The sequence below is a fragment of the Apiospora hydei genome (genome assembly GCF_038363865.1).
Source record: "Apiospora hydei strain CBS 114990 chromosome Unknown utg000002l_segment0_segment0, whole genome shotgun sequence".
Lineage (NCBI taxonomy): Eukaryota > Fungi > Ascomycota > Sordariomycetes > Amphisphaeriales > Apiosporaceae > Apiospora > Apiospora hydei.
This window is the reverse complement of record NW_027117361.1, coordinates 3,773,606-4,646,247: the sequence shown is the minus strand read 5'-3', so window position 1 is coordinate 4,646,247 and position 872,642 is coordinate 3,773,606. Positions and strand designations below refer to the sequence as shown.

At 53.0% G+C, this 872,642-nt stretch overlaps 262 protein-coding genes across 262 annotated transcripts; 138 read left to right on the top strand and 124 right to left on the bottom strand.

Moving 5' to 3' along the window:
* Positions 1-1,582: 1,582 nt before the first annotated feature.
* On the bottom strand, positions 1,583-3,816 carry PG997_001441 (uncharacterized protein; the record flags this gene model as incomplete). The annotated part of the gene is made up of 3 exons (XM_066805756.1): positions 1,583-2,987; positions 3,033-3,094; positions 3,268-3,816. 3 exons carry the CDS (start codon positions 3,814-3,816, stop codon positions 1,583-1,585), a joined length of 2,016 nt encoding a protein of 671 aa, XP_066675529.1.
* Positions 3,817-6,961: 3,145 nt separating this feature from the next.
* PG997_001440 (uncharacterized protein) lies at positions 6,962-9,098 on the top strand (the record flags this gene model as incomplete). The annotated part of the gene is made up of 5 exons (XM_066805755.1): positions 6,962-7,013; positions 7,087-7,289; positions 7,313-7,708; positions 7,765-8,058; positions 8,121-9,098. 5 exons carry the CDS (start codon positions 6,962-6,964, stop codon positions 9,096-9,098), a joined length of 1,923 nt encoding a protein of 640 aa, XP_066675528.1.
* A 948-nt stretch (positions 9,099-10,046) lies between these two features.
* PG997_001439 (uncharacterized protein) lies at positions 10,047-11,680 on the top strand (the record flags this gene model as incomplete). The annotated part of the gene is made up of 5 exons (XM_066805754.1): positions 10,047-10,295; positions 10,518-10,680; positions 10,732-10,798; positions 10,855-10,922; positions 11,265-11,680. 5 exons carry the CDS (start codon positions 10,047-10,049, stop codon positions 11,678-11,680), a joined length of 963 nt encoding a protein of 320 aa, XP_066675527.1.
* A 2,058-nt stretch (positions 11,681-13,738) lies between these two features.
* Positions 13,739-14,493, bottom strand: PG997_001438 (uncharacterized protein; the record flags this gene model as incomplete). Its single annotated transcript, XM_066805753.1, has 2 exons — positions 13,739-14,092; positions 14,230-14,493. 2 exons carry the CDS (start codon positions 14,491-14,493, stop codon positions 13,739-13,741), a joined length of 618 nt encoding a protein of 205 aa, XP_066675526.1.
* Positions 14,494-15,691: 1,198 nt separating this feature from the next.
* Positions 15,692-16,075, bottom strand: PG997_001437 (uncharacterized protein; the record flags this gene model as incomplete). Its single annotated transcript, XM_066805752.1, has 1 exon — positions 15,692-16,075. The coding sequence occupies one exon, from the start codon at positions 16,073-16,075 to the stop codon at positions 15,692-15,694; it is 384 nt and encodes a 127-aa protein (XP_066675525.1).
* Positions 16,076-17,542: 1,467 nt separating this feature from the next.
* On the bottom strand, positions 17,543-18,075 carry PG997_001436 (uncharacterized protein; the record flags this gene model as incomplete). The annotated part of the gene is made up of 2 exons (XM_066805751.1): positions 17,543-17,672; positions 18,002-18,075. The coding sequence occupies 2 exons, from the start codon at positions 18,073-18,075 to the stop codon at positions 17,543-17,545; spliced, it is 204 nt and encodes a 67-aa protein (XP_066675524.1).
* A 5,744-nt stretch (positions 18,076-23,819) lies between these two features.
* On the bottom strand, positions 23,820-27,318 carry PG997_001435 (uncharacterized protein; the record flags this gene model as incomplete). The annotated part of the gene is made up of 5 exons (XM_066805750.1): positions 23,820-24,956; positions 24,998-26,180; positions 26,239-26,665; positions 26,749-26,815; positions 27,076-27,318. 5 exons carry the CDS (start codon positions 27,316-27,318, stop codon positions 23,820-23,822), a joined length of 3,057 nt encoding a protein of 1,018 aa, XP_066675523.1.
* A 531-nt stretch (positions 27,319-27,849) lies between these two features.
* PG997_001434 (uncharacterized protein) lies at positions 27,850-30,019 on the bottom strand (the record flags this gene model as incomplete). Its single annotated transcript, XM_066805749.1, has 5 exons — positions 27,850-28,663; positions 28,702-29,507; positions 29,572-29,732; positions 29,781-29,864; positions 29,917-30,019. 5 exons carry the CDS (start codon positions 30,017-30,019, stop codon positions 27,850-27,852), a joined length of 1,968 nt encoding a protein of 655 aa, XP_066675522.1.
* Positions 30,020-30,576: 557 nt separating this feature from the next.
* On the bottom strand, positions 30,577-37,375 carry PG997_001433 (uncharacterized protein; the record flags this gene model as incomplete). Its single annotated transcript, XM_066805748.1, has 9 exons — positions 30,577-31,637; positions 31,727-31,744; positions 31,800-31,946; positions 32,007-32,166; positions 32,221-32,391; positions 32,448-32,620; positions 32,674-35,443; positions 35,829-36,335; positions 36,449-37,375. The coding sequence occupies 9 exons, from the start codon at positions 37,373-37,375 to the stop codon at positions 30,577-30,579; spliced, it is 5,934 nt and encodes a 1,977-aa protein (XP_066675521.1).
* A 335-nt stretch (positions 37,376-37,710) lies between these two features.
* Positions 37,711-39,962, top strand: PG997_001432 (DNA glycosylase; the record flags this gene model as incomplete). Its single annotated transcript, XM_066805747.1, has 5 exons — positions 37,711-37,784; positions 37,839-37,885; positions 38,092-38,431; positions 38,500-39,197; positions 39,238-39,962. 5 exons carry the CDS (start codon positions 37,711-37,713, stop codon positions 39,960-39,962), a joined length of 1,884 nt encoding a protein of 627 aa, XP_066675520.1.
* Positions 39,963-40,409: 447 nt separating this feature from the next.
* PG997_001431 (uncharacterized protein) lies at positions 40,410-40,709 on the top strand (the record flags this gene model as incomplete). The annotated part of the gene is made up of 2 exons (XM_066805746.1): positions 40,410-40,594; positions 40,646-40,709. 2 exons carry the CDS (start codon positions 40,410-40,412, stop codon positions 40,707-40,709), a joined length of 249 nt encoding a protein of 82 aa, XP_066675519.1.
* A 1,601-nt stretch (positions 40,710-42,310) lies between these two features.
* Positions 42,311-44,541, top strand: PG997_001430 (uncharacterized protein; the record flags this gene model as incomplete). The annotated part of the gene is made up of 2 exons (XM_066805745.1): positions 42,311-42,973; positions 43,033-44,541. 2 exons carry the CDS (start codon positions 42,311-42,313, stop codon positions 44,539-44,541), a joined length of 2,172 nt encoding a protein of 723 aa, XP_066675518.1.
* Positions 44,542-45,440: 899 nt separating this feature from the next.
* On the bottom strand, positions 45,441-45,728 carry PG997_001429 (uncharacterized protein; the record flags this gene model as incomplete). The annotated part of the gene is made up of 1 exon (XM_066805744.1): positions 45,441-45,728. The coding sequence occupies one exon, from the start codon at positions 45,726-45,728 to the stop codon at positions 45,441-45,443; it is 288 nt and encodes a 95-aa protein (XP_066675517.1).
* Positions 45,729-45,893: 165 nt separating this feature from the next.
* On the bottom strand, positions 45,894-46,991 carry PG997_001428 (peroxisomal membrane anchor protein conserved region-domain-containing protein; the record flags this gene model as incomplete). The annotated part of the gene is made up of 1 exon (XM_066805743.1): positions 45,894-46,991. The coding sequence occupies one exon, from the start codon at positions 46,989-46,991 to the stop codon at positions 45,894-45,896; it is 1,098 nt and encodes a 365-aa protein (XP_066675516.1).
* Positions 46,992-48,832: 1,841 nt separating this feature from the next.
* On the top strand, positions 48,833-50,253 carry PG997_001427 (uncharacterized protein; the record flags this gene model as incomplete). The annotated part of the gene is made up of 3 exons (XM_066805742.1): positions 48,833-49,787; positions 49,846-49,952; positions 50,011-50,253. 3 exons carry the CDS (start codon positions 48,833-48,835, stop codon positions 50,251-50,253), a joined length of 1,305 nt encoding a protein of 434 aa, XP_066675515.1.
* A 1,692-nt stretch (positions 50,254-51,945) lies between these two features.
* Positions 51,946-52,295, bottom strand: PG997_001426 (uncharacterized protein; the record flags this gene model as incomplete). The annotated part of the gene is made up of 2 exons (XM_066805741.1): positions 51,946-52,213; positions 52,285-52,295. 2 exons carry the CDS (start codon positions 52,293-52,295, stop codon positions 51,946-51,948), a joined length of 279 nt encoding a protein of 92 aa, XP_066675514.1.
* A 2,792-nt stretch (positions 52,296-55,087) lies between these two features.
* On the top strand, positions 55,088-56,425 carry PG997_001425 (uncharacterized protein; the record flags this gene model as incomplete). The annotated part of the gene is made up of 1 exon (XM_066805740.1): positions 55,088-56,425. The coding sequence occupies one exon, from the start codon at positions 55,088-55,090 to the stop codon at positions 56,423-56,425; it is 1,338 nt and encodes a 445-aa protein (XP_066675513.1).
* A 1,017-nt stretch (positions 56,426-57,442) lies between these two features.
* Positions 57,443-59,922, bottom strand: PG997_001424 (serine/arginine repetitive matrix protein 1; the record flags this gene model as incomplete). Its single annotated transcript, XM_066805739.1, has 3 exons — positions 57,443-58,715; positions 58,903-59,841; positions 59,897-59,922. The coding sequence occupies 3 exons, from the start codon at positions 59,920-59,922 to the stop codon at positions 57,443-57,445; spliced, it is 2,238 nt and encodes a 745-aa protein (XP_066675512.1).
* Positions 59,923-60,644: 722 nt separating this feature from the next.
* Positions 60,645-63,063, bottom strand: PG997_001423 (histone deacetylase A; the record flags this gene model as incomplete). Its single annotated transcript, XM_066805738.1, has 6 exons — positions 60,645-60,979; positions 61,036-61,300; positions 61,356-61,419; positions 61,483-61,632; positions 61,830-62,435; positions 62,492-63,063. 6 exons carry the CDS (start codon positions 63,061-63,063, stop codon positions 60,645-60,647), a joined length of 1,992 nt encoding a protein of 663 aa, XP_066675511.1.
* Positions 63,064-64,332: 1,269 nt separating this feature from the next.
* Positions 64,333-65,542, bottom strand: PG997_001422 (uncharacterized protein; the record flags this gene model as incomplete). Its single annotated transcript, XM_066805737.1, has 3 exons — positions 64,333-64,749; positions 64,813-65,298; positions 65,357-65,542. 3 exons carry the CDS (start codon positions 65,540-65,542, stop codon positions 64,333-64,335), a joined length of 1,089 nt encoding a protein of 362 aa, XP_066675510.1.
* A 979-nt stretch (positions 65,543-66,521) lies between these two features.
* On the bottom strand, positions 66,522-67,839 carry PG997_001421 (ribosome biogenesis protein BRX1; the record flags this gene model as incomplete). The annotated part of the gene is made up of 6 exons (XM_066805736.1): positions 66,522-66,740; positions 66,862-67,164; positions 67,264-67,302; positions 67,358-67,432; positions 67,488-67,561; positions 67,632-67,839. 6 exons carry the CDS (start codon positions 67,837-67,839, stop codon positions 66,522-66,524), a joined length of 918 nt encoding a protein of 305 aa, XP_066675509.1.
* Positions 67,840-68,766: 927 nt separating this feature from the next.
* PG997_001420 (Rab GTPase ypt31) lies at positions 68,767-69,774 on the bottom strand (the record flags this gene model as incomplete). Its single annotated transcript, XM_066805735.1, has 5 exons — positions 68,767-68,900; positions 68,999-69,079; positions 69,154-69,543; positions 69,624-69,636; positions 69,754-69,774. 5 exons carry the CDS (start codon positions 69,772-69,774, stop codon positions 68,767-68,769), a joined length of 639 nt encoding a protein of 212 aa, XP_066675508.1.
* Positions 69,775-72,609: 2,835 nt separating this feature from the next.
* PG997_001419 (uncharacterized protein) lies at positions 72,610-76,750 on the top strand (the record flags this gene model as incomplete). The annotated part of the gene is made up of 6 exons (XM_066805734.1): positions 72,610-72,814; positions 72,981-74,517; positions 74,564-74,939; positions 75,059-75,419; positions 75,464-76,358; positions 76,444-76,750. The coding sequence occupies 6 exons, from the start codon at positions 72,610-72,612 to the stop codon at positions 76,748-76,750; spliced, it is 3,681 nt and encodes a 1,226-aa protein (XP_066675507.1).
* Positions 76,751-77,575: 825 nt separating this feature from the next.
* Positions 77,576-79,553, top strand: PG997_001418 (uncharacterized protein; the record flags this gene model as incomplete). Its single annotated transcript, XM_066805733.1, has 4 exons — positions 77,576-78,340; positions 78,417-79,110; positions 79,197-79,308; positions 79,376-79,553. The coding sequence occupies 4 exons, from the start codon at positions 77,576-77,578 to the stop codon at positions 79,551-79,553; spliced, it is 1,749 nt and encodes a 582-aa protein (XP_066675506.1).
* A 1,460-nt stretch (positions 79,554-81,013) lies between these two features.
* On the top strand, positions 81,014-82,001 carry PG997_001417 (cyclopropane-fatty-acyl-phospholipid synthase; the record flags this gene model as incomplete). Its single annotated transcript, XM_066805732.1, has 2 exons — positions 81,014-81,269; positions 81,382-82,001. The coding sequence occupies 2 exons, from the start codon at positions 81,014-81,016 to the stop codon at positions 81,999-82,001; spliced, it is 876 nt and encodes a 291-aa protein (XP_066675505.1).
* A 1,362-nt stretch (positions 82,002-83,363) lies between these two features.
* Positions 83,364-84,756, top strand: PG997_001416 (uncharacterized protein; the record flags this gene model as incomplete). The annotated part of the gene is made up of 2 exons (XM_066805731.1): positions 83,364-83,411; positions 83,446-84,756. 2 exons carry the CDS (start codon positions 83,364-83,366, stop codon positions 84,754-84,756), a joined length of 1,359 nt encoding a protein of 452 aa, XP_066675504.1.
* A 2,957-nt stretch (positions 84,757-87,713) lies between these two features.
* PG997_001415 (uncharacterized protein) lies at positions 87,714-88,091 on the bottom strand (the record flags this gene model as incomplete). The annotated part of the gene is made up of 1 exon (XM_066805730.1): positions 87,714-88,091. One exon carries the CDS (start codon positions 88,089-88,091, stop codon positions 87,714-87,716), a length of 378 nt encoding a protein of 125 aa, XP_066675503.1.
* A 563-nt stretch (positions 88,092-88,654) lies between these two features.
* PG997_001414 (uncharacterized protein) lies at positions 88,655-89,590 on the bottom strand (the record flags this gene model as incomplete). The annotated part of the gene is made up of 1 exon (XM_066805729.1): positions 88,655-89,590. One exon carries the CDS (start codon positions 89,588-89,590, stop codon positions 88,655-88,657), a length of 936 nt encoding a protein of 311 aa, XP_066675502.1.
* A 14,938-nt stretch (positions 89,591-104,528) lies between these two features.
* On the bottom strand, positions 104,529-104,957 carry PG997_001413 (uncharacterized protein; the record flags this gene model as incomplete). Its single annotated transcript, XM_066805728.1, has 1 exon — positions 104,529-104,957. One exon carries the CDS (start codon positions 104,955-104,957, stop codon positions 104,529-104,531), a length of 429 nt encoding a protein of 142 aa, XP_066675501.1.
* A 559-nt stretch (positions 104,958-105,516) lies between these two features.
* Positions 105,517-108,015, top strand: PG997_001412 (uncharacterized protein; the record flags this gene model as incomplete). The annotated part of the gene is made up of 2 exons (XM_066805727.1): positions 105,517-106,356; positions 106,432-108,015. 2 exons carry the CDS (start codon positions 105,517-105,519, stop codon positions 108,013-108,015), a joined length of 2,424 nt encoding a protein of 807 aa, XP_066675500.1.
* A 981-nt stretch (positions 108,016-108,996) lies between these two features.
* PG997_001411 (uncharacterized protein) lies at positions 108,997-110,388 on the bottom strand (the record flags this gene model as incomplete). The annotated part of the gene is made up of 2 exons (XM_066805726.1): positions 108,997-109,542; positions 109,603-110,388. 2 exons carry the CDS (start codon positions 110,386-110,388, stop codon positions 108,997-108,999), a joined length of 1,332 nt encoding a protein of 443 aa, XP_066675499.1.
* Positions 110,389-111,551: 1,163 nt separating this feature from the next.
* On the top strand, positions 111,552-112,549 carry PG997_001410 (uncharacterized protein; the record flags this gene model as incomplete). The annotated part of the gene is made up of 4 exons (XM_066805725.1): positions 111,552-111,598; positions 111,664-111,835; positions 111,918-112,188; positions 112,278-112,549. The coding sequence occupies 4 exons, from the start codon at positions 111,552-111,554 to the stop codon at positions 112,547-112,549; spliced, it is 762 nt and encodes a 253-aa protein (XP_066675498.1).
* Positions 112,550-112,873: 324 nt separating this feature from the next.
* Positions 112,874-115,204, bottom strand: PG997_001409 (uncharacterized protein; the record flags this gene model as incomplete). Its single annotated transcript, XM_066805724.1, has 4 exons — positions 112,874-112,909; positions 113,055-114,470; positions 114,512-115,002; positions 115,075-115,204. The coding sequence occupies 4 exons, from the start codon at positions 115,202-115,204 to the stop codon at positions 112,874-112,876; spliced, it is 2,073 nt and encodes a 690-aa protein (XP_066675497.1).
* Positions 115,205-115,694: 490 nt separating this feature from the next.
* Positions 115,695-116,585, top strand: PG997_001408 (mitochondrial carrier domain-containing protein; the record flags this gene model as incomplete). The annotated part of the gene is made up of 1 exon (XM_066805723.1): positions 115,695-116,585. One exon carries the CDS (start codon positions 115,695-115,697, stop codon positions 116,583-116,585), a length of 891 nt encoding a protein of 296 aa, XP_066675496.1.
* A 448-nt stretch (positions 116,586-117,033) lies between these two features.
* PG997_001407 (uncharacterized protein) lies at positions 117,034-119,963 on the top strand (the record flags this gene model as incomplete). Its single annotated transcript, XM_066805722.1, has 3 exons — positions 117,034-117,443; positions 117,917-118,394; positions 118,530-119,963. The coding sequence occupies 3 exons, from the start codon at positions 117,034-117,036 to the stop codon at positions 119,961-119,963; spliced, it is 2,322 nt and encodes a 773-aa protein (XP_066675495.1).
* A 1,057-nt stretch (positions 119,964-121,020) lies between these two features.
* On the top strand, positions 121,021-121,563 carry PG997_001406 (uncharacterized protein; the record flags this gene model as incomplete). Its single annotated transcript, XM_066805721.1, has 4 exons — positions 121,021-121,139; positions 121,236-121,285; positions 121,389-121,451; positions 121,529-121,563. 4 exons carry the CDS (start codon positions 121,021-121,023, stop codon positions 121,561-121,563), a joined length of 267 nt encoding a protein of 88 aa, XP_066675494.1.
* Positions 121,564-122,691: 1,128 nt separating this feature from the next.
* On the top strand, positions 122,692-123,585 carry PG997_001405 (uncharacterized protein; the record flags this gene model as incomplete). The annotated part of the gene is made up of 3 exons (XM_066805720.1): positions 122,692-122,725; positions 122,958-123,039; positions 123,108-123,585. The coding sequence occupies 3 exons, from the start codon at positions 122,692-122,694 to the stop codon at positions 123,583-123,585; spliced, it is 594 nt and encodes a 197-aa protein (XP_066675493.1).
* Positions 123,586-123,650: 65 nt separating this feature from the next.
* PG997_001404 (UBP9-binding protein) lies at positions 123,651-126,192 on the top strand (the record flags this gene model as incomplete). The annotated part of the gene is made up of 6 exons (XM_066805719.1): positions 123,651-124,250; positions 124,384-124,594; positions 124,651-125,142; positions 125,240-125,574; positions 125,634-125,867; positions 125,920-126,192. The coding sequence occupies 6 exons, from the start codon at positions 123,651-123,653 to the stop codon at positions 126,190-126,192; spliced, it is 2,145 nt and encodes a 714-aa protein (XP_066675492.1).
* Positions 126,193-127,215: 1,023 nt separating this feature from the next.
* On the top strand, positions 127,216-128,189 carry PG997_001403 (uncharacterized protein; the record flags this gene model as incomplete). The annotated part of the gene is made up of 2 exons (XM_066805718.1): positions 127,216-128,062; positions 128,107-128,189. 2 exons carry the CDS (start codon positions 127,216-127,218, stop codon positions 128,187-128,189), a joined length of 930 nt encoding a protein of 309 aa, XP_066675491.1.
* Positions 128,190-132,949: 4,760 nt separating this feature from the next.
* PG997_001402 (Low-affinity Fe(II) transporter of the plasma membrane) lies at positions 132,950-134,437 on the top strand (the record flags this gene model as incomplete). The annotated part of the gene is made up of 1 exon (XM_066805717.1): positions 132,950-134,437. One exon carries the CDS (start codon positions 132,950-132,952, stop codon positions 134,435-134,437), a length of 1,488 nt encoding a protein of 495 aa, XP_066675490.1.
* Positions 134,438-135,878: 1,441 nt separating this feature from the next.
* On the top strand, positions 135,879-137,870 carry PG997_001401 (uncharacterized protein; the record flags this gene model as incomplete). The annotated part of the gene is made up of 6 exons (XM_066805716.1): positions 135,879-136,130; positions 136,349-136,622; positions 136,759-136,884; positions 137,000-137,102; positions 137,189-137,246; positions 137,430-137,870. 6 exons carry the CDS (start codon positions 135,879-135,881, stop codon positions 137,868-137,870), a joined length of 1,254 nt encoding a protein of 417 aa, XP_066675489.1.
* Positions 137,871-140,699: 2,829 nt separating this feature from the next.
* PG997_001400 (uncharacterized protein) lies at positions 140,700-141,847 on the top strand (the record flags this gene model as incomplete). The annotated part of the gene is made up of 3 exons (XM_066805715.1): positions 140,700-140,715; positions 140,786-141,123; positions 141,185-141,847. 3 exons carry the CDS (start codon positions 140,700-140,702, stop codon positions 141,845-141,847), a joined length of 1,017 nt encoding a protein of 338 aa, XP_066675488.1.
* A 1,110-nt stretch (positions 141,848-142,957) lies between these two features.
* PG997_001399 (eukaryotic type KH-domain (KH-domain type I)) lies at positions 142,958-144,865 on the bottom strand (the record flags this gene model as incomplete). The annotated part of the gene is made up of 3 exons (XM_066805714.1): positions 142,958-143,272; positions 143,332-144,665; positions 144,820-144,865. 3 exons carry the CDS (start codon positions 144,863-144,865, stop codon positions 142,958-142,960), a joined length of 1,695 nt encoding a protein of 564 aa, XP_066675487.1.
* A 2,099-nt stretch (positions 144,866-146,964) lies between these two features.
* On the top strand, positions 146,965-147,624 carry PG997_001398 (uncharacterized protein; the record flags this gene model as incomplete). The annotated part of the gene is made up of 1 exon (XM_066805713.1): positions 146,965-147,624. The coding sequence occupies one exon, from the start codon at positions 146,965-146,967 to the stop codon at positions 147,622-147,624; it is 660 nt and encodes a 219-aa protein (XP_066675486.1).
* A 2,663-nt stretch (positions 147,625-150,287) lies between these two features.
* Positions 150,288-152,092, bottom strand: PG997_001397 (sterol uptake control protein 2; the record flags this gene model as incomplete). The annotated part of the gene is made up of 2 exons (XM_066805712.1): positions 150,288-151,784; positions 151,871-152,092. 2 exons carry the CDS (start codon positions 152,090-152,092, stop codon positions 150,288-150,290), a joined length of 1,719 nt encoding a protein of 572 aa, XP_066675485.1.
* A 988-nt stretch (positions 152,093-153,080) lies between these two features.
* Positions 153,081-154,687, top strand: PG997_001396 (uncharacterized protein; the record flags this gene model as incomplete). The annotated part of the gene is given in 4 exon segments (XM_066805711.1): positions 153,081-153,569; positions 153,643-154,028; positions 154,106-154,298; positions 154,316-154,687. The coding sequence occupies 4 exon segments, from the start codon at positions 153,081-153,083 to the stop codon at positions 154,685-154,687; spliced, it is 1,440 nt and encodes a 479-aa protein (XP_066675484.1).
* A 298-nt stretch (positions 154,688-154,985) lies between these two features.
* Positions 154,986-156,947, bottom strand: PG997_001395 (1-4-alpha-glucan-branching enzyme; the record flags this gene model as incomplete). Its single annotated transcript, XM_066805710.1, has 4 exons — positions 154,986-155,012; positions 155,086-156,052; positions 156,108-156,799; positions 156,861-156,947. 4 exons carry the CDS (start codon positions 156,945-156,947, stop codon positions 154,986-154,988), a joined length of 1,773 nt encoding a protein of 590 aa, XP_066675483.1.
* Positions 156,948-158,825: 1,878 nt separating this feature from the next.
* On the bottom strand, positions 158,826-159,065 carry PG997_001394 (uncharacterized protein; the record flags this gene model as incomplete). The annotated part of the gene is made up of 1 exon (XM_066805709.1): positions 158,826-159,065. One exon carries the CDS (start codon positions 159,063-159,065, stop codon positions 158,826-158,828), a length of 240 nt encoding a protein of 79 aa, XP_066675482.1.
* A 1-nt stretch (position 159,066) lies between these two features.
* Positions 159,067-160,993, top strand: PG997_001393 (ATP-dependent Clp protease ATP-binding subunit ClpX; the record flags this gene model as incomplete). The annotated part of the gene is made up of 3 exons (XM_066805708.1): positions 159,067-159,148; positions 159,268-159,736; positions 159,844-160,993. 3 exons carry the CDS (start codon positions 159,067-159,069, stop codon positions 160,991-160,993), a joined length of 1,701 nt encoding a protein of 566 aa, XP_066675481.1.
* Positions 160,994-162,274: 1,281 nt separating this feature from the next.
* On the bottom strand, positions 162,275-163,084 carry PG997_001392 (cytochrome c oxidase polypeptide 5; the record flags this gene model as incomplete). The annotated part of the gene is made up of 3 exons (XM_066805707.1): positions 162,275-162,361; positions 162,430-162,623; positions 162,856-163,084. The coding sequence occupies 3 exons, from the start codon at positions 163,082-163,084 to the stop codon at positions 162,275-162,277; spliced, it is 510 nt and encodes a 169-aa protein (XP_066675480.1).
* Positions 163,085-164,117: 1,033 nt separating this feature from the next.
* PG997_001391 (uncharacterized protein) lies at positions 164,118-165,750 on the bottom strand (the record flags this gene model as incomplete). The annotated part of the gene is made up of 2 exons (XM_066805706.1): positions 164,118-165,462; positions 165,629-165,750. The coding sequence occupies 2 exons, from the start codon at positions 165,748-165,750 to the stop codon at positions 164,118-164,120; spliced, it is 1,467 nt and encodes a 488-aa protein (XP_066675479.1).
* A 3,047-nt stretch (positions 165,751-168,797) lies between these two features.
* Positions 168,798-169,004, bottom strand: PG997_001390 (uncharacterized protein; the record flags this gene model as incomplete). Its single annotated transcript, XM_066805705.1, has 1 exon — positions 168,798-169,004. The coding sequence occupies one exon, from the start codon at positions 169,002-169,004 to the stop codon at positions 168,798-168,800; it is 207 nt and encodes a 68-aa protein (XP_066675478.1).
* A 627-nt stretch (positions 169,005-169,631) lies between these two features.
* Positions 169,632-170,876, top strand: PG997_001389 (uncharacterized protein; the record flags this gene model as incomplete). The annotated part of the gene is made up of 4 exons (XM_066805704.1): positions 169,632-169,743; positions 169,818-170,047; positions 170,125-170,206; positions 170,263-170,876. Coding segments are annotated over 4 exons (1,038 nt in total), but the record flags the coding sequence as incomplete, so codon positions are not given.
* A 1,860-nt stretch (positions 170,877-172,736) lies between these two features.
* Positions 172,737-174,908, bottom strand: PG997_001388 (ATP synthase subunit beta; the record flags this gene model as incomplete). The annotated part of the gene is made up of 8 exons (XM_066805703.1): positions 174,666-174,908; positions 174,431-174,575; positions 174,303-174,324; positions 174,145-174,230; positions 174,045-174,087; positions 173,864-173,986; positions 173,526-173,843; positions 172,737-173,503 (listed from the first exon to the last, which is right to left on the bottom strand). Exons 1-8 carry the CDS (start codon positions 174,674-174,676, stop codon positions 172,737-172,739), a joined length of 1,515 nt encoding a protein of 504 aa, XP_066675476.1. The 5' UTR covers positions 174,677-174,908.
* Positions 174,909-178,038: 3,130 nt separating this feature from the next.
* PG997_001387 (uncharacterized protein) lies at positions 178,039-180,336 on the top strand (the record flags this gene model as incomplete). The annotated part of the gene is made up of 1 exon (XM_066805702.1): positions 178,039-180,336. One exon carries the CDS (start codon positions 178,039-178,041, stop codon positions 180,334-180,336), a length of 2,298 nt encoding a protein of 765 aa, XP_066675475.1.
* A 1,541-nt stretch (positions 180,337-181,877) lies between these two features.
* On the top strand, positions 181,878-183,623 carry PG997_001386 (uncharacterized protein; the record flags this gene model as incomplete). Its single annotated transcript, XM_066805701.1, has 2 exons — positions 181,878-182,327; positions 182,388-183,623. The coding sequence occupies 2 exons, from the start codon at positions 181,878-181,880 to the stop codon at positions 183,621-183,623; spliced, it is 1,686 nt and encodes a 561-aa protein (XP_066675474.1).
* A 1,999-nt stretch (positions 183,624-185,622) lies between these two features.
* On the top strand, positions 185,623-187,487 carry PG997_001385 (Pre-mRNA-splicing factor; the record flags this gene model as incomplete). The annotated part of the gene is made up of 3 exons (XM_066805700.1): positions 185,623-185,694; positions 185,755-186,779; positions 186,839-187,487. 3 exons carry the CDS (start codon positions 185,623-185,625, stop codon positions 187,485-187,487), a joined length of 1,746 nt encoding a protein of 581 aa, XP_066675473.1.
* Positions 187,488-188,388: 901 nt separating this feature from the next.
* PG997_001384 (MFS transporter- SP family- general alpha glucoside:H+ symporter) lies at positions 188,389-190,942 on the top strand (the record flags this gene model as incomplete). Its single annotated transcript, XM_066805699.1, has 7 exons — positions 188,389-188,649; positions 188,813-188,966; positions 189,017-189,168; positions 189,264-189,406; positions 189,751-189,935; positions 190,025-190,672; positions 190,767-190,942. 7 exons carry the CDS (start codon positions 188,389-188,391, stop codon positions 190,940-190,942), a joined length of 1,719 nt encoding a protein of 572 aa, XP_066675472.1.
* A 583-nt stretch (positions 190,943-191,525) lies between these two features.
* PG997_001383 (uncharacterized protein) lies at positions 191,526-192,524 on the top strand (the record flags this gene model as incomplete). The annotated part of the gene is made up of 1 exon (XM_066805698.1): positions 191,526-192,524. One exon carries the CDS (start codon positions 191,526-191,528, stop codon positions 192,522-192,524), a length of 999 nt encoding a protein of 332 aa, XP_066675471.1.
* Positions 192,525-192,642: 118 nt separating this feature from the next.
* Positions 192,643-194,763, top strand: PG997_001382 (spastin; the record flags this gene model as incomplete). The annotated part of the gene is made up of 1 exon (XM_066805697.1): positions 192,643-194,763. The coding sequence occupies one exon, from the start codon at positions 192,643-192,645 to the stop codon at positions 194,761-194,763; it is 2,121 nt and encodes a 706-aa protein (XP_066675470.1).
* Positions 194,764-195,277: 514 nt separating this feature from the next.
* PG997_001381 (uncharacterized protein) lies at positions 195,278-195,847 on the top strand (the record flags this gene model as incomplete). Its single annotated transcript, XM_066805696.1, has 2 exons — positions 195,278-195,420; positions 195,523-195,847. The coding sequence occupies 2 exons, from the start codon at positions 195,278-195,280 to the stop codon at positions 195,845-195,847; spliced, it is 468 nt and encodes a 155-aa protein (XP_066675469.1).
* A 477-nt stretch (positions 195,848-196,324) lies between these two features.
* Positions 196,325-196,876, top strand: PG997_001380 (uncharacterized protein; the record flags this gene model as incomplete). The annotated part of the gene is made up of 1 exon (XM_066805695.1): positions 196,325-196,876. The coding sequence occupies one exon, from the start codon at positions 196,325-196,327 to the stop codon at positions 196,874-196,876; it is 552 nt and encodes a 183-aa protein (XP_066675468.1).
* A 3,555-nt stretch (positions 196,877-200,431) lies between these two features.
* On the bottom strand, positions 200,432-202,820 carry PG997_001379 (uncharacterized protein; the record flags this gene model as incomplete). Its single annotated transcript, XM_066805694.1, has 3 exons — positions 200,432-200,689; positions 200,759-201,310; positions 201,375-202,820. The coding sequence occupies 3 exons, from the start codon at positions 202,818-202,820 to the stop codon at positions 200,432-200,434; spliced, it is 2,256 nt and encodes a 751-aa protein (XP_066675467.1).
* A 2,899-nt stretch (positions 202,821-205,719) lies between these two features.
* PG997_001378 (uncharacterized protein) lies at positions 205,720-207,916 on the top strand (the record flags this gene model as incomplete). Its single annotated transcript, XM_066805693.1, has 2 exons — positions 205,720-207,634; positions 207,666-207,916. 2 exons carry the CDS (start codon positions 205,720-205,722, stop codon positions 207,914-207,916), a joined length of 2,166 nt encoding a protein of 721 aa, XP_066675466.1.
* Positions 207,917-211,060: 3,144 nt separating this feature from the next.
* On the top strand, positions 211,061-214,027 carry PG997_001377 (uncharacterized protein; the record flags this gene model as incomplete). Its single annotated transcript, XM_066805692.1, has 2 exons — positions 211,061-212,202; positions 213,160-214,027. The coding sequence occupies 2 exons, from the start codon at positions 211,061-211,063 to the stop codon at positions 214,025-214,027; spliced, it is 2,010 nt and encodes a 669-aa protein (XP_066675465.1).
* A 3,515-nt stretch (positions 214,028-217,542) lies between these two features.
* On the top strand, positions 217,543-219,163 carry PG997_001376 (uncharacterized protein; the record flags this gene model as incomplete). Its single annotated transcript, XM_066805691.1, has 5 exons — positions 217,543-217,645; positions 217,777-217,802; positions 217,881-218,067; positions 218,149-218,537; positions 218,651-219,163. The coding sequence occupies 5 exons, from the start codon at positions 217,543-217,545 to the stop codon at positions 219,161-219,163; spliced, it is 1,218 nt and encodes a 405-aa protein (XP_066675464.1).
* Positions 219,164-220,554: 1,391 nt separating this feature from the next.
* PG997_001375 (uncharacterized protein) lies at positions 220,555-221,976 on the bottom strand (the record flags this gene model as incomplete). Its single annotated transcript, XM_066805690.1, has 7 exons — positions 220,555-220,627; positions 220,690-220,882; positions 220,956-221,188; positions 221,271-221,583; positions 221,670-221,711; positions 221,764-221,852; positions 221,924-221,976. 7 exons carry the CDS (start codon positions 221,974-221,976, stop codon positions 220,555-220,557), a joined length of 996 nt encoding a protein of 331 aa, XP_066675463.1.
* Positions 221,977-223,089: 1,113 nt separating this feature from the next.
* Positions 223,090-224,565, bottom strand: PG997_001374 (uncharacterized protein; the record flags this gene model as incomplete). The annotated part of the gene is made up of 1 exon (XM_066805689.1): positions 223,090-224,565. One exon carries the CDS (start codon positions 224,563-224,565, stop codon positions 223,090-223,092), a length of 1,476 nt encoding a protein of 491 aa, XP_066675462.1.
* A 1,459-nt stretch (positions 224,566-226,024) lies between these two features.
* PG997_001373 (uncharacterized protein) lies at positions 226,025-228,580 on the bottom strand (the record flags this gene model as incomplete). Its single annotated transcript, XM_066805688.1, has 9 exons — positions 226,025-226,320; positions 226,418-226,531; positions 226,682-226,784; positions 226,892-226,988; positions 227,083-227,272; positions 227,337-228,081; positions 228,154-228,252; positions 228,373-228,401; positions 228,496-228,580. 9 exons carry the CDS (start codon positions 228,578-228,580, stop codon positions 226,025-226,027), a joined length of 1,758 nt encoding a protein of 585 aa, XP_066675461.1.
* A 1,127-nt stretch (positions 228,581-229,707) lies between these two features.
* Positions 229,708-232,390, bottom strand: PG997_001372 (BRO1-like domain-containing protein; the record flags this gene model as incomplete). Its single annotated transcript, XM_066805687.1, has 3 exons — positions 229,708-230,388; positions 230,412-231,376; positions 231,439-232,390. The coding sequence occupies 3 exons, from the start codon at positions 232,388-232,390 to the stop codon at positions 229,708-229,710; spliced, it is 2,598 nt and encodes an 865-aa protein (XP_066675460.1).
* A 1,677-nt stretch (positions 232,391-234,067) lies between these two features.
* On the bottom strand, positions 234,068-235,717 carry PG997_001371 (uncharacterized protein; the record flags this gene model as incomplete). The annotated part of the gene is made up of 1 exon (XM_066805686.1): positions 234,068-235,717. The coding sequence occupies one exon, from the start codon at positions 235,715-235,717 to the stop codon at positions 234,068-234,070; it is 1,650 nt and encodes a 549-aa protein (XP_066675459.1).
* Positions 235,718-242,610: 6,893 nt separating this feature from the next.
* On the top strand, positions 242,611-243,857 carry PG997_001370 (uncharacterized protein; the record flags this gene model as incomplete). The annotated part of the gene is given in 2 exon segments (XM_066805685.1): positions 242,611-243,389; positions 243,407-243,857. 2 exon segments carry the CDS (start codon positions 242,611-242,613, stop codon positions 243,855-243,857), a joined length of 1,230 nt encoding a protein of 409 aa, XP_066675458.1.
* Positions 243,858-246,180: 2,323 nt separating this feature from the next.
* Positions 246,181-247,652, bottom strand: PG997_001369 (pectate lyase-domain-containing protein; the record flags this gene model as incomplete). The annotated part of the gene is made up of 4 exons (XM_066805684.1): positions 246,181-246,501; positions 246,689-246,710; positions 247,233-247,356; positions 247,484-247,652. The coding sequence occupies 4 exons, from the start codon at positions 247,650-247,652 to the stop codon at positions 246,181-246,183; spliced, it is 636 nt and encodes a 211-aa protein (XP_066675457.1).
* A 2,133-nt stretch (positions 247,653-249,785) lies between these two features.
* On the bottom strand, positions 249,786-251,323 carry PG997_001368 (uncharacterized protein; the record flags this gene model as incomplete). Its single annotated transcript, XM_066805683.1, has 5 exons — positions 249,786-250,260; positions 250,322-250,417; positions 250,479-250,596; positions 250,677-251,052; positions 251,135-251,323. The coding sequence occupies 5 exons, from the start codon at positions 251,321-251,323 to the stop codon at positions 249,786-249,788; spliced, it is 1,254 nt and encodes a 417-aa protein (XP_066675456.1).
* Positions 251,324-253,716: 2,393 nt separating this feature from the next.
* On the top strand, positions 253,717-255,375 carry PG997_001367 (uncharacterized protein; the record flags this gene model as incomplete). The annotated part of the gene is made up of 5 exons (XM_066805682.1): positions 253,717-253,974; positions 254,049-254,178; positions 254,241-254,364; positions 254,435-254,886; positions 255,062-255,375. 5 exons carry the CDS (start codon positions 253,717-253,719, stop codon positions 255,373-255,375), a joined length of 1,278 nt encoding a protein of 425 aa, XP_066675455.1.
* An 877-nt stretch (positions 255,376-256,252) lies between these two features.
* On the top strand, positions 256,253-257,492 carry PG997_001366 (uncharacterized protein; the record flags this gene model as incomplete). Its single annotated transcript, XM_066805681.1, has 3 exons — positions 256,253-256,499; positions 256,790-257,135; positions 257,204-257,492. 3 exons carry the CDS (start codon positions 256,253-256,255, stop codon positions 257,490-257,492), a joined length of 882 nt encoding a protein of 293 aa, XP_066675454.1.
* Positions 257,493-257,947: 455 nt separating this feature from the next.
* Positions 257,948-260,409, bottom strand: PG997_001365 (DEAD/DEAH box helicase; the record flags this gene model as incomplete). Its single annotated transcript, XM_066805680.1, has 3 exons — positions 257,948-258,346; positions 258,396-259,434; positions 259,568-260,409. 3 exons carry the CDS (start codon positions 260,407-260,409, stop codon positions 257,948-257,950), a joined length of 2,280 nt encoding a protein of 759 aa, XP_066675453.1.
* An 836-nt stretch (positions 260,410-261,245) lies between these two features.
* PG997_001364 (PIGA (GPI anchor biosynthesis) domain-containing protein) lies at positions 261,246-262,703 on the top strand (the record flags this gene model as incomplete). The annotated part of the gene is made up of 1 exon (XM_066805679.1): positions 261,246-262,703. One exon carries the CDS (start codon positions 261,246-261,248, stop codon positions 262,701-262,703), a length of 1,458 nt encoding a protein of 485 aa, XP_066675452.1.
* Positions 262,704-263,774: 1,071 nt separating this feature from the next.
* Positions 263,775-265,196, bottom strand: PG997_001363 (uncharacterized protein; the record flags this gene model as incomplete). Its single annotated transcript, XM_066805678.1, has 1 exon — positions 263,775-265,196. One exon carries the CDS (start codon positions 265,194-265,196, stop codon positions 263,775-263,777), a length of 1,422 nt encoding a protein of 473 aa, XP_066675451.1.
* A 113-nt stretch (positions 265,197-265,309) lies between these two features.
* On the top strand, positions 265,310-266,881 carry PG997_001362 (uncharacterized protein; the record flags this gene model as incomplete). Its single annotated transcript, XM_066805677.1, has 2 exons — positions 265,310-265,344; positions 266,302-266,881. The coding sequence occupies 2 exons, from the start codon at positions 265,310-265,312 to the stop codon at positions 266,879-266,881; spliced, it is 615 nt and encodes a 204-aa protein (XP_066675450.1).
* Positions 266,882-266,884: 3 nt separating this feature from the next.
* Positions 266,885-267,385, bottom strand: PG997_001361 (uncharacterized protein; the record flags this gene model as incomplete). The annotated part of the gene is made up of 1 exon (XM_066805676.1): positions 266,885-267,385. The coding sequence occupies one exon, from the start codon at positions 267,383-267,385 to the stop codon at positions 266,885-266,887; it is 501 nt and encodes a 166-aa protein (XP_066675449.1).
* A 4,067-nt stretch (positions 267,386-271,452) lies between these two features.
* PG997_001360 (uncharacterized protein) lies at positions 271,453-272,860 on the top strand (the record flags this gene model as incomplete). Its single annotated transcript, XM_066805675.1, has 2 exons — positions 271,453-271,460; positions 271,606-272,860. The coding sequence occupies 2 exons, from the start codon at positions 271,453-271,455 to the stop codon at positions 272,858-272,860; spliced, it is 1,263 nt and encodes a 420-aa protein (XP_066675448.1).
* A 389-nt stretch (positions 272,861-273,249) lies between these two features.
* On the bottom strand, positions 273,250-273,938 carry PG997_001359 (uncharacterized protein; the record flags this gene model as incomplete). The annotated part of the gene is made up of 2 exons (XM_066805674.1): positions 273,250-273,372; positions 273,453-273,938. 2 exons carry the CDS (start codon positions 273,936-273,938, stop codon positions 273,250-273,252), a joined length of 609 nt encoding a protein of 202 aa, XP_066675447.1.
* A 1,793-nt stretch (positions 273,939-275,731) lies between these two features.
* Positions 275,732-276,462, top strand: PG997_001358 (uncharacterized protein; the record flags this gene model as incomplete). The annotated part of the gene is made up of 2 exons (XM_066805673.1): positions 275,732-276,126; positions 276,165-276,462. 2 exons carry the CDS (start codon positions 275,732-275,734, stop codon positions 276,460-276,462), a joined length of 693 nt encoding a protein of 230 aa, XP_066675446.1.
* A 1,383-nt stretch (positions 276,463-277,845) lies between these two features.
* On the bottom strand, positions 277,846-278,552 carry PG997_001357 (uncharacterized protein; the record flags this gene model as incomplete). Its single annotated transcript, XM_066805672.1, has 3 exons — positions 277,846-277,927; positions 278,018-278,170; positions 278,230-278,552. 3 exons carry the CDS (start codon positions 278,550-278,552, stop codon positions 277,846-277,848), a joined length of 558 nt encoding a protein of 185 aa, XP_066675445.1.
* Positions 278,553-283,285: 4,733 nt separating this feature from the next.
* PG997_001356 (phosphatidate cytidylyltransferase) lies at positions 283,286-284,563 on the bottom strand (the record flags this gene model as incomplete). Its single annotated transcript, XM_066805671.1, has 1 exon — positions 283,286-284,563. One exon carries the CDS (start codon positions 284,561-284,563, stop codon positions 283,286-283,288), a length of 1,278 nt encoding a protein of 425 aa, XP_066675444.1.
* Positions 284,564-285,985: 1,422 nt separating this feature from the next.
* Positions 285,986-287,387, bottom strand: PG997_001355 (subtilisin-like serine protease-like protein PR1A; the record flags this gene model as incomplete). Its single annotated transcript, XM_066805670.1, has 5 exons — positions 285,986-286,458; positions 286,518-286,639; positions 286,706-286,751; positions 286,805-287,057; positions 287,106-287,387. 5 exons carry the CDS (start codon positions 287,385-287,387, stop codon positions 285,986-285,988), a joined length of 1,176 nt encoding a protein of 391 aa, XP_066675443.1.
* Positions 287,388-289,780: 2,393 nt separating this feature from the next.
* Positions 289,781-292,345, top strand: PG997_001354 (uncharacterized protein; the record flags this gene model as incomplete). Its single annotated transcript, XM_066805669.1, has 3 exons — positions 289,781-290,172; positions 290,223-291,957; positions 292,010-292,345. The coding sequence occupies 3 exons, from the start codon at positions 289,781-289,783 to the stop codon at positions 292,343-292,345; spliced, it is 2,463 nt and encodes an 820-aa protein (XP_066675442.1).
* A 2,317-nt stretch (positions 292,346-294,662) lies between these two features.
* Positions 294,663-295,921, top strand: PG997_001353 (glycoside hydrolase family 43 protein; the record flags this gene model as incomplete). The annotated part of the gene is made up of 4 exons (XM_066805668.1): positions 294,663-294,692; positions 294,794-295,109; positions 295,177-295,575; positions 295,644-295,921. 4 exons carry the CDS (start codon positions 294,663-294,665, stop codon positions 295,919-295,921), a joined length of 1,023 nt encoding a protein of 340 aa, XP_066675441.1.
* A 535-nt stretch (positions 295,922-296,456) lies between these two features.
* On the top strand, positions 296,457-298,594 carry PG997_001352 (uncharacterized protein; the record flags this gene model as incomplete). The annotated part of the gene is made up of 5 exons (XM_066805667.1): positions 296,457-296,718; positions 296,982-297,244; positions 297,284-297,741; positions 297,826-298,163; positions 298,221-298,594. The coding sequence occupies 5 exons, from the start codon at positions 296,457-296,459 to the stop codon at positions 298,592-298,594; spliced, it is 1,695 nt and encodes a 564-aa protein (XP_066675440.1).
* A 20-nt stretch (positions 298,595-298,614) lies between these two features.
* PG997_001351 (uncharacterized protein) lies at positions 298,615-299,707 on the bottom strand (the record flags this gene model as incomplete). Its single annotated transcript, XM_066805666.1, has 3 exons — positions 298,615-298,815; positions 298,942-299,119; positions 299,217-299,707. The coding sequence occupies 3 exons, from the start codon at positions 299,705-299,707 to the stop codon at positions 298,615-298,617; spliced, it is 870 nt and encodes a 289-aa protein (XP_066675439.1).
* A 363-nt stretch (positions 299,708-300,070) lies between these two features.
* Positions 300,071-300,948, bottom strand: PG997_001350 (uncharacterized protein; the record flags this gene model as incomplete). Its single annotated transcript, XM_066805665.1, has 2 exons — positions 300,071-300,547; positions 300,586-300,948. The coding sequence occupies 2 exons, from the start codon at positions 300,946-300,948 to the stop codon at positions 300,071-300,073; spliced, it is 840 nt and encodes a 279-aa protein (XP_066675438.1).
* A 1,429-nt stretch (positions 300,949-302,377) lies between these two features.
* On the top strand, positions 302,378-303,984 carry PG997_001349 (uncharacterized protein; the record flags this gene model as incomplete). The annotated part of the gene is made up of 3 exons (XM_066805664.1): positions 302,378-302,532; positions 302,605-302,920; positions 302,980-303,984. The coding sequence occupies 3 exons, from the start codon at positions 302,378-302,380 to the stop codon at positions 303,982-303,984; spliced, it is 1,476 nt and encodes a 491-aa protein (XP_066675437.1).
* A 1,048-nt stretch (positions 303,985-305,032) lies between these two features.
* PG997_001348 (uncharacterized protein) lies at positions 305,033-306,432 on the top strand (the record flags this gene model as incomplete). The annotated part of the gene is made up of 3 exons (XM_066805663.1): positions 305,033-305,352; positions 305,420-305,688; positions 305,744-306,432. Coding segments are annotated over 3 exons (1,278 nt in total), but the record flags the coding sequence as incomplete, so codon positions are not given.
* PG997_001347 (uncharacterized protein) lies at positions 306,429-306,767 on the top strand (the record flags this gene model as incomplete). The annotated part of the gene is made up of 1 exon (XM_066805662.1): positions 306,429-306,767. One exon carries the CDS (start codon positions 306,429-306,431, stop codon positions 306,765-306,767), a length of 339 nt encoding a protein of 112 aa, XP_066675435.1.
* A 726-nt stretch (positions 306,768-307,493) lies between these two features.
* On the top strand, positions 307,494-309,307 carry PG997_001346 (uncharacterized protein; the record flags this gene model as incomplete). Its single annotated transcript, XM_066805661.1, has 2 exons — positions 307,494-308,478; positions 308,514-309,307. 2 exons carry the CDS (start codon positions 307,494-307,496, stop codon positions 309,305-309,307), a joined length of 1,779 nt encoding a protein of 592 aa, XP_066675434.1.
* A 523-nt stretch (positions 309,308-309,830) lies between these two features.
* On the bottom strand, positions 309,831-310,910 carry PG997_001345 (uncharacterized protein; the record flags this gene model as incomplete). Its single annotated transcript, XM_066805660.1, has 1 exon — positions 309,831-310,910. The coding sequence occupies one exon, from the start codon at positions 310,908-310,910 to the stop codon at positions 309,831-309,833; it is 1,080 nt and encodes a 359-aa protein (XP_066675433.1).
* Positions 310,911-313,723: 2,813 nt separating this feature from the next.
* On the bottom strand, positions 313,724-314,395 carry PG997_001344 (uncharacterized protein; the record flags this gene model as incomplete). The annotated part of the gene is made up of 1 exon (XM_066805659.1): positions 313,724-314,395. One exon carries the CDS (start codon positions 314,393-314,395, stop codon positions 313,724-313,726), a length of 672 nt encoding a protein of 223 aa, XP_066675432.1.
* A 250-nt stretch (positions 314,396-314,645) lies between these two features.
* On the top strand, positions 314,646-314,957 carry PG997_001343 (uncharacterized protein; the record flags this gene model as incomplete). Its single annotated transcript, XM_066805658.1, has 1 exon — positions 314,646-314,957. The coding sequence occupies one exon, from the start codon at positions 314,646-314,648 to the stop codon at positions 314,955-314,957; it is 312 nt and encodes a 103-aa protein (XP_066675431.1).
* A 1,191-nt stretch (positions 314,958-316,148) lies between these two features.
* Positions 316,149-316,881, top strand: PG997_001342 (uncharacterized protein; the record flags this gene model as incomplete). The annotated part of the gene is made up of 3 exons (XM_066805657.1): positions 316,149-316,172; positions 316,231-316,386; positions 316,561-316,881. The coding sequence occupies 3 exons, from the start codon at positions 316,149-316,151 to the stop codon at positions 316,879-316,881; spliced, it is 501 nt and encodes a 166-aa protein (XP_066675430.1).
* Positions 316,882-318,676: 1,795 nt separating this feature from the next.
* PG997_001341 (uncharacterized protein) lies at positions 318,677-319,555 on the top strand (the record flags this gene model as incomplete). The annotated part of the gene is made up of 1 exon (XM_066805656.1): positions 318,677-319,555. The coding sequence occupies one exon, from the start codon at positions 318,677-318,679 to the stop codon at positions 319,553-319,555; it is 879 nt and encodes a 292-aa protein (XP_066675429.1).
* Positions 319,556-320,737: 1,182 nt separating this feature from the next.
* PG997_001340 (uncharacterized protein) lies at positions 320,738-322,174 on the bottom strand (the record flags this gene model as incomplete). Its single annotated transcript, XM_066805655.1, has 2 exons — positions 320,738-321,272; positions 321,414-322,174. 2 exons carry the CDS (start codon positions 322,172-322,174, stop codon positions 320,738-320,740), a joined length of 1,296 nt encoding a protein of 431 aa, XP_066675428.1.
* A 982-nt stretch (positions 322,175-323,156) lies between these two features.
* PG997_001339 (uncharacterized protein) lies at positions 323,157-323,999 on the bottom strand (the record flags this gene model as incomplete). The annotated part of the gene is made up of 1 exon (XM_066805654.1): positions 323,157-323,999. The coding sequence occupies one exon, from the start codon at positions 323,997-323,999 to the stop codon at positions 323,157-323,159; it is 843 nt and encodes a 280-aa protein (XP_066675427.1).
* A 606-nt stretch (positions 324,000-324,605) lies between these two features.
* PG997_001338 (uncharacterized protein) lies at positions 324,606-325,298 on the bottom strand (the record flags this gene model as incomplete). The annotated part of the gene is made up of 1 exon (XM_066805653.1): positions 324,606-325,298. The coding sequence occupies one exon, from the start codon at positions 325,296-325,298 to the stop codon at positions 324,606-324,608; it is 693 nt and encodes a 230-aa protein (XP_066675426.1).
* Positions 325,299-326,466: 1,168 nt separating this feature from the next.
* Positions 326,467-326,823, top strand: PG997_001337 (uncharacterized protein; the record flags this gene model as incomplete). Its single annotated transcript, XM_066805652.1, has 1 exon — positions 326,467-326,823. The coding sequence occupies one exon, from the start codon at positions 326,467-326,469 to the stop codon at positions 326,821-326,823; it is 357 nt and encodes a 118-aa protein (XP_066675425.1).
* Positions 326,824-327,029: 206 nt separating this feature from the next.
* On the bottom strand, positions 327,030-328,122 carry PG997_001336 (pirin protein; the record flags this gene model as incomplete). The annotated part of the gene is made up of 2 exons (XM_066805651.1): positions 327,030-327,713; positions 327,745-328,122. 2 exons carry the CDS (start codon positions 328,120-328,122, stop codon positions 327,030-327,032), a joined length of 1,062 nt encoding a protein of 353 aa, XP_066675424.1.
* Positions 328,123-328,543: 421 nt separating this feature from the next.
* On the top strand, positions 328,544-328,901 carry PG997_001335 (uncharacterized protein; the record flags this gene model as incomplete). The annotated part of the gene is made up of 2 exons (XM_066805650.1): positions 328,544-328,555; positions 328,611-328,901. The coding sequence occupies 2 exons, from the start codon at positions 328,544-328,546 to the stop codon at positions 328,899-328,901; spliced, it is 303 nt and encodes a 100-aa protein (XP_066675423.1).
* Positions 328,902-329,382: 481 nt separating this feature from the next.
* PG997_001334 (serum paraoxonase/arylesterase family protein) lies at positions 329,383-330,927 on the bottom strand (the record flags this gene model as incomplete). The annotated part of the gene is made up of 3 exons (XM_066805649.1): positions 329,383-329,517; positions 329,544-330,491; positions 330,595-330,927. The coding sequence occupies 3 exons, from the start codon at positions 330,925-330,927 to the stop codon at positions 329,383-329,385; spliced, it is 1,416 nt and encodes a 471-aa protein (XP_066675422.1).
* Positions 330,928-331,793: 866 nt separating this feature from the next.
* Positions 331,794-333,935, bottom strand: PG997_001333 (putative nucleolar protein NOP58; the record flags this gene model as incomplete). The annotated part of the gene is made up of 5 exons (XM_066805648.1): positions 331,794-332,560; positions 332,629-332,959; positions 333,023-333,632; positions 333,704-333,793; positions 333,901-333,935. The coding sequence occupies 5 exons, from the start codon at positions 333,933-333,935 to the stop codon at positions 331,794-331,796; spliced, it is 1,833 nt and encodes a 610-aa protein (XP_066675421.1).
* Positions 333,936-334,585: 650 nt separating this feature from the next.
* PG997_001332 (V-type proton ATPase subunit D) lies at positions 334,586-335,890 on the top strand (the record flags this gene model as incomplete). Its single annotated transcript, XM_066805647.1, has 4 exons — positions 334,586-334,617; positions 334,686-334,774; positions 334,848-335,743; positions 335,807-335,890. 4 exons carry the CDS (start codon positions 334,586-334,588, stop codon positions 335,888-335,890), a joined length of 1,101 nt encoding a protein of 366 aa, XP_066675420.1.
* Positions 335,891-336,187: 297 nt separating this feature from the next.
* On the bottom strand, positions 336,188-337,214 carry PG997_001331 (mitochondrial 37S ribosomal protein uS15m; the record flags this gene model as incomplete). Its single annotated transcript, XM_066805646.1, has 3 exons — positions 336,188-336,412; positions 336,442-337,100; positions 337,169-337,214. 3 exons carry the CDS (start codon positions 337,212-337,214, stop codon positions 336,188-336,190), a joined length of 930 nt encoding a protein of 309 aa, XP_066675419.1.
* Positions 337,215-337,598: 384 nt separating this feature from the next.
* On the top strand, positions 337,599-338,694 carry PG997_001330 (40S ribosomal protein uS2; the record flags this gene model as incomplete). Its single annotated transcript, XM_066805645.1, has 3 exons — positions 337,599-337,752; positions 337,872-338,391; positions 338,447-338,694. Exons 1-3 carry the CDS (start codon positions 337,654-337,656, stop codon positions 338,692-338,694), a joined length of 867 nt encoding a protein of 288 aa, XP_066675418.1. The 5' UTR covers positions 337,599-337,653.
* A 1,979-nt stretch (positions 338,695-340,673) lies between these two features.
* Positions 340,674-344,165, bottom strand: PG997_001329 (Guanine nucleotide exchange factor lte1; the record flags this gene model as incomplete). Its single annotated transcript, XM_066805644.1, has 1 exon — positions 340,674-344,165. One exon carries the CDS (start codon positions 344,163-344,165, stop codon positions 340,674-340,676), a length of 3,492 nt encoding a protein of 1,163 aa, XP_066675417.1.
* Positions 344,166-344,265: 100 nt separating this feature from the next.
* PG997_001328 (RasGEF domain-containing protein) lies at positions 344,266-346,295 on the bottom strand (the record flags this gene model as incomplete). Its single annotated transcript, XM_066805643.1, has 3 exons — positions 344,266-345,473; positions 345,554-345,696; positions 345,892-346,295. 3 exons carry the CDS (start codon positions 346,293-346,295, stop codon positions 344,266-344,268), a joined length of 1,755 nt encoding a protein of 584 aa, XP_066675416.1.
* Positions 346,296-353,301: 7,006 nt separating this feature from the next.
* On the bottom strand, positions 353,302-354,922 carry PG997_001327 (uncharacterized protein; the record flags this gene model as incomplete). Its single annotated transcript, XM_066805642.1, has 4 exons — positions 353,302-353,979; positions 354,002-354,271; positions 354,331-354,671; positions 354,739-354,922. 4 exons carry the CDS (start codon positions 354,920-354,922, stop codon positions 353,302-353,304), a joined length of 1,473 nt encoding a protein of 490 aa, XP_066675415.1.
* Positions 354,923-355,856: 934 nt separating this feature from the next.
* Positions 355,857-357,999, bottom strand: PG997_001326 (uncharacterized protein; the record flags this gene model as incomplete). The annotated part of the gene is made up of 2 exons (XM_066805641.1): positions 355,857-357,566; positions 357,643-357,999. 2 exons carry the CDS (start codon positions 357,997-357,999, stop codon positions 355,857-355,859), a joined length of 2,067 nt encoding a protein of 688 aa, XP_066675414.1.
* Positions 358,000-359,737: 1,738 nt separating this feature from the next.
* On the bottom strand, positions 359,738-360,398 carry PG997_001325 (perilipin-like protein- Mpl1; the record flags this gene model as incomplete). Its single annotated transcript, XM_066805640.1, has 2 exons — positions 359,738-360,235; positions 360,348-360,398. 2 exons carry the CDS (start codon positions 360,396-360,398, stop codon positions 359,738-359,740), a joined length of 549 nt encoding a protein of 182 aa, XP_066675413.1.
* Positions 360,399-374,727: 14,329 nt separating this feature from the next.
* Positions 374,728-377,520, top strand: PG997_001324 (uncharacterized protein; the record flags this gene model as incomplete). Its single annotated transcript, XM_066805639.1, has 2 exons — positions 374,728-376,846; positions 376,910-377,520. 2 exons carry the CDS (start codon positions 374,728-374,730, stop codon positions 377,518-377,520), a joined length of 2,730 nt encoding a protein of 909 aa, XP_066675412.1.
* Positions 377,521-378,816: 1,296 nt separating this feature from the next.
* On the top strand, positions 378,817-379,548 carry PG997_001323 (ubiquitin-related domain-containing protein; the record flags this gene model as incomplete). Its single annotated transcript, XM_066805638.1, has 1 exon — positions 378,817-379,548. The coding sequence occupies one exon, from the start codon at positions 378,817-378,819 to the stop codon at positions 379,546-379,548; it is 732 nt and encodes a 243-aa protein (XP_066675411.1).
* A 650-nt stretch (positions 379,549-380,198) lies between these two features.
* PG997_001322 (uncharacterized protein) lies at positions 380,199-380,774 on the top strand (the record flags this gene model as incomplete). The annotated part of the gene is made up of 1 exon (XM_066805637.1): positions 380,199-380,774. The coding sequence occupies one exon, from the start codon at positions 380,199-380,201 to the stop codon at positions 380,772-380,774; it is 576 nt and encodes a 191-aa protein (XP_066675410.1).
* A 1,408-nt stretch (positions 380,775-382,182) lies between these two features.
* Positions 382,183-383,346, top strand: PG997_001321 (uncharacterized protein; the record flags this gene model as incomplete). Its single annotated transcript, XM_066805636.1, has 2 exons — positions 382,183-382,223; positions 383,064-383,346. 2 exons carry the CDS (start codon positions 382,183-382,185, stop codon positions 383,344-383,346), a joined length of 324 nt encoding a protein of 107 aa, XP_066675409.1.
* Positions 383,347-384,117: 771 nt separating this feature from the next.
* PG997_001320 (tRNA splicing endonuclease subunit) lies at positions 384,118-384,351 on the bottom strand (the record flags this gene model as incomplete). Its single annotated transcript, XM_066805635.1, has 1 exon — positions 384,118-384,351. The coding sequence occupies one exon, from the start codon at positions 384,349-384,351 to the stop codon at positions 384,118-384,120; it is 234 nt and encodes a 77-aa protein (XP_066675408.1).
* Positions 384,352-384,579: 228 nt separating this feature from the next.
* Positions 384,580-386,364, bottom strand: PG997_001319 (tRNA-splicing endonuclease subunit tsp-5; the record flags this gene model as incomplete). The annotated part of the gene is made up of 2 exons (XM_066805634.1): positions 384,580-384,596; positions 384,720-386,364. The coding sequence occupies 2 exons, from the start codon at positions 386,362-386,364 to the stop codon at positions 384,580-384,582; spliced, it is 1,662 nt and encodes a 553-aa protein (XP_066675407.1).
* A 741-nt stretch (positions 386,365-387,105) lies between these two features.
* Positions 387,106-387,809, bottom strand: PG997_001318 (uncharacterized protein; the record flags this gene model as incomplete). Its single annotated transcript, XM_066805633.1, has 2 exons — positions 387,106-387,412; positions 387,727-387,809. 2 exons carry the CDS (start codon positions 387,807-387,809, stop codon positions 387,106-387,108), a joined length of 390 nt encoding a protein of 129 aa, XP_066675406.1.
* Positions 387,810-391,887: 4,078 nt separating this feature from the next.
* On the bottom strand, positions 391,888-393,417 carry PG997_001317 (uncharacterized protein; the record flags this gene model as incomplete). The annotated part of the gene is made up of 1 exon (XM_066805632.1): positions 391,888-393,417. The coding sequence occupies one exon, from the start codon at positions 393,415-393,417 to the stop codon at positions 391,888-391,890; it is 1,530 nt and encodes a 509-aa protein (XP_066675405.1).
* A 1,882-nt stretch (positions 393,418-395,299) lies between these two features.
* Positions 395,300-396,801, bottom strand: PG997_001316 (uncharacterized protein; the record flags this gene model as incomplete). Its single annotated transcript, XM_066805631.1, has 3 exons — positions 395,300-395,542; positions 395,597-396,481; positions 396,712-396,801. 3 exons carry the CDS (start codon positions 396,799-396,801, stop codon positions 395,300-395,302), a joined length of 1,218 nt encoding a protein of 405 aa, XP_066675404.1.
* A 3,128-nt stretch (positions 396,802-399,929) lies between these two features.
* On the top strand, positions 399,930-400,499 carry PG997_001315 (peptidyl-prolyl cis-trans isomerase 10; the record flags this gene model as incomplete). The annotated part of the gene is made up of 1 exon (XM_066805630.1): positions 399,930-400,499. One exon carries the CDS (start codon positions 399,930-399,932, stop codon positions 400,497-400,499), a length of 570 nt encoding a protein of 189 aa, XP_066675403.1.
* Positions 400,500-402,120: 1,621 nt separating this feature from the next.
* On the top strand, positions 402,121-403,311 carry PG997_001314 (uncharacterized protein; the record flags this gene model as incomplete). Its single annotated transcript, XM_066805629.1, has 5 exons — positions 402,121-402,508; positions 402,571-402,760; positions 402,819-402,928; positions 402,980-403,098; positions 403,156-403,311. 5 exons carry the CDS (start codon positions 402,121-402,123, stop codon positions 403,309-403,311), a joined length of 963 nt encoding a protein of 320 aa, XP_066675402.1.
* A 325-nt stretch (positions 403,312-403,636) lies between these two features.
* On the top strand, positions 403,637-405,389 carry PG997_001313 (Arabinanase/levansucrase/invertase; the record flags this gene model as incomplete). The annotated part of the gene is made up of 5 exons (XM_066805628.1): positions 403,637-403,814; positions 403,871-404,019; positions 404,101-404,242; positions 404,305-404,329; positions 404,528-405,389. The coding sequence occupies 5 exons, from the start codon at positions 403,637-403,639 to the stop codon at positions 405,387-405,389; spliced, it is 1,356 nt and encodes a 451-aa protein (XP_066675401.1).
* A 409-nt stretch (positions 405,390-405,798) lies between these two features.
* PG997_001312 (ERCC4 domain-containing protein) lies at positions 405,799-407,963 on the bottom strand (the record flags this gene model as incomplete). The annotated part of the gene is made up of 2 exons (XM_066805627.1): positions 405,799-406,575; positions 406,629-407,963. The coding sequence occupies 2 exons, from the start codon at positions 407,961-407,963 to the stop codon at positions 405,799-405,801; spliced, it is 2,112 nt and encodes a 703-aa protein (XP_066675400.1).
* Positions 407,964-415,216: 7,253 nt separating this feature from the next.
* Positions 415,217-420,588, top strand: PG997_001311 (Kinesin-like protein; the record flags this gene model as incomplete). The annotated part of the gene is made up of 4 exons (XM_066805626.1): positions 415,217-415,367; positions 415,495-417,638; positions 417,688-419,997; positions 420,055-420,588. The coding sequence occupies 4 exons, from the start codon at positions 415,217-415,219 to the stop codon at positions 420,586-420,588; spliced, it is 5,139 nt and encodes a 1,712-aa protein (XP_066675399.1).
* A 1,659-nt stretch (positions 420,589-422,247) lies between these two features.
* Positions 422,248-423,273, bottom strand: PG997_001310 (uncharacterized protein; the record flags this gene model as incomplete). The annotated part of the gene is made up of 2 exons (XM_066805625.1): positions 422,248-422,894; positions 422,955-423,273. 2 exons carry the CDS (start codon positions 423,271-423,273, stop codon positions 422,248-422,250), a joined length of 966 nt encoding a protein of 321 aa, XP_066675398.1.
* Positions 423,274-424,687: 1,414 nt separating this feature from the next.
* Positions 424,688-425,217, top strand: PG997_001309 (uncharacterized protein; the record flags this gene model as incomplete). Its single annotated transcript, XM_066805624.1, has 2 exons — positions 424,688-424,926; positions 425,019-425,217. 2 exons carry the CDS (start codon positions 424,688-424,690, stop codon positions 425,215-425,217), a joined length of 438 nt encoding a protein of 145 aa, XP_066675397.1.
* A 1,385-nt stretch (positions 425,218-426,602) lies between these two features.
* Positions 426,603-427,534, bottom strand: PG997_001308 (uncharacterized protein; the record flags this gene model as incomplete). Its single annotated transcript, XM_066805623.1, has 2 exons — positions 426,603-427,431; positions 427,515-427,534. 2 exons carry the CDS (start codon positions 427,532-427,534, stop codon positions 426,603-426,605), a joined length of 849 nt encoding a protein of 282 aa, XP_066675396.1.
* A 2,183-nt stretch (positions 427,535-429,717) lies between these two features.
* PG997_001307 (uncharacterized protein) lies at positions 429,718-430,088 on the top strand (the record flags this gene model as incomplete). The annotated part of the gene is made up of 2 exons (XM_066805622.1): positions 429,718-429,780; positions 429,837-430,088. 2 exons carry the CDS (start codon positions 429,718-429,720, stop codon positions 430,086-430,088), a joined length of 315 nt encoding a protein of 104 aa, XP_066675395.1.
* A 3,860-nt stretch (positions 430,089-433,948) lies between these two features.
* Positions 433,949-435,488, top strand: PG997_001306 (uncharacterized protein; the record flags this gene model as incomplete). The annotated part of the gene is made up of 2 exons (XM_066805621.1): positions 433,949-434,719; positions 434,925-435,488. 2 exons carry the CDS (start codon positions 433,949-433,951, stop codon positions 435,486-435,488), a joined length of 1,335 nt encoding a protein of 444 aa, XP_066675394.1.
* Positions 435,489-436,305: 817 nt separating this feature from the next.
* On the bottom strand, positions 436,306-436,527 carry PG997_001305 (uncharacterized protein; the record flags this gene model as incomplete). Its single annotated transcript, XM_066805620.1, has 1 exon — positions 436,306-436,527. One exon carries the CDS (start codon positions 436,525-436,527, stop codon positions 436,306-436,308), a length of 222 nt encoding a protein of 73 aa, XP_066675393.1.
* An 858-nt stretch (positions 436,528-437,385) lies between these two features.
* Positions 437,386-440,228, bottom strand: PG997_001304 (pathway-specific nitrogen regulator; the record flags this gene model as incomplete). Its single annotated transcript, XM_066805619.1, has 2 exons — positions 437,386-437,846; positions 437,900-440,228. 2 exons carry the CDS (start codon positions 440,226-440,228, stop codon positions 437,386-437,388), a joined length of 2,790 nt encoding a protein of 929 aa, XP_066675392.1.
* A 1,603-nt stretch (positions 440,229-441,831) lies between these two features.
* PG997_001303 (alpha-amylase) lies at positions 441,832-443,622 on the top strand (the record flags this gene model as incomplete). The annotated part of the gene is made up of 5 exons (XM_066805618.1): positions 441,832-441,986; positions 442,046-442,504; positions 442,569-442,963; positions 443,035-443,542; positions 443,598-443,622. 5 exons carry the CDS (start codon positions 441,832-441,834, stop codon positions 443,620-443,622), a joined length of 1,542 nt encoding a protein of 513 aa, XP_066675391.1.
* A 676-nt stretch (positions 443,623-444,298) lies between these two features.
* PG997_001302 (glycosyl hydrolase family 61-domain-containing protein) lies at positions 444,299-445,244 on the top strand (the record flags this gene model as incomplete). The annotated part of the gene is made up of 2 exons (XM_066805617.1): positions 444,299-444,500; positions 444,544-445,244. 2 exons carry the CDS (start codon positions 444,299-444,301, stop codon positions 445,242-445,244), a joined length of 903 nt encoding a protein of 300 aa, XP_066675390.1.
* Positions 445,245-447,073: 1,829 nt separating this feature from the next.
* On the top strand, positions 447,074-448,991 carry PG997_001301 (uncharacterized protein; the record flags this gene model as incomplete). Its single annotated transcript, XM_066805616.1, has 7 exons — positions 447,074-447,172; positions 447,214-447,379; positions 447,432-447,610; positions 447,671-447,707; positions 447,763-447,830; positions 447,890-448,345; positions 448,425-448,991. 7 exons carry the CDS (start codon positions 447,074-447,076, stop codon positions 448,989-448,991), a joined length of 1,572 nt encoding a protein of 523 aa, XP_066675389.1.
* A 664-nt stretch (positions 448,992-449,655) lies between these two features.
* On the top strand, positions 449,656-450,439 carry PG997_001300 (uncharacterized protein; the record flags this gene model as incomplete). The annotated part of the gene is made up of 2 exons (XM_066805615.1): positions 449,656-449,710; positions 449,796-450,439. 2 exons carry the CDS (start codon positions 449,656-449,658, stop codon positions 450,437-450,439), a joined length of 699 nt encoding a protein of 232 aa, XP_066675388.1.
* A 617-nt stretch (positions 450,440-451,056) lies between these two features.
* On the top strand, positions 451,057-452,185 carry PG997_001299 (uncharacterized protein; the record flags this gene model as incomplete). Its single annotated transcript, XM_066805614.1, has 4 exons — positions 451,057-451,083; positions 451,145-451,173; positions 451,274-451,811; positions 451,892-452,185. The coding sequence occupies 4 exons, from the start codon at positions 451,057-451,059 to the stop codon at positions 452,183-452,185; spliced, it is 888 nt and encodes a 295-aa protein (XP_066675387.1).
* A 2,358-nt stretch (positions 452,186-454,543) lies between these two features.
* On the top strand, positions 454,544-455,389 carry PG997_001298 (uncharacterized protein; the record flags this gene model as incomplete). The annotated part of the gene is made up of 1 exon (XM_066805613.1): positions 454,544-455,389. The coding sequence occupies one exon, from the start codon at positions 454,544-454,546 to the stop codon at positions 455,387-455,389; it is 846 nt and encodes a 281-aa protein (XP_066675386.1).
* A 182-nt stretch (positions 455,390-455,571) lies between these two features.
* PG997_001297 (uncharacterized protein) lies at positions 455,572-457,140 on the top strand (the record flags this gene model as incomplete). Its single annotated transcript, XM_066805612.1, has 1 exon — positions 455,572-457,140. One exon carries the CDS (start codon positions 455,572-455,574, stop codon positions 457,138-457,140), a length of 1,569 nt encoding a protein of 522 aa, XP_066675385.1.
* A 910-nt stretch (positions 457,141-458,050) lies between these two features.
* PG997_001296 (glycoside hydrolase family 5 protein) lies at positions 458,051-459,594 on the top strand (the record flags this gene model as incomplete). Its single annotated transcript, XM_066805611.1, has 3 exons — positions 458,051-458,294; positions 458,347-458,437; positions 458,496-459,594. 3 exons carry the CDS (start codon positions 458,051-458,053, stop codon positions 459,592-459,594), a joined length of 1,434 nt encoding a protein of 477 aa, XP_066675384.1.
* Positions 459,595-460,254: 660 nt separating this feature from the next.
* On the bottom strand, positions 460,255-460,853 carry PG997_001295 (uncharacterized protein; the record flags this gene model as incomplete). Its single annotated transcript, XM_066805610.1, has 2 exons — positions 460,255-460,732; positions 460,837-460,853. The coding sequence occupies 2 exons, from the start codon at positions 460,851-460,853 to the stop codon at positions 460,255-460,257; spliced, it is 495 nt and encodes a 164-aa protein (XP_066675383.1).
* A 1,966-nt stretch (positions 460,854-462,819) lies between these two features.
* Positions 462,820-467,715, top strand: PG997_001294 (uncharacterized protein; the record flags this gene model as incomplete). Its single annotated transcript, XM_066805609.1, has 2 exons — positions 462,820-467,463; positions 467,524-467,715. The coding sequence occupies 2 exons, from the start codon at positions 462,820-462,822 to the stop codon at positions 467,713-467,715; spliced, it is 4,836 nt and encodes a 1,611-aa protein (XP_066675382.1).
* A 1,008-nt stretch (positions 467,716-468,723) lies between these two features.
* PG997_001293 (leucine aminopeptidase A) lies at positions 468,724-470,024 on the bottom strand (the record flags this gene model as incomplete). The annotated part of the gene is given in 4 exon segments (XM_066805608.1): positions 468,724-468,960; positions 469,064-469,396; positions 469,411-469,803; positions 469,869-470,024. The coding sequence occupies 4 exon segments, from the start codon at positions 470,022-470,024 to the stop codon at positions 468,724-468,726; spliced, it is 1,119 nt and encodes a 372-aa protein (XP_066675381.1).
* A 3,529-nt stretch (positions 470,025-473,553) lies between these two features.
* On the bottom strand, positions 473,554-474,684 carry PG997_001292 (uncharacterized protein; the record flags this gene model as incomplete). The annotated part of the gene is made up of 1 exon (XM_066805607.1): positions 473,554-474,684. One exon carries the CDS (start codon positions 474,682-474,684, stop codon positions 473,554-473,556), a length of 1,131 nt encoding a protein of 376 aa, XP_066675380.1.
* Positions 474,685-476,294: 1,610 nt separating this feature from the next.
* On the bottom strand, positions 476,295-476,655 carry PG997_001291 (uncharacterized protein; the record flags this gene model as incomplete). Its single annotated transcript, XM_066805606.1, has 2 exons — positions 476,295-476,330; positions 476,422-476,655. 2 exons carry the CDS (start codon positions 476,653-476,655, stop codon positions 476,295-476,297), a joined length of 270 nt encoding a protein of 89 aa, XP_066675379.1.
* Positions 476,656-477,144: 489 nt separating this feature from the next.
* PG997_001290 (uncharacterized protein) lies at positions 477,145-477,747 on the top strand (the record flags this gene model as incomplete). Its single annotated transcript, XM_066805605.1, has 1 exon — positions 477,145-477,747. The coding sequence occupies one exon, from the start codon at positions 477,145-477,147 to the stop codon at positions 477,745-477,747; it is 603 nt and encodes a 200-aa protein (XP_066675378.1).
* Positions 477,748-478,400: 653 nt separating this feature from the next.
* Positions 478,401-479,482, top strand: PG997_001289 (short-chain dehydrogenase; the record flags this gene model as incomplete). Its single annotated transcript, XM_066805604.1, has 2 exons — positions 478,401-479,183; positions 479,204-479,482. The coding sequence occupies 2 exons, from the start codon at positions 478,401-478,403 to the stop codon at positions 479,480-479,482; spliced, it is 1,062 nt and encodes a 353-aa protein (XP_066675377.1).
* A 2,018-nt stretch (positions 479,483-481,500) lies between these two features.
* Positions 481,501-483,351, top strand: PG997_001288 (Protein kinase; the record flags this gene model as incomplete). The annotated part of the gene is made up of 1 exon (XM_066805603.1): positions 481,501-483,351. One exon carries the CDS (start codon positions 481,501-481,503, stop codon positions 483,349-483,351), a length of 1,851 nt encoding a protein of 616 aa, XP_066675376.1.
* A 2,750-nt stretch (positions 483,352-486,101) lies between these two features.
* Positions 486,102-487,569, top strand: PG997_001287 (1-3-beta-glucanosyltransferase gas2; the record flags this gene model as incomplete). Its single annotated transcript, XM_066805602.1, has 3 exons — positions 486,102-486,228; positions 486,374-486,561; positions 486,616-487,569. The coding sequence occupies 3 exons, from the start codon at positions 486,102-486,104 to the stop codon at positions 487,567-487,569; spliced, it is 1,269 nt and encodes a 422-aa protein (XP_066675375.1).
* A 989-nt stretch (positions 487,570-488,558) lies between these two features.
* Positions 488,559-488,894, top strand: PG997_001286 (uncharacterized protein; the record flags this gene model as incomplete). The annotated part of the gene is made up of 1 exon (XM_066805601.1): positions 488,559-488,894. One exon carries the CDS (start codon positions 488,559-488,561, stop codon positions 488,892-488,894), a length of 336 nt encoding a protein of 111 aa, XP_066675374.1.
* A 2,171-nt stretch (positions 488,895-491,065) lies between these two features.
* PG997_001285 (uncharacterized protein) lies at positions 491,066-492,659 on the top strand (the record flags this gene model as incomplete). Its single annotated transcript, XM_066805600.1, has 5 exons — positions 491,066-491,227; positions 491,293-491,671; positions 491,729-491,994; positions 492,051-492,557; positions 492,612-492,659. Coding segments are annotated over 5 exons (1,362 nt in total), but the record flags the coding sequence as incomplete, so codon positions are not given.
* A 628-nt stretch (positions 492,660-493,287) lies between these two features.
* PG997_001284 (transporter C36.03c) lies at positions 493,288-495,116 on the top strand (the record flags this gene model as incomplete). Its single annotated transcript, XM_066805599.1, has 3 exons — positions 493,288-493,492; positions 493,605-494,269; positions 494,451-495,116. The coding sequence occupies 3 exons, from the start codon at positions 493,288-493,290 to the stop codon at positions 495,114-495,116; spliced, it is 1,536 nt and encodes a 511-aa protein (XP_066675372.1).
* Positions 495,117-497,950: 2,834 nt separating this feature from the next.
* Positions 497,951-499,994, top strand: PG997_001283 (transporter; the record flags this gene model as incomplete). Its single annotated transcript, XM_066805598.1, has 2 exons — positions 497,951-498,423; positions 498,503-499,994. The coding sequence occupies 2 exons, from the start codon at positions 497,951-497,953 to the stop codon at positions 499,992-499,994; spliced, it is 1,965 nt and encodes a 654-aa protein (XP_066675371.1).
* Positions 499,995-500,899: 905 nt separating this feature from the next.
* Positions 500,900-501,682, top strand: PG997_001282 (glutathione-dependent formaldehyde-activating enzyme; the record flags this gene model as incomplete). The annotated part of the gene is made up of 3 exons (XM_066805597.1): positions 500,900-501,077; positions 501,202-501,365; positions 501,554-501,682. 3 exons carry the CDS (start codon positions 500,900-500,902, stop codon positions 501,680-501,682), a joined length of 471 nt encoding a protein of 156 aa, XP_066675370.1.
* A 133-nt stretch (positions 501,683-501,815) lies between these two features.
* PG997_001281 (anthranilate synthase component I) lies at positions 501,816-503,533 on the bottom strand (the record flags this gene model as incomplete). The annotated part of the gene is made up of 3 exons (XM_066805596.1): positions 501,816-501,940; positions 502,027-503,434; positions 503,522-503,533. 3 exons carry the CDS (start codon positions 503,531-503,533, stop codon positions 501,816-501,818), a joined length of 1,545 nt encoding a protein of 514 aa, XP_066675369.1.
* An 845-nt stretch (positions 503,534-504,378) lies between these two features.
* On the bottom strand, positions 504,379-505,014 carry PG997_001280 (ribosomal protein L3; the record flags this gene model as incomplete). The annotated part of the gene is made up of 2 exons (XM_066805595.1): positions 504,379-504,635; positions 504,768-505,014. 2 exons carry the CDS (start codon positions 505,012-505,014, stop codon positions 504,379-504,381), a joined length of 504 nt encoding a protein of 167 aa, XP_066675368.1.
* A 703-nt stretch (positions 505,015-505,717) lies between these two features.
* PG997_001279 (60S ribosomal uL3 domain-containing protein) lies at positions 505,718-505,927 on the bottom strand (the record flags this gene model as incomplete). The annotated part of the gene is made up of 1 exon (XM_066805594.1): positions 505,718-505,927. One exon carries the CDS (start codon positions 505,925-505,927, stop codon positions 505,718-505,720), a length of 210 nt encoding a protein of 69 aa, XP_066675367.1.
* A 95-nt stretch (positions 505,928-506,022) lies between these two features.
* Positions 506,023-507,214, bottom strand: PG997_001278 (60S ribosomal protein uL3; the record flags this gene model as incomplete). The annotated part of the gene is made up of 3 exons (XM_066805593.1): positions 506,023-506,700; positions 506,760-506,916; positions 507,123-507,214. 3 exons carry the CDS (start codon positions 507,212-507,214, stop codon positions 506,023-506,025), a joined length of 927 nt encoding a protein of 308 aa, XP_066675366.1.
* Positions 507,215-508,091: 877 nt separating this feature from the next.
* On the bottom strand, positions 508,092-511,182 carry PG997_001277 (tetratricopeptide; the record flags this gene model as incomplete). The annotated part of the gene is made up of 9 exons (XM_066805592.1): positions 508,092-508,618; positions 508,677-509,391; positions 509,433-509,950; positions 510,008-510,164; positions 510,225-510,317; positions 510,376-510,555; positions 510,610-510,692; positions 510,761-510,964; positions 511,026-511,182. 9 exons carry the CDS (start codon positions 511,180-511,182, stop codon positions 508,092-508,094), a joined length of 2,634 nt encoding a protein of 877 aa, XP_066675365.1.
* Positions 511,183-518,505: 7,323 nt separating this feature from the next.
* Positions 518,506-519,570, bottom strand: PG997_001276 (uncharacterized protein; the record flags this gene model as incomplete). Its single annotated transcript, XM_066805591.1, has 2 exons — positions 518,506-519,214; positions 519,290-519,570. 2 exons carry the CDS (start codon positions 519,568-519,570, stop codon positions 518,506-518,508), a joined length of 990 nt encoding a protein of 329 aa, XP_066675364.1.
* Positions 519,571-523,419: 3,849 nt separating this feature from the next.
* Positions 523,420-525,067, top strand: PG997_001275 (uncharacterized protein; the record flags this gene model as incomplete). Its single annotated transcript, XM_066805590.1, has 4 exons — positions 523,420-523,442; positions 523,514-523,673; positions 523,831-524,241; positions 524,312-525,067. 4 exons carry the CDS (start codon positions 523,420-523,422, stop codon positions 525,065-525,067), a joined length of 1,350 nt encoding a protein of 449 aa, XP_066675363.1.
* A 1,190-nt stretch (positions 525,068-526,257) lies between these two features.
* PG997_001274 (uncharacterized protein) lies at positions 526,258-527,880 on the bottom strand (the record flags this gene model as incomplete). Its single annotated transcript, XM_066805589.1, has 3 exons — positions 526,258-526,815; positions 526,838-527,672; positions 527,774-527,880. The coding sequence occupies 3 exons, from the start codon at positions 527,878-527,880 to the stop codon at positions 526,258-526,260; spliced, it is 1,500 nt and encodes a 499-aa protein (XP_066675362.1).
* A 784-nt stretch (positions 527,881-528,664) lies between these two features.
* Positions 528,665-530,436, bottom strand: PG997_001273 (uncharacterized protein; the record flags this gene model as incomplete). The annotated part of the gene is made up of 7 exons (XM_066805588.1): positions 528,665-528,762; positions 528,858-529,092; positions 529,153-529,276; positions 529,333-529,737; positions 529,789-530,018; positions 530,075-530,235; positions 530,346-530,436. 7 exons carry the CDS (start codon positions 530,434-530,436, stop codon positions 528,665-528,667), a joined length of 1,344 nt encoding a protein of 447 aa, XP_066675361.1.
* Positions 530,437-533,915: 3,479 nt separating this feature from the next.
* PG997_001272 (replication factor C subunit 5) lies at positions 533,916-535,030 on the top strand (the record flags this gene model as incomplete). Its single annotated transcript, XM_066805587.1, has 2 exons — positions 533,916-534,625; positions 534,682-535,030. The coding sequence occupies 2 exons, from the start codon at positions 533,916-533,918 to the stop codon at positions 535,028-535,030; spliced, it is 1,059 nt and encodes a 352-aa protein (XP_066675360.1).
* Positions 535,031-539,902: 4,872 nt separating this feature from the next.
* On the top strand, positions 539,903-542,323 carry PG997_001271 (uncharacterized protein; the record flags this gene model as incomplete). Its single annotated transcript, XM_066805586.1, has 7 exons — positions 539,903-539,957; positions 540,058-540,081; positions 540,169-540,195; positions 540,254-541,416; positions 541,479-541,739; positions 541,796-542,200; positions 542,261-542,323. 7 exons carry the CDS (start codon positions 539,903-539,905, stop codon positions 542,321-542,323), a joined length of 1,998 nt encoding a protein of 665 aa, XP_066675359.1.
* A 2,536-nt stretch (positions 542,324-544,859) lies between these two features.
* PG997_001270 (uncharacterized protein) lies at positions 544,860-547,260 on the top strand (the record flags this gene model as incomplete). Its single annotated transcript, XM_066805585.1, has 2 exons — positions 544,860-545,853; positions 545,936-547,260. 2 exons carry the CDS (start codon positions 544,860-544,862, stop codon positions 547,258-547,260), a joined length of 2,319 nt encoding a protein of 772 aa, XP_066675358.1.
* Positions 547,261-548,529: 1,269 nt separating this feature from the next.
* PG997_001269 (uncharacterized protein) lies at positions 548,530-549,783 on the bottom strand (the record flags this gene model as incomplete). Its single annotated transcript, XM_066805584.1, has 4 exons — positions 548,530-548,720; positions 548,772-548,940; positions 549,350-549,446; positions 549,599-549,783. 4 exons carry the CDS (start codon positions 549,781-549,783, stop codon positions 548,530-548,532), a joined length of 642 nt encoding a protein of 213 aa, XP_066675357.1.
* A 6,004-nt stretch (positions 549,784-555,787) lies between these two features.
* Positions 555,788-557,603, bottom strand: PG997_001268 (RNA binding domain-containing protein; the record flags this gene model as incomplete). The annotated part of the gene is made up of 3 exons (XM_066805583.1): positions 555,788-556,342; positions 557,280-557,309; positions 557,367-557,603. The coding sequence occupies 3 exons, from the start codon at positions 557,601-557,603 to the stop codon at positions 555,788-555,790; spliced, it is 822 nt and encodes a 273-aa protein (XP_066675356.1).
* Positions 557,604-558,819: 1,216 nt separating this feature from the next.
* On the bottom strand, positions 558,820-559,008 carry PG997_001267 (uncharacterized protein; the record flags this gene model as incomplete). The annotated part of the gene is made up of 1 exon (XM_066805582.1): positions 558,820-559,008. One exon carries the CDS (start codon positions 559,006-559,008, stop codon positions 558,820-558,822), a length of 189 nt encoding a protein of 62 aa, XP_066675355.1.
* Positions 559,009-559,515: 507 nt separating this feature from the next.
* Positions 559,516-560,657, top strand: PG997_001266 (uncharacterized protein; the record flags this gene model as incomplete). The annotated part of the gene is made up of 2 exons (XM_066805581.1): positions 559,516-560,141; positions 560,201-560,657. 2 exons carry the CDS (start codon positions 559,516-559,518, stop codon positions 560,655-560,657), a joined length of 1,083 nt encoding a protein of 360 aa, XP_066675354.1.
* A 1,310-nt stretch (positions 560,658-561,967) lies between these two features.
* PG997_001265 (uncharacterized protein) lies at positions 561,968-562,747 on the top strand (the record flags this gene model as incomplete). The annotated part of the gene is made up of 1 exon (XM_066805580.1): positions 561,968-562,747. The coding sequence occupies one exon, from the start codon at positions 561,968-561,970 to the stop codon at positions 562,745-562,747; it is 780 nt and encodes a 259-aa protein (XP_066675353.1).
* A 5,271-nt stretch (positions 562,748-568,018) lies between these two features.
* On the top strand, positions 568,019-570,242 carry PG997_001264 (serine kinase ppk14; the record flags this gene model as incomplete). Its single annotated transcript, XM_066805579.1, has 5 exons — positions 568,019-568,735; positions 568,789-568,899; positions 568,944-569,064; positions 569,130-569,811; positions 569,867-570,242. The coding sequence occupies 5 exons, from the start codon at positions 568,019-568,021 to the stop codon at positions 570,240-570,242; spliced, it is 2,007 nt and encodes a 668-aa protein (XP_066675352.1).
* Positions 570,243-572,647: 2,405 nt separating this feature from the next.
* PG997_001263 (Saccharopine dehydrogenase) lies at positions 572,648-574,877 on the top strand (the record flags this gene model as incomplete). Its single annotated transcript, XM_066805578.1, has 13 exons — positions 572,648-572,661; positions 572,745-572,824; positions 572,907-573,188; positions 573,264-573,284; positions 573,347-573,470; positions 573,600-573,682; positions 573,747-573,785; positions 573,872-573,956; positions 574,017-574,263; positions 574,357-574,445; positions 574,494-574,609; positions 574,664-574,782; positions 574,839-574,877. 13 exons carry the CDS (start codon positions 572,648-572,650, stop codon positions 574,875-574,877), a joined length of 1,338 nt encoding a protein of 445 aa, XP_066675351.1.
* A 408-nt stretch (positions 574,878-575,285) lies between these two features.
* On the bottom strand, positions 575,286-578,617 carry PG997_001262 (f-box domain containing protein; the record flags this gene model as incomplete). The annotated part of the gene is made up of 2 exons (XM_066805577.1): positions 575,286-575,555; positions 575,627-578,617. The coding sequence occupies 2 exons, from the start codon at positions 578,615-578,617 to the stop codon at positions 575,286-575,288; spliced, it is 3,261 nt and encodes a 1,086-aa protein (XP_066675350.1).
* A 953-nt stretch (positions 578,618-579,570) lies between these two features.
* On the bottom strand, positions 579,571-581,250 carry PG997_001261 (Lipopolysaccharide-modifying protein; the record flags this gene model as incomplete). The annotated part of the gene is made up of 1 exon (XM_066805576.1): positions 579,571-581,250. One exon carries the CDS (start codon positions 581,248-581,250, stop codon positions 579,571-579,573), a length of 1,680 nt encoding a protein of 559 aa, XP_066675349.1.
* A 1,604-nt stretch (positions 581,251-582,854) lies between these two features.
* PG997_001260 (uncharacterized protein) lies at positions 582,855-584,693 on the top strand (the record flags this gene model as incomplete). Its single annotated transcript, XM_066805575.1, has 2 exons — positions 582,855-583,416; positions 583,471-584,693. 2 exons carry the CDS (start codon positions 582,855-582,857, stop codon positions 584,691-584,693), a joined length of 1,785 nt encoding a protein of 594 aa, XP_066675348.1.
* A 492-nt stretch (positions 584,694-585,185) lies between these two features.
* On the bottom strand, positions 585,186-585,982 carry PG997_001259 (GrpE protein-like protein; the record flags this gene model as incomplete). Its single annotated transcript, XM_066805574.1, has 2 exons — positions 585,186-585,629; positions 585,698-585,982. 2 exons carry the CDS (start codon positions 585,980-585,982, stop codon positions 585,186-585,188), a joined length of 729 nt encoding a protein of 242 aa, XP_066675347.1.
* An 870-nt stretch (positions 585,983-586,852) lies between these two features.
* PG997_001258 (DNA-directed RNA polymerase II subunit RPB3) lies at positions 586,853-587,977 on the top strand (the record flags this gene model as incomplete). Its single annotated transcript, XM_066805573.1, has 3 exons — positions 586,853-586,915; positions 586,989-587,554; positions 587,620-587,977. The coding sequence occupies 3 exons, from the start codon at positions 586,853-586,855 to the stop codon at positions 587,975-587,977; spliced, it is 987 nt and encodes a 328-aa protein (XP_066675346.1).
* Positions 587,978-588,712: 735 nt separating this feature from the next.
* Positions 588,713-589,703, bottom strand: PG997_001257 (uncharacterized protein; the record flags this gene model as incomplete). Its single annotated transcript, XM_066805572.1, has 2 exons — positions 588,713-589,422; positions 589,535-589,703. The coding sequence occupies 2 exons, from the start codon at positions 589,701-589,703 to the stop codon at positions 588,713-588,715; spliced, it is 879 nt and encodes a 292-aa protein (XP_066675345.1).
* A 990-nt stretch (positions 589,704-590,693) lies between these two features.
* Positions 590,694-592,252, top strand: PG997_001256 (phenylalanyl-tRNA synthetase mitochondrial precursor; the record flags this gene model as incomplete). Its single annotated transcript, XM_066805571.1, has 2 exons — positions 590,694-590,814; positions 590,889-592,252. The coding sequence occupies 2 exons, from the start codon at positions 590,694-590,696 to the stop codon at positions 592,250-592,252; spliced, it is 1,485 nt and encodes a 494-aa protein (XP_066675344.1).
* A 4,429-nt stretch (positions 592,253-596,681) lies between these two features.
* On the top strand, positions 596,682-597,457 carry PG997_001255 (Calcipressin-1; the record flags this gene model as incomplete). The annotated part of the gene is made up of 2 exons (XM_066805570.1): positions 596,682-597,017; positions 597,104-597,457. 2 exons carry the CDS (start codon positions 596,682-596,684, stop codon positions 597,455-597,457), a joined length of 690 nt encoding a protein of 229 aa, XP_066675343.1.
* A 636-nt stretch (positions 597,458-598,093) lies between these two features.
* PG997_001254 (uncharacterized protein) lies at positions 598,094-599,940 on the bottom strand (the record flags this gene model as incomplete). The annotated part of the gene is made up of 3 exons (XM_066805569.1): positions 598,094-598,408; positions 598,712-599,428; positions 599,542-599,940. The coding sequence occupies 3 exons, from the start codon at positions 599,938-599,940 to the stop codon at positions 598,094-598,096; spliced, it is 1,431 nt and encodes a 476-aa protein (XP_066675342.1).
* A 970-nt stretch (positions 599,941-600,910) lies between these two features.
* On the top strand, positions 600,911-601,789 carry PG997_001253 (Required for respiratory growth protein 9 mitochondrial; the record flags this gene model as incomplete). The annotated part of the gene is made up of 1 exon (XM_066805568.1): positions 600,911-601,789. One exon carries the CDS (start codon positions 600,911-600,913, stop codon positions 601,787-601,789), a length of 879 nt encoding a protein of 292 aa, XP_066675341.1.
* A 2,958-nt stretch (positions 601,790-604,747) lies between these two features.
* PG997_001252 (WD40-repeat-containing domain protein) lies at positions 604,748-607,797 on the top strand (the record flags this gene model as incomplete). Its single annotated transcript, XM_066805567.1, has 2 exons — positions 604,748-606,163; positions 606,256-607,797. The coding sequence occupies 2 exons, from the start codon at positions 604,748-604,750 to the stop codon at positions 607,795-607,797; spliced, it is 2,958 nt and encodes a 985-aa protein (XP_066675340.1).
* Positions 607,798-609,083: 1,286 nt separating this feature from the next.
* On the top strand, positions 609,084-611,566 carry PG997_001251 (uncharacterized protein; the record flags this gene model as incomplete). The annotated part of the gene is made up of 3 exons (XM_066805566.1): positions 609,084-609,555; positions 609,608-609,701; positions 609,754-611,566. The coding sequence occupies 3 exons, from the start codon at positions 609,084-609,086 to the stop codon at positions 611,564-611,566; spliced, it is 2,379 nt and encodes a 792-aa protein (XP_066675339.1).
* Positions 611,567-612,223: 657 nt separating this feature from the next.
* Positions 612,224-614,985, bottom strand: PG997_001250 (uncharacterized protein; the record flags this gene model as incomplete). The annotated part of the gene is made up of 5 exons (XM_066805565.1): positions 612,224-613,477; positions 613,610-613,903; positions 614,137-614,440; positions 614,562-614,822; positions 614,921-614,985. 5 exons carry the CDS (start codon positions 614,983-614,985, stop codon positions 612,224-612,226), a joined length of 2,178 nt encoding a protein of 725 aa, XP_066675338.1.
* An 856-nt stretch (positions 614,986-615,841) lies between these two features.
* PG997_001249 (mitochondrial 54S ribosomal protein uL16m) lies at positions 615,842-616,722 on the bottom strand (the record flags this gene model as incomplete). Its single annotated transcript, XM_066805564.1, has 4 exons — positions 615,842-616,017; positions 616,072-616,213; positions 616,277-616,381; positions 616,468-616,722. 4 exons carry the CDS (start codon positions 616,720-616,722, stop codon positions 615,842-615,844), a joined length of 678 nt encoding a protein of 225 aa, XP_066675337.1.
* Positions 616,723-617,185: 463 nt separating this feature from the next.
* Positions 617,186-620,513, top strand: PG997_001248 (replication factor RFC1 C terminal domain-containing protein; the record flags this gene model as incomplete). Its single annotated transcript, XM_066805563.1, has 6 exons — positions 617,186-617,294; positions 617,344-617,392; positions 617,448-617,492; positions 617,548-618,827; positions 618,878-620,132; positions 620,186-620,513. 6 exons carry the CDS (start codon positions 617,186-617,188, stop codon positions 620,511-620,513), a joined length of 3,066 nt encoding a protein of 1,021 aa, XP_066675336.1.
* Positions 620,514-621,029: 516 nt separating this feature from the next.
* On the top strand, positions 621,030-622,400 carry PG997_001247 (uncharacterized protein; the record flags this gene model as incomplete). Its single annotated transcript, XM_066805562.1, has 4 exons — positions 621,030-621,164; positions 621,213-621,305; positions 621,368-621,889; positions 621,942-622,400. The coding sequence occupies 4 exons, from the start codon at positions 621,030-621,032 to the stop codon at positions 622,398-622,400; spliced, it is 1,209 nt and encodes a 402-aa protein (XP_066675335.1).
* A 528-nt stretch (positions 622,401-622,928) lies between these two features.
* PG997_001246 (uncharacterized protein) lies at positions 622,929-623,147 on the bottom strand (the record flags this gene model as incomplete). The annotated part of the gene is made up of 1 exon (XM_066805561.1): positions 622,929-623,147. One exon carries the CDS (start codon positions 623,145-623,147, stop codon positions 622,929-622,931), a length of 219 nt encoding a protein of 72 aa, XP_066675334.1.
* Positions 623,148-624,185: 1,038 nt separating this feature from the next.
* On the top strand, positions 624,186-625,594 carry PG997_001245 (mitochondrial 37S ribosomal protein uS5m; the record flags this gene model as incomplete). Its single annotated transcript, XM_066805560.1, has 3 exons — positions 624,186-624,566; positions 624,614-625,313; positions 625,374-625,594. 3 exons carry the CDS (start codon positions 624,186-624,188, stop codon positions 625,592-625,594), a joined length of 1,302 nt encoding a protein of 433 aa, XP_066675333.1.
* A 402-nt stretch (positions 625,595-625,996) lies between these two features.
* Positions 625,997-626,362, bottom strand: PG997_001244 (dash complex subunit dad3; the record flags this gene model as incomplete). The annotated part of the gene is made up of 2 exons (XM_066805559.1): positions 625,997-626,176; positions 626,258-626,362. 2 exons carry the CDS (start codon positions 626,360-626,362, stop codon positions 625,997-625,999), a joined length of 285 nt encoding a protein of 94 aa, XP_066675332.1.
* A 728-nt stretch (positions 626,363-627,090) lies between these two features.
* PG997_001243 (uncharacterized protein) lies at positions 627,091-628,543 on the top strand (the record flags this gene model as incomplete). The annotated part of the gene is made up of 3 exons (XM_066805558.1): positions 627,091-628,089; positions 628,158-628,385; positions 628,409-628,543. 3 exons carry the CDS (start codon positions 627,091-627,093, stop codon positions 628,541-628,543), a joined length of 1,362 nt encoding a protein of 453 aa, XP_066675331.1.
* A 2,609-nt stretch (positions 628,544-631,152) lies between these two features.
* Positions 631,153-632,677, top strand: PG997_001242 (uncharacterized protein; the record flags this gene model as incomplete). Its single annotated transcript, XM_066805557.1, has 5 exons — positions 631,153-631,534; positions 631,755-631,962; positions 632,053-632,156; positions 632,220-632,425; positions 632,504-632,677. 5 exons carry the CDS (start codon positions 631,153-631,155, stop codon positions 632,675-632,677), a joined length of 1,074 nt encoding a protein of 357 aa, XP_066675330.1.
* Positions 632,678-633,310: 633 nt separating this feature from the next.
* On the bottom strand, positions 633,311-636,163 carry PG997_001241 (uncharacterized protein; the record flags this gene model as incomplete). The annotated part of the gene is made up of 7 exons (XM_066805556.1): positions 633,311-633,812; positions 633,915-634,190; positions 634,285-634,324; positions 634,395-634,841; positions 634,936-635,000; positions 635,083-635,242; positions 635,557-636,163. The coding sequence occupies 7 exons, from the start codon at positions 636,161-636,163 to the stop codon at positions 633,311-633,313; spliced, it is 2,097 nt and encodes a 698-aa protein (XP_066675329.1).
* Positions 636,164-638,151: 1,988 nt separating this feature from the next.
* On the bottom strand, positions 638,152-639,338 carry PG997_001240 (uncharacterized protein; the record flags this gene model as incomplete). Its single annotated transcript, XM_066805555.1, has 3 exons — positions 638,152-638,413; positions 638,474-638,553; positions 638,607-639,338. 3 exons carry the CDS (start codon positions 639,336-639,338, stop codon positions 638,152-638,154), a joined length of 1,074 nt encoding a protein of 357 aa, XP_066675328.1.
* Positions 639,339-654,785: 15,447 nt separating this feature from the next.
* PG997_001239 (kinase isozyme 4) lies at positions 654,786-656,598 on the top strand (the record flags this gene model as incomplete). Its single annotated transcript, XM_066805554.1, has 6 exons — positions 654,786-654,928; positions 655,046-655,187; positions 655,327-656,121; positions 656,187-656,288; positions 656,355-656,367; positions 656,419-656,598. Exons 1-6 carry the CDS (start codon positions 654,814-654,816, stop codon positions 656,596-656,598), a joined length of 1,347 nt encoding a protein of 448 aa, XP_066675327.1. The 5' UTR covers positions 654,786-654,813.
* Positions 656,599-657,489: 891 nt separating this feature from the next.
* PG997_001238 (sphingosine-1-phosphate lyase) lies at positions 657,490-659,359 on the bottom strand (the record flags this gene model as incomplete). Its single annotated transcript, XM_066805553.1, has 5 exons — positions 657,490-657,843; positions 657,867-658,277; positions 658,339-658,449; positions 658,546-659,152; positions 659,259-659,359. 5 exons carry the CDS (start codon positions 659,357-659,359, stop codon positions 657,490-657,492), a joined length of 1,584 nt encoding a protein of 527 aa, XP_066675326.1.
* A 1,399-nt stretch (positions 659,360-660,758) lies between these two features.
* Positions 660,759-661,810, bottom strand: PG997_001237 (alpha-1-2-galactosyltransferase; the record flags this gene model as incomplete). Its single annotated transcript, XM_066805552.1, has 3 exons — positions 660,759-660,977; positions 661,030-661,457; positions 661,519-661,810. 3 exons carry the CDS (start codon positions 661,808-661,810, stop codon positions 660,759-660,761), a joined length of 939 nt encoding a protein of 312 aa, XP_066675325.1.
* Positions 661,811-663,173: 1,363 nt separating this feature from the next.
* On the bottom strand, positions 663,174-664,128 carry PG997_001236 (uncharacterized protein; the record flags this gene model as incomplete). The annotated part of the gene is made up of 3 exons (XM_066805551.1): positions 663,174-663,311; positions 663,374-663,477; positions 663,537-664,128. The coding sequence occupies 3 exons, from the start codon at positions 664,126-664,128 to the stop codon at positions 663,174-663,176; spliced, it is 834 nt and encodes a 277-aa protein (XP_066675324.1).
* A 1,083-nt stretch (positions 664,129-665,211) lies between these two features.
* On the top strand, positions 665,212-666,345 carry PG997_001235 (uncharacterized protein; the record flags this gene model as incomplete). Its single annotated transcript, XM_066805550.1, has 6 exons — positions 665,212-665,255; positions 665,317-665,336; positions 665,430-665,480; positions 665,551-665,743; positions 665,804-666,165; positions 666,248-666,345. The coding sequence occupies 6 exons, from the start codon at positions 665,212-665,214 to the stop codon at positions 666,343-666,345; spliced, it is 768 nt and encodes a 255-aa protein (XP_066675323.1).
* An 84-nt stretch (positions 666,346-666,429) lies between these two features.
* Positions 666,430-667,565, bottom strand: PG997_001234 (regulator of chromosome condensation 1/beta-lactamase-inhibitor protein II; the record flags this gene model as incomplete). Its single annotated transcript, XM_066805549.1, has 4 exons — positions 666,430-666,859; positions 666,933-667,140; positions 667,210-667,329; positions 667,409-667,565. The coding sequence occupies 4 exons, from the start codon at positions 667,563-667,565 to the stop codon at positions 666,430-666,432; spliced, it is 915 nt and encodes a 304-aa protein (XP_066675322.1).
* Positions 667,566-668,065: 500 nt separating this feature from the next.
* On the top strand, positions 668,066-672,771 carry PG997_001233 (RNase3 domain-containing protein; the record flags this gene model as incomplete). The annotated part of the gene is made up of 5 exons (XM_066805548.1): positions 668,066-668,311; positions 668,586-668,750; positions 668,909-671,354; positions 671,466-671,768; positions 671,828-672,771. The coding sequence occupies 5 exons, from the start codon at positions 668,066-668,068 to the stop codon at positions 672,769-672,771; spliced, it is 4,104 nt and encodes a 1,367-aa protein (XP_066675321.1).
* Positions 672,772-673,597: 826 nt separating this feature from the next.
* PG997_001232 (uncharacterized protein) lies at positions 673,598-675,084 on the bottom strand (the record flags this gene model as incomplete). The annotated part of the gene is made up of 6 exons (XM_066805547.1): positions 673,598-673,693; positions 673,746-674,276; positions 674,341-674,640; positions 674,692-674,938; positions 674,997-675,017; positions 675,071-675,084. The coding sequence occupies 6 exons, from the start codon at positions 675,082-675,084 to the stop codon at positions 673,598-673,600; spliced, it is 1,209 nt and encodes a 402-aa protein (XP_066675320.1).
* Positions 675,085-678,564: 3,480 nt separating this feature from the next.
* Positions 678,565-679,005, top strand: PG997_001231 (uncharacterized protein; the record flags this gene model as incomplete). Its single annotated transcript, XM_066805546.1, has 1 exon — positions 678,565-679,005. One exon carries the CDS (start codon positions 678,565-678,567, stop codon positions 679,003-679,005), a length of 441 nt encoding a protein of 146 aa, XP_066675319.1.
* Positions 679,006-680,864: 1,859 nt separating this feature from the next.
* On the top strand, positions 680,865-681,432 carry PG997_001230 (uncharacterized protein; the record flags this gene model as incomplete). The annotated part of the gene is made up of 3 exons (XM_066805545.1): positions 680,865-680,905; positions 680,957-681,063; positions 681,224-681,432. The coding sequence occupies 3 exons, from the start codon at positions 680,865-680,867 to the stop codon at positions 681,430-681,432; spliced, it is 357 nt and encodes a 118-aa protein (XP_066675318.1).
* A 3,653-nt stretch (positions 681,433-685,085) lies between these two features.
* PG997_001229 (uncharacterized protein) lies at positions 685,086-687,523 on the top strand (the record flags this gene model as incomplete). Its single annotated transcript, XM_066805544.1, has 2 exons — positions 685,086-685,262; positions 685,322-687,523. 2 exons carry the CDS (start codon positions 685,086-685,088, stop codon positions 687,521-687,523), a joined length of 2,379 nt encoding a protein of 792 aa, XP_066675317.1.
* A 1,758-nt stretch (positions 687,524-689,281) lies between these two features.
* Positions 689,282-691,540, top strand: PG997_001228 (uncharacterized protein; the record flags this gene model as incomplete). Its single annotated transcript, XM_066805543.1, has 5 exons — positions 689,282-689,472; positions 689,539-690,138; positions 690,195-690,446; positions 690,498-691,026; positions 691,208-691,540. 5 exons carry the CDS (start codon positions 689,282-689,284, stop codon positions 691,538-691,540), a joined length of 1,905 nt encoding a protein of 634 aa, XP_066675316.1.
* A 524-nt stretch (positions 691,541-692,064) lies between these two features.
* On the top strand, positions 692,065-694,419 carry PG997_001227 (uncharacterized protein; the record flags this gene model as incomplete). Its single annotated transcript, XM_066805542.1, has 2 exons — positions 692,065-692,595; positions 692,674-694,419. 2 exons carry the CDS (start codon positions 692,065-692,067, stop codon positions 694,417-694,419), a joined length of 2,277 nt encoding a protein of 758 aa, XP_066675315.1.
* A 2,393-nt stretch (positions 694,420-696,812) lies between these two features.
* PG997_001226 (uncharacterized protein) lies at positions 696,813-697,759 on the bottom strand (the record flags this gene model as incomplete). The annotated part of the gene is made up of 2 exons (XM_066805541.1): positions 696,813-697,285; positions 697,354-697,759. The coding sequence occupies 2 exons, from the start codon at positions 697,757-697,759 to the stop codon at positions 696,813-696,815; spliced, it is 879 nt and encodes a 292-aa protein (XP_066675314.1).
* Positions 697,760-700,307: 2,548 nt separating this feature from the next.
* PG997_001225 (uncharacterized protein) lies at positions 700,308-701,965 on the bottom strand (the record flags this gene model as incomplete). Its single annotated transcript, XM_066805540.1, has 3 exons — positions 700,308-700,816; positions 700,888-701,097; positions 701,191-701,965. The coding sequence occupies 3 exons, from the start codon at positions 701,963-701,965 to the stop codon at positions 700,308-700,310; spliced, it is 1,494 nt and encodes a 497-aa protein (XP_066675313.1).
* Positions 701,966-702,651: 686 nt separating this feature from the next.
* Positions 702,652-703,954, bottom strand: PG997_001224 (uncharacterized protein; the record flags this gene model as incomplete). Its single annotated transcript, XM_066805539.1, has 3 exons — positions 702,652-703,089; positions 703,140-703,408; positions 703,864-703,954. The coding sequence occupies 3 exons, from the start codon at positions 703,952-703,954 to the stop codon at positions 702,652-702,654; spliced, it is 798 nt and encodes a 265-aa protein (XP_066675312.1).
* Positions 703,955-704,553: 599 nt separating this feature from the next.
* On the bottom strand, positions 704,554-705,231 carry PG997_001223 (hpt domain-containing protein; the record flags this gene model as incomplete). Its single annotated transcript, XM_066805538.1, has 3 exons — positions 704,554-704,812; positions 704,957-705,129; positions 705,217-705,231. 3 exons carry the CDS (start codon positions 705,229-705,231, stop codon positions 704,554-704,556), a joined length of 447 nt encoding a protein of 148 aa, XP_066675311.1.
* Positions 705,232-710,164: 4,933 nt separating this feature from the next.
* PG997_001222 (uncharacterized protein) lies at positions 710,165-711,190 on the bottom strand (the record flags this gene model as incomplete). The annotated part of the gene is made up of 1 exon (XM_066805537.1): positions 710,165-711,190. One exon carries the CDS (start codon positions 711,188-711,190, stop codon positions 710,165-710,167), a length of 1,026 nt encoding a protein of 341 aa, XP_066675310.1.
* Positions 711,191-711,990: 800 nt separating this feature from the next.
* PG997_001221 (elongator complex protein) lies at positions 711,991-715,932 on the top strand (the record flags this gene model as incomplete). The annotated part of the gene is made up of 2 exons (XM_066805536.1): positions 711,991-712,184; positions 712,308-715,932. 2 exons carry the CDS (start codon positions 711,991-711,993, stop codon positions 715,930-715,932), a joined length of 3,819 nt encoding a protein of 1,272 aa, XP_066675309.1.
* Positions 715,933-716,783: 851 nt separating this feature from the next.
* Positions 716,784-718,004, bottom strand: PG997_001220 (mitochondrial 54S ribosomal protein uL24m; the record flags this gene model as incomplete). The annotated part of the gene is made up of 2 exons (XM_066805535.1): positions 716,784-717,485; positions 717,558-718,004. 2 exons carry the CDS (start codon positions 718,002-718,004, stop codon positions 716,784-716,786), a joined length of 1,149 nt encoding a protein of 382 aa, XP_066675308.1.
* A 3,626-nt stretch (positions 718,005-721,630) lies between these two features.
* Positions 721,631-722,707, top strand: PG997_001219 (cell wall organization and biogenesis; the record flags this gene model as incomplete). Its single annotated transcript, XM_066805534.1, has 5 exons — positions 721,631-721,698; positions 721,800-721,827; positions 722,079-722,276; positions 722,344-722,478; positions 722,546-722,707. The coding sequence occupies 5 exons, from the start codon at positions 721,631-721,633 to the stop codon at positions 722,705-722,707; spliced, it is 591 nt and encodes a 196-aa protein (XP_066675307.1).
* A 3,244-nt stretch (positions 722,708-725,951) lies between these two features.
* PG997_001218 (transmembrane amino acid transporter) lies at positions 725,952-727,899 on the bottom strand (the record flags this gene model as incomplete). Its single annotated transcript, XM_066805533.1, has 3 exons — positions 725,952-726,589; positions 726,660-726,822; positions 726,901-727,899. The coding sequence occupies 3 exons, from the start codon at positions 727,897-727,899 to the stop codon at positions 725,952-725,954; spliced, it is 1,800 nt and encodes a 599-aa protein (XP_066675306.1).
* Positions 727,900-728,899: 1,000 nt separating this feature from the next.
* Positions 728,900-730,644, bottom strand: PG997_001217 (aspartic-type endopeptidase ctsD; the record flags this gene model as incomplete). Its single annotated transcript, XM_066805532.1, has 3 exons — positions 728,900-729,195; positions 729,269-730,376; positions 730,432-730,644. The coding sequence occupies 3 exons, from the start codon at positions 730,642-730,644 to the stop codon at positions 728,900-728,902; spliced, it is 1,617 nt and encodes a 538-aa protein (XP_066675305.1).
* Positions 730,645-733,348: 2,704 nt separating this feature from the next.
* On the bottom strand, positions 733,349-734,032 carry PG997_001216 (uncharacterized protein; the record flags this gene model as incomplete). The annotated part of the gene is made up of 1 exon (XM_066805531.1): positions 733,349-734,032. The coding sequence occupies one exon, from the start codon at positions 734,030-734,032 to the stop codon at positions 733,349-733,351; it is 684 nt and encodes a 227-aa protein (XP_066675304.1).
* A 389-nt stretch (positions 734,033-734,421) lies between these two features.
* PG997_001215 (uncharacterized protein) lies at positions 734,422-735,206 on the top strand (the record flags this gene model as incomplete). The annotated part of the gene is made up of 3 exons (XM_066805530.1): positions 734,422-734,508; positions 734,579-734,765; positions 734,836-735,206. The coding sequence occupies 3 exons, from the start codon at positions 734,422-734,424 to the stop codon at positions 735,204-735,206; spliced, it is 645 nt and encodes a 214-aa protein (XP_066675303.1).
* Positions 735,207-736,169: 963 nt separating this feature from the next.
* PG997_001214 (uncharacterized protein) lies at positions 736,170-737,321 on the top strand (the record flags this gene model as incomplete). Its single annotated transcript, XM_066805529.1, has 2 exons — positions 736,170-736,195; positions 736,259-737,321. 2 exons carry the CDS (start codon positions 736,170-736,172, stop codon positions 737,319-737,321), a joined length of 1,089 nt encoding a protein of 362 aa, XP_066675302.1.
* Positions 737,322-737,952: 631 nt separating this feature from the next.
* On the bottom strand, positions 737,953-739,406 carry PG997_001213 (golgi matrix protein; the record flags this gene model as incomplete). Its single annotated transcript, XM_066805528.1, has 2 exons — positions 737,953-738,294; positions 738,420-739,406. The coding sequence occupies 2 exons, from the start codon at positions 739,404-739,406 to the stop codon at positions 737,953-737,955; spliced, it is 1,329 nt and encodes a 442-aa protein (XP_066675301.1).
* Positions 739,407-741,262: 1,856 nt separating this feature from the next.
* On the bottom strand, positions 741,263-742,511 carry PG997_001212 (uncharacterized protein; the record flags this gene model as incomplete). The annotated part of the gene is made up of 6 exons (XM_066805527.1): positions 741,263-741,657; positions 741,719-741,833; positions 741,893-742,180; positions 742,207-742,310; positions 742,365-742,421; positions 742,478-742,511. 6 exons carry the CDS (start codon positions 742,509-742,511, stop codon positions 741,263-741,265), a joined length of 993 nt encoding a protein of 330 aa, XP_066675300.1.
* Positions 742,512-743,167: 656 nt separating this feature from the next.
* On the top strand, positions 743,168-743,945 carry PG997_001211 (uncharacterized protein; the record flags this gene model as incomplete). The annotated part of the gene is made up of 4 exons (XM_066805526.1): positions 743,168-743,260; positions 743,317-743,421; positions 743,508-743,742; positions 743,845-743,945. The coding sequence occupies 4 exons, from the start codon at positions 743,168-743,170 to the stop codon at positions 743,943-743,945; spliced, it is 534 nt and encodes a 177-aa protein (XP_066675299.1).
* A 2,276-nt stretch (positions 743,946-746,221) lies between these two features.
* On the top strand, positions 746,222-747,378 carry PG997_001210 (serine-threonine rich protein; the record flags this gene model as incomplete). Its single annotated transcript, XM_066805525.1, has 4 exons — positions 746,222-746,625; positions 746,651-746,889; positions 746,955-747,139; positions 747,175-747,378. The coding sequence occupies 4 exons, from the start codon at positions 746,222-746,224 to the stop codon at positions 747,376-747,378; spliced, it is 1,032 nt and encodes a 343-aa protein (XP_066675298.1).
* A 4,199-nt stretch (positions 747,379-751,577) lies between these two features.
* PG997_001209 (uncharacterized protein) lies at positions 751,578-752,453 on the top strand (the record flags this gene model as incomplete). Its single annotated transcript, XM_066805524.1, has 1 exon — positions 751,578-752,453. The coding sequence occupies one exon, from the start codon at positions 751,578-751,580 to the stop codon at positions 752,451-752,453; it is 876 nt and encodes a 291-aa protein (XP_066675297.1).
* Positions 752,454-754,721: 2,268 nt separating this feature from the next.
* PG997_001208 (uncharacterized protein) lies at positions 754,722-757,146 on the top strand (the record flags this gene model as incomplete). Its single annotated transcript, XM_066805523.1, has 4 exons — positions 754,722-754,889; positions 755,042-755,530; positions 755,584-756,356; positions 756,447-757,146. The coding sequence occupies 4 exons, from the start codon at positions 754,722-754,724 to the stop codon at positions 757,144-757,146; spliced, it is 2,130 nt and encodes a 709-aa protein (XP_066675296.1).
* Positions 757,147-757,731: 585 nt separating this feature from the next.
* Positions 757,732-758,847, bottom strand: PG997_001207 (uncharacterized protein; the record flags this gene model as incomplete). The annotated part of the gene is made up of 1 exon (XM_066805522.1): positions 757,732-758,847. The coding sequence occupies one exon, from the start codon at positions 758,845-758,847 to the stop codon at positions 757,732-757,734; it is 1,116 nt and encodes a 371-aa protein (XP_066675295.1).
* Positions 758,848-759,880: 1,033 nt separating this feature from the next.
* Positions 759,881-761,132, top strand: PG997_001206 (uncharacterized protein; the record flags this gene model as incomplete). The annotated part of the gene is made up of 2 exons (XM_066805521.1): positions 759,881-759,941; positions 760,012-761,132. 2 exons carry the CDS (start codon positions 759,881-759,883, stop codon positions 761,130-761,132), a joined length of 1,182 nt encoding a protein of 393 aa, XP_066675294.1.
* A 2,180-nt stretch (positions 761,133-763,312) lies between these two features.
* Positions 763,313-764,411, top strand: PG997_001205 (S-adenosyl-L-methionine-dependent methyltransferase; the record flags this gene model as incomplete). The annotated part of the gene is made up of 2 exons (XM_066805520.1): positions 763,313-763,882; positions 763,917-764,411. 2 exons carry the CDS (start codon positions 763,313-763,315, stop codon positions 764,409-764,411), a joined length of 1,065 nt encoding a protein of 354 aa, XP_066675293.1.
* Positions 764,412-765,466: 1,055 nt separating this feature from the next.
* Positions 765,467-766,478, bottom strand: PG997_001204 (uncharacterized protein; the record flags this gene model as incomplete). Its single annotated transcript, XM_066805519.1, has 3 exons — positions 765,467-765,871; positions 766,002-766,137; positions 766,249-766,478. The coding sequence occupies 3 exons, from the start codon at positions 766,476-766,478 to the stop codon at positions 765,467-765,469; spliced, it is 771 nt and encodes a 256-aa protein (XP_066675292.1).
* Positions 766,479-774,838: 8,360 nt separating this feature from the next.
* Positions 774,839-775,691, top strand: PG997_001203 (Cell polarity protein alp11; the record flags this gene model as incomplete). Its single annotated transcript, XM_066805518.1, has 2 exons — positions 774,839-775,075; positions 775,203-775,691. 2 exons carry the CDS (start codon positions 774,839-774,841, stop codon positions 775,689-775,691), a joined length of 726 nt encoding a protein of 241 aa, XP_066675291.1.
* A 2,972-nt stretch (positions 775,692-778,663) lies between these two features.
* Positions 778,664-780,278, top strand: PG997_001202 (uncharacterized protein; the record flags this gene model as incomplete). Its single annotated transcript, XM_066805517.1, has 3 exons — positions 778,664-778,912; positions 778,966-779,888; positions 779,948-780,278. 3 exons carry the CDS (start codon positions 778,664-778,666, stop codon positions 780,276-780,278), a joined length of 1,503 nt encoding a protein of 500 aa, XP_066675290.1.
* Positions 780,279-782,300: 2,022 nt separating this feature from the next.
* Positions 782,301-784,586, top strand: PG997_001201 (uncharacterized protein; the record flags this gene model as incomplete). The annotated part of the gene is made up of 7 exons (XM_066805516.1): positions 782,301-782,454; positions 782,548-782,813; positions 782,926-782,955; positions 783,022-783,094; positions 783,418-783,454; positions 783,521-783,629; positions 783,909-784,586. The coding sequence occupies 7 exons, from the start codon at positions 782,301-782,303 to the stop codon at positions 784,584-784,586; spliced, it is 1,347 nt and encodes a 448-aa protein (XP_066675289.1).
* Positions 784,587-785,385: 799 nt separating this feature from the next.
* On the bottom strand, positions 785,386-786,615 carry PG997_001200 (uncharacterized protein; the record flags this gene model as incomplete). The annotated part of the gene is made up of 1 exon (XM_066805515.1): positions 785,386-786,615. The coding sequence occupies one exon, from the start codon at positions 786,613-786,615 to the stop codon at positions 785,386-785,388; it is 1,230 nt and encodes a 409-aa protein (XP_066675288.1).
* A 4,994-nt stretch (positions 786,616-791,609) lies between these two features.
* On the top strand, positions 791,610-793,247 carry PG997_001199 (uncharacterized protein; the record flags this gene model as incomplete). Its single annotated transcript, XM_066805514.1, has 4 exons — positions 791,610-791,909; positions 791,968-792,054; positions 792,352-792,874; positions 792,970-793,247. Coding segments are annotated over 4 exons (1,188 nt in total), but the record flags the coding sequence as incomplete, so codon positions are not given.
* A 1,813-nt stretch (positions 793,248-795,060) lies between these two features.
* PG997_001198 (6-phosphofructo-2-kinase) lies at positions 795,061-797,239 on the bottom strand (the record flags this gene model as incomplete). The annotated part of the gene is made up of 3 exons (XM_066805513.1): positions 795,061-795,918; positions 795,983-796,144; positions 796,199-797,239. The coding sequence occupies 3 exons, from the start codon at positions 797,237-797,239 to the stop codon at positions 795,061-795,063; spliced, it is 2,061 nt and encodes a 686-aa protein (XP_066675286.1).
* A 5,337-nt stretch (positions 797,240-802,576) lies between these two features.
* Positions 802,577-804,155, top strand: PG997_001197 (Cytidine and deoxycytidylate deaminase zinc-binding region; the record flags this gene model as incomplete). The annotated part of the gene is made up of 4 exons (XM_066805512.1): positions 802,577-802,755; positions 802,854-803,416; positions 803,454-803,764; positions 803,808-804,155. 4 exons carry the CDS (start codon positions 802,577-802,579, stop codon positions 804,153-804,155), a joined length of 1,401 nt encoding a protein of 466 aa, XP_066675285.1.
* A 924-nt stretch (positions 804,156-805,079) lies between these two features.
* PG997_001196 (RNase H domain protein) lies at positions 805,080-806,113 on the top strand (the record flags this gene model as incomplete). Its single annotated transcript, XM_066805511.1, has 3 exons — positions 805,080-805,212; positions 805,283-805,703; positions 805,762-806,113. The coding sequence occupies 3 exons, from the start codon at positions 805,080-805,082 to the stop codon at positions 806,111-806,113; spliced, it is 906 nt and encodes a 301-aa protein (XP_066675284.1).
* Positions 806,114-807,444: 1,331 nt separating this feature from the next.
* On the top strand, positions 807,445-809,198 carry PG997_001195 (uncharacterized protein; the record flags this gene model as incomplete). Its single annotated transcript, XM_066805510.1, has 7 exons — positions 807,445-807,636; positions 807,699-807,819; positions 807,869-808,059; positions 808,104-808,330; positions 808,396-808,435; positions 808,519-808,957; positions 809,005-809,198. The coding sequence occupies 7 exons, from the start codon at positions 807,445-807,447 to the stop codon at positions 809,196-809,198; spliced, it is 1,404 nt and encodes a 467-aa protein (XP_066675283.1).
* Positions 809,199-809,675: 477 nt separating this feature from the next.
* PG997_001194 (eukaryotic cytochrome b561-domain-containing protein) lies at positions 809,676-810,299 on the bottom strand (the record flags this gene model as incomplete). The annotated part of the gene is made up of 1 exon (XM_066805509.1): positions 809,676-810,299. The coding sequence occupies one exon, from the start codon at positions 810,297-810,299 to the stop codon at positions 809,676-809,678; it is 624 nt and encodes a 207-aa protein (XP_066675282.1).
* Positions 810,300-811,739: 1,440 nt separating this feature from the next.
* PG997_001193 (allantoicase) lies at positions 811,740-812,880 on the top strand (the record flags this gene model as incomplete). Its single annotated transcript, XM_066805508.1, has 2 exons — positions 811,740-811,833; positions 811,907-812,880. The coding sequence occupies 2 exons, from the start codon at positions 811,740-811,742 to the stop codon at positions 812,878-812,880; spliced, it is 1,068 nt and encodes a 355-aa protein (XP_066675281.1).
* Positions 812,881-813,711: 831 nt separating this feature from the next.
* PG997_001192 (allantoicase) lies at positions 813,712-816,342 on the top strand (the record flags this gene model as incomplete). The annotated part of the gene is made up of 4 exons (XM_066805507.1): positions 813,712-813,859; positions 814,029-814,282; positions 814,397-814,798; positions 814,855-816,342. 4 exons carry the CDS (start codon positions 813,712-813,714, stop codon positions 816,340-816,342), a joined length of 2,292 nt encoding a protein of 763 aa, XP_066675280.1.
* Positions 816,343-820,324: 3,982 nt separating this feature from the next.
* PG997_001191 (TBC domain-containing protein) lies at positions 820,325-820,965 on the top strand (the record flags this gene model as incomplete). Its single annotated transcript, XM_066805506.1, has 2 exons — positions 820,325-820,843; positions 820,909-820,965. 2 exons carry the CDS (start codon positions 820,325-820,327, stop codon positions 820,963-820,965), a joined length of 576 nt encoding a protein of 191 aa, XP_066675279.1.
* A 135-nt stretch (positions 820,966-821,100) lies between these two features.
* Positions 821,101-823,622, top strand: PG997_001190 (TBC domain-containing protein; the record flags this gene model as incomplete). Its single annotated transcript, XM_066805505.1, has 3 exons — positions 821,101-822,017; positions 822,085-822,701; positions 822,826-823,622. 3 exons carry the CDS (start codon positions 821,101-821,103, stop codon positions 823,620-823,622), a joined length of 2,331 nt encoding a protein of 776 aa, XP_066675278.1.
* Positions 823,623-827,579: 3,957 nt separating this feature from the next.
* PG997_001189 (uncharacterized protein) lies at positions 827,580-828,986 on the bottom strand (the record flags this gene model as incomplete). The annotated part of the gene is made up of 2 exons (XM_066805504.1): positions 827,580-828,055; positions 828,119-828,986. 2 exons carry the CDS (start codon positions 828,984-828,986, stop codon positions 827,580-827,582), a joined length of 1,344 nt encoding a protein of 447 aa, XP_066675277.1.
* A 10,483-nt stretch (positions 828,987-839,469) lies between these two features.
* On the bottom strand, positions 839,470-847,102 carry PG997_001188 (serine/threonine protein kinase; the record flags this gene model as incomplete). Its single annotated transcript, XM_066805503.1, has 3 exons — positions 839,470-844,874; positions 844,931-845,766; positions 846,102-847,102. 3 exons carry the CDS (start codon positions 847,100-847,102, stop codon positions 839,470-839,472), a joined length of 7,242 nt encoding a protein of 2,413 aa, XP_066675276.1.
* A 2,100-nt stretch (positions 847,103-849,202) lies between these two features.
* On the bottom strand, positions 849,203-851,111 carry PG997_001187 (udp-galactopyranose mutase; the record flags this gene model as incomplete). Its single annotated transcript, XM_066805502.1, has 6 exons — positions 849,203-849,802; positions 849,858-850,283; positions 850,339-850,689; positions 850,754-850,860; positions 850,912-850,955; positions 851,101-851,111. 6 exons carry the CDS (start codon positions 851,109-851,111, stop codon positions 849,203-849,205), a joined length of 1,539 nt encoding a protein of 512 aa, XP_066675275.1.
* Positions 851,112-852,959: 1,848 nt separating this feature from the next.
* Positions 852,960-854,361, bottom strand: PG997_001186 (uncharacterized protein; the record flags this gene model as incomplete). Its single annotated transcript, XM_066805501.1, has 2 exons — positions 852,960-853,416; positions 853,973-854,361. The coding sequence occupies 2 exons, from the start codon at positions 854,359-854,361 to the stop codon at positions 852,960-852,962; spliced, it is 846 nt and encodes a 281-aa protein (XP_066675274.1).
* Positions 854,362-855,930: 1,569 nt separating this feature from the next.
* Positions 855,931-857,351, top strand: PG997_001185 (uncharacterized protein; the record flags this gene model as incomplete). The annotated part of the gene is made up of 4 exons (XM_066805500.1): positions 855,931-856,070; positions 856,155-856,222; positions 856,290-856,921; positions 856,980-857,351. 4 exons carry the CDS (start codon positions 855,931-855,933, stop codon positions 857,349-857,351), a joined length of 1,212 nt encoding a protein of 403 aa, XP_066675273.1.
* A 2,213-nt stretch (positions 857,352-859,564) lies between these two features.
* PG997_001184 (60S ribosomal protein eL27) lies at positions 859,565-860,401 on the bottom strand. Its single transcript, XM_066805499.1, has 3 exons — positions 860,249-860,401; positions 859,717-860,053; positions 859,565-859,654 (listed from the first exon to the last, which is right to left on the bottom strand). The coding sequence occupies exons 1-3, from the start codon at positions 860,309-860,311 to the stop codon at positions 859,647-859,649; spliced, it is 408 nt and encodes a 135-aa protein (XP_066675272.1). The 5' UTR covers positions 860,312-860,401; the 3' UTR covers positions 859,565-859,646.
* Positions 860,402-861,068: 667 nt separating this feature from the next.
* PG997_001183 (uncharacterized protein) lies at positions 861,069-861,788 on the bottom strand (the record flags this gene model as incomplete). Its single annotated transcript, XM_066805498.1, has 1 exon — positions 861,069-861,788. One exon carries the CDS (start codon positions 861,786-861,788, stop codon positions 861,069-861,071), a length of 720 nt encoding a protein of 239 aa, XP_066675271.1.
* Positions 861,789-862,576: 788 nt separating this feature from the next.
* Positions 862,577-864,058, top strand: PG997_001182 (uncharacterized protein; the record flags this gene model as incomplete). Its single annotated transcript, XM_066805497.1, has 3 exons — positions 862,577-862,646; positions 862,699-863,600; positions 863,648-864,058. The coding sequence occupies 3 exons, from the start codon at positions 862,577-862,579 to the stop codon at positions 864,056-864,058; spliced, it is 1,383 nt and encodes a 460-aa protein (XP_066675270.1).
* A 587-nt stretch (positions 864,059-864,645) lies between these two features.
* Positions 864,646-866,201, bottom strand: PG997_001181 (uncharacterized protein; the record flags this gene model as incomplete). Its single annotated transcript, XM_066805496.1, has 2 exons — positions 864,646-865,546; positions 865,636-866,201. 2 exons carry the CDS (start codon positions 866,199-866,201, stop codon positions 864,646-864,648), a joined length of 1,467 nt encoding a protein of 488 aa, XP_066675269.1.
* A 1,749-nt stretch (positions 866,202-867,950) lies between these two features.
* Positions 867,951-869,198, bottom strand: PG997_001180 (chitin synthase III catalytic subunit domain-containing protein; the record flags this gene model as incomplete). The annotated part of the gene is made up of 6 exons (XM_066805495.1): positions 867,951-868,508; positions 868,569-868,662; positions 868,725-868,812; positions 868,864-868,957; positions 869,029-869,064; positions 869,169-869,198. The coding sequence occupies 6 exons, from the start codon at positions 869,196-869,198 to the stop codon at positions 867,951-867,953; spliced, it is 900 nt and encodes a 299-aa protein (XP_066675268.1).
* Positions 869,199-872,642: the final 3,444 nt, after the last annotated feature.

Below are 872,642 nucleotides of genomic sequence, written 5' to 3'. Positions count from 1 at the left end.
GCAGAATTGCCTGCCCTCTTGAACGACGGGGATAAAAATGCCTCTTTCGGTTTCAGCCCACACGGGGTCCAATCAGTAGAGTAAGGCGGCTGACTCGATATGCTCTCTCATCACAGGAAGTCCAGTCATGTCTGCAGCGTGTCTCGCTCCCAGCCGGCCAGTCAGGTGCAGTGCTGAGGCGCCAGGCCAGCAAGCACATGGCTGTTGGCGGGCCGTGATTTGACGTCATGGGGGCCACTGGGTCGAGTGGGAAGCAAATCCCGATCTGCTGCTCTGCTGGTGCATGATTTGCCCGGATATTGGCAGCGTGCCGGTGCAAGCAAATCGCCCTCTACCTGGAGGATGGAGGTCTCTATATACCCTTCGAAACATCGTGAGAAATAGATTGATGGTTTTCATGCGTTAGGTAACTTAGGTTAGGCTGTAGGACTCTCTCGCACGTAACTACTGCTTTTGGGGGCGCGGCTGTTTGCAGCCATTTCTAGGCCAGAAGGCTAAGCTGCTAACCTCATGTGGCTGAACAGGGATCATGCTCGTTACACTTTCAGGTGATCATTTGCATCATGATCAAACCAATCTGGTTCCTGCTCACAACTTCAGCATACATTTTCGGAATGACATCCTTCGTAAAACAAACAAAGTCGAGTATTCACATATATCTGTAATTAAAGCATATCGTACTGAGGCATATCTCGGTTGGGAACTGTTAAATCGCGACAAAGGCTGGTCCGATGGTTTGGGAAATGCTGTACAGGAACCAGAACATGCAAAGGCTACTTACTCTCTGGATTGGTGTTTTAAGGATTTGAGGATCCATTCCTTTGCTTGACCCGACAGAGATTCCGACTATTGCCCTTTCGAGGTCGAGGTTGGATATAAGTTGAGACAATTCTTGGGGCCATCTGATTGATGAATTGCAATGCCTACCTATGAAGTCTCCTCCAAGCCTGCTGGTTGTGAGATCGGCCTTAGGGAGCAAGCAATACAGACCACTCGAGTTAATCGCTCCTTGCACGTTTGACATATCCCTTCCCACCCGCACCTCTTTCAACATTGATGGCAAGTAGGGGTAGGCAGCCACCCGTTACTATATGGTGTTACTGTATGGCGTTTCCAATATCAACGGAGGATGCTCCGTACCCATACACATAACACGATTTCCGTCCTCAGTACGAACTATTTCATACCTTAGCGCAAAGGATCGCAAAATGGCGTTAACCAGAGCGCGATTGTCGGACAACGTAGCCCGCGCGCCTCAATCATGCACTTGCTCCGCTGGTTTTCTTTCCTCGAGAGAACCTCGTCTAATCTGATGTACGGTTCGCACGGCTATAATCTCAAAGCAGGGAAGCACATGGCCCGCATGGATGGCGCATGGAACTATTTGATCACACAATCCTAAATAAAGGGTTGGATCAACATGTATATCAGCCATGCGCGACTTTGCCCCTCGCACACTTTCTCAAGGAGTGGCATGCTTTGAAACCAATGACCCCAAGATCCCAAAGTGTTAACTCACTCAGACCGTTTCCTCTCTAGATATCCTTCAACCATACTGACCTCAATAGTCTTGGCCGTTTCTTCAATTTGATCTCGTGAAGCGTGCAAACCCCCACTGCTGGTTGTGTTCGCCTCGCCCATCACATTGACCCGCTGGAACATTGCAGCCAGCGATGACGACCGCCACGCACCTTTCCATGTCTTCGTCTTGGCCGATCTTCCTAAAGTGCCCACCAGAGTTGTGACGGCCATTGCGTTCAGGGCCGCGGGGAAAGAGCAGCCAAGGCCACTGGACGTGGATGCAGGTCTTGACCGCAAGCTGCGTGCCCACAGCATAGCCTGAAGCAGGCGTGTCGCCGTGCTGCCTCATCAACCCGGTCAGGGTGCTGGCTATACCCTCGAAGTACTGTTTTGCCGAGTTCAAATCAACTGTGCCATTGCGATAGAATCGCTTCAGCCAGGTATCTCCTTGGACGGACATGGTGTTGTCCGTCACGGAGCCGAGGAGCGATGCGTCAAACATGTGCGACAGGATTTGGTTGACGGCTAGCCCCGAAGTGGTCCCCAGTACCCAGACACAGTCTGCTTCGTACCACTTTGTTGTCACGTCCGTTGGATCCTGGCCGATTTGCAGTGTCTGATTGCTGGAAATCGCGACAGTCGCATCCTTGCCTGGCTTGTCTGCTTTTAAACATGGTCGCCGTTGTCCACCACTTACGATTTCCTCCGTTGCTAGGGACCATGTCATGTTTTGAGAAACAGTTACCTCGACGGAGGATACATTCGTTTTTCGCAGCGGAACCGAAGAGAGCATAGTCTCGGACAGAATTGAGCCTTGTACTTTCGCGTTGTATGTTTTGAGGCATGGGTAAAGCGAACAGCCCACCGCCCAGGGATGTTTTGGGCAATGAGTCGTGTTGCTTATTTTGCACGTCCCTGGGTCATCGAGCACTTTCATAAGGAACTGAAGATTGATGACCTCGTCGAAGTTCGAATTGTTTGCTGGGACTTTGGAAGCTTCCGCCATCTGAAATGGCAGATTGTTCCATTTGAGTATCTCCCCAATCTGCAGCACTGGCTCAGACCACCACGAAGGGATATAAAATGACGGAGAACTTCCATTTACTTGGATCCTATGCAAGAGGTCCTCGCAGTGTGAGCACATGGCCAGTGAAGAAAACGACCCGACGTTGCCATCAAAACCCGAGAATGTACAATTTCCAGTTGGGCAATCGTACGCGACAACACCCGCTTCGGCGGACGGTGGTTCGAGTGCCCCTGAATATACAGCATTCGCCATGGCAGGATCAGGCTCAGCGAAAATAAGCTGGGTTTGATAGCCACCGACAGTATAGTTGTTTGTTCTTGATGTATACGCAGGCGCAGTGGTGGGCAGGAGGCAGCTGTCATAGTGGATGAGTTGTTGGAAGAAGGGATCGGCGGCCACCATTAAGACAGTGACAAGAGCACCTAGATTAGCTATGTGACTGGTCCCAGATCAGTATCGCGTACTTCAAGCAGTATCCATTTACATGCCAATATTGCTTACTGTGGTCGTCTTCTCGCCAGCAACTTCAAAGCGCCCAATGGGCCCCTGCTAGCGCTATCGAAATCCTCGAAATGTGACAAAGGCCAGTGGTCTCCAACGTACCAAAGCCATTTCATCTGGCTGATCCCTAAACCAAGCCATTAGTATTACTCGATTATACGAGACGCAGAGAGAAATGGGGGAAAGCGGTATTCAACAGGCGATCCGTATCTACTTACCCCCGAGACCCCCATCATCGAGCTTGCTTTGATGACGGCAGAGAATACTGATATCGAGGAGTTGATCGATATGGCCAGTGACCAATCCGACACCGGTCGATCCTTGTAGATGACAAGAAGCACCGAAATGGTTACAAGACCCAGAGTAGACAAGAAGCAGCAGTGAATCTCCCATACCCAGAAGGCAGTCAAAGGAGGTCGGTTATGGCCGGGTTTCTTGCCAAGTTTGGGGCTATTGCTTGTGGTAGCCCAAGTTTCCGTGTCCTGGATAGCTACGGTGCCACCCGTGCTGGATAGAGTATGAGTCTGGTCCAGTTGCGTCGTGATAGGAGGCTTGGGTTCTTGGCTGGGTTCGTCTATGTCCGCCGATCCGATCCCAACGTGGAAGTCTTCTTGATCACCAGTCTCTGGGTTAGGAACTGGCGCGTCTCGAAGATGACTCTCGTGAATGTCCTCATGGTTCATTGATTGTGCGTCACTTGGGGAACTGTTCGTGGTTGCCCGAGTTACGGGCTCCCTTCCGTCCGAAATGTTCTCGGTAGCATCCATGATGATAGGAGAATGAAGACTAGGTGATATCAAGTATACCTGGTCAGATGATGACAAGGCATAACTCATATATCATATGTTCTCAGAATGGCCCCTTTAGATACGAAAGTCACCTATTGGCATAAAATTCATCTTTGAACCGGCAAACCCATGCCAGTCCTGTAGTGAGAAGATTGACATCTTGGATGCTGGATCAACACAGACTGCGTATGCCTCTTTCATCTAATCAACAAGAGCACTACATCTGGACTTAGGTCCCTAAGAATAGCATCGGGCTCATGGTCGATCCCGTGAGTCCAGTGAATATCGGATATTGCATCTGGGTATCGGGAATGCTGGATGATTCCCAAGACAAAACCTCTGGTCCCTATCCGAATGTTCAGGTACCCAGACTCGTATTGCCAGTATACGTGATCAACGAACCCGAAGTAGTGCCCAGAATCTAGAATGTTTGCCGACATGCATGATGGTAAATTGCATGATCGCATGCAATTCAAATCACATTGTACTCCCCAACACACAACCTGGTCATCGCGGCAAGGCCCGCCATTGGCGATTTTGAGTTCACCGAGATGATGTACGTGAGGGCGGCAGTTCTGACAGCTCATATATCAATATTCCGGATTGAGTTCGGTGAAGTCGCTGGCGAGGAGGCTGTGCCTGTGTCTTGGGTCTATCGGATGCTGATCCATTGCCTGGTATTCCAATTGGCAATCGATATATGCTTGATGCAGTGTGGTTTGTATTGATTTGAAGCAGTTGCCCTGAGAAGTACTGGAGTCAACGGATGTCACCCTGTGGCTTGAAACCTGCATCAGGCAGATTCAAGGCAGACATATGCCTGCCGGAACCCTTCACCGGCTCAGGCCAGGATAACGAGGCCTGAGCCAAATGCGAAATTCAGCCTGGTGAACAGGCATAAGCGATACGAGTTTCCATGGCATATATAAAGACTTCGTTTGTCTTTAGCAAGGAAGAGAATTTCTAAGGACATGACAGTCACACCGAGGGATACCGGAGATATCCATCCATCAAGTTCTTCGATCCGTTTTCTGTTCCTCGATAGTTTCTCAATATGCGCTGGATTACGTTTGTTGCCATGTTACCGTTGGGCCATCTCGCCTTGACCTGCAACACCCGCAACGATTGCTCAGGCGCGCAAGTCTGTGATCGTAAGTCCGCCATCTTAATGCACACTAAAACGTTTCCAACCACGATCTTTGATAGGGGTGTATCGCAAATACATGAATGGCCCCGAATACAACTGCGTGGAGCCTACTTCTCCTTGCTGCCAGGGAACCTGCCTTGCCTGTGGGCAGGATGTTGTTAGCTCGGCATGTGATTTTCTAGGTGATGCCGGAGACTTCAATACGTATTGCTCGACATAAGTTACAGTTCCACCGTAAAAGGGGTCTTAGTCTGGGGAACGTCTTGCGCAATGGTTGATTTGGATGGATGGAGGCTTCCAGGCTGTTTGTTGCTGGTCCGAGTCTTCTGCTGATGTATCTCGCGAGTGGGCGGCAACGATAGTGATGGGCGTTTTGGATGGAACAGGTCGGTAGGGGAGTATCGATGAGATGTTTCTGAGGCTCGTAGCAATAGCACTAGGGTATGGACCGGGCGCCTTTCCGGAAGTCAATTTGCTTTTCGCACTGAATGAATCTTCTTTTCTTGGTCTGCGGGGTAGCACTAGTCATCGACATCTGTACTGTGGATGTCAGTCGCCTGGCTATGAAGTTGCCTGCTGACTACAAGCCAGAAGAAGTTCGCATTGGTTATTACATAACATTAAGGTACAGGTAAGCGGTGCCAGGTCGACTGGAATGGATCAATCTGCACCAGGGATGCGAAAAGCATCGTTCCTACCTTAAAACCACGGCGTGACAGATGGACCGATGATACGGTGATACCTAGATGAGGTAGAGATGTGGGGTCGGTTAGGCCCCCAGGTTCCTCGGATTCGGGATTTGCTACAAGTGCAGCAGAACACATTCAACGTCCTTTGCTCGTGCCTAGGAGAGAGCAGGTGGCAGGTGGCAGGTGGCAGGCAACCAATCTTTCCCAACCTCTCTTGTCTGGAAGCTCAAAGCCGAGATTCTCAGCCGTGAACACCCCGCTTCGGCCCCGCCTTTGTCGATTACCGTGTCTACCTCCCGGCTCCAGCAAAAAGTAAGGAAGGACGTTGTAGACGCGGGTCACGCCCCACGGGGATTTGCAGGGGAGCGAGGTTGGCGCCAATACCCAATCAGCCATTGTCCCTAGTTCGAGTTGCGGTCATCATTTCTCATCTCCCAACCCAAACCAAACAGTCCTCTCCATTCGGTCGGTGTCGGTGGCCACTCACCATGGCCGCGCAAGGCCTTACTTCCTTACTTGAGCTACAGTAGCAGTAGTTCAGGGAGGAAAGATCCACCACCTACCTAGAGACGACCATCGCCCACCCATGGATTGGAAGGCTTGTGGCAGCCTGGCTTGAACGCAAACAGCACTTGCACTGCTCTCCTTCTCCTTCTTCCGCACTCGCACTTGCCTGCCTTCCCACGTTGTGGAGCATCGGCCACACGAGTGGGTAAAGCACTCCCCAGCATGGAGTCGGAGTCTTGTCCCCCCAGCTCTGTACCCCATCTTTCCGCGCACTTGGAATGATGACTTCGGTTCAAAGAGAGCATGCCCCTTCCCGAAATCTATGCCGTGAGAAGGACCCGTAACAGCGTGTCCATCTTGCTTGGTGCGTCTGGCGTCTCGGATCTACCCTTCGGCCTGGGAATCCTCCAGCAACTCGGATTGACCGGCGAGGCCACCACCCGTGTGCCTCAAGTATATAGGACATAACATATCTCCTTCTTCATCATATCTCGCTCTCTGCTTATTTACTCTTAATTCTCTCTTGCTCTATAATTCGGCCAAACCGGTTCGGTAATAAAAAAACGAGACAGACAGGAGACGTTCTGGATCGCTTGTCATGTTGCATTGAGATACCCAATATAGACGTAGTTCCCTTTCGGCCCCCCTTCTGATTCGCTTCCGTTATCAGGCTGTTTGGCAGCCTATTGCCCGCCGCCCTGCCTGCCCTTTTCATCGATAGACCTTGCTTCTGCACCACCGGCCACCTGTTCGCCACCCCTTCACACCGCATATCGTCGCCATGATCGAAACTCAACCCGCGAAACGGCCCTCGTCGCCGTACTATGATATTGGTAAGTCGCCCGCCACCCTCGTCCGCCCGTCCGGTAGGAACACGGACAGCAAGAGGCTAACCCCTCTGGCTAGTCATCGTAGGAGCCGGCCCGGTGGGCTTGATGTTGGCTACCTGCTTAGCAAGATGGGGATACTCCATCAAGCACATCGACAACAGAGCCGAGCCGACCCCCACGGGGCGCGCGGACGGTATCCAGCCGAGGTCGCTGGACCTGCTCCGCAACATGGGCCTGAAGTCGGCCATCATGGCGCATAAGCCTGCCCGGGTCTTCGAGGTTGCATTCTGGGATCCCCCAAGAACGGCAACGGCCTCGTCCGGACCGGCACCTGGGCCAGCTGCCCGAGCTTCATCGACGCGCGGTACCCCTTCACGACGCTGCTGCACCAGGGCTTGATCGAGCGCGTCTTCATCGCCGATCTTGCCAAGTCCGGCAACAAGGTGCAGCGGCCGTGGACCATCACCGGCTTCAAGACGGACGAGGAGGCCAACCCGGAGTACCCCGTCGAGGTCCAGCTCAAACACATCGACGGCACCTTTGAAGAGACCGTACATGCCAAGTACCTCTTTAGTGGTGAAGGTGCCCGGTCTTTTGTGCGAGATGAGCTCAAAATCGGCATCAAGCACAAGGACCCTATCTCCAACGTCTGGGGTGTAATGGACGGTGTGGTCAGGACCGATTTCCCCGATATCAAGGTTCGCAGAGAAAGACGCACGGCATAGTCATTGGCGTTTCGCTAACATGGTTATAGATGAAATGCACAATCCACTCGGAACACGGTTCGATCATGGTCATCCCCCGCGAAGACAACATGGTCCGGCTGTACATCCAGATTGCCTCCTCCACAGATCCCGATTTCCACCCTCGGAAGACGGCGACCGAGGCGGAGGTTCAGGCAACAGCCAAGAAGATCCTGCAGCCTTACTTCATCGAGTGGGAACGTGTAGAGTGGTACTCCGTCTATCCTATCGGGCAGGGTATTTCCGAGAGGTATACCCTTGATCAGAGAGTCTTCTTGGGTGGTGATGCTTGCCATACTCATAGTGTAAGTCAATCGCCTAGCCCCAAATGATGTTATATTTAGTTGCTAACCCCTTCTTCGTATAGCCCAAAGCCGGACAGGGTATGAACACGGCCTTCTTGGACGCGCTCAACCTCGCGTGGAAGATACATGCAGTAGAAGCCGGCTTCGCAGACCGCGAGCTGCTCAAGACGTACGAGCCCGAGCGGAAAGAGGTTGCCGAGAACTTGCTGGACTTCGACAACAGGTACGCCAAGCTCTTCTCGACACGGCCGTCGGCCGCCACGGTGCAAGCCGCGTCGGAGCAGAAACCCGCGCTCCAAACTGGGGGCGCCGATGACGACAACGACTTCATCCGGACGTTCAAGGAGTCGTGCGAGTTCACCAGCGGCTACGGCGTGGCCTACAGCGCCAACTCGCTCAATTGGTCACCCAAGCACACGGCGCAGTCCCCGCTCATCCACCCCAAGGGCACGAACCTGCGAACAGGCCGGCTTATGATCAACGCCGACGTGACGCGTGTCGTCGACGCCAACGTCGTGCACCTCGAGCAGGAGATCCCGCTCAACGGCGCGTTCCGCCTGTACGTCTTCGGCGGTCACCCCGTGCGGAACCGGCAAGCGCTGGCCGACTTCGCGTCGCACTTGGCCAAGCCCGACTCCTTTTTCGGGTCGCACCTGCGTGCCGATATCGATCAGGTCTCGCACCACGACTCCCTGAACCCGCACAGCCACTTTTTCTCGATCTGCACGGTCCTCGCGGCCCGCCGCTCCGAAATCGAGATTTCCCGCGACGTCCCGGGTGTGCTGGCGCGCTACCGCGACCTCGTCTACGCCGACGACCTCTGGAGTCGCCGTGTTCCTGACGCGCGTGCCGCCGCCCACGCCAAGCTCGGCCTGGATGAGGATAAGGGCGGCATCGTCGTTGTGCGGCCTGATGGCTATGTCGGTGTCGTTGTCAGTCTTGTCGAGGGCGCCGGGACCGTTGACGCTCTTAATGAGTACTTCGCGGCCTTTACCGCCAACAAGAAGTTGGGGTCTTCTGAAGCCAGGTCTCAGTTGTAATGACGACAGCGAGTTAATAAGAGATGCGATCTTTAGATGGATGGGTAACCAGCCCCATTTGGAAGGTTGAAGATGAGGAGTAGAGAAGAAGCGCACTTGCGTAGGTGGGAATCAGATGGGGGAGAATCAGTACCAGTGTCGGTTAGATATTGAGGTGATGTGTGTACCTCACTCAGGGGCCCACTCGCAAGAGGAGGTATGAGGTACCGTTTGGACGATCGTTGGTCGAGTTGCATAGCATCGCGCTTTTGATGTTTTTGGATTCTCGCGTTGGCGATGGTGGGTGTTGGATTACTCATGTCTAGTTATTTACTTCTATACCTGGCATAGCTCTGTATATATCTTTGGGGTTTTGCTGCGATGTATCGAATGAATCGAAGACTTTCTACAATCAATGTCACGGGTCGCGGTCTCGTACGTGTAGTGGGCTCTGGTGCCTTCGATATGTTTATCCTCCCTAATTTAATGTATCAATCTGAGTAGACGAGTCATCAACACCTACCTGCCTTTCTACGTTGTTATCTCTCTATCCATGCATGTCCTGGCAGTCTTGCATCGGCGTTGCGTATGCCACGAGATACAGGGTTCCTCAGTGAGCATCCATGTCTCTTCCTTTCGCATTCGCCGGGTATTCTAATAATCAAGCATCATGTCAGCTTAACTCAGCATCCAATTATTACTTCCATCCATCCCTCCAGGAATGTTCCGATCGTGATGCTTACATGATAGTAAGTATCACGGATTATTATTCGCCGACGCCCGCTGACAGGATGTCTCTGGTCAGACGGCCACGGATGATGCTTATCTTGAGCATGTGGCAACAACCGTGTATGAGTAAATACATATATGCGAGTGATCATTAGTTCTTATCTACTTACACTTTCGTGGATGGTGGGTGGGTGCCGCGGCCCTCCCTTTCAGGGGTCGGGGGCACAGCTGCGATTCGCAATGGGAGGCAACCGGCTGTTGGTCATTCATCATCGCTTCCTGCACCGCCGGGGCGTCGTCTTCAGCCACGCAATCAAGCGCACACCCTTTCGCCTCTTCCTCGCGATAGAATGGGCGCCACCACACTATATGTCTGCCTTGTCTGATATGTGTGGTCCGAGCCGGACCCCTCCTGCCCATCACGATGGGATAAGGGTGCCTGGGAAACGTAGCCCTCCTTCGCACACGAACTTGAGTCATGACAAGAAGGTGATTTTACACTGCCACTGAAGGTCACCCCCCTTCCCACGCGACCTGCCGCTGGCTGCGTAGACGCGTACCCAGTGGCGCGAATAGGTCATGTCAGATCTTATCTCATGTTACATACTTAGAGATGGTATGGATGTAGTGGATGCCAAGTCAGCCGCATTACGCATGAGCCACATCGTCGCTATCATACCACAAACATACCAAATGAGATCCTTCCGATAGACGTGGCTGATCCAAAGACGAGCGTACAGGTCACCGTTATCGCCGTCTGACCAGCTCAACCTTGCCTTACGGTGGGTATTGTCGACATTCACACTCTTGTCCTCTCTGAGTGAGCTGCTGTTGAACCCGTCAGGAGCTGCTACTCACTTGCTCACATACGCAAGTAGGCTCTTTTGGTTTCTATTCGCTGTGTGATAACTGATATCAGATATAGTGCGTCTCGATGTGGTGAATTTACTAAGCGTCCACCGACTTATCTCCTCAGGCGGATATCCTTCCGTGTACGGGAAACCATTGAGCTAAAACGTACGCCTGGATTTAGATGTCATAGATGCAGGTATAGCCGAGGAAACACAAATCGTGCCGCCTACTTCCGCTCCACTCGATGCTATGGTTACGGAACAGGTATGTACTCAATCCACACAATGTTTCCGAGAAACCAGAAACGATCTGGACATTTAGTCAAGTCAGTACAGGAGGCAGGATTCTCACTTAAAAAACTCTGTTCAACACCCCTTGGGAGGACCATAGAAACGACAGAAAAGGCCTATCAAGGTTTCGATGTAGCCGTAGGACTCCAAGAGTGTATATCCCCTGGATTTGGATTCGGCATGAGTGCGGTACCGTTCAGGCATCTTCGATGGCCCGCCAGCAGGCTGCCTATATAGGACGTCGAACAGTCCACTTTTGACATATCTACATCATATATCCAGCATTGAAACTGTATCCACAATGTCATCCCTGAAGCGATTCGTCGCGGCCCTCGTCACGGCAAGCCCAGTCGCGCCAGCTACTACAACACCACAAGTAACTGCCGCGCAGCCCTCCTCCGCCTCCTCGTCGCCAACGACGACGCTGCCCCCGTCGCTAGACGAGCGGAGCGCAGCAGTACCACAACCTACCAAACCCCGCGACGAGTAGCCGGACCTCGGCAACTGGCCGTGGCCGTGGCCGTGGCCGCCGCCCGCCCAAGATCTCGCACTCCACCACCATGGTCTGGGGCGCGAGGCCCGGCCCCCGCTGTTGTTGCCGCTGCCGACGAAGCGGGGAGGAGCGGCGGCGATGCCTACCACCCAAGACGTTCACGACGACTACTACTACCCGACGACGACGATGACGCTGGCCACCACGGTACGGGGAGGGGTGGTGGTGGGAGATCATGAACCATAACCCACCCGATGACCAAAATATCGTGGAAGCACCACGCCCGCCGTCCGTTATCGAAGAAGAGACGAAGCACGTGTACGGAGGAGCGAGTTCTTCTGGAGCCGACAGGGCCGGGAACCATGCTATATGTACTAGGGTATCCCCTTGACGGCGACAACGCTGACTTTGGTGTAATAGGTAGCCATTTACCACTGGCCTCGTGTAAGATTTCCAGACGAATATTACTCATACACGAACCACCTCTCTCTCTCCCCTCTACCCCAGTCCCTCCCTATCTCCCTCAACCCTTACATAAAGTACTCACTCAGCTGGGCCCCCCAATCCAATCGCCTCGCCAGGCAGCCCCCACGTAACACAAAACGAGAGGCAAGACCAGACAAGACCAGACCAGACCAGACTGCTACTACCCGCCGAATACCTACCTACACAATACACATTATGTAAAAATATACAACACGTATCACCAAGAGACAAACAGACAGGTGGACAGGCAGACAGGTACCACAAGACAGAACACGGAAAGCCGCATGGAAACAAAAGAAAATGGGAGACAAACACACACGGCTGTAACAACCACCAATTCCCGCGTGGTCAGTTATGCGAGTTCCCGGCGACGGGTCGGTTTGGGTTTCCCCTGCCACACCTCATCGCCTTGTACGCTTCGGGTATGCGAAAGACCTATCTAGGAAGGAAGGAAGGAGTAACGTCCAGCAAATGATATTGGAGGAAACTTGCTGCCTCAAGTACACTCCGCGCCAGTAGGTACACAAGGATCCATGTTAGTGGGGGAGGAAGTGAAAAGTACCAGCCATACCTTCCTCGTCATGGTAAGCAAGTATCACTCTCTACATGTCACAATATCACAATGGCAGCAAGTGAGAGAAGTGAGGTTTGAAGTAAGGTCCAGGCTGGAAAGCCAAGTGATCGAATTGCTAAGAGGGGGTAAAACTCAAGACAGAGCAAGGTCTACCTCTTTTCCTCTATCCCATCCCCGATATCCTACGCTCGCTAGTGTTGCTCCGACCAAAAAGAGTATAGGATATGAAAGCGTGAAGTAGAAGAGGAGCAATTGGTATTCCTACGCAATGCTCACCCTCCGTGCAAGTGTTTGCAATTGATACAGGGAAATAGTAAACCAGGAAAAAAACAAGACAATAACGACATGTGCTTCAGCAGTGGTGAACAAAAAGATATCATCCCGTTTATTTGCATCGTCCAAAAAGATCGATGTCGTAGAACCAACTCCCTCTCCATGATGTTGAGCGCAAAAAAGCACCCTCGCCAGTTGATTTCCCCGCGCGCCGCCCAGCAAAAACCCAATTGCTTGCTCTGTGGTTGGAGATTATCTTCTCTTTGACCCGGATATTTCCCAATTGTAGCAAAACCCGACCCCGAAACAAGAAACACCCCTTCCTGATGTGTGGACGCAAAAAACCCCGGCCTGCCTGCTGTGCAATAGCAATATGTGACAAAAACGCGTCCGAAACCCCCCATCAAAACACTTGCTCTATATGTGGTATTTTCTTCTCGTCGTCAAGAAACCCATAATGACTTTATCGTAGCCGCTGCCGTATGATCCCAAATAAGACTCCGTGGTATGAACACCGATGCGATTAAGTTTTGTAAGAAAAGCAGAACCCCCGAGTTGGAACGCCCATTCGTGAGAAAACCAAAAACCGCCCCATCTTGCGGAGGGGTCGAAACACCCAAAATTTTCCGTGGTATTTTTTCCCGGTTCGAAAACCGAACGCGAACAAAGAGGTATCGAATATCTTCAGAAAAAAACATGCCGTATGTCCATCGTAAACGCTCTGCAAACAAAGTTTGCGATGAACACAATGTAATATGTCGTTTAAGAATGTTTGTACAAGTCGTGAGTGGTGAAGGTGGTATAAAGTGGAGAGTCGGCAGTTGCGGACCCCCATGCGCCCTATTTAGTGAAGATATATGATTGTCGTCGATGCCTGATGTCCGTTCAGGTGCCCGCGCCGAGATGAAAGACGATGTCGGTTAAACACGAATGAGCAATTACAGAGGAAGAACTCCGAAGAGTTCTATTCATACCAGTTGGAGACAGTACGGAAAAGCGGCCCTGGGGACTGCTTTACCACCGTCGACCAAGAGGCTGCTGCATCCGGCCGGGCGAAACCGAGGGCGGCGGGCTGGACATGGTCAGGCCATTGGCGGGGTTGATGATGGGGATGGCGTTGCGAGCCCGGGGTGGCGGCGGGCTGGTGAAGCTTCAGAGTGGCCTGCTGGCTCTGGTAGGTAGGCGGGATGAAGGCCGGCGAGGAGGAGTTGAGAGAGAAGGCCGAGGCGACCTGCTGAGGGTGTTGTGTCGGGGAGGAATTAGGAGAGTTGCTAGACAGAGATGAACGGTCCGACGATGCGCTGCTTATCGAAACCATCTGGATGCGGGACTCCTCATTAGCCAATGCTCTTTGACAACTGCATGTTTGTGTTGAGTCGGTAACCCTCAATGGGATCATGACTAGGGTGACATGGCGCCGGTGCAGGTGGCTCCGGGTGTATGCGGCAGACTTACATCGCTGTCAGTCAGTAGCTTGGGGCAGAACTCCATGTCGTCCTCGAGGTCGAAGGAGCGGCTGACTTCGAATTGGTTGCGGAAGGACGAGACCACGGCGGACTCGGTGAGCTCCTTCATGCTTCGTACACCTCGGAACTGCCTGTGGGAGTTTTGGGAGACGGAGAGGCGCGGCGCCCGTCGGTTGCGGCCGTGGTGGTTGTGGGAGGGAGCGGGCGCCGGGGCCGTCGGCTGGTGGTGAGTGTATTGGTAGTATTGAGACATGGCGGCTATGGTATACTCTGATCAAATAGCAAAAGACTAATGATAATGAATTGTTTGCAGCGCCGGCGGGATGGGATGTTGGATGTTGGTTGCGGGTGGTTGAGTTGTTCTTGAAAGATGGATGTATGTATGTATGTAGTAAGATCGTAAGATGGTTTGAGTTGCAGTGTGACAGTTGACAGAAGAAAGACAGTTTGGGGTGGCGGTGAGATTCCCTTTCCCAGTCGTCGGGGGTGGTGCGTGCGCTTTGCTGAGCTGTGGGTGGTCGGCTAAAGGGGGTCGGGGCACACACAGCTGGTGCGTGTGGATTCGCCGGTGCGGTATTAAAATTGAGCTCGGGGCTTTGAAACAATAACAACAACAATGAAGTCACTGCGTGTCGCAAAGAATGGGCAGCAGGCCAGAGTGAGCGAGTAGAGAAGAGAGAGGCAAGAGGAGAGAATAAAGCCGGGAAGACTGGATCAATCTCCTTTTTCTGTTTCTTTCAAAGTGGTAATATAAGATTTGTGTGTGTATGTACGCGAATTGATGGATGGACGGATTGAGAGGAAGGTTGCGTGGATAGTACGGTAGCTTAACAGATATTGATGGATGGATGGTTGGGTTTTGGGATCGGGCTGGGTTGGATTGGATGCGAGCGAGGGGGGAGGGAGGAGGTGGGCGAGAGAGGTTCTGGAAAGGCAAAGGATTTTGTTGGAAGGATGGGGGGCAGCCGGTCCAGCAATGCGAAGCAGCGGGATGGGGGAGAGAGTGAGAGTGCGAGCAGCAGAGCAGGGCTCGCTGTCTCTGGCGCGAGTCTGGTACGGTACGGTACGGTACTGGCAGAACTGGGATGGAATGGGAAGAGACGAGAGTGACCCATCCATTCCATTCCCCCCTGCCTCCCTACCCTCGCGCGCTCCACCTGCACTCTGCACACCCTGAAGTCCCAAGTCCTGAGGAGGGTACTGGAGGGGGCAAAAGAATTGGCCATGCCTGCTACTGGCCTGCCCATGGAGGGTGGCAGCGAATGCCCAAAGGAAAGTTGCAGTGGATCCCGCTAGTCCGGCTGCGCAGATGAACAGTGGAAGCAGATTGGCCCCCTGAGCCCTGGTTTGGGCCGGCAGGGGCCAGCATGCCACAGACCACAGACCATGGTCCGGTCTCTGAAATTATGGGGGAGGGCCGGATGCGCCAATCAACCCATCTTCGCCACACGCTAGGCCACGAAGCCTGAGCCAAGGGCTTGACGCCATTCCCAGCGCAGCCTAGCGCCCAATACCTTTTGGGGTGAACCGCCGGTCTCTCGCTCGGCTTTCCTTCGACCATTGGCTACGATCGGCCACTCGCGCTTTTTGTGCATGCACAGTGTGTTTGTGTGTGCGAGAGCGCGGCGGGTGGGTAATATGCAAGCCCGTCTGTCCAGTGTCCAGTGTCCAGTGTCCAGTGCTGCTGCAGTCCAGAACGATTTGCGGTGGCGAGACATTCCCATTGTACGTTGTGCGTTCATGTCGTCGTCGCTCTCTCCCGAATATGCAGCAGCAGTTGCAGCCAGCATTCGATCATGCCATGTATGTACTACTACGTACAGCAACACCGACATCGTGGAAGACTCACTTGATGTCTGTCAGAGGCAAGCCCCATATGGCACATGGTTCAACCAGGGTGAATCACTTCCGTGAACTGTGTCAGTGTATCGTGTCGAATGCATTGCATATCAAATGGCAATTACCTTCTGCCTTCCTTGAAGCTACGGTGATCCCAAAGAGACCAGTCATTCGGGTAACGGCCGTGTTGAACTCTCTCTCCCCTTTCCCATGTACATCACATACGGTCTAGTACTGTCTGTAGTCAGTCAGTCAGTGCCAACCTACACCACCACCACGCCGGAATAAGAAGTAAGGCTGTACATCCGTCGTGTCGCCTCCGAACCCTTGCATTCACATCGATGCAAAGCCTCTGGCGGCGGGTGCTGACCGCAGTTGACGCACCTTCACCCTCTTCAGCTCCCAGTGGCCCGTGTCTGAGATGGTAATCCAATCAATGCCAACCTAGCAGACCAGCAAGTAGCATCGTATGAAATCAGCAGACCCTCCCACGAACGGTGGTTGTGGGTCGATAATTCCCAAGGACTGGATGGGACTTGTCGGGGGTAGGGGAAAGGGCAAATCTATCGAATCTCGGGAACCTTGGCGATTACAGCATGGTAGCTTTGGGTAGCCCGGCAAAGCCTGGCAAAGCCTGGGTCGCATACCGTTTCCTCTTATTACCGGAAAATGAGATTCTATTTTGGTGGTGGGTGCAACTAATAATACTACATTGCCTACTGCACATCAACGATGCTTTTCATTTCCAGTTCTCGAGATTCCCGTCCCGCCCGCTAGAGCGGCGGCTTCCTGATGGCGAGCAGCGCGAGTGCTGCGCTGTAATTTGTTGGGGGATAAGTCGAAACGGAGTATTAGGCAGTATTAGGTAGTATTAGGGCTGCCTGCTGTATGTACTGTCGCTGTACATGGGGCGGACACAGTGTAGTAGTAGTGGTGTGCAGATGAGAACGGTCACAGACTCACTCTCCCACTCTATCCCTGGGACTCGCTCACAAACCACCACCACCAACCACACACTTTCGTGTGCAACACTGGTGCTGGAGGCAAGTACCTTCTGTGAGCCTCGTCGGTGTGCCACAGCAGCATGGGAGAGTGAAAAGAACATTGATCAAACCCCCTGCGCGTCTGTGCATCGCTTGCCCATCGTGACCCCAGGAAATTCACTCCCAATCCTTATTTCACGGTGGCACTTCCGTACCGAATCCTACCGGCGACTAGGGGTGCTTGCTGTCACGAGTGGATGAACCCTACCTAGGCAGGGAGAGTGTTGCGTGCGGAATTCGTTCCTTCCTGTCTGTCATTCTGTCAAAGAGTTAAGGCTATCTTGTCAGTCATTTTGTTCTCCGATGAACACCACCAAACGTGTCCGCCGTCGCAACGGTGTCTCGATTGGGCCAAGCCCATCGAATCTTGGGATGACTGCCAAAACAGTATTGCGTCGGTTCACGGCCATCGTCTGTTTGTTATTTGTTTAGGACTTTCCCGATCTTGACGAGCGACCGGCCGGTTCCCAGGTCGCGCGCGGCCTGCAGCAAGACCTGCCAACTGTATTGAGCCTGGAGTACTACATACGACTGCAGCACATCGAGAGATCTGCGGGCATACTTAGATGTTGCTTTTGATGTCAAAGGAAACTCTGTAAACTTTTGTGATCCAAGAGGAAACCAGACCGTCTTAGCCCTGGACAGGTTTCATCTCGTCTCGACTGACAAGATTCATCAGTCCTCTAGCACTGTGACGCAACCTCTTGTGTATGTGTATGCATGTATGTGTAGGTATGTAAGTAAATACTGTACGAGATTGTGTGTTTCTATCTAGGTAGTCTTTTGACGCGCCTACCCCGGTGACCGTGATATTGAATCATTTGCTGTTTTGTTTGGTGATATGGATATCCATCCATTTGTACGACTACCTACACGTACATTACCTTACCGCTTGCCGAGTGGGTGGGTGTCTGAGCGTGTAGGGTCCTCTGAATAGGTGGCAGGGTGGCCATCGTGGTGGATGGCCGCGCTGAGATGGCAATTGGCAATTCAGTAAACAGATCCATTACGGTGTTGATCTGATCCCATCGTGGGTAGGCCGGCTCACAACACACACACACCCAAACCCAAACCAGAGCAATTTCCAGTTTGGTCGGCTGGTCGAGTATGTAGGATCGTCCATCTGTCTCTTTGTTGTACAAATGCACCCTTGACTGGGTGGGATCTAATGCAAGCCACCTGCATCGGCGCCATAGGGACTGGCCATGGGGACTGGATTGGCCAGCCGGCGTGCCTGATACAAGGGCAGCATGTAAGCGAAGGGCCACTGAAGAACGAATGACTGGGTGCGCTGGAGATGCCTATGCAGGCAGTTTGAATACAACGTGGCAGGTGTGGGTGCATGCGTGTGGTGTCCAATATCCAGCGGCCAGCGCAAAATGAGGGTGGCTGCGGAGGACTGAGTTCGAATCAGAGGAGGGCGAGGCCTCACTACCGCCCGACTCCTTTCTTGGCTGCATACATCGATGAAGGGAGAGACTATACAGACTCTCTCTCTCTCTCTCTTCTTGTCATTCCGTAGTCGCGGTAGTCGCTGTAGTCGTCGGCATCCTGCCAGAACCTACTAGAGGCGCCGACTATACCGTTGCTAGTATATGTCCACCACAGCCTGACAGTTTCAGCGTGCCGTTTGGGCTGATGGTTTCATTAGCGATTCATGCGTTTCTGCCATTCGCGCCCACGGCCCCGAGCCCACAACATTCGGCGCAGAATGGCAGAAGCAGCAAAAGCGGTTTCATCTGATGACGAGGTCCCCAGTCCCCAGTCCCCAGTCCAGGTGCCGCCCGTACTTAGTACTATGCTGAGAGAGAGAGAGAGAGAGGTCCTCTCCACCAAAAGCCGCACAGCCACTCTCGGTACATCAAGACTACCGGTGGAATTATGCACAAGACGGAAAGCAGTACAGCAACAATCAGATCCTGTCATTTATTACGGCGCCAGAACGGGCTGCAGCAAGCCGTAGCTTCAGCCGCCTGACCCTTGCCTTGTCGTATGTCGAACCGGCGCAAACTGCTGGTCTTTGCATCGAGTCGGTTGATTTGGCATCGAGATGACTTATTTGCACACCCGGTAAATCAAATCAAATCAAAATCAGGCAGTAGATCAGGCATGCCAGCATGCCAGCAGCGCACCGTTCAACCGTTTGCGCGTTGACCAGTTGTTACCAGTCCTGGTGTCGATCTTGGGTCACTCTCATTGCTTGTGAACAATGCCATTCGTCGAATTGTTGACCCTTCTTCTTCGTCTTCGAGACACTTCTCGGCCATTATTGGAGAGAATATCCGGCGCCAGCAAGGTATCTCGCCGTCGCGTCGATCTTTTCCCGGTCCCGTTCCCTACCTGTGACGAATGAGGCAAATTGAGGCCGGGCGTCATCTACATGTACTTACGCATTTGCATATTCGGCGAGATGCGCAATTACTCCGATATCTATCTATCTCACGGTCACACCAGATGACGAGAGAGAGCTTGAAAGAGTGCTTACGTTGGATTGAGTGGTATCAAGTTTATCTGTGCCGTTGGGTTGTGTTCTTTTGCCCGGCCCCCGATGCCAATCAGCGGGGAAAGCTTCTCCGTCGCATATCATACAACGTGAATCCTACGAAAATCCTGCTGACGGAGAATTATATTGATGACAGCCTTTTCTTTCCCCATGATGATGATGATGATAATGATGATCTTATGTAGCATGCAAGTTACAAGTGTACATTACACTATGATTTGTCTCGGGTTCTTCTGTCGATCATTGAAAAGGTTCTTCTTCATGATCGTCCCCTCGGCAGCTCGGGGGCAGTGAAGAACTGCTGCTATTTTCGTCCCCCTTTTCACGTATGATACTAGTTGCGATCATAGCTGCCGCCTTGGCCGATTTGGTAGGCTTGGTAGGTCAGCAAAGACCCGACCTACATACACCTTGGCCTGCTAGCTAAGCATATTGTGTGTGAAGCTGTGGCCGGGTAGTAGTTGCGGTGGCCGCAGTTGTCTCAGCTCCCACTTCCCCAAGGCTGAGGCCGTCTGGACCAGAAGATCGGCAAGTCTGTTCCCCCGAAAGGGGGCATGTCGCTCAACCCGAGGGCTTCGTGCAGAAGTTCCCTTTCCATGAATTTCAGGGAAGGCAGACGATGTGCCAAGTGCCACATGTGCGACCAGAACGGTTGTGCCACCGTTATTGACTTTGACTCCCTACCAGTAGTTGGCCCCAGCCCTCCCCTGCCTTGCCCGTGCCCCCAGGTTAGATCAATAATACAGGCAGCGTAGCGCTACGGTACCATGGCAGGCGCTTGTGGGGGCTTCGTCAATGCACAACTTGCACGGTCTTTGTCGTTTCCATGCATAATCGTTCGCAGACCACCTCCGCACAGTCCAGCAGAAGCCGCTGTCGACACGGCCCTCACCGCCGGTCGTGTGCGCTTCTGGAAATCTTCCTTCTTTTTTGCCCACATTCCCGCCAACGTTTGTTATGCATTAGCCGCTAAGGTGAGGCTACAGCAGCGGGTTCACAATGTCTTAAATGTTTCAATCCGCTTACTGCGGCCAACCCAAATCAGATGTTCCCTTGACCGATCTGGTCCCGAGATGGGCATTCTCTCCCGCCTTCTCCGTCCCTCAACTCCCAACTTCCAACTTTCCTCTCTTGGTCTTGCCTCGCCTTACCGTTCCAGCTGTCTGTTGACCCCACTAGGGGGAGAGGGAAGTGGAGGATGGACCCTTTCTACATTCGATCCAAGTTCCAAGCCGCCAAGGCTCTGCCTGCCTGGCATTAAGCGGTGCGGCCCTGAGATGACACTTGAGCGTATCAGGCGCGCATGAGGAATTTTGATCGCTCATCTTGCTCACGGGGGAGAAGAAACAAACCACCTGACCGACTGGAACGGAAACCGACTGGATCCTGAGTAGCTAAGGTTAGGCGCCGCCGCCTGCAAGCGTGGCCGCCCGTCGGTAATACAAGCGGCAAAGAGAGAGAAAAAGGACCCTGCAGCGCCAGCCTAGGTAGCCTTAGCGAGCAGCCAAAAAGAAAAAGACAAGAAAAACCACTTGACCCCAAATGACTCTGATTTCTCGTGTCCTGTAAGTAATTCTCCGGGGACCCAGCCCCAGACAGGCACCTATGCTTGTTCCCAAACCCCAATTCGTATGCGCGCGCAATGCAACCGATTCAGGTTTTCCTTTGCTTCTTCTCCTTCTACTGCAAAGCAGCCAAGAATTGGGAAATTCTAAAAAGGGGGATTCCCTCGAATGAGCATACTCGACCGAGGAGGGGGAAAACGAACAACCGCACGGAACGCTGGTATTCCTGCCCCTGCCCCTAACCCCTCCCCCTCTACAGCAGTAGTCGAGGAAGTTCTCGGGGACCAGGGACTTGCGCTCCCACAGACAGATAGATTGACACAGATTGTCAATTCGCAGCTACTACAAGTACGCTACTCGTCACTAACCTGGCCCCATTTCCCACCTATCCGGTAAAGTCGGCGGCAAAGCAGATAGGGAACCTGGCTGGCTTCCCATGCCTTTAGCATCATCCATACCCTGGGTCCATCTTCGTTTAGGGGGCTTGTAGGGGCTTGTAGGGGGTCTCCCCGAAATTCTAGCGGGAGTACGTGCGGCGGGAACCCCGCCCGATATCGTCATTTTCGCCTCGCGGACTCCGGCGCGGTAGCGACTGACGTTTTCCTTCTCTGCCTTCCTTCCCTTCCGCCTTCCTGGCCTGGCTTTGCCGATGATGATGATGACTGCCCTGTCTATCTTGAGAAATGACATGATGCTATTTCGATGGGCTTTGCGTCAGGCCGTTCCATCCTTCGATTGAATAGGCGACAACCAAACGGTTGCCGGGTGGAACGATCAACATTCGACATACGTAGCGAGACTTTAGTAAACTCCCAACCAAGTCAATCAATCGATCTACTTGCACATAGAAACCAGCTTAGCCGTAACGGGCTTTTACCAACCTCCAACTGCAACACCACCACAGGGCTGAAAGACTGTGGGATGTCACCCGGCCAACCGACTCATGTTCGAATGACGAACATTAAGAGTATTTAAAAGAGTCGATTGACCATGATCACACGCACCCCGCAAAATAACGAACTTTGTATATGATCAGGTTTGCTTCGATCCGATCCCAATGAGTTTGGATGTTGTCCCCGGATCGGGGAGTTGTATACCGTCGGCTGAGGTTTTGGCTGCTCATTCGGCATCGGGCCACATCAGGAGACATTGACGACACAAAATCAGCAATCACCCTCCATACCTAGATTCTACCGATGCTTACCTGCCCACGAATTCAAAACTCTTCCTGGGAATCCCGTACTGCAGAAACACACTTTCCCGTGGGGTCATGCATGCATGTTTTGTTTGGTACAGATACGAAAAAGAAACGCCAGTAGATCAAGTAAGCCATGCGATCTTGATGTGGCAGTCTGCAGTCTCAGAATACAACCCGATGAAATGGGGATAGGGCAGTCGACATGTAGCGACCCGCCTCCGCGTGACTGGACTTGGCCCTTTTGAAATGACTGCCGGGGGTGTTTGCTACTGCAGCTGGATGAATCAGTTTGTGTATTAGCCCCCTCCTAAAGTCTAGACATGTACCCCTGAGTAGGTAGGTGGTAGTCGTAGTCTGTCAGTGTTGTAGCGTCTCGGCATGTTGAGCTGCCAACCCGCGCATATTCTTCCTCTACTTTAGAGCCCGGTCGGCTGGAACTTACTGCCATGGCAATAACATGGGTTTAATTCAATGCGCTTGGTATCATAAGTCTGGAATGAGATGCATTGCTAGATTAGGGAGGTGGACATGCCATGGGAAAGGGTTGCTTTGTGCATGTAACCGCTTGCTCATTAATATTACTACACGCTACATGATGATCAGAAAAGGAAAGGAGGATCACGATGAGAACACCTTCGATCCGGAGAGAGGGGGAGTAAAGAAAGAACCCCTTCTCAAGTACGTGTTCGTTCCCAATGCCTCCTTCCATAAAACCGAACTCAATGATGTCCCTGGGAATTGAAGAGACCCAGAAGACCAGCATCCAAGTCGTCAGTCAATCCGTACTCCTTTGTAGAACACACCCCTAAACACTAGCAGCATCTTCGCGACAAGGCCATGATGCTTACTTGCTCCCAAGGATCTGTACTCGGCCCAGTGGATGAGAGCTGGGTGAAGGAGATTCCACGTGGGACTTGAATTCAAGTCGCTTCACTGACCCGAGGTCCAGTGTCTCCTATCGAGAGACTGAAAGAAAGTTCCTTGCCATTAACCGACGAGCAGCTTGAGTAGATGCCTACAGAAGCAGGATGATTGATTATGAACGTAAAAGAGCAAACTAGTCAGCTCCTTTTTCCTGCTCGCCTTGCTCCATCCGTGTGAGAAGCAGCTGTGTCGGCAAAGCTGCATGCAGTTTGACGGGAAGAGAAGAGAAAACAAAAACAATCCGGGTGTGCCGAGCCAAGCAAGAAAAGGGGGAAAGGAATATTAAGGCAGAGGTGTACAATAGAGTAGGAAAGAACGAAGAAACAGAAACAGAAGGGCACGGGAATTCTTGCTTCAACACACTCAACGGGCAAAGATGGCTGGCTTCTTCTCTTGAAGATATGATGACGAGAGAGGGCAAGTCTCAAGTGACAGAATACCCTCAGAGTCCTATCGAGGCCAACTCGAAATATCCGATCGGTATTCCCAGGTGAGAAAGCAGTCCTTTCACAAGAAAGACCTCTCATGACTTGGGACACGATAAGTCTTGGACGGCAGTGTAACCAGACTAGCATCGCCCTGTTCCTGCTGATGACCGCTCAGCCTAGGAGGAGGAACGTACTGCAACATGCTCTGTTCCTCCTCACTCTGCTCAGCCATCGAAGTGTCCGCACCAATAGTCGCAGCCGAAGACGACTGGGGAACAGCAGCGAAGCTGACCTTCTGCTGCTGCTGTGGCTGCGAGGACTGTCGCTGAGTGGTGGTCGGCATAGTCTGCTGTTGGTATCGTAGAGGCACCTGCGATGGCCCCTCATACTTCTCGTCATCATTTCTTCCTTGTCCAGGTCGCTGCTGCGCCTTGTCTCGCTGCTGCTGCTGTTCTTGGAAAGATACATCCCCAGTCTGCGTGACACTCATGACGCTCGAATCGTGACCCATGGCGGCGGCAACCTCATGAGGGAGAGCGCGGATAGACGCCTCACGGGTGCGGCGGACGGCGCGTTCGCGCTCCACGACGACCTTGAAGAACTGGCTGACCTCGGCGAGGGCGCGGTGCATACCCTCGGCGGCACCCAACAGACTCAGCAGCGCCTGAGCGTCGAGGACGTGCTTGGCGATGACACTGTCGGGCTGGCAGAGGGTTCGGACGCGAATGACGCGAGCGTTGCACTTGACAGCGTAGAGGACGGCGTCGATTGCGGTGGTCGAGTCTTCGGTGCCGCCGCCGCCACCACTACGACCGGCACCACCCAACAACGTCTCATGGCTTTGGTGGTTATAGCTGCTGTAGTGGGAATGATAGAAGCGGAACTGGTACAAGTGCAAGCGCACGAGTTCGACCTGGGTCTCAAGGTCGTAGCGGAAGCCGACGACGCGGGGGCGGCCTTTGGCGGCCCAGCCATCGGACACCTTCTTCAGCTTGGCCGGGTCGAGCCGGCCGCCGTTGAGCTGGGTCTTGATGTAGATGTCCAGTACGTTGGAGAGGGTGAACTCGAGCTCGCAGTACAGGAGGGACTGCTCGCGCGGGTCCAGCGAGATGCTCAGGCGCTTGGTGATTGACTGGCGGCGAGGCGAAGTAGCAGCGGCGGCAACATTCTTGGAGCGAGGACGATTGCCAGCGGTTTTAAACTCTGCCTTCTCGGCCTAGAAAATGACATGTGCATATTAGCGTACATCGCATGTACTTGGTGCAAATTAAAGATGGGAGGGGATTGATGACCATTACTTGTCATGGTCCACGTTTTCACTTGGGCCTCGCTTACCAAATCGCGAGCAACCTTCTTGAGGCCATCAAAAATTCCAGACTTTCTTTGCATCTCAGGCTTGGGCTCGGCAGCTGAGGTGTCCTTGAGCCAGCCATGTTCACCAAAGAGATTTTTCTTGATGTGGACGCTACCAGCCAGCAGCCAGGGCGTCAGAGGGGTAAACGGCTCCGGCTGACCAGCATCCCGCTTGAGGTCATTGGTGGTTGCCGACTTCGGGATGCTGGGGCGCATGCTGCCCTGCTGAGAGTACGAGTGCCGAGGAGATGAAGGCGAGTTGATGGTAGTAGGCCTGGTAGAGGTGCCGGGGACCTCGGGTTCCTTCTGCTTCATATCGGAAGCAGTGGCGCTCTTGGAGCGGAAGGGTGTTTTGAGTAAAGCAGACTCGGGATTGGGCGTGGTACTTTCCATGTAGTCGTTGTAGGCTTTGAGAACATTCAATTTCCGTCCAATGTTGGCAGTGCGTTTTTTGATGTGCAGAGGACTGATGAATGGTGGCGTAGAAGTAGTGGGAGGGTCGCTTGTGTAAACAGACGATGAACCATCATTGTTGTTTTCGACAATGGTGCTGTTGTTGCCCTCCAGAGCCGGGGCCGGGGTAGTGGGGACCGGGTTGTGGACGACCTCAATGTTTTTACGATGGCTTACAATCTCGCCGTACCTGCGGGCGTCGGCGAGGTTGAGGGGCATGGGGCGTCTCTTGTCCTTTTGGGCAGGAGCGGGAATCTTGCTTCGGGATGAGGGCTTCGTGGGAGATAGCTTGTCCTGCGACGGTGATCTTGAGACTGTGCGTATAATCGCACTCCAGTCTGTTTCTACAGTAGTAGGCCGTTCACCTTTCTCTTCCTTACCCTCTGCCGACTTGACACCCGTGCCAGGGCCATACTGCAGGTCGAAATCATACTTGTTATGACCATGGTCTTCACCAGGCATTCTGCGTTGGGCGTGGATCCCCAGAGCAGAACTTCCCTCCTTGTGATGCAGGGTCTTGGGTGCGTTATTACGCGAACGTGACGGGGAGCGCTTGTAAGCAGAGTACTCCCGCACTCTTTCAGGAGAAGGGGAGTCAGGCTCCTTTACAGGGTGGCTCTGCGAAGACGCAAATCTGCCATGGTGTGAGTGATGAGTACATCTCCATATCAAGGGGTATGAGAAGAACTTACATTGAGGCCATCTTCTCCAATTGAGAATCCGTCAAGCTGAGATGGATATGCACGTCTCGCTTCTTTCGTCGTAACTTGGGTGTGGGCGAAATGACGCGACTTGGCTTTCTAACAAGAGCCAAATCGCTTTCCTTCAAGGGACTTGGGCAGCTCGACGCAATGCCACTTGATGACTCATAATCTGCTGGCTCAGAGAAGTGACTGTATTCCGACGATGATGCAACAGAGCCTTGTTGGGAAGTGGGCGATTCTATGGATTTGCCTTTGCCAAAGGTCCCGCCTGTTGATGGAAAGGGTGAAGGCAATTGACTGAAGTCGGGCCTTGGTGAACGTCCCTCGACAAAAGGGCTTGCGAGCTCTGGGTCGTCCAATTGATGAGACCCGACAATGTGAAGCCACTGGTCGATGTTTTGCGAAGAGGAAGTGTCTGATTATGGAAATCAGTAGTGAGCTCAACAAGAACACGCGTAGGCTGATTGTGTTGATTCGGAGTGCTCTAGAGCGGATTACTTGCCATAAGCCAACTGATCGGGTTGGAAACAATGCTGCCCTGGGGAACAGCTACACTTCTTATTGTCTGGCAAAGATAAGAGAGCACAATGGTCAGTGGGGATGTCCAGGCTTGGAGTGGGAGCTGGCTCTTACTGTGACCCAACTGTGCAAGTCCTTCACTGGATGCTGTCCTTGAAGACACCAATGATTTTGCCGATGCCGACAATGCCCCCGACTCTTCTGCTGCAAGGGCTTCGACAGCAGCTGAGGATGTCTCCTTGTTATCAACAGGAACTGTGACCGCCCTGTCGATAGACAATCGAGCTTCTTCTTCCCGTCCCATACATTGTTCCACAGGTTTGGCATCATCCAGACACGCAGACTGGTCTTTTCTCCAGCATTCGCTGGGAGCTCCGCATCCTCATCCTGTACAGAGCTACCGCACTTGGATTCATAATGGCTGACCAGCTCCTCGACTATCGGGCTCAGAGGGCGGCCTTGGATATCTGTCGTCAACATGTCCATCCTCTCAAGCTTGGTGTTTATCAGGTAAGACTTACTTCTTCTCTTGAGCGCGTTGCCTCCCATCGTGTAAGCTTCAGAGTGTTTATCCTGCATGGACGATCAGAGGTTACATCAAAGAGAGTTTACAAGGGGATGACCGTCCGTTTCCCAGCCAGTGACGGCTTGTATGAACTTATTCGACCCGGGTAAGCAACACATCGTCGCGCCCCTCATTCGCACCACGGTTAGCCCCGTTGCCATTGGTGAATTGCGATCTTTCTATTCATAGCAGTTAAACCATAGCAACCATATCAAGAAGATGTCCCGTTGAATCCGCACCTATGGACCATTCGCGCCTCACCAACTTAGCAAAAAGGTAATCGCAGGCCTACCGAGTCATGGCTCCCTGAGATATTTGGATCGACCTGCACCAAAACCACGTCTCATCTCTGGAGTTTATTGTACAGGGCGGAATACGACACCTTGACCACCAATTCTCAATCCTCCTCCGCAACTTCCAAAGAAGGCCATACAGATGGCCCCAATCAATGGCGAACCCCTTTGGAGCTAATACTTGAAGTCGAATTCTCGTGTAGCCCATTTCATAGTAACCTACTAAGGAACCTCAAGATCTAGTAACCGCTCCGCAGTGACGCCCTGCGATACACCACACAGCCGCGGCCTCGGATGCAACAATTCACACACGATGGGTGGTCGTGGCGCGAGAAGCTCTCCCTCGGCCTCCTTAGCGCACTCGTAACAGCCAACGTTATCGTCGCTACCACACTCCGATTCGCCACGTGTCGTTGAGCTGGAAAAAGAAAGATAAGATCGCTTGTGGACGGGACACATTCTTCGCGACCTGTGGAGTTCCGAAGTCGAGGTGTACTGCGAAGACAATGTGGGAGAGAGTTGGATGATAGTGGCTTTGCGGTTGGAAGAGGGGCCGTGGTTTTCTGACCTGTTCCCGGACATGACGAATGCGATGTTCTCAAATAATGGAAGCGACGACGGCGACTTGTCGGAACTGAGCTTAACTATCAGCCGCATATCCTCACTATCAGTTTGGATTACTGACCTTGGTTGCACTCGCACCTGAACGGCGAGCCGTAAACGTTCATTCAAAGGACGCTCGGAGAGAGGTGGAGGCGGAACTGGATGGGGTGCTGGAGGCCCTGCTTCAATGTTTTCCAGCCGCGAGCACGTTGAAGCTGGAGTTGGCTTTTCTGATATATGCTCGCTTGATGCTAGCCACTCAAGTACACCGTCGAGACCAAAGTGAGATACCCTTCGGTTCACTCCCATCGTCGGGAACACGCCGTGAGGAGTCGTACTATCACTTGCAACTCGAGGCTTATGCCCCTTACCCTGCTCCAGTTCTTTGCATCTCGCCTCTCTAGTCGTTGGTCGCTGCGAGTCCAAAGAGTGCCTGCGAAGCGTCCATTGATAGTCAAGCCCCCATCATACCCAAGCTGGGGTGTGAAAGGACCTCGAAATCTCCACAACTGTTCGTGGCCGATATGACTCGACTGTGCGGCCGCTTCGATTGCCGCGTCTGTGGCTTTAGTCTCCGCAACTGGCATTTGGCTGACAGCAGCGAATGATGGAAGGTTTTCTTCTTCGTCAACGAGCAAGTTCTTCCTGGCGAAGATGGCATGGGGTACGCCACAGCCATCCGGGAGCGGGACAGGAGCTGTGTTATGAGCTGCACGCCAATCTTTAAATGACAAACTACCCTCTCCCACCAAAGCACTTGGTAACCAGCTTCGCCGGTGTTCTTCCTGAACATGGTCCTTCCTCTTCCTAGAGAATCGTACCGCAAGTCTGTTCAGGAGACTAGATCGAGGAGCAGGCGTATCATCTTTTTGCGCAGTCGAGGTGCTTCTCGCTTCTGAGGCTCTTCTTGACGCTATATCCTCAGATCGTTTGTTGGAATTGAGTGGAATCTCTCTTTCCTTGATCAGACGGCCAGTCGTGTCCTGCGCCTTCCACTGTAGCTCGTGGAATTCTTTGGGATTCGGATTATTCAGCGGAAGAGTCCCACCGGTTTTGGAAGATACATAAAACGTGTTGTCGATCAGCCAAGCCCTGCGACTACGGATGCAACTGCGGTCGCCTGAGAACCTCTCGGCTGATGGAGGCCCAGAGTCCGAGAGAACAAAGGGGTACCGCTCTGGATGCTGGGATCGCCAATGAGCTAGTTTCTCGGTTGGTATGATACAGGGCGTGATCGTAGTCATATGAGGCACATGCGGGAGCTCAAGGTCGGTCTGCTGGCATATGTCAGTGAGAGATCAGCGGCCGTAGTAACAAGGCGCGGCGGTCGGGAAGGCGTACGTAGCGGCTCATGTGGTCGTGTCTCCATCTCTGGAATGCTGCACCAGGATCGTCGGTGTATTCGCAGTCAATCTCGATGAGCTCGTAAAGAACACCGCCAGCTAGATCCAAGTTTTCGTCTCCGAGGTGCTCACGAAGGATAAGGAAGACCTGTTGGGGCTCTGGGGTTAGAAGTAGTTGTTAGTTGGTTATGGTAACCCATCACTCACTTGCTGCACTCCATCTTTGTACTGGTAGTTCCGAGGGATATGTGCGCAGTATCTGACAAGAACATTCCTGCATTCTTGATGCATCTAATGTCAACAGCCAATATTCGGAAACACTCGAGCCAGAGTCATGACCTACTGTCTTCGTCGTAACCCTCGCGCGAAAGGTAGCCAGAGAGCTTGGGTATATAGTCCAGGGGCTGGAAAAGGTCACCTTCAGCGGCACCCACGCGATCTGCCATCGTGTTTTGTTGGCTTTGGTGGACTTGGCAACATTTTGGAGGAGTTGTTTGACCATTTTGAAGAGCGAAGATCGAGGGTTTCTTCAGACATAGAGTAACTGGTCGTTCCTTCCGTTATCTATCAACGAATATTGAAGAGGGAAGGTGGTGCCTTCCTTGAAGACCTCTACGGATTAATAATCTCGTACCCAACAGCCCAGGCCCTTTTTGTAGGCACTCCATCCACTTTCAATCCATCAATTGAAGCTGCCACCAAAAATATGTTGATTACATCAAGTCCGGTTTGCCATGATCACTAATATCATCCAAATTTGATGCACGTACCATATATCCAAAGTGTTCAATTGATGTAAATGCTACAAGTGTGCCGCGAGCAATGCTCCATCTAGCTTTGTCCCTGGAAGCGCCCTAACACCGTGCTACTCGAACACTGTTGCTCGCTCTCCTGCGCCCCCTCTCTACCTATATATGCTAAAACGGCATATTGTGAAACACATCTATATCGCAGCGACGACTTGACCCGTGATGCGCCTTGTCATGCACACTATTCCACTGCTTCAATTCTTCCAACAGCTCTGTCGCCAGCTTCCTGACATTCCACTGCGGGATCGGGGTCCCCTGTCCCGATTGCGTTGTAGTAGGACCGCCGGCCGGGCCCTGATGGTCAGACTGGATCCTGTGTTTTCCCAGTCCTTGGCGATATCCTCGATCATGTGCTTGGAAAAGTTGTTGATTTGTTCGTTTGAGCCCAGAGCCGAGCTCGAGGGATTAAACTGGACGCCCTCGAAGAAAAAGACCGGATCAATCTGTACCACCGCCGTGGTATCGGTATTACCCGGTGGTCCCCGGCCCTTCGCCTTCTTCAGAGTATTAGCGAGATACTGACCGGCAGCGCGCGTATATTCCGTGAACGCCTCAATGGCTTCACGCAGGTTGTTTGCCTTCCGCAGGTCGTCTGTCACCGATGACCGGCTATTGTTGAACAGGAACGCGGTCATCGAGGGGCTCAACAAGTTCAGCAGCTTGGTCATCTGCGTCAACGTGTGCAAACGCTCGGGCCCTAACGCGATCTCCATCCTCTGCAGGAGCTGAACGTCTGCGTAGACGAATCTCAATAAATCAAGCAGCCTGTCCATGTCTTCTTCGTCGAATTCTCGATGGACACAGTCGGCATCAAACCACTGCTCCAGAGCTCGGACGTAGACATCGAGGATGATCCACCCTTCGGCTTTCTTGACAGCAGTGCGGATGATGGCAGGTATCATATGACCCAGCATGAACGACATGATGTGCGTATTTCTCATCCCTTCCTGAATGACTTTGCTCTGTCCTTCAAGTTTGGCGTTGGCAAGGGCCGCCTTGAAGTTCGGGTAAAGGTAGTATGATAGGTTCGACACAGCTCCTGTGACGTTGTCTTCAAGGCCGAGTCCATGTGAAAGTATCTTAGCCGTCTGTAGACTCGGATCCTGGGCCGGAGGCGCGTACAGGCTGCTGAACTCGTGGAAGAAGGGATCCACTGGATAGTCTTGGCTTTTGATCAGGTGAATAATGGCCTGAACGAAGGAGATATAACGTGCATGTTCAGGGGTGTCCACAAGAGTTGCAAGATCTCGCTTCACTTGTCCCATTGTGTGTTGAACGGCTTTTATGAACTCCCCACGTAGCGTTTTCCTTTTTGCGTATTATCTGGACTCCGCAAGCTCTTACGCAGCGATGTCAAGATATCTGCATGAAAGTCAGTCGGATTGTACCCTTGCTTGGATCTGCGGGGGCAACATACGCTCAAATAAGTCCCGGTTGGAGTTGTAGTCTGGAATACTTCCGAGTTCCACCGGGACATCCTGGAGATGTTTGCTAGCATGTTGTTTCACTGCGTATGCAAGCCTGTTCTCGTATGCCAAAGCTTCGGATGGCTTGGCAATGGCGTCTATGAGGACCCAAAGGGGGTCGTGTCAAGGTCCTAGGGCCATGTTAGCGAGGTTCGGACATGGGAAGTTGAAAATGCTAACCTGGAAGTCGGCCACGCCGCATTCTATCAGCATGGCGAAGAAAAGAGACAGATACCGTCTCGATGACAGGTACAGCTTTGAAGGCAAGCAATCGAACAGTCTGAACTTATCACCGGTTTTGAAGAATCGGGACAAGCGCTGTGAGAGTCAGTAATAAGATCACAAATAGAACAAGAGAAGACTGGGACTCACCGTTCCAAGGTAACGGTTAGATATTGCTGCGAACTGGCCAGCAACCGACACAACCTTCTCGACAAGTGCCGGGCCTCCACGGATAGCGTGTGGTGCTTGATTTTCCCCAGTAGACGATACTATTGTCCGCGCCATTGAGAAGAACGTAACTGCCACACTGCGGTCGAGATGCTGGAAGTGTTGTCAGTGAAAGGACATCTTGGAAACCCGTATCTACTCGGACTTACCATAACAGCATCATCTCCAAAATTAGCCTGCTCAGCTGGCACGTTCTGTCTCCCAAGAAATCGTTGAATGCTAGAGAGGTGCGACTCGACGGTAGCTAGGGCTACCTGCAACGTAGCCCATTCCAGTTCAGGGGGTGTACGAGAGAAGCGTGTGAACACTTCATGCAGTTGGTCTGTTGATGGTCAGCCGATAGTCCTCCAAGAGAATTCAGATTATGTAACTTACAGGTATTGATCACCAGAGAAGCAATGTCTAGACGCGGCGCGTGTCGTACAACATCCAAAGTGGCTTGTAATGAACAGCGCAAAACGTCAGTAGCGGCTTGCTTGTTCGCATTGGCAACGCTCTTCATCAGTTCCGGACTGACGCCCTTGGACGCGTCTTTAGACAACCGCGAAAACTGCTGCTGGATGTCGGACTCGACGGAATTGTACTGGTCCAGTACCTGCTTGAATACATCATTTTGCCACTCGACGAACGGCTTATATGTAGTCCTGTCGACTCGGGAGGTGACGACGAATCGTGCCAGCTGGTTCCATGCCCGGATGTTGATCAAGCATGCTTCTTTGTGAGAACTGCCAGGAACCACGAGCTTCTGGATCGTCTGTACAGACGGCCGCAGCAGGGGAGGGGCGCTCCAGAAAAGCGTACATAGCAGATCGTGATGGTTTCGGAGAGCAGCCAGGTCGCTCTCATGCACATCGCTCTCCCGGAGATATTGCCGATCGTGATTTGGCAGGACGCGCGCAACCAGATTTTTCATATCTTTGATTAGGCCAAGGTTTCTCAAACGCCGGATGGCCAGAGCAAGGAGCTTCAGGAATATGTGAAAGCAGCGATCTTCGGGCTGGAGCTTCAGTGATGGGGTCCCCGCCAGTTCTTCGAGGAACTGCGGCGATCGGTAGACTTCTTCATTCCTCAGATGTGCGAGCTTCTGACCTGCAAAGAAGTCGAAAATGGCCCCAATCACTGCATGCGGCTTCCGCCATCCCCACTGCTCTACCAAGTAGTGGCACCGACCGACAACCCCTCTGCAGTAATCGTTGAAACTGGGCGACTGCTGCTGGTTGCTTTTGTAAGCATCGAAGACGCGGCCCAATAGCTTCTGAGGCATGATCCAGCCCTCAAGTGGCATCATGTGTCGAATACCCGAAACAGCAACACCTTGGTTGTCAAATTCGCCAAGCGGCAAGATGGTGAATAGATCGTGCCACAGCTTCTCAAATACTCGCGCATCCACGGATTGGTCAAAGTCAGGTTTCAACATGAGGGGTGTCACCACGTCCCAGAATCCTGCTCGAGGAATGCGTGCCTCTTGTAATACCCGTACAAGGACGACCCAAGCAATCACCCGGTATTCCTCATTTCGGATGCCGTGCTCTCGGAAGCGAGCATCCTGAAGGTTATCATACAAGTCCCTGATATCGCTGAGATCTGACTTCAAAAGCATTCTTACGAGCCGTTGAGCAACCTTCTTCAGCGCGTCCTCAACCTGAAGTGACTCGGGCAAGTTCAGTTTCCCGCAAATCCGAAGGATCTGTAATGATATAATCAACAGACGTGTGAGGACCTCGATCGACTGTCTCGTGCTGCTATCCAAGACCTCTGTCGACAAGCCAAGGTGCTCAGCAAAGCCGGATATGACCTCGATCATCCTCTTGGCAAACATCTTTGCGGCATCGTTGTCGTTGGTGGGGAAGCTGACATGTTGCTGAAAATATGTTAGGACGAAATCTGCAGCTTGCACAGGCATCCCGGAAGGAGTTCCAGTAGACTCGATACTTGGTTGTTGTATCTTTTCGACTATCGAATCAAACACCAACCCTACCTCGGAAGAGGTCTGGGCGTCCCATGGCCCCCATCGAAGAACGATGTCGCGCAGAGATATTGAACAATGGCCCCTTGGTTGTGTGAGGTCACCAAGACGACTCTCGTCGGATGCCATGATAACTCGCCCATCTCCAATAATGGTGCTCTCGTGGAAGAAAACACCATGATCCAGAGGGAAGAGCTCGAAATGCTGCGTATAGTGGGTGCCATAAGGACCAAGCTCCACCAACCTGCTTCCTTTCTCCGTCGACATGGATGGCTCAGGAGTGGTTTCGAAAACCTCTGGCAAGGGATCGTTTGCATGTACATATCGAGCTGCCGCTGTATCTAAGGGCCTTGGCCGAGTAGATTTGCGAGGTCTCCTACGTGTTTTGAGCGCCGCGTCCGGTTTGCTCGTATCAACACGCCTTTGGGGTTCAGCTGCGGGCACAGAGACGGCAGGGGCTGCAGATGAGACCGAGAAAACACGCTCAAGACGAGCATTGGCGGCAGAAGGCAAAGCCTTGCGACTTTTGCGATATAGCGCATCGAGAGCCTTTTTTCGAGCATCGAACGCGTACCGGCTTAGAGGTTCATCTTCTTCCATTTCGAGCTGTGCCGCCCGTGTAGCGACTTTAGAGTCCTGTCTGTGACTCAGACCTTTCCGTTTCGTAGGCTTTTGGGTGGTCAGTGGTAGGTTCTCCAGATTACTGGCTTGCTCGAGATATGCGTCGTGGTCGACAGCCACAAACTTGTCGATGCTTGTCTGCCTTGCTAACCTCTTTGGTTTGGAGAAGCGCGATATTGATGTTGCGGCCTGCGGGCGAGGCCTCGGCGGTCTTCTCGATGGCTCTGCTACCTTGTTCGCTGAAGCGGGTCGCAAAGGCTTTTCGCTCGGAAGCGGGTGATCTGGGGACTCGTGAACAGGCTCAGGAATACGCGCCTGTATCTTGCCCCTTTTCCAGCTACGCAGAACGTCGTTCACCTCAACGTTATCTCTGCGCGTACCAAGGCTGATATGCTTGTTTTTAGGGCTCGCCTTGCCTTTGCCTGGCCTTCGCTTAGCTGCACGCGCGGCAATACGTACAAATTGCGGCGCGTCGGATTGCATAACATCAAGGATGCTGAGTCGTGGAGGGGGAGTGTGTCTCAAGTTCCGTGCATTCGTTGTGGTTTTGCGAGACGGCTGGTGTTCGAGAGCCTCTTACTAGCACCATTGGTTGAACCACTCGCCGAGCGGTCCAACAGCCCTGTAATGCGCTGCTGGCGTTTTCGTGCAATTGGTTGACCGGAAACTGGATTTTGAACCTTTCTTCGCTTCCCGGCTCGCTGTTGATTTGAACTCAAGGTGTTCCGTTTTCTGCTTGGTAGCATGTGATCAATGTGATCGTCCTCGATTACGGAACCAGCATCATCCTCAAAAATGGACAAGCCTTCGCCATTTTGATGCGGTATGGGTACATGGTCATTATTTCGTAAATTCGTATTGTTCGTGCTATTATCATTATCTGACTCATCGTCGTCGAAGAAAAAAGGTGTATTTGTGCTGTTGGGCTTGGGGGAAACGATACGTCTTTGGGCGACTCCTTTCCTTTGTGGCCGTTCAGGGAAGCCTCGGGGCTGCGCCGCTGAGTAGGCTTGAAGGCGGGTGCCCGATGGAGTTGTTGATCCAGCCGGATCCAAGACGCAGGAAGAACGCCACGGATCTTTCGCCGGAAGTTCAGATCGGGTGCCCTTTCTGGGCTACTGCTGGCTTCCGCATTATCAGGGTCCTCGGCGTCAGATCCAGCCATGTATTGGACGCCATCTTGGCTACCAGGTATATCAGAATCGTCGTCGACGGTTAGGTCGATCGGTTGGCGCCCCTGGTCTGTAGGGACAGGCGTACGGTCTCTGGATATATCTGCGCTGCTGGGCTTGGGGGTTATCGAGGCTACTTCTTTTCTGCGTCGAGTATTGTTGATGCCATCAATGGGTGTCACGGAGAAAACATGTGGGCTTGTCTGTGGCGGCGACGGAGGGATGTCAAATATGTCTGTTCCACTAGCTGCTGGGGATGGATGCCGAAAAACTCGCGCCTGTTTTCGTTTAGATGATGCATTTGGTGATCCGCGACGTTTTGTATGTGCCCTTGGTCTGCCTAGAACCGATTTCCTCCTGATAAGTTCCTCAAGCGTTGGAAGCTCGTCACCATCGTTTTCGTTCTGCGAGCTTCTCTGGTTGTCGGGAAGAGGCGGACGTCCAGTCGGCGTTGGGAACGACTCGGTGCGGAAGATAGTGCCAATTCGTCGCGATCGTCCAAGCTGTTGTGTTGTAGACTTATTTGGCTGTCTTCGGCAGTATCCTGTAGCCCGCCACCCGTCGATTGGGTGTCCTCCTCGTAATCTTCCTCTTGCGAATCTTTCTGTTTTGCCTCGTTTGCCGCCGCCTCCTCGAGTGCCAGTCGAACAGGCCTGATTCCACGGGACTTGAAGAGACTGCTATAGTGCGCACTTTCTAGCAGATACGGGTGTTCCTGTATAGGCTTTCGGGGCCGGAATGACCGACCCTGGCGGACAGCCTCCTCTCGCGCAAAGATCTCGTCCTCAGCTATACGTATGGCCGTCGCATTATCGATGTTGGCGTTGCTGCCGAGTTCGATGACAAGTGAAGATCGTTCCGCAGATTGGTTGGCCTCGCCAGCTTCGACAGCTGCAGCAGCTGGGACTGAGGTTTGAGTAGGCGTCGTAAGTTCCGCAATTTCGCGAGATGGCTCAGCAAAGTCAACTTCAACACCCCTCGGAGTTGAAGCTTTCTCGAACCGGTGCTCTAGTACTGGGAAAGGGCTCGAGGGTGCCAAGTCGTCGGGGAACAGATGATCTAAGTCTTCCAAGCTTTGCGAGGAGGTCGGCACATCCCATACATCTTTGTCGTGGTCGGTGGTGTGGTCTTGTCCACTGACAACGGCCGGTGTTGGATCGTCAAGATGCTGGCTGTTCGGGGCATCGTCGGCGTCGGCATCGGCCGCGATTGGGAGTTGAGGCAGCTGTGGCAGCTCCGGTTGCTGAGAGTCTTCGCTGTCGAACAGACTTTCATCGTCTGAGTCGGGGACCTCTCCAAGCTCCTTCCATTTCGCCATCACTATCGTAATGCATTTCCTCCCGTGTGCGACTGGGTTACAAATGCAGCATTGCTAAATCTTTAAAGTGGTTGCCCCAAGCCAAAGCTCTAATCGAGCAAACACCTGTGGAGACGCGTCTGGGGCGCTGAAGACGCGTTTTAGTGGTTAAGTGCTATCCGGGGTGGCGCTGTAAGTGGTTTTTTGTGCGCTAATGGTACTACCCGCCTGCCGGGAAAAGTCGCCCCGATCTACACTAACGAGCGCATCACCACTTTGAAGTCCAGAAACGCGAATTGGATGCCTCTACTCTGCTTTGATTACAACACTTCGCGAAACGTGTGCTAGTAGTCAACATGTCATATCTGCGAAACTTCATTGGATTAGCAGTCGCTGTTGGTTTTGGAGTCTGGAACGGCAAGGCACCCTTGTAACGCGGTGTCGCGAAATGTGTTTTTCTTATACTAACATACTCTCAGCTCAGTACGCCTTCAAGCCTGCCCTTGAAGAAGCCGCAAGGAAGAAAGACCAGTAAGTCTCTAGTAGACTATATGTCTTATATGAACATGTTATAACTAACCCTTGTAATAGAAACGATTTAGCACAAGCTGCAGCTCGCGGCCGGGCTTCAGCTGGAGGGACTACAGGATCCCAACAGGAGGCCGCAAAGAAGAATTAAGCTGTATAGACTACTATTCAACTCGCACTCTTCTGTTTCGGTGGACTTCTGAAGCCAGCTCACAATGCGACGCTCAACGAGAAACACCGCGTCGCGGTTGCCAGTAGAAGAGTTAGCACCAGCCAAAGTCACTGGTCAGGGGAAATCAACTCAGGGAAGCCAATTGCCCAAGCCCAGAGCAGGGCCAGTAAAAAGCGACTTGTCGCTAGCGAGTCTAGTGACGAATTTGTCGAGGATGAAGAACCAGAAAAGCCGGCGCCAAAGAAACGGAAAGCGGCCGGGGCAGGCAACCGCTCTCGGGACAAGAACCCCCAACTTGCTCAGCAACTTTTCGGCCGTGACGCGGCGGCACCGCCAGACGCATTTACTATCACCTTCCCTGGGCGACAGCATCCTCTGTCTTACCACCGCCCCCTTCTCTAGACAATGCGAAGGGCCGCGCTTCTCTGCTTGCATGGTTTGACAGCGTGAGCGCATCGCGTGCTATGCCCTGGCGGAAACCCTGGATTGATCCGTCCTCAGTCCCCGATGCCGCGGTACTCCGCGAGCAGCTCGAACGTCGTGCCTACGAGGTCTGGATCAGCGAGATCATGTTGCAGCAAACGCGTGTCGCCACTGTGATTGACTACTGGAACAAATGGATGGCGAAATGGCCCACTATCCACGACTTGGCTGCGGCCGACGCCGACGAGGTACTTGCGGCTTGGCGCGGCCTCGGCTACTATAGTCGAGCTACTAGAATCCACGAGGCTTCGAAGATAGTCTGTGAATCCGATGAGATGCAAGGGCTTCTGCCGGCCGAGGTGGAAAAGCTACAAGCCCATATCCCAGGTGTGGGCAGGTATACAGCGGGCGCCATCTCAGCCATCTGCTTTGGACGACCAGCGCCTATGGTCGATGGCAACGTACTGCGTGTGCTCAGTCGGCAACTTGGTCTCTTGGGGGATGTCAAGACTGACAAAGCCGTCATTGATCTGCTATGGGGTGCAGCCACTGCCTTGGTCGAGGCTGTTGCGCAAGATGATGAGGCGCCCAGCACCGAAAACGATGGACATGCACTTAGCGACCGTCCAGGTCGATGGGGTCAGGGTCTGATGGAACTAGGGGCAACGATATGCACACCAAACCCCAATTGCTCGGACTGCCCGATTTCCTCGAGTTGTCGTGCGTACGACGAAGGCTTGAAAGCTTGCCACTGACTCAGACAAACCGACAACTCGGGCCATCATTCCCGATATAGAGGATGCGTGCACTTTATGCCAATCATATGAAGAGTTTGCCCTATTAGACGAGGCCGGCCAGAAGCCCAAGCCCACCGAAACCGCGAAGGCACCGTCGCAGAAGCAGACATCTCTACAGTCCTTCTTTTTCACCTCTGCTAAGGCAAAGAAGTCTGCATCATCCCCTCCCGACGACGCTGCTTGTATGCCAATTATAACAAATCATGCAAAAAAGTTTCCCCTCAAGGTCGCCAAGAAGGCAATCCGGGAAGAGCAGACGCTGGTCTGTGCCATTCGGCGCGATGATGGACACTATCTAATCCATAAACGCCCCGAGAAAGGACTCTTGGCTGGACTGTGGGAATTTCCGTCGAGTATTTTATCGGACCCCAGCGAGGCTCAACCAAAGTCACGAAAGCAGATCGCATCACGCTATGTGCATGATGTGCTGGGTCTCCCCGCAGGTGATAAAAGGCTGAAGCATGTCGGGGAGCTGGGGAGTGTCCCCTGGCTGTTCTCACATCTCAAACTGACCATGCATGTTCACCTCTTCAGCGTCAAGGGTATTGATTGCGAGAGTGCACCTAGTGTGACTGGCACAAATTCAGGTAGCCGGTGGAGCAACGACATCGAAGAAGAATCCATGGGCACTGGCATGAGGAAATGCTGGTCACTTGTCAACGAGGCCATGGACGCGGCGGCAGAGTAGGCGATTTATAGATCTTGGGTGTTCATGTACTTGTTGGACAAGACACTTGTACGAACCGGGCTCGGCGCATATAACTTAATCTTGCATTCCTAGATGTATGCCCTATGTGGCACCATATAGAACACCACGTATTGACTCCGCAGCGAGATTTCTTTGTTCTGTGATTTGCAAATGGGTAAGAAGACCACCTGCCTACATCTCCTGTAACCTCAGCTCAACCGAAGCGATGCGCCTGGCAACTTGCTTTTTCCGTACGACGTGAGCAGTAAGGGTGCCTCTCCAAAGTCTCAGAAAGAAAGAGATCTGTTTTTGGAGTCTTGGCTTCCGGCATTTTTGCACCATCCAGATCTATAAGTTAGGCGCCGAAGCATCAACTCAATGTATCGTGTGTATTGACGCTTAGAGTATCAAGTGGTTGATGAAACTCGGCGCTTAAACAGACCCGCAATGCCGGGCGCTCCCGTTGAAGCTCCCGCAGCCAATCATCCGCGGTTGACAGCAGAAGCTCAAACCCTCGAGTCCCTCAGCTACTGCAACCTCAGCAAAGCCAAGAAAGAGGCTGGGGTGCTACTCTACTCGAAAAATCCCGAAGACAAAACCCGCCAAAAAGCATTTCGCCGTCCCATCGTCCCGTCCGTCGTGGTTCTATCTCGTAACGCATTCAGCCTGACTCTATTCAGCAGGTGTACCGGTATTCGACCAGCCAACGCCGACTTGATCAAGCTCAACGACCGACATCATTTTTAATCTAGACTCTGATTATGCTACCCGAAAACAAGTTTTGGACAGTGGCAAAAAGGCCGGGACCCTTTAGAAAAGAAGAGCGGATCGGCCTGCCAAGAGGCTAGTTCTTCAAGTGACAAGTCAAGTCGAGATCGCTTGATTGGTTGCCAACTCACCATGTCTTGGTGGCCCACCGGGCATGCTTGAACGATGGTGAACCAAGATTCGACCCCAGCTTTTTTTTTCCTATCGTCCATATCCGTATGAGCCCTCACATTCCTCGTGCCCTGCATTAAACTCAGGAACACTCATGAGTGGCTGCAGTAGTCACCCAGTCACCCGTCATCCCTGCCGGTCGTTCTTCGCTTTCTGCTTAGCTTCTTCTCAAAAAGACACCGCCGCGAGACCGCCATGTTGACTTTACCTGCCACCTGCTTGCAGTATGTAGAGAGACACCGAGAGACCCTGGATTGCTTCGTGGCACAGCCCACCACCCACTTCCTCTTCAGGGCAGGTTCCCAGATCTGGCCAATGTCGTCACTGCATGGCTCGAGACACTATGGACACTACACATAAATGCCAGTCCAGGTGTTCCCACCGCGATGGCGAACTTCTGGAAAGACGGGCGCCATTTGGATACTAAAAGAGGCCTATCACTCCAGGCCCGGCGTCCCCTTGCACAGCCTGTTTATTTAACTCGTTCAATATATATGATATCAAGTCCAGCCCGTGCCCCCTCGGCCGAGATCTTGATATACATCCCAAATATACTACTGTGTAAGCACATGGCGGAGTGAACTATATCAATCAACCTATCAATCTTCAAGCCACCCTACGACACCACACCCGCTCTGAAGATTTAAGCGCGGCTCGAGGACAAGAATAAACCGCGCTGGAGACCGTTCGGCTTGCAGACCTGAGCCAAGACCAGAATTTGTACTGTTCGGCTGCCGGCCTGACAGAGGGAAACGACTGGCTGAGAGGCAGCGCTTAACTCGACCCCCGGACCCGCGCAGGGCACCTCGTAGCCGACAAAGAAAGCGTCTGCGTGCGAGCCCAAGTCGAAACAAAGGAAAAGGCTGCTGAGAAATTTCGACTCTTGAAACCCAGTCTGATTTGTCGGTCACAGTCAGCTGGTCCTTTTGGCTGGGCTATTGTGAGGTGCGTTGTGTTTGTCTTTTAACAGTCTCCTCCGGCTCTCTATTGTTCTCCCCCATTACTCAATATGTCTGTCCACGATTCCTTCACCTAACCTCGACTCCTCAATACATTCACCATTTTCCCTTTTGTCACTCTTGTTCTTTCTTTATGGAGTCACGGGGAACAATAGGTTGATCTGTTATTGGGGCATTTTCCTTGACCTTCATTGTTCTATTATAACAACCACCTTTTTCTTAAAACCACTTATTCAAAGGCTTGCCTTTCTACCTTTCAATTTCTACTTGGCCAATTTTCCGTTTTGGGTACATACTCGTTATACACACACACACACACACACGAATTTTGTTACTTCTCAGCATTTGCATTGCGCCTTGCATTACACGATCCAGCAAAAGAAGCTATACACACCAGCGACGAAACAGCACTAAATCTTGCTTGACAGGATACGCAAAGACCGCCTCACCATGGCGTCGACCCATGATCAATATGCCCTTCCGGCATCCTTGAAGGGCGAGAGCTTCGAAATGAAGAACCAAGGCCCACAAGACCCTCCCACTTATTCGACAAATCCCGGCGTCGTCAGGACCGACGGCCATGCACCCTACCTCGGACTCCAGGCCCGCCTGTCCCAGATCTGGCTCAACCGATGGACCATCCTGCTCATCCTGGTGCTTGTACGGGTGCTGCTCATGTTGGGAGGACTGAACGACAACCTCGGCGAGGCCAAGATTAAGGCTCTATCGGCCTGTACCAAGGTGGAGGATGTGGGCAGTGCCATGGCCTCCATGCCTCACTACCTGTCCGTCGGAGTCAACCGCTTGACTGCAAAGGGCATTACTGAGACCGTCCACGGCATGATGGTCATCCTCGACATGATCCTGACTGGTGTCAAGGAGCTCATCCTGTTCGTCATCAACATGATGACTTCGACTTACACCTGCCTCATCAGCGCCGCGGTCCATGGCGGCCTCAATGTCTCTGCCGCCGTGATCACGAAAACGACCGACGCGATGAACAAAGCTATTGGCCCCATCACCGACGACATCGCCAAGGTCGGCGACAGCGTCCAGAACGAGATGAACGACATCCTCGGCAAGATCAGCCAAGGAATCGGCAGCATCGGCAGCGTCTTTGGCAAGGATCCCCCAAAGCGCCGCAAATCAACATGGGACCCGACCTGGACAAGCTCAAGAACGTCAAGATCGACACCTCGGGATTCGTCTCCGACCTGAACAAGCTGAACAAGGAGCTGCCCGACTTCGACGATGTGCAGAACTTCACCCGCAGGGCCGTCTCGATCCCCTTCGACCTGGTGAAGAAAGCACTCAACGACACCTACGGCGCGTGGAAGTTCGACGACTCCGTCTTCCCCGTCGCCAAGAAGGAAGCCCTCTCCTTCTGCTCCAACAACTCCGGCATCGTCGACTTCTTCGAGAACCTGTTCAAGATCGCCCACACCGCCAAGATCGCCTTCATCGTGGTCATCTGCATCCTGGCCGTCCTCGTATGCATCCCCATGGCCTATTGGGAGATTTACCGCTGGCGCCGCACCGTCACCTACGCCCAGACCTTTAGCGAGAAGAAGCACGACGACGTCCACTTCATGATGCTGGGCGCGTCGCCCTTCACCTCCAAGGTGGGCATCCAAGTCGCCGAGAAGGTCAGCAAGGACGAGCAGCGCCGCAACCTGATCCAGTGGGCCGTGGCCTACGGCACCTCGATCCCGGCCATCTTCGTGCTCTCGCTGGCCATCGCCGGCTTCGTCTCCTGCCTGTGCCAGTACATGGTGCTCGCCGCGGTGGAGAAGGAGGTGCCCGCGCTCGCGAACCAGGTCGGCAACTTCGCCAACGAGGTCGTCACGAGCCTCGAGGGCGTGTCCGAGGGCTGGGCGCGCGACGCCAACAGCGTCGTCCTCTCCTTCCAGAACGAGATCAACAACGACGTCTTCGGGTACGTGACCAACGCGACGGGCGCCGTTAACGACACGCTCAACACCTTCACGCGCCTCATGGACAAGGGCCTGACGACCGTGTTCGGCAAGACCATCCTCGAGGACCCGATCAAGGAGGTGGTGCGCTGCCTCATCGGCCTGAAAGTCGAGGCGGTCCAGAAGGGTCTCACGTGGGTCCACGACCACTCCAAGGTTAGCTTCCCGCTCTTCGGCAACGACACCTTCTCCGCCGGCGCCCAGCGCTCCATCGACGGCGACTCGGACATGACGACCTTCCTGGCCTCGCCCTCGAGCGTCACGACCGACGAGGTCACCGGCGCCGTCACGCGCGTCACCAACCACCTCCGCAACGGCATCATCCAGGAGGCCCTCATCTCCACCGGCCTGCTGCTCGTCTACATCGTCGTCGTGCTCATCGGCATCATCCGCACCATGATCGCCTTCCCGGCCGCCAGCGGCTACGGTACGCACCAGAACCGCGGAGGCCCTCTGACCGGCGACGGCCGCCCTCCCATGTCACCGCGCACCGCCCAGTTCGTCCGCCGCTCGCAGAGCGAAGGCCCGCCCATGTTCATGACCAGCGCCCGGAACAACAACACCAACAGCGGCAGCGACCCCTTCGGCGACGACGTCGCGTACGCCACCGTCGGCCGGGCGCCGCGGTCGAATCCGACGACGCACTTCGGCCACGCACGGCAGAGCAGCTACGGCGAGACGGGCAACTACGGCAACGAGAAGTACTAGAAGGACTATTCTCGGCGCCAGAGTGCCGCCATTCTTCCCGGGCACCGGCGAGCCTCTTTCTCGGACCCAGCGTATTCGGAGAAACAGCAGGGTAACAACTGGACCCCACTGCCCTGAGTATTTTCCCTTAATCATGATCAAGGGTTGGTTGGCTGGTCACATGCACACATACCCTGGGGCTGGTTCCTTGGGGGATGGGCTCGCTCAACAGCAACAACAAAGCGGTTTGATTTTCAAGTTTTGCATTTCGGTCGGTTGGGTACGACGTCGTCTCCCTAGCGAAAAAGGACTTTCTTCTCCTACAGTTTTCTCTATATCTCTCTTGATACCACATCATCGTCATAGACGAAAGGCGTTCTTATTTGGCATTTGGTATTTGCTCTTTCTTATCACGGACTTCCTTCGTGGCAATGTCCTGAGCCTACCTACATACACGAAAAAAGGGAAGGGGAAAGAGCCAACAGTGGATATATTCGGTCATCCATACAGTATATACATAATCTAAAGAGGCGGAAAGTGTTTCACGACACACCATATGCGGAGGGCTATGATTGATAGGGTTAGTATTTCCCCTTGCGTTTACGGCAGATATTTTCTTCTCCAGATAAAACCACCAGAATGGAAATACACCGCATGGGCTACTACTACATGACTACACTTTTCTGCTGTGACTTGTGTGAACTGCTTGTGACTCTTGAAAGTTGGGTATCTGAAAAGCAGCTAGACATTACACTCATTCATACACATAATTAACTCTACCCTTTTCCTTGTCCGCTGGCTACAGATGTTCTTGGTGGTAGTTGCTTCTTCGCTAATAAAAAACATTATCATCACCCGCTGACCATCTTCCTTCCCCCTAAAAATAAATATCGAAAACTGTCCTTTCGCACGTTACCGTATTACAACTTGGCCTTGATGGGTTCAAAGACAGGCTTGGCTTCGATGACCAGTATAGGTACCGTATGGTGCTTGCATTCCCAGCGCGTCGTAACTTGCTCTACGGTGGTTGAAGAAGACACCAAAGATTCCAGGGCACCGAGATCTGGATAGGGCACGTAACGGACCCTACGCAGCTCGCTGTTGGTCCTGTCGTCCACGAAGATGCCGTACCGCGGCCTCGTGCTTGTACCAGGGTCTCCATGAAGATCGAGCGCCAACGAGGTATAGGTCCGTGGCTGATAGGTCATGACAGGCGTGTGTTGCAACGCCCAGCTTTGCGCAAATGTGGTCGTCAATCCGCCAACCACGCTTCGCTGGCACGGGAGGACAGGCTGATCTGCCCCAGCCGCCTAGGTAGATGTAGCTATATCGGCAACACCATCAACCCGTGCCAGGGCCGCAACAGTGGGTTCCTATCTCGCTGTTGTGGCGGGGAACATTCTAGACGAAAGAAACACGCCCTTGACGCTACGGATGGCGTCTTTCGTTTTCTTGTACTCGTCGTCTTCCTGTTGGGTAGTTCGACCCATTCTTGGAAGGCCGTACAAGGACGCAGACTCGGACCACTGGGGCTGCCTGTAAACTTTATCTACTTCCTCGCGTAACTCGCATACACCCGAATGGAGGTTTGACGTATCCTCGGCCCGCTTCGTGTACATGTCCGACAGCTCTTTCACAGCCGAGGACAGCCGCGCGAGACGCCGCGCCTGCGCATCGACCGTGGATTCAGTCGCGTCGGAGCCACCCCGAGAGGGGGTAACGGTAGGCGGCGGAGTGGAGGTCTGCGTGCCGATGTCGCGGTGGAACATCTCAGTCGGGTCGTCGTAGCTACTGCTCTTGTCGTCGTCAGCGTCGGTGTAGGCTTCGGATTGCTGCCGCAGGGGTTTGCCGTTCTTGTACGGCACCTCGCTCACGAGGCCCTCGAGCTTCTCCACCATGTGCGATACCTTCTCGTTCACGTGCGTGTAGTAGTCGGAGCGCGCCTCGGTCTGGGTCTCGACCATCGGGCTAACGATGAGTCGCGCGGCGCCGTATAACAGTGTCCATGCTGTGCCAGAAACGGCCACGATATCGAGAAGACGCGACGGGGTGATGAGAGGCGGTGGTCGAGGAGAGTGGGTGAGGAATTCGGGGTAGGTGATAATTGGCGGTGCGTCGCTCGTAGCAGGAGCTGCTGAAGTTGGTGATGTCGTCTGTGGTATTGTGGGTTCTCCAGCTGTGACTTTCTCTGGCACGGCTTCTGGTTCTCGTTCTGGGGGACCCGATGATGAGGCAGAAGGGGTTTCTGCCTCCGCCTCGTGCTCTTCTGAAAGAAGCTTCTCAATGTCTTCGGTTTGCAGGCCTTTGGTTTTGAGGAACTCGGCCTTTTTGGCGCGACTCTGTCCTTGGACGCTCTCGTCGGCTAAGAAGCGGCGCGCTTGGTCTAGGGTGGTTGGTTCAAAGCCTGCAGGCTGCGACTCGATCGATTCACCTTGTGCCGGAGCCTCGGCCTTCTGGTCTTCTTCAGCCATACTGGCAGCGTTGCGCAGGACTGTGGGCGATGCAGGCGTAACTTGAGCAGCGGCGAAGGATGGGAAAGAATGCATCAATAAATATGAACGACGGTGGATGGATAAGGTTGTCATATGCCTCGGCAGCTTCAGCTCAAGTTAGTAGGCTGGCTGGCTGGGGCCCCCACACTGCTGCTAGACGCCCCCGTTATTGCCGTGTACCGATCCGATGTCTAGGTCATGTACCTGCCTAGGCTAAGTACTGCCACGGGTAAATCCTGGAGGCAAGTACCTGATCAATGGCTGAATACCTTCTACATGCTATATCTCGAAATTCATACTCTAAATGAAATTCAATGATATGAACAGCTTGCAGGTTCGAGGAGCCAGCCCTATGCGTCCTTGTTACCTTCGGATTCTACTTTGTAGAAAGACGGTGTTTCTATTAGACGTGCGTACCAGGTTCTGGGCCTTCACCGAGCCTCACCGAAGATCCTGGCAGTCAATCTCACGTGACTTTGAATGTATTGAAGCGCCAGCCAGTATGATATGATACGCGACTTGACTCATCCTTAGGAATCCAGGTCATAATTGTTTTTGTCAAACCGGCAATTATTGTTTATCAATCCAATCATTCTTGTGATCAGGCCTTGCATCCTATCAAACGTAAAGCGTCCTCAATATCAGAGTCGCGCACGCTAATAAGGTTAGTTGATCGCCCAACCAGCTTAGCTGGACGGTGGATCGGAGGTGCCCAGATCTCGTCCCTTCAAACCTCCAAGACTCATTCAGCCTGTTCATTCAGCATCACTCATCGCTCGTAAGCAACCTGCCTGCCGCCACCCCGTTCCACCCCCGAATTCAAAGAAAAAGGCGAGTAAGCGCATATTTATACGACGCAGTACCTCATTCAGCTCACTAGACTGTTTCGGTGCGACGCAAAAAGGGGATCTGCGAGCCAATCGAGTGCAACTCCACGTCAGAAACCCATTTCACCCATTCCATCCAGTCCGTCCAGCAATCAGTCAATCAATCAATCCCGCACAGCCAGCTTCGCCCAAGACCAGGGGGCGGCGAAACGAAACCGCAGGAACCCAATCGACAGGTCCTCTGCAGCTTGGCCAGGTAAGCCACATTGGGACAGAAGTAAAAAGCGACATCAAGCATACCTGCATATTTAGACTTGTCGTAAGTGTGAGCCGCCGGCATCTCTTCTTCTTCTGTTTCTTCTTCATCCTGTCATATTCTCCCTGCCTCCCTCATTTGCTTTTAACCTGGCGACATATTCGTGCAATCTCCATTGGTTCAAGTGAATATATAAGAGAGAATACAATACGTCAAGTAGTATGTCGTAATAAGGGGGCGAGGAAGAGAAAAGAAACCATTTGGATAGCAAACAAACAACACATAGTTGTATCCGTCAAATGGGCAGGGGCATTCGATCGGGTCGGTTTCAGGGTACAGATACTTGAGCTCTACTTCCCACGTGCGGCTTGCCGTTGGGTCCAACAAGGGAACCTTAGACGAAGGCATCTGGTTGGCAGCACAAAGACTTTGGGAATTGGCATCTAGCCTGGGGGGCGCCTCGTCTGTACCCTGACCACAACCAGACTGGCCGAACGTGTGTCACGGCTATCTCTAAACGCCGCAAGCTTAATTCAACCTCTCAGCCCACTCCAAAGACACTCACGTCGAACCTCCAAAAAAAGCATTGCCCTTGCATCCCTCACTTCCCATCGCACCTCTGCCGCTCACCAGTCCGGCGCGACAACCACCCCATATCCCCCATCTTGTCCCCCGCCTCATCCATCTACAACCCCACAAACCCTCATTCGACACATACCCCTGGATTGTTTCTCATCATGGCGTCCCGCCCTCGCCGCGCTGCAGCCCAGAAGGCAAACTCGGCAATTACTGACATGGTCGACAGCGACAACATCACAAGTAGTCGAACCGGCAGGATCATGTCTTCCAGGACTTCATCGCGTCGGTCTGAGGGTAAGAGCGCCGTAGCAACTGTCACACGCGGCCCTCCGTCTTCTCCCTCGGATTCTAACCAGCATATGCATATTACAGTCAAGTTGCCCGCCAGCAAGCTCCGCCAGGCTACTACCAGTCGCCCCACCAGCTCGTCTTCTGCCAAGGCCTCCGTCATTGCCCGTGAGGGCTTTATCGGCGGCGAGATACTCTCGGGCAAGAGGACCCGAGTACAGAAGAAGAGCTACACGCTCGATTCCAGTGATGATGATGACGACGCTGAAGGCGAGGAGGAGGACGCCGAGGGTGAGGACGACGACATGATCGAGGTCGGCGAGGAGGATGCCGAAGGCGAGATAGTGGTGGACGACACCATGGACCTTGATGCCGATGGCGACGAGGACGATGCTCTCGGTGAGGAGGATGCCGAAGGTGAGGAAGACGATATGGACGTCGATATGACGCCGTCAGCGCCCACGATCAAAGTCTCGAGACCCACCAAGGCCACCAGCAACTCAAAGAACAAGACGCCGACCAAGGCGGCAAGTAAGCCCGTCATCCAAGCTAGGGACAGTGACGACGATGAGCTTAGTGAACTTGAGAGTGAAGACGAGATTCAGGACACCGTAAAGGTCGGCGGTGGCGATGACCCTGATGAGGATGCCGAAGGTGAAGAGGACGACGAGATTGAGGCAGCCGGCGCGCCGCAAGAGGATGATGACGATGATCTCGAGAGCGGCGATGACGACGGCGAAACCCCTGACCTCACGAAGATGACTAAACGACAAAGGGCACGTTTCGAGGATGACGCCGACGGCAGTCTCCTGAAGCTCTCTGACGGTAGGCATTCCCCTTTGCCCTTGGTACATTGATGGAATCCGCTGACACCCATATATAGAGGTCCAAGCCAAGAAGGTCTTCACTGCAGAAGAGATCTCCATGCGGCGCGCAGAAATGGCTCGTCGAAGACGCAACCTCAGCGAGAAGCGCAACGAGGAAGTCAAGGTACGTATCTCCTAACCAGCCATCTTTGTCGATACATAGCACTAAACAAGCCATATAGATGGAAACCATCAACAAGCTTCTCAAGAAGCAAGCCCCCAAGGCAAAGAGCAAGGCTCAGCTCGCCAATGACGAGTCTGAAGCTGCCGATGCAAACAAGGCAGACCCGATCTTTGTGCGATGGATCAGCAGCAAGGAGGGCAACCGCATCGCCGTCCCCGAGGAGATGCTCGGTGGTCCTATGGGCAAGGTATTCACTCCTGGCGGCCTGCGAAGTGGGAAGATGGTCGAGGAGGTATCCTAGGACGACATCACGTCTGCCCAAAGCCTTCCTAGGCAATAGGCTGCTGTATTGACAATGGGCTCCCGGGTGACAAAGTGTCTATACGAATACACTTGTCCCTTCACTGGGTAGCCCCTGAGCATTTGTTTTTCAAAGGGCGTATCGGTTTCATTTCCTTGTATTTTTTAATAAACGTAGCCACCTTGGGTAACTCACGAGTTATCTATCTGTCCCAAGAGCGCAGAGTATAGAGTGGAGGGCTTACAGAGTATCTGTATGTCTAGTGTCCTCCAGGCATGCCCGGAATATATATCATCCCAAAGTCTTTTGGTCGAAGCATTACACATTCATCTTAGTGACAAATTTAGATGTCTCCGAGCTGCTCTACGGTGTCCTACTGAACTAGGATTGTTCACAGAACTGAAGAGACAACCACACGATAGCCTATGCCATGTAACACTTTTGTTCCAACAATACCTTTATCAGATTTCTGTCGGCGAGGGTGAATGGAATGTGATCAAGTCCCTGACTTGACTGTCACTTGGTAGTGAAGTATGGTGTGTTGGATCTGTGCATATCCAATGGCCAAGATACCCTCCGTCAAATCCTTTATGAGAGAACCAAACATTCCTGTGCCTTTCTCGCGGCAGTGTGCCTGCTATGGTAACTGTCGGCTGAATTGAACGTGAGAAGGCCACTGACTTTGACTAGTCACTTACGGTGAATACTGTACCACTCCGGTTCTGTGTATATAAAGATCACCAGCAATCTCGTCGTCGATTCTTTTTTCGCAACAGAACCCAACCTTGCCCACACTCGCTACCTCATAACTCATGAGCCACGTAAGTCCTTATCCTCGTCGATATTGAATACGAGGAAGCCCTTGTGCCACTCTCTTGTTCTGTGTCTTTATAGATCACCAACATTCCCGTTGCCGACTTTTTCGCAACAAAACCCGACCTTCCTTGAAACCATCACCTCATTGCTTGTAAGTCCCCTAGCCCCCATCCTCGGCGACAATCGCCCATTGACTTCATACTTACAGTCGCATAGCATTACCTCGACGACGATAGCTCAATCGACGAGCTCCAGTACCCCCTTTGAACCGCATCATTCTTTGGGAATACTTCGCCAGAATAATGCAGCGCTACAACCCCGCCGAGCAGAGGGCTATCCGGGCCTACCGGAGGCAAAGCTGGCGGACAGGGGCCACAGAGAAGGATAAGACACACGCGCTGCGCGTGGCGCTGTCGAAACTTCCGAAGAGAAAGCGCAGAACGTTCCTTGATGAGGTAAGTCCCGTTCCCCCATGTCTTTCCCTTCTTTCTGTACCCGTAGTTCGTGATGGTCGCCGAATGCCTCTTTTTCCTGCGGTGGTCTATAAGTCTAACAGCGAAACAACTTACAGGTACACGAAGGATCGAGTCGTCGCCCTGCTGAGCATGCTGAGCATGCTGCCTCATTACCATCAGACCCTATCGTCATCTCTGATGATGAGAACGATGGGGGGAGAACATGGCGTCGGTGATGCCAACGCCACCATCGATGATGGCGAGAACGAGACTGCAAAGAAAGGAGGCAGCAACAGTAGTCACAGCACCAACACCGGCAAGCCCCAAGTCGGCTCGTCTCTCCTCGACGACGACGATGACGATCAAGGAGCGGACTTACGGGCTCCGAAGGCCCCCTGTCCCAGCTGCCGCCCCCATCGCCCTACCGGTTCCCAAGAGGACGAAGAAGAGGTACCCGCGGCGCAAGAAGACGCTCGCGGATGCGCTTGGGGTGGACTTCGTGGATGAGGAGAAGTTGCAAGCCGAGTTCGAGGCCCTGGCGGCGGAGAGCCGGATGCGCACGGGAATTGGCGTAGGTAGCACTTCCACGGCTGGTGCTCCTGCTACTTCTACGGCTTCTGCCCCTCAGCCAGGAGTTGGCGGCGAAGACAAATGATGGCAATGGATGGAGGTGGATGGTAGCACCAAGCCTGTCATAGTCTGAAACTAATACTACCTACTACCTGCAACGATGCCATAATGACTTCTTCTCACTACTTACCATGCATCCATGGTATTACGACGTACTAGCCCAAGACAGCAGTGTGCGTTGACATTAGTAGTACCCCAAGTACTTTGGCATACAATATAGTAGCGGAAAGCTCTGATGAAACTTCCCCTGACCGTTCCCCGAGATCTTTGGCGGAAATGCAACCATGAGTAGATGAGATAAGATCAGCAATGGCACATGGCATGCCACGAGGAATCCCAATCTGTCTGCCACTAGCACTTTACCATCTCATCTCTTCTGTCACTAGGCATTATAGAAAACTACTCGGAAATGTGCAGTGGAATTAACCAGATGCCAGAGGTGCTTGAGTAGATATCGTTCCGGTTTCGTTGTAAATACACCAAGATGTAGGTTGAAACGAGGAGTCCGCCCTTTCTTAACTCGGAGTCGTGCAATAAGAAGTAGGAGCGAACCACAAGCTTTCGGCGAGCCACACTATTCATATATATACTTCTGGAATTAACTCCTTTATATAGAAGAGCATTATTTGAGTACAATGACATGGATCAAAGTGTGTATGTGTGTGTAGGATTGTATGTAGGGAGGTATCAAGAATTAAGCATACAAAGCCAAGGTTCCAATGTGGAGCATCAAGGTAGCTGCCAACCTAATAAGCGCCTTGCATCCCAGGCCCGTCCGTCTGATCAAATTTGGGTGCAAGCAGGTGCTTTTTTTTCGCGCTCTCTCTCATTTTGGGTTGATACTTTCCGCCGGGGGTCGGTGCTCCCCGCTAAGCACAGGCTCAGCAAAGCAAAGCAGGAATTGAACACAAAGTCACACCACCACAAAATCATCCCGCCCATGTTGAATGGGAACAAACCGGTATTTGCCGTTTTCGTGCGAGGCTAATCTGACGCCTCTACAAGCTACAAGCCCACCTTCACCTTGTCTTGTGCCCTGCAGCAGCATCAGCTGTGCCCCGATTTCAATTTCGTTTCCACGCCCGTCGCCACGAGTACACACAAGGGCACTCATTGTATTGCCACTCTCTGTCTGTCGAAAGAGGTACCTTCATCTTTTTCAGTTGCGATTGTCCAAGCAAGGTTAGCCGGGGGCTCAGGAGATCTCATGTTACATGCCCTCGCCTTTTGTGACCCGAGAGAGCCACTGTTGAAAGGAACTGTGAGTACAATACCACCCGCGTCCCGATCCTTTGATGCGAGCGTTAGGGGGCGTTAATAAATGTCTCGTCGTATTGGGCTTGCGTACCTCCTGCATCTGCCCTGCGCCCTTTTTATTCCCTTCATGTATCCTTTATGCACGCAGAGGGACGACTAGCTACTCGGCAGTGTCGCTGCAGACTACTACCTACAGTCTACAGTACCTGGCGCTGCAATCAATCTGCCTACAGTTGCGTATGGGTGTGGCTGATGGGAATAAAGTGACCCTCCATAGTTCATCCAGAATCCGAATCCTCCACAATCAGAGTTGAAGGCTGCAGATCCTTTTGTCACACGACACGACTCATCAGCGGAAACGGTTGAAACCAAAACAGTCAGTTCCCGCTTGCAACCACCCGTTTCAATCGGCTTTTTTGTCATCTTCATCATTCTCTCGTCGCCGGCACCGTTGTCTCTCACCCCCCTCTCTTTAGCCTCTCGACTATACACACCGACTTCGCGAATCAGTCCCGTTCTGGTGCTTGTTCTTTTTGGCCCTTTGCTATCCCGCCCCGTGTGCGCCATAGCGAGGCGAGCCCTTGAGCCATCGAGCCCTAGGTTGCTTGGCCCCTAGGCATAGCATAGCCGAGAATTCCCTATCAATCTGCATAGACCTAGACTTACGAGTACAACTCAGCAGCTGCACCTTCCCATTTGGTTTAGACGGGCAATCCATTATGCAGGCTGAACTAGCACGGGAGCCGTCGATCCTTCCCCAAAGCTGCCAAAGGTCAGAAGAGAATGGCGCTGCCCATGTTGCAGTAGCAGCAGCAACAGCAGCATCAGCAGCAGTAGCAGTACCTCCCACCCAAGCTCCGTCAGACTCTGGTAAGTACAGTACCTCTCTCTCTTCGTTTGATTCTATTCAATTACCCGTCAACTCAAAATCCTACCTACTCCCTTACTCGTACCATGCTATCATCCATCTACAACGATGATGCGAACAAGGCATACACCACCTTGGAGCACAGTCAGCCCGTCGGCCTTGGTCTGCAGGGACCTGATTCTGCACCATTGCTTGTCCTTGGCCAGCCCCCTTAGCCTTTGGGGAGGAAAGAGAGCTCTCCTGCTCCCCCTGCTGCTGCTTGCCGCTAGAAGAAGTACTTTCTTTCGCTTCGTACGTTTACAGGCAGCTCAAGCGCTGAGCCTCTCTCAAGTGAGACCACTTCCTGCCTCTTACCCCGTTTTTTCCTCCTTGAGACTGAGGACAATGAGGGGACCCCGACATGGCCTGAGTCCAGGCCCCGATGCCCTCCCCCCAAGGTTGCCTCTAATCGTCAAAGCGTGACCGGATTTTATTGGACTCGCTCAATGGCGATTGGGAAGTTTACACTGGGCCGTCCCGTTCATCACCCACCCCCCTGGACTGCCTGGCCCCCCTGTTGCTGACCGGCTCTCTCCCAGCCCAGAAGCATCCACTCATGCCACCGTCAAACGATGTCACTGCCCCGCACTCCGCACTACCATCTGGAGATGCAGCTGGCCAAGCACGGGCTCAAGCTCAGGCGCATATAAATTGCCCGCCGTCTGCTCTTGCCACCACCGTCAGACCCGGCCCTGCTGCTGCTGAAAAACCACTGCCAAAGTCCCTTGAAAGTGCGACGGGGACGTTGCCGGCTTGGGCCCAATCCAAGATGATCTTCTCTGATTTATATAAATCTGGCAAATTGCCGTTGACCAAACTGCGCTCACCACCGCACCCGCTGCCTACCAATGGCCCGGAATACGACGCAGATCTCGTGAGCAGGGACAAGACGAAACAGAAAGAAGCCGTCAAGAAGTACTTGGCCGCCACGATACGGAGCGACTGGGCCTTTACGTGGCCACCGGCTGTGCAAAGCCCTGGGGTCGACCTTGTTCATGCTGACACCGGCGACAACCCTGTTACGGCACAGGACACGGTGGAGTCACGTGAGCATCCTTCAAGTGGTGACGAAGATTTGGAGGTGGACGAGATCGAATCGGCCGACGATACCGCTTCGGTTTACAGCACTGTCTCCGACGATCCGGCTCATTTCAAAGTCAGGGCTGAATGGACATCAGACCTGTCCGCCGACGACGACGGGCCTGTATCTCCTTCAGCCTACCGGTTCGACTCTCCCGATACTGTGGGATCGGTCATCAAATCGTCCGGTCTAGAGAAGCGTGCCAAAAGGCGCAAGGCGGTGCGGGAGGAAGAATCCTGGAATGCAGGTCTAGCTTGCTTCAACGCACGGCGGGATGCTTGGACTTCGGCTAAAACTGCCCGCGTGAAACCCAAGCCACCAGTCACCCCGATGTCACCGGCAACACGCCGATTGTCTTTCTGGCGCCTGTCCAGCTCTACACCGCCTGTATCACCTACTAATAATGGGGCACCAAACATATCACCGTTATCGCCCACCACTACTCACCATTCTGGAGATTCGACCGCGGTTGCTTCGTCGTCAGATGCTGACTCGAACAAGATTGTCGCAACGAGGTGTGACTCCTCTAGCTATCCCGTGGAAACGCTTCTGCCCATCCCACCACCTCTTCTGCCGCCAGCCAATCCTATGCGTGCCTCTATCACCCCGGCGACCTACCCATCTATATACGATCGCATTGTGGTCCACTCGATGACTCCGGCATGCCCCGTCAATCTCGGTGACGTCCTACGCGCCTGCGTCGCGGGGTGGAAGCGAGATGGTGAGTGGCCGCCTCGGTCAACGGAGGCCCCTACATCTGTGGTCGCCATCAAGAAAAAGAAACGAGAATCCAATGCGTCGCACGCCAGTGCAGGACGGCGAATGAGCTTAGGCTTCCTTGGGCGGAGGGAGAGTGCGACATCGGCCCAACAAAACGCAACGTCGGGAACACAGCACGACGCTAACGGAAACCATGAGGACGGCGCCGGCGCAGGAAAGGGTATTCGGAGGTCGATACAGAAAGTTCTTGGACTAGGCCATGAGAGGAGAAGCAGCGCTGTTGGTGCTAACGGCGTACCTGCTTGAACACCTGTTTGCCCTGTCGAACATGGCGGCGTATGGAAATGCGGAGTCTGTGGTGGTGTTAGGAAGGCGTATCGACTCTTTTGGACGGGTTTCCCCCTGGTTTGAAAATACTTGGATCGGATGCGATGATGATGACGAGGTGATGGTTGGTGCACATTGGTTGTACTTGATTGGACATTTGGGAATATACCCAGCATTTGCAAGGCGTTTTTATTCAACCCCATCAAGACGAGACTATGGTTGTTGGTTACGGGTCTCATCTTTTCCCACTTGTCAGAAATTGAACGGAGTCCAGGATAACGAGAGTGAAAAGGGGAGATGAGGTATATATCTGCTCGACTTTTTCCGTCCGCGCTTCTATTTTGAGCTTCACGATGAATTGGCTAATTGATGATCTGCCTCTGCTTGATGACCATGTTGCTTGATTTACCATGTGGTGATTTATTGTGTGCCTCCGTGAATTATGCTGGGAAGAAACTTTCTGAGGCCCGGTTTGTCAGTCCTGTACGAGTTCTGTGCTGTTCGCAAGCCACATCCTGCATATACTATCTTGGTAAGCGATATACTTGGTCATTTTCCCCATGTCACAAAGCGAAATCGTTCCTGGGCGGACGCGAAACAGGCCTTCACCAGTTAGGGTGTATTCATTATTATTTTACGATCCTGTACTTTCATTTCCCATCAGTTCTATGTATCAGTTTGCCGAGGTGTACGTAAGGAATGCAGGCCAGCTCTCTTTCCATGGCCGATGGGCTTCATTATACATATTTCGTTTCATACATAGGGGTGGGATGCCGAAGAGCTTATTACAGTTTCCACCACGCTTGCGCTCTCCATTCTCTCTCTCTGGCATCACACACTACCCCTTAGTAAACACATACATTGCTGGCCTTCTCACGTGCATTGTCGATCCTAGTATCTCGTGAGGAAACGGCAAAAGCAACTCTCGGCGCATTACCGTGTCAGTACCGAACAGCACAGCACGTCTATGGGACATCTCTTTTCGCCTGCCCTTGCTTAAAACGCCGCGCCACCGACGCCATCTCCCGAGACCTTCGCGAGGCTCTGCTCGCTCAACGTCGACCGGAGCTCCATGACCTTGGCCTCGCGCTCTAGCTTGTCCCAGTGGGCCAGGCTCTTACGGAGCTTCTCCTGCTTCGCGTAAGAATCGATGCGGATCTTCTCCTCCTCTTCCTTGAGCTGGTTGTAGTGCGTTTGCAGCTCCGGCAGTACGCCCGTGTGGAGCGGCAGCTGCGACGGGTCAACCTTGCCGCCGGGTATAATCGGGGGCAAGGAAGCGACAAGCTGCTCGGCGAAGGAGAGGCGCTTGGTAGACAGGTCGGCAGAAGGTCCCTTCGGTGGGTTGAACGGCTTGGGTTGCGATACCGGTGTACTGGGAACAGAAAGGGATGTCTGCGAAGCTCGTGGGCCGGTAGGAATGTTGCTGCTAGCGGCTGTGGCGGAAGCAGGACCGTTGGCCGGAGGTATATTACGACTTTGAATCGTCGTGCCCCAGTTACTACCACGTCCACCGCCTCGCCCAAAGCCACCACCGCGGGGTGCTGCAAAGCCTCGGGGCCCGGAAGGAGGGTTACTTGGACTTGGCATGCCGTGTCGTCCGGAAGGTCCGGCAGGGACTGGCGCTGGCCTAGACTGCGATGCCGAAACTGATTCGCGACGCTGATCCCTTGCATCGCGGCTGTCCCTCATATCACGGCCATTATCTCGGGGGCCAGTAGGAGGCGCCCGATAGCCTGCCGGCCCACGCGGCGGTGATCTCGCAGGAGTTGTGGTGGAATCCGCAGCAGGTGGTCCACGTACGGGGCTACGGTCTCTACCTGGCGCGTGATATGAAGATCGCGACAGCGGCCGAGATGGGAGCGGGGACTGTGGGCGTGAGCGATCATCCGATCGAGCTGAGATGGGATGAGGCGATGTGCGTCTCGAGATGTCTCTGGATTGTATAGCGGATGAAACAGCAGATTCACGAGGAGGCGACTGCCGCCGGCTCGGGGGACCAAATCGATCATCGCGCCGGTCCATGCTAGGGGAACGGCGCCTGAAGTTGTTTGTCCGCGGCCCGGGCGGAGAAGGTCGTCGGCCCGGGCTCCGGCGTTCACGATCTCTCAAGTCGCGGAAATCTCGTCCGCGATCTCTGTCAAGTGGAGAACGGGACCGGCCTCTATATGCCATGTTAGACACCGTATTACGTCCGGCATTTGCAGGAACGAAATCATTGCCGAAGTTAGAAGACTGATGAGCATGACGCTTGTCAGGCGAGTTCTGAGGCCTGCCCAAGGAACCATACTGAGGATCTCTTCGAGGCCCCAAACGATTGTTTGCAAGAGGGAGGTTGTTGGGGTTCACCGACTCTCCCCCACGTCTTCCAAACTGGCAGACGGATGGATGCGGCGAGAGGGCAATGGAATGGCATTGGGGTTTTCACCAGCTACAACCCCAACAGATGGCTCGCGCACCTGCGTAAAGCGAGGCACCGAGGCGGAAGGGGAGAGTTGTGGTATGGAACACGGGGCTGAGGAGAGTTGGGATGTGAACGAATGTTTGCAGGGAAAGAAGCAGGCGGACGTTGAAAGTAAGGATCAGGGTGTTGTGACCTTGCAGAATCATAGACCCGCCTAGGGGATCGTGGTCGATCCCTGTCATCCCTAATGTCCCGTCTGGGTGAGAAACGCCGCGGAGGTGGGCTGCTGCGTCGTAGGGGGCTGCGTCTCTGGGGAGGCGGTGATGGCCTCCTTGCAGGGCTTCTGGTCCTCTCCCTGGGTCGTCTCCAGCTGTCTCCCCCGGCAGCAGGTCTGTCGGCCTCCCGCTCGCGCGACCGATCTCTTCTGAAACGCCCGGGGCTCCTGGAACGTCGGCGTGGTGTTCGGTCCCGGTCCCGGTCCGGGATGTATCTGTCGTTGTCTAAAGCCGGAGGTGTTCTGGCTCGCTCTCGAGGCGGTGGGCTTCTGACGGGCCTGGGAGGTGACCGCGGTCGGCGATCGGGACGCTCGGGGCGCTCCGGGCGCTCTCGATCAGCGCGGTCGTTGAAGGGTCGGTAAGACTCGCCGGCGCCATATCTTGTGACTTCACCATCGTCGTATCTGAAAACAGCCACCCGGTCAGTATTTGGTAGGCAAGCATTGGCAGCAGCCACAAATTCACGTTTCGCGTCCCGACGACCAGTAACCACTGTCATAAGGTCCGTTCGGCAACCGAATGACTTGTTGCCACCGTACATGTATGCCACAATCATAAGAGAAAATGTCGCAGTACGAATTGGCGGCATGCATTCTTGCTTGCAGCATGCGGACTTTGTGACGCCTCTCTCGAATGGTGTAGACAAATTCGCGTCGTCGAAATGGGCAGGACCGCCTTTAATATCCCCATGGCTGGTCGCCATCTCCCGCGTTCCCTCTCTCCGGTTTGGTGTAGATCGCGTCTCGATTAATGGATTGGGATGCATGCGCTTACCTCCTGCTGCGCGAGTCGCGTTCCATGGTTGCTACCTGGCCCTTTTCGGGCTGATTGGGGGTTTTTCGCAGCTCTGGGGAAGCGATCCGGAAGCCTAATTGCAAGTAGAAGAAAAAGAAAAGAATCCACGGGTGTCTCTGGGTTCGGGGCCTGTGGGTGTTGCGTTCGGCAGGTAGGTGATGTTTTGGTGGTGATTGAGGATGCTCTGCTTAGCCGGTCGCCTTGCAGGTAGAATCAATCAATTGACGGATTGCCATCATCGCAACGGGTACATAATTTCTAGACCCACCTTATCGATAAGCTGCACCTGCAGCAACCCCTAACACTTAGGCAGGTACCTGCTGCATGTACCAGCCTGCCAGGGTCCAAGGAGCATACCTGCATGTACCTGGTTCTAAGATGCCTACCTGCTTTAAGTACCTAGGCATCTATCATAGAATTACTCTTCTCTAATGGATGTTTGTCTACATCTAAAGTCAAAGCCTCAGTGCAAACCATCGCACTGAACAAGGACAAGCCAGGGGTGGACCAGCATTTCTTTATAATACAGTGCTGGCTGGATATCTACCTATGTAGTAAACCAATGGCCGAGACCATCTCGGCACCGCAAGCAGCTTCGCCATAACCTGAGGTCATTCATGTAAGAGACGGCGCGCTCAGGCCGTCCGTCACATACTACTGCCCTGCTATAAACCAAAACACCCCTTCGATCTTCCCCGTGTCATCAGAAAAAGATATCCCATCCTCCTCATCCGGCCAAATGCGGATCCGTATCCTCATCCGTCGAGTCATCCCCGGCCTTGTCCGAGGTGACCCTCTCGACAATCCATTCGTGTACTTCGCCGGCATGGGCATGCATCATCTTGTTGAGCCCGGTTTGACTGCTTCTCTTAACACCGCCAAAACGCTTCTTGCTCACTTTCTTGGCCATGTCCGCATCGATCCAGCAGGCGTGGTCGTCGGCAACATAAACAAGCGAGTTGCGTTTGTACCAGCCCGAAAGGTCCTCGTCAACACTCGACTTCACGGGACGCAGGTTGCCCGTGACGAAGTTGATGACTCCGGAAATGCGGTCCTTGCAATCTGTGCCAATCGTTAGTGACTTCATCCTACTGAAAATGCCGCCAGAGGTGACTTACGTCGTTCTGTCAGAAGGAGCTTAACTCCCAGATACGCATTGCCAACACCAACGAGAAAGATGTCTTCCGCCTCCCAGAGTTGAAGGTAATTATCCCAGATGTAATTCATGAGCTCCTTCATCTGTATGCCAAGAGTTCTCTCATCGGCCCCCTGAATGTACGGGTCGGTATCCTCTGGATGTGTGATGTAATGAGGGATATTGGCATCAATGATGCCAAAGTCGTTTTGATGAGCCCATTCGATATAGGAAGTGACACCGTCCATCTATGCACCTGTCAGTTTCTTGCATTCTCGTGACACTCAATAGGACATTTCTTACAACAAACGCGTTGTGTGGGTCGACCTTGTTGTCAATGAGATCTGGCATGGCCACCAGCTCCGGACTATCCACGGTTAGCTTCAGGGAGACGACATTCTCTTGCACCTCGATGCATGAAAAGGCTTACGGATCGTGAATTATCAGGATGATCTTTCTCCTTTCCATTATCCCCGGGGAAATCAGAACCTGGTTTTCAAAAGACTTGAAGAGAGCCTCTCGCTGGATGAACAGCGGGATCAGCCCGCACTTTTCCGCGAGAACCTGTCTTTGATAGCCTCTAATCACATCGTGCAGGCGTGAAGAACCTGGGCCTACCGCAGGAACGTCGATCACACCTTTCCGCATACAATCCCAGTAGGGAGCTTGTGTCGCCTTCACTTTTTGAAGAACCTTATGGGCGTCTTTATCGATACGAGGGAGTGAAATCTTCGGCGGCGGCTCCCCATCAAAGTCCGGGCCACAGAAAGCGCTGACATGGAGATGGCCTTGAGATTATACCCGCCCTCCAAGCAGACGGCAACCTTGCCGCCCGCAAGGGACATGAGCATATGGGTCATGTGTGCGTAGCAGGGCGGAGATACAAAACACCCTCCAAGCTCATCGCCATCAGCGGCGTCAAAGCCAGCAGATATAATGACCATGTCAGGGTCGAATTCTTGCGCAATAGGCATGACAATCTCCTGGAATGCAGCAAGATACTCGCCATCGCCCATGCCTTGGTTGACCCAGCCAATATTCACATTCTTTCCTCGACCCACGCCTTCGCCAACTTGTTCTATGCCTCCGTCTGGTATCTCGGGATTATCGGGCTTTCCAGGGTAGAACTCGCCGTTGGCGTAGACGTGGAGGGATATGTAAAGTACATTGGGGTCGTCGTAGAACATGTTCTGGACGCCGTTGCCATGGTGAACATCCCAATCTAGGATAAGGATCTTGCGACAAGTCTCGGGGAACTCGACCTGGCAGATCCTCGCGGCGATGGGAACATTGTTGAATAGGCAAAATCCCATAGGAGCGTTGTACTCGGCGTGGTGACCCGGTGGCCTGATGATCGCGAGGCCGTTTTGATCTTCCCCGCGGCTACGTTTTTGCAAGTTTCGATGGCTCCGCCTGCTGCCAGTAAAGCGGCCTCAAACGACATGGCACCTACATAGAGGGAGTCTCGGCCCTGATCTAGCTCGCTGCTGATTTTCCGTAGTTCTTGCGTGTCTTTTTGAGACAGATCCTCCACCCAGTCATAGTGTTGAGGTGTATGCATAGTGCATATCTCCTGTCTGGTGGCGTAACGGGCAGGTATCCTCCACATGTACTTGGTTGGGGTATTTCTCAGAATGTCCTGCAGGTCAGTATCAGGACCATTGTACACGAGTCCTGCCTTCTTGAGCATCTTCATGATCTCTTCTATGCGTCTTGGGTCCTCGGGGTGATGAGGCGATGGTCCGAAATCGGCATTCGCATGGAGTTTCATGCGCGGATCGTAGCAACAGCCTGTTGGAAGAAGGGCCCTTCTAGTCATGTTGTTCCTCAAAAAGGCGTCTTCATCAATGCGCATTTCATATTCGTCAATCTCAAGATCCGACTCCCCATCAAAGGCTGCGCGGTTGCTCCCATTCTCGCCGCGCATGTAATTCTCATGATCACCCAGGCCGTTTGGGACGTCAAGCATGACATGGTCTGCGCCTTCGGAGGCGCCATGTCCTTGATCCATGATGCACTGGTATCAATACCATATGTGCACAAGTACCGAGAGGATGCCAGGGTGCACTCAGAGATGGGTTTTCCGTTGAAGAGGGTCTCTTGCTCCGGCGGGCAAAGACGTCCCAGTAGTGATTGTCCTAGCAGCCTTGCACACCGGGTGGGGTGAGAATTCCAAGTCAAAGACCAATAATCTGAATTCTTCAACAATGGTGTTCAGAGGCCTCCCCACGATAGATACTTCGTATGGATACGTTGGTATCTCTGTATGTTCAAATCAGCCAAGAGTTCGTGCCAGTGGTGTATGCTTTATATGTAGGCAGGGAGTTATGTGGGCAAGACTGGAGCAACCAGGTCTTCAGGTGAGCAGCCTTCGTCATGAGGTGGTACCAGTCTGCGAGCCTCGGCAGGATACGGAGGCAGGCATGATCAACCGGAATTCCCAAGGCACAAACTCGAGGAGGTGCGAGTTTGGGCTGGTAAGTAACCCTTCTTCTCAAGCGAGGAAGGAACAGAATTTGCAAACAAGGCCGAGTGACGGGTTAAGTACCCTTTTAACATACCTAAGTAGAACGCTGGCCTGGAACGGGGCTCTGGGTAGTGTGAGGTGTGTGGACAGCGGCTTTTGGGACAAGGAACGGCGGATGATCTCTTGACGAGTTAAAAGTCCATGCTGCCACCCGTAGCGGCCGTCGCGCGACTCAAGATGAGAGGGTGCTGGGTGGTCAAATCCCGTCACGTCAGATGGTACTGACTGTTTGGTTGCCAGAAGCGACGATTCTGGTCACGCCAGCGCTTGCGTTGCGTCGCAGGTGATTATTATCTGATGCGATATGTGTTGAAGGAGTTACAGCAGGGTGCATGGACGAGACGCGCAGGAGAAGGCCACTAGCTAGCCTTGTAGTTTAGGTACTTGAGCCGCCCCCGGAGGCCCTCGGGATTGGCTCAACCAAAGACCCGATTAAATTACAATGAGACTGTCTGTCTGTACACCATGGCACTCGAACCTCGCCAACTGCATCAGAAGAAAATAACAGGCTCAAATCCATTGAAAGAGCTTCTGATTGAGGAAGTTGGCATTCTATTTAAAATGTAGGTAATTGTGGCAAATGGCCAAGCTGGAACTCGACGATCTGATCGGCTACGTATTGCAAGGAAACTTTTGGTTGGATTGCACTAACACAGGTTTTAGATACTTCAGAATGGGAAGCCTAGCCCTATGCAACAATTCACGAGCCTACGCCTGCTAGAATGATGGCGGGCGTTTTGCATCTCGATGAACCTAGCATTCGTGCGCATCGTCGCCATAGGGAACCGGATGCGTAGATTCAGGCGGATACATCGCGATCTCCTGCTTGGACAGCGGCGGGTTCCCAGTCGGCCAAGCATCCGTCCTGAATGTGTCGTCCTCGCCCACGTAACTTTCTTCATCCAAGATGCCGCTGGAAGGGAGCTCATCGATGATGTAGCACTGGAGTAGCAGCCGCTCTTGTAGCACAGCATCAATGGTCGCAGACAACACCTCCTGGTCGGCGCTCAAGTGTTGCTGCAGGCATTGGGCCATCTGCATAATGCCCACCCTGTTGGTCCGGGGACGTTTCTCCAAGATGGTTTTGAGGCTCCCGGGATTCATCTTCATCAGTGTGCGGACAATGTTATTGCTCCGGCCCTCGTAGTATCCCCAGGGCATGTTGTATTCCTGCAAATTGTCAGCATATCTGACCAGAAATTAACACTCACGTGGAGTAGTACAGCCACTTACCTCTGGTCCCATGTCTGTGCAAATATCACGACGGACAGCACTCTCGATGATGGCCCAGAGGCTATCAAGTTCGCGAATCTCGATGGTGCTCAGGCGTCGGATATGGTGCAGACGGTCATCCGTCTGCCATAACTTGGGCATGTAAGGATAACGGGCCCACTGGTTATGGAAGCAGTCGGCAAATAGCCACCATGTCGAGATGGCTTTCCGCAGCCTTGTCTCCTCGCTGGCTTTGAGGCACCGGCTGTCCTCGGGGTTTTGATGCCACCGCAAGCGAGGAAACTCTTCCACCCACCAGTCGATGGCTTTGACTATATTCCAGACGGCTGACAGATCTCGAAGCCCAAACTCAATCTTTCGGGGACAGATGAGTTGTCCCTCGTGGAACGAAACAGGGAACCGGGTGAAATGGATGATCTTGCCATCCTCTCGATTTGGATTAAAATAAATGTTCCGGGGATACAGCATGGCATGAGTAAAGTCGATCTTGCCAAGAGTATGAGTGTAGAGAATCGCCTCAAACTCAGGTTGGCCGAGAAGCCACATTGGTCATGAGAGTGACTTGGTTCTCCTTGAAGATTTCGCAGTGACGTCTGTTCGTCATGGCAAAGTTGGTAAGATCTCGAACCCCCATCCGTTTCATGACATTCAGTAGTATCTCCGAGGGCATCCCCGTGAAGAGATAGAACGCTTGCCCAGCCATAGTTGCAGTCTCTCCGATATGGGACATTCTGGCTAGGTAGGTAAGTATTAGATCTCGGAACGCTGATGAGGACTGTGGAAATAAGATCTACCTACGATATATAGTGGTTGTAATTTGTTAATATATTAACTCTTGTCTCATGTACCTATGAGAATGACACCCGCTCGAAAGATATTGCAGATCACACTTGCTCAGCCAGTGGTGTCTCTGCCGGGTGTCACTCACTTCTCTCGGGCCCAAGTTTGAGCCTTAGCTGGCCACCCTTTGTGAGGACACGTCGGGAGTCCCAAGTGAACTGTGGGAGATGCCAAACTCCTTGGTCGAATGGATTGCAGTTTTAAAGCAGAGTTGAACACTGCCAAGACGTGCAAGCCACACACAATCGGCCAAGGGGCTTCAACACTTGAATAACTCAATCAATAATAACCCCTCCGTTGGGGCTATCCAAGTAAGTGTGGCCAGTGCACAAAGACATATCCGGCTCGGAAGTTATAGGTGCCACTGAAGCACTTGCGGAATCTCGTGTTGCCATGGTTTGGTGGTTGGGGGAAGAAGGAAGGCAAAGACCAGACGCGACCAAGTTGAGTCACGCACCTTGTAGCGGTCGGTGGAAGTGACGTTCGCCTGCCGGAACATTTTAGTACCCATTCGCCGGTGCCTTACAACTTGGCTTCTTGGGTGGTGGTATGGTCCAAGCGCCCCGGCTGCCATTCTTAGTAAGCTTGGTAAGTAACCTCATCAGTCGTTACTGGATACATCCTACCTACACGTTCTTCCAAACAATGTTCCCAGGAATTTGCCCAATGATTTGTTTGATTCTTGGTTCTCGTGAAAAGTACATAGACATGGACGGAGAACAAGTGACAAGTAACATATTCTTGGCACCAACTCAAAGCACTTACACAGTCCTGAGGTATCCATCTGCAGCCATTGAATATACATTTGTGACAGGGAACACGTGAATCCCCGTCTAAACGCCAAACGCCATTTCCATTTGTGTAATCGTTTAGGCAAACAATTCTCTGGAGTCCAGAGCATCGGTGGGCATCTTCTTGCCTCCGTGAGTCCGTAAACCCAGGTCACCCTTCTTAGCCAGTCTCTCCACAAACTGCTCGGACCTAGCATTGTGCTTGCCCGCTTGCTGCCTCCGCAGATCAGCTCGGACCTGGTTAGGGAGATGAACTCCCTTGTTCTCGTAGATAATAGGTCCGCCAAAGGAACCTTCCTGCCAGGTTTGTTAGTTCGGTTATCATGGGCTTGTAAGACCCGACTTACTTGGCTGTATAGATATTAGTTTAGCCAAATAAATAAATGATGGATTAGGGGAAGAGAGGAACTGACATTACCACCGGGGTGAGCGTTACTCTAGGTCCCACCTCTAGAAGGTTGATGTCCGTCTCTTTGGTTCGGTTCTTGGAAGATGTCTTCTCTGTCTCGCCGTCTTCTCCGGTCTGGGCCTTGGCTTCAGTTTCGTTTATCTGGTAAACCCTGATCCAGATCTTGCCATCCGCAATGCTGAACGCCATAACGTGATCAATGAAAGGCTTGCTCTTTCTGGCACCCTCGGGAACACCGAAAGTCTGCAGGAAAAGCTGCTTGATGACTTTGAGGTAGGGCTCCTTGTCGAATGCAGCATCGAAGGAAAGTACCTAATCGGGTAGTTTGGTCAATAAATTAGGTTGCCACAACAACACCAAACCCCAAAAACGCCACAACACCACAACAAAAAGAAGGAAGTTTTCACACACCGGACGGCTTCCCTTCAATGCATTTCCGACAAAATGGAGCTGTTTGGCATTGATTAGTAATAGAACAGCATCACAGGCTCGGGGATCAGCTCACCTCCTCCATCGTGTGCATGTTCTGGCAGTGGAACTTGACGGTCGGTCCGTTGGGGACTCGGGACAACCACATGTACTATGGTGACAGTCAGAGTCTGCTCACGGATAAGGTGTGATTTGTTTTGGCTCACAAGATCCTGGCCTTTTCGAGCTTCGAAGTAAAGCAGGTTGTTGCAGTTTGACATCTCAGCCAGCTCGCAAAGTTCTGTCGAGCCCAATGTCAGTTCCCAATATCATTCCATGCAGTCCAGCCGGAGCGTGTGGGCGAGTCGTACCGTAGAGCTTTCCCTTATTATCCCACTTCACATCACGCTTCGAGTGCGGCATCATGGAATGGAGGTCATTGATCAAATGACGGTGTCGATAGGTTACGCCGCGACTGGGCACGATGAGCACGCGGCTCTTCTGCTTGCGAGCAGGTCCATTGGCAGAGGCTGCGTCTCCCTTCTCGCTGCCGTTCAGTGACTTGTATGCTCCACCCATGATGTCCCTTTCGTGTTCGAGGAAAATCCCAATTTGGCGATCCAGTGGTTTGCAAAAGAGCCTTTCAATGCGACTAAATCTCAGTGTTGCCGCTGAGATCTTCTTGTGCAGAAAGAAATGAAGGTAGGTGGTGGTGCTGAAGTGAGAATAGCTATCGCAAGTCCGATGCGCGCGCCACCAAAAATTGCAGTACTACCTGAGAGGCTCCAATGCCGCCTGGAACTTTTTTTTGGCGATAAAGATAAGGATAAGGATAAGATTATCGAGAATTGTGGCTCCCCTGCTGCACAAGTACCTAAGTGGGTGGTAGTGGCGGTGTGGTGTAGCATGCGGGGCTACGATGCCCAAATATCCACTGCTTTGGAACATCCTCCTATCCGCAGGCAAGAAAGGGGACACAGCAAAATTGAACTCGTGTCGTCTCCGGCAGTTTGGTCTACAGGTCATGTTTACCTTGCCGTGGCGGGACAGGAGGGCCATGCCGTCCGAAGGTGCGCTGTGAAATACAGCGGTTTGCAGAGGTATGCGGACTTGGTCTGCTTTACTCACGTAGATTCATGTTTCCCGACTTCTATTACCTGGTATTGTTGGTCAAGAAAACTGTAAGCTTGTCAGATCAGAGCCTAGAAGCCTAGGGCGGTTTTGTAGGAACTACACTTGGTTCACTGGATAGTAGAGAGGCGATGTGCCGGTGCATAATGAACGTCTCTTCATGTCAGCTCGTGAACTCAGCAAGCAGATTAATTACTTAAGAAAACGGGAAAGCTCCAGCCTTGCTTCTACAGGAGGAAAGTAACAAAATCAATTCCTGGCCCATTTACTTCGTGCCATAAAGCCATCCCGGACATATGCGACGCCATTATCATCATACCATTCCTATGACCATAGCATCCCAGGGACATTACGAGATACGGTCCACACAGCATCTTAACAGCACTTTCCTGCATTTGCGCTATCGCCGTCGGCAGGCTTGCTGATTTCGAGTTTCTGGCCAGCGTTGATGGTAGGGCCGCCGGCGGAGTCGTTGTCGAGTGCCTTACTCGAGACGATACGGTAGATCTCTGTAGAAGCATTGCATTAGCTCAGCCCGTGGGTGGGATTGCGTGTTTCGCTCTCGCGCTGTACGAAACTTGGCAAAAGCTGGATGTGATGAACGTACCGGTCAGAATGTTCTGGAAAGCCAACTCGACATTGCTCGCATCCAAAGCAGAGGTCTCAATGAATGAGAGGTGGTTGTCGCCTGTTGGGCCGAAGTCAGCATGTGAGCGGGAAGCTCCCAGTAATCTGGGAGCCTGATGACGATTTAGTACATACTGGCAAATTGCTTGGCTTCTTCCGTGGGAACTGCGCGCAGGTGTCGCAAATCGCTCTTGTTTCCGACCAGCATGATGACAATGTTAGCATCGGCGTGGTCCCTCAGCTCCTTCAGCCATCGTGTGACATTCTCGTAGGTCTGGTGCTTGCTGATGTCGTATACAAGCAGCGCACCAACAGCACCCCGGTAGTAGGCTGAAGTGATGGCGCGGTATCGCTCTTGACCAGCAGTATCCCAGATTTGCGCCTTGATGGTCTTGGAATCGACCTGGATGGACCGCGTAGCGAATTCGACACCGATTGTCGACTTGGAGTCCAGGTTGAACTCGTTGCGGGTGAATCGACTAAGCAGGTTGGACTTTCCGACGCCCGAGTCTCCGATCAGGACCACTGTAAACAAGAATCAAAAGAGATCAGTAAGCTGCTGCATCAGAGGAGGCGAATCGCGGAGGCATGTCGAAGGGATGCACCTTTGAAGAGAAACTGCGAATGTCATTGTTAGCGACATGTGTCTACATGGTGGTGGGGGGATCTCGACAGCGGCGAGCAGAGGCGTATTGGGGGATGAGGGGTAATGGGACATGAGAGAAGGCGGCTCACATCATATTCGTCGTTGGCCATGATGGGCAATCAGCTGTCGATATCGTGCAGTTCTGGTACCGTTGTTGAAAAGAGGAAGTGGGAGCGGAAGTGGGAGTAGAATGCGGTGACGTTCTCAGGGGACCGGATATTGAATGAATATGCGGGTCGCGTTTGGTTTGGGGGTGTGGTGTCCGGAGCGGTAGTCGTCGTTTCAATCGACCAGTTTCAATCAACAAATGCGTGCCTAGACCAAGTTTGGTGTTTGTTTAGGCAGGTTGGGCCGAGCAGCAGTAGGTAGGGGAGCAGGGCAGACAGTAGAAGCAGCAGCAGCAGCAGTAGTGGTGGTAGTGCAGGTGGTATTAATGGAGGCAGAAGAAGCAGTGGGTGCCAATAGAAGTAAGGCAGCCGTTAGCTGGCTAGTGGTCAGGCAGGCAGGTAGGTGATAATAAAGAAACAAAACAGAACAGCCAGCCTCGGATCAAATGCAGTGCAGGAGCAGAGCTACAACCCTACATTATGTACCCGACCATGGCAACTAACGCAAAGGGGGTCATGGGCAGGATCAATCAATCCATCGGTTTGATTTGGCTGCAAGGAGCTGGCTGTCCCAAGCAACCAGATCAGTGTTATGTACATCAAATGTAGGTCAAGTTCCTGAATGCACATGCGTCCATGTAGCCAGCATGGGCACACCGAGCAGCACCATCTGGAGTCATATCCCATATCCCCCTCCCCTCCCCTCCCTACATGCCTATGTAGGCAGGTAGGCATGTACTATTTGATGATCTATTGTCAAATCGATTCATGACCGACATTGTAGGTCAACACCAACATTGTTTACCTACCTATCTAGGTAGCTATCACTCGTAACTGTGATTCACTTCAATGTTGTTGATTATAATTGTGACTATTTCTGAACCTAACTAACAACAAACCAGTGACGCAGCATTAACGATCACTACGTACATAACGAATGCACTTGGGTACTCGTCAACGGTCATGGACGCTTGCATGTACCTACTCCCTGGAAGGCATCTAATTGCATTGCGCATTGGCGACAGGTGAGGGGCACTTACAATCTGTTTTGCTTACACGTCAACCACTGAAGCAATATTTATTTGGGGCGGGCGGTCCACTATCTAACGTGCATCATACGCTAAAGTAAGTACCTGCTTCTGACGGGTGAGTAAACAGAGGCAGAAGCTAGACTTCAGCCCCTATATCAAGGACGACAACACATATGCGGTGAAGCTTAAATCAAAGACCCGGAAAATTACGAGGGCATGGATCGCCGCCTCGACTTCTACCTCCTCGGGGGGTGTTTCCGAAGCATGCAAGTGGTGCGGCTGCAAAGCAAATCATTGAGTGTGGATTCCATTGACCTCTCCCAACATCAGACATGGATGATTGAATGCAGTGGCTGAGGGAAAATAGGTAGACTACTGACTAATACCTGGTGATCTATCAGCTACTAAAAGGAGGTCATGTCCATATAAGTATCGAACATTGCCTCCAGCCTTGGGGGCTGAGGGTAGCAGCGACATATCTCGATGTTGATTCGGTAGTTGAGCAGAGCAGCTCGAGGTTTCGTGGGGACTTCACGGCCTCCGGACCAACAGCCTGCCAAACATGGAGAATTTGGCCGTGCACTTACCTTTTCCCCCACGGGCCATTGCAACCAACAGATCACGTGCACCTCTCTGTTTCATATGAAGATGCAAGGCAGCAGCCACTGGATGTGATCTTCCAAGAGTAAGGGTGCAATGACTTGGTCACTGGCAAGCAGTTCCAATCAATCTATTAGGTATACTGTACAAATTATCATAACGTTAGTAACAATGTATGCTAGAAAGCCTATATACCTAGGTAGGTTTGAATTTGTTTTAGAAAAAGAACGCGTCCAGTCACCTTAGGTAATGGAGTTGATGGGGGACTTATCTAGAAGGGGAGCAGGACTGTATGTAACACCTCCCGGGCTTATTATTGACATCCCCCCTCTCAACACATGCCCACCGGTGTCTGTACATACAGAATCACTGCCCATTCTCTGCACGTCTTGATCAATTGGCCATCTTTGTGAAAGGTCGGCGATTGCTCATCAATTGATACAAAACCTTGTCTATTTACCTCGGGAATCCGACACTTGTAGTTGTTTGGACGCGTCACGGTTCTGACCAAAGCTCTTTCCCTTTCATTGCTAGAAATCGTGGGCTTATCTGGAATAACCGACGCATGTTGGTGCCATCATCCAAAACGACACAGGACTGAACAATCGTCTTTAGGTGCTGGAAAACACTAGCGTGCAGCGGAGCCTCTCCAAAAAGTACTTGATCTTCACCACAACTGAACCATTTCGCACCAAGGTCAGTGAAGAGGGAACTTCGACAACTTCAGCATTCACGCCCCATGAGAGTGCCTCTTTCTCTCAACACTGGCTATCGCTCTTTTGCAGCGAGTTAATTGCCATTATCATACAGCATTGACGTATAAGCCTTACTGCAAGCAGGTGGGGGTGTTCTAAGGGCCTCTGTGTTACCGACACTGTCCTATGGCTTTGAAGTTCGTCAAGGTCGACTGGCCAAAGCGTTTTATGAAGGTCGCCAGTCTTGCGCTGCAGCTTCGAACAGGCGGAGGCCTGGTACGCTGGCTGTATTGACCAGCCAAGGTAGAGATAACTGCTACCTACTACTTGTACAAGCTGCTGGGACCTTTATTCTGCCCAAGGCCTACGAGCGTGGTGGCCGTTGGAGTCCTGCTGGCGCCACGCTTCCTTGAAGAACACAAATTGCCAAGAAACTTGTCACGTCTCTAGCCTGAAACGTTTTTTTCTTCATCGCTATTCATGATAGTCCATCTTTCGCTGCTTGGAGCATGATGGCGGCCCTACAGCACGGCGGTCCGTCGTCACTTTTTATGAACCAGAACGATCAAAGAGACGATGATGACATCTCCCTCACCTCGACCGTCGCGGAGGCCAACGATGATGACAAATTATGGACGGTCGATTGCATCCTCTACGAGCGCGAGACGGAGGGCTCCGACCATGAAGGCGAGATGGAGTATTTGATTAAATGGGAAGGTAAGCCAAATACAAACACCAGTACCTTGCGTATAGCGGCCAGAAGCTACTTACGTAGCTCGAGCACCTATGCTGCAGGTACCCGCGCAGTCAAAGCACATATGGCACCCCTGGCCCCCTTTCATCGGCGATTAAGGACACAGATACTAAGACTTCACATGCATAGGATACCCTCTGAATGACTGTACATGGGAGCCAGTCGAGAACTTATCCGAAGGGCTTCTTGAGCAATGGAAGGATCAGAAAGATGAGATCTCGCGTGGCGAACGCCTTCCATTTGATCTCAACGAATATGAAACTGCAATAACAGATGCCATCGAAGCTCATAACGCTAGGCATCTGCGACGGAACGCAAAGCGGCGAAGACTCGGCCAACAACTCACTGCACCGTTTGTCGAGGATTCCGTAGATGGCTCCTCTGCATCTATTTTCAGTAGGGATATCTCGGTATCGAGCGATGAGGCAATGGAGCTTGATGATATTGAGCCCGGACATGCTGAAAAGGTTGCAGTATCTAAACCCATAAAACAGAAGGTCTTCAAGGGAATACCAAATTCGACGGTCGCAGCTGGCAATTCAAGTAAAAGCTCGACACGCCGTCAACCCATTGGATCACTCGCAGACCCAGTCAGGCAAGCCTCAGGCGGCTCATCACAGATGGTGGGCTACCAAGGAACAGCCAGGAGAACGAGCATTGGCGACAAAGATCCCACTCAGTCAGGGGCAGCAAAGAAACCGAGTGCTGGCAACAAGGACTTTGCCCAGCCTGGAATATCCAGGAAACCAAGCATGATTGATAAAACTCAGGCCAAGCCTCGACAACCCATGGCCAAGACTACGAATGTAGCACCCTCCTCCTCAATACTAGCCAAAAAGTTCCAGGCAGTCCGGACGGCACGGCCGGTACCTATACCACCTGCAGACAAACTACCAAAGATACGAAAACGTCGCTCAAGTTTGAAAGAGTCTATGATGGACAGCACCAAGGAGCCTAAATTGTTTAACAGCCATCGCAGAAGGAATGTAGCAAGGAAAAGGGGGCAAGAACTTAACGACAGTGCTCCATTGAATGCCTCTGCCATTCCAGCAAACTTCTTTATAACGAACGACAAGCCCAAGCAGCCGGCTGCTGCCGCGGTAACGGCAGACCAGCCGCCCAGCAAGACGACGGTAGATGATCTGCAGACCAGCGACAAAATTCAATCCCCAACTGCGCCACCAAGTGAGACGAAAAAGCCTCGAAAGTCTGTTCGCTTTACGGAAGATCCGATTTCCGAGGAACCGGCAGAGATAGAAAGTCCATTGACAGCACCCGAATCTGCTATCCCAGTCAGTGACACCACCAAAGCGCCGAAGAAGAAACTGTCTCTAGCTGCGTATCAGGAGCGATCCGGCAAGCAGGCTGTGGCAAAGACGACTTTCTTCGGGCCTGAAGGATCTCGCTGCGTTCGGATTCTACTCAATGGCATCACAAGGGCCCGCCTTCCATGGCTGAAATCGTTCATGGATGACACAACACTACAGTTTCGTATGGTCTGTGTAGCGGAAGATTTACTCAATACGCCTGAGCCATTCTACGAAACACATAATAAACTGGCAAGTGGCACTGTGGATTGCCCGGAACCCGAGCACATGCCAGCACTAGAGGTGGTAGGCAACAACCTTCGTCGCACTCAATCAGCTTTCTATTTGGCGCGTCAGGAGTACTCCAATACTCATTTACCCAAGCCAATGCGATGCTTGGGCTAGTTTATCGGACCCAGCAAGCCCTTCACCTACATCTCTGAACCACGTCATATTCCAACCCACAGAGCCTATTGACCTGGGACTGTATCGTCCACTGGTCTCATCAGATGAATACCATGATGGTCCAGGATCTGCGGATGCCGATGTCTGTCTGAAGGTGATGAATGAACTCATCGATGTCGACCCTGAAGCTTTACGTTCCAAACCAGACTACTACCTTATCCACCATGAGTCGGAGCGGTTTCTCTTTCAGATGGTGGCACTCTGGCTCCGAAGCCTAGTGCCCGAGTGCCGCATCTTTACCACTAGCTGGGAAGGGAGTTGGACCAAGTTTACCCAAGAAGGGAATAAAGATAGCACCGTGATAATTCATGATCCTGTTATGAAAAGTCTAAGGAAAATCCCTAGGCTGTGGGACTCGCTTAGCTACGGCGGCCACAACCTTTGGCATCTGGCTTTATCCGGGCATGAATCTGCGTTGAGTGCCGGGGAGTCCAGGGCATGCTCGAAAAGAGCCCTTCTATGGCACTACCATATCTGAAGCTGACACCTCTCTTTCCCTACGGCTGTGCAATCTTAATCACCCCGAGCTTCGCCGTTTCCGAACCTGCAGAGCTTTGTAGGCTCTTGGCGTGGTTCAAGGAAAAGAGTAAAGTTGCGCCATACGTTCTTGTCGGCTGTGCGAATTTCCCCGACTATCTACGTGGGCTGGTCTTGGACAAAGCTCGTGAAGCCGATCAGCTCAAGCGTACCCAGTCGAGCGACGTGTTTCTCGACAAAGACCTCGCGGCAAAAGGTTTGTCACGAGACGATCTTAAAGATCGAATACACGCTTGGGAGTTCGTATGCGACCTTGTGAGTGTGTGGGCGAATTTAAAGAGTTCTCACTGGAAGAGGCTCCAGAGGACATTTGCAAGACAGTGTGGGCAAGTGAACACATCGACCCCAATGATGAACAGAGCCTTGTCAACTGGTTCGCGTGGTGGTCAACGACACGCCTTGCCAGGTACAGGAAATTCCACGTTATCGGGTCCAGGGCTAGAGGCATTGCGAAAGCCCGCAGGACCGTTCAAATCCCCAACTACGCCCCTCAAACAGTCGGCGATCCTGATGTAGCTTTTGCTCGCTTCCTTCGTGCACAGCAAGAGCTATCATCTGACACTGCAAGTGGGTTTGGCGAATTGACGACACCATATGTCTTCCAAAGCACGATGTTCCGCAACGACCAAGCCGCCGAGTTGAAGTCCTGGATCTCGCATATAAATAGCTACCAGAAGGCCTCTTGGGTCAAGCTTTATATGGACCCGGTCTCATGGATAGACGTGCGCATGGCAGATGCCTTCGAAGACCCGAGGTGCGAATATGCCACCTTTACGAACTGGTTCTGCTCGATACCCAAGTTTTGGAAAAGCGTCAATACTCTGATGGGCCTATTCTACACGATAGATACCGACTGGACTGGTGAGGCGAATGCTGCAAGTACTGGTCGACATCCGTGGATCGCGATATATCGCCCAGTCAACCCACATTATTTCGACAAGCCATACAAGGAGATGGAACTCTTCCTTTGGGATTGCGGATTTCCGGAACGATCGCGTGGGTCATCATCAAGTGGACCTCCTCTCCTGCCCATGCAAAGGCGGTTGATCGAGTTCATACGAGAGGAAGCATCCAAAAGATTCCCGGAGCACTTTCTCGGCAGAGTCTGGCTTGGTGATTTCCCTCTCCCAGACACGCCAGATCCACCTCATCCCATTGATGTCACTTGTCATGCAGTTGACCATCTAGTCAAGCACACGTATGACCTTCTACCCCCTTTCGACGCTAAGTTGTCTGAAAGGGGCTGGATACGGGTGCGGGAAGACGTGTATAACCCTGGGTAGGATCGGCAGACAGCAGAAAACAGGAGGCCGACCAATTTCCCAAGGCGGTGGGAGACTTGGATCAGCCGGAGCGGATGATTATCCACGCACCGCAGGAAATAAACAGGGACCGTCACGCTGTCGCAACGCACTCTACGACGAAGCGCTGCAGGCGCGCAGGGTGAACCCAAGGGCTGCGAACTTGGACTACCAATACCAGCCGACGCTGGAGTGGTACCATGCCCTCAAGGAGGAGGGTCGCAGCTACAACTACATCAGCGTTGATAGTTGGGACAAGACACTCGACGACCTCATGGGAAGGCCATGATTGCTGTTGAGTTGGCAGTCGGATCCGTCGTGGATTTCCTGGCGATTAGGGACGAGGCATTCTGGTCAAGTACGGATTTATGTGTTTACGAGTATAATATACTAGGTGGCTTCAGAGGAGGCCAAGTTCTAGGGCGGGAAAGCCCATGAGGCTGAGTAGCGTGCGTACGATACCCAAATAGGAGACAGCATGGTAGCGGACGCATATGATGTCCCTGCGAGTTTTAGTTCTCATTCTGGAGTGCAGCCAGCAGCCGCACTGAATGCATTGTTCAGCCGTGTTATTCGGGGCTGTGGAGATATAGCCAGTTCAGCTCACTTTGGCCATGAGAAATTGACGAGAAATAGATAATATGTCTTGGAAACCAAGGAGACTATCGATACGCCTTGTCTTGCTGTAGTGACACCGATGGTAAATTCCGGGCTCATCTCCGTGAAGGGTGCGGCAATTGGTGTCCTTGCTGCGTCCGGCCCCACTATCACTTCAATCACACCATCGAGTCTCACCTGGGCGATAGATAAGCAAGGGAACAAGGGCTCTCTTCTTTTCTTTTCCCCGTTTGATTCGACTGACGCAGTCTGACTACTTGCCTACCGTGGAGTATAGTGTCGGCGTAAATACGATGGATATCTAGAGCGGCTCGTTTTATCAAGGGTTTCTTATCAGAGGATTTGGCCGATTGCCCTCCTCCCAAAAGACTTGGCTTGGCTTAGTCCATCATCCAATCCAAGACCCTCGTCTAGCGATCCTCGCCGCGTCTGCTCGAAGAAGAAGAAGAAGAAACAAAGTTTGTTGCGCGGCCACGTGCGAAAGCTTACGTTCGCCATGGCGTCTTCTTCCCTTTCGCCGTCGTCGACCCCGTCCGGCAAGCCCGTGTACGGGACCTTCAGCGCGCCCACCGTGGCGGACCTCGGCGCCGCCGAAGACGGCGGTGAGAGTGGCCTCCTTCCGCGCGCTGCCGCTAGTACCGCTGCTGTTGCGGCCGCGACGGCGGACCACGACGGCGACCTCGTCACGGCGGCCGAGGACCAGGACCTGCGCCGCGGCCTGCAGCAGCGCCACCTGTCCATGCTGGGCATCGCGGGCGCCATCGGCACGGGCCTGTTCCTGGGCCTCGGGGGCGCCGTGCAGGGCGCGGGCCCGCTGGGCGCCCTGCTGGCCTACGCCACCGTCGGGCTCGTCGTGTGCGCGGTCCAGTTCGCGCTGGGCGAGGTCGCGGCCCTGCTGCCCGTCACGGGCGCCTTTGTGCGCCACGCCGAGTTCTTCGTCGACCCGGCCCTCGGGTTCGCCACCGGCTGGAACCTGGTGTACGGCAACATTCTTAGTATTCCCGCCGAGATCACGGCTATTTGTGTACTGTTCTCGTACTGGTTCGACCCGGTCGAGAATATCAGTCCCGCGGTCTGGATCGTGGTGTTCATTGTGCTGACCGCGGCGGTCGGGTTTGCGTTTATTCGCGTCTTTGGCGAGATTGAGTTCATATTTGCCCTCATCAAGATCGTGCTTGTGGTCTTTCTCATCATATTGGGGCTGGTGATAAATCTCGGTGGTATACCCGGAACCGAACGGATCGGGTTTAGGTACTGGAAGGTGAGATCACTCCTTCATAACATGCATATCTATGTATGTAGGCGCCTGTACTCGTGCTGACTGTAGTGTGCTTTAGGACCCCGGACCGTTCGTCGAGCTGATCCCCATCGCCTCGGGTGACTGGGGCCGGTTCTTGGCCTACTGGAGCGTCATGACGGGCGCCGTTTTCTCCTTCGCGGGCGTCGAGTCCATCGCCATGGCGGCCGCGGAGGCGCAGAACCCGCGCCGGGCGATCCCGCGGGCCTGCAAGCGCGTCTTCGCCCGCATCGTCATCTTCTACGTCCTCGCCGTGCTCATCGTGGGCATGCTGGTGGCCAGCGACGACGAGCGGCTGGGCAACGCGTCGGGCACCGCGGCGCAGAGCCCCTTCGTCATCGCCGCCTCGGCCGCGGGCATTAAGGCCATCCCGTCTGTCGTCAACGCCGTCGTAATCACGTCGGCTTGGTCCGCGTCGAACCAGAGCCTGCTCTCGGGCACGCGCGTGCTCTACGGGCTGGCGCTGAAGAAGCAGGCGCCGCGGATCTTCTTGCGCACGACGAGCTGGGGTACGCCTTACGTCTGTGTGGGGCTTTTCAGCTTCTTCATGCTCCTCAGCTTCATGTCGTTGTCTAATGGCGCCTTGACTGTCTTCTTTTGGCTCGTCGATCTCACCGCTGCGGGCGTCCTGGTCTCGTGGTGCACCATCTTACTGAACCACATCCGGCTCAAGCTCGGCATGCGGAGACAGAATATACCCGCGTCGCGGCTGCCGTGGAACAACTGGTGGACTTGTGAGTTATATAACCCTTTATGCACTCTGTGTGGGATCTTGGTTACTTGAGCTATTGCAGTTACTAACACGCACTCTCTCTCATAGTCTACAGTTCATGCGTGGCGCTTGTCATGTGTATTCTCATCCTCTTCACCAGCGGCTTCACCGTCTTTACCAAGGGTAACTGGGACGCAGCCAAGTTTGTCTCATCCTATTTGTGAGTCTGCCCAGCCATTCAATACCAACCGTAACCTCCCGTACTAACCGAGACCCCCCAACATCAGGGATATCCCATTGGTGCTCGGCGCCTACCTCATCTGGAAGTTCCTCAAGAAGACCGAGGTCGTGTCGCTGGACAGTATCCCGCTGCTGGCCGCGCTGGAACAGGTGGACCTGTATCCCGACATGCCGGAGCCCAAACAGACGGGTTGGCTACGGACTGTGAGCTGGATATGGAGTTAGACATACATAGAAAGTAGACTAGGTCAGTTGATCGGATGATTGGGTCAATGTCTCAGATGCCGTAATCACACAAGTACACGCATGCATTCGGGTCCAGCGGAGTGATTGCATGAAGGCAGGCAGCTTCAACACAAGCCGCTTCGGTGATCGTCCCGTTCCAGCCTAGGGCGAGCGAATGAGAATCCAGCGAGTGAGCCAACACCTCCAGGAACGCATCCCCGGTCAAATTCAACCCGCTCTCAGCTAATCATAGTGATTGATTACTTGGTCAACAGGTATACTACCGTACTAGGGCGCTCTCACTCAACTACGCCCGGGGCTAGCCCAATTCCCATATCTCGTATACTGTAAACAGCAGGCGTGCCGAGCCGCGTCTTTTCTTTTGCGGTGCCGAGGGACCCGAGACCAGCGGGACGAAGGATAGCCTTTTCTCCTCTTCAGAAAAGGAACTGGGCATGCCATCCATCGTCTTTCCCGCAACTGAGGCGTCGGCCTTCAGTTGGTTCCTTCCTTCCGCCTCTTGGCATGGGCCGCCCTCAGCACTAAGTCCAGTTGGATATGTGCCTGCAGATCTATCCGTATAACAACACTACGACGTTCCCCTCATATCCCGTATCCCGAGCGGCTGGGACACCGACTGTTTCTATTATCTGATTGGCCATCTCCCGTACGTAGACACGGCTGCCTCGATTTAGAGTTGCAGGTGCATACGTGTGTTGTCTCACGGGTAGCGTGGTCTGATACGACACTCGCCTGTCAGAACTGCATATGTCGACGATGTTTTACATGTTTGATCTTGTGGACAAGGCTCTCGTGGGTCTGAAGCTGTCACGCAGACCCACGCCTCCTTCTCAGTAGAGATGGCCAAGAGAGGAATATAAGGAGACAGAGCAGGGAGCATGACTGTATATCATTGCTGTGTTGGTAACCTTGTTGGTAGCGATAGCTTACGAAGGTAGACATGTTCAGCTGCTGTGCCGCGTTCATAGTGGTGTGAGATCTGGTCTCTTGGATGTGGTTGTAGATGTAATGTTTATAAATACCTCGCTCATTCCATTTCGATATTTACAGGTTAAGGTTATCCCTCTCCCTATTTAGTAACAGAAGAATGTTCGCTTTATTCAACATGGTATTGTCCTTGCTACAACAACTGCGGCAACATGTCGTAGCTCAGCTCGCAGTCTGGGCACGCTGGCTCGTGCTAAGCCAGCAGCAGGAGCTGAAGGTCGGCTACATCGAAATCGAAGAACCTGACGGCACCGTCATCACCCGAGGCACCAAGCCGCCGTCGAAGCATATGCACATGAGCGGGAACGGGACTGGGAACGGACACGCGGCAGCTACGAAGCCACCTTTGTTGAGACCCCTCGAGACTCTCGAGGGCAGACTCAAAAATCCACTCCAACACGGCCTGGCTCCGCCTGCTGCTCTCCGGCAGTCTCGGGTTAGCCGAAGCCTACATGGCCGGCGATGTCGACTCGCCCGACCTGACCACCTTCCTGGTCATCATGCTGCTGGCCGAGAACCGCGCCGCGACGGCCTGGACCAAGCAAACGGCGTACGCCGCCTTCTTCGGGTGGTCCGTAGTCGGGCCCGCAGCTCTGCTGCTGCGCAAGGCCCACGGCGTGGCCGGGGCGCGCCTCAATGCTGTGCGGCACTACTCGCTGTCCAACGCCCTCTTCGCCGCGTTCCTGGACGAGAGTATGACGTACTCGTGTCCGTTGTGGCGGGAGCCGGCGGAGGCCGGCAGCGCCAGAAAGCCAAGACAGGCCGGAAAAGACGGTGAATCATCACGACGCGGATGGTGATGGTGATGATGATGACGAAGATACGTTGGAGGAGGCGCAGAAACGCAAGCTGCGGCACATTGTCCGCGCTGCCCGTATCAAGACCACCGACCACGTCCTCGAGATCGGCGGCGGCTGGGGCAGTTTCGCCATCCTCGCGGCGCGCGAGACGGGCTGCCACGTGACCACCATCACGCCGAGCGAGGAGCAGGCATCGCTGATCCGGGAGCGCGTGACGGCGTCATCCCTCTCACCCGGCCAAGTCCAGGTGCTAGTGTGCGACTACCGCGAAGTCCTGTCAGCATTATCCGTCACTACCAAGGCAGCAGCAGCAGCCGCAGGAGGAGGCCGACGAGGGGAAGAAGCAGCAGCAACAACCAAGTTCGACAAAATCGTCAGCATCGAGATGCTCGAGCACGTGGGCCACGAGTGCCTCGAGACGTACTTCCGGTGCATGGACCGGTACCTGCAAGACGGGCCGGAGGGCATCGCCGTCTTCCAGTCCATCACCATGAGCGACGCGCACTACGAGGCCTACCTGCGCGGCGGCGACGACTTCATCCGCCGCTACGTGTTCCCCGGCGGCGAGCTGCCGAGCGTGGCGGCGCTCGTCGAGGGATCCGGCGCGGGGCCCGGGGCCGGCTCGTGGTCGAGGATGTGACCAGCGTGGGGGCGCACTACGCCCGCGCGTTGCGGTGCTGGTGCCGGAACTTTTTGAGAGGGTTTGAGGAGAAGATTTTGCCGGAGCTGCGGCGGTCTGGGAGGAGCTGGAGAGGAAAGAGCGGTGGCAGAGAGAAGAAGGAAGAGGTAGGCAGTCGCAAGGCGAGGGGAGGAGAGATGAGCAAGGCGGAAATCGAGGCCTTCCGCAGGAAGTGGGTGTATTACTTTGCCAGTTGCGAGGCAGCGTTTCGGACCAAGTCCATAGGGGATGTGATCATTACGGTTGGTCGTGATGGCTGTGTCGAGTTCTTGCAAGATCCTCTGTAGCATGCATCATCGTGATTCCCAGTAGCAACACGAATTTTCTGCAAAGCCGCCAGCCCTCGTTGCCTATTATCTGCCTAGGTGTTTAAAAGGTGACCAACTGGTTATTTTGCCCCGTTGGTTATTATGTTGTCGCCTCGACGATGTCTGAGGCCTCCACATTCGACAGTGACAAGCAGCTTTGCACATCGTCGAGGCAATGACCTGACTTACATGATCATGGACCAGTCATCTGTTCACAGTCTGAATACCATGCTTTGTCCGTATACGCAGGCATCATTCAATTTGCAGAGAGTCGTTGCAGGGTGTCTTACCCAGTGAGTTAGCATATACGTTGCCCCCTTTACCCATGCTTAGATGCATTTGATCGCTACAAACACACCGCAGTACAAATTACCAGTCTCGAGAACTTTCAGTTACTGTTGCCAAACATTAACTTCATACATTACCAAGCAACATATCAAGCGACAGACAAAACCCACAATGGGCAAATTCTTCTCAAAGCCAACCACGGAGAAGCCGAGGGGTGATCCTCACTCGGCTCGTAACTATTCGGGCGAGGAGCATGCTCGGGATTTGCCAGACACATGGACTGCTCCTACCAGCGCCTCCTTCAACAGAGCCCAAGGGTATCGATGGATGGAGAGATAGGAATATGCAAATAAATTGACAATAAATTCTGTACGTTGGGTGGTTTGCCCTTTTGATTTATGCGAGCTGTAAGGTTCCTGCGACTTCCCCATGGAGATGGAGGGTAATAGTTCGGAGCCAGACCCCTCAATACGTCAGTCCGGGTGCGGGCAGATAAGCGCAGAAAAAGAGCTTATCAAAAAAACTGCCAGTAAAGCTGGCGATGCGCTATCGGGGCCTCCTGCAACTTGTGACATGCAAACTGCTGAAAATCGCTTGTCCTTTTCTCTTAATCTCAAGAAGGCTTCCATAACAGTTGTTGTGCCCATTGCTGCAGCCCAAGCAACTAGCCACATCCCAGCCGAATAGGGCAGTGCGACGCCCGCACCCAGCAACTACAGCCCTCAAAATGCCTCGTGCCGATACCGAGCCCCCAAGCACCGGCGCAACCTCCGCCGTGAAGCTGACTGCCCTTACACCATTCAAACCAGAGCTGTACGACCGCGCCTGGCAATCGATACCGCATCCGACCCTCCCCCCTCATCGCGACTGCCCACGAAAAGTCCACAACCGTCTTTTCGCTCTCCACCCTTACCTCGCACAGCACCCTCAGCGGAGGCCACACGCGCTCGGTGCGGTCCGTCGCCTGGAAGCCCAACCTAAGCCCACACAAGCTATGCCTGGTATCTGGCTCCTTCGACTCGACCGCGGGGCTGTGGCGCTGGGAAGAGGAGAAAAAGGCGACGGGCGATGACCTCGAGGTGGAGATAACAAGCAACCATGACGACTCCTCAGATAAAGACGACGCCGAGAAGGACTGGGAGTTCGCCCTGGTGCTCGAGGGCCACGACTCGGAGATCAAGTCGGTCGCCTTCTCGCCCTCGGGCCAGTACCTCGCCACCTGCTCGCGCGACAAGTCGGTCTGGATCTGGGAGGACGTGGGCGTCAACGAGGACGACGACGAGTGGGAGACGGTCGCGGTGCTCAACGAGCACGACGGCGACGTGAAAGCGGTCGCCTGGTGCCCCGACGGCGCCCGCAGCGGCCGCGGTCGCTACAGCAGCGACGTCCTGGCCAGCGCCAGCTACGACGACACGGTGCGCATCTGGCGCGAGGACGGCGACGGCGAGTGGGTCTGCGTCGCCGTCCTCGAGGGCCACGCGGGCACAGTCTGGGGTCTCCAGTGGGAGCCCAAGCCCGAGGGCACCCGGTTCCCGCGCCTGCTGACGTGGAGTGCGGACCAGACGCTGCGCCTGTGGTCGCTAAAGGAAGAGGACGACGAGGAGGAGAATCCGCCGCCACAGCACGCTTGGGGCAGCTTGGGCGGTATACCGAATACGATGCGGAGGTCCCTCAAGGAGGAGTGGGAATGCACCGCCACTCTGCCCAAGGCGCACACGAGGGACGTCTACTCGGCGTCGTGGAGCGCGGACTCGGCAAGGATAGCGAGTACAGGCAGCGACGGCGTCGTCGTTGTATATGGTGAAGAGCCAGCAGCTGCAGACAGCGAAACGTCACATGACGAGGCTGCGGTAGAGCTTGACGGCGATGTACACATGGGCAACAGGAACGACAGCAAAGCAAAAGGACCGCCCCCTACGACATGGAAGGTTTTGGGTACTACAGATTACGGCCATGGTCCTTTCGAGATAAATCATGTCACCTGGTGCAAGCGCTACGACTTGGAGTGCCCCCTGAGCGGCGAGGCGTCGAGGAGATGCTCGTCACCACAGGTGATGACGGTGTGGTCCGTCCCTGGCAGGTCTCGTGAGAATCGAGAATTACGCGGCGTACTTGCATAACAGAGACTCTACTTTGGAGATGATGGTTATCTAGCAACGCTTCAATGAAACAACTAGTAAAACGCCCTCCTATTGTGCCCAGACCTGTGAGAAGGAGGCTATCGCATCCATCTGGCATCAAGCTTCGTTGCTCTGCTGCTGCTCCTACATTTAGCTACTGATCTAGATCTGCCTACATACCCGAAACACAAGGGCAGAAACAAGCAATGAAACATTGTTTACAGCTTCGGCCATAGTACACACTCATGTCAGAAATCAGGTAATGACGTCTTTGGGATGACCGAACCGGACTGACTCGGTACGAAAAACCAAGCTTCTTTTTTAGATAAAAGACAGACCCCAACCGACCCTCCCCGATCCTCTCTCGATCCTCCCAAGTCCCAACCCATCCCCTCGATCGTCCCTTCCTTGCATTGCACCACCAGATCATGATGGGCAGGCCATCCACTGCCGCTGTCCATCGGATCAGCCAGATCTCGCCCCCATCCCGTTAGTTTCGTCTTCGTCTCTTCTCCAAGCTCCCCCTGCGACCGTCACTCTCCGCCAGCGCCAAGCCGGGGATCTCCCCTTTCGTCCCATCTTCTTTGGTCTCTTTCCCGCCACCGCCACCCGCCAAGCACCCCGAATCAACCGATCATGGACGGCGGCGGCGGACGGGCACGGCGCGCGGGGGGTTGAGTAGCTAGCCGCCATCGAGGTGTAACGATCGACGCTAACCAAGTCACGAGTAGGCCCAAAGGGGGCCGTGGAAGGAGGGAGGGAGGCGAAATTTCGGTTTTTCTTCGGATCTCGTTTCGTCCCGTATGGATGTTTGTTTCCCCGAACGACGAACGAACGAACGGACGCTGCAAGCTGCAGCTGCAAGCAGGCTGCGATAACATACTTGCAGGTGGCGGCGATCTCCTTTTTCCTGCTCCTTCTCATCCCTTCTCCGCGGAGATAGCCGCGGGACGGGGTACCGCTGCGGCGGCGGCGGCGGCGGCAGCCTCCCCGAAAAAGGAGAGATGGACAGATAGGAAGAGAAAGGGGAGGAAATCATCCCAACATGATGTTTGTTTCGTTTTATCCTAGCTGGAATAACAGACGTAGTAACTCTGTTTACACTAGCATCAAAGATATCGGGCGAGAGGATATCGAAACGCATGTTACGCATCGTCAGAAACGCAGCACTGCCACCACTGCGCATACTACTTGACACGATCAGACAAGAAACAACGGCGAATTGGAAACGACTGGAAACGACTACAGCAGTGCATACATTAGATGCACCGGAAGTTGAACCGAAACCGATTGACTGATAGTGTAACTGGTGACCCCGAGTCCGCAATAGACGGGTTGACATTCCCCTGAGCGGCAGCAGTGGCGATAATTGACAGTACGCAAGTGCTGGAGTCAACCACAGCTCTTATCTGCCCACGACTAGGCAAGTTCCAAAGCACGGACAGAGTCAGGAGATAGATTCACGACTACACATATATAGCAAAGATATATGGTTCGAATCGGCACTGCCGAAGCGAAAGGGAGGATATGGATAGAGGAAGGAAAAGTGAGGGCCTGGAAAGGGGATGCCATGATCACTCGTAGATCATCACGTCGTTCACGATTAGTCCATCCCTCACCACATACAGCCAATCTATCCATCTATCCATCCATCTATCCATCCCAACATGCCGCACCGGTCCAGGTATTTTCGGGACCCGACCAATCTCCTGGGGCCGCGGGCAGGCGGAGTCGTCCGGCGAAACAACCGTACCGCTGCGGCCCGGGTTAGGGGGTTAGGGGTTTATTGGAGTTCCCGCGGAGAAGGAGCCAGGAGGCGAATATATCAGCTGAATCTTAATAAAACCGACCGATCTCCTGTCTGTCCGCCTTTCTTCTTTCGTTGGTTCACCGCTCACTGCCTCGATCTCGTTCTAACAAGTTGGCTAGAGACGCAGCAGGTAAGCTAGAAAATAACTCTAAAGGGGCTGCTGCTGCTGCTTAATGGCAAAGCCGTCGTAAAAGCAGAAGGCCCTCTAATGCACCCATTTCGTCATCATTGATATTGAGGAGAATTGGCAATAGCCGATCATACAATACAAATATGCATTTCCGTCTATAGGTCTGGATGACGTCTCCAGCTAGAGAAGTCAGTGCCTGATTATAATAAGGCATTCAGCCATCCACACTCCTGTCGTTACTAAATGGGTGGAAAGTGGTCAACCGCACTTAGAATGTAAAATATCACAAGATAACACAGCATGTTTTAGTTCCATCACGGTTCTTGGTACGAGTGAAGTCATGGCGTGAGTTGTTCGAGTGTTTTGTCATTTGAGGTTCTGTACATAAACCCTTCCCTCTGAAAAAGGATTTGTATGTGCCATATAAACATTATAAATCAACCCAAAGTAGCAGCAGCTAGTCTTTCCATATAAACGCGCTCGCTCCCATGATACAGTCGTCACACACTGATGTCTCTTCGTGTGGGTCGGCTCGAAACCTCCTTCTCTTGTCTAGTTCGAAGGGTGCGAAGCCGTGTGTGAAGGATCCAGAAGGGCACATGGCTCTAATTGCGTAATCGGCAGACCCTTTCTCTCTCCCTCTTTGTCTCTCTCTCCAATGACTCGTTGCTTCGTGATACTCTCAAGTAATCAATGCTGCTCCCGTGCATGTAGCGGGAGCGTGGGATATCCATCGCCAAAATCAAATGATTCGAATCATTCATGGAGGTTGTCCTTTCCATGTGTCGTGAACGCCTCGCCATAAACATGACCCAAAAATGCTGCCAGAATGCCCCGTCTATGTTATTCCCTAATGGCTCTGAATCGAAACCGCCCAGGCCTGTCCATTTTCCAGAACAGGCCTGGGTTCCAAACGCCGTTCAATAATGTGCGATATTTTCCTGTACTTTTGTGTGTCCTTGGTATAATGCAGTTTCTTTTGTACTTCTCTCTTCCTACGCCAACCATGCGTAGTCTTCAACTCAGGCTGCCTCTGCGGCTCGTGGGAAGGTTGAAAACACGATGCAGAAGGCTGCGCTTGGCGCCGTCTGCACGGCGGTATTCGAAGTGGTTGCATCTGCAAACCTGGACGGGGTTTGACATGCCGCAACCCAATTTGCGGTCCAGCTCGGCCTCCCAGCCATAGAGATCCTCCATGGAGCTCGTACGGCTGTACGCGTCAGAATCAACAACTGTGACAGATGTATCGTCTTCTTCGAGCTGGGAATGGACGCTCAGGTAGTTTGATACGTCTGTGAGGAGACACGACGGAGACTCGGGCACTTTGGCCTCATCCAAGTCCGATGGGTCGGTTGAAGTGCCCACATCCGTTTCAGTGTCGGTGTCAATCTCCATCGTCTTTGTTTGGCCTAAGGCCTGAGCCCCGGTTGCTGACAGTCGCGGTGTTGTCGTGAGGAACTCGATTGGACGTGAGGAGACCAAGGGCGCGCTTTTAGATTCCGGCTCCTCTGGAACCTTTGCTGGGATCTTCAAGGGCTTGGGCATCGTATTGCGGTGTCGAAGCCGAGTGGTACGGCGCACCATATGGGGGCCGCATTCTGAGGGTGGGCCATCGCCTTTTGCGGCCACACCACCCACTAAACTACTAGGAGCAGTCTGAGCATGTTCAGGAGCACTGTCGGATTTCGCGGGTATAGGGATTCGCTGACCCGGATGGGGATCCTCCCAGGACGACCGGGGGGATACCTGAATATCGTCCCTATCGATTGGCTCAAGGAACGTAGTCGTAGTGCTCGTAGTGATTTCGTGTGATGGTGTGACCTGTAACCCTCATAACGGGGATTCCGAACTGGTGGTCGGTAGTGGGGGCGGCATATCGGCGCTGGTGGCCGAAGGCATATTCGTCGGCTGTGAGCGACGCATCGATCGACTTTTTCTGTTCAATCCCAGCTTGGCGCTCATCTTCTTCCCCAACTGTTGCCCGTGATGGCCCGTTGCAGCCCGTTGGGTGACGTGCTGAATGCAAAGTCCGACGTTGGAGGTGTGGTCGGTGGTGTCACCGGCTCGGCTCCAGGTGTTGAGTTGGGACTGCTGCTGTCGTCCGTGATCAAATCCGCATCTGCGGTCTCGGCAGCAATAATCGATGAAGAACGGTTATGCATGCTGTTGCGGGCAAGGGTAAGCAAAGGGAGGAACGTGTTCTTGGGAGAGTGCGAGCTCTCGTCCGGTGAGAATGATTCCTTGGGAACTCTCAACCGCGACCTGCTGTGTCGTCCCTCGCGACTCTCGTCAGCAGACTGTTGCTGTTGCTCAGCGACTGCCATCGTTACGGACTGGCAGAAGGGAACAAGAACCGAGTCGCTCATCAATTCCTCGACGATCGAAACGGCTTCGTTGAGCTCGGACGGTGTTGGCGGTTTTGGCAGAGATTGGCTCAGGGCCAATAAGCGATCGCGGACCGGTGCCGGTAGGTTGACTTCTCGCGAGCCGTAGGGTGTGATATAGGTCTGCATCATTCTATCCCATGCAGAGCATAGCGTGTCTATTTGCTCCTGAGACATGTGCTGCTGTGAATCCACCAAATGCACATATGTGGCGGAGTATCTTTCGGCCTCTATTAAGAACTCGAGTGTTTCGAGGCAGTGGTTTTGTGACAGGTAGGCAGTGAATGCACTTAACGTCCACGGCGGGGCAGCTGTGTTGTTAAGAATTTCGGATAAGGAGGGCAGCCTGGCGGCCGGTGATCCGGTACGAGGGATAGCCAAGCTGGCAGGGCGGGATGTAGACATGGCGGTTTCGGTGTCCCAGTCCTCGTAGACTGAAGACGGTGATGTTGCCCTCGGAGACGGGGTCAGGTATGTCGGAGAGCTTCCACGCAGTCTGGATTTTCCCATTATTTCAGTCGGTGGGTTTCTGAAATAGCGAGAGGGCGGTTCTCTTCGCTTCGGATCGGATTACAAAACTGCAAACGGGATGTTTGCAGACAAATCCACTTCAACTAATGTTATCGGCCCATGCGGTTGCAAACTCGGTGTTGCTGTGCGTTTGGGCAAGCGGTACCCTGTAAAAAGAAGAGACAAGTTGTTTCAGAGCCACAAAGAACTCGTCGGACCCATTACTTGCAGGATATCCTCAAGAGGTTGTTGAAGAAGTGATGTGTTGCTATAGCAAACGACGGGTGGCTGCTGCATACGCTGTGCGGGTATCAACAGAACGATGTCTCCAAACGAAACGAAATCTGAGTTACGCCGGCATATGCTTGTCTCAAAAAAGGTAACTGTCTGCAAAAGTAACCCAGGCGGTGGTGCAAGCCGGTATAGGGTGAGATGCTTGCTTGGGTGGTTTTGCTGAAAGAAGTAACACCACTGAGGAAGAAGTGACGTGATTAAGACTTGGGTCGAATGTGAACTGGGCCTTCACGACAGTCTATGGCGTTCCGGAAATGTCCAAATTTCGAAATAACAAGGAGGCGGCAGTTGGAGGGATCTGAGGTAAGTTCCGCTGGCACGTCGAGCTTATGTGGGTGGTAATAGCCCCGAGGTAGACAGGTACACTGCCGTGGGTTGGACGACAGGTGTTTGGGGGTGGACTGGACCGATAATAGAGTTTCGAAAGGAGCGGCGAGGTTAACCTGAATAGATGGACAGGCAGATATGCTTTGGTCTAGTGATGCTCTCGAGCACTCTCTCTGGGCGAAAGCTTATCGGGTAGCGGAACGAGGGACGATGAAAGAATGGGCTTCTAGCACTTTTCTATGCCGTGCACGCTGCAGAGCGGTAGGGCGAGTGAAAGGAGAGAAGAGCGGGCGGCCACTGATTTACGGCGCACAGCAAGAACTAGAACCGTCGTGGAATGGGGATGGGTAGGGAGCCAAGTGCCAAGACTCTCTCTCAAGACTCAAGAACCGGGAAGCAGCAGCGATACACCACACACACAATTGGGGCTGCGCATACGTTGCACGGCCGGCCCTAGAGAATTCGCAACAAGTACAGCCCGCCAAAGGAAGTTGAGGGGATCCGCTTTCTGGCAAATCTCCTATGACGGGTGTGGAGCGTCGTCAGACGAGGCAAGCGTTGGTGAGATCGGATGTGGGCGTTGGGCCGGTGTTCGAGACGATCTAGTGGAAATGTCGGCGGGTTGCGCTTCAGGGAGGGTTGGTATTATCTAAGGGCGGTAATAGGTCTGTAGTAACAGTTTAGACGGCGCGCTTTCTACTCGCTCGTTCGTTCGCTGGTTTCTCTCGCGGTTTGGTGCAAAGGTACGTATGCAGTGCGTGTGTCGTGCGGTGGACGGATTAGTCGTACCAAGTCGGACTGACTGTGTTGAGTAATGAATGACGAAAGCCTAGGCAGTGCAGGTAACCAGAGCAAGCAACAACGTCTCGTGGTCTCTCTCTCTCTCTCACACACACACACACACTCTTCTTGGTATCCAAGTAAGTGTCAATGGTAGCAGTAGTAGCAGAAGTATGGAATAGTAATTGCAGTGGTTGAAGCCGCGGACAAGCCCGATGAAGATGGCAAGTGGGAATAAAAGAGGACGCTCCGAACAAAGGTCAGGGTACTCGATGAAGGCGATACAGTGGCTTTACACACACACAACTCGTGATTTCTGAACAGTTGATGCAGAATAGCTGGGCAGAGTTCAAGAATAGATCGTTGAACTAGCAGAACCACCATACAGACTTGATGGAGGGACTGGGAGCGAGGTTGCGCGGGAACGCCTGATAGATTAATGGGAACGGGAGATGACCACCGAAAGCTGAGCAGCCCCCCGGCGTGGTGGTGGTACTTGGGTACAAGACGGGCGATCGAAGCAAACGTCTCTCCTTTCTCAATGGATTTGGGTGTTCAATGGGCCGGCATGGGTGGTAATGGAGGGTGGGGGGAGGAGGCAGGACAAGGGGGGGTCCATTGCAGGGGGCACCCAGGATCGCTCCAATGACTCCATTGACCCAGAACTGGGTCTCTTGCCTTCGGCCTTCTAGTGCTGTCCAAATGGTACAATCAATCAATACCTCCTGCATACAGTGTCAAGAGTGTCTACCTTCTCCCCGTCCACCCCCTACCTAGGTAAAAGCAGCCCATTCTTTCTGCAACACAGTAGAGAGACCCGAGACTCCCAGACTCCTCCCTTCTCACATAGGAAGGTCGCCCATTCCAGGGACCCAATTGGAGGCGCTGTCCAGTGCCCCCGTACAGCCATTCGGCTGCACCACGATCAATTCTTATTATTCTGAAGCAGAGATGGCCACTAGCAGGCCCGGCTTCGTTTTCATTGGGAAGAACGCTGGCCTCTAGTGTCTGCACAAGCCCATCGTACTCGCAATGATCTTCAATAATCTTCTCTGTTACCATGGCTTGGTCTTGCGTCAAACAACGTGCTCTGCTGCCCCTCCTCCTACGATTAATAATATGTTACGTATGTTATGTATGCATCTAGTTTCCAGTAAACACCAAATCCGTCATTTACATGTTGCGTGCCACCAAGCCGAACCAGACTTTCGCCCCCCACCTGACTTCTTTTCGTTCTTTGACTTGTCTTGCTGCCCCCTTCTCACTCCGCCAAGACAGAAGACGACGCAATCCTGGCAGGGGTCTCGCATAGAGCACAAGTAAGTGTACCGTATGTAGGTGGAGGGCGCAGCGAATGGCAGACGAGCAGGACGACGACGACTTCGCTGCACGGACAAAGAAGAGAGACTCTCAGAGAACAGTGGACGGACAAGAGAAAGGGTGGCAACCGGTGGCGTGACGCTAGAAGAGCGCTAGAAGGGGGCGTCAGCGAATCAGAATCGTTGGTTTTGATCCATCCCTGAAAGATGTGCGCGGCTGAATACCGTGAAGAGTCTAGTGTCTCGTGAGATCCCTGTTTCCAAGAGATAAAGCAGCGACGGAGAATGGAACCTCAAGACCTGTGGAAGAATGCTTGGAAGCAACTTCCAAGCGGTCGGCCAATCAGCTGGCTTAGAAGTACGCGGAAACAAAGACAAGACAGGCCAGCGTTCTCCTCTTCGCACAGTCCGCTACAGAGAGACAGGTCGGGACAGAACCACCTCTCTGGGTTGCTGCTTGCACGTACATAACTTGCGACATGTCAAAAATCATTGGCCGAACGGGAGCGTTACAAGAAGCATTCTGCGCGACTGAAGAAACAATTCCACGAATGTAGCGACTGCTGATAGTGCAGTATGATATGCAGTAGTTGGCGATGGAAGTGGGTTGATGTCACTTGAGGTTCTCGAATGATCCTACTTCACTGTAGACTCCTCTGTGTGTGTGTGCGTTTTCGACCTAGCAAGGCGTCAAGGAAAGAAAGAGGCTCGTTTCATCGCGCAATGTCATGATTAGCACCTATCCTGATGCCAGGCCACTGCAACGCCGATTTGGCGATTGGCCGCTCGCTAAGTTGGTGGCTGCATGCGGTATTCCTTCAGGGTTGTTGTTGTTCAGGAGTTCCTGGCCTGTCTGCATCTCGAGCAGCCAATCACCAAGAGACTGGCCATGCTCATGTCATGTGCAGGTATTGTTGTTTTGGTGCTTACGCCTTAGCAGGGCTACATAGCAGAGTGAGGGTTTGTACAACGCTGGGTTGTTGCTTTTTCGCATTCTGCTTCCACTGGCCACGGTCTCCCTGCGGTATCGGGACTCGTTATCGCGTGGGCAAAGATCTGATGCTCGGATTGGTCGCAGCAGCTCAGATTAAGATGCCAAGTTGCCAACTACACCATTACTAACGACGATCCGGCCGGCACATAGACGGGAGAGAAGGGGAGATATTGTTACCTTCCTATCTGTCTTGAGCCTCCGCGTTTGCGGCCCTTTCGATACCCACCCAGGCGGGATATACAACTTCACTCCGCCGGCGCTCCTGAATGGTCGGTTATAAATTGTCTTTAGATTGAAGTCGTCAATGCTCCCCCAGCAGCATAGCCGTTAGCCAAGCCCACAGCCAGCCAGTGAGTGAGTGCATGGGCTCCTGGTCTCGGCAGAGCGACAAGCACTTCATTAACCCGCCCGTGCCAATCATGTGCGACTTACCCCCAAATCGCTAATACCGGTTCGGCGGTGGTCGGTGGTGGTGCGATAACCTCGCTGAAGAGAGTAATGGCCGCAAACCAAACAAGAAAATAGTGAGACATGCGGTTTGGTGTGCTGCATCGTGTTGGACCTTGTCGACCAGGTAAGCCATTTCGATTGAGGAATCCCAGATCGATGATCAGACATTTGGCTGAAGATGGGCCGAGTCTTCCATGTCGGTGGGTCGGAGGGGGATGGCCACAGCACAGTAGTGACAGTACTGTACATGCAGCAAGCAGCAGTTGACAAGTCTGCCCACCCCGGCAGTTGGCCCAGGATTGGGGTGTGCAGAATGGTGTGGGAGAGACAACGCCAGTAAGAATAGTATTATCGCGTGTGCACTCTATCAGGGCGCGCATCTCTTCCTCACTCTGACAACCCCTAGAATGGCTCGGGAATGCTTCGAGAAGCCACGCTAAATTGCATCATTGGACATGATGTGATGGTTGCTTTCGTGTGTGTGATGGATGTACGCATGTATTCGGCTAAAGCCAACGACCAAAGTCGTTCGCGACAAGAGCAGCAGCCCGGGAAGCAGCCCAACCAGACCACACACACCCAAGTCTCTTTAGTAGGTATGTATCTACATGGACCATGCCCAAACTGTCGACTTCGAGAAGTCATATGAATGAATGGCCTTGCGACTAACCTCAAATACGGGGTTCTGGAGGAGGAGATCGTCAGCCCTGCATGCACGCCATACAGCTTTACGCCCACGCTTCCATGCCATGATGCTCCTTCTGCTCGGCTTCGATGGCTCTTCTTTTCGAGACATGATCGAAGCCCCCAAGCTATGATCAGCGTCTCAGGGCCCAATGCTTCAACTACTGTCGATGCATCATTGGCTCTTCCCATCCCCTCAGTGAATCAACGTGCAGTAGTGTAATATACTGAATCCATTTATTGCTGTTCTCGGGCAATGTAATCTTCTCATTAGTGGATAGCATCATGAAAAGCAACTGCCAAGAACGGAATATGCAGGAGCAAGGCAATTCGAGTCAACCGGAGTATCAAGGGGTGCTTGTTTGAACGTATTGCGCATTTTCCACTACCGACGAACACACGCACAGCAGCCTCCATACCTAAAATGATACCAACATTGCACACATGCGCAATACATAAGGCAGAAGACGTTCAATGGCTAGCTGAAGATCAATTGACTTTCCACACAGCTGAAGCCCCAGGCACTACCTAGGCCCCTGGTAGCCGACCCCAGAATGATAGCACCCGGCCGATTGCGACTTTGGCACTTGGGGGCCTGAGCGGGGAGCGGGACAGGTGAGCTTGGTGAGCAAGCGGTCACTCTCCGGTAAATTGTCTTGCGGACTGCTGCTTTGGGTATTCAATTAATATTTTCTGCATGGTGGTTCTTTGTTTCTTTTTCCGAAAGAGAAGGCGTGACGTCAATTCGTAGACCGACTCGGAATCACCATTTTGATCGCACGACTTTGGACCCACGAATGTCGCTTTCCGTACATAACAATAGTGCAAGTGGGCTGACAAAAAGCGAGCCTGCCCACGTGCTGCTCAAGACGAATTAAGACGCCCCATTTCCCAAGAAATGCAGGAATCCTGCCCAGTGCCTGCCTGGCAGCATCGTGTCCTGTTTTTCCTGGTGGAGAGGAGATCCATCTGCCACTATCCGCTCTCTTACCTGTGCCGTATAGTCATCAATCAGCAAAGGCCGATCTTAGCCACCGATCAGAACCTCTTGAACCCGTTGTACACATCATGGACGGGGCACTGCATACGTATGTATGCACTGCACGGCTGTAAAGGGGGCCGGGTAGCTGCGACAGGTAGCTATCTGGGCAATGTACCTGACAGCGATGGAGGCTTACAATTAACTCGGTTCTGCTGAAAATCCCACCACATCCACCGCCCAGAAGTCGGACCGCTGACCCGCGTATCAAATGCCTGTCAAAGAGGGATCATGAAGTCAAAGGCCGGCGCTCAGTCACCATTGTGGCAAGAAGCTCGGTCCGGGATTTGGAAGTGAGAAAGTGCAATACGGAGCTTACGATGTCTTTTTGTTTGAAAAGCCTACTAGTGGCTGTTTCGTGATCCTGGCAAAAGCCGTTTTGATTGTTCGGACCTGGATTCCGCAACCAGCGACAAGATAGCGGCATCAACCTCCTTCTAGTGCCTCACCATGGACAATCGAGATCCAGCAGGTATCCCCATCGAAACTTAGCCGCCTAAGTTTCTTAGCTTAGGCGCGCTGGCATGGATGACAAGGGGGAATCAATCAATAGTCGCTGGATTGGGACGATTTGAAGGGCCAGTCTGGTGATGAAGAGGCATTCCTCCCTTCTAGAATCTGACCACCTGAAAGTCTGACCACGTCCTGCCACCCGTACCTCGGAAAGCCTGTCTGTGCCCGGTTGCGGAAACGCCGTGGAAGATTTCTAGAACGATTCTGGAAGTTTGCGCGGCTTCTAGAAGCTTGCAGGCTTCCATTCTTTGTGGGCCGCCAGTCGATCATCAGCTTTTTGGCGCGTGTCGCTGTCCGCCGGGCATGCCGAGTCGCAAGGGATCCCCGGTAATATTTTTTCTTTCTCTATTTTATTTTTACATATTCTTTCAACGCGATACCGCGATCTTGCTTTTTGGCTCACAATATCTTGGATGAGCCCTTTCCCCCTTGCCCTAATCTTCGTCGTCAGCTCGAGCTAACGCCAGTCATCCCTGGCCCTGCCCGTTTCCCCCAGCTGAGCGATGAGAAATCGTCGGGGGTCGGGGTAGTGAATCTCGCCGATCCAGAATGTCACACGTGCGCAGGTGAAGTGATACACGCTCTCCGCCTCCTTGGCCTCGTCTCCCTCATGACGCGAAGCACGGACGGGCGTGCGCTGGCCGAAGTCTTTGAAACTATCGGTATGGCATTTGCGGTGACTGCTTTTGTTTCTACTTTTTTCGTTTGCAGGCAGGTAGGCTCGGTAGTTTCAACCACTGCAGTCCGACCCAGGGTTCCCAAGCAGAAGCCTTATCGGAAATCCACCGCAGAACCATTGGCAATTGGGTCTCGCTGTCAACTGGATCGGCCGATCACGTAAAAATGTCTCTGCTGCCAGCATCTTCGCGGGTCCATCGTGAGCTCGGCGGTCCCATGACTACTTCTAGGCGGGCAAACGGCTGTTGAGTAAGACACCGACAACCAGGCAATCCCCGCGCATACCGGTGGTAAACCCTTCATCGTCACTTTTTGACTTGATGACACAGGCCCTTCTTGCCACTTCTCATCCCATTCTTATCTGCCTGCCCAGCGCTGGACTCCAGTCAGCGGGCGGGTTTTGACCCAGGGCTGCGACATCGGGTCCATCTCACTCTGTTTGATTTGACAGCACTATGTACAACAAACAACACTCCAGCAACGAAGATTTGGGGGCTGGCCTGGCTGAGTCGTTGCTTCGTGGAAGACCCGTCTTTTATTAGTCACACACTCCGGATGAGACAGCAGGGCCCGATGGCAAGGCCAGAAACAGGACCAGAACGATCTGCTATTGGGACAAGTGATCGTTCGTGATGGTCTGATATAAGACGCGTCTGAAGATTGCCCCAGACTACTGCCAGTAAGCACAGTGCCGCCTCAGCGTTTAACCTTATTGCCTCTGTCAGGCTTAGAGCCGAGTGCTGAGAGTTCTGCTGAGAGATGCTAATTTGTACTACACGAGGTTCTGCACGAGGATAGGCAGAGTCTGACTGACATTCCAGCAAACCCTATTGGGTGATTGGCCAGCTTCGTTTGCCTGATTTTATCAGAGCGTAAGCGCTATACAGGTTGAACGTCGTCAACTCGGTTACAGCTCTACAGGTACATACTGCATGGATATTTTCCGATGCTCACTCAGTTAGCTGGTTGGTTGGTCGCTTGCGTCTCTCTCCGACATGGTTCTTCTGCGACCGTCAATAAGTCAATAAGCAATTGAAAGTCGCAGTGCAGAGCCAACAACCGATGGGAACCGGCCGCTTCCTTCTTGGCAAATGCCTTGTTGCCTCGCCTCTGCCAGTCCGCCCTGCCCGGGGCCTGCTGCTTGTTATCAATACAGCGCACAGTACCTACAGTCAATAGGCTTTGGTGAGTGGGTGGCTTGGTGGGTTGTGTGATTGATCCCCGTAGACTGGACAGCAACGGTATGCAGTGCAAAAGGAGGGATCCATGGCCATTCTCCCTCTGGCTCTGGGCATATGCACGAGTATGGGGTTGGGAGGGAAAAGAAGCAGAAAAATGTTTCGCGGTCCATCTTTTCCACGTCGAATCTTCAGACTTTCGGCCGCCCGCCGATCCACTCTGGCATCCGTTGTCTGCCTTGGCTGCACGCCCAAAGGGTCGAGACCTCTCCATTCCGGCGCAGGCTGGCAGGCTTGCAGCCTCATGGAGCTGCTGTGCTGCTGTGGCCTGACTGCCCTTGCTGGCGCTAGCCCGCCGCCCCAGCTACGGATCTCTGCCCATTTGGTGTTACAGTCGCCCTTTTCTCCACCGGGCCCTGTCGACCCTAACGTAACGGGCGTTGGTGTCTTTTGTTTTCCCCTCTCTCTCGCCATGCCTCCCTCGTCACTGCTCGTCGCCTGCATTGCTGCTCAACCTGAGTGCCACCTTACCCTTTGAGAGGGCTCGAGGGAAGGATAGGACCATATATTCCCATAATATAGAATATTATTACCTAAACCGCTCAGGCACAGTCGTACATACGTAACCCATCAGTCATAGAAATATAGAGTCTCCAGCCTGTTAGTGCACCACATATTGCAGTACTTGGTAAGTAGCACGCATACAGTAACGCTGCAGCGGCTGTCCTTTCCGTGTTGCAGCTCTTCTCCATCCTCTGGACCACAGAAAGGATAGATTAAACATGCGTTTCAACTGTTGGTCGTCCGACCTGCAGCAGGGCGCCAAAGATGTGGACTTGAGTATCGTAGTATGTAGCAGCATAAGCAGCACAAGCAGCAATCAGCCTAAGAAAATAGGGTCGCTCGCGCGCGCGGGGGGGGGGATCATCCCGATCGATCAACTCCTTCTCCATCTGTAGCCTTAACTACCTTCTCGATGCGATGCAGCAGCAGCAGCCGCAGCAGCAGAAAGTACCCGGATGCTACATGACATTACCTACTTACTGTGTGCTCAATTCTCGATTCTAGTAGTATGTATGTATCTTTGTCTCGCCCTCTTTTCCCCGGCGGAGAGAGATAGCCCCATTATCGATCGATCCTTTTGCTTCTTGAGACCTCGTTCGTTCATTGTGCATGGGGTCGACGAAAGGCATGCCTAATCCGTTTCGCGCCAAGTATGCAGAGCTTTAGCATGAGCCGGACGACGGACACACCCATATCGGTGTTATAGGAGTAGTAGTATGTAGGTGGTTAGTTTCCTAGTTTAGCAAAGCAGGCGATTACGTCGCTTTCGTTCACGTGTGCTTCACGTGCTGGTGGCAGCTGATGAAGAAACATGGTGATGATGATGAAGCAGATTCGACAGGTGGAAGTGACGGGCTTGGCATAGATGCGAGTGCTGATGGTGTGCGAGTGTGGGTTTCGTCATCGTCATACAGACACAACATGTTAGAAGAAAAAGGTGCTTCGATATGCGGACTGTCAGACAGACACATACACACATACACCATCAGTGGTGTGCGGGTAGACGGGTATGTCTGACCTGCCTGTCTACCTTAATTCATTTCTTTCATCCTTCCATTGGCTGGCTTTCCTTTCCTGCGCGTTCCCATCCAATGAAGCCTGTAGGGATAGACACGCATGATATGCTAATACCCTGTAGACCCGAACTATGCATATGCCACGACGGCGAGTATAGACTGCTGCTGTGCTGCCCAACAGGGCTACAGGGCAACCCGGCATTATGTTGGGCTCTTGATGCTCGAGTCGTCGTCGTCGTCGTCGCCAATCGCATTTGTAAGCTGTCGTGGTTCCTATCGGAGGCGGCATACGGACGAATAGAACGCTTTGCCCAGCCAAGCCGAAGGGAAACGGTCAGAACCAGTGGTAGTCGTGTTGCCGGCCGACCCGGGACAAGACTTGGGATGATGTGATGTCGTCCGTTCGGTTCATACCAACCGATGGGTAGGTATGTGTAAGTGCCATCTCAAGACACTGGAGGCCGGGTTCCTCAAGTCATGTCAGGTCGTTCCCCATCGGATAGCTCAGTCAATGCCTTGCTATCCCCGGGACCGAATTGGTCGCTTAGTATGAGTTAACCATAACATGATCGAACCACCGCCCACACACCCACTCCCACCTCCGGCCTCCACCATTGCCGCCCGTTGAAGCTACTTGCTACCCCGGTTGAGCCCTATACCGTGGGGAATGATACGAAACTCCTCCTTCGCTTCGCTGTCCGGGTCCGATAAGCCAATCAATGCGCTCCAGCCCACTGCAGTGTCTGGAGACTATGTCAGGATAAACAAGTAAACACATCCCGGGATCCAGACGGCGTGTCTTGGCTACTCTGCCAGCGAGCATCGCATGGTGTAGTACTCCGTACTCTGCTGCTGTTGTGTGAGAGCGGGTATTCAGATATGACAGATCATATCCGTCTTGTGTCCGCCCTCCGTGTCTTCCATGGCAGCTTGGCGGCTCTCTGTATCTCTCTCAGGGGGTGGTACTTCCTGTTGATAGTGTGGTTTTCCTAGTCACATACCGTGCAGATCCGGGTCGGGTCGCGGCATAAGTTGGTTATCGACTTGGAGTCGAGGTCACGACGACGCCAGCAACGGGAGGACATGCACGCATGATCCTTTCGGTCTCCCGACGACCTGGCGGCATGTCTCAAAGCTTCTCACCAACCACGGCCGCCGACCGTCTCGGTCTGGGCCCTTGGGAGGATGTCAACATAAACTCTCCATGTCTTGCTTCAAACTCTACCTACCCCTGACGGCTATCGTGGGACTGTGTTGGGCGACACGGCTGTTCCAAAGCATCATGGCAATAGTTCTGCGCCCAGACAGACGTCACCTGGTAATTGCTGTCTCATACCGCCGCCCCCATTGTTTGGCCAGTAACGGCGAACCCAGTTGTGATGCGTTAAGAGCCAGCGCCGCTGTATCCCCCCGGGGCCGGACCAAACCTTATCGGCACACCAGCCCCGACCGGTCTCACACTACGCCCTTTGACACATGAGTAATCGTCTGGGGAGCAAGGTGGATGACTCCAGGATGGCTATTCGGTTCCACCTCCTTCCACGAGTTGAGGGTGGTATGGTCGTTCACTATATCATCATCGTGGGCGGACCCTCGATTCGAGAGGGAGAGGGCCAATGGCAAGTTGGCTCCCAGACGAATTCAGGGTTCACCAACCAGTTTATACTTTCTGCTAGACCCTTCATTTCCCCATACCACCCTCATTACAAACTCCCCTTTCACACGCTGTTCCGAGACACCCGCGCCCGCTCGGTCATCCGGGCGAAGCCTAATGCTGCAGAACCCAGTTGGCAAGGCTGAGGCTAGGGCTAGGCTACGCAGCCCCGTTTTCGAGTTGGCACCCCCCTCGCCTCGGTATGGACTGCCGAACAACGTCGTCCCAACTTAGAGTTTGCCTAGACGTAATTAGTCCGGCATTGAACTACACCGAGGACACCCTCCCATCAATGGCAGCCTTCTAATTGTGGGAGCTGCCAAGGAGCCAGCAGCTTGCCCACTCCGGAGCCGCCGTTGCCCACTTCGCTCTTTCGGGGCATCTGGGACCCCGGAACTGATAGGGCTGGCTGACTGTTGATTGCTCTTGTTGTTGTCGTTGTTGTTGTTGATTGTTCAGCCGGCCCGCGGATATCACTCACGAGCTCCATAGAAGAGGCTTTTGACTACAGGCCCCGAGCCAGCTCAAGGACCCCTGAATCTTGTAAGGTCTGCCTGCTCGCCAGTCCGGCGAAGGTTACCGAGCCAAGAACACAGCAACGTTACCTACCCCTAATGAGTAAAGAACACCGAAGGAGCCGCTACTCCCGAACCTCGGCCGGCCTTGGAGAGCTGGGCGGACGCTGGGGTGATGTCAGAGTACGATGACTGTCCCACCACCTTCCCAATCCTTAACCCAACGATACGGCACCGAATAGTGGAGGGCGTGCCATTGGGTTACTGTAACACTACCTGCCATACCAGTAGGAGATGGGCGAACTCCGGGGGGTACCATAGACCAGAAGGTGGAATGCAAGAACTGCCACTACCTACCCGTCACCCCCACAGAGCTTACTGAAGGGCAGAGTGGACAGGATACAGTAAGCTCGGGTCGCGTCATCTTGGCAAACCCTGTGGAGTTGAAGGGGGATGAGGGGGCATATGAAGTCGTATGATTGAGGCTCTGCATTTCTCTGCCCCTATCCCTACTCTTACAGGTGATCGGCAAGGCTTGCAGCGCCTTGTCGGGCGGGCCCCCTTCCTCGTTTCCCCGCAGAGCAGCACGGACTTGGTGATGGAGCGGAGAATCGACTCGCCCCGTAGATGCCGTCAGGTATTCCCCGCGGCGGCCGGTAGGGGGAGCCCTAGAGACCCGGGGATTCTTGGCGCGCGGGGCGCCGTATTCTCCAGTTCGGCAGCTACTCTGCCGGCGGCGGGCTTTTCTCCACCGGGCCCCATGAGCCCAAGCGAGTATCTCGACTCATGAAGACAACCTTGAATTGCTTCTAAACCCTTTAGGTGACTCATATTTTCCAGCATGGCCTTTTCCCATCAAGAGATCACGATCCCGACCTCGTATATTGTCCAATGACGGAGGTCCCGCCAAGACCCGGTGCCTTGCGGCCAGGAGTCATGTCAATAGAGAATCCTGTCTGTGCCACAGTCTATACTATTAAGGTGACGGGCGGCCGCCTAGCTAGCCACGCGAGAAATATTACCCGGGCCATGTTTTCCCCAAGAGTGATCCGGGGGGCTTTAGCATCAACGCGATGACGACAAGGTGGTACGACCTCCTCGTGGACTGACTCCTGTGGACAGTCAAACGGGCAAAGGCAGAGTCTAGCCAGCTACTAGCTAACCTCCACGGACAATGTTGATGGTTCTTGAAGACTCACACGGGGCCCCAGAGCCGGGCGGGCGGGTTGGTCTAGCCTATTCGGAGCTGCTGGATGAGGCATGACCCTTACCGGGGAAGAATACGGCCGGAGAAGCATACTAATAAATCTTGGTTTTCCCTTTTCCTTGGTTTCTAGGGCCCGTAGGTCAACTTACTAAACCCTAGGTTTTCTAGAGGCCATGGGCTAACTGTAAGTTTCCTCCCCGCACCCGCTCCCTAGAGGATATAATCTTATCCATTAGCAATGTCCCCTGATATGATGACAATATGGCATTAATAAGCCGTTTACTAATTATCTCGACAGCAACGTGACCATAGCGAGTATCAACACACTTTGGATTATTATGTGAGTAGACGGCGATGATGTGAGTCGCATCACGATCTCTCGATGTCGTGGTCTAGACTCCGATATTTTACCCCAGCTGGACCGAGCGAAATGGATGATACGCCAATGTGTCTTAGGACACTCGGTATCTGTTGAGTAATCGAACCCGATACCTTCGGATTCGACTGAGGATCAGGATCATGGCCGCCCTGCGTGGAGGCAGGCAGGGGACATACGGGCTAGCCTATGGAGGCTCTCGGCGCCCCTCGCAAAATAGCCATGACAGAGGAGGGGATCGTGGCAACTCCACGTGTCCAGAATACACATCAACGCTCACGGGTTAGTACGTACGGTGCTCTAGATGCCTCGTCAGACGTGGAAGCTGGAAAGAACTGACTCGATACACATCAGGACCTTGGCAACAAGCCCCGTTCCAGCACATAGCTCGGTGCCGCTTGGCTACCTCTCAGCTACAGCTCAGCTCGGAGCTCTATCCCAGAAGTGGGATTGGCTTTTGGTGTGCTTGGCTTGACTGATGGGGTCGAGAAGTACGATGATACCCAGGACCAGGGAAGGACCGAGACCCTGTACCAAAAGGAACGGTAAACTGGTGCGGTCTAAGGGTGAAGTCAGGAGCCTCGGCCTGCACCTAGAGGTTCACGAGCATCTCCACCAATGCCCTGTCTCTGGGTAGCATTTCTTGACCGTGTAATCGGCTGATGCCAAAGGTATGTTTGGGGCGTATATTCGGCTTTGCTAGTAAATTGAGAAATAGTTAACTCTGTACAATAGATGCCATAGGCATCTGGTAACTTGAATACAAACAAGGAATATATTTTATGTTCAAGCTGCACGATATCGTTGTGTCTCGGTGCTGCTGGCTGGTTGTTCCCCTATAGCTATCGACGTTATGGACGGCACCCCCGTTTATGTGAGTTGTGTACTGTTAGTCGCTATGCAGCTGTAAGCAAATCGGCAATGATCCCAGCCAGAGCCTCCACGATGTCACAATTGGTGATTTCAAATTGACGTACCGAAGAGTACCAATGCGTCTTGCTCATAGCCATGGCCTGCATGACTGTCAACGAGGCATACCGAGTTTCCCGAGTCACCTACGACACGTACACCCTCTTTCATCTCCTGATTCTGTGAGTGCCTGTTGACCCTTAGCATATCTTCCAAATCGCCTGGCGTCGGATGTTTGTAATGTCGTAATGCACAAGAAGCAGCTGGGTAAAAGATAGAGAAGCGGAAAGGCGACTTGGAACCAGATGGGTAGTTCAGACGATAATGTCAGGAGAGTGGCCAGTGAAATTCGGCCTTGGCTCAGGATGCGGTAGTTCTACAGGAGGTCAACCACATGCAGTGCCAAGGAAGTATACCTAATCTCGATCTTGGCCGAAAAAGCTATCCTAATGCGATATTCAATGTGGCATACGCTGGACTGATTGGAAACGAGAATATAACAAATCTCAGCCTTGGCTTCTTCACACAGAAAACAGGCGTCGTCGTGGCCTGGAGTCCTGTACTCTTGGCAATCACGGGAAAAAGACCAACCACCAAGTCGTCGTCACTTGCACACGACATCCATGCACCCGAGCTGCAGACCTCGGAGGGGTATCGGCTCTCACCGCTGACATGGCGACGCCCAATCTTGCGATAGGGCACAGGAATGGAGGATGCCTGGAATGCGGGGAAGGAAGTAAGCTCAACAGGCCAAGCAGATTGGCCCAATATCGATGGACGGCTGGTGGGTTCCGTCATCACGGCTCGACGTTGAGCCATCTCGGGCCAATCGCTTGCAAGCCGGGTATCATCGAGCTTCCTCTTTCGCATGGTGAGATGTGCGATTGACACACGCATCCCCATGTTCTCGACTGAAGATACATCCGTTCGGGCCTCTGCTTCAGTGGCCAATCAAGTACTTCTGGCGCCATTGGATGTTTCTAACGCCTTGCCGAGTTCAGACACAGGATTACGAATGCTTCGTCTCTATCTTGATGATGACTACATTAGCTTCGCAGCATTATATCGGAATGGCTCTAGATCGGGCGGTACGCCGATGTCTGTGGCAATGGCGCCCCGAGCTGATGTCTGTATTTGTATATTCCATCGGAATTGTTGGACGGCCTGACTGACGGACTTTCGCCTCATCTCTTGCCTGCCTACCCACCACCGACAACTCGAATCCATCTCGAATCTCTCTCATCTCTTTTTTACCCCATGAAACGTGAAACAAACAGTTGAAGAGTCTGATTTGAATTGGCTATCTATTGAGTTGTATCGTCTCGTTGCGATCAGACGGGCAATTGTTTCACGCCTCGCTTGGCGATAGTTTCAGCCCCGGGAGACCCCCGCCAAGCCCCGTTTCACGCAACGCAAAACGGCCAGAGCCATGCCTTATTCCGACCACCTCTACTCGTCTGGCCACGCCGCCGCCTACGACTCTGACAGCGATGATGGCTACGGGGACGAGCACTCGCCCTCCGACGGCTACTTCACAGCGTCTGCCTCGTCCCCAGGCGTCCCTAGTGTGCCCAACGTCCCCAATGTCATGGTCCCTGACCCCACACTGCGGCAGCAACCAGAGACAGCCGCCGAGTCGAAGGCGCGCGAGGTCGAGCAGGACCGCCTGGCCGCTTTAAATACAAGACGGCATGGGCGTCCCCTTGGCAATGCTTCTTTGCCCGGAGCCCATTCTTATTCTCACCTCGAGCACGCGACCGCGCCATCGACATCGACACGTACTCAGTCTACGTATCCCATCTTCACGCCGCGCACACCCTTGTCCTCCACGTCGGCGTACACTCCGTCGTCATCCTCCGCTTCAGCTTTGGTAGCAGCAGCACCAGCAGCATCTTCACGACTGCCATTACGAGGCCTACCCTCCTCTCGAGGACGTTCGGCATCTGTCTATTCAGACGCCCCGCCGGCTTATACTCCGTCGCCGACATCTCCTCTCTCACCAGCAAGCCCGACTAATCAGGCAAGAAACTACAGCACATTCTCATCCGCCAACATGGGCATCGAGGATGAGCGGTTACTCGGCAGGGACCCCGAGAGCATGGGGTCACCCAATGACGAGGAGAGCGGCAGACCTGCTTGGAGGCAACGGGTGAGAAGGCGGCTACCCGCGTGGGTCAGCTGGCGTACGACGCTACTCGCGTCAGTGTTACTCATTGCGAGCGTGGGCTTTTTGGCAAGCTCATATCGAGTGGTGAAGGACGACAGGGGCGTAAGTTCAACCTAACCTAAACCAATACTCAATCAATCAACATCCTTACAGCAGATATCTAACAGAATGGCACAGAACACAATCAGACCATCACCTGCGGTACCGATCAAGCAGCCGGCAGATCATGCACCGCTCGATCCGCCGCCGCCAGGAGCCCCGCATCCCGATCTCCCGGCTTTACAACCCCTGGAGTCAACTCACTGCAGAAATGCCACGTTCCGGTTCCCCGAACAGATCATGGCCGTCAACTTCAACAAGGAGAAGTACTTCTCCTTCGTCGAGGAAATGGCGTTCCACAAGGGTCACGACGACGTCAGCATCGCAGGCCAGGTCAACATACGGAAAGTGGACGCCACCGGCAACCCTCGCGTCATTCTGGAGATCGTCACCAATGACCCTGACCTGCGGGTGGACGTGAACGCGGACGAGGCGGACCAGATGATGAAGGTGACGGTACCCAAGCACACCGAAGCCTCGGACCCGAATATTCGCCCCTGCATGGAGATGCGTGCCACCATTTACATTCCGGAGAATGCCGAGCTCAAGGAGATGGGCATCAAGACGGTGCACCTGGACATTCTCACGCTCGACGATCTCTCTCTGAAAGTCGCCGAGTATACCAGATTCGTCAGCGATCTCGGAGACATCGTATCCGCGGCCGGCAACGCCCGCACCTACACGACCGCCGAAAAGACCCCGATGACGGGCGTCCAGGACTACATCTTCGTCCCGGCCAAGAGCACGTACAGGTTCGACTCGCGCCTGATCGAGGTCCAGACCGTGGCCGGCAACATCGGCGGCACGTGGCCGCTGTACGACCTGCTGGGCCTGCACGCGACGGCGGGCAACGTCCAGGCCAGCATCGCGCCCAAGCCGGTGCTCGAGTCGGACCCCAAGCCCGCCGTCCTGTCGCTCAGCACCGTCTCGGGCTTCCTCAGCGCCGCCGAGCCCATCCACGAGCTCGACCAGATGCCCATCCGCGAGTACCTGGTCGACCTCAAGTCGACCTCGGGCCGCATCCACGGCGCCCTGGCCTTCAGCACCGGCATCGACCTCAAGAGCACCGCGAGCGACATCGCCGTCGACCTCCTCCCCGTCCTCGACTCGAGCCGCGTCAACGCCACCTCGCCCGCCCAGCTCGAGACGGGCACCACGAGCGGCACCACCGCCGTGCGCGTCCTGGACCCCATCTGGTTCGCCGGCTGGTCAGCGTCGCCCCCACCAGCACCAGCATCCAACAACAACAGCCCTCCTCCCCTGCCGCACGCCGCCGCCGGCAAGCGGGACAACAACGCCAACGCCAACACCAAGCCCGCGGCGCCCATCACGCTCACCGCGATGGCGACGCTGGAGCAGGTCCGCGACACCGCGTCCGCCGCGGGCCTGGGCAGCCAGCCCCTCAACTGCCTGCAGGGCGTGCACAAGTCGACGAGCGGCGACATCGGGCTCAAGTACCCGGCCTCGTGGGTCGGGACCCTGGTCGGCGACTCGACGGCCGGCAAGCTGGGCGCCTCGGGCAAGGACGTGCGCATCGTCAAGTCGACCTCGGGCCTCGGCCGCAGCGAGCTCATCGCCTACGTCGGCCAGAACGGCGGCGCTTCGTTGATCCGGACGCACAGCATGATCGGCAACCTGGCCTGCCAGATTGGTCGGCAGTAAAAGGGGAGGTTGGTTGGTTGGGAAGACAACCAGTCTAGTGGGAAACGGAATGGAAACGGGCGATGATTTTTGAGAGTTTTATCAAGTCAACAGGGATACCCAAACGATCGCTACGGACACTCGTAGGTCTAGTTAGTTACTTGGCTTTTGCTGTTATTTATTGGAAAACAGAAAGGCCAAATGGCGTTGCGGCGGTACGGATTTACCAGTGGCGCATATAGGAATAGGACACACACACAATCTGGGGTTTTAATACAAATAAGTTACCTACATAACACACTTTCGCAAAAGACAAACGTGTGAGGTTAGGGTGGTTTATGGCTAACATGAGCCAACACTGCCACAATACACCAAGTCGAAGCTTGCTGTCCGAGGGGTCCAGCAGCAGGTCCACCGTGATGGATGTGGACGCGGCGTTATCGAGGTGCCTACCATTATGGTCTTCATCTGTAAGTTTCCCATCGCAATCGACGTCATCTTCGCCGGCGTGGAGCCCGCAAATAGGTCTGGCATTTTATGGCGACCTCTTGTATCGTGCGTGTTTGTCAGAGGGGCGGCTCCGAGGAGCGCTATTCTGGATGATGGCTCGGACTCTGAACGTCTCTTCAGGGCTATGACTAGCCTGACACAGACGAACTTGATGGATTAGGAGAATATGACCAAAATGTGACAACTGTAGGAGGTGGTGAGAAAGCTCGCTCCCTTACGGAGGGTGCAGTTGTTATTTAGTCATCGTCGATGAAATACCACTGGCTAGACTACCTGAACTAGAATGATTTAATCTATACTAATGAACCGCTATAAGCCAAATATGTCGGGCTACGATGCTTCGCTTATGTTTCTATCCCAAGGTGCGACTTGAGTACTCCTTCCGCGCCAGCAAGACCTTGTATAGTCCCGTCAAACAGCCGCTTGATCTCTATTCGACTTTGTGCTATGCCGCAACCACCGAAATGATTGTCTTCAGGTACTTCCCTGCCTTCAATCGGAGTCTGAGCCGGGCAGGTTGAGCCATTGGTCAAACTGCACATCCTCCTCCACATCCTCCGGCACATCCTCCGGCACATCCTCTTGTACATCCTCTTGTACATTCTCTGAGACTGGAACAGCTGGTACGCTTTCATCGGATGACTGCAATTCAATGCCATGACCATCGGCGACCTGATTCCCAACATCTGGGTTTCCAGTATCTAGGTCTCGGGTGTCACGCTCCTCCGCTTGCTGGCCTCCAGTGTTCTGCTCGGCAGTGGCACTGTCCCGGCCTCCGGGAATTCCTTTTGGTCCAGCTTGTTCGCCCGGGTCATTTTGCCAACCGTGTTCCTCCCGTGCATAATGGCGGTCGCCGGTGGCGTGCACAGCATAGTCAACCATCAACCTCAGACAACGGTAACAGTTGGTAATCTCGCGTACAACCAGCCTACCGCGAGAAATCATTTTGTCTTGGACGCCGTCTTGAATCTGGGCGTCCCATGGTACTGACCGGTAAAATCGTAGGTCCTCAGCGCCACAATCCAAGCACAGTGTCACCTAAACGAATAATGTACACCGCTTCTGTACTGGGCCCTCTCTACACCGTATGAAGGGTACAGTCTGAAAGCCGCGTAGGAATAGCTCCGGGATCAGACGTTCTAAAATGCCGGGCCTGTTGTTGGTGTTTCTTCTCTCGTCGTCCCTGTCGGTGTCGGTGTCGGTGTCGGTGTCGGTGTCGGTGTCAGTGTCGGTGTAGTTGTCTCCCTCGGGCCGTGGATTTGTAACGAATCGGGCTCTACCACAGCCCGTGGCAACCCGACTTTTGTCGCCGATGTCGCCGCCGTTGCCGCTGTTCTCGTCACTGCTGTCGCCGCCGTCTTGGCCGGAATCACTGCTTATCTCGCCGATCCTGATCTCCATTTCAGCAGGAGGCGGGCGCCGTGGTGGGAGTGTGTGTGTTGGCCGAGCTCGGGCTTCGTATCTAGGACGGTAGACAGGTGATGGTGGCCAATGTTCCAGCGTCTCTTGGGAGCGAGTTGCGAGAAGCTCTATCACACTGCTGAGAAGTGGCTGTGGAGGACCAGAAACCATCATCCTGGGCAGATAAGAACCGGGGAGAAGCTCGACGAGACGAGGTGGAAGAGTGTCGACTGGACGTGTATGCTGTACGAGCCACCAGTCTTCAGGATGAGTTGGGGAAGGCCCTCGTTGTGCTTCAGTTCGGGGCGGACTTGCATAACGATCGATTTCGGCGGGGTTAATATGAGTCGGCCCGGCATGTCGTGGAATAGCGAGCAGTCCTCGAGATGCTAGATTCCGATTGAAATTATCTAAGAATTCTTCTCTAGTTATCCCTAAGGCCTCAAGAGTAACGGGGTCGATATTTACGTTATCGGCCGCCATTTCTGCTATTAGATTGTATCTGCTTGTCTGGATGGGAATCTTGAGTCATGTGGACCTCGGAAGCCGTGGTCAGATCTGGGGTTTGGTGACGGTGGGCGGCTAACGTTTCGTTGACTGCCCGCGATGCAAAACTGCCTATACAGTACAACTGTGAACCAGCAACAGCTTGCTAGTAAATAGAGGAATGATAGGAAAACAGTTGGTGAGAGTAAGCTACAATGTGAAGAAAGACATGTAAGTGGCGGCGGTACCAGGAAAGGTAAGAATGACGCTTGGCTTACCGTGAGCGTTGGCTGACGAGAATTGGATTGGGATGGAGAAAACGATGGACGACTGTGTAAGGTACCTAAAGTTAGAGAGGTATACAGGTATCTAGTTACTGACCAGTTATCATATCGATTGCTGGATCTTGTTCCTGATGATTTCACCTCTAGACTGATAGCGAAACAACGTCAGGCAGGTAGGTATTCTTCAGGGAACAGGAAAGAGCGACATGCAGCAGAGATTGGTGCGTACTTGCCAGCTGACCACCCAACTTCCAAGGTCCTTGGGATAACTTGCAGAAGTGCCTAGATCATAAATACATATGGTGGTCTTCGCAGAGTATCTATGAGAAGAATAGAAGCCTCCTCCATGTTGTCCCCATGTTTGCTTATAGGATTGTCAAGATCGAGATGGACAGTCAACCCTATTCAATGACCACGATGCCTCGATTATGGATTACGGCTGGGAACTGGGAAGTCATTATGAGTTGGACCTTTTGTAAAACGGATCCCGTACACATATGTGTTGTCGGGTAGGAACGCATCTCTTCTTTTCACACTCGGCCCACGATCAGGATACTGCATGAACCACGCCTCGGTGACAAATGAGAGAACCTCCCTACACATCAACACCAAGCCAAGACAGATAAATTTCAGATCAGAGTGACTGGACACCGGGGATTCTCAAATGAGACAGACGCCTTCTAGCTCTTTGACGAAAATCACCATCCTCGTCGTCGACCCGCCTAGAAAACCTGGCTGATGAACTTCCCAGTTGCCCTTAACCACACCAAGAACGAAAGTCGTTCTCTTTCCCCCACAACCCAAAGCAGGTCGGTCCTACTTCCAGAAACCAACTGCTACAGAGGGTTTCTGTAACCATCGTCAGCTACCAACAAAATGTGTACGACGATCAAGACCAAGCATCACAGCTGCGGTCATACCCAGTACCAAAACACAAGCTACTGCCACGTCGTCCGGCGTCTACAATCATCCTCGCACTCGCCCCCAGCAGCCAGCCGAGTGTCAGCCCGAGTCCGAGCCCGATCCCTGCTCCCGGCTCCCGACTGAGATCCCGAGACGACCACCGCCTCCTGCTGCAGTCCACCAAATGGCTCCCGGATCCCCAACCTCGAGTGCCCCCAGGTATGTTCCAGTGCGCCCAGAACGTCGCCACCCGGCCCGTGGACGGGCTGTGTAAATCGTGTCAGCAACAACAGGCTCGCAATTCGACCCCGAAACCACGGACAACCACGCCTGTGACAGCCGGCACACCGCCCCAGCACTCCTTGCCACAAGTCCAGAGCAAAAAGGGAGGGCAAAGCCAAGCTCCACAAGAAAAACAAGAAAAGCGAGCCACCACCCAGCTCTCTACTGGCCCCTACCACTACCAACAACCTCTCACCCTCCGCCGCCGCCGCCACTCCTGGACCTAGCAACCGGGTCAGAAGCACCAGCACAGCTACTACTACCAACCTCCCAGTAAACGAGCGGAGCCCGAGCCGATCTTTGACCCCGGCAAGCATGTTTCGCCGTGGTAAGTCCTGCCTACCTAACTACCCACTTCCCGATCCCATACCCCTTTTGTCACCTTTCGTCAACAACAGCACTGACACGTTAATCTAGCCATGCACCGGGATAGAGCCGCAAGCGAAGCCCCATCGCTGGACGTGGACTTGACGCGCGCCGTGCGCGACAGCTTTCAGAAGCTCTCCATCATGTACGGCAGCGGCACCCCTGAGCCCGGCCGAAGCCGTTCCGTCTCTGCGGTATCGGGAATACCTGAGGAGGGCAAGGATGGTCACAGCGCGGATGCAGTCACGGATACTGCTCCCCGTGGTAAGCGGACGGAGGTGGTCGGAAACAAGGGCAAGGAAAACGCAGCAGTTGGGTCCTGAGGAGGGGAGTTACGTTTTCGCCATGCCTATCTCTCGAATGTCGTCCCGGGTTTTTCGAGCCTCACTGTCCCCCGTCTTGATATGGGCCCCTCGGAGTGCTAGGGGTTTTTCGGGCTGCGACAGACATGTTAGAGTATGATGATTGGCTGAGTAGATGAAATCTCACAGCTATTTACGTATAATCGATATGAATTCAGATGGTCATCCCAACAGCTCGGTAAACCACACCGGTAATATGAATAATCAAAGAGTTAAAAAATCAGACTGATGTTTACTTATGATATATAAAATCGTTTTTATGAGTTGGGAGTAAGTCAACCGGTTCTATTCGGGCGGTTGGAGACTCTTGTGGACGGTGACCTACTCAATTTTTACGCCCGGGCACCATGTCCCCCCTTTTTGTCCCACGGGTAGCTGTTACTGCCACCCTCTTCCTAAGCCGCACAGGCGCAACAAACGACCCCCGCGAGAAAGTTCCTGCATTACGCAGGGTATCTCTATCTACTCTCTTGTATCTCGTTTCGTAACTAAGCCACTTCTCAAGGCCGGGTATCTGGACATCCAGCGTCGGCAGCGCCAAAAGCCTCATCTTGGAGGGCACAATGGGCAGCAGCGGCCCAGAGTTGCGCCGCTTTGCAGCGCATGGTTCTGGGGTATCTTCGGATGTCTCCTCCACGCTCACTTCCTCCCGCTCCGGGTAGTTCGCGAGGGGGTTGACGTCGTCGAGGTCCAGGTATTCCTCGGCGTAGATGGCGGGTAGTGTGTACCGGACTTTGCCGGGGGCCATACTCTTCAGGACCGTGTTCAGCCGCCTGGCCTTGTCGCGACCTATCGACTTTTTGAAGTCCTTGGCGTGTTCGGCGAGGAACGGCATGACGACGACGCGGTACGGCAGGCGGTGGGTCAACCGGATCCAGTACCGTCCGTCATAGAAATGCCAAGGTAGCCACAGCGACCACTTATATTTCTTGGGCACGCCATATTGGTCCAGCTTCTTGCGGCGGTCGTCTGCGGAGGACCAGTAGGGAATCCGCCAGTGTGGGAGGGGCGCGGTGGAGGAATAGGGCAAACGCGATACGTACCAAGCTCTTTCGTTGGCGGGTACACTTGGAGCTACGGATGCTGGAGTTGCTTCGAGTGGCGTGAAGTGCACAGAAGCGATGGGAAATGGTTTCGGAGGGGTCCCTGGCTGGCACTCGGAAGGGCTAGCAAGCGACGGGAACAGGCGCGATATGACGTTCTGCAGATTTGCCAAAGGTGGAAGCTGTATATCCGGGCTGATAAGGGCCAAAATTCTCTGTACCAATGAGCCCGCAATGGCGCGCTTCTGTGCAACGCGGCTACGATGCCGTCTTGAAGATTGACGCCGAAGCTGTTCAGTGGGTTTTATGTCCGGAAATTGGACGACGACGGTTCCCACATGGGGCTCAAATTCATGTAAGATGGTTCGCTTCAGCCATCTATCAACTTCGGCATCTCGTGCACGAGCCTTGGCCTCCCACTTTGCTGAAAGGGCAAGGACAGCCGGTTTCCGAAGAGCAATTGGGAGCTTCTCTGTCGCAGCCAGGTGCCGCAGCGTGTTCCTCGTCGTGAGTGTAGGGTCCGCATTTGTGCTGTCCTCCCACCAAGGAATATTGTGGGCGAGACATGTCGCGAGCAGTCTATCTTTACCAAAATCCAGCATTGGACGGTAGATATTGACACCGGCATCCTCAATGGGCAGGGGCGGGAGCCCGAGATCCAACGGTAAGCTGACTTGTTCCACGTCCTCGGCCAAGTACCCATATTCATCGACATGGTCAATGTCGTCACCAACCCACGGGTTAGTCAGGGACTCGTCTCCATTGTCATCCTCTAGCAACTGCGTATGGATATTATCGACAAGCTCGTGCTTCAGATGCTTTCGTGTAACTTTATCGGGCTTGTAGTTGATGAAGGGGTGTCCGAATTTTGGTCGTCTACCCAGCCACTGTTGTAAGCGCCATGGATGCCGTCGCATTCCGGGATTTCGCTTCCTCTCCGCATACCACGCAAGGCATGGTTGCGATGTCCATTGAGAAGGCGCATGAGGACGGTCTCGTACTGGTCATCCTGGTGGTGACCAAGCAGCAGCGTCGCTATCCGCTGATGAGCACAGCACCTGCCTAGCCGCCTATATCTCGCCCTGCGCGCGGCGCTTTCAAAGTTGGGCAGGGCCTTGGGATCTGTGCCCACACCGAATTCCTTGCTCCAGTTGATGGCGAAGGAATTGGCGACAAATCCCATTTGCCGGAGGGCTTGGCAAACTTGTTCCGCCTCTTGTGCAGATTCCTGGCGCAGACCGTGGTCGACCACGAAACCTCGAAACGACCCGACTGGGTTGTCGCAAACCATGAACGAGGGATCGCGTTCTCGCACTTTGGAGCATAGGTAGGCCAGAGCCATGGAATCGACGCCGCCGCTTATTGCCATGCCTGCGAAGTGGGATATTAGCTACATGTTGTAACGAGACGCCGAGCATGCTTCCCGGCGCAAGAGCAACTTACCAACGAGCCTGTGGTTACGGCTTTTGGCCTCTGGGAAGCGAGGCTTGCATGTAGCCCGAAGAGCATCAGTGAACTCGGCCAGGCCAATTGGCCTTGCCAATCCGTGCAAGACATGCGGAATCGCGCGCATTCCATTATATGGCAACCTTCATCCTCAATATATTCCGGGGTTTGGTGGGGGTTTCACAATTTGTATTGTCATTTTTTCTTGAGAGCTGCCCGTAGCTCGGCTCTTCCAGGTACAAGGGGAGCTTGGGCCAGTGGGCCAGTGGTTGGCTCCTTATGACTTCACTAAAACGCGGGACCCCTGTTGTGCACTAGAACCAGCACTTCCTGCAAGCACCAACGGCTGGGCGGTATCGGTTTTAAGCGGCGCTAGCTCCACTGAAGAAAGTCGAGCTCGGCGCAAAAGCTCATGCGATCACCACCATTTGCACTTGGAGTTGCACCGGCATTGTCCAGCAACTGGGAACCCCACGCTCCCTTCTCACGCATCCCGATGATCGCAGAGACTCGATAAAAGTCAGGAGGCCCTCGCCTCGAAGCTGCTCCAGGAATAGCCCAACCCCGAAACGAACGACCCCAACATCTGGGAACCACACATCCAACTCAGGAAAATCATGTCGACATCGTCACAACCTCCGTTCACAACGGCCCTGCTGGCCGGCGGTCTCGCTGGTACCACTGTCGACCTGAGCCTCTTCCCCCTCGATACCCTCAAGACCCGCCTACAATCCGCCGCCGGCTTCTTCCCCTCGGGAGGCTTCCGCGGGATCTATCGAGGCGTGGGGTCCGCCGTCGTCGGCTCTGCGCCGGGCGCCGCCTTTTTCTTCTGCACGTACGAAGGGGTCAAGAGCACACTCGCAGCCCGGCGTCACGAGAAGCAGCTCCTCGCGACACTGCACGGAGGGATACCCGAAAAAGACGGCTGGGCCGCGCCGCTCGAGCACATGGCCGCGGCGAGCATGGGCGAGGTCGCCGCGTGCGCCGTGCGGGTCCCGACCGAGGTGGTCAAACAGCGGGCACAGGCCGGCCTGCATGGGGGGTCTAGTTCCGCGGCTCTCGGCGCGATCTTGGGCCAGTACCGCACCATCGGCCTCGAGGGCGTGTGGCGCGAGCTGTACCGGGGGTGGGGCATCACCGTCATGCGCGAGGTGCCCTTTACGGTGATCCAGTTCCCGCTGTGGGAGGCGCTGAAGGCGTGGAGCCGGCGCCGGAAGGGAGGAGACGGGTTCGAGAACACTGCGGCCGAGAGTGCGGTTTTCGGTAGCATATCCGGCGCCATCGCGGCCGGTATCACGACGCCGCTGGATGTGCTCAAGACGCGCGTGATGTTGTCCAAGGAAAGGGAGCGCGTGATACCGGTGCTCAGGGGCATATTGAAGACGCATGGCATCCGCCCCTTTTTCGCCGGTATTGGACCCCGAGTCATGTGGATCAGTGCCGGAGGAGCCATTTTCCTCGGAAGTTATCAGTGGGCTGTCAACGCTCTACAGGGCAATGTATTATGACACTAGACGGTGGTGGGCTATAGATAATTCTAGAAAGCGACATGAAAGCTACCTGTACAGTTACTGTATACTATCTCAATAATGCCGACTACCTACAGAACGACCGGGCAGCAACTTGTGCTCATGCAATTCCATAAAAAGAAAAGCAAGCCCAGCATCTACTCGTTCTCGAATGCGAGAGTGGAGCAGCTTGTATACCCTGGCTCGGCTCACCCAGTAAGGAAATCCTGCTCTGATTGGGAGGCGTTGAACGGCTGAACAGAAAACGTTGGGCAGAGATTGGCAGCCACCCAAGGCGGGGGTTGATGCATACAGTAACCACATGGATTGGGAGCTCTCAGTTACAAGGAAGTACGACTGATGATGTGTATCGTGACGATACTTTTATCTTCAAGCTAAGAGCAAAGGTACCTACTTAGTCAAGTTCGGTTAGTAGCCACAGTTCAAGATGGCCGACCCCTTGTCTATGGGAGCCAGCATTATTGCTTTCATCGAAATCACGAACCGCATAGTCAGCACATGCAAGTATTGCATCGAGACTGTCAAGGACGCGCCCAAAGATTTCCAGATGATCCTGGGCGAGACCACATCGCTGGAAGCCATCATCGAAACCCTGAAAGGGTTGTTTACGAGCCCATTGGGGCTGTCCGGGACGCTCGAATCATGTCGCCGGTGCCTGGTAGCGCTTGAGAGTCTTCTGCCCAAGCCCTGGGAGAATGACGCTTCAAATAAGAAACGTCATAAGATAACGTTCGCCGAGTTAGCATGGCCGCTGAAAGAGTCGAAGGCCCGGAAGCTGCTCTCAGAGGTCTCCCAGCATAAGGCAACGCTCTTGCTTGCTATAAGCGGCGATATGGCGTAAGTACCACGTCCTAGGCAGCACATCAAGAGAGGTTTATTATTACCAAGTATCCGTGCTGATCACATCTTGAAGGCATGATGTCAAAGCCATCCGAGCTAGCATCAATAACGTGAAAGAATCCGTGACAGGTACGGCCATTTCATTACCATGGTGCTGCAAGCAACTAATCAAAGTTTATAAAAGATGCCGAACGCTTTCAGATTCTACGTTGGCTAGAGACGACAAATCCGTCGACTCTTCATAATCAAGCATGGAATAAACACCATGAAGAAACCACCTCGTGGCTTCTTCGATGTTCAGAATGTAATGGCTGGCTTTCATGGAAGGCCAGTAAAGACCGTTTTCTATGGTGTTCTGGCATACCAGGCTGTGGCAAGACGGTAATGGCCTCGTTCATCAACGAACAACGGAAACGACATTGCGCTGGTCAAGAAGGGACAGCCCATGCATACTACTATTGCCATTATAGCCACAACCAGGACGAGTCAGCACCTTTCCTTAGATGGACCATCAGCCAAGCCTGCCGACAGGCAAGATGGATCCCGCCGCAACTCAAGGAACTCCATGACAGAGGTTGCGAGCCAAGCCTCGCCGAGCTCAACAACATACTGGGAATGGTGGTCTCGAATCTTGCGGCTTTATACGTTGTTGTCGATGCCGTCGATGAAAGTTCGCCAAGAAGTGATCTGATAGCCCTGCTGGCAACAATTGGGCTGGACCAGCGGTTTGGGAACGTCAGGCTACTGGTGACCAGCAGACAATACTCCGATATTGAAAACGTCTTTTCTGGCATCTCGGTACCACTTTCGATGTCTAATGCCTTGGTTTCTGGAGATATCAGGAAGTTCATCCGGAACCGCCTTGCTCGAAGCCGGCAAATACAAAGATGGCCAAACCTGGCTGGGCGTATTGAGGACTCCTTAGTTTCTGGTGCTCAAGGAATGTTGGTATCCCCCTGGAAATGAGAAAAATACCCACGAGTTTGTTGTCATGAAAAGTATTGATGCTAAGAAGCATGCTGCAGGTTTCGGTGAGCAGAGTGCCAAATCTATACAATCGAACGTCTTCGCACCGAGTCACAGATATTAGAGGCTCTCCAGAACCTGCCTCGAGATCTAGCTGAAACCTACGTTCGTATCTTCCAGGCAATACCGGAGGAGGACCGGCCATTTGTACGACGCGCTCTCATTTGGCTGGGTGGACACGCAAGGGCCCCATGGCATACAAAGAATGGCATTAAGGGAGAAATTCTGGCCTCCGCCGCATCGCACGATCTCGATCCGGATGGACCAAAGCTTGGGGCGTCATTCTACGATATTGACTATCTTGGAGAGCTCATCGGTTGCTTGATCACAGTATCAAACGACTTGAGTGAATCGGACATTATGCTCGATATGGACATGTCAGAAACCTTGGACAACACGCAAACGCCCCTGCGACCAACAGGCACTTATAAAACACCTGCACTTTGCAGTCTTCCTCTAGTCACTCTTGCCCATTACACTGTCATGGAGTTTCTGGACTCTCCTTTCATACATGAAACGGATGTCTCTTACTTCGCATTATCGGGGACAACTATCTTGGCCGAGTTCACAGAGAGCGTCCTGCGGCAAGCTGTAAGTGCCGATCCCCACGGAGCTGGAGTAAGCTGGTTACACGACCGTGAGGCGTACTGCCTGACGCTAGCTCCTGCATTGATCATACACGAGGACTGGCGAGACCACGTTCATCTGTCGCTACAGTACTCCGACCCGCGCAGCCCACACTACTCTCGGATTCCCAGAGTGCAGAAATTCCTGAACGAAATCGTCGGAGGATGGTCTTTCTACTACATATATAATCTACCAGAGTACCACCTTCAAGGCCACCCCACTCCCGATACAGCTGGCGAGGCCTGCGTATTGTTAAACATACTCCTGATCAACCCTACATCTTCCATCATAATCAGCATGCTTCAAGCCCTCCTCTACCGAACTCCTGATCTGACCGAGCTCCTCACCGCACGCCTAACTGTGACTCTCGGCTACCGTTACGGCAGACCAACATTCACTGGGTCCGTCATGACAATTCTCTACTGCTACGAGCAGAGCCTGGCTCTTGGAAAGTTGCAATGGCTGGTGGAGCGGTGCGGCTCACACCTCGACCCTACTACAATTCTGATGGAGCTTGCCATCAGTCGATTGAATCACCAGTTTCTGGATGGGAGTTCCCTCATAGATCTGCTGATCAAGCACGGAGCTGATCCGAACGGCAATGGCTGTTTCCTCACCCCGCTCAAGGCTTCGGTGTACCATGGCTATGCGTCATTTTCTCAGTTGCTTCTAGAGGCTGGCGCAAACCCGAACTTCACGGGGAACTTTCCCCGAGAGGCCAATCGACACGACCTGCCAGAATGGGTCGAATATACAAACGCGACGCCACTGGCGCTTCTGCGGCGTTTGAGCTCGGAATGTGTGTCTCGTGGTCAACTGCCACAGATTGAGCGCCTACTTCTCGATTACGGAGCCGTGATGTGAGGAGTCCTACGATAGAAGCGCAAAATGCGTTTCGTCGAGAACAATATAGGAAACGGATTTTGTCGAGCCTTCCTACCTCGTTCTAAGAGGACATGAGCACCTTCCCAGTGCGAACAAAGCAGTTGAAGACCATAAGATCAAGTGACAGTGCTTGGGCAGACGACTCACTGCTGCTGAACTATACCTGCCTCCCGCGGCCCATCGTGGGGTTCGCGGCACTGGAAAAGGGGCACGCCAAAGCCGGTATTCTTATGCTCGTGGCCATCCATCAGGGACTGTTGCTCATTTTGGTGGGGCCCAGTATGTCGGTCTTCGGTGGCGATGACGGGGCTGGCTCTGGAGCTCTCGCTACCTTATTCGGTCGTGGTTGTCGTATGCCGTTGGTCCACTTTGGCCTGATCCTCCGGCTTCCGGCAATGGAAGCATATCAAGCACCTGCAGCGCACCTACATCCCCATTACGGACCTGCTATCAGTCGTTGCCGATGAACAAATATCGAAGTCTCGGCGACGATGGGCACTATCAATTTAAAGAGGGCGACATAAGCTTGACCCAATCAAAAGCTGGGCAGGTAGGCCCTGTTGGCGATGATGACGACTGGCTCAGAACTGGACGAGTAGTTGTAGGCTTGTTGTTAACAATGGCTGCACAAGCGATATCTTCCTTAGGATCCTCTCTACCCATCTATCTTTGTGTTATTCAGTATTACCCATAGTGCTCTATTTCCCATGGCTGGAACGTCAATGCGAACGAGTTTCGTGTTCAACGGAGTCATGGTTTATAATGCATTCATCAGCACATCAAGACTTGCCAGTATGAGTAACATCGCATTATGGTGACATGGGGAATTCCACCAGTTGAGTGAAATCATCACACGGCAACATACCTATATAAAGTGTGCAATACCCCCAGGAGGTTACGGACACTTGTAAAAGCCCAAATTCCCGCCGCTCCCCGAAACTTACTACATCCCCGTTGCCGGTGACATCCACGCTACAGACAGATATATTCCAGCAAATACACTACAACTCGCATTTCTCGCTCGATAGCCGCAGCCATGAAGCTCGTCATCCTCTCCACCATCTTCGGTACTCTCCTCGCCACTGCTGTCGACATCCAAACTGCTTCCATCGGCCCCAACGGTCCTCCTGACGGCGTACCTGCCTGCAGCGTTTTGTAAGTGGTCGTCAATACGCTGGCTTGAGGACACCTCAGCTTCGGCACGTGTGGCTTGTATTCGATTCAAAACTGACCTCGACACTACCTATACAGCCAGGACACAAAGTGCTGCATCACCCAATTGGTGTGCCAGTGCTACAACGGTAAGCTAAGTCACCACGTACCTGGAGAGGCTAAGAGAGCCAGTCGTTCTCCTCTTCTGAAAGTGGCAGTTTCCATATTGACACATGAACGTCCGTCATATAGGCAAATTCTACTACGCCAACAGCGACAACAAGTGTGCCCCCACCGTCGGCGGAAATATGGCAGGTGAGTGTTTCCTCACTTCTTCGTACTTGCGATACAGTTGGAAAATATTCTGCTAACCCACGTACGCGGTAACGCAGATACCGAGTCTCAGCTGCCTGGTTATTGCTGTTAGAGAAAGGACACCCCCGAAGCGGAAGATTCTTGTGATCTTCCTCAATCCTACTAGGGGCTCTTGATGCCAGCCAAGAAGAAAGAAGAGATGATGCAATGAGTGCTTGCCGTGCGCAGAGTCAATGTCCTTAGGGACTTGACTTCCTTGTTGTTGATACACCTGCCGGTAGATTACCTACCTAGACAGTTTAATTGAATCCGGCTTACTGTTGAACCACCCGGGCTTGCCTATATGCAGTGACCGGGCTTCTTGTTGCCAATCTATCATGCAACTGCAACCTAAATTCCAGCACATGCAGAAAATGCGGTTGCTGTGTCTTCAAACCGACTGGCGTTGAAACAAAGCGGGAAGCATTTCAATTGGAGGCTTGGAAGCTGCAACGGAGCCAATCAATCTAGAAACATCCCCAGAATACTTGATCTACTGCTACCCCGTGCCTGCAGAAGTTGGAGTGCAGGCCAAAATGCTGGGGGCTCCTTCTTCAGAGCCTGGGCGGCTGGGCATTTTTGGAGCGGAGAAGATGACGCTACAGCCTGATGGCGTTAGACGTGAGGCCGTTTGGCCGGGATTACACGCACTAGGGGTCCTTTCAGTTACCTAACAGTCTCCGGGCCAGCGTCACCGTTGGACGCACATACCAAAACACAGGTGAAGTAGCGTGGCAGGCGAACCAGCGTCAGCAGTCGGAAGAGGCAGGAGCTGCATGAATGCAAGGTGATGCTCTTCCGCATTAAATGTCATCCAATTTCAATTGATGGAAGCTATCGATGGCCTTCACAGCAAGTCGCGCAAGCTTGGAAGGCAAGGAGGTCGTAGCCTCCCAGTGTCAAGGAGCGTTGCACTTGGGCTCGCTCGCTGTAGCCGGGAGGACCGAGGACCCGACTCTATCCACCATCCAGTCCACTGGGGACCTTGTTGACACACGAGACACACCACACCCCAAGCATCATCCAGCCAACCATCCTCTCTTAGCTACATCATACCCAGGAGCATACAGCTACTAGTGACATATCTAGCCCCACGAGCTGCTTGTTATTATATATTGTTTTCTTGCTGCTTCTTTTGCTCTGGAGTGCTTTGTCGTACGAGCCCGAATTGCATGATTGTCGCCCTTCTCCCAAGCCCACAATGGCGAAGAAGGCGCGCCAGAGGATCAGCTATGGTTCGTTCGTCCCATTCTTCACGGCAACCCGTCCCTGTTGATCGCTCCCCTAAGCCCCGCATCACATCACTCTGCGTTCTTGTCCGTCTGTGTGTGGCCTCGTTGTCGCATAGCCAGCTGCCACAACACGATTGGCCTAGAAACCCTGCTATAGCTCCCCTGGCACTACACTACATACACAACCGCAATGTTTTAGGCCTATACTTCTGACACAAACCTTGCCAAAATTCAGTTCTAGAGCTCGATCATTCTTCGTCTGGCGGACATCGCCTGGGTGTCAATGGCCTGGCCGTGGATCCGGACAATGCAGTTCTGTAAGCCTCCGAGGCAATCCTGCAAGCCCCAACTCGACACCCGACGCGCTTTGCTAATTGTGAACAAGCTATTCTGGAGGGAGGGACGGCATAGTATGCGCATGGAACTTGGAGGCGCCTGGCTCCGCCTCCTCGGAATCGAGAACCAAGTTTCTTTCATCCACCCAAGCCCACACCCACTGGATTAACGACATCGTCCTCGCGTCCGACAAATCCGCCCTTGTTTCCGCTTCGTCCGACCTGACCGTCAAAGTCTGGCGGCCGCTTGCCGATGAACCGGCGCACACCATCGGCCAACATAGCGACTATGTCAAGTGCGTAGCCACAACAAACGGCGTCAATTGGGTGGCTTCGGGAGGACTCGACCGCAAAATCAAACTCTGGGATCTCAATGGCGCCGGTGAGACCCTCGAGATTGACACGCGAGGGAAGAAATACCAGAAAAAGGCTCTGTATACGCCCTCAGCGTTGGCCGGAGCATCATCGCCAATGGCGGGCCTGAATCCAGTGTCCGCTTATGGGATCCTCGGTCTGGGAAGAGCGTAACCAAGTTTGTGGGACACACGGACATGGTCAGATCCATTCTGGTGAACGAGTCCTGCGATACCATCATGACTGCCAGCTCCGATCAAACGATCAAAGTGTGGAGTGTAACAGCTGGGCGATGCATGGACACATTAACCATGCATAACGATAGTGTTTGGTCGCTGTCCTCTGATCACCCGAAGCTGAGCGTCTTCTACAGTAGTGACCGGTCAGGCCTGGTGGTCAAGACTGACATCAGAGGCACTTCCGAGACGGACCAAGGGTTATCTGTCGCTCTGGCGCAGGAGCATGGCGGCGTTAGCAAGATTGTTACTACTGATGACTATGTCTGGACTGCCAGCGCCAGCTCCTCCATCAACCGATGGGCCAACGTTGACACTGGCCCTGGCGCACTCATGCCGGATGAATACAGGGCTGCTCGAGCCAGCATGCTCTCCTCCATGTCGGAGCAAGCAAGAGAAGTGCCCGCAACTGGGGAGAGTAAAATACCGGCAAACTCAATACTGCGAATCTCACACACAGCAACTTTCCCGCCTCAAACACTCAACTCATCCGAGTCTAATTTGGCAGCGCAACCAATTGAGCTCGTGGACCCTATTGTGGCTAATGCGATTGAGCCGATATACCGCTTGCCCAAAGAAACCATCGAAGGGCAAAATGGCCTAGTTAAGCACAGGCTCCTGAATGATCGACGACGAGTTCTCACGCTCGACACGGCTGGTGACGTGCTGTTGTGGGACTTGATTCAGGCAAGTCATCCTCGTGGTTCAAGGACCGTTTACATCTAACACTTGGCAGTGCAAAGTCATTCGTAGGTTTGGCAAGAGACATTTGGAAGACGTGGAGCCCGAAGTCAACACGACTGAAGCCGTCGCGCCATGGTGTTCGATTGATACCAGTTCGGGTAACCTGGCTGTCGTACTGGAGCCTTTCAACTGTTTTGATGCGGAAATGTATGCCGATGAGCTTGTCACGAGCGAGCCGATCGAATTCAGGGACGATCAACGAAGTGAGTTATGCACAGCAATAACCGAATGAAATCCAGAGGAACTAATCGAGGGACAGTCAACCTTGGGAAATGGGTACTTCGCTACCTGTTTGCAAATCTCATTGACGAGGAAATCAAAAGAGACGAAGTCCATCGGAGCAAGCTGAACGAGGGCGTTGCCAAACGCCAAGCGGCCGCCCGAGCTAACCCGCCCAGCTCGATACAAATACCAACCTCGCCTGGATGGGAGGAGAACGAATCTGCCGTGATTACCCCCAAAGGCAATGATAACTATCCCATGACTCCGAGCATGGCGATATCGGTCACCACTCCTGGTCTTGGAGCACACCTACCCGGCGTGCCTGAGAATGCCGCCGCGCCGACCAGCCCCCAGGAGAAGAAATCATCTCAGATTGCGCGAGCTTCAAACGATGACTATTTTTCATCAAATGGCATCACGTCTGCCGAAGCTCCATCCAAGGCCCCGGCGACGCCAGCGACGCCAGCGACGGCCGAGAAAGAGTCAGAGACTCCAAAATCTCCGACAGAGGCCAAAGATAACGGCAAAGGTACCTTCGGCAAGAGATTTAAGATGGGCATGTCGTTTGGGTCTAAGAAGCTTGGACGGTCTGCTTCAAGCAACATCGAAAAAGCCGGTCATTGTAGAGGAGAAGAAAGACGAGGAAAATAAGTCTGAATCGTCCTCTAACCATGAGAAGGAGGTCGACGATAGTTTCCTTGGCGTCCTTCAAAGATTGCATAATGCGTACGACAAGGACCTTCAAGACACTCCCGACAAGTTCGTCGAGACCAAGATCACACCAAGCCTACCCTCTGATACCCCGGTGCTCAAACTTCCTGCAGGCACTAGAGTGATCATTCAGGAGGAGACATCGGGCGGGAGTGCCGACCTGTACAGGGGAACAGTGGAGACGGTGGGCCATGATGCAGATATGATTGAGCAAAAGGCTCCCATGTGGCTCGGCGACGTGCTGCTCACGGTATGACATGCAAATTGCCTGGATGCGTCACAGAGTTGGTTGTACTAATGCCGCGCCAGAACACGATTCCGTCCAAAGAGCCTGTCAAAGTCTCGTTCATTCTCCACCCTTGGCAGGATACGTTGCCAAGCATCGCGACGACTGACGGAAACAACCGGTTGAACGCTAACCGCATGCTACGGGTGAAGAAGATTCTCTCTTATGTGGCTGAGCGAATTGATCCGTCATTCCATGAGGCGGACGAGAACGCACTCAAACCAGAGGAGTATCTGGAACTTTACTGCAATGAACAGGTACGTGCGAAGACATGCGGAAGACTCGAAACATTGCTGACAAAGATGCTAGCTTTTGCCTATCAACATGAGCCTCGCAACTCTACGGGCACATATATGGAAGGGTGGCAGCGATGTCGTGTTGCACTACAAAGCAAACGGCCGCAAAGAGCTACCGAGAGAGCTATCGCAGCCGATGGAACAACCACCACAGTCACAGTCACAGCCACAGCCGATGGAGCAACCACAATCACAGCCAGAGGCACAGCCACAGCCACAGCCACAGCCAGGAGAACAATCTTCCTCCTCCAACACGGTTGTAGAGACTGAGCCGGCTTCAGGTTAGAGAGCTTGGCTAGCAAAGGTGAAGGCTTGGCCAGCAAAGGTAAAGACCTGGCCTGCGAAGGTGAAGAGCTGGCCACAAAAGGCGAAGGATTACTTGCAAGAAGACCCTAACAACTCCTTCTATACCAGAGGGTTGTGAGGATAGCGTTTGACATATATACATACACACCATAGGCCATGGTGGGGGCCATGGCGACTGTTCAGTAAATAGAGCATCAGCGATTGTTTGAATTGAGGGCGAGCGAGCGTTGTGTCGGCCGCTGCATAAGTACATAGGGTTAGGCGAATTCATCGTTTAACCTTAAAGTCATGATGAGATCAGTCTTGATCATGGTGAGCTGGAAGATCCGTCCCGTGTTGAAGCCCCGCGCCCCGCGGGCTGAAATGTGGTGGAAGTCGAGCAAGGTTTGCACGACTGACTAGGATATAGCCTGGCCGTCTTCCCGCACCATTTGGCTCCTTCTAGCCCCGACAGACTCAGCGGTATTGGCTCTGGTCAACCCATCAACTGCCGACTATATCACAGGGTCCTGCTATACGTAAGGAAACATCATGTTGGAACGTACAATTCTGTCACGGCTCGTCCGGACGCCCGGACGAACAAACTTCAGTCCACAATGCCTACATGTTTCCGTGCCGCGCGTTCTAGGATAACATCATCACACTAGAGTTCCATCATCTCGGGTGATTGCTGTAATACTGTAACAACAATCTCATTGAGCCGTCATGGTGGTTTCCCCTCGCTAACTGGGCGGGACGGGCCATGGATACTTAGATGGGAGCTGGCCCCGGCGTCAAGTCTCTTGTTGCTCCCCTCTTATCAGGAAAACAACAGCGTCAGCTACAGCAGTCTCGCAAAGCCAAGAAACATATAAGTAAGTTGTGCACTTCCTTGAACTTACCTTCCCTGACTACCACATGGGTTGTCATTATGTGCGTTGCTTGCCTATACTGACCTTACCTGAGCTCTCATCAGCCTTGAAGCAAAGGGAGAAACAAAAAGGAGGATATAGAAGTAGCCATCATGCATCCTCTTAAGGACGCCGTCCTTCTCCGGCTCTTATGCCTTTCCGTCACGGTCCTGGCTCAGGAGTCGAGCCCAGCATCAACGACCGTGATGACGACGACGACGCCTGCTTCGTCTCCTCCGGCCGGGTCGAGCCCGTCAGGTTACCCTGTCAACCCGCCACCGCCGCCACCGGCTAGCAGTAGCAGTGCTCCTCCTGCCGAGTCGAGCCCGTCGTCGGGTTACCCTGTTAACCCGCCGCCGCCTCCGCCTGCTAGCAGCACTACGGTGTCGACCACTGTCACCCAGACCTCGGCCAGCTCGTCTGCGGCGCCACCGCCGCCTCCTCCAAGTGGCAGCACTAGCACGGTATCTACTACCGTCACTCAGACCTCAGCCAGCTCCTCTGCGCCGCCCCCGCCCCCTCCCGGCAGCAGCAGCAGCGCAGCCAGTGGCAGCACCAGCACGGTATCGACTACCGTCACTCAAACCTCGTTGGCCCCGTCACCTCCTCCTACCAGCAGCGGAGGCGGAGGAGGCGGCAGCATGTACACCCTGACCTCGCTCATCACAACATCCGGCACACCTCCCGCCCCGCCCGCGCCGGGCAACAACACGGCACCCCCTGCCCCTCCCAGGAACACGACTACTACCGTACCTCCTCCGACAGGAGGAGGCGGCGGCGGCGGTGGTCAGAACAACACGGCTCCTCCTACTCCTCGTCCTGGCAACGGCACGGCCACGGTCACTTCGACCGCTTCCAGACCCCCTGGAGGCGGCTCGAACAGCACGGCTCCTCCTCCCGCCGGTGGCGGCGGCGGTGCCGGTGGAAGCAGTGCACCTCCTCCCACCGGTGGTGCTGGTGGTGGAACTGGTCCTTCTCCTACTGGAGGTGCCGGTGGTGGCCAGCCTCAACCCACGCAAGGTGGCGGCGGCGGAGGTGGTGGAGCTCCTGTTCCCGTTCCGGTACCTGGTGGTGGTGGAGGTGGTAGCTCTGGTGGCTCGGCTCCTCCCGCAACGGGTGGGCAACCTCAGCCCACGCAAGGTGGTGGTGGCGGCGGCGGCGGCTCTGCTCCTCCTGCGACTGGCGGACAACCGCAACCTACAGCTGGCGGCGGCGGCGGCGGTGGTGGCTCGGCTCCTCCCGCAACTGGTGGACAGCCTCGGCCTACAGCTGGCGGCAGTGGATCTTCGTATCCTGCGACTGGCGGACAGCCTCAACCCACGCAAGGTGGAGGCGGCGGCGGCGGTGGAGCTCCTGTTCCCGTTCCGGTACCTGGTGGTGGTGGAGGTGGTGGCTCTGCTCCTCCCGCAACTGGTGGACAAGCTCAACCTACACCTGGCAGTGGCGGCGGCGGCGGTGGACAGCCTCAGCCTAGTCAAGGTGGTGGTGGTGGTGGTGGAAGCTCTCCCTCAGGCTCGCAAGGAGGGGGTGCCGGTGGTGGTGGTCCCTCGGCCACTGCCTCGGCAAGTCAGCCTGGTGGTTCCGGTGGCTCTTCCCCCGTGCCTGTCGCGGGTCTCGGCCCTCGAGCCCTGGCCATGCCTTGTGTCGGCCTGGGTGTTGCTGCTCTCATGCTTGCCCTGTGATCCAACCAAGTCCTTATCGCCACAAGTCGCGGCAAAGGCGGTACGACAGAGAGACCGTCACCGTTTCTTTCCTTTTCCTCGCGGTACCTGCGGGAAAGCAGGTAGGATCCAGCAATGATCGATCTGATGTCGGGAGCTTTGCAGATTGGAGACTGAGGGGTTTAGACGAAGCGCCGACGACGGAGAGAGATGCCTTGATAGTAATGAGTGTATCGAAAGGCATGTTTACGAGAGCCACCCTCGTAATGGCAGTTGTTAGTTTCCTTGGCAGCTTGGCGTCGAGATATAGGAACAGCCAGGTGGGGAGAAAAGGCAAGGGGGTGGTTAGGGAAGGACCGAGATCTCGTCCGCTCGAAGCATGCATGAGGATTTCATGCGAGCAAGGGGCGAAGGAGGGGGTTCTTGTCGTTGCAGGATGTACGTTCGCTAAAAGTCACTCCTTCAACGTATCCACGAGGTAGTTCTCCAAATGTAATGTATATCAACTTCTTCTTGAGGAAAGAGGATAGAGAGTGTGTGGGCATCAAGGTTCGTCTGAGCAGTACGATGATGGATACAATGCCATGTAGAGCAGGATGAAGCGAGACAGAGAGAGAGAGAGACGGTGTATGCAAACAGGTAGTTGGTGTGGAATCTTTGATCGCATCGCAGGTGTGCACTCGCGATGGGCCAGCAGTATGTGGCAAGAGTCATGAACCGGGTTGTAACGGCAGTTCACGATCCCCTCAGTAGCCTCCTCTCGTCGAACCCCATCTGATAACGGGGACTCGTTCTAGCGAGTGGCTGGCACCCCTGTTGCGAGAGCCGCAAGGTCGGCAGCTGCGATCAGACAGGCGTGGGGCTATGCGAGGTCGTTGAAGTTAAGGTTGATCATGTCCGTTTTCGGCCATTTCTCCGTTCTCCAGAGGCTTCTATACTCGTCTCCTACCCAACGGGGCCGATGGCATTCTCGGCTATACCTCGCACCCTCCATTGGCTTCACATACCCATTGTTGACTTAGACCGGAGCCTTGGCCAATGGGAGGCTTTGGCGCCGACATTTCCCGAAATAGACCGTCTCTAGTAGAGAAGACGGATGGTGTCCTGTAGTTTTCCACTTTGCTTGCAATGGCGAGGCATGCAAACGCCAGCAAGTGTCCCTAGGGTCAAACGATAGTCGTAACTCATGATCAGATACCCTTTGCCAGACTCCACAGACGCCAGTGAGGAAGATACCCAAAAGAAGACAGCAAGTGGTTCAGTCCAACGTTGGAGATCCAGTGAGTGACTGGTCGTATGAGCATTTTGGAGACGTATTGGCCTTCGATAATATTGTCAGCGTGCCTGCTGCCAGCAACATCGTCGGGAAGGTATCCGATGGTGTGTGATTGCCATCGGCACGAAGGTGCCGCTTTGGTGATCTGAGATCTCGAGAAGATCAAGAAGAGCGAGCGACAGGAACGTTGCCTCATACTGAAGAGCCGGAGCCAGTATTTGCAGCGGCCCCTGCTATCCGGCGTCCGGGTTAGATCCATGGTTGAGGGATATATCTACAACAGTAACAGCAACAGCAAGCCGTCGCGAGGTGACCCAGTGTGGTTCACGCGAATCCCCTCTAGTGAAGAAGGGTTAGCCGCAGCGATCGAACGTTTTCGAAGTATGCCAAGGGGAAACCGTCGTCAAAACTTACCTTTCCTCGGCGAGATCATTGCTCTCTTCAGACGCTGCAGGCAGGCCGCAAGCCCAGATGCAGTTCCAAATGGGCAAATGACATGGATCAGTCAAAGATATTTGGAAAACCTCCATGTCTCACATGGTGCGGACCCAGACTAGGGTTAGGGATCGGCGCGAAGGAGGATGTTGTACGTTGTAGCACGCCTGCAGAGGTTACGCGATAATGCGCTCCAGGGCTCCAAAGGGCTCCAGCGACGTCACGACGCCTCGGGACGCAGAGGCCCGCGAAACTCCGAGGCGACGACAGATGCAACCTCACTCCCACTTTTCGGTCCTCTTGTGATATCTGATAGATGTCGTTTTGGAGAAGATGGCAAATTGGGCTCGACTTGCCATTTCGCAAGTTGTGTGGCCGTCTGCGGTTCATGTACGTCGGTGGAAACGGTTACATAAAATTGCAAATCGAAAGCAGCAGCAGCAGCAGCGGCAGCAGCATTTGTCGAGCGATGCTCCAGACGGGCCCCAGGGTCTGAGGGTATCGATCGCTTGGCTGGCCAGGCTCATTCGTGCTTTTGGCGCATCTGGCGCGTATGCATTGTTTTTGACTCGAGGGCAGGATGAGACGAAGCTATCCATCCTATCTTCTCCAGTGCGCTGCAGTCTGCATCCTGCATTATGGGCGCCGCCACGCCGCCAAGCCGCCTGCGATGGGGGGAAGGGAATCGAGGGAAGGCCGAGACGAGGGTTTGCCCATCATCGGCAAAAATATTGTGGCCGTCCACGAGTCAATCCTCTACGCATCTTGGACGCGTGCTCCATCTGGCTGCAGGATGCATGCCGGGAAGTCAGATAGCCGTCTGACACCCGCCACGATGCGTTAGCAATTGGTACTGTATTTTGTCAATTTTGTCATGAAAGAGAGAAATTGGGGGTCTAGGGTTGCAAAGGGGCATGCAGTGCAACATTTGCCTGGTCGGATACGCAACCGTCGAGATATAATATGGAGCGGGTAATCTACTGGTGCTGCATGTCGTCGTAGGCATCGGGTAGCAGTAGGTTGCTTCAGAGACCCAGAGAGACATTGCAGAGTGACTCCCAGGGCCCCCAAGACCCCCAAAGACCCCTACCACGGTGGTTATTTAGAGCAGAGACTACGACCAGCGAGTTCCACGCGGCCCGCAGCGCCCCTCCTTGCGCTCCCATGAGCTTAATTACTACTACCGCAGATCGGCCCAACGACGATCACACCACCCGCGCAGGGGTCGCGGCAACGACGGCGTTTTGCCATTGGACACGCTTGGATGGCTTGCCATTTTTGGAAGCACTGCTGCAATTGGACACGACCCCATTGGCTGCGCTTGCTGGCGGGCGAAGGCTGCGAAAGCCTCCGAAAGGGCCGACCCTGTGAGCCTCCAGAGCCTGAGCCTGCTGTAGTATCGCAATTGGGGGGCGCGATCGGCAGTTTCAGCCTCGGAAGCCCTGACCGGATCTTCTACTGGTTGAAACGAAAGAAGCCTCGAGCTGCCGAGCGCAACAGCAGCAATTCGAGGCTGTCAGCCCAACTTTCTCGACAATTTGGCAGCGCTGGCTTGACTGCGCCGACTTGCCTGTCCGGGTCTACCTGGCGACGTCCGCGTTGTGTGGGCATGCACGCATATTTCGTCAGTAGCTGCCGCATCCTGGTATACAGGCATCCTGGCATCCTGGCCAGCTGCAACTGCGAGCAAAAATACTACACACACATTCACGCACGCGCGCACACACATACACACAGTCGACTATCCACCTGTGGGACTCATGAACGGGTAAACCAACATGGGGCAACGCTTGTCGAGGTAAGACGCTGCTACAACTCAACTCCACCACGATACATTTCCCAAATAGCCTCCACGTCCTGCAAGGTGAGACGGTGGAAGAGCCGCTTGATGCACGCAGCCTCCCACATTTCCCAAGAGATGCCACACCAGATGCCACCAGGATGAGGGGGAGTCCATCTCCGACGATGGAGCTGATCTGCCTGGACCGAGTTGAGCAGAGCCGGCCAAGAGCATTGCCACCGAACCCGGGGCTCGGCAGGATGTCTATAAAACATCCATTATCCATATTTTGATTCCTAGACAATGCCATCAATGCTCATTCTTCTTGGCAGGTTAGCTTCATCACACTTGGCTCTACTTGGCGTTTACTTGGCCGTCGATCTCTTGCTGGGCAACTGACACCAATCACACCTCCCCTTATGACAACGCTGAGCGTTACTTCTCTACAGCAGGCTGAGGACTGCCCCCTTGTTTGAAACAAGTACCACTGGAGAAGTTCTGATCATACACCTAATCACTCTTGCCGTTGATCGAGCCGCAGAGTCGCCGGAAATCTAGTCCCTAGCCAGCACCATGGGTTTCTCACCAATTCAGGGAGTGAAGACTTTCTTCCACAACCTCAAGAATGCCCCTGACAACCAATACACCACCGAGGCCGCTGCCCCCTTAAGCCTGCCTCACCCTGGCTTGACGCGATGGGATACCACATCCTCCTTCATCAAGAAGGAGATGACAGTGGAGTTGACCGCGGTCGAAAGCCAGCCTCAGGGGGTGCGCCCAAGAAGAAGACCAATGTTCTTGATGCCATCGTCCGGGCTGCCGGATCCCGCTGGGCTCTCGGCATCACTTTCCTCCTGCTGATCGCCTGGGGCGTTTGGGGAATTGTGGGCGGGCCTACCGACACCTGGCAGGTCATTCTCCAGGATGTCTCTTCCATCCAGGCCTACTTCTCGGCCACCCTCCTGCTTCGTCAGCAACAGGGCTCATGCAAGGATATCCTGGGTCGTATTTGCTCTCTGATCTCCCGCGGCCAGTCCAACGAGCGCATGCTTTCTTCCTTGCCCTCGGCTGACCGCGAGCGGCTCCGAACCAAGAAGCAAGTCCGCATGCGCAATGAGATTTTCGATTCCATGCAGACCAAGGAGGATATCCTGGACCGCGTGGCCAACGCAGTCTCCGCCGCCGTCGGGTCTCTGTACTTCCTCGCCATCTACTGGGCTGGCATCATCACCTGGGTGGTCTGGGGTGTCCCTCTGCAGTTTTCCAACACCTGGCAGCTGTACGTCAACACTGCCACGGCCCTGCAGATCACCGTCACGACCATGTTCCTGCAGAACATCCGCAAGCAGCACGACAAGCACCTGGAAAAGTGCATCGAGAACATCGACACCCTCGATACGGAGATTGAGATGGAGCTGCGCCTCCTGACCGGCGACACCACGCCTAACCCCGTCGTCGCCAGCACGCCCCCGACCCTGAACCGCATGCAGAAGGGCATCGACATCTACGCCTTCATCGTGGGCGGCTCCATTGGCCTCACCATCTCCGCCGCTGTCTTCACCCTCTGGGCCGCCATCGGCCATCAGCTCGAGTTCGATGACAACTGGTGGCTCATCATCGGCACCTACACTGGTCTCATCGGCTTCATCGACAGCTTCATCATGAAGAATGTCGACTACCGTGAGACGGAGCTGGCCAAGCAACACTTCCAGCGTCTCATGGAGCAGGACTACCAGCTCTTCAAGCTGCTCGACGCCGAGATGCCGCCCGCCGAGGGCGCCGACGAGAACGTCAAGCTCTCGCTGGGTCTGCGACTGAGCAACGCCGTGGGAGACTTCTGCGCCTCCACCGGCGCCAGCTACGCCGCGGTCGGAACCGTCGTTGCTCTGCTGATTGTCGCCTCGGCCATGCAGTGGACCGAGACGGGCCAGCTGCTGTGCAACACACCTACCATGATCGTCGAGGGCTTCCTCTTGATTATGCTGTTGCAGGCCCACAACTTCGCCGACGGCCGCCGCCGAGTCGTGCACGACGATATTCTGCGCCGCCGCATCGCTATGCAAGGCTACCTCACCTCTTCGGGCGAGACCCCGTCAGTGACTGCGCCGGAGCCGGTCTACGTCGTCTCCACGGATGAGGAGAAGAGGGCAAGCGCGCAGGCCGCATCGGGATACAATGTTTGAGACAGGAATTTCAACATTTTCAAAAATTAACGGGATGGGATGGATGATAATGAGGGAAAAAAGGGAACGGGGGTGGCGCTTGACTGGTTCACGTCCTCAAAAAACAAACGTCTGGCATCCTAGATGGAGGAAAGGCTACCGTTGCTCATGATTATGATGGATCATAACTACCGCAAGCATGCTTGGCTTTAGAAAGCTTTCAACACTGCATAGCGTGGTAGTTCGTGGAGTACGGGGTGGCATCATTTGCGTATTAATTATTCGTATTGTCTATACGTACTTGGCCGATTGGTTGTTCGTTTTGGACAGGTGTTGGAGGAGGGGATTTTTATGAAGTACGAGTTCAATAAACGATAAAAAGCTCTACAACTCATCTCCATCTGTGTTCCTTGTGCTTGAACTGGCTACGGTTTCTGAATGCAAGAATCCGCATGGTCGGTATCGAAGTTACAATGTTGCCAATTATTTGTTGGCCGAATTAGATGCTGTCCCCCTGCCCCCTGTAGCGCTGATTGCACTAGAGTATTCACTACTGTATGCGCGTTGTAAACCCTCTGGGCCGTTGTATGCCCTAGGCGCAACATCTGGCTATGAAAAATATCCAAGTCTGCACTGTACAGCCTGGCGATCACTCTTGACGGTAATGTGCGAAACATTTTGACTTGGCAGCCTCAAGCCAAGTAACAATTGGCAATGTTGACTTAGAAAGATGCCCAATCGGCGCCCGAAGAGAGAAAAAAAATTGTTACCCTTGATGGTCCATTCGGAATTCGGCATCTCGAAACAAATCGGTGCAAGTGCCGTACGATGTGGTCCCCGGGAGGTTTCTTTTAAAGATGACAGCGTTGCAATCCAGGGTCGCCCCCTTTTTCGACCCTAAAACAAGATCATCGTGCAGATCCTGTGTCAAAAAGCTTAGCACCCTTTTTTGATATAATAGACCAACTCGTCGTTTCACATGCAACCTGCACAGCCTTTTGTGTTACCTAGAGTATTATCAATGCTTTCCGTGAAACTGAGTTTTGTTTTATTTTCGACTTAGACAGAAGCAGCCCTCTATTGCTGCAACTGCATCGGGCGATGAGGTTATCGTCAAACAAGATGCCGATGAATTGGGCTGCGACCCGAATCCATTTCGATAGGGACAGCAATGGAAATAACAATACTGACAGAGACTTGTTTCATTGTTCATGGTTGGCCTCGTGTGCTTTGAGGATGAACACAAAGAACAGGAAATATCTTCCGCATGCGGCTGAAATTGAAAAGGCAAAGGTCAGAAAATGGCTTTGTCAAAATCGACATGGCTCACTCTAGCCAGTTCCTTGATGCAATTTCTTTTTTGATCATAACTTGTTTTGTTGTGAGAATGCAAATCCTGCATGCCGTCATGACAGACAGGCGGAAACGAAAGTGCGGCGCAATCAACCACACCTAATAAGCCATGGCTGTTGATTTCTACGCAGTCCCACGCCCGGACGCACAGCTGGAAGCGCTGAAGGCGTACTTCCCGAAGTTCCCGCCCGTCGACCGCCGCTTCAAGTATGTCGACTTCCTGGGCTCGGGCGCGTACGGCGCCTGCGTGCGGCTGCGGGAGCTTTCGATGAACGAGAAGACGAGTCGGGATATCGTGATCAAGCAGGCCGGCACCGAGGAACACAGGAGGGAGCTGCGGTGGGAGATTGATAGGTTGAAGGTGAGTAGGGGAAATAACAAAAGGCAAAAACAGAAAAACGTCGGAGAGAGAATCATGCCAGCAATCGCAACGTTGTTGGCCAACAAATATTATCTGGAGATGGTGTTAGGGAAGGGGAAGAGACGCCTGCGGATGGTTGGGCAAATTTCGTGTTATAATTTTGAACTTTTGGACTTGGGAGCAGCGAGCTAACTACGGCAAACCCCAACATCTCGCAGCGCATCGCGGGTAGCCTTCACATTGTGCAACTGCTAGACATCCAGAGCAGCCCCTTTTTCGACTTCGACGTGGAGAAGGCAGCATTAATACAAGAAAACCCGGATGTGGCGCGGGATCTTAAGGCCGATTACGAGAAGGCGGGCTACCTACTAGGTCCCATGCTGGTCATCGAGCTGCTCGAGAACGGGTCGGTGAAAGACTTCATCAACAAGGCTCAGGCTCACAAGGTGACTCGCTTGCCGAACCGGCTGATCTGGAGGTTCTTCCTTTGCCGTACGTTCTCTCTGCCCCCCTTTTCTGTCTCTGTCTCTGTCTGTCTCTCTCTCTCTCTCATCTTGTGGGGGAGTATTAGACATGCAACCTGAGAGACAACCTTGAACTAACGAATGTAATGCTGATTCGGTTACAGTTGTCAGAGCATGCATTGCCTTGGCATATCCACGGCGCGCGGGGAACGGACAATTTTTCGAGGTGATCCCACCCGGCGATCAAGCACCATCCGACTTCACGCAGACAGACTGGCAAACGGGCAATGGTGAGTAATAGCAAGATGGGCATTCCGGCGTTGTTGCGTTCGGCTATCCATATATTGCTGCTATGACAATCTTGGTTTATACCCAAATCTGCGGTGCTGACACATGACTCATCAGTGATGATGGGGGGAATCTACACCGACCAATTTGAGCACCAAATCAGCCCTATCTTGAAGCTGATAAACTTTGGTGTGTGGGAGGACGCAGTAAAATTCGATCTGTAAGTCGCCTTTTCCTCTTGTTGGGGCTTGCTCCTGCTTGTCCGATTCGGATTCACTGGTAATTGGCTAATCCCGACTATTCCAGACTATACAATGATCCGAATGAGAAAGGAGTTGCACATAATATCTTCGGAGCAGCATCGGTAGGCCCAAGTTGATTACTTCCCCTTCCTTTTCTTGGCCAGACAACACGAAACACGCCAAAAGGATCCCAGACTATCGCATACTTGTAAACAAAAGAAACTTTCAAAGAGAGATTTGGAAAAAAAAGAAGAAAAAAAAGGAAAGATCGAAACACGAATACAGGCTGACAGTGACTGTCACAGGTCATATTTAACACCATAGCCCTCGACCCCTTCCTCTTCAGCCCCTGGGACACCCCGGGACAGTACCAGATCCAGCGCTCCGGCCAGACGCGAGAGATCGCGACACTCGCGGTCGGGATTACGCGGAACCTCGACAATGCCAAGTACGCGCACCTGGACCGCGAGCTCGTGTCCCTGCTGGCCCAGTGCCTGGCGTCCGGCCCGGCGGACCGGCCGCCGCTGCGCGACCTGTTCGACCGGCTGATGAAGGGCGTGGAGCGGCCGCCGGAGGAGTACGGTGTCGGGGTGTCGGGCGGCAACCGGCCAGAGACGGGCCCTGGGGTGTCGGGCGGCAACCCGCAAGAGACGGATCTTGGCGTGTCGGGCGGCAATCCGCTGGAGACGGGTCTTGGCGTGTTGGAGTTGTTGCAGAAGATTCTTTATGAGGCGCCGCCGCCGTGATACAAATCCAACAACAAATTTTGTTGGGACAAAAGAGCGAGGGGAGGGGGATAAGTGCTGATAACGGGGAAAGAGGCTTGACATTGACCTGGAGGCCAATCACGACCTGTCGGATCAGTGACCTTGAGTGACAGGAAGTTTGTTCAAGTGTGTATACCAATATGTAACTTACCTATAGATGTGGCTCGTATAAAATAGTACCTTAGCTTTTCGTTGCATGATATAACGACTTCTGTCAACTAGGGGGAAAGGGGTTAGCCTCAAGAGCCCCCGAACACCATCTCCGATGGGCCAGTGTCCCATGCCAGATTCGTACGAACATTGTGTTCTTGTTGTTCTCGGCAGTCTTAAGGTTTCAACCTAGGAATAGTGAGCGGCATTAACAGGCGACTAGCTGTCATGAATGGCACCACTCCTTCGTTCAGTCAAAGGATTTAAAAACGTTCTTCAGTTTTCTAATAACAATGCACATTCATACAAATCGTACAATAAAACACTTAACTATATTTAACACAGCTAGTCCATTAAATGGAGTCACTAATAATAGCAAAGCGTACTAGTATAGGACATTCGAAAGTGCAATATAGATATATAAACGAGAAAGAAGAAGGTGAAAGAGAGATAGCATGCCTCGAGCGTGTAGCTATGGGAATTCACACTACTGCAAGCAACTGATCTAGAACTGACTTCAAGATGAATATTCTTACCAAACGCTTACTCCTACTTTGATAGGAATAGCAAATGCCAGGAGCACAAGTCATCAAACATTATTTCTGGCTGCTCCTGATTTTTCAAACCTCTAGTAACAAACATCTACATCTTGAGTCGTGACCGTCATCGTTTCCCAGCCGTAGACCTGGTTTGATCTTTGGAGTCGCCCGTCTGTAACACTTTACATGACATTTCCGTAGTTCTATATAATCAGATGGACTCATAGGCAGTATGCGCAGAATCCTTAAGACCTGCCTCTATGCGACTTGAAGTATAAAAGCCGGGCCTTACCCTCAGGTCTAGACAGCCAATCTATCTCTCAGATCAGATCCAGTTTCTACTTATATCCTATCCTTTCGTTGGAGCAGACCCAATACCCCGACCAACACCACGGCGGAGAAAAGGAAACACACCAACAGAGACGGCCTCACGCAGCAGGACATCAATATGGCCGGAACCAAGGGCTCCAAGCGGGTTTGGAAGTGTTGCAAGTGCAGCCGTCATAGTATAGATATCGGTACCGAGGTGTGCACGAACGAACACATTCACCCGGATGGCCCTTATATCACAACCCCGCATTGGAGATGCAAGACCTGTCCGATAGCTATGGCGAATTTTTCTGACGATTCAAAGACCACGACATTAGGGAAACGAAGGCGAGACACGCAAGCTTAGGAGTACTGCCTATATTAGGGGTTAGAATCGAGAAGGGACGGGACAGGGACGCTGTTATATTGCAGAGAATAGGAACATACGTAATGACAGCCTAGATAGTCGTCAGTGGGATAGAATATTCAAATGTGTGGCTTCTCTTGCTTCACGTTTCTTGAGTGTTGGGCGGACTAGGTGCAGAAGAACGCACCGGCATGCCCCTGAATGACTTGGACCTAGTAGACGTAAACACATCAAATCAAACACCTGCTCTGCCCAGTTGCGACAACCTTTTGCCCTGTATCTCTTAAGGAAACTGCAAGTGGCTGTATCAACTGAGCCGAAGTTTGCTATAGAGCATTTGTCACGGCACATTGAGTGAGTCATCAAGCAGTTTTGATACCCATCTCGCTCGACATTGATTCCCCTCCTTAACAGCAGCCCCTTTATCGGAGGGATCGGGTTTAAGGAGGTTAGGTAGTGTGAGAACCCCACCTTGGAATAGAATAGCCAGCCACACAGCACAAGTACGCCCGTGGCTTGGCATCAATTCATTATCGGGGTCAACCATGACATGAACCGATCACAGGTTGAATCTGGCAGGCGCGAATGGGCTAGAATCATCCTGGAACTTCCTCGTGCATGCCCGCCTGCAGGCGCCTCCCAATCCTCTCCAATTCAGCAGGCAGCTCCCAATATTCAGATCAGATCCCGCCTCACCAACTTGCCTGGACTCACCGACCAAACAAACAGCCAGCCTCCTTTCGCCTCTCTCCGCCTCCGCCTCTCCGCCACTTGCACACCCACCACGTGCATCCATATATTCTCCTCTCTCCGGTGGGTGGACAAACCAGCTCAACGGCGGTTCGTCTCTTTTCTATCATTCTATCGCCCAGGTAACTGGTGTCTAGGCCAGTTTAGTGAGTGACTGAAGTGGGCGCTTTTAGCCGCGGGTCATCCTATTTGGCTTACGGTGGAGACAGCACGGCAAATGTTGGAAAAGGACGGCAGGTGGGGTAAAAGTATTCACGATGGCCACCGCAGAAATCGCAGCGTCAACACCCGTGGCCCCGTCCAATGCCACGGTCCCATGTCGGGCCTCCCCTAGAAAGCAGCAGGCCGGGGGACGGAAGACCCCTCTTTCTCGTCACCACAGTGGAGGGGAAAGCATTGCAAAAGAGAGTATTATTGCTAGGCCAATGAGTCGTGTTCGGATAGACAGACCTAGGTAAAGAAAGGTAGGTCAATAGGTATCAGTAGTTGGACCCTTCTTCTACTACCCGACTACAAGTACATATTCTCTCTCTCTCTTACTTGACTGCTCCCTCCCCCATCTTATTACGCACCTTGAATCCTACCTAATCATTACGTACCTACATATTCGGGATTACCAGTAGTAGCCTGAATCCAACACTGCCACCCACCTTCCTTCATATCAACCAGCCACTTAGACCACCGCTTGCAAACATGACTCTGCCCACCGGTGTCTACCGCGCCGACCAGGTCGGCTCCCTCCTGCGGCCCAAGGAGGTACTGGCCCTGCGCCAAAAAAGTCAAGGAGGGCGGCGCCTCCGCCGCCGAGCTGCGGGAACTTGAGGACAAGCACATCGCCTCGGTGGTGAAGAAGCAGATCGACGCCGGCCTGCGCGCCGTGACCGACGGCGAGTTCCGCCGCGAGTGGTTCCACGTCGACTACCTGGTGAACCTCGGCGGCGTCGAGGAGCGCGGCGCCATGCAGTCGACCAACCAGTCCAAGGGCGGCGTCATGCCGCCCCGCCTCGTCGTCACCGAGAAGGTGACGCACCCGCAGCCCATCCAGGTCGCCGACTTCCAGTACCTCGAGTCGCAGATCGCCGCCGCCGGCGCCGCCAATGGCCAGGTCACCACCAAGGTCTGCATACCGTCGCCGACGATGCTGCACTTCCCGCGGCGGCCGCGACACCATTGACGAGGCAGCCTACCCGACGCTGGAGCCCTTCTTCGCCGACATTGCGCGCGTCTACCAGGAGGAGCTCGCGGACCTGTACGCCGCCGGCTGCCGCTTCGTCCAGCTCGACGACACCAACCTCGCCTACCTGTGCGACCAGGGCATGCGGGCCGAGGCCGAGAAGCGCCACGGCGACGCCAACCAGCTGGCCAAGCAGTACGCCTCCCTCATCAACGCGGCCATCAGCCAGCGGCCCAAGGACATGGCCATCGGCATCCACCTGTGCCGCGGAAACCACCGGTCGCAGTGGTTCGCCCAGGGCGGCTACGAGCCCGTCGCCGAGGTGCTCTTCAAGGACCTCGACGTCGACGTCTACTTCCTCGAGTACGACGACGCGCGCTCCGGCGACTTCAGCCCGCTGCGCCACCTGCCCGCCCACAAGATCGTCGTCCTCGGCGTCATGTCCTCCAAGGTGCCCCAGCTCGACGACAAGGAGGAGATCGTCAAGCGCCTCAACGAGGCCGCCGCCTTCTGCCCCAACGGCCTGAAGCAGCTCTGCCTCAGCCACCAGTGCGGCTTCTCCTCCACCATGGAGGGCAACGACCTCAGCGACGAGGAGCAGTGGGCCAAGATCCGCCTCAACGTCGAGATCGCCAAGCAGGTCTGGGGCGATGACCTCTCCGTCTAAGCCTGTTACTTGTTGTCCAGCAAACTAGCAAAGAGGAGGAATCAACTGTACATAGGGGAGAGAAAAGAAAGGACTGGTGTTTTATTGGTTTGTGTTTGTGATCTTACAAGCTGCTTCAACAGTGGCGTATCTCTAGCATTGCGGCGGGGTTTTCTATGGCATCGGCACGGCATGATATGGGATGACGGGTTTTTCACGAACAACACTATGGTATTTAACTACTGGGAACGAATAGGCGGGAAGGTGAAGCTGTGACTGGCAGCGGATTGTCAAACACCTTCACACATGCTGCCAATGGGTACATTCTGTACATAGGTGCGCATCATTAGAACATAGCTAAGTACATACGGGACCTCAAGATCTCAATGACTAGCAGTTTCAAACAAATACTGGAAATCTTACGGTGCAATTACGAGCGTGTGCAATCACTTGTGTACGGAACGAAATGTCATCAGAAAACAACCAAATTCAATTAGCTTTTTTTGTTTATCCCCAAACCTCCTCGTCCCTTCCCTAGGAACCAAGGCCTCATTATACAGTAGAGTAAGGCGATTTTGTTCGCAAACCCCATGCTCACGCCCTTCTGAACACCGTTCCCGAGGACGTGGCCCTTCGTTTCGACTGCCTCGTTAAAGAGGAACAGACTTGGCAAAATTCGTTTTCGTCAAAAGTTATAGAGCGGCCATGACCATGATACCGCATGATAGATATTCAATGAAGTATCCGAGCCACAAGCTCAAGATGCCCCAGTCAACTGCAGAGAATGAGAAGAAATAAGAATCAGCGACCAACTCAAAATCGAGTTCACATGACCACGACTCCTCCCTCTTCAGCAATCAATCATATAAAGAGCGTGGCAGATGCGACGGCATCCTGCCCAAACACTAGCTCTTGGGGGTATCTGTAGAAGCGTAGATGTAGTGTACAGAGACACCCGTATAAACCAAACGCTCCCTGATATAGCGTCCATTCGTCGATAGATATCGTTTTTTTACAACCGTGAGAAAAATTAAGGCTCAGCTGAGCTGCGGCGGTTAGAGCAGCATCATGCTAAGCAGGGGCGACTTCCTGTGGGATAGCCGGGATCGGATGAATGCCAGGTTGACAGCTTTACGGCTTTGGTGCCTCACCTTGCCCATTCTGTTGTTGCTGGGCAAGTGCTTGGTACCAAAGGGCAAGATAAGCTTGGTAACCACCATCTTTTAATGAATTAGTCAAGTTCCAAGGTGCAATATAAGAAGTAGGAGACTTACAGGCAGCATATGGGTCGGCACCATTGGCAGCAGCAGGAGGCTGACCAGCAGAAGCACCACCAGATGGGCCAGGAGCGCTGTTGGATCCCGACTGGGAGTAGTTAGGGTTATCATAATCGCGACGAGGACCACGGCCTCCACCGCGACCACCGCCACCACTGTTCTTCTGTCGCTGTCATCAGAGGTTAGAAGGGAGTCCGATGCTTAATGGATGGGGGATATGTTACTCACCACTGCTTCCACCTTGTCTTCGATAGCCAACTTGGCTCTGCTGATAGCATCGCGGGATCCCACGAGACCAATCTCACGCTCGACCTCGCCAGGACCAGAGGACTGGGAGACGTTTATCTTACAGCCCGTCTGGGACTGCATCTCACGGATAGTCTCACCACCCTTGCCAATGATCATACCCACAGCTTCGGAGGGGACGTAAATTGAGTCATTGATCTTATCACCGCCGCCGCCGCCACCCATGCCGCCGCCCATACCACCGCCCATGGAGGGGGGACCACTATCGCGACCGTGATCATTACGAGGGGGTCGGTCCTGCTTGCCGCCTCCATTGACATTCCTGCTGTCACTGTCGACAATCTCCATGATGTGCTCCTTAGCTTGAGCAGCAGCTTCACGAGAACCAATCAGGTTGACAGGTCGCAGGCCGTTGACACTCTTGTTCTCACCCACAATGTTAATGTGGCACCCACTTCGTTCTTGCAGGTCTCTAATAGTTTCGCCACCACGACCAATGATCAGGCCAACAGTACGGTCAGGCACCATGATTTGCATGCAGTCCTCACCCTCACGCAGCGTACCAGGCACGGGGGCGTGGGCAGCGGCAGCACCACCGCCACGGCCCTTGTCGAGTCCAGCTCGAGCAATGGCACCCATACCCGAGTCTTCAATGATTCTATCAATGGCCGCCTTGGCTTCGGCACGCCTGGGTTGAGGACCGCTGATTCTGCACTGGCGATAAGGGCCTTGGTTATCAGGGCCAGTAATGAATTGTACGCGGCATCCAGTCTCGGACTCGACACGTCGCAGGTTCTCGCCTTGTCTGCCAATGATGAGGCCAACTAAACTAGACTCAATCTGAATAGTTTCGGTGTCATCATCACCACCACCCCGGTCACGGCTATTGTTGCCACGGGGCGAGAAGTGGCCTCTAGGACCAGGAGACATGGAGCGATCGCGACCATATTCACGAGAGGCGCCACGGTGTTCATCACGACGTTCATCTCTGTACGGGTTGAGGTTGTCACGATAGGCATCACGACGTGCAGGCGGCGAGCGAGAGCGCGATCTATAATGTGCACGAGGGTCATGCGACTGATATGAGGCGGAAGGAGCCCGCGAGTGGTCATACGAGATGCCCTTCTCTGTCGCAAAAGCTTTGGCCTGGGCGATAGCATCCGCAATACTGACAGTCCCCGAATTGACGGGTTTGATAGCACTCAAGTCAAAGCTTCCACTGGCCGAGGGTTGGGGGAGAGGGTATGCTCCTCCGGCATAAGGAGGGGCCTGAACACCAGGCGGCATCGAAGGGGGTAGGCATTGGGTGTCGGCGCCTGTTGGTACGGGGCGTTCGGATGGGGCATTTGGACCGGGTTCGGATTCGGTGTTGTCGCAGGGCGTTGCTGGGCTGTACAGGGCGAGGAACATGGTCAGTCATTGATTGGGCTTACATTACTTGGGAGATAGGGAGATAGGGGGATTGCGAACCTAGAGCAGCCAGAATCGACTCGATGTTCTTGGATGGATCGGCCATTATTGCAGTATTTTCGAGCAAGAGAGCAGTTGCGCAGAGATGATCGAGGGAACAAAGTGCCGAGATTGACAATGGGGTGTCAAGTGCGTCAAGTACGTCAAGCAGCAGACAAAGAGACAGCAGACCAAGTTCAAACTCTGGTTTCCTTTCAACAGTGGAGAGTATGCAAGTCGCAGCGCGGCAGCTTAAGACAGATGCGGGTGGTGCAGAACAAAGGCTTTTTGCAAGTTGCACAGGAGCAGGCAGTCAAGGACAGCAGTCAACCGGTCAACTTATGCGACAGAATTGGTGGGTGGAGGATGAGTAAACCGAGATGAGTGTGAAGGGTTGCTTTGCGAGTGTATGGAATCAGAAATTAGATTGACTGGCTTTTCTCTCTTGTGTTGTTCGATTGTTTGATCAAGGATGAATCAGCGATCAAGAAATCAGAGGCGGGCGTGTCTGTCAGTCCTGTCTGTCTGAGTCTGTCTTTCCCTCTTTCCCGCTCGTGTCTGTATAATGCCAGACAAGAAGGCAGCGGCGATGTTTGGTTTTTACGGGATGCACAAACGCGTCAGAGATTATGGCAGAGTTTGAATGGATGGGTGGGAAGGGAAAGTGGCTGGGCTGGGAGGATGGACGGAAGGTGAACGATTTGATGGATGCCAAAAAATGGGTTTTTTTCGTTTTCAGGATGGGATGGTCAACCGGCCAAAATCCCCAACTTCCTGTTATCTGTTCAAGGCAGGTGCGCAATCTCCCCGGCTGCGATTACGTCCTTGTGTCTTGCCGTGGTCTGTCAAAACCACTAGAGGAACTCACAGAGTCGGCAGATGGTGTCACTGGTGATGTCGCGTCGCTGAGCTGGCAAAAGAAAGCAATTACTTGGTTGCGACAGATGGCAGAAATACCATCGGTTCTGGTCGAGTCCCTCGAGAATGCGATTCATCTGAGATCACTCCACTTTTAAGCTTAAGCTGTCTCCCTAGGGCGGTCGCGACCGGGACCTGCGACAATTTTGCTGCCAGCTGAGAGCAGCTGGCCAAAACTTTGATGTATCCAGTAAATTCACTGCGAACATAGTGGATGCTTCCCTCCTACCTGAACACCCCCCTTTTCTTAACCAACGTTGAGCCTGTAGGGTTTTGCATTGTACATGTAGTTTTTCTGAGAACGCAACTGTTGGATATCAAGTGTGCATTTGAGAGGCCTGGTTACCTCACAGCGCTGTCAGTACCTGCATTTCGGAGGTCATTATCTCACCCTACCTGAGGCAGGTCCAAGATCGTGATATCTTGCCCCTTGGCTATTATTTTATCCTATATCAAGTATCCCTATGCTACATTGATCACGATGATGTGAACTCGCACCGAACACATATCAAACCATTTGGGCAAGGTCCAAGGCTGGTACGTTTACACCAGCAAGATATCGCAGTCGAGTTCACGATGGCAAGCTCTGAATGCTTTGAAACGACCTGGGGTTGCCGCTGTGATTGCCAATGGCTGCTAGCTATCCCATCAATATATTAAACAATCCATTGCAAGTTTTAAAGAAGCATGTCATTTATATTTCCGGTCAAGAGACGGTAAAAACGACTGGGTAAGTACCTGTCTATATTCAATATTTTGGGAGTAACCCGTCAATCCCTAAGAACTCCGTAGAGGGGAAGCCTACCATTACAACCATGTAAATCATATTGCAAAGACGAATTTGATAAATTGCACATGGAATTCTTTAGATACTCCTCCTTGGCACAAATCACTACACGTTTTCATCACTCGGTGGATCACCAAAGCTTACAACCACCACCTCAACCCAACTCCCCATCCATCTCTCACCAAACAGCATGCTCCCAACTACTTGCCTACTTGGATCAGATTAACCCAAAATATTGACTGCATCTTCTTGAGACATGAATTAAAGATTCTTGATCTCTTTTCGGCATACTCCTTGAGAAAAATACGGCATCAATCGAGTTGACTGGGTACGTCCGACAGCACGAGTCCACCACAGTCATGGCCCAGAATATTAGGGATGTCGTTAACGAACCAAGTTCCGATCCAAGGTAGTCGCATCTGAACATATAATTTGGGCTTTTTGGCTAATACTCTGCCAGCATGCTGACGTTGGGGACGTGCAAGTTTCTCATCGGTCCCAGCCGCGTAGAATACGTCGTCCACAGATCAGCGTTTACAGACTTGTCGCCCATGCTCGGCGCTATGATGAGCACCGCCGAGGCTACGGGAGCTTGCGTACTCGACGATGTAGAGGAATGTATATTCGCCAGTCTCTGCGAGTTTGCATACACGGGCGATTACTTCATGCCCAAGTATCAAGCGGACACAAGCCCAGAAGAGGAACACCACCCCAACCCGGCTCGAGATGGGCCGCAGACTCTGGAAATCCATGGCAAAGATGCCAAAAGTACCTGTTTCGAGGACCAGCGTATGTCCGCACACCGCTTTTGCGACTACAGTCCCACGGTGTGTCCCTTCTGCGGCTGTGAAAACTGCAAAGCTGACCACTGCCATAAGTATGTCGCCTTCGAACACGTTGTGTGCGATTATGTTGAAGACATGTGGGGATACTTGAAGGATAGCGAGATGGCGGCATTCTTTACTAGCGACCCTCTTATAAAGGAGAACGACGACACTGCTCAAGTCTTGTTGCACCACGCCAAGCTCCACGTTCTGGGCGATCGCTTCAAAGTCGATGCCTTGAGAGCCATCAGCATTAACAGGATTCATAAAATACTCACCAGGTTTCCGGTGGTCTAGCGACGGATTCCCGACCTCGTGCCTATGGTTCAGTTCGTATACTGTAACACGGCCGAAGGCCACATACTCAGATCTGTGGTCTCTCGCATGGTCGCCGTTTTCGCTGAACAGTTTGCCCTACACCCGAAGTTCAAAGCGCTTCTTGAAGAACAGTCTGGGTTTTCTTACGACGTCCTCCAGCGTACTGCGGGGAGTTCGAGAGTTGCGGAGGAATGGCTTATGAAGCATAAACGACCACCCCGATGATGCTTACCTACTACAGATGAGTCTTGCATTAGAGTCTGATGTATGAGAAGATCATGCGGAGTGGATTCTTGGAAGTCAAGATGTCAAAAGGACGGAAGAAATCGTTCGTCGAGTAGTTGGAGAAATGTAGCAAAACCAAGCAATGATAAGTAACACGTCCTTGCTGTCACTATGTACGCGGACTTATCAACCTAATGATACTTATACCTCTATCCCGATTGAAAGATCACGGCGTATCTTTGTCCAGGTCGATCCCCGTAGCTCCTCATGGATTCCACCGAGCACCGGATGGTTCCAAACCGAACAAATCCTGGTCACCGCTTCCGCATTCCTGATTATTACAGCAAACACCCACTTGCAATCATGTTTGATATCCTGCAAGCAGGTTTTATGCGCGGACGACGAGGGTTAGAGGGTGATATGTTAGGAATGTGTCGGGAAAACACGAATCATTCAGCCAACATGTGTCGACCAACAGCTGACTCTCAACCGGAGGCAATCCCTAGGTATATGATGCCACCGAGAACATGTCGGACAAGGAGTCGATCCAGCTGGAACAGAGCTATCAGGAAGTGCATGATGGGGGATATAGCGTAGCGTCACCGTTTGATTCAGCCCCGGGTCTACACACAATCATACAATCCATAAAGTTGTGCATACCTGAACTCGAAGAGGGCTTGCAGTCGTTCACCCGGGCCAGCGATGGGATCGCCTCTCCGGACCATACCAAGGTTTCGCCTGGTGAAGAAAACGATAACCCCGGGACACCCGGGCTGACCAGAGCAGAACCTCAACCCATAGAAAATGAGAACCTTTTGGACGACATTGGAACTGATCCGGGAACTCCGAGGCTATACGATGCTTCGGCGGCAGTGAGACACACCCATGAGAGCGGCGAGGGCCCATCGAGGCTCTCTAGATGCGCGACAAACGCCAGTCCTCCTCGGGCTGGTCCACCTTTCGAAACGCCGTGCGGGAAGAGAGTGCCGTCTGTCAGACTGAGAAAGGAGCATCAGAGGATGAAATACCGATTCTGATTAATATCCCAGGAGGAAGTGCTTATCATGAGCAGGTGGGCCAGGAGTTGGCATCTGTAGACTCAGCGAGAACCGAGCTTGGGCAAGAGGCGCATCAAACCTCAACCTCGCCAGCGCCTCCCCGGACGAGGTACAAGCAAGGCGAAAGATGCACCTGAAGGCTATGGATTGTATCGTGTGAATGTAGAGCATTTCTAAAGAGTGCGTCTCACATCCCCTACCCGGTGCCCGATGCCAGACGGTATAGTCGAGGCAGTTTGAGCATATAAGCCATTTGAGTTCAACTACACCCACAAAGAACACCACCACGACCCGAGCAAGCACCACTTTCCCCCCTTCTCAAGCGTTAAATATCGTAATGATACCTTATTCCATTGCCCGGACCGGTGTAGCCTAGCGGTTAGTATCATTATTCTATTATACTTAAAGGCAAGAGGGTTCAACTCCCTCTGCGGGCACTTTTTTTGTAGCTTTTCCCCAAGGGTCGTCCTTATAGACCACCACCACCACGGGCCAACAACCCCTTTTCTCTGGACTGGGTGACCTTTTATAATTCAAGCCCTATTAAATTTTATTTCACCTTCCTGCAATTTCGATAAACCTCAGTAGCTTCGCGTCCAGGCCCTGTTTAGATACTCAGTGTCCACCAGATGTGGGATGTTGCAATCCAGCCATGGCCGTCACGACATTACCCAGGACATCTTACAAGGCCAAATATGCTTGAGTGATTTGTGCTTCATGTGGTAATTGTAAAGTCATCAACACAGAAACGAATTGTATTTATTTTACAGCTAAAGCCAAGTCACTTGGCTGACTGACCAGACACTACACAGTCGGCCATACTCGTGAAGACGTATACGAGTGTTAAAGTGGTTAAAACCTATGCGCCGTAGAGATGCCCCGTCCGAACAGTGATTTCACGACCTTTGACGGAAATATGCCCCTTTACTCGACCCAGTCCTTTTGTACCCCGCCATCCTTCTCTGGTAATGTATTCCTCTGAGCTTCTAGCGTTCCTGGAATGTATTGTCGATGTCCCATTTGGATACCCACCCGGGTAGTTCAGCTGCCCAGATTATATAAGTTTCCGTATATCAACCCATATAGATGGGGTAGACTCCCATAAGCACTCTCAGTCGGCTTTCGACTTTGCCTGCTCGGCAAGTTGCGCCAAATGTAGCTCACATCGGCGCCCCCACATCCAAGCCCGGTCACTTGGTTTCAAGCGTACTATACACCACTGGGGTGGCTTCTGCTACATGGCGCTTGACGTATAGCTGAAGCTGAAGCCTCTAGCACGTCATCGCGGCCTATGTTGCTCCGGGTTTGGACGTTTGCCGAGGCCCTCGGTAACATCGGGTTAGGTGATGCTATGCCCGATCAACTCTGTGCAGAATTCGAAGAATTTGCAGGAGATTCGGTAGAGGACGTCGCCGGTGAGATGGGCACGGACGAAGGCCTGCTGCTCGGGTTGAGAGGGTGCCCTATCCCGAACGTCTCCTCGCCAATGAGCTCGCGGATCCGCTCAGAATCTGGTGTCCCGACAGCTTCTTCCCCGGAAGCGTCGGTATCTCCCGGGAAAGTCCATGTCGGCGACGGCCTTTCGGCCTTGATTTTGAACTGGCCATCGACGATCGTCGCTTCACGCCCCTGCCTGTCGCGGAATTTAAGATCCTTCGTCCTAGGGTCTCGGTGCTCGTCATACAGGTCGATTTCTGGCGGCGTCCAGTTGTCGTTGTTCAATAGAACTCTCGCGATGTCGAGCTTCTCAGCTAACCCCATGACCTTGTGTGGCACTCGGAGCAGATGGGACCACGACTCGCCAACGAAATCGCAAATCTCCTTGAGCTGTGGGTCCGCGATGCCTTGCATCCACCAGACGTTGGTGTTTAGCTTGGCAAAGCATAGATAATGGGCCAGAATGACGAGTACTCGCGGTCGATGTTCTTGGGCCAGTGGGATCAAGGGCCTCGGCATGAAAGTAAGGAATGTGATTACACGCAGATCAAGAACGGGGCCGAACCCATTCTCGAGCTCCATGTAGAGGGACCCAAGGTAGCGGAGGACTTCGTAGTATATCTGCTGGTGTTCGTAGTCATCGTCTCCTGGCTTGATGGAGCTCACCATGAAGAGAAGATTATTGGGGATATGCCTGAAACTCTTCTCGAGGTCCATCGGAGGCCGGTAGAAGAGTATCGCGAGGCCAGACTCTTCGATGGATTTCGGGCTGATGATCTCGACTATCAGTCCGATGCCGCGCCATAATTGCATCCAGTCCACAATGTAAAGGAACTTGGGGTTGGCCTCCCGAAACATTTGCGTGCTCAAGGCGCACATCATAAGAGAACTGGCCAACAGCGCAGGGAAGTCCTTGGGATTGGCGGCCTCTATCGCCGCGCGGTAACCCTCGAAAGCCCTCGCCCGGTACCCAACCGCCTTTGACGGATCGATCTCTTCCCCGAGCCCCTTGAGCTGCAACGCCGAGAGGCCCATCAGGCATTGCATAAGGAATGGAGATGCGAAGGCATGCTCGACGACCTTGACGCGCAAGCAATGATCCACGGCGGCGGAGCGGCCGCCCTCGGTAGCGAACGATGCGTATGTCTCTAACGTATAGAACCAGAGCATTTTCATATCGGTTTCGTCTGCCATGGCCTGCGGCCGGAACATCGGCTCCGACACGATGGTAGTGTTTGCTAGGTCCTTCCTGATGGTCGTGGCAGGTGAGGACCCCCGCGAAGACCTGGCCGAGGAGACTGTGCGTGCCCTACTCCGCGGCACTACTGCCGTGGAGGGCGGTGGGTTGCAGGTGGCAGGATAGACACACGTCTCCCGCCGCAAGGTGCAAGAGCGACATGAGGGCCTCGCTTCATCGCACTGGAGGTCTGGTGTAAGCTCCTTCCTCGCACTCGCAACCGGTGTCGACCTCGGATGGATGGGGGGTTTGCTAGAGGCTGGCTTACCTTTACTTTTCTTGTTTTACATTGCTTGCAGCCGGCGCGGGATTTCTTATGGGGCCGTTTAGGGTGATACGGGCGATCGAGGAGCGTGCCATTCCCGTCGGACGGGATCTCGGAGATGGCCCGCTCAGGACGATGATCGAGCGATAAGAGATCAACATCATCTGCAGGAATGGCCTCGAAATCTAAGCTAAAGTCCAGATCTAGATGCATATTGGCCGACATGCTGGCAATGGGACGCCGTTCCACAAAATCAAGGCGGTAATAATAAGAATAAGATGAGTCAGCGCAGGACTATAAGTGAATGTCCATAGCAACTCCGCATTCGCATCCGCTTAAGTTAAGAGGGAAGGGAATGAAGCCAAAAGACGATCGATCTCAGCTCGCGATCAGGGTCGGGTCGTTGGGAGCGGTCGGGTTCCCGGGATGGACTGGACTGGGACCCTGAAAGTCGCAAGCAGAGAGGCACATGAGGAGATGGAGGTGGTGGTGGCCGTGGAAATGAGGCGTAGATAAGGTAATAATAAGGTATTGCACAGCCCACAGCCCGCGCAGCCTTCGTAACGAACAGATGTAACAAAACATGCGATCCAGGGATCCAACGAGTCGGCGACGTCAGCACTTGGTTCTTTTGCAGGTCCTTCCAGTTGCCCGGGTCAGCCATTGGACGCTTGTCGCGGGCGTCGCAGGCAGGCTGTCTTGGCGAGTCTGACTGTCGCTGAAAGCACCGAAATAGACCCGCTTTAGTTATTTTGGGCTGCTTGGGGCAGCAAATGGTGCACTCTGGAGGGCGTCTGGAGGAGTTCAAGAAGTTGGCCGTGCGACGTGAGACGCTGTACCTTCCTAAGCTAGCCTGCTAAACTGACCCCAGCGGCTCGGCTAGGGGCCAGATTTTGGGGCTTCTGGGGCGCCATCAGTCAGCTCGGCTTAGAACATCCTAATCGAATATATTGTTGACTGGAAGGATGACAACCGTGTTGATCGTCAATCCATTGACACTCACTCCGGGCAACCTACATTACATAATATAGTCCCCGAGAAACGGTTGCTCACTGTATTCTGAGGTCTACTGCGGATGACTACAGCACACGTGTAGTAAGCAAGTGAGCCGAGGTGGACTTTACGTGTGTTCGTATTTTTGTTACAACCAGCGGCGACGGCCGATGTAAATAATAACCTCCGCCACATCTGCACACACACCCACACGCTCACGATGGGCTCTCTCTTCCAGCTCCCCGACGAGCTGCTCGCCACGCTCCTCTCGACCTACCCGTGCCGCGAGCCCCAGATCCGCACCCTCGCGACCCTCGTCTACCCGCTCGCCGCGCCCTGCCGCAACCTCATCATCCACGGCACCGAGGCGACCGGCAAGAGCGCCATCACCGCGTCGCTCCTGGCCGCGCTCGGCAGCGACGACGAGGTCGAGACCAACCTCGGCTACGCCATCGTCAAGTCGCCCGAGTGCGTCACCGCCCGCCACCTCTTCGAGCGCACCACCGCCGCCGTCGCCCACGCGCTACAATGGCCCAACCCGGCGGGGCGCTGCGAGACGCTGGCCGCGCTGACGGTCGAGCTGAGCAAGATGCTCAAGTATGTCGAGCGAGGCAAGGGTTGGCGGTTCGTGCTGGTCTTCGACGCCATTGACCGCCAGAAGGAGGCGCCGCCTACGCTGCTGCCGGCTTTGGCGCGTCTGTCTGAAATCGTACGTCTCCCAGAATGCCCGTCACTTTCCTCGTCTTCAAGCATTGCCCTAACCACCATACACTCGACTATAGATACCAAACCTAACCACAATCTTCATCCTCACCGCCCCCTTCCCAGCCCTGCTGCGGACGCCCTCGACCCCGAACCTCTACTTCCCGTCCTACACGAAAGCGCAGTACACGACGATCCTGTCGACGACCTCGACGCCCCCGTCTCTCCCCAACACCATCGACCAGGAGGCCCTCGATCTCTACGCCCGCTTCGTCGCCGCCGTCTACGACTCCCTCGCCAAGCCCGCCTCGCGGACCCTCCCGCGCCTCCAACAAGCCTGCCAAGCCCTCTGGCCGCGCTTCACCGCGCCCATCGCCGCCGGCACACACAAAGCCCGCGAATTCTCCAAGCTCCTGATCGCCGCGCGCGCCTACCTCCAAGACGAATCCATCCTCGCGCCCCCATCGTAACCGCCGCCACCGCCGCCGACCAACAACAACCACCACCACCTCTATCCAACGGCCTCCAGTCCCAACCCGGCAGCGCCGCCACCACGCCCACGAAACCCAAACCGTCCAAACCCTTGACCAAAACAACGACCGACCTCTCCAACCTCCTCCCCTCGACCGCCAAGCTCCTCCTGCTGGCCGCCTACCTCGCCTCCCACAACGCCCCCCGCCACGACCAGACCGTCTTCAGCACCTGGCACCACGGCCGCCGCCGCCGCCGCGGCGGCGTCACCTCGACTCTCAGCGGCGGTCGCCGGGGCCGCGGCCCAAGCACCGCAAGATCGCGCGCAAGCTGCTGGGCCCCGGCGTCTTCGTGCTCGAGCGCATGGTCGCCATCTACGCCGCCGTGCGGCGGGAGTGGATCGCGGACCACCAGAAGGGCAGCGAGGGGCTGGTTAATAAAAATAACAGCGTCGTCGATGGCGACGTGGGTATGGCGATCGCGACCTTGGCCAGTCTGCGGCTCCTGCTGCGTGTCGGCGGCGGCGGTGCCGCGGCGTCGGGGAGCGACATGATGGATCGGGGTGGCAGATGGAGGGTCGGTGTTGGTTGGGAGGTGATTAGGGGTGTAGGACGGAGCTTGGGCATCGAGGTGGAGGATTGGCTCGTGGAATAGATATGATAGTGGCTATAAGTCAGTCACTGTGTATGCTTGAGTATAATGAATAATAGCTGAGATCATTTCAATTTGATTCTGATCAGATACTTCTGTCGTACAAATCCAGCAATTTGCTTGCAAAAGGCTATCACCTTCCACCGTCCATCTCTCTCTTGCGCTAATGCTTCTCTGTTTTCATATATAATCTCTGCTACTCTATCCCATAGTCTTTCGTTTCTGCAAGCCATCCATTAAAATCTGTTGCACTACCCCCCATCCCATCTGGCACCTCTCACCAGTCTCGAACGAGTACCGTTTACATAGTAGACTCGAGAGCAAGGACCTAGTAAATTGTTAGTTACTGTGATCGGATAGAAGCCATGCATGTGCATATAAAAGGATGAAGGGAAACGTACAATAGCAGTCCGGGTGGGGATGTAGATATGCGTCCAGTTCTTGCGGCCATTCCACTCCATGGGCGTAGTGAAGAAGCGCGTAGACTCCTCAAGACGTCCATGTCCGCCGACCTCCTTGCGATCCGTGTTGAGCACGATACGGTAGGTGCCGGCGACGTCAACTCCGATGCGGTAGTCCGAGTAGCTGTTGGTGGGGTGGAAGTTGAAGATGAAGACGACGCCCGCGCGCTCGAAGACAATGACCTTGTCACTCTCGTTCTTGAGGCTGATGTAGGCCTGGGGCGCGTGCAGCCAGCCGTAGCGGTCCTCGGTCGTGTTCATCTGACGGTCGAACTCGTTGAGGTCTTTGTAGCGCAGAAGGTCGTCGTCCGTCAGGTTGAGCTGCCGGCGCGCGTACCAGAACGAGTTCTGGTTGCCCTCGCGTGGGAAGTCGAGCCATTCGGGGTGTCCGAACTCGTTGCCCTCGAAGTTGAGGTAGCCCTCGCCGCCCAGGCCGTGCGTTAACAGGCGGATCATCTTGTGTAGAGAGATTCCCCGGTCGATGACGGGCGTCAGGGGCGACAACTTTGACATGTTGGTGTACATTTCGGCATCGCACAGGTGGAACAAGATGGTCTTGTCGCCGACAAGAGCCTGGTCGTGGCTCTCGCAGTACGCAATGGTCTTTTCGGCATGGCGGCGGTTGGTGAGTGTCCAGCAGATATTGGACATATCCCACTGCTCGTCCTTCAACTCCTTCAGGATCTTGATCCACATATCGGGTACTGCCATGGCCAAACGGTAGTCGAAACCAACACCACCAAGGGAGAGGGGCAGGCATAATGCCGGCATGCCTGACACATCCTCAGCGACGGTGATACACTCTGGGTACAAAGTGTGAAGGAGTTCATTGGCAATCATGAGATATACCACAGCCTCCTCGTCAACTCCAGCACCGAAGTACTCATGATAACCGCCGGAAAAGCCGCTGGGATTTGTTAGCCTTTGCTGTGATGATCAGCCAAACAGTGGTGTCCACTTACGTTCCAATACCATGGTGGTTGTAGAGCATGCTGGTTACACCGTCGAAGCGGAATCCGTCAAACATGTACTCATCCATCCAGAATCTCAGGTTACTAAGCAGGAAGCGCAGAACCTCGTGACTGCCGTAGTTGAAGAGACGGCTGTCCCACAGTTCGTGTCTTCCCTTCGCTCCCTCGTGGAAGTACAAATGATCGGTGCCATCAAACTCGTTCAGGCCGTCTAATACGTTCTTGGAAGCGTGACTGTGAACAACATCCAGCAAGACGACAAGGCCCATGCCGTGGGCCGTGTCGATAAGCTCCTTCAGATCCTCAGGCGTACCATACCGACTGCTAGCGGCAAAGAAGTTGTTCACCTGGTAGCCGAAGCTGGCGTAGTAGGCGTGTTCCATGATGGCCATCAGCTGGATCACGTTGTATCCTAGGTTCTTTATCCGCGGCAACATGTTCTGCGTGAACTCCTTGAAACTTGTGACCTTCTGGTCGGGCGACGAGATTCCAACGTGAGCCTCGTATACTCGAGCACTGGCGGGCTTCTGCGGCCGTTGGTTTTTGAAGGTGTACCGCTCATTTGCCGGAGGGTTCCAGAAGCGCGCATCGTAGGCTGGCGATACAGACAAGTCTTGGGTGACATATTTTATCCAGGCCGGTAGCCGGTCGATTCGCTCGTTGGATTTGGAAGTCATCGAGATCTACAACGTATTGTGTCAGCTGCACGAAAGTGGGTATAGCATCAGTAGCAGCTGTCCGTACCTTGATTTTGGAGTTGTGCGGAATGGCAGGCTGTCCATTGACGGCCGGGAGCGTGATCTCCCAGACGCCAAAGTCATCCCTCTTCATGGGGTGGGAGCCTCTGTTCCAGTCATCTGCCAGGCATTAGTGACGATAATACTGCGTGTCTCGGGGGCTGAACGCACTGAAATCACCGATCAAGAAGGCATCAAGAGCACCCGGTGCCCATTCCCGGTAGAGAATGTTGTTGTCCTTGTCCACATTCAATCCGAACTTCTCTGTGCCCTAGACGCGATGAGAATGGCAATTAGTAGTTGGTCGAGTATGAGCCTGGAGCATTGGCACTTACTCGGGAGAACTTCTCCATGCCTCCCTCGGTCTCGTCGATTATCTTGATCCAGTCCTGGGCTTTGGCATATCTATGCCTCAGAGCATCGGCGAAAGGCTCCAGCCAGGGATCGATCTGAAGGACGCCTAAAACCCTGTCAGTTCTCATGCGCAATGGGGGAACGCGGGGGATGGAGCTATACCGGTGCCATCGTTGGGGACGCCGCCGGCTGAGCCATTGGGAGCCAGCGAATTGGTCGAGTTCTCTGCCACTGAGTCTGACATTTCCCTGGATTATTCTGCTATTTCGTCTGTTGTTGTTTTGCTCCCCGTCGCGGGAAAGTCCTTCAGGAACCCAAGCTGTGTGGGAGGGATATGACGATAGGTAGGATGGAGCTCCCCGCTAGACAAGGTATAGGTTTGGAGCTATGGGCAGAAGTTGGGCTGGGATATCGAGAAAAGAACAGCAGCTAGGAACCAAAGACAGTCGGATGGATATCACAAGAAACTTGAGAGCAGGATAGGTTGGACTGATAAGTAAATCAAAAGTCAATTGAGACAGAAGAAGAACAAGAAACAAGAAAACTTCTCAACAGTTCGACCTAGGCTGCATAGAGATAGATCTCCATTTGTACTGTACCTGTAGGGGCAGCTATCAATCAATCAATGGCACGCAGGTAGCTCAGGCATATGTATGAGCTGCATGTCTCCATGTGAGGGGAGCCGGGAGCTAGCTAGGCCATTGGGAGATGACGTCGAGGGGCAACTGAGCAGAAGCGACATTTGGCAAATTGGCATTGGCACCGACAAATCCAGCGAGCGAGTGCAACCCTGTACGTGTACCAACCAGTGCCAGCCAGCAGAAAGAAAAAAGCAAACAGCCGCCGCCATGGCCTGTCTCCCGAATCCGCGTCAATCCCCTCCAACCTCCAACAAGGTGGGGGACTTATCCTACCTATGGCCTCGCCTGTTGGCGGTTTTGTCATATTGCAGTCATCCTACAGGTTGCTTGCTTTGCAGATGTCTCGACCAGCCGCGGGCTAAGCTGATGCTGTCTCTGTTGCTTTGATACGAGCCAGCAGATCGACTGATGGGACTCGGTTCCCCTCCCACAATGTCCGTCTCTGGGGTGGAATATGGAGACGGAGTGGATGGAGCAGATGTCTCCAACCGGGGAAAATGGCCAGACACACTGCGACAATAGCTCGAAAAGTGGGAGAGCTGGAGCTCTGGCACCACCGTCAAACTCAACACTCTGGCATCCCTGTCCATGCCCATGCCATGCTAGCCATGCCCCCATCCCATCACCTGTGAGCTACTGGTAGGTGCTTCTGCTAGCGGTTTAGGTGCTTTGGCCGCTGGCTTATTAGCGGCTTAAATCCCACTTCGGGTCCCGAAGCTCTGCAGTTGCCAGTGACGAGCCCCCCCCAACGCCCACGCCCGGGTACTGAGAGCCACCACCCGCGAAAATGCGACCACCGCAGCTCAGCACCTACGCAGCACCCAGCGTGCTGACACACTATCATGATAAACCTCCGATCCAGGACCACCAACCATCCCGGGAGTTGCGGACTATCACCAAGCTGGGAACAAAGCAGTTGGCACAACTCACTAGTTTTCAGACATCTATCAGGTTGATCTTTGTCTGTTTGTCATAACCTAACAGGCGAGCCATCGTAGCCGATTTAAACCAACTCGTTTGACCATCTTCTCTTGACCCTGACCCTGACCTTGACCCACCTGCACGTTATCCCCATCCCGCCCGCTCTCGAAGCCGAACGCCGCATCGAACCGGACCAACATCATATGTTCACCGTCGAGGATCGGTCGTAGTTCGTAGATTGTGGGCTCCAGGCTGCTGCGAAGCTCAGGAGCGGGCACGCCCAAAGCTCTTGCCATGATGATGTTATCCGTCGTCAGGCGGCCTGGCGCCATCGTCTCGACCTCGGCAGTTTCCATCCCCCGCCATCGTCACCGTCCGCGTCCCTTCTCGACCTCCTTTGCCCCCAAGACCGCGCCGCGCCGGACCCGAGACTTCTCCAACAGCTTCTCCAACACCTACGACCCGGACGAGGAAGGGCGGGGGCCCATGTTCAATAAGAGCACGTTCGGGGTCCCCAGTTCTACCCGCGCGACCTGAAGAAGCGCGTAGACGAGTACGTAGTCGGCCAGGAGCGCGCCAAGAAGACCATCTCCTCCGTCATCTTCAACCACTACCAGGGCTTGCGGCGGCGCAACCACCAGGAAGAGGTGGAGCGGAAGCGGCAGGAGAAGATACTGCGACGGAACGAAGCTCGGGACAGGCAGGCGCGCGAGAAGGACTCGCCGTCGACGCATCCCGTCGAAGGTTCGCTGTACAATGACTCTGCGCGGCATGGCTTTGCCACTGATGACTTTGCCGAAGACGAGTTTCCCGGGCACAACGATTCGGTACGACATACACATCCGGAATCAGCATGGCAGCAGCAGCAGCAGCAACAACAACAACACCGAGAGCAAGAGGCGGATTTCTATATACTCGAGGACACAAGTCGGCCGCAGCCCGTCAAGATAGATAAGAGCAACCTGCTGTTAGTAGGCCCAACAGGAGTTGGTAAGACGTATATACTTGAGTGAGTTCTGGTCCCGACATAGAAAGGCAACACTGTAAGTTTTGACTAACAACCCGGCCATGCAGGACTTTGAGCAAGAAGATAAACGTACCTTTCACGATATGCGACTGTAATTCCTTTACACAAGCTGGCTATATCGGCCAGGATGTGGAAACATGTATTGAACGACTACTAATCGAGGCCAACTACGACATCAAAGCCTGCGAGCACGGCATCGTCGTGCTCGACGAGTTCGACAAGATCGCGAAGAGGGAAACGATGAACGGCCGGGACGTGGGCGGGGAAGGCGTGCAACAAGCCCTGCTCAAGCTGGTCGAGGGAACCAAGGTCTCCGTCAACGTCAAGGACAACCGGTCCTCGACCTCCCGCAGCGCGAGTCCCATAACTACGAATTACTCAGGGCCTGGCTCGACGTCGTCCTCTTCGGGGCCCCAGTCGTCGCCCCCGCAGCCCGGCAAGGTGGACCAGTACACCATCGACACGAGCAACATCCTCTTCGTCTTCTGCGGCGCCTTCGTCGGCCTCGACAAGGTCATCCTCAACCGCGTCGCGAAACCGTCCATGGGCTTCGGCTCCGAGCTGCGCGGCCGGAGCAGCAACTCGACCTCGAACGAGAACCAGCCCGACCTGGCCCCGGAGCTGTTCAAGCACCTCCCGCACCGCCCCGCCAATGCCGCCGACGCCTCGATCCTCACAGCGCTGGACCTGACCACGCCCGAGGACCTCCAGGGCTTCGGCTTCATCCCCGAGCTCATCGGCCGCCTGCACAACATCGTCGCGCTCTCCCCCTTATCGCGGGACGACCTGCTGCGCATCCTGACGGAGCCCCGCAACTCCCTCGTGGCGCAGTACACCGCCCTCTTCGAGACGTACCCGTCGCACCTGACCTTCACCCGCAAGTCCCTCAAAGCCATCGCGGCGCGCGCCGAGCGGGCCCGCACCGGCGCCCGCGGCCTCAAGATGGAGATGGAGCGCGTCCTCGCCGAGGCCATGTTCGACGCGCCCATGCCCTACGTTTTGGTGACCGAGGCCGCCGTCCAGGGGCGCGACAAGGTCGGCTACTGGGGCAAGGACGGCCGCTTCGAGGTCGAGCGGCGCGTCCGCGACGAGGATGGGCCGGAGGACGCCCCTGGTGGTGGCGGCAATGATGGGAGGCGGGTGGTCAGCTCGCATACGTTTGAGGAGTATCGCGAGGCGGGGCAGAGCGGCGCTTGAACGGGAGCAGAGATATAGGTACAGGCTTTCCCGATGTCCTGACGTGCTTTGGACAAACAAATGCGGTTCATGGAGAAACAGGTACATGTCCAGAGGTGGAAAGAGGAGAAAGGAATGCATATAGCAGTGTCCAGTGATTTTTTCGGGTTTGGTCTCCTTGGCGTTTACGAGTTCAGGGGCATTGGGAGAATATCATCTACATCCATGACAGTCGAGATATAGGTTTGCATACGATCTGCATACTTGTTGTAGCGATAAGCAGCACAGGGTTTACATACTTACTGGGGTCGAATCGAACATTATTCAGCTAGCTATATCTGCATGTTACATCATACACTAATCCTCGAGTCGTGGAAGATGGGATTTCTGGCACCACTGCTGATCGAACCATATTTCTGGATGCTGGGATTCTGATTTACATAGCTTCAAACACTGACCCGCACGTAAGGCAAAGAATTTGGGGTATGGGGAAGTGTTGCGGCATAAAGGCCCGATTCCTGGACTCTTGATCGTTCGATGCTGTCTGTGTGACATATGCAATGCTACCTGGTCGACCCTTCGCAAGAACTACGGGTGCGTACGTTACAATAGCTATATATAAGCCAGGTCTCTCTCCTATGACGCTGTCTTGTTACAGTCGTACCCGTACGTCAGAGACTAGGCTCGGCCCGGCGTATATATATAACCTTGCTGGTTCATTGGCAGAGTTCTGAGTGATAACCTCCCATGCCAGCATCGTTAGCTATCAAGACGGCTAGAGCGAATACTCTTCGGCTTGGTCGATCGGATAGAAGCGAGCACATGAATCTGATGGGAAACAAAAGCATGGGGAATATTCCTTGTGTACATATTTACAACGTCTTCCGCACCACCGTCTCTGCCTGTTTTCGCCTTGCTCTCTCTCTCTCTCTCAGGGCATCTCCCCTTACACGCCCAGAAGAGATATCTGCCGCCGCCTCACTAGAAAAAAATCACATTGCCTACCACGACCGGAAAGCTAGGCAACCAATGTAGCCCCCGCCCCCAGGTTCTAGCAATTCATGCTTCGCAGTTGTTGGTACATGGGGGTGCCGAGCCACCCGCGCCTTGCTTTCCGAGCTTTCTTCTTTTTCTAATGACAAAAGGAATGAGTTTGGGTGGATCTCTTCTTTATTATTCTTTGGACGAGGTTTGTAGGTTTGTTGGTTTGGTATATCATTAGTAGCAAAGTGCTAGCTAGCAGCGGCAACCGCAGCAGCAGCAGCAGAGGCCATGACACACGCGAGGACACGAGTGACGGGCTTAGTGCTGAGCCGGAGGCGACTGAACCATACCCTTGCCCTTGTAGCCGGCCGCGGAGACACCGGTAAGGGGCTCGGCGTTTTGACCCTGTCGTAATATGTCAGTTGGAAGTTCCCAAGATGGAGTAGATTCGGGAGCTGTTTGCTGCTACGCACCCTGAGGTACTCGTTGGAAGCCTCCTGGTACTCCTTGGTCATCGTGCTGGGAGCGGGCTTGGCGAACATGCGCATGGTAGCGAAGATGGCGAAAGAAGTGGCAACACCAATGACGGTGTAGAGAACGACCTTGCGGCCCTCATCGGCAGGGGGCATGGCACGAGGGCCGTGGGCACCGAAAGCGATCCAGTAAGCTGTAGAAAAGGTTTTATCGTGTCAGCCTGTCGCTCCTTTGAAAATTGTGGAGATGGTGTCATGTCCTCCGGAGTCAATTGCATGCAGTCTTTCACTCGGGCAATTGCCAATTGGGTCACCCGGCACACGCCAATCGGTCCTGAACTGCCGTCCACGGCTTTTCTGAATCTGCAATGACTGTCCGGGCACTCGTGTGTCGACATAGACGACGCAGGGAATCTCTCGACATACCGGCCTTCTTCTCCTGGACAGTGAGCTCGGCCCAGTTGCCCTTCATGCGGTCGCGCAGGGCCATCCAGAGCTCGGCCTGCTCGGTCTGGGGCATACCCTCCCATCGCTTCTCGATGTTGGCCAGAGTCGGGTTGGAGATGGCGTGTGTGGAGGCGGCCGCCCGCTGGACTCGGAGGGGAGAAGCTCGGGCGCCAGCGCGCAAGAGCGAGGAAGCAGACGTTCGCATCATCTTGTCGGGAGGTGAAGAGAGAGGGCTGAAGAGGGGAGATTGGTCCAATTGAGTCGAGTTCTCGAGGGGCTCGGTGGGAATTGGCGGGATGTGGCCTTCGACGTGGGCAGGACGTTGAATATTCGGATGGATGGAACAATAAGACTGGAGAAGGCACTTCGATGAGCACTTTTGGTGTTGCCGGCCTGCTCGTTCGATTTCAGATTCCTTCGACCGCACGAGCCAATGGCCAGCAGCACCAAAGCAGCAATTAGTGGGCCAGGCTGTCAATTCGGCTAATCCGAGCTTTCAAGCTGCTGGGTGGAGTGCAAGGGCCCGGATCAACTAACCACCGGGGCTGGCCAATTCACCAATTGGGCGGCACCAATTACGTCGTTACGTCTGATTTCCAGTGCAATGGCGCGATGTGATGCAAGGGGCGTCATTATTACAGCCAAGTGCTATATTTGTTTGCTACAGGCTGTTTAGCATTTGCAAATTGGCGGCCCAATGAACTCTGTTACAGTTGCAAGCTGAATAGATTAACCTGGCCCTCTGGGCATGCCAAACTTGCAGCGTTGCTTTTCCTCCCAAAATGGCACATCAGCCAGTCTTGGGACAACTGTGGTTCCATACTTGACCATTGGATCAGCTCACCGTCCCTCCCCTTTCCGGATACCGCCAACCTGTGTATGGAAGAGAGAGAAAACTGTAAGTAATTGAAAAAAGTCGAATTGATAAACACCGTCCGCAATGTTCAAACTTGCTCGGCCTTCAAATTGGTATCTGTGTCGCCACGGACCAGCATGGCTATGACAGAACGAAGATGGTAAGGTATATATATATGGCGATCGGCCGGATAACATGGTGTAAGACGAACTCGTCAGATGATTCTTCGGCTTCGAAAGTAATTATTTCCCGCTCAATACGTAATTTCATGTGGTCATTATCATCCTATACATTCGGTAGCCCGCCATCAAAGCTGCGATTGCAATTCGTTCATAATATTATCGGTTTCCCGCCCCCTCCCCCTTTCTCGTTCTCAGCCCTTCTCTCAAGACGGATCATAACCATGACTTCTCCAAGTTCCTCCTCGTACCTGCGGCCGTTCCCGAAACGAGTGTATCTGCGCAGAACCGCCGGGTCCTTCCGATAGCGGCCACTCCTGCTCCAATGGATAGTCCCCGTGCCTCTGCTGCCGTTGATGCTGCTGTGGCGGCGTTGGTGATGCCCACCGGCCCATCCCTCCATTATTGCTACCACCACCGCTGCTGGCATAGAGCGTGGACACTTCCGAATAAGCTGAGAACGGCGAATGGGCGGTGGCGGCACTGCTCGGATGCGGACTGGGATACGGACTCAGACCACCGCCGCTACCAGACGTTCCATGATGCGCTCCGCTGCTACCTTGACTAGTTTCTCCTCTTGCTCCTCCTGTCCTTGATTCTCGCTCATTAGCTCCGCCATTGCCGTCATGTCCGTCACTGCTTCCAATCTCGTTCGGCGGCATCGTCGTTTCATCCGCCGCCAGCTCGGACTTGAACCCGGTCTGCTGGTCCCAAGGCCTCCTCTGCTGCGCTTCGTCGGCCGACAACTCGGCCTTGTACCCCACGTAAGGCTGACTGTCCAGGGAGCTCAAAGTAGGTCTTACGGTAGTCGTTGCAGGCGGTGGCGTCTTGTTGATGTTGTAATTGTAGTACATAACCTGTCCCTGTTGCTGCTCATTGGACGGTTCGTCGTATTGGTGAGGATGGGGGCGGGACGACGAGGTATCCTCGAGGTGGGCTTGGTTATTCCTTCTTTGCTTCCGCCGCCGTACCAACAATCCCAACAGCACCACGGCCATAATGAGCAGCGCTGCCCCCGCCGCACCGACGCCGATTCCCGCCTTCGCCCCTACCGTCAATGCGCTGTTTTCCGGTGATGCCGTGGCGGCAGGAGGCGGCGATGTTTCTGTAGCGGTAGGCGGCGCAGTAACGGAGGATCCAGGCGATGATGACGCGGTAGATGTGAGCGAGCTCTTGGACGTGGCCGTGGCATTCGCCGACTTCACCCCCGCCGCGGTCGCCGTAGGGTCGAAGCCGCTGGTCCACTTGATGGAACCGCCCGCGGAGCTCGGCAGGCTGGCAAAGGCAGGCAGCACCGAGGCATCCACCAGGACGGAGGACGAGCAGTAAGGGTCACAACTGGCGTGTGGTAACTTCTCTAGCGTCGTCTGGTTCGCGTCCACCTTGCACCCGCCCCAGACCGTATCTTCGCCGCCCGTCCCCGGGTGGCACTGCTGGATCGCCACCCACTCCTGCTCGTGGAAGAGGGGCGACTTCCAGGGGCATGCCCGCGCGTTAAATCCGGCGTCGGTGCAGCCGGCTAGGTATGTATTACCGGCTGTTTGGCCATAGCTGTAGTCAGTGAAAGATACGTTTGCTTGAGGATGAAACGTTTCGTACTATTTTGTTGGGACGAGGAAAAGAAAAAAGATGTGTATAAGAGAGAGACTGACTATCAGAATCCCAGCATCCATTCGCGTTTCCTAGGCTTAGACACATGTCTCCCGCCTGGCAGCACGGCCAGTGTCCGAAGGCGACGTTACCGCATGGTATAAAGTTCCCTTTCGTTTTCTCATGCTCCGTGTAATAGCATGTGCCGTTGGACACATTGATGTCTGGTGGAGAGCTCGGGTCGCCCATCTCGAAAATCTGGATCCCACGATCCTTGCTAATGCTTATATTTATTATGTTTTTGATCTCTGAGTTGTGTGCCCGTGAGTCGAGACGTAGTACTACGCTGCAGGATGGTTCCAGATTTCTCACGATCGCCCATCCAAAGATCCAGAAGGAGAGACAAGCGAGTATAATGTGTGTGGGTGGAAGTGTAAGCTTGGGGGTGGCACTCGGGCGAAGGAATCGACTCAACTGCCCTATGTATGGGATGGCAGCCTGCAGGATTCACCGGATTGCCAGGGGACATGAGGCCTTTGAGTGGTCGAAAGGGGATAGACCGGGTCAGAGGCAGCCCTATCGGTGGGGAGAGGAGGAAGTGGTCGCCGTTCAGTCATTCTGTAATACCGGTCTACCTGACCTCTAGTCCCTGACCCTTACTACGGGGTGTTATGTGTTTTCAAGGTAAAGTGTCCAATAACTGGCACCTCTGACGAGTGCCGATTGGCGAAAAGGCCTGGACCTGGCGATCGTTAAGAGTTGCATATAATACCTAAGCTAACGTGCTGCACACTCAGTACCCGGGGTTCAGGTGCGGCTGTGTGTGATGGTGATGTGTTAGGGTGACCGACGGAAATCTCCATGTTTGACTGTTACGAGGCGCATGCATCAACGCCATGCTGCAGAACTCGGGGTCCTCGTATTGGAGGATTTAGTTACGGAGAGGACCGCCCTGCAGCCAAGGTCGCACACAACACAAATGCGTACGACCATACGGGGAAAAGGCATCATCCGTAGAGTCGGTCTATTTTTTGTCCTAACCCTGCGACTTCGCATTTGACTCGTTGGTACAGAACACCTGCCGGCAATAGAAAGCTTCGAGAAAACGTCGCTGCTGAACGACGCCCCCTAAATATCCGAGACCCCTGAATGTATGTCTTAGATCTTGTATCTCGACGTGGATGGTCATCAGATTGGAAAGATGACAGCATACCTCTGTCAATCAATCAGTTCCCCCCCTTACCAACCTCCTCCGAAGTGAAGTCGCAAGATGTCACACGCTGGCGCTGACGGATGATGGTCTGAGGGCCCGGTGAGATCACTATCGTTGGGGTTGTCATTTGCTTGGCTCGTGTAAGATGGCGCTGACGGGCTGAAAGCCACCAACCGCCAATAGGACGCCTGGGATGCCCTAAGCGCCCGCCATGCAGATTCATTAGCCCCGTTGCCTGCGTGGCATGATCACTCCGAACGAAGCATTCTTATAGGAAGAAGAATCTTTTCCCGCCTTTACTGTGACTGGATCGACGGTTTTATAGAGCTGGGCGAATGGAATTAGCGGTGTTCCTCGAGATAGGGAAACAGAAACGGAACATGTTGGTTGTGCCGGAGGGGTCCCTGGAAAGGACCTTCATGCATATCGCTCTGGTGCCAATTATCTATTCAGGTCAGGCTACATAGGTTACACAACTTCCTGACATCCCCGGACCATAACTGTGTGACTCAAGCCGGGTCCTTGAATGCTGACCTATTGTGTCATCTCTAAGTACAGATGCATGCTTATACATTGAAAACATAAGTTATGAAAGAAGCAAGTCCAGACGTACCCATCCTGGTATACATATAGATCATTATGATCCTGTTGTGAATATTCAGGATCATGTGTATTCTAATTTGCTCATCCATTCTCAAAAAATTCCCAGTTGCGATATAGGAGTGGACGGACTTTCGCTCTGAAGACTACAATATCCAAGACCCTCCCCATGTCAGTCTCGGTCCTGATCAGGGGGAACAGTTCTTCAAGTCTGCTTCGGATTTTGTATGTTGTCGTTAAGCCCAGGAGTGATGGCTGCGGCATTGCTGGTCGCGGGAGAGGTAACATTGCTGTGAACCGGCTCCCTCTTAGCATGCAGCATACATAAGGGGGAACCCTCCCTTAGGGCATAGATCCGGTCGCCGATCTCACTGTCGGAGCTGACTCTCGAGGGCCGGCGCTGACAGTCCCAGAAGCTGGTTCGCAGGACACCCGTTAATAAACAAATGATGTAGAAAGTAGAAGTTACATCAGGGTTGGATAACGCTGAATTCACATGGTACGTTTCACCAAGACAGTCATGCCAGTTGCTTTTGGTATTGCGCTTATGTCGCCGTCTTCTACCAAGCCCGACTTGCTGGTTCTTTGACGACGTAGCTGTACATGTGGTAGAAACACCAGAAGAGGGTGCGCTACACGGTTTCCGTGGCTATCCCTGCCCCTGTGTAAGTCGGGAGGCTGCTCGGGCCAGTATTTAGCCATACCCCTATACACCGCAATCCATGGCGCTTCTGGAGAGATACCCGTGTCCAGCCCAATATCTTGAATGCTTCTATCTTGCGGTTTTGGGCGCGTCGGCATATTTAACCTGACCCCCTTCTTTTCTGCAAGAGCTCAAGAGCTCGTGCGGTGTTGTACAGCAAGATCTTCTGGCACCTTACACCCAATTCCCCAAACACGGCATCGAGAATTCGGACGGGGACTGAGATCAATTGGCTGACTCGCTCTGGAAATTTTCGACTAGGCATAGGGTTAAATGTCGTAGGATGTTCCACAGCAAACGGTGCCAGAGTCAACGCTTGAGTCTATACAACCTATTGTCACCTCCCTCCACTGACTTTCGTCATCCATCTGGGAGGCCTTGTCTGGGACTGGCAACCTCGGACACGAGAGTTTGATGTAAGCCGGAAAAGTCGCTTCCGCATGCGTGCCGAGTGAAGCTTAAGATGATCTTGGAATGACCACGGAGACACTGTCGACAGATCCTTCGGCGTCTGGTACCGTCTATTAAGACACGAGGGTCCTTCGATCTGTGCCACGTTCAGCATGTTTATGGTTTCAAGAATAGTCTCAGAGCGGTCGACCTTTTGGCTCATAGCAGTTCATCCTAGCTGCATTATGATCCCGACCTCAGTGCCTGTTCAGATGCTGAGTATGCCGGAGTCGTAGATGTGCCCCGCGGGCGTCTCACGCACGGGAAGGACGAGGACGGGCGTGCTAGTGGGCGTGATCACAGCCCCCGAGGCCAGGCAAGACTCCACCACTACATCTTCGCGAAGTCGGACAGACTGCCGCCTACCACCCTGCCCAAACTGGCGCTCGGAGCCCTATCTAGACCGGTGCCAGTCGAATAGGTGCGGCTCTCGTGCCGGTGGTACGGGCGGGGCGGAGGGGGGTCGCGTGGACTTCCGCGGCAGAGTCCATTGCCGCTGGCGTCGGCGAACATGCGACCCAGCATCAGGGGCTCCATATGAAAGCCATCACCGCAAAGGGTTGGAACCAACTTGCTCCGACCGTTGCGAAACTCCTGGTGGGTTTGACGATTCATGATACACTTGAAGTGCTCCTAGGTGTTACGATAGAACCCAATCCGCTACAATTTAACGTTGTAATGAACCACCATTGTTCTTATCAGTATACCCGAGTGTGTTCTCGTCAATGTAGCCCGCGTCCTTCCAACCCGACGAAAAGTGGGCTTGGCGAATAGGGGCAGCCCCTACCGGTCAAGGTCGGTCAACATCGGGTCAAAACGCCGGCGACCTTTGGCGCGGGCCAACCGAATCGATACGTCCTTGTGATCCGTATCGGACCAATCTAACAAATCTGCCCGCTTTCTCTGGTACTGGTACGATCCTATGGTAAAGGAGGTTTGGAACCGGATGCCCCATAATGTGTAACAGGCCATGGATGCTTCCCCGCATTCTCAACTCAACAAAACTCCACCGTCAAAATCCGGGGCGCCCACGTCCCTCCGGAAGTGTATCTTCAATGTTTAAAACAGATTGAGATCCGAAGATAGAGTAACTATAAAGAATCGGCCCGTGTCATTGTTTTGACGGCTTTTCCTTTCCTGTTTTAAAGTGTATTGGTTACAGCAGTCATGAGCTTCAATTTCCCCGACTTCGACGACCTCCCAGCAGTGCCCGGCACACCCCAGGGATGTCTCTGGGGATTCTACGATAAAGATGGCGTGAAAGATGAGGTCGGCTGTAAGTCAAAATAGCATGCGCAGGTCATGTGTTAGTATTGAGAACCTTCATTCTAACTTCTAGTCTCCCCACAGCCGTGAACCTCCTAACGCCAGGTGTCGTCAAGGAAGCAAGCCGCGAAATCCAGACCGGCCGGCACGTCCAGCTAGATTGGCCACTGGAGTCCATCAAGCACCCTGGGTTCGCGCGCGTGCCCTTGAAGCACCGCCTCCTGGACAACTACGTGTCGCTGAAGGAGTACGCCCTCGACGACGAGCTCGAGTTCAACACCCAAGGCGGCTCGCAGTGGGACAGTCTCAAACATGTAAGCAAAGCAAACTCCCTTCACAAAACCCTGAATTCTTGAGGGGTGGTCGTGTCTAATAAGTCGTATGTATATAGTATGCGTACCAGAAGAAGCAAGTCTATTATAACGGTTTGACGTTTGAGGAGGCTAAGAAATCAACAACAAATGGGTTGCACAGTACGCGTCATATCCTGGATTTTCTCAAGAGGTAGTGTAACTGACCTGTCCGCCAGACTTCTGTGATCGCGGTGGCATCGTGGGCCGCGGAGTCCTCATCGATATGGTAGGTCGCTTCCGAGCAGACCTTGGCCAGCCAACAGACCAACGAGCTAATGATACAATCCAGGTCCGCTACTGGACCAAGATCGGCCAAGAGCTACCGAACCCCTGGTCAACCTACAGCATCACCGTGCCCGAGCTCGAAGCCGCCCTATCCGACCAAGGCACCACCATAAAACAAGGCGACATCCTGCTCGTCCGCTCCGGCTACGTGAAGCGCCACAACGAGTCCACCGAAGCCGAGTGCAAAGCCGGCACGCAGGGCGCCAACTCCATCGGGGTCGCGCCCTGCGAGGAGTCGGTCCGCTGGCTCTACGGGCACCACCTCGCCGCCGTCGGGGGCGACACCATCGGCTTCGAGGCCCTGCCGCGCGACCCCGAGAACGTGTGGGCGCTGCACGAGTGGCTGCTGGTCTTCTGGGGCACGCCCATCGGCGAGCTCTGGGACCTCGAGCAGCTCGGCGAGATATGCAGCGACTTGAACCGCTGGACGTTCTTTGTTACGAGTGCGCCTCTGAATGTGCGGGGTGGCGTGGGTAGCCCTCCGGGGGCGATTGCCGTCTTCTGATCGCACTGATAAGCTCAGTCATTACTAATGCTGACAAGGTACTTTATAGATGACTAGAGAGCTCGTATCAACAGGGTTGGATACGCACTGCTTCAGGGTGATGACCATGACTCGGAGTTAGAGGGAAATTGATGAGGTCAGATCATTAGGGAGACTCAGATTTATCTTAGGTGATATTCATAGCTGAATAGTTATTCTAATAAGACTCATTTTCTGCCGTCTAGACAGACTTATACACCCGTCGTGTCCAGATTAAGCTCGGGTATGATGAGTTTGGTGCCCATGGATAATGGGGATGTATCTTGAGATTTCGTACAGATACGTAAATTATCTACGACAAGCTGCTCCAACGTGAAGTATCAAGAACCAAGGTTGGAGAATATAAATAGGTCATCCTGAGAATAACTCAGTATAAGGGGCAGGGAAGCAGATTTATACACACGCGTACTAGGTAAAGACGAGCAGGAGAAGAACCGCAACTTCCTCATGTAATGACTTCCTGTGGGCCACTTTTCATCCGTTTCCTAGCTAGCGAGTGATATAGTTGTGGACAAATATTACATTTTCATAGTAATGGCAACGGAAACGGGACTCAAGCGTCTATACTCGTCCATACTTCTCTACACAGATTTGCTTTCTGGTGACTAAGTCATGAGCCAGGAAACAGAGGATAGAACTAAGCTGAGAATGGCTAACGATTTCCTGTTGTGAACCACTTTATAACATCGTTATGGTCTAAACGTTGGCGGCTGTCTGCCGGTTACGGCACGGCAAATTCCAACTTTATCGAACCCCTAGTGTTGAGAATCTTATTGGATAGCTCTTGTAATACCATCATGCGACTCAAAGCAAGATTCTGCTCATAGTCAGTCTCATATCATCTGAAGAAGGGAAAATTAATGAAATTGAATTGACACTTCCGGAGCTTTGCCATAATAAGGGGATTGCAGGAGCACACTGGTCTAAACTAACCGGAGCTGCTGTCAACTACCCAGAAGAGAGTAGAGAAGGGCAGACGGAAGGATAGAAGAACGTATTTGCAACGTAAAAAAGCATCGTATATGAGGCATCAGACAGGAGTTAGGCTCAAAATTGAGATGGCTGTAAAGGGGGCAGAGACCATCGGCTCTACCCTATGCAAGAAGATGATAGTACTGCACAGCACGACGTAGACCCAATTCTTCAAAGATCTGTCTGCATATTGACTCCTCAGGTAAAGCATGAATGGAACGAAACTGTGTTGCAATTCCTGGCTGTGTGCTTGCGTGAAGAAGACGTCGAGCGCCCCTAAGCAAGTCGGGCAAAAGCAAAACATTGAGCCAATGATGGATATAACAGTATATGAAATAACGGTCCATTCCGTTTCGCATTTCGGGAAGAAAAGGGACTCAAGGTACAGCAATACATGCGACTTTCTGGCGAACGTTCAACCCAAGAGAGCGGTTCATCTTGAGCAACCAACAGAACCAGCTTCAGCTACGTCAGGAAGCCAACCGGGAGGATAGCCAGCCCATCACCGTTACCGATGCCATCTTTCAGTCTCTAGGCTGAGGCAGTGGAAGACGGGACAGCCATAACCATGATGGTTCTCATCCACATAGAAGAATACGCAACTTATTGCACTCACATCAAGACAGTCACATGAAAATCGGAGTTTGTGCTCAACCAGAATTTTATCAACGCGGGAATTATGGTGGATTCATGGTATACAGCTTACAAAAGGAACTCGATTGAGCTAGGTATCACGCCCAACCACACAACTCTCCTTGTCTAGATATACACAGGCCACCACCTTTTTCGCCTCCCTAGTAGCGACGCTCTATTTAACAGCCTGCACCTCGCTCGACCTTAAAGAACCGATTACGAAGACTTCTCCAGCTCAGCCAGGATCTTCTCACCCTTCTCGCGGGCAGAAGCGAAGTCGCCAACCATGTAGAAGGCACCTTCGGGCATGTCATCACCCTCACCGCTCAGGATAGCCTTGAACGAGGTGATGGTGTCCTTGAGGTCGACGAGCTTACCCTCGATACCAGTGAAAACCTGGGCGACGGTGAAGGGCTGCGACAGGAAACGCTGGATCTTACGGGCGCGCTCGACGGTAAGCTTGTCAGCTTCCGACAACTCGTCCATACCCAGAATGGCAATGATATCCTGGAGGGACTTGTACTCCTGGAGGATCTGCTGGACACGGGTGGCGGTGTCGTAGTGGTCCTGACCGACGATACGGGGGTCCAGCATACGGGACTTGGAGTCAAGAGGATCGACAGCGGGGTAGATACCCAACTCGGAGATACCACGGGACAAGACAGTGGTGGCATCCAAATGGGCGAAGGTGGTAGCGGGAGCGGGATCAGTCAAATCGTCAGCAGGGACGTAGACGGCCTGGACGGAAGTAATGGAACCCTTGTTGGTGGTGGTAATACGCTCCTGCATTTGACCCATGTCAATGGCGAGAGTGGGTTGGTAACCGACGGCAGAGGGGATACGACCCAGCAGGGCAGACACCTCGGAACCGGCCTGAGTGAAACGGAAAATGTTGTCAATGAAGAGCAGCACATCCTGGCCTTCCTGGTCACGGAAGTACTCAGCGATGGTCAGACCAGTCAGGGCAACACGGGCACGGGCTCCTGGGGGGCTCGTTCATCTGACCGAACACCAGGGCGACCTTGGACTCGCCATCCAGCTGAATGACGGAAGTCTCCTGCATTTCGTGGTACAGATCGTTACCCTCACGGGTACGCTCGCCGACACCGGTGAAGACGGAGTAACCACCGTGGGCCTTGGCGATGTTGTTGATAAGCTCCTGAATGAAGACAGTCTTGCCGACACCGGCACCACCGAACAGACCAATCTTTCCACCACGAGCGTAGGGAGCGAGCAGATCGACGACCTTGATACCGGTAACGAGAATCTCGGCAGTGGTAGACTGCTCAATGAACTCGGGGGATCGGCGTGAATGGGCAAGAACTTGTCGGACTTGATGGGACCACGCTCGTCAATGGGGTCACCAGTGACGTTGATGATACGGCCTAGCGTGGCCGGGCCGACGGGGATTGTGATGGGAGCACCAGTATCGGAGGCCTTGGCGCCTCGGACGAGACCCTCGGTACCTGTGTATGGAGTGAGCAACTACGGCGGAGCAGATTTTGATATCCGGAGAAAACTTACCGTCCATGGCAATGCAACGGACGACATTCTCACCCAGATGTTGCTAGAAACCCAGTTAGAATATAGCCATTGACAATTGCTGCAGCTGGTGGAAGCTTACAGAGACTTCCAGCACAAGCTTGTTGCCCTGGTTGTCGGTCTGGAGGGCGTTCAGAATCGGGGGCAGCTTCGCTCCGTCGAACTTGACTATAATGGAGGTTAGAGAGGTTCGATTGGCATTTCGATAGCTCCATTGAGCTTCGTTTCGATGTTACTGACCATCAACGACGGCACCGATAACCTGTGAGGACGAATTGGTTAGCTCGGGTCAATTCCCCCATTGGGCGGACCAAGGCTGATTTTTCAGCCCGGCCATAGCTTCCCCAAAAAGTTCCCCAAAAACATACCTGGTAGATCTTGCCATCGCCGACACCGCTGGATGTGCTTGCGAACCGGCTGGTGATGGGGAATCTGAGGCTGGCAGGTCTGGCGACGCGGCGGGCACCGGCTGTGAAGGTCGGGCGAGCTGCCCGAGCGAAGGAAGAAATGCCGCTGATCCGAGAAAAGGCAGCGGTTAGCTCAATTGCGAGGTCAATTGGCGGCGAGGGCGGCCCGAAAGAATTGAAAACGAGTCGAACTTACCTCTTGAACATCTTGAGAGATGACAAGACGCGAATTGAGAGGATGGGAGTGGAGGTGGTGATGAAGCTTGGGAGGAGGGAAGGGAAAATCGGGAGAAAGTGAGGTCTGGTTGCTATGAAAAACCTCAACAGCACCAGAGAAGTTGCCGAAGCAGAGGGAGCTCCACTTCCTCTTCACCCAGCTTGCCTCAAAAACGCTCTAGTGCCTGCACGTGATCGGATTAAACAGGGTGGCCCGAACTGCCACCTCCAAACATGAAGGCCTCTGCCAAGGCCTCTCTTGTTTTGCTGCATACGTCGCTTAAACCGATCCAAGGCCAATGCTCAATGCTCAATGGCGGCAATTGGCCCGCCCAGCTCAGCACCACCCAGCACCCAGCCAGGTCAGAACCTGAACAGGCCAGTGCGCAGTGAGTGCGGTGCGCCCCGGCCAAAATCGGAACGGAAGAAGCACAGCTTGGGGAAGGAACCTTTTCTTTGCGCCGGCCCACTTTCTTTTTGTCTGCACTGCAAGTGGGCTTGCCTTTTCTTTTTTTCAACAAAATTTGGCCCGAGGGATGGACGCGAATGACATAATCATCCTGGGAACTTCAATGTTCACTTAAGATTCAATGCTTTGGCATGCTACTCTCCGGATACCCCAGCACATCAGCCCTACCACGAGCATTTGCATGGACAATTCCAACACCAGTTTAATCATCCTTTTGTGCACTATCTTCACAGATTTCTTTTTTCATGCAATTCATCCAGAGTAATTCGCAATTGGAAGATCTTTAAGTAGGGGATGGCTGTGTTGCCTTTGCAGAATTGCATGCATGCGGTTCTGCTCTTTAGCGCCGACGACCCCTCCAAATGACACACCACGAAATATGAATATCTCGTAGGAGCTCTTGTATCTGACTTCCATACAGACTCACCTACTTCTAATTAACATTTGCAAGAACATCGGTCTTGATCGGATGCTGTGTCTGTGTCTGTTGATCAAGCTGGTACCTTCATCATCGCAAGATGGACTTGATGGGCAAGTTTGAGGCTGTCCAGCACGGCAATCTCTGCCGGTTCGTCTCAAGACGCGAGCGTGTCAATCCGTATATGATGCTATCATCTCATGATGCTCTTGTTCTTATGATTGCTCAAGATGTCTCGAGGGATATCTCATCAGCAAAGTGTCTTCCCCAGATGGCAGTTATATGGCATTTATGATTAATGTGACAGGACCAACATTGAAGAATCTGCTCCTGGTAATATATCAGATCATCCACCGCTTTATTTCCCTAGGTGATCCCCGACTTTGGCCATGCACGTCACATTTTCCATAGTGGAAAGCAACCGGCGAATTGGTGTAGACGTCCACTCATGCAATTATCTCTTAGTAAGTACTTGAGCAGCATGGACATATCGATGCCAGAGCCAGACCACGACTTTCTCCTGCTCTCAGTACAATAACCTTTTGCAAAAATATCCAGTAGATGCGTGAATTCATTCTCCTTACTTTGCCACACACGACCACTGCATGTGGTTAGCAGTGTACAGTGCTGTTACACCTACATAGCTGTATGCCTACGCAACTCGATGCAGTCTCAGTTTCAGGGATGGACTATACAGGGGCAATTATCAAGCATAAGGGTTTCCTTGGTTAGGTTTTGGATTAGATATAATGGATTAAAGCAACTGTCCCGGAACCTCCTCTGTAAGTGATTACCATCCACATTTATCCCGATCTAACCTTTCAGGGGTTTTCTTGAAGGTCTGCCCAACTCTGAAGTTATCTTCCTGACAGAAACAACGAAAAGCACTCGACGGATAACAGGTGGCTTGGGTATCATAACTACTAGGACCATAATAATTCGAATTAATATCCCTGAGGCCTAAGGGGCAAAAGCACACTGGCAACAAATAGAGAAAACATACAGCTATCGCGAGAAAATTATTCTATCAGACTGGACAGGGTCATTCGGGTGTGCTTTGTCACCTGTCATAGACCAGCATGGGCTTGTAGTGATCTACCAGCGCTAGCCCCTTGGTTTCCAATGCACTATCTCATGGATTGTCTCTGCCACATCAGGCACATGGATGCTTGGGTCCTTTTCTTTCCATTTTGCTATGAACATAAGTGCCACTGCGAATAATATTTCACGAAATCACATCTTTTGTGTTTACAAATCTGCACTGGTCAAGGTGAGGTGATCGTGAGTCTCTCTTGTCCCCTTCTGCCGGTCGCAGCACTCGAAGATCTTTTAGGGTTGCTCAGTAAATCACTGACTCATTTGGGCCCGTCTTGTGTGTAATCGAGGCACAAGTAGTATTACCATTCTCAATAGAGGATCTCCTGTAAACATGGATAACAAGTTTGCTGGACAGAGTGTGATTAAGTGAACGGGGTCGTAACGAGATGATGCAAAGGAACGTGGACAAACTGGCAGTTTTCATGGAACACATTCCTTTCAGCACCAGGACAGTGAGTTGAAGGGAAAGCTAACATGAGCGAGCATGATTGATGATTGTTCTGGGGATACAGCCTTTGAACCATCTAAGCCAAACGAGAAAACAGGGAGACACCTAGGTACATTTTGTCGATTGATAAGAGAGATCGACCTCTGGTTTTGATGCTGCGTTTTGGTTATCTGCTGCTTGAGTCCGCATCCAGTGGTCGCCCACTTTGGACACCTCCCAAGGAGCTGCAATTCACGATCTCCTATAAGGCTATATGCCTGAAACCTCGCGATCTTTTTTTCTTCTTTCTTTTTCTTTTCTTGTTTTGGCAGGAGAACATTCTCATAACTGCAATAAAAGCAAGAGTACCGCCTTGTAGAGGGCTCCTCTCTACATACAGGAGGTATGAAAATGGACGCAGTAAATACAGCCATGAAACTTGTATTGTTCATAAGAGTGTCTAATCATTAATGAAGAATTATTTTGGGTTGATCAAAGCGTGATAAATGTTTCGAATTGTACAATCTTGGTGCCAGAACTGGGTAATCTGGGGTTTTATGGTAGATGCTTCTGGCCTCCAAAGGTGGCATGCTGTGCTTCAGGCCTGGGGAACAAACCATTGACGTCTACTGCAACTGGTTGACAGTACCCGCTTTGGACATTGAAGCTGTATTCAATGTTGGTTTCCGAGCAAAAAGCCCGGACGTTGCAAGGCCACTGAAAGCCACTACAACCCTCCTCTCCGGGCACCCGGCCAGCAACTTTTCAGCAAGCAATGCCACCACTTGCATTTGCTCATCAGCTCAATAATTTGGAAAAGCCCCCAGCAAATTGGCTGTTGACCTATTTCACGACAGTCCTGAAACACTTGCGTCTGTTTTCTTCTTCTTTTTGGGCTTCGAAACCACATCACAATTCTTGGGAATGACATTCTAGCCACCATGAACTCATCACTCCCTGGCGAGCTTCTTGCTACGCACCGCGAATACAAGCTAGATACAGAGTTCATTGCTGGATGGCTTGTCAAAAATGCGACGAAATGCGGCTTCAAGCTCCCAGACACCGCAACACCCACGCCCTCGGGCCCACGACTGAAGGGCAAAGCCCGAAAGCAAGCTCGAGAAGCGATGAAGGATGGTACCCATTCCGCAAACCCGAACTGCAAAATCAAAGTTTCGGATATCATTATGATGGCAAAAACGATTGCCAACTTCAAATCAAGGCCAAGCATTCCTCCCGCGCTGGGCCGGCTCTTTGGCCGCGCTATCAACGCACGGCGTGGTTGTACAGAGTGGTATGAGAAATTTGGCCATGGTGACATTGAGAGCAACAAGCGTCACAAACATTTCACCAATGTTCTCGCTGAGGCTTGGGACACACTTCGTCCTTTCCAGACATCGAACAAGAAGCGGACTGGGCCCGAGCCAAAACCCGATGCAGATACACGCAAAGACGCATCATTACCTTTACGGAATCGGTTCTCCGAGCTTCATGTGCAAGAGACAAGCACAGATCGCGATGATGTGGACGAACCCAGCCAAGCAGACACATCTCCCGAGTCGAAGCAGGACGCCTCGTTCAAGCTCCCAGGCATTACTCCGGTAGCCATCGAGAAGGATGAAGGAGACATCGAGGCTGATTTCTTCTTTGCCATCTATGCATTTCTTGGCGATATAGATAAGCTTCGTGGATTTGTTGAGCAGCTTTGGTTGGATTACACGTCCGGGAAGATGGAGCTTGGTGTGGTATCAGTGCTCACAAACATTGCCATTCATCTGGTACGACGCGCGGAACAGGCCTTCGACTTGTGTATCCAGCGGCCCAAGAAATACCCTGCCTCAAAATTTCCAGTCTGGTCACTTCCGGCGCTATTCTTGTATAAGCAGCACCAGGATGACCCCCTGTTCCCGAAGATGGACATCCATGACTTCGTCTTGCCATCCTCACGGATAACCTCGATCGAATGTGAACATACCAATTTCTGCATGTGGCCGGTCTACAATGCAGCAAAATATACAGTCTGGCGCCTTGAAAAGGATGTCAAAACAGTGTATAATGCCAAAGACGCTTTTTCTGGAGCCCCATGGCTTCTATACCACTACGAATGTAACAAACAAGGCGGCGAAACGTTCAAGCGTGTACGAGAGATGTTGCCCGGATTTCAGGCTACTTCCGTCGCGTTCGAGAACTCATTTGCCCAGGATGAGATCACTCGCGGAATTTTCGAGATCTTTCGGACCGGGACCTTGCCCGTATGGGCGGTGTTTGGGATACGAATACTTCTCAACATCCAAGACATACTCCAAGGTACGCCAGCGAAGCAGCCACTGGAGGAGCTGCAATTGCACACACAGAACATGCTGGAAACTGCGGATTTATACAAGCGTGAGAGTAATCCTTTTGGCAAGGCTGCTAAAGACCACACTTGTACTAAAGGTTGGGCCGAGCTCTGTCTAGAGGACATGAGAGGGCTCATACTGGAGGATGGTTTCCGGTACCGTGTTCGCGTGATGTTGGCTACTTACGGAGTTTCCAGGGAAACCATCACGAAGCGGAATTACGCGCAGGAGGAGTACTACTTCCTAAAAAGAAATCCGCTTCGCTGTGGCATACTCAAGTATTGCCTGTACTTTCGGTCTCACTGCACAGGCCCTTGCTTCGAGAGATCCTGGTCAGGGTTGACTTCTCTGATTCATGTTTATGCAGCCTGTCGACGACTCCATCCGGATGATCCGGTTTGGCCCGACATGGAGCTCTTCCTCCACAACCAAGATGTAGAACATCTCTTCGTTGGAGGGCTTCCCAGATCGACGGGAGAAGCCGTCCGAAAAAACGTACTCGCGTTTGGTTGTCGGGGTACAGCCAGACCTGCCAAAGGCGCCCCGAAGGTGCGCAAGGTGTCAGACCCAAATCGTATGCATGATGTTCTGAAAGACTGGCTTGGCGGCGGCGAGGAGGCTAAAGACTTTCTGTTGAGGGTGATGGCCATTGCGTATGATCCGAAGTGCTTCAAAGAGAGAGCTCAACGAACTGATCTGTCCGCCGCCGAAGCAGATTCCTTGATCGCGCAGTGGTTCCATGCCCGGGCGGATCCAGTCCAATTCCTTCAAGTCCTGTCATTCTATCTCAATTCGGACACCGACCTTTATTTTGACTGGCACCAGCTGCATGCTTTTGCCGAGGAGATCTGGAGGGACATCACGGCCGTCACCGAGCAGAGCTTTGAATGTGCCCCCTAGCAGTGTTCAAGGCCCTGCTTGAAGCTGAGGATGCCGAGAAGCTTGCAAAGCGTCGGGGAGTTCATCCTGACGAGTTTCAAAGGACCAATGCTCCTTTACTGAATGCAGCATGGAAAAGTATCCAGAAGATGTGTGCGGAAGGTCAGGGGGACAAATGCATCGCAGGCATCATTGAGAGAACCAAGGAAACGCGGCATCCATGTGTCTTCGTGGCTAAGCAGCTCGACAAGCTCTATAAGAACTGGCCTAATGAGCGACGGGTAGAGAGCTCTTCTTATATATATCTATTGCTTGCAAACATGCTGGCCGGCGATGAAGCCGCCAGTAACAAAGACACTGGCAATACAGCTACCGACGAAGACGCCGGTAATGAAGACGCCAGTTAAACAGAGACAGAGGAATTCGCGGCTTAGTGCGTTGTAAGAGGTTGGGTTATCAGTCCAATAAGCGGACCGATCGAGCAGTCAAGTCTGGGATAACTGGCTATATACGAAATAGTTAGTGGCATGGTAGAAACCATCTACCTACATACAAGTAGATACGTCGTTGCTAGCTACCCTAATAGCAACTGGTTCAACCCTAAATATTTCACTGCCAGTCCGACTACAATAAAAACTTGCACTTTGAGGCTTTCTATTCGGAGTACGGATAGCGAAGCGGTATCTAGGTGCAGTTGGTACTATGACATCATGATATCACTATCACGTTGGGATAAACCCTCAAAAATACACAGTTGCTTTACCAGCCTCCCAACCTTAATTCCATGTCTTTGTCCTTGAACGCGCTTGAACGCATCCTGTCTGTAGCGGAATGTCTCCTAATCTCTGGGCAGGTGGGGGTCCAAAACCACTGGGCAAACCACCAAACCAGGGAGCTGTCAGGGCGCATCAGGGGCATTTTTGGGATTGTGCAGGGGCTGATATGGGGGTAGCGGCGCTAAAAGTTGAGGCTAAAGCGAAGCAGGGCGATGCGAGATTTCCATTGCAACCATTTCCTGGCGAATCAGGCGGCGAGACTGGCAGGCAGTGGAACGTGGGACGGCTGTGCGGGCTGCTAGGGGAGTTTTACGCGGCAGGAGGACGTCCGCTAAAAGCTTGAAGCTTCGAGGGTGCGTTCGTGCCGGAAGGAAGCGAGCCACCATTGGGCCATTTGATCGTCGATTGGACGTGGTAGCAATTATTAGTCGTCCTTTTTTGCCGGATACGCTCCTCTACCTTATCTGCACCACCTCGCCTTACGCCATCTCCACCAACAACAAATCAACCCGTGCCTAACCCAAAGACAAACTCCCATCCGCCGCCGTCCCAGTGTTTGCGACGAAGTCGATCCCGGCAGCATTTCCCACCACCTGGTGCATCATCTTCAATATATCTGCTCTTTTCGGGAAAATGGCGCAGTAAACGAAGTGCAAAGCGCCCCCCTTTGGAAGGCTTGTCGCAATCGCCATCCAATCATCCGTCCATCCGTTGCGAACTTCCTTGCGAAGTTCTGTCGCTCGTTACCACCAACAACCATAGTCTCGCCAGACTACCACCACCGTGATGCCTCACTCTACCACCTCCGGCTCCTTTTCTCGGGATCAATCCGTGTCGCGCGCTAGTGCCAAGTCGGCCGGCCCCGACAGCAATAATGACTCCGGACTCGAGAAGTTCCCCGACCATATCGACTCGCCCATGTACAACGGCTCTGGGACATCAGTTAGCCCCATCCCCGGCCTGAACATCTACTCGAACGGTATTAACGGTACAACAACACAGCCGCCCTCCGGCGACCGGTGGCTGCCCAAGCGGGAGCCTCGCAAATCGATACAATGGGGCCAGCTGGGGCAGCCAGCTCCCAGCGCCGCGTACGGCCTGGGCCAAACACGACAGACGAGACAGAAGAGCATCAGCGAGGCTTTCCGCGGTATCCGAGATAGGAACGGCAGCGTCAGCCAGAATGCTCAAGACCTCGCCGGCGCTCTGCGCGCGCCGCTCTCCTACAAACTCATCGTACGTCATCACGCCAGCTTTGTAGTCACAAGACACGCCCACTAACGTCGAGTGTCGCAGATCCTATGCGTAATGTGGTATACATCTTCCGCCTTGACGAACACTTCCTCCAAGTCGATATTGAACGCTTTCGACAAGCCGGCGACCCTGACGCTCATCCAATTCTTCCTGGTGGCATTCTACTGCCTCACCTCGTCATACCTGGCCTCTGTCTTTCCGTCGCTGCGCACCTCGATACCGGCCTTGAAGTATCCGATCCGCAAGCCCTCACGCGATGTGGTTATGACTACACTTCCCTTGGCTGCTTTCCAGATCGGTGGCCATCTGTTGAGCGCGGCGGCCACATCCAAGATCCCTGTGTCTCTGGTACATACTGTCAAGGGCCTCTCACCCTTGTTTACGGTTTTCGCGTACCGATTCATTTTTGACATCCGGTACCCCAGGGCAACATACTACTCGCTCATTCCGTTGACAATGGGAGTCATGCTTGCCTGCTCTGGAAAACATAAGTTTGGCGGCGAATTACTTGGTCTCATATATGCGTTTCTGGCCACGATTATTTTCGTAACACAGAACATCTTTTCGAAGAGGCTTTTTAACGAGGCCTCGAAAGCTGAAGCTGATGGACAGTCGGCGAAATCTCGAAAGCTGGATAAGCTTAACCTGCTTTGCTACTCATCTGGCATGGCTTTTGTGCTTACGACACCGATTTGGTTCTGGAGCGAAGGCACTGGCTTGATTGGCGACTTCTTCACTGATGGTGCCTTGGACTTGACGGACAAGCCTAATGCCATGGATCATGGTCGGTTGTTCTTAGAGTTTTTGTTCAACGGGACCTTCCATTTTGGACAGAACATCTTGGCATTTGTTTTACTGTCGCTGGTGTCACCTGTGACCTACTCCGTGGCTTCACTACTTAAGCGAGTCTTTGTCATTGTTGTAGCCATTATCTGGTTCCGCAACTCGACCACCAACCTACAGGCTGTTGGCATTGGCTTGACTTTCCTTGGCCTGTATTTGTACGACCGCTCCAGTGAGAGCAACAAGGCCGACCGCCGGGCTCGTATGCTGAGCCAGAGTGGAGAGAAGGACCGGCCTCTTCTGCCCCTCAACACTAAGGGGGCATCCACAACCCAGGGGATGAACCCCATGTATGAGAGTCCTGCGGCTATCGCCAACGGACACAGCCCGTATCCCTACACCAATGGACATACTGCGCTGAATAACGGCGTGGGCGACGATACAAAAGAAGAGCGATGGCCCGCCGCAGGGAAGCCGCCAACGAGGAAGCAGTAATGCTGCTTGGCTGCCGCGCGGGACTCGGCAGGAAGACACGTGGAGGTTTGGAGACAGCATGCAACAGCAGCAGATGAAGGTGAATTAACGTTTGTACGCATATTGTGCGTGTGTGATACTGTTTTGATATTTGATGGTCTTTTCTTTGCCATACCTTTCGATGAATGGCCTTCATTACCATCGCCAGGCGAGATAAAAAAAAAAGAGAGGGCAAACCTATAAATACATAGAGAAACCATCTTTGCTTTGAAAAGCTTCTCCCAACAACATCAGGAAAGGGGAGAAGTCGATTATTGGTGTGCACCATTATGCACTTGAAACAATAGGAAACATTTAGACATGGGATCATGAGATGAGCATTTTTCGGGGAGTTTACTTCAATGACGAAAATTCGCTTTGAAAGAACAACACAAACTTGTGTCTACATTAGGCTACATTAGACTCGGCACGAATACCATTGGGAAGAATAAATGCGATTGGTGTATCACTACATATACTACTATCAACCAGTTACTTACTGGCTGGCTGGTTCTCAGGTGCTGGGGTAAGATACTGGCAGGAATAAATACTCTTAGATGCTGTCCCTGCTTATCGAGCTTGTCTTAGCTCCCGCTTGTGTTGCCTCTTCTGACCTGCCCCCTTTCCCTGACTAACATCTTTGACGAGAACACAAGGGTAGATGAATGTGGTAGACTTTTGCGCTTCTCTTGCGGCAACAGAAGGCGGGGGAGCATTTCCCATATCTATGGTGTGCGTGTAAAGTCAATGGCTCATATTTTGGTACATATGACTCCTTACTCCGAACCAGCTGTCTTTAGTGTTTCTCCCAAGGGAATGATCAGAGTCGAAACACAACAATACAGTCTTTTGTTCAAAAAGAGCAGCAGTTGTGTTCGAACGAGACAAAACTGAGATTAACATTGTAGTGCTGTTATTGACTACTATGTGGTCCATTCAGCGCTGCATCTGTCGAATTCTGGCTGCCTGGTCCTGGCCAGAGAACCGAATAGCAGGCCGGAGCTGGTGACATGCTCGGGGCCAACTGTGCTATTGCATGCCGTAGTTGACTTTTCAGAATCGGCTATGGGGTTTGGGTTCCTGTGGGAGCTTGTATTGAGTGGTGCTGCTGGGCTCGAAGAAGTGGTCTTACCAGTGCTGGACTTTTTGTCACTGTCATGGTGGTGGGTGGCAGCTCCTTCGCTGGAGCGCTTTCGGCATAGATAATTCTCTTGTTCACTCATGTTTTCGGGACTTGTGTTTATTGAATTGGGACAGGCAAATGGAAATGGCGAGTTGTAGGGCGATACGTTTATATTTATATAGGCTGGACGGTACTTTGACACAGAATCATGGCAGCAGGAGTTGGCTGTAGTCGGCATATATCAAATCTTCTAAAAATGTAACAAAGTTGACTACGAGTGAGTGATGCATCATCCTCTTTACTTACATCGAAGTACTCAATGGGGGGACGGGGCAAGTCAGAGGCCTTCGATCGGTGCACTGCGTCGCCTGATAATTGGCCATTGACAAAATCCTTGCTGAATTTGAATAACCAAAAGTACTTGCAACGACGGTAATAGACTGGAAACTCCCAATTGCAATGGATTAATCAGTGATGAGAGTGAGTTGAAGTCTTTCAGGTGTTGACATCAGTGATGTAGTTGGCCATCCTAGCACTATTTGATTCTCTGCGTACTGCCTAGGGGCTAGCACAGACCCACCAAGCGCCCCATGGCCAAGGCAGGTTCCACTGATTGCAGTTCAATCGTGGCGTGAGCTGCCGAGCTTTCAGCCTCAATAGCCTGGAAACTTTACTGTAACTTCACTTTTTCCCGAGCGCGTGCCACTGTGATCAGCCTCGCCAACGAACAACGCGCATCAACGTCGCGATAATTGCGCTCCTCTTCTCTACGCTCTTTTGATTGTCGCATCATCGCGTCGGCTACCGTACCTGCATCCTTGGTTGTGTTTCGGGTGGTGAGCACTGCAAATCGCAAAGATGGCGCCTCAGATGACCAAGAACCAAAAGCGACGAGCCAAGAAGAAGGCTGAGAAGGCTTCCAAGCCCGAGGTAAGCCGCTCTTTCAATGCAGCATCTCCTACTGTGCCATGCAACTCTAACTTGAACCAGGAGACCGCGCAAGTCGAAGATTCCCCCGAAGTTCAGCAAGATGGCGCCGCTCCCGAGTCCGAGAAGCCGGCAGAGAACGGCGAGACGACGAACGGCACGTCCGAGTTGGAAGTTAAGAAAGACGACGCGACCGCTGCGAAGTCTCAACAAACTGATGGCCCAGTAGTGGAAGAGTTTGATTTCGACAACGAGGACCCGGCCTTCGCCATGTACAAGCATGTCTTCACCAAGTTCGGCGTATCCGAGGACAACGACATTGCCAAGGAGGCTAATGCCGGCAACACGGGCGAGGTGTTCTTCGACGACGATGACGATATCCCCGACGAAGAGGAGGAGGGCGCCAACGCGAACAAGATGTCCAAGAAAAAGCGCAAGATGCTGAACAAGCTCTCGATTGCCGAGCTCAAGGCGCTTGTGAAGAAGCCCGAAGTGGTGGAATGGCACGATACATCATCGACAGACCCTCGACTGCTGGTCCAGATCAAGGCGCAACGGAATGTCGTTCCTGTCCCGCCACACTGGTCACTCAAGCGCGAGTACTTGTCATCTAAGAGAGGTATCGAGAAGGCCGCCTTCAAGCTACCCAAGTTCATTGCCGATACGGGAATCACCGAAATGCGAGATGCGGTGCTGGAGAAGCAAGCGGAGCAGACTCTCAAGCAGAAGCAACGAGAGCGTGTGCAGCCCAAAATGGGCAAACTTGATATCGACTACCAGAAGCTCTACGATGCCTTCTTCAGGTTTCAGGAGAAGCCCAACCTGACACGATTCGGAGAGGTGTACTACGAGGGTAAGGAATACGAAACCAAAGGAAGCCACGCCCGGCCGGGTGAGTTGACGGATACCCTTAAGGAGGCCCTCAGTATACCCCCCGGTGCCCCGCCGCCATGGTTGATTAACCAACAACGTTTCGGCCCGCCTCCGTCATATCCGTCGCTACGCATTCCTGGTCTCAACGCCCCCATCCCTGCAGGCGCGCAATGGGGCTTCCAGCCTGGATGTTATGGCAAGCCTCCAGTGGATGAGTACAACCGACCTCTATTTGGTGGTGATATCTTTGGAATTATGCAACCTACACAAGCAGCTCCCCATCGGGCGAACCTGTAGAACGCACCCTATGGGGCGAGCTTCAGCCTCCAGAGGAGGAGTCTGAGGAAGAGGAAGACGAGGACGAGGAGGATGAAGACGAAGACGAAGATGACGGTGGAGCGGGTCTTCAGACACCTTCTGGAATCGAAACCTCTGCTGGTCTTGCCAGCAGTGTGCCTACCGAATACGGCACGCAAACTGAGTCAGTGGCGGGTGAGATGGACCTCAGGAAGAACAGGCGCGGCTATGAGACCGAGGAGAGCACACATCCCCGCTCTGCCTACACGGTCATCCCCGAGCGCCAAGCTCGTGCGGAAGGCTTCTTCGGCAGCGACCGTGCCTACGACCTCAGCAAGAGCAACGCATACGGCGACATGCGTGTGCTTGGCCAGGATGACGACCGGGGCCACAAGAGGAAGAAGCCTGGTGATATCGATGTCGCTCTGGACCCCGAGGCCCTGGCCGAAGGTGGCCTTGGTAAAGATGAGCTTAAGCGACGCTACGAAGAGGGTCGGCGTGACGAGGGTCCTGGCGCGCAGTGGAGGCGAGAGGAGGGTCTCGACGAGATGATTGCCAATGAGAGCCGGAAGCGGCTCAAGAGGGACGAGGAGAAACGGGACGAGCGAAAGAAGTACAAGTTCTAGATTGGGCCCCCTGTCCTGTGTTTGAGGTGGCGACGGCGTTGCTGTACAATTGTATTACCAGGCGAGCATTTCAGGTGTATAAAATTATTATCATAATCGCGATACAGCAGATGTTTTCCCCTATATATGATGATCTTATCCGTGGTACCAGCTTTTGGTACCAGCCCAGTGTGCTCAGGGGTATGATGACCGGCGCTGATCTATGACTGCGAATAGTCTGTCTGGATTGTTTAGTGTGCGTGTGGCTAATATGGATTATGCAAGGAGGTGAAGCTTACCTCTCTCGATAACAATTGGCTTGAAGCTCCAACAGACAGCCGGGAAGTCTTCCTTGTCACGACTCACATCTGTGAGCATACCCCGCATTCCACGATTCCGTAAAGTACTAGGTTGCATGCATCTATCTCCGCACCAATTATCCTGCCGATTGAGTGATCTGACTGTCTCGGTACTTCGATTTCGCTGTCATGGGTGTTGCTCACTGACGCTGGTCACGAGTCGTATCCCGTGATGAAGTGGTCTGAAGTTCTTATGTTGCACCCTGGACCCTACATACATAAGTCCTTGAGCTACCTGGTATTAGCTTTCGCTCTCAGTACCGTTTTGATATGTAGGCTATCTCGTGCACACCAGTACAGTTTGCATCTGCATTAATATTTCACTTAGTGATTCCTTGACCCAGACCATTGGGTTTCCCTGATATTACGAAGAAATCGTCAGCTCCCCATAGGGGAGGGCAGGATCGCTTCAAGCATCTTCCCCAATACTGTGATCAGTGATATCTCACCAACGGCTGAAATTCATCTGGGAGACTGATCGTTGGCCCACTCTCTTATCATCTGCCCCTTGTCTGTTTCCGGTATTGTTCATCATCGATTGCAAGGAGGAATTGATCCAAGACATGACAGACAGGAACCAGTCCTCCGAGAACACGCAGGATGGAAGCGGAGACGACGCCGGTGCGGGGCGCAATGTGAGGCTCGGGGATGAGGCCGAGGAGATCAGCCAAGCTCCTCCCACATACTCGACTACGGCACGCCAGAAAGTTGTAGACGCGGAGAAGCACCCCGAAAGACCCCCAGGTCGGACAGGACCTCAACAATCCGTTCAGATTGACCCGGCTGTGGCGAGGAAGATCGCGGCGAACGTGGATGATTTCATGGTACGAGATCTCATTCCTACCCCCTATTTACTTGTTTCCCTCGTATTCCAGCCATGAAAAGCCGGCATTGAGGTTTCTTCCTCTCTTGTATTACACCTTGGAGCCAGGATGGCAGGACATTGGTGCTGACTCTAGCCACCCACCCATGGCGCGGGCTCCATAGACACTGGTCCACGAAGCCGACGCTGCCAACGAGCGGGAGCGCGACATGAAGCTCTCGACGGCCTTCAAGATCTATCCCAAGGCCATTGGCTGGAGCGCCGTCTTGTCGAGCTGCCTGGTCATGGAGGGGTACGACACCTCGATAGTTGGCTCATGTGAGTGGCTCTAGGCTGTAGGTAATCTCGAGTTGACTGTGCGCATGAAGCTGACGCTGCAGAATACCCAAAAGACTTCGCATACCCGGTCTTCAAGAACAAGTTCGGGGAGCCGGCGCCCAATGGCGACATGGTCATCAGCGCGGCTTGGCAGAACGGGATTCAGGGGGCGACGAATGTGGGCGAGATTATTGGGCTTCAGGTATGTAGCTTCTTCTATAGGTGATGGGTAGTGTTTCTATACTCTTCTGGTTTGGTTTTCGAGATTCCAAACTGATATGCTTGCTCATCCTGCAGATCGCAGGGTGGGTTTCTGAGCGCTACGGCTACAGATGGACCATCATATCTGCCCTCATTGCCATTACGGGATTCATTTTCTTTCCGTTCTTCGCGGAGAGCTTGGTCGTGTTCTTGGTGGGAGAGTTCTTTCAGGGGTTGTCGTAAGCTTTTCTTATACCCCATGACTACTTCTATAGTGGTTCTTGGCGAGCAATAAAGCGTATCCGGTAACAGGAAAGAGTAGCTAATCTCGGGTGCGCAGCTGGGGGTTTTCCAAACAATGACGACGGCTTATGCGGCGGAAGTGTGCCCGGTTCCTCTCCGGCACTATCTCACTGCCTACGTCAATCTATGCTGGATAATGGGCGGCTTCATATCGTCCGGGGTCCTAGTTGGGCTTGTGGATCGTCAAGATGAATGGGGGTAAGCACCTAGTGTTTGTTCACCATCACGCAAGCATCTCTCTCCAACGGGTGTTATGCTGATACAGGTATAAATCATGCAGGTATAAGATCCCGTTCGCGCTACAGTGGATATGGCCGATACCCATTGCCATTGGTTGCTATCTAGCTCCAGAGTCCCCATGGTGGTGCGTCCGGCGTGGTCATAAGGATAGGGCGGAGCGTAGTCTGAAGAGACTTGCGAGGAGGGAGGGCTTCTCCCAGAGAGACGCTGATGCGGCAATGGCTTGTAAGTGCCGTCCCACGACTAAAACTCGGGGCCCTTAGTTCCAGGTCCTCGCCAAGACCTAGCTTATGCCTTACACACTTTACATACAGTGATGATCTACACGGACGAGATGGAGAAGCAGGTCGCCACGGGCACGACGTACTGGGACTGCTTCCGCGGTCTCGACCTGCGACGAACCGAGATCGTTTGCATGACGTGGATGGCGCAGACCATGGCGGGCGGCGCCATCTCGGGCCTGTCGGCCTTCTTCTTCCAGCAGGCGGGCATCTCGGCGGCCGACTCGTTCAAGCTCGGCTGGGGCCAGAACGCGCTGGGCGCCGTGGGCACCACGGCCTCGTGGCTGATCCTCACCAAGGTCGGGCGCAAAACCCTCATGTTCTGGGGCATGGTCGGCATGTTCGTCCTGCTGCTCATCACGGGGTTCATGGGAATACATACGCCGCCCTCGACCGCGGAGGCGTGGACTGCGGGGACCATGGTCGTGCTCCTGACGGCTGTCTCCAACTTCAGCGTGGGGCCTGTCGTCTATACCATAGTGTCTGAGATCCCGTCGACTCGCCTGCGGGCCAAGAGCATCATCCTCGCCCGTAACGCTTATAATGCCATCAACATTGCCTTTGTTAATGTGATTTCCTACCGTCAAGTCACACCGGCGGAGTGGAACTGGGGGCCTAAGGCGGCATTCTTCTGGGCGGGCATGAACGCCATCTTCACAACCTATATCTTCTTCAGGCTACGTATGCTCATCTCGCTTTTCGTTCATGGAGTTGAATTTACTCTTGGGCATACTAGATGAACCAAGCTAACATAGGAGCCTGCTATCCATCACAGCCGAGACTCAGGGCCGCACTTATGCTGAGCTGGATATCTTGTTTGAGAATAAGATTCCAGCGCGTAAGTTTGCGTCCACCAAGATTGACACGCTGGCTAAGGGCACGGAAGGGGCACAGAAGGAGCAGGCAGATCGCCTTGCAGCACCTGCGAGGAGTATGCAAGAGTATACTTGAAGTAAGCAGCTTACAGTTTAGTAGCGGGGTAGTAGTTGCAGAGTGATATGGAACAGAGCAGTTGACTTCAAGTGGCTGAACACGAACAAAGCATCTGCCATGTTCTAAAGAGAAATGTATCTGTAGTATTCTCCATTGGAAAGGTGAAAGATGGGACACCCTTTGAATCAAAATGTGAATAGTTCGGAAGTCCTGTTAGCTCGGGTTTCCAACGTCATCCAGCATGGATATCCCAGCCCCACTCCCATATACGCAACTGTATATATAATCTAGACAAGGTAAGTTCGATGTTGATGGCAACAATCTTTGATGGGAGAATTTGGCTGAAAGTCTCATACAATGACTCCTATCAAAAGCAGTCTCTTATCATGACCAACTGAAAATTTTATTCAGTGTCCTTGGTTTGTAATCATGAGTTGATCGGCCAAGTAAGTCAGTCACAACGGCAGCGGCGCACGGGCCACAATTGAGACGACCGCCACTGCAGTCCATTTTCTTGGGCTTTTCGGGGGCACACTTCCAGTCTTTCCTCCAGCAAAGCAATGCATTCGCCTGCTCGGTTCGAGCGTCAATCAACCTGCGAATGTATGCTCCGTGGATACGCGCCTTACGGTCGGTGGCACGTTCCGCACCCATCAAGACGCGCATAGCTGCTGCCGCCGCCCCCGCCGCCCGGCAGCTTGCTGCTCTCCAACACCAGCGCCGATGCCTGCACGCGTCGACACCCTTGCGGGCTGCCGCCGCTCCTCCTCCCGCAGCGCCGCCGGCCGGTAACCCGAACGACGACAAGCCCGACAACAACAACAAGGACGATACCGAGGCGAACCAAGACGAGAACAACCTCTTTGGCGAGAATGGCCTCAATGGCAACGGCAACGGCAACGGCGAGACCCAGGGCCGGCAGAGGCGGCGCATTAACGGCCCCGCCGTGAGGGCGCGCAGGCGTGCGCCGGAAGACCTTCCGGTCGTCCAGCTCCCCGAGTCCTTCCAGAAAACCCACGTCTACCGCAGCGGCGATGCGCACCAGTCCCCCTTTGTCAGCGTCCAGCAGCAACAGCAGGAGCAGCAAGATCCGCGGGAGCTTGCCCTGTCCGTCGTCCGGAACTTGATCAAAGACACGTTTGCAAAGGACCCGGCCAAGAGTAGGACACAGGCCGTCGCCGCGCATGTATCCGAACTGGTGGAGTTCATGCTGGATCTTAAGAAGGACTCCAAGATAGTTTCGAAGTCTATGCTGGGCGAGACAGCTGTGACGTCAGAACAGGAAAACCCAAGTTCGACATCGTCGCCAGATGAACAGCAGAATACTCAGGCCGGCGATGAAGACCACACTGCGCAGGCCGAGGCCCTGGCGTCAGCGAACCGCATTTGCTTGTTCGCGCTCGGAACCGTGAAAGAGGTTCTCGAGCCTGAAATTCCAAAACGTCCCGACACTACAGAGGAACCCAACGACACCACGGAGGAGGCGCCGTCCCCCAAGACTGATTTCTCCGCAGACTTGACCGAAGCAGAGATATACAAGGCCGGCGCATTGATAGAGGTGCTTTGCCATACCCCCGGGGAGCACCAAGTCGACACTTAAGAGCACGGCATTACGCAGCCTTCTTACCTCGAATATACCTTACAAGCCATATTTGAAGCTCGGCGGACTACATCACCAGGCACTTCAGGAGGTTGTTTCGTCCGTTCGCTCAGACCTTATGGTGGAATGCCCCAAGACTATCAAGACCGAAGTCAAACGCCCCGTCACCATCTTGGATTTCCCCTATTACCGTGGCTCGTCGTGGCCGCGGCACGTCATCAATGACGTCGCCAACGAAGTCGATGCGAACGTTTTGCACCTTACGGCCCAGGACCTAGGGCATATCGTTGGCCCCTATTTGGGACAGGACATTTCACGGGCAGCGGGGCCATGTTCGCTACTCGGCTACAACGCAGCGTCGCATAGCGGAAGGCTGCGGTTACATAGCCAGGAGAACGATGAGAAGGACCCTGAGACCCCATCCTCCATGGGCTTCTTGATCTTCGATAACCTTGACCGGTCCAAACAAAACACGAAGAAATCCCAGACATTACTAGAAGGGCTTCTCGGTGGCGGCTCGAACCGAGACAAGTCGGACAACATGTGGGAAGACCTGAAGATCAACACCGCCCTTGAGCAACTGATCAGCGCCGCCGAGTCTGATGCGGCCGAGCAGAAGCCCCTAATCGTTCATATTCACGACTTCAACGCGTTGGGTCTTGCTTCCAGCGCCATGCTCAACAAGCTTCGAAAATCCGTCGATACCCTCTGGGCTGACGGCCGGAAGATTGTCTTGGTTGGGAGCTGCTCTAGCCCGAATGCGCCAAGGCCCTACCTCGAGGCGCTTCAATACAGCACTGTTGTGGAGCATGTCATGATCCTTCACGCGTCACAATCCGAGGAGCTGAGCTTCCTGGAACACGAGCAGAATGACTTCCTGGAAGAAAACACCAACAATATCAAGGCTACGTTACACTCGCTTTTGAAACCGAGCTACAATGGCGATGTGCCGGAAATTCAGTTCAACATGCAGCTGATAGAAGATGCCGATCTCCGCGCATCGTTTTGCAGTGCAGTGCTACCATTCTCGGAGGTGTACCGGATATGCAAATCCATGATAGGTTCTCGAAAGCAACAACTGGCGGCCTTCGACCAAAACGTATTGGAGGAAGCTCTCCGTCTTGTCCATAGCATAGATGAGGGGCTGGCCGGATTGATCAAGACCAAGCGCCTTTCTAATCGCGAAGACCGCTCGCCCAAGGACCCGTTCTTTGCCAGCCCGCGCAGTGCTGGGGATCCTCGCCAGGAAAACCACGAGGAGCGGCTGCTGTCAGGGCTCGTAGATGCCAAGGATATCAGGACGACCTTCAAGGACGTCCATGCTCCCAAGGAGACCATCGAGTCTGTCCGGATGCTTACCCAGCTGTCTCTTCAGAGGCCTGAGGCCTTCTCCTACGGTGTGTTGGCGACCGACAGAATCCCTGGGTGTCTACTCTACGGTCCTCCGGGAACAGGCAAGACGCTCCTCGCCAAGGCCGTTGCCAAGGAAAGCGGTGCCAACATGATCGAGGTCAGTGCGGCTAGCATTAATAATATGTTTGTTGGCGAGAGTGAGAAGAATGTTCGTGCACTCTTTTCATTGGCCAAGAAAAAGGAGCCCATGGTCATCTTTATCGATGAGGCCGATGCCCTTCTTGGAGCACGAGGGCCGCGCAATGGCGGTAACCAAAGAGAGGTCATGAACCAGTTCCTCCGTGAATGGGACGGTATGGACACCATGAAGGCATTCATCATGGTGGCCACTAACCGGCCATTCGACCTGGACGACGCAGTGCTGAGACGCTTACCCAGGAAGCTGCTCGTAGACCTACCTCTGGAGAAAGACCGGGCCGCGATCCTGCGGATCCACCTCAAGGGCGAGGTGCTCGACGAGAACGTGTCGATCGAGGAGCTGGCCAAGAAGACGCCGCTGTACTCGGGGTCGGACCTGAAGAACGTGTGCGTGGCCGCGGCCATGACGGCGGTCAAGGAGGAGCTCGAGGCGTCGGATAAGCACACGGGGCCGGAGCCGTACCAGTGGGCGCAGAAGCGGGTGCTGAACCGGCGGCACTTCGACAAGGGCCTGGCGGAGATCAGCGCCAGCGTCAGCGAGGACATGTCGACGATGAACGCGATCCGCAAGTTCGACGAGCGGTACGGCGACGGCAAGGCGCGCAAGAGGCGGAAGGGGATGGGGTTCGAGGTTGTGCCGGAGGCGACTGATTCTCATGAGGTGCGGGTCCGAGGCACCAACCGGTAGTCTCAAACTTACGTGTAAACAATTGGTGTTAAGCAGCGCTTGAAGATATTTACTGTACAATATAACGGCTTGTACAACAGTCAGACATGGTGTGTGTGCGGTTTTTCGAACAAACAAGCGGTCAGACTCAGATGGTGTTGGGTATATTGGAAGTAGACAGGGGTTTACATAGAAATAGGGCGTTGCATCCGGCAGCTAGAGCGCCACGCCATACAAATAGGGCGTCAGTGAAAGCGCTGCGTATAGCCAATCAAACTGTACTGCTTTTGCATGAAATCACACCCACCTTGACGAGGACTTGTACCTCTTGGTAGCTACGTTGCTGGTTTGATGCGGCTGGGACATAGTAGAATGTGAAATACGTGATGTCCCCCTAGCTCTTTCCCATACTCTCCACGGCTTTCGATCCTGCCAAACCACCCCCAAACTTTCGACTTCAGCCAATCACATCTTCCCTGATTTCAACCCATTTTTCTTTCCCTTACCAGCAAGTACATCTCTTCCCTCACTGACCATGTCTGACAACTTCGACTACCTCGATTTCAACACCCTACTCAACCAGGCTGCCTACCTTGGCACCCATGCCACCGAGCCCGACCCCGGCCAAGCCAGCCTAACAGACAGCCCCTTCCTGGGCGACGATTCACTTCTCGACTAGTCTTACTACGCTGATACCCAGGGTGCCTACTCGGGCTCCAGCCAGACCGCCAACGCTCATACCGAGGGGCTCGACTTGTACGGGACTGGTGCCGGTGTCAGTAACCAGTCGTTCGGCTGGGCTGCCAACGCTGGATTCAACCAATTCACCGCTCCCGGTTCCCTTTACGAAGACTTCGACATCGACAACACTGCCTTCGATACTGACGGCTTCTTGCTGCCCAACAACACTCAGCCCTTCGTCACGGGAACCGAGCTTGGTGCACTTTCCGTGCCTCCCTTGCCCGCCAACAGCGCTGGGCAAGGGTTCGCTACCGGCGACATCCTGGACACCACCACGGCTCCTGTCATTGGCCAGCAGCGGGCGCGTGACGAGTTTGCCTTGTGGCAGCCTGATGCAGGCTGCGACGCCACCGCCGATCAGTGAGACTTTTTTTTTACATGTTGCTAACAAAAAGGGTGTCAGGGGGACAGTCAATCAACAAGACTCACCTCCAATGAAAGCCAGCCAAGCTTTCAGCGACCAATTGCAGGGACAGGAAGCAGCTGAAGAACCCTTGCCGACTGTATTGCCTCCCCCGGAGTGCATCGGTGCAGCAAATGCGGTTTTTCTACCGATCGTGATTGGAAGTTGGAGATTCATGCACATCGAATGAAACATGCCATTTATGTTTGCAAGGCACCAGATTGTACAGCCTCTTTTGTTGTCGAATCACATTTGAGAGCTCACGAGGCCCATCCCCACGTCCCTGGCCATTCCCAGGTTGAACCCAATGGAGTGTTAACTTGCGCCCAATGTGGCCAGGCTTTCAAGTCCCGATATCAGCAACAGTTGCATGCCAATGACAGTCGGCACAGTCCCTTCTTGTGTGCGTGCGGTGCCACATTCGCCAGAGTAGATGTTATGCAACGCCACATAGATGGTTATGCCACGGATGTCCCCAAGTTCCCATGCAAATTCTGCAAGTTCCATCATGGCAAGCATGGATTCCGGCGCCGGGACCATCTGGTTCAACATCTCCGCGGCTATCATAAGTTCGACGATGAGGAAGTCAGGGAAGCCTGCCCAGCTACTAAGAAGCTTAGGATCCTCCAGCTTCCGACTTGCCCACATCGCGGATGCGAGTTCTTCCGTGACGACTCCTTCCATAAACTGAAATTGTCGGAACAGATGTCACAAAAGCCGTTTTCGACCCAATCAGCTCTCAGCAAGCACTTGAAGGAGATCCACAAGCAGACTCCTTTCCCTTGCGACGTCGAGGACTGCGAGAAGGTTGGGGCCAAAGGCTATATCAGGGAAAAAGACTTGATGAAGCACCGTACTGCGAAGCACCCCGAAGCCACTGAATACAACCCGAAGCCACGCCAATCCGTGTACCCCTGTGGGATTGAAGGCTGCGTTAAGACCTATTCGTCTGCCTCTCAGCGTCACCATCACCGGCTCGTCAAGCATTAGACTGAGGAGCAAAATGGAGCATATAACACATAGAGGCAGTGAGGAGTCTCATAGCCTGTTTCGCTGGATCATTGAAGTACTCAGCATGCACCTGGTAGCAGCAGTTCAGATCATGGTGGTTCAAGTGCCGGTTGCTTCCTGGTGGATGGAAGATGTTTGGTTCTGAAGATGATTTCGGTGCCTGGTTTTGACTTATTCATGGAGGGGGTCAGGATTTACTGGGCACTCATTTCATGTTCAATTTTCTTTCCCATTTCGCTTGCTATTTCTGCAACAAAATTCACTTTAGGTATAGATGTTGATTATCTGCCGCAACCCTCTCGAATCACACTCATTTAGCTTAGATTAATTTGCATTCTGAACCTCACAATCAATTCAAGATACTTACACACAATGTTTGAGAGTATGCAACCAAAAAAAGTCCTTCAGTCTAGCAGTCATAAATGGCCAATGCTCTCTATCATGAAGAGAGGCCCGAGTTATACAATCTCAACTGTTGACTTAGCGGAAATTATGTTATACGGGATGTTGCCACCGAGATATATGCAACCTATCTACTCATATGTGCCAACATCTAGCCCTGGGCCTATGTGGGAACACTACAGTGGCGCCCGTCACAGTTTAGCACGTCGTGTCAGCTTGATATACTGTTGAGCTGGTCTATGCTCTTGGGCGGTCATTTATCACTCGGGTAGTTTCAAACAGTCCTGAGCTTCCTCGCCAGTCATGAGACTACCACATACAGTGGAGAGCCGCAGAGGAAAGCCATGGGTAATTTTGTAACTCAAGATAAGGGACATATCAACAGGCGCTGGGCAGATTTGAGCATACAATATAAAGTCAATAGAATAAAGAATCTCACCAAAACCCCTAGGCAAATGCCAACTTGCTTCAGTTTAAAATATTGAATTTACATGAAGCACTCCAAGATAGTGTACACGTCGCTCTATATAAATGATCATATCACGTATATATGACTGCCGCAGATTGCAATGGCCAGGTCTCTGCCGGTAAGTCTAATATTAGACAAATATGAATCGAAAAAAGCTAGATGTGAAGAACACGATTACTGAGCCAAGATTGTAAAAAGCCCAAGCAGGATTTTGGATTAACTAGATTCACTGACCTTTCTTGTGCCCGACAATGAGGGTATCGTTCGAGATGAGTTGAATGTAAATCCCTTCGAGTACGTCAACAACCAGCACAGAGTTACCAGAACTAGGTAAATACTAGATTCCAATATGCCAAGCGCCAAACGATAAAAAGCCTGTCTCGCAGTCCAATAATTACACGTATTCCCGTGTATCCGTGTCCTTCGAGACTTGACCATTGCTGATATCTTGCTTCCTGGCCCGTAAACAGTAAATCCTTATTTTCTAGGATGGAAATAATGTATTAAAAAACGACGCTTCATACATGTGCACATATGCCCTGTTACAGAGTAAACTTGAATATCAATACTGTGTGCGTATGAAGTAGATACAGAGACTGATTTCGCCTTGAACTCATACCCTGATCTACTCAACAACTCACCTGCACGGAGAACATATCAACTCCATCGGTGTCATGTCTTCTTACTCACTAGACAGTTGAGAGGTTGTGTGCTACGTTTTTTCTCGGACGGCTCATGCCATGTGTTATGAAGATGATCTGCCCGCCGTTGTGCATAGCCTCTTCCAAGCTATGGTAGACTCATCCTCGTATTATTTATTGTCTTGGCCATTTCCCGGGCTGGGACTACGATACGATTTGACCACATATTTCCTCTGCTTCAACTCGATGAACCTCATCTAAGCAAAGGAAGATAAAGACAAATTACGTATCTACCTACGTAAGGACATCGCACAAAAGACTGGAAGCAAGAATCCTCTTTGTAACCTTTCCGGCGTGGAATTCCTTAGATTCGTGATCCTCCATGGGTCGATTAGCGGTTATACTTTTCTCGGTTCTCCAGGCATATATCACTCCAGTAGCGAACCAAAACCACACGAGATGTCAATGCCGGAGCCCTCGACCATACCGATATAATGTTTTCCTGAAACTACACATCAAGCACTCTGCGACTTACTCCATTCCAGTGATACCATGCAGTAGGTGGGGAGTGGATGATAATTAGGTAAGCATTCAAAACCAGGGTTACCGATTCCAGGACCGCAAAGTCCTCAGCTGTACGGTGGCTCATTCCAGAGGATGGCATCCAAGTATGAAAGGTGGCAATGCCGACCAAGTTCCGGAGAAGAGAAGTGAGGACCGTACTTGAAGACAAGTGTATTTGCCCATGCGAAAGAAGGAAAGATGATGTCGCTTCCAGAACGCTCTCAATATTGACTCCTACGTTCTCTGACTAACTTCCAAAAGTTCCCGTGACTTCAGATGCCGACATCTCCGAAACCGCGCACATGTCGATCTAGTGCCATCTGCCGGTCCCGGAGGGTGGCAAAGCGGAAGACCCGCCACGGCCATTTTTCAAAGTCGTTGGCTCAGTCGGGGCTCCGGCAGGGGCAGTCGCACCATGTCCACCTCGGTGCTCAAGTTTACCAGGAGATCCGTCAATATACCAGGCCCATCTCGAGACCTAAACGGAGTCCAATTATCACCTCAAGTTGAACGATTCGCTGGTAGATTTCTTTCTGCTGTCTTCGACTCGGCCGACTGTACCAACCCATAGCCACCAGTGGGTGCCGGATTTAATACCTCTCATAATGAGATCGCTTAAACCTTGGGATTCGCAGATCTTCTCGAACCCTGCCCTTGAGCTCTGCCTCTCTACCTGCCCTACCGGAAGCCCTTGGCTTGCTGATCGCATTCTCTAATATAACAAATCCACGTAGTTGTAACCTTGCATGGAGATGCCCTCATGTCCGCATTCTGGGTTCTCTGTTAACTTCACCCGATCTCTTGCCTTTGTTCCCTCCTCGCACGCGAGAAAACCTGTCTTGCCAGGCACAGAACCGCCCACTTCGGAACACTACCTCCGAGTGGAAATGTCCCATCTCCGAGACGGAACTCACTCGTCATGGGGTTCATTACCGGAAACCGCCGCGTGCAACAAAAATGACTATGGTGTCAAGATCGTCCTTTTCTTTGGCTATTTCCATTCTCTTCCATATTTGGAACCCACTTAGTCCCATTCTGCCACTCAGTCCTTGGGAAAAGTTACTCACACATCACTCGTGATCACTTACACACACTTAACCTCACAACAGCCCCTTCTGAGCTTCATCGCGTATTCTTTCGTTGAATATTTTCATGTTCTTAGTATTACATAATCACGGGAGTGAATAGTGCCGATCTTGGCCTCTTCCGAATTCATTTTTCTGTCTTTGACTGACAGACCTCTTCTCACCAGAATCTCGAGGGTTAGCCTCCCAAAATAGAGAGCCGACCCCGCATTCGAACCGGAATTCAATGCATTTCAATTCGCTGCCTATATGCCTAGGGTATGCTGCGACGAAATAATCGTAGGCGGCTTCGATTCAAGCACGCACACTATTAGGAGATTGTTTAACTCGGTGTGCTTTCTTGAACGCACGCACACAGAAACACATGCCCCATCTACACGGGCGCGGTCGCTGTAGTCGTCGTAGCTGCGGTACTCGTAGTCGCGGTAGCGGTATCTGCAGCAGCAGCTGCAACAGTTGCAGAACTATCTGTTGCTGCCGGAGCGGGAGCTTCTATGGCCGCCGCCACCGCCTCCTTCGTCTCCTTCTCCTTATCGTAACACTCATTGCAGCGCCAATGGAGACCCCTTTCTACAGGAATCTTGGCATCGTCTCGGATGCAGTCATGATGGTACATGGGTTGGTCGCAGTCCTGTAAACACGGCTCGTTAGCTCTACTTCAGCCCCCATAGCGTTAAATCCTCATGCTGGTGGTACCCACCAAATTGCTGCAGATCAATGTGCTCGGTCCTGAAATGGACAATCCGCAAACATTGCAACCCGACCGCGACTTGATCTTGGGTGAAGTCGCTGGTGATCTCAGCTCCGACGACTCGACCCGAGCCGTTGACCTGGCCTGCCGTGCAAGCGCGAGTGCCTGAACGACTGTGTCCTCCGAGAGGGCATCCCTGGCCTTCAGGTAGGCCAGGTGTTTCATCGCCTCATTCATGCGGTTTTGCGTAGATGCGATCCACGTCGCCTTCTCGCGCACAAAATCAAGATACACATCTTGTAGGTGCGGTGCCATTGTCGCCTTCTCCCTTGACGCAAACGCATCCCATTCTGCCGCATATTCCTTCTCATCGGGGTGAACATCGCTGTAATCCTTAATTATGTCACGATGCTTCTGCAAAAGCCACGAATTGTCGATCTGCGGCTCATCTACCCGCGAACCGGGCTCGAGTCTGCACTTGCTCAAGCGATCATATAGGTCTTGGCTGGTCTGAGGAATCCATTGCTTGGTTTCCCGTGGTTTCACCTGCTTAGGTAGTTGCTACAGCTTGGTCAGCGCACACTTCGAAATGAGATATTGGGCCACGCCGTTCCGGGCCACTTACCGAGATTGACTTGGGTCGTGAACGGCTTCTGGCCTTCTGAGGCGATTCGTCTTCATCTTCATCGCTCTCCCCTTCGTCTGCGCTGATCGGCTCAAAGAGGTCATAAGACCTGATAGACTTGGGCGTCTGTTGGCCGTGGTTTGTGATAGCGATGCGCCAGCCAGTTCGTGTACTATGATCAAAAGCATATTTGAACTCGCGATGAACATGCATGTGCATCTTCAGCTGGTCAATCGACAGATGCGTAGCAAAGCAGTGGATGCAGGTCCAGCTATCCAGCGTACATAGCGCGCCGCTGGGCAAGTGCCACGTCACCACAGCAGCGTCGGCACTCAGTTCCCCGAGCTTTCGCTTCTTCCGCTCCTTGGGCTCCTTGCCCCGGGCTTTGTCGCTCAGCTTCTTCAGGTTGTACGTTTGTGGTTTTCCACGATTGCGCAGGGGCCTGCTCGGAGTCGTCGCCTCGCCCTCAAGCTCTTCGTCGTCCACCAAGCCGTCTGCGTCATCGCCCAATTGTCCGTTGACCAGAGTTTCAGCCCTGCCGTTCACGTGACCATTGGTAAGAGGCTCTAGAGCACCGTTCAAGCTCGAGTCCTTGATATCGGGCGGACTGGCGCTCTCTGTCGACGGAAGCGGTCCAACAATAGTAGAAGAGGTCCAGCGCAGATCCATATCCATCCAGAACGGATCCAGAATCCGAGCCGTATCCCCAGATCCCCTCCTGAGCCGGACTTGCGACGCCACGCGACCTTTGCTGTATGCATACTTGATTTGCGATTGTAGCGACCATTTCCGCGGAGAGCTTGAAGGCGTGTGCATGCTCTCTTGGCCATGAAGCAAGTATCTCGGGGGCCAATTGGGGTCTCCGAATGACTCCAGCTCTGCAAGGATGAAGTAACAGTCGTCCAGATCAAACCCCTGGTTGTCGTTGCGTTCGACATAGAGCTTCTCTGCGGCGACCTCGAATGGCTGCGGCAAATGGATCCTCACAGCCTCACAGACACCAGTGACGCCACAAAACTCTTTGATTGTGCACATCTGACTGTCACAATAAAGAGGGCGCATTTCCACGCCGGCCAACCACTTGAAGATGGTGATCTTGCAGCGCGCGCGGATGCTGGGGGTGTCCTTCTTCACGGGAGAACCCCCGTTGACCATGCCGTTGGTGGCCGGCTTGGGCCCGTCGTTGCGCCATATCCGGAGGACCTCGATGCGAAGAACCCTCTGGGAATCGGCTGGCGGGGGTTGCTGAAATAGAGCCGGGACGGACGCAAAACCATTCATTCCGAGGCTGTCGTCGGTAACGCGACGTCTTTTGGCTGGCCTGGGACTTTGGTCACCGGTCGCCGGCTTCTCCCCATTGGTGGAGGATGAGACAAAATCTATAGTTGTCTTCCAGATACGATGAAGAAATGGCGAATCGCGTTTGTACGGTGTGGTTGCTGCCATCTCTGGGCGGAGACATCAGTGCAAGTAGCCCCCTCGAGTAGCGGCTGCCGTGGTCTATGCAAAGCAAGATGTAAGTCAGTGGGAACGGCCAAGAATGAGCCTTTTCCACACACACGAGCAAAGGTAGGCCTATTAGTGGATAACCATTATCATGTATGTTACGCCGAAGTTTCAAAAAGGATGACGGATTTAGAGAGGCGAGTAACAATCGCTCAGGAAGGCGATTGTAGCCTTCTGTGCAGTGGGCAACCGAAAGAAAGAATGAAGGGGGAAAAGAGGGCAGGATAAAACTGCTCGCGTAACTTGATGGATGGATGGATGTGAGGGATTGGAAGGGATTGAGACGGGACGTGATGGATGAGATGAGATGAGATGAGAATGCGACTAGGTTTAGAAGGACAGAGAGAAAAGGCAGCAGCACCGGGGGCCGGCAACAGCAAATCTGAGTTTAGAGGCGTGGAAGTAGTAGAGGACCATTCATCGAATCGATCAACCGAGAACCAACTCAATGCCCAGTCTACTACTGCTACGACACATCAACAACAATTAAGCTTAACTTGCAGCAAGTACAGACAGCACGGAGGCAGGACTGTCGCAACCCGGCCGTATGTAAACAAGGCAGGCAATGCAGGAAGGGAGTGTAGAGAAAAGAGAGAAAGAGAAAGAGAAAAGGGGGCAAGGCAACAATACACCCAGGCGCACACACTCACACACTATGGGACGTGGTGTGTCGTGTGCGTGGTGGTGAGCGTGTAGTGTCGAGTGGTCGGGATGGATGGGTATGGGTATTTGATGTAATGTATGCAATGGATGCGCAGTTCACGGTTGCGAAAGGGAAAGAGAAGTAAAAGAGACGCGTACCGTGCCAAAATCAGACCCAGCTCGCCGCACACCCATCGACAGGGGGTTTCGGGTCTGGCTGTTGTGTCCTTGTCGCCTGCTGTCCACAAAAACTCGCACTGGCCTTTTTCTTTCTTCTTCCTTCTCAGGGACGGCGGAAGATCGCGTCACGTGCCGACGCCGACTATTTCTCGGGGGAGAGTAGAGACAGGCGCTCCGTGAAACTTGGGGAAAATAAAAAGGTGACTTTAGAAGGAGGAAGGGAAGCGCCGGGCGCGTGAAAGTAAAGAATCGGCCAAGGGAACCGTGCCGATTGAATGTGGATGCCAATCAAATGGAACTAGTGATGCCAAGCAAGCAATTCAATGCGACTCTGGTCATCTACTGGCTGCTGCTATTCGAGGCTCTTCTGTAGCGACAACCAGCCCGGAACTCTATGCGAGACGTAGCTATTCGGGAAAATGTTGCAGTGCCCAGGCGAGAATGTGTGTTCGGTTGGGCGCGTGAGCAGGACCAGGAAGGGTAGAGGATTATGTGATGTGAGTGAGCAGCCAACACCGATTATTCTCTTCGCCTAAGGCGAAAACAGGAATAGCATGAGGTTGCACCTTGCTCCCAAGCCATTCCTGACAAAACCCGGACCCCACTACGGACCTGCATCTAATTATATTCCCAAGTCTCACTCCCAGAATCTTCTTTCTCGATTTTTCCCACGTCGACGATATACTTGGACAACTCCAAACCCTAGTGTACCCTGTATTCCATGTCGGCTCTAGCATCCCATCTACTCAGAGAAGGCTGAAATGTAAGTCTGACCCCTCTTACGGCCCTTGCAAGAGAACCTGCTAACATGCGAAGAGTCCAAGGCCACCAGCCTTCTCCCCGAACATGGAGATTTTGCAAGCCATGTTGTAGGCTCAGAGGTTTTCTGGAGTCTTTGCTTGTACTATTATGTCTCGGTTGTATAAGGGAGAGAAAGTCCAGACCGACTTCGTTGCAAACGAAACTCTGGACAGCCTGTCGTCGACGTGGTCGTTTTTACCTGCCAAAGACGCCAGCAGCCACTGTATGCCACCCCTACTCTCACAGGACGGACAACCAGCAAAGTTCTACTTCCCAATAAGTAGCGACTTTCTAAATCGGAATTACAAAGACGAGTCATTTGACTACACGCCCTGCAAGCTTCTATCCAGAGAGCCATGTTGATGGAAATTGGCTTGGGAAGGGCATCATATGGGGGAGCTTCGTGTTGTAGCACAAAGAGTGATGCTGAATCGGCCAGGATGACAGACTACTGCTGCCCGTGACTTATTTCACGATTGCAGAAAGTTACCACACTTTCATCCACGACCATCATCGGAGCGCGACAGGGCACATGCAACATTGGAGCGAGCAACGATGCAGGCCGGCCATGGCCCAGTCAGCTGTCCTGACGGTGATAGTCGGAGTTTACTGGGCCAGAACGCAGCAGCAGATGGGGCGTCTTCAGCATCCCGACTTACAGCACAAGTTGGCCGTGTTCTTGGCAGAAGCTTCTGATCGGTACCTTGTTTACTTCAGGGGACCACTTGAGGCCGGCGACGTCGCTGATTGGCGGGTGCTCCTTGACAGGGCGCACAGACTGTTCCACCGCCGCTTATCGCAGAGGGCGGAAGTGGGTCGCTGTTGAACGATAAGCCCATTTCACGCTAACGTTGGAGCGATGATCAATTGAGTGACTGCACCTTCCGTCGTCATCGCATTCATTCGATTGTTTCCTACCTTGACCATTTCGCGAAAAGGCCAGCTCTTGCAGTCGCAGTCGCCTCCCTTCTTTACTGTTCAAAATGGTCATGATTCTATAGGGGACTCGCTCAAACCTACTCCAGCGTCCGGGCTTGCAACTTGAGCCACAAAGAACACCGCGTTCGACTTGGCCACTGCCCTGGGAACCTCTTTGGCCCAGAACGTGAATCTGCGCGGTTCTGCTTCAGCCCTCCCCACTACGCTCACCTCACCTCACCTCACCTCACCACGCACCTGTTGAACGCCCTTTCACGCTACATCGCTGCGATCCAAGATGGCGAGTAGCTCGGACGAGGATTTCGGCGCCGACTCCGACTACAAACGACCTCGAACCCCTACCCGCCGATTGCCAGCCCGAACCGCGAAACAGAAGATACCTGTGCGCACCACTCGTGCTAGCGCTTGCAACTATCGCGAATCTTCTGATGATGACTCAGATGGTTCTGCCTCTGACGCCGATTCATCTGCAGATCAGACGCTCAGTGTCGAGGCCAACGGTGGAAAGCGCAAAAGAGCCGCCAGTAGCAGTCAGGATGTTCGCCGCTCGAAACGCACCCTTCGCAGTGCTGGCTCGCCCAGAACACCCCAGCGACCACGCAAGCGAAACAGCCCTGTCAAGAAGAAAACACCCACGAACAATAGTGCAACCAGGACTGCGGCCATTCAGTCACGGGATGTGTGCAGCTTGGCTGGCGATTGGGCAACACTCCCATACCTAGTGTGGCGCACCATCTTTGATGAAATCGCCGCGCCTCTGCGCGATCTATCAGCCCGCGAGGAGGTTAAATCCGAGGCTTCACGCACGCTCCTAGCATCTGCCCGGGCGTCGAAGATCTTGGCCGAACCTGCCTTGACCGCGCTGTATCAGACACCACCTCTGACACCGCTCTCGACACACCAACTACTTCACACACTTATGACGCCTCCAGAGTCGACCATGTTCAACTACCGACCGAAGATTGAGGTGCTGCGTATCGAGGTTGAACAAACGCTTAGCAGGAAGAACATGGGCACATACCTCAATCTTAAGGAGCTACTTCAGTATCTGCCCCGTCTCAAGCACATCGACTTGTATACAGCCCTTGATGCGAAACCTTGGCGTCAACTAGACCAGTCGGTTCGTTGGAAATATTCGCCGGAGCTGTTCAACGCTTTGCAGTCCATGCCCCCTATGGGCAATCCCGAGTTAACCGATGAGGGCCTGACGTACCTGCCTCTGGAGAGTTGGAGCTGGAGTGCTCGTCTTATACCCTCTGCCTGGTCCATGGACGAGATCCGCTCAATACATTCAGCGCCAAGCTTCCAGTTCCTTCGCAAGATCACCTTCGTCAACTTCCAAGTCCCGTCAGTAACAAGCAAGATTAAGGATCCAATTGCCATTGCTGCCATGGACAACCCCGTCATCCAAGATTTCGCCTCTACCATTACACTGTTGCCGAAGCTGGAGCATTTGGTATTGGAAGCTTCGACCGTGGCGAACGGATCTCTACTGGAGCAGTTGCCGAGAAATCTGAAACATTTTGAGCTCATCAACTGTTGGGACGTCGAGGCCGAGCATATGGTCGATTTCTTGCGAGATCGCGGCCATTCCCTCAAAAGCATCGTGCTCAACCATTGCCAGTCTCTCAGTCTTCAGTTCTTACCTATATTGGGCACAGCTTGTCCAGATCTGGAGGAGATTCATGTGAACACAAAATACTTCCGCCACCATGAGTTCTACAACGATGATCAGCCGTTCTGGGATGTTTTCCTAGAGCCCGAGCAGATCCCGACCTGGCCGACCAAGCTACGGTGCATCGATATGCAGCATCTCCAGTTCAACGAGGCTTATCGGGCCGCGCACATCTTTTGTAAGAGCTTGGAGACCAGCGCTCATCGTCTGCCTCATCTTCGCAAATTGGCAATTGACATCAAGCTCAAATGCAATCTCAACGTGCGAACGAAACTGCGGAATTACTGGACCCCGCGATTGCAAACTATCTTCAAGCGGCCCCTGGTTGTACCCACTTCGGTGGCAGATGCTTCTCGTTTGGCTAAGCAACTTGAGCAGCAGGCGGTGTTAGAACCTGGACGTCGCAAGAGCCTCAAAGCTTGCTCGACGCCCATGCGACGGAGTGTTCGCATTGCTGAAATCATATCCAGTCCCGATGTGACACAAGACGAGGCATCAGCTACAAGTGGCAGAGAGGGTCAGTCGAAGGGGGCAGGTCCGAAAAGAAGCCCGACGACTTGGCAACGAGAGCTATGATGCCGATGGAGAGAGCGATGACGAGCTTTCCGCAGAAGTCTACACCGACCCAACCAAGAACTCGCCCGTGCAACGTTTGTGCAATATCGTCGAGATCCAACTCGACAACTCACGAGTCGTTGAGGAGCAGTTTGCCATGGTCGACTTCCGTGGCGGCCCAGAGTCCGAGGAGGAAGAGGAAGATCCTGACTGGAACGGCCGTGACGAAGATTTCGATGATTGACGAACGCCCTCCTGTCCGAATCTCTGCGCCGTGCACAACAATTGCTGCTTGGGCCATCTCTGCTGTACGACTACTCATTTTGCTTGGCGTTGCGAGGAGTCGATTTTGTTTTTTCTGCAATTATTACGACCCTGAATCGCCACCAAGCTCACCCACTTCTGACGGATTGTATGGATGAACTTGCGTGGCCATGTTTGGCATTATAGGAGCCTGTGAAAGGAGCCTGGCTAGGATGACCTGATACCCCAAAACAAACATACGAAGGCACGTCAACATGTGCCCGTTTGCATCATGAAATATTATTGTAATGACATAGAAACCAAAGATACTGCATATAGTTGCGATGAATGCACAAAACGTTATGCATCCTGGTTTTCTTTTGGCCCATGTCTGCCTGGATACATGTACGAATTTGATGGGATGAATGGCAATAAGATGAGAGCCAATACTTCTAACCCTTGACAGTCTTTCACAAGTGGGGCTTACCTTCGTGGACACCATAATGAGACTGTCATGTCTGGTCTCACTGGGCACCATGGTGAGTTAAGTATGCCAGTGAACCCTTCGATTGATAAGCAACCTTGTACAGAAATTGGTCTTCGTTTGGTGGGCCTGAAGCGGCTGTTCATGATGATCCTTGTTCATGATCGACTACACGCAATACTAAAGATTTACATGTGAACTGTTGTAACTATAAGGGATATTTGATCCTCGAGTTTGAAGCGCCTCTCGGTTCTTTCATGAGTGGGATGTTGGTCTGAAGGCGGATAGGCAGGTACACGTAAGTGAGTCGTCAGGATCATGAGAATGACTGAAGGCAAAACGGCACGAAGCATGTAGCCTGCTGCTCATTTATTATTTACTTCATCTGTGACGCTCCGTTTTTCGCGGCCAGTCTGCCGCTTCCCACAGAAAGGGTGTACTCTGGGGCTCAACAAAACCTTCTTTCAGAGACCCGACCGAGAGGACATTCGACCCTGTGTAGGACCTTCATGTGATCTTTCGGTGACAACGCGCTGGAGGCTCAGAGTTGACAGCGGGTAATGCTGCTCCAATACACGAATGATCTTCTCTTATTGCGTGTGTAGTCACGTAAATGTCTCCCTGCGGCTGACACCCACGCATCTACTTGTCTGCGGACCACCACATAGGCTGGTAGGTTGATATTGATCAGACCGTCATCCGTTACTCCTTCGGAGTGACAGTGGTTGTTATCATCGTGCCACGAGCATGGATCTACGGCTCTGCCAACATTTTCTCGGTGCCTCATAAGGTGCTTGATCTGATTTCTCATATCCTGGCCGAGTACGGACGGGGTAGCTTCCGCCGGATAGGAGGTTGGACTGGGGATATGACACAAATTCTTTGGCCCAGTGCTCACCATGGCTCATTCTCCAAGTTTCTTTCTGGAATTTCTGAACCTTCAGTTAGGTAGAGAGGTTTGACCAGAGGAGAGGCCTTCTGGTTTTCACCTATTGGGAACATGACACCATAGTAGCAATCAGCTTTGGATTACTCATCGTTTTTGATACTACAGCTGCCCCAAATCATCGTGTTTTATCATACCATCTCGTGTAGACTTCTTGAATATCCCCTTCCATGCACCATTATACCCATGGCTACTTTATTTTTCCATTCATATCGGAGTTGTTAAGCTGGGCTGCTACAGGAGAGTTATGATACGTCCGGGACTATATAGCGGTTGCTCTGGTCCGCAATAGAAAAACGGTCGTGGGTGACAAATATTTTGATCGTTTGTTTCCCGGCCCCTGAGATGTGCCCTTGTACCAAGATGATTTGCTATCATGATGTTAGCCATGGAGAGTATCATCCAACCTTGTAAGTAAGTTAACTATTATTTGCATTCTCAAAGCTTCCGCATTTGTAATAACCTCACCAGGAGCCCTTTACAAAGTTCTTCAGAGCCTCACAGTAACTTGCAGTGCTGGATATGTGTATACAATACACCGGTTTGAGAGCCAGAATACAAATAGGCAGGTGAGAGAACTTCGAGCAACTTCCGTGTCTCGGGAATAGCTGGCACATACTTGTTTTTTTTTTTGTCCTATTGCTTTTCGACTCATACAGGCAGGCCAGCGGAAACAAGTGACTCAAAACCGAGCAAACTCAACACACACATTGGCTCAAAAAGAAGGTATTAGCTGGCACATACATGTGGTGCATGGGTGGTCTCGAAATCCATATCACGTCTCAACCCCCCTTCATACATCTAGCAAAGACTCGTATATTGAACAGGCAATTTATTCTTAACGTTGATGCAGGTTCACTCTTACTCTGCTAGTTGCGTGTCTATTCCACCTGTTGGCTTGTTGGATTGTCATTGAACGGTAGCTGCGTAGCTGAATCAATTGTTGAATTTTACCAAACCCAAGGCCGGTTCAGCACTCGGAAACCCTATGAAGCCGGGTCAAAGTTGAAGACGACAACGAAGCAGATCGAGTGACTCGCTACTGTCAAGGCATCCAGGCAGTAAAGAGTCGCTCGGGTCAGCGGCATCGATCTCAGCTCTTACAGCTGATTGGTTGAAGCAGCGCAATCTCATCATCACCAGCGTCATCATGTCAAGAGATATTCAAACTCAGAATTTGAGGTGATACTTTTGATTTATATTATTAATATCTATATTCATTTCCATTTTATTCAATCGCGTACAGTTTTAAACGCTTGGAGACACGGACAACTTCCAGTACTTCTCCGGTTCCTTTTTCTGATGATCGACTGACAATTCTTACGTACCACCACAATGAGTAAAGAGCCACTTCAATTCAACACAGGTGTGCTTGTAATAATAAACCCATTCTCATAATTGCTATTGCCATTGGTTAGAATCAAAGGTGAGGTACGTAGCAGATGATGATGAGTCAGTGGACGCAGGTGCCTGGCAAGAATGCCCCTCACTGGAACAAGATAAGCGAATTCAACACTGGAAGAATTGTACAATTGCAACCAGGCCTGATCATCAGGCGCCTCAAAGGTGTGAAATCAAAACTGGGATGCCCAGCTGGTGAACCACACTTCCTTCATTCGGTTTCCATCATCATCATCATCACGTTCATCATCACCTTCACACTCAACTTCATCGCTTTCATCACGCCACAAGCATCCAGCTCTACTCCTCTCAAGATGCCGGGCTTGCCGCTGGAGGTTTGGAGCAACATTGCATCCAATTTCCAATTGCAACCCTTGGATTTGGGCGACTACGCCCCCAACTCGACCTTCTTGGCCACACAAGCTTGTCTTCGCAACATCTGTTTGACAAGCCACACGCTTGCCGCGGCAGCTCAACCTTGGCTATATAGATCCATCATTCTCTATCCCGACCCTGAATATCCATCCAAAGGCCCCAAAAGCTTTGTGCAACTGCTGCGCACTCTAGCTACCTCTCCGTCACTGCGATTGCACATTCGACACTTCGCTTGTGCGCTGAAGCTGTGGCCCACCGAGCGCGATGGGTGCCAGGACGAGCGTAAATTAGTGCATCAAGAGTGGCAGGCTGTGCGCGACGTCTTTGAGGATTTGCCGCCTGCCGAGAAAAGACTCTTCGTCCAAGCCGCACTCCTCGAGCCTTCATCCCAAGTTCCGGCACCACAGATCTGGCCCTACGCAAGACATCTCGAGACAGGGGTAGTAGTAGGTGGGATCAAGGGTTGGAACAGCGACCCGCAAGCACCCCAGAAGCTACTGGCCATCCTACTCTGTTTCACCCCCAGACTGCAAACCCTATTGCTACAGGTCAGCCCGCTTGCGGACTCACCCATGCGACCTTTCTCCGACCTATTGCAATACTTCCCAACTCAAGGCAGTGGTGACCAGAGTCCTGTCCTGCCACTCTTGTCAACGATTCGTCTGCAGCCAGATCGTATCACCACCACGAGAGAGCCATGGACCGGCGTCCAGTTCTGCCAGGATTTCCTCGAGCACCTCCCCAGTCTGCGGCGGCTAGACCTGTGGAAGTCATGGTGCACTAGAAATACGGATCAACAACCCGATCCCAAATGGGCCAGTAACTTGGAGGATATCAACATTGCCTTGAAGGCTCCTTTGGGGGATATAGCTTGCTTCGTGGAGCAGGCAACCGCTTTGAGAACCCTCAGAGTTGACTGCATGACCCTGCCGTTGGCCTTCAGCGTCCAACGTCCGCGGCGGGACCTGAACAAAGCCTTACAGCAGCGCGCGGGCACGCTAGAGCGGTTGCGATTGACGGGCATGGCGGGTGCCTTTCGAGGGCAAGGGCAAGCCTCTGGTGCCTCCCACACCTTCCCCACGTCGAGCACCTCGAAATCGAGTACCATCAACTCAGAACACGAGGTATCGCCGAAGAGGTACGAGTCCCGGACATGCTTCCTCCCAATCTCCGAAGCCTCAAGCTCTTGTTCCTTCAGGTTGACGACTTCGACACCTTCATGCTCATGTTTCCTCTGGACTTGGAGTTTGCGCGCGGCCAAAAACGCCTCAAGCGCCTGGAGACGATCCACCTGGAAGTCTTCTCCGCCACCAACAAGGATGACCCGAGACAGAGAGCGGATATCGATGCCAGGGTGGTGGCTATTCTGGAACAGGACTGTATCTGCACGTATACCTTGAACGGCCACCAGAGAGACGCTGCCAATATCCAGCCCTGGCCACTTGACGGCATCTGGTGAGAGAGAGCGTTCAGTGCTACTTAATCTGGACTCTGTGGTACGTTGCTAGCTTACTGCAGGCAGAAAGGGCAGAACTGGGAGTCACGAGGAGGATGGGTCATGGCGTATGAGGAGTGCATAACGTTCATGGATGAACTAGGGGGACTTTGGTTAATCTTTATCTCTAGCTGCGATGGCGGAGCCCCAACTAGCTATATAAATGTAAATGCCATGGTTCAATGATAATCCTTTGACGACCCGGATGTATGTTTTATCATCATGATGAAAGGCAGCCCAATGACGCCGCTGACTAATAATGGCTGAACGGAAAACCAACTGCATTGATGCTGAGTTATAGGGAGCCAAATCACCCCATTCTCCAAGACCTGCAATCGTCATTATCCACCAAGCACCGAGTCGCCATCAAAAGACCTTTCTTATGATTATCTACATTGCCAAGCCCCTTTTAACTTGAGAAGACTACTGTTCACTAGACTGATCGATTAAGTGAATCAGCGTGTTTTTGGTCTTGGTACAAGGCGAAGAATCAAGATGGCGTCCCAAAAGGACCAGCCGCCGCAAGCCGGGGGCAAAGTGCAGCTGTCCCTCAGCCTGCGCACGAGTCCGCCGCACACCCCTTTCCGTCCACGACCCATACCCCTCGGAGCCGCTCCAGCTCGTGGCCGCCGTCGAGCAGACCGCGTCCCCGTTCCCCGCGCGCGCCGTCACGGTCCTGGCCAAGTACTCGTGTCTGGACCACTCGCCCTCGGGCGACGCTTTCGCCCTCCTCCACATGAACTCGCCCCGGATCGTCGTCGACGACGTCGCGCAGTGCCCGGCGCCCGAGCTGCCGCTGCGGCCGACCAAGCGCGTCACGCATATTCGGGTCTCGGGCGATCCGGACCTGTTGAAGCGGCGAGAGGAGGAGGACGGGTTCGACTTTGTGACGGTGCCGCCGGTGGGACGGGGGCGTGCGGAGGTGGTGTGGGAGCTGAGTCCCGCGAGGCTGGCCCGGAAGTTGGGGAGGGCGGACGAGGCTGTGCAGGAAAAGTTGCTGCGGTTCTTGCGGCCTGGCGATGTGTACAGGATCACGCCAAGCTCTCACTTAAGGATTTGCTGGTGGACATTTGGCAGTCTCGAGGGTGGTGATGAAGAAGGGCCGGGCGAGAAGGGCGAGAAGAGGAAGAAGAAGAATAGAAAGGTGGCGCGGTGGACGTTACCGGACGACCTTCCGCTTGTGCGGGCGCCGGGTATGGATGAGACGGAAGACGTGGCCCGCAGGCTGAGGGACTTGGTGGATTTGCATGACGTGAATCACTTGAGTTCTCGAAGCGCCGTCGAGGGCGAGGAGAGGCCGGTTGTAAGAGACATGCGGGCAGAAGGATGGGTATTTGGTGAGCCGGAGGCTGGCTTAACGATGGTCGCTGCAGAGGATCAAGGAGCGGCAGTATTCACGATCACTGAATAGGTAAGAGCCAGAAAGGCTCTTCGATATTTTATATAGTAACCATGCTCATATCACAACCATCTACTTAGGGAGATCTTTCATCTGGTACACTGTTATAGTAGTAACTAAACAAGTGCTGCCATTGTCTTCAACACACGTCCTTCGCGCTTACAAACCCGCGTGGATAACTACTTGAAGACTTAACTAACCCAAACAAAGGCTCATCAGGCCAGCCATACCCCGTTGTTTAGGAGCGGCAAGCAGATCCAGTAAGTATTTGGCTGAGCTGACAGACAGACAGTGGTGCATGGCACCACAGCCGACCGGAAAGATGGACTAAACTTGAGATATGTGACAGCGAGCCCTCAGTTACAGATAAGTTTTATCCCACTCAAACTATGCTACCATAGTTTAAAGAGAAAACGGTCAAATATAGAAACACAATCCGAGTGGAACTGTGCGGTGGATAGTTTGCAACCGAGTGTATACTGTTAGTAATAAGGTTTCGCCAACTGTGGTCTTGGCTATACTCAAACTCTAATGTATCCAAACTCGATATCCATCTGGATCTTTGTGTATATACAGACGGTAATATCCGTCGTCTCGTGTGGTCTAGATTGGCATAACTCGGACGCTCAGACAGGGCGATTTTCACAGCGTTGGATTGTTCCGTTATTATGTTGACTTTGTAAAGTTCATTGCAATAAAAATAACAAGTACCTGGGTAAGGTGGGAGACAACCTGAATAGCTTGAGCTTGGCCCGGGGTTTTTCTTTTCCTCGGCCGTGTGAGCCCCTGCTCAGTGACCCCTGTATCAAGCACCTTGAGAGTCGACGGCTTGCTCGTGGTTCGGGTATTTACCAGTAACAGGTTCCTGAGCTTCGGCTCCGTTGTACGTAATAGACATACTTGACAGAAACAGGAGACACACAATGTGCTCCGAATACTATCAGCTAAGTGATAATCAAATCGTACTTGTCCATGGGATCTTGACTTCCACTCCCGGGTTTCTCACAGCTGAAAGACAAAAACAGCTGGGGCATCGGGGACCCCAAGGGTTAGATTTCCGGTCAAATCAAGACTGCGGCGTGCCGTCCAAGTGCGAGAGCAGACTATGGGCCGACACCACCAACCTGCAAACCCCCTTGCGCCGCTGCCCTGCTCGACATCATCAGCGGATGCCAAGACGACGACCACCAGCTAGCCCTCCCTCCCGCTCCCGCGGCGAGCCTTGACCCTTTCCAGGAACATACATACCCTCAGCGCGCCAAGTGAGGGTTGACTACTCAACGGTGTGAACTGACTCGCACTCGGCCTTGAGCAAACTCTAAAAGACGGAATGACTACTGGTTATAGTAAAGACGAGTGAGAGGAGAGATCGCCTTTTGCTAGTTAGGTAAGAAGAACTGGGAATCCAAATCCTTGACCAGCAGCCTGATGAGGTCTGAGTGGTGCGCCTGTGTATCTAGATTGATTAGATATGGAGCAAGGTCGAGATGTCAACCCACCAGATATGGATCAGGGAGGTCCCTTTTGTCCTGACGAGCGGTCCAATGCGGCCTTGGCTGCGGTATACAAGTCTTGAGAAAATGGTAAGGCGACAGACTTAATGCAAGGAGACCAAAGCGCAGTGTCCATACCCGGTCCAACAGAGCCACTGGGTGGATGACAATCTGGATCTAATAGGTCCAAGATCTGGCCAAAACCGTTTCACATAAGGGGGCTTGTTGGTGCATATAATATACCAAGCTGATATGGTTCCCGGTTGTCCAGCAATTGCATCCCTTCGGAACTTCCCGCCAGGGAGCTCGATGCTACCTGTCACATACAAGTGGACGGGCAATTCGGCGGCCGCCACTCGGCTCGGCATGTCGTGCGCGCTCAGCGAAAATCTCGGATCCTGCTCCGGGTGGATCAAAGACTTGACAGGGAGCCGCTAGTAGACAGGCCGGATCCCTGCCCGTCAAGAAGCATGCCTCGTATGGTATGGGATGGCTAAGCCCCGTCTGATTGTCGGATTTATCATTTGCGACGTGGTATGGAAAAACCTCAGCCGTTGACAGCTCTCTTTCCAGGCGTTGGGGAACTTCCTTCTGGTGTTCTGTGATCTTGGGACTGGGGTTGGGGATCTGGATCGATCTCTGGCTTTGATTAAGGATTACGAGACCACGTTGGGTGTTATGGGGCGCCAGCATCGCAGCTAATCGCGCGCATCTGCATCTTCACCAACACAGAAGAGGGAAGAGCAGATTGAATACGCCGATCCGCACTCATTATAGCACGACGCTCAAGCACTATGCGACATTCTCCATCGCGGCGCGTGAACTGCTGAAGATCCTTCCTGATGCTAAACTCATAAGCTTAAAATTTTACTGATCGCCGGTCACTCGGACCCCGAGAAGGCACTTTCTGGCCCATTTATCGACACTGCCGGACGGGGGTGTCTAGGATGCGTACATGTCTGCATGTAGCACTGACGGCCAACGACTCAAGACGACAGCAGACTCCGGAACAATTCTCCCTCTCCCCTAGGATGTTGCGTTTCAGGTTGATACAGTTTACTGCCATTGTAGGCAATGGGTCTCGTGTGGTGGCAAGACACACAACACAGACGGACGAGGGTCAGCCACACAGACACCTTCATTGCAGCTTTTGCTAGAGCGGGACCCACCCCACAGGGCTAAGCAATAGGTACTTCCAAGTGCTAAGTCCGAACCCGTATTCCGCACTTGCGCCAGCATCACGAGCGCCGGAGAAGGGTGCTAGAGCTAGTAGCCGTTGGATTTTTGGTTTCGGGAGCACTGGCATACTAAATGAACATTCTGCAACGGTCGAAGCAAGCCACTCGTCGCTTCTCGGCAGGATCTTCGCGGCATCTTGCCATCTTGCGACAACCACGTCGCGGGGACTCCACGAGCGCCAATTGACATGGACCAGCGAAGCCAGTTCACAGACTGCACCTCGGCAGAAGGACGACTCGACGAGGTGGAAGCTGTCTTGAGGTTAGCTCATGGCATCTTCCGTTATCCTGACGTCTATCCGTCTCCTCCAAAAGGTGGACGCCGGAGTTGGCTCGAGTATAACGTCCATGGGCAGTGGACTCCGGCCGAGGGAGATTATTTTTGCACATGGCTGGCAGATGGGCAAATGGGTGAGGCCCCATCTCCCAGATCCGCAATGCAACGTCTAATCGCGATCCTAGCAGGGAACATCCCTCGACCTTCGCCCTCACTCAGCCAATCCCGAACGGCCCTCCCCTGGGGAAGGGCCAGTCTTGATCCCAGATCGATGCAGGGCTTGTTAGATTCCGTGTACCCACCAACCGTCTTGTTCGTGTTCCGCGAACTCGTCCTCCCTTTTCCACCATGGCCGTGTCGGCCGATATAATGGACAGAGAGACCCGGCTCTCCTCTAGAGGGATCTCCGTAAATTGCCCTCCAATGCTCAAGTTCTTCGTCGGTTAACAAACAGCATCTCGGAAGCAACATACTGGATCTCGTTGTAAGCGAGCGGTGATCACGATCCTTCCCGTCAAGATGGCTTCGATGGACGGCACGATGGACTTGTCGAAGCTGCCGGACAAGTTCGACCAGACACTGGCCTTGATCACACTCTCGTCGGTATTGACGTCTATGTCAAGTAAGTGCTGCCTCTTCTTCCGCTGCCATATCGTGTCAAGTGAGATTTCTGACCGAAGGCCGGCCTCCAAGCTTTTCTTGTCGTTATTCGGGCCATTATTCGAACTGGTATAATCAAGAAAACCGGAATAGACGATATTTTGATATTCATTTCGACTGTACGTCACATAGAGCAAAACCCAGGATCATTGGCATAGGTGCCTTAAACACATCCACTTACTTCATGGAAATTCTAGCTCTTCACCATCGGTTACCTCATCTGCCTCGTTCTTGCACGGGACGCCGGCTTGGGCCACTCGATCCTCACCCTCACGATAGCGCAGATGGAAACGCTTCTCAAGCTCACATACGCCATCGAGATCATGTACTACGTGATTATCATAGCAACCAAGTGTTCCATCGTGGCCATGTACTACAACATTGGTGAGTAACAGCAACTCCCAAGCTATCGTCCACCACAACTCAGTCCTCTCTCTCTAACTCTCAACTCAACAACAACCACAGCCCTGAGCCAATCCTTCCGCATCACCTGTCACGCCACCCACGCCCTCCTGGCCGTCTTCTTCGTCGTCTGCATCTCCGTCACCTTCGGCCAGTGCCAGCCCCTGTCGCGGCAGTGGGACCCGACCCTCGCGCCCGCCGCCCGGGCCGCCTCGTGCATCAACACGACCGCCTTCTTCTATTTTACGTCCGCCTTCAACATCCTCATGGACCTCTGGATCCTCGCCATGCCCCTCCGCACCCTGCGCGCCCTCCAGATCCGCCGCGGCCACCGCCTCGTCCTCTACGGCGTCTTCGGCGCCTTCGTCTTCGCGACGGCCATGTCGTGCGTGCGGCTCTACTCGATCTACACGTATACCCTGGCGGAGGATCCGTTTTTGGACGGAAACTTTGTGAGTTTCCCCTCCCCTCCCCAAAGCTCATCATAATGTGAAAGCTGTATGGTTTTCTTTCTTTTTCTTTTCCAGCCCGCTAATATGATGACCCCTTTTTTCTACACGTACAGATCAACGTCTGGTCCATGGTCGAGATCAACGTCGGCATCATCTGCGCGAGCGTGCCGGCCCTGAAGCCGCTCTTCACGCCGAAGCGGCTTCTGGCGCACATGCGCGGCGAGGACCCCAACGCCGGCCCCATCGGCGTCCGCAGCGGCAGCAGCGACGACCGGTTCCAGAAGAAGGCGGGCGTGATCCAGCACCACCACGCCGGCGGCGCCAGCGACGTCGACCTGTCTGCGCTGGAGGGGGGCGCGGCGGACAAGGTGAAGCGGCCGTCGACCTCGACGATCGCGATCCGGCTCGACACGGCGACGTCGCGGAAGCACCTCGTCGCCGAGTCCATCGGCGACGGCGAGGGAGACAGCGGTGACGAGAACACGAGCAGTCCGAGAGGTAGCGGCGGCTGCAGTGATCGCGAGTACCCGGGCCGGACGAAAGTGTCCGCCACGCGTGCCAGCAGTGGAGATGATGACGAGTATGACAATTATGAGCTCCAGAAGCAGTCGCCAAGACGTGTGTAAGAATACCACCTTGGCCATGAGAAAAGAACAAAACAAAATGGGGTGGGAAATGACTTTATGAAAGCTGGGTCATCAAGACCGGCTACGAGGGATGAGAAAGAAAAAGGAGTATGCACGGGACGTAACCAGACGGGTATTTGGTAATGAGTAGTATAAAGTGAAGTAAATACGGGCGTCACGGGACTGCCACCTACAAGCATATAATACTCAACACAACCAACAATTCTCATATTCATCCTTGTTTTGGAGTTTGGAACGGATTGGGGGTTACATGTAATCACCCTCCAGGCACTTGATCAACAACTGTATAAAGCAAAACTAGACAGCTGAGGCTACATGTATTACTCATATTCTGCTTCAGTGGGAGCCCCGGCAAACTTCTTTTTGGCAACACAGTCGTATCACTGGCCATATAATCCAAATTAGAGTAGTCACTTGCAGTTAGTAAGAAGCGTAGTGCGTAGCCCCTGAAGCCATGCACCACTTTCACCCCTATTATTTCGCCACTACTATCACAGCCCTCTTTCTCGCTAGTTTGCACCGCGTGCTTTCACAGACACACCAGACGCCGAATGTAAACTACTGGGATCTGTTCGTTGCGCTAGAGGTTACTACTATGACGTTAAGGGAAAATGCTATAGTGTAGGGAGACGGAAGGAAATTATAGGAACAATGGACGAGAACAGGAAGTCTGCCCGCCGACATCATAGTGGCCAATGGGCTGGTATTGGCTATGCCTCATGGTTGTATAAGTAACTTCGGAGGAGTCTAGACAACTGTTCAACCCTCAACCCGAGTAGTAAGTGGACGGTATAAGTGCCTCAAACAAGTAGCCAAATATAGATCCCAAAGCAGGGTTTGGTACACTACCAGCTACCACTTGAGACCGTCTGTAAGATATTCTCACACCAGAACATTAATTCAATATCAAGGTAAGATTACTTTTACCAACCAGGTCTATCTAGAGTTCATCACTACCCTGGCGTAGGCTTGTAGTATTTATCTGCCCCTGGCAGAAAAGTGGCAGAAGCGTTCCGATGTAACAAAGGTTTTAATCCACCATCTTCGCTCTTATTTTTTTACCAGACCACTCATGTGTGTGCGTGTGTGTACCGCAAACCGTATATCAAAAGACCAAATATGCCGCTATCATCCAAACCTTCGCGCTTTTCGCTCCGCTCGTCATCCCGTTTGATTCTTGCGTCGTTGTTTCATGGGCAATATCCATTGGTGGACGTGTAAAGGGCTGCCCAGGTGTGAGCATAACACAGCCTTGTCGGGTCCCCTCGATTCTTGATTTCAATACTTTGTTCCTTGATCTCTAGGAAGCCTCAATCTCGTAAAGGTGCTCAGCATTTCCATTATGAACATGGATCACAGAGCCACCTTCATTAACGGTGAGGCTCAGCAGCGCCGCACCGGGTCATCTCTTCGCGGGATGGTTTCTGCGCATACACAACATGGCTAAAAGTAATGTTAGTGTAGAGCACTACTTACATTGGTGGGTCGAGTCGTCAAGGACTTACAAGGGAAGGTAGCCGTGGATGTTGGTATTGCGGATATCATTTCTGGCCAGCGACATCAACTCATCGATTTGAGATTCCCGGAGTCCGGCCGCAGTGAGTAGGCGACGTGACATACCATCAAGTCCCATGCATAGATCTTCTTCCACGTATCTTCCGATCAGGTTCCATTTCGGCTCCCGAGGCCACCCATTCACTGTCTTCGTTGTTAGAACAAGAGCGCTCCCCTTAATCTTAGCCATTACGAAGACGTAGTATAAGTGACTTACATGGCAACAATATTTGTTTGTGAACTATGTTGACAAAGCCATATTCCTTGAGCCAATCTTTGACGTACAGGATCCAGTGCAGGTCTCGTCCCATGGCCTGGGCACCTGCCGATAGCAGCTGTCTGTTCCGCTCCAGGTAGGTGCCTTCAGTTGTGCCGTCGTCCGAGAAAAGGTGCCAAGACACATCCTGGAATTCGATCCAGGCGTCAGGGTTCATGTTTAAGAACGCTTGCCTTTTGACGACATGTTAGCTTCGTCTATTTATCTACCTTTGAGTGGTGGCGGCCCATGGATGGGACAAGCTGAGAAACTGACCTGAGGACTCCTCTGGGGTTATCGAAACAGGAGCTCATGCCGCGTAGATGGACAAAGTCGAATTTGAGTGGGTAGTACATCCACTCCTCCTCAGCGTCGACTCGGCTGAACGTGCAGTTGGGAAGACGCGAGGGCTGGATCCTAGACAGATCAATGCCCAGAACTTGGGTCTGAGGATTCTCTTCAGCGAATTGGTTGGCCCAGATGCCGGTCCCGGTGCCAACGTCCAAGACATGTTTGGTACGATCGAGTCTGATGGGAGACAAGTATAGCCTGTCATCCAATGTGATCCTTATCAGGGTATGCTCGAAATCTGGCAGGCATGTTAAGCTTCAGGCTTCAATCTGACAAGTCACAATTCGTGGGTACTGCGCGAAGGTTGAAAAGGAGTGGACCTACCCAATCGATCCTGCTCGGCATCGTCGTTAGGTAGTGGGTAGCCTGTAGTAGATTAGGAAATGCATCGACATAGGTTTCAAAGCGTATGACTTACGACCGGGCTTGAAGTTCTGATACGTCCTTCCGCTGCTCGGCTCAGTTACAGACCCATAATACGGATCGTTGTCGTAGATGGAGAATGGTCTATGCGAACGGGTTAATTGGAAACGGTCAAGCGATTGAGAGCCATCATGGGGTTCTCGGGGGCCACTGACGTTGGGATGCGGCCATATGTATCCGTATCATAACCAGCCATAGGAGGAGGCATGACAGCGAGACGATGAAGGCGGCGGAGAGCTGCTGACGTAAGAATGCTGGACTGTGCGATAGCGGGCACGAGGACAGGGGTCTTTGGCAGTTCACAATGGAGGTCCTCAGGTATTGAGCGTAATTTCAACTGTGACTTCCAATGATACCAAGTCTAGGTCAAAGCAAAGCAGTGAGTGAGATTTGATAGAAGCATGCGCGGCCAGGGCTGGAAGATCGAGGCGGAACATAAGTAAAGTAAGCAAGTAAGCAAAGCACGAGCAGGGAAACGTCCAGACCTCTCCATCCGTGCATGAGATCGATCAGTTGATGTGCCTGTTTTGCTTGTGCAACTGGACCCGGCAATCTGGTTCGCTCCTTCTTTTTGCTGCACCCCTAGCCCTCCAATCCCGATCCTGCGCTGTTCTTCCCCCCCAACCACAACCCCATCCCCCGTTTGTACGGCTTGTAGATTATGTACGCGCAGGACATTTGATCATCCCATTAACTTCCGCAACTGTGGTGGTACCCAATTAGTTCTGCAATCGGTGCGGGGTTTCGTTTACGGATGCGACTGAAAGGTACTTGACATCGAATCACCTGCATCATGCTGCTTCTATATTCTCTCCTCAGCTCAAGTAGAATGCCGTCGGCACTGCCTATGTGCTATTTACAACCCGAGGAACAGGGCCAGCGTTACATATGACATTATTTTTACCCAGCAGCTCGGATGTGGTGCACTGTGATCATGCACGCCCCTGCCGACGGCCCTCGTCGCGATCCGCGAATTGAGATGCCTTCTGCCTTCCTCCCTATCACATTTCGCTAGTCGGTAAACCAACGACTCGAAAACGTAATCCAACCTGCCAACTGACCATCCTCCTCCGGCACAGAAGGCAAGTTTTACCGTATCACCTGCAGATAGATGTCCGAACATGGGTTCAATGTAGTGCAAATTTCTATTTCGAATGGGATATCCCCCTTGGTGACTTCAAGGCATCTCAGTACTTTCAGGCTATATGCTCCGTCAGTTAATGCACTGTGGTCTAATATTTACATACGACCATTTCCCTTGTTCATTTCGCATCAAACCAACAACATGTAGCGAGGTCGGCAAGGGCTCAATATAGCCACCTCAAGAGTCAAAGATAGCACCATAGGCCGCCACACCCCTCACCAGCATGCCCATCACCACCTTTTCCGTGACCTTGGGATTCGAGATGATAAACACCGCCTCTGCATCCGACTCCCTCACTAGCTGGTACGTCTCGGAGACGATATCCGGATAACCCTGCTCCGTTGTGTTCCAGATGACTGCGTTCGGGTCCGCCCTGCGCACCGTGGCGACCACGGTCTCGCCGTACGTCCTCAGAGGGTCCCGCGTGCTCCATAGCACGCGCATCGGGGTCTGATTCGCGAACATGAGCGATAGGCAGGGTCCGATACCAGAGCCCGTCGCCACGACCACGATGCGTCGGAATAGGCGGCTCGTGTAGAGTACGCCGTGGAGCGGGGCGCCACGGATCCAGAGCTTCCGGCCCCCCTCCGTTGACGCGATCTGCTTACTGGTCCAATCGCCTGCATTACTCACCACGATGCTGAAGCCCGTAATCTTGCTGTTGCCGCTCTCCGCCATTTCATCGGTGACGGATGTGTCCGGAATGGTGGCGAAGGCATGCCACTCGGTCAGCGGTGCGTCGCTCAGCTTGACACCGTAGAAAGGCTGCATGGGGCGGTAGCGGAAGTGAAGGCGCGTGGCGTGGTCGCTGAGCTTCTCGGGGTAGACGGCGTGGCGTCGCAGGCGCGACCACGAGAGCAGGCTGCACGAGGTAGAAACCCAGAAGAACCAAAAGTTGGGTGACGTGATGAGGACCATGCCGACATGCCGGCCCTGTTGTCTCGCCCGCACTTGAACTGCGAACGCCACCTGGACCCAGAAGCTCACGAGTGCCGTCCAGCCCGCGAACCGATGAAACATCTCGAAGTAGTCGTGATACCGCTGGCGTAAGCTTGGGTGCGCTGCGGTCAGGATCAACAGGAACATCACCACTACGATCCAGCTGGTCACCATGTTGACCAAGACGTCTGTCTGCGGATCTTTGACGAAGTCCCTCGTAGCCAGCGCCGTGTACAGGAAGTACCATGCCACCGCGGCGGTACCCGCACCACTATGGCAGCCGCCATAGTGATAGACCTTGGCGAGGCGCTTGCGGAGACCGAGAGGCCATGAAAGAGGGGCACAGGTGAAGAGCTCATACATGAGGTTGACGAAATTCTCCTGGCGGAACAGGAGGCAGCACATCAGGTTGGCTGATGCGACAGAAACGACGATCCACGAAGCCGGGTTCGCCTTGGTTACGACCAAGACGGTGACCAATACGGCGAGGTTGATGGTGAATATCCCACAGAATATCTTGCGGTACGTCGAGGCATACTTGTAGCGCGCCGTTTGGATCAGGTCCGGCGGATCTCTGTGCAAACTTGCATTCGGCAGGGTCTCCTTCGCCAAATCGCTGACAGAAGAGTCGAGTCTGGTGGTTACAGTATCTGGCCGTACTGGAACTGCATTATCGAAGTCATTGTGGTGATCGTATATTTGCTGAGTAGCCATCCTTGGTTGCATGAGAACAAGTCTATGACGATGCCCTCGGTGGGGTTTATGTCCTCCAGCTCGCCTCTCACCATTTGCTGAGTGAGTGGAAGAGTGAGGAAACAAGTTGATGCAAATGAGGAATGCCAACTCCAGAAGACAGCTATGTAAAAGGCTGGGGAAGGTTGACACTTTGTGCAGTCACGACGTTGCTCGGCCCAGAGAATATACTTTGGGGTAATCAGTGGAAAGTTGTTGTGTTCCTTCCTTCCTCCGTTTGTACAAGACCACATTACGAAGAAGCCGCGGATTCTCGTGTCTGCGAGTGGGAAGTTACACAAATGGCGGGATAGCTCAGGAGGGAAGCCTCATGACACGATGGGGCTGATGGCATAATGGGCCGCATTTGGAGTAACCATTTGACCTCCCTTAATGGCCACTCTTATAGACGAGAGGGAGGTTATGCCGTTGGTTTGTTGGTATGTTGCAATGCCACGCTGCTGCGTGGAAGGTGCAAACATGCAGGGTGATTCAGAGAGGCCACAAGCGCTTTGCCCCGGGAATATGGTGTCATCGGCGGCATCCACTGAGATTCGTTTCCGAGTCTGTCTCACGCACAGAACCAGGGACGGAGATGGGAGAGGCGGCTCTAGAACCAATGGAATGGATGCACGACATGACGCCCTACCCGCCGTGCGCTACGATGCTCGACTCCTTTCTCAGCTTTGGCCAATCTCGTGGGCCCGACAAACAAGTTCGAGGCCCGAGATGTGCTGAGAGGCCCATTCCATACACACGCGCGCGCGGACACACACGCACATAGACGCATTTCAAGCGTTGGAGTTGGATCATGGTGTTACGTATGAACCTATTAATGCGTGGAAATAACGAACAAGGAAAAGTCTTCTTGCCCCACCCCCAGTTGGTTGACCGGTTGGTTCGACGTTGGTCGTGCCACTCGGCCGGGTCGATCGGTGGATGGCTGTCTTAACTGGCAAACCGTCCCGGATCCTCCTTGCAGCTGAACATCTCGAAACCCTCAGGCTTTCAGATAATGGCAGAGAGCATCGACACTTCCGAAGTATTGCTTTAATTAGAAAAATAAGACCGAGGAGAGCCGATAGATCAGAATAGGATTGCTTTGCTTTCGGCCACCACGACAAAGTAAGTAAGTTTGAAGGCAGCTGCTTGGCACCGATTATCATGTCTTACACCATGTTTCGCGAGCCTGGACAAGAAAAACCGTTTCACCCGCCTCAAATCAAGATCGCACGGTTTTCGTCCGTAAAAGTAAGCTTACAATCAGTATGCCAGCCATTGACAAGACTATGACCCCGTCAAACCCCCTTCTGTCTCCGTACCAATCTCAAGCTCTCTTGAATTAATCTTATCGTTACGTAGTCTCAAGAGATCTGTGCCTACCTGTCCCACGTACTTCAGAGTATGTAGCAATATCAGCAAGTGTTATGTTGTTACCTTTCTACTTCGTGGGCCCGGCCTTCACCGCCACCACCGTCGTCGGACCCGGACCCGAGTTTGAGTCCTCGCCGCCGCCCCCACTGGTATCATCACCAGCAGCGGAAGAAGAAATCCTCTCGGTTTCCGCGTCGACGAGCGCCTGGGGCCGCGCCCGCTGCGTCATCTCGTCGTTGCCGCAGACCAGGACGGACGGGTTCCGGATGAAGATCTGGTCCATGTCCTCGAGCGTGCGGTTCGAGGTCTCGGGGTAGAAGCAGAAGACGATGGGCGCGAAGCATATGCAGAAAGCGGCAAAGACTAACATTGGGTAGGGGGTCAGTTAGTCGGCCAGAAATAGTGTGTGGGTGGAAGGCAAAGCAAGGGGCAGGGTGGTTAGGGGGAAGCTCCAACGTACTCAGATAGAAAGCCCAGCGTAGGTTATCCACGCCGGCCTTGGTGAACTGGACCACGACAAACGCCATGAGCCAATTCGTCCCCGTAGCCGCCGCCGCGCCGCGTGAGCGCCAACCTGTCGTTGGGTGTTAGAACGGAAATTCGACATAACACAGGTTACCCAGGAGGCATTGGTCAGTATTCACATGACTTGACCTATAAAAAGCAGAAGCAAGGGGTTGGCCATGGTGGGAAGAAGCCCTCCTGGGAGGTGTTGGTTGCTTACCGAGAGAGTTGATCTCAGCTGAGTAGACCCAGGGGACACCGCCCCAGGTCGGCGAGAAAAAGACATGATATAAGACGAACATGGCGACTGTCACGTTGCCCATCTGCAACCATACGGCTCGAATGTCAGCATCAGTTCTCTCCGGAGTTTCTTAGTGCTCCCGGCAAAGGGACGCCCCAAATATCCTCAAAGCGTAGATTGGGTACTCACCGTCTTAGTCTTCGATGGATCGTCCTCGCCCACTTTCAAGCAGATGGCCGCGATGAGATGGCAGACCGCCATGCCCACGGCTCCATTCAGCATCAGCCTAGACGAAAAGCGCACACCGAGGTCAGTCTCAATAGTATCCGTATGGTCCGAACAGCTCAGCTCGAGGGGGTGGGTATCAGATGAAAACATACTTTCGGCGTCCAATGCGGTCGATGACGAACAGACTGCAGAAGGCGGCGACCAGGTAGATGGTACCGCTGACGGCGGTGAGCAGTCGGCTCATCTGTTCGTCAAATCCGACATTCTCATGCAGCAGCGTCGGGAAATAGAAGCCTTTTGAGTGATATATTCTGTCAGCACAAGGATCGGCTCGAACTTGGTCTGTTGGCGACATCCGCAGCGCCACACGAAGTTTCCGCGAAATTTAAGGGGGTTTCAAACTCACCTAATGCGTTAATTCCAGAAAACTGCTGCATAAACTGCGTCCCACAAGCCAGCAAGAGGCGCCGGAAATTCTGCGTCTTGTCACGATGGCACAGCACATCGATAAGGGGCACGCGGCTCTCGCGCTCCAGCCGGATGGCCGTCTTGATGGAACGGTACTCGGCAACCACCAGGGGATCTTCTTGTTGCGGTTGGTTCCGCCCCTCCTCGGTCTCATCACTCCCGCTGCTCTCGTCGGAAGACGAACCGCCGCTGCCACCACTACCACCGCTGATCTGCGCAATAACGCGCAACGCCTCCTCATCCCGGTCCACGAGCAGCAACCACCGCGGCGACTCCGGCACCCACGCCAACAACGCCAGCACCGCAGCAAAGACCAACTGGAACGCGAGCGGGAACCGCCACTGCATCGCGCCGCCCGCCCCATGGTCGTGAAAATACATCCCATAGCTGATCCAGTTGGCCAGGCAGAAGCACGACACGTTGGAGCTGGCGCCGACGACCAGCAGCCGGCCCCGCAGGTGCGAGCGCGCGCACTCGGCCAGGTAGACGGGGCTGATGGTTGAGGTCATGCCCATGCCGACGCCGTTGACGACGCGGCCCACGAGCAGCTGCGGCAGGTGCCAGCTCGTGAACTGCAGGACCGCGCCCACGAGGTTCAGGGAGTGGCCGAGCGCGATGGTGCGCTTGCGGCCGAGTTTGTCGCCGAGGATGAAGGCGGCGATGGCGCCGAAGAAGGCGCCGAGCTGCGATCGTTGGGGTTCCGGTTAGGAATGGGTTCGTATGGTTTTAGCGAAGAGGTTTGGGAATCTACGTACCAGGAAGCAGCTCGTAACGATACCGGATATAGCCGCATCATTTGTTTGAGGGAACAGCCTCTGGAAGTCCTCGGAAACCAGAACACCGGCGAAGACACCCTGTTCGCCATGGTCAGCTCGAATCGCTTTTCCCCTTTGTCCCTCCTATCACGTTGCGACAGCACATCATGGATTGGTCGATAACCAGGTACACAGAAAGAAAGGTTACGTCTTATTTACCTGACAGTATCCAAACCAGCACGAAGAGACTAACACAATATCTCATCAGCATATCCCCTCCCCTCTCAAACGAAGGCATCAGGCCTCTCCGGTATGGGGATCATGCAAGAGATCACTGCTTACCAGCATCAACAAGGGTAATGACACCAATGAGCGCCCCGCCGCTCAGGCGCGCCCTTTTCCGGGGCGGCGGTACGGCGACTGCCATCACGCCGGCTGGTAGGTATCTAGAGGACTGTAATGTGGAAAAATCGCCGTAAAAGGGACAATAAAATCAACACAAAACCGCTTCCATACGCCTTTTTATGGAGAGAGATGTCTATGAGGATCTTCTATATATGCCAGAGAAAAATCAAAATCAAAATCGGGCTCGACGCGGTTGGGCAACTACCGATAAAGAGGGTGCAGCATCGGCGCCACTCGAGTTCGTCGGGGATCTAGGGGTCCAGCGGTCGGTCCACCACAAGACACAAGCAAAAAGCCCGCCGCGCCGCCTTCGCGGATCTAAGCGAAGAATGCCGGTTGTTGGGAGCAGCACACTATCGCACATCGGTGTGCAGCAGCAGGGATTTGTTTGCCCCTCCATCTCTCACGAAAGCAGGTTGGTGGGTGGGTTCCATCGCAACTTTTGTTCGAGACTATCGAGCCAACAAACAGGGTAAACAGCACGACAACTAACAAACATCAACATATGTTAGATGCGGTGTGCCTGGAAGGGGTAGTCCGTCGGCTTTGCTGCGCTCTCTACGGCGCGGCCGCCTTTTCCTTCCCCTTCCCACTCATTCTCACCGAAGCCGGCCGGCTGTGGTGTGATGGATACCACATATTTTACCCACACCCATCCCGGGGGTTAAACATACAACTTTCGATTGTGTGTGGATGGCTCATTGTTCGAGGTGGAGTATAAATGCATGCCACTTTTTCTTAGTGTCCCATATTCTCAACCCAATCGGCCAAGGAAAAGATGTCGGAGCAGCCAATTCGAGCATAGTCCATCCTGCAGGCCGCACGTCGAGGCTCGTTGGTGCTGGATTGGTGCTTGGCGGCAGTTTCTTGCTACCTCCAACTTCGTACCCTTCATGTGATCTTCTTATTCTTCTATCTACCAGACAACCCGTGAAGAAGGGTATATCCCAGATTGCAGCGTGGATGTATGGATAAGGTGTGCGACACCGTGATACATAAAGTGTGTATACCACACAGGAACTGTCTATCCTGTAAGCCTTATCGCAGCGTATGAGGCTTCTGTATCGTGCTTTGCGACATCGCGGATTTGGTCTATATCGTCGCTCATTCGCATAGTACAATGCAGTCTTTCCCGTCTAAGCCCATAAATCAACCAAAGCGAATCCCGCCTTTAGGGTCCCACGTATTCTGGCCGCCTTTGGGCGTACCCTGTCCAGCAGCTCCAGAGGGCGCCGGCCCGCCCCCGAACTTGATCCCCATCTCCGGATTCCACATGGCCTGCATCGGATTCGCCCTCGGCTGCTGGGGTTGCGGCGCCACAGTCTCTGCCGGAGGTGCCCAGGACTGTATGCGGGCCTCAACCGGACTGTGAACCGACTGTCGGGATGGCTGCTGCTGCTGCTGTTGTGCTTGCTGTTGCTGCAATTGTTGCTGCTGCTGATGCAAGAACGACTGAGCCTGGCTTTGCTGCTGCGGAGACGCCTGCTGACTCTGCACGGGTGTGTAGTTCTGGGCAGCCTGCTGCTGGTGATCGAGGGAAAGTCCGTGCAGGGGCGGCATGCTGATCTCGTCCTCGATCATGCGCGCCTCTCGGCGGCGTTCCGTGACGAACGTCCGGGCCCCGTCGCGGAAGCCGCCCACGATCCGACTAAGATCGTTGTAGAACTTGCGCCCGACCTCGACGTTGCTGACGAGCTCCTTGTACTTGTAGTAGGCATTCTCCAGCTTCTGCAGGGCCTGCTCGCGCTCGCGGTTGCCCTTGTCGCCCACAATCTTCTTCTGGCTCTCGAACTCGCGGTTGACGCGGATCAGGTCGTTGATGAGCTTCTCCTGCTCGGTCCCTTCTTTTGTACCAGCTCCAAGTCAGGTTCGTAGAGCAAGTCCAAGCGCTTCTCGAAGAAATCTTCAAAATGAGCAGGCACAATCGCCGTTGCGACAGCCTGGGAGCGCTCTAGTCTCCCCGCTTCAACTAATATGTCTGACTTGATGTCGTCGCTCTTGGCTTTCTCTCGAAGTGCCTCGGCCTTGCGCCGCCTCCGACTCTCCAGGCGTGTCACGTCGTTATATGCACTTCGTAAACGACCGATGGCAGGCTTGAGGGATTCGGGGATCTCGGTACGCCGGGAGGATGGCACAAAGTCCATAATACCCCGATCGGACCCAGCGAGTACTGCAAGAATGGGCTCGATGGCGCGGAACTTGTCACGAACCACCCCATCGCTGCTGGCACTATTGCCAAACCAACCCTCCGCTTCCGCAACCTGGTTCCAAAGCTTTGCCCCCTGGGTTGGCTCAGCCCGGCTTTCGGGACGAGCCCAGCGGTCAGTGCCATACCGGCGTTGAAGCCGGTTATCCTCTTCCTCCTCAGCCTGCAGTAGCTCCTTTCCTTCCTCGAACACTGCTATATCGGCAGCTCTCAACTTGTCAATGTCGGCAAAGCTGCGCTGCAATCGGCTGATCGCATCAGCTTGCCTAATTTCCTCGGCATGCTGTACCAGAGTTCCAGGCAACCCAAGAGGTTTCTCGAAAGCCTGTATGGACCCAGGTAGGTTAAGCGAAGACAGTATTTCGTGTATCCTTTCGTTGAGAACTTCCAACTCGGCAATAATATTTTGGTTGACCATCCGGTCTCGCCGCTCCTCGTAGATAGAGACAGCAATATGCACCGAGTACGGGACCAGCTTTGTAAACAGTGCTGGTCCAAACTCGAACTTTTCTCCCAGATGGTCTAGCGGTGATGCCACTTCCGGTGGTATGCGTGCGAGAGCCATATTTGCGCGATCGAGGATCTTGAGTTCGGATTTTGGCGGTACGATATCTGAGTAAAGTTAGATCTGGTGCGTGACCCTGAAACATTTTTTTATTGTAAGTCACACTTACGCAGGAAAATCATGTCGTTGTCCTTCTCGGCCCTCTTCAAGTCTTCCTCCACACGCTTCTTGAGCCCATTGAGATCGTCCACGACAATTTTGCTCAAGTATCCGCCTCTTGTCTCCTTTAAGCCTTCGTTGACGCATGCCACTGCGTCTTGTAACCTCGCGACCTCTTCTCCATATTTCCTCTTCTCTAGACAATCGCATGCTACCCGGTACTGCGCCGCCGCCGCAAAGTGGTGATGTTTCGCGCTCATGTGGTGTATCCAGCTACTGCTGATGGCCTCGGACCGCATAGCCGCCTCGCCCGCCGTATTGTATAAGTCACTAACTCGTGCAGCCAGCTTGGCGATCGATGCATCCTTGTAGCCGTCCATAACGGCCTTTTGCCAGAAGCACTCCTGGCTCTGCGCCAGCTGCAGCTGCATCAGCGACTCGAGGGTGTGCTCGTCCATGTCCTCGGGCGGCGTCGTGCGCAGCTCGGTGACGACCTCGTCCTTGAGGTGCTTGAGCACGCCGGCCGACATGCTAAAGTAGCTCGCGGCCGTCTTGAGGCCCTCGGTCGCGGACCGGTTGCTCGCGATGGCGAGCTGCGAGTAGAGCGCCGCGAGGTTGTAGAGGATGTTGGCGAGCTCGAACTTGAGGTTGTTGTGCACGATGGGCCGCTCAGTGTTGTAGCCCAGCGAGGGGTACCAGGTGAAGTCGGCGCCGATGTCGATGGGGAACTTGCCGCCCATCCAGACGAGCTGGGCGGCGTAGGCCTGCAGCTTCTTGACGCCGCTCTGGTGCGCCTCCCGGACGTTGACGGCGTCCCGCTGCAGCGCGTCGATGACCTCGAGGTCCTGGCGGAACATGTCCGGGTGCTGGTCATACTTGGTCGAGATGTACTGCCGCACCGCGGTCGACAGCGACAGCGCGGTCCCCTTGCGGAAGGGGACAGCGAGGATGTTGTTTTGCATCTGGTCGGATTTCTATGTGGCCCGATGGAAGGTTCTTGGACGGCGGGTAGAGTAGGAAGTGAAATCGCAAGGGCTTGCTAGAATTAGGTATCTAAAAACCAAAGGGACCCGTCAAATGCATGAGGCAGAATTGGGCAGCGAGTAACGGAGTGAACCGGTCGGTGATGGAGCACAGGCCGAAGTTCGCGACAGCAGCAATGACTTCATCCCGCCATGCTGGAAACGGCCTTTTTTAGTCATTCAATATGGCGGGGTCTTCCTGGCCGAGCGACAAAGCCAGCGCGGGTACCTTGGGCTTTGTTTGGGTGGCTTTTGAGGGGGGAGGGGTGGCTGACGCCCGAAAGTGGCTGAAGGTTCTGTCCGATCGCTTCCAATCTTCCAAGTGTGGTCTCCACAAGTTAGGCAGTTATCGGGGTTACAAACAGTGTAGCCATCCAACTTCTGATCCTACCGTCCAACCCTCTTGCTGGTATTGACTTCTATGGGCCTCGTCAGATCATCTGTACTTATTACTTAACATATCCTATTTTTAACACAGCTGGTGGAAGCTCCATGTGCAAAGGAAGGTGTTTCTGGTCACGAATACTGCCCGATTCTCATACCAGGAAAGAATGTGAGCCGGACCACATGAGGGCAGGTAAGTTTCAGGTTTTACTCGCCCTGTGGTCACCTCACCCACTTCACTCGTCTCATCATGAATCCCCTGCAACCGTAGTATTTTAATACATTTCGTATTTTCTGCATTGCCTATGTACTGTGCTTCGCTTCGAGGACTTCACAGACCCTGTTCCGAGCACTTCGATATCCAGGGATGGTGCGGAAACCCCCATCCAGCAGAGCAGCTAGCTGCAAGACCGCCCGCCCTCGCTTTCGCCTTGAAAAAGATCCCCAAAACCTTGCCATATCGCCGGGCCAAGTCTGAATGTGCATCGCGCGACAACCGAAAACATCTGTTCGTAATCCAAGGACCTTCCCAAGAACATCTATACACCAAGGGACTCCCTACTTCAAACGACTTCTATCGCGTACAAGATTCGAATTTTTTGGGGTAACAGAAACAGAAAAAGATAAAAATGGGTGGTTGGTAAGATAACAAGAATTTGATTTGTTGGCACGTAGATGGCCGTCCGTACTCCGTTACATATGCGCAAAATGGTTGCTCAAGGGTCGTCATTGCTGAACGCCGGGCTTGCCGTAGCTCGATTTAAAACGGTGTGCTAATGAATATAGTGGTTGAGAAGGACTGTGGTGAAGTTGAAAGTCGACCGACCCATCAAAAACGATGAGCGAGTTATGCCAAGTATTAGGAATTATCGTTGATACGCGAAGGGTCCTGAGGAAGCGAGGGCGACGCTGCGAGTCCTGAAGCAGGGCAACATGTATCCTCGCTAGGCCTAGCGAGTAGAAGCAATGACGTGTCGGCTCGATCTTGAAGCAGCAGAGCTCCAATCAATCATCGCCGTCGTTGCTCCTAATGAGGACCCGGAGCGGCGGCGGGTGGTCTTACGACCAAAGTCAGAAAAGGAGATCAACCGATCTCGGTGGGTGTAAAACCTGCATACAGCCGTCTCAAGAAGACCAGCTGGGGGAATATGTGAAAAAAGGGCGAAGAGAGCTTTTGCCAATTAAGGCTGTCATCCAAAGGGTCGTATCTCATATCGTCTAGTATGCAGGTTTTCAGGGCACCCACACGAGCTCGATGATGCCATCATTTTGAGACAAGGGGTTGTTCTCCGGGTCGACCCATCTCCAGTCGTTGGCTTTGCGCACATAGATCTGACTGACGGTGTTGTCGTCGTTCAGTGTGGCCTCCTGCAGATCCCAGCTGATCTTCCTGCCCGTCTTGAGGAGACTGGGTCGTTGGGGGTCAAAAACGTAGTCCAAGTTCCAGCCCTTGTCCTGGGGTGCGGCGGCGAATGTTCTCTCCATCTGGTTCATGTTGAAGTCGATACCCTTGGGGTACTTGACCACGCTGAAGCTTGTCGAGAGGACGAAGTCATCCTTGGTGCGGAATCGCTGGAAAGTGCAGTCCTCGCCACAGATGTGGGCGATCTTGGTGTATTGCCAAGGAAGGGCAGAGTGCCAACCGCCGCCCTTGAAGTGGTGCAGAGAGATGGGCTGGATGCCGGCCTCGTAGAATCCGGACGGGTCGCCGTAGAGGTCCAGCTGGTACAGCCCGTGCAGGACGCTCAGGCGCACATCGCTGTTCTCGTAGATGCACTTGCGGAGAAGGATATCACCTTGGGGACCCCAGCCAGAGTTGGACTCCCGAATCTTCTCCTCGGACTTGCAGCTGTCGTAGTTGGTATTCACTTGAGCAGCCAATGGGACGGAGAGGAAAACACCAGCGCCGCCAAAAGCTTGAGATCCATGGCGGTCGACGTTGTTGACATCCTCCGACAAGGTACCAATGTAAAGCGGCTCGGTCGGGTCGTATTCCTCAAACTTCTGAGTAAGCTTGTGGACGCTGGGGAAGAAGGTGTCGTCGTCGCAAGTGACGAGCCACTTCTTGTTTGGTCGTTCGGGGTGGTTATACAGAGTCGGGACGAGAGTAAGGTAGCGGACGGCCATTTCCATGCGCGAGTCGGAGTGGTACACATCAACATCCACGCCACGCTCGGTCAAGATCGTCTTGGCCTCGAGAATCTGTTCCTCCGATGCATCCAGGAGCAGAAGCACAAGCTTGCCACCGTTTGACTTGCCCTTGCCGTCAGTCAACCAGTACGTCCATTCGTTCACGGGGCTCGTCTTGCTCGAGCTGAATCTCTTGAATGTGGTCGAGACACCAAACATGAAATCGCTGAGGTTGCCCGAGGTAGGGTAGGGCGATTCCGGTACGGAGACTTCCAACGGCGGGGTACACTTCTCCTCGCCGTAGCTGTCGGCGTAGTCCAAGTCGATGATCTTGAAAGCAGTAGGCAGGAAGTCCTGCTGCAGCTTCGTCATGGTCTTTCGGGCGATGGGTTCGCGGTTGATCTTGACGTAGCGCTTGAAGTATTCGAATCCCTTTTTAAGCTCGTACTTGGTTTGCAATGCGGCCATGTCGGTAGTGTTGATGCGACAGTCCATAACGGCATTAGAGACTGGCACAGCATCCACGACGGATGCTGCTCCTGTGGGCTCCTTGCCAAGCGGTTGCTGCGTGCTCGCATCTTTGGGCTTAGGCGTAGTCGCCTTGATAATATGTGTGGTCACATCGTCTATCCTGTCCGTCCTCCATGTGAGGGCTAGCAGGAACAAGAGCGCCACTGCGAACAGGACGCATCTTGAGAACGGGTTTCTCATACTGAAAAACCGTTGGTGTGGTGCGGGCATCTTAGCTCCCATGGTAAGTAGTGGTCACAGAGTTGCCGAGATCACTGTATGGGGTGTGCTCAGGGGGTATGTATATGGGTGTGGTATGGTATTTCTTCTTTCGCAATCAGCGCCGGGGCGTCATATAAGAACGTCACACGTCCTGGTGCGGTCCAAGCAATTCGGTCGTCGTGGCTTGGTGTAGCAGATGACGGGAGCCGTTGACTTGACAGCTGCGACAAGGCGAGTGGAAAGTGGTATGGTTAGGGGGCGGGATGAGCTGGCGATTGGAGAGCTCGGATCGGTTGTCTTACACAACTATTGCGTTAAAAGAACGACTTACACCTCAGTACCCTGATGGCAGAAATGAGACAAGCATAAAGAAGAAAGAGGGAAAGCGACCTTCCGACAGGCGAATGTCAGATGGTGTAGTAGCTATCGAGTCCCTGCTGTCGTAGAGAAACAGACAGAGAGGAAATAAGAGGCGAAAGAGAAGAAATAGCGATCCAAGAAGAAGGAGTCCCGAGCGAGTGTAGGGGAGAGAGAGAACTTGGCCTCGAAAAGGGTGGGAGGGCATGTGGATAATTACATTAGATGTACTCGACGGAAAAGGGTCCCTCTCCTGGTCCCCTTCTTCCACTTCTACCTTAGTTCTAGCCCCCCAGCACTGCTGCACCTACAAGCAGCCAGGGAGATTGACGGTATGAAGATAGGCGCATAAGGAAAGCCGGCCGTAGGTACTGGTCTCAATGCACGCAACACAGTAAGTTGCTGGCGAGGGGACGACGGAGCTGGCACGGGTGGACCTGGATGGGAAGGGTGTGGAGTCCGCTGTATCCTGCTTCGTTCGGATGTTCAGGGGGTTGGTTAATGAGACTAAAGCAGAAAATGGAGGTTCGGCCACCCCCTGTCGCCCTGCCCGGGCCCCTGTGCAGCGTGTACTGTGCCTAGCTTGCAGCCTGTCGTGCATGCTTGCATACAACTCTCGCCTCCGGGCGATGCGCAATCAGCAGTTCGGCCATGTACCTGTTTACCTGTTTCTGGCCGCTTGTTGGAGGCAGGAAAATGATAAAAGAATACCAGCTTAACGAAAAGGAGAAGGCTGCCAGGGTGTGGCCTGAGTTCTGCTAGGTGCTAGAGTCCAAAAGTCCCTATCACACACACCCGAGATTCGTCGTTAATTGGTGACCGCTCGTTCAACCATCTGGCCTTCCTGTTTCCTGTGCCTGTGTGCCGCTCGAGAGTCGAGACAGGCACATCCCGTCTTTTTGGATGTCTGACTTAAGTACGGTTCTTATCGTCCGTTTCGTGCTGGGCCAACTCCGACTCCCACTATGGGCGCGCCGTCCCTTTCAGCTGAACTGTATTCACAGCTAGATAGACTCACGCAATTATCCGAACTTCTTCAGGCCAGCACTAATGTGCCTTACAGCCCTCTGACTGCCATTGGTTTTTTGGCTATTGAAGAAATCGTGTGCTGGCTAACCTCAGAGAGTTACATCCGCCGCCCAGTTGCCAAGGAACGTGGAAAGCTGAGTCCACCGCGCGTGGCGCTTTGAGCCTTGAAAACGAGTGGTTGGTCCCCACAAGTCTAGATTGAGCAAGATTGAGCTACGCGTAATCACAGATGATGGCAACTCATTGGCCATGTATCCCTCCCGCCTACACAGTATACTTCTCCCACACAAGCACATCTCGAGCATGAGCATGCGGTGGCGGTGCCTGCTATACTACTACTACTACGCCTTACGCTTCCGTGTTGTGCGTACAGCACAGCACGCCTGACGACTGTCTGTCGGTGATTAAGAGCATCGGCAACACTATCCTCGTTCGCATGAAGCGGGTGTGGAGCCAGGGAAGTTTATCGAGTAATTGGGTGTGTACATGTGTTTGTATGTAAACGAGATGTGTGCGGCACGGTACAGGAGAACGAGGGAGGATTGGCAATCGAAATTCCATGTTGTTTACCCCGGTCAGCGCAAAATGAGTCTCGGTGACCTTGCTGCAGCAATCCTGATTAGGGACATGACAGTTACGTATATATATGTGTATGCAAGGACAGAGTCTCAATCCGATACGACACTTGCCTACATTTGCAGTCATGAGATTCTGGCATGAGCCCTCTTCTCCCCGCCTCTGCCATCCTATGTTTATAGTGTGCAAACTAACGCCTTAAATACGATGAGCTAAGAAAACACGAGGGTCCTGGACTCCTGGTCTTCGGAGCTACTTGATTGACCAGGACAGACTTCAGGTATTGGTGTTCGTATATGTACAGGAGAAAAGCGTAGCACGCGAACCAACTAACCATTAGCAAAACCTATGACTGAATCAGTCAATCTGTCTACGATACAGTAAATAATAGCATCGAATGATACTCTCAGTGCCCGGCGCACGATTCTTACTTATGACCGCCACTACTACATCTGTAACTCACTAATAAGACCAGTCGTTTCTTTTTGGATGTTTCTGTGGTGTTAGTTGCAGTAGGTTGGTGGTGAGATGGAAGCTTGATCACACCGTGCCATAACACTGTCTCGAGACTGCTCCCACCCAGCGATCTACCAGACAAGCCCCAGATTGACTCGTGGAGGAATTTCCACAGCGACATCAGACCAATTTTCCATATTACTGGTTACTAGCCGGTGCAGTATAGCACAGTAGATATGCAGCTTGCCTATCATTGATTGTTGAAAGCGAAGGATCGGTGTGGTGCCCAAGCAGCAGCAGCGGTATCGCAACCGGAGATTTAATCATCAACCACTCGCCGACGTCTCTGCGCATTCTGGCATCGAGATACCGTCCACGGGGAACAAGAATCGCCAAGAAAGGCAAAATAGAGTAAACAGAAGTGAAACAATTCATCCGATCTGCGAACGTGTCGTCCAGCCTTTTGCAGCAGTGATGCCAGCGTTCCTGAACCGAACTCAGTTATCTAGTCGTCCCGAAACTTTCTACTGCCTGCTTGCTTGGCTGGTGTTTTCGGTGGTGTGTGGTGAAGAACTTGAAGAAAGGTTACGCGTCAACCCCCTCCCCTGACAAGGGCCCTTACCTTCCCTTTCCGCTACTGCTACCTATCATGCACAACCCGCCAGCCCGCCCTGTCAACTGAAAGAAAGAGCCCACAAAAGCTAGCATCCAACTGAGCGTAGGAGGCTAGGGCTTTCCGGTTCTTGTCCAGGGCCTGAAATAGAGTTTATTAGCAGCAATCAGACATCCTCCAGCCCTGATTAATGCGAGCTACCCGCATCGTTGTATGCACTGAAAATAGCGACAACAATACGTCAGGAACCAAGCTGTTGTTGATTCGTCATTGACCACCATACGCACATTCCCGGCCTCAACACCGCTTTTCGTTCCAAGGTGTCGTCAACAGTCAACAACGGACGGGGGTAAGAAGTATGGGGCCCCTTGGATGGTTGAACCAGCTACCGAAAGCAGCCCGCGGGCAAGCAACCCCTCTCGGTCGGTACATTTGCGCAGTCGGAATGGGGTAGACGACGATCAACCCGCCTAAGCCTTTCTCTTGCCTTTTCTCCATGTGCAATGTACATACCCACAGCGTTTCAGAAGACCCAGCCGTGAATTGACCACTCAGTCCAATCCCATCAGCCTGACAATGGCCCGATGACGTCGCTGAGGTGATCTGGGACGCGTTACCAGGAAGACAAACTTGCTCCTTGCTGGTTCCCGGCGGCTGGGTTCTCTTCATTACTGGCCCAGTGGCCTGTATCATATTCCACCAACCAACGGTATGGGAACGAACTATTTCTTTTACTCGGTCCATTTCGGTTCGGTTCACGATGTTGAACTGGGATTGCGGGTTATTATCCAATGTAACCTGCGAACCCTCAACGACACAGCTGGTCGGATGACGACAACATGATCGCCCTTGTCCGTATTTCGGTTGTTACCCGTCATCGATACAGGTCTTTTGCTTTTCAGGGTCACCACGTCTTGAGTACGTACGTACGCGGTACATGCCTTGGAGCTTAGCACACAATGATCAGGGCCAAAAAAAAAAAAAAAAAACTGATCGGCCACCACGGCCCTTCCGCCTAAATTGGTTTGCTACTTGGCAGGGGCCCCTGACTAGCGAGCAATTCTGCGCGAGAAGCAGACACCAACCGCCGCCCATCTCCAAATGCCGCAGAGCAGGTGTGCTTAGCCGATGGGATAGCGCGGTCGAATTGCCGAACAGCATATCTTGGCCGCTTCGACCACCAGATCAATTCCATAGAACACCAGCCAGTTGCCAGCCCGAGAACTTCAGGGCCACCACCTCCCGTTAGAGGGAACGTCAAAATGGCCAGACAGGGTTACTCCGCGCGGCAGTGTCTCACATACACTCGCAGGCGTACAGTTTTTGGTTCAACTACATACAATACCCAACGCTCGTCTGATGTAGAGTTTCGGGTTTCACACCTCTCATGACACCGCGGTCCATCACCTGCCCTGAATAAACACCTAACACCCGTCACAAAACGTTCTTGGCCGCAGGTGACATGACACCTGTCCAGAATCTGTCGCATCCGCACATTCACGACGACACACTGTAGTGTACGTTCGGCTGCCGTGCAGTCCACATCCATGGCAAACTTTTTGCGGTGCAAGAATCCCAAGTCACTATTCTTAGCCCCAAAGGAACATTGGATTGGAGGGGGCCAGGGGGCGTTGGAGCCTCAGTGTTTCTCTTTTTAGCTCCCAGCCATGCTTTTGGCCAACCCAGTCATGTCCAGCGAATGGTTTGCTGTCGGTTCCTTGAGACAGATAGCCGCAGATTTGATACCCTTCACCCTTGCCGAACAGGCCATTCATGTGTTGAGGTTGTCTGCCATTCGTCCTGCTACCTCAGCTCTGGGAGGGCTGTGTAGGTTTCACGATCCCTCTGCAGCGTGCAGACTTTATGTCCGGAAGAAGCTATGGCCGCCTATGAGCTGCAAGTACATGCAATCGGAATTCCCACTTGACGACGCGTGGCCGGCCTAACAAAATCCCTATTCAACGGGTCCTCATCAGAGTCGTGCAAATGCGATCTGCCCTAATCTTTACCCATTCCATCATCCATCAGGTCTACATGGAGTATCGATCGCCCAGATCGCCCGGCGCTAGGGGTCCGCATCCTCAAGACGGCCGCTCGTGGCGCGACGAATCATAGGCACGGTACTCCGAAGCTTCCATTACCAAGACGCCGGGAGTATTCTGCACTGTACGTGGGATTCGCGGAGAGCAGCTGGACGGAGAGCAAGACAGATATTCACGTGGGAGGCTGAGGGAAACGGCTCTTCAACATGAAACATTCGGCTGACTTACTTTTTACAGTAGTTGTGCTTGTATACCAACCAACCTTGCCACTAGCTAGCAGATCTTCCGACCCGTAAGCCACTTGGATTTCCCGCCTCCCGTCCCCCGTTGGCTGGCATCATCTGGTAAAACAGATAGCCAAGCCTATGCACGCTGCCGCTCCCGTCGAGCTCGTTTGGGACGTTTGCCCGCTCGAAGCCTTCCAGAATGGGGAATCTGGTTCGACTTGACTGCGGATGGATCTTGCATGCCAAGTTGATCACTGCTTCATCCCAGGATGTGAGGGAAGGGGCATGCGTGCTTACATACATACTCTCCCACCGCACTCCTGATGATAACAAACGGTTAAACCTCCTTTTTGTTCTTGCTCTGCCCTACTGCTACCTCCCTCCCTGCCGGCCGACTTGGCATCGGTTACGCCGTGGATCCCTTTGATCACAACGACCTATCCGTGGCTGGTGAGTTACTTACAACCTGAAGTCTGACGCGTGATACACTCTTGCTTGGATTCCCATGTTCTATTCGCTCAAGTAGCGACAACATTCTGATGCCATGTAAACGGCCACGGGACAGCACAGCTAGCTACGCTTGCATTTTTGAAGGATGCCGCTCCTATCTGTACGGGCCCGTTGGCCAAATGACTCGACTGTCGCTGCGTACATGGTGATCTTGATTGCCATGCGGACCTTCGTGTGTACCTTCCTCATGGGCAAGCAAGCAAACGGTTGTGTCGTATATTCTTCTAGGCTCTTGCAAGGAAGAACATTCTAGGCACACGGCAAGCAATATGATTGCAATCGCAGTGGCTCCCGCAACACGCCACCACATAACGAACTCACATATACTTAAAACCACACCGTCATCATCTTGTGGCCGATGAGGTTCACCTCGACCTCACGCTTGTACTTGAGTGCTACAAATTCCGGTTGACAGAGTACATTATCGCATGCCTTGACTCATAGAAGGCAGGTGTCAAAGGTAAATCTGAGAATGTCTTGTGCTTGCTGTGGTGGAATGTCGGATACTTACCCGGTGCGTCCGTCTCACAACCAAATGCGGGCAAGGAGGTCACCTTGGTGCTCATGTAGCAAACCAAAAGAGTCGGACCTCCGCAAAGGCCTGACATGCGGATTTGCTACCAAGCGCTCCAAGCAACCCCGTCAGTCCCCCGTGCGGTTACGAGCAGGACGGCGTCCAAGGTTTGTGCAGGCGATACTCGTCTCGCTTACGGGATGGCACGCCCGACAGAGTGCATGGCAAGCAAAGACCAGAGGAGTAGGCCACAACGAGAAGAGATATCCCCAGAACCGGGCTTCGAAAGTTCTCTGCCAAATCTTGAGTGAGACCTCTCAACGCGTGCTTGACACGAGCTTGGGAAGTATGCAGGTATGCGTTTAAGTGGTGCCCCACTAAGTCGCGCTTTCTCTTTTAGCCACTACGCGTCTGTGGTGGCCTTCTGGACTCGACAGTCCTGACGGCCAGGTAATTTAGGCATGTACCAGAACAAATGCCTCAATCAATCCTGGTGGTAGCAAGGCGGCCAATTGCTTTTTCTTTTACCAGGGCTCAACTCTTTGCCTAATTTTCTCTGAGGAAACCATGATTGTCGCGCCACACAACCCATGCCGGCACCTGCATTCAGCGACTCCCCCGCGCCGGTCCCCGATATAACCTGCATCGCGGCCGAGCCCTTTGCGCCCAAGCCACTGGTCGCCGACATACTGCGCACCAAATACTGCATCCCCGGCTCCGTCTTCCTCGTCGAGGACGTCGAGGTGTGCACCGCCTCAAGGTCAAAGAGATGGCGCGCCATCCGATTGATGCTCGGCGACGGCGAGCTCTGCCTCCAGGCCCTGCTGGCGGCTGAAATGCACCGCTACGTGGACGGTGGCGAAGTCTCCATTGGGTCATATATCAAGCTCGAAGCGTTCCGGTTGGAGTGGCTCAATTCGGCCGCGGAGCCGGCGGGCAAGGGACAAAAGACGGAAGATGCAATGGCTTCGGGGACTGGCACGATGCCGTACCTTGTTGTCAGCCGCCTGACCATGGTGGGCTGGAATAACCGACTTCTAGAGATGGCAGGCGCCGCAGGGATAACACAATTGACAGAGGAGCCCGAACATGCATCGGCTGTCGGGGAAGAAGCACATGTTGCATTCGCCCAGACTTCAAAAAAGCATGGGACACCCCAGGCAGAAGTCGTTGTGGCCGAGCCCTTGGTCACAGATGCACACTTATTGGAGGAATTAGCCGACGCGACAGATGACGACTTCGAGACAGTAATGGTGTCGCCACAGCAGACGGCGCAGAAACGCGCCGAGCTCGCCACTCAGCAACTGCAATCACAATCTGCATCGCAGGCCGCAGCCATGGCAGCTGTCGCCGCCGCTACAGACAGCGGGTATGCCGACGAGCCAGCCTTGGAAGAGAAACAGCGCCGCCCTCTGCCCCCTGGCTAGACACTGACCCGACGAAACCGTTGAAGCTGACGCCACTGCGCGGCATCCCCACCCTGCCCTACAAGCAGAACTGGTCGACCAACGTGCTGGCCGTGGTCGCGACCATCTCGGAGCTGCAGCCGTCGAACCTGCCGCCGTTCCGCCAGCGCCAGGCCCGGCTCGCGCACCCGTCAACCCCGAAGCAGGTCCACCTGACGGTGTTCCTGGACCCGGCCGAGTTCACGCCGCAGGTGGGCAGCGTGGTGCTACTCCTGGCAGTCAAGAACCACCGCTTCGACGGCGGCAGCCTGAAGAAGTACGCGAGCGACCGGCCCAAGCACGGCGGGCGCTGGTGGTACGAGAACCCGACGCAGTTTGCGTGGTGCGATGTTGAGGGGTTGCAGAGGTGGTGGGACTTGAGGCTGTCGTGAAAAGGGGAAGAGAAGGGGTTATTACTGTTATGTTGTTGGTGGTGGAGCGAGTGAGTGAGTTGGATGGGTCGAGTTCAGGATGAGAAATGAAATTATCGATTGCCTTGAAGGGCCGTTTGGTTTATATGCTCGTCCCTGTCACGTTATATCTACGAGAGCCCTTGAGGATGTTCACCTGTCCCGGAGTCAAACCCAGCGATGAGACGACTCATGCCGTGGACATCACCCGGATTTCGCTCTCAGATTTTGCAATGAATCATTCAGCACTCTACTGACTTATTTACAGTCTGCTGATTTACTCTTGCTTGTTGTGGGCTGATCGCCTAAGCGGTCAAACATGCATGACCTGGCAGCAATACAGCTTTGCGTCTGTGGTAGCTAGGCCCGTAGAGCCGACATGGTGTTATTTGATGATTTCTGGCTGGGTAAGCTCTTTTTTTATATCGGAACCTGCCTCCCCTGGTGTTGCAATCGTCTCGAATGCCGACTGATTAGACACGCATTACGGGCTGTTGAGAACGGCATTGGTCAACAGGAAGTCGGCGAAGGCATTTTTCGGGACGTTGTTCTAGAAACAGACCTTATTATTTCGGTGCTGACCAATCTGGAGAAAGCACAACACTGGGACACATTGGCGACCAAGATTATCAAACGGCTGCAAGTTCAACGGCCCCATCTGGTCGATGCTATTCGTTGACCAGGTAGCCTGTGCCGAGGAGACAGTCGCTAGTCCTCGTTGTTGCTAGTCTTCTCGGCAACGCTCCGTCTCTAGCCCATCTAGTCAGTTGGCAACGCATCTGTGCTGAAAACGCAGAGGGCCGTCACGGGGCATATGCCAGATGCATCTCAATGGTTCGATGCACGGGTGCGCTATAGGTGAGAAAGGACTGCCCGTCTTCACTCAGCTCACTTCCCCCGGACTTGGGACCCCTTTTGCGTTAGGTACTGCGGCGCCCTTCTCGGAAGGCCTCCTCCTAACTTTTTCTCGAGCCCTAAATAGCGTGTCCAAGTCTCGGTCGATTAGCACCTGGCATTTGCCCGGAGCTGAAAGTCCTAGGATAACTAACCTTCTGGGGTTGGTCTGGACTGCAAACGCTTTCTCGGAAAGAAAAGAAAAACCGCTGTGTCTCCACCAGGTCTCTGAGGATTTCTTATTTGTTGGAATGCGAGTCTGGGTTGCCTTTTCCAGCATGCCAGATCGTTCAAGGGTCCAGATCGTGAAGCGTCCGACGGACGTTCATGCTAGGGTGGGACTAGCCGGCGCTTGGGTCGAGGAAGCGCGGCAGCGTGAGATCAAGACGCTGTTGGACAGCGGAACGCCCCGCACCAGCAGGGATTTGTTTCTGTGTTAGCAGTCGTATGCAGGTCCCCTTGTAAGCGTGTGGCCAAGTGACCACTATCTCGAGACCAAACTGCACATGAATCAACAGCGAGCCTCTGCAGTAGAAGCAGAGTCATTTCTCGCGCTTCGACTGCTGGAAAAAGAAGGGCCAAGCAAGAACAGTATGACTCTCAATCGGAAGTGCGGGTAATTGGCCATCTTGTGATGGCTTGACTGACAGTTCGACGGTTTGGCGGTGAGATTTTAACCTTTGGTTCGCAGTAAGGAGAAAAGCGTTGGTAGTTCGGTTTGTCGGTCTATATTTCTGCGGCCGAAACCGACCTAGCATCTGACATGGCCACGACGATTTCCCAAAAGTCAAGGCGTGCTCATTAGTACGGAGCTGAAATGACAGGCGCTGTAGGCCGGGATAGAGTTGGGTGCCGCAACGGTCTAATGGACGTGCAATATATTAAGCCGGTGCCTATCGCAGCACTGATCACGGCTGTTTCTGCTGTCAAGTTTGACCCTACGGCGCCGGCTGGGCATTTCAATCTAACTTACACGCCCTCTTCCGAAGCTTCCTCCCCCCGCGGCACACTTTAACCGCCTCCTCGACGACCAAGGCCGCCCGATACAAAAAGGGCTATAGTGTCAAAGCGACACAACAATGTCCTTGGAAGTAAAGCCATTGTACACGGAACGTTTCACCACAATTGGCTCATCTCGGTCCTTTCATCTGAACCGACGCAAAGGGGGTGAGATTTCCCCAAGATAAAACCCCTCCTCGGGCTGGCTGCTATTCCTAGAGAGAGAGAGCGAAAGAAGTCGTCCCATCCCATCCATTCGTTTTCGTCTGTCTGCTGGCTCAGTCTTTACAAGGAGAAAAGAGAAAAGAAAAAAAACCCCAAACAAAGTCATTGGTTCTTCAAGCTGATCTTTTCTCTCTTCTTCTCTCTCCTTTTTCCAGAACAAATCGGCACGCTTTCCCTCTTTTTCCATTTACCCTTCAACAGTATCGCCACGATGTCGGCCAGCAGCCAGGTCATGGTCCAGTGGACGGCCCTCCACGGCGGAAACCATCACAGCAGCCACGGCAGCAGCAGCGTCTCGTCGCTCCACGCCCGGAAGCAGAGCATCGCCGTCTCGAAGCAGCTGCTGCACGAGCTCGCGCCGCCCTCGCTGTCCGAGTTCCTCTGGCTCACGGTCCTGTTCTTCTGGGCCGTCTTCTGCTGCCCCGTCACGCGCCTGGCGTTCGAGGTCATCGGCTGGGTCCTGGACGACCTGATCCCCGAGGCGTCCGATATTGCGCTGTCGACCGATCTGTAGAGGACGGAGATGGGGTCTTCACTTCCTGGCTGGTCCAGGCGGCTGTTGATCGGCATTTGGACTGTTCACGTTTTTCCTAAAAGGTATGTCGCTTATTATTATTTCTCCATCCTGATTTGAGCCAGATCCAGCATCCCATATTCGAAAAGATTTAATGTATAATCACCTTATCACTATGTACCTTCTTTTCCTGTCTAATCCAACTATGTCGTGAGATGTTTATGTGTGACAGTACAAGCCCTGACCGAGAACACTTACAGCAAGCGTTACTTCTTTCCTCTCTCTTTTCCTTCTCCAGCAGCTCGTGGAAACGCCATTCGGTGCCGCTTGCGTTGCCTGTGTAGCGTTGCCTGTGTAGCGGGTTGGGGTACTTACCGGCGCGCACACGTTGTCCATGACGAAGTTCCGGGGGCCGCCGTTCTACTTGCAGCTGCCGCAGCTCCGGGCCACTTTCCCATCATCCAACGCGACGAAGTTCTTGGCCGACACCGTGCCCCGCCCGTTGATGTACGACGTCCCGCTCGTCTGCTCAAAGTTACGGCGTCCTTGCACATGTCGGCTCACCATACGTTATTGGGTGCTGTTTTTTGTTTTATTGGGTTTTCATGGTCGGAAATGGTGTTCATGGTGGGATGACGAGTTATGATCCAAAGGGGAGCAAAGGAAAAAAGGGACCCGGGGGAAGGGGTATGGGGGGGAAAAAGGACAGGCGCGACGGCACTCACCATATTTCCTGGCCATGAACGACTTCAGCCTGTGAAGCGATTACGTTGGGGAGGATGGCTCCGTTCTTCAGGATGAACATGGATTCTCTTTCGTCGGTCTCGGTCTTGCCTTGGCATGCGGCCGCTGTTCCGGTGTTAGCCCCCAATTCATAGGGATGTGTGAACATACGGAGGTTGGGACCCCAGAAGTCACTCTACTACTTGTTTACGAGGTCTCTCAAATCGCTTTATCACTCCGTCATGGGTCGCACCAATAACGATGGGGGTGCTGGTGGAAACAGCACCGCTGGACTTGGAAAGCGTCGTCGTCAGACCAGTTTGGGTAGCGCCGCCACCGTTGGCCGCCGCGACGGCATGGCTGACACTGGGAGTATTACGGAGAAAAGTCTGTTTGTTAGTTACATCCCGGGCTTGGAGCATTTTGTGTGTCTGTGTGTATGTCAGGAAACCCATCTGGTTTACCCTGTTGTTCGAGACGGCGCATCAAGCTCCAGACACACACGTCGTTGCTCCGCTCCATACCTGCCTGATTTAGATTTTCTTATGTTAGCATTGGGAGCGATACATTGATAGAAGATGAAGCAATTCAGTTATTGGGATATCCCCCTCCGCATTGTCCATGTAGGGGTGCCTGGGCTAGGGCGGCACCAGCCCATACGGCCTGGAATAACGTATCGAAGTTTCAAGTCCGATGCGACGTTGTAGTTTAGCTTCTACGACTCTAGCCCTCATCACATATAAGCCAACAATTCCCACTGGAGCCGCCCCCTCAAGGATTAACTCCTTGTTACACCTCTCCCAAGAGCAAAGACACTGTATCTTCTCTGGAGAAGTTTAACCTATATTGTAAATACATTTTATAGTAGTCATTGGTTTTGGTTTTAATTAGCAGCGAGTTGCTATTCATCACGAGTGACCAGCCTGTATAGTTGAACTGGGAAATCTCAGTCGTTGGGAATGATTCTAACTGCACCATTTATCATATTTCTGCCTATACTGTATTGATACGGACGGAGAGCAAGAAAAAGGGGCAAGGAAGTTGAATGCTTGTGTGGTTTTTTTCACGGGGTTACTGTCTTCCGAAAGATTTGCAACTTGCACTGGACTTAAACATGATATGTAGAAAAGGGGGTGGGGTTCGAGACAGGTTCAGCCGTCGAATCTGAAGGCATATGTAGGAGAGCTTATCGTCTTGTACATGATATGATGTCACTACAATCGGTTGCGAGGTCGACCAAATAGTGAAAGAAAAATAAAGATAAAGGGGTTAGGCTCATGTTCTGTCGCATTGTTCCACATGATTCTAGTTTAGTCTTCTTCGCGATACGAGATAAACATCTTCATTCAACTTATTACCCGAGACATACGTTTCTCGGAAGCTGGATCCTTGGTGCAGATATTCGTTCCGGGGTGATGAAAAGTCATTAACGCCGACAACACCATTTGCAGAGTAAGACCCGGGCATATCAAAAGAACAGACGGTGTCTACATGTTTGCCACGCAGCACTTGTGTATCGAGAAGAATGTATCCGTTTATCATTCCTTCTCTTTACTGGACACAAGCGGGAGTGACTTGCATAGGCAATTGCTGTACCCGGCGCAGAAGCAATGAATATTTGCTGCACAAGCAATTTGAGTTCTGAGAAGTCTCGCGGAAAGAATATGCGAGACATACGGCGGCCTTCCGAGAACCCCCGTTTTGAGGTCTCACTGCATGGCTGGTTAAGGTTGAGACATGTCGGTGCTTGGGCCTCTGAGACAGCCTGTATGACACTTGACATCACCAGCCCGGGGCTGACTGCCGTGCGATTCGAATCATAACAATTCTCCGGCAAGACAACGGCACCCGTCCGGCAAAAAAACAATGAAAAAGAAGCATCCTGGCAGTTACACAGCAGGTTGGCCAGCCACTCACGTAGTCACCCCTGGATCTGTGGCTGGCCTGGGTCTCAGATACGTCGTTCGCAACACTGCATCAGAGAAACATAGGTGGTCAGTATCAACGAAAGCGTCTGGAATGGTTGTTATGCAGCTATTCGGCAGCAGGTGGAAAGGAGGTGACGCTTGGTGTCGTCCGCGGGTTTGGGGATTAGCTATGCGATTGCAGTAAATTGATCTTCAGGCGTTTCAACAATCAATCAAGTAGGAGGAATTGGTCCAAACCATGAGTACTGACATGTGCCGATATGCGACAACGTGATCATGAGTATCTGCCTGGAGGCAATTGCATGGCTTCCCCTGATATTTGAAGCCAAAGGTTTCGGCTTCAACATTACAACAATTGAACTCATGCGAATTGTAGAGATAAAGTATAAATGCCTTGAATATTCGTTCGAGTAAAACTAATAACACTTTTCCGATTCTCTGCGCCTCTAAGATATACACCGTGTCTGGATGGATTATATCCAGAGAGCCCTAAAATAATACACCGTGTCCTTGATTTATTTTCCAAACTCATGTAACCCCAAAGTAGACGCCGGGCATATGCTCCTGGCAGCTTGCACCTAATCGACCAAAGCCCGCCGAGAGGGTATACTGGCCGCTCACGCTGCCTCAGACAGGCCCCCACCGCTCACTCGCCGCCGTGTTATTCGTCGTCGAATTATTCCTACTCGCATCCCCATTCTCCCTATACGTGACCGTGACGACGCGTGTCTTGACAATGGCGTCACTGAGCCGCGGCGCATCGCTATCGTCGACGGCGACGGCCGTGGGCATGTCGGTGCTGCCGAGGTGGCGCGGTTTCAGGATGTCCTCCTCGCTCGAGGGGAAACCGGTGCCGCTGGCGGTCATCTCGAGGTCGTCGTTGAGCGAGTTCTGGGGCCGCGAGCTCTTCCGGCCGATCGTCACCAGCCCGGGCTGGGAGCTGCCGTCGCTGCCGCCGCCGTGCTTGCCGCCGGCTCCGGCGTGGTAGTATCGGCGGCCTTTCGAGCCGCTGGTTCCGAAGATGCTACGGCCGAAGACGATTTCGGCGAGGGGCTGCATCACGGGGATTGATGAGGCAATTATGATGGTGCTTCCTTCGATGCTGGGGTTCGTCTTCGTTAGTATAGCGTCGATGGTCGAGGGGCGATTTGAACACAACTTACACTGTCCAGATGACCAGGTCAGATGTATCGTAAGAGAAGTCGGGACTGCCGAGAGACGGGATTCTTGTCGACTTGTAGATGGCCACGATCCCGGAGCTGATACACCCGTCAGTATTGATGTGTACACTTTGGTCACCAAAGTCCCACAGTCACTTACACGGAACCGATGCCAAGCGCGGCGCAAAGTGCGAGCTTCTTCTTGATCGGCATCTGCAGCTTAAAGAGCACGAGCGAGGGGTAAATAGCCAAGTAAAGGTCGACGAATGCTGATATCGCTGTCGTCATGTGGTGTTAACAAGTGCTAGGCCGGATACGTGCGCCAGTGACGCAAGTATGCGGGGAACATGGAACTCACAACCAGCATAGATGCAATACCCGACCAAAATTTTCTTGTCGAAGCACGTCTTCTCCGTAATGGAGAAGGTCCAGAGCGACCGCGCGGGCGTGCACTGGCCGAGCAGAACGCCCACGGTGGCGAGCAGCGACGCGAAGCAGACGAGACCCATGGTCCAGAGGTACCACCAGTGCGCTCGGCTCGGGTTCAAGATGCGGGTGAGCAGGGCGATGACGGCGAGCTTGGGCAGGCCGAAGGACAGGATGCCCGGACAGAAGGCCGCCGTCGTCCAGAGGATGGCCCCTTCCTTCTGTTCCAGATTGAGGAGGTCGAAGTGCTTGCCGTTGCCGTAGCTCGTGGCGACGGTGGAGAAGGTCGTGGAGATGTAGCCGCAGAGCTTTCGGGGTTGACGAAAGTGGTCAGCTCGTATAATCCAGGGAGGGAAGAGTTGCCATGGAGCCTGCCGATTACAAACTTACCAATGATAGAAGGATGAAGTAGTCATCACTCCGTAGCTTCCTCTGGAGGACACCGCGCACGTAGAGTCTGCCGGCGACGAAAAGGGTGCTAACGGCGGTTACGGTCCAACAGGCAATCAACACGGTCAGGCCCTTATTCTGGGCGGCCCAAGCATCGTACTCAGGAGTACCCTTCGGTGGTGAAGACATAGCGCCTGGCTGTGTAGTATGTTCGGTCGGGTAGAAGGCAAACAGTCGACGAGTTGCAAAGAAGTGACCAAGTCACAGAGATCAAGAGCGATAGACTAGACCGGGAGGGAGACTGGCGCATTTAAGAGGTTGTCGAATCTGTCAACGGCTATAGTGTCCCAGACCCCCAGATACCCAGACACCCGCAACGGTAACCTCTCTGTGCTGATGAACACTGCTTTTTGCTGCTTCTACATTGATTATAGTTGAAATATGGATACTTTTGACTATATTATCAGTCCTTGGGGGTCAATAAAGAAGCTGTAACTTCAGCGAATGTGATAAGCAAACCTCTTGTCTCACGAACGATGCGCCAGTAGTTTCCTCACCACAGAGCAGTTTGGTGGCGTAACCGTTGCCAACTCATATTTCTTTCTTCTATTCGAAAACGAAGGCGTCGAGACTAAGACTCGGTCGCTGTACGGGGGTCTGAGACCCTTGGCTGGCGACTGGCCAACCACGTCGATGGTCCGTACTTATTCTCTAAGCTGAAGAGAGCGCTGGAGTATGAAACAGCCTCGCAGTTCAAGGTAGGCGGGAAAAAAGAACTTGGTTAAAGGCATAGTTATTGGGCTCATTGGAGCAGTAAGCAATGCGAAGAGGCAAGAAGGACCCTCACCTGCAGGTTCATGTGTGGAAGAAGCACTCACTGAACCACGACCAACCTAGATAGACTCGATCTATTCAGTGTTCTCCTGCGGTTCCCAGAGTAAAGTTCGCGGACGGTGAATGTCTAGGACATAGTAGTATGCGCCCATCAAAATACCAGAGGCTGTCGATTCGGTTCCAAGCGATCCGGCGCGGTTTTGCTTTCTTATTCTGCATGCACGTCGAAACCAATGGTGGACCCAGGCAGTGGAAGCTGGCAGGCGGGAGCAGGTATTACCATTTCACACGTAGTGGCCGGCCAATCAGTGGTCGAGGAGCAGTCTCCCGTGCCGATGATGTATTTAGTGTCTTTAGCGTACCGGCCCGCCTCTGCCAAAGTGTGAGTGGGTGCCACTAAAAAACGACAAGAGCGACAAGAGCGACAAGAGCGAGTCAGAGTCCTTCCTGCTTCTTTCCCTCATCGTCAACATCGCCTTCCTTCCTTTCATCTATATGCAACATCCAGAAGAATCCAGACTGGAGCAGTCAATGCCGATTCGGCCGATTGGAAGAAACCTCATGCTGTTCCGAGGGACAGAGGGGGAAAATAAGTCCCTTGCACGAAACAAAGCAAAGCAAGCAGGATCGTCGTGGCCCGCGCTGTCGGTCTTCTTGCGTCCCGTTTTCTTCTCCAGGTCCACGGGTCTTAGACAGACATCCAGCATAGCATCCCCGCCGCCGAATCCTCCCAAGTCTTACCCGCAGCACGCTTCGCCTCAACGAGGAAAGGCACGACGCACCCTCAAGACATCTGACCCGTACCTGCGTACTTTCTTCAGCACATCACATCCCATCACATCCCTCATGTCTTATCATGCCAATTACATGAACGATGCCTGCGTGTAGGTAGGTATCGAAAATTTGCGTTCAATGATAAGCGCGACTATTGGTCCGCCTCGGTACCTAAGGAGCAGGCGCCCAGAAACACGTTCGTGATATCTGGCCTTGGAAGCGGTCGCCGAGCCGTGCTGCGTTCAGTTGAAGCCATCCGATTTACCTGGACTCAGCCTCAGTCTCGGTACCAGTATCGCTATCAGGGACCTGCCTACCGGTGGACCCGAATCGGTGGCGATCGATCTTCTGGATCGGGTCAAACATCCGCTCACAAAATCTATCATATGGAACCCCGGTATATCTTGCTGGTTGAGATCGAGACTACGCTGTCCTATATTACCTTGGAGGGCCAGTCCAACTCTTTCGTATGGCAGAGAATATTCTTGGGAAGGATAGCCAAATATTACACATCAGGCAGGGCTGTACACCATCTATTCCACCATCGCCCAATCGCTGGCTTGCCGAGCCTGTCGAACTGGATAAATCCAGCGCCTGCCGTTCCATGCAGTATCTTATCCCCTTCCAAGCCAATCATCCGCTTGCCCACCCCGTCTTCACGGTTTTAGGGGGGTTCCATGGCTCTCAAAGGTATGATGACGAAGGAAATTGGGGCCGTATCACATTTCAATACTTGAGTTATGCATCCTCGTGAGAAAAAAGCAAAGTTGATTTCCCGTCTCTCTCCCTCCACGCGCATGCCGGAATCGCAAGCGGCAAGATCAGACAGACAGTCTACTCAGGATCGTGTTCTATTTCTCTTGCGCACCCCCTCTTTCTAGATTGAACCTTCGCTTGCACAAGTTCAAGACCTGCAGAAAGAAAACCAAAAAAGAAGAAGACAGCAGTAAGCAGAAGACCAAGAAGAGGAAAACATGGGATTAGACATCACCAACGGGACCAACGGCACCAATGGCGCCAACGGAGGGGGAGCCGTCGTCGACAAGTCAGTGGCCACTAACCCCAACAACATGGACGCTGTCCCCGGCCTGGTGAAGCAGATCAATGCCGGGGTCGACGCCCTTGGCACCGGCGGTGACGAGGCTCGCCATGCCCTGCTGGTCAAGGCCCGGAACCTGATGCAGGCTCTCGAGACGCCCCGAGAGACCATGATCAAGCATTGTTGGGCTCAGGTCAGTACTCCATTCGATATTTATACCTGGGGAGGTGAATAGTCCAGTAGGCTGACCGAAATGGGGAATAATAGACCGGTGCAATGGCTGGCTTGACCACCGGCGTTGACTCTGGCCTGTGGGATCTGATGGCCAAGAACGGCGATAAGCCACAGAAGGTCGGCGAGCTGGCCTCGACCCTCAAGATGGACACGGTGCTTTTGGGTAGGTCGACGACATCAACAATACACCCCGTGTCTCTCTTTTCTAACGAACTGCAACAATAGGTCGTCTAATGCGTCACCTGGGGGCCATGGGGTACATCGTCGAGACTGGCGAGGATGAGTACAAGCCGACAAACTTCACCAACTCATTGACTATACCTATCATCAATGGTGGTTACTACGCCATGTACGTACTATTTTTGCTTCTGTCGTTTTGTGACAAGTCAAAACTGACTCAGACATGCCGTTTCTCGCAGGTTGGCGGCGAGTGCCGGAGTCATCTCCTTCCACGAGTTCGCCCGCAAGACGGACTGGCAGAACCCAACCGACGCTGGCCGCACCTCGTTCCACCAGGCCTACAATACAGACAAGAACTTCTTCGAGTACTTGCAGGCTGTCGGCTATGGCACCCAGTTCAACGACCATATGGGCGGCTACCGCCAGGGTCGCCTGCCCTGGATGCACCCGTCCTTCTACCCGGTCCAAGAGAACCTGATCGATGGCGCTGAGACCGCGGCGGACGCGCCGTTGTTGGTCGACATTGGCGGCAGCGTGGGGCATGACCTTGCCGAGTTCCAGCGCTTCTTCCCCGTGCACCCGGGCAAGCTGATCCTTCAAGATCTCCCCGTCGTCATTGGTCAGATTACCGACCTGGACTCCCGCATTGTGCGCATGGAGCACGACTTCTTGACCGAGCAACCGGTTAAAGGTATGACAAAAAGAAAACCCTTCTACCAACCCTTATCCTACCTAACCCGCCTACTTCCTCTCCTGCGGTATCTTGCACCACATACATAGCTGTGGCTGTGTTTTGGCGACAGGACAGCATAACAGACCACCAAAAATATACCTGAAGAGCAAAACGGGAGCTGACTTTTCAACAGGTGCCCGGGCCTACTACATGCACTCGGTCTTGCACGACTGGCCGGACAGCCTGTGTCAGAAGATCCTGGCGCCGCTGACGGCAGCCATGCGCCCTGGGTATAGCAAGCTGCTGATCAACGAGAACGTGATCCCGCGCACGGGCGCGTACTGGGAGACGACGGCGCTCGACATGATCATGTTGACCGAGTTCTCGTCGCGCGAGCGCACCCTCGACGACTGGCAGAACCTGTTGGGGTCCTCGGGCCTCCGCATCGTCAAGATCTGGTCCGGCGGCAAGGGCGTCGAGAGCTTGATTGAGTGTGAGCTGGCTTGAGTCCCGAAGCAGCACAAGAGAGGAAAAACAAGAGTGTCTTGGGTTCGATTGGGCCGAGGCTTTGTGAGAATATAGGGCTGACAATAGTAGAGTACTCTAACTTTTCACGTGTTATGTAAACTAGAAACAGTAACTCTGCTTTACTAGAGGCTAGTTTGACCTTCTATTCGTTCCTGTTCATGTTGGCGCTTGTCGCTTAATTCTTCTCTGGTCTATATAATGGCATGTTATGGACAAGGATGCGCCTATGTAGTAGGGTCGCAATAGTTCACCGTTGCCTTTGTCGCAGATGCAAACTCCCGTTGGAGATAACCTCGAAGCAAGCCTGGCCGGCTACAAGACAAACCGGAGGAACTGCGTGTTGGAGTCGGCCAAGCCCATTCGCCTAGTCTTCTGGTATTGCCCTTGGGGGAAAGGTGAAGGGAGGAGAGTGGCTGGAGTGGTGACGACATTGAAGTGTTCCAAGTTAGCCCGGAGGAACTGGACACGCCTGACTCGCAACTTCGAAACCAGTAATAATTGAATCCGAATCCGAACTAAACTAATGGTTAACTACCAGAACCTGGACGCCAAACGGTGCAATTAGTGCTCCGAAGATATGGCTTTCGTATAGAAAATGTATAGGGGAATGGGCATGGACAGAACTACGGCTGAATAGCCTGTATACATAGGTATATCGTAGGTAGATTATTACCATGGTCCGATACGACTTCTACAAAAAGCCGTCGCTCTCCTATGATCTCCCAAATCCGTCTTTGTTGCATTTCTGACTTAAATTCTCACCCACAATAGGAGGTAGAGTTCAAATAAGAACATAACAGACTCTATCACTCCGCCCCTGACCAAGAACGACAGCGACAGAAAGCAAGACCCCATCATGGTGAAACTCAGCGAAGTCCAGACCCTCAACGCCGCGCTAGCGGCCGACAGCCCTAAACCGCTCGTCGCCGTCTTCCTGGGCGGCACATCGGGCATCGGCCACATGACGGCGCGGGCGCTGGCGTCTTCGGTGCAGCAGGCGGGAGCGGGCGGCGCCGCGCATCTATCTCGTGGGCCGCAGCGAGCGGCGCGGGGAGGAGATCGTCGCGTAGCTGCGAGGGCTGTGTCCGGGGGGGCAAGTACCGGTTCGTGAGGGCTGCGGACTTGTCGCTCATGGCGTGCGTAGATGAGGTGTGTGCTGAGATCACGCGGCTTGAGGAGGAGGAGGAAGAGGAGGGGGAAGGGCAAGGGGCGCGGGTTGATTATCTTATGACGTCGCAGGGGGGAGCTAAATTCCAGCCGCGGAAAGGTTCGTGAAACTCGTTATTATCCTTTTCTCACTTTTTCATCTTCATCTCTTATAGCTTCCCCAGTCTCCCTTTCTGCTTTCCCTATGTTTGATCGCCGACAACTAACTTGGAAACAGACACCACAGAAGGCCTGGACGAGACCATGGCCATCTTGTACTACTCCCGCATGCGCGCCATCCAGCAACTAACCCCACTCCTGCTCAAATCCACGCTGCCCGCGACCGTCGTCTCCGTCTTCGCAGCCGGGTTCGAGGACGAAAAGAAGCTGTGCCGCGAGGACCTGTCGCTGCGGGACCTGCAGCGGTACGGCTACCTGCAGGTGCGGTCGCACCTCTGCTACATGCACTCCATGTGCATGTCCCAGCTGGCCGAGCTGCATCATGCCGAGAAGCAGCTTAGGCTGATCCATATCTTCCCCGGCTTGGTCCTGACCGCGGCGTTCCACAACCCGGCGTACCCGGCCTGGTTCCGGTTCCTGTTCAACCGGATCTTGGCACGCTGTTCCTGGCGCCCTTCGTTGCCGTCGATCCCGTCGAGAGTGGGGAGCGCATGTTGTTTCTGGCTTCGCCTGTGCTCTATCCGGCGGCGGCGGGTGATGATAGTAGTAGGAGGGGTACCGAGAATGAGAAGGGTGGGACCGTCAGGGGTATGGATGGGCGGCCGGGTAGCGGTGCGTACTCGCTGGACTGGAAGGGCGATGACACCCATAATCAGAAGGTGTATGCCAAGCTTGGCGATGAGGGTATCGAGGCGCTGAAGGCGCAAGTGTGGGAGCACACGAATAAGGCTTTCGAGGTTATCGCTTCGGGGGAGCCTTTTACGGAGTGAAAGCAGACTTGCTGGTTAAACCAGTTAGCAAATCTACATAACGCATCCGGACCACTACCTCACCGTTCCGGACGCCACGTCGCCCGAGTGGAGAGTCATGTTCGGCCGCACATTCTTTGGACAGGTCCAGTCGGTCGAACGCTTCGTCCAGTCTAACAGAATTGCTCGCCGGTTTACTATCAACTACGTGGGATGGCAAATCGCAACGGTATAACCGTTTACGGGACATATAGCCGTTGGGATACTAACATTGGGGACAACAAGAATAGAAAACCGGCCACGAAATAGCTGGCGAAAGCTAGAGAATTTGTAATAAGCATCTGGGGTAAACAACCTATGTGTACGGTCACACGTTTTCAGATGTACTCGACTACTAGAACAACCCTGGAACCAACAATGGATTTCACCTTCCATAGAGAAGTTCCGATCACGTAGTAACTGGAGCAAGCTAGTTATTATTCAGGTAGAAATTGCATTTTTGAATTGTCTAGGGTATTAGGCTCCCCTTCCTTAGCAAGTTGGGCAACTGCCGCCTCGAATCGTGCCTTCTTTCCATCAAAGATAGCCTCATCCTTTTCCTCCGTAATTCGCACCCTTTCCACCTCCTTGGACCGTCGGACCTCTGCGTCCTTGCCGGCAACGTCGCTCCAGAACCATCGAGCCTCCTGGTACGTAAACAAGGTCCAAGCATGGCCGCTTCGGTGGGCACGAGCTGTACGGCCGACTCTGTGGACGTACGACGTGACGGAGTTCGGCATATCGTAGTTGATGACGTGCTTAACGTCAGGCAAGTCGATACCGCGCGCGATCAGGTCGGAAGCGATGATGATGCGGAGCTTGCCTGCTCTGAAAGCCTTCAGCGTCCGAGTCTGCTTCTTATCCGCGCTGTCCGAAGTAATGCACCCGATAAGAGGTTCCAACTTGGGGGCCATGATGGACAGAAGTCGCGTAAGCCGGATGGCGTTCTCTCTTGTCCGGGTGAAGATGACGATCTTGGGGGGGCAAGGGAGATTCAGCGTCAGTTGAAGAATCACTGTCTGAGCTATCATCCGCATCACCCGACCTGATACGATCGCTCTCGAGCAGATCAAGGAGGAATAGGGGCTTGAGTCCCAGGTCGACCTTGATTGCGGATTCCTGCAGGGTCGCGGGCAGATTGAGCATGGTCTCACGGCCGCTTGCCTCATCACCATCTTCAGACGCCATTTCCACCAGCTTGGGCCTCCGGAGCTTCAAGGGCCCGAGCTTATCCAGATCCGTCGTCATCGAGGCACTCAGGATGACCTTACGGACACCGGTGAGTCTCGACTGCATGTGGCTCCGTTGGAATCGTTTGCTGTTGCTGTGGACTCTTGGTATCACAACATCGAGGAACTGCTGGTAGTTCTGTCCGAAGAACTTGTCGGCTTCATCAAGAACCAGCCAGCGAACATCGTCCAAACTGAAGCCAGGTGTTAGGTTGATATGTTCCACAAGTCGACCTGGTGTGCAGATAAGAATGTCGACCTTGGATACGTATTCGATGACGTGGTTTGGTAAGGTCTTGATGCGGTCTTCCCGTCTGAAAATCTCATTTCTCTCCTCGTCCTCGCTGTCGTCCTCATACCGAGCCCGTCGGCTCTGAGTCTTGACCCTCTCAAGGCGTTTTTGATAGCCCTCGGGGTCATATCGTTCCCTCCTCTCGACCAAAGCAGACTTTTCTTCCTCCAGAAGACGCCGTCCTGTGGCGATACCTACCCTAACGCGTTTCGTACCTTCATAGAAGATATCTGCGCACTCCTCGCAGACCTTCTGGGCCTGCTGTGCCAGGTTCTTCGATGGGACCACCACTATGGCTCGAAGGAAGGTACAGGGGCTGCCTGAGTGACTCAGGTCGCGTATGATAGGCAGAGCATACGCCAATGTCTTTCCGGAACCAGTTTCGGCTGAAACTAGGATATCGCTATGCATGGTTATGCAGTGGTGAGGCAGGAGCTGGGGTATAACAGCCGTCTGCACAGCATGCGCCTCCTTATATCCCTTTGCTTCCAGCTTTTTTTGAGTTCTCGGCAGTAATACCGTATTCTGGCTTCAACCCGAAGCTGGTGAACGGTGCTGTCGCATCTCTCGAAACCTTGACGTGGTCGTAGAGCCAAGAGGGTAGCTCTGTTTGGGGTGCCATCGGGGGCTCGGGGGCTCTAGGTTCTGGCTGCGGCAGGGGTTGCAGACCATGTACTTCTGGTTCAGGGGCGTCTACCATTGGTACATCCTGATCGTCATCTTGAGGGTTCGCCGCGTTGTCGGTATCAGGAGCCTTCATAGACTTTGCGATCTTTTCGAATACACCTTTATGCCGGGATTTCACTGGCTCGTCGATGTCGGCGCTTGTCTCGGTCTCGGGCTTAGACTTCTTCTTCTTCTCCCTCTTCGGCTTCTTTTTCTTGGCAGGAGACTCTGCCAATACAGGGCTCTTCTCCTTCACAGGAGACGCTGCCACCTCGTCGACAACAGCGTCTTCCACGGCCGTTGTGGTGGGGTCTTCTGGTACTGGTGATTCCTTACTTTCCTTCTTGCTCTTCTTCTTCTTCTTCTTCTTTTTGTCCTTCTTTTCCTTCTTGCCGTCCGTTGCTTCCTTTTCGGGCTCGGGCGCTTCTTCCGATTTGGTGTTGTCCGACTCCGCGGCAGCTACTTTGGCCTTCTTCACAGGGGGCTCGTCGTCGTCGTCGTCACCGAAAACGATCTTCTTATTAAGCTTCGCCGCTTCATCCAGCTTTGGGGGAGGGATATATCGACCATAGGCGCCAACAGCTGGTGCCATTGGCATTGTAGAAATTGTGCCTGCCGGACGAGGGCTTTCCGTGGCTACAACAGGTTTCCGTTCTGCGACCGGAGCCGGCGCAGGCGCCGGCTTAGTCGGTGGGATATAGCGCGCGTACATTGTGCTAATCGATGGCGCAGTGTCTCAATGTTGTGGGTTAAGCAGTGCAGACAGTAGATGTAGAGAGAATGGCTTGGATCTGCGAGTGGGATGGGATAGTCACTCGGAATCAAGGGCACTGGGATAGCTGCGGCTGCCCTTGGGGTAATTGATGTTTATGACAGCAGACTTGTTACCGTCTGTTGAATGATCAAATGGGTCTTGAGCTTATGTCAATCTAAGCTGTTGCGACACCATTCCTGACTGTCGTTTGACCAGTCTCGTGGTTTTATTTTTTTCGCAGCTACCTTCAAGACTGCAAACCAGCATCGCGGAATATTTCCCCGTCGCAATTGCATCAAGGTACGATAAAGAATTTATTATGGGTATCGCATCTTATCTCTGGAAATCTAGGAGCTAGTGCACTGGCTATCGCTATCGGACCCCTGTGTGGATCCAAGCTCCAGGTGGCTTCAGGTACCTTGTACTGCTGGAGGTGGGAGGGACTGAGTGCTAATGCCCGTTTCCACATGTCGACGTCGCGCAACCAACCCACCAGAGAGTGAACTATTCCCAGTCGCAAGCTCCTTTACCTGCCCACCCCTTGATCATTGGCATTTGATGGAATGATGATATCCCCAGAATGCTCTTGAGAACACAGCCCTTCAAGAATGGACAGACGTGAGCCGGAATCGTTGCTTCAATTACGTCCTGCTTTGCTGTCAGTTGCGCGATACCGACGTTCATTACCGGCTTGCGAAGTCGACGTCACCGACATACACAAATAAAGCTACAGTTGTCCGCAGCGCGATCCGGGCCTGGCGCTTTCGGATTCGCTGCCTCTTCCGCCCCTCAAGATGCCGCGCCTCACGTACAACATCGCTATGGTCAGCGACTTCTTCTTTCCGCAACCAGGAGGAGTCGAAAGCCACATATACCAGCTTGCCACGAAACTGGTCGATCGCGGCCACAAGGTCGTCGTCATAACGCATGCCTACGCAGACCGGAAAGGGATACGATATCTTACGAACGGCATCAAAGTCTACCACGTCCCCTTCGCCATCATCTACCGCTCCGCCACCTTTCCGACCGTCTTCTCCTTCTTCCCCGTGTTTCGAAATATCATGATCCGCGAGCAGATCGACATAGTCCACGGCCACGCCAGTCTAAGCAGTCTTTGCCATGAGGCCTTATTACACGGTAGAACAATGGGATTGCGTACGGTGTTCACCGACCACTCGCTGTTCGGCTTCGCGGATGCGGCCAGTATCCTGACGAACAAGCTGCTGAAGTTCATCTTGAGTGACGTCGACCATGTCATTTGCGTCAGCCACACAAGCAAAGAAAATACGGTTCTCCGAGCAGCGCTCGATCCGGTCATGGTCTCTGTGATTCCAAATGCCGTCGTGTCCGAAAACTTTCGCCCGCGGAAATACCCTCCTGAGCCACCCGCGCCCAATAACGGGTTTGGCAATGCAACCCCCGCGGTCCATCATCTTGGTCCCAACGACCCGGTTGTTATTGTGGTCATCTCTCGACTATTCTACAACAAAGGCACAGACTTGCTTACTGCGTCGATTCCGAGAATCCTAGAGAACCATCCCAACACGCGATTCATCATTGCTGGGTCTGGTCCGAAAAGTATCGACCTGGAGCAAATGATTGAGCAAAATGTGTTGCAAGACAAAGTCGAGATGCTGGGCTCGGTACGCCATGAGCAGGTTCGGGACGTTATGATTCGCGGCCACATCTATTTGCACCCAAGTTTGACCGAGGCCTTCGGCACAGTCCTGGTAGAGGCTGCGAGCTGCGGTCTCTACGTTGTATGTACTGCAGTCGGCGGCATTCCGGAGGTCCTACCCGGTCACATGACGGTCTTCGCAAAGCCCGAGGAAGACGACCTCGTGGTTGCCACTGGCAAAGCGATATCTGCCCTGCGTGCAAATAAGGTCCGCACGGAGAAGTTTCATGATCAGGTGAAAGCGATGTACTCGTGGGACAACATCGCCAAGCGAACTGAGCGAGTCTACAAGGGCATCATGGGTGACATACCAGAGGCCGACTTCTACGGTTACGACGTGGGCAATACGGCGGCGTGGAACGGCGAGAGTCACTCCGGTGTGCGCAGCTTCGCTTTGATCGACCGCTTGAAGCGATACTACGGCTGCGGTGTCTGGGCAGGCAAACTGTTCTGTCTTTGCGCCGTCATTGATTATCTGCTATTCGTCTTTTGCGAGTGGGTTTTCCCGAGGGACCATATTGATATTGCAGCCGATTGGCCCCGAAAAATATATCATTCCGACGATGACGACTGAACGACTTATACGGGTCTGCGGCATGAGCTACAGACGGAACTGTTTTTCAATAAGATACCCATTAAATCGAACTATTTGCTTCAAGCACTTGACTATGGAGAAGATACACGCAGATTGATGAATTTGGGTCCGGTTCACCACAATAACCGGGTACCAATACACAGAAGCCCGAGTTACTTACACAACTTCACTCAACATCGGCTTGGCACTTGTCCTATTACATGTCACTATCCTCAGCACCATACGTCTTGAGATTATTCCTCGACGACCACACAGTTCGCGATATTCCTGAACAAGTGAATGGCAAGTTGGAGGTTATTATGGATCAGAGCAACCCTCATGATTTTATCGGTACCGAATGTGAGGATATTCGCAATTTTGAGTTTGGCCTCGGCCTGATCGGTCCCTACGACTTTTCTAGCTGGTAATTGGCGATAAGCGAGCTTGCATCCATGGTCAGGGGAGTCCCGAAAGTCACGCCGAGAGTCACGAGTTAACATTCCCGTTTGGTTGGAGCATTGAAAGGAGTTGCTTCATGGGGAAGCCTAAAAGCGGTAAACATTCGCCATGACCATTTATCTTTGAGGACATGTATTACGTGCACCAGATACAAGCGACGAGGCATGCATAGTAGCCATTGCAGGTTGGCAGTTTCCCCGTGCCATACATATGGGTATCAAATGGAAAGCCGTCCAACTAAGCTCCCATTTGCTTTGATCGATGGGAGCTTAGTTGGACGGCTTTCCATTTGATACCCATTTGTATGGCGTGAGCAGATTGCCAATTTGCGATGCCTATCGTGAAGATGTCAGGTCACCTTTGTATGTAATAACACTCGAGCAGGTATGTCATTCCTTAGTTGGCATCATTGTCATGGATGGGTGCTTCAGAGCGCCTGGCATGATTTCAAATTTAAAATATCTAGCTTCAATGTATATGTTGTGATAGTCAAAACGTGTTTGTGCTTTTACCATGTCTCGAGGCAAGCAATCATGTGAACATCATCTCATCACTACTGTTCCCGTGAAGCATTATTCGGCCCCCCTTCTCTCGGCCAATGCCGGGTCTCTATTACACTGCTTCCTCGTCCCGCATGCGACTATAAGAGTCGTCGATATCCTCGGACCAAACAAACTTCATGCGCTCCCGCAAGCTCTCGGCCAGCACCGGCAGCGAGTCCTCGTAACTGAGCCGGCTCATTTCCTCGGTCTGTAGCTCGTACAGGTTGCCCGAGACGCGGCTCGCGGCCTGGACCTTCTGGGCGCGCTGCAGCCGGAGGTCCTGGTAGAACTGCATCGTGGACTCGAGCGACTGGAATTTTTCGTTGCTGCTCCCACTAAGATGCTCGGACAACGCCCGCCCGAGAATCCATCCGTCTTCGACCGATTGGCCCGCCCCGGCCCCCATGTGCGGCAGCATGGCGTGCGCCGCGTCGCCGACCAGGACGACCCGACCGCCGGCAAAGTGCCACCGCGCCAGAGGCTCGTGGTCGTTGATGCGCCAGCGGCCCGGCCGCTCGTCCATGAGGCCGATGATGCGCTGCACGGGCTCGTCGAACCCCTCGAAATCCGCGACGACCTCGTCGCGGTCGCAGAGGGAGGACCAGCTCTCGCGGATATTCTTGTACTTGTTCGCCTCGTCCTCGCTGTCCCCGATCAACCGGCCGCCGCCGAGCCGCTTCGTGACGAACGCCACGATGTTGAGCTTCGTGTTGCCCGTGATGGGGTACGACAGGAAGTGCCGGTGCTTGCCGATCCAGATGTTGGACCAGTGCGCGAACGGCCAGTCCGGCGCGAGGGCCGCGGTGGGCACGATGCCGCGGTACGCGATCATGCCGCTCTCGACGGACTTGTTGTTGGCGTCCGTGACGAACTGGTCGCGCACGACCGAGTGCACGCCGTCGCAGCCGACGACGAGGTCGGCGGTCGCGGTGGTGCCGTCGCGGAACTGCAGGTGCACTCTCCCTCCTCCTCCTCCTCCTCTCTCCTCACCATCAGCATTGAGAACCGAGACCCCCGCACACGCCTTCTCCGTATGCAGCGTCGCCGCGCCCCTCTCGCGTATAGCCGCGAGGAACAGCTCCAGCAGATCGGAGCGCGCACACGGCGACTGCCGTATGTCGCCCGGCTCCGCCTCGGCGTCGGGGACGCTGACGATCTCCGCCGAGTCCTCGTGGCGCCGGAACGCGAACCAGGTGCCCTGGCGCCGGCCCGCGATCTGGACGAGCCCGGGGCCCAGGCCGAGCCGGTGCAGCAGGCGGGCCGCGTTGATGCCGATGCCCACGCCGGCGCCGATCTCGCGGTACTGGGGCGCCTGCTCGTAGACGTCGATCTGGATGGTTCTCTTGCTTTTACCATGGTCATCTTGACTTGAGGAGATGTTAGGGTGGTGGTGGTGGTGGTGGATGGAGAGGGCACAGAATAACCCTCCTATCCCGCCTCCGATGATGGCGATGCGGAAAGGTTCACTTCTCTCTTCTTGTGGGTTTGACATCGTCTCTGGAGGAAAACGTTATTTACTTTCTCGAGATGGCTAATCTATTCTGATCTGATCGACTGTATTCGCCAAGAATGCTCCAGATTCCAAGGAAGATTCAAATAAGAGCCATGGATCATGAAGGTTACACGATATTCCAACGACAGTGGGGTACAATATTACACACAGGTAGCACATAAACCGGTGACAGAATGCGGAAAGTCGGGGAGAGACCCCCAAAGGATCGATCTTTCGAATGGCCTGGACATGTACCTATCGGCAGTTTCGATATCCCCTTTCATAATAAAACCGTCCCGACTCTGAGCTACCTACCCCAAAGTAAGTACCCAAGTAGGCAACTCGGAATGCGTGCTGTGTGACCAGTACATGTGCAAGCGACAAGCGAATCAATCGACAACAACCTTTTTACGAAACCTGCATATGGGCTGTTATCCCCTCTTTCCCCTGATTCGCTTATTAGCATTTAGCCCGGGATTTGACAGCATGGTTTGCTCTATGGAATTGGGTTTCTAGCGGCGATCAAATCAGGAACACGACTTGTGGAAAGATCCGATTGACTCCCGCATCTTGTACGACGTTCTCGGGTATTGTTTAACTCCCCTTACCAAATACAATCTTCTGGAGGCAACAGAGTTAAACTATCCCGTTCAGGGTAGTAGTATTACGTACACAGGAAATGCCTACTGAAAATACAGATTATAATACCGTAAGAAGCTTCAGATAGAACACTGATTGATATTCACAACACATACTCTAGATAGATTGCACACACGCAGCAGCTCCGTGACATTTGGTACTTTGTTTTTGATTGTTTCCTCTCCTATCTCAGCAATATACCATAAAGGTCGTTATATTCACACATCAGACAATTCCTTTTCCTTCTCCCGACGAAAACAATAAAAATGAGTGACTTCTATGGTATCAATATTTGGCTAACAATCCGACCCCCTTATTCCGATAGGCTCCACACTGTAAACCAATCTCCTTAATCATAAATACAGTCAACCCTAACAAATAAGAGTCGTAATTCCACATGCCTTTCGGCCTTCCTTCCCTCATCCCGTGAGTAAGGGACCCACGATCGTCCCGAACGATCGCTTAGTACTCCCGGCGAAGCACAACGCGGAAGCCGTGGCTGTCCACCGCCGGCGATCGCTTGGCAGTGGCGTTGCCAGCACCAGCGGCAGGAGGAGGAGCGGCGCCGGAAGCAGCGGGAGGAGGGGGAGGAGGAGCAGCACCAGAGGCGGCAGGAGGAGGAGGAGGAGGAGCAGCACCAGAGGCGGCAGGAGGGGGAGGAGGGGGAGCAGCGCCAGCCGGAGGAGGCGGCGGGGCAGCAGCACCAGCGGGAGGTGGCGGGGGAGCGCCTGCGAATTCAAATGTCAGCTGAAAGCCTTTATGTTAAGAAGCTTGAGGATCAACTTACCAGATCCCTTAGGGGGAGGCGGGGAGCACCAGAGGCACCAGCGGGAGGTGGTGGCGGGGGAGCAGCGGCAGCAGCCTCAGATCCCTTAGGGGGAGGTGGCGGGGGAGCGCCGGAAGCACCAGGAGGTGGGGGAGGAGCAGCAGCGGCCGCGTCGGATCCCTTAGGAGGAGGAGGCGGGGAGCACCGGAACCAGCAGGAGGGGGCGGCGGGGGAGCAGCAGCACCAGCGGGAGGTGGCGGGGGAGCGCCTGCGAATTTAAATGTCAGCCCAAAATCTCTATGGTACCACGGAGCTTGAGGATGGACTTACCAGATCCCTTAGGGGGAGGAGGCGGCGGTGCGCCAGATCCAGCAGGGGGCGGCGGCGGGGGAGCAGCGCCCGAGGCAGCCGGGGGGAGGTGGCGGGGAGCGCCAGAGGCCGCGGGTGGGGGAGGTGCGGCAGCAGAGCCGGAGGCAGCAGCCTTGGCCTTGACAGGAGTAGCGGCCTTAGCAGCCGGGACTGAAGCGGCGCCGACGGCCCCAGCAGCAGCAGCGTTCTTGCCGGCACCAGCAGCGGTGCTCTTGCCGGCGCCCTTTCCAGCGGGAGCAGCAGGGGTGGCTTGACGGCCCACGTTAACGAAAGGAACGGCTGCGGCAGGGCCGGACAGAGCGACGAGGGCTCCGGCAGTGCGGCGGTTGGGGAAGGCGCCCAATTGGAAGCCGGTGACGGCGGTCGAGGTGACCAGGCCCGTGGCCAGGACCTGTACCAAAGCTGAGTAATGCATGGTTGGAAAGAAGGTAAAATGCTCAGGACAAGCCGAGACGGTTCGAAAAGGTGGTCTGGAGTATTGTAATCTTCAAAACGTAGAAAAGTTTATAAAGATGAAAGAAGGTCAACTCCAGAGCAAAGAAAGGAAGAAAGAAGGATATTCGACTAGCGAATGGTAGAATTGAACAGTGTGTTGAGGATGAGGAGAGAGAGTTTTTCCAGATGGAGCGATGAGATCTGAAATATATAACAACAGGAGCTCAACCGAGATACCCATAACTTCCTAGATCCCAAGTCCACAATATCCTCGTCAGCCTATAGAACTCTGACTATCGGACTGCGGGACTATGGGACGCACTCTCCAGCATCCAGTACTGGGTCGGCGTGTTAGTCCCGTCCAGGCCAGAGCCCAGCATCGAGAGTCCACCCCTGGACAACAGCATGGACGGCATGGACAGCATGGGAGGCGAGGCTGTGCGTGCGGGTTTGTCGTAGATCATCGACGAGACAAGACTTTGGCAGTCTGAGCACCCTAGGTTTCATGGGCTTTCGTTTGTTTTTTGGCCGGGTGATTGGGCGAGCTCTCGTCGTGGCCGGTACCTGGCAGAGCGATGTGATGGGATCATGGAACGATCTTTCGGCGGGACCGGGGGGCCCTCAAGCATGTGGAGAACCAGGCACAGGCATGTTTGCGAATTGCTCGCTCGAATCAGATGGCCCAATACCACAGGAGGCCGGGATGATGCGACGGTGACGATATGTCCATTCCTGATGGCAGGCCCTTGGCGGGTGTGTTGCTGGTGGTGAGTGCCTAGGCCGTTTCAAAATCCACCCCGTTTCGTCTTGGGTGCTTCGAGAAGACGGGGCTCTGCCTGTTTGAGATGTTGCGATGCGTCCAAGTTGAGCAGCGGCACGCCGGCGATTGATTTCTCGGGGAATTATCGACTTTCAATCGCCGGGGTGCCTAATTGAGAGCCGATATTGAGACATGGCTCATACCACATCATCGCTCTGTTCGGATCTCATCGGATCGGCCAGTCGTCCAGCCAGTCAGCAAAGATGGTTATGTTGTGTTGTGTTCAGCGTTAGGTTAGTGCGGATCAGCCGTTGCAGTGGGTTTTCTTTTAGTTACCGGCCGACCGTTAGGGAACACAAGGCGCGGGTACAACCCGACTTGGCAGGGGCAGCTGGCTCTAGATGACGGAGGGATGAATCTATAGACGAGCGCCGAGGGCATTGTTCGTCTAGGCGTTTGCTTTCACACACCTGACACTGATTGATTGATTGACCAATCTGCCAGCTACCCAACATGTATCTACCTGAATCTGCAGATTCCAAATCAACAATCAGACTCTCGTAGCAGGGAAACAAAGTGGCGCCGACGCTCCTGGAGGTTTGGTCTCAGAAAACTAGGCGAAACCGTTCTGAGTGCTATGTCAATTCCAGCCGGCAACTGTTTGCCATATCAGAGTTGCGGGTACGGGGCCGATGTTTTGTACTACGAACACCACCACCAGCCTAAACTTTTCAGTCCGAACACTTCACACACAATTAGACAGGCGCCTTGTTGTAAACCCACACAAACACTGAGTTACGTGCCATCCGTTACCTGTACACACAGCACTGCAAGGTAACATTCAAAAGGATATCGGAATACGAGTACAATGTAGCCTTTGTAGCGGATAATCCGCAAACACGTCAAATGTATCCATCACGCTCAAACTTGGGCCTGGACTTCAGTTGAGGCCACTGAATTAGGTTGGGTATGCCGTGCAGCGGGTGACAGCTACAGTAAGTACATGTCCGTGAAGGCGAAGGGAAACAGTGGCAGTGAAGCATCACTGTATCAGCCGTCAACTCAATTAGATGGGCGCTGAACGAGCCCAGCCTGGAGTTCGCTGTTGTCAGAAAAAAGAAAAACCAAATCTTCCCAAAAGAGTCGCAACGGCCGAGGCACAGCCACTTACAGTAACCGAGCAAATAACAAGGTCTCTGATCTGATTCAGCAATTCAAACACTGCTCGTCTTAACCTACTTCAGGTGGAATCCTTGGCACGTTGGTTCTGGTGGCAACGGGCCCAAGGCCGGTGGGGGCATCTAGATCGGACCAAAATCCCGTGAGTCCAGGTTGTGTCCTGGTCGTGTTGTCCAGGTAGTGCCCAGTCCGCCAACGGTTTCGGGTTTGGAGTTTGGAGTTTTGGGACACTAAAAGCCCACTTTCTCAAAAGTCTCCCTTGCCACCGGTATCTGATGCGATGCACACCCTACCACCTACCACTGGATCTTTTCAACCAACGCTGCCAATTGCCTTGCTGGCTGCGTGCGGCTTGGTCGGGGTCTGGCCCGCTCTCGGTTGGGACGGCCGTTCCCTAACATAACACTATGGGAGAGGCTGGGGGTGCCCCATACTATCTTCATCGATTCCTCTCCCCTGGCCCCGTGCCCACTCGGTAGTCCATCTCTCGGCCAGACCCTGGTTCAGCCTAGGCTGCTAGTGGTTGCTTGTGTGAAGTTCAGTATAGCATCACCTTCCAAAGCTGGCTCACGAAGGGATGGGCATCGACGCCATGGTTCTCGTCGATTAAGTTGATCCCCTATAGCGCATGGATCGACCGAATAAACTCGTATTTGCATGACAATCGCCGCGGCACCCCTTGCAAGCCCACCCATTTCTCTGCCTTCCCTGTTTATTCCCCGACCCCTTCTCTTGGAGGAGCAAGGGAGGGAACAACCTTAGAACGGGCGCATATGTGAAGACGGCTCCGGTCACAGAGGAGAAACGCGTCCTGGTTGGGTGGGCTCAGCTCACGTTAGTGTCTACCTCCTAACAACAATCTCGAGACTGATATTGCCAATATCGTAGGTTAAATCGTCGCAAACTCGTTCGAGTTTATGCGTCAGCCGTTGCGGGAAGAGCGCGCTGCCGTTGTTAGTCCACCCCACAGCCCGGCTGAATATCAGGCATACTGATATTGAATGATGCCCATCATCTTTCAGGGAGGCTTCGGATGTTCCGTGTATGTCATCTGATAATACTCAGGAGGAACGTCCGATCCGGCTCTGGCTCTGGCTCTGGCTCTGGCTCTGGCTCTGGCTCTGGCTCTGGCTCTGGCTCTGGGAGTCTGGGGCAGCAAAGAACATCCACGAGGCAGTGCTTCCCCTGCTTTTTCGGGCCAGCCGTACAACAGGATACCCTCACGTCCCAGCAAACAGGACAATGAGTTACCCACAGCAAAACCTTAGAAACCGGGCCTTGGAGCCCCGTCTGTCTGTACATACGGCATACCGGCAAGTCTACTCCAGATATATTGATTGCGCAGTCAAAGGAAAGGGTTAAGCTTGACTTGTTCCACCAAGATATGTCATGTCTCACCGATTGGTGACGTCGGCTCGTTTCTCTCTCATTTACTTGAAAGCAGCAGTGGTAGGGTAGTCTAATGATGCCCCTATTCCATCTGGAAGGGTTGACATTCGAACTACACTCTTGGTGCTCGACTCGACTTCCGGCGTTTCTCCTATCAGCATGGCCCCTGATCGGGAGGTCGAGGATTTGTCAACATCGGGCGGGACAAGGAGCATGACTGCGGATGAACGCCAAGATCTAAGCAGGGTCGAGTCAGGTGCATTGCTGGCTTGGTAAGGGATAGACAGAGCCTTATTAATCGAGACCCAGTAAATTGTGTGGTGACGACGATCCATCCTACTTGCCCCTTGAGGTGATGATCATAGCATCTGGGCAGCGGCCAGACAGCATGGATGAGAAAGGTAAAAAAGTATTGTGTAAGACCTTGGATGGTTCTGGATGGTGGGCGATCTCGTGCAGTGGCCCACCTTACGGCCTCGGGTTGCACAGCTGCTGCAGCAACCCCCGCCAGCGCTAACAATTAACCTTAATGCCCCTCCAAAGCTCCAAAGTTCCAGGCCCCAGGGTATCTGCCGTCTCTGCCGACCCAGCCTAACCATAGCTCCCATGCAGAATCCTACCTGCCTACCTACCTATCTACACTGACGACAGCACTCAGCCCGCTGCCGCACTCATGCCAAGGTAGCTAGCCACTCTACGTGTGCTTGACCCATCCCACAATGCCTCTGTAAGTTCTCTTGCACTCCCCCAATCCGCAGCGCGCCCTGTCCGGTTTGACGCTACGGCCCTACCGTTACGCTGCATCTCGGAACGGAAAAAGCCAAACAAATTCACCCCCGGAAGCTGACGAACCCGCGTCCACCAAACCACAGCCACCTCCTGGGCAAGAAGTCATGGAACGTCTACAACACCGCCAACATCGCCCGCGTGCGCGCCGACGAGGAAGCCGCGCGGGCGCGCGAAGAGGCCGAGGAGCAGAAGCAGCAAGAGCAGGACGCCGAGCGCCGCCTCGCCATCCTCCGCGGCGAGGAGCCCCCTCCGCTACCGCCCACGCCCGACCAGCCTTCCTCCTCGGGCCGACGTAGAAGAGATGATGACGAGCCATGGCGCGGTATGGGCGGCGGTGAGAAGCGCAAGCGCAAGCGCGCCGGCGAAGACGACACGGACTTTGAGATGCGCCTCGCGCGCTCCCGGACCGAAGGGAGTGGCGGCAGCGCTTCCTCCTCAGCAGTGGCAGCAATAGCAACCGAGCACCCGTACTCTGAGTCGAGCTCTCTCGTCGTCAAGCACAAAAGCAGCGACGCGCCCCTCACCGACGCCGCCGGCCACATCGACCTCTTCGCCCCGGACCCGCGGCAGCAGAAAGAAGAAAAGAAACACCAGCACAAGGAGAAGAACCCCGAAGCCGAGGCCGAAGCGGCGCGCAAACAGCGCTCCTTCGAGGACCAGTACACGATGCGCTTCAGCAACGCGGCCGGGTTCCGGACGGAGCTGTCCAAGACGGCGTCGGGGCCCTGGTATGCCACCGCCTCTTCTGCCGGCGCCACAACAAACGACAAGCGAGGAGAAGAGCCGACGCCGCCGGTGGGAAAGGACGTATGGGGCAACGAGGAACCGCGGCGGCACGAGCGCGAGGCGGCGCGCATCGTGTCAAGCGACCCGCTGGCCATGATGAAGCGCGGCGCGGCCCAGGTGCGCCAGGTGGAGCAGGAGCGGCGGGCGGCGAACGCGGAGCGCGACAAGGCGTCGCGGCAGCTGCGGCGCGAAGAAGAGGAGAGACGGCGGGAGAGGAAGAGGCGGCATCGCCGGCATCGCGAAGAGGGTGGCGACGATGAGGCTAACCCGAATACTAGTACACGAACAGAGTCGCGCCATTCTGAGCATAGGCACAGACACAGGCACAGAGACACTGCGGCTGACTCGGAAAGGAGTCGGGACCGGCATGGCAGCAGACGTGGCGATGATCGTGACACAGAGAGGAGCAGTAGCAGGCGACAACACCGTCACGAATCTGGCGAGGGTAGCGAGAGGCGGCGCCACAGGTCATCACTCCGTGATGAGAAGCGGTCAAGTCGCGCAGATGATGAACGCCCAAAGAAGAGGCAACATCGCGAGTCAAGGCGGTGATGAAATTATGATTAACTATATACACTTACGAGGCATACCTCTTGCATAATGCATTTCTGGCGAGATAGATACCCGACACTACAGATAGGCCTTATTGATATCAAGCGTTCGTTCACCCATACGATGCAGACCTGGCCCTGGTCACGATATAATACCCCCCTCTGCTTATGGCTAGATTCTGGGCCATCGACTCTGATGAAGTCTATCAAAGAACCGACGTGCCATTTTGTTTATGGTCACGGTCGACTTCACTGAGCAAGGTGGCGTAGCTCCTGTTTGCGTGTAAACGAGCATTGATCTCGAACGGTACAGGCGAGACAATGCGCATTCGTCTCAACCGTTCAAACACCGGGTATAATAGCAACGGACCGAAAAACTCATCCGTTCGTTCAGGACTTCCCCTGCTTCCAGGGCAGTTGGATCTGGATCTCGCGCAGGTCCTTCTCGACATACTGGACCACTTTGGGCGCACTCTGCAGACTGTTCAGCGCGGCCGTAACGCCCGCCAGCGTCTCGGGGATATGCCCTCCCGCCGGTCGGTGTAGATATCGATCCCTTCGGGCGTGAACAGGGTCGCGGCGAACCAAGTCACAACCCAGCGCTCTATCGTCGCGGGCGGTTGCTGCTGCTGCTCCCCTCCCGCCGCCGCTGCCGCCATTGATGAAGAAGACAGCGGCCTCTCACCCCATCCCAGAACTTCCCAGTGACTGCTCGCGATCCTCAGCCAGCCTTTGCCGCGCCAGTTCCACGACGCGGGCACAGTGGGGTCGGGCTTGTCGATGCCGGCGACGGTCTTGTACGCGCCGCTCTTGTTGGCCTTTTCGTACTCGACCAGGTCGTCGATGTGGACTACGGAGGTTGCCGTCAGCAGCGGCTTGTAGGTGATGCGGACGTTGCGGGCGGAGCGCCACATGGGCAGGGTCGAGTGCGTCACGGACCAGGTCCGGTAGAGCCATTCGAGCGGCGGCGATACGAAGGCGGCGCCGTCGGTGGTGGAGGGCTGCGACTGGTCCGTCAGGTAGGCGGATGGGGCCCGGAGGCTGATGGTGGACGGGGGTTTTGTGGAATCGGAAGCCATCGTGGGTGAATCGCTGATTGGTGATAGGGCGCGCAAAGCTGTCGATGGATAGTGTCGCGTATATGCCAGAATCAAAAGCCCAACGTAATACAAGAGCAATTGCGATTACCTGGGAACTCAAAAAGAAGAATCGAATGTTGCGCATAACCTAACTGATATATAAAATTAAACAGGAGCTCTATCAAGTCGCCTACCGTTGACTAATGACGATGGTCGCAAGGTGCAGCTGAGAGCTCGAAGTGAAGCGAGTTGCTCATTTCGGTAACGGTACTATCCGGCACTTGCTCGTGATAGGGCTCCAGATGAAACAGCACTAACACCAAGGCATGCTATGGCCCCTACGACGAAGCATCAGTAGCGCAGCCTTTTGGGCAACAATCATACCTCTTCATAAGTATCCGGCGATTCGCGCATGCTTTCCATGTGCTCAAGCCGGACGCGCTGTCGACGCCTCAGAAGGAGAGAGGAAAGATGGGTAGGTTCTGGCGCGAACACCAGGAGACGCACAGCTTGGCCAGCAGCCCCACACCAGCTTCCAACAGACCGTGGTGGATTCTAGCTTCGATTCCCAGCACCGCGATCAACCTGAGGCTTCGCGTAGACCCTCAATGCTGTCGATGCGCGCATGTGAGGCTCCAGGCTTCAAGCAGATGGCTACCTCGTCATACATCGGGCAGTCGCGGCTGATTGATATACATGCAGCGAGTCTGAGAGCGTGAGACAACACTTTGCACGCCCTCATAGGCGCAAGGGGAATGATATCAGCACCGCACTAGCTGCTGATAGGTGATGTTCGGGGAGGACAAGTGAGGAAAAGATGGTGGGATGGGCTTCCGCTAGGAAAGATGGCTCGGGCCCGTAGGTCGTAGGAGGGTGTTACACAGCTGTCCTTCGTGGTTTAGAAGCTTCTGATGTTCGACGGCTGGGCGGACAGGCCCTTCCTTCCCGTCGGGTGCCGACCACACGTTGACCCCAGTGACACCACACCTTCATTTATTTGAATCTTCCACTTGGACGACTGCCCGCAACAGGAGGCGACTGAGATGACTGGACGGGGACCGGCGCTCGCTTACTTGCAGGGGATAACGATCTTGTGATCTGGGGGGGTTGTGCCTTCCCCGTTGGTCAATCTGTCTTGGAAAGAAGAGCGACAAGGCAGCTAGAACGTTGCTCCAAACCCTAAATATCGATGGTCCCCCATGGATGCAACCATCAGCAACGATACCTGTAGTGTAGTGAAAGTGAAGGGGTGGTTCATGACGGACGAACAACACGACACAACTTCCCCAAGAACCAAATCCTCGGGTAGATCCAAGCACCAAGCGAGCGAATCCTTGCCACCCACATGTCTGTCGAATGTCACCTCTCTCTTCGGGAGATCAATCCAATCTGGAACGAATCTGATCTGACGTATGTATCTGCCCAATTCAATTCGATTCCCGTTTTGGCCCATTGGTGCCCAGACCAAACCCCGTTCTCCTTCTAGAAACCCCCTCCGAGATTTTTCCACCTCCGAACATCGATTCCCTTTTCCAGCACCGACTTCCACTAATCCCTTCCCACCCCCGGAACGGCGCGCGCGCACGACCCTCCAACGGACCGTCCCCAGCAACCAACTTTTTGATTTCCGCTTAGCCCAACAACCGCAAACACCACCACAACTTTTCTTCATCTTCTTCTTCCCCATTTTGCTTTCTTCCCCTCCCTCGCCGGCGCGATCGCATCGTCCCCCCAGATTAAACCCAAAACCAAAACACAATCCGATCGAGCGTACCGACTGTTAGCAGCAAATCATGGACCTAATGGACCCCGACGAGTGGGACGAAGATACCGCCGCCATGGCCGAAGCTATGGGCTTCGCCAGCTTCGGCGGCCAGGCCCACGGCTCCAAGCGGCGCAAGTACAACGCGCGCGCCGACGACGCCTATGTCGCCGGCGCCGGCGGTGACAAGTCCACGCTCCCCTTCCACGACGCCGGCTCGGGATCGAACAATACGCCGCTGGGCGAGCGGCGGCAACCGACGAAGAAGCAGAAGACCAAGGCCAACGAAGATGAGATCGACCTCGACGACGACGACGATGACGATCCAAACAAAGCCGCCGATACCAACGATGCGCAAGACCCGGCGCCGCAATATATCGATACATCACTACCCCCGATCTGGCCCAATCAGAACTCGACGCCATCGTCGGCGCCTGCCCCGGCGCCCCCGGCCTCCCTACAAGACCCGAATGGGCTGCCGCTGCCAGCCGAAGGGGCGGAGCGTATTCTCAGCAGGGTGCCGGTAACCGTCGCTCCGGAAGGGACAGAGCCTCGGGGCCGCCGTGGTGGAACGACTACTACGATCCGGCCTTCAACACGAACCCGTGGGAGAAGATCGAGAAGGCGCGGGGCCTGCAGCCGCGGGGCCCCTGGCTGTCCTACGACGAGTCCAAGACGACATGGGCGTCGATCAAGGACCAGGCAACGTCCTCGTCAGCCGCAGCTGCTGCCACCGAGGCCGCCGTCGCTCAAGCCGCATAAACCACGAGTGTGCTTGGCTGACATGACCACTTGATCTATGCGGGATATCAGGTCGATGGTGAAGCTTCGGCTTGTTATGGGAAGAAGAAAACGAGGAGAAGGGGCCCAACCAGACATGAGCCCAGCGCGAAGGTCGCCATGACCCTCACTCAACATTGGCTATTCCTGCGCGCCTTGTTTATGCGAGATACGTCTTGTCTCGGCACCACCAACTGACCTATCGCACTCGTACTTATCTTGGGCAGCGAGGCATCACGTGACTACCCTACGCAGTACCAACTACCAAGCCTACCTACTACGTCTATTGGCGGGACAGCTACGCCCTTTAGGCACGACGCCCCCGGGGTCTACGAAGCAGCTACCTGTACACAGTATCAACATCACTGTCACAGGCGTTGGCGAGGGGTCATCAAGAGGAGAAGCATATGTATTAATACGCAAGGAAAGGTAGCTGTGGTCTATGATACCCGGCCCAAGGGAGCAGCTGGGACGGCAGGCGGGGACAATGTCCAGCACGTCCAGCTCCATGCTCGAGGGCACGATGACCTACACTCTATCCTGGAATAGGCAATATCAACCTGCCTAAACCCCCGAAACGGCATGGTGCTTTTGTCGACAGTGTGTGTGTGATCTATCTACTTTTTCCCGTCTCCCACCCCCCAAGTGTGGCCCTAAGGGCGCTCTACTGTCTCCATCGTACCCGATTACGCCTCCGCTGTGGACTTGTGTGTGGACTCGGTACTGTGCCTCCCCAGAACACCCCTCCGTCCGCGTCTGTTGACAGCGGGTACAAAGGGCGTCTTCTGCAGGTTCTGCACAGAATCTGCAGCCCTGCCAGTCCTGTCAACGCACCAGTGACCGTTGCTACATTCCCCCGCTCCCCGGGATGCCAAAAAGGATGGTACCTTTGACCCCAGGCTTGCTCGCCCTCGTCCAATCATTAATCATAACGTCGTGAAACGCCAGCAGTTCGCCTGCTGCTCCCGTCCGCGCCAACACTGCGCGTCAGCGCCCCGGCCACTGCGTGGGGAAGAAGCTAATGCTTGCTTTGACGCAGGTACGCCCGTTGTCTGTGCCCACACCTCCCTCCCTTGGCCTCGAGGGCGCCGGTAAAAGCGGCGAGGAGATGGCGTTTAAAAGCAGGACAGGCATTTTGCCGCGCGCTCCTCCAACGCCCACACCATGGTACATGCAATGCATCAATTGTGCAGAAATCCCAAAATAGAAGGGGTGTGTGCATATGTGAAAGTGACAGATCTGAGATCCATTACCAGGAACGCCAAAAACCGTGAACCCCCAAAACTCCGCTAGTAAAACGACAAGGGTTGAAATCTGGGTAAGGTGAGTTCGTAGAACCCTGGCCTTTTCGATGAGGCTGAGGATCTAGTACTCGGGAGAAGGGTATCGCTGGCGAGCCTTCTGGTACTCTTTGGCGTGCTTCTTTGACGCCTTCGTCTTCATAGATCTAGATTCAATATGTTAGCAAATACAATTGAATGCAAGCTTCAAGACACCGTTCGATGAACCCTTTTGATATTGCGGCTCTGCTACTTACGAGACTTTCTTTGACGTCCACTCCAGGTTGGCGCGGACTTCCTGCGCATCCTGAACTCCCTCCTGGAAGCGAGCTCTAGATTTCGCAAGTCGGGCCTGTGCCTTGGCTTGCAGTTCTAGAAGCTCGCGGTGCTTGTTGTTGAGCTGGCCAGACCTGTGGATTCTCGTTAGTATGGGTTTCCGGGCCCCGATAAATATGGTCAAATCACTCACGTTTGCGCTTGTGTGGCCAAGCTGCGATCGAGGGGAATGGGGTCAAACGACTCGGCAAAGCGGTCTTGGATGTACTCGTTAAAGTCAATGCCGCTCGCCGAGGCGGAGCTGTCCCAGTCACTGCCGGAGCTAGCATCGTAGCCAGAGCCATTGACTGAGAAGCTGTTGCCGTAAGAGGGTACGCCAGATGTCACTGACGCATCGTGCTCCTCAGGCGGGGATACTGAGTAGTTGCTGTCAGCGTTGTAGTAGGCTGGGTACTGGTCCCCCTTGGTGGGGATGGCCATGGCGTTGGCGTAGTACTGGTCTGCGTAGGCCGACATGTTGGCGAAGATGGGGCAGCGGTGGTGTGTAGTGCAAGGGTGCGTGTAAGTGGATAGATATGCAGATATTGCAAGGCTAGACGCCGGGTAGGTATGGGGCAGTTCTTAGAAGTTTGGATAGGGTGGATGTGTTGAGATCGGTTCAAGTGGTCAGGGACACGTGTGATCAAGATCGTGCTATGATGATTCAGATATTGTAGTAGACCAGTGTTGAGTGCTTGGGAGAGTGATGATGAGGAAGGAAGAATGAAACTACTCAACTCTGTCAACTTCACCCCTATTTATACCCGTTCAGGACAAACCTAGTCAAGGAGGAAAACGACATCTTCCTCTTCCGAGGATAAGTCCCCATGAGACGATTCGTCAAACGACGAGTGACCCCGCTCGATGGCGATGTTGTGGGCAAGCAAGCAGACAAAGAGTCCGAGATGTGCTAAGTGGATGACGATGTTTACCCCCATGCCGAACTCTCGGTCTGCTACGTACTGGCTTAGCCGTGTCCCTCGCTGCGCGAGCGGGTGATATGTGAGCCGACAAACGCCAGGGGGAGTCTAGCCCATGAGACTAGACCTTGGAAATACATTGTGTGTATGCATCGGGCGACCCGGAGTGGTTCCCTTGTATGGGGGTAGCCTTCTAGTTTGCTAAGATGAGGATATCCAAAATTCTCTGGTGCATATGCCGAGTGGCGATGATCTTCTACCCACGGTACGACGGCCCCAGCAGAGGAGCATATGGATTGGAGGGGCGTGTAGCAAGTAACCAAAGGGAGGAGAGAAGCAGAGTGAGATTTCTGCATAGGTCAAGTTCCATATGCTGCGTGTAGTAATTCTGAGCCGAGCAGAGAGAAGACCACGATTCTTTGGTGGAATGCCGGTGTACAGGTTTGACTAGGCTTTCGTAGCCTTCCCGGTCCTGGTAAAGCAACGGACCCATAGGTACAACTAACGGCGTGGCCAAGGATGGATACTGGAGCCAGGGCCGAGCAGTCCATGGTTTGCGGCGGGTCCATCAGATGCAGATGGGACATGTACAGTAGTGGTGGTGTAGAGCCATGTATAAGTACACGTTTTTCTATCAAGACGCCGGCGTTTGCCTAGGCATGTGAGTCGACCTGGACGGCGTGGCGTGTGTACAACGAACGGGGCATATCTCAGGTCGATTGTCGCAGCATGGGGGGCCAGGCCATTTCATAGGCTTTCCCGGTGTCTACGTGTAAGTGACCCTCCTCGATGCATATCAACGAGAAGTCAATCCGGTGGATGGATTGTCCAACAAGCGCGCTCACGCTAAGAGAGAGGGAAAATAAGGGGAGAAAACGACTGGCAAAAGCAGCGAGGGATTTCCGGAAACCCTGGCCACGCACACCAAGGTGCTTGGTGCTTGCTGCAAGGTGCGAGAGCATGTTCATCCAAGCAAGGCCGGCGGGCCAGCAAAGAAGTGGAAAAAGGGTGGGAGGCATTGCATTCATCCATCGGCCGTTTGATGCAGACAGGCAGAAGACGGAAGGGACAAGAAACAGTGTGCAATAATGCTCAAATCAACGTCAGCCAGGTCAGGCAGAAGTGCAGCAGGTCGGGCATTTTGTGAGATGATGTGTTGTCAGTCTCCCGGGATGCGCAGCGAATGGTTGAATTTCTTCAAAATCCAGAATGATCCGTTTAGGAAAGTTCCCCCAATCCCCTCCTTCCCCCGATGCATGGAAGGCAGCACTTGCTTTGTTGGAATGGAATTGATCAATTGATTGAGGGACCAGACCCAAGTGTCTGGGCATGTGCGTATGTAAGTACCTACTTCTGCTCTTTTTGCCTAAAAGGCAGGTTCTCTTGACCTCCTGGCCAGAATATTGAAAGCCGACTCTGCACCTTTGAATTATTCATAATTCAATGTAGCGCAGATAGGAGTACATCATCGATGCTCTTGTAGTTCAAATTGACAAGTCCAATTAGGGTAAGTACATGGGTCACCAAACGGCACCTTTCTAGGTCAATCACTTGCCCGCCTAGGTACATGTAGGAATCTACCGTTCAAGGCATAGGGGGATACACCGCGAGAACTTTGTTTTTATTCTTTCCATGGCACTCTTACTTCTCTCTTTTTCCATTGGCTGCAAATGCAGAAAAATTCGCTTCCACGGCTCAATCCATTGGAGGACATTGATGGAAATTCAATAAAGAATGGAGGATCAATGGACAGGGGTGGGTTCCGCATTCTTTTACCCATGTTCAAGCCCAAGCCCAAGCGTGCCCATCCATGTCCAGGACGTGCCCCTCTATGAGAGGAGTGTGCCAACGTCAAGCGTCTTTTGCCCCGCTGTGAGACTTGGAATTGGTGTTGGAGATTGGACAGTATAACCTCCAGGTCAGGATAGTAACGAGCTGTATCATCGTCCATGATTGAAGTGGATTGTATTTGCGCTGGGAAACGGGCTGCGTTTCGTGCTGAGCCAAGCTAAGTACCTACATATCTCGTCTGAGACTTGATGTGCCCACGAATGGGTCATCGGAGAGGCAGCGTCCTGCAGGTGATTTTAGATGCATCCCGTGGTACATACATATACATGAGCAGGCTTCTGCTGCATGCGCTGGCTGCCTCTGAACGTCTACATGTAGGTAAGGTAAGATAGCACATAGGATGTAGACAACGTAGCCTAAACCCCCTAGGCATCACCATGTCCTGGGTCAAGTCAAGGATATTTTGGCAACGTTTGGTAGCGAGTTCTTCCTTTGCCGGGTAGGTACGCAATCTGGATTTACCATCTGGGATTACTGGTGTAAGTATGCGAAGGGAATGGCAGATTTCCAACAGAGATATGAGTCTACGACTGATCTATTTGTTCTTTTCTCATGAGGATGTATCCATCAAAGATCAATTGACAGTCAAGAGAAGTTTCAAGCGTCGGCTTGTGAGTGAGGTTAAGTCCAGTCATGGTTCATCTATCGTTCTTGTGCAACGGCCGGGAGTCACCGAAGCGCCGTGCGAGAACCACGGGATGTTTGAGACGAGACGTCATTCGGTGAAAGACATGGGGTCCAATGGGGTGGACGGGCTGGCTGGCTCTTGACAGGCTGTTCCTTTCAAACGTGTGTCTACTAGTAGTAGTAGTAGCCCAGGCCGGCCAAGGCCGGAGCCGATGTTCACCTACCCAGCAACCTCGTGCATGCTCAACCCCATACTGTGACATACATACATACCTAAAGGCGGTATAGCACTTATTATGCCTGGGATGTATCCATTCCCCCCAAGGGCCTATCCATTTCCAGTAGAGCCCAGTGGGGCCCCTTAACAAAAGCTACCCCCATATATGCATATACCAGAAACCGAACTACTGCATGATCCAGTGAGAAGCTTGAGATGGAAAGGAATATTCAAGTGTGTGTTCAGAGACCCGGGATCGAGGCAACGATGGCCCGGGTGAGGGGGTGCTTAGCCTCGCTGCCGGTAGAATGTATGCAGATGGGCTGAGATGGCTCAATGGAAACTCCATTCTTCACAGAACATATAGATCAAATACTTACATTTAATGTGTGTGACTTCCTCATGGTAGACACGTGAGAGGGAGGTACAAGACCAGGGATGATATTGCATGCTATACCTTGCGCAGGTGGTAACGGGCAACGTAGACTTTCTATAATGTAGCTCCATGTACCAGCAAGGGGTTTGAGGTGATAGAAGTTGCATGCCGGACTTCGGTGCCGCAGTCGACAGAGGTATCTGTAACTACGGCAGCAGAAGAGAATGCGACTTCAGCCGGGGGTAAGAGGACAACTCATCATGTTCCACTCCGGGCATCTGGCCGAGGGGACCAAACAGGACGTAGAAGGGAAAAACTCAGATACACCATACCATAACCAGGGCCTTTTCTCTCTGCCTTAATCTGTCTGCAAAAGGCAGAAGAAGTAGTAAGTGGCGGTAGGAATGTGGATACTGCTTATTGGGAGATCATGTGTAGAAAGATGCAGGACTTTGGGGGTGTGGTAGATATACATGCCTACATATGCAGTACCATGGGGCACGATCTAATAGGACGAAAATTTGCAACCAAGACGGGAGTCGCTTCGTTCTAAGAGGTCAATTGCTTGCGGCACTGCGGAAAGGATGAAGAACATGGCGATATCCCCCCTCCTGACACACGCAAATCCTCGAAAGTTTTCTGTTGCCGAGGCCTCCCCTCCATCATAGATGTAGAAAAGCCACCTTGTCGACGATCCTATTCTGAGGATCCCGATATACATGTGTTCGTCCATCAAAACCGCCCGGCTACAGAGATGCGACCAGCCAAGCGGCCGGTTTCCGAGGCCCATGGAACGGTTCCTAGCTTGTACTTCGCAGGAGGTCATGTCTCCGTCACCTGAGGCAGATCTTGGTACAGCTCGCGACTAGCTTGCATGAAACGAAAATTCTAGAAGGCGAAAATGATAAAAAGCCAACGAATCCCATGATAAGTACGTTGTTATGTCAGGCTCCAGGTAAGTGGTAACGGGCTAGCATAACAACAGAGCCTGTTAGGATAATTAAAGATGGAAATTCGTAAGTGGACATTGATTGAGTAGTTGTTCCCTATATAGGTATCATGCATATCGTGGTGCGCCGTTAATCGTCTCGTCTATCCTATCAAAAGGGGGTAGTACCGCAGAAATGCTGATGACTCTAGCCTTGAACACATTCCAAATACGCCGCCCATATGCAACCAATCTAGAATATATGCCAGTGGCGACCCGCCCCTTTTGGACCTAACCGAACACTTTGAGGAAACCCCACATGCCAATACCGCTCAACACCGGGATAGTGAGGTTGTCGTCCCAGCCAAACAGATCGATCACCTCGCTCCCCGCCGCCACCAGACCAGACCATAAGCTCATGATTCCGAGAGCAACGCCACCACTAACGGTAGCCTGCTGCTCATCCAGACCAACGTGTTCCGCAATGTAAGACGGAAGCTTCAAGATACCGCGGAACATGAACGGATGCTGCTCATCTCCGGGGAATGAGGGCGTCTTGGGTGCCACCCAGCCCCAAAACCACGCCGCAGTGGCGACACCGATCAGGAAGGCGGCGAACGACCCGGCGAAGGACTTGCCGCGGCGGATGCGCGGAGTATATCTGCCGTACAGTCTACCGAATGTACTTGCGGCAGTGTCACACCAACTGAGCAACATGACCGAAACAACCGCAACGTCCTTGGGGAAGAAGTACAGCACGATCCAGGCTCCCAGAAGATAGTATACGACGCCGTTGACGCCCGCGTATTCCGTCTCGCGCATGAAGGCGCCGAGGCACTTGACGTAAAAGCTGTTCAAGGACGGGTAGGTGAGGCGCAAATAGTCCGTCGTCGCTATTGGAATTAAGGCTGCCATCAACCAGGGCGTAACGGCCGATGTCTGAGTGCCTGATACGTATAACCAGTAAACAAAGAAGCCAATGGACACATGGAGCACCTTCCTCGGGACTTCGTGCTTGTGTATAAAGTTTCTGAAATGCCGGTGTATTGGGATAAGGCCAAGCGGACTCGGGCTGCGACTGAAGTCTCGCCAACTCCAGCCTGGGGTGGCCGGGGGCTTGGGCGGTGCCAGATGTCCGTTTGCTACGAGAGCCGTAGCTCCGTTCGAAAGCTCCCCCGTTTCTTCTGAACTCGCAGCCGCAGCACCATTTGAAAGCTCCTCTTCCTGTTCTGCAGGCACCACTGCCGGCGCCTTCTTGCTTGCTCTTGTGGATTTTGCCCTGGCAGTCGGAGTTTTCGCCGGCGTTAGGGCCGGTACCTTCCTCGGCTTTTTCGGGCTTCGTGATCGCGTGCGGGCTCGTCGTAGCTCTGGATCCGAGTCCTCGTCGATGGTCTCTTGAAAGGACATGGAAGGAGAAGCGGTCCCACTGGCGGCTTGCCGCCTTCGGGCAGCCGAGCGAGTGACGGGGCCGTTGTGGTAGGCGGCATCGCCCTGAAGTTCCGAGGGCGTCGGACTCGGTGATATCACGCGCGGTGTGGCCGGGATGGCCGGCTTGCCACGGATGGACATGTTGTATGGGAAGGGTGGCAGGCTTTGGAGCGAGACCGTGCCGGAGAACAGCCTGTGTAGGTCGTAAAAGCGTAAAGGCCAGAAGGTGCAGTGTAGATAATCGTGTTGTTGGTCCCTCCGAGATTCACGCGTGTTTAAATGTGCGGCGCTGCTGAAAATGGAGGTGACGAAACTTAACAACGGATCCACGGTGAAGAAGATTGCAGCGAAGTCGAGCTCCGCCGCATTGTTGCTGACAACGGGGTCTGAGATGACAGCGGATTTCCAACCTAGTCGGTACGGTACAAGCACCACTCAAGCCACGCGCAAGCAACAAGGTAGGATGCCGGTCACGCGAATCGACGAAGTTGGGTTGGGCGCACAGGCGGGCTGGTACTTGCTGGGTGCTGGTACTGTATTGGTAAGTTACATGCAACCACAAATCATCTGCCAATCAATGGGCGGGATGTGGGCGTGACCCTGGAGAGAGACACGTTCGATATTCCAGGCGCCGGTGGTGGTTCTTTGGAATTTTCACAAGCCAGCGAGAACAGCACTGAGAGAACCGAGAACCACAAGACAAGCACAAGCGAGAGCGACAAACAGGGCTCGGGCGCGGATGGATATGACATGGGCGGAACGCATTGGCAGGATCTGGCATGGATGATGACATAAAATAACGCGAGCAGCCAAGGAAAGGGCTAAACAAGGACCTGCCGCCTTCCGCCGTTCCCGCTACAGCGAACCAACACCACTACATTGTATCCACTAGGTAAGTACATAACTGAACACCCATACTGTAGGTGTGCTGGCTACTGCTACTACTGTGGTCTGTGCAACGTCAAATATTCATACTTCACAAGAAGTTGAATTACACACACACACATTGGTAGAGATGCGCTGCCTCGGGTTGGGGGGCCAAGGAGGCTTACATACGTCGCGGGATTCGGACCCGTCATTCAATCCGACACACCGACTCAATAATGCCGCGACTCGAGAAGCCATGATTCTGGCCAATTTATCGCCTGTGAACTCTACAGGCTGATTTCCTGGGGGCAGGGGGTCATGTGTGCTGAGTCGCTGACACTAACAATTGCTTGAATGCTCCTGTAAGTGGCCCAAGTGAAGTTTAAAAGGTCGAGAGTACCGAGGCAGGAAATCGCTGATAAACAGTGGCTCGAAGTACGGGCGCGCATAGTTATCAAAACAATTTAATCTTTATTCGTGGATTTCAAGGCACGAATAAATGAATGGCTGCCTAATCAAAAACTCCAATTTCCCCTATTATACAGTATTCTCTCAAGGCTATATGTTACTGACGGATTATAGACTAAAGTATGTCTTGGCTAAGATATCATGAGCCCACCGTATATATCATCAATGCAAAACCCCAAGCCTCTCCACAGGACACACCCACCGCAGAACTCCGCTTTCTCAAGCGCCTTATCTAGTGGCGCCGTTGAAAGCCAACCGGTTGTTGCTTGACATCGCGTTCTGTACAACTCCAACAGTCGCAAGGCTCTGGATCCGACTGCAGAGCGCACTGGGGGTACGAGCGCCCTCCAGCGTCAGGAGATAAGCGCCGAGCCCGGTGACATGGGGCGTGGCCATCGAGGTGCCCGAGAGAACCCTCGTAGTGCCGTCGTTCCAGGTCGAGACGATGCTGACGCCGGGGGCAAAGACGTCGACCAACGAGCCGTAGTTGGAGAACGAGCCGCGGCGGTCCGAGCTGTCCGTCGCGGCAACGGTGCACACGCTGGGCTCCGAGGCCGGCGAGCTCGTCGAGGCGTCGGCGTTTTCGTTTCCGGCCGCGACGGACATGAACAGGCCGGCCCGGACCGCGGCGGCGGCGGCGGCGTTGAGGGATTGAGACATGCCCCCTCCCAGCGACAGATTGGCAACCGCTCTGCCCGTGCCTTCGAACCGTGTCGTCATTAGTTGCCTGACAGATATATGGGTTCAGAGGGGCACTCACGTTGCTTGTTCTGCATATCATTCACAGCCCACTGTATACCAGAAATGACTTGGCTCAGTGTGCCCGAACCCGAAGAATCCAGCACCTTCACGGCAATCAGGTTCGTCCTCTTCGCAATGCCGCTGTGGAACAATGGGTCAGTATTACCACTCGTGGCGGTGATTCAGCAAAGGTCTCCTGGAACTTACTATGTCCTGGATCCAGTCGTTCCAGCAACGTGAGTTCCGTGGCCATCTGTGTTGTCTCAGTAAGTCATTGCTCAGAATCGCGGGCTCAGCTATGCATACTTCCGTCGGTCTGGCTGCTATCTCCGGACACGAAAGTGGCTCCGAAACTAGCGCGGCCCTCGAAATCCGGGTGCTGCAGGTAGATACCGGTGTCGATGATGTACGCATATGTGCCTGCGCCTGCTGAATTATCGTACGTATAGGATGTCGTGCCGCGCCTTCTGCTGGAGATGCGCGCCAGGCCCCAAGGAGCGTTGGTTTGTGTCACGAGAGCATTGGTGCTGACCGTGATATCGGGCTCAACGTAGTCGACCTGCGAAAATGTTAGTCACCATGCCAGGTTTCCCAAAAGAAGGCCAACCAAAGTCACCTCGTCAAGGGCGGCGATCGACCGGATCAAGTCTTCGGATGCGGAAACGTGGTATCCCTTGAATGACCCGAAATAATAGGAAGACTTGGGCTTGCAGCCGCCGAGAATGGTGCTGGCTGAATCAAGGTTCGATTCCATTTGGCCCTGTGTCGAGTCCGACTTGAGGACCACGATGAACTGTCCAGGGATGACCGAAGCCCCCGCCCTGGCCTCCAGGATGGGGGCTGCCAGGGCCGCCAGCGGCAGAGTGAACAGAACTACAAAGGACTTCATGTTGTACCAGGAGTTTCTGGAGTGTAGTTGAGTGAATTGGGAGCCTGTGCTGTGATGATGAATAGGAACATATTCCAAAGCTAGGGGGCGTGAAATCCATCTTATATAGGTAGGCAATCAGACACCAGCTACAAGAATTTTGAGCTAGTTTGGTCAGGCACTGGCATACCTGGTGTCTGAGCCAAGCCGAACTTCTGATAGCTTCACTGGCTCTCATGACTGAGTACCAGGACTGTGGATGAACAGCCAATGGGTCGGTTGCTGTGGGAGGAGTTGGCTGTTCGCGAGACGCCAAGGCTGCGAGTCACCCTGAACGGCGTATACGGGCCGTCGATCTGTCTGATAGTGCTCTCCATTCCGCTGGGTGGAGATGGGGAAGGTTAATCAATGCTTTATTGATCCAGATCTATCTTCCCAAGGAGATTGATCGTGCCCATGCGTTTCTGCTTTCCGGGGAAGTTTTAACATGTCTTTGCTTGTTACCTTCATCGACAGTCTGTTCCGCTATGACCCCAGCTCTGTCAGAATATGGCGTCTACAGATGGTCCCTTTTACTGGAAGTACATCCTCATTGAGACCCAGACTGCCTGTTTATCATCGATAGTTCTGTATCTTGGTCAAGGGCCGGGTTTCCAGGTCTGCGGAAGCGCTCGATGGTCGCATGCTGAGATGGCTACCAGACGGCATCGGCATTGCAGTCATTTCCGGTAAAGAGTCACCGTCGGTGAAATTGATAGATGCCATGACACCTGTTCGTCAGCTTTTACACATAGGTCACATTATCAGTCATTTGAAACACATCTGGTAGTTGACAGGATGCGGCCACAAAGGGTGCCACAAGCTTGCCCTCCTGCAGGAAGGATGGTGGGCTCTGCCTCTGGCCAATCAGGGACACCTAGGAGCTGAGGAAGCCTACCGAAATACGATGGGCCTGAACCAGAATCTCTGAATACCTCCAAACGAGAGTGTGGGCGATAGGACATGGGACGTTCGCTGCAGATCTCTGCAAGTTCGTCGTAACGGCTGAACAACCCAGCCTGCAAAGCTGCTTGTTCGATGGCTGTCTTGTTCCAAGTCTTAGGAGGCAGACCACTCATCAATTTTCGTACATATTGTCTCTTGTCACGCAACATTCTGGATGCAATGTTCACAGACGTTTTCTTCATTTAAAACGAAAACCGGGAACCGGGAGCTTTGAATTAACCACCTGAGCTAAAGTAGATATGCGACTATGTTGCGCCCCTTTCAGCTCTATGCAGCCAATATGCCCTATCATCGCGGCTGAGCATATGACCTGTCTTGGCTTCACGCCGAAAGTAAGCTATCTAGGGAGAATCACGTTTCGCGGATGATATAGATGACCAAAAAGCCGCACCCTTATTGTATTACTACTTGTCACACTTACGATCAAGCCGCTGCGGCCCCAAGATTTGATTCTTTCATGTCTGAGACAGGTAACTTGGATGCAGACTCGGCCGCAGAGTCGCACAAGCACGTTGAGAGGTTGTCTTACGATGCTCTCCGGCCATCTACAGAGTTTCCCGACGGCAACCAGTGCGGCATGCCAGAGACAGGCAGACATGGCGAAGCTTGTTCCTTCCACGTTGGGCAACACATTAGTCGGCAGTCATCGGAACGTCATCCACGATATGCCTTCCTTCCCGCTGCTAGACGCACGAACGAATCTGGCCCAGGACTTCTTCGAGTGCTTGAGCGGGTTTCAAACGCTGCCGCGCGCTTCAGCCACCCATAACAGCTTTGACCGTAGTCTAATTTCCGAATCAAAGCGAGCAACGATGAAGGGGTGTTTGGATGCGGCAATAACGTCGGTGACTTCTGCCAGCCTGTCAACTTTACCTACTGCGCAGATAAATACACGTGTAGGTAACCACTGAATTCATGTCACCGGCACCGACTGTCCAGTTGCGCCCTTGTGTGACTTCAAAGGTTGTGAAATGTGTGTGTTCCGTTGGTGCGTCCCGTCGGATAGTACTTTGGATCTCCTCCAGTGGAAGTGCCATCAGTTGTCCTCTGTTGTCCATCCGAAACGTCAGTTGCGACTTGCGACAAAGCTGCCGCATGCGCTAATGCCTGCCAGACCCCTTTTGGGCTTTAGGCAGGTGGGGTAAACGTGGCTGGTACAGGTGATTATGCCACTTATGCATCTGTTATGCACCACTTGTGCAATCCTGACCGATACATGTGTGGCGCTGTGGTGGGGTGGGCTATTATTCCTGGTTACCTATTCCAGTGCCAGGTTAGGCGGTCATTCAAGCCACAGCGTCGGGTAGTCAGACCAACGTGTACTCTGTACTCTCTACACGTCCCTTATTTATAATTCCTCTATTTCCAACGTCACATCATTATTCCTCCATTTCGCAAACTGACATAATATGGATTTGCGCAACAACTTATTCGGAAAGAGCAGACCGCCAGTTGGCTTACCTGGACGGCAGGTGGGCGGTGGTGCCGGTGGCCCTCCCCCACCGCGCCCTGGAGCTCCCGGCGGCGGCTATGGCGATAGACCTGGCTCGTACAACACCCCGACATCTCCCGGCATGATGCGACAGCAGCCACCGCCGCCATCCCAGGGCATGCCACAGCAAGGCGGCTCTACCATGCCTCCAGCTCAGCCGGTCCAGCTGCGCGTGGAGAAGCTGCCACCGGGCAGCATGGCTGACCGGTACATCTTCGGTAACCTCGTGGCCGTCTCTCCCGAGGACTTCCAGAGCCGGGACGGCGGTGATATCTACGTCATGTTGAAAGGCGGCAACATCCGTGGAGAGTACGTCGTGACGGCGCGGCCAACTCCGGGCTTTCCCCGGGTGGAATCAGCTTGTCAGATCCCCAGCGAAGATGGTGCGGTATAGGCACGCAGGACACCTTCATGGGAGTGCAGTACGACCCATTCTCTCGCGGAAGTAAGGCTTATCTTGGCACTATCGACCTCGAGATCGCTTTTGCTTCGCCAAAGGCCGTCACCGACAAGCCTTACGACCAGGACGAGCTGGCCAAAGTCGTGGAATCCGTTTACCAGAACCAGATATTGGCCCCCGGTCAGCGGTTCTTGATGGACTACCAGGGTGTCAAATTCACCATGTCTGTTAAGACCATCTCGCTCATCGATCTCAGCGAGAAGGGCCAAGGCGCTGAGGCAGCACCCACGACCAGTGATCCAAATGCCAGAGGTATCTTGTTCAACGCCTCAACCATCAACTTCTTCAAGGATGCCGCTTCCACCGTCAACCTGAAGGCCTCGACGCGGAGACCAGTGGCCAATGCAATTCTGCGCCCGGATTTCAAATTCGCCGATATGGGTATTGGAGGTTTGGACGACGAGTTCTCCACCATTTTCCGACGAGCTTTCCAGTCCCGGCTGATGCCTCCGTTCATCGTAGAGCAGATGGGGTTGCCACACGTGAAGGGTCTGTTGCTTTTCGGTCCCCCAGGTACCGGAAAGACGCTCATTGCTAGACAAATCGGCAAAATGCTGAATGCACGTGAGCCCAAGATCATCAACGGCCCCGAGATCTTGAACAAGTTCGTGGGTCAGTCAGAAGAGAACGTCCGTAAGATGTTTGCAGATGCGGAGAAGGAGTATAAGGAAAAGGGTGATGAGAGTGGCCTTCACATCATCATCTTTGACGAGCTGGATGCTGTGTGCAAACAGAGAGGAAGCGGCGGTGGCGGTGGCACAGGTGTTGGCGACAGTGTTGTGAACCAGCTTCTAACCAAGCTGGATGGTGTGGAACAGCTGAACAACATCCTTCTTATTGGCATGACGAATCGGAAGGATATGATCGATGAGGCTTTGCTCCGTCCAGGACGTCTGGAAGTACACGTGGAAATCGCACTTCCCGATGAGCACGGCCGTCAGCAGATTCTCAACATCCACACAGGAAAGATGCGTGACAACAACCGTTTGGCAGACGATGTCAATATTGCAGAGCTTGCTGCGCTGACAAAGAACTTCTCGGGTGCCGAGATCAACGGTCTGTGCAAGGCTTCGGTGTCGTATGCTTTCAGTCGACACGTCAAGATCGGAGAAGGCAGCGCGGGCATCAAGTCGGAAGACGTTGAAAAGATCAAGCTGGAACAAGCTGATTTCTTGAGAGCTCTTGACGATGTCAAGCCTGCCTTTGGTGTTGCTGAGGACGAGCTCGAGCGCGCTAGAGAGCAGGGCATTATACCGTTCAGCCCTCACATCCGAAGAATCCAAGCCAACGGCAGCATCTTTGCGGAGCAGGTTGCTACCGGTAAGGGCAGCCTATTCAGCATCCTTCTATACGGACCGAATGGTTCTGGCAAGACGGCTCTGGCAGCCGATATTGCACTTAACTCTGGATTCCCGTTCGTGAAGTTGGTGACGGCCAGGAACATGATCGGCATGAGCGAAGCGAGCAAGATCGACTACATCAAAAAGGCATTCACCGATGCTTACAAGTCAACACAAAGTATCCTGATTCTCGACGAGATCGAGACCATGATCTCTTACAGCCCCGTGGGACCCAGATTCCAGAGCGAGATAGCCACGTCAATCAGCGTCTTGATGCGAGCTGAGCCGCCAAAGGTGTGTTTTCTACGTCATCCATGATATAATGTTCTTTTGCTAACGTCTACAGGGTCGACGACTGCTGGTGATCGGCACAACATCGCAGCACCAAGTCCTCGAGCAACTGGACATGCGAGGCTTCAACCGGAAGCTGGCTGTGCCCTGTGTGTCAGATCTTGGTGAGCTCCAGGCTCTGCTTGCTGCGACTGGCGTATTCCAGGACGCAGACATCAACGAGGCTCTGCATGAGCTCCAGAACGCCACTGGAACCCAGAGGGTCGATGTGGGAGTCAAGGAGGTGCTTTCGGTTGTGGAGTCGGCCCTCACCTCGGCCAAGAAGGACAGCAGCCGGTCCCTCGGCATGATCTTCGCTGCCGACTTGTCTGACGTCATTTCCTCTTTGTAATACCTAGATTGCTAGACAGTAGAGCCCTTGACAACGTGGAACAACGAGCGAATAGAGCCACTTCAACTGCATTTCGTTTTGGATACTATCTTGCGAAAATCAATCTGGTTCTGCATCTCGTCGGATTTATCCGAATTGCTTTGGTACGGACTAGCTACGGGCTGTACGTTTGCATATTCCGCCTGAGAGGATCGGCGTAGCCTCACTGCAGCTTGGTGGGTTAATGGGATACCTACCAGCAAGCCAGCAACGGAGTACTTGGTATTGCTGCGTTGGTACTGGAGGAGTTGGCCAGTAGACGAAAAAGAAAGAGCAATGAGGTCATTTTCGGCACAAGAACAAGACATTATTGGGCTCCGATTGTGATGCTAGCCAGTCGGCCAGTGATCAATCTACCAGTCAGTTATCTCATTTACCAGTCGGCTGCCCCATTACCAGCAAGATATCCTGTTACTACTGCTGCACTACCTATGTTAGTGGTAAGAAGGAGGTTGTCCCACCTCCAGTGACGTGAACGAATTCTTTCGGGGGTTATACTAGAATGCAGTATTATTGCCCTCGACTTCCTTGCTAGCATACTAAGAAGTCGGATCCAATGAGAATCTGGCACTGAAGATTTTGGGTGCTGACCACTATTATAGACTGCGAACAACAAACCGCTCTACGGTCAGATGGTCGGAATCCGGGCCAATAGATTCCTTGCCGCTCGTCATCGATGACAGCGCTCACCCTGCCTGCTCGGGATGGAATCTGGGGAAAGTGGATAGTGTCAAGATGGAGGATCTACACAGGCAGCAGACAACCGCTCGCTCGCCCGCGACCAATCTCTAACCCCAAGCCGAGTAAGTTTGATCAGGTCACATGTGGCTATGACTCTCGTGCCAAGCAAATACCGCCACCGAAAGCAAAATAACCGAGTCGTTGGGGGCAATCAGGAACCGAGATGGGCTGGGCACTTGTCCCGATCGCTGTTCGTAGAGAGCACCGAAAAGAAAGCCTTTTTTTCTTCTTTCTTCGGGTATCACTTGCACGAGGAACCTTGGCCATTACCCACATCCATGTTTTTGGGCTGGGCTTCCATGCAGTGTCGTCTCGTGTCTGGGTCGGAAGGAATTCCGGTGTGGGGTGCATCATGTTCCAGTCGACGGGACGGCGCCACGCCTAGTCTCGGCGGTCAGTCAACCAGCCAGTCAGTCAGTCAGCCAGCCAGACTTGCTACGCTGACATCCCCCAATTCTCATTGCACTTCACCAAGACATGACATCACCCGAGAAAAGCGTCGTCCAGTAGAAGAGGTGCTTTTCAGCTCTGGTGAGATGTGATGGCAATCGACCCGACTCGGAAAGATCTTCGGGTCTGTTTTTCTTCTTCACTTGTCACGATGCGTATGTCGTGTAAACATGGAAGAAGCAATGCCAACAAATAATACTCTCGTTTGAGCGTTCCGTGTTACCGAGTTGCAGCTCGCACCCAACTGCCCTGCATACTAATCAAAATCAACATGCCTCCCAAGATGCGCCAGCCTCGGTGCCACAATCTCGCAAAAACCCACGTTTCGCAAGCCCCGAATCCTCCGAGCCCTACTCTTTTTTATAGCGCCCTGGCTAATTAGTAAGTAGGTATCTAGGGAACAAGGCTAGGCTATAACATGTCGATATGTTTCCAGAAGCTCCCAATACCACCTGCGCTAAAATGCTACTCACAGCCGGGGGGTCATGTGGATGCAAGGGATCTTCGATAGATGGATGGGACGGAACAGAGACGGAAGTCGGTAAGGAGCGCATGGCGCAGCGGGGGGGGCCTCCTATGCAGCCATGCCGCAATCTTACAGGCTGACAGACTTGCCATGCATCCCGAGCCGTGGGAATGAAAATGCGAGTGCCCGGAAAACGACATCACTGCCGATCTTAGGTCGCGAGGCTAGCTAAGATGCTAGGAGGGGAGCAGGGGGTAACGTGGATTCACGCGAGGAAGCCACACCCTGGCTGCCTGGGTCGAAGGGGGCACTAGGCGTCCGCCCGCGAGGAGCGCCGTTGGGCCAACCATCACCGTCACTTGACGACATGGTGAATGGGCTCAACTGACCGCCAGGGTATCTTCGGTCTCGCCTTGTCAGTCGCCAGGCGCTTGGCGCTGCCCGGCAGTTGTTGCCCGTAGGGGCCCATAGGGATGTAACGTCATGGGTTATGGCTCACGATGAGACTCACGCATCAGTATATAACTACTGTGGTGCGACCGCACGACTATACTGAAGGATCATGTCTCAAAGCAGTCAGTCTTACACACATCTTGTAGACGGAACACTACTACCGCGACTATGAAGAACCTGTTACTGATCCTCCCTGGCGTCAGCCTTGCTGCCGTACTCCCCTCCTCATACACTGCCCGAGACACCCCATCGTCCCTAGAAGACAGGGCCCCGACCCTCAGTCTCACCAATGTGTCGAGGGCGACGGCACGTGGCGACGGGACTTCGTCCCTGGGCAGACGTGCCGCCGCCGGCCCTTTGTCGGCGATTTCCCGGACCCGTCCATCATCGGCGACGGAAAGGGTCTGTGGTTCGCCTACGGCACCAGCGCCGGCGGTCACAATGTTCCCGTGGTGGTGTCCAATGACGTCCGGTCCTGGTCGTCGCCTCAGGAGTCGCTGCCCAACGTCGGCGGCTGGGTCGACATGAACGTCCCCGCCCCGAGAATATGGGCGCCAGATCTAGTAAGAAATGTAAGATATTTCCCCGACTCGTACACTGAAGCAGCCAAGAGCAGTCTTTGTTGACCGTAACCTACCAGGATAATCTTGACTATGTCATGTACTACACCGCGCCCCAAAAGGGGGCAGGCACTGCATCGGCGTCGCCACCTCGCGCAGCCCCACGGGTCCCTTCTCCGCGCATGACTCGCCCCTCGCCTGCAACGACGCGGGCGGCGGCCTGATCGACGCGGCGGGGTACGACGACGGGACGAACCGCTGGGTCGTCTGGAAGGTGGACGGTAGCGCCCTGGGCGGCGCGACCAACTGCATCGGCGGCGGCACGTCCGACGTGTACATCTCCACGGCCATCCAGATCCAGCGGATGCAGCGCGACGGCGTGACGCCCGCGGGCGCGCCCAAGACCATCTTTGATAACAATGGCGCCGGCGACGACGGGATCGTCGAGGCGCCGTCGTTGGCGCGGGCTGGGGATGGGTTTGTGCTGTTTTACTCGTCGAATTGCTATGCGAGTGACAACTGTAAGTTACCAATAGAAACTACCGACGCTTTAAGATCACTTAAGATTTGAGCTAATTGTCATGTCCAGACGACATTAAGTACGCCTGGTCCAGCACCGTCGATGGTGACTACCAGCGCAAGGGCACGCTGCTCACGACGACTATGACCAACAACGGCATCTACGGGCCGGGCGGCCTGGACGTCGACTGGAACGGCAGGACGGCCGTGTTCCATGGACGTACTGCCCCGAGGGGGGCTCGACCGGTGAGAGGTCATTGTTTACGGCGGAGCTCGCCGTCAATGGACAGAACGTCGGGATGCAGTGATGATTATTACTGGGAACATATTGTTCGTGGCTGGCTGTAATGTACGAAGTTTATGAATGTTATAAATAAAGACTTATTAACCAACTTATGTTTCGCGTATTCTCAAACGTGTCTACAATGAATATGAATCTCGTGTTAAGCGTTTGTGGCAAACTGAACTGCCAGTTTGGCGCCCCTTTTTCCAACGCCGGATATGCACATTTATGTACATAAACTTACCAGGCTCTACTTGCACTTTACTGGGACATCAAAGTGACTTAATAGAAATTGTCCCCAGCTCTGCGGCCCCCTGAGATATAAAGCCGATCGGTTTGGTGTTTCATAGGTATTTTCCCAGCCAACGTCCATTCCTACGGTGTAGGGGTGAAGCGATTCGAAGAACCAACTGCATTCTTCGATCTCATAATCGACTAAAGGCACGTACGAACGTATTCAAGTGATCGCCTATTTTAGGATCGGCTGTTCCGTCTAATTATTTATCTTCCATCTAGTTTCTCATCCATAATTACACATTGTATGCGTCGTTATTCCAATATATCCATTTATATAAACTTGACAAGCGCAACGAAGACATAATGGCTTCTTTTAGCATTCTCCCAACCGAGCTGATCCTCGCGCTCGCACGGTACCTAAACTCATTTGAGGATATTACTGCAGTGTCCGCGACATGCCGAAGCGCAGGACATGTAGTGGGAGAAACGATCATGCCCAGTCTCTTGGCCATGGACTTGGGCCGTGCCTACCTTCAGTGGTCGATAGTAAATTCCTGCCCGCAGGCTGTTAAACGAGCTCTTGAGAACGGCGTCAATCCCAATGATCCACTAGAGCTCTGCCCAGGTGAGTAAGAGGCTTTGTATGGAAGAAAGAGAGAGAGAGAGAAAAGAAAAAGGACAGGAGGGGGCAAAGTACTACATCACAACAATAAGTCATTGAACTTGTAGAGCTTGGCTCCAGATGATCAACAGCATATTCAGATCTTATCATGGCGCAACTGACGTAATATCAATCAGTATGGAAGGCCGAAAGACGCTTCGTTAGCAACAGGCAAAGGATTGGGTGTTTCGAGTACCCAAGACTCGCCAGGTATGACTGCGTCACAGGGATTAGGATACCCGAGGAACTGGAGTCGATCTACCGCGGCATATGGAGAGTCATTCCCGCACTGCATACAGCTGCTTGGGAGGGTAATCCTACGGTGGTTCGCCTCCTCATCGACTACGGAGCCGAGATTGAAGCGCAGCATGCCATAGATAAGAAATGGGCGCGGTGGGAATCTTATGATTATAACTATCACATCCGGCCTAGGCTTAAAGACACAGCGCTCGAACTCGCCATCGAATACAATCAAATCGAAGCCGTTAAGGTGCTCACCTGAGCGGGCGCCTCACACCACATATTCAAGCTTAACACACATTCAGAGGATAATAAGGTAGTACCCGGAACAGCACTCCATTTCGCTTCTTTTATCCAGAACTTGGAACTTGTCAAGTGGTTCGTAGAAAGTGGGTACCAGATGGACGTCAATGCCCTCGACGATTCCCAGATGTGCCCGTTGGCTTACTGGAGCTATTTCGGGACCCAACCCTCCATCGGGGACTATTTGATTAGCAAAGGTGCCGACCCAAACGCTATGGTCTCCGGGTGCTGCAACTTGTTGCTTGAGGCATGCTGGCACGGGCGATTTGAATGTGTCCTGATGTTGCTTGATCATGGGGCCGAGGTCAACAGTCCGCACCTCTTCACTACGGCTCTACACGCAAGCTGTTCCGAGCACAACGACCGGCCAGCAGTCCACCGAAGCGTCCGCTATAACGACAGAGACATACCTGAAGAACACCTGAGGGTCGCCGTCGTGCAGAGGTTAGTGGATGCCGGGGCTGATTTAGAAAGCGTGCACTCATTCAATTTATTGAGGGGACGGAGGCTCCCAAAAAACAACTTAAGCGCCACTCCTTTATTAATAGCATCACGCGAATGCCTTGCCCCTATTGTCTCTGTATTGCTTGCAGCTGGCGCCTCAGTCAACGCTCGAGATAAGTTCGGTTACAACGCTCTGTTTGCCGCACTGAAAGGGTGGCATTATGCACCAAAGAAGAAGGTAGAGACTGTCACCTTATTGGTTGACACAGGCTTTGACATGGGGATGACAACGGAGCGCGGGAGTTCGGTGCTCCATCTGTTGGGATCCGGTGGCGTTCCGTTGCGCAGTCGCTCCCGAGATGACCATGAAGACAGCCTACTTCTACAACTGCTACTCGAAAGGGGCGCCGATGCAAAGGCACGTATGCATTGCGGGATTTCTGTATTCCAGGTATTCTGCTCTTTGGGAAACTATCCAGCTTGCAGGATGCTGGTAGACTACGGAGCAGGCCAAAACCTGACAAGGGAAGAACTTTGTGCAATGTTCGATTACTGGCACTATAGGGGCCATGCCGAGAGCGAAGCAAGGAAAGAAATGGTATTGCCCCTGCAGGAGCTGCTCTTGGAGGTGTATACCACGAACTTTTTTCCGCACACATCAAATTATCTACAGTCGAAGCTTCTCCTCGATGATATTGACCTGGTTCGACTGCTCTGCAGCGGAGATTGCGAAGAGGGTTTCCCACTCTTCTCGCGGAGAAGAGCAGACTTAAGCAAGCCGCTGAAGGGGTACAGTAACATGGTGCGCGAGGACTGCAAGATCCTTGATGAGAGTCCGAGTTCCTCCGACTGAGCTAGAAGAAAAACGATGCCTCATTGAAACCTCCGTAGCCGAAAGGCCAGCAAGGCCGGGAGCTGGGTGAAGTTGGAGTGCGCCTCGACCCGCTCCTTGACCCCGTCAGCCTCAGTGAACGCTGGCTCCTCGATCGCATCCATGACCAAGCCCTCGCGGAAGAACGTCGTGAAAATCTCATGGATGGGGCGATGGAAGATGATCTGTGCCCCAGTTGACCCCTTTGTCAGCCTCGTGCACCTATGCAATCTATACCATTTACCACACGCAGACATCGGCTCAGCGAGGAAAGGCAGTAGAGGGAGGCCGGCTATGAAGTGACAACGAAAACACGGGACAATACCTACCTGAAGCGTCGGTTGGCCCCACTCCGCCACACCGTGAATAGGGGGTACGTCGAGATACTCCCGAATGACCTTGGCACGAGTGATCTCGGGCTTGTCGAGGCCGGTCCCATCCTTGAGCTCGATGGAGCGCGTGAAGCCCGAGGTGAAGAAGACGGGGTGAAGCATCGTGGCTACAAATCTGTTGCGAGGCGGAAGAAAGGGGAAATCCCCTCCTCTCAGGTTATCACGGCGCACTCACTATGAGAGAAAGCTTTGCAGGAAATACTTGGACTCACGCCCCATCCGGCTTCAGGAGCTTAGGCAGCGCCTTGGCCAAGGGTTTAAGGTCGGCAATATCCATGATAGCCATGTTAAGCAAGACGGCATCAAACCCGACCCCATCGGGTTCGCCCGCCAGCAACTCGTCGAAGGCGGCGGCATCCGTCACGTCGACCTGTCGGTACCGGGTCTTGGCGGAAGCTGCCTCGTCGGACTGGCGCCGCTGTGCGTGTTTCAGCATCTCGGCGCTGCCGTCCGTCGCCAGGACTGACCCGAAGCCGCCTCCTTCCGCGGACGCGAGCCAGCGGGCGCCGAGGCCATTGCCCGTCGCGAGCTCAAGGGCCTTGCTGGAGCCGCTGCCGTCGGGGCGTTCACCGCAGGGGATGAGGCGCTCCAGGGTCGGGCGCTGCAGCACCTTCCAGTACTTGTTGCCCTCCTGTCCGATAGTGGTGTCCCAGTAGGCCGCGTTGGCTTCCCAGCTGGACTGCGATTCTTGGTGGAACTCCATATTCTCCAGGTTGGTTTAATAGAGGCTAAGTAATGTGTTTTAGTAACAAGTTGGGAGGGTGTAGTTTGCAGAAAAAAAGTTGGAATTCGCTGTACTGTCTTGACGACGCTATATTATACCTGTGTCTTCAGGTAGAAAGGGGTATCTTCTGGGTACATTGATGACTCAGCATTATAGGCCGCGTGAGTCACGCTGAGATGATCGCCTACGATTGGCCGGCTACACATGCGGGTGCAAACCATACGATCTCACCAATGGCTGCCAGTTTCCTTTGTACTTACTGCAAGTGGCACGGTCCCTTTCAATGGTCCCTATCTCCTAACTCTCAGGCTTACGCCGCTCCATAGAGAACCCTTAAGCCAATCACCAAAAGTCCGGTTCGGTCATGTAGTGCGGGCAAGTGTCAAGCTGGACTACAATACCATACTTATTCATTGCTTGCCGCAAGGCCTGGTAGACCTCGTCGGGGCCAACCTCGCCCGACGGGCGCACCTCTGGCGAAAGACACCACCACATGACTCGAAAACGTGTCATGGCAAACTTCAACCCCTGCGGCAGCGGCTGCAGGACGCCATTTGCCGCCGTATAAACCTCTGAGCCATCGCCGGGCCTGGTGGCAGGTCCTGCAGGGACAAGCATGTTGGTTATTTCGAACAGCTCTGACATGGTGACGGGCCTGTCAACCGCCAGCGCGCCGCCGCAGATATCGCCGAGGACGGCGTGCGAGAGCGCGTCTCTCATCACAGCGCGCGCACAACGCGTCATGACGAAGCCGAGTCCGTTCCGCGGGGGCTGCTGCAGCAGCATGCGCCGCCAGCTCGCTTGGGGATGGGCGTAGGCCTCGAGGCGTCGGGTGATCCAGGGGAGCGGGGAAACACCCGGTCCCTATCGAATCCCCGGGTGCCGGGCTCGGTGGTGCGGACGAATGGGAGCCGCTGGCCAACTGACCATGTCTCGCCATGCTCGAACCACTCTGGGAAATGCCTGGCCAGCAGCGGGTTCTGCCTCGGGGCAGGGAGGGCGCCGGCGTTGGTGGTGGTCGCGGCGGTATTACTGCGGGGTTCCGGGAGGAGGAACAGGTGTTGCTGGATCGAGGGCGTCTCCGCGATGCATTGATGCCACTGGCGGCAGATGCGCTGAGCGTTCACGAGGAGGTCTCTTTGGTCGAGGTTGAGCAGGATTGCCTCTAGGAGCTCTGGGATACCCAGAAGAACCATATGTTGGGCTTGTTCATTGGCCATTTTCTTTTCGTTTCTCGGTTGGTTCACCTAGACGATTAATGTCAAGTGTCAAAGAAGGAAATAAAGATGTGTTCCTCGCAATTTATGGGAGAAGCAGCATATATATCTCTGCGCATGCTGGCTCTTCTCGTGCTGCGATGCGATGCGTCCGGTAGCATCATTGTCGGCCATAACAATAAAATGCCAGGTGGTCTGGAGTAAATCAGTCCTTCGCAGATTGATGTTGTTCTTAATGATGATCATCGTTTACTCACATTTTGAGATGGAAAATGTAAATAGTTGAGTGTAGTGCTTGAGAGGACCCGTGCAAGCTATATGCTTTGGCCCCCTCATGACAACTACCGGCCGGTAAAGTTACGTCTGCCGGCATGGCCTCATGCAGGTATTCAAAAGCCCCAAAAGCCGCTTCAAGCCGTTCCAATCATAGATTTGATCTCGACTACACACATCGTGGGGTAAGTTGAAAAGTGAAGAGTGGCAGAAAGACGTTGTGGCTATCAGGGGTTGGTGGAAGGTCCCTAACCCACAGCGGGGAATGACCCTGTCCACGGCCGTTTTAGAGCAGTACCACTGGATACTGGCCAATCGGGCAGCCAAGTCCAGGCGATTCGGGATCCGCAACAGGGCTGTGAGCCAAACTACAGTACATACCCCTGTAACTGCAAGTGACTCCGGCTCGCATTTTATATGCAGTTTCTGCCACATAAGCACTTAAGGGCTAACACGTAACCGTATATAGGTCACCGGTCTGCCACCAAAACTTTACCTTTTAACCTCCGATCCGACCGACCGGTTCCACTTTTCTTTTACCCAGCTAAAACCTGGGCGAACTTAACCCCTTAACGATAGATTTAGCAGGAAAATACGTATTAAATTATCGAAATATAGGCCTTTAACCCTTACTAACGATACCGAGACCCCCAATTCTAGCCCTTATAACTATAATTTTTTAAAAGTCGTATATAATATACATTTTATACAATAAGCCACTAAAATCGAGTCGGGCTCGAAAAGTTTATACAGTTACTACCACATATACAGTATCTACCACTTGCAGTTACAGGGGTATTTACTGTACCTAAACAAAACCAGCACCTTCCCTGTTGTCTTCTTTCTGTCGTGGGGGGACCTTTGAAAGGATTCTAGCTGGGTCAACCTGCGCCTCCATTTCAATCATCAATAAATTTGCCTGACCGCGATATTTGCTGGACCTGAATAAGCTATCCCTCCATCTTTTCTCTTAGTCTCGAGAGCTATCGTTTTCTCCTATGCTCCTAACTTGGGCAAGCGCTTACTGGTCCGATAGCCGGGGAATCTCGCCATAGCTAGAATCGCACCTGGCAGGACGCTCTTATGTCATCAGCAAGTCGCATCGCGCATCGCTTCTCGTCAAACATGCCCCATACTAGCTGAGGATCGTACTGTAGATATGTCTGCACCTACCACTCAGATTCGATGGGCTAGGCCCCGCGTCGACTGGACGGACGAGGTCCGTGAGCTCATCACGGAGCTCTATCAGCGACAGAACCGTCCCCTGAAAGAAGTCGTGCGGATCATGCAGGTTGAGCATGGTTTCAGCGCCACGTAAGATCAATACCCCAACAAAGTCTGGGGCCACCGACATAAGGCTGGCCGTCCGCTAACGGTTTCTGATAGGGAGACCATGTACAAGAAACGCATTAAGCAGTGGGGCCTCTGGAAGAATCTGCGGCACAGCGATACCACTACCACCACTTCCCGCGACCAAGTTGCTATAGTTGAAGCGGATAGTGGACGGCGTGATGTTGTCATCCGAGCACGCAACCCGCATGACACTCGGGTTCGCGGTCATTCTACAGATCGTCGAAAGATCCAAGCCAGCAAGGCCGTTGAAATATCACATTTCGCGCAACCGCGGCATGGCCCTGCATCATCCGCGGACAGGCGGCCTACATCCTGGGCCGAACCGACTACACTGAAGGCGCCAGATGATGTACGATTGCCAGAGGAAGTATGCACATACTACGTGAGTATGTCGCCAGAGGATTCCAGACCGGTGCCTGGAAGATAGAGGAGGAGGGGCTTCGGGACGAAGAGTGGCGGTTTGATGGTGCAGGGTCTCAAACCCAGGTTGGCAACTGGGCAGGTTTGGCGGAAGCAGGGATCCAACTACTCGACCAACACCGAACCAAGGAAGCGTTTCGTGTTTTCGACGTTCTGTTCAACAAATACCGGCTGCTATTACGCGACAAGCGCCTGTTCGCGAACCTTTTCCCGTTGACCCTCACGGTCATCGTAAACTTGACCCGCCATCACCCCGAACTCGGCAGATCACTAGCAAGGCATATTCACCAGTTATGCACCATCATCAAGCCGTCGCATTTCCCTCTGCACGACCGTCTTATGAAGCAGCTCTGCCTGATGGATTCCGAGGCTACGTGCCTCGCAGCAAGACGCCTCAGCGATTTCTACATGGACGAGCTAGAAAGCTACTCCGGTCTCAGCCAGCCCATGATCACCAATATGGGCAGCATGGCTCCCAACCTCGCCGTCCACGACTTGAGAAATTCGCAGATCTTCATCGACAGAGCGGAATATCTTCTTGCTCGACTCAAGTCGCGCGGAGAAGAACATAGCTATGCCGCCAGGTATGTAAAGGGCATCTTCGCTTGGCTGCACTTCCACACGGGCGAAGTGGAGCGGGCCTGGAAAATGACCGCCGAAGTCCTGTCACAGCCGTTCACGGCCGAAGAGACGGAGGCCGCCCGCGACGGAGATCATATACGGCTGGAGGCCGCAAGCTTCCATCTCCGCATATATATTGCCACTAAGCGAGGCGACCGGGAGGAGTGTCTCAGGCTGATACCGCTGGCCGCCCGCCACTTTATTGATAACTTCGGCTGGGCCAGTGTCTTGACGGTACAGTCTCATGCGCTGCTTGTGAGCCGGCTAGAAGAGATCGACGGCGGAGAACTTATGGCTCAGCAGATGAGAGACGAGATGCAAGCTGGTATCGAGGCCTACTGCCGTGCAGAGATGCGCGAGAATGGCCTCTGAGCGGCTGAGCACATCGCGAGCTAAACAATGAACAATCCACTTCGCATCTGCCCACAGGGCGACGCTGCAGAACTGGGATCATAATCAGGGTATGTGAGCAAAAGCCCTCGGGTTCAACCAGAGAGGTGGGGGCTATGGTCTTACCGATAGCACCAACGGACATAACGGAAGTGGCAATAATAAAAGCGGCCACTACACTGGTAGAAGGAATGCCCTAGGTCTTCGCGACTGTCCGACGCTTTCGACCTGACCGTTGTCAGCCCTTGATCCGGAAACCGCATGACTCGATACCACGCATTGTGTCGGGGAGATGACCCACCCGTCATTTGGTCTCTTTGATGAAGACGGGGTGCTTACGGAACAATTGTTGTGCCGTATACAGATAATGTGTACTCGGAGACGCGGAGCTCAAGGCCGGTAGATATGCGGCAGCGACCATAGATGGATGACTCGAGTGGGCTAGTCTCATGTCAGTGACTGAGATTCGATTAAGGGTCGACGAGCGCAGCCACTGCTTTGCATGTATTCAAGTGCAAGAACACCATTGGGACTTCCTGTGGACCTTTTACGGTATGCGGTGCAAAAGCAGCGTCCTATCGCCAATTACCCATCATCTTCGGTTCTGACTGAAAACTTCCAGCTACGAAATGAGCAATCATCCCAAAACAACAGACAGGTCGATGTTGGTTTTGGGGGCAAGACATTGGAGGCATGTACGAGGGCCGTCTAGGACGGGTCAGATAAGTTTGACTGATTGATTGAGAACCGACCCCAGACGCAGCGAAGGTTATAGTCATTATCATAGGCTAGTTATTCCTGTAGCCCCCAAGCCCCCAAACATGATGTGGGCGGCTTTGGTTAAAGTGGCACGCATCCGTGCTTGAGCTATAATTGTTTTTCACCCAAGAAGAAGCAAAATGGCCTCAGCTGACGGAGCAAAACAAAAGGCAGCAATCGTACAGCTTTAGAACGCAGAATGTCGAACCGCGGCATGTATCCTCGCCATTGAACACCACGACGTTGACCACGATGGAACCCTTAATAAAGAGAACACCTCGACGCCCAATCCGGGGCAACCCCAGAGAAGACCTCGGCTAGCACTCGAAGCTGCTTCAATTTCCATTCCAAGACCGATTGGTTTCTGGAGATTGGGAACGCTCTTCTTTCTTTGCTGTGCCTGGTGGGGATGATCATTCTACTGGCACGCACTGAAGGTCAGCCGTTATCATCGTGGTCATTAGTTATCTCGCCTAATGCCGTTCTCTCAATCTTGTCTACGGCTTCCAAGGCATGTCTCATTCAACCAGTATCTGAGTGTCTCAGTCAGCTCAAATGGCTACATCTACTTCAATCCCCCAAATCGGATAAGTACTCACTCAAGGGTGTATAACCTAATAATAGCTACTTGATCAGCATGAACTGACAAGACATCCAGGTTAACGGACCTTCAAAAGTACGACGATGCTAGCAGAGGCCCAATGGGTTCATCGAAATTCTTCTATAAAAGACCTACCAATTCCATATTGCCGTACTTGGGGTGTTTAATGACTCTGGTGGCACTGGCACTGGACCCTTTCACACAGCAGATCCTCCGCTTCGATACGAGGCTGGCCGAGGCAGATGGGGAATATTCCGAGCTCAGATATTCCCACATATATGATTTCGGAGCGACAGGCGGCCCTGATATGGGAGGGAGTGCTTTTCGTAAGTGATACCCGTGTGACTTCATGTGCTGTAACTGACTGGAGCTGCCTGGCAGAGACCCCCAGAGATAACCCAATGATAAACGCGGTGAATTTAGCACTCTACGGTGAGCTCCAGCTACCAGATCTTGTCTGTCCCGGATCTGTTTGCCAGTACCCTGCATTCGCATCCATGGGAATCACGAGCAGTTGCCAGGACGTTACTAGACTCGCTCAAACAAATTGCAGCCAAGAAAAGCAAAGTTTCAGGGAGATGTGCGCAGTTACCACGCCGGATGGATCCCGCCTCTATGGAAATACCGGCTTTTCTGCCCACTGGGGATTCACTTACACACGAGTCAATACATCCTTGACCATTGTCTCGCGCGCGCCGGATGATCTACTTCATTTTGGGGTCATTCGATTTGCGCCTGGTAATGCCGATTCCACAACTTGGAAGGATGGAATGAAGGTTTACGATTGCAGTTTCTCACTATCTGTGTTAGAGTATACAGGCTGGACTATCGCCAACGGCACGATAAATCCGGGACTCATAGAGGCGTACTCCCTGAATCTCACAGAACCAGGCCCCCAAATCGGATACACCGTTCTGGACCCAGCATTCCCCTACAACAGCACGTTCAGCATCAATTATTTGGATATGAACAACATGAAGAACATCTTGGAAGACGTTTTGGCGCCCATTCCATTTGGCACCGTTCGACTGAACGCCCCCTCTACAATAGTCCGGATATACTGGAGATGATGGCCAACATCTCGGCCGCTATGTCGTACCGCATGCTCAGCGGACCCAACTCGACCGCCACCCGCGTCCCCGTCCTGAACCAACAGGTCATGATCACGGTGCGCTGGGCCTGGATCTCGCTCCCGGCGCTTTTGGTGTTTACCATGTGCCTGTTCCTCGCCGTTATTATATACCAGACGCATCGCGCCGAGCACCTGATCTGGAAATCCTCCTTGACGCCGCTTTTGCTATCGCAGGACTCTTACCCCATGTCCATGGCGAGCCAGAAACCGATCTGGATTCAGTCGTACTTAAAGGCGCGGACGGCGGTGATCACGAATCACCTGGTGGAATGAAGGGCTGCGCTTGTTGCTGAATGTAGATTGGATCCCACCAGTATAAGGATTGCCGTTAAAATCTAGCACATGATGAAGAGCGCTACATTCAAGTTTCAATATTCTTGCGATACGGTTGTATCTCCAGGGCTTTATATGGCACGATACTTGACTGGGCACCAGCTCCGTACAATATCTCGCGGGTCAACGGCCGACGACCCACCCCCTATACGTGAAAGTGGTGATGAGCATTATGTGTTCATCGGGTAGCCAGCAGGACCCCAGGTTTTCACAAAATAACAATAATAGAACAATTGCTCCTCATTTCACTCAGCATCCACCTTGTACTTGAACAATGTTACTCATGCCCATTGCGCACATGTAGTTGTCGGCGACTCGAGCTACAAAGTCGCGGGGTTAGACTACGGCAGGCCCCAAGTAATAGTGGAGTGTAACCGTACGCCCCACCTAAACGATCGATAACGTCTTATCGCCAAAAAAAGTTCAGAACTCCAAAGGCCGACCGAACTGGCAGTCTGAATCCATCGTCGCAAAGTGCAGCGCATCCAAACCCACGTCGAAATGGCACCGGAAGCAAAGACACCAGCGAAAAAGGATGTCAGAGCCTGGGATGCTCTGACACCCCCCTCGCAGATTGGATCCTGGAATATGTGTCGAGCAGTGGCTTTTCGCGAATGACACCCGTGCAGGCTGCTGTCCGTAAGTGCTGCCCTCTACTACCACCAAATGCGGGAGTTGCTGACCTTATATGCGCCAGTGCCATTGTTCTTGACCAACAAGGATGTCGTCGTCGAGGCTGTGACGGGATCCGGAAAGACACTAGCATTCTTGATCCCATTGATACAGAGACTGCTTCGCATCGAAGACCCCACGAAACGCCATCATGTCGCCGCCATTATCGTCACCCCGACCCGCGAGTTGGCGAGCCAGATTCACAAGGTTCTTCTCGACCTCATAGCCTTCCACACGACCTCCGCCGAGCTCCTGCCCTTCCTCTCGGACGATTTCGAGAAGAGGCCCACGACCACGACGCCATTCATCCTGCCGCAGCTCGTTGTCGGAGGCACCACTACGCCCGCCCAAGATTTGTCCTTCTTCCTCCGCCACAGCCCGAACATACTGATAGCCACCCCCGGTCGCCTGGTCGAACTCCTCTCGAGCCCCCATGTACATTGCCCCCAGTCTTCCTTCGAGTGCCTCGTGCTAGATGAGGGTGATCGCCTGCTCGACTTGGGATTCAAGCCCGACATCCAGAAGATTTTGGCACGACTGCCCAAGCAAAGAAGAACCGGGTTGTTCAGTGCTAGTATTAGCGAAGCTGTCTCGGAAATCATCCGCGTGGGACTGCGCAACCCCGTGCGCGTGTCCGTCACAGTCAAGAGTTTGAAAACCGGCGGCATCATCGAAGACAGGCGAACACCAGCGTCGTTACAGATGACGTACCTGGTTACTCCCGCCAGCCGGAAACTACCAGCGCTTGTCCAGATCCTGGACAAGTTAGAACAGCGGCCGCAAAAGACTATCATATTCCTATCAACATGCGCTGCAGTTGACTACTTCCAGCACGTGCTGCCGCCGTTGCTCCCCGAGGGCTACCAACTCGTGCCTTTGCATGGAAAGCACCAGCCCCAGGTACGCCAGCGGAATTTCGACAAGTTCCAGACTTCGTCCCAGCCCATCATTCTTCTTACCACGGATGTTGCGGCGCGAGGTATTGATATCCCTCAAGTCGACCTCAGCGTACAGTTGGATCCCCGTCGGATGTGAAGGTTTTCATCCATCGCGCTGGACGTGCGGGTCGTGCGGGAAGACGAGGTCTCGCCGTGGTTTTCCTTCACCCCGGCAAGGAGGAGGACTATGTGCAGTTCCTGGACATTCGAAAGACGCCGATCACGCCGTTGTTGCACCCGGAAATTGATGTCAGCGATGCGGAAGCGTCTGCAGTCACGGAGAAGATCAGGGATCTGGTCAAGGAAGACCGCGCACTCCACGAAAAGGCCCAGCGTGCCTTCCCCTCTTTCATCCGCAGTTACGGGAAGCACCAAGCCAGCTCCATCTTCCGCATAGACGACCTGGACTGGACGCAGCTGGGCCGCGGGTGGGGTCTGCTGAAGCTTCCCAAGATGCCCGAGCTCAAGTCGTTCAAGGGCGACAAGAAGCTGGGCGTCGCGATGGACTGGGACGCGTACGAGTACAAGGACAAGGCGCGCGAGAAGGCGCGGCGGGCGGCGCTCGAGGCCGAGGACCCGGCGGCCGATGCCGAAAAGGCCGAGGCGTTCAAGTCGAAGCGCAAGCGCAACGCCCAGGCCTGGAGCGGCAAGCACGAGCAGGAAGGGGTCCGGACCGTGCGCCGCGAGAAGCGCCGCAAGAAGAAGGACGCCGAGTCTTGGAATAACATGACGGAGGAGGAGAAGCTCAAGGCGCGCGAGCTCGACGAGCTGCTGGCCGAGGTCCGGCGCCAGAACCAGGCCAAGTTCGCGGCTGAGGCGGCGGCTGGTGGGGATGGACAGGGTGATGGGGAGTTTAAGGGGTTCGATTAGAGGCATTATATAAATGAGTACATGCATCGATTTGATAGACCAATTTTGGTACTTTACAAGTGTGTAAGATGCAGAACCGCTTTTTAGATACCACACACACAAAGTACACGGATATTTCTTAATATCCCTTGTGGTGCGTGCTGTTGTCGATGTAAATGCTGTGCAGGTCTGGTCAGGAGTCCAAATGATAAGCAATAAATCATACACTGCATGGGTTTTCGTGTACAAAACGAAATGGAGAGGGGGATATCACCCGTGAGATCAACAAGAATAACAATTATTCACCCTATTGTATGTATTACACCAAATTGTTTTAGTCACAGAGTAAAGAGTTGGGTATTGAAAACGGCAATGTCATTAGGGCCTATGTACGTAAGTCAAAACAGTAAACGATTGGGTATCCTCTGGTCCGCCCTCCAGTATGTCCGGTCCGCATGTCCTCGTCAGTCAATTCATCCACCACCAAGGGTATTCATCAAAAATCAGGTATCACCTCCTTTCGTTTCTGGTTTCTCTTTTTCTCTTATATGTTCTCAACCACGCGGGCGTTCATGGCCTGCTGGAACCCTTTATCCCCGGAGCTGCTGAAGGGGTTGTCGCCCGTGCTCGACTCGCCAAAGTCCTGCTGGCCCTCGTTACTAGCGAGCGCGGCGTTTAGGGCATTGGCCGGGATGTTCTGGGAGGCGCCGGGCAGGAAGATGACCTTGGAGTTGGCGCTCTTTGCCATGGCTTGCATGGCCTCAAGGTAGCGGATCTGCATGGCCGGGGCACTGCTCAGGATGTCGGCGGCCTGGCGCATCAGCTTGGCCGACTCGACCTCGGCCTTGGCGGCGATGATCTTGGATTCACCGATACGCTTGCTCTGGGCGGCCATGGACAGCGACTCCTGCAGCTCCTGGGAGAAGATGATGTCCTTGATCAGCATGCTCTCGACCTGCACACCCCAGCCGCCGGCGACGTCCTCGATGATCTCGCTGATGCTTTGGGCGATCTCCTCGCGGCGCTCAATGACGTCCTGCAGGATGCGGGCGCCGACGACATGGCGCAACGTGGTCTGGGTACGCTCTATGAGGGCCTGCTTCACGTTGGCGATGCCGAAGGCGGCCTTGTGAGGGGAGATGATGTGGTAGTAGATGACCGAGGTCAGGTGGACGGTGACGTTGTCCTTGGTCATGCAGGTCTGGCGGGGGACCTCGACGATCTGGATCTTGACGTCGACCTGGAGCAGGCGCTCCGAGAGCGGGTTGATCTTGGTGAGGCCCGGGTCGACGGCCTTGTAGAACTTGCCGAACTTGGTGACGAGGCCGACGTTGCCCTGGTGGACCTGCTTGTAGGGGTTGGGGCAGCAGACGCAGCAGGGGATGGCGCCGAGGGTGCCGACGCAGGCGCCGAAGGCGTTGACCATGGACCCGTACCAGCCCTCCGGGTTGGCGTCGTCGCCGACAATGGAGGCGTAGCTGGCCTGCAGGTCCCGCGGGCGTGGGGGCTCGACCACGGTGGTCATGTTCTGGTGTGGGCGGAAACCCTCGGCTGCTGCCGCCGAGCTGCCCCCATTGGTGGCACGACCCTTGGACGGGGTGGTGGATGTGGGTTGGTGTTCCATGGTGGAGGCTGTCGAGGTGTCACTCATGAAGATGGAGTGTAATGAGGGAATAACGAAATCGATTCCTGGTAGAAGCGATGATGGACTTAATTGATGGATGTTTGATCAGTAATATGCCAGATGTTCAATGTCTGGAGACGGGGCCTCGGGTGTTTTAAGTATCAATCCCAGTGAGTTGAGTAAGTCGAGGAGGAGGACGGAAGCTACAGTGGACCCCGAAGTGGGACCATACCAGCGCAAGGTTATTGCGGGGAAACAGCAGGGGGCTGTGTTTTGTTTAGTACTTGTAGAGCTTTCCACATGCAGGTGCACTTTTCTGTTTTGGTACAAACATGAGGTCCATTTCTTCAATTGATGTCACGGTAGACAAAAAGTACACGATGAGTCGCTGCTTGTCTCCTTCGCCCTTGCGCCATCGGTCTTGGGAGCAATCATCTCTCAGTTGGCGACGATGGAATACCTTGCAGTTTGGTGTAATCTCTAACGAACGGGAGGTAGCATGATATGATACTCTTGTGTATCACGGAGATTTCATTCAACATGAATCCTTCCGACTAATTCCAGAGCTCACCTACGTTGCGCTCCTTCGAGGCGTTTTGATCTGGCACTACCAGTTCCGTGTAAGTCTGTCGACCTGGTATCCTAGGCGATTAGCAATTGGGATTGAGCCAAGTGGGACGGACGTTCTTTGGATTGATGTCAGCCTAATGAGGCGCGGTTCTTCGTGCCTCAGTGCAGTCCGCATTTGGAACTTCCTCCCTGGTGGTCCTTTCAAATACGACGTACGCGAGATGACGAGAGGTCACTCTCAGGAATGTCGTTGTCATGGATATTGGCTCGGGAACAGCTTGACGGATGTTGCATGGTCAACGATGGGCAGCTCCGACCAATCAGGCCCCTCGAATGCTCAAGCGGCTGCACCTGCAGGGTTAAGCTGACATTTTCCAGGAAAGCTTGGCGTGGAACATTTTCACTCGGATCTTGACAACGGCTGAATCGGCAAGCTCCCAAGCCTTCTAGCTACGGTCGGCTGACAATGGCTCCTCTAGGCGAGACAAATATTGCCAATTCCGCGCCCGACCGGTATGGTATGGGCTGATCCGGTTTCACGAATAACACCTCGTTGTTTTCAGCAATGACGCCACCCATACGCGGGCCCTGCCACTACAGAGAGCAGAATGCCACACAGCATTTCCAGATAGACGATGGCATCAGATGACTCCAATGTGCGAATGAGCGATTATTTTGGCAGCCCGGGCAGCAGACCGCCTGGAGGTGGCCATGCACCAGCGATAAACTGCTGCCTGGATGGAAGCTTTCCAGAAGCCTTCCGTTTTTAGTACAGGTAAGATGAGCTAATAGACAGCCCGCCAGACGAGGTGAGTTCCCCCAGCGGCACAGATTCCAACTTCACCACCAATCCCTTCGCCACCCGAGGAGGTTCATGTTCTGTATCTTCTGGAAAATGCGAAGATCAATAGGCTGACAGGCTGGCAGGTGAGCTACTTCCAGCCCAATCGATTTGCCAGGGCGAGGTGGGAGTAAGGAATTGTGGCAGATGATAGATGCTAGTATGTATGATGGATCTGTTCAGCATTGCTCCGCCACCTTCGGCACAATTCTCTTACTACACGTCGGCCTTGACTAGTGGCTAGTGTCTACTAGATCCCTTCCACATCGTCGGCTGAGATCCACTTCCGCCCTTTCAGGAAGAGGCGAAGGGGAAAAAAGGGCAGATTGAGCTGGTTGCGCCAGTTAGAGTCGCCGACTCGGCGATCCAATACGGCGTCGCCCGCCCCGCCCTGCACCGCCGGCCCGTATTTTGCTGACTGGTCCCCACCTCGGCACTGCCCCGGCCGGTCCAATGACCTCGGAGGCTGCAACTCGGAGCTCCCCTGTGTGCTTCTAGCTTCCACTCCGTAAGTGAACAGCGGCCAGCCAATATGCTTAGTGTGAAGGACAACGCATAGCCTCAGGCGCTGGATCACGGGACCGAACTCAGGCTGAGTGACATCACTTCAAGAAGGGTTCTGGCTTGGCAGGCAGAACGTTCCAATTCTTCTCCGGTCCCGAAGTGTATGTGGGTGCCAAGGTCAGCGGTATATCACCACACAGAACTGAAGTCGGAATGGCCAACAGGATTTGTGCGAACAAGGTTATGCTCAAATCACCAAATGCCAAGGAAAGACCAGCTCTGCATTGCTTGTGCATGAGTTAGATGCTGAGAATTTTGATTTTTTTTGCCGTTTATTTCTGATCTAACGCCCCTTTTTCGTGGCTGGAGGATCCTTATCCTTGGGTCGCCCTCTCTGCCAATTCTGTCCCGCAATTCGCCGACTATACACACCGACCATGGTGCTTAGATGTTATCTCAGGATTGGAGCTGCAGAAAAGGGCTTATGCAGCACTTCTCGTCCCTTTCGAAGCGGTCTCCGAGCGCAACATGGGTATTGAAGATGCCACGCAGGGACCCGCACACTAACATTCCATGGCTTATATAGTCTTTGCCTGCTGTATTTGCAGCATGACTCGGGTGATGGACATGTTCCCATTGCCATGAGAAGAGTATACCCAGTTGCCTGTACCTAAGGCCATTCTAAAAGAGACAAACTATCTTTTGATGATGTAGTGGATCTGAAGCAAGGGTTACATGATTTTCCGCGATAAGTTATCATCACATCTGATTCCCGCGAAAAGCCTAGGTTGCTGACTTTTCATCAATATCGCATAATATATCGGTCAAAAAATGGGCCGTTCGTTGCTGAACTTCTTCTTCGGGGCGGCAATGGTCTTCTTCTTCTTCTCTTGTCCTGTCACCGGACCAGCAGGCGCGGAGCGCACGGAGCGCACGGAGCAGGCCTGGGATGAGGCAGAAAAAGGTGACGTGCAAGTGCGGGGGAGGGACGATATGGAGGGGAAGAAAATGCTGCGGGTGAGTCGAAGAGAGGCTGAGGTCTATTGGAGGGGAGGACCCGAGGAGGGATCTCCTGGCTGGAGGGGGGTAGCTGTGTGCGGCAGACGGTACAAACACCTGGCGGGTCTTGGTTCCTGTTCTGGACTTCGCGACCACCTTGGCCACCGCCACAGCCGTCGCCGCCGCTCTTGGCCACCCAGCCGCCAAGCCGTTTGGCTGCCCTGAAAAGACGATAGCCGTAATGCTTGAATAGGCGAGCACCATGGTGGAGAACCCGGGCTGCTAGGGCGAGAAGAACTAGGTATCTGAACCAGCGGGACCAGAATCCTGAGGTCGCGGTGAAGGCCTTGATAAGCTCCAGTTGAGATCCTACGCCCTGGCTTAGCAACTTCCGTCCTTCTACCCAAGCAAACGAGCTGGTGATAGAGCTGTTCCTGGGGCTGGGACTAGGACCGGGGTTGGGGTTGGGGTTGGGATCGGGGTCGGGCCGGGTTGGCGCAGTTGGGTCAGCCTTTTCGCTCTGGACCGTAGCAGTCGAGTTGGGCATCTTTTCTTCACTCTTCTTGTTCATCTTCTCCTGCTCCGGCGGAGGAGCAGGCCCGCAAGGGGGAAGAGATGGATATGGGGGTTGGGGGTTGGGAAGAGGGAGAAAGCAGGACGAGTAGGAGGAAAAAGAGGAAAGGGAGCGCGTAGGATTGCATCTCGCCGTGACCGTCGCCGCGGGAATGACCCCATTGTTTCTTCACCGCCGATCACCTGGCCCACCTCGTACCAAAAGTACACTCGCGAGGAAAACCCCATGGGCCCAATCACAGCCCCTGATGTCGATCACGACTTCTTTCTCTTCTTCCTCCAGGTTCTTCTTGTTCGTGTTCGTCCTTACCATGATTTTGATCTTCTTTATCGTCTCTCTCTTCTGTTCTGCTGGTCGGGGAAGCGCGGAGGGCGGGGGAGGAAGGGGAGGAGAAGATGGAGGGAGGCATACCGTCCTCGCCGCCGCCGCCGCGACGGTGCACATCCCCGACCCCACAGCCGGTCCCGGAGCCAGCTCCATGGAGGCAATACGAAAGGCGAAGCTGCCGACTCTTTGGTCCACTGAGGACTGGCAGTTCGCCCACAGGAAGCAAGGGTGATGTCTAATCTTCTAATCTGAAGGACTGAGATCCGGAAATGCATGGCCTCGCTCTTCTAGAACACTTAAACGGAGCCTCACCGTGTCGCTGGCACGTGCGACACCAAACCGTCGGGTACCGTTCGCCGGGCGTGAGCAATTACGAACCAAGAACGGCCCATGATCAGGGGCATGGGGCACGGGGCATACACGGCTTCCAAGCGCAGAAGGCGACTACAGTCATTACGAACAACAAGAATGACATCAGGAAAAGATCACATAGCCCAATGTGTCTTCCAATCAGTTCGTAGGTCTTCACGGTAAGAATGGCGATTTAACAGCATCATCACCCCTGCGTAGAGCTGTACTTGGGGTTTCCAAGGACAAAAGGAGGGACTGTGGCCGGGAATTCTCAATTGTGCCGAAGGGATACCAATCAATATTCATGCCACTAGCGAGATATTAATCAAAACATTTACGGTTAACCAGGGTCAAATGTTCGCCATATCATGAATTGAAATGGTGAAGCAATGAAATGATGTCAATTCATACAAATCCTGCTGATGACTCTAATCACGAGAGTAAAATGAGACTTGCGACACTACGCCCTCCCATATCCCCATTGGCAGCGAAAACGTTGATCCCGACAAATTAAGACGTGCTTTACGGATTGGAAATACTTTCATGTCAGTGGCGTAACGTTCAGCCTATTTGTCCCGCTGGATAGTTTGTCAAATTGGATAGACTGGCTCGTCCGCCACAAACGGAAAGCATTGTAAGAAGAGCGGCATTTCGGCAGGACAGAGCCGGGTTGATGCCTATCGATTCTTCATGTAGGACTTGGTCAAACTTTGAGTTCTTTCCACTCAGTCGCTAGGTAACATTGACAATAGGTAATCGCCAGCGCAACTCCCGTCAATTTGGTTGTTAAGCTATCGCAGCCCGAGATGCTACCGATGACGACGAAAAGTGTCAATTGCTGCAGCAAGTTCACGACGAATTGCGAAGACTGGAGATTGACCCTCCTGAGTTACCCAATTAGATCGTTGATCTTTTGACCAAGGCGCATTACCAAATCAAAGGCCTTCGATTCGATCCGCCGGGGAGAGCGCGAGATCGATAGGGCCTACTTCCTTCCCTATCTACTAGATTAGAGCTGGGCCTGCCACCAAAGGGAGGCGCTCCTTCTCCCACTTGGTAATGCAACATCATAATGGCAGGAGCAATTCAATGTGCCGTAAGGAACTGTCGTGCATGAGCGCCGCGTCATCGACCTCTCGCGTCCCGTTTGGAAGTTTGGCGATGACTGGGACGAGGTAGTCGTGAATGTCTTCGAACACGACACCGACTTCGAACTCGGCAAGCCCAGCCATGAGGATCGCATCCAGAACTGCGAGTTCGAGAATAGCACCCTGGCTCACAAGGTCGACAACTGGATGAATCTGCTGTCTGTTAGTGCGGAGTCTGAATTCGGGAACGCTCTACTACGTCTTCCCCCCCATGTGCATGAGAGACAAGGCCCACCACCGAAGACGACTAAGACGACCACATGGTCCCTACTCCTTCTCATACTGTCTTTCTTCTTTTCTTTTTTCATCATTTCCTCCTTACCTCTCCGCTTCTAGTCCCGGTCGGAGCAGGAGAACACGACAACGACAAGGGCGACCAGGGCCGAGCCGGCGACAGAGGTCCCCCGGCCCCCAGGGCCCCCCGGAATTTGCGTGGTCTGCGAGGGCCAGCGCTACCTGGAGTTCTTCGGCCTCCCCCGGCCTCCCGCTCCTCCTCCCCTCCTCCTCCTCCTACTCGTCCTCCTCCCTCCCTCGTCCTTCTCCCCGCTCTCCCTCGCAGGAGAAGGAGGCGGCGGCGGCGACGACGACGATGAAGAAGAGGAGAAGGCGGCTCCGGCTCCGGCTCCGGCTCCGGCCAAGCGGGCCTCCTCGTTTTAAGAAGAAGAAGGACCGAATATAATTATCCGAGTGTACGATACGACGACGAGGACGAAGAAGAAGAAGAAGTATGAATAGCGCATCGCCACCCCTCACCTCTTAAGACATGCTTAGGGGGGGTGGGGGCCTGAACCATGGAGACTGTGGGTCAGACGCTTCATCCATCAACAGCGTACCCGTTCAGGTCTAGTAGGCATCCTCCAAGCCGAAGCCAAAGCAGCTCCCTCGTCTCGCTACAATCACAACGCAGGCGTAAAGGCGATATCCAATCCAAGCGCGTTCATCCACACCACAACACCATACCACCATTCACTCTTCAACAACCTTCTCGTCCGTCAACACCACCAACTCATCGTCAGTCACCTCGGATAGCAACCAGATAACACACTCAACCATTCGGTCCAATCAACCTTAGTCTTCTATCTTCCAGAGTCACTCTTCTCTAGCCACTCAGGGGTTCTGTCTACATTCAGAGGAGTCATCACCTCGAATTCACACATGGAGAAACCCACTACAAACACGGGAGGAATCAATCTTACGCCACGTCGAACATGGGAGAAACCACATTTCAACATGGGAGAAACCGCATTTCAACACGGGAGGAAATCCATTCAGTCCTGTTCAAGTACATCAAACACGACTTTCCAGAGAGGGTAACTTCCGACACAGGGACCATCACTCATCTGCAAACCTTGGAGGCAATATTCACACATGGAGGCAACACTCATGGATAAAGGAGACACCTGCCATCACTCAAGCGTGGAGACACACTCGAACGTGAAGCATCACTCAAGTAGGGGGCACGCTCACACCCAGGAGGTTCCGTAACAAGCATCGTCCAGGCATAGGATGCAACGCTTGGGCAAGGAGAGCGTCAGTCAAACACGGGAGGCATTGGCACCTCACACTCCAAGGCCCAAGATACAGGGTCTTACTTGCGCAGCAAGAGACACGTGGTTCACCTCAAGGTGGCCGTGGGGCAAGAACCTTGCTGGCTCCATGGAACGAATTGCCCACGGACAGATCATAGACGGCCAGATCACTCTTGCGTTCGGCTAACTAACACCTGCTCACTTGCTCTTCTTCTAGATCAGTCTTCTTCCGGCTTCTTCTTCCGGCTTCTTCTTCCAGCTTCTTCTTCCAGCTTCTTCTTCCGTCTGCTCGCTCTATCGACCTTTTCTACCGTCCTGTCGCGTCTGGTCCTCGTCTCTCTCCTTGTACGTATCCTCACATACTGCGCTGTTCTCTGACCACAAGTTTACAGCGTCAAACTTTCGGCGAACCTTGGTTCTGTCACACTCATGGGCTGTCGTTTAAGCACAGGGAATTACCTCACAAAAAGCTCAATCTAAAAATTACACACCGCAACACCTACCCCTCGCCATCTTTCCCAATTTATACAGTCTACCACAGAGGACCATCAATCCACGCTCTGGAAGCAGGCATGAAGTTTCCAAACCAGATGGCCTCGGGTTGTGGCTCGATGGATACTACAAGCCAATGCGATGACCAAAATCACGGTCGCTGGTACGGTCAGCTACCGTGTATCTGCTATTCTCACCAGGGCTGTGATCACCATAATCCAGCGAGAAAACTCATCTATCGCAACCCAAGTCTCTTCCCGCAACCGCCACTAGGACAGACAAGCAAGAAGATGGGCTTCTTTCGCGCCTGATGGGCTTGCATTCCGTACTATGGTCTACTTCGGAGGCGTATTGAATGGCACAAGTCACAAATTGCTGGGCCTATCGAAAACCTGCAAGAGGAAGCTACTAGGCGCGCCGGGGAGGATATGATGAGCGACGTACGAGCGAGAGTCGCCGAATTCGCACCTTTTCCAGTAGTACCCTTTGCTAGCGACTATGCTCCATTTACGTCAACCCTGCCGTTCGACACTGGCTCCATCGCCACTCTGGAACCAATCCACGAGGCCATTCCTTACCACCTCGCGTTCTACCATCTACATCACGCGCGTCACCGCTATCCACTGGATTCGAGTTCCAAGACCTGCTTTATTGGCGACTTGTCATGTCATGGCACGTCCACCATATACCAGAATGTGCCCTGCACCTGGTCGAGCGAGATCTACTACAGCTGCGGCACGTTCTTGCAAAAGCAGGAGCTTCTATACACCGTCGACGCGCGGCGCACAATATGGCCCCAAATCAAAATCCGTGTCTGTCACCACAAGAACGTACGGCTGCAGTACTTCAGAGTCGGCGCGGAGGATACCCACGGGCTGATTACAGTGTCCTTGTTCCTCACGTTCCCGCCAGAGGGTCGATGGCGAGGCGATACAGGCGCCGACTGGAGCAGTGCTTGGGGCGGCAACCTCCGGGACCTCCATGTCTGCGACAAGTGCCACAGCGACCTGGAATACCACGTCGAGGTAGTCGGCCACAAGGCGCACGTCCGGTTCACCTGCAGCCGGGACCTCGGCGCGGCCACGGATCGGTTCCTGCCCAAGTGGCACATCCTGCAGACGGGGGCCGGGTCCTACTGCTCCCGAAACATGCAGTACCACTATAATACCATCGAGGGAAGATGTGACAATCCCTCTACTTACGATGTGTACAAGCGGGTTCTGAGGACGGCCACGAAGCTGCGCCGGCCAAATCTGCATCCAGCCACTTTCGGGACAAGCAAGGGAGACTTTTCTGCACTTTCGGATTGAAAGCATTGCCTCGTACAAAGTGTCATTCTCACACAGGGTCTGGGTCGACGGTATGCTGCATTACCTACAGCGCGACTACATTCAGCCGAACCTGGGACCTAAAGCGAGGTCGAACACTTGCGAAGAAGAGGTTCGGCATGCTTCACATTACCACCGGACACTTGGAAGGGAAGAGGAACCGTTGGTGCCGTGCCTTTTGTCCGTTCGAGAAGCTCGATTCCTGTTGTCACCCCACCTACTCCATTAACACGAGCCCTACTAGAGTGAAGTTCGGGCTGGGTATTATATTACAATGGTGGTAATGGCTATAGCACATGTCTACGACTACATGAAACAGATAATAGACAGTGGAATAATGACCATCTCGCCAATGATCTGTTTTTTTGCCTGGCATTCTTTATCGTTGCTTAAGCCGAGATAGAAGCTCCTCCCAGTGCTCTCTTAACAACTTACTTAATTTAAATATTCAATCATGTCATTACGTCGCGCTCATCCCCAAAAAGGACGCGAATAGACTGCCCGTAGATTGTTCGCAGACACAAAAGAAGGGCTTCACATAAGACAGCTCACCTTTTGCCCAGGAGTCACCGTTATCGGAGTTAAGGATCCCGCCCCAAGACCTTTCACTCAACATCAACACGGCATATAAATGCAAGGGAACTGGTTCCTGAGGTGCACGTAAGCGACGCCCCCATTTTCCGTCTCTGGTCCACTCTGAAGACACAGCCCCTTCCCAAGATGACTTCCGCAGCTCCAGGATATCTTTGCGCTTTCCAGGTAAAATCAATGTCAAGAACGATAAATACCAAAGTAGCATCACTTGGCTCCTGAACCGTAGTTGCTGGTCCGGGTATTGACCATTCCGAATCCTCGTCCCTCTTTGCACTAGGGGCGTCCCGTCCCGCCTTCCGCGAGATACCAATTATTAGCGCACTCGGCAAGCTATCCTACTCCCCGGACAGAGACAACGCGTAAACTTGGCGGTTCGAATAGCAGAAGCTGGCCTCGGGTGACTGCGATGAACATTCCGCAACCCTCCACAGTCGGGTCTCTGCGAGTCACTTCGTGTGAAAAAAAATTGAAAAAAGGAAAAAAAAGAAGCCACTGGTAGCTCGATACAATGGTTTCGCGAACGGACTCACGCAGGAAAAGGATATCTATTTCTCGTATAGAGACTGTATATTAAATGCTATAACGGACAGTGGCGAGCGCTCCCTCCCGAGCCCCTGGTCCCGGAACTCCCCCTTTTCGAAGACCGCGAGAGCGACGCCATTTCCCAGAACGTGGACAGCGAAGCCGAGGGGCGGTAAAGCCTGCCCCTGCCCGCCCTGCCTCCGCCCCTGATACTGTACGTATTCCCTTTCGAAGAAGAAGGTTCCCCCCTCCTCCTCCTCCTCCGGCCCCCATGGTATCCGACGACGAGGATCGCAGCCTGGCCTTCTCGAGCGCCAGCGCGGCTTTCGGGGGCGGCGAGGCCGTCTCGAAGAGCATGGACTCGCCCATGTCGGCGGGCCGCTGGTCGTCGCGGCAGGACGTCAGCGCTTCCTGGTGCTGTTGGTGGCCTCGCTCGAGGTTGGAGTCCAGCATCTGCGTCCACTCCCGCTCGATCTGCTGTCGCGTCCGGGCCCGGATCTCAACTAGTTTCTTTTCCCGGACCAAGTTCCCGAGACTGCTTAGGATACTGAACTCGACCTTGAGCTTGATAGAATACACGAACCTGTCAAGTGAATCGCTTTTAGCAGAAGTCTCGTAGAGGTGATCTAGCAACGTAGGCGATACATGATAGGAGCGTGTCTTAAAAGCAGCTTCGACTTAAAGCAGCAACGGGGGTTAGGCGGAAGGAGGCTCTGGAGCTTACGCTTTGTAGCTTGTTTGGATCAAGTAGTTTCCGGACCATTCAAAGTAAATGATACTGACATCCAGACACAAGACCAGCACATGAACAAAGAATAGGTGGATGAGCATGTTGCGTATCTTGGCGCGCGCCCGCAGTTGGTCCTCGTTCCAGAACCGGTAGCACTTCCATATATAAATGGCGGACAGGCAGGATTCCTCGAGGAAGTAGAGGAGGACCTGTATCTTCTCGTAGATGCTGTAGGGCAGCAGAAACCGGTGGGCGATCGGCGAGGGCGCGTTGGAGGCGATCACGAGGATCCAAGCGGGCACGCTAGTGACAATGGCGACGGTGATGATCATGGCGAGGACGAGGCGGAGCTGGAAAACCGTCAAGTACATCAAGTGCAGGCGCGAGTACAGGACGAAGGCTTGACCGACGACCATAGGCATCCACCCCAACAAGATCAGAAAGGCCACGAGTATGCGGTCGTTGGTCAGGCCCAGGTTGTTGAGGATGTTGGCGGTGGCCAGGATGGGGATGCCGCCCGTGGCGACGAGCAGGCTCCAGAAGTAGGACCCGCGCTTCCTCCTCAGGGTGAAGAATATCATGAAGAAAAGCTCGATGCAGTTCCATATGGCGATGGCTTCGAGCACCACCACGGGGATCCGCTGACGCGGCGTCAATAGCTCGGGGTTGATGCTGTTGCCGATCCCCACGTCGACATGTTTGATTCGAGGTACGAGTCTGGTCAAGGCAGTGAGGATAAACGGGTTCCCTTCCATCTCGCTAAGTACCCAGCCGCTGCCCTAGAAGGCGGCTTCCTTCCAGTCTGTCCAGTCTGTGATTCCAAGCCCTCTCATACACAGCTAGAAGACGTGAAGCCGCCTCGGCAGCGTGATCTGCATTTTTTCTTTTTCACACAATGTGTAAAATGATCAGCACCATGCCCAGGCTCGAACCTAAGAATCGGACGCGGATAAGGGCTAGTAGTTAAGTGCAACTCGGGTAGCGCCCGCTCGCTGCGAGTCATGATAGCTGCAAGCACAGTTCCCTCTTGGTCGGCGTGTCAACCTAGAGGGGTGGGCCTGAGTCGACATCTCCGCATTCCGCTGCAGAGGCAATGGATGAAGAACAAGCCACTTTCCCAGCGAGAAACGAGCCGAGGCGATATGCCGGCTATTATTAAGAATCGTCCGTGTCGAGATCATCAGGCACTCGGTCGTCCAGTGCTTCGTAAAAGCTTATCGCTGCCCCTGAATCAGGGCTCGCTAGCGAACCCGAATAGGGATATAATACAGCAGCAACATCCGGGAAGGTCTCTCCTATGACATCCAACGGTTGCTTCATAATATGTGCGTTATTTGCTTCATTGGGCCCTGGAACATTCGTTCTATTTGAGGGTTTCGTATCTGCTGCCCCCCGTTTTGGCGAGTTGCGATTTTATCATCGGAACGAGGATGAAGCTGCACATAGGTCCTTACCATCCTAGACCTTGTTCAACACTTAATGTTATTCAGTCTGAAGAGCCATACAGGCGGCCCGATATGGGAAGTTCGGGCAAGATCCAGCCATCGAGATTACTTTCTCCGAGTAATCCAGGCTTCCTGACCAGTCTGCTTCCTCTTCGGGATACTACGTATATCTGGCAATGCCTTTAGATGACGTATGGCCGCATCGCCTTGTTCGTCTTGAAAGCGCATTTCCGACTCGGGCTAGTCCGCGGCATGACGCAACCGGTAGACACGATATCCTGGTCGACCATCGTCATTCACGGTCCACTGCGGATATGCCCAGACCCAGCAGTTTCCTGTGGACCATCTCGGCGACTGCCACCATGCCCTCTGCGTTCGGATGATACGCGCCCCCGGCAAAGAGCAAGCGCCAGCTCCACCCGGACACCCAGGGCTGTCCCGCCCCTATGCCGTGCCCGGCGCTGGGCTCCGCAACGGGCACTCGTACGCACCACCCTTCCGCCTCCCTCCTACCTTGCACAGCCTTCACCGTCGCGACCCGCACCTGCTCGGCGACTTCCCGGTGGTGCGCGAGCCGCCGGCGTGGCGGATCATTGTCAAAAGGCACGTGAACACCAGGCGTGACGTGCTCCCCAACCACCGTCAGGTACTCGACGACCAACACACGGGCGCCGGGCGCGCGAGCATGGACCGCGTCGAGGACCTCGCCGTAGCGCGCGGCCAGGGCGTCGGTGTCGAGCTGCTCCTTCTCCGGCTCTGGCGGACAAAACCAGCGGTAGACGCGGGTGGCGAGGCGGAAAACCCAGTATGCGTCGAAGCTGTCCATGAACAGACCCCCAATGTATCCAATATCGTTACCGCCGCCAAGGATCAAGACGACATCAGCGTCTGAGGGCAGCCCTTCAATCTGCGGCGCAAAGATCGTATGTTTATCCACGACCTGCGGCTCGTCGAGGATGTTGCGCAGCGTCGCGCCCGAGACTGCAAAATCTGTGAGACTGGCGCCGCCCAGACGCGCGGAGAGCAGGCGCGCGTAGTTGGCGCCGGACCGAACTGCTTTGGCATCGCTGACCGGAGGGATGTCCGGTCCGGCCGCGAAGGAGCTCCCCAAGCTGGCGATGCGGAGAGGCGGCATTGGGTAGGCAATGCTGTTGGCCACGGATGCCGCAATTGATATTGGGCATTGGCTGACACACAAAGATGAACTTATACTCTCTTGATCTCCAGATCAATAGCCTGCCTGTATTGCGAGGCGACGAGAGGGCCAATCAAATGCAAAGAAGATGTGACAATTACGTTTGCAGATTGGTGTCACTGCTGTACGATCAGGATGGTCAAGCCTTGGCCATCGAGGTTCAATGCGGGGAGTTTTCAAGATAGCCCAAAAAGCAACCCCCACGCACACTGCTCCTTCCCCGATTGAACCCATCTGGTGTCTGGGTGCAGACCCTATTATCCGGACTTTTGATGCCAAGCTGTTGTCAACAAGATACCCAAGGTAACGATCCCGAGCTTGACTCGTTCACTGCCAAGTCGCCGCTTACGCCAATGAGTTGATGGTGTACGCAGGCATCACATGCAGCGTAACGCGAGTGCAGGGAGACAGCGGCACATACGGAAACATACATTATCACTAGGAACCATGCAAAATCTGAGAGGTTTTGTTTGTTCAGTTGTCAATTAGATGGTATATAGTATATGTCGTTTCAAGCTATGATTTCCCAACTTCGTTCTCTGTCATCTACAGAGCCGCCGCCAGACCCATAGCAACACCCGCCGCCAGGCCCGCGACCACTCTGCCCGTCACCGCGGGCGCGCCGTTCGCGCTGGTGCTCGAGGCCGCGGCCTTATCGTCCTTGGACGTCTGCGACGGGCCGTTGGGCCCCGGCGTCTGCGAGGGCCCCGCGGAGCCGCCGGTGCTGGAGGGGGCCGCCTTGGCCGTGCCTGTCGGGTCGGCCGCCTTGCCGCCGAGGACCGAGGTCTCGATGGCGCGGTAGGCGTGCATGTAGCTCTCGATGGCCTTCTGGTCGCTCTCGGGCACGCCCTTCTGGTACCAGCTGGCGGTGGTGAAGGGCAGGTCGAAGCCGTCGCCGACGCCGAAGTCGGTGGCCGAGGCCGAGTACGCGGCCATGTAGACCTCGTTGGCGATGCTGCGGTACTTGGTGTCGGTCATCAGCTCCTTCTCGTAGCTGTAGATGGCGCTCGCCAGGCTCGTCGCCACGGCGCCCGTCACCTGCGGCGGGATGTTGTCGTTGTAGTAGCCCGACAGGATGCCCTCGGCCGGCATCGAGGACGGCATCGGGTACATGGACGCGGTGGGGTCGGGGGCGAGCGCGCGGCCGGGTCGTCCGTCTCCATATTCTCGATGTCCTGCTGGGGCAGGGGCCATGGCGGCCAGAGGCGCCAGGGACAGGAGAAGCGTGCGGCTGTGCATCGTGGATGATATTATGTGTGTATTGTAAAAAACGAATGTGGTTGCGATGTTGGATGATGAACAACAAACAGGTCGATCGAGAAAACGAGTGAATGGATTAAGTAGGTGGTGACAAGAGAGCGAAGCGACGGCAAGGAGGTCATTGACCACCGACTTACACCAGCTGCTATTTATTAGTCGATCGCCCGCACCCTGGTGGGGCGGTTGTATATGACCTGATGGCAATTTCCCGGCTTACTTACTACCCACGATGATACGGAGATTAGGGGCCCCGATCGGTTTAGTGAACGCGATCGCGGGTTGTGATTCGCCCGGGGCAGGATGGAGCAGAGGGCCTAGACCAGAAAGCTTAGCCTATACGGGCCACATTTCTAGGCATCCTTTGTTCGGGTAGCGAGTGCCCAGAGGTGCTTTTCTGCAATAGGTAAGAACCTCGTCCAAGCGGCAAGACACACTGTTTGAGACTACGCCGTAGCGAGGCGGTAACGAGACCTGTCATACGGGGATGGGGTGGATGGGCTAGATTGGGTCGTTTTCGGAGCCGGTATGCATTGATTAGTACCCTACAGATCATGGGACTTTTCGCAAGTGCCGAGCAAGGGCGATGTAAATTGCAATTGCATGTCATGTCATGGTGACGAGGGCCTCCCTCAGCCGTCAGACCCGACTTGCAGCGTTCAAGCCAGGACCAACAACGCTCCGCCTCGTACATGAAGCTTACCCTGCTTGTTGACTGGTTTGCGCCGCTGCAGGTTGTGTGTTACCGGTTCCGGTGCTTCCAAGCGGTCAGACACGATCTAATTGGCCGGACCATGTCTCGCAGCAAGCCTGGGCGAGGCATGGCACACAAGATGACAAGCCACTTAGCTATGCAGACGGCCGTCTTTTCCCCAAGTTTTCGGGATGGATGTGGAGTCAACCATCATAAGAGGGCTGTAGCCTGATCAATGAATATCGGTGAGACTAACAGGCCGGTAATAGGTAAATGTAAGTGAAGTAAGGCTGCATTTTGTAAGCAACAGATGCCAATAGAAGACATGGCGCGACGCATACATAAAGCATGGGAGAGTGAGGTCTGTCAGGCTGGGGTGAGAAAAGTGACTGGTTTCACTTGTGTGTACCTACCTATCCATCATATCAGTCAACACATATAATTCGTATTCTAATCATGAAGAAATCAACGCAATTGCCAGGCCCCAACGTCAAGGTACCCTCCAGTAGTCGAGGTACGGCTTCGACAACCTCCGGAGGCCATGCCAAGATGAAGGGCGGCTCGGGCCTCAGCTCGGCTGTGAAAGGATCCTCGCCAGCAGCGTCCTCGTCGCAAATTGATCAAGTCATCTCACAGCAGGTGAAGGAGGCGGTGCATTCGCGAAATACAATGCCGGGCAGGACGGAGTACAACCCGCATGTTACTGTTCCATGGGAAAGGTTCGCGCCCCCGCGAGAAGGCCAGAGTGTGGCTGATTGGTATCACAACCTGCCCGACCCTTGGACTGCGAAAAGACCCAATGGAAATCACTAATCGTGACTGGCAAACACGGAAACTCGATATGGCCAAACTCAACTCAATACTTCTATTTTCTTCCCGATATATTCACCCATACGCCGGTCCGGTTCTAACCGAAGTGGTATCAAAAACAATAATGCAAAACCTCATCTCCCAGCTACATATATACAACAAAAACCATAATATAGGCAAGAAAACCAAAAGGATAGTCGGATCCTATCTTAGTGGGCCATGGTCTTTCCGATCTCGCTCTGGAAACCGTCAGCCCTTTCGAAGCCGTTGGAGTGTGTCTGGTAATCCATGAGGGCCTGGTAGACCTCCTCCTTGGAGCTCAAGACGAAGGGTCCGTATTGGACGACCTGCTGGTCGAGGACCTGGCCCGCGATGAGGGCGAACCGGGCCGGGCCGGCGGCGTCGGCGGGCACCTCGACATTCATCATGTCGCCGGCGCGGTCGAACACGACGTTGTGGTACTGGCCCGCGGACTGCTGGGTGCGGCCGAGGCCGAACGTGGCGGACCCCTCGAGCACGTAGGCAAAGGCGTTCCAGCCCGCGGGGATGGGCTGGGCCAGCTTGCCGCCCGGCTGGACCTCGATGTCGAGGATCCAGACGGGGGTGTAGGCGAGGTCCTTGACGCTGTCGACGCCGACCGACTGGCCCGAGATGACCTTGACGTGGACGCGGCCCTCGTCGGCGGTGGCGCGGGGGATCTCGGCGGCGCGCAGGTCGCGGTAGCGGGGCTCGCACATCTTGAGGTCCTTGGGCAGGTCGACCCAGAGCTGCAGGCCGACGTTGGCGCTGCCGTCGGGGTTCTGGCGCGGCATCTCGGCGTGGACGATGCCGCGGCCGGCCGTCATGAACTGCAGGTCGCCCGTCTCGATGGTGCCCTTGTTGCCGGCAAAGTCCTCGTGGTCGACGGCGCCGTGCAGCAGGTACGTGATGGTCTCCCTGGCCGCGGTGGGGGTGGTCGGGGAAGCCGGCGCCCGGCTTGATGCTGAAGTGGTCGAGCATGAGGAAGGGCGAGAAGTTGCGCAGCTGCGGTGTGCCGATGGAGCGGCGGACCTTGGCGCCGGCGCCCTCGGACGTCTCGACGGCGAGGAAGACCTTCTGGATGGCTCGGGAGACGGACATGTTGGCGATGTGGTCAGAGGAATCGTCGGGTGACTGTGGTTGTGTGGTTGGTGTCGTGATATCGCTGTAGTAAGTGTTCAGGGCCTTGAGGCTGGTAGAAGCAAACTCGAACAAGTGTTGTCTGAAAATCACGATGGACAAGATTGCAACGGCGATGGAAATGGAAAGCGACACGAACTTCATTGAGATGGAGTCTTGGGTCTTTTTTTATACAAGATTAGAATCTGATTGGAAAGCAAAGCTCGCAGCCATTCGATGCCGGTTTATAAGGATGTGGAAATGCCAGGAATGTTCGCCTCTTGCTTGACCTCTCCATTTTCCCCATCGTGGAATCCTGGCCTTGGTGGACTTGTCAGCGGTTGGTGAGCATGCAGAGTGCGGACAATGGGCGACGGCTTGTGTGTAATCCCTGACAAAGATTTACCTCAGCCGGGGGTTTTAGCCCACCAACCCGCCTAACCCCAATTCGGTCCTAGCTCTTCAGCACCTGGGCGGCCTGACTAAGCTGCACATAATGCAGATGAATGCACTAAAACGAAGCCCTGGACCCGGTGCAGTTGGGAGCACACAGTGACACTGGCTGAGGTAATAGGGGGCTGTAATTATGGTGGTACTGGTCTGTAAGTCCACCAGAGGGGCATTGAAATTCATAATCACTTTACATTGAATAGAAGAATCTGCTGTTCCTCATCAGTCCTGCCGACTCCGAAGATCTAGAGGCCAGCAACCTCTTGTTACGGGCCCCCATGCCCATCGTCCCATACTTCAAAACCGAGAGCGAGGTCCCGTCGCTCTGCTTTGCTCGGGACCAAGGCATTCCCGATCCCGAGGTCATCTGGTACGATTCCTCGGGAGAACATGCCCTTGGTCTGAATTGGATGGTTTTGGGACCGAATCACCAACTGCTGCGACTTCATAATGCTTCAGACCAAGCTGTTTGGCCCGGAAAAGCACTGCGATGATAAGGCATGTCGTGACGTAAGTCGGTCGCCGCCCCTCGAGGCTTGGGTAGTTATTGTGCGAGCGCTGAACCAGATGCTGGGCATGCACTGCTGACAACGGCCGATGGACATGGAGGACAGTATCGGTATCTCCCTCGTGTCACTGGGGGATGAGTTTCGCGAGCTTGAGCCGGTTTGATGGGCTCGCAACATGAAGAAAAACGCGAGTTGATATTTTCGATAGATCTATACTTGGCAAATCAAAAATTCGATCTTCTTGATACACATATTGAGATACTCGCAGACCCAGGAGGGCAATATCATTGACTTTCACGAAACCGCGCGTTCCGTAATCGCGGGGAGTGCGAGTGCCAATATTACATTTATAGAGAATATTCATACAGGTATATGAAATCGAGCTAGACTTGTACCTGCATAACCAATAACAACTATACCCCATAACAGGTTCCAAGGCAGGTGCAGATACATATATACCAGCCCCCTAGTTCTTCTCCTGAGCCAAACCGAACCGCCCAGAATCCCCAGCCGGCTTCGGGATATCGACCTTGACAGCAATCATATTCTCAGCCCAAAATCCCGTCACGTACAACCACCCTTGTCGCTTCCCCCATCCGCCCTAAGCGGCGGCGAGGAGGGACCAACGGTGACCAAGACCGCAGTACTCGCAGTGCGGATCCGAGACCCGTCGTCCTGGAACAGTAACGTCTTCTCCCAGACGCGCTTCTGCAGCCCCGGGTCGAATCGGGGCTGCGCGAACCACACTATCGCGTCGTTCCGGGGCGGCACACCGCCGGCGCCTTGCGTTGTTGTGTCATTGTGGTGCCGGGGGATGCTGAAGATATCGCCCACGCCCGCGAGCACGACACCACTGGACGCAGGGTCCGCCTCGTCGTAGAAGAAGCTCGGGTTATCCACGAGGGAATCGAACTCGATCACGTCCGTGATATTGATACGGGGCGAGCGCGAAGCTCCTGCTCCTGCCCCGACCTCTTCGGGCTTTCCGACGTAGAGCGTGGCGCCCATGGCGCTGGTCAGGAGCAGCTTGCCGGTGGTTCTCGCGTAGCCCAGCCCATTGTTGTTCCACATGCCGGAGAGCGCCGTCGAGGCGTGGACGCCAGAGGAAGCCGCATCCTTGCCGGCGGCCTCGAGCGAGTCGAGCTTCACGTGCACCGTGTCCGTCCAGCGGGCTCCCGGGTAGACGTCCTCGATCTGCCGCCAGCGGCCGTGCTGGTAGCGATGGTCGTTGGTGACGAAGAACTGGAGAGGCTGCTTCGCCGTGCTAACGACTTGGATATCGTTGGGCGTCCTGATCAGATCGTGCTTCACGCTGCGCAGGTGGCGCGCCGAAGACGAGCCCACGACGTGGTGGAAGATCTCGATCTGGGACGCAGCCCGGGGAAGGTCCCAAGTGTCGGGCCTCGCCGGACCGTATGGGTAGTCCCCGTACACGGCCGGGTTGGGAAGGTGGTTGATGGCGAAGATGTAGACCCCCTTCCCATGAGGGGCCTCCAGGTCCGATGTGACGTCGATTCCGTGCGTTACAAAGGGGCCGCTGAAGTTCTCAAGACGAAGTTCCGTGGACTTTTGCGTCTGTAGCTCGTGCGTTAGATAAGGAGTAAGGAAGTAAGTGGGTAGAGAAATGGAAGAAACATCAAGTGGCAGTTTAGCCAGTCTGTCGTCTTCGAATTCTTACCTTGGGATCGACAACGACGAGCAAACCACGAGCATCTTTCAGTGCAGTGGGATCCTCATGATTTGTGAGAGGCGGCCACCACGAGAAGCGTGTTGTCTGGGGGCCCTCGCAGGCAGTGAAAAGCCGCTGGCTTGGCTCATGCCAGTGCAGGTCCTCGCAGTGCTTGGTCCCCTCAATGACCACTATAGTATCATCGGTCGAGATATGAGTGCTGGAAGGCGTCCGGAACAGGCCAAAGATGGTCAATTGCCGATATACTTGAGTGCCACAGAGGTACGCAAGGACCACCGAGAGTATACCCACGGCAACCGAAGGCGTGCGTAGTCCGGCCATTGCTGCAAGTTACTACAATCAAGTTGAATATACGAAGACCATGGCAAAAGCTCGCAACATCACGAGGATACAAACACGTATTTATATGGGTAAGTATGTATTGATATATAAGCAGAGCCACCTACCAGACGAAGGATCCCCGAGGTACATTTCCTATTTGGTTAGCTGTTGAGGAGAAGCTTGCTGATATAAGTTAGATGATATAATCCAACCAGGATAAGTGTGCGCCAAGCGGCGTTCCCCGCCCCTCGGGATCAAGGATGAACTGCATAGGCATATGTGTATGATGGTAGCGATGGCCAAAGTATATTCCGTTGGCTGACAACTCATAGCTCTCCGTATTGGCCCATAGTGAGGTGCGAGGTACCGCGGATTAGCTTGTGAGAGGTCGGCACATGGGGCCGTCTCCTCATTGAAATACTAGTAGCACTCGAAGAGAGATGCACGCCTACTCCTCAAGACGAGTCCGAATCTACCTGCTTTGTTCAAGGCAGAAGACAGTATAGATTGTAGGCACCCGCTTGGAACCCATAAACTGCATTCATGTTCATATTGTTGCAAGTGCAGATGACAATGTCAAAATGGAAGAGAGATATGCAATTATTTTTCAACAGAAAAGTCGCAGCTCGCTTTGCATTAAGCTATAGACCGTTTGAAGGCAATGCATACCAGTAAAACGCAACCCACAAACAAGCAACAAGAAACCATGGTATGACCAACCAATCCAGAACGCCACCCTTATGTCGAGCAAAGAAAACCATGCAAAAAAAGATCGCGGAGGCATTCCATCGTATAGACCGAGAGACTAGGACTCTTTTTTTCCATGATACAGATCACGCAATAAGAACAAACGAAGGACGACGCAGTTACGCCTTCTCCTTCTTGGACTTCTTCTTGCTCTTCTTCGGTGTCTCCTCCTCATCGTCGTGCTTCCGCTTCTTCTTGCTGCTGGCATCCTCGTCAACAGAGTCGGTCTGCATGACCTCGGATTTGCGTTGCTTCTTGAGCTCCTTCTTGCTCAGAACCATTGGCGAGCCATCGGCATTCAGCTTGACATCGCCGCGCTCAAACTTGCGCTTGAACTTGGAAACAGAGATACCGGCATCCTTGGCCAGGCGCTCGTAGTCAGCCTCAGACAGAGCCGAGGCCGCCTTTGGTGTGTCAGCCTCGGAAACGCCAGACTTGCGCTTCTCCTTCTTGGCCTTCTTCGCTTCCTTGGCGGCCTTCTTGGCCTTCTCGGCCTCGTCTTCCGACTCATCTTCGGACTCGTCGTCATCATCACCCATCGGGGTGTCCTCAACCTCTTGGATCAGAGACACCTTGGCGGTCTTCTCTGTGATAGCATCGGCATCGGTGTTGTAGCTTCTGGAGGGGTTGACCTCGAACTTGTTGGGGTTGATGCTTCCGTTGGGGCCGACCTGGACGCTCTTGGCCAACAGAGGCTTGCCTTCCATGCGTCGGAGAGCGTTCTCGAGCTTGGCACGTGCCTTGATACCAAGATCAGCTCTCTCCTCGTCATCGATGGCGATATCCTCTCCATCGATACCCTCGGTGCTGAGATCCGAGAAGGCATCTTGGCGCAGACCAAGAGCAGCCTTCGCGGCCAGCATACGGGCCATTTTACCCTTGTTCTCTTTAAGGTGGGCGGCAGGTTAGCAAGGAATATCTTGTAGTGAACTGGACACTAAGGGGTGTACTCACTTCCAGTAGCCTGACCAACCAACGAGGCGTGGTAGATAAGACCATACTTGGGTGTGTCGTGCTTCGTCTTCAAAGCACGGAACAGAGCCTTCTCAGCACCGAGAATCTGGATGGTGGAACTGGGGCTCTTGGCAAGCTTCGTGAGAGAACCGGCGTGCGCAATCAGACGAGCACCGACGAGCTCACCAACCAACTCAGTCAGGTTGGGAGCGATGGCCTTCATTCGCGAAGCCAGGTACAGAGAAAGCTGCTGGCGCTGGTCCGAGAACGACAGGGCCTGCTCTGCAAGCAGACGGATGTTCTCAAGATCGAATTCACCGATCTCAGTACCCTAAAAACCGCAACATTAGTTCGTCAACTTTTGCAACGAAACGCGCCTGTGTAGGGAACTAACCATGCTGATCTCGGCAGCGGCCTTGACGCGCTCAACCAGATCCTCGGGGAGGATCTCGGTCAAGTCGGTGTTGGCGGCGTTTGTACGCATACCCATAGCCATAATAATGCGAGCGTAGGCCACATTATCGTTAATAATGCGGTCCAGCTCGGGGAAGTGCCAACCGTACCACTCCTTCACGCGCATGAAAAAGTTGTTCAGCTCCTTATCCAAGTTGTCCATAAGAGAGATGGCGTTGACAATCATGACATCGACCTTATCAGGGGAGAACTTGAGCTTATGGCGGGAAATGGAGTGAGACAGGGCGAGAGCCATGTTTCCGAGGTAGTCGCCTTGCAGGTCGGGGAAGAGCTCAGGCAGGTAGGTCTTGATGGCACGGAAGAGTTCGTTCGTGGACGAGTCGGAAACAGGCGTGAGGTTGAGCTCGGGGAGGACGTTAATCGCGGCTCCGAGCTTGGGGTCACAGACAGCGAGCGACGACTTGCGCTCGTCCTTGATCTCGTCCAAGAGTTTTTGCAGCATCGGTGTGACCTTGCCCTCGGTAAGGGAGGTGTATTCGCCCAGAGCCTCGCCAGCATCCTCGAACTTGATCATCTTCTTGAGGGACAACCTGAATAGAAAAGTCAACAAGACACGTCCAAAGGTCACGCACGACCAGTGTCACGGTTCGAGTGTACTTACATGGAGTTGATCGCCTCGGCGCTGTCCAGCGCACTCGCGACATCGTCCCGCGAAAGGAGCTTCTTGTCCTTGGCCTTGAAGAGACCATAGCTGTGAGGTTGTCAGCATCTACTGTCTCGGTGTTGCAAGCAAGAAGAGCATCTGGTCCCAAGGTAGGCAGGTAGGTAGGTAGGACCAGGATGCCGGAAGGAACTCACCCCGCGGGCGTCTCTGCAAGCACGAAGAGACCCATTTTTGCAGGCGATTGCACTCTGTTGACTCTTGATCAAGATGCACCTGCTCTCCTGTAGTCGACGGAGTGGCTCGGCGTGTAGGAAGGTGCTGAGTGTTTGGGGGAGGAAAGGTCGATTTCGGCTTTCTACCTTCTACAAAAAGTTCCAATTGAAAAGCTCTTTGCAGCTTCCAGTGGAAATTTTCTAAAATTTCTCGCTGAGCCAATGAATTGAGGGTGGATCCATAGGGGCAGAAGAAGGTGGGTTCCAGCAGTCGCGCCTATCGATAGGAGCGGCAGGCGGTGAAGGTTTCCGTGTCTTTGGGAGCCTCTATCAGGACTCTATCAGGATGCATTAACCGATAGTGGCTATCGTGCTGTTTATGCAGCTTATGCAACCGGAGGGTCGTGCGACTCGTGCCTGAGCTTGCTGGGTCACAAGCCTCCGGAGCCACTCAAGGCTGGTCTTTACCGTCTTAGTCCTGGCCTAGGCCCATCAGGTTGCGACGGGGGATTGACACTGACTGACTGCGCAGCTTTCAGCCAGAGCTCCGACAAACAGTTCGATCCATCCCAGGCGTCCAACTATTGGTGCTGTCTGATACACTACGTAACCTCGAGCAACCGTCCTTCTTTTCAATCCCAACACGCAACGTCCAGCTTTCGCCAAAATGGAGGGCCTCTTCTTCAACGTCAACAATGGGTAAATAACCCTGACGCGCACAGTAAATGCTGATGGATGGATGGCATGCTAATCTGGTGCAACTCTAGCTACACCGAGGGCATTGTTCGCGGTTATCGCAATGGCTTATTGACGAGCGCCAATTACTCCAACTTGACACAATGCGAGACCATCGATGGTATGTCCTTGCATCCGTCCACTTGATACTGTAGTCTGCATCGTAGCCTATTTCTCACACATTTTCCCTCCAGATCTCAAGCTGCAACTTGGCCCTGCATATGGCGACTTTCTGGGGTCCCTCGCACCCAACCCTTCCACATCAGCCCTCGCCGCGAAGACGACAGACAAGCTGGTCTCGGAGTTCCGTTATGTTCGTGCGAATGCGACAGGATCGCTGGGCAAGTTCATGGACTACGTCACCTACGGCTACATGATCGATAACGTTGCCCTCCTCATCACGGGTACTCTGCACGAGAGAGACACCAGAGAGCTGCTGGAGCGCTGCCATCCTCTGGGCTGGTTCGAGACGATGCCGGTACTCTGCGTTGCTACCAACATCGAGGAGCTTTACAACAGCGTGTTGATTGAGACACCACTCGCGCCGTACTTCAAGGGGTCTTTGTCGCACCAGGACCTTGACGAACTCAACATCGAGATCGTACGGAACACCCTCTACAAGAACTACCTGGAGGATTTCTACCAGTTCGTCAACTCGCATCCCGAGATGGCCGGTACACCCACGGCAGAGGTCATGAGCGAGATCCTGGAGTTCGAGGCGGACCGACGAGCCATCAACATCACCCTCAACTCCCTAGGAACCGAGCTGAACAAGGGCGACCGTAAGAAGCTTTACCCCAGCTTCGGCAAACTCTACCCCGAGGGTACTCTGATGCTGTCCCGGGCCGATGATTTCGAGGGTGTTCGTCTGGCCGTCGACGGAGTCTCAGATTACAAGAGCTTCTTCGATGCTGCCGGTCTCGGCGGTGGCCCATCGGGCCCTGGCAACATGGCTGGTGGCTCGGGTGGCAACGACAGCCGGAGTTTGGAGGATATGTTCTACGAGAAGGAGATGCAAATCTCCAAGAACGCCTTCACCAGACAGTTCACATTTGCCATCGTGTATGCGTGGGTAAAGCTTAGAGAGCAGGTACGCTTGTCAAAATCCCTCAAGTCAACTCCCTGGACGTAGAGAAAACTAACATGAACATAGGAAATTCGTAACATTACGTGGATCGCTGAGTGTATAGCTCAGAACCAAAAGGAGCGCATCGGAAACTACATCAGTGTATTCTGAGAGTTAAGTTCCCTTGATGCTTTCCTGTTCTGAACTCTCATACCCACCTTCTCTTTGTAGTCTTGGTTTGTAGCATTATTCGGTCGAAACACGAAAGAAGTCTTCGAGCCGGAGAACATGGTCGTTTTTGAAATTGGGCGCTTGAAATTTGATGATCCAGATAGAGCTTTAAGGCTACTGGCCGCCTCGAGTTGCAATCATGCCACCGCGCTGATGCAACTCCCCTGTATTTGTACATAGCAAATGGTATTACAGTTTGTCCGTCTCCTTATGATACAATGTATGATCAAAGCACCTTTACAGAGTAATTTCCCGCTGGTACGTTGCCGGACTCAGGCCAAGAGTCTGGATCATGTGTGTCCATCGCTCGCTTCCCCTCTCCTTCCTTGCCATGTACTTCAGGAGCTTCGCCCTCTTATGCACCATCAGGCGCAGATCTCGCTTACCGACTTTGTCCTTGTAGCCACGACCCTTCTCCAATTCGTTGGCCAGCGCCCGGATCTTGGCCGTCAAGATGGCAATCTGCACCTCACTGCTGCCCGTGTCCGCACCTGCGCGGACCGGCTTCTCGACATCCTCAACGCCGCGCGCCAGGGCTTGGGCGTGAAGGTCTTGTCGGTGTTGTGGCGGCCGAAGGTCTCGACGCAGCGGCGGATGTTGGCGTGGCGCTTGTCCTTGGAGGAGCCGTTGTCGATGTGCACGATGCGCTGCAGGGCCTCGGCGGCTTTAGCGTGGTTCGCGGCGTGCTGCTCGGCCTTCTGCTGCTCGAGGACGGGGTCCGCAGCCTCGGCGGTGACGGGCGCCAGCGGCTGCGTCAGGGCGCGGGCGTGCTGCAGCGCCTCGTCCAGCTCCGGCTGCGATACCAGGTTGTTGAGCACGTGCGGGGAGGTGGGCAGCGGGTGCGGCTGCTCGAGCGGGTTGCCGTCCTCGTCCAGCGGGGGGCGCGAGAAGGCGGCCTGCCCCGCCGAGTCGAAGGACTCCACGAAGGGCGTCGTCAGGCCGCGCACCGGATCGCCGAACTCGGCCGCCTTCTGGGCCCCGATCCGCTCCTTGATAACGTTGTGCGCGGCTTTGCGCTGCTGCATCTGTTGCCAGCGGTAGGGGTCCTGCTTGGCCAGGCGCTTCTTCTCTTTCGTCGTAAGCGAGGCGGTCTGCGTTAACGGGAGGAGCAGCGAGGGCGACGCCGGCTTAGGTGCGGGCCGAAGGCATACTGGAAAGACTGTTAGCGATGCAAACTATGGCTGACCATCTACTCGTCCAACTAGGCATAGCACGAACAATTGAGAGCGCCGAAGCGCGGGACAGTCGGTATCCGTGGCGGCATGGCTGCTGTGGTCTGGCAATATCACACAACGATATCTTGTCTGAGGCGCCTCAGATGCCCTCAACTTTTTCCAGTAGCCAGCAGCTATCAAATTGAATTGAATGATCGGCCACGGGCAGCCGGCCGCTTTGCCCCACAGACATCCAAGCCTCAACCGGCTGGATGTTGCAGCCACATTTCCACCTCCTCGAGCCACATCTCTGATAAACGATAAGAAAAGCGCTTTACCCCAATTTGGATTAGTACGATTAGGGCAGCACCCACCAAACGAGCCTGGATTTTGAAGCTGGGTTTCTGCCAATTGGAACTTTTTCGCAAGAAGCGCCAGGCATTTTCTCGATCGCGGGCACTCTGTTCATTCCACCACCACTTTGACCTCATCCCCTCCCTCCAGCCCAAAGGAACAGAAAGGTCCTCGTCACCACCACAACTGTTCAAGATGGCTCCCGCAAACCTCCCCGCCCTCTTCAATGCCACCAGCCAGGACATCGAGATGCTCCTGGCGGCCCAGTGCCACCTTGGTTCCAAGAACTTGCAGGTACGAAACACTCACCTGGGAAGAAAATATCACGACTCGCTGCGCGCGAGAGGAATGGATTGGGGAACATAGAGGGAAAAAATGAAGACGACGTACTGATTTGTTTTTTGCGCGCACAGGTGCACATGGAGCCTTACCTGTGGAAGACCCGTGCCGATGGTGTCAACGTCCTGAACATTGGCAAGACCTGGGAGAAGATCGTTCTGGCTGCCCGCATCATCGCTGCCGTCGACAACCCGGCCGACATCTGTGTCATCTCTGCCCGTCCCTACGGTCAGCGTGCCGTCCTGAAGTTCGCCTCGCACACCGGCTCCGTCGCCATTGCCGGCCGCTTCACCCCCGGTTCTTTCACCAACTACATCACCCGTTCTTTCAAGGAGCCCCGCCTGATCATTGTCACCGATCCCCGAACTGATGCCCAGGCCATCAAGGAGGCTTCCTACGTCAACATCCCCGTCATCGCTCTCTGCGACACCGACTCTCCCACCGAGTACGTCGACTGCGCTATCCCCACCAACAACAAGGGTCGCCACGCCATTGGTACCGTCTGGTGGATGCTCGCCCGTGAGGTCCTCCGCCTCCGTGGTACCATCTACAACCGCGAGACCCCCTGGGACGTCATGGTCGATCTGTACTTCTGTATGTTAAACCCCTTGGACTTTGCGCTGTGACTTTCTGCTAACCTAGACACCAGACCGTGACCCCGAGGCTGAGGCCGAGGAGAAGGGTGAGGAGGAGAAGCTTGCCGGTGTTGACGAGGTCGGCCCCGCCGCCGTCGCTACTGGTCTCCTTACCTCCGGTGGTGACTGGGAGGCTGCTGCCCCCGGCTTCGCTGGTACTCAAGGTGGTGACTGGAGCGGTGCTGCTCCTGATGAGTGGGGCAACGCTACTGCTCCTGCTGGTGAGTGGGGTGCTACTGATGCCAAGGAGAGCCAATGGTAGAGCCCTGGCGCTGCTGAAGGCAACCAAGAGCAGCCTGCCGCCGCTGTCCAGCCGGAGATTGAGTGGTAAATGGAATTTGCTGCTTCCTCGTGTGTTGTGAGCAGTTGCTGCACCATACACAACGAACAAAAGTTTACATGGATACAATTTGAGGGCACTGTTCTCGGAGTCTAGGGCAAACTGGCCGGACTTATGAGGGAAAGATACCCGCAACCAGTCGTAACATGGTTTTTTCTATTTTTTCACTGCTCTGATCAGTGTTCTTCATTGCGGACTGGGGAGGGGGAATGCCCTGTGTGGCCAGCGGAATGGACTTAATCGTTATTCCACCTAGCTCTGAAAAGAGGCTGTCAATTGCAGTAATCGTTCTTTGTGATATGTGATGCGGCAAGTCGTGTCCAAACTCAAGCTTTGCTGTTGGCATGTAAGTCGGTAGTGACCATGTAATGTAAATCTTGAATGGTGCCTCATTGTAATACGTCTTGTCTTCTTTGACAATGTAGCATCTTCCTAACCTCGAACATTATCACTCTCGAGGCATTGAAGCAACGTCTTCTAAAGTTGAACGTACTGGCTGTCCTGAAGTAAGCATCCTTTGGATGCGTGGTTGAGACGGACATCTTGTTGCTTAGGAGTTGAGTAGCTAAGCATCTCCATGCTTGCCCCTTGTATAGCTACTCCGAATTCATGACGGAGGTCACTGCCCTCTCGTAACGACTGGCCAGTCCCATTACGTCCGGCATTTCATCACTCGTACGGTTCAGGTCACTCACTCTTTCATATAATGCACAAGTTACAGGTCCTATGACTGAACGGCACGGTCATGATAGCATGGGTTTGGATACTGGAATCTCTGTGTCGCATTTCATTCCTCCGAATACTATTACCTCGCTCTCTCCCCAACTGCTACGAACGGCTCCCTCGTCCTGCGATGCATCATCATCCAGCAAACACTACAAAGACAGAAATGGTATGGTCCCGTGGCCTAGAAGCTAAACGGACACACAAGCATTCCAATTCCACAACCATGCGTGCTACTCCAACCTCCTCCTCTTCAACTCGATATAAACAAAAGCGCGTGTGGGGGGGTATCTTGGTCATCCACACAATCCCACAAATCCTCTCTCTCTCCTCCATAATTTCACAAAAAAAAGCTTCTTCTACAACAGCCGCTTTACACACCTAGACCCCTCCTTCCGGTCTCTGTCTCGCTTCCTTCCCTTTCTCTCTCAGTGTCTCTCGCATCATTCCCTCGTCAAGTTCAGACATCAGGAACAGGCAAGGACACAAGACACATGCTATGCTGTAAGAGGGGTACCACCTCCAAATCGAGAATGAAAAAAACTCCGACGCTTTGCTAATTCTCGTTTAACAACAACGGGGCTCGTAAGCCGCCGAAAAAGCAACAGAACAGTTACTGATGTGTGTGTATGAGAGAAAACGGTCAAGTCTATACTTCCCGAATAGCGACCCAAATAATAAATATGCAAAATACCAAAACAAGGACAATGTTAAATGAAACAAAAAGAAAATGTCGACATCCAAGGGAAAAGGGGTAATCGCGTTGTGATGTCGTAGTCGTAAGATGCAATATGGCGTGCATTAAGACATGATGAGTCAGGCCACCCAGTGGCGCTTTGTTTCGACAAGGAAATAGGGATGGAGTTGCCGTATAAGGTCGGTATGTGTGAACATGTGTCTGCGCGCGTACATATGGGCGTGATTAAGATCCGGATGATTATGGGCCGAGTAAGCAGAGCCGCGTACAAGTACAAGTGGTCGTAAAAACGGATATGGTGCTGCGCGTGGGCGACAGGTGTATGTCTATCGGGGCGTCGATTCGTAAATTGCTTTGCCAGTCGATTCAAGGAAATAATGCGAACGCCGTTCGCTAGGCAGTGCGTAACTTTGGTCAAGTACATTGATAGGCTCGTTTGCCATAAGTCGTGACGGGCTACCCGATAGGTAGCGCTTTTTTATTAAGCGAGTGACGGCTCGATACTCTGCGAATGCTTCCGAATCTCGTCGTCGTTGAGCGCGCTCATCCAGAGACAACGCTCCGTGATGCCTTCTATGGGCTGGAACTCGTAGAGCGTGCTAGCCTCAAGGAGGCGAAGTAGGGTCTTGACAACGGACGCGGCGATACGACAGCGCTCAAAGTTGACCAGTGGCGCGGTGGTAGGTGAGCTCGCGATTTCTGAAGGGCGCTGCGAGTTGAAAAGAAGGTCGTGCGTATAAATACCCACGAACGGGATGCAGCCCGTCTCAGCAGTCGTGGCTCCGCCTTCCATCTCGGCACGTAGGTTGTAGAAGTTCTTGGTCGGGGATATAAGGCTCTCTAGATCCTGCATGGTCTTCATATCGGATGCCGGTACCAGAGCCCAGGTCTTTGACAGTCTCGCCACCTCGTTGGATGTCAGGGCAACGGCGATCTGGCTCATGGTTGCGAAGTTTCGATACTTCCGGCAATGCGCAGCGATGTGGATATACTTGATGAGGCATCGCGCACGCTCCTCCAGGTCTTGTGTAAGAACGGTCTCGGACACAACCCACTTGACCATAATGTTGAAACGAGCGACGACTACCTCGACGCCACGGGCATCGCTGTTGCGCAGGAAGTCAACCCATGAGCGGGAATCGGTATGGGTGTTCTTCCAGCGCATATCGACAAGCTCCTTCCAGTCAACTTCGTTCAGTGCGTCTTTCTCGATCAGCGTGAATTGCTGGGCGAGAATATCGGAACTGAACGCCAGGATAAATGGCAGGTGTGCCACATACTTGCCCGACGCTCGGTTCTCCAATGTGGAAAGATTGCGCCTTGGGATATATTTGCCACCAGCGGCATCATCAAACGAGTCTTGGTGTGGCTGATGCTTAGCAGTAGTTGGTGTAGTATCTGGCGTCGGTGGCATCTGCTTGGATGGCCAGAGCTGGTGTTCGTGAAGCTCTGGCACATTGGACGCTTCGGGTGAGATTTGGTGATGTAGGTCATTGACATAAAGAGATCGCTGGCCTCCCTCTGAAGTTGCCAATGAATGAGTAGCGGAATGAGAATCTGTGTTATCAACGTCCTCATGTTGTGCGCTCTGCTGGGTGGGCTGCACTCCGAACTCATCGGTTTCGCTGTTTTCTAAGGACAACTCCGAAGACAGATCAGAGTCTCCATCGTCCCCGACATTCAAGAATGATAGTTCTCGTGTAGCATCATCCTGCTGTTTAATCTCCTCCATGCTCTTGGTTTTCTCCACCATTTCGTATGACAAGTTCTCAGGGAAGCCTCCCCGCGGCTTCTCCTCTCGAGGTGTGAGATCATCCGATGAATCTTGTAATATCGAGTGATTGGCCCATTCCTGAGTAGTTGTTTTACTGTGACCATCGTCTGTCAGGCCACGGTGGAGCAAAGGAACAGAGTTATACGACTCCCTTGACCCGTCAGAAAGGAAGGACCTGACTTCAGATCGCGGTACTTCGAGTGTCGTGCGCGCTTCGTCGTGTCCTTTATCCATGGCCTCGGACAACATCGAGACCACGTCATCGCCCACGACATCCACATGCTGGCGTCGGTTTCTGCGCTTTTCGGGCGTAAAGTGGTCAACTTGAGACTCGTTGCTGACGGGCGACTCAGGGCTGACCTCCCCGACAGCGGAGGCAACAAATTTCCGAGGCTTGATGATGAGCCTGGAGGGTCTCTTCTCATATTTCCCTTCTAGCTTAGCCAGAGCAGACTCCACGCCACAATCTCCGTCGTCATCCGGTATTTCGGCCAGCTTTTTAGCCTCAGCTTCGAAAGAAGGGCGCATAACAGGTTTAGACGAGTGGGTGCTGGACGTAGACACCTGGCGCTTGTGTGGTTTCTCAGCCATGGCGCCCAATGAGAATACTTCAACGCGGCGCTGAGAGAAATCGCTGCTGACAACCTCGAAGAAATCACCCGACTCGCTCACAGGGCTGCGGAGATACGAGCTCCTCATGGACTCGGAATACGTTGTCAAAGAGCCCACCGAACGAGATCTGTGAATGGGCGCATCTAAGTCGGCAACATTCTGTACGCCTCTCAAATCTCCACCAGGCCGCCTGCGAAGAACTCGCAGCGGAGGAGGTAATGAGGGCACCGATTCTGGCGGGCCAGACTCCTCTGTGTATACAGTGGTGGCATCAAAGCTCTTCACCGTTGACTGTGGGAACACGCTGTGGATCGAAGCCCATCTTCGATGTACAATTGAGCCCCTGGATCGATAACTGCGACTGGACTGTTGTCTTTTATGCCCCCGGAAGCTTGAAAGTGGAGGGAGTAGAGACGAAGTTGCAGACTGAGTGGCTGCATCCATGTCCATGGACCGTCGCTCGTGAGCCCGAGACTCCGTATCTGTGCCTATAGTGCTTCGCCGCCCAGCTCCCAGTGTTGCGAGATCCGGCACAAATGGAGGCAACGGGCCCTCCGAAAACGAAAATCGCAGAGCCTGAGGGCTTAGAATTGTTGAAGACCTCCGAGGATTACCTTCTGCAGCCTTGTCCGGTGGCGTAGTCGGGGGTGTAGGATCTGCGCCTGGGTGCAAATAGTGTTCTGAAAAGCCGTCGACAGATTCGCTGTGCGGTAACCCCAAAGCACCCGTCATGGCATGATAGTCTTCAGGCACTGTGCCGTCAACAATAACAATTGATTTGCTCCCTTGCGTGATGGCAGTATCACTGAGTATTCGCGATCTCGAGGCAGGCTGCAGCTCAAAGGAAGAGTCCAGATGGGCTGCCGAGTACTCGATTCCATCTGCTGAGAGCTTGGTAGGGAAGTCATTCGGGAGGAACTCATTCGAAATGCCAGCAGCACTATCCTCGCGCACGGCTTTCTTGAAGTCTTCGGCAATCTCGGCTCCAAGCATGTCAATCCTGACAGCCGGCCGGAAGCCCCCGATGCGTGTCAAACGGGACTGTGGGACTACAGCCGTTCCGGGGATACGGTTTTCGGTCACTCCTCTGGGCCCCATGGTTGCGAGGCTGACAAAGCTACCCTGGGCTGGAGATGTTTCGGGGATCTTGTGGCTCAACGCCCGTCTAACGCTCGTCAGAAGTTTTCGCATACCAGCGCCTGACATTGCTGAAGCTGCCCCCTTATCTCCGGCCGGTTGCTGTGGTTGCGGCGGATCAAAAACGGTTGTCTCTCGGCTTGCAGCAGACTTGGCCGGGTGAATATCGACAAAAGCTTGCCCTGGGGGCATCAGATTTCCCCTTACAAGGCTGCCGGCATATGGAAGAGTAAGCAAAAACTCGGCATTCTTGTAAAGTACCTTTTCGGTAGTTGTCGCGTCATGGTCCCGCAACGAATCGGTCAAACTGTTGTTGCGTTTATGCTGAGGTCGCACGCGCTTCCCAGTCAGGGCGCGAGGTGTCGCTGCAATCGGATCCGGGGTGTTGTATATCGAACTGGGCTCTACGGGATGAGCCGCCAGGGCGTAGCTTGAAGAGGAGTCTGGCATCTTGAAGCCCTTGGTAGGGAACGAACAGGATACAACATCAAGGCTAGCAATGCTCATAGGAGAAGTAGCCTGCCTTTCCAAAGTCGTTGACGGCCGCTGATCAGGGGGTACATGGTCGTTCCCCGGGATGGATGCCACCATGCAAGACAGCATCAATGTGACCAGCGTGAACCGCCTCATTGTAGAAATTCGTATCAGTCCCCGCTTCAGGGTGTGTAAAGTCCATGGCCGATAATTGAGGGGGCATGCTCGTGTCCATCATCCAGAAGCTCGGATCCAAATCCGGATTTCGATGACCCGCAATACCACCGGGGACGATAGGACTGTCGGCGTCGAGGTTTGAGTCAAAATCTGGCCCGTCCCAGTATTGCGCGCAGACTCGCCGCCAGCATTTCTTCAACTCGGCAAGAATCTTAAGCTGGACCTTCCGGCTGGCTGCTTCATGTGACAGTTCGTCCACGAAATCATTCAGCAAGTTGCAAAATACGATGCGCAGATGATAGTCAACCACGAAGTCGTCCACGAAGTAGTTCAGAATCCAATGTCTGATGGCGACGAAGGTTCTCACCCTCACAACCATTCCTATCTCATCGGCCCGGACGAGCGCCCATTTCAGTCTGGCGATCAGCATACGCAAAAGATCGGCCGGTTCCATAAAGGAGCGGAATGTGAGAAAGAAGTCGGACAGTAGTTCGTAGTCAAGGAAACAAGGCGAGGTAATCTCAGATACAAGCCTTGGAGGAGTTGCCGCCGTCACGGCACCCGTGGCTGACGAGTAGCGCACAATAGCTCGATCGTCGCAGTCTGGCTTAAAAGTCAAACTATCAAACATCTCCGGCTCTATCACCAGATGCGTGGAGAGATACGTAGCTCGCGTAGGCTGTGGAAATCGTGGTGAGGATGGAGTCAGTAAAGTCGGCGAGGGGATTTTGTAGTGCGACATCCTGATCGGGCCCGGGCTTGGTCTCCTACTTCCTAGCGGATCGGGATACAGAGAGTTGACATCGCCATGGTGCGACTTGTTTACATGCGAATGGTTGCTAGACCGGCCTTCCTCCGTGGGTGCGTAGGAGGACCCCCGGATTAAGGGAGTGCCTCGAAGGGTGAATCTAGGCGTCCCCAGTTTCCAGGAAGGGATGGAAATCTGCAGCATCGGCGAAGGCGCGGGGTCATCGATATCCTCCATGGTCCTGGCCCTTTGTTCGTCTTGGGGTTTCGTTATGACAACCTTGAAGCCCCCGGCTTCATCCTCGTGGCCTAGGCTCGCGTCCGGTATCGTCGTATCCGACACAGCGCGTCTATGGCGAGCTTGTTTGTCCAGGTTCCTTAGCCCCATAGGATGCCGTGTCATCGGGGAGATGGAGGCCCAGAGAGAGGTGTGGGCTGACCACTCAGATCGCTTGATTGTCTACTGAGCTCTGGGGCAACAGTAAGAGTATTGTCCAGGCCTGCAGCAGTGCTAGGAGGCGTCAAAGGGGGAAACACAAATGTCGGCTGCGGGTAACGCTGATTTGCTGGCCGGACAGTAGGCCTATATTCATACTTGTAAGCACGTTTCAAGGTGAATAGACGATCCCAAGTAAAAGCACCATGGCATGCATCGACATGCGATAGTTGGCTGTCAAGGCCCACGTATGGAGACTTTTAATGACGCGACCTCTAGTCACAGGCGATGCAAACCAACCGGCATGTATGCATGTTGCTCGAATCGCACTCGAGTACTCACCTCAAAAAAATTTTTCCATTATTTCCCACGTTTGCGACTGTGAACTGTCTCCCCTCGCGACCAGCCGATCCACCGTCTGGCGCAATATCCCATTTTCCCTGGTCGGCTTCCCTCTTCGTCATCGGTCTCGCCTCGTCGCCTCCTGACCTCCGCTCAGCAGCCGGCAGTATGGGTTTCGATTTATTGATGGGCGACAGTCGCGCCACGGTTTTCGCTCCTTTCTCCGCCACTCTATCCATGGGCCGCGACGGCGAGCGCTTGTCCCTGACATCTCGCAGCATTCCGGTCTTGGGGTTCCTCTCGGCTCTTGTCGACAGGTTCCGGCGTGGTGGTCGTTGCGATTTGACGCTTGTCTCTCTCGTCACTATCGGCGATAGCGACAGCCGGGGTCCAACAACCTCCATATCGTCGTATATCCGTCACCTTTCCCTCGTACACACATACACACACACGAGCACAGTCTCTTTCTCTTATTGCGCAACAGAGCGCTGTCTGCTGTTTAGAATCCCACCGAATCGATGCATTGAAGGAAAGTATTGGTATTCAGAATGAATGAGTGGCAATTCCCGTTCTCCAAGAACCTCAGTGTTGGGTTGTTGGCATCTGGCGCAGGGCGGGCGCTGCTGCTTGTTTGTTTGTTTGCTTGCCGTGGACAGTATGTGCGACTTAGCAAGGACGCGCACAAAACGCCATGCGAGAGAGAGAGAGAGAGGTAAAAGCGAAAGGTTGTTTTCCCCCTGGGTGTCTTCTATTGTTCGTTCGAATCGTGATGCGGAAATTTGGGGTCTGTGTGTAGCGACCGACCCAGAGGCTGTACAGCGCGCGAGGGTGTGCGTGGTGGGTATGTAACCTTGAGGTTGTGGTGTTGTCTCTCTTGTCAGTCGTCGCGTGGCCGTTTCTCCATGCAAGCCTTCGCGCCAGCCAAATCTAATGAAGCAGGCTTGCTTCACTGCGCGGCGAGACTCAAATTAGGAGGAGACAGGATGGGATCGCAAGTAAGGCGAACTGAGGCTCCAGTCCGGTCCAGAAGAAGGGAGGGAGGGACGGCCACCAGGATAAACCAAAGTGTGTACACGGACCGGCAATTTGCTAGTGCTAGTAGGTAGCAGGCAAGCAGGGCAGTTGAGCAGGGGAAGTGCAGACAGGACAGGACAAGACAGAACAGGGGGGATCCTCCGAGCAAGCGAACATGCAAAAGCAAGCAGGGTTGGGGCTGCTGCGACTGCTGCAGCTGCTGCAGTTCACTAAGTACGTACGGCGGCCAGAATTAATAAACGAACATAAGCAGGTACATTGATCATTGAGGTGTGTAGGTGTGCTTTTTTAGTACGTCGGATTCGGTTGTCATCAATCGCCCTGTGTTCTATTCTTTTGAACGCGCAGTTCTCTCAATACCTAGGTACTTCATGGAATGCAGACGCCAGTCAAGTCAATCCTACAAAAGGGGCATCAAGGGGACGGGCACCCCGTGACTTCTGTTGGATGTTCGAACATGCGGATTCGCATACACACGCACACACAAGTACATCAAATTGTACGACTCAATCACCTTCAGAAGAAACGAAAATAACTGGGAGGGAAGGCTTCCGGAAGTAGCTTCGTGGGGCTGGCTAATGGGCAAGTACTTGTCAAGTGACGACCGGCCCTTGAATTTGAAGTTCCAGCCTCTCACTCCTCCAGCTCAATTGTCTGCCTACTCGGCCAGAAGCTCGGGCTCGTCCTGCTTCTTCCAGTCCCATGAGGGGGGAACACCTGCATTAACTACTGTACTACTTAACGCACCTTAGCTAAGAACCGATTTGATAGGTGAGAAAGAAAGAGTCAGCACGGAGGTGTGCTTCCCGTTGAAGTACCAAAGAAGAGTTGGAGTTTTGACTATATCAAGTACCGGTGGCATAGTGATTAACGTGCAATTGCACATACTCTGAGTAGGTACCCCAAGGGCCAGTCGAGGGGTACCTTATGTACTACTTACGCAGAGTGTTCCGGCATGTCGTTCCAGTCTCGTGGCTGGCCTAGCGTAGGTACACAGGTAGCTTTGGCATCGCGTGTTGCAAGGGGTGTCCCTGGAGCCCTCAGTACCCACCCCAATACATCTGTAATTCCATGCTATACACGCCATCTCTGCGATCTCTCCTGCGCTCCCCGAGATACGCAAGCCGTAGGAACTCGTTTGAGAAATTCACATAGGAAAATAGGATGAACATGAACGCGCAAGTCGCTTCTACTGGGTTGAAAATGATCTGCCGCCAATTCCCGAGAATATACAGAGAGCATAAGGAGAGGCATGTACATAGCTCCCGGCCACCCAGGCTCATCAATGACCCTTCCAATCAATGCTTGCCTGTCAACACGCGCACGGGTGGATGGGTAAAATGACCGTTAAGGCACAAGGGTCATCTAATAACGCCAGAGCGAAACATCAAGGACGCCCCAAGCTCACCCGCATCATTCCAATCCCATGTTGCATCCCCAAATGAAAATCGTCATGTACATAGAAGCTGGGCTGGTATAGCATTTCATTCTCACCTCGCTCTCGCTACTGCTGCGCCCAACGTGCTCCTTTCATTAACTTATTGCGGCGCAAGTCCCCATAGTACCTACACCAAAGAACGATGTTCGTCTGCTCCAACGGGACGGGTAGAGCACTCGGGGCACTTTGTGACCAAGCAGTGGCAGGAAAAAACCATAAAAAGTACGGATGACACACCCACACCCCTGCCTGAAGTTGACGTTGACCTCCACAAGAGATTGCTTTTCCACATGCCGAGTGATTGGTCGTGAGGAGGTAATCCTCTGTCTCGTCTCAAAGAAGTTTCCCGCGCCGACGAGACACACAGATGGTCTCGTCTCAGTACAACGGTTTGACAAAGCTTAAAATAAAAACTTTTCGTCACGAACGCTGGCTCTTGAGGGTGTTGTCTTTCCCTTGGTGCATTGGACGGGAGAAAGGGGAGGTACAGTAAAAGGACCATCACCGACGGATCGGGTCAGCCACCAACTTGGCGACTACACCCAATGCAATGTTCAGATCAAAATCAAGCCACCGATGTCTATTGTTGGTCAAGTGTGGCATCCACAGGCCAAACCAGCGCCTCGGAATTCGAGATTGGTGTGAAAGAAAGAAAAAAGTCTATCAATAGTTCCAATAGTAGTGTGGGGAGAAAAATGGGATATATTTTCTGGTGGCCGTTCAATTAACCATTACATCAGACGTTTTTACATCATCGCATGCATGCTTCTCGACTGTACATAATGGATGTTTGGTGTCAGTGTTGGTCCCAGCCGGATACCTGCTGCTGCTGTTCCTGTTGGTTCCAAGTTTACCAGGTTTCGTTTGTCTGCAATGTGAAAAGGCAAGAGCCCCATCCCCCTCCCCCTCCCCTGGAAATGCTTGTGCGACGACATGTCGTCAATCCGTTGCGTCTTGCTGCGTCATTTGTCTGGTGCCCCGAATCCTCCCTCCTTTCTTTCCCGCCGCCCGTCTGGGGCTAGACCAGTAGCTGAAATGACCAAATGTGCCTCGGATAGCGTCAATAGCCCAGCAGTCAGGAACGGCCCAGCCAACCCAGGCCGTCTTAGCACCATGTTTAGCTCAGAGATCTCCAGGGGCATCGCACAAGTCTCATCAAATGGGGGAAGTCCCGGCTAGGCTAGAATCTTGGTCATGATACTATTGTAACCTACTGGCAACGTGCAATTCTTTGTTTACCGACGGCCCTCCTGCATGTGTCGTGACCATGGCCCATGGGGAGGGGGAAACAATGAGACAGGCCTTCTCTCCTATCAGCGCGTTCTGACTCAGATTGCAATTTACAGCCATGACAAACAGATGGAGATTTATGTATGTATGTAGTCGAACTAACAACGGACGAGAACAAAATAGATTTCGGATCGCCTACATGCTTGTTGCTTGGCTTGGCCCGAACCACCTTGCCGCGACTCAAATGCAAGAATCGTACGAAGACACTCTACTTTAGACAGAAGCAAAACAGGAAAGGGAGACTTGATCTGTCAATCCAAAATCATTCTAGCTGCAAGTCGAAGCCGTACTAGTCCTAGCAGCTGCAGAAGAGTGTGCTCTAATTCTTTCCCCGAGAGCAGAGTCTCAAAAAGTGCAGAACACCCTCCAATCACGATGCAGCCCCGGCTGCATACTGCTACTGCCCACAAGCTACTGCCAGAGCATACTAGTCGTTGTAGCATCGGCCGTGACGAGGAGTGCGTACAACAGGTAGAGCTAGAGGTTTATCGGTGTATATTCTGCAATGCAGGCAGGTAGTGGCACACCGCCAACCGGCGTTATCCCAGCAATTGTATATTCACCTGATAAGATTCCCTCGACTGCAACATCATGTCTACTATAGCTGAAGCTCCTGACGGCATACATGCTCAGAGTCAAATGAAACAATATTTTGGCGAAATCAACAACAATAATAAGAACAACAACAACAAAAACAAACACGATCAAAGTTAATTGACATGGCATGGTTCTGCCATCGAGCGTTTGACAGCGCACGTGGCTACTGCATCCCGGCCCGCCCGAGCGGACAATAGATAATCTGAAGGTCCTAGGAGATCTCGAAGATCGTCTCTTGCCTTGTCTTGTCTTGATGCTGATATGTGTGTAGCATTCCTTATCAGAGGAGTTCATATCATTCCCCACCTGCCCTCCTCCCTGTCACCACCCTTCATGCTAGGGTAAAATGAAAAAAATACTTCCCGAGATTCCCACACACCAGATGCCTGCCACTCCACTGTCCGTAGAGGAGGTATTGATGCATTGGATGCCCTTCTTCGTGTTTGGTGTTTGCTGCGAAATGTTTTTAGGTTAAACCTTAACGGCTTTTGTGTGTGACATGAGACATGCTTATCCCGTCCATTCGCAAACCCCTGCTGTTGACACGGGATAGCATCAGCACGAGATTGTTGCCGTCTTGGGGGCTTGCCATGAGTCAATCACCCACATGGGTACCCAGAGAGCATCGTGTGTAACGGGTTCCTTTCGTATACAAAGACCTATATAGGTGGGGGCGGCGGCGGTGGGATTCGCCCACGTGAGTTCTCCGATGGTCACCACGGCATGGCGCCGGCGGCATCGAAATAATTAGAGGGCTGAACTGCCGACGAGTTTTCGCTACAGCTGCTCTGACTCGAATACATACGTAAATATATGCATTCTACAGAGACTGGTTCTTCGCTTTGACCAGCATTGTGATTATCATTATCATATATCAGTACATCGCTCAGGTGGCGGGATAGGACCCTCTTGCGCAACGGATAGGTAATTTGCATACTGCCGTCTCTGAAACCGGCAATCTTACTGATCAACCAGAGATCGGAGAAATGGCTGCTTGCAACATCTGGCCACACACATAACTCGCGGGATCTTGCAGTCCACTCCCCAGGAAACAAGAAACAAGGTATATAGGAAGACGCTAGTGTAGAGCGCAATTGCGGCCGCCCGTCAACAAGGCCACAAGCAGCAGCAGATATCCGGACCGAGCCAGACCCGTCGGAAGAGGTCGCATGCTCTCTCTCTTGCTCGGATCCCACACCACCTAAATGCACATCGACTACAATCTAGATAAGATACCTACCCAGTAACATGCATTTTCGCAAAGTCTGCCGAAAACAGGCGGCGACCGTCTTCCCAATGCGCCGGGTCGGCTGACCCGTGTTGGTCTTGATGGTGGTGGCGGCCATGCTGCAAGCCGTGTGTGTGTGTGTGTGTGTGTGGCCTACTTGTGGGTGGTGGTGGTGATGATAATATTAGTACACGCAAATTCTCACTATAACGGCCTGGCTCGGTGGCCACTGGCCTCTGGCCGCACCTACATGGTCAACGAGACATGTCTTTTCTAAAGTACGTACATGGAGTTGTATGTACTACCATTGGCCCGGGAAACAGTCAGGTCCCCGACGACCTACCTAATGCGGGCATTGCAAGGACCTGACGAACCCGTCAGCAAAACGAAAGAAAAGGCCATGATGGCTTGGCCAAGGAAGATGGGAAAGAAGAGATGACAGAATGACAGCTGTCATTTGCGCTCCCTTTACTTACACACAACCAACAACAGCAACCACCATATTCCGCGGCTTTATGCACATTACATACTACGCATGTTGCATATATACCTGCCCTATATGAAACTCGTATGTAGACAGAGTCATGCCACCACCACCACCATCTTTGGCCTCCCGACTCCTAGCCCCCAGGTTCTCCCAATGCGCCCACATCAAGTCAAGACCAGACGAACGGTCCAGTAGTAGTGAGAGAAAATCGGAAAAAGAAACGAGAAAAGGGGGTACGTGTGTATGTGTATGTGGACATCCACTTACCTTCTTCCCCCATTCCAAGCAAAAGTGCGTGCATTGCACACAGGAAAGACGAAGGAGTTGGAAATCGAATGTGATAGCATAGCGACCAATCTCGAGATCACTTCCTCATTGGGCTGTGTGCCGTAACGCGGCACGGCATGCGGGGTACCTACCCAGGGGGTGGTATGCGAAGGCGGGCGAGGTTGGATGATGAGGAGGTTAACGAAATGCAAAATGTCCTGGCCCCTAGTCCTGGGCAGTGAGAAGAATCCTGCGGGACGTGCCGCATACCTCAGTACATCGCCGAGGTCAACGAGAAGAAGAAAAGCGAGAGAAGGTCTTTCGCCAAGGCAAGGGCTTCTAGATCCCGTCTTACGGGCAGACGGGCTTGCTTATTGTGTTGTTGTTGTTGTTGTTGTTGTTATTTTTTGCTTTTCCTGCCGCTACTCACCCTGTACGCAGATAGATCGGTCGGTTGGTTTTGTGTGTGGTTGGGGCGGATGTACCAAGGAGGTGTAAGATGATATGAGCGAAGAAGAGTTGCATTGAAGATAGGTTGATATACAGACGCGCTTAAACCCGTTCCGGCAGGTGCGCAACAAGAAACAGCCTCCGCGGGGGGTTCAAACGGTTGATGCAAGTTTGTCCCCGGGTCTCGTTTATGGGCGAATGGCGGTGGCTGGAGGAAGTGCATACAGTAGTAGATACGACTGAGAGGGTTGGTTCTAGATGAAAGACCAGGTCGGTTCTATCACACCTGACAAGCTCTATTGACCAATCCGAGCACACGGAAACAGTATACCATAAGGGGTAACCGCCACATAAAGTCCGAACAATAGGGAGTACGGCACAGTCATATCTAGTATCTTACATTATGGCTTCAAAATCGTAGACGCGGCCCTGAAGGCATTCGGTACGAATACACGCTCGTTCGATTCAAAGTTCTATACATGTAAATAGGTAGTTCCTATATCAAATACAAAATTACAGTGAGAAAATTATAAGGTCAACCAGACCAAAGGTTGAACCTCCCGAGGCAACGAGTGGGCTACATATATGTATAGCCCTCAATCAATCATCTCGTTTTGTTCAGAGGAAGCCCCGTGACGCGTTTCGCCCGTACTCGGCACTGTAAGCGTCCAGCTTGACTGCCACCAGCACGCACTCGGCCGCGCTCTTCCCGCTCCTCGAGCTCTGGATCCGGAGCCGCCACTGTCCCTTCCGCACGACCCACTCCTCCGCGGCGGGATGGCCGGTGCTGGGATCGATGCGCCGCCTCTTCCTCGACGGCGGGAAGAAGCCGCTGCCTACCGCCGAAACGGGCGACTCTTGCTCCCCGCCGCCGCCGCCGCCATTTGCCACTGACGAGGTGGTCGAGAAGGCGGTTGTTGCCGAGATGGGCGCCGGGGTCTCTTCATTCTCCGTGTGTGCCTGATATACTTTGCCATCTAGCATGATATGCGCGTCCGTGTCGATGACCACGCGGACCAGGTCTTCGCTCAGGGGCGTGTTGCCCGGCGTCGGCGGTTGGCTACCCGCACCGCCCGTAGCCATCAGGAGACCCAATGGCTGCGTCTCGGGAAGTCCAAGTTTCCCGGCGATAACCTCGAGTAACTTGGCCAGCCTCATTTTCATCTGACCAAAGAACTCGGCGCGCATGATGTGGATGTTCACCTTGCTGTTCTCGCCGCCCACCTCCAAAATCATCTCGTAGGGGCGCTCGTCTACAAAAGGCCGCGCGTAGTTGACCCAGCCAGAGATGTGCTGCTCCCCCGCCGTACGAAGGTACGGGGTCGGTGGTGACCGAGATGCCAGACTTCAGGACATCTTCCAGCCTTATGACGATCTCGCTGCGCCGCCGGGCCTGGTTATAGCTTATACTGTGGGGGATCAGCTTCTGCTCCAGGCCTTTGAAGTTGAAGTAGCGGCAGTCGCGCAGCAGGCTCTGCCGGTGCTCGTCGCTGCGGATCTCTATAGGATAGCCTCGAAGCAGATGCAGAAGCTCCGCGAAGATGTCGGCAGAGCGATTCGGCACAGCTGGGGGAGGATAGACGGAGGCCTGATGAGCCCTTCGCGGTCTAGGCCAGGAAATATCTCCTCGGGTGTCCGAAAGAAGACGGCGAATCCAAGCGAGAAATAATTCGGGGTGTTTCCTGGGCCCCCGAATAAGTCGCGTGGGATCTGGAACTCCCGGTGTCCGATCGATATGAAGATGGACTCTTCGTAAAGCTGAGACATCAACTTTGGTAAGGTGTAGAATTGCGCATCGGCAAAGAGGCGCACGAAATGCTGTCCATCTCGGGGCTGTACATGATAGCCTTGCAGATGAAGGGCGATGTCCTTGAAAGTGAGAGGATCTCTGTCTATGTACAGTGTACGAATGGCAGTATTAAGACTTTCGCCGCTCTCTTCAGCCTGCTTTATCTGGCAGATGAAGTACTGAGAGAAATAGGAAGGGGCTGGACATAAGAAATTAGCATCACATAAGTCGCGAGGCTGATATAATCATCCTTATGCACAACGTACCGTCGGAGGAGATGGAAGCGCCAGACAATTTGAACAGCTCGGTGCCTATTTGAATGGGGAAGACGCGCTCGTGAGGTAGGATCTTGGGGATCTTGGAGATGAGCTGTGGTGTGGACGGTGGCAAGTGGAATGTTGTGTGTTGAGCGCCCCCTTTAGGAGTATCGCCCGAGTTGGATTTACTCATCGCTGTTGTTACTTTTATGGCCGCTTACTTAAAGATCGATATGAGTGGGACATGCTAGAAAGGACGGGAAAGGAAGAGTAGACGAGAGAGAGAGAGAGAACAATTCGGGGCTGTTTTACATGATGGATAGAGATGTTATCATGGCAGTTAATACGTGGAATAGCAGTGAAGTTGGGTTGTTGTTACTCGTCTTCTCCGATTCTCCCTTGGCCCCCGAATGAATGGCCTTTGAAGATTGCGGTTGTGGTTTGTTGGAAACATTCAAGCTGAGCGCGTGAGAGGCTGGTCTCGACAGACACTGTCCATTTTTGCGACTGGCCGTTGATTGGCCACAGTCTCCAGACCCGCCACTACACTCGATTGGTTTAGTGGGTATCACTGGGTTCAGGTGCAGCCAGCCAAGCAGCACCAGCACCAGCATCAGCATCAGCCGCCCTGCCAAACCATCCTGACCTCGACCCCAGGAGATTGCGTGGTTGATGCATGTAAGCTGACGACTGATATATAAAAAGAATAGGGAGCATCCATGTTCTATTCAACGGCTGCCCGGCAATGGGTTTCTATATCTGGCACTGAACATGACCGACTCATGGTCATGTCGTCTTCTTATGTTTGAAATACAAATGGTATCTTTCTTCTCTCTACTACATACATACGTACTCGCTCACTTCTAATGCCCAAGAGAAGAGGAAAAGAGAAGTACTTGTAGCACGTCATCCTTCAGATTAAAGATATAGCTCACCAATCCAACACAAAAAAACTCCGTCATAATCGTAACCTTACAGCCGTGGGTATGTCCAGATCCTGAACACCGATGAAAATGCATCATTCGCTCAGGCCTTCCGAACTCGCCGTATCAGCCCCCCAAAAGACAAAATCCTCCGTAAACAAAGACCAATTCCAGCCAGTCGTATATTTTCCCATCAAGGAGAGCTCAGCTTCTGCCCTTGACGGCTCTGCCGGCCGGGGCGCTGACATCCCTACGCTCGCCAGACACCATCTGCTTTCGTGGCGTTACGGCGCCCTGGGCTGCACTACGAGCCCTGCCGCGTCGTTCCCTAATTTGGGCCAGCGCCTCTTCGCGCGTCATGGTTGGTGTCAGGGCCGGGTTGTGAACATCAAACGACGGTGCTCGCTCGCGTGAGTTCATGGCTCTGTTCATATACTCGCGGGGGTTCTTATCCCCTTCACGGATGGGAACCGATGTAGTGGTCGTCGTGGTGTGGAAAGCGCTAGACGCTTGCTGCGCCCTCAGCCTCGATTCCGCATGGGCTTGTTCCACAGCACGCGCGTGCTCTCTAGAACGCTTAGTATCTGAGAGACGCGCATTCTCCGAAGAACGTTTATGCTCCGAAGAACGCTTATACTCTGACGAACGCTTGTATTCGGAAGGGCGCGCTTGCTCTGAAGAAGAAGACGCATGATATGAAGAATTTCCGGTTGATTGCCCATATGCTGGCTGTTGGGGGTCCTCGTAAGCGTCCGGGGTATAGCCACGCGCTGTGGGAATGTTCATGGCTCTAGAATGCGGATCGCTCTGTCTAGGAGCGTTGAGCAGAGAGAGCAGCGATGTACGCTCCTTGCGCTCCTGGGCCAGTAAGGCGAATGCCGGGGGTTCGACAGATGGCGTTCGGGAATAATACACTGGGTTTCGGTTTGCTTCCTCCGGAGCGGGAGCGGGAACGGGAGCTGGAGGAGGCTCCGCAGTATTCTCCCTGACTGCTTCCATCTCTTCGATCTCGTGTTGGGAGAGTGTGCGGAATATTCCCTCGGATGGCACAAATATCGTGCTACGTCTTGGTTCTTTCGATGTTCGCGGTTTCGTGGGTCTCTCGGATTCTTCGCGTGCTTGAGATACGCGAGCATCCTCAACTTCGTCGTCGTCCTGCACCTCGTGAATGACCGTGTCGTCTTCAGTCGGTGTCGGTGTCGGTAGACGCTCTTGGCCTTTGGGTTTCTGGCCCAGGATCACCAAATCAGCTGCATCGACAATAGGCATCGGCTCCGGGCGTGGCTTACGGGCTGAACTTGTCAAGCTCCGACGGAAACTTGAGCGGGAGCTCTTTGAGGCACAAGGACAGCACCGGAACTGACATTCGGTTTGCAGGAACTCCAGATGATCTTGTGTTCGATCGGCTCTCTGTTTCTCCCATTGCCACAAGCGCGTCAGATCTTCAATCTCGGCCTCACTCGCAGCGGAGGAGACAATGTCCGCTGTGTTCAGAGACGGCCGCGCCTTCTTAGGCGAAGAGAACTCGTCGTCGGCGGCTTCTGGCGGCGGTAGTGGCAGACGCCCCTCGGCCGCGATGCGCGCAACCTCCTCGTTCTTGGCGAGCGTCTTGAACGCATCTCGTTCCTGCTCAACCGCCTTGATCTGCTGGAGAGCTTGCTCGAGCTGCTCCTGGACCCCCACAATCTGGTACCTCGCCTCGAAGGCTTCTTGCTCTCGGGCTTGGCTGCGCTCTCGTTCGCGCTGCAGAACCTCCTCGGTGGACTTGGCGGCGGATTTCGCCGATTTCAGTTCTTCTTGCAATTTGACGATGTTCGATTGGGATTTGAAAGTCTCCTTGCGGGCTTTCCGTATCTCCTTTTCCCACAGGGCCTGTGTGTGCGCATAAGTCTCTTTTGCGCGACCGTAGTTTTCCTAATGATCAAACCAAAACAATTCTTGTCAGTTTTTCAAGTGCCGACAGTGAGGAAACAATGATGATCCGGCCTACCATGACGGTCTCTAGTCTCTCGCCCACTCTGCGCTCCCGCTCGCGCCCCTCTTCGACGTGTCGTCGCAGCGCGCGCGCCTCGTCCCGATACCGTCGCATCTCGGACTCGGCCTCCTCGCGGCCCAGCATGGCGCGCTTCAGGGCGGCGTCGGCTGTCTTGCGCTCGAGTTGTTTGGAGTAGGAGGCGCTGGACATTTGCTGCGACATACTGTTGAACTGCTGGATCTTATCGTGGATGCTGCTGTCGCGATGGTGACTGGATCGCGTGGGGGATGTTTGCTGATTGACACGATCCGGAGACATGAGTTGCAGAGGCGCCACGCCAGGCGAGCCTGGCTGGCTTGACGACGGCTCCATTGGCGAAATCAGGTGGGAAATTGGGTGTCTTGTAAGCCCGGTGGGTTCGGGTTCGGGTCTGTGTGATGCCTGCTGTACTGGGGGAGTTGTGAAGTTGTGGTTCTAGATATGCCTCGTGTCGGTACTTTGTTGCTTGATTGCTGAAGATTGTCTGCTTCTGCTGGGAGCTCGGGATGGGATGGGGATTTAGTGGGCAGTTTACCGGGCATGTTTCTCTCAGCGGTGAAGTGGTCCTCCTCAATTTGGGCCCTTGTGTTTATTGTATTCGCGTTGCCACGTCGACCCGCGTGACCAACTCCTCCTGATTGGCCAATCACACGCTGGCCGAGCTTTCCATGGTGGGGGTGATCAGACCATCGCTACCAAACCTTTTCATTGCATCTGCGCGCTATTAGCTAATAGTTCATTAACTGGATAGAGGGTTGATGGGTTTCTACACTGATGTACGATAGATGCGCCCTGCATACCTACCTAGGTAGACTTCTGCCCTCAGGACAGCACGAGCTACATATCCAAACAATCGCATACCAGCCCTAACTAATTGTACATACATCTTCATAATGTCAATGCACGCAAGGCTAAATAAAGAGTATGCATGTACATCAATGTATGTTGGTCATAGGGCTGGCTGTTATGGCACGTTAGAGTGAGCATCACTGAAATACTGGGCCGCCTGAGGCATCTTGATCCAATGTTGCCGTCTCCTCCCCTCAGAGATCCGTGGGTGTATGCGCAAACCTCAGGTACTCCATGCTCGCGCTGAGCGCTGCCAGAAACACGATGCATGAGGACTTCTGGCTTACCTCGACGATGACTGAACAATTATTCAGCATGAGAGACTCGATATGACACGAACTCTTTTCATGTAAAGAACCATTCAACATCATCTGCATTGCTCCGTATTGATACGGTATTTTGACACATGCCATCCCCGCGATATCTTCAACGACGTGTGCTCACAATTGCTGGCAGTGGGGGTGTCGAGATCAGGTCAATACAATGGAGTAGCCTACTCTGGGTTACCTATTAGATCAAGGGACTGGGCAATTTATGACCATCTTGGCAGCAGGGTTGGTCAGGTATATGTTTTCGGTGTCAGAAACTGTTCAACACCATTGATTTATTGTTGTTCATGTTGCTGTAAGTGAATGCCATTGATACTAACCGATTGAACTTACAACGATGGAGAGCTATGAGTAATGGGAAACATGACTTTTGGCGACTAGTTCAATAGATAAATCCTTGCCATACAGCACCGCAGGCTTTCATCGCGCCTGCTCACTCAAGGGACGTCATGACAGGCGATTGAGGACAGAGACAAATATATTAGCATCTCTCAGAAATACAAGTTCCATTCAGCTAGCACACCAAGTAATCAGCTAGTGTGCCTCAGCAACCCGTCTCGATGCGCCCAAGAGTCCGCTCTACGCCCACGAGCTCCGACACATCGAAGACCCAGGCATATCGCGTCAATTCATCCACCCAGCGCCTGTGAGCTCCAGAAAGAAAGAAGACCATTCGAGAATATATGAACAAGAAAGAAAATTAATGGGAGGTCGAGCGTATGACGATGGCAAGTGGCCTTGCGGCTGAGATCAACTAGTCGTTAGACTGATCCGTATCGTCTGGTTTCAACTTGTGGAGAAGGCGGCTGCCACCCTAGCAGAGAACGACCGTGGTATCACAATGCACTTAAACATGCTAATCACCGCCCGTCGTCGTCGATCGCATGCTGCTTTTAGTGAGCAGCCTGGTTTGCTTGCTCGCCGGCCTCTTTCGCCTTGGCCTTGCCGGCTCGGAGAATGTCACCGATCCAGTCCAGCGTCTCGCTGGTGATGACCAAGCCAGTAGAGATAAGGGCCTTGCCGTATGTCACGACACCTTCGCCCCCGACCTTCTTACACTCCGAGTTGTAGATGCTGAAGACATGATCGGTGGTCTCCTTACCCTTGACGACGGGGTAGAAAACGACCTGCTTGCCCTCGGCGTAGAGCTCGTTGGTGGGCTTCTTGAGCACGGGCAGGCGTTCGTCAATCTTGTTCAGAGCTCCGGCGCCGAGATGATCGGCCTTCTTGACATAGGGCGAAACATATTCGTACGGCTTGGCGAAGATGGACAGCAGGGGTTTGGCAAAAGTCTGGTAGGCCGAATCTCCAATCTCTATCGATTTCTGGCCGTAATGGTTTTTCTTGATGGTAGCCAAGGCATCATTGACCAGTGGGTAGCCGGCTATGTGCTAAAAGGCAACTTCGTCAATTGGTGTCTTGAAAAAAGCTATAACAATAATGACTGGCTCCAGCTTGAACGGGCTATAACGTATTGGAAACCATGTAGAGGCGGCGGCTTACCTGCAGAGTAGCCGAGGATGGGTGCACCTCGCCATTAACTTGGGCAGCCATTGTTCAGACGTGAGAGCAAGCAAGATAACTTGGACTAGTGTGAACTGGAATGCAGCAGCATGTCAGCACATTACATCAACGGCATGCCCCCGTCCGTGGCCATACATTGTACGGCCGTAGACTCATGAACATATATAGCAGGGGACGGCTTACAGGTCGAAATGCAAAGACAGCTTCGGGGGAGCTGTACCTGATACTCTTCTAGGGCGGGCCAGAGAAGAGGAGTAGATACTGAGCAAGAGTTGAGGAGGTGGTTGGGTAGATGGGATGGTAGTTGGTGACGAGAGAAAGGAATGTGTAGGAGAGGAGGAGGGGACGGGCGGATGGGAAAGATGGAAAGGATGGGAATGGGTACCAAAAATCAAGGTTAGGTTTGGAAGTTCACGAGCAGATGGAAGCTTCCTCTTGACGGTCCAGACAAGCAACCACACCAAAGGGGGGAAGGCGCTTTTTGTTGGATTGATATCGAGGGCAGGCAGAGAGCTCCGGTCCAGAGTGGGTAGGCATGCGACTAATAAAATGCAAAGTCTCGATACATGTGCGGCTGGCGGTACATGTACCTGCAGGCAAGCATACCAGACCGATGGATCGAAAACAGCATATGAAAACACCAGCACTGAGGCCTCATGCTTGCTACCTTGGCCTACCTAGGTTCTAGGTTAACCAGATGCTTTGGGCCACATCTGGAGATTCCCCATGCCACACACGGTACAAGAGCGAGCCACGACATGATTCGAGCGAGCAAGTCTAGCAGCTAGGGAGCTAGCTGCCCAGGAGAAATTGATCAAATGAAGGTGGACGAGCTATACCTGGGTACCTATCGTACGGCCTACCTCGCTACTCGACTCTCTTACAGTACCTGCCAGTCCGCTTGCTCTGTCTCCCACATGCTAGTGCATGTTGTGCTAGTGATTCCATTTGATTGAAATGGGATCTACCTGAGGTCTCGAGGAAATTCCCTCCAGGTTGTTGCGCCACTATTATTTTCTCCCGTACCTTCGCGCAAACATGCGTTGGTCCTGCCTTACATCATGAAGGCGTGATTTGCATGTGCTTGCTTTCGTAATGGCAATGTACCGCCTGCTTTTTTGTCTGTGTGCTTGGTTCTCAATGCAGTCAATGTCCACTGTCCAGGCCTTAATTCGGTGGGCCGCTCCTGCTTACCTAGGTAGGTACGTAGGAGAATGGAGCACGGAGCACTGAAAATCCAATTGATGGGCCTACACATGATTGATGTAGTTCTGTACGGTTGGTTGTACAACACTCCGGTTCGTTTGCTCAAACGGTCGGCTATCAGTCAACTGGTGAGGAGGGAAGCACATGAAACCAAAACAAATAAATAAGATACGGCATAGTCTGACGTATCTGTTGCCCCCGAGCGCGCCTCCAAGTGTATTGGCCAATTCGGAACTGATTATCTGTTATATTCTTGTGTACAGGTGTTTTACCTCTACCATTGATACGTGTAGACGTACTGGAGAGGCACAGTCGTTGATGGACACCAGACTCGAGATACACAGATCAATGGTGGTGGGTCATCCCTGTCTGTCCGACAGACACAGCCGGGCCAGGCAGCTCGTGCTGGCAGTCTGGGCAAGACTGGACTCTTTTAGACGTCTGAGTGGGGCCTATGATGAGGTACTACCAGCCTAGTAGTACCTGTACGGGCAGAGAATCAGAAATGCACCCACCAGACTGCAGTGACTGCGCTTGCTGCACATGCCGATACCCACGATGGGTAGCTGTTCATGTTGGGAGACTCCTCAGACTGCTAGACTCCGGTCTTGATTTGCTATCCAATGCTGGTTGGTCGGTGGGGAGGAAGCTGTCCGGCCTTTCCAGCTACGAGCATCACTAGCCCAGTTGCCCAGCTAGCCCCGGCGCTTTCTGACATGTGAAAGCTGTCACCTCGATCAATCGGGTCCACCCTCTCGCTCTTCCGTCCCTTATTCCCTGCTGTTTCCAACGACGACCTAATCCTCCTCGTATGTACTTACTTGTTGCCTATCACATCGCAGGCATCGCTAAACCATTGCAACATCCCAAGATGCGACGGAAATAGAACCCATCGACGAGCCACTCTCGCGCTTTCACCGCTTCCTTTCCTCGGAGATTGATGTCGAACGCAGGCTCCCTACCTGGCAGCCGCCTGGCTTCAGCCTCCAGTCCCTGGTCTTGGTGGAGGCATCATCGGGCGTTCGAGTCAATTTGTCACTATGCTCGCTCGCTCGCATTGCGACTGAACGTTGATGAGAAGTTGCAACGCCTCGAGTCGGCTGTTTGGTAATCTCCATCTCATTATATGTTGCCTGAACTTCAAGATTTGGTCCGGCGGTTCATTAGGTCCAATGTTATCAAACCACCCAAACCATGTGCCAACCGGGGCTAGCTCGGAGGGCTATCTTCGCCGAGTGCGCGCAAGCAGTGCTCTGCATCGCATCACCCTGCCGTCATGCGTATCATGCCGCCGCTTATCTAACAGGTCGGCATAGGCACGTCACCTACGGCGCCCAGGTTCGACCTTATCAGTTCATGGGTTTCTGCAATGTCACCATATGAACCATACCAGTCCGCCCAAGAAAAACTGCAACCTCCAATGCATATTATTGCATGGGGTTCAGTACACTCCCAGCAGCGAGGAAATGATATTCAACATCAAACACACTCAACCTATTGGAAACCAACTCCAAGCTTGCATTTCCCTTGGCCCACTCGTACAAGCCGTTGATGGGCACTGTCAAGCCCCCTGCCATTTCACCCTTGTCGAGTCCATTGCCTGTGGGCACATTCACCTTTGAAGCCGACTATCCAGCCCGAAAGAAAATGGATGGAAGGGGAAAAAAAGAGTCATGCCGGCCCTGGCCTCAATTCCCACAAGCGTGGGTGTTGGCTCTCCATGTCCTAAGTCCTCGGTCTCTTCCGCAGAGGACGGATTTCAGGAGATCTGTCGCCACCTGTTGTGTCCTTCTTGGCAAATATGCGAAGGGTATGCTCCCGAGGCTTTATCAGCATGCTAATCGAAGCTGTAGGCGATCCACCGAGCCACATAACCCGATCGGCAAGGGTCGTTGGCTAGTATTCGCGTTTTCCTGTGCGACCTTAGGTACAGTCCGAACCCCACTATAGCCTCATGTACTTTGGGCCGGGTAATTTTCACATGTCAACGGTAGGCAGCGTTTTACATATGCAACGACAGCCATGAACATTTAGCATTACGCAACAGTATCACATCAATTGATTCTCGTATGTTCAACATGCGCTCCACGGCACTTCTCGTGGCAATCGACGAGACCTGGAAGAGGCTATCTCCAGCCAACATTATGGCGACTTTTTCATCCTCGAAATATTCGCGTCTGACGATCTACGTGACACTACGGGCCATAAGTGAGTGACAGGCGGTCAATGTGAACTTCGCAAAAGACCCTGATGCGTCCGGAATGGTAGGATTGGGATACGACAGATTATTGAGGAATGACTCTGCACGCTAGTTCCCACAGCGGGAGGGAAGTCGTTGGCTGCAGATCAGAAGCTACCAGCAATCAACTTGCAAGTCCTCTCGACCACGACTCCCCAACCGGTGAGAGCAAGGCCAGGATACTGGCCAGGACACCAGGGAAGAAGCGGCTGCTGTTGTGGTTCTTCATGTGGCCTCCAATCATGCAGAATCCTGCATAAATTGCAACACGCGAGTTTCGATCAAACCGAGCCTTCCCCGCACTGATACCCCAGACACGGCGGCAAACTGTTTTCTATCACCTATTGAGCCTTCTATGTGATGTGAGAAATGCATGAGAATTGCCGGAGTGAGATGATGCCCCTGTGGCCAAGGCGAACATCTACTATATGAAATTGCGATATGTTGTCACTCACATGACATTATCGTGGGGTTTCGCAGTTGCTTCCTTGTGATACATGACTAATGTATTGTGGCAGGTAACTTTTGGTCCGTATAGAAGCTAGAAATGTTCATAAATTTGACGTTTCACGTGCCTTTGGCTCGGAATTGGACGCCAGAGCAAAAACAGATGGGATAAGCACACATCGATATGCGCCTAATTTGACGACATCTCGAGGCGACTCGCGTAACATTGTCACAATGTCTATGCGGCTTTTCACAGTTCTCGCCGTAGTTGATGATGCAGCACGGTTAGGCAGGGGACAAGGGTACGAGAGCTCTTTTCAAAGGATATACATGCAATACACGGCGACACTAGTTTTGCAAGTAAGGAATGGCCTTTTAAAGCACTTGGAACGGTATATCAAATGAAAACCGCAGAAAAGGGCTATGCATATCCCGGCACGGTACGTCGCATGCATCCGTAACCCGTGGTTCAAGTTGTTGTTGGTACAGTGTAGGTAGGTAGATAGCTCCATGAATGCTGATGGGCATTTGATAACGATTACAGTCGATACTCGATCTGTTAACACGGATGATACCCTCCGGGGCCGGTATACAAATATGTCCGGAGTCCGTGTACGAAGTCGCTTTCCATAACTTTGCAATGGAAGAATCTAATGCAGGAGAAGGCAATCGAGACGGATGGCCATGATGGCTGGTTTCACAACATGGCGACCTCGCTTCGCCTGGCTGCCGCCTTGTCGTCGCTTGCATGCGGGTGTGTGAAGATGGCTTAGCGGTAGCATCTCTTGCTCGATACAGCTGCGACACACGACGACGATGACGACAGTAACAACACACCTACCAGCAAATAAAGAGTTGTTTTCGAGGCATTTACAGGGCGGGTGGTTATACGGCTCATTACCACAAGCGACTGTTGTTGCTCTTCGTTTCTGCCAGTTGTTTGTTAGAAGTTGGGTCTCAGTGTCTCGCGCGTTCTTGCCCCCTCCATTCTCTGGTTCTTGTGGTACGTTGTGCGCCGAATGGCAGACATTTTACTTATCTTAAAAAGGGTACCATCCCTGCCGTGGGATCTTCTCCAAGAGAAGGATTGCCGTGGAAGTTCTCGCTGTTGCTCAGGGTGGGTGGAGTGTGTGTACCGATGCTTCTTCGGATTGTGTCTCATCCTGGGGCTATGACACCAGTCGGTTAAACAGGCTCTCTCAACCGAGTGTAAGCCTCAAAGAGGGTTTTATTTTACTATGGCGTGAGTCCGCGAGTCCTCGAGACGGCGGCAGTGGCGATTGTGATTGGCGGAAACGACATTGCGTTACATAGAATTCAACAACGGTCATCTTCTTTCATCGAATACGCTCCTTCATACTCGTTATAATAGTCTCCGCACTACCATCCGTGGCATTGCTCACCCCGGTGTATTACCTGGTGGATCTTTTGCGGGCTTGAAGGAACGGGCCGGCCCTTGTCGGGGCTTGCACTTGGTAGAAGCGTGGGAGAGCCGGTGAGTGAGTGCCTTGATGATAGAAGATACCTAACCCAAGCTGGTACAGACGTGACGGTTACGCGTCCATACAGTCTACCACATGTGCTTCCCGGACAACCATCGCGAATGCGTGGGGTATCGTAACCTTGTTGACGTCAGTCACTCCTCACAACCAGCCTTGCGTATAAGCCCTTGCTGTTGATTAGGTATACGTACGTAGTGGGAGATATTCAATCGTCTATATACTTGCACGTTTTCCCATGAACTGCTTCTTCGTCTGGGATTATTTCGCCTGAAAGGAAAACGAAGCAATACGTACGGCTTGGATGATGGACCCAGGGGGACCATCACGGTTGCTTTGCCTTCTCAAACGTGTTCGGCAGGTAAGAACTATCTCTTCGGTTAGGAAAGAAGCCCTCGCTTGTTGCAGTTCGTCGTTCGACTTACCGTCTCGACGATGGGATAGCTGCACTGGTTTCGTGGCCCTCTCCAATGGCGTGAGAATTCACTACCTGTTTCAGGGAAAATTCGCATATGAGATATCTTGTGGGTGGTGAGAGAAAGGACGCAGGCTGGTCAGTCAGCCAGAGCCCCTGAGACCTCCGTTAGTGAAATCCATCGGGTAAGGGTGGTTCGTCTGCGAGAGACGACATGCTGGAAGTGATATTAGGAGATAACAGAAATATGTACTAATGAGAAGGCAATCATAGTCGGAGACTTGCAGAAGCAACTAAATTTTCTCCTATTCCTCCCCTCCCTTGTATGCCTATTCCAGATGGTATCTATGTCGCAGAAGCTGGTGGCTGATCCATACCTAGCCGCAACGTCCATCTTGTCTCTCTCTTCCAGGGAAGCGAAGGTGCACGCACACGGTAGGTCTTATCAAATTGAGATAATAACCACATATACTCGCAATTGACGCTTTCCGATTCGCTACACAAAAATCTGACTGGCTCGTCCGGCCTAGCTGGCAACATGTATTATTGATGCATACAAGCCGCCGTTTAACCAATTGATAGGAGCAACGCCAGTCATAGGTAATATAAACGATGGTGGCCTTATCAAAGAGCCACATGAGAGATATATTATGCTCCGAGTCGTTATTTGAATGTTGATTTTACATTGCTGAAAGAAAACAAAGGGGCACTAAACAGTTCAATGCCATCGTATCTGGGCTGAGGCCCTTCTATTCCCAAAGCTCCTCTTGCATCAGGGGGAAACCAGAGAGAAATCACACACGCGAATAAATGCATAATCGTATTTAGCACGGAAGAACGAGTCTGCAAGACTGAGGGGATGGCCGGGTCCACGGTTAAGGCCAATCGACGAGCTTCGAGTCTTGACTGTATGGCAGCTACCTCCGTAGTATACGAGGGATGGGATGGGATGGAACAGAGATCCCAGGGCGTCAGTCTTCCAATCCATGCCGATCACATCTCTTCCAATGCCGTATTCAGCTACGAGACCTGTACGTCACCTCCACTGGATAGTTATCCCCTGTCTCCATCACGGGGTCGCCTTGACCAAGAGGAGTACATGTTGGCCTACAAGGACAGGCCCCGTCTCCTTCCGTCCTTCCCCGATCACGGAGTGGACAAGACATCTCACAGAAGGGAAAGAATGACGGCCCGTGATGAAGAACAGAAGGCCAAGCTAGACCCCCGTCTATTCTTCTTCTTCCCCTTCTGCGGGATATCTCGTCCACTTCACAGGACGATACTTTCCCAAACCAGCAGCAACATACATCATGCCCACACCAGAAACTATAATGCAATATCGAAATACATTGTCTTGTATTACATACTGGAAGGTTGTAGGGAGTGGGAGGTATTGTAAATGTAGGCGACGGGTACCAGAACAGTTGGCTACCTAGGCTGGACATACACCAGGAACCAGGTTCACCACCACTACCAAACTACCACTAAGCGAGAAATCACGGTGGCGCTTCAACGAAAAGAAACTCCCTTCCAAACATCGCCATGGGATTTCTTTGGGAACCTAGATGCTCATGCCCCGCGAGAAGATATGGTTTCGCAAAGCGTTGGTAGGATGCATAGATGGGATCGCAGGATCCCTCTCACCAGTTGGGAAACATACCCTAGAGCTTAGACGTGTGTAGGCACCATTGCTCGTGTTATTCGTCCCGCCTTTTCGCAGCGGCTTGAACTCGACTGATGCCAGGCATTATCACGTCCTTTTCATCATTGCATCACCCTACTTTAGGTCCTAGTACAGTTCGGCCGATGATGGGTGACGCCCGAAAGGTTGTTAGTGGAAGGATATACTCCGTGGACTTCGGCAGGGCTAGGACTCTAATTTAGAGTATGTACAGCTGGAGCCAAATCTAGCGTCGGTCTACCAGAGTTCGGTCGGTTAAGGTTCCAACGGTTCTGGATATCAGCCTGGCTAGTTCGGAGAAAAAGGGGCGAGCACATTGAGGGCCACCGAGAAATCTGTATAGCCGCCAGCGTTAACTTCCACGCTGAGCCCATAATCTGACAGGCGCCCGAGTCCTGCGAGTTGAGCCTGAAATCTGTTGGATGGCTGGATCTACGCCCATAATGGAAGGGTCTGAGTGAGCGCTTGCCTGTCGTTGCCCTGACCGTTTTGTTGTTGTTGTAAGGCGGCAATGGCGAGTCAGTTCGGATTTGCTATAGTAACATCAGCAGTCCGAGCAGATCGCAGCTATAGTAGCTGTACTCATAAGTTCGGAGATTGGAGGAACGGGCCTTCGTTGGAGAACTATCAACTTAGGCCAGATCTGATCCGCGCGACCGATATCGACGGAGAAACTTGCTTCCCATACTCGGCCTGGATGGTTGCTATTGTTAGAACAGCTCGAGATTCGGTGCTCTCCCTGTAATTTGGGCTGCTCGTCGTCCTGCTCGTATGTACGCAAGTACAGTCAGCAGGTGGCGAAAACGGTAAGGGGTTGCGGCACTCAAGCGAACACACAGACCGGTCACCTCTACCGAGATTTTCGTCCAGCTCCGCCAGGCGGAGCGTGATAATGACCGAGAGGTGGAGCGAAGATCGGATCTGAGCGGCCCCGAATATGTGGATGCTGGGCTATAGGTGCTCAGATAACGGGGCATCAGACCTGGTTAACCATGTGTTGCGGAGCCTCCTAGTTGCTTGGTTGCCCTCACCAGCAGATGCATGAAATTCTGGCGCGAATGATTATCATTCCTTCTTCCTTCCGAGGCTTGCAAATCGTGTCGGAGTCCACTAGCCCAGGCCTGCTCAATGGGGGTCGTTCAGCAAACAACAACAGCCGTTACGGCCGGGCTATAGCTGCTGGAGATATATGCCACCAATAAGCAAAGGCCGACTGACGTCAAACAGTTGCTCGTGTCATCCAGCGACTTGGCTTGACATGTTTCTGCTTCGAACACTTCTTGAAGCCGCCATCGTGTCAGAGAGCACACGACTTGAAGCCGTCGGTCGGTATTCATTCGGCAAACAGTGCCATCTGAACGGCGCGAGCGTCCGATGCGTTTGATGCACGTTCATCCCGACGATCCGATCCGACACACCGGATGCCTCCTGGTTGGCAGCATCGGCATGCAGTTGGCCGCCATCATCCAGACATTTTGGCTCGCCGTTTCAACCTGAGTGTTGTTGTTTGGTGTAGCACAGACGGCCATCCGCTGCACGTCGAGCGATTGGCTAATCATTGGTGGATTATCAGCGTAATCCCGACCAGGATCCGGCAATCAATCCCGCCACTCATACCGAAGAAGCCTTGATCAAGGGACGAGCTTGGCAGTCTCGAAACGGCTTAAGGCCAGGGGCATGGAAATATTGGCTGGGATCATGTCCACCCCCGGTCTAGCGCAGGCAGAGTGAAAGCTTCGTGCACCGCCATCGTGCATGAGGACCACTGCTTCGCTTTCAGTCTCAGAACTGCAGATGGCAATTACATGGAACGAGCAAATACCAACGTTTGCTCAGCAATTGCTGTCTTTCAACATGGCCAATCTCAAAATATAAGGGGAGAGAGAAGAGGGATTGATAATCAACATACCTGATACCATCCAGCGAAATGAGAACCGGAAGACAGCAAACGTCGGGCAGCCGGGGGTTCGGGTCTTCACGCCATTTCGGGTCGAGAAGTGCTTCAGACGAATGCAATGTTACCCATTGCATCACGAAGTTGCCATGTTCTGGACTGGCCAACACGGCTCGCCAGCGTCATTATTCTATGTGCACGAAAAAGTGATAAGTGAGGAGACCAATTTGCATGTTTTATGAGATATCGACTTCTCCTTTGCCCCAGAGCAACCCCTTTATTTTCCGCATAGACATTACTGTCTGAGTGGGTGGTAACGGCGTTTGGACCGCGATCGAATGGCGTTCGTCGATCGCCCGGCGTGACGGTGCGAGTGCTGCAGGCTCATCACATCAACACCCTGCCGCCCAAGTATCTGGAAGGGACCCAAGCACCGCTGGCTGGCTGCCTGGCCGGCCGCCCAAGTGTCTTGCGACCTTGGTTTGCGTGTTGAGTGCTTGTCAAGATGTAACAGCAATAAATAAGAATTATGACTCTGTTACCGTACCTTAGTTACCCCTCCTGCCCAGATGCGACCTGTTTCAAACAAGCGCAACACGAGCTTGTTGGCCGACCTGAAAGCGCACCGTTTGCCCGGTCCGTTTGGTTCTCGGGTCACTCGATGTTAGTGCTGCCTGACGCACATCGTGCAATAAGTACATCATTAATGTAGATTGTAGTGCAGTCGGACCTGCCATGTCCCGTCCTGCTCTGGCTCGCTCGGCGGACGACCGCGGCTGCTCGCAGAATGAAGCGGACAGGCGGGGCTCTCCAGCTGCAAACGAGTGGGATACTTTTCCATGCATGGCGCGGCAGGTAAAATCAGGGTTGAAGCAACCGTGCAGCAGCAGCAGTCTCCAGAGTAGGTACTCGATGTTTGATTCGGGCGTGTCACACACTTTATTTAGACGCCAGGAACCTCTTATACTGTTCCAAGGATGAGGGTGAGTGTGTCTAGTAGGCCACTGGAGCACAGCTGGGCAAGGACTGGATTGGATGAGAGGAGAGTTTCGTGAGGCTCTGTAGGAAGCAACGCTTCTCGTATCGTAGTAGACTGGCCTCTCAGATCCCCACCACAAGGACTCTTGCTTGCCGTTTTGCGAACGAACGAAAGACTAGCTGGAGCCGAGGTGCTGAGAGAACGCCGTCGGTCGTTTTTTGACATGTCGCTCTAGTAAATCCAGTCGCCCAATAAACACACACAGGCTTCGTAACCCCGCGGACGGCGCAGAGGCGAGAGGCGTCAATGTACTATTATGGTGAGCTGCTAGAGCATGGTCCGATGATGCCCACTTACACTTGCCCAGACTTGCCCTTGCAAGCCTTGCTGGGTGCCGGGGACCAAGGACTTCAGCTGGGTGCGACCCAGCCGACTGTCATAGCGTGCAGACGGACAGCTCCTCCGATGGGGGGCTGGCAACGGCTTGGGGGTGATTAATCACTCACTGCCACCCAAGACTATAGTTAGTTTTGTTTATGTGAACATGGAAACATGCAGAATGTCTCGGGGTTCAACGTTGCTTTGTTTGATGGCGCTGTATGTAGAACACTCGACAGCCGTCGTGACCCGACGACATGTCGAAACAGGCAATTATGAGAGACGGGAAAAATAAAGATAAAATCTCATGAAAAGACTGATAAAGCGATACCTAACCTTACCCTACCCCTGACATTTGGTGCCTTGTGAGTCGCCAACCACAAATTGTCCGATGCCCGTCTAGTGTTGCATCGAGGGAAAAGAGTTGCCATGTGCACCCTAGGCTAGGTTAGCCCCGATACAAAGAGAAGTAGTGCTCTGGTCGCTATCAATTGGCTAAAGTCGTGGCCCCCAACCCGACCGAAAAAGGTTCGACGCGAGAGCCGTTGCTGGTTGGCTCAGAAGTTGGCTATACAGCTCGGGACCTACAGTAAGTAGACTCTGCACGCAGGCTACGGGGGTAACGCCTTGCATTATGGTTTTTTTATGTGGCTATGTCAGCGGGTAAACGGACTGGGCGACTCATAATTTTTCCAAGACATGAATTATGACGAAGTGCTGAACACGTCAGACATTTGAAGCAATCGCTGTGAGGTGCCAGCTCTGGAGTGATGTAGAACTCCAGTGAGAACAGACAAACCTGGGCGAGGATCACTCCTCACTCCGCCACTCAATCCCATACCCCTCAACGCTTCAAGTTGAGACACGAAAGGCGGGCGACAGGAAGAGAGGGGAAAGAAGCAAAACAAGGCCTTCGTCCCTCTAATCTGTAGAGTCAAAAGTAATGTTGCTGGTGAACAACACACAGCAACGTTGGTTGAGATCGGTGTTTTGTCAACATCGTGTGGTTTTAGCTGATCTACTCACTCAGCGTCTAGGTCTTGAGTGGTGTGCCAACGTTGAACCTCCTACCGAAGCGTATAAGCTAAGGATTCCTAAGGATTCTTCTTGATTAGCACCCGTACTTGTGCGGTGCGGTTCGTCGTCTGGTGATCAAAGACCGGCCCAAGCCGTTTGATCCCGCCGAGCCGTGCCCTACATGCTTTTTCTCCTCCATCCTTCCTTTCGTGGACAGAAAAGGAAAATAAACGTCGGCAGGGCTTGGCTGGTCTGCTTTCCCCAAACTCGGAACCTGGATGGATTTCATTCAAGCGCTTGCAGTGGCCTCTTCCGGGGACCTGGACTGGACTGGACTGGACTGGCCAACGTTCGATCGCGACCAGCATCTGACCTCCCTCGCTCTCCTGACCGCGCCCTGCAGAGTTTAAATAGATGACGACTACTACTGCGCCCGCAAGCTTTAGCTGCTTGCTGCTTGCTTACCTACCTCTTGTGCCTTCGTGGGCGGATGTGCATCTCCTGTACGACATGATAGACTTTTAGTGTACGGGCTCTTGGCCCGAAACTAAGCAACAAAGTGTATGTAGGCCAATGGAGACGATACTGGGTCGAGGGGCGTCGTCTACCGGTAGTTGGCCTCAGCCGTAAGCCTGTGCCTGTCAGCTCCGGTCAATCGTGGCGCCCGCCGGCACGAGGCAATCTCTTCCCATGGTGCTGGCGATGTAGCTACACTATCTGCGAGCAATCTAGGTAGGGCACGCGTTGTGTGTGTGTGGTGGTATTGTAAGATAGCCGGCTTCGAATGAAACCTCAGTTTTTGTTATCCGCGATGCCTCTGTTTTCTTTTTTTCCCTCTTTCCTCTTTCATGTCGCTCATCTCCAGGCCGTCCCACTCGAATGGCGTAAACTTGGACAAGCTTGGGTCAAGGCCGGACCCTCAGTCCCACACTAGCTTCAAGCCCCGGGCAGCGCCTCTGGCCGGGATTGGCTGTACCTGGAATGGGTGGAGTAGGCCGAAAATTGAATCTACAGGGACCCCGTCCTGGATGCAGCAATGGCACAGCAAGGGGTTAGCCATTCTGGGGGTTGTGCAGGTGGTGGTGCAGGTGGGGGAGCGCGCTGCTGCATGCTACTCGCTTGCTCGGTTGGGATGCCCGTTCAAGTCAAAACCAATCTGCCAACACCAAGCAAGCATTTGGAAGAAGGCAGGTAGGTACCTTGACCGTGAGCAAGGTACACAGAAAGAGAGAGAGAGGGACGAAAAGAAGGAAGATCAGCCCGCTCTCTTCGATGATCTCCTTGCTACAGTGTCATGTCATGTCTCCCTGTGCTATTTTGTGTAGTGGATACAGCCCTTTGCGGTTTCGAGCTCTCTGGGTAGGTATCGTATTGGAAATACAGTTATTATGCAGGTAATGTCCCCCTGGCGTATGTAATCGACACGGGAGTGGGGGAGGAGAGGCCATCCTGCCATCCTGCCATCCTGCCATCCTGCCATCTTCCCACCCGCGGGATGATTCAGTAGAATCAATGTCTGGTCCTCCGAAAAGAAAAGAAGAAACTCAAATTCAGTTGCGGGCACGAAAGCATTCTGCTTTTCTCCCGATCGTAGCTTTTTTCGACTCTACAGGGGTCGCATAACGTAGTACTGGCCCGGCGGAGGAAGCTAGGTACTTATCTCTACCAACTCGGTGCTAGTCTTTGTGACGGTAGGTACCACAACCAAATCCTGTAGGAGATAGGATGGATGACTGAGGGTGAGGCGTGTAGATGTCTATGTGTGCGAGGTGATGTGATCACCAGGCCCGTCCTCCGAGTAACTGTGGCGGCAGGTGAGGTAGGTACATGCATACCTACTTACTTGCAAATGCGTTCCAAAATAACAAATGTTGGCGAGCAATGTCGACTGAGATCATGGCGATTGTGAAGAGTTTTGGTCTCGGACGGCGAGAGCAGAGTCAGTCAGTACATGGTCCCAAGTCCCAAGTCCCAAGTCCTGTCTGCCTCCCCTTCTCGAAGGTCGTTCGGCGCGCTAGGTCCTCCTCCCTGTCCACCACCCCATCCCCCCATCCCAACCCTTCCAATGCTCCCATGCTACTGTACATATGCCCGTCGCCTACCTAAACCTGCTAACCTACTAGTATTACTTGCCTAAATTGCATGCCTACCCTTTTCTTCTTCTCCCTCTTCCTCTCCTCCCTTCCTGGATGCACCATATCCTCACCTTCTTCCGTTCTTTTCCCTCCCCCCCACTCAAGGCGGGTTGCTGCAGGTTCGTGTCGCCTGCTCAATTAATCGCAAGATTGATTGAACAGTCCCGAACGACTTTGGTTCATCTCAAACCAGTGCCAGCTGCTTGCAGTGCGACCTATCCCGGTATCAGGAAGTTCGGATTGACCAGATCCCAGGCCCTCCCTGCACTCGACTCTTTCTCGTCGGGCCTTCGATCCCGACTGCCTTTTCTTCCGTGCGAACGCCAATTCCTAGCCAGCTTAGTTGCTGTTTCGTCGAGGCCTAGATCCGTTCGTTTCCATTCCGGACTGGCCAACATTATCTACCGCGCGCCGTAGGCCTTGGACTTACACCAAACCCCTAATACCTTCACACAACCACATCTTCGACATGGCGCCGTCACTCAACACCCAGTCGTCCTTTATGCGTCCGCGCACCAGCGACCGCGATGCTCGTCCGAGTACGCGGGACCAGAACGACACCAACCTGGTCATCCCCAGCCGAACCTCGTCGCTGCACTCGCGCATCACGCAGCCGATCCCCTCGACTCTGAACGCCAAGCCCCAGCAGAGGACGCCGAAGACTTTGACTCATGCCTACATGGTATGCGGTGTTGGACGAGAGCCATCGCAATGGGTCAAGGCTCCCGCCCCCGCCCAGGGCAAGATTGGACACATGAAGGGCGCCGTTGGGCAGTTCTGGCTCCCCGAGATCCTCGGTAGCAGTCCCAGGCTCGAGCAAGACAACGACATTGCTCGTGCGTTGCATGCCGCCATGAGGGCCTGCTTCCCTCACGATGTCGAAATCTGCACCGGCCGCAGCCAACCTCACTGTGTCCACCACGCATTCGTGCTCCAGCAAGACTCCTCCCATACTCTTTACGGTATCTGCCTTCGTGTCTGGTCTCGGGCAGACGAGAAGAGAGCCGAGACCATTCGTGACCTGAGGAAGCGCACCGAACCCGACTTCTACGACAACGCGGACGAGACGTACTGGATCCCATACTGCTTGTCCTTCCTTTCGCGCTATCCGCTTTACAACCTTTTGGGTGACTACCTTCGCGGTATGTGGATTCACTGGAACAAGGCTACCAACCTGTTCCACGCCGAGGAGGTATCGCGGATTCTGAGCTTTCCCGCCCCGCGCCTCAACGACCTCGTCCGCATCGATATGAAGGATTACGCCCTGTGCTATCAGTTCCCATCCTCGCCCACTGGCTTCCAGAACTTCGCCATGTGGCCACTCTGGACCTGTCTCTCGGTTCCTAACATCGTTGGTGTTGTCGAGGCAGCAATCTCCCCGACTCGCCGCATCATTTTTGTCAGCCACTATCCCGCCATGTTGACAATGGCTGCCGAGACGATCAGATATTGTGTTAGAGTTTATGAATGGAGTGGTTTGTACGTTCCTGTGGTTCATGCGCGACACGCCAAGGAGCTCGTCCAGGAACCTGGGCCGTACATTCTGGGTATCACGGCTGAGTGCCGTTCGCTCTTCACTGCGCCTACGGACGCATTGGTCGTGGATCTCGACCGCAATTTTGTACTTACCTCGAGCCCTCCCACGGCTCTCACACCTGGGCAGCGTAACAAGTTTGTTAGCCGCCTTACTCAGGCCTTGAAGACCGATGTCACGCCATCCGGTGTGCCTGCGCACCTTCGCTCGGCTTATGGCGGAGGTAAGCTAGTGCCTGCCGGCCAGATCATCGTCATGCGCGGTGAAGTCGAATCGATCGAGGATCCCGATTGGTGGAACCAAGATGCCGTTATGTCGGTTATGGATCACGTCTGTGAGAAGATGGGCCGAAACTCCGGATTGAAGGCGGTATTCGGAGGTGCCGTCAAGAAGCCCTTGATGACCAAGGTTTCGATGAGACATTTGAATGAGATTGTTCGAGAGCGCAACCAGTACTCACGTGATGCTATGGAGGCATGGCAAGACTTTATCAACCTCAAGGGACGCATGGATACCGAGCTCAACAAGGTTACGAAGCGCAACAACTACTTGGTCGAGGAATTGGAGAGCTTCAAGACCCAGTTCCTCAAGTTCCAGGCATTCGCCGAGCAGCTTAACAAGGAGACCTCGGATCTTAAGGTTAAGATTGAGAACCACAAGCGTGAGAACCGACGACTTGGTGGTCTCATTGACCAACAGAAGGACGACAACGCCAGACTCTCTGTTCGCCTTACTGGAACCGAGAAGCAACGAGATGATGCTCTCGAGGCTCTTGTTCTGCAGCAAGAGATTGCCGAGGAGCTTGAGCGCGAACGCAAGAGAAACAAGAAGGAGCTGTCGGCCCTGCAGCACACCAACACCACCCTCTCGCGCCAACGTGACGAGGCTCGTCGCGTTGTGCTGCACCTGCGCAGCTTGATTGGCGGCCAATCGCACCATATGGAGCACCTTGTCCACTCCCTCACTAAGCCCGACGAGCTGGCTGATGAAGTCGCTGCCGGCTACGAGGAGGACAACGTCGCCGAGACCACCGCTGAGGATGCGGAAACCGCAGGTAAGTCCCCACCATTGATCGATAGTTTGACAGATTCGTTCGTTTTGCTAATGCAGATCCTAGCGAAAGATGAGCGCCTTGGAAAGACGCTTGCCCGCGCACAAAGCGCTAACAACCGCCTTGGCAACGCTAGCTTCAATGACGTTGCCGATCGCCATCTCAAGGACAAGACGGATGCTATCGCACACATCATCCGCAACATTGCCGAGCAGTGCCAGGCCGCTGTCGAGAGTCTGCAGCTGGCTCACGACCACGAGTACGAGCCTCGCTCGCCTCGCACCCACTCCCGCGCCTCCCGCCGGGCTAGCAATCTGTCGGCCGCCCAGAGCGATGATGGCCACTCCGCTGCCACTTCCGAAGCTGGCGACGAGAGCCTTCTCCACCCATCCGGGCGCACATCCAGCATCCCTCCTACTCCGGATCTGATCCCCAACAGGAGCAGCACATCGATGTCCTTCGCATCGACCATGACTACCCCTGAGCGATCAAGCCAGCAGTACACGATGCACAACGAGATCCCCACCAAGATCGTCGAGGATGACGAGGAGAGCCTTGCCGGCCGCAGTGACAACGAGACCATCTCCCAGGAGCCAGGTATCGTTGGCAAGCATGCCAGCAACCTGCTCCACCGCCCCTCGGGTGCTAGAATCAGCGCTCTCGGCGGCACTCGCTAGAGAGCCACCGGCTGCACCTTGACTGCGGAGACATGCTGTCTGACGATCTCGAATGATGACGTCCATTGGATGTCTAATGAATGCCATGGTGGAATCATGGATCTACACTAACTATACCTCTGTCACATGAAATTTCCTTTTCTGTCTTGTTTTGTCTATGGGATGTTTTGCGTACCAATCGGCGTTTCTGGTACTACCACTACTGCTGGCCTTTGTTGCCATATTTGTCTTTTTATTTGATTCGCCGCCAGCGGATGTCCCCTGAGCCCGAGGCGCGGGGCACTAATTTTCTTATTTTCATTTTACTTCTACTTTCTTGAAGATGAATAGCGAAAGCGGAAGCCTGTAGCCATCACACCGTTTGGGGAGGGAGGAAGCAAGCGACGCTTCCTGTTGGATGTATGTGTAAAAAGGAGCCTGTACGGTGACGAGACGAGCGAAAGGCGGGTGGTGTCCCCTGCCTTTCATAGGCATTGGTTTCTGGGGAGGATTTGTAACTTGACTCTTTGAGCGATCTTCAATTTTGAAGTTTTTCCCTCGAATACAAAGGTTGGAGCCAACCGTGAGATAGGAGAGAGATCTCGATTCCATTAAAAAAGATTACTTAATCATATCCTGCTCCTGTTGGTACTAGGTATGCAATTTACCTGACCGTGCCTCTTGATTGCTCTCTACAAAAGCCAACCCCAATCTACATGAGAGAAGGTATGGCATGATATATTTTCTACACCTTACAGCTACTTGATGCCCGTATTACCCCGTGGTACGTCGTGGGTGGTGCCTTGAGAAGGGGTGTAGTGTCTCAACGCACTCAGCACGACAGTTTTGGTCTCGTTTTATTTCCCCACGTGAGACAGACCCGTCAGGTTTATTTGGCCTTGCTGATTTAACCCATGTATCTACTTTGTGTATTGTTATATCCTATACCGTCCAGCTCTGCTGTTATTCACGTATTTCTATTCGTATGCTGTAACGTTCCACGGAAGATTTGGAGACTGTGATCAGGAAACAACACCTTTTGGAGTGTATGGGTCAAGTATGGCAAGAGGGAAATCCGAATAGCCCATTAGAACACCAACAGTTCACTTTATCAATTTTAGGTATTCGATATCGCGGGGCGGATTGTCGATACCAGAGCTTCGTTCGAGCTGTTCCCAAGAAGTGATGTCAAAACGCACGGACCCACTTAATCCAATCTGCTACCATCTCAAACAGCTGGAGACCTGGATTTCCATCTCTGCTTTCCTACTAACCTACAACTTACCAACAAACCCCCAGGAAAAGTCGCCAGCAAACATGTCGGACCGCGCGCGCAGCCGTTCGCCTCGCCGCGACCGAGGCAAGTCGAGCACGAGCGATCGCGGGGACCGCGACAGCCACTACGACCGGCGAGACGGCGGACGACGAGATGATCGGGACCGCAGGGACGACAACGGCGGCAACACAGACAGCAGCAGCAGGCGCGACTACCGCGACCGGGAACAACGAGGAGGAGACGACGACCGCCCGCGGCCCAGGAAGAAGAAGACGGGCGGGTTCAACTTCAAGGACAAGCGACGCGACGACGACGACGACGACCGTCGCGGCGGTGGTAGTTCGTACCGAGGCTATCGGAACCGGTCGCCGTCCCCGCGACGCAGCAAGCCCAACAGCGACGCGGCCCCCGCGACGAGCGGCGGCTCCTCCAAGGAAGACACCACGAAGCCGCCGAGACGAGCAGCACCGGCGGCGGACATGACCAAGCCGCCGAAGCGGGCGCCCGCAGCAGCTGTGAGCGGCGGGCCGGGCATGGAGATGATCATTGTGCACGTCAACGACCGGCTGGGGACCAAGGCGGCGATCCCGTGCCTGCCGTCCGACACGATCCGGCAGTTCAAGATCATTGTGGCGGCGCGCATCGGGCGCGAGCCGCACGAGATCCTGCTCAAGCGGCAGGGGCAGCGGCCATTCAAGGACATGCTCACGCTGGCCGACTACGAGATCAGCAACGGGGTGCAGCTCGACCTCGAGGTGGACACGGGCGATTAAGAGAGGAAGAGAGAGAACACGAATGGATAGGGTTACAGGATAGATCTGGGGATGCGGACTCTCGTCACTTTCGCCGTGGTCTACTACATCTTGGCGTGTAACAGAGGATACCTAGTCTCTCTAGAGAGCGCTACTTCGCTCCTGGGGGATGGATGAGGTGTATTCATTCAAGCTGCCGACGTGAGTATGCACCCAATACGGCTCTATCAACCTTGCAGTGGTTAACCCCAAGTCACGGTAGAGACATGCCATCCGGGATACATGTGCAGAGACGGACCATGAGCTTGTTGGTGCAGCTAGGCAGCAATTTACGTAATAAGAAGAACACGCAAACTCCATCATGTGCGTTACCAAAGCCTGTCGTCTGGTGGTCTGCTTGCTGATGTGTATGAAAGGAAGCCTTGGGTACTACTAAGTGAAGTCACGTGCTTTCGTGGCGCGAAACTCGGGATGTGTCACGCACTAAGCGTGGGGCAGACGCGCCTTTCGAATGACATCGCTGCCACCGATGACTCAAGAATCAATCATTTCAGACATCTTCGAGTATTAATATCAACCTTGCGTCTCCTTCGCATTCAACATATCTTCTAAGCTTGCCGCCAACATTCTCGCACAACACCAACTCCATCTCATTCCTTCAACAACACATCATGGCCATTAGCCAGAAGCGCAAGCGTAACAACAACGCCACTGCAGATGATGGCGACAGCACCGAAGTGGCGCTACCCATCAAGAAGGTACCCCGAGCCTCGCTAGACACAACCCGCGACATCCTCGCCATGAGGGCGGCGGCCATCACCAAGAAGGACCCCACCAGCAAAACAGTAGCGGAAGGAGAAGAAGAAGAAGACATGGCGCCCCAGCTCGCCCGCATCGCGGCCTCGGACCGCACCCCCTTCGAGAAGCGCGTGCTGTCGGCGCTGTGCCAGATCCCCGCGGGCCGCGTCTCGACGTACGGACTGCTGTCGGCGCACCTGGAGTCGAGCCCGCGCGCCGTGGGCGGGGCGCTGCGGCGCAACCCGTTCGCGCCCGAGGTGCCGTGCCACCGCGTCGTGGCGACGGGCGGGGCGCTGGGCGGGTTCAAGGGACACTGGGCTACGTCTACGAAAGATGGCGTGGAAGGGATCACGATTGTTGAGAAGAAGAAGTTGTTGCGCGCCGAGGGGGTTAGGATTGATGAGGGTAAGGGGCGTGTGGTGGGGTCGCCTTGGTCGGGGTTTGTTTGATTTGGATAAAGGGGATATGAGAGGTTTGGTATGGCATGGCCCCTAAGGGGATGATGGCGGACTCGTCGCGTGAGGTTCGTTTGCGATTGTGTTGGAGTCGGGTTCTTTGCGTTACTGGCTTGGCTTGGGATCTGGCGTTTTCTCTGGAAAGGGGAACTCTATGGTATCACGAGTCTGTTTTCATTGGTGATTGTATCGTTGCATTCGGTCGGGCCGGTCCGCCTGGACGTGATCATTATGACGGCGGTGACTGGTACTTTGATACTATGGCGTGTCTATATTTCATGGCGATCATACTCGATGTGCTACCATACAGAAGGGGCCAGTTTCTGTGTACAGGCATGAGAAGAGATATCAAAGTCCATCATAGGGAAGAAGGCGATGTCAACTCGAGGCCGAAGGGCTTCCATGCACAGAGATCCCTTTGTCTCATGTTACGTCCAGATAGTAATCAATGTCTGGCTCTATCTCCAGCCCCTTCGGTACTTGTCTCACCCCGGAAGCACTGGTTCCTGTGTGGGTTGGGGGCCAAGTACTATTTCTGTGACAGAATGGGCCGGATACCTGCGTAGGCATCGCATTGCCGCGCGGGAGAAGCCGCATACTCACTCTTCACTATAACACAGCTAGGCCGATACGTTCTCAATTATATTAACGTCGCGATTCAACTCCTGCATGCTCCCAGGTTGGTTTGCTTGAGGAATAGCCTCGCTGTTTTCCCAAAAACAACTGCCATTTTCTTTCTTTTCTTTCCGCTGCTACTAAGTATTATAAACGGAGAGATGCATATACTATCGAACCAGCTCATACACTTTGTAACACACCACCAGCCTCCCCCAATAGGTATGTACAGCTAAGTAAGTAGGCGATGCAGCGAACTTGCGCGTGCCTGGTGTTACCCAACCACCAACCAACGGACCAATCGAACGGTTGACTGGCTGACTGGCTGGCTGGCCCCCCTTCACACCTTACCCTCTACCCCAATTTTTGCCCCCCAGTTGGGCACGATGCAGATCTATCTGCTTTGCCGCGGGGCCAATATGTTGGTTCGGCACTTTCTCTTTCTCCTTCTCTTTTCCCTGACTGCATTCCATTCACTACCTACCAGTTCGGTCGAATGGAATGCTGTGTGCCTGGACCCATCGAACAGACAGACCCCCATCAAACCAACCAATGAACAAAGACAAGTAGTAACGAGGAGTAGTCGAGACTGCAAGCTGAGAGAGAAAACGCCGCCCCATTAATATGTAAGTAGACGCGAGGGAGGATCGGGCATCGAAGGAGAGAGACAACTGGCGCTTACGTGCGCGGTACCGGTCCCCGTAAGCGAACGGGCCAGGATCGTCGTCGTTCGGCCTGCGCCAGTCAATATGTATGTATGTATGTTCCTACACACAACCTTCTCATAATGGCTCCCCCTCTCTCGGCTACCCAAAAGAGAAACGGGACGTATGTTAACACACATACGCGTACGTAAGAGGTAGGTATGTAGACAAGAACAGCCCCAGCCCCAGCCCCCCGCCCGCTCCCAATCCAACCCGAGCGTAAGCAAAGAGGCTCAGCAGCAGCAGCAGCAGCAGCGATCGAATATATGTAAGAGAGTCCGGTCAGTCATGTGCATGTTCTGTATGTCGCCAGCCGTGGATTCTTATAGGATGGGGCGCGGGCGGTCAGCTTTGTAGGTGCCTAGTCGTCGTAATAAGTCAATAATTCGGAGTTTTGCTGACGGAAGTGTTATGATGATCGCCTCCCTTCTCTTTTCCTCTTCTTTCTCTCCATCCCTCCCACCGCTTCGTTAGCGACTGTCAGCGTATGTTCTTGCTAAGAATAACCGACGGGTAAATCGACACTTCTGGCTCTCTGTCTGCCTTTTCTTTTCCTCTCGTAACTCATCGTTTGCCCTGTTAAAGACATCGCGGATACCACCGTCACCACCAAAGAGCTCTTGGCATTGCAGTTCCCATACAGGAAAAAGAAGAAGAATATAAAAAAAGGCCACCATGCGCTTCTCACTCCACCACGCCCTGCTCGCGGCCCCGGCCCTCGCCGCCACCGGTGCCGCAGCCGCCGCTACCGCCATCAACGATAGCATGGTCTTCAGCAACAGCAGCAGCACCGCCACCGATACCACCGCCGTATCTTCCTCCTCTACTTCCTCCCCCACCACCACCATCATCTCATCGAGCTCAGCCGCAACCATAACCAGCCCAAGCACCACACCGACATCAGCATCAGCATCAGCCTCAACATCCGCCCCATCTTCTGATTCTTCTGCCTCTTCTTCGGAAGGAAACAGCACCCCAGCAACAGTAACCACCACCACCACCGAAGAAGGCCAAAGCAGCAGCAGCACCACGCCGCCCTCCGCGCCCACCACGGTCCAGACCCTCCCGGGCTCCCCGACGCCACCAGCACGGCCGTCGTCGTGGTGACCCCGACCGGCGACACCGCGCCCGGCCAGACGAGCTCCAATCCCGCGCCGCTCCAGTCCAGCGGCACCGCGGACGGGGCCAAGTCGGTCGCCTTCGCCGGGCTGGCGTATGTGGTCATGGCCGCGGCTTTTGCCATATGAGGCAGCAAAGGCAAAAGCAAGCATACTCCGAGGCAGGCAGGCAGGCAAGCAGGCGGAGGTGGGTTGGATTGGCCGTGGCTTTTCGTCAAAAAGTTGGGTTCCTCGGTCTAAAACTAGGTCTGTAGGAGAGCAAAGTGGATAACGAGAGTACGAGAGTCGATAGCCACCAATCTGATGAATAACGAATACATGAGTTTTGACGCATTCATTCGATTTCTCCTAATCCGTTGCGAATCTTATTAGGGAGATGCCCTACCAAGTATTCGCCACCTCTACGTTATTGCAGACAACGGTAAAAAAGCGTTTGTTAGACGAAAGTCGGCAATCAGGGAATCAAACATGCACCGGATACGTTAACGTCAAATATAATGCCGCATCACAAAATGCCGACAACACCGTATCAAGTATGTAGCGTGACGGTTATAGAACTTTTCTGTATTCGTAACTAAACTATGTAGTTACTGCTTGCTTGCTGGCTTGCTTCTGCTCGCAACGCTGAAGTGACCGAAGGAAAACAGTCGCATGAAAAAAGAAATGGGTATCAGTATCGCGATCCATCCCTGACGAAAGTGAGAGAAACTAAACAGGCAAGCCCTCCTATAAAAAGTACATGGTATTCCATACAGACCGTGCAGCACTCCCCATCAAGGTGGCGAGAACCCACCAACGTTGCGCTTAACTCAACTCAGTTGCTCCTCGTCAAATAACAAGACGAGGAGCCCGGTCGCTCTTCGCTTAGATGTGGCGATGAACAACAATCAATCCTTCCTCCTAAAAGAACTGGACCTTCGTGAGGACGCGGTACTCGACGTAGTCCTCGCCATCGATGCTGATAATGGTGCCATTACTCGCCAGCTTGCCAGCAAAGGGCCCAGTCTGCTTCCGCTCGTACTTGGTGCCGTTGTAGATCTTGCTAGAATCGTCGTTCGGGCCTTGTACAGGACCAGGCATCGGCTGCTGCATCTGCATAGGCGGGGGAGCCACCTGCTGAGGAGGAGGCTGCATGCGCTGAGCCTCTTGCGACTGCCACACCTTTGCAACCGGCCCATGTTGTCGTTGAAGATGGTACGGTTGTCATGATGAGGATGGCCGCCGCCGCCGCCACCCATATTGCCGGGTACGTTCTGCATCTGACGGCCGGGACCTCCAGGACCATACTGCCTCATCTGTGCGTGTTCCATCTTACTGATCTCGCGACGGGCAAGGCTGTTAGTTCGCTCCATAGCATCTGCGCTATGGTTGCGACCGTTCTGGCGCATCTCGGTCTCTGTAAGTCCACGAGGGGCTGTAATATTGTTAGTACCACGCAGGAAGATCAATGTGAGATGCCAATGGGGTAGGACGACAAGGGCACGATGTGGAACGTAACTTACCTCGCATGTCATTCGGCATCATCTCACGCCTGCTATGGCGGAGATCGTGATGGATCGGCTGCTCCGATTTGGGGCTCGGAGGCAACTCCTCCACGAGATTGGGGCGACTAGCAGGTGTGGGAGGAACCTTGGGATTCATTGCTGCACGTCGCTGTGCCTCATAGACCGCCTTGGTTTCATTCGCCACCCGCTCGTCTTCATTCTCGCCATTATCAATCTGAAACTGTCGGATGCGGCAATACTCCTTCATCTCAGAGCGGGTGAGGTCTTGTAGGTGAGGCAACATCGTAACGTCCTCATACGGAATCCACAAAGCTCCGGCTCCGGTAGGGAAGTTGCCGTTAATGAACCGCCCGTCCATCGTTTCCCGTACGAGCTTCACACGGAACATGTCGTTCGCGCCGAGGATACCGTAGACAGCATGCTTCTCCGAGTTTTTAGGAGCCGAAGACTTGGTCCAGCAGCCCACCATAATACGAGTCGGTCTAGACCCCGGAAGATTGTCGGGGATCTGTTGCTGGATTGGCATGTGCTGTGGCTGTTGGCGAATGGGGGCCATGTGAGGGTGAGCCATCGGCGACGGCTGAGATATCTGAGCCGGCTCGGGCTGAGGACGAGAGGTGGGCTGAGCCTGAGGCTGCATACGAGGAACCATGGGTTCACCACCTGCGATTGTACCTACGGCACTGCCAGTGCGGCGGCGCTTGCCATCAGGGCGGGCGTTGATCTGGGCATCCTGGGGAATCTCAAGGCCGTATGCGACAGGAGGAGCCTGGGCGGTCTCCGGAGGGGGGTTTCTCTCAACTCGGCGGATCGCCTCTTTCACAGCGGCCAGGTCATTCTTCCTCCTCGTCTCCTCATCTTCGATATGCACTTCATCGGCAGTTCGGATCTTGACAAATTCCTTGACCTGGTTGTGGTCCATACCGATGAGGTGGTCTTGGAAGACAACACGCTCGAACGTCACCCAACTACCACCTGGGCCCGGGGGTACGGGAAACAGACGGGTGTTGATGGCATCTCCATTCCGGGTGGTGTTCTGGATGCGTGTACGCAGGCGGTCTCTAACATCCATGAAACCCACGACCGCGTGCTTGCCTACCGGCTTGGGAACAGGCGAGTCTCTCCAGTATCCCAGAAGGACGGACATGTTACTACCAAGACCGTGTCTTCGGACAGAGGTAGCGCGGCTCGCCGGTCTCTCTTCGCCATCGTCAGCACCACTAGGCAAGCTTCCCTCGAGCTTGTCCTCGCTGAGATCGTTGTAGATGGACGAGCGCTTCCGCTTCGGGTAATGGGCAGCAGGCTCGTCGTCATGGGCCATCTCCGTGTCTTCAGGTTCCGACGTGAAGCGAGAAGGCGACTTCTGTCCGTTGAGCGCGGGTGCATGAGTGTTAGTGCCCACTATGATCTCATCACCTGGCACATCTGGGCTGGGACTATCAGCCATACTGGACGGCGGTGGGCTCAGAGCTGTCTCATCAGCACTGTCGACTTCTTCTGGCTTGTATGAGCCATTGGTGGCGGCGGCACGGCTGGTACGACTGCGAGTCAGCATAACGATGTTCAAACTGTCATGACGAGATATGGTTGTCAAGGCTGCATCGTCGAAGCCGAGAGGCTTGAGTGAAGGAAAGAAACACATGGTTGCGCAGAATTCCAAGACCGGAAGGCAGTCCCCACCACTCGGCCTGGACAGGAGGAAAGAGCAAGGATCCGGTGGGTTCAACGTAGTAGAAATCAGGCAAGGGTGGCCGGCGTGGCTTCACTACTCGGCTGTCGAGGGGCACGTTGTCCGATCTGATTACCAGATAGACGTTACGCCAAGACGCAGCTGAAAGTAGCTGAAGGAAGGGAGGACCAAGGTTGAAGGGTGGGAGAAGCGGAAGAGAAAAGAAAATAGCTTCAAAAGCCAGGTTTGAGTTGTCAATGCACCTTGACAGCTTGGTGTAAAAAAAGGCCCAGGTAGTAGGTGCAATGGATGGATGCCAATTGAGAGTTGCGATCCTTTGACTTGGCTTGGGATGAAATAATGGGTGAAAGGTATGTGCATATGACGGGGCAAGAGTGAAGAAAAGTTCAGGTACAAAAGGATTGATTGTTGTGAAGGGTTTGTGAGTGACCGGTCAACTTCTTGGTGAAAGAAGAGTGTCAGAGTCGGCGATGACTGAACTGTTGCTAAGCAAAAGTGACACTTCGGCGAGATAGTGGTATCCTATACTCGGAATAGTCGCCGACAAAAGGGTATAGAGAGATGTGGGGACAGGGAAGGGACTGTAAGAACTAGTCGAGTATAATTCTCGCCAGTGTTGGTCTGGGTATGGCACTGGCTGGGAACCGCGTATAGCCAGTCACATAACAAAGCGCAATGCAGGACAAGGAAACCTCACCTTCGAAAGCGGTATCTTCCCATGCTCAGTGACAGGAACGGGGATGTGGCGTGGTTGTAGAAGAAAAGGGCAAGTCTTGTCGTGAAGCAGGCGAGGATGGATAGTAGACAGGAGAAAGTTGTGGCATAGCAAGAGGACGGGGTTGACGGTGATTGGTGGCGTAGAGAGTATGGAGCTTGGAAAATGGGGATTCGCCAGAATTGTCGGCACCCAACCCGAACTTCTTCAACTCGCCAGGTGTAGGGTGCTGGAGGAGGAATGGCAGGATGGAGGAAGAACAATTTAGTTTCGAAAATGTCAATCCTGGTTGAGCCCAGTAGACTATCGTTTCACCCATTCTTGTCCAAGACCCCATTTAATCATCGTCATATAGTCCCCACCATTGGGATGGAAGAGCCTCAAAGAGCGGAGGAAGAGTCTGGGACTGGAGCTCGGCGCCGGGAGCAATATGCGCGGCGATAGGGGAACCCAGCTTGGGCTTGATATCAAGAAGGAGAGAATGGGGAAAAGAGAGACTCGGACAGCGGGCTTCACTCATCATGACGCAAAGGATGGAACCAACTCAGGTCCGGAGGTGAGAGAAGAAGAAGAAGGAAAAAAGGAACTGTAGCACATACCTATCGCCGACAACAGATTCACTGGTACTGCGCTCTTGGCCGTTGGGTGTGGCGGATGGCTTGCGCTCTGATCCGTTGTCCATCGTGATATGATAGATGGGGTGAGTGAGTAGGCTGGATTGGGTGTTGAGCAGAACAGACCAGACCGGGTCAGCTTGTCGATGTTGTATGTAGGCGGATTTCGGGGGAAGCCCAGGGTCGACCACCGACGACCAGGCAGGTATGAAGGTGTGGTGTTTGTTGCGTGTCGTAGGAATTTGGCGCTCAAACTACCGGGAGAGCAACTCCGTGTGAAAATAAGTGAAAAGGCGCAACAACTTGAATAGGTCCAAATGTTAGGTGGTTTCTCGAGGTTGCGGGTTTGGTTTCCAGAGCGGAAGGTGAATCAAATGCAATAGACTTACTTGTGCCCGGGTTGACGCGTATCGGCCGGGTTTTATTTAGTCAACTGAGCCTGCAAAGTTGTCGCGCAAGCAGAGAAAATAGGCTTGTTGACCAGCTCCACAACTGAGTAAGTCAAGTAGGTAGAGAGAGAGGTATAGGTTATGCAGCTTGGGGCCCGTGTCTCCCTTGCTCTTGTACGTACTTGTCAAGTAGCAGGATGTATTGAGAGCGAGCAAGATTAAATGGAGAAACGCGCTGTAAGCTGCAAGGCCAGTTACTGAAACGCCCTCGGAAAAGTCCAAACGTCGGGTCTCGTGAAGCGAAAACAGTATACGAATGGCGCGCTGCAGCAAAGTCGGGTGAAAATGCGGTTGTCGCCGAAAACCAAAGGAAGAAAAGAGTTGGGTGCGATGAGTGAGGGACGGGTGATGATGGGTTGAGCTGGGGACAAGTTGAAACTTTAGGGAAAAAATGGAGCCAGGTAATAACAAGCAGCGAGAGAGCGCCCAAAGAGTAATCAATCAATCAATCAACCGTGGTGTGGCCCGAGTTCCAAGTTCCTACAGTACCTAGGTTAAGGCAATGCCTTCTTGTGAGAGGTGGAGGGGGACGGGGCGGCCAAGAAGTAAGAATCCAAGTTGGCAACTCACTCCAACTGGACGTCGGCCTGTTAGTCAGAGGTAGTCACAAATTTGAGTTGCAATAAGGAGACAACTAGCCTAGCAGGAAAAGCCTTTGCCATCTATCTCGGTTAAACTCGAGTCTCGCCGTGCGTGAATACACGCACGCAGCAGCAGCATGCCATGCTCCCAATGATGCCATCCATCTACCCATCTTATTGATCCCGATAATCAGCTCCTAGGAAGAAGACCAACCTGGCAGCCTGGGCCCCATTGGAAACTGGGAGAGGGAGGGACAAGAAAGGGCCGCGATGCAACCAAGTGCCAAGTAGTGTACATAGTCGTCCCGATGCGCTGAAGCTGATTGGGCACATCCGCAACCCAATATATGTGGAAACACTAAGGAGAAAGCAACGAGAGTCCCGACGAGTTAGTTGCACATCTTCTCGGGCAGAGCAAGAGGGGGCGCAGGCGCGTGGTGTACTACAAGACCATCCCCATTGGCAACGTGCAATCTCTCTTGGCCCCGGAGTAACTTGCGGCAGAGCCTACTTTTAGTTACTTAGGTATTGGTTGACTATCGAAACAGCAGTGAGTGAGACAAGGAAAAGAACAAGAGACGCCGCGGTCTGCTTTGCTCGTCTATTTGTGGCCACCTGACCTTTCACTGCCGAGGCCATGTCCCCTTCTTGTGCGCGCATGTAAGTTAGATAAGATGTAAGGTAAGTAAGCAAGCAATCAAGCAGCTTGTGCCACTGACAAGGCCAGACCACCCCCAAAGCTGTTTGCAATTAAAAGGTAGAGTAAAGTAGGCGGGATGTTCGCCGATCACGTTCAATAGTAACGCTTGCACTTGGTTGCCAGGTCCCGGGCCGACCGGCATCCCACTGTATCGTATCGCTTCCGTAGGACAAGGTTATATAAGATGACTGGCTGGCCCCATGGTTTGGACACCCTCGCCCTCACCCACCCAATCCGTGACTCAGAGCCGACTTACAGTAAGTAAGGCAAGTCGCCCGGATGAAACAGAGCTGCACATTTGCGGTGGCCTCTTGCTGAACGCAAACGCAACAGAGCGATGACCGGAAGGATATGTAGGTATGTAGGTAGTGCCATCTCTCATCGTAAGAGGGACGAAGAAGCAGAATAGGCAAATCCGGTAGTTGATGGTGGTGCTGGCATCCATGTTAGTGTTGGCCGCCCCAGAGTGTAACAGCAGGAGCGCAACCAAGCATGGCGGAGCCCGTGTTGGTGTAGCGAGCCAACCAAACACGCACAATCCTACCGGCACCAATGGGCCAGGGTTTTGTTTGGTGCTTTTAGTTGCCATTGTCGCACCGTGTCTCTGGACGGCTATTGCATGTTGCGCCTCTGAAGCAGCCGGTGACGAGAGACAGAATTAGACAATTTGATAGACAGATTCCGTCATCTCCTGCTGGCAACTCAAGGCCCTTTTCCTTTCCCTTTTGTTACCTGCGACTTACTGACTGACTGAATGACAGCCAGGTCACTCTTATTAGCGCCTCCACTGCCATTCGTGAGAAACTCGCGCTCCCTTTTCTTCTTTCCCCGCGGAGCTGAGGTATATTGAATCTGGAATTGTTGGTGCAGCTGCTAGCGCCAGACCCCGGTAACTGTAGAGCAACTGCTCACTCACCCCCCTGCAGATGACTGGATTGCATCTGGCCAGTTGGTGTCCTCTGTCCATTTCCCAGAACAACAAAAAGACGCAAAGCCCACCCACGACCAACCCTGGTCTATACACGTACCCAAGCATGGGTTGCTAGAACCGAATCGATGATACGTTGATGTTGACACATTCAAACATTCCTGCCCACTGCCAAAAATATCTACCCCCACGGACATACATGTGCACACAGACAGACAGACAGACAGACCATTGAAGTTGCTCGCACGTACGGCAGGCGCATGTCAGTCGGTCGGTGGCTTAGCACCGAAACAAGAATAATGATACCAAATCGGAACAAAACTACGTAAATAGAGGTGGCACTAACACTAAGGAACTTCCAGATGCCATTAGAGGATGCGCCGATGATCGCTCGGTCTGTCCTGATCAGCCTATGGCCCCATGCAGGTTTGGGGTGTGGCCCTTGCCGTATATACTTCACGATTGGTGCATGAGGCTTACAATGTAATCTTGCTGCTGCTGTAAGTCACAAGCCTCCCTCAGATAAGAAGAGAATCAGCCGCCTCTGTAAGATGCTGACGGCTGTGGCAAAACCTCGCAAGAAAACACAAGCTGGCACATGTTTTGAGATAACATAGCCTACCTTAAGTACCTAGCATCACTTTTTCTTACTGTTTAGATACTGTCGTGCTATCGTGACAGAAACCGTGACTTGCAATAGGATTGATCTTGAGAGAGCCTTGGCGAACATGCATCATGCTGTATTAATAATAACTGTAGAAACTACGCTAGTGGGTTGCAGGATTTGTGGAACCCCAACAGCCCAACCAGCGCCTTCCTACATTCCTCCAGTGGTTAACCTAGAGTCCTTGGCGAGGACTCGCCCATCACCATTGGCCGGATGATGTAACGAACCCAGGCAGAATCGTCATGTGACGCGAAACAAACTGGTCCCTTGTTGCGCACTTGCATTGGGGATCCAATAGTATTACTAGCACTTACAAATTCAAGGTGCGTGTAGGGTTACACGTAACAAAGGTATCACCCCCGGTTGAAGAACTCCTCCGGCGCTGGGGAGTCTCGCCCGGCACTGCAGTATAACAGGTCTTGGTATCCATTAAGGCCATGGCCACTTTCAGAGTCCCACCGTCAACAGTCCAAGTAGCCAATACAAGTCAACATCGTGTCTTGAAGAGATAGGAGCATTTCCTATGCGCACTCCCTAGATATATTGACCATGGTATCAGATATCCAGAGCGCAAGAGTCTCGGAAACGTTTTCATCCAGACCAATGGCGTGGTGATCATATTTGGCCCTCTGTGTCCAACATCAGATGTCCTCTGTAATCATATCTCCTGATTTGGTTCCAAGGTGATAGCAGGATTGCTGATGTTTAAATTCTGGGCACCATCACCATGTGCCCGCTTCTTTGTTATATTTCTTTCTGCCGACCCAGGGTATCTCTGTTGCTAGGTTGAAACTATACATAACGTAGCATTCTGGCCACGATCACCGAGGGTGTCGAAGATGTACTAGTAAAAGGTGTGGGTGCAAAAAACCACCCTTACCTCCTACCGCCTCGACCGCCCCGGCCGCCTCGACCACCACCACGCCCGCCCTTTGGTTCCGGCCCGAGGACTTCTTCCCACCTTGCCTCGGCTTGGCGTCGAAGCGCTCAAAGAGCTTCTCCTCGCCAAACGCCGTCTCCATGAACTCCAAGTAGCTGACCATGCCGTTGTCGTTGACCGCCACAATCACGTTCCTCCAGCCGTGCTTGAGCCGCTGATACATGTGGCCGATGCCCGGTCCGCCCGCGCCACTCCTGGCGTTGGGCGGGTCCCACGGCGTCGAGTCGAGAAGGGCCTCCATCTCGGCGAGGTCGGGCACGTCGGTCGTGCGCGCGTTGACGACGGCGATCCGGAAGTCGGGCGCCGGGAGGTTGGTCTTGGTGAAGCCGGGACGGGACTTGAACACGTGATATGCGACGGTGAAGGGTCCTTCTGGAGCAGGTGTATTCGGGTTTGGCGTCGGCTTGTGCCTGGGGATCAGGCTGAGCTGATGGTAAACCGACTCGTAGGAACGATGTAATCCTGGCTTGACCAAAGGGCCCATGGCTGGATGGGATTTGGGCGTGTCTGATTTCGGCGATGATATCAGGGAGAAAAGCCTCTGCCAGAGAGTCTGGGTGTCGGAAGGCGGCGGCGGATCAAGGAGCGGGCTAGCCCTTGAAACTAGATAACCGGCACGTCGTAATTGCGAATACACTTGGAACTTTTCCAACGTGACCTTGCCTCTATCGCCTTCGTGGCCGATGAAGAGTGAATATGCAGCCTGGAGACTGAGCGGCAGACCCAGTTCGTAGTCCCCATCCTCGCCGCGGGCTACCTCCCGCTTCAGCCCGTCAACCTCCTCGGGAGGAGGGAATATGTCCTCGATGGACCCCCTTGGCCAGCGCAGCAGCAGGTCTCCACGCTCGACCAGGTAAAGCGCCTCCTCGGGCAGCAGCCACGCCTTATCCCAGCCCGGCATATTTTTCGGCGCACCCCGGAGCACGCGCCCCATGCTCTTGGTCATCTGTCCCTTCTCGGCCTCGAGCGCGACCACACGATCCCGCCTCCAGAGGCCCTCGGGCTTCTCGTCCTCGCCCGCTTCCTGCGCCCAATGGTCCGGAAAATACCAGCCCGTCATGTAGTTGTCGGGAACCCGCGTGCGCGTGTAGCTGAGGACGTCGTGCATGGCGGTGCGGCTCGTCTCCAGTGCGTTCTCCTGCAGGCGCGTGCCGTGCGATTCGAAGTCCTTCTCGCCGCGGCGGACCGTCTTGCCCGAGACGTGGGGCGCCGCCTTCTTGTTCTTCAGCGCGCCGCCGCCGCCGCCGCCGCCATTGGCAGCGCCGGGGAGCGACGAGGCGAACTTGCGGAAGTCGGAGACGGCCTCGTCGGCCTCTGCGTCTTCGACGTCTTCGATCTCGACTGTGGACGAGTCGTCTCGGGCAATGGCTGGCGGCGGGGTGGCCGTGGGGTCTTCGTCGTCGTACGCCATGGATGCGACAGACACGATAGCCGAGTTCGTTTCGTGACACAAAAGGGCTCTGACTGGGAGTCAAAAGTACGATATGAGTGATCTCAAAAGTTGTTTGAGCGAAACAAACTTAGGTGACCAAAGGAATCGAAACCGGCGACAACGGCCAATCGGAGCTATCTACTAAGTCGAGAGCAAACCATTGCGCATGGTGCTGGAGATACCTGGGTTTTGAACCCCACCATACTAGATTTACTGGGAATACTACCGGCGCTCTGACCTTGGACTATCCTGCCCTCCATAATTGATATTAGGTACTTTGCATCAATGATCAACAAGCCCATGGGGGACGAGACCAGTGCTATTTCTCTAATCAAAAGCTACATTTAGTGCATTGAACGCTTGAAACATTACACCGACTATAGTAAAGTATCGCCATTTCATATTGTACGGGAAATTATACTGAAGGGCAGCAATTCGTTATTAAGAGGGTACCCATAGGTATTTAATTAAGAAGCCGCTCTAATATGAAGAGGCAAGATGGCCGAGCGGTCTAAGGCGCTACGTTTAGGAAGATTCTCCTGAAACCGTAGTCAGAAATGGCGTGGGTTCGAATCCCACTCTTGTCACACTTTTTTTTATGAAGAAAATGTCTTTTTGTCTTTTTGTATTTTCTATCTCTTTACTATGTGCTATCAACGCATCCCCATGTGTCGCATTTAGGTGAAGTGCACGCGTTGGACTTGGTGGGATTTCATAGTCTTTAACATGACCTTCGAGTCTTTAGATTTGGCCCCTGCGCGAGCAATCTTTTGCTACACATGGTGAAGCGCACTATTTGCATGTATATATATATACATTTGAGATCTGTGTCCAATAATTTCAGCACTGATTGCTCGACTTGCGCCCACCATAGAGTTTCATGTCTCAGGTCCGCCGTAGAAGCCCCCTTCACTCGTGGATCCAATGAGGTCCCTATAGACAGACTGAAAGACTACCCTAGGGAGGTCATGCTGCCTCCCCCGGGACGCAGCTGGGAGCGTCGCCATTATATGCCCAAGGCATCGCAAAGAATAGATGGCCAGTCCGAGCCCCGTCAGCACCTCCTTCCAGCTGCTTGTCTCGGCTATCGTGGACCCTGCCCATATCTAGGGAAAGAAATTAGTGAAGAAGAAGAAACAGTCCCTATAAAACTCCGCATATCACCAAGCGGCTTGGGTATCCTCCCATTTCAGAAAGTGCTTGCCGTAATGTCAGATCTCGTGACGCCGTTTTCCCCCTTTGGCCCCAGGCCCGTCCGATTCGAGTTTCATCCCAGAAACGCCAGTCGTAATTCCGTATGCTCGTACCCACCAAGGGACATCCCACTTGGTGCCTCTCTGGCCCGGTTCATCCCTCAAATGCCGACGACTTTCTTCTGCTGAATGCCTACGTTCTCTGGCCATACGTGCTGGTCGGATGAAGAGCACAAGTGACGGCCACAAGGCCAAGGCCAATATTGGACATCGCCCAGCTATATATTCGTATTGATGGCGGCCGCTACAGGGTACGCTACAGGGTAGCGCGCTCCCAGCTCTCGAAGGTCGACGGATGATACTTAATCGCGTACATTCGGAAATGCCCCTATCTCGTCCCCATTGCTCGGGAGATTGGGGCGTTGGCAGGCGACTCGGGCATCCAGTTAAACAAACGACAACAAGCCGCCGTTGAACTGTGCCCAGAGTGAAAACCAGCATCTGTGTTTGCCCCAACCAGATGCGTCGGCACAGGTATAGAATGACGCAATGTCACTTCGATATATTAGCAATCGCAGTATATAGGCACCGAAGCGGCGCCATCCTCCATCAACTCCTGCTGCAAGCGATTGCAGCGTGCCATTCTTTTGCAGCATCAGATAATCCGCTCAGTCGATCAGCGGTTTCTTTTGGCCGCCAACCATGCAAAGACCGAGTGTTCTGAGGGCATTGTGGTCATTTGCCAAAATGATTGTCGGCGCGGGCAGCATGGGGTTATTTTGATCGACAAAGGAGGCTTCCTTAGCCGCTTGCTCAATGGCGTCCATTTCCTCCTTGCAGGCCTGATGATCCATTGGGCAGATGACAATGGGCTGGCGCAATGTGATGTCTCGAGCCGAAGTCAGGTGGGCCTGCGATGCGAGGTGAGCATTCTATAAGGCAAATGGTGTCACATCGATACTTACTTTGATTGTGAGGAAGAACTCGATTTTGTAGAGAGTTGATGTAGTTGTAAATGAGGGTACTTCGTAATTAGGAAAGGCTGGCTGGCCTCGACGTATAATCCCCTGCGAGTCCCTTAGGTCCTTATGAGGAAAGATGAGGCCCATGTTAGTGACATATCCGGCCTCCGGAAGTTTGGTGCCGACTGCCTGCACGTGTTTCTGTAACCGGTTGACCTTCTTCTGCGGCTCGTCGCCCTCGGGATTGAACGTTATCTCTTCCTCGATGGCAAGTGTGAGCTTCTGCACCGTCACTTTCCGCGCCTTTGCCATCCAGTCGAGGTTTGGCGCAAGTTTGATGTAGACAGTAATAGGATCCATTGGACCGTAACTCCACCTGGGTAGGGAGATACCCAGAGTGACGACGTTGTCGACCGTCGCAATCTTCGTTTCAGGCCGGTTGTACATCCCAAAAGTCGACAGAGTATCATATCTCTGCAGCGGCACGGGGAATGCGTATTTGTTCTGTATGCTCTGCCCTTGCTGCACGGTGACCACCAGCTCGTAGTACGTTTCCAGCACTCTATTGGGAAGCTGCAACGACGCTGGCGGTATTCTTCTGTTCGTTTCTTCGCCTCCCCGTCCGAAGGGTATGAATAACACAAAGGGCAAGTCCATCGCGATGACGTTCTCGGCCTCCTTCCCCGACGCGCACCGGAACAACAGTAGTTCTTTCCCGACAACATCGGTCGTATCTCGTCGCGGGGTCCCCAGGTGGCGCTTTGCAACATTTTCGGCGGCGGGATGGATGGTCTCTCTGCGTTGAAGACATATTCGAACTAGGGATATAGCGACAGGCGCCGAATAGCCGGCAGCGGGCCGGATCTCAACCTTTCCTTCGATGCGCGGCTGTTTGTAAAAGTCAACAATCGAATTCCCAATAGTGACAGTGCAGCAGCGACTCAATGCTGGGCATCTTGCAAATGTTGTCGTCGGGCTTTTGGGTTTCACGGGCTGCGAACCCCGCGTGGTGTGTGTGTGTGTGGGTGCGCTACGGAGCCCAAGGCAGCGAAGGAAGGGCGGAAGAGAGCAACATGCCCCAAGTCACACGAGTCTGCGGGAAAGCAAGTTGGACCTACCAGTGTCGCGGATATTCCAGGATAGCCCACGAGAAAACTGCTATTCGGGGGGCCAGAAACCCGTACGAAGGCGGGTATCCGGTCTGTCATTATTGCCGTCGCTCAAGGCTGACGCCGGGCAATGGGGGAGATGCTGATGCCGGGCGACGAATGCAGCAGCCGCGAACAGGTCGAGCACTGGATCGGAACCTACGTCGGGGAGGTGGCATGTATTCTCCTCGTCGTCCGCCCTTGCAGGCGCTGTCGTGGGAAGGTGGTTTGGGGATTGGTTCGGGCGACGGAGTCGGTGTTCGTAGGCGCGGGCCGTGGACCAAGATGGAATTGTGTTTTGGGCGGTCTCCTCAGGTGCAGGTGCAGGTGCAATAGAGTAGTGATGATGATGCTGGTCGCCTGTGCTTTGGAGGGGCTGCTCCCAGTCTAAAGGCCAGCCTAGGCTCCGTGCCGTCAATCGCAAGGGTACACCCAGGCTCAGACGTGCTTCCAGGAACAATTTCCACTGGGTCATCTAAACCGGCCTTGTTTGCCTGTTTGTTTGTTCGCCGGGCACTCCTTAGAGGCAGATGAGCTCGATTCGGCGTGAAAGGATCCTCCTGTGCACGTTGTCTTTGTGGTATTTCTATGTTGCAGGCGCCGGGGAGAGGTAAAGAAAGAGGATGGGCCCCCAAGGATGGATGTATGTTATTGACCGACCGACCTACTTTTAGGTAGGTACGCAAGTACGTTAGGTGAAGTAAGTACACAGCCCATCCCATGCTGATGGGTTGAGTAATGGAACTAACCACACAAAGGGCCCACTACAGCTGTACCGTGTACGCAGCACCCAGCAAGCAGCAAGAGCACCACCGCAAGGGCAGAAGGAAAAAAAGCTGTCGTATCCGAGCCTTCGGCTTCGTCACTCTCTGGTCTCTGGTCACTCACTGGCTGGATATGTACATGGAGGCAATAGGCAAGCAGCAGGATTGGTTGGATGCGACCTTTGGCCCTTTGCTGTTGGCTTGCATTGTAACCTTTGGAATTACAAAAACCGGCATTGGTTTTACAACCACCTCGCAATAAAGTGGGAAATAGCAAGAACACTCCCTTACTAGGATAAAGCTAGCCTGGCGTCGCTTTCTTGCGAAGAAGTTGCTGGGTAATGCTGGGGCTCGGGGCTGGGGCTTGGGGCTCCCTCTCCTTTCTCTCTCCCCCCATTGTCTTCCTCGATGACAACAAAACAAACATTCAGCCGTTTCTCAGGTACGGTAGGCTAGTCGCTTTCAGCAGAGCTCGGTGCTCAACTAAGAAAAGTAAGCATGTAACCTTGGGCGTCTGGGTGCCCGTGAATGGATGAATGGGCGATCAAATGGTCATTAGTCCAGCCGTGGACTGGACCGGGAGTCACTGAACAGCTCCAGCATCGTTCAGCCGCCCCTACGCCCCTACTGGGTGCCCGATACCAGACCTGTCTGCCCAATATTCACCCTGGCAGTTGGTCCGATGTATCTGTTTGAGTGCTTTATTCGGTCGAGTCTTGTTTGTGGAGGGCTGCTTTGTCGGATCTTCCTGTGACAGCGACTAATACCTTGACGCAGAAAACCCTTTAACGCAACCTAGCTAAGATCAGCCGCGCTCCCCCAGCACTACGCATGCAAGGCAGTCCGTCCCTACATACTTCCACTCTTCCACAGATGCAGCCCACGTCTCCATGGTGACCGCCAAGGGGAGCTCCGGTGCAGCGTTCATATTACATCGATTCGGAAGAAGAAGCAAAAAGCAACTTAGTATACCTCGTACTGTGCGATGGTGGAAGCATACTTGTACCTATTATAATGCAATGACAGAGAAGAAAGGGACGGCCTAGATATGAGATATAATCCTAAATGGTAAAATGCCCGATACCACTGTGACTAGAGGCCGATCTTGCCCCAGAAGAGCAACGTTGAGAGAGGAGTAGCCTGCGCACCGAAGCGGTGGTTTGGCATGCCATGTCGGAATTAAGCAACGGACACACACCCTCACTCGCAATGGATACACACACGTGGGGTACTCAAATTGGGGGTCGCTGCTCTTCTTGTCCTTGACTTATATAAATACCTACCTACCTACATCTCGTTTAGTACTGGCCTTTTTGATGTTTATCGGACACCGGGCAAGAGAAAGCACAGTAGAATGCTCCGAATGGATGGGCAAGCATGGCGAAAAGGACTTGTCCTTCCCCGATCTGTTGTGCGACCAACTGGGCCTTTGGAGCGATCCGCCCACATGTTCCTGTTGATCAGCCAAGCTTCCCTAGGTAAGTATGTACGTGTGTGTGAAGTACTACCAAAATCTAGGACTCTGGAGGGGCGGAAGGACTGGAAGGGACATTGGCTGACGTTGCGGGGTGGTTCGTCCAAAGAAGACTTTGGATAACGTGAGTGAGGGCGTTAGCTGCGTAACCACCAGCGCTGTCTGCCATGGGGATTTGTATCCCCAATCCAGCTTGTGTGTGGATGAGAGGCAGCCTGTCGCCGAGATACACATCATGTTTTGTCGAGTTGAACGAGGCGAGGCGGTCTAGTCTAGGTATTGTACTTGCCCGTTCCGCTGTGAAGCCAGAAGCCCCACATCAGGTTGCAAGAGTATACAGTCACACTCTCTCCTTCTTGATCTTACAAATGTTCTACTGCATTTGTAAGAAACGTTTTCGGTTCTCGTCACTGCAGGTATGTGACATGACACATTCCAATGGCTGACTACAACATCGATCAATCGCAGATCCAGACAGAAGAGGAGAAATAAAGAAATGACCTTTCAAACTATACTTCAGCTGTTGACTATACATACTTGATACTCTCCACTTTCCAACAAGTCCCAAAAATCAATACATTACACAGTAAAGCACTCCCTACATAGTTACCCTGTGCCTACATACCTGTCTTACTGTCTACAAGTACCTTACACTGAGATCAATGTAGAGTGGAGCCGCGCAATTGATGTGCGGAACGGAGCCCGTATCTTCTCCAATGTCTTGGCTTTGTTTGGCGGGGGTCCATTGATTTAACTCGCCAAGGAATGGGCCTGCGAAATGGCAGATGTTGTTGATGGTTGGTGACTGGCAACTGGAGTCCCTTTGAACATGAGCTCTGTCCAAATCTCACACACATTAGCTCAGCAAAAACTGCCACCAACAAGTCACCACCTAACTCCCGAGAACTCCCGGCGACTATCTCATTCCAGAGTTCCCACACCCAGCCAGCATGTCGGTCACATTACATACCAACTTTGGCGATCTGAAAATAGAGGTGTTCTGTGAAAGTGTACCGAAAACTGCCGAGGTGCGTTTCCAGATGATGGATTTCTCCAAAGAAACCCCTTTCCCCCTGACAGCCGTGCTGACAGCATCACAGAATTTCTTGGCACTCTGCGCATCTGGATACTATGATCAGTCACCTTTCCATCGCCTGATCCCGAATTTCATGATCCAGACGGGGGTCCTGGCAACCCGACCCCGGAGAATCCAAAGGCCGGCCAGAGCATCTGGGGTGCTCCCCTTTGAGGATGAGATCCGGCCAACCCTGAAGCACAACGCCCGCGGTATAGTTTCCATGGCAAACAAGGGCCCGGCAACCAACGGATCTCAATTCTTCATCTTGTTCGACAAGGCCGCTCATCTGGATGGGCTGAACACGGTGTTCGGCAAGCTCATTGGCGACGACAGTCTCGTGACCCTCTCCAAATTGGAAGCCCTCGAAATCGACAAGAAGAGCCGGCCTAAAGAGAAGGCCTTCATTGAGAAAATCACCGTCCATGCCAACCCATTGGCATAAGTTGCTTCGACTGCAATATAGAGTCTTGCACGTCGAGGTGTTGCCGCTATCTCGGGCTTTGCGCCGTCAATAGTCGCTGGTACTTGCTGTTGTCTCTTCGAGGCTCCAGCAGTGTCGAGCGAAGAGGCTCAAATGACACTTGAGTAGCGCTATAGACGATACTCCTTCAGGCTGCATCGATCAAGCTGTTCTTCTCGTCGCTGCTCCGATATGCCATGGATCCACCAGGAGCCCTGGGAAGTTGTCACGAGAGTACTAGAGTACTCTGCTCCCATTTGAGAAAGTTTGAGGCAAGAGGGGCTTTGGACCGATACGACCAAATTGATTCCTAGGAGATACAAAGCACTTGTATTGGTACCAACGTCAACCAAACCCTAGCTCATTTGTAGCTAACCAAGCTTGAGCTCTATTCTATCTAGGTCATCTGGAGTCGATGTTGGTGACCTCTCTCCACGGCATACATACATATGTATCTGACTTACTGAAGATCAACAGTAGATGAGCAAGAGTCAAGGGTTAGTGTGTATGCCTTCCTATCCTGCACTTTCGTCTGTGCATAGAATTCTTTACTACGGGTTGTTGATATACATATTCCACACACACAGCATGAATACATACCCGACCTAGGTGGTGTTCAGAGCCGCGGATTACTAGAGTACTTGACCACCGCACGCAAAGATAGAGAGGTCTGACAACTCGTATGCTTGTGTTTTCCTGATAAGTGTGCTGCGTGTGTGCCTTGCCCTGAAGACCGCCATCATCCAAAAAATAGTGATTGGTCAATGGATCAGTTGCTTGCAGTTTAACTTTCTAATCTCGTTTCCTCCAGGCTTGTCCACCAGAGTTTACTTGCGCATGTACTTTGAAGTAGGAATACAGCACCAGCAGGTATTAATCAGTACTTCGTCAGCCTCGTAGACAAAGAACAGTGTAACATGGCAGCTCACATGATACATCTGATCTCATACCATCCTGTGTCTTGTATTCGCGATGGTCCGTGCGCCACACCTCCTCCTCCTTAACCGCGCTGGCTATCCTCAATTGAAGATATTTATTTGATCTGATCCCAATGCAGCATTTCAAACCTGCAAGTATCTCTTCTCAAATACGTTCTCACTAGATCGTTTGGGATAAAGAAATCATCGGGGCCGCAATCAAGCACATCGTCTATCGCTATTTCGACTCGCCCAAGGAACCTTGAGAGAGCTTGTTGTCGCGGCTGCAGGGAGAGCTGGTGCTGGTTTATTGGAGGGACAGCTGAATGAACTACAAATACGTACAGGTTCACCGAAATAGGCTCCCATTGATCGTACCTTCCAAATCGGACAGAAAACCAGACAAAAGCAACTGCACCTTATCGGCAAGAAAGATATGCATAACATCTCTCGTCGATACAATGTATGTCCGACATTAAATGGGCATTGAATGTGCATTTACTCGACGTCGTCTGTGGGATAACCACTTTGGGCATTCATCTGCCTTTTTTTTCTTTTGTTGCATCGGATTGCCCCATCGCCCCAAGGTTCAGCCTCATCGTACGTCAACCCAACCAGAGTCCATATTCTGTGAGCATTCATTTGTGGTCTTTGGTCCACACGGCCTGTGGCCGAACATCGCAAAGATGACGATCAACGAAGACGTCCCCGGCATCCATGCCGCGGTTCAGATCAACGGTGTAGAAGTCGCCGAGTACGAAGCACCGGATGCTGGTGACGAGGATGCGCCTGTCCCGACCGTCACCAAATATGTCGAGTGTATCGACAACGCCAACTTCACCATCCGCATGGGCGTCAATAGGGCATATGAGTGGGGTTATCGCAACCATGCTCTATCCCTACAAGTCTACGTCGATGGCCATTGGGTCATAGGTAAACTCTTCAAGAGCCCGATGGCCCCGGACGCAGGTTTCTTCCCGCCGGCTGAGACTGTCATCCGTGGCCGAGAAGAGATCAACCCCTCTACTAATGAGTGGGTTTTACGGAACTTCAAGTTCGCTTCGGTCACCACAGGTATGACATACTGCTTGCCTCGAGGTAGCACGGGTGGAGTGCAGCTAACAAGCCATCTGTAGTCGACGAAGCTCAGCAAGAACGAGTGAAGGATGATCTGAAGATTGCGAGCAAACTTGGCGTTATTGAGGTCCAAGTCCTGCGTGGCATCGTCGGAGGCGAAGTCGTATCTCGTCCGGGCAACATCAAGAACAACAAATTTGAGCTGAGCGAAAAGTCGCTGAAAGGAAAGGCAGTTTCCCACGGAACAAAGTCAGTCAACAACCACCTCTCTTACGCTTTTTTATGCCTTGTAGCTGACCGCGAGAAGCTTCGAAAGTGGTACACGACTCGACAGGGTCCCGAGGTACTCAGACTTCGAGCCTCTTCCAGAAGACCGTGGCCCCATTGCCATCTTTCGGCTCATTTACAGATCAAGAGGTTCGTCAGTCCCGCGCACCCGTTCTTAACCAACCTAATCACACTACATAGAGGCACTTAAGCGAGAGATGATTATTCCGCGTACCCCGCCTCCTCGTTCTCCAAGACTTGCGGCCTTGACAGACGCCGAAAGGGATCGTTTGGCGAGAGAGCGGCTGGAACAGCTCAAGGTAAATCGATTTTCCTGGGGTCGAAGTGTGGTCCGGGCTAATAATGTTTGCTGAAAGGGAACGAAGGTCAAGCGTGAAGGCGATGCTCCAGTCAAACGAGAGCATGGCGATCACTACGACCTGATACAGGACTCAGCTCCTGGAAGACCATCCAAGAGGACAAGACTGAATTCCGGAGAAGAGGTCGAACTCATTGATCTAACGGATGATTAATAAATTGGCCACAGAGGAAAATGTAACCTGAATATGCGTTGCATTGACGGAAGTTTATGATTCCCCGCGGTAGCGCTCCCACTTTCGGAGTCTCGATGCCGTCTCCTCATCTGAGCATGGCTCTGAGGATTTTGCCGCCCAACACAGAAAGTGGGCGACATACAGTAGGTATGGATACTAGCGAAGCATGAGAGTGCAGATATGATTTGATGAGTAAATGCGATGTCCTCACAACCCTCTTCCCTTCTCTTCACCCGACGCAAGTCGTAGTCTTTACAGTAAACCAACTTTTCACTTGGCGATCCCATCGCCATTCATCAGTAAAATGAAGACAATATTACTTCTTTCAACCTTCCTAATATCTCGCACAGTCTGGGGCGCGTCGTGGATCGTCCCTGGTGCCGTCTGGTATGATACAGCAGGCAAGAAAATCGATGCCCACGGAGGAGGCGTCGTCCAGCGCGGTTCGACATGGTATTGGATTGGCTATAGTGCCAGCGACAGTGAGTGTGCTTTCTTGTTCAAGCCAGGGGAAACATCCAAGAAAAAGGAAGCGTAGGGACTGACGATTGGAGTATTGAAGATCAGACACCTTTGATGTACCAGTCGACCGACCTCGTCAATTGGGAGAATCTCGGCGAACAAGCTCCCAGCGTCACGGGGATGTGGCGGCCCAAGTTCGCGAGTCCCAATGGCTCATCATTTTGGGTGAGCAGCGGCAGTAACACTCTTTAAAGAGGAGGGGAATAGATAGCATTGCTGATGATGTGCCTCGTGGTGTTTATCTAGCTTTACGGCCAACAAGATCGAAACGTCCTGTCGTTGTCCTCCTCGCAGTTTGTCGGGGGCTATAGCCAGAAAGCCAAGGGATTGCTACCGCCCAATAAATATTCGTACTCGGACACTGGGATGTTCTTTGACAAAGCTACTAGTGAGTCTATCGCAACCGTTCGTCGGGTTTTTAATGCTTTTCCTGAAAATGAGAGGGCTTAGGCTATCTGATGGGACTGGCTGACTGGTATGTCATTAGATGTTTGGTATCTCTTGACGAGCGCCGACCATAATACTGTACAAATCAACAAGATCAACAGCGACGGCTCTATCGGAAGCCTCGCTAGTACACTGAGTATGCTTTCCCCATTTCGACAAGACTCAATAGTATACAGAAGTTCACTACACACGTCGTGCTGATGAGACTAACCACCCAATCTACTAGCCAAGGGCGCCTACGAAGCCCCCGGCATCCTCGAATCCGACGGCATCTACTTCCTCCTCGTCTCGGGCAAGACGGGCTACCGCGCCAATGCGAACCAGGCCTTCTGGGCGACGTCCCCCGCGCGGGGCCCTGGACGGGGCCGTCCGACATCGCGCCCCCGACCGAGAAGACGTACGGCTCGCAGAACACGTACGCGTTCGCGGTCGAGGGCAGCCGGGCCACGACGCACGTCTACATGGGCGACGCCTGGGACAGCAAGGGCTCCGCGGCCTCCAACTACGTCTGGCTGCCCGTCGCGATCGATGCCGGGGCCAGGACGGTCGCGCTGCAGTACCATGCCATGTGGAAGGTCGATCCGGGCACGGGGGTCGTGTCGTTCCCGGCGACGAGGAAGCGGTATGCGGCGGCGGAGGCCGAGAAGGTGGCTGGAAGAGACGGAGCGGTAGTGCCATTGGCGGCGAAGCGGTGTTTGAGTGACGACAACGTTTGCGCTGCTGCTGTTCCTGCTACCAACGGCGACAACAACAACGCCAACCAACAACGAACCAAGACCCACCGCCTCCGCACGGGAGACGAAGTGACGTTCCGGAACGTCACCGGCCGCCCTGGGACGCCTCACGAGTGGGTATCGGTTCGGTACACAGTCAACGACCCGGACGCGGGCGAGGCGTACGTCAAGGTCAACGACCAGACGGCGCCGGTCAACCTCTCCGAGTACAACTCACGCGCGGGGTACCACCACACGGTACCCGTGCGGCTGCGGCTCGACGAGGGCGACGTGAACACCATCACGTTAGGGGCGGTGGGCGCGGCGGGGTTCGAGATGGAGGTCGAGGGGCTCGAGCTGCACGAAGACGATTGAGTATAATTGAGCTGCTATGAATAATAGGAAAGAATGGGTCGGGTCCGAACAATAGTGTTTGACTGGGGTTACTGCTACGTTTATAGTTGAGGTATCATGATTTCTCGCTGGCGGTCACGTTATTTCCTGGACTTAGGGGTACTGTATCGTATGCTTTTTTTTGGTGTATGTTCTCAACTTTTGCCTATTCTTCATTTTAGTAAAACAGGAGTGAATAGTATATACATTTACTTTCCGACTTGTAGACCAAACAAACCGTTGGTCATTCTCCTGGGTATCAATGATGTTCCAAAAGCTCATAAACCGTACATGCCTTGCCGGTACCCTCTGCCAGAATACATGAAAAACACTTGGGCACATAATGACGTGATGCCAAAACAGCAGTCAACTAACGCATGCCTCCAATATCTCAGATATCAGTACTACCTTCATCGCGCCCGGTGAATATCTTATACAGCCGCCTACTCGCAGCCTGGCCGAGAGTGCGGTCGGTCAGAGCGCCGTCCTTGTTTGCGCTCTTTTTGCAGTCCTCCAAAGCCAGGGGACCCTCTGCTTCGAACCCCCTCACCAGCTCCGACACGGACTTGTACTTGTTGACGATGCCGTACGCCATCGGGGCCGTGATGCGCGCATTCTCTTGCAACATGCGGACAAAGATCTCGTTGGGACTGTCGCCCGTCCGGACCTGCCCCGATTCCATGCAGAAACCAGCCGAGGCCGCCGTCAGGTCCTTAACCTTGCGGTACGGAATCGTGGAGATGTGCTGCGTGAAGACCGCGATCCACTGCGCCGTCTCGACGGCAATAGGCGTGTGGTGGACGAGCACACCCGGATGGAGCTGCAGGGCCACCAGCGCATCTTCGATGGTGTCCTCGTCCACAATCTCGTGCGCTGCTGCCGCGGTCCTTCGCCGGGATTGACCCGACGGCGGCGGCGCATCCTCACCATTGCCACGAACTGCGTTGGTGAATTGGCGGTTGCGAGCGTTTCGGTTCTTTTTCTTCCAGAGCTCGACACCTTCAAGCAGATAAATAATAGTCTCGTTGGCAAAATGCGTTCGCATCTTCAATACATGCGAATCGAGGTCGTGGCCCTCGCTTCCGAGTGCGAGCTTAACGAACTCGGGTGCTTCAATAACCACCAGGACATGATTTTCAGGGGCGATACGCAGCGGGACGGGCTCCCACTATGTCGATGGGTAAGCAGGAAAGTCACTAAAAGGCAGCAAGCGTTACTCACATATCCTAGGTCCTCGTTGTAACGCGACTGGACTTTTCTTCGCCACTTCACTATGTGGTCGACGGGGTGGCTATGCCAACTACCTCGCTGCACTTCGAGGTCTTCTAAAATCTTATTGACTTGCAAATTAATGGCGGGTGCGAAGCTTTGCGGCAGATCAACTATCATTTCGGAGGTGGAGGCTTTCTTGTCGGTTCTCAGCTTGTTGACTTCATCCAGGGCCTTTTGGGTCGCTTTCTCCTGAGCCCGTTGTTCCTTGGCACGCTCTTTTTCGATACGCTTACGCTCCTTTTCCGCTTCTCGGGCCTGCTCCTTACGTCTCTTCTCCCATTCTTTCTGCTCCGAAGTCATTGCTACCGCCTTCTTGGGTGCTTGTGCCTGCGCCTTTGTAGCCTTTCGGGGAGATTCGCTCAAAGATCGGGCTGTATGCTTCAGCTTGGAGAAGTCGACGGCACTGAGATCCGGCAATTCATCCTCTGAGTCATCGTCATCATCATCAATTACGAGAACCTCCGCTTTGCGCTTCAATGGTTGGTGGTTTTTGGCCTTCTCTGGACTGGACCCGAGCTTCGTGTTGGTTTCTGGCATGGAACTGGATATAGGGTCCCAAGCTGCGTTCTTCTTCGATTTAACGGGCGAAACGAAGGACAGGTCGCTGGGGATGTCTAAATCAACGTCCACAGTTGGCTTTGGTCGAATTGGAGAATCATCTGCAAAGGGATCGCTGGAGATAGGGGCATTTTCTGTCGATTCCCGTGTTGGTTTGCTGGTTGCCACTGCGCTGGTTAATTTCGTCGATGACTTTCCCACGCGCGTGGGCTCTGGCAACCGTGAAGTCTCGCGGGCATCGTCTCTCGTCAGATCAAAAGCAACAGGGGAGCTACTGTTTTCGATAGGGTCGGCGATCGAATTCCATCTACCAAAGCTTGTTGGGCGCATGGGACCCGAGGTTCCGGCGGCTCTGGCGCCTGTTGCTGCAGCCCACGTTGAGGACCTGTTGTAGCTGCTACGGGCTTTAGCATCGTTCGAGGACCGCTCCCTGTTACTAGCTGAGTCAAACCCATCCAGGTCGCCCGTTACATCGAACTCATCCTCCAGGAAGAGGAAATCATTGTCGTGTTTTTCTGTGGGCTGCACAGGCGTCGCTTCGGCTCGCTTCGCAAGGGTTTCAACGGAAACGACGTCCTTCGAATCGAGTATGTCATTGACATGATGTTTATCGTGCGCCGAGTCGCGTCGAAGTGGTGGTGGTGAAGATGCAAACGCCACCCGCTGTGGTTGCAGAGACGGAGGTGGTGGGCTGCTCGAGATGAGGTCGATGACTTCGGCGGGCATTTTGAGTGGTTTGGAGCGAGAATTGGCTCCGACACCGGTTGGATTCGACTGGTATTCTTCAAAAGGTCATCATATCATTGAAGCTAGTAGCCCTCTTATGGATGCCGTTGACATCCAGCCAGTCGGTTGAATGACGCAAGGTTACCTGCTTACGTAGGCAGGTTGCAAGTTGACGATGGTGGTGACGCGTTGAAGCGCGCTTTGCTTCGCGGTAATTGCCCCACGAGAGCACGTGAGGCCACTTACAACTGGCTTACCTAATCTGGTCGTTTCTTAGAAACTGACCCAGAAGCATCATCAATGCGACCGAATCGATGCATTTCAAGAATTTATAATCATTTTACAAGTGATCAGATTAGGCTCTTCGCGGCTTCCTTTGGTCGTTTCACTGGGCAAGCGACCAAGCTATGTGGCAGGAATAGGATGCGTGCCCAGCCCTCGAGAAAGGTGAACCTTGATGCAAAGAAAAGAAAAAAAAGACCATCTTTGGCGAGCCTATTGGTGCTAGCAATCTGTAATTCCAGGGTCTCCATGCACAAATGGAAGATGAGTTTGAATCTGTCAGCGGATGGCTAATACTCCCAGCTCCATTACTTGGAGGGGTTGGCAGGCCTATGTCGTTGCTGGGTGAGCACCAGCAAATGCCAGCCAAAGTTGCCTTGGGCCTCAGTCATTCCAATCTCAAATTCGTTTCAAAGGCGAAGCTATCTTCGTGTGCACTTCCTTCGTTTCGGCCTCGGAGTACTATCCTCAATGTTCGTCCCAACATGACAAATATATAAGTTGCAACTGACGGGCTCGTCCGTTTCAGGATGCTTATGAGAGCTGCGGCTGTTGAATGCCTTCTCAATATTGACATCGTTCATCCAAAGTATGCCTTTTGCATGTGGGACAGCAACAAACAAATGACCACGGCCAAGAAGAAAACAAGAGTACCAACCTGCAAAAGGGGAAGAGGACCCGAGGCAAGATTCACGTCGGGCTGAAAACATCGCTGGAGTTATGGATGTCACCTCAGATGAGACACTGGCCCAACTTGGCTGATCTGAGGCTGAGAGTATCTACTTATTGGTCTCATGGGGACACAGAGGACTGCGAACTCATATCACGGGGTCTATTGACACCATGACCATGGCGGTCTTATTGCGTTGCCCGGGGTATTCCAAGCCCGTCTGAGGTATCTGCTGCCTAAATAAGTAGGTATTGACCAAATATACCTGTTGCACAAACAATCCACCATGCTCCCGGCTGGCTTTTTCTACCTCGTCAATATATGGTGACAAAAGGGCTGAATGTCTCATTTCACTTCCTAAGCACTCCAGCTGGGATGTCTGAAGATTCCCCTTGACAGGAACATCCGCCTTCGGATCGCCCAGGTGGGATGAACTCACCCGTCTTCTAGGAGGAGCACTAAGCTCTTCCGGTTGCCCTTTGCGATTTGTCCTGCATGACTGTCATCTAAATATCTACCGGGACATGGACCTTGCGAATTACAAGTATACCCGAGTTTCAGCGGGGTGATCCTCAACTCACCCCGCGCGTGAATTCAGGGGGTCCTCGTCGGAACGAGCGCTGTGGCCCATTGATACTATAATGAGAGGTCAACCTTGCTTAACGTGTCTCCGACTCCGATCCCGGCACTCGGAGCCCGTATGCAACGCCAACCGCTTGCTTTGTCATGCCCAAGGCAGGCACAGCGCAACTGCCGGGGAGGGGAAGGTGGGCGCACGGGGAACCGTTAGAAGCCCTCACCTGATACCTGCAGCAGCCAGCAATCTGAGATGACGCCTTAGCCCACGTCAAGGTAACATCGGCCTGGCCCTGAGCGCCGGCCTGTGGTCCCGCCATAGTCAGATGTACGTAGGGGGAAGGCAGGTCCAGGCCAGACAATGAAGCAGCTCAAAGGGGCGAGAACGGTCTTATCTCCACAAGAAGATCACGACAAAATACGACGTCGCCTCATCTCGACAGCTTTATTACAAAATTGGAAGGGCCGCTTCTGACGAGGGATCAACGCTGTATCACATGTAGAGCCACCCGCAGATCGAGGGTCACGAGATGGAACCCCCAGAGGCGCCTCAGTAGCCGTATAACAAAACTGAAAATCAAATGTGGAAATGGGTATCATAGAAGAAGGTTGCAATATTCTTTCTGCTTTTAGTACATATTTCCGGCACTCTAGAGGATCGCCATACGGTTAGGCAGGGCGGGGGCGGGCTTATTTTAGGTTGTAACGGCTTGGAAAGGCTTGGAAGGCACACATAAACACCCACGAAGATAAGAAGGCCGCTTAGATAATATTCCTCGGAGTAAACAGACAGAATGGTAAAGAACCAACGAAGCCTCGCGTCGGGGAACCACTTAGCATCCCGTCTAGGTTTGCAGCTGTATGAGAGGGACCAACCATGCTCCCTAGTGGGATATCTCACATCTCATCTATCGCGTGAGAAGGGGCGCTGAAGTGAGGTTACATAGTCGATGAGTAGTAGCCCAGGGGCCCCCCAAAAAAACTTTAACCACCATCGGACCAATCGTATTGCAAATATTCCACGTCTCGTCGCTTGCTATCGAGTCCACTTACTGTGGTATCGTATCAGCCAAGCTAGGGGGACATACGGCGTGGTTGCCAGGATGATGTGAATCTCAAGACTCAAGAGCCGCTATTCCCGATCGCACGCCAGTCCTCTTTGAAGAAAAGACCAGCAGGGTAGGGGGCAAACCATTCAATACGAGATTTAAGAAGTCCCGGCTTCATATAGGCTCTGCTGGAAGGCACCAATTTCAGCGGCGGCTTATATTGATGATGCGTACGTTTGACGCGGATCTCTATTAGCAGGGGTAGTTGATCACTGTAGGCGAGACATTTGACGTTCACGTCTACACGCATCCATGTATGTTGCCGTCCCATCGTTACTCAGTGCCGTGCAGCGGGATGGACCTGGCAGCGGGTTGGATTTAATCGGGAATGCGGGGTGCAGGCTGGATGCCCCAGCAGGCATCGTGATACGATGTTGTATTTTCTTACAATAGTAAGGTAGTAATTATATAAAAATTAGAGGGTCTCTCGATGCTGAAAAGCGACTCTGCTTTGTAATATCACAGCCAGCTAAGCTGAACAGATAAGTACGAAGTAACTAATACTTAAACTTGGCGACGCACACTGACCGTAGCTTCACTTCACGATGCTGCCCCACTATCGGCGGTGCCACACGGATACACTTCCGCGGGAGTATTTAGAAACTCACTTATCATCCGCAGTATGTATGTTTCAACACGAGATTTGACATCGGCCAACACCGATGTCAAGATGGACTGCCACGTTCGCGACCAGGGAAGTCATGGCGCGTTGCGACTTCATCACGGCGATCAACGTCCGACCCCAACTTCCAAGTAACCTACTCAGGCCCCTCAAAATGAAATCCATTCCATCCCTGACCCTTCTTCCTCATGCCTGAGTGATTGCATCACCATTTTCAACCTGGAGAAATCGAATGCAGGCTCGCAAGGATAACAAAAGAACATGCTCCATTTTACGAGTATTAAAAAGAAAATACCGAAGATAAGGTAGTTAATATAGGATTCTTGGAGATTTCTAGGCAGCGCATTTGTTTTGGAGGAGCCTATATCAGTGCCGAGATATAGACGTGCGATCGTCCCAAATTACCGGCATTGGTGGAAAAGACGAGCAACCAGGATTCTGAGTGACCCATCACTTTACAACCAGTCGCATTTGGTCTCTGGGTGGCCCTAAGACCGAATTTCCTCCCGCTCCAGGACCGAGCACACCCAAGAGTTGGGTCATTGTCGCTGAGTGGACATTGTCGCATTGCAAGTGTATGAAACGGACTCCGAAGGGTGACGCAAGATCCTACGTATACGAACGGCACTGCTATCTTTTGTTCCTTCGATCCCGGAACTGACCCCGGGCACATCACACAAGGCTTCGGGCGCAGACTCTAAGCAGCATGTCTCGGGAACCGGGAGCCTTCTCGTAACACCGCATCCAATAATGACGTCTCCTGGAGTGGCTCACCTCCTGTAGGTTAAATGATCCAGTCGGAGGCTATGCATTGCAGAATTTCCAGGAAGCGCGTCCTTGCGTTGCGTCGCGATGAAGCAATCGCTCATTCTCACCCACTTGCACCGTCGTGGTTTAATATGGAAATCCAGGTCATGGCGCAAACAGAGACCCCCCTTTTTTCCTGCCTGCCATCTGCATATCAGCCAAATCGGAAATCGGGCTATCCTCATTCGGTAAGAAGAATTGGCACCATCGTGCCATCTCGTGCTGCCTCCACGATGCAAACGACTGTACGTCAAGTGGACCGATAAGTCATGCAAGCAATGGATAATGCAATTACCGTACATGATTCAGTATTGGATGCCTCGAGCAGATAGAAGAATCGCGAGCTTCCCCCAAAGATTCCATCGATTGATAGTTCTACAACTAGACTGGAGGTCTGCGGTGACTGACAGACACATTTTTTCTTCTCCATCCCATCTACTATTTGCTCGCGCCGTTGCACGCTTAATGTTCCGCAAGATTCCAAGTTTCCCGCTTCTGCATGCGCTACGGCGCAACCAGGCCACGTTCCCTTCGCGATTGATAACACTTCATGCCACTTCTAATCATGTGTAATCTTTCACGATGGCATTAGTGAGTCAGTAACACCCTGAATTATTGGCATCCGAAGAACTTGGACCACTTTCCTCGAGCCTGCTACTACTATACAATGTATATCTCTCTATAGATATATATGACACCGGTAGCTAGGTAGTCCTGACCTTTCCACCGCCATTATTGCATCCGGAGGAGGGGACATGGACTCGGAGATCGGTTGGAATCCGACTGCGGGTAGGCGGTTCCGCACAAGAGACGAGCCAGGTGCAAAGACCTTCTGCTATCGTGTAGCGCGTGTGCGTACGTTGACTGTGGCTGGCCGGGGGTAGTAGCTGGGGAGCTCGCCTCCAATTGGCTTCCCCCTTTGCTGATGCGATGCTTCTTTTTCTGCTTGCTTACTTACTGCCGGTACCTTGCTTTTTCTCTGCACTCCTGGTCCCTGGCATGGCGAGCTGCAAGCTTGGTTGGTTCCTGCGCGAACTAGGAAGATGGACCCCACCACATGCACATACGCTCTGCACCAAAAGCGTCCATAGCGCGCCGTCCACCACCACGCACTTGGTCAAATTGGTTCGGTCGCCGGCTGATCGTCTCCCTCGTTACCCGTCGATTTCGATTTGGGCGGTTTCTTCTCATTTACGCGGCACACTATCTGTCCGCCCGGCACCTATGCACAAACTCCAACTGAGCCGCCTGCTTGTAGTTGTGCGATTTCTAGGCTAACCTACTACCCAGTAGTGGAAGTTGGTTAGGCCCGTGGCTTGGAAGGAAAGGGGATTTATGCGTCGCGTGCGTTGTCTTCCAAAACCTATCGTGATTCAAGTGTTCCACATCGAACCTCTTGTCTCTTATATGCTCGTCTGAAATATAGGCTCCTCTGGTAAGGTTATCTCCTAACAGATGGCGGGATTCGTCTGAAGCATTCCGGGCACTGCCACTGGATTTTGCGATGGCGGTTTGGTGTATGTGGGTGGTTCGGTGGCTAGGTGGTTGAACAGCATGGCAGTTTGATGCGTTGCGTTCCGGGTCTCAGATTCTCTCGTCATTGACAGGACGACTTGAACGAGTCTTCTGCTTCTGTCTCTCTTGACATGGAACCTTACCAGAACCGTTTCAGACGTTTCTTCGCCGCCGCCACCAATCAGCACAGCGGCTGCTAGTGACCTCTCTTTATAGATAGCCACAAGAATGTGGTATGCGCTACACAGCCGACCCAACCTACCTGAATCTGTCGTGATGATTCCCCCCTCGTGCCACCTTGGGCGTTGCTGGAAGACGTAACTCGAAAGGCTAATAGAATGTGGCATATGCATGTATGTACACGCTATCACGCGCATCTCATGCTGACGAACGGACGTTTGTGTGTGTGTGTGTGTGTACATCCCACCACCTCTACCACTTACAAAACGTGACGGGTGGTGGTGGTGGTGGTGATGATCTTGGGCCTAATCCGCCATCCCAATCAAAAGGCTGACAGCGCTTGGGACCCTCGTCCTTCCCACCTCCCAGCTGGCGCGGGTCTAATTTGGGCTATGCCGGATTGAGCCAGCGACCCTGCATCTTGCATTGCTGGTCCGCTTGTTTGGGCATGGCGGGCAGGGACTGGCAAAAGGTGGATATGGCCATTCGCAGTGCCAGCAATGGCCCTACCCCGAATATGTTTCATCAATTGACCCCCAAATTTATCATCTCGGCGCCTCTTAGCCTCTGGCCATCTGCGAGTTGCTTGCCTTTGAAGTACCTACAGTACCAGCCTGCACCCTCCCGTCTCCCACTCACTGCCCCCCCTGATTCAGATACCTACTACTTACTTACTACCTTAGATAATAATCATTATACCCCTTGTGTCGTCTGTGACTACCAGCTTTTCGCTGCCCGCGACAATCTTACACATACGGTACATACATATCACAAGCAGTCACTTGTTTGCGTGGTGTATGCGAAAGTAGGCCTGATGAAAAAAACAAGTCCAGGCAACACGTGCAGCGCTGCCCATCCAATTCATTCATTCACTGATTCCTACCTACATACATACATCATCCATACCAACAGGCAGACCTGTCTGTCTGGAATAGGAAGTACTGTGCCGCTGCTGCAGTAAGCGCAAGTCTACATAGGCCTGTCCCTGTTTGCTAATGATCTGGGGGTTTGGGAAATTTAACCAACATCCCCCCCGTTGTTGCACATCCTTCTGCAACCGCTCTACAATCTTTTTTCTCCCTCTCCTCCCGTTGCGACGAGACACACCCACATGTCGACTTGAAGGAAACCGCGGCAATCTAGTTCAGCGCGGCCGCAAAGAAAGCCCTCATGCAAAGGGGTTTAGACACCTTCGAGGCCAGACCGACTGCGCATTCCTCTCCCGGCCGGAACTCTGGGATCTGGGGTTCACTTCGCTTTTAGGATTTCCCACGACAACCGCCCGGCGGCAATTCGCATGAATTGACCTGGCCTTGCATTCCAACGCAAGCAAAAAATAACACTCGGCATAAGGCATAGCCAATTCGCCCGTTTCACTGCCTAAGGTTACCAACCGACCCCCGCGGTTTCCGCGCGCCCTCACGAAATTTTGTTGCGTTTCGAGCCTTTTGTCCCGGGTGTCTCTTCGTAGACAGAGACAGCCCTCGCCATCATGGCCTCTTCACCCCCGGCATCACCTAGCATGATGTCGCGACCTGCAAGCGCCATGATACGGCCCTCGCCACGAAGCAACAGTCGCATGAGCTTAAATAGCAAAAGCAGAGCATCTGACGAAGATGGCGGACGGACAGCGGTTAAAGTTGGTAAGTGAACATATAGCCCATTGATTCTCTCTCGCTGGATATCTGGAGCGCCGGGCCCCGGGATAGAGCAGGATGCGCCGAGCACCACTGCACCGAGAATATGGCTAACCTATACACTCACATGCAGTCATCCGAGTGCGCCCGCCTCTAAACCCTAACGATCCCGGTTTCGATCTGATACCCCAACGTTTTCAGCGTGCTATGGTCCAGGCGACTTCACCTACGAGTCTTTCGATAGATGCGCCGCAGGGCAAGAAGCTCTTTGTATTCGATCGCGTATTCTCCCCCGATACCAACCAGGAAGGTATATGGGATTACCTCAGTGACAGCGTAAATGCCTTTCTGCAAGGCTACAACGTCTCCCTGTTGGCCTATGGTCAGTCTGGAGCTGGAAAGTCATTCACCATGGGTACTTCCGGCCCGGTAGAACAAACGGATCTCGACAGGATGGGAGTTATCCCCCGCGCCGCGACTGAGCTATTCGAGAAGCTTGAAGGGCCCTCCAAGAAATCCAATCGCAACTCGATGTCCGGGCTTCGCGCACCCCAGCGATACTCCATAGGGCAGACTTCGCCCTCGGGCAGTGCTACCCCGGCCGAGAAGAACTGGCAGCTGAAAGCGACGTACGTCGAAATCTACAACGAGCAGCTTCGCGACTTGCTTGTTCCCGGAGAAACGCCACAGCATGAACGTGGCACGGTTACCATCCGCGAGGATACCAAGGGCAACATCATCCTCACCGGCCTCCGTCAGATGGACATACACTCGATGGAAGACTTGATGAACGCTCTGAACTTCGGCTCTACGATCCGTCAGACCGACGCCACAGCCATCAACGCGAAGTCGTCTCGTTCTCATGCCGTCTTCAGTCTCAACCTGGTCCAGAAAAAAGCCAAGTCGCAGGGCACCGAGGGAGTCAACAAACGACATTCGGTACCCGTGGAAGCCATGACTGGGGGCGAAACGTGGGTGACGACAGACAGCAAGCTGCATTTCGTCGATTTGGCCGGTAGCGAACGCCTGAAAAACACCGGCGCGCAAGGCGACCGGGCGAAAGAAGGAATCTCGATCAATGCCGGCCTGGCTGCACTGGGCAAGGTCATCTCGCAACTTTCTTCGCGATCTCACGGCGCACACGTATCGTACCGCGATTCCAGACTCACGCGCCTACTGCAAGACTCTCTTGGTGGCAATGCCATTACGTACATGATTGCTTGTGTCACGCCGGCCGAATTCCATCTCAGTGAAACTCTAAATACGGTCCAGTACGCCCAGCGCGCCCGTGCCATCCAGAGCAAGCCTAGGATTCAATCTGTGGAGGAGGGCGATAAGCAGGCAATCATTGAGCGGCTCAAGGCCGAAGTGGCCTTTTTGCGTGAGCAAATTCGTAGTGCTGAGCGTGGCGGAAATGAGCGCCGCAATTTGGCGACCACCGAGAGGTCCGAGCGACTCAACAACGAGCGCGAGGCGGAACTCCAAAACCAGCTGCTTGACGTTCAGGAGAACTACACTACTCTCAGCCAACGTCACGCTAAGTTGATTGCCGAGATGGCGAAGGCACGAGACAACGAGGAGGCCGAGAATCAGCAAATGGAGGAGAGCGCCGGAGACACCGCCACCGAGCGTCTTAACCGCTCCAACTCCTTTGCCCAGGCCGTGGAGCAGGTGGTTCTCGAGTACGAAAAGACGATTCAGTCGCTCGAGCAGTCCCTTTCCAGCACCCGCACTACTCTGTCCAATACCGAGACGAACCTTCTGGAGAAAGAAACCAAATGCGCCTATACTGAGACAATCAACACACAACTGCAAGCCCGTTTGCAGAAGCTGATGGATCGCGAAGCCAATACGGAAAACTATCTGCATGATCTCGAAACCAAGCTTGACGGACACACCTCGGGCGAGGAAAAGAACGCAACGATTATACTCGAATTGCGAAAGGAAATCGCACGTATTCGGGAGAATGAGGCTGCCGCAGAGGACTACATTTCGACACTGGAAGAAAGACTGGCCGAGGCCGATCAAGATACTGAGCTGATGCAGCGTGAGATTGACCGCCTCGAACAGGTTATTGAGCGGCAACGAAGTCTTGGCAAGCTTGACAACCTGCTGCACGAACTCGACAGCATCCAACCGGACGGAAAGCAGCCCGATGGCCAGTCTGAATCCAACACGAATGGACTCGGGCAGCGCCGTAACTTCTCCGATCGATCGGCCCGGAGCCACTCGAGCCGACCACCTACTGTTCAAGGCCGACGTTCTACTCTTGCGGAGGTTGGTGAGGAGGAAACTGACGAAGACTCGTCTAGGGGAAGCTGTCCAGAATGAGGCATTCTCGGAAGATGAAGAGGTCACCCATCACAACGGCGAGAAGATCGACGCCGACGAACACGAGCTGCCGCCCCCTAGTCCCGCGCAAAGCAAGTTCGTCGCCGATAAACTGGAAAACGTGACCGAAGAACTTGTTCACCTTCGTATGGAACACGAGAGCACCCTGCACGAGTTCGATGCACTTCATAGCAAATATGAAGAGGCCCTTAAGACACTGGCCGAGCTCCAGGACGCCGTGGACGAGGCTAAACACCCTAGCCGAAAACGTGACTCTCTCCTCTCGGCCGCATCACCAGGAGATACCCGACCGCCCTCTTTTTTATCAGACGCGCAGTCCAGCGACGTCAAGGATGGGACCCGCTTATCATCGCGATCGCTTTCCTCGGAGCTATCCTCAGCTATGGACTCCCCAGCTACTATCGATTCTACTGAAATTCCGGATGCGACAACGCCCAAGCCTTCTGAGTCGAGGGAGACTCTGATTCCCGAGACGGCAAACAATGATGCTGCATTGGCATCGGAGTTGGAAAAGCTCAAGCTGCTTGCTCTTGAGAAGGAGTCCGCAGAAAAGAAGCTGGCTAAGAAGTACGCCCAGCTCGAGGAACAGCACCAGGAAGCCTTGAATATGGTCGAAGACCTGAAGACCGAAGTCATAAAGGCCAGGCACGCCGAGCCCACATCCCCACGGACTGCCACCCCGGTCATTCGCCGCAAGTCTAGTCAAAATGTTATGATCATTGACCGGGCGCATCGGTCCTTCGCATCACTACGAAACATCGCCGCAGATAACTTTGAGGAACAGCCGGACGTTATGCAAAATTTCGAGCTCAATCTCAACACCGCCATGCACGAGTTGCATGCTCGGTCTGAGCGCATTCAGGAGCTTGAGGCAGATGTTAACAACACCAGGAAGGAAATGGAGACAAAGATGACAATTATCAACGGTTTGACGCGCGAGCGGTCAAGTTTGAAGTCCAGTCCCATGGATATGTCCATGATTGCGACATTAAAGAATCAGCTGGAACAGAACGAGAGCCAACTACGCCAGATGCAAGAGGTACATGCCGCGCGCGAAACCGAACTCATGAACGAACTCGAGTCTCTCCGAGCTTCTATGCAAGAGATCTCTGCTGCTCGGTCAGCCCCAACGGAGTCTTCGACTGCCAAGGACGAGCTGCTCTCTACCCACGAGAAGAAGATTGCGGAGTTGCAATCGGAACTTGCCGGCTGGGAAGGCAAGCATCAGACTACCCTCGACAATATGCAGGCCACCGAGCAAACTATGCAACAGACTATCAAGGAGCTTGAGTCGCGAGTTGCCGATGTTAATGCCAAGTACAGCCAGGTCCGTGAGAACTCGCAGGGTGAGGAGCAAAGCAAGGAGGCAGATGCTAAGCATCAAGACCTGGTTACGGCCCTAACCAAGGAGATTGGCGATTACAAGGCCATCATCGCCAGCAACGCTGCGAAGGTTGCTGAGCTTGAAAGTGCCCACTCTGCCGCAAAGAGCCAGCTTGAGGAGGCCACACGTGCCCGAGACCTGGCCGCTGCCGAGTCAGATAAGCACAAGAATCTCCTCGAAAAGCTGGAGGCACAGATTGCCCAACACGAGGAGACAATCAAGAGCCACCAAGAGAGCTTCGAAGAGCTTGAAACTGAGCATGCGAAGGACATTGACGAGATCCAGGCCGAGTCCAAGGAGGAGTATGAGTCCCAGATCTCCATTCTTATGACGGAGCATGCCGAGAACATCCGTATTCTGGAGAGCGATCTCTCTGAGGCTCGTGATGAGTTGATGAAGGTAGCTACGGAAGTCGCGTACGCTATGGGTCTCGAGGTCAGCGTCGAAAAGATCTCAGAGCGTGTGGAGCTCCTTATCGCAGACCAGAAGGCGCTTGGTACCGAGAAGCGAAAGAATGCCGAGCTCGAAGGTCACGTTTCTGAACTTGCCTCTATCAACAACACCATCATGCGCGACCTGGAGACGGTCAAGTCGACATTGAGCGAGTTGCTGCAAGTGGATGGCGAAAAGGCGAAGAGCCCGCACTCATCCGTCTCGGAACAGGTTGCGGCTTTGAAGAAGCGGATGGCGGATCTCGAAGTTAAGAACAAGAAGCACTCTCGCTTGGTAGAGGAGCTCGAGGATCAGTTACAGACAAACTTCGACCAAGCCCAGATTACAAACAACCGTTTGTCAACACTGCAGACTGAACGCCAATCTCAACTCGAGGAAGCCACTACCGCAAGGATCAAGGCCCAGAGCGAGCTGGAGGCCATCAAGGAAGAATATGCCGCCCTTCAGGTACGCTCCCAAACTATTGACATCCTCTCGGGATCCAAATTGCTGACTTTACTCCAGGCCAAATTCGATGAGCAAGGCGCAAACTCGCAAGTTCGCAAGACAGCCTCGCATACATCCTTGCCATCGCCTCCGCCGGCGATCCCTCTTCCTCCTCTACCTGGCATTGGTGGAGCTACGTCGCCTACCTCGGCAGGAGCACCTGGCGGCGGACGTCCTCAGAGCAACGATATGGCAAACCTGCAGATCCGGGAAGACCAAGAAGCCCGCATTCGCTCCATTGAGCGACACCTCAATGCTGAGAAGCAACTGACTTCGACCTTGGAAGAGGCCCTCACTGACCTTGAGAAGCAGTCCAACAAGGTCAAGACCGACTGTGAGGCTTGGCGCAAACGCGCTGTGGAACTCGAGAACGAAGTCAAGCAGCTCAAGGAGAAGCCTCAGCAGGACAGCCGCTGGCGCGACAGCCTTCACCAGGTCGAAGAAGAACGCAAGAAGCGCCAAGATGCCGAGAGAGCTCGCGCCCACCTGGAAGAGCGGATGAACGCCATCAACAACAAGAAAAAGAAGAAGGGCAGCCTCAACTGCTTCTAGGCGTGGCCGCTTTTGGCCGTCCTCCTGGTCGGCTTGGCGTTTTTGGCTATATACCTCCTGTACTCGGATGGATACCATATCACCGTGCGGTCTCATTTTGAGCTGGCCCTACCGTCTTGGAACCAGCTGATCCGGACGCCTAGGGTGGCTTGATTGTATTGCCTCACCCTGCGACCACTCCTTGTACTCTACCCCACCTTACTGTATCCGGGAACGAAGTGCTCCTCGTTCTGGGTCATCCCTTCGGGCATTTACGTTTCTTGCCCTCCCCCTTATGATCTTCACTTTACTTTCAACCATGACCCAAACTACACCACATCTTCTTCTGTAGTCAGCCTTTGATTGTTGACCTACAATTTGCGACGACCTTGGACGGGAAACGAACAAAACCCACGCAAGCATAGCAACGTGTCCATGGATGGAATGAAACCTGAGTCCTTCACCACATCTAATGGCAGCGCTTCTTGCCCGCGCCTTCTATACTTAATCTCTCCGCGCCTCTGACATGACGCCCACCCTCCCCTTGGCCAAGGGGAGATGGGAGGCTGGGAGAAAACAGAAGGCGGGAAACCGACCTACTACATACGAATAAAGAATGCTGCTTGAGAGGCCCAAGCCGAATTGTCCATTCTGAGATACCACTTTTGCACCCATTTCCTGAATTTTGTCTTGTACCCGTTTTCTAATGTCGTTGCTCCACGTTTATTTTACTTTGTCTTCCCTTCACTACAGGTGGCAGCGTGTTGTCTACTTCTGCGCGCGTTTTTGATAAACTGCTTTTTTACTGCTGCGACTACTACTACTACCCCCTTTGATGTTCCTCTCTTACTTGTTTTGGTTTCTCGAGCGGGGTGGAATGGCTGGGAGGAGGTTATGCGGATGAGAGGGTTGAATACGTGGAAAGAGACAAAGAAAGAGAAGAAGAGAAAGAAGAGGGAGAGAGAGAGGAAGAGGAAGATAGAGAGCTGGGTGTTGTGCCCTCCCCATAGGCAAACATGGCATATGAAGATGGTGGTTTAACGTTATGAATGAGGGCGTCGTTGATGATGGTGGACATGAGCGCACAAACCAGCCAGCCTTCTGTTGCTATATAGTTGTCGGAATGTAGAACGTCTCTTTCCACCCTGCTGCATACCATGCTCCATGACATATAACAGGTGATACATGTGATATTGATGAAGTGTTGTATAATTTACCGAAAGGGGGCATAACCCAGGGTAGACGATACTGCTATTTAAAGTAAAGACTATGGAGGATGGGCCGCCGGAATGGGAGACAACACTCAACTCAGGACTATATGTGTGGTGCATACTCCAAACGCACAAGGTCGCTTAGTATCCTTTTTTCTCAATAGACGCTCGTACTGTGAGATGGGCATGGGGCACAATCTGGCCAACATCAGGAAGATAGGTCATGGTTTCACTTGCTTGGTTCGATTTATTCAACTTATACTCCAAGAGTAGGAACGTTGTGACGAATGAGCGACTCTGCAAGACGAGATTGTTTGCCGTGCTTGCTACAAATGAAACATCCTTCGTCCCCTATACAGTCTCTTCCACACTTTCCCTCGAATGAAATTCACTGCTCCCGATCTGAAACACAGGAACAGAGGTCAGAGGTGTGACATGTGTGTGTGTGTGTACGTGTCTCCCCTTCCTCTTAAGCAGCATTCTGCTTCTTGCGCTCCTCAAAGACGGCCAGGACCTCCTCGGCCGCCTTGACGCCCGACAGCGCCATGGCGCCGAAGGTGGGACCCATGCGGTTGGCCCCGTCGACCTCGCTGAGCTCCATGCCGCCGCAGACGAGGCCGGGGACGATCTCGCGGGTGCCCTTGACGATGGCGTCCTCGGCCGTGTTCATGTCGAGGCCGCGCATGCCGCCGAGGCGGTCGAGGGCGCCCATGCCGACGAGGCGCTTGGCGCTGAAGGCGCCAAAGGGTCCGTCGTGGCCCGTCGTGCTGACGATCATGGGGGCGTTGATGGTGCTCGGGTCCATGCAGGACTGGTCGTCGTGGTGCATGGCGACGAGGGTCCAGTTGGTGACGACGCCGGCGATGCGGAGGCCGCCCGGGGCGGCGTCGTCGCGGCGCGTGATCAGGTCCTCGACCGTGGTGGCGTTGAAGAGTTTCACGTTGGGGAAGGAGAGGACCTTGGACAGCAGGGTCGAGGTGAAGAGGGCGGCGTGCTTGACCACGACGTAGGCGCCCTCGTCCTCGAAGGGGATGCCGAGGTCCGTCAGGAACTTGTCGGCGGGCTTGCGCATGACCATGGCGCTGAACAGCTGGCCACCGAGCCAGGCACCGCCACCTATACCGCGTTAATTACATTGCAAATAAAAAGGTAAGTGATTTGGAGGGTCTAACTCACCAGGCGAGACGCTAGCCTCGATGATGGCAATCTTGAGGTCGGGTCGGGCCTTGGCCAGGGTGTAGGCGGTGCTCAGGCCGCAGGAGCCGGCGCCGACGATGACGACGTCGGACTCGGCGTAGGTGTCCAAGTCGTTGAAGTAGCGGCGGGCCATGGTGCGCGCGACCTGCGACTCGCGGATGGTCTCGAAGGCGAAGTCCTTCCACTTGCCATCGGCGACGTCGACAGCGGTCTGGGCCTTGCCGGTTCCGACCGGAACGCCTCCCTTGTGGGGGAGGGTGGCGGGCTCAACGCAGTCAAGAGTCACGGCAGGGGCCATTGTTGCGGTGGTGGTGGTGTATGGTTTCTAATCAGAGGGTTAGCAATTGTGTCGGAGGATGTTGGGGGTTGGACAATGAAGAGCATGATCCTTTCGCTGGTATTATCCAGATCAAGTTTACGCCGTATAATCTCAGAACGAGCTCTGTTTTTCTTTTCTTCCTTTTTCGAGGAAAGAAAGAAAGAAAGAAAGAAGAGCCTCCCTTCATCTCACCACTTCTGGCCCCCCATCTCCCAACTGCAACACGAATAGTGCCGAGTGGGTTGGATGAGGGGGAGAGGAGTGATGGTACGAATGGGAGGCACAGAGACACGAACACCGGCTCAGCTCGCCTCAAGCCATTACCTGACAGTGATGATTTGTGAGGGTTTGGTTTTCATGATCATGACTTCTTTTCTCTAGTCATACGCGGTCACCTATAGTGACTTCTGGATAAACCGTTCGAGGCCATGGCTTCCATTGTCGCCATAATGACGACCCGTACCGATCAAGTGTACAAGTCTGCCATTTGTGTTAGTGGATGTTGTGGGGAACAAGGGGGCGTAGATATCCGTGATGATGAGTCACGGTGCGTACTACTTGTGTGTGTGTGTGTTCGAGTTTGAATCTGGAGACAGATTCGAGTGCGAGTGCAGTTTTGATGATGGAACAGAGGAAGATAAGGGATGAGGAGAGGGTAAGAAAGAAAAATCCAAAAGGGCATGCTCAGTGAGAGATATATATACCCTGATGCCCATGACTTCAGAGAGGTGGGTGGGATGAGGGGTAAGGAAACCGTTACTCACGCGATGTGCAACAGCATATCTGCATGTACACATCGGGTCGTCATGGCCTAGTCGGCGTCGAAAACGAATGGCCGAGTTTGATAACCGGGTGGGTTCCCATTGGAATCACCTCGCCATGAGCGGGATGCTGGTTGGATGGACGAGAAATAGGCGAACTGTATTTCCTCGCGACTAGTCCCGTTCGAATATGCAATCCTGAACTAACCTAATAATAAGAAAATGGACAACAACCGCCCGAGACTAAGTGTCTGCTGTATTTTGGCCAACACTGATTTGATGTAATTGCTCGGTACCTACTCCGTACGCTACTGGCTAGAACCTTCCGTTTGCTAGCACTCCCGGCGTCCAACCTCCATCGAGAACTACCGCGACAGTACCAGGAGGAGTACTGCCCGCCGTTGACGAACCTGGGACGATCTTCCCTCGAAATCTGGGTCCCTTGCCATCTTGTCCGCAACACAACAGTCCGAGATCAACAACGACCTCCCTCCCACCTCCGATACTCTGCAGCGCATATCGCGCATCTGGATGCCCACAAAGCGTACTACGTTCCTCGAACCAGCAGGGTAGCTTGCGTGGTCTAGAGCATCATCATCGTCCCTACAGATCAGCAAAACACCGGTGACAAAATGGCGCGTTCGGATGAGGCGGCCGCTTTCTTCCTGGCCGTGTACAGCGCCGTGCGAGAGATCCCGCCGGGCAAGGTAACGACTTATGGGCATATCGCCAAGCTGGTGGGCACCCCTCAGAGGCCTCGCCAAGTAGGCGTCTGCTTGAAGCACCTCTCGCAAGACCCGGATTCGCGGCACAACCACAACAATGTGCCGTGGCAAAGGGTCATCAACTCCAAGGGACTCATCTCCCCCAGGTATGTGAACGTCAGATCAGGAGAAGACAGGCGAGAGCGAGCCTCTTTTCTTGAGAGGACAACACCAGGTTCCAGAGCTCATGGATGTCCAGGTCACAGCCCTCCGGTGCTCGGAATCAGGCAGCGGCTCTCGAGGCCGAGGGAGTCGAGGTATCCACCGGTTCGCTAGGCGAGCTCTCGGTGGACTTCAGTCAATATGGATGGTTTCCACGCTCGTTACCGTCCGAAGCCGACGAGGATGACGAGGAAGTGGACGACGAAGAGGACGAGGAGGATGGAAGTGAACAATAGTAATTTCGTCAATATAAATTATGTCACACATTGAATCACTAAGCGTCACGTTCAATACGAATTCTAAGTATGCTTTTATGCCTCTTGGATCGGGTTGTATTATGAATTTCATCTAGAGAAGCTAGAGATAACGTGCAACTTCAACCAAACGGTTGTCTGTCAAACGTCGCCATGCCACACAATGGTTTCCCATCAGAGAATCATAGATATGGAACCTAGTAAAACTAAATTTCTCGTAAGCGCATGCCTCAAAAAAGGGTTGGCAGAGAAAAAATGGTAGGATAGGAATGTCAGATAGCGGTTGGACGAAATCGTTTCCACATTAAAATTCGGAACAGGTCTGTGAATTACGCTTTTTCATCATGAAAAGGGAAGGGTGTAAGAAGTGACAAAGAGCTCGAGAGTAGACATACCATTGTGATTGCCATTGGTGATTGGGTTGTCGGACCGAGAAAGCATTTTGCTTGGTGTTGTAGTTGGTCGGCCAGACTTACCTTGGCGTGATGGAGCTGCAATCGCGACAAAGGCCCATTACAGCGAATGGTCCTGTTGTTGCACAGCGATCTGTACGCAGTCGCCTGCTAGAGAGGCACTGGTAGCGTGATCTAGCCTGCCTGGCCTGCAGACAGTTCTTGATGTTGAAGAAAGATGAGAACCGTAGAAATTTGGTAGGAGGAAAGAATTATATAGCACCGAAGTGGACAGTGGGATTTTTTTTCTTCGTAGTGGGGGAAACAACCGGCCCAACAATTGACCGAAATGCTTGACGGTACCTAAGGTTCCAACCTAGAACCTCCCGCTCTGAGCCCCACTAATAACATTTCCATACCTATCGATCCCCTCACCAGACTACTTCCTCATGTATAATCCAAGGTCTCGTTTCATTTGGTGCGACCAATTGCCCTTAAACAACATCTTGGATGCACACACTGATATTTGAAAATGCGGTTCGTCTTGAGATCCAGAGTGCGGATACTCTAGTTGCCCATATGCAAGCAAATCCAACCGCTTGAATACCAAGTGCCTTTTTACTTGAGGACATCACCCAAGTAGTTTGTGTCCCGGAAGGAAACTGAGGCCGTATTTCCTGCTCGCCCTCGTGGATGCAGTGCAATGACTGTAGCAATCCATTCCATGATTGGGTCCCATATCAGTGTGGTTGGCGACACTGGTGTTGCTGGCGGTGCCGCACGATGCCCGGAGAACAATATACGAGCTACCCCTATTTGCCATTCTGCTGCGCCAGGTCGGATAGGGGGTAGCTCGTATATGTTTTATCGACCCTCTCCAAATCATCTGTAACAACCTATGAGCCTTGGTAGGCACTAGTACAATTGTTCCCTAAAATCGCAGAACTGCGTGTCGCCCCGTTCGGACGCAGTGTCTCAATTCCTATCCGCTTCGGATTCAGCTTTGCGCTTCCTCGACGCCGAAGTGAAGAATGTGTCCATAGTACGCTGCCGAGAGTCGAATTGAGCACTACCTATACCACCTCGTGTTTTCTTGAGGCCGTTGAGATGGTCTACATTGTTGGTGAATTGCACTGACACGGTGAATTTTGTTGTCGAGGCACTCGGCCGAGACCCCGGAGAGCCAAGAGAATTCCGAGAACCCTCGGTGGTGGTTTCTGCCAACGTTTTGCCGGTATTTGCCCTGATTTTCACGGCTTGTACCTTTGCCTGCAGCACACCAGTGTTGCTCCACGCCGCGTGGCTGTCGCCCGGGGCCTCGTTGGTGGCGGATGGGAATCTGGTGGCCAAGGCCCTGAGAAGCGAGTTCAAGATGATGCCATGGGCTACAATCAGTACCGTGACGTCCTTGGTGGCGCCGGCCTCAAATACGGGGAGTAGGTGAACATCGACAAAGCGATTGACGCGGACCATCATGGCCTCGCGCGTTTCCGCGTCCGAATCGGCTGCGCGCAGGGCGGCATCGTTGGCCTTGGAGCCGAATTTCTTGCCCTCGGATGAGCCGAAATCCTTCTCGCGAAGCTCCGTGAGCTGCGTGACGTCTGCAATGACGAGTTCGGCGTCGTCGCCGGAACGAGCCTGAGCATTGGCGACGGCTTCTGCTGTTTTGTAGGCTCGTTGGAGATTGGACGTGAAGATGTGCGTGATGCGGCCAATTTTAGGGGCGCGGGAGACCAAATGATCTCCTAGCCGTTTTGCTTGGAGAACCCCGTGATTGGTCAGGGGAGCATCGCGAGATCCAGCGCTGTTAACCATAAATATTAGATAAGATGAACTAGGTGAATTTCTATTGCTGATTGCAGCGTCAACTTACTAGAGGTTTGCTACGTTATCTGTTGATTCGCCATGGCGAACAAGCAGTAGATGCATTTTCTTGCAACATCCTCCCCAGGACGCTCGTTGAAGGGTCTCGCAGATCAGGCATCGGCGTTAGTGAAGATGGATTGAACAAGGAGGTAAGTGGCTTCTCACGTGACACCACACGCTAACAAGCACCTGGAGCCAGCCCACAGTTGAACCCGGTTGACTCCCAGCAACGATGGCACGATGTAGGAACCGCACCACATCGTATCGCAAATTGTATGATCGAGGGAATCCATCCAGTCGTAAGGATATTGAGAAAGTAATCGCGATTATTAAATAAAGATATCTCGTTTAATACTCCACCATTGTTTGCAAAACAACTGCGGCATACATTCATTTGAAACATGCAGGTGGCAATTTCAAACAAACAAGAACCTGCCCATCTATTTCACAGACTATTGAAGCGGCCTGCGGCAAGTCCACGTCAACAGCGTTCCTCGGCGACTTCCTCAAGATGCTTCGGAGGATTGCTAAGTGACTAACAGTCGTGCCGAACTTGTGTAAGGCAAAGTCTATCATGCGAAGTTTCGCTTCGAATCTCGACAATAATTGTCGTATACTTACTTCTCTCAACTTCCAGGTGGTCGCTCTTGTGGTCCGCTGATTCCGGGTATGATGCCCGAAATGCCACGACGTTTTGGGCTGTAGGCGCCGAGAATCCAAGATTGCATATGAACCTTGATTCAGTGGTCAATCAGAAGCGATGTGTATCGAATGAAAAAGTAGGGGTTCCTTGCTCCAACACACACAACCATCCTACCACATCTTTATCGTGTCTGTATTCCAGATGCGAAGGAGAAGGAGCAGGAGTATGAAATAGTGACTCTCCGATACATGCATTTGTAGTCGCTGCCAGCACCTCTTCGTCCATCGCAATGATTCTGCTTCTGTCGTCCACGGTGGATTGCTTACCTACAAATACTGACGCTGACACGCTCATGATGACAACGAAGGATTGATTGAGCGCTTGCCCTCCCCCAAAACGAGTTGGACAATGCACCGGGATCTGCCCCCGGAAATTCAGTGGAGTGGCCAACTGACGCTGATCCACTGGCCGTCTGGGGAAGCGGGGTTAGCGCTACCCTTGAGATGCCTAATCTGGATCCGGCACCACGTGAGGTGTCTCTCACGAAACAACAAAGTGGACAACACCACCGACTTGTAGAAAAATCGTATAGTCGGATCCATATCTCGAACTTCTTAGGAAGACTGCGCTCGAATCTGTGTGGTTCAATTCGGCATTCCGCAGAGCCTCAGCGAGCAGTCGTTGAGTGACAGCACAGCAGAACACTCAGAGGCAGACTACAGTTGGAGTACCTGCGACTGAGTCGTACGTAATCCTAGATATTTGTGTGTGTGTCGCATTGATCCTTGTCGCTGCTGCATCTCACAGCAAAGCGCAACCCCAATCGGACCATGTATATACTTTGTCACATTCATGCTGGCTGGGTGTCTCCCTGCCAGCCAAAGGGTACTCTGCGCCTACATGGTCTGTAATATAGGCCCCGCGATCGAACGACTTCCTTTTCCTGATGGATGGTGGCTCATTTATTGTTCAGGCAAACATAGGCTGAGGCATCCTTGACTTCCCTTCCGGCACATGATTGGCAACGCGAAGGGAGGCATTGCGACCTTGTTGCCCTTCTCTCATTGATTGGTCTCTTACCCCGCTTCCCATGGCATATCCCAAACAGAGGGAGGATTGGACGGCATGCTAGCTGGCAGGTCAGGTAGGTAGGACGAATACAACACGCACAAAGAGCGAGTATTATTGATGTCAGCGGGCGGCGGCAGCAGCAGCTAAGGCGATAGGGTGGGAGTCTGTGTGTGTTTGTTGCGTGTGTCCGTCCCCCCTTTATTAATGAATTCCACCCCCAACCCATATTCGTCTTACTACACTGCTTCTCCCGTCTCTTCACTTACACGTTTGTTTGTGAGACGTACACAAAGCACAGCTTCCACAAGCCATCACGTTCAACCAACCAGTTCCTGCTCAGATCTTGACAACAACTACGTTCTCTAAGGCGAAAGCATAAGAGAATTGCACTCCCCCTGAAGAAACACCATAGGCGGCTTTACCTCCTCCTTTAGTCGTTTACTTCATCACCATCATCATCACCACCTCTTCTTCCTCTTCTCCCCCATATCACCAGCCAATACCACCACCATGCCCGTCCGCATCCCCGCCGCCCGACCCTCCGAGTACGCCGCCTTCGGCTTCGCGGGCGTCGTGAGCTTCGCGCCCTTCTACATGATGCTCCCGGGCGCCGAGGAGCGCCTCGCGAGCCAGACGATCAAGTGGGCGCCCGCTGGGAGCGCAACGTCTCCTACTTCGCCTCTCCGGCCGCCAAGGTCGCCCAGCGCGTCGAGCCCCGCGTCGGCAGGACCGTCCAGCGCCTCGACGACCGCCTCCCGCTCGAGCGCGTCGCCAAGGGCGTCAACCGCCAGATCCGCTTCGGCATCGTCAAAGCTAACAAGTACACGAGGACGACTCCCGTCGCTGCTGCTGACAGCACTACTCCTGTTGCTCAACTATAGGGGACGTAAGAAGAAGAAACACTAAGGCAAGAAAGGACACACAAGCCGCACGGAAAGGAGGGGTACGCAACATAAGCATCATCAAATCGTTATCACATCAGAGATCCAAAGCATCTAGATGGGTAGAGGCGGAAGAGGCATCAGTATCAAGGCTCTAGACCTAGAGTTGCATTGCAGTCCTTTGATCAGTGTCGAAGAGCACGACGATGACCTGCTCTCGATGATCTTCGCATCATATTTCATAAGTGGCTCTCCGGCCTACTTCAATACAGTAAAATCGTTCAAATTTCATCCAAGATACCTTGAGTCTCTCTGTGATTAGCCTCTGTTCACACACAAGGTGTCGTTTTACCTCAAGAATACACACCAACAGTCGATAAACACCCCGTAATTGAAACCCTCTCAACATTGCCGTCCTTCTCACTGCCATCCCAAGCCAAGGCAAGTTGCAACCGCGTCCTCAATTGCCATTTGGGGGCCATCCTCGCGAGGGAAAACATGCCACCGCCGCTACTCGAATTCGATACGGAGGGTGTGTGAGAAGTTGCATCTGGCATGCAGGTCCCCGCATAATATAGGCCCAACATCAGCCCACCGATCGCAACACGCCACGATTAACATCAACGCCAAGGGTAGATGGATGGCGCCAGATCTGGAGATTTGGTGCGCAACGGCCCATCCCCATCGGCATATGCTTTTGCTATCCAATAGGTAGATTAGACCCTGGAAATAATATTCGCGAACCAGCTTCTCGATTTGGCAGTCGGTGTTGCCATCACCCGTCCATCAAATCGTATATGCAGCAAGACCGCTACTGTTTATTGGGCATGCCCTCACCTACCGTAACTCCCATTGGTACCCAGCAGCCTCTACCAGTTTAACTCAGTAGTCGAGGTCAATGCTCTTGTGGAGGCTGATAGGAAAGCCCGGGTCTTCTTTGGTAAGCCTCTCAGCATGTTGCAAACATGGCCCTGTCACTCGTAGATCTCATTTCTCCGTGGTCCAGGGCTCTGTGAAGAGTATTCTCTTGTCCAACACCCACTTGTTCAGTCATGAAAGTGTCAGCGCTGCAGACCGGCAGCGAGTCATGGACCTCATACCATCATTAAACAGTGCAGAATCTGTTCTGCACGCTACAGCAGTAGCTGCATTAGACCCGTGTCTATGGTATTGCTTAGTTGGCATAGAGAGCGTTAGGTAACATACCTCGCAGATCTTGGGTATGTTTGGTCGTGTCATATGCCCTCTAGCAGGGCAAATACACGAGTGAGCATCAAGATGTTGTCGAAAGCAATAGCTGCTGCATCGTATTAATGACCAGCCCCCACTTTGAGCCCCGGTCTCGTCTGTATTCTCCAAGGGCCCTAATGTGAATCGGTAAAAGAAACACAAGCCAGAGTCACCGTAATCAGGCTAACATAACCTCCCAAAGAGTTTTGAGCCACATACCGACTCACTCTCATGGTGGCCATATCAGCTGCCACAATATGAAGCCCCTTTGCTTCCCATTGCCATGATTTGGCCGCCGTAGAGCTGAATATTGATGGGAGTCATGCCAGGCCCACCCACAGTGCCAACCGCCGCCAAGTCAGCCGACAGTCGTCTCGACGGAGGGAGTTCGCCCCATGACGGAATACCAAACGGAGCCGTATAAGGGGACTCGACTCGGCCCGGCAGCGGCTGGATCGACGGACCCGTCTGTCAGGTGCGATAAGGTTGTTACCACGGCCCTTTGCCTTGGGTATCGAGTCTCAGCTACCCCATATCCAACACGACTACCCCAGAATTGATCTGACTTCGCATCGATGCGAGTTTGAGAACGCTGTGGGTATCCCTCAACCCACACGTGATCAGACCACAACTTCCAATGTATAGACCCGGTTAGACATAATCGCTGTCCGCTGAGCCAAGAGGCCCCAGAGAGAAGCAAGCATTGCTTTAAGGAAGTCTCCTCTTCATGCCTACGTCGGAAAACGCTTGTCTCGTATGCAAGCCAGTCACGTGAGCAGGTGTCTGCTTGTCAGTGCTGCTCACACCAATTAGGCCTACCTACTTTTCAAACTGGATACCCTCATATCTTGGCGTATGATACCTTCAGGCTAAGCAGCAGACACAACTTCCGGTTAAAAGTCCCACGAGCGTGCGGCTTACTCACTCGTGATCAGTGGAGTGAAGCCAACAACAAGCTCGTGCATGTTGGCTGGAAGTTGCCCAATTGAGAAACACCCGAAGAGAGGACCGTAAGTAGCGGAGTCAAGAGCAAATCGAACATGTTTTACCACCGATCAGGAGACGAGGTAGGTATCGAGGGCCAGCACGGCGAAAATCAGTGGCATCCTCGGACCTTAAAGCGTCGCACTCGAAAGAGGAGATCCACCAGGTTTGTTAGTCAGAATCCTGGTCGGCGGGAGTTGAAAGGCAGAGCCCCGAAAGTACAGCAGTACCCGTGCTCCCTTGCTTGCCTCCTGTCTACACCGATTGGACTTTTCGGCCTGCAGGTGGTGGTTCGAGGCAGGATAGTGGATCGTGAGATGAATACTTATGCAGAAGAGTGTGACCACCGAGACCACTCTTTCGAAAGCTTGGACCACGACGAAAAAAGTCGCCTATTAAAACGTCGACCGACTTTGAGCCTTTGAAGGATGCTGTGATCCACGTCCCGGAACAGGACGCCTGATTCGTCTCAGGTGTCTGCAGAGCGGGAAATGGACCAGAATGCCCATTCGAGGCGTTGCAATGTCAATCCAATCCAATGTAGGTACGTGACCAAGGGATGGATGGAATGCCAGGAATGGGATGTACTTCCGGTAGCATTGCAGCACTGCAGCAGCAGCCGCAGTAGCAGCAGCAGGAAGTACAGCATTGCAGCTGTGAGGAAAAAGAAGGGGAGAAGGCAGAAAAGGCCAGGCCGGGCCGATATAAAATCCCATGCTACATATGCCGACAAAAGCCCTGCTGCGCTGGGGAGGTGACGAAGCTTGCATTGAAGGGCGAGGATTCCCAGTCCACTGCATTTGAGAGAGCGTAGATGTGGATTTGGGAAAAACCGCCCCTCTATTTGCCAAGTAAGTTGTTGCTTGGGGCCTTGGGCCTTAGGCCGTAAGGGGGGCGGCGGCGGCGGAATGGACTTTTGACAGGAAGGCAGGCAAGGGACTAACTGCCCGCGGTCGTGACTTAGTACTTTAGGTCAGTAGCACTGGCATCACCGCGAACAAACGAACAGTTGAATAGCCTGACCTAAGTACATTTGATGTAAATAACAAGCCCCCAAGCCCCCTAACGACCACACCACACTACACAACCCTTAACTGACCTAGAGAGCGGGAGGGGAGTTTAGTAGTGGGATTGGCAGGAAAAGGAGCAGGGGGGTTTGCACACTCGCTCGCTGAATTGGCGGGGCTCAACCGATAGGCGCTCTGGATCTATGTACCAATTCTGCAGCGTATCGTCCATTTGGGGGCTGGCCGATCAGTCAAATTGTGATAACTTATTTTTTTTCTCTCCCTTATCCCTTCTGCCTCTTTTGGTCCTTTCTCTTGTCTCTACTTTCTATCGGACTGGGGGAGAGGTTGAACGACGTGCACTCTCAATTGGCGGAACCCAACTGGCAGCAAGAATACCAATCCCATCCATCCAATTCCCAGCATCGAACGATCCCAATGCGTCAATTCGTCTCGCCCAGCAGTAGCAGACGGTAGCGCGAGGGAACTTCCCTCTCTCCGTGTCTGCCTCCCGATTTTGATTTTGATTTTATTTTGATTTTTTTGTTTGGATTCTCCCATCCCCCTCCGACAGGCCAACTGCCACCTGCCTCCCGCGCACCCCGTCTGTGTGAGAGCAGTACAGTGTGTGTGTGTGCCATGGGCATGGGCATGGCACAACCGCCACACTCGGGCAAGCGCATTCGCTCCAACACGTCCGAGTTCATCAGTGCGACCCCGCAGACCACGGCGCCCGCTCTCCGGCACTCGCCCAGCATCAACAACGCCAGCGTCTCCAACCTCAGCCTCTACAACCCTACCGTCTACAACAATGCCAGCTACGCCGCCCTGGCCGTCGCCTCCGGCCGTCAGACCCCGACCGCTGGCGTTCCCGACTATACCGCCTATTCGACACTAGATGCCGCCTCCAACGGCTACCCTGGCGAGCCCTTCACCGGCGCCCCTTCTCCCGTCTACCAGCAGTCCTACGACCCACGCGCCCTCTCGGCCTACAACGTCGCATATGGCCAAGCACACGCCCACAATGGCGGTCTCCGGAGCCCCTACGGCCAGCCGAGGAGCAACAGCATGCAGAACGGCTCGTATGCTCAGATGAAGGTTTCCCATTCGGGCTCCGGCGTGCCTGGCGCCTACTCTCCCCCGCAGGAGCAGCACCCTTCGACGCCGATACTGCAGCACACCCTGCCTCATCACTTTGGCGGCGAGTCGTATAGCTCTCAACCCGCGGCACATGCCGCCATGTTCCAAGGCCATGCCGTGTCATACCCGGAGCCCACCGTGAACCCACAGTATAGCCCGCCTCCGAGCCAGACGCCCGAACATGGCACGCGCCAACTTCCCCAGACCCCGCTTCAGGAGGATATTGGCATCGAAGACGCTCAGGGCGAACTAGAGCAGGAGATATCCGAGGTAAGTAGCCCTTGGCACGGGGCAGGCGTTATTTTGTTTGAATCTCTCTTTTTAACCCATCACTCAGCACATGCAAATGGAATCCCACCTACCGGACGAATCCTCGAACCCGCCAGAATCCAAGTGCGCGTGTAAAAAAGGGCGGGGAAAGAAAAAGGCCTGCACATCGTGCGCCTGTAGTAAATATGGACGCAGGTGTGGTAAGCACTGCTCCTGCGGGACGGCTTGCGGAAACCCTTTCCAGGACTTGACGGCCTTCTTCGGACCCGCCGCCAGATTTCCCAAGCCCTGCGATGCGAACGCCTGTTTCGCGACGTGGCTCTCGAACCAGCCGAATGTAGAAGAACTCGACGTCGACCTCATGGTAGACATGCTGCTGTATGATGACAAGTCGTGGGCCAACATCAAGGCCAACACAAAAGCCTTCAAGGACTGGGAAGACCGGTGGATCAAGGCGAAGAACTCAAAGGCAAAAAAGCTCAAGGAAGACCGGGAAAAATTGGAATACGAGCTCCTCCGCGGCGCGCTGGGGAACTGCAACGCCAACGATTTTCATGGCTACAACTACAGCTTCTGCCGCGGACAGTGGGTGCCCATGGACGCCTGGGAGCACTGCCGCGAGTGCCGCATGTGCTCCCCAGCAGCGAGTGGCACTGCGAGCAGCACGGTCGTTGCACCTCGAATCGCGCCTGTCCGGGATGCATGGGCGATGTCCTGCCGTATTCCGGCATGGCCGACTATCCCGTCCAGGCCTGAAGAAATGACCTGAAATGAGAATCATGAAACTGAGGGGAGTTTTTTCCGGCGGCTGCTGATTTGTTTTTACTATATATATTTTCGTGGCTTTTTTTACGAACCAAATCTCGGTGCTTCATATAGCATAGACATATATACCTAGCATTGGTCGGAGTCAGGGGCATCTAAGCGAGTTATACTAATTCGAAGCATTTACTCATGGCTCGGCAGCTTTTTGTCTTGTCCTTTAGACGTCGAAGCCTCCCTGCCGATCACAGCTGCTGCTATGTTCTTTGACTACGATGCTTGCTCTCAACCGCCTCCCGTCATGTACAGTTTTCTGCTTGCTAAGCAGACTTGCATCATCAATGAAAGGACTTTCCCCATCTCCCACGACGTTTCTGTACCAGCCCCTGGAGCTCACCACCCAAGTGATTATCTTGTTGTTTTGTTGCCATTTCGCAGGCTGCTTTAAGTATCTATCTACCTGTCACAACATAGCGGCCTCGATCTCTACTTTCCCCCAGCCTCTGACTTCTGGTCAATAGCCCCTTTCGCCAGTTGCTAATATACAGGCCATTCAGGCCGCCTGTTGCCGCCACTCCACATATCACCAATGGATAGGGGTTATCAATTTCAATGGTTTGAGAAGGAAACAATAATGATTGCTAATCACCTTTCTTGTGAAACCGAGTCTTTGCTGTTCCCAGACTACGTATTCAACCCTAAGATGCTATCAGCATTATATGCAAATATTAATAAGCGGCAAGAAAAGGGGGTCGCTGCCGTGCTACTACCGGGGAAATCCCAAGCCAAAGATACGTGGCCTCTCTATTGAACACATCCTCTGCTTAGTCGTCATCGTCGTAGTGGCAGCCACAGCAAAGCCAGCAGCGCAGGCAGATGACCATGGTCGAGCAGCACCCTTCGCAGCAGTCATAATAGTCGCCATAGACATCCTCGCTGCCACCTCGAAGTGCTGCGGTGGTAGTAGTGTTGGTGCCCTGAGGCTGAGGCTCCTGGCCTGTGACTTCTGTCACGGTTACGCTGGGGATCTCCATCCAGACCTCCATCGGTCCTCGGACTGGGGGCGGCGTGTTGGGGGTCGTGGTGGGATCTTGATGTTCTGTGTTTGGGGGTCCATGGCAGATGTGTATAGGTGGGTTGTCTGTGCTTGAGTTGCTATTGTTGTTTCAGTATGTTGTGTTCTTTATGTCTGATAGGAAAAGGGGAACACAATGTGGCCACGAGGTTTGTGTGCGTTTATATACAGTCCAAATGAGAAAGTGAATACAGGAACATTCATGTCCAGGAATGGGTAGTATATTATATTCACAACAAATAGCTGAGATATGTTAAGAGGTGACAATAATGCAGTTGGCAAACGTCGTGTGATCGAGCACATCGATGGACGGAATCGAGTTGGTCATTGCATTCACGTTATACACATTGCTCTTGCTAGAAGTAACATCTAAATGACAAGAGCAATTGGAAATCATCAAGATTGCCAAACGCAACTTGGAAGGCAAACGATTGCTTACATTACCACGGGCAGTAGAAGCAGAAGGCAATGCCACATCACAGGGGAAAAGGAGAGAGATCGAAAGTTGTTGTTGTTGTTACATTTCAATTTGGCTATCTACTTGGTCTCAATATGCAAACCAGAGGTGGTATCCTGAGCTCGTGATAGAAAGAGAAACAAAGTTTATCGTCGTGTTTTCTTCATTGCATCTTTGTCCCGTACCTGTATCCCTCAATAATCAAGTAGTCCATCATATCCCGTATACCGACATACCCATCCATAGGCTGCCAACTTGTTACTTTATTCGGCATCAATCTCAGAGGCTGCGGGCATGTTCTCCACAGCAGGCTCAGCTTGCTGGGCGGGCTCTTCTGTGTTGGCCTCTTCATTTGTCTTTTCATTCACCGACTCAACGATGGGTGTCTCGAGCGGCTCGGCCTCCTGAGTTGGCTCGGCTTCCCTGAGTTGGTTCGGCCTCCTGAGTTGGTTCGGCCTCCTGAGTCGGCTCGCCCTCCTTGGTGGCATCCTCGCTCGGCTCGCCAGCTGCAGCCTCAACAGTAGCGGTCGACATCTCTTCCGAATCCGTGGATGTTGTCATTGGCGTCTCCTCCGAATCTGTATAAGTTGCCGTCGCCGTGACCTTGACGGTCTCTGTCTCCGTTACAGTCTCAACCACTCGTACCACCTTCTTCTCCTTTACAACTTCGATCCCCGCCTCCTTCTCGGACTTCTCGGACTCCTCAGTCTGAACCTCAGCCGCTTCTTGGGTAGCTTGTGGTTGCTCGGTAGAATGTTCAAGAGTTGCTTGAGACTCCTGATCCGCCGCGGCTCCACTGGAAGATGCCGCTGCCTCAGGAACCTCAGGGTATTCTGGGGCACCTCCTGAGCAGCGGTTGCTTGCACCGAAGGGGTGTGAGTAGTACCTTGAGCCTGCTGTGAAGCTATCGGTTGCGGGAGTTCGGCATGTTGCACCTCGGGGACATAGGCCCGAACCTGTACTGGGTGGATAGGAACTTCAGGGACGTGCACCCTAGGAACACTGCTAAAATCAAACCAATCATCCTCAGAGCGTTGCATTTCAGGCGCATGGCGCATTGCAAGCAGAACAGCGATGACACCAAGTGCAAGAATAATGATGTTCTTGGAGTCTCGCAACACCACGCGAACAGACTGTAGCAGGAGCTCTGGCAGAGAGTCGGTCTGGCCAGGTTGACGCCGAGGTCCTTTGCGCTCGTATGACGGGTCTCTAGCAGGCGCGGACGAAGAGGGCTTGGTGGCGAAGGAGTCGTGATGGGCTTCGGAGGCAGCATAATCAGGCTCAGGTGTCGAGCCGTAGACCTCGCGCATACGTGCTTCCTCGCGGAGCCTGCGTTCTTCGCTCAACGATTTGCGAGAATGTACGGATTGGTGACGCTCGTCGGCCAACGGGCTGCGAGAATATGCAGACCCGGGACGCTCCTCGGCGAACGGCTTGCGGGAATACGCTGACTCGGGACGCGCTCCACCTAACGACCTGCCGCGAGAATATACGGACTCGGGACGGTCTCCGGCAAACGACCTGCGAGTATCCACAGACCCGCGACGAGAAGCAGCTGTGTCTATGTGGGCATGAAGGCCGGATGGTTGGTCTCGCTGCTCTTCCTCCATCTGATGCACAATGTTCGACACGACGTCGAACTCCCGTTGCTTCGCAGCCACCCGTTCTTCGCGGGCCGCTGCAAGACGCACAAGCTCGTCCTGAACGGCCGGCAGGACGACCGGCTCGAGCTCGATGTCCACGCGCTCCATCTCCTTCCAGCAAGCGGCCCAGGCGCCGGCCTTCATGAGGCCATTACTCGCGTAGACCTTGACCCGGAAGATCTTACCGGGGCCAAGGGATTCGTAACGGATATCATGTTTGCATGTGTTGCACCAGTGGTGCCTGACTTGTGAACGAACCATATCGTAATCGTCCTCACTGTCTTCGTCTTCGCCAATCGTCTTCTCGTTGGCAGGGCCGAGGTAGTGTCCACATTCCAGAATCCTTGCCCGGCGACGCATGGGGAGTTCTAGAGCCTCGAGTAGGCGCTCCTCCAAAACCTCATAGTCATTCTGGGGATGGCCCAGCAAGATACCTCTCTCCACTACTGTATCCCCCACGCAATCTTGGAGCAGGCGCCACGAGTCACGTAGCAACTTGGCATCCTCACTCATATCTGAGCTATCCAAGTCGTCGATGATGTCAGCCCACATCCACCTCAGCGGTAGCAGAGTGGCATGGAGAAGAATTAAGGGGGCTTCTTGCTTCACCTTGAAACGAGAAGGTGTCCTGTTCTTGGGCGAATATTGTACTGATCCGGCCGGGCTGCCGAGGCGTGAAACTGTAGGGAATTTTTTGTTGGTTGAGCGAGGGGAGGCAACAGGTATTGATCCAGATCCATAGACAGACGGAGGAGGTGATGCCATCTGCATGGCTCGGATATCGGAGGGAGTCCTGAAAGCAGGGCGAGATTTGCCGCGCGTGGTCGGGACATAGTCGTCCTTGTCGTCCTTGTCGTAGTGGGAGGAGTATTGCGAGATATCTGATACGCGAGGGGTCCTGGTAGCGACTGTGATATTGTCAGGAACATCGGTCCCCTTTGCGGATCCGGAGCCGCCATCGTAGGACCCCAGAGAGCTTCGAGGACTTCTCTCACTGAAAACATCTTCATCTACACCTTGCTGGGAACTGCTGTCAGCACCTTCGTCGTCGGCTCGAGCGGCCTCGCCTTCATCGTGATATGCGTCGGAGTCGTCCGCATGGTCATGCTCGTGGTCGATGGTATCCCTAGCAGCAGCTTGAATCAGCTCTTCTGTTCGCATGGAGGATCGCCGAGACGAGGTTGGACTATACCCGTTTGTGTCTTCGGCAACAAGATCATCGTCCTCAATGCTGGGCAAGATGGTGGACGTCTCGTCGCCCTCCGTGTCGTGACCAGGTGTGTCGTCCTCCATCGGCTCACTCGTTTCCTCGGGTGGCGCGGTGGTATCGCCAGTTGAGGTGGCCTCGTCTGCCTCGTCCGGTATTATACTGGCATCAGCGTCGTCGTGGGGAATGTTGTCCGTCTCGTCGGCGGTGGTCTCTGTCGGTGGAACTTCTTCCGGCGCAATTTGTGCAGCTTCAGCTTCAGCGGGCTGGGGAGATTTGGTCTCGTCTTCCATTGAATCGCAATCGCTCTGGCAAGAAGGGTCGACGTAGATATCAAAGTCGAGATCGGGTCTGCGTTTTGGCATATGAGGGCAGCGAGCGAGTGGGAGTGGTAGCGAAACTCAGTTTAGGTTACCTATGTACTTAATGTCCATCAACCTGGGGGATTGACTTTAAGCGGCAACTCGGGCAACGGGGTTCGACTGCAAGCCCGTGTGTCCCAATGGTTCAAGACAAGTGAAATTGTGCAAGGTGGTGCCGGGATATGATGAGCTGGCGTGTCCTGATTGAGTGGAATGTCTCTGCCCACAAGCGAGCGCTGCTTCTTGGTTGGTGGGAGGGAGGGTCGACTTGCAGGTTTGTTTACCCCGACCTCCTCTAGCGGTTGTCAGATCAACCCAACCCACCTGCACCCAACCACCACCAAAAAACCACCAAAAACCACCACACCGACTCCATTGGGCACACACCTGAACCCGAGCCACCCAATTGCTACCTACTTTGCCTAACCTGCCAATTGTGTGTTATTTTCCGTATCGCAGAATCAACATGGGCATGCTCTTATAGAATAATTCATTGACACGGCCGATTGGTTTCGTACGACCTCCTTTCTCACTTTCGAGGTTTGCATGCCGGCCCGTCGCTGTCTCTTAGCTCCGGCCACGGATCCCTAGCATCAGTACTCTGACGTCATACCAGTGATAGTTCCCTTGCTTTTTTGAGACCAGAAGACGTCGACTTCAGGGGCAATCAATCACTCACATGCTCAGCTGTCTCAGTCGTATTGTTCAATGTTGTTGAAGACAGGATTCATTTCTGATTACCTACTTAGACAGCTGCCCACTGTAGGTGTCATTCCTAATGCGTGGCATGTACTCTCTCACTCGCCACATCTTGCGTCTTCTTACCTTGACCGTCTGATTTTCCCATGTCAAGAAAGGGAAGTGTCGTCATTGCAATAACCCCCAATGCCCCTGCTTCTTCTGGGCCTCTGGCAATTTCGTTTCGATGGTCGCACCACTTCCGATCAAAAAGCTGCCGTCGTACAGGCGGCGTTCCTGACTTGGATGGTCTAGACTCGTTCAGGGTGCAAGCAAGCTGCATAAGCGACGTAGGCGCAAGGAGGCTAGGGCAGCTGGTTGGCCGAGAGTTTGGCTGGATCTGTCCAAGCCTGCGGTAATTCTTACATCCCACATCCTGTCCAGCCAGGTGGTAATCGCGTGGCTTTCCTCCTGTCACTCTACCGAAGCCGCCTGCCGCCTGCCGCAGGTAGGCAGTGATGATCTCTGGCATGTGCAATTGGGAGCTTATCAAGTGCGGGAGTGATAGCTGACATCCATCAAGGATGGATGGATGCAGCTTGCCTTAGGTACTTAGCTGCATATGTACGACTAGGTAAAACTTGGAATAAACAGGTTGCTCTATGTTCTAATCAGGGCATACGTAATAATTAAGTTGACAGACTTGAGACGAGTAAGAGGATCATCAGATAGATCCGTCTGCCTACATAAAGTCACCGCCCTGTCGGTTTGCTACCACTTCATCCCACATGTTGCTGATTCGCTTCTCAGTTCTCTTTATCACATTCTTTTTGGCTCTGCAAAATAATAGTCGCCTTGAGATCCCTAATATAATTATATCTATCTCCTCATTACCACGTAATATCGGTGTCCTGCGAAATTACTCAACATGGCGGAGGAACAGAAGCCCACGCCCGAGAACATGACGATGCTTCAGGGCTTCGAGTGGTATGTGCCTGCCGACCAGAAGCACTGGGTTCGACTCGATAAGCATATTCCGCAACTGAAACACTTCGGTGTGGACAATATCTGGATCCCCCCTGCGTAAGAGCCCCCGCAACTCCTTGCTAGACAACGCTCGCGTTTCTGACGGTGAATTATAGATGCAAAGGATCGTCCTCTAAGGGAAATGGTTACGATATCTATGACTTGTACGATCTGGGCGAGTTCGACCAGAAAGGCGGCGTTGCTACCAAATGGGGCACCAAGGATGAGCTGATGAAGATGTGTCAGACGGCTAAGGACAACGATGTTGGCATCTACTTCGATGCGGTCTTGAACCACCGCTTCGCCGCAGACCGCAAGGAGAAGTGCGAGGCCATAGAAGTCGACCCGGATGACCGCAACCAGGAGATCAGCGACAAATACGAGATCGAAGCCTGGGTTGGCTTCGATTTCCCCGGCAGAGGAGAGAAGTACAGCAATCTGAAATACCATTGGTATCATTTCAGCGGTGTGGACTATAATGCCATCAATAAGAAGACTGGCATTTACAAGATTGCGGGTGACAAATCCCACGGCTGGGCCAAAGCTGGTGATGTTGACGACGAAAATGGAAATTAGTACGACAAGCACCAATCTCATCCCTGCCTATGCACAAGTTTGTGGGCTAATATATCTTTCTAGCGACTTCCTCATGGGCTCTGACTTGGACTACGCCCATCCTGAGGTCGAAAGTGACGTCCTCAACTGGGGTAGATGGCTGGCCCAGACACTGCCTCTCAAGGGCATCCGCTTCGACGCCATCAAGCACTACAGCCAAGACTTCCTTCGCAAGTTCATCACAATGATGGACGAAAAGTACGGCGAAGGCTGGTTCTTCGTCGGCGAGTTCTGGAAGGACTCTCTGGATGACATGACGCGGTATCTGGAGAGCATGCATAAGAAGTTCTCTCTATTCGACGCGCCGCTCGTCTACAACTTCAGCGAGATCAGCAAGACTAGTGGCGCAGACTTGCGAAAGGTCTTTGACGACACGTTGGTATCTGTGATGCCAGTCAACGCTGTGACTCTTGTCATGAGTAAGTTGCCGTCTCGTCTACGAAGGGTTCGTTTACCTTACAGCAACTAACCATTCCCCCATTGCTTGCAGATCACGACACCCAGCCTTACCAAGCACTTGAAGCCCCTATTGAAGGCTGGTTCAAGCCGCTGGCCTACGCTCTCATTCTGCTCCGAGACCAGGGCTACCCCTGTCTGTGGTATGGCGATCTCTACGGTATCGATCCCCAAGGAGAGCACCCTTTCCCGCCTTCATGTGGCGGCGCCCTGCCCAAGCTCGCCCTGGCTCGCAAACTCTATTCGTACGGCAAGCAGCAGGACTACTTCGATTACGCCACCTGTCTCGGCTGGGTCCGTTACGGCACCTGGGATCGGAAATACGGCTGCGCTGTCGTCATAAGCAACGCTGGTCCCGGCGAGAAGAGGATGCATGTGGGCGAAATACATGCCGGTGAGGTGTGGACTGATGTCCTCGGCTGGTCTGATCGCGAGGTGACAATCGGCGATGATGGCTTTGGTGACTTTGTATGCGGCGGTACCAGCGTCAGCATATTCGTGAACAAGGAAGCCGAGGGGCGGGAGAAGTTCAACGAGACCTTGTAAGTCGCTCGCTCTATGGCACTTTACTGTTCGCTATACTGACAATTACAACAGCAATGAAAAGATATACGACGAGTAGATGGGGATAATGAAGATGAGCTGGAGGCTTGGAAAATGGCTTGTCTGACTCATAATAGGCTGCGGTGGTGCCCCTATTCGTACTTACAAATTGTAATAGACAGCATATTATCAACGGTTCAATATTCGGCCCATGCAGTGAAAGTAAAAAATCCATGTACTGCCTACTAAGACAGGAACCCTAGGAGCTCACACCTTGTGCGAAGTAATACCCAAACACTCTGCCATACATGCTTACCGACGAGCAGCAGGTGGTATATTGGCAGCCACACCAGCTGAGACCAGAATTAGGATCCAGTAATCTCGAGATCTGACCTCAATGGACAACAATCTAGACCGAGTCACTTTGACCTGCCAGAATAGGCAAATCTTCCTAATGCCGGCATATGAACTTGCATGATTGGCTTCCAGGGGGATCTGGGGTATTAGCCGGCAGGGTTGTGCGTACCGCCCACCCAATCCCATCACTTTGGCTTATTGCAACAATCAACGACATGATAAACGGGACCTGGAAGTTACCTGAATTGTATAATTCTAGCTGGGTGTGGCCTGTGTTCCAACGTGGTCAAGTGAGATATATATATAGCCACTCTCTGGACAGCATGTCCATCTTGGAAGTAGGTATACACGTCCAACGTCAACTTCCCAACTTGTAGTGAAGATCGCTATTCACCAACATGAAGCTAGGATTCTACATGCTGGGGGCTTTTTCCAGCCAGGCTACAGCACACGCCATCTTCCAGCAACTATGGGTTGATGGAAAAGATCAGATAAGTTTTTCCTCCCCCACCTCCCTCCCTCCTTCTAATAGGTTACTCCTATTATCATCCATCACTGCCGCCGCGTATGCCTCGGATATTTCCAAACTAACTGCTAACTGTTTGTGTGTCGTTCCACGGGTCGACCTGCGTGCGCATGCCAGGCTCCAACAACCCCGTCACCAGCGTCGGCAGCGCCGACATGCGGTGCAACGCCGGCGGGTCCCGCGGCGTGTCGGGCAAGTGCGCGGCGGCGCCCGGGTCGACGGTGACGGTCGAGATGCACCAGCAGCCCGGGGACCGCAACTGCCGCAACGAGGCCATCGGCGGCGCCCACTACGGGCCCGTCAACGTCTACCTCAGCAAGGTCGACGACGCGAGCCGGGCCGACGGGTCCGCGGCCTGGTACAAGATCTTCGCCGACGCCTGGGCGCCCGCCGCGGGCGGTGGTGGTGGTGGCGGGTACAGCGCGGGCGATAATGACCAGTGGGGTGTCAAGGACCTCAATGCTTGCTGCGGCCGCATGGACGTCACGATCCCGCCCGATACGCCGGCGGGCGATTACCTCCTGCGCGCCGAGGTCATTGCGCTGCATACCGCGGGCCAGGGTGGCGGGGCCCAGTTCTACATCTCGTGTTATCAGTTGACGATCGCGGGCGGTGGTGGCAGCAGCAGCGGTGGAGGGTCGGTCCCGGCGGGGGTCAAGTTCCCGGGGGCTATCAAGGCGAACGACCCGGGCGTCATGATCAATATCCACGCCAAGGTCAACTCCTATGTCAACCCGGGCCCGGCTGTCGTGGCGGGCGGCGAGACGAGGACGCCTGGGAAGGGGTGTACGGGTTGCGAGAAGACGTGTAAAGCCTAGCAGTTGGTTGTGGTTCCAAGTTGTGCTTTTCTTGCCTCAAGCTGGCTGGGAGGTAGTGAGCATTGTTCTGGATGATCGTTGCGCTCGGGACAGTTTCATTTTTCCTATCTTGTTTGTCACGTGCATTGCTTGTAAACAGGGCGATACAATGGCAAGAAGTTCGCAGTCGTCCTGGATATGGGTCTCAATCCATACCGTTAGAGTAGGAACCAGACTGTGGAGTGAACGGGTCTCCTTTGAAATTTTGTTTTCCAGATAGCGTTGTTGTTGCAGAGTTTGTGATTGCTTCGTCGTGAATTCCCGAACGGGATCGCAAATACAACAATTTCGATACCAGCGCTATAGTGATGATTCGGTCTGTTCGCCGTTTCGGGATGTATACTTGAGTCATCACAGACCCGCGGCGCATATCCTATCATCATAAGCTTGAAAATCTAACATATATTGTACAACAGACCCTGAAAAAATATTACGTCCCAAGGCTGGCCCATTTCTAGAGAATGTGGTGATTGAGAAGGGGTCGAGTTTCGCACGCCTAACTGAACCCCGTTCCTATTAAACTTCTCGCGGCAGCTACGTTCTGTCCCAATGATCTTTCCCTGTTACACTGGCCCCAGATTGCGTGGAATAATCGCTCATTCCACCTGGGACCATTCAAACAGACGTACATGTAGGTATGTATGCCTCAGGCTCGCGCCTCTGCTGAACTAATGTGCATCCCGCATTCGACCTCAGACAAGCCCCTGCCCTTCCATCCTTCCAGAGAACCCCTTGTCGAGCCGCCAAGCAATTCTCTACTACGCCACCGTCCAATGCGGCGAGAAAGAGGGAGAGGCTGCGAGGACCCCTTCATTTCCCTGAACTTTGTCGATGGGAATCACTCTTAGCCTGGCCCCGTCTTGGCCTATCAAATGAAGGCTGCAAGCACTTGGCGTTGTCTCGCCGCTGCCCTGAACCATAGGGCCTCCTGGCCGTTGCCTCGCTGATTTCGTAACCCCCAAGAATCATCCGACCCCCAGCGCCGCTGGAGTTCGTGTCCCCTGATTCCGTCTCCTTAGGACGAAACTCTGTCGCGATGGGCTGCATTAGCGTGATCGGTGTTTGGATGAGAAACGACACACACACACAGCAGTCGTGCCGACGGCCCCTTGTGGCCTGTGAGGACTGTAACGTCTTTCAATGGATACCTCTTTTAGACTTTCCCGTCTGCGCTGTGGCTGGCATTTCTCTTGGCCGCAACTCGCCCGTACTAGTCCAACACCAAATATGCCGGAAGAGATCATAGCGAGATACCATCGTAATGACTAACCAACTGCGCCGACACCCATCATGGTCGCGTTCAGGTCAGTCTCACCTGGTGGGTAAGGATAGCGAGAGAGAGGAACTAAATCATCACCTACGAGCAGTCCAAAGACTGAACGGACATCGGGAAGGATAATTGACATCGTCGCGGTGAATTCACCGTCAATCCAGCTGAGGTTCATGGAGTGTGCGCCATGGCTTCGTGCTACCGCGGCTGGATGACTTCGAGATTAAAACTTCAAATCGGGTCCTTCGATACCAATCAACGACCAGCCGCTCCGAGGCTAGGCAAGGTCAGTTAAGGCTACGTCCGAAATCATCGAGATGGCTTCAAGGTTTCATGGCGTTCTGCCATACCCGTCTGTGCGCTCAACAGGTAATGTGTCGACCTATCTAAGGTAGCCTACATCTCCTGTTCGAGCAGAACGATCCAACTGGCTTTCTTCGTGAAGTTCTCACTTAACAGACCTCACTCCTCTTCTCTACTCCGTTTCTTCTGGAATGCCTCCGTGTCGGGAAAGAACAAAATGCTGGTCGTTAAGCGATTCCTGATCCTCTGGGCCCTTTTCTCCACGGTGTGTCGAGCGACCCTCTTGGAGGATGCGCAACAGTTGCCTGCCTGTGCTGTAAGTTGCCTATTTCCTTCAGACTTCTCACAGTGCTATAGAGCCGTTTGCTGACCTTTCTCTGCAAGACTACCTGCCTAGTGCAATCCATACCTGGGTCGGCCTGCCTAAAGTCCCTCGACACGACATGTTTCTGCACTGATCCTGAATCACAAAATGTATTGCAAACCTGTCTGCTAAACAGTTGCACAACCGATGAGTCCTTGAGTACGTTGCCCTCCACGCGATGAACTTCAGTGTGTTCTGACCGCGGCTGTAGCCGTTGCCAGGATACAGGATGAAGCATGTGGCAAACCACAACGCTCTAGGAAGCCAGACTTATTGGGGATCATACCAATCGAACTGTTCACCCTTATATGCGCTCTGATCCGGATGTACGCAAGATGGAAGACTTTGCACACATACGAAGCAGACGACTATATCATGATTATAATCATAGTAAGTCCCTTGGCCTGCACCATCTACATGAAAAATCACGACTTGCTAACAAGTTGGCAGATGCTATTCCTGATTTTCACAATACTCAGCCAGTACGGTATGTTAGGTGCTACCAACCATAGCTGCCAAATACATGGCTAACGCCAAGATAGCAAGGCTCATAGGGTTTGGCGTCGATATGTGGACGCTAAAAAGTGATACTATCACAACAGCGCTCAAGGTATAAATCGACCCAGAACTGAAGAAGAAAAGAAACAGTCGTACTGACAAGACACCTAGGTGCTGTATGTGGACGGAGTATTCTACTTCGCCGTCCTAGGACTTTGCAGAATAGTGATGATGTGCTTCTTACTGCGCGAGTTTCCGTACGAATGGTTCAGAAAGACAGCCTTCGGTATAATGATTTTCACGGGAATCACGACCGTACTCTGCGTGTTCTTGCAGATCTTCCAATGCCTCCCCGTATCATACATATGGCTAGGATGGAAAGATGCGTCCATGAGTCATACTTGTCTCGATATCAGCAGTCTCAGCTACGCAGCAACCTTGCTTGCCATTAGCCAGGATATCATGATCATCGCTTTACCCCTCCCCCTTGATAAGGAGTCTGAATGCCGGTCTGCGCAAGAAGATCGCCATATCGGTGGTGTTGTTCCTGGGCATCTTCATCTTGACCTCGGCCTGTTTGAGGCTGCACTACTTGGTCCTGTCGGCGAAGTCTACCAACCCCACATGGTAAGTAATTCGATCTATCTGGAATGCTTGGTATCACTCCTAAGAATACAAGGACGCATTTGATCTGTGTTTGAAGTAGCTAACTCGAAGATGTAGGGACTACACAGATGCTTTGATCTGGACAACCCTTGAGGTGGATGTGTCAGTCATTGTGGTCTCGCTGCCGGCAATCCGCGCATTCGCGACCCAGATCCTCCCCGATGCATATGCCTCTTTCAGGCGGGCCTCGGAGACGTCAGATGCGGACGAGCGCAGAATGACGGCCATGACCAAGATCTCGAAGCAGTCGTCGTGTCACCGGCGTAAACTGACGGGGTTCTTTACCCCCAAAGAGCCGCATACCGATGACACGGGCGAGGGTGAGCTCGAGCTGGGAGACCGACTCCACGGCACCACGCATACAGAGATTGGGACCGCCGACAGGACGAGCACGGTGTGCGCGGACGGCATCCGGGTCAAGAGGACGATGACCACAACGACAACTAGGTCCGGGGGACGGGCCGCGGTACGGACGCGCGCGTGGGACGAAAAGTCATTTGTTAGCCTGAGGATTGCCGAGCATGTCCGGCAAGAAGGCATCATCGAGGCGTTGAATTATGATTTTGATTTTACGGCAGTCCCGAAACAGTTGGGCCACAATGTATAAGCGTTATTGCCTTTCTCGGGCGAGGAAATTGAAAAGCTCCGCCCATGTGTATTACACAAACGCGTTTATTTGTACATAGTTGAAGCATACTTTGTCAACTTTGAGGCACTTCGTTTCAGATCACGATGTGAATATGTGAGCATGGGCAGCCTGCCCAATTGATGAGTATTCCTGATGCCCTGACCAAACTTCTTCCAGGGAATTATGCTTGAGGCAGTAATTGCTAGATGACTTGCGACATGTATGGTACTAACTACCACTCCTGCCAATGGTGCTGAATGTGTACCTAAGGTGGTAATTGTTGTTTAGATGACAGACGTAGTTGGCAGTTGGGCTTAATACTCGGGTTACTTAATAAACGGTTAACCCCTAAATCTACAGGCTCTAACCCAAAGAAAGCGCTTGGCCCCGGTCCTCTCGTCGGTGTTTCAGTGGGGATGAGCCCGAACCCCCGCTGTGATTGGCATTTATTTGACTGATCCATCTCTCAAAATGTTCGTTTTGCTGTGAAGTTTGACCGTTTCCCCATAAAATCATACGATACATACCGATTCCACAGGTCTTTATTTTCCCTTACTCAAAGGCATCTGAGAGAATCCGAGAGAGGAAAGAGGGAACGAAGGACAAGACGCGTAGTCCACGACATCCTGAGAATACGCACAGGATGGGAGGTCCTTCTAAGGGTGACGCGGCCACCAAGGCACGCATCATAAACCATAGTACGTCTTTGATCTAATCCCAGCCCCTTAATTCACCTACTACTTGTTATGTATCCGTGTCGTACTTACCTCGAAACAACAACAGTGAACGCCGACCACACGGCAGACCTGGAGCACTACCTCCGGGCCTTCAACGGCCTGTCTGCCTCGGCCGCCGCCAAGGCCCAGCTCGTGGACATGGCGAAGGACAAGCTGGTGATCCAGACGCCGCCGTCGGGCGACGAGACACACACCGTGGCCATCGACCCGCCCATGTCCAGCCTGAGCGAGTCTCGCGCGCGGCTCGTCGATATGTCGCGCGACGCCCTGCAGCGCCTGGGCCTGAGCGACATCCGCGTCGAGCGGTACGCGCCGCCGGCGGGCTTCGACTGCGTCGTCTTCTTCGGCGTCGCGTTCTACTTCTTCTGCGCCGCGACCGTCTCGCTCGTCGACCGTGGCGCCGGCACGCCCATCTGGGACGCGCTCGACGCCGCCATCCCGCCCGCGCTCGGCGGCGTCGCGGGCTACGTCTGGCTCGTCAGGGCCATCTTCGTGCCCGTGCTCGCGATCCACGTCACCGAGGCCTGGTGGATGGCCAAGACGCGGCTCGCGAAGCACCGGGTGCCGGCGTTCGGCGGGGTGTGGTGCCTCTGGGTCGCCAGCGTCTTCTTCGAGGGGCTCCCGGCCTTTCGGCGGTTGGATCGGTTGGTCGCGACGGAGAGGGCGAAGAAGGAGGCGCAGAAGCACTAGATTGGGGCCGGATTTGCCTGATCGAGGTGCCGTGGGCAAGGAGGCGTACTTTGAAAGCTCGAGGACTTCACGACATGGATTTCAGGGCTTTGGCTGCGTCTTCTGCCAGTGTTGAAGGAGAAAGCTACCATGGAAAGCTACATTCAGTTGAGCCAGTGAAATCGAACGATGCGATGTCGATGGCCAATCACATGGATTTGTATATTGCTATCAGCTACAGCAATGCAATGGCTCTTGCAATCTCATGGCAAGGCACATGGCCCAGGCCACTCTAGGAGGTCATGTGTGACTGCCTCAGAAATAAACTCCATAAGTCAAGGATCCTCTTGTTACGTGTCCAGTCATCCGATGATGGTGATGGGCCTCCCGCATGGCTTAGTCGATTGTCTTTGCATCATCCATGCGAGCCCCTCCTCCGCCCGTTCGTTGTAGCACAGGATGAGCCTTGACACGCTGGACTTGGTATTTAATGGGAATACCGAATCTGCAAACACTAACTTCTCTCACCAATTCTCCTCTTATCACTGCATTTTCTCCTACCTTTGAACTGTTTTTAGTAATTGCCTTTCTCGGTACCTACTTTTTACCTGGCCTCAAGCAGGAAGCCATCCGCCAAAATGATGACTTTCGTTGCCGTTTCAATTGTAAGTAACGAGTTACATCCGTTATCACTTGAATTGATACTAATAGCTGTCGTTCTTCTAGTTCTTATTGGCACTAGCCGCTATTTCTATGTGAGTGACACCATCCCGGCCCTTTGTCACGATTTGATACTGGCTTGTATCAGCTGGTGCCGCTTGAGGTATCTTCGCGTAGTTAACATCGAATTCGCAGTTATGCACTAGTCGAAGCCAGTAGGCTGTCTCTTCCCGTCTCGTTGAGCCTGGCCGTCCTCACCTTGCTGCTCCCCTTTACAGCATGGGCCAGCCTCTTCGGCGCCCCAATGTTCCGCCGTCTCTCTTCCTTCAAGAACGGTGGCGGCGGCGCTGGTGGTATCGGGGACCTCATGCGGCATCCACTTGTCCCGTTTGCCCTGCAGGTGCTCCAGGGCATTGCGAGCGTCGTGATGGCGACCCTGTGGTCCCAGGGCTTGATGGGATCCGGGCAAGCAGTGGACTGCAATATGCAGTCCACGTGGAAGAGGCTCTGGATGGCCCATGACGGCCGGTCCATTGAGACCATCCAGAACGCGTTCGGCTGCTGCGGGTTCAATAGCGTCCGGGATATGGCGTGGCCGTCCCCCGGGGGCAACGTTGGGCTCTGCAGAGAGCTGACCCATCGGGAGACGTCGTGTGCTGTTCCCTGGCGGGGCACGTTGCGGCGTCTTTCGGGCTTCGAGTTTGGGGTTGCGCTGGGGTGTGCGGCGATTCAGGTAAGGCCATAATCCAATGAAACTGCCACCAAACTTGGAAGACTCGCCACCACTCACATGCTATGATTACACACACCTAGTTCTTCTATCTCGCGCGGACCCTGCTTCGCATCTTCCAGGCGGCGAGAGAGACCATGTCTCGTCGGAGCAGTCGCCACAACACCGCGGCCCTGGAGCAGGGTCCTGACGCTTCTCTGGTGCCCAGGTCGACGGGAAGCGGCCACAACAACAATAATAACAACACCAATTCGTACCGTACCATGGGACACACGTACGAAGCCCGTGACGCTGATCCAGAAGTGTTGGATGATGACGCCGAAGAAGATGTGCATCGGGATACTACGAGACTTCTGCGCAATAACAACACTGATTGAAAGAATCTCTGGCTGCATCGGTCCTCAGGGTGGAATGGATGACTGGCTGGCTACTCGACTCTCGGGCGACTTATGATGAACCGGATGTCGACATTGAAGCCACTTACCTCTAGGGCTGAAGTGTTCTTCGCCGTGAGGATATATACCCTCTCAGCATCGCTGTCTTCTGCGTGTTTACTGAAGTCACCTCGATATAATTGGACGGGAGCAGCAGGGATTTTGTATTGACCATGTTCGTGGGACTGGTTTCGAACCTGCTGTATATGTCAGGTCTTGTCATGTCTAGAAGAAAACATGTTTCTGGGCCTTCCTGATCACAATACATTGCATACGGCAAATATGAATCATTACTCGTCGATTAAAGATGGGCCGTTCAGCTAATCAGGGCTGTATGTGCATATGCTGGATCTCAGCTGGCGGTTCTCGCCGTCCACGCAACAAACACCCTGAGAAATCATGGACACCTACAGTAGCCACCCCCTCCTCTTCCTCCAAATTCTCCCACTGAGGCTGGAAATTCACGAATAATCCCATAAATTTTGACTTGAACGGGCCAAGACTGGTGTGCGCAGATTTGTGGCACAGTGGCTAAGGTTTCTTTTTCCTTTCTTTTTCCTTTCTTTTTCTTCATGTGTCTGCCTGTCTGTAGGCAGCTCTACCAAGCTGGATATAGACTGAAATGATGGGCGTATGTTCTGGACTCATTCGATTTGGCAAATGTGACTCTCTACTATCGGAGATGGCCCGAAGATTCAGGGGGATATGTTTTTATTTTTTGCACTTTTCTGGCTGACCCGAGTACCCGAAAACTCAAAGGGTATGCTGTGCCACACCATCCCTGGCTGTGCACAATTACTGCTCGCAGTCAAGATTGCCGTCTTCGTGAGGGGGAAAATGGTATAATGAGATGGGGGGAGGGGGCATTTTGAACGGGAACAATTGGTCCTGTCGTGTTGAGGATCAAGCAAGACAGGCCGTTGAAATGAATCTTAGGGCCTGTTGCGAATTACCCCGGGTTCTATTTCAGCCCTACAGCGATCAAACGGTGGACCCAGACCCAGCTGGTCGGGACAGGGGGTGGCTCCACTGAATTGGCTTTAACTGCTCAAACCCCCTGCCAACCAGTGTGTAAATAAATCAGACGACACCCTCCCGACAAGGCAAGAATGATTGAGTGATCCTCAGTTAAACGACTGTCATTCTTGGCTGCATGCTAATCTGATAGCATCGTACTGTTCACCCATGTAGCCTCGGTTCATCGTCTGTTTGGCTGCTGTGCCCCTATCTCGCTGGCGAGTTCCTCTGCTCTGCTGAACATGAAAGCAAAGAGAGGTCAGATCAAGGTGATCAGGGCCTTCACCACACTCCCTCATACGGTCTTTCCACGCACGCCTTACCGCCCCTGTAGTGCCCACTATTCGTTGTGAGGTTCCATAGCTTGATTCAACTTAAATAACGCTTCTGTGTGCCTAGGCTTGAGGCACCCGAGCATGCCTCGGGTGGTCGACCCAGCTTTGCCTGCCCTTACTTGCCAGTTACAGCAATATATAACGACATTTCATGGCAATTGGCTCCAATACAGCAATTACCGTTTCATGAGTAGTTGAATTGGTCGTGACAAGAACAATGGTCTTCATACGTCCTTCAGGAATCTCCAAGCATCTTGGTCCCCTATCTTGACCCCCTGCTCTGTACGAGAATCTTAAAGCCTAGAAAGGCGAGTTGATGCTCTTTTAGTTCGGTACTGTTCTAGCCTAGATGCATTCTCCGTTGCCTATATCAAGCGTACCAGACTTTGGCCCGAGTTACTACAGCAAAGTCTTTCCTAGCAGTCATCAGTCCTTCAATACAGTTCACGAGGCCACTACCCGAGATCTCGTTACCAGAATATAGGAAAAGCTTCCCTCTCAGTCGATTAACCGATCTATTTTCCCCAGGGTATAAAAGAGATCCCTCTTCCGGTTTTTTTTTTTTTTTTTTTATTCTCGATTCTATCCATCCAATGCATTCAAACCACATCTTCTGAGCCCATTCAGACATTCCCACTTGACCAACTGCTACTTCAGCCATTACTCTATACTATTACTCTGTACTACCTTGTACAATCACTTCTATTCTTCTTCTTTGAGAGACCTCTATTCCTGAGAACGCTTTACTGAGACATTCTATCGAGACCTATCTTCGAGACACTATCGAGATACTATCGTGACTTGTCATCAACCCTCTCTCCTGTACAACACTCTTTTCGAGGCTCAACTCGTATCAACTGTCTACCAAGACGTTTTATATACCCTGAAGTCATCAATTCAAACATAACTCATAGATCCCTACGGTCAAAACACCTGGACCTCTGACAACATGGACTCTATCGACAAGTTCTTTGACTTCAACGCCGCCTCCATGTTTGACGACAACCAGAACAACGGCACTGACAACATGGACTCCTTCTTCCATGACAACAACATGATCACTATGGAAAATGTGCCCAACAACCCCATGTCCAACCACAACATTGGCAACCTGCCCGAGGGCTCTCGGCCCGAAACCTACATGGGTCACCAGTACCCAAACCCCTTGAACTCGCAGCCCATGGCAGTTCAAGCGGGCAATGGATCCTCAGATCTATCCATGATGAGCAACGCAGGCAATACCACCAACTATGGGCTCATCAACCAGGACACAATGCAAGGCTTCAGGCAGCAGCCTAATGTGGACCAGAACCAATTCAACTTCATGAATCTGGATTTCTCCCAGAATGACAACTCTCTAGACGTGCCACTTCCCCTCATGAACTATCCATCACCAGAGAGCTTGGGAAACTCTCTTCCTGCGTCTCAAGAGCAAGCCACTGCCAACATCAACACCAGCAATGAACCCATTACCACCTCCAAGCCGGCCACTACACAGCCCGCCAACACCTTAGGGGTGACCTCAGCACCCTGCCAGGTTACCAACTCTTCTGCCGTTCCCGCACCGGCACCCGCTGGCCCAGCCAAGAGGGGCCGCAAGCGGAAGGCCACCGCCGATCCCGAGGCCCAGGCCCAAGCAAAGGGCCCGGCTCCAAAGAAGCTCAAGCTGAACTCTTGCAACCAATGCCGCAAGTCCAAGGTCAAGTGCGACGGCGACTTTGGCAAGGCCTGCTCCAATTGCACCAAAAGGGCATCGAATGCGTCATTGACGGCCAGGACCACCGGACCAAGCTGACCAACTTCGAGGAGATTATCGACAAGATTGAGAAAAATCACTTCCTTCTCATGGAGTGCTGGGCTGTGTTCTTGCGAGCTATTGAATCCAGGGAGCATTTTTACACGTTCAAACGCTGCTGGAAGGAGCATTCAACCGCGTCCAACGTCGTCGACACTCTTGGGTCATTTTTCCAGGGCAAAATGTGGGCAGATGATGAGTATGTCATTCAACTAGTCCAAGAGTGGCAGAATGAAGCTTTCGAGGGTATCCTTAGAGAGCTCCGGTCCATTATGGAACAGAAGGTCAAGGTGAAGGATCTGCGACCTCTAAAGATCCAGCTGAAGAAAGCCGCTCGCTGGGTTCTCGCCGAGGGCTATCGTGGACTCGATATACTTGCACAGAAGGACGCCGATGACGTCGTTGGTGATGGCGATAAACCATGGGAAGAACGATTCGGAGACTACTTACAATTTATGGCAGTTCCTCTCGAGCAGTTGGATCTCAGCGACCAAGCCGACGCCGACAACAAGAGTTTCCTGAGGCCGCGAGGCAAGCTCGTCCCCACATTCCTCAAGGGAAAGTGTGGTCGCTGGCAGAGGGCGGAGGAATACATGTCACTGATCCGGCAGCAACTCACGCCTCCCCACAGCAACTCTGCCTCCCCTACTGTCCCTTCTGCTCCAGTGGCTCCAGCCAACTATGTGCAGCCCCAAGTACTCCAGCCTATGATGCCACCGGTTCAGGAGCACCAACCCATCCTCATGGGCCAGGCAAATGCACCAATCACCACCATTCCCGAACAGCCTGCCTTCCAAGCCACGGGAGTTCAGAATGAAGCAGTCAACGAAGTCCAGCTCGTCCAAACCCTCTCAGCGGCAACTTATGGACAGCCGGCACCACCCATCATCGACCTGGCCCTCCTATCGGCCGGGGGCGAGCCAACCCTTCCTATAACCATTGACGACCCAATGGACCTGGGAGATGGAACAAACAACCAGGGCTCTTGGCCTCAGAACCCTGCTCCAGAGTTTACCAGCAGCGGCTCTGGAGAGCCATCTTTCCCTTGCAACGAAGGCCCTCAATCCGCGGGCATCGACGAAGAACTCCTGAGTCAGGCCGACTTGCTTGCTGAGTTTACGACTCTTCAGGATCCCGCAGAGCCAATGGACGATGATAGCGATTCCGCGTCCCGTTTTGGTGACAATGAGCTAGCCGAAGGCGATCAACCCGTCCATGATGAAACCAACGACACAGTCATGACAGACAACTTTTCAGTGCCATCCATCCCTCCCGAAGAGCCAACGGAAGCTGTCAGTGATTGCGACTCTCTCTCTGGTGGTGAGAATGAGGGGCCCGATGCTGAGTTCACGGCTCCTCAGGATCCCGAAGACCCCATGGACGTTGTTAGCGATTGTGAATCCGACAATGAGGAAACCAACGACACGATCATGGAGGACAACGCTTCGGAGCAGCTAACGCCCGAGGAGCTACAGCTCACCGCTGACTTCCATGCAATGATAGGTGGTGAGGGTGAGTCTTCAGGAGAGGACGAGAGCTCAGAGGAGGATGAGAGCTCAGAGGAGAACGAGGTCCCTGAGCTGGAGGAGGACGAGGAGGACGAGGAGGTGGACGACGATGATTATTTGTCTGGCGGGGAATTGGCTAAGAGGATTGCTTGTCTTCAGGAAGAGCAAGCAATGCTTACAGGCCGCATGGAGGCAAGGGCCAAGGCCTCAGTGGAGGAGGAGGAGATCTCGGAGGCGGAATAAGCCCGAAAAAAAAAAAGAAAAAAAAAAAAGAACGATTGCTATGTGTGTTGATGGAATTTGGAGTTAGGGATATACCCTTTGGCAAGCCTTGGTTGGCTTTTGAGCGTGTGATTTCGGGTTTGGGATATATATACCATTTGACAAGCCGCAATGGCTGTTACAGCGTGGAGTTTGGGAGAAACATGTTGGAGATTTTACAGAGAGTTTGGATTTGGCAAACATCACACACATACCAGAACCAGCAATATAAAAGGTTCACAGCATGTAGTCGTATTATTCCCATTGACGTGAAGCATGAAGTGCATAGACATCCATGCTAAGAGGTACCTCGATTGCTGCTCTTCGTAAATTACTGTTGTAAATCACTCTCGAGACCGCTTGGCATAGGGTGACATTATGGCACGACTCGAGAATACATTGCACACGTATGCAAGAAGTCAAGTAGGTACGTCGTCAGGTGCTCGGTAAGGCACATTAAGATGCCCTCGGCCATCGTGACGAGGTTTGCCGAAAGCCCTCGACTGCCCTGAAGGATAATAGGCCAGCAAGCCAGGCACCCCGCGTAGGTGGAGTAGCAACCCCATGTTTTCCCCAACCGCCCCTACTGACCCCAACGTCACTTTCCCCATTCGGGACATCGACACCGGTTCTCTCCACTCTTGGCCGCTTTCTACTGACTAAAGAAAGCACCAGGTTTGCACAACGGGGAAGACGGAGCCGGTTGCGAAGGCAGGTATATAAGGCGAGGCCGAGGTGACACCTCGAAGCTCAGAGAATGGGTTCCTTCACCGCGCTCCGAATCCAGATAGTAGGCTTTTTGTCCGAGAACTGCTATCGGTATCGGATCTTCCCTCCTGGCCTCGATCGTCTTGGCCTCTTCCAGCCTCCCCGGGGATAGAGGCAGCCCGCAATGGCGCCACTTGCTCTCTGGTCCATTGTGCCGCTTTTTGCGGCCTTGGCCCAGTCGTCCTGGGTACCACCGATGCCGATGCTTCCACGAAATACTGAACCGCGATGGCAGAAGGAGATAGCACCGCGGCTAACCAACACAACTGATCAATGGCCATATGGGCCATTCAGGACCCAAGGCCGTGATATTGTAAATAACCGCGGCGCCGTCCTGTCCTGGGCTGGCATCAATTGGCCTATGAGCGGTTTGTTAGCATCTGGCTTCCATTCTTAGCTGTTTCTGACTTCTTGCCCCAGGAGAGACTATGGTCCCGGAGGGCCTCGAGTGGAAATCAGTTGATGAGATCCTCGACGATGTCCAATCTGTCGGATGGAACGTCCTTCGCATGTAAGACCTTCCCAAATAGCTTGCTGCCACTCAAACAAAGTGCTAACTGACGGTCCAGGGGCTATGCCACCCAGATGATCGATGAGATCTACGAGCGGGATGGAAACGACGTCTCATTGGAGGTGGCCATGATCATAGGACTCGGCTACGAGAACGGCACCAAAGTGACGAACCAGATCGTCAGCAAGAACCCGGGCTGGACTGCGCAGACGACGCGCTTCGAGATCTGGTCCGACATCGCCGACAAGGCCCTCGAGAAGGGCATATTCATCCACCCGGACGTGCACGTCCACCAGGCCAAGTGGTGCTGCAGCCACACGGACGGCAACGCCTGGTTCGACGACGTCCACTTCAACACGTCCAACTGGCGGCGCGGGCTGGCGTACGTGGCCGACTGGGCCAAGCGGCACCCCAACGTCGTGTCCATGTCGCTGCGCAACGAGCTGCGGTCCTCGTGGAACCGCACCGACCTGTACTACAACTGGCAGACGCTCGTGGGCAACATGAGCGCCGGGTCGGACGCCATCCACGAGGCGAACCCGGACCTGCTCATCAGCTGGTCCGGCATGCAGTACGACGAGGACCTGTCGGCGCTGACGGCCCGCAAGAACATCCTGACCGCCCCCTGCTACAAGTGCGACGCCATCCGGGACGCGCACCGACGGGACCCCGTCTACTTCGACCTCGACAGCTACCCCTGGGCCGACAAGGTCTTCTGGGAGCTGCACATCTACCCGATGAGCGAGGACGTGGACACGGGCACGTGCGAGGCCGTGGAGGCGGCCCTGTACCGGGCCGGCTTCCACGCGCTGGGCATGGAGCCGCCCCCGGGCTGCGGCCAGAACCTCACGGGCGGCGACTGCCCGCCGCCGCAGCGCCTGACGCCCGTGATGCTGACCGAGTTCGGCCACGCCCAGGACGCGACGCTGTACGACGACACGCTCCAGAACTGCCTCGTCGAGTACACCAAGAAGCACCGCGTCGGCTGGATGGTCTGGAGCCTCGCGGGCAGCTACCGCACCCGCGAGGGCGTCCAGGGCCTGGGCGATACCTGGGGCCTTACCAACTTCGAGTGGGACGGCTGGAACGACGCCGAGACGGTCGAGAACTACTGGAAGCCTTGGGTCAAGGCGATGAACGCTACGACCAAGTCGTAGTGTCATTGCCGATATACAATTTGGATATATGCAGCAATCGATGGAGAGTAAGTATATATACTTGTGTATATGTATAGTTATACTTGGGTTGTCACATATGGCCCTACTTAATAGAACTAGTAAGTGGTATAATTATAGTGGTATTGTCTATGGATGAAGCGCTGTGTAACCCTTCTCCTGGTAGTACCGACTGAAGATGCTTTATTCCATCTGCGGGAATCATCCTGCCGGTGTTCTTGTGATATACATTGTGAGTGGCCTTTCAGGCGCTGTCACGGTGGTGGTTCTGCATTGTGCCCCAGCATTCTGTATCGGCCAGAAGTATCTGGCGCTCCGTAATGCGTCGTCGAGACCAACAATATGCTGTCGACATGCTCGCAGCCCAGAAGCTGCGTGTGAATGAATACATCAAACGCCCATGCCATGCTGTACCATGCAACCCATTCTCGCCGCGTAACTCATGACACAACTTCCTGCGCCTCGAGTGATCAGGCATAAAGCGTGGTATGCCGCTGGGTATATATGCTCATAAGCCCGCTGCGCCAAAGAAATAGGACTCGCACCGGGCGTATGTATGTAGGTATGTAAATGGTCGTTATCTTGTTGTTATTGTTGTTGTTGTTTTTCTTCTTCTTTTCCCCCGAAGCCAAAGGTGACGGTTTACAGGCGGATGGACAGATCCATGCACTCGATCCTCCACTCCCTCCTCCCCAGGAGACTCCGCAGCCACTCGATGCCCAGGCCCGTCCACTCGGTCCTCCTGCGATCTATCTCGCCGGCCGCGGCGCCGGCCAGGGCGCCCACTGTGGTGTTCAGCATCTCGAGTGCGGTCGCGTTGAAGTTGTCGCCGGTCACGTTCACAGCCCCGGCGTTGCCGGTCGAGCCCGACCCCGCGGCCGCGGCCGCCGTCGCTATCGTGTCATTCTTTGGATAGTAGTACGTCGAGGGCCTGGGCGCGAACCAGTTGCTGTTGAAGTCGAAGAAGCAGCGGTCGGACCAGTGGCACGAGGTGACGAAGAGGATCAGGAGCAGCACGGAGCAGTAGACGCAGGGCCGGTTCAGGAAGTATGTGCACACGAAGAAGAGAAAGATGAAGGCCGGCGAGGCGTTCGTCGGGATGAAGAGCAGGGGAAGCCAGCTGTTTTCGAAAAAGGAGAAGGTTAGCTAGTCAGTTCCAACGCTGTTGCTTTGCGACGGCACATGCAATGGAAGGGGCATAGTATATGATGGGCAGGAACTCACCTCCGTAAGCAGAACATGGCGCCGTTGAAATCTTCAGAGGAATCCTCAGGGAGCAAGCGAGAACCAGGAGAATAGGTAGGTAGCCGAATGCAAGGGATTTTGGGGCTACTTTTTTTTTCTTTCTTCCTGCTCTTTTGCTGAGATGCCGTATGCACAGGTTTGGGTGGCGTCGATCCGCAGAACTTTGGTCTAGGGCCCGACTGTATGGTGATGATGGGGGCGCAAAGGAGTGACCACACACACACACGTCGAGGTCGAGCGCACACAGCAGCAACGAACGGGTTATGCGTAATCGATCGTGGGGCTGATGAGGGGGCGTGGTTTTGGATGCTGATGCCACAAGGCCAGATAACCAACAGATCGTCAACAGAAGCCTCGAATTGTATACTCAGCAAGGGGAGAGGAGGATGTTGCAATTCAACCACACGGCAATCTGCAGCCCGCTGAGGGAGGATTCCATGGGTTGGCGGAGGCGGCTGACATGACTGGATCTGAGGAACCAAGGAACCCCACTAGTAAATTGTATGCAGACCACATATTAGGTGGGAGCGGGCAGTGTGCCTGGCCTGGCTGTGAGCTTGGATGGTTCCAAGAGCAGGAGCAGCCAGCTCTCGGCCAATTTATACGACGACGTCCATTGTCACGAAGGTCATTGATGCGCTGGAATCGTGGCATTCTTTTTCTACATGCTAAGATAGGTAAGTAGGTAGGTAGGCGGAATTGGACTCAGCTCTACCTATCTACCTACATTACATTATCGATATGGTGTCAGTAGGGGACGGACGCGCAAACAGCCATGATCTTCATTTTGCACCAAAATGATCCGGAGGGGGTGTTGCTATATCTATGGGCGTGTGCATGTACCGGCATGCAAGTATGTAGGCAAGGTAGGGTAGGTAGAGAGATACAGCGGTCATCACAGTTGCACAGTTGCCGCTTTGGAAAATGGTTCAGGCGAGGATCCATCATCAGCCACAGACCAGGCCGTACCACCATCGACAGCGCACACTTGCATGGATCGTACCCAATGAAGTGGGATGGGGAACTGACTTGACGGGAACGATCTTATTTGCTTGTTCGGTCAACTCAAACCTGCGTTTGTCATTGAATTAATCCCGGGCACGGGCGCGCTTGATTGCCCACACCCATCCTATCTTTTTGTTCCACGCCCAGACTTGCTGGACGTTGGACGTTGGACGTTGGGCGCGTGCCGTGTGTTCGTCGCAATCGACCGTAGATTTTCCATTCCGTCGCATCAATCATTAGATGTGGACAGACGGACGGACGGACAAGATAGATCGAATCGTACTCGGCTCGAGTCGTTCGTTGTTGGTTGTGATTTTATTAGTCGAGGACCCCAGCCCAGCCACTCGTCCAGTTGCGTTACCATCCCGTCCAAAATAAACTGGACCTTAGAGGGCCTACCGAGGGGCCTCTCACTGCTCTACTTGCTCTGCCCTGTGGGCTGTGCCGTACTCTCAACCGCAAAGCGTTGAAAAGCAAAAGCCCGTGCTGAAGATACTGCCGGGGGGTCGAGGTAGCAAGCAAACAGGGCCCTCAACATTGCTTTGCATCCTTACAGCTAGCTACTTTACGTTGTACCCTAAAGTACCTGGATTTCCAGCACTGGAGGTGAGTGACCGGAGTGATGGACGGATCGGCTGGAGAGGGAGCTTGGGCGATTTGACTGAAACAACCATCGGATTGGGCAGCTTTGCTAATCCAGAAACTTTTCAGCCATCCATCCCATCCCATCGCATCAAAAACGTCAACCACCATTTGGGGAGATATCTCTGATCTCTCTCATCTTTTTTCCCACACCCCCATCCAACACCATACATTCCACCTTCTGACGGGCTTCAGACCAAGCAAAAGCTCTGTCGCCTGTTCAGACCCTTTCGCGCCATCACAATCAGCCCGCTGTTCATCCCTTCGCGACCACACGGGACGGTAGCTCGCTGTCCGGACTTCGCTACAGGAGTCATGGCGAGCTACAACCAGTCGGGCGGCGGCGGCCCCGACGACCACCTCAATGCAATGCTCGCCCGTCTCAGAGCCAACCACCAGCAACAGCAGGGCCAGGGCCAGGGCGAGAGAAGTTACAAGGACACCGAGGATCTGTCTCGTTTGGCGCTCTCTCTTAACCAAGATTACCTCGTCTCTCCCGCCTCGGAGCATCAGGATGCTTCAGCCTCCGACGTCTTTCCTCCGCCCGCCCCTACACCGCCGGCAAGCCACTTTTCCCATTCTCACGGCCCTCCCGGCATGTCGAATCTGGGCCCAATTGGTTCTCTACCTGGTTCGCTCGCCAACAACAATTCTGGCAAACAAGCGAACCAGTCCGTCAATCTGCTGGGTCTTCTGAAGTTTAACCCCGCTGGCAACAAGAGTACACTGGCCCCGGCCAACCAAACCCTTTCACAGCCCTCACCATTGTCCCACCATCAGTCTGCGTCGTCTCTTGAGCAGTCCATGAACTTCTCTCACGGTGGCCTTCAGCCCACCCTGCATGCCCCCGTTCCGATCCAAGGCGACCCGCAAGGCTATCTGGCCTCGCTGATGAAGGGTGACTCGCAAATGGAATCCGCGCGAACTGATGAGCAGGCGCACGCTTCTGCGCCTGCCCCGCCGGAGTGGAACACCGGCAACCCAGCCGATGAGACACAGGCCTATCTGCTCAGTCTCCTGCAAAAGAAGAAGCCATCGCAGACCGACGAACCTTACCTTGCCGAATCTTCTTCGCACCCCGATCTGAGTGCACACTCGAACATGTTAAAAGAGAACAACAATGGAGACCTGAGTGAGCTGTTGAGCCGGGAACAACCTCAGATGGCACCTCAAGATCCGCATTATTCTTTGCAGGCGGAACTGCAGCAGCAGCAGCAGCCTTACAGCCCTTCCGCATCCATAAAAAACGAGTATGCGTCGCAGTCCTCCCAGAATGGTGCAACCCGGAAGTCCACTATGTTCGACTATAATAATCCATTTGAGGACCTAGCTTCATATTCTCCCCAGAATAAAGCTTCCAAGTCTTCAACCCCGGGACAACAGACAGCACCTAGCATCCAGATTCTGAAGAAAGCACCCAGCACCGCGTCTTCTCCCGGTGCTAACGATAACAAACGCCACAGCTTCCAGCGGAGCCACGTCACAAGCCCAGAGCATAGTCGCCAATCACCCTCATCTCTGCGCGTTCAGCACCAGCCTGACGCACCCGAGGTGAGCCACAAGGAGACTGTTTCTGAGGCCATTGATGGTCTTGCAGAGACGGCAGACAGAGAGGCGCAAGAAGCGATAGCGCAGATGGAGCACGAGGAGGCCCAGGCCCAGATTGTGCAGGATCTGGATGAAATGATCCGGGCCAAGTCAAATTCCGAGTTCGACGAGAAGTCGGAACTTGCAGCGCGAGACATCCAGAGAGAGCTTGAGAAGGAGGGGAACTCGGGACTTCTTGAACGGTCAATGTCTCCTACCACGGCTCAGGCTGTCCGCGACATTGTTGACGAGGCGGCCAACGGTCACGGTCCTGTAGCAGACAGCTGGGAAAGTGCCGATGCCGATGAGATTGTCGTGATCGAAGAGGAGCCAACCCCTGTGAAGGTTTACAACTTCCCCATGAAGCCTTGGATCTCCATCTCATTGCAGGAGAATGAAGAATCTCGCCCCCAATTCCGGGAAGAGGTCATTCTTGATATTGCTAGAGTCAAGAAGGAGTTTGATCAGATTGACCGGAACCTGGTTTCCAGCACCAAATCCTTCATTGTTTACGGCATGTCCAAGGCTGGCGGCATTCGAGTCATCCGACAGGATGATGGACGTGATGCCAAACTATTCACCGAGACCAAGGACCGCATCTTCAACATTGCTGTTTCATCCACCCCTGCCGACATCCACACTGCGCAGAAGGAAGCCATCATTGGCACTGGTATTAGTGGCACTGTCTACCATATTCTACTGAGAAACGGAGATAAGGACTACATTGACGATGCGCATCCAGAGCAGTACGGTTTTGCTCTGCCGCCCATCAGCACTCACGAAGGCGATGCTCCCGGAGGAGTCCTCAAGACGCGAGCTAGAACCTCGTGTGCTCATCCAGAATACTTCGCCGTAGGCCGTGGTAAGACGATCAGTATCATCTGGCCTTCCTACATCATGAAGCACAAGCTCTTCAAGCCTGGCCACGACCGCGTCGTCGATACCGAGAAATTGTCGAAGCAATGCTCGTTGCGAATCAACACTGGTAAGGCCGGCAAAGATTTCACCTTCAGCCAAGACGACAGTACGATTGTGTCTCTGGACAAGTCTGGCCGCGTCAAGTTCTGGGACGTGCGAGATCTTACGGCTGTCGACGAAGGCTCTGATCCCCGATTCCCAATGCCAGCGCAGACTTCACTAGAGGTCAGGGAGCCATTGATGACTCTCACCACCACACCGGAGGGAGAGAAGGCTTGGCCAACCTCTGTCCTACTGCTGGATAAGCAACGGCCGTACCAGAAGCGTTGCGCCTTACGCTACATGATTGTAGGTATGAAGCAAAACCACACGCTTCAGCTATGGGATCTAGCCCTCGGCAAACCTGTTCAGGAATTCAATCTCCCTCACTCCAAGGAGTCGGATGCCGTCTGCAGCGTCATGTATCATCCGCCTACGGGAATGATCGTGGTAGGACACCCCACTCGCAACTCAGTCTACTTCCTACATCTGTCGGCGCCCAAGTATACCATCAAGGGTCTGTCCCAGGTTGACTACGTCCAGAAGTTGGTGGCGAAGGACGCGTCCATTCCCGAGCCCGATAGTACCGCGGTCATTAGTGGTGTGCGCGAGTATTCTTTCGCCAACAAGGGTGTGATTCGAAGCCTGGATATGCTAGCAACCCCTGCGGCAGAGTTAGAGAAGGACGAGCAGACCCTCTTCGAGCTTTACGTGATGCATTCGAAGGGTGTCTCCAACATCTGTATCAAGCAGAGTGAACTGGGGTGGACTCGGGATAACAAGGTTATTGCACCGGTGGATGCCATTGAGACTGGCATTGTGAAAATTACCAAACTCAAAGAGTTGCCCAGCACACAACCTACCGAGACACAGCCTGTGGAAGACCCCACCACGTTGCCTATCCGCATCGCAGCACGACCAAACCTGAAGGAGAACATCTCGCCTCAGCCTCAGCTTGGGTCTGGTCAAGAAGACACAAACCGAAAATCTGCAGACGATCTTACCACTGCTACTCGACAACAGCCCGAGCGAAAAGCTTCCGAAGCACCTGTTACGCCTAACAATCAAACAGAGAAATCGGATCGCCGATCAAGAAAGAAGCGAGAAAAGGCTGCTGCTGCCGCCGCTGCCGCGGAGAAACAATCAAACTCTCAAGATCCCATTCAATCTACCAGCAGTGCGCATTCCCCACGCGTGGGTCCGACCATGGCAAAGAACGAGGCCAAGACTTCAGCATCTTCCCAATCCAACGCTCTGCCAGATTCGCTCCAGTCTGCCGTCAAGCAGATCGAGATGACACTCAGTGGTGTAGTAGAGTCTGCGCTTGTGGAGAATCGCCAAAAGATGGACGATGATCTACGCAGCCGCGACCAGGCCTTCAACAAGAGCCAACTCGATCTTCTCGACAGCGTATCCGCCACATTGGATGACAATGTCTCGCGTCTATTGACGAGAACCATCAGTGACAAGGTTGAGGAGTACGTCGTACCTGAAGTGAACGAGCTCATCACTCGAACCATCACCGAACAATTGGCTCGCACCGTCACGGAGCAGATCGACTCTAAGGTCAGCGGTCGCATCTCGCATGCCGTGCAGAACCAAATGCAGAAGCTACTGCCTGCCGCCGTCAGTCAAGCGATACAGAAACCAGAACTGGCCAAGGTCGTTACTGAGAAGATCGGACAGAGCTTGTCAGTCAATATTGAGAAGGCATTTATGGATGCTCTTCACAAGACCGTCACACCCAACTTCACACGAATGGCAGCTACCGCAGCTGGCCAGGCTGTGGAGAATGTACGTCGACAAGCAGCGGAGCAGATTGGAGAGCTGGAGCTCAAGAGTCGCTCCGATAGCAACAAGATCGACCAGCTTACGGCATTGGTTACGCGACTCTCTGACACTGTCTCCTCCATGGCTGCGACCCAGGCTCAATTCCATGAAGCGTTCCTCAAGATGCAGCAACCGGCCGCCTCGCGCGAGCGCCCGTCTCGTGAGGTGTCTCACTCACAGTACTCTCAGGCCTCTCAAGGGCCCTCGTACTCGAACATGCAAGCTCAGAACTACCCCAGCCCCTCGGCACACTCGAATAATCAGATGATGCTGCGTAACACTGCTGGCTCCAACAGCAGCAAGGATCACGACCTTGACCGTAAGGTTGTCGATATCGCAAACCTGGTCGAGCGAGGCGAGCTGGAGGCTGCTCTGGTCAAGTGGCTGCAGTCCGATCGTAAAGATGACATCTTCAAGACTTATCTGATCAAGCTTGACGCCACTACTCTTAACGAATTGTCGCCCCTCGTGTCTCTGGCCGCGATTGCTGAATTGGCACGCGAGCTTGGCGGACAGTGTCTCCGAGAGAAGGTTGCTTGGATGGAGATTATCATCCGTAGCATGCACGACACCTTGCCACACATTGTAAGTTCACACAAGGCTGACCACTTTCAAGCTCCGTGGCTGACCATATTTGAACTACAGGAATCCCAAGTCCGCGAGGTGGTCCCGAACATTCTCGGTGGCTGTGTGTCCCAAATTGAGCAGCTGTTCATGCGCATCAATCACCTCTCGCCTCAGGAGCCGATTCTCAGACACCTTTCGCAGATGATGAACATGGCAAACACCATCGTGGAGTTCGCAAGCAAGCCCAACATGAATCTCGGCGGGTACTGAGTACATACCATGGTCACGGATATGTACATAGACCGGTTACCTACCTGATATATTCTCAGTTGCCCACGTTGTTCATCCCGCCCGCATAGCGGTTTTATCGAGGGAGTTAAGATTGGTTTTGTTTTGGTTTTCTGCTGCACACAATTCCTGTGCAGCATTATGGTTTGCAGTTCTCATCGGCGAGACGGAAAAGAAAATCAACGAGGTTCATGATGTCGACGACGGATGGATGAAACTCGAGTCCTTTTTTTCTTCTATTCCTGCCTTCTTTATACCCCATACCGGCATAATGGCATCACTTGGTGTTCAGGGTCGCAATGCTGTTGTTTGCACGCTCTCTATGATTCTTTTCACAATGATTTTCATGACTCTTATTGTCTCATGGCCAGCAGGGAAGGAGGAAAGGGGGTAATATTTGGGGGATGGCGAGAGAAGGATCTCTCACCATTTGTTTCTATGCAGGGATGACGAAGAAACTGAGATGAGGCATTCATGAGGCTGGGGATCATAATACTTTGCATGTCAGACCCCGTCTGGAAGGGTCCCTCAGGCTTGAGTTGGGGCATATTCATCTTCTCTTACTAGTGCTCATATTTTATTGCGGATGAGCCATCTCCATTTCGAGTGGCAGTTGTTGTAGAGTTGTTGTAAAGTACATAAACCGAGCATTTGGCCCATCATTTTTTGGCTTTGGTTACTGCTATCGCTGTTGCATAATCACGTGAGCTACGAACAATATATGGCGAATTGTCACGGCATTGTCACGGCGTCAGGTCGTGCTCTAGCCAATTGCACCAGACCACCGTCCCCAACCGGGCAAAAGGACGATTTTGTCAAGCCAGTGCCTTGACTGTCTACTAGAGCTTATCACCAACCCTTACACGAATAGCATCATTTGTGACAGGTTTAATGAACTTGGCCATATAATTTAGGTTGTCTCTATTTTCTTATGTGTATGTTCCTTATTGCGATCTTTCACTACTCCTCGTCAATCGAACTGCCACCACTCTACAACGAAGAAGCCAAGGCTAGCTCGTAAGCGAAGCCAACAGTCATCTTGGCGTGCTGTAGGACGTGGTCGAAGTTGACCGTATCCATGGTATCGCGGTCGGTGTGGATAAGCTGGCTTGTGTCTTCAAAGGCAGATTCAATGACGAATGCCGAAGGGTATCCAGCACGTGATGCGGAAGCATGGTCACTACAAGCGTACCCACACTTTGTTTCGACATAGGGGATATCGCAGTACTATTATCAACTTCATTAGTTTCACGGCACGCTAGAGTTTTGGGGTCATAGATGGCATCTTTTGCAAGGGGGGCGATGTGGTGGTGGTGGTGGGAAAACTTACGGCGGTGATGACCTTCTTGATGAAGTTGGTCAGGCCTGTGTCGACATAGTCGGTGATGACACCGACAGACTCCTTGCTGCCCGACTTGACGTATCCGGTCATGTCCTGCTGAAGCATAGCCTTGACATCGCGCTTCTGCTGCGAGTATTGGGTGAAGATAGCCTGGCTACCGAGCAGGCCACCCTCTTCGGCGCTGTACCAGTGGAACTCGAGCGTGTTGGCGGCCTGGCCGGCGGCGATGGTGGGGTCCTGGAGGAGGACACGCAGGGCCTCGAGGGTGGTCATAGAACCGGAGCCATCATCGTCAGCGCCGGGGAGCGGCCCTCCATCGGACTGCGCTGGTTGACCGAGTCCTGGTGGGCGCCAACGACGATGGTCTCGGCGCTCTTGCCCGGGACGGTGGCGATGACGCTGTTCTGGCCCCATGAGTGCGTGAAGGCCTTGGCGGTGACGCCCTTAACACCGCTGGCCGAGATGACCGAGTTGACCTGGGCCAGGAGCCACTCGGACGACTGCGCGCCATATTTGGACTTATAGTACCGATTCTGGAATTCGGAGAAGGTCTGCAGCTTCGTGCGCATGACCGACTTGTCCAGCTTGCCCAGGAGGGCCTTGACCTTGGTGGTTTGCGCCATGGACGTGGGGAAGGTGACCGCTGCGGTTTCGACGAGCGCCTTGGGCCGGGCCGCGAGTTCTGCGAGCTCCGGGTACTCGGTGATGTCGAAGAACTTCTTGCCATCCTGTCGCAAAGTTAGTCCACGGTTACATCTTGGACAAGACGATGGTTTCGGTCCCCATTACATACAGCCTTCAATTCCCACTTCTCGGCTTCTGTGACGACCCTGGTCTTACCTGGCGCGAGTTCGATGGTGTACTGTTCCTGGGCAACCTCTCGTCGGCCTACGGAGAGAGCAGTAGTGGCTGAGGCGGCCAGAGCCGCGACTAGGAGACTGCGAACCATCTTGATAAGAAAGATATGCTTGAGGGGGAGCAGATGAATGTCGAGCACAAGCTACCGAGCGAAAGACCACAATCTGGAACCAGTCGACACAGGGCGATAGACGGGCTTTTATGAGCAATCGGGCGCAGTGTCCCACGAGATCTCACTTGTGATGCATGAGAAAAAAGTGGAGGGCCGGTCGTGGCTACCTACCTACCTATACCGGGTATAGTACAGCGAATGGCTCACGACTGCCGATTCGGGAAGTTGGGAGCTGGTGATGGAGGCCGACCAAGCTTTGGTGTGGGCGCATCGCGTGCTGGTCTGCCCTCAGCTGCCTATCGCAATTAAGGCCGTTCATGCACTGCAACCGGATCAATGGACCGGACGGATATCGCGCATGGACAGGCCATCTGTTTCGACAGCTCGAGCGCCGTCTCCGGCCTCCCAGCCAGCCCTAGGCGCTATCTTTGGCAGTCTTGTGGTCCAGGCAATCAGTGTCCTCTACCAGTGTCGTGTCCCATCTGTACCTATGTGAGCACAGCGGATCAGGGGCCATGGTCACGATTTCGCAAGTTGTCTCTCTCTTGCACACTTGCGTGGCCAAGCCGGACGATCCCTCAGCTTTAGAGCGGTGTGGCCAATCAGAAGGCCCATCGTGACAGGAGCCGAGCCCAAACCGGTAGGTAGTCACACAAGCGCAACAGGCTGGCTCTGTTTGCCGAGATGCTCACCAGGGTGAATGCGGGGTGGCTACACGGGTGGCACGTTATCTGACAAGCTGGCTGCACCTACCCTACAGAGAGACCTGCCTTGGAGACAGGGAGTGGACAGGGACTGGCTGTGTGTTTGCATGGAGGTGTGCGGCGAGATTGCAGGGGCGTCTCCACGGACTCTAGCTCGGCCGGCCTATAACGTCCTTCCATATGCAAGCATCAAGGGCCGGCCCAAGTCGCATTGGCCAAGACGGGGAGTTAGTAGGTAGAGGGAAATCATTGAATTGCCTGGTGCCTGGTGATTACCCGTATGTATTTGCGGTGTTGTGTTTTTCAGATATTACAGAAAAGCCCGCTCGCTCTTGCTGAGATAGGAAGGTTGTTGAGTTTTTTGGGCGGTTGCCAAGACGTTGTATTACACGTCGTGACTGCCGCTGCATTCATGCATTGGCAAGTGGGCTTTTGAGCAGCAAGATAAGACCGAACACGGCCACTGGCTTCTGCCATCAATACAATCCGTACGTACCTGTACTTACTTTAGGTATGCTGCTGGTGATAATTCAAATCAAGTAATTTTGAACTGCAAATTGCCTAGATTTGCGTACACTGCTCAATTGCTGCCAATAGCTAACTCAACTGCCGATCTTCTGTTCTTCGTCGGTAGTGAAGGTGTCGTTCGCACCCAGCATCCTTCTTGTGGATCGGCAGCAGATCTCTTATTTCTATCCAATTGATGTGCATCTCGATGGGGCCAACCGCAAACGTGCTGTAGCATTCCGAAGAAGCTTAAAAATGTTTCATCTTCAGATCTGGCATCGTGACGGCTAAGGCGGTGGCACCCGCAGTTCCTTGTCTGAGACACCCTCACGAATGACGCCATCGTAGCTTCAGTGTCTCGGACGACTCTGGCAATGATCTGCCACGTCAAGTTACGATGCAGTTTGAGGAATTCCATTCCGAGCTATACACGAAATGGTTTGGATATTGCCAAGACAACAGTTTGCCGTTCTCAGCATAACGGCACGGAAAGCAGTTATGCTCAAAACGCTGAAGGCCCTCTATCCAACATGCGGACGAGCAAGCTCGTGGCTACTTGCTCGTACCAGACTCTCAGTTCTTAGTCAACTCCATGGCTCGACACAATGGTATGGGACATTCTAGTAGTCAGCTCATTGCTATGGTCAGCTTGCAGCGCAACGACCATAGCAGACTCAGGACTGGAGTCGCGTCTCCCATATGCCCGGGAACGGGCCGAACTTCGGCCTCGATCAATATGTTACACTTATGTCACGACGATGCTGGTTACGGTAATACCGGGTGCCAATTTTACAACAACCGGGACCGCACCAGGTGGCAAAGGGACCAGATCCCACTTGGAGACCGTATCAAAATTATCAACTACGAACGACACGACCGCGGGGTGGAGAAATCCTCGGTCGTCCAAGAACCTCACCACCAATATCTATATCAGTAGATGAGTCGAAAGGTGTCTCTTCTGGCGTGTCAGGAGTTACACCCGGCACTGGTGGCTCTGGAGGTTCTGCTGGTCAAGTCTCTGGGCAGACAGGCCAGGAACTTTCTTCCAAAATTTCACGGCCTGTTTCGTTCGATCCGTCCACCGGAATTCTACAGTCTGTTTCGTCCATCCTGTCCACCAGAATCTCACAGCCTGTTTCGTCCACTCTATCCACCGGTATATCACAGCCTGTTTCATCCATTTTGTCCACCGGTATATCAGTCTGTTTCGTCCATACTATCCACCAGGATCTCGGACCTAGGTGTCTCTACGGCAGATGGCGGCTCTGATACAACAGCCACTCGGCCTACTTCATCTAGTACACTCCCGCCCCTAACAATAACTAAAGGCTCTAATACAACGTCCATTCGGCCTACTTCATCTGGTGCGCTCCCGCCCCTGACAACAATTAGCGGAAGCATCAAGGGCTCTTCACTGGCGCCATCTTTATCTTCACAGCCGAGTCTGCCTGGCTCGGCTACCGCGATACAGAATTCTGGGTCAACCTCGCTGTCCCAAAGTCCCACTGTAGAGTCCGAAGGTGCAGAAACGAGTAATGACCCTAGACTATCTGCCTCTTCAACGAGCATCGCTGTGGTTCAGTCCACTGAGTCAAGTGATCAAGCGCAAATATCGTTCAGTGGGTCCGTCGATATCGATACAAAAACGAGTTCAGTATCGGCTACGACTAGCATGGTGACTGGCTCGCGTTCAACTATTACTTCAGCGCCGTCGACTCAGGCTGGTATGGAGATTGGAAGCAGTCTAACAACATCAAGCACTGCATCCAGCTCGACTATATCGACAGTCTTGTTGAGTGTAGAAGTCAGTGCAGAAGTAGCCAACAACGATACGCTGAGCAAGAGATCTCTGCACTGGAAACGTGACGAAACCTCTGGTTTCGTTGGGGATGGGACCTACCAGAATCCCGATACTTGCAGCAATGCTACACTATTCAGACAGGGTGGCGGTCAACTGGTGAGCCGCCAAAGACCGTTATCTGTTGATCCTGGTGTGGACTACATCAACCTCTCGGACTACCCGGGCGGGTCGATCTCGACTACTTTCTCAGTTGTAGGTCGCACCCTGTTCTGGAACAACACTGCATTCTCCGGAGGTACAGCAAGGTTCTGCCAGCTACAGAGCGGGGCAGTATATGGACTGTTTACGGAGAATCCGGGTCCCGAGAACTGTACCCTGATTAACTTGGTTGTCTTCACAGGTGGGTTGTACCCCTTACCCATTCAGACGGTATATACTGACTACATCCAGCCAATGAATGCCAGAATGGCACCATAGTCGCACCAGACGTCACTTCTCAGCCCGCTTCATCTCCCAGCCCAACAGGGAATGGGGCTTCAAGCGCCGCGGAAAGTAATTTAGATGGCCAGTCTACTGTAGATGGAGGTCCCGATAGCTCCAGTACGGACGAAGTTTCGGATCCCATCAGTACATCAAGCTCGGTTGATGCGCGTACAGACACACCCATCACCTCAATGAGCTCTTCATTACCTGTTGCGACCTCGACTCTCAGCTCCCTGGGAGATATATCAGGATCAGACACTGAGTCCGCGAGTGGGGCAGCTGATGATACAGTGAGCTCAAAGCCTTCGTCTATCATAGTCTTGGCGGGGTCTTCGTCAGGATCTCCGGTGACAGAAGGGCCAACTGAAAGTCCTGTTTCGGTAAACGAGTCTCCGAGTGGCACGTTATCAACAGCCATTGCCTCTTCTACAAATGAAGCTGTAACAAGTACAAAGGAACTCAGTGCAGGCGGCAACTCTGCCGATTTCACGGCATCAAGCTCTTTGCAAGACGCTGGTACATTCACCAGTGACGAGCCACCTCCTCGGCTATCTATTGGGAGTAGTTCATCAACCTTCGCAAGTGTAAGCTCCGATGACGACAGGTCTGAACCAATTCCCACATCACCGGCAGCTACATCTACATCGTCAACTATACAATATATCGATACCCTGTCTTTCACATCGACCTCAGCCGGTAACGTTGAGCCACTGTCTAGCACTATACCAACTGCAGGTGCGTCCATCAATACAAGTCCGGAATCTACTTCCCCGGGCACGGAAGATAGCACGGTATTTACGACGGGAGCCTCCACGCAGTACTTGTCTGAGAGATCTGGCTCGACGACGGTAGATGCTAATGTAACTCCGTCCGGCGTAATTCCATCGTCTTCGGATTCTTCAGCAACCGCGACAGGGGGCACAGATAGTATTTCCACGCCGTTCCAGCCGAGTTCATATTCGGACACAATAACGACATCGACCATAGGATCGATTATTTCGGACGTAATCACACCCAGCTCCAGTCCCACCGCAGGAGAACCGAGTCTTGACTCCATCACAGGCTCGTATCTTTCAAGCTTAAGCTCAGACGTGGGCAATATCCTTTCGTCTACTCCAAGGCCAGCATCGGAGGCCACAGACATTGCTTTCAGTACTATAGACACAGAATCATTAAGAGAAGCCTCGACTAGCAGGCAAGAAGAACCCAGCAGTGAAACCCTTGGCTCGCTCATTTATATGACCAGCTCAGGCACATCATTATCAGACGCCGCGAGTGCTTCAGGTTTAGATTCCTCAGTATTCCTATCCACAAATGCTGAAGTTTCTTCTACAATAGACACAAACTCGTCTGATACAATCATAACAGCCGTGATTACGTCAACCGTGTCATATACAACTTCGGATGTAGCCTCCACTACCGACCCTGGTACCACAGATCTTATCGGCTCTTCAGGCTCTGCCACGTCCACGAAGGACTATTCGAATACCGATAGTCCTGCTACGATGACAAGTAATGGAGACACCACAGCTAACAGTAACACCTTACCAAGTGAGATTACATCAGTTATCGAGACTAGCAATCTGGAGTCGTCTGAAGTCTCCGCTTTGCCGACAACTGCAACAAACTCATTGGTGGACAGTACGCTGTCTGGGACGGATTCGTCATCAACTGTGACAGTCACACGGTCTTCGATAGACACTTTTTCCGCGAGCGAGTTTACGGCAAGCGAGATTAGGACAGTTGAGTCTATGTCAACCGAGCCTGCGTCAGCCGAACCTACAGCTGAGTCTACAACAAGTAGCTTGTCCAGCAGTCCAGAACTGCCCGATGTTTCAATTACGTCTAGTACAGTCACAGGCTCGCTCCTGGAAACTGGGACACCATCTACTTCAATCGAACCAACAGCGACCACTGATGACACGCCGGTAGAAAGTACCGTCAGTAGTGTTATCACCACGGGTACACCCACTTCTGAACCCCCTCTAGCTTCTTCGCTGGCTACCACCACCACGACCCAAGGGGGTCTGTCGATCAGCATTTCATCATCGTTCATTAGTGTTACTTCTAACCTACCGGCATCTGTAACTGAAGACAGTATGAGCTTTAGTCCTAGCGACACGGAGACCATAGTTGCTTCAAGTACCACCTCGGCAAGTAACGTGCAAAGCAGTAGCACAGCCCCCTCGGCGACTACAGATACCGCAAACAGTACCAGCTTAGCAACCATCACGACTTCAACTGGAAACAGCATTAGTGGTACCAGCACAGCCACGGGTACAGAAGATGCCACGACCACAGAAGATGCCACGACCATAGAAGATGCTACGACTAGCAGCACAGCCACGGGCACAGAATATGCGACGGCCAGCAGTATAGCTAGCAGTACGACCAGCAGTAGTACTACCAGCAGTACAGCTATAAGCACAGAAGATGCGACGACTAGCAGCATAGCCAGCAGCACGACCAGCAGTACGATTAGCAGTACGATTAGCAGCACAGCCACGGGTATAGAAGATACGACGACCATAGAAGATGCTACGACTAGCAGTATAGCCAGCTGCATAGCCAGCAGCATAGCCAGCAGCACGACCAGCAGCACAGCCATAGGTACAGAAGATGTAACGACCAGCAGCTCATTTGATCAGGGAAGCTCTGCCACTATCACAGCTACAACCTTCTCCTCAAACACCGACCAGGATGTGTCTAGCCTTTCGATTACGAGTACTACAGTATCTATACCGACGATTATAGCTAGCTCGCCAGCTGTAACAACGTCGAGTTCAGCGACTGTTGGCAGTACTAGCTCAGTCGTCGGTATCAGTAGTACCTTCAGCACTAGCTCCTCTGGTGTCGCTGGTATTACCAGCACAACCCTTACTGCGTCACCGTCATCTTCGGTCGGGGGCGTCACAACTTCATCAACTTCCAGAAGCCTACCATCTTCAACTGCTTCCTCACCGGCTTCTTGGTCGGCTTCCATGTCAGCTTCCTCGTCGGCTAGCTCGACGGTCTTGAGTCGTAGTAGTACAGCTTCGACGACAGGCGCTATATCAACTTCGTCGCCCACAACTTCAGCTAATTCCGCATCTACGTCTTCAAGTGTTTCGAACATATCTTCAAGCAGAAGCTCAGCAACACTTTCACAAGGTTATACTACCGTGATCAGGTAAGTAATACCCCTACCCTTTTGCACAGTTGGTTCGGATGTAACACAGATTGGCATACTTCGGTAACTACCACGACAGTCCCCCTAGCGGAACAGTGGCTGGCACAGGTAAGTCTATTAAGTGGAAAACAACTAGGATTCGGAAGTGCTAATGTTGGATGCCATACAGTGATCGTGCAGGAACCAACAGGATATGTTACCACGACAGTACAATATACAGGGACTGGGAAGATCGGCTCGGCCACCACGACGACCGTACCGCCCAGTGGAACAGCGCCAGGGACAGTGATTGTGCAAACCCCGCTTCCCACACTGGATTGCGATCCTTCAGGCTACCTCATACAAAACATAGCTCTCTATCGAGTCAACATTACCACGGGGGCTTCGACTCTGATCAAGAACCCTGTTGGCGATGGAACGCGTGGCATCAATGCCATGGGGTACAACGTGGGCGACAATTTCCTCTACGGCGCGATAGGACAGGGGGCAAACACTGACCTGATCCGCATCGCGGCCTCGGGCGACAGCATAATCCTGGGGTCGCTGAACGGGACAGCCGGCGTTAACTTGAACGCGGGCGACGTGGATGAGAACAACCACTACTGGGCGACGGCGAGCGGCAAGCAGTGGATCCAGGTGGACCTGAAGCCCGGGTCTCCTACTTTCTTGCGGACGTTGGCAAGCGGGACGGCGAACCCAACATATTCGCAGATCGACTGGGCGTACGTCCCCGGCGGGGGCAACTACCTCTGGGGCCTCGCTTTTAACACCGGCTATACCAGCACTTACCTGCAGCGGTTCGATCGGACCACGCGCACATGGTCTGTCTTCACAAATTTCGGCAATGTCGCGGGCAACAACCAGTGGGGCGCTGTCTACGCCTCGGACGACGGCTTCCTCTACGGTTCGGAGAACACCAGCGGCCAGATCTGGAAGTTCCCGCTCCCCGTCAACGGCACGGCGGCCGTCAAGATCTCCAACGGGCCGGCGGCTAGTAGTAACGACGGCGCGAGGTTTATCAAGGCGGCCAACGTATGAGGCAGGAGGAGGGGAGGTAGGAGTAAAATATATACGTAGTTATACGTCGTATAATTTATATATATATATATATATAACATAGTATTCATTGATTAGTTAGTATTAATTATTAGCCGTGAACATTTCCACGTGGATGGATTTATTAAGTTTATGCATATTTTAAGGGTGGTCGTTCAGTAGCAGTTTAGGGAGCTGAAAGGCCCCTGGCTTTCTGCTGGCTGGGCGGCAGGGCCCGCCATTGGCAGGTTGGCGGGGGTGCTGAAACATTCCAGGGGTCGTCTCGCTCAGGCCACACGTTTCACAACGCCCCGAATGCCACCGGCGTAGATTGGCGAACGACTGCTGGCCCGACAGCTTTTCACAAAAAGTATCGGACAACACGACACATATGGTCTCATCATCGTCCCTCCTTCCAGTTCACTTACTAGATTTCGCTGGCGACGTACGGAGACTGTCTTTACCTTCTTCTTCTTCTTCTTTTCGTCGTTACTTCGAAAACTCAATTGCCTGCTGGTCGGCAATCCATCGTTGCCTGTCTACTGCATATACTTTACATACTCCCGCCCGATCTTCGTAATCAAAGTTAAATATTCGCCTGTAATTGTCTATATCTAGTACAAAGCCGCCGACGTCCCAAGCAGCCACCCGACAACATGGACCACCACCCGAGACCACCGCAGATGCGCGACTCGTGGTTCGCCCCGATCACCATCGACCTCCTCCTCAAAGTCCTCAATGTCACCATCTTCCACCCCTTCATCGCCTGGCTGATCCCGCTGTGCTTCCGCGCCGAGCACATGGACTACGATGCCATGCCCATGCGCCTCACCATCGCCTGGGCCTTCGCCGTCACCATGGTGTGGATGGGCAACCAATTGAGCCACAAGATTGCCTACGGCATGCCCCGCGAGGTCGACCTAAGCGAGGACGTCATCGTTGTCACGGGCGGCGCCAGCGGCCTGGGCCTGCTCATCGCCGAGGTCTACGGCATGCGCGGCGCCACCGTCGCCGTTCTCGACACGGCCGACCTCGAGGCCACCGACGCCCGCGGCATTACCTACTACAAGTGCGACGTCTCGGACAAGGCCCAGATCGCCAAGGTCGCGGCCGACATCGAGCGCGACCTGGGCCTGCCCACAATTCTCATCAACAACGCAGCCGAGGTCGTCGGCAAGAAGCTGCTGGACATGGAGGCCGAGGAGGTCGAACGCAGCATCTCGACCAACCTGCTCAGCCACTTCTACACCATCAAGCAGTTCCTCCCCGGCATGCTGCGCAACGAGACGGGTGGCACCATTGTCACCGTATCGAGCGTTATCGGCCACCTCGGCTCGGCGCAGCTGTCCGACTATGCCGCGGCTAAGGCGGGCGTGACGGCGCTGCACAAGTCGCTGGCGGCGGAGCTCTACGAAATGCCCGAGATTAAGACGATTCTCGTAACGCCCGGCCAGCTTAGCACCCCGCTGTTCCGCGGCGTCAAGACCCCCATCCGTTCATCGCGCCCGTCGTCGAGCCCGTCGACGTGGCCAAGGAGATCATTGCGGCCATCGACATGGGCCTCAGCGACCACATCGCCATGCCCCTGTACGCCCGCTGGGTCGATTGGTACAATGTGCTCCCCGTGGGCGTGCAGAGGCTCGCGAGGCGGTTCAGCGGCGTCGACCAGGGCATGAAGACCTTTGTCGGGCGCAAGGGCGACAACGTGGCGAGTGAGAAGAAGGCGACGCTAATCTAAAAAAATGGTGTTGCTGGGGGAACATAAGCATGTATGATAGACAGCCAGCAAGTCTCGATAGGATTCAATATCGAGTGGCTTGACAAAACATCTTTGCATTGCGTGTGTAGCTTATAGAGCAAGCATTAGATGATAATTGAATTTACGGCCGCTTTTTCGAATCAGAAGGACTATGAATGCATACATGTACTTGTGTATGACTTTGATATACCCATTTGTCGACGGCTTACATACGATTAACCAATCACCTGACACTGCCTTTCTGTGAGCTATTGTCAAGATCTCCGTCTCCCGAGTTGACATCATGTTCGTTGTCACCTCCCGATTTACGCAAGATATGATATGATGCGGTGGCATGGATGGGGGTTCTCCTTCTGGGAGAAGCACACATGCCCGTATTTGACAATGCGGCGGGTGTGCTTGCAGCAGAAGGAGCATGATGTTGGTTCTAAATTCAGTGGACATGTCTTCGGGTTGTCTCCCATCCAATCAGAGATTTGGTTGTCATCTATTGATCCGCTTATTCATTCTATATATGGCACATACTATAACACTACTAGTATGTTGCTATATCAGATACAGGCGGTCAGGATATCGCTCTGGAGCAGTTTACGAATCCAGTGGACTCGCAAGCACGTAGACTGTTTAAGTAGCTCTATAAATTGGCGAGAGAGCTTCTGTAGGACGTTACGAGAATTCGTGTAACATACGGCTGTGGTGGCCAACTGTTTCAACAAGATGCAGTATTGCACAGCACGGCAACTAGAAGGAAGCCAAGAAGGGAATTTCGGTCATTTTAGTCCCACCGTGATACAAGTGCGCCTCCAGGAAACAATACGGCTGGCATTGGGATGACAAGATGTGTTGTCTGTTCGTCGACATACATAGCTCTCCCAGGACCAGGGCTGCCCAGCTGCCATTGCCCTTTCCCGCATGGTGCTACTGACAGATAGGGTGGCTGCATTGATCTGTGAGTCTTGGGAACGCTCCATCTTCCACGCTCATGGATGCCTGCCTAAGATTGAGAGTAAGTACCCCCTGGTCTGGGATGTTCAAGACTATTTCGGGCCGGGCATCATTTCGGTTTGGAGGGGGGCCGACGTAATCTTAAAATATTGCAGAAGTGAGCTGGTAGTTTGACGTTCTTCGGAGGTACCTCACTGATCGTCTATGGTTGCGAGCAGGTGTGGTGGCCACATGTATCGTCGAATCGAAAGGTTCTTGATACGTGGGGGTCTGTCTCGACCATCAAGACGGCAGCTCTGCCGGCGGCCGTGCCTATTTGACTGGCTGCCATTGTCCACTGAAGTCCCAGCTTGCCAATGCCTGGCAATTCCTCTTGTGTGAACTATCACAGAAACGATGAAGTTCGATAAGGAAAAAAAACAACAGAAGGGGATTCTCTTGCGATCAATGCTCCATCCATCCCGCACATGTGGCGTGGCACGATGGATCTGGGCGCCGGGGGTGGTGATCCAGACAAATGCGCCCCCAACTTTGCCCAGAGATCCTTATCTATAGCCTCCCACAGCCAATCATATCCTCGGTGCAATCTTCGACGGTTCAATAGACTCAATGCAAACCCTCCCGCTTCCTGCGCCTCCGACGGGGGCAGTCGATCAGTAAGACGATAGATCACTCAATAAAATAGACGGCCCTCTGCTCAAGCCCGAGACGCCCCCAAGATGCTTGGGCCAAGGACTAACACAGGTCACAGGTTTGTTTTCTTCCCCAGCCTGCCGCCAGCAACTCGACCCACAAAGCCTTGCTTTTTACCTCCTCGTGTCCGTTGCTTGCAGGAGATATTGGCAAGCAACTGCCATACTCAGCTGATGTGATATCAGTCCACATACTTTGAAGCACAAGCCATTGTATGCCGCAGCCTGCTTGACATGCCTTCATAACTAACCCCCTGGTTCACGGCTTTTGGCATCGGCCTGTATTTGATCTTTGGCAGCTATACTTACACATCATCCTAACTATTTCATGACCATCTTTTGTTCTACTTGGTGTTAGTGATGTGGTGGGACACCGCGCGGATCGAAGCGACTGTCACTCGGCAGTTTGCCTGCGACCAGCTCCTCCCCGATGAAACCCAAAAGCTGGACCAGGCGCTGGGGTTCGGCGGCGGCCTGACCGACGGCACCTATTGGGAATGGATCCGCGAGAAGGCCCCGCGCATCTTCCTGATCATGGTCGACCTCGGCATCCCGGATCAGATATTCAACATCGTGGACGATTCCTGGGACGATGGCGACTTGCCCATACCCCTAGACCAGATTGAACACCTGGCCTTGAGGGCCACACGAAACGGCAAAGTGGACAGAAGGTTTTACTACCGGCAATTCCACTATCTGGTTAGAACTTTAGAGAAGGGAGGTCATACTGTGTATAGTGACGACGAAGTCATCCCACTTGAGGTCGTGGACAGGCGGCCAGTTGCTGGTCTGAGCCAAAACCATTCAGTCGATAAAGTCGAGCTGCCCAACTATCCGGGTGAGGTTTTCTCGAGACGCCGTATACCCGTAGGGACAGCTCCAGGAACGCTGTCAGAAAGCGACTTTCTGTGGGAAATCAACTGCACCAAGAACGTGCAAAACGGGCATCTTGTCTCCTATTTTGCGTCTTATACCCACCAGGCCTTTGGATATGTGCTGTTCATCCCGGCTAGCGACTATAACCTGAAAACGATATTGGGAGCCCTGCCAGCCCCTTTGAAGGCCTTGTCGAAGCAGGACAGGCGAGTACACATCATGAACTGGATCCACTGCCTCGTCGACACATTATGCTATCTTCATAGCCGCGGCTGGGCACATGGTCAAATCAAGCCATCGACGGTGCTGTTCAACTCAAAACACGATGTGTTCTTTACGGACCTTTCACGCCTCAGTGCCGAGACGTTAGCCAATTCGTCCGACAAGGCGGCATTCGATAAGGAGTCCTACATATATGCTGCTCCGGAACAGTGGTTCCGCCCGTCCGCTGGCGCCATGAATCTGCAGAGGAGACCACCGTTGAGCTCGCCGCCTTCGAGCCCTCCGGGCGATTATGCCTTCTCTATACAGAGACACGGCTCCGAGCCAGCTAGCAATTCCACCCCGGCAGTCCATACCACCACCCCGAACTTGAACCCCCAGGCCGCTGATATCTTCTCCCTGGGCTGTGTCATATTAGAGCTGCTCAGTCTGCAGATGAAGCGGCAAACCCGTTCCTTTGCCTCGCACCGAGCCGCGAAGCACAAGACGCCCGGACGAGGAGGCGCCGTTCCGGATTCGTCCTTCCACAAGAACCTCGGCCAGGTCGAGTCCTGGATGGCGGGTCTCGCCAAGGACGCGAGCAAGAAGAGCGATGCCGTCTTTCGCGGCGTGGCACCCTTGTGCAGGGTGGTAGCGCGCATGCTCTCGGTCGCGCCCCAAGACCGTCCGACGGCCCAGGAGGTCGAGCAAGAGACGTACAAGGTCCTGCGCGAGTCCGGGATCAACGAGCCGCATTGTGTTCACCAATACGGCGGCGGCGGGTTGGATTATGGCATGAGCGGCCTGCACATTAGCAAGGAGACCAACAAGAAAACCGCCACCACCGCCGAGAACTCAGCAGCAGTTGTCGATGTCGAAGACGATGAGTTTCAGTACAACCCGCCCGTCATCATTGGCAAACGTCCGAGCATGGTCGGGCGCCCTACTGGTGCTTCCACCTCCTCCAAAGCCGACTATTATGCAACGCAAGAATACAAGCGTACCAGCAGCAGCAACAGCAGCGGTGGCGCCAAGGATCGTGATAGTCCTACCCTTAGCGGGTTCGACGCCATCCAGAACATCCGGCTCAACAAGGTGAGGCATTGGCAGGCTCCAGCCTATACAGGTATTTGAGCCTCCTCCTCCGTCTTCTTCTGTCGTTTGGCAGATAGCACCAAACAGAAGGGAGCACTGACGGCGTGGTGTGCTTTTGCAGAGACCTACTAGTTCTACTAGCTGAGAGCTATGCGTATCCAGTGCCAGATTTGGCTTTAATTGGCGATTTACCAATTGGTCACTGTTGACGAGATGTTTACCGGCTTGGAAGATAAGAGTCAAGGCAGACTGGAAGAGCGATGAAACAACCTACCAACCCAACCAGCCAGACCACTTTGCACTTTGAGATACCTCATACCAACATACTCGGTGCAAACCAGAGTTGAGAAACCGGGCATAGTTTCATAAGAATGGGTGTTTCCGCATCTGGAATATTGGGTTTGACGCCGTTGGGACATGCACATGTAGACTTGCTATCAGACACAAGCTAGGGCAAGTAAGACAGACAACTGGACCAGTCAGGTTGTGTGTTTTTTTCTTCTTTCCCCTTTGCGTAACCTCTTGTTTTAGTTCACTTGGATGATGGTGTAGTCTCGGCTCTTTCGGAAACCGGGTGCATGTTCTAGCTCACAAACGGTTGACGACGGACAAACGTAGCTCAACTCGGCCTGTGGTGCCTGGGCCAATGAAAAGGGCGGACACACGTACTGTTAATCCCCGCGGGAGGGTGTTTCATTGAAAATTAACCTAGGGCTGGAAAGCAGGAGAGCTGTTTGCATCAATCTGAAACCTGCCAGAAAATCAGGACTTGCGCACCCGACACGCGCTTTGAGAGTTTTAATACACACTTCTCTAGACCACCAAACCACGCATTGCAACGCACCTATTTCTCGACCACTGAAGGTAGTAAAAAATCTAGAAAAAATACTAGTAAATACAATAAGTCATTATTAATATAATACCTATTTTTTCTATTTTTTAAAAACTCGTCGTGGCTTCGTAAATGCTCGTTGAAAGTAGAAAGGTCTCAATGTGGTTAGATGTGTGTATTTAAACTGTCAAAGCGCGTGCCGAGCGGGATGCTGCTTTGTGGATGGCTGGATAAGCTACCTGCAGTGCCGAATGTAGTCGTGGTCGTGGTAATCTGTGGCGTTGCCTCCCGTCCTGCCAATGAGACAAGACTTGAGCTAAAGACCAAGATTTTTGTGGGAAATAGCAGACGAACTATGGGTTAGCCCCCGTGGGGTTCGAGAGCTAGGCTGGATAGACGCCAAACGCTGGCTACAGATACTGCATGTATCCCTGCCCTGTGAATACGAAGAAGAAGGTCGAGACAGAGATTTCCTTCGGCAACCTACAATACCAGGTCGCCTTATTACATCATGCGGCCAAATGAGAGGATGAGAGGATGTGAAACAAACATCTAGCGGGTAGGTCATCCGTTGGACAGAATGTCGAAAACAAAACAGCTGTTCATCCACTGTTTGCTAAATAAAGGCTGTCGTACGTCGGATTACCTGCCTAGGGCTGCTTAACCTGAACGTCAAGGCCGACTCGGTAGGTTCCATCCCGCATCTGCCATTACATCCGTCTTCCGTAATTCAATGTCTGGTGAAGCTGTCATGATGCACCCGCCAGACGCAGATGTAGGCGCACTGAGCTGCGACCGAAAGCAGCCATGTTTCGAGGTGGTGCACATGTGTCACCTGCATAATCCGGCTATCAAGGCACGGGCTGTCGACGATGGCTTGCTTACCACTCCTTACATGTACCTATAAGCAGGGAAAGCCTCGCTTAGCGAATGGCACCGCAAAACAGCCAGCGCATTTGGGAAAATCCCATACCGCGCCCCCCCTGTTCATGGAGGATCGATGATCACCATGCAATTGCAAGCTAGCTAACCCAGGCTAACCCAATGGCTTGCGGGTGGTCCCACAGCACACACAGGGGGATGGGACAGAGGTCCGGAGCTACCAGTCCTTCGAAGCCATTGGACCTATCACCGTTGATACCTAGCCATGCAGCTCGATCTTTTCGAGTCGAAAAGCAGGGCAGCTTGCCTGCCCATAGCTAGTTGATAGCTACTGCTAGCATGTTGCCATTTATTAGCCAGGATGAGATGGGATCCTTTCCATTAGTCTGTGTCTGGAAGGCGGCAAAGCAAAAGCGACCTACAGTAGCCCGAGGTTCACCATGCATCTGGAGCTTGGCAACACACGCGAACCTGACACCAAACGGAGAAGAATGAGATGATGGTGCTACTATGTGCACCAGGCCACTTGAATCTATACCGTCCCTTCCCTAGTCCTCGTTGCCCCTTCATACATATGTAATCTTTTCCCACTCTTGGGACTTTGCTGCTTTTCTATTTCTTCTCTTTCACTCCCCACCCGTCGGTCCAGCTTTAGCAACTTGCCTGCTACTACCCTTCGTTTACTCCAGCTCCCATCGTCAGTTTGCTGCGTTGCTACCGTCCGACCACCTCTATCGGTCCGACCCACGATCGTTTGGTTGTGAGAAGTAAACATTGGCAACTACAACAACAAGGGCAAACCACGACAGCAAATCCTTGTCCCGTATCTTGGGATAATTGGAGCCTGAGCGACGTTTGGTGGATGACCGACCCCCCTCCGAAGCTCTACTCTTAGCAGAAGCTTGTATTTCTTAGCTTCGAGCCCTTGGCAAGCACCAAGCTTCGCTTTCAACCGGGGAAAGGGAAAGATTGAGCGCAATTGCATTCTTTTGAAGCATTGGCACAGCTTGGAAACAAGTGGAAATATCGGATACGCAACGCTCTCCCTCGATTCGCAGATCCCCCGTCCGTCGATATGCGCTCTTCGGTTCTGGCAGCCGCTGCCGCTCTGAGTAGCGCAGCTGTCGGTGCAAACCTCCCCACCATCGAAGCTGTCGGCAACAAGTTCTTCGACAAGAATGGCAAGCAATTCTTCATGAAGGGTGTGTGTTTCCATTCAATATCGAAACATTGCGTATGCTAACTTGTCTCGTAGGAATTGCATACCAGCTGACCCCAGGTTCGTTTCTCTTACAAGCCTTCTTGGCAATCACCCACCAAAACTCTAACCCTTATTTCCACTTATAGACGACCCATTGGTCGATACGGATCAGTGCAAGCTTGATGCTGCCCTGATGAAGACGCTCGGCGCCAACACGATTCGCGTCTATCATGTAGACTCCAGTTCTGACCACGATGGCTGCATGGCTGCCTTTGCTGACGCCGGTATCTACGTCACGGTCGACATGGATACCTTCCACACCTATATCTTGCCCGTGGGTTTCCTATTTATGGCTTGGCCCGTCATGTGACTAACAATGATGCTATAGGAAAACACCTTTTGGAACAAGTCCCAGTTGGATGAGTACAACAAAGTTATGGACGCCTTCCACAGCTACGACAACCTGCTGGGTCTATACGTTGGAAATGAGATCATTGCTCAGGCCAACCAATCCCTCGCTGCCCCCTTCATCAAGGCTGCGGCTCGAGACACCAAGGCCTACCGAGACGCCAAGGGCTACCGCAAAATTCCTATAGGCTATTCCGCAGCCGATATTGCCGAGCTGCGGCCTATGCTCCAGGACTACCTTACTTGCGGAGGAAACGCGTCGGAGAACGTCGACTTCTTTGGATTGAACTCGTACGAGTGGTGTGACCCGGCGACCTACCAGACCTCTGGGTACCAGACTCTCCAGGTGAATGCGAGCGACTTCCCCGTCCCCATCTTCTTCTCCGAGACTGGGTGCAACGTCCCCGGCCCCCGCCTCTTTGCAGACCAAGCTGCGATTTTCGGGCCTGATATGGTTAAGAGCTGGTCAGGTGCCATCATCTACGAGTGGATCCAGGAGGCCAACCACTACGGACTGATCTCGTACGGCCCCAAGGTCGACCCCACCGTTGCCGGTCCCAACATCGATGGCGGATTCACCCGGAAGGGATCGCCGACTCCCGTGTCGCCTGACTTCGACAACCTGAAGACGCAGTGGAAGGCCATAAACCCTACAGGAGTCGCTCGGTCCGATTACGATGCCAAGAGTGCGTCCACTCGCGAGTGCCCCAAGTCTACTTCCGGTGGGTGGCTCGTAGACGGCAACGTCGCCGTGCCCACCCTCGGTGCCACCCTAACGGGAAGCTCCTACTCCAAGGTACCGTCCGCCACCGGTGCTTCGGACGCAGCGCAGCCTACGGAAAGCAAGAAGAACGCTGTCTCGGGTTCTAATGAAATCGCGGGAATGGCAGCAGGTCTTGTTGGCGTAATGATGATTTTCACCTTCTGGCTCTGAGCCCTTTAGAGTGGCATGGAACTGCAAGTCAGATCGCACCGGGCTAGAAGCTTTGCTGTGCTGCTGGATTCATTCTCTTCTCTTCTCCCTCTTTTACCTTGATACCCCACGCTCAATTGCGTGGCTGGCGTTTTGCTGAAAAAGACGACGACACCTTTCGCCCCCTATCTGCTGGCGCTGGAAACATGGTTACGATAAAAGAACATGTAGTATACGACTAGGATTAATGTGCATTGTACACGGCGTTTGTAAGATGGATGCCTCGCTTCTCTCGCGACGATGTCTTCTTTAACATGAAGTTTGGAACCTTGTAAAACGGTTGTTGTTGACCTTGGGTGCATCGTAGAAGGGTTCGTGTCTTGCGACTGCTTCCCCTCTTTTGATAGAAACAAGGATAATAGAGTACCTACGTAATAGAGAATCCCGCCCTATGCAATGCCTGCGTTAGCTGCAGATGCGCCTCGAGTATTTTTCAATGTCACACAGCCCATGACCTTCCATTGTCAAACTCGTATAAGTACATTCGGGAAGGCTCGTTTATCGAATATGTGGAGGAAGGAGCCCCTAACGCGACTTCCCCAAAACACTGTTTTCCTTGAAAGCAGACCAAGTCTGGCAATTTTCAATACTGCTACTAACGGTTGGATTTTCTTTTTTTCATGGTATATTCTATCATATCCCTAAGCTTCCTATCACCTATATATCCGTGCGCATTGCTCCGAGAACTGGTCTTGACGCTTACGACAATTCCTGGACACCGATCTATCCTTATAAATACATGCGCCGGAGTGTACTACACGATCCTCCATACACTGTACCGGTCTGTTCGCAAAGTCGGCATGTCACGCAAGAAGCCTGATGACTTTCAATGCGCCTACCACAATCGCAAAGTTTGGAACATTGACAGGTCCTAGTTGGACTGGCACCGCTTCTACTGTGTCTTCGAAGACCGACCCCGGCTGCGACGGCCGCTGCTCGCCTGCCTCGTGATGGTCGTCCTTGGGGTCATGATCATTGGCATCGTGTCCACGGCTCGGTACACGGCGACGGGCTACGATCTAACCCGCACGGTGGAGCTTAAGGAAGGGGCGAACGAGACGCAGAACCCGGCCGGTGTTGTCGCCATGAATGATTCTATCAAGCACGACATTAGCAACCAGAATGCGAAGAGTTTTGCAACCTCTCAGAACCCCGCGGATATAACCATGTGCGACGACGAGCTGCATGGATGCCAGAGCTTCAACGTACTTGTGAGTACCAATTATGATCTTGCGCCCTTCCGCGTCTATTATTCGACGACTTTACTAATGATGGCTTGCCAATAGAATGTTTGTTGCTCGAGCCCTATGTCTTGTTATAGGACGGAGTTCAGCGATTCCGGTGTATACTGCTGCGACAACTCGACAACAGCATGCGAACCGGGGCCGACCGAGTCGGTTGTATGCACGCCGGGCCTGACCAAATGCAGCTTGGAACAGGGCGGGGGCTGTTGTCCCAGCCAGACGGATTGTTCGTTTTACGGATGTCTGGAGTACGACGTGCCCTCGGGGACGCAGAGCGGGCTCTTGCCAGAAGACACAGCGGTAGCTGCGGCCACTCCCAATGCTACGACGTACAAATTTGGAGAAATCGCTTCGAGTGGCAGCAACAGGTCTACCCTACATCCATTGATTTGTACCACCAAACTTCAGATTGCCCACATCTCGACGTTCGTCGCAGTCTTCGTCATGATCCGGCGATTGTTTCTGGGCTAAGCACGAACCCGATGACGAGGCCTGGGGTCAGCCATCCAGACCTGATCGTGCCTCGTATATGACTCCCGCGAGAGCCGGAGCAGCTGGATCTTGCTGCGATACAAGAGTGAGGGGGTGTCGTGCCAAGTCTGGTAGTCAGTATCAGAAATCCGACACATCCATGCAGGCACCATGCTGATCCTTCCCTGCACCTCGAAACATGCGGAGAGAAAAACAACATCGCGTAGGCTATCTCCGCCGAGACTAAGAATCAGATCTTTCCCCAAGCACTATGCAGAAAGCCTTTGAGCACCCTCCCCAACCACAGCGGAGCTCACAATGGAAGGCACGACGGCTCGATACTCCGGCTGAGCAAAGGCTGTTGGGCGTTATGGCTCGTGTTATATGTGCGGGAACCTTCTTGTTATAAAGATGCGGTTGGCTGGCTTGAAACCAGCACGCACATAGGCGCCCAGATATCTTGCCGTGAAGAGGCGGCCGGCGGCCTCGTCTCCAGCTGAGCTGTCTCAGATCTCGAGCGGGAAGTGGGTCACGGAGTCGGTATTCAATGCGACCCCCAAGCCATGGAATATCGTTGGGCATATCAGATGACGTGCAGAGCCAAACCCAGAGGGTGAAGGTTCGGGCTTTGCTATGTGTTCGGCTGATGTCTGAATAAGATGCATCGTGTATCCCAGCTCTTACACGATAACTTACCGTTATACTACGTTGCAGAGCGTCGCCTTGGGCCCGCAGACCAAGGCAGTAGAGTGGATGCACGGCGCTTGTCTACTGCAGGTATTGACGATACGGATTCAATGTTCACGTATATGCCACTTGAAGATGATCCCGACATGGTTGTGACTGTGATATTCGTTTTGAGATCAGCTGCGTTCGTTTATGAGTCTGCGCGTCCAAACAACGACAAACTCGGGACAACGGAGCTTCCACTAGTCTTCTAGATGCTGATCAAGGACGGAGTAGGATGTTACAGAATTTCAGCTTGGTCCAGCTTGGTGCGTGCTGGGTTGATCCATGGGAAATGCGTTGGGCTTCACATGTCGTTGATACTCCGTACTGTTAACCTAACCCCCACGAACCAATCAGGGAAAAGCTCTGGTCGTGGCTCAGCTTGTATGATCGCCCGGGGTCTTCAAGAATCGGTCTTTGCTCTGGCGCAACGCCCCCAGTATTCAAGGGTTCCATTGTGAGCGGCGGAAACCACCACCTTGACAGATCATGCCGCAAATACATTGCTCCCCACGGCTGCAATGTGCGACAAACGAATGCTTGTTCCTGGCGGCTCAACCTGCACTCGAGATCAGACGCATCGTGCGCCAAGCTACGAAAGGCTTGGTACATGTTCCAGCTACCAAACTTTCTTGATCTGGATGAGACAGCAATACTTCCACTGATAATTGCCGGCTTGATTCCATCAGGCTGGGTCCGTACAGCAAGGCAAAGGCTCCTCTCCTGTGCCTCATGTGCATCAGCCCAGGCCAAGTACGGGGACCCCTTATCAGGACAGGGACTACGTCGTATGAATCTGTCGGAGCCGATGGACCCCAGTTGTGGCAGTCCATCGGTTGGCACATTCTTGTAGGATTTACCTTTCTTGTGAACATGTTCAACTTATTTAGACGAAAGCGCACCCGGCAACGTAGGGTACTCTGTCTCCAACGAGTCTCGTCCGAACAATGATTATAGAATTACCACTTGGATAGACTGCAAATGACTGGCAGAGTACAACCCACCACCACCTGATGCCTCTCCTCTTCTACCGACGCCCGGACTACCTGAGGCGTGACAAGGCGGCCTTTACGGACGCGGACTTCGCCGACTGCTTGGAAAGGGCGGAGTCGTGTAAATCCCATATACCAGAAAGTCTGTCGTTTGAAGAAATTGTGAGGAACCGGACGCTCCCAGTAAGACACAAGCCCTGAATCCCTATAGCAAGTTGGTTGTGTACGGATACTAAGCCCTAGTTTAGCCATGTTCCCTCGACGACTTCATGGACTATCTGATGTACGTCGAGTACGATGCCGAGTGTCTCCAATTCTTCCTCTGGTATTGCGACTACGTTGAGCGATGGAGTCTTTTGCCACAGGAACAGAAGGATTCCTCGCCCATGTGGGATCCGAGCAAGATCATTACCCGGCCGGGCACGGCGCGTCCGAGGGCGAACAGCTCCAACGAGAGCGCCGGCCGGATGACCCACATCCTCGAGATCCTGGAGAAAAGCCCTCGGCGGGATGAGAGCAGCATCACGTCCCCGAGCAGCGCCACCTCGACCAAGAACTTCTCCTGGCCTAAATCGACCTTCACGGATGAATATCAAATCAACAAAGCACAGCGCGATGGCCGGCCCTGTCAGTTGACCAAGAGAAACCCCCACCTCGTTGCACTGACTGACTGACCTCACTCAGTTTCCGTCCAGCCTTTTCGCGAAGAACTGACGCGGATCGTGCGCCATTACATCTCGACTAGTGGACCGAGGCAACTAAACCTGACTCACACTGACCGGATTGCTTGTATCCAGGCGGTAGAGCAAACCACGCACCCGTCCGCCCTCCTACCTGCCTTTATAGCGGCCGAGACGCTCCTCAAAGGGCAGTGCCACCCCAACTTCGTCCAGTGGAGCGTCTCCAACAGCAGCCGGCCCCGTGTCGTGTTCGCGCGGTGGTTGGCGGCCGTGTGCATCCTTCTCGGCCTCGGATCGAACGCTGCCCTGATCCTGTCGAGCCTTAGCCGGTTCCTGAGGCTGATACCGTCGACATTCTTGTTCATGGGCTTCATCTTCCTCTTCGCATCGCGGCACGGCGTCTGCGTCATCTTGCACTGGAACTACAAGCGGAACCTGCGGCCGTGGGAGCAGTTCTCGGACGAGGACTTTACCTCCTCCCCTCCTACGGCGATGAGGACGACAAGCCGCTGACGGACACGAGCGATGACGAGAAGAGGCCGTCTTCGTCGTCCAGTAGCAGTTTCTTCCCGGCTACCAGGACGGGTAGCATCGACCCGCTGCGCAAGCCCGGCGTGCAGGATCAGAGCCTCGGCCCGGCCAACGACGTGTTCGGCTCGGAGCCGTGGGTCGACCGGTACCAGCAGAAGTCGACGTGGCGCAAGATCTTCGACGTCTCCATCACGGTACAGAACCGGCACGTCCGGGCCATGCAGGACCGCATCGTGCGCCGGGCCGTGCTTTGGAGCGGCTTGCTCTCGCTGGCGGTGACGGCGGGGGCTGTCAGTGCCCCGGTGCTGGGGCTTTTTTAAAAGGTATATATTTACTACTTACTTATATATATATAGAAACAAAGTTATATAGATGACGAGGAGGAGGAGAAGGGGAGGAGGAGAGGTCTTGCTTGGTTTCATTGGGTATAATTTTTGTTTTTCTCAGCCGATGATTTATCAATACCCTATAGTTGCTTGCTTTAGTATACCAAACGTCCTGGGCGCGTTCAATACACTGTACATGATATACACACATACAGACGGGAATATTCATTGTTGTTGCGTGTATACAAGCCACTCTTCCTTCTCATCACGGGCTACGGGTCAGCTGCCAATGGCTTGGTGATTTACGGTTGCATGCAAGCCCCAGAGATATATAAGAATGGATTCCAAAAAGCTCTGACGTGCCGAGAGCCTGGAATGTAGTATCGACATACATCAAGTACTTGCAAGGGACGGATGAGACTCGGATCAGATAGCGAACGTAATAACCAATCAGATGCACGGGCCAGGGGTCATCCCACCTTTTGCCTGCACTTGCACCCTGCATTAACTCAACTTTAGTGCGTCACGGTTCCGCTAAGCCGCCGCGAGTCCGACATACAATTCCCCAGCATCATCACAGGGAGATGATTGCTCTAGTACTACTGTCGCAATCTTTCATTGTTGAATGTTCCTTTTCTCTGTTTTCGATTGCACATATGAGGGACTGAGCTGCCACCAGTTGTTTCCCTACCGGCTTCGGAAGAGTATGACAACCTCGGCGGAGGCGCCGCTGATAGCGCATCGAGAAGATTATGACGGGCCCGACAACGACGAACAGCGCCATCGCGATGACAGCTATGCGGACGGAACAGCACAGGAAGAAGAGCCTCGGGGAGGTGGGGATCGGAAGATAGGGCTATTCATGTGGCTATTGGCTATCTCAGCGGGCATCAGCGGGCTGCTGTTTGGCTGTGAGTTTCCTTTCCCTCCATCTCGACTCCTTTCCTGTCAACGGGAAGCCCCTCGTTACCCCCATAACCGGGCTTACGTTACTGACTTTGCCTCTCTCTTTGCGACACACAGACGACACCGGCGTCATCTCCGCGACCCTGGTATCCCTGGGCACGTCCCTGTCCGGCCGCGAACTGACCCTCGCCGACAAATCCATCGTGACGTCGTGCACGTCGCTCCTCGCCCTCGTCGCGTCGCCCCTCTCGTCGGTCCTCGCCGACCGCTTCGGCCGCCGGCCCGTCATCCTGCTGGCGGACGTGCTCTTCGCGGCGGGCGCGCTGGGCCAGGCGTACGCCGGCACCGTCGGGCAGATGGTGGCGGGCCGGTCCGTCGTGGGCGCGGCCGTCGGCGCCGCCAGCTTCGTCACGCCGCTGTACATTGCCGAGCTGGCCCCCGCGGCCCACCGGGGGATGCTCGTCACGCTGAATGTCCTCGCCATCACGCTGGGCCAGGTCGTCGCTTACGTCGTCGGCTGGGCTTTTGCGGGCCACGACCAGGGGTGGCGGTACATGGTCGGGCTCGGCGCGCTGCCGGCCGTGCTCCAGGCCGCGCTGCTGCTGGGCATGCCCGAGACGCCGCGGTGGCTCGTCAAGGTCGGGAGGGCGGCGGCGGCGCGGCAGATCATTGGCAAGACGCTGGGCGCGGGATCTGGGCCGGCCGCCGAGCGGGTCTTGCAGGATATACGGCGCGAGGTGCGGGAGGAGGAGGAGGAAGGGGGTGTCCGGGCCAAGGGGGCCGTGCTTGGACGGAGGGCTGGCGGGAATTGGTTACGGTCCCTAAGAATCGGCGGGCTTTGACTATTGCTTGTCTCCTTCAGGGGCTGCAACAGCTGTGCGGATTTGTAAGTCAAAGCTCCCGTCTGTATCACTGCACAACTCGACCTACAAGGAGCCCGCTACTAACAAATAGCACATGCAGAATTCGCTGATGTACTTCTCGGCTACGATCTTCACACTCCTGGGCTTTTCAATACCGACACTCACCTCCTTGAGTGTTGCGGTCTCCAATTTTGTGTTTACGGTTGCGGCGTTACTGCTGATAGATCGTATTGGCCGCCGCCGAATCCTGCTGTACTCCATACCTTTTATGGCTTTAGGCTTACTCCTGTCTGCCGGCGGCTTCCGGTTCATCAAACTGCCAGATCACGGCCTCGGCGGCATCCCCGATTCGCCCGGCGATGCGGACAAGGGCGGTGGCGGTGGTGCCGCCGCCGTCACCATTCTCATCAGCATGATCATCTTCGTGGCCGCCTACGCGCTGGGGCTCGGCAACGTGCCCTGGATGCAGAGCGAGCTGTTCCCGCTGAACGTGCGGTCGCTCGGCAGCGGCCTGTCGACGGCGACCAACTGGTCGGCCAACTTCGTGGTGGGGCTCACGTTCCTGCCGCTCATGGACGCGCTCACGCCCGCCTGGACGTTTGTGCTGTACGCGGCCGTGTGCGTCGTCGGCTGGGCCGCGGTCTGGCGCATCTACCCCGAGACGACGGGGCTGAGTCTGGAGGAGGTCGCGGGGTTGCTGGAGAACGATTGGGGGTCAGGAGAGTCCGGGGCTAGAGCCAGACTTGGGGCTAGATCCGGGAGGTAGAAGGAGCGTGTGTGTAGATGTAGAGCAAGAAATTATAAATGCATGCTACGATTGAAAGTAAGGTTATGGGACATGGAGTACTATCTAGAACTACAGCTCCTTGCGAGGGAGGAGGCGCCCTGCTTGTACATCTCCAGTCTCGATCACAAGTACTGTGCATTCGCGAGCCCACTGTTCATCCATGATGCACCGAATAAGTTCTCCTAATTGCTGACTATACTTTTACAGCAATCGCATAATGTATTTCAAATAGGAATGCATATATCTGGGAAGTTTCGCGGTAGCATAGGTTAAGCTTAAATCAGAGATCCGAACCGATGTACTCCGTACCAGTCATACCTTCGTTCGGCTATGGTGGAACAATGGACTTCATTGGTAAGTGCAGATCCTCGCAACATTTATATCACTCCTAGTAGTATATACGGAGTATTCTCTGACGTATGCGGATATATGGATTTATTACCGGCAACACCTTGCCCGTAACCGGGCAACGGGCAACTCCGGTACTGTGCTCTGGCTACATATGTTTAGCGCCGAGCCTCGAGCAGCTAGAGAGCTTAGCCAGACTGACGCAGCAGGGAGAACGACACGACTCGACTTCCGCACCAGGGACCGCCCCTCGGCAGATGTGCTGCGCCCGGGTCAATGTTTCTGTTTCAGGGCGCTAGGCAGCTTCTAGCGCTGCCTATCTAGATTCTGTGCTAGATCTGTCAGGGCGGTAGTGGCGCGCCACGGTCCGGAGTCAAAAGAAAAGGGGAAGTGGGAAGATCTGTTCCGGGTCAGTGAGCTGCGTGCGGTGCGGTACATAGCTGTGTAATTTTCTTCTGCCTTTCTTGCCTTCCATCAATCAGCATGATCGGTGACTGACTGCTTCATTATACCATTGGATGACGGAATCCATTGTCCACTTGCGGGTCGAGATATTCGTCTGTCGAAAGAACATGGCTGATCAACATTCGGCTTCTGTGACCATCTTGCCAGAGTCGTTCCGAGTGGTTCGGGTTGGGGACCCGCGGACCCGTTCGTAGCCGATGATGGCCGCCTAGTGAAAGCCATTATTGATGTTGTGTATCACTATTCGCAGGTTGACCGACACTCCTTGCCCTTTACCGCTTTACGACGACAAGTACGAGAAGGCAGGGAGGGTCTGAATACTCGGAGGGTGGATACTGCTCATCAATAGAAGACGGAGATAAAACTCGCTTCTTAGCCCGACCGACGCGACGTACCTTTTTTCTTTTTCTCCTCTTGTCCAGTCACGACTCGCCCCGCCATTGGGCCAATTGGGCCGCGGAGCAAGCTTGGTATCGAATCAGATTACACGACTTCTCGTAGCCGTTTCTGGAAGGATACCGTCAGTTCGAAATTAGACAAACGGGGCTCAGGACTTCTGGACGTCTGAGCGGACGAACTTGAGATCCCTCCTCGCCCTCCCTGCAATTCTTCTGCTGTCTGGCAGTGTCTTTCACCTCACGACCCTCACGACCCTCACCCCCTGGTTCCTGAGATCTCCGAGCGGCAATGTCAAGCCGCATCAGGTTGCGCTCCCTCCACTAAAAAGTCGAGGGAAAAAAGCCCAGTCTGCCAGCCTGACGAGGCCAATCCCATGCATGCATGTACGCCTAATTTCAATATCAAAACGAGCAGTCGGACTCTCGTCGTGCCGGCTTTATACTCTGCAGAATACCATGTACATCGAGCGGCGCGCGTAATGCGCAACATATATCGCCTGCATACTTCACTTGCTATGTAGCTGTGTGTGGTGTGTAAGCAATTGTCATGAGTCATGGTCGTGGAAAATGAAACCCGGAAACGAATCACGCACAAATGCGTCTCATCGCGCCGGAAGGACCAGCTGCAAGCATTTGTCTGCAAGTAGATCCTTGCAGCCCTGACGGACAAGCCTTTCTGCTTAGTCGCGAACGCCGAAACGGTGTCGGGTCATAGCCGCTTGGCCGTGGCGAAAGGGAATAAAAAAGACCAATGGGAAATAAACACAGGTAAGGATTGGAAGTTTTTGGCGGTGGCAGCAGCCGCAGCCCGGGAAAGGGCCCCATCTTTCTTTCCTGCACCTGCACTTGCGCCTGCACGCACTGCTCGGGTCGCGGATTGCTCCTGCCTCGGGTAACAACATGTTGTTGTTATCTCCAGCTCCAGTGCAGGCTCCAAGTTCTGGCCAGGCAGTTTTGGGGGGAGTTGGGGAGGCACTCGGGCACTGGAGCTGGTTTTTTTCCCCAACGACCCGCATTTGAAGTATTAGCATGCATTTGTATATGCAACCAGAGCCCAGGAACCGGACTGGACGACCGCCATCCCCAATCTGCCCTGATGGACCCCCCAATACGCAATATGGAAAGCTGAGCATCCACTGTCGTAGTGGCACAGGTGGGCATCGCTGGGAAGATTTTCTGCCGGGAAGCTATGGGTCGGCTTATAAACTAGCAGGCGCAATGGATGGGGACCAGAAAGGTAACATTTCATGTGAACAGCAAAGTAATAGCAGCCTACCTGCTCGCCTATTGCTGCTGCTACCACTGCTGCGACTCCATTCCCTCCGTCTTTGCGAACTTTCTCTGGGCCGTTGGGACTTCACCGTTACTCCCCATCCTTCTTCTTGCTCTCGTTTCTGGTGCCCCGTGTTGTATAACAATAGCTTCATCCTCCCCGTGGTGACTGTATAATAGGATCCTTACACCCGCTAAACCATCATCTACTGGCGCCAGAGTGACGTACTTATTATATACCACAGCCGCCTGAACAGAGAGCCCCCGGTCTACGGCAGCAACAACATACCCCAACAGTGCTTCGGCAACCAGCCGTGAGCTCAGCTCAAGATGAATATGGACGAGGTTGATCGAGAGCTGGTGCGCGCTCAGGAGGATGCACGCCTAGGAGCCCACGCGACACACCAGCAACAAGAGAAACCACATGGGCATGAACAACAGCCTCACAGAGCTAGCAATGAGATCGAGCGTGTCGTGACGGCGTCGTCCGCGTCAACTTCATCTAGTAGCGAAGATGGCAACATGGCGCGGCAACGCACCGGCGGCATGAGCCGCGTTTCGACCCAGGGAGACCTCGAGAGGCATCCCACCGAGCTGAGTCGCATATACACGGCCCGGAGTCAGCACAGCGAGACGATAGGTCGCAGTCTGCGGAGCCGCCACTCGACAGCCACCAAGCCCTTGCCGGCCTTCGGCGCCGGCAAGCCCTTCCCGCCGCCTTTGCCGGAACGGGAGGAATACGTGGTGGAATTCGATGGCGAGAACGACCCCTACCACGCCCAGAACTGGCCGCTTAAGAAGAAGTGAGTCTCAGCCCCCTACTTGCTGCCAGTTTGAATTGCCTATAAACAATGGTTGATATGCTGACCCGTACTTCTCCAGATTGCTTACAGCTGCTATGCTTGGCTATACGACAATGACTGCTGCTTTCGCTTCTAGTATCTTCTCCGCCGCCACAAAACCCATCGCCGCGATTTTCGGTGTTAGCACCGAAGTCGGTATTCTTGGTGTCTCCCTGTACGTGCTTGGATTCGCGACGGGCCCGACGTTGTGGGCGCCTTTATCCGAACTGAAGGGTCGAAGACTTCCTATCGTGACTGCCATGTTCGGTTTCTCGATATTTTCCCTCGCCTGCGCAACGGCCAAGGACCTGCAGACCGTGCTCATCTGCCGTTTCTTTGCCGGTTTCTTCGGAGCCTGTCCGCTGGCAGTTGTCGCTGCTGTCTTCTCGGATATGTTCGACAATGCCACGCGTGGTGTGGCCATCACCATCTTCTCCATGGCCGTCTTCACCGGCCCCCTGTTGGCGCCATTTGTTGGTGGATTCATTGTCGAGTCCTATCTTGGATGGCGATGGACTATGTACGTTGCTGCCATCATGGGTTTTGTGGCCTTTACTCTCGACCTCTTCTTCCTCGAGGAGACGTACCCACCCGTGATCCTCGTCCAGAAGGCGGCCGAGTTGCGGCGCCGGACTAAGAACTGGGGCATCCACGCCAAGCAGGAGGAGATCGAGGTCGACTTCAAGGAGCTCATCCAGAAGAACTTCACCCGTCCGATGCGACTGCTGTTTTTCGAGCCCATTGTGACTCTCATCTCTATCTATATGGCCTTCATTTACGGTATTCTGTATCTCTTCCTGACCGCATACCCCTTCGTCTTCCAAGGTATCCACGGTTTCAGCGCGGGCAAATCTGGTCTTTGCTTCTTCGGCATGATTGTTGGTCAGCTTATTGCCGGTACCAACGTGTTGCTCATGCAGCCTGCGTACCAGAGGAAGTTGGCCGCCAACAATGGCGTTCCCGTTCCCGAATGGCGTCTCCCCGTTGTCATTGCGGGTGGTGTCGCATTCGCCGCTGGCATCTTTTGGTTTGGATGGTCTGGATACCGTGAGGATATCCACTGGATTGTCCCGACGCTCTCTGGTCTTTTGACCGGCTACGGCTTGATGGCTATCTTCCTGCAAGCTTTGAACTACCTTGTGGATGCCTACTTGATGTTCGCCGCGTCGGCCATTGCCGGTAACACTTTCTTGCGATCGCTTTGTGGCGCTGGTTTCCCATTGTTCGCGAGCTACATGTTCAACGGTTTGGGCATCAACTACGCTGCTACCCTACTTGGATGCGTCGCCGCGCTTCTTTGCCCTATCCCCGTCATCTTCTACATGTACGGCCACAGGATCCGCGCCAAGAGCAGGTTCGCGCCTACTCCTCCCCCGAACAGTGGCGCAACAGCCGACAGCAGCATCGAGACGGCAGTCGACGGTCCAGCTGATAACGTCCCGGCTGAGAAGCACAACGGCACCGACACCGCTGACCATGCCACGTTGTCGAACGTCCCTCGCACCACCGAGCAGGAAAGGCACCAAGTTTGAGCGTTTCTTCTTTGCTAAATAACATATCCGACTATTATATTGCTTTATCGCACGCTTTGACTTGCACGATGACGATTGGCCATGAGGGACAGAACAAAGGGGGGCCTGAAAACTTGGAGGGGCGGTAGCGGCACAGAATCATGTTTGATGTTGTTCAAGATACCACTTTGCTCGCGGTCGGTTGCATTATAGACGCATACCCACGGGCGTTTCTGGGAAAAAAGGGAGGGGGATTTTGCCTGCTTCTACACACCAAAAGTTTGGGTTGTTGGTTTTCTTGAGATTGGATTTTCTGCGACATAACAAGCGATGAGACAGACGAGCTTCGCACGTTTTCTGTTCTGGATGAGCGGCTTGCTTACACAAACGACTGACTAAACTAACTATTTACCTAGTCTAGCGACCTTAATTACTATACATAATGAGAATGATACCTGCCACATGACGCGAACACCGTTGATGCTTGTGATGTGCCTCGTCTATTCTTTGGACGGCTACTCACCCCGTCTGCCCTTTACCGCTCTTTGGCTGCTGTGCCGTATGCAGGTAGCTCGGCCTAACGTAGGTGATATGTCTTACCTCAGATTACTAAATCCCGGGATTTCGATCCTCCTGCCGCCTGAGAGAGTACGCTGACAAGACTTTCTGCCACTGTTCTTGATTACCAATGAGTGAGGGGTATGCAACTAACATACATAGCTTCTCCCCTATACCCTCCACAATCAGTTGGTTGCCTAAAGGCCAGGCACAGAGGAAACAGTATACCAACAAGGCCGGCGGATAGTTATTCCACGAAGAAAGACTCAAGTTGACATAAAGTCAAGTCAATTCCTGAGTTCTATACTATATGGGTATATACACACAACAGCAAACAAGCAAGCCAGCAAGCAGCCAAGTAGCCCACCATGTCCACCAGCGCCACCACGGAAGGGACGGAGGAGAAGAAGCCCAGCGGCACCTACGAATGCGGCTGCCACTGCGGCTACATCAAGTTCGCCGTCACGCTCTCGCCGCCGCTGCCCGAATACCAGGTTCTGCAGTGCAACTGTTCCGCGTGCACACGGTTCGGGTATCTGCTGATCTGTAAGTAGTAATTTTCCTTTCTCTTTTCCCTTACTCCCTCTAGCTGCATGCTGGAATCTTCGGTTTCTTGAAGGTCAAATGCACCATCAAGAAGCAGGAGACGCTGACAGAGTCTACCTACTAGACCCCGACGCCGCCAATGTCAAGTGGCATAACGACGGCCGTTCTCGCTGTGCGGCCTACCAGTTCAATACCAAGGCCAAGGACCAGCTCTTCTGCCCCAAGTGCGGAGCCAGCCTGGCCATCGACTTCCGGGACGTCTTGAAGCCGCACAGATACGGCATCAGCGTAAGTTCTCCCTCCCCCCCTTCGTGTGTCTTCTTTCCTTTCCGTTCCTATATTCGACAATATACGAGGAAAGAATAAGAATAGTCAAGACTGGGATATACGGCTCCGAGCCAAAGTGTCGCGTATATGGAAGTCACGAGAATCAAGCAAGCCCCGGCCCTCCTCACTAATTCGCTCCCCTTTTACAGGCTCGCACAATCTACGGTGTCAATCTGGACGAACTGAAGTACAAGAAGCTGGACGGTATCAACAAAGTCCAACCGGCAGGTGACTTGTCGGGACACTATTGGGATGAGGAGAAGGGGGAGATGAAGTAGTAGCAGACCAAGCAAACGTTGCTTTTGTGAATTCCGGAAACGCCATGCTATTATTTTACCTTGATCCACACGCAGAATGGATGCCACCATTCGTCTAGCAAACCGATGAACCCGTCCATGATGGTGAAACGACTCATGACTTCTGTCGCTTGACATATAGCTTTTCCGCCGATGTGATGCACTGTATGTTGGCCGCCAGCTTATTCATCGTCTCCATCCACTCATCATACTCGTCCGAGTCGAATACAATGCCTCCTCCTATTCCCATCGTCAGTAAGTGGAGCGACACCGGAATGTACCGAACAGGCCATGCAAAAGTGGCCAAGCAGGAGGGAATTACTTACCGGCCTGGAGATATGCAGTACCATCCTTCACCAGCATGGTGCGAAGGGCAATGCAGGTGTCCATCTCGCCCTCGCGCTCCTTGCCGTTCATGTCTACGCTATTGTAGCCAAAGTAACCGACGGCACCAGCGTAGACGCCTCTCTTCTCCTTCTCCAACTCGGCGATGAGTTCCATGGCCTTGACCTTGGGTGCACCCGACACTGTCCCGGCCGGGAAGATCGAGCGCAAGGCGTCGAACCTTGTTTGGCCTGGCCTGAGGACGCCAGAAACCTGGGACACCAAATGCTGGACGTGGCTGAACTTCTCCACTACCATCAACCGGTCCACGCGCGTCGTCAGGGGGTCGCAGATACGGTTCACGTCGTTGCGCGCCAGATCTACCAACATGACGTGCTCAGCTCGGTCCTTCAGCGAGTTCCTCAGCTCCAAACCAAGCTCCTCGTCCTCTTCGGGTGTCTTTCCGCGCTTGACGGTACCTGCAATGGGGTGCGTGATGACACGTCCAGCCTCGCTCTTCACAAGAAGCTCAGGCGATGCGCCTACGATTTGGAAATCCTTGCAGTTGATATAAAACAGGTATGGCGACGGGTTGACGGTACGGAGATGGCGGTAAATGTTGAACGGGTGCAGCGTCGTGGGTCGGGCAAAGCGCTGTGAAGGCACCGCTTGGATAATGTCGCCTGCTACGATGTGCTTCTTCAAGGTCGTAACATGGCCTTCGTAGCCCTTTTGGCCAATGTTGGACGTATATTCCTGATCGAGTTTGATCGGCCCTTGCTCGGGCAGGGGAATTTCGGGCGCATTGAGCACCTCGATCAGCTCGGTGATGGTGGCTGTGGCTTTCTCGTACCCCGCCTCGAGGTTTCCGAGGTCTTCCGGCACTGGGATGTACGTAATGACCTTGGCGATGCCGTAGAAGCGGTCGAATGCGACAATGGTGTCGAAGAGCATGAAGACGGACTCGGGGATCTTGAGCACGTCGTTCATAGGCCGGGCCGTCTTGGGCTCGAAGTAGCGCACACAGTCGTAACCGACGTAGCCCACCGCGCCACCCGTCAGCGGCGGCAGGGTGACTCCCGGCACATCGAGCACGACGAAGCGATCGAGCTCGGCCTCGAGCCCGGGCAACGGGTCGCAAGCTTCGCCATGTCCCTCTCCTGTCGTGATGACCTTGCGGGGGTTCGCGGCGACAAAGCTGTAGCGGCCCAGGCGCTCGGTAGCAGCGCTCTCGAAGAGGAAGGAATATTCGGACTTGGAGTGAGCTGAGATCTTGAGGTATGCGGCGGAGGGCGTTATGAGGTCGGCGGAGATCTGGCCGTAGACGGGAACGAGGTTGGCCTTCTTAGGACCCGGCTGAGGCTTCGAGAGGAGGTCCTTTATGGTCTCGCAAGACGGCAGTATCACATCCTGCAAGGTGAAGCATCATCTCGTGTTAGTTTTCCAACACACACCAAGGTTGGCGGGGTACAGGGATGTGTGCGCGAACAATCTTACCGCTTGATCCATGGTGAGCGAGAGTCTGCTTGTTGTTTTTCTAGGCACTCAAGAGGCAGAATGGCAGAGCGAGCTCACTTTGCGAGAGATCCCGAGTCTTAATTGCACCAGGACCGGCGGGAGTAGCAGCTGGTGACTCAGTCTTCCTGGTCGGGAGTGACAGTAGTAAGCTACGCCTTGCTTTGTTATCCCCGAAATTTTGGCAGAACTTCCTGTTATCGGACCGCGGGGCAGTTACTAGTAGTTACACAGAGCTAAAAGCCCACTCTCCATCCCACCAATTTGCGCCGGGTATTATGGTTAAGTGCTGGCTGGTATGATGTCTGCAGAGCCTCAGTCAAAGTACCTAGGCAGCAGTAGGTCAATAGAAATCTAAAATATTTCCATCAGATGGATGATTGGTAGAAGTAGGGAGTGTGTTCCTCTGTTGGTTGTGAGGAGTGTCATCTCAACCCGAAGGCGATTGCGTCTCCTCCACGAAAGCCCAAGCTTTGTTTCTCGTCACACAACCAGGTGAGCGAGCGACTCTTTTCTGATGTGGTCTATGCAGTTCGAGATTCACACCCAGAAAGGACTGTAATGGTGTAATGGAAATATCTCGAGATATACGCCCAGAGACACTGTCGATTAGCTGTCTCCTCAGAATCCTCATGTAGCAGGCCATAGAGTTAGGCACTGCCTGATTACATCCGGCGGTACTTATAGCTCTGTGGCAGATGGACATGGTGTATATCATCCCTAAGTAGGTAGTACCTGTCGCTGCCCCCCAAAAACGCCAAACCTCACTCGCAATGAAGAAAACACCGTATCGCCCTTCAAATCGTCCCCATGCCCTGCAATACCATTCAAGGACCAAACTAGCTCTCGATAGCCAGCGCCTTGACACCCACCAATTTCGCATCCTTGCCCTTGCCTTCGGTTGTGACGACCCAGTACTCGACCCTCGAGCTGTCCTTGGGCACCTTGTAGACCCGGACGTCATTGCCCTTGCCAGCCTTGCGCACAGCCTCCAGGATCTTGTTATACTGGCCCTGAGGGTCCCAGTCCGCCGGGTCTTGAAGCTCGACGTTGGCCGATGACGGGTTCGGGTGGCCTATCAGTGTCGCAAACTCCTCTGGTAGCACATTTGTGTTAGCCTGCAAGGTCCCTCTCATGCTACAGTTGTAGACCCAAAGCCGCCCATCCTGGTAAGGACAGACGGAGAGTAGTGTTCTGAAATGCGTTCGTCATGTGGGTGTCAGCGTACCTTCGTTCGGCAAGCCCTTTCCGCCTTCGTCCCACTTCAGCGAGACCGGGACAAACGGCTCGTCCGCATCGCTGACATAGAACGCATCTTGCGTCGCCTCCTTTAAGGCAGCCGGTACTTGGGCTCCGTGGCCTGTGGCCTTGAACTCGAGCTTCGCGCCGCCGCTGCTGGCCGGCTTCGCATAGCCCTCGTTCGGGTCCTTGTTGGCCTTGTCGAGGAAAGCCATGTAGTCTTCGTCTGACGCCATGTTGAGTCTCCGGCTAGTCGTGAAGACGCGGAGGCTTTCGCGAGTGCTTGCTGGTCGAGAAACGGACCTCGGAAAGGTGCCTACGGATGATAAGTTGCGGAGCGTAGAGTCGCCGCGTGTTGTATAGATCTTCGCACACTCTATTCCTGACCGAATTCGATCTTTCGTAGAAGTCACGATCACGTAAGGTCTCTTCGACGACAATGCACGCAAACGACAGATGGAATGTCTAAGTGACTGGGAAATAGGTGCAATTAGCATTGGCAATGACATGCAGCTGTAGGAGGGTTGATCAGGGTGGGCAGTTCGGTTTGATTGATTGGTATGACGTATTAAGCTTGCTGGGTTTCTGGCAACGCAAACTCCCGTAAAAATGGCAGAATGCCACTAACAAAGTACGTGTATCACCAGCTACGTACACACCAAACCACAGAGCCAGCCTTGCGACTGATAGCAAATCGAGATTTTTTGGCATAGGTACAGCCTCAAAAGGTAACTACAACAGTCACAAGATATTCACTACGTGCCTTGCAAGATAATACTGGGTAGTTTGGGCTTTTGTTCATTGCAACTTGTCATTAGCTGCAGTATCAGATTCCTATTTTCATACCACCATGCCCGTCACGAAAAGCCGCGAGAAAAGCAACCCAGAAACTCCGATACATGGACCAGAACCAGAACGAGGAAAGACGTGACCAACTCTCTAAGAGCTGGGGGCAAGGTCCTTCTTGAGGGTACCCTGGTACTGCTTCTTCTCCGCGGGGGTCTGGAAAGCACCGTGTCCGAACTCGGACGAGGTGTCGATCCACTTGAGCTCGACCTTCTCCAGAGCCTTGCGCGAGGTGTGCGTGAACATGGACTTGCGGAGAGTCATGACTCGCTTCTTGACACCAGGGACGGAACCCTTAACCATGACGAAGTCGTTCTTGACCTCACCATAACGGACGAAGCCACCCAGACTGGAACAATGTTAATAGCGATACTTTGGTTCATCATCAACAGGGAAACTTACGGAGTGATGGACTTCTTAGTGACGTCCTGCTCGGTGGAAGCGTTGGACTCGTTGTCACCCTTGCCAATACGGTAAACCTTGTGGTTGACCGAGGTACGGTGATGGTAACCCATCTGACCGGCACGGGCAACAGTCCACTGGACGTGGGACGGATGCCAAGCACCGATACAAGCGACCTTACGGAGACCCTTGTGAGTCTTACGCGGAAGCTTCTTGGTGCCCCAACGGGCGGTGACACCGTTGTAACCGTGACCCTTGGTGACGGCAATGACATCGATCATCTCATCCTGCTCGAAGATGGTGTCGACCTCGAAGGGCTTCTCGAAGAGACCGTGGCCGAACTCGACCTTGTCGGCAACGGAGCCACCGTTGACCTGGATCTCCATAAGATGGGCCTTCTTCTGCTTAAGAGGCGTCTTGCGGATCTGAGTGTGGGCGAGGACACGGATGACGGTGCAGTACTTCTTCATGCGCTCGAGCTCGCGGGTGATGGTGGAGCCCTTGGTCTCGGAGTGCTTCTTGGCGTACTTGGTGAAGGCCTTCTTCTTGGACTTGTACCAGTTCTTGTAGAAGCGACGCTTGACCTCGTCGCTCAGATGCTCGGCCCAGACGGTGGTGAGCGATCGCAGACCGCGGGGAGTCTCGATGTAGCCCACAAGACCAACAACGATCATCTAGAATAAAGATGTTAGCCATAGGCACAAATGAGCCAAGCGGGCTGCGTTGTTCGTACAGGTGGAGTATCAATAATGGTAACGGCCTCAACAACCTCCTTCTTGTGCGACTTGGCACCAGGACGGTCGACGTCGCGGACGATAGTGGTCATACCGGCCTTGTAGCCCATAGTAGCCGTCAGGTGGACGGGCTTCTTGGGGTCATCCTTGGGGAAGCTGGAAGAAAAGAGTCGTGTTGATTAGCAAATATTCTTGAACGAGCACATCCGAAAGCAGACAGATCCGTCGCTGGGACATTTGTTGTGCCATCCACTGCCGACTCGACACACACATGAATGCCCAATTGCAGTCCCAACGATTGTCGTCTTCGATTTCCCAGTTGCGCAAACCGCCATGCAAAAAAACGGACGGGAGGTACTCACGACTTGACCTTACCCCGATGGCGGGCAGCTCGCTTACGGGGCAAGTATGCCAGCGAACCGTGACGGGGAGCCTCGAACTTTCGGTGAGACATCTTGAAGACTGTTCCTGTCGTAAAGGAGTGCAGTCTTTTTCGTTTGGCGATGGGTGGTTGAGGGGGAGAAGAGAGGAATAACTACACAAGTTTTCGACTCTTTTCTGGATGGATGCGCAAAAGAGTGCTACCCACAAATTTCCCGGGCTTGGGCTTTCTGCAGTTGGCTGCTGTATTGGTGCGCCCTTGCCCCAATAATTGTTGGTGCGGTAGGCGCTGCTGGGGAAAAACCACGGAAAAACCGAAAATGCCGTTAGGGTTGGGGAAAAAAAATAGAGAGAGATAAGATAAGTACATGTACTAACAAACGATAGGAGATCTAGGGACCATCCCCCACCAGATAGGCAATCCGAAGTGATCCGTGCACATTTGGTCCCAGTTGTTCACACTCAACACATGTTTACAGGTATTCACCACTAAGACTGCTACACTTGACTCGTATCGTTGTCTTGTATAAAAATACTGCGAGCCATGGACCTACAAATCCCAAAGGTGCAATTTACGTCGAATATAGTGCAGGTCTTCGATCACGAGTAGGAACCTCACAGTACACGAGACAAGCTGCAGCTTTTCGTAATGCGTAATATGTGATTCATTTTCACTGCAAAAATGTGCTGGATAAAGTGAATGCTAGCGACTGTCTTTCGATCTCCATCAACCAACTCCAAGCTCAAGCTCGTCATCCTAACAAGTGGCCTCCCTGATGATTTACACGCAGTGAGAAGTTCGAATTCAACAATAGAACGATTTAAGGAAATTGGGTATGATCATGACTGTGCTTCCAACAAAACAACCGCCACCGCCACCGCCATCACCTTGCGGTGCACTGATAGCATCAATCAAATATGTACCTCCTGGCTTTATTATCATTCAAATCCTACGCAGTGCCCTCCGTCTTGGGGGTGGGCACAGGTACTATGCCGTTCATCGTCGCGCTGGTCGGTGTCGTGGTCTTCATGTCACCAGCAGCCGAGGGCGGGCCAGAGGTTGGGCCACCGATGGGGACCTTCTTTTCTTCCTCACCACTGTCGTCATAATCTTCATCGACGTCCATTTTCCTGGCGGCACGCTCGGGCTCGTTGAGCGGAGGTGGAGCTGGTGTAGGGTTGTGTTCCACCCTGGCGCGCTCGTCTTGGGGGTACTCCTTGGGAGCGGCGCTGGGCGGTGGGGCCTCATGGATGATGCCCTGCATGGGTGAAGGACCCTGCTGCATTGGTGGAAGGTGATTTGGGGGCATTGAGTGTGCTGGGGGGTGATGGGCTGCATCTGAGGGGTGGTATTGCTCGTTGCCGTGGCGTTGTTGTTCCTCGGCGCGGCGCTGCATATCCTCGGTACGACGCTGGTCTTCTGCTGCCGCACGGCGCTGGTCGTCCAATCTACGCTGCTCATCCGCAAAGCGATGGGCTTCGGGGAGAGTTGCGGCGGTAAGGCTCGGCACCACCGCGTAGCGGAGTTGAAGGACGTCGGTGACGCATGTCGTGGAGAATAGCTCTGTTCTCTTCAGAAGCAGGCTTCTTCATCGAGGTGTCCTCCTCCCACTCTCGCATTCTCTTGGGGCCGACGGAAGATGGGCGATCATCACGGTGCATGGGTCCTTCCGGGCCCATCGGGCCTTTTGGGGTATGGACGGTAGTATCCATACTGCTTGGGCCAGCCTCGGGATGGTGAGCGTATGGTGGTGGGTGTTGCGGGTATGCCGACTTGGGCGAAGGCATTCGGTTGTCATGCATAGGAGGACGCGACTCCGGGCGTGGAGATCCCTGTCGGTAATTCATGAGCGAATGAGGCGGAGGACCTCCGTTCGGAGGTTGCACATTGGCGGGCGTCATACTGGCAGGGATAGTTGGCCCAGTATAGTTGGGGTTGGCAATTCTACCCGGTGCATGCTGCGATCCCGGAGGCGGTTGGGATTGACCGGGTTGAGGCCCATAAGGAGGACCGGGAGAAGGACCCCGTCTAATAGGGCCGGCATTAGGTGCCGGGCCGGGTCCTTGTACTGGCCCAGGCCCCGGTGCTGGCCCTTGAGCAGGCCCGGGTACCGGTCCAGGACCAAGGGGGCCAGGACGGTTTGGTTCGCCATACGGCCTCATCTGCTGCTCTTGGCGGGGACTTGGCTGGCGCGGCATAGGCGGGGCTGGGCCACGGAAAGGCTCTCGTTGGTCATAGGGGTTGGGAGGCTGAGGAGGGTTGATCTCGGAGAGTCTGTAACCATTGGCACCGGCAGGTCCTCCTCCGAGGGGACGGCCGGGCTGTGGCTGTTGCGGCGCACTCGATGCCCCCGTCCATTGAGGGCCTGTGGGCCCTGAGCTTGGTAAGACTGAGGATGCACATCCGTAGGGGCAGGAGCAGGCCCGCCGGGTACAACGCCATTCGACTGCCCAGCCCTAAGGAGTTGCAGTCTGGCCTTGATGTGAGGGTTCTGGGGATCCAGCTCGGCAGCTCGTTGATAGGCATCGAGCGCATCTGCGATTTGGTTGTTGCAGCTCTCGTACAGAGTACCGAGATCATACCATACTTCCGAGATGTAAGGGTTCAGGCGAATGGCGCGAGAATACGCGTCCAGAGCATCGCGGTACTGGTTAATCTGATAGTACAGCACACCAATGGAGCACCAGAAAGTAGGGTTTCGCCCGTCGCGGTAAACAGCTTGCTGATAGGCCTCATAAGCCTTAGGATACTTCTGCTGCGACATGTAGCATCGCCCAAGCAAATACCAGCTCTGCGCATCGCTGTTATCTACATTGCAATGTTAGCGCCATGTCATGAGTCGACTTTTTGTTTTCATTCACTTACCGGCAGCTACAGATTTCTCGAGAAATTCAATGGCGCGCTCCTGGTTCTGGTAACTGCTGCTCTGGTTGTGATGCAGCCAGCCGAGCTGCTGCAAAACCTTGGCGTGATGCGGATCACGATCCAGTACGCGGTTATAGGCAGACTTGGCATTGTCATACTGGAGAGAAGTGGACATTAGCTATGTGTGCTCAACACTATAGCGTTGATGATTACTTACGTCTTTCTGCTGCTCGTGGACATGTCCAATTTGGAACCAAATGTCCTCCTCGGTTAATGGCGGTGGAGGAGAAGATACAATGTATTTGAAGCACTAGAAGAGGTAAGCATGACTGGGCCGCTTTAAGAGATGGCGGATGGGTGAGACAAACCTCTAGACTTTGACCGAACTTGGATTGTTGCTTGTATATTATGCCAAGTCGGAAGTAAATCTCATTGGCCTTTTCGAAGTCTGGCTGCATTTGCATAACTTGCGAGAAAGCTTCCTCGGCATGCTCGAGAGAACCATATCGGTCGTAAAGAATGCCTATTCCATACCACAACTTAGGTTCCTACAAAAGTGGTCAGTGATAAGCCAGTGTAATCATGGGTACTGGACGACGAACCTTGGGGTTAGGCAAGTTTACGAGAGCCGATTGATACGCGGCATACGCTTGCTGCAGATCGTCCATCATGAGATAGCAGTGGCCTACGAAAAGAAAAACAAGGTCAGTCAGTCACGATCGGCAACTCTAAGAGAGGTAAGCAGGCGCGTACCAAGACTTCCCCACACTTCACCGTTTCTATCATCAATCTTTAGAATAGCCTGCAAGAACTCGACGGCCTTATGAAATTCCTCTCGCGTCCTGAGGATCAGGCTGATGGCGTTCATCGCTGGGATGGATTGTGGGTTCGCGCGCAATGCGTGTTCATATGCGCTCATTGCATCGTCGAGGCTGCCAAGCAGTTCGGAGAAACTGCCTGTATACGCGACGGGGTTAGCAATCTGTTTCGCGTAGAACGCAGGGCCGGGCGAGCTTACCTATTTGCATCCACAGATGCTCGTTGACGGTGCTGATGTGGCGAGAAGGGGCCGCGGCGGCAGCGCCATAGTGAACCGCGGCATTGGGCGGGGGCCCCTGCGGACCACCGTGATGCATCTGCATCGGCATCTGAGGCGACGGGTTGTGGTTTGCCATGATGCCCTACCAGACTCAAGTTTGGAACGAGATGGCCGGGTATCTACGATGAGGGGGGAGGATGGAGAAGAAGAGCAGGGGAGGTCGAGTCGAGAGCCGACCGATCCAGCTAGGCCCGAGTCGGTTCGCGACTGTACGCGAGAAAGCTATGCGCCGGTGATATTAGATCTGAGGCCCGGCCGGGGAACCGAGGCGACAATGGCGACACGGGACAGAGACGTCGTCGTGGTCGCGGTGTATAGTCGGGGCAGGAGGCAGGAGTCTGGGTTGCCAATGCAGCCGGACTTTGCTTGTCCGAACCGGCTGGGCTGCTGACAGAGGAAGCGGAAATGTGCTCGCTCGCCAACAAGTCTGTGCCAGGCGAGGCAAGTAAGGAGAGTGATAAGGGTGTAAGCTAAAAGCTTAAAGGGAGCGACAGAGGTGTCGCGAAGACCAAGGCTGGATCTTTGGGTGGAAGCTCCAGCCTGTGGATTGTAAGGTGTGGGAGTGAAGGGGGTGAAGGTTAAGAGATGGGTGATAGGTTTGGGTGGTGAACGAGTTCAGAAGGAGAAGGACGGGCGGAGCAAGCAGACAATAATTCTGCTCTCTTCAGTCTTCCCTCCTCGCTGCAAACTACCCTTACCCACGGGACGCTCGTAAGAACAACTTTCGTAATGTGGAGCATGCAGATGGGAAGCGGTCCCCTGGAGCAGGCGACATGAAAAAGACCGGGCCATTGTGTACTTGGTTGTGTCTCCAATGTACCCATGCTTACTTCGGCTGATTGTGGGGTCGGCGCTTGTCGTACTCTCACGGGCCTCACCCACACATAAGATGGCACATCCACCTTTTTTCTTTTTCGCTTCCCTGCCCTGCTCTGTGCTGCGCGCTCCCCTTCGTCCACTCGTGCTCCCCCGTTATTCTTAGGCATCAAGTATCCATCCCTATATATTATTGTTTTCTCATTATCGCCCGCCCCGTCACCAGTAGCGACAGGTCACAGGTAACATGGTGTTTTGAACATGCGTTGCGCCGTGTGTTCGCCTTGCTGCTGCTGCATTGCTGGCCAATACTGTAGATGCAAATGCCCCATTGGGCTCCGGGTGGAGGAGTTGACGGTATGGTAGGGGTAGGGAGGTAGGTTAGGTACTGTAGGTATGGAACATCCATGACATGACGAGCAAGTCTATCTCATCTCATCTCGGCATTGGCATCAGCTATGGCCAACCGGGTGATGGAGGTTGCGAAGAAAGAAGGAGGATAGCCTCGACGAAAAGGAGCGATATGCTTGTTTCGCCCGGTACCTGATCTGTTCCTGCCATTACACATGGAAACTCTAACGAGCGTCTGTGTCTGCCTGCATTGGAGGGAAACTGGCCGGCTGCTTCGCTCGTCTGCGCGCTCTAGGCCTAAGATGAGATGCATTACATGCTACCGGTCCAGCGAACTGTAACAGTTACCAGTGCGGCCATTTCCGCCGGCTTCCAAACCACGGTACCCTCTGAGCGTGCGAGTACGTACTTCAGCCCCAGGAACCCCGAACGAATGAGTTTGGAACAGGTCAAGGTTAATGTAACGAACGTGGAGACACTGTACTCGCCAGGTACAAAGGGGCGACTTTTAGCCCGCACCAGCCAGAGGTTGCTCCAAATTTGGCCCATCGCCGTGGTGGCGGCAAGGAACATTTGGGAAAAGCGGTACCCTCCCATAGTTTGGTACGGCGGAAGGAGACTAAAAAAACAAGGTGTGCTATCCAACAGCATCCATGGACCATGGCCGCCCAGACTAAAGTAGAATGCCAGCTGCTAGTATGATGATGACACGCCCTGGGCTCGACGGCCTAATCCCTCCTCGTCCCCCAAAAGTGTCCTTGTCTCCGTTCAGCCGCCCACACACCACACGCCATCCGCCAGGGGGCTATCTACACGCCCAGGCCCCACCCGCACCACACAGCACCCGGTTACACAAACACACACACACACACACACCCTCACGCTCACGCTCACACTCACGGCCGCGGCCACACTCCCTCGCCCACTAATCCACCCGTCAGGGAGCCAAGAGGAGGCCATTTAAATTGAGGGACGCTTATCGCAGCTCGGAGTATTTATCCTCGCCAACTGGCCCCGTCAGCGCACCGAATTAAAACAGAAAAAACGCGCAGGGTGCATTACTCAAGATGGTTAATCTGTCCCCAGCCTTCTAGAAAATCCTTTACTCTCACACGCTGGCTTACATACGGGACCCCCATAATAACAGCTCCCTGAAGCTTACCTAGGTAGGTTCCTGTAGGTACTTCACACGCGGCGCGCTGTCCGTAGGATTTAGTTAGTAATCGCACACTCCGTCATCGTTCGGCTACCCATTTCGGCGCACGTACACACGCCCTTACTACCGATTTAGCCCAATCCCAACCCGCGCTCTGCCTACAGCACACTACGACTACGGCGACATATGCATCATCAGAGTAGCCGGATTGTGGGCGATGGGCAATCTTGACACAACACCCACACACCGAAAAGCAAACACATACCAGTACACATACACATTCGCGGTTGACGTGATCATGCTAAAAGAGGCTTTGCCCGCCCTCTCGGTAGTCGCTGACCTACCTACCTACCTACCTACCTACCTGCCCGCCCTCTCGGTAGTCGCTGACCTACCTACCTACCTACCTACCTACCTACCTACCTACCTGCCCGCCCTCTTCCTCCCTTCCTTCCGGGACAGTGTGGAGTGTGGAAGAAGGCAGACTGTGTTGGAAGCTAACGACCGAGAAGAGATTTGGTCTTTTTGCTTCATCTCGGTGGTTAGCGAAATGTTGCTGGCGATGTGACTGTATATGTATGCCAAGAGCGCAGACTATTCCTCTGTTCGGTGCTTTCTTGGGTGGGCCAAATCGTGTCAGGTGAGCCGCTATTGCCGGGCTTTCTTGGGCTTGGCCGCTGGTGTCGAGCATGCAGATCGTCCCATCGGCTGCGGAGACGCTACCGAGCAAGCGCTGGCCAGCCAATATTACCGTGAAGCGTGAGAGATACTTGCCGTGACAGAGTGTCTTAATAATCGGTTCTATTGCGTACGTGCCCCCTGCCTGCCGGCTGTCGATACGCTGTGTCACATCCATCTATCTGGCCCGGCTTTTTTTTCGACTATGCACCGACAACGATAGATAAGTAGGCATTACACATGGATGGCTAGACAAAATCTATCTATGCGTCTGGAGTAGTGTAGTATATCGATCTGGGTCGGGACTATCTCCTCCCCTCTCCATTGCGATGTCGTGGTTGGCAAGGGCCAAGCAGGCAAGCAAGATTGGGCGAAACAGCCCTCCCCCCAGTCGTTTCCAGCACACTTGTTTCGGTCTTATGAGATGGCACTGGCGCATGAACGTGTGAGAGAGGCTGAAAACGGCACCATTGTGAGCAGAGCCGCTGTCCCAGCGAGGGCCCCCCTAGAGTTCGGGCGGCACTGCTAGCCGAGGCGAGATAAGGTATGCTCTAAAGAAAGTTTTCCCGAAATACATATATAACCACGCGTCTAATACTGTCGTGTGTGTGTCGCATGTGGGTGTGTGCATGCATCATCATGTTTCTCTGTTGTGGTGAAAGGTGGGATTGGCTTTGAAACATTATACTTTGTTGCGGAAAAATAAACCTGAAGGGGATCCTTCCTGACTCTTTAGTTGGGAGGAAAGGAGAGACTATTGCGAAGGCCGGAAACGAGAGCAAAATGCTGCCGCCAAACTGTGACGTGGTAGTGCCCGTTCAAGAGGGTGAGACTCGGAAAAAGAATGGCTGCTGCTGCTTCTCCAGCATTTCATCCCATTGGAGGGTACTACGAGATAGCAGCCGCTAGACCTGTTTCTGATTCCACCCACGTGTCGAGTGGGAATCGTTTCCGCCCAACTTGAGATTGATTTCCCTTTTACCGCGTACGCAAGACAGGCTGACTGACTGACTGACTCCTGGCGCACGCGCGCGGGTTCCATGACTTATATCTTGTCTTGGGAGCTTTCAGTGTGAACCGGCCTGTCTTGACACGGGTGCTTTGTCCCCTTCCAAGACGAACTTTCCAGGCGCCATACACTCCCGCACTGCAGCAAACACGGACAATCGCGGGATCTCAAGCGCCACATTCATCGTATAGCATCTGCAAACACATAGTATAAAGTATCCACGAATAGAGATAAAGAATAATTCAAATGCCGGGATATGGGTGTGTTCCATTTAACTCCCCAGCATATTACTACTCGTACACTCCCAGATACAAGAAAATCACGAACCAGTAGGCGTGGCTATGCGATGCGGGTGATACACATATGTATGCAGGCATGGCATTGTGGGAGAGTCAGGCAAGCATTCGCCTGCGCATCGTATGTACTGTGGTCCAAGGTAGTAATAGGCAGGCTCTGTCGTCAAGGTTAGGCCGTTGACTAGTTATTACCAACTTCATATGTAAGTGGCTGGTGATGCTCGGCTTTTGTAACGAGAGCGGCATTCAATATCTGCGGGCGGTATGCCAGGGTATTTATGTGACGAAGTGGTATGTGGTTGCCCGGAACGGTGAGGGGGTGCATGTACGGGCGTATATAAGCAGGGGGGATACTGTGAGTAGGTATCATGAGCATATCAGAAGATAGATACAACGGAAGAAACTCCGTTCGACGAGGCGAGAGGACGCATCCTTTCTTTAGGCTTAAAACGCCCGCAGCGTCAAGAGAAACAACTGATAAAACCTTAGCTGGGATGTTTACAGAGCTCCAGGAACGACAACAGGGAGGCCATGATGGACGCGGTGCCAATTTACGAGTGGTAGGTAGAGTCAGTCGTTCGCCGTCCAGACTTTGGGCGGCGGCATGGCTAGGGCGCGGGCTAGATGGGGGGAGAATTCCTGGGGCTTAAGGGCTTAACTCTCGGCCCCAAGCCCTAGCCTAATCAGAACATCTAGATCGAGCCTGCCCCTTGTAGGAGGCTATACTTGCTTATGTATTATGTCTGTACGTACATACATACACGTACATACATGCATACATTACATGTGCTGTGCTGCATATGCAGACCAGGCCACTCTCCTCATTCGCCATGCTGGGGGTTGATTCGGTACAGCGGTACGTAGGTCGGTTTGTTTCCCCTGTGCTTCCACCGATGGATGTGTGTGTGAGAGAGTGAGTGAGTGTGTGCGTATGTGTGAGGGGTGTGTTGTTGTCGCCTGTACGAGTGAGTTCCCCCTCGGCGGCGGCAGCTCCACTCACACACTCTCGCACCTGTGGGCAATACATATATATCCTGTATGTAGGCATATAGCAATACGCGCATAGATACCACCCATCCATGAACAAGAACAGCGCCGCGCGCGCGAGAGATGCAGTAACCAGATTGCCTTGCCCTTCTTTCTTTGCCTGGCTGCATGACTTGGCGTTCAGGGTGGGTTGACCGGCTCCGTCACCCATGCGTTCGACCCCACCCCACTCTCACCCTTGCAACCGCCTTTCATCATCATCGGCCGTCAGTTTGCCCGCACGAGACAGCCGAGAGATGGCAGAGGCTTGTTGGCTTGGCTAGCTGGGGTCGAACCGCACCGGCGCGCCGCCCCTGCTTTCTTCTCAACTCGGGGGAGCAAGCCACACACACACAGGGCGATAAGAGAGGGAGGGCGAGAGGCCAGCCACTGGCTGGGGGCCCTCCCCATCCCACCGCTGTTTGTTGCATCCATCTGCCTGCCTGTCTTCTCTGCGTGCCCCTAAGCCAGCCCAGGCATGTACATACAAGAAAAACCACTTACGCTATGCACGCCCACGCCCGCGCCCACACACACACACACACCAGACCAGATGAGACTCAGAACTGTGCCTCAGATGTTGAGCTGGTTCTAGTTCCCTGCAGTCCCTTATTAGTCCCACGAATCAGTCCCCTTACCGGTCGTCTTGGCGTTCATGGCCACAGGCGAAGGTCCGGACGGTACTGATGATTGATTGATGTCTGTTTCTCGTGGCCTCTTTTTAGGCATTGATGGATACAAATCTATCTACTGTATGGAGAAAGAGCCTGCACCCACCCAGGCTGCCCTTTGTTTCCTGCTGCGCCATTTCGGAATCCCCATCTTAAGGGTACTGTTGCAGGGATTGGCCGTAGATTAGGTAGGTAGTTACGTAGTCACCTTCCCCGGCGCGGAAGCCGAGTTATCAATTCGGGAAACGGTATGGTACGGTAACTATGTAACTAAATATGCAATGCGTGATGAGATAGATATGTCTCCATTCCTAACCTACCCCCTTCCTCCCCCAGGGTGGTTGGTTTGCTGGTTTGCTGCAAGCCTAGCCTGCCCTCGCTCGCTTATTTACAACGGGCGAGAAAGATGCCTGCCTACCTAGCCTAGGTTATGAGAAGATACGATACGGGAGGGAGGGGGGTGTGCAGTTGAAACACGGCCATCTTATTTTAGGCAGGCCTGCAGAACAATTCTGCGGGATCGGGACGCATGAAGCGACAAGGAAGACGCTGCTGGGAACGATGGGCGTATGTAGATCGGATCATCGAACCTCCATCAAGGAGCATCTAAAACACGCCTGCCCCATCCGTTTGTCCCCGAAAATAACGAAAGCAAAAAAAAAGTCTTATCTTAGAACCACCGACGAGCCGAGTTTTTTTCTTCCCGCTTCATGGGCATTGACGGTTGTCAAAAGCCAGGAAAGTCAGTCAGAGGTCGTCACTTGTGTGCCTGTGCTGCTGGTGTATCGTCTTGTCTTCCGTAGCACTCGCTCGAAGAGATGTCTGTCTGCACGTACATACATATGCATCCGTTCGCCCCCGTACACAGCCGATCCATCTGTGGTGGAACAGGTAGATTATGATGCTGAGACAATCTGTGCCTGTCTGAAGTTTCCCAGAGCAGGTGCCACTTGGCTTGTCAAGGTCGCAGCCGTCTTTCTCCACGCCAGCCACAACAGTCAGGCTCATCTCGGATGCCCGTATATTATTAGCTAATGCCCGCCGTGCTCAACCAGCGCTTGCGGCGCCACGACGTAGCACGTTGCCGAGATGGCTCAAGTGTCCGACGAAACGGCATGTCTGCATCACATGAGTGTTTGAACGATGATGCAGGCTGGATATTATATAACACATGTATACTTTACGACGTATCGTCTTTGCCTGGGAGCTCATTCGAAGGAACGCTTTCGTAATCGTCAAGGGTCAAGACGAGAGAGGGTCGCATCAAGAATACAATTGACTATCCGCAACACCAGCCGATTCGAATTCTAAGTCCTACTACTCCATGCCGCATGCTTGACTAGAATACAATAGAATAACCAGACTCCGGTAGGCCCTAATAAAATACAACAATCTCCTATGACCCTTCCTTTTCGTGGTCATGATCCGGGTTGTAGTTCGTCTCTCCCAACATTGCCGTAGGCTGAGATGTCATGGCCGTCTGCGTGCTAGACTGTGGCTGGGTGCTTATGGTTGGGCCACTGGTTTGGTTAGGCGGTTGAGATGAGCTTCGTGTAGACGTCGCTGCATGTAGTCTTTGGTCCAAAGCCTTGAGCGCAAGAGCTCGTCTCCTTTCTGCCTCAGCTCTCACACCACCAGGGGCACCTCGCGGCAGATAGCTGCCACCCTGGCCGGTCGAAACATCTCCTGGCGAGAATGGTGTGCAGACCCTCATCGCCACCAAGGCATTGAATATCTGGTCCGAGAAAGCGGCGACAAATGGCTTTACGGGTCCCGGGAAGAACTCGGCAAAGGCGAAAGTCTCGCTGGCATCCCCCCGCATCGAAGTCGGTTGCGAGGAGTCGAGGTCAGGGAACACAGTCTTGTAGAAGCGCAGGTACGTCCAGCTCGTCAGGAAGGCGAACAAGGACAGAAACAGGGAGGCGCTCGTGAGGAGTGGCGTTAGCGAAAGGATCGTCACGACGCCAATGTATATTAGAGGGAACTTGGGCACCCTCATCGACAAGATACCACGGAACAGGGTGACAGTATGCGCGGGAACGAGCTGGCTGAACGCGACGAGGAAGGATATCTGCAAAGGAATGGTTCCGGCAATCGTGGTCAGGCTATTCCGCGAACAGCGTCAGTCTATGTTGCTAGGCAGCGATAATCGCATTTAGGATCGGGGGTTTGTCACTTACGTCCACCTTTCGTTGCGTGTAAGCGTAAACAGCATCACCAACACCAGGAAGCAGAGCATGTTGGGTATCAGAGACACCACTAATAGAAACTTTGCAAACTCTCTGGATGACCAAGCACGTTCGAGGTAGCGCCCGCCATGGAACAGCGTCAAACCAGCAATGGACAGTGTGAAGATGTTACTCTCCACCAACGTAGTCGTGACGAAGGTCCAGGGTAGAACAGCGACAACTGAGGCACAAGAGTGAGCCACTCGACGACGATTTCCGACTGCGCAGACCATTGTCGGTATCGCACTGCGGCACTCAAGACCGACTGGAGGAGCAGAGCAACCAGCAGGATCCGGGTGACTGGGGGATATTGAGTCGCGGGGGCATGGCTGTATGCTGACAATGGCGTCCTGCGTCAAGCGAAGTCGGAGATATCCATACACAACAGTCCCGGTGGGTTTTCGAACAGGTTCCTGCCGTCAATCGATTCTTGGGGAATCCCGCTTGCCGGCGTGGTCGAAGTGTGGATGAAGAAATGGATGCTCTGGACGTTGAGATATGCCTAGCTGCTATGCACATCACACCCCCAAAAAGACACGTTCGGGACAGTGTCGCATCACGGCCTAGAGGCAGGATCGATAGTCGCGCCGCAGGTGGCCCAAGCGTCTCAGCCTTCCTCCCTGGATTCCTTTTGGCTGCTGCTAACCTACTTGGAAGGTTTTCCCAGCTCGCCGGTGACAGAAACGCTCACCTTGAAGAAATAGGCTTGGCACCCAAAATGTGGGGCCTGACGGGACTTGACGAGCGACCCGCAGCCAGGGGCGCAGATTCAAAATCGGTAGTGCAACCAACCGCCTCCGAGTCATGTCATGGATGCTCTACCACGCAAGCGAAACAATCAGTTGAAGTCTTGATCCCTTCCAAACAAACATGCACCGGGTCGGTGGAGGAACACAGCAGGTGTGCAAATTCGGGTTTTGATCTTGAAATCGTGTATGCACTGCACTGCCTACACAGAGATGGGGAGGGCGGGCTGCAGATGGGCCAAGCCAAGCGATCATGGTGTCCCGTACGGATTCCAAGTATCGGCTTGGGCCCCCTTCATGTTGTAAGGTGTCCATTTTTGGGCCATCTCTAATCATAATAAGGACGGAATTATCACCAACCGTTACGCTTGAAGAGGACCTCACTCACATCTATGACATGATCAGCTAGCCGTTAATGACGGAGGTCTCCTTTACTGTTACTGTTCATACTCAGGTGGTCTTGCGCCCCTACCCAGCCGTCCGTCCGGCTCCCGACAACAAACCTCTGCACTTATCCCCCGCTACATCTCAACGCACCTGCAGTCTCGGCAACATTCGACTGCTACCCGGGAGACCCTAGTCTAGTTAGCATCTTACCCGGCCTACTGCCAACACAACACACCTGGCCAGAAACCTGGCTTCCAGGCCGGAGCCCATTGCCGCAGAGGGACACCATTGAACGCCGAGTATTGACCGCCTTGGACATCATTTTTAACACCGTCCGACAGTTGCACGCTCAAGCAGCAGTGGCTTGTGGTATTTTTCTTCCTCTTCGTAGACAGGTATTCTACCCGCGCAGCGACTCCTTCCTTCATTGCGGAAGCGAGATCGCTACCGACGACTAGTCAGTCCACTGCCTGCCCAGTCGGCCACTCATCATTGTGGCATCTCAAATTGCATCATGCGCGTGAGCTGCTAGCTGTGCGTGAGAGAAGCATGGAAGGCTAACCGTGTTGGGATAGTAGTCGGGACACAACGATCATCTGTGACCAAGCGATTGTGTCTGCCGATCATCCACTTGGAATGTTTCTGTTTTTACTCCGTACTCTGCTCCTCTGCTTCATCGGGGCAGCTCCCCACGGCCCAGGGCATGGCAATGATCTCGAAAGCCCCAGCCGAGCTGCAGCAATACTTTCAAATCCTGAAATGACTGCTTTCAACCTCGTCGCGCCAGCCAGCCAGCCAGCCAGCACAGCTGCTTTGAGTGGATGGATTTGTTCATTTCACCAGTGGTCGGTCGAGCGAGCTGATGGGTGAACCCAGTGCCAATCGAGAAACCCAGCCCAACATATTGAATGCTCCTTCGACTAGGCAGGCTTGTCTGGCCTTGGCGGCCCATCCTAGCCCCCCTGGCTCTTTTCGGGGCTGCCAAGGTTGTGTCGACAAGGAGATTGAATCAAGCATACATACTGTGACTGGGCTGACTGACCATTCGAGATTTGATGTTCCAGCATACCTACCTTGCTACTTTTGGTCCTTCCAGCCTGTAGGTACCCCTAGCAGCTTCAGGGTAAACCCCACGGTTCGGTCAGCATGCCCGCCCGTCTTACCAAAATGCAAACTTGCCAGGGCATAAGGAGCAGCTCTGGCTTATCATTTGACGCTCCGATATGTAGGTTGAGCGGCAAAAGACATGTATCTACATGTAACCTGCATCCCGTTATCGCGTCCAGAAGGACGCGCGCACCGAGGAGGTGAGAACCATAAAATGCTGAAACAAACAAGGCCTCTCTGATGTGCTGGCCGCTTTCTCTCACCTCCACACATGAGCGAACAGCCTGCATCTGCAAGAGCCAAGACCCGGACCTCTCCCCCTTCAATGTATCGATCAAGCGACCGTAATCGCATGGTTACGCACCGCGCTGCAAAGCGAGATCCCGATGCCTCGTGTTCTGGGGGATATTACAGACCAAAGCAAAGCAGCGACTCCCAGAACATGATTCCTTTCATGATACGGTACGGTACTCAAGTCTGGGCCGATTGACGAAGGGCCAAATGGGAGGTACATAGCCTGACAGGCAGGGAAGGGTTACATTCATGATGATTGTACATGCGCATGGGATGATACATGCATGGAAGACCATTTGTGCACCCGACATGAAGTACATCGAAACCGTGCGCTACCATACCGGCCCAGCCGTTCACTACAGAGCACACTAGGCAGAGAGACCCTTGGAGATGTGTCGTGTCGGAATGGAGCAACGGTCCAGCTTTTTCCCAGAGATCCAATGCTTTCATCTGTTCCCATGGATGATCAATATTGCATGCACAGCGGTTTATTGTACATACTCCTAGGTCACTTTTACTCCTGTACGCTTTCTCGATTCCTTTGATCAATTTGCAGAGGACACGGAACTACATACATCTCTCTCTGCATCAATACTTGGACAGGCAGACAGGCAGCAGCGCTCTCTCACACACTCTCTCTCTCCTCTCTCGGGTACTCAGCTTATCTTGTGCGTATTACCGCCTGAACAAACTAGCCGCCAGTCAGAAATCTGCAGTCGGGCAAACCAGGACGGTTTGGGATGAAGCTTCTTTTGCTGGCAGCGCAGCCCCAGACAGCAGAGACCGAAAAAGAACGAAGTACCAGGCACACGCAGGCACCGGCAGCAAATCGCCAGAGAGACAACAGGCCCCAAGTTTGACTGGACTGGACTTGACTCTACGTACCGTTTTAAAGGTCCTCCAAGCAGCTAAACCCATCCCGGCCCACTTTAGCACCATCTAGGTTCGGCTTGGCTTCCATGGGAGAAGCCCGCTTTCCACCTTTGAGAGACTGCGCTTCTTGCCATTCTTCAATTTGATTTCCACAGCAAGAAAATCTCACGATACAGACTGACGACGAGAAAAAAGACTTCCTGGACTGCGTCTCTCCTTCTGCTCCCTCCTACTGCCAGGCCATCGCCTGATCCAGCATCTCAGCACTTTGAGACAGACGAGAGCGTCTCTTGCCTCCCACGGCCCGGGTCAGGTTCCCCAGCAACCTTAGCTCATCTGTTTCTTTCCCGCTCTATTCTCGGGCACACACACACACACGCACTCGCGCTCTCTCCCTTTCTCTCTCTCTCTACTCTCTCTCTCTTTTCGCAGTCCCTACGACATTACAAACGAGCAGGGGATCTCGAACTCGCCTCGCCTCGACATTTCACCAGGCCGGCCAGTCTCATCTCAAGGGACGCCTTTTCAAAGCAAAGCCAAGGGTAGACGCCTAGTTTGCTCGCAACCATGAAGGAAATTCTAAATTCAGAGAGGCTGAATTATCTAATGCATGTCTCTCAACCTCCATCGCGGATGCTGTTTTCGTGAGATAATTGCTAACCTCAGAAACTATAGATGGCGATATCTTATAGAAGGAAGTATGTAATATGCAGATTGCTTCGTGTTGATGGCATGCATCGTTGCGCGATACTAACAGTGGCGTGTCTAGATTACCGAGAAACGGCACTCAAGTTCCAAAAGAGTGGCACGTTGCAGAACCGCATCGGCAGCTGGACTTCGCACGCTACGTCAAAAGTCATGCACTGGTTAATGTAGTAAACAAAGGTCTCCTGTACAGCTCAGTTGAGCGAAAATGGACACAATCAAAGGTATGTCGGTTTTCCCCAGAATGCACGTTTTCGTTGGAATGCGTTGGTGCGCCGGTGTGATGCGAGACGGCCGATTGGAGACGGGGTGGCATCTCAAAAAACCAAAACGTTGCGCGGATCCAGCCCAGGGGCAAGGCCACTGACATCTGTTGTGCAGGTGCCTCAAAACGCAGCGGCTGAGGCCGAGGCAGTCGAGCTAGGGGTGTTTGGCCCATTGGATCAAGACGGATCTCCTCATCAGTACGCCGACGAGGAGGACGCAGACGCAGACCATGAAGAAGACATTCCGGAGCACCCAGAAGAACCTTCGCCAACTTCTGGCGACGTCGAAAATGCTCGGAAACGCCCAGGTGACAGACCACAGCAGCCGCAGCTCAATGGCAGTTCCCCGGCCAAGCGCCCTCGTCTGAGCAATGGGTACGAAAATGGTGTCAATGCAGCCACGGACCCCATGGAACTTGACAATGCCACTGACAACCACGCTTACCCGTCACCCCTGGAAGGCGAGCAAGCGCCGACGCCGACGCCGCGAACCGACGGTACGGATCAGGGCACGCAAGTCGAAAAAGTCCAGGAATTGACCACGGGAAACCACCTTCATTCCTTTGGGCGCTGGCGAGGCAGTTTCCTCACCGCAGGCTACTTTCAAGGTCAACAGCGCAAACGCACCCGTCCTGCTGCATTGCCAGTGGAACCCACAAGATCCATCCATCTTGGCGGCTGCTGGAACCGATGCGCTAGCGCGAGTTTGGACCGTCTCGCGTGCAACAACCACTTTGCCCGAACAGGACCCTGCATCTGACGGTCACGTGACCAACGGGGATGTGTCGCCCCCCTTCCACAGCCTCATCGAGGACGACATGACGGCCTCCTCCATGGTCACAGCCATGGCATGGAACGGGGATGGAACCGTCATCGCGATCGCCACGGACTCGGCAGAAAAGGGCCGCATCAGCCTCTGGAGCGCCGACGGCACGCACATTCAGCACTTCGAGGTTCCCGAGTCCCCCATCATCAAACTCAAGTGGAATCCGAACAACACTGCCATTCTTGCCGTGGTTCCTGAAAAGGGCGGGACTCTTATAACTATTTACGGTGCCACGACATCGAACACCATCTCGTACTCGCTGCCGAACCACGACCTTAACGCCGATCCATTGGACGTGGCATGGACAAGCGAGGTCGAATTCCTACTCTGCGGAGGCAGTCTGATGGCTTCGTTCAAGTGTACCGAAGATAAAATCACCGAGGAGAAGAGGTTCGACACGCGCGAGGGCGACAATCTGCTCCAAGTGCAGTTTGATTGGCGATCCTCTTTGGCGGCTACGTGTGGGGAGAAAGGCTTTGTTGACGTGAGTACCAACACTACGATTTGCCAGGCTCATGATTACTGACTGCTATCAGATATGGGATGCTTCGGGCAAGCGGCGTGAAATCAAAGCTCATGATGGCATGACTTCGGCATTGGCCTGGCAGCCTTTGGCAGGTAGCCCACCGGATGACGAAAGGCTACTTGCCTCGGGTGGCGTCGATGGAGCGATCTTCGTCTGGAACGCTCTTTCTGGTGATGGGAAGCCTAAATGTCAGATGACTATGGATTCGCCCATTGTCGCTCTGGCGTTCACTCCAGATGGGGCTTTCATCGCTGGCGCCACGAATGAGAGGATTCTCATATGGAAGGTGGGGAGACCACAGTATTCCACGGGCAAGCTGGAGCAGGTCGCCACACCCAGGCTGGCTGAGCCCTCGAATAAATGTCGACTCCGAGGACGAGGATGAGCATTGTCTCTGCTGGGACGCAACGGGTCAAAAACTTGCTTACGGCGTAAATCATAGAGTGGGTTTTCCTGATGTTCTCTCGCGTTCACTGGTTTACTAACACAATCCCAGCTCGCCGTTATCAACTTTCGATGACTGATCTAGGTCTCCTTTCCTTTGTATTTGTCAGGAAATCCAGCGTCAAAAGCATGAATGCGGAGGCTTACTCATCGAATTTAACTCCTTTCCGGATAAGGAGCCAATATACCAGGAGGTATATGAGACCAGACCGCTGGATGGTGTTGAGTATATCACTGGTCTACAAAGATGTTCGTGGTCTGGGATGGCGTTCGAATGTAAACTATCTAGCGTGTGCGCTTTCTTGCCCTAGATATGGCATATATGGGAATCGTCTCGCGTGGGACAAACACGGAATTATTTTGTCTGGTCGGCCGACAGAACCCAAGAATACGCGGGGTCGAGGCACTGCTGGCCCGGGCCCTGTTTGGGAACTTGTGGCCTTGAGTCACGACCTGCTCTGGCCATGATGCTTGTGCTCCATCGTTCGAGCATCAGGTCGACGAGATGTTCAGCGACTAATGGGGTTTTCCTCAGGTCGTTGGATACCTACCTACCTCTGTTTGGAGCTGATTGGTTTTGTATTATCAAAAGCGTGTTAAACACTGAAATACTTATTGGGCACACATAGCAGATATTGACATTTTACAGCGTATTTATTTACAATATTCCAAAGTACACTTATCACTAGTAGTAGTACCTAGGCATATATCTCGAATATTTTCCCATGCACACTTCTTGGCCAACATCAAGCCCCAGCCCACCTTAACATAGTGATGGAGTGTTTCGAGAATGTGTACTTGCCCTTTCCGTCCCATTTCTCCTCTGTCAGCTTGACTTTCTCCTCTCCAGCTACATTTGTGGCCTTGACGTTATCACCAGTGACCTTGAAGGCCGTTACCTCTTGGCCAACCCCCTTGAGGTCAACCACGCAGTCATCAGTCTCACTGATGTTCACGACAACCAGGTTGACCATGCCCTCCTCATCAACCGAAGCGCTCACATCGAGCCAGGGAGCGCCATGCTCCAAAGTACCCTGCAGCCATTCCGGGTTCGTCGGGCCATCATACGCGCCAGCCGTGACGTGGCAGGCCACAGTCCAGCCGCGCATGTACCGGCTGAAGAGCAGCAGCGGCCACCAGGTCGCCTGCTTCGTGATGCCGTCCGGGGAGGTCATGAGCGGACTGATGACGTTGACCGTCTGGGCGATGTTGGCCATGCCGATGTAGCGCGACTGCCGCACGAAGACGTTGAGCCACACGGCCACGGCCAGCGCATCAGATAGGGTGTAGGCCTCCTCTGCGCCCTGCTCCCCGGGGGGCGCGCACGGGGTCCCAGACGTTCCACTCGTCGAAGCAGATCTTGGTCGGCGGCTTCGAGGCGGGGACCTTGTTGCGGACCCGCGCCAGGTCGATGAGCGCGCCCGTCATCTCGATGGCCCGCTCGGCGCTGAGGGGCGCCGTCGCGTTCTTGACGTGGTCCCCGCCGTCGGCCGTGTAGATGTGGATCGAGTGCATGTCGACGACGCCGACGCACCGGTCCAGCACGTGGTGGTCCCACGACGACGTGCCCGTGCCGTCCTCGCCGCACAGAATCAGCACCAGGTCCGGATCCAGCAGCCGCAGCGCCTTGGCCCACTGCGCCGCCTTCTTGGCGTAGTCCTCCTGCGTCATCTGCTCGACCTGCCAGGGACCCCAGATCTCGTTGCCAAGCGCCCAGTACTTGACCCGGTACGGCTCCGGGTGCCCGTTCTCCCGGCGCTTGTTGGCCCAGTACGTGTCGCGCGTGCCGTTGCAGTACTCGACCCACGCCAGCGCCTCGTCGAGCGTGCCCGTGCCCATGTTGAGGCACAGGTACGGCTCGACCCGGGTGCCGTCCTTGCGGCCGGCCGAGAGCACGTCCAGCCACGCCATGAACTCGTCCGTGCCGAACTGGTTGCTCTCGACGCCCAGCCACGCCAGCTCGGGCCGCTTCGGCCGCTGGTCCCGCGGGCCCACGCCCTCGGCCCAGTGGTACGTCGCCACGAAGTTGCCGCCTGGGTACCGCACCACGGGGATCTCGAGCTCCTGCAGCGCCGAGACGACGTCCTTGCGGAACCCTTGCTCGTCCGAGAGCAGGTTGCCCGGGTCGTAGATGCCGCCGTATATGCAGCGGCCCATGTGCCTGTTTTCTTCAATGTTAGTCCTCTCCCTCAAGGTAGGTTGGGAAGCATGTGAAATGTATATAGAGATATATATGAATAGTGAACTTGGGGACTGTCGTACTCTGTGAATCCGCCATAGGTCATGGGATCGATCTTGGAGAGCTTCTTGCGAGCGTCGACCTCTATGAGCGGGGTCTCCCCGGCGCCAAGCTTCGTGAAGGTCGTCATCGTACGCTGTCTGTCAGTTGTCTTCGACGATGGGTGCTGAGCTGCGAGTAGTCAAGAACAGGATAAATTGTAGAACGTAGTATAATTGTAAAGAAAAGGACAATAAAGGGAATCGATAGAATTTTGAAGTTATACTACTGCTAATTTATACCATACAACAATCAATCCACAGGCAGCGCCGTCTCAACCTCTCATCCTTTCCCCGTCGTAACTTTCCTCGGTACGGGTGGGGGGCGGTCAACTTCGGGTCTTTCCCCGGGGAAGTGCCTGTTTGGAGAAGCTTTGCCCCCGCCGCTGGCGGCCCGGATTGGTGCGCATAACCAGACGAACGCGGAGGGCTCCTCTCTGCTTGGCACTCTGGCTACAGCAGTTTTAGAAAGTGGACTTCTGGGGCACCGATCCGATCACTTGACATATTGAAGGTTAACGACCCCGTGTCTTGACCATCCCCCGCTGCCATCGTTCGTTTCTACGTGGAGTTACTCTGCCAAGGCGAGGCACAGCGGCTACTAATCCCGATCGTACTTCAGCAGTATACATCACACACGTCGCGTACTAGTTGAGGGAATATTCTTTGTATATATTCATTCATATTCGGACGGTTCCTTAGTGAGAGTGGTACCACTTGCGTGTGCTCATTAAACCCTCGATTTCCCACTTGGTGTATTCCAAATCTGACAATAGATCCGAACATGTCATCAGAGTTGTCTAGTTCCGCAACGCAATGTCGAAGCGTCTATTTCTTGTTGATATACCGAATCGCCATATCCATGGAAGACAGCACCTAGTTCTGGAACTTCTTGAACTTCTGGACAACGCGCTCAATACCGTCACAGCCCAGCTTCAAGGTTTCCATCCTGGGTCCGTATGAGAATCGGATGACTGTAAGGATGATTAGTAAGTATAACTAGTCCAGGCGAGACGAGGAAAAAAAAGGGAGGGTTAAAAGGATTTTTTTAAAAAAAAAAGCAACTCACAGTGATGGCAAGGGCTGTCAAACAGATCTCGTCGTCGTGAAGGGTTAAGATCGAAGAAGATACCGGGGACAACGATGACCTTTTCCTCGAGACAGGCCTGGAAGAAGTTCAGACCGTCGGAGATGGGGCCGGGCAGACCCTCCAGGTTCAGCCATAGATAGAAAGTGCTATCTGGGACGTACTTGATAACGAAGCCCATATCCCGTAATCTGCGTAAGACGTAGTCGCGTTTCGCCTGTGTCCCACGAGGTTAGGAACTGGGGTTTCCAATGAGGTTATTCAGGGGTGAGCTTACTCGAAAGTGGTGTTGCAGCGCCACCATCTCGGTCTGTACCAGCGATGGCTCAAGCATAGGAACAGCTGCCTCCTGGAAAGGCGCGTTGGCTCCACCGTCAAGGTAAGAACCGCAAGATCCAATACTTTGAGATGATTAGTACTCTGGTCAGGATTTGAGGAATCGCATGCAGCTACTTACGCCTTGATGAACTCCTTAGGGCCCAAGATCCACGCAATTCGCCAGCCTGGCAACCGGAAACGCTTGGTAAGCCCATCAATGATAAGCACGTCATCTTCATCTACGTCCTCTACGTTCTCAGCAGCAGAAATGGTAGTGCCATCGCAGTCGCTGGTGTAGTTGTAGCCCGAGTAGAACTCGTCGCTGATCAGGGTAGCCCTGCCTCGGCAGATGTCCTGGATCTCGGCCAGCTCAGGGTTGGCAACCACACGGCCCGTGGGGTTTCGGGGGTTGGAGGTGAGAATGACCGAGGTACCACGGGCGATCTCGTTGGCGATCTTGTCGGGGTGTATGTGGTAACCATCACTCTCGTCAAGAGGTGTGGGAATGGCCGCGAAATTTTTAAAAACTGACAAAAGCTCGTTGCTGCCGTTTTAATTAGCATAAATGTGTCTGTTTTGATGTGAGGAGTCATACTAGGCTGTATAGTCGGGGATGAAGAAGGCGACATAGGCGTTGTTCAGAACGGCCGCGATTCGGATCAGCCCAGCGCGACCACCGGGAACAATTGCAACGTTCTCCCAGGTGTATTTCGACTCCTTGCCTTGACGGTGATGCTCGTTGTAAAGGTGCGCGACGGCCTCTCTCAATGGCTTGATACCGGCGGTTGGACCGTACTCTCGGGCGGCGGAGGAGACATCGATGGTCTGAGGTCGCGGGAAGCAACCCTCAATGTCATCCTCGACCTCGGGAGCACCCTGACCCAGGTTTGCCCATTCATGGGGGCTTCGAGGAATCCGTACTCGCTGGCTCGTTCGGTACACCAGACTACACCCGTCGAAGCACGGCTGGCATCGAGACCAGCGTGGGGCAGATGTCCCTCGTGGGCGGCACGGAACTGACGATGGATTTTGGAACTGGTCTCTGTGCGTCATTGTATTCGTCAGTCTCGATCTGCAGCGCCGTGCATATGCCAAGGTACACCATAACGTCCCCGTTGGCGCCAAGACGCTGTATAGGGAATTAAGACATACCGCTGGTGTTGGGCTCGCCAACACTGAACCGGCGAGACATACGGGGTACACCCGTGTTCCGGTTCATGGAGAATTTGCGGTTGCCGAACATTTTGGCTGATGCTGTGGTGACGATTGCTTCTATTCAAGATGCTTGGCTCTGGCGACTGACTATACGATCAGCCACTATACACTGTGGGGCTTTGGCGATGTAGCGCGATATTGCAGTCTTGCAATCAGTCCTGGCCACAACAACAGGTCGCGATAATTTGGGAAGAGGAGGTAGGTCCTAGAGGAAAGAAAAAGAAAAAGACACAGAAATAACCAGCTTCAATTCGGTTCTCCTGTTGCCAGACCCCCCATAAAGAGTGCTGGGAGCGCCTTTTTTCCCTGCCAGGGTGGGGTCGCTCGCTCGCTCTCAGTACAGTAGTGGCGAGTACGTAAGGTAATACCGCCAACTATGAGCTACGCCTGACCAGCCCGATCCCCATGAGCCATCTGGGGTCACCTACTCATGCGTTGTGGGACTGAATTGGTGCACGTTTCAATCACCGACTTTTCGGACTGGGCCAATGATGCCGCAGTTCCGCAGCCTGGTTACCAATGCAAAGGGGGAGGAGACGGGAGGAATCCCCGAAAAATGAGACACGAGGAAAGCAAGGATCTAGTGAAAGCTTGACGTGTCACGACAAATGCGACACAAGTGAGGTCAGCTATATAGATCCAATATATGCCAGACTGACGAAGTGGCCCATGAGAGCCGTGCTCTCATGGATAACCAGAAATGGACACAGTACCTCAGCTCGCGCTCCTTAAAATAAAATGCACATATGTATAAGGTATATAGGTACTCCCCTCTACATGTCTTCCTAAGAAGCCTCATAGTGCAGGTTATTATCTTCGGTATTCTTGTTCGACTAAGCTAAAAAACCGGTTTTAAGTTATTAAGAATCACGATAAAATATAACGTGGTTTATTATTAAACGAATTATATTACTTTTCGTATTATTTTTTAATTAATTATATTAATTAAATTTTAACGCGTTTTATTTTTATAATAATAATACTTAACGAGTTATTAAAATATCGAATCGTTTTAACGATTTAAATAATACGAGACCTTTTAAAACCTATTAGTTAAAAAGTTACTGCGAAAGCCTTTCGAGTTTTATAATCCTTTATAAATTACCGACTCCGCGGCCGAACTCTACGACGCGAAATCGTATATAATTAACGTCGATTAAACTTGATTAAAAAAAGGTGCTCCGCGAGTATATAATTAATTTAAATACTCGAGGGATGCCCTTTAATCTCGCTAGTGTAAAAGATATAGTTAATCTACTTACCACGGCGCGTGGCGACGACCGCGTTAATAAGCATTAAATTAAGCGCTTTATTAACTGTGACTCGAATTTAAAGATTAAAATAAATCGTCGGTATAATTATTAAAAAGCTTTTTATAAAGATTTTAAAGTTATTTTTACTTAGTTTACATTAATCGCGAATATAAAGGCGAAATATAGGATCGTCGATAAAAATATCTATAATTTCGACGAGACCGGCTTTATAATAAGTATAATCGGGTTAATATTCGTCGTAATACGCGCCGAGCGGCATAGAAAAACGAAGTCGGTCTAGCTTAATAATTAAGAATAGGTAACGGCGATTAAATATATTAATTCGTAAAGCTAATATATTTCGCCGTTTTTAATCGTTTAAAGCTAATATTACCTCGTGAATTAATCCCGCGAAACCGATTTACTAAGCGACTAAGTAATTAAGCCGACTTTTAATAATTAAATTAATAACGAAATAAGCTTAAACTAGATTAAATACTTCGATAAGTATATTAAAACGTATACGAAAGGTCCCTACCGCCTCTTAATTCTCGATAGCTACGAAAACTATATTTCGGTTAATTTCGAGATATACTATTAAAATAATAATATTATTACACTCGGTATACCTCCTTATTTATTTCACTTATTTTAATTACTTAATATAACACTTTATTCGCTTTTAAAACGTGTTTATTTAAAAAAAAATCGAGTTATTTATTAAGGCTTCGATAAATTATATTACGAAGCTCGAGTTTTTTATCGCGTTTAAAGCTATATATTTCGCTATTTTTACGAAAGTTAATATTAAATTTAAATTTAACGTATTCGGCTTAATACTTTATAACTTAAACGAGGTAATTAATAAACTAAATATACGTCTTTAAACGCTTATATTTAACTTATCCCGTTTAAAAACGACTAGTACTTATAACCTTTAAACGCCGTTTAACTTTTAATAAATAACTAAGCACTTTATTTATATTAAAAAAGAGTGTTTACTTATTAAAAAAGCTCTCCGACGCCGATTTTAAATACGATAAACTAAATAGCGAAAAGTATAATTAAAATAGCTTATAAAATAACCTTTATATATAATCGAATGCGTATTTTAAAAGAGGCTAATTTAATTTTTTTAAAACGCCGAAAAGCTAAAAAGTCGCGAGTCTAGCTTAGAGGAGGCCTTACGATTAAGGAATCTCGAAGGCTATAAAACGAAAAGGCAAAAGGGAAACGGCTAGCGATTAATAAAGGCGAAAATAATAGTTTATCAAAGAGGCGCGCGATAAACGGCAAGCGTTATAATATCTACGGCGAGATAGGTTATAATACGCGAATATATATAAAGGATATAAAATCGAGTAACGAATCGAATAGCGAGTAATTTTAATTAATTTAAAGCGTTATAATTAAATTAATTTATATAAAAGTGTTAAAATATGGAAAGAGTAATGCGGGAGGTGATATGATCCGCTCAGTGGTAAACCACGTTATTTCATTTTTAGAGTATCGGTCATCGATCCAGGTACCAATAATACGATCGAAGCCCGGTCAATGTATATGTGCAATTTATCTCGAGGAGCGCGAGCTCACGTAATCTGGTATTATGCGGTCAGCACAGCACACCTGATGTTTTGGGGGTAAAGGACTATCAACAACCAACGAGACAAGCCACTCCTTCATGTTTGGCCAAGTAGAGTACGAGCTGAATCGGAATGTTCTGCAAGTAAGGCAAGATCGATTTTGAGGGGTTCGCTCTGCCCCGCACCATTGAGCGTCAGCGCTATCTGGCTCCTGGTCGTAGAAATGAACTAGGCAGGTACGCCGTCATCCCCAATAGTTGCACCAGAATCATGCCACCTACTCTGGAGTACATATTGATGATACCAAAGTCCTTTAATTCACAGACAAATGTGAGACTGACCTGAATTGGTTATTCCATTCAATTATTCTATTATTCCATGGTTTCCTGTCCGTATTACTGGAATAATTGGCGGAATGGTGACTCAGTTCATCCAGCCATATTGGAGGGGTGACAGGTACCTAGCTGTTTATTCGTCAACTGCGCTATCCGGATAGCAGATAGCCTACCAGTGGTCACTGTGGATCAAAAGTCGCCTAGCCACTTAACGCGTCTCCAAAAGCCAACCGCGTCACGGAAAGTAAGCCAACAGACACACCACACGCGTATATTGGCACCGACTGATCATTCCGGACCGCAACAGCAACGAAACCTACAACGACCGTCAAAAAAATGGCTTTGATTGTAGACAAACACCGACCGCGGTCACTCGACCAGCTCACATACCACGATGAGCTGTCTGACCGGTTGCGCTCGCTGGCCCAAAGCGGCGACTTCCCCCATCTTCTAGTCTACGGCCCTTCGGGTGCTGGCAAGAAAACCCGAATCGTTGCGACCCTCAAAGAGCTATACGGTCCCGGTGTCGAGAAAATCAAGATCGACGCCCGCGTCTTCCAGACAAGCAGCAGCCGCAAGCTAGAATTCAACATCGTCACTTCTGTCTATCACCTCGAGATCACACCTTCGGATGTGGGCAACTATGACCGCGTCGTTGTGCAAGACCTGCTCAAGGAGGTAGCCCAGACACAGCAGGTCGATCAGTCGGCCAGGCAGAAGTTCAAGGTCGTGGTCATCAATGAGGCCGACCACCTGACGCGCGATGCCCAAGCAGCGCTCCGACGAACCATGGAGAAGTACAGCCCAAACTTACGACTCATCCTGCTGGCCAACAGCACCGCAAATATCATCGCCCCTATTCGCAGTAGAACGCTGCTGGTTCGAGTTGCCGCGCCATCGATCCAAGATATTACCACAGCCTTGGCTGACTCGGCTAAAAAGGAGGGTTGGCCTGCAGCTGCAGGACTTCATAAGCGAATCGCGCTGGAAAGCGGCAGGAATCTACGAAGGGCACTGTTGATGTACGAGGCAGTGCACGCACAGAAGTAAGTCCACGCCAACCTGGCGGCATCATGAATGATGTGCTGACTCTTTGTCATAGCGAGAAAATTACAGATGATACCCCGATACCACCGCCTGACTGGGAGGCCCTGATCGGCCAGATCGCCAAGGAGATCATGGAGGAGCACTCGCCAAACCGTATCCTACAAGTCCGAGCCAAACTTTACGATCTTCTGACCCACTGCATACCGCCCACCACCATCCTCAAGACCCTTACATTCAAACTCATTGCGTTGATTGACGACGACCTGAAGTACGACGTTATCAAGTGGTCAGCCTTCTACGAACACCGCGTCAGGACAGGCACCAAGGTCATATTCCACCTCGAGGCTTTTGTTGCCAAGTTCATGCGTATCTTCGAGATGTATCTGATGCAAATGGATATGTAATTGGGTTGCGTTGTAATATTCTGGCGTTCTTTTCGGTCAGGGAACTAGGGCGTTGGGCATGATCAATGGTTTACTGAGCCAAAAATAGATAGTTGTTTGACGACGAAAGACGAACTTAGCTTCGATAGCCCGCTGCGGTTTCATGGGAATAGTGCGAGCAACGAGTTGCCAGTATACCCTCTAGAAACTAATGAGAATAATTCACATAACACGTCTGGCCATTTCAGTATTGGTTACACAGGCACAATCTTGCATTTTCCCTATATTCGATAATTCCTCCTGTGACCCCTGACCAAAACCACAATACTACTTATGCATCCCAGATATTACTATTGGAGGTCTGCAATGAGTCGCCAACCCCAGAGACCGTGTTTGCGTACTGTCTCGCTGAGCACTCCGCTTCATAGACTATCACATATTTATATCAGACATACCAAAATTCGCCAGAAGTGGTTTTGAATGAACAGACCAGTGAAACAGACCACCAAGATCCTCAGTACCATATCTATCTGATATAAGAAGCAAAAAGCGAGTTTGGACCGATCATCCGTATACAGTCCAAAGCCGGGGTGAGCTATGCCTCCACCACACCACTCAGGGATAGAAGTGCGAGCTTGCGCCGATGAACCAAAATCAAACGACAATACTCCTTTCCGAAAAGCGAAGCGCGCTGCGGTTGCCAGACCACTGGTTGAACATTTCACTCGCCAAGTGTCACATGGCGTGTGCCCGCTTGGTCGATAGTCGTAATAACATTCACCAGGGTAATAATCACACTTACAACGTTTATTCCACTGGGCGTCCGTATCACCTGCCTATGCCAGACATCGACTGCTTACTCACTGAAGTATGCCTGGCCGTGAAAAGAAGTCCGCTTTCTGAGCGCAAAGATCTCCAGTGGATGACATGTAGCCTTCCCTTGGTATACAAGGCGGAGATGGCAAAGCACTGACGTCCAATAGGCCAGCTACACGGGACGGAGTACGCCTTGTGGGCGGGCGTCACACATTTTAGGATGTCGTGACAGCATGTCCGCAAATATGCCGGGGTGGCGAAATCAACGGAGCCGTACATGTAACAGGGGTATACTAATACTAGCCGACAACTTTTCGTCGGGCTCCTTCCTAACCCCCAAACCATCCACTACCTACCAGCCACATATCATCCCCTCACCGCACATCGTACCATGACTCTTATTGAGAACGGAGGTGAACCCGATATCGCATATGTAGACGAAAACCACGATGCTGTAGGCGAGTCCGGTGGTAAGTCGGGAGGGAGGGAGTCGCCGAGTATCGGAGCCACATCCTGGGTAGACGTAGCAGCATACGGGGCTCGGAGGCCGACTTTGGGGAGGTCACGTGAGCGCATTTGGGCCAGGGTGGCTTTCTGTTGGGATCAAAAGACGACCCCGGCTTCTGTATGTATGTACAACATCGTGTAAGGTAATGGTGGGCCTCAAAAGAGGACGCCGATGGATGGATGGTCCGTCTTCAGGAGGGACTACGCGACAAGACCTGGATGAAGATAATGGAATTGGGTAAGAGATCTCGGTATGTAGTTGTAGGTTGAGGTTCTTTCGGAGGTGGGAACAAAACCAGGGGGAGGGTAGGTATTGGGCCGATGAGTGGGACAAAACATGTATAGAGTGGTCCCATCGGACTTGTGAAGGATATATTTCGGAGAGAATGCAGACTGCTGAGGGTCAATTTCCCGAGATATCTCACGGGATACGATAGTATGAAGACGGACAGCAGTCGGCGTTCGGTCGAGGGTCACAATGTATGCAATGTAGGTTGATATAGTAGTATATTTGCTGCTGGCCGAAGGGGTATGTAAGCATCTACGTTACGTAGTCAAGGGTGTATATAAGGGAGCCCACCCACCCTTTCTCCTCCCCCGTCGGAGCGAGGAGCGAGGAGGCCACCCTATCATCACACCCAACCCGACATGATGCATACCTACCCAGCGATCCGGGACCGGGCCACTCTCCCACGTTTCTTTATCATCCGTGCGCCATGTCTGCCTACTGTACATATCGCAAAGCGTAAATTCGGGTACAGACGCGACGCACTGGTCGTTGGACCTCGGGCCTGAAGGGTCGGTGGAGCACCGGGCTTGCGGCAGGCTTCACACAGCAGTGCCAGAGTGCCACTACTGCGAGTTTAAATCCAGTTCTAGTGTTCTTACAACGAGACCCTACCCTACCTACAGCGCAGCAGGGCCTGCAAGCATGTCAGGTGGGAACACTTTGTGCAGTGCATCAACATATGTACGCATTTCTCCATCTGCTTGCATAGGAAACGATTCTCAGTATCTCTGGCTGCGTGTCGCCCGTAGAGAGACTTGATAGCCTCGGTCAGGTTTCGGCTACTAGACTCAGGCACATTAGACTTTATACCAGCATCCAAGTTGCTCCGTTTCGTGGTCGTACAACCAGAGGGCGAGGGCGAGGGCGAGGGCGAGCGTGCTGGGATCCGTCGCACCACCCTCGCTTGCATGCAGTTTACATTGTTGGTATGCTGCATGCACTCTCGGCGTTCTGGACCTGGGTCATCAGATTTGCCCATACTCTTGGCTACAATGCCTTATCGATCGTAAAGTGAAACTATTACTCATAAACCTGCCGCCCATTGGCGTGTATGGTCTGGTTGGTTGTCACATATAGGCCAGGGCAATCTTCCCCTGCTGCTGACTGTAGAGAGACTTGTACCTACGATGTGGTGGTACATGCGGGAGGTGCATGTCCAAGAAGAGCATGGCCACTGGCAACTGGAGGTCTTACCCCGCGGGGTCATGAAAAGGCCAAGCAGCCAGACCTGGCTAGTATATGCAGTAGGGTTACTACACATACCCAGCTAGCTTCTAGGGATGAAGTAATGGTACGTGAGGCTGTACCCATCATCTGTGCGGTATATACGGCAAATGTGCTCCGAACTCGTCTCCTTGGACCGGCCAGGCGACCAATACCCCGGACCCTTAGGGAGACCCAAGACCCGATGGTCGCCGCGGCGTCGTCACATCATACCTCATGCGTACTACGGCCAGCTACAGCTTCCAGTCAAGACTGTCCACATCTGAACCAGCCGGGATGGAACTTCTGGGGGATGTTTGGAGAAATGACCAAAGCCCAGCCCGGTAAGCATGCGGGGTCGAGCCGCTGAAGGGGGAAAGACAGGGCTTGGCTTTGCAACTTGATATACGAAAGCGGCAACTGAACTGGCCGTGAGACATGGCATCCAGTGATCGATCCATCCGTCCAATCCAGTCGGCAGGCGCAGAGCCGGCGTCTTGTATCACGCAGAGAAACGCGCCGTATCTTCCTAAGGCCCTGTTGTAATGCAACATTGTAACGGCGGGGAGTTGTCGAGAGAAAAGCAAGACGACCACTCGGCGTGTACATTATAACCACGAAAGCCCGAGAAGCTGTTTCGGTGGAGAAGATCCAATGATGACAATTTGGCGACTTCCGGTTGAGAGATTATGATGGAGAAGTGCTAGGGCCTATGGGGACTGGACGCTGGTAAAACCACGTAAACAACGGCAGGTAGACCCTCTATAGAATTCGTCCAGAAACAATCTCGCCGGAGCGGTCCGGTTATTGTTTACGACTAGGCTGCTCCGGCCAATCTGAGCCGAAATTGGTGATGGGCCGCGGGTAGGAATTATTGGATGGACGACAAGAATATGAGCGAGCCGACCTGCCTGCAGCGCTGCATTGGGGTCGCGACTCGGTCTTGTCCTTGCTTGTTGGGGAGAGAAGGCAAGACAGGACAGATGTTATGTAACAATGATATATGCCAATTCACCGGAGCGACCACAGCAGTGGGAGCAAAATGGGATGGAAAAGACTACCAGTACATGTGCCTACATCATACGTAGCTCGAGTCCGATACTCCGTTCTCTGGCTTCGATAAAGCCAAGAGCCCGGCCAAGGAATAACACTATGAGAAGTGTATGTACTTTCGGCAAAGGGGAAGTAGAGGTACAGTACTGATTGCCTGCATCCAATTGATCAATCATGGTCTCGCTGGTGTCGCTGGTCTCGGGGGTACTAAAATCGTTGGGGAGTAGTCCAATTATCGCCTGTCCTTTTGCGTCCCACTTCGGTCATCCGTTCACTCGGGCAGGCGGAAGGAACAGCGATCAATGAGACGAATGGGCTGGACTCTCTACCCCGCGGACGAACTCGTCTCCTAGATAGCCAGAGGTCGCAGTAGCGGTACCTATCTAGGTAGGGCCAAGGGTCCAGATAGCTGCGGCATGGCCATGGCCATGGCCCCAAGTACCCGAGGGTGTGCTGACGGGCGGGCGAGCGAGGGCGAGGGAGCGTGTGTGCGTGTGTGCGGCCGAGAGAGAAAGTGTGCCGTGTCTGGTCTGGCGTGCTGCGTTTGCTGGTGAGCGTTGCGGTTGTTGGCCCGCCTTAGCGCAGCTGCAGGGTCGAATGGAACCTGACAATTGATGGGAACGGGGATCAATGGATGGATCAGGTCCCTTTCGCTCAACTGTCGTCTATCAGCTCATTTTTGCCGTAATACAAATAAAGGTGCTTCCACACCCCACGGCTAACGCTACGCCGAGAGTTTGATCCCTTTTCTATTTCATAACCATTACCTCCTTTCCCGCTTCTTCGACCTTAAGAGTGACTCTTCTGCCTTGAAGACTCACCTTTGACTCCGAGTGTGTGCCAGCGTGTGTGTGTGTTTGTGTATTTGCCGTGTGCACGACCAGCTAGAATACCACCCACCCCGACCTTTGCAATACTCTCTTGGCTGCCCCTTCTGCTTGCTTGCATTGGATCAAGCTCCTCCGACCCCGCTGCAACGCATCGTCAGCTACACAAACACCCCCGCCCTATCTGTGTCGCCGACCATGGCTGAAGGCAAGGTTCCCGTGGTCGCGGAGGCCCATGAGGTCGATACATTTCGTAAGAATCCCCAGCCGTCACTCAAGAGCATCTCCTCACTCTTTGAGGAACGCCCGCCCCGAGAAGCCGGCAAGGAAACGAAGCTGACAATGTGTTGCAGATCCTCCGCAGAAGATGCTGGACAGTACGTGATTCGCCAATTCCCCCCTTCCCCAGTGGCACTCCGCGTGTGTCGCGTGCTATGAGAGTGCAAGCTGACCAAGTCTCACAGAGCATCCCAGCAAACCACATATCGGCAGTAAGTTGCACAAGCAGCCCTATCTTTGAGTAACGCCGGCAAGCTAAAAATGTCTCAGGCATGGAGGAGTACCAACAGTTGTACAAGGAATCCATCACCCAGCCCAACCAGTTCTGGGGCAGAATGGCCAGAGAGCTCCTTACATGGCAAACAGACTTCAAGACCGTGCACTCTGGCTCGTTAGAAGGCGGCGACAATGCCTGGTTCCTCGAGGGCCAGCTGAACGCTTCTTATAACTGCGTGGACCGGCACGCCATCAAGGACCCCAACAAGGTCGCCATCATCTACGAAGCTGACGAGCCCAGTGATGGCCGCACACTCACCTACGGCGAACTCCTGCGAGAGGTCTCCAAGACTGCCTGGGCCCTGAAGCAGATGGGCGTGCGCAAGGGTGACACTGTCGCTATCTACCTGCCCATGATTCCTGAGGCTGTCATTGCATTCCTCGCTATCTCGCGTATCGGCGCGATCCACTCCGTGGTGTTTGCCGGCTTCTCGGCCGATTCCCTCCGTGATAGAGTCATCGACGCCAAGTCGAAAGTGGTCATCACCACAGACGAGGGCAAGCGTGGCGGCAAATTGATCGGCACCAAGAAGATTGTCGACGACGCCTTGAAGCAGTGCCCGGATGTGTCCCATGTCCTTGTTTACAAGCGAACGGGTGCTGATGTGCCCTGGACAGCCGGCCGAGACTACTGGTGGCATGAGGAGGTCGAGAAGTGGCCTTCTTACATCGCGCCCGAGCCCATGAACTCGGAAGATCCCCTTTTCCTTTTGTACACTTCGGGCTCTACCGGCAAGCCCAAGGGTGTCATGCACACAACCGGAGGCTACCTGCTTGGTGCTGCTATGACGGGCAAATATGTTTTCGACATTCACGACGGCGACAGGTACTTCTGCGGTGGAGATGTGGGTTGGATTACCGGACACACCTATGTCGTCTATGCGCCCCTTCTCCTCGGCGTGTCCACCGTTGTCTTTGAGGGTACTCCTGCGTACCCCAACTTTGCCCGCTACTGGGAGATCTGCGAGAAGCATGAGGTTACTCAATTCTACGTGGCACCGACAGCGCTGAGGTTGCTGAAGCGTGCGGGTGACGACTTTGTCAAGTCCAAAATGCCAAAGCTAAGAGTCCTGGGTTCTGTGGGAGAGCCCATTGCTGCGGAAGTTTGGAAATGGTACTTTGAGGTCGTTGGCCGGGAGGAGTGTCACATTGTCGATGTAAGTGCTTACAAACCTCGCGTGCAATCTGTTTTGGCGTAACACCTGCTAATATTTGACAGACATACTGGCAAACTGAGACGGGATCCAACGTGATCACGCCGCTTGCGGGCGTAACACCCACAAAGCCAGGCAGTGCCTCGCTGCCATTCTTTGGCATCGAGCCTGCTATCATTGACCCCGTCTCGGGTGACGAGATCCACGGCAACGATGTCGAGGGCGTCTTAGCTTTCAAGCAGGCATGGCCTAGCATGGCCCGCACTGTCTACGGTGCTCACAAGAGATACATGGACACTTACCTGAATGTCTATAAGGGTTATTACGTAAGTGATCTGATGACTTGGCGCTAGGCTTGACGTGAAGCTGATCATTATTGCAGTTTACTGGTGATGGTGCCGGTCGTGACCACGAGGGTTTCTACTGGATCCGGGGTAGAGTTGATGATGTGGTGAACGTCAGTGGTCACCGTCTGTCAACAGCGGAGATCGAAGCAGCTTTGATTGAACACCACGCTGTGGGCGAGGCTGCTGTTGTTGGTGTGACAGATGAGCTCACCGGCCAGGCTGTCAACGCCTTTGTCGCCCTGAGGGACGCAAACGAGAACATCGATGCTCTGCGCAAAGAACTTATTCTTCAAGTTCGAAAGAGCATCGGCCCATTCGCTGCGCCCAAGGCTGTCTTCATCGTCCCCGACCTGCCCAAGACCAGAAGTGGCAAGATCATGCGCCGCATCTTGAGAAAGATCCTTGCCGGCGAGGAAGATCAACTTGGCGACACGAGTACAGTAAGTCTCTACCAACTCTATAAAGCCCACCTGAGCAACATTTACTGACTATATCGATAGCTCTCGGATCCCAGCGTGGTCCAGAAGATCATTGGGACTGTCCAGGAATCGCGGAAGAAGTGATTGCTAGGAGCATCGGAGTAGAGTGATACCACGGGAATTCTTGCGTTTTGCATTCAGAACTTACGACACATTGTAGCTAGTATTCTTTTTAAGTATGAATTGTGCCATAGAGCCTCGAAGCTCGGCTATGCCAAATGAAAGAGATATATTCACGAAGTCACAGCAACGTCTCACCCAAACCAGACAGGTGAACATGTTACGCCTCGTACAGGACCCAGGTATGCGCTCTTCGCTTGCAGTGCCTCCGAATACCTCGTGGACGTCGCAACAAACTGCTTGCTAGCCTCAGTTATGGGCCTTGGCTGAGCGAATCCCATCGACTCAATCTTGTTGACGCGGCCATTGTGGCTACACGAGGCTGTGTTTTCAGCTGCAGAAGGATCAGTCGGATAGCGTCGTCTAACATACGTAACTGTAGGTACCCTATGCATGGCGTTGGACCGCAGCGGCGCCTTACACGATGGCTAAGGAGAACTAGCAGAGCGAAGTCATGGGTCGTGAGGTCAACCGGCCGGCGACAGCATCGGACATTAAATGAATAACAGGCAAAAACGGCATCTTACGGATGCCGAAGGGGACCTAAGAGAAAGCCAAGGGACCTAGCTGCACAGAAGAACGCGTCATGGCCCAAATCTGGGTTGTATTGGCAGCCTTGGCATACTCGGACTTAAGAGAATTGGAGGACATCGAAGTGCCGCGAGACTTCCACCCCGAGGGATGGCTAACAAGCGGCCATCGTATAAAACTGGAAGCCATCGATGGCCTTGGATCACTTGGGATGCTTATGAAGCAAAGACCGTTGAGGGGTTTTTCCATTCTTTCTAGAACAAGTCACCGTCCGAACTATTGCTGAGGAACTCTGATTGATTCAACCAGACCGAAGGGGCGCTCCACGTACCAGCAGCATACCAGTGCACACACACTGCACTGTCCCTATTGTTCCATACCAAGGAAACTTGGCAGCGCTTCCCAAGGCCGTCCAGGCCGCCTTTACGGACTTTTTAAATAAAAAGAAATCCAGGCGGTACATTACGTACAGAGAGTGCTCTCGGAAGAGTGCGCAACGCGAATGGTCTAGATCTCACCACACCACGAGATCTGCGATTGATGCGAGTGGAATACATACCTAATAAGAAGATCGCCTGTTTTACAACCAATCCGATCGGTTTATGCGACTGGAGAAATCGAATTGGCGTTCTCTCGAAGAGCTAGCCCGGGCGAAACTCGACATCGACAATCTTGAAACAGGCATAGCATTACCCGTACCTGGTAAATAGCTGGTTAGGTATGCATTTCCCGTCTCCAGTCTGTCTCTGGCTCAATCCCAATACCCTGGGTCCGAACGAAAAAGAAAAGAAAAGTCTTAGCACTGCCCTACCAGTCGCTGCCATCCTATCCAGCGCCGAACGACCTGCACAGCGTGCAAGCACCTACACGCGCAGCACAGCCTCGAGAAGATAGATGGTCTGCGTATATACTTACTATACATGAAATAGCTAGAGGAGAGCCGTATCGTTTGGCCTGCCGCTGTTCAAAGACCCCCCAAATCTATTTCTGTTACTGCTACTGCCGCCTGTTGGCCTGTTAGAAGCAGCGCCCCCCGCAGAATCCGCAGTGCTAAGGGTCCGACCAGCGTCCTCAAACAGGGAAGCTGTCCAGGATCATCCCCGCCAAGCCATCATCTCGCCGGAACACCCTGGCCAATCCATCGCCCGACAAGCGCTGTAGGCTCCCAGAAAGAAGAAAAAAAGGAGGCTTGGTACGGAGTACCTCGCCTACGGAGTACGGAGTTGTCAGCTACCTAAGCTGTCGTGGGTGTCTGTTAAGCGGGTGCAATAGTGGCAATCGCAGCACAGCGCAGCGCAGTAGGTACTGTACTACGGCACACACAAGGTTGGGTAAGGGTAGGCCTAGCAATCCATCCGCCTTTGCGCAGCCACTTGCACAAACCATCTTCCTTCCTTCGGGACGAACACCTTTCTTACGAGCGCGACCGTCATCATCTTCACTCACTTTCGATTATATTGATTGCTTGGATTGGTTTTTGCTTATTCGCCATTCTCCCCATCCTCGCCTGCACCCTCTCTCTGTCTTCCTCTCGTTTTTGTTCGATACCGTACTCTTCTCACCCATCGCCCACGCGCTTCCTCTCTCTTCTCCTTGCGTTAGTTACTCGCTGTCTGCTGGCCAAGCCGGCTCCACGGCTGGTTACGAATCTAAGCCCCCGAGAACACTGCCGAGCCTCGCCAATCCACCACGACAAACAGCGTCGCCCGTCTCACTGGTCGCTACGGTCCCTCTCCCACAATCCGCCCAGGTCAGATTCCATCAATCGCCCGATCATCTCCATTGACCAATTCAGTCCATCTCGGCGACACAAAAGACGAACCTGGCCACTGTTTAATCGTACTGTTTGATATCGGGATATTGAACACACACCGCTTTGCTTTGCATATACAATAGGCCCGACTTGGATGGGAGTTTGAGACAAGAAATCCGTCCCCTCCCAACAAAGGGACTCGCCTCTTTTTTCAGCATGCGCGGCATTCTCAGCACGGCCATCGCCTTCATTTTAGCTTTGGCTCCCTCCTCCGAGGCGCACTCGACGAAACGAAATGCCTTGAACTATCTCAGTCGCCTGGATGATCCCACGTTGCACACGCCGTCGCACCGCGTACATGCACACTCGTCCTTCGAGCTCACGTTCCTATTGCACGATAAGAGCGACAAGATCCGTTTGACATTAGAACCTAATCACGACGTAATCGCAGACACCGCGTCGGTGCAGTATCTGGCTTCGGATGGCACTATACGGCACGAAGAGCCCATTGCGCGTTCCGACCACCGGGTCTTCAAGGGTCACGCTTACGTGCAGCACCCAGGCCACCAGGAATGGATTAATGAAGGCTGGGCTCGCATCACAGTGCATCGCGATGGACCGAAGCCCATATTCGAGGGCGCTTTCCGTGTGAATGGCGACAACCATCACGTACACACTAGCACCAACTACCGGAAAACTCAGCACCACGAGGACCCTGTTGTCGAATTCGCCGAGGACGAGTATATGATTGTTTGGAGGGATTCCGATGTCAAACTTGACCCCTTTGAGGAGGATATGCCAGGAGAGCTGAAGCGCAGTCTCCGTGCTCCTTCTTGCTCGTCGGACAGTCTCGAGTTCAACAACGAGAACACTCATCCCATCTTTACCGGTCTCGATCTTCGCGATACTTCGGTTGTCGACTCGGCGCGCCTCTTTGCTCGCGAAGGCATTGACGGATACAAGGGCGGTAATGGCGCCGGTGTCAACCTGGCCAGCACTATCGGCTCGACTGCGGGCTGCCCTAGCACGCGAAAGGTTGCTCTCGTCGGCATCGCCACCGACTGCACATATACCGCCATGTTCAACTCTACGTCGTCCGTCAAGGCCCACATCATTCAACAAGTCAGCGCCGCATCGCAGGTATACGAAAGCACTTTCAACATTTCTATCGGCATTCAGAACTTGACTATCAGCGAGGCTGATTGCCCTGGTACTCCCCCTCTCTACTGCGCCATGGAATAAGCCTTGTAGCTCCGATACGAGCATTACGGATCGTCTTAACCTGTTTTCAGCCTGGAGAGGTCAATTCAAAGACCGTAATGCGTATTGGACATTGTTGAGTACGTGCAACACTGGTGCCGCTGTCGGTCTAGCTTGGCTTGGTCAGCTCTGTGCTGAGGGCGCCAGTCCTTCCGGCGAAGGAAACGAGACCACTGCTGGTGCCAATGTTGTTGTGCGTACCGATACCGAGTGGCAAGTATTTGCCCACGAGAGTGGACACACATTCGGAGCCGTCCACGACTGTATGAGCCAAACTTGTTCCGACGGAACAGTGACCCAAAACCAGTGCTGTCCTCTAAGCTCAAACACATGCGATGCGAAGCAGCAATTCATTATGAATCCCTCGACCGGAAACAATATCGATCGCTTCTCGGCCTGCAGTATAGGCAACATATGCTCTGCGATGAACCGCAACAGCGTCAAGTCTTCATGTTTGAGCAACAACAAGGATGTTGTGACAATCACAGGCCAGCAATGCGGCAATGGTATCGTCGAAGCGGGCGAAGACTGCGACTGCGGCGGTGAACAGGGATGCGGTTCCAACAGCTGTTGTGATGCCAAGACGTGCAAGTTCAAGGGGAACTCGGTTTGCGACCCATCGAACGAAGACTGCTGCACACAGCAGTGCCAGTTCGCATCCAGCGGGACAGTCTGCAGAGAGAGCACCGGATCGTGTGATCCCGCAGAAACCTGCAGCGGCAACGCACCGACATGTCCGAAAGACGTCAAGGCGGAGGACGGCCAAAAGTGTGGTTCCGATGGCGCGGGACTTACCTGTGCGTCTGGTCAGTGTACGTCTCGTGACCTTCAGTGTAAGACTATCGTGAGCAACCTCAACGGAGATAACAGTACCAAGTCGTGCGGCTCGGGCGGCTGCACCTTGTCCTGCGCATCCGCCCAGCTGGGTCCAAACGCTTGCTACACACTGAAGCAATATTTCCTGGATGGTACTCCTTGCGATGGCGGTGGCAAATGCAACAACGGAAAGTGTGAGGGATCCAACTTCATCAATCAAGCGCAAGCCTGGATCAACGACAACAAGCAAATCTTCATCCCGGTGGTTGCGGTAGTTGGTGGGCTGGTATTGATTGCACTCCTGAGCTGTCTCTGCAGCTGTTGCCGACGACGACCGAGGCGTGTAATGAAGCCGACACAACCAAACCCCAGCTGGCAAGGCGGCGGCTATGGCGGAGGCGGCGCATGGCAAGCTGCGAACGTGGCACGCCCACCGCCGGCTTATGGTCAACCGCCAGACTGGTCGCCGTACCAACAACAACAGCAGCAACAGCAATACGGCGGCGGCATGAGGCGTGTTGCGAGCACGCGGTATGCATAGTCATTGTTCGTTGTTTCTTGTATACGTGTGCTGTTTTGTGATGGGCCGTATCGCGTCGCATAAAATAAGATTCGAAGAGGGAGAACACTGGGCTGGAATCTGGTAACCCCCTGGAGACATTAGAAAGGCATTTGGACGGGGTTTTTCCTTTTTTTTTCGGGCAACGGCGCTATCGGGGAGATATCTATCACTTGGCTATTATTTCTTTTCGGTCGAAATCAAGGAGATATCTCGGCTGGTTTGGTCTGGGGGGGGCACATTCGACACCCCTAGAAACGCGACGACACGAACATACTATCATCGTCATTATCGTTTATTGTCTTCATCTCATTGGGAGGAGTTCTAGGAGTTTTCTATATATACCGACGACACCCCCTCTCCTGGGGGATCGGCCCTCTTATCTTCTCCATCGAGCTCACTCGCTCATCTCTCTATTGTTGTATCGGCCTTGAAAGGCAGACAGGATCGGGGAGGCTAAACAAGTAGTGTAAGGGAGCAAAAAGGTGGAAGAAACAGGCCGGCCGGCCAACTGAATGATTATTGGGCGGCTACTTTGCACCGGGTATACAGCATAACCGCAGCATTCCGCACATATACTTACAGCGTACGGGACTCCCGTGTCTAGTTTTATAGCTCTTTCCTTGCATATATACCTGTAGCCTTATTGATACATGACCAGACTCTGTACTTGGACCGTGTCTATATTGAAGTGAAATTGTCATTGCTAGCAGCGGACTTCCTCAGTAGAGTATACGCGACTTGACAGACCGACTTGGACAAAAAGGAGTCACGATGCGAAAGGTGAAGGGACAGAGATGTTTGCAAAACTATCTGCTTGAAGCTAAGCTGCTCTAAAACCGTACAGCGAGGATGCCGGATCCAATAGGAAGCAGCATAGAGCCTCCCGGCTTGTTTTTCTCAAAAGGGGTATATCACCTCGCGGCTTGAGGACGGAAAACCCCAAGGAAGACAATCTTTTCCACCATCGCCATTGACAAAAAGCATGGCATAGCCGGCCTCTCCGGGACTTCGGGAAGAACAACCACCAATTCAATAACGCCTGCGCAGCACACCAGTATATGCCCACATACCCAAGTTGGAAAGCTGCAGTCATTACCACATCAGATGTATTTCAACCCCGCGCCGAAGAAATAGCTTCATGCCCATTATTCCGTAAATTCGCTTCATCCTAACGTTCGTTTTTCTAAGCCCCGTTGGTGCAAGTTAAGCCAAAAAGAAAAATCACCGCGGTTTGGGGGTGGCGTCCACTCAGCCATTGCTCAGGCTGCAGCGCTGCTCTTGCCCGTCTGACGCTTCCAAGGAGCGAGCCTTGTCTGCAGTTCTGTCGTTCGCTACTCGGCCGTGGTTGGCTCCGTTGGTGTAGATAGGATCCGATCGAGTGCTGCTGTTGCCCTGCGGACCACTTTCCTCCTCCGTCCGAACCCCTTTCTGGGTTGTTGCTGTCCTCTAGAGAGCTCAATAGGTTCTCGAGGAGCGGTCACTGTGACTACTACGCTTCTTGGGAGTGCTGCTCGAGCTCTTCTGCCCACCGCTACTGCTGTGGCGGGACGACTTGGACTTCTTCTTCTTGTCCCCCGACTGCTTCGACGCTGAAGGCGCAGTCTCCTCCACTACGCCACACAACATGCGAGTGTAGCGCAAACGCGTGGCCGGTATACTCTGTTGGCAATCATTTGGTAAGCAGGGGTGATAAAACTGGTGATCATGGTGAAATTCGGGGTGTAATATGAAAAACGATCGGAATTATGGATGGTAGCATCCTTCTTGGCAGGGTCCAAGGGATAGGAAGGAAGTGACAGGGGCCGAGGTGGGTTGATAATTATGGAAACTACCCTTGTCGTCCCCAAGGTATGAAGTACCGCACAGTTATGACATCAGAGGATGAAATTTGTCCAGTTCATCGTGTAGATGGCCACACCAAAACAGACTGGGTGAGTAGTTTACAGTTTGGCAGGCGGAAGGAGGAGTTTCCCGGGCCATTGCCGCCACTGCTGGGGTTGAGGGTTAAGGGTTGAGGGATGGGGGGCTCGTGGGGGTCAAGACTCGAAGAACGGGGTCCAGAACTTACATCGCCCTCGCGTTGGGCATTGGTCATAAGCAACTCTGGGTTGTCCAGAATTTGAGCAGCATGTCGTCGTTGCTCCGTGTAGGCGTAGGACTCGTCCCTGAAGGAGGGGCAAAGAGCACAAGTTAGTTGGCCAATTTGCAATGTTTTCTTTTTTACTCTTTCTTAGACGTACAAGTGCAAATGCACAGAGTCGGCGGCACGTTGGTGTTAAGTTCCAATGAGTAAGATGAGGAAACCGACTATACGTACCTGGAGCCTCGGTTCCGGCCACCCCAATCGCCGCTCGCGCCCTCGGAGTCTTCCCCCGAATCATGGTAAGGGTCCTTGCCCCGCGCCTGTCGATCCCGCATCTCGGGAGTGAAGCCGTCGGCGGCGACGGATTGCTGGTAAGGGTACTGGGCGGCGGCGGCATGCCGATAGTCGGTGTTGCTCATGGTGGTGCTGTGAAGGTGACTATGAGGATGGTATGTCTGGTGGTACGGTCCTCCCCCATAATAGTGGCTTGTCGCCATTGGAGAGTGGACGGCGGGTTTTTATAAGTCTTGGGAGGGAGCAAGAGCAAGAGCAAGAGCAGAGCAGAGCAGAGCAGAGCAGATGTGTTCTACCTACTTGCTGGGGGATTATGTAAGGAGGGTATGGGAGGCGGCTGAAGGATATCAGATCAAAAAAGAGCTGGATCGGTGCAAGACTAGGTAGAATATGGAAGCTAGCAGAAGCACGAAAGGTATAAGTCGATTAATCATCCATCCATGAACGACCGGTCAGAAACGTGGACAGTCGGTATGTATTCTTCTCCCCTCTTGCTAAGGCTCCTATACTCGAGTTGGAATGGGAAAGGGAAAGAGTGTGCAAAAGTAGCGACAGGATCGGGAAGGAAGGAAGGAGGCAGGTAGGTAGGTAGGTAGCCTAGCAGGTAGCTACATAAGTAGGTAGGTAGGTAGGTAGGGACATCAAAAAGTAGGACCAGGCAAGGTAGGTAGGCACTCAATAGACAGCCCTGTCTGGGTGAGGAAGGCCCGTCGTGACTGTGACTTGACCGAGACTTTTCCTTCCAATTGCCAGGCCAGATCCAATTGATTAATCAATCGTGGGCTCTGGCTTTTGGTCGGGTTTGGTCAAGCAAGCAAGCTGCAGCAGCATGGACTGACTTGACTACCTGAGGTGCAGGCGGTGCAGGCGGTGCAGGCGGTGCAGGCGTCCCAAGTCCGTCCGGGCATTTTTATGGCCAACCTTGGAACCATCGGTCATATTGCATGTCCAGGAGTGGGGAGTGATCGGCAGCACCACCAATAGCCGCCGCGACTCTGGCCGTTAAGCTTGTTCCACGCTCGTTGCACGCCCAGTCGTTTCTTTTGCCCACTGGAGGCTGACTCGGCAAGTATCGAGCCCTACACTGCTCTATACCTATCTTGCACCCTCTCCATACACACTACATGCCATGCCATACTAGGCATCCAGCTCACCGAATCGTTGTTGAGGCGTGCAACCGAGCAACCAGCCTTTTCTTCCTCATCCTTTGCCTATACATACTTGCCTACCTACCGTCCTACGGTCACACATACCACAAAACCAAAGTGCCATTGGCCTCTCCCCTTGGCTGATGGAATGCTGATGTGGTTATGATCGTGCCGAACGACGGCTCGGTTACAAATCCCGAGTATGCCTCCTCCTCTTATAATCCTCAACCCTCTCTGATCTGTCACATTTTTCACCAACCCGGCTGCTGGGCCGCCGACGCTGGTTCGCCCAACGAATCCCCCGGATGTACCACCCGCCCACCAATGCCAGGATCTGGGTGCAATGCGACGGCGCCATCGAATGTTTCCTGAGATGATAGATTAACGGCCGCCCTTCCGCCCGTCGTGCCCTGCATCCTGAGCGCCGAGCTCAACACCCTCACGAAATAACGGATAACGGTTCGTGGGTCCCATGCATACCACGTTCGCCCTGGCCTTTGATTGAACCACTATCGCCTCTCCTGCAGCAACGCTAGTTCCGCGAAGGCTGCGGCGACTGCCATTTGACATGGCCATGGTCTGCTTTTCTGGAGAATCCCGCTGCCATGCCTCGTGCCCAATGGCTATCCTGTCCCGTTTCCCGGCCATTGTAACGCTTATGGCGCATAATATAGGCTACCTAGGTGGCCAGCCATGTACATGGCGTATGGTCTCGGAACCGGGGCACCTTTCTACCAACTGCCATATTGCGTTTACCGCAATCTCCAAAGCTGCTAGCTACAAACGTAGCAACGACAATCACGATGTCCTCGCCAATCCTTCTTATCTGCAGGCGGCATCGCACCTTCCAGTATAGCCACCTTCATTGCTTTCCTTTTTCCTTTTTTCTTCTTTTTTTTGGCCCCTACGTTCTTTCAACCAAGGTTGGTCTTGGCTCTTGGAAGCCCTTGCCCAGGCGCCATGGTCCGGGTTTCACGTCAGTTGGGGAGAAGCTGCGGTCTTCCTATCCGTTTGTGGAGCGGCAGCTGTCAAAAGTGCGCTTTGTTTTAGCTGATGCAACCTCCCGTCAGCCACCATGCTTCCACAAGGAGATGACAGCCCATTTGGGGCCTGGCATATGCGGTTCCTCTACATCTGGTGAGTTTGGAAGCATGTAATAGTTGCTGTTTTATATATACCTGCGGTGGCTATCCGAACGATCGCATCAAGGTGGCATCCCGATATATTCAGAGGCGTTCCGCCCTGGTGGGGTTGTGGCTGACAGCATATCTATCTGCACAGTGTAATGGACACTGATGGGAGTCTTCACCATGGCCGCTGATGATACAGTTTCCACCATCTGGGGCGGAAGATGGAGGCTGGAATCCTGTGCCATTGGCTGCGTAGATGTTGACAGACATACAGTCTTTCCAAGTATGTACTGGTATATCCATACCTTCGACCCCTCGACCCCCGACCCCTGAAACTTTCCGGTTACTCCTCGCCAAAAGTTCCACAGCCTGCTGTCAAAACACGCACCGTTCTGCCAAAAATGCCAGTCCAGACCGAGTCATGCTTGTCATGTAACGTCTGGGTTACCATTGATCGCCTGCGAAAGGCTTAGGGGTCCGACTATTCGCGTCGCCACCAAAATATGTGGTCGTATGAGGTGATCCGGACGGGCAGCAAAACCGGGCCCAATTGGAACTGCTCCCGTCGTGATTCGTGGCGGTCTCTCTTCCGCCGCAGGTCGGCTGTGACTCCTTTCCCTGCCGCAGGGTATGATAGGCTTGCCTACCCTACCCAGATTACTGATTCCCTGGTTCCGGGGTTCGACGTACTTACTACTTACTAGCCCCCCGCTGTTGACGGTGCTGGGGAGACCCACTGGCACTGGCACCCCTATGAGATGAGGTCAACAGAGGAATATGTGATATGATACAAGCAAGTGAGACGTCGCTGATCTGAACCGGTGCCTTTGAATGGATCAGGGGCAACGATTTGCTCCCGGAGCACCAAGTTGTAAGGGCGGAGAGTACCTGCAGATTACCCGTCATCATCAAGTCATGAACGAGCCAGCCAGGGTCTCTCCTGGCGCCGTAATGCAATATTACGAGGCCTTGGCGGGTCGAGAACCGCTCTGACATCGAGTGTCTACAGATGTTACTGTGAATGATGCCATCGCCCAGTATGATTGGACACAGACCCTTTGGCATTTGTGCGGACGACGCTAGCATGCCTGATGAGCCATGGCTCTTGCTCGGGGCTCGGGGCTCGGCCGGGCTTCTGTATCATCCAACGTCGAGTAAACCCAGTCGAGGCTCCTGCAAAGCTTTGACTAGTCAAGCCACTATGAGATGGGTGCTGGCTGGTTCTTCTTCGTCACTCTAACATCATCACCATTATCATCATCGTCTGGCCAGAAGCCCAACTGCAGCCGGAAGCGAGGTCCAGGGAAATGGCTGCAGAAACCGTTGAAGAATCTGTGTAGTCAGGCCGGTGAGTGCATATGCCGGCGAATTATGGCCTGGTCACCGACCTACGGATGCAGAGTGAGTCTGGCCCCCTCCCCTTTTGGTCGGCTCGTGGCTGCTGAAGCTGCCAGCGCATTCTTCGACGAGCTCTTCTGCTTCCTGCATCCAACCTCGCCAAATGACAAAGGAGTAAATCTGCAAGAGACGAGTGACTGACCAAGTATGCACCGGTAAATCTCGGGTTCCACACACGCGCATCAATGCTGAAATTTTTCTTGCTCGAAGCATCATATCCACCACCGAGGTATTATAGTCCTATACAAATGTCCCATCATGTGGGTCAGTATGACACATCACAAAGACTGGGGGAAGAAGACACTTTTCTCGAGGGCCGGCTAAAATACAGACACCCATTTCCGAGACTTATCACCCTCTCATTCTGCCTCAGTCTCCTTACACAAGGCTCAGTCTCCTTACACAAGGCATAGTGGACGCCGGAATCAAACCTACGAGGGCAGTCAGCAACCACAACGATGGTCACCTCGTATGGTTATCCAGCTTTCGATCCATGACCAACTACCCCCTATATTGTGAAAGGGGCTACCGTCCCGGTGACCAGACCGCATTTCCACAGAGAGCCAAAAGCAGGGTTCACGAGCAATGATGCGTTTGGCGCATCCATGCCCTGGCGCTGTTCAGTACGATACCCAGCATCAAATCCCAAATTCATTGCCTACCCGCAACAAGCACCCAGAGTTAGTCCAGCCAGGAAATGTCAAAGACGAGAAAGGAGATGGCGATTCGGGAAGAGCAGAACCTGCTTGGAACGACGCGTGTATAATTCTAGCAGGAACAAGACCACCGTATCATTCATATCTACCTACCTACCCGCCTTTAAACCCGGCCTCACCCCCTCTCATTCGTACAGGGTTGATTGCTCTTGAAACCATCACGAAGTCTGCATGTACCGTCGCACAAGGGGCTGGCTGGCTAGCCTCTTTGACCAAGTTTTCTCCGCGTCCATATTGCCCCGGCTGTAGAGTGAGCGGAACCGTATCCCAGCTGTTCCTGGCGCGATCGGGTTTCGATAACAGGGTGCTTGGCACAGATAAACCTTCCGAGGACCTGTTGGATGCGTGTACGTCCGTCGGATCTCAAATGACCTAATGGCACGCCTTCTGGGACGGATTAATAAACACTGTCTAGTTTTTGATAACAGCAACATTATCCTCATCGTTATCAATATAGACGGACCGAGACGTAACGAGCCAGCCTCGCCTCGAACATCATATGTGATGATATAGACTTCCACACTCCACCCACAACTACACGTGGATTTTCCCGCCGGCTCGGGTCCTTCGGACCTTATCCTGGCTTAGGATATCTTCGTACTACTCAAGATACCCTGCTAGCTGGAAGGAGGACGAGCCATTCCCACCCACTATCCTCTACCCGCCCCCTCCCCTCATTTCCATACGAGTGGCAACAACAAACCACATTCCTCGGTTGACATCCGTTCACCTTTTAGCCGACTCAAAAGGGGGGCCGGTGTGCGGGTGAGCAGGTCAAAGATTCGTATCACGTAACATAGGAGGTAGACAAGTTCTACAAGGGGGCTGGCTGGCTGGCCTGATAAAACCATAGTATTATATGCATGCCGTATTCACACCGAGCACGATTAATCAAAAACTGCACACAGGCCTCCGGCTGACGTGTATCATATGATCCATGTATATATGTATGGTCATGATAATAACCAAGACGAGCCGGTCGTCGAGGTAATTTGGTACCACACATTACTCCAATGGGGAACTGTCACGTCGAAGGAAAGGTAGGAGGAATTATTGCTCAACTGTGCCAATCCTTTGTGGTCGATGTATCCATCCTTCGCTCATAACAGCAGAATCGTCTCGAAGCTGGCCAACAAAGGTGCTTGTATTCGTTTGATACACAGACCCGAGTCAATAGTCGGATGCGATCTTGTACTTCCCAGACCATGGCGGCCGGACATGTTTAAAACTACATACCTAGTCAAGCACAAAGAATCAACGTATACATCGAATGGGCATACATAACTTTCCTTCAGAAACCAGCAAGGCAACATATTACAGAGCTGTTCACAATCTAGTATCGCGAGGACAGGGTAGGCTCTGCGAGTTACAGAGTTATCAGCACCAGGTACACACCTCTGGGAGGCTGAAGGTCGTGGTCTATCGCTCGATCTTCATTATTCGCTATAACCACTGGAAAAAAAAACCTGTTCAGACTGGCGTACCAAATGAAGCCAGTGTGAAAAATGATAGAGCAACGCAAAACCAGTCCATCCTTCCCCTAAAACCCGGTTTGCATTTCGTAGGTGACAATTTGTGCGCAAGCAAAGACGACATAATGCCAACCATGGCAAGCAACTGACAACCCAACCAAAGGCCGCTCCTTGGGCCAAGCAGCCTTTCCCTCCAATGTGAATTTCATAAAACTTCGTCCGAGAGTGGTTCACTCGTCATGAAACCGTTTACTGTTCATGGTTGTTAGCGTACTGCAATAACTTTCTGTACTGTGTCATAACGTACTGAGATCTCGTCTTCCATAGCAGCGTCGTCGTTTCCAGCAGCCGGAGCACTGCCGTTGGTGTTCTCGTTCGGGTTACCCGAGCCCCAATAGTCCGCCATCTCGGAGTCAAGCTCCTCGGCCGTCTTCTTCGCAGGGCGAGCGCTTTTACCGCGGCGAGCAGCACGGCCGCCCCGGCCTCGTGCACCAGCGGCTCCGGCTCCGGCATCCTTGGTTGCCGCGTCCTTCTTGGTGGAGGCAGCTGACTTGGGCTGGGCCTTAGGCTGTGACTTGGGCTGCGTAATACGGTCCGTAAGCGTCTTGGGCGCAGGGAGCATGGCGGCGTTAGCAGCGCTGACGACGATTTCGATCTTGATGGGTCTGTTGTCAACCAAAAGGCCGTTCAGAGCCTTGAAAGCCCTTTGCGCGCCATCAGCGGTACCGAAGGTGACGGTGGCGATGCCGCGGCTCATGCTGTTGGGGCCATATGAGAGCTCAACTCTCTTGACGTGACCGACAGACGAGATGAAGTACTCCTATCGAAGGACATGCCATGTTAGTGATCAATAAATCCACGGGTGGTAAGCGTTTCGTATCATATCGCCCACGCATCGCTACTCGGCTAGCGAAAGTATGTGAGCCAAGCACCTTTGGTGGCACACCATGCGAGTACCATGAACGAGCAAGCAGTGAGCGTCAATACAGCGCTGGAGTGGGCCATCCCGACACGCAGCATATTTGGTAAGCCGGCAACATCTCAGCCCCCGCGCCCACTAGATGCCATCTTCCAGTAGCCACTTCCTTGGCGCCTCGCCTAAGATTACACCCGACACATGATGACCGACATAATCTCTCCCGCCCAATGTTAACTTCACTTAAGTAAAGTTCAGAAACCACTGAGGCTCTGTTTCTGCGCAGGATGTCAACCACGGCATGAGAAAGTGTAGCCCCGATTGCCCAAATTGACGGAAGTATCGCATCCCACTGTACTTCACTGGAGATGTACCGGTAGTCTCTTAGGTGTTGCTGTAGCTCACTGCTTTGCTCGTTGCAGGTTGAAGGAAGCACTTGTACGTGCTTGGACTTCACTATGATCGTCCTCAGGGAGAGAGCCATTCCAGCCTCGGAGTTGCATGTCATCAGTAGCGCCATAGTCGACTTGTCTACACTGATGGAACTCGCAAGTAAGGGTTGCCAAGCCTTCTGCGGTTGACGCCAGAGCGTACAGTGATTGTTTGACAAGGACCTGCTCAACTTCGGATCCAGGGTGTTGCAACGCAAGGTGCGTGCACATTTCGATCGTGAAGGAGACTGGGCAGCTGACAGCTCCACTGCGACCACATCCGTACACCCCTTGACCGAATGGATCAAGTCAAGGCAATGTAGATCGTAGGTTCGAGATGCACGCGCGCGCGATAAAAATGGATAGTCGATGAAATTCCACCGGCAGGGTAAGCCTTAGTGGAAACATACCTTGATCTGTGCCTCGTTTACGTCCTTAGGCTGCGTGGTTTGTTAGTGATTGTGAGGCGAAGAGTGACGGACTGCGCGAGGACTTACCAGGTTGCTCACAACAACCTTGCTGTCGCCAGCCACAGCGCCCTTGGCGGGTGTTTGCTTGGCTGCGGCAGCTCCCTTCTGCTTTGATGTCTTGGTCACACCACCGACGGGGGCGACGGTGGCTGCGGCTCTGCCGACCGAACGGCGGCCTCCTCGAGCTCCTCCACGGCGACCGCCAACAGAGCGGCGTTGGGTGGAGAGAATCTCGTCAAGAGACTGATCAAGCTTTCCAGACATGTTGATGTATTGAATAGCGTCCAAGTGTTTGGTATGGATGGTGTGGAGGGTAGAGACGCGTCCTTGTGTGAAGTTGCGACTCGGTGAGATGGGAAATTGGCTTGGAGATGCGCGCAAGGGCTCGCGTGCGTCGATTAAGGGATTAGAGTCGAGTGAAATCGCGACTGAAACTGAATAGTATCTCAGAGGCGATGGTATTGGCAATATGAGTAATTCCGCGCGTCGGAGATGACTTTGGGCAGAGTAGGAATGTTTGGCAGCGGGAAAAGTAGTTGAGTAGAAGGGAAAAAAGCTGTCAGACCACGGGCGGGAAAGGTGCTGAGAGCGTGTAGGCGAGGCGTTACAAGTTGGATGCAGCCGGATACAAGAAATGGAAAATAGGACAGGTCGAATCTTCCTCTTGTTGACACAGAAGAGTTTCGAGACGAAAGATGGGGGGTGCAGATGTTGATGGATGGATGGCGAGGAAAGATTGATTGAACGGGAGCCTGAGAAGATTGGGTTTGGGGGCTTGGCCTGGCCGCAGTTCTGGGGCTGGTGGATGCTACCGAATACAATCAATGCAGGCAGCAGGGGGCGAGACAGCGAGACTGGACAGTGGAGGGAGGAGCTGAGATGCGCTAAGCCTAATCCAGTTCGCCCAATCAGAGAGCTCCAGCCTAGCACCAGCCCAGCAGCACCGGGCATATGGAGGGGACTAGGTACGACTACCTGCTTGCTTGTATGCTTCAACTCACTCCTTACAAATTCCACATGTTCCTCTACTTACCTACTTCGAATATTCACTTGGGAATGGGTGCAAGAGACACCAGGACCAGAAAGCAATCGTCAGTTTGTTTGGAGCGCAGAGGCGACATGACAGGTAGGTGTCAACGGAAGGCTTGTTGATTCTCAGTTGATATCGATATTAGATCTGCTTGCTGCCGCAGAGGCGCGTGTGCCTCAGTATGATTTAGCACTGCTCTGTGGCTTTGTAGCTCGGTAGGCCCGCATCACCAGAGGGCTCATATAGGAACATCGCTTCCGTGTCGCCAAAATGATGGGTCGTGCCTCAATTGATGCTTGCATTTGGCCAGTTGTGTACGCAGGCTTTCCTGCCTTTCGCACCCACGTTTGCAATCCCCTGCTGGCCACCGGCAGGCAAATGCACCCCCAAAGTCTGGTCGAAGTACCCATTGAACCCGAAATATGTTGGTATTGCGCCATATCTTTCCCTTCACTTGGTAGCACTCGCCGGCTTTCCGACTGCGGCAGGCTGTTGCGCAGGTCGAGCCTTGGCCGCCTTCTCGGCAAGTCCGCCCTCCTCTGCCGAGTTGACCTCGAAGAAATGGTAGACGACAATGAGGACCATGGAAACGGAGCCGAGGAAGATGGCCAGTCGGTACAAGTCGTCGTCGGAAATCATGGTTGCGATTGTCTGTCGTTCAGTCCGCTGTAGTCGATATCGATAAGGAAGCTGGATCTCTCAAGCTAATTCTGGTGCGTCACGTCAGTCCAGTTGCGCAGCAAAACGGGTAGCTGGTTCTTGTAAGGTATTCATACCAAATACGAATCGATTCTTGCATGCCTTGACTGTGGTTGTCTCGGATGGCTTCCTGGATTCGAGGTAGATCTAGCTGTTAGCTGTTGTGGTTGCGAGCCAGCGAGGCCACGCAGCAGCAGCAGCTTAGATGAAAGTGGCTGATGTGTGTGGCTGAAGTGGCTAAGCGTCTGCGCTCGGGCCCATTGGAGTTCCAACAATCTGCGGTCATCATTGCCCCACGTCAACCCACCAACTTAAAGAGGCCGAAGTGGTTTATCCTGAAGAGAAGGCAATCGACTTTGCCGACGAATCGTGTTGACACCGGAACGACCGTTTAATCGAACGCCCAACGAATTTGGCCAGATTTTTCGTGCCCTTCAACCTGCCACAATGCCTCCGAAGAAGAAGGAAGACCCCAAGGCCAAGAAGCCCGCGGCTTCGAAGGTTATTGCTGACAAGACGTTTGGCATGAAGAACAAGAAGGGTTCCGCGGCACAGAAACAGATCAAGCAAATCAATGCCACCGCCACCGGCACTGCCGAGGAGAAGCGCAAGGCCGCCGAGAAGGAAGCCAAGGCCCGTGAGAAGAAGGCCGCCGAGGATGCCCGCCGGGAGAACGCCGAACTGCTGAACAGGCCTGCGCAAATCCAGAAGGTTCCTTTCGGCGTCGACCCTAAGACTGTTGTCTGCATATTCTACAAGAAGGGAGACTGCGAGAAGGGCAAGAAGTGCAAGTTCTCCCACGATCTCTCAGTCGAGCGCAAGACCGAGAAGATCAATCTGTACACGGATGGCAGAGCGGAAGAGGAAGAGCAGAAGAAGAAGGAGACTTCCGATGACTGGGACGAGGAGAAACTCCGGAGTGTTGTCCTGTCTAAGAAGGGCAACCAGCAGACCACGACCGACAAGGTGTGCAAATACTTCATTGAAGCCATCGAAGACGGAAAATACGGATGGTTCTGGGTATGTCCGAATGGCGGCAATAATTGCAAGTACAAGCACGCCCTGCCACCTGGGTTAGTATTACCTTTTTTAAACAATGGTTTGCATGCTATCAGCCACTGACACCCCACAGCTTCGTCCTGAAGACCAAGGAACAGCGAGCCGCCGAGAAGGCATTGCTGGATAAATCTCCTCTCAAGACTTTGACCCTGGAGGAGTTCTTGGAGTCCGAGAGGCACAAGCTTACCGGAACTCTTACACCCGTCACACCCGAGTCTTTCGCTAAGTGGAAGCAAGAACGCATGAGCAAGAAGGCCGCTGAAGAGCAAGCCAAACTTGCCAAGGAGGCGACTGGTCGTGCTCTGTTCGAGAGCGGTAACTGGCGTTTCAATGCGGACAATGAGTCTGAGGGTGAAGATGAGGACGAGGATGGTGCTTTCAGCCTAGAAAAGCTGCGCAAAGAGACGGAAGCTCTGCGTGAACAGAAGGAAGCCGCCCGACTGGCCGCTGCCAATGGATTCTCAGCGGCGGAAACAGTAGCCGAGCCTCCTGACTCTGGTGATGGCGAAGGCGAGGCCTCGGGCTCTTGAGGGAATTCCCTCACGTCAACTCCAAGCGATGAGGCTTTGGAGGAGCACATCACCAATAAGAGACAGGCCAAGGGACTGGTTGATCGGAGGCACCTTGAGGAAAAAATGGAGTTGTTGCACCGAGGCGTACACATTGTACACGAATCTGGAATAGCTTCCCACTGCCCCTCCAATATGATGAGAGCTGGGCAGGATTGTGGGCAAGCTATAGCAGTCGTATCCCAACAGAGATTGTCAACAGGTTAACAGCTTTCACATTACGTGGAAGAGCTATCTTCTTACGATACATGCTTGATGATGCTAGTAATGCTGGTCCATTGCTTTGTATTGTGCCTGGACTAGAGAGCTCCAAGGTCAAAAACATGCATGCACAGAAGTGCCTGGGAAAAGCACAGTAGACTCAGACCGGGCAGTAGCCGGTTTGTCATCCATGCCCTGCCAATACTCGAGTATGCTTGCATTTATCTACAGCGACTCAGGGAGGGCTCATGTCTATTAATAGGCACATGCACAGAGCTTTAAGGCGGTGGTGAATACTGGATGTCTCTGTGCAGTGATACTGTCTGGGTAGGTCCCTTTGCGGGCTGGGCAAGACGGCTGACGGGCAAAACTGGGGCTCTGGCACTAATCCAATGTGCCCCTGCAGGCATGCTTTCTCTGTACCTTGAATGCCTGGGAGCGCGGCGCGTCGTGTGTTCACTCCAGCCCATTTCTACTCGATCTCTATCCATGTATCTCATCTTAAGATGACCTAAAACAACCATTTGAAAATATTATTATTTGAATTTATTTATTTATTTGTACTTATAACCCTTTTTAAACCGTTCCCACTCCCTTGTCACTCACTCTTATCCAGCGAGTTGGGACCGAAAATATTCCCTTCTAATTAATCATTGGCCAAACTCGACATCATGCCTCTCCAAGAGGGTCTTCAACCTGACGAGGACTTAGTAGAAGGCGGATTGGGTGTGAGTGGGCATATCAATGGGCAACAATATGAAAATGGCTACCCTGGAGAGGACAATCGCCGAGAAAACTCGATTGTGCCAGTCGTTTCAGACATAACTCCATCGTTACTTCCAAATGGACAGCAAAGTGCAAACCACCTTTCCCATCCGTCGCCCATAGGGTCGCGCTTATCCGTCGTTATCAAATCATCACCTACGCCATCAGGCAAAAGCCAAAACCTCTTCTCGAGTCCAGCTTCTCGGAGAGACAGGGATGACTTGTCACTAGAGATAGCGCTGCCTACAAGGTTGCAACCGAGGAAAGCCGGGGGAAGCCTACCTGCCGAAGCAGCCATCTTCAACATGAGCGAAAAGGTAGAAGTCGCACCGCAACAACCGCGTAAAAGAGGCCGCCCCAAGGGATGGAAGCCGGGCACTCCTTACAGCTCCCATAACGTAGGAGGTGCAACGCCAGCCAACAAGCCGATACGCAAAGCAAAATCATCAGCAGCAGCCCCAGGCCAGGAACCCAGGAGAAGAGGACGCCCGCCTAAGCCACCGGAATTGACGATTAGAGAGTGGTATCTACGGTCAGACCCCAAATACTTGCCTTTCGGCTGCGAGTGGCACCAGGAAAACCCGAAGGGGCAGCTTACACAGTGCCCGGCTGAGCTTCAGAACATGGACACGTTGCGGAAACACGTGTTTCTCATACATTGTAACGCGGACGAGCCGCTGGTTTGTCGCTGGGGCAAATGTGGCAGCAAGCTGGCGCAGACAGCGGTGGGCGAGGAGGCTACTACGGGCAAGACAGTACACCAGCAGCCTGAGGAGTTTGAGGACGAGGACGCCTTCTGCGCCCATATTGAGAAGGATCACTTGGAGCCGTATGTATGGCACATGGGGGACGGACCGCAGAACAAGGGAATTTGGACTCTCAGGCAAGAGCCAAAAGAGCTGCCGCGATATCTGTTTGACCAGGACGGAAACCAGGTCACACCCTCGATCAAGGACCAGCAATTTGAGGATGCCCAAGGAACGCTAGAGCGCAAGCGTAGACTGCGGGCAATTCGGCGGCAAGCACTTGAAAACGCGCCAGACGAATCGGAGTTCTTTCTTCAGCCAGAGGATACCGATACATGATCCCCTCATCTCCGATTAGCCACGGCGATCATGAAGGAACCAATGATACCTCGGGCTACTAGATGTTAAGCATCTTTTCGGCAGGAAATAGAGTGGTAGACACACTATACGGGCTCGCGGCTCTATCAATGTGTCTAGTCGAACCTATAGACAGCCTGCCCATCAGAAGATAGTGGGTAGAGGCAAATACCAGCGAAATACGATGCAGCATTTTGTTGAATACCTCACTGACAAAGCCATTGGGTGGCGCTAGTATTCCCCATATGTAGACATCGCAAGTTGGCAGGTTGCGCCCTATCATCGTACTGACGTAAAACCAGGTTCCGTCGGATGATGGACACGGGGGTTACGAAGTTGGGCTATCGACATGTGGCAGCGTGTATTCGTGACCGTACCTCAGCCAAGCACAAGTGCCAAGTTTTGGTTGCTCACCATCCTGCGTATCAATTTGAGTGACTTGCCAAGTATGTTTAGCTGCAGTTCAAGAAGTAGAATCAGGAAACAACTTCTGGTATATATACAGATATACGAGGACATATAGACTGCCTCCGTCAGTTACAATTATATATCCTGCGTTTTCTCGGGGTGGAGAGACGACCATCAAGAATTTCCCACGAGGCTGGAGAAAGTGGATGGTAAAACTCAACAAAGCCCAGACAACTACAGAGAACTAGAAGACTGAATTCGGATACTATGGCTGGAGCAGATGGAACCCCCTGACCCCTCTTATCGTAGGTACGGTACGCGGGAGTCCAAGTAGTGCCAGCCGCAGCACCGGGACTGGGAGACGCCAGCAACGTCAAGTTTCAAGGATGTTGTTACCTGCCCGGCCCGACAAGGGAAACGAGTATCTATACGTACATGTATATAGCATAGGAGGTCAGGAACCATTGTCTCTTTTCAACATCTGGATCAGCACACTGAACTTAACATTCGCGACATAAACCGCGATGATAAGGATATTCAATATGTATATATCTAGTAGCTCTTTCTTACCCCTTTACAATGTACTGGCGGGGACTATCAACGTATGGTCGGTCACATAAGGCACTAATGGAAACTGTGTGGTGTCCCTGTGCGAGTGGGAAATATAAACAGTAGCCTTCCTGGTACGACGTTACCTGTTTAGCAAACCCCCGTTTCCTGGAGTCCATGTTGGACGCAGGTATCGGAGATGAAGCGTGTAACGAGAAGGGACTTTCGATATCTGGCGATAGTTTCTGCAAAGCATCAGTGGTAGTATGGCCGAACGTCATTCAGAAGTATGAGTGACAACCCTACTCAATAAGCCACACGCTGTATGGGTCGCTTCCCCTCGGTTCGGCCTCTGCGATGTTGTATGAGCAGCAAGAGCTGCCCAAGGCCATAATTGTTATTCTCTTCTAGGTGGCAAAATACACTACATGGCCATATATTGACCAGAGAATTGGCGATAACAACTGCTTGTCCGTTCACCTGCAGCATGTCAATTCCCATCCGAACATGGCGTTTGGAATGACTCGCCACGTGAGCACATGACCGTTGCAGTGGTCGTTCTAAGGCGGAACAGGGCTAATGAATATGGGATTTGTATCAAGATCTGGAGAACTCGATTCCTCTCCTCGTAGCTAGCCTGGGCGCCTACGACTTACGATCACTCCAGCACAGCATATACTCGCGAGCCATTCTGAACGGGCACATATGGACTTAATTCCCATGAACCTGCCCCCACAGAACTGTTATAATGATGCGTGTCTATCTTTCGAGTTCGTCGTGCTCACTGGGGGCCGGGCTGTCGACAACTTTATTCCCGTATCTGCCGGCATTAGGGATGCATACTTACTATGTCATACCATGTCAAGCTTTGAGGCTCCCGTGCCTTACGCCTCGCACGGAATTCTATTTTTGAGCATACTCTAGTTCGGTTGGGTTGCATACGGACGAGGAATCAGCTTGCAGCGGCCGAGATCCGTACTAGGAGCACGGGATATCGCTCGTGGGTATGTAGTGGTAGTCGCAGCTATGTCTGGGTTTCATCTGATTTGACGTGGTTTATCCCCACGTTGCGATGATTAGGATGCAGTTTGGTAGCAAATCTCCACAGGTAGGTAGCAGTGAGCTTGCATTCAAGCACATACACACACATGTAACGAATGACAAGACGAGAGCAGAAGGAGGATGTTGACTGACGAGTCAAAAGGGTTCATGTGTATGTATGATCGTGGGGTTTGATATTGAACCTCGACGGTTCCGTCCGAGATGCATTGTACCAGTCCAGCCCTGAGGCTGAAATGCCGGCATCAGGGCACTTGATTTTGACTATATCGGAAACGCAGAATCCCTGTATAACACGCACGCCCTAAATTGCCGCGACAATGCTTTCCTAACACGTCACTGCCGCCTCGTTCATCTTGTCAAGACGATAGGACGCTACCGGTCACTGCAATACCAATGGTGTGTCGCTGAGGTGTGAGTGAATCCTGCGACGGCACCAGAAGAGAAACTTCTACCTGGCCCATCCAGCTGAAGATAACGAAACACCAAAATCGCTGCCAGGAACCAAACCAACTTCGCATATTGAGATGCCCAAGTGGTGAGTGTGTTGAGAAGCCGTCTCACAACAGACTTTCATGCTGCGTGGCCACTGAAGACAGAGAAACTCTATGTAGCTTCCATTCGCAAATAATGCGCAACTCAAACCTACCTCTGGTAGGAAGGTAAGTAAGTAGTCAGACATTTAGGTACCTAGAGAGTTTCCCCAAGAATGCCATCTACGCAGCTACGTTTGCAACTAGGCGAAATGCCGATGCTTCGAGAGCTCTCATTTAGACGGACGACGTCGCCAGCCTCACAATTCCATTTCATCTTACTTCGAAGGGCGAACGTCGGAAAGACAGAGGCGATATCCACCGAGAGCCCTGCGCGCCATTGAGACCTGTCGCGAAGGCGCGAATATGATGGTGCCATGCGCCAGGATAGAAGGTAGGGAAACCCTGGAGCGGGCCCCCAGAAGGCAACGGGCTTGGCTCCATTCGGCAGGCCATGTCGCTCTGACGTGCAGGCTTGCTCTGACAGAGGCTTGTGTGTGTCACCACCAAGCCCCCCTAAGACTTACGCGGCGGGCTCCTAATAATGGCTACTGGTTTCATGCTCAATTACCTACATGTACTTGGCTAGAAAGTAAAAATAGGTATCGGTACGTATACACGTGTGTAGAAGGGGCATCTTGTCATGTCAGATCTGGTGATGTGGTAGGTGCACTTGATCGTGACTCTTGCAAACAAAATTGGCAGGTGTTCAACACGGGATTTGGGGACTGGGGAGGGTCTAGAGGGGCGGCGCGTATACGGGCCGACAAAGGATGCCATTCACGAAAAGCAGCGTGAGGAGGGCCAGATGTGATGTCAGGTATCCCCACGTACAGAATCAGTACCAGGATGTCAACGGTTGAGCAAATGGGGCATTCGCTCTGCTTGGCATGGTATCACAAGTACTGATTGGTAGAGGAGCAACAGAGGTATGTAGGCCGGTCAGCAACGAATGAGAAAGCCCAAAGGGCCTCCGTCACAGCAGTTCAGTTCATATCGTGTTGTTCCCTCGTCGGACGCCGCCCTCGTGCACGACAGTTGCCAGTTCATTTCCATGCGGCTCTCGAAACAACGGACCGGATGATGCGGGTGACAAGTCACCAGATTGTGGATGCCAATGCCCGAGGGAGCATTACCGAATCGATTCATGCTTGGGTATACACGGAAACAAATAGCAAATACGCTTCAATGATCAAAGTGTATATGATCCTTATGATCCTTGGTGTCATTCGTTATATTCCGCCAGAGCAACAGAACATTGAACGGGTCAATCGATATATGGTGCCTGCTTGTACGTTCGGTGGTATATACGATATGTGACTTCTGCAGCTTGGTAAGTAACAAGGAAAGTCGCCAGATCTGGCACTTGTTCTGACTACCTTGTATCAACCCATTGCGCTGGACGATATCAATGGGGTTGTAAATGCTTAATGCAACACAGTCCCGATGTCCCCGAAACCTGCTTGTTCACACCCACTTCCTAGGTAGGTAGGTAGGTAGGTATACTGAGGTGTTGGGTATTGGACGACGTATTCACGGCATCTCAAAAGACACCCCCAAGCATTGATCTGCTATTACCTCGATCCCAAACTTTGTCCTCTCATCTCGCTGCATGTACGCACTTTACACATGACTGTGGCTTTCTTGCGAGCTGGGCCTGGCCCGGCCGTCTCTGCTTGGCTTTCGCCTGTCTTTCTCGTCAAAGGCCTGTAGTGCAGCTTTTAGATAGATCTAGGCGTTCAATCAACTGTAAGCCCCCCTCAAAGGCGCTTTGGGGCCCTTGGGGCTTGGGGGAGGTACACGCGGAATACGTACCTGCAACTTAGGGATACATACATTTGAATGTTCCCATCAATCAATCAATTTGGTCAATGCATTCGCAGTGCTGAGGCTGGGGACTCTCAAAATATGCCCTGCAGAGGGAGGGAGAGACAGAGAGACAGAGACAGCGAGAGCCCCTCCCCCGACTGAGCCGCGCCTCGATAAACAGCCTCCCCCTCTGTTCCATTCAATTGCTTCGAGAAAGTCAAATGGAAAGTCAATAAACAGGTCGGTTCCTTGACTGAAGAACAGAAGGTTGCAACTTGGCCCAGCTTTTCTCCCATCGGAATCAATCATCCATCGCTACTGTAGATTGGCAGCCCTGGATTCTTCGCTCCCGTCCGGATTTCCCTTCCAGATCTGATGACTTGCCCATCCACTCCCAACCCATACGACTGGATGTACTTTTAGTGCAAGTTCATGGTTCAACAGTGCCCCGTCAATCAAAAAGCCCCCCTCCTGAGGACCGCCAGGGACGATCGACAAGGAACACCTTTATTGGATTACCAAGCACGGGCACCAGTCCAGCACAGCACAGGACAGAAAACAAGCAAGGCGACGCAACGGGCTCAATGGACTGGACAGGAGAAGACACACCAGCATCACACACAGCCTGAACAGAACAGAACTGAACACCACACTGACCGAACCCGACCCCGAATTGCCCTCGAGCGAACTGGGAGCGAACGAACACAGCCCACTGGCACTCCCACTGGCACTCCTCCAAACTAATCCGTCCCGACAAAGTGGATCGACCTTACCAGGCCTGGGCCTATCACCGACTGACCGACTGGACTAGAGTGTCTGCTTCCTCCCTCCACCCTTGGCCTCTCTCTGCCACACTCCAGTACCTACTGGGCAGAGGCACTTGACTTGATCGACCATGGGGTCCACTGCTACATCGACAGCCGCCAACTCCAGTCCCCCATCGCCTACACAATTGCAGCCAGAGCCTGCACGTTTTCCTCCGGATCATCATCAATCACAATCTCGTCGGGGCAGCACTTTCCGTATCAGACAGAGACTGGCATCATGGCATTCGTCGCATGATCTACACCGATTAACCCAGTCCCATCACTTCAACGACTCCAGCGACCCCAACGACACTGACCCCAATCCCAACAACAATAAGATGCCTTCATTGAAGTCGCCGAATGGCAACCTCAACCAGAAGATCAAGAACTTCTTCCGTATCGACCTCAAGTCCAACCACGGTTCCGAGAAGGAGAAGGGTCTCGAAGGGTCCCTGAAGAGCAACGAGAGCAAGTCCAATGTGTTTCGCAATACAAAGTTCTTCTCCACCGTTGGTCGCCTCAGGTCAACCACAACCGCCAGCGAGGGCAACCCCCTCGACGAGGCCATGAGCCCGACGGCCCATGCGAATCCGTATTACGCCCTCCAAGGCCATCCCGGCCTCCGACACCACAACGGCTCTGTGCCGCCGAGCCCGCCTGATACGCCCACTTTGAAAATCAGTGGTCCTGCCGGTCCTGCGAAACCTCAACCCACGAACGCTACCAAGGAAGAGCTGGCGCGGAAACTCCGCCGCGTAGCCAGTGCTCCCAACGCCCACGGCCTCTTCTCCTCCAAGGGGGCAAAGGTAGCAACGAGAGACCCGCCACGGCAGAGTTGGGCAAAGAGCCTCTAATGCAGCATCCCGACTCGTCCACCTTGGGCTTCGTGGAGAAGCACGCCGCTTCCGATACCGCAAGCCTTTCCGTGCCCGATGGCGACGCGCTGGGCGCCCTACCGCCCCCGGCCGAAGTCCCTTGGCTTTCCGCAGGACATACAGCTCAAATTCCATCAAGGTCCGCACCGTCGAAGTTGGGCCAGCCAGCTTCGACAAGATCAAGCTGATTGGAAAGGGAGATGTTGGTAAAGTATACCTCGTGAGGGAGAAGAAGAGCTCCAGGTTATATGCCATGAAAGGTAAAGAAACACATCATCACTTTGAAGTGCGCCATTGCTTGGATCGTGTTCTGACTGTGAAATAGTTCTAAGCAAAAAGGAGATGATCAAGCGCAACAAGATTAAGAGGGCTCTCGCCGAGCAGGAAATCCTCGCGACGAGTAATCATCCTTTTATCGTTACTTTGTATCATTCATTCCAGTCCGAAGATCATCTTTACCTCTGTATGGAATACTGCAGCGGAGGAGAGTTCTTCAGAGCGCTCCAAACACGCCCCGGCAAATGCATTCCGGAAGATGATGCGCGATTCTATGCCGCCGAGGTCACAGCCGCCCTTGAGTATTTGCATCTCATGGGCTTCATCTACCGAGACTTGAAGCCCGAGAACATTCTGCTTCACCAATCAGGGCACATCATGCTGTCAGACTTCGACTTGTCGAAGCAGTCTGGCCCCGGCGGCAAACCGACCATGATCATGGGCAAGAATGGCGCGAGTACATCCTCGTTGCCTACGATAGACACCAAGTCCTGCATCGCCGATTTCCGGACCAATTCTTTCGTCGGCACCGAGGAATACATTGCGCCCGAAGTTATCAAGGGCAGTGGGCACACGAGTGCCGTTGATTGGTGGACTTTAGGCATCTTGATCTACGAGATGCTCTACGGGACGACGCCTTTCAAGGGAAAGAACCGCAATGCTACATTTGCGAACATTCTGCGAGAAGACATTCCCTTCCCAGAACACTCTGGGGCGCCGCAAATCTCCAAGTAAGTCTCAGATGTCGCGTATCGCTATAGGGGCAACCAATACTGACTGAATTAGCTTGTGCAAATCTTTAATTCGCAAACTTCTCATCAAAGACGAAACTCGACGACTCGGAGCCCGCGCTGGTGCTTCGGATATCAAGGTCCATCCTTTCTTCCGAACCACCCAGTGGGCCTTGATCCGTCATATGAAGCCTCCGATTGTACCCCACACGAGTAAAGACATAGACACCGTCAACTTCAGAAACGTCAAGGAAAGCGAAAGTGTCGACATCAGCGGTGCCAGGAACCTCAAGGGCGTGCCTCTTGACAGCGGATTGGCGACCCCCGGGGCGGATATCGTGGATCCCTTTGAGGAATTTAACAGTGTTACGTTACATCATGAAGGCGACGATCACTACGATAACCAAGGTTCATCGTCAACAAGGCGTTAATCTTGAGTCGCAGCTGGTTTTGCTTTACATGCCGGCATTTCCCAGAAGGAGACGCGTCCCAGGCGCTGTTGTCGTCCCTCTGCAGCGTTGTCGCATTTTCATGTTATTCCAAAAGCGAAAGACTGCTCGTTGCTGTTATCAAAAGACGGTATCGATCGACTGTATCGGGCGGATGCCTGTGATATAGCTAGAGCGGCTATATCTTGTTATTATTACTAAACCAGGGCTAGCCTACGCCGCGAAGCCAATGTTCAGACAACGATGTCATTCTTATCACTCATTCTCAAGGCCAGGCCCAGGCCTGGCGGGGGTCGATTCCGACGATAAAATGGACGGTCATGGCAGAGCATCCCAGCATCAAGTAACATATTGTGGCGTTGTGGAAGTATATGGAGTTTTTGGCGTCGCATTACTGTTGATTAGGATCTCAATTTGGGCCAACTTACCGGCTCTATAGAAAGTCGCAGATATCGAGAATAAAAAGAAAATCCAATTCACATGAGCAATATCTCCGGCGGCTGTGGTAATGACATGTTCATGCGTGTCTCGCCCAGCCGCGAGGGATCAGTGTCTTCCCGCCGATCGAGAGGGGATTTCCTAGGCACAATGCACGATACTGATTTGCTATACACCTGCGAAAGCACATAGAGAGTATTTTACTCGATTTGATTGCACTGGCCTACATGGGCAATCTCTTTCTACCCTTGGCCACTTTCCACTTTCCCATCTTGCTGCTGCCTCACAACACGACCAGTACACTATCATCAGGCTGGATACCAAGAATATCGTCGTGGTCGTATTGCTTCCACTGTACTTGTACGCTTGTAATCCCCTCCCCTTGTCGTGTCTCTGGGAGGCAGTCTGATGGCCGGCCCGCCGGTCGAGACAAAAAACACCAGCGCGGCCAGCTTTAGAGCTACTAGCTTCTGCAGAGGCCGCACGTGGAGCTTGGCAGTGAAAAATAGAAGCCCGCAGAGCAGCCTGCCAAAGTACATCTTCTGGCTGGGAAGGGCGGGAAGGTGGTGGTGTGTCCCTGGAGCCGCCGTGGGTTCCCGTGAAATCCAACAGCAGCAACAACAAGAAGACGAGCAATGCAAGATAGGGAGGAGGACAGAGCAAGGGGTAGAGGTTACACACACCCTTTAATGACCCCGGGGGACAAAGAGGTTGTATATCATCGTGCGGGTGCTCATATGTGCTGCTGTTGTGTCCTTTGTGCATGGTGCTCCTTCTTCTTCTCCTGCTTCTTTAATTCTTTTGTCGTGGTTGGGGGTCTGTGGCGGGTCATCATCATAGCCATTTGGAAGGATTCGGACATCCGCCCTCTTATAACGCTTTGTCGCGATAAGGAGGAAGAAAGAAAGAAAGAAAGAAGGAGAATACAGGATTGATTGGAGCTTGGACTTCAAAGCTGCTTGGGTTCGAGCCGAGCACTGTTACGTTACGAAGATGGTCAAGTCGGGGTGCCCGTGTTAATCGACCTCGAAATGTCGTCGGGGTTGACATTGTTTTTTAATATCGGAGCTGGGCTAGCTTACCAAGGGTATTGGTTGTATGGGCGTGATGAAAATGATACGAGTTACCCCTATCTCTTGCTACCTGGGAGGCCATGACAATAGGGGTCGCTCGTGTTATATTTCGCTTCTGCTTGTACTTATTTTCACGGGTGTCATCGCAGCAACTGCACAGCTTTCGTTCTCATCGCAGTGCTATGTTCTTTCTCGATGTTGATGCACAATCACGGATCGCTCCTGTGAGCTCCATCGAGGAGCCCCGGCTTTGGTGAGTTCACGGGCGCCGTTGCTGAACAATGAAAAGGTGTAGAAAGTCATAGCTTCGATAAGAGTCGGGGTTGTCAGGAATGATATAGATCTCCCCCGAGCCAAGGAAAATCAATCAATTGCAACTATAATAGCTGATTGATTTGGGTTGCATATTTGCTGTGATCGGAGACATCAGCAAAAGTTCAGTTGTTACTTGTAATCTGTTACGCAACTGGCTTGCTTGGTGGGCCGGGCAGGAAGGGGTTACTGAGTCACGTCGCTTCCAACGAAGCCGGTCTCTTGTTCGCTGCCTGGTTTGCATAGGTGGAGGAGACATGCCAGCTGCCGCATGAAGAAAATTCTTCCTCCAGCAAGCAAACGAGTGCAGCGAATTCCAGGTATTGACGTATGTAATGGTTAGGTAGGTAGGGATTGGAATCGCAGGGACGGGCGGGACGATTGTGTGTAGATAATGTAGTAGCAGTGCCGTCATCGGACGTGGCCCCACCCCCACCTCGACTTTCTGTAGACTTTTGATCGTGGGCCAGCTTCAAGAATCTCAACTGACAAGCTACCAAGACCCTGATCGCCATTCCCTTTTCCCAGCCATTGAGAAAAGACCGCATAGTCGAACTACCCAAGATGGCTCCCCAAAAGTGAGTGGCAGCGCCTGCATCCCCCAAACAAAAACATACCGAGGGAAATACTGACCGGGTGTTTTCTCTGTGCTATCGTGTAGGGTGTTGATGCTCGGCGCCGGCTTCGTCACCCGCCCGACCCTCGATATCCTCTCCGAGCAAGGTGTTGCTGTGACTGTTGGTACGACTCTCCCTCCCTCCTGCTATCCGATGCAGTGCACATATAGATCCAGCAACACGTCGTTGACCACCGCACAACACAGCTTGCCGAACCCTGGAGTCCGCCAAGGCTCTCTCGGCCGGCGTCAAGACTGCCACTCCCATCTCGCTCGATGTCACCGACGACAGCGCCCTCGATGCCGAGGTTGGCAAGCATGACCTCGTCATCAGCTTGATCCCCTACACCTTCCACGCCACCGTCATCAAGTCGGCCATCCGCCAGAAGAAGCACGTCGTCACCACCAGCTACGTCTCCCCCGCCATGATGGAGCTCGACCAGCAGTGCAAGGATGCCGGTATCACTGTCATGAACGAGATTGGCCTGGGTATGTCTTTTGCTCTCCTCCTCGCCACAGAACTACTTTTGTTCTCGAATACTGACTAGCTCCACTATGAAACAGACCCCGGTATTGATCACTTGTGTAAGAGCATTTCCATGGTCCCGAGTGCCAGCAACATGCCGCAGTACTGACCCTCCCTTCAGATGCCGTCAAGACCATCGACGAGGTCCACCAGGAGGGCGGAAAGATCCTGTCGTTCCTTTCTTACTGTGGTGGCCTTCCGTCGCCGGAAAGCTCTGGAAACCCTCTGGGTTACAAGTTCTCCTGGTAAGATTGCCCCTATACCTTCCCAGGAACACGATTCTTTGCCAATGGCTCGGAACGATCCCACTCGTCTCTCACGTGTTCAGGACCGAGAGACTTTAATGCAATACATGCTAACACAGATGATTTTAGGTCGCCTCGTGGTGTCCTGCTGGCCTTGAGAAACCCTGCTAGCTTCTACCAAGATGGAAAGGTGGCCAATGTGGCTGGTCCTGGTAAGATAATCCTGGAGTATTAGCCTCTATCTTGGATAGCAGTACTAACAGCGCAATGCCAAAGACCTGATGGCCACTGCCAAGCCATACCACATCTACCCTGGTAAGCAGCATCTGTCGCATGATCTGGGCGAGGCCATGAACTTGTGCCCTTTTGTTTATAGCAGTGACGACTAACACCGCTTGAAGGATTCGCTACTGTTGCGTACCCCAACAGAGACTCTACTCCTTACAAGGAGCGCTACAACATCCCCGAGGCCCAGACTATTGTCAGGTGAGTCGACTAAACCATTCTTTAATTCAAAATTGACACGATTATAGGGGGTACTCTGAGATACACAGGTTTCCCCGAGTTCGTCAAGGTCCTTGTCGACATTGGTTTCCTGAAGGATGAGGAGCAAAGCTGCTGCAAGGAGTCTACCGCTTGGAAGGAGGCCACCAAGACTATTGTCGGTGCCTCTTCTTCGGACGAGAAGACCCTCATCGACACCATTTCCTCCAAGACAAACTTCAAGGACAACCAGCAACGCGACCACATCCTGGGTGGCCTTCGATGGCTTGGTCTCTTCTCTGACGAGAAGGTGAGTTTTGTGCCCGGCGTTTCGGTTTTCTCCAAATTCAAGTTACTACGAGAAGTAAATTGCTGGCGCTTTTCACTAACACTGATTTCGAAGACCATCCCAAGAGGAAACCCGCTGGATACCCTCTGTGCCACCCTTGAGAAGAAGATGCAGTATGGCGAGGGAGAGCGTGACATTGTCATGTAAGTGAACCGGTTCCAACGCACATGATGCATTCTAATGCTACGTAGTCTGCAACACAAGTTCGAGGTTGAGTTGAAGGATGGAACCAAACAGACCAGAACCTCGACTCTTGTCGAATACGGCAGCACCGACCCCAGCGGCTACTCGGCCATGGCCAAGCTCGGTAAGCATCCGTGTTCATTTGAGCACTACTTGGAAGTTAACTGATTGTTTGTAGTCGGCGTTCCTTGCGCAGTTGCCGTTCAGCAAGTCCTGAACGGAACCCTCTCCGAAAAGGGTGTTCTCGCTCCCATGAACAGCAAGATCAACGATCCCTTGATCAAGGAGCTCAAGGAGGTAAGTAAATATCCCCGAATGGTGTTATTACATAGACTGACTTTTGCTCGATATAGAAGTACGGCATCTTCTGCAAGGAGGAAATCGTTGCATAGATATATAGAAGTCCATGGAAAAAGGGGCGCCGTAGAACAAAATGAAGTTAAAATACCAGATATGAAATCTATTCGATGACATGCGTTCCATCTCTGCATCTTCGTCATTTATCCAGGGAGGATAATGCGCACGCTGTTGTCAACAACGCGTTGTAGATGACTGGGCCTACGCAGAACAGTGATATATTGCCACACCACGATCCTTTTAGACTGGGGACTTTCTGTCTTCTCCTGGGCTGACGTAGGTTTATAGACACAATAGGATTCCCATTGTAGGCCCATCCATACACTCAATTGTCTGCATTAGAATGAAAATAACACCTACGTGAAATATTGTCATAAATCCCGTGCCCCCTGTTACGGCGGTATCACCAAATCCCACGTGTTTATCTGGCCAATCTTCCATTCTTACGACTCCCGTATGGTCAGATTATCAGTGAGCTGTTCAAATATAGGCCCAAAAGAGGGGAACTGGAGTGTTCTATCGAGTCTTCTCGGGATAGCCCAGAATCCAACCGCGCGGCTCGCTGTGTCGGGCATCTTGTGGACGACCTCGAGCTCTTCATGGTCTGTACCATCACTGTCGATGCCGTGTTGTAGGATATGCACCTCCCAGCGCTGGACCTTGAGGCGGTGGCTGCTCGGGTAGGTGAACATCAAAGTTCTCTCCTGGTCCGTCTTGAACTAGAGGGGTATCATATGGGTTAGGGTGAATAAACAGGCGCGTATGGTAGCATGCCTCGACTTACCTGGATAGACGCGACCCGGTTGTTCCGTAGAATACCAATGGCCATTCGCGACAGCTGCTCGCCCTCGTTCAGGGTCTCGGTTATAGGTTTCTCCCCAGGGGTCCCGAGGGATAATATTCGACCGGAACGGAAAGTGAACGACAAAGCCGCGGGCTCGCTAGTCATCCACTTGAAGGTCATTTGGATAGCCTCCAGCGAATCGCTACCGCCCTCGATGGTTTTCTCCTGCAGGAAAACCTGCTCACGCACAGCCCACTCGGGTACTTGTCGATTCAAAGGACCGAAAAGGAGTTCCCGATGAGCCACGTCGTCGTGATGACGAGACATCACTCGGACATGATCCCACTGATAGTTGCAGCCCCATGATATGGCATCAAGTCTCTCGTAAGGGGTTTCCCTAAAGCAGAGGCGGACGTCTCCTTCGGCCGGCCGACGCATGACTTTCATGGTCGCTCCCTTCGAGGTGGTGATCCAAATTCCACTTAAGGGGCCGAACTTGACTCGGTTGAAGCGATTGGCGGCATGGTGAAAGGTTACAATTTCTACAACGCGCTCGTCCCCGCTGATCTCCAGCGACCTGTGCTCCGAGATCCATTGCCCGACCACAACTGGTAAAGCCGAGCTCTCATATTCCAGCCTGAGCCCCGATATATGGTGCGATTCACGCGAAAAATCAACATCTCCGACAGAAACCCGGATCCTGCGGAGGCCTGATAGACCCACGGATGTGAATGCAAATCCTCCATTGTGAGCCAGAAGCTCCTTCGCAGAGTAAAGCATCGAGGTTATAATGGCATCCCATGGGTTCTTGCAAGGTGATATGTCGCCTGTAGACGAATCGTTAAGCGCCTGGCCCGCAGGAATGTCAAGGACAGAAAAATCGCGAAAATGACCCGAAGGTGAGCTATGCAAACTGAAAAAGGAGGTGAAGACTTTGCCGGCGGGAGCCTTCCGGTTAGTGTGGAAAAGTGTACCCTGTGGTAGATTTTCTCCATGTAGACCAAACGCAATCGACCTGTTCGCAGTAGTTGAGAAAGAAAGTCGTTGGATGGTATCATGAGACGGCGAGTATGCAGTGTCCACCTGACAGATCCTCTCGCCTCTCTGTCCAGCAAGGGAGAATGACTGCACGATACAATGGTATTTCGTACCATTTCGCATCGTATAGAACTTGCGACCAAATGTTTTCTTACTTCCATCAGCGTAGGTGAAGTACATGCCAAGGAAAACTTGAGGAAACATGCCCATGTAGACGTTGACTTGCGTCAACAGATTCAGTAGTCGACCATCCTGGCCACCAAAGTCCATGGCAGTACATAGGTTGAAACTTTGTTGAGTGGCAGGGTAATCGTGCTTCCACTCAACTCGACATTCTGGCGAGGCCGGGGTCCATACCTGAACAAAACTGGTATTCTCTGTCAATGAGAGTGATTCTGTGGCCGGCTGCGATCCAAACAGCTCCAAAGAAACGATCTTGCAAGCATCAAGCCCAACCACGAGACCAATATCGTGAAGCTTTTTGCCAACCTTCAGTTCGGAAAACCCGCTATCCACATCAGTACAGTCATCGAATTGACCTACGATGTAAGACTTAGGAGACTCCGTGGTCCGCGTCTGGAAACAAAGCCCAATAATCCCGGAGATCGTTACGTGAAACGAAATAGCGTCCACATCTTCCAGAGAGTCCAGTGCCAATGTTTGTTCGTTCAAGGGGTTGATGAAACCAGTTCTCGAGTATTCAAAAAACTCTTCGGATTCTCTTATCGCGAGCACTCGTAGGCCACAGATGTAGTTTTTGTTCGCTAGTGGTACGAATGAAACTCCCAACTTGAGTATCTGGCTTTGAGCTGATCTGGGGAGACCAATATACTGCTTCTCAAATAGGCGAGACCCTGCGGCCAATGGGGGAGTCGTGGACTGCGCAAACTCTAGGGTTACATTCGAAGACACGCTACCCAAGGAGGAGAATTCTTCAGGTATACGAGGCGGTCTTCCTAGATATGGCGATCTAGCGACTGCGTCCATATTCTGGAGGCGCAAAGTCAAGGCTGGGGTGATGTGCCACAAGACTTTCCATATACGCCGTCGATTCATGAAACCGGGGTGCGTCTGAAAGCTTTTGAGCATGCTTTGGGCTTTCTGATACAGTTGACGCCAATTTATGGGTTCTGGTGGCAGATGGTCGTCCCTCAGGGCGAAAGCAAAGGCCATCTCTGCGTCATCGTTGAACCGTGATGCCCAAAACCTCTGTGATAGAAGGGATGGTGCTGTGTATGCGGCGACATGTTTGGAAGCAAGTCGTAGGTTGCAGACAGTCCTTGAAGGCAGGCTCGAAAGGATCAACATTATGATCTCGCTCGGAAGTCGACTGAACATATCTGTTTCTCCACCTTCCGTACCCTCGATGCCCATAGATGAGGTGCTGGGCAGCGAGTCTATCATGTTTTCCGCCTCAAAGTCGAACTCATCGTCCGGATCCTGCAATATGTAAAATAGATCGGAGCCAAAAATCGTCGAGACAGGGTCCTGTGCCCATGTATCATTGGAGCGGAATTTCAATGCGCCCCCATAGTCGTGCCCTGGCAGTAACCCCCCTGAAAGAGTGGCAGGGGTATTGTATAAAATAGCGAACAGGTGACGAACAATAGTCTTTGATGGGAATGATCCCTCTGGGTCGACGGTATGGCTCAAAAGTTTCCAGCAGAAGTCATGAACCGCATAACACCAGTACTGCTGGAACCCTGTATTATGAAGATCGTTGACGACCAGCTGTGCTGCAGGATCCTTGCAGGACGTGCTCTCATCCGCATCAGCGCAGATCTGCCGGTGGCCATTAAGATAGCCAACGCCTGTAGCATAGGGCTCATGGACGTATGCTCGTGCTCGGATCGCCCGGACAGCAGCATTCCAGCGTAGTTCGCTATCGTCAGCGGTGTCACCATCGTGAACCTCGACCTGAACACCGCAAAGGGCACAGTATATGTCGTTCATTGCGACTGTATAGGTTGTGCTGGCTGCTTCGAATACAGTTGTAGCGAGATTTATCGAGTAGCGTTCAGGTGAACCTCCTATTTATATGCTGCCCACTTAAGAAGGGAAGATCTTGAATTATTGTATCCAGACACAGCTGTTGTCTTGTCCCATCGCATATGCCAGTCAAGGACCGGCTGATGTTATTACTCGATTTTGTCTGCACCTTACTGTCGAGCAATAGCACTGACTGGCGGTCTGGCTTGTAGGCACCGTTGGCAAGCAGAAGGCCACCAGTGCTATGGGAAGTGAATAAGATCTGGCACCCACTAGCTGAGCATCCGTCGGTGGCGGTCGGTGAAGTAAAGACGTTAGGTGGCGACCTCGAGAACCGAGAAACAACAGAACGAGAAGCCCAAGGAAGGGAAACGGATGAACAACTGAGCAGACAATCGAAGAAGTTTGACAGCGAGATGGGAGACTTGCTTCTATTGAGAACCTCACCTCAAACTGGGAACATGTTAACAATATGAAAAGGCGAATCTCGAGGAGAAGGAGCACAAGCAGCCTTAGCAAGCGATGGTGGTTGCCTGTGGTCCCACTTTATTACATCCTGCTTACATGCAAATCCAATACCATTTACATCTGGCCTGCAGCTTCCCCTTGAGCGAGCAAACGGCGTTGTTGCGCCGTCTCGGCAATTGCTGTTTTAGGTGTTTTCGACCTGACCGTCCTGAAGCCGGCTTTCGGTTGGATCCCGAATCCCGTACGTCTAAGTTCGACCGGATTCTAAGCGGTACAACAATCTTCATCCCGCCTTTGCTACTACAACCATACCATACATTTTACTTACTAATTTATCGTGTTGCGATTTTCCTTGTCCGAAATACAGAGCGCTTGCATACATAGCCATATATATGAATTGCATCCGAGGTCGTTGCTCGTCAGTCTACCAACGACTATGTCGACCGGGTCTATGTCTTTTCTTGAACCAAATCCCCGACGAATGCTAGCCTATTCCTCTGGGGATCGACGACTCTTGCGTACTCCAGAAGCAACCGCCACACGTATAGCAACATATCGTCTTTCCGCAAGGCTTGGCTCGCCCATCTGCTGCCCTCCTCCGCTATCCGTCTGCCCTGCGCGTCGTGGCCCTCTAGGAAGAACTCCATGATCGCGTAGATTTCCATGAAGGTGTTGTCGAAGGGCACGAAGTGCACCCACGGGACCAGCCGGTCGTCGTGCCATTCGGTGTAGACCGTCGCCTTCAGGGGGCAGCTCGTGCTCCGCAGAAAGCCGCGCCAGCGGCCGCTGAACGAGTTCCCGTCGATGTCGGGCAGGTACTTGTAGGCGTACTGCTCCCTCATCGGCTTCTCCTTGACCACGTCCAGGAAGGGGCTCGAGTAGCTGCAGGTGTGCACACGTTTCTTCCTGCTGTCTACTTCTCCGGGACAACACATGAGGTCTATGACCCCGACGTCGGCATGCATTGCTAGCCAGCTTCCCATGAACCCGTTTCTTCGTGCACTAATGTTGTACACGCTGGGCGGGAGAAGCGTAAACGTGGGAGCCGCGGCTTCGTCGGCGACTATGACTTTTTGCAGAGTCGTCCCGTTCATCATCTGGGCCCAGCGATGGCGTTGAAAGTGCCACCAGTTGTCTACTTTGTTGCGGCCGCCGCTGGCCACCCCACGCCACATGAACCCTTCCATCTTGCCTTCCCACGACCCACCGATCCCCTTGCCACCCGAATATCGTTTATCGTCAGCAAGATACACGGCACCCGGGATTAGTATCTCATTGTTCTGTGGCAACTTGGAACCTCCAAAGATTGGTAGAAGCTCGCGGGTAGTCGACATACTGACGCTCTCGACGAATGTTCCGTGTAGGCCGCGGAGATGAGGCTGCAAACATGCATCCTGGGAGGCTGTGAAGTTTCGAACGAAACCCTTGTATGTATACGCATCGACAGGTCCCGTAGGGTAGATGTCCTTGACTGGGCCGCTGAACGAAGGCAGGCTCGGGATATTGCGGGAGTCACTGTCAGGCGGGCATGTGGCGCGTACATGATCCCAGTATTTGTGTGCTTCGCCGCCGATCCAATGAGGGTCATATGGTTCCGTTTGCGTGTCGACGTCAGCATACCCGGTATAAGTCGAAACCGCTTCTGATGCAGGGAATATATCCCGCGTCCTTCGCTCCTTTTTCACATATTCGTCGATCTTCTCCCAAGGCACTAACACTCGGGTTTCATCCATAACGTTGATGGCCATGTCGAGATCCGGTAGGTGCCCTATCTCCTTCACCAGCTTAGCCCAAATCTGCATCCATTGGTTACCTCGCTCGGGGTCTTCTGAGACCAGGGTGACTTTGCCATTGCGGATTCGAATCACCTCGGGTTGCGAGTGGGCGCGGCGGCGGAGCTCCGGTTGATCGAGGGCCCAGAAGGGGTTGATGTCGTGATATATGCGGTCGAAAAAGTCCTCGACGATGACAGCATCTCTCTTTTGCGCGGCCTTGAACCAGTCGTCAAACCCGGGAGGCGGGTGGCGGCCTCGGCGCTCCCTGTAACGACCTGCAGCTTCTTCGATGGTGTTAGAACGTGCTGCCTGAAGCCTTGCGAACTTCTCGTGGCCTTCTTTGATCAGGTCCATAATCGGATGGAGAGAGTATGCATTCGGACCATCCGCCTCCGCCTCCGTCTCCGTTGCTCGGTTAGGTTGCCCATTGTTGGTCCATGTAAACGCCGGCGTCGTAGGTGTCGTTGTTTGACTGGTTCTTCTCCAAGGGACGATCGTGTATAGGGTAAGTGTAGCAACGCCCAGAATGATCACATTCTTCAAGAGCTGGCTGTTTGAGCAACGAACCATGGCGGCACTCTTGGTGCACAATGTGGAGTGCAAGAAAGTGGTATTGCTCTCTGAACCCGAAAGCTGCCTCGCTGCAAATTAACAGCAAGTAATTCGAGCAACTTGCCTCAATGTACAACCTTTAGGAAAAACCCAAAGTTGAGCGAGATAATTCCAGTTGACCAAGAAAAGGAAGACACGAACGGATATGCCTCACATTGCTACACAAGCACAACATGGCCGGATGACAAGCGAGTCACCTCAAGTTTGGCCATTGTACGTACTCCTTCCCACAACGAACACTGCAAAATCCGCAGGACAAGCATAAGTACATTTCTTCAGGCTCTCTCAGTCAATGCCAGTGCTTGCAAGTCCAAGCTGCACTCTGTAGTCGGCCAGCTTACCAGAGACCAGGATAAATGCCGTGTAATTCGAAGACAGTCTGAGCCGCACCGAAGCTCCATCATTGTAGGTATTCGTAGCATACACGAGTCTTATAGGATAGGGATAGTACGGAGACGAAGGTGGTTATTATATACGGACCGGGAATTCAGCAACCTGCCTTTTCTCCTTGCAAAATCGTCTTCTTTACTGCTTTTATATTGCCGCCTGAATGTGCCACCACAATAGGTAAACTGTTCAATTGCCAAGTGTGAAACCAAATGCGTTGTTGTGTTGCCGTACTTTGACGGGACTAATATGTAGCAATCCCACCTCTGCCAAACGTCAAAGAGAACCGGCCAGGGATGTATTCAACACCGAAGCGCATATATAACCAGCCTGGGTGCTAACTTAAATTTGAAGGGGTGGCTGACACTAAGTTAGGCCAAATTTTAATGAAGTCACCTAACCCAGCTGCATCAGATGTACAGGATGCATCTATCCATATCATGTTTCCCGAGCACATCTGTTGTAAGTCGAGCCGATAAGTTGTATTCTACCTTACCCCGTAGAGAAGCAATGCATAGACAGTTTCCCGCCCGTATCGGTTCCATTACTGCAGCAACCCGAGGGCCACGATCGTCATTTCACGGGCATTAGCATCGCACGCTAGATGGCGCTATGCGATCAAACTATCCATTCATGGCGCCTAGAAGCCCTGAAGCGGAAGATTATTGTTGATCCCTCACCCAGCCGCCTGGGACGGCTCGCCAGAATGCGTTGGCCTGTCGCTTCCCTTCAGCTGAGCTCCGATCTGGTTGGAAGTGGAAACCTCAATTTGACTTACTCGAGTTGGTTGCCCAGTCGGTAGAAATTTCAGACGACATGCCAGGCCAGCCAAGGAGCTGCCACCGAAAAAAACACGCATGACAGGGCAGTGTAGCTTTCTCAGTTTCTGGAGGCGGAACTTTCTACTTGGAATATTAGTTGAACATTCACATCACATACCCCGAAAAGTACTGTAACCTATGGCGTCTCCATCATCTTCTGGCTCGCAGAGCCCTGGGGTACAGGTACAGTCCGTTGAGGTCAACGTAGGCCTCGACGGGTCTGAATATGCCATGAGCGAAAGAGCTCAAGCCGAGAGCTCCAGGGCATACCTGATGGATTTACGAGGTGATGGCTCCTCGCGTCGCATTATACAAGGACCTGAACATTTGGAAGCGGAAATGCGCAAAAGCGTCATCAATGGCAACGCGCGCCTCCTGGTAGTCCACGGCTTGCCTGTGGACTATATTGAGTTACTAAGGGATATTTCATGGGTTGAAGCGGACGTAGTTGACTCTATGTCCAGAAGGCGACCATCCCGAAATCCTTGGAAAGATGATTACGTCCTTTGTTACGAGTACCCCGAACAACTGGTGGACAAAAGATGCGATACCCAAATGTCATCACTCGACTTAAGCTTGCCAAAAGGTTCACCTTCCTTGGACTTGTTGGATGATCCGCCACGGTACTCTATCTCACAGTCGAATGGCCAAGTAGCGATCTGCCGTGCTACGCTACGGGCGTGTCAGGAAGAAAGACACGGTAAGTGGTTTGGTGGTAGGCAGTGTGGAAATGCGTCCATACTAACGTCTGTAGTTCTATTCCTGGACCGCTGCCTGTGGCGAGATGCGTCACATCTCGGGAAGGGTGTAAACGGGAGCTTCGTGACGAAGCCGTGTGCTTGTAACAACAATTCCGCTCACGGCTGGGACTTGGACGGCGCCACACGTTCTGAGGAAGAAGCAAGCCTTGAACACAGAATCTGGGAATACCTGAATAAGACCCGCATTTGGGAAACGCCCATAAGTGCTGGCCACATACCGAGGGCGGCTGGGCTAAAGGCATGTTTTGCGCAATGCGTATATGCTTCCTGGGCGGAACTACTCGACTCGTTGACGCTAGGAGGCGACATGCGGAAATATATGAATTTCCTTCAGCATATTCAGCGGTCACTGGAGCGGAACATAGACGCAGAGAAAGCCATTCCAGGACAGAAGTTTACGGGACCAGACTGGCGAGAACTTCTGGAAAGAGTGGAACGCAAAGTACGACTGGCTGCTCAGCTGAGCCCGGCGGCAGTCATCCAGATGCCGGCCGCCGCCCCAGAACAGCCAGCAGCAGAAGTGGTCGGTAGTAAGCCAAAGGAGGAACCCACGAGCCCCGAAGCAGAAGAGAACAAGCGAAGCCTGGACCGCGTGGCGTATCTCGGTGGTGTCCTCCTGCCCATGACCATCGTATCAGGCATTCTCGCCATGGGCGACACGTTCGGCCCCACCGGCGACATGTTCTACGTCTTCTGGGCCACGGCGGTCCCTCTGACCCTGCTGACGCTGGCCATCATCTACGCCGACTCCATCCGCCGCGTTGAGGTCTGGATCGAAGAAGCGCAGAGTACCTATGACGCCCAGGCGGCGGCGGCGGCGGCGGCAGCGGCAGCATCGGGCGGATTACTGGGCAGGATGAAAAAGAAGCCGCTGCTGCAACAAGGGGCCGCGGCGACCCCCGATCTGGAGCAGGCGGTCCCCTACAGCGAAACGGTCACCGTCGACTATGGCGTGGCCGGCGTGGCCGAGGCGGCAACGATCAGAATCGGCGAGCCCGTCACGTACATGGCTGAAGAACCGGTCATAATGGGACAAGCGGGGGAGCAAAGTGGTGTTGATGGCAGCGAGCCGCGCGTGTGGAAGAAAGAGGAGTTGGGCTGGCTCGGTGCCTGGAAGACGATTCTGGGGATCTACAAACTGCAAGATATGAAGAAACATCCTTGGCATATTCATACTCATGCGAAGACTACTACGACAACGACGACGTTGGAGTAATGTCATAGTGAGATGTAGAAGTGCACAACGTAGACAGGCCCAGGGGTTTCGACTCCATTAGACATATATATACATCATACATATGTCCATAAGAGAGTAACGATTGCCATTTGTTCATGGCCCGCCCGGGAACGATATCCTGATATCATACCCAGAAGAATGAACACCGCAAGTCTTCACGTTCCGAAGCCAGCAACTTAGATATCAGGTACATTAGGTTGCTATATTGATCGTCGCATGGTCTTCATAAGGTTCCACAACCTGGTGGTGTATATACATAAGCCGTATTTTTGACTCTATACCTGGGTCGCTTGCTTATTTCCAAGCTATAATGCAATGCGGTGGCACCCCGCCACCGGCCGTCATGAGAGGGAGATTTTTTTGTACACCGACGTGACCCAACGCCAACCGCCAAACAGGCCATCGTAATAATAGTACAGAGCTGTTCGCACATGATGATGATATGATGATATCCGCAGTTTATCGTCGCAATTACTGGTTCTTGACCACGCCAACCTTGGCAGCTCGTAACACGCGGCCGTTGAGCTTGAAGCCCTTCTGCTGCACGTGGAAGACGGTGTTGTCCTCCTTGTCGGGCATGGGCGTCATGAAGGTGGCCTCGTGCTCGTTGGGGTTGAACTTGTCGCCCTCGGGGTCAAAGCGCTCCAGGCCGTGCTTCGCCAGGGTCGACATTATGATGCCGTCGGTCATCTTGACGCCCTCGTAGAAGCTCTGGAGATCCTCGTTCACGGCCTCGCCCTCCTTCAAGGCCTTGAGCTTCTCCTCGCCCATGGTCAGGGCGCGGTCCAGGTTGTCCACGCTATCGACGAGGTCTTTCGCGAACTTTTGAATGGCGAAGTCTCGTGCAGACTTCATGTCCCTTGTTGTTCGGTCCTGAAGATTGCGGAAGTCGGCGACGGAGCGCAGGCATTTGTCCTGGAGCAAAGATTAGTCGTTTTGGTCAATCACTCACGACTTGATGGGTGGGGTTATGTCGCTCTTACCTTCCACTCGGTAGCCTCCTTGTCCTTAGCTTCTAACTTCTTCTTGAGCTCGGCTTCAGCGCTCGATGGTGCTTCGGCCTCTTTGGCCTCGGAAGACTGAGATGGCTCTTCCTCTTTCTTTGTCGCTGACTCTGCTTGGTCGCTATACCATCTTGACCTCGGTGCCAGAGTAACAGCCCTTAGCGGCGCCGGGGCAAACTGGGATCTGAAAATGGGCGTTTGCGCGGAGAATCTCGAGCTGGAGCGCAGAGCTCTTGTGGATGTAGAAATTGCTTGCTTGAACATGGTGGTTGCTGCGGTGTGGAGGCTTTTCGGGTCTTGGAAAAGTGAGTAGGCTTAGGACGACGTTGTCGTGGGGGTGGAAGTTGAGGCCGGCTGGTGGTAGTACTTAGGTTAAGTTGGTGGTACTGCAAGCTTGATGATGAGCTATCACTCCAGCTTCTGAAATTTTTGGCAGGACAAGCTGGATCGGCGGCAGTCGGGACGGTCCACTAGAGCTTGTGCCATTGGAGGTATCCCGGTACCTCGCCAAAAGGCAGAAGGCCTGCGGCGGATGGTTTATAGGGCGATAATCCACAATTTATTGCCGCTTCATGTTATCAAACCATCTCCGCTCCAAACCGACGTGCGATCATCGTGGGCTTCGCGGAACATCGATGCTATTCTATCTCGTCTATATCCATACCTACCATGTCACCCTAGCAGTACCTCGAAGGCCGAGTCTCAATTCCGACATCGGGTTGGGATCGGCAACACCATCCGCTTGGACTAACTGCCGCAAACCACCACCACCACCACAACCACAGCAGCCTCCGACCAAGCCACACGCCATTCTGACAGCCTTGCAGCAGTCGACGCGCTAAGCTGCTGGAGGGCCCACCGCGAGTCTGTACTGGCTGGTCGACTTGCATTCAGAACTTCTTGTTATTCAGCCTCGACGATTTTAGTAGCTGGCAGCATTCCATTCCTGCCTTCATTGTCTGTCGCCTTCGACCTCAGCACCTTTCCGATACCACGGTCATCTACATTCGAGCGACCAAACCTGCAACTATCCTCATAGAACAGCACCTCAATACAGCATTTCAATCACATATCATCCGCGTCTCCTACTGCTAAATCAGACCGCCACGCGCGTCGCGCCGCCCGACCGCCACCATGGAGTACGACACCATGATGATGGACAATGAGTCCTTGGGCCCATCGGTCAAGATCTCTGAAGTATGTTATCGCATGACAGAGGCATCGCGCTTCAACTTGCAGTGAAGCTTACCAGCATCTCTATTGTCTACAGGCCGATTCTATCCATGTGAATTTCGAGCTGAATAACGTCGACCTCTCCTTCGCCAACTCGCTACGACGCATTATCCAAGCCGAGGTCGCCACCGTCGCTATCGACCTAGTCAACTTTGCTGCCAATTCCTCTGTCCTCGCCGACGAGTTCATTGCGCACCGCCTCGGTCTCATCCCTCTCGACTCCCGCGGCGCTGATCAGATGCTGTACTCGCGTGACTGCGACTGCGACCAGTCCTGCGGCAAATGCAGCATAACCCTGACGCTTCACGCGAGCTGCACGTCCGACGAAGTCATGAAAGTCTACGCACGCGATCTGCTGGTGGGAGCAGACCGACCCAACGTCCACGTCGGCAACCCCGTCATCACAGATCCCGATGGCCTGGGCCCTCTAATCTGCAAGTTGCGCAAAGGGCAAGAACTGAATATCCAGTGCGTGGCAAAGAAGGGCATTGCTAAGGAGCACGCAAAATGGTCGCCTTGTTCTGCGGTGGGCTTTGAGTATGACCCGCACAACAAGTTGCATCACTTGGATCTTTGGTACGAGAAAGATGCTCTGAAGGAATGGTATGTGCACGACTCTTTTTCTTGGTTCTAAACGTCCCACCCCGACCCAACTAACAAACGCAAAGGCCCAAGAGCAAGTATGCCGACGAGGAAGAGCCTGCACAAGAGGGTGAGCCCTTCGACTACGATGCTGTGCCGGCAAGATTCTACTATGAGGTGGAGGGCGTGGGCAGTATCGATCCGGATGCCATCGTACAATCGGGCATCAAGGAGATACAGACAAAACTGGCATCCCTGATCCATGGCCTGACAGGCAATGACGGCATGAACGACATTTACGATGGTCCTCGGAGTCCCGACGCCGACATGGACGGGGGTGCAGGATGGCAAACATCGTATGGCAACGCACCCGATCAAGGTTGGGGTGGAGGTACTACGTACGGTGGTCAGACTTCATACGGTGCTGATCAGAACGGTTGGTGATCGAAGTCGGTTGACAAAGGAGAGACACTATATGCATTGGACAGGAGTAAATCGAGTTAGCAGCCAAAGGGTCCAACCAGTCCAGCTGGATCCGCTGCTGTGTAAAACATGACAAGGGGCTCACAAGTCCCTGGAGGTAAGACAAAAAAAGCCTCTTATGAGTGGGGCGCATGCAACAGAACCAAGAGACACAAAGCTGTCAAGCTGAAGCATAATCTACCTGTTGCATGCAGACCTATTCGATTGCTTGCTATGGCGATTTTCCTACGGATGGCGTGGTGGAGCGCATGATAGGAGGTCGACCCCGAAAAAGAAACTTGGTCTAGAGCAGCAAGCGGGATATAATAAAATAAATATCGGATCATGAACCGGCTCGATGTGATTCCTGAACTTGACGCCTATGATGCAAAATCAAACAACCAACCACCAATCAACGCCGTCATCTATCTCGTGCGGAGAGGAGTAAATCAACGGGCAAAGCAGCCTCCCAGGTATATCCTCCGCTCGTCTATAAAAACCGTCTAATCGAAGTTGCTTTTAAGTCTACAATGCATGCAGGAAAACAGCGAGCACGACTACGCAGGGTCTGGGATTCCCATAAGCCGCCTGTAGGCTTTGCGGTGTGCTTCTAGAAACAGGAATGTACATATGGTTTGCCTATGGAGTCGAATTAGTACCATGCAGGGCGAAAAGTAAAAGGGGCGGATGGGTGGAGCAAAAGAAAGAGGCAGCAACTTACGGTCCCAACCGCAGGAAACTCGGGACCCAGCCCTTGAACATCCAGCTCACGCCCTCCTTGGCGTAGATCTCGGACAGCAGGCTGACCAGCCCCTGCTTGCCCGTGGCGCTCATGACCCGGCTCTTGACGACGTCGACGGGGGAGCAGACGGTGGTGGCGACGAAGCCGGCCAGCAGACTCGAGGCGAAGTGCGTGGTGGTGGTGTCGCCCATGGGGGTGTTCTGGATGAGGAGGCTCTTGAAGGTGTCGTAGCTGGCGAGCTGGCTCGCGTTCATGAGGGCGGCGCGCACGCTGTTGGGCCAGACGCCGCGGAACCAGGACTTGGGCCCCTCGTCGCGCAGCATGCGGAACATGCCGTCGAGGCCGTGCTTGTAGTGGCGGCGCTGCTCCGGGGCCAGGGCCCGGTCCTGCTGCATGCGGACGTTGGTCACGTCCGCGGCGTTGCCGGAGATGCCGCCCAGGAAGCCCGAGAAGGTCGAGAGGCCGATGAGCAGCGGCAGCGAGGGCTTCTTGTCCTGGGGCGCGTAGCGCCGCTTCAGTTCCTCGTACACGCCGAAGCGCACCGTCGAGTAGGTGATCTGGCGCAGGAGCGAGGCCGAGAGGCCGCTGTAGAGACCGAGCACGCTCTCATTACGTATTATATAGCCAATGGTGCCGGTCATGTTCTTGGGCGCATCGCCGGAGCGCAACTGTAAGCGTACCTTGACTGTTTGGGGGTGGAACAACGTCGTATGTTAGCCCATGCGCGCGTGTCTTGGGCCTTTCGCAACAGCGGCCGCCCGAAGGCCTTGGCTTGGGGGAGCAAGAAGAGGACTCACCGAGATCAAGAGGATGTGTGACGCAGGCCGCCATAGCACTGGCACTGCCGCCGAACCAGAAGGGGTAGTACACGGGCGGGGGCAGGGGCTTCTTCTGCCTCTTGGGCTTGTCTATGGTCAAGGCTCGTCCCGAAGCCTCGGGGACGGCCACGGCATCTTGCGAGACCATTTTCTGTGTCGTGCAAACGTTCGGTTGCATTCAACTTTTTTATACGCAAAGTTCTGGCGAGAAACGGTCTTGGATGTGATCGGGTGCCGTTCGGTCGGTCGTTGGTGTTACCGGTCGCTCGATTGGCACATGTCTCTCAATGGATGTCAAGTGTAAGGGTCCTCCGAAACGATCGCCAAAGCAAGTAGAAGTATGCCGTGCGGCTGCAGGTCTCTGGAGAGAACAAACCTGAAAGTCGAAGACGGAGAGGGCAGCCGCGAGAGCTGGGTACGAAGTTTTCTAGGTCTTTAGGGGGAGCCGAGGGAAACGAATTACAGGGCCGCGCATAAGGAACATTCGTCAGTAGTAGACCGACCCACGATGATGAATGATTCCGATAAACCGGGCGTAATTTTTTGAGCGGCCGCCCGAGGATGCGGTAAGGCGGGACGCGATCTGACAGGGGTGGGGGGCAGAGTCGAAGTTCGATCCACTAATAAAGGTACTTGAGGTCGTGGACAGGCCGAGAAAGCCTGGAAGTTGGCCAAGCACGGGCGAGCACGGGCAACCACAGGCGACCACAGGCAGGCAAGCTTCAACTGTTCGGGTGCCGCTGACCTCATCATGCAGTCCATCCGGTGTTGCTATCAATTCGAACGCCGCTGCGGCTGATATCGACGACTGAATCAAGAGGTTGGCATCTTGGGGTCTTGATTGGTTCTAGGTCTATTACCTGAAGTAGGCAGGTAGGTTCAGTGTTGGCTAGGACCGATAACGCCGAACCTCAATTGAAAGGCACGGGATCGTTACATGCATAAGGTACATGTACGTAGTGATGCACGTACCTGACGGAGGTAGCTGGCACATGCACTTCAGGGCTCAATTCACTGGGCTCGCCGTTTAATCGTGGGACGATCCACCCAAAGCTTTTGAGCTTCAGAGCTTCGGGGCCGCGACAATTTTCCATGCGACAACGCCGTATGTCGAGGTAGACCCCAACCCCAGCCTAACATGTGGACAACCAGGTTCACCGCAGTCCATGCCTGCATTGGGAGGAGGGCTCTCAGGAGCGTAGGCGGTCTTGGAACGCCTTCAGCCCTGCGAATAGGCCAACGGAGCTGGTATTCTTCTGGTGCGTTGGGCTCAATTGCTGCTCCTTGAAATCAAAACCAGCGATAGTTCTCAGCTCTGACAAGCAAACACAAGCCCCGAGTCCAGCAACCCCCCAGCCGTCAACGGCGGAAGCGAAGGTCGAGATCAATGGCAACAAGTACAAGACAGACTCGTGGTTCAACACACCACCAAACATAATATCAAATATTCCTCGGCGCCTTCATCTGCAAAAGGACCACCCTGTGTACATAACCCGCCAGATCATCGAATCCGTCTTCCCGGGTCCTACGTACAGATACCACAATACCTTCGACCCTGTCGTCTCAACACACCAGAACTTTGACTCGTTAGGTTTCCCCAAGGACCATCCGGGTCGAGCAAAGACGGACACCTACTACATCAACGAGTCGACCCTGCTGCGCACCCACACATCCGCCCACCAGGCCGATACGTTTCGCGCGAACCTCTCGCCCGGCTATCTCATCAGCGCCGACGTCTACCGCCGCGATGAAGTCGACAGGAGCCACTACCCCGTATTCCATCAGATGGAAGGCGCCCATAGCTGGGATCGGGATAGCGTCCCCAATGGAGATGTTGCGGCCGCGGTCTGGTCGGATGTAGAAAAACTACCGACGCACGATACCAAGGTTGAGGACCCTAATCCCCCTTTCCACGCGGAGCGAAACCCGCTCCAGTCAGACCACCACTCAGCGGCCGAGGCCGAGGCCATTGGTGCCCATCTGAAGCGCAGCCTGGAGCTCATGGTCGTAGAGATCTTCACGCGCGCAAAGGTCGCCGCTAAGAAGGCTGATCCGAACTTTGTGGACGAGCCGCTGAAGGTGCGCTGGGTCGAGGCATACTTCCCTTTCACGAGTCCCTCGTGGGAGCTCGAGGTCTACTACGCCGGGGACTGGCTAGAGGTTCTGGGGTGTGGTGTTGTGCAGCAGAGCCTATACATCAATGCGGGTGTGCCCAATCAACTGGGCTGGGCCTTTGGGATCGGCTTGGAGCGCATTGCCATGTTGCTCTTCAACATACCCGACATCCGCCTGTTCTGGTCGCGGGACGAGCGCTTCCTGAACCAGTTTGCCGGGGTCTCGGATAACCTGGACCTGCTGAAGCGCTTCGTCCCCTTTTCCAAGTACCCGGGGTGCCCCAAGGACGTCTCGTTCTGGCTCAAGGCCACGTCGTCTGCCGGCGGCAACGCCAAGCAAGCGAACAAGCACGACTTCCACGAAAACGACGTCATGGAGATTGTCCGCGGGATTGCGGGCGATGTCGTCGAGGACGTGAAGCTCGTCGACCAGTTTACTCATCCCAAGAGCGGCCGCAAGAGCATGTGCTACCGCATCAACTACCGCAGCCTGGAGCGTACACTCACGAATGCCGAGACGAACGACATGCACGACCGAGTCACCAAGGCCTTGGTAGACGAGCTTGGCGTTGAAATTCGGTAAGAGACAGGTACCGTAGGTGTTGTATGATATCTACAAACCCAAGCACAGCCAAGGCGGCAGCGGCTGCAATAAGGGTGGGAACTGGGGAACAACGCTCTTGGCCGCATACGCCGGTTTTGAAGGCCCCTGAAAGAGGCTACGCATATTTCGAAAGTATATGTTAGATCTCATGTGGTTATGTCTGTAGACTTGTACATGATCCAAATGCATGCGATATATTCTAAAAGGGGTTATGTGTTCACGAACAATGGATTCAGCTGTTTCTCACCTCATCGGACAACATCACTCAAATACTAGATATGAAAAGGGGAATGTCGCAATGCGAGAAAATTAATACGTATCGTACACAAATCACCTCATTGCTATCATCGCGACACCAGGTAGAAAGGCACGCCACGATCGTATATGCCTCAGGCGGAATAACAGCAGGCATCTATCTTGTGGAGGGACTCAGCCGCCCTTGCTCACTCGTCGCGACCCGACTTAGCCTCTCCAGACTCACTATTATGGCGCCTTGGTATTTGCCTCGTAGACCATGGTCATCTGTTGCTGCGGCTGCTGGGATTGACATGTAATGAGAATGCGAGGTATTGGTCTTCGGGGCTGGCGATGCACCTTACTATCGTCGAACTTGACTTGCCATGTTAGTTTACATGGTCATCCCCCACAACAGTCAGGCAGCTGGAGGAAGGCTGATTGTGTCTGGACCACGATAGTCATCCGGGCTTCTTCACTAAGGCTGTTGGGTCATCTGCTCCGCCCGAAAAGAATCCTCGTCCCAGTATCCCGCTGAGCGGCTTATGGACATATCTCCAGCTGGCAACAATGTCGCGCAGCTCACAAGGACGCTCCCCTTTTCAGCGCTGGACGCGACAGCGTGCGTTATCATGGCGTAGCGCGTAGCTTGATTACGTTGACTCGTTCGTCACGGGGAATCCTGCGCCCAGCATGACAGCCGAAGTTGGTGGTGCTTTGTCTTCTCCGTCTTCTCCGATGGCTGTTCATCCAGAAAACGGCCCCCATCCCATCCATCACCAGATCAATCTTAAGATGAGATGTTCAACTATTGCCGGATGTGCGGGAATCAAAGTTAGCCCCAAGAGGCGGAGGGCGGCTGGGCACGGTCGTCGGCGATGCTAACCGCGCCAAGTATTTGATTGCATTGTTTCCGTGCAACTTCCGATGGCGATGCAAAAACCAAATAAGTAAAGTGAGGGAGAATTGAGAAGATGGTCAGTTGGAAAGATGACTTGGCATCTGGACTTGCTTACTTGAGCATCGACGCTAGTCATGCAATCTTAACTTTCTCTTCTGAAAGGTAGTGAAGCGATTATGCGGAGAGGTCACGATGTGTGTTGTGCTTGAACGAGTCTTGGAAAGGTGGCTCATCAACTTCAGCTAAAGCCAAGCCCTCGACACGAAATGCCTCAATGGCCAGATGGGAGTTTCAGACGGTTCGATCCTGCCGCAGTGACAGTCTCCGCCTATCGTGTCAAACAAAATAACCTTGCAGGCGACCAAGGAGACTAAGCAAGGCTACCGGGGGGAGATGCGACTTCACACGCCTTGGAGGAGAGAGGGAGGCTGTAGATTACCGGAATAGGAAGGCGAAGAAGGCTAATAGGGACTGGGGGCCTATCATCTACGACGACTAGGGTCCGGACGGGAGGGACCCATTCCAACCCGGCGTCGACCAAACCATCAAGGGCAGGCCGTGTCCTCTTGCCGAGCAGAACATCCAATGTGTCGATTCAGGGAGGCAGAGTCACAGGAGCGAAACAAGGGATGATATGATAGCCGAGAGAGAAGAGAGAGAGAGGAAGGATGAAGTCGGACGGGTGCAATGCATTACTCGTAAGATTGGGGATGCCTTACACTGCCAGAGTCGAAGAGGCAATACTGCGGAGGCCAAGCAACGGTCGGTAAAATGGCTTTACGCGTGTTTGCTTGCGGCTTTGCGGTGAACAAACCCCATGCCTGTCCCGGTGGAGTGTCTCCGAGTGGGATTCCACGTCTGGGCACCTGGAGCTGGAGCTGGAGCTGGAGCTGGAGCTGGAGGAGGAGCAGGAGGAGACGGTATGTTGTAAGCCAAGCGTAGCACAATTGGAGCTGTCTCTGTTTTGTTGTTGAGGGCTGTGTGCGAAGGAAGGAGGCCAATTCAACCCATCGTATTTGAAATTTGTTAGCAGGGCGGGCAGCAAGCAGCAGCGCCGTTTTGCTTTGTAACTGGCTAACGAGCACTGCCATGCTTGCTAGCTTGGAGGAGGAGATAGCAGGCACAGTTACAGTTGGCTGCACAGCTGTTGATTGTCGTTCTAGATTGCGCAAGCAGAGGAGACGCCAGCCAGGTGGCCAGCCAGGTGTCGCCGAGACACACACAAACACACGTTTTCCTTGCGCGTGTTGTGTTGGTGGTGCAACTCACTGGTGCTGGCTGGCCCTGCTGGGTGCTGAGGTAGAGCGGCCGTGGTCTCGGTGGATATCCGAAAGTCCAGTTCCATGGCAATCGCGCCAAGACATGATTGGTGAGCGAGTGATTGAGGCTGTGCAAGGAAAATAGAGGCCTCACCCGACTGCCAATCCCGCCTGCCCGCCTGCCCGCGAGGTCCAAACATTGACCGATCCTACCCTGGAATGTTTCAATGTTTCTCCAATCGTTTTAGTAAGGCCATCCGGCTTCGAAACGGATGCGTCTGGGATGAGTGTCGATGCTAAGCTTAACTGGACTCATGAAATTGGAGCAATATGCTGCGCCCACGCTGGGCCAATCTTAATGCTGCGCGCAGCTGACTCTACCTAAGTCACTATTCACTTTGGTATACACTTGTTGGCCTTGGAGCTAATAAGTGGATCGATCGAGAGGTCTGAACCGTCTGATGGCGACTTGGTATCCGACGTGCATACTTACCTAAACCATGAAATACGGGATGAGAAAAAAAGAAGAGAAGAGGAAAAGGCAGACGAGAACTGCGCCTCTCGGTGGCAAGATCCGTCCTGGCTAGCAAACATTACCAATACGAGACCATGCTGTCAGACGAGCGGAAGTTATGAGAGCCGTAACATCCTGACTGGAGTCATGGTCTCCATGACTTGGGACGGAGGAGGTTGGAGGCTTTTTCAGACTGGCGGCAGTTGGGAACTTGGACAACGATCGCAGCCCCGGAGGCCGCAAAATGATTGGGTCATTCCGACTATCTTCAAAGTCGAAGACGATCTTCCGTTTGAAGCCAACCTTGGCGGTGCAGCGCATGGGAGAGCAATATTTTCATGCTGATCATGCATGCATGCAGGTCTGCACACGGCTTACGGGAAACCGCCAACCCAACTGCTCTGCTGACTGCTTCATCCTCCCCCACGGCATGATCGGAAGATTTCTCATCTATTGGGCCGGGCAAAGCGGGCTGCCGTGCAAACATCAAGGAAAGCCCGCACCCGCAACCCAGCAGTAGCAGCAGCATGCATTAGGTACCGATCGATCCTGGACAAAGTTACTAGCCCCCAAGAAACGTTGGCATGGACATTACTGTATGTTTTGATGAAACTCTGAGTGGCCATGGCCGGTAATTAACGTACAACCTCATAACATTGGATAATACGTAGTCATAGTAGACGTGGTATTGGGGATCTATTGATCAATTGATTGACTGCCCCAATTTGGCTCGATACGCGTACAGGACTCAGCCTCGCTCTAGCCACCGCGCAGCATACCTAATGTCTTCCCATCTCTGGTGTTTTGCCTTCGAAGCTGCATCCATGCCATCATATCGCCTGCGGTGTTTTGGTCAGATAACCAACGGGCACTGCGGGAATGCGCTTGCGCAGTGTGTTGGAGGGGGCCTTGAACCCTTCTAGCCGCGGAAGGCTCTCCAGAACCGTCCAGGGGCCCAAGCACATCGCCAAGCCCCGGCATCCAGTGGGTTTTGCTTTAGGCGTTAGGTGCCTGCTTCTTAGGTGGTGTGCCCAGAAGGCTCAAGCCTGTCCAGTGCCAGGGTGATTTGCAGCGCCTACATCTGTGGACCCCCTAGTAGGAACATGCAGCCACTGGCCACTGATTCCCTCCCCCCGCCTGAACAGTACCGCTGGCCAGGTTCCAGAACTGACGGGGGTTCCACTGGCTCGTCAACCACTTCCCATCTTCGTTTCCAACGCAGCCACCATCGCGAAAGTACATATTTGCGATTCTGTCCGCTTCCCTTTCACACCTTCTTCCCATCTTCTACAACTCACTCACACAGACACAGACAATACAGTCATATCTTCCTGTTCGGTCAACCCAAAGATTGTTGATACTTGCCACCTCGACGCGAGCACTTCTTGGCCATCCCCGAACCTACCTCATACAACTTCGCCAAGTCAGACCAGAACTGGCTTGAAGAACGTTCCTCTTTCGCCACCAAACGAATCAACTCAACACACACCACACACAACCATGTCTGGATCGCCGACTTCTCTGCCTGCGCGGCCTGAATTCTCCAGGATGAGGAGAGCCTCTTCCCTCAAGCTCGACCTTTCCAGTTTACCGCCGCTGACGCAACCCACACCGCCGACAAACACGCTGTTGCTCACCAACCTTGGCGATCTTGACATCTTCCGCCCAGACAACCTACAGACGATCCGAGAGCTCATCTCCACAACAGCACCGGTATACACATGGGCGCCGCTCAAATCCTTCCGCCGTATCGTGGTGTCCTTCTTCGACGAAGAGTCGGCCATCAAAGTGCGACAGGTGTGGGATGGTGAGGCCATCATGGGCCAGCGCTGCCGCGTCTACTTCGGCCAGCACACCCCGCTGAACCTGGACCAAGACAAGCACCTGGCGCTTCCCGATGCGGGCAAGCTTTTCTTCATCAGCCCTCCCCGTCCCCGCCGCACGGCTGGGAACAGACGCTCGAGGACGCCCCCAACAAGCTCGTCCACGCCGATGACCTGGCCGCTGCTCTGGCCAAGCTGCACCACCGAGCCCCCGACGCCGCCATGGCGTCACCCGTCTCGCCGACTGATGGCAACTCCGCCACGACTCGCAGCCGTAGCAGCACGCTCATCTTCCAGCCCAAGGAGAGCACCGGCAACAGCCCTACCCTGCCCTCCATCGCTGTGGACGATATGACGGACTCCCCAATGGAGCTTAATAGCCCGAGTCCTCTTTCGAGCCCGAAACCCATCATGGCACATACTTCTCGGCCGCCGGTGGAGCTTATGGAGTAAAACCACATTATTGGGTGGCTATGAATCATTACTTCTTGTTCTCCTGTAAATGGGATATCAAAGGCGTTTAGGGAGGGGGACCTGACGGGGGACCAGGCAGCGCAGGTCAGGAGTTACACGGTTTGGTTAAGAGGCGTTTTCGCATTTCGCATTGGCGACAGAATCTGTACATTATTGCTGAAACTTGCGATGTGTCTCGGGCGGCACAGAGAAAGTTTATACCGCCTTACAGAGGATAGGAAGCGAAACGAAGCTCAGTACGCAACCTTCACATAGGAAAACAGACAGCACATAATAATAGACTAGAGGAAAATATCTGACTCCAAATTATGTTCAAACCAGTAGTCCAATTCTTGCTCATTGTCAGTGAACTTATGCAACTGCATATTGTTTGATGCAATGCTTATAACTGGTTCTCAACTTGTATTGGTGGTGGAGTTCATTAAGCAGCAAGTAAATGTTTGCGTATTTGATCAATATATATATATATATCCCGTACGGACAACTACTTGGGCTTGATCTTTCTCAAAGGCCAAACATACCCAGAACCTAATATCTCGAACTGCGCAGCCGAAGAGAAATTACTGTGCACTGTATCCACCACCTTATATCCAAGTAAGCAAGTACCTAAACTACCTAAACATAGGAAATCCGACGGACATACTCCAAGCCTCTGGCGAGCACGTCCGTCCCAGCAACAGCCCGGACCCCGAGCCACGCGACCGAGCCGAGCAAAGCGCCCACGAACAAGAGCGTGAGCAGCGCCGTGCGCTCGACGCCGGCGTGCCGCAGCGCGCCCGACGTCTTGGGCCGGCCCGGGATGGGCGCGCCCTGCGGCGTCTCGACGTTGACGAGGTCGGGGATCCACTTGAAGGCGAACTTGGACGTGTAGCCGAGGCCGCCTTTGGACTTGTTGTGTACCAGGAGTTCGTAGAGACCGTGGCGGGCAAGCTGGGAAAGAGGGTTGGCTGGTTAGCATAAAGACGCTGGAATTCACTCGCCGGAGTAAAAAAGGGGGTTCAGAATCGCCTGAGGCCAAGATCGCCCAGATGCGTCATGTTTGTATCGGAACCTGCCAGGGAAAGGTTGGAGAAGGGGAAGAATGGAGGTTGTCAGAAATCAGCTGCTGAAGCCCGCTCTAAATGTTTCGAGCTAACCTAGGGTATCCCGGTGTAGAAAGACCCGGCATAATGGGTAATGCTCGTCATGACAAGCCGTGAGAATATGAAACATCGGAAAACCCATTCAACTTACTTTGATGTGCCGCGAATCGAGCGCGGGGATGCACCGGCAGAGGTAGCCCGAGATCATGAAGAAGAGGCACTGGCCAACGATGAGCGCGGTGTGGTAGACGCTCGGCCGGTGGATGTTCAACTCGCCCGCGAGCTGGGACCCGTTGAGCCAGTAGGCCTCGGCTTCCATGAAGCCGCGGGAGGCGTAGGCGGGGCCGAGCCCCTCGAAGCCGGTGATGATGTTGTTGGCGAGGACGCCCGACTTGGGCGAGGGCGCGATCTCGCTGACGAGCAGCGACTCCATCATGGCCTTGGCCTTGCCGGGGTCCGCCAGCCAGTCGTGCGGCGTGCCCATGACGTACGCCACCCAGCGCCAGAGCGCGAGGTAGTCGACGATCTCCTGGGCGCGCGGGCGGATCCCCTGCCGTGGCAGCCCGAGCCAGAGGAGCGTCGCCGAGAAGGTGTTGATGGTGCCGATGCAGTCGAGATCGTTGACGGGCACGCCGTGGGCCGCGACGTCGTAGTACCCCGGCTGCTCGCGAGCCAGCTGCACGATGCGCTTGCGCACTGAGGCGTGCAGGAGCCGCACCCGCACCGAGGACTCCCAGCCGTGGCCCCCGGGCTGGATGGCCCCGAGGCCGTCGTGGACGCCGAGCGTGTGCTGGGTCGTCTCGAGGAGCCGGCGGTTCACCACGTTGGCGCCGAACCCCCGGTGCGGGTGAGGGTTTCGACCGGCCGCCTTGCGCCCATACCCCCGAGTAACGATAGAAACATCAACTGGATAAACGTCAGTATGCTTGCCCCCTACTCCCTCTTTGGAATCAACCAAATGCATGTAGAGAAAAAGCCTACGGTTGTGACAGAAGGCCCGCCGTACCGCCAGAACACATTTTGGCCCCTTTCTATCTGGTCCCAGTCAACCCAGTCGGGCACAGTGTTGACTTCTGTCCATAGTTTCCGAAGTTTTTCGTCGCTGTTTCCGTGCTCCTTGACCAGCTTGAAGAGGTCTCGGTGCCTCTTCTCCTGAGGCTCGGTCTTCTTGGGCTCGTAGGCTTCCTCAATATCTTTCCGAGTGAAACTCAGGGCCACAGGGGGCACGATCTCGTCCAGACTGTCTAGCGCATCCGCTCCGACTTTGTCGTACGTATAGACCAAGGGATGGAGGTCTTCGACAGGAGTGTGCTCGCTTGTCCACTTGAAGGTATGGCCGTATACAGTTCTCACACTTGGATCTCTGGTGAATATGCCCATCTTGACAGCGGGCTCACGTATGGCGATACGCAGCGTTAAATCACACAAGGGGTATCAACAGAGCACAGAATCTATGTCGACAAGATGAGGAAATGCAAGGTGCCAGCCACTTGCTGAAAGAGAAAGCTAGCGGGTGTTATATACCACCTTTCGCATATGACAGACACCGACGACGTGGAAGTGAGGCCCAACTACCCCATGGAAACAAGCGAAAACGGTACTCTACTGTTGGTCACAACCAGTCTCGTCGGGGTGATGTGTCGTTGGTAGCAGTGATCATCTTGGGTCGCTGAAATAGGAAAGCGATTCGCAAACCGAGATTCTGAGGATACCGAGGCACCATTGCCCCCCCGACGTCAGAGCATCAAGATCACTGGGCGTGTGGGGTTCACACCATATCCCCCAAACTACTACTCCATGAATCATGGGTGCGCTCAGGTACGGGCAGTTTGAGGTTTCCCGGGAAGCTCGACGAATCCTGTGACGCGAGTCAAACCGAGTTCATGGCGACTGCCTGTTTGACGGTCTAGATCTTTCAGCTCTGATGGGCGCCATGGATATGCTTCTGTCATAACATCACCGTGCTGAAGGCCGAAGTCTCTTGCCATGCAGTTGGAGTCGAGATGGGACGAGATTGGGGTGGCAATATCCGTTGGCGATAGAGACCTGTCAGAGTCGGTCCTGCGGTAACCGGACTCCGTATTCTGAAATTCGGCTTTTGACCCGCCAAACAAAGTGCCTTAGCAGAGGTCTGATTGGACCAAACCCGTCTTTTCCAGATTTTAGCGGACAGATTCCGTCCCCAATGCGTTGAACCAATCAGAGCTCTGCTCCCGGAGTGGGTCGGAAGACGAATTTATCTGATTTCCAAAACTTCGAGGTCTGGTATCTTCTTCGAGCTGATCAGTCAGTTCTCTGCAGTTGAAACAGTCTTCCACGACGCTTCGTGGTAGCATCTTTCCAAACTGAAATGATTTGCTCTTGTCGCTCCGCATCATTGCGCATATTCGTACAGAGCCTGACCCCGCTCCAACTGCCCGCAGCCACATATCGTCTCAACCACTCTTCATTGGCCACTTCCCCTTCCCGGCAGGGTGATCTCGTGAGGAGGTCCTTCAGCACTGCCTCGGCACTTTGTTATCCTAGGAAACCACCACACCACGTTCCTCGGCACGACGACCTCCAAGACTTCCCCAGCTCTTCCGACGGTTACGGTGCGCATTCCGTCTCGTATGCGGACCCCGAGGTCCCTGTTGTGGAACTTGACGATGCGCACAATGGCGGCGCCGTTTTCGAGTTCTCGCAAGACTCAATAGATGCGCTCTCCGCAGAGTCTGAGCGCTTGTCTGTCACCTCGGGTCGTGGCCCCAAGACTCGAAAGAACCGAGCAGACTCGCCCAGATCGAAGTCGAGAGCTCCTCCGGAGAGAGCCTCGGAAAGACCCTACAAAACAAAGCACATCGACATCCAGCCGAGGGATCGCGAGGCGGAACGTAGCCCAGACGACAGACCACGGCAGAAGAAGGAGGCTTGGAGGGTACAAAAGGAAGCACTTGACGAGAAGTTCCCAGAAGGATGGGCCCCGCGAAAACGGCTGTCGCCCGACGCGCTGGACGGTATCAAGGCACTGCATGCTCAGTTCCCTGAAGAATACACCACCCCGGTACTGGCGGCCAAGTTCCAGGTTTCTCCCGAGGTCATCCGGCGTATACTGAAAGCCAAATGGCAGCCGTCTCCCGAGGAAGAGGAGCGACGCCAGGGCCGCTGGTTCAACCGCGGCAAGAATATCTGGGCTCAAATGGCCGAACTCGGCAAGAAGCCCCCAAGAGGTGGAGGGAGGAGGGCGTGACCCGTGATCCCAAATGGAATATGAAAAGGGGCCCTCGGACTGAATACCCATATGTTCCCAAGTGGAAAGAGGACCAGGCCAAAAAGGAGAAAGAGAGTGCCCAGCGGAAACTGGGCGGCAGATTACTATGATATATGACTGTCATGGCTGGAGATGAACGCACATGATGCTTGTAATATGTACCATTATACTGTATAAGCACACCACTAAACCTACGATGAATGAATAGCAACGTATGCCATGTATATACTCAGACATCGCTCTCTGCGAGGGCTTGTGCGTATTTTGGTGATGATGATGCGTTGAGTTGAAGCTCTATTTCCTATGCAGATACTGGGGCATGTAAATCCCGTCATGGCTCGGTGGCGTCGAAGCCATGTTCAGCCTTACCAGCCATCCACAAACCAAGTTGTAAGATACATGTATGTAAGCACGACGCATTTTGGGACGATATACATGTTCACGCTACTAGTCACATAAACCCGATGAGGCTGACGTTAGAATCCCTCCAGTTACCGAGCCCGGTAAGGGAGAGGCCGTGGCCCATGGTCTGCGAATCTTCGGGGGAGATCCGATGCAAGTACACACTCTCAGGGATACTGCAATGAAGCGAAGCGGAAGTGCGCTCTGGACAGGGCTTACAGCCAGCAGCCTCGCTCGGGCGCAGCATTGCATGGCCTGTCCCCCAACATACGGGCTTCATTATTAATGCATTGATTGTGCAACTCCTCCCTCGGTGCTCGGAGCCTTTCGGATATCATGGTGGAATTTTTGAACAGACCAAAAGGCGTATGGCACGACAGTGTGTGCATATCATAGCTTTTCTCATTGCTCGCGCACTCGATGGATGGATACCCCAGAAAGGGCCATTGTCGATCTGCAAGTAGTCCCAGATGCCGTAGCTGCAGCTTGATACTTCATGTTATATGCTGCCATTACTCGCATAACACCGAAATGACATAATCAGTCACATACATACATAAGTCGACAGTCAATTTTATCTCATTACCATCCGTTGACGACTGGTCGGAGGTTGGCTGCTTTGCTGGTGAAATTGGCCAGTCCCGAGTCTCAGAGGTGTCTGCAACAACCCGCCCAGCCGCCCGCCCGCTGCCACCACACCACCTGCACACCCACCACCCACCAGCCCACATTAAGCTAGGTGGACTATTGAGAGCCATCTCCAGGGACCCTTGTAGCTCATTATTTCCAAAGTCCCTTTTCCCGCTTTCCGCTCGATGCGGTTCATGCAGGCAGGTGGTGCTTGGTCTGTGTCAACCAAGTATAGAGATATGCCCCCAATGCATCTCGGCCGGCCGGGCTGTGTAGGTAACTGTGTAGAAGGAGCTCAAGGTCCTTCGCATGAATTGAGCATCGTAACGACTACTACATGCCTACTGGGCGCAGCTAGGGATGAGGCCGTTGAAAGGATTTCCGAGGCGGACGTGCGCGGAACGGGCTTGACGGTTCAAATGCAACAATGTTCAGGGACTGAAACTTGACAGCCTGCACATGGGGACGGGGCCCTTTGTTCAATGGCAAGACTCTGGACCAACCAGATCTAAGCACCAAAAGCCACACGTAAGGATGTATGCACCTATACGTGTATAGAAATGTGTAGGATGTATCCGTATATACTCCCAGTATGCTACCAAATGAACGCTCGCATCCCGTAACACTCGAATAAACAATACACGTGTAATAACTCGGTTTGGTGGCCGATATTGCATCTGTGGACGACGATTGGATAAGGCCGGTGTCTTGTCCAGCTGCCCCTACTAATACTGGGGAAGGCATCTTCTGGGGGAATGATGGTGTCTTTGTGACGACCCCCGAACCAGGAAAATGCTGTCGGGCAAGGATTGTGATGGACGGTTTGGGAAGAGCCGTCACACTGCAACGGGCAAAGATTTCCAACGGCCAGGGTGATGAGGATAGCGACTCGGCCCTCGAGCTGATCAGGGCTTCTGCTAGACCCAATCAACTTCCCAGTCGGGCGGTAACTCTCCCTGTCCCCCTTGGTGTGCCATTAAGCTCGCAGCTGCTGGGAGGGGCCGAGGGGGGCTTGACGGGGGGCTTGACGGACAACAAACACAAAGGGAAGCTAAGCTGTGTTGGTCTTTTGCTCTACCGTCCCTGCACATTTTATTATTAGTGGTGGCAGGAGAGCGAGTACCAACTTAGGCATGTACCGGTAGTGGCCGAGAGAAGAATGAATTTCGTGGTGCACAGCATCCGGGGTAGCATATGTTGTGAACGTCGAATGTCGAATGTCGTGCGTGCATGCGTGCGTGCGTGGGAGGGAGGTCACTCACTTCCCAACCCTCACTTCACTCTCCTCTGGGTCTCTGTCTCTCCTTCTAGAATCTATTTTCAGCCTCCTTCCTTGCTTCTACCGCTTCGCCTGGCCGTGTTGGATGCAGGGAGCCGATGCCGCCGCCATTACCTGCAGCAAACGGTAACTCCAGACCGCTTTAGTCCCACTGGGGGTCACATACCCATATCCTATACATGCCCGACTAATACTACCTAAGATAAAGGCTTCTTTCACCCAGAGAATTTCTCCTTCGCGTCATTGTGAGTAGGAACAAAAAAGAGAGGACCACCCGACGCAGCTGCCGACTGACAAGGACGAAAGCGTTCAGCCGCTCTCTTGTGCCCTTCCCTGCCTCCTGCCTTCCTCGACTGCGATCAGACCCTTCGATTGAGTCTGTTCGTTCCGGCATTCCAAACTCTCTTCCACCTCTCCCTCTGCCCGTCCCTCGTCCACAGCTGCCCCGACCTGCCTGTCCGGATGCCGGTTGACTTAACAACTACGACGCCCAGCCACTCAATGCCTTGGGTAATCGTTGTGCTCCCTATAACTTACCCATTCTCAGCTTCGATTGGGTCTGCTGCACTCTTCTCGCGCCTTTCTTCATATTCTAAAGCATTACTTGGTTCTTCCATGGCGAGAAGATGTCCTCCACTCCGACGAATCGACTCCGATTAACGCCCTCCAATTCGCCTTTTCTGCCGCGACCCCCAAGATCCCCCGGTCGTGGGCGACCTTCCCCACCAGAGACCCGCCTGTCCTTGAAGAGGGTGGTCGGCACCACTTGCGCACATCCTACCGGCTTTGATACTGCCCAGTCATCCTTTGCCTACATTGCCGGAGGGGCCGTCGTGGTGGCCGATATTGGCAGCCAGGACTATACCCAGCGCTTCTTCAGGGCTCGCCCAAATGCTTCTCCCATATACAATACGCCCGCCTTGCCTTACTCGCCATCTACTCCTAATGCAAATACCCCGAAAGCCAATGATAGCAGGAACAGACTTCCTATACCGCAAAGGGATTCTTCGTTTGGTGCCGTGGACTGGTCAGAATCGGCATCATCAAAGTCATGGACAAGCAGAGAGCGGGTCAAGGCCGCGACATGTTTGGCCCTTAGTCGCGAAGGCAGGTTCCTGGCGGTGGGCGAGACGGGCTATGCTCCCCGGGTTCTTATCTTTAGCCTCGAAGACAGTTCCTCGGATACGCCTCTAGTCTCCATAAGTGAGCATATGTTTGGCGTAACGGCCGTGGCTTGGTCACCCGATTCGAAATTCTTGGCTTCTTTGGGAGCTGTGAACGATGGGTTTCTCTTCTTATGGCGCATTGACCCGAAGACCGGAGCTGCGAAGCTGTTTCAGCAAAACAGATGCACCTCCTCCATCAGAGGCATGATTTGGATGGGCAACAACCTGATCACTTTGGGGATCCGGCACGTGAAAGTGTGGCGGGTGGAGGATGGGGCACCAGCCTCTCCTGCGAAGCAGCGACTCCCAGGCGAAGCCAGTTCACCTTCATCTTCACAGTCTACCAAGTCGTTGCCCGGCAGGAACATTCTTCTGGGCGGACTATTGGAAGCTACATTCTCTTGCGCAGCGGCTATTGATGAGACGCGCGCCATTATCTGCACCGAAACCGGAGAAATCTGCTTGTTCGACGACACCGCTAAGCAGATGAAACTATCCAAAGTCCTAGAAATAGGGTTTGTTACCACCTGCGTCACGGTTAGGGACCAGGTTGCCTACATTGGTGGGAAGTCGGGCAACTTCGCAACACTCGACTTGGAGCTATTTCTGCAGTACAGCATAAACTGCATCCTAAAGACGTCCCATTCATCTACAGGGCTGTTGGCGATGGGCTTTCTCAAGGACAACCTCGTAACGCTCGATTCGAAGCGTTCAATTGATATTTGGAATGTCTCCTATATTCCAGGAGAGCCAGACACCACTATCACACGCATGCAGATCCCAGGCCAAGGTGACTCTATCCTCGGAGTCGATGTGCTTTCCCAGCCCAACGAAATAGAAGCAGCCTTCTACACATGGTCGGCTTCGGGAGATATAGTTCTTTGGGACATGGAAGGAAAGAAAAAAATATCAATAGAGGGGGCCCCGATGATGCATATTCTGAGAACGAGTGTGACCCGGGGAATCAGCTGATGGTTGTCAAAGCAACGAAAGACGCCAAGTTCTTGATAACTGGAAACAAACTTGGGGTGCTGAAAGTCATCGAGTTGACCACAAAGAAATGCGTATTCGAGACGAAGGCGCATACTTCCAACTGCCAATCCATTGCCACCTACGAGGACGAGGCCAACTTCCTGATTGCCTCGTGTGCGCGGGACCGCACAGCACAGCTCTTCCACAAGACCACTAGTGGAGACTTCGAGCTCTTCCAAACTCTTGAGTTTCCCGCAAAGGTCGTCGAAGTCCTCATACCTTCTCATGACAAGCTCATAACCTGCGCATTGGACAGGTCGCTTCATATCTACGACTTGGTATCGAGGGACGAAGACCCGGACGTGAAGGCAGCGATCACCTCGCGATCGCTTTCCCTCAAAGCGTCGCCGTCGTCTGTGGCGGTGTGTGCAGGAGGCAAATCGCTTTTCGTATCCCTCCTCGATCGGACGGTATGCCTTTACGATATGGAATCTGGCAAGCTTTCCAACGTGTTCAAATGCGGTGATGGTGCAGGTGGCGACTCGGTCGTTCTCGACTCGCTCATCCACCGCGGCGCAACGGAGCAGGAAGCAGCTTTCCTCCTGGGTCTCTCGAATACGGATAAATCGATCAGGATATACGACGGCCAGACAGGAACGTTTGTAGACCGCGAATGGGGCCACACCGAAGCTATCAACGGAGTAGCTTTGGTAGAGGATGGTGACGGCGGAAGAAAGGTGATCAGTGCCGGGTCAGATGGAACCATTATGATCTGGGGATTGGATCTTCAAGAGCAGGCGTTTGGGTCAACTAGTCGTGATCCATCACCCCTGAAGGATTCCTTCTCCGCGGCCCGGCCACCACTGCGGCGTGTTCTCTCCAAAGCCGAGCTTGCTGAATTTCAGCGGCCAGCATCCGCTGCTGGCAGACGTTCACCTCCACGAACGCTAACCAAACGACGTTCTCAATACAATCTTGCGTCGTCTGCTTCGGTCAGGACGCCACTTGCGCTCCAGTCCAGTCCCACGTCGGCCGCTGCTGAAGATACGCCAAGTAGGAGGCCTTCAGCTGACAGCCGGTCAGCGGGGAGCCCGCCTGCTAGTCCCCAGGCGCGTTCCGTGGCTAGACGCCCGTCCTCGTCTGCGCTGAATGGGGCCAAAAACAAGAGCTCCTCTCCAAGTCTCCGAGGGTTTAGTTCCCTCAACACGGCAACCGAGCAAGCCGTCCGGACGTTGCGAATATATCGGAAGAAGCTCGCTGGATCCGACTCGGTGGCAACCGACTTGCTCGCCGAGCTGGACCAGGAGCTACGTCTCACCTCGCTTGCTTTGGGGGATAGAGCAAAGCAGAGCAAAACCATGAGCGATGCAATGCTAGATGGCATCCTCGAGCAATACTCAGCAAGGCTAATATCCATGCTTGATGAGAAGCTGGGATTGAGCAACCGTCCATCATTATTAGAGCGGAGAGACTCCGACTCGTCCAAACGACCGACATCGTCGGGCACCGGCTCTACGACAGCCAGTGACTCGACGTGAGCCGGCAACATTCATTCCATATGTGTATCATGCCAACCAAAAATCTCATTGTTCTTGGGGAATCTTTTACGGAGCGAGACAGGGGTCGATAGACGGCCAGTGGGCTATGCAGCGCAAGCAGTAGTTTGGCGTACAGGATACCTCCTTTGGTCTCGAGGCAGGATAAAAGTCTCTGGAGAGCAGACATGGGAATTGGCGTTGTAGGCTCTTTTGTTTGTTTTGTTTAGGATATTTTTTCAGGGGATTCTTATCACGGTTTAGATACCGACAATAACATGATACCACGGGGGTTGAGGAGTTGGAGTTGCTATCCATCACAATGCGTGCCATACATAGCGTTGGCATAGCTTAGCTGCCTAGATTAAGAGTCAGTTGCTTTGTTCTATCTGCAATCAATATGCCTTTTTGTGGTGAGACTTATACACCACGAATGAAACTATATTATTACATACCTAGGTACATATACTTGCATGTGGTGTTTATTGGTGACTGACTCAGTGGCTTCTCGTTTTTGGTATTCAGTGAATCGTCATTGCCATCGTTACAGGTACACGAGGGGCATACTATCAGCCCCAAGATGATGTAAATGCGAATAGTTCTCCAAGGTCAACCAAGAAGAAGAAGAAAGAAGAAGAATTGAGTCCACCGCCCCGAAAGGAGGGACGGACGGGGCATTCATTGATTAGAATAAGGTGAGAGCTGTCAGATACAGCATTAAGAAAGGCCCGAACTGGGGTAGCCGGCACTAAGCCAAAGTAATGTAGCTACGATGCAGTAGCAGGCTGGCAGGGCCAGTAGCAGGGCCAGTAACAGCAGCTGAGGCCAGTAATTAACCGGGCCTTTGACTCCACAGGTGCTCTCTGGTGCTTTTTGGTGCTCTCGGCCGCTCTATCCAATCCCTGCTCCCCAGCCCAGTCCCACGGGCACGGGCACCAGCCAAAGCGACGCAACGCGCATCCGCCGCCATTGATTTGATGGAGCGATTGAATCACTTACTTCTAGCTTGCACAGACAGCCAAACCGCAAGCTCTCTCGACCGACGCAGCTTGCTCTCTCTCTTCCCATCTCGGCCCCGACTCGGATTGATTCGCACGTCAATGCTTCAACAAGGGAATCTTCGGCACCTCAAGGTCCGATTAACATGAGGAGGGCACGTCTGTGACTGATAGCGTCGACCTCCACGGGATCCTACTTTATGTAATCCCCAGCCCATCCATCCCTACCTACCGACGCACTTACACCGAGCACAGTAGAGTAGCAAGTAGGAAGCAGCAAGCGGTTACATCATGTCGCCCGACAGCTCCAGCAACATCCGCGTCTTCATACACTGGAACGACCAGACCGTTTTCGCTGGCGAGGACATCAAATGCAACATCACCTTCAAGAACGTGGCCAGACCCATCCAAACCTCGCACAACACCCCGCTCGATCGGTCTCGACAGCCTTCTCCCTTACTCGGCACCCCGAGGAAGCCCAGTTCCAACAGCATTGGCCTCGCCCCTCCTGCCGCAACCCGGGGACGCGGCCATCGATCAACCCTTTCCTTGAATGTCCCGGCCAGTAGTGTCCGCTCCAGAAATGCCACCACCCAGTGGATCCCTCCGCAGCCACCCCCGACGACTCGACCTGGCCACGCCCATAAGCGCTCGCTGTCTATCGTGTCCATAGGGTCCAACGCGACAGTCGAGGAACAATCCCAGACCAATGGTGTCAAACTCTCGCCCCAAAGGCCGGCGCGCGGGCATGGCCGCTCCGCCAGTCTGCAAATATCACCACGAGGGGTGGAGGGCCACTTATGAACGGCCCGCAGTCGGCTATGTTGCCCTCTCGGCCATTTACTGGCTCGCAGGCTTCTCCCATGTTCAATACCCAATCATTGCCGCCCTCAAGACAAGGCCTGGGGAGTAGGTCTTCGACATCACCGAATACACCGACTCTGGGACAACCGTCGCCTAGACGTGGACCGGGCCAGATGCCCGAGTTTAAATTCCCAATGATCAGCTCCCCATTGTCAGGCCCAGGAGAAACGTCACCTGGTACGCAAGAGGAGGAATATAACCTCACGCCTGTGTCTACAGCAGGGACGTCCGTGACTCTTCCCGTTCGTTCGAGGGACTCGATCCCCATCATCACGGAAAACTCGGTAGCCCCAGCAGCACGCATACTGTCCACGACGAGTATGGCAGGCGGCACACCTAGGAGCAGTGGCGAGTTCTACTCCATGAGCAACAACTCCAGCGAAACACTGGCGTCTGAATACGTCACACAGCCTCTTCGCAACGGCGCGCGGCCGCCTCATTTTCGGCGGAGTTCGAATATGTCCATGTTGGGCCAAGCGAAACTGCCCGAGGCTCTCATGATGGGATACGCGCAAGTCCAGGGCTCTTTCACACTTGACGGATCGCTGATCGAGCTTGCACCCTTCGAGCAGGTGAAACGGAAGGCAGTATTAGGTGGGCAAGGCGGTGGAGTCATTGGTATTGACACTCCAAAGAGAGACAGCGGTTTACTAAAAAGTTTTGGTTGGGGCTCATGGAGTAGCTCGATTGGTGAGCTACTCGGCGCAGGTGAACTCAGCAGCATGAAGGATATGCGCGGAGCAGCCAGCTCCAAGTCCATACCGCTACTATCAACACCGCAAACAATACTTTTTGTTGACTTGAATCTGGCCCCCGGTGAGAGCAGGACTTATGAGTACACCTTCAGGTTACCAAAGGGCTTGCCCCCTACGCACCGCGGCAAGGCCATCAAAATCTCCTACTCTGTGGTAATAGGCACTCAGCGGCCAGGTGGTACCAGGGAGCAGCAAGTCAAGTCCGTCGAGATACCTTTCCGTGTTCTCGGCAGTGTTAATAGCCACGGCGAGATACTCGGCCACGACTTAATGTCGCCTTATATCCTCCTTCGAGACGCGGGGAAATCGCGCTTGCTGGATAAGATGGCCAATGGCTTCGACTTCCCCAAAGCCGAAAAGGCGCCGCGACCCAATTCGACCATGAACGGATTTCTTGATTATGTGAATGAACTTTTGGACCAGCCTCGGAACGGCATGGGCTTACTTTCTCCGACGGCCGGTGGGCCATCCTCCAGGCGTCCTTCCATATTTGAGGAGGCGTCAAGCGCAAAAGAAGCCATTGACATGGCCATCATGCGATCAAACCTCGCCTCGGAAAGTGGGCAAAGCAACAACCGCTTTGAAATCGCGCGCAATGGTCAACGTGTGGCCGTGGTCATGTTGGCGCGGCCTGCCTACAGACTAGGCGAGTCGGTCACCATGGCCATCGATTTCACAGGTGCCGAGACACCATGTTACGCTATCCATGCGGCTCTCGAGACATCAGAGCGTATCGATCCCAGTTTGGCGATTCGCAGTGAGGCCAGTGTCCATCGCGTGACCCGGAAGACCTTCGGGAGCGCAAGCGAGGCCACCTTGTTTGCCCGGCGGATCGTGTTTAATCCCACGATACCCATAAACGCCACCCCCGAGTTCGTTACCAGTGGCCTAAGCTTGGAGTGGAAGATCCGAATCGAGTTTGTCGTGCCCTCCTCGTCGGTTGAGGATGCCGAGGGCGACAGACGGGCACAGGGCCCCCATCCCCTATTAGAGGAAATCGCCAGAGATGATCGGGGCGGTCTGGTTCTTGTAGCGGCGGAGAATCTAGAGTGCGAGAGTTTCGAGGTTGCGGTTCCCCTGAAGGTGTACGGTGCCATTTGCGATGGGCTCGAAAGATTAGAACGGGACGAGGCCGAGGAAGGCCTCGCTGTTTGATGATGATATGCGTGAGGTGAGGGGGTAAAACGGAAAAATTAACTGCTGAATTGGCCAGGGATAGATGGGCGGGCTGACTTACGATACTTGTAGGTAGGTGTGATGGACACACATGCCATATATATTTGGATAACCTGAAAAAGCGATGCTGTGGTTAGACAGCTTGTACCAACGAGATTTAGATATCACGAGCGCCTATCAATGCGATGGATAGGTATATCGTATACATAACATGTACTCGATATCGCAAGGTTGTATATTTACACTACGTAATCTACGTATTAAACGTCCATCATGTTCTGCTATGCAAAACTTGTACAAAGTCCTCTGTCCTTTGAACTGTTGCTCGTTACGGCAGGAGCGAAAAGAGAGAGGCCGCGAGATTCCAGGTCAACCCGATGACATCGTAATCCCACATAACCCAACATCAAAACCAACAACCAGAGAGAACCTCATCTCCTCTATCCATACAGGGCCCGGATTCCCTGTTGCTTCCCGGCAAAAGAAAAACGTACAATAGAATTAATAAACCCACCCAAACACTCGTCTGGCTCCCCTTTTGTGGCAATTCTAAGAGGGTGTACACCTGGCCCAATCTTGGTCGACTTATCAAAGCGAGAGACAAGAGAGAAAGAACCCATGATCACCACCCCATCTCTAGCGCTGCTGCAAACGCTCAATGAATGCCTCGGCGTTCTCCAGCACCTTCTCGGTGGCCTGGTATTCGGCCTCGTCGTAGTACTCGTCTTCCGACCCGGCTTCGGCCTCGTAGAGGCTAGGAGGTGCTCCACCGCCACCGCTGATCCCGAGACGGTTGTTCTTCATCGGAGATGCGTCCATGGCGTAGCCGCTACTATTATTATCGTTATGAAGGGTTTTATCGCCAAGACCGACAGGACCATGGCTACGGCCGATGGTGCTGGGGCGGCTTTGGTCGTTGTTGCGGTTTTTAGGCGTCATCATCTCGAGGTATTGCGCCTTTAGGCGCGGCAGCGGGTCGTCTTCGAGCTCGCCGACCTGGTGATGATGATGATTGGGGTTCAAAGGAGAAAGGGCACCGGCTTGGACAAGTGGCGGGGGTGTGGGCGAAGGACGTGAGCGCCGCGTCTGGGCGGTCTTGCTGCGAGGAGTGATGGTGGTTACGATTGGCTGACGGTGGGCGTGAGTCTTAGTTACCAGAAGCGGTGACATGGGAGGATAGATGCCGCCTTCAGTGTTGAGTCTGCGAGTACCGGCAGCACCACCCGCAACGCGACGGCCTCCTCCTTCGTGGTCGTTACCAGACTGGGCCTTGCTGTTGTTGTCGTCGTTGTGCTGGTGGCGCCCGGCAGTAGCCGGATGTTCCCCAGCGTCGCCGCTGCCGCCGTCGTCATCAGGACTTCTGCCTGTCAGCTCATCGTACACCTCGGCAGGGCTACCCAGGCCGGCCTCGCGGCAGAGCTCGGCAATGTCCGTCTCCAGTCTCGCGATGGCGGCCTCATTGGCCTCCTTGCGCACGCGATCGTGTCCCAGCGTTTCCACGGCCCGGGTGAACTTGAACTGTATGTCATTGAGGTGTCCAGCCAGATGTTTGCGGATTTGTTTCTGCCTCTTTTCCTCCGGGCTTCTTTTCCTCGAGAGGTTTTGCTGCTGAATTTGCCTCTGCTCTTCTTCTTGTTGCTGCCGGCGACGCCGGTTCTGGACTATGTACACGGCGGCCGAGAGGTGCTCCCGCTCCTCCTGCAGACATCGGATCTGCGTGGTCTGGTGACGTAGGAGCTGCGTGACGCCGTCGCCTTGTGCCTCGTTGGCGGCGATGGCGGCGTAGGCTTGGCCGAGGTGTTGGTCTAATTGGGAGGGCGTGACGGGGATGCCTGGATAGGGGGCGTGGTGCCGCGCGCTCGGCGAGTTCAGAATCGCCTCTATCTCAGACTGTTGGTAATGATTAGACGATATATCCAAATTAAACGACGACAATGCTCGGGATCTTGGTGTTGGGGCTGGATGAGAAGAAAAGGGGCCGGCAGCAAGGGGCTCAGGGGGTTTACTACTACTGCTACTCACATGACCATACTCCTCGACACCGACATCGGCTGCCGTAGGGCTCGCCGTGGGCGTACTGCCACTACCGCTATCGCTAGGCGCGTTGGGGCGGTAGAAGAACATGAGCTTGCGCAGCTGCTTGCCGGCCAGGGGGTCCATGCGCGAGTAGCGGCCCTCGAAGGCGGTCGGCTCCCGGGCGCGGACGGCGTCGACGCCCTCGGGCAGGTACAGCAGGGACGGGCTCGTGGGCACGGCGTAGCAGGGGGACAGCTCGCAGCCCGTCTCCTCGTCGACTTGCCGCTCGACGTCCCAGCCCTGGTAGCGGAAGGGCCGCGGCGGCAGGGGGGCGTGTCGACGACTTCGGGGGTCGGGGGGCGGCGGCGGGGTTGGTTCTGTGGAGGGGAGGGGAAGTCAGTAACTATTGGCCACTCTGCGTATGAGAGATGTCTTCGTCTTTAAGCGGAAAGATCACGCAGCTATGGTGTTGTCCGTGAAAAGAAATAAGGAAGAGAAAGGGGTGAGAAAGCACTCAGCTCGTTCGTACATACCTGGTCAATATCCACTTTGATATTGTCTCCGCTCCAGAGCTGGCAGCCTTTGGACCAGGCGAGGAAAGTGCAAGGGGAGATGCGGCCGTGGGGGACCAAAGACTCCTCGTCGTCGCTGTCGTCGCTCTCGAACTCGAAGTCGGCGCAGCAGGCCGTCAGGAGATGGGTCGAAAAGTCGTGGCGGGGCGGGGCGGGGATGTGGTGGTCTGCCTGGGCAGGGCGGTTGATCTCGAACACGGCCTCGCGGGGGGAATCGCCGGCTGCGTTTCCATGGGAGAGCGTCTCGTCGACTTTGTGGAGCATGCTGGTGGTTTGCGTAAGTACGTGTGTTCAAGTCAGTAGGGGGAGGGTGGTTGGTGGTGAGAGGGGTGAAGGGGACACATGACGATAAAATGACGATGGAGATGCTTTCAAAGAAGACTTACCGGAAAATATCTCGCTTGCTGCGAGTCGGGGCTGGATTGTTGTCGTCCCGGGAGCTGATGTCTTCGCGAAGGTGGATCCATTCGAATAGGGGGTCTTCCTGGGAGTCCTTGGCTGCTGGGCCTCGCATCATGTTGTAGGCCTGGAGCATCGTGTTGGATATCAGGAGAGGGCCTCCTTTGCCGTGTTCGGCAGCAGAGCAGCCGGGGATTATTTTCCGGGACACATCTGGGCAGTTAGTCTCGCGGTTCTGGAACATGGGTCTGTTTTGATGAACAGGTAGATAGACACTCTGCCAGTCGAGGGGCAAAGATAAAGATAAACATGGCTTTGGAAGATTTCTTCAAGCCCAGGGACGTACGTACCTTGTAGAATATGGCGCGCAATAGGACTTGAATTAGCGCCAACATGTGTTGGTGTCGCCATCTTTTTTGGTTGTTGCTTTCTCTCTGAGAACAGTAAGGTTGGTCGCTCTTGGCGATCGACAGCGTCGATGACCCTGGCGACAGCAGGTTGGAATGTAGACGAACAAGAAGAAGAACCAGAACAGCAGCGAGAGTTGCGAAACTCCCGCCTGGAGGCGGTGGGCAAGAAGCAAATGCGAAATCCCGTAGGCCTACACCTAACAGTTGTTGTAACAGCCTCAACAGTAATCGAAAACGAGAGCTGATGAAATTCGTCTGCAGTCCGTGGACAATCTGTGAAGTGTTGATTTTGGTAGGCTTCTGAGACTCGCCGAGGCTGGAAAGAAGAAATGTGTTGGGGGTTTTTGTTAGGGAAAAGCACAAAAAGAGAAAACACCACGCGGCGGGTCGACGATAGGATTGACGATGGGTGGTTGCGTGGGGCGATTTTGGGAAGAAACCAACAGCACAGCTTATTGGGTGCTACCAGCCACTGACCTCTAGCTACCTAGGCTTGCAAACGAATAGGCGAGTGCTGGGCCTCGAGGCCGAGTCTTCGGGTAGGCACTTGACGCCATCCATCGAGGCCCTTCCTTGTAGCCCACCGTTGTGGAAAGATGCCATCCACTCTGTGTTTTTCCACACAATCTTCACTTCAGGACCACTTGCCCTTGAGAAATGTTTACTGCCACAGCTCAATAGAATCATCCAACAGTACTAGAACAAGACATTACCCACGCAGAACCCTACATAGGACTTGTCGTCGTTGACGAAAGGGGCGGGCTGAAGCTTGAAATTGTGTGCCGAAGATGAGCGTCTGCTCTGTATTTGTGAATGTACATACGATATTTGATACATATACTACACAGCCCTTCTGCTCAAGGGTTATCGAGCGGCTGCTGAGCAGCCTCGGCTGCGGGAGCTGGTGTCGCAGGCAGGATCGTCTCTGCTGCCACCTTCCTCCGTGGTCTCTTCAACTCCTCCAAAGTCACTCCGTCCAGTTTGGTGATGCCGACCACCGGCGGCTCGCCCTTCTTAACAAACTCCCATTGACCTTGGAGGACAAATTAGCTTCATACACATGCACCAATGAGAGCGCATTACTTACCAGGGAGCTTGTTGCCGGCCAATCTGAAAGCATCCCGAGCAACCTGTTCGTGAAGCATTCCCTTCAGCTCCAACACAATCTGGTTAACTGCAACCCTCGCAGCCCAGTGGTCAAAGCCACCCTTTCCTTTACCCATACGCATCTACCGCCGCAGTTAGCGAACCAGTCCGCTGTCCCTCTTCGAGTCCTGCCAGGGGGAACATACCTCGTTACCGCTGGTGAAAACACCAATATTGCAGCACACTCTCTTGTACAGACGGTATTTCTCTCCACGCAAGCGCAGCTTGATCGCATCCTCGGCAATCTTGAGCTGTTTCGCGCTTATCCTCCGTTGGTGGTCGACCATGCGCAGGCCGTAATCGCCCCAAGCAACCGTGGTTCCCTTGACAGATCCACCCGTGGCCACGCGGGCCCGCCCTTCATCATCTTCTGCGTCCGCTTGATGTTCGGCTCGAGCCAGTTGCCGGCGCGGGAGGCCGTGACGGAGAACAGCCTGACATTGCTGGGGGTCTTTCGCTGGGTCTGGGGTTGGGACGACGCAATTGCCAGGGCGGCGGCCGGGCCCAGGGAGGGCCTCACTGTGGAGGAGGATGCCGATATGGAAAGGCCCTTCAATGCGCCTGCGAGGCTCAGGGTGTTGTTGGGCCTCATCTTGGCGAAGTCTGCGTCGTGGGCTGACAGTGGAAGTTCCAATGTTCGTGGTCGCAATTCCACGAGATTTTGAGCATCAAATCGCCGTTGAAATCTGATTGATTGCAGATGGTTAGGTACGTACCTATTCGCTCAATCGGCTTCCTGGCCCCGCTTCCAAAGCTCGGTCACATCAATTGGAAGCTTGCCAGGTCTGGGCCAGGGGCCGTGCGACGTGCCTGCCTGCCTGCCTGCCTGCCTACGCCTGCCTAGGCGATTTATGGGCCAACACGCTTGGATGGAATTCCATTAAAGAGACGCGCCTTCATGACGCGCTCGGTGGCTTTGTACCTTAAATCCAGCGTCAAGAATTAACGACCCGCGTGCACATTTGCTGACCATTCGGTCTACACCACTTCATTTTCGTTCTTTTCTCCGTCATCGCCAGGATTGCTGCACACAAGAGCTTGAAAGACAGGCGAGAATGTCTGACATTCGCTCTTTCTTCGGCCCCAAGGGTGGCGCTGCTCCGAAGCCTGCCGCAAAACCTGCCCCAAAGAAGGCCGAGGAGGATACCTCGAAACGACGAGGCAGTGAGTTTGCTCAAGTCTTTGCGAAAACACATTTCTAATTGTTTCACAGAGGCCCGCAAGGTAGTTGACGAAGACAGTGACGATGAAGTGGCCCCAGAGTAAGCCTACTCAACTGGCCTACGCATCATAGCAAAGCTGATATATGTACAACAGGCCCAAGAAGCCCGTCACTCGGTCTACACCGAAGAAGAAGACAGCGTGAGTCCTCAACCCGTCTTGTCCCGGCGGAAGAACATATCTGATATCATTACAGCGAAAAGGTAGTCAAGGGGACCGAGACCACAGCCAGCGAGTACTTTGCCTCTAGCAAGTCCAAACCCAAGCCTGCCGCCAAGGCCGAGGCAAAACCCGTCCCCGAGGTGAAAACAGAGGTTCGAGCGAGCCCAAGGAACAAGAAGCCGGCTGTCAAGGAGGAGCCTGCACCGGCCAAAAAGACACGCGGTGCAACCTTCAAGCGATATGACATGAATGACGAAGAGGACGCTTTCATGGACGACGGTGAAGGTGGAGACGACATCTTCGCAGCTGACGCCAAGAGCCGGAACAAGAGGAAGAACGACGACTATGTTGAGGAAGAGAGCGAGGAAGAGTTCCTTCCTAAATCAAAACGACTTGCATCTCGTACCAAGCGTGAAGCAGACGACGAAGATGACAAACCTATCGTCACCAAATCTACAAAGGCAGCCATCACCAGCAAGAAGAGAAAGACGCCCGAGGCAGAATCCGACGAGGAAGATGAAGAGCCTGCTTCCAAGAAGAAGCCGGCCCCGAAGAAACCGAGAGCGCCCAGAGCTAAGAAGGAAGCCGAACCCGAAGACTCAAGCATACAAGCCATCCTTGATGATATTCCCACCGTCCGGGCACCGACACCACCCCCACAGGATCTGAATGTCAAATACGATTGGAGAAAAGGTCAAGCCGCTTCAGGCCCTCCCCCTAATCCCACTGACGATGTACCCGAGGGAGAAGAAGATTGCCTCACCGGGTTGAATTTCGTATTCACTGGCCAATTGACTGGCATCGCTCGCGAGGAAGCTCAAGAGTTAGTGAAGCGTTACGGCGGCAAGGTCACAGGCCAACCAAGCAGCAAGACCAGCTACGTCGTGCTTGGTGTCGACGCAGGTCCAAGCAAGCTTGCCAAGATCAAGGCCAACAACATCAAGACGATTGATGAGAATGGTCTTTTCGAGTTGATCCGTCGCTTGCCCGCTGGTGGTGGCACGGGCAAGGGCGCAGAAAAAGTGCGAGAGAAGCGTCAGAAAGAGGAAGAAAAAGTCAAGCAACAGGCAGCCGAGATGGAACGTGAGGAGAAGGCGCGTAAGCTCGAGGCAGAGAAGGCCCGCAAACTGGCTGCTGCTCGTGGTGTGACAGGCCCAGCTCCTGCAGCAGCTCCCCCAGCCGCTCAGCTCTGGACTTCGAAATATGCGCCGACACAGCCTCAACACATCTGCGGAAACAAAGCAGCCGTAGAAAAGATTCAGAAGTGGCTGCGAGATTGGGCCAAGTCACGCAAGTACGACTTCCAGAAACGAGGTGCAGATGGCCTGGGAGGATATCGTGCTGTGATTCTGTCTGGCCCCCAGGCATCGGCAAAACCACGGCAGCCCACCTTGCAGCCAAGTTAGAAGGCTTCGATGTTCTGGAACAGAACGCGAGTGACACCAGAAGCAAGAAGCTCGTCGAGTCAGGGGTCAGCGAGGTCATGAACAACACTTCACTGTCGGGATATTTCGCTGGCGATGGCAAGAAGGTCGACAAACAAAAGAAGAATATCGTGTTGGTCATGGATGAGGTCGATGGTATGTCGGCTGGTGACCGTGGTGGCGTTGGTGCTCTCGCCAAATTCTGCAAGAAGACCGAGGTGCCGATGATTCTGATCTGCAATGAGCGAAGACTGCCCAAGATGAAGCCATTCGACTTCGTTGCCCTCGACATCCCGTTCCGTAGACCTACGATTGAACAGATTCGGTCGCGGATGATGACCGTCAGCCACCGGGAAGGCTTGAAATTGACACCACAAGTCCTGGACGCACTCATTGAAGGCAGTAACAGGGATATTCGACAGATCATCAACATGATGTCTACGATCAAGCTGGATCAAACTTCGATGGATTTCGACCAGAGCAAAGACATGTCGAAGGCTTGGGAGAAATCCGTCATCCTGAAGCCCTGGGACATCTGCCAGAAGATGCTTGGAGGGGGGCTCTTCTCGCCAGCAAGCAAAGCAACCCTCAATGACAAGATCCAGCTTTACTTCAACGACCATGAGTTTAGCTATTTGATGATCCAAGAGAACTACCTCCGCGCGAAGCCTGCTGCGCTGGGCGGCGGTCACAAGCGAGAGCAGGATCTGAAGGCCTTGGAGCTCATGGATAAAGCTGCCGAAAGTATCAGCGACGGTGACTTGGTCGATCGCATGATCCATGGGCCACAACAGCACTGGAGTCTGATGCCCACCCACGCCGTTTTCAGTACAGTGCGCCCTGCGAGCTTCATCGCTGGGTCACTCATGGGCTCTACATTCACCTCGTGGCTTGGAAACAATAGCAAGTACGGAAAGCTCGGCCGATACACTCGTGAAATTCATTCGCACATGCGTCTTAGATCCTCGGGAGATGCCAACGAGGTCCGGCAACAATATCTTCCCGTCCTGTGGACGCAGCTTGTCAACCGCCTTCAAGTCGAAGGAAAGGAGGCCGCTGATGAGGTAATTGACCTTATGGACAGCTACTTCCTCACTAGGGAAGACTTCGATTCCATCAAGGAGCTCGGTGTTGGTCCTCAGGATGAAAAGGATGTTAACATCGACACACAGGCCAAGTCTGCGTTCACCCGACTGTAAGTGATATCTCGAACGATTTATACGAACTTTGCACTGACTCGTATTCCAGGTACAACTCAAGGTCGCATCCAGTCCCCTTCATGAAAGCCAGTAGTGTGGCTGAACCGAAGAAGGTGGCCAAGGAAGTACCAGACCTGGAAGAAGCTATCGAAGAGGAAGATGAAGGAGATGCAGCCGAACCGGCTGAAGCTAACGATGATGATGGTGACATCACGAAGGACAAATATATCAAACAACCCAAGGCGAAGCCCAAGCGCGCTCCCAAGAAAGCAGCCAAAGCAGCAAAGGACGACGAGGATGACGACGAGGATGTGAAGCCAGCAAAGGGGAAGGGTAGAGCCAAGGCTGGTGTCTCCAAAAGCAAGGCGAAGAAATAAGACGTCATTATGCGACGGTTTGGCATTTAGCTTTGTACGATCAAGATGTCGCGCTGTATTCCTAGTTCAAGCGCCAATACGGGCCATGTTGCTGTGAGATAGCATGAGAAAGGGGCAAAGACCCCCGAGTCTGGCCAGACTCCATAATGAATTGCCGACTACAGCATCTATCTATTAGAGAATTGAAACCAAGTTACACTGTTATCAGTATGTGTTCTCATACAATATGTTTCTTCGCATTTGCGAGATCTTGAGCAATTTTTGCAAGGGAAGTCACAATGGAACAGGCCCACTCTCCGAGTGTACCTGCTGTGCAGGGATAGGAAGGAGCGTGCCTTCCTTCCTGCTTGACAGTTGCGAGGGAAGAACAACAGCTTGAGTCTAAATTGACTTCCGAGACTCTGAAGCATGTCAAAAGTCATCCTACTGTTTGTCTCCTGGACTTGCAGAATATCGTCAACACCTAGGCGCCGGCGCCGACGCAGAAAAACTGCTAGTGCCTGACCCCTATCTGTCATGGCTGAGCCCCTGGATTTCGATGAATTCGTGCTGTCTGCTCCACCCGACGGATTGTCGCTGTCTGTGTCCTCTCACATCTTCCTTGCTGACCAATTCGATCCCCAACTCGACCTAACGGGCCTTTATGATAATGTAGAGTCAGGGCAGTTACGGATTCTTCCTTCTACGGTACACTTACAGATGGGCATTCGTGTGGATGGTGCAGTACTGGTCGCGTCTGATGCAAGCGATGGGTTCCTCGAGTTTCTTATCGAGTCAATATGCCAATCCCCTGTTAGCTGATCCCAGCGTCCCTCTTTGTTTCTGTGCGGTCCCTTTTCACTGACCAAATGCAGTTGTGGCCGTCTCTTGGGCTGTCGGTAGTGTGTACAGAGATCACCTATGAGACCAACGACGGCGATGAACCAAACATTTGTCTTGAAGTGGACCATCCTGACAAGGCGGCCTCGCTGATTTCACCCCCTGAAGCAGTTACCACTTCCATTGAGGGGCTTTTCTGCCGATTTGACTACCGTACCATCGTTCGTGGGCGTCGGCATCATCAACCCCATATACAATCTCAGCAGAGTCCGGAAAGGGTTGGGGAAAACAGAGCTGTCGGCCTACCACAGTCCATGTCTGATCAGTCAAACGATTCTGACGACGACAGAATGCAAACCGATGACATGCTTGACACTCGGGATGAAATCGATGAAACATGCTGCCGCCGCCGTACATGTACTGCCCAGTTGACGGTTGCAGCACTGTACAGAATGATAGGGATCAAACCCAGATTCTCGGGCATACAAGGAATTACCCCAATACCGCCAACTCTCCTCGATATAGCCCCAGCAATGTGGAACGCACATTATATGGAGGTCAGTCAACTGCTGTCAATATCAGGCAATTACATACTCACCTGTGATATAGTTGACCCGGCATCATGCCCGGCAATTGCCTCTGATTGCCAATATCATTGAAAACGCCGGCACTTGGCGGCGAACCCTACAAGACAAGATTTCAAACCTTCTCAACGAGCATGATGGAGAGCCTCCTATCGCCGATTATGAGCAAGATCCAAACCGACAACATAACCCGTTGCACCAACACCTCTGGACACTGTTAAGATCGAACCTGATGAACAAGATCAATATCCAATCGGCTGCGAAAAAGGCCCACGGCATCCTAGGAGCTACTTCAGACGATGCAGAAACCCGGCACTTTTCAAGTGATGCGTTTCCCATGTCGCCAGGGGACGAAGGGGGTGAACTGTTCGGTTATGAATATGATGATTGGGAGCAAGACGAAAGCCAGCTACCCGCGTACTGTGCTATGCAACATGAAGACGACATGAGCGATTACGAAATCACGGATCAAAAGAACACATGAATGCGAATTTACCCAAGAGGACGACATTGTTCATGCGGTGGAAAATGAAGCCATGTTTCCAGTTTCACATGGTCCCCGCGACGATTGGGCCTACGATGGTATCAATCCGGAGCACACCTCTGCAAGGAAAAGTTCTACACTTAAGACCTTTTCAACTGAGGCCAGGAAGTATATAAGTAGGGTTATACTGGTTCATATTGAGAATCTCATATATACGAGAATTTTTGTGACGTATTATAAGTACCAGAAGCGGCCCGCCAGCAAAGCCACTTCGAAACGGCCAGGAAACCCGTTTGACAAGCCAAATCTCCAACTTCCGCGGCTCAGACAATGAGCCTCGTCATCCACCACATCGGCCAAATATAGTGAAAAGCCCAACTGTCTGAAATGCGTTGGCCATGGCGTGTAATTGAGAGGCATCCCCCGGAGGAATGCTCGAACGGCTCGCTGGGTTGAGAGAAGTCCAAATCGCACCGCGCTACGATCCCGTCTAGCGCTGAGAGAAGCAAAACCAAAGTTGAGAAGCTTCTATTTCTTGGCCGGGGCCTTCTTTTTGTCGGTCTTCTTCTTCAACTGTTCTGGCTTCAGTGTCGCATGGTGAATGTACCAGAGGAGAGTGCATTCGAGAATGATGGCAACGAGCGCGACCAACAGGATGGTGAACAGGATGGGTTGATCGTTTAAGACAGCAACGGCTTCTGGCGTGGCGCCGATCTTGAGGAACCAGTCGAATTGTCCGGGAGCCATGGTTGGTGATGGTATATTAGGTGCGGGTGCGGATGGGTGCGACGTTCCTGACGTTTGCCTAGCGAGTGGAAAGAAATGGGTATCAAGGCGACGAAGGCTCGAACAGGTTGAAGAGAAAGGATGGTAACTCGAGAATGAACGAATATAGTGCACCAGTCACAAGCGGAAAGAAGATAAGTAGGTTTACGGGCGAAGAAACAATATGAGAGGGAGGAAGGCGGGAAAAAGTATGGCACTTGCAGGCCCTTGAATACCTCGAAAGCCAGCGGGAACATCAGACTTGAGGCTCCCGCATCAGAAACGGCAAGCCAGGGAACAACTAAGCCTGGTTCGGTATCAGGGCGACAAATCGTGGGCCACGATCCCGGCGGAACTCCTGTTTCAAGACTGCAGCAGAGTTGAGTGCAACTGCGCAGTGCTGCTGATTGGCTGGGCCTGTCCAAGCCATGGTTCGACGAACCGGCGCATAGTGGGCTCGCACACAGACACAGACAGACAGACAAGATGAGCCGCCAGCCATCCCGGGTGGAGGCAACGCCATGGATGACGCCTCAGAAGATTGCAGATGATTGCAATGGACGAATTGATGTCTGTTAGATAGGATGCGAAGGTCCAACTGCCCAATTGGCGCATTGGTCTCCGTACCTACTGACATGCACTCCAAATGCTTAAAGTGAAGGTCGGTCGGGGATGGATGGATGGCCCTTGTCGAAGAACCTCTGTTCAATTGAGTTAGGCTTTTAGCGGCATCAACTGATTGCCCAGCCAATACGGTAACAGCAGCTATCCTAGAACGGCCCAAGCCCAAAAAGAGAGGCCGTTAGTGATTAGGTACCTCCTCGATCCTGGCCGTCTCAATTGAAGACACCTTTTTCGGCGGAACAGTATATCCGCTAGCTACTGTTACTCCAAAAAATTGTCGAGGCCCGTTTAATGGAGCTGCCATCACCCACGCGAGCGACGCACGCTGCCACACCCCTCCGATAAGCTATTGAAACGCATCCGGGGCGTCTTGTATTGCTTCACACAGACGATGCGATGAGTGTGGCACGCCCAGCAAGATGTCTGCTTTCGAAGCGCTTTGCCGCTGCGCTCAAGCCGGCAACCCCCACATGCAATGCCGCTTTCCACAGCTCGGCGCATTTAGAGGCCCGGAAAAAGCAGAGGTTCAAGAGCATACGAGCTGGAGAGATGGGCTTGACGTCGCCCGAGAAGGTCCAAAAATACACCGAGGAAAACTTCCAGCCGTACACCCCCGAGGAGATCGAGGTCCTGAAGAAGCACTACTCTTCCGAGCAGATGGAAGCGCTCCAGGCCGGTGAGGCTGCCATTGATCCCAAGGATCTGACGATACAAGGCCGTCTCCGAAGAGACCCCTACCAAATACCCTACCTCGACGATTTCAGCCGCTTGGCCCCCGTAGTCGACAAGCGCCCCAAAAGCACAGCCCGCCAGATTTCTCCAAGATACGGTGGCTGACCGAGGATGAGTTTGTGAACGACATCGCCAAGTTCGCCAAGGAAGTCGATGCCCCTCAGGCGAAGATTTGGATGGAACAAAAGCTGAACGACCCGACTCTCAGCGAAGAACAGAAGGACTGGGTCAAGGGTCAGTTGGCTAAAGTGACGGCTCAGGCTGATAGGGCGAAGAGCCTTGATGGGAAAGGTGGTGACGCCGAAGGCCTCGACTTGATGTTCGAGCGCTCCATGCTGAACGACGACAATGCGCCTTCGGACACCTCCGTCGCGCCCAGCTTGGGCAAGGACATTCCCGGCATATCGGGCATCTACCAGAACCCCATTGATCCCGAGGACCAGGGTCTTGACGATGAGGGTATCTATCAGGATCTGAAGAGGCGAACTGGTCTATCAGTCAGGGAGATGATGGATCTTACTGTCAAGATCCTGGTAGTACGTCTGGTTCACAACCAGACCCGTTTGGGAAAGATCCGAAGCGTTTGGGTCCTGGCCATTGCCGGTAACGGAAACGGACGTCTGGGTATTGGTGAAGCCAAGTCGGTAGAGAACGGCGCTGCGGTGCAGAAGGCGAAACTGCTCGCCATCCGGAACATGAAGCCGGTCCCCAGGTACGAGGAACGTACGATATATGGTTCCGTATCGGCCAAGTTCGGAGGCACCATCGTCAAGCTGGATGCCCGTCCTCCTGGTAAGACTCAGCACCTCACTTTATCTTTATCCATGTGTGCCTACTGACATTTCTTGCAAGGATTCGGTCTTCGCGCCTCCGCTCGATTCTTCGAGATGTTCCGCGCCTGCGGCATTCATGATATCGCCGCCAAGATGCCCCGGTCGAGAAGGCCGATGAACGCGGTCAAGGCTTGCTTCGAGGCTCTGACAAACCAAAAAGACCCCAACGAGATTGCCATTGGACGTGGCAAGAAGCTGGTCGATGTACGCAAAGTGTACTTTGGTGGCAATGTGTTATAAGCAATCTAGACATAGTCGGTGTCGAGATGTACAATTGTATCAATACTGTAGACAAAGACCACACATACACAACCTGCCCCACAGCCTCAAGATGCCTGGGCGGGCTAAATTTGTTAACACCATCATTGCCGGGCATAGCCCTGGCTATACGTGCTCTCCTTCCATGACTGACATGCTTTTGTATTTTTTATAAGAGCATCATCCTATGGGGTATCTTACGCCATCCAGGCGCATTTCATTGTATTCATGATCTCGTGCCCATTCCATCGTGATTTCTACCTGTATAGGTTTCGTACATCTATCGAACGCGGATAGAGTGCTCGAGAGTCCCCCTCGTACCTGACAGCAGGCGAGAATAAATCTTGTTGGCCTTGCGTGTTGAGTATAGTAGTAGTGTTGACATCAGTGCTGGCCGGCGTTGCCCTGCTGCTGGTCCCAGCCGATCTCCTGCTGCAGTACGATGCTGTAGACGCTGGCCTTGAGCAGGGTGAACACCAGACTGGTCTTGCGCTCGAGCTCGCGGAGCCCGTCGAGGATCTCGGTCGTAGGCTGCGAGGCCATGGTGTCAAGAACGGTCGCGAGCTGGTTGCGGGTGTGGAGTTAGCTATTTGCAGAAATAAAATGGTTGCCGGCAGGTTGCAGGGTAGGTAGGTGGTAACACACGTTCTTCATGTTCTCGGCCAGGCGCTCGTACTCCTCCAGCACCTCCTGCTCGAGGGGCGAGAGCTCCGGCGGCGCAAGGAGCGGGTTCGTGGTCGACGCGTCCATTCTTTTCGGGGTTTAGGACCGGCTCGCTGATGGCATGGGGTTGGATAGCAAGCAGTCGTCAATTTGCTGAAATTCGCGATCTGCCGGTACTGGCTGGTAGTGGGGGACGCGCATCAGAGGTGCAGGTTAATGGCTGATTTAACCTTGGGAGGTGGCATCCCGCATCCCCACTTTGGCGACAGGTACTGAGGTACATCCAATGTATAAGTGATGGACACTGCCTGTTTGCGGTGAACATATCTTTATGATATTCGTTTGTTATTATCAAATTGAACTGGATTAAATGGACTTTGTACGTCCAAGTGCTCGAGGATCAGCAGAATTCATAATAATGTGCAAATTCTTAAAGCAATAGGCAGGTTTGGAAGCGGGCGTCCCACCACCTCCTTGACAGCCACCATCCAATGTTTGCTCACAACTCCTACCAATGAAGCTCACACGAAGCTTCCCTACACCAGGCAAAGCTTGATAGGGTTTCCTTTCCCTCATTATTTTTTATTTCCATAAAACAAAACTCAATCTACTTTCTCAACTGGGGTGCAGTTACCTGGGTGTCAAGGCGCATTCGGAATCTTGACCAACCCAGGTACGCCAGTCCAAGACCAGACCGCTGTTTGAGTCGCTCGGTCTTGGTGTACACTTTGCCCTCATACATCTTGTTTTCTGCATTCACTTCTACCGTAACTAATCACGTGTAGTTAGTTACTACGCACAACCTCAACACCATCATGGCCTCGGCAGCCCCCGTGTCGAGAGATGGCTTCGCCTTCGCCAACGGCGACCTGTACGCTGAGGCATCGGGCCACAACCGCCACCGCCGCGCCACCGTGACCGAGCTGAAAACTCACTTCAAGTCGGGCAGCGAGAAGGACCACCCGGCGCACTGGTTCGAGGCCCAGCTCCTCCACTACGGCCTGCCGCCCTCCAAGATCAAGGCCGTGGCCCGCATGCGGCTGTTTGACGCCGTCAACGGCGGCGGCATGAGAGTGCCGGCTCACGTGTCCAAGCTGGAGGGTGAGCTCAAGAAGGAATGGACCAAGCTCGACCGCGAGGCTAAGAAGACGCTCACCAAGGGCAGTGGTGCTACTGCTACCGCCACTTCTGGCAACACAACCGGAAAGAAGACGGGGACGAAGAGGAAGGCGGAGGAGAACGTGGATGTTACGGTCAATGTCGCCGGTATCAACATCACCGTCTCCAAGGGTACTACTACGACCTCGACAACTGCTCAGAATGCAGCCAAGAAGGCCAAGACCACCGCTACCGCTCCAAAGTCTGTTACCCCCTCAAAGCCTGCCAAGGGGAAGGCATCATCATCCAAACCCAAGACTGCCGCGCCAAAGCCGAAGCCGGCTCCGAAGCCCAGATCTACTCAGGCGCCCAAGCAAGACCCAGCACCTACGGGCCGTACGAAGCAGACTGCCCGCAAGGTTGCTTATCATCCTGTCAGCGCATTGATTGGTGGTGTGAGCAATAACCATCGCAACGAACCTGTGCGTCGTAGACAGACTGCTACCAAAAGAGCTTATCAGCCTGTCAGCGCTCTGGGTCACGACTACCACAACGGCCATGCGGGTGGATATGATGAGCCGCCTCCGCCTTACTCAGAGTATGCCGGCCCCGATTATTCGAGCCCTCGAAACAATAGATCTGGATACTCCAGCTCTGATCAATCCAGTTCTCGATACCGCAGCCCTGAGCGCTCAAGCGCCGACAGCAGCAGTCCAGTACGCCTGGAGTCTCTAGGTTTACTCAATGGCCGCTATGACATCTCTTCCCCTATGTCTCCGGAGAGTGGCCGTTCCATGGTGAAGAGTTCGATCTCGTGCTCACCCTTGCTGGCAGCAACCTCTGGGGCCACTTCGACCTTGGCGTTGTCGAGGGTGTGTTCTTCCTCGACCAACGCCCCTGGCAGTCTTCGCATGATGAGTTGTCATTCATTTGGCGCGGCCGGGAGCATGAGGGCCCCATCATCTATGGGAACTCGAATCGTGGCTGGATCAAGTTCTTGGGTGGTGGCCGTGTCGAGGATACCTCGACTGGCAGGGTATCGAGTTCTACGGCGACCGCCTACCGGGCCAGTCGACCACGAGCGAGATCAGCCCTCGAGAGATGGAGCGCGAGTTTGAGGGCTACAGTGAAGCCGAGTACGATAGGGAGAACCGGGCTCGATGGCACTAATGTGTATTTGGTTTGCCTGTTGTCCAACGAGGCACTATTGGCTTGCACAGAGGAGAGTTGGTATGAATTGGGCCATCTCCTTGCAGATGCGTTGAGGATAACAACACACACTGATATGAGGGAGATTTGGCTTGTACACTGAAGACCACATGAATGACCCTCGTGGAATGTATTGAGATATGGTTTTTATACACGTAGATACCTAGTTAAGTATGTGGTTGTATTCTAGCAATGAGCATGGAAGCCTAGGGCTTTGCCTCCCCTTTTGGGGGCCATAGAACCTACCTTTCTCTATTATGCCAACAACAGGTGACCCAGCATATTGCAGTAGACGCTGAGCATAACCTGGAACGTTTTCTCTCATGAACTGAGCTGTGATGTTCAAGTCCCGTTCTACTGGGGACTGATACTTGGGGGTGTTATGTGCGTTTTCATGGCGGCAATGACAAGCTATATAGGAACCTAAGCTGGCTTACATGCATGTTCTATTCCTTTCATTATGCTTTATAGTTCCGAGCTGGTTAGAAGTATTCAACTAAGTCGTGTTCGGGGTGTTCGGGGCGTTCAGGGCGTTCGGGGCGTTCGGGGTGGTTACGGAGGCTGTGCTGGACTTCCGGGAGCGGCGCGGCGGCCCCGTAAAGGGCCTGGATCAAGATGGATTTCGTTCTCGTTTCGTTTCTCTGTGAGTCCCGGATTTCAATATCATTCTCGCCCCGTTCTCGTCTTATTCTCGTCTCGTTCCCGTCCCGTTCTCTATCCCTCTTTGTATTCAGTAACGGCAAGGTAATGCTTCTTAGGCGAGACACCCGGGGGTTGGGAATGTGACATGCTAACTTTTGCTTTCAAAGCTAGAATATTCGTCCACGCTGGCTCGCTGTTACAACAATGAGGCCTTCCTGATATCTTAGTATCTATTCCGTCCTTAGGCTGCCAGCGAATAAATTGCAATATCCGCTGCCTACAGGCATGCTCGCTGTCGGACGAGAGGATATTGCCCCAAAATGTGAATGCAGTGCTGTATCATGCCCGGCTGCCCTGGCCTCCTTTGCTCTTTCGTCCCTTTAATATAATGAAGAATAATTTTCTAGCCTAGAGATTGTGAATAAAGGCCAAGTGATAAGGATGTATCGTCCAATAAAATTTGTGCGGCCAGGTTCAGGTTATATTCACTGCAAGGACGTCCGTCGACGACATCAGGCACCGTCAAATCCGTGACTGGGTGACTTACAAGTAGGGCATTGCCTATCACTTCTCAGGGGAACAATCGGCGCCTGCCTCAGGCATATCAAAATATTTTCCTTATACGCCGGTCCTGCCTTTTTGGTTATTACCCAAGCTACGGCTCGGCGACAGAAGAAAAAAGGCGCGCCTGACCGACCGCTCACCATCGGCGAGTTCACATTCAAGTGCATTGCCAAACTTGGTGGCCATAACTTGGAACCTCTTCGCCTTGGACTCTGCTTTCGCCCTTCTATTCAGTTTTTGTCATTGAGCCATATACGACATTACTACACATTCAACGGACGGCAAACGGTAACATTTGCCTACTGTTCCCCGTCGCGCGCGCAAACACAGGCTTGCTGCCGACTCGAACCAAGCCCGATCTTCCTCACCTCTTCTCCCCTTCCTCATTCCAGAAAATTTTCTCGTGTCCTGCACAAACTTCATAAGGATTTCTACAGTCTGGAAGAACATCAAGCATCCCAATCGCGCACTTCGAGGCATCAGAACCGTGCAGTACACAGGATTTGTTGGCAACCACGGTCGCGCTTGCCTTCCCCATTCGCGACTTCCTCTTTCTGTCAACTCGTTATCGCCACGTAGAAGAGGAATTGCTTCACTGCTCTCTTGACGCACTATCTCTTCTATTGGTAACCTCAGCCCTCCTCGTCGACGTCTGCCACTTTGCAACGTCGTCGCCAACTCTGCATCGCCCGGATCCGTGTGACACCCCTCCCTTAGCGACCCGTACCTAATCGTCGCTTTGGCGACCCCTTACAGCACTTGATCTTTCGCGACAGTCAATTCGACCCAAAGGTCCAGCTCAGTGCGACAATTCCTTCTTGGAAGAAACAGCCCCGCTCGCTTGTCGCGGTATACTCCGTCGCAACACCAGCAACATATCTCCAGCACTCCGCGACACCGACTCTTCTTGGCTCTTTGGCGTCGATATACGTCGATAACACTTATACCGAGATAGCACTCGGCTAGAGCCAAGTTTCCACGTCCTCTGTGCGGTCGGATTTGCGTTGTTGAAGTCGGTTCGATACAGGCCGGCAATAGAAACCCTTGGGCTAGCTTTTGGCAACATTATACGCATACCAACGCTGAGAGCATTTACTCGTCCGTGGCTACCAGCGCTATACGACGTCTCTACCTTTGCCGAATCAGCACTCCACTGACGTTGGTTTTGGCTGTCTACTGTGGTACCTGACATCTAACTCCTGAAATCGTCGACTCCTACCTTCTGAAATCGCCGACATCTGACTCCTGAAATCGTCGACGGCTACAAGATTCTTGACATTGACGACAACCCTAACCCTTGAGATCGCCGACGCCTATAATTCTTGAAATCGACAACCCTAACCCTTGTGTCAACCTTCTCCACAATGGCTGTCATTGACGGGGTTCCGGGCATTGAGGTCACGATCTGGATCGGCGGTAGACCTGCTTTCGAGTATGGCGATCCTGATCACAGCCATAAGCCTGATGACGCTGGCGCCAAGGTTTCCAGCAAATACATTGAGAGTCGCAGAGGCGAAGGTTTCTCCATCCATGTCCGAGTCAACCCGACTTATCACCATCAGCAGCCCTCTCCACACACATTGAACCTCGCCGCATACATCGATGGACAATGGGTCCGTGGTGAGCTGTGCCGGGAGAACAGTCTCAGCAATGGCCCGTTCGTGGCCATCATTAAGGAGAGGTTGACCAAATCCCGCAACGGCACTACCGTCAAGCAACCTTTCAAGTTTGCTGGACTTGCAACCGGTAAGTTTTGATCTTTAACAAGTTGAAATACTTCACTTCCGATACTGTTCTATTTTGCTCGTTCCTCCCTTTCACCCCTACGCACATGATTCTACACTCCTATTGCATCTTTACAGACCGATGTCACATGAAGGACTACAACCCTTGATCCCTTTCTGTCGATAGGTTTTCATACCGCCACTGTGAAAATTTTTACATGAAGTTTCTAACAAATACCCAGTTGATGACACCAGCAGCTGGCGCGTGGAGAATGAGCGAGAGCAGGTCCGTGAATTGGGTACCATTGAGCTTCGAGTGATTCGGGTTCAGGAGCTAGGAGGCAGCACCTTCAATCCCAGCACCAAGACCTCAGGACTTGTTGAGGTTGCCGAGAAGTCACTGAAAGGTCGAGCCATTTCACATGGAACTCAATTCGGTGATGATGCGCAGTAAGTCCCATTGCCGATTCCTTCACCAAAATTTTCACATGCAAAATATCATGGGAACTTCCAAGTCCCAACATACTGACAATCTAGAAGGTCGTCTGCTGAGGCCAACATCTTGCCCTCTTACCGCGACGTCAGGCGCCTGGCCGGTGACACCGACGCCCTGGCCATCTACCGGTTCACATACCGTTCGAGAGGTCCGTACAGTACTTCCTTAGACAGATATCCTGTGTGCAATTTGCTGACATTTTACCTACCAGAGGGCCTGTGCCAGGAGGCCATCATCACAAGAGAGCAAAATGAGGCTCTCAGCCAAGCCGAGCCCCCTCACCGGGGCGAGGCCCCCAACCAGGCGCCTCCCGCTGCCGCTGCCGCTGCCGCTGCCGCTCGCAGCCGATCTGAGAGGCTTCAGGAGGAAATGCGGCGGCAGGCTGTTCAACGCCTGAGAAGTCTCGGGGTCGAGGCCGTAAGTAGAACTGTACACTTGCAAGTCTCTAGGCACATAACTAACTTAATATAGGATAGATTCAGAGGCCATCGGGAGCGTGCCCGCACCCGGGCCAACCACGGCCATCACGGCCAAGGTGGCCAGGGGCAGCAACGTCGCCCCAAGGAGGAGCCCATCAAGAAGGAGCCTCCTAAGAAGGAGGAGGGCTCGCCCATCTCGGGTGAGTCCAAGAAGCGCAAGGTCGAAGAGGTCGATTTGACCTCTGACTAAGGTTTTTACAGTTCTTTTTCGAATAATTAAAAGAAGAATTGCAACCGATTTGGTCCCTGGGGGAGGGGCGGGGGCTTGGTACCAGCCTCTAGATCGACGATGGATTGTTAATGAAAAATCATGAGATAAACTCGGTCGTGCTTTACTTATTATTATCAATGTGCTATCGCCAATCAAATGCCAATTTACCAAAACGGAACTTGAGCTTTACTAGAGGCTTCCGTGGCATCATCAAGAATTATACTATGCTATAAGCCGTATGCCGCATGGGAGGTAATTGTCAGCAGAATCTGCTTAATCAAGGGCAAAGAACAGATGTCTACCAAGGAAGCTTCGTACAAATTAGAGCAGTACCATTCTTGATTTCGGCAAGTTTATAATAGCGCCCTACTAGAATATCCGAAACTCATGACCTAGGGGTTGATCATTATAATAGCGACAGACGTCGTTCCAAGAGAAAACATGACCCCCCTTTATCACTCCTGGCCCCATTCACCCTTCCCTCCTTTGCTTTATATACGCTATCAGATATTTGGCATACAAAGTCCCATCCCATAGTTGACAAATAACCTTATACCCCTTTGGCCAATGTATGTATGTATAAATAGGCTTTCTACTACAAGCAAGCTCTACCTACAGCTTTCCAGACTCCTCTAGACGCGGGCAGTAGGATCGTGATGCTCCACCTCCTGCTTCTCCCCTCCCATCTGCGCCGCTGAGCCGCTCCATCTCGGCGAACTGCAGGACGTCGCCGGACGAGGGCGGCTTAGGGGCCGCGAGGTCGCGGCGCAGGAGATAGTGGCCCCAGAAGTAGAGGGCCTGGTCGACGCCGTAGCGGGCGATGCGGCGGAGGGGCACGTTGAAGACGGCGTCGAGCTCCTCGAGCGTCTTCTCCTTGGTCTCGGGCACGAAGAGGAGGACGAGGACCCAGCCGACGAGGTTCCAGGCCGCGTACCACGAGAAGGCGCCCTGCGCGGTCCAGGACTGCACGATGGACGGCCAGGTGAGGGAGAGCACGGCGTTGAAGAACCAGGTCGTCGCGGTCGCCAGGGACATGCCGATGGGGCGGATGTAGAGGGGGTAGGCTTCGGCGGAGTAGGTGAAGGGGACGGGCTGGTAAGATTCACTTGTTAGCCTTTCGTCTGGAGCAAGGAACAATGGAAATAAAGGAGCAGTAGGACGACGAGCGGTTAGGACGTGTGAACCTCCTTGGAAAGAAAAATCGTGGTGAACTTACCCCTTCACCGGGAGAATAGACGGCGCCGAACAGGTAAATACCGAGCGCAATACAACCAAGGTGCGCTGGGCTCTCCTGGGGATCCAGAAGCTGAATCCCGTGAAGAAGAGGAAGATGGACATGAGCGGGAACGTGGTCAACAGCAAGTTCCGGCGACCAAACGTGTCGATGGTGTAGAAGGCCGGGATGGCGAAGAGCCAGTTGATGACACCGAAACCTAGAGAAGCACTCAGGGCGGTGATGTCGCTCCCTGTGACGTCCTTGAAGATCTCGGTGCTGGAAAGGGATGGAGAGTCAGTGAACTGCTTGGAATAGACCGCACGCGATCGAAAAGCGCATGCGGGTCAGTGTTATTTAGTAGCAGACTTACGAGTAATATGCGATGGCGTTGACACCGCAGAATTGTTGCACTGTAAGACGACATTAGCACGTGAATTCCAGGGTATTCCTCAATATACCGATAACAGGGGAATGACTCACTGAACATGACAATCTCCGAGGCGATCATAGCATTCCGGTTGCGGCGGACAGAGACCAGCTCCTTAATCTTGCTCTGCCCAATCGTCATGGCCTCGCGCTCGACCTGGAGCAGGGTGTCCATGTAAAACAAATCGCGGGCGGCCTGGACCTTCTCGAAGCGCAGCTGGCAGATGGCGCGGAAGGCCTCGGCCTGGCGGTTCTTGGTGAGGTACCAGCGCGGGGACTCGGGGGTGAAGTAGACGATGGCGCAGACGACAACGGCCGGGATCATGGCGGAGCCCATCATGAGGCGCCAGTTGAGGCCCGCGATGGCGGACCGGTCCGGCACGAAGTAGAAGGCCAGGTCCGCGACGTAGCCGATCATGATGCCGAAGGCGGTCCACATCTGCCACTGCATCACCAGGGCGCCGCGCAGCTTCGGCGGGGAACACTCGGCGGCGAAGATGGCTGTCGTGGGAGAAGAGGCAGACTCAGTAAATGGGGCCGTCGTTTTATAGGGGAGATGATGTGGACGGAGCGTCTGAGATGTGTTTGAACTTACGGGTGGTAGCCGACTTTGGGCCAATACCCAATCCGAGCGCGAATCGAGCAATGAACATGTGCCACCTATTGTTATCGAGCAGAAGAAACCATCAGCTACGTGCTCAATCCGCTGCCACTTGTCAAAGGGGAAAGGGGATGCTCCTACCAGGTGTTTGTGAATGCCTGCCAGAAGCACGCAGCAGCAGAGATGCCACAAGACACGAATACTGTCCCTCGGCGACCAAACAGTTTGTTCATGGGCTCCGTGAGCCAGCATCCCAGGAAGGCGCAGCATATGTAGGGCGCAGCTATACAGAACCTATCAGCTTGAAGGTATAGAAGTAGGGGAGAGTATATAGCGTATACTCATCGTGGGTTTACTGACAGTTGACAAGTCCCACAAGCCAAGAGTCTGAGACAAGATATCACTTCGCGTTAGCTCCGAGTTCTTTTATAGAAGTGGAGAAATGGTATATGTAACATGGACGATGCGGAAGTATTATCCAAACAAGGTCGGGAAAGGGGGTTGGTTGGGCATGTTTGATTCTCGAGTTTTCTTCCATTCCTCATATTCAGTTCTTCATTTTCATTTTGTATTCATATCTCGCCGCCACTGGTATAATGTGATGTATAATAATACCAAAAAAGAAAAAGAAAAAGAAAAAGCAATACATGCCTCTCTGTGAGTTCGGATCACCGATGCCAAACTGGTGCTTGTAGAAGCCCTGGGCCCCGTTCACGACAGTCTCGTCCATACCCTGGACGGCGGCGCAGAGGGAGCAGATGACGATGACGGCGTAGAGCATAGTGGGCTGCGACCACTTATGCGTGACCTCGCGGTCGAGCACGTCGCGCTCGCGGTCCATCAGCTGCAGCCCCTCAGGCATGGCGACGGCGTCGTACTGGTTCATGTTGCCGGCGATGACGGCGCCGAGCCGGAACGCCCGCACGTCGTCCTCGGCCGTGAGCCCGTGCCGCGCGCAGAACTCCTCGCCGCGCCGCGCCAGCTCCGTCGCGGAGAGGCCGCGCAGCGGGTTCTCGAGCTTGGCCGACGCCTCGAGCCGCTTGCGCTGCTCCTCGTCCAGCTCCAGCTCGGGCTCGGGCTCGAGGTGTTTGGCGTGGGTGTGGGTGTTGTCGCGGCTCATGGTGTTCTCGATCTCGGAACGCGAGGCGTCCGAATGGTTCGAGGAGTTCCTCCGCGGAGACAGTTTCTTCTCTCCATTATCGGACCCGTGAGACGACACCATACTTGCGACCGGTGTGGGAGGGGAATAAGTGATCTCTTGCTGACCTACGTGGGTTCCTTGCTTGTGTGTTTACCTACCCTTCTGCCGAGGAAGGGGAAAGGGGAGGAGGATGGGACAATATTATATGGTGAAGGAATGCGGAACTCGTAATAAGAGACCTAGAGAAGCAACAAATGCTCACCCAACATCATCTGGAGAGGAGGGCTAGTCGTATTTATTTCTACCACCCTTCATCTCATTTGTGCCTCATAGACCCTTCTGGATGCCCCCCCGGTGTGCTACCCCAGGTTTCGCACGGTCCTGCTCAAGGAAAGTTGATTCATCTCTTCCAGCCTTGGGTCCGCTGGTCGCTGGACTAATGCAGGCTCGAGCAGCATTGGTATTGTTGTGTGGGCCGACTCCCATATACCGACGGATTGGCAAGGCTGTCTGTCTCCAAGTCTCACATTGCCGGTGTCGAATAGCAGTCGCAATATCTCTCGAAGGATTCACCTCTAACGTCATAAGCAGCATTACGGCTGTGACAAGCAAGGGTGCCTCGGCCGCCCTCTTCATTGCCTGGCGAATCAGAACCCGTCGGGAGAATGATATGTTGGCTGATGGCGTGTTGCTCGTATGACGTAGCACCGAGTGCCATTCCAAGGGCGACGACGACGGTTGGTTGCAAGATGCCTAGGATGCCTTGAAGAGGCTTAGCCTACATGGCTCGAGTACAGGCAAACAGGGCGTTGCGAGGAGGGTGTTTGGCATATCTTGCGCACGAGGCATATTATTGTCTAGTATTGTAGCCATTGCGTTAGGCAGATTTGAAATCTGACATTGCCCCTTCTGATTGCCCAACCGTCTGCCAATCTTTTCCAAGACGGCTGGGGCTTGGACAAGCTCAGTCAAGAGAAGATATTGCTGCTGATCATGCTCACCGAAGCTTTATTACAAGCTCGCGGCCAAGCTTGCCAAACCCCGCGCTCCAAGGCGGACGGAAGCGACTGGGCGCTGTCGCCAAGAACCCGAAGGACTAGACGCGATGCACTATGACATACAACATAGCCATGAAACCACCGCCTGAACCTTGCTTCCTATCATGGCAGGTCGTTATGCAGATTACCAAGTGCTTGCCGTAGTAATGGCACACCACGCATTAGTACAGCCTCGCGGCCTGCAAGCTTGATGTCCCGAGTTTGCACTTTCTCCGTAGGCGGTGTATATAGGGACATGTAGTTGCAAATAGACTATTTGTGATACAGTCGCATGGTTCATCTTATCGGGTGTGCAAATCTGACATATCCTTTCTGATGGTGCCAGATGACCGAGGCATACCTGTGATACATAAGTCCTCGTGCTGTACAAGCACTATGCATGCATCCCATATCCCAAAGGAAGGTGTACAACAAGGTGAAGCTTGTTGAAGGCGGTTAGCCAGCTCGCAATGGTTGCAAGATCGCCGATCAAAGGACCTGTTGATCATATCATCGAGCGTAAAAGTCCATCTCCTATTGGACCGCATGTCTTGTTTGTCAGTTCCTGGACGCCTATCTGATAGAACCCTAATAGCAGGCAGACAGGTGTACTGCTGGACTAACAAGGCTGCAGTGACAATTGGATCTTACTCCGTACCGGGTAGTGTTGCAGCAGTGCATCCCTATTGGGAGCAAAATACGACGCGCAAATTGCAAAACGCCAGCCGGGTGTAATTGCGACTTCACACCATGTTGAGGTGTTCTTGTCCTAAGAATAATAACCCTGGTCTGTTGTACTGGACTTGCCGCACGTGGTTTGTTGTTCGGGGGTTTCCACCAGGAATCTCTACGAGACCTGCCAAATGGCGATGCGGTGTCGCTCAAAGATCTCGGATCTACGCTTGACTGTCGATGATGCATTCCAGCAAGTCATACAATACTAAAATCCGACGAGGAACTTGTTGGTCGACAGTCTCTTCCCGACTTCCGTGGAGTGTATTTCACCCAAGATGATTGTGACAAAGGTTCATGTTAGTTTGATGATGTCCCGCTTGTCATCGCAGAGTCTCGAAAATGCTGCTCCGCTGGTGGCTCGAACGCATGAGCAGCATCTCCTCTTCTGAGAGCTCGCTTGCGTTTCACAGCATCCCATTCGGCTTTCCAGAGGTTGATGCTCTCCATTAGCTCTGGGTCTGCATCTTCGGGTACATAGCCCAGGCATTGAACCTCGATTGCGCTCAACTGGATTTGCAGGTTGAGTATGTCCATCTCACCTTCGCTTTGTTCTTGTTCCCTGAGCCGGAATCAGTATGGCGAAACGAAACATACTACCATAATCACGAGGTGCACTCACAGTTCCTGCACACGTTCTTCCAAGTAAATAATCCTCTGAGCCGCCCGCTCGGCCCTGGTGATCAATAGGCTGTGAATGTGCTAAAGGGGGAGGTTAGCTATGCAACAAAAGGGAAACGGGGACACCGAATTACATCTTGTTCTTCTTGCCGGGCTTTCAGGTTTGTAACAACTCCTAATAATGCTTCGTGCAGCTGTTCTGCATCGCGCAGCACTTTCCGTGCATGATCCGAGGGATCTCCGAAATGACTTCTCCGCCTTTGGCTCGTTTCCTCGGGCTCGCCTTGGTGCGGCGACTGCGGTGGCACGGCTGCCTTACGAGCATCTGACGAAGGATCTGACGAAGGTGCTCCGGCCGAGGGTGGCTTTTGCTGAACTGGCGAAGGTAGGCCCGACAACATGGACGCACCTCCGTGGGAGCTACTGTCCACTGACGATGGGTTACGCCGATGTCCCTTCTGCGCTGTAGAACTAGAGCTTTGGCGTAGAATGTGCTCCATTTCGTCCACCCTCGCGTGCAGGTTGGTGATGCCGTTTCCTAGCAGCTCTCCGGCGCCCGACAACCTGGAGACCAAGTCGCCAAGCCTTTGCACAAGGACATCTCGGCTGTCCTGGCTCAAGTCCTCTTGGGTGTCTTGATCGACTGCTGCAAGATGATGATTTGGTTTTGCAGAACGATGTAAAACCGGGGAATGTCGCAAGGGGGAGAGCGGAGACATGCCCAAAGAATGAAGGCTCATTGAGGGAGAGGGCGGCGGTGATAGACTGATGACTCCATCTTCAGCATAGTACTCCTGGCTTTTGTCGCCATCGAGCGACGGCGTTCGCGGCTCAGAGAATGCCTCGTCTTCTGAATCCTCCGACATCAGGCGCGACTGGCGTGTGCACAGCTGTGTGCGATGTAAGGATGCCGATAGGTGACAACTGGACTGATGTCAATGGTGCAAGTTGTTAAGATGATCAGTGTGCGCGAATCAGAATTTCCCGTCTTGCTGCTGCCGCATCTCCTTTGTTAATGACATGCCATCGCTGCATTTCCTTACGTTAGGCCCAAGATGGCTTCAATTCTTCTGGGGTGGTTGAGTCGGACCCCGAAGAAGTTTTGGCCTAAGGAGCCATACACCATAAGCAGCATAGCGAGTGGATTGGCCAATGCACACCGCCGGAGCCCCCAACCCCAGCGTACAGGCGTTCGATAGGCGACATTTTGGTATACTTACCTACGCTGTATGATAGATATACTTTGCAATTTGCAAGCACTTGATTAACTGTCGCGGCAAGTTCAGAAAGTCGATTCTTGGAGTATGTAGATGCGAACAGTCGACAGTTGCCTGTACTAATAAGCACAGGCCAGTTTACGTGTTTACTAAATTAAAATTTAATAAGCGTTAAAACCCTGAGATACGTTAAAAATCCTAGGATAGTTTTTACTTTAGTTTTTATATAAATCTTATTAAAATTAAATAGTTTAACTTAATATTAAATTAATAACGTATTAAATATTAAATAATAAATAAAATAATAAATAAAATTATATATAACGTAGTTTATTATTAAGTCGCTTATATTATTAAGTCGCTCACTTTTCTACTCGACTTATTTTATTAAACTTTAATACGTAATAACTTTATAATTATAATGCTTAATTTATTTTAAAAAGAGCGAATTATTTTAGTAATTTAAGTAACGCGAAACCCTTTAAACCGTTTAAATTAAAAGCACGCTACCGCTACGTATAACGTTTTATACGAAACTTTACGCGACCGAATATACGGTTAAACTTTACGACGTAATACTCGAAATTTATAATATAAATTAAATTTAATTAAAAAAGAGGTGTTTCGTAATTATATAATCGATTTAAATACCCGAGGGATGCCTTTTAATTTTAGTGTTATAAGAGATATAGCTAATCTTTTTACCGCGTCGCGCGGCGGCGACCGCGTCGGTAAGCACTAGGTTAAGCGCTTTATTAATCGGAACCCGAACTTTAAAACCCGAATAAACCGTTAATACGATTATTAAAAGGCTTTTTATAAAAATATAAATATTATTTCCGGCTAGTTTAAACTAATCGCGAATATTAAGGTTAAATACGGTATTTTAAATAAAAATATATAAAATTTCGACGAAACCGGCTTTATAATAAGTATAATCGGGTTAACCCTCGTCGTAATACGCGCCGATCGGCGTGGGAAAGCGAAGTCGATTTAGCTTAATAATCGGGAATAGTTAATAGCGATTAAATATATTAATTCGTAAAGCTAATACATTTCGCCGTTTTTAATTATTTAAAGCTAATATTACTTAATGAACTAAGCTATTAAATACGACTTACCGAGTAATTAAGTAATTAAACCGATTTTAAATAATTAAATAAATAATAAAACAGGCTTAAATTAAATTAAATACTTCGATAAGTATATTAAGTCGCGAACGAAAGGTTTATATCGCCTTTTAATTCTCGACGGCTATAAGAGCTATATTTCGGCCGAATTCGAGGTATACTATAAAAATAACGGCATTATTACGCTTAATATACCTCCTTACTTTTTTTATTTACTTTAACTATTAAATATAATACTTTATTTACTTTTAAAGCGCGCGTATTCGAAAGAAATCGAGCTATTTATTAAGGCCTCGATAAATTATATTACGAAGCTCGAGATTTTTATCGCGTTTAAAGCTATATATTTCGCTATTTTTACGAAAATTAATATTAAATTTAAATTTAACGTATCCGGCTTAGTATTTTATAACCCGAACGAGGTAATTAATAAATTAAATATATGTCTTCGAACGCTTATACTTAGCTCGTCGCGTTCGGGAATAACTAGTATTTATAACCTTTAAACGCTATTTAACTCGTAATAAACGATTAAATACTTTATTTATATTAAAAAAAGGTTTTTATTTATTAAAAAAAGCTTTCCGACGCCGATTTTAAATATAATAAACTAAATAACGAAAAATATATATATAGTCGTATATAAAATAACCTTTATAAAGGATCGAATGCGTACTTTAAAAGAGGCTAATTTAGCCCTTTCGAAGCGCCGGAGAGCTAAAAAGTCGCGAGTCCAGCTTGGAGGAGCCCTTACTATTTAAGAATTTTAAGCGCTGCAGGACGAAAAGGCAAAAGGGAAGCGTTCAGCGACCGGCGAAGGCGAAAATAGGGGTTCGTCGAAGCGGCGCGCGACGGGCGGCAGGCGCTGTGGCATTTGCGGCGAAACAGGTCATAATGCGCGAATATGTGAAAAGGATATAGAATTAAGTAGCGATTTCGATAGCGAGTAGTTTTAATTAATTTAATATATTATAATTAAATTAATTTATATAAAAATATTAAAAAGTAATAAAAGTAGGCGACTTAATAATATAGGCGACTCGGTAGTAAACCACGTTAAAGTTTTTAAAATATCGATTTTAAATATTTTAAAAAGGATTTTAATATTATTAACGTATTATTACCGATCGATTAATTTTACCGTACTTTAACCGGCGCGAAAAGCTTAAATTAAACTTATCCTTTATATTTTTTTTAACTTATAATCCTTATTACTTAAATTAATACTAATTTTAATACATTTATTATTAATTTTAATATTAACTCGAAATAATAATATTAAAATATTAAAGATATTATTAAAATTAAAAGTAAGGTTATATTTTAATTATTCACTATTTATTAATTATAATAATAAAAATTTAAAAGTAATTTCTACTATTTTTTAATTAAAAAAATAATTCTTAATACGTATTATCGATTTAAAATTTATCGTTATTAATATTAGATTTTTTTATTAATAAAAGGTGGTTTATATTATTAAAAGAAATAATTAGGGTTATTTTTTTAAAATTAATTAGTTAATAAATTTACGATAACGTGGTTTACTATTAAGTGGTCCGTATTATTAAGTGGTTTACCCTCACTATTTCTCGACCCTTATTAAACTTTAACGCGTAATAACTTTATAACTATAATGTTTAATTTAATTTAAAAAGACCGGATCGGTTTAGTTATTTAAGCGACACGAAAGCCCTTAAATTTATTAAGTGAAAGAGATGCTGCAAAAGTATACGACGTTTTTAAAACTATTTTACGTTATCGAATTTACGGCCGAACCTTATAACGCGATATTCGACACCCACGGTATAAATTAGATACGAATAAAGAAAAAGGTGTTTCGTAAATATATAATTAATTTAGATACCCGCGGGATGTTTCCTAAGATCGCTAGTGTGGAAAATATGGCTAATTTTTTTACCGCGTTGCGCGGCGGCGAACGCGTCGGCAAGCACTGGGTTAGGCGATTTATTAACCGTAACCTAGACTTTAAAATTAGAATAAATCGTCGATACGATTATTAAAGGGCTTTTTACGAAAATTTAAACGTTATTTCCGGCTAGTTTAGGCTAGTTGCGAATATAAAGGCTAAATACGGCATTTTAAACGAAGATATATAGAATTTCGACGAGACCGGCTTTATAATAAGCATAATTAAATTAACCCTCGTCGTAATACGCGCCGATCGGCGTAAAAAAACGAAATCGGTCTAGCTTAATAATCGGGAATAGTCGACGGCGATTAAATGTATTAATTCGTAAAGTTAATATATTCCGCCTTTTTAATTATTTAAAACTAATATTACTTCGCGAACTAGTCGCGCGAGAGTAGTTTACCGGGCGATTAGGTAATTAAACCGATTTTTAATAGATAAATCGATAATAAAATAAGCTTAAACTAGATTAAGCATTTCGATAAATATATTAAATCGTAAACGAAGGGTCGCTACCGCTTCTTAATTCTCGACGGCCACGAGAGCCACATTTCGGCCGAATTCGAGGTATATTACTAAGATAACGACATTATTATTATTAGTATATCTTTTTATTTATCGCACTTACTTTAACCTCTCGATATAATACTTTATTCGCCTTTAAAGCGTGTTTATTCGAAAGAAATCGAGCTATTTATTAAAGCCTCGATAAATTATATTACGAAGTTTAAGTTTTTTATCGCGTTTAAAGCTATATATTTCGCTATTTTTACGAAAATTAATATTAAATTTAAATTTAGCGTATCCGGTTTAATACCTTATAACTTAAACGAGGTAATTAATAAATTAAATGTGCGTCTCCGGACGTTTATACTTAGCTTATCCCGTCTAGGAACGGCTAGTATTTACGACTTTTAAACGCCGTTTAACCTTTAATAAATAACTAAACACTCTATTTATATTAAAAAAGGGTGTCTACCTATTAAAAAAGCTCTCCGACGCCGATTTTAAATACGGTAAACTAAATAACGAAAAATATAATTAAAATAGTTTATAAAATAACCTTTATATATAATCGGATATGTATTTTAAAAGAGGCCAATTTAGCCTTTTCGAAACGCCGGAGAGTTAAAAAGTCGCGAGTTTAGCTTAGAGGAGCCTTTACAATTAAAGAATTTCGAAGGCTGCAGGACGAAAAGGTAAAAGGGAAGCGTTTAGCGACCGACGAAGGCGAAAATAGTGGTTTATTAAAGCGGCGCGCGACGGGCGGCAGGCGTTATAACATTTGCGGCCAAATAAGTTATAATGCGCGAATATGTAAAAAAATATAAAATTAAGTAACGATTCGAATAACGAGTAGTTTTAATTAATTTAAAATATCGTGGTTAAAATAACTTTTATAAAAGTGTCGAGAAGTAATAAAAGTAGACTATTTAATAATACGGGCTATTTAATAATAAACCACGTTATTTAGTTTTATTAATAAATATATTCTTTTATTTTATTTTTAATTAAGCGTTATATTTATAATTATTAATTTACGAGTTTATAATAACGTGGCTAAATAAATATTAAAATAGTAAAGTAAGTTAAAAGAAATAAAAAGATGGGGTAATACGGTTAGCCCGTGCGCACCACTTATTTTAATGCGATTTTTAAGATGCGGAATTTTTTCGATTTCTTTTCCTTTTCGTCTTTTTTTAATTAAGCTAAATCGATTTATATAACGTGGTTTACTATTAAGTGGTCCGTATTATTAAGTGGTTCACCCTTACTATTTTTCGACCTTTATTAAACTTTAACGCGTAATAACTTTATAACTATAATGCTTAATTTAATTTAAAAAAACCGGATCGGTTTAGCTATTTAAGCAATACGAAAGCCCTTAAATCCATTAAGTAAAAAAGATACTATAAAAGTATACGACGTTCTTAAAACCACTTTACGTTACCGAATTCACAGCCGAACCTTATAACGCGATATTCGATATTTACGATATAAATTAAATACGAATAAAAGGAGGTACTTCGTAAATATATAATTAATTTAAATACCCGCGGGATATCTCTTAAAATCGCTAATATAAAAAATATAGCTAATTTTTTTACCGCGTCGCGCGGCGGCGAACGCGTCGGTAAGCACTAGGTTAGGCGATTTATTAACCGTAACCTAGACTTTAAAACTAGAATAAATCGTTAATACGATTATTAAAGGGCCCTTTACGAGGATTTAAACGTTATTTCCGGCTGGTTTAAATTAATCGCGAATATAAAGGCTAAATACGGTATTTTAAACGAAGATATATAAAATTTCAACGAGACCGGTTTTATAATAAGTATAATTAAATTAATCCTTATCGTAATACGCGCCGATCGGCGTAAGAAAACGAAATCGGTTTAGTTTAATAATCGAGAATAATCGACGGCGATTAAATATATTAATTTATAAAACTAATATATTCCGTTTTTTTAATCGTTTAAAGCTAATATTACTTCGCGAACTAGTCGCGCGAAAATAGTTTATTAAGCGATTAAATAATTAAACCGACTTTTAATAAATAAACCGATAATAAAATAAGCCTAAACTAAATTAAGTATTTCGATAAACATATTAAATCGTAAACGAAAAATCGCTACCGCCTCTTAATTCTCGACGGCTACGAGAGCCACATTTCGGCCGAATTCGAAATATATTACTAAAATAACGATATTATTATTATTAATATACCTCTTTATTTATCGTATTTATTTTAACTTTTTAATATAGTACTTTATTCGCCTTTAAAACGTACTTATTCGAAAAAAATCGAGTTATTTATTAAAGCCTTAATAAACTACATTACGAAGCTCGAGTTTTTTATCGCGTTTAAAGCTATATATTTCGTTATTTTTATAAAAATTAATATTAAATTTAAATTTAACGTATCTAGTTTAATACCTTATAACCCGAACGAAGTAATTAATAAATTAAATATACGTCTCCGAACGCCTATATTTAGCTTATCCCGTCCGGGGACGGCTAGTATTTACGACCTTTAAACGCCGTCTAACCTTTAATAAATAACTAAACACTTTATTTATATTAAAAAAAGGTGTTTATTTATTAAAAAAGCTCTTTAACGCCGATTTTAAATACGATAGACTAAATAACGAAAAGTATAATTAAAATAGCTTATAAAATAACCTTTATATATAATTAGATACGTATTTTAAAAAAGGCTAATTTAGCCTTTTCGAAGCGCCGGAGAGCTAAAAAATCGCGAGTCCAGCTTAAAAAAACCTTTACGATTAAGGAATCTCGAAGGCTGCAAGACGAAAAGGTAAAAGGAAAGCGTCCAGCGACCGACGAAGGCGAAAATAGTGGTTTATTAAAGCGGCGCGCGACGGGCGGCAGGCGCTGTGGTATTTGCGGCTAAATAGGTTATAATGCGCGAATATATAAAAAGAATATAAAATTAAATAGCGATTCGAATAACGAATAGTTTTAATTAATTTAAAATATTATGGTTAAAATAACTTTTATAAAAGTATCGAGAAGTAATAAAGGTGGATCACTTAATAATACGGGCCACTTAATAGTAAACCACGTTAATTAATTATTTTTTAATTTTAATAATTTACTTAACGTAATTTATTATTACACGACGTATATTATTTAACGACGCATTTTTTTAATTTTTTAATTTTTTTATATAAATTAATTTAATTATAACGCTTAAAATTAATTAAAACTATTCGCTATTCGATTCTTCGCTTAATTCTATATCTTTTTTATATATTTGCGCATTGTAACCTGTTTCGCCGTAAACATCACAGCGCCTTTTACCGGTCGCCCTCCGTTTCGATAAACCTTTATTTTTACCTTTATCGGGCGCTAAACGCTTCCTTTTTATCTTTTCGTTTTATAGTTATTAAAATTCCTTAATAATAAAAGTTTTTTTAAATTAAACTCGCGACTTTTTAACTCTTCGGCGCTTAAAAATATTAAATTAACCTCTTTTAATATATATATCTTATCGCGTATAAAGGTTATTTTATAAGCTATTTTAATTATACCTTTCGCTATTTAATTTATTATATTTAAAATCGGCGTTAAAAAGCTTTTTTAATAAGTAAACACCCTTTTTTAATATAAATAAAGTGCTTAATTATTTATTAAAAGTTAAACAACGTTTAAAAGTCGTAAATACTAGCCGTCCTCGAGCGAGATAAATTAAATATAAACGTTTAAAAACGTATATTTAATTTATTAATTACCTCGTTAAAATTATAAAGGATTAAATTAAAAGCGTTAAATCCGGATTTAATATTATTTTCCGTAAAAATAGCGAAATACGCGGCCTTAAAAGCGATAAAAAACTCGAGCTTTATAATATAATTTATCGAGGCCTTAATAAATAGCTCGATTTTCTTTAAATAAATACGTTTTAAAGCCGAATAAAATACTATATTAAGTAGTTAAAATAAGTAAAATAAATAGAGAGGCATACCGAGTATAATAATATTATTATCTTAGTAATATACCTCGAATTCGGCCGAAATATAGCTCTCGTAGCTATCGATAATTAAGAGGCGGTGGGAACTTTTCGTTTACGCTTTAGTGTATTTATCGAAGTGTTTAATTTAATTTAAGCTTATTTTATTATTAGTTTAATTATTAAAAGTCGGTTTAATTATTTAATCGCTCGGTAAATCGGTTTCGCGAGATTAATTCGCGAAGTAATATTAGCTTTAAATAATTAAAAACGGTGAAATATATTAACTTTATAAATTAATATATTTAATCGCCGTTACCTATTCTCGATTATTAAATTAACCCGACTTTATTTTTTTACGCCGCTCGGCGTGTATTACGACGAGTATTAACCCGATTATACTTATTATAAAACCGGTCTCGTCGAAATTCTAAATATTTTCGTTAACGATCTCGTATTTCGCTTTTATATTCGCGATTAATGTAAACTAAATAGAAATAACTTTAAAATCTTTATAAAAAACTTTTTTAATAATCGTATTAACGATTTATTTTAATTTTTAAGTTTAAGTTACGGTCGATAAAGCGTTTAATTTAATACTTATCAATATAGTCGCCGCTACGCGCCGTGGTAAATAAATTAGCTATATTTTCTATACTAGCGAAATTAAAAGGTATCCCTCGGGTATTTAAATTAATTATATACTCGCGAAGTACCTTTTTTTAATCGGGTTTAATCGATGTTAATTATATACGATTTCGCGTCGTAGAGTTCAGCCGCGGAGTCGGTAATTTATAAAGGATTATAAGACTCGGAAAGCCTTCGTAGTAGCCTTTTAATTAATGGGTTTTAAAGGGTTTCGTGTCGCTTAAATCGTTAAAACGATTCGATATTTTAATAACTCGTTAAAGTTTAATTAATATAATTAATTAAAAAGTAATACGAAAAATAATATAATCCGCTTAATAGTAAACCACGTTATTATTTTTATATAAATTAATTTAATTATAATATTTTAAATTAATTAAAATTACTCGTTATTCGATTTATTACTCGATTTTATATCTTTTTTATAAGTTTCGCATTATAACCTATTTCGCCGCAGGTGTTATAACGCCTTTCACCGGTCGCCCTCCGTTTCGACGAACCCCCGTTTCGCCTTTATCAGTCGCTGAACGCTTCCCTTTTACCTTTTCGTCCTGTAGTTTTCGAAATTCCTTAATAGTAAAGGCTTTTTAAGCTAGACTCGCGACTTTTTAACTCTCCGGCGCTTTAAAAAGGCTAAATTAACCTTTTTAAAATATATATTCGATTATATATAAAAATTATTTTATAAACTATTTTAATTATATTTTTCGTTATTTAATTTATTATATTTAAAATCGATATTAAAGAGCTTTTATAATAAGTAAAGACTTTATTTTTAATAAAAATAAAATATTTAATCGTTTATTATAAGTTAAATAACGTTTAAAAGTTATAAGTACTAATCGTCCTCGAACGCGACGAGCTAAGTATAAGCGTTTAAAGATATATATTTAATTTATTAATTAATATAATTTACTATTACGCGACGTATATTACTTAACGACGCACTTTTTTTATTTTTCGATTTTTTTATATAAATTAATTTAAATATAACGCTTAAAATTAATTAAAACTATTCGTTATTTAATTCTTTATTTAATTTTATATTCTTTTTATATATTCGCGTATTATAACCTGTTTCGCCGTAAATACTATAACGTTTTCCACCGGTCGCCCTCCGCTTTAATAAACCCCTATTTTTATTTTTATCGGGCGCTAAACGCTTCCCTTTTTACCTTCTCGTTTTATAGCTGCTGAGATTCCTTAATAATAAAGGCTTCTCTAAGTTAAACTCGCGATTTTTTAACTCTTCGACGCTTAAAAAGTACTAAATTAACTTTTTTTAATATATATATTTTATTACGTATAACGTAGTTTATTACTACGTAACGTATATTACTTAGCGACGTATTTAAATTTAATTTTAATATAATTAAACTTTAACGCGTAATACTTTTATAATTATAATACTTAATTAATTTTAAAAAAATCGGATAGTTTTAATAATTTAAGTAATACGAAACGAACCGAATTAAATAAGCTAAAAAATAATAATAAAAGCTTATAATATACCCGAATTAATTTTATATTATCGAATTTACGGCCGAATTTTAAAACGCGAAATCCGACCGAAACGACGTAAATTAAATTTAATTAAAAGGAAATACTTCGTAAATATATAATTAATTTAGATATCCGAGGGATGCCTCCCGATTTCGCTAGTGTAAAAAATATAGCTAATTTTTTTACCGCGTCGCGCGGCGGCGACCGCGTCGGTAAATACTAAGTTAAGCGCTTTATTAATCGTAACCCGGATTTAAAGATTAAAATAAATCGTCGATACGATTATTAAAAAGCTTTTTACGAAAATTTTAAAATTATTTCCGGCTAATTTATATTAATTATAAATATAAAGGCGAAATACGAGATCGTTAACGAAAATATTTAAAATTTTAATAAGACCGGCTTTATAATAAGTATAATCGGGTTAATACTCGTCGTAATACGCGCTAAGCGGCGTAAAAAAACGAAATCGGTTTAGCTTAATAATCGGGAATAAATAACGGCGATTAAATACATTAATTCGTAAAGCTAATATATTTCGCCGTTTTTAATCATTTAAAGCTAATATTACTTTATAAACTAATCTCGCGAAACCGATTTACCGGGCGACTAAGTAATTAAGCCGATTTTTAATAATTAAATTAATAACGAAATAAGCTTAAACTAGATTAAGTATTTCGATAAATATATTAAAACGTAAACGAAAAGTTTTTACTGTTTTTTAATTATCGATAACTACGAAAGTTATATTTCGGCCGAATTCGAAGTATATTACTAAAATAATAATATTATTATACTTAATATACTTTTTTATTTATTTCATTTATTTTAATTACTTAATATAATACTTTATTCGGCTTTAAAACGTATTTATTTAAAAAAAAATCGAACTGTTTATTAAGGCCTTAATAAATTATATTATAAAGCTCGAGTTTTTTATCGCTTTTAAGGCCGCGTATTTCGCTATTTTTACGGAAAATAATATTAAATCCGGATTTAACGCTTTTAATTTAATACCTTATAATCTCGACGAGGTAATTAATAAATTAAATATATATCTCTAACGTGGTTTATTACTACGCGACGTATATTACTTAGCGACGCACTTTTTCCATTTTTCGATCTTTTTATATAAATTAATTTAATTATAACGCTTAAAATTAATTAAAATTACTCGTTATTCGATTCTTCGCTTAATTTTATATCTTTTTATATGTTTACGCATTATAACCTGTCTCGCCGTAAATATTACAACGCCTTTTACCGGTCGCCCTTTGTTTCGACGAACCCTTATTTTTACTTTTATCGGGCGCTAAACGCTTCCCTTTTACCTTCTCGTCTTATAGCTACTGAGATTCCTTAATAGTAAAGGCTTTTTTAAACTAGACTCGCGATTTTTTAGCTCTCCGGCGTTTAAAAAGTGTTAAATTAATCTCCTTTAATATATATATCTTATCGCGTATAAAGGTTATTTTATAAGCTATTTTAATTATATTCTTCGTTATTTAGTTTACCGTATTTAAAATCGGTGTCGGAGAGCTTTTTTAATAAATAAACATTTTTTTTTAATATAAATAAAGTACTTAATTATTTATTAAAGGTTAAACGGCGTTTAAGGGTCGTAAGTACTAGCCGTCCCCGGACGGGATAGGTTAAATATAGGCGTTTAGAAACATATATTTAATTTATTAATTACTTTGTCGAGATTATAAAAAACTAAACTAGAAACGCTAAATCCGGATTTAATGTTATTTTTTATAAAAATAACGAAATACGCGGCCTTAAAGGCGATAAAAACTCGAGCTTCGTAATATAATTTATTAAAGCTTTAATAAATAGCTCGATTTCCTTTAAATAAGCACGCTTTAAAGCCGAATAAAATACTATATCGAGTAATTAAAGCAGGTGAAATAAATAGGGAGGCATACCGAGTGTAATAATATTATTATTTTAGTAGTATACCTCGAATTCGGCCGAAATATAGCTCTCGTGGCTATCGATAATCAGGAGGCGGTGGGAACCTTTTATTTGCGTTTTAGTGTATTTATCGAAGTGTTTAATCTAGTTTAAACCTGTTTCGTTATTAATTTAGCTATTAGAAATCGGCTTAATTACCTAGTCGCCCGGTAAATCGGTTTCGCGGGATTAGTTCGCGAGGTAATATTAGTTTTAAACGATTAAAAACGGCGGAATATATTAGCTTTACGAATTAATATATTTAATCGCCGTTGCTTATTCCTAATTATTAAGCTAAACCGACTTCGCTTTTTTACGCCGCTCGGCGCGTATTACAACGAGTATTAATTTAATTATGTTTATTATAAAGCCGGTTTCGTTGAAATTTTAAATATTTTCGTTAACGATCCCGTATTTCGCTTTTATATTCGCGATTAGCGTAAACTAACCGGAAATAATTTTAAAATTTTCGTAAAAAGCTTTTTAATAATCGTATCGACGATTTATTTTAGTCTTTAAGTCCGGGTTACAATCGATAAAACGCCTAACCTAATGCTTACCGACGCGGTCGCCGCCGCGCGACGCGGTAAAAAATTAGCCATATTTTTACACTAGCGAGATCGGGAGGCATCCCTCGGATATCTAAATTAATTATATATTTACGAAGTACTTTTTTTAATTAAATTTAATTTACGTCGTTTCGGTCGGATTTCGCGTTTTAAAATTCGGCCGTAAATTTAATAACGTAAAATTAATTCGAGTATATTATAAACTTTTATTATTATTCTTTAATTTATTTAATTCGATTCGTTTCGTATCGTTTAAATTATTAAAACTATTCGATCTTTTAAAATTAATTAAGCATTATAATTATAAAGATATTACGCGTTAAAGTTTAATTATATTAAAATTAAATTTAAATGCGTCGCTAAGTAATATGCGTCGCGTAGTGATAAACTACGTTACCTCGTTTAAATAATAAAATATTAAACCGGATACGTTAAATTTAAATTTAATATTACTTTTTATAAAAATAATAAAATACGCGGCCTTAAAGGCGATAAAAAACTTTAACTTAATAATATAATTTATTAACGCTTTAATAAATAGCTCGATTTTTTTAAATATATACGTTTTAACGGCGAATAAAGTATTATATTTAATAGTTAAAGTAAGTAAAAAAAGTAAGGAGGTATATTAAGCGTAATAATGCCGTTATCTTTATAGTATACCTCGAATTCGGCCGAAATATAGCTCTCGTAATCGTTTAAGATTAGGAAACGATAAGAGTTTTTCGTTCGCGACTTAGTATATTTATCGAAGTGCCGGATTTAGTTTAAGCCCGTTTCGTTATCGATTTAACCCTTAATAATCGGTTTAATTATTTAATCGCCCGGTAAATCCTATTTACGCGATTAGTTTACGAAGTAATATTAATTTTAAACGATTAAAAACAGCGAAATATATTAGTTTTATAAATTAATATATTTAATAATTATCGATTATTTTTAATTATTAAACTAAACCGATTTCGTTTTCTTATATTAATCGGCGCGTATTACGACGAGTATTAACCCGATTATACTTATTATAAAACCGGTCTCGTCGAAATTCTATATATTTTTATTAATAATACCGTATTTAACTTTTATATTCGCGACTAGCGTAAATTAGCCGGAAATAATACCCGGATTTTTATAAAAGGCCCTTTAATAATCGTATCGACGGTTTATTTAGGTTTTAAAGTTCGGGTTACGGTTAATAAAGCGTTTAACTTAGTGTTTACTAACACGGTCGCCCTCTCGCGACGCGGTAAAAAAATTAACTATATCTCTTATAACACTAAGATTAAAAAGCATCCCTAAAGTATTTAAGTTAAATATATAATTATAAAACACCTCTTTTTTATTAAATTTAATTTATACTGTCGCTATCGGATTTCGCGTCGTAAGTTTCGGCTATTAATTCGATCGCTTAACGTAGATAAAAAAATATCGTACGCTTTTATAATAGCTCTTTAATTACTTTTATTCGATCCTTTTCGTGTCGTTTAAATTACTAGAAAATACGATTTTCTTTAAATTTAATCGGCATTATAATTATTAAATTATTACGTGTTAAAGTTTAATTAAGTAAATTAATAGAAAAAGTGTTTAACGAGGTAATATATTCGGTGAGGTGTTAAACCACGTTAAGTTAATTTATTATAATTAATAATTAAATATAATATAAATATATACGACGCGTTAAATTACGATTTTACGTATTTTAATAATATTTTACTATTAAAATTAAATTAACGCGGTGATTAATTATTTTAAGATTTTTAGCGTATTTTAAAGTTTTAACGCCTATTAAATTTTAATTTAATAAGTACGTAATATAGCCTATGCCTACTAGTAGTTATTTTAGGTACTTTAGATAATTAACGATAAGGGTGGCGTTTTTTCTTTTTACGTCATGCAGCGTCGTATGAGTATGTATGCACCCTTCCCCGTCGCTGTCTCTTATTTCGCACAGGTAGGCGGAAGACAGCCTGTGAACACTAGATCTGAGACTCACAGTTGCAGCTGCACACCACGTGGGGGCAAGCTTCAGGCTCTATACAAGACTTCTATACAAGACCCAGCAGCCAGCCTCCTATTTTCTCTTTGGTGAGCAAGCCCCCATGCCGAGGACGAGTAGTCAGTAAGTAGGGTAGTAATAGGCATTGTTCACTCGAGCGGTAAGTGTCGGTAGTCGAGTTAGTGTGATGTTGTCCCTCTCATAATGCCGCATAGCATACCTGCTAAGTAGGTAGGTAGTAGGTAGCATTGATGAACGAGACGTATGTGTGGGCGAATCTCACCGACTCGACGGGCAGCGCCTGCATCGTAGGCGTAGGCGTATGCGTAGGCGCAGGCGGAATCAGTCTGTTGAACGAAGTCTCACATGTTTGGACCGGAGAGTTCTGTAGCAGAGTATATCCCGACCCAACACCGTCTTGATTTACTGTCACACGTAGTCGCCTGTCGCCGAGTCCACCGGCCATTTGATAGAGTCGAACGCGGCCCACCAACCGTAGGCCTATGAAATGCCCTGTAAAGAGAACCTCGGTAGAGTGTACGCCCGTGTTCCGTCATAGCAGAATCGCGGGGTCCAGCGCCTAGAGAGCCTAGAGAGCCTAGAGAGCGTGGGCTTGGGGCTTTTTGGAGACCTGTGGACAGGGGTGACGTTAGCTCGTCTGGACTCGGCATAGAGTTCCCATTATCCTTTTAAGCTGCTATTCAACTTTCCTTGTTGCCGAAGCAAAGCCGCCAGTCACTTCAGCAAAGTACGTATCACACGACCTCTGGACCTTGGCCTGGCAGCATCCATTCGAACTCCAACTCTCTCCATGGAACCTCAATGCCCCTTTTCGCGCTTTTCCTGAGCATCCTCCAGACTCGGCCGGTCTTCAGCAGCACTGGCGGCTCCCTCCCAGAGCCATAATCCCCCATCATGTCTTGGAAAGCTTCCACCCAGCTGATGGATACCATCCGTCACTATGCAAACTTCCCGGCCACTGGGGTGAGCTTGAGGCAGATGGTCCAGTTCGGCGAGAAGCCATCGATTGGTGAGTCCCAAAGGAAAAGTGCATTGTGTTACTGCTCTCAATTCGGGGACTGTTTGCGCCCTTTGATTCGATTTTGTTGCCGGATTGTGTAGGAGCTGTTGCATGCTAACCCACCAGCCTCTCCCACAGGAACTCTATTCCGAGCCTCGCAATTCCTCGCTGAAGAACTCCCAATCCGTCTCGCACACCGAGTCGAAGAGCTCAACACCCTCCCCGATGGCCTCAGCGACATGCCCTCGGTCAAAAGGGTGGCTGACTGGTATGCACAATCTTTGAGGTGAGCAACACACGCACACAACACTCCGCCCCGCGCGGTTGCGGTCGCAACTTCTCAAATCTTAGCTCACGGGCCCTGACATGTGACAACTGTAGGAAATCACCACACTTCCGCGACCAAGCCTCGACAAACAAGTAAAGGAGCGGTTATTGAAACCCGGTCGCTTCAACGGCAAGACCTCGGCCATGCTGTCCGAGGCCACGCCCAACCCCAGCCTGGAACAGGGCCAGTACGCCTCCATGAACGAGAGCATCAGCAGTAGCAGCGGGGCCAAGAAGCAGCACGCGGCCCGGCGGTACTTCGCCATGGTCGATGACAATGGGGACTGGCCCCCGGACCTGCAGGCCTACAACCAGAAGTTCTCGCAGACGCTCAACAAGATCAAGCGGCGGCACGACGGGGTGGTGACGACGATGGCGCAGGGCATCCTCGAGTACAAGCGCAAGCGCCAGCGAATGCAGATCGACAACAACATCCAGTCCTTCCTCGACCGCTTCTACATGTCCCGGATAGGCATCCGCATGCTCATTGGGCAGCACATCGCCCTGACGGACCAGAGCCACCACCGCGACCCCACCTATGTCGGTATTATTTGCACCAAGACCAACGTGCGGGACCTCGCGCAGGAGGCCATCGAGAACGCCCGCTTCGTGTGCGAGGACCACTACGGTCTCTTCGAGGCGCCCAAGATCCAGCTCGTCTGCAACCCCAACCTGAACTTCATGTACGTGCCCGGCCACCTGTCACACATGCTCTTCGAGACGTTGAAGAACTCCCTGCGCGCCGTCGTCGAGACGCACGGCCAAGACAAGCAGGAGTTCCCCGTCACCAAGGTAATAGTAGCCGAAGGCAGGGAAGACATCACCATTAAGATATCGGACGAAGGAGGCGGCATCCCCGTAGCGCCATACCGTTGGTGTGGACTTATATGTATACAACCGTCGACCGCACCCCGAATCTGGACCCGGACTTCGATAAGAGCGATTTCAAGGCACCAATGGCAGGATTTGGCTACGGCTTGCCCATCTCGCGACTTTATGCTCGCTACTTCGGCGGCGATTTGAAGTTGATCAGCATGGAAGGGTAAGGTGTTACGAAACAAGCACACAGCTATAGATACACACTATGCTAACTCCGATACCTGTCTAGGTACGGTACTGATGTCTATCTACATCTGAACCGCCTTTCCAGCTCGTCAGAACCTCTGCAATAGCAATCAACAGTCATGAGGGAGTGGTTATCCCAAGGATTGGCGTCGAAGCAGAACATTAAGCGGCTCAAAGCGTTCGCCACCGAAATCTCCGAACGTAAGCAGGTCGGCGACATTGCCTCCATGGTGAACGAACGCTCTTCTCAGCATACCCAGGACAAGATCAGTACTGGCCAGCATTAGCAGAGCCCAGCACACACACACCTTGTCGTGTAAAGTATGGTCTCCCAGGAACGAACAAAGATATGAGACGACAATGTTCAAAAACGACTTGACCCCAAAGGAAAGTTCTTTTTCATAAACCGGAGATGTTTCAGGGGCTTCAAGGAAAGAGGGGAGGTGAGGAGAGAGAAGAGATAAGTGGAAGCTTTTATCATTGGGCTTTATATAGAGGGAGAAGAGAACGGGGCTTATTCGAAACCAGCTGAGAGGGAAGTTCGAAAATCACAAATCGTTTGATTATTCGGGGGTGGTCAGATTCCACCATTGGCGGGTTGTAGGATCAACGGGGCCGGCAGGAGGTATGACTGATTGATTACATTAGCTTTGCTTTGACAATATGGGACGATACTCATGTTCGGGCAAAGGCACACACACGGGTGGCTGGATTCAGGATTCAGAATAGGAGAAACCGTCATGTTTGCACACACATACACTTTATCACACCCACACACGGCGTTCTCGGGGCGGCCGTCGAAGGATCCAGGAAAGGAGGGGAATGCCCCCTTTTATATCTCTGGCTTCTAGTTTCCACATCATTTGCTATCACCTATACCTCTAGGGCATTTGTAGAATTGGGCATGCGTTCAAAACATTGATGTTGAAAGTATTATGTTTGTTTCTGTTGATTGAATATGAATAATACCTACATGCGCCTGTTTTGCCACAAACTTTCAAACCACCACGACTAACAATGAGTGATACAAATATACGGTTCGAGAGGATAAGAGAGAGAGAGAGGGCTGTCTACACGTATAAACATATTCCTAGCCAGCACCGTCCAAAATTCAGTTTGCATGCCCCCGCCCTTTGAACTCCAGCATACAAATTGATGCTCCATCAAAAAAAGATTATTTAAGCTTTGTACAAGAGATCCAAGAAGCCAGTCGCCAGATCGACGACGACAGTCTTGTTAGGCAAGCTGCCGGCAACGCCGTATAACGCCGCGCTATCGCCAGTGGCTGCGCCCTTGGCCTTGCCCTCGACGGCGCGGACGCGCTCCTTCTCACGCTCGGCCTCGATGACGGCCTCGAGGTCGGCCACGAGCTTCTCCCAGACCTTGACCATGGGCCGGGTGACGGCGATGTGCATGGCAGGCGGGTTCTGGAGGGCATTAAGGTGCCACCCCTTAGCGGACATGGCGTCGGCGATGTCGTAGATGTTGAGGTTGCGGGCGGTGAAGGCGACGACGGACACGAGGGGGGCGGCCTATGATCTGGAGCTCGGCCGACAGGGGGTGGTGAAGTCGTCGTGATGTGCTCGGCGATCTTCTTGGCGCAGCCGACGATTTGCACGCAGGCGTCTATGTAGCCCGGCTCGCCCACGCGCATCATTGACGTCCAGCAGCCGGCGATGAGGGCGCCCGGCCGCGACCCAGCGATACCGGGCGACGCGTAGACACCACCACTCCAGTCAGGTGACACGAAGTACTGGTATGTGCGCAGCTCTTGTGTACGGTACAGGACCGTCGAGTTGCCCTTGGGAGCGAAGCCATACTTGTGCGTGTCGCAGCTGATGGACGTCACACCCTTGAGGCGGAAATCAAAGGGCTCGGTCTCGAAGCCGGCCTTCTCGAGGAAGGGAACCAGGAAAGACCCCAGGCAGCAGTCGACATGCAGGGGGATGCGGCGCTTTACAGCAAGCTTGGACAGAGCCGAGATGTCGTCGATGATACCGTGAGGGGAAATTGGGGGCGGAGCCCACAAGGAGAACGGTGTTGCTGTTGATGAGACGGGATACACGGTGGACATCGACCTGGTGGGAGGGTGCGGGGCATGCGACAAGATGGATCTTGATCTTGAAGTACTCGCCGGCCTTGTGGAAGGCCGTGTGGGCCGTTTCGGGCAGGATCCTAGTTCTTTTATCAGTAACACAAACGGTGACGATTCAGCTCGCGGGTCCGCAACTTACATCTCGGGCTCGGTAACGCCCCCTCTCCACGTATGCCTTCTGCCTGGCGCTCAGGCAAGCCATGAGAATACTCTCCGTGCCACCGCTCGTCGAGACACCGGCTGCATTAGGCGGCGCATTGAACAAGGACAGCACCATGGCCACGACCTCTGCCTCCATCTTCCTTACACCGGGGAACACGTCCGGATGGATCGGGTTGGCGACGGTGAACTTGCCGTACGCCTCGGTCTGGAGCTTCAGCAGGTCGTCCTCGCCGTGGTAGACGGCGCCCGACACGAAACCGTCCTCCCAGCGCGTGTGGTCCATGTTGGCGAGGGTCTCGAGCTCGGTGCGCAGGGCATCATCGGTCCAGGGCTCTTTCGGCAGGCTCAGGTATCGGGTCTGGCCGGCCGGGATCATCTTGCCCTGCATCTTGGAGAGGGCCTCGTTGACCTGCTTCTTAACTTGGGTGCGCACACCCGGGGCGCGCAGGAAGTAGCCATAGAGAATCCGCCGGAGGTCCGTGTAAAGCTCTGCGATTGCGCCAAAGAGCCCGCGGCCCTTCAGCTTCCAGAAAGTGCGTCGAACGATGCGCCAGATGAAGAAGAAGAAGACGACATTGCGTACCCTGTAGAAAGGTGGGAGGGTCGGGTTAGCAGGGCGGGCGATTCGTTTTGGCTCCGACCGAGAAAGAGAGAGAAAGGCACAGGAGCAGACGGGATGCTTCGACTTACAGATCAAGGTTGATCAAAGCCAGCGAGTTAGCCGGCCGGTTCCGCTTCACTCTCTCGAAGCTTTCCCTCAGGCTGATGGGCATGCGCGTAGAGCCAGGCATGGTTACGACACTTCTCCCCAGAAGGGGTGCTTGTCTGGAGTATGGCCCTCACTGACGTGAGTTGGTGTGTGTATACCACGTACGAGCAGGATGAGGGATGGATTGTATATGCGTTTTAGAATGGCACAGATGGAACCGAGTGTGGATGGTGGTTGTTGATTTGGTTTACTCGACTGGAACGGAGCTGGGCAAGTTCGGGATGGATGTGTCTGTACATTTATCTCGGGGGTCTGCGAAGCCGCTAACCCGCACGGCACCCCTGTCCTGGTCCCCTCTACTGGTTCCTCCCCCAATTCGTCTCCTTGTACGCTATCGAAAAGCAACCTAGCCCGGCAAATCGTCACATGCAGACCAGCGAGAACAAAAGGCATGGATGGGTGGCAGTTGCCAGCCAATGAGTCGGCAGACGTGTCTTCAGGTCCAACGGACAGAGTGTCCCAGTTTGGGCTGCAGTCCCACGTTGAACGGGGGCAGCGGGTTATGACCTGCTTGATCAACATTGGATACATAGTTTTAATAGCGCCCAGCATGGCAAGTCATTGGAAGCGCTCTCGGGCGGCAGGCCACAGCTTCCCAGCGACCCAGCTCCAGACTCCAGGCTCCAGTAGGCTAAGCTCGGCTCTGCGAGTGCGAGTTATCTGATCTTATCAGATCCGAGGTTCAGTCGAGTCGCACAGCTGACATTTCTCGGCAATCTGACTGGCTGCTGGCGACCGCAAGCCTCACACCCTTGCATCGCATTTCATCGCAATCCAGATATCGTGGGTCGCATGGAAACTTGCCATTGTCCACACTTCTCGGACGACTCAATGGTAATTTAAAGTTCCCAGAGTTCCCACAACGCCCTGTCCTCGCAGTTTTTGCTGTCACAGCAACAACGAATCTCCGGCGCTGCCGAAGACGGCGGCATTCTCGCTCTGCAGTGGACAGTGTCGTACCACCTCGAGACCAGTGACCCGCAACCACAAAAACCCGAGGCTTAAGAATCACGTACTCTGATCTCATGTTGCTCACCTTGTTTGGTATTTCTTTATCCGGCCATGTGGTTTGGGCCTCGCAAACAACCATGTTGTGCGAGGTTATAAGCCCATGGGCCGGCCATGCCAAACAGTTACAACTGCACGTTCTCAAGATTGCCCCTTAGTTTGCCGGTAACATTGAAGCGAGAAGCCAATATTCAGTATACTTATACTTCCGACACTCTAGTCGCCGTGTAAATGCTACAATCCGCATGCCAAACACATTGCGGCCCCCAATAAGCGCCATATCTAAGTGTGTAGATCCCAACAGATGCCCCAAACGCATCAAACGCCAAGTGGCCGCGTTGCCTCGTCCATGGTCTTCGTGAGAGTCAATGTCCCGTCAGCCGCCCATTACTCGTCCCCAGTCCAACCAACGCTTAAGAAAGTCCAAACGCCTTCTGCCACTGGGGCAGGAATCGTTTCGCCTCTTCCTCACACTCACTTGGTGATCCAGTGATGCAACCAGGAAAGCGCACAACGATGTCTTCCTCCTTGTACTGTTCGCCTTGGCTGCTCTTGCTATAGGCGTTGATCAACCGCTGAGGCACGATAGCAAGCTTGGACAATATAGTGGGGTGCCACTGGACGATATGTTCCTGTTTTCACGTAAGCGACAGGACCTTGCGATACTGAGACTAGGGGGCTTACCAAGGCATGGGTCTCGGCTTTCTGGAAGTTATAGCTTCGATATAATGGGTCAAACCAAGTATCCAAGAAGAACTCGGCCCAGTCACCATTGCGTATTATGAAGCTACCAGCAGACAGTCCTTCCTTGTCCTGGGTGAGCACAAATGAAACGTCATCTCCCTTCAAGTGAGAGAAGGTCTTGATGATGCTGTCCGGAGGTACGACCGGCAGGTCCTTGATCATGCTAGTCTCCAGCTTGCGGGCACCCATCACGTAGTCCTCGACCTTGAGAGAAGGGTTCATGATCAACGAGTTCTGGTCCAAGTACCAGAAGAACCTTGCGTTGGGGTACTTGGCCATGGCGTGCCTCATAGCCGGCACTTTTGCCCAAGAGAGAGGCGAGCCGTTCAGGTCGTAGTCGCCCGACGATACAAGGTGAGTCTTGTAGCCTGTAGTGCCGTGTCAGTAATCTTTTGTGTCACGAATGTTGCGATTCTTCTTGCTCCGTACCGTGCATCTTTGCATATTCCCTCCTGTTTGATTTGGCGTTTCTTATGAATTCGGACCCGACCGCCTTCTCCTCAAATGCGGTGACGATTACCACTGGAGGGGTTCCCGTGATGATGCGCTTAGGGCTGGCTTTTGTTTTACTGCCGGAAAAGAGCCAAAGTAAGAATATGATGCTCAAGCCTGCGATCGCCACGAGCTTTAATCTGTTCCTCCGCAATGTCGATATTCGTGAGGATCGTGGCAGGAACGGGGGCGGATTCGAGCTTTTCCTCGGAGGGTATGCGAAGTGCATTGCGATTCGTGGGGGAGACCGAAGGCCTCGAGGAAAACGAGCGGACGAGTCGAATAACGAGGGGTCGAGTTTGTGCTGGTCAAATAGGTAGGCAACTTGCCAACTGGGCTATTTGATCTTGTGCGAGACTTTGCGCCAAGCTACCATGCAATTTCCCGTATCAGGCGGTAACCCGCAATTGAAAGCTGTCTGCAACTATGCGCGGCTGCTGTAACCTATGTCGGAGCGCGATTTAGTCGGGTCGACTGTCTTGGTTGAAGATGGAATGCGACGATAGTGTCCCCTCTGACTTTCGTCGGCGACGAGGACTGGCTGGGCGAGGCTGCTTGCTTCGGGGTGGTGGTAGTGGCCAGCCAGACAGATGGTGGGAGAGGCTCGGCGCAACTGTAGGCGCAAATCCGACAAAGGGGTTGAAGCGACCACCAAGAAAAACAAAGCTGCTATCGCGGCCACGGACGTTGTAACAGACTGTCTGACAAGGCCATTCAGCGAACCTCCATTACTTTATGCCTATGCTCGGTTTATCTTTGCAGCCGTGATGACAACAGGGTGGGTGATATTATTACTGCAGATCAGATCACAAATGTTGCCCGCCAGACTCCAGCGGATGATCAGCCCGGGCGTTGTGAATAATTTAATTAACAGCCTGTTAGTTTGGGATCTGGACCCTCCACTGTCCCAGGTCATTAACTCCTGCCAATCACGACTGACAGCGGCAGGAGTGCCCGACCCGCTTTCGAGTTGGATCCTGATCGCGCTCTAGCCCCTTCTAGCGAGATGACCCCCCTAGCCCCCTTGACCCCGGAAAGTTATTTGATGCAGTCAGTGAATGCGGCGCATTGCCTTCGATCATTTTACATATAATTGCTGGAGATGATGCCATTCAAAAGTCGTTAGAATAATGTAATTTTATTCTTGAATTTATGGATAGGTGATTTGGGATAGTCCCAGGCTCTTTTTCCAAGAGTCATTTGAGCTGTATAAGGTAAGCCCTCCGTATTACGTGCAAGGTATACATCAATATACATGTATGTCTCGATCTGGCCAGGCTTCAGCTTGTATCGTTCCCGTAAGGGGTAAGCTGAAGTCATGACAGCGAAAACTCCAAGGAGTTGCTGGCAGTAAGGCTACATCAACCGATGGCCAAGGACCGAGTCTGGAGAAGCATAGACAAGACGCCTAGCTAAAAGACAGTCACAAGGCACTCAATATCTGCACACAGACTAGTTGACACGATATGGAAGAGCAGCTTCGTGGCAACTTAAGAGTGTGCATGAATCAGAGACAGTCACGCCAATCACCAAAGAACGCGGCCCACGATGTAATGACTGCGAAGTTATCGGACAGGAAGTATACCCAGGAGCTATTGGTCTCTCCTTGGTTCTGGGGTTTCAGCCTGGGGCTCTTCCTCATCTTCCTCGTCCTTCTGCACATTCAGAACTCTTTGACTCGCCATGTCTAATGTGCGTTGGGTCCACTTTCGAGTTCCTGTCCAGACAGCCTAGAGATCGACAGTTAGTAAAAAGCTCCAAAGCAGGGGGGTACTGAAGAGTTGATGCTTACCCAGAAAAATGTGAAGACTCCGATCATGACGAGATACAGATTGATGTTCTCCATCCGATCACGCCCAGTACCTCCACGACGTCGAGCACCACCGCCGATAACGCCTGAGGTCCGCAAATTCCACCATTGCCAAGGGCCCATGGCGAAGAACGCCTTCACAAACCCAAGCAAGCCGAGGGAGAACATCCCTTGACGAAGTGGACCGACCATCCTTCCTCATCCAGGTCTCCCAGTGGAAATTCATCCTCAGCTTCCGAGTCGAAAAAGCCGATGCCTTCTCCTACCGTGGCTACAGGATCCAACCATAGACTGATGATAGGGTCCGCAACGAAGCCAAGCAGAAAGATACTGAGCATGACTATGAAGACGGCAAGCCCGAATGCCAAAATAGGACTTCGAAGCCTCTTCGCCCACGTCATTCTTTCTAGTTGATACTGGTATTTGCAGGTCGGACAATGAAACTGGCTGTCCGAGCCAGCGCTGGTGTATCTCCATTGCTGTAGGCAGCCTTCGTGGACATATCGCTGGCCGCCTTTGCACAAGCAGGGCGATATCAAATATCCGTTGTCTTCGCTGTGGTAGACTCTCTTCGCCGGGCGGTTCCCAAATACCTGACCGATGCCTCGCTCATACCTCGGCGATACATAGTCAAGACAAAAGCGGCACTGGCGAGCGTTAGGGTCATCTTCTGTGTCGATGTGATCTCCCCGCGTTTGTGTGCCAGGGCCGCTGGCCTCTGCTGTATACGAGTCCATTGCCCACAATACTACCTTCAGGAGCTGTGTAAGCTAGAATATTTTGTGGTTTTCGGGCTCGGCAGAGTAGAACAGGTCTGCAACTTCAGTCCCTACTTATATATGCGTGAAAAGAAAGATAAAAGACCAGATCCTTGCGGGTCCGTGTCCGTAGGGATGTTTGGAAATGCACACAAAGAGAAACAGGAATAAAGCGGCTTTGTGAGAAGACCTATAAGGAATTCATCATACTATTGTGATGACTCAGCTTTGAGAGCATGCAAGGCGAATGCAAGCCTGATGGGCAGCCAGACAGTCGTTGGGCTAGGGAATCTCGGTGTCCAGATCTCGTGTATGGTGGGATGATGGAATAGGTGGCAGGAAGTCAAAAGAGTTGTCGGTGCCAGGTACCGACAAGCGACAAGCGACAAGCAACAAGCGGAGGTGGACGGGAATTGGTCATCAGCCTAGGATGCCTGCCTCTCATTGGCCACACGACACAGCAATGCCGTAACTCCGGCTGTCTGTGGTTGCCGGTGTTGAACCCATTCGCGGTTCTCTATAACTCACGAGGCGAGCTGGTGAGTCCAGGCTCAAGGGATCATTCTGGCACTACCTTCTGGATGAAACGAGATCGCATGCTGAGGAAGAAATTTCGAGTGTTGCCAGGATGAAAAGAATCAGTCCCACCGTCAATTTGGCACTTGGCACCTCACCGAGTCTCACTTATGTCGGCACGGAACTTAGCAAGCACCGGGGTGGGGGACGAAGGGGGTGGGAGCTTGGACCCCTCCATCATCCATCAAGCGCCCTCGGTGGTGCTCCAGGCTCCTCAGCTCCCACCTAGTCCGCACCCAGGTACCCTGTACAGTACCCTGTAGCGTAGCTGGCCAGGCTGAAGGTCCAGGTGTACCTAAAGGAAGCTCTCGAACGCGCAAACTCCACGGTGCCTGGTTGGTGAAGCTCCCTCCCCAAACAACCCACCGCCCGCCAGCCTTGCCTTGCCTTGCCTTCTTAATCCCCCACAACCAAACGACGTCAACATCTGTCTTCAAGATTGCTCATTACCTACGACGTCGCCAACACCAGTAGTCTGTCGCAGCCATGGCGGATCGATACTCCTTCTCTCTGACCACCTTTTCCCCAAGGTAAGCTGCCCGGATAGCTAGCTCCACTTGGGAATCATCGCTGACTTACTTTGGTTGATAGTGGAAAGCTGGTCCAGATCGGTACGTCACCATCATAACGACACCTCGAGCTCGAGCTCGAGCTGTCCGAGGAAGAGAATCGGGAAAGTAGTTGCTGACCAACACGATCTTCAGAGTACGCCCTCAATGCCGTTAACCAAGGTGTCACTGCTCTTGGCATCAAAGGTAGGATTGCGTCCACTGGTTTATAGGACCAGGTCCAGACAACCATGGCCTTTTGCTTACAACACGGTAGCCACGAACGGTATCGTCTTAGCGACCGAGAAGAAGTCGTCTTCGCCCCTCGCCGACCCGGCATCACTGTCCAAGATCAGTCTCATCACACCCAACATCGGTATGGTCTATTCCGGCATGGGTCCGGATTACAGAGTCCTGGTCGACAAAGCCCGGAAGGTTTCCCATTCAAACTACAAGCAAGTCTACAACGAGTACCCCCTACCCGGATATTAGTCCAGGATGTCGCCCGAGTGATGCAAGAGGCTACCCAGTCTGGTGGTGTCCGCCCCTACGGGTGTCAGTCTGCTCATTGCTGGCTGGGACGAGGGTATCCTGCCGGACGAGCAGAAGGAGGTTGAGGGTGAATCTGAAGACATGGAGGGCGAGAAGAAGAAGTCCACAGGAAAGACTGGTGGAACCCTTAAGGGCGGTCCTATGCTGTACCAGGTCGATCCCTCTGGAAGCTATTTCCCTTGGAAGGCAACAGCCATCGGCAAGAGCGCGACTTCGGCCAAGACATTCCTGGAGAAGCGATACACAGAAGGCCTGGAGCTCGAGGATGCTGTGCACATCGCCCTGCTTACTCTGAAAGAGACCATTGAGGGAGAGATGAACGGCGAGACCATTGAGATTGGTAAGTTGAGCCCGAACGGATTGATGTGGCCGCCTAAGCGTCTGTATACTAACTGCTATCAGGTATTGTCGGCCCCCGGCAGACCATCTGCTCGGTGTTGAGGGCGTTGAGGGTGCGACCGGCCCTCGATTCCGGAAGCTGACACCCCAGGAGATCGAGGATTACTTGACGAATCTGTAATCTTAAGCCCTCCTTCAGCTTTCGGATAACGACGACACTCGCATGTATAATAGAACAACATAGAGGGTCAAGAAATGAATGTTACTATGTGTGACGAGATGGTTTCTGCACGATCATGAACGAATTGCGTGGGCCGCAGGCTACAGATAAAATGGTTGCGTCGGACCCGGGCGAGAAGGGCACTCTTGACCATGGGCTATCTGTTTCTGTAGTAATACCCAGCTGGCCATTTCCATTTGCTCCAGCAGTGTAAACCTCGCCACTCATCGTAAGGACTACGGCATGAGATTGCCCAATCGCACAATCGGCGACATCATGATCCTCGATGACAACCGGTGACGGGCTAGCAGAGATGTCATCCAAAAAGCCAGGCAAGCCAGGACGGCCACCCCAAGCGTATAGGTCGTTGCCCTCCGTCAATGCCATCAAGAGATAACCAGCGGCTGCCAGCTTCTTGACCTTTCCTGTGGGCAAGCCTTCGAGCTCTGCTACAGTGCCTGGTTCCTCCGCCAAACTAGGGATAAGTAACCCGGTTAGTTCCTGAGATCTTGTAACTCATGGTAATAATATGTGGTTTTACACCTTACCTGACATCTGACACATCTCTACAGAGGCAAGCCTCATAACGCTCGTCGCCCCACGTCCACACCTGGCCTGTGGTAGACAATGCTGCAAAGCCGGTCTCGTATGCTACTATCTGGGAGACATTGCGCATAGATGTGAATACTCGTTGGGCTGTCCCGTGTTGAAAATGGGATACTGATTGGTATTGTCTCACGGCCTGGCCGTCGTATACTGGGCGCATTCGGTGTTAGTCTTGGTTACGTGAAGTTGCTGTAAGGTGGTGCGATGTGGTGTGCCCACCTGCAATAGTGCCGTTGCCAGCAATGGCGGCCAAGGACTGAAGTACTCGGTCCTTTAGGCTTTGCGACTGCATCCAATCCTCGGGGAATCCAGCTGTCTGGATCCCATTGGATGTGTTTACTTATATCAAGTCAGTTAGTTGACACGTTCGGGCTGTTTTTTCGACATTCGCTGCAGCGTCATGTTGCGGGAGGCCTACCGCATGTACAGGCTAACGATGCATGAGGCCGCTCTATGACAGGGTCCCTCAAGACGAGCTGGAAACTGGCGAAATCGGTGGGTTCGTTCGAAGCAGACTCGACCCCTCCGAAAACCAACTGATTCCAGGCATTGTTGCCTGATGCATACAGTTCCATGATGTTCTTGGGGTCGGTTGACTTGAGAGATGGAGACGGGGGTGATGTTGTGTGTAAGTACTTAGGCACGAGCAGACTGGCCAATGATCGTGGCTCGTTACCAACCTTGCCAAGTTGCTTCTGACAATAGACGAACCTCTCGCATTGCTTTGATTGGCAACTGCTAACGGTTAATACTCAGGCCCATCGTGAAGGCCACCAACTGCTTGGCTGCCCATTTCTTCTGTTCGCAGCCCAATTGCAACGGCCTGTATATGGCTGCGAAGAGATCCTTGTTCTACAACCTTCGAACCCGCTGTCAGGTGGCAGGCCTCTTGCAGCGCTCAGCCAGTTGACCTTGGAATCCCAGCAAGTGAGGAGCCAGGCTAGCCTATAAGAAGATCCGTCCTCGCTGCGTTTCGTTCGCGTGGTATTGATGGTGTCCCGAATACTATAACCTCTACGCCTACCGGCCCCAAATTGGACTCTGCTCGCATTCGCGATCTGCTTAGCTTCTCACGATGGTCAGCGATCCAGATTACTTCTCCGATTCGAGCTCGGAGGAGTACTTCGACGTGGGGGAACTGGAGGACATGCTTCCACCCCAGACCGAGATCGAAGTGGGTTCTCAAGTCACAGAAGAAATCGATGTTCCACCCTCGTCTCAGCCCGAGAAGACCGAGGCAAACAGGGCTACCAGCCTACATGCTAGGGCTTACCAGCTGGAGATGCTACAGGAGAGTCTGAAAAGGAACATCATTGTTGCTGTGAGTACACCTGGAACGCCAGTGGTCATTCTGGCTTTACTCACCAGCAACATATAGATGGATACAGGAAGTGGGAAAACACAGGTGTAAGAGCATACATCTCAGAGCGGACAGGTAGCTACTTGTCGTACGAGAGCACGCCTGATGATGACTATCCAGGGCTGTACTTCGAATTCAAGCAGAGCTGGAACGCACGCCACCTGGCAAGGTAATATTAGCAAATGCGTCCCCTATTGAACATATCATGAGCAACTGACTCTTATTGTACATACAGGTCATATGGTTCTTGGCCCCAACCATCACCCTCTGTCAGCAGCAGTATGAAACGATCAAATCTCAGATCCCCAGCGCCCAAGTCAGGGTGCTTACTGGCAATGACAATGTCGATGCTTGGTCGGATCCCTCGATCTGGAATACCTTTTTACAGAACGTCAATGTGGTAGTCTCTACTTATCAAGTCCTGACTGATGCCGTTTATCACGCATTTGTCCAACTCAGCAATCTAACCCTTCTGGTTTTTGACGAAGGCAAGTGCTATCACTTCTACGAATACAATCGTGCGGCTAATGGAATCTAGCACATAACTGCACAGGAAAGAATGCGGGGGCGAGACTCATGGCTCGATACCGAGACTACAAAACCAGCGGCCGCCCTGTACCATTCGTTCTCGGGCTCACAGCCAGCCCCGCTATTGGATCCAACCCAGGTGCCCTCGAGGATCTCGAAAAGACTCTAGATGCTGTTTGCAAGACTCCATTGCGGCATAGAGCGGAGCTTCTATCAATGGTCAACCGTCCGGTTCTCTCCATCCTGCCTTTCGACGTACAGTTGCCTTCAGGTCGTATCACCCCCACGCCTCTCATGTCTAACCTTCACCGGGTATACCATGGGCTCGACATCCGGCAAGATCCCTTCGTTGTGCGCAAAAGGGCAGAGAACACCGAGCGCAGCCGCATTGAGCTGTGCAACGCGCTGGACAAAAACGATACCTATGTCTTTAGGCAGATGAAGTCGTTCTGCCGAAGGAGCGAAGAAATCTGTCGTGAACTTGGGCATTATGCCGCCGACTATTTCATCAAAACATCTCTTGCTCAATTCGTCGGCTCCGTCCAGACCAACAAGGTGCTCTATTCGTCATGGGAATTCAATGAGAAGCATTATCTCTCTACGATTTTTGGGCAAGTCGATACGCAGCTGTCATCTACGGAAAACACAAACGTGTCCCTAAAGCTGCAGGCACTCATCGATTTGCTACTGGAGTGTGACGCGGATACGCTGGGCATCATCTTCGTCAAAGAGACCGGAACAGTCAGTGTTCTCATGCACATGATCTCAAAACATCCGGTATTGGGCGGTCAGTTTCGGGTTGGCACCATGGTTGGCACATCGCGGTATGCTGGCAGACGGAGAGATATCGGCGAACTGAACCATGAAGCCTCCCTCGCATTGGACAGATTCCGTTCCGGGGAGCTAGACTTGCTAATAGCTACCAATGTTCTCGAGGAGGGTATTGACGTGCCAGCGTGTAATCTTGTCATCTGCTTTGATCAGCCCACCGACTTGAAGTCCTTCATACAAAGACGCGGCAGGGCCAGGATGAGGGAGTCCAGACTTATCATTCTCATCGAAGGTGGCTCGGCCAGACACCTGGAATGGCAGCAGCTCGAGGAGGATATGAAGAAGAAGTATGAAGACGATCAACGCAACTTGCAAGATCTCGATGATCTAGAGCATGCCGAACATGAAGAGGCATATGTTGCTCCGTTTTGCATTCCAACAACGGGCGCACAACTCGACTTCGACCAAGGCAAATCACATCTCGAGCACTTCTGCGCAGTTCTTGGGTCTCGCCAATATGTTGATACACGGCCATACTACGTCCTCGAAGAGATAGATCTGCCAAAGGGGCCCCAGATAAGAGCCACGGTTGTACTGCCACCGATACTTCCTCCCGGGCTGCGTCGGATTCAGAGTGCGAATGCATGGGTCTCAGAGAGCAATGCTATCAAAGATGCTGCCTTCCAGGCTTTTGTCGCTCTTTACGAGGCTAAACTCGTCAATGACTATTTGATGCCGCTCAAGGATCATGAACTTCTCCGGGGAGTTGATTCGCGCGCATCCATCATCGAAGTCAACAATCAATGGAGTCCTTGGCCTGAAATTGCAGGTTTATGGTCAAACCCACAAGCATACTGTCACCCCCTTAGTATTAGGGGACCGGATGGCGAAGTATTGAATGAATTCGACGTCATACTTCCTGTAGACATCCCCGATCTTCAGGAGTTTGATATTTACTGGGATACAACACCATGGAAGGCAAAGTTTGGCCATCCCTATCCGATTGAAAGAAGCGGCATCGACTGTGGTCAAACGACAGCTTTGATCAAGTTGGCATACGGGCATCGCCTCAAGAACAAAGAATTTGGACAACATGTCGTTCAGTTCGATTCAAAGCGGGGAAGTGTCTCTATCGACGACGTCGGCCAGCATCAATTCACTCAGGAGATGTCCCTTTCCTTCGATGGCGAGTTTCCTTACCTCGTGAGAATCAGCGTAAACGATGTCCCCTACTTCTATGACAGGTTTTTGCCATCTAGGCCATGCGATGACCTGGTCAAAGAACGGAACAGTTACCAACTGAAAGATTTCACGGGCGAGGAACCTTGGTTGGCTCTGAGGAAATGGCCCAGGCGCCGCGACTTCCTCCATGTCATGCCCGCCAATCCTGTCCCCGGCGATGCTGCCTCGGTCAAGCCTTACGGGTCAGCCTGGCCTCTGTCATTCTGCAAAGTCGATGCAACTCCCATCTCAAATGTGCGATTTGGCTCGCTGATCCCATCGATCACGCACATACTAGAGATTAATCTGGTTGCTCGGAGGCTTTGCGAGACTCGTTTGAAGTCTCTCCATATTTCGGACCACTCCTTGGTCGTCACGGCGATTAGCTCACCAGAAGCCAGGGAGGCCACTCGGTATGAGCGATATGAGTTCATGGGCGACTCTCTGCTCAAGCTTCTGACTGCTGTCAATGTGATGGCACACCGTGGGTCATTCCTTATTGTTGTTTTCTACCCTCCCTCCTCCTTACCACATGCTTCATATTCGCCCTGTGGGCACGATGTCTTATGTGGGATGTTCTCTAACTATCAAGTAGATCCGTATTATCCCGAGGGCTATTTGTCAAAGAAGAAGGACTTGATTGTTTCCAACTCACGCCTATATCGGTCGGCCATTGAAAACGAGTTGGACAAGTACATCCTCGCCAAGCCTTTCACAGGCAAAAAGTGGCAGCCTCAATGCGTAGAGGACTTTGCCTCCAATACTGTAGTGGTTGACAAACGCCAGATGTCCACAAAGACACTGGCAGATGTCGTAGAAGCCCTCATATGGGCCTCCTACCTGGATAATGGCTGCCGGGGCCCCTCCCTGGATGGCGATCTGCCAAAGGCTCTCGATTGTATCCGCCTCTTCATACCAGAGATAGGCTGGTTGGATCTCGAGGCTAGTCGCCTCGAGATCCGCAAGCAAATCCCTGTCAACCCGGCGCTCCCCCGTTCCTCGAGCCTCTGGAGAAGCTCATTGGCCACACGTTTGCGAACAGGAGCCTCTTGATCGCCGCCGTGACCCACGCCTCGTACTGCGTCGGCGCCTCGACCGAGACGAGCATGGAGCGCCTTGAATTCCTTGGGGACGCCATCCTGGACTACATCATCGTCACGGAGCTCTGGAAGCACGACCTGCCAGAGCAGGCCATGCACCTCCTCCGCACGGGATCCGTCAACGCGGACCTCCTAGGCTTCGTGGCCATGGAGTGGACGGTCGACCGCAAGGAGAGCAGGCTCGACGACGACGTCCCAGTCGAGGTGACGGCCCAGGAGCCGTTCTGGAAGTTCATGCGGTTCGACTCGCGCGAGATCGCGCTGCAGCAAAACGCCGTCGAGGAGCGGTACAGCGAGCAGCGCGACGCCATCCGCGACGCCCTCGACCGGGCCCCGACGTACCCCTGGACCCTCCTCGCCCGCCTCGGCACGCCCAAGTTCTTCTCCGACATGTTCGAGAGCGTCATGGGCGCCGTCTGGCTCGACACGGGCGACATGGAGGTCTGCCGCCGTCTCGCCGAGCGCGCGGGCATCATGCCCTATCTCCAGCGGCTCCTCCGCGACAAGGTCGACGTGCTGCACCCCAAGAACCAGCTCGGCGAGATCGCCGGCGACAAGAGGGTCCGGTATAAAGTCCGCGTGGACCCGGACGCCGCGGGCCCGCTCCCGTACTCGTGCAAGGTCTATGTCGGGGACAGGCTGCTCGTGGACGTGGCGGGTGGGTTCAAGAGGGAGGAGGTCCAGACCAAGGCTGCGGAGATGGCCTACATGCTGCTGAAGGAACACGGTTTGGAGTACCTAGAGGGATGTCCGGTCCAAAATGATTGTGAGGACACCGATGCTATCATGAAGGATGTGTAATGTGGGATGTTGTTACGGTGTTTACGATCCTTGCAAGCATAATGTATGGTGATGGTTTCACTGTTTCAAGGTCCAGTATGCAAGCAGAGCATTGTTGTTGCACAAACCAAACTATATCCTTTCCATAAATATACGTGTCTCACTCCCTTTTCTTTGCGAGAGTAACGAGAGTAACGATGACCATCTCTACCTTAAGGCCTGTCTAGTTCCATTGATCCAGTTCCCAATATTGGCCCAAACGTTATATTCAATGAACCCAATGTAAACAAATACTACAAGTATCCTTTCGCAACCAGCTAATACGTCTCTAACTTACAAGGTGACTTTGAGACTGCCATTATTTTTATCTCCCTGTTTATTCAGGGACGCCCTACTGTTTGTCTACTTTGACGACTGTTAGGGTTGATGAAAGCAAGTCACGTAACGTAAAGAACTGGATAGACGCATAGAGGAAACAGTCGAGATCTATTAGTGAACTACTCTGAAGCAACGGCGGTGGTGCCGAGGTGAAACCCTTTACAACGGGTTTTTTATGTCCAGTAACGGACGGATGTGAGAAGTACCGAATTTTCGGGACTCCAACCATAACATCGATGAGCCGTTCGTATGGACCATCTAGGGTGTATAAGACAATGGACACTGAGTGCCTTGGCTCAAACCTCGGGTCTCTTCGCTGTCTTGTCGCCATATCATCATGGCAGATCGGTGGCGATTATTTCCACTCCAGCTGCAAATTCGCAGAAATAGTAGTTGACACAACAATCGTACAAATAACGCGGCTCCATATCCCGTTGTTCGTCTCTGGGGGTCGATGGACGCTCCAGCCTCAGATCTCATCCTCACTTCCGCTTTCGTGAGCCTCGATGTAGTCGGCAGCAGAAGTGGAAAAATGAGTCTGTTTATCGAAATTGCGTCGCTGGTCCTGTTTGTAGTTAGCGTAAATGTTCATAGCAATTACCAAGTACTGTTCCTACCGGGCGAGCCCAACCATTACGATCCGGTCGACGTCTTATGTTGGTCGCGGTGTTGCCTGTTTGCGTCGTGGCAAGTGTACTGGATGGCCGTCCCGAAGATGCTCTACCAGCATTTCCACTTCTCGAGGCCTCTGTTGTTGAATACATTGAGGCATTTGTGATGCCTGCACGTGAATCGCTCGATACCACAGACGCACTTCCAGCGGCACTGCTGTAGCCGCCATTGCCTGCACGAGCTGCTTGCAAATGAGGCGGTACGAATCCAGGGGTACAGCCAGCGAACGCAGGTGCACTTGCTTGTGAAGATTGACTGCTACCAACCATCGGTGTGGTTCTCTTCGAGGATGTACCGTTTCCCATGGTTGTGACACTTGGCGATACCTGTCTTCCTGTCGCAGACGCCTGACCACTTTGCTTGACGGTGGAAGCAGCCTTTGAGCTGGCGCCGAGGCTCATGTTGCTCAAGCTCTGACTAATGTCGGCTCGACTCGATTGGCCATGGCTGTCACTTTTGGCCGGCAAGATCTGGGTCTAAACTTGTATCAGTTGGATGGCCTCACAGAAACAGTATATGGGTAGATGGTATTTGACGAACCTCGTAGTCCTCGTCATCATCGTCGCTATCATCAGACCACCCATTGAATCGCTGTGCCGTACTTGGGTAATTGTCATCCTCGGAATCGGAGTCCATGTCATCAGCACCGCCAAGGTCGTCATCCTGGATACTTTCGTCCAGTGCGTAACCATAAGGGTACTGGTCCAGCATAGCTCTGTCGTCTTGCGCGCTTGAAGAATCTCCAGGAATCTCGGTTTGGGACAGGTCCTCGTTTGGATGAGCAACGGGGACATCGCCAATATCGAACTGGCTTCTCCATGTGCAGCACTCCATACACCACTGTGCCAAAGTATTAGTCTTTGCTGAGTAAATCAAGGGTATCAGACTTACGCGAAGTTTGTTGCGACGCTGGTTCTTGCTGAACTTATCTCTGTGCTTGTACAGAGAACAGGGACCATGGCACTTGAATTCAGTGACTGGTTGGCCAGAATGCACTTGACAAACCATGTTCAATGCCTTGATGGCAGAGTTGTTCATTGGCAAGCGCGAACGTCTTTGAGCGTTCTGGTACTTGGCCTTCTGGTTGTTCGAGAACTTCTCTCGGACCTCCCAGTGGCCCGCCATGTAACACCATAGCCTGTGATATCAGTACATTCAACATCAACATGGAACTTTCTCAAGAGTGAAGGACTTACTTCTTGGGAATTGCGTTGTCGCTGATGGACATAGTTAGCTAATGTAATGTTGCACTTGGGGATACCATACTTACCGAGCTGAAGACATATTGTTCAGGGTGTCCTTGTTGAGTTATTCAATCAAAAGGATGGAGGGTACGAGCTGGAGATGGGAATTAATTGTCAGCGGGAGATGATCTTTGGCAAGAACGTCGGGGCCAGCGCCCAGTGATGTTGCGTAGGAAAACGGTTGTGTAAGTGAAGGTGAATTCAGGCCTGTCCCATCAGAGTGACTTGTTGAAGCGGGCTTGATTGAAGGTCATGGAAAGCATGCTGTGGCACAACTGGCATGCCAGAAGACGAGACCAGTAGGTACGTATGCAGAACTGGGAGAAGGTGTGTTCATGAAGGTAGCGGGGTGATGTTTTGTTTTTCGAGATAGCAGAGATTCAATGAAGGAAAACATAGGCATACATACCTGCGAGAATAGAAACAGTGGACCGATTTACTGGAAGCAGCTCTTTCCCTTCTGGATTTTTTTTTCGGGCGAGAAGGGGAGTGAAAGAGGTGAGTGCTGGTTCTTTCTGGACTGAGGCCTGCTAGGATGATCAGCTGGATGGCGAGGGTACACTCATGTGTTCGAGGGAAGGTTGTGTGTGTGTGTTTGTTGATTTCCACCTGTCACGGCTGGAAACAGAGTTCGTTGTGTAGGATGGGTAGAGAAGAAGGAATAGGGTCATCCGACCTCGTGGAGTAGGACTTGATTACGGCACTAGGTAGGTGAGAAAGTTGCAATGAGGCCAAAAATCAAATGTGTATGTCGAGGATAGAGCAGTGGTCAAGAGTAAGAAGGATCTTGTTGGCTTGCACTTACGAGATTTGCTTCTTGCTTCAGCCAGTTCCTCGTTGCAAAGCCGACCCCGAGCGAGGACTAGCAGAGGATTCTGAGGGAGAATAGTCAGAAAAAAATGAATCAGCACCTACCAGCAATGGTATCGTTACCTCTTGGTTTGCCTGGTGGGAGCCTTGAGAAGTATGCAAGTGCTTGAAGCAGACGAGATCCGGTAGTGGGGGTTGAGAAGTAGGAGAGAGGAAACGAGCTGGGATGATGAATGTTGTAGGTAGGATTTAATGTCCCATGGGATGGTTTGTTCGGTGAGAGAATTGCAAGAATTTGCCCATCGGCTTGTTTTCGTCACTGGTGACCGTTTCTACTGGAATATTGAAGAAATGAAAGGGAAGTGGGCGTGCGGAAGGTTAAAGGCTGGATGTGGGAGGGTTTGTTCCGTGTTGGCAACGAGGTGTTTGTGATGATACGCGTGCCTGCCTTTCCGGTGTTGCTGTAGGAGCGCCTGCAGTGATTGACGTGCCTGGCCGCCTAAGGTACAAACGAGCACGATTGACTGATGCCACCACTATTGACGCAGGATACCTAAGTTGTCTGCTTGGTGGAAACTGTGAAAGAGGCCTCAAACAGTTTGGATCCATCACATGTTAACGAGGCATCAAAGCAGGCATTAGAAGTTATTGAATGGAAGGGGTGATGACAACGGCGATTGTCTACTAGCAGTATCTCTGATGGGTTTCACTTTCATTTACATCAATGTCTACATCCACATCCGTGAATGCTTCAAAATGTTCAATGCTGTTTTGCTTGGAACAGCCGTTTAGGAACAGAGGTGGAAGTCGTGACCCAAGGTTGTGCTCTTATTCTCATGGGCAACGGCGAATGTAGTAGTTGGTGAGAAATACCCGACACCAGGAATAACACACATGGGAACTCGCACGACATGCCTGGTATAAACAACGTTGAAGTTCCATGTGCTTTGTAGGTAGCAAGCAAAGTTCTTCCCCTATCTCCTGACCCAAGGGCCAAGTACGCTCGCTAGCCTCCATGTAGAGTCACTTCCACAAGTATCAGAATTTGGTCTTTGCTACATGTAGGTATACATGTACCTACCTACGCAGTTGAGAAACATGACCAAAATATGTGACATGCAAGTCCAACACAACCCGACTTGTCCTCCCTAGAATGAAGCTAAGTTTATCCTCTGAGGATAACTTAGGATGCGTGTAGTTGGACCAGCCTCGCAAACACATCTCGGAACCCAAACGCGAACACGTAAATAGCAAGTGCTATCAAGAAGCCAGGCAGATGTCTCGAGATATGGAGGCGTCGACCACATCAGCCTGGCCCCCTAGTGGTATTGGCTGGCAATGGCCTAGAGTCATCCCGAGCTTCGATGCCCTTTTATCAAGTCAATGGTTGTCGCAATAGAGGGATTGGTAACTGACTGTTTGGGATGACTTCGATAATTGATGTATATGATCACAATTGCCCACCAAGATGCTCATTTTGACTTGTTTATTGCAACTGCTCCTGACACTTTGGTTCTTTGCATACCTAACGTCAAAGTCTGCCCAGAGCGGACCAGTCAGCAACTCGCACTCGAGCCCACCGAGACCATGCTTCCGCTGGCTCCGTGTTTTGTCAACCACAGCCGTTTGCACAGCAGTGGACATTCGATTTCGCCCGTTCCTTCCAGCGGCGCTCACGATACTCAACACATCATAGTATGCATATGCACTTTTTGCGGTCCAGCGTGCCACAGAGAACCCGCAAAAAGGACGAAATGGGACAGTATATGGCAAAATCTGGCCAGTCCAGCTTCTTCCTCGTGTTGGCCTCGACAACCGCTCAGATGGCAACCCCCGAAGGCAGCCGCTGGCAGCGAATCCGCAACCGAGGGGTACAGGGTTGTTCATAGCACACGGCACGGCTTCGGGCTTCATCCACGCTGGCTCATGCGACAGAGAAGTCGTATCTAGCGGCACGCTAGTCTCCGCGGGGGCCGTATCCATCCTTCCTTCGATCCGACCGTCGCCAGGGATCCGCAGACGGTGGCATCTCGCGATTGCTTCGCCAACACGGGCACATCTTGTTGTCCCTCTATGCTGCCTGGGTCAGATGGCAACCACCACCCGTTCGTCCCAACGAAAACATGAATGTTTACCGGAGAAATCATCCAACGCAAGTCTGCTAACTAGCAGGCATCGGACGAGATCAATGCGTTCGCCTCGACTATGGCGGTCAAGGAACACCGCCTTGCCTAGAGAACTGGAGTAGTATGGGGTTAGCTAGTATAACGCGTATAAGCCTCCCCAACAGAAAAAAAAGATATCGACACCACGTGACAGGAGCAGAGGTTTGCCCATATAGCAGAGCACGCCCAGCTACAATATACCCTGGTGACACCCGGGGAACCGGCTAATCCAAAGCTAAACAAATACGAGGCTAAAGACGCCGAGGTAGGCTTCGGAAGACATGTTTCACCGGTGGAGTCGTGCTTAGGAAGCTCTCTGTAGTAATGGATAACTGCGGATGAGCGATGAGTTGACACTCCGTTTGGAAGATACTCTGTGGCTGGCAGGCTGGCAACCGAAACACTAACTCTTGCCGGGGCAGATATGCACCATGATCCCCAGGGTAGACCTGTCACGCTATATCCGGCAAGGTTGAAAGGCAAGCCTATGTAGCAAAAGATGAGCAAACTTTCAGGGTCCATCTGAAAAGCACTGGACTCTCTCAATGCGCATGTCGCTCGGCCCAGCTGACCATGACATGGCGCTCTTTGGGAGTCTTATGATCTGCATTCAATATTGTGAGGGGTCAGAAGGAGTTCCTGGTCCGGCACGGCCTTCTGCGCATGGTTCTGCGCATGGCAAATTCTGGCAAACAGATGGATGCCTTCGGCGTATCCCACACCGGAATTCCAAAAGAGCGAGACGGCCCAGTGACGGCCCACCCAGTGCCCAGCCTGCCAGCTTCAATGCTCATGCTATTGGATCCATCCGTTCAATGGGTGGCGAACTAGGGGGTATAAAATCGTGGATTATGGCCTTCTGGAAGGAAACCACCGTGCTGTTGCTCTGGCACCCCGAATCAGCCCCCCCTCCGGGTTTCTGGTTGCTACGCGATGCCAGAGGCCCAAAGGCCCTGCTCGCCTGCCCGCCCCGAAACCAGGACTGATGTGCAGCAGCAAGTATCAACAATGCCGAGAAGTGTTGTCGACAACTTGCCAATCAATCCGTGCGTGCCCTACAGACCGAAAACGCATAAACACCCAGTCTCAGTGGCCCGAGTGGTGCCCCACCCCAATGCCGCAAGACGCGCCAGCACCCAATACAAGCCTTGCTGCCACCATCATGCCATCCGACTTCAACAAATCAATGCGGATAGCTCAGGTGCATGGATGAAATTATTTACAGGACACAACCAACACCGGCCAGCTGCTGGTACCGAATCCAACCCTGGATCGATAAACACGGGACTTTAGCCCACCTGCGCCGATACAGGTGAGATCCGGGCAACCACGAAGTTGGTAACAAACCACGAGCGACACCCACATTATACTACATGGACACACACGCATTGGGCGTGCTCAGCTTAAGGTTGTCAAAGCTTCACGGCTTGCACTTCTTCTCAGCTTGTCAGACAGAATTATGCTTTGCATACGGAGTATGATGAGCTGAGATCAAGCCCGCGCCCTCATTTAATCTGGGTTCGTCGAGAGGCTTTCAAGTTACAGTGCATGGGAATTGAGTCAGATTCATCAAGTGGTGAGTCCGTCCACGTACGCGTTCCTGCAAACAAGCTGGAACGCGATGTGCTTAGCAGGCTAATTTTGGAGAACATGAATCAGACCAAATAGGATGCACCCGTTGAAGCTGAGAAATACGTACCGCTGTAGATTACCTAATCTCTCTTCTCCAGTTCTTCTGACCACGAGATACCAACCGCCAGCCTATGTAGTCACCGGGATGGATGATTGAGTCTCGTCACGAGGATATACTCTCATTCATCAATACGATTAACCAAAAGTTCTTGCCCGGCCATCATGAACCGAAATCGTAACCTCATCTTCGTCATGGCTGAACAACAAAAAAACCTTGTAATTGCACAGGGCCAAAGTCAATGGAAGTTGTCATTTGAAGGCTAAGAGCCTGGCTTTTCAGTAGCTCACATGGAGAATAAGGACGTTGATGCTGGGATCTAGACCGTCAGAGCCGCGAGAGCCACCATGATGGTGAAGACGAGCGATATATGATGAAATCAGAGAGGAGTTGCGTCTTCTCGGAGACGTGGACCGAGATAGAGACGCTATATCCAGCCAACGCTTGAACGGTCTTGTTGAATCTCCCAGCTTTACAACGTCACAGTAACTACATCTATACTGTTGCACGCCCATAATCAAGCAAGCAGGATAGGCGTACCGTAGACCTGGGTCCCTAACCAAACTGAGGCACGATGCGGCTCATCGGCATGCCCGTGTTGGAGACATCTCTAATATCTCAAGACAAAAATTGGGTATCCCATGGACACTCCGACATACTCCCTTCCTTACTGCGAGAGTTGTCCTGCCGTAAGCTTCGTACTCAAGCCCATCAGGTTTGGCATGTGCAACGGTCGAGGTGCCGGAAGCCACTCCTACGCACTTGCTTCCTGGTCTTGGCCGCAAATGTAACGGGTTGGTGGAACAGAGTGAAAATTCCGACCAGGGAAAACCCGTCGGTGGCAGTATCGCATACTGCGCATAGCCAAAAAGAACAAGGCCCATCTTCGGGAGCCAGCCAGCTTGTCTCGAACGTGACATTTAATGATCGTCTCGGCAGCGATAGTCGTTACCGGCGAATAGACCATGTCAGCCAGCATCAGGTAGTCCACCTTGAGGAGGAGTTGTTTAAGGTTCTGAGTCAAGAACAATCGTGTAAGCGCCAAACTCACCCCAGAGTAGCCAATACCTACATGCCGGGTAGGCCAGGCCATGTTTAGCAGCTCGACCATCTTAGAGCGAACGAACGGGTGGACAGGGCGACGCGCTGTTCACCATGAACACCCTTCTCCGTCTCGCCCGCCTTTTGGCTGGCTAGTTAGTTAGTTGGGCACCGGGAGGACATTGACCTCTCGCTCCCACGACCAGTCACTTCGATGAGGGGTGCTCCAAGATCATATGTGAGGACGGCACGGCACCTCAAGCGTGTGATGTCCACGTTCACAAGTATGCTGTGCGACAACGGCAAGAAACTGGTAGCATGTCCCGTGGGCTGTGAATTATTAGTGAACCGCGCAAAGCTGTCACTGAGTGTTGCATCTGATCGGCACAGAAATGGGCAGCTTAGATAGGCGTGCACACTCACGAAGCCACCATGGAAGATCTGAGATGAACTGCAGACGGTTGATGGTATAGTGCGTGCAGATTTCCAGGTTCGGAGGGACCCAAATTGGGGTGCCAATCTCAACTGGTCTGCTCTACCAGTGCAGACTGGGCAAAGTCGCGAGTACAAGCGGCACGCTATCATGGAGGAGAGGTTGGGCAATGGAGACGCAATTCTGCGATGTCGCCGGTACTCTTTCGGCGGCACGGTTTCCTATACGGGACGTTACCCCTGTGCCTAATCTTGGCTAGCCCCGCTATTTCGGTTTGCTTGCTGGAGCTATGTCCGTTTTTGTATCTGCAAAGCTTGCGAAAGGGGCAAGACTGTTCAGAATCCGTCCGTAGGTAATGTTGGGTCTCCTGCCTCGGGAGATACATTGCTGGTTGTACAGCCAGCAAGTGCAGCCAGTACAATCGAAGAAGCCTGTCCAGCGTACTGTCATGCCCAATATCTCCCATCGCCCAGTCACAACAAACAAACAAACATCTCCAGACGCCGGGCCCATTGATGTCACAACCCATGAAGAAATTTGCCTCTCTCCCTCTCTGCCTCTCTCCCTCACCATCCATCCACCAATGCCAATCGTTCAGGATGGCGTCGACGGATTTGGCTTTCCGGTGGCCTGGTGGCCTTTGCTCGGGCCACGGACCCTCCCCCTATTCTGCCATCCTATCTGCCTGTATCAGTATGTGGCAGAATTATGTGGTATGCATCATGTACTGATCAAGGGCCCATAGTTACCGACTTATGTAGCCCGTTGCGACGAGCTCTGTACTATTGAAACACCATGTAACCCGTGCGCGCTTTCGCATTAAGAGTCAGTCTTCCCTCCGGGGAAGCTTGCCGTGCAACGATGCATCAAGAAAAGCGCTTATGAACTCTGTACTATTACTGAGGCTAAAAGCATCATCTGGCACCCTAACCGTTAATGAGACTCGCCCGCCATCTACAGCCTGCCACCGGGCGGGCAAGACACTGGGCTAGCCATGTCAATCGTCAATCACGAACTTGGCGGGTTTTCACCAGTGGCATCAAAAACTGGACGGAGACGAAATAGTCGTAGAGGTAGCCGAGGCGTCATGTCTCTGTGCGCTGAAGCCCCTCGTCGGAGCTATCAAACGCCTATTCGTCCCAAACTCGAGGTGATGGGCTCTTGGTGCTCTGTGCTCTTGCGCTGTTTGGCCTGGTGCCTGGCCTGCCGGGGGTGGGTTGGTTCGCCCATACTTTATCTACTTTACACAAGTGCAGAAGATCTTATGCGCTGGCATTGATCAAGAAACAAGATGCATACGGATCCATCATGCCGAACAACGGTTCGACTGGGAAGTCCCTCGTTGGTTGCGCTGTGTTTTTCTTTTGCCGTTATGGATGCGACAAGCCTGCCTAGGCCATATGTATTAAAGGGCTGCCGGTGGCTTACATACATACTTATGTAGGCACTCGCAAGCTGGACGGCCGCGCTTGGGGGCGATGACGATGTTTTCTCACAAGGCCTCACCACTCACCACGTCCTGTATGCACGCACACTGATACACCTGTATTACAGACATCAGCATAAGAGGAGGGGGTCCGTGTTTTATGTTGCATGCTTCTCTGCTGCAGCTTGCGCCCAGGCAGTCCCAGGTGCTCCCACCCCTGGCGCCCTGGCGCCCTGGCAGCTGGCTTTCTTCTAGCTGACTAGCAAGCTAACCTAGCCCTGTCAGCCAATGTCAGGTACGTTAGAGGCCGTACCTTGATCGACTAGAAACGTGGGCGCGCGGTGCCTGAAGACAGTGCGAATGGCTCGAATTTCTTTCTAGTCTTCCTTCACATCAGTTATCGTATCGGTATACTCCACTGCCAATCAAATCAGAGTTCGATTGGAGGAAACCAGACTTTGGACCCCCTTCTTCTCTTTGTCATGGGCAGTCCATTGTGCCGTCAGCGTGCCGAGCCTTTCGAAATGCTTTGGGTTTGTTCGACCAGGACGCTTGACGGGAGTTAATGAGTTAATAAAGCCAACAGCCAGGCATCAGGCCAGGAACACTTCAATGTTGCTTCCTGCGCACCTGGCGACGTTAGGGCGGTAGCTAAGGTTAGGCATTGGGTAGGTATGTACATGCACATATGTAGGCACTTTAAGCAAGTGGCATATTTCGACATCTGCGAGTTTGTCCATCACCACCATCATCACCTTGAGCATCATCATTGTCATCCTTGTCATCATCGTCTTGTTCATCATCGCCATTCCTGTCGCGATTACTTGATCAGTCGGCAGTCCAGCAGCACAGTAGATACGACACAGTATTCCACGAGGCAGCAAGAGGAACATGGCCATGTACCTTCTATCCAGCCCACAGAAGAAAAAGTCCCATAGTTCCAGACATGCAGGCACCCCACCACCAACAGTATGTACAGAAGAAGAAGAAAACAGGCACAGGCACAGCCAGCAGCAGAGGCAGAAGCAGACCTGAGAGTACATGCCGCCGGTACCTTGTCTACAAGACGGTTAATTAAACTAATAAAAGTAATAATTGACAAGCAAAAAAACTCCATCCGCTCGAGTGGTAACGACACCAAGTCCAGTCACAGTGGGAGTTCGTTTCTGGCCATCCCTCTCGCCTCTCGCCCATCAGATACCAATCCCAACCCTGCCGCCATCCCTTGATCCCCTGGTCGCCGGTTCTCAGACGCCCAAATTGGAATTGGGGCCTCTTTTAGACCAAGCAAGAGCAAGACCTTTTTTTTCTGCCCCGAAGCACTAGCGAGATTGTCCCCTATCCCACCCCAGGAACTCTGTTCATGCTGAGGTACTCTGCTGAGGTACTCGGGCTCCCCCCCCAAACATTTCTGAAATCAATCTAGCAACGCAGCTAAATCTGATGACTGCAACTGCTGGATGCCCCGATGCCCCCCCTTCGCTGGCAGGCATTGCTCATCTCATCACACTCTCTCCTCTCATTACACCTATTTTCTTTAGTTCCAACTCGAAACAAAAGAGGACAAGAAGTGCTCTTCCGAGGGTATTGGCTCTCGAGTAATTGGCAATATCGTCCTTCGTTGTGGTACCTGCTGATGCTTGTGCTTTTTCCTCGTTTTCGCTCTCCCTTTTATTCCTGCTGCCACTCTCCCTTCAGCTGCAGCTGCTGCACGAAAACCACCACTGTCGCGTATCCATCCTCTCGCATTTGAAGCGCGATCTCCAGGTTTGGATCGCAATCCACCGCCATTACGGAGAAGGGCTATATACCAGAGAAACATTAAGAGAAAGAGAAGAAAAAAACGGATAACCTACCACTCACCTCAATTCACTCATTTTCCCAATAATTTACTGTCGAACATCTATGCTCCGATTTCCGCGTGGTCGAGTATCGTATCACCCAGGATCTTTCTCCCGGACCAGCGTCTGGTGCGCTAAGCAGGGACCGCAATATTTCCAGAAGCTCTGCTGCCCAGCATAGCATCACAGACCAAGACCCGCACCCCGACAATCCGGTCCCATCCTCTCTCCTCCCCTGGTCCCCTAATTCACCGTCTTAATCAAAAGAGATCCTGCTCGTTTCCTCTCCTTACCTTGCCTACTGTCATTATTTCGGGTTTCTTTACTTTAGTCACCTTGTCCTGGCTGCCATCGTTCGAAGACATACGCACCACACCGTTACATCTATACCGGACGACTCCTGGCCCATTCTGGTTTGCTGTGAACCATAATACTGACGTCTCGATCTCGAAACTGAATGCACCGATTCGTATCCAAAGCTCTGTCATAGAGCTACTCGAGAAATCGAAAGCGTGGGGAAGGACAGCCGCTGCCCTTCTACCTCGCCCGCCGCTATTCAGAACCGCGTTGTCGGCCCTCGTCTCAACACCGCCCTCCGCGGCACACAGCTATAGAATTCACCCCCGGTTCCTACAATGACGGTGGCACACGATTTGACCCATCGGGGGTCTCATACATCCCAGAGCTCAGCAGGAATGGCCCTGGAGGACCGGTTCGAGGTGCTGAAGGAGATTGGCGATGGTAGTTTCGGAAGCGTTGTCTTGGCCAGGGTGCGAACCGCTGGCGCCAGTGTGGCTCGACGGGGAACAGTGGTATGCTACTCTCGACACTACGTGTGTACTGATGTTTCACAACTAACTCGGTAAAACAGATTGCCATCAAGACGATGAAGAAGACTTTCGAGTCTTTCAGCCCCTGCCTCGAGCTTCGTGAAGTAGTGTTCCTGCGAACGCTGCCGCCTCACGTTCATCTTGTTCCGGCGCTGGACATTTTCCTGGACCCCTTCAGCAAGAAACTCCATATCGCCATGGAGTATATGGAAGGCAACCTGTACCAGCTGATGAAGGCACGGGATCACAAGGCCCTCGACAATTCCAGCGTCAAAAGCGTTCTGTTCCAAATTATGCAAGGTTTGGAGCACATTCACGCCCACCACTTCTTCCACCGTGACATCAAGCCCGAAAACATCCTGGTTTCGACATCAGCTCACCAAGACTCGAGCAACTCCTTCCGACGTTACTCAGCCTTGGTAACACCGCCATCGACACCTCCGACTTACACAGTGAAGATCGCAGATTTCGGCCTGGCTCGGGAGACACACTCGAAATTGCCTTACACAACATACGTTTCAACAAGATGGTACCGTGCTCCCGAGGTTCTCCTTCGGGCAGGCGAGTACTCCGCACCAGTCGACATCTGGGCGGTGGGCGCCATGGCTGTGGAAGTGGCGACATTAAAGCCTTTATTCCCCGGAGGTAACGAAGTCGATCAGGTATGGCGTGTATGTGAAATCATGGGAAGCCCCGGGAACTGGTACAACAAGGCCGGAGCTCGGGTGGGCGGTGGAGATTGGAGAGAAGGAACACGCCTCGCCGGCAAGCTTGGTTTCTCCTTCCCAAAGATGGCACCTCACTCGATGGACACGATACTTCAGCAACCCCAATGGCCAGCATCCCTCGCTCATTTCGTAACCTGGTGCCTGATGTGGGACCCAAAGAGCCGGCCGACTTCTACCCAGGCTCTCGCGCACGAATATTTTGCTGATGCAGTAGATCCGCTGCGGCCAAAATCCTCCGCATCGAAGATACTCGGTCGGAAGCAATCAGACATAGGGCGCGGAAAGGAATCGACGGCTTCGACGCCTACGTCATCCAAGCCTTCGTGGTTCAGGAAGTCGCTCATCGGTCGTTCTGAAAGCACCGAACCTACACCAGTGCAGGCCAGTCCGAAGGAGCCGGCGCCCATCGCATCAAGGCCACCACCTGTGCACTCCAACACTGCCAGCGAGATACCCGCGAACAAGACTAGACCACCAAATGGTAAGCGAACTACATGGACCAACGGCCCTTCAAACGTCGCTCCGATGCCAATTCTGCCGACTATCAAACCCATCTCACCATTATCAGATACTGTGACAGCCCAGGCCTCCAACCGAAACCCATCATACAATGACTCGCAAGCACAAAGGCAGGCCCATTTGGAGGAGAAGGCTGCCAAGAAGATTGGGCGCCAACTGTCCGTCGCATCCAGCACAAACAACTATGCTGAGATCCATCGCCAACAGGCAGAACGGGCTCTGAATGGGAACTCGGGCCTTGCCTCGCCTCCCAGTGGCCACAAGGAAAGCTTTTTCTCGCATTTAAGGAAGCGCGCGCGGCGGTTTTCCGGTAGGCACCAAACGCCCGTGTCCCCAAACTACGACGACATCGAGGCCCAGGCTGGCTGCGGACCGTGGGCTAGCAATCGGTCATCGATGGTAATTGACCAACAACCACCTGTCCCAGCCAAGATTGACAATTATGACTCCTTGGACAGAGCCTTGCGAGACGGACAACACCCCGAGCAGCCCCAGGCGCCGATGCCACCTACCCACATGGTGGTAACTCCCAGTAGCACACTGAAACGGCATCACTCTCTCCCTCAGCACCAGCCTCGCTCCGTCGACAATCTGATCGGTGTGGCGCGCGGTACTGGGCCCATTTCGAGCAGGACACGGCGAGCTCAAGCTGGACATGGTGTCCCGCAATACGATGACCCGAACGAGGAAGACGAGCTTCTCGACGAAGTCCTCAACTCTACACATCGAGCGATGAAGCGACTAGAGAAGGATGGCAAGCCCGGTCTGAGGCAGTCTGTGAGCAACGTAGGACTGTCGAATCCGTACCCCACACCGTCGCCCTCGGCTAGTGGCAATCAGGTCCTCTTTGGCGATGGCCAGGAGGCTCTTGCCCCGAAGCCGCTTGACCTCAAGAAGGCTCGGGACCCTCACAAGTGGCCCACGCCACCTTACGATGAGAACGACTGGGCAGCTTCGGCCGCCGCCAGCATATGGGCTGCTGGAAACCGATTTTGAGAGATGAGATCTCTGTTAGATTTGTGATGTGGCTTTGACGTCCACTTGTTGATGTTGTGTTGTATCATTCTACATGGCACGGCGTTTACGGGGCTTTGCTTTTGTTTTGGTGAGGGTCTAAAGGGTTGGCATCATCGTTTCGCGACGCTCGCTTCTCATGCTTTTGCCGAGTCTTTGTTCGACCTGTGCACGACGTCGAATCTTGGGCTTTTCTTGTTTTAAACAGCACCTTCGGGTTCGCCACACAAATTTCAATACCCCTTATAGTTGAGCCAATTTCTTGCCATTTTCCGGTTCTTCATTCGACAATACCCCAATTATAGACTTTCGAAGGTTACAAAAGGGCGTGGGATCCCCAACCAAAATGTTGATTTCTTTTGTTTCAGAGTGGGATTGGGGCAAGCATCTGCCTATACTTTCTTGCTTTCATCCCGTCATTTGGTGTAATGACTACTGTGGATGGGGATATCCGGAGTTGATGTACAAAGTTAGCATATTTGCACATGGTTGGTTCAAGGGCCATCATTCTCTTAGCACAGTCAGGAAGGCCCTTCGATATCCTTTTAGAAAAACCTAGCAAGGCCTATGGGCAAAGAATAAGAAAAAAAGAAGGGCGAGAGAGGAGAGAGGAGAGAGACAGACACAGACAGAGAGAGGTTTATTATATATATACACACACACACACACACAAAGCCGCCGTATCGAGTCAGGCCATTAGACTCCAATTACTTGTCCGTTAAATTACTGCATTCATATTGAACCGTTGCCCCTGAGATACATATACCTCTACGTATGTACTTGATGAGCGAGTCTTGACGCCTGCATCGTCAAGACCGGCTGGACGGTGAAGGGGTTTGTTTTTAGATTTGGCCAATATGCAGGAACAAAAGACGGGATGGGTTAGCTCGAACTGTTGACGTTTGCAGGATCCACCAGAGTTGGCTGATCAGATCAGCCCAGGCTTATTATTTATTGCATTGCATGTTGATGGCTGGCGGGCTGGCTGGCGGGCAGCTGCAAAGCCTGCCAACCTACCTGCCAAGGAGACGGGTTCATCGACTGTATGTAAGTATCAATGTATGTAGGAAATGTCTGGGTATTAGCTTCATGTTAGCTTAGCAGGCAACAGAATAACCAATGCAAGAGAAATATGGCAGCCTGCTGAAAATGCCTACGACCTACATGTACCTACGTGTGCATCTCCAGATAAATAAGTCCCAGATACGTCTCTGCGGTCGGGGGCAGTGCTGATTCTTTCCCCCTTTCCTTATTACTATTGTTTGAAAAGGAGCAGGACGAGCAAGCCGGCCCAGATCCGACACTGATTGAAGAGTTTGGTGCATACTTTTACATAGCCTCTGCTGTGCCGCGCTGTGCTTACTACCTCCATCCGGACGCTGCCCCTCCTTCAGCGAAGCGCGACGGCTAGCCCCGCCAAAGTACTACTGACTACCTACCTACTGGCAAACCAGGCTGTGTAACCAACCACAAGTTCGCGGCGCCGTATTCCACGAGAGCTGACCTTGAAGGCTGTCTCGTACGTTGCGAATCATCAATTGCTCCCTTCCCATCTTCCTCCCCCGCCTCCTCCTCTTCGTCCTCGTCGAATCGCCGCCTACTCGTTATTCCGCTGCAGTCAAGTCCTTGGATTGGTCGGGGAGGACACGCAGAGGGTGTAAGCGTGTGCTTATGAGAGCGTGTAGCTAGCTGTATTCTCTCATCAGAAACGCACACCAGCGGTCTGTTCTGCTTCGCATCATGAGCTTCAACCTGCCTCTTCGCTCGACTCCGAGTAGGAGAAACCAAGAGAGCAGGGCCAATTCGCAAAACTATTTCAGTGGCTATACTCCGCCCTCGTCCACCGAAGCCATCAATGGTCCTGTGCGCGAACTCGCCCCCGTCAGTGACCGGCTTATAGTAGGTGTTGACTTTGGCACCACATTCTCAGGGTGAGTCGATGCCCATATCAGGACTGCCTGTCATCACTCAACTCGGCTGGCTGACTGAACACATAGCGTGGCGGCAGTATATGCCTCGACTCCAGATGACATAGAAATTATCAAAACATGGCCAGGTGGAAATGGTATCACATCGGACAAGGTCCCCACGGAGATTTCCTATGACATTCCTCCCACGGCTCCGGTAGGGACATCGCCGAACATAAAATGGGGGTTCCAGTTCAAACCAGAGGAGCCGCGGTTAAGATGCATCAAGCTCTTTCTTGACCGGTCACAGAAGCTGCCCTTCTATGTCAGTCCACAGGAGACGGCGACGCAACTAAGGAAGTTCAACAAAAATGTCGTCGACGCTGTCTCCGACTATCTGACACAGGTCTATGAGCACACAATGGACACTTTGACGAGGAGATATGGCGAGTCCTTCATGGCCTCCACCAAAGTCGACTGGGTTCTGACTTGTCCCGCCGTCTGGTCCGACGCTGCCAAGAACACGACCCTCCAGGCTGCTGAGAGAGCCGGCATGGGATCACAGGCCGATATCCAAATGATCAGTGAGCCCGAGGCCGCTGCCGTGTACACACTCAAGGCAATACAGCCGAACCATCTGAACGTTGGCGACAACTTCATCGTGTGTGATGCAGGTGGCGGTACTGTTGAGTACGTGTTCATCCAAATGCCCATGAGATGTCTTGACTTGCTCACAATCTTGCTAGTCTGATCGCGTACAAAATCATCTCCCTGAAACCCCTGAGAGTGGAAGAATCTGCTGTAGGCACTGGCGGGCTGTGCGGGAGCGCCTTTTTGAACTACAGGTTTGAAGAACACGTCAAGGGCCGCCTGGGCGTTAGCCGTTTCGACGAAATGAAGTTGAAGAAAAATAAAACGTGGCAAATGGGACTGCGGTATTTTGAGGAGTCCGTCAAGCGGAACTTCAATGTGGACGATGACCAAGAGGTCAATATCCCGTATGTCACTCGTACAGCTATGCCGAAGATATAGTGCTGATTGTCCCTTAGCTTTCCCGGTTTGCCTGACGACGAAGAAGCCGGCCTCGACTGTGGCTTCCTCGTCGTATCCGCTGCACAGATCAAAGAAATTTTTGAGCCGGTAGCCAAAGAAGTCTGCGATCTCGTTCAGGGCCAGGTCGATACAGTTCGCAGCAAAGGGGGCATCGTTTCTGGCATTGTGTTGGTAGGAGGCTTCGGACAAAGCGACTACCTCTACCGCCGGCTCAAGGCCCATTTCACAAGCGCAGCGCCGCCGCCGTACACTGAACGGCCAACTCATTCCAGTGGAAATGCCATCATCGAGAACGGCTCTATCGAGGTGATGCAGCCCCTATATGCCTGGACAGCCGTGGTACGTGGGGCTGTTCTACGAGGGCTCGAAGGGAATATGGTTATTTCACGAAAGGCTCGCAACCACTACGGTACGTCCTACGCTACAGTGTATGACGAGGACAAGCACAGCGTTAGTGAACGTTACTGGTCTCCGCTGTGGGAGCGTTGGATGGTGTCGGATCGCATGCAGTGGCACATCGCCAAGGTGAGTACCCGTACCCTCCAGTACACCCCTCTTTGCCCGAACCCTACACAGAACCTGGGGGTTGCAACATGTTCTTCCCGAGCCAAACCCACGCAAGAGGAGTCCTCTCCTCTAAACGCCCGCATTTTCCCACAAAGACCACTTGTATAAGCCAACTAACACCTTGACTTGCCATTGACAGGGCGAGGCCATATCACCACTTTCACCAATAGCGTTCCATTACACGCGTAATTTCCGCCCAGGTCAGTCACTCGTGGTAACGGATGATCTTATAGCCTGCGAGGCAGACGAACCGCCGGCTGCATATAACCGCGAGCTGGCTCATGTTTGTACCTTGACCACGGACCTCAGCGCAGTACCGAGAAGTCTGTTTACAAGGCTCACGACAACAAGAGGGGTTGAGTTTGATAATCTCGACTTTACGCTCGAAATGATTGTCGACAGTGCCGGGCTAGGCTTCGAGCTCAAGGTTGATGGAGTCCGATATGGAAGAGTAGAAGCAGACTTCCATTGACGAACGAGCAAAGGAATAGTCGTCAACTTGATAATAGAGACCTAATGGAGCCATCATCTCGGACCACGTGTCAATCTTCAATCATATTCTACCTGGCTTGATTATATCCTGCATCGGTCTTGCATCTTGAAGGACGGAGACGCGGCGATCCGATTTCGCACATTGGTATAGCCATAGCCCAAGCCGACAGTCATAGCGGTCCCCTATCCGTCGCTGCAGTTACGTTGTCGTTACACAGCCGACATGTCGTGCCGCGGGTTCTGGTCCGAGGGCTTTCGTTGGTGCACAAACTCCAAAGGGAGACGCCGCCCTGCTTCTATGGCGCCTCGACAAGAACATGGCTGCCTTTATCTGCAGTACTACGCGAGCTATGCATGACGCAGATGGTAGATATCCGATGGCAATTATATTGGGGATCAACCAAGCACGCCCAACCCTTTCCACCTTCTCTTCGCCAGCTCAATTGCGTCTTTACAGTAACCTTGTTCCTCAGGACTCCTCGCCTTGAAACAGCACTACAGACGATGACTACAGATCGCAAAGAACACCCTGTTGGGGCTCCGGATCTTAGACTCGCCATTGCGGACTGGAGAGGTCGTTCCCCGTCCCCAGATGATACGCACCTCGCGAACAACGAGACTTCCGGGGATGAAATATCGCCTCTTTCAATGGCCGTCGTGAGTCGTCGTTCCGACCTGTCCAATGTCTGCGCCTCGAAGACCGCGTCCACTCCTGATTGGAGCCAGAATAAACCGAGCAGAGCGAACGCCACTCAGCCGGATGCTTATTTGAGTAACGCCCCTTTCAACGCCCCTGCCACTGCTGGGATCATCGCAGAAGTCCGGCGGGCCATCCGAGAGGAGCTCTCTGAGGCATTCCGAATCAGACAGGACGAGGCGGCGGACGCCGCCGGAGCCAGCAACAACGCCTCTGCCAAAGTGAAGCTCAATCAGACAGCCCCTGAAGTGACTGCTGAATGGGGTGCCTTGTTCACTGCTGAGGGCCACGCCACACCCAGGTTCGGCCAAATCATGAGAGTTCTTTCTGGGCATATTGTAAGCTACTTAGACCCAAGTTCTGGACAGCAAATGACTGAATGGGATGATCTTATCTAATCATGCAACCAATGACAGCTCAGCAAGTTCAACCCTGACAATGATGGCTTGGTCATGACACCAGATGGGCTACGGAGATTCTATGTGTCATATCGGCTTAGCGATGAGGCGTATCCGTTCATTGGTACTCACAGCCCCTGCATCTTGCTCCTGGGGCTTGGCTTCCCCGTAGCTAATCCTGCTCTATTGCTAGATATATTCACCTCAAAAGCTCCGGATGTCTTTGGAAGGATTGCAGACTTCCTGCTCGACATGGAGTGCCAGCACCAACTGATTCAGCAAAGCGGGCACGAGCGGCCGCTGGTGCCTGCGTTGACCGTTGTTGGGTTCGCCCAGTACTACATGTCGTGCATCCTGGCACATCCAGATGCGGAGTTCCATCGCCTCAAAAGGATCGTGGCAGACGTGCCATCTATCATAGTGACTGTCAGCTTGAACGAAGCCAAGGAAAGCCCGTCGCCTCCGGAAATCCTGCCCAAGGCCATCCAGCGCAACCAGCTGCCTTCTAAAGCGGACGCCAAGTCGAAACAACTTCTCGACGGTGCATTCAAGGATTTGATGTATGAGTTAGGGCTGCAGCCGGCATCCCCTAAAAATAAATATACCCCTCATCCTCCCCAGGCCAATGATACTACTACTGCTACTACCCAGGTCCAGGTTCCGACGCCGGCACCTGAGCCCAAACCAACGGCTAGTGAGAACCCAGACTACTTCTCTTCCGTGGTCGGGTCTTCTCGCTCGACATCTCGTCAGAAGTATGCGCAACCGAGTCCACTGCATACCATAGGTGACGATGACGACGAAGATGTCGCAAAGGCATATATCAAGGCTGATGGCAGCCTGAAGCGTGATGAGAGCGAGTGGCACCGCCGCGAGAGAGAGCTTGAAAGGGCCTCCATGCCGGGTCCGCGCCCGGGGTACAGCAAGCAGCATTCATGGCACGCCGAGTCCGCAGGTACAGACGGGCCGGCTGCCCATCGTCATCATCAACCTCCAAGTCAGCAACAGCGCTACGGAGGGCGCACGGGATCGCAGTCATACTCGAACGCGCCAACGGCCCCGGCTGCCGACAGTGCTGCCGTCGTCCCGCAGCCATCCTCGACGACGACTACCGCCGGCGATCCACGTGGCTCTGTCTCCTCGAATGCCTCTTCGTCGGGGTATTGGGGCCACGGCCACGGAGGCCGCACGCCGCCGCCGACCCGGCACAACAGCGCCTCGGTCCCGGACGTGTCGAGCACCGGCCCCTTCAGCCTTTCGTCGTCTTCTTCTTCCTCGGCAATGGGGATGGCGACCCCGACGTCTGCTTCCGTCGGGCCCGGCTCACCAGTGGCTACTTCCATGACGACGCTCCAGTGGAATCCGCTCCAGTACCGACCCGCTGCGGCGACGGTACCGGCGGCAACGGTAGCTGAGTCGGGCAGGACTTCGGGCGGCGTGGAGCGGCTGGAGCAGCAGAAACCTCTTCACGTGCGGTGGGAAGGGGTGCCTCAACAGCAGCACCCGCCGCCGCAGAAGGGCACCGCTTCCCCCACCACGATGACGCCAAGGACGGGTAGCATCGGTGGCCAGAGTGGCAAGACGGAACGGAGACCTTCGCAGCGATACCACCACCACGGTCACCACTATCACAGGCGTTACCCTAGCGGTGGTGGAAGCTCCGCCGCGGGTGATGCTGGTGATGATAAAGACAACAGAAAGGGGGAGACTTGGGAGGAGTTTCTCCGGGCCCAGAAGAAGGGGGATGGTTACCACCAAAGATAAAGAGAGGTTGCTGAGGGTGGCAGTGCCGATATCACAGGTGGATACTAAATAATGATAATACGTGTGGTATGGTTAGGACAACGGGTGTTGGAAAGGGACACTTTGGTTCTCTCTGATCTCGAGAAGCTTCTCATCGTAGAACAGACTGTACTTTGACGGATCTTCAACAGGGACCGATAGGTCATATCAATGTTGACCTCTCATTCTTGGTGCCATTTCGAAATGTTACATCTTGACATAGTACTTGGCACCCATAGGTACCTGATTAAAGGGGTAGACTTTCACCACCTAACCGTAGACACCCTGACAGAATACTTAGAAGTGCCGAGAGAGTGGTTGTTGACCAGGGTGTGTGGTGCCAGTAAGAGAGCGTTCATTGATGACCGCACTCCCCAACAATAGGCTCAAACGGGAAAATGATTTGCCAGAAGTAAGACCGAAGCTATACGGGCATCGCTTATTGTTACTTTGGAAACCGTCTAGGTTCCCCAGTTACCCCGGCGGGGGTGAGATCGCGGCGCGGCCCCATACATTCTAGGCAGAAGCCGGGTGGAGGAGGGGAAAGATGACACTAGGTCAGATAATGTGTGATTTGCCGACGGAGACACCTCCTTTTTTATTTGTATTTTGTTTTATATGATGTATCATCTTCATTATTGGAAGACGACAAGAAAATGTACTCATTTCATGTACGTATATGCTAGAACTTCAACAGTCCGCAGGGCCGTGGTTCCGCAGGGGGCTGGCTCACTCCGCGTTGATAGATACCCGAGGCAAGCTCAGCATGCCAATGCGCCGCGGTTAATATCTGACACGCTATTGCTTTATTGACGATACATCGTTGCAATAAGTTCAACGCGGCAGGATGCATATGGGGGCCACGTAGGGAGTCACATTCCCACGCGGGTTTAATATACGCGCCCACGAGGCTGCCCGTAAATAGGGGCCGCACGTTGGTCGGTACCCCATGCAAACCACGAGGAGTCGCATGCCCCTGACCTCTGTGTTATGCAGTTACTTTACCTCTCTGGAGCACGCACGTGTGGTTCTTGAGCGGTCATTGGCTGTGGACATGCCCATCTACGCCCGACTACTATGGTGATCCAGCCTCCCCTCCTCCAAGGCGGGTCGCATGTAAACGAGGCAACCTCAACAAGGCGAACTTGGTTGGATTTGAGTCGGGGTCAGGCTGAACATAAACAAAGCTGCAGGACTGACCGGATGCATTGATAGGTATATATCATCTATAAGGCGATCAGGTGGCTGGCTCGCCCTGCCCTAGTATAAGAACTTTATATAAAGCCTGCATGCTGGCCTGTTTTCGACTCCCGCCTCGTTCTCGGCGAGACATCGAAAACCATATTGGGATCACAAACGATTATCAATATGGTATATCATTTCGCCGACCCATTAACCACTCAAGGAGTCGCCGAGACTGGACTGCCACAGGCGAAGAACGAGAAAAAGCTCGGCACGGTAGCGTGTTGAGACTTCGATTGGCTGGGCGGACCTCGCTCCCTCGTACAGGAAAAAGATTGCCACCACATTGAGGCTGAGCAGCAAAGACGACAATGACCACGCAAGAAGAATTCGCCGCCAGTAGGGCGAGAGATTTAATTATCTGTCCTCAGGGAGCAAGAAATAATAGGCCAGCGAAGGGAATATAGATATGGTCGGCTGAATACAGGCTGGCTATGTGCTATAGGTACTTTCCTTCGGCCAATCCCGATTGCCATCATCACCAAGCTCGTTGATCTGTACTTCAAGTAGGCGCGCCTCGAGCAGAAAGCGGTCAGTGTCAATGATGATGAGTCAATCGGGGAGTGGCGAAATCAACAGGAGAACGAGAAAGAAAGAAAAGGAAAGGAACCAAATCGAGAAAGTTCTTGTTCTGCTGTCTTGAATGAAAGAGGTGCCAATTTCTCAGCATCGCCCGCCTCCGTTCCTTCCCGATAGCATACATACTTCTTAACCACCTTCTTTCCAGCAACACTTCGCTTATTAGAGCAATCTGCCCACCACCTGACCACCTCGAGAGATGCCTAATTGCAATTCCAGGGCCTTTATCTTTCTTCCTCATCACCTAGAAACAAACATGGCCTTCTCCAGCTGGGCGGAATAAGTGTTGCCATTGCACGTCTTCCCTACCCTCCATTTCTTTTGCATACGATATACGAAATATCATAATTCGTATTCTCATCAACATGACCCATGAAAAAAAAGGAGCTAACAAAACTCATTCCGAAACACTAAAATACGAACAAACACAAATCCAACCACAAGACCTTTCGGTTTCGCAGCTCTGGGGAGAAGGGAGACGACTTCGACCAGCGGAGAACCATGAGTGCCCGCACAACTCATGCTGGTTTAACGTCCATTAGTCTCCTACATCTTTAGACTGCAACGCCGTATTCCATGCGGCCAGCGCTGTGCGGTGGTACACGAGGCATAGGCCTTTGCTGCCCCTGGCGTCGACGTCGACGCCTCTCTTCCTTGTCGTTGTCATGATAGACCCGCGACTCAAGCTCCTTGGCACGCCGTCTCTCTGGGGGCGTATAGTTGTATTCAACAATGCCACTTGCGGTTGGCCCTTCGGTATAACTGCACTCGAGCTGGTAATGAACCTTTTCGAGTAGCCCGTTTCGATACATGTGCTCGAGGAGGAAATAATCCGGCCGCATATCTTGGGCGGTCAGCCTCCCTTGGATGATGTGGTCCCTGATGTGCTCGAGCCGAAAGCGGAAGTTTTCCCTCTCGTTGCCGTTGTGGTTTCTGGCGGAAAATTCTTGGTCGCAGAACCAGCAGATGCAATGAGGTGGAAGGTTATCCTGAAGATGTTCAGTTCCGACATGCCACTCCCAGAAATCTGTCTCCACTCAGGCCCGAAGGTTTCGTTGCATAACCCAAGGCGTGCGTACTCGCACGGGAGCCTACAGCGTGGGTTGTGTGGAGGATCGATGGTGGCATGGTTATTGTATACCGAAGGAACCGTCGACGCCGTAGAGCGCGGCGGAGAAGACAAAGTGGTGTTGTACGACTTGCTCGACTTGCCCGACTTGCTCGACCTCCGTGACCACATACTATTCTGGGCGGTGCTCGCCGTCGAAGCGCTTCTGGTGGATGCCGACCCCGTACTACCTCCGTATGTCGGTGCTCTGACAGAAGGTGCGAGTAGTCTGAAGTGGATGGGGGTCAGGTCTACACTTGAAGCCGAAGCAACATCAAACGGAGAGGCCTGGGCCCAATTCTGTCCCCAATTCTGGAAGCGCTCGTCATCGTGAGTAGGAATTTGGGCCAAGAAGGCAAAAATCTCCTGAGGGTTGGGCCCGGTTGACGACATGTTGAAGTGCTGTCCCGAGTTCGGTACGATAAGCTTCGAGCAAACGGGTTCGCTGCGAGGTTGGGCGGTGGTACGTTGCCGCTACAAATCAGACGAGGGAGATCAAATGTCCCCCAAAGCAGGGCGTTGTATGTCTGTTACTGGGTGCCAGGCAAACAAACAGCTGAGACGAGACTAAGAAAACGCAGTCCAAGGCGATCGAGAGTAATCCTGACCCCCTACCATGGAGGTTCGCTCGTTGGCGGGGTACGTGGGTAGATATATTCAGCACCCCTCACAGTGTCGTGGTGATGCACAGTGGAATGGGCATTCACCCGGCGTCACTCGATTTGCAGATGGGAAGACAGGGTAAGCCAGAATGATGGAAGCAAACAATCTGGTACAGATTGTCGAGGGGTGGGATGGGATGGGATGGGAGGATGGGATACTTCACGTTGGTGGCTTTCTAAATGAAAGTGGTAAGTTATCTACGACTTGCGCTATCCACCTCCTGCAGTATGCACTGATCGATTCTTGATGGTGTGCACGGAGGGTGCTGTCTGTTGGCGACCGGGGGCCTGATGCAAGAGGGATCCCGGGGGACGCTCATTCGTCGGCAGCTAGGTATGTATTCCATCCACCCTTGCCATCCTCCACTGGACGCGGAATCTACAACCACCACCCCCCTACCTCTCTACCCTCGAGTCAATGAGTGTTGGCTCAACAGACAAGTTTTCCCTCAAGCCAGAAAAGGCAATATTGGTTCATCTTGTGGCTTTTGATTTCGAGAGGACAGTCTCGAATTGACTGTTGATGTCCGGCGATTTTGGTGGCAATTTGGTGCAATTGCTATGGCGGCACGGCCATCGAGCAGAAGGATGAATACGTCGTAATATCTTGGCTGGTGATCGACATTGAGTCACTCCTGCTAACACATAGTACTGCGTTGCAGCTGCGAGGATCTAGCCTCCGGCTTCATTCCCTCTCCTGGTCACACAACATATCATTATCACCCCCTCGCAGCCATCGCGATGCATATTGGTTTCTACTGGCATGGCTTAGAGAGAGCACTGCAAACACATGCCATCGAAGCAACCCGGGGTTTAGGCCCGCGCGCTTCTTCCTGGTTGCCGGTGCATTCTGCAAAACATCACTGCAACAGCAGCTGCAGCTATCAGCTCGTCAACGAAACGAAAGCGTGAGCTTTCGATCCGTTTCAGTCCGGGAGATACTTGGGGCAACTTCCCATGGCTGATTCGCTAGATGGGGAGCATGGATCTTGGCCCAATCGGGACGAGATCTTGGCATCCTCATACGATGTGTATTCGCTGGTGGACGCTTGCTTCGAACGTGGGTGTTTCTGCACCTAGAACGCTTCATGCAGACGCTCGCTATATACTGGCAGTTTGAGCTCTACCGGTTGCCATACTACAGGGGCTTTAAGGGTTATTTGGAATCAATCAAAACCATTACAGCCAGAGTAAGTTGGCCTCTGTCACGGATGCAAGCGATTCGCGCCGCAGCCCGCTCGCTTGTATGATGGTGTGCATGACAGCCATGTTTGTTTGCTTGCTGGCTTGTCTGGAGCTCTTGGACCGCAACTACTATCCGAATGGACCAGATACATGTTGCGTAGGCAGGCGGCGTACGCCTGGTACCCGACGCTCTTGCCAGCTGTGTTTTGAGACCGTCAGTTGTATATACACACAATTGCCGACTCGGCAAACGACGCCATACGCAATATGTCGGTACCCTACCGCTGTGTGAGGCCCTAGGAAGCCCGGAAACACCGAGTGACTGTTGCTGCCAAGTGTGCATATTCCGCCTTTTTGCGTGATGAAACTTGGTCCTGTTGGCACTCCCCAGGTGGATTTTGCTATAGGGAGCAGGTGTGACACATAATCGAAAGCGGTCAGCATCTGGGGTTGCGGGCGCTGGTGGTTGCAATCATGTACGCGTGATTGGACGGTGGCTGGATATGGTGTTCGGGTACGTACTGGGAGGAAGAGAAGAGCCGCATTGCTCAGGGGTTTTCGACTCCCCGCAAACTTGTCCAACTCTATGCCTGCCCTCTCCCGTACACCTCCTGCACGCACACCAACCGCACACGCTTACGCACAAAGACGCATGCACCCCGCCGTCCAGCCGTAGCTATCTAGCTTAGGTAATGTAGGTGGTAGTACGATACTTGTACATGCTTATTGGGCAATCTCAAACCTACATCCTATGTCTATCTCAAGGAGCATTATTTCTAGGATCACTCGTACATCGCTCAATATTAGCCCGGGGATTGTTCTGGAAACCAATAGTCTATGAGATTATCTCGGTTATAATCTAATATAACAGTGGCTTAAATTCGCTGATCTTTTCTACTATTGAGAGATGTAGTATGCAACTCCAAACCATGCTACCATGATATTCATTTCCACATTACGGGACATAGAGTATGTAAATCTCTGAACTGCCTCGCGGTGGCAGCAGTTCTAAGAATAAAGACGGACATAAAGGTCCAGGGAGGGGGAGTATAAGAATCTTCGGGTGAGGCAGGATTTATACCCATTATGCCATTTCACTCGACTGGGCTAAATATTCCCAAGTCTCTCGAAGAGGCAGGTAGATCACTCGGGGCTGCAGAGCACTCTCGCTTTAGCGATGACGTTTCGAAGCTGCGGGTTCCCCCGTGCTCGTCCCCGAACTTGACGATGCTCGGACAGGTGACGCAGCAGATCTCGCGCGCCGTCAGCTCCTCCTCGTCCTCGCCCCCGATATCCTCCATCTCCGCCGCGTCGAACGGGACCGTCTGGTGTGGGAGGATGTACGGCATGGTGACCTTGAAGACGGCCTTCTGCACCGCGAGCTGCCGGGACAAGACGACGGCGCTGGTGACCAGCACGCGGAGGGCTTGGTCTCGGGCCTCGCTCGCGGTGGCGTCGGTTATCGAGTCGAGGAGCCGGTTGACTCTGGAAATAAGATTACTTACGACTGCATCCGTCTGGGATTGCAGGCTCTGGGACGACGGGTCCTTTCGTATCATGTTGAGCGTCATGGCGCGCCATTGGTTTACCGTCTCATCAGAACCTGCAAGTCTCTTTGTGAGCTCATGGACCCTTGTTTAACCCTTGCGACAGATTGTGCTCAAAAGAACCTACTCGTCGTTGAGAGGTAACGCTCCATCTCGTTGAATTTGGAGGACTGCTCCTCGGACAGGCCGATAAAGTACTGGGAGAAGACGCCATCTACCAACACGCTCGACACGATGGACTGCAGTAGATGGATCTTGATCTTGGATGCAAGCTCAGCGTACATTGGTACAAATTTGGCGAGCTCGTCCACCTCGGGCTGACTAGTTTTCGCCAAATCTGCCGGAATTGTTCGTTAGTAAATAGGATCCGAATACCAAAAATCAACCCCCTCCGCCACCCTGATTTGTGTGGTGATTGATGTGCCCTTACCAATCTTGGCCTTGCGAAAGTGCACAATGATCCAGTTCTGCAGCCCATTGCCCAAGCGCGCCATATCGTCGCCAAACTGGTCGTCGCTCGTCTGCTCGTGGAAGAGCGCGCGCGTGCTCGTGCTGACCTGCTCCTTGAGCCCGCGGTTCAGCGCGTGCAGCCGGCGGATCTCGTCGTCGCGCTCCCGGAGCTCGCGCTGGAGCACCTCCCAGCCCTCCTGCAGCGCCGCGCGCTCCCCCTTGAGCTCGGCGCGCTCGGCGTCGCGGACGTCGACCTCGGCCCGCAGCAGCCGCAGCTCCGTGTCGGTGCGCAGGAACTGCTGGTTCAGGGCCGAGTGCTTGGCCTGCCAGAACGCGGCCGTCTCGCTCTCGTTCTGCGACAGCAGCTCGACCTGCCGCGCGAACTCGGCCTCGAGCTGGACGAGCTCCCGCTGCAGCTCGGCGATCTGGTCGTCCTTCTCCCTGACGAGCTGTTGCTGCTGGGCTGCCGCGTCCTTGTTCTCCCGCGCGCTTGTGGTGTTGTCCCTGCTCAGCGTGCTGGCGATGCTGATGCGGTCCGAGTCGACGCCGCCGCCGCGCGAGCTGCTGCTGTTGGTAGCGGTGCCGCCGTCATTGTCGGTGGCGGGCGGGGGCGAATTGGAGCGAGAGCCGAGTTGCGCGCGCGGGGGAGGCGCTATCACATTATTGCCGCTGCTCCGTGACGAGGCGGAGGAGCGTAATGTGCTGTTGGTGTGAGAGGTGCTGCTGCCGCCCCTTCGCTTGTCCGAGCTGCTCATATCTTTGCGGGGAGAAGGGGTGGACTCGGGGTTAAGCAAATGCGAGAAGAGGAGCTACTAGTTAGCTGGGCTGGCCTGTGTCGGTGGTTGAATTCGTACTACATGGTCTGCCGGTCTGCGGAGAACGAGGTTCGTCTGGGCACGTCACTCTCCTTTTCAAAAAGGGCTGCCGATGGAGGCCACACAGGCGGAATATGTGGTTGCCTGAAAACCATACGATCTGACAGGAGGAGGAGGTATAGGCAGCTCTACAGAGGTGACTGCATGTAATAATAAAAATACCTAAGGGAGGTCAAGTAGGTCAAGGAGGTAGATTTGGCGAGGTTGCCTGCATCGAAGGCTAATTCGGGTAAGGCTGGAGGGTCGATCGAGGTACGTACCTTTGCAAGCACAAGCTATATCAATAGGTATGTACTTGTATATCCGTCCATGTTACCTTCGAGTACCTCATCCCATCGCCGCCCTCCCTATTGCATCTAAAAATAGAGCCGGGCTGAACAAGACATCGGTCCGATCCGTCCAATGAATGTCTGTCGGTTGACGGCCTAAAGAATCATCACCAGTGCTTGTTTGTATACAGTGCCGTCGTACCTGAGGATCCATAGTGGTAGGGTCGGCTCGAACGTAACATGTTCTGGTCGTCATACTGCATAGCAGTTGTATAGAGATTGATTAAGATATAGTCTTCATTGGCCGTTGTCCATACCGATTTCTGCCTCCACCTCATATGCCTCGTCGCCGTCGTCCTGCTTTTTGGCCCCCATCCGGCATATCGCAATCTTTTCCACTGGCGCGTCCTGCATCCAGACAAAGTCGTCGTACCTATCCAGTATGTCCCGGGCGTCAACAGTGATACGTTCCCGCCGTTTCCCGTGGCGGCCGCGGCCTCCTCTCTTCTCCCCTTTGACATATATCGTGTTCAAGACGGTGGCGTGGAGGAGCAAGGGCCGGTCTTCCTCCGCCATGACGCCAGCCTGCTGGAAAGTTTGCTTGATGCTCTCGCAGAACTTCTGCAAGGTCCCATCAGGGTCCACCGGCGGGCTGTAGAGGGCCGTCGCCTTGGAGGGGTCGATTGCATCGAGTGTAAGCCTCTTAGAGTCACTGACAGTTGTGGCTGTAGTGGTCTGGGTGGATCCTGGTCCTGGTTGCCTTTGCTTTCAAGGGCTGCCTGTACCTGTTGTGCCGCTACAATAGTCCCGAGGATCTGTCTGGGGGCCAGCGTCTTCAGCAGCTCGGTGGCTTTGTCGAGTCCCTCGTTTTTGGGGAAGCTCATCACGCCCAAGGTGAGGTGTAACGTCCCGACGGGGCGGATGGCCTCGGCCGGGACGCCGAAGCTTTGCGGGCTAGTCACATCCGAGCCGAACGAAGCCAGCGCCGAGACAAGCTGCGGGCGGGACAGGCTGGTCACGAGCGGGATGCAGAGGAAATGAGTCGGCGGGGGGCCTTGGCGGCATGGTTTGGCTCTGGTTTGCTTGCGTACCTCGAACAACTGCTATCAATGGTTGGTTTGATGGCTCTGCTGCGGTGGCTCTTTCGGCCTGCCAAACTTGACTCCCGAGTCAACCTTGCTTGCACCTGCCACACCTTAAGACAGCACCAGGTGTGGCAGGAGCCTGTGGCTGGTGTACGAGAAGGATCAATCAGTCCGGGTTACCATTGGCGTACACATCAATTATAAACCGCTGCGGGAACGAGTCAATGCTGCATGTGCTGCCCTGGGCCCTGAACATTTAGTGTCCCCCGTGTGCACGAAGGGCCATGCAACTGGGTACTCACAGAACTAATGGGTTCACGTCACAGCAGTGAGGCCTCGTTCGTTTGTGTCAATCACACGATAACTGGCTGGGATTGCAGAGATCACACCATCAATCTACTACAATGTCCTTCATTAGTCGTACGTCTCTCATCGACGGACGAGTTGATTGTGGTTTGTTCAGGGTCAGCCAGGGCTACGTCACTCTTCGCGGCTCTCGGGATGACGTAGGCCATGCGGGAGCCATGTCACTGAAAAAAAGAGCCATGTCGTCACAAGCCCGGACTGCACAAGTCCCAAAAGCACCTACAGGCTACAGTATGCGCCCTGCACCTCGGCACCGGCGCGCGTCATAGCAGCATAATTCGCAGTCGCGCCATTCCAAGAGAATATCCATATAATCGTAAAGGAGTGTATTTATTCCAATAGCAGTAAGCTTTCCTAGCTTAAAAGTTCTGTATGCAGTGTTTTGTCGAATGCTCTATATATAAAGGTGAAGCAACCCCGTCGCTGGAGCTCAGGGACATGCCGTGCGCAGTATAGAGCCCCCGTCCACCATACTCGTCTTCATACAGCCACGCGGGTACGATCTATTCGATAACAATGATAGCAGGCGAAAAATAGTTGGGTATCGTCGAATTTCTTCCTCCCCAGAACAGTTGACTGAATGGAGCCCCATAGGATCCCCCGAGGGCTGAGCCAGCTGCGGTTGTCGCCAACAACTCCAACCAGTCTTCTCTCCCGAGGTCGCACATGGAAGTAAGACCCGCCTGGACAGACCTCGTGCAGCCCAGAGAACCTCCATGGCGTGTCTTTAGCTTTGCCTGTTTGCCGATTACACCGCCGGAGTGTTAAAGAACTTTCGGAGCGTGGTCTCAGCTTCGCTATACTCGGTCCTGAGACTTTTCATCGTCTCGGTGACGCGCGACAGACAAAGCTCCTCATCCGTCTCGGGCGTGCCGTCTTCGTTTTCCTTCTTGCCGTACCGCTGGATCTTCTCACAGCTGTCTTTAACCTTGGTCAACCCCAAAGTGGCCGAAGAGCCTTTCAAGAAATGACCGAGCTTGGACAGCTCGTCCAGGTTCTTGGCTTCCCTGTCAAAAAAGAAAAAAAGGGCAACAACTGTCAGTCACGGCATGTTCCGTTCGTGGGTATTCAGGATGGTGGCTTATTGAAGGCACCGCCGGAACTGGAGTGTCTCTCTCCTTGGCGCTCCTTGGGTTGTGGGCCAAACTCACAGGGCCTCGTCCATCTTCTCAAACGTCTCTTCGGCCTGCTCAAAGAAGCCAAAAACAATAGATTGGCTAAACTCGCGGTCGTCTTCACTGTCGTCCATCTCCAAGATCTGACTGAAAGTCACAATGTCGATGGCGTCTCCCAGGTCGGGAAGGTTGGAGTCACCTCCGTCATGCTGCATCGGCAAGGCTCGGGGTCAGCGCCCGTGCAATCATGAGTTATAATTGGTAAGCCTCCTCGGTCACCACAAAGGTTCACTTACGTTGTCGGAAGACATGGTTGCCTGGATGGTATGGGCGAAGCGTTTTGAGTGGTTTGCAGGATCTTTAAAAGCTGTCGCGGGTCAGAACCGAGTTCAGAAATTGGTCGTCTGATTACAAGACCTAAAGCCGACAGCAGTGGTAAGGGGATGCGGCTAACCCTACAGTAGTGAGGAGTCGACGACGGGAGAGGATGGTTTCGGGTTTAGAGGGAAAAGCCAATGTGTATTCCCAACGGGGGAATAAGCGTCAAGTACTTTCTTACCTAGTCTCGAATGTGGAAAAGAGGACACCCCCAAGGCGGATGGTTTGATAGGGTGACGAGACAAAAAGACGCTCGTGGTGGGGCCGTCAGTGAGTGAATGAAATAATAGTCCTGCGCTCTCCCAATTGCGTGTGCGTTGCAGGCGGGTGTGTGTGTGTGTGCTGCGCTGCGCTGTGCGTGGTGTAGTGGTGTAGCGTGTGTTGTGTGCCTATGTTCAAAAAACGACAGATGCGCAAGGATTGGCGCTGTTGCAATCAACCCGAACACAACACAGTACGAAAAGTTCCCTGGGCAGGTCAAGGTAGTCCAATATAGATAGATAGGTAGGTTCGCCTTGCTTTGCCTCAGCCTGTGGTTTGAATTGATTTGGTTCTTGATTAGAGCGGAACTAGGAGGAAACAAAATGAATCACGTCTACAAATAAGTCGGAGGGTGAATGATGAGGGGGACGAGGATGGATTTGACGGATGGATAGGCAAGGCAAGTAGCCAGGGACAGGACAATAAATGGGGATAGGCGTCCGAGGTAGGTTGGTATGGTCTTGAGGTATGTAGGTCATGTAGGGGGAAGTACTGGACCGGTCTGGTCTGGTCTGTCGCCGGTTCTGCAGGCAGGTGAGGAGGGATCAAATGGATGGGTGTGTGGAAGCAGAAGAGGGAAAAGAAGAGGGAAAGTTATTAATAGGTAAACCAGGGACGGAATAGAATCATAGGCTAGGTAGGTATGTCGGTAGGTAGGTAGGTAGGCAGGTAGGAAGGCCCATAGTCTGAGAGGGAGGTCATCGATCCTGCCGGCCAACCTACCCAGCCGACGGTGCTATACCAGACACTCGCTCACTCACTCACTCACCTACTGACCCATTCCAAGCCAACGACAGACAGGAGGAGGAGCTTGAGGTATGCAACGGGAATAGGAGGGCAAGGTAGAACAGGGCAAAAGCGACACGAGGCTTTGCAGTCACACGCTACACTACCACTTACCTCTCTACAAGCTGCTGCTGCTGCCGCTACGAAGAACCCCTTCTTCTCCTAAGCGCAAAAGCCGGCCGGAACTGACAGGAGGACCCTGGACTTGCTGTTCGTTGGGTGGATGGGCGAGGACCCTTGGAAATTCTTGACGTCGGAGGGATGATGTAGTGGTATGCAGATGGATGCGGTAATGCTGTTCTCTGGAGTGATGGGCAGAGGTACCGGGGGCTACCTTAGGTTACATACATATAGGCAGGTCATGTCTCCAGTGGGCAGTGGGAGGAAGGTTGGAGGGGAGAGGGGGGGATAAAAAGAAAAAGCGTCGTTGCCCCTCTTTCACTTGAGGTCAGTGATTAGCGAAAGAATTCAAAATCCATCCATGCCTACCTATCTATCTACCTTAAGTATGTACATATCTACCAGACCCTTATGTACTGCACAACACCAATGGTAGGTATCTAACCGCACCATGTAAATAGATGTAGGGAGGTGCATGCACGCATAGAGAAGGCAGGGCGCCATATCTGCTTTACATGCTTATACTTCGCTATTGCCTCCTGTGCAAAACAAAAATCTTCTTCCGTACCAGGCATATGTGGGGTTTCGACGAACTACATCCCTAGCCAAACTGCAAACTGATGAGGCCCTCTTCTAAAGAGGGACGACTTCATGTAGAGGAGTCCAACCAGAAACCATCAATAATCAAATGCCAGCGTCTACTAAGGGGTGACCCACGTCATGGCCAGGCTTGTACTCAGTATAGGGACAAAGAAACCAAACTGTATCGGCCAACGGCAGAGGAGGAAGTAAGGGAAGGAAGGGAAGGGCGCAGAAAACATCGGAGCCATCCGCCGGGGAGAGGACGCTAGCAAGGCGGTCTAAAGTGACGGAACGACGATGCTTGATGAGCCCCGAAAACTTTCCTCCTTCGAATATCATACCAGCCAGCCAGACAGCTGTGTAATCAACATCCACCCTACTCGGCCCACCACCTGGGCTGCGAGACCGTTGCAAGCTGCTGCAATTCGGCACTGGCTACGGCGGCGGATATAGCACTCGCTCACGATTGGGGACCAAAAACGCCCAAACGTCTGGAGATCCATCATTGGACTCAAATCGACCTGACACGGCGGCTCTACGGCCTGCCATCCTGACTGCCTGAACCCTCACCACGGGCACCACCACTATATCAAACCCTCCGAGCGACGTCAAGTGATCGACATGTCCACCCTTTTCTGCCGCTCCAGCACAGCACAGGCATCCAGCATAAGTACAAGTACAGATTCTTGGTGTTTTACTAGGATCGCCATATCGCGTCCTTCAACATGGTCTCTTTCTACAACCTCGTTCGTATCCTTCCGTGAAGGCTCTCATCAGCTAGGTCTCTAGTGCACACCACGCCAAAGCCAAGCTCCTAGTAATTAGTCGACCTCGCATAGGCTACACCCCCAAAGTGCCCAACGGGACATGCACGGGCGCTGCCTATCACCGGCTGACATTGAGAGGCCGCGGAGCAATTCCTGATATTGTGACAACGCTTAGCTGGATGTTTCAATGCAGGGTCTTAGATTAACCAAGCGGGAAGGCGCTCGAAAAGCCTCGTGATCCCGTGAGCCAAGCACCAAGGAGGGCATAGACTCATGGTGCATGTACGCACCACACGGGCGGTACCACCTATACTCCTCAGCTCCTCGACTTTTCCGGGTGGGCCGCCTCGAGTATTTTGCTCCTCGCGACGTGATGGACCAGATCCTACCTCCCCTTATTAACCGCGCATCTCGGCAGTGCTTCTCCACGAGATTTCAGCTAACAAACGTCTCTCCTGTAGCCAGTCAACCAACTTCTGCCCGACGGTTTCTCGAAACTCTGCTGTCGCGAGGCATCCGAAAGCTTCACCTAATCTCGAGTGGGGCGGCCCAGGCTTTCCAGCGCGTTAAGCGACGTCATACTGCTTGATAGAGTAATCGTCATAGGCGCTACCAGTAGCACGTCCCGCTAACTGGGCCGGGCAGCTCAGGGGTCCATGTCCATGGAAGTGTACAGTGCGAGCTCCCATCCGGCCTGGACGAGCTCAGCTATGTATCTCGCTAGCGATCAGCCTTCTTTGCGTGAGAGCTGAGTGATGGAGTCCGGTCAAGAACTACATCGTGCTTGCTTGCGGGCGATTTGTTCTAGAGAGCGTAGCGTCGCCCTCGTGCTGGGCAAAACAGCGCGCCAGCAACGAGTCAGGAGGCAGTTCCCTCATTAGAGATGGCATGGATGGGCAGGGCGCGACCACCAGGATCCATGCCTTCTATCTAGATGTTCCTTGATTGGGGGCCGGGGCACCCATTTTGACCGGCAAGCCGGCAACCAAGTGCGCTGTCGCTTGCTCCACTACTTCTACTGTCATGCTGTTTCCTTCCATGCATACAACAAATATATAGTCGGGCTGCTGGCCTGCTGGCCTAGAACATGTAAGTGGTACGTTATTGAAGGCTACCATGGGGAACTCATGGTGTGTTCAATCACCAGCCCTCCTCTTGCTACCTGACTCCCAATGCGGAAGGGTTTACACATCCCGTGTCTATCAGCGTGCCGCCTGTAGGGAACAGGTCTCTATATCAAAGCATGGCAGAAAGCTGGGTGTTTGGTTTCACGGCTACCATGTGATGTGCCCCTTCATCTGTTCTCATCGTGCTCCTCTATTTGATCTGCCAGTACAGATGATATTGCCCTGTGAACAAGACTGGCTGATAGGTATCGCTGGCGAAGAGACAGCTGGACGGTCCCCGTAAACTGAAGGGTCGCAGATCACAGCCCAAACTGGAGCACCCACAACTGACCGCATACCGTTAGCAGACAGCACACACCAAGACACCTGACACATGGGGAGAGCCGCAACAGCTGGCTAATGCAAGCACCAATCTGTGGATTCAATGATACAGCTTCTAAAAACCTGTTTTCCGTCACTTTCATGCCGGCAAGTAACGTTGCGGACTCGGCCGGCGACTCTGCCACTGCTACTTTGTGGTGAGGTCTGATGGAGGCCCCGCATACGAACTTTTGGACGCCCAGGCGTTAGCTATTAGGGACCATATTGTAATGTTTGGCGGGCAAGCAAGCAAAAAAAGAGCTTCGTTTCCGCGGACTTTCAGTTATTAACCTACGGTTGCCCTAGTTGCTTGAACCTGCTTCTCACCTATGTGGACCCAGCTCACTTCTCGCGTGTAATGCCCAGTTAGGTAATAGCAGACATGCAGCCTCGTCTAATGCACTGGCTGGACTGGGTAGCCCAGCACACGGATTTAACCCCCGGAAGTCACCTATCGGACCGCTGACCATTAGCAGGCCGAGTATCACGTAGCTCCTATTGGATACAGAGCAGTACAGTAAGTTACAATGATTTCTTCTTCGATTTTATCCCATACACTAGGTAGTGTGAATGTGGAAAGTAAACGCTATAACTGCTTGAAGTGGTACAGGCTGTCGGGCTCCTGGCCAACCACACCCTATTCTATCTGAAATGTGGCCATCTCCTCCAAGCGTGACGAACAGACGTTGCTGCAGGAAAGAAAGGGGAAAACATTCGATAAACCACTCGTACAGATTTATTAGTATTAATGCACACCGACAGCTGTGCTGGCCCAGTCAATGCAAGCAACTTTGCGAGCAAATACCCCAACTTCGGGTCTCAAGTCGCACCCGACCAATGCCTTTCGCGCCTTGTCTCACATTCTAGAGCAAGACCTTGGAAGCGACGCTCAGCAGCCATGCAGCATCCTGCCAGCCAGTAGCCCCTTCATCCGCCTTTGGTGGGGGTATTCGAGGTTTTGAGGCGGCAGAGAGATCCTCCAGATGCCCGGCGCTGGGGCTACGACCTAACTGGCTTTCGTCTTCCTCGGCGTCGGACAAGTCGTCGTCGGGATCGTCTGACTCCTCGTCGTTTTCCTCGACCGAGAAGAGGGAGAACCCAATCAGATTGCCCATCCAGGAGCCCATGCCAGCACTCCCGCGCTTCACTAACCTCCGTACAGTTGCTTCATCCGCCCGAGTGGTATCCACTTCGATAGCTTCGAGCTTTTCGTCCAGGCTTACAAAATCCGGGCCCTGCACATATTCTGCTGAAGCAAACTCGTGTTGAACAAAGTAGCCGTCTTCGTGCTGTTGCCGATCTAACGGTGTCCGCAACAGGGTCCGACTGCCCACTCTACTATGCGAACGGCTGCCAAGGCGACTATTTGGCGAGGTCAACAACAACATGTCTTCGGGGCCAGTGATGCTTCCACGGCGGCTTCCCCGTCTACTGGCGAGCTCCTTCTCTCTGGCTAATTCACGTTTATAGACTTCCTCTTCGGTGTCACGCAGCCCCGTAAGGCTAGTAGAGCTGATGCGCGCCGTGAGCCAGGCTTGGCCCTTCGACTCCCGGGTCTCGGTGCTGATCAAAGCCCCGGCACGGAGCAGCCAGTCACTATCTTTACGATCGTGGGTGCTGAGCCCGTGTTCGTCCTTACGACGTTTCGCGGTGGGCGAGAGAGCCCCAGATTGTTTCCCGGCGACCAGGTGCGTTGTCGACTTACTCTTGGGTAAGGCGTCTGTCTGAGTAGCGTGGAGAGAGGATCGGCGGCTGCGAGAACCGGTCCTTGCGGGTGAGCGTGCGAGCAGCCGTGGAGTTGTTGGGGCAGATTTGCCTTGCAGATAGGATGGATTGTAGTGCAGTGGTGAGGCAACGAAGTCGGGCAGGTCGTCGGGCAGGGGCGTCATGGTCCAATATAGGCATCTTGGAGGTAAGAGGGGCCAATGTAAGATGGTTCAGGTTTGTAGAGGAACGGTTCTTCCGGCGCGCCTGGTTGGCGTGCTGTTTATAGGCAACATCCATCTTGAACTGGCTGGAGCGGGACTCGGTCAAGTAGCAGCTGCGTGTGTTGGTGGTGCTGCACGGGTCCAACCGGGACAAGAAGGGCGATACAAGTGTTGCAGAGAATCTGGAGTTGCGGGATAAGGTCGAATCCACATTGAACGATAGGGAGCGATAGTGAAGATGGGGAAAGGTCAAGGGTCGAGAACAAGTCGGTTACTTGTAGCCATTCGAAACAAAGTCTGGGGAAATGCTCTCAGATGGGGCGTGTCCAGGCTTAGCCGGTCTGGCCTGTGGCCGATCAATTCTACCTAATCTGCAAAAAGCGGCCGGGGTGAAGCTTGGACCATCGCTTGTCGCCTGCCCGCATCTTGGCCCGACTTGAAAAAAAAAAAAAACCCCAGACACGAACGACTGTGGTGCTACCCAAGGTACTCTGATGTACACATCGAACCAGGGGTCATACCATATCGAATTTTTTGTCCTGCTCTTCGCGGAAGAGGGTGTGTGTGTGTGTGTGTGAGGCACACGGCGCTTCGGTAGTGTCCGGTGAGTCCCGATTTTTATGACATCGGCACTGTGCTGGCCTATTGTAACGCACAGCTATCTACATCCTTGCTGCCAGAGAGGAAAAAATTAACCTCGGGACCGGACGCCGCAAAAGGCTGATACCGACTTGAAGCGTGTCAAGCAAAGGGATCACACGATGCGCAATCTCCGCAACATATCATACACGCCCTGGACGCCTCCGGCCGACTACGCGGGCGAGTCCATCACCTCGTCCTGCTGGGACCCCGCAAAAGATGAAATACTATGCACATTCGGCCCCTCTGAGAAGGATGGCAAGCTTCGGCTGCTCAGACTTGCCGAGCATGTGAATGCCGAAGGCGATCCTGACTTGTGAGTTAAGCTGCGCGCCCGTTTTTGCCTTGGTCACCATCAAAATCTTCTTTCACCTGGATCTCTGCCAAGCCAGCGAAAAAAGCGAACCGTGAGCTGATTTTCTGGCTGCTTTTCGCCCAGCAACTTCCAAGAGATTGCATCATGGGAGGCGCTAAGCCCGAACCCTGAGCTGCCCGTCGATAAGGTTGTCAGCTTGCATCATTTCAGTGATAACCTCACCACTATCTTGGTGCTCGAAGGTGGCGACATCGTCCTCGTCAGAGAGTCTGACAGCCCTCAAGATGGCGTGCACATTGAGATTATGGGCTCCATCGATGAGGGCATCACCGCTGCGAAGTGGTCGCCCGACGAGGAACTGTTGGCCATTGCCACCAAGGCGCGGACCGTCGTGTTCATGAGCCGCAACTTTGAGGGCATTACCGATGCCACCATGACTTTAGATGATCTCAAGCTGTCGAAACAAGTGTCCGTCGGCTGGGGCAAGAAGGAAACACAGTTTCAGGGCAAAGGAGCCAAAGCCCTCCGGGATCCCACCATCCCTGAAAAGGTCGATGAAGGTGCGTTGAGTTCCCAGGATGATGCAAGGACCACCATCAGCTGGAGAGGCGACGGTGCCTACGTTGCAATCAACTCGATCGAGCCGGACACGCGAAGAGTAATTCGGGTCTATTCTCGGGAGGGTGTGCTTGATAGCGTGAGTGAGGCTGTCGACGGCATGGAGGGCGCTCTGAGCTGGCGCCCGGCTGGTAACCTGATTGCTAGCATCCAACGGAAAGCCGGGGGTATCGATGTGATATTCTTCGAAAGAAATGGCCTCAGACATGGCGAATTCTCCCTGCGAGCCCCCGAAGGTCGAGATATCTCTGGTGACCAAATCGGCCTCGAGTGGAATAGTGACTCAACTGTGCTTGTTGTCACACTCAATGACCGGGTTCAACTCTGGACTACGGGAAACTACCACTGGTATTTGAAGCAGGAGATCAAGTCAGATAAGCTTCCCACTTGTTTGACCTGGCACCCAGAGAAGGCCCTACGACTTGCCATGGTAATCCCGTCGCAGCAATCTGGGCAGCTGTTACAAGCCGAGTTTATCTTCAATATCGCCCGTGGCTCGCTTGTACCCCCCAACGATCACGGCGCCGTCGCTGTCATCGATGGCCAGACTCTTAAACTCACACCTTTAAGAACTGCGAATATGCCCCCTCCAATGGCAATGTACGAGTTGCAACTGACGTCTAGCATTGTCGATGTTGCCTTTTCTCCCGATAATGCGTATACGGCCGTCCTCCATCAAGGCGGCGTCGACCTGTATAAGTGGCAGGTTAAGGGGCAACGGTCACTTATACCATCATTGGTGAACACGCTGTCGCTGTCTGATATATCATCAACCGGCATACTCATTCCGAGGCAAGTGTCGGTCTGCGATAACGGCAACCTTCAACTCTTGATTCAAAACCAATATCCGGAGAGGCACTCCGTGCAGTTGGATGCGACTTCGAGCCAACTACTCCGGGCCGATACTACGAAAGCTGGTCAAATGTATGGATTTGCTAGTCAATCTCAGTCACTCGATGCCCAGTGTATTGCACAAGCCACCTCTGGGAAAATTACAAACGTATCAGCTGAACGTGGTACTGTCGAAGAACAGTCACTGCGGTTACCTGTACAGCAGCCTTGGTGTGTTGTCACTGGCTCTATCCAGGACAATACCTTGTGTATATATGGCCTTACAAGGAATGGTCATCTCTATGCCAATGGCTCAGTTGGTAAATCTCGTCTTCTGGTCAAGAATTGCACATCGTTCTTGGTTACACCGGATCATTTGATCTTCACCACTACGAATCATCTGCTCAAGTTTGTCCATCTTACTGAGATTGATGACCTCGAGGTGCCCGCCGACGACCCTGAGAAGGACGAACGATGTCGCAGTATCGAGCGAGGCGCCAGGCTAGTGACAGCGATGCCGACCAACATGAGCTTGATCCTTCAGATGCCAAGAGGCAATACGGAGACAATATTTCCGAGAGCTATGGTCGTCGCAGGCATACGACAACTGATCGAAGAAATGAACTACGAAAGGGCTTTCTCTTACTGCAGGACTCAGCGGGTCGACATGAACATTTTGTACGACCATCGACCGCAGCAGTTTTTGGAGAATGTAACCGTCTTCCTGGATCAGTTGAAGGACGTCACATATGTTGATCTCTTCCTCTCATCACTGCGGGACGAAGATGTTACACAAACCATGTATGTCAACACCAAACCTGCCAAGAGCATCGAAGCGCCCGTGGCAACGGAACAAGGGGCAGTCCTCGGGGCATACACGGTCGTTGGGAAGACCAACACTGTCTGCGATGCTGTTCTGACAAGTCTACGGTCTCGAAAGACTGTGGGCAACGACACACTTCAAAATATCATTACGGCCAACGTCTGCAAATCGCCACCCGCTTTCGAGGATGGACTGCAGGTTGTTGCGCAGTTGATGCAGGAAGATGAGCAGCTAGCCGAAAAGGCCGTTGAGCACATATGCTTCCTTGCAGATGTTAACACCCTATTAGATGAGGCGCTTGGTCTGTACAATCTCGATCTCGCACTCCTGGTGGCGCAACAATCCCAACGCGATCCTCGAGAGTACCTACCTTTCATACAGGATCTTCACAAGCTGCCAGATCTGCGCCAGAAGTTTTCCATTGACGATCATCTGGGTCGTTGTGCTAAAGCTCTTACACACCTACAGACTTTAGCAGCCCACGAAGAAGCTCAAGAGTACACCGTCAAGCATAGTCTATATGCAGACGCTCTTCGATTATACCGTTACGATGAAAATAACCTTAAGATACTCACGCGTCTATACGGAGAGTATCTGGAGTCTAAGTCGAAGAATCGCGAGGCTGGCCTTACTTATGAATCCCTCCATGACTACGCATCAGCGACACGGTGCTACCGAGCTGCAGGTGTCTCGTGTTGGAGGGAAGCCCTATTCACTGCCTCGTTGCAAGAACCACCACTGGCCAAGGATGCGCTCAACGACTTGGCAACAGCCCTTGCAGACGCACTTGAGGAAGCAAAGGACTATACTGGCACCGCCATGATATACCTTGACCATCTCTCGTCTCTTGACACCGCTGTTCGATATCTATGCAAGGGTTATCAGTTCGCAGACGCCTTGCGCCTGGTGGCCCTGCATGGCCGGCCGGAACTCCTAGAGTCAGCGATAGACACCGGTCTTGCCGATGCTCTGGCCTCGTCGACCGAGTTTCTAGCCGACTGCAAGGCGCAGCTTCGCGCCCAGATACCCCGCATCGCCGAGCTGCGCCGCCGCGCCGCCGAAGACCCGCTTGCCTTCTACGAGGGCGAGGTCAACATCAACTTGCCCGACGATGTCAGCGTCGCGGCGTCGTCGCGGGTCTCGGCCGGCGGTGCCTCGCTGTTCACACGCTACACAGGCAAGGCCGGCAGCGTGGGCACGGCGGGGACCGGCGTCAGCCGCGCCACGTCCAAGAACCGCAAGCGCGAGGAGAAGAAGCGCGCGCGAGGCCGTAAGGGCACCGTCTACGAGGAGGAGTACCTCGTCAACTCAGTCCGGCGGCTGGTGGAGCGCGTCCAGGCGACCAAGCCCGAGGTTGAGCGGCTCGTGTTCGGGCTCGTCCGCCGCGGCATGTTCGAGCGCGCCCGCACCGTCGAGGCCCCTCACGGGCGAGGTGCTCGAGGGCTGCCGGCTCGGCGTCGAGGAGGTGTGGGGTAAGCGCGAGGACAAGAAGGCGGCTGGCGGCGAAGACGGGCCAGCCGTCGATGGGGATGCTTATGCGCCCACGGGCGGTGATGCGGTCCTGGCCGATTCCATGCAGCAGGGCTGGAGGAAGCAGGAGCCGCCTAGTGTGTCCGGGATGGAGAAGTTGAGTCTCCTGGGCACCTAGGTTCACATCTATGGCTGCTACTAAAAGTGAACGAGATGAATAAAGTAAAACGGTGTACTCTGAGTCATGTTCGGCCGCATATAATTGTTGTGTGACGTGCATGAATACATCCATCCCAAGAGTGACAAGTGAATGTGGACTGTCTGCATACTTATGTGTTGACCTATGTGGGAAGGAAGCCGAATGAGTTGTAGCATGCGCTGATGGGCGAACTTAAGGTAAAAGCTCTATCCAATCCTGTGTAGCCGGCCAACGTCGTTTCTGTATGTGTATAGCCTTTATCCAGTATACACAGATTCAAGTATGCTTTAAGTTGACGACTCATCCGAGATCAGCGGTCGCTACTGTCAGCCTCACCCATGGGCTTACCGGTATTAGACAGTCCATGTCGGAATATATCACGAGACGTCTGCTATGACGCCTATTACTGTTCTGAACCATTTCACTGAAGGCTGGCTGATATGGCACATCTGGCTACACAGATGCGATGTAGTCGGCGGAACGTAAACCAAAACAAGCTGGGCAACATCATGGCCAGAGCAGTTCTGCGGTTTGACATGATTTCTTTTACAATATAAGTAGGTAGACATCCTGCCATCATCTAACCCAGATGCAAATGGCAGCCGTTGTCTATATACAGGTATCATACACACGCCCTCCAAGATGCAGGTGTTCGCACCTAGGCTGGAGGAGGAGCCGTTGACTCTGTACTTGACGGCAAGGGAGCGCTGGTCTGTGGCGATGGTGCGACGGCCGCGTCCGATACGCCGGCAGCCTCCAAGGTCCTTTGGCGGTTCTTGGCGATGACCTTGCCAATCTCCTCGAGCATCTCGACCGTCAGACGCGGCTTGCCCTTCTTCTTTTTGCGCTCGCGTTCGGCGCGGTGCAGCTCCTGCAGCGGGCTGCGCATGCTGTCCATGAGGTAGACGCGGTCCTTCTTGGCCTGCTCCTGCTCCTCAAGGCGGGCGAGGTACTCGGGCTCGTGCCGCGTGCGGAACTTGCTGTACTTGTTGCGCAGCTCGTCGATGATGGTCTCGGGCATGGGCGGGCGCAGCAGGGTCGGCACAAAGGTGCGGGCCTCGACGTCGATGCGCAGCGTGTCGACCTTGTGGTCCGCCACCTCCTTCTCCTCCTCCTTGGGCCACGGGATCGAGATGTTCAGGCCCGGGACCAGGCGCGTCCACTCGACCTTGCCGGTCAGGCGGTCGTGCACGATGCTGCGGTGCACCAGCTGGTTGATGATGACGTCGCGGGTGACGCCCGTCTTGGGGTCGAAGACGGGGTGCACGAGACGGATGCCGGAGATGGGGATGGGGAGCTCGATGTTCATGACAGGGGGATTGTTCTCGTTTGTGAAGGCCGAGGGTAATTTGATGTTGGACTGGTTTGCATTTCATTGTTTAGTTCATTTCCCCCGCTGCAATGGCGTGTACTTGAAGCGGTGATTTCATACCTTGTTCAGGCCCTCGACCACAACACTGGCATCATCTTGGTTGATGTTCTGGATGCGGCCAATCTTGCCCTTGTCGGGGCCGTGCAGCAGCACTACACGGTCTCCGGGGACGATGTTGAGGTTCTTGTATCCGCCCAGCCATGCGCAACGGGCCTCCTTCTGCTCATTCCGCAGGACCGTAGGGTTTTTGTACCGGACCTCGGAAATGGCGCCGTACTGAGCGGCGGCCTCGCCGGTGTGGGAGTTGGGGGCCAGGGGGCCGAGGTTCCAGTCGTCCTTGATGGCCTGCTTCGCGCGGCCAATGTCGCGGGCGACGATGTGGCCCTGGTTCCGCAGGCCGTACTCCTCGTCCTTGCGTTCCTTGTTGAAGTGCAGGCGATCTCGGGCAGCTTTGCGCCTCGCCACCACCCGCTCGGCGGTAGCAACACGTTTGAGGATCTTCTGCATGGCGGTTCTTTGTTTTCGAGAGGCCTCCGCAGCCGATTGATTATACTAGCAGCGAGAAAAACAGGGCACTCGGGGTCAATGGTGCATGCTGTTTGCCTTTGTCGTGAGCCGGCTCCTTGCACTGGCACTGACACACACACTCACTGCTGGCCGACCAAAATTTCCCGGAGCTCGTGGTCTTCAACGCCCGGCCAGGAGAGGAGCTAGCCGCTACAGAAGTACCGAAGTACCCTTTTTATGCTGTCCGGTGCATGTTTAATCCGCACTCGTAAACTTGCGACAGCGTCCTTCTCGAATAGGCTAAGCTGCTGCATTCCATCGGGCAGTTTAATGAATTGATCAAATCAGCAATGGACATCGTATTTCTCCATGTTCTAGCCCGGAGGAATTCGACAAAGAACTCTCTGCTGTCGTACGTCGCGGATGTCGACCAATTTGCTCTATCAGGGTTGCTGTTAAACGAGATCGATGGGGTGGATTGGTCATCTTAAAAAAACTCCAGGCTCAAGTAAAGCCATGGTCACACCGCATCCAGGGTCGATGGATGGATATTGTTAGTTCATCAACGATACTTGCTGCGTCGTCTGCCACGACGGCTCTCCAAACTGTCAAGCGCCCATGTCGAGTGCATGGCTGCATAACTGCGTAAGCCGCACCAGACGTACATCTCTGCAATACCGGATATGTATGCATGCGGGAAAAAAGGCTTTATTCCAGTGCCAACTTGCTAATGAGAGAACGAGTCACGGTTTGCCTGTGGCATGGTTTCTTCTGGAGAGCGCGTGCCTGTTTGCTATTTCCAGCTCGTGTTTCAGAGATGTAGATTGCGTCAGTAGTCTCTGGGAGAAACAAGACACATCCTTGGGTCTGGCTTGAGCTAGTCAAGATTGATACGCTGGGTCGCTGTAAGCCACGGCCGGCCCTCTCCCTGGCCTCTAGAAGGAGTAATTGGCCATCGGTGTAGATGTGCGTACGCGTTGTTCTTCTATTGATGTGTTGCGTGTCGATTGAGTAAACAGTCAGGGCTGCGGAATGGCCTCTGTCCTCCTGCGGGTTAAGGGGAGAGGAAGAAAGAAAGAGAGACAATCACAGAGAGTTGATGATGCCGGATCTGACATCAACGTAAGGATGGGCTGCAATGCACGGCTCCGCCTCCACAAGCTAGGCATTCGTTCTGCAGGTGGGACCGTCTGAAGTACATGAGATGCTTGCTTATTATCATCACTCGATACGGAACCATACCTGCACTATGATACTACTACTGCACGCACGTACAGTCAGGCAGGCAGGCAGTTCCGTAAGAACTTAGAACTTAGAGAACTTTAGACGGAGGTTATCAACAAGACACCGCCAATGCAGGACCACCCCCCCCCCAATTAGGTACCTTATCACTCAACCTGGAGAGAAAGAAAGAAAAGACTGCACAGAAGAGAGGCGCTGAGACAAAACACCATGCGGCAGGCAGTTGCTTGTTTGTTCGCCAAACGCCGAAAAAAGAGTTGAGACTTGATATCAAATGTCAAGCTAACGCGTCCTGCAACTTGGCACCTACTAGAGCCTATTAGAGCTGCTAGCTCCCCAATGTAGTATGCCGTGGGTGTTGGGAATGCAATGCCGTTGACCCCTTCCGCAGGTGAGTTATACCTGCTGCAATTTATCCGTGGATGTGTACCTACATAAGTACATAATGATGCCAACGATCAACAGCCAAGGTCCTGCCGCTGCTGCACCGCTTTCATAACATGTGAGAGGGAAATGAATGGCGGCTTATGTAATGCTTCCATGCTAGCCGGCGGGAGATTGGAGCAATCCAGTTGCTATTGATTGCTACAGTAACCCTCCCTCCCTGCACGTAGCACGGCAGAGGGCTCTCGGCGGTGTATCCCGGGTTCGCTGGGCTGCCTCCCAAGGAAGAGATAGCCGATACGAAGGGACGAGCATCAGTATCGCTCCCAGCTGATCCTCGGCGGCATGGAGGAACTCTCAGCCCAAGGAAAGAAATGAAGAGAAGCACAAAGCCACAGAGGACGATACGTAAGTCAGTTGTCAGATATGTCCGGGTAGGACCTCTTTTGGGCCGTTGCCCTGCCTGCCAGCCTCCACCCAGTGTGGGCTCGTCATGTACGCGTGCGGCAGAGCGCTGACTCTGACAAGTCAAGTCAAGTGGTTCATCATTCATCGACGAGCCAAAACGGTGGTCCAATCAACAGCCGACCAGCCAGTCGATTACTGGATGATAGGTAGATGCATCAATAGATAGGACAGCCGGAAGGACGTCCGTATGTAAAAGGAGCCAGACACACTGCCAGCCTCCAGAGGCTCTCTTTCTCTCTACCTACTTACCTACCTACCTTAGGTACCTACCTATCTACCTACATAGTGCTGGCTGACACTGTGTGTGTGCTGTGTGGTCTCGGGATGCCGGTAGCTAGTACACTAGCAGGTCTGGAGGTATGTGTTGGGCGCAGTTTTAGTAGACCGAAACCCAAACAAGTCGAACCCGCCCAAAATGCCATAATTAACGGAACCTCCTAAGGCTGTGCACTGAAGTTCTGCCAACACAGTACGAACGGTACTTGGCTTCATGTTCCTATCCATGATTAATCAATCAATGGGACCCTCCTCCAGTCGTTTGTTCCCTGGACTACGGATACCAGCCGGGAAGGGCATGGAGGTACCGACATCAGGTACGCCGCAGAAATGGAAGAGTGGAAGAGTGGACGAAGAGGAGACGGAGACGGGCAGACAGGCGACTGGAGCAGCGAACTGAGCCGAGACGGAGATTGGAAAGGCTACAGGCTACAGGCCATTAGGTATGTATGTAGGGCATGTACATACATGCTGCTTGCTCCCCAGGCAGCCAGAGCCAGGGCCTCTTGTTGTTTTTTGCCTTCGCCCTGCCTTGGCCACTATTGACTACAGGGCCTAGTCGTGGTAGTGGTACTTAGTCTGAGCTGCTGGTTGCTGCTAGGACCTGGCGCTACTGAGTTGACGGCTGCTACCCTGTCCTGTCGCTCTGTCCTGTGGTGCTGTCCAGCCTGTCCTGTGCTGTCTTGTCGTGTCGTGTTGTGTCTGGCAGGCTGTCTCCCGCCTGTCCAGTCCAGTCCTTGTGTCCTCGCGTCTGGTTCCCGTTCCCATGTTCTGGCGACTTTCCGGCTTAGCAGTGCGTGCTAGCACCAGAGGAGTAGCTGTTCTGCCTGCCTAGCCAGCGGACAGAGGGTACATTCGAGCCGAGCTGGGACAAAAACAGACCTGAACCTGATCACACCTACCTACTTCCTATCTGTGCTTTCCACCGCCCTCCTCTTTAAACTCCATCCTCCACCTCCCTCGCAATCAACCCATTCCCAACCACTACTACGTACTACATACCATCCAACTCTTCTTCTTCCATCAAAAAGGAGAAGAATTCATCTCTGCGATCCCCCACGACCCAGATCATCTGCATCTAGGCCATCTGTGACTCTTGTTTCTTTTCCCGCTTCTTGCATATCGATAAATACCCCAACAACAAACGACCCGTCGGAAGAATAAAGGCCTGTTGCAGCTTTTCCTTCCCCTAATCGCGACCTCGTCTGCTCTCTGAATACCCTCATCACCACCAAACCCCCAATCCCACAGACACCATGGCTGAGATTCGCCGAAAGCTCGTCATCGTTGGCGACGGTGCCTGCGGTAAAACCTGTTTGTTGATGTGAGTTTCCGCCCGTTGGCTCTTGCGCTGCTGCCCTTCCCTTCGCTTTGCTGCCTTTCATTGCATTGCATCACATCTCGCTGACAAGTCGTGCCATCCAGCGTCTTCTCCAAGGGCACATTCCCCGAGGTAAGAAAGAGAAGCAAAACTCCATTGCCCATCTGCCTCCCATCCAATCCATCTCTCCGCCAGATGCCTTCGTCTCCGACGCCGACCTGCCTCGCAAATCGACCATTTCGCCGCCATCTTTCCCCGTTTTCAGCCTGATCCACCTCGTCCATCACAGCCCATCAAAGATGCACGACTGCCATCACACATCAATCGTGGCCATGTCTACCGAGAGGAAGGGGAATACACGCTGACAGCTTTGACTCTTCTAGGTCTACGTCCCCACCGTTTTCGAGAACTACGTCGCCGACGTTGAAGTTGATGGAAAGCACGTCGAGTTGGCCCTTTGGGATACGGCTGGCCAGGAAGACTACGATCGTCTCCGACCTCTTTCGTACCCCGACTCCCACGTTATCCTGATCTGCTTTGCTGTCGACTCGCCCGATTCCCTTGACAACGTTCAGGAGAAGGTACGTGGTTATCGTCGATCCCGCTATGCAAGATAAGCTGACTGACACGTGCTCCCCCTATCAACAGTGGATCTCAGAGGTTCTTCACTTCTGCCAGGGCCTGCCCATCATCCTCGTTGGATGCAAGAAGGATCTGCGACACGATCCTAAGATTCAGGAGGAGCTTCGCAAGACGAGCCAGAAGCCCGTCTCTCAAGAAGAGGTAAGCTGCTTCCCGAAAGGCCACTGCTCCATTTTGTGTCCGCCCTTGCTAACAACATGTTCTACAGGGTGAGGAGATTCGCAAGAAGATTGGTGCCTACAAGTACCTTGAGTGTTCCGCCAAGACGAACGAGGGCGTGCGTGAGGTCTTCGAGCATGCTACGCGCGCTGCTCTGCTCTCCCGCAAAGGCCCTGGCGCCCGCCACAAGAAGGGATGCATGATTCTCTAAACGACCAACATTCCGAAACGGTTCGGGCCCCCCTGCGCAAGCTTCTTACTATTACCGACAGTCTTGCACATTCTAGGCTGTGCCCCTTGTAATGCACTGCCGTTGTACTTGGTCCAGCTAGCCAGGGACCACGTCTGGTCTGTGTGCTACTGTTCTTGGTATAATATCGGTGTGGTACAGCGGAGTGGCAGCACAATCCTGGGAAGAGGGTGCGAAATGGGCTTTTGATACATCCGCATATCTGTTGTGCATCATGGTTTTCCGGCTGGAGTTTGATTCGTCTCGCCATCTGTCACTCGTCGTTACTGGTTCTCTCGGCCCGGCGTGCTACTTTGGATGGCTTCGGCACTGTGTTTTTTCTCCTACTCCCCTTTCTGTTTAATCTTCAGGAGGGAAAGGCTAGCGGCGGACAAGGGACTGGTCACGGCACTTGCTACCGTTACTCTGATGGCTGGCGAACTGGTGGAAAGGAAGATGGAGTAGAGCAAGGCACCGGAGAAACTTATCTATGGTCTGTCTTCGTCTCGGTGGTAGTTGTGTGGTGTGTGTAAACACGTTTACATTGTGTCTCGATGTCTATGTGTCCAGAATGGCGAGCCAAAGGCAACCCTTGAGAATACGGCTATATCATAAATCTTTCTTCTTTTCACGCAAAGTCTCTTACCCTGTCTCGATACAAGCCCCATGCGTTAGACTGAATCCGGAGGCGGACATAGTGTGTTTTTGATAAGGCACCGATGTGTTGCTGCCGTCTTTCCTCTCCATATTTCTTCATAATCTTGCACTATACCCTAGATCTCTCGTGCCTGCCCGGTGTCACTTGTGAAACGGCCGTACTGTGCAAGTACAGCCTTGCTTTTTTTAGATTCAGTGGATAGACACCGTAGACACCGGGGAAGCAGCCGTGATTAATGCCCTATTGCCCGAGACTGGACGATACATAACATGGGCATGACGTTGCTCAAAGCTTAGTGGCCAATGCGGCGTGTGTAGGTATACCATGAGCTTACATGCATTTGTCCGATGTCATCACAAAAGGGGCTGGCTGCTGCCGATAAAAGCCATATCATCTTGTAAGATCCAAGGACACAGAAGAGTCAGCATCTGGAAGCAGTCTCCTTCGTTTGGCTATATTTGTATAATACCGCCTCGTGCGAATTGCCATGGTCATATCGGATCCTGCTCGCAGACAAATTTCGATTGCTCATTCTGTCAGGGGAGCAAACAAGAAATAAAGAACCCTCAGTTCTCCCAACAGCCGCTCACCACGCTTCGTTTCTTGATGAAGATTGTGCAAACATATCGTGTGCAGGATCTATTGGGGGCACGTCTGCAGAAGAAGGGGGTGAACTTGTCAGCAACTATCCGAAGTGTGTTGTCCCCTTCTCCTCCCCATTTCTCTCTCCCGAGGTTGGCAACTTACAGCACCGCATGAGCCGCAGGTCTTGGTTGAGCCGCTGAAGGCGGTTCCGCACTTGGGGCAGGCGTTGTGCATCTTGTTGTTGTGGTGTGGTTGTGTCGTCGAAAGACTGTGGTGTGTTTTGCTGTGTTAGTAACATGAGTGGTTGTTTCCTTTTCCCGGTTTCGATAGTGTAGCGCGTGTAAATACTAGGAAGCGATGTGTATATGGCAGTGACGGGGATGAAGGGGTTTGAGTTATGGGCGAGAATATACGCTCATAGTCTGGGTAGCAGTAGTAGGTAGTCTGCATGCTCTGACGACAGGCACATTGTGTGTGTGATATGTAGAATCGAGATAAAGACCCTTTACTATAATGCTCAAGGAAAAAAGATGCGACGGGAACTTACAATTTAGTGACGGTGGTGAGTAGTAGGCAGGAGCGATGAGAGGACTTGAGGATTTGGTTGATAGGTTTATGGTAAGCAGGACTGTTGGGATCTCACGACGAAGGGGGACAATCAGTAGATGATACAGTGATATTTATATACACATATATGTCAGTCTACTTGTCCAACTAGCAAAGTACCTAGCAGCATGTGGTTCTGTATGTACAGTAGCTACGACCTCTGTTTTTGACCAGGGAAAGGCGGGGTTCATCGCCAGAGTGCCCGCTTCGGCTTCACATTTCAACCCATTAGGCTCTGCGTTGCATGATGGATCCCTTGCTCCCCCACATTCATCACCTCCCTCCCTCCCTCCCTCTGTCTCTCTACTACATGTGTGTGTGTGTGTGTGTCCGTTTCGGCTGTGTGCTTATCACTTATTGTGTCTGTACTCTTGTTGTTGTTGGCTGAGGCAACATCATCCATCTAGATTCGTCCACCTACACACACACACACACCCACACCCACATACACACCATTCCAATCACGAGGGTAACTCCAGCTTTTAGTTGGTTCCCGCCCAGGGGCTCCACCCAGCCTGCGCGGCGGGAGTGTTATTATGGTGGTGATCGTGTCTGAGTGGCTGGCGCTTCGCTGATAGGCCCAGGTCAGCTGGTCCGTAGAAACGAGCCTAGAATATGTATGCACCACCCTACTTGCATATCTACAAGGGGAAGGGGAGAGCAAGTGGATAGATATCGCGATAAGATATTGATAGGTCGGCTGTCTTATATTGTGTGCCCAGGTAGAGAGAGAGATATATATATATATATTATCCATCATCGCACTGCACTCATTCCACTTGGCAGGAAAGTACTGGGTTGCCTATGTGGGCAGGTAAGTAGTAGTATGTAATGTAGGTATGCGTGTGTATACACCGATAGTTGCTCTTGGTACGGATACGCCTGTTTCTGGTACGGGCTTCAAACCGGTGTGCAATCCGCCCTAGTTAGCCTCATCTGACCCTCCATTGGCAAAGCCGAAGTTTCCAGATTCCCGTTGTCCGTCAGCCACGGCCAAATAGAGTTGCCAGATGACCGTCTGCAACGAGGTATGCACCAAGGGTCTGGCCTGGCTGATCACCTAGCCTACCTTGACTACATGTAGGTAGGTAATAAGGCAGAGCCAGAAATAGAAGTGGAGGCGGTATTCTGGCCAAAGATAAGTCTGGGGTTTTGGTATTCATCAATGTCAGACATGTCCAAGCCCGCTTCTACATGGCCTCCTTCCCTTTCCTTCTATTCTAACTCCTGGACTCGTCTAATAACTTTGTATGGTGATAATGATGATGATAATAATAATGGTACAACATATCCTATCTCTCTCTACGTATATATGGAATTACATGCATTGCGCATGATCCCCGCCGCCTGTCAGGGGGAAAAGGGTTAGTCTTACGATCAAGGAGGGCACGGCTCAAGAGAGGGAAAGGGGAAGAAGAAAAAGAAACGAAGCCTCGACTTACCGGTCACGATCTGGACCACGGCCTGTATTATGCTGATGACCATGACGATGCACCCAAACGCCACAACGGCCCAGGCCAGATACGTCTTCCAGCTCCGGGAGCTCAGCTTGATGTAGCAGAGCGGCGGCAGGATGTACGCCAGCGCGCACGCGCTCGTGGCGCCCACCAGCTCGAACACGACGCCCAGGTCGCACGTCAGCAGGCTGAGGGCCGTCGCGCTCACGACGAGGCCCGTGCTGAAGAGCAGGTGCAGCTTCATGTTGAAGGGCGCGCCCGGGTAAAAGTAGTTGAGCATCACCTCGCGGCACACAAACGCCTCGAGCGGCAGCGTCGTCAGCATGTTCAGCCCGAAGCAGAGGCGCGCCACGTTCACCATGGTGTTGTCGCGCGCAAAGTTGTTGAGCACGTTGCCCTGCGTCTTGTCGGCGAAGACCAGGAAGCCCGACAGCGCCATCGCCAGGCAGGCCACCATGGATATGCCCGTAGAGTAGTGTGTCACTCGCGCGAACCGGTCGAGAGTCGGTGTTCGTAGAGACCCGTAGATAAGTAGTGAATTGTGGTGGCAAACAAAAGCTGTACGCTATCGTTAGCCCGAGCGAGTGATGATGCATTGGAGCGCAAGAACCAGATGGCCAAACCGTACCGAACGATATAACCCCAATCGCTTGGAAGATGCCCGTGTTGATTGTGAGCAATTGGGGAGTGAAGTCTCCCCTGTCCTCGTCGGGTGCCAGTGCACCCTGGACTACCACCGTCACGCAGATGACGCCCATACTAATGAGGGCGAACGTGCTTGCCTTGGCCAGCTGTGTGTTGTGTATTTCCGCCTGGTCAGCCACGTAATATCGTCACCGTAATGGCGACTGACTGAGGGTTTGGCTTACCTTGGCAATATCCCTATATAATGTCAAGGGGAAGCTCACAGACATGATGAAGAAGGCGATGACGGCGCGGCGGTCCGCGAGCAGGCCGAGGACGGGCATGTCGCGGAGGCCCGGCCAGATGGCCTCGAGGACGTGCGGGATGCTGTCGCCGACGACGACGCCGAAGGCGACCATGCCGCCAAAGGCGAAGGCCCACTGGGCGACGCTGATGGCGATCAGGCCGGCCTTGCCGAAGCAGTGCTCGACGGTGCCCTGGAAGCTGTTGGCGCCGCTCAGCTTGGAGTTGATGACGATCATGCGGATGGTCCAGTCGACGATGACGGTCAGGCCGATGAGCAGGGAGACGCCGGCGAGGAGGCCGGCCTGCTTGAACGCGTACGGCTGCCCGATGATGCCGGCGCCGATGATGCTGTTGGCCATGTTCATAAAGGCCGACTGGAGCCCCGACTTGGGCCGCACCCGCTCGGCCTCGGCCCACGAGTGCACGTCGTCGTCCTCGGCGCCCCAGGGGCTGCTGGCGAGCGTCACCGAGGGCGCCTCAATGTCGGTCAGCAGGCGGTGGCGGGACTCGTCGGCGCCGTGGGCGCTGTCGGGTTCCGAGTATAGGAGGTCGCTCTCTTCGTAGTAGACGTCGTCGTCGGTGTCGCCGTCGCTGCTGTCCGAGGGCCGGCCGTGCAGGTGGCCGTTGGCGGGCGCGGGGATCGAGGTAGGGGTCAGGTCGAAGCGTACCCGGTTCGGGGTCCGGGGCGAGCGCATGGCGCCGGTGACGATGTTGCCGGGCCGCATGGCTTTGCCGTTGGAGGGTTGCGCTTTGAGGCCGCTGCCGCTGCCGCCGCCGCCGCCGCTGTCGGCGTGGGCGGTGGCGTCGAAGAGGACGTCATGGTGGTCGTGGTGGAGGTGGTCGGAGTGAGCCAGCAGTCCATGCTGCTCTTCGCTGTGGCTCAGGGTCGATGCTCCCTCTCGAAGGGAGCCGGTGTTGTGGGAGGTGGCCTTGGCCATTGTATTATCGCGGCAGCATTTTGCGAAACCAACCAAATTGGGGAAATGGGAGTGACCGGGCCGCGCCCTAAGCAAGGAGACAAGAAGACGATATTGCGTAATCTGAGAATTATTACGGGAATTGGCTTTGTTGTCGCGTAGATCGGACTCTGGCTCTGGCACCCTCTCTAAATGTCACCTCTCACGACATCAGTTAGGTTACTTAAGGTGGTAGGTAATGGGGGTTTTAGTTGGTAGTGCGGCTACTGCAGCTGTTGGAAGCAGCTTGGCAGGTACTCCGGGGCTAAATTTGGTGTCGAGGTACATCGGGCGCCCCCTTGCATGGTTGATAGCGCCGATAGGCCTCTGGGGCGGCTCTGACGCTCTGACGCGTCCGCTGGCTACAACGTGTACATTTGGACTCACCTTGCTACTGACTCAAGTAGACAGGGGACGTACACCTACCCAAGTCTTGTTTGCTCAATGCATACAACACAACGCATTCTCATTCATTCATCACCAACACTTTATTTCGCTTACATCCTCTGTTGCAGCCGTAATTGGGGAAAAAGGAGTACACGCAAGCCGACTAGGAATGTCTCATCTCAGCTCTTCCTTAGCTGCATCTACTAATGGCGAAACGGCATTCTTCAATGCATGGTTAGTAAACAACGACACTATGGCTAATTGACTCAATGCAAGAGGACTTGGGAGACATTGTGTGTGTGTGTGAGCCCCTAGAATCGAATTCCTATGTTCTATTACATCGTGTTCATAATCTTTAAATGGCGCTGGCGGGCTCAGGTGGCGGCGGACCCAGCTTCTTCGGCCGGGCCCCTTCGCCTTCATCCAGCTTCGGTCCTCATGTCCCATGGATACCTATCTATACATAATGCCACCCCCTTCTCTTGGTGAGCGCTGACGTATGGACGCTTTACACGTGGCTATCGTTGAAGTCCATGTATCCCTCCTGGTTTTGTGATATTTTAGTAAGAAACCGACTTTGCTCGGTTTGTGATGTTTAAGCCATGATCGCTAGGATCGATGCAATGCAGAAAAACGACACGTAAGACCCGCGAATATGCAGCTGCTCACCCGCCGACCCGGGGGTGGACGAGTCCGTTTCTTCAGGGGCCTTGGTGGGCCCTGGGCCCGATGATTGGTGCCCGGTGAGGCCGACGCCCGTTGGCCCGGGCCTGGAAGACGTCATGGTGGTAGTCACGACCGCACCGCCGTCAAGCGTCGTGGTTTTCACAACGGTCGTGGAAGCCGCTGACGACGTCGTCGACGGCGTGGTGGCAGGTTTCGCTGCAAACCCTGCGCGTTGTGTCAGTTGAGTTGGGGATAAAAAAAAGCTCCCGGGGATTTCTTGGGTGGGTTATGTACTTACCGATCCGTGCCTGGTCCATATCAAAGACAGCGTAGACACTCTTCAGGAGCGTGCCGCCAAGCAGCCATGCTCCGCGGACCACCTCCATTCCGTAGATGTTGCCAGTGCAGCGATTCTTGTCGTCCGGCGCCGAGAGGAAGTCCTTGGGCGAGATCTTGAAGCTCTTCCCTCCGAAGCTGAAGCTGAGTTCTGCCTTGGTATCGCACGGCATGGTCCACGTCACTCCATCGTCGGCTGACGAGGCATCGGGAATGGCCCCGTACATGATCTTGGCATCAGCCGGCGGCGCAAACGCGAATGTTGTACCCGTATCGATGTAGGCCAGTTTGTCCTTGATACCAACCGGTTTGCCGCTAACCGAGACATCGTCGAAATTGATGGCCCAGCTGCCCTTGTTCTTGGCGTCGATAGGCGTGTAGGCAATGTCCCCAGTGTATTTGTCCGGGTTCGGTGCCCCGAAAGCGATTTCGCCATCGTTGAGACTGTCCGAGTTGCGAGAGAGCGACACGGCGAAGACGTTGGTATCAACCACCTTGGCTCCCTTCAAAGCCACCAGGAAGTTCTGCGGACCGCCGTTACCGATCGAAAGGCCCAGGATTCCGTCGAACGGGAAGGACGTGAACTGCTGCGACGTCGTTTTCGCCAGTCCAAAATCCATGGTGACCGTCATTCCAGCAATCTTGACCGTGTCGGTGACCAGGCTGCCGCTGACGGAGCCGGAGCCGTATTCGACCGAGAATGGTTTACCGGAATCCTTCAGCGTGCTGGAGCCATCCGACTTGAAGGTGTTGTGCATCGAGCAAGCCTCCGACGTGCAGCCGGAGCCCATGACCCAACTGCTGCTGGCGCCCGTGTCGAGAAGCATGTACATCAACGACCCATCCGACCCGAATTGTGCTTCAACAAAGTACGAGTAGTCGGTTCCATCTTGGTCGACACCCGCGCTGTTGCTCTTTCCCGGAGGGTTGGCCTTGACGATGTGGTAGTTATTTTCTCTGCCCTCCAGGACGTGGTCGGAGGCGGCAGTCCGGCCGGGCAGATGGGAACCGTACTTCCGGGCCAGGTTCTGTGCCACGCGGCTGACCCCGTTGTCATGAGGTTCGTCCCGCTGTGTTCATGGTTAGACAGACGTATCATGGTCACGATGTCCCAGGGAAACGTACCTGTTGACTCGTCGATGTCAACTTGAAGGTCACGAACCCCAATGGCGGGATCCCAACCGCCCTGTTGTTGCCCGCCAATCCATCCCTGGCCTCGACATCACGTTGCTGAATGTTCTCGTGGGGGCCATCGGCATGCCTCACCAGGACTGGGTTAACGGCCTGAGTGTTGGAAATCCATAGTGTGAGCTGTAGCAGTGTGGCGACCCAATACATGATGGCTTTGATGCTGCTCGCAAGTAACCTTCATAGCAGTAGGGTCCCCTGGATAGGCACTCCTCTTAACTGCCTTGCTGAAGGGACTATATTGGTGGAGAGAGGATCGGAACCGAGCTCGAGCACTAGGTAGGCGATGGGGGGAGGAGATCCAGTTATAGTATTAGCATTAAAGATTACGACGACAGCATCCAAGATGGCCGATCCGTGGAGCTTCCCCACCAACGCAACTAAGAGTGTACAAGAAAAAGTGATTTTATATGAAGAATGCAGTGTTTCCTCTGAAAGCGAGCTGACGGCAGGCGGACGCAGGCATCAACCGGTATTTCAAGACAGGAGCAACGCCACCAGAAACACAATTGCGGTCGAGTGAAACAAAAGCAGCGAAAAAAAAGGAATCAACGTTGACGAGGCTCCTCCTGTACGGCAATCCAAACACAGAAAAAGCAGGATGAATCACTCGAGGACAGCAACTAGGCGGCGTTGCTGAACTTGAGCGAAAGGAGGTAAGATCAAGAGCTACCGAAGATGGAGGAGGGCCGTATAAAGCCAGCAGCGCGGGCAGGTGGAGCGAGGAAAACGTACCTACCAACGTGCCGACCTAACCAAAGAGACCGGGTCGATCCCAGAAAAGGCGAAAGGCGCCTCGTCGATTGATTGAGTCGACTCCCGCCCGCCTGCCCGCCCAGGAGAGATTCGGAGAGCACTGGCCAAGGTCGATCATATGGACTCAGCCCCTGTCACGCATTCCTTTTTGGTCGTATCGCCTATGCTTACGGGGGGGCAGAAACGCCTGCATGCCATGCATGCATACAACCACCAAACCTTTTGGCCTCTTCGCTTGCCTTGGCCTGGCCGCCCGCGCCTGGCGCCATAGGTGCCATCGGTGCCATCGGGCGAGGGGTTAAAACGCGGTTGGATCGAATTGCATTGCACTCCCTCCCCTCTCGAATACAACGGTAACGGTCGTGGCTCCTCCATCTTCTACTCCATCCCATCTTCACCCTTTGGGTGGTACCGGACATGGCAAAGGTGGAGAGCTCAGGGGTCGATAATGAACAGACGGTAGCGCCATCTTAACAACACCAATCAGAGGACGCTTCCCCTGAAAAACACCCCGACTTGCCCAGCCCGAGAGCATCACAGACCTCATAGTGGTGTCTGCGTCTATCTGATGTTTGCCTTTGACTTTGAGCCGGACACCGATCGTCCTACGTTATCTATTCCTCAATACTCACCTGAACTTTTGATTGGTTGTTGACCTACGCGGAGATTTTCTCTGTGATTACCTCCAAGATACTGTAGAGATACATCGCAAGATCAGACCAAGTCCATCTCGAACGTATCGTCGCCCTTTTTGGTTCATGCTATTCATGTACGGACCCTGAAGCGAACATTGTTGGCGTTTTGCCATGCGGAACATTTGTTCAGAGGTGCACAATCCACTGCTGCATGGGAGCTGCAAGCGTGTCCCCATCCTGATGCCGCAAATTGCAAAGGCAGGGGATCCCAGTTGCAAGTCAATTGGTCAATCCGGATCCTGGTCTGAGCCAGCCTGGTGTGCAGCAGGGGGCGCCCGCTAAATGCCCAGAAACCGACTTCCAACTACCAAGCGGCTCTGTCAGCTTCGGGGTTAGAGTGCGCCGATCACTCTCCACAGATCGCTGGGTCTCCATTTCAATGTAATTGTGCGACCGATCCTCAAGTCCCATCATCGTGAACATCGTACGTAGGATGATGCCAAATGGCGAACCTCGGCGTGAGAGTGGACTTGCCTTCTCCCCATTCCGGAACAAAAGGCACGGCAAGCTACAAAGTATAGCCGGGCAATTTCAAGACTTTGATATAAAGAAATATCGTGTGATGGACAAGCTACACTAGCTGTACTAGTCGCCGGCTTACTGCAGTAAATCGAGAGTCAGCTAGCAGCCCCTGTACCCGCAATAAAGCAAGTCTGATGATGTGCAAAGCCGGCTTGACTTATTGCTGACCTCGAGCCCCTGAGGTAGGTACTACTTGTCGTGAGGTAGCTTTCGGACTCTGGACCTCGATGAAGGTGATGCGAGTAAGGGGGCAGACGGATGAGCCGAGTCATGAGCAACGCATGTCGTTCACACCTGCGTGTGGCGCAGGCGAGCTCATTGCGTGGCCAGGACTGCAAACCCGCGACAAGCTGGACGTTTGTATACATCCAGGTGATCTTTGTGAATAGTCGATAATAAAAATCTCGTGTTAACAGCTGAAACTCGTGCAAAGCTGAAGCTCGTGGAGACCGTATCTAAAAAGCTTTCGCCGCATAGAAGCTACCAAAAGAATGCGCAGATATATCGTCATATGTGGAGTGGCCCATTGCTTAACTCGCCCTCCCGATTTTGAGCGGCCCACTGCCTTGCCCGAAGCAATGTTCTAGATGCCGATGAGCCGCCGCCATCCTCGGTGCTTGAGGCGCTCGAAGACAGGGACTCATTAACACGCAAGAACAACTCGAAGAGCTCGCGGCGGATGAACCCTCTGGCGACCAACATTTGGAGAAAATCCCAAACAGATACATTTGTCCAGTGGAAGGATTGTACGATGTTGAGCGTGTCCTGAAGAACCAGCGAGCACACCTTTTGCCTCTCCTCAACGTCCTCGATCCTTACGAGGATCCACTGAAGGTATGCCCACCCCGAGATATCATCGTGGTGTTTAAAACACCAGTTCTTCACGTCATCCACGAGTGTCTTGTATAGCAAAGGGGGAAGGACTCGTCCTTATTGGAAATATCGAACAGCCATCTGGCATGACTCCATGCATAGTAGTTTCTCGGGTGTCTCTCGGCGGCTATCATGACTACGTTGGTGAGATCAGATCTTATGCGTTCGGACGACCGAAGAGACCCAAGGTTTTGGATCAGCCAACGACGATGACTCCATAGCGTGGGGGACTTGGTATGACGGTGTAGGCGAGAGGTAAGCAAGCTATCGACGAATTGCTGCTCTGCTTGCAAGACCTGCGCTGGTAACGCACCAGCCTGCAACCGGGAGACGATGGATTTCTTCCTGATATTTGTAGCTGTGAGATGTTCCGGGTCCATTAGGAGAATGACGGAAGTCGCTCCCACGGTTTTCTCCTCTGGAGGGATAGTCGGCTTCAAGAGATGCTTCGACAGAATCTCGCGAGCAATAAAGAAGGCCTGCACAAGCCTCAATTTCGGTATGGCTATAGCATTCTCATCTTGAAGAAAGTGCACGCCCGCTTCCAGAGGATGGCTGCTGCCAAGCAGCTCTATCTCTAGGAGGCCATCGCCAGGAGGATGGTTCAAAATGCTGGAAATGTCCCGGTACACGGTGGATGGATCCTCGGACTTGAGATTCGACAGTATGTCATTGTCTAAGGAGCGAGACATATTGTGGAATCACCACATTGTTGTAAGATCAGCGCTTCAATAATAATCACTGGTCGGAGCAACACTCTCTCCAGATAGGCTTCAAGCGTGCATTGGATAGACGAAAGGCGTTGCGTCGCGATATGCATTATCGTACTTGGACTGGAATCCAATGTGATCAATCGCGGTGTGTGATGCGTATTGGCGGGGTTGTCGGCGAAAAAGTCGATTTTTCCTCCGACAAGTAGCGGGCCATCAGGTACCTATCCCACCAACAGCTCTTGGGCCATTCGTAGGTAGCAATATGGTCCAAGGCCACGATTTTGCTTGAGAGCAGAGCCTCCGCATCATCGTCATCACCACAACCTTCACCATCCCACGCGCACCAGCACGTACTGGCGGACACCACCATGCCGTCCCTTATACTTGTTGTGTTCCTCGTGGAGCTCGCTGCGCATCTGGTGAACACCATCGGCGCGGGCACAATCAATAACCTGGTACGTACAACAAGCCTGCCCAAACCAACACGTCATACGTGGACTTTTCTGACCTGCGACACCATTCCAGCTATGGACCTTATACCTTATGCTGCCGACCCAGACCTCGAGGGCGACGACTGAACGAAAGAAGCTGCAGAGCGAATACTTGAAGATCCGCCGCGACTTGAATGCTACGAGCAGTCAGGACGAATTTGCGAGATGGGCAAAGCTGCGCAGGCAACATGATAAGCTGTTGGACCAGCTGGAGAAGATGAGTGCGTGGCTCCTTGCAACACTGCTCTCTACACATCAACAAGGATATCAATTCTAATGCCGCTGTTCTAGAGAAATCTCACGAAGGAGTCAAGACGAAGTTCGACCGCACCGTGGGCGTCGTTCGCTGGACCGCGACTCGAGGCCTCAAGATGTTTCTGCCTTTCTGGTACTCGAAAGAGCCCATGTTCTGGCTTCCCCACGGCTGGTTCCCTTACTACGCGGAATGGGTTCTGTCGTTCCCTCGTGCGCCGCTGGGCAGCATCAGCATTGTGTCGTGGCAGTTGGCCTGCAACGGGGTCATCATGTTGGTGAGCGACACCTTGGCAGCTATCCTGGGATTGGTCTTGGGAGCGAAGGTACAGGCACGCGAGCAGCCGATGAAGGCGGCACCGGGCACAGACAAGCCGAGACCAGCGACGGGAACGAAGAAGGATTCGTGACGGAAGCCAGGATTAGCAGCAACCCATACGTATCATTTAGGCGAACGTTAAAAGAAGGCTGCTATTGCCGTATTGCTATGCTATACGATAGCAATGCTACTACTAAAAGCAATGGAAGAATGCACGGAATGTCTCTCATCTTAATTTGACGCAAAGTAGACCATCGCCGTAGCTGGAAACTCTGTAACACGATTGAGATGACTCTTGGCAGAGTACTTGGGCTCGTTCTAGGCGTCTTTTTGACTCTAGCGACTATTGAGGAAGAAGTTCGCGAAAGCTTCGAAAGCGCCAAACTACATCACATAGATAATACTGTCTGTCTCTCTCTCCAGTGCTCACAACGACCTGACCTACCTAGAACCACACAGCTGCTGAAATATACAGAAACATGGCTCTGACCAGTCCTTTCTTGAGTGTAACAAGACGTAGGTACGTGATCAGTGTTCTGGGTGCAGTGGTGCGGTAGAAGGGTTCATGTTGTTGGCAGAGGGAAAAGTTGATGTTGGTGGTGAGTTAAAAAAAAATCTCCAGGCTGAAGCGCATCACTGAGATTTTAAAGGATGGATGGGGATTTCCAGCGGACCGACCAGAGTGCTTTCCCGGCCAATCATCCCAAAGCGGCCTTCCAGCCACATGTCCAGTGGCGTGACGAGACAAAGCCGCACCGCACTGCATCGCATGCTTTGAGTGCTCACTGCTTGCTCTGACTCAGCAGGGTTTCCAAATTTAGAAAGAATTGAGGGTCCTCACTTTAAGCCTAAAGAGAAACCGGATGACGCCTGATGCTGGTCCCTGAATCCTAAATGCCAACTGTCAGCCTTGCATCGTTTGGCGCCCGTTCGGAAGTAAGGTTTCAAGAGGACAGAGTGAACAAACATGCTTGGCCTTGAACACCTGACTTTTTGACTTTCTTTTTTCATACCCCCGAACCATCACTCACAAACAGGCTATGAAGACGGCAAGATGGGGATTCCAATCTCTTGGGGAACGTAAGTCCGCGGCGGCTCCATGATGCGCGCGCAACGGCGACGGTGTTAACATGTTATACGCAGTACCAAGTCCCTCCTGCTCTTCTTCGGGCCTATGCTCCTGCCCAAAGCCATAGGATACTATCGCACCCTGCGCGCCGGCCCAGCCGCCCAGGGGCTCCGGATTCGTCCAGTCTCGCCGCAAGTGGCGCGCACCCTCTACGTGCTCGCCATCACCGTCCTCATTTATCTCGTCATCTCCTTCCCCTTCTTCGCGCCCGAGAACCTCTTCGTGCGGACCCAGAGCCGCCTCCAGATCCCGACCGATGTCCTCTTCACGCGCCTCACGTCCCTGCGGCCCGGCAACATCCTGACGGACGCCGACCAGGTCCTGCGCGCCAAGTTTGTCAACCTCGAAAGCCGCCTGCTCTACCTCCAGTTCGGCCCCGACGTCCTGGCCGACTGCCCCTTCTGCAACTCAGACGACCCCCGCTCCTACTTCTACTACGCCTTTCCGGCGCTGCTGGCGCCGCACCTCCTAAACCTGGTTGTACTCTCGGCCTCGACCTCGGACTGGCTGTCAGGGCGCGAGGGCCCCCGGTGGCGGACGACGGTGGTCATGGCGAGCAGCTTGATCGCCGCGCTCGACGTGTACCTGGTGCACAGCTACAACTACCAGGCCAACTCGCGGGCCACGCGGCTCGTGGACCTCGACATGCACTACTGGGACATGCGGGCCTACCGCGCCATCGCGCTCGCGCTCGTCAACGCTGCCTTTGCGGCCCTGCTGTACCTGAGCGCCACGAACCGCGCCTTCGCGGCCCCGCCCGACCCGGCCGAGCGCGTCGAGGCCGCCACGCGCGCCCTGCTGCTGACCAAGAGCAAGGTCAACGCCGTCGGCATCATCAAGAACACGTCGATCCGCGACGAGGACCTGCGCCGCCGCGTCGAGGCCTACTGGACGCACGAGGGCCGCCTGATGCGCGAGGTCATGGAGGAGCGCGAGGTCATCGAGGGGGTCAACGACGCGCTCGAGAACCGCATCAACATCGACGCCATATCGCGCGACGCCGAGTCGTACGCCACCAACATGCTGCCGCGTGCACAAGAGGATGCGCAAGTGGCGGGCCAGCAGGTTGTTGGGTAGAGACTACTTGTTTTTAGCTTCACTCCCACATTAGGGAAGACCTAGACTATAATATAGACAAATAAACTGCCTCGTCATAAGTACTCGAAGCATTGTTGCTTGTGCCTGGTGTCTGTCCATCTTGGCTGCATGCAATTCGGGCTGGACTTGTTGTGGCAATCTCGAGCCCCCTTCCGATTTCAACGTCAGGGGTCGTGATGATATACAATGGTCGGTGTAAGAATCGGAAACCTTTCAGGCGTGTTGAATTCCTCGTACATTGGCCACATGTATTAGGTATATCTATGGGGTAAGAGAAGAGGTATCGCGTCTGGGACTCTACGAAAACGACTGGACCTAAGCATGGTATTTCAGGACATCGATGCTATGCAATAGCTGTCCTCTTCGCCCTTTATGCTACAAGCATGAGTACGTACATGCATTTCTCTCTCTAAGACGCCACTGGGATGCCATCTTCTCCCTCCCGCATTCCCCATGCTATCCATTACATATTTCGCACGTATCTTAGAACGCAGCCTCTTTGAGTGTATCTTTCTTCTAGGTGCATAACAATCCCAAGAAAGCCAGAAAGAGAAAGGGGAGAAAAGAACGAAGACGGAGAATAAAGTTGGATATAGTACAGACAGACGCTCTATGAGCCCTGGTGGTTAGCACCTCTCGTATCTGGCCTTGTCGTCGTCCCTGTCGTCCCCGTCGCTACACTCGACATGCTGTCCTTTCTCGACGTCCCGCCCGCCGAGCCCTCCTCGACCGACCGCTCCAGGAATCCGGCCCACAGATCCGCCAGCGACTCCCCGCCTTTCGCAGACGTGGGTGTGGTGTCGGAGAAGAATTCGGTGTTCAAGGACGGCGTACTAGGCGTCCGGTGGAACGGCGAAGACGGCAGCCTCAGGCTGTTGGTCGAAGTTCCGGGCCGCGCCAAGCCGGCCTGCTCTCTCTGCTCTTCGGTCCACGTCAAGAGCCCGGCAATGATCTGGAGAATCTGGAACTTCTTTGGATCGGACCGATCCAGCGCCAAGAATTGGAGGAAATGGTTCGTCACGATTTGCCTGTCCAAAGTCAACAAACGTGGACTGTCAAGGTAAGCATGGGAGTGACATACTTGTCAATACTATCCTCAGGCTTCGTCTTCTTGAGGTAACGAAGCGCTTTTGTCAAGTGGTCGTTTAACACGATAGCCTCATGCCGCAGCTTGCCAATGAGTAGGTTTTTCTCCTTTACCTCTTTCTCGAAAGGTGCGGTTCGCTCTAGTTCCTTTTGCATCGTCTCCTTTCCAGCTTCAGCTTCGGACGCTCTGGTATCGGCCTCCTTCACCAACTTCTTCATGGCCTGGAGTTGTTCTTCAGACGACTCGACCATTTCGCGCAACTCTCGCCTCCGAGCTTCCTGGATCTCCTGGAGGGCCCTCTGGAGGCTGTCTACTGCTTGCGACTGTATATCCCGTTCGGATGCGGCACGCTCGTAGTTCTCTCGCAGGCTAGCGATCTGCTCCTCCAGGGCGGACGTCTTGTCGGCCAAGTTCTCCCGGATGGATCGTTCTTCCATAGCCAAGACTTCCCAGTCGCCCATGGCATCTTTGGCGGCCTCCGCTTCTTCCCGGAGATGCTGGATTTGCCGTGTCATGTCCTCCTTCTCCTTCAGCGAGTTGTGTTGCGAGAGGTTGTTGCGACTCCGAAGGCTTGAAAGTTCCCTGTTGGCGTCTTGGAGCTCTGTCCGTAGTCCCTCCAGCTGTTCTTGGTAGGTTTCATTGCCCCTTTGTAGCTCGTCATTCTGAGCCTCCAGTTGCTCAACGCGCTCCTTGGCCCCTTCCAGCTCTTCCCGATCTCGCGCCAGTTTGCTTCCCAGTGTCTCTTTCAGCTTGTCGACTCGTTCTCGGAGAGACTCGTATTCCTCTTCGGCAAGTTCCTTGGCAGCCACGCTCTCTTCGAGCTCCGACTTGAGCTTTGTCGTCTCCTGGGCGTGTGTTTCCTGTATACCTTCCAATTGCTTTCGTACCTGCTCCACCTCGGCTCTCAGAGCCTCCCGCTCCTGTGACATGGCTTCTAACCTGGCGCTCGTATCGGCGCTTGGTTCCGAGCTGACCATAGTGCTTTGTGGATCTTCACGGGAATGACCATTCGTCGTTGGTGTTGTTGCTGGCGTTGCTGCGTCGCCGTTCGGTGATTCTGGATGTGTTGGTTTCTGGAGTTCTCTGGTCAGCCAATCCTGCCAGGGGCTGCTCTCCTGGCCTGGCGGAGTTCAGGGCGAAACATAGCCTTACCACAGGGGAATCGGGGCTGTCGGATTGGTCGTCGTCTTCTCCTTGGCGCTGCTCGCCGTTCGGCAGCGTGGGATCTACAGATTTCTCATCGGGGGCGTCTTCCTGCTGCTTCTGCTTGTTTGCATTGTTCTTCTTCTTCTTGTTGTTCTTCTTTTTGTTGGCGGAAGCTGGACGGTTTCGAGTTAGCCTCAACAATGGTCTTGCTGCCGATGGGGAAACTGCGGCGACACGGACCTGCACCCGCCTGTTGCTGGGCTTCGGGTGGAGTCATTCTCGTGTGGGTGTATGTATGTACGTGGTCTAGAACGTCAATGGTTGAGGCCTACGCGGGCAGCATGGGTGCAGTCCGAGTTGGTAGAAATACAACCACAAAAGAAGCCGTCGGCAGACTGGGAAATGGGTGTTTGCGATTCAGATTCCAAGGTTTGTCGTCGTTCAGAAAGTAAAGCGGGTCGGATCTCGAAACCCACACGTAAGCCTTTCCAGCTCAAACTTAGCAGCTGGACTTGGGCCTGTAGGCTGTGGGCTGTAGGCTGTGGGTGTGCGCATTCGCTGGACTTACAGCACTTATGTACGAGATTAGTTGGTATCACCCCGCCTAGCCTCAATCCCTTCGCCGTGCCCGTAGGCGTCTGACTTACCTGAAAGTTACGTACATGTACCTAGTGGCACCCCCAGACCAGATGTTGTCTGGCAACATGTACACGTCGTGCGTATAAGGCCACCTAAGCCCTTTGATACCTACACATCACAATCCCGGACGGGTCAGGTTAAAACAGAACAGAGCTGATAAGTGCTCATCAACTAGGTATGTATGTAATGTACTCTGCAATGCGAATGTCGTATGCAACCCACTATCCCGCTTTGGCGATATACTGCATAGGGTCTGTATCCAGTTGGAGGTCCAATACGAGGTTGCGTTGAGACACAGCTCTTTGTACAGTCGCATTTTCTCAGTCATACCATGTCACGAAGTCGGCTTGTACGCTGTGCTGCTGTCACCTCAAGCAATACAAGTTCACATAGTAATACGGTCCGAATTATAAAGACGCATCAAACTAATAAGCTTGCGAATGTGAAGAAGAAGAAAAAAAGTACGTGGTAGTATCATAGGTCGGATTCTCGCGTTGTAGGCTGTGGATATCAATGTGAAGTGATGTGTGACTGGCCTGGATGACTTGACTTATTGAAGCTCAGGTGGGTAACAAGGACATCGAGCCAATCACATGACCATGCTGTTTTTTCATAGTCAAGGCCCAACGGATCGCAGCTCAATTTTTCTTCTTCTCTTCTTCACATATTTCCCCTTCGCCAGCTCAATTTCTTGAAACAGCCTCACGCCTTTGTTGCGTACTGGTAGGCCGTGTCATCTAGTGCAGGTCGAAGTAGACCAATTAAATGCCTTTATAATCCTGCTGTTTGCTCGACTTCGTGTCTATGAGTACAGTGGGTTCGCTATGCGCATACATCTTGCATCCTGCCTCACATCAAAGTTAAGTATATAATATGTACATGATCCCAAAGATTCATGATCTGCGATCAGTTTCCCGGTCATCCTCATGGCTTGATTATTCGCCCAGGAGTCCATATAAGCATCCCGTCAGTGTCCATTTGCTTCGTGCGAGTCGTAAAAATGGCTTTTTGACTATGTAATTAAACGCTGGCTAGACCCATGCTTCACCTAGGCCTTAGACTTCTTGGCCTTGCTGCCCTTCTTGGCCTTGGCTTTGCTTGCCTTGGGAGCAATCACCTCTTCAGCAACCGGTTCCTCAGGCTCGGGCGCTGCTTCGATCGCCTTGGGCGCATCCTCCTCCCCAGTAGGAGCACTCGGCGCCTTTAGCTCTGGGGTATCAAATTCGTAGCCCAGCGCCTTCAGTTTCGCTGCCTGGTCGGCACGCTTCTTATTTGTCCTGGCAACTTTCTCTGCCCACTGCGTCTCCGTCTTCGCCTTCTTCAGCTGGTTCGCAGCCAGCTTGGTATGGGGGATAGCCTTGAAGCGCCTGTTGGAACCTGTCCATAGGCTCTCGTGGATCTGAGATTGAGGCACGCGCTTGACCTTTAATATGCGTCCAAACACTACACGCGACACGGTCAGTAAGATAGGGCTGTGGGAGGTGGTAGCTATTCGTCGACTTACTCAAGTAGTTGTCCATGCTCTTGACAACGTAGTCGGCTGTAGATTCCTCCGCGAATTCCAGGAAAGCGTAATGCTTGCTCCTGCCCGTCTTCTTATTACGAGAAACTCGGAGGTTCTGTTGATACGATTAGTCCCGATCCCGTACAATGAGAGCTGCTAGGGGAGCCTCCTTACCAAGATATCTCCGAATTGGGTAAAGTAGCTCCTCAGTTGGTTTTCGAAGAAACCGTGAGGAATATGACCAATGTACACAACACCAGTCTCTCCCTTTTCACCGTCGTTGGACTTGGCGCCCTTCTTTGCAGGGGGCGGTGCGGGTATCTTGCCGACATCATCGCCGTCCTTGAATTCCAATGCGTCGTCAGCCTCATCATCCTCATCGTCGTCGCCATCTACTCCGGCGAGCTTGAGGATCTGTCTCTCCTCCTCTTCATCTTCCTCGGAGAAGGTCTGATCATCCTCCTCGGGGTTTCTTCGGGCTCCGGCACAGGCTCGGGCTTCGACTTTGAAGCCTTGGTCGCCTTCTTCGGGGCGGGAGAAGACTCGACTGCCTTCTTCTTCTTGGGCGCTACCGGACTCGCATCCTCGGCGGCTAGCAGCATTGTCAGTCATAAGAAGTCAAGTATTGCGAGAAGGGCGAACGAACCTTTGCGCTTGGGCGCAGCGGCCTTCGTCGGTTTGGCAGCAGGCGCTTTCGCGGTACCTTCACGATTTGTCAGAGATGTGCCATATACTATGTAGAGCGCATCCAGTAATTACCTGAGACCTTGCGGGATCTGAGTTCTGGGGCCATTGTGATGATTTTATCGCTATAGAGCACTGTGAAAGACCCTGGCTTCGACTGCAGGAACTTTTTTTTGTTACTTGCGTTCAGGTATCTTCGATAAGATAAGGACCCATCCCATAGTGGATCCACCTACTGTACCGGCAACTAACCAGACCTACCTCCAGCTTTGCTGCTCTTTGCGAGCGATCTTACGGCTGCCGCTTCGAGTGCACCTCATACGTTCACCTTTTCTATAAGCGCTTGAAGTTTTCAATACGGCCCGGCCTGGTTTGTAGATCTCCAATTTCTCCGCAATTACCCTGTGGATCGATTCCCTGTTTTCGCCCTGTGTTGTTTCGACACTCAAAGACAACTGTTGCGAAGCTACTACTCCTGGCCAATCAGCGTGAGCAACGGGCCATCTCTCTACCTACCTACTTCCCGACTTACAAAGTACCTACATAACACAAAATCGTACTCCTACTGAGATACAGTCCCATCAAACCCTTCCTTTTCAACCACAAGAGGAAGAGCAGGATCACAGTCGTCCTGCAGATCATCGGACATCTAGAATCCTTTCAGAAAAAGAAGCCAGCCGTTATTGAAGCCTCTGCCAGAGATACTTATTTTCACCGCTAACATTAGGCTGCAGTGGTGGCAGTCCCATCCAAACCATCTCTAAAATGGCATCAAATCAACAAAACCTCACACATGACGAGGTATGGGACGATAGCGCCTTGGTAGACTCCTGGAACGACGCTCTGGACGAGTACAAGGTATTGTGTGTTCTTGTCTTGTGGAAGTTGTCAAGTATGTTACTGACTGTATTCAGAAATACCATAGCATTTATCGGCATGGTGGTAACGTCGATGGCCTCCTGAAGGAAAGTGAAAAGTGCGTGTCCCTTGACTCGGATGAAAGCTTCAACACTCTTGAGGTATCATGACTGACAGAATGTCTGTATTAAGGGTCACTGTGGCTTCAGATGCCAAGCTCGAGAGCAATGACTCTGAATTACAACAGTCTCCGCCTGTAGCAGAGCAGGCGCAGGTAAAGGATGACGAGAGCACGCGGGTAAGTTGCGACAAATTCAGTGGGATGGAGGTTCCCGCGAAGATCAGAAAAGCTTGGCACGATAACGTTTCTGACATCCTGGAGAAGAATGGCGACGAGGCTGCTCCGACCGCTCAGCCCGCTCAGCCCAGCGCAACATCGACAAGCCGTCCGGAAGGCATTCCAGCACCACTGCTGGGTTCAGGTAAGTGGCCAAATCGATACTTCGCCTCGTCTACGTATGCACGTCAGAGGACTGCACAGATGGTAGGACCCCCAGATTCGCAGTCGGCTAACACGGCTCTAGTGCAAGATGAGGGTCTAAAGAAACTGATGATGTCCTGGTACTACGCCGGCTATTACACTGGGCTCTACGAAGGACAGAAACAGCAGTCGCAGCAGCACTAATCTGACGTGCCAGGGCCGAGCTCGGATGGACATTTGCTCTTTTTGATCGACCAACAGAACCAAGATCCGAAACGTCGCACGTTCCAGAACCTGATGATAGCGATAGAGTCTACATTTCGTTCCCTTTTCCATTTTCAACACGTCAATTCATCTCGGCTTCACCAGGCTGCCGAACTCGGGACGAGAGGGCGATTCCATTAGACCGCTGTTGGGTCTGCTATTGGTAGGGCGAAGTATCACCGTCTTACATCCATTTGTAATGTGGTTATTAAATAATTTCGAGTTGCCAAGTTATATATATTTCAAAAGCATAGCGCCAGAGATTCCCAGCGGAAGCCGATCGGATAGTTTTGGGCCGAGGCAGAGGCCCTGAAGCCAAACGTGATGAATTGGCATGAATACAAACCCATCGCTTCGTGCTGACTGCAACTCTGGCTACACGGGTATCCGTTGAGGAGGCCTCCTCCATAGGTTTTATGTAGAAGCGAATGGAAAAGGTGCCACTATTTCTGTAGCAGGTGACAGGCGTGGACGGTATTAAACATGAGCTTGGGAGATGCAGAGACGAAGATGAGAATGACGAATGCCATGCACGCTGGTGAGGCGTGTCCTGACAAGCCATGGATAGGACGACAACAATATAGGACGGCAAGGGAGGAGGGGGGGCGCCAAAGAGACATCACATCAGACTGAGCTTGTCTGCAACAAAGTTAAGACAGGCCCCAAGAAAACATGATGAACGGATCGAAACATGAGACAACGATAGGCAGGATGACGGGTCGACTGGACGGGTGAAAGACATGCGGCTAAGGAGGATTGGGGGGGGTTCGCCGGCTGGCGGAGCGGACATGCTCCCCTGACAACGTTTCTCTACAGCTCTTGGCGTCGAAACGTAGATTCGAGATTCGCAAAAGGCAGGCCTTGGCGGCCGTCAGGCGGGAAAAACGGCACAGGAATACGCAACAATTTCGGGCAGGGTAGCATTGACAATTACGTTTCCTGGCCTACCCGGTGACGAAGGATTGCACGATATCACTGTACCCGAGCGCTGCCAAGTGCAGATAGTCGAGTGGAAGACTGGGTCGTGGGTTTCCACCGTAAACGTGCCAGGAAAACGGTCTAGAATGCTAACGACATGGATCCGTATAAGCTTAAGCTTAAAGTCCCAGAAGCCAATCGAATCCGCCGTTGGCCAGCAGGCGGGTTGGGCCAAAGCCGTTAGTAGTACTGGATTTTCTCAGCTGCCGCACATACTTGTACATGCAACACCCGGGGCGAGGACTTGACACCGGAGACGTCCGCAGCAGAGTCAGCCTCCGGATGACAGTCTGTCGTGCAACGCCCTTCCGGAATCCGATGGCTAGTCGGCGCTCTTGTTCATCTGAAGTTAATTGAAATCGCCGCCGACGCTGCGGCTGGCTGTCTGGATGCGGTGTTGCCGTCCATTAGCGAAAAAGGATGTGGTATTTTCCGAGTATACAGAGCCGCTAGCGCCAGTCAGGCCTAGCCGGACAGGGGGCATGGATGGCAAAAGCTGGCTGCTAGCAAGGGTGCCAAAACACGACGCGAGACGTTTCTGTCACATCCGACCTCCTGCGCCAACCGGAAGCGGCAATATCAGGTTGCGAGGAGCCGCAAATGAACGCCCAGGCACGCCCAGGGACGTCGCATCTCCTCCATCTTGGCCACTTGGCGTGGAGCAGCCCCCATGACGGGGGCACTGGACGGGGAGCCCTGAGAGCAGGCAGGCAGGCAGGTAGACAGGCAGAAGACAGGCCCTTCTCCGCCCAAAAAGGTTCCCTTTGATCGGACGCCCCTCCACCCGAATTGACGACCCATGCTTGCCCGCTTGGCATCGCGAAGGCGCTGGTCCTGTTTCGAGACCAGCTTTTGGGCCGGGATGCCAGGACCCTGGCTCGGCTGTGACGGAGCCAGCCTGCCCAGCGTCCCTCACCTCGCACATCCATCATGCTGCGATATAAGCAGGTGCCGCTGCTCGCCCTTTTTCGGTATCCTGCTCTTGTCTTTGTGGGTTCATCCTCTCATACTACTATTTCCGTTCTACAGTCGTGAGTTCGCTCTTTTCGCAACACTTTTCCGTTCATTTTCATCCTATTCTTCTCCACGAGCAGCGCTCGCCATTTTACGGATCCTGCGCCAGTTCTGAGAATCACGGCCTATTTCGAGCAATCTATCCAGAAAAAGAAAAAAAGAGAAAAAACCCAACACCAATCCCGACGGCGACTTCGACAGTCACCAGTAATACCTAGTTCATCATGAAGTTCTCAGCAGCTCTGTCCCTGGCCATCGCGCCCCTGGCTCTCGCAAAGGCCGTCAACAATGTCTACCCCATGCGGAGAACGGAACACAAGGGTGCTTCTAAGGGTGCCGCTAAGGGTGCCGCTGGTGGTGCTCTCGCCGGTGGTGCTCTCGCCGGTGGTGCCTTGGGCGCTGCCTTGGGCGCGGGCGGCGCGGCCGCCGTCAACGCCGGCTCCGTCACACAGATCATCCTCGTCTGGGCCAACCCCGGTGGAGGCGCTGCCACGACCACCATGAACGAGCAGGTCACCGTCACCCAGACCGTGACTGCCGGTGCGCCTCCCGGTGCCTCGCCTCCCCTCCCCGCCGCTGCTGCTACTCACTCCGTACGTTCTCTCTCCGAGCCAGCTTTTGCAGACCCGTTTGGATTGCTAACATCTCGCTAGGTTACTGTTGGCGGTGCCGCTGGTCTCGTATACACCCCCCGCCGAGGTCAAGGCTAAGAAGGGTGACATGGTTATCTTCAGCTTCATGGCCGCGAACCACACTGCTACCCAGTCCACCTTCGAGAAGCCCTGCGACGCTATGCCTGGCGGTATGGACTCCGGCTTCCAGCCCAACGCCAACAACACTGTCAACCCTCCTCCCCAGGTCGCTATGCAGGTTATGGTCGAGACTCCTCTCTGTAAGTTGCCATTCCCTTGATTCTGGAGTGCCTAAAATGTGAACTGTTGCTGACCGTTATCAAAGGGTTCTACTGCCGCCAGTCCACTCACTGCGGCAAGGGCATGACCTTCTCGATCAACCCCACCGCTGAGAAGTCCCAGGCCCTCTTCCAGTCCATGGCTATTGCTCAGAAGGGCCAGGGTGCGCCCAGTGCCATTGTTGGTGGAGGTGCCGCCAACGGAACTGCTCCTCCCCTCCCCCTGCTGCTGGTGCTCCCCCGGCCGCCGCCCCGCCGCCAGCCAAGGATGGCGGTGCTGCTCCTCCCGCTACCGGCGGTGCTGCCCAGGGCGGTATGACCCAGGGCATCGGTCAGCTCACTCCCGGCTCCGGCCAGTGCGTCTGCGCCGTGTCCTGCGCGCCTGGCTCGTTCCCTGCCGTCGCCGCGCAAGGCCTGGGCGCCTTCGGTGGCATGCCCGGTGGCATGCCCGCCGAGATGGCCGAGGCATAAATATACTCTCTCTTCTCAGATGTGTGCGATACCTAATTCTGCAGCTATATTTGTATTTGCATCGTTCGGAGGGGCGGAAAGGGGTTTCTTTCTAGGGAGGGAGTGTGGGTTCGGCGTGGCTATAACGAAATGATATCCTGCTATTTCTTCTTTCTTGAAACAACATACACATACACAATGGTGGTCCTGTTACTAGACAAGAGGGAGTGGTCCCTTTCACACAAAAGAAGGGGGTCCATGGGCAACGTTGACGTTTTTTTTCTCTCCTTTTTATATATTACGCTCGATAGAAGCTGCGCGGGGGCTTGCTTCTTGAAGTCTCTCTCCACAGGTACTGGAGAGAATGCTCCCCCTATATGACTGGGTCGTATTGTCTGTTTTTTTATAATAAATGATTATTACAATTAATAAGTCGTTAACTGTCGATGAGGCTCTGTGAATGCGTGATTTGTTCGACCGAATAGCGGCTCTCTCTGCCTCTTTCCATTATCATTTCCACTTTCTGCTGACTCGTTCTATTACTACCTACATGGTGGCCTGGAACACGCCGGGACTGGCAGAGCGGCTGACCCGGCTTCAGATTCGAAACTGGGAGGATTGACTGACTGACCGCATTTCAGGCCACGGTAGGGGGAGGGGGGGCGCATTGGGCTTATGTCCTTGTAAGTCATTAGGTTTTGATTCTGGACCAAGTAGGTAGGAAGGCTGGTGGATTGATAAGTGACCACGATTCTTCAATTCCGAGTATTCGGGAATTAGGCTCCTGTCTTCACATGAAGGGCTTTGGATAGGTCGGCCATCACGCCATACGTAGTAGGTAATTTCCCGCACGACGAGGACATCATATCTATTTTGAGGTTTTCTTCCCTCGGCCGACAATCGCTGTCTGGGTAGAGATAAGAGGGGTTTCGTGACTTGGCAAGGTCACCGATCTGTCCCTTGCGATTCAGATCGGCTGCAAGCGCAATCATAACGAAAGCAATGGCCAGCGGACACCAGAGCAATGCCTCGCGAGTTATTTGCATCGAGCAGAGCATTATTCTTCAAGCTCGAGAGTGGCAAAACCTGGCAGAGAGATACGACAGAATGATAGATTGTGTAACTTTATTACCAGCCTAGAATAAGATGCTCCCCCGAATACGGGGTGCTTCTTAGACTTTCTGCCCTCGCAATGTTGACTTTCGTCGTTGAAGAAATCATAGTCATGTAAACATCGTAACGCCGCGTATCAGGGTAAGACGGAGCAAGTGGCACCGGACACCTGATCTGCGTCTGCCGCCTCGGTTTTGCTATTACTTGGCGGGCTGCTTCTTCGCATCGGCTATAATACATAAGGATCTGGGATCAGTATTGAGGTTTATCAATGAAAGACGGGGGAAGGAGGGAGGATCGGTCGCGTTCCGGATTATGCGGTAGGGAAGTGCAGTATGGGGACTTACCGGCAGCCTGCTTCTGACGCATCAGTTCTGCGACCTTTTCTTTGTCGCGCTGCATCTCGGCGCCGGTCTTTGTGTTCTTTGACTTCTGTAGTCCCCGAATGGCGTGTCAGTGATGCTCCAGAGTCCAGGCAAGTCAACAAGTAATCACACATGGTTAGCACGGTTGGCATGTGTTCTAGCAAGAGGGCAGGGCTGTCTATGTCCTGTCCTGTCCCGCCCTATCCTCGGGAGCCGCCTGCAGCGAGACTTGTCTCGATGTCTCGGCTGTATCGCGGGTAGCTGCTTGATCTCCGGGCTGCAGATAGAGATAGGAAAAGGGGGGGACAGGAGGAAGAAAAGAAGAAGAAGAACGGAAGCCAAGATCACCAATGTGTGTGAGACCTACCTGTGCGGCTTGGGTTTTGAGGTTCTTCTCACGCGCCTTCTCACGCTGATTACCGCGAGCCATGGTTTCTGGTTTGTAGTGCTAGGGCAGAAAATAGATACTTGCGTTGCTGCAATGCTAAGCGCTCTGCAAAGCAGACGAGAATAGTAATCGGGAGCGGTTGCGGCGGGGTAGAAATCACAGGGACCTTCTCTTCTGGAGGTTTCTTTCTCTGGGTTCGTCAAGGTTTCGTTGGTTGGGAACGAAAGATAAATCGGTCAGAAGTGTCTGGCTGTCAGATCGGATCGGAAAGCGGAAAAGGGGGATGGCCTTTGAGGCTGTGCTGGGAAAATCGATTCAATTGCTTCTATCGAAGTCTATGGGCGGGCTGCTGGCTGCCAACGCAACCAATCAATTTTTCTTTGCACCTTTTGCTTTTCTTTTAACCGCCTGGGAACCTTGGAACCTTGGGGGCCTCGCCTTTGGGCTGGTTTTTAAGCGCGGTCGCGCATCTTTCTCCAGTGTAAGCGGCCTCGGTAGGCCCAGGCCCAACCGGGGGTGGCCTAGGACCCATTGAATGAAGTGCTGTACTGCTGGCGGCAGTCTACGGGCGGCAATATCTAGCACGAGTTGCTGCACGCATTGAGCAGGCGACTCGTTGCGTTTGCTACCCGTCTCCTTTGAGCCCATGTGCACTGCACTGTAGATATAGAACAAACATGCGGTCGGTTTGTCTATTCTTGGACAGATTTGAAGGGGCAAGTGGCGTTACAGTCTTGCATTCCATTCAGAACTGTGGTGAGCATTGATCCGAGTGTTTTGATTAATGAAGGAGCGTCCACATGCGTAGGATGTTTCTGCTCAATGCGACATATCAGAAGGAAATACCCCCTTCCGCACCGGTTTAATCGATTTTCCACGACTCCCGTTCGTGTAATACACTTGTAACAAATTCCGGTCTCGTCAGGATCACCAACGGCACCTGCAGAAGTAAGCCATGCATGCATGATTCTTGAAGCATGTCCAGCAGGAAGGATGTTCCTCCGTCGTCAAACAATAGGCTTGCAGGTTACACGGCTCTGTTCTGCTGCATCTCAAGTCTGGCCATCAATCAGTCCGTACAATCGATTGCTTCCTTCTGGGTGCGAAGGAGCCTGGGAGTGCTGGTGCAGTGCTGGTGGGACTGGCCATAATCTAAGAAATGCTGAAACAGAGATCGTTGAAGCCGCTTGCGCTAATAGCCAATCGAAGTTCGATCAACTAGTCCTGGCGAAATGCCTTGGCATCAAGCCTTCAACGGGCCCGAGCACAATTGGACGAGACGGTTCGCGCCAACTCAGAGCCTCCGCATCGTCTCATGCGTTCCTCCCACAATGTCTGCTAACAATCCAGGGTCTATGGGGCAAAAGATGATGGTCATGGCGAATAGATTAACTTGTAACGACCTAACGCAGCCGCCACCACACACACTACGGCCACCTTTTCGACACGAAGTAACGAAGAGAACTCTGCGGACAGGGCCCTCTGAGATAGGCACACTGTGACGGACGGGGGAAGAGGGACGCTACCTACCCGCACGACCGTGAGGAAGCGAGCGAGCGCCTGCTTGATGTATGCCAGAAACACACTCTCTGGTATCCAAGCTGGGAGCTTGCTGCCCTCGGCGGTCTTCCTTCGGCCTCGGGCAGGGAGATTCATTGGCTGGAAACAACTGGTCAAGTCGAAACATTGCCCTATTGAAACGGGGTCACCAAGCCGAACTTCTTTTTGGAAAGGAAAGCTACCTACTCTCTCTTCCCCCTGGCTCTGGTTCTGGCTCTGGCCGGTGTGTACCACAAGTGTGTTTGTCCAGGATTGGATTGTTTGTTCGTCCAAGGCCCGAATCTCCACCGAGTCTATTCAATGGAGCTTTGTTCTCTTTAAAACAACGAGGGCCGCCGGTCCATCAACATCCTCCTTGTTTCCTTGCTCTGAGCCGCGATAGCTTCATTGTGCCCCAGGGAGACAATCATAATGACATTGCGTTGACATGTCTTTATTGTTCACTTTGCTATAAAGTTTCACTGGTGAAATCGACTTCGTAGTATCCGCTACCTACATCCTATCCTTCATACCAAACTACCTACTACACTTCTCACGTTCTTTTTGACATCTCCCATCTATCTTATTTCTACGCCATTCAGCAACGGATTTGATCTGCGAGCCAGATAGTCGACTTTCTCCCGGAAGCCCAGCATTTTCACCAGACGTGCAAACTCTCCACACCTACTTCAACAACTGCAGGCAGTTTTCCCCGTTGGTTTACCCAGAATCTCATATATATGGCTAGCACGAACCGGACCACTGATAAATTCGAGCCCAGAGACACAACTACTAAGCTCGATCAGCTTCTCGCCATGTTTAACGTTAACAACTCCTCGAGCGTGAAGGGCTCGGCCTACATCATCCTCAATGTCATTCGTTCCCTCAACATCTTGGTTCTCTTGCTCATTGCGGCCTCGTCCGTGATCCTCATGATCCCGGCCAAGATGCCCGATGGTTTTACTTTCTTTAATGACGTCGCCCTTTTCTTCATGCTTGTCATCTGTATCTTTCTGGCCGTTTCGGAGCTTCCTTCCTTCAAGGCGATTGGCTTCGTTCGCGCGTGGTACACTCGGAACTGGCCAGCAGTTGGTCCTAATCGTGGACTGAAGTGGTTCGGCCTGGCCATGGTCATCTTGGGATGCCACACCCTCGGCCGGCTTAGCGACCCCCGCAACGGCCTTGACCACATGGATCTACCCTTTTGGCGCCTGTGTCTCGCTGGCGGTATTTTGGCCATCACGTTCGGTTTTGTCAACATCATCACGTCGTGGCTCTACAGCGGCGAGGGCGGCCTCAACGCTCGCGAGCTCCGCAGCAAGGGCGCCGTCACCGAGACGGCATATTACAACAGCGGGAAATCCGACACCTACGACACGTACTCGGAAGACTACGAGAGCCACCGCAGCGACTCGGTGCGAAAGGAAAAGAGCAGGTCGTGGTGGCCAAAGAGCAATAAGAAGCCCAAGATCAGCCGGCCCATGCCATATGAGCCCGACCTCGAGAAGGGCGAGGAGGTGGTTGACGATCCCGTGCCCAGCCGATCTTCGCCCGTCATCCCCGGTCTGCAGCGTCCCCCTTCGGCGCTCCACCCCATCCACGGACGGCAGCCCAGTCACCCTGATCACAAGCGACGGCCCAGCAGCCGGTATTCCCTTGCCTCCAACGTCGACCAATTCTCCCAGTTCTAAGTGCGGAAACGACGACTTGTTCGGGGCCATGAAATGCAATTAATCTACGGGGAAAAAAAGGAGGCGGAAAGGCGGTGGCGTTGGTGGCTTTGTTTTGCACGTGGTATATACCCTGGAGTTTTTATTGAGAGATCAGGTTTCTTTCTTCATATGATCAGCGCATCTTATCGAGCCTAAAATTAAAGCTTTGTTCACTTCAGCATGCAGGTCGACCCTTACATTGAGCCCCCAGTGGTCCGGTCGAGTGCGAAATGCCGGCTCTCTCGAGTTACATGGTCCAGTCGTCACACATATAGCGTATTATCCGCTCATTTTCCCGAGTGCAAGTCTTGAACATCTTGCCCGTGACGAAGGGAAATTGTGGTTTCTATTAACTCCTACAGTAGCCCCGGTATATATATATATATATATATATATATATCACAGGGCAAGTAATATTAGGCATCGCGTTTGGCTCTCAGACTCTTACACTCCCATCGATGGAAATCCTGGGCCTGGATATCCTCGGCCACTTGGACCTGGCGGGCCGACCGGGCCTCCAGACAAGCCAGCCCTAGGCTGAGGCCATCCTGGGGTTTCCCCCCGTCTATCGCTATCTCTTCTCCATCTTCCTTTTAATTTATTAAATGCAAAGAGGCCAACGGCTCCAAAGACAAACGCGAAGACCGCTAGCAAAACGAGGGTCACAGTTGACCAGCCTCCAGGATTACAGTCTCCGTCACGCCGAATTATTGCTGTGTCTTCCGGGATCATCTTGTTCGCAGTTAGTTTGGCACTTCTGATTGGTTTCCTTAGTTGTCGTTGTAGAATACTGAGTAGATGATTTCGTTCATGGAAACAAAATAAATAAATAAATAGCCCAGCGGAAGTAACTGGATGACGCAAGTTCTTGTAGTAGCCAAGGTGCAGTCATGCTGGTTCAGATCTATACACAGCTTACCAAAAGCCACTGCATAGTGAAATGAATAGAGTAGTCGAACAATCAGCATATATCTAGGTATTGAGTAAGTAGGTAGCTGGCTTGTCCTGACCAGCTCCTGCTACGTAACATGATGAAGCCGTGATACCGAGGTGGCCGTCCAGGGTTTGCCGCTTGATGGAAATGGTTGCCTGGAGTATCGTTTGTCACGTACCAACTCATTGTGACTAACTGATCTTACTGTGGCACATGGCCTACAAACATGCGTATCTTGCTCCCACAAAGGAACCCAGTCAATACAACATCGTCTTCCTTTATCCCCGGTGAAAGATGAAAGGAATGATGGTGCTGGGGAATATAATCCGTTAGATGAGTAAGCGAACATTTGAACAGGCCAGGGCGGGCTGATGGATCATGGATCCCATCAAATGTGGTACGTGCGTGGCCAAGGTTTAGCAGATCAGGCTAGCTCCCAACTTGGTTAGCAGCGCATCCATCCCCCAAAGCTGACAAGACTGTGTCTCGCAAAGGCATCTCCGTCCTCCCAGCCGAGCAACAAAGCAAAGCTTTCCCAGAACAAGGACACGCCAACCCCATCCAACCTCCGAACCCTCCAAAACCAAGCTCTGCGCTCCTTCACTTACGACCGCCAGCTTGCGATTCTGTCCCTAATTGAATCCAACCTCGAAAGTCTCGTCAACCAAAACACTTCGCGCCCCCTCCCCTCCGACGACCACCCGCGACGCTCTTTCATTCGTCGTCATCATCACACCACCCGCCCACATCACGTCACGCGCCCTCTTCCACCCGTCCGCTGGCTCGTAGAAAACAAGAAGCTTGAACTGATCAAGAGATCGCCATCCCTCTAGGCAAGTACGCCTCTCGGCGTAGTGGTCATCTGTAGCTCAGGTTGGGACGATTTGGGTGGGAAGATACAAATCTAGGGAGGCAGTCTCCCATTTTGTTCGAGGCTACCTTTCTCGCGGAAAAAGTCGAGTTTGGCAGAGGAGTGCAAATCTGTATCGTGGGAATGAACCAAGATCCAGAATTACACATCTCAGTATCCTTGATGAAGAGATCCCTCTAGAAGGGTGCAGCCGGGCCATTGTGATAACTGTCAATTGACGCAGCGCTGTCTATTGTTCTTTCCTCATTGTGCAAACATTCTAAACAAAAAAGACGAAGAGAAAAAAACAGAAGAAGACCTGGCGACAATCCTGCGCAGATCGTCTACGGATTTTTTTTTCTCCTTCTCGTCATCATCATCATTACCACTACCACTTCCCATCACGCTCTCGGAGAAGCAGAGAGACTTGTCCGTCGTACACAACACACACTTAGCCACCAACATGGCGTCGTATCAGGAATCCGAGCACTTTGCCGAGGACTTTCGCGAAGCCCTCGAGGATCTCCAGGTGAATAACCGATATGATATTCAGAATTTGACCATGATCGCAAGAGAGAACACTGAGCATGCCCTTGCCATCGCGCAGACGTTACAAAACCACATCAAGAGGGTAGGTCGAGACTCCGATTTTGCAATTTTCATTCTGCTGCCGCCACCATCACCAAGCTTTGCCAGCAGTCTAATGGCCTAGAGCCTTCTGAGCGTCTGCCTATTTTTATTTTGATGATCTCTCCATGTTCAAGTGCTTACCAGTCTAAACAGGTCGCATCGCACAAAAAGCTCCCTTCGCTATATGTACTCGACTCCATTATCAAGAACGTGGGGACACCCTATACTCTGTTCTTTGGCAAGAGGCTGTTCGAAACATACATGGACGCCTATGCCTCCGTGGACATGCCTACCCGGAGGAAGATGGACGAGATGCTCAAGACCTGGAAAGAGCCCATCCCCGGTTCCATTGATACCCGTCCGGTATTTCCGCCGGATGTGACTCGCCCTATCGAGAATGCCTTGATCAAAGCTAGAACCTCGGCCATGGCGGCTCAGCAACAGCATTACCGAAACGAGCAACAGCTTTTGGGCCGCGGAAGGCCCATGCCTCAGCAGCCACCCGTGCCATACCGGAATACACCCACTCCGCCTAATGTCCGACCATCGTCACAGGCCAGCGGCTATCCTGGGAACCACTCGAACGGGGCCGGTCCGTTTGGTCCTCCGCCACAAGCGCCTAGCCAGTATCATCAGCATCAGGTAAGTTTCTGCGTCCATATGACCCTCGACCCTACGCTAACTCGTTCGCCCAGAACATAAACATGCCTACACGTCCGACACCTCAACCAAGTGCAAGCATGCCTGCCTTCCAGCCGCCGTATCCTGGAGGCTATGGAATGCCACAGCCCGGAATCAGCGTAGATGCTTTGAATAATGACATTCAGCAGCTCATCGCAGCCTCTAAAGCTGAATTTGCACGCAGCCCACATGATCCTAGCATACAAACAAGACTGAAGGCGCTCTTGGATTTGCAAAGTATTCTTCAAACCCAGAACTTGCCGCAGGATCAATTAGTGCTCATAAAGAATCGCATTGCTGAACTTGCTGTGACTATAAGGGCAACTCCTGCCCAAACCCCCTACACCTGTACCTATAGCACCAGCCGTAGCAGTAGCTCCTCCCCCTTCAGCTCCTCCGGCAGCGCCGAAGGTTTCCATAGATTCTCTATTGGGTTCCGGTGCTCTGGCTGCTCTGCTGGCAAGAAGTTCTGCCACACCACAAGTATCTACACCTCAGCCCCCCCTGCGACCATGGCGATACGTTCACCTCCGCCACAGAGAGTCGAGCTTCCGAAACCCGCAGCTCCTGCGCCTTCAGATGCACTGTCACTGATGGAGATGTTGCGGAAAGCCGGCATGATCCCTCCGCCCTCGACAGGACCTTCCAGTGGCTCTACACCAGCCCCTAATCATATGCCACCTATGCCGTCGCTACCTTTCCCCCTTCCCAGGCCTGTGGTATCAGGACCTCCGACCGTGGAAAATATGACGAGCGATATTACCTTTACGGCATCTTCGTTAAAGCAGTATGTTACCTACCTGCCTGCCTGTCCCCTTTCTCTACTACATCGCCAGCCATCGCGTGGAACATAGATTACTGACACCAAGGAAACCAGGTTCCGACCTCATCTCGTCCCGCTGTTGTTTGAATCGCTCGGGACACAGTGTACCCAGTGCGGTCGCCGGTTCAAGAACGACGCCGAGGGCAAGAAGAAGAAAACGGCGCACATGGACTGGCACTTCAAGGTGAACCAGCGGATCGCCGAGGCCGACAAGGCGGGCCAGAACCGCGGCTGGCTCGTGGACGAGCACGACTGGGTCGGCACGCGCGAGACCATTGACGTGATTGGCGGCGTCCCGACGGCCCAGGCCGCCGCGACCCAGGGTGGCTCCGTCGCCAAGCTGCCCAAGATGCAGTACATACCTGTCCCCGATGACCCCGTCCTGCTCAACAGCGTCTGCCCCATCTGCCAGGAAAAGTTCAAGCAGGTCTACCTCGACGAGGAGTGGGTCTGGGAGGACGCCCTCGAGGTCGGCGATAGGATATACCACGCCAGCTGCCACCGCGAGGCCACGGGCGGCAGTAGCACCGTCGCCGCGGTCAAGTACGGTGGCGGTGGCCGAGCCACGCCGGAGCCAGTTTTGGGCAAGAGGAAAGCAGAGGTAAGTTTATATCATCCGTCTTTTCTATACATGTCGCCTCCTAAGCGCACACACACATCGCTTCTCTTCAACAGCAGAAGTACTGACCATGTTTTCTTAAAGCAGGATGATCTGACTAGCCTGAGAGCAGGCAAGTTGAAGATGGAGGTCTAACAAGAAGGGGGATGGTCAAATGACCGACCAACTCTACTTGATTCCACTCATGCGGTGTTTCCCTTCCCCTACGAGCCTTACTCGTTATATGTTGATTGCATCAGGGAGACCAGCCAATAGGCTAGTATAGCCTCTTCGGCGTTTTGAGAGTCGCATTTCTGCTTTTATCGCGTTTGGAGATGCTTGGTATGGTGTACATAGGGCATCGCATTTAGGCTGAAAGAATACATTACTTGAAGTATTCTTCCCCTCACCAAGCAAACACCTCTTCCTTCTTTACCTTCTGGTCTCATAGAGGGAAGGATAACGAGCCTCAATTAATCGATTCATTCATTCTATTCTTTCTATTTAGCTAAACTGCCTTGACGCGTCACTTCCTTTCTAAACACCTGTAGTCTATCTACCCGCTCTTAGAACACCAATGACGAGACCGGTGACAAACGATACACACACACATACAAAAACCTCGGGTTCCCTCGAAAACCGCTGGCTCCATCGCTGCTACACTTTCCGAACCCATCGCTTGAATCACTGGGGTATATCCTCCCACATTTTCTTTCTTTCACTACTGCTCTTCTTCCTGGATCACTCGTTTGAAGACCTGCAAAAATTCTCCCAGAATGGCCTTCCTTCGCCGTCCGCCCAGCGCTCGATCTGCTTGATCCCCTCGACATCCGCGCGCATGTGCTCCTCGCTCTTCGTGCCGTCGAGGATCGAGATGCCCCGCAAGCCCAGTACGAGGGCGTAGAAGGCCGTTTCGCGGCTGACGCCCGGGACGCGCGCCACCAGGTCGCTGACTATAGTGGACTTCCTAACGAGCTTCTTATTACCCGTGAGGGTGTAGTAGGCCTGGAATACGACACCCTCTTGCCGGCAGAGACGCCGCAACCTCACAAAGTAAACGTCTTCGTCGCCGAGCCTGGGACAGAAGTGGTTCTGCACCACCGACGGCCGGACACGTATCTTCCACTCCGCAAGGCTCCTGGTGGCAACGGGCGGCCGCAGCAGGTGCTCAACGATCGTCTGGTTCACGTTGGCGATGCCCAGGTGCCGGATCCGGTGCGGCACGAACTCCTCGAGGGCCTGCCACACGGCCACAGTTTCTTCGAGCGTCGTGAGGGGTGTGTTCAGGAGCACGCAGTCCAGGTACGCGGGCTGAGGAGAAGTAGGGCAGGAGACAGCAAGGTTGCTCAGCGAGCTCTCCACGCTTGCCCTAACTTGCTCCTTCAGTGACATGTCCTGGCTGTACGGCATGCAGCAATACTGTGTCTCGTTGTCGGGCGGCGCAAACTTGGACTGGATGTACAGCTCCTCGCGGGTGACGATGCCCTCGTCCACGGCGCGCCGCACGCCATTGCCCACGAGGGGCTCCTGGTAGTAGAGGGGCAAGGCTGCGGTTTCGATGCCGCGGAAGCCGGACTTGATGGCTAGGTAGACCAGGTTGGCGGTGTCTTGATTCTTCCAGGCTGTGCCGTAGAGCAGGCGCGGGGTGGTGGTCAGCGGGCAGCCGGGCAAAATGAGATCCTGGGCTAAGCCGCAGGGCTGCTGTGGCGGTAGCGGCAGCAGCGGCAGCGGGATCTCAATGACAGACTGGTGTTGATCAAGCCGAGTTGGAAGCGAAAGAGGCCGAGGCCCCTCGGGTCCCTGGGGTCTTGATATGCTGTTCCCAACGTGAAGATTGGAAGAGACCGGGGATGCCATATTGCGAGTCAGCAGGCAAACCAATGATGGCGAACTTGGGGCACCAAATATTTTCCACGGAATGCTCTTGTCACACGCTGACAGAATGATCAAGTCCGAGCCGGTTGAGCCAGTTGAGGCCAATACGAAGAAATACGAGTGGCAGCTGCTGCCCAGCCACTTGATGTTTTCTTCTGCTACTGGAAACCAACTACGGAATCGAATGTTTGTGGGAGGTCTCTTCCAGCCTCCCGCTGATCACGATGCATCACTTTGTTTTTGTCTGACATTGGCGATCGAGTATACCTAAGTCTTGCAGAGCCTCACTACGGAAGGAAGTGCACGCGTGTAAGTCGGGAAGTAGCACAGTGCATGCACTACTATACTCGGAGCTGGGGTTACATCGAGTACCTATTTAGCACCTAGGAGGTAGGTACCTAACGTTGCATCGAGCAGCTTAGCCCAGCGTGGGGGAGGTACGGGACAGTGGGCTTAGTACATGTATCAATGTAAAGATCGAAAATGGATGACGTGGGTGCCTTTTTCTTCTTCTCATGGCCGTTGCAACATTGCGGGTTCCTTTTTTTTTTGTGATGCTGCAAGTATCACGACGACCCAAGACGAGAAGCGAGATTTCCTACCTTAGGTAGATACCTAATAGAACATAGGCAATAATTATCATCCATCAAATTGCCATCAATCATTCTTGGCTGTCTTGAAGTCAGACTTGACTTCAAACCAGCAGACTGAAGGGCAGGTGCGATGCCGTCGACTACTGTAATAGTCATAGTAGCTGAGGCTATTACCCCACCTTCCCTCAACGGGAACGCGGGCCAGCGACCGTTAGAGAAAGAGGAGATGGAGCTTAATATTCCCTCGCCCTCTTCTCCCCCTCTCTCGATATCTCCTGGGTTTACTAAGAAAGAACGGCTTTTAATCATCTCGAGCTGCCGGCAAAGTTGTCTGTACTCTACCGGACCAAGCAATCCACTGTCTTTCTTACCTCTTCTCTCACCTGTCTTGACCACACATCGAACTTCGGCACCACACAACGATGGCTTCTCAACCGCATACTATCAGGTGGGGCATCATGGCCACCGGCTGGATCGCCGAGAGTGCGTCCCTTCTACCCTGTCGACTGGGAATCGTCCAAAGAGCCTCCCCTTCTGACCTTGAAGTGCACAGTGTTTGTGAAGGACCTCCTCACCAACCCGGCTGCTCGTGATGTCCACGATGTCGCTCACAAGCTTGTTGCCGTTGCTTCGTCCTCATCCAAGGACAGCGCCGCCAACTTCTTGACCAAGGTCCAGGCTCCTGAAGGCGTCAAGACCTACGGCTCCTATGCCGAGCTGGTAGCTGACCCAGACGTTGACATCGTCTACGTGGCGACCCCGCACAGCCATCATTTCCAGAACACCATGCTTGCGCTGGAAGCTGGCAAGAACGTCCTCTGTGAAAAGGCCTTCACCGTGACGGCCTCTCAAGCCAAGAAGCTGGTCGGTACGGCCCGATCCAAGAATCTCTTCTTGATGGAGGCTGTATGGACTCGATACTTCCCTCTCAGCATCAAGATCCGGGAGCTTGTCCAGTCGGGCATTATTGGACCAGTGTATCGCGTCATCGCCGACAACTCGTTCGGAAATGATGGTCCCAACGGGTCCCTTACCTTCAAGGACGAGCACCGCATGGTGAACGTTGACCTCGCAGGAGGTGCATTGCTGGACCTGGGTATCTACTCTTTGACCTGGCTAATGCAGATCCTGTACCACTGCCAGCCTGAGCAAGAAAAGGAGGCGCCCAAGACGGTTGCTGCCATTAACAAGTACGATGCCACTGGTGCCGACGAGATGACCAACATCATTCTGCAGTTTCCCAAGCACAAGAGCATGGGGATTGCCATGACGTGTCTTCGCATTCCCACCGACACGGATGGCCACAACAGCGGCGGTCCTGCCATCAAGATTCAGGGACCTTTGGGCGAAATCCAAGTCATGGGCCCCGCCTTCAAGCCGCTGCAATACCGAATTGTCAAGAAGGACAGTGCGGGTAAGGTTGAGATTGTCGACTGCCCGATCCCACACGACAAGGAGCGAGACTGGGGACATGGCATGTTCTGGGAGGCGGATGAGTGTGCCCGGTGCCTACGTGACGGCAAGAAGGAGAGCTCGACATTGCCCTGGGAGGAGAGCATTGTGATCATGGAGATTATGGAAGAGGCGCTCAAGCAGGGTGGTGTGGACTATCCAGAGCTGATTACGACGGACGTCTACGACGCCAAGAGCCCGCTGAACACGGGGAAGCGATAAAGGGATGCCCACCTAAATGTGTAACATGCTACTGCAAGGAGCGACTATTCTATGGGGATGGAGATGCGCAAGAGTGGCTGAGGCAGTATATCAGTCTTTGCATGCTTTGCTTACTAGAATCGATGGAGAGCCCAGGATGGTGGTGATCAATTGACCCATGCAAGTACGTACATCCAGGTAACCTGGGATGTTAGATGCTAGCCCAGGCCAGATCTCGGTTGCTTCCGGGCCGGATCGAGTCAGCGGCGCTCAAGCGATGGCTGCAACGCGAGTCATTGCCCTACGGTCGCCTAAAAGAATTGTCCGATGCAAGAGGGAAGCGGTCGCATGCTGGGCTAACTGCTCTCGAGTCTCTGAGCGACCAGCCAGCCAGCCAGCCAGCCAGCCAGCCAGCCACAGTACCAGGTAGGCTGGCTGCCTGATGGATGGGCCGAAGTGGCCGAGACTTGGGTTTTGGAAGTTGGTTGTGTAACCCCACGCCCTGCACGCCCACAGACAGCAGACCATAGCGATCTGCTGTAGGGGTGTTAGTAGTGCCAGGGTAGGGTAGGGTACAGACTACGGTAGAACGAACAGAAGAACCGCGCAGCAGCCCACCACCCACCGGTACGGCGGTACTATCGCTAGTAGGCTGGGGTTGGGTCCCTACTGTACCTACATGGCTAGTATACATGCTTAGGCACTGGAGGGGCTTTGTACGGTCAGTACTGTAATAAGCGAGGAGGGGGTATCGCTTTGGTGTACTTGGCCACGTCTGCGAGTGTCGGTCAATACCTAGAGGACACCTAGTGCACTACGTAATGGCGAGTCCAGGCCTCCATGGTCGAGCATGGCTGCAGTCGTCTCGTTCATGCAACGTAGGCAAGCTAACATAACGCCATGTTGTCGAAACAAGGCAAGACACGAACTCGAACTGGAACTGGGCGGGTTGGGGAGAGGTACAATCATGGTAAGTATCTGAAGTCTTCCTTTCCGGTTGGGTGATTGGTAATTGGAATTGATCTATTGACTGATTGATCGACTCTCGCATGTTGTCGAGATCAAGTGACACAACACTCGAGGTACGGTACTGAGTACCTCTCTCTCTCTCTCGCTCTCTCTCACGCGTTGCCGTTGCCGGTAGTGGCAGGCAAGCCGCAAGATGGAGGGGGAAACAAACCTTAAGCCGACCACCAACGGTTTCCCGGCATCGATCCCATCCCGCATCCATCAACATCAGACTCCAAGAAGACATCAAACGGTTCAGATTCAGCAGCCTGCCGCGCCGTGTGCGACCTGGGCCATCCCGTTTCGTGCAGCATGATATGAGAGATGCTATCGACACAATTAATTTGTATGCACATGGCATATTTGATTTGATTTGATTTGATGCAAGTACTTGCAGCACGCAGCACACAGCACACATCTACAGCTACAGCGCACCACCTGACCTACTATTTGAACTACATCTCGGTGGTGTAGGTACTTCTCCCAGGCGGTGTTAGTGCATGAAGACGCTAAATGCTTTTCTTTTTCTTCGCGGCTTTTTACTACGGCAGCGCCCGTGTGGGTGGGAACGGCCAAGGCCCAAGTCGAAAACCGCCACTACCGGGGTTTTGCCCAGGATTTAGGACGTCAGATCACATTTCTCCTCTCCTCCCCAGCGCCATATACCCTGTCCTGTTCTGCCCTGTCCGCGTCTGCTTCGTCGGCCGAAAAAAACGAAGTTGTGGAATTGACGTGTTCGTGCCCGCTCTAAGTAGGTAGGGACAGGGATTGGAGAACGATCCTGGAAGAGAAAAATCCGGGAAAAAGACCCCGGCGTGTGAGAAAAGTTCGAGCTCTCGAGCGGAGGAGGGGTTTGGGGGTCCACGAGACTTCGAGAGCAGACGAAGAAGAAAGAAGCGAAAGAGGCGGTGACCGGTCCGGACTCTTGGGTGCCCGACCGAAACAGAGGGCAGGCAGCAAGCAACGACTGCGACCACTACGTACACACAACCTCGTACGGTTAGTAAAAGTCCGGACGGATTTGCTGTCCACAGTATCGCCCGTTGCGACACCGCCCTGTGCCCTTGGAAGAGGGACGAGCAGCTGCTTACTAGGGGCTGGCTGCTGGTTGGCTGGGGTTTAGTGTGTGTGTGAGTACGTGCGCGTGTCCAAGTTTGGTACGCACGTCGTCGTCCGTCCACTCCGTCCCAAACATGCAACCGACGATACCGGCGGCTGCTGACGCTGACGCTGCTGCAAGTCAACAACAGTCAAGCAGTGGTGGTAGCGCAGCGTCGCATGCAGCGGCTCCTACCTCTGCTTCCGGAAATGGGATGCAACCTCCTATCACCGCTACTGCTGCCACCGCCGCGGCCATAGTGCCCGTGCCGCCGTCAGGCCAAAATGACAGCACCACCGCCACTGCCACCTCAAAGGGCTCTTCGTCATTGACAGCGAATGCTGCTGCTGCACCGCCATCCACCGCTGCCTCGCTGGCGCCTTCCTCCTCTGCGGAGGCCGCCTCGTACGAGGCGACGCACGTGCATGCCGTCTACGAGTCCATCGCGCCGCACTTCAGCGCCACGCGCTACAAGCCCTGGCCCGTCATCGCCGATTTCCTGTCGTCGCTGTCCCCCGGCTCCGTCGGCTTCGACGTCGGCTGCGGCAACGGCAAGTACCTGGGCGTGAACCCGGGCGTGCACATGCTGGGCTCCGACCGCAGCGCCTCCCTCGTGCGCTTCGCCCGCGACCACGGCGGCGTCGAGCGCTCCCAGGACGTCGCCGTCGCCGACGGCCTGTCCCTGCCCTTCCCCCGAGGGGCGCGCCGACTTCGCCATCTGCGTCGCCGTCATCCACCACATGTCGACGCGCGAGCGAAGACGCGAGGCCGTGCGGGCGCTGCTGGACTGCGTGAGGAGGCCGTCGTCCAATGCCAGCGGCAACAGTGACGACGGAGGCAAGATTCTCGTCTACGTCTGGGCTCTGGAGCAGTCCAACAGCCGGCGCGGCTGGGACGAGGGCTCCGAGCAGGACCTTTTGGTGCCGTGGGTCATGAAGCAGAAGAAGGAAAAGAAGGAGAAGAAGAAGACGAAAGGAAAGTCAGCAGAAGAGGGGGCAGAAGCCGTCGCAGAAGAGGGCAACGCCGAGGGTGGTAGCAGTGATCCTCCTCCTGCCGATACCACGTACCAGCGGTATTACCACCTCTTCCGAAAGGGAGAGCTGGAAGAAGACGTCGAGGCCGTGGGCGGCAAGGTCGTGAGGAATGGCTACGACAAAGACAACTGGTGGGTAGTAGCTAGCCGATGCAGTTGATCATAAAATACTTTTTTCGTAAAATTAATATAACGTGAAAAGGTGTTTTTTGGGGGTATAGTAATCCATATTGATGTTGCTATTATAAATACAGGAGGTGCCGTGTGTGACGATGATGGGCCACTACCACTAATACAAACAATTTCCAATTTTCCCCCAAACTCCATGAAACCAAGAATAACAATAGAGTTCTCTCTCTCATCAGATCTAGCTATCGCCTGGTCTATCGTGTTGTTCGCGCGCACGCAACTTTCTTGTCTACCTGCTTCCACACACACACACACACACCTCTTCCTCTTTTTTTGTGTCCCATTGCCTGTTCCAGCTTGTCAATGCTAGTGATGATATTCTTCAATGGGGCCGGTCTTCCCCTCTCCCCCACCCGCAGGAACGCCCGCCCGCACGCCCATGATGATGCTTGATAGACCCCGAGGACATTAGATAAGAAAGTGTTGCCCAAGCAATATGCGAAATGATCTCCTCCTTTTCCCATGACACCTTGCTACATACGTACTGTATTGTACTGTCCCTCCTGTATAAAATGGAGGGGGGGCGGATACTGCATCTTCCGTACCGCCCTTGGGCATCTATGCCCTCCTCCTTCTAATAAGCTGTGCTTTGGAAAAGAAAAGAAGAAGAAAAAGTGCGACTCTTTTCTGTATCTCACTGCCCCATCAGGTGCCCATGGACATTGGGCGTAGATAGTGGGGGGGAAAGAAAAGGAAGAAGAAACAAGACAAAAACCATATCAAAGAGGGAAACAACAAAAACCGTGATTGCCAACACGCACACACGCATCCTATTCCCAGAACACTCCAGCCTTGGATATGTCTCCATGCATTTCCCGTAAGCCATATGATCGCTCCGACCCGATGCAACATGCGTTCTCTCCCGTGTCGCTTTCACGAGAAGAGGCAATAAAACCCAAAAATGTCACCTGGTGCAAATACCCCCATGCAGTTGAAATCAAACATTATTCCCCATCAACACCGCCAGAACACCGGTCCCCCCGTTTCGGACTCGGGCACGTTTTCTTGTCCCGTGATTGTTCATTGTCATGGCATATGCCGCGGCATGACTCGTTCTAGCGGCTGCGGATCCAGGTGTCTTCGTCGGTTCGCCTCGGCCTGCAGAAGATCCGGACTTCTTCGGCGTTTGGATCCGGCCGGCTCGAGGGGCGGGTAGGCCATGGCGGGTATGAATGGACCCGGGCTCGCGGTTGCGCTTTGTGCGGGACTGACGCTAGGAATCCCAATCGAGTAGGCCGGTGTGCTGTAGGGGCTGACTCCGGTAGTCAACTCTGCTAGGCCAGGGAGCATTCCGGGCCGCTGCTGACTCTGCGCTTGTATCGGTGCCAAGGGGCCGCCAGGTGGTGGGTAATCGTAACCGCCGGGGCCATGTTCGAGATGGGCTGGCATGTGAGGCGGCATGCTTTCTTTGCGTGTAATAATCGGCCGTGCCTGTGGTATAGAGGGTGTTCGACCGTAACTTCTCGTCGGGCCGACCATGTCGCGTGGAAGACTTCCTTGGGAGTGCGAGTGGCTGTGACCCCCGCGGAGGCCCTCTTGCTTGTGCACTGTCCAGATTAACCGCCGAGAGCGCAAACGGCACAACACCGGCTCGGCGCGCCATGTCATGTTCACCAAGCTGCCAATGCATTGCTTCTGCCGCCCTCCAGGGAATGGCCATCTCTTCCGCAACTTTTGCCCACATCTCGGGTTTGAATCTGCGCTTGGGTTAGTGGCTTGCAATTTGCGCAAACACCAAGGGACGACCGCAAGTAGCTCTTCCTCCGTAATGGCCATCTCAGCCAGGACACAACTGCTCGGTGACGTACCTTTCGTAGAGTCTCGCCAACTTGTTCTTGCGCTCCTCATCCCATTCACTTCGTCTCTCCAGGTAGTTTTGGTAATGGAGCCGACAACTTATCGCACTCCGGCCCGGGAGTCTCTTGGAGATGTCCTCCCACTTCATGCCGTTTCCCCGGAGCTCGATGATGAGGGCATCTTCCTCGGCTGACCACTTGCTCTGCTTCTTGGCCGGTGATTCTGCTGCGTGAGGTGCCATGATGCGTCTTGCAGGAACACCCAAACCCGGGCCCGGTTCCAGACGGGGTGCCGCATACACGGGGGCCCTATGGGCACGGCTGAAGCTGTGGCCGCCACGGTCGTAGGTACTGAGGCTGCTCGGTGGTGTTGAGGAGGAGATACGGAAGACTCGTATGAGTCGGAACCCTTGAGGAGAGAGGCGATATCCACGGTGGCGGTCTGTCGCCTACGGAGCCTTGAGCAGGCTATTTTTTCCACACAAAGGCGCTCTCCGCGCGGGTGTCTAACGGAGCATGCAGAATTTCGTTATAAGAGGAGACGACGTGCCCCACGGTGTTGTCAAGTTCAGAGTCTGTATTAACACGCAGGCTTGGAGTGCACGTTTGTCAAAGAGACCGGTAATAGTTAACTCAGAACCTCCAAAACAGCGGTCCAGAAGGAAAGTGAAGGTGATGAAGGAGTAGCAGTAACGGTAGTGGTAGCCGTGGTGCAGGAAGTGGTGGTTGTCCGGCAGAGATGGGTGTTGTATGCAGATAGGGTAGTAGGTAGGTAGTAGGGCGGATTGGTCTGAAGGCGTCAGTCTTGGCCCGAAGATGAGACGAGTGATTGACCGTTGTGGTGCTTCGTGGTTTGGGCAAGAATAAGAAGAAGAGGCTCCTCGGGTGCAAAGATCCTGAATCAGTCCAGTGTGAGTCGCGTTTGGGGAGATATCAACATGATTGGGTGCTCGCCAGGCAACTTTTGGGCCAATGAGGGTATCTATCAGTGAAGACTCAACGCAGACTCCGTGGGAAGGTACCGGGATGGAGGAATACGTCAGTTGGCCGTGGTGACTTTTCCAGAGTCTTGCGGGCCAGAGTGACTTTATCGTTGGTCATGTCTCTAGTGGAGTGTCGTTATAGACTGGAAGCAGGGTTAGGAGGGCTCCACGTCGGGAACTTGCGTATTGCAGATTGAGACAGAGGGAAAAGAAAAGCTGCTAAGGGAAATGTCTAGAGAAACTGGTCGACTTGGACGCTCTACAGTACATTCACACGAATTGGCGGCGGCGGTAGCAGTGGGGAACGAGTGCAAGGGTCAAGGAAACAAGTCCAGCAAGTAGACCGACCACTGATGGGTACCAGAAAAGGAATGTTGACATGGGAGAAGGGGGTGTGAGTGGGTGTGAGGTGAGGTGTGTCGAAACATACAAAGGGTGGATCCGGGAGCCAGTTGTCTATATGTACATCGGTCAGCTATAGTAGCTCGCTCGGGTGAGGCAGAGTCGGTGGCGTATGACACTGCCAGACAGAGAAAACCAGCAAACCCAGCGCAGGATCGACCTGCTTCCGTGCCGTGCCCAGCGCCGACGACGGACACACGCGCGCAATGGGCCGTGGATGACAATTTCAACTCAAGTCAAGCAATGGGCGGCGTACGGGCCATTTGGCCGTGGTTCAGTTCACACAACGAGCAGAAACGTGGTCTTGTCGATCATGCAAAAATCCCCCGAGCCGACAGGCCAGGCCAGGAAGCACGGCAACTGCAAAGGGGACGGGGACTGCTTCTTCGGTGAGATCGGACGTTGCTGAGAATAGGCAGATGGCCCTGGGAGTCTCAAATGTCTGGCTGTCCGGCTGGCTGGCTGGGACTGTAAGTTGAACAGATGAGCTGTTGGCCCTGCGGGCTATTATGGACTAGGGGCTGATGGCATGGCCACGAAGCCGTGCATGACCTCGCGGTGAACAGTCCACCACTCAACTCTCCATCTCACTCGCCAGCGCGCACTAGGGCAATGACAAGACGAGACGAGACGAGACGAGACGAGACGACGACGACGACGAGCTGATGGTCTGGTCTGGTCTGGTCTGGCCGGCACAGCGCGTAGCGTTCCTTTTGGCCTCGAGTTAGTCCAAGCCGGCGACGGGTAGCATGAACGTCGCCCGAACATTGAGTGCGCCCAGCGTTCCATGGTGGTTCAAAAGATGAGATCTCCAGAGGCAGGGTTCTGCCGGTAAGGCTCAAGCAGAAAGAAGGTGTGTCATGATCTGGGCACCAACCGACACGAACCTTTTACAGGCATGGGGTTCGCTTTGCAGGAAGTGGATGGAGTTTGGGATATTCAAGATGGATGGATGTACATGCATACCAAGCACCGTCCAGGGCTGTCCTGGCTGGCCCAGGATTGCCAGGGCCCTGAGAACCGATGGGGTTTTCCCATAGCGTAGGGCAGACAGACCAGTACAAGCCGGTGTACAAGGGCACGGCGACAAAAAGATAGCGCGGCAGAGGTAGAGGGCAGAGGTAGAGGGCGGCGGAGCGAGAGGTAGACTGGTCGGTGACTGGCGACTGGGCAGAGCAGAGCAGGCGGCGAGAGGAGATTTCCTTCCAATGGGATGATCAGGCGGTGGATGATGGAAATGTGGCTGCCATGAAACTGCATACGACGGTGGAGACTTTGAAACCCGTTCAGCGAGTGAGCGACATGCGACCCTGATTGCAACCTGAGAGTCTACTACTACTGAGAGGTAGGTAAGGTAGGTACAACGCCCGGGTACCTTCGACTTCTTTCCCTCTTAGGGCCTCGGCTGCTATATTTGCCAGGTGCTAGGGTAGGTAGGTAGGTGGGCATCAAATTGATGGCAGCGACGACTCCTACTAACTACTATGTACCTACCTACTTCAGGTGCCTATCAATACCGATGCCGAGGAGCACACGCCCACACAGAACATTTATTCACAGAAAAAGAGTCAGTTCGTGTCATAGGTAAAGTAGCCCATCCGTTTTACTCCTTGCATTTATCCAATGCACGCCCAGCTTTGCAACCGGCCGATGTGAGAGAATGAATGCATTTGGAACGGAGATGGGACGGATGGCTTCACCTTCTTTTTGGCTCTTTCTTGCCTTGCCGTCTTTTCTTCTTGATTCAGACGTTGAGTGAGACATTTACTAGAGGATGGAGAAAGTAGCAGCAGCAGCAGTAGTAGTAGTAGTAGTAGTAGTAGGGTAACTAGCTGCCGATGACCTAACGTGTGGTTCCAGACCAAGCAATGCCTAGCATCGCGTGTGCCCGAGTACAGTAAGTCACGGCACTAACTAACAAGATACTGCACAGTACGTGTAGTGCCAGGTACATCAATGAGAGCGATGGGGTAGGTAGGGAGGGTGAGAATGAGAAATGCGTTTGCAGGTCTGCATACCGATTGGGTGTGTTCGTTTTACGTGTGTGTGTGTGTGTGTGTGTGTGCGTGTGCTGTATTAGTATACTTCCTTACTTGGATGGAGAGTGTGATAGTCCTAGAGTCGGAGTTGTGGTCGTTGATAGGAAGGGAGATGAGGTGTCAGATCGGTAAACCTTAACCGTAAGCGAGCAAGCAACAGGGCCTCAAAGAAGAATGGCCATTGTGTACCTTTATTGCTCCATTGGGAAAAGCAACGTCGAGACTTGTCGTATTTGACCGGACACAAATAAAGGCAAAAGAACAATCGCAGAAGGAAATCCCGCCGCCCAGGCCAAGGGTAGGGCATAGCAGCACATCGAACACAAAGGGCCTTGTTCCTTTGGGCCTGGGAGGAGCAGGAGGAGCAGGAGGAGCAGGAGGAGCAGGAGGAGCAGGCGGGAAAACGGGGCTCCTCTAGGTAAAGTACCTAACATCCATACCTAACGCAGGCTCCAGGGCTCCAGGGCTCTACTCTAGGTAGGTGCAGGTTGCAGGAAACTTGCAGGACCGTCTCCAACGTCTGTGCGGCATTTCAGCCTGTACATACATGAGGTTGCTTGATTAGGGCCGCCTAATCTTCCAATTGAGTTCTCTTGGACGGGCTAAGAATAAGCACTGCTCCATGCCATGCTGTCTGGATTTGAAGTGAGATGTCGCAGGTCGGCATGGCTCCTGAACACATCTCACAACTAAGGTTTAGGTCTCAGGGTACTAGTCGTAGGTAGTTGTAGCAGTAGCCGTACTATAGTATAGTAGACCTACAATACTTACTGGGATAGTCCAATGTTCCAAGCATTTGGGTGCATCAAGCTTCCCGCCCGTTCTTAATCCTATCCTCAGCTCCCACAGCTGCCGACTCAGCTGAGGTCGTCTGCTCACGTGGTTTGGTAGTTCGTCAAGAACCGTGTAGGTACATGTCCCTACCTAACAAACTGTATGTATCACCTCACCGGTGCGGTCAAGATCTCGGCATCAGAGCACTAGGTTGCGTACCAGAACCATTAAGATCTAGGTACAATGTGATGATTAAAGCAAAAATAAACCAGTTTGACGGCTGGCTGGCTGGCCGGCCGTTTTAGCACAGATCCAAATCGGGCATCCAGGTCGGGGGGCCCAGAGGGCTGCCTACTACTATGCTAGCTACTGGGCTGGTAGTGGTAGTAGGAAACAAGTTGTCGTCAATCGTCAATGCCTCACTGCCGGGACCAGCCCTCTTGGGGGGTTGATGAACTGGCGGTCAGCCATGCATAATGCTTTTGCCTTTGGCATGTAAGGTACTTGGCCACATGCGCGTACGTACGTTCCTTCACCACACACCATCAATTGTTGCTACGCAGAGCATTGGGTGTGTGCAGCGCTACGTATGTAGCCCAAGAGAAATCCGTAGGCGGTGCCGTACCGCTCTTTCATCGAACCCCCCATCCCACCCCATCTGGCGGATTCGCGAGGGAAGAAAGAGGGTCGATGATGGCGTGCGTCACGACACACAACTGCCATGAACCGTGATCTGCCCCCGCCATCCATGGGAAAATGTGACTCTCTCTTACTCATGCAAGCTCGGGTTATCCATCCTCAGGCGGTCCAATCTCAGATTTTCTATTTCTGTAGGGTAATAAGGTAAACATGATCGGGCCACGCCAGGCTATCGTGTGATATATGAGAAGAGCAATGCTACCTTATCTTGGCCCAGCCATGTAAGTCGCCATCAAACAGACCTCTGCCACATCCATCCATCCATACACATACCTTACACACGGTATATGCGTACACGTCTTTCTCTCGGTCAGGTCACCCTGTGGCTGACGGTATGTTTCGTTTGTGCGTCCTTTTTAGGTGTCTTTCTGGCTTGGCTTGTTTGTCTTGTCGCATCGCGTACATACAGTAGGTGGCTGGTGATAGGATCAAAATCCCCGTCGGCTCCTCGCCTTCCTTTTCGACCCTTTACAACGCCGGGCTTCCTTGCTAGTCTTGCAGATTGGGGTGGGTTGTTCGATCGACTTGATCACGTTTAGGTTCAGGGTCCATAACGAACATCCATGATGATGCAAAAGTGGAAGTCTTGCAGTGGGCCCGCCAAGGACGACCGGGAGGGAAAGAAGGTAGAAGAAGAACAATTCAGCGAAGCGCGCGCTCTCTTGATTTTTCTTCTTCTCTGAGATGCTTGACCGATTGGTTGGCCGTAGATAAAGCGAGCTGTTGCTTGGCTCTCGATCTGTGTCTACCTCGACTGCCAGGGAGACAGACAGGTGGTGATAGGGTTGCGATAACTTTTGGTTACGTGGCACTAACTAGATCAAGCAACTACAAGTCAGAAATCCCTCTCTTCGTCTTGTCAGTCAGTCACCCAGTCAAGAAGACAACGTCAAGCATAGCCGCGTGGGGTGCGTGTGTGGCGGTCACGGTGTAGCGCAATCAATCGTATTGTATTTTCATCCCTCTGCTCCAGGCGATGAGGAGTCTTTGTCTGGCGCTGCTGCTGCCCGAAGGAAAAGCGGAGCGACGGGTTTGAAGTCGTCGTTTTAGGTAGCTGTCGCTGTCATTAATCGAGCTCAACTAATTACTTGCAACCGCTATTGCCACGAGCAGGATCCGTGCACGGCATCATGGTGATGGCACTGTACTATAGGCCGTTCCTTCAAGGGGAAAAAGACAGTTTAAGTCCAATTTGCTTCAAGCGCAAAGGGGACGAACCACCGCTATAGTCCGGGTATGGCCGGGCGCTCCGATGACATCGCCCACCCCGTGTTTCATGAGTCCCTGGAAATGCGACCTCCTCACCGCGGAAAACGAAGGAGTTAGAAACAATGTGGAAGTGGTACTTATTGGCCCTGTTTCCTGGGTGAACTGCTCTCCTCTGGCTGCTACCTAGAACATCACAATATGACGGGCGCCCGTCAGCCTTCCAAGCCAGTCACGGTCAAGCCCGAAGAGTTGGGCTCAGTCAACTGCGCTTTCATGCATACAGCCCTCCTGGCGAACCAATGGGACCGCCTGCGCCTCACAGCGCCCTAGAAACCATCTACTACCATACCGAACTATCTGCTCACGCCCGGCGGCTTTGTTGGCCTTGCATCAATGCCTGGACCTGGCCGTTTGGTCATCATTTCTGAATTCCTGCTGCCTACGCTGCTGCTTCCCCAATGCACTCATCGGGATGGATCGCGGTCCAACTGGCTTCAGTCCGTCATGAAGCGGATCTGCTGTTGTGAGACATCTGGGAAAATCGGCCTCCACGGCAACAAGCTTCAATAGTACCTGATCTGGAGATGATACCATACCAATACTGACGAACCTTCCCAGAGTCCTAGACACACACCCTGTCCGGGGGTGATATGAATTCCAGATTTTCAAACAAGAACCGGGTCGGCACAGCCAGTGCAGTGCAGCCCGGTCAGTATGGCCTTGGCAATACACGGCGGTGTGGGAAGCAAAGGATGGATGTTCTGCCTATGTTTCTGGCAGATATCCAGCATCTACGAACTGTACCCGATGGGGTCACCATGACGGGCATGGCGACCGACAGTGGCCTGCCGAGCCATGGGGTTGGATGAAGAAAAAGAAGAAGGAATGGCGCCCGAACAAGTATGTACATGGAGAATGGCATTATCCATGCTCGCCCGGGAGAAAGAGACATCGGGATGCGTGTGGCGCAATGTCTCACATTATGATAGATCATTGTCCTCATCTGCGTCTGGAGTCCGACAATGACAGGTAAGGGGAACCACTCCGCGTGTTTGTAGTTTCGGGCTCGCCATCAGCCGCGTCCCTGGCCCTTCCCTCCCCGGCGAGGCGGCTAAAAGAGGATGACTGGATTGGGAATATCAGGAAGGGTCGTGTAAGTGGCTACCCGACGTATGGTATGGTATGCTGTTTGAAGACCATGCAACATTCAAGATGCATACGAAGAAAGGAGGAAGAAAAGCACGGCAACTTCAAAAGGCTACAGCTTCGTTCCTGGAACAGACAGGCGTGCAGATAGCATGATGCCCTACCATCGCGGTGTGCTACTATACCTACCTCCATGCCGTTTGGGCGCATGTCGTTCTGCCAGATGCCGTGATGCTGTCGGAGATCCGCCTAACAGTGACAAGTCCCGCTGGGCTAAATAGACATTGTGTAGAGTTGCAAACGGCGCCCACCAATAAGCAAGTTGGTCACATTGGAAATGGGATGGGGTTTCATCGAGCAAGCATATGGCCAGGTGCATACCTTGTCGTCGTCCCTTCCAGATGGTCGACGATGTCAGGAGTGAGGCGGTGACGATGAACCGCGTTGGAGACCGGGGTAGAGAGAGAGGTAAGCACATCATCAAGCATGTGAAGCAGACGGGCAGTCCGATGTGATCAATGGGGTTGCATAGGGCCATGACCAGCCCGGAAATGATGGATGCCAAGGTGACAATGGCAGGCCCCCAAGCCCCACGAGATCCGTCTCGAGTTCGCGGTAGGAGGTGAGGAGCAAACGAACGACATTGATAAACCAACGAACGGTCGTATTTGTAAAGGAGGTAAGGTTAATAGATTGCAACTCAATTGTGGCTGACAAGTGGCTGGCATTCAATTGGTCAACCGTGCAAGTCCCGACGATACACCTCCAGCAGTAGGTCTTAAGTACATAGGTAGGTACATACAACATTACGCCGTTTGAATGCATTCCCTACATGCGCAAGTTCAGCCACAAAGGAACTGAGTACATACCTGACGTTGATCTTCAGACCTCGAGTCGTTGAACGGCCGTGCTAGCTATCAAGACTCGGATTGACCGTTCGAGTTGGATACCTGTCCATTGATTTGCCAACACTACTTACCTACTTATCCAACGTCTTCAATTGATGCTGGATGGCCGAGCTGTACCCGACTGGACAAGGACAGGACGGACAGGGACCCATTATCCAAACCAAACCATTAATAACCCTGTCGCTGTATTAGCTCGCTCTGTGCGCCGCTTTTTACGGAAACCACCACCTCCGCAAGATCGCAACGTCCAGCACAACGCGAAACCAGCAGGGGCTTTGACTTCTAACGTCCTTCTAGAAGAACTACCCGTTCCGTGTCGCAATCAGGGGCTCGTTGTTGCCCTGCAGCTTGGACCACACCCTATATCTTTGCACAAACCCTGCCACGGTTCACCCCTCCTCGCCTCGGCTCGTCGCTCGTTCATCTCAACAGGCTAGCCAAGATGGCCGATGTTCCGCTGCAGGTCGTTTCCGAGAACTCGGCGTCTGAACGACGTATCACGCCATCATGGAGCATCTCTCAGCTCAAGGCAAAACTGGAACCCATGACAGGGGTGCCGCCGTCGGCTCAGCGGCTCGTCTTGAAGACGCCCGCCAAGGAAACCGTGGCCATCGAGGCGATGGATGAGGATAACACCTATCTGTCCAGCTTCCCTCTTACTCCATACGCAGAACTGCAGGTGAGTTAGAAGCAACACTGTCCGTCCGTCCATGACAAATGCGCGGCTGGCGCGGGCCTATAGCATTCGCGCGCCATGCGCAGACGGACATGGGCCTTGTACATCGGTGGCTAATTGTTACACGCAGGTCGTCGATACCAGACCAGCTGGACAGCGGCCAAACTACACCGACACTTCGGGTGTTGACAAGTATGTTATGCCAGCTGATGAATATGAGAAGAAGACGGACTCGGTCCTGGCCTGGAAGAAGGCCGAAAAACTAGGCCGCTTCAACCCAGACGCCCCCAGCTTGGAGCAGGCAAAGATTGATGCCTTCCTCCAAGAAATCAAGAGCCGCGGTATCGAGGTTGGCAAGCGATGCAGAGTAGGTGGCGAAGACGCGAAGAGAGGGGAGATCAAGTATGTCGGAGACGTCAAGGAGATTCCTGGTGCCCTGGGCGCTTGGGTGGGCATTCAGCTTGATGAGCCGGTGGGCAAGAACGACGGCAGCATCGGCGGCACGCGGTACTGGGGTCAGGAGTCGGGCATGAAGCATGGTGTCTTCGTTCGGCCTGAGCGAGTCGAGGTCGGCGACTGGCCAATGTTGGACGATCTGGAGGACATGGAAGAGATCTAGGTCCCTCGCCGAGTTCAATGTCGACAGTATGGCATGGTCAATGATGGAGTGCAATACGAATTCCATTCCTGGAACTATATTGTCTCCGTGTTCCCAGCCATGTTACAGGAGTCTCGGCTATTTAAGGCAAATAGTCCACACATTATAGAATGGGATATACCCGGACGAAGTTCGTATGCCGCATGTGTTTATTTGTCGTTGTTTAATTACCGTCTGGGGAGCCGCGGAGCCGCTCCAACCTCCTGATGGGTATGGGACGTGCTGCCTACCCATCCGTCTATATGTTCTATGGTAGTATACATGTGCTTGCGGGATCAGAGGTGCATTTTGTGTCTCTTGGCTAGCATCTATGATTTTCATTCACTCCGTCTTGAAAATTATGTCTCACCTTTAGCGATGTCCTACACGCGGGTGCTCATAACGGAGCAGCCCGGAGTGGCCCCGCGGACGACGCATGACTAGTGGATGATAATGAGGACCCCCTGATGGGTAACGCGGAGTACAACACATATATGAACTACGTTGGTACTGCGAAAGAGCCGCCTGTAAACCACTCATCTTTATACCACACTCGAGAGTGGCTTCACTTATATTGAGCCCCCTTCCTTCTCCGAATCAAAAGAGCTCGTGGGTCAACATGATCGAAATGCCTGGTGGTTTGAAACGGTATGAGACAGTTTCACCAAGACCTTCAGGGTCCTCCGGAAGACGGGCGAACGTCAAGTGAATTAAGGAAGCCCCTAAAGCAATGTTTTGTATCTATAACTCTGAAGTCTCGCCGGTATTCTTGAACCAAGCGCTGAGGCCATACGAACGCGTAGATCATATGCTCCATCGCTACGGGATGCGTGTAAGGCCGCCTGTCACGATCCCCAGGCATGGTATGTCGTGCTGTCAAGTTTCACAAGGCTGCGGAGATAGCTGCGCCTTCGATGGCACGAGATGCGGTACGATGCTGGTAGTGCAATGTATACGGACTATGTGGTGAGATGTGACTGTGTGTGTGTGTGTGCTATTGTAGATGGCATGCAAGGGCGTCTAGCGACGGGCATGGCTTGGAAGATGGCTAGACTGGCACTACCTCCTATATAACTTTGCTGTTCTGGATGCACGTGTATAATTTTCGAAGCACGCCATTTACAATACCACCAATAGCCCCAGCTATTCCATCGTGAGCTATTCTGCCGAGAGCTTGTCACCCCCCATCACCTCCAGCTACCCCGGAACCGACTGTTCCAGCCCGTGAGAAGGTTCCTTTTCGGGCCTTACTCTGCTGATACTATAGGTGAAGCATGAAAGGCCGGAGTGTCCCCCTCCCCAGAACCATTTGGTACCAGATGAGGCTTCTGGAGCCTCTCCTCTTGCCAGTCTCCCGTCACAGGCCCTTTGCGGAGGGAGGCTGGCCCCTGAGTGACAAGTCCCGGGGGCTGACGTTACGGGCGTTGCACGTGAGACAAGACCATCTCTCTGCCCTTGGACCCGTGAAGTAGGTTAGGTTAACTGCCAAACCTTAGCTGGTAGCGGCACTACGTACTACGTGATAATAGCTCGAAGTTGAAGTGCTTGCCTACCTAATTGGTACGGAGCACATGCACCTAGTCTGCCTTCTTTAGCTACCGCGTACTGGCCGTTTTAGGACACATCCGCCTGTCGGGAATGGGGGCCTAGGCGCCGCTAGGGCAGCTGCTCTACTCACAGACGTGTGTCACACGTTGACAGCCGAAGATATGCCACGGCCGTCCACGACGAGCTGCCAGCTGCTGGCCACGGCATCATCACTCACTAGCCTGCTGCGGCACGATTGAACGGGGCCCGGAGATCGGCTGGATCTGAAGGGGGGGTAAAAACGAGTCGTCTCGTCGAACAGCAGACTGACGGGATTTCCAAAACTCACTTGCATGGAGTCGTCCTGTCATGGGGAGACGTTTCGAGGCAGTGCGTGGCGACAGACGACGCTCATTGGCCGAAAAAGGCAGGAGAGGCAGGGGATGCCAGACGGTGCTTTAACCACAACCCGACGCTAAAACCCGTCTGGTGTCTCAGATTCTCAGCAACCGCACCAAGATCCATTTCAGATGCGTCTCGGATTGCCCATCCACGGAAAGAAGCAAAGGGTCCAGGGTCCTGCCCAAAGACGGCAAAGCCATGGCTGGCAAATTCGGGCGCAAGTTGCAAGTTGCAATTGACCAGTCTGTCTCTCTCTCTCCGCTTGGTCGATATTGGCTGCATGGATCGCATATGGCAGTCGGGCAAGTCTTCATTGGCTCCAAGCTGGCTCCTAGCTTCCCCAAGTTTCTTGCTGGCATTCGCTGATCAAGCCATCCATCCGCCGCTGGTGCAGAGTCTCTTGGGTGTCCGCCGGTCCCGCCAGCCCGCTAGGTTAATTGGAACCATCCACTTCATCATGCCTACGTAAGTACAGGCGTACTGTACTATACCACCACCACCAATCCGATCCTACACCTTATCCTCCTTCATCCTGCCGTCCACGTCCCCGGCCCAAAACGATCTTATATACGACTTGCCTTGCCCGACGAGGATACAACCGGGAATCGCCCAATCGCCAATCGCCAGGTGCCATTGCCATTCCTTTCTTCTCGTCTCTTCTCTTCGCCTTCCGTCCAGTGGATTTGTCTGGTTGATCCGGAACGAGGCAGAGCCGATCCCCCGCATTGTCCCATGCCGGCTTGAAAAGAGAAGGGCTAGAGCGCGCCAGTGTATCTGTGTGTGTGTGCGCGCGCGAGAGAAGTGCGATCGTCACAGAGAGAGAGAGAGAAAGAAACAAAACCGAGCAAGAGCTGGAGTCGATGCGCACTGCAGGTGGGATGAGACAGTGTGCCTCCGGCCGGGGTTGTTTTGTGCAAACATCCGGACTTCCAATACTCCCGGATCTCTGCCGTTTTCGCCTTGACCATACCTAGCCTCACGCAAACCGCTAGGCCATTCGCGCGCACTGTTGCAGCACAACGATAATGGTGGCGTCGACCGTTACCTCTTTCGTCAGGATGGCCTACCCTCTGCTGGCTATCGCATGCCTTGTCTTTGCCGTCGCTGCCGACGACCCTACGATACGAAATATTCAGAATGTCCCGGAATATTATACCAAGTCTATTATGAAATGCTCGTTGGCACCGTCCGACTCTGGCCCTCTTGCGCAGAATGTTCCTGTCTCGCCGTTGACAAAGCAAGCCGGTCTGAATGGCACGCTCGTTATGTCCCAGGTAACAATGACGTCGTCACGGCCCAAGCGCAATATATCTAACTCAATGTGTAGTCATTCGCCGTTCAGGGTAATCTGGTCAACGTCAATACGAATAATTACCTTGAGCTCAACGACCCCAATGTAATAGCATACATGTCCTGCGACCCGAATAAAGATACCTCAAACATAACACCAGACGACATGCTCAACGCCATCACCTCGGGGCCGAACAAGCCGAAAGCTATACTCCTGTATAGTGTAGCGGGTATGAGCTGCTCCCTGGGAAAGGAGACCGCGTACACATCGATCTGGACCATGGTGAGCAACGACGAAGCTCGGAGTGCGAGAAGCATGGTGGCCAATTCTGGCGGGACTATGCGCGCTGCTATTACCGGTAACGATTCTCAGGGCGACGCGCCCCCAAACCCTCAGGGGGGCGGCAACAATTCGGCCGTCGCTATGAGCATCCTGTATAGCATCACGGGACTGATAACACTATTGTTCTTGGTTATAATCGGCACAGGAGCTGTCCGGGCACACCGGCACCCGGAGCGATACGGACCACGCCCCATGCAAAGCCGCGCTCGAGGCTTGGCGAGGGCCGTGCTGGAGACCCTGCCCATTGTCAAATTCGGCGACCCGGCTCCTGTTAAGGGAGATATAGAGCAGGAACTCGAGAGTGTCTCTGGAGATCACCGCCCGGGTTCGGCGAAAGCATCACACACCGTACAGTCCAGGGAGACTGCGGAGACGCCTAGTGTGCCGGCAGAGACGACGACCAAAGGCAGCGATGGTCCAGAAGCCAAACCAGTCGTGGCAGGTATGCCGGCGGCAAAAGCAGAAGCCCACGTAAACGACGAGAATCTTGGGTGCTCCATTTGCACGGAGGACTTCACGGTTGGAGAAGACGTACGAGTGCTCCCATGTGATCACAAATTTCATCCCGGTTGCGTTGATCCCTGGTTGGTAAACGTTTCCGGGACATGTCCGCTATGGTAAGTTCTGTCAATGTTCCCATTGCATATCTCACATGTTCGCTGACATTCTTGAAAAGCCGGCTTGACCTCCGGCCACAGAGTACACAAGACGGAGATTACGCCGAGGGAGAGCAGGGCGAATTATCAGCGCAGCGAAGTGCTGGGGAGGGCGAAAACAACGAGGGTGAAGCAGGGCACCGGCGAAGGAGATCCCGGTTGCTTGACTGGAACATGCTAAGACATGCGTCAGTGGACGAGCGCATCCGAGCGCTCAGGCAGTTCCGCGAGCAGCATGGGCCCTCTGAAAACGTGGCGTCCGAGGACCGGGCCGGGCATAACCTGGCCGATAGGTTGCGCGACAAGTTCCATATCCGAACGAGAACTCAACCACCAAGGGGTGCAGAATGAGAATTGGGTCGTCCTTGATGGCAAATCGACACGCGCGGCTATGGACGATTCCCCTGGGCACGCCATAAGCTTAGGTGGCACGGGCTCAAGAAGAAAACAGCAAATTAGCATGACGCATACGACAGAGTGTATTCAGGTAGTACATACTGGGGTGGCAGCATATGATAACTCTTAACATAGGCGTTGGGTAGAGGACGTCGTGGGGCGCGGGACTCTGTTGGAACGCGGATATGACGCGAGATCGTATCGCGGGAATGCACATTGGAACGGCGTTGGGGTGAAATTGGGCTCAATGGGCCATCGGCACTTCTTGCCGGAAGTAATGTTTTAGCTGGCCAGTATTGATGCAACGATAGCGACGGTAGGCCAAACCTTGGGCGAGAGGAAGGCCAACCAAAGTACAAACACGGGTCCGCGTTCGGGTCCTTAGTCCCTCTAAATGCAAATACCTGCACCGTTGCACGCCCGTCTTTCCGCTAGCAGTATGTATATTGGTCCGTCTCTATCGCCCGGGACATCACTGACCGAGTTGGTTTTTGTTTGCTCTGTGTGAGCTAGTCCCGGCAGAGCTGTCAGTGCGAGAGTTTACGCATCATGAAAAGCACCGGCATAGCAGCAGCAGCAGCTTGGGCTCTGCACGTATGATACGATATGCTCGGGTGTGGCGCAAGTATACGAAGCCTAGTATCACGAGCCCGTACTTTAGGTATGCTTAACGCTGATGAAAGCTTGTGGTCTCCATTCACCGGAAGAAGTACGGATGGGATAGAGAGAGGCAGGCAAGCAAATGGCTGAGAGTCGCAAACCCAACAGTAGCATTCAGCGACGTTGCTGCCCTGGATGCGTTTACATGGTGGGGGAAAACCCCCGGTCACCTTTCCTATGGCCTCGTTATTGCCGGCTGAGTTGAGGCTGCTCAAGCGTATGCAAGCGCATGGTCGCAAGAGCACATGTGCCCCTTTCTTGGCAACATGTTCGGGTCATGGTCACAAGCTGCGCTGCTGAGGACATGGATGATGGGAGGCAAGGGCAAAAGGGTTCGACCGGCTGAGACGAGTACTTGGCCCCCTCATTGGAGCGGCTTACTGATCAAACGGGGTATTTTTCAACCCCCATGATGTATTATTGGCACAGACATGCATCAAAGATCAGGTCAGAGAGTCAGAGTTTGGCTGCACTTGTCGGGAGATCCGATGGAAGCTGGCTCTCTCTCTCTCTCTCTCTCTCTCTCTCTCTGTCACTCTCTCTGCGGAACGGCGGCCGGCGACCTGTCAAGGCTCCTGCCATCTGCAAGATACATTTTACCTACTCCGTAGCTCCTTCCCCCACCGCTGCTTCCCCTGTAGCTCTTCCCTCGCGTGGCCTTGCCGCCTTGAGATTTGTCGACGAGTAATTCAGCACGGAATTTTTGACACAGGTTGGTACTGGTTCCCGAGCTCAGGCTTTGCTGCATGTGCATCAGACGAACGGGCCCAAGCAGTACCGGCCTTTTTCTTCTTCCTCCTCCTCCTCCTCCTCCTCCTCCTCCTCCTGCTCCAGCGCCAGATAGTCACTGCCTTTCCCGCCTCGAGTCCCGTTTGATTCATGGACTTGTCCCGGAATTGCCCAAAGTTGCCACCATGCCATCAGCTTTCGCCGTTGTCCCATGGTTTGCCAACCGTCAATGTCAACTGAACAGAGCGCATGCTGTCGATGAACCGGAGATGCTAGTATACGGCTACACGTGCCTGACTGAAAGCTAACTTCGCCTGTCCCAATCCTATCCAAGGCGAGGGGATCAGAACTGCCTGCATTGCATATACACAAAGTCCGACCCCAGCCACGAGCGAGGCCGACCTTTTCCATCCATTGCTCTCCCACCCCCTCGTCCACCCCTGAATCGCTTTCGTTGCCAATGCATGCATAGCAAAAGAGACGTACACGGGCTTTGCTGAGACAAAAGCAAGCGGTGATATGTGAAGCAACGCTATAGTGTTCTATTCTCACGAGCAAGCTGCCTGGTGCGAAAGCATCCAGCTAGTCATGTCGCCGCACTCACCTTCTCCTGTCTCTGGGCAACGCTATCGAGCCTCCACTCTGCAGTATGCCAAGAGAGATCAAGGCGAGCCCCTCGCCGGTGAGGTCTTGGGCTTGCTCATCCCGCTGTTCGCTCTCGTCACCCTGACCGCCATGCTGAGTATGTACCGCTTCTGACCACTCTTTCAACCACATGCGTTCATCTCTATCTATGTCTGGACAACTCGGCTGACTTATTATCGCTTTTTCATAGCTCAGAGATATCTGGCGGTCAAGGTATGGAAGAAGATACCCTTCGTCATCTGGAGTAAGTATCTCGTCCTCTCAACCCGTCTTACAACAGATAGACCGACGCTTACGCCTGGCAACCGGCCAGCTGTCTTTGCCGTCCTGGCAGATTCGTGGGCCTTTGCCTTTGCGACGCTCACCCTCCAGCATGGAGTTGGCCTCAGTCCAGTGGACATGAAGAGCTGCTCGGCCGCCATATTCATCTGCTTGGTCTTATATGTCACCACCAAGGTGCGTTGAGTGATTATACCAGAAGTTATGCCTATATTGACATGATATCAGATGGTACTGGACTCCTTTGCCAAACAACACCGTTTCTAGCTCGTAGCTAACATCATAACAGTCCATCTGTCTCTTCTTGGGCGAAAGAGCGGTATGCCAGAAATCACTCTCCCCCTCCGGGTCATATGTGAATTATCTGACTGGTTGTCTGCTGCAGTTTGTCGTGAGAAATGGCTCCAAGAGGCGGCTTAGGTCAAAGCTGTATCTCTTCAACTCTGCCGGACTGGTGTGTAAGTGATTGTGTCCCCTCTTTACACACATGCGTAAGGAGGTGTACTGATCTCGAAACAGGCGTTTATTGTGTCGTATTAACTTTAACTTTTGTGCAGTAAGGGTTTTATTTTGTTGCCAGATCATGTTGGGCGGCTGCTTACAACGCGTCCTAGCCGAATATCACGCCTGCAAGATGGAAAATGCATCATCGGAGCACGGAGATCTGCGCTGGTACCTCTCGTCGCGTGTGATGTATTCGTCAATGTGAGTTGAGCCCTCTTAGCGTGTATAGCGTGTATTCGAAGCTTCCCCCTCCCCCTATGCTCACACCATCTTATAGGTATATCTCACGACACTGTTTCTGATACCACTTCGAGGTGAGCCGCGGGTCTCCCAGCCTTGCATAGTATCTGGCTCTTCCACGGCACTGACGCAGCATATAGACCTGAAAGCCTCCTCGGGTATACTGCGAACACCGGCCAACGTGAGGCTTCGCTCTATCAATCTACGTACCTTCATTGGCGCATGCTGCACAGCTGCCTCCAGCATCGTGTAAGTAGTTCTTCCGCTCCTGGGGTACAATAGCAACGTTGCATTGATGAGATCTGCGTGCTGACTATCAATGGTAGCAACCTCTCATTCCTAATGGCCCTCGACGGAGAAGCAGCTTGGTTATGCTTCTTGTGTTGCAACTGTGACAGTATTACTCCCCCATCCCCCTTTTGCTCGTTTCCCCTTCCCCTTCACCCCCACCCGCATCCCAAGGCTAGCCTGCAGATACTAACGACACTCTCAACCCGTTAAGTCTTGTTCTGTGCCTTGGTGATCCAGTGGGTCACGAGACGCGACGACGTGAACGGCATGTGCTCCAGCTGCGCCTCCTGTTCGGACCACCACCGCGCCGACGTCTTGGGCGGAGGGGGCTGCTGCAATATGTCAGAGGCCGGCGGCCTGCCATACGATGCGGCGGGAAGGAGGAGGTCCTCCGCAGCAACAACAGCCTGTTACTGCCGCCGCCCCAGCGACGGAACGACTAGGGCAGCCAGCTTGATGATGATGAGGAGGGACTCCCTGGCCTCGGTGCACAACGGGAAGCCCCCGCTGCTGAGTCCCAACAACCCCAGCTCCAGCGACTATCACGTGGCAGTCGCGTCCGCCGGCCCAATCCACTGGGAGAATATATTCTCGCTCTTCGCCCAAGATGACCGGCAGCACGATAGGCCAACCCCCAGCGAGGCCACGCCAAGCACGGTAGATCCCGCGACGCCAGCAGCGGTGCCCGAGGATGGCAGTGGAGTTCCGAAAATGGCTGCTGTCGATACAGCAAGAAGCGCCACCGCCGCCACCGATCCTGCCCCTTTACAAAGGCCCAAGCCTTCGAGGACACTATCGTCTATCCGCTCCATCCGCAGTATTGTAACGAGAGAGCCGAGCCGCGTGGACTTGGCTCAGAGTCCAGAAGGAGGAGAAGCAGATTGCGCTAGGGGGGAAATGCAAGAGAGCCAATAACGTCACTTCATGGAGTTTTATTACGGTTTGTAACATTAGTCGGCGAAGCATACATGCACACGCATACTGTCCCGGGCATGTCGTGCGTTCAGGAGTTTTGAGAGAGGTTCTTCTCAGAGATACACTTTGTCTTTCATGCTTGCTTAACCTACATGGCGTTGAGGAAAGGACTTGTATAACAAAACTCGGGGCGTTTTTTAGTTCATTTTATTTGTCCGCCGGGTCGGGCGTGTACTGTAGTAGGTTGGAACTATTTTACGTCAAGTATCTATTGAACAAAGCAGCAATGAGATTATTCAGCTTCATTCTTGGACCTAAGTAGATACTACTGGAAGGGCTAGTTTAGCGTTCAGATAAGGGGGCTTAGATGCATGCTTGGGAGGTTGTGTTCTACAATAGATGATGGATGGGAACATGGCAGAAATATCGGAATCGCAGTTGGCAATGGGGAGACGGAGGCAAGGCGGAGGGACACATATCACATTTAACACACTGATATGTGGGTTTTGGGGTATGTTTTTGTCAATTCATATTGGGTTCGTAGCTCGTGATCGGTTCCAGATCCAGAGATTTTTCCGCTTCTAAATGACCAACTCAAGATTTCTGAAGGCAGGAAATCCAGGCGGGCTTGCTTTGCCAAATGCCAGGTATAAAACTATGTACAGGAGAAGTGAAGAGTAAGATTTTTTTTTTGAAAGTTCCGTCCGTTCCCTCGTCGCAATGCACAGTGTACCAACAAATGCAGGGGCCTCCCTAGGAGCAATATTACAAGAAGTTGCAAGAAAATCACTTAGCCCCTTTACAGGGTGGCGTAGATGTTGCCGAAGGTGCTGAGGGCACTGGACGACTGCATCAGACTGCCCTGGGCGAGGTAGAAGTAGGAGTACTTCTCGACGAAGTCGTAGTCGGACTTGGTGTCGAGCTCGGTGAGGGCGTGCGACATGAACGCATCGACGTCGCCGCTGGTGGCAGCGAACTCGGTGACCCAGACCTTGTCCTTGCCGCAAGCAGTGTTGACGGCCTTGAGGTGCTTAAGGAACAGCTCGGCGCCGTCGACGCCTCCGGGGCCATACCAGTGAGCGTTGCAGGCGTCCATGGGGCAGTCGTCACCGCAAGCCTGCATGAACGACTTGAGCCAAGAGACACCCTGACCGACGGACTCGCTGCTGGTGATGGAAGGCGCGAGGATCTTGGCCTTGCCGACGAAGGGCTGCATGAAAGACTTGTGGGCGGCAGCGGCAGAGGCAGGATCCATGTTGCACTGGCCGGCGTTGTCGCACTCGTTGAAGCTCATCAGGTAGTCGGCGCCGGCAGAGATGGCCTTCTGGGCGTTCTCGGACCAGCCATTGCTGTGCTCGGGCTGGGGTCCCCAGAGGGTGGGGATGTAAGTAACGGGAGCGTTGAGGCCGTCGGACTGGGAGCCCCAGTTGTAGGCCCAGCTGAACTTGCTGCTGCTGGAGCAGATGTTGGAGACGAGCTTGGGGTCGTTGTAGGCGAGACCACGCTTTCCGCCCTTGGCGCTGGAAGCCGGAGCGGCTTGCGAGGCGGCCGGGTAGGCAGCGGAGGAAGCCTGGCTGACAACGGGGGCGGGAGCGGCGACCGCGGCGTGGGTAGGGATGCTGACCTCAGGCTGCTCAGGAGACGGGGCAGCCTTGGTCGCGGTGATCATGGTGGTAGGCTGAGGGGCGGGTGCCTGCTCAACCGGCGGGGAGGAAGGGGCGACAACGGGGGCAACCGGAGTCGTGGTGGTGGCGGGCGACGGAGCAGCGGCCGCGGCATGCTGCTCACCCTGATCGGCAGCAGCGACAAAGGGCTCGGCCGAAGGAGCGGCGCTGGGGGCAGGGGCGGGGGCGGGAGCAGGCGTAGGGAGATCGCCTTCGGTGACGTAAACGGTCACGATGTCGGTGACGACCTCGACCTCAGTCGCAATGTAGTCGCGCTTGTGCATGTGGCGGTGGTGGTTCGCAGCGGCCACGGCTCCGAGGAGGTTGGAGGCACAAAGTGCCGGGACGATGAACTTGGAGAACATTGTTGCAGGGGGATATGTTCGGATATCAGATACAGCTGTGTATGTATGTATGTATGTATGTCTCTTTCGAGGTCGTGGTTTCCAGTAGCAAGGAGTGTGTCGGTGCCAGCGAGTCAAAGAATGGAAGACGGCGTTATCGTCGGTCAAGAGTAAGTATGTAAGGAGGGCTACCCAAAGTGTGGTTGGCAGGATATGGCGCAGTCTATCAAAGACGCAGAGGGAATGATGCGATCTCGTGACGGATGGATCTGGTCAATCCTGGTTCGTGTGGGTTTTTATGGTACTGTTTTCTTATGCTTTTGGGCTGTTCGGATGCGCGATAGGACAGCAGTGTGTGTATGTATGTGTGTGTTGTGAGTGTGTCGTGAGACAGACAACAACTCAGCAGTGACAGACAATGCAATCACAAGTTGGTAAGACGCGATCGAAGCTGGCGACCTGCGGAAACAGAAAAAGAATGACTGGACGGAGGAGAGAGTGTGACTCGGTGAAGACCAGAAGAAGCCGGGAGGACGGGGTTTGAAAATGAAGGTGGGAGCCGGAGACAATTTAAGTCAGTGTGTCTGAAGGGGGAGGAGGCAGGGAAGAAGGAAACATCTGAAGTCGTATACTACCCTGGCCAGCCAGGACTTGCAGAACGCACGAGAGAGGGGTCCGGGGGGGGGGCCAGGCACACAGGCAAAAGGCACAGGCAGTCCTGATTTGGTAGGGCGATGGAGAGGGTGGCACACTGGATCGGGTTTCCGGGTGGGTTCAGGCGAGAGAGAGAGAGCGAGGAGCAGGGAGCAAGGAGCAAGCAGCAAGCAGCAAGCCGCAAAGAGGCTATCTGAACAAGGTACAGGGGGTTGCACTCCAGGGGTCAGAGAGCGGCGTCCAGCGATCCCATTGGCGAATCGGCCAAAGTTAGTGTACGCCACAGGGGCACGCCGGCGCAAGGCCCCGGGCCCTGCGAGTCGGAAGACCGCTCTAAATTGGGCAGAAGACGCTTCAGCTCAGGAACATGCAGGTACACGTACACGCAGCGCACGCAGCGGTCTTTAGCACCTTCGTTACTAAGGCTAGCAGGCTAGTGCCCTGCCGGACTCGCGTACCAAGTGGGCATCTTGTTGACCCAGGCACCAGGCCCAGGAACCAGAAAGATGGAGCGACTACCGGTCGAGGCTCACGAACCATTTCCCACCAGGTCAGCACGGCATCTCCAGCACATCTCTCCTCATATCGTGTCATATCACATTGGGACGAGTCCGGATGGCAGGGCTCTAAACTTGGGATGGCGCTGCAAATAGCATTCGTCCCACCTGCTCCTCACAGACCTTGTTTTCGCTGAATAGCAGCCTATTGCTGCTGCTAAGACGGCCCACCTTGGACTGGTGTTCGGATGAAACAAACGAGAGGCTTGCTGAAAGCCATGGCTAGGTAGGTTGATATGAACTATCTGACAGGTTGCCCTAACAATAAGTAGATATTGCCACGCAATCCCCTTGGGAGGGAAGGGAAAGAGAGAGAGAGAGAGAGAGAGAGAAAAGGAATACGGTAGCAATGGCAACCGGGGCAAAAGGGTCAAGCTGGGAGGCAATACTCGATCTCACTAATCTTGGGTAGTTGATGTCGATCACTGCGGATAGCTGCCGTTGTTAGGGTGCCACCGCTGGTTTTACACTTTCACTATCTATATGCATGTGTGTGTTGTGTTGTGCGTAGTGAATGCAAATATACACATGCACGCTGCATCTTGGAAGAGGGGGTGGAATATAATCAACAACTCATGTTGTGTGTGTGTGTGTGTGTGTGCCTGTGTGTGCTGGTATGCCCTCACTGCTCTCTCCCTCTCTCCCTCGCGCGCTCTTCCCCTCTTTCCCTTTCCCTTTCCCTTTCCTTTCCCTTTCCGTTCCGGTCGGCGACACCCACTCCTCATGTAGGAACAAGAACGTTTCTGCAACCAACCAAAACGTACACACATACGCATGCGGGTGTCAGAAGCAAAAATACCGTCACCGTCTTGGCATCGAAAGGTAGGGTTGCATTTGTTTCCCATAAGCGCTGGGGTCTGCCATGGCCCTAGGTCCAAGGTCGGTGCGCACTGGAAACTGACGTCGTTCGTCGGTCGGCCATCATCTCAGGCCCTGAACGAGACGAGACGAACGACGCATTTGCTTTTGCTATTTCGGTCACCGCGCTTGTATGCGAGGGAACGTGGTCCACTCGATGAAATGCTCCCCGGGCAGGGTGATGCGAACAAGAAAATGGAGAGAGGGAGAGAGAAGACCAGAGATGACTGTCTGTGCATCCTGGCGAAGCAGGTAGGTATCCTCTCAGATTCTCATTTGTCATTTGTCATTTGGGTTTGGAAATGCCAACGGGCAATGCACCCCAGGCTGCCAGGTTGGCCAGTGACTTCTGCCAACTCAACAAGCATCTATCCTGATGAAGATGCGGTACACGACATGCCAGACTTGAGATGGCCTCTCTGAGCTGTTCCCATACACATGACTCGTAAAGCCAATTTGGCGAGCTGCAGCGGCCGGATTGATTACTGTATTTCACATAAAGACTACTACTATCTGAGATACCAGCATCCATCACATGGCAATATATTTTGAATATTAAGACGGAGGCCGATATGATAGATGACGGTAGGTAGGTGGTTGGTGGTGCAGCCACTCGGAACCCACTCCCACTCGCGCGCGGCTTTACACTCTAAAAGAGCAAACAATACATTATGGATTGAACTCTCGTCCCATCAACGTGATACCCGCCCGCCCACGCGCCGCCGTTGACTTTGGAGCCAGCCGTCTGTGTCGTTGTCGTTGCCGTCCAGCCATACGCAGAATTGTTCCTTCAACTGAAAGACTGAAGGAGAGAGAGAGGGAAAAGGTTCCAACCGGACGGTTACTTGTCCATCGGCCCACACACGCACAAACCCTTGGCTGTTTGGTTCTTGGGGTCTTGGGGTTTTGGGTCTGCTCAGGTCTAAGACCGTCACTTACGTGGACGATTGAAAAAAGAACGTGGAGGGTGGAGTTGCCCAACTTGGCTCCTCTCTCTTCTTCTCTCTTCTTCCCTACTAGCGACCTCCACCTTTCGGGGCACACTTATTTTTTTTTTCAGCCAAGCCATCGTGGCCCGATGAGAACTGCCAGGCTGGAAAAAGCTTGGCGTGGGTAGTCCAAAAACCGCCCGGGTGTTGTTTTGCGGAGATGGAACACGACAGCTTCACTGAAACACGAAGCGAAATTACTCCCGCAGTCTGCGCCCCGGGATCATACCGGCTTGTGCCCGTTTGCGCAATCTCGTCTTGGCAGGTTCTTGTCCAATCCCTTGGGATCTTGATGATATAATTATTCTAAGTGATATATCCAATATCCGAACGAGAAATGAGACGGGTTTGCTTCTTCAGGCTTCTATCATCATCCCAAGTACTAATACCGTGAGGGGGAGGCAAAGGCCAAAGTCGGAAAAGCCCTCAGAAAGCCTCCACAGAGTGCAGGGGAAGACGGTGCCATCAATGTACGTATTGAGCTAAAACGGCGGAAAGGGTACCGGTTGAAGAACAAAAAAAGAAGCGCGTGGAAACAAGCCCCGATGCATGTTTGTTTGCCATTCGTCGTCAGCAGTGCATAAGACCTGTTCTGTCTCGATCGGCGGCCGTCGCCCTACTGTGCCAAGTGTCTCTTCATCACTACCGGGACGGCATCATCCGATCCACAACCCACTCCGTCCCCTGTTCTTCTTTATCGCCAAGATGCACCCATACAAACCAGGCTGCCAGGTTGGCGCGTGGGAAAGGCCCGGTTCCAGGTTGAGGCGCCGCACGGCAGCCAAGGCATGCTCTGTATAGAACTCTCCCCGAATTTGTATAAAACGACTGCCGATCCTTCGTATCGTTCAACAGAAACCGGGTTGCAACCACGCAGCCGTTGCGCAGGCCTAGAGCCTATATATTGTATTGTATTGTTATTCCCCCACCCGAGACTCGGGAAATGCTCCTTTATGACGAATCGTCGCTCACGATGGCCGCCCAACTTGGCGCGGCCTGCTGCAGATTGATAGGGGATGGATGGGGGTAACTATCGATATCCCACAGACGGACGACGATCACCGACGATGATGGAGCATGTTGAGCCTGACAACCCAGGCTCTACCAAACTATCGTTTGTTTATTGTGTCCATTCTTTTTCTTTTAAAAAAGGCTTGAAGGCTTATACGAGGAAATGTGGAGCAATGCCCATCTACTTCGTGTTGGCATTATTGGCAAGAACACGGGATTCCCGACAAATATATCCGCCACGAGCCATGCGCTTCCAATCAACACCAAGCACCTTGGAGGTCGGTGAAGGCAGGATAGATACACCTTCTTCTCCCGCTGCTTTTGCAACAAGAATCCCCTCCCTGCTTTCTTGGACGCCGGGCTCTACTTGCGCATCCGGGAGCCGGAACTGCGATTGGACCGGCTCCAGGTGCTGCACGCATCCTCATGGACCCTGGACCCTAGACCCTGCCGGTGGTGGTGTGAACCGGCGCCAATGATGACCCGCCGGGCGCCTTGCCAAGCAGCCGCTTCTCTTCAGCTTCTGGCTTCGGGCCTGGAACACAGCAGACTCACCTTCAGCTTGCAAACGTTGGTGGCACCGTTCTGAGACATCGCAATGACCTGACTCGCAATTGGACATCTTCACAATGGCTAGCCATCTCGGTGATATGCAGTGGCAGTGATAAGGCGCCGTCAGACTTGAGCACATAAGGAAGGCAAGGTGTGTTGCAACTCGAGGAGGCTTTCCAGCTCCAGCTCAATCAGCGCATTCCAGTCTAATAGCACTGCCACGGTTGAATCGCACGTGATGAAGTATGTAGTAGAGGGCACGTTCATTGGAAGAAGACGCTTGGCGCTGCGATACCTTCTTCAGCTGAACGAGCGTCAACTTTTGCCCGCAGCCTAAACCCATCTTCTGATGAGCCGAGCGCTTCTCTTCGGACACGAGAAATTTGAGACCAGGATGGAACCGTCAGAGCTGTCAACTCCCGATACGCTGGACTTCTTTGACGCAGGCGACCGGGTAGCAGCATCTGCCGCTACGGGCTTCGACTGCGAGCCGTTCATGAACGACACTTCTTCAAACTCCACTTCGACATTGGGGGATGTCGCCGCCGGCCCTGCATGTGCCCTAACTAGCGTCTCGTCCGTTAGCAATAACCCTTGGCCCCCAAGACAAGCGGCGAAGAAGCAACGGCTGGAGCGTAAAGGGCACACGAAGAGCCGAAGAGGGTGCTACAACTGTAAGAGGAGACGGATCAAGGTAAAGAGACGGATGCGACACACAGTTCTCCAGTACGCTTATACTGATGGTGGTGCAGTGCCAGGAGACGTATCCCTCATGCGGGCATTGCACCAAGGCCGGCCTCAACTGCGAGTACCCGGCAGTGCCCCAGATCACCCATCAAGTATCTGAAACCACAACAAAAAATGCGGCTGTCTATCCGCCTCCTCTTTGGTTACGGGCTAACGTCAAGACCAGCCGCAGCATCAGATACCCCTATTCAGCCTACAAGACATGCGTTTCTTCCAACACTTCCTCCTCCACTGTGTCCCGCATCATCCTCTGGGCAATGAAACCATCTGGACTCACGAGATAGCGTGTTTGTCTCAAAATGTAGAGTATAGCCTGTCCGTCTGTTTGTCTATTTGTTTTACCTGGGTGGGTGTCTTGTCTTGGTCGTCTTCTACCCAAGCTCACACAGCATTGTCTTCTTTGCCAGCACGAGTACCTGATGCACGCGATGCTGGGCCTGGCCGCCTCGGATCTTCTGGGCAAGGACGCGTCCCTTCTCCCATTCGCCATGGCCCACCGCATCAAGGCCATCAAGGCCATCAAGAAGACCCTGAACGACGTGCCCAAGAGCAGCAACACGTTTGAAGAAGGCAACGCCCTGATGGCCACCTGCTTCGCCCTGACCTTCCAGAGCGTCCTGCTCGAGGACGGCATGGCCGAGTTCATGACCTTCTGCCGCGGCGTCGTCCTCGTCGCCATCCAGATGTACTGCAAGGGCGCCAGGTTCCTCTTCACCAACTGGGTCGGCAAGGACGAGATGGGGTTGCTCCAGCCCCTGATGGAGACGGTACCCCCGATCCGCCAGGACTGGGTCGACGCGGCCATCGGCAGCGTCCGGGCGCTCGAACCTCTCTGCGTCCACCCGGTCGAGGCGGAGTACTACGTGCTGCTGGTAGATATGGTGGAGGCCTTGTACACCTCGCCATCCCGCGGTGAGTATGGGGCATTGGTTAAGCGTCCTGGTGTTTACCGACCCGAAGAGAAAGAGACGAATTCTTCTCTAAATGATGATGACCAACCTCTGTAGGGTACCAAATCATCTGCAAGCACTACGGCTGGTGGCTGCAGATCCCGCACGAGCGCTTCCAGTACCTCATCGACCCGGCGAACCCCGTCTGCCACCTGCTGGCCACGCACTGGATCGCCATCAAGCAGATCATGGCCCCCGTCACCGAGAAGGAGCACCTCGTCAAGCCGCGCGAGAAGGCCGCCCGGGACCAGCACACCGACATGGGCACCGTCCGATGGCTGAAGTACCTGAACCGCCAGCTTCCCTCGGGTACCGCGTTTACAACTGGTGGCCGGTGTGGGTCGAGGGGCAGCTGGGTAGGGACTTGATTTACTTTGGGAGAACGTTGGGTTGAATTGGTAGTCGTTAGCAGTGAAAAGGAAAAGGGGGTAGGGAATGGGGTGCGTATTCGTTGCAGTCATGTGTTCTCTACGCACGCTCGTTTGTTAGCGATCAATGCTGTTTGATGATTTTAAATAGATTATTGATTTATATATTATGCTTCAGTTTCCCTCGATTTCCACCTTGTCCACTGGGGTATACCATGTCGGCTTCACAACACAATAGGTAGTAAGGTGTTCCAACTGGGCAGACAACCGACTTGACCGCGCCCGGGAATCCGCCATATATTCAGGATGCCGGGACAATGGCATTATGTTGAACATACCACTGGGACAAAAGCCGATGCACCGACACTGACCCAAATGGTATGTCGGTATATGTCTTGTCAGAACCAACACATTAGTCGTGTGCAACTATCTGATGTTATGTTCTGTGTGTCAGCACTTTTAAATAGCTGGATTGTGATTTATCAGCTCTATTGACCAATATACAGCCGAGAAGCAGGATATGCTCGCTCTAGACCACTGGTTGCTACATGTAGTTCCGAGGGCTGAAAATGCGCCTTCGGCGATAGAAGCATGTGGCGGTTTCGTTTCACCCTCCTTCTTCCGGCGTGTGTGTGCAACAGCCAACTCAGGCATCGAGAGCATCTTTCTGTGTTTGACTAACAATATAAGGATGTGATGGTTCATTGTACACCTCTTCATACATGTCCTGGGGGCCCTGATCGTCAGCTCCAGGGTTGGCCCAATCGAACGTGACCCAGAGAATAGATCCAGCCGGTCAATATCCATTGTAAGTGATACCAACGTTGTCTTGACCTGCAAAGGAGTTTTCATAAGTTTTGGTCGCACTTACCTCTCAAACATACGAGCCGCCCCTATCTGGGTTAGAATAGGGGTAGCTTGCAGATTTTCAAAGGTAAGTGTTCAAGACTACCTCTGACAGTGCCGTACCGAACTTGAAAATATATACTGGCGTTGACGTCATCTAGCGACGGCTTTGTTCGTGGGAAGTTTCCTCAGTTATCACAGGGTCATCCAGCCACCCCAGTGTTAGCGTCTGTCTCAGTGGTTAGATACCCCATGACTAAATACTTATACAGCGGCTCGCTTTGCGTGTACCCAATGGTCTGCACCAGGAAGCGCCTGGACAAATGTTTTCGAGAAGGGATGCAAGTGGACAATTTCAACTAGACAAAGACCAGAATCTGACTGTATGGTCTTCCGCAATCAGCTTATGGCGGGCTGGTACCGATTTGAGTGGTCACTGGGCGCCAATGAGAGCAACGAGGGCTCCACGACATAGGTAAACAAAGCAGTACAAGGTTTCTTGTTTCATAGGAAGCATTGTTATAACTAATGGAGCGCAAGCTGCAGTACTTACAATGAGCAAATGGTAAGTCGGATGGCTAAGCAAGTTGTCTATAGATGCAGAGCCCCCCATCCCTGGGCGTTGTCTCATTCTACCGCCCATGACACATCCAAAGAGCCATGCCCAGCACCGTAAAGCAGCTTCGACGCCAATATATGCTGCGTCGCCGCTCAGGTGGTTTAAGCATCGTGACACATCTCCACCTATTACTCCAAACTCCAAAAATGACTCCGGCCGTCTATGGTGCATATCTTGCGACCAATGCCAAATCTGCAAGTGCTGCCGCCGTGATTGTGATTTCTCCGGTATTCCACCAGTAATAGGGGGACAAAGAGAAGAGAGATGATGCGCACCATCATAATGTTACATTGATTCTTGCGCTGCTATGGATTATCAGGCATTCGGGTCAACTGTCTTTGTCGGCTTGTAGTTGGGTACTTCATCGAAAGAACCGACGGCCTCGTTGTATCTGTAGGCGTGGAATTCGATCCCGTACGGCTTCGGCTCTATGGCATAGAGCATGCCGAGAGGTACGTCGAGATCTGCAATATCGCCTCTCGTGAGGTCCATGAAATAGGCCAGAATAACCCGGCACACCGATCGATGACCAATAATGATGAGATGGTCCTTGATTCTCTCAATTTCTCGGACCATGTCGCGCAGCCGGCTGATAATCTGGAGATAGCCTTCTCCGCCAACTCCGGGATACACGTAATGAAGCTTGTCCTTCTTACGTTTGGTGTATTCATTCGTGTAATTCGTCGCGATCTCCTCATAAGTCAGTCCTTCGAACTTGCCAGCATTCAGTTCATTGAGCATTTCCCATGCTTTGGTGTCGTAATCTTCGTCAGCCTCAAAATATTCGGCCGTTTGAATACTACGTTTCAACATCGATGTCCAAACGCAGGTATTCTTCTCATCCAACTCGCGGTTGAGCTCTGGATACGGTGGTGACTTATCGCCTGGCAACGGCGGGAATGATGATTGAGCGATCTTGTTCTTCTGCTCAACCAGCCACTCCTTACGCTTTTGTGTGACGAATTTGTAGAGGGAAAGACCATAATAATGGCCCCTTTCGGTGAGATCGGAATCGCCACCGATCTTGCCCAGTCTATTGTCTTGAGACTGGCCATGTCGTGTGATCCATATCTGCCTCGGAGCCAGATTGAACGAGGACAAATAGTGGGCAATGCCGCCAGAAAGGAACCCTTCAGTCCCAAACTGTGTCAGCTTCTTACCGACATCCACCATCTACCCAATTTGTCAGCGTACGTTCAGTAGCATATCGTAAGACATTGCTTTTTCTTCTCCATACCTTAATATACTGCATGCCATGTTCTTCTTCGTAATCCCCCAGAGGCACATATGCACTCTCATACTGTCTCACACGCTCCTTGAAATCTGCCAGCGACTGGACTGGGTCTTTGTCTTTGTAATCAGGGCCGGAAAGCTTCAGACGCATATTCGCTTCCAGAATCTAGGGAGGTTCAGTACATAGTTGTAGAAGTTAGGCTGTAGATCAACAACTTACGTCGGGGTTTTGGCAGAGACTTTCGATGAAGAGGATGCCAAGTTGGGGCTCGCGAGCCTTGATTTGGTCGAATAGTCGTTGCCGACGAGCAACAGTGCTGTTTGTAGCATCAAAGATGCCAACAGATCCACCTCCGTGTACGAGGTAGTCTAGCAACTCATCCATGGTGTCGTAGGCACACTGTTCACGGATTCTGCGAGCCTGGGCATTATTGGGGTCGAAGAAGCTTGCTGATTGGTCCATTGATGAATCTGACTTGTCCGACTTGTTGATATCGAGTGCAGGTGGGTCATTCTTCTTGAAAGAAGACTCGGGTGCCTGATTACCGTTGAGCAGGATTGTAGCGACCTGAGTATGCGTGTCCATGGGGTTATCTTGACGTTGCTTGACTGGCGAAGTCAGACCAGCCAGTCTTCGCTTGTTGCCCACATTGAAGATCCTCGTCTCATGCTGCTGCCATGAGAGGTACCGTTTGAGCTTCTTGGTGATATAGGATTTGCCACGGGCTGGCAAGCCCACCATGATTATGACAAGCTTGGCGGCAACATCGCGGTCTGCAATCTTTCCATCAGGCGAGATGTTGGAGCGCGTCATGCCGGGAATGCTGAGAGTGGTTGCATGCGGGCGTACTCTCGGGGTTTGGCTGCCCGAGTTCTGTCGTACGGGAGGGATTCTTGGGGACCCCGGAGCTGTGGAGGAGATACTCTTGGCATAGGGAGAGTCGCTAGGAGGGACCGGCACATCGTGAAGCGACAGATCGGATGCGCCATCATGAATCGCTTTCAATGCGTTGGCCAAAGAGGTCGGGTTCGCGGGTCGGCCTTGCGCATTGGGATTGAGGCTGTCGTGGTGGCCGGGCTCAGTCTCGCTGGCGGATCCACGAGACTTGACTGAATGGGCGTTGGGGTTCGAGATGACTGATGCTTCTAGTGGGACGGGTGTTGTCGCATAGGACCGGCCGTCATCGTCATCAGGCCCCGGAACCGAACGGGGGACGGACGGTGGTGATGTGTTGGTGGAGGCAGCAAGCTGGTTGGCCATGGCCGCCTTTGCAAGGACTGACTGCTGTGCCTGAGGTTGTGGGTTGGAGGTTGCGCGCGCGCGTTGGGGATCTTCAGAAGAAACAAAAATGACCCGTTAGCGAACGGTCGCAGCGACTTGATAAAAGGATAGGTCATAGGGTGTCTCGGAAGGGCAGCATAGGTGAGGTGATGCGACGGAGCCTTATCGGCGCATAGTTTCGTAAGATAAGTGGTGCAACGGGTGAGAAGTGTCACAGTTCGGGAAAATGAAGTCAAAATGTCATATCACCCCACTTGAGATGGGGAGACGGTTCGGGACAAAACCTTGAAACTGGAAATGAGAAGGGAACAGACGGGGAACCGAACCATCGCCGAATCCCCCTCCTCTCAGGCTCGGGGGAGGGGAGGGGAGGGGGAGGGGACGCGTTACCAACATTTTGGAGGAGCCAGCATGCTGTGGTGGGAGAAGACCAAGAAGATGGGAAGAAACAAGAAGTTCGCTTACCTGGTGTTGACGTCGCCGTCTGCTGCTGCTGCTGCTCAGCCCTGAGCGGCGTGTTGGTATGCTGTGCGAAGGCATGCTCGAACGGCGATTGGACGTCGCCGTCAGCTGTTGCTTGGGGGTGCGGGTGGTTGTGCGTCTGCGTCTGCTGCTGCTGCTGTGACTCTCCTCGTGCAGTCGCAGCCTCTCCGGCTCCCCCTCCCCCTCCGTTTCCTCCTTCCGTGTTTGTGTACAGCTGCATATGTCTGGCTCGCCGCAAAGTTGTTAAAAGCTGAGGAGTCGACATTTTCCCCCCAGGGTCCAAATTCTAATAAGAGGCGGCTTGCCTTACTTAAGTCGCCTGTGCTGTGTATGATGTGACTTGAGCTCCGCTTGCACCGGTAGCGGCCACTTGTCGACAGGGATCGGCTTTGGCGTACACAGGTATTAGAGGTTGAATCGACTAAATAGCACCACTTTCTCCTCTGTCCCCCGAGCAGCGAAAGAGCGACTAGGGCAAACCAGAAAAAGGCGCCGGCGAAAATTTGACAAGTCCGTCTTTCTGCTCGGTCTTGTTATACCAAGTGGCGTGAGGTCAGGCAGTCGCCTGTTGCACCTTGTTGCAGTCTTCCTGGCCACGGCTCCAGCGACCCTCTTATCCAATGGCTGGGCTCTGACTCCTCTCGCCTTCTTCGCACAAGCAACCTGGCAACCTCTGCTGATACCTGGATGGGACTTGTAAGTCGAGGCTCGGGACTAGGGTTGTGCTGTGATGTGGGGTGCTGGTGTTTATTTGTGATGAGGAGGATCCACCACCGTCAGTTGCAGTCTTGGTTGGAGGGGCAGAGGGGCAGGAGGGACAGAGAGGCAGAGGGACAGAGAGCGAGGGAGGAAGGGAGCTGGATCCCAGTCCTGTCGCTTTTTTTTTTTTTTTTGAATGTTCTGTCCACCTGGCTGTCGTTCGTTCGTTTTTGTTTCCTGGTGAGGCTGTCCAGGGCGTGTTGCTCTAGCCTGCAACAGCGTCAGGATCTGCCCGCGGGCCTCAACAGTTTGGGTTGGTCTGGTCCCTGGCAAGCCTTGGCGAAACTTGGGGAAACACAAATGGTAAGACCCGGTAGGTGGTAGCTACTATTAGCACTCGATACTATTGAGACGTGAGATAAAGATAGACTGTCGGAACCCCCGGCTCAGGTTGAACACGACTTGGTGATCGTCTTGGCTTGCCAGTGAACCCCCTCGTCTGTTACGAGTCTTGTTTCCTCTCGCTATCTACCTCTGGCCAGCTGCCTGGTGTCCTACGCAAACGAGGCGGTTGACTTTCTTGGCGGTTGCAACACGTCGCCAGGGCTGTGTAAGTCGAATAGAGACCCGTGTCACACCCCCCGTGGGCGGCTGCCGCGCTCTGGTGCCGCGGGAGTTGCGAAGCAAAGTGGCGAGACAAATCGTCGCCAAGAATACTGATTAGGCCGTGCTTGTGCGGAATCGCGAGCTTTGGTTGGTACGACTGGGAAGGTTTTTGCTTTCTTTTTTTGGCGGTAGCCCAAGAAGCATAGTGTGCGGGAGCTTGCAGTTATAGCTTCCACTGGTGCCTCTGGCTATAGCATCGTTTCCAACAGCGCGGACTCGCATACGTCTAGCTATCTGACTCGATCAATCTTACTCAGGTCCCGACACGCAGCACATTCCCGATTCATCTTGGCGTGGGGTTCCATATGAGGAGGGCCGGGGAATCTGGAAGGGTGCTCTGCGCCAACGACTGGGATGCACGGATTGCATGCCGGCACGAACGGGACAGTCATAAACATCCCCTTCAACGGGACTCAAACGGCTGGGTTCCCGCTTTCGTAACATTACTGGATGAACCTCTGTATCATCTGTATCATCTATAGATAGCAAAGATGCACAAATGACATGTACCACGGCCTTTTGTGCGGACGATCATGAACCACCAGTAATTCCGGGACTGCACTTGCATGCGCCTCGAGTCGTAAGTTGTAACCATACGGGTATATCTCCGACCAGGCAATAGGTGGCCTAAAAGAGGTCTAGCTGGCTTATTTAGGTTCCCAGGTGCCATGTATAGCTTGGCTCTGCAATACAGTAGACACCGTTTTTTTATATTACTGATCCAGATGAGACAACCTTGGCGCTCCTGCTGTCTGGGCGACCTCACACTGCCAAGCACTCAATCATTACATGCACAGTCTTCGGAGATCCGGTCAGGAAAGGGGAGGGGGTTTGTCTTTTCCACCGACATTTGGTTCAATGCAAGAAAATCGCAGTGACGTACCCGATGGATACCTACCTACCTACATAGATACCTAGTGCCAGCCTACTCGTGCAAGTGCTTCGTATGGATGGCGTATGCACATCAGGGTATCAATATATGTCGGAGATGCTTTGGTTCCTTTTCCGACCAATACAAGACGGGGGAACTCTGAAGCCCCTGCACACCACATGCTGGAGAGGCCAGGTGGGGAACAGTGGTAGAACAAGATGTATTCATGACATGACTGGGGGACACAAAGTGCTGATAGACGAGCCGGTTAGCCAAAGCCGCATCTTGAGCTTACGGAGTCGAGTGCGCAGAGACGGGCTAGACTTGAAAGAGGGAGTCGAAGATGCAACGAATCAGAGGCCGAGAATCAGCAATGTGGTGCAGTAAGAGGGCGCGTAGGAAGGTATCAGAACTTCCTAGTTTGGTAATCTTTTCAGGTCTGGTACGACGAGATCCTGTCAGATTGCAGCCCGATCAAGGTACTAACATTAGATGTGTATTCGTTGACAATGCACTAGCAGGTGGTAAGCTTGCAGGTGTACTCTCGTGCTAAGTCAAATCAAAATATACTATGCATGTGGTTTCGTTTTCGCAACTCTTATCAAGCAGAAAAGCGATACATACAGTTAGTCAACCAGCGCACAAGGTTGCCGTTGGCGTCTGGCAACGAGAGTACGATAATGTATATAGGTATCGTCCAAACGATGATGGCCACCTCGCCAATGGCTTCACGCCACCTGCGTGGTTGTCTTATGAAGGAACAAGTCGGTGGGTGGTCATCTCGCAGGTCACCGGAATCTGCGGGCATCGAGAGAGGCGAGTTGGTTGAATCAGGCAGTGTTGACTTCACTAACAGGACGGCCCAGAAGGATGGGATTATCTCACGTATTCATCATCACGTTCTCAGCTTTCTTGGCCCCAAGGGAACGAGAGGGAAGCTTTGGTGAGCGGCTCCGAGTCTGTCATTAGCAACTCATCACCCTGGCTAGGATTGACAAGGTGCCCAGCTGAGCAGAAGGTCAAACATGAACAAGTCTTCGCCATGCTAACGACCATGTCCAAACATAATACAATTGCTTCATTCATCTACATTATGTAGGTGATCTAGAGATTAGGTATAGGTTTTGGCGTTACGTCGCCCTACGTAGCTGCTTACAATCGATGTATGCCTGTAGAGAGAGTGTGGGTGCGTGCGAGAGAGAGAGAGAGAGAGGCAAGTGCCAAGATTTAGATGGCGATGGAGCATCGACAACTTCATCAGGGTTATGGGATTTCGTAAGTAAGCTTCTTCATCGGTCAAACCGAGCTTGCCGAGTTACAGGGGTTCCAAGCCAAGCATGATAGACAGGTGCCAAACAAGCATTGCCTACTTCCATATAGAAACCACCTGGGGAATAATGAACACAGACATTACCTAATGTTTTGCATTGTTTTTCCTACTTTGGCCAGGGTCAATCCCACCAACCTGAAGTGAAGATACCCTGCCTGGCCACGCCTGGCCACGCCTGGCACAATTGCCAGTGTTGGAATAAACGTTCATGCAGGGACCAGACGAGAAGAAAAGCGGTTATCGATAAGCCCCACCATTGGCTTATCAGATCATCAATCAACAATCGCATACCTCTACAAGGCGCCTCAGTTACCTCATACCATAACTTCCTGTTTCCTATGGAAAGGCACCAAGTCTGATAATGACTTTGTTCTCACCAACCTGAAATACAGCCACGTTCTCGTCATCTCACAGCACTGCAACCGCCCAGGTCCAGAGAACAAACCTAGTGTGACTGGCGACGCAGGGTTTTTTCCCCATCAGCTGGAAACAACAGACTGGGTTGAACGAGTTGCATCTGGCCATCCTTGCACTTTCTTATATTCCACAGGCCCAGGTGACCCCGTCGCCGCCGGTATATTCCTCGCATCTTCTTCTCGGAAAGGAAGGTTCGAGTGAAGTAAATGCCGGCACATTGGTGATCACCCCTCCGATCGCAAGTACTCGCCTCATTGCTGAGACTGTCGTTGTCTCGGGCGGCCTACAAAAAAACACACACGCACGTACGCCTCCTTCCTAACAGACAGGAGTGCTTAGGTACCTTTGTTAAGAAGGCTTCAGCGACTACCCCCCAAGTTTACTCATCCTTCCTTCCTCACCCGTCCACCGCCCTCTCACAACTGCCCTTAATACCCACTCACTTGGTTTCCTCATGGCCGCAATGCAGAGAACACGGATGTAGGAAGCTTAGGTACGTAGACTCCGACATCTCTGCCCCTCGCCGATTCACCTGGTTCAGCGAGTCCAACTCATCATCTCCTGTTACTGTCGGCTCGTTGCTCTGGAACTGTCCTTTATATTTTGGTCCAATTGATTCAACGCTCTGTTGTCGGAGTTGGTTCTGTTCTGCATTTCTCATATATTCGAAACCGAGTCATCACCATCGGCCCGAGGTCCTTTTTGTTGCTCGCCAGTCACGACTGCTACCTTACACGTCAACTCAGAGACCCCTTCTAACAGGCCCCAATAAGGTGATTGTCTTACAATCAACAATAACCCAAGACCCCTTTCATCAGCAAGACGCCTTGTCTCCTAACAGGTATCCGCTATGAGCGATTCCATGAAGGAAGTTGTCGAGACGCTCGACCCCGTTTCGCAGCGGCTCCTGCCACGAAATATTGATACTGGCACGCTGGTCCCGCTCAAGACAACCCTTGAGCTTCGAGACAATCTCTTGATTGGCCAAACTATGTTACGAGAGCGCCGACAAAACATACCAATGATGTCGTCAAGTAAGTGGCTGTGTTATCCTCCAGTAGTTGCGTTCGGTCGATGTCCTGCATGCTTGGCTGATGTATATATACTGACCTTCCGTCTCACTAAAGCATTATCCGAGCCATGGTCGGTGATGATCAGGCTAAGAACCTTCCTCACTTGCGCCGATGCTCTAAACCGTCCGATCTACCGCCTCATCTGAAAAATCAGTTCATGAACGAGAGCCAGTCTGGACGAGGTGCCCACACTGGCAAGTCGCAATATCTCTATATTTTACTGGGTCCTCAGGATGAGTTGGACTATGGAGAACTTGTACGGGGCTTGTCAGCGATTCCGGGCATTAGGGATGACCTCTTCGTTGGACTGATCCCGGTTCCTCTGTTAGCTCCCACATCACAGGTCCAGGCCAACTTGTGGTCTCAGCAGTTCTGGCAGACTGTCTACCGCAAGAACAACCCGCTTGGTCCCCATCCCAGCAACATTTGCCGCACCACAAGTGTTGTGTCTCGTGATGCTGATATTTGGATGACCTTGGCCCACGATATCGCTAGGAAATCCCAGAAGGCTGGCTTCGGAGAGCCAATTGGTGCTGTGATTGTGAAGCGTACAATTCCCGGAAAGCCCGAACACAACAAGCCGGATCAAGCCAAGGCAGAATATGGCAAGATGGGCGGTGAGGCCCCCGAATCCCGAAAACATGGGCAATAAAGATGGCACGGGCGGCCTCGAGCCGGCGTTCGGCGATGCTTCGGATTCGGGATCAGGCAATGATTATGAGAAGGTAGATGCAGCAGGATTGGACAACATCAACACCAACCAGACCGAAGACGCTGCTGTCGAGCAAAAAGAAAGGGTGGACATTGTAGCTCTTGCAGGAGATGCCCGCTGGCATCGACAAGAGCGGACAGGCCACACCGGCAACCCAATGGCGCATGCCGCACTCCGAGCAATCAGCATGGTGGCCCAAAAAACTTGTGAAGTCCGAGAAGCGGGAGCCCGCGGCATCATCCCCAATCTTGGAGTTTGAAGCCTTCCAAGACAGGCCTCTTCTAGGCGATGAACAGGTTGTCTTCGACGCCGATCATCCTTCTCCCGATGGCTACCTCTGCCATGAGCTTGAGCTGTACATGACACATGAGCCTTGCATCATGTGCGCCATGGCTATTCTCCATTCAAGGATGGGCAAGATTGTCTTCCGTCACCGTATGCCTCTTACTGGCGGCATGAGTTCGGAGGACCGCAGCCACGATCTTTGTGGTGGGCCAGATGCAGGCTGTGAGCATGGCCCATGTGGCGGCGGCCATGGTCTGGGGCTGCACTGGCGCAAAGAGCTCAACTGGAGCATGTTAGGCTGGGAGTGGGAAACGGACAAATCCGAGAGCCTTCCGGTTGATGTTCACCTACATGCTTAATGATGAAAGCTGAGTTACGCCGGTGTTTTATCATTTCAAACTCTGAAGGCAAGCAAGGGAGTTAGGTAGTCCCCTTGTCGGAATTGGTAACCTGAGAGGCATGATTTTGGCGATTGCATTGGACGACTATGGTGGTTTTTTTTGGCAGATTATGACAGATACAGCACTTAGCTAGAGAGCTCTGCAGCAGCAGCATCGGTATCCTTGATATTTGATGGTTCCCCTGCATGATTCTAGGCAGAAAGACAATGCTGAGAGATGGATGGACCTGACCCAATTTGCCAGGGTCCTAGTTTAACGAGCCGTCCGGCAGTAAAAAGAGCACACCTCTCATCTACCTAGGGAATTTCTCATCCGTGTGACTCCCTGTGTGTTGCGCTGGTGGCTGTCTTTTGAGTCTATTCGTCTCACAGGTATGGATCTACATGTATGTCATAGTTGAATACGGCGCTGATCAGAGCCATATGCGTTTAGGCCAATTATGGTACCGCATAGGTGTATCTAATCTTATCAGCTATCTGCATATCCGCATACAGCCAAATGGAGGCTCTTATTTGCCCTATCTGCGTGCCTGCCTGTCTGTCTGTCATGCAAGCTCCCCTCACTTTTGCGAACCAGGCTGCTATGCGCTTCGCGCGAACACAGGATCTCTTGAACATGCACTGATATAAGGGTATGCATGATTCTGCCTGCTTTTTGTTTTGGTAAAAGGTTCCGTTGACGATGCGACTGTTTTGACTCCGACGCTGCAATCTGCTCCGGATCCACGCGTTTCCAACTGCCGATAAAACAACCCTCCTTCGATTCCAGCTCCTTGCGGGTGCGGGCCCTCAACGTGCTCCATTCAGCCTAGCAACGGGCAGCTTGTCATGGACTGCTGAAGATCGCCGTGCCTACCTCTACATCAAACAGCGACTCGCGGACATGGTTAGCAAGAAACGCAAGGCGGACGGCCCCGCTGAGAAATTCTATGCCGTCCGTTGCGGCAAGTCGCCCGGTGTTTACGGCACCTGGGCTGAATGTCAAGCGCAGACAGCAGGCTTCAGTGGTGCCAAATGTACGTCTCGCGCCGACCTGTACCACTGCCGCCCCTTTCGATGCATGCAAAGCTGACAGGCGCTTCCCAGATAAATCCTTTCTCAACTTCGAAGATGCCGAGGCTTTCGTCGCCGGCGAAAATCCCGGCACCGCGACTGATGGGACCAAGCAGGAGAAGTTCTACGCTGTAGCGATTGGGCGAGATCCTGGCATCTACACGGATTGGGATATCGCGGCCGAAGCCATCAAGGGCTGGAAGGGACCCAAATACAAGAAGTTCGACACCCGCGCCGAGGCGGTCGAGTACATACGCACCCATGGCAACGAAGCCGGCCAGTCATTCATCAAGGACGAAGCCATCGAACCACCCGCGAAGAAAAGCAAGCGCTCAGCTGGAAGTAGCTCCAAAGCCGGCGCTTTGCATATATACACAGATGGGAGCAGTCTGTCAAATGGTCGCGCCGGTGCCGTCGCTGGCGTTGGCGTCTTCTTTGGCGCCGGTGACTCTCGGTACGTTCGTCCGAAGCCATGACATGCGGAGTATCTGGGGGCTAACAACAATTTGTAGCAACATATCTGAACGCCTCGAAGGCGAACCGCAAACGAACCAACGTGCTGAGTTGACGGCCGTCCTGCGCGCACTTGAACAGGTCTCGGACGATCAGGATGTTCGCATTTTCTCGGACAGCAAATATGCGATCAGCTGTGTGACGGAGTGGTATATCAACTGGGAGAAGAATGGCTGGAAAACGCAGGGCAAGGATGTGAAGAACAGAGACCTGGTTGAGCTTGTCCGGGAAAAGATTGATGACAGGGATGCTCTCGGCACGAATACACTGTTCCAGTGGATTAAGGGCCATGCCAATGATGCTGGAAACGTGGCAGCCGACCAGCTCGCCGTGCTGGGGGCCCGGTCTTGATATGCTTACCTGGATGGAGCAGTCCTGCAATTCGAAATTCAAGGAACGCAGCTTACGAATGGACTTGATGCATAGCTACATGACGACTGTATGGATTTTCGCGCAATATACCCCCTTTCCCACCATGCACAGTTGCCTATAAGTACTGTGTGTTTATACGAAGGCGTTGTACCCATCTCCCCCCCCGAGAGTCTTACATTGTCACGCGCGGGAAGAGCGTAATGCGTGTTAGTGGGCATCTAACAGAGTATGAAATCAGAGGCCCAGGACCGAGAGAATGATGAGACGGTACGAGTACAGTATCGAACTCTGTCAATGATCCGCCCAGATGATGATGACACAGAAGGGGCTTCGCTTATCCTGCCGAACGAACGGTACTCTTAATTGGCACTGGCTAAGGTGGTCAAAGGCTTCAACTTCCAAGAGTTGAAGCCACTCTCAGCACGGCCCTTGGCCAAGCCTGAGTAGCTCGCACAGCGGGTGGTATGAGGAGAGCACAATTACCCCCCACGTAGAGGTGCTACGGAAATGACTTCCTTTTCAGTCTGTTGGGAAGGCGTACGTTTCATCGTGAGCGGCCAATCTTGCTGGATGCTGTTGAAGAAGTTTATTCTTTCGTAGTAAGCGCTGATCGTTACTTCTGTTACTGCCAACATACTAAATTAGGTAGTATATAGCTTGCCAAAGACCATGTACAACATAGCTCTACAAACACATGCATGATAGGCATGTAAATTTGGCACGCGGGAGTGCCTTGTGGAGTTGGAAACATGAATGCTTGTAATGCCACATAAGAGTTGACACTTACACGGCTTAGCACCTAAGTCCAGCATCTCCCCCTTATTCCCGAATGTGACAGCATTGAGGCAGCTGCGTGTATGCATGTAGCACGTCAAGTACCTTATCAGGAAGTAGGCAAGCAGCACTCGAGGTTTTTCACTTACCCCGAGCCCCCGCCTTCTCGATGAATTGACTGGATTCCTTAGGCCGGGCTTTCCTACATCTACCTAATCTAATGTATGCACATGCATGTAGTTCACTAATACGAGTCGCTTCTTGGGAAGCTGGACCGAAAGGAACCTGCCCTACTTTATGTACGTTTAAATTGATGTAGGCAGGTAGGTAGACTCAGATCCCTTCCATCAATCAAGTTGGGAACATGTCGTTCCAAGCAATAGTTGCTGACTCTCCAGACTCTTCCGAATCTGTGTATTGCACTACGGCCACGAAATATCGACATCGACTCTTTATTGTGTTACTCTCCTGGTAGTCTTCATTCTGTGTCCTTCGCCATATTGACTTACTGCTGGTCTTGAGTACACTGGCTCGTTATGGCCGATCCAGATCCCCCGGAAACGAGTGGCGAGGCCACGCCTTTACTCGACGGGCGTCGCGAAGCACAGGACCAGGAGGCGGGGGCTTCTTCTGAGGATTCTATCCAGACAGATCAGCAAATAAAGACCTGGAGGCGTCGACGCTGGGCTTCGTTCGTCGCCAGCATCATTCTTCTCGTCGCTTTCGGTGTGATTCTGATACTCAGCGGAGGTCTGTCCACTCCATATGTGTTCCTCCTATTCACATAAAGCCGGTTGGTGAGGCTGACAAGAAGTATAACCCAGTTCTATCCCGTTTCAAGGGAAAGGAAAAGATGGCTGCCTCGCTGTGTATGACGCCTGAATGCCTCGAAGCCGCGAATGGCATCATCGGTAAGTCACTACGTCCACTGGTCTGTCTTCTACCACTGAACTCTGCTAGCAAAACTATCGCCCAATTATACCGATATCGATGCCTGTACTCATTTTGATGCATACGCGTGTGGGGGATTCTACAGCTCCGAGACCATTCCAAAGGATCGTCCCGTCTGGTCACCACTGGATGCTATGGCTGCCAGGGACGACAATCTCATGCGATACATTCTTGAGTCGCCGTACCCTCGCGAATCCAATGTAGGAGCTGAATCGGCCGACTCAAGGTTTATGGCAGCTAACAGTTCTCAGCGAACGACAAGGATCTCGCCATCGAAAAAGTTCACAATGTCGATGCCAAGATTGGCTATCCAACTGGATCTCCTGAGGTCATGAGCCCAGACGCCCTCAAGAGATGGTATAGCAACCTCAACGTCACCAATTCCCTTTTCGACAATTCAATCTCGGCAAAAATGAATGACGTCAACAGAACCTGGTCTGCGCTTGGGAAGCCCGTAGACCGTAATCACTGGTAGGTTACTCTTCTCGGCAAATCATCTCGACTCTGACCAGGCACTAAAGTATATTATATTGTAGGCAATCCAAGGCATACGAAGTCAATGCGTACCATTACCAAGTAAGTAGCTGTCAGGGTCTGAGTACGGGAGCTTTGATAATCTCTGCTCGACTATTCCAGCTCACAGCTAATGCGATTCTCAGTCTGGAAACGAGATGACCTTTCCGGCTGGGATCATGCAAACGCCACAACTCCATGTCGACTGGCCCTTATATTTGAGTTATGGCGGATTTGGATTTATCGCAGGCCATGAGTTAACACATGCCTTTGACAACAATGGTCGTTGTTTCGACCAGCATCGCAATTATACCGACTGGTGGACGAACCACACCAAGGAGGAATTCTCAAAGCGTGCTGACTGTTTCGTTGACCAGTATGGGCATTTCAATGTTAATGGACCTCAAGGTCGCACTTATCCAGTGGATGGTGCGTTGACACTGAACGAGAACATCGCCGATGCTGGTGGTGTCACGCCAGCATACGCGGCCTGGAAGCAGCGCCAAGGAGAGAAACCCGACCAGAATTTACCTGGACTTGACTTTTTCACCCACGATCAGTTGTTTCATATCGCTCTGGCGCAAGGTAATACATCGCCGTCACTCGTCTCATTACTATAGTCAATATGTTAGGGGGCTCCTCGGCTAACATATTACTCGATGCAGGCTGGTGCCAGAAGGCCCGAGATGAAACTGCTGCGTTACACGCCAGATTTAATGTCCATTCCCCTCCATTCGCACGCATACTCGGAACCCTGGCAAACCAAAGATCGTTCCTGGAGGCTTTTGATTGCCCCAGGAAGCAGCCAACTTGTCAGTTGTGGTAAGTTGTGCTGACATGAAGGATGGGAACAGACCTGCACTGTTTGTGTGGCCAAAACCCATCCGACTCGGACCCTCTGTGACTTCTCGAGACCTGTATCAACTTAGGACGACCGACCCCTGAGAAGTAGCATTACATAGACCTGAAGAACTTAATTCTACTTGTTTATCACTCCTTTTCGGCTTTGGGCATATAATAAGCCGCCGAGACGTTTCTAAGAACGGAACGATATGATTTCAGAGCAGGTTTAGTTGCTTATCGAAAACTTGCTCCTCTTAACGTGATCCCTAAACTCCGTAATAATTGAGATCAAGTAACGCATTGCCACTACGTATTACCAAACGAAAGGCTCAAAGGAAACGAGAAACCATACTCTTCCGCCTAAACGATCGTCCCGATGTCAAAATGTTCCAAGGCGCTGTGCCCAACCTGCCCGGGGCCTGCAATTAACAATAGCAAAGAATAGTGATCTCTGCGCTCCCTAAAGGCCCAATTTCTGCTTCTTGACTCTGGGATAGATACCCACAACCATCAGAGCCATGATGAGGATCATGGCCCAGAGCTTGAGCCCGAGCACGTTCTTGTTGTAGTCCGTCTCGGTGGCACTGATGATGGTGGCCATGAGGAACGGCAGCAGGAAGTAGCCGGACATGCGGTGGTACTTCCAGATCTTCTTGGCGTTGGCTTCGTCGCCGTAGAGGGCGGGGAGGCCGAACATGGTGAAGCCGACGACATACTGAACAACAATCCAGATGCTGGCGATGATGCCGAGGTAGGCGTGGACCGAGTGGAAGTGGGGGCCGCCGCTCTTGACCTTGTTGACCTCGATGATGACGACGCCAGCGACGAAGGTGGCAAAGGCCAGGAGGTTGAGCCCGGCGTGGATCTTCTGGCCGACCTGCTTCTGCTGGGCCGACTGCGTCGGCTGCAGCACCAGGATGGACTGCACCAGCACCAGGAAGCCGAAGGACTGGGCCAGGGGGTGGCCCGAGAAGAGGATGATGGGCTGGTGCAGGAAGACGGCGGCCCAGACGGAGGCGACGAGGAGGATGGCGGCGCCTTCGGCGAGGATGCCGGTGCCTGAGGATTGTATGAGCTTTGCCATGGTTTCGATATGTGATTGATAGCGGGTAGAAGCTGAGTGCGGATGCTTGGCAGGCTTATTTAAAGCTTGGAGGGAAACCCAATTGGGGGTGTATGGATGGATGTCAAGCTGCGAGCTGCAAGTTCGACAGAGAGTATAGGCAGGGAAGAGGGAAGACAAGAACGGCCAGACGACGACGGCAGCGGTAATGACCACGGCGAAGAAGAAAGATGTTAAGGCAGCTAGCTCACTGCATTACCAAGCAAAGGATTATGGGAATGATGCGGCGTTGAAACACAAAGGAACAGTGCACTCCCGTGTCTGAATCAGAAGGAAAGGGGATAACGGTATGATGATGATGGCACAGGAAAGAACATACCGAGAATGAGATTTTTGGCAATGGAAGCGTTGGGCTTTTGCGTGGCATCTCCAGGAAGTCCGAGGAGCGGCTCCATCTCGCCGTTGCCCGCGTCAGGGCCCGACGGACTCTCTTGGGGATGCCCGTTGCTGAGGCCATGGCTGATTCTGGGGAGTGTGTGTGTGTGGTGTTTGGCCGCCTCTGCCGGCTTTGGGGGAAGTGTGAGACAGACGTTGAGGGAAGTGCTGCGAGGATAGACGGCGACCACGAGAAGCAGCAGAATGGTATGTGCAGAATCAAAAGCTTGATGTAATTGTAATCGGCGTCGACGGCCTTGTTTGATATATATCAATCGGTGGCTTCTAGCTTACAGGTACAGAGTACAGATGCAGTTCCCGCGCGGTCCGGACTTTGATGTTCGAGCAAAGAGCGAAGCTTGTCGAGGCTCGAAGACGCCATTGATGCCGTCATTGCGAAACTGCCTGGCTGGGTTGCTGGGGTGGCTGTTCGGGGGTCTCTCTGGGGTTCGGCGGAGCACTGGCCTATCACAGCGGTGCAAATCATCAGCCGAACTGATTGGCCCGCCCCGGACGGTAGTACCTGAGGTCTTCGTTGTTGCCTTTCCATACCTACTTGGCAGGTATGTATTTAGGTACAAATGCTGTCGAGGTTTCATTGTTCATTATTCATTATGCGGTGAGAACAGCTTATGAGTTCATATATCAGTGAAGAAATCTACTCATCCAAACAGTCACGGTATTTACGTGGGTTTGTCTATCTACAAACGGCCGCACTTAGTCATAGCAACTGTCCGGCTTGAATCATACTTACTGATAGGCTCCTGTCTGATCTCGGCTATCGCCTGTCACCGATACTCATGTTAAACCATAGGCGGCCGCTGCCCCTCCTGCCCCGCCATGCGATACCGCATATTGCCCATTACCCAAGAACTCTTGCTCTCCAGACACTCTGGCATTGGGCTGAATAAATTCGAGACTGTTGTTGAGGCTACATGTACTTTTTTTTTGGAGCGAATATATTAATATTCTTTGCCATCCATTATCTGCTTTCGCAACCCCAGTACTGGCCAGCACCTCTTCAACATGCTCGAGGACATTGAATATAAGCTTGAATCCGTCCAGGCAACGTCGGTTGCTTCGGACAAGATCGACGAGACATTCCGATCAACATGTATTGGTGCGTAAGACCATACATGCAACCGGCAGCCTGCCGCGTATACGAATGCTCGTAAAACTAACCTTCTTTCCAGATCTGATTTCGGGAACTCTAGGCGGCAAGGTGCTTGGGTTTTCGGATGAGTGGTTCGCCGAGGCTAACAACCTTGTCACCCCGACCGCCCCAATCCGGCAACCGGGAAAGATGGTCTACACCGGAGCCTGGTACGACGGCTGGGAGACCCGACGGCACAACCAAGAGCCCTTTGACTGGGTCGTCATACGCCTCGGCGTAGCCTCCGGCACCGTCGAGGGCGTCGAGGTGGACACGGCCTTCTTCTCGGGGAACCATGCTCCTGCCATCTCCGTCGAGGGCTGCTTCAGCCAGGACGACAACGAGGTGCTGTCGTGGAAGGGCGGCAAGGGCAAATGGGACACCATCCTGGACGCGCGCGAGTGCGGCCCATCTCGGAGATTCGGCTGGAGACTCGACGCGCCTACGTCGAAGCAGTATACGCACGTTCGACTGAACATGTACCCGGATGGAGGAATCGCGAGGTTCCGACTCTTCGGGCATGCGGTGCCCGTCTTCCCCGAGGACAAGGAGGCCGTCTTCGATCTCGGCGCGGCCCAGAACGGCGCCGTGGCCGTCTCCTGCAGCGACCAGCACTTCGGCACCAAGGACAACCTCGTGCTCCCAGGCCGCGGCAAAGACATGGGCGACGGCTGGGAGACCGCCCGCTCCAGAAGCAAGGGCCACGTGGACTGGACCATCATCCGCCTGGGCGCGCCGGCGCTGATCCAGAGCTTCATTGTTGACACGGCCTACTTCAGGGGCAACTTTCCCCAGAAAGCGAAGCTGGACGCGATAGAGTGGACGGGCCAGGGCGACCCAGGGGCCGACGCGGAAGGGTGGACGGAGGTCGTGGAGCCCAGCAAATGCGGACCAGACCAAGAGCACGCGTTCGGCTGCCTGGTCACGGACAGGCCATTCACCCATGTCAAACTTACCATCATTCCCGACGGAGGCGTCAAGAGGCTCCGTGTTTTGGCTAAGAGACATGTATAGGGGCCGGGACTACATACCTACCTCCATGCAAGTAGGTAGGTAAATTAGCCACGGAGCTAACAGAGGTGCACTATCTATCCTAAACCACATTATATATAGTCTTGTATAGTTGAAAAATTTCCTTTCGAACACGAGCTGAGAAACCTTGCACGCCCTCGGCCCTAGTCAGAACCATGTTGGCCGCCATGCTGGAAATGACACTGGCCGCATATACGACGATGGAGGCTGGAGTATGAATGCAGTGCCGGTCGTGCAGTACCAAGGTTAAGTTTACGTAGGTAGGTTAGGTAGTTTGTGATGTGTCCATGGGATGGGATGCGATGGGGTACAGATTGAATGCAATCAATGCAGCGGCTGCGCACAGGCGTTTCCAGTGGAAGAGGGTGCTAAAGAGTGCTATTGAATTGAGGTAAAGAGCCCCCGCTTCAGCTCGCCCTAGCTTGCCTAGCAAGACCCTTGTAGGGGTACGGCTTGTACTACACGTGCTGCATCTGGGCGATCAATCCATCAATGTTCGTAATGCTCAACTGCGATCCAGTGAGGGTGCATGGACATGGATGTACCAATGCCTTTGTTGTTATTGCCTTAGGTACCCGGCCTTGCCAACGCCTATGACGACCCACCCGCCAGGTCATCCAGGAGTAACTTGTCAACCCCGAAAGTTGTCACCAACATATATCAAACACCCACCGCCATCGAAGCCTCCGTCCTTCCGGAACACACCTACCGGCCCCCAAACACGAAGCATGATTCAACGGTACTAGGCCCAAAACTCAATCTGACCACGCGAACTCTCAACAATTCCCAGCCAGGCACCCGCCGGCGCCCGCAATGGATATCGGCGACGTTGATAGCGGGGGGTTTGCGGACGAGCCCAGGAGGACCAGGGATCTCCCGCCCGATCTTCCCAAGTCCCTGAATGACCGCATAATCCCCAAGGAGGCAGTCGCCGAAACAGAGTACTACGACGGCTGGCAAGGTACGTAGCGATGCCCCTGATTCAGGTGCCAGGTGCCAGGTGTCAGTCCGGACGCCCCGAGTCCCGGATGAAGGCTGACGTATAAGCATCCAACTACAGGCCAGTCGCAATTCCTCACGAGCCCGATCCTTGCGAAGCCCCCTACAGTTCAGCGACTTGACGCTCGAAGATACCGACTACGACCCAGACGTCACGAAGGCTATGCCCGATAGCGATACCCGACTGATGGAGATGCTTGCGGCGCAAGCACAGCACCACGGGGGCGAGGGCCTCGTCGACCCTGATGAGATCGCCAATGACGAGAAACGCTCTACGACCGAGAAAGAAAACATACTGCAGAAGTCCCTAGCCATGGCCGCCAGCAATGGCGATCTCGTGCAAGTAAAGAGAATTCTCGGCGGCGATGCGAAGAAATACGTCAACGTGAACGCTCAAGACGAGGAGGGAACGCCCCCTTAGTCTATGCCAGCTGTTTCGTACGTAGCAATGCATGACCTCTTGGGCTGCTACTGGCCAGTAAGCTGACGATTTGAAAAGGGCCATGAAACCGTTGTACAAGCCCTTGTCGATGCCGGGGTAGACGTCGACAAGCAGGACCGGAACCAGTGGAGTGCCCTTATGTGGGCTATGACGAACCGTCACAAGGGTATCGCTAAGATACTGCTTGACAACGGCGCATCTGCAGATGCCAAGACATCTTCAGGCAGAACGGCTTTCGACTTCGTGCCTCCCGATAGCGAGATGTCATTCTACTTGCACGACAATGGCTACAGTATCGGCAATGCTGGTGTGACCGATGACTTCTACAACCCGGGGTTTGAGCAGGACCGGTTCGAGGAGGAACTCGCCGAGAACGAAATGCGGCGGCGGATGATGATGGAAAGCGCCAGGGATCTCGAGGTCGATCTAGGCAACGTAGGGATGGATGACCAGCCCGAGGTACATGCAGGTGCTCGCAACCTTCACGCTCGGAACGTTTGCTAACTACTCGGCAGGGCTCGGACGACTACGAGGAGGAGGCGCAAGAGTTCGACTGGAGCCGTTGTCTGCACGACCAGATGTTTGTCTTCCAAGAGAGCGACCTCGACAGGATTCTGGATATCATCATCACCAACATGCAGCCCCAAAGATCGCCGTCTCAGAAGCCTGTCCCGGCCAACATGATCTTCCTGAGTGCGAGATATGCCCACTACCATGCCAGCTCCGAGTTGCTAGAGAAACTGCTCATCAGCGCCCAGGACAAGATCAACGAGGTTGTCGAGAAGCATCAGTGGGATATGACCATCTTAGCATTCTGGATGTCCAATGCGACGCTCCTCTTGCACTATCTGAAGAAAGATGCCGGTCTTGTTGAGGCTACTACAGAATTCCAAGCACAATTAGCTGAATTGATAAACGAGATCTTCATCCTTGTTGTCAGAGATGCCGAACGGCGAATGGACAAGGTCCTGGAGCCCGCCATGCTTGACCACGAAACGATACCGGGTTTCGAAGACGTCACATTCCAACATGAATGGAAGATCTTCAAGCGGAAGAAGGAGGTCAAGCAAGAACCAATTGAGAAGCGGTACCGGCCGCCCTCCCCCAAGGCTAGGGCAAAGCCCGCTCCCCGGAACGTCACTTCCCTCATGTCCTCCACACTGTTCGTCTTGGATCTCTACGACATCCACTCCGTTATCACATTACAGATTATTTCACAATTATTGTATTGGTTAGGCGCCGAGTTGTTCAATCACATCATGGACAACCGGAAATTTCTGGCCAGGACGAAGGCCATGCAAATCAGGATGAACATCTCGGTCATCGAGGACTGGGCACGGGCAAACAACAGGAAGCCCGAGCATTACGAACATGGTGACACGACCGCCACCGGTGAAACCACCATGGACGCCGCGAGGCGGCACCTGGCTCCTGTTGTCCAATTGCTTCAGTGGCTGCAATGTTTTTCTTCGCTAGAGCCGGACAACCTGGAGGCTTTGGTGGGAACTTTGCAGCAGCTGAAGCGTCTGAGTCCCCAGCAGCTGCTATTCTCAGCTAAGTACTACCGCCCCGAGGTCGGCGAAAAGGGGCTTCCGAAGAGCGCAGTCAAATACCTCGAGGCGATGCAGAAGGAGGTAGATGTGAAGAGGGACCGCAGAAGGACGATATCGCCTGTACATGGCAGTGTTCCATCTACTCCGATTAGGAACACGTCGAACGGTTTCGACATTGAGACGCCGGGCAGCGCGCCGAATCCCGAAATTGAAGAGTACGAAATGCCCGAAGGGATCAATTTTGATCCTGCGTTGATGTTGCCTTTCTCACTGCCGTCGGCAATGGACATGCGAGTATCTTACGGTGCTGGGTTTGGGGGTGTTAATAGGGAGCGGGAGAGGAAGTATATTCCCACCATACCCCCCGAGTTCCTCGAGAAGCTAGAACTCAGTGGCCAGAGAGAGCGGCCCATGTTTGGCGAGAAGGACTGGGAAAACGAGGAAGTATGAGTATTTGTTGTACAAAACCTTACAAGGAAGGCGGTGCCAGATATCTGAAGGGTTTCTTCTCAGCGATAAGCATCGAGTCAGGCGCTTCTCAGCGTACCACGTCAACGTAGCTGCATTAGCGCCTCTGGGAGCCGTCCAGGATCCACGGCGCCGTAGGCAATGGTCCCCCTTGACCAAGAGAGAACCGCGCACGTACGATGCAGGCAACAGGGGTAAGTTGCTGACGGCCGCTATGAGATGCATCGCATTGACAGACGAGGCGCTCAGGCACAGTAGACAGCAAACCGTCCCGGCATCCCCACGCGGCCGGCTGAAGGGGCCATGGTTGTGCAGATCATGTCAAGGGGGAAGAAAAGCAATCATAGCTGCAGGGCGCATGAGACAGCTGTTCCCGTCTCGTGGCGTCTTATCGAAGGCCCTATCTACATAACTAATACTCCTAAAAGGCAATAAATTCTGTATATTTCACTAGCTTGGTTATGCATGTCTGTATTACCTACCGCATGGGGAGTGTTGTTTGTACTCAAATAGTTGGTGGTGACAATGTCGATGCGGGTGGAGGGGGCCTGCCTGCTTTGGCTGCCCAAACTCGACCCAAGCCAGCTTCTAGGTGTCGACACGTTCAACCCAAATCCGATTTGATGTCACCCTATGGGTGACAGACAGCTGGCAACGGTGGACATGCGTTCAGGTAACATATCCGTTTGACTCGGATCCCCAGTTACGTCGCATGTGCAGAAGCCGGATGGAAGGACGGGGGGAAACGTTATGGGAGTCCTGACTTGATACAAACTGCTTCGCTTCCTGCTTCCCGCGGGGGCGATGGTGCCCCTCGAAGAAGCCATCGATCGTTCTACAGAACAAAAAAAAAAAAAAAGAAGAAAAAGAAAGGCATGCAGCTATCCATGGTTGGACACGGATGAGTTGGTTAAAAGACGCCACGTCAGATAACCGCAATATATCTGGCTTACTCCTAACCATACGTAATGTACCCAAATACCCGTATACACATACTGCACATAAAGTACTTGCATGAATTGCTCGAGCGGCCCCCATTCAGCAAGGCAAACAAGCAACCCCACAGCTATGGGAGATGGTAGATTGTCGCTGAAGTCCGTCACGGCCAACCGGGACTTCAACCTTCAATAGCGTGCAAGATGTCTTGGGTGGCGATCGCCGCGCCGCACAGTTTGGCTGCTTTGGAGATGAGTGCAAGCGTTGAGGCGTCTCTTGTCTGCGTTGTGCCGCTTGCATCATTAGGGCCACCACGTAAGGGGAGGTGGCTTGGTTTGGTATATATATTTTCTCCTCCAATGAGCTGCCGTTGCTTCCTTTCGTCGAATATTCCATATTGGTCTGGTCGATGTAGGGACAATAACCACATGGCGAATTGCCGGGAAGGGAGAAGAAAAAGAAAGTGTCAACAGACAGACGGAACGAGGGGAGACGGTGGGTGTGCGGCCTGGAGTGGATTAGTGCGTAGATGAACGATGGATGGAATCCCACCCAGCGATCGATGCATTTGATTGCCGGCGGGAGTGGACTAGGGGACCGGCATTCCGGTAGCGCGACTGCGGAGCAGAGAGAGAGGAAACGAGAATGGATGGATTCTCGCTCAGGCTGGGACTTGGTCTGGGCAAGTAATTGCTGCCGACGTCGCTCTTGTACGTCTCAACCTGCGCAAATCGTGCAAGATCCTCAGCTTGAAGGTTCTGGGTCTCAGGACAGTTCGTCGTGGTCATAACATGTAAGATATGTACTTAGGTACTTGTACTTGGGCACATGTAGTAGAGAGCATGTCAATCGCAATTCAACACTGACTCAACCTTATTCCGTGTGTCGGTACCCAACGAACAGGTATATCGCAATTTTGAGCAACTCTAATAGGGTCCATCGGGAAGCTTTCCCTCTTCTCCCTCTTCTTCGGCCCCTTTCTGGAAGAGGAGAGAGAGAGAGAGAGAGGCGAGTAAGTAATGCCGAATCCTCGCCCTTCGCCGAAAGCCTCATGCAATGATAAAAAAGAAGCACCTAGCCCTAGCCCACCTGGAACAGCTCGGGAAAAGACGACCGCCTTTTCCCCCTCCTACCCAAAACGGACGGCGGGTGTAGGGCAGCGCGGGCCCAGCCAATGGGGTGCCGTATGGCTGTTATTGATGTATGCACCGATTCAGCGTGTACATACCGGGCGCCTTTCAGGTGGCCATGTTGTGCCGTAGTATAGCATGCGTCGTAATGTATCAGTCTGCATGTAGGTTAGCAGTCGTAGTAGTAACTCCCTCCCCGGCTAGTCGACAGAAGAACGACGACGTGTTCCTGGTGTTTTCTTGGTCGTGCAGTGAGTAGGGGGAAAAAAGGCCAGCCGCTCAAAAGAGGACCAGATGTCTCGGAACTAGGGTTGCATTAGGTATGCATCCATCTTCTCTCTCTCTAACTGCCTCTATCTAGATCTAGAATACATAGAACATTCCAACCTGGCACCGCGCAAAGCAAACGAGTCGGTATGAGCAATTTTGGACATAAGAAGATGGCCACGTCCCATGCCCGGCCGTCTCGTCCCATCCCATCTCACCCCATCCCATCCCAGACAGACAGTATAGCACATATTTTCCCTATTCCTCCCCCTTGCACTTTGCTTCTCGGGGAGCTTGTAAGACATCACAAACAATACTGTCTCTGGAAGGGGTACCTATTGCTAGTCGCCGCTTTCCCCCGTCCCCGTTAGCGTCTAGGCTGATAACCTTTCTCTGTGCCTCCCTTCGCCGTACCTTATCTTGCCTTGCATACCAGATCCAGTCCCTAACTTAGCTCTGTTTTCCCCAGACAGATCCCAGGTCGGGGCGCATCCAGCAGGGTTGCCCTTTCCCGGATGATCGTGTAAGTCGGGAGGATCCGAGCTTCTGGTCTATCAATACCTCGCGGTAAGGTAAGCTTGTTCGGTTTCCTTGAACCTTCCCATGTTTTCCATCCCAGCTCTCTCCCTCCCTCCTCGGCTTTGTTTTCTATTCTGGGAATTCTTGATTTGTAGAGTCGAGACGACGGGCTTCTCAATTCATCGATCCTCGGATGGCGGCATGCAATCCCTAACCTAGGAGTGAGTTGGCGCTCTGCCCTTTCCCCTACTGCGTGCGCGCGCTCTCTCTCTGCCTCTGTCTCTCTCTCTTGCGCTCTCTGCCTACCGGCCTATCTGTCTGTTCCTGTCTACCTGTCGGTCCATCACTCCCCTGCTTGCTCGCCCTCGGTTCTTTTTGCGTCATATCCCACCCACGAGCCCTTTCTTGGTCGTCTCTCTCACCAACGAGACATCCCGTCCCGAGCTGAGCTCGACTCAACAAGAAGGAGGGTGCTTCCGTCGAGAACAAGTTTTCCAGTAAAATTATCTCCGGACAGATCAGACGTAGTTGGAAGTCTATTGGATCCCATCTGACCACCACCGCCAGCTCCAGACACAGCTCAGCTCCAGGGAAGCTGCCCACAGCTTTAAGTACCGACATTACACTATCACCGCCAGCTTCGTGGGAAGAAAGAAAATAATAAAAATAAAGCCTGGCATTCCATCGATCGTTTGCTTGCTTGTTGACCAGCCAAACCCGGCATCCCCCTCTTCTCCCTCCGCCGACTCGCCGGCTCGCAGGCTCGCACACTCGCAAAGGCTCCAATCGTGCATGAGCAAGGGATTCCCGAAGGAGCAAGGCCTGGCCCCAACTCTGCTGCTGCACCATCAAGAGGACGCACCGCGCATCGCGCGCATCAGCCGACGACGCAACGCCGCAACGCCGCAACACTGCACCCGAACAAAGGCCCAACGGTTCATCCCACCAACCTTGGCTACCAACCTTGGCTACCAACCAGCCGGACCAACCAAACCCTCTGGTTTGCTGTCGGCCCCTGGTGCCTGGTGCCTTGTGCCTTGTGCCTTGCCTTTCCCTGGCCCTCACCTCGGATTGGCACGCAGCTCACTATTTTGCTTAGCCCTCCATCCTCCATGGCGCCCCAAAAGTACTCCAGCGTGCGCTACAAGAGCCGGCCAGCTGCGCTCGTCCCTTTCCGAGATGATACTAGTCTGATCGCTTTACGATACGACCAGACTGTGCAGGCCAAACCGCCCATTCCCATTCCACCACCTCGTTCTCCTTTGCGTAACCGTTCTGCCTTTGCTATTGCCGGCTCCCCGGCCACGCGACCTTGTTCTACCGTCTCTTCTTCTCTGTCCTCCCACGTCGTCGCTGCCGCCCCTCCCAACTGCACCCCTCCTCGGCCCAACGAGACGCATCCTGCTCTGAGGACCATCATCACGACGCCACGCACCGTCGCCCAAGACCTGCAACGCCATTCAGGCCGCGCCCCCTCGTCCTATTCCCCCACCGTTCACGAGGAGAGCGAGGAAGAGGAAGAGGATCCCTTTACTTACAAGAGGTTCGAGTCAATTGTGATCCGCGCTGCACCGGACTCGTACCTTAGCAGCGCCAACGATAGCACGACCTTTACTATCCCCAAGCTAAGGGTCGAGACGGGTGCGCCTTCGCCCACTCTGCACTCTGGTTGCGAGATTAACCGGAACTTAAACAGCACCAACGACCGTTGCAGCCAATGCAGCATCCCTCTCCCGTCGCCAGGATTGTCTGAAGACAACAACACCGCATCGCCCACGTCTCCAACTACACCCCCTCGGCTGCCGAGTGCTTCCCAGAGAAGCCGGCGTCGCTCTTTTCCAACCCCTCTTCCATTTTCCGGTCTCCCCCCTCGACATCACTGCCGCCTATGAAGCCCAAGAAGCTCCAGAAGAAGGTGCTCTCGGCACAGCAGCTTCATCAAGTTGATCAAGTTGATGACCACGAGATGGCGCTTGATGTGGAAACGGCCCTGGTGGGGAAAGACGCTACGGCCCCTGTCGCCCGCTCCGCGTCTAATAACGCTCCCATCCCACAATGGAAGTCCACAGCCCCTGTCCCAGCCCCTGTCATTGGCTCGCCCCCACCTCATTTAGCACATGGGGCCGCCAAGCAGCCTGATACTGGGGTTTCGACAAACTTGAAGACCACGCCCATACCCAGGGTCGAGGATGACGAGTTTTCCCAGTTCATCACCCAGATGTCATTTTCCAAGCGTGGAAGCATCATGCTTGCTGGGAAGAAGCCAGATGTCGTCAGCGTCCCCGATGCTGGCGCCAATCGTGACGGCGCTATGAACGACGCGCTCCCCAGTGAGCGCCCGTCACCTCCTCGCCCGTTTCCTCTAGCACCGTCCCTCATGGCCAAGTCGCAAGTTGACGGCACCGCCTTCACGGCGCCGAGAACAACTCCCACGATGCCGAACATCATCGCCGAAGAGGAGCCATCGCCCAGTCAATCGCCCAGCCAATCGCCACCATGCGACGAACCAGAGCCAATTCCCTCTACGCCAGCAGCAACGGCGCCGGCGCCGGCGCCAGCCCCGGCTGTTGAATCCCCAGCTGCCGAATCCTCGCCCGAAGCCAAGCTACCGCCGACACCCACGACGCCGCAAAGTCCGCCCAGCATTCGCGTGATACCAGTAGATATAGAAAGGGAATCTCAAAAGGTGAGATCACTCTATGAACCGGGGGGTCTCATGTGGGAGGACGGTGGCAGGCACTCAGCCCTGGGTGCGCGCCTGGAGCCAACAAAAGAAGTTCCGTCAGATGTGGATGGGAACGACGCGTACGGTTTCCTTGCATATCCAGTATCAGTCTCTGTATGACTTTGCTAACGCGCCTGGTTCTGACAGTCCAATCGAAAGCCCAAATCCCGTTTCTGGCGATCCGCCTCCTGGAAGTCATACTCCGCAGGCACCTGGGACCCGAGAGTCCACGGCGTCTACTGCGTGGCCACTCGCTGATTCACCGCACGAACTCGCTGGCGGCATTGAAGATTGGGAAAACGTCAATGTGGAGGATGTCGATCGTTACGGTTTCATCATGAAGAGGCGGCCAGATTCGCGAGCGAGCACGCCGGCCGACTACGAGCGGCTTGGCCAATATTCACCGAACAAGAAGCGTAATGTCCTACTTCGGAGAGGAGACATGGCTGCACACTCTGGGTACCTGGGATCGAGGCGCGGGCCAAGTAGGAAGATGTCGGCGCGGTCTCTCAACACACAAGCATCAGGATTTTCTACGACATCCCGAAATTCCACTCGTTCGGTTCTGCGTGCAGCAGCAAACCTTCTGCCCCATAACAAGGATCGGAGGTTTATGGACGAAGCCAGTGATATGCTCGCGCCGCAAATGGGTCTGACGAACATAGGGGACGAGAAGTCGGTCGCGACCATTGCCGACGAGTCCAAGTACAAGGAATGGCGACGCACCGAGAAGTGGCGGAAGATGGCCACGGTGGCGAACTCAGGTGCGGTTGGAGAGGGCACTTTCTTTGAATTCGACACGAAGCAACCCAAACTGGTCGACCGGACGTGGAAGGGGATTCCTGATTGCTGGCGATCGGCAGCATGGTGGTCCTTCCTGTCTACGAGTGCGAAAAAAAAGCAAGGAGCGCTTCGCATCTGACGACGAACTCTACACCATCTACAAGAACCTGCAAGAGGTCCCATCGCCCGATGATGTTCAAATCGATCTTGACGTTCCGAGAACCATCAACCAGCATATCATGTTCCGAAGGAGATACAAGGGCGGCCAGCGACTTCTGTTTCGAGTTCTGCATGCCATGTCTCTTTACTTCCCTGAGACGGGATACGTACAGGGCATGGCGGCCTTGGGGGCGACTCTTCTCAGCTACTACGACGAGGAAAGGTGTTTCGTGATGCTTGTTCGACTGTGGCAAGTACGGGGCCTGAACCGTCTGTATTCGCCTGGTTTCGTCGATCTGATGGACGCGTTGAGGAAATTCGAGACGGGCTGGCTCGCCGGCAAGGACGTTGCAAGCAAGCTGCAGGAGCTGGGCATCGATCCCACTGCGTACGCAACAAGGTGGTATTTGACGCTTTTCAATCTGTCGATACCATTTCCCGCCCAACTCCGAGTCTGGGATGTTTTCATGCTGCTCGGAGAGTCCTCTGACTCGGCAGCACCCGAGGTGCCCAGCTCGGCTGGAAAAGGTGCCACGAGGACCGACAACTCGGACTGCTTCGATATCCTGCATGCAACTAGCACAGCGATCGTCCAGGCTTTGCGTGATCACCTGATTGACGCTGAATTCGAGAATGCCATGAAAGCTCTGACATCGTGGGTTCCGGTCAAGAATGAGGACCTCTTGATGAAGGTGATCCGGGCTGAATACAGGCAACACCACACCAAGAAGAAGAAGACTTAGGATATCCGCCTTCGGAGTCTGGCGCAGCGCAAAAGGGGGCCTTGAAAAGCCTGGTACCACTAATACTACCTACCACTGCCATATCAGAAAGGACTGGACTGGCACGTGGGTGAGATCGATCCACTTCCATCCCCTTTGTATCCCTCTCTTCTTTTTTTCGCCTTTTTCTTTTTTTGTCTATTGTCATCGTTACAAGACCGCGACAAGGGTCTCTCTGAACCTGTCGCTGTCGACTTGTATTTTCGGAGTTTATTTGTTTGTTCCAGTGGGCGTGCCTGCATGGGAAGGCTTCAAAAGCGTCCTGCCTGCTGCATTGCTGGCGTACCCTCAGGATGGTCTTCAAACTCACACATACTCACACACACACACACACACACACATACTGGGCGTGTACACTTTGCAGGAGCCCGCATTATACCCACGCATACCAAAGACGACTCTTTAATCCTTCCACGTCTTGGGTTTTATTTACAACCTCTTAACTGCTATTTAATCATTTCTTCTACGCATACACTATGTATATGGAACATTCGCTTCACGGTTAAGGGAAAGCAGGAGTGACGAGTGTTTGGGGGTTCGTTTCGGTGGCAGAGAGGGCTACCTGTTGTTCGTTGTGCGACCATATCGTATGGTCTATTGGACTTGGGAGGCCGGGAGCGCTGCTGCTGCTGCTGCTGCTTTTGTTGTTGTTGTTGTTGTTGATGATGATGATGTTGTCGTCGCCGTGGTCGTTGTCGTTACTACTTCTTCTCCTTCTCTCCCTTGGCCTCTCACGGGCATGAAGCCCCTACGTTCTGCGGAGGAACCAAAACTCACGATGGACACACATAAGTCTCGTTTTGTATGTATCATACCGGAATAGTGCTATGGTAATGTAATAGAAAGTCGGGGGCACGACCTTGCTCGATGAAATCTTCTGTCATGGAATAGTCAGCATTGTGTCTGCCCCTGTAGTGCCTAAACGCCCTTGTTACTTCCGTCTTGTGCTGGGCTGGATTGCAGTGTAGATGCTTCATCCCTGACGGTGACTGACCCGGACATTCCTTGGCTTGGGCCTTAGTGCAGTCTTTGTACAGGTGAATTGCTTACGCGGAATGCCATTCCGAAAATCCTTTTTCTCTTCTATGCCGACAAAGGATCGGACTCTTAGCCGCTGGAGACTCCTTCTTGGCTGCCCTGAGATGCGTCCGCGGGCTTGAGCCGAAGAGTCAGCGCTAGCCAGCCCATGCGATGCCGTGTCTGAGCCCCAAGTTGGATTGTTGACCGAGCTCGTTCTTGCTGAAGATGTACCAGTTCAGGATTCTTTGGGTACCGCTCTACAACAAGTTGCCCACATCATGCTTGGTATTTTCAGGACGACCAGTGGCTTCACCCTGTTTCTCCCGTGTACTCGCATACCACGCACGACGATACAATCCCCTCTTCGGAGCCACACACGCACACAATGAAGGACGTGGGTGCTAGGGGAGAGGGAGAGAAAGAACTCTCGCGCCGCGGGGGGGAGTGTGTCTCGAGAGCTCGCTACGAAGCAGTGTCCTTTCACGTCAGGGAACGGCATGGCGACGCACAACTTCTGCGAGGTTGAGGGTTGGGTTTCGAATATCCCCCACGCGGGAAGGAAAAGGGGGCCTTTGACGCCGGCCGGCCGTATCTGGCAGGTACAACTGGTAGACGGCAAGGGTGAGCAAGAGAGAAAGACGGCTTGCAATTGCCGGCCGGCCGTCCCGTGGAGATCGTCTGCCCGGGTTCCAAGGCTGCCTTGCCTTGCTTGCTTGCTTGCCGATTGCACCACCACCACCCACCCCCCACGCTAGAGGGAAATGAGGCTGTTGAATATAGAAAACCAGGCTCGGAGAGATCCGTCGTTCTGTTCGATGCCAATCCGCGCACGCGAGATCATCACAAACTGAGGAGGCAGGAGTGACAAAGGCACAAGCCCAACCAACCACCCCTGGCGACGTCGTCGTCGTTGTTATTTGATAGGCGGATAAACATGTTACCATGGGCCAGAACCTTCTTTCTCCTCGGGAGAAAGGGGGAAGAAGGGATCTTGGGTAGCAACAAGCCTACAGCGTACAGATGGATGTCACCCCACGAAGGGGTTGTATCGCATGCCATCAATTGATCTTGCCGGGGAGCGGGAAGCGGGGAGCGAGGGTGGTGATGAAACCGGGTTACTTGCCGACTGCAGAGCGGCCCCCAAAGGACCGTGCCGGACCTCTTCTCACGCGAACTCGCTATGGCATAGTATCATAACACAAAGACTGACGATCAATGCATGCGTTGTCCAGATTATGGAGACCCGGCCGAAAGGGAGCCAAGAAGAAGAGGAAGTTCGGACTTATCGTCGGAGGTGACCTGTCATGTTGTATCCTGGATGGAGTAGGAAGGTAGGCTGGCAGGTGGGTGATACAAAGTCCAATTTCCTGTTCATACAGTAAGTACGTGTGTGTTTATGTGTATGTATGTACTTATAGTCACAGATAGGCGCGGACACGATGGTATCCAAACTTTGACTGCTTCCTTACTAGGGGCCAGAAGGGAAAGGGAGGTAGCGAGAGGCAGCCCGTCCAATCACAACGCCAGTCCATCATTCCATTCATGCATGTCATCATCCCACCATCCCATCATCTCGTCACCCCCTTCCCTTCCCCTTCCCTTCCCTTCCTCTCTCTCCCCCAATCGTGACCTGAATTGTTTCTTTCCATGTCTCGGTCCGTACGCGCGTTGGCCGCCGGGCGCGCCATGCCTTTGCACGATCCAGCCTATCAGAGCGAGCAGACGGTACGGCTATTTTCCTTTTTGGAAACCATATTTGCTGCCAGTGCCCCGTATCTCTGTCTTCCCCTTTGTCCACCATTTCCCAAAGGTATTATTGCATTCTTCGTACCGGCTCACACGGACGGTAGGCACTTAATAAAGGGTCTCGTGTTGTTAGTAACTGCCGCCACTCTGACGACCGATTGCAGGTCGCGCTGCCAAGTCTCACAAAAAAATCATTCCAAAGGAGGGAAGGAAAACCTGCAATCCAGACAATTTCCTGGGAAATGATTTGCTATTCGCTCGTGTTTCAGCATCCCAGAATAGTATCAACACGTCAGATCTGCTGTCTCCTGCCTGGTACAAGTACCTTCTCTACATGCAACCCCTGTCTGCCCGCCCGTCTGCCATTCGTACTCGAGTTGCTCTGCCCGACTGGGAACTGTGTTGCGCTTGCATGCCTGTCAACCAGAGAGTCGTACAAATGTGCACCGACCGATTTTATCCTGGCGATGCTGCATGCTTATATTGCCTGCGTCTCAATTCGCAACCCGACGCGGCACGACAACGTCGAGACCCTGTCAGAAACTAGCCCGTCGGCATCCCCAGTCGGCTCGCCAGCACCAGCTTGTAAAGTCGTTGGTCTGCTTTCACCGCCTCTGCCTCCCAACGGAGCTGAGCCGCCTACCATGCTACTTCTTTTCACCACAGCACTGTACAGCCCGCCATCTCGTTTGAAAATCAATGAATATCTGATTTTGCCCAGAACTCCTGGAGCCTGTTTATTTCCAGGCCATGCTTTTGTCCGAACCACCCCTATAGTTATGCAGGTAATAATTGTTACACGTAGTAGAGGGGGAAAGAGAAATATATGGGGAAATAGTAGAAAAGATACACATGTCGAACCGAAGGCCAAGCTCGTACGAGAGTACGTCAGCCACCCTGAAGCCAAGCCAAGCTCGGCGACAACGACACGCCTGTCTGCCTTTGCTGTGTGAGCCCCAAGGCAATGGCGAGACTTCGAGTCTGGCTGGCTGTCTCGTTTGGCATATGGCTCCGAAAGTATGAAATCGCGTCTTTCATGTGGCGTTCATAGGACATTATCGTAAGGCTCGTGGCATAAATTTGATGGCTTCCCGCCTGTAGCCGCCAAGAAACAAAAGCTCCGTAGTCGTCCACATCCTCCTCTTCTCCTTGCTAATCGTGTTCTCGGTCGCCGTCGCGTAGAGATGCTGATCCTGCGGCTCCACCTCGCGGTCGTTCTTCCGATGAAACCGGAGATTGCCTTCGCTCCTCCCCTGGTGGATGGTTCCTCATATCCGACATGGCGTAACGGGGCGACGGCTGATCCGACAGTAGACTCGAGACTGAATGTGTGCCGCGGGGCTGCATGGAGCTGCCTTCTGCCGCCCCACCCTCCCGTGGTGTGCCCAGTCCGGGAGACATGGCCCTTCCTGGACCAAAACTGTCCCCTCGGCCGCGTGTCGACCTATAGGCAGATATGTCACTTCTCTGACGCGAATGCCCACGGCGCCGACCAGGAGGCGGGTTGCCCAGCGTGGAAGGACCACCTGACTGGCTGAACGGCGGTGATCGATATCGCATTTGAGCGCCTGGCCCTTGAGCTGCCGGTGGCGGCGGCCCCGTGGCCTTTCGTTTGCGCGGCGAATCCACTAGTACGAATAGCGAAATTAGCTATACCGACACTCACGGGCTGGGTTGGGTTTTAAACGAACCGGAAGGGGTTGCAGGCTGGTTTGAACCAGCTTGCGAGGTCGGCGGTTGCCAGTGGTGGAAATATATAGAGGGAGACTGCGTTTCCTGCTGCTGCGGGGCTGCTTGTTGCTGAGCGAGAGAATGCGTAGCGTGCGATGGGACCCCAGAAGGTCCGCCCATGGCCTCGCCTGTAGCCAGCCGGGGAAGAGACCCGCCCAACGAACGCCCGCCGGGGCCGCCCACCATGGACATTGTATGAGCCCTGGGTCTTGTGGGAGAACCTGGGCCTTGGTATGGCACAAAACCACCTTGCGGACCAGGACCAGATCCTGGCGTTGACGGAACACCCACGGAGCCAGCATAGGGGACGTACTGATGCGACTGAGAATCCCGTCGGTGCTCGGGCGAAATTTGTCCTTGGGCCGGTAGGAGTTGCTGAGGCTGCGAGTGCTGAGGAACCAGGTATTGTTGCGCCCATTCCAAGGCGGCTTGGGGTAGTACTCCCCCACTCATCCCCGCAAACACCACGGGTACCATGGGCGGCGGGATGCCCCTATCCAAAGACGTTCGAAGCATATCGTGCTCCAACCTTCGTTGTTCCAAACGTAACGTTTCCTGTCGCGTCTTTTCTTCCTCCTGCCGCCTCCTCTCCTCTTCCGTTTTGGCCATAAGCCAGCTCCTCATGGACTCGTCTGCGCCTGGGCCTTGGCCTTGCCACTGAGGCGGTGCAGGCAACGTACCCAGCATCTGGCTTTGAGCAGGAGGTGGTGGACCCTGAGAATGCAAAGATGGCCCCGGGGCCTGGGGATGGCCTGGCCCCGGTGGCGGCGCCGTCTGGGCGATAGTCATGGCTGCCGGCAAAGGCAGTCCGCGATGCGGGGCCGACATCCCTTTGAAAGACGGACTGGCCTTACGAGGGAACGCAGACAACGGTTTTTGAGAAGTCTCCTGGATAGTCAAGGGGGCGATGGTCGGGATGTCGAGGGTGGTGTTGGAAGATCATGGACGGTATGGTAGCCGTGATATATTGGCTGCTTGAGTGTGAGCATCATCGTAACCAAAGACTAGTCTACCAACAGAGCATGAATGCACAAAGGAAAGGCAAAAAATAAATAAGTAAGAATGAGCGGAACCAAGCCAAGCAAGTAACGTGGTGGGCAAGCCCGAAAAACAAGAAGTTGGGAGCTCAATAAGTAGAACGGGGGAGGCGAAGAGGACATGGATAGGAGCTAATAACCTTTAGAGATATAATAAGCTGGAGAGGACGGCCAGCTTAGAAGAGTAAGAAAAGGAAGCAAGCGGGGCTTATGACTGTTTTGGGTAGCAAAGCCCAGCCTCATCTGATCGTCGGTGTCGCATACATATGGCAGGCAATATTGGCAGATTATTAGTTTGGGGGCATAGGGTGAGGATGGTGCCTATGCGGGTGCGTAGGTAGCAAGTAGTATCTTGGGACACAGCACACTAGAGGGACCGGCGTGGAGGTGACAGTCGAGAAGCCGACTAATAGGATGTAACTGAACAGGGCCCGGGGAGGCAAGATACATCGAACGACCTCAGCGAGCGAGCCAGAAAAAACAAAACGGGACGGTAATTTGTCTGGTGAGATGGATGGGCTGCGAGTGTATGGCACGCCGCGACCAATTTAGGCAATGCCCGAAGAGGAAAGTCGACAGAGGGCGCTCTGGCAATGTGGAGTAGCTGATGAGCCTGGCCTATTTTGTTTTGGGGGATGGGGTTAATGAACAATATATATCCAGGAACACTTGATATATACAAGCGCAGTCCCAGTCCGTGTGCAGATTGCAGCAGGCCGGGTACTTAGTCGGAGAAATGGTAGCCGTAGCCGTAGTAGTAGTAGTAGCCGTAGTAGTAGTAGTAAGAGCAGCAGCAGTAGTAATCGACGATCAAGGTTGGCTGCTTGGTTGGTAGGATAGGGTAAGGGCAGATGGTAGTAGTAGTAGTCGTCGTCGTTGTCGTCGTCGTCGTCGTCAGAGTGGCAGATGATAGAGAGAGACAATGGAAGGGAACACACTACATCAGGTATGTAGGCTAGTCCAACGGCTTTTGATTTAGTCGTGCCTTATGGGGGAGAGAGGAGAGCCGATCCGAACAAGAGGACCAGAGATGGATGGGCAGCGTTTCCCAAGAGAGCGTGGCTAAGACAGATTTAAGCGTGCTTGATATAACGGCGTGTGAATGGTCTGTCCATCGGGACGTAACGACTGTTTGGCGAGGCGCTAGGGCGAGCAGACAGGCGAATAGCGTGCAAGCGAGAGAAGAGAAGGGGAAACGGGGGAAGAGGTTCGTTGCAGCGAGTGGTAGGAGAGAAAAGGTGTGGCTCGAGAAGCACAGTCAGTCTGTGGACTCCGGGGACTTACCTGGACCGTGGTAGAGAGAGACAGAGACGACCAACAGATAGACGGACAGACAGACGCAGACGCAGACGAAGTTCCGTGATGGGGCCTTGGGGCTTTGGGGCCTAGGGAGCGAGCGACTACTACTACTAGGGGGACAAGAGACAAGAGACTTGGAAGAGTTAAGAGGGGCTAGGTTAGCAGCTTTTGCTTTTGCACGCCACTGCAATGACGGACAAGGCTGTTGATAGCTTAATCTGCGAGCTGTGTGGGCATTGTGAGCACTGGGGGGGGTGTGTCTGTGTCAATCCAGTCCGCCCATCCCTGAAAAAAAGGTGAGGTCGACTTACATATTGTGTATGATGGCCTGCAGTTTGGGTCAGGGTTCCGGGATGTAAAACTGCTCGACTTCTCCATTGATTGTGTCCCATTGTCACAGCTTGCTCGACCTTGGGACCGTCAAAGTGGGAAGGTCCCCATTTTTCCTGCTCGCTCTTGCCTACTAACAACCAATGTACTTTCAGCATCTGCCTGCGGCTGCGTCGACGGTACGTATTGCGTATTGGCATGGAGAGCGAGAGCGCGTCTCTTCCCCCTCCTCCTTTCGCTTCGGTCCAAGTTACATGCGTTGTCGTGATATAAATAAACCCATTTGAGCGAGATTGACCTGACTGACTGCTCTGGCGGGAGGGCAACGGTCGAATAGTCTGGTCTCAAATAAGTGAACGCAAATATAAATGTGGGGCATTTCTTTTTTAGTATACCCAGGGCACTCGAGGTAAAAGAAGACCTCAAGCTAAGAACGGTAAGTACAATGTAAATATATACTTAAGTATATATATAAAAAAGACAGTACCAATAGACGGGAAAGCACCAGCCCGACATTCGTCACCGGCACGCCTATATCTCAACAGTAAACAAAACACCACACCCGATCGTGAAGCCCCATATCATACGGCCATATGCTTGGCCAATAGTTCTATGGAAATATGTATCAACATCAATATACGCGTCTACAGGTGTGTCGTGTGGACAAACATGGGCGGGGCTCTCGTTGGACAGGCAAGGGATTGATCTGATCTGGGTGGGAGTGAGCTAGAGCACGGCTAGGTTAGTCTACATACATAGTCCAGTTATCTATCCCAAGAACCAGAAAACGTCTGATGCCTACATACCTACATACATAAGCAGTACTTGTAGTGCCGCCATCACTCGGCAGCATGAGGGTACAGTCCGTTTTGAAGGACAGGGCAAGAGGGCAAGAGGGCAGCCTCTCGTGCCCGATGCTGCCGCTATGCCAAGCGTGTATCAGTATTCGCTCTTGCTCCGCAGTCCTGACTTTTCGTTGACTTCAGAATCGAAATGCCTCAACACTAGGACAGATGGAAAGACCGTTCGTTGCACCGCCTCCTCCCTCCTATCTACTACTTGTATCCGACTGTTGATATGCAGTGAGAGTGGACTTGGTGGAGGGTGAAGGTGGGTACATAAGCAAGTCCGTGGGCATGTGTCCGTAACCGGTCGCTCGCTTGGCGGGGCTGGCAGCTCGCGAGTTGCATGTAAGCATGGCCCTTTTCCTCTCTTTCTTCATCTTGTGCCTGTCCGTCTGTTCTTTGCAAGACTGCATGTACACATGCAAGTACCTGCCTACCTTATGCATTCATTCTGAAGCGAAGACACGGCTCAAGGTTCCGGCGGCGCGTCGTCTTCCCCAGGGCAACGGGTGTTGTGGTCGACCGCTCCCCAATTACCAAGTGGTATACGAAGACGAGAAGCTACTTACCGGGGTGCTCCATGCGTGCCCGTTTACGTACATAACGATACTTCATTGTTGATTCGTAGCTCGCAGCTGTATGGTGCAGACTTGCAGATGCCCAGTCCGTGCCGGGAAGCGTACGGTGGTTCAACTTATCTCGCAGGCCTCGACAGGGATGCAACATACGAGGTTGAGGAAGCGTCCGAATAGACTTGTAGGCCATGCCTGCGCGCTGCCAAACACCAGATCCGGATTGGGAATCATGGGACGGAGTTTATTCACTGTGTTGACGCAAAAGTTTCGTATGGGAAAACAAGCTCGGGACCGATCAGCAGATGCTCCTCCCACCCCGTATAACCCGGCTCCTGATACATGTGTATCCCTCCTTGCCCAGCTCAGTCCAGTCCAGCGATGGGTGCAGCAGCGACGACAAGGTGAGCCGTGCCAGATTGAGAGCTTGGCCCAGCTCTATTCAGGACAGCCAGGGTTGGGGTAATAATGAAGGACCTGGGCAGTAATAGCTCGGCAGTTATAGACCATGAACCCCAGTGCAACTCAGAGGGGCGGGTGTTTTACCAGGAACGACCCCCTGCCAGGCTGGCTGGCATGCCGGCCTCTCGTTTTTTTACCAGGGCAGCCGAGCTCGCGATTCCATGCCAGAAGCCACCAGACAACAGTCGGAATTCCGTGGCAGGGGGTGGTGGTACAGGCCGCGTACAGTACAGTACACACGTATGCAGCAAGGAATATAGTATGGAAAACAGGGTTGGGATGATCAGCTGTGCAGCATGTAGTAGTAACAGAAACCCATTCCGGGAAATTTCTTCGTCGTTGAGAAAGGAGAATGACGCGCTCCCTATCGCTCTCTTCTTCTCCTGCTGCTGCGGATGAGGGGCAAGGAGAGGCTCTGGTTGGGTGCTGGCAGCAGAGGAGAGGCCGGCCAGACAGGACGACCTGTGTGCTCAGGACCTGTGCTGGGCGCTGGGTGTGTGGTGCAGGGAGGGTTGGGTTGGTACTGGCTTGGCTGTACTGAGGGTACATACCTACATAATAATGTACGTCTGGTCGTGGCCATACATGCCTACCTACCTACCTGAGCTCCCTAGTATTTTGCATGGGATTCTATGCGCGCAAGCAGCAACATCCTAATACGAAGGGGCAGGAAGAGGAGGAAGTGGGCAAAAAGGAAGAAGCCCACTTTTCAGGTCAATTTGCCAGAGAGCCCAGAGCCCACAGAGAGAGCCCAGAGCCCGGAGCTCCAGAACACATCCTACCGTCGCATTGAGGCTCAATCTGCGACACGTTGCTAACGTCCGTCCCGCTCTCGCCAGCTAATCACGGCCGCCATAATAAAAACCTTGAAGACCTTCCTCATTCCAGCCTTCGCGCTAGGCTGCACTGGCAACGCATTCCTGCCAGCTGCGATATTTACTTACTTGCGTCGACAACACAAACTGGCAACATGCAATGGATACCTCCTACCCGAGCAGGTCGGACGCAGCACAGAATCGGGCAACTGTCTCGCGTCTTTTTCTTTTTCCTCCTGCTCCTGTTCCTCCTTCTCACCCTTTTGAATTTCGACCCAGGCCTCTCAAGGTTCACGTGCGTTTACGGCATTGTTGCGATTCGGTTGTGCTACGTGCATGCCCTCCAAGGATCCGCGGGAGCTGGGCAGGGCGAATGAACAATGCATCCCGGTACCTAACCTACCAAGGCTTGATTGCTTTCGACCAAAAGACAAATGACCTGGCGGGTGATGCTTGCTTGCGCGATTACAGACAGGAACTGTTCCTTGCATTGCATGCACGCTTCGGGCCTCACTGTCTCTCTTGTGGTGCCATGGCTATATTAAATGTCCGTGGCTTTGGGACCAAGGCCTCACTTTATGTCGACTCTGCACTCAACTGTCATCTTCCATGTCATATTCCACCACAAGCAGATGGCCCCGCTGCCAAGGATCCTGGCCCAGCAGAGGACGTTGACAAGACACCGGACTAACCAATTCACTGTCTACATACTTACATATTAACGGCCACCAAAAACCAAATCGTCTTATTATTGCACTTGTGTCGTTTATTCGAGTATTATGCGAGCATTGGCAGCGCGAGGCGCGTTTCGTAATTCGACCTGACTAGTCCGGACGGGGACTTGACAAAAGGCACTTCTGCTCAGACGTGATACGAGACGAATGTATCTCCTGGATTCACCCTCCACGCCCGCCGGACACACTTGGTGTCAGACGCCGTGTAGGGGAGAAGGCCTCGAGGTCTCATAATACTCACGGTGCACAAATTGAGGATAGCTACATGGCAGTGTTGTACGTCGCAGCAGCCTCCGCCACGAGCTCGCGTGCCACGGTCAGCCACCCACCCAACGCGCTTCGGACCGGACGTTGAGGCCACGAGACGAAACTACTCGTTCGTCTAAACCCATCGCATGGCATTAATCACGGAGGAGTTCGGGGGCTTGTCAGAAGAAAAGAGATTGGCTTGTATTGAAAAAGGCGCCAGGCCCTTCACCTTGCCGGCAGGGTTTGGACGCGAACGAATGCAAGCATACAACAGGAGCCAGAGAAATGGAGGTACATGTAGGTTCGTCTCTGCGTAGGCTAACCTGTGTAGGACTATCTCAAAAGGGAAGATCGGACGATTTTAAGCCAATCACGGCCTCCCGATCATTGGTGATACTCGATTCGTCTGGTGCAACGTACTGCGCTTGTACTAGCATGCTTCGGGCTCGGGTTGACAGCGCTTCGCACCAACTTTATTATTGCCCTCGACCATTGCATTGCTGCTACCATTACTACCATTACAGCCCTCAGGTCAGGTCAGGTCAGGTCCGGTCAGATTAGAACAGAGCAGATTGGCCATCGCTTATGATCACGTACACGCGGCATGTACAGTACAGTGTAGGCAGCGTCCTCCGAACACCGCCTAAACTTCCCTTATCTTAGCTGATACTGGCAAATGACCTTCAAGGTTACATATCTTGCTTTTTGTACCGGGCCAATCATCAAGTGTGGCTCTCGTGCTCTCTCACCTTCCCCCGCCATCTCTCTTTTTGTGGCTTAACCTTCTTGTTCAGCTGCAACTTGGACAATTGCCTAATGCAGAAATTGGCGGGGCCTCAATGGGCACTCTGAAACGTTCATCCCATCTGGGCCTCGTCTGATGGGGGGGGTAAGCTGGGAAGCTGGGAGGCAAGCCGAGAGGGAGCGGGGGTCACCCCGAAAGAGAAAGAAAGAAAAAAGAAAAAACCAGAAAAGAGACAAGCCGCCCGCCCACGCCCACGCCCACGCCCAGAACCATGTTCAGGATTTTCTGGGTGTTTACCTGCGATTCCCCGGCCAAGGCCACCCTGCCACCCACCCTGGGCCAGTGATTAGTGCAACATGGCACGGTGCGAGTGCGTCCAGCTGTGGGGTCATCTACCAAACATCAGATGAACTGAGTTGATGGCTTGACCGAGTTCGAAGTTCGAACACATCAGCCACGCAAAAGGCCATGTGGCTCTCGCTGGGCAACATGATGAGTCGGATGTGTAGCTGTGACGTTGGCGCACTCTCTGCCATCAATTGATGCCATCTCTCTCCCAAGGATGCTGGCCGCGAGGCAAACAATTCTGACCTTATTAGAACGGACTTCCGACAAACTCTAATGCAAGGCCCAATTGCAACCCGCCGAGGATTGCATATGGAAGCCCGTCTTAGCACGATAGTTTGGCGCGGATGACGGCATGGATATGAAAGAATGAAGGTGATTTCCTAGAGCGTCGTGACTTTATCACGCACTGCAAGGTTCTACCACCCTCTGCCAATGCCCACAGAATCTGTCAGCTATCGCATCAGACGAATCAGCCTGGCCAACTTCTTCAGCTTGGGCAAAGAGAACGCGGGTCAACACCGTGGGCAACAAGCTGGCTGGCTGGCTGATGCTGGTGCCAGTCAATATCTTGTTATGGCGAGATGCATTCAACATGATCCCAATGCGGAGCCGGTATTGCATTTCAAGCCACCACTACTTGCCGCAGTCACCTTCTCTGTGCAGAAGTAACGACACGGCGCCACTTGAAAAGCGACGAATGCAAAGCCGCGGCCAGCTGGCTGTTTGGCCTCCCTACTTTTAGCCTCGAAGCTGCATTCGCACGCGCACTCCCCAACCGTCCAATAGCCTGCTCTGCTTCAGTAGCGCTGCAGGGCAAAGGATGGTTTGACGGATGGCTGGGACGGGAAACCGTGGCACTCGTCCGATAGCAAGCTCGCTGGTGTGTGGCACTAAGGCAAGTAGGTCGATCATACTGCCCAGTCCCACACGCCATCGACAACCTCTTCTCTTTTCTCTTCCAACTGCTTCCTCTGCTTTTTCTGCCTCTCCCTCCATTGCCTGCAGCTCAGAGATGCGGTAGTACTGAAAGCGCGGTAGTAGGCAGTAGGCTGGCCAGGCAGGGACTTTGGATGCTGAGATGGTCGTTTCAGATGCTCCGCTAACTGCAGCCGTGGCGACCAATCAGACGTACAGCAAGCGTTATAACCGGTAAACGAGCGGGTTTGGGAGTGTGGCCCAAGAAATGACTGCTCGGTTCGCTTTCCGTCCCTGGGTGTGCTGTGGGGGACAGGGGGATAGGCAGTGTTCGCTGGCGCTGTACATGACTGGTGGACTATTCCTCTCTGACGAAGGCTGAGTGAGTACACAGCATAATACCAGCCGTTCTCGTCAGGCTTCCCACTACAGTAACCCGAGGTGCCTGCCCCTTCTCTTTTCCTTCCCTTCCCTTCCCTTCCCTTCCCTTCTCATAAACCAAACCCTACCTAGCTCTCCCGGATGCGTCCCCCATGTGGCCCTAAGCCCAAGAGCTTGCTTCTTTCTGATAAGCGCCGCCCAAGCTGCCCTGGTAATCCCCTCATGGTCCACTTCGGAATGTCCTTTTGACTACCCTGCCAGGGCTCCTTGGATCAAGCTCCTGCTCCTGCCATAAGCTAACTTGGGCCGTCTCGGCCGATCCTACGAACCCTCTGCAGGGTACAGCTCACCCTGGCCCCGCTGATGCTTTTGCGGCTCTTAGCCTCAAGTCATATACATCACTACTTATTCACGGTGTGCAGCTGAGAGTGGAAGGAAGAGATGAAAAAGGGAACGATATCACATATCCCTGACTCACTATCGATCTTTCGAGAAAGCGTGTATCCTCTTGATCTGACACAAGCAAGACACGCCCGATCCGATTGCGTGGCGCCGCCCCCGTTTGTCAACGCCAAACTGCCAGGCCTCAAGGTTCAGCTCCGGCTCTCCATTCTTGTTGGAGTGCCATGGGGATAGACACTCAGCCTCCTGGCCGCTTTTGGCGCTTCAGCTCACCCTCGTCGAGGAACCCCCGTTCTTTAGGCTTCATGCCAAAGGGTCGTCGGCGTACCATGACGAAATGGACTGCTTGACTGCCGACAGCCACGCGCCGATCCGGTCGTTATCACTGGGTGATATACCCGTCCGCTCCTATGAGTTGTTCGAAACATGCATGGCATATGCATGCATTCTCTGCTGCTGACCACAGCGGTTTCCGTTCCAGTACGGGGCAGCTGATGACTCGCCTTGGCAGCAGTGGAACGGGTGCGAGTTCCCGACGACGACCTCTTTCTTGTGTAAGTGAACGGACTAGATTCCTGATTCGGGGAGAAGCAACTCATTTCCCTCCCTTTTTACCCTCATCAGCCGCTACGCTGGGCTGCACGATCGGCCGCAAGTGGCACGCGGGCCCTCTCCAGACAGGTTGCCATGCGACCTCGTTGTGCGCTTACCGTCCCGTGCCGTCTCTCCCCCAATAGCGTGCCGCGGGCAAAACCTACTGTCTCCATCTGAGGTGGGCACAGGAGAGACTATGTATATTCCGCAGTCCGGAGAACTGCTGGATGTGCGCTCTTTCAACACGGGGATGATCGCTAGTGGCATATAACCGCTCTGAGTAGCCCTGTCTGAAAGCAAGACTGTGGAGGCGCAGGAGCTTGGTCGAGACCTTGAATGACTTGTCATATTGCAATTTAACGATGCTCTTCAGCCCGCGCCTGGCCCGCGATGCCGTTGCGGGACATGGCGTGTTCAAGGCTGGATGTGCGATCCGTATTTTCCAACATAGACGGGTGTGTATTGTCAGCGCCAGTGCGACCACCATGGGTAAAACAAAGCTATATGCTACTGGACTGACGAGAAGATGCTATAGCGAACTCTTACCGAGGACGAGAACGCAAGTTGTATGGATGATTTGACGCTATTGCCGCTATTGTTCTAATAATAAACCGACTTGCCAGTGGCCGACGCCGGAGGCGGGGTGTCGGTTATTGTTGTAGTTGTTGTCGCTGATTAGAAAGAATATCAATCGTGCCGCGCGCCTCGTCCTCCCAAGTCGCTGTCGCCTGGGCCGTTTATCCGTTCTTGACTCCACTCGTTTCTTCTGGGGCTCGCCGCCTACATGTAACTGTGTGGGCAGTCGAGGAAGCCGGTGGTGGCCCCGAGCTAAGCAAGCCCCGGGGGCACTGCGCGTATTGGACCTTGGGGCAAGCGTAAGAGAAAGAACACGAAGGGATTAATACGAGTGTCTCTGTTTGGGTGTCGTGACACAATACTCGAGTGCATGCGTACACGTACACATGTATGTGCTACGGCACGAGATGTCGATATTAATATAGCAAATATTGTTTGATTCTGTCATGGTCATATCCATTTAATGCCCGTTAGAGTAGGTAGATATCTACAGCTCTCTCTCTCTCTCTCTCTCTACGCTTCCACTTCCCTCATGGAACCACTCCCCCTCTCCTTTCTCCCGCTCATTCCTTCCCACTCTCCGCTCATCCCCCCTCTTTCTTCGTTTGCCTTAAGTCCCAATCAAGCACAAAAAAAGTCACTATGCAGTAATCGAACATGCAAACACCGAGGAACACCCAATCAACACACGCACAAACACACACGCGCAATATGCAATGCCAAACCCCCTTTGGAACAACAGTCTATCCCCAAAGAATCAGAATCAGAGAACCCTGCCCTCCCCCTCCGGCTGGTAGTAGTAGTAGTGGTTGGCGGTGATAGTAGCAGCAGTTGGTCTAGCCCCGTGTCAAAATACTGCAAAGGCGACCACCCATCTCAAACCTAGCATCGCTCTAAACGCGTGATAGATTTCGTAACATCGTGATATAACATAGCCCCCCAAAAAGTGCGCATCTACCTAGTTCCTACAAACAAACATTTCCCTCCCTGTGCTTCTATGCTGCTGTTCAGCTCCCTCCTTTCGAGAAGAAGCTTCGGCTCCCAAGACTGCTCAAGCTCGCCAAGCTGGCACGGCGCCCGTCGTCTCGAGACACCGCGCCCTCCTTATCTTGAGTTGCCGCTTGCTCCAGCGAAGTAACGCTTGATCTTTGCGTCTTCTTCAGCACAGCTTTTGGTTTCTCCTGCTTCTCCTGTTTCTCCAGCTTGTCCAGCTTCTCCTTGTCTATGACTTCACTATTGTGGCGGCTCTTGGTCAGCTTCCGAGGCTGGCGCTTGGCATCTTTTGGTGCTGGTGCTGCTGTTGGAGCTGCAGGAGCTGCAGGAGTTGTTGATGCTGCGGGTGCTACAGGAGCTGTAGGCGCCGGTGTTGCTGAGCCAGGAGTTTCGATGATGGAGCTCGAATCGGAGACGGAGCCCGGTTTTATGCTCTCATTGGATGGCTGACTGGGAGGTTGCTCGGGCCGAAGAGCCAACTGGCTTGTTTGCGCTGGCACCAGAGATACCGCGGAGCCATTCATGTCCGAGGTGGACATGATGGGCGGACTGGGCGCGGGCTGGTTGTCATAATAACTTCCTCCTCCCGCTTGTTCTATCAGGGGCGGTGTCGGAGGCATGGGGGAGATTCTCGATGGCGCCAACGGTGGGAGTACCTGACCAGTAATGTAAGTATCCAGCTTCCTCCTGAGCAGATCGGCCTTGACAGGTTTGGCCAGGTAATCATTCATCCCCGCGGCCAGGCATTTTTCTCTATCGCCCTGGATCGCGGAAGCTGTCATGGCGATGACCAACACCTTCCTCACGATCTCTATGTCATCCCGTCGCAGGAGCTTAGTAGCTTCGTAGCCGTCCAGAATAGGCATTTGCACATCCATGAGAACGACGTGGTAAGGGTTGCCCGACTTGGCCTGCTCCCGTAGGCCCTCGACCGCCTTGAGACCGTTTTCGTACGCATCCACTTTGGTATAACCCAGTTTGCGGACATACTGGATGGCTATCCTCTGGTTGATGAGGTTGTCCTCGGCAATGCATACTCGTATCTCATCCTTGGGAATCCGGGTCAGGTCCATGAAAGGATTGGGGGGTGGGTTCGTGCTGTTCTTGGCCGTTTTCTGAGGCTTGTCGATGATCTGTGGCATATGGATAGTCTGTGCATCGCCAGCAGAGACTTCTGGCTTCGCCTTGTCAAAAGTGACGCTGAACCAGACCGTCGTGCCAATGTTTTCCTCGCTTTCCAGTTCGATCCTTCCCTTCATCATGGTTTCGATAAGAGACTTGCAAATGCTGAGGCCCAGGCCGCTGCCGCCGTACTTTCTGGCGGTGCTAGCATCTGCTTGGCTGAATGGCTGGAACAACTTGATCAACTGCTCGCGAGGAATTCCAATGCCAGTGTCCCGGACCCAGAAGGTCAGTGTCGCGTTCTCGGCTGTTTCGGAATCGATCCTGGCCCCTATTGTGACGGCCCCGTCTTCCGTGAACTTGAGACTGTTGGAGATCAGGTTGCCAAGCACCTGGTGCAGGCGGATCGGATCTCCATATATGAGCATCGGGGGAAGGTTAATGTCCTGGATTATCTTCACGTTCTTCTTTGATGTCTTCTCTCGGTTGCTGTACGAGGCAGCTCGGACGACTTCCTTGACCATCTCCTCAGGATGGAACGCAACAATGTATAGTTTCATCTTGTCCGCTTCAATCTTGGAGAAGTCGAGGATATCATTGATGACGGCGAGGAGCAGGTCCGCCGAGACTCGGATAGAGTCGGCCATCTCGAGCTGTTCTCTGTTGAGGTTGCTGTCTCTGAGCAGCTCCGAGTTGCCGATGACACCGTTCAGTGGTGTACGCAGCTCGTGCGAAACGTTGGCCAGGAATATCGATTTGGCCTTGGCAGCCTCCTCGGCTATCTTGACGTTCCGTAGTGCTTTCGCTTCGGCATGCTTTGCCTTGGTTTCGGCTTCCAAAGCTTGTGCAAGAGCCTGCTTCTGAACCTCGACCATGCCGACGTTCTCGGCAGACACCTTCTCTATCGCTTTCATCGACAGCGCGTTTGAATAACTGATGCCGATCTGGTTGACTAGCAGCTGCAACACTGTCACGTTCCTGTCGGTGAATGCACCAGGCTCCCCCTCGAGGTATAGAACACCGAGCAGGGGCTTCGAACCGTGGCAGATGGGGATCGCGATAACAGCCTTGCTGAGCGGGTTCCTCTGTAGCCACATCTCGCTCACGTTGCCGAATCTCTCATCCTTGATGAGATCTGGAATGAAAACCGCCTCCCGGAAGCGTGTGCAGTACAGTACAACGTTCTCGGCAACAAGAGAAGTGCCTGCTAATGGTCTTGGAGGCATATGTGCAGCAGCCCCCTTGTCGGGCTCGCCACTGGCGGCAACACACCAGGCCTCTTCCTCGGCCTCCTCGTCCTGTACAACAATGGCAGCTTGCGTAGCGGATCCACCGCAGGTCTGCAAGATGACATCGCACATAGTTCTCAGTAGTGTATCGACCTGCAATACGGATGAGATGACCTGCGAAGACATCAGGATTGCGTGCAGGTCAATCATGTCCAATGTAGGAAGCCCGACACCAGATTCAGGCTGTACCGAACCCCGCCAGGCAGCCATTCGGGTCTCTCTCGACTCGGCAATGGTGGCTTGCTGTGACCTCTGGACATCGTCGTCTTCAGGGTAAGCCACGGATGCGGTGTCGCCCGCAAAGTCCGTCTGCACACCGGCCTCGACCGTTCTCATGTTCTGCGTAGGTCCGTAAAGAAGCAGAGCATGCTCCTCCTCGATACGGCGTGCAATGCCGATAGCACCCAGCTGTTGCCATAGGCCAACCGATTCCCGCAACACAGCTCGGGCCGATCTCCTGGCAGACTGTCGAATAAAAAAGCCGGCCATCAGGAAATTCCCCAGGGCCTCTTCGAAAGTGAAGTTGTGCTCAGATGCGTGGTCGAGTCCAGTCTCATACAGGCGCATTGCTTCTCCGTGATCCCGGGAGAGCTCGGCGATCAAGGCATCCATGTATCTTGACCAGGATAGATAGTTTACATCGGACACTATCTGCCAGTCCTTGATCTGTTTGTTGTACTCTTGCAGCAAGGCCATGGTGTCCTGGACTTCCTTTTGCAGGTCTTCGGCCTTGTTGCGTGGATCGGCAAGCTTTTGGAACAAGAGGCCAGTTAATGAGAGGCTGTAGAACAGGAGTACAACCCGAGTGTTCCGGCCAGACCATAGGAGATGTATTTTCTCAATGCACCTTCGTCCGATCTCACAGGCCTGCTCGTAATGACCGTACAGATACATGGGAATGATCTCGTTTGCTTCGTATAGAAGCAAGGACCTGCCGTCATCCCTAGCGGCACTGCTCAACCAGTCCTTGTAGCCTGTGGAGGAGTGTTGCGGATCGGACATCACCTCAAGAGGCTTTGTGGTCTGCGTTTTGCCTGCCATCGCACGGCAAGTCTGCCTGACAGATATGAGCATTGGGCCACCTCGAGTATCCAGATGCCACCCGGAGATCTCTTCACAGCAGTATTGACAGATTGCTTCAAGGTCTGCATAATTCTCGCTGGCGTACAACCGGGTTTGCGCAGAATACCCGAAGCTGAGAATGACCGATAACCGGTCGCCGGCAGCGGCAGCAAACTCAATTGCCTGCTCCAACTGACTGACTGTAACGCCGATAGGGATACGAACGTGGGCTACCAGGTTAGTGTATATCATATATCCACGCGCCGATGAAAATGGATCTCTCAGTCGGTCTAGTAGCTCCATGCTTTGGCTGCCCAGCTCGGCCGCAAACCCCACCATGTTGAAGCGTGTCAAGGCTATGGTAGCCACATATAGGAAGGCTGTTGCGGACTGCGGGTATGAGCCCTGATTTAGGTGTAGCCGCAGCATCGTCAAAGTGAGGTTGTAGAAGCTAAGGCTGTCGCTCCACCAGGCTGCAGTGCAGGCGTCTGCGAGTATGGCCCCAACCGACACAAGCTGAGGGTCACTGCTTGTGGAGTTCAGGAGCGTCATGCGGTCCGTAGACGCGACTTGAGTTGATAGTTTCATGAACTCTGCGTCGAGCGACTCGAATGTCACACTTGGGCCATCGTCGAAATCGACCTGTAGTTGCTCGAGACTGCTCTTCAGTATGCTCAGCGCGGTTTGCGAATCACCGTTCTGGGCTGAGATTCGCGATTGTATGAGCCAAGCTGATGCCTTGTCCCCTGCGGTTCTCGCATGGTGGAAGATCGTGTCCAGGAAGCGATGGGCAGTAGTGTTCTGCCCCATATAGACGTAACACTCTGCTGCGCGCAGATATAGCTGCAGCGTCTCCTCGTACTCAACGTCGTCTTGGGTCTCATCCCAGGGATCTGTTTCTTGCAAGAGCTCGATGGCGCTGGAGAAGTACTTGGCAGCGGTTGGTCGAGCGCCATTTTCGACTGCAACCGACGCGCGTTCAGTCAGATATTTCCTGTATGGTTTTCGAGATTTCACCCTGGCCTTGATCTCGGACAGGGCTTCACATATGTGCGATGCGGTGCTGTCCCGTGACCTTATGCCGGAGTATAACGACTCCTTCATCAAGGTCTGTGCAATATGGAAATGCATGTTGCTCTTGTTGCACTCGCGCAGACAAGAAGCCGCCTGGATGTACCGGTCGTGAGTAAATCGAAACCGGTCGTCAGTTTCCCCTTGAACAATGATGTATGCTGCGATGGCTGCTTGTAGCCCAGCAACTGCTTCTTCTTTCGTGTATCTTGTGTGAAGCTCGGAACCCTCAGCGCACATGCAGTCAACCGTGTTTGAATCAAGATCAAGAAGTGTGCAGATAAGCTGGAACGAGAACGAAGTTCCAACTAAAGAGGCCCAGGCGAGCAATGACCGAGAGGCTGGAGGTAGCTCACTCAGTCTACGGGTCACAAAGTCAGTGTCTAGAAGGTCGTAGTCATGCTCGCTCTTGAACTGGTCGAATAGCTTATTCAGATCATATAGCCAACGATTTTCCTTGTATTCGTACCATATGCACTTCGAGCGGTAAGCGGCACCAAGCATTTCGCGCATGTAGAAAGGGTTTCCCTGAGTTTTGGCCTGGATGACGATTGCTAATGGTTCGATCTCAGGGATGGGCCTGCATAGTGTCGATGCGACATAATGCTGGATTTCAGATTCGATCAGCGGCTCCAAGACAATTCGAGTGATGCGGGGTCCGTTGGCTTTAGGATGTTCTTCGGAGTCAGACGGCTGTAAGACCTTCATAACCTCTTCGGCAGTAATCTCCTCCGGCCTATAGGTCACGATAACAACCATCTTCAGCCTTGCCCCGATCATCTGCGTGATGAGTTCTAGGCTCTCATCGTCGCTATAATGCAGGTCATCCAATACAAAGCAGATGAAATGGTATGTGGTAAAAATCCGGAGTATATCTAGGAACGTGTTCATTAGACGAATGGTCTTCGTGGAGGCACCAGAACGAAGAAACTCCTGGGAGGTCTGGGACGGGACCCGTGGACTTCTTGCTTGGGCGCCGGGGAGCTCCCAGGAGATGAACCACGCCTCCGAATAGTAGCTCGGATGTTGTCGTTCTTGGAAGGGCTTTGTGCCGCAGAAGCCGACCGTTGCACCATGGTTTCGGCAGGACCGAACAGATGCTCTGGTAGGCCGAGTAGTTTGTGAAGCATTGGCCAAATGGGGCGGACATACTCCTTCAGGGCCATGTGAAGCGGCGTCTCGGTGTTCCTTTCCACAAACACTTGCCTGAAAAGAGACGAAACCAGCTTGAGCAGTGGCCCAAAAGCGGTCCTCCTGGCTGTGTCGAATTTGGAAGTGGCACAGTAGCCCCTTCTTTTGGCATCTGTAAGCACTTGCTGCGCGAGCGTTGATTTGCCGAGGCCTCCGGCTCCTTCAATGACGACCACCTCGCAATGGCCTCTCCTTCGGAATTTGGTCGAGCCAAGCTGCCGGGAGAGCGAGCAGTTGCTCTCGATACCACTATGCCTCGTTTGCCTGTCGCCGAAGCCATCTGTGAGACTCTTCGTTTCAAAAGATACGGACTGGTGCCGTTCCCAGGCTCGTGTTATTCTTGGGGCGCCGGACGAATGGCCCGACGAGGCAGTTTCTCCAGATATCGTGGGGGTTTCATTGCCATTCAGCAGAGTATTGAAGCCCGTTCTCGAGATTCTTGTGTCCGCCGAGAGCGTCTGGTTTGTGAACGAGCCACTTCTGCGATTCGGGCCGCCTTCAACAGAGCTTGCGCCCTCGCTTGAGCCATCAGCAGCGTCTAGGAAATCGTTTGACAGGGCCGAACCATCAGAGAATCTATTGCTGGCAGTGACAGAGCTCTGATGTGTTCTGGCCACCCGCTCGATAACTTTGATCATGGCCTGCCTCTCCCTTGAGCGGCCGATCATGTTTGTGGGCAGCATGAAAAAGAGCTAACATCTCGCGATGCTATGTTCCAAGACCTCAGAGCAAGATTATCTCCCCTAGACAGGTGCTCCTTGACCATTTGAAAATCGAACCGCAAACCACTAACGGAATGATAGCGATCATGGATATTCTTAGCCGTGCATTTCTGTATAATCCGGCCAAGCACGTCCGGCGCATCTAGTCGTGTGGTAGACACGAGGGGTATCCGTTTGCCCAATACAGACTGTATTATATCTAGTGGCGTGGGCGCATTGAAGACCGGTTGTTGCGTGAGGAGTTGCCAAAAGAGGATACCTATCGAGTATATGTCGGTTCGAGTATCGGGCTCAGCCGGCATACGGCCCGTCTGCTCAGGGCTGATGTACACCAACTTGTGCTTCGCCCCTAGCTCTTTGGATAGAGTAGACCAGCCGGTGCTGGTGAGGCCATGCTCGAACGTCCGCAGCCCCGAGCCGAAGCCAGTTAATTTGACTTGGTTTTCCCCGATGTTGTAATGAAAAGTGTCGCCCCGTATCTCGCCATGTATCATGCCGTGCCGGTGGTGGAGGATCTCTAAACACTGGGTGGCGCCAATGGCAAAGTCGAGGAAATGTTGCAGGCTGATCGGCTCGTCCAGGTTGAAATGCTCACGCCGATCAGCTTCCCATCTATCTTCTACCCGTTTGGCATAGTAGTACGCAGGCCCCAGGTCCATCACCTCCGACAAGTAGTTGGGACCGGGTGATTCGTAGATGGCGACCACAATCGGCCCACGGTCGCTTGGCTGCGGGGGCAGCCTGATCAAATCTATCGGTTTCACGATATGGTCTCCGTTCGGGTCGGAGGTGGCAATGAGGTTCTTGCAGGTGTGGAAGACCCGTTCCTCTCGCAAGACATGGTAGGAAACACGCGCGACTACCGGCTGCTCTTCGAGGTTGGAAAGGTCGGGGCCCGAGGCGTTCGGGGTGGACGCTGACGATTTATCGCTGCCAGCTTCGTCCTGGGGAGCCGGGCTGGTAGAGGAGCGTCCGGCGTAAGTAGGAGGGCTCGTGACATATTGAGAGGGGGTCGTCGCTGTCGAGTAGGGCGACACGAAGCGTGTGCCGGCGACGTGCCAGTTATCATATGTCGAGTGGACGAGATCGGGCGACTCCCAAGAGTAGCCAGCGATCTGGCCCAGACGTTCCAAGATGCGCGCTGGCGGATCGAGCTGGTCGTCTATCACGACCACAGAGCCGCCGTCCATGGCGACGTCTAAGGGATCATAGGCCAGGCAGACTAAACTAGCAGCAGGTCGAGCTTTCAGGTCTGTCCGTCTTGAAGGATCGAGATGTGGTGTTGGGGAACGCGGGTGTGGCGCTCATGGGTTCGTCGGTTACTGGACATAGCAGGGACTCTTTTTCTTCTTTTCTTTTTTGTCCCCTTCCTCGGTTCTCGACGAATATGGCAACCGCAAAAGCCAAAGGGTCCAAAAGTGAGCAGTGACCGCCCTTGTGGAGATGGAAATGGTGAGTAAGTACAAGTGAGTTAAGTAAAGTGCGCGAAGGGCGTCAATGTTGGTCGCGCTGGGGGGTGCGGGCAGCCCAGCAGGCAAAAAGTGGGCTAGAGCTATGCTAGGTTAGGTGCTTTGCGTTGCGTTGCTTTGCTTTGCTTTGCTTCGGCTTGGTGTGCTGTGTGCTGTGTGCACAGAACAGAAAGCTGCGCTTCAGGACCTTTCTGTAACGGTCGATTGCCGAAGAGGACGAAGAGGATGTCGGCAGCGATACCCAAGTAGGGCAGGTAGGTAGGGATTGGGAAACAAGACAGCCTATGTACGGTATGTAGGTACGTACGTACGTGCAGTGCAAGCAAGGCCCGAACTACTCGGCCTCTCTCTCTCTCGCTCTCTCTCTCTCGCTCTCTCTCTTTTTTCTTCTTCGTCTTCGTCAAGGGACCCCGACTGCCAATACTCTGCTTGCCAGTTTGCTGCTCGTGGTCGTGGGTGGAGAAGGACTCACTCAAGACGAAGGGCAACAAATTAAATTCGGATAATCCCTTGTCTGCGCTTCTCTTCGGGCTGCCATAGTGGATAGCTAGTGGATAAGCCGGATGGGGTATCCAGAAGTATCCCCTACCTAACCTCGCAAATTCAAGTGTTTCTTCCTTGTTTCCTGCCGTCTATTCCAGTGCCATCTACATCTCGAACGCTGGCAGCAAGCCAGAGAGCCCCCTTCGCGGGATCCCGTCCTCTGCACCCATGGCAAATGCCGAAAGTGCGCAAATTTCAACCCGTCCCCCTCGTCCTCTCCGCCCCTCTGCCCCTCGGGAAGATAGCAGAGGTCACGACAAGGGGGGGCAAGGCCAAGGGAACAAGCTTATGTAGCAGTAGGCCTACAGCACTGACGTATGATGTAAGAGACGCCCCATCCGTGGCACATGGCTTCCGAGGGGGCCCTGGTCAACACGTCGACTTTCTCCTTGGCTGTGTACCGACAGGTATGGAGTATGGGCATGAGCCCGAAAACCGTCCACAACACTCGATATCTACAGAATGAGGTGAATTATATCCATGCTCCAGACGGGGAGCCTTCCCGACGACAGCTTACGCTAAAGGGCAAAGGCTCGATCCTTAGCACTTCGACAACTTATTAGCACATGGGCTATGACTATGTATGTACGGTACTAACCTACATTATGTATTGTACATGCCTTACCACCCACCACCTGCTACATGCTACCTACCCTTACCACCACTACTACAGTACACTACCACGCACACTACGAGACATCAATCAGGTCGGGCCAATCTATTCCTGTTCCAGCATAATTGATGTGCATTAGTCCAATGAAATAGTCGGTCAAGGACCCCCAAAAGTTCAGCGAATAACAACGGCCGACCATGCAGGAATAGGAGATTACTCAAGGCAACTGCAGGTGTTTGCTCTGCTAATACATGTTCCAAACATGCCAATTCGTGCAGTCCATCATCATGCGCAGGATGCACGCTGCTCTGCTCATGACTATACCAATCCATCCTGTAAAGGGCTCACTCAACACGCAGTCATCCGGTGCCATAAAATCATCAAATTTCGCTCAAGTCTATAGCTCTATAGCGATACATCTACCCTCCCATTCCCTCGGGATTGCCTGTTTTGTTTTAGCCAAGCACGCCCGCGAGACCCCCAGCCTGGTCCCATTCAAATAGCATCTCGTCAAATCTCGTAGCAGGTATATTCTCCCGAAAACTCCGGCTGCCATGCTTCGTCGTATCTAAGGAAGAAACGAAGCCCATATCAAATGCTTCCAACGCAAATGCAAATATACCATAGAATATCCCCGGCAACTCTACTTGATTTGCTCAAACACTCTATTTGGGGTGCGAGGGCAGACCGGCCTTCTTCGCGGCGATGGGGCCCTGGTTGAGACGGCGCTCGCCGTTCTGGCGGCCGTTGACGAAGTCAGGGTAGTTGAGAGTAAGCTCAACGGCGCCGTTCAGAATGTGATCGGCGGCCTCCACACCGAGCATGAACGAATGGTCCTGGTTACCGACTTCGTATCGCCAGCTGCCGAATCGGCCACGAGAGTAGATGTCCATATCCTGGAGCTTGGGGAGAAGCTCCTTGAGGACGCCCTCACGCTCCAGGGCAGGGGTAGGGTAACCGTGGTCAAACTTGCGGTGGTAGGTGGAGACAATCTCGTCCTCAGGCTTGATCATCTCGGTGTTGATCAGACCCTGGATGCAGTCGCGGAGAAGGTTGGCCTCGTCCACAGGCTTCTTGGTCGACTGAGAGACCTCGAGCATGATGGACCAGTAAGGACCCTCCTTGGCCTCAGTGCTCTGAGGCTTGCTGCCGTCAGCCAGCTGCTGGGTGGCGAGCTTGACGTCCTTCTGAGGCTGGTTGTAGGGAGAGTAGTTGGAGAAGATGGTGGCACGGTAGAAGGGGCAGTTGTCCTCGGGGAAGTAGAGCTGTTGGCATGTCAGTATCCCGTTCTTGGAGTAGTCATGAGATGCATTGACTTACCCAGCACTTGTCGCCAATGCGCTCAGGGCGCTCGCCTCGCAGACCGACACCAATGACGTGGGTAGACGAGTAGTACAGGCCCTTGCTAAGATCGACCAGCTCCTTGTTGTCCATGGCCTCGACCAAGTGGTCAACAGCCATGGTGGAAACCAGCTTCTCGTAGCCGATGGTGGTACCATCGGCCATGGTGACCTGCTTCTTGGCAGCGTTCACCTTTGAAACGGTGCCCTTCTTGCCGAAACGCTTGTTCTCGTTGGGGAGAGTGTCGGCAACAGCGATCCAGATACCACCAGTGCCATCGCGAGCAGGGAACTTGAAAGTGGCGTTGGGGCCCCAGTTTCCAGCAACCTTGTTCAGGATGACGTTCTTGGTGACAGTCTTGACATCAGGGGCAGCGACACGCTCACCGAGCCAAGCGGCTTGCATCTGTCATGTTCTGTGAGAAGATAGCCGGCGAATCTCAGGGTCGGGGGAAACTTACGTCGGTGGTGGGAACGGCCCAGACCTTGTAGTTGTATGGCCTCATGAAGATGTTGGCAATGCCCTCACCAGTCATGCGGAGGATCCACTCGTCAAAGTTCTTGGGCTTGGTGTTGGCAACACGGCACTCGAGGGCGGAGTCGATGAGGCCGTTCATGCAGACAACCTGGTCCTCCTTGGGCAGCATGGAGATGTTGTTCTGGAAGGGGTAAGGGACCCAGAGGCCCTTGTAGCGGACGTAGGAGATACGCTGGTGGGTGTACCAGTCATCCTCCTTGGGCAGGGCCTCGTCGATGCAGTCGTCGAAGTACTTGTAGTGGGAGAAGATAACGTGGCCGCCAACATCGTACAGCTGCAGATCGAATTATCATTAGCTCCGGTGCTCTCGAGCTGTTCGGAAATGGCAGTAGACTTACGAAACCCTCGGGGGTGACATCTGTGGAGGCGAGACCTCCGGCCTTCTCGCTCGAGTCGACAATCAACCAAGAGGCACCCTGGACCTGGTGCAGACGCTTCGCAGCACCTGAGATGGGTTAGCTCGCTGGAATGGCTTCGCAGTCGATCGTGTACTCACCAAGACCGGTAGGGCCCGCGCCAATAACGAGAACATCGACGTTGCTGTTCAATTGTTGTCAGTACGGTGGTTCAGTGCAGTCGGGGAGCTAGCTAGCGTATGGCAGGCAGGCAGGCAGGTAAAGACAGCGCCCATTGGGAACAATGGCAGGCGCCAATGGGTGAAGCAGCAGCTCGAGGATGTACTTACATGTCAGCCATTTTGCTTTCTTCTTTCAAATCTGTGGTGGTGACTGGGGATGCGAGGGGGTTCTCGAGTTCTTGGGACAGGAGAAGTCTTGAGGGGAAAGTTGTGAATTCGGACGGTGAGGAGGAAGCGGTATTAGAATAAAACAAACGACCCCACCCATACCAGGATTTCCCAAGCAGTTAGTTAGTTCATATTCTTATAGATCATGTACCGGTTTGTTTACTTCTCGGGTCTATTGAACGTTGCGACTTGAGGGAGGTGGCAGGTAGCGCCCGGAAAAGGTACCTGGGCCGGGGGTCGATAGTCGGCCTACCCCTCATGTCCTCCCACCTCAGCTTGCGCAAGGGGATGTACCATTCCCTGCCCAGTACTCGAGTCGCGGGGTCGATCCAGGGCGATCCAGCCAACAAATCAATTCACTTTTTCTCCTACACCGCACCTAAAAAGGTCAAGCTATCTCGTTGTACCTCCTCCAATTAGTTAAGCGAGCTCCCCGTCTGCATTCTGGCCTCCAGACTCTGCACCTCGCTCTCGAAAAGAACACTCGTCACTTCCTTCGTTCAAATAGGGGGGGCTATTCTGGGGGGCCTATACTGGAGACAAAGGCCGCCCATCATGGAAAAAAAGAGGGCCTGGTTCGAAGCGCAGATCTCGGGAGGGTTGCACCAGGAGCCGTCGCTCACTTCCCAATTCACTATCCTGTTTGCCCCCCTTTTTGGATGCGTGATGCGCGCGTCGCGGAGGGGAGGCAGACTTGCAGAGAGCACTGGGCGGCCGCGGCGGCGACGGGCAGGCTTGCTTCTGAAAGCTTAGAGATGACTTGGCGACAAGCTTAGATACACACGCGCGCACACACACACACACACAACGAGAAACATGGACCATTTGATTGATACCGGCCTCTTAGATGTGCGAGTAGGTCGGCAGAAGGTTGTGATGGCATGCTGCGAGACCGAGCTCTATCGCACACAACATGCACCTACTGTTCGACAATCCTATTTCATCATTGTTTCCACAGCAGCCGCAACAGTCCACGACAATCGACCTTATACCCTTGCATTTCAATTTTGGGTGAAATGAAGCAATATCCACCGCCCGCATCTGTCACGTATTTCTCACATGTCCGAGCTTGGCGTTCCGGTTTCATCCTTCCACGAGAGGTTTAGATCCCAGATGCTGTGCACACCCCAAGCTGCCATGCCTTGCCCACTGCTACCATATGGTGCCATTTTAGTTTCGCTCCGTCAGCACCTCAGCGTTGTGCAACAATTGGCTTTTCTTTACCCGTTGGCGCGGACAAGGCATGACGGGCCTAAAACAGCCAACACTCCAAGAAGAAAGGGCTGACAAACAGTCCCGGCCGCTGGAGATCAACAGATAAGCGGACTGGCCGTAAAGCACTTCTGCCGCCCTGCGATTGGCCCGTCGCCTTTCCTGATCGCCCAGCGTCCTCAACGTGAAAACCCTGCCATTGGGCTAGAACTATAGTCAGGAACAAACGAACGTGAACCCCCTTTCCCCTAGTCGTTGCCACTATGCAGTCTAATAATACTACTTGCTGACTACTATCCGCTAACAGCCCTTTGCTGCCCCAACTGCTGGATGGTGCACTGCGGGCGTTCAATACTGCCGGCCTATTTGCAGTAGCATTCAGCTTCCAGCTTCCATTTCCCAGCAGTTCGCTGCTATCGGTGGACCGACGTTCTAGGTACATGCTGTACATATGTATGCACAATGAGGGTGTGGGTGGGTGCGTGGGTGGTATCCCTCGCCGGCTTTATTTCACAGACCTTGCTTTTTCTTGACTGACTAGTGGGCGACGTCGAATTGACCACGGTTTATGGGTCTTGACAGATCATCTAATTTCGATAAGAACAAGCAGCAACCTCAGCCAGTCGTCTGTGCATGCGTTTGCGGCGCCCATCAACGGGAACACACAAGCCCTCAGCTCTAAGCAACGAGGCTCCCATGTATGTGAGGCGTGTGTATGCGTGCCTCTGTGCTGGCCATGTAATCAGCCCTCCCGGCACGCCTCCTTGGGCGGCTGCTGAATAGGGGGCCGTTGCAGCACTGAATTCCGTCGCAAGGGAGTGGGGTAGATCTACGCAATCAGTTGCTGGGAAGGGCTGCGAAACCGCCGTCTCATGTTGAGATTCTGGCAGCACTGTTTGCTCGGTTGTCCGTTCGCTTCCTGCTGCTTCCTGCTGCTGGGGGCTGCAAGAGGGAAAAGACCGGATCTGCTGTCGATCAGGCCAGACTGCGTTCAGGGCGTGGGCTGCTAAGCAAGCCTTTCCCGGGAAGAGTAGCTCACGATGGCTTAGCACGATTCAGTTTCGTGCTAATAATAAGTCATTGTCTGCAGTATATGGTTCTCGTCGACTTCCACGCCCATGACGAAAGCTGTCTCACAAAATGGGCTACCGGCGGATGCGACAAAGCTTCTTCCACCTCTTACGCGGCCGATTGCTCTGCCCAAAGGAGAAAATTCTCGGCTGCTGGGGTCCACAAGCAGTCGCAATGCATGATCGAGTGCGCTGTTCCACCAAACACCTACTTGCATACATCTGGCCAGAACTTAGGTAACCAATACGAGGCGGGCGACACTCTTCGAGATGCAGGTGTCTGACTCGACTATACGATACCGTCAACTCTCTACTATTCTCGTGTTCCCCGAGAAGAGCGCCAGTGATAAGGCATTTACGACTAGGCCAATACGCGTAAAAAGCCACCCTCATTTCGAGCCCGGTCTTGTAGTAGAAAGTATAGCCGTGCAATCTACGGGAACTAGCATTCCAGCTGCCAAACGGGATAATTGAAGCAGTGAGAACTTTTTCCGCCTGGGCGCACGACATTAGCCTCGAGCAGCACGTACGCAGCGAATTTGGCGGTTTCCTGGAGTCCAGCACTGAGTCCACCGTCCAAGCCCACTGTCCAAGCCCACTGTGTTTGCTTGATAAATGCTTGTTTCCCAATCCCACGGGTGGTGCACACTGTAGCGCGGTCGCTGTTCCGGGGACGACGAACAGCGCGAATTGGCGTCCGTGGTGCCCCGCGATGGTGATTCATTGCGACGCTGGGCGGGCTGGCTCCTATAACTATGGGTGCGATGACAATGTCATCAACCCAAGGCATTGAACAGGAAGAGGCTCTGGCGTTCGGGACAGCTGGACGATGGGGAAGCGGGTTGGCGGGTCGTTGATTCGTCACCTCTCCTACCAAGTAAGCTCTGTACGCCGGAGTGTGGCCTCCAAAGATTACCATTGTCCTCTGCATATGTCGATGACAATTTACCTTTTGGGATGCCGGCTGCCATTGCAGCCAAGCAAAGCAAGCGAGAGGGCTGGCTGAGTGCATGTGCATCTTCGGGGGTATTAAGCGGTATTGAGGCAATGTCAGGATGGTATCTATAACCCTGTATAGGGAGTACCTACATACTCTTCGAGATATACATCTAGATATCTGCAGGGGTGGGCTTTCCAACCGCGGGAGGAGCCTCCACCCACCACTATCTACTGCACGCAGACCAATGCAATCTTGTCCTTGCCGGGGGTGCTAAAAGCACAAACACCGAATAGGATGTAATGACCGCCGCGGAAAGGATAAATAATGCAGCATGCTTTTCTTGCTTTTGTCCATTGCAGACACGACGAATAGTGATGGCACGTCGTTGTTTCAGGGTCCCGGAAGGCAGCCAAGCCACCACGGCCGATTTTGAGTTGTGTTGTGTTGGCTGTAGTTTTGGTGCGACAGGCACTGAAGGCCCTGAAGGCCCTGAAAGATTCCCGCCAAGGGTCACCCGAAGTCTAGAAGCCGGTCGGCTGGAATGGTGCCAAAGTCTAGGTAGAAAACGTGCTGGGGGCCGCGACTATTCGGACAGCAGCGGCGACTAGTCGTCAATGTTTATTTGCTAAAGATGGAAGTTTATGTACGGCTGCTGTGACGGGCCAGCTGAGTGCTGAAGTGCGCATTGAGCAAGCCAGATTGGAATTTATCCAAGGACAGCAGCAACAAACAACAGCGAGCAGGATTAGGCCCGATCACACATTGCAATAGCACTGCAAATCTGTGACGATCTTTTGCAGAGCTTGGGGCAGGCTGGCGCGTCCACCCCTAATGAAGTACCGGGCCCGGATGCCTGCCCCCCACCGTCCACTGACGTGAGTGAATGCGTGCCTCCAAATGTACCAACCAGCCTCTCTCGCTGTCCAGGCCCATCACCCATGCCATATGCTGTGCCGCCGAGTCGGCGGCGATTCAGCAATGTACCTCCAGTACATGCTACAGATCAGCTCCCCGGGTAACCTAGAACAGAGCACTGGAGGGTACTCGGTCGTGCGTAGTGCAGTGCGCGTGCTGTATGCTGCCCCCCCTATCTGCCTATCTCCCTTCCCCCTCCCTCAAACCACCCACCACCTGTCCTGTCCTGTCCGTCCTAGGTCCTAGGTCCTAGGTTAAATAATCCCAGATCAAACCTGCGTGGGTGGGTGGAGCCCTGCCATAACTCAAATAATGCAGCCCTTTTTGCCAACTTCCCAGTTTGCCCTCAATTGATTTAACTCTTCCTCCTCCCCTAAACAAAACACCAAGCCCGTCTTCTCTCCTCCTGCGATCCCTTCTCTGTACTCTTCAATCTCCTTTTGAAGCCGGTCCAGACAAGGTCAACGCTCTGCGCGGTCTTGGAATAGTCACTTCTCGACTTGCTCTCACCAGACATCCCGGTCCTTTCTAGGCCATCTGCACTCGTTACATCCCTCTCATTCTTGATACCACTGTACTGTACACTTCTCTTTTATAGCATCCTTTTAATCTTTCCCCCATACCAACGACAAAATGAGCGGCGAAGAGAAGACCAGAGTCTCGGGCGAGATCCCGCGGCCTGAGCCCAAGGGCCCCATTCTGCCCGCCCCTGCTACCGATAAGTCGGATGCTCTTGGCCTGAGCCTGAACATCCACCCGGCACTATATGTCACGTACGTCGATGATCCAGCTGTGGCGCGCGGCGCCCTCCCTTGTTACGGAAGGAACATAGATCGCTAACTAAGAGGCACACACAGAGTCTGGATCGCTTGCTCGTCATCCGTCATTCTGTTCAACAAATGGATTCTCGACACCCTCAACTTCCGTAAGTCGCACCGCCAGCGCCGATTCGCGCACTTGCTGCGGTGAAACACGATACTGAGACTAGACAGGTTATCCCGTCATCCTCACGACGTACCACTTGACGTTCGCCACGATCATGACGCAAATCCTCGCCCGCTACACCCACCTCCTTGACGGCCGCAAGACCGTCAAGATGACTGGCCGCGTCTACTTGCGCGCCATTGTGCCCATCGGTGTCTTCTTCAGCTTGAGTTTGATCTGCGGCAACCTGACCTACCTGTATCTCAGTGTTGCCTTCATCCAGATGCTCAAGGCCACTACGCCCGTCGCTGTCCTCCTTTCCAGTTGGGTAATGGGAATTGCCCAGCCCAATATGAAGGTTTTGATGAACGTCTCGGCCATTGTTGTTGGTGTCATGATTGCCTCCTTCGGAGAGATCAAGTTCGTCTGGGTCGGCTTCTTCTTCCAAATTGGTGGTGTCGTCTTCGAGGCTGTCCGTCTCAACTTGGTTCAGGCTCTCCTCAGCTCCGCCGAGTACAAGATGGATCCTTTGGTCTCTGTGTACTACTTCGCTCCCGTTTGCGCTGTCATGAACGGTATTGTTGCTCTTTTCTGGGAGGTGCCCAAGGTTTCCATGGACCAGGTCTACCACGTTGGTCTGTTCACTTTCTTCCTGAACGGTCTTTGCGCCTTCATGCTTAACGTTTCCGTTGTGCTTCTGGTAAGTCTTGCAACCCCCGGTCCTCATGAGGGACAAATGCTGACAGACGAAATTACAGATCGGCAAGACCTCCTCCCTTGTCATGACCCTCTGCGGTGTCCTCAAGGATGTGCTCCTCGTGGCTGCCTCCATGCTGATTTGGGGTACTCCTATCTCGGGTCTCCAGGCCTTCGGTTACACCATTGCTCTTGGTGGCATGATTTACTACAAGCTTGGTTACGAGGCTATCAAGGGCTATGCTGCCGAGGGTGGCCGCCAGTGGGCTGAACTTGGCCAGACCAAGCCTGTTCTGCGCAAGGTCATCGCTATCTCGGTTGGCTTGTTCGTCATATTCGTCCTCTTCGGAGGCTTGGCCCCGACTTACGCCCCTGAGTACGACCCTTCCAAGTACATGTCTGAGGCCGCTGCGAAGTACGGCTGGAACTCATGAGGGGGTGAGAATCAATGAATGGGTACAACACCTGTTTATTATATGACATTTGATATTACGAGGCGAGGTCCGGAGTTCATAATGGCAAAACCGCCACGAGATGATGATGACGTGGTGGTTCGATCACTGGGCAAACCCCCCAGGAGCTATGAACAGTGATCATAGCAGGATGGGATCCTGATATTTCCAGTACATAATTTGCACCCATTTTCTTCCTTCCCATTTTGCGCCCTTTTTATACAAGGAAGCCACTTGATTGGATCCTTTCTCATTCACCCGGGCCTTCCTCCTATCTATAAGGAAGGGCCTGTCAGTGTTTGATTGTACAGCTATAGAACACAGGAAAGGCGTCGAGAGCAAAGGACTCGGTGGGACGGAGATGTTTCACGACAAAAAGTGTCCGGATGTAACTTAGAGAACGGCGCTGGGCGAATAGACAAATCTTGAATGTAAAACATCGAATATATTTGGACCACACTTCAAATACCAGCAGTTCGGATACTGTGGATTGTATTTTTACCTCTTCAGCTACCTAGCAGAGAGCAAACTATAGATAATAGCAAGTGAACAAAATCCTTGACCTATATTTTGATACTCGATCATAGATGCCTACCTTTTCGTGTGGACTGCATGACTACGTGTGTGGATACCAATAGTGGTCTGCTGGTTAAGTTATCAGACAGCGACATGTACGAATACCCGATATGTAGCTCGTTTGTGGCATACTGACTTCTGGTAGAAAAATTGTCCAGAGTCTTGGATTCAATACACACATCCACTCGTCATGTTAGCCGCGTTGACGTCCGCCAAAAGGATTGGTCTATGAGAGAGACGAACGCGGAAAACAAGGGCAAATAATTACATGCAATTAAGTTTGGCCCCTTTATCTATCAGCCTCCAAATCTTTATCTTCGTTGTCTTCACCGACATGATTGACGGTTGCCGATCTGCTCCTCAGATTCGCGCTCGTTCCACAGTCCGCCGCTCTATTGGAAGGCAAAACTGATCATGATAGGTCTCTCATCTATTGCATACCTACTTCTTTGCCTGTTAGAGAGAATAAAAATCCCCTTGGCGGCTAAACACGTGGGATCTATCTATCGGCCCTATAAGGTATCCCAAGACATGGATTGTGCGCAATATACATAGAGCACGCTGATTATGTGCTTGTGGCGCAGAGATTCGCCAAGAGAGAAGAAGATGCAAGACAACGAAAAGGGCCCAGCAGCGTGTTTCTTGACTCCCTGTCTCGCGCGACGGACCGCTGGCATCGGCGGACGTCCATCCGTTTTCGAAATATTGACTTGAGTATACATATATGGCACGCGCGGCTATTTGCGAATTATTCTGAAACGAATTTACCTTATTTACTTCCTTAAACCCCCTATGTTGACGTTGCCCATGGCGTTGAGTTAATGCAAAACTCAAGGTTCTGGATGCTTTTCTACGCTCCGTATTGCAGCTATATGGAGGTACATGGGCATGCCCTGGAGGAAGCTTGTCGTATATGACGCCACCACCGGAACAGACTTTGCAGAGACAGAAGGGGAGAAGCGTTCGGTTACCTTGTTAGCATTCCTGCAGCATATAACTAGATCATATATGGATGTGATGTTGACACGGCAGACCAGGAGGCCCTGCTAATACTTGCAACATTGTATCACAAGATATTGATCACCATGGTCATACCAAGTAACGGACCAAGTTAAGTTGCTTGAGACATCTATATCACCGAAAGACAGGAAGCCGAAAGCCCATAACAATATGCAAGGCTGATCATCGGCACGTGGCTCGGTCTTTGCCATTGATAGGTCAAGATCAGAAACATGTTGAAACGTTCAGAAGTCACCATCACTAGAAGTGTTTGTTGGTTGCACAGGGTTGCTTTCTACCAAATTAGGTACAAAAAGCAAGGGGTAAGGCAGTTCCCCTAGTTCATCCCAGTCATGTTCGGCCAACTGTCGAATATGTAGCAGTTGTGAGTGTTGATCCAAAGTCCAACACCGTTCGGAGACGAACGAATAATACTAATATTGACCTCTCCGTGACCTTTAACTCCTTTGAAGCGCCAGTTCTGTTCCGTCGTATCGAGGTCAGGCATCATTACTCGTCGAGAACACAGCACACACGGACACGGTCGTATTTGGTTGTCTTTGTCAATGCTGTCAATTCATCAAGAGCAATTTCCTATTGCGCTCTAGACCGTAAAGGATGCGATATAACATCTCTCCCATTTTCCCTTGAACCCCGAGAACCGAACGACATGAGAACGTGAACGAGGAAAATGCGTTTTATTTAGAATCCTGCAAAATGGTTAGCCGGGTCGACCGAGGGGGCGTTGGGCTGGTGCGCAGTGGTAACATACTCAGAGGGGTGAAGAACCATCGGTTCTTGCCGCTGGTGTAGCGCTCCTCCAGCACCTTCTTCACGTTCTTCTTGGCATCCTCACGCTGGCTGACCTCCTTGAAGGTGTCGGCAGTGACGGCACCCTTCAGACCCTCAAGCTCCAGAGTGTAACGGGTGGGCATCAGATGGTTGTAGTTGATGGCCTTGACGAAAGGCTTGATCTTCGAGCGCTTCTCCTGGCGGGTCTTGGACATGCGACGGGTGATCTTGGCAGGGTATCGCTCGATGCCAGCAACCAGAGCGTGGCCGTAAGGGTGCGTCTTGTTGCCGCTGTCGACGGGCTGGATGATGACGACCTTCACGAAGGCATGTTAGCAATTGACTCCCGCCGTCTTTGAACTCGTCGTGCCCCCGAGTAATCATCATGTCTTCCGAGGTCGAACCGCTCGAGTTGCGTCTGTCGAATAATTTCGTCCCGAGCGTGCGTCTTCTCCCCTCCACAGGCACACAAATAATTCTTTGGGGCGGGAAGTCTGGCTGTCGAAACGTACCTTCTTACCGGCGTAGCGGCCGCGGGTGATGATGGCAACTCTGCCGACCTTAAGGAACTTCATTTTGTCGTCGGGTTGTCGAGGGCAAGTATGAAGTCGGAAAGAGGGACGTTGTGTGTGAGGATTGGTGATGTTCCTTTGGCCTGCGTTGACCAACCCAGCTGGAAAAGTTCCCAATGAAAAATCGTGGATTTGTGTGTAGGGCAAAAATCCATGGCCAATGAGAAAAGGCGATTTGTGGGGTCATTGGTCTGGCCCGAGCGTCTGATTAGATAACGATGCTGCTCCCACTTCTAAAGGTACTTGATGGCAAGTATCCCCCGATAGGCCGATGAGCAACGGAGCTTGGGACCGGTTTGGTCCGAGAAATTGACAATTGACTGCGCAAGCTGATGAAGCTCACCAACTCAACACCACAAACCCATGGACATGGCACTCGGCTTGATCGCAACTTGAATAGACCCCAGCAACTTCCGTTAATAGAGCAATTGCACACCTATAACGTCGTCTTGCGCCTCAAATTGTGCAAACAGCACACCATGGCACCTCCTACTTATATCATCTCCAAGGTTGCCGACCCGATCTTCGCTCTCGTCATTGGTCTCGGCGCAGCTGCTACTCGGATCAATCGCGAAGAGAAGGAAAAGGGCAAGACCACGCAACAGACAATTGCTTCTCTTCAGAGGTAAACACTCCATGAAGAACCCCCTAGCATGTGCGATTCGATTCTACGAGATGCTCTATACTGACATGCGCTTGTCAAGACGTCTTGGGCTCTCTAAGAGATCTTTGTGATTCCACCTCAACCTCCACCTCAACCTCAAACCTCGAACGCGGGACCATACTCTTTCTTCATAGCCTCGCGAACGATTTGGCCACACAACTTTGCTGTAGGGTTCGTGGCAACAGCTAGTCTCTTGGCGATTTCATTCCCGTATCGTCCGCCCAAAGCAAAATCTCTAGATGCCGCTTCTTCAAAGTCCATCTTAGTCCAGCCGATTTCTTTGCGATCCTCGTGTATATGCAAATTTCTCCCGTCCGACAGCCCTTTCGCCGTCATATGGTACAGCGCTGCTCTCTGGGTGTGAGAAAGCGCCAGCGTCTTGCTCGCTTGTGGGGAGATGGATGAAAACAGGCTCTTGGGTGTCAACAGTTTGACAGCTTCGTCAAGATCTGAGAATGCCATTGCCGCTGCCTCCTGTTTTTCCGAGGGCGCCGCGCCCTGGGCAAGGGCTGTTGGGTCATCTCCATGCAAAAACATCCTGTCGCCGTATAATCGTCTCAGAGCCTGAGCTCTGTTGTTGCGGGCACTTGCGTACCGGGAGTGCTCGGCTATCAGTTGGCCAAGTTGGGCAACGCAGGTCTTGTATTGTTCGGTAGGGTCTGAGACTGAAGTGGTAGTCTTGAACCCGGCCAGCTGCATTTCAAGTTGCTGCATTGCCACTACTATGTCGCGTTCTCGCTGAGAGACCCGTTCGTAGATAGCGGGCTGATGGATATTCGGGTCTTTGGGCAATGTCGAGTCTATCAGGACAGCCATAAGGGGGGTTCGATTCCGGATCCTTCATCTTCTCCAGCACGTTCTCGTCTCGCCGACTAAGTGAGGTGGACTCCATGATGACTTATCGTTTCTTCGGGTTGGTATGTCGGGATAATTCGGGTTACTAAGTAATTGTCGTGGGGCCTGGGTATATCTTCAAATACTGACAACCGACGTCCTGGTGGCTCGGGTTCGACTTGAAGACGTAGTGAGAACGGACTGAACAGAAGCTGAATACAGCTCAGATGGTTCGGGACTTTTCATCAGTCGCAGACCTGGGGAGGGGGCGGGGGTTCCCAAACAACAAAGCTCAGCGCCACAAGTCTCTACCAGAGTGCGATAGTTGCCTCTACGGGTGACTACGAATCCTAGGCGGTCGGATTGATAAGGATTTCCTCATTCTCCGGCAGGCGCATGCCGCATTGTGTCGAAGTGCATTGATATGGCAGGTTGACGCTGTCTGAGTGGTCACTCGCCGCAGTGCCCGTGGATGGCCGTGGGTAGCCGAGCGGGTTTGCGCCTGGCCCGAGTCTATCAGCAGCGCGGCCAGCATTCCGCCATCCATGGATGCAAGAACAATGGGATATCCGCATCCAAGCTCTACGTTCAAAGCAACACTACCCGCCGTTGCGCATTGTTTCGGGCCATCTGACCTAAGCAAAGGGGCCTCCAGTGCGGAATTTCGTAACGGCAATGTCTACCCTCGGATGGCAACCGTTGGTCCGCCCTTGACCGTTACTGATCTGCCGGGACTTACAAGTCATGTTAATATCGTTCGGTATTCCACAATGATCTCCTCACTGATACTCATTGACGAATCCATCAAAGCAAAGCTCCCTCTCTCTGACGTGAACCAAGGTCATATTAAACGTGGCAGCTGGCAATTGACGCTTCTGGTACTACCTCACAGCCTCTATTGACTTACCGGCACCCATTTGCAACAAAAACACCAAACCTATTGCTCTTCGACACTACAGGCGACCAGATATGGCACCTTCCGCAGTATCCGAGCTGCCTAATGGCCACACTGTCGATATGCCTTCCTCTCAGGTAGACAGCGTCACCCACACCGACAGCTTCGCAGTGCAAGCAGGAGTTGCCAACTTCCAAGCCTACGACCATGTCACTTGGTGGGTGGGCAACGCTAAGCAAGCGGCGTCCTATTACAACACCCTATTCGGTTTCAAAACCATAGCATACAAGGGCCTGGAGACAGGCAGCAGATACTTCACATCGTACGTGGTGGCGAATGGCGACATCCGCTTCGTCTTCACATCCCCTATCCGGTCACATACCCACCTCCCGGAGGAGGAGCCCATAACCGAGGCTGAGAGTGCCCTCCTCAAGGAAATGCACGCCCACCTGGAGAGGCATGGCGACGCCGTCAAAGACGTCGCCTTCGAGGTGGACAACGTCGAGGGCGTCTATTTCAAGGCCATGTCCGGCGGCGCCGTCTCGGTCCAGGAGCCCGCCCGGATCCACGACAAGCAGCACGGCGCCGTCGAGACGGCCGTGATCCGCACGTACGGCGACACCACCCACACCCTCATCTCCCGGGGCTCGTACAGTGGCGTCTTCCTGCCCGGGTTCCGCGCCCAGTCCCCACCCCCTTCGAGCGTCAGCCTGCCCCCCGTGGACCTCGCCCGCATCGACCACTGCGTCGGCAACCAGGGCTGGAACGAGATGGTCGCCGCCTGCGCCTTCTACGAGCAGTGTCTCTCCTTCCACCGCTTCTGGAGCGTCGACGACTCGCAGATCTGCACTGAGTTCTCGGCCCTGAGCTCCATCGTCATGGCCTCGGCCAACAATCTCGTCAAAATGCCCATCAACGAGCCCGCCCCCGGCAAGAAAAGTCCCAGATCGAGGAGTATGTCATCTATAACTCGGGCGCGGGCGTGCAGCACATCGCCCTGCTGACCCGCGACATCATCTCGACCGTGGCGGCCATGCGCGCCCGCGGCGTCGAGTTCATCTCGGTCCCGCCCACCTACTACGAGACGATGCGCGAGCGCCTCGCCACCGAAAAGCGCTCCTGGGAGCTCCGCCAGGACTTTGAGACCCTCGAGCGCCTCAACATCCTCATCGACTACGACGAGGGCGGCTACCTGCTCCAGCTCTTCACCAAGCCCCTCGTCGACCGCCCTACCGTCTTCATCGAGATCATCCAGCGCGAGCACTTTGAGGGCTTCGGCGCCGGCAACTTCAGAGCCTCTTCGAGGCGATCGAGAGGGAGCAGGCCGAGAGGGGTAACTTGTAATAGATACGATTGATATTATTCAGCCACTGACTGCCACATGAATTAACGACTACCAAAGGCAGGACGAGAGAAAAACTTGAGGTCCCCAGTTGATGTCAACCATAAGGGGGTGTACCTATGGAAATTGCACACAATGTATATATATTAGAAGACAGCTGTAGTGTCGGGTTGCGAATCCACAGGGAAAAGCAAGGCATGGTCGTTTATTGAGCAAGCGAGCACATATTCATACCAGCAATAGGCTGTTCACCATCATTATATCATTTTAAATATCATTATGAGCCGAATCAGCAGTGATCTAATTTTGTCTGAAATGCTGTGCTCAATAATTCAGGCTCGATAAGGGGAGTCGGTCGTAGGGCCCCGATCCAGTATATATATTTACAACGTGGAAGAGATGCAAAATCCCAGCCTCATCCAGGCGGCAATCCATCCAATAAAGGCCAATAAGTATCCCGTTTGGGATCACGAGGCGTTGTTTGCCTCGAAAAACGCCGTTTTCCTTTCTATCCTTAAAACTTCGCTCCTGGTCGACTTGCATCATGAGCCGTCTCTAATAGCTAATGAAGTCTTTCTTCTTTCTTATGTAAAGACTCTCATTCACGAGTCTATCTCCATCGCGCTCCCGTTGGCATTGCCATTGACATGAGTCGCCGCGGGACCCGCGTCTACACCGTTCATCTCCAGATCCGGGTCGGGGTCGTCTCTTGCCCTCGTGTCACTCTGGCACCCCGGACAGTTGTGCAGAATCTCGTGTGCAAACAGGTCACAGTCTATGCAAAAGTGGTTGTTGCAAACTTCGCATGCGTACCGACTTGACTCGCTTAGCCCCCTCGGCTGTTTAGGTGTTTTGGCCGGAGCACCTGGTGCTGCGGCGCCGGCCTCGGCTTGGTCCTTTCCCTTGCCCTTGGCCTTCGGCGGGTCGGGAAACGGGGCTAGACAGGCATAGCATGCCTTCGAGCGGGTGGCCTTCGACCAGGGAACCTCCGCCCAGTTTCGTAGAGGGAACAGATGATGATACGAGCGAGCCAAGTGAGTGGAGAGAATCAGCGTTAAACCGCAGCCAGGGCACTCGGCTGGTAAACGGCAGACTCGGGAGCCGCAGCGCGTGCAGTCGTAGCCCTCTCTTGTGGGTCGGTTGTGACATGCGCAATAGTTGATCGTGTCCCCTTCTGCCAAGGTGCGAGAGGGGAAGCCCATCATGAGCAGGCTGGCATTGCTTTGTTCTTCTGTACGTGTTGCGGGCGGTGTCGTGAGCTCGAGGAGTAAGTCGCGGAAATGCTGCTCGTGCAGTGCTATCCGATAGCCGGACTCATCGCCACCATTCGTTTTGCTGCATAACTCGGCGCAGATGGCCACCTGCGCAGCGATTCCCACCACTGATACTCGTACGCGGTCCTTTATCAGCGAGCCGATGGTGTCATGGATGTCGCCAGGGTCGCTGGACATGAGGGCCCCGTAGATGACGAGGACTTCCCGTGTGCCATGTGAAGGAGTATTGCTGTAGGTAACGTATGAGAAAGACGGGTTCAAATGTGTTGTACCGATATCGATTAGGCTTTGGGGGAAGAAATACTCACAATAAAGCACCCCCTACACATCTCCAGCGCGTTCTGTAAACTGGGGCTGCCCTGGGGCTCCTGCTTGACCCATTCCTCCAGCTTCTCCAGGTGATGGCTTGGACTTCCGCTCATGTCGCTTATGCGGACGGCGACGCCGTCCCTCATGCCCACGATGCTCAGCTGGGAGATGGGGTTCTGCTCGAAATATTCCCGTACAAAGTCCCTCGTGTAGGCCATGGTCAGCTCGTGGCGACTGGGCAGGAGATCCTTCTCGAGCATGGCGAAGGACATGTCCAGGACGAGGACCAGGTGCCGTATGATTCCTCTCTGGAGGGGCGTCGTGTCCTTGAGCAGGCGCGCGCGCTTCTGGGCCTCGGCCAGACCCTCGATGGCGCCCAGCAGGGAACCGTCCGCGCCCTCGGTCACCTCATCCCAGGACCGCTGGAGGTTCTCCCATGCCGCCGTTTTCTGCTCCTTGCGCCCGCCCTTTTTGCCGTCGGGTCGCGGTCGGCCGCCGCGCGTGTCGTGGGGGTTGCTCGAGGCTAGTTGGAATTCGTCGTCGGAGCCATTGTACTCGCCGTCGGAGTCGGCCATGGTGGCGGCGGTGCTGGCGAGTGAAGGTTGTGGAACGATGGGCGACGAGGCACAAGGGCGCAAGCAGTCACCCCAAAGATGGGAACAGGTCGCGGGAAGGACGCCGGCCAGGGCTGCTTTGCAGGTGCCCTTGGAAAGAAGGCGCTACTGCATGGAAAATCAAAAGGTGTGGTGAACTCGGTAGAACGTATGGAAAAATCGGAATTGGCAAGACCCTAAATCCATAAACCCAACCACCAGGTTTCACATAGTCTGCCCCGAAGAATGTGTCTTTGGCCGTCTGCGCATGGGGAGCAGCCGCTTGCAAAGGGAGAAGGGGGAAGAAGAAGAAAAGAGAATGAATCGTCGGTCGGCGAGGCTGTCGCCAATTGTGACGCACTTTAGCTCTACCTTACCACTTGCCTAGCCTTGTCGCGCTTTGTCTTTGTGCTAGGAGTAGGAGCGTCGTCTGGCGGCTCCTCCCTTGGCTGGCTTGGCTTTGGCTCGGGGGGCAGTTGAGAGGGTGGCAGGTGGGGCGCTGACAGCGGCTCTGCTACGGGAAGCTCAGCTGAAGGCTCCACTGCCGGTAATTAACAACTGATATCACATCCATCTCGCTGCATTAAGGAGCTCGCTACGTAATGCACGAAATAGGTAGCACTTGCATGCAGTTGCCTGTCCTACGCTACGTTGCTTATTTCACCTCTGTACTGTGTGTGATGCGTCTGGCCAGCAACACTGTACAGCCAATATTCTTCCCTTCCGCTTTCTGCTAGACGCCTTACGTTCTCATCAATTATCATTGACCTGGTTGTGCAGCTACATGTATCCTGTTCTCACACATGAGCTATCCAACATTGAACACATAGACTAACGAAGGTTGCTCACTGTTTGCTGCATACCTAGGTAGGCAGAGGGGTAGGTGCTGCATCAAGTCACACGGGTACGACACAGCCCGGCTGCAGAACCGTTGCTTGAGGTTGCTCGCATTCAAGTCTGGAAACCACCAGGCATGTAGCCAGCTGCAGTGCTCGGCTTATACTTCATTCGAGAAATCATTGACGATCCTCGGTGATAAATAAGTGCATGGGGGGTGGAGTGTCTGTTGTCGTCAGCCATCCTTGTATTCGATCAACAGCAACATCAGAATACCAAAGTGGAATTTCCCGAGCGTAGCACCACGCTTATACAGTGGAACAAACTCGACAATCGGGTCAGGACATGACCTCAGCTAGGTCAACTCCAACTCCTGCAACCGGCTCAGAACACAAGGCAAGACTGCGAATCACGACTACGCCTGATAAAGGAAGTGGTGGTAATCAAGTCTTGAGTCTATCGTACGACATCATATACATTAGCCGCGTAAATGGGGTATACTATCAACTATGCTACTAAACTCTCCGGTTTTCCACACGACTAGCATATCTGCCACTGAATCATGCTGTAATGTCTGGACCAAGATATGCTGCTCCTCCTCTAGTCCAACTTCACTTGCCGCGTATATCGTATTGCTGGACAGTTCGACTCATTTCCCGGCATACACCTCGCTCAAGGTGCACGTTCTTCGATGGTCGTGTTCCACGTCATTAAAAAGGAAGGCCCAATGTGGCCCTGGTAGAATGTTGCTTTGTTGGAATGGGAGCTCTCGTGGTTCCTAGGCAAAATAGAGACCGCCTGTGAATCCAAAAATAAATAAAAAATAATAACGAAGTGGTATACCCATGAACCAAAAACTCCAACTCCGTGGTCAAATGAGAGACGTGAATATGATTAGGGATAACCGGTCGCCGGTCCCGTCGCAATAGGCCAGTCGTCTTCGGTTATGCTGGACCAGAAAATCCAGACCATGATGACGGAAAGCAGAGTGAACAGTGTCTCGAATAGAGCGCCGTCAATCTTGCCCGCAGTGCCGTTGCAGATGTAAGGGCTGATCGTGTAGTTGAAGATCTGGCCGATGGCGAAGAGCAGAGCAGCTCCTGTCAAGTAGGCCATAGGTCGGACCTCGCCAAGGACACGCAAGACCAGAATCGCCTCAAGAACAAAGAACGCGACCAGGAAAACCAGAGGTGCGAGCTGGTACAGGACATAGAGCGCAATATGACGGTTGCCACCGGCCGCGTCCATGCTGCCCTGAAACGTCCCAGTCCAGTCATATCCCGTGTCGAGGGCAATATAGCCAGTGCCGACAAGAAGAACGATGCCTGAAAGGGCCATCAGACCCATAGAGATTGGCGTTCCGTCGTCGATAACCTGGTATCCGACAACACCGTTAAGCATCAAAATCCACGTCGTTGCGATCACCATGCCGATGTGAATGCCGGTGAATGCCTAGCTATCAGTTAGTCCATGCGCTCAGGCCATGTGGAAGTTTGGTCGTTCAAAACCTACAATTCGGACTGTCGAGTTCAAGGGGAACTCTCCCACGGTGAAAATTTCGCATATCTCAAGAATGATGTATCCAACGAGGAACAATTGCATTTCCCTTTTCAAATGTTAGTTACGCATTAAAAACCATCAAGAATATAATATGGTGGTTCGGCTTACCTCCGGCCAACAGCCGCTTTCTTCCTTTCAGATAGTAACAGCAGCAACACTGAGACTGCAATGGCGATTCCGCAGAGTAATATAGAGCCTTCAGAGTCATTAGCACTGAGATAAATGTTCTCCCGCCATCGAGACTTACCCAGGTTGCCCAATTGACGGCCGCCGCTCAAGGGGATACCCTCCAATTTGCAGCCGCCCCATGGTCCCGTCTGATTGTGAGATTCCGAGAAAAGCTGTATTACCGGGTCAGTATTTCAATTCCAATCTCAGCAGCGCTATAACAGCGAGGATGTCGGCTACTTACATTACATATAGGCAAAGTTGCATCGCGGCAGAAGGCCTATTATCCGGGACAGCTGGTCAGCAAGTGCAATCGTAAGAGAGCCGGATGCGACTGTCGCGATTGTCGCGCACGCGCGGGGGCAGGATTGGAACTGAACCTACATTGAACTTGCCAAAATCCGTGGACCCCATTGGATTGAGATTGCGCGCGGCCAAGTCGTGATTATTGTGGTATGGTATTAAGGTAAGTACTTCGCACAGAGAGGCGTGCAGGTCTGTGCAATGTCTTCGACAGCTTTATCTCCTCCAGCAGGAGCTTAGGTAGTAGGATGTGTCGCAGGCGCCGAGCTTTCGGGAGGCAGTAGGAAGCGAGAGGTCGATGTAGACGGGATGGGAGGTTTTCGCTTGGCTTGGCGGGCGTCGGTGTCAAGACGGCTATGTGGTGATTGTTTGAAAGCAGTAGCAACGGTTCGCTTACTTGCTTCAGCGTCGAGCGACCGAAACCGACGAAAGCGGCGTTGGATACAGTACGTGTGCGAAGATGGTGTGAGGTGTGGTGCGTGCCGCCTTGACTCGCGCGACAAAAGGGACTCGACCTCGATTTTCAATCAACTGAGCTTGAGCTGTTCCTGGAACAAGTGGGTCGTCTGGTCGGCCTTGGGTACGACTTTGCTTGTAGCGAGTATTGGTTTTGCTGTCTCCTGTCTGGTGGGTTTTGTTTTTTGGGCACCGTCTGTAGTAGCTCTGTAGCTCTCCTCCTGTCTTCCCAGCCTCGCTTGGAATGGTCTTTTTTTCTGTCTTTCGTCGTGTTTTTCTGCTGGCGATGCGGTCGTCTCAGTAGCATTGGCCGTTGGTGGTGTGTGGTGAGTGGACTGGACTGGACTGGACTGGACTGGACTGGACTGGAAAGAAAAGAACAGAACAGACGAAAGCAAGCAATTGGACGTTTCCAACCTTCACACGGCTGGCCAACCGTCGACAGGGCAGTGGGTTGTTACGGCGACTCTGATGCCCCGTATAATTTAAAAACCAATGCTTTTCCCTGCTTGCTTCATCGCTTGCAGACTGGCTGGTGCGTGCATCTGGAGGGGGCAGCCGGCGATGGATAATTGGAAGGTCGGGCAGATGGGGACTGGGGACTGGGTACGGGCAAAGACAGCACAGCCAGACCGACGTTCAGCGTGGTAGCAGGTACCCAGGCTGCCAGGCTATCGGCAGGCTAAGCCTCTAAGAGGCCTAATAAAACATGCTAGTGGGGTGGGCTTCTATCCTTAGCCTGCCAAGCCTGACGCTCTCGGTTAGCCTCGAGGCAAAGCAGGGACCTTTAACCGTTGCAATGCTCACCTCCAATCTATCACCGCTGCCAGAACCTGCCCGTCCTACCCGCCAGCCCTCTGTTCACGAACGTCGATGCTACCATCTTGGGCATGGTGGTCCGAGGTGGCCCATGTCACTGTAGAAAATCCCGCCCGCTTGCAGACGCTGCCCGATATAACTGTACCAGAATGTGTCCTAGTGGTTGTCGTTGTCTATTACTTACTCCCTGATGATCGATCACGGGGTGTGTCGCAAACGTTGACTATACAATTGCATGCTTTTTGGGGGCACGAGGCATCGCAGATAGAGAGTCGTGCATAAACACCAGTTGTTTCGGTCTGATGTGTGCTGCGTTCCACCTAACAAGCTGCTTCTCAGCTGCTGCTGATTGACAACAGCAAAAGAAAAGTCCAGCAGGGCAAGAGGGAGAGGTGGCTAATCGGCATTGCCTGATCGACGTTGGGGTGGTAAGGGGGGCTCAGGGCTCCAGTCACCACTTGGCCAGCCTCAAGTAAGCAATCTTGCCAACGTTATGCATGAACCTGATGATGATATGTATGACGGGCTAGCTCGCACATTCTGGAATATGTCATTCTGTTCGATTTGGTTTTTCTCGTAACCTAACACACAGCCTCCTCCTGAGCTGAGTGTGGATTTCCGAAGATCGTGTAAGTGTCAGTGTAAGCATAAGCGTAAGCGCTTTCTTTTCGCTGCAGTTCCATACTGTCTCTTGAACGATCGAAACAAAGTGTACGTGGGTTCTAAGACAGTGGGTGCAATCAGTCAAAGGCTTGGCAAATTGGCAGATATGCAAGTAAGGTGACGGGACGGAGAGCCGATCGCTGATTCGTCCTCGGACAGCGATGCTCATCAAAGCTGCTGGCCTGTTTCGACCTGTTTGTCGCTGAGCTGAGTCCTGTCTGCACAAGTTCATTCAATGTAGCATTGCCCACGCATCAAGCACAAATTGGCTTGCGGTGCCGAAGACGGCAACGAATGCAAGTAAGTCAAATACGCATTCCTACTCCAACAGTGTCGATGGCTGTGCCTAAATCGCCACTGCAACGTGGACAAAGATAGACTTACCAGCTTACCGTCCGGAAAGTCTACGAGTGGAATTCCACATTCCTCGGACCCAAGCTGTGCAAACAACACGCACCGGTATCTGGGTTCTGCTACCGAAATACCCGAGGCAAAAGAAAGCTGAAGTTTTTGCTGGGAGAGCAAGGGTATATGCGGTTTCCTTTTGCATGGATATAGTGCCACCGCCAGGGATGCCCAAGGTTTCAGCCACAGCCTTCAAGGCGGCCCTCGACCTCACTGGACGACGGCTACGGCGTTTGCTGTCGTTGCCACGACGCCTTGCCATCCAGTCGTGCCGATGATGGTTTGCAATAGTCTGACAAGTTGGTCTCAATAGTAGCCCCTTTCTATCTGTCTAGCAACTGCCAACTTGCTTGTGCACACTGGACGATGAAACCTCAAGCCTCGGCAGCCGCGTCACGATGGCCAAGCCAGCAGAGAAGGAAACAGAAGTTTTTTTTTTGGGGGGGGAGGGGGTTAAAAAAATGAAGCTCGCATCTCCCCTTAATATGTGACGTGTGACGTCAATATTAAGGCTACAAGCTGGTTTGGTGTCTACGTGTGTATCCGTCCCTTATCGTGACCATGTACCTGCCTATGTTTCAGCATGGGCCAAAGTCAAGCCTCTGAGAAGGGCCGTGGGTAATTTATAGATGAATATACGGTAGGCAATGCCGATGCCATCGTGATTCGTTGTGATAATACGCCTCTTATAGTAAATGCCCAGCCTCCGCCAGTACACTAATGAAGAACCCACGATAACTGCCACCAAGCATGGACCCAATACTGATAATGCGTGAGTTATTGTCTACTTCAATAATGCCACCCCCGTCAGCTTCACAGTAGGTAGCAGCTGCGGCTGACTTTCTAGCACGATGATTCGAGGCCATCTGGCGGCTATAAGCAACCGACCGTTCACTTGCCCGGCACCTCCTAGTGGCACCAGCATATCAAGGGGCTATGTATGCGGGACACGTTAGCTGGGCGAGAATCTTCAGTTTTTTCTTGTTATACATCGCTAAGCGAAGCTGTTGTGCTCTTCGCCGCTGCCAATGAAGCAGCTGACCAAGATCTCACCGTCTTGCTCTCTTGGGAGGCTGCGCTGCCGTATGATACCTACACGTAGTGTGGCATTCAAATGTGGATAGGACACGATATCTCTTCTGGTGGCCAGCACTGGAATGCGTGTGTTTGTCTTGTGTGCGGACTGACCACGGTCTTGTACCCGCTTGTGGA

Excerpts from the sequence above, each read along its gene's own strand:
- PG997_001184 (XM_066805499.1), bottom strand. The coding sequence starts at position 860,311 with ATGAAGTTCCTTAAGGTCGGCAGAGTTGCCATCATCACCCGCGGCCGC. Across the intron at positions 860,054-860,248 it reads GCCGCTACGCCGGTAAGAAG|GTCGTCATCATCCAGCCCGT; the intron begins GTACGTTTCGAC and ends GCCTTCGTGAAG.